Consider the following 1,153,433-nt stretch of genomic DNA (forward strand, 5'->3'; position numbering starts at 1 on the left):
CCCACCTGGGCCTACCCTCTTAAGAAATACTGTGACTTCTAGACAACCGATTCCTTTGCCTCCTCTTTTATCCTTCAGCAACAAATACCCTTTGTATTCTTCTTTTTTTCATTGAAGTCTGGTCTTAGACCAGTCCAGTTTGAGATACAGTGTTAGTGGATGTGATAATTAAAATTATTTACACTAAGGTCTGAATGAGGGCTAGATACCAGATGTTTAAGAACTAAGAACCGACTAACGGTCTGAACAAAACAATCTGCAAAGGGGTGACAACATGTAGCCAATTGAATGGACCTAACTTTTATTTCCAACAAACCATATTAAAAGCCAGTAAGCCATTTAGATTTTTAACCCAATTATTCAACGTGTCCAATCTATAAATAACAAGCAAGCCTGGTAAGGCAAGAGATGAACCCTGCTGGCTTGGCTCCATGGCTGAGCTTGGCCGATGAACCCAGAGGTCATGGTTGGATTGCCAGCAGCAGGACGTGCCGGGGTTCACGGGCTCCACCTGCGGGAGAGGGGCGTGCGGGAGGCAGCGACCCGGGATGCCCCCTCATCATTGATGTCTCTCTCTCTCTCCCCCCCTTCCTCTCTGAAATCAATAAAAATATTTTTCAACAATCTTACTCTCCCCCTCCCGCCCCCCAGAAAAGACAACGAACGAGACGCGAGGGTCCCGAGTGGCCGCGCGGTGACAGCCGCTCAGATCCGGTGTCGGGAGAAAGCCGGGAAGTGCCCAGAGGGCAGTCCTCCCTGGAGCACCATGTTCCGACTTCAAGGTCGTTGGGAATGATCCTGATGTTCCTCAGTAGCCCCTTTGACGTTTCATTTATTCCCCGGATTAGTTTAAGGCTTTTTTTTTTTTTAAGTAAATTTCAGTGCTTATGAAAGCTCGACACCGTGATTTCCAAGTGTGTTTTCAGGGTAAGATGTGGCCTCGGGTTTGGACGGACGTGAGGCCACGGACGCCCACGCCACCTTCGCTCTCCTTGGCAGGCGCCGTTCAGCGCTCAGCTGTCCCCAGCCCGGGGTTGGCGGAGGGGAGATGCTGGGTAACTACCGAGCCCACAGGCCCGCGAACGGCATGCTCCCCGACAAAGTCTTCCGGTTCTGGCCTCTCGCCCCGACCTCTCGGCAGGCAGGCGGTGCGGCGCCAGCGGAGGGTCGGGGCCGGCTCTGCGCGCGGGACGTCAGCCACCGGCGCGGCCGGCCAGGCGTCGCCGCGAGTCCCCGCGACAGCAGTGGGCGGCGCGCCGAGCCTCTCCTTTCTTTCACCCCGCTCCCCACGCAGGCGCACCCTCGCCGGAAGCTCGTACGCTACGTCACATCCGGTCGGGGCGCCCGTCGCCGGCGGGAGCGAGCCCGCCGGTGCGAGGCCACTTTGTTCCCGCCTCCTTCGCCCCGACGCCACTCACCTTGGGCTCTAGCGGAGCGTGGCCTGCGTGCGCGCTCCCGGCCGGGCGTCAGGGCCCGGGGACAGGCCGAGGGAGCGAGGCGAGGAGGAGGGGCTGGGGAGGTGCGGGCCCAGCCAGCCAGTCTCGGCGCCCTCCCTCCGCCTGACGGGGCGCGGAGAGGGAAGGGGAGGAGCGAGCGGGGCCGGCCGCACACCCCAGAACCCTCCTCGTGGGAGGGGGGAGCGGAGGACAGGGGCAGCTCCGCCACCTCTGCTCGCGCCGGCGAAGGAAGGAGAAAGTCCGGGCTCCTACCCACCGCCACGGACTCAGAAACCCCCCCCCCCGCCCCCATCTCCCCGGAAACAGCCCCCCGCCCAGTTCCGCACACTCGCTGCCCCGACCGAGAGCCGTAGCCCGGTCGCCTCCGCCTCGCCCCGCCGCCCGCCCCTGCGGGCCGCAAAGTGCGCGAGGCCCTAGGCCGGGAGTTGTCAAGACCCAGCCATTGCCGAGGCGCCCGCCGTGCGTCGCCACCACCCCTGGAAGACGACGTCGACGCGGAGGAGGAGGCGGCGGCGGCGGAGGCGTGTTGTTGTCTCGCCCACTCCCCTCCCCTGAACTCGCACCCAACGTCAGGGCGCGATGGAGTGAAGCGACGACGAAGGTGGTACTTCCGCGTTGCGCTGCCGGAGCCGAGCGCGGCCCAGGCCGCTCCGCAGCCCCGGGGGCACTTGGAGGACTCCGGACTCCCCCGCCGGTCGGCGCCCGCCCGGCGCATCGGCTGTTTCGGCTGCTCGGGACTAGGACGACCAGCGCGAACCGGAGCCCGGCCGCCCGGATCCCTGCTGCCCTCGGGCCTGGAGGCCGCTGCGTACCCCACGGTGACCTGGAACCCGGGGACCCGCGTCCCGACCCGGATTATCGTGGCCTGCGCGCCGCACCGCCCGGGTGCTCGGTGTCCCTCCGCCGCCGCGGTCCCGTTTCCGGCGGGAGCGATGGCCAGGATCTGACCCGGGAGGAGGCCGCACCCGCGCCGCGCTCGGCGGCGAGCCCTAGGCGATGCCGAGCAGCTCGGACACGGCGCTGGGGGGAGGCGGGGGCCTGAGCTGGGCGGAGAAGAAGTTGGAGGAACGCCGCAAGCGGAGGCGATTCCTGTCCCCTCAGCAGCCGCCGCTGCTGCTGCCGCTCCTCCAGCCGCAGCTCCTGCAACCGCCGCCGCCCCCGCCGCCTCTGCTCTTCCTGGCTGCTCCCGGCACGGCCGCCGCCGCCGCAGCCGCCGCCGCCGCCGCGGCCTCCTCCTCTTGCTTCAGCCCGGGCCCCCCTCTGGAGGTCAAGCGGCTGGCGAGAGGCAAGAGGCGCCCCGGAGGGCGGCAGAAGCGGCGCCGCGGGCCCCGCGCCGGGCAGGAGGCGGAGAAGCGCCGGGTCTTCTCGCTGCCCCAGCCGCAGCAGGACGGCGGTGGCGGTGCCAGCAGCGGCGGGGGTGTGACCCCGCTGGTGGAGTACGAGGATGTGAGCTCCCAGTCCGAGCAGGGGCTGCTGCTGGGGGGCGCCAGCGCGGCCGCGGCGGCGACGGCTGCCGGGGGGACGGGGGGCAGCGGCGGGAGTCCGGCCTCCTCCTCCGGCACCCAGCGGCGGGGGGAGGGGTCGGGGTCGGGGTCGGGGCGCCGGCCCCGCCGGGACCGCCGCCGCAGCAGCGGCCGCAGCAAGGAGCGCCACCGCGAGCACCGGCGGCGGGACGGGCAGCGCGGCGGCGGCGAGGCCTCCAAGTCCCGCAGCCGCCACAGCCACAGCGGCGAGGAGCGGGCCGAGGCCGCCAAGAGCGGCAGCAGCAGCAGCAGCGGCGGCCGCCGCAAGAGCGCCTCGGCCACGTCCAGCAGCAGCAGCGGCCGCAAGGACCGGGACCCGAAGGCTCACCGGAGCCGGACTAAGTCGTCCAAGGAGCCGCCGTCGGCCTACAAGGAGCCGCCCAAGGCCTACCGGGAGGACAAGAGCGAGCCGAAGGCCTACCGGCGGCGGCAGCGGTCCCTGAGCCCCCTGGGCGGCCGGGACGACAGCCCGGTGTCGCACCGGGCCTCGCAGAGCCTGCGGAGCCGCAAGTCCCCGAGCCCGGCGGGAGGGGGCAGCAGCCCCTATTCGCGGCGGCTGGCGCGCTCCCCGAGCCCCTACAGCCGCCGCCGCTCCCCCAGCTACAGCCGCCACAGCTCGTACGAACGGGGCGGCGACGTGTCCCCCAGCCCCTACAGCAGCAGCAGCTGGCGGCGCTCCCGGAGCCCCTACAGCCCCGTCATCAGGTGAGTCGGCCGGGCCGGCCGGGTTCCGGGGGGCAGGGAAAGGGGTGACGGGGCTCTGCAAAACCACCCGGGACTGAACCCCCGCTCGGGGCGCGCTTCGAGGATCCGGGGAGGCGTTTGGGCGCCCGTGACGCCGTGGAGGGGGCGGAGGCCCAGCAACAGGTCCGGCCGAGCTTGCTCCTCGGTGAGCGAGGTTTCCCGGGAGAGGGCAAAGCCTTACACTTGTTGCAGGGATCGGTCAACAGGTTCCTCCCAGCTGCCCTTGGTATTTCCAGCACCGTTAGTTCGGGTAAACCCAGAGCTTGTTTAATGTGTCATACTCTTTTTGAAAGCCCTCTAAAGGGGTTTCATTGTTGAAGATTTAGGGGCTATTTATTATAAAGGAGGATTTGAGTCACGTGCTGATGTCAGGTTTAGATAGGTTGTTAATGTGTCAACGATGGGAAAGCAGCTTTTCTGTAAGGTGTATTTCTTAACATGTGGAAAAAGCTTATAGTTCTAAATTCTTGAAGACAAGGAAGAAAGTTCATTTTGCGATATTTTGGGTGGTAATAGTTTCTTATGCGGTCTTTCAGTCATAATTTCAAAAAGTAGAAAAATGACAAAGACAAGATTGTTGGTGTGTTTTTTTAAGGTTGTTGGTTTTTGATGACACCAGTTGTTAATTACGTGCAAATGTAATCTAGTTGATGTAGTCCAGTGTAACCAAGTAAATGTTCTAGTACATTCTCACGTTAACTATTATTCTGAGTTACTATTTACACTTACTTTAAAGTAAAATACTAGTAGACCCTTAAATATTAGGATTTTTGTTTAGAAATCTTTTAAAAGGTAAATTTAACCTAGCAAAATTAGAGTAAATCTTTCATATAGCTATTCTGCCTTGCTTGTATTTCTCAAAAAAAAAAGCGTGAGCATTGATATATAACTACCTGTAGGAACGGTGAATTATAAGGAACTTTTGAGTATTTTGCATGATCTTATATTCTTTAAGATGTCTGGAAATTCTAGGCCTCGTAATTTAGGATTTTACAGAATGACATTTGCATTCATTGTGATTTTCCTATTGGTCTTAGTTTTCTTTCAGTAATGACAAATGGATGCTTAGTACCTCTATGTACGAGTTATGTTGTTAAGTATAGTATATGTACGTGTAAAATTAAAAGATTTTTTTTTAAAATATATTTTATTGATTTTTTTACAGAGAGGAAGGGAGAGAGATAGAGAGTCAGAAACATCGATGAGAGAGAAACATCGATCAGCTGCCTCCTGCACACCCCCCACTGGGGATGTGCCCGCAACCCAGGTACATGCCCCCGACCGGAATCGATCCCGGGACCCTTCAGTCTGCAGGCTGACGCTCTATCCACTGAGCCAAACCGGTTTCGGCTAGCAGATTTTTTGAAGTGCCAGCCTAGTGTTTGTAAAGATGTGATGTGAATAGAGATACAGGTATGAGTTTATCTTTAAACCAGAACAGCTGTATACATTTCATTTCTTTTTTTAAACTTTATTTTTATTGTTTAAAGTATTACAAATAGTAGTACATGTGTCTCCTTTTCTTCCCCATTGACCTTCCCCGGGCCTCCCCTACCCCCGGCACATGCCCTCACCCCCGCCCCCCCGTCTTGTGTCCATCGGTTATGCTTATATGCATGCATACAGGTCCTTCTGTTGATCTCTTACACCCCCTCCCCCAACACCTCCCCAGCCTTCCCGCTGTAATTTGACAGTCTGTTCGATGCTCATTTCTTCATTCTTACAGTGTTCAAGCACACTCAAAATGCTAGTTGATCGATGCTTTACGCAGACTATCAATACTGAAAAGTCATTTCACCAAATTTATTCTTTACATCTTGTAAGACCTTATATCAGTGATTCTCAACCTTCCTAATGCCGCGACCCCTTAATACAGTTCCTCATGTTGTGGTGACCCATAACCATAAAATTAATTTCGTTGCTACTTCATAACTGTAATTTTGCTACTGTTATGAATCGTCATGTAAATATCTGATATGCAGGATGTATTTTCATTGTTACAAATTGAACATAATTAAAGCATAGTGATTAATCACAAAAGCAATGTGTAATTATATATGTGTTTTCCGATGGCCTTAGGCGACCCCCAAGGGGGTCGCAACCCACAGGTTGAGAATCGCTGCCTTATATTTTACTTTTAGTTAAGATATTTTAGGTTTGCCAAAAGGTTTGTGTTTTTTGTTTTTTTTTTAATTGAATTTGTTTTTGAAAATCGATTAGGCAAAATTTCAGGACTTTAGTAATTTTCAGTGTGATATAATATTAAGAATGGATTTTATGTTTAGCAGGCTTTTTAGTTGCTGGATACTTTAGCAAGGTCCTTTATTATCTAATAGTGCTATGCATTTTGTTTATTTGATATAATAGTGGTATGTGTGATTAGGGTTATCCATATTTAGCAAGTATTTATTGAGTATATATTATATGCCAGATACTGTTCTAGGGACTGGGATATAGCAGAGAAGAAAGACAAGGTCCTTGCCCTTAGGAAACTTGCCTTCTAGAGAACCATTCATAACTGAAATATTTCGTGGTGTTTATATTGACCACTAGTATTTCTAAAAGATTGGATTTGGAATGAGCTTTAGAATATCTTGACTAACATTTCCTGACAGCTGGCCATTTGGTGTGTTCCTGAATACATCTAGAGGTGGGAAGATGTTGCTTTGAAGACAGCTTATTTCATTAGATCTGGGACTCAAGTTCTAGTCTTGGTTTGCCCAGGTTTTAGCTAGATCCTTGGAGACTCAGTTTCCTAAGCTGTAACAGGAAAATACCTGTTTTGTGGTGTGTGTGTGTGTGTGTGTGTGTGTGTATGTGTGTGTGTGTATTTCAGGAATTAAATGAAAATTTATGTATAGAAATAGTGTAGAGTATTACAGAAATCTAATGTGGTTTAGATGTTATTGAATTATTAGAATTCTTCATATGGAAACAGAAATCCAGCTCTGTGTCAGTTCTAACCATTGCTTCAAATTTAACCCTTTGAAATGATTACAGAGCAAACCTGTATGCTACCTCTTTAAATATAAAGAGTTACTATATCTTTTGAGTCTTCTTTTCTTGGCCCCCAAACTCATTTTTCATAAGGTATGCTATTTAGATTTTCCACATTATATCTAGTTTGTCAAATGTCCTGCTTAAAATGTGGGGCCCAGAATTTATAGCTAACATAGTTGATTGAAAAACTTAAAGATTTTTAAATATAGCAAATGTATTAATTACTATTTAGGAACAATTAATTGGACTCACTTGTCCAGTTTAATACAAAAAGTTTTATTTATTTTTAGAATATAGTAATTGTGGTAGGTGACCCATATTGTTTAAGGAATAGACTACTGAATTGGGAGCCCCATGAAGGCAACTAGCCTGTCTTGACCACCATTATAATCCTAGTGCTAATCATAGTGTCTGACAGAAGTCAACTCAATAATTGTTGAAAGGGTAAATGAAGGGATGATGGACTTTACTGAGCATATGCAATATTCATGTGGGCCTGGATTATATAAGTATTTAATATAGACCACATGTTATGCTGCAGGAAATAAAACTTGGATCTGTTTCCAGCCACATGGAGTTTACATATTAATAAATTGTCAATGTAGATATTTTTAAGGAAATGCAAACACATTCAAAATACTAATATTGAAACCACGATTGATATTTTTCTTGGTATTAGTTCCTAGAATAAATCCTCTCCATTCTATTGATACCTGCGTTACAACGGCTCTTTGCCTTTATTTGAACCTTCAGTCCTTTGCTCATGCTTTTCATTTAATCAGTCACTTTGTAGCTTTACTCTTCCCCCCTGTATAACCAGTTTACCATATTTTCTTTAATACTTGAATGTTGGAGTGTAGGAAGTCACATAATTTTGCTGATTGCTCCTGTAATAAATATGAGGGTGCACTGAAGAGAGGGGCTGTTTAGGAAAGGTACTCAGATGAGTTTTACTATGTGCCACACATCGATAAATATGATAAATATTTAACGTACATTCACCCCCAAAACACATGTTACCGGTAGTTGGAAACATTTCTGTTGATAGTTTGGGAAATGGAAACTCTAAAAAGTTAAGTGATTTGTTACAAGGTCAGCTTGGATTGGACTGATTCTAAAGTACATGCTGTTGGTATTATGCTGTATCAAACCTCACCTGGCATTCAAGGGAGCTGGGCACCTCACATAATAATTTGTTTTGCTAAAATTCAGTTACTGTTTGGATATTTATGTATTAATTTCAGTTTTCCTGGCCACCATTGCAACATTTGAGGATTTTAAAAAACATGTTCTTCTAAAGATTCTTTCAGCTCATTTTGTCTTTACTAATTCATAGCTTTTATGAATAGGAGCTTAAAAAAACATTTCTTAAAGACATTAATTACTCTTAGTTATTGATTCTTGATCCGAAGTTGATCAAGTCAGATCAGGTACAATTAATACAGTACATTGTTATATATAATCGGTTGTCTCTCTGAACCTATAGAAGTTCTATTCTACCAAGAAGTAGCAGAGTCTCCATTATGGAAAAACAATATGACCCAGTGAATCTAAAGACCTAGATGTAAATAAACGAATTTATTAGTATTCACTTGCATATGATGTGGGATACCTCTATCATGGATTACTTAGTGTTTTGTCCTAAAAACCTGTGTTCTAAAATATACAAAATGAAGACATTCTAGAATTTTAAAAAAAGAAGCTCATAATGCTACTGGTTTTAATATATATTTAATAGAAGTAAGTCATGGGTATCCTTAGATGAATGGAATTCTTAAAATGCTTTTTAAAAGCGTCAAAAGTATAGGATACTAGAATAAATGCAAAAACACTCAGAAGGGCTGTAAATTTAGGTGAACTCTCTTAAATCTCTAAACTTTTAATCACTCCTTTTATTATTAAGATGGCCTTGTATTTTGCTCCTTTTTCTGACGAAATCTTACTTGACATTCGTATCTACTCAGCCCTTACCACATTTTTGTTCTAACACAAGTTATTTATCCCATTTCCATTTTTAGCTCCTTAGTTCAGGCCCCCCCCCCTTTTTTAAATCGCACTTCCTGTTATTATTTCTTCCCTATTCATCTATTCTTTTATTTCTAACTAGAGGCCTGGTGCACGAAATTCGTGCACTTGAAGGGGGTCCCTCAGCCCACTCTGCACTAAGCCAGCAGTCGGACATCTCCCAAGGGGTCCTTAGTGTTGCCATGGAGGTGGGAGAGGCTTCCGCCACCACCACTGCACTCGCCAGCTGTGAACCTGGCTCAGGGCTTCTGACTGAGCGGTGCTCCCTCTATGGGAGTGCACTGACCACCAGGGGGCAGCTCCTGCATTGTGCGTCTGCCCCCTGGTGGTCAGTGCATGTCATAGCGACTGGTCGTTTCGCCTTTCGGTCAACTTGCATATTAGCTTTTTATTATATAGGAGGACTAGTGACCCGATGCACAGTTTCATGCACATTGAAAGGAAATTAATTAGAAGGTTGCCGGTGGGGTGGGACTGGGTGAGACAGGCCAGGCATGCCCTGGAGTGAACTTCCCACGGTCCCTCCCCAGAGTCTGGAGTGAGCAGGGTCCCTCTGGCAGGTGGGGTCCCTCGGCCTGGCCTGCGGGGGTCAGGCTGAAACCAGCTCCCTGACATCCCCCCAGGGGTCCCGGAGTGTGAGAGGGCACTCTGCAAAGTTGCTGTTGTACAGGGTGTGGAATGCAAACGCAAGTGTGCAGTAAACCAGATTCGGGGCCGACAGTGCCCCCAGCAACAACATAACCCACAGCCGAAGGTGGAATCATGCTGCCCTGCGTGGAATAGCACAGCCCAGCGAGGAATCGGGCTCCCTCCTCTCTGGTTTTGGGGTGCGTCACCCGAGAAGCGCCGCTGCCAAGTCTCTGCAGCTCAGCAGATCCTGTGTTGAGTGTCTACCCTACCCCCTAGTTGTCAGTGCGCTTCGTAGCGACCGGTCAGACGAGCAGAGGGACACTTAGCATATTATCCTTTTATATATATAGATTCATTCATTATTAGAATTTTCTTAAAATCTTGGTTAGATGTGTCACTTTCATTATATAGAATTAAATCCAAGCTTTCTAATGCATAATCAGGTAATGTCTTTTATGATCTGGCCTCATTCTAACAGAATTCTGTTTTTAGAGGCACTTTCATTAATTTTACTCTTGCTGTTCTTTTAGCTTGAAATGCCCTTTTTTCTCTTCTCTGCCTCCAGTTGCATTCAAAACCCAACTCAAATCCCACTCCATCTTGTAACCTTTCTGCATTCATCTAGAAAAAGTTTATTCCTTTTCTTATATTCCTTGCACTTTGCTTTTTCTTTGTTATGGGGCTTAAAAAACCTATTTAATATTCTAATTACTTGGCTGACTACATTTGTGTTTTCTCTACTAGATTGTAAGCTCCTAGAGGACAAATTCCAAAGTGTATTAGTGGTTGAATTAATTGAAATACCTTTTTTTTCTTAAAGTAAATATACTAAAATGTTTATTAGATTGAAATACCATTTTTCTCCACAGATTAATGCAAATGAATCTTTGCACAGATATCAGTTGTGTGTTTTTCTTAGTGATAATTTTCTGAGCAGACTGAATGTCAAGCTCCTATAAGCTAACTGAAAAATTGTAGCTATTTCTGAAAAACCAGTTTAAAATTAATGTTGCTTAACATTCACTATTTAAAATCATTTTACTTACTTGTTTTTTATTTTTTTAAATAACTTTATTGATTTCAGAAAGGAAGGGAGAGGAAGAGAGAGATAGAAATATCAGTGATGAGAGAGACCTCCTGGTTCATAGGTTGATGCTCAACCACTGAGCCACGCTGGCTGGGTTTAAGATCATTTTAGTTTTTTCTTGTGTACTTTTAAAATAAATATTACTGAAGTCTTTATTTTTTTGCTTTGTTTCATATGTAGATATCTGTAAGCTTTAAAGTGGGTGTTGGAAGCAAAATGATCAGAAGTATTACTTGTTTGCACTGATTTTTGTTCCTTAAATTTCTAAATTGTGCATATCTAAATTGTGGGAGAATCTTATGGTCTTAATATATTTGGAAAATAAAATGTAGATTAGAGGGTAAAATTTAGGTTAATACTGGAATTTTTATAAAGTGGAAAAGAAAAGGGTAGTGAGATAAACGGAAAGCTGAAAATAGTTACTGGGCTGTGTGCCTTCTTTTCTATTTCTTTAGTTTCAGTTGCATAGGGATACTTTCACTGAGAGGTTTTTTTTGACACTCCAAACTTAATTTATCCAACATTAAATTAATTATTTTACCTTTCTTAGAGTCATATTTTTCAGATATTGCTTGCCATTATTTTTCACCTGTTTACAAAGATAGTAGAGGCTTGTAGAAATTTTTGGTTAGTATAGAAAAGGGTAAGAGATTCAAGGTGTGTTGAGTCCAACCACTTGAGATGTTCACCCTTGATATTTTGATGAACAGTCTTCTAGACTTTTCTATGCATATGTACATAGGAACATAAGATTTTATATAAATGGGAACATACTACAATGCTGTTTTGTACCCTGTAGTACAGCTGTGGGCAAATTACGGCCCGCGGGCCGGATCCGGCCCGTTTGAAATGAATAAAACTAAAAAAAAAAAAGACCGTACCCTTTTATGTAATGATGTTTACTTTGAATTTATATTAGTTCACACAAACACTCCATGCATGCTTTTGTTCCGGCCCTCCGGTCCAGTTTAAGAACCCATTGTGGCCCTCGAGTCAAAAAGTTTGCCCACCCCTCCTGTAGTATATAGTATATTCTTTTTATTGACTCCTAGGATTCCATTGTATTGGTGTCCTATAACTTGTTTGGCCAAGTCCATTTTGCTACTCTTAGACTGTAAGCTCCTAGGACTTATTTTTACAATGTGTTTGTATCTATTGCAAATTTTGTGTGCATTTGGCCCATAATACCTTCTAGATTAGATTTCCCAGGGGTAGAATTCTTGGGCCAAAAATGCTATGCACATTTGTAGTTTTGATAATTCTGTCATATTGCATCTTCAGAAAGCTTTTATCAATTTGTATTTTCCAAGTATTGGAGTACCCATTTCCTCAGTCTCCACTGTCTGTGGAGTTGTCAGTTATCCCATTCCTGTTTTCAGTTGCATTTCTTTAAAATCTAATAATGCTAAATTTATTTTCATCTATTTTTTGGTTCTTATATCTTGATTTTTGTTAGTTTTCTTATTAGCTTTTAAGAGCCTTTTTTGTATTAGAGATATTAACTGGTTATTTTGTGTGTGTGTGTGTGTGTGTGTGCGCGCGCGCATGGCTTTAATTAGCAAGTATTTTTCATGAGTTGTCTTTTGTCTTTTAATCTTGTTTATGTTTTAAGAAGTTTTTGATTTGTATATGTGTGTGCAAGTGTTTTAAGAGGTAGTTGTTTCTCCCAGACAGCTATGCTTAAAGTAATATTTATCTTTTCTCCCTCCCCACTTCGAATAAATTGTTTGTTCTGTTGGTGCTTTTGCAGTGGTTTCTAGTCCACTCTGATTTAGTTTAAAACTTCTTAATTTATGGATCTTCTTATTGTTGGATCTGCATGCTTTGGGTCTTGATTCTTCAAGCTCCTACCGTTTTCTGCATTGAAATTAATCTTAAAATACCACTTTGATTCTGTCATTTTCCTATAAAACATATTTACAGATTCAAATTTTTCTTCTTTAAAATATATTTTTATTGATTTCAGAGAGGAAGGGAGAGAGAGGTAGAAACATCAGTGATGAGAGAGCATCATTGATTGACTGCCTCCTGTACACCCCTCACAGGGGATCGAGCCTGCAACCTGGGCATGTGCCCTGATAGGAATCAAACCATGATCTTCTGGTTCATAGGTCGATGTCTACCACTGAGCCATGCCAGCCAGGCCAGATTCAAATTCTTGTATTGGGTATTTAAGGTTCCCCACCCAAGACTCCCCAAATTACCCTTACTTCTTATATACTAGAGGCCTGGTGCACAGGATTCGTGCACTGCTGGGGGGCTTGGCCTGCCGGGATTGGCCTTCTGTTGGAGCACTTGCCCTCTGCTTGCTCTTGCAGTGGTAGCAGCCACTCATCCTGGTCAGCCAAGCAGCACCCCATTGTGGGAGTGCACTGACCACCAGGGGGCAGCTCCTGCATTGAGCGTCTGCACTCTGGTGGTCAGTGCACATCATAGCAACTGGTTGACCTGTCTGGTCATTCTGCCGTTTGGTTGCTGGGCTTTTTTTTTAAAAATATATTTTTATTGATTTTTTTTACAGAGAGGAAGGGAGAGGGATAGAGAGCTAGAAACATCGATGAGAGAGAAACATTGACCAGCCGCCTCCTGCACACACCCCACTGGGGATGTGTGGTTGCTGGGCTTTTATTATATTGGATGTTGATTACAGTACAAACTGGACTCCTTAATATTTTCCTTTCTTTAATTGTTTTTTTTAAGGAGGAGATAAGATGCATTTATGGAATAGAATTCATTTGTGAATAGAATTTTTCTCCCTGCCCCTTATTATATGCCACTCAGTTGTCTCATATTGGTCTAGTGTTCTTTATTTAAATAAAAGCAAATATGAATATATGTTCTTATTTCCCTTCCTACTTTTTTATACAAAAGGCAGCACATTACATAACTTTTCTGTAACTTGCTTTTTGTCCTTAACAGTATGACCTGGGACCTTTCTATGTTGGTACAGGAAGAGTGTGGGAAAAGCTCAGGAGATTTATCCCAGTGCAGTGGCAGACGCAATGGCGTGAGCACACTCCGCCTATACAAGCTTCCTCGGCACACCGGGAAGTGGCAGCGCCCACCTGAGCACACCTCCTAGAGCCCCTACATAGTACCCTGATCTTTCCTACTATTGGCTGCCCTAAGGATGGTGTAAACTTCTGATTGGTCCAAAATGTTATATATACTGCTGCACTTACACAATAAACTTAGATCTGCGTCACTGAACCTGGTCTCCGGAGTCAGGCATGCTTCGTTAGGACTTCGTCGGCTTCACCCCCGTGGGACCCCCTGCTTCAGAAGAGTTCCCTTATTCTTATATTCCAAAGGTGCATAGTATTCCATTGTGTGAATGACTGCCTCCTAGTTTATGGAACCAGTCCCTTACAAATGGACACTTTAGTTGTTTTCAGTATTTGCTGTTACAAGCAATACTTCAATGAGCAAAAGCAGCTTTTTTAAAGGATTGCACAGCACTGCATATGCTACCTTTTTTCCTTTTTATTGACTTCATTAGAATGACACTGGCTAGAATTCCGTAGGTTTCAGATGCACAATTCTATAACATCATCTGTCCACTGTATCATGTATTCACCACCTCAGTCAAGTCTCTGTCCATCACCATTTATCCCCCCATGCCCTCTCCCATCTCTCCCTATCCCCCTCACAATCACTATACTGTTGTCTGTGTCCATGAGTTTTTTTCTCCTTTTTGCTCAATCCCTTCACCACTTCATATGCTATTTAAAGTGAGATTATTATTTTTCAGTCTTAGAATGCTGGTTGGTTTTATTGGTTGATAAATTCCCAATCATTGGTATTCATGAATGAAACATTGATGGTAGGACTGACATCCCTTCGTAATTAAAGTATCATTAATTTGCCCCATGGAGGCTTATTGCTCTATCTTAAGTTTATCTATATCATAAAAGCCCAGTGACTGTTACAGCAGAACAACCAAAATGACAGGTCGCTATGACGCGCAGGCCGCAAGGGCCGCTGCTGCTGAGCCCAAGGGCCCCAGGGCCAGTTGTGCAGCTGTCGCCAAGGCACTGGTAAAGAAGAACGCGAAGGTGGCCAGCGTGAGTGCACAGCTTGAGATGAAGGCTCTGTGGGACGAATTCAATCAGCTGGGCACCGAGATGATCATCACCAAGGCTGGCAGGTCAGGGCGCCCCTCTCCCCGCTGCGACCCTCCCCACATGGCGCCAGTCTCGGGCAGCGGGCTTTGGCCCAATCCACGTGAGCGAGACTGACAAGTGGGGTGGGGGCACGGCCTGGCCACCTGCGGGTCCCTCTTAACGCGGGCCAGCTCCTTTGCTCTCTGAGTCCTGGCTCTAGTGACAGCCACCTGGCGTGCCAGGCTGGAGGGTACTGCTTGGGAGGCCAGGAAGGCGATGGAGAGAAACCCTGTGGACCTGCCGCCCAACTAGCAGCCCAGGGCCTGGCACCACCAGAAAAAGACTGGCTCAGAGCACACTGAGCTTGGGGGGAAGGCAGCCGCCTGTGAGGGGCCTTGTCACCAGCTGGCTTCTGGTGGATCCCACCTCAAAGGAAACTCGGTTTTGGTTCCTTAGTTCAATCTATCCTGGCTAAAGAGGAGCAGCTGGGCATATTTTAGGGGAGAATTAAGACTCTAAAACAGTGTGTTCTGTTCTGTGGAGATTGCTACCCAGTTGTCTTAGGCCTAAATTCTGGGTGATTGTGGGGCCTGGCTCTGCCACTGGGGCCCACGTCTTCCAATTAGCCTCTATTTGTTGTAAGGGCTCAAAGAGAAGAAGGGGAACAAGTTTTTTGTTTGTTTTTTAAAAATATATTTTATTGAAATTTTACAGAGAGGAAGGGAGAGGGATAGAGAGTTAGAAACATCGATGAGAGAGAAACATCAATCAGCTGCCTCCTGCACACCCCCATTGGGGATGTGCCCGCAACCAAGGTACATGCCCTTGACCGGAATCGAACCTGGGACCTTTCAGTCTGTAGGCCGACGCTCTATCCACTGAGCCAAACCGGTTAGGGCGGAACAAGTTTTTTGATGCAATGGATTTGACCAACAGACAAAAGCGAGTGCCGGGCTGTGTCTAATGTAAACACAGAGACCAGCTCTGAGTCCGCCTGGCCAGAGGGAGTTCAGGGTCTGTTTGTAGAGTCTTCTGGTGATTTCTGTTTCCTTGCTGAGGCCATCCTCCCTGGAAAGCCTGGGGCCGATGCTCAGCTCTAGCTCAGTGGGTCTTTTCCAGGCCCCTCCCCCAGGATGGCCCCACCCCCTATCCGCCTGGCCCGACCCCACCCATGCACAATTTGTGCACTGGGCCTCTAGTATAATAATAAAAACTTTGGAAATTTTAATAGTGAAAGCTTCTTAAAGCCCTTTGCTCAAGAAGTCTGAATCATTGATCATTGACATTTCTGTCATGGCAGCTGTAGAGCAAGTTAACATAATAAAAGCGAATAAGATAAATTCCACTTCAGGTTCTTTTGTGTTTTGTTTGTTTGTTTTACCCATCCCTCCGCCCCCTCCCTTCTGGGAGCCATCCAGCTTGTTCTCTATTTCTATGGGTCTAAACTTCTTACTATTTTAAAAAGCGTGGAATTGTAACCCTCTGTACTGTAGTTTATGCTCTTGACTCAGTTAGCCAATCCTCTTGACCATTCTTCCAACCATAGTTCAAGTGACATCTAAGAAGCCTTCATTAATCTCATCCAGAAGTGATTTCTCTTAATTTCTTTAGCACTGAGATAACTTTTATGAATACTTACTATATCCAGATTATATTAGAGTTGTCCCTCCTCCTTCTTAGAGAGATATATATAGGATGTTTCAGTAATTCATTAAAAAAACAATCACAAATCAGTTATATTGAGGTATGATTTATATACAATATAATTCATCAATATTAATTGTATAATTGAGTGGATTTTGACAAAGATACGCTTGTGTAACCACCACCACAATCATGATAAAAAGAACATTTCCAGCCCCAGCTCCAGATGTTTCATGTATCCCTTTCATTCTGTCCCCTACTTCTACCTGTGGTCCTTGGCAACAACTGATCTATTTTCCATCACATTACTTTGATCTTCCTTGAACTTTATATAAATGGAATAACATGGTATGTATGTGTGTGTGTTTTTTTAATCCTAATACTCGAAGATATGTTTTTATTGATTTTAGAGAGAAAAGAAGGGGGCGGGGTGAGAGAGAAACTGATTGTAAGCACCACAATCAGAGACCAAACCCGAAACCTTTTTGGTGTATGGGACAATGCACCAACTAACTGAGCCACCCAGCCATGGCCGTAGTATGTAGTTTTCATTGTCTACCTTCACTTAACATGGTTTTGAGGTTCATCAGTGTTGCATGTTCAGGTGTTTTGTTCCTTTTTATTGGTGAGTAATACTCCACTTATGGACATACCATTAATTTGCTTATTCATTCACCAAATTGAGCATTTTGAGTTATTTTCAGTTTTGGGCTGAACAAAGCTGCTGTGAACATAGGAATACAGGTCTTGTTTTTGTTACTTGAACATTACAGTTGCTTCACATCCTCACCAAGACTTCAGTTTATGTCAGTCTTTGATTTTAGCTATTGTAGTAGATGAGTAGTGGCATATCATTGTGGTTTTACTGGCAATTCCCTAATGACTAACAATGTTGAGCATCTTTCCATATGCCTATTGGCTTTTCATATCTTTCGTGAAGTGTCTTAAAATTTTTGTCCATATTCTTCATGAATTTTATTGTCTTACTAAATTGTAAGAATTCTGTACATATTCTGTAAACAAGCTCCTTGTCAGACATATGTTTTGCAAATGTTTTTTTTTTCTTCTCAATCTGTGGCTTGCCTTTCCTTAATTTCAAAGAGCAAAGGTTTTCAATTTTGATGAAATCCAATTTAGTAGTTTTTCTTTTATAACGTGCTTTTTGTAGCCCCCCTAAAAAAAAACACACAAAAAAACTTTGCCTATCTCATGGTCACACAGTTTTTCTCCTTGTTTTAAAGTATATCTCTTCAATTTATCAGTCTACTTTCATGCATAGTATGACATTACAAAAGTATACTTGCACTTTCTTCTTCTCTAATACTATTCTTGTCATGCTTTATTTCTACATATGTATGACTTATGCATGTTATATATACATGAAATTTAAAAATGAGAAAAGTTTCTTTGTAAACACTTTCTCATTTCTTTGTGCACGTTCAGACTTTGATGTAGTATTTTCTTCTGTCAAAAAGAATGGCTTTTAACATTTCTTACAATGTAGGTCTGCTGTTTTGTTTGTCTGAAAACCTCCATTTTGAAAGATATTTTTGCTGGGTATGGAGTTCTACATGTACTTTTTATCCCTCAGTACTTTGATTCTGGCTTGACGACTATTTTCATAATTTGTTTTTACTTTAGCCACTAGATTGTAAGTCCCATGAGGTTCTTTTTAAATCTTGTCTTTTAAGCACTGACACAGCGTATGATAGATAATAGGTACCCAGAAAATGATGTTAAAGTGATTTAGATAAGAAAACATCCAGAAACTCAGAATTTAAAAAAATATATATTTTCATTGATTTCAAAAAGGAAGGGATAGGGATGGAGAGATAGAGACAATGATGAGAGAGAATCATTGATCAGCTGTCCCCTGTACACCCCTTACTGGGGGTTGAGCCTGCAACCTGGGCATGTGCCTGATTGGGAATTGAACCGTGACCTCCTGGTTCATGGGTCGATGCTCAATCACCTAGCTACACTGGCTGGCAAACCTCAGAATTTTAAAAAAAAATCCTGTTGATATTAACAGGGTCCAGTGTTGGCCTATGAATAAATTCATAATAACTAGGCTAGACTAATCAAAAGTATGTGTCTTTGGGCAAATCAAGTATTACGCTCTTCCTCTACTCCTCGCCATCTTTTTCTTGAGCAAAACATGAAGACATGCACAGAGTTTATGCTCAGTGAATTAGAACTTGTTTAGCTGAGCCACTCTGTAAAAAGTCAGCCATGTGTCTTTCATTTTTTTTAACTTTTAGTGTTGCGTAAGGAACATAAAGGAAAGGAAGTATACTTTTAGAACAGCAAAAAACATTTTAATTTTGTTACTTTTTTCTAGTTTTAAAAATAACGCCTTTTTTTGAGATATAATTCACACACACCATGCAATTTACTCTAATTTTAAGTGATACTATCATTGGTCTTTAGTATATTTACAGAATTGTACAGCCATCATCACTAATTTTAGAACATATTAATCACCCCCTCCCCCCCAAAAACACACACACAAAACTCCACCTGTTAGTAATCACTCCCCATTTGTACCTCTTGCAGCACCTGGCAACTACTTTCAGTCTTTATGGATTTGCCTATTCTGGACATCCTATGTAATAAAAGGCTAATATGCAAATTGACTGAATGGTGGAACAACTGGTTGCTATGATGCACACTGACCACCAGGAGACAGATGCTCAATGCAGGAGCTTACCCTAGCCCGCAGGCCCCAGGCCGTCCAAGGCGGGTGCCAGCGGGAGCCCCCTGATTGCCCTGCAAGTCGCCCCACAGATTGGCCCTGATCACCAGCCAGGCCTTGGGAACCCTACCTGTGCATGAATTTCTTGCACCGGGCCTCTAGTTTCATATAAATGGAATTATACAGTTTATGCTCTTTTTTTTTTTTACTCAAGCATAAGGTTTTTAAGACTCATCTATGTTGTATTATTTATCAATACTTCATTCCTTTTTATGGCAAGTATTATTCCATTGTATGGATATATTGCATTTTATTGTTAGTTGATGGACATTTGGGTTGTTTCCACATTTTGGCTATTATGAATTATGCTTCCGTGAACATTTATGTATAGTTTATTTTTCTTGGGCATATACCTAGGAATGGAATTTTGGGTTGTATGGTAAATCTATGTTTAACATTTTAAGGAACTGCCAAACTGTTTTCAAAGGCTGCATCATTTTTATATTCTGACCAGTAATATATGAAGATTCTGATTTCTTCATATCCTTGGCATTAGTTGTCTTTTTTATTATTATCCTGGAGTTTAAAATGGTATCTCATTATGACTAATGATGTTGAGCATCTTTTCATGTGTTAATTTATATATCTTTTGGAGGGAAGTATTCATTCAGATCCTTTACTTATTTTAAAATTGGTTTTTCTTCTTATTGTTGAATCTTACGAATTCCTAATATACTCTGGGTACAAATCTCTTACATGACTTGTAACATTCCTCCTCCTAGAGAGAGGAATTCTTGTATTCAGGATAGTCAATTTTAATTTAATACAAAGAAGTGGAGTCTTCCCCAGGTGATTTGTTCATGACCATTTTGGCCATTCTAATAGTGTAACATTGAACAAGTCATTTAGCTTCTGAGTCATTGTTTCTGGACTCAAAAGAAGAAAAGAAGTTCTAGGGTGAGGTGTCAACAAAACAATCAAATGACCACTATCTGTTAAATGGGTAATTATCCAGTAGAAAAAAGCAAGGGCTTAGAAATTATACAGATATGGATTTAGGTGCTTTTGTAGCAGAGTAATAATAAGCATTTCCATTAACTTACCTTTTTTGAACTTTGGTCTTTCTTGTAAAATGGGATGAGTAATGCCTACCTAATTAAAAAACAACTTGATCACTTCTCGGCCTTTTGGCTAAGATCAAGTGTAGTATCTTCTTATCAGTTTAACATCTGATACGTCCTCTATCTGAGAACATTATATTAAATGTATTTTTGGAATAGGGAGATGGAATAGGAGCTTGCTCTGTCCACTCCACGCATTGACCCAGTATTGCAGTAGGTATTGTAGTACCTCTGGGAACAGTCAACCAAGGGGGAAAAAACAAACAAACTCGAAACAACCCAAGTACTATGAATAAAGGAGCAGTTAAAATAAATTATGGTACAGGTACTTAATTTGCAAGTATTTTCTCCCATTGTATCCCTTTGATGATGTCCATTAAAGCACAAAAGTTTTAAATTTTGTTGAAGTTCACTTTGTTTTTTTCTTTTATTTATGCCTTGGTGTCATATTAAAGAAGGCTTTGCCTAACTGAAGGTCACAAATATCTATATTTTCTTCTAAGAGTTTTACAGTTTAAGCTTTTACATCTTGGTCTTTGATCTGTTTAGAGTTAATTTTTTGTATGATGAAAGCGGTCCAACTTCATTCTTTTGCATGTGGATATTTAGTTGTCCCAGTTGTTAGAAAGACAATTTTTTCTCCATTGGCATTCTTAAAAAAAAAAAAAGTAATTTGTTGTTGACAGTAATACAGATGTCCCCCATTTCACACTCCTCCCCCTCCACTCAGCCCCTACCCCGCTGCAGACCTTCAGCACTATTTTCTGTGTCCATGAGCTATACATATACAATAAAACCTCAATGTAACAGACTAATTTGGGCTAGGGAGTATCTGTTAAGGCGAAAGTCCGTCATAAAGTGGGTTTTCTGAATGGGTATGTTAAAAATGGATAAATTAGTTTATCTGTTTTTACTTATGCCAACACATTTGTGTAATTAAAGTTAAGCATGTATGAAAAGTTAAATTTCACAGAAGAGTTTTCTATATGTATTACTGTAATTTTAAAATCTACTGAATTTAAATGCATGCATTCACCAGTAACCTCTAGTAAACAAATGCACACAGCTGGGGCATGACTTAGAGCCCAGCTGGGCAAAACTGCTGCAGAAAGTTGCACTAGAAACAACAGAACCAATTACTGAGGGATGTAGTGTGATCACCTGCTAATCATTCTCTGAACATTGCTTGAGAGCAGTGACTCTTGGATTTAAATATGTAGACTTCTAGGTACCCAGTGCAGGAATTCATGCACCTTGAAAGGAACTGTGGGCCATGAGGCTGTGGTGAGCACAGGGGCGGGTTTTGGCCCATCCTCCATGCCCCTACCTGGCCCCTCCTGCCATGGCTCCCAGTCCCCTGTCTGCCGGCAGCCCCACTCCCACCACTACTGCACCCATGCACCGAGGGTGCTGGCCCCGCTCGCACCTGCTGATGGCATGGAGCGAAAGGGGCTGGTGCCAGCAGTGGGTGCAAGTGGTGGTTGCTGCCCTGATCGCCCCTCAGGAGCAGGAGGAGGTGGAGAAGCCCGCAGGGGCGATTGGGACCAGCGCTGGGCGCTGGCAGCAGGTGCGAGTGCCGGGCGGGACTGTGGTGCATGGGAGCAAAGAATTTTCAGTAACCACCAGAGGCTCGCCCTGATGACAGTGACCAATGCCCCACCTTGGTCTGGTGCCCCCACTCACCTGCTCCACCATCCCGTCGCAGCCGACGCCCACCATGTTTCACACTGTGCCGCCTGCTGCCAATGCCCGCATGTTCTGCACGCGCCCCCAGTGGTCAGCACACATCATAATGACTGGTTGTTCAGTCTATTTGCAAATTAGAGTTTTATGTATATAGATAGTTGTAGAAATATAATATATAGTTGTAGAAATATAATATTAATTTATGTCAGTGAAGTTACTACAGTGTTTTTTCCAACATATGGCCTATTTGCTAAAATTTATTAAAAATAACAGTGAGCTAACAAAAAACTCTGATAATTTAATTATAAGCAAATCTTAACTAAAAGCATTTTAAAATGAACAGGGTTGTAATTTTCACATATGACATACGGACTGGGAATTTTGTCCATTAAATCCGAAGTCTGTTAAAATGAGACCCACAAAATTGAGGGTTTCCTGTACCACACATTCTTGATTATTCTGCCTTTATAGTGATTTTTGAAACAGGAAGGGAGTCTTTGAATTTTATTCTTTTTTAAAAATATGTTTTATGGATTTTTTACAGAGAGGAAGGGAGAGGAATAGAGAGTTAGAAACATTGATGAGAGAAAAACATCAATCAGCTGCCTCCTGCACACCCCCCACTGGGGATGTGCCCACAACCAAGGTACATGCCCTTGACTGGAATCGAACCCGGGACCTTTCAGTCCACAGGGTGATGTTCTATCCACTGAGCCAAACCAGTTAGGCTGAATTTTATTCTTTTATTTATTTATTTTTTATTTTTTAAAAATATATTTTATTGATTTTTTACAGAGAGGAAGGGAGAGAGATAGAGAGTTAGAAACATCGATGAGAGAGAAACATCGATCAGCTGCCTCCTGCACATCTCCCACTGGGAATGTGCCCGCAACCAAGGTACATGCCCTTGACCGGAATCGAACCTGGGACCTTTCAGTCCGCAGGCCGACGCTCTATCCACTGAGCCAAACCGGTTTCGGCAGAATTTTATTCTTTTAGATTGCTTGACTTTTTTTTAATTTGGTGTGGGGGCTGCATTTCCATGTGAATTTTAGGATCACCTTGCCAGTTTGTGCAAAGAAGGTAGCTGAGACTTTTGTAAGGATTGCATTGAATCTGTTGATCAACATGAGAATATTGACATTTTAATAATGTTAAATCATCTAATATATGAACATGAAATTTCTTTCCATTTAATTACGGTTTCCTTTATATTTTCCATTGTGTTTTGAAGTTTTCAGGGTACAATACTCGCACTTTTGTTAAATTTATTCCTGGGTTTCTTGTTAAGCCTATTGTAAGTAGGAGTTTTTTTGGTAATTTCATTTTGATTGTTCATTGCTAGTGTATAGAACTACAATAGATTTTTCTATATTTTTCATTTTTCCTTCCATTTTCCTGACTTGTTTCTTAGTCCTAATAGTTTGTTAGTAGATTCCTTCAGATTTTCTATATACAAGATTAAGTCATCTCCAGAGATAGTTTCACCATTTCCCCCCCCTCAGTATTGGATTCTTTTATTTTTGTTTTATCTAATTGAAATGGCTAGAATCTCAAGTACAGTATTGAATTGAAGTGGTGAGATTGGACTTCCTTGTCCTGTTCCTGATCATATAGAAAATGTATTTAGTTTTTCTCCACAAAATGATAGCTGTGAAGTTTTCAGAAATGCCTAATTTTATTTTTTTTTATGAAATTATTTCACACAGAGTCTAATTTTTGCTGTAAAAACAATTCTGGGTGTTTTGGTTGACCTTAAACATGAGCCTGGGTAATTATCCATTACTGTCCTAGAGGCTAGGAAAAAAAGAAATCTTCTATTTGTTATGAAAAATATATGCGTAATGTTGGTAGTATTTTCTTTATTTAGCTAGTATTACTAAAAGCATTCTGATTTTCTAGATTTAATTATTTGAAGTTAAGCAGTTGTAGTAGTGGAGTAAGAATAAATCTGTATACCTTTTTAATTTTAATTTATACTATATGTTTTGGTTTATAGTAATTTGCAGTGGTGTTTATCTTTAAAATTTTCTGTATTTTTTTTAGTTTTCTATTATAAAGTTTTTCTGCTTCTTTTAATCTGCCCTCTCTTTATATTTAAAACACATATGAAATTACTGAAAACAGTACAGAAGCAAACAGAGCAAGATGTAAAAGAAGCCCTTTATGTCTTTTCATTCCCATTACCTTCCAAACATATAACCATGCAAGTAGATTGAAGCACATCCTTTTTCTGTGTATATAATTACAAACATATATACATATAAATGTTAAGAGTGTTTGCCATAAATATTGTTATTTACATGCTTTTTTTTAAAAGTAGGATTTGCAGGTCCTTCTGTAAGGCTACATAAAATTCCATAATGAAATTTATCAAGTTTTATTTAACTATCAGTTGTTGGGTACTAAGCTGATTTTTCTATATTACAAACTATCCTTTAAAGGATATTGTATAACAACTTTTTGACACAAATGGAAATATTTTCTACAGAGTATTCTTGTAAGGAAAATTGCAGATCAGAAGCATTTGGTAGATATTACCAAATTGCCTTTTAAAAAGCCTTAACAATTTTATATTCCCTTAACAATTTATATTTATAAATTGATAATTTATGTGTGACCATTTCTTTGCATTCTCACGATTACTTGATATTTTCAAAATTTCTATTTTGGCCATTCTGATGGTTGGAAATTTATTACCATTATTTTGTTTTGCCTTTTCTGGTTACCAAAGAGAAGGGAGCATTTTAATTTCTTTACTGGTGATTTGTATTTCTTATGTGATTGTATTATTTTTATAATCACTAAGATCCTCTGTTATTAAAAATAAGGAAATGTTTACATTAGAAAAATTAGTTTTGCTTATTAAATTCATTATTAGAAAATGGATGTAAAATGTTTGATTGTTAATGAAAATAATAAAATCATCTCAGTGTTTATATGAAGATACCAATTAACTAAATGTAATAGTTTTCTAATTTTTCAGTTTAAGGAGAATTTTATCAATGGACCTATGACTATTGGTTAACTAGCTGGTTATCAATGACGAAAAGCATTCTGTTAGTATTTGCAGGCATTCAGAGAAGAAGATAACCTGTTTATTCGATTTTATTCATCAATTCAATAGAAATCTTTTGATCCCTTGTTGCATGACAGAAAAAGTTTTAGGCACTGGCTATGTAGTGATAAACCAGACTGGTGGAGGAGAGGGGTATAGATGTGTTAATATATCTTTCTGGTGAGGGGAAGTCTCACTGTGGAGTTGATAAATGGAAACCAGAATGATGAGAAAGAATCAGCCATGTGATGATCTAAGCATCCCAAGAGAAAACAGTATGTGTGAAGATACCAAGTCAGGAAGAAGTGTGACCTTTTGAAGAATCAGAAAAGAGTCCAGTATGACTGGAGCCTACTGAGTGAAGGAGAATATAAGGATGAGAGGCAGTTTGGGTTTTGTAGATGACAAAGATTTTGACTTTTATTCTAAATGCAGTGTGAAGCCATTGGCAAGTTTTAGACAATCCAGCTTATGTTTTTAAAAGACAAAAGACAAAATACAAGGCAGTATGTAACAAGTATTATGTGATTTCAGCAAATGTGGAGGCTATAGAGGAGATGGTACTTGAGCTTGATCCATGAAAATTATTAAGAATCAAATAAGTGAAGGGGAAGGATGTAGTATGGTGTAGTAGCAATAAATAGTGCCTGGCTTTGAATTGGAAAACTTGGTCTTGAGTTTGACTGTACCTCTTCATAGCTCCTGGACTCTAAATAGACTTCTTAACCATCTTTATTTTAGCCCCCCCATCTGCTTTCTTTTATACCTTGGTTGCTATGAAGAGCAAGTCAAATTAAAAATGCCTAGAAAAGTGTTTTGTAAACTGTGAGGTTCAATGCAGTATGTTTGTTTATTCAGTAAAAAACTGCTATTTATGTGGTATTATGCTAAGGGGTGTGGAATGATAAAAAAAAACCCGAAAAACAATAGACATCAAAGAGGTCCATTCTGCTCCTCAAAGAGGATGTAGTATAGTAGACAGTCTATATATATAAAAGCCAAGCGACCAGAACAACTGGTAGCTGTGACGTGCACTGTGGCCGGCCAACCAGCCAGATTGGGGTGGGGCCAGCCGGCCAACATCCTGTGGCCCCTACCCCTGACCAGCCTGGCACCGATCGGGGTGGGCCAGCTGGACCCCACCCGTGCACAAATTCATGCACTGGACCTCTACTGTGGTACATAAAATACAACGTTGAGTCATAAAAATCACATAAAGTGCTATTGGAAGTCAAGCAAGCAAGGAGAGCTTGCTTCTTTCTTGGTGTTGGTGGTAAAGCTTTTTGAAGAAAGGACTCTTGAAGTAGGCCTTAAAAGATGGATAGGACTTTAATAGAAGATGGGAGGAAGAGAAATTTCTCAGTAGATGAATCTGTGGGAGTAAAGGCATTGAAAGAAGCATTAGGCATATTCAGAAATTGATAAGAAAGGCAGGGTTTCAGGCTAAGGAAGGTGAATTAATTCAGTAAGAATACTATCAGCAGTATACTTAATTCTGCAAATATTTATTAAGCATCTGCTATTGCTATGTTTGTGCTAGGTAGGACTATGAAGACACAGTAATCTCAGTTTAGTTAGGGAAGATAGATGATCTAATTATTCTAATGAGATATGATCAAAAGCTGATAATCACAGGACAAGGAACATCTTCAGCTGCCTGACTTCATAAGGGAAAACTTTATATAGAGGTCTTGTATATCTGATGCTTTGAAATGAAGTATCTCTTTGCTTAGCAGATAAAAGAGGTGAAGAAAGGAATGTCAGAGAAATATTTCTCTTTATGTGTTTTGGGATGGCTTGGCAAGGCCTTTGTATGCAGTGCAAGGCTGTGAAGAGTTTTGTAGAGGGGTAACTGAAAGATGCAGATGGCAGCATGGAGAGTAAATTGGAAAAGATAGAGACTAGAGGTAGGAAACCTGGCAAAAAGGATATTTTGGAAATGATGTTTTATGGTTTTGGTCTCTATACTAATTGGGCCAAGTGAGAGATGATGTAAGCACTAATGTGAAATGGTAACTATGGGGATAAAGAGCCTGGAAAACTGGAGAGATGCTTATATGTAGAATTAGCAGGTCTTGGCTATCAGTGGATATGGAAGAAGGGAGGAAAGGAATATAGAATGACTTCTGGATTTCTATTTCAGTGAATGCCATTGCCTAAGAATAAGATACATTTAAGGAAAAAGGAGGATGGGTTTGGAGAGGAAACAATAGTTTTAACTGTATGGTGTTGAAGGTACATATAGGATAGTTGGAAGGGGGAGGATGACTTGGTGGGGTAATCAATAGTTAGGTGATAATTAAAGCTGTACATAAGCATAAATTAAATTATTGTGGGATAATGAGTATAGTGAAGAAGATAACCTTAAAGAGCACTGAGAATCCTAGAAGTAAGAAAAGAATCAGGGAAAAAAGTAGTGGAAGTAATTAGGAAGTATTTTTTAAGGGTGTGATCAACATTGTCATCACAGATATTGATATTTTTCTTCCCTCCTTTCTCCCACCGCCCAAAATAAAGGAAAGGTAGATCATTGGTCACCTCAATAATTACAGTGAGGGTAAGAGCCAGAATTTGGCTGCAATTGGAAGAGGTAAAAATATAATATCAAGGTACCATCATTTGCATGTTTTGTTTTGTTTTTCTGGTCTGTTTTTAAAAAGCTTAACGACTTGAGTTAATTTATGCCTTGAGACAAAACAGCAAATGGACTATTGCAACAGAAATGCTCAGCATAGTGCATCTGAAACTTTAATGAGGGTCTTATTAAATGTAGGCTCTGTGTCAAAGGGTCTTTGTTGAGGCCAGAGATAACATTTCTGACAAGCTTCCAGATGATGCCAGTGTTGCTGTCTTTAGACCATACTCTGAGGATCTAGACTAGAGAGTATGAGATTGATAGCATTTTAGAGGACTTAGCCTTGGACCTCTACTAAGGTGGAATGTAACTTGGATAGAGATAAAAAATACATTTGCAGGCAGGAGACATGCTTTTGATAATCTTTTTATTTTTTCTGTGAAATAGAAGTACAGTGATGTTAAGAAAAGACATTGGGAATGGTAGGTGAACTTGAAGAAAGTTGTGAAGGTTTGGAATAGGTACTGAAAAGAGAAGGAAAGTGAGTGGATTGGAGACATGCAATAATCACTGAATAGTGAGGATTACTTTGGTTATCATGTCTATGGAAATAATTGGAGCAGGGAGAGATTAGATATGTGAAAAGATCAGTTATTTTTAATAAGTTAAGGAAGGAAGCCTACAGGGGAGGTAATGAGGTCTGAAATAGAACAGTACCCTGGAGAATTGAAGATGAGGGCGTGTAGTCTGAATAATGCCACACCCCTCCCCAAAGATATTCCTGTGAACCTGTGACTGTTATCCTACATGGCAAAAGGGACTTTTAAAGATGTGATTAAAATAGGGAACTTGTGATGGAGAGATGATCCTGGATGGGTACTATGTAATCACAGGGTCTTTTTTTTCTTTCTTTTTAATTGAATTTATTGGGGTGACCGGTTCGCAAAACCATACAGGTTTCAAGTGTACAACTCAATAAAACATTATCTGCGCACTATATTGTGTGCCCATAGCACCAGGCGAAGTCTCTTTTGGTCCCCATGCCCCCCCACTTTGTCCACTTCCACCTAGCCTCCACCCCCTTTCCCTCTGGCTACCACACAGCTGTCTTATCTATGTGTTATGTATCTATGTTTTTTTAAAAATATATTTTTGTTGATTTTAGAGAGGGAAGGAGGGAGGGAGAGAGTGGGAGGGGGAGAGAGAGAAAGAAACATTAATGATGAGGGAGAACAATTGATCAGCTGCCCTCCTGCACTATGGGGACCAAGCCTGCAACCCTGGTATGTGCCCTGACTGGGAATCAGACGGTGACCTCTTGGTTCATAGGTCAACACTCAGCCATTGAGCCACACCGGCCAGGCTGTATATATGATTTTTGGCTAATCCCTTCATCTTCTTTCAGTCAGTCCCCACATGCCCCACCCCTCTGTCAGCTGTCAGTCTGTTCCAAGTATTCATGCCTCTGTTTCTATTTTGTTCATTAGATTGCACATATAAGTGAGATCATATGGTATTTATCTTTCTCTGACTGGCTTATTTCATTTAGCGTAATGCTCTCCATACTGTCACAAAGCATAAGAGTTTATTCTTTTTCATGTTTGAATAGTATTTCATTGTATAAATATACCACAGCTTTTTCATCCACTTATCTACTGATGGGCACTTGGGCTGTTTCCAGATCTTGGCTGTTGTAAATAATGCTGCAATAAACATAGGAGTGCATATATTCTTTCACATTAGTGTTTTGGGATTCTTAGACTATATTCCCAGAAGTGGGATCACCAGGTCAAAAGGCACTTCCATTTTTAATTTTTTTGAAGAAATGACATATTGTTTTCCACAGTGGCTGTACCAGTTTGCATTCCCACTAACAGTGCGTGATGGTTTCCTTTTGTCTACATTCTAGCCAGCACGTTTGTTGATTTATTGATGATAGCCATCTGGCAGGTGTGAGGTAATATCTTATTGTAGTTTTACTTTGCACCTCTTTGATGATTAGTGATATTTAGTATTTTTTCATATGTCTGTTGGCCATCAGTATATCTTCTTTGGAGAATTATCTATTCAGGTCCTTTGTTCATTTATATATGTATCTCCTATATAATAAAAGCCTAATATGCCAAGTGTCTGGTCATTCAGTCGGCTGTTCAACCAATCAAAGTGTAATATGCTAATGATATGCTAAGGCCTCTCAACTGCTCACTATGACGTGCACTGACCAACAGGGGGCAGATGCTCCGACCAGTAGGTTACCTTGCTGCTGGGGTCTGGCTGATCAGGACTGAGTGATATGTGCCAGACATACTCTGGAGCCCTACTGTGGTCCCTCTCTGGCTGGCCAACCTCCCGCATCCCTCCCCGGCCCTGATCATGCACCAGTGGGGCCCCTCAGCCTGGCCTGTGCCCTCTTGCAATCCCGAACCCCTTGGGGGATGTCAAAGAGCCGGTTTCAGCCAGACGATGTAACAACCAGTCGCTATGATGCGCGCTGACCACCAGGGGGCAGATGCTCAATGCAGGAGCTGCTCCCTGGTGGTCAGTTCGCTCCTACAGGGGGAGCACTACTCAGCCAGAAGCCAGGCTGATGGCTGGGGAGTGCAGCAGCAGTGGCGGGAGCCTCTCCTGCCTCCGCAGCACTGCTAAGGATGTCCAATTGCCATCAGTCGGAATCCCCTGAGGGCTTCCGGACTGCGAGAGGGCACAGGCTGAGCTGAGGGGACCCCCCCCCCCAAGTGCACGAATTTCGTGCACTGGGCCTCTAGAGTGTGTGTGTGTGTGTGTGTGTGTGTGTATACGTACATATATAAATATATATACCTTTATTATTGATTTCAGAGAGAGGAAGGGAGAGAGATAGAAACATCAATGATGAGAATCATTGATTGGCTGCCTCCTGCACACCCCACATTGGGGATTGAGCCCGCAACCTGGGTATGTGCCCTGACAGGAAATTGAACCTTGACCTCCTGGTTCATAGGTCGATGCTCAACCGTTGAGCCAAACCGGCCAAGCCTCCAATAATTTCTGAGACGTGAATTGCACAGTCATTAAGTAGTTCCCAAGATTTAGAGACTTTTACTTATTGCCTAATGACAGGTGTTGTCTTTTTCACTCTTGTAGACAGACCTACTTCTGAACTTAATGGGTGAAGATGCTTTTGAGATGTAGAGATCATCTCCCTGGTAAAAGATCAGTCACCCTGCTACTGCTATCCCTGGTATCCTTGTTGCCTGCTTCTGTTTTCTTGTTTTGTTTTGTTTTTAATGTTTTTATTGATTTCAGAGAGGATGGGGGAGCGAGAGAGATAGAAACATCACTGATGAGAGAGAATCATTTGATTAGTTGCCTTCTTCCTGGCCCTCCCCATTGGGGATCGAGCTCACAGCCCTGGTAATCGAACCATGACCTCCTGGTTCAGTGCTCATCCACGGAGCCGCACCTGATGGACTTCCTCCTAATTCTTAACAGTATTTCTTCTCTCAGAATCTGTTTTCATCCAACCTCACCTTTGAGCTTTTGTAGGCTAGGTCAAGATACTCAGACATTCGCTCTAGTTTCAGTAAAACTATAGCCACCAGATCACAGACAATATTCTACTTAAAAGCACTTTTTGTTTTTTAAAAATCCTCCCACAAAAACTATATTATGATTTTGAAATTAAATAAATCTTTCATTTCACAGGCTGGAGTTAGCAGTTTTTATAAATTTCAACTGAACTTTTCTGAATTACTAACTAAATCTTAATTATTTTCCACCAGACGGTCTGCCAAATCCCGAAGCAGAAGCCCATATTCATCTAGGCATTCAAGATCTCGTAGTAGGCACAGATTGTCTAGATCCAGAAGTCGGCATTCTAGCATTTCTCCTAGCACACTAACTCTGAAGAGTAGCCTGGCAGCTGAATTGAACAAGAATAAAAAAGCACGAGCTGCAGAGGCAGCCAAGGCGGCTGAGGCCGCTGCCAAAGCTGCCAAAGCCTCCAACACTTCGACACCTACCAAGGGGAACACAGAAGCTGGTGCCAGCGCATCACAGACAAACCATGTGAAGGATGTGAAGAAACTTAAGATTGAGCCTGCACCTTCTCCCTCAAGTGGTGGAACTTTGAAAAATGACAAGGCAAAAACAAAGCCACTTATTCAGGTAACAAAGGTGGACAATAATTTGATTGTAGATAAAACCACCAAGAAAGCAGTTGGGAAGGAGAGTAAATCTGCTGCTACAAAGGAGGAACCAGTATCTCTTAAAGAGAAAACCAAACCACTTACACCAAGCACAGGAGCCAAGGAGAAGGAACAACATGTGGCTCTAGTGACCTCTACATTACCACCATTACCTTTGCCTCCCATGCTGCCTGAAGATAAAGATGCTGATAGGTAAGTGCAGAAAATTGGGTCAATAACTGTTTATTATTATTTTTTTTGTTAATCCTTACTTGAGGATATTTTTCCATTGATTTTTAGAGAGAGTGGAAGAGAGAGGGAGAGACAGAGAGAGAAATGTTGATGTGAGAGACACATTGATTGGTTGTCTTCTGCATACACCCTGACCAGGGCCAGTGTATGTGCCTTTGACTGGAATCGAACCCAGGACCCTTCAGTCCATGGGCCAATGCTCTATTCACTGAGCTAAACTGGCTAGGGCAGGTCAGTAACTGTTTGAAGAAAAAAATATGTAAGTTTGAAGTGAGAAATTATTTGACTTTTTTCCCCAAAAAAACTTTACATTGTATAATGACAAAATTATAGCTTATGCTAAGAATTCCCTGGAAAAACTTGCCAATGTCTTGGAATACAATGTATATATCAGTTTGAGTTTGAGAATTAGAACTGCCGGTATATACTTTGATTTAATATTCCTTGATGATAGTATCAGAGACAGGACATTTAAAAAAAATATATATATATATTTTATTGATTTTTTTACAGAGAGGAAGGGAGAGGAATAGAGAGTTAATAACATTGATGAGAGAGAAACATCGATCAGCTGCCTCCTGCACACCCCCTACTGGGGATGTGCCCGCAACCAAGGTACATGCCCTTGACCGGAATTGAACCTGGGACCCTTCAGTCCATAGACCAACGCTCTATCCCCTGAGCCAAACCTGTTAGGGCTGAGAGACAGGACATTTTATGAGGGAGTCTGTACTGGGTAATATAAAGCATGCGTCTTGGTTTTTTAAGTTTCTTTAGTGGCCTTTTAAATTTACCAGTTTGGGTGGATTTATGAATTTATCCTTTTAGTCTTTCTTGACTTTAACTTTTTTGCAATTAGGGATTGATTATATATTACAGAAAACCCATAATGTGGTTATGCTTTCCTTTAATATATTTACAGATTTCTATTATGAATATTGGGGATGTGGCTTGCTTTTTATTTTGAAACATTTTATTTTTAGAGGATGAAGGTAAGAATATGTGTAAATTTCTTAAATGTATGCTAGGATAGATGCATTATGCTATTGTGTTATATCTGCCTATTATACCACTTAATTTTTTCAATTTTTATGAAGAAATTAGAGCTGTTTTCCTTCTTTTTATTGAGAAGCAACTTTATGGACAATTTTCCTAACTGAAAGAATTCTGCCAAAACAAGCAGATAAAAACACCACGTGGGTAGTTCTTCCAAGTGCTCACTTTGGTTAGCATTATGAAAATTTTATAACTTAAAAAAAAATTTCCTGTGTCATGCCTTCTGAGGCCCTTTTATCCTACAATAAAAAAATGTTACCACGATACCCCTTTCAATTTAATTTGGTGTTATTCCATTATACTACTGTAATTGTGGTAATTCCAGGTTTGACTGTTATCTAGGAGTATTGAAGGTTCATAATAGTGATTTGGAATTTTTGTAAGTGCTGGAATGGGCTTTTCAGCACAATTGAGTGCAGATTTGAGTCACTGGTACCTGAGAATCCAGTGATTCTGGACCAGTGAGACTTGTCTCTATTTTTCATACATGCTTTAGGGATAAATTTTTACTGGTGGTATTTTCAAGAACTCAGGACATACCCATGTGAATGCTCAAGGAGGATATTCTCTGTGCATCTGTTTGTGTGTGTGTGTGTGTTTAAGTTTATTAATCCTCTCATGAAAAATCTGCACAGACACCACAGATAAAGTCACCGAAGAATCTTTACTCCTTCTGTAGTTCAATCTCCAGCTCACTTTTTGCCAGCACCAATGTTGGCCTTTGCAGTGCCCCTGACTTTCTTCATTCTGTTCTTGCGTTCCTTTCTCTGTTTTTTTGAGGTCTTCTTCTCATATAGGCCATGTCTTGCCAAGTCTGTGTTTGGGTTCATTTTTCTTTGCGTAATCCAAGGAATCATAAATCATGCCAAAGCCAGTGGACTTGCCACCACCAAAGTGAATTCTGAATCCAAACACAAGATGACATCAGGTGTGGTCTTATACATTTTGGCTAATTTTTCCCGGATTTCTGTCTTGGGTCCTGTTGCCTTCCCAGGGTAAAGGACATCAATGACCATTTGCCTCCGCTGAAGTCGTCTGTTGCTCATGAACTTCCTGGTCCGGGTAGTTACCGTGTCATTCATGATGGAGGTTGATCTTTAAGCAGCCAGGGAGGAAAAGAGCTCTGTGCATCTATTTTTAATGAGATGGTGACACATTTCATATTTGGTCATTAAAAAATTTCTTTTGATCTACCTTCTTTTCTGTTTTTCTATTTGTTGTGTCTCTGCTTTTATTTCTTTGAATGTGTTTGTATGTTTCGTGGATATATAATTTTCTTCTTCTTTTTTTTTTTAATCGTCCCCTGAGGATATGTTTTCATTGATTTTAGGGGGAGAATGAGAGAGAAAGAAACATCAATATGAGAGAAACATCGACCAATTGCCTCCTACATGCACCCTGACCAGGGATTGAACTTTCAACCTGGGACATGGCTCCACCCAACTGAGCCTCAGCAGCCAGGGCAAAGATGTTTCTTAAGACCCCTGAGTACTACTACTACTGTGTGTGGTCAGAGGTTGATTCAAGACCAATCACAGTCACTCTTCCTTTTGATGCTCCAAGTGTCGGAAATTTGGCCTGTGGGGACTTTTTAAAGCTGACTCCTTTGTCCTTTTAACTTGATCCCGTTTTGTTGTTGCTGTTTGTTTTGTTTTAGTTCATTCTCACATGAGGATATTTTTCCATTAATTTTTAGAGGGAGTGGAAGAGAGAGGGAAAGACAAAGAGAAACTTCATTGAGATGAGAGAAATACAGCGATTGGTTGCTTCCTGCACACCCCCGACCAGGGCCCTTGACGGGGAAGGAGGAAAAGCCTGCATCCTGAGTACATAGCCCAGAATCTAACCCGGGACCCTTTGGGCCGTAGGCTGATGCTCTGTCCACTGAACCAAGCCGGCTAGCTAGGGCAGCCATTGGTGTTTGAGCGAGTCTTCCTTGTTTCCTAGTGAGTCTTTTAGGTTAGGTTCAGTATTCCTACTTACAGAAATGGATGCATCATGCTCTTATTAACTGTTCTGCTGTTGACTGATGGATACTTAGATTCATATTTGTTTGTTCTTAAACTCACCTTATATTAATATTTCATGTACATGTGAGTTATTTTTAGGGTAGCTGGAAGATCAAATTATGAACATTTAAGAATTGATAGAAACTGCCAAATTGTATTTCAATAAAACTATGTACCAATTTATGCACCCAAATGTATGAAATTACTTAAATGGCATTGCCATTTTTGAATTTTTGATAATTTTTAAAATATGTAATGATTAATTTTGCATTTTGCCGATTATTGAGACATAGCATCTTTTTGAATATTTATTGGCTATTTATTTTTTTCCAATGAATTGCTTGCTTATATCTTATGCTGGCTTCTCAAGATTGTTTTCCTTTTTCTGATTGATTTATAGATACTCCTATGTTAATGATCTTGACCTTTGCCTCAGTCTGTTGATTGCCTTTGAGATTTATTTATTTATTTATTTATTTTTTTCAGGTTTCAATGTTTTTTTTTTTTAATTAAATCTTTATTGTTCAGATTATTACATTTGTTCCTCTTTTTTCCCCCCATAACTCCCCTCCTCCCAGTTCCCGCCCCACCATCCGCCCTCACTCCCCACCCACTGTCCTCATCCATAGGTGCACGATTTTTGTCCAGTCTCTTCCCGCATCTCCCACACCCCTTTCCCCCCCAAGAATAGTCAGTCCATTCCCTTTCTATGTCCCTGATTCTATTATAATCACCAGTTCATTCTGTTCATCAGATTATTTATTCACTTGATTCTTAGATTCACTTGTTGATAGATGCATATTTGTTGTTCATAATTTGTATCTTTACCTTTTTCTTCCTCTTCCTCTTCTTAAAGGATACCTTTCAGCATTTCATATAATCCTGGTTTGGTGGTGATGAACTCCTTTAGCTTTTCCTTATCTGTGAAGCTCTTTATCTGACCTTCAATTCTGAATGATAGCTTTGCTGGATAAAGTAATCTTGGTTGTAGGTTCTTGGTATTCATCACTTTGAATATTTCTTGCCACTCCCTTCTGGCCTGCAAAGTTTCTGTTGAGAAATCAGCTGACAGTCGTATGGGTATTCCCTTGTAGGTAACTGAGTTTCTTTCTCTTGCTGTTTTTAAGATTCTCTCTTTATCTTTTGCTCTTGGCATTTTAATTATGATGTGTCTTGGTGTGGTCCTCTTTGGATTCCTTTTGTTTGGGGTTCTCCGCGCTTCTTGGACTTGTAAGTCCATTTCTTTCACCAGGTGAGGGAAGTTTTCTGTCATTATTTCTTCAAATAGATTTTCAATATCTTGCTCTCTCTCATCTTCTGGCACCCCTATAATTCTGATGTTGGTACGCCTGAAGCTGTCCCAGAGGCTCCTTACACTATCCTCGCATTTTTGGATTCTTTTTTCATTTTGCTTTTCCGGTTGGGTGTTTTTTGCTTCCTCGCATTTCAAATCATTGACTTGATTCTTGCGCTCCTCTGTTCTGCTGTCAGGAGTCTGTATAATATTCTTTATTTCAGTCAGTGTATGCTTAATTTCTAGTTGGTTCCCCAATATAACATCGAGGGTCTCATTAGTTTTCTTGTAGATCTCATTCAGTTTATCGGCGGCTTCTAAACAGTTCTTGAGAGACCTTAAAAGTGTGGTTCTGAACTCTATATCTTCCATTGACAATTTTGTCCTGTTTCTTTGTCTCTGCATTTTGTTATGCTTCCTTGGTGCACCCCCTAGTGGTCTTTGTTCGTGGTGTTATAGTTAAATCTTGATTGTTGTAGCTAATTCCAGGGAGGGTTTGACCTCCAGGCCAAGTGGCTGTGAGAATCAGCTGTGTCTGCAGTGAGAGAACTTCTGTCCTCTAGGGAGGTGCTAATCTGGCGTTTGCCTGAGGCTATCCGGCAAATGCCTGTGTGCAGGGCTTGGGCGGGGTGGGTCACACAGGATCAACAGGGTGGGCCGGAGAGAGCAGTTATGGCGGCTCTCAGTCCTGTCCCCAGGGGCTCTGCCTCTCTGAGTCCCAGCACCCGCTGCAAAGCTCGGAGAGAAAGCTGCACTCGCTCTGACCGAAGCCAGGCAGTCCCGCTTCTCCCATTTGAGTCTGGGTCCCTAAAGACTCGCCCGGATCTGGAGCTCAGAGTCTGCGACTCCCTCCCGATTGAAAACGCCAACCAACCGCGCCCTCCGCCGCCAGCCCGCTCCGCACCTCAGAATTTGACTTCAGCACTGCGCCTCCTCTGAGTGTCCGTATGCGTTTCTCTTTCCTCCTAGTTGTAGGACTTCCACTCAGCCAGCGTTCCAGTGTTTCTGGGTGATGTCCGTTCCGTCTTTTAGTTTCACTTTTGAAGTAGTTGTTCAAAGCAGCAAACTCCGGCGTTAACCTATGCCGCCATCTTGGTTCTCCTCCGAGATTTATTTGTTTTGTTCTTGGCTACATTGGTGTTTTCCATTTTAAAAATTGTAGTGAAATCTGTTCTTTTTCTTTTAAAACTTCTGAGTATATTAAAAGGTTAACTTACATCTTACAAATATTTGTCTTTAGTTTTTAAATGAAGAAGGAAGATACGTCTCCCCACTACCACCCTGTGGACTAATAAATCCAATTAGTAACATCATTTATTGAATACTCAATTTCACTGATTTGTGGTGCCATATATAAAAATTCTTATAGCTATCTGTGTTTCCGGACTCTCTTTTATTATCATATTTTATTATTTCTTTACCAGTATCTTTTCATGGCATATTGGCTCTCAAACTCAAGTTTCTATTATGTGGGTAGGGATAATGTGAACGTGAAGAGATGGAATCAATTACTGATTAATGAACAGCCCTGCTATTCATCTTTAGCTTCAGTGATGCTGTACATGAATTTAGGACCATTGTTGTTAGAGTGTTGTTTTTTTTTTTTATTATTAGTTAAGGTATTACAAATGTGTCCTCATCCCCCCCATTAACCCCCAACCTCCCCACCACACACAAACTCATGCTCCCATCCCCCCGTTGTCCATGTCCATTGGTTTGGCTTATATACGTGTATACAAGTCCTTCGATTGATCTCTTCCCCTTACCCCCGCCCACCCCTACTTTCCTTCTGGGGATTGATAGCCTGATTGCTGTTTTTCAGTCTTTGGGTCTGTCCCTTTTCATCAGTCTATGTTGTTCTCTATAATCCACAAATGAGTGAGATCATGTGGTATTTATCTTTCTCTGACTGGCTTATTTCACTTAGCATAATGCTCTCCAGTTCCATTCATGCTGTTGCAAAAGGCAAGAGTTCCATTTTTTTTTTTACCGCAGCATAGTATTCCATTGTGTATATGTACCACAGTTTTCTAATCCATTCATCTGCTGATGGGCACTTAGGCTGTTTCCAAATCTTAGCTATGGTGAATTGTGCTGCTATGAACATAGGGGTGCATATATCCTTTCTGATTGGCGTTTCTGGTTTCTTGGGATATATTTCTAGTAGTGGGATCACTGGGTCAAATGGGAGTTCCATTTTTAGTTTTTTGAGGTAGCTCCATACTGTTCTCCACAGTGCTGCACCAGTCTGCATTCCCACCAGCAGTGCAGAAGGGTTCCTTTTTCTCCACATCCTCTCCAACACTTGTTGTTTGTTGATTTGTTAATGATAGCCATTCTGACAGGTGTGAGATGATAACGCATTGTCGTTTTGATTTGCATCTCTCGTATAATTAGTGACTTTGAGCATGTTTTCATATGTCTTTCGGCCTTCTGTATGTCCTCTTTCGAAAAGTGTCTATCTAGGTCTGTTGCCCATTTTTTTTACTGGATTGTTTATCTTCCTTTTGTTAAGTTTCATGAGATCCCTGTAAATGTTGGAAATTAAACCCTTATCGGTGGTATCATGGAGTGTTTTTGTTTGTTTGTTTTTTAAGAAGCCTGGAATCTGAATGTTTATGTAAATCTTCTGATTTTAAAGTATTGATAGTTGATAGTCTTTTACAAAACATTGTATAGAAAGTAATATATATTCTTTGACTTCATCCAAGCCTTTGGCTTTTGGTTTGAGACTTTTTTGGATAGGTGACTTACAGGGCAAATTTCACTTTATTATTCTTTTTCAGAAATTTCTTGGCAGTTTTTTGCTTTTATTCTTAGACAAATTTTCTATTCAGTCAGCTTGTCAAGTTTTATTTAAAAGACTATTTCTGCCTGGCTGGTGTAGCTCAGTGGATGAGCACCAACCTATGAACCAGGAGGTCATTATTTGATTCGGGGCAAGATGCATGCCCAGGTTTCTGGCTCGATCCCCAGTAGGAGGCATACAGGAGGCAGCCGATCAATGATTCTCATCATTGATGTTTCTCTTTTTCCCTCTCCCTTCCTCTCTGAAATCAATAAAAAAATAATATTTTTAAAAAAGACTATTCCTTGGGTTTTGTTTGGGACTCTATTAAATGTAATAGGTTAAGCCCTAGCCGGTTTGGCTCAGTGGATAAAGCATCAGCCTGCGGATTGAGGGGTCCCAGGTTTGATTCCAGTCAAGGGCGTGTACCTTGTTTGCAGGCACATCCCCAGTAGGAGGTGTACAGGAGGCAGCTGATTGATGTTTCTTTCTCATCAATGTTTCTAACTCTCTATCCCTCTCCCTTCCTTTCATTAAAAAAACCAATAAAATAAATATTTTAAAAAAATATAATAGGTTAATTTGGAGACTAACAGTATTATAGTTTCCATACAAAAACATGGTTTCTTTTCAGTCAAATTTATTTTCATCAGTCAAATGTTTCAATTTTCTTCTCTTAGTCTTGTACATTTCTTAATGCTTTTTATTATTTTTAATGCTGTAGTATATGGAAACTTTTAAAAAATCACATTTTCAAATAGGTATTGCAGGTATTCAGTGAAAATACAATGTTTTTTTAATTATGTAATGTTCTTAAAAACAGTATTTCATTTCTCTTAAATCTGTGAATCTTGCTGAACTTAATAGTTCATATAATGACATATTGGAATATAGGCGGTCTTTTAAATTTTAAGTTATAAGTAAAGTTAAGACTTTGTTTAGTTTTTCCCCCCAAAAAGTTGATTTGAATCCTCAGATAAATGAGAATTTTTCACTAAAACCTAATTACAAGTGAGCAACTTAGTCTTCTTAATAAATTATTTTAATAAGAGTATTTTCAGACAGTACAAGTTGTATCTTTTCTAGAAAGAAGCTTTTATTGTCTTTCAATCCTGAATAAAATGCCCGTTAGATACCACACTGGGAATCCATTTGTGTAGTATTTATCCTGTTGCTTACCTGACTGTGTTCTAAAAAAAACTGTAAGCTCTTTTCTGAGAGGAACTGTATCTTAATTGTTATTATTTCTGTTGTTAAATCTCCAGTGCCTTATGTAATACCCAGCACATAGAGGTATACAATCTGTAATAGGAGACAGTAAAATTGAAGAGTAGGCTCTGATACCATTACTTTAAAACAAATAAGTAAATAAATAAAATCAAATAAAACTACAAACCTTCTTTTGAGCATGTTTTTTTCTGTTAAAGAACCTTCTGGTAAGTAACAGGATTATGAAGAAAAGGATCAATTTTTTATACAATAATATTAATTTTCAAAATTAGTAAGAGTTTTATTGTAAGAAATTAAATCATATATTTTGATAACTTCTTAGTAACTTCTGACTACAGCAGTGTAGTTTCACTAAACTTTCTCATTATGGGACCTATGAAAGTATATTAAGTCCAAATTTTATTATCAATTTAAGATTCTCTTTCAACATGCCATATTATTAGATAAAAGATTTTGTAATATCTGAGAGGTTTAAAATAATGAGTTACCAAGATAGATATAGTACTTTAAAAATAAGAGCTCTTTATCCATTCATAAAAAGTACTAAACTAATAACTAAGCTAAAATTTTCACCAGCAATTCTAGTAAGCTAGAGCCTTAAAAGAGTTTTAAAAGAATCAATGTTTGATTTTAGAAAAATTAACCTGAAAAGGGATGAAGCTAAATTAGTTGTTTGTGGTTATTTAAATGGGCAAGATGAATAATAGCTTGTAGTTTTATTATTTCTTACAACAAAACAACTTTTGTTTCTTCATTGGAATAAAACCAAATGCTATTACAAAATTAATTTTCTTGTAAAAGTTTACTTTTTGTTCTAATATAGCCTTATAGTAATTATATATTATTTTAAAAAATACACAGACTTTTACAGAAAAATAAGAGTCCCCCATAAACCCTGCACTCAGTTTCCTCAGTATAAACAACATTAGTATGTTACATTGGTTAAAATTAATGAGCCAATATTGATAATCCATACTTAGTTCAAATTTCCTTAGTTATGAAATTATACATAGTTTTTTACCACCTGATTTTAAATTTGCATTTGAATATAGTATAATATTTTATCTGGAAAATAAGAAACATAGTTCAGTATTTTGCCATTGTATGCTACTTAAATATAAGACTTGGCTGCATTTTTATTTTTCAGTGAAATAAAGTTTTATTGGTTTGCGTTTTTTTGTTTATTTTTGTCTGACTCCTTTGTTTTTTAGCTTACGAGGAAATATTTCAGTAAAAGCAGTTAAAAAAGAAGTAGAAAAGAAATTACGATGTCTACTTGCTGATTTACCACTGCCCCCTGAGCTACCAGGAGGAGATGATCTCTCAAAGAGTCCAGAGGAAAAGAAAACAGCAACTCAGTTACATAATAAAAGGAGGCCTAAGTATGTGCTTGCTTTCTACCTGCTCTTAAATTGACCAGAGGTGATTCTGGATCCTTATAAAACACAAAATTAAGATTTAAAATAATAAAAAGTGTATTTATTTGTTCGACTTAAATATCTGAATAAACTCTTATTAGAGTTTTGAAAAAAATTTCTTAGTTGCCTGCATACCTATTCAAAATGACTAATAAAATTAAATTTAACTTTCTCTCACAGTTTGCAATGTATTGATTTTGGGGGTTATTGTATGTGTTAAAGATAACTTTTATAATGAAGATATTTAAATAACAGAAACACTGAAATTGGGCAGGTGGTAGTCAGCATTAAGTAATCCCAAGCAAAATTAGTAATGGGCAAGCTGCTGGTCTTTCCTTGGCTGCATCAGTCAAGCAGGGAGAATGTTGATTTCTTTTTTTTAATTTTTTTTTAACTTAACCAATCGAATGTGTAAAAGTTACATCCGTTGTAAGCATTGCTGTTCAGGTAGCACCTATTGTAAGAATATAAGATGATTTTTCTAGTATGGAGCAGAAAGCTAGAAAACTTTTAAAAATAGTCTTTCTTTGAGTATTAATAGCTTTATTCCATTATATGAATTTCTGTTACTACAGAATATTAAAATACTACAAAACTACATTTTTTTAAAAGAATGTCAAATATCATATGTATAACACACACATACACGCACACACACTTAAAGTGTGGATTCCTTAGTGTTGATTTTATTAATACTTGTGTACTGTCAGACTAAAGTCTTTCTGGTGTTTCCATTTTCAAGATAATTTTACCTACCATAAGTCTAAATTTGTCAGTGAGCCTTATAGTTAGATTTTTGGTAATGCTCATTATCAAAATTCTGTGTTTTGAAAGCAGATATATAGTCAATGAATGAAAAAGAAAACTTTCTGGAGGTTGGTTAGAGAACTTAACTTTGGCTCTTCATACCAATGTTGGTTTTTTCCACTCACTGCAAATGAGGTTTTATTTCTAAAAGTCCTTCATATAAGCTGTACGTCTTTTCTTCCACAGTTTAAGTGCTATTGTACAAAAGAAGAGTCAGTGTGGAGATTGATACCTTGACTTCCATGATATTTTATAGTACCAAATCCCGGAGTTACTTGCATTCAAATGTGGAAGGGTATGGGAAAATAAAGGATGTAGGATTAGATGGTGGGAGGAGATTGAGTATTTAACAGTTTATTCAGTTTGCTTGATTGTATATAAAAACTTCAGAACTATATTTGATAGAATATGTGGGCCTCGCTATGGTGAAATCAAAGAAAAAGATATTGACTGGGGAAAACGATGCGTGGATAAGTTTGATATCATCGGAATTATTGGAGAAGGAACCTATGGACAAGTTTACAAGGCCAGGGATAAAGACACTGGTAAGAATGCCAAATGCTGTGGATCTTTAGGACTATGGAATGTATTTGTGTTTCTTTTCTAATGAATAACTAACTTCAGCAATTTTCAGGAAAACAGTTAAATTTTTTTTTTTAATATATTTTATTGATTTTTCACAGAGAGGAAGGGAGAGAGATAGAAAGTTAGAAACATCGATGAGAGAGAAACATCGATCAGCTGCCCCCTGCACATCCCCCACTGGGGATATGCCCGCAACTCAGGCACATGCCCCTGACCGGAATCGAACCTGGGACCCTTCAGTCCGCAGGCCGACGCTCTATCCACTGAGCCAAACCAGTTTCGGCAGTTAAATTTTTTTTATGTTTTTGTTTCATCTTGTTATTTTAAATATGCACTTAAGTAAGACTTGAGTACATGTAAGTGGGTGTGCATATATTTATATTCTAAAAGTGTTTAGTATTTGTAATATGTAGTATGCTGGGATTTAGGTTTCTTTTTTTATGGTGAGTAAATTCTTAACGTTGTCAGTAATCAGAGGAAAAAAAGTATATTGAAGTTAACTTAGTAATAAATCTTGTTGTAGTAAGCCTTATACAACACTTATTTTGGCCAAAATCTTTTTTTTTTTTTTTTCTGTAGAAATTACCCTTTATTTGGAGGCCAGATTTAGCAGCTGAATCTTTCAGAACATAATCAGGAACCTGAGAGAAAGTTTTAAAAGGCCTTGCAGAAGAGGAAAATGTAACTGTCAGAGGCTGTATATTTTACAAAGTAATGCTCTGAGCCAGAGTATAATCTTATAATTCCTTGTTGAAATAACCAATAGATTAAAATAGCATAGCTATTCAGGCCATTTAATACGGGGAGGACTACCTTATGCTTAGAACCTCCTGAAGGCATTTATAGTGTGGAGTAATAATATTGATAATGATGATTCTGCTTTATCAAAAATAGATTAAATTATAACCTTTAAACCTGTTTAGTAAAACAAGAAGTCCCACATTTTAGAATTCCCTATAAAAGATTCAAATACATTTTAATTACTAAAGGTAAAAACATTTTTCTTTTAAAAAATTTGTAAATACAGAATTCTTTTTTCTCCAAAGTAGAATGAACAAACCTTTATTATAGTGATGACTATTTTCTTATAATAGAATTTGTATATATGCATGTGTGTATTTTACTTATTTAGGGTTTATCTGACACAAATATGTGTAAATTATTAGGCTATTAGAGCAGTGGGAAGAGCAAATTTTGAGACAGCTAAACCAGATTTTGAATCCCACTTTCACTACTGGATAATTGGCCAACTTTAGGCAAGTTAATATGTCTTAGCATTTCTCACCTGTGCAATCTACAGAATTTTCTCTTCTGTTCAGAGGGATCTTATGCATATACTAGAGGCCCAGTGCACGAAATTCGTATACTGGTAGGGTCCCTAGTGGCTGCTGGCTAGGTACTCCCTCCCTTCCCCCAGCCGCCCGCCGCAGCTGGCCAGGGCGTCCCTCCCTTCCCCCAGCTGGCCCCGCCACCTCATTAAACTCCCGGACAAACTCCCGGTTGAGGGGACAATTTGCATACTATGCTTTTATTATATAGGATAAGCTTATTGTATATATTTATCTTCTTTACTTTTCAAAAATGGCAGTGTAGTTTATCTACTCTTTCTCATCATTCTTTTTTCATTTATCTTGGAGAGCATAAAATAACAATACATATGCGCCTACCCTATATTTTTATACAGTTGTATGGTATTCCACAGCTTGGATAAATATCTCATAAGTTATTTAGCCAGAGATCTAATTTCTTAAACTCTCAACATTATAATGTGGTATGTTGGAAACTAAATATATATTTTGGGTTGTAACTTGAAGAGTAGGAACAAATATTATGAATTAAAATAAATTTAAAATTAAGAAAAATGTCCTGTGGTTTTTTTTAGCTAGTAACTTGATTTTATTTAATTTTCTAATAGGAGAAATGGTTGCCTTAAAAAAAGTACGCCTCGATAATGAAAAGGAAGGCTTTCCGATTACAGCAATTCGAGAAATTAAAATTCTTCGGCAGCTTACTCATCAGAGTATTATCAATATGAAGGAGATAGTTACCGATAAAGAAGATGCTTTGGATTTTAAGAAGGATAAAGGTATGTGTGCATATTTAATGAACCAATCTGTGTATTCATGATTAAGCTGTCTTGAAGATTTTGTTATAGGTGTTGACCACTTAAGTAAATATAGTTGAATTGAAGAGTTAATTTATTTACTTCAGTGGTTTTTGAGTCACCCAAGTGGACATCAAAGCACATTTACCAGTATCACACATAAAATATTCACTAATAATACTTAGTTTTTGAGCATCAGTGTGATTGAGAAATAATTTATAGTAGTCTTAGAATATTTATTTATACCTTACATTTTTAATGTTATAATGTCTTAACATACAAGGAAATTTATGGTAGGCTTATATATTAATTCTAAAAGTCTGGAGTCAAAAATCTTACCTGAAATTGCATTTAATAAACTGTACCTGGTACATGGTTGGCTTTTAGCAGAAAAGTTGAAAAGAAATTAGTGTATACCATTAGGGAACATGATGGGTGAAAGAAAATCTCTACTGGCCAGTAGGTTTTAGATCTTCAGAGTAAGATTTTGGAGCCAATGCTACCTTCTTTATAATCTATGGTTTTTGAAGAGCAGAATTTTTTTTCAAACAAACTCTAGCAGCCCTCGCTGGTTTGGCTCAGTGGATAGAGCATTGGCTTGGAGACTGAAGGGTCCCAGGTTCGATTCAGGTCAAGGGCACATGCATGGGTTGGGGGCTCAATCCCCAGTAGGGGGCGCACAGGAGGCAGCTGATCAATGATTCTCTCTCACCATTGATGTTTCCATCTTTCTCTCCCCCTCTCCCTTCTTCTTGAAATCAATAAAAATATATTAAAAAAACAAAAATCCTAACTCTAGCATAAAACAGATTTAAGTGGGTATGTTCTGATTGAACATGGTCTTAACTTCCTTCTATCCTCAACCACACATATTCTCATTCTCATTCTCTCTCTCTCTCTCTCTCTTTCTCTCTCTCTCTCTCTCTCTCACTCTCACTCTCACTCTCACTCTCATTCTCTTTCTCTCACACACACAGTCTTATTCTGGGGAAAACACTGTAAAATGATTGATACACGATAATTGTTTTGTATAAAGGAATTTCTGTTTGAGAGTGTTCTTATGCACTCTGGAGATCATCAAAATTATCTTTTTAATCTATGTCACTTCCATTAGTTTTTGCCATAATAAAGCTCATATTCCTTTAGCCTTATTTTTAATCCACTTTGTATTTTTAACTTTATTTTTCATTACTTCTTATTGTGTAGTTGAAAGGATACTGGTTTGACTTAGGCTAGTATGTCTGGGATTTGTGACATTGCTTATTAGCAGTGTAGCCTTATTAGCTGTTTATCCCTTCATTCATTAAAGGGAAACATTACTTCTCTAACTGGATAGTAAAATTTAATTAAAATTTTATATCTGAGGATTGTGTGGAAATGTTTTTTATTACCCTAGTACTATAATCAAATTAATATTTTCTTTTCCTCCATCATACCCTGAACCTCCTGTTTCTTTGATCTGTGGGGACACACTGCCTGCCCATTTCTTCAATCCCATCTTTGCCATTTTTCTGATTGCTCACCAAACTTCACTTACATTGGCCTTTTGAATTATTACATATGCCATTGCACTTCTCTGCCTTAAACATGCTGCTTTCCTGGACTTAAACATCTGCACTCCCAGCACATACATACCACACACTTACACACAAATATGCATGCACCTGATTTAAAAGGCTAACTTCTTATCCAGTAGGTCTCAACATGAATGTTGCTTTGTTCATTAGTAAGGCCTTACCTGACCAGTCTTTCTATTTTCTGCTGAATATAGACACACACAATTTAAGAGCCCTAGCTAGAGACTTGGAGAGGGGGTTGTAAGTGGAGACTGACAATGAGTACGAGGCTCTTTTTGTGGTGATGACAGTGCTCTAAAATTCAGTGTGAAGATGGTTGCATAACTGCAAATACATTAAAACCAGTTGAATTGTACACTTTACAAATGGGTGAATGTACAGTATGTGAATTAGATCACAATAAAATTATTTAAGACACACACAAAAAACCCCCAACTAGCTTTCAATAATTCCATGTTCTACCCTGGCCAGTGTTGCTCAGTGGTTGAACATCTATCCATGAACCAGGAGGTCACGGTTCAAATCCCAATCAGGGCACATGCCCAGGATGTGGGCTTGATCCCTAATAGTGTATGTGCAAGAGGAAGCATATCCGTGATTCTCTCTTCTCACTGATGTTTCGTTCCCTCTCCCTTTCTCTCTTTGAAATCAATAAAAAAAGAATTCCGTGTTCTGATGAAAATACTGTGTGAATTGAGAGGGGTAACTGTTGGGGGAAGTGGTGGATCTGTAGAAAATGATGCTGTAGAAGTAGGTTAGGACCAAAATCGGTGCTTGACCTTAAATCTATGCCAAGAAACTAAAATATTAACTTTTACCTTCTTTAACAATAATAGTGCAGTGCTTATCGTGTATTTGAACTAGCATTTATAGTAATTTTATTTGATCTTTAGCAATTTGACAGATAAAAAGTTGTATTTTATCTTTTTAATATTTCTTATTACTATGAAGATCAATGGTTTTTTGCGCTGTATTTTATCTTTTTAATTATTATTTCTTATTACCATGGAGATTGATGATTTCTTGTGCCCATATAATTTCTTTTCTCATATAATACTTGTTTATGTCTTTTGCCCATTTTTATTAGTGTATTAATGTTTTTCTTAGTTGGTGTTAAAAATGGTTTTTTGTTGTTGTTAATCCTCACCCGAGGATATTTTTCCATTGATTTTTAGAGAGAGTAGAAGGGATGGGGAGAGACAGGGAGAGAAACATCAATTGATTGGTTGCCTCCCTCTGGCACATGCCCTGACCAGGACCAGGGATGGAGCCTGCTGCAACCGAGTTACCTGCTGTTGACTGGAATCGAACCCAGGATCCTTCAGTCCTTGGGCCGACGCTCTATCCACTGAGCCAAACCTGCTAGCACAGATGTTAAATTTTTTTTACATAGTAGGAATGTTTATATTTTGAGTGACTAACAGAAAAACTATATAGCCATCTGGTTTCCTTCTTTTCCATGTTTCTCTTAACGTTAGTGCTCAGTAAATTTTGAGTTGAATTGAAGAGAAAAGTATTTATAAAATAGATAGTAGTCTGTTCCAGATTAACCAAATGAACCTGTCATGATTGTGAATTTTGCATAATCAGGAAAAGATATAGGAAGGTGCTTTAGTTATATTTAGTGAATTATAGCAAATAATCCTTTGCAGGGGAAAAAATGACTTCCTTTTCTGGGTCACAAGGAAACAGAGTTAGTATCATGTGTTGAAATTCAGAGTTTATAGAACATAGAGAAATCAGAATATATAGGTGTCTACCAGGAGATAGCCTATGGCAAAGAATTTAAAGGAAAAGGAATCTGTGGCAAAGTAGGGAAGGTATAGTGGAAATAGAAAGGGGTGGAGGTGGGGCTTTCCCCTGCCAATATTTCCTAAATAGGTGAATAAGAAATAATGTTCTTTTGAGGCAGATGTAATAAGGTAATAATAATGGGAATTACATGTAGTGGTTAAGAATATAGTTTGAATCCTTGGTTTTTCCATCATTACATACTGTTTTCCTCATCTGGAAATGGTGTAATAGTACCTAACTCATAGATTTGTTATATTAAATGAAATAATGCATATGAAACACTTATCCTAGAATATTACACATAGTAAGTACACAGTAAAATTTGCTTTTATAGCTTGTTGGTACATCATGAGAGCAGAAATAGATCGATAATATAATAGTAATTGTTTATAATTAAGCAGAGAGGATGGAGGTTTGGAAGAAATTAATATTTTACTTTTAGTCCTCTAATGAAATTTATGTGGAGATCAGACATCAGGAATGGTGTTGACCCAGAAGTAAAAAAAGAATTTTTTTCTGAAAGTTTAGAAGTAGTCTCTAATTATTGATTGTAGAAGTTTCAAGAAGATTGAAAAGCTCTAGTCACATCTTGTGATTGATTGGTTAAACTAGCTGTATAAGGAAGTGTTCGCCATCACCTACCTTTACCCAGTGTCCGTGTGCCCTGTGAGGCAGGGTCCCACACAGCCACCACAAGGTGTCCCTGCAATTGCACCTAGACCAGGTGGATGAGGACGACAAGGAGGATGCCAGCTGCCACTTCCAGATTCTCGGGAAAGTATTGCATTCTGAGTGGCAGAGAGCCGTGTATGATGAGCAGGGAGAGTGGATGAGGTTTCTGCTGTGTGCTCAACCAAGGTTAGGACTGGAAGGTATATTGGATGTTACTCTTTAAAAATATATCTCTATAAGACATTCAAGCTTTCAAGAAGACAAGGGGATTCAGAAGAAGAGCTGGCTGATATTAATTAGGCCTATCTGGACTTCAAAGGGGACATGGATTAGGTCATGGAGTCTGTGCTATGTGTGCAGTATACAGAGGAACCAGGATAAGGAACATTATTCAGCAAGCTATTTATGCTAGAGAGGTCCCATCCTATAATGCCTTTGTCAGAGAATTGAAGCAAAAGATGAATGCTAGGAAAAGGAGGGCTCAGGAATTGGCTAAAGAAGCAGAATTGAGCAGGAAGGAGTTGGGACTTGAAAAAGAAGATAACTTGAGAGCAATCATTGAGAGAGAGCGAGACAAAAGGTTGGTCAAAAGAAAATGGACAATTTTCTGTCTCTGATGGAAGCAGAGTACTCAAGAATGAAAAGAAATAATGGAGTTTTCTCTTCAAAAGTCCTTAAGTGTCAACTGGTGCCATTGTAGGCAAGGTATAGTCCAGATTTAAAGACAAGTCAATTCAACCCTCGAGAACAGTTGTCTTTCCTGTCTAAATTATTCATATTGAGTATGGTAACCACATCTTAGTATATCCTAGAAATCCCCTGACATTCTGTGAGGTCCTCCTATGAAGGAATTTGATGGTGATCAGTGAGGGAAGAGGGGGAGGTTGGTGTACTTCCGACATTTTTGTGGATATTTTATACAAGGATATTTATCTAGAATGTGCGTCTGCCTATACATCCTTTACCAGTTGTCATTTTGCCACACAAGAGTGAGCTGCAGAATATTCTGAGTGATGTGTGTGTTTATTATAACAGGCACTTCAGGCATCTTTATAAGACTTATACATGATTAAATAAATTAACAAGTAAAACATGACTGTTAAGTTTTAAATGATCATTGGGAAATTACTGCTGAATGTCCTTAGGCAGGTCACTGAGTTTGTCTGAACTTGTGTTCTCACCTAGGAAAGGCTAGTGGAGTTTGGGTAAATGACTTAAGCCATCAGTGGCTTGTTATCTTGTACTCATGGTATTGATTTGTGAGAATAGTACAGACATTTTCATTTACATTTAATTTAATTGTATGTATTCATTAGAACATATGGAAGTTTTTAGGGACTGTGCAACTGAAAATCGCTTGATTTATAGACTAATAAATACATTTAATGCTGTGTGCATGAAACAAGCCTTTTGTTACTGAGCTTTTATGTGTCATAACTTATCTGAGATGAGCACGACATGTTTTCAGTTTGGATTATAACAGGTTAAAAATACTCTTTAATTGTATTAAAATATAATTTAATGCATTAGAATGCTTTGATATATTAAAAAAATTACCCCTCCTCTGAAAAATAAAATAAATATTAATCACATCTAAAATATATCTTCACAGCAATATCTACACCGAGCACTATAGCCTAGCCGTGTTGACACATATAATTAACTACCACACTGTATTGGAGTGATTTCAGCAGAGTGGCAGAAAATCCAGTTGAAATTGTTTAAACCAAATGGGACTCTCTTAGCTTACTTAAGAAGAGGTCCAGAGACTAAGCAGACTTTGGGTTAGTTGATTCAGTGGCTTAAGGACGTCATCAAAGACCCCAGTTATGTTACCCATGCATCTGTTTCATACTCATTGTAGTAGGACTTGGAGTGGCAGTGAAAGAGATCCTTGGCTTCCTTTCCATGGCTTTCTGAAGTCCAAGAAGGCTTCTCAGGGGTCTTATTGATATTAAATCTAGGACATAATGTAAAATTCCAATTGGAATTTTAGCTGGACTGGCATGCTAATAAAAGGAGTTTTTAGGGGTAAAAAAGACAGGTTTAGGAAGCTTTAGAAATTAGGGGGCCCATGGGGGAGAAATACAGGGCTGCAAAGCTGGGAGCTGCAGAAGGTATATATTCACAGAATAAGGGAGCTGCCAGAAGGCATACATTCATAGAATAAGGGGGCTGGGAGCTGCCAAAATGTATACATTTATAGAATAAAGGGAAAGGAAGCCACTCATTCAGAAAAGGAAGCGGAAGGCCAAAGGAAGCAAAAAAACAAAAAAAAGAGAGGAACCCCACGTAGGGTTTGAGCTCTGAAGCTGCTTATATAGTAACCAAGAGAGAGGGGATATCAGGACACAACTAGCCTTTATAAACCTTAGAGAAGTGGGACTTAGTGCAGTGATGGCGAACCTTTTGAGCTCGGCGTGTCAGCATTTTGAAAAACCCTAACTTAACCCTGGTGCCGTGTCATATATAGAAATTTGTTGATATTTGCAACCATAGTAAAACGAAGACTTACATTTTTGATATTTATTTTATATAGTTAAATGCCATTTAACACAGAAAAATCAACCAAAAAAATGAGTTCGCGTGTCAGAGGTGACATGCGTGTCATAGGTTTGCCATCACTGACTTAGTGGGTCTCTCTCTCCCTTTCCATGTGGGAGTCTGTGCTTGTTTCCCAATACATTTCCACCTTTTTCTATACCACCTTTTTTTCATGGCTTCATTCTTTGAATCCACCTGGACAAGAACCCAGGAAATCACCTTTGCATCCTGCCCAGAGGAAAACAACGCATTTCATTTTAATTCCGCATTTCACTACTGTTAAAAATTAAATGGTTACATTTGTCTTGTCCTCGAATGTCATTGAGGTTGCACATACCTCTCATTGTATAGCCAACTCTTACAGCATGTTACATTAAAAGGTGACAATTTAATGGAGCACTCATGATTAATTTAAAGAGAAGTTGAGTAAAATAATAGCCTTTTTAGGTGGTGATGATATTGTTATGGGTAAAGCAAGTTATAGGTAAAGTTTTTAGAAAGCCAGGTAACTTTGAAAGATAAAGTTGCTTTAAACATATTGAATTTATAAATTAAATTAATCCAAAATTCACAAAGGTTAGTTCATGTGCTAGTCTTTAGAAGTAATAATTTTGACTCTTTAACTCTATACAGTTGTCTTTGAGGTAGACCAAACATTTTATGAAAACAGTACTAAAAAAGTAGAAGCAAATATACTTTTTGAAAATTAGAGAAAATTTTAACAAATCCAAAAAATGAGTTAGTATTTTATGTCATTTGAAAAAGGAGCCAGGTTCTGTCCTAAGCTCCTTACATATTAATCTTCATTAAAAAATCTGTGAGGAGCAGAGAAAGAAATGAGGTACAGGAAAAGTTAGAGCCATTCTTTGATAGACACAATACTTGATAAATGAAAATAGTGACTAGAAATATTCTTTTTCAAGTATATAGTCATTTCAGTTTATTTTAATAGGATGTGAAAAATCTAATTTCCATGTATCACAGTATATTTGTGGGAAAAGCATTGGAAATTTAAATTTGAGGCCAATACACACCTCTTCCCTCAAACTCCCAGTTTTGGTAGCATTAATAGAGCTCTACTCTTTTTACTCCTGTCACCTTTCATGTAGTGGGAGCACATTTGTTTACTCAGCTTACTGTCACTGGAAGCCGGAATAAGTTAGGAATGGAGGCCCTGAAGTGTGAAGAGCCAGAAGCTCTCAAGTTTTTAGCGTTTGAAGCTTGGAGAGCTTGGGTTTTCTTTGAACCTCTTTTTGGTGTCAACACCTCTGAATTTGAGATAATTTGTTTCCAGGCTGGTCTAATCATCAAACCTTTCTCTTCTGCCATTTCAGGAATTGATAAATTTCTCTCTTTATTGCTACTGCCACTCTCAGCCACAATTTCTTATAATATGTAATGTGCATGCACTCCTTTTTAGGTTTTCTACCACTAATACCAATGAGACAGAGAGGTGTGCGAGTTCCTTCCTTCTCTGACAACACTCACACCCCCCAACCCCTACCTCTCATTTTTTCCTGTCTCTCTGACCTATGGGAATACAGACTTATGAATGTGACTTTGAGGTAAATAAAAATGCTGAAATAAGATCCATGAATACTTTTAGAAGAAATTAATATCTGTTGAATACCTATTAAATGCCATGCATTGTTCTAGTTGCTGGGAGCAGGCAGTAAATGAGATAGACAAGGTCTCTACCCTATGGTCTACATTAGCAGTATAGTGAGTATGACTTTCTTTGACTGTCTTGGATATTCTATCCTAAGAGCTTAGGATTGGGGCTGGTGGTGGTGGTGGTGGGGGGAGGGGGGATGTTAAAGAAACAAGGAAAAGAAAAGAACACAAGTTAAAAGAAGAGTGGAGGAGTGTCCCTATCCATCCTCAGTGGTAATATATGGGTTGGGACTACAAATCTTAGGTTAATTCACTTCCTCCTGTTAAAGCTAGAAATGTTTTCTAGCAAGTATGGATTAAAGGCAAAGATGGCCACAGGAAGAAATGTTTTGCTTTTTTTTCCTTTGCAGATTTCAGGCAGAAAGTTTTTGAATTTCATACAAATGTCTTGAAAATTTACATATTACAAATATTTAGTACTTGATTTTTTAACTTGTTTTCTCAAAGAGCAGTGTATTTTTTTTTGTATCCTTAGTTTTACAGTTAGGACTGTTAAATCATGTCTGTTAACTTCTTTCTTGATTATTTCTGATGTTGTATTTGAGAAACAGAATTCTAATATATCTTACACTTTTCTTTTGAATTTATAAAGATATTTGGAGTTGTAATTAATGATTTTCTAAGACTCTTCACAAAGAAATTCATACCTATTTATTTGTCCTTCTGTTATAAACCTGCCCTAACCTTCAATCTTGGATTGATCACTTTTTTTAATATTAAACTTACTGGGGGGGGGGGGAATCATATAGCCATGTAGATTATTTTCTCCTCAGACTTATGGCCCATAGCAGTGATGGCGAACCTTTTGAGCTCGGCGTGTCAGCATTTTGAAAAACTCTAACTTAACTTTGGTGCTGTGTTACATATAGAAATTTTTTGATATTTGTAACCATAGTAAAACAAAGACTTATATTTTTGATATTTATTTTATATATTTAAATGCCATTTAACAAAGAAAAATCAACCAAAAAAATGAGTCCGCGTGTCACCTCTGACACGCGTGTCATAGGTTCGCCATCACTGGCCTATAGAGCTGGAACTCCAGGACTGCTGGACAGTCCTTAATCAGCTTCTTCTTCCCTTCTACAAAGCAAACACTCTGTTCTCTGAAGAGAAGAAATTGCTTCATTCTCTACAAAGAAGCTTACACTTACCGATGAGAGTTTACTCTCTCAACTTCTAACTTTCCATGCCTTTCCTTCATTCTTTACTATTTCACTCCTTTATTTCAGAGTAGGTAGTATTTCTCCTTCCTGCTCAGAGCTGATGCTTTCAGGTTCTTAGGAACCAATGTGTGTCATCTCTTCCTTTCAAACTCTTCCCTCTTCACTGGCTTCTTACTTTCAGCACTAAACCTACTCAAATCTCTGTCTTAAACAGACAAATCTTGCTCTGATTTGAGTCAGCCAATGGCTCCATTACTCTTTGTTGCCAAATTTTTTGAGAGAGTAATCAGTATTTGCTGTCTGTACTTTCTCACTTTTTCATTCATTAATTGGTCTGAATTTTCCTACCACTTTATAAAAATAAGGTCACTAATGATCTCTTGCCAAACCAGTAGTAATTTCTTAGTTTTTTCTTTCTTTTCATGGGCAATATTTATTATGTTGATTTGCTTCTTGAATGTTTTGGCTTTTCTGAAAAAGCTCTAGTCAGATTTGTTTCCTCTCTGTCTGATTATTGCTTCATAGCTTAAATCTAATTGGCCCTTTCTTTGCCTTATTCTTAAATGTTGGTGTTCTTCAGGGTTATGTCGTTGGTGGTCTTATCTCTTTTTCCCAGATACTCTCATAGCTCTAAGGTTATCATCATCATCAGCTCTAGCCCTGAGCTCCAGAAAGCTACAACTATTCACTAGATCCCTCCATGTTCACATTTTACAAAGGTATCTCAAACTGAGCACGCCCCTGTCCCCATCATTCGCTTGCTCCAAGCCCTGCTATAAATCTCAGCTTAAATTTCTCTTCATGATTCCCGAGTCAGATTTCATCTTTCAGGATACCACTGCATTTTAAAGCCTATTAGTTAAAGCATTATGATATAATTATTTAGTTGTCTATCTGTAGCGCTACCTTATCTATTTGTGTTACTGTATTAGGCTACTCTTATTCTTTTTTGTACTTAATAAAAATATATTTCTGTTGACTGTTTTGTTGTATAAAGTCTCACAAAAGTAAAATCCTAAAATAATTGATAATAATATAAAGAGTTCATATAAATATATAGTCTAAAAAATAAATTAGGATTTGCAAGGGAAATTTGTAGCTTTTTGGTTCACATTCACTATTCCTATCCCTTACGTCTGCTTTCAGCCATTACTGATTTATTATTTTTGAACAAATAGTCTCTAGGTTAATATATATCATTTATAGAATGGATAATTGAAAGGAGATTGGTCTTTCACATCCTTTTCTCGAAATGTGTTTTTAATTAGGAATAATTTTACTATAAGAATTTTAAAACACATTTTTATAAATTGTGCTAGCTATGATTTCACCTTTTCCTAATTGGTCATGATTTTGGAATTAGTAATAGGTAGACAATTTAGTTTAATCTATTTAAATTGGTGTGCCAGTGAAATTGTTTACTTTCTTGGTGTAACCCACGCTCCCCTTGCCATATATTTTTAATATAATTTATTTTACCCAAAATATTGTTTTAACATGTAATAAATATTAAAATTTGGGGCTTATTTCCCTTATTTTTATACTAAGTCTTCAAAATCCACAGAACATCTCATCTCAGTGAGTCTAGCCATGTTTCAGGTGCTTCATAGGTACTTGTGGCCAATGGCTTCTGAATGGACAATATAGTCATAGATAGAATAGATTGGCCTTTTGTTGAGGATCCACCTTTTATCTAATCTAAGTCCATGTAACTCTGGAGCTGATTCCACTTTCAGTTCCCTAGGGGCATGTCACTCAGATCCTTTCCGTTCTCCTGTCCAGAGTTTGAGACTTTACTAAGATTTTACATATCGTAACTGTGAGATGTGAGCCTAAGGCAAGAAGGGTCCGTTGCTGCAGCAACCACCTGAGGCCGTATGGGTTCTGAGGATACAGCCAGCACTGAGAAATGGATAGAGGGACCCTTTTTTTTTTTTTTTTTAAATATTTTAAATTGATTTCAGAGAGGAAGGGAGAGGGATAGAGAGAGAGAAACATCAATGATGAGAGAGAATCATTGATCGCCTGCCTCCTGCACGCCCCCTACTGGGGATCAAGTCTGCAACCCAGGCATGTGCCGTTGACCGGAATCAAACCTGGGAACCTTCAGTCCCCAGGCTGATGCTCTATCCACTGAGCCAAACGGCTAGAGCTAGAGAGAGGGAATCTTGCCATAAAAATTTTGAAAGCTCTATTTTACTCCTTACCCCAAACAAAGGAAAATTTTTAGAAGATTGATAAATTTTCTTTTTTTGTTCAAGCCAGTGTGCATTGGGTTGTAGAACATCCAAGTTTGAGAGGTATGGGTTAGGGAGGTCCATCTTAAATAGCCTGTCTTAGAATGCCCCAGTAGCATCACATTATTCTGAAGTTGATGATTGGAAGTTGACCAAGTAGAAGTCAGGTCAAGTTGATTCCCAATCCTCAAATGTTTGACTTGACTTCTTTTTAAAAAAATATGCCGAGACCGGTTTGGCTCAGTGGATAGAGCGTCGGCCTGCGGACTGAGGGGTCCCGGGTTCGATTCCGGTCAAGGGCATGTACCTGGGTTGCGGGCATATCCCCAGTGGGGGATGTGCAGGAGGCAGCTGGTCGATGTTTCTCTCTCATCGATGTTTCTAACTCTCTATCTCTCTCCCTTTCTCTCTGTAAAAAATCAATAAAATATATTTTAAAAAAATATATATATATCTTACTGATTTTTTTTTAAAGAGAGGAAGGGCGAGGGATAGAGAGTTAGAAACATTGATCAGCTGCCTCCAGTAGGGGATGTGCCTGCAACCAAGGTACATGCCCTTGACTGGAATTGAACCTGGAACCCTTCAGTCCACAGGCCGACGCTCTATCCACTGAGCCAAACTGGTTAGGGCTGGCTTGACTTCTTGTCAAGGGTTGTTCAGATCTTTTGGTGGGCAGATATTGAAGGATTCAACCTAATTACAGTGAACAATAATGACTGTACCGTCTACTACTCAATGAAGGCGATCACAAATGCAAGTAGCACAATAATTTATTTCCCCTGCAGTGTTCTCATTCCATTTTATTTCTTTGCCTATGAGGATGGAGTTTAATGTGACTAGCTTTTACTGAATTAAAAATCGCTTGTATTTTAATGGCTTATAACTATTCTGTAATTTTTTCTTTTGGAAGTAGAATTCCTCTGTAAAAAGTATAAAAGTAAAATTAGCTTACCATAATCGTTGAAATAATGCTAATCTATGTGAATAAGAAAAAATTTCCCATTTTCTGTTGCAACTTTCTGCCCAACCCATTGTTATCAGCCTGTTGTATCCTTCTAGACATATGCTCAAGAATGGCAATTCTTGAGCATAGAAGGCCTGCCTGTTTGGTTCAGTGGATAGAGTGTTGGCCCTCTGACTGAAGGGTCCTGGGTTCAATTTGGGTCAAGGCACTCTTGTACCTTGGTTGCAGGCTCGGGGGATGTCAGGACACAGAAATAGAGACAAAGACAGAGGCATAGGAAGTCCCACAGATACAGAGAATCTGACTGACAGACAGACACATACACACATAATATTCTGACTTTTAAAAATACTCTCTTCCACCTATTCATTCTCACCTCTTGAAACCCTGGCAACCACTGAATTTTTTACTGTCTCCATAGTTTGCCGTTTCCAGAATGCCATATAGTTGGAAACATACAGTATGTAGCCTTTTCAGATTGATTTCTTTCACTTAGAAATATACATGTAAGTTTGCTCCATGAATTTTCATGCCTTCAAACATCATTTCTTTTTAGTGCTGATTAATGTTCCATTGTCTCAATGTACTACAGTTTATTTTTCTCTTCATTTTGGCTGCTTTCAAATTTTTATGGTTATGAATAAAGCTGTTAATAGACATTCATATGCAGGTTTCTGTGTAGACCATAAGTTTTCAGCTATTTTTGATAAATACCAAGGAGTGTGATTGCTGGATCATATGGTAAGAGTATGTTGGATTTTGTTAGAAACTTTTACACTGTCTTCAGTGGCTGTATCATTTTGTATTCCCACAAGCAATGAATGGTGGTCCAAATCCTTATCAGCACTTGGTATTATCACTGTTTCGGATTTTTGCCATTCTGATGTGGATATGATTTCACATTATTGTATTAATTTGCCATTCTCTAATGAAATATGTTGAGAATGTTTTCATATGCTTACGTGGGATGTGTCCATTTCTTTTCATATATTTTGCCCACTTTTTAATTGGGCTGTTTGTTTACTTATTGTTGATTTTTAAGACTTCTTTCCATATGTTGGATATATTTTTTTAAAAAGATATGTTTTATGCCGAGACCGGTTTGGCTCAGTGGATAGAGCGTCGGCCTGCAGACTCAGGGGTCCCGGGTTCGATTCCGGTCAGGGGCATGTACCTGGGTTGCGGGCACATCCCCAGTGGGAGATGTGCAGGAGGCAGCTGATCGATGTTTCTCTCTCATCGATGTTTCTAACTCTCTATCTCTCTCCCTTCCTCTCTGTAAAAAATCAATAAAATAGATTTAAAAAAAAAAAAAGATATGTTTTATAAAGATTTTCTCCCAGTCTGTGGTTTGTCATTTCATCCCCCTAACAATGTCTTTCTAAGAGCTGAAGTTTAACATTTTAATGAAGTCCAACTTCTTCTTACACAAAAAGACCGTTTCTTCTTTACAGGTTGTGATTTTAGTGGTATATCTACCAAGTCATCGCCAAATCTATGTTCACCTAAATTTTCTCCTATGTTCCCTTCTAGAAGTTTTATAGTTTTGTATTTTACCCTTAGGTCGATGTAAGGTCTGTATCTAGAATCTTTGGGGGTGTTTTTGGTGTGTGTGTGTGTGTGTGTGTGTAGGGGGTTGTTTGTTTTTGTTTTTATATCTGTGTTTACTTGTTCCAGCAGCATTTGTTGAAAAGACTACCTTTTTGCTAGTGAAGTGTTTTTGCTCTATTATCTAAGATCTGTTGACTCTTTGTAAGGGTCTATTTTGTGAACTTTCTGTTTTGTTTCATTGACCTACTTGTCTGTTCTTTTGCTAATACTACAATACTAGTATTGATTATTGTAGCTTTATAGTGAGTCTTAAAGTCAAATAGTAACAGCCCTCTAACTTCATTCTCCTTTAATACTGTATTCAATATTGTGTTGGCTATTCAGATCTTCATTCTTTTTTATATTAAATACTAGAGGCCTGGTGCACGAAATTCGTGTACTTGGGGGGATGTGTCCCTCAGCCCAGCCTGCAACGATGCCAGTGTCCCGCGCCCGGCCTCTGGCCAGAGACCCCTCCCTCCACACGGCCAGGGCCAGGACGCTGGGCTCACGTTCCTGGGGCGACACTGCCAGCATCCCCCTCAACCCCCTGCCACTATGTGCACTGCCATATTTGTCATGGAGTGATGGTTAATTTGCATATTCTCTTTTATTAGATAGGATTAGAGGCCCGTGCATGAAATTCTTGCACTGGCGGTGTGTGTGTGTGTGTGTGTGTGTGTGTGTGTGTGTGTGTCCCTCAGCCCAGCCTGCACCCTCTCCAATCTGGGACCCCTCGGGGGTGTCCAACTGCTGGTTTACGCTTAATTTCTGACTGGTCCTTTTCCATGTCTTTGACATTCATACTTAGACTCTTGAAAGTCTCACAAGTCCTTTGAAGCTCTCATTAAGTCCCTTGAAGCTCTCATTAAGATCCTTGAGTAACCTTATAATCATTGTTTTGAATGCTGTCCAGTGGTTTACTTGCTTTCATTTCTTTCATTTGTGACGTTTTTCTTTGCCTCTGCATTTTGGTTGCTTCCCTGTGTTTGTTTCTATGTTTTAGGTAGAGCTGCTATGTCTCCTGGAATTGGTAGAGTGGCCTTGTATATTAGGTGTCCTCTAGGGCCCAGTGGCTCAGCCTCCCCAGCCACCTGAGCTGGGCACTCTAGGTGAGTCCCTGTGTGAGCTGTGTGCACAGTCTTATTGTAGTTGAGCCCTGATTGCTGTTGGCATTATTGGGAGGAATGCAAGTGTAGACCAGTTGGCTGTGAGGACCAGCTATGACTACAGTGGAAGAGCTGCTGTGCAGGAGACACCCCTATGGAGCAGGACTTGCTGCAGTGGGACTCTATTGCTAATTGAATCTGCCCCTTAAGTGTGTCACTTGTGGATATATTGAGTTGTAACCTGGCATGGTCTGAAACTGTCCACTGAATTAAAATGGCTCTGGGGCCTCCAGGGAAGTGCAAAGTCAGCCACTGCCTAGGGCCACCCATCAGGAGCTACAGAAAGGTCTACAGATGGCTGCTTTTTGTATTGGGCTTGGAAATGCCCAGGCAAGGCCCTGCTGTGAAGCAAGGCAGGCTGGTGCTAGTGCCAGATCTTGAGCCTTTTACTGATAGGTTTGGGGCAAACTGATACCAGCTGCTGCTTGTCTGAGAGATTTTAGCAAAGCCTGAAGCCTGAAGCAGGATAGGCTATTAATAAGGAAAAGCCACTGCAAACAACTTGGGTGGGACTGCAAATTGAATGGAGAGGGGTCTCAGGGAATTTCCAGGACAGAGCAAACAGTGTGAGCCAGGCTGATGGAAACTCAGATATGGCTGCAAGTCAGCTCTGGGACAGGGGAGGTCTCAGCATAGGAACAGTGATCCTTGTGAGCACCGCTGTCTGGGAGAAAACCACCCCTGAGTTCCTGCCCTGATGGCAGACAGTCCAGTTCCTACCTGTATGTCCCTGGATTTCCCAAAGCCACTGCCCAGCACTTGAGCTCAGAGGAAGTGGGATCATGTAACTTTGTAAGTCAGCCCTTTAAGAGGAGCTGTCTGGGTCTCCAGCAGCCTCCATTGTCACTCAGCCACAATCCCTGCTGGTTTTTACAGCCTGAAGTTGAGACTTCTCTTCAAAGCTTTGGAATCCTGGGCTGGGGGGTTTGATGTGGGGCTAGGACTCTTGCTTATCATGGGAGGCCTCTGCAGTGGAGATATCACTCCCCACCCTGCGCCCCAATTAAAAAAATATGCGCATGTGAGTGTCAGACCAGCCTGTTCTGTGACTCTACCCCTCCTGCCAGTCTTGATGAACTTTGTTGTTTACTTCTTTAGTTGTAGCACTTCAATTCAGCCAGCATTCCAGTGATTCTGAATGATGGTTGTTGTATATGTTATTTGTAATTTTGATGTGGTTGTGGGAGGCAGCGAGTATTGGCATTTACCTACGCCACCATCTTGGTTCCCTTATTTCTTTTTTTGAAGTTTCATTGTTAACATATAGGAAAGCAGTGGATTTTTATACATTGCTTTTGTATCCTGCAACTTGACTGTATTTTTTCATTGTTTCTAGTAGTTTTTTTTGCTGGGATCTTTAGGGTTTTCTATATATAGAACCATGTTATCTGCAAAAAGTAACATTTTTATTTCTTCCTGAATGCCTTCTATTTCTCTTGCCTTATTGCTCTGGCTAGGACTTCCAGAACTATGTTGAATAAGAGTGGCCTCCTTGTCTTGTTTCTGTTTTTAGCGGGAAAGCTTTTAGTTTTTTGCCATTGAGTATAATATTGTCTGAGGGTTTATCATATACTAGAGGTCCAGTGGGGTCTCTTGGCCTGGCCTGTGGGAATTGGGCCAAAACCAGCAGTCCACCATCCCCTGAGGAGTCCCGGATTGCAAGAGGGTGCGGGCCAGGCCGAGGGACCCCACCGGTGCACAAATCTGCGCACCGGGCCTCTAGTATGCATATAAGATCTTTGGTTAATCTCTTCCTGCCCTCCCCCCCCCTCCCTTCCCTCTGAGATTCATCAGTCTGTTCCATGTTTCCATGCCTGTGGTTTTTGTTCCTGCGTTGAGCATCTTCCCCCTGGTGGTCAGTGTATGTCATAGCTAATGGTCGGACAGTCGCTTAGGCTTTTCTATATATAGATGGCTTTTATTACGTTGAGGTACTTTCCCTCTGTTTCTATTTTATTTATTAGTGCTTTCATCATAAATGGATATTTAGCTTATCAAAAGCTTTTTCTGCATCTGTTGGTAAGGTCATATGATTTTTATTTTATTTATTTATTTTTTGGGTTAATTTACACCTGAGGATATTTTTTAAAATATCCTAGTTCTTTAAGATGTAATGTTGATTTCAGAGAGGAAGGGAGAGGGAGAGACAGATAGAAACATCAGTGATGAGAGGAAGTCATTGATTGGCTGCCTCCTGCACGTCCCCTACTGGGGATCAAGCATGCAACTTGGGCATGTACCCTTGACCGGAATCGAACCTGGGACCCTTCAGTCCACAGGCTGATGCTCTATCCATTGAGCCAAACTGGCTAGGGCTCCATTGAGTTTTTAGAGAGAGTAGAAGGGAAGGATGTGAAGGGGGTGGAGAGGAAGAGAGAGAGAAACATCAACGTGAGAGAGACATATTGATAGTTTTCCTCTGCATGTGGCCCAACCAGGGCCGGGGAGTGAAACTGAGACCCAGATATGTGCCCTTGACTGGGAATTGATTGGGTGACCCTTTGGCACATGGTCCGGTGCTTTAACCACTGAGCCACGCCAGCCAGAGCAGGATCATACGAGTTTTCGTGTTTTTGTTGATGTTGTGTATTACATTGATTTGTATATGCTGGACCATCCTTGTGCTCCTTGAATGAACCCCATTTGATAATAATGTATTAATTTTTTGTTGTATTGTTGTATTTGATTTATTAGTATTTTGTTTAGGGTTTTTATATCTGTAGGTAGTTTTCTTTTCTTTTGTGTTATCCCTACCAGGTTTTGGTGTGAGGGTGATGTTGGCCTCATAAAATGTGTTAGGAAGTATAGCCTCCTCAATATTTTGGAAGAGTTTGAGAAGGATAGGTTTTAAATCTTCTTTGAACATTTGATAGAATTCGTTGGTGAAGCCATCTGGTCCTGGACTTTTATTTTTTGGGACTTTTTTTATAGTTGTTTCAATTTCTTCACTGCTGATTTGTCTATTTAGATTTTCCAGTTCTTCATGATTTAGTTTAGGAAGGTTATACATTTCTAGGATCTTATCAAAATTATTGAATTTGGTGGCATTTCCTTCTATTGTCTTTGGGCTGCTTTTGTTTTTCTTTTTCTAGTTCTTTAAGATGTAATGTTAGATTGTTTAATTGAGATTTCTCTTATTTCTTGAGATAGCCTTGCAGTGATATAAACTTCCCTATTACTGCTTTCGCTGCATCTCATAAGTCTTGATATGTCATATTGTCATTCTTTTTTTTTTTTTAAATATATTTTATTGATTTTTTACAGAGAGGAAGGGAGAGAGATAGAGAGTTAGAAACATCGATGAGAGAGAAACATCGATCAGCTGCCTCCTGCACATCTCCTACTGGGGATATGCCTGCAACCCAGGTACATGCCCTTGACCGGAATTGAACCTGGGACCCTTCAGTCCGCAGGCCGACGCTCTATCCACTGAGCCAAACCGGTTTCGGCATATTGTCATTCTTGTTTGTCACTGTATGTCTTTTGAACTCACTTATTTCTTCTTTGACCCAGTCATTTTTTAGTAGTATGTTGTTTAATCTCAACATATTTGTGGATTTCTTTACTTCCTTTTTGCAGTTGACTTCTAATTTCAAAGCATTTTGATCAGAGAATATGCTTGGTGTAATTTCAGTCTTAAATTTATTGAGGCTAGTTTTATAACCTAACATATGGCCTATCCTTGCGAATGTTCCATGTACAATAGAGAAGAACGTGTAATCTGATGAAAGGTTCTATAAATGTCAATTATGTCAATTCTAATGTGTCATTAAGCTTTTTTATTTGTTTAGAGAATCATTTTCCACCCTTTCACTTTGAATCTACCTTTGTCTTTGCAGCTTAGATATTTCTTTAGAAGGCAGCTTATGGTTGAGTTTTGTTTTTGATGCACTCTGCTACTCTGTGCCTCTTTATTGGTGAATTCATTTCATTTACATTTAGGGTAATTATTGATGTACTTGAGGCCCGGTGGGGTCCCTAGGCCTGCAACCTCTCGCAATCCAGGACCCCTCAGGGGATGTCGGAGAGCCGGTTTCAGTCCAATCCTGCAGGCCAGGCCGAGGGACCCCACTCATGCACTGTGTCTCTAGTATGCACTTAAGATCTTTGGTTAATCTCTTCCCGCCCTCCCCCTTCCCTTCTGAGATTCATCAGCCTGTTCCATGTTTCCATGCCTGTGGTTTCCGCTCCTGCGTTGAGTGTCTGCCTCTTGGTTTATTCCTGGTTGTTCAACTTTAGCTGCTTCAATGAATGGGTTTCTCAGGTGTGCTTCTATATTGAGCAGGGAATCATTTGTTATAGTTGAAGTTTCAGGAGGAGAAGCCGAGGGGATCATCATGCTGCCATTCCTAGAAGCAAATATTATTGATGAAAACACCTCAAAATTTACAACTAATTGACAGCACTTGCTTATATTAAAACAAAATCTAAATTGCATTGTTGCTTGTAGTAAAAGAAATACTTCTTGCCAGCTATAAATGTTTCACATTTTACAAGGATGCTATATCTTATTTATCTTCAATAACAGCTTCTATAAGCCAGCCACAAGGTTATTGCAACATCCACCTCACTACCTCTTCAAGGTCTTTATATGAACTTTTTTAGCTTGTCAATATCCATAAAATAACTTGCTGGGATTGTGTTAAAAATCTATTGATCTATTTGGGAAGAATTGACATCTTGACAATTTGAGTCTTTCTTTTCCCATGTACATGGAATATTTCTACTGATTTAGAGCGTGGTTTCTTTCATCAGAATTTTGTGGTTGTTCTTATATAGCTCTTGTATGTATTTTGTTAGATTTATACCTGGTGTGTGTTTTTCTGCTAAGGTAAATGATGTAATGTTTTTAATTTCAGATTCCAGTTGTTCATTGCCAGTAGGGGGAAAGCAATTACCTTTTGCATATTATCTTGGTACCTTGCAACCTTATTGTAATTGCTCATTAGTTCCAGGACTTATTTGTTGACTCTGAGATGTTCTACATAGACAATTGTGTGATTTGTGAACAAAGGCATTTCATTTCTTCCTTGCTAATCTATATATCTTTTACTTCTTTTCCTTGACTTATTGCATTAGCTAGGTTTTACAGTACAATGATGAATAGAAGTGGTGAGAGGGAATATCCTTGGCTTGTTGATATTATTGGAAGTTCTCTCACCATTAAAAATGATGTTAGCTGTAGGTTGCAGATATTCTTTATCAAGTTCAGGAAGTTCTCCTTCCTAGTTTTTGTGTGTGTCAGGAGGAGAATTATTATTATTTTTTTAATCATGAATGGTTGCCAAATTTTTTCAAATACTTTTTTGCATCTGTTTCTATGATCATATATGTGTTGTTTTTGTTGTTGTTTAATGTAATGGCTTACATTAATTGAATTTTGCCTTGCATACTTGGAACTAGAGTCTTGGTGCACAAAAATTTGTGCACTGTACGGGGGTGGGGGGTCCCTCAGTCCAGGTTGCCCCCTCTCACACACTGGGAGCCCTCAGGGGATGTCCTGCTCCCTGCTCCCCTTGGGGAGCGGGCCTAAGCCACAGTCTGGCCTCCCTTTGTGGGAGGCGACTGGGCTGATCAGGGGAAGGCACCAGCCCCATCACCCCGCTGCTGCAGCCACTGCCAGTCACTGCAGCCACCAAGGTGTTTTCATCAACACGGACTCCAGTCCCTTTACCATGAAAAAATGACAACTTTCTTTAGGCATTTTCAAGATGTGTCTTTCATAGGATATGACATTTCTTTCTTTCTTTTTTTATCCTCACCTGAGGATATGTTTCCATTGATTTTTAGAGAATGTGGAAGAGAAAGGGAAAGACAGAGAGAAACATCAAAGTGAGAGGAACACTTTGGTTGGTTGCCTCCTGCATGAGCCCTGACCGGGCCCAGGCCAGGGAGGAGCCTGCAACGTAGGTACATGCCCTTAGTCAGAATTGAACCCAGACCCAGCAGTGGTCATTATCCACTGAGCAAAACCAGCTAGGACAGGATATGACATTTCTTAACCCTCCAGCAGCGGACCTTCCTTTTTTTCTCCAGGAGTGTAGTAAAAACCCCTAGATCACCTATTTGGATTCTTATTACCAAAGTTACTAAGAATATTACCAGTGGCATACAGGGAGTTAAACCAATGAGCAGTCAGAAAAGGTGTTTCCTCTGCAGTTCACACCAATTGCCGGCTTGGCTCCTGCCCAGGCCTGACACCTCTGGCCGAGTCATTAGCCCTGGGCAGGGGACCTCCAGCTCCCTCAATCATCGGCTCAGCCCCTGCTCCCCATGATCGCTGGCTCTGCCCCTGCTCCCTGCCATCGCCAGCTCCCTCGGTGCTCCCTGCAGTCGCTGGCTCTGCCCCTGCACAGGCTTAATGCCTCTGGCCAAGGCCTTAGGCCTGGGCAAGGGACCCCCGGCTGCCACCATCACCGGCTCCGCCCCTGCTACCCCTCATTGCTGGAATCACCCCTTCCCAGACCTAACACCTCTGACCGGGGCATTAGGCCTGGGCAGGGGACCCCCAGCTCCCCGCAATCGTGGGCTCCGCTCCTGCTCCCCACCATTGCTGGCTCCCCCACTGCTCCCCACCATCACGGCTCTGCCCATGCCCAGGCCTAACGCTTCTGACCGAGGCGTCAGGCCTGGCAGGGGACCTCTCAGCTCTGATTGCAGGCTCCCATAGCTGCTGGGCACCTATGTATGCAAATTAACCGCCATATTTATTGGCAGTTAATTTGCATATCATGCTGATTAGCCCATGGGAGGCGTAGTGAAGGTACAGTCAATTACCCTTTTTTGTCTATTACTAGATAGGATGACTCTCATTTGTCATGGTTTGTAATTTTTATATATTGTTGGGTACAGTTTGTTTATATTTTGTTGAGGATTTTACATATATGTTCATGAGAGACTGCTTTTTAGTTTTCCATTCTTGTAATGTCTTGTTTGATTTTGGTATTAAAATAATGCTGGCCTCAAAGAATGAGTTGGGAAGTGGTCTCCTTGTATTTTCTGGAAGAGATTGTAGAGAATTGGTATAATTACATCCTTAAATTTCATCAGTAAATCCATCTGAGCCTGGTGCTTCCTGTTTTTGAGAGTTATTAAGTATTGATAAATTTTCTGCAATAGTTATAGGCCTATTGAGATTATCTGTTTCTCCTTTTAGTTTTGGTAGATTATATCTTTCAAGGTATTGATCTATTTCATCTAAAGTATTAAATTTATGTATAACTAGTTGTTCGCATATTCCTTTACCATCCTTTTAATGTTCCTGGGAGCAATAGTGATGACCTGATATAGTGATTTCATTTCTCATATTAGTAATTAGCACCTTAACCTGGCTAAAGGTTTACCAGTTTTATTGATCTTTGCAAAGAATCAGCTTTTAGTTTTGTTGATTTTTCCCCCCCTCTGTTGAGTTCCTATTTTCAATATCGTTGATTTAAGTTCTGATATTTATTACTACAAAACCTCAGTTTTTGAACTTTTTTATTCTGAAGGCTGTTTGAGAAGTGATTTGTTTGAAAAGTGAATCATTTTTTCCTATTTGAAACGTAAATTGGCCTGGAATGGGGCGGGAATAAGGTGGCAGTGGGCTCTGGCGGGGGGGGGGGTGAGGGAGGAACATCTGTAATACTCTCAACAATAAAGATTTAAAAGAAATAAATAAATTGAATTAATCTGTTCTAGACACACAAATAATTCCAATTTAACCTTTCTTATATACAGTACATGTCTAATGTACTGTTTAATATAGAAATAAACACTTCTTTTCTTAAATTTATTGAACCACCCCCTACTAACCTTAAAGGAATCACTTTCAGTACTAGTTCCAGAGGTATCTTTCAGGAAGTCTGTATGCGGCATCTGCCTGCCTCCAAAACGGCTGTCACTCTCAAACTGCTTTTCCTTTATCCAAATCACCAGCAATTTTTCTACCTCTTCAGTTTCCTGTGATCCTTTTTTTCACACCCTAGCAACATTAGCACTCTTGATGGCTTCTTTATGTTTTAAAACTAGTGGCCCGGTGCATGAAATTTGTGCGGGGGAGGGGGTTCCCTCAGCCCGGCCTGCACCCTCTCCAATCTGGGACCCCTCAGGGGATGTCCGGCTGCTGACAGTTGGACATCCCTCTCACAATCCGGGACTGCTGGCTCCTAACAGCTCGCTTGCCTGCCTGATTGCCCCTAACCCTTCTGCCTGCTGGCCTTCTTGCCCCCAACTGCCCCCCCAGCCAGCCTTCTTGCTCCCAACTGTGCTGGCCTGCTCGACCCCAACTGCCCCCCCTTCCAACCTGCTCACTCCCAACTGCCTGATCACTCCTAACTGCCCCCCACTACCAGCCTGCTTGCCCCCAACTGTGCCCCCCCGCCCCCCCCCCCCCTCCGTCGGCCTGCTTGCCCCTAACCCCCTAACCGCCTCTTGTCTTGGCCCCACCACCATGGCTTTGTCCGGAAGGTCTCCCGGTCTAAGCATATTACCGTTTTATTAGTATAAATGGTGCTGATCCTTGTTTTCGCCATCAACAAAAGCATTTTCTCGTTTGTTTCCTGAGAGATGTTTTTTTTTGGTGAGGTATCAGCATGAAAGGGTTGTCTGGTCGAAAACTGAAGTTTTGTTCTATAACCAAGACATTTTTTTCTGTGAACAACTTGGTTGAGAACCAAATTGTTTCAAGGTGGGAGATATTTGAGAACCACGTTGTAACTGTATTTCTACTTTTCTGCTTACTTGTAAATTTAATTTGCTCTTTCTCTAGAGTCCTAAAGTGGATAGTTAGGTTGTTGATTCTAGATCTTCTTTTCTTATACATTTACTTAGTGCTATAATTTCTCTCTAAGGAATAGCTTTGCTGTATCCCACATATTTTAGTTGTTTTTATTTTAATTTACTTCAAAATATTTTAAAGCTTCTTTTTAGACTTCATCTTTAACTCAGGTGTTATTTTAAAGTTTTTTATTTTTTTAAACTCTGAGTGTTTTTGGTTTTAGCTATCTTCTTGTTACTGATTTTTAGTTTTATTTCATTGGCATAGTTTGTATGATTTCTTTTAAATTTGTTTAGGTGTGTTTTATGGTCATGAGTATGCTCTGTATTGGTGAATGGTTCATGTGAATATGAGAAGAATACATATTTTGTTATTGTTGGATGAAGTACAATATAGATGTAATATTTATTTACCAGTGTAATTCTTTCAGGTTTTTTTTCCTGATGTATTTTGGCAGCCTTTTGTAAGGAGTGAACACAGTAAAGGTTATTATATGTTCTTGGAGAATTGACCCCTTTATTCCTGATAACTTTCCTTACTCTTAAATCTGGTCTGTCTGAAATTAATAAATTACTCCCACTTTCTTTTGATTAGTGATAGTATGGCATAGCTTCCTGTGTTCTTTAATTTTAATCTTTGTCTTTCTCTCTCTATTTTTTAATGCTTGCCCAAGGATATGTTTTTATTGATTTTTAGAAAGAGGATTTTTAAGGGGGGACAGGGGAGAGAGAGAAGAGAGGGAGAGCGGGAGAGAGGAAGGTGAGGTGAGGTGAGAGAGAAACATGGATTGGTTGCCACTTCTACACACTGTGACCAGGGATTGAACCCACAATCTAGGTATATGTCCTGACTGAGAATCAAACCCATAACCTTTTGGTGTATGGGAGAATGTTCTCCAGCAGTCACCAACCTTTCGGACCTCATGGACCACCAGTTGGCAACCGCTGCAGGGCTCTATTTATATTTAAAGTGTATATAGGAAATATCTAATTGGGTCTTATTTTTCTTATCCACTTTACCAGTCTCTATGTTTTAATTGGTATATTTAGATCTTTGGTATGGAAGGTGATTATTGATAATAGTTAGATTAATATCGTCCATATTTCTATTTGTTGCCCCCCCCTTTTTCTGCCTTCCCTGGCTTTCATTAAGCTTTTCATATGGTTTCATTTTTCCCTCCCTTTCTTTAGCATATCAACAATGCTTATTTTTTAAAATTATCTATAGTAGTTATGCTTATGTTCACAGAATACATTTATAATTTTTTTAAATATTTTTTATTGATTAAGATATTACATATGTGTACCCTCTACCCCCCCCCCCACTCCCCACCCCCCACTCATCCCCTCACCCCCCCGTTGTCCGTGTCCATTGGTTAGGCCTATATGCTTGCATATAAGTCCTTTGGTTGATCTTTCTCCCTTGCCCCCACCCTCCCCTACCTTCCCTCCAAGGCCCAACAGTCCAATCAAAGCCTCTCCGTCTCTGGATCAGTCCTTGTTCATCAGTTTATGGTGTTCATTATATTCCACAAATAAGTGAGATCTTGTGGTATTTATCCGCTCTCCAGTTCCATCGATGCTGTGGCAAATGGTAAGAGTTCCTTTTTCTTCTTCCTCTTCTTAAAGAATACCTTTCAGCATTTCATATAATGCTGGTTTGGTGGTGATGAACTCCTTTAGCTTTTTCTTATCCGTGAAGCTCTTTATCTGACCTTCCATTCTGAATGATAGCTTTGCTGGATAAAGTAATCTTGGTTGCAGGTTCTTGCTATTCATCTCTTTGAATATTTCTTGCCACTCTCTTCTGGCCTGCATGGTTTCTGTGGAGAAATCAGCTGACAGTCGTATGGGTATTCCCTTGTAGGTAACTGACTGTCTTTCTCTTGCTGCTTTTAAGATTCTCTCCTTATCTTTTGCTCTTGGCATTTTAATTATGATGTGTCTTGGTGTGGTCCTCTTTGGATTCCTTTTGTTTGGGGTTCTCTGCGCTTCCTGGACTTGTAAGTCCATTTCTTTCACCAGGTGGGGGAAGTTTTCTGTCATTATTTCTTCAAGTAGGTTTTCAATATCTTGCCCTCTCTCTCCTTCTGGTACCCCTATAATTCTGATGTTGGTATGCTTGAAGTTGTCCCAGAGGTTCCTTACACTATCTTCATATTTTTTGAATCTCTTTTCTTTTTTCTTTTTCGGTTGGGTATTTTTTGTTTCTTTGTATTTCAAATCTTTGACTTGATTCTTGGGATCCTCTTGTCTGCTGTTGGATCTCTGTAAATTATTCTTTATTTCAGTCAGTGTATGCTTAATTTCTAGTTGGTCCTTTTTCATGTCCTCCATGGTCTCACTATACTCCTTGAGGGATTCATTAAATTTATCGGCGGTTTCCATAAAATTCTTGACAAACCTTATAAACGTGGCCTTGAACTCTATATCCAGTCGTCTGCCCTCCTCCGTTTCTGCCAATTGTGACCTGTTTCTTTGTCTCCGCATTTTGGCTGCTTCCCTGTGTTGATAGAGTGGCCCTGCGTGCCAGGTGTCCTGTAGGGCCCAGTGGCTCAGCCTCCCCAGTTACCTGGGGTGGACACTCTTGGTGCACTCTTGGTGCCTTGGTTGTTGTAGGATCACTGGGAGGAATTGACCTCCAGGCCAATTGGCTGTGGGAAGCAGCTGTGTCTGAAGTGGGAGAATGGTCCCCCTCTGACCACTGGGTACAGTGGCTCCTGGATCTAAGGAGGTGCTAATTCAGCCCCTGCCTGAGGCCACACAGCCGGAGCCACGAAGAGGCTCAGCTGTGAAGCAATGCAAGCCGCTGCGGGGCCTTGGGCCTTCTCTTGGAAGTTCCGGGTCTGCCTGGCTGGGCTGTAGTTAGGTACATTCATATGCAAAAGCCTCTGCTGCAGCCTGGGTGAGGCGGGGTCTCAGGGAGTCAAAAGGGCGGAGAAAGAAGCTATGGCTGATTCTCCGCGCCCGGAGTCGTGCGTCTCAGTGTCCCGGTAACCGCTGCAAGCACCTCTGAGGGAAATCCGCCCTCAAGTTCGCCCGCAGCCGCCTGACAGACCAGCCTCTCCCCGTATGAGTCCTGGGTCCCCAGAGACTTCCCGGAACCGGAGTTCAGAGCAGTCGGGAGCTTGTGATTCAAAAAGACAGCCGCGTCCTCAGGTGCCACCCCCTTTCTGCGCGCGCGAGCCGCCGCCGTACCTCTGCACTCAGCCTCCGCAGCTCCTCTGGCTCTCAGCGTGCTTTTCTTTTCTTCTAGTTGTAGAAATTACACTCAGCCAGCCTTCCTGTTGTTCTGGACGATGTTTGCTCCGTCCTTTGGGATATTTTTCAATTGTTGTGTGAGGCGACTATTTCCCGGTGTTTATCTATGCCGCCATCTTAGTTTCTCTCTACATTTATAATTTTTAAAATAACATTGTACTACTTTATAGGTAGTATAGGTACCTCATAACAGAGTATTCCCAGTTCCTCGCTCCCATTTGTTGTAACATTATTATTCTTTCACAAGCTGGTTACAGAAACCATTGCTGTTATTTTGAACAAACAGATCAATTAATAAGAAAAATAAATATTTTATTTTACCTTTATTATTTTCTAATGTTGTTCCTTCCTTTATGTGGATCTGAGTTCCTTTCCTGTATCATTTTCCTTCTTTCTGAAGATTTTTTTGGCCTTTGGCAAAGCAGATCTACTGATGACAAATTTCTTCCTTTTTTTTTTTTTTTTTTGAGAATGTTCTTATTTCTCTGTCACTTCTGAAGAATAATTTTGCTGGATATGGAATAGGGAATTTTAGGTTGGTGGATTTTTCTTTCAACACTTTAAATATTTCATTCCACTCTTTTTTTATTCAACGTTTCTTAAGATAAATCAGTTATAATTTTTATCCTTGAATGCGTTTATAGGTAAGATGTTTTTTCCCTCTGGCTTCTGTCAAGGTTTTCTTTTTTTGTCTTTGATTCTCAGCAGTTTTGCTATTCCCCTTGATGTCCTCCCTAGTTTCCTGGATCTGTGGTTTTCATATATTTTATTAATTTGGGGAAATTTCAGTCATTTTTATTTTACATATTGTTTTCCGTTCTCTCTTTTTCTGTTGTTTCTTGTATTCCCATTACACATATGTTAACACTTTTTGTAATTGTCCACATTTTGGGGATATTCTGTCTTTTTCTTTGCATTTTTGTTTTGAAAATTTCTATTGACTTATCTTCAAACTCACTTATTCTTTGCTAGGCCATATCCTTCAAACTGATGAGCCTGTCAAAGGCATTCTTTACTTGTATTATGCTGTTTTTGGTTTCTAGCATATCCTTTTGATTCTGTCTTAGAATTTCTATTTTTGTTCACTGACTTAAAATGTTTTAGTAATTATTAGATATACAGGGTATTCTCAAAAAATGTATACACACTTTAACCGCTAATAGCTCAGTTTTGAAAATGAAATGTATTTTAATAAACATTGCTTTTATAATTATTCAAAGTTGTATGTATACATTTTTTTGGAACACCCTTTGTATTTGGGGTTTGTTTTCTGGTGTATGTATATTACACTGTTCTGTCTGTCCTAACAGTATGGTAATTCATATTAATTTCTGGTAGAGTAAATGTTTATCACCAGAAACATTTTGGCTGGTACTCTGGTTTTTAATTCTTATTAAAATTTATTCCTAGTCATTTGTAATATAATTTTTTTCAATTGTGGAGTCATTTAAATTTTATTTTCTAATGAATTGTTGCTGGCATATATGAAGTCCTTTGCTTTTTTGTATGATTTTCTGTAACTCTCTTTTTATTCTTTTGGATTTTTAGACAGTAAGTTTACTATGAGATCTTTGCTTTGTTTTTAATTAGAAACTGTGAACTTTCTTCAGATGCCTTTTTTTGACATATTAATATTTTTTCCTTTGACAAATAGGTGTATTGAATTTTATCAGCCTTTTCATTCTTGAATTGCTAAATTAAACTGTACTTGATTGGGATATTTTTTTGATACAGCTTTGGATTCAATTTATTCAAGTTTCACTTAGGATTTTTGAATCTCATAAGTACAGTTGTGTATGTGCTATGTTATGTTTTGGTAGGATTAAGCTGGCTTTATAATACAAAGTTGTAATTTGTATGCTTCCAAATGCTCTGGAGCTGTATAGATAGAATGAAATTATATGTAGAAGGCTTAAATGGATTCATCTAAAGTCCAACTGAGCTCAGATTTTTTTAAAATTAAAAACAACTCTTTTGCCACCTTCAAATTTTCTTTAATGAGCTGTACTGATTTTATTCCCTTTTCACTAAGAGACAATTTGTTCAATATGTAAAACAGTTAAGAATTTATTTTACACTAATTATACCCAGAAACTGTGCTATGTGAAAATCAACAGGGTTGTTTATATAATAAGAGTTTTGTTTACGAGACAAAAACTGGGTTAAATGTGTCCTTGGGATGTATTTATTGATAGTAAACTCAGAGAGAAAGATGAACATTATCAAAGTGATAAAGTAACACTTCTTTTCAAGGAAAGGATTAGTTTTCAACGTAGAATTTAAAAAAATTTTGAACCTATAGAAAAGTTGTATAAGAATAAAAATCGTTAATGTTTTAATTGTTCTTGTTCTTAGGTGCATTTTACCTGGTATTTGAATATATGGACCATGATCTGATGGGACTACTGGAATCAGGCTTGGTTCATTTTAATGAAAATCACATAAAGTCGTTTATGAGACAGCTCATGGAAGGTCTGGATTATTGTCATAAGAAGAACTTTTTGCATAGGGATATTAAATGTTCAAATATTCTTCTAAATAATAGGTATGATATAACTTTGATATGTATGTTCAAAGTGAGTGTTATATAATGTATACCTTGATTTTGTTCAAAGGATTTTTAATTTAGATTATAGTTGACTCTTGAACAACTTGGGGGACGGGGGCGCAGGGGGGGCGCTAGGGTGCTAACCTCCTCTTCATCCTCCCAACACAATTGAAAATTTGTGTATAATTTTTGATTCCAAATACTTTACTAATAACCTCCTGTTGACTGGAAGCTTTACTGAGAATATAAGTATTTGATGAATACAAATATCAGAGTTTTAAAGTGGCCTTTTTGAAGTGCATACACACTTACACTCACACACACACACACACACACACACACACACACACACACACACACAAAGCTTGTATTGAATATTTTACTGGCAGCATAACCTGAACTCCTGATAAGTCTATTGTAATTGGTATTATTTGTTAGTTTAAGTGAAGCATGTCGGGTCCTGATTTGGGTTAGTATAAAGTGTTCCAGGCACCTTGCCCCTCTAAGAACAGGAAAATCAATTTAAATTCAAAACATTGTGATTTAGATCTTGAACATTATTGACTTGAGCAAGTAATTTGTCTTATTACTAAGTAGTAGAAATTGCCTCATTTTGTGTTATTTTCTTTGAAGTATGCTTTTCTAAATAGCAACTAAATAGTGCTGAAATACTGTTATACTGGTAATACTGTAATAATAGCAATAATAATAAAAATAGTACTAGTATTATGGTATTAGCTGAACTTCTTCCAAAGAAAAATTTTTTACCTTATTTTATCCTGAGTTTATCTACTTTCCTATACCTATAGTACCTTGAGTACTGCAGTGTGATCAAAGTTAAAGTTTACATATTTTTATTAGTTCTAAGAACATGATTTTGTATGACCACTTCAAAGTAGAATAATATCTTTTATTCATTTTGTTTTACTTCCACCAGAGGGCAGATAAAACTTGCAGATTTTGGACTCGCTCGATTGTATAGCTCAGAAGAAAGGTAAGGGTACTTTAAATTAATATAGACATAATAGAGACCAGTTTTAGAAGCTATGTAAGAATATCTTATTGATAGTTTATTTTTTTTAAGAAAAAGGAAATTTACTTTTTTGTAGTTAAATAAATGGGGTAATAAGACTTTACACTATAATTGGCTTGACTATTTTAATTACAGGATTTTATACATTTATTTCAATTTTAAATAATTGTGTTTTTAACACTTAGAGGTAAATATAATTTCTTTTAAAATGTGCCATTGTAAATGTAACTTAAGTGAATTTAGGAATTTGTTTTTCAGTTTTTTATTTCAAGAAAAATGATTTTAAATATAAAAATGTTACATGCAATAAACCTTAATATTTCAAGAAAAATAATCTTAAATATAATGTTACATGCAATAAACATTAATATCACAAGAAAAACAATTTTAAATATAATGGTATATGCAATAAACACCAATTATTCAAGAAAAATGATCTTACATATAATATTATATGCAATAGACATTAATATCTCAAGAATCAAAGGATTTTAAGTGTAATAATAATTCTAAAACTGTACTAACATGGTATGATACCACAAAAGTTGTAGGGAATATTAAAAGTCTGCAAATAACAGATTACTTCTATTATATTCTAGAATATTTTTCCCCTCTCTGGCTCTATTTTTGTTCATCAGTTTATGTTGTTCATTATAATCCATAAATGAGTGAGATCATATGATATTTATCTTTCTCCGACTGGCTTATTTCACTTAGCATGATGCTCTCCAGGTCCACCCATGCTGTTGTAAATGGTAAGAGTTCCTTCTTTTTTATAGCAGCATAGTATTCCATTGTGTAGATGTACCATAGTTTTCTAATCCACTCATCTGCTGATGGGCACTTAGATTGTTTCCAAATCTTAGCTATTGTAAATTGTGCTGCTATGAACATAGGGGTGCATATATTCTTTCTGATTGGTGTTTCTGTTTTCTTGGGATATATTTCTAGAAGTGGGATAACTGGGTCAAATGGGAGTTCCATTTTTAGTTTTTTGAGGAAACTCCATACTGTTCTCCACAGTGGCTGCACCAGTCTGCATTCCCACCAGCAGTGCACGAGGGTTCCTTTTTCTCCGTGTCCTCTCCAGCACTTGTTGTTTGTTGATTTGTTGATGATAGCCATTCTGACAGGTATTATCGTTTTGATTTGCATCTCTCGGATGATTAGTTACTTTGAGCATATTTTCATATATCTCTTGACCTTCTTTATGGTCCTGTTTTAAAAGTGTCTGTTTAGGTCCTTTGCCCATTTTTTTATTGGATTGCCTGTCTTCCTTTTGTTAAGTAGTATGAGTTCCCTATAAATTTTGGAGATTAAACCCTTATTAGAGATAACGTTGGCAAATATGTTCTCCCATGCAGTGGGCTTTCTTGTTTTGTTCATGGTTTCTATTGCTGTGCAGAAGGTTTTTATTTTGATGTAGTCCCATTTGTTTATTTTCTCTTTAGTTTCCATTGCCCTAGGAGCTGTATCGGTAAAGATATTGCTACGACATATGTCTGCTGTTTTTGCTGCCTATGGATTCTAAGATTTTTATGGTTTCCCTTCTTACGTTTAAGTCCTTTATCCATTTTGAGTTTATTTTTGTATATGGTATAAGGTGGTGATCTAGTTTCATTTTTTTGCATGTATCTGACCAAATTTCCCAACACCATTTATTGAAAAGACTATCTTGACTCCATTGTATGCTCTTGCCTCCTCTGTCAAATATTAATTGAGCCTAATGGGTTAGGTCGATTTCTGAGTTCTCTGGTTCCATTGGTCTATATGTCTGTTCTTGTGCCAATACCAGGCAGTTTTGAGAACCGTGGCTTTGTAGTATAGCTTGATATCTGGTATTGTGATCCCTCCAATTTTGCTCTTATTTCTCAGGATTGCTGCAGCTATTCGGGGTCTTTTTTTATTCCAGATGAATTTTTGGAGAGTTTTTTCTAGGTCTGTGAAATAAGCCGTTGGTATTTTAATGGGGAGTGCATTGAATCTATAGATTGCTTTGGGTAGTATGGACATTTTAGTGGTGTCTATTCTACCAATCCATGAACACAGTATATTCCATTTGTTTATGTTTTCCTCTACCTCTTTTTTTCAAAGTCTTGTAGTTTTCTGAGTATAGATCTTTTACCTCCTTAGTTAAATTTATTCCTAGGTATCTTAATTTTTTGGGGGTGCAACGGTAAATGGGATTTTTTTTTTTTTAGTTTCTCTTTCAGTGATTTTGTTATTGGTATATAAAAAAGTCATAGATTTCTGGGTGTTGATTTTGTATCCTGGTACATTGCCAAATTCATTTATTAGTTCTAGTAGTTGTTTTTTGTTTTTTGTTTTTTAAGCAAATTTGTGAAGAAGTTCAGTGTATCCTAGTAACTTCTTTTTGTGGAGTTTCTCTGGTGAAAGTTGGCATGTATATCCCGCTTTGGTACTTTCATACCTAGTGGCAGTGAAATATGACTTGTTTTATTAGAACTAATATGGAATTTTAAAATATTTTTTGTGAAGTAGTGGATTTTATATAAACAAACTATGGAATTAACTGAGTTTGATAAAGCTCTAGTTTAGCCCATTACTTTCCTGTCAGTATAATTTCTTTATTTTTAAATACATATTTAATTCTAACATTCTTTATGGCAACTCTGTAATTTCTTTGGTGTAACTACAATGTAATAAAATATTAGTTAATTAGAATTCTTAAAAACAGGTATTTACTTTCACTGAGTTTTTGCCAGTTTAAGATTAGTTGAAAAAAATCCGGTTTTGTTTGAATTTTTAGAGTGAAAAAAAATCTGTTTATTTTCAAATCTTGCAGTGCCCGTGACATCATTCTGAAAGTTATTTTCATTGTTTACTGTTTAGGAGGTTGTTGAATGGTGTGTTTTGGGTCCATTTGAGTTTGTGAAACCCCCTCAGAAACTGTGGTGTGGATGGGTTATTGTGAACATGGCTACAGTCCCCTCTGTCCACTTTAGCCAGAGCCTTTTTTGCTTTTGTTTTACCCACTACACAGCTATAACCCTCATTTTGTATTTGAGAAAACTGAGATCCAGAAAGGGTTGAGTGACTTTAAATATAAAAAAATACGTTGTTGGCAGAGTTAAGAGTGTATATATAATTCAAGGTTTCCAACTCCCAATTTTTTATTCTTTCCGTCATATGTAATAGTGCCTCATGGTAGAAATTGAAGGGAAAAAAATGAATTGGTCCAAATGTGTACTTAATCCAACACTTCACTTGAAATAATGTTTTTTGAATGACTAAATTTCAGTTCCTATTCTTTAGGGGGAAATTCTACTTAATTAAGGCATCTATCTGCTTAGCTGATTGAGATTTCACTGTAATTAGATCATTCTTTCATAATACAGTATGTGTCTGTCATACTTGAATATAAACTCACTTTTTCTTGTTTATATGTTAGGTGTCAGTGTAGACGGAGAACAGCTAAATCACCATTTCCCATCTCAGATTCTTTTTATGCAGATATTTGTTCACATTGGAATAGATATGTTCCAGAAAATCTGATTTTAAAGCCAAATTTTATCAAAACGTTTAAAATGTAATGTTGGGTGTGCCATGGGTGTGGGATGTTCACTGAGTCATGGTCCTCATTGCCCTGCTAAATTCATTTGGGAATTTTGAGCTTAGAGGAGCAGGAAATTTAAAATCTTGGCATTTTTATATAATGTATACTGAATTTTTCTGCTTAATCAAATTTGTAAGATAAAAATTTGGTGTATCATTTTGTTTCATAAGTAAGTATCATATCCTTCAGGAGTTTATATATTCTTTTAAAATTTATGTTTTTCAGATTTGAATATTTTCAATTTCTTTAAAATTAGAGAAGTAGGCTTATTTTGATGGTATGACTTTAAGAAATATATATTGTTCCAGTAAAGTTTAATAACATAACTTGATTTCTAACACTGAAACCTGCCTTTAACAGATTGTGCTGTGTTGTCCCAAGTTTTCTGGATATTGAACTAAACATACAGCAAATGATTTTTCATTCATATTTTTTAAATTATAAACAGAAAGGTAGAGCTTGACCATAATACTTATCCATCCAAATGTCAAATCAAAGAAAATATTACTTTGAAATATTTTCTAAGTAATTAGCAATAGATAGAATAACTAAAGGATTCAAGAAATTATTATAAGGTTTATTTGTTTAAAAATTGAGCAGATTTGAGCTTGCCACTTTAATAGCATCAACCACATCTTTTCACTCTTGTTCTTTTGGATATCTTTTTTGAGTTTGAGGAAAACTGGATGGAGTTACAGCTAATTTGGAAGAATTGAACATTGAGAGGGTGTGAACAAAATGGATCTCCGCTGTCATGTGTACTGCAATATAAGAAAAAGCAAGAACTACTAGATTAAAATGAGAAGGAAAACAGTTCCTTTAAAATCTTGCAGAATCATTTTCTCGTTTTGAACATTAATTATTCATATTTTATCTCATTTGGCATTGGGAAATATAGATCTTGAGACCAGACCCCCAATTACTTCATTTGATTATTTTTAGTAACTATTTTAAGTCCAACTTTTTCTGTGGCTGATATGCCCTCTTTCGAGTTTTTATTTTACTAGATTGCTCCAATGCTTTACTAAATGATGGAATATCTCTTTTTATGTGATTGTCCCATATAAAAAAGTGTGTGCTTTCCTATTAAGTTGAAATTAATTTCATTTTCTATAGAAGAAACTATAATTTAGCACATTCACTTTTTTAATGCAAGTAACATAAAACATGTAGGCCCTAGTCCTGGCATTGCTGTTGAATCTGTTGTGGAATATTGGGTAAGTCACTTAATCTCTCTAGACTTCATTGTTCTCAACTTTAAGAGGTAGGATTAAAAATCTCTAAAATCCTTATTTATAAGGTATTGAAAAACATCTTTTATGGTTCTAAAAATTAACTGATCAAAATAAGTCTTGAAAACATTTTGGAAGGCAATATCGCCATCTAGTGTTTTTTCATAAAACTACCATTAAAAGCAAAATTAAATTTCTCCAAAGCTCTATGTATAGGTTAAATGGTAGAGAGGTATTGCCTCTGATATTTATCCGAGGACTGAGTGAAATTATATTAATGATAACATTGTCACCTTAACGCTGATCTTATTACTTGTGTTCTTGCCTTTTCACTCAAGCTAGAATTGTAGTTATACATTTATAGTAACTGTTTCATTAATTTTTATTTATAAAAAGATTATCCTGATCTGGAGGATGCTTCTGGTATAGATTAGTGCAGGTAGCTTTGGGAATTCTAGATAATGCAGAGGATCTTCTGGGAGACCCTGGACACTGTTGGAACCATGGTAATATAAAAGTTCACTCATAACATGAATAACAACAAATCATGTGACTAAACAAGCTTCAGAAATGGAAATCTCATTTAGATTACTGATTTAATTTTAATTTAACAAGATTAAATTGTACTTTTCTTTGTGGCCCTAATGGAGTAGGCTACATTTTGTGCTGGGGTCTAACCCCAGCAGGTCCAGGGGACCGGCTTCCGGCAATTTTGAGCATATAAAATGGGAAAGGCAGTTTAATTCTTTCAGGTAGTGTTACCATACCTCAGTTCCATTAATGATGAAAACTTACATATCTGAATTTCAAGCCTTGATCCTTTTTTTTGATCTCTGAATCTGTGTGTTTACGGGACATAATCTCCTCCTAGATTATCTAAGTACCTTAAACATAGTTACAAAACCTATCTTCACATCCCCTCAAAAAAGTCTTATTTCTTTTACCTTATTCTCCACTTTAGTTAAAGGTATTCAGTCATTTTCACATATAAATATCTCATATAGACCATTGCAAAGAAAAGTTAATTATTTTTCCTGCCTCTGTTCTTTTGCCCTAACATTCTTTTCTCCTATCTATAATAATAAAAGCATAATATGCTAATTAGACCAGACAGCCAAACAACCTTCCGGACATCCTTTTGGATGAAGCCAGGGCTGGGAGGGCTGGGACTGCAAGGTCTGGGGCTGCGAGGGCCGAGCCCCTGGCACGAATTTCGTGCAGTGGGCCTTTAGTATTCTTATAAACTACCGCCCCCCCACTCCCTAGTAATAACAATGTTGAACTATTAGCACTTTCCTAAACAGGTTGGGCTCTTGACTACATTTGTGATTCTACATAAGTTGTTTCCTTTTGTATGGAATTGGACTTCCCTGTTTCATTAGTCTGACAAATTTGTGGGTTTTTTTTTTTCTTTTTTCTCTTTAATGTGCAGTTTTGACATTATCTGAAATCTTCCCTGAATCCTACAGGCAACATCAGCACATCTTTCTCTATGTGTCCAGAGCATATTACTCATTCTTTTATGTAGTACATAGAGTATATTGTTATAATTTATATCTATATTGCCACCAGACTTTAAGGCTCTAAACAGCTACAACCATGGTTGGTTGGCTGGCTGTTAATGCAGTGCCTAGCTTAGAATTTAAGTAAATATTTGTTGTTTATAAAGAAATGAACACACTTGCTGAAACCGGTTTGGCTCAGTGGATAGAGCGTCGGCCTGCGGACTGAAAGGTCCCAGGTTCGATTCCGGTCAAGGGCATGTACCTGGGTTGCGGGCACATCCTCAGTAGGAGATGTGCAGGAGGCAGCTGATCGATGTTTCTCTCTCATCGATGTTTCTAACTCTCTTTCTCTCTCCCTTCCTTTCTGTAAAAAATCAATAAAATATATTTAAAAAAAAAGAAATGAACACACTTAACTAGCATTTGTGCATGATACTATTCTTTTTATTATATTTTTTAAAATCCTCACCTGAGGATATGCTCTACTTATTTGAGAAAGAGGGGAAGGGAGAGAGAGAGAGAAAGAAATCAATGTATGAGAGACCTGGGAATCAAACAGGCAAGCTGCATGGAGCCACGCTCCAACCAACTGAATTACACCGACCAGGGCGCATGGTACTTTATTTATACTAGTGACCCAGCGCACGGATTCATGCACATTGAAAGGAAATTAACTAGAAAGTGGCCTGCAGGGTGGGACTGGGTGAGACGGGCCAGACACGTCATGGAGCCAACCTCCTGCTCCCCCTCCCTGGTGTCTGGAGAGTGAGCAGAGTCCCTCGGCAGGTGGGATCCCTCGGCCTGGCCTGCGAGGATCAGGCCAAAACTGGCTCTCTGACATCCCCCCAGGGGTCCTGGAGTGTGCAAGGGCACTCTGCAAAGTTGCTGTCGTACAGGGTGTGGAACGCAAACGCAAGTGTGCAGTAAACCAGATTTGGGGCCGACAGTGCCCCAGCAACAACAACAACCCACGGCCAAAGGTGGAATTGTGTGGCCCCGCAAGGAATAGGGCTCTCTCCTCTCTGGTTTTGGGGTGTGTCACCTGAGAACCTCTGCTGCCAAGTCATTGCAGCTTGGCACTCCTGCATTGAGTGTCTGCCCCCTTGTGGTTAGTGCGTGTCATAGCAACCTGTTTGACACTTAGTATATTAGCCTTTTATATACTAACTAGAGGCCTGGTGCACAAAATTTGTGCATGGGTGAGGGGTCCCTCAGCCCGGCCTGCACCCTCTCCAATCCAGGAACCCTCGGGGGATGTCTGCCTGCCGGTCAGACATCCCTCTCTCAGTCCAGGACCACTGGCTCCTAATCACTTGCCTGCCTGATTGCCCCTTACCACCTCTGCCTGCCGGCCTGATTGCCCCCTAACTGCTCCCCTCTGCTGGCCTGATTGCCCCTAACCACCTCTGCCTAGGCCCCTGCCACCGTGGCTTTATCCAGAAGATGTCCGGTCTAATTAGCATATTACCCTTTTATTAGTATAAGTATATAGTAGAGGCCCAATGCACGAAATTCGTGCAAGAGTAGGCTGCCGGCACCAGCTTCCCTCTGACACTGGAACCTGGGCTTCCCTCCAGCCCAACAGGCACCTGGGACCCAGGCTTCCCTCGCAGCCCTGGCTTGTCCGGAAGGACATCTGGCCTAATTATCATATTACACTTTTATTATTATAGATAGATGGTTTCCTTTTACAATAGTTATTTTAAGGGAAAGCAGTCCTATGACATGGGTGGTGTGAATATCATTATTCTTACTCGCGTTTTAAAAATTGAAGTTTAGAAAACTGAAGTTTTCACACAGTAAGTGGCAGAGCTAAGTAAGAATTAAACTTGGATTATTTGACAGAAAAGCTACTTATTTTCATTAAATTGGAGTGCTTCCCTTGTTGGACTCTGGATGTAACCTTGATTACCTAAAAAGTATTTTACAGGTGGAGAGCTCAAGCCTGCTTTGGAGATATATGGCAGTTTTTTGGAGCTCTTTTGTAGCAAATATTGTCTGCTGAATTTCATTGTCTCTGTTATCTTATCCTTCAAATATTGTGCTTTATTTTTGCTTAAAAAATGTTACCTTGCCGAAACCGGTTTGGCTCAATGGATAGAGCGTCGGCCTGCAGACTTTAGGGTCCCGGGTTCGATTCCGGTCAAGGGCATGTACCTGGGTTGCGGGCACATCCCCAGTGGGAGATGTGCAGGAGGCAGCTGATCGATGTTTCTCTCTCCCTTCCTCTCTGTAAAATATTCTGAATCTCACTTGAAGTTTCTTAAGTATCTAATAAGAAGTGAGAAATATTTTGGTAGCATTAAATATTTAAAATTACCTGGGATTTCACATGAAAGTTTTATTAGTAAAAATCCAATGACTTTACATTTAATATATTTGTTTGCCACATTAAGGTAGATAGTTTAAAATAAAAAGAAAGTGTTTTTATTTTTAGGTGTTAATTCCCCAACTGTTCCCAAGAAATAGTTCTGCTTTTATTTTTTAAAATGTTATTGAGATTTACAGAGGAAAATATTTAGTAGAAATTGAAATTCAGAGTATATAGCATTGTCACCATTATTTCTTTTTAAAAAAATATTTCTAAATTTTTAAATTGATTTGGGGGTGAGGGAGAGAAAGAGAAACATCAATGTGAGAGAGAAACATCTATTGGTTTGTCTCCCTCACATGCTGCACGCTCCCTGACTAGGAATCCAACCCACAATCCAGGTATGTGCTCCAACCAGGAACTGAACCCACCACCTTTTGTGTACCGCAGATACTCCAGCCAATAGCTACACCAGCTAGGGCAAGACCATTATGTCTTGATCTTTACAAAATTTAGTTTTTGTCCATCTAAGAATGGAGCTCTTTGGTATTCGTATTTTTTTATTTTATTTTATTTTAATGGTGGAGATATTTTATGTATTGGGTGTGTTGCTAGGTTATGGGATATATTGCTTGGAATTTAACTATGAGGATAAATTTGGTGTTCATCTATTTTTAGGTTTTCCTTTTTTAAAGTATATTTGCTCTGTAACACCTAAGAACCTGACCATATGTTTTTCATTCCTGTTTTTCAATAGGAGTCAGTTTTTTTGTGTGTATGTGGAGAAATTGGGTAGACATCTCTCAGAAATGTAATTTTTAAAAATTCATTAGAAAAAATAAAGCATCATATATACGGTGTCACATCAGTTTGCGTTTTCTTTTTGTGATCTAGACAGGACCATCTTTAGAAGTTGACAGTAGCCGAAACCGGTTTGGCTCAGTGGATAGAGCGTCGGCCTGTGGACTGAAGGGTCCCAGGTTCGATTCCGGTCAAGGGCATGTACCTGGGTTGCAGGCATATCCCCAGTGGGAGATGTGCAGGAGGCAGCTGATCGATGTTTCTCTCTCATCGATGTTTCTAACTCTCTATCTCTCTCCCTTCCTCTCTGTAAAAAATCAATAAAATATATTAAAAAAAAAAAAAAAGAAGTTGACAGTAGGTAGCCAAACCTAGTTGACCCAAGTTTAGAATACTCACTTTTGAGGAGTCTAGATTTTTATTTATTTGTTGGACTTTGGATGATATATTTTCATATTACAACAGTACTTCAGTTTTCTGGGATTTAAATGTTCTCGTTCCTAAACACAGTTTCAGTGCCTTTTACTTTTGTCTTTACGTTTGTAAACACAGCATCATGATCATAGCATGGAATATTTTCTTCATAATGCTCTAAACCAGTGGTTCTCAACCTTCTGGCCCTTTAAATACAGTTCCTCATGTTGTGACCCAACCATAAAGTTGTTTTCGTTGCTACTTCATAACTGTAATGTTGCTACTGTTATGAATCGTAATGTAAATATCTGATATGCAGGATGGTCTTAGGCGACCCCTGTGAAAGGGTTGTTCCATTGCCAAAGGGGTCGCGACCCACAGGTTGAGAACCGCTGCTCTAAACAGTAATTGACTGTGTGATTCAGTTGACCTTGTTTTTTGTTAATGCCACTTAGCAATTTGCTTTTATGATTAAAGTCCTTTTGTCTGCATACTTACTCGATGTTTGCTTCTTTCGCATTAAACACTGAAGTGGAAAGTGATGTGTGGCACCTGTTTTGCAAAAATTTGGAATCATCAAGAAATTTTTCTTGACTTTAATAAAGCAATCTTTTTTATTGTCTATTGTCGGTGTTAACTTTTAAATGTTTATTAGCCCAGCTGGCATGACTCAATGCTTGAGTATTGACTTATGAACCAGGTCACGGTCTGATTCCTGGTCCAGGGCACTTGCCAGGGTTGCGGGCTCAATCCCCAGTGGGGGCTGTGCAGTAGGCAGCCAATCAATGATTCACTCTCATCATTAATGTTTCTATCTCTCACTCTCCCTCTCCCTTCCTCTCTGAAATCAATAAAAAATATTTTAAAAATGGTTTATTCAACTAGTTTATTAAAAAGCTTAAAGTATTTTTTGAAAAACATTTAAAACATAATTTAAACTGCTAAAATGCTGTAAGTGTTGCCTAGAACTTGAGATGTAAAATAATAATCTTATTTAAACTTCTTTCTCATTAGGATTTAGTAACCTTTATGTGTGTAATTTCTCCACATAATTCAACATTTTTTTTAAAAAAACATCTAAGCCTTTACCTGTGTGCTCAGTTGGTTGGACGTCATCCTGGGCCTGTTCAGTTCCTGGTCAGGGCACATGCCTGGGTTGTGGGCTCTATCCCGTGTAGGGGGCATGCAGGAAGCAGCGGATCAATGTTTATCTCTCACAGCGATGTTTCCCTTTCCCTCTCTCTTCCTCTCTGTCTAAAAATCAATAAAAACATTAAGAAAACCATTTTAAACATAAAAAGATTTTAAGATTAGCTATTTACAGAGAGATTTATATTAATTTAAACATTTTCTTTACTATAGATAAATCGTTGCACTTTAGTAATAAGAGCATGGGTTTCATAGGCTTATAGACGCTTGAAATGTTTTAGAAAACTAGTCTTCATAATTTTCACAAGTTTTGTTCTTTCACCCAGGTCGCTAATTCATGTATGTAACTTAAAGTTGCAGGCCCATAAATATTAAGGTGTCTGCCCTATGCCAGCATTGTTCAGGCTTTGTGTGTGGGGTTCATAATAAAGAATGGTTTCTGGGCCTTAGCTCGTTTGGTTCAGTTGGATAGAGCATCGACATGTGGACTGAAAGGTCCCAGGTTCGATTTCAGCCAAGGGCACATACCCAAGTTATGGGCTGGATTTCTAGTAGGGGGCATGAAGGAGGCAGCCAGTCAGTGATTCTCTCTCATCATTGATGTTTCTAGCTCTCTCTCCCTCTCCCTTCCTCTCTGAAATAATAAAAATATCTTTTTAAAAAATGACTACATTGAGCATGTATTATTTTTTTTTTAAAAAAAAAGAATACTCTCTGGGGTTGTTTGACTCTTTGAGAAGGTAGAAAACCTAAAATAGAGTGTTTAATACAGTGGTTGGTGTGATACAAATTTCAGAATGTGAAAATAAATCTATTGTAAACAGAAATTAGTCATTATGGAGATGGGTCTTTCACTGTTCCTTGAAAGAGTTACAGGATTTGATTGAGAAAAATAGGGAAGGAATTTCAAATTTATAATGAGATAAACATATTTTTAAAGAATCATTAAGTCCAGTTTAATTAGAGTAGTGTGGTACTAATTTAGTATCTATATTTTAAAAGACCTTATGTGAAAATAAGTGGTTCTGGTAAACAAACAAAAATCACTAAAAAAGGTATTTTAATAATGTTAGAAAAGTCAAATTCTAATTTACTATTAAACATATACTTCTTATACTATATTCTTTATTTTCACAATTTATACCAAGGTCAATCTTTTTTTCTGCTTTGGCATACTGTTACTATAGTCCTGCCTGTGATAATGCTGTGATGCCCAGATTGATGGCATATAGCACAAGTGTTTAAATTATTTGGAGAAATTTGGCTGGGTGCAAGCTGCTGAGGTCTTACGCTATCTGGAACTTCAGACCTATGGTTAGTAAGAGGGAATTGCTTTATAAATTATACTAGAGACCCAGTGCATGAATTTGTGCATCAGTGGGATCCCTCAGCCTGGCCTGTGGGATCAGGCCGAAACTGGCTCTCCAACATCCCCCGAGTGGTCCTGGATTGTGAGAGGGTGCAGGTCAGGCCCAGGGACCCCACTGGTGCATGATCAGGGCTGGGGAGGGATGCAGGAGGTTGGCCAGCCGGGGAGGGATTGTGGGAGGGCTCCATGGTGTGTCCGGCCTGTCTCGCTCAGTCCTGACCGGCCAGATCCCAGAAGCAAGCTAACCTACTGGTCAGAGCGTCTGCCCCCGGGTGGCCGGGTGGCCAGTGCACGTCATAGTGAGCAGTTGAACAACCTTAGCATATCATTAGCATATTACGCTTTGATTGGTTGAACAGCCAACCCGTTGACTGGACACTTAGCATATTAGGCTTTTATTATATAGGATACTCCTTTCCCTATTCCCAAAACTGATTCAGGGCTAAGCAACCTCAAGTGAAATACAGCCTTAATGGGGCATTTCCCATGAGATGGCCTTGGCATTCTTGTGATTCAGATGATATCCAGAAAGAGGTTTAGAGTTGATCTAAACACATAGTGATCAACCTGAAGTATATAACCTAAACACGATCAGTGCAACAACCACCTCTAACTTCTTAAGACCCTCTTTAATCATGTAAATCAGCAGGGTATGATCATTCTCTAAGGATTGAAAACATTTTGCCAGAGAATTTGTACTGTGGTGGTAAAACTTGTCCCTAATACAACTTACTAGATAATCTCTTCTATGGTAAATAAAGAGATAGCAGTATATATATGCCCTCTCTGTTAGAAGGTGACAAAGGAATCATCTGATAAAGTATTATACCTGTTGCTAGTGATTTTTTGCAGCATAGACTTCAGCTACTACAATCTACATTTCTGTACTTTCTGTTCACATACTAAAGTGGATTGAAACCAATGAAAGATTGCCAGAGATATGCCCAGTTGAAAACTTTTGTTAGGTGTTCCAGTTGAAACTATATCTTGCTACATATTGGTAATTTGCCAGGTTTGGTCAAAATCAACTCTCTTTAAGGCAGTAAATCTCTTTAAACATTATTATAGAAAGGAAAAGCAGTACTGAACAGTAGAGTTGATAAAAAGACCTTTCTTTGGCCACATTATAATTAAAACCAGCCAATTTTTATTTTTATATATTAAGGGATTTTTCAGTTAATCACATTGCTCTCATGTATTTTATAATCATATATTATCTGTCTGTATTTAGTAGGCATATGAAAGTGATTTAGTTAGGATTTTAGTTTATTTTTGGGCAGCCAAACTAATATTTCCTAAGAGAATTTCTCTTATTCTAACAGATAATAAATCTAAAGAGTTGGTGTGTTTTTGTTTGTTTGTTTTGCTTTGTTTTAGTCGGCCATATACTAACAAGGTCATCACTTTATGGTACCGTCCACCTGAACTGCTGTTGGGAGAAGAACGGTACACACCAGCTATTGATGTGTGGAGCTGTGGGTAAGATAGAGTTATTGATTGGTTTAATTTACTTGAAACCTTTGTTAAGTAAAATCCATATCATTTGCTAATGATGGGTATTTTTTCCATTAGATGTATCCTTGGTGAACTCTTCACTAAAAAACCTATATTTCAAGCAAATCAGGAACTTGCACAACTAGAATTAATAAGGTAAGCTTATGATTGTAATATTTGCCAAGTGGAGGTTGTTATACTCTGTAGGATATTTAAAATCTTTCAGAATGTTTTCAGAGGGAGAACAGCATGATTCTCTTGAAGGCTCTAATGACTGCTGAATGATAGAGAAACTAGAATGCAGGCACTTTGATCTAGTAAAATTAAGGATCTTAAGGTCTCTAAATCTGTGTGTGTGTGTGTGTGTGTGTGTGTGTGTGTGTGTGTGTGTGATTAAATCAAAGGGCTTGAAGTAGAAAAGATGAGACTGGGAAGGAAGAATAAATATGAGGGAGGAGAAAATGAATGGTAGATACATTTTCATTAAGTATGACAGGATGGAAGAATTAATGGTTTGGGATATTGCAAAGAAATACTCTTATTTTATATACATTTGCATGTATGTTTAAATGTATCTACATATGTATACACAGCAAAATATATTCATCATGAAGCATGGGTCTTCATGATTTGAGCCCATCATATGACCTAGGTTGTAAGTAATTATCATACATCAGTCACCTTTCTCTTCATCTAATATTTTAAATAATTTTTTTTTTAAAAAAAGAGCTTTCCCGCCCTGGCTGGCTTGGCTTGGTGGATAGAGAATCAGCCTGCGGACTGAGGGGTCCCGGGTTTGATTCCGGCCAAGGGCACATGCCTGGGTTGAGGGCTTGGTCCCCAGTGGGGAGAGTGTGGGAGGCAGCTGATTGGTGATTCTCTCTCATCATTGATGTTTCTCTCTCTCCCTCTCCCATCCTCTCTGAGGTCAATGAAGAAATATATTTAAAAAAAAAAAGCTTTCCCCCCATATATAATACTAGAGGCCTGGTGCACGGAAATTCGTGCATGGCGGGGGGGGGGGGTCCCTCAGCCTGGCCTGCGCCCTCTCACAGTCCAGGAGCCCTCAGGGATGTCCACTTGCTGGCTTAGGCCCGCTCCCCGGGGGATTGGGCCTAAACTGGCAGTCAGACATCCCTCTGGCAGCTCAGGAGCCCTTGGGGGATGTCTAACTAATGGCTTAGCGCTGCTGCAGAGGTGGGAGAGGCTCCTGCCACCGCCGCAGTGCTGGCCAGCTGTGAGCTGGCTTCTGGCTGAGTGGCACTCCCTCTGTGGAAGCACACTAACCACCAGGGGACAGCTCCTTCGTCTAGTGTCTGCCCCCTGCTGGTCAGTGCGCATCATACTGACCAGTTGTTCCACTGTTGGGGTCAATTTGCATATTACCCCTTTATTATATAGGCTTAATTTACAACTTGTAAGGTTTGCATAAGTATTTTAAAATATGCATGAAAACTTTTAGAAAAGTAATTGATATGAGACAGATACCAATATACTATGAATTTTTCCTTCAATAGACTTGTTAGATTAGTAGATAACTTTCCATTTCTTCTGTAAATAATACTAGCTTAGATAACATGGGAAGCTGAATTTTTGCAGCTAGTAACTCTGGTAACTATCCCACTAGTTGAAGAGTATGATGATCAAGAGGCAGTTGTTTCCAATCTTTCATGCCAACTTTTTATTACTGTATATTTGTCATTTAATTAACAGATGCAGTGCTTTGCAAGGACTTAAAGTTTGGCAAATAGATATAAATTAGAAAGAAAAGTCATAAAAATTTAGAAGACACTCTGATTGTTTTAAATCCTTGATGATATGTATCGATGTGGTTTATGCAAGAAAGCTAATGTAGAATCCCATTCAGTGAATCCACTGTGCAAAGAGAAAGCGTTGGCTATGTCAGGAGATTGGAGAATAAATGTTCATTTATAAATTTTATGTTAAAATAAAAATGTTTAAATTATGTATGTGTATCTTTTTTTTTATGATTCCCTCTGACCATTTTTTCAGTTTACTTACTGTTTGTTCTGATTGTATTGGATACTAGGGCATTTATTTTAATAATAAGTTCACACATGATGCAAGCATTGTTCTAAGAATTTCATCTGAATTGGCCACATTTGAGCTCTTTAACAACCCTTTGTCTTCTTTTTATAAAGTTAAGAAAAATAGACTTTACAGAAATAAAGAATTTGTCCAGGGTCAAATAACTAGAATGGTGACAAAATTAAAATTTAAATGTAGACATTTTTACCTTAGTATCCAGACTTTTAATCAATTCTCAGTACAATGTAAGAAATAAAACTTTTTATAAAGTTAGTGTGATACAAACTTCAAATTGACAAAGACAACATGAAAAATTTCTATAGGATATTAGTCCAAAAATTCAAAAGGAGAGATTAGCCAATAGTGTCAAGCTTTTCATTAGAAAATTAACTTGCAGAAAGTCAAGTAAAGTTCACTTCAAGAATAAAGGATGCTTCGTTTTAGGAAGTCTGTTCTTATAACTCTACATTTTAATAGAAGTACAATAATATGGTTATCTTGATAGGTATTGAATAGGTATTTTCTAGAAATATAAACTTCCTAAACTGAGGAAGTGTAGAGAGATATTTCTTTAACATAATAAAAATGTATATCACAAATTAGTAGCCTGAATAATATTTAGTGGTGAAATATTAGAAGTAAAGACAAGAATGATAAAAAGTTGTCTTCTAGTATTATTTAAGAGTGTTTGAGAAGTACTAACCAGTTACCTAAGAGAATTAGAAAAGGGATCCAATAAGAGGTATAACAGTGGAAAAATGAAGGCAGAATTGTCATAATTCATATATGACTAGAGGCCCGATGCACAAAATTCGTCCGGAAGGTCATTCAGCTGTCCAGTCTAATTAGCATATTACACTTTTATTATTATAGATAACATCACATATATGCATGCAACATAGAAAGGAATTACCTGAAACATCTTAAATAACAAGTTTGGTAAAATGGGGAAGTGTTAAAATTGTGTGTGTGTGTGTGTGTATACACAAAAATGTGCTAATATATGTTATATAATCATACATACATATTAAAAACAATAGCTTTTATAAAATATGAACCAATAATCACCAGTTAGAAACATGGTGGGAAAGATGCTTTTTTAAAAACCACCACCATATATTCTCCAGAAATATTAAAAACTATAATGTCCTGTTTAAAACTATAAAGAAGATTTAATAACTATTATATAGACATAACTTGTTTTAGACTAGGAAGACTTAATTGTTTTTAAATATGATAATTCATTCTATGTCATTGTAGTTCTAATGAGAACTTAAAAAAATATTTTGAAATGATGTTTGATTTTTGATATTCATCCTGGAGAGATAAATATGGCAATAATCAAGAAAATTCTCAAGAAGGAAAATTTGGCATGTCATATGTTAAAACAAAATTATAGTAACTAATAAGACTATTTTGTACTGGCACATGATACATAGATAAATCAATAGGATTATATGGAAAGTCCAGAAATAAACCAAGTTTATATGGACCTTACATTATAATACAGAAGACATTTCAAGTTAGGAGATTAATTGAACAGTATTTATTGACTGCTGGTTGTGTGCCAGTTCATAGGTTCTTTTAGGACACAACGGAGGGTCAAGGCTATATCCTCAGTGCCTCATAACTGGCACACAACTTCTTTTACTTTCTAGTTGAAGACAGCAACATAAACAATAAAATATATCGAGTGATTATATGTGAAAGGGGATGGAAAATGGTAGAAGGTAGTGTTGTAGGTAGAAGGGATGTCTCTCCCATAAGGTATCATTTGAGCAGAGATCTGAAAGAAATGAAGGAACAGCAAAGTAATCAAAATCCTGAGGCATGAGTGTAGTTGAGTTATTTATGAGCATGTTAGCTTAGTGTGAACCACATGGGAAAAGAAAGAAAGCTCAGTCCATCTGCTTAGCAGCGAAGTGTATAGTAATTAACAAGGAAATGGTAGGTCTGAAGGTACTAACATGGAAAAGCAGCATGATTCCATGAAAAGAGCAGTTTTCCAGAAGTCTGTGTTTAATTTGATCCCATTTAGGTAAAACAAACACATCAAGAGTCTGGAATTGTTTATCAACATGGACCTGTTTTGCTTTCCAGTTTATATATTTCAGAATGTTTTTGTTTTGTTGGTAAGAGACCATATTTAAAACAGAAAGAGATTCTTCACCTTTGATTCTATAGCATTATTTTTTAAAATATGAAGAGAAAATGGAAGTTTCTGATAAAAGAAACAAGTCTCTGATTTGAAGGAGGCAGCAGAGTGTATTGAAAGGGGTGGGCTTTGGAATCTTACAGACCTCCGTTCTAATGACCATCAGCCACTTCCTGCACTTGTGACTTACGGTAAGTTCCGTAGTGTTTGTTTCTCCACAAGTAAAACTGGACTTATGCTTAGGGTTATAAGAATTAAATAAATGTAAGTTTCCAATACATCCTCCCCCCCCTCTCCCATCTTATTTGCAGTAATGCTGGGATATGTCTGTCATCTTAAAAACAAAACAAAACACCTCAGGAATGATGAGGTCCAGAGTTTGTATTATAAAAATAATGTGTAAACTGATCAAGAGTGGGAATACTAATCAGAATCTGTCTTAAAGAGCTTTATACTACTACAGTAGGCAGGTAGTCTGTATGTTGCTTTGTCCCAAAAAGTATCTTAGGCAGATCACAAAAGTTTTGTGATAGAAGAGCATAGGTTAAAAAGTGATGGCAAGCCCTGGCCGGTTAGCTGAGTTGGTTAGAGTGTCCTCTTGATACTCAAGGTTGCAGGTTTGATCCCTGGTCAGGGCACATGTAAAAATCAACCAGTGAATGCATAAATAAGTGGAACAACAAATCGGTGTTTCCCCCTCTCCCTCTCCCTCCCTCCCTCCCCGTCTCCACCTCCCCCTCCTTCTCCCCGCTTTTCTCTCTCTAAAGTTTTTAAAAAGTGATGAAAAAAGTGAAAAGCAAAGGTGAGGACATATGTGGGATGAATGAGGGCAAAAATGTTTTTACACAAGAGCCAACCCTTTTTAAGACTTCTTGCTGCCAGCGAAAGACGGTTTATATATCACACAGTGTACATTACTTATGAAATAAAAGACACTTATAATCATGGAAGAAATTGAAAATAGATTGGAGTGAAAAGAATCCTGCTTCTCTCTATCCAGCCTTCCCCTATTCCCCCCACTACTCTTCCCTCCAAAGCCTCAGGCTTGGATGGTGACTCAGATGAAATTTTAAAAACATTAACGGCACAGGCTTTGGCTTTTTTCAGAATATAGGAAAAGAAGGAAAGTTCCCATTTTTAAAAAAATGAAGCATATGTAAATAATAACATAAAAAAATTCTGTAGACTTGTGCTTCTTAAGCAGTTTTGGTCTCAAAACTTATCTACACTTTTCAATATTATGAAAGGCCCCAGAAGCTTTTGTTTATGTTGATAGTATTTATTGATATTTACCACATCTGAAATTAAAACTGATAAATTAAAAATACTTTTAATTCATTTAAAAGCAATAGGTTAAAAATAACATCTAAAATTGTAAAAAATCATCTAAATGGAAATAAATGTTGGTGAAATGAATAGCATTTTTATATTTTTAGAAATCTTTTACTTTTTGGCTTAGTAAGTACATCTGGGATCCTTATGTCTGTGATACACTGTTCTCACTAGTCTTTTCAAATCTTTGTGCATATTCTTTTTTGAAACTGCACTAAATAAATGGTAATTTTTTTTGCAGGTTAGTTATGTGCAATCTGAAACCAAATGAAGGAATACTTTGTACTCTAATATATTGAAATCCATTGGTCTCTCTTACCATCTGAATGGATTTTTTACAACTCTGATGATTTTATAAATTGTGTATTGGTCATTTGGAAAATATTGTATCACTGAATTGGGCATCTCTTCCACATGTAACATTTCATTATATATTATTTATTATCACCAGTGTTCTCAGCAGAGGAGCCTGTAGGTATTTATTATGAAGCTGTCAATTTCATGGGGTAGATAATAAGCTTTCTAGTATTCTGATTTTTCTCCTGAAAGCTCGAATTGTGTAATTGGCAGTAAATATTGCAATTGTCTTCCTTGAGGTAAAAAGCTGACTTTGAACATATTTGAGAAAATGTCTGACAGATACCCAAGTCTGAATGATCATAGTTTGTAGTTGTTTTTGCAGGTAAAAGTGATCCGTGAATAAAGCAGCTACTTCAGCTTGCAACTCAAATAATTGTTCAGGTGCTTCTCAAGGTAGCTATCAGATTTTGTTGTGCAGAAGTGCTTTATGAGTATTTTATATTTCATTACTGAGAATGTTAAAAAGATATATCCTCAAAGTATTAGGTTTAATACATTAATATTTTTTACTGCTTCAACAAGTACGTTCTTAAGTGAAACTGGCTTCCGCCTTGCTCCTAGATTGTGTGGTAATGAAGAGTACTTACTGCTTTGTGTCATTGCCTTGAATCATGTTAAGGTTCTGGTAGTTTTACCCACTATTGGCTGTCTACTATAAGTAGTAAGTCAACATATTGAAAAGGGCACATATGTCTTAGTAATACCTTCAAAGTTCCAGGCCCTCGAAGGGCCTAGGGGACACCCAAAGGTCTTTGGACCCCAATTTTGAAAACTGCTACTATATATAAATCTCACATGAGTGTTGATGCAGGACAAATTAACAAGTAGAGTGCAGCATATTACAAAAATAATAGTACTTTTATTAGGCCTAGGTGGCATTCCTTTTCTGAATGTAAGGATAATCGAGTATTAAGGAAATTTTTTTCTACATTAGTAGCTTAGGGAAGGAAATGCAGATAATGATTATAAGGTTTCTAAAAATTAAACTGATTACACTAAAGCATCCTTTAAATATTTAAATCCATAGTAAAAAGGAATAAAAAATGCTTCCTAATAGGACATCTGGCTGAATTTTTGTGTACCAGTAACTATCTTTATTATGTATTGTTTTCAAACGAAAGTCATCATCTTTCCCAGTGGTAAGCAATGAAAGTACTCCCATTAAAATCAGAAACAAAGCAAAATTATCCAGTATTGTGTAGCACATCATTATCATTCTTACATTGATTGGAAATTACTATATAATGTAACATGCCATAATGATAAAGAGGTATACTCATTTGAAAAAATGGATGAATTTTGATTACTGGTAATACAATTATAAACATAGAAAGCCTCAAAGAAACTACTACTAAAACTGTTAGGAGTCATAGGATCTCAGATGGCTGCCTAAAATTTTTATGTCAAATTTCAAGCTTTTCCTACAGTAAAACTTTCCTACTTGCTGCTTAGGGAATACAACAAGGATAGGAATTTTTAAAAAGTAAAAACAAAACAAAACAAAACACACACCTGTAAAAGAAATATATAAGCCCTAGCCGGTTTGGCTCAGTGGATCGAGAATCAGCCTATGGACTAAAGGGTCCCAGGTTTGATTCTGGCCAAGGGCACATGCCAGTGGGGGGCGTGCAGGAGGCAGCCGATCACGGATTCTCATCATTGATGTTTCTGTCTCTCTCCCTTCATCTCTAAAATCAATAAAAAATATACATTTAAAAAAATATGTAAGATCTAATTGAAGAAATATATATTAAAATGAATGAAATATTAAAAGTTTATTTTTGTGATAGAAATATTAAGCTTTGTAAGGATAGCAATACTTTCTGAATTAATCTATAAATTCAGAGCAGTAGTTGAATTCCAATAGGCTGCTCTTACTTATGGAGTGTGGCAGTATTGATTCTACATTTTAGCTGTAAGGAAATTCTGAGAAGACTGATTAGAGGAATGGGTAGCTAGAGGGGTTTGTCCTGTCAGCCTAATAAAAAATGTAGAACTCATATTGTATTGACATCAGAATATATAAGTCAGGTAATAGATTTCAAAATTAGACCTCAAATATTTGAGGTTTAGCATACAATACATTTTAAGACATTTTCAGTAAATGATTTTCGGATAGCTGGCTGATCATCAGGCACAGATGTTGCTAATATGTAGTTTATCAATTCCTATCTGCTTCCCTAGTTTCTAGTAACTTTCCATGCCTCAGTATGTCTATTCCATCCTGAATGCTGGTACCAATTGATAATTTTAAGACTTAGATAATTTCCCACCACATATATAATGAAGTAATTAAAACTCTTTAGCTAAGAGGTATTGAAACTGATACTTATTATAAGGCTATTAATGGGCCAGGATGCTAGCTCATTTAATTTCACAGCTCTTAAGTAAAATTAATCTGTTTTATGAAAGAAGAAACAGATTCTTATGCAATGCAATTTGATCATTATCACATAGGATTCAGTTCTGAAGTTTGTCTTCATTGTACAGTTGACTGTTGAATAACACGGGAGGTTGTGGCACCGACCCCAGATGCAGTCAAATCTGAGTATAACTTCTGACTCCCCCCAAACTGAACTACTAATAGCCTGCTGCTGTCAGAGGCCTTGCCAAATAACAGAAACAGTCAGCTAATAAATATCCTGTTACATGTATACTGTACTCTTAAATAAAGTAAACTAGAGGAAAGAAATGTTATTGTAAGCAAAATACATTTACAGCATTTATTGAAAAAGATCTGTGTATAAGTGGACTTGTGCAGAACTGGATTGTTTAAGGGTCAACTTTAGTTAGGCAAACTGCCTCTTAAAACTGAATTGTGTGGCCCCTGTTTATCTTCCAGGTAAACCTCCCTGAGCTCTAAATTCCTCCTGTACTGATTTTCTTTGTCTTCCTCCTAAATGTCTAAATTTGGCCACTTCATACTTTTGCCTGAGTACTTCTCTTTGACATTAACATATTTCTTATTCCCTTTCCCACCTGTATATTGTTTAAAGGTCATGGTTTCCAAATAATAATTTAGTAAGACAAGCGTACATGTAAACAACTAAAATACAAAGCAGGATGAAATAGTATCAAAGGAAACAAGTAGCATGCACAGAACAATCATTTTGAGTAGTATTGGGGATAAAGAAGGCTTCTGTGAATGGATTACTTTTTATCTGACCCTTGAGAAGTGAAAAAGATTTAGGTAGGTAGGATCTAGGGCAGTGATGGCGAACCTTTTGAGCTCGGCGTGTCAGCATTTTGAAAAACCCTAACTTAACTCTGGTGCCATGTCACATATAGAAATTTTTTGATATTTGCAACCTTAGTAAAACAAAGACATATTTTTGATATTTATTTTATATATTTAAATGCCATTTAACAAAGAAAAATCAACCAAAAAATGAGTTCGCGTGTCACCTCTGACATGCATGTCATAGGTTCACCATCATTGATCTAGGGAGAAAGGAATATGAGCATCAGTTAGGAGGCATGGTTGGTCTGTGAGGAGAGAGGAATTGGGAGATGAGACTAGGGAAGGCAGTTTGGGACCAGATTATAAAAGGCCATGCTCCTAGTTTGGCTTTCTTCCCTAAAAAAGAAAAGATTGGGAGTGGACAACGAATAAGATTTTGGTACTTTTCTTAAAGCTTGGGCTTATAAAAATCGAAAACTATAGTAGTCCCCATTATCTGTGGTTTCAATTTCGGTTACCCTCGGTCTGAAAATATTAAATGTAACATTCTAGAAATAAAACTTAGTTTTAAGTTATGTGATGTTCCTGGTAGTGCAATGATGAAATCTTACGTCATCCCATTCCTTCCCACGGGGAACATGAATCATCCCTTTGTTCAGGATGTCCACACTGTATAAGGTTAAGTCCAGTGCAATAAGATATTTTGAGAGAGCCCTAGCTGGTGGTGTTCAGTTGGTTGGAGCATCATACCATACACAAAGAAGTGGCAGGTTCAATTCCAGGTCAGGACACATACCCAGGTTGTGGGTTCAATCCCTAATCAGGGTGTGTGTAGGAGGCAGTCAATCAATGTTTCTTTCTCACATAGATGTTTCTCTCTTGTTATTTCTGTCTCTGAAATCAATAAAATTAAAAAAATTATAAAATAAATTTTTATTAAGAAAAGGATTTTGCCCAGCCGGTGTGGCTCAGTGGTTGAGCGTCGACCTATGAACCAAGAGGTCACAATTCCATTCCCGATCAGGGCATATGCCCGGTTTTAGGCTTGATTCCCAGTAGGGGACATGCAGGAGCCAGCCAATCTATGATTCTCTCTCATCATTGATGTTTCCATCTCTCTCTCATTCTCCCTTCTTCCCTGAAGTCAATAAAAAAAAGAAAGGACATTTTGAGAGAGAGAGACCATATTCATATAACTTTTATTACAGAATATTGTTATAATTTTTCTATTTGATTATTAGAGTTGTTAATTTCTTGCTGTGCCTAATTTATAAATTAAACTTTACCATAGGTGTGTGTGCATATATAGGAAAAAAACATTGCATACATAGGGTTTGCTACTATTCCTGGTTACAGGCATCCACTGGGGTCTTGGAACATATCCCTCATAGTTAAGGGAGATTATCATATATTGAAACAAAAAGCACAGTTTGGTTGACATATAACTTTAAAAGTGTGAGAGGTTCTCTTACATAATAAACGTGCTTCTGAGATAGCATTCTGAAGCCCAACTAAAGAATGGCAATTTCACTTGTCAAATGCTTATGCGCATTGGTGCATACATTTATATTTATGTATGTATAGAATATTTTTAGTCAGCAATACATGGGCCTTTTCTTTTTACATTTAAATACCAGCTGATCATTTTACATACTATATACATTTATCCTTGAGATTTAGTATATTAAGTTAAGCATATTTAACCAATTTTTTATCTGCCTATTACCAAAATCAGTTTTTAACTATTTACCAGCTGGAGTTACCTATTACTACATTTTTAAAATAAATTATTGTAACAAAGACTTACTAATTAATAAAATAATTATGAGGGTTTTCTCCCTGGCTGGGTGGCTCAATTGATTGGAACCGTTGTCCTGTATACCAAGCATGTCAAACTCGCAGCCCACAATGAATGTTTTTGCGGCCCAGCCAATGTTATGGTATGTAAGAAACGTTTTAATAAAAATTTTGTAAGTTAATTCTTACAATATCCTGTTACACATAATTATTAGTAACGAACTACAACATTCAATAATGACGTATTATAATTATAATAATTATAATTATAATCGTGTTGCGTTCATTTCCCTTATGCGCCTTACGCGCAGGCGCACTATTTCTCTCCACTAATGCTAGCAGCGAATATTTCAACAGCCCATTGCCACGTCATTAGTCTTGTACTGACTTGTTTGGTGTGTGCAACAGGAAATAATTCTCCTTTGGAGGACAAGAAAAATAGGTTTATTTGTGATATGCTTATTAATCTGTGCAGTTATTCATTGTCTGGTAAGTTAATGTTCAAAAATACTAATTTTTATTAAAATGTTCTATATTTTATGTTAACAATTACTCATTTATTTCAGCCCTTTGTATTCGGCATGTCTCTATTGAAATAAACCTACGTTTCTATGAAAATGGAAGGTTGTTGTTTTTTTGAGACCCACATACACTTAAACCTTGTTTATTTGGCCCATGTTAGCCTTTGAGTTTGACATGCTTGCTGAACACCAAAAGGTGTGGTTTGATTCCAGTCAGGGCACATACCGCGGATGGGAGCAACCGATCTATGTTTCTATCTCACATCGACATTTCTCTCTTTATATATATAAAAAAAATCAATAAAAACATGTCCTCTTGTGAGGATTATTTTAAAAATATCTTTTTAAAAAATTAGTATTCTTTTTTTTAAAATATATTTTATTGATTTTTTACAGAGAGGAAGGGAGAGAGATAGAGAGTTAGAAACATCGATGAGAGAGAAATATCGATCAGCTGCCTCCTGCACATCTCCCACTGGGGATATGCCCGCAACCCAGGTACATGCCCTTGACCGGAATCGAACCTGGGACCTTTCAGTCCGCAGGCCGACGCTCTATCCACTGAGCCAAACCGGTTTCAGCAAAAAAAATTAGTATTCTTAAGATACAGATAAGCAGAGAGTAAAGCAGTTAAAATTTCTTAATACCTTGAAATCTGTGGCACAATTTTAAAGAACTTACATGTTTTAAGAATGTTACTTTTAGGGTCCACCGGTTGACAGAATTTAACAGTCTTTATTTACAATGTGCTTACCTTCCTGAGTGTAGTATATCTGTTTCTGATTTTATCGCAAACTTCATTATATTTATGAAAAGTAAATGACAGGTACCTATAAAACCAGAGAAAGGCATATACTAAACTCTTGTTTCTTAATTTATTGGAATAAATTTTTTATTTTGTTCAACATATGATCAGCATATTTTGAGTGTTACCTTTAAGATTTGATTTTATAAATAAGAAGGTTTTTTTTCTAGGATCTTGAATGTTTGGAGTATTAGACGTATCCAAGGAAAATAAATTGATTTCTTAAAACAAGTAATTATGTTGGGATGACTGAAATATTTAATAAAATTTCTATAATTATATCAGGACTTAAATGAGTTGATATTTTGTATAGCAGTTGTATTATTTTGTCTGTGTAGTTTATAGTGATGTACTTCTTTTTATGTTTAGCCGTATATGTGGGAGTCCATGTCCTGCAGTGTGGCCCGATGTAATCAAACTACCATATTTCAACACCATGAAACCAAAGAAGCAATATCGTCGAAAGTTAAGAGAAGAATTTGTTTTGTAAGAAGGGGATGCTTAAACATCCATATTGCATTGAATGGTTTTTGTTTGTTTGTTTGTTTAGTTAATTACTCTGAATTCTAAATGTTACTCAATTCTCTATTGACTGAAAGTAGATCTATCACAATTATTCTGTGTCATTTTATTTTGAGTTTCCCTTTGCTACATGCAAATTATCATTTCACCACCATTATGGAATCAGTGGTTTGTGTTTGTGTTAGATTTGGTACTTACATAAGAAAGAACTTTTACATTATTTTAAATTTTATTGAAACATCTTTCAAGTTACTTGAGCTCAGGTTTTTATTTTTATTGTAGGAAACTATTCTGTTCAATTCTTAATTTATGTTATAACAGCAAATTGCCCATAGAGTAATAAAATATACTATTGTTTGCCCAAACTAAAATATTAGAATGATAGTTATAAAAATATATGAAGTATTTTTCAAAAGAAAATTGATATTTACTGGAATAAAGTATTATAAACATGGTATAAAATGCTAGTACTTGAAATAAGCTTCTAAAGAAACATTAAACTTGTGTCAAAGACCATGAATGACTTTTTTAACCCTCTCATGTTAGTATTCCTGCAGCCGCACTAGACTTATTTGATTACATGCTGGCCTTGGATCCTAGTAAGCGCTGCACTGCAGAACAAGCTCTTCAATGTGAGTTCCTGCGGGATGTGGAACCCTCAAAAATGCCCCCACCAGAGTAAGTGACTTTTTATTATTAGGTCCCTTATATAAAGAAACTGGATAGTTTTAATAACATCTGTATGTAACTTTCAGAAGCTTTTTCATGGTTAAGTCAAAAGAAATAAAAAGAAGTAGAATAACAGTATAAAATATATAATTTGCATATCTAGAATGGTTAATGTTCAGCTAACCATAGGACTAACAAAAGTAGCCTTCCTCTAGCCAATTTTATTAATATATTTTAATTCAAAGAAGATATTACTGCTGCAGCTTATTGTAGTACCCATACTACTGCTTATACTATTAGTTGGTGTTGCTAAAATTTTGAGTGCTAATGTTAAGCATTTTTCATGTGTTACATTCATACTGTCAGGTGAGTATTATTATCATCATCACCATTTTACAGAAGAGGAAGCAGGCACAAGGAGGTTAAGAAACTTGCCCAAGAATACAGATATAGTAAAGGGTGGACCCCGCTCTCAAATTCAAGTTAGTCCAATAAGAGAAAGAAGTTCTAATATATTCCTTGGCAAACTATATAATAAATTTTTTATATATATAATAAAATTTCTAATTATTGGATAAAAGAATATTAGTATCAAAAGCCTGTATAAACTGAGTTTATTGTCCAGTGGGGGGCTGTGGAATGCATAGAGTTTGGGAGTCAGAATAGCTGGGTTCTTGAAACTTTACTCTCTTATGGCTCCTATACTTTCTTTAAGATCAATTTGGGGAAATGGGAGAGGACAAAGCAGATTATTTGGTTCTTGGCAAGATCTAGAAACTTTGCAGGGATTTTCTTAATAATTTAAAAAAATGCTGATGAGCGTCATAAAGCAAGCCTGTGCGTACAATAATAAAATGTTTCCATGTAATACAGTTAACATATTGTAAATGAACAAACATGGGCTTTGGAGTTCAAATCTTGACTCTTTCACTTACCACTTAGATTGGGTTTACTGTTAAATTTCTGTGAGACCCTCACACTCAGCTTCATTAAGTTTTTGCTGTATACAAATAGCCTTTGTGGAGATGATTTGAAAGGCTTAAAGGATATATCATCTGACATATTGAGGGATCTGAATTATTCATTGTTGAATTGTCTCATGGATTTTTGTTGGGTTTGCTTATTAGTAGCTATTAGCTGTCATGAAACTTTGGCTCTAGTATCCCTTTAAAGAATTTTTTTCAACTTCGGATTTGAAAATTTTTCTCATTTACATTAACATAGAAAAAATAATACAGTGAGCATTCATATGTCCTTCACCTAGATTTAACAGTTAATATTTGGGCATATTTGCTTTATCACTCTATGTAAACTTTTATCTGAACTGTTGAATAATATATTGTGGAAGTGATGCTTCATTTATAAGTGATTCTATAAGAACTAAGACTAATTCGGTATAAAGCATAAGAAATTTAACATTGTAATATTTAATAGCCCATAGTCAAATTTCTCCACAATAATTTTCTTTTATCCCCCCCTTTTTTTAGGGCAGCGCTTACATATTTCATTTAGCTGCCATGTGTTTTCAGTCTTTAATCACTCTTTGGATCAGATTTTTATGACATTGACACTTTTGGAGAGTACAAGCTAGCTGTTTTGTAAAACATTCTAAAATCTAATTGCTTTCTTAATATCAGGATTAGAGTAACTTTTTTGTTTTTGCAAGAACTAGCTAGGTAATAAAGTGTGCTTCCTGCTTTATCATTATCAAGAGGAATATAATGTCATTTTTCTTATATTGATAATGTCTAAGTTGATCTAAATTGATATCTTGGTTTAGGTATTACACATGAAAGAATTCTGCTAAAACTATGAAAGTTCAATTTTAATTGACATCTAAACTTTTTAAATCAATGGTTTAAATAGTTGCAAAAGATGTAATTTTCAGTGTATCATAAATGTTGACACTTAAATGGAACAGTTACATCACTCTTAAAAATATATTCAATGAAATAAAAATATCTTTTCTTTATATTCACAAACATTCCCTTAAAAAACATATGAAGATCCCTAGTCATTTGGCTTAGTGGATAGAGTGTCAGCCCATGGACTGAAGGGTCTCAGGTTCGATTCTGGTCAAGGGCACATACCTTGGTTATGGGCTTGATCCCAGGCCCCAGGGCCACATGCGTAAGACGACCAATCAATGTGTCTCTCTCACATCAATGTTTCTCTCTCTGTCTCTACCCCTCCCTTCCATTCTTTCAAAAACTCAGTGGAAAAATATTCTTGGGTGAGGATTAACAACAATAAAAATGTATGAAGAAACTAACAATTTGACATTACTCTTTTTTCATTTTGGACTTACATTGCTTCTGCAGATTTTTAATGCAGCATATACTTTTGCTTGAAAGCATTAATTGATTACCTTGTGATACATTTTTAAAACAAATATATGTATACATATAATGGAAATTTGATTTTTAAAATCTGACTACAAAGTTCTTTTTCTTCTTAATTTGTCATTGCAAATATTAATAGCACACATTTCAGTTAAGAAAAGGAAAAAAATATTAAATTTTGTTGGAAATGCAACCTAATGAAATAAGTAGGGCTAATTTCCCCATGCAATTTGCATATCTATCAATTAATAGTACTTATTCTAGAATGCAATAGCTCCACATTAATGTTAGTATTATTTTAATAAGTACCCTTGTAAACAAGCATTTGAGAATAGGTGGAGTTTTGTCATAGTTATATCACTGAGTTTTAAATTCCCTCCATATTATATCTCCAAAACCACATAGTAATCAGTCATCAAAAATTATTTTAATGACCTTTCAGATATAAACTTAAGATTTTTTCCTCCTTTAATGTTTTTGACAGTAAAGCCTGGAAACTACATGACTTGCCAAAAGATAAGTTATTCAGTCATTAACCACTTAATTTTTCAAATTTTGGGAAAGTAAGCCAAAGAAGCTTTACGAATACTTACTAAAATACTTATTATACTTGTTACTTTTTCTTTTTATTTATACTTGTTTAATCCAGTATACTTACAAAAGATTAGGAAGTCAACATGTCATTTCAGTGTTACTTTGCCAGTCAGTTTATTAAATTGTTTCTTATTACATTTTTAAACTATATATGTTTTTTGTCAAAACCTTGGCACTATAGATGTATTCCCTTCAATTTATGAAAAGTGTCTCCCACATAACTTAATTGAAAACACTGTTCATATTATCAAATGTAACACCTAAATTCACTGTTTTTATCAGAACATACCTGATTACATTTTTTTTCATTAAGAATAAACATTAATACACATTTTGATGAAAAATCTGTAAACCAGTAATAAATTATGGGAAATATCACTAAGGCAGTCAGGTAAAATTATAAAGATGTCAATCTAATATTTAAATAAAAAGTTATATAAACAATATAGCCACTCATTTTGTAATATGTAATAGATAATTAAAATTATAAATTATTTATGAGCTAAGGACGATGAAGAAAGGCATGGCATTCCTTAGGAAATATGTGTATATAATACACTCTTCTGATCAATTTTTTAGGAATAATCAAATGAGAGTGGGGTATTAAAAAACACAAAAAATAATTCTATTAATTGTGTTAGATGTCCTGTCAAAATTTTCTGAAGTATTTAATGAAAAGAGAAAAAAAAATATATTGTTAAAAAGGGAATTAGAATGGCACCTAACCTATAATTTTTTTCTTAATAGCAAGTATAAAGTATTAAATAATGCATTAGGTAAAATATGACCAGCTATATTTGCATAAATATTTCATGGTGTGATTTAATAAAAATAGCTTTAAGCTACCTTTTTGAATGATGATAAATTGAATCAAACATGAATATATTGCCTAACCATGCCCGAGATCTTACATACGTTAACGTATATTACCTCTACCCTATAATGTATTGTTTTCTCATTTTTAAAAACATGGAAATTGAGGCACAGAAGTCATTACTTGCCTAATGAGACACAATAAATAAGTGGCTGAACCAGCATTCGAACCTTCAGAAAAGAACATAAAAATGTGCTCATCCTAGAAAACATTCCTGGTATATCTGTGAGTCAGCATCACTTATTTAATACTGTGTTGGCTATTTGTTGGGTGATGTTTCTCTGTCCTAGAGATGAGTGTTGAAATAATCCATAAAGAATCTCTTACCTTTAAATTATGCGAGGGAACAAAGCCCTTTTAGTGGATTTCTTTGCTTTACACTCATGGGACTCATTTTCATAAGAGCCATGCATTCCCAGAATATTTGGATGGTGGAAGTAAAATCACTCGTTACTGCAGTACTGTAGTACATCTGATTTCAGAATATCTCCACAGAGGCTAAGGCTACACATCTTATAAAAACACATGAGGGGCCAAGGGGAGAAAAAGGAGAGGAAAGGCTTTGGCGGGATTATGATGCCTTATAGCTTCCCAATATCAATATTTCAAATTGTCCCTTTGTTTGTTACTCCAGGAGGTTTTTACACGCTGAGGCAATGCGCCATAGTAAGATGGCTGAGAGGTATGCCTTTGTTTTGTTTTTGGACCTCAGGTGCATAGACTTGGTTTAATCATAATCCTTGTATCACTCATCATTGGTCCATGCATGGCTCTTTTTTTTCTTTAGTTACTTAGTTATTTTCAATGGTGTTGATAAGCAGCTATGAGCCTACCAAATGAAAGCTGGAATCTTGAAAACAATCTACTTTAATCATATCATACCTTTCCCTACTCCAACCCTACACCACTACCTATATCCCCTTGCCTTCCTGTACCTGAGGTAACCATCATCCCTGTTTTCTTTTGTATATACTTTTTGTTGCCATCTACATGTACTCATAATTTGTATTTTTTAATTTTATAAAAGGGGGTCATGCTGTTTGTATTCTTTTGAGAATGACTTTTTTTTTTTGCTTAATATTATATTATTACATTGCTAAGATTCAACCATGTTGTTGCATATGCCTTTCTTTTATAACATGACATAGAGTAATTGTAAAAGAGGAGGTATGAAAGAATTTGCTGAATGTGCAAGCCATTCTCAAAGATCAATTGTAGGAAAGAGAACATGTGGATATGGAAATTATTTTAAAACAATTTTAAGTGTACCCCCTTAAAAAGTCTTCATGTATCCTTAGAGGAAAACATGTATAGACTGAAGACTGCAGACTTTTATCACCAGGTCGCGGCTTCTTAAGGAAAATTGTAGTTATTCTGGGCAAGTTTATTAACCTTTCCAAGCCTTAATTTTCTTATTTTAAAAAGACACAATATTGGATTATTAGGGTAAAAAGAAATATTTATAAATCAAATATTTAAGTCTCTTTTTAAGCAAAAGTTATTCTGCATGGTTGTCAGGTTTATGAAATTACATTCAGGTGGAGTTGTTTCATAATTGAGGGTAATTTTGATGATACTTGCTAGCTATTCAGAACTTTTGTTGATGAATAATGAGCCTGGATTACCTATTTTTGAAATGCCTCTAGCATCAGTTTAATTCTAGGGCATTTGCTTACAGCAGCAAATACAAGGGTATTAAAAAGTTGAAAGTTTTTGCAAGAAAATTTTTCACAGTTGGTATGTCTTAGTCTTTGTACTTTCAATCCTCTGTCTAGTCTAGTTTCTGCAAAGGTATATTTTTTGCCTTTTTAAATATCGTATTCAATGTATGATGTTCTATGATAAGAATTGGCTTTAAAAGGTTGTGCCAAGGATCATTGTAACCCATTTTTATACATTATTTTTTTAAAATATATTTTTATTGATTTCAGAGAAGAAGGGAGAGGGAGAGTTAGAAACATCAATGATGCAAGGGAATCATTGATCAGCTGCCTCTTGCACGCCCCCTACCGGGGATCAAACCCGCAACGTGGACATGTGCCGTTGACACCAGTATCGAACCCTGGACCCTTCAATCTGCAGGCCGACGCTCTATCCACTGAGCCAAATCAGTTAGGGCTGACCATATATTCTTCACTTATAGTTTTAATAAATGATTATTTAGTGATTATTCAGAAGCCACCATCTGTTTATAAAGGTGAAGGACTGAAGGAGGTGTGCATCAAGGGCAATTTTTCTTGGAACAGTTTGTAAAGCCTGTGTGTTAAGTCTTCAAGAACAACTTGCAGGGGCGTGGGAGTGGCAATTTGGTTGTTCAGAAATATTAGCATTTTGTTAAGAAATGCCACTGAGAAACAATTTTATTCTCTTTTTTCTAGCCTTCCTTTATGGCAAGACTGTCATGAGTTGTGGAGTAAAAAGCGAAGAAGACAGAAGCAGATGGGCATGACTGATGATGTTTCCACAGTGAAAGCCCCCAAAAAGGACTTGTCTCTGGGCTTGGATGACAGCAGAACGAACACACCCCAGGGTGTGCTGCCAACTTCACAACTGAAATCTCAGGGCAACTCGAATGTGGCACCTGGTCAGTAATGCTTCCATGGTTTTCTTCCAGTTTTGTGGCTACTGTTGATTATATTGTTCTAGTGCTAAGGCATTGGAGGTTAAACGTTGAACATTAAGGTTTATTCACTGAACTTGACATTTCTTTATTATTTGCTTGTGCCAGTACACATGTGTTGCTGGTATTGGCACCGCAATATTAAGCAATGTCAAGGTAAGATGAACTTACAAAGAGGGACTCAAATTATATATGACTAGTCATTAGTCAGATTTCTCTTCTTTTTTTGTCCTCCTAGTACAGGAATCACTAGGTCTTTTGCTAACACTGTTCTCACTGAGGCTCAGCATTTAATGTCTGAATGCTCAAGAAGTAAGAAGGATATAGGAAAAGAGCCAAAAATTATAATAGAAGCTCTTTTGTACTGTCTATAATATCCTTAGAAGTTACTCTTAATACATTTCCCATTATATTATAGAATCTCAAAGATTGGAATCTGATTTTTTGTGCCAAAAATGACTTGAAGGATATTTGGGTAAACTTAAATTTCTTCCTCTGACTCAATCTATTGTAAGAGTAAGCGTCTTCATGAGAAATCAATCTCTTCAGTGTTAACTTTTTAAAAAATGGAATCTATTCCCTCATTTGGCCTCAAGAAACCAGAAAGCATTCAGGTTTAGTTTAGTGTGTGTGTGTGAGTGTGTGTGTGTGTGTGTGTGTAGACAGAGACTAATATGAAATATATACAGGCATACTTTGTTTTATTGTGCTACACTTTATTGCACTTCATAGATATTGCAATTTTCATAAATTGAAAGTTTATGGTAACCCTGCATTGAGCAAGAATTTCAGTGCCATTTTTCCAACAGAATTTACTCATTAGTCACATTTTGGTAACTCTCAGAATATTTCAAGCGTTTTCATTATTTATTGTGGTGGTCAGTGATTGATCTTTTATTTTTTAAATATATTTTTTTATTGATTTTAAAGAGAGGGGAGAACATCAATGTAACAGAGAAATACTGATTGATTGCCTCCTATATGCAACCCAACCAGGGGTCGAACCCCATATATGCCCTGACAAGAAATTGGTGACCTTTTGGTGCATGGGACAATGCTCAACCAACTGAAGCCACACCGGCCAGGGTGGTGATCAGTTACTGTTGTTATTGTTTAGGGGCACCCCAACAGCGCCCATAGAAGACAGCTTACTTAATTGGTAAATGCTGTATGTGTTCTGACTGCCCCATTGACTTTTTGACCATCTCTCCCCATCCTCTTGGACCTCCCTATTCCCTCAGACACAACAGTAAATTGAAATTTGGCCAGTCAATAACCTCATAATGGCCTCTACATGTTTAAGGGAAAGGAAGAGCCACACTTTAAATCAAAAGCTAGAAACAGTTAAGTGTAGTAAGGAAGGCATGCCAAAAGCAGTGTCTGACCAAAAGCTAGGCTCTTGCACCAGGTAGTCAAGTTGTAAATGCAAAGGTAAAGTTCTTGAAGGAAATTAAAAGTACTACTCTAGTAAACACACAAATGGTAAGAAAGCTAAACCGCCTAATTCAAAGCAAGGCCATAACTCTCCTCAATTCTGTGATGGCTAAGAGAGGTAAGGAAATGGCAGTAGAAACATTTGGAGCTAGTAGAGATTGCTTCATGAGGTTTAAGGAAAGAAGCTGTCTTCATAACATAGAAGTGCCAGGCAAAGCAGCAAGTCCTGATGTAGAAGCTGCAGCAAGTTATCCATAAGATCTAGCCAAGATAATTAATGAAGGTGGCTACACTAAACAACAGATTTTCAATGTAGAAATACATCCTTAAACTGGAAGAAGATCTAGGACTTTGATAACTAGACAGGATAAGTCAAAGCCTGGTTTCAGAGGACAGGCTAACTCTTGTTAGAGGCTAATGCAGCTGGTGATTTTAAGTTGAAGCCAATGCTCATGTACCATTCTGAAAATTTTCGTGTCCTTAAGAATTATGGTAAATCTACTCTGCCTGTGCTTTATAAGTGGGACAACAACGCCTGGATGACAGGACAGCTGTTTACAGCATAGTTCACTGATATTGTAAGCCCACTGTTGAGGCATAATGCTCAGCAAAAGAAAAAAAAAGATTGATTTCAGAATATCACTACTCATTGACAATGCACATGGTCACTCAAGATCTCTGATGGAGATATACAGCGAGATTAATGTTGTTTTCATGCCTGTTAACATAACGCGCATTCTACAGCTATGGATCAAGGAGTAATTTCCAATTTAAAGTCTTACTATTTAGGAAATACATTTTGTAAGGGTATAGCTGCCATGGATAGTGATTCCTCTGATGGATTGGGCAAAGTAAAAACCTAGAAAGTATTCATCATTCTGTATGCCATGAAAAACATTCATGATGCATGGGAAGATTTCTAAATAACATTAACAGGCATTTGGAAGATGATTCCAAACCCAATGGATGACTTGAGTGTTCAAGACTTCAGAGGAGGAAGTAAGATGTGGCGGAAAGAGCAAGAGAACTGGAAGCAGAAGTGAAGCCTGAAGATGTGACTGAATTGCTGCAACCAATCTGATAAAACTTCTAACAGATGAGAGTTCTTTCTTATGAGAGAGAAAAGAAGGTGGTTTCCTGAGATGGAATCAACTCCTGTGACGATTGGTGAAATGATAAAGGATTTAGAATACCACATCAACTTAGATGATAAAGCAACTTCAGTGTTTGAGAGGCTTGACTCCAATTTTGAAAAAAGTTCTACTTTGGTAAAGTGTTATCAAATAGCATTGTGTGCTGCAAAGAAACTGTCCCCCTAACCTTCAGCCACCACCATACTTGGTCAGTCAGCAGCCATCAACATTGAGGCAAGACCCTCCACCAGCAAAAAGGTTATTGACCAGCTGAAGGCTCAGATGATGGTTAGCATTTTTTAGTAATAAAGTTTTTTTTTATTAAGTATGCATATAATATTTTTAGAAATAATGTATACTTAATAGACTTCAATATAGAATAAACATAGTTTTTATATGCACTGGGAAACCAAAAAATGTGTGTTGACTTGCTTTATTGCAATATTTGCTTTATTTGTGTGGCACCAAACCGACTCTATTTCCACGGTATGCCTGTATGTACTAGTATATATGTGTGTATGTGTGTATGCAGAGGTGGTAGTTTATCAAACATGAAAAAGTAGCCTAGTACATATTAAGAGATGAATAAATATTGGTTGGTTAGTTAATTGATAACAGATCTGTGAATCAGATTTGACTTTTGGTGGTTGAGTATAAATATAGATTAGACTAGCTGAGAAAGCTTGAGTAAGATTACCATTAATGCTTTCCCATGTAATCTGCAAGCTCATATTTGATCTTGGTCAGACAACATTAAAGTATTGATACATGTTACTTTAAAAACCAGCCGCAATTTTTATTTCTTGTAGAGAAGTATTCTTCAGAATTTCTTGAAAAGTGAATTTCCCTTATACATTAAAATATTTTATACATAGCTCTGGAAAACATGTCTGCTGTACACATTATGATGGCTGTCTAAATCAAGTTCAATTTATTTTCATGTTAAAAATGTGTAAAATATGGAGAAAGGCAAAGGAGAAGCAACAGGAAGTTTTCTTAATTTGCATTTAAGTTACATGTTTTCTATGCCATCTCCTACTGAAGCAGGATCTGAGAGGTCAGTAATGTGAAGTGTGGATGGTAGTCAGTTGTCCCAGGTTACAGTTGTCATCTTCCTTAACAAGACTACCAGGTCTTTCTTTCTGCTCCTATTCATGGAACTGTTGTTCTTATTCCACTAGCAAACCTAGTGGGAGGTTAGTTATTTCATTCTATTTTAGCTGGTAAAAAATGAATTGCCCTTTCTGGGCTCATTTTGTTATCTACATATTTAATAACCCTATTAATGGTGGACAGTTTAATTTTATTATTTTGTTTTCCTTTTTTTAAAATTCACTATTAAGTGAGAATTCTGATTCTTTTAAAATAGGAATGTATCCTCTTTGCTTAATTTTCTTCGTTAATCAGTAAGTGTCTTGAAATAGGGAAATGCCACTTCTGTAGAGGAGACACCATAAAGAGTACTTCTGAACTCATACAGAGACTGCCTCTGTTAATAGAGAAATGAAAGGGAAAATGAGGAAAAAATGGCCTTTGGGGTGTAGTAATCAAACTTTGTTCCTTATTAATGCTGGTCACAAGAATAACTTATAAAAGTTTGATTTAATCTAAAACTGATATCTGTAATAATAATAAAAGCATAATATGCTAATTAGACTGGATAGCTGAACGAACTTCCGGACATCCTTCCAGATGACCTTCCGGATGAAGCTTGGGCTGCGAGGGCTGAGGCAAGCGGCTGAGGCTGCAAAGCCAAGCGCCTGGCACGGATTTCGTGCATTGGACCTCTAGTTATATAATAAAAATATCTCAAAATCTATAAAGAGAGAATAGAAAAAGACAGCATTCATCATCAGTTTTTAATCTTTTTGGAGTGTTTCTTCTATGATGTGGTTATGGAAATTGCTTATCAGTGTCTGTAGTATTATGTTGTACTAGAGGCCCAGTGTATGAAATTCATGCCCTGGGTAGGGTCCCTCGGCCTGGACTGTGCCCTCTCGCAATCTGGGACTCTTCAGGGGATGTTGGACTGCCTGGATTGGGCCGAAACTGGCAGTCCGACATCCCCCAAGGGATGCAGCAGTGCGCGAAGTGGCAGGCAGCTGGGTAGGAGCCCGAGCCAGGCTCAGCGCTTGGTACTGCTAACCACTTGCTGCTCGCTCCTTAGTGCTGCTGCAGAGGTGGGAGAGGCTCCTGCCACCGCCGCTGTGCTTGCCAGCCGTGAGCCCGGCTTCTGGCTGAGTGGCGCTCCCACCGTAGGAGCGCACTGACCACCAGGGGGTAGCTCCTGCCTTCTGGTTGTCAGTGCGCATCATTGCGACCTGTCATTTTGGTCATTCCATGTAAAGGTTGCTTAGGCTTTTATACATATAGATTATATGCATTTGAGCTTTGTTGTTATATAGGGGTGGGAAAAAGTAGGTTTATAGTTGTGGGGGTATGATAGTTTATTCTTATATTATTATTTATTTGTTTTTGGATTATTTATTATTAGTAACCTACTTTTGCCCACCCCTGTATATGATCCAGATAAGCTTTCACAAGAACCTGTATAAACCATCACAAGTCTAAACTGGAAATTGGAAAATGAAAAACCACTGAATCTGTTTTACTGGTGATGAGTTATTTACCCAGAATAACTTAAAATTAAAAAAAAAAGTAATTTGAATGAAGTATACTTTATCAAAGAGCCTATGACAAAAGTTTGAATTAAGCACAAATCCAAGGTGGAAGATTTGACTTGGGTGGTAAACATACAATATAATATACAAAAGACATATTATAGAATTGTATACCTGAAACCTATATAATCAGTGTCACCCCAATAAATTCAATAAATAAAAATAAAACATAAACTTAAAAAAACAAATACAAGGTTAGGTTCTTAGATAATAAGCATTATTTTAGATAAGCAATACAGTGAGTAGTTAAAAGAGTGCAGATTCTGGAATCAGAATGCCAGGTTCAAATCTCAACTCTGTCCCAGAGTTTATGACCTTAGACAAGTTATTTAATCTCTCTGGATGTCAGTTTCTTCTTCATTTAAAAATGGGGCCAATAATAGAGTATGCCTTATATTGTTGTAAGTAATAGAGGATATAAAATGCTTAGAAAGTACCTGACACTAGCTATCGTTGTCGTCGTCATCGTCATCCATTCACATTCACAGGTGACATTTCCTAGTTACCTTTATAGTATAGGGTTCTAGTGATAGTTCTGATTTTCCTTTTGAAATATTTACTCCTAAAGATAATTTATTCAAAATGGACCACATTTCTTTTTTAAAAAATTTATATACAGTTACATCTTAAATGAATATGAAATTAAATTAAACTGAGATTCCCTTTTTACAGTGTTTCTTAAACACTGTCCTACAAATATACATTTTCATGTGGTCATACAGAGCCATTTTGTGGATGGGGCAGCCATGAATTACAGCAATTCTAATTAATACAAATTTTGTCTTTAGTAAAAACAGGCCCTAGACAGCAGTTAAACCACACTGAATTGGCAATTCTACTAAACCTACTACAATCTAAAACAAGTATTAATATGGCTGATTTTGTTCAAGTGTTGAACATTAAGGTAAACTCTGAGACTGAACAACAGCTAAATAAAATAAACCTTCCTGCTGGAATTTTGGCAACAGGTGAAAAACAGACAGATCCATCAACACCACAACAGGAGTCTTCAAAGCCACTGGGAGGAATTCAGCCTTCTTCTCAGAGCGTCCAGCCTAAAGTGGAGACTGACGCTGCCCAGGCGGCCGTGCAGAGTGCGTTTGCGGTTCTGTTGACTCAGTTAATAAAGGCTCAGCAGTCAAAGCAGAAAGATGTGCTGCTGGAGGAAAGGGAAAATGGATCGGGCCATGAAGCAGCATCGTTACAACTGAGACCGCCTCCAGAACCTAGCACTCCAGTATCGGGTGAGTGTGCAGATAGCAGACCACTACTGTAGCTGCGTTCACACTGTTTCTTGCTTTTGATGGTTATCTATAATGTGTATTGTTGAGTGGCATTGCTAGGAGATGTCTGAAAATTCTCAGGTCTTAGGTTTTTTAATCTGTTTACTTCTAAAAGTTGACGCTTTAGCAAATTATCCATGTGCGATATAACTTATTATGAACGTCATGGATTTCTATGGTTAAGAAATAATCTTTTACTCCAACTACAACAGGATGATTGACCAAGGCAGAAATTTTGCGTATACAGTAGCTTTTGTTCTTCAGGCAATAAACAGGTATATATGAGATACCTTTGAAAAGTCAAATATGGTTTAATTTTTTGGTCACGATAGACTTCACTGGCAGTAGGCAGCATTAGGGTTTATATACCGTTTCCCTTTTCTTTCTATTTTTGGGAGGGGGGAGCGGTTACGCAGAGATGGAACTTCTAATGCTCTTTAGGACCACCCATAGGAAACATTAACTATTTTGAACATTTGGTTTTCCACAGTATATTTTGACTTTTTTTCTTCTATTTTTTTTTTTTTCTTTTTTCACTTAGGGCAAAATGATCTCATTCAGCACCAAGATATGAGGATGTTAGAGCTCACACCAGAACCAGACCGGCCTCGTATTCTGCCTCCTGATCAACGACCTCCGGAACCACCTGAACCACCACCAGTCACTGAAGAAGATCTGGATTATCGGACAGAAAACCAGCATGTTCCCACCACTAGCTCTTCACTAACTGACCCTCATGCCGGAGTGAAAGCAGCCCTGTTACAGCTGCTTACTCAGCATCAACCCCAGGATGATCCCAAAAGAGAAGGTGGTATTGATTACCAGGCAGGTGATACTTATGTACCCACTTCAGACTACAAGGACAATTTTGGATCCTCCTCTTTCTCTTCTGCTCCTTATATTAGTAATGATGGTCTAGGAGGTGGCTCTGCTCTACCATTGGAACGACGTAGCTTCCTTGGCAACTCAGATATTCAGTCTTTGGATAACTACAGTACTACTTCATCTCATTCTGGTGGTCCACCTCAGCCTTCTGCCTTTTCCGAGTCGTTTCCCAGTTCAGTGGCTGGATATGGAGACATTTACCTCAATTCTGGTCCCATGTTGTTTAGTGGAGACAAGGACCATAGATTTGAATATAGCCATGGCCCCATTGCAGTCCTGGCGAACAGCAGTGACCCTTCCACAGGGCCAGAGAGTACTCATCCTTTGCCAGCAAAGATGCACAACTATAACTATGGTGGTACCTTACAGGAAAACCCGGGGGGCCCCAGCCTCATGCATGGACAGACCTGGACTTCTCCTGCCCAAGGACCTGGATATTCACAAGGATACAGGGGACACATTAGCACATCAGCTGGCAGAGGTCGAGGCAGAGGGCTACCATACTAAGTATCAGTTTTTCCTCAGGCACATCATTTTTATCTGGAAAGACTTTTCTAGCTGCAATTTAAGGCAGCAATCCAAGAGACTTGAATAATATTAATTCAACAACAGCTTTATTTTTATGTGGAAAGGGTCTTGCATACAATAGTTTAAAAAGACCAAAAAAACAAAAAAACCCACCTTTGCTTAAATTCATGCTGTTCTAAAAACTAGATCTATTGATTGTACATCTTCACAAATTCTAGTTAACAGTTTTATTTTGTATTCTTGCAGTTTTAAGTGGATGCTAATATTAGGGACATAAAAGTTCTTTATGGCCCTCTTGCAGATCTGAACTATGCACATTTGTGCTTTTTTTTTGTAAGTTTGGACCAACTTTTATGTAACAACCAACCAATCCCTCCCTTCTCCAGTTTTACAACAATCAGAAAGGGCACTGATTTATTTGGTATTTTTCTTTTTACAAAGCTACCTTTAGTCAAAGGTCACTGTCAGTCTTTGCACCTGCTTTCAGTGTTATTGTGAAAGGTGTACTTTGTGCTCATTTCAGAAAATAAAACACAACCTTTCTCTTGATGCAAGTTTTTATAAAAAAAAATGGTCAATGTTATTTTTATTTTATTTTGCAGATTATCATAACCTAGCAAAATGCATTCAAATGAAAAGTGGGTTTTATATGAAAAATATGGGTAGGGTGGGGAGGGTAAGTAAGTGCCTTAACAGGTAAGCTTAAGGTCTGAAAAGTAGTTAACCTTTACACGCATTTGTCTCCTGAAGGGAATCAGTACATTGTATTGAAGAGGAAGGGAGCTCTTGGGGGTTTAGGGCTGCCTGTTCAGTTCCTGTTAGATCCATTCTCTGCCCATCACACTTTCTCCTTTTCTGCCTGTCTTTGGGCGGTGTTATCTTCCACTACCACCTTCTCTTGAAAAGGGAGGGAGAGTAAAGAAAGGGAATAGAACTGCGATCAGTACTTGGTTACTTCCGATAAGGTCTAAAAAGTTTTGTCATTTAAATGTTGAAAGTAAAAAAATATATATTGAAAGCAATAGCTTAATGAGAATTTCAGAGCATGTTTTCTTTTAGGCTGCCATGTCCTTCCATTTCCATTTGCCATGGGTAATTGACGGGCAGTAACATAGAAGCAAGGCATAACAACAGAATTTGCATAATTCTATTACCATTGGGGGGAGGGGTAGCAAACACCTTATTTTAAGTTACACAAATGCCATTTTAAGAAAAATTAACGCTGTTCACTTGTTAATTACAAACATTGCCTAAATTTAATTTATTGCAAGTAAAGAAAAAGTGAGAGCAAACGTCTCCTCTCACCTGTGAGGTTTATTAGGACTTCTGCCAGACTTAGAGCAACTTTAGTTCAATTCAGCATTTTATTAAAAGCAACAAAGAATGGAGAAATTTTTATTTAAATTGTAATGTGTCAAATCTAACTTTTTGTGCACACTCACACAGATAATTACAATAATTTTAGAAAGGAACCAAAGGTACATAACCAGTGTTTCCACATCATTAAAAGAAAAAATAGCCTCTGGAAATGAGAGTTGTATCAATTTACCATTTTGTTTTCACTGTTCTCTCCTGGAATCTGATTTGGAGTCTTAAATTGAAACAACTGTTATAGAATGGAAATTGCTCCAGTTCTAAAGTCAGTCTTTTAACCCTGTGCCCTCTATCTGACTTGTGAACCTTCCTTTAATATAGTATATGGGAAGCATTCTAGCCTGGTGAGAATAAGAATATTTTAAAGTGGATAATTTACCATTTTACTGCTATAAAATGATGTCAGTTGACCATTTTATTTTTTGATGGAATTTTTTTGTTGGGAGAAATGAAAGAAAAACTTATTTTGCTTTTATTTGGATATTAAGTACTAACAACTTATAATGAAACTGCATTGCAGGAAGTGAATAAATATTTTGAAATTTTACAAAATAGCTACAGTATTCAAGTATCTGAAATTTTAATATGGTGAGTCTTAGAGCTTTAGACTTTCCTATAAGTGACAGTATCTAAGTTATTCTTAATAGTCATACTTGTTAATTCTGCTGACCATAGTAGCTAACATAAAATTGAAGATATTTATGTGTCATGAATAGACTGTGTTTTAAAAATTAAATATTTTGTATACAATTGAACTGTGTTTGGATAGTTTTTCTAATTAAATCTTTTAGTTATGTATTTATGTTGCGAGAGCGGCTGGATGAATAGGGAAGTTGTTACTTGAATATTGCCCTAACGCAGCATTGATTGAGAGACATACCAGTATTTTATGCAACACTTAGAAATAATGTTGCCAATTAAACCACATACAATTCTAAATAAGATGAGCGAATTTAAAAATTCTCCCCAAATTCAGAAATGGGAAAGAATTTGTCTTAAAATCTATGAAATATGGTAGTAAAAATTTTATACCATTTAATATTTTAGGAATTTGGATAATAAAAAGAGCAGGGTTAGGAAATGGCTAATTCTGTAGGCTATAATAATTGCAGTAATCACTAGGTATTCTGGAGAGAAATCTAAGGAACATAAAATATTGCTTAAGTTTTTTGGAAAACAACCACACGGTAAGTCGGATTCCAACGAAAACAGAATAGATTGACCTATCCAAAGAAGAAAATGTTTGTCGCCCATGTGAAATGCCTTTGTGTATTTCCTGACACAGCAAGTTTTTCTGCATGCAACTCATTATGTTTCCCATCTTTATTTAGTTCATTATGTGTGGGAGAGTTATAATCACCCATGTAATTTAAAAAGACTCATTTTAAGGGGTTTATTGATAAAAACAGTTTTCAAATGTGAATTAAGATAATGTGTTAGCTGTGATTCAGAACTTCATTCTATCAGTAAATATATATTTAGTGCCTACCAAGTGCCAAGTACTGTTCTAATTACTTGGAATACATCAATAAACATGGAAGGCATTAAGTCATACTTTCAGTAGGCTGACAGTGAACAGGGAGATTTTTAAAGTGTCTTGAAAAGCTATTTGCCACTTGAAAATGTGAATGTCTTTGTAAAATTTTAAAGTCATAGTTGAATACAGAAATAAGGTTCTGGAAAGAATAGAACAACTGGAAACTCAATAATGAAAACAAATTTTTAGTTGCATCTAGCTAGTTTGTAGTAAGCCAATTTGTAGGAAATACCAAGATTTCTTGAGAAAAATGGAAGGTAAATGGGTTCAATGCTTCCAAACTAATCTCACTGGTACTTAAGAGTTAAAGTATTTGTATGAGCTTAGTCAAATTTTTAATAACTTTTCATCGTAGGTCCTTTATGTACTTATTTTTTTGGAGTAAGCCTGAAATACATGTTTTGAATAAAGATCTGATTCCCTGGGATATTGGTTTTGATATTTTAAAAGTCTGAACAGGATGTCCAAGTAATTTAAAGTTATCTGGTCCATCTCTTCACTTTACAGCTAAGAAAATGAGACTTAAGAGAGATGGATTGCCAGAGCTTGTTCCTCTAGCTAGGTTTAAATTCTGCAGAAAATACTTAACTTTTCAATAGGAAAATTGACTATTAAAGTACCAATGTTTTAGTAAGAAAAATTAAATTTAGAATACTGAACAACTAAGTCAGATGACTTTAAAAAGTCAACAATCCAGAAAAAATAGGAATATATGCAATTTTAGAAAATTTAATTAGGGACTATTTCATATGTGGGTAGTCTTTAAAAAGGAGGCTCCTCTCTCTCTCTCTCTCTTTTTTTTTTTAAAGATAATAGCTTCTTAAATATCCAACAATTAGAAAGTAAGACTGAATCGTTAAAGTGTATTTTCTATTTGTAGGAGGAAGAGTGATATCAGCAAGTCTGCAAACATTGCTTTTATACTTTATCACGGTTTTATGATTTCTAAGTTGTTTTATAGGGGGAGCAATGGTTTGTGAGGTACTAGAGGCCCCTCCAGATAAGGTCTTAAACTGTTTCTAGTTTAATTAAAAATAATAGCTGTAAATTAATAAAGTATTATCAAGGGATCCAGTTGAAGAAGGGGAAAACAAAATTTTAATCATAATGGAAAAACCTTGCCCTTCAAACTATATAGACTAAAATTTTGTGAGTCTTATTCCTTTCACCATATCAAATGTCCCATTAAAAAAGAATTTTCTGGTTCTACTTGCATTCCAAATGCTGCTGTGTAGTGAATTACCCTTTAATTTTTTCCACAAGTTAATTTGTTGTAAAGTTATGCTTTCTTTTTTTTTTTTTTTTTGGCAAGAACTTTTAGTAAAGTCTTGTAACTGTTAAATCTAATGTGTTTAAGCCATTTGTTTAAAAAAAAAAATCTGTATTTGATAGTCTGTAAATAAACTGCCATTAAGAATTTCCAGGCCACTTTTAGCCTTGTTTTCTTCTTGTTTATCTGCAGAACAAATTTAGGAATCTTGTCTGATAAAGGTGACCACTTGTTATCCCCACTCTGGCATGTTTTATTGACTAAGTTTAAAAACCTGGAACCTTTTTTCCTTTTTTATATGAGTACATATGTGAAAACATAGGAACACAACCAGAGATAATCACCATTAATATTTTTCCTTTTGATGGATGTGAAAGCAAATCTATTTTTTAAAAAAACAATGGGATTACATTTTGTGATTAGTTTTTTTTTTCATTTAATATATTGTGAACATACTATGTCAATAATTCTATCCTCTTTTTAGTGGTTCTAAATTCTTTTATGGAAAAACCGTAATTTAACAACTTCTTATTGCTGAACATAAAAATATTTCTAATTGTTATAAATAACAATATGATGAAAATCCACATAAATACATATATACAAGCATACACAAATTCCTTGGAGTTGCTGGCCTAAAGAGTGTACTTCTAACCTTTTGCTTCTAAATTTCTAAGCTTAAAATTGCTCTCAGGAATGGTGCTCAAGTTTTACATTCTTCTTCTGCTTTTCATTTAGCTATGTTAGCTATTTAAAATTTTTAAGTCTTTGCCAGTTTAACAGGTAATACATCATTTTAATTTATATTTCTTAGTGAAATTTATTATTTCATGTTAGCCAGTTGTCTCTTGTTTATGAACTATTCATAAGCTTAATAGGTATTTATCTCTTGCTCTGAAGAGCTCTTTATATAAGGAAGGTAGCCCTTTTTAATCTTAAAAATTCTGGGGATATGTTTTAATTATGTATAGTGAAGTCTATCTTTCTTTATGGTTTCTTCTTAGAAAAGCTTTCTCTACTTTAAGATTACTTTGCCCTGGCTGGTTTGGCTCAGTGGTTGGAGCGTCACAGGCTGAGGGGTCCTGGGTTTGATTCCCGGTCAAGGGCACATACCTTGGTTGCAGGGAGATTTTTAAAGTGTCTTGAAAAGCTAGTGGTATTTGCCTAGTAGGGGATCCTGGGAGAGGCAACCGGTCCATGTGTGTCTGTCACTGCATTGACTCTCTCTGTCTCTCCCCCCGTCCTTCCTCCTTTCCACTCTCCCTGGAAATCAATGGAAAAAATAGCCTCAGGTGAGGATTATAACACACAAAAAGATTAAATTTTTACACAGATATGAGTTTACTTCTTTAGCATTCTACTTTTACTGTTAATTCTAAGCCATTCTAGAATTGGTTAGATGTGAGGTAATGACCCAAATTTATACTTTGTTACTAATTAGGCCAACAACATTTGTTAAACAATTCATTCTATCCCTAGGTAGAAATTCTTGATACTCATTTGGGGGTATGTTTTTACTGATTTGAGAGAGGAAGAAACATCAACTGGTTGCTTCCCATTCTTGCCCCAACCTGGGATCGAACCTGCAACCTGCGTGTGTATTCTGACTGGGAATGGAACCCACCACTTTCTGGTATAAGGGCTGACTCTCCAGCCCGCTGAGCCACACCGACCACGCTGGCTATCCCTAGTTTTAAAATACCGTCTCTGTCTTATGTGGGTCTATTTCTGGGCTTTCAGTTACGTTCCACCCCGATCTTTCTCTTCTGGTTACAAGTACTACGCTCTGTTATAAACTATGCATCTTTCCTTGTAGTCTTTTTAAAATCACTTCAATTCCAGAAACAGTTTGTGACACAGACAATATTTGTTGTAGGATGGAACTTAATTGTTCCTTTGTCAAAGTTTTCTATTGCTGCCCATTTATTTTTCGATGTGACTTTCAGAATCACATTTTGATCACTTAAATATTGTGTTAGTATTTTAACTGTAAATGTACGCTATATTACGTGTTTAAATTTATAATGGTGAGCAGGTCTTTTCATTGAAAGCATAGTGTTTTATTTTGGAATGTTCCTCATTAAAAGTTTGAAATATTCTTTATTATAGTTCTGATATGTTTTTTTTAAGTTTCAAAAAATATTTGTTGCCCTGGCCGGTTTGGCTCAGTGGATAGAGCGTCGGCCTACGGACTCAAGGGTCCCAGGTTCGATTCCGGTCAAGGGCATGCACCTTGGTTGCGGGCACATCCCCAGTTGGGGGTGTGCAGGAGGCAGCTGATCGATGCTTCTCTCTCATCGATGTTTCTAACTCTCTATCCCTTTCCCCTCTGTGAAAAATAAATAAAATATATTTTAAAAAAATATTTGTTTTGCTTTTAGAAATGGACTCTTCTATTTAAAAAAAAAAAAAAAAAGCCGAAACCAGTTTGGCTCAGTGGATAGAGCGTCGGCCTGCGGACTGAAGGGTCCCAGGTTCGATTCCGGTCAAGGGCATGTTACCTGGGTTGCGGGCACATCCCCAGTGGGGGATGTGCAGGAGGTGGCTGATCGATGTTTCTCTCTCATCGATGTTTCTGACTATCTCTCTCCCTTCCTCTCTGTAAAAAATCAATAAAAATATATTTTAAAAAAATGGACTCTTCATATTATTAAGGATTGTAATATTTTAAACTAGTCACTACTTATATAGAAAAGCTGTTGTGTGTGTGTTTTTTAAATTGGCCACAGTACTTGGCTTTTCTATTATCATTTTTAATGGCTTTCAGTTGACTGAATATGATAATGGGAATTCTTTTTCTTTTTTAAAAGATTTTTTATGGATTCTTAGAGAGGGAGAGGATGAGAGATAAACATTTATGTGAGAAGGCGACATTGATTGGCTGCCTCCTGCATGCCCCCTACTGGGGAATCAAGTCCGCAACCCAGGCATGAGACCTGACTCGGAATCAAACCAGCAACCTGCCAGTGCATGGCACAACACCCAACCAACCGAGTCACACTGGGTAGGGTGGGAATTTTTGTTTTGGGTCTTATGAATGTCTAATTTTTGCTTTTTGTTAATCCTGTCCAGAGTTTATTTTTCCAATGATTTTTTGGGGAGAATGGAAGAGAGAGGGAAAGACAGAGAAGCATCGATGTCGATTGCTTGCCTCCTGCACAAGCCCTGACCAGGGTCCCAGCAGCCAGTTTGCAGCTCCAACCAAGGTACGGGCCCTTGACTGGAATCAAATCTGCGACCTTTTGTTCTGCAGGCTGACGCTCTATCCACTGAGCATCCGGCTACGGCATGGATATCTAATTTTGAGTATTTCAAGATTATTTTTTTTTATGCGTTTCTGTATTTACCAATATATGGATTTTCTCCTTTAACCTAGTGATGATAGATACCAGTTAACATTAGTAGAATCTAATATTGAGCCATCAGTTTGCTGCATTCTGTTGACTAAACTTGTATTTAGGATTTTGTATTTATTATTCACTCATAAGAGAGAAGTCTGGTTTTGATTAACAGGTTTTGATGTCTTTCCAGAGTAAATTAGAAAACGATTTCATGTTTTATTTGCTTTAGAATAGTTTATATATTCTGAGAATTACCAGTTTTCTCAAGTGATATTATTTTATTTATATCCAAATACACCTGAATCTTTTCTTGAATGTCATTCTTTCACAAGTTTTCTGTTTCCTCATGTGTTCTTGTTTTATCTCTTGAGTAAATCTTGGTAATTTCCCTTTTTCTGGAAATTCATATATAGTCTACCTTATATTTAAAAGGTTTTTTAGCATATGGGTACACTGAATGTTTTAAATATATATGTTATCTCCTATTACAGATCCTTTTTTTGTCTTTTCTCCTTGTCTAGACAAATAGGATTTGCCCCATTCCACCTCCATATTCTTTTCTCACCACCAGAGAATAATTATCATGTATTTCTAATTTATTATAGTATATTGATTTTGATTCCTTTCCTTTACTGTCTTTATTTTTCTTCAATTCTAAAAGAAACCATTTTAATGATATGAATTCTCTTCTGATTATTTGGCTCCATCCTATAGGTTAAGGATGTATTTGTTTTCTAAATTTCTGGCAGTGCAAATTTGATTGCCTGTTTGATCCAAGAATTATTTAGGATAGTGTGTTTCAACTTCAGGTGGCTGGGATATTTAGAATTTTCAGTTTAGCTTTTTTGTTAATCACTTGTGATTTCTATTGCGTGTAGTTTTCTTTTAGAATTTATTAAAGATTTCTTTTTAGGTTTCTAAGCAAACAACTTTTGTAAATATTTCCTGGGTGCTGGGGTGGGTATGTCCTTTGTACAGTTTTCATATAACCATTAAATTGATATTCTTAATTAAACACTGGTGAGATTCTCTATAACCTTCCTTATCTCTCAAGAAGTGAGACAATTAAGTAAATTCTTATGCTGCTATTAGGTATTTTTTCCTTAGATGTCTAATCCTTTTTGCTTTATGTATTCAGCATACACTTAATCATAAATACTTAATTTTTTTCCATCCAAGTTTTTTTTTTAATATATATTTTGAATTACTTGGGCTCTATCCGTTTATTCTGTACTTTGCCTTTAAATTTTATTTTTTAAATGCTACCTTGCTGGCTTTGTTTCTAATCTTTTTTTTTAAATATATTTTATTGATTTTCCACAGAGAGGAAGGGAGAGAGACAGAGAATCAGAAACATCGATGAGAGAGAAACATCGATCAGCTGCCTCCTGCACATCTCCCACTGGGGATATGCCCTCAACCCAGGTACATGCCCCTGACCGGAATCGAACCTGGGACCTTTCAGTCCGCAGGCCAACGCTCTATCCACTGAGCCAAACCGGTTTCGGCTGTTTCTAATCTTTTGCTAAATTTTTTTCATTTTCTCTCTTTTTTAAATTTGTACTTTGGGGTTTTCTGTTGATTTTTAGTGTGTACAGGCTTTCTATTTAGCTTTAAATATTTCAAAGACTTTGAAAACTCAAACTGATTGTAGGCTATTATTGACATTAGTGGTTTAAAAAGCAGGCTTACAAGCCAGCCCAAATCCTGGCTTTATTATTTATTAATCTGTATGACCTTAGGTTATCGAAATATTGATTCTCAGTTTTTACATTAGTGAAATGGAACAATGAAACAATACCTAAAGTTTTCAGGATTGGATAACTTAAAAGTGCCTGGTATATTGTATAGTAATTGCTTTATGAATGTTTGCTGTTGGAGAAAGAGATTGGGTGGATGTAGTAAAGGAAAATTTTACTTCATCATTGATGACTATTTCTTATTCTAATTTAAAAAAATGTCTTTGTATTAAAATAAATTCTGAGTTGGAAGGCGTCGATTTCAATTAACCAATAACAATATTCACCATTGATGCTTTCCACATAATATAAAATATTTGAACTATCTTGTTTCTAGTTCCATCTTAAACATCTGAAGGAGTGATTAGTGCAGAACTCTCTAAAGTGTCATTTTCTTTAGAACACTACAGTTTATTTTCAAATTCAGAGAAATGATTTATTTCTCTGTGTCCACTGGATGAGATAAGGTAATTCTACATTTGCTAGAAGGAAATGGTATAAGTCTTCTAGCATCTGAACCATTCACTTCGGAAATCCCATGTTCAGATTGGCTCTTTCAGGCCATACCTGAACACAAAAGTTTCAGCCTTGAATGGGCATCAGATTCACATGTTTTCATTTTTAATTTCATTTTAAAAGTTATTCAAGTATAACATGTATAAATTAAGGTAATATTAAGTGCACTTAATGAGTTTTATATGTTTACTAGAGGCCTGGTGCACAAGTTTGTGCACCAGTGGGGTCTCTTGGCCTGGCCTGCGGGATTGGGCCGAAACCAGCTCTCCAACATCCCCCGAGTGGTCCTGGATTGTGAGAAGGCACAGGCCAGGCCAAGGGACCCCACCAGTGCATGATTGGGGCAGGGAGGGATGCAGGAGGTTGCAAGCCGGGGAGGGACAGCGGGAGGGCTCCAGGGCGTGTCTGGCCCATCTTGCTCAGTCTCAATCAGCCTGACCCCAGCAGCAAGCTAACCTACTGGTTAGAGTGTCTGCCCCCTGGTGGTCAGTGCATGTCATAGAAACTGGTCAACTGTCTGCCCCATGGTGGTCAGTGCATGTCATAACAAGAGGTTGAGTTGCCTTAGCATATCATTAGCATATTACGCTTTGATTGGTTGAATGAACAACTGGACACTTAGCATATTAGTGTAATATGGATACCCATGTAATCACCACCCAGAGCAAGACAGAATGTATCTATTATTCCAGGCCATCTTGCTCCTTCCCAATCATTACCCCTAAATAGAACTATTCTCATTTCTATCACCTTTAATTACTTTTGCCTGTTCTTAAGCTTCATATTAGGGGAATCAGACAGTATATACTCTTATTAACAACTTTGGTCCAATAAATTTGGTAAGTTAGATGAAATAGACAAATACAATTTAAGATTGGCAGAAGAAGAAATCTAAATGTCTTGTATGTATGAAAGGAATTGAATCTATATTTTTCCCACCAAAAAGAACCCCAACTCAAATATATCTGAAGGCTAAGAATGCTTCAGTAATGAAATCTTTGAAACACTTATGGAAAAAGTTATAATTTTACTTTTAGAGACTCTTAGAGATTAAAAAAAGAAGGAATAAGTCCCAATTCATTGTATGAGTTCAGCATAACCCTGACACCCAAATCTGACATGGACTTCATGAGATAATTATAAGCCAATATCTCATTGAACGTTCTTAACAAAATAAAAAATTCAGAGATTTTTTAAAAGGATGCTACATTATGACCAAGTGGAGTTTATTCTAGGAATGCAAAATTGAGTAACATTCATTAATCAATGTAATTTACCATGTTCATGTAATAAGGGCAAAAGGTATAACATTAAACATCCACTTATAATTCCCAGCAGACTAGAAATAGAGGGAAGTTTTTAATTTGGTAAGGATACCTATAAAAAAAACTACAGTAACAAAGCTAATGGGGAAATAAGGAACATTTTCTCCCTGAGGTCCAGACAAGGCAAGGATGTTCACTATCACTACTTGTCAATATTTTACCAGCGGTCTGAGCCATATGGCAAGGGGGAAAACATAAAGATTGGAAAGGAAAAAAAAAAAACTGTCTTTATTTGAATGACATGATTGTGTATACAGAAAATACAGAAGAATCTATAAACAGGTTATTTTAGTAAGAAAATTGAATAAGCCCTAACCGGTTTGGCTCAGTGGATAGAGCATTGGCCTGGGGACTCAAGGGTCCCAGGTTCCATTCCGGTCAAGGGCATGTACCTTGGTTGTGGGCATGTCCCCAGTGGGGAGTGTGCAGGAGGCAGCTGATCGATGTTTCTCTCTCATCGATGTTTCTAACTCTCTATTCCTCTCTGTAAAAAATCAATAAAATATATTTTAAAAAAAAGAAAAAAAGAAAACTGAATAAGGTCAGTATACAAAAGTCAATTGTATACACACACACATATGCTAGCAAAGTTGGAAAACAAAATTAATCACATTAGCATAAGAAGTCATCTGCTTAGGAATAAATCCTAAGATGTACTTCGATACTAAAAACTATAAAACATTGCTGAGAGTAAAGATCTGAAGCTATGCAGGGAGCGGGAGGGAGCATGGGAGAAGGCACTAGCTCAGGAATTGGAAGCCTTGATAGTATAAAGGTGTACTGGTTAATAATGCGGATTTTGTAATCAAAGAAAACATGAGAATTACAAGAGAAACATCAAAAGTACTTTATTCAAAGTAATGTCCGTTGCTAGCTACACATTTCCCCCATCTTTCAGGTAATTTGTGGATACCGTCCCAATAGAACTTTTCTTGTTTTGAGGCAAACCATTCAGAGACCCAATTTTCCACTTCTTCGTATGTTTTGAAGTGCTGCTCAGAAAGTGCATGTGCCTTCGATCAGAACAAGTGGGAATCTGAAGGAGCAAGGTCTGGTGAATACAACGGGTGGGTTAATGCTTCCCAGGTAAGATCTTTTCACGTGTCTTTAACTGGTTTTGAAGTGTGTGATGGTGTGTCATCACGAAGCAAAATTACTTTGCCGTGTCTTCTGGCCCATTCTGGTCATTTCACCATCAAAGTGTGGTTCAAATTGATTATTTGTTGTTGGTAGCGATCAGTATTAACGGTTTCACCTGGTTTTAGAAGCTCATAATACACCACATCTTCCTGATCCCATCAAACGCAGAGCATTGTCTTCTTTCCGAAGCGATTTGGCTTTGCATTTGATGTTGATGGCTGACCTGGATCAACCCATGATTTTGTGCGTTTGGGATTCTCAAAATAAATCCACTTTTCACCGCCAGCCACAATTCGATGCAAAAAAGACTTTCTTTTATGCTGTTGAAGCAATATTTTACTGATGACTTTTCGGTTTTCCATTTGTCTTTCGTTCAGTTGATGTGTCATCCATTTTCCTTCCTTTAAAATCTTTCCCATTGCTTGTAATGATCAGAAATAGTTTGCGGAGCAACGTTTAATCTTTCTGCAAGTTGTTTTGAGTTTGACACGCATCTTCATCCAATAATGCATGTCATTGTTGGTCTTCAAACTTTTTCAGTTTACCTGGATGTTCTTTGTCTTTCACATCGAAATCATCACTTTTAAAGCGTTTAAACCAGCGCTCACAAGGATCTTGAGATGGAGCATGTTCACCGTAAGCTTTCTGAAGTATACGATAACTTTCAGCAGCACTTTTCTTCAAAATAATGAACTAAAACTTCCAGCAAATGCTTTTTTGGCATGAAATTCGACATTTTTAAGCGTAAAAATATTTATGATAACACCTTCAGAAAATTTGACATATGAAGTTTTGAAGCTTGCTGTCAATACAACAAAATAGCATACATATCAAATCGCATATATATCAACATATGTATAATTCCATCTATTGGAAAAAAAAGCCGCATTACTAACCGGTACATCTAGTATTAAAATTCTCATGTTGGGCTATCTATAGATTCAATGCAATCCCAATTATAAACCCAGCAGGTGTGTGTGTGTTTGTAAATCGACATGTTGACATTAAAACTGATGTGCAAATGTAAAGAAACTAGTCAAGGCAACCTTGGAGAACAAGGCTGAAAACTTTTCTACCAGAGTTCAATGCTTAACATAAAGTAACAGTTTATTAAGATCATGTGGTATTGGCACAAAGACAGACATAGACCAGTGATTTTCAACCAACGTGCCACAATAATTTTTTTCTGAAATCTTTATTGTTGCACAAGAATTTTTAAAACATGCAATACCTGCCTAGTCAGGGGCACTTTGTCAAATTTAAAAAATGACAACAGCCAACACACTAGCTGCCCAGTATGAATGAATCAAAATTATACTTTTTTTTTAAGATTGGCAAAAAATATATTTTTTGTGCTACAGAATTTTAGTAATTGCTTTATGTGTGCTATGAGATGAAAAAGGTTGAAAATCTCTGACCTAGGCCAATCAGAAAGAAAACAAATTGTTAGAGGAGGGTGTGATACATGTTACACCAAGCTCCGCCCTCCCCCGCCCCATCCTTGGAATGTATGTTCTGTCCACCATTGCCACAGTAGAGGGCATTTTTGGGGACACAGTCTTGAGAAGGCAATGTGTTGTTGAGATCATCTGGGTGGTATATGTGACTGAACCATCCATATAAACTTTTAAAATTCTGGCAGAAGGGTGGAAATCTACTCCTCGAGGAGCCCAAGATAGGCCTCGTATGTAAGTTCTCTTGCTCATTAAATCTGCCACATACCAATCTGGAGTGGTCTGCCTCTGTCTTCACTCTCTCCTTGCCCTTTACTGGAGCCCATTTCAGATTTCATCTGGGAAGTTCCCAAGGTTTTGAACCAACCCAAGTCCAGAAACAGACCCTGGCGTACATCACCTTGATGGTCCCTCCCCAGCTGGCCAACTTCCAACATCCCTCCCTGGCCCCGATTGTGCACTGGTGGGGTCCCTCGGCCTGGCCTGCGCCCTCTCGCAATCTGGGACCCCTCGGGGGATGTCGGAGAGCCAGTTTCAGCCCGATTCCACAGGCCAGCCTAGGGACCCCACTGGTGTATGAATTTGTGCACTGGGCCTCTAGTTTTCTTAAACGAATCCAGAAAAGGTTGGGCTTCAGACATAGTACATGAGGAATTCACGTTTACTTCTTGGTAGTTCTCTTGGTTCTGTCTTTCTCTGTTTGGCTTTATCTTTAGCATAGTAGTGAGATTGTTGTGGCTGTTCCATGCATCATAGTGAAACAAAATTCCCTAGAGCAAGAAGGATCACCTTTTAAGAAGTACATCTCACTAGCCCAAATTGAGCTACATACACATTGCCAAGTCCATTACTGAAAAGAGGAGTGAAATTACCAGTGACTTAGACCAGGGTTGTAGGAATGTTGGAGAATCACCTACATTTATTATTAAGCATTCGTTAAAAAATAAAACAAAAAGTTGACAAAAGAAAGAATCAGAATTATTGAATTTAAAAACATGATTGCAAAAAAAAAAAAATGTGGATGGGCTGTAATATAGAATATCCACAACTGAAGATCAAATTAATGAGCCGGAGTATCAAGCTAAGACATGCTAGGGATGATCCTCCCTAGAACTCACCACTAATACTTTCAACAATAAAGATTTAAAAAAAAGAGAGGGAAAACTAACTAACTAAAATTAAGTAGAAAAAAACATAAAATGAAAATTAAGAAATAGAGAGTAGATTTAGATATTCCAACTGTTCATCTAATAGGAGTTCCTAAAGGAGAGAATGGAGAGGAAGAAATAAATACTAGAAGAAGTTTCCCCAGGGTTGAAAGAGACATGAGTCGCTTATAATTAAAGAGGTCCATGGAAAGCAAAGCAATATATATGATAAAAGACTTACTATTGAAATACATCAAAGTAATATTCCAGAATTTTAAATTTTATTGGAAATCTAGATTTATTTTTATTGAAGAACTAACAAAAACAGATTGTCTACTAGTAAAAAGAAAGAGAACCAGACTGGTGTCAGACCCCCCACCATTAACACTGAATGCTAAAACTTTCTGCAAAATTTAAGGGAAATAATTTTGACCTTAAAATGCCATAGTCAGTGTGTTATAGTGTAGTTGTGTTCCCTTGGCCTTCTTGCTTTGAAGCATGGCTCTTTCCTGAGAACACTGATTGCCCTGCATCCCTCGCAAGCAATAGCTCTTTTCTCCCCCTTGCATCAGTGGGCCTGGAGTCTAGTTAGGTGTCCTTAATCTTTCTTTTCACTTTCAGGCCATTCTTGTTGCCTCCTTAAAGCTGCATAGCTTTCAATTAGAAAGTAAAAGAAATAAAATAATAAAAAGCAAATAACAAAGCACCATACCAAACACACACACACACACACACACACACACACTCACGCACACGCACACCTGCATAGCTTTGACTCTCATGTCATCAGACTGTATCACTCATTTCCCCCTGTTGCAGTTATTTACTGATCTCTGAGTTATTCTTCCTCCTTCACTGTCCCCACCATACGCTGCCTCCTACCCATTCTTGGAAGATTTTAATTCCTGGCTTTCACTCTCTCCTATTTCTATCTTGATGTCAACATGCCTGTGGATGATCCTTCAAATCTTGGCTTCATTGTTTCTTGACCACTTCTCTAATGCTCTTATCTTCCACCTCATCTCAGCTACTTTTGCTCTTGTAAAACCCTGGACTTAAATATCAATCACATACTCACCCCCCTCCCCCAATGGCAACTGAAAGCATACTATTTATACTACTTGAAAACCCCCTCTTAAGTTTGCAGCTCACTCCCTTTAGTACTCAGACTCCAATTACCTTTTCCATAATCACTCCCTCACTCCCTTATATACATATTCAACTTCCTTGTCACTCTCTTGCTTTACTGTACTCGGCTGAAAAAACAACATTTTTTAAAAAATGAGAACAGTATATGCATTATTTTGTAGGCGTTTACGTTTATGTGAAGAATAATACATAGGCTTTGTGTGGGTCTTTCCTCAAAATTAGTTTGGAGTTTTTCGTATTGTATCATATAGTTCTAATTAATTCAATTGCTGAATTGTGCAAATATGCAACTTATTCATTCTTTCTCCTATTGGTGGTCAGATTGTTGCCAGCCTTTTGATTACTACAAAGAACATTCTTGAATATGTCTCCACACAAATTCGAGTGCATGTATTTCTCTAGGTTACCTATGTTTTCAAATACTTTGTCATAGAGTTCATCATCCTGTGTTTGTGAGAATTTCAAAGCCTTTACTGGTATTAATATAATTTCTTCATCTTAAACCTCAGTATACCAGGAAAACCAGTCATCATTTGTTATGTGTCCAATGGACCTTTTTAATTTTTAAAAATAATTCTGTATTTAGTGAAAATGTAGAGAATAAAGAAATAAACTTTAATAGAAATTCTAATAAGAATGTAAACATAGAAAACACAACTTTTAAAAAATATTTTTTCTGGTTTTGAAGACATTTAATACACAAAATGGTTATCATCCCTTAAACACAATTGGGTGTTAACTATCATGAACCTAGAATATAATCACCTTATGAACCGTGACTCAATTTCAAATGTATCTTTAATGGGCTCTCGCTTATTATCAATTTTTATTTTGCACTTGCATATTCAAAATGTAATACATTTAAGAACTCTGATGTCACTTTTTTTTAAAATCCTTACCTGAGGATATTTTTCCATTGATTTTTAGAGAGAGTGGAAGGGAGAGGGAGAGATAGAGAGACACATCAATTGGTTGCCTCCCACATGCGCCCGGATTGAGCCTGCAACTGAGGTACATGCTCTGGATCCGAATCGAATCTGGGACCCTTCAGTCCAGGCTGATGCTCTACCCATTGAGCCAAACAGGCTAGGGCTGATGTCACATTTTTATTGGAGAGGATGGCCACCTTTTTTGCTTCATAATTGCAAAAACATTTTCACTTTGATTTCTAAACACCTATCAGAATGGTAAACCCAATTGATTTTTCACTCTTATATAATCTATTTACCCCCTCCCCCCCCACCCCAGTTTGGTTGGATATCTTTATTTCAGTTATGTTTGGCTAGAATAAGTAATGAAATTTGGAGATACAATAAATTCTCAAAGAAACTGATCTGATCATCAGGCTTATTCAGCTTAAGTTGTACCTGACTTTACTTCATCTTTTTTTTTAAACATGTATTTTTTATTGTTGATAGTATACAGATATCTCCTATTTGCTCCGCCCCCCCCCCTCCCCAGCCTCTACCCACCCACTCTAGGCTTTCACTACCCTACTGCCCATGTCCATGGGCTATGAATATAAGTATATAAGTTCGTTGGTTTATCTCTTCTCGTCCCCCCAACCACACATGGAGGTATGTCAGTCTGTTCCATGCCTCCATACTTATTTTGTTGGCCATGCATTTTGTTCATTAGATTCCACAGATGAGGTCGTGTGATATTTATCTTTCTCAGACTGCCTTATTTCACTTAGCATAGTATTTTCCAGGTCCATCCATGCTGTCCAAAAGGGTAAGAGATCCACAGCTGCATAGTATTCCATGTTGTAAATGTGCCACAGCTTTTTTTATCCATTCAACTACCGATGGGCACTTGGGCTGTTTCCAAATCTTAGCTATTGTAAATAATGCTTCTATGAACATAGGGGTGCATATAGTCTTTCTGATTGGTGTTTTGGTATTTTTTGGACATATTCCCAGAAGTGGGATTGCTGGGTCAAATGGAAATTCCATTTTTAATTTTTTGAGGAAACTCCATACTGTTTTTTATAGTGGCTGCACTAATCTGCATTCCCACCAGCAGGGAACTAGTGTTCCCTTTTCTCCACATCCTTGCCAACACTTGATTTTTTTGACGATAGCCATTCTGACAGGTGTGAGGTGATACGTCATTGTGGTTTTAATTTGCATTTCTCTGATGATTAGTGACCTTGAGTATTTTTTCATATGTCTCTTGGTCATTTGTATGTCCCCTTTGGAAAAATGTCTATTCAGGTTTTCTGCTCATTTTTAAATTGTATTGTTTGTTTTCCTTTTGTTGAGTTATATGAGACTATATATTTAGAATATTAACCCCTTATCAGATGTAACATTGGCAAATATGGTCTCCCAAACAGTGAATTCCCTATTCATTTTGATGATGGTTTCTTTTGTTGTGCAAAAGCTTTTTATTTTGATGTAGTCCCATTTGTTTATTTTCTCCTTTTACAAAAAATATTTTATTGATTTTTTACAGAGAGGGAGAGGGATAGAGTTAGAAACATCGATCAGCTGCCTCCTGCACACCCCCTACTGGGGATGTGCCTGCAACCAAGATACATGCCCTTGACTGGAATCAAACCTGGGACCCTTCAGTCTGCAGGCCGACACTCTATCCACTGAGCCAAACTGGTCAGGGCTGTTTATTTTCTCCTTAGTTTCTTTGCTTCAGGAGATATATCCATAAACATATTACTATGTAAGATGTCTGATACCTTAATGCCTATATTTGCCTCTTTTTTACGGTTTCATGCCTTACACTTAAGTCTTTTATATCCATCTTGAGTTTATTCTTGGGTATGGAGTTAAGTTGGTGGTCTAGTTTCATCTTTTTGCATGTGTTTGTCCAGTTTTCCCAGCACCATTTGTTAACATTGTTTTTACTCCATTATGTTCTTGCCTCTTTGTCAAATATTAATTGACTGTAATGGTGTGGGCCAATTTCTGGGATCTCTGTTCTGATCCATTGGTCTATAAGCTTGTACTTACACCAGTACCAGGCTGTTTTGGTTATAATGGCTTTGAGGTATAGTTTGATATCCGGTATTGTGATCCCTCCTACTTTGTTCTTCTTTCTCAAGATTGCTGCAGCTATTCAGGGTCTTTTATGGTTCCATATAAATTTTTGGAGTATTTGTTGTAGCTCTGTGAAGTATGCCATTGGTATTTTAAAAGGGATTGCACTGAATCTATAGATTGCTTTGGGCAGTATAGACATTTTAATGATGCTAATGCTTCCAATCCATGAACATGGTATACACTTCCATTTGTTTATATTTTCCTCTTTCTTTTTTTCAATGTCCTATTTTCCAAGTACAGGTCTTTTACCTCCTTTGTTAAGTTTATTCCTAGCATCTTATTTTTTGTTGTTATAATGGTAAATGGGCTTGCTTTTTTCATTTCTCTTTCTGGGAGTTCATTATTGGTATATGAAAATGCCATTGATTTCTGGATGTTGATTTTGTATTCTGCTATGCTGCAAATTCATTTATTAAGTCTAGTAGTTTCTGGTCGAGTCTTTAGGGTTTTCTATATACAATATCATCTGCTTCCTCCTTTCCAATGTGGGTGCCTTTTATCTGTTCTTGTCTCATTGCCATGGCAAGGACTTCCAATACTATGTTGAATAAGAGTGGTGAAAGCAGATATCCTTGCCTTGTTCCTTTTCTTAAGGGAAATGCTTTTAGTTTTTGCTCATTGAGTATGATGATGGCTGTAGGTCTGTCATATATGCCCTTTATTATGTTGAGGTATGATCCCTCTATTCCCACTTTACTGAGTTTTTATCAAAAAAGGGTGCTAAATTTTGTCAAATGCTTTTTCTGTATCTATTGATATGATCATGTGGTTTTTATCTTTCAATTTATTTACGTGAAGTATCACATTTATTGATTTATGAGTATTGCACCAGCCTTGCATCCCTGGAATACATCCCACTTGATCATGGTGTATGACCTTTTTAATATTCATCTATTTACTTGAATCACTTTTGAATATATACCTTCCTTTAGTATTTGCCTACTTACAAACACTATCATGTAAATTATGATGAACAAACATAAAAGATGTTATCATAAAGTATTGTGTGATTAAGTCCTTTCTTTCGGATGACTGACTGGATGAGAGTATGTATTCCTTTTGTCCTTAGAAAGACAATAGATATATATTGTCTGCTCATTGAATTTTGAATTTGAGAAAATTTTCTGAGATTTTACTTTATGAGTTCTGATTTGTTTAATAATTATGAAGCATCTGTTAACATGTTTTGGCATTATGGGTGAAAAAAGAAAAACACTAAATTCCTAGTTGTGCCCAAATAAAAGCTTAAAAGACATTTACAACCTGGCTGGGTGGCTCAGTTGACTGGAGCAATATCCCCTACATCAAAAGGTTGTGGGTTGGGTCCTTGGTTGGGGCACAAGCAGGAGTCAACCAATTCATGTTTCTCCAACATCAATGTTTCTCTCTCTCTCTCCCCCCCTTTCTCCTAAAAAAAAAAAAAAATCAATAAAAATATATCGTTGGTTGAGGATTAAAAAACTATTAAAAAACATTTACATAAATTATGTCTCCAGATTTCTTTTATACCAGTGGTTCTCAACCTTGGCTGCACATTAGAATCACCGGGGAATTCTTTTTAAAATCCTGATTTCTGGGCCTCATCCTCCGGAAAGTCTTTCTTTGTTATGTGGTGGAGCCACATTAGTAACAAAGAAACAGAATTTCCGGAAGACGAGGCCCAGAAATCAGGATTTAAAAAAGATTCCCCGGTGATTCTAATGTGCAGCCAAGGTTGAGAACCACTGCCTAGACTAGAGGCACCTATTTTCCCCACACAATTTTAGAAGACCCCTGACTGGGGTGGAGCAAGGGGGTAGCATGAGTGCTACCCTCATGCTGTGCCCAGGGCTCACTGTTACTCTGCTTCCAGCCCTGCCCAGAGTGCTCACAAGTGCACACGAACAAAAGACGACTTTCGAAGCCATGCCAAAGACACCCTAGGAATCTAGGTAAGACTTCTCTTGTGGCCAGGTGGAATCTGCAGTTCATGAAATTCTCCAGGTGACTCTGAGGATGAACCAGGTGAGGGGAATCACCTTGCTCAGAAATATGATTCAAAACTGGAAATTGCACAGATATCTTGAAGATGATTATATAGTGATTTAGAAATGTTGTATTTGAAAAGTATTTATGTTTGTTACAAAATTAGAAGAGAATATAAAAATCTGACATGGAGAACTAATCTTAAGTAGTTTTCTACAGTTAAATGCACTATGTCCTTAGATTACATTTTATGGACATTTACACCTATACCTACATGCAATTATATGTTCTGCTTTTAAGTATTGTTTAAGCCAGTGGTCGGCAAACCGCGGCTCGCGAGCCACATGCTGCTCTTTGGCCCCTTGAGTGTGGCTCTTCCACAAAATACCACGTGCAGGCGCGCACATACAGTGCGAAGTTGACTTAAAACTTTAAGTAAAGTTTATTAAGTTAATTTTAGGGAACATTGTGGAGTGAAAGAAGATGTAGTGTTGAGGATTGAGAAAGGTATGTTGAGATGGTTTGGACATACAGAGAGGATGAACGAAAGGAGATAGACAAAACAAGTATACAAGATGAGTGTGGATGGGAGAGTTGGAAGGGGTGGCCACCTCAGCGAACGTACCTCAATCAGACTGAGGACGTTTTTACCAAAGGCCAGCTTAGGAGTACCCTAATTAAGTTAATAACAATGTACCTACCTATATAGTTTAAGTTTAAAAAATTTGGCTCTCAAAAGAAATGTCAATTGTTGTACTGTTGATATTTGGCTCTGTGGACTAATGAGTTTGCCGACCACTGGTTTAAGCTATTTATCAAGCTAAGATTCACATTTTAACATCTCTGAAATTAGGATGCATCTTATAATTAATGGCATATCATAGTTTATTCTTTTTGGTATAACATAGTTTAGTTGGCAATGTTTTTCTTTTTACTAAGTGATATATAATGGCGAATCATATAATAATAATGTCTTACATTAGAAAAAATTATATTTGCCTGTGGAAATTAAAAGCAAAAAGATAGTCATTAGTAAGTTCAGGGCTTATGCAAGGTATCCTGACGGCTATTATGTTTTATGACTACTACTGATGACTATTGTTTTATTTACAGTAAAACCCACACTATACTTGTTAATTTTTAAACCTAAATATATAGTAAGAATGGAAAAAGCAGATAAATAGCTCAGAGACAATAAGCAGGAGCCTTGGACCAGGTAAAATTTTAATATGAATTTACAGAATCTAATAATGAACCTGGCAAAGGTTAATAAAAATATTTCACCCAAGAATCTGAAAAATGCTCTAGAAAATATAAAATCATGAACTTACCTCTGAAATATGATCTTTCAACTTGAAGATGTAATGTTAATTTGTGAGAAATAAAAAAGTAATACACTTGTTCTAATTTTAACTTTCTCCTTGAAATCATGCAAATTATGCTACTCAGACAGGTTTTAGACGTGTTCATCAGGCTCTTTACCATTATTGATAATGGTGAAGACAGTTTGCTTGACATCAGATTCACCAAAACCCGTAACGCTTGAATATTCTAAGATAGATGAGGTCAGCAACCTTCCAATTAGTTGCCTAAAAATAAGGGTCTTTCCCTCAGGCTCTCTTTGCTTTACTTTCACACTACTCAACTACAGGAAAAATGGTTTTTTGAATAGTCAGGTGACAGAAAAAGCAAAGTCATTATACAAAACCTGTCATCACTCTGTCTTCCTACTTGACAATACATCTAAATTCTGAACATCTCCACATTGGCCAATATAACCCATTTCTAAGACCACATCTCACCCACAATGAAAATACATTACCTTCCACCATACTTCCTTGGTGGAAAGGAAGGAAAGATCTACTCAAGTTCATAGGGAAGGGACCTAAGTTCACGTCTTGATGGGGGTAGTGGCAAGGTTCTAGAAGAGTATGTGAGACCTGAAATATTATTGGGGTAATTTTTGAAAAATACACTGCCATAGGTATTTTTTTTTTTTTAAGTGGGATAGGATGATTACATAATGGCAGAAGAAAAATGGAGAACTGGCATAATCCACTGGTCATGGAGGTGGTCTTTAAAGGCAGATCAGTTTTAACAAAGAGTACAGAGGGGAATTGAGGATCTGGCTCTGGGTCCCTTAAAGCTTTCTGTGCCTGCATATCCCTTGGAAAAGTTGGATATTGTTGCCTGAAGACACAACTATAGATTATTTTTACATTCTTTAATTATATAAATATTTAAGATGCATACGTAAGTATAAATTTTTCTAATGAAATTATTTAGCAGGTAAAAGTGTGTATTCTGAAACACTAAAAAAACAACCATTTTTCATTTAAAAGAATAATCCACTTTTTTTCATTCAGCTAAACAAAAATAGGCTAATAGAAACAAACCAAAATATCAATGTCAAAAGAACTTTGATAACTGACATGACCAACTAGCGTATACAGCAATGCATCTTTTCTGATAACAAAAAGTGTTTCTCTTAAAAAAATTAGAAAAAGTCAGACCTCTGGAAGTATATGTTGGTAACTTAACAGGAAAAATAAGTTTTACATTTAGTTGTTTAACATTACACTTAGAGTAAAATAAAATGCACATTAACTATTAGAAGTTAAAATTTGAAAGTCTTCCAAATATATACTTTAGCACAAAAATACTCCTTGACTTCCTTTATCATTTTTGCCAATAACCCAGTGATCTCTAAGAGTTGCTTTAATAGTTATTTCCAAAAGCTATTTCCTAAAGATAATATTTCTTACCTATGAAGTTCAATAAAAGATTTAAAAAAGTAATACACTTGTTCTAATTTTCATTACACGTCATGACCTCGAATCATTTGGAAAGACGAGATGTTAGGGAATAAAGCCATTTCCTTTAATATACTGGGGTAAAAGTATTTACTATTTTTTAATATACAGGATATAAGGGCAGAACGATATAGTAGATATAATCAGAATGTCTGCATTTATTCACCTAATATTTATTAAGCACCTACTTTTTTTCCAGGCATCATTCTAAGAGCTGAGGATATTGGGGTGAATGAGAAATAGCCACAAACTGTGTGAGTGCTCACCATGTGCCAGGCTCTGGCCGAACAGGTTCACACATGTAAACCCATTTAGTCCTCAAAGACAGCACCTCTATGACACGGGTACTGTTAATGTCTTCATTTTACATGAGGAAACTGAGGCATAGAGAAGTTAAATAACTCATCCAACTAGTATTTGGCAGTAGTACTCCTGGGTATCATGGAGTTTTTATTAATCTAAAGTCCTTCCCTTCTCATTTTCTTCTTTGCCTATGTGAAGACCTAACAAAATTAACTGAGTATGGCTCAAATAGGTGGTGTGATCATTTCATTTTTGGACATTTATTTCTGGGAATGTATAAACAAAATTTTAACTAGCTCTATTTTCAAGTATTGTGACCTCAAAATATTTAAAAAGCCTGGATGTTATAAGACTTGATTTTTTAAAAATAAAAAAAAAATCCCTTCATATTTTTCTCTTCATTACTGTAGGTAAATATTCATAACATTTCTCTCGGTGGAAAACCACTTCTCTACTTCAGGTAGGCACAGTGGGGCTAAAAATCACAGCTCCATCTCATTGCAGGGGAGTGTTCACTGTTCAAACTAATTAGGCCTCATACCTTGGACAGTTACTGGAAAAGGACTCCACAAACATAACCTAAGCAAGCACGGCCAACCTGCCTTCCCTGGATTCCTAAGGTGGGAAAGGTCCTCTTCACAGGGGAAGTGAATGGAGACTGCCAGCAGCCATCTTTCTTAGCCTCAAGAGAAAATGACTCCACATACTGAGTAATGTAGAGACATTCAGACACAACATTCTTTGACCTCGCTATGGAAGAAATAGGTATGTTCTTGCCTTTTCCAGTTAAATAAGGGTTCAAAACTCTTTACTTAAGCTTGAGTTTCTGTGGCTTCCAGTCAAGTTCCGATGCATTTTAACAAAAGCATTACAGAAAATATGCACAGAAAACAATGGTTATAACAGACAGGAACAGAACTCTCCTTTATTCTCTTCCTTGACCCCTCTTTCCCTAGGTGAACAAATATTGAACTGTCTATAGCTCAAAGGATGGTTTATTAATTTATTTTCAAAAGTAGTAGGCAAAATATTTACTTACGAATTCTGATGACAAAGCATTAATTTAATACTTCTATTCCTTTAGCATATGACAAAAGCACAATATAGCTAGGAAGACAAAATGTTTTATTTTAAAACACTGGAAAAACATTAAAAGACAAATGCCCATTATATCACCAAGAATGTTAAATAGTTGGAAACTGCAAATCTTCTAAAATGTGGTAGGCACTTTCAGAGAAATTTTGCAAATTATCCTACCATATTTCTTTTCTCATACCCACAATATTTGACATGATGAAAAATACCAAGAAGACTCAACTAATTATTCAGTCAAAGTCACCATGTCAGGGTTCAACTCAGGCACACAAGTGAGTTTTGTCCAAGATGTTCCTGACACATGAAGCTTCCAGTTGAATTTCAGAAATGTTAACAAAAGTATCTTCCTTTTTTGCCTGTGAATGTTTGAGTATTGCTGTACTGTTGGCTTATGTCCACTACAGACACTGGTTCTAGGCCAGCCCAAGGGTCTTCAAGCATTGAAGGTTTGAAATAACTTTCCAACTCATTAGACATTCTTTTTTCTCTACCACGCCCTGATCCAAAGGGTGTAGATGTCCTTGGAGAACCCTTTAGGAGAAAAATCATCAGTTAAAAAAAACATTTCCTAGGGATGACTGGTACTTTCGAAAAGGTCGTAAGGGTCACACTGCCAGTTTCAAGTTGATGTGCCTTAGAAGCCAAATATGTCCAATTGCAAACTCCATCTGTATTTAATCTAGTGTTTTTGTTTTTAAAATGTATTTAAACCAACTTGGTATGCTCTTCTGTTATTAATTCCATGCTCACTGTCACCTCAAAATACTTTGGGTTTTCTAACTCTGCAGAACTACCAACTGGTGGTGAAATTAAGAAACAATTGTATTTCATTTTTCCCCCCCTCAAAATGCCCCTATTTTCTGGGGGGATTTAAAACTTGTAAACCCTACAGCTTAAAGATTTCTAGAACCTTCCCATCTTCATTAGCTCTGGATTTAAAGGGACGGGGTTGCCTTAGCGTAAGCAAAGATGCCAAGGCATCGAGTACACGCGAGTTGCAAGCCGCCAATCCTGCACCCACCGGAAGCCCCCGCTCCCGCACCCGCTCTCACTGCGGGGAACAGGAAGCGGCCGCCAGCACCGAGCCTCCCCTGACAACACCTGGGGCGGAAGCCAGTGCGGTTCGCAAACAAAGCCGGGGAAGGAAAGGGGGGGAGGGTGCAGGAGCTAGGACCCTGCAACCGAGCCGACCGCGGTGCTGGGAGCCGGAGCGCCGCGCCTGGAGGCCGCTCGGCATAAATGCACTGAAACGGGCTGACGAGACCTCCGACAACGGAGAGAGGCCTGGGGGCAGCCGAGGGCTCTAGAAAGAAAGGCTTTGCTCGGGGAACCTGGAGACCGTTACTTAACTTCTCTGAGCCTCAGTTTATTCGTCTGCCAAGAGGGGCTACCAAGCGATAGTCTCACCTCACAGAGGATCGAAAAATAAAAAATAATCCACGGACAGGGATTACTGGTACCGTGCCTGCCATACAGTAAGAACTCCGCCAACGCTGGCCATGTGTTACCTGGGGGTGGGCCTGCTGCCCCGGGGAGTAGCCGAATTGCTGCTGGGACCCCGCGGGGGACCTGGAGTAGGAGCCAGGGTAGCCGCCAGGGGACGGAGACCCGAACCGGCCCCCGGGGAAGCTGCCGCCGTGTCGCGGAGAGTGGCTGCTCCCATAGGGCCTACACCGGGGCCCGAACGACGGCGTGTGATGCGGGCTCCCGTACCCGTCCCGAGGGGAGGGAGGCCGCGGCCCGCCTCCGCCCGGGGTACCCCGGTAGCTGCTCCCGCTGCTCCAACCTCCTACCCCCGGGCCGGGGTAAGGAGGAGTCGGGGGTCGGAAGTTCTGTCGGTGCATGTCGGCAGAGGAAGGCCTCACTCCCGCGTCCCCGGAACTGTCTGAACTGAGCCACCGGGGAGAGCTGGTGGTCCCATACCAAAGCAGTCCCCCGGCTGCCGGAGCCGCACAGCACATTGGTTCCGGCTCCCCAAAGGTTCCGCTAGGGGCAGGGGAACAAGTGGGGCAGTATTTATTTCTATTGATTTCAGAGAGGAAGGGAGCGGAAGAGAGATAGAAACATCAATGATGAGCGAGAATCATTGATCGGCTGCCTTCCGCACGCCCCACACTAGGAATCGAGCCCACAACCGGGCACGTGCCAGGAATGGAACCGTGACCTCCTGGTTCAGAGATGGACGCTCAACCACGGAGCCACGCCGGGCGGGTTATTTAATGGGGTAAAGAACCAGCGAATTAAATAAAGGCAGGAGGAAGAAGAGGACACTAGAGAGGCCGAACGCCCGGCTCGGAAACCGCCTGTACAGTCTGGCGGCGTCTGGTCGGGGCAGCTGGTGGGACACCTGCCCAGCCAGTGACGCGAGCGGGTGAGCTCCGCCCCGCGCTCCCGCCCCTGCCCGGGCGGGGAGAGCTCCGCCCCGCGCTCCCGCCCCCGCCCAGGCCGGGTGAGCTCCGCCCCGCGCTCCCGCCCCCGCCCAGGCCGGGTGAGCTCCGCCCCTCGCTCCCCCCCACCCCCGGGCGGGGAGAGCTCCGCCCCGCGCTCCCGCCCCCGCCCAGGCGGGGTGAGCTCCGCCCCTCGCTCCCCCCCACCCCCGGGCGGGGAGAGCTCCGCCCCGCGCTCCCGCCCCCGCTCAGGCAGGGAGAGCTCCGCCCCGCGCTCCCGCTCCCGCCCAGGCCCAGGCGGGGAGAGCTCCGCCCCGCGCTCCCGCCCCCGCCCAGGCAGGGAGAGCTCCGCCCCGCGCTCCCGCCCCCGCCCAGGCCGGGTGAGCTCCGCCCCGCGCTCCCGCCCCCGCCCAGGCAGGGAGAGCTCCGCCCCGCGCTCCCGCCCCCGCCCAGGCCGGGTGAGCTCCGCCCCGCGCTCCCGCCCCTGCCCAGGCCGGGTGAGCTCCGCCCCGCGCTCCCGCCCCCGCCCAGGCCGGGTGAGCTCCGCCCCGCGCTCCCGCCCCCGCCCAGGCGGGGAGAGCTCCGCCCCGCGCTCCCGCCCCTGCCCAGGCGGTCCCGGCGGCGGGGGGCGTTCCCTGCTGCTGCAGGTCGCGCGAGCGCCGGGCTCACTCCCGCTGGGACCGCGGTGTCTCAGAGGCTCGAGATGCTGGCTGCGCTGGCGCGGGTGGCTGCTCTGCGGAGGACCGGCTGTGTGTGCGGCCCGGGCGGCAGGAGGCAGCTGTGGACCCCCCCGCAGTCAGGTACCCCCACAGCTCGGGCTGGGCGGCGAAGCGCACCTCGCCCCAGCCTCCAGCCTCCGGCGGCGCCCGGAGCCAAGTGCCCGAGCCTTCCCGAAACTCCTGCTCGCCCCGCCGCCCGCCCTCCGGGCTGTCCGCCTCCCCGCGCCCGGGCTCGGGGCCTCGGGGCTGGCGTCGTCCGCTCCACGGCCGCCCCAGCTGCCCTGCGTGCGGCCCGGGGCTGGGAGCTTCCCGCTGCTGGTCCGCCCCCCGCTCCGCCCTGGGTTACCCGCTCTCTCCTTCTCCTTTAAATAACTTTAACAGTGTGCACCCGCATTTCAGAAGGGGGTGCAGAGTGCATCTCTAACTTGGAGAGTCTCTGCAAACAACTGCCGGACTTTACCCCCCTTTTGGATTAGCAGGCGAGGGAGGTGGCTAGGAAGCAGGAGGACTGATTTTCAGAGAACAAAATTTGGCCAACGCGCTCAATTATCGTTTCACAGACTTTTCGTTATAAAGAAAAATGTGATAAATCAAGAACGACACCCAATGTATAATAAAATACGCCTTTGTATCAGACAGCTGTCCCGGAATTTGTTTGGGATTCGAAATTTAAATTGGCCACAGTTGTGTAGAACGTTCTTTACTCTTGCAGAATTTGGGGTTATAGTCGCAGAAACCTTGAAACCAGCTTGTAGGAAACAGTCTTAAAGTGTTGGCGGCGGGAATGTCACCAGGTGTTCGACTCCTGGGGTCCCTGGGCCTGGGTTCAGCAACCTGGGTCCTTGCGTTCTGGCTAAGAAAGAATTCAGAGGCCAGACTCAAGACGCAAACTATCCGGTAACCTTTATTTATAAAATCACAGAGGTGGGAGAAGTAATTCATAGAAGAAATACGCTTCAGTTATAGCGGCAAAGAAAGGGCCCTGGGAGCTTAGAAGGAAGGAAGGTAACGGTAATGAGCCTGGCAGCGGGGGGATGGTGAGGGGGAGGGAGAAGGTGGAGGCAATGGCCTGCTCCAGGGAAGGAGAGGCAGTGGGTCCCCTGTCCTGTGGGTTTTAAGGGTAGAGCTTTTAGGCGAGGTCCCAGGGGAAGATCTCAATAGACTGTTCAACATCTTTCCAGGTATCCTTTCGGGGTCAGGGTCTCCACTGATTGATGGCTGGGCGCCAGGGCAGGGAGTCATTATTCAGTGTAGTTGGTCCTGAGGTCCGTGGGGCATTGCTTGTCTGTGTGGTTTTGCTGCTTTTCTGAGCTCGGAGCTGAAATGCAACTGAGGCCTAGATGTTATCTCAAGGGAAGAAGGGTCAGGGAGTCTAAACCACGTGACCAGTGATATGCTAGGGGGCAATGGTCACCCTGGGAACGAGGTGACACCCTAGAATTGTCCTTTGCTAGGTACCCCCGGCTATTCCCCCCCCTCCCTCCCCCCGACCTCTGTACCTGCCCCATGGTCCTTGCTCTCCTCATGTGTCTAACCACCTACCACAAAAGAACTTAAACTCATTCATTCTTTGCCTCATGGATAGCCTGTGCTTTTCAGCCTATACATGTTCTTGCAGCTGCCACTCCTCACTCTGTTTTGCAACATGCCTAGCCTAGAGTGTTAACGTAAGAAACATTTAAATAATTTTTTTTTTTTTTAGTTTATTGGAGCATAGTACTGGAAGTCCTAGCTAAAACAATCAGGCCAGAAGAAGAAATAAAAGGCATCCATGTTGGAAAGGAAGCAGTAAAACTTATTATTTGCAGATGACATGATACTGTATATAGAAAACTCTAAAGATTCCATAAAAAAAACCCTACTAGAACTTACAAGTAAATTCAGTAAAGTAGCAGGATACAAAATAAATATCTAGAAATCAATTGCGTTTTTATATACCAATAATGAATTATCAGAAAGGGAAACTAATAAAACAATTTTATTCACAATTGCTTCAAAAAGAATAAAATACACAGGGATACATTTAACCAAGGATAGAAAGGACTGGTACTTGGAAAATTATAAGACACTGAGACAAGAAATTGAAGAAGATACAAATAAGTGAAAGCATATACCATGATCATAGATAGAATTAACATCATTAGAATGTCCTTACTACCCAAAGCAATCTACAGATTCAGTGCCATTCCTATCAAAATGCCAATGGTATGTTTCACAGAACTAGAACAAAAGTTATATGGAACCACAAAAGGCTCCAAATAGTAACAGCAATCTTGAGAAAGAAGAACAAAGTTGGAGGAATCACGCTACCAGATATGTAACTATACTACAAAGCCATAGTAATCAAAACAGTGTGGTACGGCAAGAGAGCCCAGAAATAAACCCAAGCCTTTATAGCCACATTAATATTTGACCAAGGAGGGAAAAACATACAATGTGGTAAATGGTATTGGGAAAATTGGACAGATGCATGTAAAACAACAAAACTAGACCACCTTCTTACACCAAACACAAGAATAAACTCAAAATGGACTAAAGACTTGAATGTTAGACTCAAAACCATAAAAACCCTGGGAGAAAACATAGGCAGTAAAGTCTTGGATATTTCTTGTAGCAATATTTTTTCTGATATATTTCCTAGGGCAAGAGAAACAAAAAGGAAAATAAACAAATGGTACTACATTAAACTAAAGTTTTCCACAGCAAAGGAAACCATCAACAAAATGAAAAGACAACCCACTGAATGGGAGAACGTATTTGTCAGTACATCTGATTAAAGGTTAATATCTGAACTTTATAAAGAACTTACAAAACTGAACACCAACAAACCCCCCAAACAATCTAATTTTTAAATGTATAAAGAACCCGAATAGACACTTCTCCAAAGAGGACATGTAGATAGCCAATAGACATATGAAAGGATGCTCAATGTCACTAACCATTGGAGAGATGCAAATTAAAACCAGAATGAGATATCATCTCACACCTGTCAGAATGATTATCATCAATAAATAAACAAAGACGTGTTGGCGAGGATGTGGAAAAGACAACCCTTGTTCACTGTTGGTGAGAATACAGACTGGTGTAGCTACTGTGGAAAGCAGTATGGAGTTACCTCAAAAAATTAAAAATGGAACTACCTTATGACCCAGCAATTCCACTTTTGGGAATTTATTTGAAGAAACCTGAAATACTAATTCAAAAGAATATATGCACCCATTGTAGCATTATTAACAATAGGCAAAATTTGGAAGCAGCCCAAGTGTCCATCAGTAGATGAGTGGATAAAAAAAGCTGTGGTATGTTTACACAATGGTATACTACTCTGCTGTAAAAAGGAAGAAAATTTCTCCTTTTGGGAGAGCGTGGATGGACCTGGAGAACATTATGCTAAGTGAAATAAGCCAGTGAGAGAAAGACAAGTACCATATGATTTCACTCATGTGGAATTTAATGGACATACTGAACTAACAAGCAAAACAAAGACAATCTCATAGATAGAGAGCAGGCAGACAGCTCTGGAGTAGGGGTGGGTGTAAAGAGGTGGTGGAGGGGTAATGGTGGGGAGGGGAGGGGGATTGAGCAAAAAAGAAAAGAGAGAAAGTACTCATGGACATAGACAACAGTGTGGTGATTACGAAGGGGAAGAGGGTATGGGGGGATAAATGATGATGGAAAAAATAAAAAAATTGTTTTTGCCTTGGGTTAATCTTGGGTTAATTGATTTCAACTAACTATTTATAGAGTACTTAGTATGTATAAAGCTTAGTGATCATCAGTGCAAAAGTACAAAATGGATAGGAGATAAATACTGTATAAATAATAAGAACCCAAAGCTGAATAAAGTGAATGTCTTAAGAACAACAACAACAACAACAACATCTATGAGTTAAAGTCACAGAAATAATACCCAGTTAGAAAATAAGAAATAAATTCATTGAGAACTGGCAATTTAATGGGGACTTGAAGCATGGGTAGGATTTTAGCAAATGATGTTGGGAAAAAGTATATAATGAGAAGGAAGGAACATAAATTAGAGCTTAGAGGAGAGATAGATACAAGGGTAAATTCTTAGGCAAACATTTCAGTACTAGAGGCCCGGTGCATGAATTCGTGCACAGGTGGGGTCCCTAGGCCTGGCTGCCGATCAGGGCCAGGCCAATTGGGGCCTGCTGGCCACGGGGAGGGATGGGGCGCAGGACTTGGCTGCCAGCTCCACAGAGGGAGCTGGCCTTTGGCCCCCCGGGAAAGGGATCCACCACCACCTAATCCCGGTTCCCTGTCCCAGCCCAGGGCTGAAGGTGACGGTCACCAGCCAGCGTGGAAGCAACAAACGCCAGCTGCCAACACTGCTGGCCGGCTGTGGGAGGTTGGCTGTGGGGGCGCACTGACCACTAGTGGGCAGCTCCTGTGTTGAGCATCTTCCCCCGATGGTCAGTGCGCATCATAGCGACTGGTCGACCGGTTGTTCTGGTCATTTAGTCCTAATGATTGCTTAGGTTTTTATATATATAGATGAACATAGCATAGGATCAACTCTGTGGTATGTTGGCAATTTCCCATTTCTTCAGACCTCTTTTGGAATGTCTGGTTCTGCTGTTTGCTTTAGTTCAAAAGCCATTCCTTGAATGTTCACGAAGTAATCAGCGCTCTAAGTCACTCACAGAGATAACTGTTCTCTTTTACTATTCTCATTAGAATCTTGGAGTGGTCTGCTCAGAAAACTGGAGCATCTTTCTGATGTTGTCTTTGTATAGTTTCCCTTTTCATTTCTCCGTTGAAGATGAATGTTTCAAAGAATCCAAATAATGCTTGTGAAAATATACTCCATCTTAAGGGAAAGTGAAAATCACGCCTGGCTCCAAAAAGCTCTGGAAATGTCAGAATTTTCTGTGTATGGCAGTAGCTGGGACGTACCCACTTCTACAGGCCTCTCTCCCAGCCCACTTAGTGCCGCAGGAACTAATGAAGTCCATTAAAAAAATGTATCGAACATCCCTGGCTGAGTGGCTCAGTTAATTGGAGCATTGTCTGGTACACCAAAATGGTGTGGGTTTGATTCCTGGTTAGGGCTTATACCTAGATTGGTGGTTTGATATCTCTCTCTAAATCAATAAAATCATATCCTCAGGTGAGGATTTAAAAAAAAAATGTATTGAACCAATTAGTTTCATCATTTTTCTTCATAAGTTCAGCCTGATCTGAACTTTGTAAGCCATTTGACTGTAATTTGATTTTGTGACTTAATGTTGATGTTAGATATGCAGTGAATTAATGAGATAATTGCCAACCTATCTTCTTTTCTTTTTTAATCCTTACCGAGGACATGTTTTTTAATTGATTTTTTGAAAAGAAAGAGGAAAAGAGAGAGAAACATTAATGAAAGAGAGAAACATCACACACACGACTGGGACCAGCTATAGGGTTTGAACCTGCAAACCAGGTGTGTGCCCTGACTGGGAATCAAACCCGCCATCTTTCAGTGCATGGGATGATGCATCAGCCAACTGAGCCACACTGTCCAGGGCTGTCTTCTTATTTTTAAAGCTAATGGGTGAAAAGAAAAAGGAAATACACAGATGATTGTAAATTGTTTAATAAACTTTAAAAAATCATTTTTTCTTCCTGTCTTAAATGTAGAACAAATATGTAGAGGTCTTTATTGTTATTTTTTTGTTAGAACTTTTTTCTTGTTTAGTTTACTTTTTATTTTATTTTTTTAAAATATATTTTTATTGATTTCAGAGAGGAAGGAAGAGGGAGAGAGAGAATCATTGATCAGCTGCATCCCCCATGCCCCCTCATCAGGGACCAAGTCTGCAACCTGGACATGTGCCCTTGACCGGAATCCAACCCGGGACCCTTCAGTCCGCAGGCTGACGCTCTATCCACTGAGCCAAACCAGCTAGGGCTGTTTGGTTTACTTTTTATTTGTTTTTTAAAGGCTGTATATTTTTAGAGCAGTTTCAGGTTCACAGGAAAATTGAGAGGGAGTTACAGAGATTTCCCATATATTCCCTATCCCCACACATGCACCGCCTCCTCCAGAGGGTACTTTTGTTACGATTGATGAACCTGCATTTTTTTTTTTTATTGCTTAAAGTATTACAAAGGGTATTACATACGTGTCCATTTTATCCCCCCGCCCTAGACAGTCCCCCAGCCTCCCCCATCCCCCAGTGTCCCATGTCCATTGGTTATGCTTATATGCATGCATACAAGTCCTTTAGTTGATCTCTTACCCCCCTACCTCCTGCCCCCCAACCCTCCCCGGCCTTCCCGCTGCAGTTTGACAATCTGTTTGAGGCAGCTCTGCCTCTGTATCTATTATTGTTCAAAAGTTTATAATGGTCTCTATTATCCATGAATGAGTGACATCATGTGGTATTTTTCCTTCATTGACTGGCTTATTTCACTTAGCCTAATGCTCTCCAGTTCCATCCATGACGTTGCAAATGGTAAGAGTTCCTTCCTTTTTAGAGCAGCATAGTATTCCATCGTGTAGATGTACCACAGTTTTCTAATCCATTCATCTACTGATGGGCACTTAGGCTGTTTCCAGATCTTAGCTATGGTGAATTTGTGCTGCTATGAACATAGGGGTGCATATATCCTTTCTGATTGGTGTTTCTGGTTTCTTGGGATATATTCCTAGAAGTGGAATCACAGGGTCAAATGGGAGTTCCATTTTCAGTTTTTTAAGGAAACTCCATATTGTCTTCCATAGTGGCTGCACCAGTCTGCATTCCCACCAGCAGTGCACAAGTGTTCCTTTTTCTCCACATCCTCTCCAGCACTTGTCGTTTGTTGATTTGTTGATGATAGCCAGTCTGACAGGTGTGAGATGGTACCTCATTGTTGTTTTGATTTGCATCTCTCGGATGATTAGTGACTTTGAGCATGTTTTCATATGTCTCTTGGCTTTCTGAATGTCCTCTTTTGAAAGGTGTCTATTTAGGTCCTTTGTCCATTTTTTGATTGGATTGTTTATCTTCCTTTTGTTAAGTTGTATGAGTTCCCTATAAATTTTGGAGATTAGGCCCTTATCAGATATGACATTGGCAAATGTGTTTTCCCACACAGTGGGCTTTCTTGTTGTTTTGTTGATGGTTTCTTTTGCTGTGCAGAAGCTTTTTATTTTGATGTAGTCCCATTTGTTCATTTTCTCTTTAGTTTCAAGTGCCCTAGGAGCTGTATCAGTGAAGAAATTGCTTCGGCATATGTCTGAGATTTTGTTGCCTTTTGATTCTTCTAAAATTTTTATGGTTTCCTGTCGTACATTTAAGTCCTTTATCCATTTTGAGTTTATTTTTGTGTATGGTGTAAGTTGGTGGTCTAGTTTCATTTTCTTGCATATATCTGTCCAATTTTCCCAACACCATTTATTGAAGAGACTATCTTGGCTCCATTGTATGTTCTTGCCTCCTTTGTCAAATATTAATTGAGCATATTGGTGATGAACCTGCATTGAAACATCATAATCACCCAAAGTCCATGCTTTATATTAGGGTTCACTCTTGGTGATGTACATTCTTCGGGTTTGGAAAAATGTATAGTTACACATCTAACATTATCGCATCATATAGAGTATTTTCAGTGCCCTAAAATTCCTCTGTGCTCAGCTTATATATCTCTCCACTTCTTACTTTTTATTTTTCAAACTATTGCAAGTGTAGCTGGTGACTTAATTAATTGTGAATAATCTGGGATTGGAGGTTTTAATTTTTACAAATTGACTTAATTGGATCAGGTCAAGATTTCCGTGTTACATATAAAGCAGAAATAGTGTAAAAGAAAAACATTTTCTTTTGGTAGTAATAGAAATTGCTCAATACACAGTATGAAGAATTCTTGATTCTTTCCCCTGAAAATTAGTAATCAATACTCTTCAAGTGTTTTCTGTGTTTTGGCAGATACTGACAATGTGAAGCCATTGGAGGGTATAAAAGTTCTGGATCTAACAAGGTTTGTATTGGCCTATCTGTTTTTTGGTGGTTGAGTTTTAACTTCTCAAAAAATATTCATCTTTTATATTACAAGAGGGTGCTTATATGCTTAGTATCTAAATTTTGGAAAGAAAAAAATTCCTGTAATTTTATCATTCTAAATGACAATTAGTATAATACTTATGCATTTCTTTCCAATCTGCATATTTAAATATATTTTTAAAAACAAATATTTGAACCATATTGAAACGATAGTTTTACTCATATTTTAAATATAATGTTATATTTTTAATGTTTTCCTGTCATTCAAAAAATCAATAAAAATATACAATATTATATAGTTGTCACAAAATTAATCATCCCTCAATATTTCACTATTATAAGGTAGGTTTCCTATTACATACATCTTTGTCTCAGTAATCTTTTAACTTCTTCCTTAGGATAGAATTCTGGAAGTAGAATTACTACATCCAAGGGAATATACTTTTTAAAACTCTTGATACATATGGCCAAATTACATTTTGGACAATTTTATCAATTTTAATTCTTGCTGTCATTATATAAGCTTATCTGTGTTGATGGACTATTAAGAAAATTAGTATAAAAATCTTCAAGGTGGTAATTTATATATCATTGTTTAACATTGTAGAGTATTGGCAGGACCTTTTGCTACGATGAATTTAGGAGATCTTGGAGCAGAAGTTATAAAAGTGGAAAGACCAGGTAAAATTATTGCTACCTTTTAAACATAAAAACAAATGAATAAGTATTTTTAATAGTTTAAAAAATGTCCTCATACCTGCATATGGGATGAAGAAAGAATTGAAACGAAATGATTTTCTCTTCTCCATTCCTTATTTTCTTCTGGACCTAGACTAATCATCTCTTTTTATTCTTTTAAAAAAATATTTTTATTGATTTCAGAGAGGAGCGGAGAGGGAGAGAGAGAGATAGAAACATCAATGATGAGAGAGAATCATTGGTTGGCTGCCTCCTGCACACCCGACACGGGGATTGAGCCCGCAACCCGGGCATGTGTCCTGACTGGGAATTGAACTGTGACCTCCTGGTTCATAGGTCGGCACTCAGCCACTGAGCCACGCTGGCCAGGCTCCACAGATTAAGGCCTAAGCCAGGTCTTTCACACACGTGTGAAAGCCTCTGGTGGAAACTGAGATGCCAACACTTACCAGAGTGCCAAGCACATATATAAGCACTTTGCCTATATTAATTTATTTAATCTTTACATTACCCTTATGGGCTGATGTTATTATTATTCCTAGATTATGAATGAGAAGACAGAGACACGGAGAGATAAAGCAATTCATCCAAAGTCACACAGCTAAGAAGGGATATCCAGGCACTCAGGTCTGGTTCTGGCTCTGCTTAGGCCCACACAAGCCTTACTGTTGAGACTGAGATTGGACTGAGCCTGGCCACACTCCCTCCTGTGGGATGAAAAAGAAATCAAAGTCTCGGAAAAAAGAAACCCAAATACCCTAACCTATTAATTTTTTTTCTATTTTTAATAAACACTTTTCCATTTTATAATTTTAAAGATTTTTAGGGAAAACACCTAAGCTTTGTTTTTGTTTCTCATCTGACATCTTTCCGGTTCTTTTTCCCCCCCTTTGTCCATCAAATAAATGCTCTTTGTGTATACAATTCTCACTTTTATTTGGTATCTTCTTAGCATTTTGGTGTTCAGTTCATGCTATTATAGACACTTAGAAAAGCGTCATGTTGTGTGCCCTTTCCTCCAACAAGAGCTCAGAGCAGAGTCTGTGTTCTCTGTGTCCTCTGCATCCTATCTAATAAAGAGGGAATATGCTAATTGACCCTCATGCTGTTGCAAAGATGGTGGCACCCACAGCCAATAAGGAGGGAATATGCTAATTGACTGCCCCACCTTTGCTGTTGCAAAGATGGCAGCACCCACAGCCACAAGATCGCCAGCAGGAGAGGGCAGTTGTGGGCGATCAGGCCAGCAAGGGAGGGCAGTTGGGGGGGACCAGGCCTGCAGGGGATGGCAGTTGGGGGGGATCAGGCCTGCAAGGAAGGGCAGTTGGGAGGGACCAGGCCTGCAGGGGAGGGCAGTTGGGGGTGACCAGGCCTGCAGGGGAGAGCAGTTAGGGGCGATCAGGCCAGCAGGGGAGGGCAGTTAGGGATGACCAGACCAGCAGGGAGCAGTTTGGGGTCGATCAGGCTGGTAGGGGAGTGGTTAGGGGGTGATCAGGCTGGCAGGCAGAAGTGGTTAGGGGCAATCAGGCAGACCGGCAGGCGAGCGGTTGGGAGCCAGCAGTCTTGTATTGTGAGAGGGATGTCCGACTGCTGATTTAGGCCCAATCCCCATGGGCAGTCTGCAGTTGGACATCCCCTGAGGGGTCCCAGATTGGAGAGGATGAAGGCTGGGCTGAGGAACACCCCCCAGTGCACGAATTTTGTGCACCGGGCCTCTAGTCATCCTATAAAAAGCTTTTCTGGGAAGGTTTCAAAAATTAGCATTATTACTTATTCTTCAAGATCTAATCCTTATAGATTTGAAACAGAATTCCCAAATCAGTGAAAATGGTCTAGTTTTGAATTGCACGCATGTATCTATAAGACAAGGGACTAATTTTATAATTATATCAGCTTATTAATTCGCCATAGTGATTAAATGGTATGAAGTAGAATGCTCGATTTGGAAGATTCAACTTTTTGCTAAATACATCTACTTAGGAGGCAAAGCAGTTAGCAGAAGATTTTTGATCAGCATGGGGACTCTCTCTCTATATATAAAAGGCTAAGTGACCATCCAACTGGCCAGTACCTATGATGCACACTCACCACCAGGGGGCAGACGCTCAATGCAGGAGCTGCTGAGCTGCGGTGATTTGGCAGCAGTGGTTCTCAGGTGACACACCCCGGACCAGAGAGGAGGGAGCCCGATTTCTTGCAGGGCCGTGCGATTTCATCTCCAGCCATGGGTTATGTTGTTGCTGGGGCACTGTGGGCCCTGAATCTGGTTTACTGCACACTTGCGTTTGCGTTCCACACCCTATTCAATAGCAACTTTGCAGAGTGCCCTCTCCCACTCTAGATCCCCCTGGGGGATGTCAGAGGACCGGTTTCGGCCCGACCCCCACAGGCCAGGCCGAGGGACCCCACCTGCCAGAGAGACCTTGCTCACTCCGAAGACACCCTCCTAGCTGTGGTGCCACCCAGGTGCAGCAGGCTGGGGAGGGACCATGGGAGGTTGGCTCCAGGGTGTGTCTGGCCCATCTGTCTCACCCAGTCCTGCCCTGCCAGCCACCACCGGGGACCGCCTGCATTAGTCCCTGCACCAGAGCCAGTGCAGTGAGCTGGACGACCCGAGCGTGAGTTTTCTTTCGTTTTTCTCCCCTCCCCCACCCACCCTCACTCTGCAGATGCCCTTTGAGCTGTGGCGCCGCCCCAGGAATTCTAATTAATTTCCTTTCAATGTGCATGAATCCACTAGTATTATATATTACTAAAGGCCTAATGCACGAAATTTGTGCAAGGGGCTTGGCACTCTCAGCCCCGGCTGCCTTGGCCCTCGCAGCCCGGCTGCCTCATGGCCCGGCAGCCCCACAGTCCCGCTCACTGGTTGTTCCGGAAGGTTGTTCCTGAAGGTTGTATCACAGTCGCCATCCGGTCTAATTAGCATATTAGCTCTTTATTACGTAGGATTACATTTATCTGACTTTGTTTATCAGGCTCCATCCAGGTGGTAGAAGAGCCTGGTAAATTCTGCTTTCCAGAGGTAATACTTTATTTATCCAGCCATTGATGTTTACTGCTTTTAGGCTTTGCTGGATACATGCTGAAAAATGTTTACTTTCTAGCTAAACCTATTTTCCAGGTTCCATAAAACTTCTAATTTCCACATTGCTATCAATTTCAATACCACAGCACTTTCTGATTTCAACCACTGGGTCTTCCATTTTAGATAGAGCATCTGATCTAATTTCTCTTGCTATTTCAGTGTATCAGTAGATGAAATATTTGTATCTACATTAATTTTAGAAATTGTAGGAATTGTTATTTTTTATTTACTTAGGCCTATTTTCCCTTTGTGCCTTTTCCTTCCCAAGGTGGGGGACACCTTCCTTTGTCTGGGCCTTTATTATGTCTCATAGCCATTCATTTTCTATCAAGCTTCATTCCCAGCAGGTGCTCATCATTGTTTTTCCGACTGATTTATCTCTTTCTTTTGCCCAACACATTTTAGTGTGCATATTATATATACTTAATTGTTTTGGGTTTTCAAAATAGTTACTCAACACAAATATGAAGGACAATGACTTGGCAGTATTTTCAAATTTCAGTAGAGAACTAGTCGCTTTTTGTGTCCAGTTCTTTCATTAAATAAAAGTTGGTTGTAGTTTGCTGACTTAGATTTTTATTTGTGTAATCAAAGAGTATATCAAGTTCAAGTATATATATTTTTTCTTTTTTGAGAGTTAGTCAGGGAGTGTAAACTATATGCCTGCAGGGCCAGGCAGGTAACCTAAATGAGTGACAATGGACTGTGTATGGCAGCAAATAATGCTGCTGATATTCCAGGACTGTCCTAAATAGGTGGCGATGTGAAGGTAGGGATGTTGGTTTTTTGTTCACTGCTGTGTGTACTTTCCAGAGAGCAGAGTCTGTGACATTGCAGGGACCAATAAGTATTTGCTCAGTGAATGAATGTGCTAAAATATCAATTAAGACCATCTGAATTTTTAAATATATTGGGACCCTCAAACTATAAAAAATTAAATAATTGAGTCTATTATTTACCTCTGTTTCTTTTTTTTCTGAATTCCAAAGGGCTGTGTCTATTTTTCTTGGTCAATTTCAGTAAAGTCTAATGGACTGTTAGATTAATGATATCATTAAAATGAGATTGGAATTTAAGCTTTAACATATATTCACAAATTCTTTTTGGGAGGTTCGTGATAAATACTTTAACTGCAATTACATAGTTGTTTAGTCACTTATATCAATATTTAATCAGAAGTTATATTATAAAAATTATAAGTGATACTGTTTTTTGCCATTTAATTGCTTATCCAGTTTCTGAGTTCTATGTATGTTGTCTGTCAGTTGCTTACTGTGCAAAGAAAACTTTTTCCTATAACTCCATAGTGTCTGAATCAAACACAAAGACATTTCAGAATCCCTTGAAGTAGATGTCCAGAATAAAATACCCTATTTTTGATGTTTTTTAAACTTTTACCTTGAGGCAAGACGTAGAATAAAATTTTATTCTAACATAGTGTTTTAAACTAGCTGAATTTGCTGTTCAGTAACTTATTTTGCTTCTTCTAATGTGTTGTTGCTACAGAATTTTTATATAGTGTATTTAGTATAGGCTCACATGCCATTGCATCATGTCATTTTATCACTTATCATTATTCTGATTTAAAAAATATTTAACAAACATCTTTTGCAGTCAACATTTTCTTTGCACATTTAATGCCAACACACAGACTGAATTGCTTGCCAAAAACTGAGTGTAATTTTTCCCCCCTCAAATTTGCCATTTATTAAATGTAAAGACTGCTGGTAGGATATTTCCTCCTGGATTTTGACTTTCAGGGATGGATTTTAGTGAAAAGATAGGAAAGATTTAGTGATTAACATTTACAGGTAAGGAGTTTAGACAGTTCTAATGGGCTCCTCTACATTGTTAATTCCACTTAACAGAACTGATTTGTTCAGTCATCTGTGAATGCATATGATGAGTGAGACTGTTGGTCTAAAATGTCTCATGATGTTTCACAGTTGGAGATTAATAAGTCATACTATTACTTTCAGGAGCTGGTGATGATACACGAACTTGGGGACCACCTTTTGTGGGGACAGAAAGTACTTATTTTCTCAGTGTAAATCGAAATAAAAAAGTAAGAATATAATTTTTTTCTGCTTTCTTTGTGTAATTCTCTTATAAAAACAAAACATTTGATATCCTGGTTTGTTTGTTTTTACCCTTTTCTGTAGATGTAATTAATATTTTAAATAAGGTGAAATTTTATTCATTCGACAGTTACAAATAGAAACAATAGAGCTTTTTACTAATCTTCCCTACTAACTTAAAACAAGAATTGATAATGGAAATAATTTTATTAAACTTATTAAGTGGTTCTTTACATTTGTTATTATTTTGGAGATTGATAACTGCCTAAAAGTGGGTATTATAATTTGAAGCATTTTTACTGTAATCCTTGCTACATTCTAACATATCTAAATTGCAAATAAAATAAGTAAAGATGATTTAAATATTTCTTCAGGAGGAAAATACATTTGCTTTAAGAGGAGAATCTATGGTATGATTTGCTCCCTTATTGAACTGTTATTATTAACAAAGAATTTTATGATACCATTTTAATATACATATTTTAATTTTTAGAGTATAGCTGTTAATATCAAGGATCCAAAAGGGGTGAAAATCATCAAAGAGGTACAGTATACTCAATGAAAGGCATCTTACCACTGGGGTTGTAATTAGGGATTTGAGCAACAGAGTAAAAGTGTTTTAAAACTTTATTTAATTGACAATCTGTAATCTTTTTGTACATGCCATTTAAGAATTTAACTTTTACTTTTATAGTAAGTATAATTTGCTTTATAATTTCTTTTATATTGTGTATAATGTTTCTTCACACTGTGAAGGTAGGTATTCCATTGTAGTACTGGCTGCTATTGACTGAGTGCCTCCTCTGTATCAGATCTTAGGCTTGAGCACTTTACTTACATTATCTTCTCAAATCCTTAGAATACATGAGGTGTTACTAGTAGAGTCTTCATTTCACAGATGTGAAATGAGTCTGATGGGGCTTAAGTGATGCTGTAAAGATCACATAGCTAGTAAAAGGAGGAGCTGAAATTTTGAACCCTGGGTCATGTTATTGGCCAACACTTTTTCTTGTTAATCCTCACCAGAAGATATTTTTTCCACTGATTTTTAGAGAGAGTGGAAGGGCCCTTCATTCTCAGGCACTTCTTTTTATCTTCTCTGTAGTTATTATTATTACTAGTGACCTGGTGTGTGAAATTGTGAGGCCCCGCCCACGGCCCCCCCTTGAAACCCTAACCTCTCTACCTAGAGCTTGAGTGCGCCTGGCCACACCCCCGCCCCCTACATTCTTCTCTGGCTGCTTCAAGCCCCACCTTTGGTCCTGGGAGTCGCTTCAGGCTGGTCCTGCCTCCTCTGGGTGCCTCCCTACTTTCGCCCTGTCTCTGGAGCAACACGGCGGCTTCCCCCCACTGCACACGCACACGCAGCCTCCTGCTGATCGGTCGTTATGGTGTGAGGGTGTCATGACTATTAGCATATTAGCTCTTTATTATATAGGATTATATATCTAAGGGATTGTTCTTTCCTTAATTCTTCTCTTTCTGCTCTGTGTTTCTTAGTTTCATCTCCTACTTCTTTGCTTTTATTTCAGGATATTCTGATATTTTATCTAGTCAAGGTTTCATGTTTGATTGAACAGATACGGCACCATTTCAATAGGGCTTCTCAATGGGGCAGTGTTGGGTGGAATTCATAACTCTTACTACTAAGACATTTGAACATTTTAGGCCAATATGTATCATTCTGACCAAAATAAATGAATTGCTGGGACTTCCTTTTCATGCTCCTTGGGTCTTGCCAGTGTCCACCACACTATAACAATTTTAAATTACATTTCATTGTGGGCTTGATTTCTCTAATTGTTAACAATAAAGTACATTTCAGCTCATAATAAACTTTGGTTGTCTGGAGACATTATTCATGCCTATGGGTTTTAGCTAGTTATATCACTTAAAAGTTATGCTTCTTACAGCCTAGAGGAAAAATTATTTTTGCCTAGTTTTTTTTTATTCTTAAGGGCATGGATTTCTTTTTTGACCTTAAGAATAGTAAAATAACATCTTTACTAGTATTCAGACCTTGGCGGCTATTATGGCTAATATAATGAGTCTACATTATAGAAATGGTTCCAAAGTATTATACCAACCCAACAGTGGATATGTGAGAGCCCCCCAAAATGTGACTCCTTTGTCAAGTAGGTTAACCAAAAACAGGTTGTGTGGAAAACAAAACTCTGCTTAAAAAAATCTATGTGGAGCCTGGTATTTCCATGGCAATATGATATGATAACTTTCTAACATGTTATCTATATTTCAGATACTTTTCCATGTTAGTTGACAGTCACACTATCCATACTGTGTCTATAGAACAATGTGATTGGTTTTGTTTTCCTCCAACATTATACTGTGAAACATAAAACATAACAAAAACATTGAAAGATGCAACAATTTTAACATTTTGCTATATTTGCTTATTTACATATGTATTCATATGTGTATGCATATGTTTATGTGTGTATTTTTGAACCATTTGAAAGTAAGTGGAAGATGTTATGAAACTTTGTCCTTAAATCCTTCAGAATACATCTCCTACAGATAAGGATATTCCTTGACATAATATTTAAAAATTATTTTATGATTTTTTAAACTCATAAATATGGTTACATTATCATTATCACTTTCTCCTCTACTCTGATGTTGCTCATCCATTCTGTTCCTAAGTTACACCTAATAAAGAGAACTCAGAATTTGGTACGCTATATTTCAAATTGATTTTAGTTCTTATTTTACTCTGTGCCTGGAAGGAAGAATTAGTTTTTCCCTTTCAGAAAGAAAGAGATGGTGGGTTCTCTAAGTCACAATTTTTTTTTTTTAAATTTTGGGCAACATTCTAGAAGAGGTTATTTGGTAATTTGTGAGCAACTTGATGAGGCAGAGGTGATCAGCAGTAAAAGTGGGAACCAGTCTTTTTTTTTTTTTCTTCTTACTTTACTTTCTAGTAGATTATTAAGTCAGGGAATCCAGTAAACAAATTTCATCTCTACTGGAGCAGTTAACTTGCATAATACTTGAAGGTAATGTGGAGATCAGTGTAACTCAGAAGTTTTCTGATGGCTCTGATTTTAACACTGTTGTGTTTAGAATTTTTATGAATGACTTTGCTAAAGCTATAGGGAACATACATGGTATTGAAATGGGTGAACATCCTCAAACAAGAGAGGGAGAGGTAATATTTTGTATGACACATTCACTAAGAATATCTATCTAGTAAGTAGCTAGTTTTTATTTATTTAAAATAAACATTTATAAAATGGAGAAAAGGATAATTTCTGCCCTATATCCTTTTCCAGGGATATTTTATCAATAAATATCAAAATGCATATATATAGAGTTCTTGGGTATCATAAAAAAAACTACTGGGTATCTTTATCAGGAGAAATCTTTAGCTCTTAAACTCAACTTTTGCATACTTTTTTATCACATTGTACTCTCAGACTGCATGTTACTTTGAGTACATTTTTAGTTAAAAATAGTTTTTCTTGTTATATAAGTTATAACTATTCATGGGCAAAAGGATTAATATTTTAGCATATCATATAAAATGTCTTTACATCCTTGAATACCAATTTTTCTCCCCCAAACATGAGATAATACCATGTACATTGTTTTTTTATCTGATTTTTTTGTTAATTAAAATATTTTGAATACTTTCCTACTAGTATAAGTTATTCATTATATTTATATTTGTGTTTTGTGGAAACAGTGAATTTGTGCTCCATCTGGATACTTTATATGGATTGAGTTGTGATTTAGAATCCCATAGAAGTCTAAAAAATGCAAATACCCTGCATTGTTAAAAAATTTGTTTTTATTGTGGTAAAATATATACAATGAGAATTTCCATTTTAATAATTTTCAAGTTCACAATCAAGTGGCAGTAATTACATTTAGTGTACAACCATCTATCTGTTTCTAAAATATTTCATCACTCCAGGCAGTAACTCTGTATACATTAAGTAATAATTCTCCACTTCCTTCTCTACCCAGTCCCTAATAATCTTTTATCTATTTTTTGTTTCTGATTTTTCCTATTCTGGATATTTCATGTAAGTGAAATTATACGATATTTGTACTTTTTTGTCTGGTTAATTCACTTAGCATAATACTTTCAAGGTTCATTCATGCTGTAGCATGTATAGAAACTTTTAATAGCTAATAATATCCCACTTTATGGATGTATCTGTCTGTTGTTGGACAGGAGGTGTTTCCACCTTTTGGCTACTGTGAATGGTGCTGCTATGAACATTTGCAAACAAGTATTGGTTTGAGTCCCTGTTGTCAATTCTTTTGGGTATGTGCCTATGAGTGGCATTGCTGGGTCATATGGTAATTCTATATTTAACTTTTTGAGGAACTGACATGAGTTTTTTAAAACAAAAAATAATTTATTAGGTGTCATTTGCGTAAGGTACTATTTTATGCACCATGCAGAAATATGACCAGTGTAAAAGCCTAGGTGTGCTTGATATAGTTTGTCTTCTTTAGTGCCTGCAGGAGTGCCTTGTAAGTAGTAAATAGAGGCTCAGAGAAATATTGTGGAATAAATTGATGTGTAAATATAGATTTGTGTTGTATTTCATACTAACCCCTGCTGTCCCTCCAAATCCCCAAGCAATACTTTGTAGAAAATTAATAATAAATAAATGTATATTTATTGGGATTCTCCCTGGAGCATGCTACATGGAGTTGCCCACAGGAGAAACAGGTCAAATGGTAATTGGCACCTAAAATTCGGAAGAGATGCCTATGCTTGAAACTTGGGGTGCATGCTTAAGCCTTCCTATCTTAACATATTTATCATTCCTCCCTAGTTGGTGGTCAGTGAGGCTCCTGGTGCATCTGTGTCAGGAGCTCAGGAGGATGACAGCTTATTTCCTTAAATGTGTCCTAAGTTCTTCCCTCCCCCTGAATTTGGTTGTCAGGCAATTCCGTATACACAGTCCCAATTTGGTGATACAGTAATTGCATTCAATTTTTAATATATTTTTATTGATTTCAGAGACGAAGGGAGAGGAAGAGAGAGACAGAAACATCAATGATGAGAAACAATCATTGATCGGCTGCCTCCTGCACGCCCCAGCCTGGGGATCGAGCACACAATCTGAGCATGTGTCCTGCCTAGGAATCGAGCCGTGACCTCCTGGTTCATGGATTAAGACTCAACCATCAGCCATACAGGGTGGGCTGTTTCAGATAGTTATTGATACACTGGGTTACAGTTTAATAGTTTAAAAAATGGTTAACTTAATGTATTTAACACACTGGAAAGAAAGCACCTGAAAAGTTTGAGAAGATGTAAGAAGCATGTTTACATGTGCTTATATGTGTATGTTGTAATGAGGAATATCACATAATAAGGATGGAGAAATAATAGAGTCATTATATTTAGTTTTTTAAGGGTTTAAAAGATGTTTTTCATGTATTTTCTTTACTTATATTCTAATTTTTCTACCTCGACATCTGAAAATATATTTGCACCATGTAGCCTAGATATTCTTTTACATTTAACATAAGCAGAATCCATTTAATACTATGGTGTTTACTGAAAACTTTAATAGTCATTGTTTTACTGGCAGTAAGATCTCAAGTATTTGACCAGAGCCATTTTGTTGATCTAATTCTACTTTGTAATTCTACTTTTCCTGTGCTTTTTGTATGGACTATTATAAAAATGAGGGTCAATTTTGTTTACTGAAATTAGAATTCTATAATGTGCGGATTTGTTAAATGTTTGACAGCCATTTAAGAAATCTGATTCATCTTCACCTCTTCCTTCAGCTTGCAGCTGTGTGTGATGTATTTGTGGAAAACTATGTCCCTGGCAAACTCTCTGCAATGGGCCTGGGATACGAAGAGATAGACAGAATCGCTCCTCACATCGTCTACTGCTCCATCACAGGTATTTCAGGACCGCATACTCGCCAGGGATAGATTTTCCAGTTTCTGTAAGAAACCTCTTACTAATGTTCGTTTTCTTCATGCGATTCTGCTCTTCTTCCCCTCCCAAGACATTTTAGGTTCCTGAAAAGTAACCTTTAAAAACATTAACTTAAATGAACATCTTTTTTCACGTATGTATCGGCAATTTAAATTTCTGTGAATTGTCTGTCTATAATTTTTTATTTTGCAGACATTTTCAAAGTACTATTAACTCATATAGAATTACACTTGAAATGTTAATAGCCTTTAAGATAATACAAGAATCCAACATATCTCTTCAATATATTCAAAAGTGCTAAGCCAAGGAAAAGAGTGCTATAAAGTCTCTCAGTTTTTTCAGCCTTTGTAGTGACCTTCCTGTGTGTGTGTGTGTGTGTGTGTGTGTGTGTGTGTGTGTGTATGAATGTGTGTGAATTTAGGTCAAAGAGGAAAACAGTCATAATATATGTTAGTTTTACATATTTAATAAGCATAATACCACATTTTTTTGGTTTCATTATTTTATGGTTGAATAATATTCCATTATTTTATGTACTACATCTTCTTTATCTAATTGTCTATTGATGGGCACTTTGATTGTTTCAATATCTTGGCTATTGTAAATCACGCTTTAATGAACATAGAATTGCATATATCTTTTTGAATTCGTGTTTTGGAATTGTTTTGATAAATACTCAGAAATGTAATTGTTAGGGCATCTGATATGAGTATTGCTACCCTAGCTTTTTTTTCATTTCCATTTGCGTGAAACATCTTTTTTCATTCCTTTACTTTTAGTCTGTGTGCCTTTTAATTGGAAGTGGGTCTTTTTTAGACAGCATATGTATGGGTCCTGTTTTTTTTATCCATTTAGCTATCCTATGTCTTTTGATTGGAGCATTTAATACATGTACTTTTAAAGTGATTATTGACAGGTACATAGTTATTGTCATTTTATTGTGATATTTATTTTCTCTCTCCCCTTCTTCTTCTTCTAAAAGAAGTCCCTTTAACATTTCTTATAATACTGGTCTGGTGATGATGAACTACTTTAGCTTTTTCTTGTCTATATATCAATATGAGATCAGGTTTAAAAAAATGTTTTTATTGATTTTAGAGCGAGAGGGAGGGAGAGGGAGAGAGAAACATTGATGTGAGAGAAATATCGACTGGCTGCCTCCTGCACAGCCTGTACTGGGGTCGAGCCTGTAACCCTGGCATGTGCCCTAACCAGGAATCCAACCAGTGACCTTTTGGCTCATAGGGTGAAGCTCAACCAAGCCACTCGGCCAGGCAGAATTTTTTTCTTTAAATATCGCAGTCCAGTGGAAATGTTGAGGTCTAAAATATTAAAATAGGTAAAATATTATCTTTTGAATTGCCCCCTTACCATAAAAATACTGCATATGTGACAAATGCAAAATCTTATATGACAATAAGAATTTATTTCTCATTTCCCATGAATGTGGGCCAACTGGGATTCAGCTGATTTAAACTGATTTGATTTGGCTCCATATTGCAGTTTGGGGCCTGGTTTGCTGTACATGTCTCTTATACTCCTTGGATCGGTGGCTGCCAAATGCACGTCCTACTCCTAGTGAAAGGCAAGAGCACAAAGAGAACAAGCCCAGTCTCACAAGCAAGTTTGCAGCCTCTCCTCACGTAACATCTGCTAGTGTTCCTTTGGTCATGGAAAATCACATGACCAAGCCCAGGATCAATGGGCCATGAAATATATTCTACTCTTGTGGCAGGAACTACAAAGTCACATGACAAGGAGGTGGCTTCTGAGGAGGTGAAGACTGGGAATGCCAAGGCATTTTATCAATCACCTAGCCAAATAAAGTGCTAATCTATGTGGGAAGCCTCACACTTGCCCAAGTTCCACATCTATAACTAATGGTGGTTAGAGTCAGAAATTCTTCTGGGCCATGGCTTATGACGGGAGAATCTCTAAATTTTCTTCCCGTTCTCAGATCCTTTATTAACATTTTAGTGAGGCAAAGGACCTCGGATATAGGTAATATAATTCAGAAGTTTTCAGCTCAGGGGAAATTGGGGGTATCATATGCTTTTAAGTAACAGGTATGGGGTAATAAGGAGGTGATGAGGAGAGGCATGTGTAGTCTGAAAAAATACCTCTCATAATTCTGTAATTCCCTACATGCACATCTAACAATCATTAGAAGAACACCCATATAGTACTGTCTCCTTTATTTCCTGATAAAGAAACAGACCCAGAGCCGCTAAGGTACCTAAGTTCACACAGCTCTTTAATGGCAGATGGGTTTAAAACTCAGGCTTCTCGACTAAATGTATTAAGTGCCTCTATGCTTTTCATACTCAGACATATATCATTGTTAAGTGATGACATGGATTTTGTGATTACAAGACACTGAACAGCTGTAGTTGAGAATAATATATTTTTGCTCTTCTCTTTCATTGGTTGTTAGTCATATTTGTGATGGAGGAAATCATGAAAAAATGTGCTCATCAGGGAGTCTAAATTTCAACAGATTCTTTTAGAAGCAAAGGTCATTTATGAGTCATGAGTTTGTGTGTGTATATAAAGCAAGGGCCATCTCTCTTTTAAAAGTTTGGTATTCTTGGTAATCAGTGTTTGTTTTTTTATTTTTAAGTAAGACTGATTAGATCAGTCTAAAGTTGCACATGTTATGATTGGGATCCTAGACTTTCCTGATGTTTCCCAGTGGTATTGCTGTCTCGTCAGTGCTGTCCAAGCCCAAATAGTCTGTTCTCACTCCCATGTTGGCCTTACTGCTTATGTGAGCAATCTTAGAATGGTTAGGAGATTTACTCTAATGCATCCTGACTGTTGTGTGGTTGAGATTGCCTCGGGCTGTGAAATCTGGTCTGCAGGACAGAAATGCTAGACTGATCACAAAGGAGGAAGGACCCGATTATTTTTTATTAGCATGATCCCTCTGTCATTTTAGAGGAAGCTGAGTATGGACATTAGGGGGCAGTGTTTAAAAAGTTATAATTCACTAGGAATTTCATTTTGAGAGAACTTTAGGATTTTCTTTATGCCACTGGGTAGAGAGAATCTCTGAAAGGACCTATTTATACTTTTTAAAAAGTCTTTTTTTTTAAAAAGCCACCATTCTGTACCTCTCTATACTTTTAGAATTCTATCGATATTTTCCTTAACAATTTAAAGTTGTACCTTCTTTCCTTCGAATACTCTGAGCTTGTTATTAGTTATAAAAATGTAGCAGTATGACTTTGGTATACCACATTTAAAAATATTTCTTTCTTGTTAACTTCATTATTCTTTCTTTCCGGAAGGATAAATATTACATTATATTTTTGACTAGACTAATTTTATGGTAGGAACAGTACATATACCCTTTAATTATACCCCTCCCCCCCCCCTTTTTTTAAGGAAAGAAGTTTGGAAAGTGCCTTTTTGTTTTTTTGTGAATTTCCCAGTGGCATTTTCTTAATCTCTGTCCTTGAATGGACAGATTGCAGGGTTCTACTTGGTCTCATGAGGACCTCTTAGGGAAATGGAAGTGAGTTAATGGGTACCAAAAAGCCATTTTATCATTGGTGTAGGTGGAGCCCTGCATTGGAGCCTTCTGTGTGCTGAAGCTCAGTTGGTTGCTCTTTGTCTTAAAGGGAGCTTTATAGGATCCTCAGAGACCTCAGACTGAAGATTTTACCCTTCGGCCTCTCTTGTGTGTGTGTGTGTGTGTGTGTGTGTGTGTGTGTGTGTGTGTGTTCGTGTTCCTTATAAAGAGTCTATCTTTTCAGGTCACCTTATCTTATAAGCAGCCCTGATGGGTAAAACTCCCTTTAAATGAACTAGCTCTGCTCTCCTGATAGTCTGCTCGGCCCACAGGGAAAGCGCCCCTTCCGCTCCTTCACCATTGGAGGAAGTACAGTTCACTCCCAGATCTGTTAGTTCTGCAGCCTTTAACTGATGTAACCATCATCTCTTGCTTTTGACATAATTTTAAGCACATGTCAGGTCTTTGGTATCTCAGAACACAGGCTAAGATTTCAGATACTTTTTATGAAGTATCTCTCATATGGCTTGAAGTAAAGGGGAGGTAGTTTGCTCCTCCCCTATGACATAGTGAAACGACATTTCTTCCTCAGGAAATCCTTACTAAAAGTCTTATTTACCTTTCTACCTTTTCTTGTGTACTCACAAATGCATGATAAACTAAGGGCAGCAAAACAGATTTCATAGCATGACCTGCATTGTGTTCTGGCACTTAGGATATCTTCTGAGTTGGAAGCCTTAGCTGAAATTTATTTTGTTGAAGAAATATGTTTTTCAGATGGCAGAGTAAACCTGAGATAACCTGTCTTCAAAGTTTTTAGTATGAAGATATAATATTTCCCAAGATAAAAGTGTTTTGATTCATTTCCTATACATTGTCAGTTATTTAAACAAATGAAAAGGTCAAGTTTCTCCAGACATATAATTCTAAATAAATATATTTTTCCAATAGCAAACACCACTTTAAAGCCAATCCTGTCTTGTTCCTGGGATAAGGAACATTATTAAAGTTTTCTTTGGAAACTCCTTATGAAACTGTAGGATTAAGAAAATCTACTGGATTGGAACATAGACAAAATGAGTCCCCAAAATGATGGAGTGAGTACCACTTCATGTCATGATTTTATTCATTTGAATGTATGTTTGAACTATTCAAGTTCCAAGATACTTTGATTTTTCTTGATTGTTCAATAAAAGAGAAATCCAAGACCTGAAAAGGAGTTTGGTTTGTTTCTTCAATGCTTTCAAATTCCAGAAGCAAGACATAGCCTGGGCTAGGAATATGGTGGGAACCTAGAGTCAGCTGGTTTTACCTTTGGTCCCTGATTTCTAGTATGTGGATATAGTGGCTCCCAAGTTAAAGAACCTTTTGGGGACCAGAAGCCAGCAAGAGGGAAAAAGATGACAATGTTAGTTAATGTAAAAACAGTACTTATTTTAGAACCTTCACAAGTTAAATGTTTCATAGCGTGTGCCAGATAAACATGCCAAGACTTAACCACCATAGAAAAACTCTATTGTCAGAACTGAATTGTTTCTTCTTTTAGTAATAGGCCTGGGAAATAAATCATAAATTAAAGAAGCAATGCTAGATAAGAAGAAATGTCATACTTAAATAGGTGAAAAAAATAAATGTTAGATAAAATTTATATAACATTTATTTCAGGAATGCTAATGATTTTTTTCTATTTAGCATTAGTGCGATATAGCCTTCAGCCCATTATTTGAACCATAGTATCTTTTAAAAAATATATATATTTTTATTGATTTCAGAGAGGAAAGGCGAGGGAGAGAGAGAGATAGAAACATCAATGATGAGAGAGAATCATTGATGGGCTGCTTCCTGCACGCCCCGTACTGCGGATCGAGTCCACAGTCCAGGCCTGTGCCCTTGACCAGAATCGAACTCAGGATTCTCCAGTCCGCGGGCCCATGCTCTATCCATTGAGCCAAACTGGCTAGGGCGACTATTATTTACTTTTGATCTTTGTGATTAAAGATACTATGGTTCAGCCATAGTATCTTGACTAGTCAAAGAGTTTCATATGCCCTCCCTTCCTTCTTTCCTCCCTTCCTCCCTCTTCCCTCCCTCCCTCCCTCCCTTCCTTCCCTTCCTCCCTTCCCTCCTTCCTTCCTTTAAAAAAATCTTTATTGTTGCCAAAACCGGTTTGGCTCAGTGGATAGAGCGTCGGCTTGCGGACTGAAGGGTCCCGGGTTCGATACCGGTCAAGGGCATGTATCTGGGTTGCGGGCACATCTCCAGTGGGAGATGTGCAGGAGGCAGCTGATCGATGTTTCTCTCTCATCGATGTTTCTGACTCTCTGTCTCTCTTCCTTCCTCTCTGTAAAATATCAATAAAATATATTTAAAAAAAAAATCTTTATTGTTGAAAGTATTACATATATGTCCCCCTTTTCCCCCCAATAACCCCCTCCAGCCTGCTTCTACCCCCTGCCCCAGGCCTTCACCACCCTATTGTCTGTGTCCATGGGTTGATTACCTCCCATCTACCCACCCTCCCTCACCTTCCCTCCTAGATTCTGCACTCTGTTCCATGCTTCCATGTCTCTGGACCCACTCCATTTATTTCTTATCAAATGCAAATAATATTTAGAGATACCTGAAGGTTTGGCACTTCTATGCTATGAATGGTTCAGGATTTTGGAGCTGATATTTCTCCATTAGTAGGTAGAGGTAGATGCCTGAAGCCCACAGTTCACACTCTTAAGGAAATACCAGGTTATAATTACCTTTTGTAGGACAGAGATTATGGGTCTAAATTAAAGTTTTCTTACAGCTTTCATCCACAGGAGAAAGCCCGTTTTACTTTCCTTACTTGTTTTGGGAAACCCGGGTGTTCTAAAAAGGATTTTAATGTTTTATTTTTCATTTTGTCTTGTTGCAGATGTATAGATAGTTTACAAGAAAGCATGAAGGATCATGCCTGGCTCGTACCCTTTTTATGTAAGAAGGAAAAAGGGATTACAGGGCAGCTAGGAGGTTAGGCCACATGCAAGGATATTCCTGGTGGAGTTTCCTTTCCATGCTGACTGTCCACTGGGATGCTGGTATTTCCTCTCTCTCAATATTAGATTGAATGGTAAATTGTGTATAGAATCTGTTTCTGAATTTAGCGGAGGTTTGTTGCACCAAGGTTTTTAGTCTCTTGCTTTAACTAACTGATACTATTATTAGGCTCCTGCCACAGACACTGTGTGGGGTCTGCCCTCCCTCCTGCCAAACCCCCCCCCCCACCATGAATTGCTTCCAGAATTATTCTTGTCTCCACCCTGCTCATAGTGCATTTTCTTAGTTATCAAAGCATCCCAGCATGCTGTGCATGCCTTCAAATCCTCATTTAATTTCTCCTCTGGTGTGAACTAGAAACTGGTAGTCTATAAATGGCTGTGGAAACAGGAAAGTGAATGGGCTGATGGAGGACCTAAATTCTGGTTCTGGAAAATTGGTGTGTGTGTGTGTGTGTTTACATGCAGTTTATGGATTCTAGAATTAATGACTGTACCAGGCTACTCCTATAAAATCTTGCATTTGTGGCCTGTCCCAAATAGCTTCTATTTTTTATATATTTAAGGCCCGTCACCTATGACAAAGTGCGGGGGGTTCCCATATAGGTGCTGCTCCTAAGTGGGACATGCACAGGTCGTCTGGACCATCCGCTTGAGGCTTGTGCCAATACCTTCTGGTCAGATACTTTCACAGAGACAGCACCGAGATCTGAGCCGAGCCTGAGAAATTACACACAGACAAACAGGTTAGATGCAAGCACACAGGGGGTTTATTTACCAGTTCCTGATGGGTCTCAGACGCTGGGAAGGATCCACCCGGCGATGCTCGCTGATACGCACAAAGGGGTAGACGGCGCCGTTGGCTGCTGGCTCTTTCGTCGACGGTTAATTGGGCAGAGTTTCGTGCTGGGAACCGAGATGTGAGCACACACAGGTCCTCACGCTCTGTCGACAGGAGAGCTGTGTGCTGCTGGGTCAATCAGACTGTCTGGTATATACCCCTCTGTAGGCGTGGTCTTTGTTGGTGTGTGTGTTATCAGCGGCTGCCATATGTGGATCCACCCGGGGTCTGCTAATCTATGGGTGTGTACAGGCTTTGGGCATTCCCATCAGATAGGTTGTTTACCAGTACTAGTGGGGTTACAAGGGTGCATTCCTGGGTCTCACACAGTATTCCTATATCTAACATTAGGTACTATAATCTACACTAATAAAAGAGAAACATGGTAATTGGCGTACGACCGCTACCCTTTTCATTGGCTAATCAGCGAGATATGCAAATTAACTGTCAGCCAAGATGGCAGCCGGCAGCCAGGCAGCTTGAAACTAACATGAGGCTTGGTTGCCTCAGTGAAGGAGGAAACCAACGTTCCCCGCCTGGGGCTGCAGGCCTCTGAGCTGGCAGTTTGAAACATTTTAACAAGTACCGCGGGACTTCAGCCAGCAGGATGGCAACATTGTAAGCAAAGGCCAGAAACCTAAGAGCTGGAGCCAAGCCTCAAGCTAAAGCTGGCCCAGAATAAAAAAAAGAAAAAAGAAAAAAAGGAGCAGTTGGGAGCTTCAGTCACCCCCAGCCTGAAAACAGCCCTCGCCCCTCACCCAGACTGGCCAGGCACCCCAGTGGGGACCCCTACTCTGAAGGGCGTGTGACCAGCTGCAAACAGCCATCATCCCCTCACCCAGGCTGGCCAGGCACCCCAGTGAGGACCCCCACCCTGATCCAGGACACCCTTCAGGGCAAACCAGCCGGCACCCACCCATGCACCAGGCCTCTACCCTATGTAGTAAAAGGGTAATATGCCTCCCAGCACCAGGATCAGCGGAGCCATGAGGCCTCCCGGCACCGGGATCAGCGTGACAGGGGGCAGCACCCAAACCCCCTGATCGCCCTGCAGCTCTGTGTGTGACAGGGGGCGGGGCCACAACCTCCCTATCCACCCTGCTCTGTTCGTGACAGGGGAAGGCACCCCAACCCCCTGATCAGCCCTGCTCTGTGCCTGATAGGGGAGAGCTCCCCCCCCCGCCCCCCCCGCCACGGGCCCTGCTCTGTGTGTGACGGGGAAGAGCCATAACCTCCCCATCGGCCCTGCCCTGAGTGTGAGAGTGGCGGTGCCCCAACCCCCTGATTGGCCCTGCTCTGTGCATGACAATGTACAGAGCCCCAACCCCCATGATGGGCCCTGCTCTGTGCATGACAGGGGGTGGTGCCGCAACCTCCCCATCGACCCTGCCTTGAGTGTGACAGGGGACGGTGCCCCAACCCCCCAATCGGCCCTACCCTGAGCGTGACTGAGGGTGGCATCACAACCTCCCAATCTCCCTGCTCTGTGCATGACAGGGGGCGGTGCCCCAACTCCCCAATCGGCCCTGCTCTGAGCCCGACCAGGGGCTGCACCTAGGGATTGGGCCTGCCCTCTGCCACCCGGGAGCAGGCCTAAGCCAGCAGGTCGTTATCTCCCAAGGGGTCCCAGACTGTGAGAGGGCACAGGCCGGGCTGAGGGACCCCCCCTCCTCCCCGAGTGCACAAATTTTTGTGCACCAGGCCTCTAGTAATTACTATAACAGTCCACACAGGGTTACATGCTTTAAGTCTTACATTCTAAGGTCCTAACATTAAGTGCCATAATGATTACTATACCATAACATTATGATTACTATAACATGGCCAGAGATGTTTAGCTATTTGCCACTAATCCTTATAGAAAAAAAATAGCTTAACAAACTGTCACTAGTGTCCCTTGAGTCTTGCATGGTTAGGGACTTATATTCCAAGAACAATTTACACAATTAAAAAAAAAACACACGTGAAAGCAAGAGTTGCTCTGTTAAATTATTTTATTTTACTCTTTGGGGTACTATGTATATAAACTACTTTATAGCAGTTATGTTTTTATTAAATAATGGAAGCCTGGCTCCTAATGCTCCAAATGAGAGGAAAAAAGGGTGTTAGAATTAGCTATCATCATGATCAGTCATCTCAATTGTAAGAGTCTGGTCACCTTGTCTCTTAGGGATGTAGTCACGGGGCTGGCTCCATGGAAATTTTCCATGAATGAACCTCTCTTCACCAGGTGTGCTGATAGTAGGGTGATGATTCCATTCTTTGTATGTTTCAAACAAACATCTAATAGGTACAATAAGACAAAAATTAAAAAAATTAAAAACTCATCAGCAAGAGCTGAAAAAAAAAAAGCAACCAGTGCAGGTAATACCTTAACATAGAAATTAAAAGGGACTTTGTTAAAAAAAATATCTTTGACCCCCCAAATCTCTGAAAATCTTTCCTTAGAATTCTAAATATTTTGCTAATTGCCATATAAAAAGTATCAATTAACTAATTAGGGCCTGGTAAAGCTATGGCAGTCTATCCTAATCTCTAGCCTGTATGATTCTGATTCAGAATAGAACACATGATTTATCATTCAAGAATGTGCTTAATCCTTTGCACCAATTGTGCTTTTGGTGGAAATTGTCCACTAAACATGGAATGTGATGTTATCTTCCCTTTAAGTGATTTTCCCCTCTCCCTCATCCTCCCCCAGTTTTTTTATGTTTATTACATGCCTCTGTAGGTATTTTGATGGGATGTTGAGAGAAAGCATACAGGGATTGCTGTCTGCTGCCATGTTAACCCAGAAATTAGAAGGACCACTTTTGCTACATTTCCTGATATTTCGTCTGGCTCTAATGATATTCCCAGAGTGTTACAGATATTTATGTACCTCTGGTGCAAAGTTAGTATTAATTAAAAACATAAAGCTGGCTTTGTAACCTGACTGTATCGGGGGAAACTTGGTATTGGTACATGATTTTGTGATAAGTCTGTTACCAAGTATTTTCAGGCCATGAGACCATCAGACCAAGTGATAGTCCCTGAGCGATGATGGAGGAGTGTATTGCTTAGTCTAAACTGTGTGGAGATGACAAAAGCTGAACATCTCTAATCACTTTGTCAAGCCCATTGAATTTAGGTCTGCAACAGAAACCACTCTCTGTGCATTGGCTTTTCATGCACTTAGGAAGTTTTCGATTTCTGGTAAAATTCGACAAATGAATAGAAATAACGTTTTCAACAAAATAATGCCAGCTTCACCTTAGTTTTTTTTTATTCTTAGAAAAACACATGGTAGCCTTGGCCGGTGTGGCTTCGTTGGCTGAGCATCGATCGTCCCATGCACCAAAAGGTCACTCCAGTTTGATTCCTAATCAGGGTACATGCCCAGGTTGCGGGTTTGGTCCCTGGTTGATGTTTCTCTCTCACATAGACGTTTCTCTCTCTCTAAAATAAATAAAAACACTTAAAAAAAGAAAAGCATGGTAAATTCTCAATTATTTATTTTTGGATTAGCTACAGAAAAATTTTGAACCTGGCCCAATTCCCCCAGATACAAAATGTGTGTTTTTTTTAAAATTCTTAGTTTATTAATCCTCTAATGAAGGATCGGTATAAGCACCACAGTAAAGTCACTGAAAAATCTTTGCTCCTTTTTTTTTTGCTAGCATCAACCTTGACCTTTGCAGTCCCCTGATTTTCTTCATTCTGATCTTACGTTCTTTTCACTGTTTTTTTCTTTAATTTTTTTTTTTATTGTTTAAAGTATTACATATAGTATTACATATGTCTCCTTTTCCCCCCATTGACCTCTCCCTGGCCACCCCCACTCCCCACATATACCCTCACACCCCTAGTGTGTGTGTCCATCGGTTATGCTTATATGCATGCATACAAGTCCTTTGGTTGATCTCCCTGCCTTACCCCCACCCTCCCCTACCTTCCCTCTGAGGTTAGAGCATCTGATCGATGCTTTTCTGTCTCTGGATCTGTTTTTGTTCATCAGTTTATGTTGTTCATTATATTCCACAAATGAGTGAGATCATGTGATATTTATCTTTCTCTGACTAACTTATTTCGCTTAGCATAATGCTCTCCAGGTCCATCCATGCTGTTGCAAATGGTAGGAGATCCTTCCTTTTTACAGCAGCATAGTATTCCATTGTGTAGATGTACCACAGGTTTTTAATCCACTCATCTGCTGATGAGCACTTAGGTTGTTTCCAAGTTTTGCTACTGTAAATTGTGCTGCTATGAACATAGGGGAGTATATGTCCTTTCTGATTGGTGTTTCTGATTTCTTGGGTTATAGTCCTAGAAGTGGGATCACTGGGTCAAATGGGGGTTCCATTTTTAATTTTTTGAGGAAACTCCATACTGTTCTCCACAGTGGCTGCACCAGTCTGCATTCCCACCAGCAGTGCATGAGGGTTCCTTTTTCTCCACATCCTCGCCAGCATTTGTCTCGTTTTTTGATTTGTTGATGGTAGCCATTCTGACAGGTGTGAGATGGCATCTCATTGTCATTTTGATTTACATCTGATTAGTGACTTTGAGCATGTTTTCATATGTCTCTTGGCCTTATTGTTTTTTTTCTGGAGGTCTTCTCAGACAGGCCATGTCTTATAAGTCTGTTTGGGTTCATTTGTTTGGTTAATCCACGGAATCATAAGTCATGCCAAAGCTAGTTGTCTTGCCACCACCAAGATGGGTTCCGAATCCAACTACAAAGATGACATCAGCTGTGGTCTTAAGACATCTTGGCTAGTTTCTCCGGAGTTTCTGTCATAGGTACTGTTGCCTTCCCAGGGTGAAGGACATCAGTGACCATTTGTTTCTGCTGAAGTCGTCTGTTGGTCATGATCTTCCTGGTCTGAATAGTTACTGTGTCATTCATGATGGTGGTCAGTTTTCAAGCAGCCAGGGGTGAAAAGAGCTTTTTTTTTTTTTTTTTTTTAAATAGTTCTTAGATGAAATGTTTTGAATTATTTTCCTTTGCCATTGTTTGGATTGTGGAAAAAAATGTAAATTTATCTTAATACTTGTTTAGCTGAAAAAATGAGGGAGATAAGTATATTAAAAGAAATCCACGTTTTTATAATGAAGATACACTGAATGGACAACTTTTGTTTTGGTTTTTGGAGTCAGTGTCTTCACCATCAGTAGAGATACCAAAGACATAAGTATGGTTAGATCTTCTCTTAGGATTTATCACATTCTTAGCAAAAAAAAAAAAAAAAAAAAAAAAGCAGTTTTTATCACTTTGTATTGGTAAATGTACTTTGTAATAATTAATTGATATCTAATTATAAAATAAACCAGATGTTTACATTAGCTATGTTTTAAAAAAATATTTTTATTGATAACTGGAATTTATTTGATATCTTTCTTACTTAGGTTCCTTTTGTTTCATTAATCTCTATTAAATAAAGTTGGTGATATTACTTAACTAAATATTTTTCTCTTGGCAATGGAATAAGGCTAAAGGTGATTCTTGTTAATGTATCAGTCAACTGAGTTATTCATTTATCTGAATTTAATTTGAGATGATATTTAGTCTCTGTAAAGAGATTAGTACTGAACATTTTTGTGTTTTTTGCCCAAAATGTCCTTTCGCAGGCTGACGTAGTGCTGCTATTTAGAGTGTGGGAATCTTACTATCAGGAATTGGTTTTATGTGAGAGTCTGGCTGGATTTTTATTTTCTTTTCTACTCATAGAGTGTGTTTAATATTTCTGTCACTTATAATTTGATTTTGTTCCTGAAAATGATAAATAGATAACAGTGGTAATTCTCTTTATTATTTAATGATTTTAAGGGGCATCCCAAAACGTGAGCTTCATTTGTATTATAGAAAATGTTGACTCTTGGGATATAGACGTAACTGCTGATATAGTTTCTTTTTAATAGATTCTATGAAAATATATTTGAATTTTTAATTTGAGGGAAAATTCTCCAATTAATTTTCATGTATCAGTATGGATGATAATATTTTTTCCCCTCCTTATTTGAATAAATTTTCTGGGATTTAGGATATTCTTTCTCTCGCTTTCTCTCTCTCTCTCTCTCTCTCTGTGTATATACATTACTGTGGGTGTAGTTAAAGTCACTTTAAGCATGATTTCAGAGCCTTTGCAATTGTAGACTCCATTTGGATGATGATAGTTTTAAAGGCTTTTCATTTTTTTCTTTAAAAGAACTGCATCTTACAGGCAAGATGGTGTCTTGATACTCAATTCCTGTCAATCTTGGGAAAACATTTATCTTTATAATTTATGTGAAGAATATCATAGGCATGCACGAAATGGTATAAATAAAAAAATATGTAGTAGTACAGGTAATAAGTGTTTAAGTTCCTACTGTCTGCTTAGTGTTATGCTAACTAGTTGGGGAAAATGAAACACATACATAAGAAACAATTGTCGCCTGGCCAGCATGGCTCAGTGGTTGAGCATTGACCTATGAACCGGGAGGTCACGGTTCGATTCCTGGTCAGGGCACATGCCCTAGTTTTGGGCTCAGTCCCCAGTGTGGGGTGTCCAGGGTGCAGCCGATAAATGACTCTCTCTCATCATTGATGTTTCTATCTCTCTCCCTCTCCCTTTCTCTCTGAAATCAATAAAAATATATTAAAAAAAGAAACAATTGTCAAACAAAACATACTTTTATATATTGGCACCATCAAGTTGGGTGTCATAACATAAAATGGTAATTGTGAGATAATGATATATCATCAGTGTAAAGATTTTTTTTTTGGCTTGGTATGCTTTTGCTGCATTGATGTATACTACTTAACTCACAAATTTATTTACCTTCTCTGACTAGGAATACATACTTAATAGTATTATATTTTGCTGCCTCTCTGGGATAGAGATTGAGGGATCTAATTTGAAAGGTTATTGAGGTAGCAAACCAAATTAATCACATTTTTGGTCTTTGGACAATGTATGAACTACTGATATTCATGGAAAATACTTTATTAACGTGGTTACATAGTAATGAGTGTCAACACGTCAATAACTACCTATAGAATTATGGTACATAGATGTGTGACCTTGGGTAGGGTACTTAGTTTCTCAAAACCTCATTTTTCTCAGTAGTAATTAAAATAGGGTAATAAAATTTACCTCCTTTAGTTCTTATGGGGCTGAAATGAGATTATACCCAGCAAGCACCAGCATAGTTCCTGAAACATAGCAAGTGCTCGGTACATGTTAACTATTATTATTACTATTATTACCCCTAAATTACCTTTGTTAGTTGGCTTTATGGAGTTCTTGGGTTAAGTGCTAGTTTTGATTGTTTAGCAGGTTTGCAGGGATGTGTCTTGTTGTATTGAAATTAACAGGAATCTCATTAGAATCCTGCTACGGTGTGTAATCTTGTAGAAAGGTGCATATCTTACAGGTTAGAAATGCTGTATTTTTACCCCGAGGGAGAAAGAAATAGAACATACCAAAATGAGGCAAGACTGTGAGAATCCTAATTGTTGTGCATATGACAGAAGTACAAACCCTAATAAATGGAAGGTCTGATTGTGGGAAAACTATAAAAGGAATAGGAAGGTTTTTTTACAATGCCAACAGGAAAGCTGAGCGACAGACCATAAGAATGTGCAACTTTGGCCCATTTGCTGAACACATCCCATGTAATTGTCACAGTGGAGGAAAGAGGCTGAAGGGAAATATCTACAAAACAAAGCAGACAAATGAAAAAATAAAACACTTATTAGAGAACTGGCTCTTTAATATGTTTCTGAATTAATCCTATAAAGTAGAAGAGATAGGAGATTCTTCAGAATAGAATAGAACTCTCCTGTTCACATGGAGAGCAAGACTTGGAAACTGAAAACTGGAGTGTGAGCCATGGTTTTGCTGTTGATGGGCTTTACGGCTTTGGACAAGTCCCTTAACCTGTCTAGGCTTTAGTTTTCTCATCTGAAAAGCAAGAATTTTTGCCCTAAACCCATTCAGTTATAATATTCCTTGTATGTCGTTCTTAAGTTTATTTATTTTTTGACATTTTATTGTGGAAAATTTTAAAATCACATTAAAGTAGATAGAATAGTTTAATGGCTCTTGGCACATATAACCCAGCTCAATAATGACCACAGCCAATCTTATTTTGTTTACAAAGCCACCTCTTTTCCATCTCTCTAGTGTTTTAAAAGCAAATTTTATATATTTTCATTTCTAAATATTTCAGAATATATCTGAAAGAACTCTTTTTAAAGCATAAATATCCAATGTTATCACACGAAAATAAAAAATAACTGTAATTTGTTAACATTATGAAATATGTAGTTGGTTTTCAGATTTTCCCACTTCTCTTGCTCATTCTTTTTACAATTTGTTAATTTGAATTGGGATCCAAATTAAATCCAATTATTTCAGTTGATTGATATGTTTCTTAAATCTTTAATTTTTAATTCCTCCTCAATCTCTTTCTTTCTTACAGTTTATTTGTTGGGAAGTTTGAGTTTTGCTGCTTACATTCCCATGTTGTTTAACTTTTTATTGTTCTTTATAAATTGACACATTTGTGGGCTTGCTCAGATTTAAACATTTTTGGGGGGTCAAGAATATTTTATAGAAGGAAGTTTGTAGTTCCAGCAGGAGGAACATAAGGTCTAGCTGTTGATGTTTTGTGATGTTAACAGCCATTGATGATGATTGCCTAGATCTATTATTCATTAGGAGCTACACAATGAAGCTATCCTACTTCTGCCATTTCTTCTTCATATATTGGTTGGAAAGTTTCTATAAAGGGAATCTTCTCCTCATCAACTATTTGATTACCCTGAAGTATAGTTCATTTAGTAAAGGCAGGGTAGATGTGAATTCATTCCACTTACCAATTGTCATGATAATGAATTTATTCCCTAGTATCCTCCAAGGGTGACTTATGATTTAAAAAAATCATTATAAACTCACACATTTTAACAAATTTGATGTGTTTCAGTCCATTGAAGCTATTGTCATTATTGATACTCAAACTATTTCATCTTTGGCCAGTAGGGGCCTTTTTAAGATGGCTTCTGCATCCTTTTGATGATCAATAGTCTTTGATTATTGGTATAACAAGATATTCTAGGTGTACTTTGTATATTTCCTGCCCCATCCTGGAATCAACTATTTCCCAAGGGAATCTTAATTCCTTTTTTTTTTTGGGGGGGGGGGTTAATTTTATTTTATTATTTTTTTATGATTCTTTATTGTTGAAAGTATTACATATGTTCCCCTTTTCCCCCATTGACCCCTCCAGTCCTTCCTACCCCCCCTAATTCCTTTTAGTGAGAAATGGTATTTAGGGACCACAATCTGGATGTTAGGGATGCTCATTGCTAGTGGGTTAGTCTTTGCTTCAAGGCCTTTTCAGTAGACAGATAAGAAAATAAATATATTTACAAAATTAAATGCATCATGAGTTTATAATTTATCATTTTAATTCAGAAACAATCTACATACCAGAAAATGAGCAGAAACAGAATCCAGACACTTGTATACATTTTGAAAGATTCTATTCTTTGTTGTCAAATATTTTATTGCCTTCTGTTCTCCTTTTATGTAAAAATATATTGTTGGAGTTTCTCTAGCTGCTGACATGTTGATATCGCCATGATATCAACTTCAGACAAACCTGTTTTGTTTTTTAATTTATTACCAAGATAGGTCCTAGTCTTCTTGAAACCTCCTTTCTTGTTCTTAGGAGCCCATTATCGACGAGGTCTTTATCTTGAGTTCTTTGTTTACAAGACAGACCAGGAGGGGGGGTGATAAGTAAAATGGAGTGTACGGAGGCCCAGAGGAATGGAAGAGCCTTGTATATGTGGAGAACAGTGAACTAAGTGTGTGATGTTTTAGAGGAGTGGCAGGAGATGACAGATGGAGTGGTGAGGGGCCAGGCACAGGTGACTCAGTGTGTCATACTAAGAAATTATCATTGTATCCTGTAGGCAACTTAATAAAAATTTAATAAGGGAAATGACTTGATCAGAATGACATATTCAGAAGGCATTTATAGCCGGGTGAAGAATAAACTGAGGTGAGGGACCAGGTTGTAAGCTATAAAAGGGCATAATGTTTTAAATCGATTTGTGAGTTATCTGGCAGATCAACTAATAATGAATTAGTGATTAATTGGTTATGGACACAAACTGAAGGAAAACTGTCCAGGATGACTCTTAGGGTTTTGGATTTTGGCAGATGTGTGGGCGATGATTCGTTCAGTAAAACAGTAAATGTGGAAAATGACTGGTCTGGGTTGGTGGCATGTGAGTGTGACTGAGGTGGCATATGAGTCTGTTTGGGGCATCTTCAACTTGAGCTACCTTGGACTTTTGGTAGAGATATCCACACTTGCACAAAAAAATATTTCTGTGTTTACAGGCCCAGACTTGGGTTAAAATCCTAGTCCTGCTACTTCCTATTAGTGTGACCTTAGACAGGGCACTTAACCTTCCAAGACTCAGCTTTTATAATGATAAAAAAGGGATAACGGTACCTAACTCATAGGGTTGTTGTGTGAATTAAATGATCTAGTGGACAAACATTTAATAGAGTGCTAATACATGATAACTCAATAAATATTGTTATCATTCTAGATATGGGTGCTTCTAATATCTTGTTTGGGCCATGGTATGGATGAGATGCACAGAGAATGAAAAGAGAGGGGACCAGATATGGCAGTGATGGCGAACCTATGACATGCATGTCAGAGGTGACACGCGAACTCATTTTTTTGGTTGATTTTTCTTTGTTAAATGGCATTTAAATATATAAAGTAAATATCAAAAATATGTCTTTGTTTTACTATGGTTGCAAATATCAAAAAATTTCTATATGTGACACGGCACCAGAGTTAAGTTAGGGTTTTTCAAAATGCTGACACGCCGAGCTCAAAAGGTTCGCTATCATTGAGATATGATCTACTAGGGTGTGTGAACAGTTGAACCTGGGAAATTTAGTTGTCTGGACCTTCTTACTCTGTCCTCTACCCTAAACAGGTTATTCCAGGTATTACTGGAGGAAGTACAGTTTAATCTTTGCCTTCTAGCCAAAGAATAAGTGTTAAGTTAGATAAGTATTAAGTAAGATAAGTGTTGTTTCTATTTCCTAAGCTCATTTATTCACATTTATTTATTCACACATTTACTGAGATACCTGTAGACATTGTAGGTGCTGAAAAGATATGGCAGAGAACTGACACTTGTCACAGCTCTCATGGTGCTTGCTTCTAAAGGAGAGGCAGTTGTTCATCAAAAAATAAAAAATATCAGGGAGTGATAATTGCTATAGAAAGAATGAAAATATGATAAAATGTCAGAGTTCCTAGGAGTTTCTTTTCTTTTTTTTTTAATTAAATCTTTATTGTTCAGATTATTACATTTGTTCCTCTTTTTTTCCCCCCATAACTCCCTTCCTCCCAGTTCCTGCCCCACCCTCCGCCCTCACTCCCCACCCACTGTCCTCATCCATAGGTGCACGATTTTTGTCCAGTCTCTTCCCGCATCTCCCACACCCCTTTCCCCCCCAAGAATAGTCAGTCCATTCCCTTTCTATGTCCCTGATTCTGTTATAATCAACAGTTCATTCTGTTCATCAGATTATTTATTCACTTGATTCTTAGATTCACTTGTTGATAGATGCATATTTGTTGTTCATAATTTGTATCTTTACCTTTTTCTTCCTCTTCCTCTTCTTAAAGGATACCTTTTAGCATTTCATATAATCCTGGTTTGGTGGTGATGAACTCCTTTAGCTTTTCCTTATCTGTGAAGCTCTTTATCTGACCCTCAGTTCTGAATGATAGCTTTGCTGGATAAAGTAATCTTGGTTGTAGGTTCTTGGTATTCATCACTTTGAATATTTCTTGCCACTCCCTTCTGGCCTGCAAAGTTTCTGTTGAGAAATCAGCTGACAGTCGTATGGGTATTCCCTTGTAGGTAACTGAGTTTCTTTCTCTTGCTGTTTTTAAGATTCTCTCTTTATCTTTTGCTCTTGGCATTTTAATGATGATGTGTCTTGGTGTGGTCCTCTTTGGATTCCTTTTGTTTGGGGTTCTCCGCGCTTCTTGGACCTGTAAGTCCATTTCTTTCACCAGGTGGGGGAAGTTTTCTGTCATTATTTCTTCAAATAGGTTTTCAATATCTTGCTCTCTCTCATCTTCTGGCACCTCTATAATTCTGATGTTGGTACGCCTGAAGCTGTCCCAGAGGCTCCTTACACTATCCTCGCATTTTTGGATTCTTTTTTCATTTTGCTTTTCTGGTTGGGTGCTTTTTGCTTCCTCGCATTTCAAATCATTGACTTGATTCTTGCGCTCCTCTGGTCTGCTGTCGGGAGTCTGTATAATATTCGTTATTTCAGTCCGTGTATGCTTAATTTCTAGTTGGTTCCCCAATATAACATCGAGGGTCTCATTAGTTTTCTTGTAGATCTCATTAAGTTTATCGGCGGCTTCTAAACAGTTCTTGAGAGACCTTAAAAGTGTGGTTCTGAACTCTATATCTTCCATTGACAATTTTGTCCTGTTTCTTTGTCTCCGCATTTTGTTATGCTTCCTTGGTGCACCCCCTAGTGGTCTTTGTGTGCAGTCTTGTAGTTAATACCAGGGAGGGTTTGACCTCCAGGCCAAGTGGCTATGAGAATCAGCTGTTTCTGCAGTGAGAGAACTTCTGTCCTCTAGGGAGGTGCTAATCTAGCCTTTGCCTGAGGCTATCCAGCAAATGCCTCTGTGCAGGGCTTGGGCGGGGTGGGTCGCACAGGATCAACAGGGTGGGCCGGAGAGAGCAGTTATGGCGGCTCTCAGTCCTGTCCCCAGGGGCTCTGCCTCTCTGAGTCCCAGCACCCGCTGCAAACCTCGGAGAGAAAGCTGCACTCACTCTGACCGAAGCCAGACAGTCCCGCTTCTCCCGTTTGAGTCTGGGTCCCTAAAGACTCGCCTGTATCTGGAGCTCAGAGTCTGCGACTCCCTCCCGATTGAAAATGCCAACCGTGCCCTTCGCCGCCAGCCCGCTCCGAGCACTCCGCACCTCAGAATTTGACTTCAGCACTGCGCCTCCTCTGAGTGTCCGTATGCGTTTCTCTTTCCTCCTAGTTGTAGGACTTCCACTCAGCCAGCGTTCCTGTGGTTCTGGGTGATGTCCCTTCCGTTTTTTGGTTTCACTTTTGAAGTAGTTGTTCAAAGCAGCAAACTCCGGCGTTAACCTATGCCGCCATCTTGGTTGTCCAGGAGTTTATTTTCAATTGGGCGGGCAGGAAGGCCTCTTTGTGGATGATATATTTAAGATCAGTAGTAGCCAGCCATGTGAAGAGTAGAAGAAAAAAAAACATTCTAGGTAGTGCAAATGCCTCAGGAAGGGATAAGCTGTTGGGATAAGTCATGAAGGACTCTAAGACAGGAATAAGTAGTTCAGATTTACTCTAGGTGACTTGGAAAAGCCCCTAGAAAGCTTTAGGCAGGAAAGTAGTGCACTCTGATTTACGTTTTAGGAAGATCACTGTGATCAGAAGAGGCAAGTATGAGGTAGAGCAGGAGGCTAATGAAATAGTCTAGATGGAACCTTACTTATTTTGTCCTCCTATTTTTGGGCCGAAGCCCCATTCTGAAGCTCCTAGTTGGATGGAAGTCTCAAAGGTGTCCTTGAATTGATCCCCCGCAGGCGAATTGTGCTGATAATCTAGGTGCTGTGGGCCTGGAGAAGATAGAAAACAAGCAGTGATTACCAACTGAGGGTCTTTAACCAGTTTTTTAGCTATGGGTTCATGAATGGGGTTATAGGAGTGTAAGCATGTTCCATTACTTTTTTTCTAGGAAGAATTTATAGCTTCTTACCAGTTTGTCAGAGGGACCTTTGACCTCTAAAAGATTAACCTATGATAGGCAGAGTGTTGAGAGCTGTGGGAGGAGGTGTCATAGGCGGTATAGAAAACAAAAACACCAATGAAGCATTTGCTTTTTAATAGCTCATAAGTTAAGGAGACAACCCAGGTAGACACAAGAAAAATGAGTGAAACCAGAAGTGGGCAGGCCACATCATCTGGTCTTCAGGCAAATGAAAAGATAAAATATCTTTGTCTGGCTGGCATGGCTCAGTGGTTGAGCATCAACCAATGAACCAGGAGGTCATCGTTTGATTCCTGGTCAGGGCACATGCCCAGGTTGTGGGCTTGATCCTCAGTGTGGGGCATATAGGAGGCAGCCAATCAATGATTCTCTCTCATCATTGATGTTTCTATCTCTCTCTCTGAAATTAATAAAGATATATTAAAAAAAGATAAAATATCTTTTCCCTTTAGCTTCCTCCCCTTGCATTTTTACTTATAAAGTCCGGAAATGCAAGTTTTGCTCTGTATTAAATGTTCATAGAAACCACAAGATGGCGAGGTTGCTCCTTAAAATGAATGTGAGCACCTGAGGGATTGGAATGGGGTTGGGGAGGAAGGAGAGAGAGAGAGAGAGAGAGAGAGAGAAAGAGAAGGGGGAGAATCGATAAGGAAGAGGCAGGAGAGAGAGAAGGAGTTAGGGAAGGAGAAGGGAGAGGGAGAAGGAAAGGGAGAGAGGAGAGGGGTATATAGCAGGGGAGAGAGGAGAGGGGAGAGGGGAGAGGGAGAGGTGTTTCTCTCTAATTTTCCATAACCTCTTTAGTTTTCCTTATCTTCTTACTTGATTATAAAATAGAACTGACATGCTTAAATTTTTACTCTTTAATTTTGATTATAGTTGTTTTTGGAATTGTAAAGTTTACAATTAAAAAAGAACTATCTGGCTCCCATGCTTACCATTTTTTCAGCTCTTTATTAAATTATTAATAAATAATTCAGTCCTCACATTGCCAACAGAGTGATCTTTGCAAACTACCATTTTGATAATGTCAGTACTCTGCTTTAAAATTTTCTATTTCTTGTCATAAATATATGTTGATAGTACTGGTAGTTAAGGTAAGTATAATGCAAAAAGATAGAATAATTTTTGATTCATAGTACAAAAATATGTAAATATATTTTATTATTATCTTCTTTTCTAAAATGAACAAGTACAAAAACTTTCCATTTTAATGGGTTATTAAACAACATAATTACAACAACACTTAAACTATTTATTCTCATCATTTCATCGTACCTCAAGGCAGTTTTTGTTTTTCTCAATATTTTGTGGAAAGGGCAAGCTACTATATTATTAGCATATTAATCAATGAAAATTTATTAGCTAAGTATATTTAGCTCTCATAGTAAAGTGTATTTTGTTTATACTGTTTTATCAAATTGAATTCTCATAATAAATCTATGAGATAAATGTGACTATTGTGGACACAGAGGCTCAGGGAGGTTAAAGGAATTGTCAAAAATACAGTCGTTGGCAGAGCTGTAATTTGAATCCAAATGTTTTTATTCCTAAAACTCATCCTCTTATTCTTCATGCCATACTCCCTGCCTCCACAAGAGTAACTGTTTATTTTTCTCTTTAATAGAAATATTTGGAAGTTAGAACTTGCATCGTAAGGCAAGCACTGCAGTGCACCTTTACTTAGCAAGCTGTGTGTTTTCTGTGTGTGTTTTCCTGCAGGCTTTGTTTGGAAGAGTCCATTTAGAGTTGTGATGGTGAGGGCTTCTGTTTGTCTCATATGATGGGTTGGGCTGATGGCCAGAAGCCTGAACACCTGATTTCCCTAGCTGGAGCAGACTGACCCTTAATTCTGTCTCTTGCCTTACTGTTGGGATAACAGGTTTTAAAGAGAACGCGCGCACGCGCGCACACACACACACACACACACACACACACACAGTGTTCCTGCCTTATGGCGGAGTTTCTCTCTGCTCCTGGAGGCCTGTTTTATGCTGGGGATACCAGGGCTTCAAGGCTGGCAGCATGGTCTAGGGTGCCCTTTCAGCTGTGAACTAGCTGTCCTGGAATATAAATTCACTCCTCACGCTTGACGCTCATTTCTGCATGGAGACTGTTGACTTGTACTTTATTCCCTTCATGCCCCCTTCATATCTCATTTTGCTTTTCTAATCGCTGCAAGCCCCTTGGAGAGAAAGCTGCACTCGCTCTGACCGAAGCCAGACAGTCCTGCTTCTCCCGTATGAGTCTGGATCCCTAGAGACTCCCCGGAACTGGAGTTCAGAGCCTGAGACTTCCTCCCAATTGAAAACGACAACCGCGCCCTCAGCCGCCAGCCCGCTCCGCATGCACCTCCGCACCTTAGTATTTTACTTCAGCACTGCGCCTCCTCTGAGTCTCGGTATTTTTTTCTCTTTCCTCCTAGTTGTAGAACTTCCACTCAGCCAGCCTTCCTGTGGTTCTGGATGATGTCCGTTCCGTCTTTTAGTTGTATTTTTGATGTGGTTGTTCGAGGCAGCAAACTCCGGTGTTTACCTTTGCCGCCATCTTGGTTTTCTTCTATGTCCTTTCTTGTCTATTTTTAAAAAAAATATATTTTATTGATTTTTTACAGAGAGGAAGGGAGAGGGATAGAGAGTTAGAAACATCGATATGAGAGAAACATCAGTCAGCTGCCTCCTGCACACTCCCCACTGGGGATGTGCCCGCAACCAAGGTATATGCCCTTGACCGGAATTGAACCTGGGACCCTTGAGTCCTCTGGCTGACGCTCTATCCACTGAGCCAAACCGGTTAGGGCTCTTGTCTATTTTTGGAAGAGTTTAAAAAGTATTGATACATCTGGTTAAATGTGTAGTTTAAGTCCACTATTTTCTTTTCTTTTTTAAAAATTAATTCTTTATTGTTGAAAGTATTACATATGTCCCCCTTTCCCCGCTTTGACCTCTCCCAGCCCAGGCCTTCACCCCCCTATTGTCTGTGTCCATTGGTTATGCTTATATGCATACAAGTTCATTGGTTCATTTCTTCCCACCTGCCCACCCTCTACTGCCTTCCATCTGAGGTTTGACAGCAATATTTTCTTATTGATATTATGTCTTGGATGATCTAGCCATTATTGAAAGTGGAATATTATAGTCCCCTACTATTATTGTATTGCTGTATTTTCCCCTGCATTTCTGTTAATATTTGTTTTATATATTTACATGCTTCTATGTTGTGTGCTTAAAAAGTTATAAATGTTATGTCTTCTTGTTAGATTGACCCCTTTATTATTATATAATGACCATCTTTATCTTAAAGTATATTTTATCTGATAAGTATAGCTACCCCTGCTTTGTTTTGGTTGCCATTTGCATGGAATATATATTTTTTATCACTTCACTTTCAATCTGTGTCCTTAAAGCTAAAGTGAGTTTCTTGTAGGAAGCATGTAGTTGGGTCTTGTTTGTTTTATCCATTCAGATATTCAGTGTCTTGATGGGAGAATTTTTTCATTTACATTTACAGTGATTATTGATAGCAATCATGGACTTACTATTATCATTTTAATTGTTTTCTGGTTGTTTTGTAATTTCTTTTCTCTATGTTTTTCTTTGTGATTTGATGATTTTCTGTAGTTGTATGTTTAGATTTCTGTCTCTTTATCTTCTGTGTATCTACTATATGTTTTTGCCTTGTTTCTTCATCTTCCTTGACTTTCTGTGTTGGTTTTCACATATTAGCTAAAACAGCTACCTCTTTCAGTCTTTACAGACAGATCTTGTGTAGGAGATGAATCTTATGGATGAGCCCAGCCTGAGCTCCTGGGTGCCTCTGAAGCCTGTGTAATTGCCCAAGACACTCTCTTTGTTGCCTCTCAGTAGTTGAGGGTGTGAGAAGACCCATTAATGTCCTAAAGGGAATGGTTGCTGTCAGCACCTAGATGCAGGCTGATTAGAAGCTGGGCCCCAGGCAACAACTGTGAAAGCTTGCAACCCTTCTGCTTTGAGCCTGGGCATATAGCTGTGGGGGGTGCTCCTTAGCCTTTAAAAAACCCTGCCTGTTTGTTTACTACAGTCCTGTGGGACCCATGAAATCTTGGCTGGCAGTCTAGCCAGGTGATCCAGGGGCCCATCCCTCAAGAAGTAGCTGCAAAAGTTGAGGCATGAGACAAGTACACTAGTAGAAGTTCCTTCCAGAGAGTCTGGTGAGTTGGTTTTATTGTTGGAGTTAGCTGGAGGGAGAAAGTGGGGGATGTGCCCACTGGTTCTTTTTGGTTTCAGGTGGGATCACAGTCAGCCTCTACAAGTGTATTAATTACTAGGACCTCAGGTAGCATCTTATAAAGTATGCAGTTACACTCTTTCCAGGGAAGGAGGGACCAGGAGGCAGACTTTTTTTTGTCTGTTCTGAGCCCTGCAGGGTTAGCTATGGTTAGGGTTCCTGTGCATCAACAACTTCTTTGTTTGCTACAAGTCTGTGGGCCTGAACTCTGCTAGCTATCAGAGCTACTTGTTTGGGGGCCCACCCCTCAGGTGGGAATTTAAAAATTGGGGCATTTACTGTGCTGTTGAAACCCTTTGCTCCTCAGGGAGAAGCTGGGAGTTCGGGGTTCCATCCTAATTGTTTATCACTGTGCCTAGAGTGGAACTTATGACAAGAGTATGTCTCAGCCTTTCCTACCAATTTTGATGTGGGTATTCTCTCCTGTCCAATATTTAGGAATCATTCAACTGGTTTGTGGATTTCTCTCAGAGTGAAGCTCCACGTGTAGCTGTACATTCAGTGTGTCCAGGAGAGAAGGAAAATGACCTTCTATGTTTCCATTTGGTCAATTACAAAACAAAACAATATAGAAAAAAACCCTGTTGTTTTCTTTATTAATTTACTTTTTATGGATTATTTGTGTTTTGGAAATAATATCTTTTATATAACCAGCAGTCATTCATTCATTCATGCAATAAGTATTATTGGATTCTATTCTAGATGCTGGGCATACAACAGTGAGTTGAATAGAAAAAATCCTATATACATTTTAGTAGGGAGGAGACAAAATAAATCAATAAAAAATATGTTATATATCTTGTGGTGATAAGGGCTATCAAGACAAATATAATCAGGTAAGGGTGATAAAGAGTGAGAAGTAAGAGTGTTCTTTCATTAACGTTCGCTAGGGAAGGTCCCTTTGGTAAGAAATTGTTTGAGTGCTGACTTGGAGGATGCGAGGGAGAGAGTTATGTGGATGTAAGGACTGAAAGAGGGAGCGTGTTCCAGGTGGCTAGAGAAGCAAGCAAGGACCTCGAGACACTTCTTTCCTGATCTTTCTGAAGTAGAGTATGCAAGGAATTTCAGCCAAGAGCTGATGGCTATGAAAGGTTCTTCATCTGGCCACTTTCTGATTGACACATGGGATTTGGAAACAGATTCATGTATCTCCGAATATAACCTTTGTTATTCCACAGTAAGCACAAGGACTGAGGAGAGCAGGATAAAATATTTTTTGTGTTTTAGCTGATGGCAAAAAAAAAAAAAGTGATACCTTTTCAGTCTCTTTGTAACCTATAAATCACTGTTAGGAGATGTTATCATTTTATTCATGCTCAGATTTTTAATCATTTATACATTTTTTGTATACTTGAGATAATATGCAAACAGAACCTAGGGAGACATTTTTTTTCCACTTTGTATATTGTTTTGCATAGAACAAGAATAGCAAATACTTGTTGGAGTCTGGAAGGTAAGTTAAATGAATGAAACAGGCTGAGGCATATTAAAGGACTGAGTGGTGGAGACTGGCAAATTGGAGAATTTATGCCCTGTGTAAAAGGGAAGAGCTATTATTTAACTCTTATTCTTGCCATGTGAGAACGTGGGCCTAGTTTTTATTTTCTGATTTTTCAAAAAATGCCTGCAGGGGTTCTTGTTCCAGCATTATTAAGAAGGGTTCAGCAATCTGGAGAAGGCTGTGCGTAGATTAAATAGGAGTCCAGAAACGAAAGATAATTTTGAAAGGCATGTGGGGGTCAGAGGAGCTTAGCTTAAAGCTGTGGTTCTCAACCTTCCTAATGCCGCGACCCTTTAATACAGTTCCTCATGTTGTGGTGACCCCCAATTTCATTGTTACAAATTGAACATAATTAAAGCATAGTGATTAATCACAAAAACAATATGTAATTATTTATGTGTTTTCCGATGGTCTGAGGTGACCCCTGTGAAAGGGGTCACGACCCACAGGTTGAGAACTGCTGGCTTAAAGGAAACTAAGATCTAAGTTCTGAATTCTAAGGTTTCCTGTCCCAGGACCCCATGCTTTTTATTAACACAACTTGTCCTGAGGAGGGGCAGAGATATACACTTCAAAGGGTCAGGGTTTGGTACAGAGTCCATTGTGAGAATGGGGGAATTAGCCTACGGCTGTTCAGGTGTTTGGCCAGTAGGAGGCAATAACATGTAGATTAAGATGCCCTTTAGCTGTCTGGCAGCCAAGAAATCAATTTAATGCATCCTATTCAGGTTTGGGGAAATGCCCTTGCCACTCCAGATGATTCAGCCCTGCTGAACATGCTGGAATTGGTTTCTGGCAATGCCAGCAATTTTTATTTTTTGTGCTAACTTCTGATTTTTAAATGTTCTAAATAAAAAGATTTGAAAACACTCTTCAGACTAGACTTGACTAAAACATTCGTGCAGGTGTATAGTCACCAGTTTGCTACCTTCTGGGGTACAACACCATGATTAGTTTTTACTGCCTTCTTCAAGGGATTGTGTTGATGGTAATAGTAACAGGATGCTGCAGGATTTCTGCATACAAATGGTTTTAAACACACCATTGTACTACTGCTCTCCTTTCGTGGTGCTGAATGTGTCCGTTCTCATTGTGTTAGGGTACGGCCAGACAGGTCCACTGTCTCAGCGAGCTGGTTATGATGCTGTGGCCTCTGCTGTCTCTGGTCTGATGCACATCACAGGGCCTGAGGTAGGTATCCTTCTTAAGATTATTCATAATTTTTCACCAGGTGTTCCAAAAGGATTTTCAGTCTTTACTAACCCATTAAACTTGAGTTAATTTTAGAAAGAATCCAAGGAAAGCGAATGACTTACTAAAATTATCTATATGCCCTAGATGTGAATATGGCCTCATAGAAAATAACACTCTTTTTAGCAAGAAGCAATAGAGTGTAAACACATGTTGCATATGTATTATGTCCTTCAGGTTCAACATAAGCACCTTCTGTTATGCCCAGATTTCAGGATCCCCAAGAGACCACACCAGGGAGCCAGCCGTGTCCGATGCAAAAGCAAAGAGTCTTTTATTCAAACACGGGCTTGGCTCCCCTACCCTCCTTACTGACGTAGCAGCAAGTGGCAGAGAGACCCCGCTCTGTGGGGAGAGGGGTTTTATAGTAAGGGGAGGAGAGAGGACTGTGGGCCCTGCCAATTGGCCAGACCCAAGTCGGTGCCTCGTTACACAGGATGTGGTCGTATCTATGGCACACACTTCCCTTGATTATCATTGGTTAGTTTAAAGAAATCCTAGGTGTGGCTAGCAGAGGCTTGGGCTTCTTCCGGAAAGGAGCTCTTTGCTGAGCACATGGCTCTGCCCCAAAATGGAGGATTCGGGGCAAGATGGAGGGCGTAGCCCTCGCCCTTTCACCTTCATGCAATTTAGGAATAGTATTTCTGTTAAGTAGAATGGCTGACTAGACTGGTGCACAGATGTCCATTTCTACAGAGTGCCTTCACTTGGCATGTGTACTTAGTGGAGGGTTTCTTTTTCCCTCTGGAATAATGTAAGTTGTTATTTATTTTAAAACTTATTAATAATGCCTGAGGTGTAGTTGTGTTGATTGTTATGTGTATTAGATTCTGACAGTGAAAAAGTTATTTGATTTCATAGTAATCCTTCTTCATTGATGACAGGTAGAGAAGTTCCTAAAAGGTATATAGGTGGCCAAAATGTGCTTGGTTAGAGCAGACTCTTAGAAAATGCACACTTGGGGAAAATAATAAGAAAGTAATTAAAGTTAACAAAAAAGGTGTGAAAGCCTAGTAAATAGAAATACTAAAAGACATTCATTTCCCAAACAAAATAGATTGATAGTCTTAAAACACTGTTTCCAGTAGGTGTTTCTTCCCTGAATTACTTGCTTCAGTTAATTCTTCAGAAAGCGTTGCTGTAGTGTTAGGATAAATAGGCAGAGTGCCTTTGTCGTCTTCTTCTTCTTTTTTTTTTTTTTACCGTCTACTTCTTTCTATTAATTTTAAAGCAGGCACTAGGATTTTAGTTACTTTAAGTATAAGGTCTTTTGTATTCTTCTGTGTTTTATTTTCACCAGTCTTAGAAAAAATGTGTATGGCCTTTCCTTAAAATATTCAAGTGCACTGATTTTCTTTCTATCCCTTGTGAGAATAGAGGATGGATATCTCGCTCTTTACTCTTATCTTATTAAAGTTCTTTTATGTATAAGGCATGATTGTGAGTGGTCTTATTTAAAAGCACTGAACTCAATTGTGAATATGTGAAAGGATCTTGGATTTTTAAATTTGTATATTCAAAAATTAAACACAAAATTTAACACAAAAACAACTGAGGTAGGTGAAGGATTACTGTGGCTCCTTTAGTACACCTTTTCTCGAGATACCATAAGGACACACCACCCCAGCACTCAGCTTATTTAAATGTTGAATTTGTTATTGGTGAAAGAGGGGTATCCCTTTCCCCACTGAGTGTTGGAGGTGGTGTTCTTACGATATCTTGAGGAAAATAATTTTCTGAGACTCCCACAGGAGGATGAGTGATTTTTATTTGTTTACATCCCAGGGTTTTCAAAGCCCCATTTCCCTTAATCCAGACTTGGAAGAAGTGCAGCTGGGGATCCAGTAGAGCTAGAAGCAAAGTCTGTCCAGCGTTTCCGTTCCATGTTGCAGCCAGGTCCAGTTCAACATTTGACTGTTTGCAGCCCATTAGTCCATTGTGGTGGGGGTGCCCCTGGGGTGGGTCCTGTGGTTGAACGCAGGAAGCTAAGCCTAAGCCAGGAGCCAAGTGTGCCGAGAAGAACCAAGAGCTCAAACTCCTTGTTTAGGGGATTAAATATCTCAAATCTTTGCACATTTGCTGTGGCCACGCCCATTCTGGCCAATGACCTATGTTCACAGGTGTTGCTGACAGCAAGCATCTTTGCTAGTCCCCCCAACTTTCTTGGGCATGGGTCTATCTCCCTCTCCCCAAAATGTCCAGTCCCTTCCCCCAGGAATCTGTGGGGAATACACTACTGGTTCCTGGGGAGTGTAAAGCTTTAGCTTCCTGGTGAAGCTGCCTAAATGACATGCCTATACTATTTGGCCTTCTCTTTGCTCCTTTCCTGTTATTAATAACTAGAGGCCTGGTGCATGGGATTCGTGCACTGGTGGGGGGTGTGGCCTGCAGTGATCGGCCAGCTGTGGGAGTGCTGCTGAACCCAGTCAGCTGAGTGGCTGTGGACCCGCCCTCTGAGCGGCTGCTCCCTGGTCTGGCATCTTCTGTAGAGCGAGAGCACTCGCCTCTCCAGGGACCTGGTTGGGGCCGGGCCCAGGGACAGTAGCACTGAGAGGTGGCAGAGTAGGCCTCAGTCCCAAGGTGGCCATGAACCCGCCTCCCAGCCTTCGGTGTCAGCTCTGTGAACTCAGCAGCGGCGCTGTACTGCCTGTGGGCGTTCGGAGGAGGCTACAGGGAATGAGGAGGAGGAGCCTGGGGTGAGGAGGGGAGGATTGCAGTTTAGGTTTCTCCCTGTCGGCCCCGGGGTTTGCAGCGAGAGCAGCCGCTCATCCCAGTCAGCTGAGCAGAGCTCCCACTGCGGTAGCGCACTGACCACCAGGGGACAGCTCCTGTGTTTAGTATCTGCCCCCTAGTGGTCAGTGCATGTGATAGCAGCTGGTCAACCGGTCGTTCTGGTCATTCCACTGTTAGGTTGTTGGGCTTTTATTATATAGGATTAGGTTAATTACAACACTATCAATAGGACAAGAAAGGACTTTTAAGTATACATGAATACCAATATCGAAAGGGAGTGTACATTGGACACATTGTTTTGAAATATCCAGATTATGCATGGATAATATTTACTTACTTCAAATTCCTCTCATTTGGAGGATGCTCATACTTGGTTATTAAACCTGCAACTTCTAGGGTAGGGACAGTGTCACAGGCTTCTTGCTCTCCAACCTCACATCTAGTCTATGGTTTTACAACCGTATGCCAACACTCACTCCACTTCTAAAATCTGCGCACAGACCCTCTCTTTTCCAGACTCAGCTTCAGTCATCCTGGGCTTGTCTCTCCCCTGATATGTTATCTGGGAACTTTAACCCTCACAGTCTTTTTGTTAAGTCCAGTTCCTGTCATTATCTTTATTATCTTCATTGATGACCTATTTCATGTCTTCATTGAACAGTCTTGGGAATCGGAAAACCAGAATTTGAACTTTCATTTTGTCATTCAGTGTAACATTAGATAAGTTGTCTGACTTCAGTTTTCACTTCTGTAAAATAGGGAAAAATACATTTTTATTTTTATTTTAAAATATTTTTATTGATTTTAGAGAGGAAGGAAGAGGGAGAGAGATAGAAACATCAATAATGAGAAAGGATCACAATCAGTTGCCTCCTGCACACCCCACACCCGGGATTGAGCCTGCAGCCTGGACATGTGCCCTGACTGCGAATTGAACCATGACCTCCTGGTTCACAGGTTGATGCTCAACCACTGAGCCACACTGGCCAGGCGGAAAAATATATATTTTTAATTGGTAGTGATAAAGTTGTGAACTGATGGTAGAGGCATCACCTGAATTATATGAAAAAACCACGCTGAAGTCTAATTCAAATGCCTATTTATAGGCAAGGAAGTGAAGCTGCTTAGGAGTGGATTCTATAGCTCTCGGTTCAGTGTTTCAACTATTAAGTGGGATTTCCTTCATGTAAGGGAAAGAATACTTTATGAAAATTAATTTTGTGACTGTGTTAAAAGCATAATTTTAACTTCAGTGAGTAATTTGAGTAGAGTGTGTGTTTAGAATAGAAGATTCATATACTGTAATAATTTCAGAGTTTGTTCTTCTGAACTGTGACGGCAGAGACTGTGGTGACTGTTCATGTGCACTAAAATCCTCATTTGATATGAACGTGCCACTTTTTGTTCTCCATGTTGTTCTTTGTACTTCTAAATAAGTTTTTCCTACTAATCAGGACTGTAAATAATACTTACAGTGGTTTTCATAATCAAAATATTACCTTGGAAACTTAATTTTCTGTTGATTGTTTTTCCAAATTAATTTCATTTTTTAAATATATTTTATTGATTTTTTACAGAGAGGAAGGGAGAGGGATAGAGAGTTAGAAACATCGATGAGAGAGAAACATCTATCAGCTGCCTCCTGCGCACTCCCCACTGGGAATGAACCCGCAACCAAGGTACATGCCCTTGACCGGAATTGAACCTGGGGCCCTTGAGTCTGCTGGCCGACACTCTATCCACTGAGACAAACCAGTCAGGGCTAATTTCATTTTTAATTCCTACTCTACTCAGCCAATAATCAAAGTCTAAGAATTCAAATTTCTAAGTATCTCTTCAATCCATCCATCCTCCTTTCTCTGTCCTTGATTGAGGTTCTCATCTTCTCTCTCCCCCTCTGAACTATTGCCAAATTATTTTATGAGTCTCCTAGCATCACACCAAGAGTCTTTTAAAAAGTCCCATTTTTGTAGCCTTTTATATTCATAAAGTGCTTTGATGCATCTTTTGTTATTTAATTCTCATATCTACCAGTGAGGTAGATTTTATCATTACCCTCATTGAATAATTGAGAAAAAACTAAGAAAGGCCAGGACTTTTCCAAAAGTATTGAAGTTAGCAAATGGTGGAAGAATTCATATTTCAGAAAATAGGTCATTAAAAAAATGAATGTGCTCCCAGGTAAAAACAATATTTTCTGTAGATTACAGTAGTATAATGAATGACTCAGTACGAAATAAATGTATGACTTATAGACACAGATACATTTAAGAATAATTATTTATTTATTTATTTATTTTTTTTATTTTTTTTATTTTTTTAAAATATATTTTATTGATTTTTTACAGAGAGGAAGGGAGAGAGATAGAGAGTTAGAAACATCGATGAGAGAGAAACATCGATCAGCTGCCTCCTGCACATCTCCTACTGGGGATGTGCCCGCAACCCAGGTACATGTCCTTGACCGGAATCGAACCCGGGACCCTTCAGTCCGCAGGCCGACGCTCTATCCACTGAGCCAAACCGGTTCCGGCAAGAATAATTATTTATTTTGAAAATGAAACTACTTAAAAAAGAAAGTTTTAACATTTTTGTTGTTTTATAAGTAATTAGGCTGAGTAATAAGTCTAAGGAGAAAAACGCTTGGTGACTTTTCAAATTCATGACTCCTAATTGAATTATCTGCCAGAATTTATTACATTTTATTGCATACATCTTTTAAAAACCAAAACAAGATTATAAATAACTAGAGGCCCGATGCACGAAATTTGTGCAAGGGGCTTGGCCCCCGCCTGCCGTGGTGGCCATCTCTGTCTTGGCCCCCTCCCGCGGCAAGGCTGTCTCTGCTGCAGCTTCGTCTGGAAGGTCGTCCGGTCTAATTAGCATATTATGCTTTTATTATTATAGATAACTTAGAAAACAGATGACTTTTCATTCTTTCTCCCTCCTTTCCTTTCTTTTCTACAACCTATTTCATTGGGCAGACAAAGTAGGGAAACAGACATGGGAAAATGAATGAAAATGTTAAATAGTCTTAAATTGTGTCTGGAAAATAATCTTTTTAAAATTCTTAATTTTATAATTTAGGATATTGTGATACAAAGGAAACAAAAACTTTACAAGTATTTTCTCTCCTGTTTTTTTCCTCTTATTTTCCAGCTTGCATTATTATCATTATTATTTTTTATCTTTACCCAAGGACATGCTTTAGAGAGAGGAAGGGAGAGAGAGAGAGAAAGAGAGTAAGATAAATAGAGAAAGATAGATATATAGAGACAAACATCTATGTGAGAGAGAAACATTGATCAGTTGCGTTCTGAATGTGCCCCAGTCGGGAGCCAAGCCTCAACCCAAGTATGTGCTCTGACCATGAATCGAACTGGCAACCTTTCGTTGCACAGGGCAACACTCAACCAACTGAGCCACTCCAGGTGGACTAGCTGCTATTATTTTTTAAAAATAAAAAACACTATAAGATTTCTGCCATCTCAAAATTGTCATATTTTATTTTTAAAGAAATAATTCAGGTTTTACTTTTCAACATTTTTATTTTTAAAAGTTTTATACTTACAGAAAAGTTACAAAAATGATACAGAAGATTCCAATACTCTTAATTCATAACCTTCATCATTACCCTATACTGTATATCCTTCACCATTTTGTAATATTAACACTATAAAACCATAGTACAATGAATGATCAGAACTAAGAAATTAACACTGGTACAAAATTATTAACTAAACTCCACACTTTATTCAGATTTCAGTATTTTTCTAAGTAATGTTCAGGCTTTACTTTTAATGAGTTTTTGAATACATGGATAGATAGGGGAATGAAGGAGTATAAGAAAATAACATTGATAATAATGACCGTGGAGAAACACATGAATGAATATGAAAAGTGAGTAATTGGGAAGACTCTTAATATTTTATTTTATAATTTTTCCTTCCACTGTAATTGTATATCGTAAGTCTTGAGTAATATTTTCCTTTTCTTATGCCTTAGTTTTACAGGAAAATCACCAAAGATTGTTCTTACAAAAGAGTTTTGTTAATGTATTAAAAGACATAAATACATTTAAAGCGGTTTCTAAGAGACTATAAAAAAATAAATAAGTCATTCTACTAACAATTTTTAGAATTAAAATTTAGTAAAATATAAACAAGGTAAAAAATATTAAAAAGAACTTAAGACATGTTTACAAATTTTATTTTATTTGGTTTGGCTTTGGTTGGTAGGGGAGAGGGCAAGAAATTCAGCAAATATACAGTAAATATAAATATATTCTGCCAAAACCGGTTTGGCTCACTGGATAGAGCGTCGTCCTGCGGACTGAGGGGTCCTGGGTTCGATTCTGGTCAAGGGCATGTACCTGGGTTGCGGGCACATCCCCGGTGGGAGATGTGCAGGAGGCAGCTGATCGATGTTTCTCTCTCATCGATGTTTCTAACTCTCTATCTCTCTCCCTTCCTCTCTGTAAAAAATCAATAAAAAAATATTTAAAAAAATATATAAATATATTCTTACCACCAACAGATATCTATAGTAGTTTGTTGTATTTCTTTAGTGTGTGTTTGCATATACAATTTTTTCTTCTATTTCACCTTAGAATACTTGAGAAATCATGATGGTTTTAATTCTCAATTGTCTCTGTTTTTCTCAACCCAACTCTTAAATCAGGACGGAGATCCAGTTCGTCCAGGAGTGGCCATGACTGATCTTGCCACTGGCCTGTATGCATATGGAGCCATTATGGCCGGATTGATACAAAGATATAAAACTGGAAAAGGACTGTTCATTGATTGTAACCTACTGTCATCTCAGGTACCAATCCAAATAACATTTTAGATAATGTAGTAAAAGCATGTATCTGGGTTATACTTTTTCATACTACATACAGTGATCACATCTGAAAAAATAGAAAACAAAACAGAAAAAAACAAAAAGCTGTTTTGTTTTGATGTATTTAATTGTTGTCATATTAAAATAACCTCAAAAACTTTGTTGTATGTATACATTGCCACTGAACTAGATTTTAGAGACGGTTTTTATTGTAATAGATCTATTACAGGAGTGTAAGTGTTTCTATTTTATTGTCACACTAGAGGCCCGGTGCATGAATTTTTGCGCGGTTGGGGGGTCCCTTGGCTTGACTGGCGACTGGGGCTGATCGGGGCCGTGGAAGGTTGGCTGCGGGGAGGGGCCCCAGGAGGTTGGCTGGCTGTGGGGAGGGACTGTGGGAGGCTGGCCAGCCGGCCCATCGGGACTTATCAGGGCTGGTTGGCTGGAGGAGGGATCGCAGGAGGTTTGCTGGCTATGGGAGGTTGACTGTGGGAGCACACTGACCACCAGGGGGCAGCTCCTGCATTGAGTGTCTGCCCCCTGGTGGTCAGTGCATGTCATAGTGATCTACCAACTGGTCGTTCGGTTGTTCAGTCGGTCAGTTGGTCGGTCGCTTAGGCTTTTATATATATAGATGAGCTCTGTAACTTATTTTGACCAAGATTTCTTCACCTTCTTTGTGCTTCGGACCCTTTGGGTATTCTGGTGAAGCCTGTAGACATTTTCTCAGAATTATGTTTTTAAATATATAAAATGATATAGGTAGGTGTACAAAGGAAGCCAATTATATTGAAATGTAGTTGTTTCAATGTAAAAACAAATTTTTGCTGTATCATTTATAATTCATACTGTATACATTAATGTGTTATACTATTTACATTAAACCACAAGATCTAATACTGAGTCCAATAACTATTGTCATTTGAGGTATTGAGCATAAACAACATTTAAAATAGATGCAATGACTATAATATGGTATGAAAATGTGTATATTATTTATTAGTGATCAAGTCATAGGTACTACTATGGTACCTGTCCTGTGTTTGTTGATTTGTTACCTATATTCATAATTGAAGAAAATGCTAAATTTTGTTTAGAGTTTGATGAAAATAAAGATATGCTTTTTTCTTTTATTAAAAATATTTTAAAATATGTTTTTATTGATTTTAGAGAGAATGTTAGGGAGTGGGATAGAGAGATAGAAAATTGATGAGAGAGAAACATCGAATGGCTGCCTCCTGCATGCTCCCTACTGGGGACTGAGCCTGCAACCTGGGCATGTGCCCTGACTGGAGAATTGAACTGGTGATCTCTTGGTCCATGGGTTGACACTCACCAATGAGCAACACCAGCCAGGAAATATATATTTTTTTCCATTCAGGTTAATTAGGTCCCAGAATTCTTTCCATGGACTCTAGATTAAGAACCCCTGGTTTAGATAGCTATCAGTTATGTTATGCTAAATACTAAACTAAAGGAATAAAAGTATTAACTCTCGCCGAAACCAGTTTGGCTCAGTGGACAGGGTGTCGGCCTGCGGACTGAAAGGTCCCAGGTTCGATTCCGGTCAAGGGCATGTACCTGGGTTGCTGGCACATCCCCAGTAGGAGATGTGCAGGAGGTGGCTGATCGATGTTTCTCTCTCATCGATGTTTCTAACTATCTCTCTCCCTTCCTCTCTGTAAAAAAATCAATAAAATATATTTTTTTAAAAAAAGTGTTAACTCTCTTTCAAATGGACATTTGCCTCTTTTTAACTAGAGCATACCAAGTTGCTGTACCATATGTGAAGCTGATTCTGACTAGGTAATTTTTTAGGGATACAAAAAAATATTTAATTTGTACAAGTAAACATTTTACTGTAAGGAAAATTACTCTATAGACAGAGACCTCAGTTGGGTATTTCATATTTAAATGGCATACATGGGAAAATAATAAACTTAGAATACTGCTTTGGAGATTTTTTTTTTCTCTTTGGCAAAATTAAAGAAGTGTGTGAAAGTGAAATACTATGTATGGGTTTTCAACACTAGCTTTGAGTCACAGTCAGAATTTTAATGATTACATAACATGGTAAAAGAACTCTCTCTAAATGATCTGTCTCCTTAACAGCGAAACACAAATGTTAGTTATGGGAAGAAGCTGAAGTTTTTTTTTCCTTCCCTTAATTTTGCATCTGTAAGGAACCTGAAATTAGTTAAGTGACTGGCTAATGGTTGCATGTCCAATAAGTATGGATGCCTGGAAGAGTTCATGGGTGTGTGACCAGTTAAGTCACAGAGGGCCCTAGGCTTAGTTTAAATGTTTTGTTGTCATTGTCTTGAAATTCTTAGTCATTTTAAACAAGAGGCCATACATTTTTTATTTTGCTCCAGTACTTAACAAATTTCGTAGGTGGGCCTGGATTTGGGACTCTACTTAAGTCTCCTGATCTCTACCTAGATTGCTTTACATATATATTAATGATTAATTAATTAGCTTTGGAAAAAGTATTGTGGAGTTTGATTCTCTTCCAGCACCTAACACAGTGATTTACAATGTCAAAGTCTGTGGTTCTGTGGTTTTTCTGGGGGTGGGGTTGGATACAGGTGGAATCACTGCTAGGGTTGTTTCAAGTGAGGGAACAGTAAGGGCAAACTTAATGCATATATACCAGCCCTTTTGGGTGTGTGTCTATATTTATTGTTCATGTTACTCCTTGAGACTGTAAGTTCCAGGATTGCAGGAATAATATTTGTTCTTGCTTTCATTGGTATCCTCACAGCCCAGCTCAGTTAGTATTTGTCAAATGCAGACTCAACCAATCTTTTGAAATCAGTGGGAGATCAGTTGTTACCAATGGATATGTCTCATGGCCCCTAGGTTTGCTAGAAAAAGGTAGAGAGCCATTGAGTTAGGGTACTTGATAAACAACTACTGTTGATATGATTTGCTTTTGGCAAATATGGTAGCAGTGATTTAGCCTATTGTGCTGTAGCAAACTAACGTAATCAGAGGTTGCTAAGATTATTAGTGCATTTAAAATTAATGAACCACCTTTTTAAAAATTGGGATATAATTGACATGTAACATTATATTAGTTTCACATCGACAACATAATGATTTGATATTTGTATATACTGTGAAATGATCACCACAATATTTAGTTAACATCTGTCACCACAGTTACAACATTTTTTTCTTGTGATGGGAACTTTTAAGATCCACTCTCTTAGCAACTTTCAAATATACAATTCAGTAACATTAACTATAATCACCATGCTGTATATTACATCCTCATGACTTATTTATAACTGGAAGTTTGTACCTTTTGACCCCCTTTACGCATTTTGCCCAACCTCATCCCCTGCCTCAGGCAACCACCTATCTGTTCTCTGTATCTATGAGCTTGGTATTTTTTTTTTTAATTAAAAAAAATATTTTAGATTACACATGTAAGTGAAACCAGCCCAAACAACCCTCAGGTTCTTTTGCCTGACACCATGAAGCCAAACACATGACCCAGGTGCTGATGAAAGGAAAGTGATTTATTTCGGTGCCAACATCCTGAGAAGATAGCAGGCTTATGCTTTAATAACCATCTTAATATCTCAGGGTAGGCAAAAGGGCTTTTATAGGGGGAATCGTGGAAAGAAGGGAACTAAGGAATTCTGGCAATGCGTAGTTTCGCATCGGGTGGTTTTGATGCTCTCTTTCATGGGTGTCAGTGTCTGGCATCTTTTCTCTCTGCGGGTTTTATTTCTGGGGACAGGATGTTGCAGGCCTGGCCAGCCATTGGCATCCGCTACACTCCTGTGGTCGAAGTTGGCGAAAAGGGGAACTGGAACTGCTGCTGCCTGCAACATGTTTAATATGAAACTATCAATATTTTAGACTATAAGTTTTGTTAGTATTTTTAATTCTTGGTTAGTTAGTTAACTGTGAGGCTTGTTTTTGATACCCTATACCCTGTTATATAAGTCAGATCATATGGTATTTGTCTTTCTCTGTCTGACTAATTTCACTTAACATAATACCGTCAAGCTTCATCCCATGATGGCCGAAAGCGGCAGACTTTCCTTTTTTTTTTTTTTTTGGCTGAAAAATGTTCCATTGTATATAGTTAGCTGTTGAACAACATGGGTTTGAACTTCATGGGTCTATTTATTCGTGTATTTTTTTCCCAATAAGTATACAGTCTGCTCTCCATATCCCTGGGTTTCATATCTCCAGATTCAACCAATTGGAGATTGTAAACAGTATTTTTCTATTTCTTTTTTAAACTTTTGCTTTAATATTTTATTCTTTAATTACAGTTGATATACAATATTAGTTTCAGGTTTATAACCCAGTGATTAGATATTTATATAACTTATGAGTGATCACCCTGATATATCTAGTACCCATCTGATACCATACATAGTTATTACAGTAGTATTGACTATCTTCCCTATGCGGGATTTTATATCTCCTGACTAGTCTGTAACTACTAATTTGTATTTCTTAATTCCTTCAACCTTTTCTACCTGTTCCCTCAACCCTCCTGCCATCTGGTAACTGTCAAAATGTTTTCTATATCTATGAGTTCATTTCTGTTCTGCTTGTTCATTTATTTTGTTTTTAAGATTCCACATGTAAGTGAAATCTACGGAGGTCTTATTTTGTTATCCATTCGGCCTTCATACGACTTTTGATTGGAACATTTAATCCATTTGCATTTAGAGTAAGGGGTGTCCCAAAATTCACGCAAGAAGTAATTTTGATAGGAGACACAGGTTTATAATTAAAAATTGTAAATTTTTTATTGATTCATAAAGTATACAGTATAGGGTTATGTATGGAATAGCATATCGGGTAAATGGCCTCCACAGTGCCATATGCCATACAGCCCGAGAAACAATTCAATTACTGCATGAGTCATTTCCTGGTCATGTAATTTCCCGTTTTGGTGATCAGAATTGGCCGCCCAGATCATGCGATTTAACGCTGTTGGACTTTTTTCTTTGGGGTTTTGAAGTCTAAGGTTTATGCCAACAAGCCCACGACCACCCATGCCTTGAAGGAGGAAATTGAGCGCTGTATCAACGAAATTCAGCCACATTTATGCAAAACAGTCATGGAAAATTTCAACAAAAGAGTGCTTATGTGCCAGCAAAGCTGTGGAGGCCATTTACCTGATATGCTATTCCATACATAACCCTATACTATATACTTTATGAATCAATAAAAAATTTACAATTTTTAATTATAAACCTGTGTTTTCTTTCAAAATTATTTCTTGCATGAATTTTGAGACACCCTTTATTTGCTGATAGGTATTTATTGCCATTTTATTATTAGTGTTTTTTATTTTTTTCCTCCTTCTTAAAGAAGATCCTTTAACATTTTTTTGTAATACTGATTTGGTAATGTTGAAGTCTTTTAGCTTTTTCTTGTTTGGGAAGCTCTTTATCCATCCTTTGTTTCTAACTGATAGCTTTGTTGGGTAGAGTAATATTGGTTATAGGTCTTTGTCTTTCAACACTTTGAATATTTCTTGCCACTCTCTTCTGGCCTGCAACATTCCTGTTGAGAAGTCAGCTGACAGCCTTATGGGAGCTCCCTTATAGGTAACTGATTGCTTTTCTTTTATTGTTTTTAAGATTTTCTCTTTTTCTTTAACCTTTGGCATTTTAAGTATGATGTGTCTTGGTGTGGACCTCTGGGTTCATGTTGTTTGGGACTCTCTGCACTTCCTGGACTTGTATGTCTATATTCTTCACCAAGTTAGGGAAGTTTTTTATCATTCTTTGTTCACATAGGTTTCAAATCCTTACTCTCTTCTCCCTCTGTCACCCCCATCTATCCCCCCCTCCCCCATTGCTAATTTTGGTGTGCTTGAAGTTGTCCCAGAGGCTCTTTATATTATCCTAAATTGTTTTCTTTTGCTGTTCTATTTGGTTGGTTTTTACTTCCTCATCTTCTAAATCTTTGATTTGATTCTCTGCTGAATCTACTCCACTTTTGATTCCATGTAATGTAGTCTTCATTTCTGACTGGTTCTTTTTATGTTTTATGTTTTTATGTTTCCTATTGCATTGTTGAAGTTCTAAGTTCATCTACTCTTCCCCTAAGTTTGTTGAGAATCCTTATAGCCAATGTTTTGAACTCTACATCTGGTTGATTGTTTGTCTCCATTTTGTTCAGTTCTTTTTCTGGAGTTTTGTTCTGTTCTTTCATTTCTTTGTCTCCATACATTTTCACAGGGCTAAATGACTATTCCTGAACCTATTAATGAGGCCTGAAAGAGTAGGCTGATTGCCTTAAGCAATTCCTGGCACTAGTGTTGGGGTTAACTTCACTCAAATCATAGGGCTATGACTATAGAGAGGTGATTTCCCGCAAAGAAAGGTGTGGTTATTTTTTTTTTTTCTGTCAGAGGAAGGGGAAATGGACATTGGGGAACCAACCGCCAGTGTTCAGTGTACTAATACTATACTGTGTTGTTTAAAGGATCTAATTCAATAAAGGATATAAAAAATTCTTTGTAAATTGAAAGTGTTCTGCTGATGACTAGTATAAATTTTATTAGATTATAAAAATATTTCACAGTGTTATAAATGTGCTGAGATTTGGTTATTGACTGATTTTATCATAATTATTATAACTTTTCATAATACAGAAATCTTGACTAACTTCACTTAGTCTTTTCATTTAAGATAACATTCACATACTCCAGATCCAAAAAACAAACCACAAAATAATTAAAAATGGCTTTATGGAAAGTGCTACTTGCAGATAGTTTACAAATAACATAATAGGAAACTTCTCCCTTAAAAACTGTGTTCATTTCTTTTTAATATAAATTTTCACCTGCATTAAGTAGATTATATTAGCACCTAATTTTACCCGGGTGAAGAATGCCTGTGATTTCATACAGTGGTAAAAAACATACTTTTCCACTCATTTTTATTACATTAGAGAATTACAAATGAATGTTTATAACATTGAATATCAGTTGCTAAAGATGAAATTTTGTATTTCCTCTCTTAAACGTGATCTAATGTACAATAGACAAATTACACTGATTTGGATAGTAGCTAATTATTAACTCAGAGATGATTGCCTCAACCACAACAAAACCATGACATTGTACAGATATGACAGTGGCCGGGATGTGGTTTTTAGTGGGCATCAATTTTTTTGGAGTTTCATGGCTATAAACTTTTAACCCTTTTCGTAAAATTCTTTGATTTTTTTTTTTTTAGTCTTAATATGATTTAAAGTTGTCAACTAAAGATTGTCTATCATCAGCATTTAAACAGTATTCTTTAGATAATATTGGTAAATAACAAGGAAGTGGTTTGGGATGTGGTTCCAATTATTCTGTTGCTTTTATTCTTCTGTTGTGGCTTACAGAAATATCTATTGGAAGTTTTAATATCCTTCCTGTACTTAATTGCAACCAGGCTCTCATAATTACTACTACAATGAGTTAGTTTTTTGTTTTTTTTTTTAGCACCAAACTTAAATAATTATTTCACATACAGAATGTTTTGGCATTTTTGTTGTCACTATTCTTTCTCCATGTTTGTAATATTGTTTATATTTAGGGTACATAAAATTTTAACTCCCATTATTATAGCACAATTTTATGGATAAACTTTTGAATTTCAAACAAGTATAGTAATCTGAAATTTACCTTTTTTGTGTCTTTAGATACAACTGTGTTTCTCCTTTTTTTTTTTTAATGCTATATCTTTTTTTACAATTTTCATGAGTTATATTTTACATACCATAAAATTCACCCGATTTGAAGTGACCATGTGGTAATTTTTAGTAAATTTAGTGAGTTATGTAACCATCACCATAAATCAGGGTTTGAAATAAATACTCATACAGTTACCTTTGGTCTGGGTTTTCCCCCTGAGGCTAGTGGGGAGGGATGTAAGGCTGAGCTCATTCAGAGGAATTCAGGGCCCATTATGACTCCTGTGGGCCCTAGAAAATGTTGCCTTTGTGGGTACGTTTCTCCATAAAAATATTAAGAATTATAATTGCATTGATATGAAGATAAACATAATTCATTATTATATGTTTAACATTATTGCATTCACTTTTTTTCTTCTGATTTCGAAAGAAATTAAAATTAAACGCTCTTTTGTACCTCTGAAGCATGGGTGGGGAACCTTTTTCTGTCAAGGGGCATTTGGATATTTATAACACCATTCACGGGCCATACAAAATTAACAATTTAAAAAATTAGCCTACTATTTTTGGTCAAGCATTTAATTCAGTCACCTCTAATGCCTCTGCAGGGCCAGACATCATTTCAAGGGCGTTTTATGTCCCACAGGCCTGACGTCTCCCCCACCTACTCTAAAGTATCATGGGCCTTAAGCACTATACTAAATTGCTAAGTCAGCTCTAGAATGTGCTAAATCTGTGAGGAAAGACAATTGTGCATCCAAGAAGGGAGTGGAAGCTGAAAGTTGAGATTATGCTGAAAGGTGAATAGAAAAAGGAAAGGTTGAGAGGCAGCGGTATATGACCAACGAAGTGGAGAGAATTGGAGTAGGGAGAGGGGAAAAAGGTTAATATGAGGAAGTTCAAGAAGTCAGGGAACTGTCAGTATGCATTTGAACCTCCTTTTTTGAGGAGCCCGATGTATTCCTGCCTTGAAGGCCCTTGTCAGCCTGTTGGCAATTTTTCATCCTAGTCCAGCTTCCATTCTTTAATGAGCACTCTCTCTGAAACCTCCCGCTGTCTATTAATTTAAGTTCAGGGCATACAAATGGATATTAACATTTACCTAATATTAAGAAGAGCAACCAGGAAGATAAAGATATAAACACACAATGAAAAAATCAGGTGACTTCCAAGGAAAGGTACAAAGTACTTTAGATAATTTTTTATTTTATTTTATTTTTTTAATACTGTTGGTTAGATTGAATATAGGTGACTGCAATATAAATCATGGTTCACCATTTTTAAAAGAAGATTCAGTGAAATGCAGGTATACTGGTAGGATTCTCTGGTTTTGTATAATTGAAGTCATTTGTTATATTCATGGGCATTGCATATTTTTATATGTAAGCCACAAACAAGAGCTTGTAAGTAATAGTAATCAATAATTATTAGTGGAGGATATCTCAAAGGAGAAGAGAATAAAATGGGAAAATAAATTTTATTGTAATCTAACTTAATTCTCTTGTTAGATAGTACTTTAAAACAAGTTGGTGCTTTTAAAATGTTTAAAACAATAGAAACATAATTAAGATTAAGATATAAAATAGGAGAAAGATCCATTGGTATTGACAAATACTCCCTGAAATTAGATTTTTTCCTTGTAGACTCTTATAGAAAAATAAATTTAATTGTTCTTAAAGGTGGGTTTAAGAGTTTTAGAATCACCTATATTCTCTGTTACTAGAGTTAGAAAAATTTGTCTTTTTTCCTGTTCATCAGTTTCACCTCCATTTGTCCTTTCTAGAGTCAGAAAATTTTATGTAGAATAAAATGTAGTGACCATATCTTTTTGTATTGACTAATTAGGTAGTAGATGTTGCATTATATAGGCTGTTTATAATTAAGGGTGACTGTTTATCTGTCATAGGTATAGACCAGCTGATTCCTAGTGGAATGTGTCTATTTGGCCTCAACTATTATGCCATCATTGTAGCTACGTAGATCACTAACTTTGGGCATGGTAGCTGAGATTTAATTTCTAGGAAAATCATTTTAGTTATTAACAGAATGTGTATTGGGTATAATGGTGAGTAATTTTAAAATATTTTGCAGCCTAGAGTCATTGTATATCAGCAATTTATAATATCGTGATTAGCTGGAGTGATTAGCAATTGGATATTCTGGTTGATTTCATTTTCTAGATGACTGAGGGCTAAAGGAAACTGGGTTGGTTTCCAACATTTTCGTAGAAAAATCTTCTAAAATGCTTTAATATACTTTTCTGTTGTGGTAAATACCATCTACTAAATATATTTTTTACCTTAAAGATTATTATTATGATCTTTATTTTTTTAACCTATTGATACTCACTTTAGGGAATAAGAAATTAAGTCAAATTTGTACTAACAGAATCCATTTATCTGTCTAACTCCATCCACACATCCATTTATACCTGTTTCTCCTTATTTGCCAGAATTTACAATAAGTGATAAATAATTCAGCAAGTGCCCTGCCCCATGGAATTTACATTGTAGTTGGAAATAATAGGCGGTAAACCAAGTAACAAGAGATAAATTCACAGAAGGAAATAAACAGTTTTGATAAAGATAACAGGGTCACCTATTTTAGCCAGGGCAAGATTATTCCAGATAGAGGGAGCAGTACATGCAAAGGCCCGAAGCAGTACAAACCGTGGCAAGTTCTAGGAACCGGCAAAATGCCACTGTGACCCACTGAAAGATGTTCCCTAGAAGTTGACATTGTCACTGGCCATTGTTAATACTCATCTGCAGAATAAACATGGGGTGTAACTCAATATTCTATGGCCAGTAGGCACATTGGAAGTTGGGAATCAGTGATAGCCTGTTCTTTTTTGGGGGAGGGAATTTCTTGGCATGGTTCAAGGTCAAATCTGTAGAGCAAGAGTTGAGTTCTGGTGCAGTTTTGGTAGAATGGTTAAAAGAAGCAACTCAAGACTGCAAACAGCTTTAATGTTTTCTGCCATCTGGGCTGACTGGAGACGCGTATTGAGAATTTTGAGACAGGTTCTGGAAAAAGAGTGCTGTGATTATTAACAGTGTCTGCCAAGGTGTAGCACTGGGAGAGTGCTATCAACTTCCCGATGTTATAGTAGATGTTGCATTATTTAGGCTGTTTATATTTGTCAAAGTTGAGTTTTTGAGAGTGACTCTAATAACAGTAAAACTTATGTCACATTTACTTTATACTAGACTCTGTTCTAAGCACATTGCATATATTCACTAATTTGTTTCCCCAAACAGTTTATTGTTCCTGTTTTACCGAGGAGGAAGCAGAATAGCAACATAACCTGGCCTAGGGCACACAGCCAGTCAGCAGCAGATCTGGGGCCTGAACTCAGACTGAAAGCAGACTGTGCTGAGCTTCTACTCTCCCTAAGAGGATAACGTCCTCCCGGCATTAATTCACTTAAATATTTATTGAGTGCCCAGTGCCTGGAACGCTGTGATTCCTGACAATGTGATGGCGAATAAGGATGTCTGGGGAATATGTTTTAGCTCTTACGAGGGATTTCCAGAGCTACATCTTGGCTTGTCCTTCGGGGAGAATGATTTTTAGTAAGCAGTGTGACCAGCACTGAGCAGCGGAACTTAGTATGATGACTGTACATTGATCTTGTGTCTTAGAACCTAGCAGGGCTAGCTTTTTTAGTTCTGAGAGTATTTTAGTGGCTATTTTAGGAGTTTTCCATATACAAGATCATGCCGTCTATGCATCGAGATAGTTTTACTTCTTCCTTTCCCACATGGATGCCTTTCTTTCCTTCTTTTTTAAAAAAATGTTTTTTCTTGATTTTAGAGACAGATAAAGGGACAGAGAAAGAGAGAGAAGCATTGATGTAAAAGAGACATTGATCAGTTGTTTCCTCTATGCATCCTGACAAGGGATTGAACCCTCAACCGGGGTATGTGCCCTGATCAAGAATTGAACTGGTGACCTTTTGGCACTTAGGATGATGCTCAACCAACTGAGCGACACCAGCCAGGGCACTTTTTGTTTCTTTTCTTGTCTAATTTCCCTGGGTAGAAAGAATCCCAACAATCCTATATAATAAAAGGCTAATATGCAAATGGACCAAAAGGCAGAACAACCGGGACAACCGAACAATCGAACAACTGGTTGTTATGACATGCGCTGACCACCAGTGGGCGTGCGCAGAACATGGCAGGCATTGGCCGCTGTGGGATGGTGGAGCAGGTGAGCGGGGGTGCCAGACCAAGGTGGGGCGCCGGTCACTGTCATCGGGGTGAGCCTCTGGTGGTTACCGAAAATTCTTTGCTCCTGCATGCTGCGGGCCTACCCGGCACTCACACCTGCTACAGGTGCCAGCCCCACTTGTACCTGCTGCCAGTGCCAGAGCTGCCGCTTGCACCCACTGCCAGCGCCCAGCGCCGGCCCCGATCGCTCAGCACCGTCAGAGGGTGTGAGTGGTGGCTGCTGGCCCCATCACCCCTCAGGGCTTCTTCACCTCCCCCTGCTCCTGAGGGGTGATTGGGGCAGGAGCTGCCCTCATCCCCCAGGCCCAGATTGCCAATGGAGCCTGTTGGCCAACCTCCTGGTCCCTCCCCTCTGCCGGTAGGCCTGGATCGTCCGATTGGGGCCAGACCCCTTGGCTGGGACAGAGAACCAAGGGTGGGTGGCAGCGGATGCGGCTCCTTTCCTAAGGGGGCCGAGGGCTGGTTCCCTCCTTGGGGCCGGTGGACAACCTCTCGGGTCCCTCCTGCACCCCTCCCCCAGCTGGCAGGCCCTGATTGGCCTGCTGCCTGCCCACTGTGGTGGCAGTTGGCCCCTCCTCCTGGCTGGCAGGCCCTGATTGCCTGGTCAGGGCCTGCCAGCCAACCTCCTGGTCTCTCCCCCGGCCGGCAGGTCCTGATTGCCCAATCAGGGCTGGGCCCTGGGCTGGGATGGGAAACCAGGGGTGGGTGGTGGCGGACACTGGCAGCGAGGGAAGGAGGAGGCGGGGAGGTGGGGAGGCGGGGAGGCGGGGAACCTGATCGGCCCTGATTGCTGGCCAGGCCTAGGGACCCCACTTGTGCATGAATTTCATGAATTGGGCCTCTAGTGTTGAAAAAAGTAGAAAGAGCAGATAATTTTTTCTGTTTCCTGATTTTAGGACAAAACATTAAGTTTTTCACTAGCGTCTAGAACAGTGATGGCGAACCTCTGACACACGTGTCAGAGGTGGCATGCGAACTCATTTTTTGGTTGATTTTTCTTTGTTAAATGTCATTTAAATATATAAAATAAATATCAAAAATATAAGTCTTTGTTTTACTATGGTTGCAAATATCAAAAAATTTCTATATGTGACACGGCACCAGAGTTAAGTTGGGGTTTTTCAAAATGCTGACACACGAGCTCAAAAGGTTCGCCATCACTGGTCTAGAAGATCTATCCAGTGATATCATTGGGGTGTTAAATTTCCCTACTATGATTGTGTTGCTTTTGATCTCTCCCTTAAAATCCTCCAGAACTTCTAAAATATATCTGGATGCTTCTGTATTGGGTGCATATATGTTTACCAGAGTTATATCCTCTTGTTTCATTGTTCCCTTTAGTATTATGCACTGTCCTTTGTTATCTCTTGTTACGGCCTTCACTTTGAAGTCTACTTTGTCAGATAAAAGTGTTGCTATCCAGCTTTTTTTTTTTTCATTTCCGTTTGCCTAGAAATCTTTTCCCCATCCCTTAACTTTCATTCTGTGTGAGTCCTTTGTTCTGTGGTAAGTCTCTTGTAGATAGCATATATATGGGTCATGTTTCCTTATCCATTCGGCTACTGTATGTTGTTTGGAGCATATAAGCCATTTACATTATTATTGATAGGTAATTATTTATTGCCATTCTTATTCTTTATGCCTGTGTTCTTCTCTTTCTATTTCTTCTTAAAACTGTCCTTTTAGCATTTCTTGTAGTGATGGCTTGGTGGTAATAAACTCTTTTAGCCTTTTTTTTTTTTTTTTTTTGTCTGCGAAGCTCTTTATTTCAACTTCAATTTTGAAAGATAGCCTTGCTGGATAGAGTAGTCTTGGGTTTTAGGCCCTTGGTTTTCATTTCTTTGTATACTTCATGCTATTCTCTTTGGCTTGAAGTGTTTCTATTGAGAAGTCAGCCTACAGTCTAATGTGAGCTCTCTTGTAGATAACTTTCTGTCTCTCTCTTTTAGCCTTTAAGATTTTTTTTTTGTCTTTAATGTTTGCCATTTTAATTAACATGTGCTTAGGTATGGGTCTTTTGGGGGTTATCTTGGCTGGGACTCTTTGTGTTTCCCGAACTTGAGTGACCAGGTTGCTTCACCAGGTTGGGGAAATTTTCTGCCATTATGTCTTCAAATAGATTCTCTGTTCCTTTCTCAGGTTCTGCTCCTTCTGATACCCCTTTAATGCAAATGATGTCATGTTTCATGTTGTCCCAAAGCTTCATTAGACTCTCCTGCTTTTAATTTTTTTGTCCATTTGCTACTCTGACTGGATATTTTTTCTACCTTGTCTTCTAATTCATTGATTTGGTTCTCAGCTTCTTATAGTCTATTCTCTAGTCCTTATAGGGTGTTCTTTATTTCAAATATGTCATTCCTCATTTCCAATTGATTTTTATTTAATGTTTCAACCTCTCTTTTCAAGTTGGTGTAGCTCCCATTAAGTCCCTTATAATTTTCACTAATTTCCTTATAATTCTCACTAAGTTGCTTGTAGTTCTCACTGAATTGTTTGAGCACCCTTATTACCATTACTCTGAATTCTTTATTTGACAAATTGCTTGCCCCCAGTTCATTTAGTTATTTTTTATGGTGATTCCTCCTTTTCTTTAATTTGGGGGTGTTTTTTGTCTCCCCATGTTTGCTGTCTCTTTGTTTTTGTTTCTATGTATTAAATCAAACTTGTTATGCTTCCCAGACTTTGTGGGCTGGTCTTATGTAGCAGGTGTTTTGTGGGACCCAGTGGGATCTCCTGTGTTAGGTGCTCTAGGATGTTGGGGTCCAGCCCCGGCAGGTCCAGGGGTTCCCAAAGGTGTGGACAGAGTCAGCGAAGAAGGAATGACAGGGAGACAGCGTTCAGTTGATCGGCATAGCGAGGAGGTTCTCTAGCCAGGTTCTCTAATCAGGTTCTCCAGCCAGGTTCTCTCTTTATTCTCCTGTTATATCTGTATTTATACCATTTTATTTTAATCCTATCCATTCTATTCCAAAGGTTAGGGCGTTTGTTATCTCTATTCCAAGGTCACTACTCTACTGTTCTGTTAAGCTACAAGGAAGTAACTGAAGGAGATTATCCTAAGTAAAGATTATGTAGCTTAAGCATGATTGTTCATAGTTAAGGTGATTAACTACCCGCCTGGCACTTAGTTAAGGGGTTTTACTGATTTATTCCCTTCCTTAGTCCTGTTAATCCCTAACTCCAGGGAAAAATCCCCACCTGGGGAAACAACCTTTCTTGGAGAGGTGACCTTGGTTAAAACACATAGAGCTAAGAAGGGGAGCAAACATATTAAGAACAGTATGCCATATATGCCAGGTCCCTTGAAACATATGCTGTGCAGATGTTTCTTCCCTGCAGCGACTGTGTCAAGCAGCAAGGATGGACTGGCTTCCGGCACTAGGAAAGCCCCTTACTTGAGTTGTTTGAGTTCTCCTGTTGTAGTTGGGTCTTGAATGTTATTGTGCCATTCGTGGATGAAGTCTCCTCTCAGACTAATTGATTATGTGGCTCACCCCTGACCACGTTATGTGAGCTATTGTGGCGGTGCTGTCTCCAGGTGTTTTCTGTTCTTGATATGTCTCCTCCTCAGCTGCACTTCAGTGGGTAATTCCTGGTGAATGTTCTTCAATTTAGTTATATTTCCAATCTGGCCCTGGGATGAGGTGCACGACAGGTCTGTCTATTCAGCTGTCATTTTCTCCCTCCCTAATAGCCTCCATGTTTTTGTTTTGTCCTTCTAATTAATTTTTAGTTACATATAATTTTGTTTGGAAACTATATTTGATATGAATTCCGTCCTCTTCAGTAAGTCAATTGAGACTTTTTTGGTTTCATAATATTCCGTTTATTTTGGAAAATGTTCCATGTGTGCTTAAAAAGAATGTATATTCTGCCCAGTCAGCGTGGTTCAGCATCGACCTATGAAACAGGAGGTCACAGTTCAATTCTCAGTTGGGGCACATGCCCGAATCATGGGCTTGATCCCTAGTATCAAGGTGTACAGGAGGCAGCCAGTTGATTTTCTCTCATCGTTGATTTTTCTACCTCTCTCTCCCTTTCCCTTCCTCTCTAAAATAAATAAAAATATATTTAAAAACAAGAATGTATATTCTATTGTTTTGTTGTGAAATGTCTTAAACATAGTCAATTAAATTCATCTATTCTGATGTGTCTTTTAAGGCTGCTGTTTTCTTGTTGATTTTCTGTCTGGATTATCTATTGTTGTTAATGGGTTGTTAACGTCCTCTACCATTACTGTATTGCCTTCATTCTCTTCCTTTATATTTGTCTATATTTACTTTACATATTTAGGTTCTTGTATGTTGGGTGCATAAATGTTTACAAGGGTCATATTCTCTTGCTGGATTGATAACTTTATTATTATGAAATATCCTTCTTTATATTTTTTATAACCTTTGTTTTAAAGTGCATTTTATCGGATATAAGTATTACTACCTCAGCTTTTTTTGTTTTTGTTTCCATTTGCATGAAATATCTTTTTGCATCCCTTTACTTTGAGTCTGTGTTTGTCTTTATATCTATTGTGGGTTCCTTATAGTCAGCATATATTTGGGTTTTGTTATGTTGTCCATTCACCTACCCTATATCTTTTGATTAGAACATTTAATCAATTTTCATTTAGGTAACTGTTGATAGATATGTACTTATTACTATTTTATTATTCACTAGAGGCCCAGTGCACAAGATTTGTGCACTGGGGGGGCTGTCTCTCAGCCTGGCCTGTGCCCTCTCACCGTCCGGGACCCCTTGCTCCTTACTGCCCGCCTGGCTTCTGGCTGAGCAGTGCTCCCCCTATGGGAGCGCACTGACCACCAGGGGGCAGCTCCTGCATTGAGTGTCTGCCCCCTAGTGGTCAGTGTGCATCATAGCAACCAGTTGTTCCCCTGTTTGGTCGATTTGCATATTAGGCTTTTATTATGTAGGATATTTTTTATCTTTTTTTCTTCTTCTTAAAGAAGACCCTTTAACTCTTCTTGTAATACTGGTTTATTGGTGACAAACTCCTTTAGCTTTTGCATGTCTGGCTTTATCTCTCCTTTGATTCTAAATGATAGCCTTGCTGGTAGAATAGTTTTTGTCGTGGGTTCTTGCTTCTTATCACTTTGAATATTCCATGCCAATCTCTTCTGATCTACAATGTTTCTGTTGAGAAGTCAGCTGACAGCCATTGTAGGGAACTAACTCCTTTTCTCTTGCTAATATTAAGATTCTCTTTTTACTTAATGTGTGGCATTTTAATTATATTGTGTCTTGGTGTGGGCCTCCTTGGGTTCAGCTCATTTCAGACTCTGTGCTTCTTGGACATGTATGTTTATTTCCCTGGCCAGGTTAGGGAAGGTTTTTTGTCATATTCCTTCTGATACATTTTCAATCTTGTGCTTTTTTTCTCTTCTATTTTTGGTACCCCTATTATGTGAATATTGTTACACTTGATACTTTCCTAGAGGTCCCTTAAACTATCCTCATCTTTTATTCTTTTCTCTTTTTGCTGTACTGATTAGTTTTTTCTGCTATTTTATTTTCCAAATTTTTGTTTTATCTAGTCTGCTGTTGGTTCAATCCAATATATTCTTAATTTCAGTTATTGTATTCTTTATTTCTTTTTTTAAAGTTATTTTTTTCCCTTTATTTTATTTTCCATCATCATTTATTCCCCCATACCCTCTTACACCTACACCTCCCTCACATGCAATCACCACACTGTTGTCTGTGTCCATGAATTATCTTTTTTTGCTTAATCTGTTGCTGGGAAACCCCCGATTGGGTTTGAGCTGCCTGTCGCTATGTCCAGTAATGAAGGCAGGGTTGAATCATATAAGGCAGCGGTTCTCAACCTGTGGGTCACGACCCCTTTGGTCAGGGGTCCTCAAACTTTTTAAACAGGGGCCAGTTCACTGTCCCTCAGACCGTTGGAGGGCTGGATTATAGTTAAAGAAAAACAACTATGAACAAATTCAGCAACAGGCAGCGGCGGCAAAAACACCCGACAGGCCGGATAAATGTTTTCGGCGGGCCGCATGTGGCCCGCGGGCTGTAGTTTGAGGACCCCTGCCTTTGGTGGTTGAACGACCCTTTCACAGGGGTCGCCTAAGACCATCCTGCATATTAGATATTTACATTACGATTCATAACAGTAGCAACATTACAGTTATGAAGTAGCAACAAAAATAATTTTATGGTTGGGTCACAACATGAGGAACTGTATTTAAAGGGCCAGAAGGTTGAGAACCACTGATATAAGGCGTTTATTGAGAAGGCCAGCTAATCAAGAAGACAGGGTGCTTACAAGCATTCAAATTCTGTCTTCACAGTAAGGTGTAGGAGACAGGATTGTAAAGGGAAGGGACTAGGGCAGGGGTGGGCAAACTTTTTGACTCGAGGGTCACAATGGGTTCTTAAACTGGACCGGAGGGCCGGAACAAAAGCATGGATGGAGTGTTTGTGTGAACTAATAAACATTCAAAGTAAACATCATTACATAAAAGGGTACGGTCTTTTATTTCAATAGTTTTATTCATTTCAAATGGGCCGGATCCGCCCGCGGGCCGTAGTTTGCCCACGGCTGGACTAGGGTGAGGCAGCCCTGGAGGTCCACAGATGTCAGCTATTATTCTTTACTCATCAGGTGATGAGATGATGTTGATAAGATGTTGTGACTCCTGGTGGGTTGGTCTGACCCTGTTTATCAGTTCTGTTTGCTGGATTCACAGCTGAGTCACCTCCTTATTCACTTTACACAGGCCTTAAAAAGGAAACTTTGGAAAAACGTAACCCCTATTCACATTAGTATATGTGTTCTAAAATTTAAAATAATATGATTATTTTTTAGATTAATTCAGCTTCTTTATCTATCAGATTATAGGTCCCCCTTATCAAATTCTTCCATCCCTTGCCCCCACTAACCTCCCCACCCCCCATCAGAGCTATCTGCCTGTTCTCTGAGCCTGTTTCTATAGTTTGTTCTTTCTCTAACTGGCATATTTCACTGGCGTAATGTTCAAATCAGGTTATTTATGGTGATACCTTAAGGAGACCCAAGCGAGACTCCACTTAAAATTCATAAGCATGAGCTTGAGTGCATTTGTCCGCTGTTCCTCCTTGTTCAGGTGGGTTCCGATGGAGTAGAATTCACTATCTCCTGGGTCTTCCATCTGGCCCTTCCCTATGTGGACGGTGTAGGGCATGCAGAGAGCCAGCTCGCTCTTCTCCGCTTCCTCCTTGAACTGCTGCATGCAGTCCAGGAAGGCCACCATTGCCTCGTCAAACTTGTTACCCAAGAGAGCACTCTACCCCCAAGTGCAGAACATGGGCAGCTCCATGGGGTTGTCTATTAATGACTTCAGATAGCAGTGGTCTCCACAGGGGAGAGCCGGTACTTCTGAAACTGCAGACTGACTGTGTTAGACAGGGCCAGGAGCAGCAAGGCCGTGCTCCCCAGGCTGTGTTGATCTCTCCGCAGCTCTCGGGGACAGTGGGGACGCAGCCCAACCTGAAGCTATTGATGATAGCCAAGGGGCCATCACAACAGATCTCAAATAGGGCCTTGAGGGCATTGGTTTTCTTCAGCCGGGTGAGCTGGGTCTGGGCGTACAGCAGCCGGTCCTCCATGCTCCACAGCTCATCCTGCAATTCCAGCTGTTGCCACTGCAGTTCACTGAGGTCCCTATAGTACTGCCTTTCCTGCTGCTCCAGCGTCTCCGTCTCTGCCCGTGCTACCTCCAGAGCCATAGCTGCCCTTTCTCGGTTCTTCTCCACCTCCTCCAGCTCCTGGACCAGCCTCACTTCCTCCAGTTCCTCGACCTTCAGCTCCTCCTGCAGTGCCTCCCTTGCATCCTCACTTCATCCATCCCTGGTCTCCAAACAGCATTTTTAGTTCTGACTGTCAGATTCTGAGATCCTGAGCTGGGGTGTCCAGCTGCTCCCGAAGACTGTCAGTACAGCCCTCCCACAGGGAGTGGTCCAGCTCTTCTTCACCAGTTGGATGCCAAAAACACCCCTCGTGGCTCTCTGGATGCTACTGAGAGTTCTCCCAGAGCCCAACTTCCTGAGCAGGGTGAAGTTGCTGGGACCGTACCCAGAAATCTCGTTATCACCAAGGATGGTCCAGCCAGAGGCACTATGCTGAAGCTCTTCAAGGTCTACTAGTATCTCCATCCTGGAGGTAGAGCCTTCCTCTGGAGTTGCTCCTGGCGCCCCCTGAGCTAAGGGGAATTTCAAAGCTGCAGGCTCTTGGCAGGTCAAGGCCCAAGGTCTCCGTGGAACAAGTCAGCTTCAGGGGCCCGCGGCAGAAATGGCAAGTGAAGCGGATGGAGGACATGGTGGAGGTTTTGACTTTCACCATTGACTCTAAGTTTTTTTCTGTATTCTTTATTTCTAACTACTTATATTTTATGATTTCAGTCTCTTTGTTTAAGTTCTCACTGAGTTTATTTATTCTTCCCATAAGTTCATGGAACATCTTTATAACCAGTGTATTGAAATCTTGTATTTGGTAGATTGCTTGCCTCCATTTTGTTTAGCTCTTCTGGAGTTTTGTTCTGATTTGCCATTTGGGACATGGTTCTTTTTCTTTTCATTTTGGCTTCCTCCCTGTGTTTGTTTCTATATATTAGTTAGCTCTGCAACATCTCTCCCACTTGGCAGAGTGGCCTTATGTAGTATGTGTCTTGTGCCCAGTGGTAAAGCTTCATTTTTCACCTGAGCTATGAGTTCCAGGTGTGCTTGTTGTGTGGATTGCGAGTGTCTGCTTATGGTTGAGTCTTGGTTTCTGTTGGTTTGTCCGTGGGTAGAATTGACCCTCTGATTGACTTGCTATGAGGATGGGCTGGGACTGTAGTGGAGGGGCCTTGTGTGGAGGCTCAACCTACAAAATAGGGTTTGCGTCAGCAGGGCTGTTATCCATGGACTCCACCCTTCGGGTGTTTCATTTGTGGGGCTAATTGAGTGGTGCTCTGGTGTAGCCTGTAGCTGGCTACCAGGTGTGTTGTTTCCAGGACCTCGGGGGCAGGGCTGAAGCACAGATTAAGATCAGTTGCTGCCTGTGCTCTGACTGGAGCCACCTGGTAGGACATACAAAATGATCTGTGTTTGCTGGCTGCCTATGCTGGGCTTGAAGATGCTGGGGAACGTTACGCTGGTAACCCAGGCCGCCTGCCACTAGTGTCAGGCTTGGTGCCACTTAGCAAGAGGCACAGGACACACTGAGGTCAGCTGCTGCTTATTTGGTGTTTGTGGACCTTGGAGAGAATTTAGGTAAGTCCTCAGTGCCGGCCAAGGCCATTTGCTTCTGAACAACAGCCACGGAGAGGGGTTTGGCCTATGTGTGAGTTGGGTGGGGCGGAGCCTCAGGTAATCTCCAGGGTGGAATGAGCAGGGCTAGCAGGTTGTTGGAGACTCACGCTAGGCAACTTCCTGCTTCTGCTGGCTGTGTAGGAGGAGGGCTCAACAAAGGAACCATGGGCCTGCCAACACTTACGCCTGCTGGCCGGGTGGGGGAAGGTGTCAACAAAGAGCTATGGTGCCCGGTAGCAGGTCTGTCCCGAGAGAGCTGCCTTTTCAGCCCTCACCCTGAAGCCAGACATTTTAGTTCCTCGAACTCTTTATGTCCTTGATGTTTTTTGAGCTTCTGTCCCTTTGCTGGAGCTTAGTGACTGTGAGGGAGGGAGGGAGTCTGTGCTCGGGCCCTCTACGGGGACACCTGGGTCTTACAGCTGCTCTCCATCTCACTAGGACGGAGTCCTGTCCGTTTTCACAGCCAGATGCTGTGAGGACTCCTCTTTCCCTCACTGGTGCTCTGGGCTGGGGAGCCAAGATTTCCCTCTAGATTCTTAACTGCCACATGTGGGTGTGGGACCTGCTGGTTCTGAGTCTCTGTGCCTCTTTCTAGTCTTGGCTTCCTCTTTATAACCTTAGTTATAGGACTTCTGTTCCACTCGTCTTCATGTGGTTCTCAAGGGTGGTGTTCTATAATTTAGTTGTCATTTTGATGTGGCCATGGGAGGAGGCAAGCCACATTGTTTACCTACTCTGCCATCTTGAGTGGAAGTTAGAGAATGGATGTAAAATTCATAAGGAGATATTTTACATTTTTCCTACAGTGTCTTTCCCATTTAACATGTACTTTGTACCTTCAGCACATCTTTAATTTGGCATATCCTCATCAGGGCTTATTAGTCACATGTGGTTAGTGGCTATTGCAATGACCAGAACAGCCTTTGAACACAGAGAAGGGGAGGTGCATTGAAATCCCAGTGTTTCCTCTCTTTCCTCCCCACTTGTGTTGAAAAGGAAAAGTAATGTTAAACCATGATGATGCCCAGTCCTATTCCTTTCTTGTTACTATCTGTGCTAAACCAAATAATGGTCCCAGATGAGTCCATGTCCTCATCCTCAGAACCTATGCATATGCTGCCTTTTATGACAAAGGGAACTAAGTTCAGGATGTTGAGATGGGAGGATTTCCCTGGATGGGGGTGACCTAATGTAAATACAAGGGTCTTTTAAAGAGAGAGGCAGGAAGATCAGAGTCACTAGTTTGAGATGTAACAACGGTTGCAAGAAGGTGGAGTGAGTGAGGAAAAGACCATGCACTGAAGGAAAGCTGACGGCCTCTGGAAGCTGTAAGGCTGCGGTTCTCAACCTCTGGGTCGCGACCCCTTTTGCGGTCGAACGACCCTTTCACAGGGGTCGCCTAAGACCATCCTGCATATTAGATATTTACATTACGATTCATAACAGTAGCAACATTACAGTTATGAAGTAGCAACAAAAATAATATTATGGTTGGGTCACAACATGAGGAACTGTATTTAAAGGGCGAGAACCACTGCTGTAAGGTGAAAGGTATAGGTAACAGGTTCTCACCTGAGAGTCTCCAGAATGAACCAGCCTTGCTGACCCCTTGACATTAGCCCAGTGAGAGGGAGTTTAGACTTCTGACCTCCAGGACTGTAAAAGAATATGTAACTAAATTTGGGGGTATTATGTAACAGCAGCAATCGGAAACTGCTTCACCACCTTAGTGGTCAGAAGTGGCTATGGAAAGTTTGGTTTTATATGTAAACTAGAGTCCTGATGCACGAAATTCGTGCATGGGGGGGAGGTGTGTCCTTCAGCCCAGCCTGCACCCTCTCCAATCTGGGACCCCTTGAGGGATCCTGGTGGGATGTGGCCTAAATGGGCAGTCAGACATCCCTCTCACCATCCAGGACTGCTGGCTCCCAACCGCTCGCCTACCTGTCTGCCTGATTGCTCCTAACTGCTTCTGCCTGACAGCCTGATCACCCCCTAACCACTCCCCTGCCAGCTTGATCAATGCCTAACTTCTCCCCTGCCAGCCTATTCGCCCCTAACTGTCCTCCCCTGCAGGCCTGGTTGCCCCCAACTGCCCTCCCCTGCTGGCCCAGTCACCCCTAACTTCCCTCCCTTGCCAGCCTGGTCACCCCTAACTGTCTTCCCCTGCTGGCCTGGTCGCCCCTAACTGCTCTCCCCTGCTGGCCTGGTCACCTCCAAATGCCCTCCCCTGCAGGCCTGGTTGCCCCCAACTGCCCTCCCCTGCTGGCCTGGTCACTCCTAACTTCCCTCCCTTGCCAGCCTGGTCGCCCCTAACTGCCCTCCCCTGCTGGCCTAGTCACCCCTAACTTCCCTCCTTTGCCAGCCTCTTCACTCCTGACTGCTCTCCCCTGCTGGCCTGGTCACCTCCAACTGCCCTCCCCTGCAGGCCTGGGTCCCCCCTGCCCCAATTGTCCTCCCCTGCTGGCCATCTTGTGGTAGCCATCTTTGACCACATGGGGGCGGCCATCTTGTGTGTTGGAGTGATGGTCAATTTGCATATTACCTCTTTATTAGATAGGATTTATGTCAGTGTAAAAGAACTCATGTTCCATGCAAGTGAAGAGCTATAATGATTCTGATTCAAGGTTTACATCACTGATTAAGGTACTTATTATTATTATTGTTATTATTGTTATTATTTTTAATCCTCACCCAAGAATATTTTTCCATTGATTTTTAGAGCGTAGAAGGAAGGGGGAGAGAGGGAGAGAGACACATCAATTGGTTGCCTTTTGCACAGGCCCCTACGGGGGCTGGCTGGGGATTGAGCCTGCAACCGAGGTACGTGCCCTTGACAGGAATTGAACCCTGGAACCTTCAGTCTGTGCGCCGATGCTCCATCCATTGAGCCAAACCCGCCAGGGCGGTACTCGTTTTTAATGTTAGCAATTTTATATTTTAAGATGGATTTACATAGAGGCAGAGGACTAAAACATTGCTGAGAAGCAATTGCCAGAAATTTCAGGGTAGCTCTAAAATTCCAGGAACACTGTGTCTTCTTGGTGGCATAGTTTCTTTTCAGTTCAATCAATTCTTCCTGAAACTGAACCACACTTATAGAATTAGATGGTAATACAGATACATTCTGAGGTTTTCTCTAAAGGAAGCTGCAGAAACTTAAAACATGATTTGAAATCATGTAAATCATTGAGTCTTATTTGAAATGATGACTTCCTTTCCACCAAATAGCTCTGTAATTCTTTTATATTTTTGATTCTATTGAACTGAAGCCAGACCACAAATGAGTAAAATGAGTACATTTTCCTTTTGTCTTCTGTTCAATCTATAGTTCCAGTTTGAGTCTGAAATTTGTACTTTGAGTAAAGTCATGCTTTTTAAATTCTGTGACTATAGTTTTGGTTCACTGTGTTCATATATGTTGTCTCCAGTTGAATAGCATACTGTTATGTAAGCCACCGAGGGAAGACCCAAAGACTTAAGAAAGAAGATTACTGAATCATTTAATTTCTTTGACATTGATACCTTACTGAAAATCTAATTTGTTTTGATACACATTCTGCTTCTGCATCTTCTAAATATCCTCAAACGGTTGCACTTAGATTTGTAACAGTTTGAAAAAAAAGTACAATATTGGTCACTTCCTCCATCAAATTATGTAATGAATCTGATTTTCAATATTTAAAGCATATGTTTTCTGCCATTGAAGGTTGTACTTAATACGTTTCCTTTTTGTTTGATTCGGATAAACTGTTACCCCGCCCCTTGGTATGTTGCCATATCAGTAACGAGAATTTTTCTATGTTTAAATTGTGATGAACAATTCTTTTCATGGCAGCTTATTAGGTCTTAATTGTTGCCACCATGACTGACTAACTGGGTATGAAAAATTTTTTGTTGTCGTTAAAAATCTCAAGTTGAGTTTGCCCTGACACCCAGAAAGGCTGTATTTTGTCTCTGAGCTGTACATTGAGTCAAACTTGGTTATACATTGAAATCACTGGGGAACTTTCAAAAAACTGCTGCCTGTGTCCCGTCCCCAGATTCTGGCCTAACTGGTATGGGGTCTGGCCTGGGCATTGGGATTTATAAGCGCTCTCCGGATGATTCGAATGCCCAGCAGTGTATGGGAACTGCTGTTCCACACAATGTTTCCCAAAATTATGATGTATGGAAATCACTAGGGGCTTTTGTTTTAACTTACTGTTTAGAGCAGTTTTAAGTTTACAACAAAATTGAGAGCAGGTACAGAGATTTCTCATATATTCCCTGCTCCTACCCCATTATCAGCACCACTCATCAGAAGGGTACATTTTTACCAAGGATGAGTCTACACTGACACCTCAGAATCATCCAAAGTCCATAGTTTAACTTAGGGTTCACTTTTGATGTTATACCGCCTGTGGGTTTGGATAAAAAGTATGTTGATTTATTTCTATTATTATAATATCATAGAGTATTTTCTCTGCCCTAAAAATCCTCTGTGTTTGCCTATTCATTCCCACTCCCCATACTGCCCCACAACCACTGATCTTTTCATTGTCTCCGTAGTTTTGCCTTTTCTAGGATGGAATCACGCAGTACGTAGCCTTTTCAGGGTGGCTTTTTTTTTCACTTAGTAATAGGCATTTATGCTTTCTTCATGTCTTTTCGTGGCTTGGTACTGCATTCCTTTTTGGCGCTGAGTAATATTCTCTTACCTGTATGTACCACATTTTTGGTAATTATGAATAACCAAAGTTTTTGCTATTATAGTTAAGCTGTTTTGGCGGTTATGAATAAAGGTATTATAAACATTCACATGCAGGTTTCTGAGTGGATGCATGTCTTCAACTCTTTGGGTAAATACCAAGGCGTGCGATTGCTGGATCATGTGGTATGATTACATTTAGTTTTGTAGGAAGTGGGCAAACTGCCTTCCATAGTGATTTGCATTCCCCCCAGCAATGAATGAGAGTTCTTGGTGCTCCACATCTTTCCCAAACTTGGTCTTATCAGTGTTTTGAATTTTGGTTACTCTAATAGGGAGATTAAAAAAAATAGCAAACAACAGATTCTCTGACTTCCCACTATTATTCATCAGGTCCAGTGGGCCTGGGACAGGACTCTGGAGCCTGCATTTTTGGAGCAGCACCAAGGTGACTTTGATATAGGAGATCTGTGGGTCATAATTTAAAAAGATGTATCTTAGAGTAAACCTGCAACATATCTCTTCCACGTATTATCTTCATACTCTCAAAATTAAATGGCATTAAAGTTCCCCCAAATAATTTTTAATCAAGACTCAAGTCATACAAGTAGCAAGTTTTTTGGCTGGCCTGCGGGTTTAGTTATGGACATCAAAGTGTACTTTAGGCCTTGGTTCTGCTGAAACTCCATGGGACTTTTAGCTGGGCAGGAAATGAAAACAAAAACATAGAGTGGTTAGAAAGAACCTTAAAGTTTTATGACTGTACTAGAGGCCCGATGCACGAAATTCATGCAAGAGTAGGCCTTCCTTCCCCCGGCTGCCGGCACCGGCTTCCCTCTGGCACCTGGGACCCAGGCTTCCCTCACAGCCCAGCTTCGTCCGGAAGGTTGTCTGGAAGGATGTCTGGTCTAATTAGCATATTATGCTTTTATTATTATAGATGGTACACCTAACTTTAGGCAATGCTGATGATATGGACTAACAGAGAATCAGCAGCTGAGTGGTCAGTGTGATTTGCAGTCTCGAGGAGTGTGGGAACTCTTCAGATGAACCCTTGTCTTGAAGGGAAACAGCTGTGGAGAGAGACATTCCAGTGGCCACAGACACGAACCTCGAGTTTGACTCCACTTCTCACATATTGGTGACCAGAGTTTGCATATTTGTCTTTTAAATCATATTTACTCCCATAGGCTTGTTCTCAATCATGGCATTTTAAAAATGAAAGAATTTAAAAGCTGGCTTAGCTACTAACTGGAAAATATATTTAAAAAATAATTGGATTTGGAATTAGTTCTGTGGTAAAAGGCATTTGTTTATTTAAGCAAAAGTTGTGTTTTATTTGTGTATGTTAAAACATCAGTTGCAAAACAATTGAAATGTGTGAGGTATGTATAGAAAACAGTGACTTTGCCCCTGTGTTTCTTCCTACCGACTTCAATGGAGTGGAGCACAGGACTTTTCTACACTTTTAACAAAAGAAATACACGTTCAGGGAGAAAGTGCCAAAAAATACAAATATATACCTTAGAAACTATTTTTTTTGTGTGTAATTCTACTCTTTAGCAATAATTACTATTAAAAGTTTGATGACTGTTTCATAAAAAAAATCTTATTTAAAGAACTCACTGATCGGTCTTTTTGAATTCCTTCCAGGGACATATATAATTATTTTGTCTTAGTGATATAATTAGCTATAATATTATGGTTTTGGATGAAAACTAAACTTTAAAATTCAGTTAAGTTACAATGTAAACATTCCTTATATGAGAATTTTTAAAAAAGTAATTGCCCATCTATTTAGGTCTATAGGTAAATTTTGCCTTGTTTGATGCTTGCCCAGCTCTCCTTCCTACACCATGTATCTCCTCCACCATATGCTTAATTGCTGCATCTGTTTCCTTTTGGAGGTTCCATAGTGCAGGTACTGTGATGGGGACACTTGCTTTGCTGTTTAGAGCAGGTGTTCCAGCCCTCCTCATTGACTGCTTCTGACTTCCACAGTCCACTGACTGAAAGGCTGTCCTGGGAAGCACTGAACTACCCTATGTGGTGACAATATTATGTCCTCACTGCGTGACTAAAATGCTATTAGTAAATAGAATGACTTATTGAGGAAAATGAAGTACTCTAGTAAATTATCAGCAACCTCTCTTATCCCTGAAGTTAATAGTTTGGATTGGTCTTATCAAACTCGTGTTTTTTTTAAAAAAAGAAATATTGGGGGAGATTTAACAGTTAGGGTAATTTGGTAAAAATCATCGTAAAATAAAAGGTAGGGTACTACTAATATTTGTTTCATTTTTTATGTGAAAATTCCAGATTAGTTATAGAAAAGATGTGGTAACTTGCAGAAGAGGATGTACACGTGATTCACCTACTTTATCACTGGATGGCACTGTGGGTCCATGAGCTGCACTTGAAATACGCTGCCTTGGGTGGCTAAAATATTGTGCTCCATCTTTCTGGGGATATATTCATTTCTAATATTTGCAATTGTACTTGGTACCCGCTTCCAAGTCCACATTGCAATTTACATTGTGTTTATTAAGTAGAACATTTTAATATGCATGCAAAATATATTTTTTTTCTTTAAAGGAAAAAGACTTCAGTTGTTTTTTTTTTTTAAACACACACCCACAAACTTAATTTTAAGGTTATTGTTGAATTAACTTCTTTCCATTTGGTAACCTTATTCAGGCTTATGGGGAAGTGATTAGGAACATGGACTCTGGTGCTAGACTACTGAGATTTAAGCCCTCCATATGCTACTAAGTAAAGGGTGTCCCAAAATTCACGCAGGAAGTAACTTTGATAGAAAACACAGGTTTATAATTAAAAATTGTAAATTTTTTTATTGATTCATAAAGTATACAGTATAGGGTTATGTATGGAATAGCATATCGGGTAAATGGCCTCCACGGCTTTGCTGGCATGTACGCACTCTTTTGTTATTGCCTGAGCAGCCGCATTTTCGAAGAAGAATGGTCCGATGATGCCTCCAGCCCCAAATCCGCACCAAACAGTGACACGTAGTGGATGCATTTGTTTCTCAACAATCACTGGTGGATTTTCTGAACCCCGAATGCGACAATTTTGTCGATGAACCAAGCCATGAAGACGAAAATGAGCCTCATCGAAATTCAGCCACATTTATGCAAAACGGTCATGGAAAATCTCAACAAAAGAGTGCGTATGTACCAGTAAAGCCATGGAGGCCATTTACCCGATATGCTATTCCAGACATAACCCTATACTGTATACTATATGAATCAATAAAAAATTTACAATTTTTAATTATAAACCTGTGTTTTCTATCAAAATTACTTCTTGCGTGACTTTTGGGACACCCTTTATTTGAGGCCCTTGGGCAAGTCTTAAAATGGCTCTCTACCTCAGTTTTCTCATTCATTAAATGGGGATAATAACAGTGTCTGTCTCTTAAATTTGCTGTGAGGATTAAAATTCGTTTATATATGTCAAGTGCTTGCAACAGTGCCCATTACATAGTAAGCAGTAAGTCAGTGTTAGCTTTTATTATTATTAATTTTATATTAATTATAATATAACAATTATACATACTAATATAGTCATTATAATATTAACTATGACTATTACCATTGTCTCCACCTTAGTTTCTCCTGTATTGTTCCCTTTGCTTTCACCCCTCTTCAGCACACTCTCACCTTATTACTACATCCCTTAATCCTGCATGTACTGACCTAGGAGTACATGGGTTGCCGCAATTATTTAGAATATAAACATTAAAAATAGTCTTACTTTGCTACTGCTTTTTAAGTCGAGAGAATGTGCATGTTCAAATGCCTCAGTCAAAATTAAGTTAAAAATACTGATGACATATTTATTGCTTATTGTAAATATGCATGTGAGGCCGGTGATATCTTTTGTTGTAAGTCCTGGAAATACTTATTTGCTAGTCAGCTGCAGTGAAGGTACTCTGGCTGACTTTGAACTCTTTCACTAAAAGAGCTGTTACTCTTGAAGTAACAGGTCCACGCCTTTAGCACTAGTTTAGTGAAAATCAACACAGTGAACAAAGTTCAACATCAGTTAGTGAAGCTGGTACATATTACTGAATACAGGTAAACTCTTGTACTTTTTGCTGTTGTTTTTCTTTGTTTTGTTTTTGTTTTGTGGAATATTGACAAACTTCTCTTGACTTTAGTGTATCTTTTTCTGAGTTCTCCCATGTACACTCTAGAACAGCGGTTCTCAACCTGTGGTTCGTGACCCCTTTGGGGGTCAAACGACCCTTTCACAGGGGTCGCCTAAGACCATCGGAAAAGACATATATAATTACATATTATTTTGTGATTAGTCACTACGCTTTAATTATGTCCAATTTGTTACAATGAAATTGGGGGTCACCACAACATGAGGAACTGTATTAAAGGGTCACGGCATTAGGAAGGTTGAGAACCACCTCTCTAGAATGTCCCATGTACATGGGACCATGCTTGATGTTCTTTTTCCCCCTCCCTTCCTTTTTCCTTTCTTCCTGTTTCTTTAATCTCCTTGTTTCCTTACTACAGTAAAATTGACCTTGTTATAGTTTTGGGGCTATGGTAGAATTTCAAATACTTGTTATTTTTGAGCATTTTGAAAAAAAGAAAAGACCAGTAACCATGCTAAAGTAGGTCTGAGACTGAAAAAAAATCTGGTGGGAGGTAGAGGAAGGAAGATGGAATTTAAAAGTGGTGCATTGAGGTAGACACTCCTGACAAATGCTCATGTGGCTCCTTCCTTGTGGCGTGGTCATGCTTACTGCCAGGACAGTATCTAGAGATACAAATCTTTGATGTGAACTGTTTTAGGAATTTCTGTGGGTCTGTGTCCTTTCCCAAATTTTGTCTTCTGTCTTTTGTCTTTGCTCTTGGGACCTTGGAAGTGGTTTGTGGAAAATGCTTTTTGTCTAGCAGGTCTATGATGCTCATGCCCCAAAGGAGGAAGTGATAAATGAAAGTGTTATTGTCTTAGCAAAAATCACATACTGTGACATGAAAGGGAGTATTGCTCACTACTGTCATATCCAGTTTCATGTTCAGACATTCTTATTGATAGAGTCATTTAATCAGAGGTTTTTCTTCTGTAGGAATTTTTCTGCCCAGGTTTTCAAGATCTCCATCAAATATCCATATATGGTCTGTAGATAAACCAAAAACCTTCATAGTTTTTTTTTTTATGTTCAATAAGCATTTATTTATTTTTTAATTTTGTTTTATTGCTTAAAGTATTACAAAGAGTATTACTTATGTCTCCTTTTTTCCCCCTTGAAGCCTTCATAGTTTTGAGAAGCAATGGCTATTTTGCACCTAGAAATAAAAATTCTCGGTTTTTCATATTTTGTTTTTTAAGAATATGCAGTTAATAGTCCTAACTTAAAAAAAATACCCATTTTTTGCTAACTGCTCAGTTTCAGACTTAAAATCTATTACAATGTTATTTTTTGCTTAAATAACACAATAGTTAGAAAGGGGAGAAAAAGGAATCTAAAGGCGGTATTTTGATTTGTCCAATAGTGTTGAATTTAAGCCTGGTCTTTGTTTTTAAGTATCAAGCAAGCACATTGACTTGGCTTTTTAAATTTATTATTATTCAAGAGTTTTTAAAAATAGAGTATCACTGTAAGCCAGTTGTAGCATTTACCAATTCTCATGGTGTAAATATTTCCATATTGCTAATTTCAAGCTTCAAATGTGATTGTCACTAAACATGTTTGGAAGAGATATTAACAATGGTGTTTTAATAAAAACAAATATATATTTTATTGATTTTTTACAGAGAGGAAGGGAGAGGGATAGAGAGTTAGAAACACCAATGAGAGAGAAACATCGATCAGCTGCCTCCTGCACACCCCCTACTGGGGATGCGCTGGCAACCAAGGTACATGCCCTTGACCGGAATCGAACCTGGGACCCTTGAGTCCGCAGGCCGACGCTCTATCCACTGAGCCAAACCAGTCAGGGCTAACAATGGCTTCTATGAGCCAGTATAAGCTAGCTCCCTACACCACTAGCCCAGTGTAGCCAGAATTTCAATTTTGAAGCAAGAAATCTGAACTTTTATAAAACTTTTCAATTTTTGAAATACTGTGTAGGCTGAACAAAATATATTAATAAACTGAATCATACTCACAAGCTGCCAGTTTACAACCTCTGGAGATAAACCGATAATACTTGTCTTAGAAATCTTATTAGAAATCAATTTTTGCTACTTTATAGTTAAACTGCAGATGTTTAAGCAGTAGTTCCACTGGTATTTTTCTAAACTAACAGTTTTTCAATGTGTGTTTAATATTTGTAAAAGGTAAAAAATGTACAGTTCAGAAATTTGTCTTTGATAATAAAAGCAATAAATATACTTGGAATTTCTAAAGCTGATTAGCTAGATTTGCCATCTGCGGCAGTTGTTTTTTATAAATGGACTAGAGGCCCGATGCATGAAATTCGTGCAAGAGTAGGCCTTCCTTCCCCCTGCTGCTGGCACCGGCTTCCCTCTGGCACCTGGGACCTGGGCTTCCCTCCAGCTGCTGGCAGGCACCCAGGACCCGGGCTTCCCTTGCAGCCCCGGCTTCATCCGGAAGGTCGTCTGGAAGGACGTCCGGTCTAATTAGTATATTATGCTTTTATTATTAAGATTATTTGTAACAGTGAAAGATAGAAAAACACCAATCTAATATATAGAAGTTGTAAATTGCTCTATAGTAAAAGCCTATGTTAGCTGTTTGGTCTGTATTGGCTTGGATAATATGTTTTTCTTTTTTTAAATGATACTTTTGATTCTTACTTTGGAGTATTTTCAAAGCACTTTTATAATGTTATTCTGTAGTCCTACTTTCAGGGCTAGGAGGAGGTTGGTGATGTTTTGCAAACTTGACTCAGGGTTCAGAACTTTATAGTGAGTGTCTAAGCTGAGGCTGGGATTCAGGCCTCTTGTCTCAGGATCCACATTTCTCTCCACCACACTGCTGAGGATGTCAAAAAGATTCAAAGATTATGCCCTCTTTAGAACTGTCTAGCCCTCCAATTGTGGTTAAGGAGTAGGTGGAGGATGTGGCTAAGAGAATGGTCATTGTCTGATGAATAGGAGAATTGACAGAACAAAGCAGAGTGGCTTCTTAAGGGTTCTATCATATTACAGTCTTCTAGCATATGAAAACATATTTGTGGATATGTTAGAATGCAGATCATATGCAAATGTGCCAAATTAAGGACATATGAGAATTTGGATATATGATACATTGTATCATCAAAGGCTGATTATGTGGGTGTACCTTTGAGGTCTCTTAGAGGTGATGTTGAAAAGCCCCACACGTCTATAATTTGCAGCTTAGATCTTAAAACCTGTCTAGGTTGTGCCATGTGGCCAGTTGCTGATGAGTTCTGAATGTGATAAAAGTTAGTGATGTTCTGAAATTAGTTTACTTGATTTTAATCTCTGGTGAGATGTATTAAACATAGGCGAGATAGACCAGGTGTTTATATATAGTGGAATATTCTCATTGTTTCTCTTTCTGTGAAGTGACTCCCAAATTAGTCAAGATGGCCTTTATATTTGCACAATGCATTTTGTGTGTGTTGGTGGGAGGAGGGGGCAGGGAAGTGTGAAAAGAACGTGTTTGTCATACAAACTTAACTTTGAGCTGAATTCCCTACCAGTGGTCGGCAAACTGCGGCTTGGCAAACCGCGGCTCGCGAGCCACATGCGGCTCTTTGAACCCTCTAGTGTGGCTCTTCCACAAAATACCAACTTCTGCACATGGGCCACGAAGTTTCAATCGCACTGTACGTGCGCCCCCAGGTGGTATTTTGTGGAAGAGCCACCCTCAAGGGGCCAAAGAGCCGCATGTGGCTCGCGAGCCGCGGTTTGCTGACCACGGCGCCTAAGCCTCTTCCAATCAGATTGCTGCCCACAGACTACTCGTGCCACTGGACAGGCTTTAGCATGTGTAACGTGTGTCTTCTCACTAGACTCTGTTCTATGAGGGCAGAGACTCCATCACTTTTTACCACTATCTTTCTTGCACCTCGCACGCTGACTGAACAAAGTAGCCAATCAATAAGTATTTGCTGAGTGACGACAATGAAATGTAAATGCAGTATTTTTAAGACTTTTAAATAGAATTAGTATATAAAAATATAGAATGTGTTTTCTCTCTCTTGGTGTTCTTAGAGTTGTTTTTTGTTTTTCATCACGGAGTTGGTTTTTGTTAATTGGCACAGCAGTTCTTGGCACTGGTGTATGTGTATTCATTGTATGAATTTTTGCTTGAAGTGTAATGACATGACACATATTTTACCTGCTGAATCATTTGGTCACTGACATCGTGATTTCTTGTCCTAATCCACACCTGGCTTTACGCCTTTCCCCAGAACTCCCACGAGGACTCACTAAAAAGCGTCACCACTAAAGAACTCAATCATGGACTGCATTCAGTGAGTCTCCCCTGGTATTCTGGGAACTGTTCCACAGAAGCTCAGCGAGCAACACAGTGTGACATGGCCAGACAAAAATCATCATCAGATTCACCTTTACATTCTTAGGTGTCAGTCATTCAGAATGATCAGCTGTAGGCAGAGTGTGCAAGTTAATTTATTTCTTTCTCATGCCAGGCCTGGTTTATAACCTGTTGTTGTATGCAGGGCTGTCTTATATAGTTCTGTGACCTAAAGGCTCTAGGAAACTGCCATGATTATAAACTTGGAAAAAGGCCTAAAATTTCACCACGAGAGATTCATTCCTTTAGCTCCAAGGCTTTTGGGTCTTTATTAATTTTCTATTAAAATCTGTATATACTGGAAAAGGAAACATCATGAGCAATCTTTACTTGACACCATTTTTGGCGATTGGGCCATGCATTCCAGCTATTGTTCTACCTCTTTCCTCCTTTCATTGCTGAATTTAAAATATTTGTATTTGAGGTTTCTGCTTCCTACCTACTTCTCTAATCCCTTGTGTTAACGATGTCTACTCCAATTCCTCTATTGATATTGTTGTTAAAGGCTAATTTCTTTGTAAAAAATATTTTTATTGATTTCAGAGAGGAAGGGAGAGGGAGAGAGAGATAGTAACATCAATGAGAAACATTGATTGGCTGCCTCCTGTACGCCCCCTACTGGGGATCTAGCCTGCAACCTGGGCATGTGTGTCTTGACTGGGAATTGAACCGTGACCTCCTGGTTCATAGGTGGACGCTCAACCACTGAGCCACAGCAAAGGCTAATTTTTTTTGTTGGTTCCAAGATTCTCACTCTCATCTTCCTTGACCTCACTTGGCTATTTGACATGCATTCAACACTATTTCTTTTAACATGCTCCTCTGTTGGCCTCCAGACACCACCCTTGTCTGTTATTCTTCTTACCTTTACAACCTATTCTTTTTTTTTGGTCTCTTACTCGTTTGACTCCAGTGCCCTGCCCTTGTCCTCTGCTTTCTCTCTAATTACCTAGTCTAGTCATCCACTTTAATGGTTTCAACCCTGTATTAGTTTTCTATTGCTGCATAATAAATTACACAAATGTAACTTAAAAATAGCAAAAAGTCATTATCTCATAGTTTCCATGGGCGAGGAGTCCAGGAAAGGCTGGATCCTGTGCTCAGGTCTTAAAAGGCTGCAATCAGAGTGTCTACTGGATTGCATCTCATGGTCCTCTCCTGAACTCATTCAGGCTGTTGGCAGAATACAGTTCCTGTGTCTGTAGCGTTCTTGGAGGCTGCATCTTCGAGGCCAGTGGAAGCATGTCTCTCTGAGCTTCACCTTCTTTTAAGGCTTTTTGGATTAGATCAGGCCCACCCAACAAATCTCCCTTCTGAGTAGAGGTCCCGAGGGCATAAAGGCAGACAGAGGTGATCAGAAATAAAGGTAAACAGTGGCAAATAGAGAATTGTAGAAGGTACCCTGAATTAGCATAATTGAACAAGTGTATGCAGTTCTTCCCAAAATGAACCACAACCGTGTGTGTGTGTGTGTGTGTGTGTGTGTGTGTGTTTGTGTGTGCGCGCGTGCGTAGAAGAAACAGCTTCTGGGCTCCATGGAACAATGAAGGAGATCTGCAGGGGTCAGTGGGTATCAGCCTTTATTCAACTTCTTAACCTTTGAACTGCCTACCTTCCCTTTTAAGACCTTTTGGATCCCGTTACAGCCTCACCCAATCCCCTGTTATGACTAAAAGGAAGAGTTGTTATTTCATCTCTCAACTCATCCATGAATTTTTAGCATCACCATATACTCACTTTTGGGCCCCTGAAGATTCCCTTATTATTACTTAAGTCACCTTTGTTGCTTTTCTCACCCTGAATATGAGGCCACAGAGCCTGACATTGTTATCTGACTCAGCCTCTATTTTTGTTTACCCAGTCAGCATATGGTAAAAGAATGGGTGGTCTTGTTCTTTGTGACTCTAGTGGCCAGAGCCAGGGTTTAGAAAGAGAGAGGCAAATATCAGCCTATTTTTATTCTATGAAGATGCCTTTTCCTATTCTGCTTTTCTGTAGGGATTGCATCCACCTTTTCTCTTTCTCACTTGAACTATTTCTTTTTCTTCATTGAGCTTCTCCTCCCAAATTAGAGAGAAACTGTATCATTCATTCATTATTTACTGGTTAATTGCTGAGTGCCTACAGTATGTCTCAGGTAGTGTTCCTGCCACTTGACAGAGAGCAGCAAACAAATCAGACACATTCTTTCCCTCCCTAATCTTCCATTCTAGTGGACAGAGAGACAGAAGAGGAAGTGACTTCATCTCAACGAGTTAGGGAAGACTTCACTGAGAGATGACATTTTTTCCCCTTAATCCTTCACTCGCACTTTCTTACTTACTCTCTTCTGTCTTGCTTAAGACTCCACACCTTCAATTAATTCTTTTTTCTAGTATATTTAAATGAACTTTAGGGTTTTTTTTTCATCCTCAAAAATAAAATTTTTATCTTCCTCCTTACCTGCTTGAACTACTGTCCAGTCTCTCTCCTTCCCCCCTTTACACAGCCTCTAAAATACAGGCCAGTGTGGCTTAGTTGGTTGGGTGTCATCCTGTGCACAGAGGGTCGCTGGTTCGATTCCCAGTTGCAGGCTCAGTCCCTAGTGGGGGGGGGGGGGGGGAGAGGGGCGACTGATCGATGTTTCACTTTCACATCAATGTTTCTCTCTCTCCTTCTCCCTCCCTCTTTCTCTAAAAAAAAATAAAATAAAAGAAATCAATAAAAGGTCTTTTTTTTAAAATTGTTTTATTGCTTAAAGTATTACAAAGGGTATTACATATGTGTTCTTTTTTTCCCCGCCCTTGACAATCCCCTGGCCTCCCCTACCCCCCAGTATCTTATGTCCATTGGTTATGCTCATATGCATGCATACAAGTCCTTTGGTTGATCTCTTACCCCCCTCCCTCCTGCCCCCCAACCCTCTCCGGCCTTCCCGCTGTAGTTTGACAATCAGTTTGAGGCATCTCTGCCTCTGTATCTATTATTGTTCAAAAGTTTATAATGGTCTCTATTATCCATGAATGAGTGAGACCATGTGGTATTTTTCCTTCATTGACTGGCTTATTTCACTTAGCATAATGCTCTCCAGAAAATATTTTTGCAGCTCCCACATGCTTTTCATTCATTCCTCAGACCCCTTTAATCTGGCTCTTGTCCCTGCTGCTTTATTGATATTGCATCTTAGTGATCATCTATGATCTTCTGGTCATTACATCTAATGCCTTGTTTCAGTTTTTATTTCCAATCATTAACTAATTTGTTCAAAAAGACCCAATGCTTTTCTATCTCTGCTGTGACTTTGTTCACAGTTTTGCTTTCAAATGGGAGGCCCTTTCCTTTTTTTTTTTTTTTTTAACATGACTAAATTCTCTTTATCAAAGGGTCAGCTCAAATGGCACTTTTTATCCCTACTTGATGGCACTGTCATTTTTCTTTTGGATTTTAACCTTCTTGAGAAACTCTGTTTTATTGATTTTGGGACCTTCCAGGACACCTGACAGAGTGTCTTGCATATAATAAGTGCATATATAAGTGCTTATTATCTGCTAAATGCAGGAAGGAAGCAATAAACAAACGTAACTTTCATCTTGTTCTTAGAACTTTTTAAACCTAGTGTTGCAGAACAAAGCACTATTTTATTCTAAAAACAGACAGATTAAAGAACTAAGTTATTTGAAATGTAAGACCATATCTGAAGAAGACTTTTGAAATTGAACAAATGGAATCACAGAGATAAATAAATAATGTCATTAAATTTTACTTTTCTACATTTCCACTTACTCATCACATTTTTTAGTTGTTCATAACTACTTTTTGAGAATAATGATTGATTGGGTCAGTGGTTCATGGTAAGAAATATGTTTGATGTATTATCTTAAACATGCTTTTGAAATTCTGTCTCTCTTTGCTGTCTGGTCATACCTCTGGCATTTGATATCCAATTTCCTTATATATCTGATTTTGACTAAGATGGATTGGAAAAATTATTCTGAGTATAACGCAACTATGTCTTCATTTAGAGTTTATTATATAAAATAAACATCAATATTATTTGACTATCATTAGTGATAATTCAGAGGAATGTGAAATGTGTGTGTTCTTTTCATTAAGTTAAAAATTGTTATGAAGAGGATACGATAATGTTTTTTCTTTGCTAAGTAAATAAATGTAGAGATTTTTAAAGTTAATATAACAGCTCTACTGGTTTTTCAGTATTTACAGGTAAAATGTGTATAGATTGAAATTTATTTCTAGTTCCATTGGAATAGAAGCCAAAACATAGTTGCAGCAAAGCAGAAAACTATGAATGAGTACTACATTAAATATCTACACTAATAAAAGAGAAAAATGGTAATTGGCGTACGGCGCTACCCTTTTCATTGGCTAATCAGGGCTATATGCAAATTAACTGCCAACTAAGATGGCAGTTAACTGCCAACTAAGATGGCGCTAATTTGCATATGTAGGCACAATGCAGGGAGGCGAAAGGGAAAGCAGGAAGAAGCCCCCTGCCACTGACAGTGATCGGAAACCCAGGGGGGAGCTAAGAGGTGGGGGGCAGGGCAAAGGCGGCCTTGGGGCCGCCTTTGCCCTGCCCCCCAACCATGATCAGAGAATCAGGTGCCTTTGCCGCCCTGGCGAGTGATAGCAGGAAGTAGGGGTGGAGCCAGCGATGGGAGCTGGGCACGGTCGAAGCTGGCAGTCCCAGGAGCTAGGGGTCCCTTACCTGGGCCTAAAGCAGAGCCCACGATCACGGGGTGCTGCAGCTGTGGGTCCCCGCTGCCTGGGCCGGACGCCTCAGCCAGAGGCGTCCTGCAGGGGCAGGGACGGAGCATGCACAATCGCGGTGCCCCCCGCTGCCACTGCGGGTCCCCACTGCCCGGGCCGGACGCCTAGGCCAGAGGTGTTAGGCCTGGGCAGGGGCAGAGCGGGAGATCGCGGGGAGCTGGGAGTCCCCTGCCCAGGCCTAATGCCTTGGCCAGAGGCATTAGGCCTGGGCAGGGGCAGAGCCGGAGATCGCGGGGAGCTGGGAGTCCCCTGCCCAGGCCTAATGCCTTGGCCAGAGGCGTTAGGCCTGGGCAGGGGCAGAGCCGGAGATCGCGGGGAGCTGGGAGTCCCCTGCCCAGGCCTAATGCCTTGGCCAGAGTTGTTAGGCCTGGGCAGGGGCAGAGCCGGAGATCGCGGGGAGCTGGGAGTCCCCTGCCCAGGCCTAATGCCTTGGCCAGAGGCATTAGGCCTGGGCAAGGGCAGAGCCGGAGATCGCGGGGAGCTGGGAGTCCCCTGCCCAGGCCTAATGCCTTGGCCAGAGGCGTTAGGCCTGGGCAGGGGCAGAGCCTGCAACCGCGGGGAGCTGGGCATCCCCTGCCCAGGCCTGACACCTCTGCCGGAGGCCTCAGGCCTGGTCAAGGGGCCAATCTGGTGATTGGTGATCGGAGGGTGATGAGGGTCAACTCCTCTGGCCGAGGCATCAGGCCTGGGTGGGGGGCGGAGCCGGGGATTGGAGGGATATGATGGTCCCCTTGCCCAGGCCTGAAGCCTGGGTCAGAGGCGTCAGGCTTGGGCGGGGGGTGGAGCAAGCAATCAGAGGGAGATGGGGGTCCCCTGCCCAGGCATGATTCCTGGGCCAGAGGCCTCAGGCCTGGGGGGGGGGGTCAGAGCCAGTGATCGGGGGAAGATGGGGGTCTCCTGTCCAAGCCTGACACCTCTGGCGGAGGCGTCACGCCTGGGCAAGAGGCTGATCAGGCGATCAGAGGGTGATAGGGGTCTACGCCTCTGGCCGAGGCATCAGGCCTGGGCAAGGGGCAGAGCCAGCAATCGGAGGGGTCTGGGGGTCCCCTGCCCAGGCATGATTCCTGGGCCAGAGGCATCAGGCCTGGGCTGGGGGCAGAACCAGTGATGGGGGGAAATGAGTGTCCCTTGCCCAGGCCTGACGCAAGGGGCCGATCCTGCGATTGGAGGGTGATGGGGGTCAACACCTGAGGGCTCCCAGCATGTGAGAGGGGGCAGGCTGGGCTGAGGGCGCCCCCCCACCCAGTGCACGAATTTCGTGCACTGGGCCCCTAGTTATATAATAATTAAAGTCAAACTTCACTGCAGAAAGTTTACCTAATTGAAAAGGATGCTTAATCACTGTTTTTTTTCTTTACCAAGTAGGACAGTCCAATAAAACTTTTCCATGATCAAAGTCATTCAGAAATCTTCAGTAATCTGATTATGTATATAATATAGTATAGATTGCAGAATATAGACTAGCTGAATTCAAATACTGGCTGGATATATAGGTATATAACCTTGGGCAGATCACTAAACTGCTCTGTGCCATTTGTACCTAAAATGAGTTAATAGAAGTCTCTTTTTCATACAGTTGTCATGATGATTAAATGAGATAGCTCATATCAAATGCTTAGAACAGTGCACAGTAGGTGATTAATAAGTTTTAGCTTTTATCATTAGTAAATACCAAAACTTAATGACAAATGTGGTATGAATAGGTAGAATTCTTATTCTTCTTTCAACTTGAGGTAGTCAGAATAACTTCCCTACTCCTGAATGTTTTTCTCCTTGGCCCTAGCGACTCTGAAGGAATTAGTTTACTTTATGGTGTGAGGGACAAAGTGTAGCAGATTAAATTGCACAGGAATCTTGACATGCAAAGTAATGAAAAAGAGAGCTATCAGGATCTCAACATGTTTTTCTGATGGGAGGATAAATTTCCCTTTTTGAAAGATGTGTTCTCATTTATCTTCTAGTATTTTTCCCTGAAAATGCTTTGTAGTTGGCAAATGAATGAGGTTGAGTAGAAGAACATGAGAAGAATTATCGATTCAGTTAATGATGTGCTTTCTAAGCAAATGCAGAGGACAGTTGAGTGATCATGGAGGGAGGGGTTCCAGTTACTCTAGTATTTGGGGGGGGGGCTTGCAGGGAATATAAAATGTGAACTGCAGGATATAACCTAGATATATATAAAGTCAAGTGCTACTAGGGTGAGAGGGACTGGGAGCAGAGAGCTTGAGCAGAAGCAGGTACTGAAATGTGTAGGGATGGCTTAGAGCAGTGATGGCGAACCTCTGACACGCGAACTCATTTTTTGGTTGATTTTTCTTTGTTAAATGGCATTTAAATATATAAAATAAATATCAAGAATATAAGTCTTTGTTTTACTATGGTTGCAAATATCAAAAAATTTATATATGTGACATGGCACCAGAGTTAAGTTAGGGTTTTTCAAAATGCTGACACGCCGAGCTCAAAAGGTTCGCCATCACTGGCTTAGAGCATAGAGTGACCTGAGTATTAGTCATAGCTTTACCATCCACCAACTGTGAGATCCAGAGGAGATACTTAATCTCCATGGGCTTAGTTTTCTCATTTGAGAAGTGGGAGTTGTAATACCTATCTCATGTGAGGTAATTTAGTTGTATTCATTGCCTCTTGAAACCTCATATAAAATCCAGGTAATCGAATTATATAAATCAATGGCTTCCCATGACCCTTAGAATAATATCCCAGATCCTTACCCAAGCCTATAGGAACCCATGTGATCTGGCCTTTGCATACCTTTCTGGCCTTACCTTGTACCAATCCCTCTTTTACTTACTATGTTGCAGCTCCAGTGGCCTTCTTTCTCTTCTTGCATATGGTAAGCTCTTTACCACAATAAAGTCTTTTAATTAGTTGATCTTGTCACCTGGAAAGATTTTCTCTAGATTTTTCACATGTCTTTTCTAGGTCTCAGGTTCAATGTTACATCTTCAAAGAGGTCTTCACTAACCTGCTAGTCTAGAAGAGCCCTTTCTGTGATTCTATTTCAGTTTCTTCATATCACTTATCATTTCTTGATATTTTCTTCTTTGTGTATATCTGAATGTACCTTACACTAGAATGTAAGCTTCATGAGAATGCAACCATATCTATCTTGTTTTCTGCTATATCACTTGTACCTAGAATAGTTCCTGGTACATAGTAGGTGTGATGTAAAGATTTTTGAATAAATGAGTGAACCAATGAGGTGCTAGTTGACATTAAAATAAATAGTAGGTCCCTTTCCTTACCCTATGACTCCTCTTCTTTTTATGCTTTCCCGTAAGAATGGAATAAGACATATAAGGATGAGCCTGGAGCATCCTGTAGTGCCACAAAGAAGAGAGTGCTAAAAGCAAAAAAAAAAAAAAAAAAGACAAGACACACAAAAAATACATGACAATGATGGGGAGGATGTCAGGGGACACAGGAACCAACTGAAAGAGCTCCCAGTGTCCAAATCTGGAATGATTTGAGCAACAAAATAAAGTAGTATTGCATTATAATCCAAAGTATAAAATAAATAAGTCTGTGCTGATATAAGTAAATGATTGAATAAACAGGGGAGAAGAGACAGATTTCCTGTGCAGAATTCTAAATAATTTATATAGACACTGACCCTCTAGAACAGCGTCCTCAAACTACGGCCCGCGGGCCACATGCAAATACAAATATTGTATTTGTTCCCGTTTTGTTTTTTCACTTCAAAATAACATATGTGCAGTGTGCATAGGAATTTGTTCATAGTTTTTTTTAAACTATAGTCCGGCCCTCCAATGGTCTGAGGGACAGTGAACTGGCCCCTGTTTAAAAAGTTTGAGGACCCCTGCTCTAGAAGGAGGATCATAGTCGCCCACCTCTTAAGTGGAGAAAAAGAGAGTAAGTTTACAGGGGAGAAACCTGATAAACATGGCCTCACCCAGGTGATCAAGTTCAACACCGAAAGTGATAAATCATGTCGATAGTCTATGCCTTTGATATGATGTGTTGAAAATGGTGCTTACTTTTGTGGTCTTCATTCCAAAACCCCATGATCCCAGTCTAATTATGGGAAAAACATTTAAAAATTCCCAGTTGAGGAACTTTCTGCAAAATACCTCATTACTACTCCTCAAAACTGTCAAGGTCATCAAAAACAAGGAATGCATGATAAACTGTTACAGCCACAGGAGGCTAAGGAGCCAATAACTACATATAATGTATTAGTTAACCTGGATGGTATTGTGGAACAGAAAAAGGACATCAAGTAAAAACTAAGGAAATCTGAACATCTGGATTATAATCATTAACAGTTTAAAAATATGTTTTTATTGAATTTAGAGAGAGGAAGGTAGGGAAGGGGAGGGGCATGGTGGGGGGGAGAGAGAGGAGAGGAGAGGAGAGGAGAGGAGAGGAGAGGAGAGGAGAGGAGAGAGAGAGAGAGAGAGAGAGAGAGAGAGAGAGAGAGAGGAGAAGAGAGGAGAAGAGAAGAGAAGAGAAGAGAAGAGAAGAGAAGAGAAGAGAAGAGAAGAGAAGAGAAGAGAGAGGAGGGAGGAGGGAGGAGGAAGGAAGGAGAAGGGAGGAGAGAGAAAACATTGATCGGCTGCCTCCCGCATGCACCCTGACTGGGGACCGAACATGCACTCTGGGCATGTGCCCTGACTGGGAATTGAACCGTTGACCCTTTGGTACAGGGGACACCCACCACTCAACCAACTGAGTGCAACCACCAGGGCTAATCATTATGTTTATCAATATTGGTTCTTTAAATATGTGTCACACTAATATGTTAGTAATAGGGGAACTGGGAGTGGGATATATGGGAACTTTCTGTACTATCTTGGTAATTTTTCTATAAATCTAAAACTTCTAATCTCTTCATCCTTTCACCACTTTCTAAAATAAAATTTTTTTTTTAAAAAAGAGAGTAGTCAACATTTTCTTAAATAAAGCTGCATTCTTCTGTTGTATTATTTTCAGTGCCTACTTTGTCTTCCACTATATATAAATATCATATCTTATTTAACCTATGCCCTGTTTGGGGTATTTAAATTGGTGCTAGTAGTTTGTACCTACATCATTGACCATACCTGTGATTAGTGGACAGGCTGTTTTGACATGGAGACTTATCTTCTTTTGTTTTATATTACTTCTGATTTCTTCTCTTAGTTTATCTCTACATTTCCTCTTAAGGCAGTGGTTCTCAACCTGTGGGTCGCGACCCCTTTGGGGGTCGAACGACCCTTTCACAGGGGTTGCCTAAGACCATCCTGCATATCAGATATTTACATTACGATTCATAACAGTAGCAAAATTACAGTTATGAAGTAGCAATGAAAATAATTTTATGTGTGTGTGTGGGGGGGAGGTTGGGGGTTAAAGGGGGGGATGAGGACACATTTGTAATACCTTAACTAATAATAAAAAAAAATATATGAAAAAAAAAAAATAATTTTATGGTTTGGGGTCACAACATGAGGAACTGTATTTAAAGGGCCAGAAGGTTGAGCACTACTGCCTTAAGGGATGACTTTATGTATGTTCTATATTTTGATGACTCCAGCCTAATTGATTGTCTTGCAGGCTTCTCCATTTCAAAATATTCAAATGTGGACTCTTATTTTCCTTTCCTTTCAACTTGTTTGTTTCTCTGACTTTCTTTTTTCTGTTAATGTCTTTTTTTAAAAAATAAGTCTTTATTGTTCAGGTTATTACAGTTGTTTCTCTTTTTTCTCCCCATAGCTCCCCTCTACCCGGTTCCCACCCCACCCCATGTCCTTGTCCATAGGTGTTCGATTTTTGTCCAATCTCTTCCTGCACTCCCCACATCCCCTTCCCCCTGAGAATTGTCAGTCCACTCCCTTTCTGTGCCCCTGATTCTATTATATTCACCAGTTTATTCTGTTCATCAGATTTTTTATTCACTTGATTTTTAGATTCACTTGTTGATAGATATGTATTTGTTGTCACTTTGTTGTTCATAATTTTTATCTTTACCTTTTTCTTCTTCTTCCTCTTCTTAAAGAATACCCTTAAGCATTTCATATAATACTGGTTTGGTGGTGATGAACTCCTTTAGCTTGTTCTTATCTGTGAAGCTATCTTTATCTGACCTTCAATTCTAAATGATAGCTTTGCTGGGTAGAGTAATGTTGGTTGTAGGTTCTTGCCATTCATCACTTTGAATATTTCTTGCTACTGCCTTCTGGCCTGAATAGTTTCTGTTGAGAAATAGCTGACAGTCCTATGGGCACGCCCTGGCAGGTAACTAACTGCTTTTCTCTTGCTACTTTTAAGAGTCTCTCTTTGTCTTTTGCTCTTGGCATTTTAATTATGATGTGTCTTGGTGTGGTCCTCTTTGGGTTCCTCTTGTTTGGGGTTCTCTGTGCTTCCTGGACTTGTAAGCCTATTTCTTTCACCAGGTAGGGGAAGTTTTCTGTCATTATTTCTTCAAATAGGTTTTCAATATCTTGCTCTCTCTCTTCTTCTGGCACCCCCATAATTCAGATGTTGGTACGCTTGAAGTTGTCCCAGAGGTTCCTTACACTGTCTTCATATTTTAAATTCTTTTTTCTTTTTTCTTTTCCAGCTGGGTGTTTTTGCTTCTTATTTCAAATCTTTGACTTTATTCTTGGGATCCTCTAGTCTGCTTTTGGATCTCTGTATATTATTCTTTATTTCAGTCAGTGTGTGCTTAATTTCTAATTGGTCCTTTTTCATATCCTTGAGGGTCTCACTAAATTTCTCGTAGCTTTCTAGAAGATTCTTGAGTAACCTTATAACTGTGGTTTTGAACTCTATATCCAGTAGTTTGCTTTCCTCCATTTCTTTCATTTGTGACATATTTCTTTGTCTCCACATTTTGGCTGCTTCCCTGTGTTGATAGAGTGGTTTTGTTTGCTAGGTTCCCGATAGGGCCCAGTGGCTCAGCCTCCCCAGTCACCTGAGGTGGACACTCTTGGTGCACCCCTTTGTGGGCTGTGTGCACAGTCTTGTTGTAGTTAAGCGTTGATTGCTGTTGGTATCACTGGGAGGAATTAACCTCCAGACCAATTGGCTGTGGGGACCAGTTGTGTCTACAATGGTAGAACTGCTGTGCTGGAAACACCCTTATATGGCAGGACTTGCTTCAGTGGGGCTTTGGTGTTCACTGAGTCTGTCCTGAGTGTTTCTCTTATGGATCTGAAGAGTTGTAATCTGGTGTGGTCTCACTCTGACCACTGGGTACACTGGCTCTTGGATCTCCAAGGAGGTGCAAAGTAAACCACTGCCTGAGGCCACCCAGCAAGAGCTACAGAGAGATATGCAGATTCCTCCTCTTTGTTTGGGGTTTGGAGGTGCCTAGATGAGGCACAGCTGTGAAGCAATGCAGGCTGCTGAGGAACTTTAGGCCTTCTTTTGGAAGCTCTGGGGTTCTTTGACCCAGCTGCAGTGTTTCATGTTTTAGTTTGCAAAAGGCCAGGCCATTCATATGCAAAAGCCTCTGTGCACAGCTTGGGTGGGGTTGTGAATTGGGTGGGGTGGGGTCTCAGGGAATCACAGGGTGGTGCAAATAGCAATGGTTGCCTGTCGGCCCTGCCCCAGATAGGTCCCTGGGTTTCTATGTCCCACGGCCCTGTGCAGGAGCAATGAATGCTGCAAGCACCTCTGAGGGAAAGCCGCCCTTGTTTTCCCGCCCAATGCCAGACAGTCCAGTTTCTCCCCATGTGAGTCCAGAGTCTTGCCCGGAACTGGATTTCAGAGCAGTCGGGAGTTTGTATCTCACTCCCGATTGAAAAAGACCACAGCGTAACCAGTTGCCAGCCCGTTTCGCGCGCCTCTGTACCTCCGCTCTTTTGCACCGCTGCACCTCCTACCAGTCTAGATGTGCTTTTCTCTTTCCCTCTAGTTGTCGGACTTCCACTCAGCCAGCCTTCCCGTGGTTCTGGATGATATTTGTTTTGTCTTTTAGTTGTAGTTTTGATGTGGTTGTGTGAGGCAGCAAGTTCAGGTGTTTACCTGTGCTGCCATCTTGGTTCCTTTCTGTTAATATCTTAATAGCTTACCCAATATTCAGCCAAAAATCTGCCAGTGGTGAACCTAAGGGGGGGTGGTGAAGGATTAAAGAAAACAGACAAGAGAATACAGTTGGGGCCAGGTGCGATACTGTTCTCCGCTGGAGAGACAGTGCCACTGCCTGTAAGCCGAGTCTTTATTTTATAGTCAGATCCCACAAGGCAAAGCAAGGGCATGGTCAAGATGTTTACAATGTTCTCGTGAGTTTTGAATCTACTTGATTACATGCACCTGAGAACTCTATTAAGCTCTGTGTTGGCAGCACTTGCTGCACCTCCCACAGCCTACCTCAGTCAGCCACCTGGGACCACAGGTTCAGACTATAATGTCAAGCTAACAACCATAGCCTTTGGCTATAATTGTGCTGGGAGCGCTTTGCCCTCCAAGCTGGGACCTGCACGTGGCTTTGCCACGAGAGGACCATGCCTTCTCATTAGTCCGAGGCCTGAACCTGTCCAAACGCTATAGCCGCTCTCCACATTTTACCATGATCTGCAAGGGCTAGCATGATTTGGCCTCTGTCAGCCTCTCCAATTTCATTCCCTATTTCGTTCTTGGAACGCTTCAGTTACATTGGTCTACTGTCAGGTTCTCCCCCCGCCTGCCCCAGCCCTCATGCTAACCACTTTCCAGCATTAGGGCTTTCACACATGTTATTCTCTTTGTTTTTAAAGTTCTCTTCCAACTCCTTTCCCCATATCAGTTTTAATAAGTCCAAGGGGGGCAGGATAATGTCTTTTGCATTTACTTATGTATACCCAGTACCTAGCATAATGCCTTACACAAAGCAGCACTTAGTATTTGTTGAATAAGTAAGACAACAGTAATTAGTCATTCATGTGTTAAAAAATTAGTGTGCAAGCTCCATGTTAGGTGCTGTGAGAAGGTACAAAGGTTTTATAATACATAATTTTTACCCTGAAATAGTTCCCAGTATAAAAGGAATGATAGGATAAGATGCTAAATAATGTTGTAACATGGAGAAAGGCACTATTCCTTTATTTAGCTATCCTATATAATAAAAGGCTAATATGCAAATTGTCCCCTAGTCCGGGAGTTCCACTGGGAGTTCGACCAGGTGGCGGGGCCAGCTGGCCAACTTCCCCCATCCTTTCCCCCAGCCAGCATGGCCTGACTGCCCCGATCAGGGTGGGCTGGCCAGACGCCACCCATGCACGAATTCATGCACTGGGCCTCTAATCTGTAATATTAAGGAATTTGACTAGACTTTCCTCAGGCTTGTTTACAGTTAATAGTCCATTGGTTAAATTATTTTCCCCAGGCTCCATCCTTGAAGAGTCTGATTCAGCAGATTTGGAGAAATCCCCATGTGATTGTACGGCACAGCTAGGTTTAGATACTATTGATCTAGGTCAGTGATGGCGAACCTATGACACGCGTGTCAGAGGTGACACGAGAACTCATTTTTTTGGTTGATTTTTCTTTGTTAAATGGCATTTAAATATATAAAATAAATATCAAAAATATAAGTCTTTGTTTTACGATGGTTGCAAATATCAAAAAATTTCTATATGTGACATGGCACCAGAGTTAAGTTAGGGTTTTTCAAAATGCTGACATGCCGGGCTCAAAAGGTTCTCCATCACTGATCTAGGTCTTTCTAGCTTTTCCATGTTATAATTCGAATTGTAGTACAAGGTTGACTGTGAAAGTGTAGCAGGAGTCAGGCAAATTAAGGTCTCATACCGTATTTGTTCAGAGGCAGGGAAAATATTTTTGTGCTTCAGTGATGGGAGAACTTAATGGATAAGATCACATTGAAATGGACTTTGAAGACTGGATAGAGATATGGGCAAATGCAGAAATGAAGCATGGCTGGGGTTTAGTCCACAGTTTAGTTACAGGCCAAAATATATGCAAGAGAGTGGGTTTTGCAGATGGTGAAATTACCCATTTTGATGCAATGGACCATAGTTCTAGTCTTGTTTTCCCCAATTTGCCTGTCATACTTGGTTGTCCTTTTGGAGATGAAAGATTCTATTATTGCAGCTTGATCCTCATTTGGTAGGAGTGAAACATGTGGTGACTGATATCTTGAAGCTGCTTTGGGAAATAATTGTGTGTCTTCTTACTCAATCCTTTAGGGACTCTGCCCTTGGAGATCCACTTTGACCACCCCACTGGTTTTCTGGTCAGAAACAAAGAATATTAGGATCCACTATGTTATCTAAAATAATAGTTTTGCTGTCAGAATGATTATTATTAAATCAAAGATGGCTTTTTTTTGTTTTGTTTAGATGAAACCACATAAAGGCAACATTCTGAGTAAATTATATAGCATCCACATGATGAAATAATGAGCCTAAGTTTAGACGATGAAAATAATGATATAATGCAATATTTAGAATGGATATACAGTATGTACTTATTAACCAAAAAGTCACATCCTATGTTCATTTGAGTTTTGCAAAATTTGTCATTAATTGCCAGGAAGCCTCTGTTTTTTTTTTTTGTTTTTTGTTTTTTTAATAAATAATCACATCATAGCTGTTGACTTTCTCCCCTTTCTCCTGCCTTAAAAAAATCCTTCTGAATAGTAGATTACTTTCAGATCCGTAATACCCCTTTTAAACATTGGGTTACTAAGTTTAGCCCAGTGCTCTCTTTTTTCAAAGTATAATTCATTTCCCTCCAACTTTGCCTCTGAGTATTTACTGATAAATCATACTTTCTTTTTGGATGACATCTGGCTTCAAATCTTATTTAATCTGTTTGCCCAGTGGGAGCACGCTAGTTCTGAAATGTTCGCTGTTTTCATGAGTCAGCACTGTGTGGAGAAAATGGATATAGTATTCCATTTAGAAACAGTCTGTGAGATGAGTTCTGACTCTTTATTCAAACTGACTCTAAATGGGGCTGCTTTTATTAAATAGTTGTCAAAGACAGCTATCAAGGTGGGGACAGAAACACAGAAGCCAAAATTGAGAAGAAAGAATGAGGTAGTGGGCAAGATAGCCAGGTACAGTCCACCCCATGCATACCCTTCGCAGTTGTCTCGGGTCAGTCTAGGATTTAAGACTAACCTGTGATCATCCAGTCAGCCCACTATCTCATGCAGGCCTTGCTGATGTGGATGTATTAATTATCAGTTGACCTTGAGATTAGAGAAGTGGGAATACTAAGCCTGTTGTGATTAATTGTTTGCAAAGAATTACTTTTATTAATGTGAACTAGAGGCCTGATGCACGAAATTTGTGCAAGAGTAGGCCTTCCTTCCCCCAGCTGCCACCATCGGCTTCCCTCTGGCACCTGGGACCGGGGCTTCCCTTGCAGCCTCGGCTTAGTCCAGAAGGTCATCCGGAAGGACATCTGGTCTAATTAGCATATTACGCTTTTGTTATTATAGATTCTTTGCCTCCAGTAGCAGCAGAGCACCTTAGAGGATGTTTGAACCTAATGTATTTGAAAGAAACAACCTCCCCCTGATCCATCCCCCTCCCCTCCCCCCGCCCCAAACAACAACAACAACAACATAGCTAGATTAACGAAGATCCTTTCTTATAGGTAAGAAAATAGAAAAACCTTAGACTGGAGAAAATTTCCTCAATTTTACAGGAAAATTACTATTGCATCCCTGCTATCTTTTACCTGCCAGACTTTTAAGAAGAAGAATAGGGTCAGAAGTGTAGAGAACTTGGAAGCAAAATTAAGACTATTTACTATTTTGCAAATTGTGTTCTGTGTTCATGTTGCGCAGGGTGGCATTGCAGGTCTGCCTCTGCGTCAGTCAGAGCACGTTGGGTATTATGTGCATATAGAGGTTGTCCCCAAAAATGTATACCCACTTTAACAGCTAATGCTCAATTTTGAAAATGAAATGTATTGTAATAAACAGTGCCTTCATAATTATTCAAAGTGTGTATTCATTTTTTTGAGACACCCTATATATTAGGATTTCCTGTATTATGTGGTTCGATATAGGAGTTCTGCTCTTTTATAAAAAGCTTAAAAAATTGAAAATTGGTTTGGGTCAAATGCCAAATATACAGAGAATGTACCTGAAAAATCAAAGTAGTTAAATTATATACCTACAGTGGTACAACTATTTAGAGGTAGACTGAAATGAGAAACCATGAACCCGGACTTCCCATCCAGTGCATTTTTACTACAAAATGTTGATTTGGTTTTCCATTTTGAAATACACAGAAGTGATCTGTGAAATGGTGATTAACATTAGGCAGCCCCAGGCAGCCCTGGAATGCTCCATGGTTCAAATGCCCAAGACCAGATGGAGGTCCAGAAGTGGATGACTCAAAGTTTATTAGTTTTGCCACCTGGGCAGTACAGCCGAACCAGCTGCCATAAGGCAGTTCCAATTTCAACAGAGCAGTAAATGAACATAAAAGTCAGTGTAAATCCCAAGAATACGCTAAAGGAGAATGGCTGCCGCTGCAAGGGGATTCATTCAGGCCGAGCCCTATTGATGGCCCTGGTAGGAGGCACCAGGCAGAGGCAGTCACAGGTTGTGGCACCGAGCCTTGAAAAGTCACCCGTTGAGTTGTCGCAGGAGTCAGCCTCAATGTGGAATATATTTGACTTGCTGGCTTGATAGATTGCTAGTCACATCTGATGATTTATAATGGGGAAAGCAAGCCCATGCTCTGTCTTGATGATGTTAGAAGTCAAGATGCCTTTTTTTCTGGAAACTGAAAAATTATTAGGTCACCTCCTTTCCATAGTTCTGGGCCCTCAAAGGCATGGCGTCTCACTGGAACATAGTTTCTTGGGACAGATCTCCAGGGAGCAAGTTATTATCTTCATGCTATCCTTATATGGAGTTGGATTATTGTGGGTTTTCAAGACCTGCGTATGAAATGTTGCACGAGTCAGTTTTAGATAACCCCTTTAATAGAACTATGCTTCTTGAACATGGAAATAAGTATAATAATGAGGCCAGAAGCAAGTTGGGAAAGTTACAGTACTTTTTGTTTAAATGAGGGTGATTCACGCTGAATAAAAAATCAATAAATAATCCTGATTCTCTGTGTTAGTAAAAATGCTTTAGGCAGCAAGGAACAGAAAACTTGACTAAACGGACTTAAAAACAAAGTAGAGGCTAGTTAGTTTGTTTATCTATATCTGTAATGACAAGTTTAGAGGGATGTGCCTCCTGACTTTGGTTCACCTGCTCAGTGATGATACAGTCTCATTTTGTGTCATCTTGATGGAAAGTAAAAGGGCCGGAGGAGCGGGGAAGGGAATGTATGATTGCTGATTTATTTTGCTCAGGCTTTGATGCTAAAAGCTTGACCAGGTTCCACCTGCTGGGGCAACTTCTGCCTTCAGGTGATCTTTTCAGGAGCTAAGTGTTTCTGTATTTATACTTCTCAAGTGACCATTACTCATGCACTAACATAACACTGCTCTTCCTTGCTTTGTATGATGAAAGGTGATGCCTGCATATTTTCTAACCTGTTGGGAGTTTCTTTTTTTCTCTCTTATCTTCTGCAATGACATTAAGTGAAATCAAATCAGAACTTTCATATTATAACCTTTTGTCAATGAGTGAGTATAGATACACTGGCTTTTTTTTTTTTCTTTTTCTTCTGATAGGTGGCATGTTTAACCCAAGTAGCTGCTAATTACCTTATTGGCCAAAAAGAAGCGAAACGTTGGGGCACAGCTCATGGCAGTATTGTTCCCTACCAGGTAAGAATACAACAAGAATATAGTGTTGGGCTACTATAACCTGCAATTTTGTATGGTATGAGTTTGTGAAATGATTTCCTTAAAAAAACATTCAGAATATTCTGTCATATATCTTTGTCTAACTATAACAAGGTTCTGTTGTTCACTGTAAAAGCAGTGTTTTCCACATTTCTTCATCAGAAGATTAGTAACAGGACACTTAAATGGATCAAAGAAACTTGCTGAAAGTGAGTAACTATTGGACTCAGGATGGTTTGCTTTATTTTTTTCTTTTTTCACCCAAAAGAGGCACTAATTGTAGCCATTTGAGAAAGTGTGGTTTGTTCACTATGTCACTTATAAACCAAATGTTACCTACCCCAGTTGACAATAATATTCTCACAGGGTTGGAGTAAAATGAAAATTTGCCTGTGACAGATCTTCATTTTTGAGCAAAGCAGATGGTTCAGGAACTGCTGTTCTTTATTAAGTGTCTAAACTTGTCCTTAGAAATTCTTGACTTTGGCTAGTGTGAATGAAGTGGGAAGGAACTGTGATCTTTCAAAAATAAAAACAAAAAACTCCAACTCTTCTTCCAAATCCCTAACCTTTGCTTAACCCAGTTGTATTATATCTCATTGTATTTGCTAATGTATTTGTCATATCTTCCGCATTATGTTGTAAGTTTAAGAGTAGCGGTGTCTTTTTCATGGTGTCCTTTTTCATACCTAGTAGAAGCACATACTAGATATTATAAAATTTCTGTTGAATAAGGGAGTGAACTTTGCTATAGTCATTTTAGTGCTAGTGTTCTTAACAGAACTCATAAAAGTCAGCATTTTCCATTTGTCGGGAAACCCATCAACACTGCTAATCATCCTTTTAGTTTTAAGAACAGTATTTCCTCGGGCAAAACTAGTTTCATTTCAGTTTTTTAATACAGATCTGAAGAAAGTGGTGACCCAATATGATTCCACAATTCTCTCTCTATTTCTGTTTATGGTCTTTATGCCTGAGACATCACTATGATTTTCCTGTAGAACCGCGATCTCTCTTTTGAACACATTTAGTTAATCTCTTGGCAGAGTTACAGTGTGGAGATGTTTTCTTTGGTTCCTTCCCTCTTTTCTCCCAACGTGGTTTTGTGACCACCATGGGTTCCATTTTGCTTCCCGTCTCCTTAGCCTTTTGCGTTTGCTCCTACCCTTTTAGCCAAACCTACCTCCTGTCACAAAAGTGGTCTTTTGGACTAGTTAGAGATGGTCAAATTCAGCCTTCTCATTTTTCAGGTAAGACATCTTGTACTTAGATTGGTTAGATGGACTCCAACTCTGACCTCCTGCCTCCTTGTGGAGTTTTCTTTCAGACCCTGCTACCTTTGATAGGAGAGTGTGTGATTCCAGTTTCCTCCTTCTACTCCACCCCACCCCTGCTCCACCAAACTGGCTCCTAGCTAAGGGGTCTCATCAGCTAATTAATTTATGCTCATCGTTAATAATGGAAATCCCTGTCAAGGGCATTTTTAACAGAGGACAATGCTAGAACCCTTGGGAATTCATCTCAAATAATGTCTGTCTCGGCTTCACTTTTTTTTCTTTTTTAAAAAAATTCTTTATTAGTTAAGGTATTACAAATATGTCCTCATCCCCCCCATTAAACTCCCATTCCCCCTCCCCCCCCCCACTCATGCTCTCATCCCCCTGTTGTCCATGTCCATTGGTTTGGCTTATATGCATCCGGCTTCACTTTTTGATGTGTATGGAGAAAGCATTTATGAGTTGGAAGGTTTTACAGTGTAATTCCTACTCACGTTACATAGCGAGGGGTTCATGTATGTGTTCAAGTATAAGGTTTACAGTTTATCTTTCACTTATTTTAAAAAATAGAATGTATTTTTTAAAAGTTTTGTAAAGACTTCAGTTATCCACTCTGGTGTTTGCACCAGAGCTCTGGCATCTTGGTTGTTTTCTAAATTACTTCATTGTGATGTGAAAAGAAATTTACAATCTTTGGCTTTTGTAATTGTAGTTAAAAGATATAAGTGTCTGTGTGTGTGTGCACGTGTGCGCATGTGCGTGCTTTTGTTTTTTGAAGACACAAATGTACGTCTTCGGCTTGAATTGTCCCAGTGATATAAAATGGATAATGTGCTTATTTGATCTAGTTGATTGCAGCTTTATTATTAGTAAGAAGAGGAGATCTGCTAGGGTCTTTCCTCAGGAGCCCAGAATTAATTTGTTTTCTCTTGGTAAAGTTCAGCACTATGACTAAGGAACAAATACAAATGTAGCTCGAATGAGGCTAGCATACCAAGGTAGGTCCTAGATATACTTGTAGAACCTGATCTGTTTACAATTTTAGAAATATATTTGGAAAATATTTCTATGGGTGAATACAAGGATAATTATAATTAATTTTATATAATAATTATTGTTTGTATCTAGTTTGAGTTTTCTGAGTTTTGATATGAAGGTCTACGATGGAAGACTCTGGTGGTCTTAGGAATTAGTTAAGAGGCCCAGTCCACTCTCCTCTATTCTTGCTGAACCATATCGGAAAGATCATAGACCTTGAATGCATGGAATGTAAATGTCTGGAAAGTATTCTATGCCTGCACTCAAGCAATAGATATGGGTAGAAGAAAACATAAATACAACCTAACTCAGAATTTATGACTGCCTCTCTCAAATTTCTCCCAGCTTTACCCAGCTATGCTACATATTTACTTCTGGGATGACTATTTCACACCTCCTCTCTCCTCAAGTCTTTCCCCTCTCTCCTCACCTTTACCTTCTTATTTCACTCAAAAGTGATGCAATCAGAAGAGAACTACTACATCTTTTCTTTATAGTACCTCCCAAACTTCTACATGTGTCTTCATAAGTAGTTCATTTCATTCCCTTCTATCACAATGGATGAATTGTCCCTTTCCTGCACGTCATCTCCTCTATCACTTACATTACCCAGTGTCCGTGGATAAACATATGATCATATCTTTCACCATAAATAATCCCAGAAACCTTCTGTGGATTCCATGGCACGTCTTTTTCCATCTCTCATCCCATTTCTCCATGTTCTCTATTACAACACTCCTCAGAAGAGTTTTGGGTGGTGTCTGCTGGAAGGAAGCACTCCACCATTTATACTACAATACAATTGGTGCCTCTCAGGCAGAGAGATTTTACAGTACTCTGAGGCCTCAGAAATTGGGCGCTTGGAAAAGTTGACTTTCTGAGCAGTTCATTAATAAGAATAATCTTTTTTTTTTTTTGAGCCAAATGTAGAAACTTCAAGTGGAATTTTCCCCAATGGCCTGATAGTTTACATGGGGAATTTCTTTTAATTTCCTCCCCCCCACCAATAGCTTCTAATTTAAGAAATTGAAGAAAACAGTTATTTAGATGATTAAGTAAAATCCAGTTTCCCTTTCTTCAGTTGGCCCCATTCAACCAACGAGCGGAGCAGGAAGCTGTGCCCTATTGTTTCTGGTGGGGACTTTATACTGTATATTTAGTTTGGCACAAGCAGAGACCCGAACAGGCGGTAAATTACAAGCTTGAAGAGATGTAGCACTTTGCTGTCAGTCCTTAGTAAACATCAAAATGCTGTTACGTCATAGCATATCGCATTTTCAAAACCTATTTAAGGATTTTTTAGTAAGTCAAAATGTAAACATTATACATCTATCGGTTTCTTTGTGAGTTTTTCCTTTATTATAGTCACACTACACATTAACTAGTTTTTCCGCACCATAACCCTAACTTTAAATCTAACCTTAAACCTAAACATAACTCAAAACCTAACCCTAACCTAAACCTAAACCTTACCTTAGCTCTTATCCTAACTCTAACATTAATCCTAAACTTAATTTAAACACAAACCCTAAACTCAATGCTAACTCTAATCCTAACCATAATTCTAACTCAAACCTTAACACCAACTTTAGTAAAAACTTAATCCTCACCCTAAAGCTAACTCTAAATGTAACTTTAATTTAGCTCTTAATCAAATGCTAACCCTAGACCTAATCTAATTTTAAAACAAACCCTAACCTTGAAGTTAACTCTGCTCTAACACTAACCCTGAACCTAATCATATACTGAACCCTAATCCTAACCCTTAAGCATCCCTAAACCTAACCCTTAACCTAAACCTAACACTAATTTAAATCCAAACAATAAACTCTAATCTAACTCTTACTCTAACCTTAACCCTAATTATAAACTCAACCCTAACCACAACTCTAACCCTAACCTTCACACAAAACCTAACTCAAAATGAAATTCTAACACTAACCCTAAAACATAAACTTAACCCTAGCCCTAGCTCTTACACTAAACCTAAACCTACCCCTAATTTAAAACCACATGCTAACCTTAGTGCTAACTCAAATCCTAATACTAACACTAATCACAAACTCAGTGTTAACCTCAACCTTAACCTGAACTCTCTCATCCTAACCCTAACCTAATTTTAACTCAAAACATAACCCTAACCTTAACCCTAACCCTGAACTAAGCTCTGATCCTTGCCTCTACCCTAATCCTACCCCAACCTTAACTCTAATAAATCCAAACTAAAGTTTGAAAGTATAGTTTAAACAAGCATATGTTGGCATTGCATATTTAATTTAATTGATGCATTGGTTAGTCACAGTAATATCTTGCAGGCTCCATTGAACATATACTATGTAATGGATTAAGTAAATAAATACACATACATTTACACACACACACACACACACACACACACACTTCTCATTTTATTTGGATGAGAGGGACACCTGGAGTGATTGAGCAACTTTCTTATGACCATACCTAGGGTCAAAAGAGCCTGAGTTGAAATGATGGTTTTAAGATTTCAAAGCTTGTTTTCTTCCTATTTCCAAACTGGTAGTTTTTTAGGTGTTTGATACATTGTGGATACCTGCCGTTTAATTTCTTTGGCAGATGGTAGAGTTCTTCTAATCTGTTTTCATCATTTCTTTGACAAATGACTTATTTGTTACGATTCTAGAAGGTACCGAACCTAACAGGTGACCTTGCTAGAGTAGTATATATGAATTCTGAGCTACAGGGCAATTATAGGGTTTCCTCTACTATGTTTTTCAACTCATGCTTTTGCAGAGCTCCTGATGAATCAAATAAACAATCATTTCTTGAGCCCCCAATGGAGTTTCATGTCCTGAAGGCTTCCAGTTGAGGAAGAACTGGGCTGTTGATTCCTAGAAACTCAGAGATAATGTAGGAGGCACAGCCGGGAGTGTGTGAGCTGTGGAGTCAGGCAGACCTAGGCTCTTGCCTCCATCACATAGTCGCTGAGAAATCTTGGACGAGTCTTTTACTCTCCCTAAGGTGAGCTGCTTCCTGTCCCAAAAGGTAATAATGATAGTTGTCTTTATGTTTAATGAAGGAATTAAATGAGATAGTGTGTGCAAGTGTTTTGTGTAGTACCTGACTCTAATAAGTGTTCAATTAAAGGTAGCTCCTATGATTATTTCTGTAAACTCATAATTATAACTTTGTATAGTAGTTATAGGAAACTATGGAATAATTTTATGAAAACCATCATGGCAGCTTAGGGGAAGAGAAAATAAAGATCTAACATGCTGTGGTACTTTTCTGTTTTAAAAATCTGTTCTCAGATCTTTTTCAGAAATTGTAGTATTGAGCCATTGCCCAATATAGCATTGCAGTTTGAGGAGCATCAGATATAGCAACACCACTCAATTTTCAAAGGGAATAGAGAAGGATTCTAGTTTACTGAAGTGTTTAGTTAATGTAGTTTTAGTGTAAATTCATTAACAAAATGAAACATGACAAAATGATTTTCAGAAGTGATTTCTGAGAAGCCTCCAAGAGAGGAACCTATCTGTATAAAAGATACATACCCACCGCTTTGATAGCCAACAGTTGTGGAGATTTCTCTCTCAGTTTTAAAAAGTGAGAAAACCACAGAACATTTTAAACATTTATTCTTATATCCTTAAGATTGCAAAGTACTTTGATAATGTTAACCCAGTAAGAAATACCTGGATATTTATCGGGAACAAAAGTGTGGGCGACAGCAAAAACATTAGAGGTTTCTGTAAACTTTTTTTTATTACTTAGCACTGATAAGTTAGAATATTCAAGGTTTTTTTTTTTGTTGTTTGTTTGTTTGTAAATTAAGGCATGAGTTTCCTGAATTTCCCCTGCGCCTTCGGTTCTAAAGGTTTTGGTGAGGTAGCTTTTACGTAGTATTTGCTTTAAAGCTTATGTGTGCCTTCATCCTTATGAATTTGGGATTCTTGTTGAAACAAAAACAAAACCGTTTATTTGAAGATCCAGATTACTTTGAAAGGAGTGTCTGGGACTCTCAAAATCCTAAGAATACGGGTAATTGGGCATGCTAGGCTCCTGGCATAATAGGCTCCCTCTGGGCTTCTCCTTAGGTTCAACTTTCTTTGATTTTAAGGAACATCCCTAAATGTAAAATAAATTAGGCAATATGATGTTTAAGGACAGCGTATTGCACAAAGAATAAACATACTTATGACTGTTCAAAGGCCATTATGATGTAAAAAAAATCAGAATTGCCTCCAATTGACAAATTGGCCTATTTTATTTTATTTTATTTTTTAAAAAATATTTTATTGATTTTTTACAGAGAGGGAGGGAGAGGAATAGAGAGTTAGAAACATCGGTGAGAGAGAAACATTGATCAGCTTCCTGCTGCACACCTCCTACTGGGGATGTGCCTGCAACCAAGGTATATGCCCTTGACCGGAATCAAACCTGGGACCCTTCAGTTCATAGGCCGATTCTCCATCCACCGAGCCAAACCGGTTAGGGCTATTTTATTTAAAAAAAAATACTTTTATTGATTTCAGAGAGGAAGGGAGAGGGAGAGAGAGAGAGACAGAAACATCAATGATGAGAATCATTGATTGGCTGCTTCCTGCATGCCCCCTACTGGGGATTGAGCCTGCAGCTCCAGGCATGTGCCCCAACTGGGAGTTGAACCGTGACCTCCTGGTTCATAGGTCGATGCTCAACCACTGAGCCACACACAAAGAAAGGAAGTTATCTTAAGGAAAAAACCTGGAATTTCTTTAGGATCTTATCAGCTTCTCTTACATTCTTAATTTTCTCATTGTATTCACGGGATTGTATGTGTTTATGTATCAAATTTGGCTAAAATGATCCCAAATGAATATTCAAATGCCATCATGAATATTCAGTTAAATAATATTATTACTAATAATATTAATAATATTACACTAATAGAGATCACATTTATTGAATGAATATTATTATGCCATTATTAAATATTTAAAATATATTAATTAAATCTTCACAGCAGTGCTGTGAAATAAGTACAGCTCCTGTCCTTACTTTCAGATGAGGAAACGGAGGCGTGGAGAGGTTAGGTAACTTGGCCAGCATCTCACGTAGTTGGTGTGGCTGGGATTCCAACCGAGGCAGGGAGACTATACGATATAACCACATGAGTAGATGATGCATGCAATGCTACTTACTTAAACTGGCATGTTCAGTTTCATTTTTTATCTTTGACCAACAATTTTTTTTGTTCAATTGATTTTTTTTTTCTTTCTTTCTTAAAATATATTTTATTGATTTTTACAGAGAGGAAGGGAGAGGAAGAGGGATAGAGAGTTAGGAACATCGATGAGAGAGAAACAGATCAGCTGCCTCCTTTACACCCCTTACTGGGGATGTGTCTGCAACCAAGGTACATGCCCTTGACCGGAATCGAACCTGGGACCCTGCAGTCCTCAGGCCGATGCTCTATCCACTGAGCCAAACCGGTTAAGGCAGATTTTTTTCTTTATTAAAACATTTCCCCCCATCACCATTTATTCCCCCTATACCCTCTTCTACCCCAACCCCCGCCTCCACCCCACAATCACCACACTGTATCTTCAACCAACTTTTTAGGAAGAGTGATGTGATATTTTCTTCTACATAATTTTTCCTTTCAGGGATTGCCAAGAGCAATTGAAGAGGTATGAGCAATTCCGTTGTTTACTCATTACAGAGATCCTTAATTACTACTTAAAAGCAAATTTCCTTCAGGAAATCAGGTTGTACATCTTTTGAATAAATCCTTTGGTTGCATATGCTAAAATTGTATTAGAATTATAATTAAGTCACATGAAATATCTCTTGCTCCCGTCTGTGTAAAGAGTAATGATGCCCAGGAGCAGTATAGAGGCTTGGTTTTAACTATTGTGAGGCTCACAGTTTCTGGTTTTCAAACTCTAGTTTGTGAAGTTGGTAGGCTGGGGCAGAAGTTGGGGTGTGAAAGAATATTTGAGGCATGAAGAGGCATGTTCAGGGGCCTGGGGTAGGGGACAGCCTTGGGAGAAATCCAGGAGGCAGATCTCTGAGTTTTCCAAACCCATTTCAACCAGAACAGCTCTGCTTTTTGTTTTATTTTTCACTTGTTTTAATTCTTCACCTGAGGCCATGTATCCCCCCTTCCCCACCAGCATTGAATTTAGAGAGAGAGGCAGAAAGAGGGAGAGAAGAAAGGAGGAGAGAAACATCAGTGTTAGAAAGTAACATTGGTTGGCTGCCTCCTGCATGTGCCCCAACCGGCAATCGAATCCACAGCCCTCTGATGCATAGGCCAACCCTCTAACCACTGAGCACACCAGCTGGGGCTACTTTTTGTTTTTTTTAAATATGCGTGCCACTGCTTGAAAATGACAATTTGTCCTAGATCAATGGACTTGTATTAAAGGATTCTACTGGACTAGGAAGTGGGCGTTGTCCATTTTTGTGTGTTTGGGGAAAGGGAGACTTGTTTTTCTCAATGTGGGGTGGCTCTGAGAACGGTGACCCAGAACCAAGGAAAGCGGCTCGTTTACCTGGGCTGGAGGCCTTGGCAGGGGGAGTTTGTGGGGGGCCTGACAGAGCTCCTCTGGGGCGGGGTGCACACATTACTCTACAGCTCAGAGTCCTGCCTGGTGGCTCTGCATGGAGGTCAAGGCTCTTCGGCTCAGATAAATCACATGGGACTGGACCTGGAAACAGTTGGATTTAAATGTATTTGCATATCCCTTTCTGTTCTTAGGGGTGCCCAGGGCAAATGTTGAAATTCTGAGTAGGTGTGCTTAGTATTTATACATTCCCATGAGGGCTCCCTTTTCAGGTACAAGTTAACTTGGGTGGTGGTGGTGATGGTGGGGGGGAGCGGCGTGTGGAACTGAGTTCTGATATGGCACAAATTATTTTTATAATGTAACCCAATATTGGGCAAATATAATAGTAAAAGGAAACCTGTAAGATGTTATGTTCTGCAGTGAATCTGTATTGGGGACTTGAGCAAATTGTGCCCACATATAAATGTGGCTGTGAAGTAGGCTCTTTACCTTCTTAGTTTTGTTTCTGGAATGTAGGATAAGGAATACGGTATAGGGCAGCTGTGGGCAAACTACGGCCCGCGGGCCGGATCTGGCCCGTTTGAAATGAATAAAACTAAAAAAAAAAAAGACCGTACCCTTTTATGTAATGATGTTTACTTTGAATTTATATTAGTTCACACAAACACTCCATCCATGCTTTTGTTCCGGCCCTCCGGTCCAGTTTAAGAACCCATTGTGGCCCTCGAGTCAAAAAGTTTGCCCACCCTTGGTATAGGGAGTCTGCTCAGACAGGAGGTGGTAAGTGTGCATGCTGAGAGGGGCTAGTGAAGTAGGGACAGTTTAAAAAAATCATTTGACTTAATTAAATTTTATTTTTATTTTTAAATTTCTATTATTGAAAGTATTACATAGGTCCTACTTCCCCCTTTCCCCCATTAACCTCTTCCAGCCTTTGACTTAATTTTTACCTGGAAATGATTCTCATGCTGCCCCCTACCCCTCCTTTTTTACCTTGAGAAGTAAAAGCAGGTGTGAAATGCCATAGGTCTTCCCCACTCTACGTGGTCTAGTGAAAAGGGGTGTTGGCACTACCTGGAAGCTTGTTAGAAATAATAGATTCTAGTTCATTCTCCTGAACCAGAATCTGCATTTTAACAAGATCTCTAGGGTTCATTGTTAGGTTAGATTTTGAGAAGCCCTGCTCTAAGGTACAGGTGAAATCCTTTTGGGCATTATATTATGAGTCCACTAGATGTCACTCTTGTAACCTGGTAATGGAATGGCAATTTTCTTTGGGGACTCGAAAGACTCTGGGAACATGATCACATTATTAGATGATTTCCTCTCCATCCTTAGAGCTACTGATATTTTATTTAAGGTAAAACTACCGTTTTCTTTGGTTCAGTGTCCTGGAGAGAGATTCCTGGGAACGATTTTCATTTTGTGGAATCAGCACTCTTGCATTTGTCTCTTTCCCTCCTTCCAGCCCCCTGCTGCTCGGGTTCTTCTGTTATTATGTAACTCCAGCACTGAGTACCCTGCAGTTGCTCTAAGTGACTGGCTTACCAGTGAACAGCATCCTGCTCAGCACAGAATAAATGTGCAGGTTTGATCTCTGTAGAATGACTGAGAGCAGAAGGGAAGCAACACTGTATCCTCAAATAAGCAGCAGCCTCCTCTGTGATTGTTGGAGGAAGTGCTGACCTTTCTGAATTCTTGGGGTGTCTCCAGGGTGGTTTTACAAAGGAGATCGAGTCCACTTTTGCTGGGAAAAAAGTGTCCCAGGTGTAATCTTGTCGGGCATTAGTTTCAGTTATGAAGATGAATATTAGGGACATTTACAGGTAAAGTAAGATCCAGAGGGAGATGATGTACTTTCTGAGATATATGAGGCCCCCAGGACAAGTCCTGTTAACAACTGGTTAGGTCTGCATATTAGGAAAGGGGGTGAAAAGGTTAAGGAGTATGCTTTAGAATTTTCAATCGTTACAGGTAAAAAAAAAAAAAAAAAGTAGTTTTTTTTCCAGCTGCCCAGCTTGAGAAAAGTTAGTTCTTGAAATAAATCAACCTCTTGCAAACTCTCCTCCCTCTCAGTCTGATATATTTTTTAAATCTGTTTAAGTTAATAAGGGTAGCAAATAAGTCCCAAAAGTAGAAGAGCTATGTGTATGCTTGGGTGTGTTTTGTGAGTGTGTGTATTTCCTTTTCTTGGTGTGAGTGGGAGCATTTAATTTATGGCATCACTAAATGAGTGAAAAAAGTTTAATTTTATTTCAGTCAAGTAAATATTCTTATTTATTTAAAAACAATATGGCTTTAGCTTGCATATAATTTTCTTTTGTTCAAAATAATTAAGATGGCCATAGTAGTTACTGTTAAGCTTTAGAGACCTTTTTGTAGCACCATTTGTTATCATGTGATTCTGATGACAAGGAGCAGAATTAATTTTAAAGCATTTTACTGAAAATCAATTTCATTTAAAAAACAGTGCCTAAGTTATGGAAAATAAGCCTAAAATTTGCATTTCTATTCCTAGACACAGTCTCAATTCCTGCTTCTGCAGTGATAGGATTTTACATCACTACCCCCTTTACTGTTGAATTTTCTTCCCTCCCTTTTTAAAAAACGATTGCTGCTTAGGCTCCAGATGCTGCCAGATATAGCAGCATACTTAGATGCATCATTTAAAAATACGGCCTTTGGAGTCATATAGACCTTGGGCAAATTGCTTCATTCCACTGAGCTGGTTTTTTCATTTGTAAAAGAGATAATACTACCTACCTCATGGGTGCTGGTGATGATTTAGCAAGACAGTTGTGAGCCCTGAGGGGGAGGGGGGGAGGCAGGTGGGGGAAAGACACCTAAGAAGGGCTCTTGGTGGCTCAAATAAAAAAAGCAGGAACCTAGCTGCCTGTCATGCAAATTGCACTTCACCCAGAAGTCTGCCTCTGTGCTGGACTGTGTGCCTCTGTCCTCAACTGCCTGCGGGCACTGTGATTCTGCCATATGAGACAGCCCTTACAAAGGAGATCCCGGAGTCCTAGTCCAACCAATAGGACTGAGACTTTCCCCATCCAATTAGAGTAGCACAGCTCTGACCTATCAGAGTGGCTCTATTTTGACCGATCAGGACAGTGGCTTTTGGGCCAATCATACCGCGAGGGTTCAGAGCCCTCGTTTGCACAAGTATGGACCAGTCAAGGACCAGGGACCAGGGCTCAGGACTTCTGTGCATATAAGCCAGCCCCTCCCTGGTTTGGAGAATGCACTTTCAATGAAGTTGTGTCTCCCTGACTAAGCTGAAGCACTGAAGATGTCTCTCCAGAACAGAGTGAAGCAGACCATTATGGAGTGGACCTGACTCTGGAGAGAGGCCTGTTCCCTCCGGGGCCCCCTTTCCTCAGAGCTGTTCTATAGCTTTGCTGGTTCAAGGTCCTGCTGTATCACAATTGAGCTGCTCCACGCCCTGCTGTTTTCATGCCTGCGCTGTTGCTCTATAGAACTGTTTGCCCTGAATAACATTTCCTTCTTCACTGCACCCCAAATTGGGGATTCCTATTGGCCTTTAAATTGGTGGCAGTGACCATCCGTTAGCATAGTGCATGTAAAATATGTGGCATAGAGTCAGGCACATACAGTGTATGTTCAGCAGATGGTAATCACCATTATCACACCCCAGACCCCAGACCTATTGCTCTTATCTCCATCTCTCAGTTGATATAACCCAGTCCACCAGCTGCTGGAGGAGCCCTTGCTTCTATACGTCTTCTCTAAGAGGACAGCTCCAAGTCAAGAGGGCATCTCCTTTCCTGCTGCCTGGAAACTGTGCATGATGAGGTGGGTTGATGGGGAGCAGATTAGTAGAACAGTAGAGTGGTAGGGAGGATGTTGGTCCCAAGACTGCGACAAGGATCGAAGTTCTTGCAACTGACACTGGAGTTCTCCATGAAAACTTCCCTCAGTGTTATAAAATGGTGATCAAGTCCAATAGAATTGTTAGCACTGTTAACGTTGTCAGTACAGACATATCACAGGCTGGCCCATGATCCTATTTGCCAATTTAAACATTGTTTCTAAAGAGAAACAAACTCAGAGACCTAAACTGCCAAATCCCACTTATTTTTGTAACTTACTTTCCGGATTGCCTGCTCTTCACATCTTTACGGCTTTGGAATGACCTTTGTGGTGTAGAGAGGACACCTAGGCTTTGAATATCTGTAATTCATACCCTGGGCCACTGGGACATTACCCGATTAGGTCCTATAACAGTGATGGCGAACCTATGACACGCGTGTCAGAGGTGACATGTGAACCCATTTTTTGGGTTGATTTTTCTTTGTTAAATGGCATTAAAATATATAAAATAAATATAAAAAATATAAGTCTTTGTTTTACTATGGTTGCAAATATCAAAAAATTTCTATATGTGACACGGCACCAGAGTTAAGTTAGGGTTTTCAAAATGCTGACACGCCGAGCTCAAAAGGTTCGCCATCACTGTCCTATAAACATCCTTGTACGTCGTTGCAGTTCCATGTCGGTAGCCCTATGGTTTCATTTGATACCATCCTGCTGATGAAGAACAAGGGAGATTTTGATGGAACAGTGTGCTGCCTCAAATAGAAGAGGATAAAAACTATTAAAGAATTATGAGCACAGTGTATCTTTAAAATCTACTCATTTTTCTTGCTAGACTTTTGGAAGCTGCATTGGATTTTGTTTTTACATAGTAAATTTTAATACGTTTTTGGTAATTGTTTAAAATATGTTCCAAAAAAACCTTAAAATGGGGCATAGATTGTTCTTTTTTTCCCCTACCACATCATTCTTGTTTCCATTGCAAGGAGTTAAGTAAGTAAGTTCAGACCTAGTTCAAAGAAGCTGGGGGTAGGGAGCAAAACTTATAATGGTGTTACTGTGCAGATTGCAAAAGAATCTGAGGTTTGTTCAGCAAATATAATGGTGCATTGAGGTGTTGTGTTGATGTGGGGGGTCAGAAAATGAGCTCTGTGTGTAGCAAATCTGTTAAGGGGCAGTTTAGGATTTAACCTAAAAATTGAGAGAAAGTTGGGACGTGCAGGGGAAGCATGAGACTTTGCGAGGTTGATGGTGGTGGAGAGTGGGAGGAGGAGTGAAAGGAGAAGTGAATTGCGTCGTGTGTTAGATGAAGAAGGGGGTGGAAAAATCATCCATCTATACAAACATAAAATAGACAGCTTTATAGAACAGCAAAGACCCAAGTATTTAAATGCATATTGGATGTATAAACTCTAGAAGTATGCAAAAGAGTGGATAGAATGATTGGTAGCAAGTAAGGGTCCCAATTCTATTTTTGTTTGGTAGAAGGAGAAACCTGGTAGAAACCAATGAAAACTGGTAACTGCAGGATTAGAAAATCTATACAGGTGTGGTAGGGATCGATGAACTGATAGGATTATATCATTTTATATATAGAAATGATGAAATCAGAATAAGCATAATGAAAACAGTAAACAAAAATGTGCAGAATAACACAGGACAAATAAATTCTCTGAGGATGAGAAATGCATGCTCAGGAATAAGAATATATTTAGGGATACTGTGGAACAGTGGCTCTTAAACTTTTCCCCCCTCTCATAATTTCTTTGAGAAACTGGTGAAAACTAGAATCCTTTCTCAGAAAAGTGCACATACCCATATATATACATGACTCTGCCTATGATTTCAGAGGCTTCTCAGACCTCCTGGCACCCATCCCTGAACCCCAGGTTAAGATACTGTTATGGGTTCACTCAGCGAGATAGACCACCGACTCAGACTTTACATTTAAGAGCCTTTATTAAGCTGGCCAGCTGACTACAGTGACAGCACCCTGCCGAAGCAGAGGCTGAACTGCAGCCCAGACTACAGGAGTTACATTTTATTATTACATTCTGTGGAGGCCCAGAGAAAAATGTGTCTTTCAATTTCTGGGCCCCCAATATGGAGGAAACTCTCTTTATTTATACTTTTTCCAGTCTTTTGTCTCCAAAATTTGGAATGAGACTTCCGGGCCTTCTGAGAAAGAAGGCCTGCGTGCTGGGAAGGGGCCATGAGACCATATCTCAAGGCCTGGCCTGATGTCAGTACCTTCCTATCTATGTGTTTTAGGAACAGACAGCACAGCATGATTCGTCTGGCCAAAGTGCCAGATATGCAGCCCAGCACAATACCCCACCAGAAACCAACTGGATGGGATAAGGATATTGACATTCTATTGATAAAGCTGGAAAATTACACCCAAAAGTAGTTATGAGGGAGATCCTATTCAGAGACTAAAAGATCTCATACATATTCTGCTTCATAGGGCAAGTTTTAGAATTAAGGAAAAAATGAACTTACACTGGACTTGGGTCTAAGATTCGACTGGGATTGGTGCAGGAAATTATCTGTGACTATGGTAGAATGCTCACAACTCAATTACATTCAACCTTTGGAAGGGGAGTAAGAGACCAAAAAAAAAAAAAAATCCTCATCACATTATTGCTGAGTTTTAAAGAATGGCACTATTATCAAATCAATGTGTGTATTAAGTTAAAATTGAAAATAATATTTTCAAAAGTTTGTAATTTGTAGGAAAGTTGGAAGTGCTTTAAACACATTAATGGAAGGGCAGGAAAATATGTCACATACCAAAGGTTAGGAGTATATATAAAAACTTTTACATCCATCTCATAAAGTAAAAAAGAAGCAAAAGTAGGGGGAAAAGTAGGAAAAAGATTGTTCAAGTGAGAATAGGGCAGGCGTCAAAGTGTGGTAGGTCAGGTGTAAATAAGAAGCCAGTCAGACAATAAAGGAATTCACGAAACAGCACAAAAGAGACTGCAATGCAGGAATAAAAGCTTTTTTTTTTTTTAATACATGAAAGATAGAAGGTCAACTGGGGAATCAGTGGGACCTCTTGATGATCAGGGTGTAAAAGATGTGCCCACGGGGAAGAAAGATCTGGAGTCTCAATGAATTCTTTGCTTTGGTCTTTTTGGAAACATAGAAGTTTCCACTGTCATCATGTCTTTGAAGCAAAGAGGTTGGAGATGTAGTGTTAGATCAAATAGTGGTAAGGGAGCAGGATGTTCTACCTGATTGACATGCTGAATATAAGGAAATTGCTGAAAGTTTATGGCATCTATACTAATAAAAGGGTAATATGCTAATTAGACTGGATAGACCGGGCGTCTTCCGGACGTCATTCCAGATGTCCTCCTGGACGTCCTTCCTGACAAACCCGGGGCCCAGGCGAAGTCACCCGGGGTCCTGGGTGCCTGCGGCTGGGCAGAAGGAGGAAAGCCTGGGCCCTGGGTGCCTGCAACCGGCCAGAGGAGGAAAGCCTGGGTCCCGGGTGAGGGGGCTGAGGCAGAGGTAGTTAGGGGTGATGAGGCAGGCAGGCAAGCAGTTAGGGGCGATCAGGCAGGCAGGCAGGTGAGCAGTTAGGAGCCAGCGTCCCGGATTGCGAGAGGGATGTCTGACTGCTGGTTTAGGCCCGATACCAGCAGTCAGACATCCCTGAGGGGTCCCAGATTGCGAGAGCATGCAGAATGGGCTGAGGGACCCCCCCAACCCCTGTGCACAAATTTTGTGCAGCAGGCCTCTAGTCCATTATAAGGCTCTGAAGAAACTCAAAGGAATAAACGGTGACCAAATATACAAAATAGGTTATTGCACTTCACTATTAGTGAATTCCAACTCTTGTTTCCATTCTAATGAGGAGACCCTACTGTTTATTGCCTGATGAATCTTATTCATATTGTTAGACTCCAAAAGTTGTAGGATCATTCACCATTTAGTATAATAAGTGGAGGAAAGTATTGTTTTCTATAACATGCTAGAATTGCTCTAAGAGGTAAATAAAGCACCAGGAAGACAACAATAATAAACGTAATTTGTTTAGACTATCAGGCAGTCAGTTACGAAGTTTCATAACAAAGCCATTCCAAATTGTGTTACCATGGTATTAGAAGGAATATTTTGTCACACATAGGTATTAATAAAGGAAACAAAAAGTAGGATGTGTGAGCCTGCTGTTGATGGAAACGTGTAAACAGTGAGGCCCCTCTAGGGATTTCTGCTGGACCACTTTATTAAACATGTTTATAGATAATCTGGAAGAATAAGTCCACAAGGAAATCTCTGAGAGTGCAGGACTAAGCTATTTTGGCTAATGAAATGATAAAACAGAAGGAATAAGCGTTTGAAAGACTGGATAGGTGGACAAGGACAATGCAGGGACCCTCCAATTCTGTGAGAAATGTCACCCGTTTAGGGAAGAGGAAAACAGACTAAACTTGGAGAATTGTGGGCTTTGAATTATTTAGAAACCTGCTTTCGTTCAGGAACCAGGAAAAGAATTTGGAGTCATTGTAGTTGCAGCCTTCTAGGCCGACAGAATGTTGGCAGGTTCTGAAAACGGGTACACTTGAAGGAAACCATGGTGGCTCCCATTCTTTGGTTTTGACGGTCATCTATCAAAAAATGGGTGTGAGGAAGACCTGGTTTTGAACCTGACTTAACCTTCAAAGGATTGTTAAGAGGACCAAATGAGGAGTAAGTGAAATTGCTTAATACAGTGGCCCAGGGCAAGCATTGAATCGGGTCTCAGAGGGGACATGGTTTAGTCGCTCAGCTGGTACAGGACAGGCCATAGTCAGTGCTGAGCCACCTTCCCTCCAAGCCAGCCACAAGGAACTCACTTCTTACAGGGGGACAATTCAAGTGTTTAGCAGCTCTAATTGTCATTGAGGACTTCAGACTTTCTCGAAAGCAACCTCGCTGTAATAGAATAACAGGCTAAATGGCTTCTCAGGCCCCACTTGCTCCCATTCCCGGAGAGGAAACGGGACCTGAGAAGCCACTCAGACGGAACCTTTTACTTTGTGGATGAGGATGAGTAACATAAGGTGAAACCAGATCTCAGCAAATAACCCAAGAGACACATTCTCAAACAAGGAATCAGTGATAAAGTTATTTACACACAAACGAACACACTTCTGTTTAGTTACTAGTTGCTAGAGGTTGTTTAACTCCGAGTGGTTGAAGTGTGCAAAGTGTGTAGGGCATTTGGCATTCCATTTTCCGGAGTCTTTAAAAAAATATCTGGGAGACGTGTCACCCACATCGACACTTTCTATTTCCAGCATCACTATTGGTCTCGCTCAGCCTTGAAAGAATCTATCCGAAATATCTGGGCTCTTTTTAGAATTGTGGCACAATAAGAAACGTTTTATGTGAAGTAATGACTGTTAATAAACATATTTGCTTGCTTATTTATTTATTTGATAAATCTTAAGGCTAAGCTCTGGGGTAAGTTCTGTAGTCATAAACCATACATACAAACAGCTACATCAACCTTTTATTCTTAGGTGTATCGCAAATTTTTATACTAATTCATGTGTTCATTCTGAAGATTATTGTTGGTATAGTTGTTAGAAATTGCCATTAGCTCATGAGCTCACAGCTGTTATAACTACTTGCATAATGTAAATAAATTTGTGTACTCGTAATTCATGATATTCATCTATAATAATTACCAGCTTGCTATCTCACAGAATGTGCTGGACGGGTTTATAGAACAAATTAGACAGACTTGGGACTTGAATCCAGATCTTTTCAAGTGAGGAATCAGCAACCCTGTTTTGTATTCCAGAACTAAGTTCTCATCTCTGCTGGCTGGTGTTTGCTGGCAAACACAATAGGTGGCTTAACTTCTCTTTAGTACTCCTCACAGTCTGGTTGCTGTTCAAAATCTTTATTTTAAATCTTAATGGGAAATGCTTATTGACATACATTTAGATTCAGGAGGCATTAGGGGACTGGGCTGTTGTATCAGGGGAATGATCTCTCTCTTTTTCCCCTGTACATTTGATTTAGCTGTTGCTCTAGTGACTAACTGTTGGCATTATAGTAGTCCTTTCCAAGTATTTGAGTCTAGCCCTTGCCATTCTATTTTCTGTTTGATGTTGTCATTGCACAAATTTTGGAGCCTCCTCTCAGAGCCTTGCTTCTTCTGAGTCGCAAAGTAGAGGCTGTGCCACTTGCTCCCCATCTATTGTATCACCATCTCATTCCTCTAGTAAGGCCTTTTATATTATTGTCGATGCTGTTTTTTTAATTGTAAGATTTATCTGTGGATCCCTTGTGATTTCACTTATTTCGGCTCATTTAGAATATGCCTAGCAGAAAATCTTCAAACTTTCTGTTCCAGTGTCCTTTATTCTAGTGCTGTTCTCTTTCTTTCTTTTAAAACAACTTCTAATATAAATAAGTAAGTAAATAAATAAAATAATAGATAAGTTTAAATTCATATCTAGGAAGAAAAAAGATAATAATTTTCATGTCAACCTTTTACTTATCAGTTACACATTGTTTAAAAAAAATCTTTGCCGCCCTAGCTGGTTTGGGTCTGAAGGGTCTCGGGTTTAATTCCAGTCAAGGGCATGCACCTCTTTGCAGGCTTGATCCCTGGCCCTGGTTGGGGCTCATGTGGGAGGCAACCAGTCAATGTCTCTTTCTCACTTCAATGTTTCTCTCTCTCTGTCTCCCCCTTCCTTCCAATCTCTCAAAATCAATGGAAAAATACCCTTGGGTGAGGACTAACAAAAAAAAAAGTTTAAAAAATCTCTGCTATGGAAGACAGTATGGAGTTTCCTCAGAAAGTTAAAAATGGAACCCCCATTTGACCCAGTGACCCCACTTCTAGGGATAATCCCAAGAAAACAGAAACACCAATCAGAAAGGATATATGCACCCCTATCTTCATAGCAGCACAATTTACCATAGCTAAGATCTGGAAACAGCCTAAGTGCCCATCAGCAGATGAAAGGACTAGAGAACTGTGGTACATCCACACAATGGAATACTATGCTGCTGTAAAAAAGAAGGAATTCTTACCATTTGCAACAGCATGGATAGAACTGGAGAGCATTATGCTAAGTGAAATAAGCCAGTCAATGAAAGAAAAATATCACATGATCTCACGCATTTATGGATAATAAAGACCATTATAAACTGATGAACAAAAATAGATACAGAGGCAGAGCAACATCGAACAGACTGTCAAACTACAGTGGGAAGTCCGAGGAGGGTTGGGGGGGGGGGAGAGATCAACCGAAGGACTTGTATGCATGCATATAAGCATAATAGTGGACATAAGACACTGGGGGGTATGGGAGGCTGGGGGAAGGTCAAGGGGAGAAAAAAAAAAGGAGACATATGTAATACTCTTTGTAATACTTTAAGCAATAAAACAAAATTTAAAAAAAGGTAAAAGAATTGATAGGTGAATCATACTCATTGTTTTATTTTTACTTGTTATATTAAGAATTTTGAATGCTTTTTTTATTAAATGTATAACAAATTATTTCTGTTCTTTGTTTATTGTGGTTGTAAGTCTTATGAGCTTCAGGTGACAATATTGTGCCTGTTAGTTGTTGTAACTGTTCTTTCCCAGTTTGTTTCTGTTTTCAATGTATAAAATGTTATGGTTAGGTATTAAATTTAATAATTTTTTTGTGATCTGTTATTGGTTTTATGCTTCAAAAGCATTTTTTCATTCTGAAATATGACAATAATCTATCTCTTTTGTCAAATTCTTATGATTTCACATTAAAAAATTTATATCTGCTTATTTTCCCCTTTGGGGAAAAATAAACAAATCATGTTCCTGTTTCCTTGAATGGATCGTTAGATTTATTTTGGTATTCAGCATAATGTACTAACAGTAATGTGATTGTGTTTTTTTTAATTATCCTTCCAAGATTCTCCAAGCCTTTACAAACATTATCTCATTAATTCACACAGCATTCTTGTGGGTTAGGTAATAACTCTGATCAGAGATTCACATGCTGTTTTTAGAAAATCTCTAGAATAAATAATGCTTCATTTTGTTAACAGAACATTTGTAAGCAGTCTTTAATGACTAGGTGACATCACATTTAGAGTTTGGGATAAAAACATACTTCTATTTAATGGCAGCTTTGCTAGCTTATCTGTTTTCTGTCTTCATTTTTTAGTCAATGGAAAATTTCTACTCTTACACCTCTTTAATACGTAATAGTAGGTGGGTTATGATTGAAGAAAAGGATATTTTAAGTTTTAGATTAGTGGTTCTCAATCTTGTCTTCACACTAAAATTATCTGAGAAGCTTTTTAAAATTTGTCTTCAGAAATTACTATTTCAGTGTTTTGTGGTGGAACTGGACATTAAGAGTTTTTAAAAAAATGTTTTTATTGATTTCAGAGAGGAAGGGAAAGGGAGAGAGAAATAAAAACATCAGTGATGAGGGAGAATCATTGATTGGCTGTCTCCTGTGCACCCTCTACTGAGGATTGAGCCCACAATCCGGGCATGTGCCCTGACCGGGAACCCTGACCTCCTGGTTCATGGCTCAGCACTCAACCACTGAGCCACACCAGCCAGGCAAGAGTTTTGTAAAAGCTCCCCAGGTGATCTAATCTACAGCCAGAGAAGAAAACCATTATTTGCCATCAGTGGTTCTCTAAATGTGGTCCCTAGACTGTGCATCCCCTAGGATCTTGTTAGAAATGTAAATTAACATGTTATGTTCCAGATCTGTTGAATCAGAAACTTGGGGGATAGAGCATAGCAGTGTGGGGTGTGTGTGTGTGTGTGTGTGTGTGTGTGTGTGTGTGTGTGTGTATGTATGTAATTTTAAATTTTTTGTGATGAAATAACTATAGACTCACATGCAATTAGAAGAACTAATAGAGATCTGACTTCACCAGTCTTACATGCACTGGGGTGTGTTTAGGTCCATGCAATTTTATCACATGTTTACTACAACCACAGTCAAGACATAACAAGGATATTTTGGGCTCTAGGTGATTCTGATGCAGCTGAGTCTTGAGAATCACCTCTAAAATGAAACTAGAACAGGAACAGACAATTTTTTCATAAGTATTTGTCAAGTATTCAAAGTGAACTAATAGACAAGCAACAGTCTCACCACTAATCTGTGTCCCATAGATTTTGGGTTGTTGTGTGTTCATTTACATTTATTTCCAGAAGACTTTATTTTTTCCTTGATCTCATTGGTAATTCATTCATTGTTTAATAACGTGTTTAAATGCATTTGAGTGTTCTTATTGTAGTTGACTTCTAGTTTATGTCATTCTGACTTGAGAAGATGCTTGATATGATTTCAATCTTCTTGAACTTGTTAAGACTTATTTTGCGTCCTAATGTGTTCTATCTTTGAGAATGTTCCATGTGCACTTGAGAATACTGTATATTCTGCTGCTTTGGGATGAGAAAACTTCATGGGACTAACAAGGGTTAAGCTTATCAGAGAAAATGAAAACCATCATTAACACTACTAGTTTAATGTCACATGATAAATTCTATCTTTTCCTCAGAGTATTTGCTGATGAATAATTGAATGAATAACCATAGGCTTTAACCACCCTGGTGGGACAGGAGTCGGGCGGAGGGGGCAAAAAGGAGGGGAAATGGGGAATACAGTACATTTTTACAAGCTCTGTAAATCTGTTGTAGTCTCTTTTGCTCCACACATAATTTTTCCCACCCAAAGTTGTAACACATAGTAGATCCCACTGAAGTTGTATTGAATTAGTGTTTTTTTTCAACTTTTTTGGGAAACATTTTTGTTCATAGTTGTTCCATGCAGTTTAGTTATAGAGGCTAATTCTTTAATCACTTCAAAATCGGCATTGACTCCTTGTATAAAGAAGAATTGAGCAGTATCTCTAACATCTGTTATCTCATCAAAGCCAAGGAAAAGCACTCAGAATAAAGAACTTAAATGCATATATGCACAGCCCATGGACACAGACAATAGTGAGGTAAAGACCTCTGGTGGGACAGGAGTCAGGTGGAGGGGGTGAAAGGGAGGGAAAATGGGGAACATCTGTAAGACTCTCAACAATAAAAATAATTAAAAAATGTGCTTCATTTTAAAATTGACTGTTTATATTGCTCCCAATGTCTTCAACTCTTAGTTGAATAGTCCTAAATGAGTTTATTCTGTTTGGACACATTGCTTCAGCTGCTGTAATCAAATACAATTTAATTAACTCACCATTGGTAAATGACTTTCATTGTTTGGCTAACAAGTGAGCCACTCACAAATTCACTTTGGTTACTGTCTCATTTTCAGGTTTTTTTTTTTCTTCTTCTTTTTTTTGACTTTCGTGAAGAAATTTTGCTGTGATGAGATATTCTGTTTCAAATTTTGTAATTTTTCTGACCATTGATTTTTTGCAACTAATACATTGCAACTAATATGTTGCAAATATCATGATACATGCTTAATTGGGCATATATTGTATACTTTTAGTAAGGATATAATGTCATTGAATAATAAACAAAATGCTTTGTCATCTAATTCAATAACAGCATAGCCCATCTTCAGTGTGTGCTACAACTGTGGCCCATGTTGTTCTTTTCTTGTTTTGATGAGATGCTTTTGTAGCATGAATAAAATAAATTGGGGTTAAAATAATACACATGAAATTTGAAATGCTGTCACATTATGTTCATGTCACTGTGATTTGCAGTGCATTGTCAATGTACGGAACATCCAAATCTGTACAGATTTTTATGAGCCAAACTGGTTACACTTGCCAGGAAGCACAATCTGAATGTATAGACATTATACAATATACGGGATCCTAAAGAGAATGAAATTAAAATGAATTGTTTCATATTACGTTAAAAATAGCTGAGCATCATGAAAAAGTGTTTAGTAGCTGGGAATCATTTAGTTTAGGTTACTAATTTACATAATAATAACTGAGAGCATATTATTTTGGGTAATTCAGGTGTGAGGGAAGTTGCAGCAGACAAATAGAACACTCTATAGGCTATTTCAATAAGGTTTCTTACTGTTACATTTTATAATTAAACTAGAGGCCTGGTACATGGATTTGTGCACCGGTGGGGTCCCTCTGCCTGGCCTGAGCCCTCTTGCAATCTGGGACCCCTTGGGGGATGTTGGAGAGCCAGTTTCGGCCCAACCCCCACAGGTCAGGGAACCCACTGGTGCATGAATCTGTGCACCAGGCCTTTGGTATGCATATAAGATCTTTGGTTAATCTCTTTCTGCCATACTCCCTCCCCCCTTCCCTCTGAGATTCATCAGTCTGTTTCATGTTTCCATGCCTGTGGTTTCCACTCCTTTGTTGAGTGTCTGCCCCCTGGTGGTCAGTGCATGTAATAGTTACTGGCCAGTTGGCCAGTTGGCTGGTCAGCCTGTCGCTTAGGCTTTTATATATATACTAGTGGCCCAGTGCACGAAATTCGCGTACTAGGGTGGTGTCCCTCAGCCCAGCCTGCACCCTCTTGCAATCCAGGACTGCTGCTTCCTAACCACTCACCTGCCTGCCTGCCTAATTGCCCCTAACCACTCTACCTGCTGGCCTGCTTGCTCCCAACTGCCCTCCCCCGCCGGCCTGCTCGCCCCCAACTGCCCGCCACTGCCAGCCTGCTCACCCCCAACTGCCCTCGCCTGCCGGCCTGCTCGCCCCCAACTGCCCTCCCCTGCCAGCCTGCTTGCCCCCAACGGCCCCCCCCCCCCACTTGCCTGCTCGCCCCCAACTGCCTTCCCCCGCTGGCCTGCTCACCCCCAACTGCCTTCCCCCGCTGGCCTGCTCGCCCCCAACTGCCCCCCATCCCACCGGTCTGCTCGCTCCCAACTGCCCCCATCCCGCCGGCCTGCTCGCCCCCAACTGCCCCCCACTGTTGGCCTGCTTGCCCCCAACTGACCCCACCTGCCGGCCTGCTCGCCCTCAACTGGCCCACCCACGCTGGCCTGCTTACCCTCAACTGCTCCCCTCCTGGCCTGATCACCCCTAACCGCCTCTGCCTCGGCCCCGCTACCATGGCTTTGCCTGGAAGGATGTCCAGAAGGTCTCCCAGAAGTTCTCCCGGTCTAATTAGCACATTACTCTTTTATTAGTATAGACTAGAGGCCTGGTGCATGAAATTCGTGCACAGGGGATGGTGGTCCCTCAGCCTGGCCTGGATCTTCTCACAATCCGGGACTTCTTGGGGGATGTCCGACTGCACAGGGATTGGGCCTAAACCAGCAGTCAGACAAACCTCTCGCAATCTGGGAACGCTGGCTCCTAACTGCTCACCTGCCTGCCTGATCGCCCCTAACCAACTCTGCCTTGGCCCCTGCTGTGGTGGCTTTGTCCAGAAGGACGTCTGGAAGGTCGTTCGGCTGTCCAGTCTAATTAGCATATTACGCTTTTATTATTATAAATAGATTCCTTGAAAAAAGTTATGCAAAGAAACTGAATTTTCAACAGGAAAAGAATTTCAAGCCAAAGAAACTAGTAGCTAATAGTGTTTTTAGGAGGGTGAATTAGTGTATTTTAACTATTTAATGTACTAGATTATTTAAATAAAGTCCCCCATCCCTAAATAAGGAGTGCCTTTAGGAATCTGATTAGTCTCTAGGACATGGGTAACTAAGGGACATAAGCCTATTAGCCAAAGGTGCATTTAACACAACATTTTCCTTTTTTAAAATTGATTTTAGAGAGAGAGGAAGAGAGGGAGGGAGGGAGGGAGGGAGGGAGAGAGAGAGAGAGATAGAGAGAGAGAGAGAGAGAGGAAGGAGAGAATGCCGATGTTCAATACATTTTCAAACTCAGTATTGCATGCATATGAAGAACTCAGCTTTTTAGCATCATGTTGGCATGAGGCTCTGTTCCATGAATATGCACTCCTTATACTAAACTCAGAGGCATTTCTCACTCCAGTAGCCTTAACCTTGTGTTCTGTCACTCCCTAGAGCAAGATTGGATGTGACATGGCCATGTAAGTACAAGTTTCATGCTTGCTTTGCTTTCCTGCTACAAGGGTGTGTTAGATAAGGGTTGGCATTCTGGCGTTTTCATATCCCAGCTTGACCTTGTGGGCCAGGTGCTTGCCCTTCTGGGGCCCTGGTTTCTTCCTCTGAAAAGCTGTAATCTGATCTACTTCAGAGCTTGATTGTGGAGATTAAATGAGACAATATGTGTCAACTGCTGAGCACAGTGCTTGGAGAACGGTAATTGTAGATATTTATATTAAAGGACAGATTTCATACTTAATATTTCTTAATTTAAGATGACTAGGTGACTGTTGCCACTGCATAATACAAGCTCATTATGGACAGAGTTAGCACTAACTACTTACAAATGTTGGATGAATGTCTTGCCCGTGAAAAATCACGTTCTTTCATGGAGCCTCAAGGAAAGCATTCCAGGGACCCACACATGGGAGATTGTGGCGTGGTAAGATTTATTTTGGGTGGAAACAGAAGGCTGGCCTCAGGTTCCCCATGTCTCATCTCTACCCTTCCCGCCGAGGAGCAAGTCCCATCTTGTCTTCATCAAGCTCAGTAGAAAGGCCGACATCCAACATTTCTGTGCCATGCCAAAGCTTAGTTCATGTCTGGCCCCATCTGGGCTAGCATAGTCTGTTCCTGGCTGGTGCTGTGCCCAGGCCTGTGCTTGGTCTGTGTGACTGCGGGGCAGCAGGTGGCTGCTAGGGCCACACAGTTGTTATGGAGGGAGAATGTCCAAAAGAATAGGCCAGAGTGTGTTACTGAGCAAGAGAGAGAGAAAGCTTCCATGTTAGGGTGACTATATTATCTCGGGCTTGGGACCAGGTACTTTTTCAAAATAAGCAATCAACTTCCCAATCTTTCCCCAGCTTCTACTGGATCCGTCCCGTAACCAATGTATTTCCTAGGTCTTTCAGGGTTCCATGTCCCTTACTCAGTCCCATCCTTTTCCTGGGCTAGACTGTCAGGCATCTTGGTCACCATCTTGGTATTTACTGCACGTGCGTCCAACAGAGGAATTTCTCCTGCTGTTTTTATTCCTCCCCCAGGGAGTGTGTGAAGCTGTTGCTTCCTAGTGAAGCAGCAGGCTCAGTGTCTGACTCAGCTCCCCAGCCGATTAGGCTCGACATGTCCCATTCCCTTTGTTCCCTCCCTTTATTAATATTTAGCTAAGTATGCTAACAAATGAACTACAGCCCTTTCATATCTACTGAATAATCCATGAGTCTGCTTTGCATGTGTGTGCAAGATATTTTATCACTTTGTGAATCCTCACCCATGGATATTTTACTATTGATTTTTTGGAGAGAGTGAAAGGAAGAAGGGATGAGGGAAGGAGGAGAGAGAGAGAGAGAGAGAGAGAGAGAGAGAGAGAGAGAGAGAGAGAGAGAGAGAGAAACATTGATTTGATAGAGACAGTGATTTGATCAATTGGTTGCCTCCCACACATGCCCCCAACTGGGGCTGAGGATCAAATCTGCAACCCAGGTACTTGCCCTTGACCCAGGCCCTGACTCAGAAGGGTCATGGGAATTGAACCCATGATCCTTCTATGTGCAGGCTGATGCTCTAACCATGAAGCCACATTGGCCAGAGCTGTGCAAGACTTTTTTACTTCCTATTTTTCTTGTTTTTAAACTTTGATTGAAAAAAATCAATGCAATTTTGGTGAATGAAATGTGAGAAGAAATACAGGGGCTATTAATCATTCATTAATTTATCCATTTATTTTAAAAATTTAAAGTGATTTTTGAGAGAGAGAGAATCATTAACTTGTTGTTCCACTTATTTATGCATCCATTGGTTGATTTCTGTATGTGCCCTGACCAGAGATCGAACCTGCAACCATGGCATATCAGGACAAAGAAGCTCTAACCAACTGAGCTAACTGGCCAGGACGGTCCATTAACTTTTAATTTCAACAAATAGTGTGAGCACACTGTGCCAAGTGAGGGGTGACAGTGAAGAACAAGATGTGGACTCTGTGCCTAATGTGCTGCTCACCTGTAGCTGGGGAGACAATCAAGTTAGTGATTGATTCAGTAACAGAGGAAGTACGTGGTGATATGGAGATGCATGAAAGGGGCGCCTAACCTGTTTTGGGGAGACCAGCGATTTCCCAGAGGAAGGGAATCTCTGCGGAAGCCAAGTGAAGGAGTTGAGAAGGGATTGGACTAGTAGCAGAGGCAGCAGTGAAAGCATCTGGAGAGGTTTTTATGGGCCTTGTAAGCCATGTTATGAAATGCAAGCACTATCCTAAGGGCAGGAAGGAACCTATGAGAGGTTTTAAGGACACAAAAACATTTGTGTTTGGAAATACAATTTTGGTGGTCGTGTGGAGCAAGTTAAGACTGTGGGCAAGGAGACCGTTTAAGAGGCCATGGCAGTCTTCCAGGTGAGAGAACATTGTGGCTGTGGAGCTAGAGAGAGAAAGCAAACAGATTTAAGATCCAGTGAAGAGTTTGAATTGATTTTACTTGGTCATAATTGTGGGTGAGAATGTAAAAGATGGAGGATTAAGTCATGATTCCGAAGTTTTTTACGTCAGCCTCTAGGTGGATGTTAGCGCCATTCACTGACATGAGAGGAAGAACAGGTTTTTTTTGTTTTTTTTTTCTGGAGAAATAATGAGCTCTGTTTTAGTCATACTGGTTTTGTAGTGCTTATGGGACTTTCAGATGGGGATCCCCTAAATGTCTGCAATTTAGGAAAGGCATTCTTAACATGTGTTTGATTTCCCAGTAGGCAGACTAATCAGATTTTTGGGATACCAACAGAATACAGGCATCTTACTCCTCAAAGAGGGAGAGCATTAGAAAAATCTAGAAAGTAGTGATTTTTAAACTTCAACATACTTTTAAATTTTGTGTCCACTTAGAATACATAATTTTATTTTGTGCTTTGGTGTTGTTTTTATTTTGAGTGACGAAGGCAGTGGGAACCAGAAATATAGATTTCGAGTCATTGGCATAAAGATGATAAAATGACTGTGGATGAGATTGTTCACGGAGGAATGAAGAGCAGTAATTTCCTTTCCTGATTGCACAATGGAATCACTTAGGGAACTTGTACCTCAGACCTATCTCCAGAGGTTCTGACGTTGTTGCTCTAGGGCAGGGGTCGGCAAACTGTGGCTCGTGAGCCACATGCGGCTCTTTGGCCCCTTGAGTGTGGCTCTTCCACAAAATGCCGACTTCTGCGCATGGGCCATGAAGTTTCAATCGCACTGTACATGCGCGCCCACACGTGGTATTCTGTGGAAGAGCCACACTCAAGGAGCCAAAGAGCCGCATGTGGCTCGAGAGCCGCAGTTTGCCGACCACTGCTAGGGTGACCTGGGTCAAGGTTTGAGAAGCACTGGCCTGGAGTGAGAAGAGATCCCAGTACAGAATAGGGAGGATCACAGCATTGAAGGACCAGGTCAGAGAGGAAAGTAAGACAGGGAAGCTGCCGCAGAGCTGAGGGAAACCACACCCTTCAGGAGCATCAGGGTCGCTGCATCACAGGTGCTTGATTCAGGTAACTGAGAAGTTCAACACCAACTAAGCAACCAGCCAATTATCATGATCCTCCCAAGTGTCCATCAATACCGACAGCAGTAGCCTGCCTGGGATGTGTAAGGATGAACATGACTACTGTGTCAGAGATCCTGTTACTAGGTCTGCATGCTAGAGAAGGGAGCTTAGGAAAGGAATTCCTGTGTGCATCTGGCCGCAGTGTGTGTGTAACCTGAACTCCTGCTGCGTCTCCCATATTCAGAAGGGATCCTGCTGCCTCTTTTTTTTTTTTTTTAAATAGGTATAAAGATTAATTACATCATATAATTTTTTTTTTACTTCAGAATGTGCTACATAAATATTTTTTTCCCTTTTCTCAAATTTATTTTTCTACAAACGTTGAAAATGCTTCACATTTCTTTCTAATTCTATCTTTTTTTTTTAATGCATGTGGCTGTTAGCATTAAGGTGATGTGTGGGCATTTCTCATTAAAGCCATAATTTATGCCACTTTATATGGCATGCTAACATCCTGTCTTGACAACCTTGTTGTGACATGTTCCAATTGTTAGGTGGGATTGATGCATATACAGATGCTTAACCAGATTTTATTGATTATAAATAAAAGAGCTTAAAAATAAAACTTTAAAAATATAATCACTGCTGCTATTGTCACAAAAAAGTCAGAATAAAAAAATATGGGGTGTTCTCTGAAGGACAGAAGATGGCTTGGTTTTCTTTGCACCAGGATACAGATGCAATCCGGAAAGCCACCTTCAGAACCATTACAATTACGCAATGTGGTGCGTCCTCAGGAGTGTGCAGAAGACAGGCCGAGAATGACCATGGTTTTAGAAAGCCCTTTACGCTATACTCTTAAAAATGAAATGCAGATAGGCTGTATCAGTCTTCTCAGTTAGCTCCCCTATGTAAGAAATGCCGCGGTACTTAATTCTTTTTAAATCAGCCAAAATCCAATCCAACTCAGCTGCCATCTCTCCACCTTGAAGGGAATTCAACCTCAGTCACAACTCACAAAGTCATGGCCTGAGAGAATGTTCTACAGAACAGAGTGACCCTTTTCCTTTTAGTCCAAATTTCTATTTTGATGCCCATCGTTCACCAGTTTCTCTTAACAGTGTACTGTCATTTCAGTTGAAACAGTTCTTGTGGTGTAGGACTGTCCTGTACATTTAAAAAAATACATATATTTTTACTGATTTCAGAGAGAGATAATGATTGAAACATCAATGATGAGAGAGAATCATTGATTGGCTGCCTCCTGCACACCCCACACTGGGGTCTGAGCCTACAACCCAGGCATATGCTCTGATGGGGAATTGAACCATGACCTCCTGGTTCATAGGTTGATGCTCAACCACTGAGCCACACCCGCCGGGGTGTCCATTGTTTTTAGTATCCATGACTCCCATTCTTTGTGACAAGCCAAAAAAGCTTTCCCCACATTTCCAAAGCCCCTTAGTTGAGCTCCCTAATTGACAGACCTACTTTTTTTCTCCCCAGCCAATCCCTTGGAATCTGATGGTGTTGGGACTATCATGTCCTCTATTGTGGGCTCAGGGGCTCTGAATGGAAACGTGTATGGCTACTTTGCTGTCATTTCATATGGAAACCCAACCTCTTTCCTGGAACTCTGCAAGGGGGAAGCTGTGGGTCTCTTCACTGGAGACTCCACAGACCTCCAGCCCTTCCTTATGTTTGGGATAATCGTTTCATTTCTCTGGCTGCTTCTGCCACACCTGTCCCTCCCTTTATCCTCCACTCTCATATCGAATGCACTGGCTCCTTTTCTATCTCCATAGCACAAGCCTTTTGGAAAACGATGGCAAGTGAGGGAGGGTCTCTTCAGGCCATTTCTGCTTTAGTCCTGCAGCCTACCCTGGGGCAAAGGGTGCAGAAGGTCTGGCCATCTTCTCAGAAGGCAGGGGTGGAGTATAAGAAGGAAAAATAAAAACACAAACTGCTAGATGTTGTTGTACTCTCTTGGGCCATTCAAAAGCAGCAAAACCAAAAAGCTAAATAATATCTCAAATTATCCCGCCATGAGTAGAATTTATATCCTATTTCCTTCAAAAATGAATGTTCCTGCTCTACCTCTATGGCCGGATTTCTTTACCCCAGGGAATCAGAGTTCTCTAACTTGGGCAAGTAGGAGGCATGGCTATCAGTAATACTCTCGGAGGCAAAGGCAGGGAATAACTTGGCAGGATTGAGGGCTGTACTTCCTCTTTTCTTCTGGGGTTCCTCAGTTTTAATACAAATCACTGGAAAAACACAATTCAGAACATGTTAACATTTAAAATTTTCAGATGTTCTTGTAGAGCTTAACATTTTATAATTTCATATCATCATGCTCAGAAGCACAACAAAACAGAAAGCTATTTCAGTTACTGTTTTTCTCAGTTCTCCATAGCTGGTACTTTCTAGTTTGATAGGAGAGAAGTCAATTCATTTCATGTAATGGATACCTTAGGTCAGTGATGGCGAACCTATGACACCTCTGACACGCGAACTCATTTTTTTGGTTGACTTTTCTTTGTTAAATGGCATTTAAATATATAAAATAAATATCAAAAATATAAGTCTTTGTTTTAGTATGGTTGCAGATATCAAAATATTTCTATATGTGACATGGCACCAGAGTTAAGTTAGGGTTTTTCAAAATGCTGACACGCCGAGCTCAAAAGGTTCGCCATCACTGCCTTAGGCAGTGGTTGGCAAACTCATTAGTCAACAGAGCCAAATATCAACAGTACAACGATTGAAATTTCTTTTGAGAGCCACATTTTTTAAACATAAACTATATAGGTAGGTACATTGTTATTAACTTAATTAGGGTACTCCTAAGGCTTAGGAAGAGCCACATTCAAGGGGCCAAAGAGCCGCATGTGGCTCGCGAGCCACAGTTTGCCGACCACGGCCTTAGGGTATTAGGGCTTAGTTCCCTTGCTGAGTTCCCTGGAGTGGTTAGTACTGATCCCTGTTTAAATGGTCTGTTGTCCTGTGAAATAATCAGAACTGCAGTTTAGAAATGGCTTCTTGTTGTTAAAGGAGGAGGATAACAGTACCTACCACAAGGGGCTGTTAAAGGATTAAAAAATTAATGCACTTCTGGGATTACCTCCTAAGGATCTCAGAACACTAATTTAAAAGAATATATTCACTCCTATGTTCATAACAGTGCTATTTACAATAGCCAGGATCTGGAAACAGCCCTCGTGTCTATCAGCAGAGGAGTGGATAAAAACGCTGTGGTACATTCACACAATGGAATACTATGCAGCTGCAAAAAAAAAAAAAAAAAAAAAAGAGAAGGATCTCTTATCCTTTGTGGAGATTATTATGCTAAGTGAAATAAGCCAGTCAGAGAAAGACAAATATCACATGATGTCACTTATATGTGGCATCTAATAAACAAAATAAACTGATGAACAAAATAGAAAGAGAGGCATGGAGTGAGGGAGGGAGTGGAGACTGGATGAAAGAAGGTGAAGGGATTAACCAAAGAACATGTATGCATAACCCAAGGACACAGGCTGTGTTGAGGGGGGAAACGAAGGGGAATGGTGACATCTTTAATAATGTTAATAATAAAAATAAATGAAAAATAAAGTGCCTAGACTACTGCACGCACTCAGTAAGTGCTGTGTAGGGGATAATGTTAATGTGTCCAGGCAAAATGCTTTACATCTTTGTCTATTTTCATTTATGCTCCCTAACCTCTCCTGAGGTATAGTATTATCCCCATTTCACAGAGGAGGAATATGAGGCTTCACAAGTATTTTACTTGCCCAAGGAAATACAACTTGTGAGTGGATGGGTTGGAGTTGGTTGCAAGTACAGAAGAGAATGTCTGGTCTTGCAAACATGGGGTGGGCGGGGAGGAAAGGGCTCAGGCTCATCTAATTCTAGAAGATTCCATCAATATTGTGTTGAGTTTGGTCTTCTACAGGCCTGCACACTGCTTTGAATCAAAAGCAGGGAAATGAAGTAGAAATCTAATCAAAATTATCACAATGTTAAGACTGAAAAATAAATCTAGTTAAGTCTATTGAGTACAGAGTCGACACCTGGAATATATTTTTTTTTTTGGTCCTTCTTACACACTGCTGAAGAATATGTTGTAATTACAAATATTTAATGAAGCATATGGTGGGCACTTTGGTAATAGATTGCAATTTATTTTCCTTAGGGCAATGAACAGGCTTATAATATAATGAGAAAATTTTGGTTTTGGAGTTGAACTCAATTTTAATTCAAATCACTGGAAAAACACAATTCAGAACATTTTAACATTTTAAAAATTAGCAGATGTTCTTGTAGAACTTAACATTTTATATTTTCATATCATCTTGCTCTGAAGTAAACTAAAAGCAGGATCTCCTGTTATTTTGTGTGTGGATAATTCATAATGATTTAGTATAAGGGATCTTTTTCCCCCGAGAGAAAAGTCATCCATGGTTCTTAGTATTCATGATTTTACTCATTCAGAATTAAAAAAAAAATGTTTGAGATATTTATTTATTTATTTATTTATTTATTTATTTATTTATTGTGGGAAAACTACTGTGGCCCTGACTTTTCATTTACCTTTTAAACAAGATTCTCAGTGATTTGGACGCAAATTCAAGTTTGAGAGTCATTAATCTGCTCTAGGCTATACTACCGCTTCCCTTTCCCTCCCCCAGCTCGGAGGATGGGGAACCTCTTCAGCCATCCAGTTTCTCAGTGCAAGAAAGCTATTGAAAGCTAGAGAACATTTAAGGGGAACTCTGAGATAAGAAGCTGTCGCCCAGGTGTTCTGTATTGCTTAATAGTTCACATAGTCTGGTTTTAGGTCTAAGAAATACAAGTAGAAAGTTGACAATCTGTTATAAAAATGAGCACAGATAGAAGATATATCTGTATACAGAATAGACATACTGTGGTTTTTGGAGGCAGAACCAAGCGTTTCATTAAGAAACACCTTGAATTTAAGTAACAGCTAACAAAGGGTTTCCCAGACTCCAGAGAACTACAGCCAGGAACATGTAAGAGGTCATCTTAGCTTAGCTTTGCAGGGGAAGAGGGGACCATGAAAATCATGAAAGAATATTATATGTCTAAAAACTAGCTTATCTTAAAGAAGAGACCCTTACCTTTTTTGCATTGCTCAGATTAAAAAAGTGAATCATTTACTAAATTTACTTGCTTCTAAGACTCTTTTCAGGTAAATTGGACACAACATTAAAGTGGGACTCAAAATACCATATCACAACTTGGGCATGGGGAAGCCCATTTACTTTTTTTTGAACCTTGCTTTTTTAAATCTGTAAATGAGGATACAGTTTCTTGACCCATTTTATTCCAGAATTATTCTAAAGATTAAATATATGGAATGTGCTCTTAAAATTATTAATTGATATTCTGATGTAGATTAACCCAGGCCATTGTGGTTTTTTGTTTGTTTGTTTGATTTTTTGTTAATCCTCACCAGAGGTTACTTTTCCTTTTCTATTTTTTATTTTTATTTTTTTAGGGAGAGTAGAAGACAGAGGGAAAGACAGAGAGAAACATTGATGTGAGAGAAACACATAGATTCATTGCCTCTGCCTGGGCCGGGGAGGAGCCTGCTACCAAGGTGTGTGCCCTTGACCTGGATGGAACCTGGGACCTTTTGGTCTGCAGGCCGATGCTCTATCCACTGAGCCAAATCAGCTAGGGAATGCCATTGTGTTTTTAAGAGCTGCACTAAGATTGTGTATTTGAGGGTTGACAAAACAATAGTTAGGACTGTCTAAAACAGTCCTCAAGCTAAACTGAATTATTTATTCTGTAAGAAAGAAACTGCCGGGGTCCAACCCCAGCGGGTCCAGGGGTCTCCAAAGGTGTGGACGGAGTCGGCGAAGAAGGAAGGACACGGAGACAGTGTTCAGTTGATCAGCAGCCTAGCCAGGATCTCCAGCCAAGTTCTGGTCTGGATCTCCAGCGAAGTTCTGGTTCGGATCTCCAGCCAGGTTCTGTGTCCATGGTCTCTTGCTAAGTTCTCCAGCCAGGTTCTCCAGGTTCTCCAGCCAGGTTCTGTAGCCATGTTCCCTTGCTAGGTTCTCCAGCCAGGTTCTGTCCAGGTTCTCCAGCCAGGTTCAGTCACCAGGTTCTAGTCAGGTTCTCTTTCCAATTTCTATAGTCAGGTTCAGTCCAGGATCTTTTGCCATGTTCTCTCCAGCAAAGTTCTTCTGTCTCTAGAGAACGTTCTGTGTAGGTTCTGTGCCAATTTCTGTCTCTCTCTCTGTCTCTTGCTGTCTTGTTACATCTGTATTTATACCAGTTGATTCAATCCTATCAATCTCTATTACAAAGGTTAGGGTGTTTCTTATCTCCATTCCAGGGAGTAAAGATTATGTAGCTTAAGCATGATTGTTCATAGTTAAAGTGATTAATTACCCGCCTGGCACTTAGTTAAGAGGTTTTATTCCCTCCCTAACTTCAGGGGAAAATCCCTACCTGGGGAAACAACCTTTCTCAGAGACCTTGGTTAAAACACATAGTGCCAAGAAGGTGAGCAAACATATTAAGAACAGTATGCCATATATGCCAGGTCCCTTGAAACAGCAAGCGTGGACCGGCTCCCGGCAAGAAACTATTTTTCCTTCAGCTTCAGTTATTACACTTTAGTCAATTTACTTCACATTCGACTCTGGTAAGAATAAGATTAATAATAAAGCTGCAGCAAAACTAAAATATTAATTCCCTCCGGATGTGGAGAAAAACCACATGTGTACAGATGTGTTTAACATTGATTTCCTACTTTATTTACTTTGGCTAATTTCCTTTCAAACTCATATATATATGTAGATTCAGGCACCTGCTGAAGAGAATATTAAGCAGTGACTTATTTTGTTCATTTATCTTTTTTTATTACCTTCTTTTATAAAATACAAATGATCACTTCTCCCTTTAAGCAGTATTTGGACAAAGAAAGACAAAAAAGATCACAGGCTTTTAAACTTTTATGCTATCCTTATATGACCACGAGGGAATGACCCCTTCTGACTTTCTGCATTTCCTTCCAACTAGTTTGATCTTATAAAAAATTTAAAATATAAATACAGCTCGGCTGGCATGGCTCAGTGGTTGAGCATCAACCTATGAACCAGGAAGTCATGGTTTGATTCCCGGTCAGGGCGTATGCCCGGTTGTGGGCTCCATCCCCATTAGGAGGCATGCAGGAGGCAGCCAATCAATAATTCTCTCTCCTTATTGATGTTTCTATCTCTCCCTCTCCCTTCCTCTCTGAAATTAAAAAAAAAAGTAATAAAATAAAGAATATAAATACAACCTGGTGTTAAAAACCACGATGCAGCTGATAGACCTTACCACCAGAGGCATTAACGTCATGCCACTTATAAGAGGTGATAGCTCCGATGATAGATGGTGACAGTACTCCTTTGTCATGTGGACGTTTTGCTTCAGCCAAGCCAGACTGTTTCTCAAAGGAGCATGCATTTTTTTTTCCTGTGGGTGGAATGTTGCTTATAATATTCTCTATATATTTACATATAGTATAGAGGATATTACTGACAGAATCCCATCTATTCTTCAAAATTCAGCTCACAAGCCTACTCATTCACATATTCTTCCTGATTCTGCCAACAGACAGTCATGCCCATTGAGCCCCCAAAGCACTTTGTATGTACCTGTCTTTTGGCGTTTAGCTCATTCTGCCTTAGATTTTAGTTATTTGTGACCTTGACTTCTTCCCTCTGCTGGGTAGCTGGAGAACAGGGACTATGTCTTCTTTACTCTTTTTTTTTTAATATATTTTTTATTGATTAAGATATTACATATGTGTCCTTATCCCCACGTTACCCCTCCCCTCCCCCCCCCCCCCCCGTTGTCCGTGTCCATTGGTTAGGCCTATATGCTTGCATATAAGTCCTTTGGTTGATCTTTCCCCCTTACCCCCACCCTCCCCTACCTTCCCTCCGAGGCCCGACAGTCCAATCAATGCCTCTCCATCTCTGGATCAGTTCTTGTTCATTGGTTTATGTTGTTCATTATATTCCACAAATGAGTGAGATCATGTGGTGTTTATCCTTCTCTGACTGGCTTATTTCACTTAGCATAATGCTCTCCAGTTCCATCCATGCTGTGGCAAATGGTAAGAGTTCCTTTTTCTTCTTCCTCTTCTTAAAGAATACCTTTCAGCATTTCATATAATGCTGGTTTGGTGGTGATGAACTCCTTTAGCTTTTTCTTATCTGTGAAGCTCTTTATCTGACCTTCAATTCTGAATGATAGCTTTGCTGGATAAAGTAATCTTGGTTGTAGGTTCTTGCTATTCATCACTTTGAATATTTCTTGCCACTCTCTTCTGGCCTGCATGGTTTCTGTTGAGAAATCAGCTGACAGTCGTATGGGTATTCCCTTGTAGGTAACTGACTGTTTTTCTCTTGCTGCTTTTAAGATTCTCTCTTTGTCTTTTGCTCTTGGCATTTTAATTATGATGTGTCTTGGTGTGGTCCTCTTTGGATTCCTTTTGTTTGGGGTTCTCTGCGCTTCCTGGACTTGTAAGCCTATTTCTTTCACCAGGTAGGGGAAGTTTTCTGTCATTATTTCTTCAAATAGGTTTTCAATATCTTGTCCTCTCTCTTCTTCTGGCACCCCTATAATTCTGATGTTGGTACGCTTGAAGCTGTCCCAGAGGCTCCTTACACTATCTTTGTAGTTTTGGATTCTTTTTTCTTTTTGCTTTTTCGGTTGGGTATTTTTTGTTTCTTCGTATTTCAAATCTTTGACTTTATTCTTGGGATCCTCTTGTCTGCTGTTGGATCTCTGTATATTATTCTTTATTTCAGTCAGTGTATGCTTAATTTCTAGTTGGTCTTTTTTCATATCCTCCAGGGTCTCACTAAATTTATTGGCGGTTTCCAGAAAGTTCTTGAAAAACCTTATAAACGTGGTTTTGAACTCTATATCCAGTAGTTTGCTTTCCTCCATTTCTGTCATTTGTGACCTGTTTCTTTGTCTCCGCATTTTTTATGCTTCCCTGTGTTGGTAGAGTGGTTTTGTGTGCTAGGTGTCCTATAGGGCCCAGTGGCTCAGCCTCCCCAGTTACCTGAGGTGGACACTCTTGGTGCACCCCCTTGTGGGCTTTGTGCACAGTCTTGTTGTATTTATGCCTTGATTGTTGTAGGTATAACTGGGGGGAATTGGCCTCCAGGCCAATTGGCAGTGAGAATCAGCTGTGTCTGCAGTGGGAGAACTTCTGTGCTGAAGACACCCTTCTGGGGCAAGACTTGCTTCACTGGGGCTTTGGTGCTCACTGCGTCTGCCCCCTGAGTGTGTCCCTTATGGATCTGAGAAGTTGTAATCTGGATGGTCCCACTCTGACCACTGGGTACACTGGCTCTTGGATCTAAGGAGGTGCTAATTTAGCCTCTGCCTGAGGTTACCCAGCAGGAGCTACGAAGAGAACTGCAGGTTCCCCTTACTTTTTTGGAGTTTGGAGGTGCCCAGATGAGGCCCAGGTGTGAAGCAATGCAAGCTGCTGTGGGGCCTTGGGCCTTCTCTTGGAAGTTCTGGGTCTGTCTGGCCCAGCTGCAATTTGTTAGGTAATTTTCAGGTTGCAAAGGGCCAGGGCATTCATATGCAAAAGCCTCTGCCGCAGCTTGGGTGGGGCGGGGTCTCAAGGAATCAACAGAGCAGAGCAAGCAGCTATGGCTGATCCTCAGCCTTACCCTAAGGGGCCCTGCGTCTCAGTGTCCTGGTAATTGCTGCAAGCACCTCTGAGGGAAAGCTGCCCTCAAGTTCCGACTTCTGCCCGCTACCAGACAGTCCAGTTTCTCCCCGTATGAGTCCTGGGTCCCCAGAGACTTCCTGGAACCGGAGTTTAGAGCAGTCGGGAGCTTGTGACTCCCTCCCGATTGAAAAAGACAGCCTTGTCCTCAGGTGCCAGCCCCTTTCCGTGCACGCTCGAGCCTCAGTACCTCTGCACTTTACTTCCGCACCTCCTCTGAGTCTCAGTGTGCTTTTCTCTTTCCCTCCAGTTGTAGAATTTCCACTCAGCCAGCCCTCCTGTAGTTCTGGATGATGTCCGTTTTGTCTTCTTGTTGTATTTTTGAAGTTGTTGTGGGAGGCAGAAATTTCCGGTGTTTACCTATGCCGCCATCTTGGTTTCTCGTCTTCTTTACTCTTGAAACTCTTGAGAATTAATGCTCCTATTTCCTCAGGAAGATCATTCCCGAGGAGACTAAAGACATACTGGTCAGAAAAGGTAGATTATATCAAGGCATACGTTTCTTTTGTCTTTTAAATAATATTGATCAAAGGGGAATGTATTATATTTAATAAGGAATTATATCAATGTTAGAAGTAGAAACAATATGTTAAATAGGTAAATGAAGAGTATAGAGATTATAGAGAAATCCATGAGATAAAGAGGAGGAGGAGACAGATGAATGTTGATATTCATGTGATCCTGAGATGAGGTAACTTGACAGCTTAGTTGAACTGTGTAAGGGATATTGTTGATATCCCACCCCATCACACTTCCAACTACTTCTGAGTCTCCCACAGTGTGGGTTCCTGTAATCACTGTCAGCTTTATTTCTGAAGCATCGGTGTCTCTCTGATTCTCTGTGTGAGGGCTTACTTCCATGTTATAGTTGCTTGCTCAACACACACATGGCAGCTCAGAAATTCCAGGGAATTCATGCCCCAAATGGGTAACTCTCAACAAGTGAGGATGCCATCAGTGATTAAATAGCCCACCTTCTCTGTTCCATGGTAAGATAATTTTGAGGTATATTTTATGTAGTTTTCCAGAAATTCCCAGTGAGATTGAGTCTCAGGTAGCCACAGCAGTAACTGTTTATTAACACATTATTTATTGGCTTTTCTCCTTTCCCCATCTCATTTTTATTTCTTTCTAACTTGTGCTTCCTAGGATCATATAACCAATAGGGTCTTCTTGTGTATTAGCCCATCATAAGACATTCTGACCAAGTAGAGCTGAGGTCTTCACAAAGAATAAATTCCTTCAAATATGAGGTCCAGTGTTCATATTAATAATATTATAATGGCAGTAGCCACAGATAAAACAAGCATATCATAATTGGAGTGGGAACACATGGTTTAGTTAGAATCATTTTGGAGAAGGATTTTTGGAGGGGCCTGAGAAGAATTTGTGCAGTGAACAAATTCTAATGTAGGGGTGATCTTGGGTTGTAGATAAAAGTAATTGTATAATAGATACAGAGGCAGAGCAGCCTCAAACAGATTGTCAAACTGCAGCAGGAAGGCAGGGGAGGGTTGGGGGGCAGGAGGTAGGGGGGTAAGAGATCAACTAAAGGACTTGTATGCATGCATATAAGCATAACCAATGGACATAAGACACTGGGGGATAGGGGAGGCTAGGGGACTGTCTAGGGCGGGGTGATAAAATGGACACATATGTAATACCCTTTGTAATACTTTAAGCAATAAAAAAAAATATATTAAAAAAAAAAGTAATTGTATTGAGCTGTCATCTGGAAAATGTAATATGTGTTGCATACCTCTCATATCTTCTGATGAATTTGGCCATAATCAGTATAAATTACAAGCATATTTTTTACCTCTATCTTGCACAAATCTGCCATGTCTGATTGCTGTTCCACTACTATTGCAATATGCAAAGTTAATCTAGAAGGAGAATAACAGATGAATCTGCATTACCACCTTTTGGCATTGATGCAGAGGTTTACAGGGGACTGACTTCGGTTTACCAGTTGAGAATTAAATTTTTGTTTTTTAACATTTACATTTATTTATCACATATTTGGCAATATAATATTTATACTAATTTCTATGTTGTTATTTTACCTAAATTCCAGTTAGATTTCCAGTCAGTCTTCAGAGAAGAAAAAAAACAATAGCAAAAGAAGTCAAAAGTGTAGGCCCTGAGGGGATTTAAGACAAGAAAGAAGATATGAGAAAATATTTGAACTTTTAGGTGATAACCCATATTGGCTTAAGCCAAAAAGAGAATTTATATAACTGAATGGCCCAAGGAGTAGAACTGTTCTTAAACAAACTTGATTCATGGCTCAGTGTCACTAGGATCATTTTTAGACCCTGCACTTAATGAGGTAGTTCTGTTCTCAGACTATACTGTGGCCTCAGAAGCTTGAGGTTGTCTCACCACAATAGAAGACAGCACAGCAGGAGAGAGAATTCATACTCAAATTCAGGAATTGGACCGTGTAGCCTGATTTGGGCCAGGTGTCCATATCCAAATAGAAGCCAAGATAATGGAAGGGAAACATTATTTTACTTTGTACTTTCCAATTTGTATGTCTTTAGTTTCTCTTTCCTGGTTTACTGCACTGGCTGGGTTCTCCAGTACATTGCTGCATAGAAAGGCAAGAGCAGGCATCCTAGCTTTTTTTTTGATATTAGGGAAAAATGGCTTAGTGTTTCATCATAAAGTATGATCTTAGTTGTAGGTTTTCATAGCTTTCATCTATTAGACTGAGGAAGTTCCATTCTATTCCCAGTTTTCTGAAGATTTTTAAAAAACCATGAATTGGTGCTGCATTTTGTTAAATGTGTTTTCTGCACCAATTGAGATGATTATGTAATTTTCTTCTTTATTCTCATAGTATAGTGAATTATGTTAATGAATTTCACCTTGATTTCTTGCATAATCCCTATAAAATTGTTATGTATTGGATACATTTTATAAGTTGCTAATTCAGTTTGTGTGTGCTTAAATTAATCTTCATATGTCCATATTATTGAGTGTTATTGGTTCGTTTTATTATTTTTTTGCAATGTCGTTATTGGTTTTGGTATCAGGGTAGTGCTGGCCTCATGAAATGAGTTAGGAAGTGTTCTGTCTTCCACTATTTTCAGAAAGAGTTTGCATAGAAAGATTAAATCATTTTAATTCACGATCTTACTCCTGTTCTCAAGGGGTAGAGTTAGTTTTGTCCAGGTGCCTGAATTGACAATGGGAGAAGGATGATCCCCTTGAAAAAAAATGAGGTGTAATTGCCACAAGAAAGAAGGGTGGAAGCTGGGTGGCATTATATGAGACAGAACAAGACTTCTCATCACCAAGACTAGAGAAGATTCCTTGGGTTGATGGGGCAGAAGAAATGGAGAGGGGTGGGATGGGGAGATAAGGCTCTTAATGAGGGGTCAAGAACTGGAGCAGAGCTTATCTCCAGAGGACCCCCAATGCACTCTCATGGGGACCCCTTTGGATCCAACTTTAGTCTCCATATGAGCAGAGTTTATTCATGTGTCGCCTGTGGCCAGGACATGGCATGGGTTTCTCTTCTGATTGGCATTTGGTGAGGACCTAACCCCCTGCCAGCCTGCCTGCCCTTGACTTTCAGCTGGTGTGATGTGATTCATTTCTGTGCCTCCACATTGTGTTTGCTTCCTACTCTACGTACTTAAGTGGCAACCTACCTCCCAGTGTCCCAATCTCCAGAGAGAAAGGTATGAACCCAGGAGGGTGCTAAGGATGTGAAGGGGGCAAAGCTCCCTGCACCTGACTTGGATGGGTTTGAACAAAGCCAGACGGAATTCTCCAACACAGGTAATCATCAAAAAAGCAACCGAATGCATCCTCTTAAAATTGCTAAAATGCTTTTGTTTTATACCCTTCTTTTATCTCAGTGTTAGTTTTTAGCTGTTATTTACTCCTTTTTTGGTCACTCTTGAGTTATGAATTATTCTTCATAATTTCTGAGATTCAGGAAAGATAACTGGCTGAATATTTTTCCTACTGGATTGATCTGTATATCACAAAGCCTCAGATATATTTTAAAAAAATTACAGTGTCTGGTCTTAAAAAGGACAAATTTTCCTTGTTATCAGCTGGAAAAAGAAAATCTCCCTAGACTTTTATTAGACTAAACTTAAGAAGTCATTGTATGGCAGTATTGGGTCCTATACAATAAAAGATGCCTTGCTCAATTCACTTATACTTTTTAAAGGGCCTGCACTATTGACAACAGGGCTAGATCTTGAGATGGTTCAGGCAAAGACTCTGCCCTCCAGGTGCTCTACTACCCTGCATCTTGGGACTGGTGGGTACTGAGGATTAGACAGGGAACCCTGGAAGTGTAACAATGTGAGAAGCTGCTAGTTTAGTAACTTATACAGCACACTGTTAAGGCCCAAGTAGAAAATAGTCAGTTACATTGAGAGAGTCCTTGGAGAGGGTCATTGGGGGCCGGGGGGGGGGAGGGGGGGAGGGACATATGTAATACTTTCAACAATAAAGAACTATTAAATAAAAAAATAAATTGAGAGAGTCCTGGATTATCTGGGGTTCGTACTTCAAATTTTGCAGTCTGAGAGCTGGCCATTCAGTTCACCTAAAGACTGAGTAAGTGCTAGGGAAAAAGTGTTCACAATGACCGAATTCTGATTTTCGCTAGATAAAAGTTTAATAACCTAAAATAGTAAACCCTTCCTCCTAGAAGGGGAGTTTACATAAGATTAGAAATATCAAGAGCTATAAATCAAGACCGGAAAGCACCTTGGTGGATATGTAGTAGTTGAATATAGTAGCATTTCCCAGGAAAAGCCTATCCCAGCTATTAGTTCAGTTAGGGCTCTTCTCTCCTTAACTGTGATCCTTTTTCTTCCTGGTACTCTTTCAAAAATTCCCCAAGTTGCTCCCTTTAATATTTGTGGTTGCATGAACTTTGGTTTAAACCAATCACTCCAACTTGTTTCATAAAGAACACATTTAGTGAACACTCATAACAACAATAATAGCTAATTATTAACCAAGCATTTGCTATGTGCCAGGAACTACTCTAAATGTATCTATGAATTCTCTTCTTTAGCTCTTATACGCACTCTATAAAATAAGTATGATTATTATTACACCCTCCCCCTTTTTTTCAAATGAAGGAACTGAGGCCTGTGGAGGTTCAGCATGCTACTGACCTAGGTCACCCCGTTAGGAAGGGCGGTTCCAGAGCCTGTGCTAGTACGCATTTGTGGTTCTGCCTTGGTCTTCCTTGGGATGCTGGAGACATTAGCAATGATTTGGTGTAATCTGCTTTCATTTGTAAGATGGGTGAATAGAGGAGGTTATGGGAGGCTGACATAGCAAATGAAGCTGCCAGCTCCTATTGTGCTTTCCGACATCCTATGGCCTGGAAATCAACTGCTTCAATTAAGAAGGGCAACGTGTGTTATAAGAAGCAAACATTTTCTTTTTATAAACTTCCATGGAGTAAAATTGATGATAAGATAGACAAATACAGCCCAATAAAAATGTGCTAATGCAAAGACAGTAAAATAGATGGTTCTGGAAATAAAATCGCCTTCTCTCCCTTCCTTCCCCCTTCCTCTTCCTCCTCCTCCCTCTCCCCTCTCTTCCTCTCTCCTGTAGGCTTTTAGAAAGTCCTCTCTTATTGCTTCTTTCTGACCAGGTAAGATCTACCCTCTTTAGGTTGAGAGGAAGTTCTGTCCCAAACAGCTTGAGTTTTGGACTCTCCAGAGCAAGCACTGCCCACTCGCTGATTTATGTGTGGTGTTAGTGACGAGGGCTACTGTCTACCATCGATTTCGGTGAGGACACCAGAGGCTTTTGGGGGAAACTTCATGTTGTGTTCACTTAATTTCCAGTAGGTTAGAGCAGCAGTTTCCAACCTTTTTCATCTCATGGTGCATGTAAACTAATTACTAAATTTCTGTGGCAAACTGAAAATGTTTTTTGCCAATGCAACAAAAAATAGGTATAATTTTGAGTCATTCACAGTGGATGGATATTATTGTGTTGTGTGTTGTCATTTTGTAATTTGACATCTAAGGGAAAAGAGATCAGTGCCCCTGACTAAATAGTCAGGTATTTCATGTTTTAAAAATTCTCACAGCACACTGATTGAAAACCACTGTGTTAGAAGCAGCCTGATAAGTGATTGTATGTGTAGAGGCATTATCTGGTCTCGATATCTGTTACTTATTACATTTTAAAACGTAACCTTATTCCTCATGTCCTGTGTTCATTCTTACATTTTTTTTCATTTTCCTTCTTTTGCCTTTAGGGAGTAGATGACTATAAATTATATGTTAAACACAATGATTTTCTTTTCGCTCTCATTTTCCATACTTTTATTAGGTTTTATACAAAAATGTAAGTGCTTTGCTGGTGACCTGTCATAAAAGTAAGGAAGTAGATATGCCAAACAATATAAAAGCCCTTTTGTAAATAAAGTGTCCCATGCAAGTTTTGTTCACTTATAAATAAAACAAGACTTGTCATGCTGAATGAAGCTGGATAGTGTTTTAACCACCACGCATTTGAATACGGTACAAATTATTTACCTCATTGTACTAAAAACAGTGGTAACACTTTCAGGAACACTTGACTTTTGCCAGAGGTACTGTAAGCCTAAAGCAACAGAGGAATAGCATTTGCAAAGAAGGAACAGTAACTATATTTTAACTATTAGGATGTTGGGCAAAAGGGGAAAGTTACACGGGCATAAAAATGGAGGAGCCATTCTAAAATTCAGGAAGAATGTTTACATAACCCAAGCAGGTCACTATGACCTGAACATAGGTCAGAGTGGCTAAAACTTTTAATCTGCCGAAGTCTGGTCTTGTCTCTGCTTTTGATGTTCTTAGATGACTCATAACTTGTTTCTACTCCATTTCTTCATAGAAGAATGGGACTAATTTGATGCAGTTTGATGGCAGCATGTTTTCATTGTCTGTATGGCAGACAGGCTGCGTTTACAGTGTGAACATGCTCTTTTAATCTCTTTGAAGGTTAATTTTGGAAGCGGGATCTGCTCCTGGGGCTTCTTTTGACTAGCTTGCTGGCTGATGAAATGTCATCAATCTAGATGGAATCATACATTCCAGTCTTTGCCACTTCTTTTACTTGGTGAGTTTCCTTTTTTTTTCAGATTCTAGCCACATAGGAAAAGGAGATAAGACAGGGAGAGAAGCTGCACTGGCTTCATTCAGGGACCAAGTGCAAAGTGCCTGGACACAGGTCACGTAGGAGCGGAAGCAGACACAGGTGCACTGCTCTGTGCAGTTGGAGGGCCCCTGCCTGCATCTTAGGAAGCTCCACTTATGATTGGCTGATCTTGGGCAAGTCTCTGTAGGTCACTGCGATTGACTTTTCTCATCAGAAAGATGAAGAATTAGAGCGGAGGCAGCTCCATACAGTTACTATTCCACGATTAGAAGTAAAAAGGAAGTTGATGTTGGTTCTACTCCTTAGGAAGCTAGGCAAGGCTCCTGGCACCTCGCACAAGAGTGTGTCCCTTGGCCGTGACCTTTGTTACCTTTTTGTCCTCCTTGGCCTAAGGAAGACACGCCTTTGGGAGAGATCTCTAGTTGCAGTTGTTGCTCTAAATTTGTACATAGAGGAGATTCTGATGTTCTGCTGCCTTGATAACATAGCTTCTTACAGAGAAACTTTTCAAGCCTACTGAGGCTCTTTAGTACGCTCCTGTGCTCTGCCAGGTCTGTCCTGACGACGGAGAAATGTGCCCTCGCAGTGCCGGGACCAAGTGGTTTCCATTTATAATTCCGGTGTCTTTATAGAATTAGCTGGGCTTTTTAGCTGAAACACCACAGTAAAAGTCGCTGGTATTCTGAGCTGGGTTATGTGGTTTAATTCCTAGACCTCTTCATCACCTAAAACCAAACTTAAACCTCATCTCCTTCCTGCAAACTGCATAGGAAATCCTAGAGACGTGGCACCTGGAGGATCTCCCAGAGCAACAGAAGGCCATGTTGCATCTTAGCGAGTTCCTCTGCACTTTACCAGTAAAACCAGTGTTTTGAACTCTGCATCTAGTATGTCTCCATTTTATTCAGTTATTTTTTAAAAAAATATTTTTATTGATTTCAGAGAGGAAGGGAGAGAAAGAGAGAGATAGAAACATCAATGATGAGAGAGAATCAGTGATTGGCTGCCTCCTGCATACCCCACACTGGGGATAGAGCCCCAAACCTGGGCATGTGACCTGACCAGGAATCGAACTGTGACCTCCTGGTTCATAGGTCAATGCTCAACCACTGAGCCATGCTGGCTGGGCCTATTCAGTTATTTTTCTTGAGTTTTGTTCTCTTTTTTCATTTGGGACCTGCTTCTTTGTTTTCTCATTGTGGCTTCCTTCCTATGTTTGTTTCTATTTATTAGGTAGAGATGATACATCTCCTGGGCTTTGTAGAGTAGCCTTACATAGTGTCATGTAGAGCGTCACAGCCTTCCCAGTAACCAAGTTGGGCACTCCAGGAATGCCCCACCGTGTGGGTTGTGTATACCCTCCTGTTGAAGTTGAGCCTTGATTGCTGTTGGCACCTCGATGGGAGGGATTTACCTCCAGGCCCATTAGTTGTGAGGACTGGCTTTGACCATCATGGAGGATCAGCTGTGCATGGGTTGATCCCACAGTACAGTCCTTACTTCAGCAGGGTTCTGGTGTGTCATCTTTGAGTGTGTCACTTGTGCAGGTGGTTGGGTGGTGCTTTGACGTGGTCTGAAGCTGTCCATCAGGTGTGCTGGCTCTGGGTCCTCTTAGGAGATGCTAAGGTCAGCCCAGGCTGCTAGTGTCAGGACCACTTAAGCGAGAGATAGTGGTACCCCATGGTCAGATGTTGCTTGTTTGAGAGACTTAGGCAAGTCTGAAGCATGAGCCAAGACAGGCCGTTTGTATGGACAAGCCACTGGTAAGGGCTTGGATGGGCCTACAATTTGGGTGGAGCAGGGGCTCAGGAAAAAACCCACAGGTGCAGGTGGGTGATCAGTGTTAGCCAGGTTGAAGGAGACTTAGATATGATACTCACCTGCTGGCTCTTTTGGGGTTGGTGGCTCAGCAAGGGAACAATGGCCTTTGCCAGCACTTCTTCTGGAGAAAACTACCCCTATAGCTCTTGCTCTGCTGCCAGACAATTCTGTTCCTCCCTGTGCATCCCTATTGTTTTACAAGCTGCTGCCCTAGCACTGTAGCTCAGAGCAAGTGAGTCCTAGTAAGTCCATATGTGGGCCCTTCAAGAGGCCCACCTACAGCCTCAGCAGCCTTCCATCTCACTCAGCCACAGTCTCCTCTGGTTTTCACAGCCAGAAGTTATGGGGACTTCTCTTCCCAATACCGGACCTTTGGGCTGGTGCTGGGACTCCTGGAAACAGAGCTATCCCTCTGGATTTTTATCTGCCCTGTGAGGGTGTGGGACCAGCCCATTCCATGTCTCATCACTTTTACCTTTCTTGATGTGGCTTCTTCTTTATATCCTTAGTTGTAGGACTTCTGTTCAGCTAGATTTCAGGTAGTTCTGAATGATGGTTGTTCTGTAGTTTAGCTGTAATTTTGTTGTGCTTATGGGAGAATTTGAGTACCTCATTTACCTAAGCTACCATCTGGACCGGAACTTCTGAATATGTAATGTTTTAAGTATTACAAAGCACATTTTTCTTTGTTTAAATAACACCAGTGTTTCTTATTATAGGAAATATTTTATAAAGTTAGCATTTTTAACAATCAGGAAATTTTTCTTTTAGTTTATGAAATCCTATTATGCCATCACAGCAGATTTTAATTGTGATGTCATTAGGAAACTAGAGAGATAATGTGATCAGGATTTGTTTTGAGTTAATTTATACAAATTTCTTTTATTGAGAAAGTTGTAACTTCATCATAAAAATATAGCTCAAGGATAAATATGCCCAAAATCTGTTCTAGTCTTTTGGGAAGTTTGCAAAGAGTAAATAATCTTGTACAATATACTAGTGTTTTAGGTGCTTATCCATATTCAATGTCAGTTTAGCGAATTGTGAATTTTTACAATGATCATTTAGCTTGGGTGAAGAAAGAATCTCTTTTATTTTCCATTTTTGCTGAGATTTAAATTATACATATGGATAGAAAACTGGGAAATATAATGATAGTCTAAGTTCTTGGCTTAAAACAAATGTTGAAATAAAGTTTATCCTACAAAAATAATACAAATACATTTTTTTAAGAAAAAAAGAAAAAGAGAGCTAAGACCTTCTCTTAACAGTCTACAACAAACAGAAAATATGAATGAAAATGAGAATTCAGATGCATAGACTTATGGAAAAATACTTGTAATTTCCCTTAATGTAATAGTATTTTGCTGTTGACATCTCTTTCTTGACTAAAGAAAATATTTTCCTGACTTATTTGGCTATCTGAATAAAAATATAACAAATGTAGGTATGCAGTGTTTCAGGATGAAGTGACTTGTAAAGTTTAAGAACTATTCCTGTTATTTAATTTTATTAAAACAATAAAAGCCAGAAAGGATTTGTCAGGATATAATCTGAAATTAAGGTAACATTTATTTAATCATATATTATATTTTTAAATATGATGAAACATAAAATTATGTACGTGCTACTACTAGTGGCAAAAAAGGAAAACCAAACAATGTCAATATTTTTCATTTGATATGTTTATATTTTAAAAGTGGTCCAATATAAGTCATTAAAAGATTGAAATAGTTAGCTTCAGTACTTAAGGAGATCATGCAAAAAATGAATGAAAAAGTTATACTGAGCTCAGTCTGTAAGTATTAAAGAATGAAAAAAATTGAGAATACTTTGCTTTCGATCCTGTCATTCAGTTTTGGCAATCTTCAGCAAAAGAATTTGGTAGGTCAGCACTTTAGAAGGCTCTTAAAGGAATATAGGTAATATAAATATCCCCTCCACCTGGCTTATTTCTCAGTGCATATAGGAGAATTGGCATCACAGACTAGAAGAGCATTTTCATTTATATTTCTTCTAAACAATTTTATCTTAGCTTAAAACAGGACATATACTCTGAAATAAGAGCCATTCTCTAGTGAGATGGGGTAGTTTCTATTATCATTAATTCTCTACCCTACCCCTGAGTTGAGATGTTTTCTTTAGTCCTGTTTCACCCTTTTTCCTTGGAAGGATATTAATTATTTGTTGATTTGATGCCAGCAAGCTTTCCAAATCATTTAAACTAAATGTTCTTTCCTGCCGTTTTTGGTGGTCATTATATAAAAAACCCAAAAGGCAAATTGAAAATGATGCCTTTCTTTTTTAGATGGCAATATTCCTAGAGCATTCCTCAAACTTGAAAGTGACTTCCTACAGTTTTCTCCTTCCTCTTAAATAACAGATGTTCCTGGCTATTAGTGTATAATGAGCATACTTATGTATTCTTATCATATATGTTGGAGCTACAATTGAGAACATATTCTTTAGTGATTTTTCTAGACATTCTCATCTACATTAGTAGTAATTCAGAAAAAACTGGTCATTTTCACTTGAACATTTTTATTCAAGAAACCATGTTAAAGAGATGCTTATGCAACCTGAGAAGGGTTGACTTTCTTCTATTGTTCCCATCCGCTGTGGATGCGTCTCCTTCCTACCTGCAGAAGGTGACCTTCTGGAACGCCTTCTGACTCTGTTCCTCACTGTAGCCTGTCCCCAAGGCCCACTTTTCCAAGATGGTTTTCACCTCTTTTCTCTTTCACAGTTTGCCTGGGTTATAGTTTGTTACCAAAACAATTTTTTTTTCTCAGTTGCCTTTCACTGTGGAAGGAATCTCACATTTATTGAATTAAAACAACATATTTTTCTTTTCTAATTACAACTTTAATTGAACCCACACCATTACAATAACATTTATGAGGTTTTTCTAATTACAAATTAAAACATCCTTAATGTTGGAAATTTGGAGAGCTCAGGAAAATACTAAAACACTATGGAAAGACAAAACAAACTGAAACAAAACAAAATAATCATTTTTAATTTTACTGCATAAGTAGAGTTTATATTTTTTCATAAATCCTTTAGATAATTATCTCATTAAATTATAACCACTTATTAATTTAATCCTTCAGTGGTAAGAAATAATTTTATAAGCACATATGCAGAGGCCCACATGATTCTGGACTTTATGTTCTCTTTTTCTTTCATATTTTGCCTCAGGTAAACTCCATTATTATTATTTTAATTTACAACAAGTTTAGTTTATAACAAGTTTAATTTATAACAAGTTTATAACACCTATTTTTAGAAATTCTTTTTTCAATATTTTTATGCCTATTATTTTCTGTATAAATTTTCAGAGAAATTTTGAGTCAAATGTCAAGTTAAAAACATCCCTTCAGTTCTGAATGGAATTGTTTCAATATAAATTTTAATTTGATTAGATTTGATCTGTTAACCATAATTGAATCTTCTTATCCAAGAACATGCTACTAATCAACTCTTATAATATGCCCATCAGCTGAGTTTTATAGATTTCTTCATATAGGTCATATGCTTTTCTCTTGTTTATTTCTAGATATTTTACAGGTTTTGGGAGCTGTAGTGGGTAATATCTTTTCCCATTATGTTTTCCAACTGGTAGCTGCTTATGATATACTAGAGGCCTGGTGTATGAAATTCATGCACGGCGGCGGGGGGTGGGGGGGAGGAGTGTCCCTAAACCTGGCCTGCACCCTCTCCAATCTGGGACCCCTCGGGGGATGTCTGACTGCCTCTCGCAATCTGGGACCACTGGCTCGTAACTGCTCTCCTGCCTGCCTGCCTGATCGTCCCTAACTGCTCCCCTGCTGGCCTGATTGCCCCTAACCGCCTCTGCCTCACCCCGCACCCGGGATCCAGGATTCCCTCCTCTGGTCAGTTGCAGGCACCCAGGACCTGGACTTCCCATTCCTCTCTCGTGAGCTCATTTGGGCCTGGCTGGTCCCCATTCATCTTTCCCCAGTGTTGAGTGTCTGAGCCATTATGGCTTGATGGCATGAAGGCATGATGGCCATTTGCATATTAGATCTTTATTATATTGGATACACATAACTGGCCACATCAACCAATATTCTTTTTATTTCTAACTAGAGGCCCGGTGCATGAAATTCGTGCATGGGGGTGGGTGTCCCTCAGCCTGGACTGTGCCCTCTTACAGTCTGGGAGCCCCATGATCAATCACCCTGCAGGGGAGGCCCTGCCCACCCACTGCAGTGCTGCCTCCACCGGGTAGCCTGGGCCTCCCTCTTTGGGGTGATCGATTGCGGGGCTCCGCGACTGATCACCAAAGGGGTAGGCCCTGCCTACCCGGCCGGGGCTCTGTGATGGATTATCCCCAGAGAGGGGGGCCCTGCCCATCCGCTTCAGTACTGCCGTGGGGTAGCCTCGGCCTCCCTCTTTGGGGTGATTGTAGAGCCCTCCGATTGATTCCCCTGCTGGCCGGTGGCCTGGGCCTCCCTCTGCAGGGCGATTATGGGGCAATGGCTGGGCCCCCAACCAATCACATTGCACCCGCCTTGGCTGGCCTGGTGCCAGTGGGTGTCATAGCGTGGTCATCTGGACTGTCGTACTACTGTTCGGCCATTCGGTCGATTTGCATATTATGCTTTTATTATTATAGATTAGTTCTAATTCAGATCTTGGGTTGTATTATAACCTCCAATTTAATCTAGCTGTTTTTTATTTTTATTCAATTTCATATTTTTTTGCCTTGGGTTCTATTATATTTGTTTGTTTGCATGACATTGTTTGGTACAACTTTGACATAAAAGAAAGGCAACAGAGAGACATGATTGATCTGTAGGGACGAAGAGTATCATCATGTTTGAGCACAGCTTAACCATAGGGGTCGGTCAGGCAATTTTGTTATTGTGATGATACCATACAGTGAGTGTACTTACACAAACCTGGATGGAATAGCCTGCTGTGCACCTAAGGTATATAGTATGGCTATTGCTCCTAGGCAACAGGCCTGTACAGCATGTTACTGTACAACAACATGAGATTAAATCAAGTAGGAGAAAATATGATGCAATCAAGACACAGTAAATGAGAGATGTATGAGGCTGTTGCCGACATAACACGGCATACTGTTTTACAGCCAACTATTTTTATAATAGGTAGAAGGACTACTCTCTAAAACAGTGATGGCGGACCTATGACACGTGTGTCAGAGGTGACACGTGAACTCATTTTTTTGGTTGACTTTTCTTTGTTAAATGGCATTTAAATATATAAAATAAATATCAAAAATATAAGTCTTTGTTTTACTATGGTTGCAAATATCAAAAAGTTTCTATATGTGACACGGCACCAGAGTTAAGTTAGGGTTTTTCAAAATGCTGACACGCCGAGCTCAAAAGGTTCGCCATCACTGCTCTAAAATAAGGATAAAAAGGATAGTGTAGTGGCATAATTATTTATTATCATTATCAACTATTATGTGCTATACATAATTGTACGTGCTGTACTTTTATATGACTGACAGTGCAGTAGGTTTGTTTACACCAGCATCACCACAGACTCATAGGTAATGTGTTGCGCCATGATGCCACTATGTGATAAGAACTCGTCAGCTTCGTTATGATCTTATGGAGCACCATCATATATGCAGTTCGTTGTTGACCTAAATGTTATGTGGCGCATGACTGTATTGTGATGAAAACCATGTGCATTTGTGCCAGGCTTCCTGGGTTTGACCATAGAGGTGTTACTTGTTACCTGATTAACCAATTTCTACCTCAGTTTTCTCATCTATAAAATGTGGATGTTTTGAAGATTTGAATGAGTAAATAGATGTAAAATGCCTTCGGTGGTGCCTAGAGCGTACTACTCACTCTATAAGTATTTGCTATTATCATTATTGTTTTAATATTTTTGGAATAATTTTGATTTCGATATGTTTTTTAAAATGTAGTACTCTCTTTAATGCTCACTTGTATATTACTGATATACTTGCTTCTACTTCTGAAGAACATGGTTTGAATTTTTAAAAATCTTTCCTATTGTTCCCTTTGTTTTGTGTCCTTTGAAACCTTGCTGTATTGGTTTTTTGTTCTATCTAGTACTTTGGAGGGCATATATTTGCTTCAATTTTTACTGAAAAGATTTTTCTGTTAAAAATGTATTTGAAAATTTATTTTTCCAATTACCCATATGGGAAAAGAAACCAAATTGTTTCCCTTGATAAATCAAAGGAATTTGGACCTTTTCCCTTTCTTTGCTCTGCAACTTTCAGATTTCTGTTTGCATACTTGGTCGTTTTTTATCTCAGTTACTACATAAATGATTACTTTTAACTCATGTATCTTTTCTTTCAATTATTATAGTAGTATATTCTATTTTATATTTCTATTTTAGCAGCTATTTGGATATGATTCTGAGATTAAGTAGTGGCAGTATTCCTTCCTATTTCTTTCATAGCACAGTTTGCATGTTCATGAGTTTTTTTTTGTTGTTGTTTTGTCTCTGTGACTGAAATGTGCCTCCAAGCATTTTATTTTTCCTTTAGTATGCATAGCTGGTATATGTTATGAGCCCTTACATATCTGATAATATATTTCTGTTGTCTTTAGAAGTGAGTGACAGTTTGTCTGAATATAGAACTCTTGAGAAGTGCTCTTTCTCCATTAAAAAAATATACAGACATATCTGTATATCCGATTCCATCTGTAATATTGTGAAGAAGTTACCTAGGCCCATCTGGTATTTTTTAAAAACACACTTTTAAAGGACTATTTCCCCTTCCTTCCTTCCTTCCTTCCTTCCTTCCTTCCTTCCTTCCTTCCTTCCTTCCTTTCTTCCTTCTCCTTCCTTCCTTCCTTCCTTCCTTCCTTCCTTCCTTCCTTCCTTCCTTCCTTCCTTCCTTCCTTCCTTTCTTCCTTCTCCTTCCTTCCTTCCTTCCTTCCTTCCTTCCTTCCTTCCTTCCTTCCTTCCTTCCTTCCTTCCTTCCTTTCTTTCTTTCTTTCTTTCTTTCTTTCTTTCTTCCTTCTGTTTTGTTAATTCTCACCTGAGGATATTTCTCCATTGATTTTTAGAGAGAGTGGAAGGAAGGTGGAGAGACACAGAGAAAGAAACTTTGATGGGAGCCCGGCCAGAGTGGCTCAGTGGTTGAGCGTTGACCTATGAACCAGGAGGTCATGGTTCAGTTCCCAGTCAAGGCACATGCCTGGATTGTGGGCTTAATCCCAGGTGTGGGGTGTGTAGGAGGCAGCCAATCAATGATTCTCATCATTGATGTTTCTGTCTCTTACTCCCTCTCCCTTCCTCTCTGAAATCAATAAAAATATATTAAAAAAAAACAACACCCATGCAAAAGAGACCCATCAATTGGTTGCCTCCAACACATCTCCCACCCCTCTACCAGGGTCAGGATCGAGCCTGCAGCCGAGGCACCTGCCCTTAACCAGAATCGAACCCGAGACCCTTTAGACCACGGGCTGACTCTCTATCCACTGAGTCAAACTGGGTAGGGCAGGACTATTTCTTTATATTTGATAAATATTTATTGGGATTTGTCTAGGTTTAATTAGTTGTGTCATGTATGAGGTGAAGATTTTTAGTCAGAAGATTTAGGTTTTTATTCAGCTCAGTAATTTTGTTATAGATAAGCTCTGGTTAAGTTAAAAGAATACAGGCTAGGCAAAATGCCTCTAACCCACTGGCTTAGAACATATTACAACCCCATCTTCTTTCCTAACCCTGTTCAAGTGCACTTTCTCTCTTTGGGCATTGTTGATGGCAAATATGATGTAAAGGACTTCTTAAAGATGGGAGTCAAAAGGTGTCAATAGGGTTTTATATATGACCATTCCTTATATCATGTTCAAAGCCACAAATTCTTGTCTGTTAGACCAACTATCTGGTAGTTGTTCAGAGTCCTCATGACTCTCACTTCAGAAGCCACGCTCTTCTCATTGGCTTGTTTCCTTCTAAGTCTGACTCACAGAGTGCTTAATTCTTTTTGGTCCATCCACATATCTTGTTAGGAAGGCAAAGTTTAACCAGGAACTAACAATTTTAGTGGTGAAACGTGCTGATCAAGACAAAATTCTTATACTGCTTAGAGTAATTGGAGTTTGTAAAACTAGTTGATGCTTATTCCAGTTTCTTCATTCTTCCAAGGTAATAGTAAACAACAACAAACAAACTTTAAGGAAAGTTTCTTATGTAATATTAGATGCTTTTGTCTCATTTGTTTAGGTTTCTTCTGTAGTAAAATAAATTATTTATATTTGTTGAATCTCCATTTTGTATCATATATTTTTTTTATCATTTTAATTTTTGTCCCTTTCTTCCTTCAGTCTTGGCTACTTTTATAAGTTTGTCTTCCATATGACTTACTAGATTTTTTTGCAGTATAGATTCTGAGCTTTATAAGTTTTAGTGCAATTTTTTAAAATTTATCTTTATACTTGAGAGTATTACATCTCCCTATTGCTCTTACCCTCTCCACCTGGTTCCTGCCCCACCCCAGGCCTTCACCACACTATTGTCTGTGTCCATGGGTTATGAGTTTTAGTGCAATTTTAAATTGTATGAAGCCATTCTCTCTTTCCTCCCTACATTATTTTAGTGAGTCTGTCAATTTTCTTAGCTCGTCTTTACTTTTTTTTCCCCTGAGAGTCCAGGATATTTTTCAAAATTTCCTTGGGAGCGTAAATAATGTGCTTTCCAAAATTTGCTTATGTTTACTTATATTTACATTAAAATTATGTTCTTTACCTCTTACATGCTGTATTGATTTTCTTTTGTAGGGCATAATACCTTTATGGGTATCCTTTCATCTTTATATTTATACGTTCTTAAATGAAAAATATTTATTCCGACAATGTATTTGCTAATAAGTAGCACGGATGGATTTTCTGGGGTCGTGTTAGTGCTCCCTTGTACGTTGGGATCCTTCCCCGAGATCTACAGTTGAATGGCTGCGTTGGGCAAATTTATATTAGTGACCCAGCAATCTGAAAGAAATTGGAGACATGGGATACCCAAGTAGGGAAATTTTTTCTGTGCTTGGTTTATTTTCTATACATGGGAAAACTGCTATTCTGTAAGCCAGTTTCCATAGCTAGGTGTTTTTTTCCTTCTGGCTCCCCCTCAAAAATACTGTTTGGCTGTGTCTGACCTGCTTCCTGGAGCTCCTGCCTGCTGTTTCAGGCAAAACCTTATTTCCATGGGAGAGTCAGATTTCTAACTCACTTCATTCACCAAAATAAACTCCAGATGGTTTAAAGATTTACATGTAAAAAATTAAAACTTTATGAGTACTCAAAGAAAAAATGGGAAAACATTTATATACTCTTTGTGTGGCAATACACATTTTAAGTCCAACACAAGGGCAAATTAAATTACTGATAGATTTAACAATTTAAAAATGTATAGCATCTCTATGTGAGAAGGCTTACTTCATATATACCATTATATGGTAAATACAAATATTTATAACATGATTTGATGATCAAGGAGTGATTCCTTATGTATAAAGAATTTTTTGTAAACCAATAAGGAAAATATGAAAATCTTAATAGAAAAATGGGCAACATTAAGAGGCAAGTCATAGAAAATAAAATGAAAATGGCCAATAAAAACATTGGTTATCAAATAAATGTAAATTATAGGAATGAGTTATAATTTTCCACATAATATTGATAAATATAAAGAAAAGGTAATAATACTTATCCAGTACATCATGATCATGGAAATATCTTTTTCCAATACATCATTCTTTTGAATAGTTGCATACTTCCTGGCTTGGATATAACATGATTTATTTCCCCATTGATAGACAGTATGTTATTTTCATTTTTTGCCACTATAAAAATTCTACAATGAACATTCTTTTAAGTATGTGTAAATTATGGTTATGATATTCACAGTATAGATTATCAAGATGGGTTTGCTGTAAGTTAAAGGACTGCAGAAGCAATTCACATTTTTATCAACAGTATATGAAAATGCTTTTCTCTTACCTCTAATTTTTCCTAATACTGGGTATTATTATTCTTTAAAAATTTACCCAACTTAATGGGTAAGAAATTGAATAGCAATGCTATTTTAATATTGTATATTTGCATTTCCTAGTCAGATTATATTTTTGCTTGTTTTAATATTTCTATTATTAAAGGAACTCCTTATAGTAATAAAATTTTCCTGTTCCATTTTTCATCTTTGGTAAATATTTTCCTTATTGGTTTACAAATTGGTTTATATTTGTTTGCCTATGTTTTTATCTTTTATCTAGCCAATTATATCTCATTTTTCTTGTAAGCATTTGAGTTTTCTACCTTTGATTAAAAAGTCCTTGATTAAAAAATTTCCCCAATATTTATTTTCCTAAATTTTATTTTATTTTTCCATTTGTGTCTTTACTTTATATGAAATGTTTCTTTTTATCATGAGAACTACTATGCAACTTAATTTACTTATAGACGGATGGTTAGTTTTGACAGTATTTTGAATAAATACATTTTTATTATTGAAATAAAATTCTGTATCTGTCATATTAAATTCTTGTATATATTGGCAACAACAACTTACTCCCTTCCTTTTAACTGAACGATTTACTTGTAGGTTTCTTTAAAAAAATACAATGTGTAGATCTTATTTGAATTCTGATTTGAACAAACTAATAAACAATTAAGCAAACTAATAAGTAAACCATCAAAACCGTGTTTTTGTTGTTGTTGTTTTTTGTTTTTGGTTAATCCTCACGTGAGGATATTTTCCCCATTGATTTTTAGAGAGAATGGAAGGAAGGGAGGAAGAGAGAGAAAGAGAGAGAGACATCAATTTGAGAGAGACACATCAATTGGTTGCCTCCCGCACATGCCCCGACTGGGGCTAGGGATCAAACCTGCAACCCAAGTGCATGCCCTTTACCAGGAATTGAACCCAAGACCCTTTGGTGTGCGGGCCAATGCTCTTACCACTGAGAAACACCAGGCAGGGCAACCATAAAAACTCTTAAATACATTGGTGAAAATTGAACCTAGACTTGGTATTTAAGGCATTTAAAAAGTTTGTTAAGTGTGATAACATTATTTTTAAATAATCCTTATCTTTTAGAGATACATGTGAAAATTCATGTGAGCTTAACTGTATGATATCTGAAATTTTCTTTAAAAAACTCCAGAAAATAGAAATAAAATTTAAATTAATGAGTGAAAACTAGATGAAAGAATGACAAAATGCTGTTAATTGTAGAGGCTAGTGACAGGTACAAGATGGCTTGTCATACTGTTCTCTCTTGTGTATATTTGAAAAGTTTCACAATAGTGAATTAAACTTTTTGCTTTTACAAGTATGCACTCATTTTAACAGGTTTTCATGAACTAATTCCTTTATTTTTAAAATTACAGATTACAGTCAATATTATTTAGTATTAATTTTAGGTAGATAGCACATGGTTTGACAATCATGTACTTTACAAAGTGTTCCCCCTAATATTGCCAGTACCCAACTGGAGGGTCTTCATTGAGATAGTGAGGTGATCTATTAGCTTCTTGTACCCACATGTCTAGTTATTTTACCAAGTTTGGGAACTTCTCAGCTATTAAGTCTTAAAAATTTTTTTTTTCTTTATTGATTAAGGTATTACATATGTGTCCTTATCAGCTATTAATTCTTTAAATAACCTCTCTGCCACCTTCTTCTTCTTTTCTTCTTCTGTTATATCCATTAATCTCATGTTGTCTTTTCTAATGGAGTCTAGTAACTTTCAGAGTGTTTCTTCACTTTTAAAAAAATCTTCATTTTTCTTTCCTCTTCTATGTGAAGCATTATTAGATTTCTATCTTCTAGATTTCTAATTCTCTCTTCCATTGGATCTGCTTTATTTCCAGTACTTCCCAATGAATCCTTTATTTCATTTAATGAATTCTTCAGCTTCAGAATTTTTATTTGGTTCTTTTGTAGGATTTCAAACTTTTTTGATAAAGTATTCCATTTGCTCATTAATTTTATTCTTGAGTTCATTGACTTGCCTTTCTGAGTTTTCTTATAAAGGTCACTGAATTTCTGCATAAAAGATATTTTGAATTCTCATCACTTAGATCCCTGTCTTTGTTGGCTTGAATTTGGTTGCTGGAGAATTGTCATTTTCTTTTTGTGATACCATATTACTGTGCTTTTTGATGGTGTTTGGTGAGATGTGCCTCCACCAGTACATTTGAAGTAACAAACACCTTCCTTAATTAGGTAAAGCTTTGTTTGCTTTGATTTTTGACAGTTCAGTGGGTTAGGAATTAGAGGCCTTTCTTTTCATTTCTAGTAGGTGGTGCTATAGGACAAGTTTATTTTATTATTCTTACTCAGCTTTTGGAAGTGTGCCCTTCTCACCCTCTGCCTCCTTTGTCAGAGTGGTGGCCAGAATCACTGAAGTTGTTGTAGTCACCAGGTTTGTGGGTGCCACTATTGGGGTCACAGTAAGCACAACCACTGCCAGGGGCTGTGTTTCAGTGGGTGCCACCACTACTGGAAATGTTGGGTTCGAGGGCACTGTTGCTGCTGCTCCCCCGGTTTTGCTGCTGCTCTTCTGGTTCAGCCACCTCCATGAAATCTAATTCGCCAGTCTTCAGATGTGTGGATCTGTGGATCTCTCAGGTGTCCTGGTGTGCTGTGTGTAGAAACCTCTGTTGGTGTGAATGTCCTCCTGGTTGTAAATTGAAGGGGAGAAACACTGGGAATAACTTGCACTGCTCTGATGATGAGGTCACTCTCTTCTTCATATTCTTCTTGTCTAACATCTATGGGAGGAAATGAAGAATTAATTCAAGAGCTTGGGCCCTGACTGGTTTGGCTCAGTGGATAGAGCGTCGGCCTGCAAACTGAAGGGTCCTGGGTTTGATTCCGGTCAGGGGCAAGTGCCTTGGTTGCGAGCACATCCCCGGTGGGGGGTGTGCAGGAGGCAGCTGATCGATGCTTCTCTCTCATCAATGTTTCTAACTCTCTATCCCTCTCCCTTCCTCTCTGTAAAAAATCAAAAACAGTTGCTTGAAAAAAAGAAGAAAAAAAAAAAGAGCTTGGATATCTCTTTGTGAATTTACAGTTCAAGTCTACCGTTGAGGAGTTCCATTGCCAAGCAGCATGTCTGGATGGAAGTGGGGGTGAGAGGGGCTGATATCTTGGTAAAAAGTCTGGTTGTAAGTAATTGATTTTGATGGTTACCTAGTGCAAATAGCCTGGTTCTCTCCATTGTTTAATCTGCAGCATTACAAGAAGAGTTAAAGAAAGAGCTGTATTATTCAGTGCTTCTGCCATGCCAGTCACTACTGTATATTAATCAGTTTCTATGTATTGTCTCATACCCTTCCTGAAGTTTTCCTGTGAGGTTGATCTTATCTGCGTTTTGCAGAGGAAGGTAAGGCCCAAGGTAGTAAATTACAGAAACAATAGCCTTTGCTCTTAATCTCTGCATTCAACTATTTTTTCCATGTGACTGGTTATAGTTTTAGGCGGGAGAACAGAAAATCAAAATTAGCACTTAGTATATGCTATGTACCATGGTAGAGATATAGAAGGTTGCTGTGGGAGTACATGGACTGTAATGAGATGAGAAAACTTTAGGAAAATCAAATACTGAGGTGAATTTTGAAACACAAGAAAGAGTTGATAAATGAAGACGATGGGGAAGGGCATTCTGGTGACAAGGAATAGTATTCTGTGAAATGATGTGGGTGGGTAACTCTATGGGGTATGTTACTGCTACTAGCTGCAGTGGAAGTTCCTTATAAGTAGTGATGGGGAATGAAGGCATAGAAGTGGGCTGGAATCGGATCAGATTATGTAAATGCGTTTTACAAAGATTATGTCTGCACATTCCATTTGAAGTTTCGGAGTGCCATGAGGGGGAGCCTCTTCCTGGCTTGTTGTGCTGCTATGATTTGCATCCTCATTTCCATGGAACAACCTACCTCAGCATCTCATTTTCCTTGGCCTGGTCTACTATACAGACTATGCCTTCTTCTCTATTTTTTAAATAATATACTCTCTCTTGAACATAGAAGCCAGAGCTTTGATCAGGTCTCTTTTCTGCTTGCAAACTTACAGAGCCTCTCTTAAGATTTACCGATTAAAACCAGCTCCCTTAATGTGGAAGCTATTGAGACTCCTATCCATTTTTCCAACGGCATTTCCATATTTCCTTTACCTAACCTATGTTATTATCAAATGGGACAAATATTTGTTCATGTACCTTCTCTTTGCTCTCTCATTATAGGCTGGTTTGGTCAGGCTCAGGTCAAACTACCTTCCCACATCTTTGGATTTGCACTATCTTGTCCAGGCAGGTACAAAGCTGCAATAGATACTTCTTAACCCATTCTTGAGACCTCTGGCACCCTTCAGAGATTTTTAGGAGCTACCCTCAACAGCTCTGGGGATTTTTCTAGCACTTACCTTCTACTTTTCACTTTCATCTAATTTTCTGAGTTTCCATCTTATCAAGTTCCTAGAGATCTGTTGCCTCCCTTTTCCACTATTTTCTCCTCAATACTTCACCTCTAGCATCAATAACATTTGCGTTGAGAGGCCCTAGGGACCCTACTCCATGTCCTTGCCAGACCAAGCTCCAGGATACTTTACCAGAATCCACACTCAGCATACCTCTTGTCCTATGGCCCCTAGAAGGATGATTGGTCCTAATTCCATGAGTCTGTTGATTTGTTTTGTAATTTATTCCTTCAACAAATATTTACTGATTACCTACTGTGTGCCAGGAACTGGGATGTACTGGTGACCCCAGCTGGCTAAGGAGGTCAGGAAATGCCTCATTGAGAAATCCCCAAAGTTGATACTTGTCACCATCCCTAAAACTATGCACTAACCCTGAGCTGTGACTCATCCACACAAAATGGCAAGGCCTTCTGAACTTGCCATTTTGTCAGAGAACTGTTCTGATCTTCCATCGAGGAGCCCTTTACTTGCCTCAGTTGTCTCCCTTACATGTATTAAAACACTGACTATGTTTTGGTGATGTGGTGTCTAAAATTTGAATGCCAATATCTTCCACTTTTGTCATTTGCTCCCAAATCAAGACCAGGTTTAGGTAACCTAAGGAACTGTTTTGATCCTTGGAAGTCTGTGGAACACAGTCAAAATGACTTTAAATGCTTCTACATTACTCTTAAATTTATAATATATATGAATACAGTGGAAGAAAATGGAGAGTAGAAATATGTTGTGTATTTCTGTGTTTATGTTGATAGTATTTCGTTAGTATTTAAAATGCGGTGTAATTAAATTTTTAATAAATAATTTATTGGCTAGAATTTTTGAGGTTTTTAGTGTATACAGGCACTGTACTAAAATTTACCATATGTATTATTTCATTTAATTCTTTGAAAGAACTATAAACATATTTTTTATTGAATTATATATAAACTAGAAACCTGGTGCATGAAATTTGTGCATTGGGGTGGGGGGGTTCCCTCAGCCCAGCCTGCACCCTCTCCAATCTGGAACCCCTTAGGGGATGTCTGACTGCCGGTTTAGGTCCTGTCCCGAGGATCAGGCCTAAACTGGAAGTCGGACACCCCTCTCATAATCCAGGACTGCTGGCTCCTAACTGCTCACCTGCCTGCTGGCCTGGTCACCCCCAACTGCCAAACCCTGCTGGCCTAGTCACCCCTAATTGTCCCCCCGCCCCCAGCCTGGTCGCCCTCAACTACCCCCATCCCCCGCATCATCTCGGTCTCTCATCATCTCTGTCTCCCATCATCTCTGTCTCCCATCATCTCTGTCTCCCATCATCTCTGTCTCTCATCATCTCTGTCTCGCATCATCTCTGTCTCCCATCATCTCTGTCTCCCATCATCTCTGTCTCTCATCATCTCTGTCTCGCATCATCTCTGTCTCGCATCATCTCTGTCTCGCATCATCTCTGTCTCCCATCATCTCTGTCTCCCATCATCTCTGTCTCGCGTCATCTCTGTCTCGCATCATCTCTGTCTCCCATCATCTCTGTCTCCCATCATCTCTGTCTCGCGTCATCTCTGTCTCCCATCATCTCTGTCTCCCATCATCTCTGTCTCCCATCATCTCTGTCTCCCATCATCTCTGTCTCCCATCATCTCTGTCTCCCATCATCTCTGTCTCTCATCATCTCTGTCTCGCATCATCTCTGTCTCCCATCATCTCTGTCTCCCATCATCTCTGTCTCCCATCATCTCTGTCTCGCATCATCTCTGTCTCCCATCATCTCTGTCTCCCATCATCTCTGTCTCCCATCATCTCTGTCTCTCATCATCTCTGTCTCGCATCATCTCTGTCTCCCATCATCTCTGTCTCCCATCATCTCTGTCTCCCATCATCTCTGTCTCGCATCATCTCTGTCTCCCATCATCTCTGTCTCCCATCATCTCTGTCTCCCATCATCTCTGTCTCGCATCATCTCTGTCTCCCATCATCTCTGTCTCCCATCATCTCTGTCTCCCATCATCTCTGTCTCCCATCATCTCTGTCTCCCATCATCTCTGTCTCCCATCATCTCTGTCTCGCATCATCTCTGTCTCCCGTCATCTCTGTCTCCCATCATCTCTGTCTCGCGTCATCTCTGTCTCGCGTCATCTCTGTCTCCCATCATCTCTGTCTCGCGTCATCTCTGTCTCGCGTCATCTCTGTCTCCCATCATCTCTGTCTCGCGTCATCTCTGTCTCGCGTCATCTCTGTCTCCCATCATCTCTGTCTCGCGTCATCTCTGTCTCGCGTCATCTCTGTCTCGCGTCATCTCTGTCTCGCATCATCTCTGTCTCTCATCATCTCTGTCTCGCATCATCTCTGTCTCCCATCATCTCTGTCTCCCATCATCTCTGTCTCTCATCATCTCTGTCTCTCATCATCTCTGTCTCCCATCATCTCTGTCTCGCATCATCTCTGTCTCCCATCATCTCTGTCTCCCATCATCTCTGTCTCCCATCATCTCTGTCTCTCATCATCTCTGTCTCCCATCATCTCTGTCTCTCATCATCTCTGTCTCTCATCATCTCTGTCTCCCATCATCTCTGTCTCGCATCATCTCTGTCTCCCATCATCTCTGTCTCCCATCATCTCTGTCTCCCATCATCTCTGTCTCTCATCATCTCTGTCTCCCATCATCTCTGTCTCGCATCATCTCTGTCTCCCATCATCTCTGTCTCCCATCATCTCTGTCTCCCATCATCTCTGTCTCTCATCATCTCTGTCTCGCATCATCTCTGTCTCTCGTCATCTCTGTCTCTCATCATCTCTGTCTCTCATCATCTCTGTCTCCCATCATCTCTGTCTCCCATCATCTCTGTCTCCCATCATCTCTGTCTCCCATCATCTCTGTCTCGCATCATCTCTGTCTCTCATCATCTCTGTCTCGCATCATCTCTGTCTCCCATCATCTCTGTCTCACATCATCTCTGTCTCCCATCATCTCTGTCTCCCATCATCTCTGTCTCCCATCATCTCTGTCTCGCATCATCTCTGTCTCCCATCATCTCTGTCTCTCATCATCTCTGTCTCGCATCATCTCTGTCTCTCATCATCTCTGTCTCGCATCATCTCTGTCTCCCATCATCTCTGTCTCACATCATCTCTGTCTCCCATCATCTCTGTCTCCCATCATCTCTGTCTCCCATCATCTCTGTCTCGCATCATCTCTGTCTCGCATCATCTCTGTCTCGCATCATCTCTGTCTCGCATCATCTCTGTCTCCCATCATCTCTGTCTCTCATCATCTCTGTCTCGCATCATCTCTGTCTCCCATCATCTCTGTCTCCCATCATCTCTGTCTCTCATCATCTCTGTCTCGCATCATCTCTGTCTCGCATCATCTCTGTCTCGCATCATCTCTGTCTCCCATCATCTCTGTCTCCCATCATCTCTGTCTCCCATCATCTCTGTCTCTCATCATCTCTGTCTCGCATCATCTCTGTCTCCCATCATCTCTGTCTCCCATCATCTCTGTCTCTCATCATCTCTGTCTCGCATCATCTCTGTCTCTCATCATCTCTGTCTCGCATCATCTCTGTCTCGCATCATCTCTGTCTCTCATCATCTCTGTCTCCCATCATCTCTGTCTCGCATCATCTCTGTCTCCCATCATCTCTGTCTCGCATCGTCTCTGTCTCGCATCATCTCTGTCTCCCATCATCTCTGTCTCGCATCATCTCTGTCTCGCATCATCTCTGTCTCGCATCATCTCTGTCTCGCATCATCTCTGTCTCGCATCATCTCTGTCTCCCATCATCTCTGTCTCGCATCATCTCTGTCTCGCATCATCTCTGTCTCCCATCATCTCTGTCTCCCATCATCTCTGTCTCGCATCATCTCTGTCTCCCATCATCTCTGTCTCGCATCATCTCTGTCTCGCATCATCTCTGTCTCCCATCATCTCTGTCTCTCATCATCTCTGTCTCGCATCATCTCTGTCTCGCATCATCTCTGTCTCTCATCATCTCTGTCTCCCATCATCTCTGTCTCGCATCATCTCTGTCTCCCATCATCTCTGTCTCGCATCATCTCTGTCTCGCATCATCTCTGTCTCGCATCATCTCTGTCTCGCATCATCTCTGTCTCCCATCATCTCTGTCTCGCATCATCTCTGTCTCCCATCATCTCTGTCTCGCATCATCTCTGTCTCGCATCATCTCTGTCTCGCATCATCTCTGTCTCCCATCATCTCTGTCTCGCATCATCTCTGTCTCCCATCATCTCTGTCTCCCATCATCTCTGTCTCCCATCATCTCTGTCTCCCATCATCTCTGTCTCGCATCATCTCTGTCTCGCATCATCTCTGTCTCGCATCATCTCTGTCTCGCATCATCTCTGTCTCGCATCATCTCTGTCTCCCATCATCTCTGTCTCGCGTCATCTCTGTCTCGCATCATCTCTGTCTCCCATCATCTCTGTCTCTCATCATCTCTGTCTCGCGTCATCTCGGTCTCGCATCATCTCTGTCTCGCATCATCTCTGTCTCGCATCATCTCTGTCTCTCATCATCTCTGTCTCCCATCATCTCTGTCTCCCATCATCTCTGTCTCACATCATCTCACCTCCATCTGCCCCCTTGCCAGTCTGGTTACCCCCAACTGCCTCCCTGATGGCCTGGTTGCCCCCAACTGCTTCCCCCACCAGCCTGGTCACTTCCAACTGTACCCCCTGCCAGCCTGGTTGCCCCACGCAGCCTGCTATTCAATTGTTTGGTTGTCCCTCACTAACCCCCCTGCTGGCCTGGTTGCCCCACACAGCCTGCTGTTTGGTCGTTATTGTTACTGTGATGGCATCCTGGACAATGTAGATATTCCTCTATTATTAGTGTAGACTACAGGCCTGGTGCATGAAAATTCATGCACTCGGTGGTGGGGGGAGGGGTGTCTCTCAGCCCAGCCTGCATGCTCTCACAATCAGGGATCCCTCAGGTAGGGTCCAGTCCCATTGCAGCATGGCTCTGGTTCCCCAGGCCTGCGGGCAGGCGGGGAGGGATCAAGAGGCCAGTCTGATCACAGATTGGCTCTGTTCCCACAGCTCCCTCCTGCTGCGCTGTGGTCGGCCAGGACCCACAGTTCCCTCCCATTGCAGGCGGCTGGGACCCAGGACTGACTCCCACCGCACCCCCGGGATCCAGGACTGACTTCCGCTGCGCCGGCCGGGACCCTAGCCTGGTGTTCGGTCGTTCATCTGGACGTTTAGGTTGTGATGGACTCTGGTTCTTTATTTATTAGGATGCTTTGGGGGCTTTTCACAATTTGGTCTATACCTTCTTGTCTGGACTCATTTTCCACTGTCTTTGGATACTTTGTGACAACCAAACATGTTCTTATTTTGTGAACCATGTTAGTATTAGCATATGTTCTTTTACTCCACCTAGAATGCAGTCTTTTCTCTTCACATCAAAATCTTGGGAGTTGGTACCTCTTCAAGACACTCTAGTCAATCTATATTGGATATGCTCTTTGACACGTTCCTTAAGTAAAGTAGATGCTCAGTGAATATTTGTTGAATTAAACATCAGATGCTTTGGGTAGCTTTGGTAATTTATGTCATTTAAATTAAGCCTATATAGCCCTAGCCAGTTTGGCTCAGTGGATAGAGCGTCAGCCTGCGGACCTATGGGTCCCAGGTTCGATTCTGGCCAAGGGCACATACCTGGGTTGCGGGCTTGATCCCCAGTAGGGGGTGTGCATGAGGCAGCTGATCAATGATTCTCTCTTATCATTGATGTTTCTATCTCTCTATCCCTTTCCCTTCCTCTCTGAAATCAATAAAGAAATATATTTTAAATTAAGCCTATATAAACTAATCAAATAATTAATATGATTTGAGATGGTTTGTAGCTCTTCATCCCTGCCATCTTAGAGAATTAACCAGCTGTAAAAACAAACAACATCTCTAAAACATACAATCACTAAGATTCACTAATACTTCATTTTGAGAAATTTTCATGATTTAAGAGTACATCAGTTGTATTAAATAAAGCAAGTTCCAGGAATTATATTTTATAGCTGTTTGCCCCAGCAGGTACTTACTGTTTTTGATTGAATGGCTCCTCTGAGATGGGTGCTGTTATTATCAGATTAAAAATAGGATGACTGTGGCATAGAGAAGGTAGATTGCCTAAGTCACAAAGTAGCAAGCAGCAGAGCTCACACCTTAACCTTATGTGTCCTTGTCTCTGGTCCATATGCTCAGCTGTGTCAACATTTATCAGAGGTATAATTTTCAATTGAGTGTCTTTTCACATTTAATTCTGTTGTTACTCTTTGGCATGCCAATCTTCCAGGACTACAAGGACTCCGAAATGTTATGACTAGTGACTAGTGACTACAGAAAGATATTAATGTTATTGCTGATGCATTTCATATCCAGTAAGAAAGTGCGTGTCAAAATTTCTGAAATCACAGATTATTTTATTAGAGAAAGGGCTAAATGTATTTGGCAACAAACTTTGAAAATATATTTACAAATCGAATTGTCAAGGTTTTTGTTTGACTTTCCTTTACAGTACCTGTTTTTCAAAATAATTGGGGAAAAAAATCTTCTTATAAATGGTCAACAGTTGCTTTTAGTTTCCTTTTACTTTCTAAAAATGTTACCAAGAACGTACATGCCACATTTTACTTAATTGCATTTTTATAGACCAGCTATTAACCTATTGAAAAAAGTAGCTTAAATGGAAACACTGACATAAACCTCATTACACTGGCTCCAATGTGTTGCTATCATAAAGCATTCATCTTCTATATGTGTATGTTTTCATACGATACTATTGAGAAGGTAATGGAAAATTAACGTTGCAATGGAGAATTTGATTCTGTGTAGATATTTTTAAACACTCCAGCACAGTGTATGTTTACAACATCAAGGGGTTTATTTGGAATTAAGGTTTATCATAAATTTTATGATATTTAAAACAGATTTTACAACTGGCCATATATTATTTCTGCTCCCCATTTTCAAGTTTTTTTCTCATTTAGTTTTGGACAAAATATTTGTTACATGTCTCTCTTTGGGCTAATAACAGTTTACTTATAATTAATTTTCAATAAGAAAAAAACAAGTCTTTGTATTTCAAAGTGATCAATTGCCGCTTCCTTTATGAATAATTTTTTGACATTTAAAGTTTAAAACATGCTCTGATGTGGTGGGCTAACGTGTTAAATGGTAGAAATAGTTGAGTCTGAAATAATTTTAAAGATACTATTATTGTTATGATCATTATCATCGTTATCATCTCAACATCATCTTTGGTCATACTGGTGTGGGCAGAGAAACTTGCCCATGTGGTTTTCATAAAGAAAAGAAGCCAGGCGTGGGGAACTAAAGCAGCTGAGATAGTGACAGGAATGTGGGGATGTGTGCAAGCTTGGGGGTGATTTATTTCCATACATACTTGATATATGTGTAGATATGGGGAAATAGTAGAGGTGGAAGAATTTCATGATTTGAGACTCGATAGTCATTCCTTATCAATCTAATCAGCCTGCACCCTGCATATCAATTTGTGAAACTTGGGAAGAAATCAGCACTTTTCCTCTAGATCTGGAGCTTGTACCACATTGCAGTTGCTTTGCAGGAAGGGGTTCGAGAGCATTGATCTTTTTAAACTGTGTAACTGTGGACAAATTACTCAACTTCTCTGTGCTTCAGTTTCCATACCTGCAAATGAAGATAAGAGTGTCTAGCTCAGTGATGGTGAACCTTTTGAGCTCGGCGTGTCAGCATTTTGAAAAACTCTAACTTAACTCTGGTGCCGTGTCACATATAGAAATTTTTTGATATTTTCAACCATAGTAAAACAAAGATTTATATTTTGATATTTATTTTATATATTTAAATGCCATTTAACAAAGAAAAATCAACCAAAAAAATGAGTTCGCGTGTCACCTCTGACATGCGTGTCATAGGTTCGCCATCACTGGTCTAGCTGATAAGGCTGCTGAGGGGCTTAAAAATGTTTTTATATATGAAGAATTCAATAAATGTTACTATTATGGTTTAAATAGTGAGCAGATTTCAGTTATTTTGAACCAGCATGGCAGAGCAGAGCTGACAGTCTCTGGTTCTCATCTTTGTTTCTTATTTAAGGGTGTTCAGCTAAGCTCCTGTAAACTCTGAGGCCCAATTTTCTTACGAGTAAAGTGGGATAATAATACAGGCTTGTTGGAAAAAGGGGATTATGTATGTAAATTGCCAAGCATGGAGTCAGACCCAATAGTGTGTGCTCGATGAATGGGAACCATTATAATTATTTACAAAAAACACAGTAATAATTAGATTGAGTGCCTAAGGACACTATGTTTTTACAAAATATCATTACTTTACCCAACAACATAAAGAACAAAGGTCAGTGTTCTTAGGAACTCATGTAGTTGAACATTACCTCTCAGCCAAAAGAAATATATTACAGAGTAAGTGGTTGTAAATGCTATGTTCTATTTATACATGATGAGGGTGCTGTGAACTCTGGAGCCACATTTTAAATATCATGTGTGTGAGGGCTTTCTTGTTTTTTACCTTATAAAATGTCCTCATTTTAAATGTCTCTAAGTGCATGTAAACATGTATAAAATAGGCCCAAACACTCACAATAAAATAAGCAAGATCTTCCAGCCAGACCATTTTCTTTCTTTTTCACTGTTTTATTACAATCCTCCTATCAGGATTTCATGTTTGATCTTAAAATCACAGAATTTTATAGCTGGAAGGAACCAGTCCAACACCCTAAATTTATAAGCGAGGAAACTCTGACATGGCAAGTTTAAGTGATTTGCCTGAGGCTCTTGAGTACGTTAGTAGGAGAATCCTGGTCTTGAGCCTCTGAGACAGAATATTTAGGGAAGAGAAATGACAACTGGATCCAGACAAAGTTGAAGCTTTTATAGCTCAGGAGAGGTGGTTTGGAATCCTCTAAGTGGCTCTCAGCATACGTGTGTACGCCATGAAGCATACAGCTGAAAGAAAGGGAGAAACTCGTGCTGGGGTTGGCTGTTGTGAAATGACTTGGCTAGAGTAATAAACTGTTTATGGAAGATATTGTGATCTAAGGAACGTTCAGGTAGCGATAATCTAAGGATGTCAGGTGGAACCAGAAAGGCAAGCATCAGGTAAGTAGAAGGGTAGTCGATTCAAAGTCAGAAAAGCAATAGCACCTTAGCTCCAGGCGAGGCTCTGCTAATTAATAGCTTGAGGAAGTTGCTTATCTTTCAATACTTCAGTTTCCTCAACGGTACATTTATAATAATACCTATGTATTATGGTTGTGCTGGTAATCAGACAAGGTAATTCATGAAATGAACTTAGCATTGTGCTTGGCACATACGGTAACCACTTACTAAATAATAGCAGTCACTATAATAACCCGTGATCCATGTCTGTGGTGGGAGATCTGTTACAGGGAGATGAATTCTACCCCAAAGAGGATGCTGAGAGAATTTATTAAGTTCTCAGAGTTTTAGCAAAGTCATCCACACTTTAGGATAACAGTCTCCTCTGGACAGATAAAAGGAGCACTTGGTAGAGAAACTGAGGTGACACCGGTTCCCTGAACTTGTCAGTAAGGTGGGTATTTAGTATTCGTAGGGAGTGCAGTCCAGGGAATTTTGTACTTTCCAGTATATACAAGTGAGATGAATATTTCGTAGACTCAAGAGGCTCTGAATCTAAGACAAATTTCAGTGATTTTATCCTGACTAGACTCAAAGATGGTCACACTGGTATACTTTCCTCCTGGGCTCCTTTAGACAGATGAATTCTAAATAACATCAGATTAATACTTATTGTAACGAATTACTTTTAGATGTGACGTTTTCTCAAGTTTTTTTTTTTTTTTTTTTTTTTTGCTGCTGCTCCAAAATTAATTTTTAATGGTTATGATGATTGAATATAGTGATATTCAAGGTTTAGGTTCTAAAGTGCTGCTCTAGGTTTTAGTAAGGTCAATAAAAATCCACCTGAAATTCAGAATACTGAGGAGCAAATTTGTTCCCATCACAAATTTCTGATATATGCTAAGAGACATGAAAATCTATGCTTCTTCTTAGTACTTCGCATGGCTTACTTTCTATCTTTTGTTAATGGAGTTTCATGGCAGTTCTGTGCAACCTGAAGCAGCTTGAATCAACAAATCATGTGGACATGATATATGTTCAGCCTGTCCATTAAAGATGAATAGAATAGACAAATCCACAAATAATAACTCACATTTATTTGTACATTTCTTACCACTTTAGGTCTTCTCAGGTTCTTCTTGGGATCTACACTAATAAAAGAGAAAAATGGTAATTGGCGTACGGCGATACTGTTTTCATTGGCTAATCAGAGCTATATGCAAATTAACTGCCAATTGAGATTGGCAGTTAACTGCCAACTAAGATTGGCAGTTAACTGCCAACAAGATGGCGGCTAATTTGCATATGTAGGCACAATGCAAGGAGGCGAAAGGGAAAGCAGGAAGAAGCCCCCTGCCACTGACAGTGATCGGAAACCCAGGGGGTAGCTAAGAGCTGGGGGGCAGGGCAAAGGCGGCCCTGGGGCCACCTTTGCCCTGCCCCCCAGCCATGATCAGAGAATCAGGCGCCTTTGCCGCCCTGGCGAGTGATAGCAGGAAGTAGGGGTGGAGCCAGCGATGGGAGCTGGGCACGGTCGAAGCTGGCAGTCCCAGGAGCTAGGGGTCCCTTGCCTGGGCCTAAAGCGAAGCCCACGATCGCGGGGCCGCTGCCACTGCAGGTCCCCGCTACCCGGGCCAGACGCCTAGGCCAGAGGTGTTAGGCCTGGGCAGGGGCGGAGCCTGCAACTGCGGGGAGGTGGGGGTCCCCTGCCCAGGCCTGACACCTCTGCCGGAGGCCTCAGGCCTGGTCAAAGGGCCGATCTGGTGATTGGTGATGGAGGGTGATGAGGGTCAACTCCTCTGGCCGAGGCATCAGGCCTGGGTGGGGGGCGGAGCCGGGGATTGGGGGGATATGATGGTCCCCTTGCCCAGGCCTGAAGCCTGGGTCAGAGGCGTCAGGCTTGGGCGGGGGGTGGAGCAAGCGATCAGAGGGAGATGGGGGTCCCCTGCCCAGGCATGATTCCTGGGCCAGAGGCCTCAGGCCTGGGCGGGGGCCAGAGCCAGTGATCGGGGGGAGATTGGGGTCCCCTGTCCAAGCCTGACACGTCTGGCGGAGGCGTCAGGCCTGGGCAAGGGGCCGATCAGGTGATCGGAGGGTGATGGGGGTCAATGCCTGAGGGCTCCCAGTATGTGAGAGGGGGCAGGCTGGGCTGAGGGACACTCCCCTCCCCCCCCACCCAGTGCACGAATTTCGTGCACCGGGCCCCTAGTATAGATATAAACATTGAAAACTAAAGCCAAAATACAACCATGGAAATAAAAATTTGAAACAAAGTGTGACAGAACAACATTCTGTTTTTATTAGCCCTCTCATTTCTCTATTTATCCACTGGTTCATACACTTTGACATTAGACCTCTTGAAAGTATATTATTCTTATTTGTATTCCCAGTGCCTGAGGTAGTACCCATAAGAATATATGGTAGGACACAACAAATATGTATTGAATGAACAAATAATGGTGGTTTGCTTTAATAACCCTGTTATAAGGAATAGCTTTTAAATCTGGATAACTTTTGGATGTTTTATGCTATGTGCTGAATACTCTCTTTTTTATCTTAGTATGAGAACCTGTGTTTGATCAAATAAAATAAATGTGAAAATTCTTTGAAAGTTGTAATATGCTCTGCCAAAAGTAGGCTTAGTCAGTACTTTGTGTTATTACTCTGAGAACCTGGAAAGTCCACACTCTCTGAGTAAGGACCAAAGTCTAGGAATATATTGCAATAACCAACTTTAACAAAGGCTAAAGCCAATTCATGATAAGTTCAAGGCAGTCTATTAGGTAATTCAACTTGCTGGCCAGAATAAAACCTAACATCAACACTGTGGAATTTTATAGGAAGTTAACGTCATCCAGAGGCTTAGCAATATAACCTTTAAAATGTTTAACATGTAATTGAAAATTTGTAGGTGTGATAAAGTTGAAAAAGTGACTGATAAGCAAGAAATAAAATAATCAATGGAGGCAGACAAAGATGAACCAGATATTAAATATAAGAGGCAAGGACTCCAATAATAGTCATTATAAATGTGTTAAAAATAGAGGAAAAGATGGTCAAAATGGTGATGGTAAAAAGATAGACTATTTCAACAGAAATATAAAATTAATTAAATGGACACTAAACAATACCAAAATATATCAGATATTAGAACTCATTAGATAAATTTAACCACAAGTTGCACACAGTAAGGCAGTACTAGTGAATTCAGGGAGAAGTCAATAAAAATATCCAAACTGAAGTTCAAGATAGAAAAAGTAATGGGATAAAGAAAAGAATGGTAGCAAAAAAAATATAAGATATATGTAGATCATGCTCAAAAGATCCAACACATGTGTTATAATTTCAGAAGGAGAGTATAGAGAGAATGGGATTAAGCAATATTTGAAAAAGTAATGACTGAGAATTTCCCTAAACTGATGAAAGATATTAACCAACAGATTCAAGAATCTCAGGCAACTGAAAATCGTCAACATCAGAGTCTAATGAATCTTCTGAAATGAGGCCAGAGGTGGAGAAAGTTGTATTATCTTTGAAGAGCAACATAAAGCATAATGACAGATTTTAAAAAAAATCTATGGAGCCCTCGTTGGGTAGCTCAGTTGGTTGGAGCATCCTCTGGATGCACCAAGGTTGCGGGTTTGATCCCTGATTGAGTGCATGGGCAAGTGGAACAACAAATCAATATCTCTCCCTTCCTCTCTCTCTAAAAATTAATCAATCAATTAATATTTAAAATAAATCTATGGAAGCCAGTAGACAATGTAATGTTATTTTTAAAATGCTGAAAGCCTATCTAATAATAGACAAACACGGTAATTGACCGTACCTTCGTTACGCCTCCCATTGGCTAATCAGCGTGATATGCAAATTAGCCGCCAACAAAGTTGACGGCTAATTTGCATACTGCAGGCAGGGTGGGACAGCACCATCCCTCTTGCCCCGCCGCCATCTGAGCCTGCTATTTGCGACCCGGGGCAATGGGGTGGGACAGCGCAATCCCGCCTGCCCTGCCGCCATCCGGGCCTGCTATCTGCAACCCGGGGCAGCGGGCGTCCGTGTGCGACCCAACCCGGGGTGGCCGGCGGTGCAGCAGCGATTGGCCAGCCCGCCTGGCATCCATCCGGGCATCCCATGTGCGACCTGAGCCAGGGCGGCCGGGCAGGGCAGCAGTGATCAGCTGGCCCACCCGGGCGTCCCGTGTGCAATCCGACCTGGGGTGGCGCCTCAACCCCCGGATAGGCCCTGCCGTGTGCACGACCCGGGGAGGTGGGGCAGGCACCGAGGGATCGGGCCTGCCATCTGCCACCCGGGGAGTGGGCCTAAGCCAACAGGTGGTTATCTTCCGAGGGGTCCCAGACTGTTAGAGGGCACAAGTGGGACTGAGGGATCCCCCTCCCCACCCTCCCCCTGTCAGTGCACAAATTTTTGTGCACTGGGCCTCTAGTAATAATAATAAAACCCTGTATGGTATAAGACCTAATATTAATATGATGTTCATTCTTGACATCTGATGCCAGGAGGCCTTCAAGTGGGCCTAATTGCAAGTTCCTGTCCTCATTCTGCTCAAGTAACTGAGGTTCCCAAGCCAAACCAAGTCTCCTTAACTAACAGACCAGGCACAGGTTCTGTTTATTCCTGAGTAGTGTTTCAGTTCCTTGCCAGCCAGTGGAATTATTCAAACAAGTCAGTCACATTCTGTGGGAGCCAGAGGATGCCCTGCCCTCTTGATATTATCAAGCCTGCTTCCCCTGGACCCTGGCTGTTCACTTTGTTACTGAGTGCAGCTCCCATGTGGCCCTGTATGTGCACAGTGTCCTCCTCCCTGGGCTGTGGGTATATGTTACTAGTAAACTGTTGTTGATCCTATCTGTCCAGTTTTGGGTGTTGTGTTTGGCCACCCCCTAACCCTAGGGCAGGGGAGTCCTCCTTCACCCATGAGGTGAAGAGGATGTAAGATTAAAAAACTCTGCCAACCTGTGAGGAAGGGAGAGGGAGAGAGAGATAGAAACATCAATGATGAGAAAGAATCATTGATCGGCTGCCTCCTGCATGCCTCCTCCTGGGGATCGAGTTAGCAACCTGGGCATGTGCCCTGACCAGGAATTGGACCATGACTTCCTGGTTCATAGGTTGTTGCTCAACCACTGAGCCACATCAGCTGGGCAAGACAAAGAGAGAATCTTAAAAGAAGTGAGAGAAAAGACAGTAAGGTAGCTATAAGGGAGCTCCCATAAAACTGATTTAACAACAGAAACATTTCAAACCAGAAGTGATTGGCATGAAATATTTAAAGTGATGAAAAGCAAGGACCTACAATCAAGACTTCTCTTTCCAGGAAAGGTAGCATTTAAAATCAAAGGATAAATAAAAAACTTCCCAGAAAGAAAAAGCTAAAGGAGTTCATCACCACCAAACCAGTATTCCATAAAAATGTTAATGGGGCTCCTTTAAGAAGAAAGAGAAAAACAAAAAGAGGAACATAGTTATAATGCATAAAATGGCAATAATATGTACTTATCAATAACAATTTTAAATGAAAATTGCTTAAATGCTCCAATTAAAAGATATAGGGTAGCTGACTGGATAAGAAAATAAGGCCCATATATATGCTGTCTATATGAGACCCACCTCAGAACAAAAGATGCGCACAGACTGAAAGTGAAGGGATGGGAAAAGATAATTCATGCCAAAAGAAATGGGAAAAAAAAATCTGGGGTAGCAATTCTTTTATCACAAAAAATGGACTTTAAAACAAAGACTATAGTAAGAGACAAAGAAGGACACTGCGTAAATGGAGCAATCCTACAAGAGGATATACCTCTTTTACACAATTTTGCACCCAACATAGGAACACCTACATATATAAAGCAAATGTTTTTAAAAAATATATTTTATTAATTTTTTAGAGTAAAGAAGGGAGAGGGATAGAGAGATAGAAACATACATGATGAGAAAGGAACATCATTGACTGGCTGCCTCCTACATACTCCCATTAGGGGATTGAGCCTGCAACCTGGAAATGTGCCCTGCCCAGGAATTGAACCGGTGGCCTCTTGGTTCCTAGCTTGATGCTCAGCTGCTGAGTTACACCAGTGGGCTATCAAGAAAATCTTGATGGACATAAGGAGAGAGGTTGACCGTAATATAGTCATTGTGGGGGATTTTGACACCCCATTAACATCAGTGGATAGATCTTCCAGACAAAAAAATCAACAAGGAAACAGCAGCATTAAAGGACACACTAGATCAGGTAGATTTAATTGATATTTTCAGAGCATTTTTCTCCCAAAGGAGCAGAATATACATTCTTTCCCAGTGCACATAGAACATTTTCTAGGATAGACCACATGTTAGGACACAAAACAAGTCTCAATAAACTTAAGAATATTGAAATCATATCAAGCATCTTCTCTGGCCATAAGGGTATCAAACTAGAAATCAGTCATAAAAAAACCTGGAAAACACATAAAAACTCATGGAAGCTAAATAAGGTTACTAAATAATTAGTGGGTTAACAATGAGATCAAGGAAGACATCAAAAGATACCTTGTGACAAATGAAAATGGAAACATAACAACCCCAAATCTTTGGGACACAGCAAAAGCAGTCCTAAGAAGGACGTGCATAGCATTACAGGCCTACCTCAAGAAACAAGAAAAATATCAAATACACAATTTAACCTTACACTGAAAGGATCAAGAAAAAGAACAATAAATAAAACTCAGTTACTAGAAAAATGGAAATAATAAAGGTCAGAGCAGAAATAAATAAAATAGGGTCTAAAAACACAATAAAAAAAAGGAATGAAACTAAGAGCTGGTTCTTTGAAAAGATAACAAGATTGTACACTTTTAACCAGACTCATCAAGAAAAAAAGAGAGCAACCCAAATAAAAGAAATGAGAAATGAAAGAGGAAAAAATAACAACTGACACCACAGAAATATAAAGGCTTATAAGAAAATATTTTGAAAAACTATATGCCAACAAATTGGACAATCTGGACGATCTTGATTAAATTCCTAAAAATATACAGTCTCCCAAACTGAATCAAGAAGAAACAGAAAATCTGAATAGACCAGTTACAATTAACAAAATTGAAGCAGTAACTAAAAAACCCCCAATAAATAAAATTCATTGAGTGGATTGTTTGGTGAATTTTACCAAACATTCAAAGAAGAACTAATACCTGTGCTTCTCAAACTATTGCAAGAAATTCAAGAGGCGGGAAGACTTGCAAGCTTATTTTATGGTGCCAGCATTATCTTAATTAAAAAAAAACAACAACAGCAAAAGACATTAAAACATTTAAGAAAATTATAGATCAATCTCCCTGATAAACATAGGTACAAAATCCTCAACTAAAGATTATCAAATTGAATTCAGCAATACATTAAAAATATCGTATACCATGAGCAAATGGGATCTATTCCTGGGATGCAAGGTTGGTACAATATCCACAGATCACATTTAATGTGATACATCACGTAAACAAAATGAAGGATAAAAATCATATGATCATATCAATAGGTGCAGAAAAGTGTTTGACAAAATCCAGCACCCATTAATGATATAAACTCTCAGCAAAGTGGTAACAGAGAGATCATACCTCAATATAATAAAGGCCAAAAATGAAAACCCCATAGCCAGCATCATACTTAGCATGGAAAAACTGAAAGCCTTTTCCTGAAGATGAACAAGACAAGGATGCCTGCTTTCACCACTCTTATTCACCATAATACTGGAAGTCCTAGACATAGAAATCAGACAAGGAGGAGAAATAAAATACATTTAAATTGGAAAGGAAGAAGTAAACTGTCATTATTTGCAGATGACATAATACTGTACATAGAGAACCCTAAGAATTCCACCAAAGAAACTATTATAACCAATAAATAAATTCATTAAAGTAGCAGAATACAAAAAATATCCTGAATAGGTTGCATTTTTATACACTAATAACGAACCAGCATAAAGAGAAATTAAGAAAAAATCCCATTTGCAATTGCATTAAAAACAAAAGCCTAGGAATAAATTTAAGCAAGGAGGTAAATTATAAGACACTTAAGAAAGAAACTGAAGAAGATATAAATAAATGGAAGCAAGTACCATGGCCATGGATATGAAGAATTAACATCATTAAAATGTCCATCCTACCCAAAGCAATCTATAGATTTATTGCAATTCCTAAAAAATACCAATGGTGTATTTCACAGCATTAGAATAAATAATCCAAAAATTTATATGGAACACAAAAGACACCAAATAGTGACAGCAATCTGAGGAAGAACAACAAAGTTAGAGGAACCGTGCTACCTTATATCAAACTATACTACAAGGCTTTTGTAATCAAAACAGCATGGTATTGGCATAAAAACAGACATATATATCAATGGCACAATGTAGAGAGCCAGGAAATAAACCCATGCCTATATGGCCATTTAATATTTGACAAAGAAGGTAAGAACATTCAGTAGGGTAAATACAGTCTATTCAATAAATGGTGTTGGGTAAATTGGATAGATACAAGTAACAATATGAAACTAGACCACCTTTTTATATCATTTATAGAATAAACTCAAAATGGATTAAAGACTTAAATGTAAGACTCAAACTTATAAATCTCCTAAAAGAAAAAATAGGCAGTAAAATCTTGGACATCCTCTTAGTAATTTCCCGCCCCCTGCTATACCTGCTCCAGCAAGGGAAACAAAAGAGATAAGAACCAGTGGGACTACATCAAACTAAAAAGTTTTTACACAGCAACAGGAAACTATCAACAAAATTAAAAGAGAACCCACTGAATGGGAGAACATATTCTCTAATGATATATCTGATAAGGGGTTACAGCCGTGGGCAAACTACAGCCCGCGGGCCGAATCCGGCCTGTTTGAAATGAATAAAACTAAAAAAAAAAAAAAAAAAGACCGTACCCTTTTATGTAATGATGTTTACTTTGAATTTATATTAGTTCACACAAACACTCCATCCATGCTTTTGTTCCGGCCCTCCGGTCCAGTTTAAGAACCCATTGTGGCCCTCGAGTCAAAAAGTTTGCCCACCCCTGGGTTAATATCTAAAATTTGTAAAGAATTCATACAACTTAACACCAAAAACCCCCAAACAATCCAATTAAAAAATGAGTGGAGTATCTTAATAGACACTTTCAAAGAGGACATACAGATGGCCAATAGACATATGCAAATATGCTCAATGTCACTAATCATCACAGAAATGGAAATTAAAATTGCAATGAGATATCACCTCACCTTTGTTAGAATGGCTATCATTAACAAATCCACAAACTACAAGTGTTGGAGAGGATGTGGAGAAAAGGGAACCCTCATACACTGTTGGTGGGAATGCAGGTTAATGTGGTCACTGTGGAAAGCATTATGTAGTTACCTCAAAAATTTAAAAATGGAACTGCCCTATGACCCAGTGATTCCACTTCTGGATATTTATCTGAAGAAATCCAAAACACTAATTCAAAAGAATATATGCATCCGTATGCTCATTAAGCATTTTTTACAGTAGCCAAGCTATGGAAGCAGCCCAAATGCCTATCAAAAAATGAGTGGATAAAGTGGTGGTACATATACACAATGGAATAACAAAGAATGAAATCTTACCATTTGTGACAGCAAAGGAAACTAGAGGGTATTATCCTAAGTGAAATAAGTCAGCCAGAGAAAGACAAGTACTATATGATTTCACTTATATGTGGAATCTAAAGAACAATATTAATGAACAAACAAAACAGAAGCAGACTCATAAATACAGAGAACAGACTGATGGTTGCTGGAGGGGAGGGGCAATGGGGGACTGGGTGCAAAAGGTGAAGGGATTGAGAAGTAAAAATTGGGACTTACAACTATATGGTGCCAGGTGGGTACTGGAAATATTAGGGGAACAGTTTATAAAGTATATGATTGTGTAACACCTGAACCTAATACAAAATAATTAGGTCTTCCTGGGCTCATTTACCACTTGTTACACAGTTCCATTTCATAGATGACACTGTTCTTCACTGGTAAGCAGTTTGTGCCTCATAGCCATCTGGCTCAGCCAGCTCTGACACCATAAGGTGAACTGAAGTGTTGGTGATAGGAAATAGTGCTCTATATTTGTCACAATGTACTCTCCCAGCCCCAAAGCCAGTGACTGCTTGACATTCCAGAGAACATTCTCATGGCAGTGAGTTAAACTTCATGGAATGTCTTTTTCCAGTGAATGATGAAGTCATTTAGCAAGGGTTACCTTTTGTGGAAGAATGTGGTGTTCAAAATTAAGTAACCCAAAGGCTTAACATTTGTGTTCTTTTTTTTTTTTTGAAGTAGACACTACCAATTATATGCACTTTATCTAGACCAGAGAAAATACTGGTAAATCAACACGGGTAGCTTACGAGGGTGATGCAGAAGGTTCCAGTTTTTCTTTTTTCCATTCGATCATCTAATAGATTAAGTTGATGCAGAACTTCCTCCTGTGGTTTTATATTTTGAAAGCTCAGTAGTTAGGGCATCATCACATGGGGTCAGCATGCCTAGAAGCTCAGAAAGCGGAGCATCTGGGAAGAACAGAAGCTTCCAAGAACAATGGGAATTCCAGACGGACCCTCCTATTTCTCTGCCTTCACATCTGCTCACTATTCCCTGCTCCTGTATTTCACGTCTTTACCCCCCAGTCATTCGTATGGTCACATTTCACGTCTGAAACTGCTCTAACTAGAGGAGCTAAACTCTGAACCCTCATGGTCTTTACATATCTTTCCATGTCTTCCAATGTGATGACTTGTGCCATTTCCTTGGGACATCTAATCCTTTACCAATAAATATTTTCTCAGCCTGAAAAACACCTCTCTTCAAAGAGAGGAGGTTTATCATGACTAGAATGCGAAGAGAATCATCTCATTTCTGCGTGATCTTCCAACCAGTGAAACTTGTCACGCTTGGATGAGCACAACCCACAGAAAGAAGCATCTTTCCTCAGGAATAATAAAATCTGGTCTCCTCTGTGGAAAAGCTTAGTTCTGGCTTTGTCTTTTTGAAACTAAAGATAAATATCACATGATCTCACTCATATGTGGGATGTAATGAACAACATAAACTGATGAACAAAAATAGATCCAGAGACAAAGAAACACCAAACAGACCGTCCAACCTCAGAGGGAAGGCAGGGGAGGGTGGGGGGTTAGAGATCAACCAAAGGACTGGTATGCATGCATATTAGCATAGCCAGTGGACATGGACACTGGGACGGTGGGGGCTTGTCCTGGAGGGTGGGGGTAGCCGGCGAGGGTTCAGTTGGGGAAAAAGGAGACGTACGTAATACTTTAAATAATTAAAAAAAGATTAAAAAATATTAAAAATACAAAACAAAACAAAACTACAGATATTTGCTCCTACTGCCCCTTTCCCACCTTTTCATGCAGAAGCAATTGCTTTTTTCCACCTGAGGCTTGACTTCCTTACACAAGGAAAAGACACCCTAATCCAGCTGTGGGCAAACTATGGTCCGCGGGCCGGATCCGGCCCATTTGAAATGAATAAAACTAAAAACAAAAGACCGTACCCTTTTATGTAATGATGTTTACTTTGAATTTATATTAGTTCACACAAACACTCCATCCATGCTTTTGTTCTGGCCCTCCGGTCCAGTTTAAGAACCCATTGTGGCCCTCGAGTCAGAAAGTTTGCCCCCCCCTGCGCCTAGTCATAAGTGTTTGCAGCTCAATTGGATGCTTTTGATCTGTGAGGGTGTGCATGGCCTGTTGTCACTTACCATGCCTGGTATAGAGAGTGAGGCAACCGAGGATGAGGAGTTATTTGCAGAGTGAATGAGGGCCCAGGCACCAGAATCTGAGGGCTGGGAATGCATGCGGGAGTTCCTTTTATGCAGAACCCAGTATATAGAAATTGCTTAATAATTATTGAGTCCCCAACTTTTATCAGCAATTATTCTATGTCCCTCCTACTGTGGCTCTCACCTCACACTGAAGTTGTTTCACTTCAATAACCACTGAATGAAGCATTTTACTGTCTGACCTTCCCACCTTGCATGTTTAGTTACTTTTATTACGAGAATTTGTTGACTTCACAGGATTTCTTATGCACTGTCCTATCCATAGAATCCTCCTGTCTTCACCACCTGTTCCATACTCAGCCCATTGTTCACTGCTCAGTAACGTTCTGGGTATTTTTCCTAAACTTGCATCTCTGTGTTATATCCATCTGATAGAACCCTAAATCTAGTGAATGTAAATATTCATTTATTCCCTGTAACTGAGTGATGATGGAAGAAAGCCACTTCATTGGACTCTCAGCACTTCAGCATGACAGTTGTGCTTGTCGGGGTACTCTGCTCTCTCCCTCTTGGTAATGATACGTCAGCAGGTCTCCACTCCTTTCAGTTTTCTAGGCTCATGTCTCCCAGCCCTGCTCTCATTTGATGGCCTCACCTCTTCCTTCATCACAAAGCAGAAGGATCCAGTGGGAACTTTCACCCCAGCTGACATGGGGGCCTGGCTCTGCATCGTGCTCCCCCTGTGCCCTCCGTCCCTTGCTCATTCTTCACTTCTTGGATGTTTGCATGTGCTGCCTCCATTTCCTTACCTGTTACTTAGTCCTTGGTCCACTTCAAACCAGATTCTGTCTACATTGTGATACCAGGGCCACATTCTCTGAGGTAAGGAAAGACGGCCTGTGGGCATCCATTCGTGCGCATCTTACTCTCTGGCTAACTTCTCTTCTGCCCTCTTTCAAATGGGGGTGGCCTTCAGACTCATCCTTGGCTCCCGTACCTCTCCCTGCTCTGCAGTATGAACTCTTTCTAAAAGACCTCACCTATGTGATGGCTTTAGTGATGGGTGACGAGCAAATGACTCCCAAGTTTTGTCTACAGTGCAGGCTTTCATGTGGTCCCCAATACCTACTCATTTGAAATTTCCTCTGGATTATCACAGAATCTCCTCAGACACCTAAATGCCATCCATGGTGCCTTCCTTTCCCTTATATTTCAACTCTTAACTGTCATGTTCAAGTCATTACCAACGGTAGTAGATTTTACATCTAAATACTTCTTAACTTTATTTCCTTCCATCGCTGTTATCAGGGCTCTAGTATTATATAGCAGCATGTTTTGGAAAAATGAAAATAAAAATGCTGACCTCTTTTTTACAACTGTAATACTTTAAACAATAAAGATAAAATTTTTTAAAAAGTTGAGATAATTGTAGATTCACATGTATTGTAATAAATAATAGAGACAGATTCTGTGTACCCTTGTGCAATTTATGCCAATGGTAACATCTTGCAAAACTATAGTATAATATCACAATCAGGATATTGACATTGATATATTCGAGATACAGAACATTATCATCACCATAAGGATGCTTCCTATTGCCCTTTTTAAAAAAATGATTTTTAGAGCAATTTTAGGTTCACAGCAAAATTGAACAAAAAGAACAGAAATTTCCCATTATACCACTTTCCCCCACACATGTAAAGTCTCCCCCGTTATCAACATCCACGTACCCCTTCCCCAGGAGTAGTATATTTGTTACAATTGATGAACCTACACTGACACATAATGATCATTCAAAGTCCATTGTTTATATTAGGGTTCACTCTTGGTATACATTCCATTGGTTTGGACAAATGTGTAATGACATGAATCCATCTTCATGGTATAACACTGAGTATTTTCATTGCCCTGAAAATCCTCTGTGCTCTACCTATTCATCCTTCCTGCCCAACCTGCTCCAGCAACCACTGATCTTTATATTGTAAAAATAGTTTTGCCTTTTCCAGAGGGTCATATAGCTGGGATCATGTAACATATAGCTTTTTTAGATTGGCTTCTTTCACTTAGTAATGTTTATTTAAGGTTCCTCTATGTCTTTTCATGACTTGATAGCTCATTTCTTTTTATGAGTAATATTCCATTGTCTGGATGTATCACAGTTTATTCATTCCCCTGCTAAAGGGTATGCTCTTATCAAATGGCCACTTGGCCACACCCTTAATGTTTTCTTCTGACCATAAGTTCTCATTTTTCACAACATACAGGGTGTCCCAAAAATGTATTACACACTTTAACAGCTGATAGCTCAATTCTGAAAGTGAAATGTATTTTAAGAAACACTGCCCTCATAATTATTCAGAGTGTGTGTATACATTTTGGGGGACACCCTGTAGATGGAGAATTTTCAAATACTTGGTTTCTGTTTTCTTTTTGCTTAATCATGTTACCTTGGAGCCATTTCTCTTTTTTCGCATTGTACTATAAGCAGTCGGGAGGAGCCAAGCTGTACCTTCAACGTGTTGCTTAACAAGAGCTTTAACTAAGCATCCAGTTTCATCTCTAGCAAGTTCTGCCTTCCATGAAATACTCGAACATGAACACAGTTCAGCCAAGTTTTTCGCCTTTGTAACAAGGATCAACCTTTCCTTCAGTTTCCAATAACATATTCCTCATTTCCACCCGAGACCTCATCAAAATGATCTTTACCGTCTATATTTCTACCAACATTCCATTCAGATGGACTCAGGTTATTTCTTAAGAAGACGAAAGCTCTCTCCACGGTGCTTTCTTTAATTTCTGAGCTCTCACCAGAATTCCCCTTAATGGTTTGTTCATGGCAATGTAGATTTTTTTATTTTGTACCTCAAAACTCTTCTAGTCTCTCTGCATTACCCAGTTCTAAAGATGCTTCCCCATCTGTCCGTACTGCTTACAGCAGCACCTCTCTCCTCAGTACCATTTCTCAGGTTGCTATAACAGAATAGCATAGGCTGGGTGGCTTAAACAGCAAACATTTATTTCTTACAGTTGTTGAGACTAGGAAGTTCAAAATCAAGGCATTGCAGATTTGGTGTCTGGTGAAGACCTACTTCCTGGTTCATAGATGGCTGTGTTCTTGCTCCTAATTTCATCTCACTGGGGTTAGGATTTCAATATGTGAATTTTTTTTGTGGGGGGGGGGCGGTGAGGGGTGGGGAACCAATAACATTTCAGTCTACAGCATAATGTAGTATTTTTTTCAGAAAGTTATTAAAATATATTTAGTAAACACTGTAACAACAAAGGAGGGACCAAATAACTATTTAAAGCACGAATAATCTTACCTTTATTTCTATAAGTCTGATTAGGTTCTCTTTAGTCTAATCATATTCTGGCGGCTTAGCTGTTATTCACTTTCCTGTGATCATTAACTAGTTATCTCTGCTTAAGTTTTTAAAAGTTATATGTCAGTAAAGATGTATTTCATGGTAGGTTTCAAGCTTAAGGAAGAAACAAGCATTTCATCATTAATTAAAAGGAAAATAACCTCTCCCCCCCAAAATGTAAACTTGTTGAAAATGTTACTAATATAAATTTTTGAAAACCTTTCCTTACATTATACCTGTCAACACACATTGATACTTCACATAAGTTCTGCACTCCCCAACTTCCTCTTCTTTTGCAAAAAGGAGAGCAAATATACTACCTGTGTGTCTTCCTAGTTATCAATGGCTTGTTGGGATACCTTCGCTCAAAAACCCTTCATCTCTCACTCACAGCTGTATTTCAGATCCCTTTTGGTAGTTTAAGAAACACTAATGCCTTATATATAATATTAACTTTGCTTTGCCCTGTGAACAAGGAAATGAATGTTTAAAATAGTGCATGTGATATCTTTTTAGTAGCATTCATTACCAAATCAAGCAAAAATGTAAATAGGATAAACCTATTTTAGTGTTTTCCTTACAATCCATTTAACCACAAGTCTACTACATGGAAGCAATCACTTGATTGATTCATTAACAATTTATAACAATTTATTAATTGACATTCTTAAGATATCATGTTAGTCTTAGTAGGAACAATAAAGAAAAAATACAATCTACCAGCTCTGCTCTACCAGTACTGTACTCCTTTCTATGGTGATGGTGGAAATGCTCTCCATTATCAAATTACCAAATACGACAGCCACTGGCCATGTGTGGCTATTGAATGATTGACATGTAGTTAGTGTGTCTTTGGAGTTGAACCATTAATTTAATTTTTCTTATTGACAGTTTCATTGGGAAATAATTCACATACTACATAAGTTCACCCATTTAAGTTATAGAATTCAATGGTTTTTAGTGTATTCACAGAGTTGAGCAGCCATTACCACAATCAATATTACTACTTTCCATCACCTCAACAAGAAACCCAATGTTAATTAGCAGTAGCTCCCCAAATTTTTACAACTTCCTTAGACCTAGGTAGCCATTAATCTGTCTCCACAGATATGACTCTTTGGATTTTTCATGTAAATGGAATCACATATATAAAATTTTGTGACTAATCTAATTTTAGTTTATTTAAATTCAATTGCCACATGTGGCTAGTGGCTACCATAAGAAGCAAGTGAACTAAAAGACCAAGTAAAGATGCTTAAGAAATGCTGAAGGCTGAGGAGAAGATACCCCTGCAAGACAAGTAAGAGAGATTGAAGATGAACCTAGATGGAGCTTAGAGACGACAGGTTTCTGGAAGATGGGATAATCTGTTAATAACAGTACTAAATAATAAAGAGGGGTCAGCGTGGTGAAGAAGGGCAGGCAGGTGGCACTTTTAGACCATTTAGAGATGGAGGGAAGATCACTTGAGAGGGATGACAGGATTGATGGAAATTTTGTTTTGTTGCTGTTAATATTTTTAGTAGGCATTAGCCTATAAGTAGGCAGTAGACAATTTTGTTTTGTTGCTGTTAATATTTTCAGTGTAGACATGAGCCTATAAGTAGGCAGTTGACAAGGATCCAGTGGAAGTAAAGAGATTCAAGGTGTTTGAGCAGGGTTCTGGAAGATGTTAGTTAAAGCAGCACCAAGGTCATTAGCATGGGAGTAAGCCCTGATAAGAAAGATAGAGGTCATGTTTTTCAGAGGCAGGAATGAGAGAAGAAAAAGTAGGCAAAGATACAGAGCAATTTTTACATAGAAAAGAAGGAAACTAAAGGAATGTATTTATTTAAGGAAAGTGGGAAGAAATCTTTCTGAGGGTAAAGTTTGGTTCCTCCAAACTCTACTGTGATCAAATGTGGAGAAGAAGGTGCTGAGTTCTCCAGAGAGGCTAGGATTATGGGACGTGGGAATGTTGATTACTTATCGGTATTGCTGTCTAAATGTCTGTCTCTCCAAAAAGGGACAGACATTTTCAGGTAGATAAGCCACAGGAAGTCCAGGATCCAGATATGTCCATTTTAACTTACTAAAGAGTAAAAACTGTGCACAAATTTGCATCTGAGGTTTTCAAAGATGAAATGTAGCTGCATCATCCACCCTCTTTCCCTTCCTTCTTTCCTTCCTTCTGCTTTCTTTTTCCCGTCTATTCATTTATTTTGTAGAAAACAATGTATCCTCTTGTTCTGTCCTACAAGAAAAAAGTGGAAACAAAACACAAAACTTTGGGAAAATTCAACATTATTCGTGTTGTAATGAATACAGAATTTCACATTATGAGCTGTAATAAAATTCCCGTATTTTCTTCATTTTCTTAAGTTATTTCCCCCTCCCATGTTATAACACCGGAAGAGCCAGAAAGTGCTTTGGAAATCCCAAATGAAAGCCACTGTGCAAATATAAGTGGAAAATATACTAATTTGTTGATACTGGCTTAATAACATTGCTTTAGAACAAGCTTTTTTTATATAGAAGTTTTAGAAATTAAAGCCAACTTTTGTGGTATTCTCAGTATATAAAATTATATACTTATGTGTATATTTTTTATTTTAGGCTTTTAAAACCAAGGATGGCTATCTTGTAGTTGGAGCAGGAAATAACCAACAGTTTGCTACCGTGTGCAAGGTAACTTGTAATCTTTGGGGTGGGTGGATGACATACGCAACAACTCATTTAGTAAAAAGCCAGGAAGGTTTAACTTTGCCTAGGACAGTGTTGCTAAGTCTATAAGCAACTCAAGAACCTCCTGTGTTAGACTTAAGTTAAAGTACGCCATTTTCATGCTTATAAATGCCAAGTACAGGGTCTGAATCAGCACTCTCACTGTTTTATTATTTTTTCCCCGAGGTATGGGGCTGTATTTTGAAATGAAGAATGATAGTACCTTAAATTATTCTAAAACCTGACCTGTCTGCCAGTCCAAACAAAAGGAAACAAACAATAACAATAACAAAATTAAAGGGAATCTTTAACACTAGTTTTTTTCCTCCCTCCCTCCTTTTTTCTTCCTTTCCCTTTTTTCTTCTACAACGTGGGCCTAACTAGGCCCAAATATAATCTTCTACCAAATTTATTTTATTTATCACCAGAAAATTTTGTAAAAATTTGAAGTATTTTAATGATTACCTTTCTGCAAAATTTAAGACTTTAGCATCCAGTTTTATAAAAAATGTTGCTCCTCATAAGGCCTTAAAAGTGACCTTGGATTCATAAAATAATTTTATGTTGAAGATACTCTTTTTTTTATTAAAAATATTTTTTTATTGATTTTAAAGAGGAAGGGAGAGGGAGAGAGAGATAGAAACATCAGTGATGAGAGAGAATTATCAATTGGCTGCCATGCCGTGACCAGGAATCAAACCATGACCTCTGGTTCATAGGTCAGTGCTCAACCACTGAGCTACACCAGGCGGCCTGAAGATACTCTTATTTTTTAGCAGTGCTTAGGAATTTAAAAAAAAATTAATGTTTTGCATTTATCTAGGCTCTCCTTGGTCCTTTTTTTTTTTTTTTTTAATTTAAGGCCTTAGATTTCAGTTTACTTTTTCCAGTTGTAATGCCATAAATATAATCTAGTTCTTTAAAACAAAATGCATGTGTTTTTTCCTTGCTTATAGGCAAAGGCCTCAATTACTGAGGAACTGAGGATGTTTTTCCTGATTCGGACTTTTTTTTTTTTTTTTTTTTTACTAACTATAGTACCATGAGCTTTCAGTTTTATTAAAGATGCCTATGAGTTCCTTATAGGAACCTTATTTATTGTGGTTAACTTATTATGTACAAAACTTATTTATTACTGTGCCTCTTTCAAATGAGAGGTTAACGAGCAGAGCTAAAAACCACAGCAAAGGGGTGGGAAGTACCACAGAGAAGGTGACAAATGGAGATCTGATTGGAGCAAGGGCTGGAACATATGAGGTGGGGAAGAGGGGGGCTTTTATAATGGTTTCTCTGAATAAGCGTAGAGAAAATTGATTCATACATTTGATCTGGGATCAAAGAATCTTTATTGTGAACGGTCAATGTTAAAAATATGAAACATACGGAAGCTGTTGCCTATGAAGTCATTTGTGTACTCTAGCTCCAGAGATGTAAAAGCCAGTTCATTGCTATAAATGAGTACAGATTGTCTTCCTGGGCCATATGTTTTGGAGTTTTCTCTCTCCAGAAAAGGTGGGGGAGGAGAGGAGAGAAATTACTGGTTGACATATTCTTTACTGTTGAAAATAACTGTACTGAATTCTTTTTATTTTTGATTCATTATTGCTGATTAATTTGAAACTTTTGAACTTCCTCATAAATATCCGTAAGAACATTTATTGGAAAAGATTTTTATTTCAAAGCAGGATATTTTCCATAAATTATAGTACTAAAATATGAGTTATTGTTGAGTGTTATGACACATTGTTTAAAAAAAAGACTACCAGAGGGCTTTGGGGAGTGGCATACTGACCTTGTTTTTTCCATATGTGAGTTAGGAATGATAATTCCTATTTTGAGCCATTAGGACAGTATCTATAAAATTCTGATATATTCAGAAAAAATTGTATATAAGATTTTAATGTTATTTACATCATTTACTAGGCATATTGAGCAAACATTGCAATCTGATTGGCTTTTTCAAACTTCCTAATTATATCCTTACATGTAAACTTGTTTTAAAAAGACCTTTTTACCTAAGAAGTATCACCTATGTCCTTATTTACTTTATTATTTAAAAAAAATCTTCACTCAAGGATTTTTTTTTCTTTCTTAGAGGGAGAGGAAGGGAGAGGGAGTGAGAGAGAAAGAAACATCGCTATGAGAGAGAAACATCAATTTGTTGCTTCCTGTATGTGCCCCAACCAGGGATCAAACCCGAAGCCTGGGTATGTGCTTTGACAGGGAATCGAACCTGTGACCCTTGGGTGCATGGGCTGATGCTCCAACCAGCTGAGCCACACTGGTCAGGACACCGGTGTCCTTACTTTGATGCAAGATTTCCACCCTTCCAACTGTAGTGGGTGAGTTTCTTCTAAGTATTTTATTATTCAGATATATCTCATACTGAGAGGCTTGCTATTCAAGCTGGCTTTATAGAAGATGAGATCCCCAGTTTTTGACAGTGAGCCCATCAAGATTGTTCTTTTGCCAAGTAAGATCCACTTTGAAATATATGGCCACTCTACTTCCCTACCTCCTGGGCAGAAATGTAGCAATATTGTCTGCCACAAATGAGTAGAATTCACTTAGGCCTAATCTCTTCCCAAAATAAAATTTGATATACTGCTTAACTAACACTTTTTGGGGAGGTTCCTGTTAGGGAGCTCTTATTGTCAGGGATTAGAGAGGGCAAGAACATTGGGTTCAAAGCTTGGAGTTGAGAATATCTTCCTACATATAAAGTGAACCTTGCTTTATAAAAAAATCCTACTTTATGGCCCTTAACATGATACAGAAGAGTGGAGAATGTGAGCATATGTAAGATATTTCAAGCTGATTAATGCCAAATCTAATGGGTATTCCTATTTGAAGTATATTGACATCCTTTTAAAAGTTATTTGTACTTAAAGTTTAAAGTTTCTTTTATTGGAGGCAATATGCATTGGCTCCCAACGTCAGCATGCATAGCAAATGTCCATTCCCAAAGATTTTGACTTAGTATGTCTGAGATGGGGCACAGGAAGGGATCACTGAAGGGCCCACACACAGACTTGTCTAACCTGGGCACAGAGAAAAAACCGGTTTAAAGGGCACCTATATATATGGGAAGTAAATTCATTTACTAGCCCTAGAGCAGCGGTTCTCAACCTGTGGGTCGCGACCCCTTTGGCGGTCGAACAACCCTTTCACAGGGGTCGCCTAAGACCATCCTGCATATCAGATATTTTCATTCCGATTCATAACAGTAGCAACATTACAGTTATGAAGTCGCAATGAAAATAATTTTATGGTTGGGTCACCACATGAGGAACTGTATTTAAAGGGCCAGAAGGTTGAGAACCACCCCCCCTAGAGCATTTGCCAAGCATGTGGGCAACTGTGGGAACTCTCTCTGATGTCAGAGACACAGAAGAGCACCATTTGTTTTGCTGCCACTCCACCTTGATTTCATGAGCACAAACACAATCCAGAAGTCCTAGGCAGCTGCCAAGGCCATCCCTGTCTGCCCCAGACCCCATGCCCACACCAGCTCTGTGGCTGGCCCCTGGACTCCCCATGGTGCATGCCTCCTTTAACTACAGCTCCAGCCGCGTGCAGTGCCGTTTGTCCGCTGGACTTACCGAAGCCTCAGCCTGCTCCAACTACAGCTCCACCTGACCTGCCAAAGTGGCCTTGGCTCTGCTTGCCTGCTGGGACTGCCGGTGACCTGTGCCGGCCCCAAGTAAAGACCCAGCCCGCCTGCCAAGGCAGCCCAGGTGAGGCTGGCCTCTGGGTCTCCCTATAGCCCTCACTTTCTCCAGCTCCAGCTTCACCTGGCCTGCCGGACACCTGGTTCACACAGTTTACAAAGGGGACGCTCCTACATAAGGCCACTTCTTCATTACCAGGAGAGGTAATGCTGTTTTGTCTAATTCAAAGAAATGCAGCCTAAATGAAGAGACAGAGAAACATGTTCCAAATGAAAGAACAGGACAAAAACCTATAAGGACTAAATCAAATGGAGATAAGAAATCTACCAAGTAAAGAGTTCAAAACATTGATTATAAAAATGCTCAACAAACTTAGGAAAAGAATAGATGAACTTAGTGAGTACTTCAACAAAGAGAAAGAAAATAAAAAGAACCAATAAGGACTGAAGAATATAATAATTGAAATGAAAAACACACTAGAGCCAAAACCGGTTTGGCTCAGTGGATAGAGCGTCGGCCTGCGGACTGAAAGGTCCCAGGTTCGATTCCGGTCAAGGGCATGTACCTGGGTTGCGGGCACATCCCCAGTAGGAGATGTGCAGGAGGCAGCTGATCGATGTTTCTCTCTCATCGATGTTTCTAACTCTCTATCTCTCTCCCTTCCTCTCTGTAAAAAATCAATAAAATATATTAAAAAACAAACAAACAAACACACTAGAGGGAATCAATAGATTAGATTCCACATATAAGTGAGACCAGATGATACTTTTCTTTCTCTTACTGGCTTATTTCGATAAGCATAATACTCTCCAGATCCCTCCATGCAGTCTCAAAGGGTGAGTGATTCTTCTTTTTTACAGCTGCATAGTATTCCATTGTGTACCATGGTTTTTTAGTCCATTCATCTACTCGATCTCACTTATATGTGGTACCTAACGAACAAAATAAACTGATGAACAAAATAGATCCAGAGACAATGATGTGTGCAACAGACCGATGTATTTCAGAGAGAGGGGAGGTGGGAAGAGATTAACCAATGAACTTATATGCATATATGCATAACCCATGAACAGACAGTAGTGTGGGGAAGGCCTAGGGAGAGGGTAAGAGAGGGGTGAAGAGGGTATTGGGGGGAGGACATCTTACAAAAAAGATAAATTGTAAAATATAGTAGACTAGATGATGCATAAGACTGAGTCAGTAACCTGGAAAACAAGGTAGTGGAAATCACAAAATCAGAAAAGCAAAAATTAAAAGAGATAGTTTATGGTACCTTAGGGATAATATCAAAGAAGCATTTAGATATTTACATCATAGGGATACCAAAAGTGGAAGACAGAAAGGGACAGAAAAATCTATCTGAAGTGATAATGTCTGAAAACTCCCCTAACCTGGAGTAGGACTAAGCATTCAAGTCCAGGAAGCACAGAGAGTCCCAAACAAGGTGAATCAAAAGAGGTCCACACCAAAACACATAATAATTAAAATTTAATGATAAAGAGAGAATCTTAAAGATAATTTTCTTTAGTGATGTGTTTGAATTCTTTTGTCTTTATTTTTGTGTATCTATTATAGGTTTTTGGTTTGTTGTTACCATGAGATTCATATATAATCTATTTTATAACAGTCTATTTTAGGTTTTAAAATTAATATTTAAAAATCAGTTTCATTTTTATACACAAAAATGAATTATAAGAAAGAGAAATTAAGAAAAAAAGTCTCATTTATAATTGCATTAAAAAGAATGAAATACCTAGAAACAAATTGAACCAGGGAGTAAAAGACCTGTATTCTGAAAACTATAAGACATTGAAGAAAGAAATAGAAAAAGACATAAATAAATGGAATATACCATGCTATTGGATTAGAAAAATTAATATTGCTAAAATGTCCATACTGCCCCAATTAATTACCAGATTGAATGCAATCTCTATCCAAATGGCAATTTCCACAAAAATAGAAACAAATAATTCTAACATGTATATGAAACCACAAAAAACCCTGAATAGCCAAAGCAATCTTGAGGTAAAGGAACTAAGTTGCAGGTATCATGTACCCTGATTTCAAACTATATTATAAAGCTATGGTAAGGAAAACAGTAGGGTTCTGAAGTAAAACCAGACACATAGATCAATGGAACATAATAAAGAGCCTGAAATAAACCAACATGAATATGGTCAGTTAATCTATGACAAAGGAGGCAGATATATACAGTGGGGAAAAGATAGTCTCTTCAAAATATGTGTTGATAAAATTGGACAGACACATTCAAAAACCATGAAACTAGGCCACTTTTTTTTTTTTTACATCATGTACAAAAATAAACTTAAAATGGGCTAAATACTTGAATGTAAGACCTAAACCATAAAATTCTTAACAGAAAATATAGGCAGTATACTCTTTGACTTAGCAATCACTTTTTTTTTTTTGGATATGGTTTCTTGGGCAAAAAATTAAAAAAAGCAAATGGGACTACATCAAACTAATGAACTTTTGAACAGTGAAGGACAGCATCAACAAGATGAAAAGGCAACCTACTGCATGGCAGAAGTTGTTTGCAAATGACATAGCTGATAAGGGGTTAATATCCCAAACATATATAGATTTCATATGACTCAACATAAAACAAACACACAAAATAGAAACAGACTCGTGGATGCAGAGGGAAGACTGACAGTGTCAGAAGGGAAGTGGTTGGGAGGTTGGGAGAGATTAAGAAGTACAAATTGGTAGTTAAAAGTCAGGGACATAATAGATTACTACATAGGAATATAGTCAATAATATTATAAACACTATATTTGGGGCCAGGTGGGTACTTGAAACTCGAGGGACCACTCTGTAAAGTATGTAATTTTCTAACCATTATGTTGAACTTCTGAGACAGAATAATATTGAATGTAAACTGTAATTGAAAAATACTAGTAAGTAAGTCAGTAAATAAATAAATAAATAAAATGGAGAGAGAAGTGAAAAAGATTCTCCAGAGTAAAGAGAGAATCTCAATGGTATAATTTCTCTTTTAAATGTTTCACTTTTTCATTTCCTTTAGTAATAATAAAGACCGCATTACTCTCCCACATTTTACAAAACTACAGCACACAGAGTGCTCTTTCTAAAAACCTCAGTCACCACACCTGATCCAAGAATTGACCTCAAGACTTGTGAAGGAATACCAATCTTACCTCCCTCCCGTAGAGTGAATAAGTTATTTCATGACTAGAGGCCCGGTGCACGAAATTCGTGCATGGGGGCATGGCTCCCCTCAGCCCACACTGCACCCTCTCTAATCCAGGAACCCTTGGGGGACATCCCTCTCACAATCCTGGACCGCTGGCTCCTAATTGCTCACCTGCCTGCCTGCCTGGTCGCCTCTAACTGCTCCCTCCGCTGGCCTGATCACCCCTAACTGCCCCCCACTGCCGGCTAGGTTGCCCCAACTGCCCCCCTCCCTGCCGGCCTGGTTGCTCCTAACTGTCCCCCCCCCCAACTGGCCTGGTCACCCCTTACTGCCCCCCCCCCCTGCTGGCCTGGTTGCCCCCAACTACCCCTCTCTGCTGGCCTGGTCACCCCTCATTACCCCCCCTGCCAACCTAATTACCCCCAACTGCCCCCCCTGCCAGCCTGGTCACCCCCAGCTGCACCACCCCCACCGGCTTGGTTGCCCCACACGCCCCACCCCCACTGTCCTGGTCGCCCCATGCAGCCTGCTGTTCAGTTGTTTGGTCGTCCCTCACTAACCCCCCTGCTGGCCTGGGTCACCCCACGCAGCCTGCTTTTTAGTCATTTGGTCATCCCTCACTAACCCCCCTGCTGGCCTGGTCATAGGCAGCCATCTTGTGAGGATGTGAGGGTTAATTTGCATATTACCTATTTATTATATAGGATGAAGGCCTGGGGCAGGGGGAGGAGGCAGGCTATAAGGGTTCAATGGGGAAAAATGGGTACATCTGTATAACTTTAAACAATAAAGATAAATTTTAAAAAAGCAAGTGCCTTCATTAAATCACAGCTTAAATTTATAAATCTGGCCTCACCCAGAATATACTTTAGCTACATATAACACTACTCTGTGACTGCACTCAATGGTAACTGATTTTACTTATTGGACCTCTTTTCTCGTGTGTCCTTATTTGACTCATTGGACCTCTTTTCTCCTTGAAAGTGTTAAACAGTGAGCAAAAGTAATGTTTCTAGAGAAACTGCTTCATGCATTATGATCATACTCATTCTAATTATTCTTTAGGTGCTTTAAAGAGTGCTGCTTCAGAAAAAAATGAAACAATGTAAACAAAAGTGCTTTATCGATTAAGCACTAAGCAAATGTCATGTACTCCTACTAGGTACTATTTTCCCTAAAAGAAACAAAAAGCATTTGCTTGTTCAAAAAAGAATGGCAAAGAGGGAGGAAGAATGCTTTCACTTAACCTTCATTTTAAAAGGATATTTCTATTGGGTATAGAATTCTGGGTTGACAGTTCTTTCCTTTCAGTCCTTTAAGCACATTGTGCCACTTCGCTCTGGGTTATGTAATTCCTAACAAAAAATCTGCAATCAGTTGAGTCAATATTCATTTTTCTTGGGGGAGTTTCAAAATTTTTATCTTTGTCATTAGTTTTCACCAGTAAGATTTTGTTGTATTTGGGCATGGATGTAGTGAGGTTTATCCTATTTGAGGTTCTATGAAATTATTAAATCAGTAGGTTTTTAATTTTTACCAAATTTGGGAAGTTTGCAGCATATACTCTTTCTCCTCTCCTGGGAGTACAATAACCTAAATATTAGACTTTTTGCTATTGTAATACTGGTCCTTGAAGATGTGTTCTTTCATTTTTGGGGGGAGGGGACTAGTTTTCTTCTTTCTGTGGTTCAGATAGAATAATTTCTAGTTATCTATTTTCAATTTTTTGATTGTTTACTCTGTCATCTCCATTGTGCTATTGAGCTCACTTAGTGAAGTGTTTCTTTTTTTATTTAGCTGTATTTTTTAGTTCTAAAATTTCCATTTGGTTCATCATATCTTCTATTTCTTTGCTGATCATTTCTACTTTTCTTTTAGTTCTTTTAATATGTATTTTTAATTATAGTTGACATGCAATATTATTAGTTTTAGGTGTACAACATAGTGATTCAATATTTATATACCTTACAAAGTGATCACCATAAGTTTAGTAATTACCTGTCACTGTTCATAGTTATTACAATATTATTGATTACATTCCCTATGCTATATATTACACCTTCATGAATTGTTTAGTTTATAACTGGACTTTTGTACTTTCCCCTACCCCCTAATCACCTTACTGGTAATAACCATCAGTTCTATCTAGGAGTTTGCCTCTATTTCATTTTGTTTATTTGTTTTGTATTTTTGATTCCTCATAAAAAAGAAATCATAGCATATTTGCTTTTTCTGTCAGACTTATTCCACCTAAAAAAATGCTCTCTGTTTAATGTTCTATATGATCCAAACTTTTTTCCATAGTGGTTGCATCAATCTGCATTTTCACCAACAGTACACTAAGGTTTCCATTTCCCTGCATCCTCCCCAACACTTGTTGTTTGTTAATTTATGGATGGTAGCCATCTGACAAGTGTGAGATGGTATCTCATTGCAGTTTTGTTTTAAAACTAATTAAATTAAAATTAAATTAATTTAATTTAAATTAAAATTAATTTATCAGTTCTAGTAGTTTTTTTGGTGGTATATTTAGTGTTCTCTCTATATATAGTATCTGCAAATAATGACAGTTTTACTTGTTTCTTTCCAATTTGGATGCCTTTTATTTTTTCTTCTTGTCTGATTGCTGTGGCTAGAAGTTCCAGTATTATGTGGAATAAGAATGTTGAAAGTGGACATTTCTGTCTTGTTCCTGATCTTGAGGGAAACGATTTTTGTTTTTCCCCATTGACTATGATGTTGGCTGTGGATTTATCATTTATGGGCTTTATATTGTGGTATGTCCCCTCTATTCGCACTTTCCTGAGAGTTAATATCATAAATGGGTTTTGGATTTTGTAAAATGCTTTTCTGCATCTATGAATGTAATCATATGATTTGAATCTTTCATTTTGTTAATGTGGTATAACATATTGATTGATTTGTTGATAGTGTATCAACTTTGCATCCCAGGATCATGGTGTATGATATTTTTAATATATTGCTGAAGTCGGGTTGCTAATATTTTGTTGAGGATTTTTGCATCAATATTCATGAGGGATATTGGCCTATAATTTTTTTTCATTGTAATGTCTTTACCTGGTTTTGGAATTAGGGTAATGCTGGTGTCGGGAGTTTGTGTGTCTTTCCTACTCTTGAATTTTTTAGTGTAGTTTGAGTTACTTCTCTCTCTTTTGTAAGATGATTAATGGATTATTTTATTTATACTGTGGGAAACAAATGAAACCATTAAATGTTTTTATTTAAAGCAAATACATTAATAGATGTAGTGAAGCTTTCTGTAGGCTACATGCCCTGACCCTAGTCTATAAATGCTCCTGACTTTCCAACCCAACTGCCAAACTCTGCCTCCACATATTGTTTTTAAAACATCCATTCCAAACCACTAGATACTTCTATTATGATCTTGTTAAGATTGCAGGATAGTGAGTGGAACTTGGCAGATAGATTTTTCGTTTATGGAGGAGGAGCCAAAGAGGAAGTATATAAAGCATTTTTATTTGTTATTCCTTCAGGGAGAGATATTAAAGAAAAATAGTGGTACTTGTATTAGAAGAATATCTTTAAATTTGACATTATTTTAATGGTGAGCATTTAGGGTAAATGTGTGTGTGTTTTGCCTTTATTTTAGCATCTTGTACAACATCATGGATAGGACTAGCAGCACAGATAATATTTATTTACATGTGGAATAAATAAGTAAATGTATCTACAAGATATATGTTGATTAGAGGATTTCTGTAAGTGCGGACAGTCACAGCATCACGCATCCTAATGGCATGGTTCTTCCCTCTAGTTTCCTTTGTTGCTCTTGTTGAGAAAAGGATAAAGACCAGCAAGGAATGGTCTTGGGGAGGGAGTGGTAGGCCTTGAACACTAGTACCCACAGGCAGGTACGAGAAAAACTTGTGAGTTATACATTAAAATTATTTTTCTCTTTTAGATCTTGAATTTGCCTGAACTGATTGATGACTGCAAGTATAAAACTAATCACCTTCGGGTACAGAATAGAAAAGAGCTTATTAAAATATTATCTGCACGGTAAGCTTTGATCTACTATTTGTACATTCAAGAATTATGTCATTAGCATTTATCTGGTGTTTTGTGGTGTTCTTTTTAGGCTTATTTAGATTAACTTGACTATTTTTTTTTCCATCTCACAAAATTGGTTAATGGGAAGGTATTTTAAAACTAAGTGTTTTCTTTATTTGAATGCATTTAAAAGCATTTTAATTGTCTTCTTAAGTACTGAGTCTTAACAGTGCTATAAACAAGATGTATTGATTGTCTGTGGCATGTTCTTTGGGGTTAGAACATCATGAATACCAACAACAACAATAATTAACATTAGTTTTTACCTTTACTTTCTTAAACACTCTACATACCTGATCTCTCTTAACCTTTACAATCATCCTGTGAGGTCAGCTTTATTATTCCCCTTCTTATAGACAAGGAAACTGAGACAAATAGAGGTTAAGTTAGGAGTTTTTTTTGGCTTTTCTGACCCTCTTCTGTGAAGTTTGTAATGATGTTTTGAAAATGCCATATTGAGCTATGGTCACAAGCATTAATGTTAATTAGAGTATATGATTTCCCAATTATTCCATTCACATCAGGTTATGCTTCTGTTAAAACCTGTACCAATTTGTCAAGTTTGCCTCAGAAGACTGTAGTAATTCTTAATTTTTAAAATCAGTTTTACTTGTTTATTTCTACATTTCTAAATATATAAAATAGACTTTATGGTTTTTGCAGAATTAGATGCCCACTTGAGCTATTCTTCATGTATGGAACATTGGCGCTCATTATGCCAATAAATTATGTACTGTTGTTGAAATACCACATCTTGTGTTTTGAAACGGCACTTGTATTTCTATGTAGTATATATCAAAGTTTTAGAAATTGAATTTCACTAATACAGTATTTTGATCTGTCTCCTTTATATCTGGGGCTTTCTACATGAGTTATCATTCATTACTTATATTTGCTCTCTCCTGGGGTTTAAGCACTTCCCCACACTGCCTGTATCTCCCCCATGTGCCAAAGGTTTTGCAGTCAGTGGGAGCTCTGTGTGTGGGACTGATATGCAGAGAATGGGGGAATGAGAATGGGGCTCCCCTTTCTTAGTCATTAGTTAAATATAACTCTGATTCTACTGCAGAGCCTAAGAGCCCTCAATCATTAACCTTTCTCCACATGAGAACTGGCCAGTTAGTTCTGTTTTTGGCTTCTTTGCCTCTCAAGCAGTTTTTAATTCATTTAATTCATTGATACGACTTTTTTTCTTTCACACCATGGTTACCAAGTTTCAATAATAGGCTCTTGTGAGAACCTTATAAAAGCTCTTTGATAGTCTAAATAAATCATATCCATTCTGTGAGAAGAGTGGACCCAAGGAAAATACAAAACCCAGGCAGATACAAGTGTCATCTTGCTATTTAGTTGCCAGAACTTTCATAACTTCAAGAACCTCGAAGTTAAGTTATTGGTTTCCTAAGTCCTAAAACTTGTATTCCTTGCTAAATTCTGTTATAGAATTCTGCTGTGAGAATACTTTTAGCAGCACCTGTAACAGATTAATTTTTATTTTTCTCTTTAGGATGTATTAAATATTATCATATTTTTCCTACTCATATACACAGAAGGGGAATTTTAGCATTTTGGAACCCATAAAGTTCGTATGTCTTTATTTGTACTTAATAAGAAGCATCGATCAGACTGTCAAACCTCAGAAGGAAGGCAGGGGAGGGTGGGTATAAGGGGGAGAGATCAACCAAAGGACTTGTATGCACGCATATCAGCCTAACCAATGGACATAGACACCAGGGGGGTGAGGGCATGTGTGGGAGGATGGCAGGGTAATGGGGTTAAGGACAAATACATAATACCTTAATCAATAAAGAAAAAAATAAAGAAGAGTCTAGGCAGGGAGTAGTCTTAAGAGAGGTCCTAGTCAGATCACACACACACACAGAGCCCTTATTGTTTGGGGGCCAAGTTTCATGTGCTCTTGTTTTGGTATGTTGACATTTTTTGGTGCTCTCTTGTGATAATGTAGTTCTTCAGTCTTTCCCAGCTCATGTCTCTTTTCCTATGTGATGAGTCAAACGGTGATGACCAGGGAGATTAGGATATGATTAATTCCCATTTATAACCTTGTCATTTGTTTTTCTGAACAAATGTCACTGGGTTCATTAGTACCGTCTGCTGCTCAGCTTTCAGAAGTCTCTGAACGTTTTAAAATTTACTATTTTATTATTCCTTGTCTTACTGATTTTCAAATGTTTAGTGACTCTCTGGCTCTCTACTAATTATAGTATGAAATCTGGTCTTTTTAGTCAGACATCATGATCTTTCATAATCTTACGTGACCTTTCCTTTCTCTCTTTTTCTCAATATATGGCGCCTGCTCCAGCCACACTCCCATTTGGCTTCTTTTGTTCTCTCTCTGAAATGCTTCCCAGATTTACCATTACTCTAGAACAGTCACGTTTCAACGTTAATTCTGCAACTTCATGAAATCATCCTCAAATGTCTCTATTTGGGTTCCCAGTCAGAAAAGAAGGTGTCCTTTTGTTCCTTGTATCCGGTTACCAAACAGAAACAGAATCCACAGGAGTTGTTTTTGGGAAAGACATTGTTAAAGGTCTGCTCAACACATTGTTCCTTTCATTTAACAGCAATCGCAGAACTTGTGAAACATAGACACATTAGCTCTCAACCACGAAAAGGAGGCAGCGTAAAAGGAAGGCGAGGAATCAGCATTTATTTGAGGCCAAGGGTCTACCAGAAAAATATTATTAGTTTTTCTTTACAGATGAAAATTCTAAAGTAGAGGGAGGTTAGTCTACAGTTAGACCCCATAGTGAATAGTTAGAAAAGATATTCAAAAGACAGAACCTTGATCACATATCATATTGTCTCCTTGAAGTGGTATATAAAATGTTATTGTGTCCTTGTTTATTCACTCAATAAACATTTTTCTCTCTTTATTGATTAAGGTATTACATATGTGTCTTTATCCCCTCATTGCCCCCGACTCCTCCACTCATGCCCTCACCCCCCTGGTGTCTGTGTCCATTGGTTAGGCTTATATGCATGCATACAAGTCCTTTGGTTAATCTCTTCCCCTCACTCCCACCCTCCCCTAACTTCCCTCTGAGGTTTGATGGTCTGATCGATGCTTCTCTGTCTCTGGATCTGTTTTTGTTCATTATATTCCACAAATGAGTGAGATCATGTGATACTTATCTTTCTCTGACTGGCTTATTTCACTTAGCATAATGCTCTCCACTTCCAATATACATTTGTTAAGCACCAAGGATAGAGAAGTAAAAGATCAAAATAAGTTGATGAAAAATAAATGCAGGGAAGGGGGGGAAATGAGGAGTGCCAAAAGCTGGGTCTGAGGCTGGCTATTCCATTTAGGCTGTCACTCTCTGATAAAGTGACATTTGTGCAGAGTCCTGAAGGAAACGAGATAGGGAGAGCAGCAGATATCCTGGAGAAGCTTTCCAGGCAGTAGTGCATGGTTGGGAGTTTAAAGAGTAGCCAAGAGGACAGTATACCCGGGGCTCAGTGATCAGGGTTAAGAATGGGAGTAGGTGGGTCCAGAGAAAGGTGGCAGACAAGTCATGTTGCAAAAGTTATGACTTTATGATAAAGTAGTTTCTTAAACTTGTGAAATTAAGGAATTGTTTTAGATCTAAAAATCAGCAACTTCTATTTTCTAATTAACCAGAATAGGCATATTTCCCCCCACTTTTATTGAAAATATAATTAATACATGTATTAATTTAAGGTATACAACATAATGGTTATATATGTATATATATTGCAAAATGATTACCACAATAAATTTAGTTAACATCCATCCCCTCAAGTAGTTATGTATATTTTTTTATTTTTATGAGAATTTTTAGGTCTACTCTCTTAGTAACTTTCAAATATACAATAGAATATGGTTAACTGTAGTCACCATGCTGTATGTTAAATCCCCAGAACTTTTCATCATATAACTAGAAGTTTACTTTTTGACACCTTCACCCAGTTCTCCCACCCCAAAGAGATGACTTGAAGGGAATACTATACCTGGTAGAGTTCAAAGTCTTCCAGCAACTGAGAGGAAGCAAAACCTCCTTTTTCGAATGAAGACACTTGAGGGACTCAAGAGTTTCAATGGTATATGCTTCCCATTCATTCATTCTCTCACTCATTTATTAACAAACATTTATTGAACCTGTTATATACCAGTGACTGTTTTGAGCACTAGAAATATTGTTTTTTAAAAAACAAAGATAAAAGCCCTACTGGATTTTCCTGAGAGTAACCCTGCAGACCTTCTAGAAGACTTAATTTTTTTTTTTTTAAGAACTCTTCCATAGAGGATCCAAGAATGCTACAGGACAGGTGAAAGCTACACACAGCTCCTCTGAGCACCAAACTGGATTTATAGCTAAATTATAGAGCAATCAACCTGAATAACTAACTGAAGGACAGCTGAACAGGAACATTATATTCAAGGGTTTATAGAAGAAGCTACGCAGAGACTGGTAAGAAGGGCAGAGACGTAGAGAGGGCTGGCCCTTGCACTCAGGTGTGGTAGCAGATAAGTAAGAAGGATATGTTGGCTGCAAAAGTCCCCTTGAGGACCATGGGGTCTCAACTCCATACTGGGACCCCTAAAACCAGAGCACTAGGGCCGAAAAGAGGAGCCTTCATTGTGCCTGGCAGCAAGAATCAGTGGGACTCTGTCCACTGGGAAGAGGAGGGAGTCTGCTAGAATCCCAAGTGCTCTCCTAAAGGGCCAGTACACAGGAGCTTGTGGTAGAGGGAAGGTGACTCATGGGTGTACAGAAGCCTGGTGGGTCGGCTACTGAGGTCCCAGTCCTGAGTTAACATCCCGCACCACCTGCAGGTGCCATCTCCCAGAGTCGGGCACTCCTATTCTTACAGCACTAGCTGGGGGACTATACTAACCCAGTCCTCCAAATGCTGGCGACAACACCCTGCCAAGCTCAAGTCCAGCAGAAAGGACTGTTGGCTTCTGCAGAAGCCATAGGCACACTGTAAGACAGTCATTGAATTCTGTGGCTTTGGAAAGGAGGCTAATCTTTCCCCCTCTTCTGTGGGTTTGGCAGGTGCCACCCCCAACAGAAGACTCCCTTGTTGGGGTCTGTGGCATGGCTGTGGAGCTAAGGGAGGTGTGCAGCTTGCTCCCCTCCACCACCCCCAGTGGAGAGCTGCCTTGATCTGCTTCCCCATATCCTGCTGGCCCTGTCCTGTTGAGCTCAATTCCACAGGGGGGAGGGGTGCAGCTTAGAGGTGGAACCACTGGCGTGACTCCTCTGGAGCCTCCTGTCAGGGTCTCTGAGCGCAGCAATTTCACTTCTTATGACCCAGCAATTTCAATATGGGAATATGCCCAAAGAAATTTGAAGCACTAATTCAAACAAATATATGCACCCCTGTGTTCATTGCAGCTGTATTTACAATAGCCAAGATCTGGAAACATCCCAAGTGCCCATCATTAGATGAGTGGATTAAAAAGTTGTAGTACATTTATTGAATGGAACACTACTTGGCTATAAAAAAGAAGAAAACCTTACCTTTTATGACAGCATGGATGGGCCTTGAAATTATGCCAAGTGAAATGAGCCAGTCAGAGAAAGACAAATACCACATGATCTCACTTATATGTGGCATCTAATCAACAAAAATAATTTAACAAACAAAATGGAAACAGAAGCATAGACACATCACGCAGACTGATAGCTGTAGGCGGGGAGGGGCCTTGTGGGGCTGGGTTAAAAAAGGTGAAGGGATTAAGGAATATATATGACACAGACATACATAGCAGTATGGTCTGAGGCAGTGGTCGGCAAACTCATTAGTCAACAGAGCCAAATATCAACAGTACAACGATTGAAATTTCTTTTGAGAGCCACATTTTTTAAATTTAAACTATATAGGTAGGTACATTGTTATTAACTTAATTAGGGTGCTCCTAAGGCTTAGGAAGAGCCACACTCAAGGGGCTAAAGAGCCGCATGTGGCTCGCAAGCCAGTTTGCCGACCACGGCCTTAGGGTATTAGGGCTTAGTTCCCTTGCTGAGTTCCCTGGAGTGGTTAGTGCTGATCCCTGTTTAAATGGTCTGTTGTCCTGTGAAATAATCAGAACTTCGGTTTAGAAATGGCTCAAGGGGCCAAAGAGCTGCATGTGGCTCACAAGCTGCAGTTTGCCGACCACGGGTATGAGGGAATGGGGGCAGGGGGAGGTGGAAGCGGACACAAGGGGGATAAATGGGGATGGAAAGAGGCTTGACTTTAGGTGGTGAATGCCCAGTGCAGTGTGCAGATGACATTTTATTGGGTTGTACACTTGAAACCTATATGGTTTCATTAACCAATGTCACCCCAATAAACTTAATAAAATGAAAAAAAGAACTCTCCCATAAAAACATTTATTGTGATATGTCTAAGTAGATAGCTTTCTACTACTTTTTATTTTTCAGGTAACATTTTTTTAAGAAAATTTACTTTACAAAAGTATTGCATTCACAGACTGTGCCTGTTAATAATTATCTTTTTGCCTTTTTTTTTTTTAGCATGTTCATATACGTGCTATAATTTTGTTTAGTGTGGTGTTCCCATCATTTCTATTATAAAAGCATTGTTTTGGTAACAATAGCTACATTACCATGTGAGTATACCATGTTTTTGCCTGTTGTCTGCTATTAAACATTACATTATAAATACTTTCCTTTAATGCTCATAGACAATTTCCTTGGCCTACATTTTTATTTTAAAAAGTTGTTAAAATATGTATAACTGTAGAGGGAGTTGTGAGAGTGAATTTGCACTGCAGACAGCTTTGAAAACACATTCTAGGAATGATGGACACAGTGTTTATTTTTCTTTTTTTAAAAAAAGAACAACTCTTACCCCTTTTTATTCAATTTGATATCCTCCAAAAGTAAAAAACAGAAGCATTTATGGATTTTTACAAGGTCTCCTCTCCTAAATGTGCCTACATATATCCTCTCCTATTTCAAAATCTTTCTTACAAAGTATTTTTTTCTGATTAAGTTTTGATTAATTTCTTGCGTAATTTTCCAAGATAACTTCTCTGTCCACGGTAAGCCATCATTTAGTTTTTTAGAATCAGATGATGCACTTTTCATTCTTCTATGAAATCCATAGAGTCTTTTAAGATGCTTATCAGACATGTCAGTCACTTACATGCCTTTTCCGTTATTCGTGCTAAATGCAGTTTGATGCTACTCTCTGGGAGTGGTTAGCCTCATTCAGAGGATGGCAGCTGCATGTTTTTGTCATCAGTGAGTTTTCCTTTCACAGCCAGCGCAGGCCTAGTTCCCCTCAAGTGCTCTCAGGTATTACTGTTATCATCAGTGTGGCGAGCAACTTTTATTTTATTTTTTAAAATGTAAAGATGGAAGACTCCCCTCCTGAGCTTGCCATTCTAGCCAGGGTGCTGCAGAACGTCTGTTGACCCAGCTGCTGATCTTGAAAAGTAGGCAAAGCTAAAGCATGTGAAAGTTCCCAGCTAAAACTCAGAAGGGATATAAAAAAGGTTAATCCAGAGCCTGTAAAATCTAACCCCTTCCTTGCAGTGCTCAGTAGCAGCACACTTCTGAACCTCAGCCACTCACACATTGGACCAGCATGATTTGCAATAGTCAGGACCTCAGGAGAGAGGTGAAAATCATGAAACTGAAGAGAAGTAAAGATGATGTATTAGTACTTGGGGAGAAATAATAGGAAGACATGAAATGAGGACAAAGGAAAAGAGAAATGATGGAGAAAATAGAAATACAATTCATTTTATTTCTCCCCCTTTCTCTCTTTACAACATTATTGGCCACTGACTATGGGCCCTGCCTGCTCCTGCAAATACAGAGATGAAATATGAGGTCTGGGATTTAGAGGAGCTCATGTTATAATCCTATATAATAAAAGCCTAATATGCTAAGTGTCTGGTCATCTGGTGATCTGTTCAACCAATCAGAGCGTCATATGCTAATGATATGCTAAGGCTGCTCAACCGCTTGTTATGATGTGCACTGACCACCAGGGGGCAGATAGTCGACCAGTTGACCAGTTGCTATGATGTGCACTGACCACCAGGGGGCAGATGCTCCGACCAGTAGGTTAGCTTGCTGTTGGAGTACAGCTGATTGGGACTAAGTGAGAGGGGTCGGACATGCCCTGGAGCCCTCCCTCATCCCTCCCTGGCTGACCAACCTCCTGCGTCCCTCCCTGGCCCTTATTGTGCACCAGTGGGGCCCCTCGGCCTGGCTTGCGCCCTCTCACAATCCGGGACCCCTCAGGGGATGTTGGGGAGCTAGTTTCGGCCCGATCCCACAGACAGGCCAGGGGACCCCACTGGGGCACGAATTCATGCACTGGGCCTCTAGTTAGGAAATAAACTAGGAAGACAATGATTTAAGTAGTGTGTGCAGCATGCTAGGATCAACCTAGGCACAGGGTGCTGGAGTCCAAAGAAGGGGTTAAACACCTCAAACTGGGGAAGTCAGGGAAGGCTTCCTGCAGCTGGTGCCACCTGGGTCTTGAAGGGCAAGTACAATTTGGTAAATGAGGAAAAAAGATAGTTCTTAAGAGGAAATAGCAAACTAAGTGTAATTTCATAGGGAAGAAAAGAATCACGGGAGGAGAAAAATGTATCTTGGAAGATGACACCTTTTAAATTGACTTTTGAAAAGTGCTACACATGTTAAGCAGGTGTATGTCAATATAGTATAGTAAAGGCATTTCTGACATGTTGGTTACACTCAGTTGCCGTAAATAAAACTTCACAGCATTAGGATAAATTTACCTTGTAAACCGCTGTGACAGTTCCCTTTAGTGAAATTATTTTTAGTTTTGAATGATCATATTTTTTCTAAATTATGTTTCTAATATGTAATTGAATACTTGCTTATTTTCAGACTTTACTATATTATAATGTTGTAAAATTAAATGCCCTAGTTCAGGGCCTTCTAAACAGAGGTGCTAAACAAATACTTTTTGAAATGATTCAAGGGTTTATTAAAAAGCTTCATTTAATCTGATCACATTTTTAAAATTTGGTGTCAAATTATTTTTACTAGACTTGTGCAGAATATTGGAAAGTAGGACCTGGAGCAATATTTGGTTGTTGATGGAGGGATTGTAACCTCAAAGATACTTCAATGTAACGTTAATTTTTAAAAGCTGCCATCTTGGTACCATCAGGTAAATTTGGCCGCTCTACTGCCGGCGCAGGTCTTCCAGGGCCTCTGCAGGGTTTGGAGGGTGAAGTTTGAATTACCTTAACACCTGGAATTGCATTTCCCAGCCTGTCACCTTACAATCACGTGCAATTCCTTATAATGTGGCCTGGTGTTTTCAGCCTCTCTGCTCACATGGCCATTCCTTTTCCCTGAAATGATGCAGCTGTTTTTTGTCTCACTGGTTGCTACTACCAGTCCTTGGACACGAGCACGCGTTTCCGGAGCTTTCCTTCTGCACTTGTCTATTTCAGCAGCCCCTCCTCTGCTGCTGCATCAAAGCACCTATAGCACTCAATTGTCCTCACTCATTTACCTCTCCCTCCTGGCAAGAGAGTAAATTTCTTGAGGTAGAGACAATTTCTTTTTTCTTATTAAGACTTTATTTTGGAGCAGTTTTAGGTTCACAGCAAAATTCAGAGGAAAGTACAGAGAGCTCCCGTATCCCCCTGTCCCTTCTCAACATGCCTTACCTGAGGGGTACATTTGTCACAACCGATGTACCTACAAGGGCATAACCTAAGAGACTATATATTTTTAAATTTTATTTCTAGTGCCTATTTGGGTTTCAGGCACTCAGTGAGGGAGGCCAGAGCTTTCCAAGTTTGGCGGAACTGGCCAAAGGGAAGAGGGAAGGTCCCTCAATGTCAGGTCAAAATAAAAGCAGGGGAGCAAGTGGTAGCCGGACACGAGGACTTGGTCTGAACTAACCTAGGAGACCGCTGTTGTGATCACCTAAAGTCAAAAGTCTGAATTGGAGACGAGAGTCTTCCTTTGACTAACTCTGGGGTCTTGAGCAAGTCCTCTGAGTGCTCTGAGCCTCAGGTTCTCCTACGTACGACACACATTCCCAGACCTACCTCATAGTGAGAAATAACAAGCAGATCAGGCATAGAAACTGCTATCATAGCACTCAGCACACCACAGTGCTCAGTCTATTTTAGGAGACTGTCAACCCTCAAGAATCATAAATTACAGCTCCTGAATTTTTTATTATCAAAGTTTATGTCATTTTTTAAAATTCATGAATCCCATATTTTGGAGAGGATTTTCTCTTCCAAATTGTAATTTTATGAATTAACTTCCACAATTTTGATTTCATAAAGTTCTATTTAACTGCCAGTCAAATCCTGATAGGATGATATAACTTGGTAGTATTGTATTGATTTGATTTAATTCTAGCAAAAGCAAAGCATGCCATTCTAGTTGGCCTGTACGGCCTTGCTCCAGCTAACTTAAAAAATAATTTTTTTTTAAAATATATTTTATTGATTTTTTACAGAGAGGAAGGGAGAGAGACAGAGAGTTAGAAACATCGATGAGAGAGAAACATCGATCAGCTGCCTCCTGCACATCTCCCACTGGGGATATGCCCGCAACCCAGGTACACGCCCCTGACCGGAATCGAACCTGGGACCTTTCAGTCCGCAGGCCGACGCTCTATCCACTGAGCCAAACCAGTTTCGGCTTAAAAAATAAATTTAAAATAGCTCACAGGACTCAGGAATACATTTAACTTTGTATGTAGCACTTTTAATAAAGGCTATTAATAGTGTTTAGTATTTTTATTTTTAAACCACAAGTGGATCTTAATAACTCGTATTCTATTCCTTTTCAGGAGACATTTGTTTCTCAGTGTTGGCAGTGACTTTGGAACTTGTGAATACTCTACTTGCTGTGTTCCGTGCAGTTGTGACTGTACTCTATAAAGAATGAAACACTTCTGTGTGTCCCTTAGTTGCTCTGCAGTGTTAACAGACGCTATGAAAAGGTTCAGTCTGGGCCTTTGAACTAAGTAAAATACATCCTGTGTCATTTTTATGGTTAAGTCTTTCAAAGCTTTAATGAGTCTTTGGCCTTCCTGAAAGCTGTTGACTTACTTTTCTATTAAATAACATCTGTAATATCCTTAATTTTTATTTTCAGTAGAAAATAACACTACCTCATATTTTATTTCTAATAGCTTTCTATCTCTTGCCCCTTCTCCTTTCCCCCGTTCTTAATCCCCATTGCAGTCCTCCTTTCTGCCTTCTTTCCCTGCCCCATCTTCCTGTCCTTATCTTGTCTTTCACATTTGAACTGTTTTAAAAACAAATAATAAGTGGACATCATGTATCAACTTCCTGGTTGGCTTTTACTTCTTCGTATGAAGGCTTCATTGAACAAGTGGTTTGCTTAGAGAACAGGGGGGATTTTATCAGTGGCCACCCTTATGCTGTCATTTAGAAGGGCTGGAAGGAGCATCCAGTCCATGGGATATAACCCTACTTTACACTTAGTTTGCTAATTTTAGAGAATCTGCAATTATAGATTTTTTTTGACTTAAAAATTTGCCCACTCTTCAGATTTAAATAAATAACACAGGGAGAGTTAAAGCAGGAATGCGTATTCCTTAGTGCAGCGGATCTCAACCTGTGGATCGCGACCCCTTTGGCAGTCGAACGACCCTTTCACAGGGGTCGCCTAAGACCATCCTGCATTTTAGATATTTACATGATGATTCATAACAGTAGCAGCATTACATTTATGAAGTAGCAACGAAAATAATTTTATGGTTGGGTCACAACATGAGGAACTGTATTTAAAGGGCCAGACGGTTGAGAACCACTGCCTTAGTGAAATAAATTTTCCCAGACCTTTTCCTCAGCCTGGATTTGAATGTGGAGAAGGTAGAGGGATCATGCAAGCAGTGTTTGCCTAAGGTGAATGAAGAGAAGAATGAAAAGCCCCAGAGATTAGGTTCCCCTAACAGATACTCCAGCCTGGCCGGGAGGCTATGGAAGTCTCTTTAAACTCTGATTAATTCCTCCCCTCTCTAAACCTGGCAACAATTGACTCTCCCATGTCTACATGTTTTTAATATACATAGAGAAACTTATTGTTTTCTTCTTCTGAAGCTTTTTTTTTCTTCCTTTGGACTAATAGTCTCTTTCCCATCTGATCACATTTAAAATCGCTTCTGCCAACCCTCTTCCCCCCACACCCTAACTTCTATTAGTATCTTACGAGGCTGCATTTCATGTGATTTATATACATCCTCAACCTACATATTTAGTTTATTGTAACCTCCCCCCAGCCCTCCATAATGCTTTGAATCATATCATGGTAGGCTTATCTGGCGTACGCCGAAGAGGGCTGATTTGGATAAATAGATGTGACATTTGGTGAGGGTCACATTTGTTCTCTGATGCATTCCATGGGAGCTCTGCCATTATCAGCTAATAGATGGTCCCTTGTAAAATGTCTATGTTTTATGTGGTCCATTTTCTGAATGTTGGTGATTTGGAGATAGATTTAAGTGGATATGTGTTGTTGCTATAAAATCAGCCTGGAGGGGAAAAGAATGAAACACAGCCCTGGAATGCATCCTTCTGGCTTTCAGAATGCACAGGGAACCACCGCAACTCCAAACAAGCTCCTCATGACCAGGCCTCTTTCCATCCTGTTAGGAGAATTCTTTGTGACTGAGAATCAAATGATGACTTTAAGTGAGTCAGGATGCACTGGAATGTCATCCCACTCATCACCCTCCCTTCTTTTTTTTCCAGGAGGGCTATAAAACATCCCACACTGCCTTTTAGTAGGAAGAATTAGGTGGTAGTGGTGGGATATTTATATGTCCTTGTGGGGTGAGGGTGGGGAGTGATGGTGGCGGGTAGGAGTCCAGTAAACTGTTTCCCTGAATAAAAAAAAAAAAAGGAATTTCCTCGTTTCTCTTTTGAAATGTAATGTATATTTTTAGATATATAGAACTTGGTGAGCTGGATAGAATTTGGATATCATTGAATTTAACCCCTTTATAAGTGTAAAAACTTAGAATTTAACAGCATCTTGGTCAGAGACCCCTGGAAATCTGGTGGAGATTCCACAAAGCCACCTCCAAAGGCCTTGGTGTGGGGAGGCAGTAGGCACAGCTCTCCAGACGTTTCTGGCTGACCTTGTTTTGCTCTTGACTTTTGAATTGAGTAGAGAATCTAGAGTTTGACTGGTTCTCCTGTGACCCTGGTTTGAACCTCAGACTCCCAGACTCGCTTCTGCCCTGCCCAAATTCCTGCCTGCCTTTGGCTCAGACTGAGTTCTGTTTGGCAACTACTTGGCCCCCACTTGGGTTCTATTCTTACCTCCATTTAGCTTTGGTTTTCCAGCCTTCCTTGGGTCTTTGAACTTACATCAACTGATGTTTCCAGTAAGACCTGACAGCTGACATCCCTGCTGTCTTGACTTCCACCGGCTGTCCAGCATCTGGACATATTCTCTAGTGACCAGCTGCTTCTGACCATCTTCACCTGCACAATCCACAGTAGCTTTGGCAAGCTACTCACTGCTTCCGGTGCCAGACTGGACCTACCGTAGTTCTACTTTAACATGTTTTTCCCCAGTATCATCACACAGTCCATTGGTGAGACTGAAATGGGAGTCTTCTGATGATCAATGCCTTTTCCACAGTACTTACAGAATAATTGCTTATTCTCCTTTTCTATAGCTATACATTTTATGTTTCAAACAATCCTTCCTAGGAAAAGAGAATAAGTGAACATTCTGTCACCCCCAAACCCCTCACTTACACACACACACACACACACACACACACACACACACACACACACACACCTTTTAGTCCTTCAATTTATACATTTTCCTTTCTTAATGATTTTCCTTTACTGTATTGTGAACTGTTTTTCTTTTCTCATTTGCTAACTTTGGAAAAAGAAAAATCCAGACTTTGGAATGTCTGAGTTTATTTAAGTCTCAGAACTCTTTTCAATTTAATGAAGGGAAATAAAAAAGGAAAATCAGAATGCTGGCCTGGATCTTCCTGGTTTGGGATTGGCCCTTTTTGGTGGCCATTGCTATATACTGTACTTGGAAAATAAGAGTCATTGATGGTTCTCAGCTATTTTAAGCACATAAAAGTATAGAAATAAATTCTGAAATAAATTTAGAACTACCAGACAGTTAGAGAGAAATTGTGAGAAACATAATTGTTTTATAAAAATTTAACATGCTATTTTCTAAAGTAGATTAAGAGAGGAGGATATATGTAGTATATTTAATGAGGTAGAAGTAGTAGATATGTGTCACACTTGCATACTCAGCTAACAGAGAGCATATATTCTTTTCTAGTTTCTCAGAGATATTTACAAACATCAATTACAGACTAGGTCACAAAGAATATCTTACTAAGCTTCAAAAAAGAAAACTAAGCTACAATGAAATAGTTCAGCAATTAATAACTAATTTAAATATACAAGCATAGGTATAACTTTAAAACACAGTGTGGTATGCAAAAAAAAAAAAAAAAGAAAAAAAATTTAAAATCTTTTTTTTTTTTTTTTATTTTTTTATTGCTTAAAGTATTACAAAGGGTATTACATATGTGTCCATTTTATCACCCCGCCCTAGACAGTCCCCTAGCCTCCCCTATCCCCCAGTGTCTTATGTCCATTGGTTATGCTTATATGCATGCATACAAGTCCTTTAGTTGATCTCTTACCCCCCTACCTCCTGCCCCCCAACCCTCCCCTGCCTTCCTGCTGCAGTTTGACAATCTGTTTGAGGCAGCTCTGCCTCTGTATCTATTATTGTTCAAAAGTTTATAATGGTCTCTATTATCCATGAATGAGTGAGATCATGTGGTATTTTTCCTTCATTGACTGGCTTATTTCACTTAGCATAATGCTCTCCAGTTCCATCCATGACGTTGCAAATGGTAAGAGTTCCTTCCTTTTTAGAGCAGCATAGTATTCCATCGTGTAGATGTACCACAGTTTTCTAATCCATTCATCTACTGATGGGCACTTAGGCTGTTTCCAGATCTTAGCTATGGTGAATTGTGCTGCTATGAACATAGGGGTGCATATATCCTTTCTGATTGGTGTTTCTGGTTTCTTGGGATATAATCCTAGAAGTGGGATCACAGGGTCAAATGGGAGTTCCATTTTCAGTTTTTTAAGGAAACTCCATACTGTCTTCCATAGTGGCTGCACCAGTCTGCATTCCCACCAGCAGTGCACAAGTGATCCTTTTTCTCCACATCCTCTCCAGCACATGTCGTTTGTTGATTTGTTGATGATAGCCAGTCTGACAGGTGTGAGATGATACCTCATTGTTGTTTTGATTTGCATCTCTCGGATGATTAGTGACTTTGAGCATGTTTTCATATGTCTCTTGGCTTTCTGAATGTCCTCTTTTGAAAGGTGTCTATTTAGGTCCTTTGCCCACTTTTTGATTGGATTGTTTATCTTCCTTTTGTTGAGTTGTATGAGTTCCCTATAGATTTTGGAGATTAGGCCCTTATCAGATATGACACTGGCAAATATGTTTTCCTACACAGTGGGTTTTCTCGTTGTTTTGTTGATGGTTTCTTTTGCTGTGCAGAAGCTTTTTATTTTGATGTAGTCCCATTTGTTCATTTTCTCTTTAGTTTCAAGTGCCCTAGGAGCTGTGTCAGTGAAGAAATTGCTTCGGCATATGTCTGAGATTTTGTTGCCTTTGGATTCTTCTAGAATTTTTATGGTTTCCTGTCGTACATTTAAGTCCTTTATCCATTTTGAGTTTATTTTTGTGTATGGTGTAAGTTGGTGGTCTAGTTTCATTTTCTTGCATATATCTGTCCAATTTTCCCAACACCATTTATTGAAGAGACTATCTTGGCTCCATTGTATGTTCTTGCCTCCTTTGTCAAATATTAATTGAGCATATTGGTTCGGGCCGATTTCTGGGCTCTCTATTCTATTCCATTGATCTATATGCCTATTCTTGTGCCAGTAACTATTGCCTCCCAGCATACTATCCTAGAACTTATTGCTTTAAAATGGGTTGGGAAGTCTTTTTCTTAAAGGACTAGAAAGTGAATATTTTAGGCTTTCTTGTTAACTCTACCTTTGTAGCAAGATAACAACCATAGACAATACTTAGTGAGTGAGTGTGACTGGGTTCCAGTGGAATTTTATTTATGGACATAGAAATTTGAATTTCACATAGTTTTCATGTTTTATGAGATATTCTTCTTTTGACTTCTGTCAACCATTTAAAAATGTAAAATCCATTTTCGGCTCAAGGGTTCTACAAAAACGGAATAAATGTGGCCCATGTGGCCCTGTCTTGAAACAATGATTTATTATTTTTTATGGTTCTAAGGTTTTTTTGGTGGTACTGCTGGATTTTAGGGGGCCCACTTATATGTTCGTTTTCAGCTTCAGGGGTGGGGAACCTTTTTTCTGCCAAGGGCCATTTATCTACACTAATAAAAGAGAAACATGGTAATTGGCGTACGACCGCTACCCTTCCCATTGGCTAATCAGGGCAATATGCAAATTAACTGTCAGCCAAGATGGCGGCCCGCAGCCAGGCAGCTTGAAACTAACATGAGGCTTGCTTGCTTCAGTGACAGAGAAAACCAACCTTCCCTGCCGGCTGCTGCAGGTCTCTGATCCTGCAGTTTCAAACATTGTAACAAATATAGATGCCCAGAAACCAGCTTTCAGCCGGCTGGGATCTCAGAGCTGGAGTTGAGAACTGAAACAAATCAGATACCTGCTTTCAGGAGCAGATGCCTAAGAGCTGGAGCCTCAAAGCTAAAGCTGGCCCAGAATAAAAAAGAAAAAAAGGAGCAGTTGGGAGCTTCAGTCACCCCCAGCCTGAAAACAGCCCTTAGCCCCTCACCCAGACTGGCCAGGCACCCCAGTGGGGACCCCCACCCTGAAGGGTGTGTGACCAGCTGCAAACAGCCATCATCCCCTCATCCAGGCTGGCCAGGCACCCCAGTGAGGACCCCCACCCTGATCCAGGACACCCTTCAGGGCAAACCAGCCGGCCCCCACCCATGCACCAGGCCTCTATCCTATGTAGTAAAAGGGTAATATGCCTCCCAACACCGGGATCAGCGGAGCAGTGAGGCCTCCCGGCACCGGGATCAGCATGACAGGGGGCAGCGCCCAAGCCCCCTGATCCACCCTGCTCTGTGTGACAGAGGGCGGTGCCCCAACTCCCCTATTGGCCCTACTCTGTGAGTGACGGGGGGAGCTCCCCAACCCCCTGATGGGCCCTGCTCTGTGCGTGACATGGGGGAGCTCCCCAACCCCCTGATCGACCCTGCTCTGTGTGTGACTGGGTACGGAGCCCCAACCCCCCTGATGGGCCCTGCTCTGTGAGTGACAGGGGGCAGCGCCCCAACCCCCTGATTGGCCCTGCTCTGTGCATGACAGGACAGGGGGTGGTGCCGCAACCTCCCCATCGACCCTGCCTTGAGTGTGACAGGGGGTGGTGCACCAACCCCCCAATCGGCCCTACCCTGAGCATGACTGAGGGTGGCATTGCAACCTCCCGATCCGCCCTGCTCTGTGCATGACAGGGGCGGCGCCCCAACTCCCCAATCAGCCCTGCTCTGAGCCCGACCAGGGGCTGCACCTAGGGATTGGGCCTGCCCTCTGCCACCCGGGAGCAGGCCTAAGTCAGCAGGTCGTTACCTCCCGAGGGGTCCCAGACTGCGAGAGGGTACAGGCCGGGCTGAGGAACCCCCCTTCCCCCCCCCGAGTGCACAAATTTTTGTGCACCGGGCCTCTAGTCCTATATAATAAAAGAGAAACATGCAAATTAACTGTCCCTCTGCTACACTCCCAGCCATACTCACAGCCACACCCACCAGCCATTGAGGAGTGAGTATGTAAATTAACCCAACAAAGATGGTGAGTAATTTACATACACAGAGCAGAGTGGGAGAGCCAACAGCTTGAGGGGACCTGGCTTCCTTGGTCGGGGAAAACCCAGAGCGTGGGGAGCACCAGGAATTCTGGGAATTGTAGTTTTGGTGGCAGCTCCAGGACCGGAAGCAGAAGCCCAGAGCATGGGGAGCACCAGGAATGCTGGGAATCATAGTTCTGGTGGGAGATGGCTCTCCTAGACACTAGAGCAAAGTGAACCTGGAGCAAGTACTGTTGCGGTTGGGGATGGAGGGAAAGCAAAGGTGAGAGACATAAGTAAAATCAGAGTGTCTAGGAAAAATTAAAGGGAAGATATCCTAAAACTTCCAGGAAATCTCCACCAATGAAGCAAAGAAAAAAAAAAAGCCTCTATTATTCTGTGAGCAACAAACCAAACTGGGTTGGGGGTCTCAGACAATTTGCTCATATGATTGCAAAGACAGACAGAAACTCCTGGATTGGAGAGGGCTCCCCTGAGGGCTCCCAGATTGGAGAGGGTGCAGGTCAGGCTGAGGGACCCCCCCTCCACCCTCCCATCCTCCCAGTGCACCAATCTTCGTGCACTGGGCCCCTAGTATTATTATAATATATTTATATTCTAGGGGCCCGGTGCATGAATTCATGCACTAGTGGGGTCCCTCGGCCTGGCCTGTGGGATGGGACCGAAACGAGCTCTCCGACATCCCTTGAGGGGTCCTGGATTGTGAGAGGATGCAGGCCAGGCCGAGGGACCCCACAAGTGCACTGTTGGGACCAGGGATGGACGTGGGAGGTTGGCCAGCTGGGGAGGGACCATGGGAAGGCTCTAGGGTGTGTCTGGCCCATCTCACTCAGTCCCGATTGGCCGGACCCCAGCAGCAAGCTAACCTACCGGTCAGAGCGTTTGCTCCCTGGTGGTCAGTGCATGTCATAGTAAGCGGTTGAGCGGCCTTAGCATATCATTAGCATATTATGCTTTGATTGGTTGAATGGCCGACCAGACACTTAGCATATTAGGCTTTTATTATATAGGATAACATATAATGATAACATAGTAGAACTTATTTCAGGTATTAACATTATAGGAAACCTAGGAGTTGAATTTACATAGGAGTTTTGAATTTTACTGATGTCATTCTTGTATTAGACTGACTTATTTTAATATAAGAACAAAAAGCCTACATATTCATTACCTAAGAAAGATGGGAAAGGTGATGAGATAGTCACAATATTTTTCTAGGGTTTGGGAAATACTAAATCCAAAGAGTGGGATGGAATTTTGGAGAGAGAATAAAGTTGATCTCTGAATGCACACTAACAAGTACAGGTTGTTCACTAAAACAATTACATTTCTTAGATTAAAGAGTCTACTTACAGTGGCACTACATATAATACTAAAGAATATGCACTGGCTTGCTGGTTCATTTGGTTGGAGCGTCGTTCCGTACACCAGAAGGTTGAGAGTTTGATTCTGGTCAGGGCACATACCGAGGTTGTGGGTTCAATCCTCAGTTGGGGTATGTGTGGGCAGGTAACCTACTAATGTTTCTCTCGAACATCGATGTTTCTCTCAAATCAGTAAACATATCTTCAAGTGAGAAAAAAACCTTTTTTAAACAATAATACATTTAAGAAAAATTTATAACTAATGGAGTTAAGCATGTACTAAATACAAAAGCAGTGTACAGAAAACAGCATTTTTCCTATACAATCCAAAAATGTAATGGAGAGATTGCATGTGTGGGAAACAGCAGTGACATCAAGTACAAAATACTTAAGGACAATGGTAATAAGATATGTATGGGACCTGCATGAAAGAACTATAAAATTTTCTTGGCTAGGTAGACTCAATATTGTAAAGTTGTCAATTTTTCTCATTAATATTTTAACAAAACTTTAAACACCATTTCAACAGGGTAATTTTTGAAACTTAACAAATTCGAAAGTTCATCTTCAAGAATAAGTAGACTAAATTTTTTAAGTGTTAAAGATGACAATCCCTCCTATATATTAGAACAACTCCAATGTTTTAACACCATAAATAAATTGAAAACAAAAAAAGGTGGGGAACATATTTCTAACAATAACCCAAGATGATGGTAGTTATTTTATAAAAGGAACAGTCAAATATATCCAATTAAACCCACGATAGCCTCAATAAATTAACTTGAAGAAATAATTTTTATTAACTGAAATTCTAATGTTAAAGTGATGTATGAAAAAGCACTTGGTCTTCCTAGTAATTAAGTATCTGTAATAAAAAAAGCATAATATGCTAATTAGACCAGACGTCCTTCCGGATGACCTTCCAGATGAAGCCAGGGCTGTGAGGCCGAGCCCCTTGCACAGATTTTGTGTATTGGGCCTCTAGAATACAAATAAAAATAGCTCAAGTATTACTTTCTCTTTTTATTATCAATGTTTTAATCACTAATTTTTAAACATAAATACTAATTAGTGTTGCCTAATGTATAGTAAGACATATAGGTTCATGATCTGCTGGAGGTAAAGCAATTGCACAATAGACATATAGAGCCTGAAAGTGCTATTCTTAACTCAATAATTCTATTTGGAAATATCCATCCTTTATTTCCTCATAAATCTCCTTAGATGAATGAAAATGAAGGCACTTGCAGAATTGTGCACAGTAATGAAGTACCACAAAGCACATCAATATCTAGCATTAGGGAAATAAATAAATACTTATTTTGAATTAATCTATAACAAAGGAGGCAAGGATATTAGTATACTTGAGGTAAAGATAGTCTCTTCAATAACTGGTATTGGCAATAACTGGGCAGATACATATAAAATAAAATTGAATCACTTACACCATATTAAAACATAAATTAAAAATGAATTAAAGACTTAAATGTTAGACCTGACATTAAAAACATATGGAAAATATAGGCAGTAAAGCTTTGACATAATCTTAGCAATATCTTTTTGGCTATATATCCTGGAGCAAGGAAAACAAAAGAAAAAATAAACAAATGGGACTACCTCAAACTAAAAAGCTTTTTCACAGTGAAGGAAATCATCCATAATATGAAAAAACCCCCAAACACTGAATGGGAGAACTTATTTGCTATTGATACATCTGGTAAAGGGTTTATATCCAAAATATATAAAGAACTCATATATTTTAACACCAAAAAAAAAAAAAACAATCCAATTAAAAAATGGGCAGAGGACCTGATAGACATTTCTCCCAAGAGGACATACAAATGGCCAACAATGTATGAAAAGATATTCATCATCATCAGGGAAATGCAAATTAAAACTAAAATGAGATGTCACTTCAAAGTTGTTAGAATGGCTATCCTCAATACGGCAACAAATAACAAGTGTCAGTGAGAAAAGGGAACCCTCACACAATGTTGGTGGGATGGTAAGTTGGTGCAGCCACTATGGATGACAGTATGGATATTTCTCAAAAAATTAAAAATAGAGCTGCCAAATGATCCAGCAGTTCCATATCTGGGTATTTATTTGAATAAAATGAAGACATTAATTTAAAAAGATATCTCCAGCTCTATTTTCATGGCAGCATTCATTGCTAGTAATAGCCAAGACGTGGAAGCAACCTAGATGTCCAATAGATGAAGATGTGATATGTAAAAAGAATATTTGCAACAACATGGATGGACCTAGAGGGCATTATATCAAGAGAAATAAGACAGACAGAGGTAGACAAATATTGTATGATCACACTTTTTGTGGAACCGAATAAAGCAAAATAAGTGAATTAAAAAAAAACCAAAGCAGAAACAGAACCATTGTTATAGAGAACATGCTGACGGTTGACCAAGGGGAGGGGGGAAGGGGGTAAGAATGAAAAATACTTATTTTTGGAATATTGTACATTCACTAAAATTAAAGTTACTGGTAGTTTTTCATAGGAAGGGAGTACTTATTATAGAATATTAATTTTAAAATGCAAAATTATGTAACAACAACAAAAAGGAATGGCAACAGTGGAGGTAGTGTAGCTAAATATTAACTTTTGTCTCTGGATAGAATCATAAGTAAGATTGGTTTTCCCATCCTTATATTTCTGTTTCTTTTCCAAATTTTCTTATATGAACAGCATAGTAATTAAGAAATTAATAAAATTGACAAATAACCTTGCAGTACACACCAATTTTTCATAGAGCTAACAATACAATTCCAAAATAATCAAAAGCAAACAATTCTGTGCTCTGTCCTAGTTGGTTAACAAACCTGAAATTTTATTATAAGCCTTTGGTCATTGAGGACTAAGAACAGGACAGAATATAAAGGTCAAAATAAAGGGAAGAATTTATTCCTCCTGTCATTAGTTCATGTTCTTAATTTCACTTTGTGTGAATATCAAAATAAAAGGTATCTTTGACTTTTTTCTAACTTTTATATGATTCTGGATAAAAAGCTAAATTTTTATAATTATACTAGTATAGTGTACTTATTTTCAGTTAAGTTTTCTCTCTAATAAATTAATTGAGAAAGTTGTATATTTTCCTTGCTTTGACTCTGGAAGGGAAAGTGTAAACTTGGTTTAGAGGGGAGAGGACCATGTCTTTTGTTTGTGTGCTATAAAACTTCTCAATTTTTAGCGGGAGAGAGAAGGTTTTGATGAAACACAGTCCACCAGTGAATTGTGTGTGCCACAAGTAGCAGACACTACTAACAATTTGTGCATGCTTTTTATGGTTGTTTACTGCATTGTTCAATAAAACTTACATACCTTTTTTTTTTTAACAATAACCATACGAAGCATGTTAAAGCAACAAGTTCATGCAAAAGCTGTATATTAGAGAAATGTCAATAATTTTATGATAGTTGGTTACCTTATTTTTCTAAATATGTCAGTTTATTCATGCAACAGTAGCAGTTGAATGTGACATCTGATTATTAAAATATTATTATTCAGTGTAGTAAATTAACTAAAATGGTAATGTTTCATTTAGGATACTTTTTAAAATAGCCTTTATTTTTCCCATTCCCAAGGTGTTCCTAATCTGAATTGTTCATCTGTAAGATAGCAGCACCTTAGCATTAGTGAATTATCAGCAGCACTTTCTTAGCATCTCCTAAGTGTATTCCTGGAATTAGAAGAGTATGACTGTGACCTATAAACACAGTAACAACTGGTGGGGTGATTTAATTAAGCACATGAAATAGTTTCCAGTTTGTTAGCTCAGTTTGATTTATATTTCTAACTACCAAGAACTCCCTTTGAGCATATCCAAAAAGCAAATTAATTAATGAACTTACTCTTTTCAGATATATTCTTGAGAATGAATCAGTTTTGTAATTTGGTGCTGGGAGTCCACGGGGTTGGGCTGATGGGGTAGGGCAAAGACCTGAATTTTACTCACCTTGTAGTGATTAAGTTTAAAATTCCTGTCTCATATTCCTCTTCCATTGTTTTGCCATTTTCCCTTCCCTTTCTTTCCCAGCTACTATTGGGCTTGGCTGGTGGCCTGGAGGAAAGTCATGCTAGCCTCTTTTATTTTCCCCCAAGTCATGCTCTAGTTCAGCTCAGAACATAAAATCATCACAGAATGTATAATTAATACCGGAACTATCTAGGGTACGCTTAAAGATAAATTATTTAAATTCTTAAACTAATTAAGTAATTACTTAAATTTAGTAGAAGATTTAAAAGTGATTCAAAAATAGCATAGAGAGGTATCTTAGTTTGGATTTTCCCAAAAGCAGACCTTGATCCAGGGGCGTGGGTATAGGTAATTTACTAGGGAAATGTTCTCAAGAAATACGAGCGAACATTGGGGAGAGAGAGGCCTAGAAGGTGCACTGACAGGCAGGTTGCCATTGTGGGCAGCTGGGGCTCCGCTGTGCTGGGGATACCGAAAACTGTGGCACATTCTTCAGAATCATCTCACCGGAGGATGGGGAAGCTGGGGGGGCGCATTTATCCGCCAGCTCCTACTTCCCCTGTTTGAGGATTGCCACTGCAGGTGCAGCCCAGCAAACTCCAGGGTGTTGGAGAAAGCTCACATACCACGAAGAGATGCAGCAGTTTGAGAAGGGAAGCTGGCAGCGGGCTGAAATTGTCTGTATATCGCTGCTGTGGAATTTATGTTGGTCAAGGGCCCATGGGATAGAACATCTACAGCCTCTGCAGTTTTTTCTGTCAGAGAACAAGAAAGGCTGAGTAGAATCATGGTTAACCTAAGTGGAAACTGGAATTAGACTGCTCAGCTTTCAATACTGCCCTGTCCTATTAGTTGTAAGATATTTGGCAAGCTGTGTGACTTCTCTGTTTCAGATTTTTTTTTTTTTACTGTAAATTTGGGATAGTAATAATAATCCTTATTTCTAGAATTGTTGGAGAATTAAAGAGTGAATGTAGCAAAGGTAAAACTCTCAGAAGAGTGCCTGGCATATGGGATGCACTTGATAAGTTTACTAATTGTAGGGATCTGGCTGGGCAGCAGTATAGGAGGGTGGTGGTTAACTTGTGTGGTGTAACAGAGTTCTGTGAATGAAATGTACGTCTCCGTCTTATTTGGCAAGCATGAGGCATGTTGACTTCCGTTAAGTACTAACAACAAAAACACCTTAAAACAAACGCTCCCTCTGTTTTAGTGAAAGATGACGACATCTAGGGGCTCCCTCCTAGGCTTTGCCTCTTGGAAAAAGCGAAGCCAGTTCCTGATGCCACCCCTGCCAGTTTCACTGTGGCCTAGTTGGCTGGGGGCTGGGGCCTGGAGGGAAACTATTTACCCTGAGTTCGGACCAGAGACTGACACCCAGAGAACAAATGAAACAAGTACAAAGGGCTCAGTTTGCTTTTTCTTTCCCTGTTTTGTTTTGTTTTAAACCTAAGTATGAAGGTTCTGAGACAACAGCATGGGCAGCATCACTCTTCCCAGAGGCCAGAGGGCCCGTGTCTGCTACAGGTGCAAGAGGAAACGAATGTTTCGCTGTGTGCATGTCGTCTCTTCTGTGGGCAGGTGGCACCCTCAGTCACCTCTGTCACCCAGTGACTCAAAAGTGACCCCCCAGGGCACATCACTCTTTAGGGCCCTTGAGCTATTGGTGCACAGCTGGTTGTAAATGAATCTGCTGCAGGGAGGTTGTTGTCTTTGTGCCTGTGTCCATTGGGGCGGCCAGCCTTTCTGCCTGCAGGGTTCAGTGGAGAAGGCCACCTCTGAGCCCTCAGACAGAAGGAAGTGGGGCAGCCAGGGCTACTTCTGAGCTCCCCTCCTCTGAACACTGCAGATGTTAACGCTGTCAGCCACCCCTCAACGTTTATCTGTGGCAAATTGCAGGGGAGGTTTCTCTGAGAGGGACATGGCCAGGGGCAGTCCAATCTGGCCCGGGGTTTCTGGAGAAGATGCAGTGGAAGGCAAGGGAGGGCTTGGGCCCTGTGGGCACTGCTGGACCCTTTCCCTAGAAGGGTCTCCCATTTTTTTTCCTTGTGGACACCAAAGAGAAGACAAGTAGGTGGCTCTTTTAACCAGCTTTCCAGGTTTCTGTCACTTCAGAGTTTCCCCCCAAAGTCTCACCTTATTTAGAAGAGAATAAAAAGATAACTAAATGTAAAAAAAAAGAAAAACCGATCCATGGGAGGACGTTTGCAGAGGCGGATTCTGGGATCAACGTGAATCGCTGTCTTCTAACATTTATGGCATTGGTTTCAGCTGGGAGGGATCTTAGACTCTCCATCAAAGGGAGGAGGCTAGTGAGGGTGGGGCCAGGGAGGATGGAGAAAGAGCAGGAATCCTGGGGAGCGGAGTCCTTATTCAGCTATTTCCAATTGTGAGGCGAGTGGCTGCTGAGAGGACTGTCCACCCTGGGAGAGCACTTCCTGCGCCGTGTCCGCGCGAAGGCAGGCTGGGTGACCGTTCTTCTGGGTTTCCAGCGCTGGAGGAAATTGCCAGTAAAATTCATTTCGCCTTCGGGATCCTTTGAAATCAAATATAGCATTTTATAGCCTATAACTCTTTTTTCTTTATGCCGTTTTCATTTTAGTGTATTGTGTACAAGAGGAACATAATGTTTTCTTTTCTGAGGCTGTTCATTCATGGAAGACACCAGATGAGGAAACGGGTAAATCCGGGAAGCCGGGGATTTTCCTACCGCATTTGAAAATTTCCTTTCTTGAATGGATTTAGATTTAGAAGAGATATATTACAAATGGAGTTTTGAAACAGGAAAATGAAGGAAAGCAAAACTGGTCTTTTGCTCCCTTTTAACATATGTCGGCATTTAGGTTATGTTTAGTGTGGTGCTGATGGTCTAAATGTGTATTTTAACTGACTTTGGGGACTATAAGAGATGGACCTCATAAATCACCTAGGGCCGTGGTCAGCAAACCGCGGCTCAAGAGCCACATGCGGCTCTTTGGCCCCTTGAGTGTGGCTCTTCCACAAAATACCACGTGCGGGCACGCACGTACAGTGCGATTGAAACTTCATGGCCCATGCGCAGAAGTCAGTATTTGGTGGAAGAGCCACACTCAAGGGGCCAAAGAGCTGCATGTGGCTCGCGAGCCGCGGTTTGCCGACCACTGACCTAGGTGATATGTTTTAATATAGTGCACAACTGGGTTAAAAGTAATGAAAAGATGCCTGTTGGTCAAAGGAAAAGAGATTGAATTTGACCAGGAAAAGAGAATAAAAATTGGATCACAAATGAGTATCTGTGAGCTCCAAATGGCAACTGACTAGCAGTCTATAAGGAAGCTTCTTCAAATACCTTAAAAATAGTACCAGTAAACTTCAGGTAAGATGGTGGTGTCAGAGGCAGCGTAGTTTATGGATCTTCCCAAATGTTCATATAAAAACAGATAGAGCTACTAGAGAGCAAGATTGGAAAAATCATGGAAAACATTTACAGCAAAATGATAAGGAACTCACTTGCACCCCAAAGAGTGGGAACAAACCATCAAAAACCATAAGAAAGCACGATATGAGCATTTGTAAGGGAAAACATAGAGCAAAGCATTGGGGTCTCGAATGGACCAAAGAACAAGTCCAAACTAGCCTACAGGTGATCTTTGGAAGGCACAGGGCAAATTTGACTTTAGCAACTAAAACTAGGAAGGGAGTGCAAGGGGTTCCTGGTAATATCTGAGAGACTGGGGCAGTATAGCTTCTTGAAAACCACCCTCCACTGGAGAAACTAGTGAAATAAAAATTAAGCAGGAAATGGACAGGAGACATAAGGACAGAAAAGGTACAAATAAACCTAATAGAGGGGAAGAGCCTCAAGAAGTTTTGAAAAGCAAGTTACCATATATATATATATATATATATATATCACCACACAAGAAAACTGAAGACGGATTTCTGTGATGGTAGGAAGGCTATTTGAACCAAGCCTCCTTCTAAAAGTTCAGGAAAAGCTAACTTGATATAAAAAATAAAAAGTAACATTCTAGCTGGTTTGGCTCAGTGGATAGAGCGTCGGCCTGTGGACTGAAGGGTCCCAGGTTTGATTCCGGTCAATGGCACATGCCCAGGTTGTGGACTCTATTCCCGGTGGGGGCCGTGCTGGAGGCAGCCGATCAATGATTCTCTCTCATCATTGATGTTTCTATCTCTTTCTCCCTCTCCCTTCCTCTCTGAAATAAAAAAAATAGGAAAAAAAAGTAACAGAAAAGTGCAGAGATCAAATCTTATTCAGTATTATTATGAGATACAAAAGGGATAAGCAGAATAATATCCTTATAGACTTCCCATATAATGTTTGCAGTGATGCTGCTCAGACTGTGCAGATAGTCATAGCAAAGCTGGTCAGGCCAAAAACCATTATAATCTATCACCTACACTTCATTTTGAATTTATACAGAACAGAATGTGTTTCTGAGCTGTGAATGATGATTTGTATGGATGGAAATTATTAATGTGGTAATAATGAGTGTGGATCTTAAGAGATGGTGGTTACTTTGCCTAGTAAGTGTCTCACTGTGTTTAAGAGCCAGTTGTATGTAAAGTCCTGAGCGACTCCGAGCTAGAAGGCGGTGATTGGGTTTCCTGGATATACTCTTCTTACTACATACTTTGTATAGCCTATGAATTGACACACAAACAAAGGAGAGAGCTAGTGAATGCTAGGAGGAAAAAAAGATAACTTCAACCATAATTTATCAGTAATGTGTAGAGATAAATACCTAAGAGGAAATAAGGTCTGCGGAAATTACAGGAAATATTAAATCTATGATTCTGTTTACGGTAGAAACGCCGACCAACAAATTCCAGCTGTTTCTCTGTGGGTTATGGAAGTGTCACAGGTCTGTTTATAGTTAACTGCATTGTAGACTCCAGCCTGAGTCTTATGGAATCCCTGGTTGGGTTTGGCTTTACTTAGATTTGTCTAAAGAGACGTTTTCCTATTGGCAATACATTTATGGACTGTAGCCCTGTACCAAATTTTTATTTCCATAACTTCTATTTTAATTTCTTGTCCCTCCTTGCCAAAAGTGTTAGCATAAGTTTTATTTATTTAGCATTTATGTAGCACTTACTAGTACAATGCACCTTTAAATATTAATACTTTAATTTTTCATGACAAGCTTATGAGCTAGATACTATTTTTGTATTGCTTAAAGTATTACAAAGAGTATTACATATGTCTCCTTTTTTTTTTTTCCTCCGTTGACCTTCTCCCAGCCTCCCCTACCCCTCAGTTTCTTGTGTTCATCGGTTATGCTTATAAGCATGCATGCAAGTCCTTCTGTTGATCTCTTACCACCCCCCACCCCAACCCTACCCGGCCTTCCCTCTGTAGTTTGATAGTCTGTTCGATACTGCTCTGCCTCTGTATCTATTTTTGTTCATCAGTTTATAATGGTCTTTATTATCCATAAATGAGATCATGTGGTATTTTTTTTTCATTGGCTTATTTCACTTAGCATAATAGATACTATTTTTTAAACCAACTTGAAAAGCAATCTTAAAGGACAAAGAATAATGAAGTAAATAAAGCTAAAGACAATAAAAAAGCTAGGAGAAGAAATTTGGAATGCATATAACTAGTAAAGGATTTGTATATAGGGTACATCGACTCTGAGAATGAAGGTACCTGTTGAGAAGGGCTCCAAAGAGGACACTAGGCATATGAAAAGATGCTCAATGTCACTATCATCAGAGAAATGCAAATAAATATGACAAGGAGCCGAAACCGGTTTGGCTCAGTGGATAGAGTGTTGGCCTGCGGACTGAAAGGTCCCAGGTTCTATTCGGTCAAGGGCATGTACCTGGGTTGCGGGCACATCCCCAGTAGGAGATGTGCAGGAGGCAGCTGATCGATGTTTCTCTCTCATCGATGTTTCTAACTCTCTATCTCTCTCCCCTCCTCTCTGTAAAAAATCAATAAAATATATTTAAAAATGACAAGGAGATATAAGCTCACATTTGTCAGAATGGCTATTACCAATAAATCTACCGACAGTAAGTGCTGGCCAAGATGTGCACTGTTGGTAGTAATGCAGACTGGTGCAGCCACTGTGGAAAGCAGTGTGGAGTTCCCTCCACAAATTGGAAATGGAACTACCTCATGACCTAGTTATTCCACTTCTGGGAATTCATCTTAAAAACTGAAACACTACGCTGTAATCGGTTTGGCTCAGTGGATAGAGCGTCAGCCTGTGGACTGAAGGGTCCCAGGTTCGATTCTGGTCAAGGGCATGTACCTTGGTTCCAGGCACATCCCCAGTAGGGGGTGTGCAGGAGGCAGCTGATCGATGTTTCTCTCTCATCTATGTTTCTACATCTCTATCCCTCTTCCTTCCTCTCTGTAAAAAAATCAATAAAATATACTTAAAAAAACTGAAACACTAATTATAAAAAAATATATGCATCCCTATGTTTATTGTAGTGTTATTTACAATAGCCAAGGTTTAGAAGCAGCCCAAGTGTGCATCAGTAGATGAGTGGATTAAAAGCTGTGGTATTTTTACACAATGGAATACTACTTGGCCATAAAAAAGACTGAAATCTTACCCTTTGCGACACATGTCTGGATCTGGAGACCATTATGCTAAGTGAAATAACCCTGGCAGAGAAAGATAAGTACCATATGATTTCCACTCATAGGTGGAATCTAATGAATAAAACAAACCAGCAAATGAAATAGAAACAGATTCATAGAGAGAGAACAGATTGACATCTGTCAGAGGGGAGGAGGTTTGGGGCTGGGTGAAAAAGGTGAAGGGATTAACCAAAAACCCCCAACAAACAAACTCATAGGCACAGATAACTGTATGGTGATTACCAGAGGAAAATGAGGGTGGGGGGAAGCAGAAGAGGTTATAGGGAGGATCATGGAGAATGGAAGGAATCTTTGTTTGTGTGGTGAATACACAATACAATATGTAGATTATGTTTTATAGAATTGTGCACCTGAAACCTATATAATTTGATTAGCCAGTGTCCCCTCTATAAATTCAATAAAAGGTGGGAAAAAAGAAAAGAGTTCAGTTGGAAAATGGACAAAAGATATGAAGAGAAACGAAAGAATAGAAATAAAAATATCTGAAAGCTTGTAAACTTATGAAAATATGTTCAATTTCTCCATTTGTGAGAAATGCAACTTAGAGTTACCACTTTTATCAGTTTGGCAAAACTTCAGTCTGACAATAACAACTTGGTAAGCACCAAAGGACATGGAGCTTGGTGGAAGCACAAATTGGCATCAACCACTTTGTAGAGGAATTTGGCAAAATATGAGATAGCTAATGACATGCCTGCTTTATGACTCTGGAATTCTACCTCTGTGTATAGCTTAGGGAATCAACCCTATAGAACAGAGAAACTGGATATAATGTGCCATTGCTAGGAGAAAAAATAAATTTAGAATTATTTCACAGAAACATGCCAAGTGGATAATAAAATGAATGAACCAAATCTACATTTGTGAATATGGATAGATCCTGAAATTAAAATGTTTAATAAGAAAAGTGAGTTGCAATATAAAATTTAAAAATACACATCCAAACAGATACACACCCTAAATATATACAATAACATGAATAGAGAAATGCACATGAACTTTTATTGGATGGTGGTTACTTCTGAGAAGAAAAATGGGGGAAGAGGTTAAGGAGAGTACAAAAGGGACTTTGCCTGTGTCTGTACCATTTTGTTTCTTAAAAGATATGAAGCAAATATGCTAAGACGTTAACATTTTAACAATGTGGGTGGGTGAAGAGATAAACGTATTTATATTATTTTCTATAGTTTTCTAGTCATATACTTCTTTTGGGCTTGTTCGAAAGGTTTCACAATAATAAAATAAAAAATAAATTTAATAATTTAAAAACTGACTCTCATGGGTAAAGTCCTAGATTTTCTTTTAAAAATCTTTGGGAAACATTGTTGTTATATTGAGATAAACTTCCAAAAACCTTTACGTTATGTGAACAGCATCTTTTCTCAAAGTTTTATATTCAGTTATTACTGGTTTATAGTGTAATGTGTTTTGCCATTCTTCATTGTTTTTGTTAAGTCTATGTAAGATGTTTGCTTAGCTTTTTCACAAAATTATTTAGAATTTAAAGGCACAGCTTTCTGGGTCTAGTCATCTGTACATCCAGAAAGTTGGCATGTTAAGAGGATGAAACTAATGTGTGCAAATCTTAAAATATTATGGGTTTTTGTTATACAAATATCAAAAGTTATTTTCAGAAAACTGTGGTTGGCAAGTCTACAACCCTACCATAGGGACAGTATAACAAAAAGAAGAGGGCTTTTAAAAAGTTAAATGTTGATGTTAAGAAATTTAAACTCAAGAAATTTAACCTCAATGTAGCTGTGTTTTATCTACCTAAATGATGCTGTCTGATTAACAGTACCCAATCCAGCATCAAGTAAATTCAAAAAAATCTACAACTAAATATAGGAGTTAATTTAGTAAATTCACAATTAAGTATGTATTGGTCTTTTTTATATATAGATATACGTATTTTTATTGATTTTAGAGAGGGAGAGGAAGAGACAGAGATAGAAACATCAATGATGAGAGAGAATCATCGATAAGCTGCCTCTTGTACACCCTTCCCTGGGGATCAAGCCTGAAACCAGGCATGTGCCCTGACCTGGAATCGAACCGTGACATCCTGCTTCAGAGGCCAAAGTTCAACCACTGAGCAACACGGCCCAAGTTCAAATTGTTTTTTTGATTTTCCTAGAGGAGGCTCTCGCTTTGAGGATCACTAAACTGGATCTAAGGACACCCTACTTGTTTTATCTTCCAGATTGTGTTTCTCTGTGATTTAGATCAGCTTTTTATAAAATTTTAGGAGAATTTTTGTGGCTAATAAAACATGTGCTTAATAAGTTTTTTTTTTCCTCTTAGATAAAGGAAAGGAATCTACATCAGATTAGATCAAGAGATAGATTTTCAGAAGAAAATGACTGATATATCCTCTGGGAGCAGTGGAATGCAGACATGCTCTGTCTCTGAGTTTAAGGCATCTATGAACAATTCCACACCCACACCCACACAAAGACGCAAACAGTGGCCACAACTGCATCTCCAGAAGCTGCCTCGCTCCTGTCTCATTTCCAAAGTGCATCCACTGTTTTCCATAACATAAAATAAATCCCTCTCTTTTGCCCAGTGGTGAAAAGCTTATATAAATACTAAAATTTCAACTATCCCCTCGAGCTTTCTCTTGGCAAGCCTGCAGCTATGGGTTTGTTTGGTTATTGACATATGTTTTCTGTGTAGATCTTCCAGGCCACTTGGGTGAGCCCAGTGGTGATAAATGCACTTGTCTGGAAAATTTAGCAGACTAATCATTATAACACTCTGTTTATGAAAACTTAAATAATTAACACTCTGAACGAAAAGGCTCTATATTTGAAGTATCTCTTTTATTCTTTCAACATACATCATTTTGGTGATACATATCTCTATAAATCCTCGAAAGTCTTAGCCAGGAGATGACTTTAACAGTCATTGAAAAGAAAATATGGATATAAAGGATTGATTAGTGCAAGATATTTAATCTTGCATTGTGGTGTTCCCATGAAGGAATATTTTTCAATATTTGGGAGTGAGATATTTTATTGTGTACTGAATAGGGATAATTAACATTACTAATCTGTAATTAAAATTTATAATGAAAAATCTTTATTTCTCATAATGGAGAGAAATGGGGAGGCATTATATTTAAAGACAATAATCAAGACATTCTCTAGCTGTTTGTAGAATAAGTGGATGCATGAATAGGATTAATTACATTCCTAAAATGTAATATTACCTACATAAAAATTATCAGATTCTTATTTATATGGAAATTTTAATGTAAAATAATAATGTAAATTATTTTATATAAATATGTAAACATTATAGTTCATGTAGTAGTCTATCTTTTAGAGAATACATTAATTCAAACTTTGTTTTTTTTCTTTCTTTGTATCTACTAGAAGGCAATCAGAGAAATGTCCTCAAAGTATTGATAGTGTTTTTACACTTTTTTCTATATGGAAGAAGTCCATTTCTCTAATATAATTTTCCATGGAATCTGTAGATCTGAGATGAATTCTAGCTATGTGTAAGAGCGCTGAATAGAAGTCCTTGAATACTAAACATTTCTCCTCTATTTGCACTAGTGAAGTAATTTACGTGCTGCCAGTAATCTACCTTAGCTAATGCTTTTAAAAAACCTTTCCACCTCGATTGTTACTTTAAAAATAATTTGCTATTTTAACAATTAGCAGTTCTAAAGTTCTTCATATATACAAACTATGACTGTCTTTGAGGATCCAAGTCTGTTCTGTCCTTTTTTAAAAGAGAAGAAATATAAAACAGTAAATTTCATTAATGAATTAGGTTCCCTTTCCTTCCTTAAAGAGAAAATGAAGAAAATCAAATAAGCATTTATGCCCATGAACTCGTTTTAAGTTATACTAAAAACAAAACAAAGGTAAAAGACTTTAATGAATTTGAGTGTTGTTGGATAACCTGAGATATCTGTCTTTATAAGTAATGTCTAATTTTTTTCTGATTAGTAAGTCACAGTATGGATAAATAAGTAACTGAGATTATTTTTAGTAATGCTTGTGGCTATTAATTCTGATGCACTGTGAATGAAATGGTGATAAAACATGTACCTTTCTTTTAAAACAACCACATTAGTTTATTTTTTTGTTTTGAGGAGTAATATAGTATATCAGTCTCTATGCCTGAGACCTAAAAAATACTTTGCCCAGTAATATGATATCCTCAAAATTGCAATGATATTATTTTTATAAGGAACTCAATGACACATTGAAACAATACAATTTTTCACATAATCTCTCTTCTCCAAGGGAATCTCTGTTAAAAAGTACATATGGACAGAAATAGGAGGAATCATGGATTTTCAAGAATTCTACCTGGTTGGCTACAATGCAATGTAAGCCATTTCATATAGGCAACATTCTCTCAAAACTAAGAGCAAAGATACTAGAAAATACTGCCATTACTGGTTGCTGTAAAAGAGGCTCACATGAGAAATAAAGTTGTTACCTTTTCTAAAAAATATATATTTTTATTCATTTCAGAGAGGAATAGAGATGGAGAGAGAAATAGAAATATCAATGATGAGAAAATCATCCACAGGCCACCTCCCGCATTCCCCCAACCAGGGATTGAGCCCGAAACTCGGGCATGTGCCCTAACTGGGAATCGAACCATGAACTCCTGGTTTTTAGGTTGATGCTCAACAACTATCACACTGGCCGGACACCTTCTTTAGAGTATAAAAATGCATCTTTTTTTCGGTCTCTTTCTAGGTTTGAAGAAGAAATGACCAGCAAGTGGTTACACCTCTTTGAAGGCAGTAAAGTCCCCTATGGCCCAATAAACAATATGAAGAATGTATTTGCAGAACCTCAGGTTTGCTTTTTGAAGTTTTTATTACACCATGATTAAAACAAAAATTTGCTTTTGTTTTCTATCCAGATTGATTCATATAAATATAAATTAGTCATTAGTAATACACTTTAATCATATAACTGGATATTTTACTGTTATGTTAAACTATGGGTATGAAATAGAAATAATTAGAATTTAAAATGGGCTGTCTACAATCATAATTTTATGTTTACCAGATCTAACATATTTCTTCAGCCGCCACTAAATAAAATTTCCAAGGTCAGGACATTTTTTCCCCTCTGAAAAATAGAAATATAGACCACTGAGAGGTTGGGGTCAGACATTCAGAAAACATCCTCTGTAAAAAGAAATATGAGAACTTTCACAGTTACAGCGTATTTCTCGTAATATGGCTCTCTTAAAGTGTACAAAGCAAGGCATAGTTAATTCCGCAAATGAGAGGCTTTTATATGCTTTGATTAATGTGTGTTATTCATGAAGAATAAATTGTCCTTGAATAGAGATTTGTGCTCTACCTTGATACAGGCTCCTTAGTGGGGCCCAGGGAAAAGGGTCAACTGAAAAAAAAAACCACAGTTCTTCTATAATATTGTTTACCTGGTTATTTTTAGATAGTGTCAAAATAATGTTTTTATTTTAATCAATATCATGGCAAGCGATTTATCATTTCTGAGATTCATATATTAATCCCAAAAGCTAGAAGAACTTCATTTCTCTGGGAAGGTTTCACTGTGATTATTTCTATATCTTGTCAGTTTTCAAAGTTTTGAATTTCTAGAGTTTTAAAAATCCTTTTGATTTATATAGTGACAGATCTTGAAATGAATTGTTGAAAATGGAATAGACATTTTAAGCTAATAGAACTTTGTTGAAAACTGACCTAACCCTTTACTTTGGTACCTTTATCTTACATGAATATATATATATATATATATATATATATATATGTATATATATATATATATATATATATATATATATATATATATATATGAAAATGTAATGATTTAATTCAATGTTTACAATATTTACTGAAGAAAAAAAGTGAATGAAATCAGGAATTCTGCTCGTGCTATTTTTCAGCCAAGATTGTGAGTACGGCAAGGCTTGGTCAATAAGTATTTGAAGTGAGGGAGCCCACTTGATACTCACTGCGTTTATGTGAAAGGGTCCCTACCACATCAGCAAATTAATTCCTTGTGATTCCTTGTGGTGAGGTAGCATATACACACTCTGGGAGTAGTAGACCAGACACCCCATCTTCTTACTTCATAACTTTGACTAAAAGGCTAATCTTTGGCTTTATGCTGTACTGGGACGGGGAAGGGGGGGGTAGTTGGGAGTAGGGAAGGGGGATGGTTGTTTTTTATTGTTACTTTTCTGCTTAAAACTGATACAAAGCTGTGTAGGGCTTTACATTTAACTCATTTGGAGGGCACATTTCTCTAGAGATAATTCCTGAGAGCTTTTCAGCAGTTTTGTTGCTCCACTTGTATTTAATCAGGGGTAAAGTCATTAAAGTAAAGAATGTCACCATAAAAAATCATTAGATATATTCTAACATTACCTATTTTTTAGGCTTTGATGAAAAAGGATACCCCCGTCACCTTCAAATTGTTCACTTTATGGGCTGGTTCAAATTGAATAGAGGATAATTAGAATTTTCATTCCCAAGTTTAATTATTTCAACTCTTTTGGACCTTCAAGAAATTTCTATTGTTGGTCTATGGTATATTTCCAGTACTTAGCTCAGTTCCTAAATAGAGAAGGTTGAAATTATCTAAGCTAGGATACCAACTTTTGCTTCTACCCCCAAAGGCTCTGAAAACTGCCTTCTTACACACCAAAAAATAGATTCTAATTGCTACAGTCCTAACCTCAAAAATTCTTAAGCATACAGTGATAGTTGTTGATAATTTTACTCTAGTTGCAAAAGTAGAGTTGGTCTCATATATAATTTTATTCTGTGGAATTTAAATGCTAAAATGTATGTATAAAATTTATCTGGATTTTTAGTAAGACTAGAGAGCAATGTAGTATTATTACATTTAAAAAGTAATCAAAGGCAACTATGGCAATTGTAAGTAGGACTTTTTTGCACAAGAGGCAAGGGCACTGTCTTTCCCCTGTGCTTGGATATTTGGCTCATTTAGAAAGAAGTGCATATAATTTTGAATTGTGAAGGAATGTAGACTGTGAAAAAAATCAGAGAGTTTTTTTTTAATTTTGTGTAAAATAACTGATTTTACACAAATTTAAATAGGGCATCTACAAGTAACTATTTTGATAGTTTATTCAAGAAACCTTTATTGTTGTTAATGTACTAGGCTCAAGATATTCAGTATGAGTTTGGTAATTTTCTTCCTTTCTGAAAAATAAATTCAAAATGGACTTCACTAGCAAATACTCAATAAATATTTGTTGATGCATGAGTCAGCGAATGAATGAGTTGATTCTCTGCAAAGTATCGATTTTTCCAAATGATCCAGTGACTGACAAGCTCTGTCTATGGGCCTGGCTGAAAAGCCTTTGGTTGAAAAGCTCAGGGACTAAGCATAACGTAATGGTGAAGACCATGGAGTTAAAATTGATGGGCAGTTTTATAAACTCTCTAGGTTTCAGCCTCCTCGACTGGAAAGTGGTGAAATGGGATCCCTCCTTTATATTGTTGTAAATGGTAAATGAGATCGTGTTGAGTAAGGACACATAGTAGGGACTGCCAGAGGTAAATGCTTAAGGAACGGGAGGAGCTCTGGGTTTGATGGTGCCCTTTGTGGTTAGTTTTTTGTGAAAAAACACTTTCTTTTACTTACACTTTTGTTTGATGGGTAGAGGCACACCCAGTGTACCTGAGGAGTTGGAGATCATTAGCTTCAAATTAAGCTCCAACTAACATCCTTAAAAAAAAAAAAAAACATCAGCAAACTCTATGCCAAGAAGTTCTCAACCCCTCACCGTTTCTGATGACTGAAAATCCTTTTATTTTTCACTTCCCGTGAAAGTATAATTTCCGTTTAAGGTGTCCTCCCTTGTTTTCCCCCTGAGGAGCTGTGGAGTTTCTTGGCCCTGGGTGCGTGCAGCCGGCCACTTCTGTTCAGGTGTGGGGCGGCGCTGCTGGCGCCTGGGGCCCAGCGCTCAGTGTGTGCTGTGCCAGTGCAGCTGCTGGTTCCACTGAAAACCGACTTGGGTGAAGTACAAGGCCTGGAACATGGTGCAGAACGTGGGACTTTGATGAGGTGAAAGGGGGTATGTTTAACCGCCCCCCCCCCAAAGAAAAACCCCACAAAAAGGTTTTGAAGCATCACCAAATAGGAGAGCATTTTCTGTGGCTGTACTTATCAAGTAGACCATTTACATTTCATCTGTGGTTTACAATTTCATCATGTTGGCAACAAAAATTTACAGGATGGCAGAAACTATTTCTAACCTAAATAATTTCATTATTGTCTAGTGTTTGGAGAAATCTTTTTTTTTTTTTTTACTTTACCTAAGCAGCAGATGACTTTTTTTTCTTTGATAGATGCAAGGTTCTCTACCCTCTATCTCTGATTATAGGCCTCAGAACTTTGCACAGTTAAATTGATGCTATAGGTATCCACTGATGAGTTAATCGGGAATACTATGGGAGGGGGTCAGGGAGTTGGCCTATATTTACTGATAATTTTTGATCCAAAACCTTTTTACTAGTGGTAGTTTTGTTGTTTTCTTGTCCCTCAGTGATAAATTGTGGAAAACCATTTGCATTATAGAAGTACTAGAGGCCTGGTGCACTAAATTTTTGCATGGAGGCGGGGAAAGTCCCTCAGCTCAGCTTGCACCCTCTTGCAATCTGGGACCCCTCAGGGGATGTCCTTCTGCAGGGATTGGGTCTAAACCAGCAGTCAGACCTCCCTCTCACAATCTGGGACCACTGGCTCCTAACCACTTGCCTGCCTGCCTGCCTGATCACCCCTAACCACTCTGCCTGCCTGATCATCCCTAACCACTCTGCCTGCCTGCTCGATTGCCCCTAACCACTTGCCTGCCTGCCTGATCGCCCATAACTGCTCTCCTGCCTGCCTGATTGCCCCTAACCTCCCCGCCACCATGTCTTCATCTAGAACAGCCGTGGGCAAACTACGGCCCGCGGGCCGGATCCAGCCCGTTTGGAATGAATAAAACTAAAAAAAAAAAAGACCGTACCCTTTTATGTAATGATGTTTACTTTGAATTTATATTAGTTCACACAAACACTCCATCCATGCTTTTGTTCCGGCCCTCTGGTCCAGTTTAAGAACCCATTGTGGCCCTCGAGTCAAAAGGTTTGCCCACCCCTGATCTAGAAGGACGTCTGGAATGATGTCTGGAAGGTCATTTGGCTCTCTGGTCTAATTAGCATATTATGCTTTTATTATTATAAGTAATATAGATTATCTGCATATAGATTTTAATAGTTGTTTTTCCAAGTGCTTTCTTAAAATATTTTTTTTAATCAGGCCAAGATTGTGCAGTACATTAAAGGAATTCTTAAAAAGCTTAAAAAACTTATTAGATGACCTCAGTATGGTCCCATTTAATGTACCCTTGGGAACATGTGCATGAAATACATTGTGGTTTGAGGTTTTCCAACCCAAATAAACTTAAAAAGAAAATGCAGCTTTTAATAGAAAATATTCAAATTCCTGCAAAAATAGGTATGGATTTCACCACTGAGAGGGTTTAAAAGCATCAGTATCAACCATGACAATCTAAAGAGAATGTGTTATCTTGCTTTCTGTATTTTGCTTAAGACTGTATGTTTGGCGATTCTAGTGTATTACTATCTTTGAATGAACTGCTCAATTAATATATATATATATATATATATATATATATATATATATATATATAACTGAACCTCTGATTCATATTATCTTTCCTTGATACGGTGACCTCTGGTCGGGCAAAGGGTGTCACAAAGCTGGTGTTACTTAGCAGAGCCTTCCCGCTTGTACCACACACGTTGAACACATCAGGTGTAAGACATCACCCTGCAGCATCACTTCGGAGAACTATTGGGAGGGAACTCTCAGAACTGAAACATCACAGCTGGCCCTGACTTTAACGAGTGCCAAACACCTGCAGGCTCTAAAAGGAACCAAAACAAAACCCCACCCCGTGGCAGCGCGCCATCCCCCAACAACCCGCATCACCATCAGAATGAATTTAACATTTTCTACAGAAACCTTATTCTTTCTGTCCCAGAAGGCCATGACAACTCCTTTAGCAAATCTTTTGTATGGGATAAATATGTCATAGAAACAAACAGAGGGAAGTATTGAAATATTTGATAGTTTAAAATTATCTGTTCTTTTTACATAATAATTTGTGGAAGCTTGTGAAGTTGGAGGTTTTATTAATCTCTAGGCTAGCTCATATCCCCTAAGTGATTTTGTTTTAGCACATTTTGGCAAAATATCTGAGCATCTGGAAAAAAATCCTTCAATATATGTGCCTTAAGCACCCCAAAACATAGACCTATTTGTCAAGCTTTTTCTAACACACACACACACACACACACACACACACAACTGGTGTTTTTTAAAGATTACCATTTCATAGACATTAGTTGATATTTACTAAAATGCAGTTGCATAGCCCTGGGAGGGTTATAAACAAAATTGTATCCTTGTCTCCGTGCTGCTGGGAAGTGCATACATGCAGTGCTCTCTCTGCAACTGGAAAGCAGTTGATGAAGACCTAGGGTAAAACAGTATTTGCAAGTAGACAAAGGAGATACAAAATACATTTTATGTTTATCTCTGAATACACATGATACATTTTAAATGATGAATAAGTTCAGAATCATTACATATGTCTGTTTTATGATACCTGGGTATAATATTTTCAATTTTGAAGAAACAATCTATGTTAGACTTCAGTGATTAAATGAAATAAAAATTGAAATTTTATGCTTCAATTTTATGTTAAAACTAGAGGCCTGTTGCACGAAAAGATTCGTGCAAAAGGCCTTCCCTTCCCCTGGCTGCCGGCACCAGTTTTTCTCCTGCACTCGGGACCCAGGCCTTCGCTCCGGCCGGAGGTGCCTTCAAGCCTCTCGTGGCTCCGGCGGCCGGAGCCACCTTCAGTCTTCGCGCCGCTGCTTTACATATGCAAATTAACCGCCATCTTTGTTGGCAGTTAATTTGCATATCTTGCTGATTAGCCAATGGGAGGCGTAGCGAAGGCATGGTCAATTTCAATCTTTGTCTATTATTAGATAGGATATAAGGTATTAGGCAATAATATTTAATTTTACTTGGCTGAGTTGAGAAGAATCTAAATGCAAAACAGCATGTGGCCCTAGTCAGTGCCACTAAGTGATTAGAGCATCAGCCCACACTGAAGGGTCATGGGTTCGATTCTTGGTCAAGGGCATGTATATGGGTTGTAGGCTCGATCCCTGGCCTTGGTTGAGGCATGAGTGGGAGGCAACCAATTGATGTGTCTCTCTCACATTGATGTCTCCCCCTCACTATCTTTCTTTCTACTCCTCCCTCCCTTCCACTCTCTCTAAAAATCAATGGGAAAAATATTCTCAGATGGGGATTAACAAGAAAAACAAAACAAAAACATCTTATGTGTTACTATGTAAGAGGAAACTCATTGAAATGTCACATAAAATTGTTGTTATTCTATGTTCATTTTTTCATATATCTAAGAAATTTGGATATACTAATTTCTTTGAACTATGATCTATATACACATACCTATATGTATATGTATTTAGATATTTATATATCCAACTGGAATGCCTTGAGCATTTCTTGAATGACATTGATGGAAATAAGTTTTTAGAATTTATGTTAAATTAAAGAAAAGCCTCCTTCCCTTTTCATCTTTTCATAAAAACATAAAGGGCATGGTTCAGGACAAAGGAAACCATAATCACTTATTCATTTTTTCATTCATTCATTCTTCTATTCATTCAGCAAATAGTAACTGAAGACCTATCATATAGTTTACATAAAGACTCCATCAAAAGCACAAAGACGAAGCTATTAAATATTCAAGGAGGATGCCTAGTCCAGTTCAAGGTAGAAAGGGAGAAATAGTAGGCATAAAACAGCATGAAATGAATTAACAAAAGCTTAAAATCTGACAAAAAGACTTTTAACTTACCAAAGAACTCTTTATCCTTTTAAATACTTATTGTAATTACTTTAATGTACTAGTAATAAGTTCCTTCTCAATGATTAAGAGGAATTTAATGGAGGGTTTCAACTTTTACTATTCAGTGATTTTTAAAATTATTTTTGACCTGGGAACATCTGAAAATTTTGTTTGTATTTTTTGTTTGTTTGTTTTTATAAAGTGTTTCTCTGTATCTGTCTATTTCTTTCTTTAAAACACAGCTTAATCCTCAAACACAACATAGACATCTCATATTTTCCTAACATTTTCAAAATATTTCAGAGTGGAGATACAAAGTATGATCATTGACTTTTCCTAAGTCGTGAACTTTCAAACCAAAGACCTAATGTATTTTTTTATAGGTAAAAAGTGAAAACCAGGAAAGTGTAACCTCAGGGAAGTAAAAATCGGAACCTCATGCCATTTTCCATAGTTCTGTATCAGGTTCATCCCCACCAGCAGCACAGGGTTTCCTTTCTCCGCATCCTCGCCAGCACTTGTCTGATCTTTTTGGTAATAGACATCCCGGCAGGTGTGAGGTGATATCTCATTGTGGTTTTGATTTGCATTTCCCTGGTGATTAGTGATGTCAAGCACTTTTCTATGTATTTGTTGACCTGGGAACATCTGAAGGTTTTTTTTTGTTTTTTTTTTAAGTAAATGTCTATTTAAGTTATTTGCCTATTTTTAAACTGAAATGTAGATTAAGTAATTTGAAAGTTCTTAATACAGTGGAACAATATATTGCCTTTATCATCTTTTTGAGGAATGACATCAAAGTGTTGATTCATAAAAATGGAACAAAGCATCACACAAAATTATATTTAATATAATTTCAGTTTTGTAAAAATAAGTATAGTTTTTTTAAAAAAACAATCATATACCACCTTTTTAATTAGGAAAAATGGTCAAAATAGTCTCATAGCTTGCCCTAGCTGCTTTGGCTCAGTTTATAGAGTGCTGGCTTGCAGACTGAAGGGTCCCAGGTTCAATTTCCGGTCAGGGCACACGCCCCGGTTGCAGGCTCAATCCCCAGCAGGGGGCGTGCAGGGGGGTAACCAGTCAATGATTCTCTCTCATAATTGATGTTTCTATCTCTCTCTCCTTCTCTTTTCCTCTCTGAAACCAATAAACATATATTTAAAAATATTCTCATAACTTAAATGGTTTCTTAAGTGGAAATTTAAAATGAGTTATTCTAATGAAAACACTTTTTATTATTTTTGTAGTTACTTATATACATAAAACATTTTAGTAGTACTGAACATGAATAAGATTGTCAGGGACTGAGCACATTTTATATTTTAAGAACTTTTCTAAAATGATTAACAATGAAGGAGGAATAGATACAAAATGGCATAGTCATAGTCTAAAGGGACCTTGGAATGGAATTCTGTTCTTTGAGAACTCAGCAGGTAAAAGTGGACCCGGAATTTGCAATTCATCTTTTTTATATTTGTCTCTTGTACTTTAGATTCATACAAAGAAACCACTGACAAATTTAAGAATATGAATATTTTCACTTATAATTTATTTGATAAGTTTTATAATTTGACTTACATTCAGGTGTGTGATCCATTTTGAGTTCATTTGTGCATCTTTGGGCATGGTGTGAGGTGGAGAGTCCCACCTATTATTTTGCATGTGGATATATCCAGTTGTCCCAGCATCATTTATTGAGAAGACTATTCTTTTCCCATTGAATTTTCTTGGTACTTTATGATAAAAATCATTTGACCATTAATGTAAGGGTTAATTTCAGAACTTTGATTATATAGGAGTGTCTTACTTCCACACTTGTATATATTTATTAAATTTTTAAATGTTGATTTTATTTGTAAAATAAAAAAAATACTTTGCATAATTTAAGCTTCTTCATATTTATTTATACTTGTGTTATGGCCTAACACAAGATCTATTCTGCTGAATGTTCCAGGTATTCTTCAGAAGAATGTACATTTTTTGGCATATTTCATAGATGCCTGTTAGATCTTATTTGTGTATTCCATTGTTAACTCTTGAATTTCCTTGTTGATCTACTAACTGATCATAATACCCATTTCTGAAAGTTGGGTATTGAGGCCTGCAACTTATGTTGAATTCTCTATCTCTCCTTTCAATCAGTTTTGCTTCATGTAGTTTGAGCTCTGTTGTTATGTGCATATATGCTTATCGTTATATATTCCTGATAGATTGTCCCTATTATCATCATGAAATGTCCCTTTTTACTTCTAGTAACTTTTTTGTTTTAATATATATTTTAAAATATATCAATATGTATTTTTTGATATTAGTATAGCTGCCCCCTTCTCTGTCATGGTTGCTGTTTGCATTATACATCTTTTTCTATCCTTTTATTTTTAACCTACTTGCATGTTTGAATCTAAAGTATCTCTCTCTCTTTTTTTAGTTATTTACTTACTAGTTTCTCTTAGGCTTGTAATATACAACTTAATTTATCAGAATTGACTTCAGTTGCATACTGACTGAAATATGAAAACTTTGTTACAGTGAAATATGAAAACTTTGCTCCTATATAGTTCCTTTTTTGTGTATATAGATATGAAACATCTATGTATATTGTGAACTCAGCAATTCACTATTATAATTATTACTCTATATGATGTTATATAATATTAAATATTCCAGGAAGCTGATAGAAGAAATGAGAGCCAGCCTATATTTATGAATTTTTTTATATTAATTTTATTTATGCTGTCTTTTCTTAATTTCTTCCTATGGCTTTGGGTTATAGAACTGAGTTGGATCTGATGTCCTTTCCTTATTCCAGTTGAGCTTTTTGCTTTATCTACATCCCTGTGCTATTATTGACAAAAATAGGCTATTTCTATATGTGATAGGCCCAAGAGTACACTTATATATATATATATACTTTATTGCTATAACTTTTTAAATCAGTCAAGAAAGGAGAAGTATGCAATTATACTTTAAAAAAATAATCGCCTACATAATTATATTATTGATATTCTTTCTGTATTCTGTGTGTGGATTTGCAGTGCTTTATGGTATCATTTTCAGCCTAAAGAATTTTCTTTCGTATTCATTCAAATGTAAGTCTGCTACTTAACAAATGATCTGCTTTGGTTTATCTTTAGTTTAGCACTTTAGCTTCATTTGTGAAAGATAGTTTTGCTGGATATAATATTTGGTAGTTTGGTAGTTTTTTACTTTCAGCATTTTGAATATGTTGCTCCACTGCCTTCTGACTTTCATGGTGTGTGATGAAATGTTAAATATTAATCTTACTGATTAATTTTTATTTTGTTCCTTTCAGTATTTCCTCTTTGTCTTTAAACATTGAGTATGGTGTGTCTGGGTATGTGTGCATCTCTTTACATTTATCCTACTTAGAGTTCGTTGAGTTTCTTAGATGTGTAGATGAATGCTTTCATGAAATTTGCAAAGCTTTCAGCCATTTAAAAAATATTTTCATCCCTTCCTCATATCTCTTTCTGGTACTCCTATTATTTGTATGTTGGTATGCTTAATAGTGTCTCACATTTCTCTGAGACTGTTCATTTTTCTTCATTTTTTTCTCTGTTCTAGGCTTGCATAATCTCTATTATCTATCTTTGAATTTCTGGTTCTTTCAGTTCAAATATATGGCTGTGCCTCTCTAGTCAATTTTTCATTTCAGTTACTGTACTTTTAGTACAGTAACAGAATTTTCATTTGGTTCCTCTTAATAATTTGAATATTTCTATCTCTTTGTTGATATTATCTCTTTGATGAGACATTGTCCTCATATCTTCTTTTAATTCTTTAAGCATGGTTTCCTTTTGTTCTTTGAATGTATTTATGATAGCTGCTTTGAAGTCTTTTCTTCTAAGTTCACCATCTGGGCCTCTTCAAAGGCAGTTTCTATTGCCAGCTTTTTCTTTCTATTTATTGGACACACTTGACTATTTCTTTGCATGTCTCATAATTTTTTGTTGATGTCTAGAAATTTTAGATCCAGGAGTTGTTTAGACCCAGGAGTTGTTTTACTTTCTGCTTACTAAGTCAAACATCAGGGACTTGGCTGCACCAATCCTGTGAAGTCTATTTTCCCTGTAATGTATAGCCTCTGCTGTCCCAGCTCAGAATATTTCCACTTATTTTTATCTTTAACTTAGGGGTCACTCTTGGGTTGGCATCAGCCACTTATTGTTCAAAGGTTGCTCTTAGCCAGCTAGATTTTTGTTCTTCATAGTAGGGTGAGTGTGACTGGGAGGCTGCTATCACAGTACAGGGAGTTTATTTCCCCCTACTTTCAGCCAGAGACTATTAGCATGGGGATTCCCCCTGTGATTGCTTCTGAAGGAACACAATGTTGTATCTGCACACTATTGTCCTGACTTTCAGGGATAACTGTGGTTTTATTTTTCAGTATAGCTTCTGAAGCATTTCGCTTGGGTCTGAGTAGCTTACTATTAAGTCAGTGTTTGTCAGAGATTATTGGGCATTGGTGATCCATTCAACTTCTGACCCCTCTCCCCTTTCCAGGAAATCAGGGTGGGGGATATGTCCACACTCTCTTTGAGTGTTATGCATTCTCTTTCTCATTCCTTGCTTCTGGCGCTTTCTCTGCCTGCATCTGTCTTAGTTCGTTCGGGCTGCTATAACAAAAATACTATAGACTGGGTGGCTAATAAACAACAGAAATGTATTGGTCAAATTTCTGGAGGCTGGGAAAATCCAAGATCAAGGTACTGGCAGATTCAGTGTGTGATGAAGAAGGCCCATTTTCTGGTTCATTGGTGGCCATTTATTTTGCTCTGTCCTCTCATGGTAGAAGGGGTAAGGGACTTCTAAGAGGTCTCTTTTATAAGGGTGTAAATACCATTCATGAAGGCTTTGCCCTCAGGTTCTGGTCACTTCTCTCAGACTGCACCTCCAAATGCCATCATGCTGGAGGACCCAGTTTCAACAAATGGGAACTTGGGGGTGGAGGGGCAAAAACACACTTCTTGGTTTTCTATGTAAGTTCAGACTAGGGATATAGCATTTTTTTTTTAAAAAAAGGTAAATTTAACACTTATATGGTGGCATTTGAATTCTGTTCTTCACTAATCCACTTGTTGCTATTTAGTTTTGAATTCTTGAGTAGCTGCTCCAGGTATTCTGTCTAGGTTCTATAGCCTCATTCAGTGGGAGATGTATAGGGTACACTTGTTGCTCTGTAGTATCTGAACTCAAATGTATCTATTTTAAAGAAAAGTTTCTTACTATTTTTTAAAAATTAGATCATTTTTCTTGAAGAGAAGTCTGAAATAGTTGTTAGTTGAAGTGCTCAAAAAGTTTATATACTTTATAGGTACTTATTTATGCAAATAAGTAATTGGAAACAAAATATAAAAATAAATTGACTTAAGAAGTTAATAAATAACTAACTACAAATTTAAAACCCTAATTTTTATATTGCTTGTGGGGTAAGCGAATGTTGTAATTTTGAACATTTACGTTAATATATTTACACTAATACACTTTTAAATGCTTTATATATATTGGGGGTTTATTTACTTTTTTAATTAAAATAAAGCGTTTCCCGATAAAAAGAAAAAAGTGTAAAGTGGCAATGGGGCAGTCCTCTATAGAACACGCAAAATAAAATGTTAAATTTCAGGGTTCCATAATTTAAAACAATGCTTACAAAAAAAAAATCAGAGGATTCTTATATGCCATTGCTTTTGTTTTCTCACAATTCAAATTCATTGATTATAATTCTCCCTTTGCTGTTTTAGGGACATGAAACCCTGAGTAGTGTGAAGCCTGAGCTATTATTGATATTTCTGCATGCCAGCTGAGGTTTTATTTCTGATGCCGGAGGAACAATAAGACAGCCTCACACTCAATCAAGTGTTCCGATCTTCTCCTCACAATTGTAGTTGATCCCTTGTCAAGAATTTAAATGAAAGATAATTTAAATTCATTTTTTTCTTTACCAAACAGATTTTTGCTAATTTATAAAATGTAATTAAAATGTTACCAGAATGCAGTTACTCTTGGAAATACTTCTCTACAGATTCTCATTTTTGCAAAATAGATATGTCTCATTTAACTTTTATGAAAAATGGTTAAATTTTCAAAATTGGTTTCAGATGCTCTCCAATTTCTTAGTGTTACACAGTAGTGTCAATAGTTGCTGTAAGCTCTTCTATATCATCAGGAAATTTTCTCAAACAGGATGTGCACTAAAGTCACCTAGGGAACTTTTCCAAATCATGGATCCCAGAGTTCCAGTATCAGGGATTTTGATAGCATAGGCCTAGGATAGATTTAGGGATATTTAGGCGATTCCCCAAGGAATGAAGTGTTATGGCTATTAATATGGTCTTTATAGTTGAACAGACCTGACTGTTATTTGGGCTCTGCCATTTTAACAATGTTCTAATTATTGACTTGACCCTCTGTAAGTTCCTTAATATCATAAAAAGATACCCTGGCAAATGGATATAACATATTCTAGACTTTTTGGCAAGAAATAATTTGCTCTCCTTGCTAAGAAATAATTTGGTATCTGTGATTATTAATTAATCTCAAATTTGCTTCGAGCCAACCAAGTACTGTGATTCTTTCTCTCCTGTCCCTAAGACACCATTCTGAACACAGCTGGCACTTGTGAAATAGATTATGAGTGAATTCTGAATCTTCAGGTCTCAGACAACAAACTGAGCTGTGGTGGCTCCATTTTGGTACTGTGAAGCCTAGTCTAAAGGTAATGTCAACCTACTTAGAGTATCAACTTTTTCCCCCCAGAAAGATTTTCTTTTTTGGTGCAATTTTAGGTTCACAGCAAAATCAACAAGGTACAAAGAGTTCCCATATGCCCATAACCCCTACACATGCATAGCCTCACCTATTATCAACATATACCACCAATAATATTTTAAAGCTTTTTATGTTGAAATTATTAGATTAATAATTAGTTACAAAGATGGTACAGAGAGGACCTATGAATTCCTCACTCAGTTTTCTTCAGTGATTGCATCTTACATAAAATTGTATAATAGCAAAACCAGGAATCTGATATTGGTACAATGTGTATATATAGTTCTATCCCATTGTGTTACACTAATGTATAGATTCATGTTACCACAACCACAATCAAGATGCAGAACTGTTCCATAACCACAAAAATCTATCCTCCTTATGCCACTCCTTGTAGTCACATCTACCACTAACCCATTCCTAATCCGTAGCAACCATTAATTTGATCCCATCTCTTGATTCATGAGGAGGTTATGTCTTTCCACTTATTTACTCTTCTTTATTTCAAAAGTATTTTGTAGTTTTTGGTGTACAAATATTGTATTTCTTTTGGTTAATTTTATATTTGGAAGGATTTAGTGAAGTATCACCCTCTCTGCAGCCCCTACCAATACATTCACGGGTTGAAGCATCTAATGTATCCATACAGAGGGTGTAGCTTCAGACATGTGTAGTCATTTTAGGACTACCTTGGTTTTAGCAGACTCTTAATTTTCTTTATCTCTCTGTGAAATTGTCTGCCTCTGTTGATATAACATCCTGTTGTTAGTTTCCATTAGTTGACAGGTTATTTTTATTAATTAATTTGTTTGTTTGTTTATTTATTTTTATTTATTTTTAGCATAAATAGCTCCACAGTTTGAATGACGACATTGGTCCCGCTTTGCAGGGATAGATTTTAAGGCCAGTCTTTGTGGTTTATTCTGAAACCAGGATGGGGAAGGGGCCTACTTAACTGTCTTTCCCCTGAGCCTCCAGTTTACTTTTTTTTTTTTTTTTGCTTTTTTATTAATTGCCACCAGAAAGTTTCCAAATCTCCATTGCTTTTGAGAGCATCCTTAGTCATGATCTTCTTCATACTCTTTCCAAATATAGTCAGTTCCTTTGAGGGTAACTCTTGAAATTTCTGTTATTATTTTCTCTTTCTCTCTCTGGGCTACATCTCTGAGGGACTGCTCTGGAGCTGTAGGCAGGGACAGTAGTGACTTCTCTCAGAGTGACACCCCTGCTTTCTGAGCAAGGCACTGGGGGGAGGGGTAGCTTCTGGCCTTTGTGTTTTTAATACGTGTTTTTTTTTTCTTTAAATCTTTATTGATTTCAGAGAGAGGAAGGAAGAGAGGGATAGAAACATCAATGATGAGAGAGAATCATTGATCAGCTGCCTCCTGCACACCCTACACTGGGGATTGAGCCCACAACCCGGGCGTGTGTCCCAACTGGGAATCCAACCATGGCCTCCTGGTTCACAGGTTGATGCTCAACCACTGAGCTACCCCAGCCAGGCAGACCTTTGTGTTTTGCCTTTTCTAGTATAGGACCTCTGTTCTATGAGCAAGCTGGGACAAAGGAACTGGGATCTCAATATTTTTGGCCTATCCTACCTGGGTAGTGCGTCTGTTCTGTGAGTTGGAGTTGTGTGGAAGGAGACAGACCTCTAATAGTTCTTTCCTGAAATAGAGACTCTACAATAGTGAGCTGAGACTGGGGCAGAAATGAGGTTTGCCGTGGACCTGCACCTTCTGGAGATATACTTTAGTGCTTGGCTGGGAGCTGGGTGGATTGGGAGCTCTGTGTACTTGGATGTACCCACTTGGAATAGGGCTTCTATCCTGCTGATCTCAGAGGCGCTGAAAGGAGGGGGTTTGTGGAGGGAGTGGGTTGTGGCTCAAGGGCCACAGACTTTTGATGTTCTTTTTGAGATTTATTAAATATTTATTCCTTTGCCGTGTGCCTTGAGGATAACTTAAAGAAACTTTAAATAGTTGTTTTTAATAATAATTTTCACCAGCAATGGTTGTTTCACCAAGGACTGGATTTGTGGAGCTCCTCATGTTATCATTCTGGAAGTCTCCAAATACCTCTTGGAACACCCTTCCGACCAGCCCCTCCCCTCCATACACACTAGGTAAATTTTAACTGCATTTTACTATGTGAAATAAATCAGGGAAAAAAAGGCTGCATATTACATAATTTAATTACATAAATATATAATTGTATAATATTCCAGTAGATGCAGAAATATAGTTAGAGACAGATGAGTAGTTGATAGTGTTTAAGAGTGTGGGTAGAGATTGAATATAAAGGGGCAGCACAAGAGAATTTTGGGGGTGATTAATCTGTTCTGTATGATACTGTGGCAGTGAATAGAGAACTTAATGCATTTGTCAAAACCCATACAACTGTAAAGAATATGTAAATTAAGAAAAAATCATCCAAGATGTCAAGAAACCCCAAGGTACTATCTGTGACAAATGAATGGCATACTATACTGAAAAGAATAGGTAAGAAAGGAACTGACCTAACTAACTTTTGGAAATGTTTATTTTTATTGGCTACTGTAAGCTAAAGACACAAATTAGTACACAGAAATAATGTATTCTAGTTGGTAAACTTGTTTTTCAAATGAATTTGGGTTAGGAATTCTCAAACTACATTACATGGAAGATGGCGCTATATTACAAATATCCTGTTTTCATTAGACATTCACCCACCTGTTTAAGTCTTCACTAGTGGATTTTGTCTACAGCAATTACTACTGTGATAGTCTATGGTAATTTTCTACTTATTTCATTCCTTCTACATTTTTTAATACTTCTGTAAAAAAGACTTATCCCTTAACCCCGATTATTTGTTTAATCATTTGTTATATCAGTATGAACAAATGGATATTTATGTTCATTGAGTTGTAATTCAAATGATATTTTTGTTATTTGGATCATTATATATAATCACAATTCTTCTTGTTCTTCAGTAATCCTGAATTAGATCCAGGTATAGAAAAAGGATATTAGTGGAAAAGTTGGTGAAATCCAAGTAAAGTCTGTGGTTTAGTTAATAGCATTGCACTAATATTACATTCTTAGTTTTGACAATTGTACCATGGTTACATAACAGGTTAGGATTAGGGGAAATAGGTAAAGAGTGCATAAAAACTCTTTGTAACTATTTTTCAACTCTTCTCTGTCTTAAATTATTTAAAAAATAAATAATTTAAAATGCAATGAAACAATACTGTAAAAGAGATGTTGCTAGATGCTATAATAGATGCAAAAAATTCTTTGAGCTAAGAATAGGAATAGGGGAGAGCATTATGCTAAGCGAAATAAGCCAGTTGGAGAAAGATAAATATCACATGATCTCACTCATTTATGGAATATAATGAGCAACATAAACTGATGAACAAAAACAGATCCAGAGACAGAGAAGCATCGATCAGACCTCAGAGGGAAGGTAGGGGAAGGTGTGGGTAAGGGGGCGAGATCAACCAAAGAACTTGTATGCATGCATATAAGCCTAACCAATGGACACAGACAACAGGGGTTGAGGGCTTGATTGGGGAGGGGGGTGCTGGTGGTAGGCAATGGGGTGATAAGGACACATATGTAATACCTTAAGCAATAAAGAAAACAAATAAAATAAGAAAAAAAGAATAGGAGTAGGTTTAGAAAATCCTGACAGCATATGTCTGAATTAAATCTATAAAATAAATGGACAGAAGAGTAAGTAGATTTTAAAAAGTATTGTAATGGGGTCAATTCATAAAAGATAAGACAGGCTATTGATACGTTTTATTAGCTTATAGCAAACAAACAAAGCTTATATTTGCTTAATAATTCAAGAGGATTTTCCTTCTAGAAGGGGAACCAACATTGCCATGACATTCTGTGAATTAGGATAATTTATAAAAGTGCCCAATAAACTTCAACTTTGTTGAAAAACTCATTCAACCACTTATTTATTCTCGGTATTGAGTAAATGACAAGTCACCAATAGCATGTGACTCTGTTATTCTATATGATGCTTTGGAATTTGGACTAGTCTTAAATAGAGGAAGCTGAATAGCTTCTAATTTTAAAGTGGAATACTATGAGATAAACAAAGGGAAAGTGGCTTAATTATTACAGACAGAAGGAAAAATAAAAAAGAGATAATATGGAATTTTTCTGTTGAACTAGAAGAAAAAATAAAAGTCAAAGTAAGGGTTGACACCCAATTCATATTTAGCAAGTTTCCTAGACATGTGGAATAGAAACAAAATACTAAAATATACAATATTTACAATATCTTTATAATATTAAAATATCCATAACGTTCAACATATAGCATTGAGTATAATTAGAAAGGTTAAAAGTGAGACAGATTGAAAAAATTCTTGTGGCTATTAAGCTTTCTAGGGACTTTTATAGTTCAGAGGAAATGTGGGTGAGAACATCTGTGTTTCAATCCTGTAATTTTTAGTACATCTACCCCTGTGTACCTCAGCTTCGTGAGTTGTGAAATGCTGATACTGATTTCTAAAGTTATCATGAGGTTAAAGGAAATAATGGGTACAAAAGGAATTTGGTAAAATATTGCCCATTATATTTTAAAGAAAATGTTACAAAACTTAAACAACTAGGACTCTTTTAGGTTATTTGCTGAGTAGGAGGAAGAGCAGAATGAACTATTTGCCTGGACAAACCAAATTTGAGATGAGGAATTTGCCACTCCATCTCAGCTCTCGCTGCTGTAATGCTTCTGGTGTGTGGGCACAGTATCCCAGATAATTTAACTCAACTCATTTTTCTCTTATAATTTAGTAGGACACGCACCTGCCATTGCAGAGTCCCCGAAGAAGATGTTTACTGCTGCAATTTAGATGCAGGAGAAAGGACATGGAAGTTAAAAAGGGACACATTTTCATACAGATTGGCAGGTATAATGTCTAAAATTTTGCTTCTAAAACAAGATGCCACTCCAAAGGAAATAATTTTGTTGCAAGAGTCACTAAAGGATTTAAAGTACCTCGAATTGTCATGCACTGAAGAATATAGGTGAAAGATTATAGAAAATATGATAAAAGTAAAACTGGAGGTGGTCAGGATAGAAACAAAACGCTTTCACTTGTTCCACGTTTACATGGGGTATATGTGAATTTATTGTTGCTGAGTCTTTAAGATCGGGAAGCACTGATTAAATTACTAATTTAAGCATCTCATCTCAAGGACTTTCTCTCTCTTATTCTCTCCCTGGCACTGGAACTACCCACTGGGTGGCGTGCTGTGGGTCTGGGATCCTTGGCTCCTCAGGGGTGATCTCCACAGCCCAGAAATATCATTCCTGATTTTTATCTGCCAACCATGGGCCTGGGACCAGCCCTTTCTGTGTCTCCACCCCTCCCATCAGTTTGGATGTGGTTTCCCTTTTATATCCTTAGTAGTAGGACTGCTGTTCAGCTGTATTTTAGGCAGTTATGAACGATGGTTGTTTTGTAGTGTAGTTGACGTTTTGATGTAGTTGTGGGAGGATGTACCACATTTACTTGCGCTGCCATCTTTACTGAAAGCCAAGACTCAGAATATCTATTTAATATCTATTTTATTGACATTTATTATTCATTTCAAGAATTGTATGTATCTATTTTCTCATTTTAAGCACTATGAACTTAAAGGCAAGAGGATATCTTAGTATTTTTATAACCTAATATGGTATCTGATTATATTAGTTGTCTATAATTGCTAAAACATTTTTCTACAGAATAGTTTAAAATAATGCAAATTTATTATCCTATGATTCTGTAGATCTGAAATCTAAAATTGGTTTCCCTGGGCTAAATTAAATATGTTTCCTATTAGAGGCTCTAGGGGAAAATACATTTCTTTGCCTTTTCCAGCTTCTAGAACAGTGATGGCGAACCTTTTGAGCTTGGCGTGTCAGCATTTTGAAAAACCCCAACTTAACTCTGGTGCCGTGCCACATATTGAAATTTTTTGATATTTGCAACCATAGTAAAACAAAGACTTATGTTTCTGATATATTTTTAATATATTTAAATGCCATTTAACAAAGAAAAATCAACCAAAAAAATGAGTTCGCGTGTCACCTCTGACACGCATGTCATAGGTTTGCCATCACTGTTCTAGAAACTGATAGTCCTTGCCTTATGGCCAGCTTCTCTCTTTAAAGCCAGTGCTGGTTAGTTGAGTCTTTCTTTCAGTATGTCACTTTGGAAATGATTATGTTGCCTTTCTTTTTCTCTCATATGGACCCTTATGATTCCATTGGGCCCACTCACATGGTTCAGGAAAATCTTCCCCTCTCAAACTTCTCGGCTTAATCACACTTGGAAAGCCCCTTTTGCAATGTAAAGTAACACATTCACAGGTTCTGTGGTTGGGATGTGGATATCTTTGAGGGGTTATTAGTCTGCCTATTGCACTGACATATGGCGGAGAACAAATCTTTTTGACTCGATGGACACAATAAAGTTATACCCAAAAAATTTCCATGAAAGTATTTATTATGCAATGGTTAAGCGTGTTGTGCAATGGTAGGCAATGCCATGGTTAGCATTATTTTTAAAGAATCACTTTAGCTATTTTAAGATCATTAATTACTTATTATTTATATATTATGTTATACTAGAGGCCTGGTGCACAAAAATTCATGCACTGGGTGGGGGTGTCTCTCAGCCCAGCCTGCCCCCTCTCACAGTCCAGGAGCCCTCAGGGGATGTCCTACTGACAGCTTAGGCCCTTAGAGCCGCAGTCTGGCCTCCTTCCGTGGGAGGCGACTGGCTGATCAGGGGAAGGCGACGACCCATCACCCCGCTGCTGCTGCCACTGCCGGCCACCACGGCTTCCTGAGCCTCGGTCCAGCCCTCGCAGTAGCAGCAGCCACCATCCGCCACTTGCTTGAGCTTCGGCCTAGCCCTCGCAGAAGTAGCAGCTGCCATCCACCACTTGCCTGAGTCCCTGCGAGCCTGCAGCATGTCAGCCAGGCCAGGCGGGGCCTGGGGAGGCCTTTCCCTCCTGGAGCCGTTCTTCCCAGGGTGGCAGTGTCAGCTGCTTTTTTTTTCTTTCTCCAATTTATTTATTTTTATTGGAAAGCAAGCTCTGGGTTTGTGGTTCCTGGGATCCCTGAGTCAAAGCATGCTCCTCCTGGCCTCACTGCGCCCCTCCAACCCCTCCTAGGTCAGTGATGGCGAACCTATGGCATGCATGTCAGAAGTGACACGCGAACTCATTTTTTTGGTTGGTTTTTCTTTGTAAATGGCATTTAAATATATAAAAAAATATCAAAAATATAAGTCTTTGTTTTACTATGGTTGCAAATATCAAAAAATTTCAATATGTGACATGGCACCAGAGTTAAGTTAGGGTTTTTCAAAATGCTGACATGCTGAGCTCAAAAGTTTCGCCATCACTGTCCTAGGTTGAGCTGCTGGCCCCTGGTGGTCATTATGGTCATTTCACCCTTAGGGCTTTTATTATATAGGATTATTTTTAAATTTTAATTAACTAAATATGTATTTTTAAATAATTGTTAAATGAATTCAGCAAAGTAGCAGAAATTGATGGCATTTTTATATACAAATAATGAACTCTCAGAAACAGAAACTAAAGATTCCATTCCATTTGCCATTGCAACAACAAAAAAATAAGATATCTTGGAATAGTTACCCAAGGAGGTAAAAACACCTGTACTCAGAAAGCTACAGGACATTGTCCTCACCAGTGTGGTAAAGTTGGTTGAGCATTGTCCCATGCACCAAAAGGTTGCTGGTTCTGATTGATGTTTTGCTCTCACATCGATGTTTCTCTCTCTCTCTCTTTCTCTCCCCTCCCTTCTTTCTTTTAAAAAAAAAATCAATGAAAAATTTTACAAAACATCAACAAAAAATGGCAAGACATTGAAAAAAGAAATATAGGAAGATACAAACAAATGGAAGAATATATCATGTTTATGGATTGGAAAAATTAAACATCATTAAGATGTCCATATTACCTAAAGCAATCTGTAGATTCAATACAATTCTTATTAAAACATCAATGGCATATTTCACAGATCTAGAACAAATATTCCAAAAATTTGTATGGAATCAAAAAAGACCTTGAATAGCTATATTAATCTTAAGAAAGAAGAACAAAGTTGTAGGTATCAAAATACCAGATATCAAACTATACTACAAAGCAATTGTAATCAAGACAGCCTAGTACTGGCATAAGAATGGGCATTTAGATCAATGGACCGGAACAGAATCGACCTACACCATCATGGCCAATTAATATTTGACAAAGTAGGCAAGATCATACACTGGAGTAAAGACAGTCTCTTGAGTAAATGGCGTTGGGAAAATTGGACAGGTACATGCAAAAAAAAATGATACTAGATCACCGTTTACAACACCCACAAGGATAAGCTCAAGTTGAATAAAATACTTAAATGTAAGTCGGGAAATCATAACAATCCTAGAAGAAAACATAGGCAGCAAAATCTCAGACATCTTTTATATTAGAATTTTCACTAATACATCTCCTTGGGCAAGAGAAACAAAGGAAAAAATAAACAAATGAGACTGCATCAAACTAAAAAGCTTTTGCACAGCAAAAGAAATCATCATCAAAATGAAAAGGGATCCCACTGTATGGGAGAACATATTTGCCAATGACATATCTGATAAGGGGCTAATTTATAAAATATATTAAGTACTAATACAGCTCAACAAAAGGAAGACAAATAACCCAATTTAAAAATGGCACAGGACCTGAATAGGCACTTCTCCATAGAAGACATACAGTTGGCCAAGAAACATATGAAAAAAATGCTCAATCAGTAATCATCAGAGAGCTATCACCTCACATCTGTCAGAATGGCTACCATCAATAAATCAACAAACAACAAGTGCTGGTGACGATGTGGAGAAAAAGAAACCCTAGTACACTGCTGATGGGAATGTAGATTAGTGTAGTTACTATGGAAAACAATATGAAATTTACTAAAAAAAAAATAAAATATAGAACTATTCTTTGACCCAGTGATCCCACTTCTAGGAATATATCCTAAGAACTTCAAAACACCAATCAGAAAGAATATGTGCACCCCTATGTTCATAGCAGCATTATTTACAATAGCTAAGAAATGGAAACAGCCCAAGTGCCCATCAGTAGATGAGGAATAAAAAAGCAGTGGAATATTTACTAGTACACAATGGAATACAATGCAGTTGTAAAAAGGAAGGATTTCTTATCCTTTGTGACAACATGGATGGACCTGGAGGGTATTATGTTGAGTGAAATAAGGCAGTCAGAGAAAGACAAATATCACATAATCTCACTTATATGTGGACTCTAACTTATAAATATAAAATTGCCTAAGCAACCGAAGGACTGAACGACCAGTTGCTATGATGCACACTGACTCCCAGGGGGCAGATGCTCAATGCAGGAGCTTCCCCCTGATGGTCAGTGCACTCCCACAGCCAACCTCCCATGGCCATGCAACCTCCTGTGGTCCCTCCCCCCAGCCAACCAGCCCTGATTGACCCTGATCGACCCTGATCGCTGGCCAGGCTGAGGGACCCACCTGTGCACGAATTCATGCACCAGAGCTCTAGTAAACTTAATAAACTGATAAACAAAATAGGTCCAAAGGTACAGAGGCATGGAACAGGCTGACATATCTCAGAAGGGAGGGGGGGGAGATGGGAAGAGATTAACCAAAGAACTCAGATACATATATGCATAACCAATGGACACAGATAATAGTGTGGTAAAGACCTGGCATGGGACAGGGCTGGAAGGAGGAGGGTAAACTGGGAGAAAATTTGGAGACATCTATAATACTGTCAACAATAAAATAAAATTTAAAATAATAATATAAATAATTTTACATTTACAGAAAAATTAAGATAGCACAGAGTTCCCATGAACCTGGCACCAGTTTCACCATTATTGACATCTTACATTGCTATGGTGTATTTATTACATTTAATAAGCCAATATTAATATATTATTACTTTTAAAATAGAATGCATATTATGTGGAAGTAACAAATTTCTTTAGATGTTACAGTTGTGACTTGAAATGTTTAACTGATATGCATAGGAAGACGATGAACATCTTCATTTTTATCTTGACTTGTGCAAGTATTTCTAGAATAAATTCCTTAAAGTATTACTTGTGGTTGGCTGGGTCAGCATCACTTAATATTTTGTAAAAACTACCAAATGCTTCTCAAAGGAGGTGTTAATTTATACTCTAGTCAAAACTGAATGGAGGATGCTTGTTTTCCCACATTATCACTAATACTAGATATTATCAGTCTTTTCAGCCTTCAGTAATCTAATTGCCTAAAAGTGATGGCATTTGCATTTCATAAGCACTAGAATGAGCACTTTCATGTCCTAGATTAAAAAGAAAACAGAAAACAAATAATGAGACTTTCTGATGTCTATTTGTCTTAACTGTTAAAATCCTTTGCCTATTTTATTATTATCTTTTAAGACATTTTTACTTTTGTATATTATGAATTATAACCCCTTTTGTAGTAATAAACAGTAAACTTATTTTCTACAATGCTGCTTATTTTTTAACTTTATTTATACTTTTTGTTGCTTTATTTATTTTTGCAAAAAGACCATTTTAGTTTCTAATGTAGTCAAATAAATCTTTTTTTTTTCATTTGTGATGCCTGGGCTTTGTGTCTTGCATAACACGAGCTACTCTTTTAAAGTTATTAAACTGGTCATATTTGTTTTTTCCTTGACATTTTTATAGCTTTGTTTTTAGCTCTTAATTATTTCAATAGTTTTTGTCTATAAGACAATACCTTAATTTGTTTTTTAACCAAATGGCTTTATCCTAAAGCCATTTATTTTTGTAGTCTTCCTTTTCCTGCTGCTTTGTAACAGAACCATAATCAGAATATATTTCATGTATCTTTTTGTGGATTCTCTATTCTGCTTACTGTCCAGTACACATATACCTGGGTTAGTTTTTTGCTGGCTTTTAATTACTGCAGTTGCATAGTACATTATGCCAAACTTTCTTCTTTTTTAAAAAAATGTTGTTGCTCATTTCATGAATCTATTTTACATAGATTTTAGAGTGATATGACTGATTTCTGTAATTTATAGATTAATTTGAGGGAAAATTTACACTTTTATGATATTGAATCTTCCCTTTCAGAAGCATGATGTTTCTTAAGTAAGGATCTAAGCCTTATTTTATGTCCATGGCAAGACTGACAGATTGACAGTTTTTCTAAAAATATGTTTGGCACATTTACTTCATCTTTATTCTAAGTTATCATATGAGTATTATTTGAGTTCTGAATGAAATCCTTATGGGGTGCATCCTCTAATTTGTTATTGTTAGCATGTAATATAACTGCTGATTTTATATGTTGATATTTTATTCATCTGGCTTAGTAAACTCATATTTATTTTAATAATTTTCTAAATGTTTCGCTGGATGTCAGACTGTTGATAACGAATGCTAATTTTGTTTCTTACACTACATGCTTGATTCTGTATGTTTTTTTCCTTTTTTAGTATATTTGCTAAGATCTGTTTTTTTCCCCCCCCCCTTTTACTATACACTGGGAGATTTTTTATGATCTTCTAAGTCACTAATTGAATTTTTATCCATATCCATCTTAATATTTACTTACTATTGGTTTATTTTAGCCACAGTGTTTTTAATTTCCAAAATACACAATTATTTCTCTCCTTCCTTCTCTTCCTCTTTCTCATCTTTCTTCTGAGCAGTGTTTTTTAAAAGAATGCAATATTTTTTTTGGACTTGTCAATTGTTATGATTACTAGAGGCCTGATGCACAAAATTTGTGTAAGGGTCTTGGCCCTTGCAGCCCCTGCTACCTCGGCCCTTGCAGAGCCCTGTGGCTTCGTCTGGAAGGTCATCCGGATGGTCGTTCTAATTAGCATATTAGCTCTTTATTATATAGGATAGTCCTTTTAAAAGTTTTATTTCTTTCAGAAATTCTTATTTCTTAGGGATTACTTCTGTTTGGAACATTTTAATCATTCTGTTGGTTTCCCCTAAATGATCATTCTTGTTCATTTTTTAATAGCGGTATTTGAAGAATTCAGTTGAGTGGTTTTGGTAGGTGGGGGGGGGGTGTCATTTCCTAAGGACAAATTAGGAATCCCTCTTACTTCAGCAATGAATTTGGTCAAATCCAGGAACCCTGGATTCAGGGGCAGTTTCATGGAAAGAGGAAAAGAGGTGTCAGTTTTACATCTGGAGCAGAAGCCCTCTTCCTTTATAAATATGTTTACTCCTGACATCTGGAGTAGCACTAGCTTAATATTTAATCCAAATGCTGCTATATAGGTTAACCAAAGACTGATGTTAAACTTTTAGACACTTAGTATTGTTTCCTAACAGTTGTAAATTCAACATGGCAAAATAATGAATTTGGAAGCACTGATCTATAATTAAATCCTGGATAGTAAGCAGGGTTTAATTTATTTTCCGCCTTAATGCCTATCCTCACTTGCATTTTTGATCTATTGTCTTTTTTCTCAAGCTGTGGAGAGGGATGTAGAAGAGCTGCTGGAACATTCAGGACACGGTTTGGAGGGTGACTATAAAACTGAACTTTAGGATTCACATAAAGAAAGAGTGGAAGACAAAGCTGGAGTCAGGCAATGAAGATGTTTATGTTTACAGAGTTTGGACTTTCCCCTGTCAATAAGGAAGGGTTGTGAGCAAGGAAGCATCATAATAAAATCAGTTTTATTTGACAACAGTTTTTATGATAAATACTAGAGGCCTGGTGCATGAAATTCGTGCACTTGGGGATAGGGGTCCCTCAGCCCAGCCTGCACCCTCTTGCAGTCTGGGAGCCCTCGGGGGATATCCGACTGATGACTTAGGCTTGCTCCCCACTGGGAGTGGGCCTAAGTGGGCAGGCAAACATCCTTAGCACTGCTGTGGCGGTGAGAGAGGCTCCCGTCACCGCTGCTGTGCTTGCCAGCCATGAGCTTGGCTTCTGGCTGAGAGGTGCTTCCCCTGTGGGAGCACACTGACCATCAGGGGACAGCTCCTGTGTTGAGCATCTGCCCCCTGGAGGTCAGTGTGCGTCATAGCGACCGGTCATTCCACAGTTTGGTTGATTTGCATATTAGCCTTTTATTATATAGCATAAGGGAGAAGGAGATTAAGAGACCATTGCAGTAACCTAGGATGAGGAGAGAAGGTAAGGGCATGAGATAAAGTAGGGGAAGTTGTGGAAAGTGACATGTAGAAAGTTCTGAGCAAAATAATATTCGTCTTTGGTGATTTCTTGGATGGGATGGTGAAGAAAGAGGAATGCTCAAGAAGATATCAAGGTTTCAGGCTTGAATTGGGAAAGAGGTAATAGATCTACATAGGGAAATAAACAGAGGCTGCTGTCTATTTTTCTGGTTTTAGCTGTCATTTATGCACTTAGACACAAGCCTGATTTATATCTTTTTTTAAAAAAATATATTTTTATTATTGATTTTTTACAGAGAGAAAGGGACAGGGATAGAGAGCTAGAAACATCGATGAGAGAGAAACATTGATCAGCTGCCTCCTGCACACCGCCGGCTGGGTATGTGCCTGCAACCAAGGTACATGCCCTTGACCTTAATCGAACCTGGGATCCTTGAGTCTGCAGGCCAACACTCCATCCACTGAGCCAAACCAGTTAGGGCCTGATTTATATCTTGAATTCTTTTATATTCTTTGTTCATTAGCACTATGAATATCCATTGATAGCATAAGGCTGTGGTGATGGGAGCAGGGATAAAAATGATGGTGTTTGGTGCTGGTCAGACTTGACAATTTGGTTTCAATATCTACCATCTTACTTACTTGTCACCAATACTATCCAGTGCATCTTGCTAGCTGGACTCAGTTCAGCTTCCATTGTGGACCATAATGAAGGATATTAGACTGGAAATGATTCAAGGAGTTATTCATGAAAACACACACACACACACACACACACACACACACACACACACACACACAAAACTAGACCTTGACCTGTTCATCTTTCAAGAGAAATTTCAAAATTTTATGAAGATTTTTACCAGTAAAAGTTGCTTTAAGGGTACTTGGAAATCCTCTTTTCAGGCCTCCTAGTGTTCATGTCTCTGTTACTATTGGAAGGTAGACATTCAAGAAACTCATACTTCTCTATTACTCGGCCATAAAAAAGAATGAAAACTTACCATTTGCAACAGCATGGATACACCTAGAGGGTATTATGCTCAGTGAAATAAGTCAGACAGAGAAAGACAAATACCATATGATTTCACTTATATGTTCAGTATAAAGAGCAAATTAAACAAACAAAATAGAAACAGACTCATAGATACTGATGGTCGACAGATGCGAGGGGACTAGGGAGTTGAAAAAGGTGAAGGGATTAAGAAGTATAAATTGGTAGTCACAAAATAGTCATAGAGATATAAAGTACAACACGGGGAATATAGTCTATAATATTCTAATACCTATGTATGGTGCCCGGTGGGTACTTGAAATATCAGGGGGACCACTTTTAAAATATATGATTGTCTAGACACTGTGTTGTGCACCTGAAACAAAACAATGCAAACTATAATTAAAAAATGAAAATGTAAAGGTGCCACTCTAAAATGGTGCATCATTACAGGGAATCAGAATAAGACAAAAAGTCATAATTTTTTTAAAAAAGAAACACTTCTCATAATAGCACTGTCTATTTTTAGTTACTTAGTTTCACTGTGCCCTGCCTAGCTAACAAATTACACCGGTGTAGGAGTTATAGAGTTGCCATAGAATGATTAAATGAGCAAGTATAGGTAATATGTCATGAAGAGTGCTTTGCTCATAGTAAGCCCTCAATAGTTCTTGACTGTTATTCTTATTAGGTTTCACAGACTACTCTTCCCTGATAATGTTGTGATGTTTCAGGCAGTGGATACCAGACTTTCATGTGCTTTGAGATAACCTTTCAGGTGTATAAAAACAGATTCCTGGACCTCATCTCCAGAGTTTCTTATTCGGTTGGTCTTAGGAGGGGCCTGGGAATTTGTATCTCTGACAAGTTCCCAGATGATGCTGATGCGGCTGGTGGGGGACAAACTTCTTGAGAGTCAGCTGTTTGCAGGTGGGAAGGGGGACTGAGATTTATATTCATAAAGGAGTCAGTTACTTTGCAGTTGGGCATTCTGTTCTTTTCTGGCTGTACATTCTGAACCGTCGTCTGCTGTGCTCTTTGTTTTCTGAAGCGGCTGTACCAGTCAGCAGGTGACAAATTTCATTACTCGACTTTCTTTGAATTTTCCCAGGGAGTACTAATTATACCAGTGTTGTTAGTGCTGGCACTTTTCTGTTATTTTAAGGATTTGTTGGCTTTTCTAAGGTGGTTTTTCCTTGATGCCAGAGGATGTGCATAGGATCATTATGATTTGGCTTGGGTCTACCTTAGTATTTGATATACTATACAGTTTATATTTTCATTTAATTTTAATTTTAATACATGCTTTTCTTTCTCACATCCTTTTAAATTCTCACTTAATTAGTCTGAGTTACAAATGGCATCACTTATAAACATACTTGCAAGCACAGCAGTGTGGCTTTCGGCATCTCTATAATGAAAGTTTAAACTACTTGGAACTCTAGCTTACATTCCTTTAAGTCTTTCTGATCTAAATATTCTTTTCCATGATGCCAAAGGTTCTTTGTGATCATCTAAAGTTTGAAATTCTTTTTCAAATCAAAGGCACTGCCAAACTCAGAAGCAAGTGTGTGAAGGAAATGTGTGGAAACACCAGTCATTACAGGTTGGTTTATAAAAAGAGTTGCAGATTGATAGGTCTTTGAAAAATGTTTGGTGACACAAAACTCTTTCAATCAGTTCCAAATCTGGCAACTCTCTTGTTGCATTAGATTTTCTTTCCTTCACTTTTCTTCTCTCTCTAACAGAGACAGACACATCCCCTTTCCTGCATCCCATTTTAGATGACTGATGGAAAAGTAAACACCAAATATGAGCATGTGGGGATGGTTTATTTCTTTTTACATTGACTAGAAGGCAGTGTTGAAAGGGAGACACTGCTGTCATTTCACAATGTAGGAAATTTAGAAAAGGTGTTAGAGCTGTTTTAAATAATTCCTATTTTTGGATTATGCCATTCATGAGGGTATGTAGTCTTTCCTTTATAGAAGGAATTTGTTTAAAGTATATCTGAGATCTCTTGGTGACAAATAAACAATGTGTTCAAAAGAAAGCCCTGTAATTTTTTCATTAGATGATTCATGCTTAAAAATGTCAAATGATCAGAAATGAAAGACCCAATGATCGGGTCATTTGAAACATATGGTTCTGGGAGTTATCACGCATGCCAGCTCTAAATATGGAATCTCAGTCCCTCCTTTTGTCCTTCTAAAGATAGCAGAGTCTTCGCGCCTCGTTCTTCTCTTTTTTTTTGCATTTTAAATTTAGTGCCCTCACATTTCCTTTACCTGTCAGGCAGCATAGGATCATGGTTAGATGCACAGACTAGGAAGTGGGTTTGCCTGGGTTCAGTTTCTGATTCATTGAGTGGTGGTGAGAAAGCTACTTAGCCTTTCTGTGCCTACATTTTTTAATTTGTGAAATCCAAAATAATGAGTATACTTAACTTGAAAGATTGCAGTGAAGATGAATTAAAGTAATACATGTGATACCTTTAGAACAGTTCCTGCTACATAATAGGCACACTCAATCAACGTTAGCTTTTATTGTTTACTTTGATTGGACTATACAGTTTGATCAGTTATTTCCCCTAAAAGAGGGAAGATTATTTCAACCTCAGGATAAATTTCTATTTTTGATATTATTTGGGGGTAGTTCAGACTTAAAATAGCTAAAATATTGTGAATTCAGAATCATCTTTATGAACATTAAATATGTGACATTTTGATCATGGGTTATATTTCTACAGAGAATCCATATTGCATTACAGTAATTTCTCCATGCATTAACAATGGGAAAAAATTTTAGGCCAATAGATTTTGGATTCTTTTGTTTAGTGAGAAAGGATCTATGATCTTTACTTTTATTCTGTTTTCTCTGATGGATGAAAAGTTTATACAAAAAAAGAGTAATTTGTTAACTATATTGAAACTGGTAAGAATGGCTCAAGTGATATAAATGTCTAACTACTATGCTAGATACCTAAAACTAATATAAAATAATACTGAATGTAAAAGGTAATTGAAAAATTTATAAAAAGGAAAACAAACAGTGGCTCAAGTTAAATCTTAATGTAAATAAATAAATTCATAGAAATGAATACTTTTGAGCTGTATATTTGGATGTGAGATATTTTGGGGGGGCATTAAAATAATATATCTAGATTCCTTATAATCCCAGGTGTCTACTTTTTCCTTAATTCTTCCAAATTAGTGATCAATAGCACCCATTACTTCTTGGAAAAAACCGTTCCCGCTGAGAACAATAGAGTCATCATTTGGCATTCAACCTTCAAATAGAATTTGCCACATCTATAGCAAGATGATGGGCTCGAAGTAAGCACCAACATTCACTTTTGAGAAAAAAAGAGAGATGTTTGTTATGATTTCCTTGCAAATCAGAACTTGGAGAGGGATCATGGTCAGAGCAGAGCAGAGAAGGCCACAGGTCAGAACGTATGGGAAGTTCCCACAATGTGGGGAGGAGCAAATCTCCCAGTGCTAGAGTGCGTCACTGAGAGAGAAGAAAGTCAAGAAAGCTGGCAGAAAACCTTCCCTTCCCCATCCTGTCACCTCCAGGTGGCATCTCGAAGTTGGGAAAGGAGAAGTAAAATATTCATATTTGTCTTCGTTCAAGAACATTGGAAATTGATACCCCCATTTACTTGGGAAAAAGCCTGGGGCAGTTGCAGACTTTGTGTCATGGCAAAATGCCCAGCATGACAGCAGAGGACCAGTGGCTAGTGGGGGAGGCTAAGGGTGCTTGGGCAGAGTCCTGCATGCTGTGCTGTGCAGCAGAGAAGGCAGCTGAAGGCCTTCTTCCCTGTTTCTGCTCCCCTGCCCCCATTCTGGGAGGACCGGTGGACCAGAGGGCTGGGGACTGGAGGATGACAAATGCTGAGATCTCAGCACCAAGCACAAAGCCACGCTCCATGGTCAGCAGCCGTGGGAGCCAAGCTGACACCATGAAAACCAGATCAGCATGATTCGTGTCGCTGACCGACTGTGATTCCCAGTAAAGTGAGAAGATTGTGGGGCATCTCAGCAGAAACCCAAGAAAACCCAGAGGATAAAGGAACACTTGACAATTCCATCTTGCAAAGAAGGAAGAGGAAAAAGGAAGTTTTCCTATTCAGGTTAAAAGATTTTTTTTTTGTTTGTCTGTTTTGACATCAGTAGGAATGAAGCCTGTAAGGAAAACCATGCCAGTGATAGAAAGTAAAACAAGAGAGATGCAGAATATAATTTTCGTCCTCACTACAGAAATTACTAGTTAAGATAATGTTCTATGTTCAAATGCACACGAAAGGTTGAGTTCTCCAAGGTCAGCAGCGGCATCACACAGCTCATTCCGCCCTGATGTGGACCACACGCCCCCAGAGTCCCGTGTCTGGAGATTTTTTTTAACCTAATTGCTCACCTGACTCTAATTTCTCTTCTGTAAATTCTTTCCTCCTGGTTTCTCCGACTGATCATCTTCCTGCAGTCTGCATCTTTTGTCAAGTAGTTCCCTAACTCAAGAACCTCGGTATTTGTTTATGCCTAGAAGTGCTGTGATGCACTCTTAAGGTTTATTTGTTTTTTGCTTTATTGCTATATTTTTGTTCCTTTGAGTGGCTCTAATGATAACCTACGGCAAGTCCGGAGTAGTGTTCTGTAATTTTTAGCTACAGAAAATGAGTCAGTTTTCTTTCTATGTCCCTAATGGTATTGGAAACATAAAATATACTTTTTGGCATGAAGATATAATTGTTTTAGTAAAGAATCAAGCTGATCAATAGCAGGAAGTGTATTTAACTCTTCAAATACTGTTGCTAAGAAGTTGATTAAAATGAGCAAGAAACTTGAGAAAAGCAGGCTTACAGTTTAACTTTGTCACATATTGAAGTCTTGTATGTCAGTGTGCCTATTTCATGGGATTTGTAAGCTGAAAGGCCTTGAGGCTAACTTAATACAAACAAGATAACATATTCTTAACAGAATGTGCTGACCATATGTGGGATTCATTTGATGATGCTTTTTCTTTTCTTTTTTTTTTTTAAATAAGTTTTTATTGATTTTAGAGAGAGAGAGAGGAAGGAAGAGGGAGAGGGAGAGAGAAACATCAATTGGCTGCCTTCTGCATGCCCCCTATGGGAGATTGAACCCCAAACCTGGGCATATGCCCTGACCAGGAATTGAATTGACAACCTCTCAGTTCATGGGATGATGCCCAACCAACTGAACCACACAGTCCAGGGCTTTATTTTCTTTATAAAACACATCTCAGGACCACTAGCAGTTACTGTTCAGAAGTTTAAATCACAAAAATGAAGTGCTATGATGGTAACCAAAGGATCCATTGCCTCTAAGGGTTAAATTTTAGATTCACCTAATTTAAGCTGAATCCCTACTACATCACAAATGACCAAGCCCATTTTTTGGTATAAGTCATGAAAAAATATTTATTGAATCATTCATTCAGGGTTTTTGTTGTTGTTTTGTTGTTGGTTTTTTTTTCTATGGGTTAGGCATGTACTAAGTATACATGATGAGATGGAAGGCATAGTTTAGGAACTCAAGGAATATAGAGTATGGTCAGGGAGTTGGATCAAGAAGCAAGTAAATATTAAAATAAATATTTGTACAGGCTGATCTTGGAACCTAGAGGATGAGCTGATTCAACTTGGAGGTGGTCAGGGAAGGTTTCATTGAGTGTTTATTACTTAATACTTATTATCCACATGACAGAGGAAGATGGCATTCAAACAGAGGGGAAGAAGGGAGGTGACACCTTCACAGAACCTCAAGGAGGTGCAACCAGAACATAAGACGCCTGTTGAGAAAGTGGTTCAGTGATGTAGGGTGGAAGCCAGCTCATGAACAATTTATTTTAAACATCACAGGAACTCTGTGGGATGTGGTGTTATGCCTTTTTACAGATGAGGAGATGGACTTCGGAGCTTAAAAAACTGCTTATGGCTACAAGGTACCTAGCAGGGCTGGGTCTGCTGACCTCAAAGCCAGTGCTCATCTCACTACCACAGCAGAGGGATTTTAGTCTCTTCATGGCCACTTTTTGTTTTGAACAATATGATCAGCCATAAAAATATGAGAAAGTATTGAATTAGAATTGCTTTCTGGTTGTCAACAATGCTATTCAGATAAACTACTCCAAAGTATATTAATAATAAGAATAGTTCTTACTCTTATTATAGCAGGCAAGATCTATCTATCTCCAAACTGTATGGTTTCAGTTTGTATTGAGCATGAGAAAATTTTAAACTATGTTTCTACCACATGCATAGGACAGTCTCTAGTTCACTTTTTCTGAATATCTACCTGTCCAGATGCCTGGGAGATAAGATCAAATAGCTGATGAAACAGACCTAAGAGAGGAGACAGGCAGGAAGAGAGGCCGCCTGTGGGCTTGGCCAGTATCACTGAGTGAAATTTTCAAGAATAAGGATCTACCGCTGGTAAATATTTTGATGTCTTAGAGTGACTTTACAACAGCAGGGACATTAAAGTAATTATAGAACCATGACAAAACAAAACAAAATAAGGCAAAACAAAATTTAGCCATGTCTTATGCTCCTTTGGGGACCACAGAGGGAAAAATCATCTATATTTTTAAGGGAAAATTGATGAACCTGGGGCCCATTATTCCTGGGATAGGTCCAATATTAGGCTCTAGCCAGGTGTGTTTGTGTGTATATAAATTATCTGGAATGGACGGAGGGAACCATAGGATTCCTTATATTCTTAAACGGATGCAATAACTCATGAAATATTAAGCTTTTCAAATGTTACATCACTAAGTGAGCATGTATATGTGTGTTTTATGTTTGTGGGTGGTCTAAGATTACTTTTTTTGGTGATTATTCCTCACATGAGGATATTTTTCCATTGATTTTTTTTTTGAGAGAGAGTAGAAGGGAAGGGGAGAGACACAGAGAGAGAAACTTCGATGTGAGAGAGACACATCGACTGGTTGCCTCTTGCACATGTCCCAATCAGGGTTGGGGATCAAGCCTCGAACCAAGGTATGTACCCTTGACCAGAATCGAACTGGGACCCTTCAGTACGCGAACCAATGCTCTATCCACTGAGCCAAATTGGTAAGATTACTTTTAACCTGTAGTGTTGAATTTTCCGAAGTTGGTCCTAAGTAAGCATGCAAGAGGTTTTAGAAGACGTTTCATGTTAACTTTTGACAAAAAAACTTTTGTATATTAAAAGAGGAATTTCATAAAGTAACATCCCGCTTCCATTATGTCTTCCCAACAATATTACGTTCCACAACAATAAAGCTTTGGGCCTATAAATTAATGTTTAATATGTGAATTATAAAAAAGGTTTTAATTATGGAATTTAAATCAATACCACATTACCAGTCTAGCCTCTCAGCTCATGTGAATGAATAGAACTGTCGTCTTTAAGTTCAGTTGAGTTGGTTAACACTTTCTGCTTTTTAAAATTTGTGAGAGGCTACTAAATAAAAATGGAGAGGTCCCTTCCATACCCCCAAAAATGTTTTCAGATAATTCAGAATACAACATGAGTTGCTATAATAACTGTACAGCTAAAGTAATATACCATGTAATAGCCATGAAATTAAGAAGCATTATTATGAAGTTTGTATTAAATAAACAAAGAACTAGGGTGATTTAACCATAAAAAATTTTATTTTATGTTGACCACTAAAATTAAATAAGGGAATTATGTTTGCATCATCTATAAATGCTCAACATCACTAGTCATCAGAGAGATACAAATTAAACCCACAATGAGGTACCACCTCACACCTATAATAGCACTGTTCTCTCTTTTTTTAAAAATATATTTTATTGATTTTTTATAGAGAGGACGGGAGAGAGATAGAAATCTAGAAACATCGATGAGAGAAAAACATCGATCAGCTGCCTCCTGCACACTCCCCACTGGAGATGTGCCCGTAACCAAGGTACATGCCCCTGACCAGAATCAAACTCGGGACCTTTCAGTCCGCAGGCCGACACTCTATCCACTCAGCCAAACTGGTTACGGCATGCTCTCTTTTTACAAATGCATACAAGATGCATAAAAGTTTTAAAAATTCTTTATTGTTTAAAGTATTACACATAGTATTACATATGTCTCCTTTCTCCCCCATTGACCTTTCCCCAGCTACCCCCAACCCCTCCCCCACACATGCCCTCACCCTCCTAGTGTCTGTGTCCATTGGTTATGCTTATTTATATGCATACATACAAGTCCTTTGGTTGATTTCTAACCCCCACCCCCCGCCTTCCCTCTGAAGTTTGACTGCCTGTTTGATACTTCTCTATCTATGGATCTATTTTTGTTTATCAGTTTATGTTGTTTATTGTATTCCACAAATAAGTGAGATCATGTGATATTTATCTGTCTCTGACTGGCTTATTTCACTTAGCATAATGCTCTCCAGCTCCATCCATGCTGTTGCAAATGGTAAGAGCTCTTTGTTTTTTTTTGTTTTTTTTATAGCAGCGTAGTATTCCATTGTGTAGATGTACCACAGTTTTCTAATCCACTCATCTGCTGATGGGCACTTAGACTGTTTCCAAATCTTAGCTATTGTAAATACTGCTGCTATAAAAAATATTTTTACAAATGCATACAAAGAATTGATAGTATTACTTTGTTCTCTAAAACAGCACTGTTCTCTATAAATCCACTGATGCCAGATCTACATTAATACTATTCAGTGCAGTTAGCACTATGGCGTGGCTTTCATATTTTTTTATGAAACATTATAACACTGACTTTTATTTCAACATATTTCTAAGTAACCAATAACTGCCCCCCAATTGACAAAATATTGAATTATTAGAGGAAATATGTTGTACAAATGCTGACAAATGTTTGTGCAGAGAAATTTCTGTGGCATAAGAGAGGTAGAGCCCTGGTAGAATAGGTTTAAGTGTTCATAGGAGTGAGGAAATCAGTTGGATTGATCTTTTCAGAAGCTTGACTGTGAAGGGAAGGTCAAAGGGATAATTGAAGAGTGGTGTTGGATCAAGGATGGGGGAGACTTGCACACTTCAGAGAAGGTATGAGCAATGGGGGGAGGGCGGATTTCATATTCTAGAGAAAGAAGGAGCATAATGAAAGGAAAAATATCATGAATATGAAGGAACTGGGAAGGAATGAATTCAGAACCTGGGAGAAAGGGGACTTTATGCTCTGTGACTGGCAGGAAGAAGGCAGGGTGGGGAAAAGTAGATCGAAGTTCAAGGGACAGGAAGTGAAAGTAGTTCATGCTTTGTTCATTTTCTCTATTAAGCAGGAGGCAAAATTATTTATAAGTGGCAAGAGGGCAAGGCATTGTGAGGGGTGTGAGAATGGAAAGTGTTGGAATGACAGTTCTCAGAATTGGAGGTGAACTAGCTAATGGGCCAGGACAGTACTTAGATGTATGATGCTGAGACAGTATTTTACAAGCATTCCTGAAGGATGCTCCATGTGAAGTACCTGGTTAGATCCTGGGGATACAGATAGGAAAGATCTGGTCCTGGTCCCAAGGAATTTACAGACATGTAAACACTGGGTACCCTGTGGGTGCTGTGATGGGAGCTGAGAGGAGAGATGTCTTTTCAGCCCGAGGAGAAGAGAGAAGCGGATACATTTTTATTAAAAAAGAGCCTTTAGACCCTTTCATGTGTCTGGTTAGCTTTCTTTTGTGCATGTGTTTCAAATACGATTATCTAGTTTTTAAGCAAATCAGTAGCAGAAAATTCTAAAGGTCGAAGGTATGTACTAAATGACTTCTGACAGAACAATAGGAAATAAACCACAAAACCTAAAAAATAAAATAAAATAAAAAACGAGCACCTATGTGTTAAATCAGACTTTTTCAGTTGTTGGTGACCAAAATCCAATTCATAGTGGATTAAAGAGAAAAAGTGGAAGTACAGATTCACACCATGGCAAAAGTCTGGACTCAGGAGTGGCTGCCTTTAGCGCTTCAAATAATATCATCAGGTCTTCCTACATTTTTTGAGGAAAGCGCCTCTTCTTTTCTCCAGTGTTTCACACTGTAGCACCCACAAGCCTGTGTATTTCCCTTTGAGGGTAAAATTTTCCCTTTTTCCGGAGCAATGTGGCAGACCCTTGAGCCTCTGGTGCAGGAAAGCTTCCTTCTCTATCAAATCTGGCCACAGAATCAGATGGGTAATATTTGCCTTCGCATTATAGTAAGAACAAAGAAATGAAGTTACTCATATATTTGTTAAAACTTGGGTTAAAGCTACAAAATCTACTTAAAGCTTATTATGAGTTTTTCCTATGTATTAGGTAAGCATTTTTTAAGTTTTATTCATTAATTCTGAAAGCTTCATCTTCCTTAACAATATAGCCACTAATTACTGCAATATAATTCTAAATGTATGCCATGTGTAACTCTGGTGTTTAGAGTAATTTAAACAGTAGAAAATAGGAATATACATTAGAATTATACATGTTGATGTAGACTAAATCACATGTGCTGTTGAGAAATAATTTTTTGTGGTTATGTAGCTCTGAATAGACAAAACATAAATCCTTCATTGTAGGGTTCCCATAACATTAAAATATACTGACCTTTTAACAGAGATCTTGAAGATTTTTTGTATTTAATAGAATCCAAAAGACTAATAAACACTTTTCCTAATAATGTTTAATATACAGATAGGAAATTATCATAGTGAAAAATTAATACTCCTAAAGATAAAAAAACAAAACAAAAACCAGACAAAATGCAGTAGCATAAGGCTAATTTTAAATTACATTATAAGCAAGAAAATTACTATTTGGGGAAGTTTAGAAAATAATGCATATGTGTTTTATATCATTATAAGTCACCTTAGTGTTTATTGCATATATCTGAATTTCTATATTCCTTTCTTTTTGTTGTTAGAGTAATGACCAAGGTTATCTACAGAACATATTCTTTTCTTTACCTGATTTACTTTAACCTCTTTACAACCTCAGTGGCATTCATCAGTGGGCAATTAATTTAACTTTATTATTGATGTTACTCGTACAGTAAGTCAAGTAAGAAAACACATCTATGGTGAAGCATGCTGTATTGTGTTTTGATAGTTCAATTTTATTCTATGATTAACGACAATAATAACTATTATTATTTTTCCGTCATTTAGCATTGATGTTTTTAACTTAAGAAACCATCAGCACTAATCTGTTTAGCATTAATAATTTTTAATGCTGGGAATTTGGAACTCTGAGAGCAGTTGGAAGAATGCAAACATTAGGGTTATTACTGATTACCAAATAAATGTCCTGGTATGAAAGCTATGAAACAATATAAAAACTTTAAAGTTTGTGCACACACTATTAGAAAATGAAGGCTTATGTCTTGATCTTTGCAGTAAAAATATCTTCTCCCCTTTTGCCTATAATACACTTAACCAGATAAGGTTACAGTTATGGTCACCACGTGTTTTATTGGAGCAGGGCATTCTGTCTTCTAAGTTTCTGGTCGGAGGTTGAGGCTGTGCACAACAAAACAAGCACCATCCTCACACAAGCACTGCATGTGGCAAGTGTCTTTAGCTTTAATGGTAGTTCACAGTATTAAAGGTTAGAGTATGAAAGCTAATAATCTTGGTTATTTTTTCAAGAAATGCTTCTTAATTAAAAAAAAACACACTCAGAAAAACAAAACGACAAAGATTAAGGCTCAGTGCTGACAATACAAAGGAATGATAACAAATAAACATTAAAATTTCACGAGACATTTTCTTGGGTAAAGACTGAACATGTGAGACCACTGACCCTGTAAAGTAGGGGTGCAGGTAGAGAAAGGCTGAATATCTCTCCTTTAAAAGGCTCTAGCCCAGCCGACATGGCTCAGTGGTTGAGCATCGACATATGAACCTAGAGGTCATGGTTCAATTCCCGGTTAGGGCACATGCCTGGGCTGTGGGCTTGATCCCCTGGGGGGGAGTGTGTGTGCAGGAGGCAGCTGATCAATGATTCTTTCTCATCATTGATGTTTCTCTCTCTCTCTCTCTCTCTCTCTCTCTCTCTCTCTCTCTCTCTCTCTCTCCCCCCCCTCTTCCTTCCACTCTAAAAACAATAAAAATATGTATATTTTTGAAAGGCTCTAAAATGAAGCTCATACTCACTCCTCCTTAGTAATTGAAATTGTTCTGTTTCTTTATCTAAATTTTATTCAAGAAGATGAAAGCAAAAGTAGGGAAAAATACATGAACAATAAATTCAAGAGATGATAAATCTAAAAACAAAAAATGAAAAGGTAGGCAAACCTAGGCAAAGAAAAGTATGTGTAAGCGATACCTCTGGGAAGAGGCGAGAACAAAAAATATAAAATGTAGCCCAGCACATTCAGAAGTGACCTCAGCATTGGTTCTGAAATTTCTAGCAGCCAGCAAAAAGAGTGAAACCAGGTCACCTACAAGCACCATGATTTTCATACGATTAAAATAAACAATTTTCTGTAGAAGCAAAATTCTTCTCTGGCACTAAGGGCCATTTATTTCATTAGTCCTTACAGAAATGCTTGCTCCTATTCTTTTGTCTCAAATGTTATGTAGAGTCTTCTGATTTCCAAAGTACTAAATAAAAGTTGGACATTTCTCAATAAGGTAAAAGGTTAAAAATTCTGCCAGCATTATTTTTACCCCTAGAAAAATGCTTCTGACATTTTGAATCATGGAATAGATTATTGTTTTTAGCACTAACTATATGCCAGTAATAAGGTGCTGTCAAGCTTTGGAAATCAATGATATTTAACATGTTTTATGCTCTTTTGCAGGTTGCAAATGCTTTCATATTTATCATCACATCAGATATGTACAGTGTCTCTGTGGAGGAGATAGTATTATTCCTGCATACAGGTTTGAGGTCAAGAGATTGATTTGCTTGAACTCATACTGTGAGGAAGTGTTAGAGCTGGGATTCAAACTAGAACCAAATCTTTCTTTCTTAAAATAGTATATTTTCCCACTATAGCAAATACAGTTTAATTCTGCAAGGGAAAACCTCCCACCTAATCATTTATTATAGTTATAGCCATTTCTTTCCAATACTTTATACTTTCATCTATTGCTTTAATCTTGATAATATGGAATAGTTTGGTGAAATAATCTACATATATAAAACCCTAATATGCAAATAGACCAAACGGTGGGACAACTGAACAACCAAGGGGCACACGCAAAACATGGTGGGCGTTGGCCGTGGCGGGAGGGTGGAGCAGATGAGCCGGGCACCAGACCAAGGTGGGGCACAAGTTACTGTCACTGGGGCAAGCCTCTGGTGGTTACTGAAAATTCCTTGCTCCTTTGCAGTCCCGACTGGTGCTCGCACCCACTGCCAGTGTTGGGGCCGGCGGCCCCAATCACTCAGCGCCGTCAGTGGGGGGTGAGGGGCAGCTGCTGGTCCTGATCACCCCTGAGGGCTTCTCTACCTCCCCCTGCTCCTGTGGGACGATTGGGCCAGCAGCTGCTGCTCATACCCACTGATGGCGCCACCCGCTGACGGTGCCACCCACTTACAGCGCAGGCCCGCTCGCACCACTGCTGGTGCTGGCCCCAATGCTCTGTGCTGTCAGCAGGTGCGAGTAGGGCTGGTGACCTTAGCTTGTGGGATCGGCAGCGGTGAGAGCAGGACTGCTGGCAGACAGGAGACTGGGGACTGTGGCAGGAGGGTCAGGGCAGGGGTGCGGAGGATGGGCCAAGACCCACTTCTGTGCCCACCGCAGCCTCACCGCCCACAGTTCCTTTCAAGGTCCATGAATTCATGCACTGGGCCCCTAGTAGTCATAATAAAATAGCTACTATTCATCAAGTACTATACCACTATTTCATTTGGCTATTACAGTAGCCCTATAAAGCTGGTATCATTGTCCACATTTTGCAGATGAGGAAACTGATGTCATCAGAAGAAATGAAAAGTAACATATCTGGTATGTAGCAGAGTCAAAATTCTAGCCAGGTCTGTTTGACTTCAAATACCTCGTTTTTGATGACCATGCTGTGTGACTTGTCAGCTTTCATGATATACATTACGCAAGTGTTCGTGATGGTAGGGTGAATTAAGTTTAAGACCATTGTTGTCCTGCCTTTATCAGAACGTTAAAGAAAGTATAACTACCTGCACTGGCTACTGGGTAAATGCCTATTTACTCCGTAGGGTGTATTCATGTTGGCAGTCAAGGCAATTTTCGGAACCAGTCTTTGCACCTGTATGTAGGAGCAGGGCTTTGGAGGTTACCAAGATGAAGCTGCAGCCTAATTTTCATTAGGTCCTTAAAGTGAGTGGTGAAGAGAATGTACTTGCTCTCCTGACGCAGGGACTGATGTCTGTGTCACAGTAGAATCTCCACTAATGGCAGCATGTTAGCACCTTCCTTCTATCCTTCACGGTGGTATTTGAGGTAGTAAATGGGTGCTGCCATTTTCAGTTCAACTGGTCAATGGAACTCATGGTTTTAGCAAGAAGAGAATTAACTATATCCAACTTATTTTAGAATGTAAAGCACTCATTTTTCTCTGTAGTTGTTTTTATCCTCTCATACTTCCATGCTTTCCATTTATTTTTGAGTACATGTTTTAGGTTGTTCCTCAGGTGCTATTGCAGGTGCTGTAGTGAGTGCAAAAATGAGCAAAAACAAACAAACAAACAAACAAATATACCCCTACCTTAAAGTGCTCTATGATTTTGCAAAGAGTGAAGTGTAAAGACAAGTATTTTTATTAAAAAATCTCCAGTCTATGTATGCTAAATGCCCAAGAAAAATAGAACTATGAAAATTAAATGTATTAGCAGAGGGATGCAAATGGAAACCATTATGAGATGTCAGTTTACACTGAATAAAGTAGCAAGAATTAGAAGGTTGGATAGAGCCAAGTGTTGGCCAAGATGTAAGGATATAGAGGCCAACATGCACCTTTGTTGAGACTGCACACTGTTGCAAACTTCCTGGTTTGGCATTACTTAGTCAATAAACTCAACCTATTCCTGTGATCCTTCAATTCAGCTCTTTGATAAAAAAACAACAACCCAATAATGTTTCCAAACAGGTCCTTAAGGGGTCATATGTAAATATATTCATTTCTGGTGGTTGGGAGTTCATCAAATGTGTAGGTAGAATGTGGGCAGTGCACATCATGGAGTATTATAGCAGCTAGAAATATCCATAGCAAAATGGAAGGATCACAGAACAGCATTGGGCAGTAGAAGAAGCAGAATGAAATCTACCTCAGTATCCATTTAAATACATTTACATGCATGCATAAATACATGCATAAATACATTTACATGCATACATATTTTCCAAGAATCCTTATTAATAAAAAATACAGATTCATTACAGCGGTGGGCAAAAGTAGGTTTCAGTTGTTCATATGGGAAAATAATGCAATAAATTGTAAATAGTAACAGGAGAATAAACTCTGTTTTGTGTACTCACAACTGTAAACCTACTTTTGCCCACTCCTGTATATTAGAATGACTTTCTGTGGTAAGAGGAGAGTGGGATGGGGCTTGGGAATGAAAGGGAAAATAAATACAACACAGGGACTATCCATAAACCAATAATTATAATGTGACATTAAATGGTTGCATATGTTTAATTCAACCCTCTATAGCAGAAAGATAAAAACCACGGAGATCCAAGACAGTGAGAAGTCACAACTTGAAGAGTTCAAGAAATACTGCCTTGCCGAAACCGGTTTGGCTCAGTGAATAGAGCGTCGGCCTGCGGACTGAAAGGTCCCAGGTTCGATTCCAACCAAGGGCATGTACCTGGGTTGCAGGCACATCCCCGGTCGGGGGTGTGCAGGAGGCAGCTGATCAATGCTTCTCTCTCATCGACATTTCTAACTCTCTATCTCTCTCCCTTCCTCTCTGTAAAAAAATCAATAAAATATATATATAAAAAAAGGAAAGAAATACTGCCTTGAGAAGGTAGTATCTGAGTTGTGGCTTGAAGGATGGATATGATTTGGATAGAAATTGGAGAGGATGGGAAGCCGGCAATAGATATTAGGATATATGAAAAGAGCCTTCCACTGAAGAGTCAGGACCAACAAAGGATTATCACTGCAGTGGCAGGAGGTTAGGGTTCAGTGAGGAGTGAGGGATTCACTTTGGTGGGAGCGGAGGGTGCAGTGGGGCAAAGCAATAATACCTAACATTTAGCACCAAGGGCCAGGCTCTATGCTGATTCCTTTATGAACCTTATCTAATTAATCCTCACCATCACCCACTTTACAAATGGGGAAACCATGTCTCAAGGAGGGAGGTAACTTTCCAGGCACACATCCTGTGCTGGAGTCATGAGGAAAAGCCAGGTATACCTGACTCCAAAGTCTGTGCTCTTTTTTATTCCTTTTAAATATATTTTTTATTGATTTCAGAGAGGAAGGGAGAGGGAGAGAGAGAGAGACAGAAACATCAGTGATGAGAGAGAATCATTGATCGGCAGCCTCCTGCACGCCCACAACCAGGCATGAGCCCTTGACCGGAATCGAACCTGGGACCCTTCAGTCCGCAGGCTGACGCTCTATCCACTGAGCAAAACTGGCTAGCTAGGGCCAAAGTCTGTGCTCTTAACCTCCATGCCAGACACCCTTCAAGGCCATGCTCTCTAGTCCCCTGTCAGTGTAGATGCAGAGGGGTAGTGAAGTGGTTAAAGTAGCCAAAACTCAGCTCTGTGCTATGTATGGCTTTAATTATCCCTTACTCCTGATTAGTTTGATAGCAAAAGGATATTCGAGAAGGAAGCTGCTCGTATTATAAAGGCCTGCCTATTTTATAAAGCCTTTCTGCTCATGTGTGTCTCATTGAAATGATGGAGGGGCTCTGCCAACATTAAGCTAAATAAGGAGAAAACATTTATAAGCACCCTTTTAACCCTGCTAGAGCTATGCATTCTGAAATTCCTGCAAGTAACAAATGGCTAAGAACAAAAGGGGCAAAACTGGCCTTTCAACTGCAGACTGTGGTTTAAGCTTTAGAGGTTTATCATGCTGTCTTGGTGCAGTTAAACTCTAAGCTTCTATGCAGTTAAAGATGGGAGCAATGACCTCTCTAAGGTAGGGTTCTGAATCTCGGCATATTGAAAGGGAATGTAGAACGTATTGTTTTGGTCAGTATAGGAATAGAATATATTAATTTGTTGGAAATGAATAGCCAGGTGAACATTTAGTCCAATGTCTATGGGCTGTCGCCATGTTTTGGACATTTGCAACATGAGAAATGGTTAAGTTGGAAGCCCACCAATGGAAAACAAAAGTCAAGATGTTTAGAAAGGGCTTTTTGTTATAGATTCATGCGAACCGAAGTTCTAACTGGTCTGTTTTTTATTTATGCCTTTCTCTTTCTTGCATCTCTACCCATTTCTCAAATTCTTCCTTGGCTATTTACACATCAGAACATCTGGAATTAGGCTTTCAGCACCTGCTATAGGAAGCAGAGATTTTCCTGATGAAAACATGTTTTTAAATGGCAAATTTTAAATTAATATTCCTTACTTAGTTCAAGAAGAATATGTTTTAAAATCTGGTTCTAAACAAATATGCAGCTTAAGAAAAAATAACAACAAAATAATTTGAACAAAAGAAATACCCAGACCTGAAGATCTTGATAAAAGAATAAAACAAATGGAGGATTCAACACACAGACTGAAAACAGACTCTTCATAGTTTAGACCTGGAAGACTTTACAGTACATCTGTTTAACATCTTGCAGTTTGAAGAACTGTGCCTTGAAAAACCTTCTGTACCAAAGACACACTGAATAAAAGGTTATGTTATGACTTTCAGATGGAAACCTGCAAAAGTTTATCTGCTGGACTGGACCATTAACTCTTCTTACTTCTGATTCCAACTGTTAAAAAGATTTTTCATGTGTGAATTATAATTAACTTTTCCAGTTTACATCAGAAGCCCACGAAAGAATTTTTGCTTGGAGAGAGTGAACATGCTGTGGAATGAATAGAATGCTTTAGTTGTGATGTCCAAATGGAACTAAAATCTCCCCAGTAGGGATTTATAGAGTGCATTTTAATAATAAGCATATATGTCTGTATATTGGATGGGGAACATAAGTACCATATTTGAAATATGAGTGTGTTACAAAACCTCTGCAACTGGCAACATTCATTGAAAGTTTTGCTGAGATGACAGGAGTCTATTTGCTTCAAGCCTGTGCAGAAAAATGCCCTTTTATTGATGTGGCAAAAATCTTACTTGATAAAGAGGCACTACAGTCTGGAATAAAGTTGTAGAAACATTAGAAATCCCTTTTGAGATTAGTTTGCTACCAGAATTGCATTGTCTTTGTTTACAATTTACATGGCTTTTGGGTGTGTGTGTGTGTGTGTGTGTGTGTGTGTGTAAAAACACAAAAGAGCAGTTTCTGTACACACCAGGTTCTCCTGTGTTTAGCTGTCAGGTGGATGTGCATTTTCTTGATTTGTGGGAAGGAGGTACTTCCTTCTTCCCCAGCCACACATGAGGCTCGCTGCCAGCCTCTTGCCTCTGTGCCCCCAGCATCCAGCAGACACATCTCGGAAATGCTACTTGAAGCTCACCGAGCAGAAAGTGGGTGTGTGAGAAGAGGAGGGATATCATTTCCTTCAGAGACATGCACACCCTCTGACCCAGACGGAGGAAGAATCTGCTGTGCAAAGGGCTTGCTGCTGGGGATTTTCCATGTGCATTTTATTATGCCGAAGCTGACCGTGGTGACAAGTTACACATTAAATAGCTATCTGTCTTTTCTGAAATTTCACATTCTCTTCTTTTTGTAGGGAAAATGATGTAATACTCTATTGCTTGTCTAAACAATATCATTTAATTAGAGGGTGTCCGTTTTCCCTTGCACAGTGTGCACGCGGAATTCTCCTTGCTTGGATGCCATCATGGACTGGTTACATGGGCTGATTACATAACTGTGCTCTTGTGCTCTTGGGGACCGTGAGGTGTATATTCCTGCCTTGTTAGTAGCCAGAAGCTTTCGCTAGGGAAATAAGTTTAGCATAGTGCTATTCATTTGGTTTAGAAAATAGCTGCAGACTTCTCAGACAAATAAGACGTAGCAGAACACATGGTCTTTGTTATTCAATAACTCTCCCCCTGTAAAGGAAGCATGGTCTATTTCCCCTTTGAGAAGGAGCTTACAACAAACTAGTAAATATGGAAAGAGGGCTACACATGTACTATAATTTTATTGAATAGTTCTCCTCATGCACTTACACAGATAGCCCTCCCTCAACCCAGCACACTCCATAACATGTCCACATAGATGTATTCCCAGCTGGTATTAGCATAATCATTACCACATTATAAACAGGCTTGTGGAAAAATAGCCTGAGAGATTTAGATGACTTGTTTTATAAATGAAGGCAGGTGGAGAGGGAGAACCAGATAGTTTGGAACAAATTCTCTCCCCCTCTTTAGAAATAATAGGCTAGATCTCGTAAACCTTAATTGATAGTATGGACTGAGGAGGTGGAGTTGAAAGGAGTCATGACATAGTCAGTATTCCTGGATAACAGTCAGGGAAAGGTTTGCCATGGAGCCCCTCTGCTGGAAGAAGTCCTCACTTAATGGTGGAAACATTGAGCCTCTCCTTTTTTTCTTTCCCATTGGAGAGCAAGTGGAATACTTTTCCTCTGGCTTAATGTAGGTTCTGTTGGTCAAGGTCGGTGGCTCTTTCTTCCTTTCTCTATTGTACTTTTTCCTGGAGCTGACTAGATGAGAAATATGGACTAGCTAATTCCAAGTTTACTGCCAAGAGCAGAAATAAAATATGATGTAAAATATGGCCTTACCTGAAAGCTTCAGGATGTTAAATGCTGTCAGATCAAGGTTTCATTATAAAAAGAACCCAAGACGAAGGAAAATAATTTTATAAAATTAAGAGCTGGTACATATGTGCAGGTTCTAAGAGATGTCAACAGGGATGTCCTTTTTTCTTTATTTCTCTCGCTTCCTTTTTCTTTTTCTCTCTCTTTTTTTCCACCCCCTCCCCGTGTTTGTGTTTCTTTTCTATTGATTTAATTTTTTTTAATTGATTTCAGAGAGGAAGGGAAAAGGAGAGAGAGATAGGAACATCAACGATGAGAATCATTGATTGGCTGCCTCCTGCACTACCCTCACTGAGGATCGAGCCTGCAACCTGGGCATGTACCATGACCAGGAATTGAGCCATGACCTTCTGGTTCATAGGTCGATGCTCAACCACTGAAGCAACACCGGCCAGGCTTCTATTGATTTTTATAAACATACAGAGAATAAGCATGCTAGCCACCGAAGAATTATGGATATGTTCTTCTAAACTTCTGACTTCAGAAATACCCAGAGAACTGTATGGTTAGGCTGATAATGGCATTGGTGAATGTGGCTAAGTCAGTACACTCTTTTATTACATTTTCTGTGGCCCAGTGATTTGTTTGTAAAATTGCCTTAATTTGATCAGATGAGTTTACCATGTGTGTCTATAAAGCCAGAATAAATATATAATGCCGATCACATGAATTTGAACATCCAGGCAGTTAATCTTCAAGTACAGTACTTAAGTATCTCTAAAGTTTCACATAAGATTTCTGTTTGGAATAAGATTAATAAGGCTCCTTTCTCCTAGGCCAACTTAGACTCATGTAGGTACCCATGACACACAGCGGATCTATGGGAAGGGGATGCAAACATATCAAATGGGCATTGCTGTCTGGTCTACTGGTAACCTCACTCAATCCTTGTGCAGTATCCTCAAATTGCATTAAGTGCTGAAGTTATTTAATGTTTCTTTATAAGAAATAATCTGGTATAAAATGTGTTATTCTCATAAATTGGCTTTTTCCATGATTAAGAATTAGATTAACACAGGCCTATTTCAAAGTAATGTTCCTATTTTTCCATTATTGTTTGCAAAGTTAATAATTGATAGTACAAAGACTTTGCTAAAAGGCAGGGCATTTTCAGGCCTTACAATTAAACCATGATGTCCAAAAGAACTTGCTAAATGCTTTATTTATTGAGTACTGATGGAATATTCAGTGTAGTAATGAACAAAGTTAAGCCAAGTATTCATAGTTCAAATAAAATCAGCTAAGTATTGTTTCCTATTGATAATCTGATTTTAGATTTATAGAACAGAAAAGGACCCTGGAGGATTTCTGGTCTAAATAACTCATTTAATAGATGAAGAATCAGAGGCTTTGGAATAAGATTTTTCTTACTCCAGGGCATAATAGCTCAGCTGGAATTAAAACTCAGCCCTGTTGATTCTCTTTTAACCATAATCTGCCTGTTCCCACTGGCTCTACTGGAGGCCATCCCCTCATCCTTTTTGCCCAATTTCTGCAACATCTTTCAGGCTGGATACTTAGCCTCTGGCCTTCCTGACTCCAGTCCATCCTACGTACTACTATAAGATTAACCTTCTGTAAGCATATTTCTTATGGAGAATTCCTTCAGAGAAACAGAACCAGTTGGACACACACACACACACACACGCACACGAGCCAGTAGTGCAGTCTGAGTCTAAAGGCCTGAGAACCAGGAGAGCCCTGGTGTAAGTTCCAGTCTGTGGGTTGGAGAAGACCAATGTGCCAGCTCAACCAGGCAGGTGATATTCCCACTTACTCAGTCTTTTTGTTCTGTTCGAGTCTTCATTTGATTGATGACAGCCATCCCATTGGGAAGGGTGATGTGCTTTATTCAGTGTATGGACTCATGTTAAATGTTAAAAACATCCTCACAGACAGACATATTAATGTTTGAACAAATATCTTGTACCTTGTACTCCAGTATAATTGACACATAAATTTAATCAACATACCTTCCTTAAGAAGTTATAATGGCTATGTCTTATTATATATTTTTTTCTTTTTAGTACAGCGTTTTACTTATTTCAAAACTCTTTTATGGATTTAATCATTTTAGCTCTTCCCTTGCTCACAGGGAGAAGAGGCGAAAATGTTGACTTTGAGTTCCAGATTGTTCCTAGGCACTAAGAAAATCTTTTAGTGTTTATTTTCCTTATTATAAAAGAATTGCATGTTTGTCATAAAATGCCAATAATAGGCATAAGCAAAAGAAGAAAATAAATGTTTTCCTTAATTTGAAAATCATAGGCAACCTCTCTTTATAGGTTTTTAGACTTTAATACGTGTAGTTCATTTTATAATATATATATAATACTCATTCTGATATGTTATCATCCTTTTTCATTCATACCTATAAACCTGCCAATGGAAGGGTCTTAGGTTTGATTCCCAGTCAAGGGCACATACCTCTGTTGCAGGTTTGACTCCCCCTCCTTGGTCCGGGCAAGTGCAGGAGGCAACCAATTGATGTGTCTCTCTCACACTGACGTTTCTCGCCTTCTCTGCCCTCCTTTCCCCTTCCCTTCCACTTTCTCTAAAAAAAAAAAAAAAAAAAAAAAAAAAAAAATTAGTGGAAAAATATCTTCAGATGAGGATTAACTCAAAAAAACAACTAAATAAAACCCCCCACAAAATAGAGCTATTTTTGTAATAGCTAAGAATAAATACTAATTAATAGGCCTTAAAATGATCACTAAATTTAAATGGGGTATGAAATTAGAACAAGCATTAAAGTAATGCAAGCATCTGGCTGAACCTTGTTTAGGAGGAAACCGTGAAGATGATAAGACAGTGTACCCCTGCCTAAGGAGCTGTCTATCCAGTTGGAAATTTGTACACACAACTCTCTAGTATGCCAATTTCCAACACTGATGCCATTCAACATTAACTTAATGTGATTTCGCTATGGAGCGAAATAACAAATAGTGTGACTCAGAGGACCAAGGGAAGACTCACTGATGAAAAACATTTGAGCAGGGCCTTAAAGATAAGTGTGAATAGTGAAAAGAAAATTATAGGTGTGGGGATAGCATGAAGAGGCAGTATAAATATCCAAGTATGCATATTTGTTCCTGGAATGTTGAACAGTCTGGTTCAGTAGAAGAAAAGGATAAGGGAGGAGGAAAGTGGTAGAAGATAAAAGTGGAAAAGCAGATGGAGGTCTGATTCTGAGGCATATTCAATACATCCTAAACAGTTCAGAATTCATTGTTTAGGTCTTGGAAGGCAACTAGGAGAGGATTATAAGTAGAGGATGGCACAATTGGGTTTAACTCTTAGGGTAATTACTCTAACTTTGCCACAGAAACAGATGACAAGGGCTAGATACTGTAAGTGAGAGAACAGTTGGGAGTCCTTGTTCAGGATGACTATCCTCAATCATGAATGGTCATTTATAATAGTGACACTTCCACATGATAAAGAGATACTTTAATTGAATTTAAACCCTTTTGGGTTTTATCTTTGACTTTAGGTCTTCCAGTACTTTTATGGGGTATTAATGCCATATCTTTTCTTTTGCTATTGGTTGTATCTCTTTCGGTAAGGAGGGCGTATTTGTGTTGTCATAGGGGTTTCCATTGGTCCTAAGTATTCTCGATATTTAATAGTTCATGATTCATCTTCTCTTAAATACTAAGACTTTTATGAGGTTTCATTTGCTATCTGGGACAGAGTCTGCTTCATTCCACCTCTTCTGTTTTCAGACAGGAAGTCAGTGACAGAGGCAGATCCAATAAATAACTTATTCATTCCTGCTTGCTTGGAGGATAGCTATTAGTGCTCTCACTTTGAGGCATTTGTTATAGTAACAATTTCCTTACAGGGGTCCTATCCTAAAACCTAAAACCTACGTGATTTTATTAACCAATATCACCCAATAAATTCAATAAAAATAAAATATATATGATTGTTACATGTCTGTATTATGGCACTCATCCTACCACACTATAATCATTTGAATTCATGTTTGTCTCCCCAAATATACTGTTACTTCTGAACAGAAGTATGTCTTCTAATGTCTTACATCCACAGAACCCAGCACATGGGGTGCTCCATTGTGTATGTTCTGTAATTGCATGAATATACTTCAGTATGAATTGTTAATATTTATTATGATCTAGCACAACATAGATTTACTTCTCTTTCTGCCTTACATTGTATACTTTCTAGTAGTTTAACTGAACCACTTCTCTGTTTACAAACCTTGCGAGAGATAGCTTAAATGTGTTTTAAAGTTACATGCAGGTATAGATTAAAAATGTCTGTAGATGTGGTAGTACTCCTGGTAGCATTCAGCCTGAAAGCCAGTTCTTTCCCTCCACATAGATAAGATATTCCAAGGAAAAATAAAGAGAACTTTGCATTCAGAAAAATTGAGTTGTCTTATATATAGGAGTTTGCAGCTTTTCAATGCCAAGGCCAAAACATTTGCTAAGGATTTAACCAAAGCTGGGGGCTGGAGGTGGAAGGGCTGTGCAGAGTGGGGAATGGGAGAGCCCTCCACTGTGCTCCCACCTACCCCAGGCCTTCACTTCACTATTGACTGTGTCCATGGGCCAAGCATATGTGCGTGTACATTCTTTGGTTAATCTCTTCCTGCCCTGTTCCCCACCCGCTTCCCTCTGAGATCTGTGGTCTGTTCCATGCGTCCATATCTCCGGACCCATTTTGTTTTTCAGTTTATTTTGTTCATTAGATTCCACATCAAAGTGAGATAATGTGATATTTGTCTTTCTCTGACTGGCTTATTTTGCTTAGCATAATAATCTCCAAACATTAATTGGGTTTATATCTGGGCTGTCTGTTCCATTCTGTTGATCTATACGTCCGTTTTTATGCTAGTACCATTCTGTTGTGATTACTTATGGCCTTGTAGTATAGTTTGATATCAGGTAGAGTGATTTCTCCCACTTCGTTCTTTCTCAAGATTGCTGTGGCTGTTTAGGATCTTTCCTGGTTCTCTTGTGTGGGTTATGTGGGCCCTCCTGTTGTAATTGAGTGTTGATTGCTATTGGCTCATTTGTGTGTTGGGTTGACCCTCAGATGGCTGACTGTGAGGGTCAACCCTAACCACATTGTATGAGAGGCTGTGCAAGTGCTATCCATATGATGCGGAATTTGCCTCAGCAGGGTCTGGTGCCTGCTGGGATCTCCCTTTGGATATGCAGCTTGCGAAGCTAATTGGATTCTGCTCTGATGTTGTCTGAAGCTGGCCACTTGGTGTGTTGGTTCTGGTGCAGGCCAATGTCAGATGCTGTCTGTCCTGGCCCTTGGCAATCTCTTTGGAGCTGCAAAGTGAGCTACGGTTTTGTGGCTGCTTCTGCTGGGCCTGGTTGTGCACTGCAAGGTTCTGCACCAAGGCGGCTTTTACCAGCACTGGGCCCAGGGGCTGGTCAGCAAATGTTCTGAGGCATCTCTAGATTTGACTCTGCCTCCCTCTGCCTGCCTGCCTGCTGCCTGTTAGGCTCCATCACTGAAAGAGCCTCTGGAGGTACTTGACTTGCATGAGGTAGGTTCTTAGTGAGTCGCCAGGTTGGGCGAGTGGTATTCACCAGATTGATGCAGGCTCAAACTCTGTGACCGTGCTCAGCCTGAGGCCACTCAGCAGATGTCCCAGGTTAAACCAAATCGAGCTGCCACGGGCTGGGTGCGCCCATGCCTTTGTGGTTGGGCGGCGTCTCAGGGAGTTGTTAGGGTGCGGCTGGCAGAGTTATGCCCAAACAGACCAAGAGTTGGTGCTGCACCTGTCGGGGATGCGAGGGAAATCTGGCCCCAACCTATTGCCACACAACTCAGTCTCAGATTCTGTCAGGAGCCCCACCTTAGCAGGGTGGGGCCACCACTGGGAGTCAGGATAATGGGGTGGTGGATCTCCCATGAGGGGGAGGTACCAGTCAGACTTGGGGTAAGGTGGGGGAAGTGGCCCTGGGCCCAGAGCTACACAACTCAGTCTGTACCAGATTAGAGCCACCAGGAGTTGGAAGTTGTGGCCAATGGAGGCCTAGTGAGTGGGGCTAGCAGATCACTAATCAGGTTCACGGGAAAGTAAGACCAATGGCCCCAGCCACAAAGCCAACAACTTAGTCACTGATACCTCCTGAGTGCCCAGAACTCTACACCCTCCCCAGACAGTTGACTCCTTAGCAGGTGCAAGTCCAGAAGGTAGAGCTATTGCTTCCCTCTGGGCTTATGCCCTATGGAAGGGAGTGCTGGGCCCAGGAAAGGTGGTGTCTCTGGTTGGGAGGTGGACTCAGCACAGGGATCCTGGCAACTGTTTCTTTAGCTCTTTCCCCAGAACCACAAACCCCAATCTCTCCTCACAACTATTGTCCACTTAGCCCTCCCTCCACTGGAGCTCAGGGTGAGTGGCTGCAAATGAGATTTTGTGTGTTGGCTCTTAAGGCGGGCACCTGTGTCTCTAGCAGACTCCCATCTCTCCTTGGTATACGGAATCCTTGCTGATTTTCACAGCCGATGTTACGTGGGTGCCTTTTCCCAGCTCTGGTGCTCTGGGCTGGGAAGCTCAGCTTGCAGTTGAGACCCCATGCTTCTCAGTTGGAACTTTTACAGCTGAAATATCCCTCCAGAATCTTAGCCACCACTCATGGGAGCTGGGCCAGCCCTTTTCACACCTGCACTCTTCCTACCAATCTTGATGTGGGTTCTTCTGTAAATCCTTGATTATAAGACTTTCCTTCAGCTGTCTTCAGTGGGTTGATTGCTCTATATTTTAGTTGAAATTCCAGTTTGGTTCTGAGAGGATGTGAGTGTAGCTTCCACCTACTCTGCTTCCTTCTTGGACCTCCTTTGTAGCAATCATTTTGAGGATGCAGATAAGAGAGTGAATAATTTTCACCCACCCAGGAAGCTGCTTCACAGTGGTGATGCTCAGTTAGTCTGAGAACAACAGAAAGGCTGGAATAAATGAGCCTTCACAGGCCAGGATTACACTTGGTTTGTAAGCAATGGGAAGCCGCTTTCTGGTAATTACATATCGATATATCAGGTTCAGGCAAGGGAGAGTCCATTAAAGCAGAAAGACTTTTCTATATAATAAAAGCCCAGTGGCTGAATGGCAGAACGACAGGATTACCTGAACAACTGTGGCCCCTCGCCTGGGCCGGCCCCACCCCTGATTGGCCCCCATCAGGGCGAGCCAACTGGACCCCACCAGTGCTCGAATTCGTGCACTGGGCCTCTATTTATATAACAAAGTAGGTTTTCCGAATGCACATGTTAAAAAATTGACTAATGAGTTAGTTGCCTATTTTTCCTTATTGTGGACACATTAGTGTAATTAAAATTAATTAAGTATGTAAGAAAAGTTTAATTTCACAGAAAAGTTTTCTATATGTATTACTGTAATTTTAAATTTATACTGAATAGGTCTAATAAATGTGTGCACTCACCAGTCACCATGAGTAAACAAATGCACAGAGATGGGGTGTGGCTTAGAGCACATAGGAACATTGGCCTGCACACATTAAAACTGCTGCAGAAAGCCACCCCATGTGACAACAGAACCAATTATTGCAAGATGCAGTGCGATCACATGCTAATCATTAGCCAAACATTGTTTACGAGTGGTAAATCTTGGATTTAAATATATAGAGTATAGTTGTAGGTATATAATATTTATTTATGTTGGCAAAATTACTACAGTGTTTTTCCAACATATGGCATATTTGCTAAAATTTATTAAAAATAACAGTGAATTAATAACAAATTAATAAGGTATTAATTTCCACATATGACATATGGACCTGAAATTTTGTTCATTAAATCCAAAGCCCATTAAATTGAGGTCCACTGATCAAAAGCATATGCCCTGGTTGCAGGCTTGATCCTGAGCAGGGGGTGGGCAGGAGGCAGCCAATCTATGATTCTCTCTCATCATTGATGTTTCTCTCTCTCCCTCTCCCTTCCTCTCTCTGAAAGAAATAAAAATATATTTAAATCGAGGTCCACAAAACGAGGGTTTGCTGTATAGAATTAATCAGAATCATTAAACTTGAGCTTCACCATCTTGGAGAGCTTTATCAAACTTTAAGGATCCAGATTATCTAGAGCAGTGGTTCTCAACCTTGGCTGCACATTAGGATCACCTGGGAATCTTTTTAAAATCCTGATTTCTGGGCCTCATCCTCCGGAAATTCTGTTTCTTTGTTATGGGATGGAGCCACAACATTAGTAACAAAGAAACAGATGGAGGATGAGGCCCAGAAATCAGGATTTTAAAAAGATTCCCAGGTTATTCTAATGTGCAGCCAAGGTTGAGAACCACTAGTCTAGAGCAAACATGTCAAACTCGTGGCCTGTGGGCTGCACGCCTCATTTATTTGGCCCTTGTTAGCCTTTGAGTTTGACATGCTTGGTAGAGAGAACAAAAAAACGTCTATGAGGTTATAGGTTGCTGATGCCCTTGTCACACTGACACTTTCTCTTACGAGCATCATGACAGTAAAGCAGTGACAGCTGTTGCTGTGTGACTGTGCTGTGAATGCACTGAAGGGGACAGGCAGTGGTTTAGTGCAGCCTGTGACTTGTAAGGAATTTCATATGGAGAGAATTCTACTCTGTGGTTCTGAAATTAGGGAAAAGAGGAAGTCGCTTTTATTACTGTGGCAAAAGAAAGAGGCCCCTCTGCCCCAGGTCTCTTTCTTTTTCTAATTTGTAATCATTTCCTGACTGACATTCATGTTGCATGCTTTTTCATAAGTTCCCCATGCTTAAATCAGTTAGTTAATGGCTGGGTCTGCACTCGACAAGCCTGCAGCCGAGCCCCACACCTGGGCTCACACTGCTAATAGATCACACAGAGCCTGGTGCCGGCCGGCGAGGCCAGATGGAACTGTTCAGCCCTGGGTTCATCCGTCACGATTACCATGTGCTTGGGTTTTGCTAGGCTTGCTCCTCTCATTTTCTTTGTCAGCGTGACTAAGATCAAAGTGCAAGAAGAATACATAAATGATAACCTAGAACTTTGCCCAAACACAGAGGCTACTATCTGGGCAACGTCTTCCATCATACTTTCCCCAGAGGCACAGAAAGGAAAGGGCAAATTATGTTTAAGTATAGCCTCTCACACAGCCACTTACAACACACCCCCTCACTGTGCTTCCTGAACCCATCATGGGTGTATTAATCATTTGGTGTAGGGACTCGAGATTTCTTGACTCAATCACGGGATTTTGGAAATACATATTAATTTCTGTGTATTTGAAGCTGTGGCTGTGATTGCAGACTTTGTACCTGGCTGAGCTCACATCTATCATTCCATATTTAGGATTTGAGGTGGTTCTGGCCACTTTCCTGAAAAGTGGGGATGAATGATCTCTGCTTGTGTTGTGAGCAGAAGTTAATGTACTTGCAGAATGCATTTTGTTTAAAATACTATTGACAAACAATATTCATAAGGGTGACAATAGTTATGGAAGTAATGGTACAGATAATAATTACCTCTGGGCTTGTGTTCCAGATTAAAAAAAATTATTGCAATGTTTCTGAGTTTACTTTTTTCATGCTATACTTCTCTTCAAAATGAATATTGGTGCCTTAAAGAAAGGGAGAGCCCTGGCTGGTTTGGCTCAGGAGATGAACTGTTGGCCTGTGGACTGAAGTGTCCCGGGTTTGATTCCATTCAAGGACACAAACCTTGGTTGCAGGTTCCCTGCCCCAGTCAGGGCACCTGCTGGAGGCAACCAATCAGTATGTGTCTTGCAGATCAATGTTTCTCTCTCTGTGTCTCTCCCCCTCCCTTTCACTCTCTCTAAAAAATCAATGCAAAGAATAATATCCTGGGGTGGCAATTAACAAAAAAGGAGAGAGATGAATTGGGGGTATGGCCACAAGTTAGGAAATAACTAGCAATTGACTAAGAGGAATAATTCTTTCAGAAAAATACAGCTTAGATAACCTAATAGGTGTTTCATTTAGGTAGAAAACTTTATATGACTGTTCTCTTGATTAGTGTTATCTCTGAGATAGTGCATTGTATAGAATAGCCCTGGAAGTTGAGGGTGAATGATCAGCTGTTGTAAATGCTCAGTGTTTTCTTTATCAGGACGATTATGTTTTATGATAACAGATGATAATTCCTCCATACATTTCCAGAAATTACAGCTAGTCCAGGTGCCACTCTCATTCCTTTCTGAAGACACATATCTATAGATTTATTTATAACTGCCTAGATATCTATCTATACACACACACACACACACACACACTCACACACAGAAACTGATATATCATTAACTGAGACTAGAAAGCTAAAGTGTAGATGCTTCCCACACCACGATTGCCTTTCCTAAGCTGCCACATTAGTGATTGTGCCCATGTGCATACATCTGCAGTGCTGTCATCTATACTGTATTTCAAGTGTTTTGCTTTCTTTCGCAGAAAATATTGGCATGTTTTGAACATACTGAGAATGCCCCCATCAGGGTTACCCTTCCACTAGGTGGTGGAGCAGCACTGCCCGGGGGCTCAGACAGCTTAGGTTAGTTCTTCCTGATGACTTTTGTTGAACTTGACACTTACCTTCTCTGAGTCTCATGTTCCTCCCCTGTAAAATGGTGATAATAAAGGAGACAATATGTGAAGAGACACTGCTTAGTGCTTTCTGCTTCTTGAGTCTGCAGATGTGAATTTGAATCCTACTTAAAAGCTATCTATCCTTAGGCAATTCATTTAACTTTCTGAGTCTCAGAAAAAATATAAGGCATGTAAAGGGCATAGTGCCTGGCACAAAGTAAGCATTCAATATGTATTTGCTGTTATTATTAAATTATAAAAACTATGCTGATGTAAACTTTTTATGATGAGCTGATAATAAGACAATGACTCTGATAGTTAATGGTTTCTCTAAACCTATTCTAAAAACAGATATGGAGAATTTAGTGGCATGTCAGTTAGCATTTTCTAAATGTATAGCCTGCCAACTGTGTGAGTGAATGAATGTATCTGTAGGTTTAAGCTAAAAGTTCAGTCGCATGCATTTGTATTAAAGACACCTGGAATCATTTAGGTTGTCCATGTTTCACAACTCTTCTATGGTAAATATGAAAGTTAAACAGCATTTTTATGATTGCAGCTTCTCTGTACTATGTTTTGCTTTGCAACTCATTTTAATGACTGTTGTCTTGAGGGTAATGGTGAGTTTTCTGTTTCAGCTAAAACAATCAGACGTTTGTAGAAGAGGAGTATAACATTTATTGATATCTGCAGTCCACAGGAAAATGTACCTTGTGTTTCCTTAGCTAAATATTTGTCAATTTTATGCCCAGAACTTCTTATATATTTTTTTTACCTTTCCACAGTTCTACTTCCAAGGCTTTTAAGAGATTTCTTTTCTCCCAGGATACCTTCTCCCTAATTCATTTTGCACACCTTACCAGGGACACCTTACCTACAGCTTAGGCTCTGTTCATTTCACTCACAGGCCTAGTGGTTCCTCATCCTGACCTAGGATGCCTGTCCCCCAAATCATATTTCCATAACTCCTTTCTGCATATTCTGTCCTCCTAAGCTATGCTAGTCTTTCATAAAGCATACTTTTATATGTCATATATTCATGGTCACTTCTAAGTCTGGTCTTCTTTTTTAAAATATATTTTATTGATTTTTTACAGAGAGGAAGGGAGAGAGATAGAGAGCTAGAAACATCGATGAGAGAGAAACATCGATCAGCTGCCTCCTGCACACCCCCTAATGGGGATGTGCCCGCAACCAAGGTACATGCCCTTGACCGGAATCGAACCTGGGACCTTTCAGTCCGCAGGCCGACGCTCTATCCACTGAGCCACACCGGTTACGGCCTGGTCTTCTTGATATATGAGTTCAAGTTATGGTGGTGCTGCTTGTCCTCACTCTCTGTTGGCATAAACCATTGGCCTGTCATTTTCTGAGGCAGCATGGGTATTTGTGAGCCTCTGGAGCTGACCTAGTCCTTAAGAAAGGAGGAAGAGCAAGAACTCCTAAGAGATGGATGGGGAGAGTGGCTCCCATGGTGATCTAGGCCCTGCCCTTGGACTAATAAAATTGTTCTTCTCATTTTTTTCTCACTGACTTGGCCTCCTGGAACTCTGCATCACCCTAGCCTCAAGCTTATTGGTCACAAAGGCCGCCCTCCAGTTTGGCTGTCCCTTCTCCTAGCATCATAGTCAGAAGCATGGACTCTGGAGCCAGAAGGCCTGGGTTTAAATCCCAGTTCTACTACCTACCAGCTGAGTGACCTTAGGCAAGTTACTTAATTCTTTGTGCTTTAGTTTCTTTACCCACAAAAAGGAGTTAAAGTAGTACTTCATCATATGGTTATGAGGATTAGATAAATTAATACTTATCAAGCGCTTAAAAATTATTTCTGGCATAGTGTAAATGCCAATTAACTGTTTGTAAAAACAAATTAAAATAAATCCTTTGAAAGAAATTAAGAAAACACAAATAATTGAAAATACATTCTGTGTGTTCATTGATAAAAAGACAATAATACGAAGGTGACAGTACTACCCAAAGTGACCTATAGATTCAGTGTGATCCCAAACCAAAAATCCCAATGGCCTTTTTTTTCTCTTTTTTTTTTTCAGAAATAAAAACCCATCTTAAAGGGGCTTTGAATAGTTAACATTATCATGAAAAAGACTAAAAAGTCGAGTGACACACTTCCTAATCTCAAATTACTACAGAGCTACAGTAATAAAAAAAGTGTGGTACCAGCATAAGAACAGACATGTAGACCAATGGGATCGAATAGAGAGCTAGGAACTAAATTCTCATCTATGTGATTAATTGATTTTCCACAAAGGTGCCAAGACCATTCTATGGGGAGAAGAAAGCTTTTTCAACAAAAGTGATGGCTACATGCAAAAGCATGAAGTTGGATTTTTATCTTATACCCTATACAAAAATTAACAAAAAATTGATCATGATCCTAAATGTGAGACCTAAAAGTATAAAACTCTTAGACAAAAATTGGGAAATTTTCATGACTTTGGGTTTGGAAATTATTTCTTAGATATGATTCCAAAAGCACAAACAACAAAAATAAAAACAGATAAAATGGAGTTTATTGAAATAAAAAAATCACTTCTGTACATCAAAAAACATTATAAAAAAGTGCAAAGACGATCCATATAATGGGAGAACATATTTGAAAATCATATATCTGATTAGGGATTAATATGGACTATACAAAGAACTTCTATAGCTAAATAACAAACAAAAATACCACTTCAAAAAATGGGCAAGGGACTTGAATAATCATTTCTTTGAAGAAGATATACAAATGCTAAATGCTTAATAAGCAGAGAAAAGACCCTCAGCATCATTAGTCATTAGGGAAATGCAAATCAAAACCACAATGAGATACCACTTCACACCCATTAGGATGGCTATCACAAACAAGCAAACAAAACAGAAAATAACAAGTTTGGGCAAAGTGAAGAAATTGGAATCCTCATGCAATGTGGGAATGTAAATGGTGCAGCTGCTGTGAAAAATAGTGTAGCAGTTTTTCAAAAAGTTAAACACAGAATTATCACATGAGCCAGTAATCTCCCCTCCCCCCCGCGCGCCACCTGCCTCCAGGTATATATCCTAAAGAATCGAAGGCAAACACTCAAGCATATCTTGTATACCAATGATCATAACAGCATTATTCATAATAGCCAAAAGGTGGAAATAACCCAAATGTCCATTACAGATGAATGTCTAGGCAACATGTATACAATGTAATGTTATGCAGCCATGAAAAGGAATGCAATTCTGATACATGCTACAACATGAATGAACTTTGAAAGCACGCAAAATGAAATAAACCTGACACAAAATTACAAATAGTGTATGATTACACTTATTTGAGGGACCTAGAATAGGCAAATTCATAGAGAAAAAGTGGAAGAGAAGTTACCAGGGAGGAAAGGAGAATGGGCATTTATAGTTTAATGGGTACAGAGTTTCTGTCAAGGATGATAAAGTTTTAAAAATAGTGGTGATAGTTATATAGTATTGTGAATACAGTTAATGCAATTGTATACTTAAAGATGATTACAAGGGAACATTTTATGTACATTTACCAGAGTAAAAAAAGTCCATTAATTATAGTCTTCATTTTGCTATTCCTATTGTGTCTTTGAAACTTTGATATGTCTCATTAATGTTTCCTTTCTCTCTCATGAAAGAAGTACATGTGAGTCATCTATGGGCATTAAAACAAAGTGCCTGAATAGCTGTGAAATTTTAAACATCCAGTTAAAAGCACGAATAAATAAGACAGTAATTAGATTATTTGAGAATTCTTTCGGTTTAGTCACAATTTGCAATAACCCAATGAGTGCAGTGAGTTCTGTTTAATTATTGATCCCATCAAGCAATCTGAGTCTAGCTTTACCGCTTAGGATTTTATAAAAGCTATCCATATGGGTCCACTTGTTTGGGCTTATAGGCAAATTGGTCTCGAGCCAGATGCTCCATCTTCTTATGTATCACACCTCTCCATCGAGCTGAAATGTTCCCCTGAAGAGAAACTTTTAAAAATCCCACAAACTCTCATTTAGATTTGGCAGTCACCGTGCTGTGTTTGAGTGTTTTGAACTTAGCAATAAATAATGTTTTAAAACTTCCAATGTCTTGTGTCTTAGTTGCTGTGCTCTCTGTTTGTATTTGTCAGCAAAATCCCTAGACGAAAAAGTAACTTATTGGTTAAGATTGTCCTTCCCTCCCCATAGCCTCAGATTCTCCTCATTTTTTACCATAAATAGTGAAGTGAAATGAAAGAAGGAGGAAGGAGAGGAGGTGTGTTTGTTTATGAGATAGTGTTCCTCAAGGAATCAGTTGACAAGTTTGACTAATCTTCATAACATGTGGTCTGACATATTTTTGCTGTTGCTTCTCAGACTTTTACATCTTCATCTTAAGACTTTTTGGTCTTCATCTAGGCAGTCCAGAGTTGGGGATCTCTGAGACAAGGGACTGAACCATTTACATGTTATTTTACATCTAATTTTATTCAAAGGAAGGCAATAGGAACGCAGGCAAACTTCCATTTTACAACTTTCTAAATTTCACCCAATCTCACACTCATTTTACACAAAACTACTTTAAGTCCTTTCTGGAACAAGAGAAGGCATAAGCAGACAAAACCATAATATGTCAACCTTTTTAATAAAAAAATTTTGATCTTTGGATAGGTAATAGAATATTTTTTAATCTTTGCAATTCGGATTCAAATGAGCTTGTTTTCTGCTGTTGGCCTAGGGGCAGTGATTCTCAACCTTTTTCATCTCATGGCACACACAAACTACTAAAGTTATGCGGCACACAAAAGAAGAGGTATACTTTAAAGTCATTCACACCAGAGGGTCATTGTTGTGTTGGCTGTTGTCATTTTTCAATTGGAAAAATCTAAGTGAAAAGAGGTCAGTGCACCAGACTAAATAGTCAGGTACTGCATGTTTTAAAAATTCTTGTGACGCACCAGTTAAAAATTGCTGGTCTAGAGTTCTCAGGTGAAATGGTAATCTGTTATAAATTATTCTGTTTAAAGCATCGTGATGTTACTGGTGGATCTGTTCTTAGAGAGTGTAGAGATAATACAGCTCTCCATCCTTTGTGGATAGGGTTTATAACAAGAGATGAGTGACCCTGAGATATAACTAGGTTGACTACGTGAGTACTTAGTCAACACCCGCTTGGTGGAAATCTGAGCATTAGGAAAGTGACATATATATATATATATATATTCATTCCCTCCACTTTGGGGGTGGAGTGAGCTTAGAGACAATGACATGAACATTGCACAGAGAGACAGAAAAAGGAATGGCCTCTGAGCAGAGGGCAGCATTGAGGTGTAACTTGTAAACCGAGTTTGTAAGGGGCACGGGCCCTCTCTGCACAAGGCAGAGAACCATTCTCACACAGAGCTAACAGTATCAGAACACACGTCCTATGCCAAGCACAGAATTCCTAGAAGGTCTCTTAGCAGTGATATATCAGCTTAAGTGAAAATCCTGTGCCACAACCATCTTAGGTTCCTGGATAGAGAGTACACTGATAGAGATAAATTGGTTATTTTCACTCAACCCTCCAAACCTCACTGTGTGCCTTTGTACAGAAAATAAAAAGTAAACCTTTATTTATTTATCTTTACTGCAAAACTTGAATGGTGAAAGTTTGTTGATGTGCAGTGAATCCCTAGTGGGAAATCACTGGAACTAACAAGAGTAGGAATATTTGTTTTTAAATGGATTTTTAAATTGACCTTGATAGTTTTCAATGTTTCTTAATTAGTGTTTGCAAATCTGCTGATTTTACGAAAAATCTGTTTCTTGCTGTATTAGAGTATAGCATCACAACAAAATTAGCATTCCATATGTTGTTTTGTTAAACATACTTGGTGAGTTTCTTTAAAATCTCTTGGGAAGTGTGGTGAAATTTGTTGAAACAAACATGCAACGCTTGAAATTAAATGGTGATTATCACCACATTGTCCCTTCTTTGAGGCATCCTGGGTATGTTTGGACTCAGTTAGGAATGCTATCACTAAGCACATACCCTTCAGAAATTACTCATGAATAGGTTGGACCTAGACACAAGCATTTTTCTCAAGGTCAGTAAACGTAGCTTGCTACAGAATTCCAGCAATGCCATGGTGCCATGATGAAGCACCTCTTCACCAAAGGCTGCAGTGGCAAAAGTGATTGTGAAGCTTTTATTAAGGTTTTCTCTTCTCTAAATGGATGAGAATTCATCTCCTTTTCCCTACAATCTCCCTCAGAACCCTTAAAAAGAAGCAGAAGAACATGTTTCATCTGAAATTAGAGAACTGACTTGCATACCATTGGTAGTACTAATCATTTTAACATTCAGTCATGTATTGAAACTGGGATGTAGAAAAAGTTATCTTGTCTGTGTCTTCATTTCAGAATAAAAATATAGTTAGCAAACATACTGAACATATACTCTGTGCTAGGAACTGAAGTTAGTGGCGCCAATAACTCTACTTTGAGGGCCTGAGAGTTTAGCATGGGCACTAACAGGCACTATTAGGGCAAGCAGGGAGGTGCTCAGGGAAGATTTCACAGAGTAGATACTTAAGTTGAATGTTAAAAGATGAATGCAAGCTTACCAGGTAGAAAAGGCAGGAAAGAACATTCCAGGGTGAGTGGCTGATCCACATAAGGCACCTAGGCGTGACAGATTGCAGGATGTTGGTGTGATAGCAATTCCTTTAGTTTTTTGGGGTTCAGGATGAGCCCTGGGGGAAAATGCATTTGGAAATGTTGTTGGGTGTGTATTCTGCCATGCTGAGGAGTGGATTTTGTCTTGTAGAATATGGAGACTTTGAAGAATTTTAAGAAGGGACAGACATTGATCAATGTTGTATGAGGGGGAGGTGAAGAGATAAATATACTAGTATTAATTAGGAAACTATTTTAATATTATCTCCCCACTTTTATTAGCATCCTTCTAATTCTTTATTTTTACTAATTCACTCTCAAAAATAGAATACAGCTCTTGCCCCCTAGATCTCTTTGTATCTAAACACGTATATTTATAGTCACACTGGGCAGAAACTGTTAAGTCAGTTAACTTCTAAAACACATTGATGACGTCAAGTGACTAAAAATGGCGATACTTTTCAGGTGTATTGTTCAATGTAAAAATGGTTTTGATTAAAGGTATAATTGTGAATCAGCTTTTATTGAGGCATAGGCTATCACCTTAATATCATACTTATTTATCCTTTCTTTTCTTCAGCAAATCTTTATTGAACATTTAGTACATGCTAGGCACTGTTTCCAAGTATTGTGCTCAAGATCTCATAATTCTGCTCTAGGTAAAAGCTGATGTGATTTGCTCTAGTCATTGCCCAGCATGATCATCATGCCCCGTCTCTGTTCAGACCCCCTGGTTGCTTTCCATCACAATGAGAGGATTTCTAAGGCTGTATATGATCTGGCCCGTTACCTCTGTCACCTTATCTCCTACCCCTATTCAACTTAGTCACTCTGCTCCAGCCCCACTGACCCCCTTGATGTTCCTCAAGCAAATGAAGGAAGCTCGCACTTTAGAATTCTTGTATTTGCTGTTCTGTTTGCATGAGAACTCTTGCTGCAGGTATCCATGGGCTATTTCCTCATTTTGTTCAGGCCTTTGCTCTAATATCATGGCAATAGAGAGACTTTATCTGACATGGTCCTTCTTTATTTTCTGTTCTCCTTTCTTGCTTCATTTTTCCCCCTGTAGCACTCATATATATTATGTAATGGCATAAAATAAAACAATTGTGTGTGTGTGTGTGTGTGTGTGTGTGTGTGTGTGTGGCCTTTATCTCCACTAAAACATAAATGCCATAAAGTCAGGCACTTTATTTTGTCATATTCCTAGCACCTAGAACAGAGCCTGGCCATAATGTGTGTGTGTGTGTGTGTGTGTGTGTGTGTGTGTGTGTATTATTGATTTTTTACAGAGAGGAAGGGAGAGGGATAGAGAGCTAGAAACATTGATGAGAGAGAAACATCTATCAGCTGCCTCCTGCACACCTCCTACTGGGGATGTGCCTGCAACCAAGGTACATGCCCTTGACCAGAACTGAACCTGGGACCCTTCAGTCCACAGGCCAATGCTCTATCCACTGAGCCAAACCAGTTAGGGTCATAATGTATATTTGATGAGTATTTACAGATTGTCTAATGACTTCACTTCACTTGGAGCATCTGCAATTCAATCTTCTTAATCTTGGGTTTATGTCTCTTGCCCAGGACATAATCAACTAAACAAAGAAGGAACAGAATTACCACACCGAAAATATGTATTAAGGGAATTCAATCATAGGAAGTCCCAGTTATTTACCAAAAAATACAACTAATAGTATATCCACCAGGTCTTTTCCTAGAGCCCTGTGTTCAGGACATGTGGCCGTTGTAACTTTGGCTTGGCTTTGCTGTTATTTTTACATGGTGTTAATTTGTTCCTGACATATTTCAGAGACCACGCTTGTCATTTACTTTGAGGGGTCCCATTAATTTCTCTCTTACACTTTTGAAATGAAATTTCAGAATTGAATCAAATTTATTGTTTCAATCAAAATGGATTTGATTTACAGATGTCTGATCCCTTAAATACAAATCTAAAAAAAGAACGCTTCCATCAACTTCAATTTTTGTTTTCGTGTCTCCTCTAAACAAGAAGGACTTTCTGTAAGACATTTTCTGTAAGACTATATTGTGTTGAAAACATCAGTACACATTCAACTAAGTATATAATATTTGCTTATATTTTAAGGTTTGTTTCATCAGGGAAGTAGTATAATCCACTAGCAAGTTGTGTGTGCCTTTTCAGAATGTGATTATTGCTCATAAAAGTGGTTTTAATTGAAACTTTTATGTCATGGATAGCCTATAGCAATCTTAGATCCACATACCTATATTTATGTGTCTATAACTTATATTTTAGGATTCCCTATACAACAGTATTTTGAAATTACTAAAGGGCTTTTCTTTTTTTGTTATTCATATGGGAAACTTTAAAAATATTGCTGTTATGTTCAACTGTTGGCACTGTTGCAGGCAACTAAAAGCTTAAGAAAATTATTTCCCCGCCTGTCCACCTCCCCCACAGTCCCCTGCAAATTCACATCTAAAAAGGTCGCAAAAGGAAACACACAATTCAAGTAATCGCCATGGTATATCTGAGATTAACTTGGGCACAGATGTTTTAACTTACAGTTTGATCTGGCGTAATATATACATTTAAACAAAATCCTGTTTTGTATTGCTTCTATAAACACTGACGTCTGATAAAAGTGTATTGATTTTTCTGCTATTTAAGAGCTTTTGAACCAGTGCTTAAAGTGGGTTTTCTCCAAGGCTTAAATTAACTCTTTCAGCTTTTGACTTTGGTTTTTGTGTAGGGGTATGTGTGTGCATGCAAGTATGTATTTGTTTATGCTGGAAATGGATTAGAATGGCAAACCATTTTGTGGTCTGCAATATTTTACTTGCTTGGGATAATCATTAGACTTTGTTCTTGATTTTTTTTCTTAGAAGTTGAAGTGATTCAACACTGTTCATTACTGCTCATTTCCTAACCACGCTGTAATCATTATAGGCCTAGATATTATCTGAACAGTTACTGAAAGTATTAATACAACATGAATAGGGTTTCCCTTCGCACTCTGGGCATTTAAATATGAACATATTTCCTTTTTCTGGCTTTCAGGCCTTCTAGCCAACTGATCTGAATGTGAGGGCCCTCCAGGAAGTGACTCAGGAAACATCAATCCAGTTAAAGTCCATCTTCTTTTTAAAATCATGCTCACACTCTCTTCTCTATTGGCCAACATTCTAACACACCACCAGGTCAGCATCTCACCTTGTGCAGGGCACAGCAGCCATCACCACTGGGAGTAGCTTCTCCAAATTATTTGTGTCTTGTGACCCAAATTGTGACCTTGGTAACTCCTGGGGGGAAAGGGGGAAGATAGCCCAATTTAAAACACAAAAGGAAATGTCACTTTCGCAACACCACAACCTTTCTGCAGCTACAGAGACTTTCGCTAAGTGGATTCTCTTATGATGGCATAAAAGTATAGGTTCTGAAATAGACAAGACGCTAATATGAGGGCTTATTGGACTTTGTAATTTACAAAAGATCTTCACATGAATTATTTCATTTGTGTTTCAATGTAACTTTCTGAAGAATGTGTTTTAGGTATCTCCACTTTACAAATGACCACACAGTCTCTGAGATAGGAAAATTGGTAGAGGCAAGAGTCTAAATTCTGCATTTCTTTTATTTTACCCTGTACAAAGACCATGGGTCTTTGAATAAAATGGACAAACAAGCATTTAATTCAGTGGAAAGTTAGTCAGATGGCTATTTTGTGATATTGAACTACATTTCTTAATTTTTAAATTCATCATCCAGGTATACAGTACGCATAATGTATAACAGTGATAAGAATATAAGAATATTTATCTACTTATCAGTCTCTCTCTCTCTTACATGCATGGGCACGCGCGCACACACACACAGACACACACACACACACACACACACACACTCCTCAAGGGACAAAGAGGAATGCAGAACCAAAAACTAGAACCCTATAAACTGTTTTCTTGAACAAAACTTATAGAATATAAAAATCTATTTAGAGTTTGCATAAAAATCACTTTAAAGAGAATTTGCTTCTCAACTCCTGGAGGTTGGCTGCTTCAGTGGGACAGAACTTCCACATTCACTCGTGCCAGAGAGCATCAGTCGCTGGCCAAGCTTCTTTGCAGAGCATAACCGGGAGGTGTGGCTTGTCCACACACCTGGCTGGCAAATGACACTGTAGTTGTGAGGCTCTTGGGAAACTCAGGACATATTCTCAGGTAAAGTTATTATTTATTGATGTCAAGATAATAGAAGTGTTTTATACTGAATGGGGCAAAAGTAGGTTTACGGTTGTTTGCATGCAAAATAATACAATAATTAATAAATAATAATACAAGAATAAACTTGGTATTTACTCACAACTGTAAACCTGCTTTTGCCCCACCCTGTATACGTTTTTGAAGATTTTCTTTAATTCACATTTTCATTATTATTTATTTACTAGAGGACTGGTGCACAAATATTTGTGCTCTAGGGGGGTCCCTCAGCCTGGCCTGTGCCCTCTTGCAGTCTGGGACCCCTCGGAGGATGTCCACCTGCTGGCTTGGGATCGGGCCCAAGCTGGCAGTCAGACATCCCTCTGGCAGCCCTCAGAGGATGTCCACTTGCCAGCGGGGAGCAGGCCTAAGCTGCAGTCGGACATCTTTAGCACTGCTGAGGAGGCGGGAGAGGCTCCCACCACCACCGCTGTACTGGCAGCCATCAGCTTGGCTTGTGGCTGAGCAGAGCTCCGCCTGTGGGAGTGCACTGACCACCAGGGAGCAGCTCTTGCATTGAGCATCTGCCCCCTGGTGGTCAGTGTGTGTCATAGTGACCAGTCATTCCCAGTCGTTCTGCTGGTAGGGTTAGTTTGCATATTACCCCTTTATTATATAGGATAGAGGCCTGGTGCATGGGTGGGGGCCGGCTGGTTTGCCCTGAATGGTGTCCCAGATCAGGATGGGGGTCCCACTTGGGTGCCTGGCCAGCCTGGGTGAGGGACTGAGAGCTGTTTGCAGGCTGGCCAAGCCCCTCACCCCCCATTGGGGACCCTCACCCCATGGAGGTTTGGCCAGCCTGGGTGAGGGGCTGATGGTTGTTTTCAGGCTGACCACCTCCCCTTTAGGGTGGGAGGTTTCCACTGGGGTGCCTGGCCAGTCTGGGTGAGGGGCTGAGGGCCATTTTCAGGCTGGCCAAGCCCCCCGGTGACGGAAACTCCCAGCCTCCCTTTTTTTCTTTTTTCTTTTTATTTTGGGATTTATTTACCTTCTATAATTGAAACTTTGTAGCCTTGAGAGGAGCTCAGAGCCGGCCAGAGAGGGCGGAAGGGAAGCCTCCTGCTCACTCCAGCTCCGTGGCCATGGCTGGCTGAAAGCAGGTATCTTGGGTTTATTTACCTTCTATAATTGAAACTGTGTTGCTTTGAGTGGAGCTCAGAGCCTGACACGGCAAGCAGGAAGCTTGGCGTCCTCCATGATTGGGGCAACCAAGCCTCCTGCTTGCTCCAGCTTCGTGGCTGTCAGCTGCCATCTTGGTTGGGTTAATTTGCATATAGTTGCTCTGATTGGCTGGGGGCGTGGCTTAGGGCATAGCAAAGGTACAGTCAGTTTGCATGTTTGTATTTTATTAGTGTAGATTGTACATTTTAATTTACATTCTCTTAGCAGATAATACTTAATAACATCCTCACTGAGAATGCAGTTTCTTTCAGCAGCAGTAGAAGGCAGGAGAATCCAATAATTCTGAGAAATGTGGCCTTAAATCCTAGCTCTGCTTCTTCACTAGCTGTGTGATCTTGGATAAGTTGATTTTCTCTTTGAGCCTCGTTTTTTTTTTCTCATCTGAAAAACATAAATATTAACATTTACCTTGAAGCGTTGTTTAAAAGATTGTAGAGAATATATGGAATTGGCCCAAGATAATTTTTGAAAAATTGGGTATTTAATTTATTTGAGGAATGGCACTTGGATCATGAAAAGTCTCAATGCAGGATGTAGGAACTGCCAAGGACCTCAACTTCATTACCTGAAATACCAAATAGGGGAGGTGATATTGGGGGGCAGGAAGTTTAGATTGTAAGGAGCAGGGGAATCCTAAGGAGGCACATAAGCTCCTCCTTTCCTGAAAGACTGCTGACCCTTCAGCAAAGGCACCGCTCACCCTATCAGAATTGTGAAACACCATCCTATTGGTCAATATCTCTTTCCATATGTCTTTTATGGGTATCTGCTCATTTTATCCACCAAACTTGCTTTCCTGATCTTCAGCTTCGTCGAGCCAGCACATCTTTGCAGGAACAAGCTAGATCTGACTCTGCTTCTCACATCCTGGAAAGAACAGTCAGCTTCATTTCTATCGCACAATTTTGATCGCTCTCAAGGGTGCCAGAACTCAGCGTTTCCCCTTCCAGGTTGAATTGGCACAGCTGGGGCAGAGAGACATCTTCTTGAGGCTTGTGAACGGAGCAACTTAGATTGACGAATCATTGAGAAGATTCACATGGGAACTTGAGTTTGTACTGTAAAATCTCAATTATCTGAATGTTGAAGGATCATAAAAAATGAACTTGGAATTAATTCATTATTAAAAACAGATATACCATCTGATCCCTTTGACCCGTGGTCCATTCTGAACATAAAATTTCATTAAAAAGCTTTTATTAAGTCTGAAGTCCTAGCCTAAATAATAAGGTTGGTATTGTTTTTTACTTAATCCATTGCAAAAATTAATAGGCAGTATTTACGCTGTTATTCTCTCACCAAAATCTGAAGTATGGTGTTGATTTGATGGCATGTACTTGCTTTCATAAAGAGGAAGGCTGCATAGCTGCATTGCTATGAAACCTTGCTGTCATACTAAGGAAAATGTGAGTTTCAAGAGAATTTATTACATTGGGGTATCAGTTCTGTGGTGATGGTGTTACAGTTAAAAAAATAAGGATTTTGTTAATTACCTGAAGTTGTTACAGCTTTTATCTTTAAGACTGTCTCATTTTAATCATTTTTTGGTGGATATGTTTTATTTCACTCTGCATTTTATACTAAAGATAGCTCTTCCTGAAGGTCACAGGGCTAACATTATATATATCTTTCATTTACTTACTCAACAAATATTTTCTTAAGTGCCCATCTAGTGACACTTATTGTATAAAATGAGGTTTGAAGAAAGAGACTGTAACCATGTGAAGAATGGGGGGCAAATAGTTCTAGGCAGAGAGAAGAGAGTGAGCAAAGCCCTAAGGTGGGAAAGGACTTGACAGGTTTGCACAACTGGAGTTTAGTGAGGGAGGAGAATGGAAGCGGGAACGGAGGAAGATAGACTGGAATGCAGCTGTACCTTGAGGGGCTATTAATGTGCATAGAGTGATTGCCCTTTCATTTAAATGCCACCAGGATTCTGTAGATTTTGTGATGTGTGTTATGTCTTTATTTTGTGATCTGATGTTGTTTCCTCCAGTTTCTTCCTTTATTATTAATTCCTTGACTGTGCAGCAATTATTGCATCTGATTCTAGTAACGTTATCTTCTTTTCTTTCTAATTTTCTTTCCATTGGGAAGATGAATCAGATAACCAAACGAATTAGAATTATGTCTAAATAGTAGAAAAACCATGAATTGGAGACAAACAGTCTCCTCTGGACGAAATACATACGCTTTTATAAATGAACCACTTTCTTTCTACATTTTAGTTTTCTCATCTATAAAAGCAGGCTAATGATCAAAATAACACATAAATGCTCTTTCAATCTGTAATCCAATCTACAATGATTTTATAAAAGTTTTAAAAAATAATTGCATAAACTTGCTACATTTTAATTATCTGGAAGTGTTAACAACTTCTTTAAATAAAAGTACCCAAATGCATTAATAATTCTGCATTTTGGCCCTGGCTCGGTGACTCAATTGGTTGAAGCATTGGCCCATGCACCAAAGGGTCATGGGTTCAATTCCCAGTCAGGGTACATACATACCCAGGGTTCTATCTCTAGTCAGGGCCTGTACAGAAGGCAACCAGTTGATGTTTCTGTTTCACATTGATGCCTCTCTCTCTCTCTCTCTCTCTCTCTCTCTCTCTCTCTCTCTCTCCCCCTCTTTCTCTAAAAATCAATAAAACATATAAACACACCCTCAGGCAAGGATTAAAAAAGAATAATTCTACATTTTGAAGATGCATGTATTTTTCTTATTCCAAAATTCTAGACTCTAAACTTTCCATACACAGGAGTGTATAGTTGTGCATGGACACACAACCATTAATTCTTTTTTTTGGGGGGGGGGGCGGGCAGGGGGAGGAGCTGTCTCTTCTATTTATATATCAACTGCGGCGTTTGCCATAGTATTTTGAGAAAAATAGATGCTCCAGCAAACGTTGATTGAGTGAATCCACAAATGAATAGGATAAGTTGGCTTGAATCTGACTTACAGTTTTGCTAAATGCATCAGGAGTCATCACTCAGCTGCTTTTCTGTCTTCAGAAATCTTTTTTCAGGCACCAGCTCCTTAAAAAGAAAGTGTGAATACAGGGCATTCTAGAATTCTCTGGGATTATGTAGGAATGTGTAAGATGGTCTTCACTGTCTCAGGAGAAAAGGGTTGGTCAGCAACACTTACATAGAAATAAGGTCGTTCCAGACAGTGGTCAACCTCAGCCGCAGCATTTGCAAAATAACAGTCAAGTGACTTTTCTCCTCTGCTTCTGGGGTCAGAAACTGTCCTCTTGCCTCCAAACCTCACTCCTGGCTGATTGCAGGGGAGGGATGCATGGCAGGCAGGGTGCTGGACGAGTGCTGACAGCTGTCCTGGATGCGGCCTCTTATTTCCTGGAGGCCCTGGTCTGTGCAGCACTACCCGGTGCTGAGCTTCGGTCAGGATGTGGGCAGTGCTTGTTGGAAGGTGTACGAAAATCGGCTTTCCAGGAGGACAGCTCCTGAACGTGTACCCAGTGCATGCAAATTTCAGTGTAGAAAATTGCCTATAAAATTTGGGGGGAGGGAAACAAATGTGTTGGTTTGGCAGCAGAGAATATATATATTTGCCTCCCTGAAGAAAAAATCCACAGGGCTTCTAGTCTATATTTGAAAAGAGAGAAATTCATTCCTAGAAATATTTTGGAATCGCTGGCTCTTAGATGGCTTGGGGTCCATTCATTAATGGCTGGATGCTTCTGGAGAGCTTTGTGGGGGTCAAGGAAAAGAAAAATGAAAAGTTGAGGTGGAGGGCGTTTTAAAGATGGTGGGTACACTTGTAATACAACAATCCTGGAAGAGCATGAGGAAATCGTGAAAACTATTTGTTGAATTAATTGGTGCTTAACTAAATGGGGATTGTCTTTAGTTTAAAGAGCAGTGGTGGAAGAAGGCGTCTGGAGAAAAACCTGAACACTTCTGGAAGAAATTTATGATTTTAATCTCTTTATATTACTGTGGTGTTTAGAGGATTAACTCTTCCTTAAGAGTAAGCAGCTAAATTGATGATGTGTGAGGTCCCTGCTGGCTTTAGATTTCGGTGATGCTGGGATTAATGAAGAATGAAGGCGTGTCTGGGAAAGACCTGTCATGTCTCCTTATTTCTAAATCACCTGGTGTCATTGGCAGCATACGTTGTGACATCAAACTTCTGTGGAACAAGGAGACAGGATAGAAGCCACATGGGTACGTACTTCATGCAGATGAAGAGATCTGTCCTCTGACTTGTTTGGAGAGTGGGGTGAGAAACCCCGGGACTCAGGAAGGATGTTAGACACAAAAATGTGTCCCATTAAAATGGGTGAGCACAAATGTTCACCTTTTGCTTCAGTTTGAGCCAGTGACCTCTCAAAAGTGCTTATTCAGCCTTTCTTAATACCAGAGCAACTTAAGAGCAAATCCCATCTTTTACCGAAGCTGCATAGAGCAGCTCCTTTGGGCCCCTGGCTTTGACAAGATTCATTCTGAAATGGTCCAGTGTCATGCGGCCTGCGCAGCAAACTTGTTACTTTTCTAAAAGAACAAGCAGACGAGGTTTTCCAGAGTCCAGCTGTGAATCTTTAGGTTGTCGTCATGTTACTCAGAACAGAACAACTGTTTGAATCAAAGCCAACGATGTCCTTGAATCATTTGGTATCGGGGCACTAATGAGCTCTGCAGACATTTCAAATTCCTTTTCCTTCCCTCTTCTCCCTCCCCTCCCACCTTAACCAGGTGTGACTTAATCCAGTCTACTTTTCCCATAAGTAATAAGCTGTAACACACACACACACACACAACACACACACACACACACACACTTACATACATATGTATATGCACATACATAAAATTTAGGTGTATAAATTTTCTTTTGTATTGTGCTGTCAGCTTTCAAGACAATGTTGCTACTTTTGAAAAAATAAGAGTGAGGTATTTCCCTCATCTGTTGTATCAATAGGTCTATAAAAGCAGAGTTTTAATTTTCATTGCATCCTAGGCTTTTTGGGAGGACAGATACCTTGGTGATCTGCTCAGCCAACTCTTGGCCATTAGAGAGGAGAGCCCTGGGGCGCAGTGTTTGAGGAGCTTTACTCAAGAAAACAGATAAAGACTGAGAGAGCCAGACGTGCACCAGGCTATTGGACTCCTGCTGCTCTTTCCTTTTGAACACGTGATTTGAGAGCTTGGTTCCTATTTTTTACTTCCCCCATTTTCCTCCACTTAAAATTGTCGGTTATAAATGAGCTAGTTTTCTTCACCTATGATGTTTCTCTTTTGGTGAATGAATGAAACCATATTATTCTGAAATTATATGTTAGGTGAACACGTGTCATTTCTGTCTATCTGATATGCTCAGTGCTCCTCCCTGTCCTGTGAACATACCTGTCTGATGAATTTCCACTTATAGCCAAGGCTTCACGGCCTCTGTGAATCTCTATGCAAAGTAGAACTTCCCTGGACAATCACCTCTGCTCAGCCGGAGTTAGAGGTCTCTCAGGTTCCCCCGATGGAAGCACCTGGACCTGAGAAGTTGTGTCACATGGAATCTTGTCTTGTGTGGTGAACACTAGACAGCATTGCTGAGCTGTGACAGATCAGGCTTTTAAAAAAACCTCTTGCTGTTGAGAGCATTACAGATGTCCTCCTTTTCCCCATTCATTGCCCTTTCCACAGACAAGAAAAAGCTAAAGGAGTTCATCACCACTAAAGCAGTATTACATGAAATGGTGAAGGGTATTCTTTAAGAAGAGGAAGAAAAAAATAAAAAATATGAACAATAAAATGGCAATAAATACTTATCTATCAACAATTGGAATCTAAAAATCAAGCTTTTATAATTCACTGTTTCTCATGTTTGTCATTTATCAATTAGAACTGAATGGTAAAAGATGGCCTTTTTATTTATATAAAGATGTAAAATAAGGCTCATCAAGCTTACTTAGCTTTTTGAACAACTCAGCTCTAGTGGCAGAGCAGAGATGTGTTCAAAAGAAATAAAATAAGAAAAGTGTTTATCTGTTTGTAGAGCAGTAGCATGAATTTGGAATGTGAGCTGTAGCTTTGCAGCTTTTGGTTATGAACTGTGTTTTGTCTGTGTCTCAGGTAAAAGGGAGAGAAGGGAGCGATAGGGGTCTGCACTCTCCAGAGGAAAATGCTTCTTAGATATGGTTTGCTTAGAAGCTATTTCATCCCACCAAAAAAATGAAATTATCTTTCTAGTCTGTTGAGAACAAAGAACATGTGCGTCAGGGAAATCAGAAGGCTCTTGGAGACTTGAGTGTTTTTGCAGACCTAGTATGTGAAAGTTAGAATGAGGTGATAGGGGAAGGTTGTTCAAAATCACTGATGGGCAATGTAGTCCAGGGGTCCGCCAGACCAGAGGGAAGGAGTTGCCAGTATTCTTCATTTTATAGACAAAGGCTTGGCTGAGTTTTTTGTTAGAGCCTTTGTTTTCAAATAATTTTTATATTAATATTTGTACTTCTACCATTTTTATTTGCATATGCCTATCTTTTTGTTAATATTAAATTTTTATTACTTTTGTTAACTAAAAAGAACCTATTCTTTAAATCTCTTTTTAAATGGGAGAATCATGGCCATTCACATTTATTTGATCACTGATATATTAAGTAGTTTTCTTTACATTTAATATTTATTTCCTTCTTTTCCCTTTGTGGAAAATTTATAATTTTCTTAAGTTGTAATTTATTTACTTTATTCCCCTTGCCAAATTAATTTTTTATTCCATTAATGATTATTTTCACTTTCCAGTGCTCATAATCTTACACATGTTTCTATATTATCACATGGAGTCAAGACTCAAAAGTTTCTTTACCAACATACTGTATTCTTCCAGGAAAATAAATAAAACCTATAAAAGAATCTTCATTATCTATTTATCTCTCCCCATATCCTTACCCAAATTCCTCAGTTGTAGTGAGATAGTATAATATTAGTGCAATATTTAATTCTGCGGCCTATTCAAATTTCTCTCTTTTACCTCAGGAGTCCTTATTTAGCATGTATTTTATACATTTCTAAACAGCCTGTCAGTGTATTATTATCCGTACATTTAATTATATGTGTGGAATATACATGTGTATGTGTTTCTGTTTGTTTCTCATTGTTTCCTTCTTTATTAACCTTCTCTTCAGACTTCTCTGCATACCTGTTGTTTCGATAGATTTGTTTTTGAGTATTTTCTTTAGTTGAATAGATGAGTCATTTGTTACTTGAATATTTGCATACCTAAAGACATGGGTGTGTTTTTTCAAGTCTAATGACGAGTGGACATTCTTTTAGTTGTAGTTGTTTACCTTAGATAATCTATAGGTATTATTTTACTCTCTTCTAACTTCCAAGTTTGCAAATGAGAAGTCTGATCCGTATGTGTCTCTTTTTTCTTTTTGCAAAGAAATTATTTCAGTCTAGAAGATTATAAAATTTTGTTTTGGAATTTTTGGATTTAAATAACTTTTTAAATCATATATATGTATGTATATTTTATTATCAATTCTGATTAAAACTCTGTGAAATCTTCAAGTCTTTCTCTTGGGGGACTTTAAAAAAATTATTTGTTTAATATTTTTCCTATATTAGTTCCTCCTCCTCAACCCCCGGAGTTTCCCATTCTTTGGATGTTAAGGACTTCTGGGTTTATCTTAAATTGACTTCTCTTTCTTTCATGATTTATATCTCTTTCATTTTCTCTTTTATTTTCTCCTGTACTAATTTGACCCTTAATAGAGACCATCCTCTCCTTCAGTTTATGTAACAATATTTTTAAAGTTTAGAGTGATTTTTGTTTTTGTTTTTAAGTCTTTGGGTAGGGTGCCACAAGTGGTTGTGGTTATGGGAATGGTAGAAGGCCGGTTGGCTCTGACCCCAATGCAGCAACAAGCAGATGGTGAGTTTTATGTCCAGACACCAGAAAGCTTCTCTGTTCCGTGGTTTCTACACACTGTTCTTCCTGTTTTGTGGTTCTCATTCCTGGCTGTCCCTTAGAATTGGCTCAAAACATTTAAATGATACCAGTTCCCACGCTCCAGCACCTAAGCCCAGTGAAATCAGAGTTTCGGATTCCTTAACACCCCACGGGATTCTCATGGGCAGCCACCATTGAGAATTACTGTGTTCTCACACAAGATCCAGTCATTGGTAAAAAACACCCATACTCTCCATCCTGACAAATTTGTAATATGCTTACCACTTCCTGTTCTTTTCTTCTTTCTCACATCTCTATTTATTTATTTTCTGCTTCCTCTCCTCAAAGAGAATACTAGTACAAGCCCTGTGAAGCAAGAGCTTTGTCTTGTTTATCAGTTGTGTATCCCCACATCTCAGAACGGTATCTAGAACAGGTCACCACTCAATAACTCTTAGTTCATGCCTGCAATATGCTAAACACCGTGTTAGGCCCCAAGATCAGTACAATAATGCATAACAATAGTAGCAGGAACAGACAAGAGTACAGGCACACCTCATTTTATAGCACTTTGCTTTTATTGCACTTCATAGATGTTGTGTGTATTACAAACTGAAGGTAAGACCCTCCACGGTCAAAATGATGACAACTCGCTTTATTGCAGTGGTCTGGCACTGAAACGGCAAAATCTCTGAGGTTTGCCTTCATAGAGCTCACAATCTAGTAGATGATTAAAAAAAGACCTTTTGTATTATTCTGTTAGAACCTCCCAGAAAAGTAAATGGTTATACAAATAAAGGGGAAACATTTTACCATGCAAAGACTGCCACTAGCCTCTTATCTTTTTATTATAGTTATCAGCCACACATACTTACACAATTAGATGAACTTAGTGGTTTGCAGAAACTGAAGTGACATTTCAACCGTGCCATATAAAAACCTGAGCCCTTGATTTCGGTCTCTGTGACTTCTGTCTTCCCTTAAAGCTTAGCGCTATCAGGAGCCGAGATAGTCCAGCTTCCTCCCCCACAGCCAGTCCTTGGTGCAAGCCTCCTAATGGTCTAAGAGCAGGGCTGAGCCCTGTGGTTGGGCTGCAGGAAGCACTCTGTAGTCCCTCATTTCAGCCAGACAGACACATGGAAGGGTCCAAGAACACACACAGAGAAAACATGAAAGTGTACAGTCATGCATTTTTTATGGAAGCAGACATAAATGTGGGGGAGGTGCTTTAGCACATGAGCATCTAGATTCTAGAGGGTGTAGTCAGGAGAAGTGACAATCTTGACTGCAGAAATTTCAATGAAGGGGGAACTCTTTTGGGGAGATCAGGACTAGGGCATTGCAGGCCAAGTGAATACATGTGAAAAGTCTAGGGGACTTTAGCTAATACACCACATGTGAGACCAAAGCAAATAGCCCCTTTACTGATCTTAGGGAGGCCTGCCTGGACTGGAGCAGTTTAGCCTTATGGATTAGGTAGAGCCAGCAGTTCTTCATGCTACCTTGACTTCTGAAATCATTCACATATCTGATCAGATTTATTAAAGGATTAAAGGGATCATTTTAAAGCAACTTATTCAGCCATTTGAAACAATCTGCAAAGGCAGTATAGACATTTCAAGGAACTAAACCAACTTTGACTAGCTTATCTAGGTTTATTATCTTTAATTATTAAGCTATTAGAAAAGCTTAATCTAGAGCTCTGTTTTTACAATGCAAACTTATGTAGAGACATTCATTAGTTAATTGAAACATAAATTTGAACAGGAAATATTTTTCCATATATAGTATATATGGTATATACTAGTATATATAATCCTATATAATAAAGAGCTAATATGCAAATGGACATCACGCCCTCACACTGTCACACCATGATGCCCTCATGCTGTCACAACCATCACCATGGGGCTGCATGTGCAGCGAGCGTGCGCATGGGGGCGGGGACTTGATGCTGCATGCACAGCACGCAGGCAGGTCCCGGCAGCTCCGCATAGCGATGCCGGGGTCTCAGCAACTCTGTGTGGTGAGGTCTGGGGGTCCTGAGGCTCCGTTCGGCATGGATGTGGGACCCAGGGCTCTGACCTACCTCTTTGGGGCAATCCATCAAGGAGCCCCGGATGGGTGGGCGGGGTCTACCTCTTTGGGGTGATTGATGCAGAGCTTCTGCACTGTGAGAGGACACAGGCCAGGCTGGGGCCATCTCCCCCAAGTGTGTGATTTTCATGCACCGGGCCTCTAGTATATGTGTGTGTGTGTGTGTGTGTGTATATATATATATATATATATATATATATATATATATATATATATTATGTGTATATGAGTAGTTATCTGTCTGTCTAAATGAAATGGCAAATTCTTTGTTTGCCAAAAGATAGTGACTTGTTCTACTTAGAAAATATGTCCTATAAACATTTAAATATTTATGTTTTTATTTTTAATTTAATTTTAAAATATTTTTATTGATTTCAGAGATGAAAGGAGACAGAGAGAGATAGAAACATCAATAATGAGATAGAATCATTGATTGGCTGCCTCCTGCGTGCCCCACACTGGGGATCGAGCCCTCAAACCGGGCATGTACCCTGACTGAGGATCACACTATGATCTCCTGGTTCAGAAGTCAATGCTCAACCACTGAGCCACACTAGTCAGGCTAAAATATTTATGTTTTTAGTGAAGAAAGTTTAACAAATGTGCTGGAAGTCTTGTAGCTTGTGCAGGCATTGTCTTTTAAATTACCATGTGGGCCCAATACCTAAGTTACTCTGTCAAATGCAAACCAGAACCCCAGAATGTCCTGGGCAGTATATCTAACCCTGCACTGGACCTTGTTTAGAGCTTAAGTAGGAAATCGGCCCCTAATAACTGCATAAAGCAAATATGGCGAGTCAGAGGAAAGGACACGACATTTCTTGATTAATTTGTAATTGTAGATTTGTATAAAAATTTACTTGCACTAGCAAAAGATAATGCAATTATTGTCTGATACAGCTTCATAAAGAAGCCTGCTCTCTATTTTACTATTTATTTAATCATTAATTAAATACATATTTATTTAGAGTTATGGTCACTGGATATATAATGATTAAGACATTTTAAAAGTTTACCATTAGGTGAAGGAGGCAGGGCAACAATAATAAAAATAAATTTAAAAACCCTCTATAGTTACAGATGTGGTCTTAATTGAATAAAAGTGGTACTATGCGAGACTGATTTGGGGGATATAATTTAAATGGGGGGTGGGGTGGGGCAGCTAAGAGACATTTAAGCCTAGAAGGGAGTTAGCAGCCAAAATGGACCTTACATTTTAGGGTTTCCAAAAAATCTGCTAAGTTGACATCCTTTATATTTTACTTTCAAAATTAAAGGGAGAAGAGGGACAGTAACTTGTTTTAGTTTTATTGCATTCTTGAAAAAAAATATGGAAATTCATTTTCCCCCTAAAATAGGTTAATTATGGAGGAAGTCTAAAATTGGACTTTATTTTTGTTTCAAAATTTCGATTTTTATCCCATACATTTAATACTCTACATCCCATAACATGTGTGAATGTGTGTGTATATAATCTTTTTCCTGATACATGTTGGGTAAAAGACTATGCTTGCACAGGAAATAAGAAATAAGAATACCCACAGGCTAGAATATTTGAATAATTTCTGCAAGATGTAGTACAAATAGGACCTAATTTAGGGAGGTTCTGCTCAGCCTGCCATTTACAGCAAGGGAAGGAAAAGTCCATCTAGAAAGTGAGCAGAGAGGGTCTCAGCATCCCAAATCACCTCCGTGTGTGTAAAGACTAGCCTATGAAACTAAAGACAAGAAACCACTGGCACGGAAGTAAATGTCCTTCCTCCTACATGAGTAATTTGGGAAAACAAAACTTCACAGGACATAATCCTTCTTCTTTCCACTTTGGTACTGAAAGAATTGAAGAGGGACATACAAAATCCCTCACAGAGTCTATTGTAATTTCCAGTCCTGGACCAACACACACCACTTGTATAAAGATGAAAAGGGAAAAATCGCAAGAGAGATTGCTTCCAGAAATAGCAAGGAAACATAAAAACATCCTCATTTTCCTTTCATGGAGAATGGGGTCATCACAGACTATAAATCCATGACAATTGCGTCTGAAAAAGGAGTCATTCCCTTGGCAATAACTTCACTGGCAAGATTCTGAGGTGTACAATTTATGATATAACTTATGTTATTTCTTAATTGAGGACATAGTAACAAATTATGTCATGGTTTTAGTGTCTCTCCACAATAATGTATTTGAATCCCATTCTTACATTTCACAACCAGACTAAAGTTTAGTCACTACTGCCACTAAATCCTTACGACCAAGGCATAGTATCTTGAGTTAAACCGTTTTTCATCTATAAAAGTGTTGTAAATATAATTCATAATTAGGGTATTTGATAGTCTTCTTTTTGTGGACACTAAATCTTTATACTGTTTTGAAAATATACCATGGCCCAAACTTTGAGAGAATTTCTTTATAATGCTATATAACAAATGCTTTTTTTACTGAAGGCTTGCTCCTTCTCTGCCAGTTCCTGCTGCAAACAAAACATCCAGCGAGTGCTCTGGAGTCAGATGACTCCAGTTTTCTCTAGCCACTTGGCCTCAATGTCCTCATCTCTACATTGGGAATCTAGGGGTAGCTCTTGCATTGGATGAGCCCTCAGCTCCATGCTTGTCACAGAGCATGCCATGCTTAGTATATATGAGTTCTCTATCCGAAAAGGTTGGGGAAACAATGGTTTAATAATGTCAGTAAATGGCATTTTCTATAGTAATAATGCTGATAATACTAATATTTTCTAGATATTGTTATTTTTTTTATTCACGAAGAACCTTAGGTTAGCTCTATTGTATGTATAGGTATATCTTCCTCCAAAACTAAGCCAACACAATGGCAAAAAAACTGATACACCATGAAAAAAGACACACAAAATGTGGCACCTCAATTACTTGCTTAACAACATAATACCCTTAACAATTAACCGGTTATCTGAAACTTTTGAAAAAAAGAAGTTTATTGGATGGGAGGAACATCAGTAAAGGAAGATATACTTTTAAGAACTTAAAACTAAGTGAACGGGAAAGGTAAAAAACAGCCTTTGAATTCCTGTCATAAGACAATATAATAGTCTGAACCTAATGGTTCATTTAATGTGAAATAAATTGTTTTCTTGAATACAGAAGGAGATAGATTTTTTTGGTACTCTATAAATCTTTCTGTCTTATATAGATAGAGCTTTCCTTGGTTCTTTTAATAATAACATTTTAGCATTATATATTCATCTTAAGATGATAATTAAACATCAAATATCCTTGCTGTTGATAATTCAAACTATATTTTCTAAAATATGTTGTTCCTGGACTTGTTTGATGATCTTTACTTACATTGAGTCAATGATTTTACCTTCCCATTCAGACAATAAGCTTAAAACCAATTCTTAAACATAAAAAATTGAAAAGAATGTTTCCAAATTAAACCAATAGCTCTTTTTTTGGGTATCTGCAGCATGCTTTCATTTCTACCAGCTACACATAAATTGGCAAAGTATGTTATTGGCTACAATAATCCTGATGACTTCAAAACAGTGTTTTGCCATCCTTGAACAAGTCCTGAGCCCATCTACCCTGGATTTTGGGATAAAGACAAAGCTCTATCCTGCCATGCACCTGGTCAGTTGTGCAACACTGACCAATAAACAGCTGCTAACAATAAGGTTATTGTGCTTATGTAACACAGTTCAGGATCTGATGGTTAGTCTCTTGATAAATGGTGAAACACTAGGGATTTTTTTCTTGCCAGGATGCCTGCTTCATGGAAAATACTATGTCTATATTTGACTGTACACTTAAATCTTCTCTCTATGTGAGTCGGTGGATTCTAGAAGGTCACATTAGCCTTCCCAGTTGGTTGTGAGCGGGTTAAGCTTCTCTTAGCCAAGAAATGGCCATATAGTGTGGCAGGGGATGTAATTTTAGGAACTATTTTTTGTAGACTTGTTTTACCATGTTAACAAAAGTTTGTATTATGTTTCTTCCCATTGATGTGGGTGTGTCCTTGTGTGTGTATTCAAGAGAGGCTTCCGTTTGTTGAGTGATCTTCATGCAAACATCTTGGAGTGCTTTACAAAAGAATTTAAAAAATTAAAGCAAACAGGATATGAAACTGTGCTGCCAAACAAGTAAGTCTTTAGGCATGATTTAAATTTAGTTAATGACATAAAGAGCTAAATCTGTGAAAGGAAGCAAGTTCCTTGGATCAGAGAAAAAGAAGCAGAAAACAGATACGAATATTTTGTGTAAGTCTTCCTTTGAGTAGCTCCAAAAATGTTCTTTTAGAAGTGCAATTGGAAAACCCCAGGCTAAGTGAGTTCCAAGAAACAGTGTTTTAGGGAAAAAGACCAGATAATAGCTTCCATGTGCATAGTGATTACAAAGTGTTTTCCCATCCATTATATCATTTGATTGTCACAACATCCCATCAAAGTAGTTAAGGAATGTGTTATCCCATTTTACAGATGAATAAACTGATGACAGGAGAAATTAAGGTATTAAAGTCACTCAGCTAGAAACTGATAGAGTTGGATTCAAATATGGATCTTTATCTAAATCTAGTGTGCTATTTACAGGACTGAGTCTATGGCAAATCATTTACACTGGATATGCTTCCCCTGCCCTTATAGTTCTCTGTCTCTGAGGTAAAAATAGCTTTCCAGGATAACCTAGCATTCTGCTCCCTCTCTTGAGGAACTCCTGACATTCTTGTATACGTGGGAAATTAGAATACCAGTCTTCTAATGCAAGTGCATTGCAGATGATAATGTCAGGACTTGATCCTTTCACAACATTTAAACTGAATTCCATGGTTTGCTTTTCAAGTCACCCTCCAGGTGTTCCTGTAATCCTCCTTGAGGATATGTGATTGCATGACATCAGCTTCTGTGGTTGTAGGTAGCTTCTCATGATTAAGACACTGTAGTGAGGAAAATGGGGAATTCTTAATGAACATCCTGTCTATTTCTGATCAGACCAAGGGTGGTTATTCTAGAACCTCTGAAGATTCTATCAGCATTGTGGTTTCTGACAGTGGGCCATGTCCTTGTGCCTGGGGTGGGTGATATACTAGTACTATCTGAATTGGCTCTTGAGACATATAGAAACTTTTTAAAGTAGATCATTCAGAAGTGACTATGCTAGTGCTGTCAATTTTGTTTTGCCTTTTCCTCTAAAAGCACACTTGATTTCTTATCCAAGGTTTGGACCTTAAACAGCTTACGTTTTCTTTGATACTCCTACAGCCGAAGCTGGGGAGACCACTGATTCGTGACTCTATAGATCTTTTGGCAAATCACATGTGATAGACCCAACAATAAGCAACTGAAGCCATGTCTCTGTAACCAGCTTCTTGAGCAAGCCACTCAAGCCAAATATTAGCTCAAATAAGGAATGGGAAAATGAAGGGACACCATTTGAGCAGGTAGGGCTTTGCAGAAAGCCAATAAATGTAAGGATTACTTTCTAAATGTAGATTTCAATGTACTAGTTTTTGTGGAGTTTACCTCTATGTTTAAAAATATTAATATAAAGACCTCAGCTATCTTGCTTTGTACCAATAAACAAAGCCTACCCAAAAGATTTGGATCACTTCCATATGCCATCTGAACATACGAGACAGGAAGACACACCATCCCATGAGGAACTATCAGGGATAAAAGATAGCTGGAACGGCATTTCCAACTGGCTACATTCCCCAGTCTGGCCTCCTGTATGGGCACCCATTCTCTCATCCTTCAGTTCTCTGATGTGAGTGATTTCTGGCTGCATGTGCTGATCTTTGAATACTGCCTTCCTCCTAGAGCCTGTGTTTATCTCCACATCACTTTGATTGCCTGGTCTCTATCTATAGATACACTGTTTTCATCTTGACTTTGCTTGTTACTGCCTACCCCTGGATTTGCTCTGTACTTACCTTTGCCAAACTGTCCTTAGTTTGATCGTCATTGAACATGTGTTTTTGGACCCTCATCACATGACTGTCACATGTCACCCTCTGTCACATGACTGCATTTATCCCTTTTCCTGATCATTTGATTCCTCTATGTCTGATGTGTTAGTTATGGCCCTCTATATCTAACACTGTGCTTGATTTGCTGGAAGGAATATATAAAAAAGTATAAGATAAGGTTCTGCCCACTTTTGTAACTAAGCAAGCGCTTTTCATGTATGTCCTAAACTTTTAATGACCTACTTCTTTACTAGTCTGGTCTTGATAGTCATTTCTTATTTTATATGCCTTTATTTAGCATCTATTGTCCAAATGGCTCAAGATCACATAAACAATATTGCATCATTTCCTAATGTTTGTTTTATGATAAGTTCTTAGAAGGCAAATGTTCAGATCTTCAGTCCCTGTCAGAGTATCTTGCACATAATAAGTGCTTAGTCAATATCTTCTAGTGATTAGTTTTGTATGCGATATAAGATTATGTGCATAGAAAAACTAAGAATACGTCTATATTATATAACCCAGTTCTAAATAGAACTATATCGTTTTAAAAATTAAATAGTGTTGTCCAATAGAAATTCTGTGAGGATTGAAATAGTCTATATCTTCATTAACCAATATGGCAGCCATTAGCCACTTTTTGCGTTGAACTCTGTGACTGAAGTGTTAGATTTCAGTTTTATTTAACTGTAATTATTTTAACATTAAAAAGCCACATGTAGCCATAACCGGTTTGGCTCAGTGGATGGAGCGTCGGCCTGCGGACTGAGGGGTCCCAGGTTTGATTCCGGTCAAGGGCACGTACCTTGGTTGTGGGCACATCCCCAGTAGGGGGTGTGCAGGAGGCAGCTGATCGATGTTTCTCTCTCATTGATGTTTCTGGCTCTCTATCCCTCTCCTTTCTTCTCTGTAAAAAATCAATAACATATATGTTTTAAAAAAAGCCACATGTAGGTAGTGGCTACCAAATTGGATACTGAGTGCCACAGGAATGTGAAGAATGAAAAGATAAATGTGGACTATAAATTGGGAACATTTTCATGGAGAAAGATAAACAGGGGTCTTGAAGATGGGAAGCAGAAAGAAGTGATAGTATATTTTAAGTTAAGGGATGTTGGAAAAGCTCTGAGATGACTGAAGATGCTGTTTGGGATCAGTTTGAAGACTCAAAGTAAGGAGAATTTGAGAACTAGAGATAATAGTAATAACGGCAGCCATTTATTCATACTACAAGTCACTTAATAATTTAATCTTCACAACAAGACTATCACTCATAAAAATATAAGTAATTTACCCCCAAAATACAAATGAATATATGGCAGACTTGGGATTTGAAATAAAGTCTGTGTAGCTCAAAAACCAGAGTTCTCAATAACCACACTATACTGTCTCATGCTCTGACATATTAATAAAGACAAGTAGAAATAGCCCAGCCCGAATCCTTCATCTTATAAATGGGTAAACAAGTAATTAATATATTCAACCAATGAAGAGTACTTAACAATATAAAAGTAACAGAATTACGCATAAAGTAATAACATGGATGAATCTCAAATGCATCATGCTAAGTGAAAGAAGCCAGATGTAAAAGGTTATACCTTATATCATTTCATTTATATGACATTATGGAAAAGGTTAAATTAGAAAACAGAGCAGTGGCTGCCATGAACTGGGAGTGAAGGGAGGGACTGACTATAGAGAAATGAGAATTTTGGGGGGGATGATGAAAATATTCTATATTTTGATTGTAGTGGTAGTTACATGATTATGCATTTGTCAAAAATCACAGAACTGTAAACGAAAAAGAGTGAATTTTACTATATGTAAATTGTACAATAAATTTGACTGAAAAAGAAAAACTTACAAGTAGATTCAAGTTTATTTTCACAAAGGGAGGTGGGAATATGGTTGGTTATTTTAACTCAGGATCTTTTGAAAAATAAATAATTCTAAATTTCTTTTGTCTAAACATATCTTCATATTTATTACATATACACATATAATAGAAAAATGATGTAGGAATTGACTTAAAAGAGATGTGTGTTTGTGTGTGTGTGTGTGTGTGTGTGTGTGTGTCTGAAGCGGTTATATTTGTATTTAGCATGAGTTGACACAGTAAATGTTTATTCAACTTGATGTTTTTTTGCCATTGGCATGGGAAAGAGGGTGGAGGTGGAGCAGGAAGAGATATTTTAATTAAACCTGAATGGTAAGATGCCGTATGACTTATCCCATTTTCAATTTATTTTGTTTAAGTGAAAAATAACTACCATATGAGGTCATCAGCCCTTTTGAAAGCTTGCTCTAAAATTTCCCAATACATAATGAAATTCTTGTTTTTACAATAAACCACTTATTTGAGACAATAGTACAATGGATATCTTTCTGCATATACTGATTTTTTCCTTTTATATTTCCAAGGAAAGTGTCATGCAGAATTAATTATCTAAAAGGATTACATGATTTTGATTTCATTCATTTTGTTGTGTGTTCATATAACTATAGTTACATCCAATTCTTAGGCAGAGGGGATTTCAAATTATACTGCCCAGTCCATGTCTATGAGCAGGTAAGGGGTTACCTCTATTTTATAACTGAAAAGATGACATGCAGAGTAATTAAATAATGTTCCCATGGTCACATTTCTAATGCCTAGAGATTTATTCTTAAAGAGTGATTCATTTTAATGAAGAACTGTAAACAAGATTATTTAACAATTCTGATTTAATAATTTTTCTTGGTTTTTCTGCTTTAAGCATTTCGTCATTTTCAAGATTTATTAACATAATATATAATAATACTTTAATAAAATTCATTAATTTTAAAATAGTCTTATTAGGTAAAGTATAAATTACAGAATATGTTATTCTTTGAATAGATTGCATTTATCAATGTGGTATTTGAGGTAAAGAATATGAAAATACTTTGCTGGCTATAAAACATTAGACAAATGTTATTTTTTTCTTTGATTTTTATCCTTCAGTCATTTATTTACAGTTCTTCTATATTCCTGAGTATTAGAATGCTTACATTTGTAGAGAAAAGTGATAGCTGATTTTTTTCCTAGCTAGGAAATAATTCTGTTGCAGTACAAGTAAATATATAATTAAATATCTACATCTACATATAACTAAATTTCAAAGAGTGACCTAATTAAAATAATATAAATAAAATTGCTTTTGAACCGATACAAAACCTGTAATTGATATCATAGTGACTTATCACTCTGTTCAGTAATCTTGTAGCATTATTTAAATATATATAATATGTGTGTATTTGAGTATAAGTATATTCTTAAGCAACATTTCCATATTTACCCCTTTTATTTGTCTTCTTGTAATTTCACTTTAAAGATATAGAGGGAGAGAGAGATTAGATATGATAGGGTCAGAACTTACCAGCTCTTAATTGGGTTAAGGCAATATCTCCATTAAATATATTTCTTTTGACACTTAATAAAGAAAAAAATTTAACTTTGTTGATTTTATGACTTTTCTTAGGACTTCATACACACACACACACACACACATACATATATATATGAAATATATATATATTTAAAGCATTTTGGGTATATTCTTTTACCATTTTCCCCATTTCTAATATTTTCTCTTCACAAAATATAGAAAAACTTTGCAAAAGTACAGAATATTTTAGCCATGTGGTAGGAGGTATCAAACTTATATCGGAAGAAAAATCTTTGATAATATAAAGAATGGGTTTAAACACTTGTTAATAAGTTGGGTTTGATTTTTATTCAGGTCATTTTCACTTTTGGGAATTGCTAGTCACCATAATCATGGGCTAGACAACTTTAGCTATTGGGAACTGACAGCCCATAAGATAGGGATCTGGTCCCAATGTCTCCCTCCTCTCCTTGTCACAGAGATTCACATAAAATAGTGATGCTGCTGATCCTGGATTTGCAGGCTATAAGATGAGAAGGCCTACAATCACTGGTTGTCAAGAAGAGAAGGTACACCATCGCACATTGAGCCTGTAAGCCCTGGTCTGAGAGCTTGCATCGGAATAGGAAGGAAAGAAGGGGGGTGGAGGTCTGTGTACAGTATAAAATGCGAGGTTGCTAATGGAGGGAGATATATAAGGAATGGGAGACAGTGTGATATTTAGAAAAAGTGTAGTAAACATAGAAGGTAAGTCATGCCTGGGGCTTTCCAATTTGATTTTAGATTCTATATTTGGGTTCTGCCAAGGTTCTTACCTCGAGTTAGGCAACAATTTGAATATGGTTGTGACTGATATATTTTGATGTGTACCAAAAGCACACAAACAAGGTAGTCATAACTTAGTATATATTTTCCACATTACTAAGGAGGCAAGGATGGTCTACAACTCATTCCTGTTCCTCATCTCTAGATCTTGGGGATGGCGACTGAAGTTCAGAGATGCTTGCTGCACACATGTCCCAGTTATAAACAGCGATTTTTTTTTCATTTTGACACATTTGCATCAAAAAACTCTCCAAAGAGCTAAATGAAATATCCTGCTTTGAATTAAGGTCAGAAATAAGAGCCAGGTGATTAAATCAGAGCCTATGAGGAAAGCATAAGGCTAGGCCAGACTCTGAGTGGGTAACAAAGAGGAAGAGGACCAAAATGTGAAGGACGTGGCAGGTAAGAAGGCAGAGTCTTGTTGGGACTGTTAGGAATACAAGTCTAGAGGGGTTAGAGTGGCCTTGGAATACAGACCAGGGAAGGTGCTGCATAGCCCAGCCTTGCTCTGCCTTAGTCCTAGATTTCCTGGTATCCAAGCAGGAGCCTCTCTCCTTTTATTTCTTCTTGGTTTAACTGTTTCTCTCCCTGTCTCTGGTGAGGATTAAATGAATAAATAATTGTAAAGCACTTGGGCTTGGCACATATAATCTATATAAGTGGTAGCTAAATTATATTTTTTGTTTCTGCCTCATGCAAGCCCAAGATTAAGCGCCTCTTTTCTTCCTGTCTCCTGCTTATCTAGCTCAGACTCTTCAAGTCACCCGATGGTTGCCTTGGGAGAGCATGATTGGTTAGGTGTCTTTTTCCGATGATAATGACTGCCACACGTTGGTTTCCAAAGAATGACATCATACTGATTTTCTCCAAATTTGGACACAGGTCCTTCCTAAATAACCACAGTCTATAAGAGTCCATCCTAGCCCTTTGTATGAGAGTTAGGGATTCATGAGAGAACACAACACGGGGTATGACTCTCAATAGTAGAACAAGTTCGGATCCAGTCCAGACTCTTCTTAGGACAACTGCTGACTCTCTCAGCCTCCCCCACCATAGCAGGGGCAGCTCATCCTCCACTACCCACACCGTTCAGACCTCAGGCTAGGAATCTGGGCCAAATGTTGAAACTTACCCATGGTTATGCATAGTAAGAACAGCTATCCCTTTTGGCTAATCTCCTTTTCTCTTCATAGGATTAGAGTTAGTTCCTGTGTGGCACCGACAAGAAAATCATAAGCAGGCCTTCGCTGGTACATTTCCCAAGCCCTATGTTTATACACAGTCAATATAAAACAGAACAAAGTACAGGTGCTTTGGTTGAAGTAGGGTGAGAAACCCAAGCCTCATCTGCTTGAACTTTGCACTCACCTCATCAACCTCTCAGGTTACTCCAGTAGATTTAAAATGACAATCAGATCTTCAAAGCACTTTATCTCCTAGGAATAGTTTATTGACTTTTTCTGTGTTACTACTGAATCATTTTCTCTTAAAAGTTGCTGCTGGCATTGGGAAAAAAAAAGGAATTTTTTGTTAGACATCAGGAAACACTATGTTCCCCATATACTTAATATTCTAAAGAAGAGACCAAAAATTTTAAAGTTACAAAGTTCCAGGTGCTTTTAGATACATTGTCTTATATATTGTCTGCCATAGCTCTGTGATAAAACTATTATGCTTCATGTTACTGTTGATGAAAATGGGCACCTAAAAAAGGTGAAGCTATTTGGCCTGGGTCATAATGCTATGAAGTGATGGATCTGTATGACACTAAAGGCTGCATTCCTTCCATTCCCCCTTTCCATCTGTGGAGGCTTCAGGTAGTGTATTGTGCTTTAATTTCTGCTATTATGTATTATTATAATCCATTAATGCCTTGAGCAGAGAAGCAAGTGGAGTGGAGCCTGTGAACTGTGGAAAGCATTTCATAGAAAGTGGGAGTAGTTAACTGGCAAGTTGAAGTTGATGGGACTTACAGCATTTTGGAGGCAGAGGAGAAGTCCTCACATTATTTCTTGGATAGAAGTATGGAGAGAGAAAATCTTTAGGGACCTTCAGCAGCTCCCTTTGTGTTGTATATCTCAATGGGCTATTAGCTCCACCCCCTTTCTTTTTCTTCATTTGCCATAGCAGGATGAACACAGTACATTTTCAAAATGTTAGGAACTAGCTACAGCTATATCATCATTCTCTTTTTCAAAATCACTCAGCTATCACAACTCATTAAAGGTGAAATGGGGTAAGCAGAATAAAGAGATGGTCTTTACTAACAAAGGTTAGCATAAACTCTTTATACTTCTGAACTGGGTAGGATTTAGAATCTGTACCAATGGTTGATAGCCTATGATCTTAATCTTAGTAAATTAAACAATTTAATTCATCAAAAGCAGGAAATTTTCCCCACCTAAAATTGATGGGAAAAAAATGTCCTAAATAGGACAAATAATTGGAAAGAAAAGTGTCTTAAAATAACACTTAATCTTGAATATGTTGAAAATAGTGACATTCCCATGTAGTGTGAAATTTCATTTTATTCAGAACATGGTTGACATGTTTATAAGTTAAGTTTATTTTCAGTCCAGAAAATCCCACAGATGTCTCATCTGGGAGGACTTATGAGCTGTGTGACTTACTTTATTGTTATTGTTAATAATAAAACAAACTGTTCAATAATGAAATCTTTTCTTATCCTTTGCATTGTTCTTTGAACATTTCCTTTGTAGCTTTAAAAAGATTCTTTGGATTTTAATATTTCACTCCTTCCAATAAAATTAAACTACAGTAGTCATTGGGCGTACACCATGTTCTTGGAAGCCGCATTGGTATACCAACACTAAAAGGACTACCGAGGCACAGACAAAATTCTACAACTGCTTTTGCGAATGTATAGCGAGCATTTTGCTATGCTACATGTTGCTGCTGCAATGTACATTTTCATGTTTTTAGAAAACTGAATTCTGGGAATATGCACAAATTATTCTAAATTAAATACTTAGGAGGCCAAAGAGAACCACCCTCTTAAGGCCCTATGACTTAGCAAGAACATGAGACTTCACCTCCCAGAATGGGCCACACACTGACAGGTTTGACTTTACATAACTTTTAACACTTGGAACGGTTTTCATTGTATGCTGGAATCCCAGTAGTTGGGGGATGGGTGAAGATCTTTCAGATATTATATTTGGTTATTAAAGTGTTCATTTACCTCTCATATTCTTTGACTCACCAATCATTTATCTTCCCTAGTACCTCCTTTAGGGGCTTGTATATCATTGCATTTAACAGATTAGTGAAAGTTTAGTAATTTTCATATTATGTTTATCCATACCTGTATTACCACATCCTATTATTTAGAATCAAGTGATTTTGACCACTAGTGGGAAATAGATTATAAGATTCATGAGCTCGATCATGCATTTCCCACCCCTGTGTTACCAGTGCAGCCAAGTACCTATATCCAGTAGATGTTAAATGAATATTTCATAATTGGACGAAATAATATTATTAATTTCTGTGTAGAAAACTGAAGCATATGAGCATATGAGACTTTAAATAAGCTAGTCACCAGGTAGACAGAAGTTGAGAAACTAGGTCTCATATCTTTTTGGCAGTCTAATAAATCATTGTTTTCCATCAGATTCTGCTTCCTTTAAAAAGGAAATTTTTAATGGTTGATTATAAACCCAGGCACCAAGAGGTCCCTGGTTGGATTCTGGTCAGGGCACATGCCCAGGTTGTGGGCTCAATCCCTAGTTGGGGGCATGCAGGAGGTAGCCAATCAATGTTATCAATGTGTCTATCTCTCCCTCTCCCTTCCTCTCTCTCTAAAAAAATCAATTAAAATATATTAAAAAAACACACACAAATATTTGATTGCTAATAGTTGAATTAATTTTTCCTACCATATTTATAATACAATGAATTTTTCTGTTCTGGCTTCCTTAGCAAAAACTTTTAGAGATGTAATTGTGCAGTTGTGCTACTTCAGGTTCAAAATAGGTTTTTCCAGAAACTTTCAAACTGGATACAGAGGCTCTCACATCTAGGAACAATGTGCATTTTATCAATTTATACTAAATCATCAGAAAAACCTGTTTCAGTATAATACAACTCAATTTATTGTAACAAGTGTGATCTACTTTACAAGCCTGGGGTACAAATAAGGTCATGTGGTAGTCATCAGTGCTGTTTACCAAGTATTTCCAGCTTTCTGCCTTCTTTCAATATGGTAGGATTGACTTCCTAGCTTTTTTATAGTGTGCTGGGAACATGTGACTAGATCTGGCCAAAGTGTTGAGAACAGAGGGCGTATGCCATTTCCAGGCCAGAGCATTTAATATCTGGTTTAAGACCCAACAGAGCTGTCATTCTCTTTGGCATGGTAGACTCTTAAATGTCCGAGACTTCTTTCTCATCCTGGTGCCCTGAGTTACTAAAAGGAGCAGAGCCTATTGCAAACTTGAAGTTGTCATATAGCATGGGAGAGAATGAATCTGTGTTAAGTCACTGTGGTGGGGTTGTTACTGTAGCATAATCTAGCCTATTCTGACTACTATAAATAATAGTTTTTTTTATTTCTCCAGCTAATCTTTGGAATACACAAAAATTATCATATGCCTTCTGCATCAATTTGTCCCACAAAACCTACTGTTTCATGTTATTCAAAAAGGTCAGAAAAAGACCAGAAAGTCTTAGCAGTTCACTACTGCCTTTTCTCCCTCTCTGCCACATAGTATATCCGTTGCTTCTCGCAAACAAGTGTTTTTTTGTCCACTGAAGTGATAATACTTTTACTGGTTTACATTCTGCATAGGTCTAAGTAGTGCCATATCAGTTATTTAAATTTACACTTACATCCATAGCCATTGCTGCAAGTGTAGCAGAGTGAAAGGGTAACCGGACCACACAACTCCATATACTGGAACCACAACTCTTTCAAGTACTGGGCTTTGTGGGGGTCCCTCTCTGGGTACTTGATGCCATAGTCTGTCAATAGAGCATAATTAGATTCATGACCCATTTGAGATACTCTAATAATCTTGCCCACCAAGAGGGAAGAAACCAGTGCTTGGTCCTTGCTCAGGGAGATAGACAGATTCATACACAATGCATTCTGATTTACCAACATACCATGACAATATTATAGAGGCAGAAGCTCTTGTGAAAGGTGATTGTAGGAGGCTTTAGAGAGTGATAATTGATTTAAACATCAAGGTATATGGCTTTTTATCTGGTAGGAAACCGGAGAAAGGTACTATAAGAAGAGGAACTGTTTATGTAGACCTGAAAGTATTAAGGAAGTGGTTGGAACAAGTCAGGATCTGATGAGACATATATTAGGAAAGGAGTTCTTTGGAAGGCATGGGGAATGAGAAATAACTGTAGGATATTATTCAGAAAAACCAGATGGTAAAGAAGGCGACATAAGATCGTAACTGACCTGTGAATGACAATCACCATCCCAACACGGCAGCTTTATATACAGGGTGCCACTTTCCAAACCCCTCACATGTGCTGCTTGACTTCCAGAATTGAGAGTATTTCTCTTGAAACTGAACTGGAGAGAGGGATCCTATCAGACTTTGAAAATACTGGCAAAGGAATAGTGATTCCTAAAGAGATCATCTCTATGATCTCCAAGACCATGTTCTTTTCCATCCACAATTCTAAACGCGATGAATGTAGAGCCGGAAAGGGAAGGGAAACCTACGTGTGGCTCACCTGGCTCCTCACTTCCTTCTGGATTAAATGCTGTCTTTTGTTTCTGCTGCTGATTTCAGATGCCACAGGAAGGGGCTCTGCTTTGTGGTCAGATTCAAGAAAGGGAGGTTGAAACCAACACTTTCAGGGCAGCCTTGGAAGCTGGTGCTTGAGACTTGCTTGCCGCCCGTGCGGTGCCTGCCACAGGATACCACAGTGTTGGGGGAGTTTTCTGAGAAGTTTGTGGGTAGCTTGTTCATTCTCATTAATTAGGAAATTAGGTTGTTGAGTATAAATTGGAGAGTTAGAAATGTCTTCATTTAAAGTTGAGGAAATGAAGCGTGGGAGGTTAGATGATAGATATGCCTTTTACACCACATTGCAGTGGTTTACTTGATTGTGCTTTGGGGGGTCATATTAACTTCAGCACCAAAGCTCGTCCCTCAGAAGGCTGTTCAGTCTTCCTATTGATGGATAGGTTCGTTTTACAAGAGTTCCTGTATGAGCATGATTCTGAGTAATATAAGTAACCTTATTGATTACAAGTCTTTTTTCTCATCCCCCAAACTGCCCACTTGATTTTTTTTCCCTTTAAGGCGCTTGTAATTCTTCTAGAAACAAATTTAAAGTCCAGTTGCTTTGATATATAAACCAAGGTTCCCTAAGGTTATCAGCTTGTGGATAATACACAATACAATTTAATCTCATCTCCATTCACTTGTATATTCCGGTCCCTAGTCCCACTCTTAAGCAGTCTTTTTTTAAAAAAAATATATATTTTATTGATTTTTTACAGAAAGGAAGGGAGAGGGATAGAGAGTTAGAAACATTGATGAGAGAGAAACATTGATCAGCTGCCTCCTGCATACCTTCTTCTGGGGATGTGCCCGCAACCAAGGTACATGCCCTTGACCGGAATCGAACCTGGGACCCTTCAGTCCGTAGGCCGACACTCTGTCCACTGAGCCAAACCGGTTAGGGCAGTTCTTTTTCTTTTTATTGTTTGTTTTGATACTCTGAGGTTATATTCTTTAAATTTTTTTTCAATTACAGTTGATGTACAATATTGTATTAGTTTCAGTGATTAGACAGTTATATAACTTACAAGGTGATCACTCTGATAAATCTAGTACCCATCTGATACCATACATCGTTATTACAATATTATTGACTATATTCCCTCTGCTGTAGTTACATCGCCATGACTATTCTGTAACTGTCAATTTGTACTTCGTTTTTTTTTCCTTTTTTTGTTCAATCCCTCAATCCCTCTACCCATCTCCCCACCCTCCAACAGCTGTTAGCCTGCTCTCTATCTATGAGTCTGTCTCTATTTTGCTTGTTAGTTCATTTTGGTCATTAGATGCACCATATCAATGAAACCATATGGAACTTGTCTATCTCTGACTGGCTTATTTCACTTAGCATAATGCTCGCCAGGCCCATCCATACAGTTCTTTATACATGTTGGATATAAATGTCTCATTTTAGAATACATTCTCCCATTCAGTGGGTTGTCTTTTCATTTTGTTGATGGTTTCCTTTGCTGTGCAAAAACTCTTTAGTGTGCTGTAGTCCCATTAATTAATTAAGTTTTTGTTGTTTCCCTTTTCCAAGGGGATATATCAGAAAAATATTTCTAGAGTGATCTTCCCAACATGCAAATCTGATCATGTTACTACTGCCTGTTAAAAATTCTCCAAAGGCTTCTGATGGCATCAGGATAAAATCATACTACTTGGCATGATGTATGAGTTACACCAAGCTTTATCTTTCACTACTCCCCAACTCCCCGCTCTGCTCTTTAGGCAGCTGGGAGCACCCGCAGCCTTCCAGTAATTCCCCATTCTGCTTCTAGGCCCTGGCACAGGAGGGGAGGAGAGTTCCTCAGTTTGGGGGTAAAATTCCTTGCAGATCTTTTATCTCTGTGTGAGGTGTCCTTTGAAGGAAAAGAACAACATTTTGGGCATTCTCTGAGGGTTAACAAGAGACTCTCGCTCTCTGCTGCTCCCTCTCAACAGGTTTTGGGGTTAACAGAGCGGACAACCTCCCTACAAGGCCTATGATGTTATTTTACTCCTCTCCAGCATAGCATAGAGAGGGATTATGGAACATTACTTGAGGAATCTGTTTGGTTTATTTTTAATTTTCCTCTTCTAAATTAGTGGTCCTTACTCTTAAGTGGACAACAGATGCCTCTGTCTTTAGAATGTGAATGGATGTCATATTTTCCCCTCTTCTACTTAGTTTAAATATGGATTTAAGGGAAGGAGTTTCCCCCATTCAGCCTTTTAATAGCCTGATGATCTTAATGTTACACTTCTGATGCCTAAAATATATAAAATAAATCATGAAGAGTGGGAAATCATTTTCCTTTAAGTTTTGGAGGAGGCACATTTTGAGAGTCTCCACTTCCATGTCCCTTATTCATTCTTAGGAGGAAGGTATAAGAGTGGGTACTATAACTATTGCTGTTGGAAATGGTGTCCTTTCATGAGTCACAAGGAAAGCATTCCAGGGACCCACATCTGGGAGGATAAGGTATAGTGATAAGATTTATTGTAGAAGCAAAGTCAAAGGATTGTCCGGGGTTCAGCTCCGCCCCACTGTGCAAGAAGTCTAGCCTGGTCTTCATCAAGTCCAGAGTAAAGGCCAGTGTCCAGAAGTTTGATGCCATTTGTTCAGTCCGCATCCAAGCGTAGTCCAGTTCAGCCGTAGTCCCCATGTGACTAGGCTGGTCTCCGTTCCAGGCTGCGCTCTGGCAGGCACTGCATTGTTGTACCCAGGTGTGCATTTGGAACCTGCACTTGGAGCCCTGTAGCTGCTGGTTTCACGGCAATTATAGAGAGAGGGTACATGAGTGAATGGGGCAAGCACCTGGAGAGAGAGAGAGAGAGAGAGAGAGAGAGAGAGAGAGAGAGAGAGAGAGAGAGAGAACGCAAACTCCTTGTCAGGCTGATTATGTTACCTTGGGCTTAGGAAGGGCCAGGCGCTTTTTCAAACTAACCAATTAATTTCCCAATCCTTCATGGGCTTCTGCTGGCTCTTCCCCCTAACCAGTCCATCTGGGGTTCTGTGTCCCTTATCCAATCTGGTCCTTTTCCCAAGGGGGCCCCTCATTATTGCCATCCTAGTTCCTACTGAGAGTGCCTCAAAGTAGAAGAACCTCCCCCTGTGCCATCTTGGCTTCTACTGGGCATGCATCCAGAAGAGAAACAGTTATTGTTTATTCTTCCCCCCATGGGTGAGTGAGCCAGTTATACCCTGGGAGGATGGCAAGCTGGTTCTTTCTCCCTTCCCAGGGGAGGAAGGCATGTTAATCCCCTTGGCAGGGAAATGCAGCAATCTCCTGGGGTGCCTAATGCTGCAGATTCCTAGTGAAGCAATTTAGCTCCCTCGTTTATTATGCTTAATAATGTCTGATTCCCTTTGCTCCATTCTTTAATGAATATCTAGCTACCTATGCTAACATAACCAGTTTAGGTTATAGCTGTAGCTGTAATAGAAGTAAGAGTTAAGGTTTCCTTTTGTAAGAAATTATACTCTTAAGTGAACAGCTCCTTCGCCCTCTCCCCATTGCTCCCAAACTAGTGTGCCTGAGATCTGGAAGTCTGGTAGCACTTCATTGTGAGTGGCAAGAAAAGACCTGAGCACCAGGGAGCAGCAGGGACAGGATAGCGCCCTGACACAGATTAAGAGGCTTTGGTTTGTTGAGCAACTGTGCCCTAGCTCCACCAGTTTTGTTGTCCCCTCTTGCACCATACTGGGGGCTGTGTGCCCTCTCTGGACAGAGCAACACATGAGGGCTCCCCACAACATCTGGCCTACTGAGTTACAAGCTGTTGCTGACACCTGGGCATATTTTCTTTTCAGGAGTGGTGTTCTGACAGGGAAAGATGATGGCCATGAAAACAGAACCCTGAGTTGTTTAGGGTAATTTAAAGTCTAATCTGAACAAACAAGCAAGAGTCATTTTATGTTCTACCCCAGTCAACTTAATACCCATACATTTCCTCTCTGTGCAGAATGTGGCTTTAGTCTTGGTCTAATGCCCTTCAGTTCAGTGGCACAGTACCCCAAAGTGCACAGCTTTGTGGTCAGAGTAAATGGAATCACAAGAAGAATCACCTACTAACTTATACTTTCTATTTAACGTATCTCACATTTTATAGGGGAGTGTACGATATTGACATATTTGAATGCTTTTTCTTATGTTTAATATAGTTCTTTCTAACATTAATATTTCAATTGCAGGGCTCAACATTTTATTTGAATTTTATGCATTTGTTTATTATTTTAGTTGTTCAATAAGCATTAATGGGCACCGACTATATACCAGGCATTGAGTAGAGTTGTGGAGAGCACTATGAGATAGAGGAGAATAGAGATACCTGGAATCTTGAATAGCTCAGTCTAGAGGGGGACTTTCAGATTTGCAACTTCAAAAGGCATTAATTAAGAAAGGGCCACGCGGTTTGGGGAACACAGAAGTCAGAATAACAACACTGCAAAGGGGAAGAAGTTAGGATATACTGTAGGCGGGAGACGTAAGTATGGAGAGATGTTTGTGTGTCTTCCAGTTAGACTAAATGGGACATGGCAGATAGTAGATGGTGGGGGGAATGGCATGCTGTGTATGTGGCTCAAGAAAGGCATGGCCTTTTGAGAGGTAGAGTTTAAAGTGGAGAATGCCAAGAACTGAGGCTAATGTGGTGGCTTACAGCCAGCTTCTGAAGGGCCTTATAGTGCACTAGGAAGAGTAGATTGTGTCTAACTGGAGATGGGAAGTCACCTAAGGACTGTGGCCAGGGGAGAGTAAATAGCTCAGGAAGGTAGAGATGGATAGAGGGTAGGGGACTGTCAGAATAGCAACAGGGGGCTATATGAGAAACGGTTGGAGTAGAAAAGAAAAAAAAAGAATGAGAGTGGGGATCCTGGAAAAAGGATTAACTGGAAAACTGCTTGAGAGGTGAAAACTGATTGGATGTGGAGGATGAGGGAGAGGGAAGACTTGACAGGCGGATTATGGTGATGCCAGAGTGAGCAGGAAAAGGTTTAGTGGTGCAGTGATGACTTGCACTTTAAGCATGTTGCATTGGAGCTGATTACATGTAAGGATATCCCCTAAATAGATGGAAATAGGGGTCTTGAGCTCAGGGAGAGGAAATGGCTAAAGCAGGAGATTGGGGATTCACCAGCGGAGCCTGAGGAGTCAGCGAGAGTGTCCAAGAGTCTGTGTGTGGAGAGAGGGAGACGCAAATGGAGCACCTCACGCTTCCCTTTTACTCCCTAGAGTAAGGAGACAATTTCATTACCTGCTATTTAAATATTAAATGTTGTCAAGGACGTGGATTTGGGAAACATTTTATCTTAATGAGAAACCTATTCAAAAGTAAGTTTTAAAAAAATATTTATATTTCTACATGATCAACTTTTCATTATGGAATTTGTTAGCTTTAGCATCTTGGGTTTAATGTCAATGTATATTTTTAAAAACTCATATTAAATCAGAAATGACTTAAACTCTCAGTGAAGTTGATCTATTTAAATTAAAACAAGGATTAAGTTATATACATGATAAAATGTCAAAGATTGAGTTCCTTTGGGGTGTGCTTTGGAGTGGGAAAATATCTAATCTGTCCTGATCTCAAGGGGGGAATCAGCATTCATTTTTATCTGTATTCATATGTATAATTAGTTCTGGGAAATGCCTGAAATTCTAGCCTTTTAATGAGGAAGGAGAAATTTAGAGAACATGTAAAATCCTATGTTTTATCAATGAGGAAACTGAAAAATGGATTTGAGAAACACTGTAGCCCTGGCTGGTATTACTCAGTGGTTAGAGTGTCAACTCATGCACCAAAGGGTTATGGGTTCGATTCCTGGTCAAGATTTTATCCCTGACCCCAGTGCTAGAGGCAACCAATTGATGTGTCTCTCACATCAATGTTTCTCTCTCTCTCTCTCTCTCTCTCTCTCTCTCTCTCTCTCTCTCTCTCTTCTCTCTCTCTTTTACCTCTCTCCCTTCCACTCTCCTTAAAAATCAATGGAAAAAATATCCTTTGGGAGGATTAACAAAAAATTTTTAAAAAGAAAAGAAACACTGTAGACTGTCTCTTATGCCTCCTTAAGAGAGTCATAATTCACACTGTCACATTAAAGGTTCCGAGAAGTATTGAAGGACATAGAATAATGATTTTGTTTAACCTAGGTTTCCCGGTCTGGTTTGAAGACCAACTCAGTATTTCTGATTTTGGATAATGGTACTTTCAAGATTTATTTTATAATTTAGTGGAGCAAAAATGTAAGATTTCAAACTATTAGCAAAAAGCTCAGTTCAGTTAGCAAACATTTAATGATCATTAAATACTTATCAGAACTGTGTTAGGTACTAAGGGCACAAAGATCATTAATAAAATAACCATAATAGTAGTAGCTAAAACTTGCTGAGTGCTCACCAGGTGCTAGGAACTTTGCTACGTATTGGACCTATACCATCTCATGTAATCCTCTCAACCCTGTGAGGGATGTAAGTACTAGTTCTATTTTAGAGATGGGGAAGCTTAGGCTCAGAGAGGTGCCATGATTTTCCTAAGGCCATAGACCTAGTGAATTACAGAACTGGGGTTCACATGTAGTTCCTGTCTGAAGCCACTGTTCACTTTCTTCACTACCACAGCACTGTCCACGGAGGATGCACAGCCTACATCATGTCCATAAATTCTCAAGATGGGCTTCAGGCATTTTGACTTGAGAATCTCCAACCTATGATGTCTAATGTTCACCCTTGAGATTAACCTGACAAGTTGTCCTCATCTAGCAACCAGGGTAACCTTTTTTTCTCTGAATCTGAAGCTTTGGGTATGAAAACAGCCCTTTGTTGGGGTGTAGTATCTCATTTCTTCCATGTTACATAATGCAACATATATGAAGTAGATCAGGATATAGCTAATTTACAACTTTCCTGTATGGTTCCTGAATGTTCCTCTCTCATTTCTTTAAGTGGAAAAAGTGTGCACTATATTTTAAATCTTCTTTATGCACCCTAGGCAATACTTAAACATTTAACTCTTAGCAATTTGTGTTTTTAATGGAATAGAGCTTTCCTTTTGGGTCATTTTCATAGAGTAACTTTGGTTGTCCAAACACACTCTGAAATACATTGGGGATTATGGTTTCTACACATGTAAGCCTAAGGCCAAAGTATGAGTAACACATGATATTTTGTTACATTTCGTGAACAAACCACTGTTTTGTGGTATAATACAAAACACAGTTAAGTAGTTTAGATCGCTATCAGACATTACAAGGTTAGATTTTCAATTTATGTGATTACTCAAAGCTCATTAGAAAGTATATTCTCTAGCTCTAGGGAATGCAGCCTAGAAAACTATGTTTTTTCCTTGTGAAATAATGCTATATTTTTAGTCCATTTATTATGTTTTTAGTTTATCTCAATTATATTCCTTTGTACTTTTAGTATAATAGTTGAATTCACAAATAAACTTACAAAGCCTATCTAACAACAAGCCAAAAAGGGTAAAAAAAAGAGAGAAATAAAATACATTATTTTTATTTATTAACTTGGGTTCTGTCTTCAGAATGTCACAGCCCTTCCATCAATGAAACCACTATTACAAATTATTCTTTTTATATCATACCAACTGTGATGTGGTAGAAAAGCTCTAAGTTCTAGTTGTGGCTCCAGTGGACACTGGAAAGCCAGTTTGACTTTCCAATATTTTGGTTTCTTCACTTAGCAAATGGGTCTAGTACCCTGCACTCTGCAATGTGCAAGTTCTTTTGAGATATGTTAGGAATAACATGAGCTTTGAAATGACCTCTGTATAGGGTTAATATTCTCTTGCTGGCTCTGTGATCTTGAATGAATTATCTAATCTCTGAGCCTCGATTTTCTGTGTCTACTTGATAGCATGCTAGGATCATTGTGGAGATTAAGTTAGATAAGGTATGCAAGTGCCAGAGAACAGAATGGACTGCAGGGTACTTTCTCATAGCACGTTGTATTCTTTCCCCTTTTCCTTACACATTTTCTCTATCTATCTATCTATCTATCTATCTATCTATCTATCTATCTATCTATCATCTAATCTATCTATCTATCTATCTATCTATCTATCTATCTATCTATCTATCATCTAATCTATCTATCTATCTATCTATCTATCTATCTATCTATCATCTATCTATCTATTTCTACATACGTGTGTGTGTGTGTGTGTGTGTGTGTGTACAGGGGTGGCAAAAGTAGGTTTACAGTTTTGAATACACAAAACAAAGTTTATAATTGTACTATTGTTTATTAATTATTATTTTATTTATTTGTATTGTATAAACCTACTTTTGTCTATCCCTATAGTATATATACATACATATCTTTTATATACTTTCTTAATTGTATTTTATTTATATGTGAGTACTTCTAAAATTGTACTTAAAACCCTTAAACACCATGAAAACAAGAACTGTGAATTGTGATAATATATCTGATATCTGACAAATTAGGCCTAATTTGATCTAGCACATTTACTGAGCTTTTGCTATGCATAATTCATTGGATTAACTAATGAAAACTGACCTCTTTATGAATTTTTGATAAGTTCACATTAACAGGGCATTTTTTTATTTTATTTTATGTTGGTTGGTTTGTGTTTTAATAATAGTAAAATTTTTATTAAAAACTAGAGACCTGGTGCATGGATTCATGCACTGGTAGGGTCCCTTGGCCTGGCCTGTGGGGATCAGGCCAAAACTGGCTCTCTGACATCCCCTGAGGGATCCCAGATTGCGAGAAGGTGGTTTCTTGGGTGATGCACCCGGAATTGGGCTCCCTCCTCTCTGGTTTTGGGTGCATCACCTGAGAACCACAGCTGCCAAGTGACTGCAGCTCTGCAGCTCCTCTATTGAGCATCTGCCCCCTGGTGGTCAGTGCATGTCATAGCTACTGGCTGGTCGGCCGGTTGGCCAGTCAACTGGTTGCTTAGGCTTTTATATACATAGATAGTAAAACATGATTGCATTGTTGGTAATATAAAGACCATTTCTTTGGTTTAAAATAGAAGCATTGACCACATTGTAAAAACTGAAATATTGTCGGTAGAGGCCGTCCTTCTGCAGAGCATAGAGGCCTTAGCAGAAAGAGTAGCAGGATTTTGCTCTGAAAAAGACATGCACAAAAGAAATATTTATGTAGTGTTGATCTGTGAGCCTGAAATAGATACACATTCATTGAAATACTCTGACCTGTAATTGTGGGATAATCATTTAAATCTGCCTGTTATTTGCAATCCCTTTAAGTTAATTCTTGGAGACCTTTTCTCTTCTTGCTTTGACCATCAGGAAGCTTAAGACTGAATGTGTGATCCATTTATTTTTCATGGCCTGTAAATTTATAATTTATAATGTATCTTTTATTAGCGATCTCATAAAATTTGTTGATTAAGTAGAAGTATTAATAAGACAAACAAACAAATAAATAGAAAAACCTCGTAAGCCTTTTGTTAGAAGAGAGCTTGTTCCCAAATGAGGCAGACAGTTGACTTGTAATGGGGTAAGAAAAACATGGGTCAACTTACACCTCATCTGCTCTCTTATGGAAAATGCATTTGTTTTGGCAAACTCCAAGTTGAGTGATTGGAAATGGGTTATTCTTAGAAGAGACCAGCAAATCCCCATATTTCTGGACTGCCCTTGGGATCAGAGTGCTGGTTTGAACAATAATCCTGATTTTTTTAACAGTTTATTATGTGTTGCTCCACTTTGGGCCAAGGGGATTTATTCGTGCTTAAAACTTCAAATTCCATCATGAACTTCGTAGTGGCCCATGTCAGTTTAAGATTAATTATGGCAATTCTCGAAGCACCTGAGTGTGAGTCAGAGTTTCTGTCTAGATCCACACTCCTCCTCTGATCCGGAACCCAGGGCTTGGGTGGCTGGGGGAGGACATGCCTTTTAGACATTTACCGAGCATGCTTGGTTCCAATGGTCCAATGTCTTGACCTCCCATTGCCAATAGCATCAGTGGGCACCTCCATGTACTTTCACTGCATATTTCCTGGCTCTCTAAAGCATTTTCATAGCCAGGGTACATCAAATTTAGTTTAAAAAACAACAACTCCAGAATGACCATGTGCCTGGAGGTATAACTCCTTTTGTAACATCAAAAATGAAAAGGTTGTGAATCTGCAAGTAATTAGTTATTCCCTTGTTTAAATAAAACAAGTTAGCATAGCTTAGCCATAAATTCAATTTCTTTAGAGTGCCATTTATATCTCCATGCTGTATCATGATGATTTACTAAATAATGATTACTAAACACCATACCTTAGGAAATTTTCCACTTTATTTATTTTTTAAAAATCTTTATTGTTAAAAGTATTGCATAGGTCCTCCTTTATCCCCCATTAACCTCTTCCAGTGAAATTTTCCCTTTTAGGTCGCCAGTGGTGACATGTGATTGAAAGAGGACCAAAAATACTGGATGTCCTCTTGCAAACTTTAAGAAATCGAATTATTGGATCTGAATGAGTATTGGTTTTATTTTATATCCAATGTTTTTCCTATATCACAGGTACCCCATTGTTTCTTTTGGGGCAATAATTCTATGAGGAAAAATGTCACAAGATATATGGAGTTATATAGGAGAATTGCACAGTGGTAGTAGTAATAGTGATAGTAATAGTACTACTAGTAGTAGCAAAACTACATTTTTTGAGTATCTGCCAAGATTTTTTTCTAAGTACATTATATATATTATCTCCTGTAAGCTTCATACTCCAAGAAACAAAAATTATTATCTCCATTTTATAACCCTCTAAATACAGACATTTTTATTTTCTTCACTTTACAAGTAAGGAAACTGAGGCACAGACAGGGGAAGGCACTTGTCCAAGATCACACAGCTATTCAGTACTGAAGCTGGGCAGCTGATATGCAGAACTGCTGCTTTAACCAGTATCACAGAATCGCCTCTTTAGTCATTTTTTATTGTTAATGTTTTATAAATTTATATTACATTGCTAGAAGCTTAGATTGGCCCCCTTTTTATAATATGGCAATGGCTTGTAGCAGCATTGCATTCATGCTGTTATAATGATTATTGTGGTCATAATGTGCTATGAACTTTAACTGTACTAGCATGTGCTTGATGTGTCTGATAGCGAACATTTATTAATATGCTATGTCAGACATTGTTCAAAGTTCTTTACATGCATTAAAACATGTAATTCTATTATTTAAGTATCGATAAGGATCATATTAGTATCTACTTCATAGAATTAAAGATAAAAATATATACAAAGGGTTTGGATGCGTGGCATATAGTAAATGCATGATAAATGCTAGTTAGGATGATCCTTATGTTACAGACAGGCAGCTGAGACTTTAGAGGTTAAATACTTGCTCACAGCGCACAGCTGTTTAGAGGGAGAATGGGGCTTTGAACTGAGTCAGTCATGCTCCAGAGCCCACACCCAACCACCACACAAGCAAGAAACATCAGGACATGTGTGTATTATACTTCTGTTTGTACTTGCTTGGATTGCCCGACAGAACTGAAGCTTTTGTTTTACTTAGGAGAAGCAGCATGGTGTCCGGCTTCAGAGGACGGGATCTGGAGGCAGCCTGCCTAGATTGCAATTTCATCTCTACCCCTTGGTGGCTGTGAAAACTTGGGAAAGTTACCTGAACTCTCTGTGCTTTGGGTTCCTGATCCTTAAAATGAGAATAATGATATTCCTTTATATTGCTGTGAAGATTAAATGAGAAAAGAATTATCGAAAGCTTTTAGTATACTTCTTGGCAAATGGCCCGTGGCATTCAAACAAGATTAGCTCACATGTTTAGGTTATTCAAATAAAACTACATTTGCATTTCACAAGTATACTTTGAATTTTAAAGTCACAGATTAAATCCGGGGAGCCAAATTCAAGGAATACTCCTGTAAACCACACCAGACTCCCTCTGAAAGTCTGTGTGTGAACCTTCTTACGCTGAAAGTCAGGGCTTTAGAGGGAACACACTGTATGGCTGGAGTAGCTAGTGGGGGCTCTGGCTGAAAATGCCAGAATGATCCACATTGCTACATTTATTTGAGGCACTTAGCCATCGTTGAGGCAGTTTATTCTCTAGTTGTATGGGGAGTCAGAATTCACTTAGCTCCAACACCTGGGAAGAAAGACAAAGAGCGTACACAATGACTTCTTAGCACTGTATCTCCCTCACCTTAGAATCTTTTATTCTTGGAGCATAAGCCAACTGCTGTAGTCTTTCTGAAAGAGCCAGCAGGCACATTTGCTGTTCCCTCTCAGTCTTACCACACACCCAGTATTTCTAAATAACACAGAAGTGAAGGGTATGAGTTAGAGTTTTGATTTTATTAATTTTAAGTTGTTTTTGTTTGGTTTTGAATGTCTTACTTATGCTAATTAATAAGCCTAAGATTTTTATGGTCCCTCTCTCTGAAATCCTACATTTTTCCTCAGGAAATAAGTCTAGGGAGAAAGGGGTGAAAAGATAAATAAAAAATATACACAAGCCTAAGGCTGTGTTTGTTTCAAAACCCATTCCATCATCCAGTTGACATTGATGGCGCTTGCTTGATTTTTTTTTTTTTTGCTTTCTTTTAATTTTGTTGAGTTCTGCATTCAAGAAGATGACATCTTCCTATGTGGCTACTACCTGCTTCCCTAGTCTATTCTGTACTTGGGGGTTCAGAGGACATTATAGATGCTCTGCTAAAGAAGTGTGCTGTTTTACATTAGTTTGGGAAGCACTGGCTTATACAGCATAACCAGGCTTCTTTTCTCCTAGACTGCACAGAGCCTTTGTGAACCCCAAGTACATGTCAGTCTCCAAGAGATGACCAGAAAATATGCTTATTTAACTATTGCATCTTTATTTCTTGCAACATCTTGCAGTTGGTGTTTGAGGGCCATGCTTTGGGAAATGCTAATTTATATGGTCAGTCATTTTTATAATGGAAGTTGGGAAAAGTGCCACAGCTTAATGGTAATTATGGTTTTAATTTTAAAATGTTAAATAGATGCCATACCACAGCTTATTAAAAAAACAAAACAAAACAAAAATCTCGAATTTGGAACTTACTAGAGTGTTTTCCCCTTCTATCCAACTTAGGAAAAGAAGAAAATTACAAAAAAGGAATTTATTTAAAAACAGACTAATTCTATAATGAATCATGAATCTATCACACATTTAGTATAATAGTATAATATTATATCTATAGATAGACTCCTGGGGTACTACAAGCTCCTCAATCCTCAAAGATGTTATTTTTTTGTATGTTTTACAATTCAAGACAATACAATATCCTATATAATAAAGAGGTAATATGCAAATTAACCCTTACACCCTATACAAGATGGCTGCCTACAACCAGGCCAGTAGGGGTGTTAGTGAGGGACGACCAAACAACTGAATAGCAGGCTGTATGGGGCAATTAGGCTGGTGGGGGTGGGCAGTGAGGAGCGACTAGGCCGGCAGGGGGTTCAGTGAGGGGCGACCAGGCCAGCAGAGGGGGGCAGTTGGGGGGCAACCAGGCTGGCAAGGGAGGGCAGTTAAGGGCAACCAGGCAGGCAGGCAGGTGAGCAATTAGGAGCCAGTGATCCAGGATTGTGAGAGGGATATCCAACTGCCAGTTTAGGCCCCATCCCCAAGATCATGCCTAAAACGGCAGGTGGACATCCCCTAAGGGGCCCCGGATTGGAGAGGGTGCAGTCTGGGCTGAGGGGACCCTCCCCCCATGTACGAATTTCATGCACCAGGCCTCGAGTAGAGTAATAAAATCCTGATAATTTGTATAATAGAGATTATACAAATCTGTTTCTTTGTTATGGGGTGAGGGCACAACATTAGTAACAAAGAAACAGAATTTCTGAAGGATGAGGCCCAGAAATTAGGATTTTAAAAAGATTCCCAGGTGATTCTAATGTGCAGCCAAGGCTGAGAACCACTGCTCTAGAAGAATACTGGATAGCAAATCAGAAGGTCTTGGTGATCTTTGTTAATTTCAGACTCCAGTGGGCATGGTGCCTGATACAGAGCAGGTGCCCGACAAGAGTTTGTGGGACGAACCTCAGGTGCCTATGCTTTAATTCTCATCTGCTCATAGAGGAGGTTGGGAGAGAATACATGACCTCTGAGGTTCCTTAGAACATGGGAATGTAGGTTCTATGGAACCCTATGGTTCTTAATTGTTTAGGGAACATGCAGGGTCATTTGCGAGCAAATAGAAACATTTTTAGCTTGCTGAGTATAATAATGAGACCAATATAAGCTTTATTTTAAAAAGTGAGTCCTCCCACTTCAGCTTCATCCTATTGATTGTACATGACATGCTTCCAAATGTGAAGTGTGATCTCCCTTCTCTGCACAGAAATAAAACAAATTATTATTGTACTGTTGCTGATATAGAAGAGCTCTCAATCTTGAAAATCATGCATACTATTTAATATTTTTAATATCATTAGGGCTTAGTTAATGCACTTATTTAAGTCTTGGAAAAATAAAGTTTGTTACTTTATTCTCTCTCAAAGTTCTCTGTATACTTTTAATTCCAGGATCACTATGTCAAAAAATATAGTTATAGGACTGGAGAATGGAGTTAATATTTATTGAGTGCCTATTATACATCAGATACTATACAATATGTTGAGCTATTTATATATGCTATCTCCTTTATTTTTTAAAGAAACCTAAGTATGATAAATTAGTTTGAGAAAATCAAGGCTAAAGTTCAAGTGATTTGCACAAGATTCAGGAGCTAGTGAATGATGGACTAGGAATACAAGCTTAGTTACCCTCAGAGAAAAAGAAAATATTTCAGGACTAAGTAGTACATTTCAAGTAGATGGTAGTCTGTGTAAGGAACTGTGAGATTAGTAGGAAGAGAAAAGACCCTGAAGGTGGCAGTGGGCTCAGGGCCCTTATGGTCCCTGAGCAAGGGTCTTTAGTAGAAGTGGGGCATGACCCCTTCCCACTTTGCACTCTGAGGGGAGCTGTAAGTTTCAAGTGGCATTTCATTCTGAGTGGTGTGCACTTGGTGACTACACATTTCACCAGATATTTTTATTTCATTAATGTTGGTTGTCATGGCAAAGTCTCATTTTTCCATTTACATATAAATGAACCCAGATATTAAATAAATGTTTCCACTTCAAATATGCAAAGGATATCTTTAGTGGATTAAAGGTCAGAAATAATTATGGCCTTTTCATACCATGCTGTAAGGCAAATGAATATTATGGGGTTTTTTTGTAACATACTTTATTTTTCAATCTTTTTTCCCCTTCCTGCTTAGTGTTTAGAAAAAAAAAAATCCAAGATATTTGCCTCTACTTTCACTATTTTGAAGAAATCATTTCTAAAGACTGGAATTATATCTTTAAAAGATGGGTGAACACCATTTTGATCTCTGGCAAATACCTTTGTCATAGGGGGGTTAATGAATGCCCTTAGATGATCAAGGTTAGATGAAAGCATTGGGAAGTCAAGTGTCATGGGCTTTGAATAAGATCTTCCCTAAGGCTTCTATCAAGCGGAAGCTTTATTCTTAGATGCTATCTGAAGTTTGCCCGTGAAATGTGTGCTTTTGACATATTATTAAAAGAAGTTTTGATTGTCACAGTAAAAGAGCTCAGATGTTCAGTAAAATTCTGATATAAATTCAACTGGTTAGATTTCTGTTTTTTAAATTATTATTATTAACAGACCTGTTTTTCAAGGAAAAAAAACCCAACTTAACTACTTTTTAAAAAGTCACTTGTAGATCCTTACTTAGTGAGATTAGAGCATTACGTTTTAAATCTTGGAAGACTCAAGTCAAACATCTCAGAAATCCCATATGCTTTACACTGAGCTTATAAATTGACCCTAAGTATTGAAAACCAATAACTATATACATATTTTTCAGTGAAGAACTATAACTGCATCTTTTTTCCCATGGTTTCAGTGTCCTGCCCCCTGTGCTACTAAAAAAATGGCAAGTAAGTTCTTATTTCTTACATTGCACCAATTGTTCAAAATTATATCTTACTTCAGGTTTTTCATATTCTCTCTATCAAACTTTCTCAGTTTAGATTTTTCTTTCTGTTTTTAGTTGTTGTTCTTTTATATATTTGAGAGGAAAAATACATTTTTACTTTGCTCCTTAATCCCCTTGAATCTCTCATAATCTCTTTCTTTTTCCAAAAGGCATTCATTGTTCCTGGAGATTTCCACTGATTTTGAATGATTGTTCTCTAGGCTTATTACAAAGCTAACATCTTGAGAACTATTTTCAAAGTACTCTTGAGCTTATTCAACATTAGGTACCACTGATGTCTTTCTTTTTTGGTCTTGTTGTTCCTATTTTGTTGCAGTACTACTTGACATCTCTACTTGGATGCCTAATAAACATCTCAAATGTAGATCTTCCCACTGGACCTGCTATATCCATGGTCTTCCTTGTCTTTGTGAATGGCCACTCCTTCCTTCCCATGGAGTCAAATATCTAGACACCACACTTGATTCTTTCTCTCTCGGTCCACATCTCATTCAACAGGAAATAGTGTAGCTTTACTGCCAAAATATATCGGAATCTAACCAGATCTCTACAGTAACCATGTGCATCATTGAAGTGGTAGCTATACTGTCTCAGACCAAGTGACTTGGTTGTAATTACCAACCTGGAACCCTTGAGAGGCTGCAGCCAGGCTAATAGAATGTCTTGTTACATTTTTTAACATGAAATTTTTACCCCCTCAAAGACCCTTGATGGCATTTGGTAACTTCTTTCAAATAACTTAGGGACTGTCAAATAGATGGAAATAGTAAGAAGTAAGGTCTGGAATTTACAGTTTATAATACACTTTATAGAATTATCTCATTTGGTCTTCATAAACTTTCTAGGTGGTGAAGAAACTGAGGCTCAGAATGTAAATGATTTGACCTAATCTTGTTAAAGGTGATGACATCAGAATGTAAATCTGATTTTTCTGTTTCTAGTTTTATACTCTTTTTTGTCTGTTCTCTGTCTTCTAGGAGGCGTAATTAGGACCAGTACTAGGAATTTAGAGCCAGCTATTGTTATTGAACAAAAATGGACACTCTCATAATTAGTGGTATCCAAATTAGAATGTGCCCAAGAGATGGCAGGTTTTCTATCAGTGGTAGTGTTCAGAGGCTGATATTCCATCTCTTGGCTCCCTTCCCGCGCTCCCCCCAACCCCGGCCAGGGATATTCTGGGACATGGGATTTCTGCATTGCTAGCTGGCACTTTAGGATGCCTTCTACATATCATTTCAGGGATGAAATCTGTTATTTATAAAGGCCTATGGGCATGTCTGCTTCTATAAGAACTCATATATCAGCGATACTGCTGAGCTTCTTTCATTCTCATTTTAATAATTTTTATTAAAATATTGAGACAGTAAACTATTAGTCATGGCTACCTCTGCCTTGTCCATTACTATTTTTCATATTTGTATTATTTTCTTTCATCCTATAGTAGGCTAATATATTTTATAACCTTTTTAAAAATTGAATTTTGAGAGAAAAGAGAGAGAGATTTGTTGTTCCACTTATTGATGCATTCATTGGTTGCTTCCTGAATGTGCCTTGACAGGAGATGGAACCCACAGCCTTGGCATATGGGATGGGTTGGCTAACCAATTGAACCACCTGGCCAGCGCCTAGGCCAGTATATTTTAAATGAAAGCTAAAAATATTTCCTGACAAATATGGAAAATATGTTCTGCATTTAACATTGCCAAATGACATCTATAAATTTACTTTTCAATCAGAGCCCTTAAACTTTATATTAAATCATTTCTGACAATTTTATTTATTGTTTTTGTTTTTGCTAATCTTTATACTGCCGGGGTCCAACCCCAGTGGGTCCAGGGGTCCCCAAAGGTGTGGACGGAGTCGGCGAAGAAGGAATGACACGGAGACAGCGTTCAGTTGATCAGCAGCCTAGCCAGGATCTCCAGCCAAGTTCTGGTCTGGATCTCCAGCGAAGTTCTGTTTAGGATCTCCAGCCAGGTTCTGTGTCCATGGTCTCTTGCTAGGTTCTCCAGCCAGGTTCTCCAGGTTCTCCAGCCAGGTTCAGTCACCAGGTTCTAGTCAGGTTCTCTTGCCAATTTCTGTAGTCAGGTTCAGTCCAGGATCTTTTGCCATGTTCTCTCGCTAGGTTCTGTCTCTAGGTTCTGAGGCCAGTTTCTGTCCAGGATCTTTTGCCATGTTCTCTCCAGCGAAGTTCTTCTGTCTCTAGAGAACGTTCTGTGTAGGTTCTGTGCCAATTTCTGTCTCTCTCCATTCTGTCTTCTTACATCTGTATTTATACCAGTTGATTCAATCCTATCAATCTCTATTTCAAAGGTTAGGGCGTTTCTTATCTCCATTCCAGGGAGTAAAGATTATGTAGCTTAAGCATGATTGTTCGTAGTTAAAGTGATTAATTACCCACCTGGCACTTAGTTAAGAGGTTTTATTCCCTCCCTAACTTCAGGGGAAAATCCCTACCTGGGGAAACAACCTTTCTCAGAGACCTTGGTTAAAACACATAGTGCCTAGAAGGTGAGCAAACATATTAAGAACAGTATGCCATATATGCCAGGTCCCTTGAAACAGCAAGCATGGACCAGCTCCCGGCATTATACATTAGTTATAAGTGGACTTTCCATCATGTTTATGTTTTTTATTATGAAATTTTTAACATATGAGAACATATTTCTATGACATAGTTTTTAACATCTGATATAGAGGGAAGATTTATTTTAATTTTATGATCATACATAATGTAATTCCTACCTTTTACGTCACAGATTTTGTCAGTCAACCAAAGCTTTTTTAAAATTCCTTTCCCTCAAATTCATCTGTGATATATCATCACCAGGCTGATGATTGGTGGTTTTAAAGTAAATGTTGGGGATTTGCTTTTTCATCTACCTCTCTCTCTTCTTTTTGGGCATAGACACTATGCATGACGTAGGCTCATTTTTCAAAATATAGATATTCTTTTCTCCTTTGCCTTTCAGTAGTAGTCATGGCTTATACAGGTATTGTAAACACCTCCTAGATTTATACCTTGTCCTAGAAGGTGAATATTAGGGTATTTTGGAAAGTAACCATTCAAAGACATTTGAATGATTTTAGCACAATGTGGTATACAGATGAAAGACAGAAAGATAAAACACTGGGTATTACAGTGAGGACTGCGTAATATGGTTTTTCTTTATTGGATGATAACATTTGGTTTAAAAAAAACTCAAGCAGAAAGAAACTCGGCCTCATGTCAAGAGTGCTCATATTTCCCATTATTAGACATATCATACTTTATATGATGTTTCCTTGCTATATTATTTCCAATTCAGCTTTCAGAGTTGTTCACAAAGGGTTTTCATTTTTGATTCGACTTACCCAGAATCAATAGGATGATTTGGTGGCTTTCCTCTATAATTTACCTTTTCAATGAATGAAAAAAGCAAATTTCTACAAATTGTTCCACACTGTCAAGATAGAGACATGGGCATTGCTCACTTCCCATATTCATACAATCACAGGAATGCTGCAGTAAATGAATATTTTGCTTTTGGAACAAGGCTGGCCTAACGTTAAGCCATTGTATGCTGGCGCCAGTGCCTGGCTGACATGATGTGACATTGCTTATCTTTCCCCAACTCTGTGTTTAGTGACATCACCTTGGCAGCTTGAAATCCACTGGTGGGACTATTGACACCATGGAAATCAGCAAAAACTATAAATCAGAACTTTTCCCTGAACCCAAAGAGCTGATTGGTACACATTTACCAGCATAACAGTGATTTGAACACACTTTGTGTCACTTTGCTCAAGATGTTTAACCTCTCAGCCTCGTTCTCCATATCTGTAAAATGTGGGAAGCTAGCACTTTTGAAAAAAATAAGTGAGATAACATAGATGACAACTCTTACTATAGCATTTAATGAATGGTTGTACCAGTAATGATGATGATAAAAATAATTATATCAAACACAAATAAATTGTTAATTTACACACTGTTAGGTAAGTAGCAAGGGGAAATAAATTGCAAAACACTAGGAGAAACTTCATCTCTTTTTAGTCTTGGTGAGCTCTTTCCCTTGTCAGTCTTTTTAATTTTTTTATTTAATTGAGTATCTATCTTCAGTATGTATCATATGACAAATCACTATGATAAGTATAGCGGAGACTATATTTTATATTTTGTTGCCTGTTTCCTTTTGCTACTTCTGAAATAACGAGTAAACCAGTTCTAGCAGTAAGTACCAACAATTTACCATGTGCTTTTTATTCTATCTTCTGAGAAATTTTTATTATATTTATTTATACACATAATATTTATTATATATATTTATTATTATTATATTATATTATTGTAGCAGGTTGAGGAATAAATGGGAAGAAAGAATTTGAAAATACAAAAGGAAGTCAGCCATTATAGCCCAGCAAATGCATCAGGAGGAACACTGTGAGTGAGAGAGCTTTTCCATGTGTTTTTATTTTCTTCCATATATATATATATATATATATATTATTGACTTCAGAGACAAAGGAAGAGGGAGATAGAAACATCAATGATGAGAATCATTGATTGGCTGTCTTCTGCACGTCCCCCACTGGGGATCGAGCCTGCAACCTGGGCATGTGCCCTGACTGGGAATCTAATCATGACCTCCTGTTTCATGGGTCAATGCTCAACCACTGAGCCACACTGGCCAGGAAGTTTTCTTCCTGTCTTTTTTCTTGGAACAACCAGTGATAAAAATGGGCCAGTGTGAATGCTCTTAGAGTCAGTTGGAGTTGCTGAGCTGCATATTGCTCCCTGGCTTGCAGCTTGAGAGGAGGAGTTTCAAGGGTAGGGTGGGTGGAAGTAGCTACCTAAAGGAGAAAGAATGAGATGAAATCTCTGGGGCATTTGCCTCTAAAGCAGTGGTTCTCAACCTGTGGGTTGTGACCCCCTTTCACAGGGGTCACCTAAGACCATCGGAAAACACATATATAATTACATATTGTTTTTGTGATTAATCACTATGCTTTAATTATGTTCAATTTGTAACAATGAAATTGGGGGTCACCACAACATGAGGAACTGTATTAAAGGGTCGCGGCATTAGGAAGGTTGAGAACCACTGTTCTAAAGCAAAGGAGCACAGGGGAGGTAGGGTTGATCAGAAGAGGCGACAGTGAGGTTTCCTGACATGGGGAGCAGTTGTAGAAATCTGGTGATAAAAGGAGAAGGGTGTTTCAATAGCTTGAGGGGAAGGTAATAGGCAAGAGAAAATTAGAGATGCAGGATATGCAATCAAATGATGGGACTTCCTTAATGTAGACCATCAGGTCATCTTATTTTTAAAGCAGTGATTTCTCAGACATTTTTCATCTTATATCATGATGACCATATGTCCCAGATTTCCTAGGATAGGCCAGATTTAGGATATTTTTGTCATTGTTAGATCATTGGTACCAAGTTAGGATTGGAAAATCCTATCTAATAATAGAAAAACATGGTAATTAACCGTACCTTCGCTACACCTCCCATCGGCTAATCAGCATGACATGCAAATTAACCCAACCAAGATGGTGGCCGGCAGCCACGCAGCTGAAGTGAGCAGGAAGCTTGCTTGCTCCAGTGATGGAGGAAGCCAAGGTTTCCTGTCTGCCGCGTCCCGGCTCTGAGCTCTGAAAGCAAAAAAGTTTCAATTTTAGAAGCTAAACAAATCCCAGATACCTGCTTTCAGCAGGCTGTGGCCACAGAGCTGGAGCCGGCTCTTAGCTCCAGTGACGGCAACACAGTTTCAATTATAGAAGCTAAACAAACCCCAGATACCTGCTTTCAGCTGGCCGTGGCCTCAGAGCTAGAGCAAGTAGGAGCCAGCTCTCAGCTCCAGTAATAGCAACAAAGTTTCAATTATAGAAGATAAATAAATCCCAGAATAAAATAAAAAAGAAAAAGAAAAAAAGGAGAGGCTGGGAGCTTCAGTTGCTGGCCAGCCTGAAAACGGCCCTCAGCCCCTCACCCAGACTGGCCAGGCACCCAAGCGGGACTCCCACCCTGATCCGGGACACCCTTCAGGGCAAACCAGCCGGCCCCCACCCGTGCACCAGGCCTCTATCCTATATAGTAAAAGGCTAATATGCAAACTGACCCTAACCGCAGAAAGACTGGGAATGACTGGTCACTATGACACATACTGACGACCAGGGGGCAGACACTTAATGCAGGAGCTGCCCCCTGGTGGTCAGTGTGCTCCTACATGTGGGAGCTCTGCTCAGCCACAAGCCAGGCTGATGGCTGCCAGTACAGCGGTGGTGGTGGGAGCCTCTCTTGCCTCCTCAGCAGCGCTAAGGTTATCCGACTGCAGCTTAGGTCTGCTCCTCGCTGGCAAGTGAAAATCCCCTGAGGGCTGCCGGGCTGCCAGAGGGATGTCTGATTGCCAGCTTAGGGCCAATCCCCCGGGGAGCAGGCCTGAGCCAGCAGGTGGTCATCCCCCGAGGGGTCCCAGACTGCGAGAGGGCACAGGCCGTGCTGAGGGACGTTCCCCCCCCCCCGCCCCCCCGCCGAGTGCACAAATTTTTGTGCACCAGGCCTCTAGTATTTCAATAATTATTCTTATACCTCCATCTACCAACTTCTATTACCTTTATCCCATTCCATTTCCAAGTAGAAAACAGCATCATGAAGCAGCTATTCGAAGCAGAGATTCCCAGACATGACTGTGTATCAGAATCATCTGGGACATTTGTTAAAATACTGGTTCCTGTGGTACATTCTCCATCTCTGTAGCCCACAAAATTCAGATTCTTTAGGATTTGGAAGATAATCAAATATCCATATTTTTTAAACAAGTGTCCCATGCAATCATGAGGAGCTGGCTCATGGACAGGGTATTGGGAACCAATAGACCAATCAATTGTATTCACATCTACTTCTAAGCTTTACAGAGTTTCTTATAATAGGGCTTCTTATATGGGGGTCCTCTGACATCTGGAAATCTTTGAGTTCCTGATATTTTATCATTAATTTGGTGAATATGGGTCCAGAAGCAGTTCCCTAGGAGAGGGCTATAGCTTTAATCAAGTTCTCAGTGGAGTTAATGGCCAAGAGAAGTTACATATTCATGGCTTAAAGGCCAAGAATCAGACCATGCAGAAGGTGGAAGGTACTTTTTTCAATGATCTCAGACATAACTGCCCTCATGGTTGTTTTGTTTTGGGGAATGTTGTTGTTGTTTTTCTATCTCAGAACAAATTACTGATCTACCAGGAGTTTCTTTTCTGGGTTAAAGAAGAACACGCACTACCTATAAACACCCATGATGACTTCTCTCAAACACGTACAGTGGGGCCTTGACTTACGAGTGTCACGACTAACGAGTTTTTTGAGATACCAGCTGTCACTCGGCCGATTTTTTGCATTGAGTTGATAGAGTAATTTGAGTTAATGAGATCCTTAACGAGCTCCTTAATGAGCTCGGTCTCGGAACGAATTAAACTCGTAAGTCAAGGCCCCACTGTATTTTCAATTTTGTCAGCCAATAGCATTTAATAGTGTGTGTGTGTGTGTGTGTGTATGTGTGTGTTTGAAGGATGATGATTTGCTGGGGTGGGTGATCTGATCACTTAATTAAGCTTCCTTATATCCTGCCCCCTTGCCCTCTACCTTACCCTGAATATTCACCAAAACAGATTCTGGATCTATGATCCAGGGAAATGCTGTCTGTTTTAAACCTTGGGGTTAATATTCTCCAGCTGTGTTGCCTCAGCGTTAAGGAGACTTTTCCTTGACACGCATTTGTGGTTTAGGGAGCCAGGCAATAGATTGGAAACTTCGGGGCTGTGAGTTCTAACTCTGGGTCTGCCCTGACACAGCATATGACCTTGGCCAATTCATTTGATCTCATTCCAAACTCTCTGATGCTTGATAACAGGATTTTCTAGAAATCTTCCTGCCAATGAAGGCATATGGAACCACTCCTTGGTTCCACAAGTGAAGGCTACACTTCATTATCTTTCAGGCTTTCAACTCTCTTTCTCTATTTGCCCACCTCTTCATGCTAGAGACACTAGAGCAGGGGTCCTCAAACTTTTTAAACAGGGGCCAGTTCACTGTCCCTCAGACCGTTGGAGGGCCGGACTATAGTTGAAAAAAAAAACTATGAACAAATTCCTATGCACACTGCACATATCTTATTTTGAAGTAAAAAAACAAAACGGGAACAAATACAATATTTGTATTTGCATGTGGCCCGCAGGCCATAGTTTGAGGACCCCTGCTGACTAGAGTCTTACCATGGCTGTTTCCCAAGTCTTTTTCCAGCGCTCCCCAGGATTACAAACTTTGTCTCCAAATACATACCCCACAAAATTAAATTGTCCAGGCTGCTTTGGAAGAGTGTGAGTATGCAGAACTGGACTCTGCCCTGGATTTCACCTGGCTGCTGTAAATAGAAGAAAGTTCTTTTTTTTTTCTCATTTTTCAGCTTTCTACAATGTACAATTTATTGTTTTATGAGCCTCCACAAATCATGTTTATACTTCCTCTACTTTTAACATCTCCTTTTAGAGAAAATGATTAAGTTGATAAATTATATTAAAAATAATACAATTCCAAGGATTTTTCTGTAGAGAACATGCACTATTTCAGCTTTTGGACTTCATTAGAAGATCATTTACTCAGATAATACCTATCTTTTAAGTTTTGGGAACACACACACATATTCCAGTATGTAATCAAGGATTTTGTGTGATGGCATAGGAGAAAATTATGTTTTATAAGGAACTTTTAGATTCCTGATAATTGCCAGTTCCTCATTTAAGAATAGGTTGGAGAGTACAGTTGTGACTCTTACTAATATTTTCTTCTGCCTTCTGCCTTAAGATACTATGCCCTTTTGTACATTACAGTCACTTTATTTTTGCTAATGATAATTAAGGGTTCTTGGGCCAAAATACTAACAAGAGTCAGCATATGGTTCAATCAAATGGAGTTCGGAGTTAAACAGTTTAGTGGAGAACCTTTGGTTGTGTTATGAGTCAGCTGCCCCCTGACTTGGAGTGATGCTGGTAGTTAGTCTTCTGGGATGGGGGACCTTCCTTCTGCTGGGCGCCCCTTCACTCTTCTCTTAGTCTTAGGCTTCCTCATGGCCCCAGAGACTTGTTGCGTTTCCCCAGTAGACCATCTCCTTTCTCACAAGACCTCCATTACACAAGACCTCTTTTGTGTAATTGCCAACCTGGAAATTATTTGATAATCTAACATCTGCATATTATTCCTGTGAAAAGGAAGCATTTTAAAGTAACAGTAATAGTTAACATTTATTATTTGCTCTGTGCTAATATCTTTTATAATACTTTACATGGAAGTTTGCATTTAATCTTCGTAATAATCCTGTGAGGTCTTTTACTTTTATATACCCACCATGTAGATGAAACACAGAAAAAAGGTTAAGGTGATTCACCTAGACTCACACAATGAATAAAGGCAATCTGATTTGAGACCTTGTGCCCTCAAATAAACTGCTCCATCTATGAAAAATAGCCAGATACACCTTTTTACGTGGTTTAAAAACTGTGATGGTTAGAACCAATCACAGGTAGACCTGCTCTATGGTTGAGAGGAAATTGGTGTGTGGAGGAAGCAAGTAGAAAGGGCACTGACTCCCCCTCCTTCTCTCTCTCTCTCTCTCTCTCTCTCTCTCTCTCTCTCTCTCATACACACACACCCCACACACATGTGTGCACACAGACCAAGCTGAGCAGATATTCTTTTATCTGTTTTTACACTGGACTTCCAAGTAATGTTTCATTTGAAGAGAGATTTTCTCTGTAAAATACAAACAAGCTTTGAAAATTACTGCTCTCTACAATCCCACTTATCATAATGCATTCTTATCTCCCCCCTACCCCCATCTGGAAGTGCTAATGTAACTCAGATGTTAGCTGAGGTCACCCTTGTCTCTGAGGTCACCCTGTCCTTTGAGACTTAAATAAAATTGTCTCAATCCCCCATTTCATATCCCCTGGAAGGTTCCAATGCCATACCCCAGGTTTCTGCACATTCTCGAACTGATTCCCACGGGCAGGTTTCCTGGTAAACTCTTGACCTCCACTGTGTCCTGCCTCCCACAGCTGCCTTCTTCTCTGTGTTCCATGCTGACCTTGAGGGGAACTAAATCTTTGTTTCCTAACTTGCACCCCTTCCCCACCCCCCAATTCACTCCCACAGGAACTGTTTCATAATGAAGATTGGGCAGGCACCAGGGGAGGGTTTATATCCCAGCAAAATATTTAAATAGGAATATTAAGCTTCCTTCGTAAGCCACTTTGCCACCGGGAAGTTCTTACTGACTATATCCCTCTGTCATACCAGGTCCAGGCCCCCTCACTCTCTCAGTACCTTTTCTTCCTCCCCATCTTCTTTTCCCCTCCTCTGCCTCCTTCTCTTTTCCCCTCTCTTTCCCTTTCCCCTTCCCCTCTTTTTCTTCCAGCTCCTCCCTCTCCTCCTCCTCCTCCTCCTCCTCCTCCTCCTCCTCCTTGCCATCTCTCAATTTAAAAACCCTCTGTATTTCTTCAGCTATCCTTTATTTGCTGCCGCCTTCTTAACTATGTCTCCCAGAACCTCACCTTTTCTACTGTGAGCAACTTAACAGGCTATTTTTTCTAAATGAAGATAGGTTTCTGTCCCAGAGAAACTGTAGTGCAAGCTATTGAGATGAGTATTTCCCAAGCTACATGAGCCCAGTCTAGCCCTATTGAATCACTATGACCAGGCTTATTAGCAAGTCCACACTGGAGACTAACTTCACCCCTTGCTGGAGAGCAGTCAGGAGCCTGTATGAAGGGTAGGTAAACAATTTTTTTTCCTTGAATAGTTAATATTAAGATTGATATAAATGCCGAAACCGGTTTGGCTCAGTGGATAGAGCGTCGGCTTGCGGACTGAAAGGTCCCAGGTTCGATTCCGGTCAAGGGCATGTACCTGGGTTGCGGGCACATCCCCAGTGGGAGATGTGCAGGAGGCAGCTGATCGATGTTTCTCTATCATCGATGTTTCTAACTCTCTATCTCTCTCCCTTCCTCTCTGTGAAAAATCAATAAAATATATTTTTTAAAAAAAGATTGATATAAACCTTTTATTAAGCAGATACTCAGCACTAGATACTATGCTCAACACTTCACATTTTTTATTTAATTGAAATTTCACAATCTGAAGTACATATTTGTATTTTCTTTTAACTAATGAGAGACATTAAACAATTTTTCCAAAAGTCATAGAGTTATTAGATAGTGGTACAGCCCTGCTTTAAGCCCTGCACTGACACTCCATGTTCTTATGCTATTCAACCATCTAGTGGTCAAATGAACACTCTTTCCTAAATGTTCCAGTCCACCTTCTGGCAGCCCTTACTTCCCTCCGGAAGCTCCACAGACTCTATGTCATTGTCCTGTCTCCTGAGAGACTGTCAGAGAATTTGAGGAATGCAACTATTTTCAGCTCCCTTTGGGGAATATGTGCTTTTTCTAGTATATAGCAAAGAACTGGGCTTTATATGAAAGTCATGTTAACTCTAGGTTTAGATATCTGTGTTTCTAAATGAAATGTGCTAAGTAAACTTTTTTAAAAAACAATAGTAAGAGATAAGAGAGCTTGTGAGAAAAAGGTCCAGATAGTCATGGGCCTAAATTCTGGTTCCATATGCTCTTGTGTATCCTATGGCAATACCCTTATCTTCCCTGAGCCTTCATTTTTGTTTAACATCCTATATAATAAAAGCCTAACATGCTAAGTACCCGATTGTCTGGTCAGCCATTCAACCAATCAAAGCATAATATGCTAATGATATGCTAAGGCCGCTCAACTGCTCACTATCATGTGCACTCACCACCAGGGGGAAGACGCTCCGACAGACAGGTAGGTGAGCTTGCTGCTGGGGTCTGGCCAATTGGGACGGAGTGAAACGGATCAGACATGCCCTGGAGCCCTCCTGTGGTCCCTCCCAAGCTGGCCAACCTCCTGTGTCCCTCCATGGCCCTAGTTGTGCACCAGTGGGGTCCCTTGGCCTGGCCTGTCCCTTCTCACAATCCGGGATCTTTCAGGGGATATCTGAGAGGTGGTTTCAGCCTGATTGGTTTCTGGCACCAATCCAATGACTTGACAAATATCTTTTCTTAATAACCATACATATGAAATAACTACATTGTACTTTTCTAGAAACACTGATCAGGCAGATAGCACTTAATCATCAAACCATGTTATTTAATTTCTCCTTAAATTGTTGGTTTCTGTCAGGTGGGGCATCTATATCAGGCCCTCTGGCTAGGGCTGAGGCACACACAAGGAAGGATTCTTGTCATCTTGAATGGAGTAATTTCACTTGACAGCAAATTCTGCTCCTTTAAAAAAATATATGTATATTTTTATTAATTTCAGAGAGGAAGGGAGAGTGAAAGAGAGATAGAAACATCAATGATGAGAAAGTATCATTGATTGGCTGCCTCCTGCATGCCCCCAATTGGGGATGGATCTCACAATCTGGGCATGTGCCCTGACTGGGAATCAAACCATGACCTCCTGGTTCATAGGTTGATGCTCCACCACTGAGAACATTGGCTGGGCAAATTCTTCTCCTTCTTAATCAATACTGCAAGCTCAGAGGAAACATGTATCCAAGAAAGGCAATCTTTCTCCTTTCAGGCTCTAAATTTTTTCTGAAAGTGAATAGTAGTACAAACTTTGAAGTTTGCTCTCTGTTTAAGCATACTTATTGTACAGCATCAGCTCTCAAACCTCACTGTACAGCATGATTTGCACAGCTCCTAAGTTCTGATTGCATTAACTTGGGATCAATTCAAGAATCTTGATTTTTCAGTTGATCTCTTACCCCCCTCCCTCCTGCCCCTCAAGTCTCCCTGTCCTTCCCGCTGCAGTTTGACAATCAGTTTGAGGCAGCTCTGTCTCTGTATCTGTTATTCAACCGAAGGACTTGTATGCATGCATATAAGCATAACCAATGGACATAAGACACTGGGGGGTAGGGGAGGCCAGGGGATTGTCAAGGGCAGGGAAAAAAAAAAAGGACGCATATGTAATACCCTTTGTAATACTTTAAGCAATAAAACAATAAAAAAAAAATCTTGATTTTTCAAAAGTTTCTTCAGTATTTCTGTACATATTGTGTCTATCTTTCAAATGACTATAATATAGACACCTGATATACACAAATGGCTATTTCTATTCCTTCTCAACCCCTGACTTCTCTGTTTTTCCATCTTTTCCTATCCTCCACCCTAACCCCTTGTTGTTCTTCATAGAAAATGGTTTTAGAAATATCTTTGGGTTTCTATGGACTCGGAAGTGAAAGGAGTTCAAGCAATGGTAATTAGCATAGATAATTCTTATGCAAGCCATATATGTTCTTATATTTAATTCTTATAATTCTGTGAGTTAGGTATCATTATTTTCATTCCATTTTACCAAAAGGGAAACCAAAACTGAGAGATTAAGTAACTTTCCAAGATCTAGAGCAGGTAAATGGCACAGCTAGGACTTGAATCTAGGACTCAAATCATCCAACAAAATTAGTATTAATGGAACTTTAATGTAGGTATATATTTTAATCTAATACCAGATGGTTTAATTTTCTCTGTCTCTTTTCTGGTTCAGGTGTATGTGTGTGAATTCAGTTTTGAGCATGTTTAATTTGTGGTCCTATGGAGCATTCTTTTATCTTCCCATCCTTGTTTAGAGTAAAATTTTAAGATAAAAAGTTTATTCATCTACAGTTCCAAAAGAAATACTAACCCACATTCGTCTAAATGGTAAGCAGGAAGGAGATTGTATAGGTTCACAGCTCATCAAAAAGTAGAACACTCTTGTGATACTTCACCATCTGGTGGTCAGAAACTCAAGTGAGCCATCTGGGCACTAACTAAGCAAAGACCATGCTACTGAGGTACCTTCTTACTTAGCTGAGAATTCTGTTATAACTTGGCCATTTGCCAGTCCCAAGGCCTGCTAGCTAGCTGTCATATAAAAGTGGAATTCTCAATTTATGCCCCAATCCATGCAAATCTTAGCATACATAATAAATGTGCGCCTTTCTGTGCCCGCACCGTGAGAGGTGCTGATTCTGTACTGCACTAAAACCCATTTTCACTAAGGCTACCTATGACCCTTCTAGTTGTCATATGCAATAGCAATTTGCACTCTTGACTACTTCCCCTTTCTAAATTCTATCATCCTCTGATTACTAGAAACATACACTCCTAGATTTTTCTTTTCTGTTCCTTTAGTCCTTCTCAGGCACCTCCTTAAAAGTTCCTCTTGCTTTGTCAGTCCCTAAAATTTAGATGTTTATCTGGGTCCCCTGTTTGGCCTTTTGGGTTCAATGGGGAGATCTTGGCAACTCTTAGTAACTTCTGACTCCCAACTTTATCCCCAAGGAAGAGGGATGATTAAGTGGGATTATGGGCAATGACATTTATTAGATCCAGGTGCAGGGGATTTTCTGTCTCCCCCTCTCTTGAATATTACCCTTATACAATCTCTCTCTTCCTCCCATGAAACTGGGAGTAATATGGATTTGGGGCCCTTACTACTAGGGAAATACCTTATCCTGAGAATACCTCGGTGCCTGGATTAGGCAGTCTTTACCCTGAATCATCCCTCTTGTATACCTTAATTTGTCTTCTTTGGCACATTTTCCTTGACACTGTAGTGGTCAGATACAGGAGACTGAGCCACGTGTTTCAATTTAAGCCTTCCAGCTTACTTTTAAGTGTTGTAGACCCTTTATATCTGCCTCTGTTCTTAGAGCATGAATGGTCCAGTCTCACTCATAAAGGGAATTTTCTATAGTGGTGAAGTGTTATAATAGTAAACCATATACTTTGACCTGGTCTTATTAGTTCTTGACCTATAAGCATTTTTTTTCCTTGGAGAGTTTTTGATGAGAGTTTAAAGATCAAGGGTAGAGCTTGGGTATTCTGTGGCAATAAGGTTAGGATTCTGGTTTACGGATATCTCTTAATAGATTTCCATCATAGAAGACCCACTTCTTGTTGTATATATCCTTCCTCTGCTTCTAAATACAACCCAGCTACCACATATATTCCAACTTTCCCAATATTCTTGTCTTCAATCCACTTGTCTCTACTATAGCACAGGCACATATAGTCATTTCCCATCTGGAAGTTTTTCCTTGGGTGCCCAATAGGATCTCAAATATGTCCCAAACTAAGCTCATAATATTTCCTTCTTTTACCCCCTGAATCTGCCCTTCCTCCTCTATTTCAATAATAACAGGTGCTTAAGTCAGAAAGAAAGAGATCACCCTTGACCTGGATCTCTCTTAGTGTGCCCCCCACCCCCATTCAACCTGTCATTAAGTTATACACAGATAACTTTTAAAAGTAGCTTTATTGAACTTTCCTCTCTCCTTCACTCTCACTGCTACTGCCTTATTTAGGCCTTCATATTTCTGATATGTTTATAAATTAAACTTATTGGGGTGACATTGGTTAATAAGATTGACATTTTTTTAAACAACAGCATCCTAAGAGGTTTCTCCACTTGCAATCACTCCCTTTGTAACCAGGAAGATAATACTGCACATTTCTTTGACCAGACCCTTCCTATAAATGTCCATCACTTCTCAGACATAAGACCAAATCCGCCCCAAAAGCCTGGGTGGAGTATGGCAAACATAGTAGACTACTGAGTTGAGATTCCTCTGACCTGGACAGGCCTCTTGGTCTTCTCCAGGAAATAGAGGTCTACGTTATTGCCACATGGATTTGAACTTTCTTTTAAACCTGGATCCTCCTCTGCACCCACCTTTGGCTTTTAACTCAGCTTGGATTTTGAGGTTACTGAATTTTTTTTCTTTAGTCTCTGACCTTACTCCCTGCAGATGCTCCCAGGCCCAGAACCCTGTATATTTTTGCAGGAATGCTAGTTTCATGGAAGTGGGACCTCATTTTCTGCAGTGTCTCTGTGGCCTAGAATAGTGCCTTGCAACTATTGTGCCCACTGTAAGTATGTGTGGGATGAATTTGGTGCCATTAGACATTCAGGTTGATCCATCCTTTCCTGAGGTTGCTTTCATCCCAGGGTGGAAGACCTGCTCCATCTTGGCCCTATGTCAGCATTTATAGTGAAGTCTTTTTTTTTTTTTTTAAGCTCCCCTAGCCCAGTTTCACTGAGATATAATTGATACATCCCACTGTATAAACAATGATTTGATACATGTATATGTTTTGAAATGAGTAACACAATATGTTTAGTTAACATCCATACTTCACATAATTATAAATTTTTATTCCTTGTGATGAGAAATTTTAGGATTTACTCTTTCAGCAACTTTCAGATATACAATACAATATTATTAACTACTAGAGGCCTGGTGCACAAAAATTTGTGCACTCAGGAAGGGGAGGAGTCCCTCAGCCTGGTCTATGCCCTCTTGCAGTCTGGAACCCCTTGGAGGATGTCCACCTGCTGGCTTAGGCCCGCTCCCTGGGGGATTGGGCCCAAGCTGGCAGTCAGACATCCCTCTGGCAGCCCGGCAGCCCTCGGGGGATGTCCACTTGCCAGCAGGGAGCAGACCTAAGCTGCAGTCGGACGTCCTTAGTGCTGCTGAGGAGGCGGGAGAGGCTCCCACCACCACCGCTGTACTGGCAGCCATCAGCCTGGCTTGTGGCTGAGCAGAGCTCCCCCTGTGGGAGCGCACTGACCACTAAGGGACAACTCCTGCATTGAGCATCTGCCCCCTGGTGGTTAGTGTGTGTCATAGTGACCAGTCATTCCCAGTCGTTCTGCTGTTAGGGTCAATTTGTATATTACCCTTTTATTATATAGGATAGAGGCCTGGTGCATGAGTGGGGGCTGGCTGGTTTGCCCTGAAGGGTGTCCTGGATCAGGGTGGGGGTCCTGCTGGGGTGCCTGGCCAGCCTGGGTGAGGTGCTGATGGCTGTTTGCAGGCTGGTCAAGCCCCCGCCAGTGGGGACCCTCACCCCATGGAGGTTTGGCCAGCCTGGGTGAGGGGCTGATGGCTGTTTTCAGGTTGGCCACACCCCCTTTAGGGTGGGGGGTCCCCACTGGGGTGCCTGGCCAGTCTAGGTGAGGGGCTGAGGGCTGTTTTCAGGCTGGCCAAGCCCCCTGGCAATGGAAGCTCCCAGCCTCTCCTTTTATTCTTTTTATTTTTTTATTCTGGGATTTATTTACCTTCTATAATTGAAACTTTGTAGCCTTGAGTGGAGCTCAGAGCCGGCCAGGGCAAGCTTGGCTTCCTCCATTCCCAAGGGCAACCCACGTCTCCTCCTCGCTCCAGTTCTGTGGCCACGGACGGCTGAAAGCAGGTATCTGGGGTTTATTTATCTTCTATAATTGAAACTTTGTTGCCTTGAGTGGAGCTCAGAGCCAGCCACAGCACTCGGGAAGCTTGGCTTCCTCCATCACTGCGCAACCAAGCCTCCTGCTCTTTCCAGTTCCGTGGCTGCCGGCCGCCATCTTGGTTGGGTTAATTTGCATATAGTTTCTCTGATTGACTGGTGGGCATGGCTTAAGGCATAGTGAAGGTATAGTCAATTTGCATGTTTGTCTTTTACTAGTGTAGATAGTCCCCATGCTGTGCATTATATCCCCAAGACTTATTCATCTTATAACTGGAAGTTTGTACCTTTTGACTATCTTCACCCATTTCATCTGCCCTCCACCCCCTTCCACAAAAACAAGTGTAATCTCTGTTTTTTGGATTTGTTATCTTTAGATTCCACATATAAGTAAAATTGTACAGTATCTATTTTCTGTCTGACTTATTTCACCTAGCATAATGCCCTCAAGATCCATCTAGGTTGTTGCAAATGGCAGGGTTTTCTTTTTTTGTGATTGAATAGTGTTTCATTATATATGACTTCTTCTTTACCCATTTTTCAGTTGATGGACACTTAGGTTGTTTTCATGTCTTTTTTTTTTCTGTAGTTTCAAGGGAAGTTTTTTATTTGTTTTCATATGAGAAAGACTTGAGTGCAATTTTAAAGGAAGAAGTATATAATCCCTTTTACATGTCCCTATTGTATTGCTCATTTTTAAATTCATTATTCATTCAACAGTTTTCTTATTGAGCACCAACTATATGTGAAGAACTGGTGCAGATGCTAGGAAGACTTAGGTAAATAAAACAAATAAATCTCCTTCCTTCAAGGAAACTGTGTTACCCTCTCTTGATTATAAAATTCCTTAAATTTCTTGAAGAAAGGCTCCCTGAGCTCTTTGCCATCCAGCCAGGGCTCCTCTGTGCTCTGCCTGTGACCAGGCCATGCTGCCTCACCTGAGATCACTGGGCCTGTCACATCCTATATGCTAGATCTTCCACCAGGATAAGGACCTCATCTCTCTCTCTCTCTCTCTCTCTCTCTCTCTCTCTCTTTGTGGAAAAACTTGATTTTTATTTTTTTTAATTTTAATTTTTTAAAATACGTCTTTATTGTTCAGATTATTACAGTTCTTCCTCTTTTTTCTCTCCATAGCTTCCCTCTATCCGGTTCCCACCCAACCCCATGCCCTGACACCCCCCCCCCCCGCATTGTCCTTGTCCATAGGTGTTTGATTTTTGTCCACTCTCTTCCCACACCCCCCACACCCCCTTCCCCCTGAGAATTGTCAGTCCACTCCCTTTCTTTGCCCCTGATTCTATTATATTCACCAGTTTATTCTATTCATCAGATGTTTTATTCACTTGATTTTTAGATTCACTTGTTGATAGATATGTATTTGTTGTCACTTTGTTGTTCATAATTTTTATCTTTACCTTTTTCTTCTTCTTCCTCTTCTTAAAGAATACCCTTCAGCACTTCATATAATACTGGTTTGGCAGTGATGAACTCCTTTAGCTTGTTCTTATCTGTGAAGCTCTTTATCTGACCTTCAATTCTGAATGATAGCTTTGCTGGGTCAAGTAATATTGGTTGTAGGTTCTTGCTATTCATCACTTTGAATATTTCTTGCCACTCCCTTCTGGCCTGCATAGTTTCTGTTGAGAAATCAGCTGATAGTCATATGGGTACTCCCTTGTAGGTAACTGTTTTTCTCTTGCTGCTTTTAAGATTCTCTCTTTGTCTTTTGCCCTTGGCATTTTAATTATGATGTGTCTTGGTGTGGTCTTCTTTGGATTCCTTTTGTTTGGGGTTCTCTGCACTTCCTGGACTTGTAAGTCTATTTCTTTCACCAGGTAGGGGAAGTTTTCTGACATTATTTCTTCAAATAGGTTTTCAGTACCTTGCTCTCTCTCTTCTTCTGGCACTCCCATAATTCAGATGTTGGTATGCTTGAAGTTGTCCCAGAGGCTCCTTATACTATTTTCATATTTTTGGATTCTTTTTTATTTTTGCTTTTCTGGTTGGGTGTTTTTTACTTCTTCATATTTCAAATCTTTGACTTGATTCTTGGGATCCTCTAGTCTGCTGTTGGATCTCTGTATATTATTCTTTATTTCAGTCAGTGTATGCTTAATTTCTAATTGATCCTTTTTCATATCCTTGAGAGTCTCACTAAATTTCTTGGAGGTTTCTAGAAGATTCTTGAGTAACCTTATAACTGTGGTTTTGAACTCTATATCCAGTAGTTTACTTTCCTCCATTTCTTTCATTTGTGACCTCTTTCTTTGTCTTCACATTTTGGCTGCTTCCCTGTGTTGATAGAGTGGCTTTGTGTGCTAGGTGTCCTATAGGGCCCAGTGGCTCAGCCTCCCCAGTCACCTGAGGTGGACGCTCTTGGTGCACCCCTTTGTGGGCTGTGTGCACAGTCTTGTTGTAGTTAAGCCTTGATTGCTGTTGGTATCACTGGGAGGAATTGACCTCCAGACCGATTGGCTGTGAGGACCAATTGTGTCTACAATGGGTGAACTGCTGTGCTGGAGACACTCTTATGGGGCAGGAATTGCTTCAGTGGGGCTTTGGGGTTCACTGAGTCTGCCCCCTGAGTGTGTCTCTTATGGATCTGAAGAGTTGTAATCTGGTGTGGTCTCACTCTGACCACTGGGTACACTGGGTCTTGGATCTTCAAGGAGGTGTAAAGTCAGCCACTGCCTGAGGCCATCCAGCAGGAGCTACAGAGAGATCTGCAGATTCCTCCTCTTTGTTTGGGGTTTGGAGGTGCCCAGATGAGGTGCAGCTGTGAAGCAATACAGGCTGCTGACGAGCCTTAGGCCTTACTCAGTTATCAGCCTGTTTCGTGTGCCTCTGTACCTCTGCTCTTCTGCACCTCTGCACCTCCTACCAGTCTAGATGCACTTTTCTCTTTCCCTCTAGTCGTCAGACTTCCACTAAGCCAGCCTTCCTGTGGTTCTGGATGATATCCATTTTGTCTTTTAGTTGTAGTTTAGATGTGGTTGTGCAAGGCAGCAAGTTCAGATGTTTACCTATGCCGCCATCTTCGTTCATGTTTTCATGTCTTGACTAATGTAAGTAAGGCTACAGTGAAAATGGGGGTTTGATATTTCTTTGGGACAGTGATTTTGTTACCTTCAGATATATGCCCAGAAGTGAAATTGGTTGATCATATGATAGTTTTATTTTTAATATTTTGAGGATCCTCATATTGTTTTTCTCAGTTGCTGCATCAATTTATATTCCCATCAACAGTGCAGGAGGGTTCCATTTTCTCCACATCCTTGCCAACACTTGTTTGTTTGTTGATTTGTGAATGATAGGTATTCTGACAGGTATGAGGTGCTATCTCATTGTGGTTTGAATTTGCATTTCCCCGATGATTAATGATATTGAGCATCTTTTCATTTACCTATTGGCCATTTGAATATCTTCTTTGGAATAATGTCTATTAGTGAAACCTTGATGTACTCTGTTTCTTGCCTTTGGCTGGAAGATAAGAATCATGTCCTTTTATATTGGACCTGGCATAAAGCTTATGGCTAGTATATGCCAAACATTCTCTTCTGAATCTTCTACCTCTGAATCTCAGCTTAACTGATCTGTTCAGTCATCTGTCCTAGACTTCCTTTTCCATTTCCTAGACAACCTCACTCACCATGAAGGTCAACTAGACATCCATGAAAAAGGACTGTGGAGCCACCCTAACAATTCTTTTCTTCTGACTTTTGCCCTTTTGTGCCTGAGCAAGAAGAAAAGAATAAGGCATGTAGCTGTTTCCATACATATTATGTAAAAAACATATCATTCATTAAAAAATATGTAATGAGTATTAACTATATTTGGTCACACAAATTTGTGAAAATGTGATTTATTTTTATCTGTATCTTCAAACAGGAGAAGATTTAGAATCTCTCATTTAGAAATATTAAATAATAATGACTAGTTTACAAGTTTTCTTGACATTTAAGAACAATTATATTCATAAATGCCACTGTTACATTTAATAACCTGCATATTTCATCAATCTGAGTGCAAACTGCAGTATAAAGTAAGTTTTCTTCAGCTAATTAAAAAAATGGTAAGAGAATATCTTCAAAAACTATGAGAGGGAGAGGGGAAGAGAAAGAGAAACAGAGACTGTTTTAGAAGGGTTTCACCACATATTATACAGCAACTACTATCTTATAGAATAAAAGGCTAATATGCAAATCGACTGAATGGTGGAATGACCAGTTGCTATGACACACACCTAACAACCAGGAGGCAGATGCTCAATGCAGGAGCCGAGCTCTCACAGCTGGCGAGCACAGTGATGGTGGCCAGGCTGAGGACCACACGCCCGCCTACCCCCCCCCCCCCCCCCCCCAGTGCACAAATGTTGTACCGGGCCTCTAGTATTATAAATATTATACAATTGGCTAGAGGAATAATTGTGTGTGTTTTAGAGATTTTTGTATCCCTTGATGAAGGTGCTCAGTAACTTCCTCTGAGTTCCTGTACTGACAATTTAAAGTAAAATAAGAATATCTGTATTTTAAAAAACCTAATATTTAATATTAAGAATTGAAAGAACATCTTTCCTTTTTAAAATAAAATAAACTTTCTACAAATGATATAACTCATATACAGAAACTGACCTCTTTGCAGAAAGACAGGCCTACACTGAAATGGGCTAACTCTGCACAGAGTTTTTTGAGCATATTAAAGCTTGCTCAAAATGAACTGACATGTAGACCAATGTTTGGGTGAAGTCTATTGTCAGTGCCTATGTCAAGTCAGCTGCCCCTTCAGCCAGGAAAATGATACCTTTTAGCAGGTGCTTGGTGCAACATTAAGCAATCAGAACTTGTCTTTGACAATTAGAAGAGCTAAAGAACCGGTTCTCACTTGGCTAGAAGCTTGTTTATGTTATGAATCTTAAGCAAAAATCTAGTAATTCAAAAGATCTGAAGGGTTTCAAACCATTGTGGAGATCTGCAAATGTTTCATTTCCCGTATGAGGAATGTAACTTGTAATTCTCTGCATATCTTCTGCTTTTGCGTAGATATACACTATATTTAAAAGCTGTATTCTTTTTAAAAATATATTTTTATTGATTTCAGAGAAGAAGGGAGAGGGAGTGAGACATAGAAACATCAATGATGAGAGAGAATCATTAATTGGCTGCCTCCTGTACTCCCCATACTGCGGATCGAGCCTGCAACCTGGGCATGTGCCCTGACTGGCTTGGAATCAGACCATGACCTTCTGGTTCATATGCTGACGCTCAACCACTGAACCTTGCTGGCTGGACTAAGAGTTGTATTTTTTTGGTAGTCCTAGCACTGACTCAAATATTGTCAGAGTCCTGTGTTACATAGAACACTTGCTTCATAGTATTATTTTCATTCCTTTATTATAGCAAATATATCATCTTATGCACTGGTGGAATTACTTTACACTCTCTTCAACATGACAAAGATGAAAATTTTAACTATAAAAAGAATATGGATTTTCATGAAAAATAGAGAAAAAAGTAATTACTTTTATTCTAATTTTTGCCTCTGTAGCCAAGATGGCAGAGTGGGAACTCATGCAGTGCAAAATAGAGAGTGTCTCTCCATCCATTTAGGACACAGAAAATTGGGGGGGGGGGGGACTTTAAAAAATGTAGAGTTTCCCTAATAAAGCAGAATTTATAATAACAATCTCTGATGAACAAACACAAAATGGAAATTCTTCTGGAGAGCAGGAGCTGAAGCACCAGGTCTCGGAGACTGGAAAGAGGGGCCAGGCCCAATAGTCCAAGGCTCATGCAACACTGAGTGTGTCCACCGTGGTGGGTGACACAGCCCGTGGCCTTTGTGATGTTAGGGGCTTGTTAGAAATGACCTGGCGGGAGCAGAAGCAGAGCTCCTTGATCATTCCAGTGGATTTTCCAATAAAATTTTCATTTGCGAACATGGGGGCTGGACTATAGTTTCCCCATTGTGCAAGGCTCCTATTTTCTAATGTAGTACCTAGTTCTGAGCTGGGGGCTCTCAGGTCAGGCTGAGGTAATAATGAAACTTCCCACTATATGGAGGTGAGGTTAGGAAGAGCTACAGACAAAGAAATAAAACAAACAAAATTTCCTTGGCAAGAAAAACTCACAAGCCCAGATTTAAAAACACATGTGGAAATTCAAGACAATAAAAGATAGCCAGTATACCCCTCAAGTTGGAGGCATTATACTTGAAGAATTAGAAATAATCATTTGTCAAATGGTTTCAATAAAATTAATTTATAAGTCTTTGAAAGGATAAAAAATGGGACTGGTATTCTGTAAATAAAAATAAAAAAATTTTGAAACAAGTATGGATGACTATGGCTAATAATCCATTAGAAATCTTGCAAATGAATTTTACATGTAGATTAAAAATTGAAAGAAAATGACTCTAATAAAGAGGATAAATAATAGATTGGACACAATTGAAGTGTTAGTTACTTAAAATGAAAAATAGAACTAAATTACACCAACTGTGTTACAGGAAAGAAAGAAGGGAGAAAGAAAGAGAAATAAAGGAAGGAAGGAAGGAAGAAAGGAAGGAAGGGAGGAAGGAAGGAAGGAAGGAAGGAAGGAAGGAAGGAAGGAAGGAAGGGGAAGGAAGGAAAGGGAAGTGATAAAAAACATAAAAGAAAAGAGTTGGAGGATGAATTGAAACATTGAAATATGTTTCTAACAGGATTTATAGAAGGAGAAATGAAGAAAGTATAGAACAGATAACAGCTAAGATTTTTCTAGAACTGAAGAAAACTGTATGCTCTCAGCCAGAAAAAGCACAAAGTGCTAATCAGATTAAATTGACACAAAACAAAAAAAATCTGGTTGTAAACACATTTTATTGGAGTTTTAAAGTAATATTTGAAACATTATCTTTTTTTCTTGCAGTCCTATTGTTGCCAAAACACAGCCTGTCTGCATTATTGTTTATTTTTTCTACTAAGATCTCCTATTAACTTATTTTTATCTCCATTATTTATTAAGTGAAGGAGCAAGTAAAGTAGCCAAGATTTGTATTTTTTTTTTTTTTTAGCAAGGAGAAACACACTAATTTTGCCAGTGGATTAAACACATTTTCTCAGAATTGACTTTACATGTTCCCATCAATACCCAATGCCCAATTCACTATTTTCTAATTTTCTCCCAAGGTATGAATATTACTTGCTATTGTGTAGAAACTCAAGTATAACTAGTTGATTCAAGAAGGTTGATTCCTTGCCAGGCCTGTGTTGCTCAGTGGTTGAGCATTGACCTATGAACCAGGAGGTCACGGTTTGATTCCCCGTCAGGGCACATGCCTGGGTTGCAGGCTTGATCCTCAGTAGGTGGCATGCAGGAGGCAGCCAATCAATAATTCTTGCTCATCGTTGATGCTTCTATCTCTCTCTCCCTCTCCTTTCCTCTCTGAAATCAATAATTATACATATATATGTATATACACACACACACACATATATAAAGACTGTTGATTTCTTCCTGCATTAACTTTGTTCAAAGTTATTAAGACATTGTTTACTTGAATATTCCAAAGCCATCTTGTCTCCAGGATGCCCTGGAGTGGGGTTCTGATTTTTTTGCTTATCATTTTTATGGAATAGTGAGAGGGCTGATATTCAACTGATAAAAACCTGAGTGATATACTGGCTTGCATTCATCTTGATTAGTTGATATTTCAATGATCTATTGGTACATAATTAAGTATCTCAAAATTTAGTGATATAAAATGATGACAGCAACTCTCTTCTTCATGAATCTGAAATTTGGGGAGGGCTTCATGAAGTCTACTTGCCTCTGCTTCACTGAGCATCAGCTGGTGTGGCTCTAGTGCTGAGGGCTGGGATTATCTAAAGCACTCAGATGCCTGGTGCTTGATGCTGGCTATCGGCCGGGTCTTCTGCTGGGGCTGCAGCCAGGTTATCTACACTTGACCTTTTCATGTGGCTGCTTGGCTTCCTCACAGTACAGTGGCCGTGTTCCCAGGGCGAGATGAGAGATGAGGCCAGGTGGAAGCTGTATGGTCTTTGTCACCTAGCCTTGAAGTCACCCAGTGCCACTTCTGCCTCATTCTATTCATTAGAAGTGAGTCACTAAGATATCAAGTAGAAATGTGGCTAAGATACAGGAATCAGCATCTCTGAACAGTAGAATTATTTAATAGTGAGCAGGGTGCACTCAGCCTGGGATCAATCATTTTGTGTGGCACAGACCCTGGCCAGTTCAAAGAGCAGGAATGTGTTTCTGGCATATATGTTGCTAATTCTTTTACATCAGACCTTAGTCTGCCAACTACCACAGCACATGGCTCACTAGCCTTAGAAACTTGGCACTATTCATTTCAGTGCCGGTCCTTCATGAGGATTGTCAGAGCTTTAACTCATGTTTTGCCGCTAATTGAGAATCCAGACAAGTGTTCTCATATTAGTATATTTACCTCTGTGGTTTCTTAGTTTTATAACAGCAACAACATTTTCGTGCTGACAAATGATTATTATGCTAAGAGCATAAAATACACTACTTTGAGGATGTGATAGGATGTTTGGAAGATTCTTTAAAAGAATAGGGTTAGTAGGTGTAAATTTAACACAATCAACCATAGTGAAAGGAAAGCATTTGGCTTGGTATTGCAGTGTTTCTCTTTCTGACTTTCATTGGGTATTTGGAAGTATTTGATATCATTACTAGTGATGTGTGGTAATAATGTTTGAACTTTTCAGAAAATGCCTTGAGGTATATACTATACTTGCACATACATATGTGGGGAATTTTATCAGACCTACTCATGACCGCAGATACTGTGCCATAAAAAAGCTTCCCTCTGTTGAAAAGGAATTTGCTTTACAAGTAAAAGTCAGTTGCGTTTAGAAGGCTATGAGCCATTGTCTCCAAACATCATGCAGAGATTTTCGATAGCACATTTGTAACCACAGTGCCTCGGTGTGTTGTACTGTAAAGCCTAGATAATTACTTACCTACTAGTTAAGTGAAATTTTTGAGTGCTTTATTTTGAAAAAAAAAAAAGAGAGAAATTAGGATAGATTTAAGGTTTCCTCTTTACCAATATTGACTTGCATTATGACTGCTTTCTTGTTGGAAGAGAGTAGTTGAAGGTATGCTGGGTCACTCCTGTGAGAGGGTATCCAGCAAGCATAGATCATCCATCACGTGCATAGCGAAAAATTCTGGTTAATTTAGTACTTTATGCTAATCATGGAGGTTTGCTTTGTCCACTTTTGAAAAAATCTCAAGATCAAAATGATTGAATACATCCCAACGTGGTGAAAACTGCATTAGATGGCTTCTGGAAAAGGCCTCCCTTTGCCGTACTAGGAGAGGACCTACTCCCCAAGAATGATAGGAATTTGTCCTTTCTGCTTTTGGGATTGTTTGATCCTAGTGTGTGAAAGTGCTGTAGAGGCCAGTAGGGGAGGAGGAGAGAAGATGAGCACATTAGGGAAAGGATGTAGTAGTAGGGATGCAGTGCCTGGGGTATGAAAGAACTTTGGGGAAGCGAGATGCAGATAGAAGGGTCATGGCTGGGTGAAGGGAGAGGGAATAATGGATTGCTTCAAAGATATGGGTGGGGCATGTCTATGGAGGAAGGCATTGTAAAACCTTGAAATACAAGGAAAGTAAGGCCAATTATTCTTTTCTTTGCATTTAAGATCTCTTCTAGTACCTTTCGCTTTATTCTATCTGGCACTGCTAAAATCACAGTCAACCGAAGAGAACTGATTGGATGGTATGGTATTGAAACAGAAATATCAAGATATATAAAGGTATCAAGATTGAATTGAGTGAATAGTCAGATGATTTAAAGTTCAGGGAATGAACATGATTACTCAGCAGGCGTATTTTTTCTAATTTCTTGTGAGGTCTGCAGAATTTATACCATTTGGGCGCATTCCACTTGTGTTCCCCAGCATGCTCTCCTGCCAGTGAATATGTCTGTCTTCCTATCTAGATTGCACACTGTGAAGGCATGACCACATCTACCCTACTAACTTCTACATTCCTAGTATAGTCCGAGGCAAAAAGTCAGTGCTACCTGAAAGTTGGCAAAAGAGGAAGCATAAATATAGAAAAAAGACCACAGCATCTCAAACCAGTTGGACCTGAGTTTGAATTCTACCAACTTATCAGATAGTTCACTTGAGCCAGTCATATTAATGACTCTGATTTTCAGTTTATTTGCTCATAAAATGAGGGTAATAATATATGTTTTATAATGATGTTATAAAAATTAAAGACAATATTTGTAAATGATTTTATTCAATTTCTGGTTTTTAATAGCCTTTTAATTAATCATTTTTATTACCTATAATGATATTATTAAAGTCAGTTTTGTCTGGTTGCTGCTGGATTGGTTAGAGGGATGACTTCAGTGAAAAAGCCATGGAGGCTCAGCATCACTGTGGTTGAGTATGTAGGTGAGGTGTGCAGACTATCCTTAAGATCTTGATTTCAGAAGAATATGAAACAATGCTTGTACCTTCTTAATGAACCCCTTTTTTAAACTTCTATTGGCTCTCTTGTCTTTTTCCATTAAACCCAGTAAATCAGAAAATCAAACAATGAAACCAAAAAAGGTAAAACTTACCATGGGAAGCGAAATAAATATTTACACATGGCTTCCATAAGCATGATATATGTTTATACCTTTAGTATGTTTTGATTTGTGTATCCTACCACCTCGAGATGTAAGCTTCTAGCAGCTGGGATCCTTATCCTGGACATATTTTGTTTGCTCTTTATGGGATCTAATGACGCTCAGAGTCCATCAATAAATATCTTAGACTCAATGGAGATACATGCATGGATAATTTAGCAAGCATTCTTATCTACAATTCTGTCTTGTTGCTTGGCTGCTGTATCAGTAGACCAGAAGACTCAGCTACAGCTGTCCTCAGAGGCTATCTATAAAAGTGCAGGTGTTCAGCATTAGCAAATAGTTCTTATTATATGAATCGACTTTTGGCAGCTAGTAACCATGTTTTCTGAGATTGAAAAATGATTTTGTACCTTAAACAGTGGTTTCACATTACTGGAATGCCAAATTACACACACACACACACACACACACACACACCAAAATTCTTTTCATCAAGTAGATGAAACTGTTTTTGTTAGTTGTATACATTTCATGATTTGTATATTTTATAGTAGAATTTAAGCCTTTCTTTTTAACTGTTGTGGTTAGGTTTAGTTCCTTTGCCAAATGAAGTAGACTATGAAGAATTAGGAAGGGTAATGTAGCCCGGGATTCTGTTCTTGGTAAAGGGGACCAGGGCCTGGTCAGATGCCAAGGAAGGACCTGGGGGGCTGGAGATGTTTTCAAGGCTTTAAAAATATTAGGGCATCTTTTTGTTCTACTATTGGAGACTTATTTTTACATCATCAGATATTAGCATATCGCCTTTTATCCCTATTTACAAGGAGTGCAAATGTCCTTTGTGATGTAACTCTTACCCCTCCTCCATCTTAACCTGAGGGTCATGACTGGGCAGAATTTGAGGACCTTGTTTAAAATGATGAATGGGTAGTTGGGAAATCCTCTCTCTGTACTCCCTCCATTTCCTATATACATACCTATTGATTAAACCAGAGGATGAACTGTAAGGCTTGGTATCTTGTTAACTTTTAGATCAAAAATACAAGATTAAAAAGGTAAATTACAGGGAAAATCATTTGTAAAGGGATAGCAAAGCTACACCCAGTATTTCGGCTCTTCACTGGTTGCTTGGGAGTTTGCTGAGGCCACAGAGAAACCAGTTTAGCTAAAATGAATGACAAGACATTGCTATTGGTGGGGTGGTATTGGGGGGACTATACTTGAATTGATCTTAAGGCTGGTTCTGTAAAATACTTTCCCTTACTTTGGCAACACATCACTGACTTTATACGGTCTTTATGAGGCAGGTAAGCCTTGATATTGAGGAAAACCAAACAAACCGATGTCAATTATCTGCACTAAGCTCTGCCTTAGCAGATGGCCCATGGCAGGATAATTCAGAAAGGTTCCATGTGTTAAGGTTTCCCCTTCATCATCTTACCTTTTCTCTCCTTCAGGTCTTTGCAGCAGAGTACATTTCAGGTTTTTGTTCAGCATATGAAAGGCTCAGTTTCAAAGGCTTGGGTTTTCACATCCATGTCAGTATCACAGATTGAAATGTGACACGGGTACCTGGCCGCATACTTTCTTTAAACCTGAGCCAGTAATACTGCAAAATGTTAGGGCAGGCACTCTTTCATCTCACACTTTAAAGTGAAAGGTTTGTTGATGTAACCTCATTTCCAGTCTGCAGAGGTCACCCTGTCATGTAGCACCATGATGATAAGCCCATCAGTGCCGTTTGATGTTTGAATTTCCCTCCCTCTGTTTTTTTATTTTTTTTACCCCCACTTTGTTTTGTAAAGTAAATTTGGTAATAGTGAGATCCGGGCTTGCTAACATGTGACAATATGATTTCCCCTGACACACAGAGTGGCTTTTTTAAGCCATGCATGTGCTTTGCAGGGATCATACCTGGATATGATTATAAGAGGGATACTAGAAATAAGTATGTTCTTACATCCATTTGATAATGTTCTTGGGAAGGGTCAGTGATCAGAGGCAGAGATACTAAACTCTGGTCCCTCACACTCCTGTGACCTCTGACAGTGGTGACAGTTGCTCTGTATTATAAGCAGTGAGCATCAGTATTAAATCAGTTGGTGATCTCAGTGTAGTCTCTGAAGGATGTGGGTGTGTGGGCATGAACTGAGGGTGGGGGAGAAGGAAGGGAAATGGATAGCAACAAGAGTTATGGAGAGGGGGGGCCATGAGATAATTTCTCTGACCTACTCATTTGCCCTTAGTGGACCCATATAACCTAAAATGGAAGGCCACACCATCATTTCTGGTCCCAGTCCTAATTTAAGAAGCAAAATCAGGGGTCAGTGTGGACTAAAGTGTGGGCGAAAAGGGACCATGTGCTAACCTGACAAGGTCAGGGAAGGCCTTTCAAACTCAAAGACCTAAAGTAATCACAAAGGATGGTCTGAAATTAAAACTTTCACTGAAAGCAGTTTATAGTGGGTAGTCTTGTCCTAGGCCAGTATCTTCCCTGGCAAAGATCAACTTTGATGGTAACTGAGCCTATTGTCTTTTTGCAACTAAAATAACATACCTTTGCAATATCAAGGTAAGTTGTAACTTCCCTTTTGCAGATCTTTCAGGGCACAACCAATGCACCAGGGCTAGACCACAAATTTCCTCATTGTTATTGTGTTCATTGTTGACTGTTAACTATCCTGTACCCCACCTATGTAAAAGAAGCATGTGTGTATCATTTTATTTTTTATCCAATCCCAGAGGTTTTCCCCCCTTTGCTTTCTCCCGCCTCCCTAATCTATAGCCAACGGATTTCATGTAATCCACTAACATCTCCTCCTTTGATTGTAATTTATGAAACAAGGTGAAGAACTACCATTCTCCTGAGTATTGTCTCAAACCATTGAGATTCCACTTCTTGGCAATTGTCCACAGTTTGGCTCAAGTAAACTCACAAAAAATTCTTACAGGTTTGAATGTTTCTTATGTTAACATAAGCATGTTACCTAGAATATTGGAAGGTCCAAGTTGATTGGGAATTAATCAGACCAGTGAAATACAGGTTGAAACATAAAAGAGCCAATGTTTGGCCTTTTATGATATACAAAAGCATATGACCCAATGTTTTTGTTTCATTTTGAAACAGGAATTTTTTGGGGTAAAAAAGACAGATTTTAGGAAATTTTAGAAATCAAGGGGACCATGGGAGAAGCACAGGGTTGCAGAGCAGCGGAAGACATATTTCCATAGAATAGGAAAGCTAAAAAGCTGGAACAGGTACATTTTCAGAGAATAGGGAACTGGGACAGCAAAAGGTCTATATTTACAAAATAAAGGGAAGGAAGCCCTTCATCCAGAAGGAAAAGAAGAAAGCCCAAAAGGAATAGGAAAACAATAAGGAAGGAGGGAGGGACCTTTGAGCCTAGGAGTTACTATAGTAACCAGTCTAAGGGAATAGTGACCAATCAGAGTGGATATCAAGGCACAAGGATCTGTAACCTTTATAAGCCATAGGGAAAGGGAAGTCAGTGGGACCCTTTCCCCCTCCCCATGTGGAGTCCGTTCTGTGGGACGCTCCCTCTCCCCATGTGGGAGTCTGTACTTGTTCTTCAATAAATCTCCACCATTGCTATTTAACTCTCAGTCTGTGGATTCATTCTTCGACTCCAGTGGACAGAGAATCCAGGTTTCAGTCCAAAAATTCCATATCAATTTGATTTCAGATTGGTTCAACCTAATTCTATCTTCAGTAGCCAAATTATTTTTCCCTTCTGGCTTAACACCTTCACCATCCCTTTCATGTGAAAGGCTAGGGCAGGGTAGTGCATTCTGTCTAGCAGCTGCCTATTGTGACAAACATGTGCTATCTTTGTTGTTTGGTCCTTCTGGAAAAGAGAGACAAAAAGACCTTATTCATATTGTAGTGCTGGAGTCACCATGGGAGCACTGCACGTTTGCCCCCTTTTCTTCAGTTAAATCATCCTGATGATAATCATTTACTCTTTTGTAAAGTTCCTTATCAGCTGGAGTGGCAGTTTTGGGATTCATGGTTCTTCCTGGTGATGCTTTTGGTGTAAACTCCCAGCTAGGTGCAGCCTCCTTGAAGACTATGGGCATTACCAGATGGTGTGTATGGTAGTAGGAAAAGAAATGAGACCAGCATTAAAATAGGTCCCTTCCAAGTGAGTTGAAATGCTCTATGTTGCTTTTAAGCCCTTGTCACCATGATGGATTGTAGCATCCCTGTCTGTACCACTGACTTAGCTGCATAGTTTGTGCAGTCATATGTCTAATCTGGTTAGCATGATTCCAGCACAGTGGGCTGCAGTGTGAAGGAGGTTGGGAAACTACGGTATAAAGTCCTAGGGTTCTTCTGAGTTGCCTTTGAGTGGTGGCTGCTGGGGAGGGAGGGGCATCGTCATGGGTCAAGACTGGGCTTTCCATACCCTCCTACCATTTATTCCTTTCAGCCAGGACAGCTTTGTCCTTTTTGTTTTATATTTGAAGAAAGAGTTCAAAAACTAACAGGGGAAAAAAATTTGAATACCATTGGACTTAATGATCTTTGGGCATTCTTTTAGCTCATTGAGAAATTAGAATTCTTTCTCTGAATGTCAACATGTACAATCGGACAGCGTATGCCTGTACAAAGGAGAATCATTTTCTTCTCCATGCATCTCTACTGAGGCCCATAAAATGGAAACATCTGTCCTTGAAATATTGGGAAGGGAGGAAACTTTCAGCCTTCCTTCCAGCCCCCTCCCAAAGGAGAGGGAGACTTACTTGATTGCCTAATTGAAGGAAAGTAACCTACATTGCTGGCTCAGCCTCCTCTGGGTTTTCTGTCAGCCCCGTTTGTCTGCAGGCAGGGCATGTTCTTTCCTCCTTGTGGTTCTAGCAGAGGACAGGCTGTGCCTCTTGCCTCAGGGAAAACCTGCATTTTGGTCCTGTGTGGGGAAGATGGGAGCCTGACTGTGACCTCACATGCTAGGCACATGCTCTGACCCAGCTTTACTAGTAAGTAAGCTGATAGATTGATCCCTGTGTGACGCCTGCATCCATTTCTCAGTAAGTTCTGAAACTGTAGGAGTGAGGAGAGATGGAGGCAGTTTCTTTGGAGAAACTCCAACAAACTAAATCTTTATTCTGTGGCTGTTTATTCCTGATTTCCCCAGGATAGAGAAGACCCCCTCTGTAGACCCCTTGACCTGTATAACAGTACCTTTCATGTCTAGACCAAGACCCTGGCCTCTTACATGTCTCTCTTCCCCTTACTGCCCCTCTTGCCCTGGGCTGTGCCCATGGCTGATGCACAAGGATTGTTCACTGGATTAATGAGCCACTGTCACTACTGATTACACTCTCCTGTCCTGGCACTGAGCTTTTCCTCACATTGCCTCTGTAGTTTAATTAATTCATAGTCCTGTGAACAGGTAAATCTGTTTTTCACAAGAAAGCCTTCATCAAGAAACCATGCAAGGAGTTCATTTCCGGTTGACAAGAGCAGGCAGCTCAACCACAGCTCTCTGTGCTTGGATATGCCCAACCCTTTACTCTCAGGATCCTCCCCTCTGCTCTATCACGAACAGAGGTGCTGCCAGTTGCCTGCTGTCAGGGAACCTTGCAGTCTGGCATGAAGTTTGTGACTCCAAGAAGACACCCCTGTCGTTCCTGTGCCTCGTCATGTCCCTATTGGGCAGACTTCATGCGGTGCTTGCCTTCCTCAGGCTGGTTCAGGGTGTCTACCCGAGTCCCTTTGTGGGCCATCTGCCCCTCTGCACTTGGGTCAGGAGAAGGCAGATCTTATGCTTCTTCCTCAGTTACGTGGTAGCTGTGTTTCTGTCTCAACTTTTCTCCAGAGCCTAAAGCGTGATACATTTCATAATGCTTCTCTGCCCTTTCCATCCTCCTGCCACCTACTAGTGTTCCATTCCCGTTGGCTTGTGAAATGGACTACAGCTGACTGAGTCAGTGGAGGCAGGCCTTTGGATACATCGGAGCAGATGTGAGTCAGTGTTGATCTGAAAAGCTGGTGCTGCTCTTCTGCATTGTCCCTTTCCATCTACTTAGTCAGCACCTACCTTAGGATAGAGGGCACTGAAATGCTGGTGGCTGCAGGCCACACAGCCTGCAGCTCAACCCTCTGCCTTCCCTCCTATTGGCTGCTCTTTCAAAAATGCCCTCCCACCACTCAGGGATTTGGAAAAGACTAGGGAGCCATTGCTTTGGAGGGCAAGTGAGAGGACACTCCAAGATTTTTCCTACCTCCCTGAAACACTGATCTGTCTTCTGTGGGGAGACACTGCCTTTCCACTAAGACTCATTTAAAATACAAGTGCACAGTGCCCTGGCAGGTGTGGCTCTGTGGTAGAACGTCGGTCCGCACACTGAAGGGCTGCGGGTTCCCTTCCCCGTCAATGGCCCATACCTGGGTTACAGGTGCGTTCCCTATCGGGGCATGTGTGGAAGGCAACCAATTGATGTGTCTCTCTCACATTGATGTTTCTCTCTCTCTTCCCCCTCCCTCTCTTCCACTCTCTCTAAAAATCAGTGGAAAAAAATATTCTCAGGTGAGCATTAACAACAATCGATACGAGTGCATGGTTTAGTACAGGCTGGATTCCAATCACAGGAGGCAGATCTGGGGTCTAAAAGCCTGGCAGGGAATCTTTAGGTCATTTCATGAGAGATGAGTCCCAGTAGGATCCAAGGGTAGAACTCACTCTACTGCAGGGCCTCCATCCCCGTGAGGAGGAGTGGATGGGAAATCAGTCTCTCAGCCAGTCACGTTGGGGTTCAGGCCAAGGCTGAGTCTAAGTGGGAACTGCCTCCCCAGGTCTGGCCATTTCTGATGCTGACCAACTTTGATATAGGTATCTCGAGCACAGACCCCACATCTCAGTTCATCTTTATTCTGATATTAGATGCCCAAATATTTCAAAATATTGCATTTGGAAAACAAAGCTCTCACCCCCATTTTCAATTCTTCCACCACCAGCCCCTCAGCAAAATTTTCTCTCTGTTTATCTTTACCTCGATTAATGGCTCTATCGTACAACCAAGACTCCTGGCAACGACCCTTGGTCCCTTCCTCTTTCCCATAAACAGTGCAGTCGCTAGCTCAATCATGTCTCACCCAACAGAGTACTCAAATGCATCCGATTCTCTGCCTCCACACTAGTTCAAGGACCCACTACACTTCACCTGGAACCCTTCATCACCTCCTTATTGTCTCCCCATTTCTATTCCTTTCTATTATTGATCTGTTTTTCCAGAATGCAGCCAATCTTATAAAAACATAATTTGAACAACTGTTGTTCTTTTGCTTAAAACCTGTCAATCAATGCCTTCTCAGTGCAATTGGAAAGGATCAACATTTATTTCTTATTGTGGCCTCTGTGTAGCTAACCCATTTCTTTCCTCCCTCCCCTGCGCCACTTTACTGGCTTCATTTCCCTTATTTGAATTTGTCTAGTGCTTTCCAGTTCAGGAGCTTATGCAGTATTTCCTCACCTGGGCCACTCCCTGCCCATACTCCGCCTCCTTGCCTAGCCTGTCCCTCTAATCCAGGGGTGGGGAACCCTTTTTCTGTCTTGGGCCATTTGGATGTTTATAACATCATTCATGCATCATACAAAATTATTAACTTAAAAATTAGCCTGAACAATATAAACTGATGAACAAAAATCGATCCAGAGACAGAGAAGCATTGAACAGACCATCACACCTCAGCAGGAAGGCAGGGGAGGGTGTGGGGGTATTAAGAGATCAACCAAAGGACTTGTATGCAGCATATAAGCATAACCAATGGACACAGACACTGGGGCAGTGGGGGCTTGTCTTGGGGGGTAGGGGTTGCTGGGGAGGGGGTCAATGGGGGGAAAAAGGAGACATATGTATTATTTTAAACAAACAAAAAAATTAGCCTGCTATATTTGGTCAAACATTTAATTAACTCACCCCTAATGCCTTGGCAGGGCCAGACCAAATGACTACACCAGCCTTATATGGCTCTCTGGCGGGCCAGCCATCCCCCATCCCTGCTAATCTTAATCCTTCAGGTTTTTAATTAATTGTCACCTTCTCCAAGGGGCCTTCTCTGACTACCCAATCTAACTAGGCCATCTCTTCCTCTTTTTCTCCATCTCTGTGCCCTATTGGTTCCTTCATGTTGCTTATCACAATGTACAATTCTGCATTTGTTTAGTCCTTTAATTCACTAAGCTTCAGGAGGGCAGGTGCTATTTTGTTCAGCATCTAGTACAGGGCCTTGTAATCAATGAATATATGTTATTGAACTGAATCTCTTAACCCAGTGTGGGTCAAGGTGAGCAGGATGGTGATACTGACTCAGAAATCAGACCCACTTGCCAGCAGAATTGTACAGTGGGAAAATCCCAGACTCTCTTGATCTTGGGGAGGTTACTTGGAACACACTGCCCAGGGTCCCGCTGTCTGGGCTGGTTGCACTTGAGGGCCACAGGCCTCCACACCTGTAGCTTGACAGGGCAAGGCAGGAACAGGTAGGAACTAATAACATCAGGGCCTCAGCACCCCCTGTGGCCTCTTTCACGGGGGGCTGGACACGTTACTGAAAGACTAACTTTAAATCATTATAATTCAGGGCACTCAAAGGATAGCAAATAATGCTGGAAGTATATCAGACTTACTGTTTGGTAGAGGAGGAGCTGGAGCAACTATCTAATTCCCATTTGGTCACTTTATGATCTCTGTGCCCTGTGTATCATAAAGTTATCATACTGTATTTCAGGGGACACAATCAGAATCCTATATAATGAAAGCCTAATATGCTAAGTGTCCAGTTGTCCATTCAACCAATCAAAGCATAATATGCTAATGATATGCTAAGGCCATTCAACCACTTGCTATGAAGTGCACTGACCACCGTGGGGGAAGACAGTCGACTGGTCAACCAGTTGCTGTGATGTGCACTGATCACCAGGGGCCACACACTCTGATCAGTAGGTTAGCTTGCTGCTGGGATCCGGCAGATCGGGACCCAAGCAAGATGGGCTGGACACGCCCTGGAGCCCTCCTGCAGTCCCTCCCCAGCTGGCCAACCTCCTGCATCCCTCCACAACTCTGATTATGCACTGGTGGGATTCCTTCACCTGGCCTGTGCCCTCTTGCAATCCTGGACCCCTTGGGGGATGTTGGAGGGCCGGTTTTGGCCTGATCCTGCTCAATGCAGGAGTTGCCCCCTTGTGGTCAGTGCCCCCTGGCACCCACAGGGGGAGCGCTGCTCAGCCAGAAGTCGGGCTCACAATCGGGGAGCACAGTGGTGGTGGCAGGAGCTTCTCCCGTTTCCGCAGCAGTGCTAAGGATGTCCTATTGATGGCTTAGGCCTGCTCCCCATCAGTCAGACATCCTCCGAAGGCTCCTAGACTGCAAGAGGGTGCAGACCGGGCTGAGAGACCCCCCCACCCCCTACCTGAGTGCACAAATTTCGTGCACCGGGCCTCTAGTATAGTATATGTGGAATGTTTAGAAGGCACCACTTCTATTCCTACAGCTGCTATCAGGCACCCCGCATGAAATTGCTGGCCAAATTGTAGGTCAAAAGCAGTTGAAATATATGATTTTTGTTGATTATATGAGCAAAAAGTTTGCTGAAACAATGTTCTGATGTGGATCCTATTAAATACTTCCAGCTTACAGATTAGGATGCTGAAACATATAGTGCAGTGGTTCTCAACCTGTGGGTCACGACCCCTTTGGCGGTTGAACGACCCTTTCACAGGGGTCGCCTAAGACCATCCTGCATATCAGATATTTACATTACGATTCATAACAGTTGCAATATTACATGAAGTAGCAAAAAAATAATTTTATGGTTGGGTCACAACATGAGGAACTGTATTTAAGAAGGTTGAGAACCACTGATACAGAGGTTAGGTCATTTGCCCAAGTTTATGCAGCCAGAAAGTAACAGATCCTGACTGTAAACCCAGGTTACTGGTGTGTGATCTCAACATTACATGTAAATGTACAACTGTCTCACATCCCATACGTTCCTCAAGCTTTTTTAAGTTCCTTTAAGAAATACACAAGCATGTGCACAGCTCTTCAAAGGTAAGTGTGAAAAATTACTTTTATTGTTATAAATCAAACAGGCTGGGAAAGCCTAAAAAAATCATTTTAACTGTAAGAAACTATTGAAAGTGCAGCAGATTATGATGCGAATAGAAATCACCTCTGATTCTACCAACCAATGTTAACCACAATTACTATTTTAGTGTACTTTCTCTAAGTTTTTTTCTATGCATATGTTTGTATATATTATTTGGGGTCATTATATTGTTTTATGTATTTAAGTATCTATATTTCAATATTTTTACTTTATATCATATTGCTAAGGGAAATCGAATTTCTCTGTCACTAGTGAGAGTGGGGTTCTCGGGGTGCCACTGGAATAAGCATTTCCGGAGCCCCCCACAGGAGGATGAGATGTGGTAAAAAGCTTTATTTTCATGGAGGTACATTCCTTGGGTTCCCATTTCCCTTAATCCAGTCCTGAAAAAGATGCAGCTGGGGCGTTAGCAGAGCTAAAAGCAAAGCCTAGTGTGCAGAGTTTGCATGCCCTGGGGAGCTGGCTTCAGTGTAGCATCAGGCTAGTTAAAGTCCATGAGTTCATTATGTGGAGTCCACATGGCGGTGGGACACGTGGGAGAGTGTGGGAGAGCTCAGCAAATCAGGGTACAAGCATGAGGAGAGAGAGAGAGAGAGAAAGAGAGAGAGAGAGAGAGAGAGAGAGAGAGAGAGAGAGAGAGAGAGAGAGAGAATACTTTCTTTGTTCAGGAGTTGAGTATTGTAGATTTCATGCCCTTGCAGAAGCCACGCCTATTCTGGCCACTGACTCACTCCCAGGTATGACTGACAGGTAAGCATATTCCCACATCACCCAGACCTTGTGTCTGTTGTCCAGTGGGCATATGTCTATTGTCCAGTGTCTTCGCCTAGCAATCTGCAAGGAGTAAACGTGGATAATGTTACCTGCAGCTTCCGGGCAAAGCTGTATAAATGGCATGCCTATATTATCTAGTCTTCCCCTTTCTCCTTTCCTGTTAATAGTAAACCAGGTTATTAATGGTATCAGTATCACTAATATTTTTTCACATATTAATTATTCATTCACAATCTGATTTTTAGTAAGTTTTGGATATTTGATGATATAGATGTTTGCTAATTTAACTCTTACTTTCTTGTCACATATTTAGGTTGTTCCCGATTATTTTTAGGTGTGCCCTTTGTAAATAGTATTTTGCTCTTATGGAATTGTGTCTGTCCCCTAAATGATGTGTTCATGTCCTAACCCCTCATACCTGTGGATGTGGCAAATATAATCAGGTTAAGATGAAGTCATTTAGGTTTAGAGTTGGCCTTAGCTCCACTGGCTGGTGTCCTTATGAGGAGAGAGAGATTTAGAAACAGAGTCACTGACACAGAGGAAAGATGGCCTGTGAAGATGGGGGCAAGGTTGAATGGACGTTCCCTGAGTGTATTTAAAAAGCTAAATTCAATTGCCCTCTCCTTTTTTGTCCCTTTCAGCTCCCACTCCACTCTCTTCTAGGATTAATGGTTTAAACAACCTGAGTAACCTGGGAGTGGCCTGTTCAGGGGCATGGGCTCCTCATGCTGGCCCAGGTGGGCTACAAATCTCGGAGGAAACCATTTACCCCTTTGGGTGTCTCACCTTTAACCTCTGAGAAACAGGTTGACCTGGTTCATTGGATTGTTTCACATAAAGTAGTGCTGCTTTTTCTTCCCGAACTCTAAAATCAGCTTCTGTGGAAGTGATTTAGTTGTTCTAACAGCATTACTGAGTCCTGTGTGACACAGTAGCAAGTACACATCAGCTGTTAACAAAGACCTTGCTTTTCTACTGGAGACATATGGTTACAGCCCCAACAACAATTATAAAAAGTACCAAAAGGAGAGTTTGCACACACAGAAAAAAATTTAAGAGAATAAGTTTAAATAATGTATTACTGACCTTTCCTTGAAGGATCAATATCTCATAAACACTGAATAGCACTGAGCTGATTAAAAAAATGTGTTAAATTAAGAGACTAGTTACTTTAGCAGCGGGGAGATGGGTAGAGTATATTAGAGAGCGAGGAATTGTAGTCTCTTGCTGTTGTCATTTCTGAGAATGAAAAATAAAAGAAGAGCTCAGGCAGAAATAATATTTCTAATTGCAGTACAACTCACAAGCTTGCACATCCTATAAGGAGAAAGTTCCTTGTTAGCTGCCAAAATCTGCCATCCCATCTGTCTTCTAGTTATTACATTTTGATGTGCCCTTGACAAGCCGTAGCACACAAAAACTCAACACCTCCCCCTGAACCCCTCTGGTACCAGAAAGATCATGGAGGGCTGACAGAGGCCTGTGCTGGGTGCTTTATTATTCACATAGCTGGGATGTTTATAAACAGAACAGTGTCAGGAGAGCAAACGCTTAACCACATCAGGTGGCTCGCTGCCTTGCCTGCCATTTCGATATCAACTCTCTCTTGCCCTGCACTTGTGCTCCACACCAAGGCCCGAACTCGGTGCCTGAAAACTGCCCTGAGGGTTTCAAAAAGGATGGAAAACAACTCTCTTTTCTTTTGATAATTCTGATGATGCCTTGTCCCACCCCTTCGTGCCTGTAGCAGTTGGTGTTTTTGCAAGCATCTTTCGATGTCACCGTGATCTCCTGGGTCCCAGCAGCAGCCACTCTTGGCCCCCTAACTTATCCTCATAGATTTATTCCTGCACCTAGACTCAAGTGGGGACAATAGAAAGGATTCAGTATTGCTATTCATTTCATGAAATGTGTTATAAACCTCAGAAAAATTGAAGGGAAGACAATAAAAACAATGCCACAGTGTCTTTGTGACTATAATTATAACCCCTCTCACACTTTTTTCCGTTCACTGTTGTTAATGTGATGTAAATGTTCTGGCTGAGTTTCATTTGAAAGGCCATCACCTGCTCCCCCAGAATAAATTGTTGCTCTCAGCATCATTCTTAGCTCTATTAAACTTTTTCAGTGCAAAGTAGAATTCTCTTGTATATTTTAGGCCGAGTATTAGCTTGCAAACTTGTTCATTGCTAACCTTGAATGTTAGACAGAGATTGGTTCCAAAGGCCATGACACACTGGGGTCCAGGGTGTACTCTAACCCCAGGGCCTGTGATTGTTCTGATTTTGTTGGATCAAGATGATTATAATATGCTACTATTGACTATGTTGGTGGGGCCAGTGGAGGGATGGGTAGTAATGAAAATATAAAGTACAATTTGCTACTATCATAAAAATATATTTCATGAAATGCCTTTAAGTGTAATGATAAACTTTTCTGAGATATACAAAGGAGAGCCCTTTCAAATCTATGGATATGTTTAATTTCTTGTACTATACCAGTGTTCGGCAAACTGCAGCTCGCGAGCCACATGCGGCTCTTTGGCTCCTTGAGTGTGGCTCTTCCACAAAACACCGACTTCTGCACATGGGCCACGAAGTTTCAATCGCACTGTATGTGCGCACCCGCACGTGGTATTTTGTGGAAGAGCCACAGTCAAGGGGCCAAAGAGCCGCATGTGGCTCGCCAGCTGCAGTTTGCCGACCACTGTACTATACTGTTATCAGAGAAAATGGGGGGGGGGTGTCCTCTTCCCCACTGGGTGCTGGGGGTGGAGTTGTTAGGATATCCTGAGAAAAAGAATTTTCTGAGACTGGTAAGGGAGAATGAGTGATTCTTATTTGCGTGGAATTACATCCCTGGGTTTCTAAAGTTCAATTTTCCTTAGTCCAGTCATAGAAGTGTAGCTGGGATTTCAGAAAAGCTAGAAGCAGAGGCAGAGTCCAGAGTTTCTATTCCATGTTACAGCCGGGTGCAGTACAGCATCAGGCTGGTTGCAGCCCATTAGTCCATGTGTGTGTGTGGGGGGAGGGTTTGCATGTCAATGGGCCACAGAGGAGAATGCAGTAGAGCATGCCCCAAACAATAAGAGTCCCAAGGGTCCTGAAAGCACAAGAAGGAAAATTCCTTTGTTGAGGGGATTAAATATTCCAGATCTTCCCTAGCTTGTGGTGGCCACACCCATTCTGGCCAATGAACTCTGTTCCCAGGTGTGACTGATAGACAAGCACCTTTGCTATCCCCCCAACTTTACTACCTTCCCTTTGTTCAGTCCCCTTCCCCCTGTGTTTGCAGGGGACAGGCCTATAATGCCTGGCCTTCCCTTTGCTCCTTTACTGTTATTAATAACTAGGTAAATTACAATGATATCAATACTACTGACATTTTAAGTTGTAGGGTACATACAACTTCCTGTCTCATTATATTGGCCAAAAATATATTGCTTTTAGAAAAAATAAATTAACAAAGAATAGACTGAAAAAGGGAGAATCAAAACTGCTTTTACCAATATTTGTGGAATGCTTTTTTTTTACCAACACAGTCTCCTAATTGTTAGGTGTTTTACATATGTTATAAATTTAATATAATAATCAGAATACAGATATCTTAAAGGTAAGAATTATTCCCATTTTCCAGATTTGGAAAGATAAAGTATTATTACCCTCAAAGTCAGACAACTAGTAAATTAAAATCTAGGTCAGTTTGATGCCAAAACCATGCTTTTCATAGCATCTTTTCTTTTTCTTCTTTTCCTTTTTTGTTTTTTAAAGAAATAATATGTCTAAAGACATAGATTTGACCCTAACACACAAAATCTTCCAGGCAAAATGTACACCTCAGAGGGACAATAGAAAATTTGCCTCAATTAATCAACAACTAATGGAAACTGTGGAGATAGTACAAATGATTCTGGTTGAAATGAGAAACAAATATATTCACTAGCCTGTTTGCATGTGAGAATAGCTAGAATTCCTAGGTTACTCTTTCTTATTTTAAAAAGGTAATTAAACCAACTGTCCTAAGAAAACTGTTCCTTCTGTTCCACATATAACGAATTCCAGATGTCCCTACAATAATTGGTTAGTGTTTTACTTTGACTGGTTTGACCTTTTTTGAGACCTACTCCTCATCAAACTCATTTAGATGCTAGTTTTCAGACTGAAAATCAAATTTGGATCCTCAAGTGTGGAATGTCTGCAACTGAAAATTCCAATTTAATTTCCACACTCTGAAAACATTAGAGGTGGAAAGAAAGGAAGGAATGATGATCTCCCTAGGACCAAAGTTCCGACCCCACTCTGGTGTCTTCCTGTAGCTTAGTCCCTCTTCCAGACAAGACCCTCAACTGGGGCTTTCTTGGCTTGGAGTCATTTTACCGCAGTTAACATTTAGTTCACACATCATTAGGTAAAACCCAGGTTACAAAGATACACTGCTCTTGTCATAGCAGAAGTATGCTGCATGCACCTGCAGTTTGAAGTTTTAGTTGAGGGAATAGACTAAAATGAATGAAAAGATTGAAACCATTTACGTTTTTGTGACTCCACCTGCTGTGGTATATTTGTTTTGGACAGGATAACTAGAGGTGTGTTTATGGCTTTAGGGAAAGGATACATTAGGGGTTACATAGCTTTAAGGCTATTTTTTCTTTCAAGCTATAAATCAAATTTTCATGAAAACAGTTATATGGACATAACTGTTATAGATTTTGTGTGTGTATATCTGTATGCATTATACATTGGTGGGTCAGGAAGGGATAATTCCCTTTGTTGTTGTTAGCCTAGGAATAATTTGCTTGTGGTAGTAGGACCATATCTGTGCTATATTTGACATTAACAACAGGTCAAAATAAAAATTAGCCTATCGTCCTTATAAACTTAGAGTTATCAGATTTTTCTTTCAGGAGAGCATACTCTAAATCAAGTGTTCAGTGAGGCCCTGATATATTTAATTAGTAATCTCATAATCCCCATTTCCCAGATGAAGAACCTAAGGTCAAAGATAAGTGACTTCTGAAGCTCTGGTAGCTCGTAAGTGATGATGCCAGGTTAACTAAGTCGATTGGATTCAGTGATCTAGGACGACGCAATATCACTGCGATTAAAAACTCAAAAGCCCTGCCCAGCCGGCGTGGCTCAGGGGTTGAGTGTTGACCTATGAGCCAGGAGGTCATGGTTTGATTCCTGGTCAATAGGCTCAGGTTGAAGGCTCCATCTCTCATTGTTGATGGGCTCTCTCTCTCTCTCTCTCTCTCTCTCTCTCTCTCTCTCTCTCTTTCTTTTCCTCTCTGAAATCAATTTAAAAAATATATTTAAAAGACAAACAAAACCCTCAAAAACCCCAAATGACAGTCAAACACATTGTTCCTTTATGAATATGTATCAAGTCTTCAGTTAATACATCTTTTCCTATTTATGACTTCTAGGTATTCCTTCTATATGGCATTTCTGTTATTAACCTTTGAATATTTACAAGTCAGAATGACTATAGGAAGTATATCCTCTATACAGTATTGAGAAATCTCAATTTATTAAAATAGAAGCATGAAATTAATGTTTATGATTCTATTATGTTGAACCTCCCCACACCCTCATCTCTTAATATCATATTGGGATGACTCCATAAATGTCCAGTTATTTTGATATTAGAACGAATATTAATTTATTCCTGTACTCATTTTAAAGCCCTCTCTTTTTCCTACTAAAGGCTAGGCTTCTCCCTAGGTGTGTGGCCTAGCTCTGACTTACTTTCCATTCTCTTCAAGACTTAGCTACTTATCTATTGGGATTAGGGAGGAGGAATTACAGAGGCAGATATTTTCTTTTTTTCACCTTTATTGAGGTATAATTGACAAATAAAATTGTAATATATTTAAAGTGTACAATGTGATGTTTTAATATATGTATACATTGTGAAAGGATTCTCACCATTGAGTTAACACATCCATCACACCTCATACATTTACCTTTTTTCTCACTTGGCTTTGGGTGTGGGATACCAGCATTCTTTCCTTCTCCTTGGATATATTGTACTAGTCATGAAGCCAAAAATTCACCTCTTTTTTGTCCTTTCCTTACATGAGCTGGGGTGTATGGGGGATGTGGGGTAATGGTTGGTGAGTAGTAGGGACACTACAGTTGTAATTTTTTGAAGAGGTTTCTGGCTATAATTATGAGACATATGACAGATGATATAGGATAAAGTAGTAATTTTAACTGCTTTAATAAATAACCCTGAAATTTTAGTGGCTTATTCAACATAAGTTTACATTGTTCTCACATAGTCTCCTAACCAGGAGTGTTGCTCTGTATAGTCATTCAGACTCAGAGAGGCTCTGCCATCCTCCTATATAATAAAAGGTTAATATGCAAATCAGTGGAATGATCGGTCGCTATGACACGCACTGACCACCAGGGGCAGACGCTCAATGCAGTGGGAGTGCCACTCAGCTAGACACCCTGAGCTGGCAAGCTCAGTGGCAGTGGGGTGGTGGCAGGAGCCTCTCCTGCCTCCGTGGCAATACTTAGGATGTCTGACTGCCAGCTTAGGCCCACTCAAGCCCTCAGTCAGACATGCTCTAAGGGTTCCTGGACTGCAAGAGGGTGCAGGCCGGGCTGAAGGACTCCCCCCCTCCCCCCATGCATAAATTTTGTGTACCGGGCCTATAATATTCAATATGAGGCCTGCAGTGTGACCTTGACCTTTGACTTCTAGCCAGTGAAAAGGGTAAGCTAGAAAGTATAGGAAGTGTTTGTGGGCTGGACCTGACTTGGCATTCATCACTTTCTGTTCACATGTCATTGACTAGAACTTAACACATGCCTCCCCCTAATTTCACAAGGAGGGTGATAGAGAAGGTAGCTGGGAAATATAGTCCTTGGTTGGGAAGCCTCTCCTCATTCTGCACTAAGAAAGGAGAATATGAACTTTTGGTAGGTAGCTGGCCATTGCTGTCACTGCATGGCGTTTACAAATGTTACATGGCATTGTGTGAAACCTGCACACATGAGGAGAGCATAGAGGCAAGTGCTCTGGACTGAGCCCTTCCCACAGGGATTGGACCACATTCCCTGGGCCACAAAGCCTAAGTGGCCACAGGCCTCTCTGAGCTTGCCAGTCACTGAGTGCGCAGACATAAGACCAGTCCCATGAATCTTCACGTCCTCAGTTGCCGTCTGAGCTCCCCATTTCTACTGCTTAGTAACCACCTCAGTCATAGCTCATTGGCTACCCTCCACTCCCTCACTCTCCAAACCTCCCCATTATGAGCTCTTATCATCAACTTCCTTACAGTCTCAATCTTTTCTTGGAAAGTTCCCTTCACTCTCTTTCTCTGACTTCAACCCAACCTGGCTCTCAGCTGAAGCACTGTCTCTCCTCCAGGCCTCTCCAATGATGGCTGGTCCACCTATCTCAGGGCTGAAAGGCCAGGTAGTTATCACTTTCCCCTATTTTCTGCTTCTGAATTGTCTTTCCTTCTTCTGTCTTTGATGTGCATGCTAATAGACTTTACTACCCATAGCCCTTCTTATTATCATCTGTTACACTCTCGACTGCTTTACCTTTCATTCTAGCAATTTCCACATGAAAGCAGACAACGCAAACAATAGCCAGGCTCCTGGTTCTCTGAGCTTTTTGGCTTGGATGATCTTCTCCACATGTTGGCAACTCACTCAGGTGTAATATCTTAGGTGTTAGAATCAGTGCTGTGCCACCTCAGAAAACTCAGTTTGGAAATGACAACCCAGAATGACCATCACCTAATATATTTCTAACTCACTTATGCTGGCTTCTAACTTCCCAAGAACTCTCCCACTAATTCTTAGCTGTGTCTCTTTTCAGCTATTCATCATTCTCCTTGTACCTTCACTTCCCTGCCTACTGACCTACATTTCATTGTCCAGTACTATAATTTTGCTTATAATCTCATGTTTCTTGCTTCTCCTTTTATGGTGCTTGACTGGTAAAATCTAAGTCTGGTAAAAACCAACTATCTACTTATGTCAGACCTGTATTTGTGCAGCTGAACATTGCTAATGAAAACACATACAGCCCAGGCTGGGTGGCTCAGTTAGTTAGAGTGTTGTCCAGTTATGCCAAGGTGAAGGTTCAATCCCCAATCAGGGCACATACAAGAATCAACCAATGAATACATAAATGAGTGGAGCAACAAATCGATGTTTCTCTCTCTCTCTCTCAAATCAATAAATAAAAATAAAAGTACAGCTTTACTGACTGTAGTCACTTCAAATTTATGACTGAAAATCTCAAATGGGAAGTAGTCTTGGTTTCCATATATAGAAAACAGAAATATTTTAGTACTTAAACTGACATTAATAAAGATTTCAGCATAATGTCCAAGTAATGAAAAAATTATTAGTGTACTACTTTATCTTCATACTGCAGTAATTATTATTATCTTCATGCTACAGATAATTAACTGATCAATGTTATTTATTTTGTTTTAATTTGTAATTAGGAAAATTCTTTCAAAAATAAGATTATTTTCCTTTTCCTGTTTATTAATGTAATACATACATATTGCAAAAAATTTGGAAAATTTATGGGAAAATTGTTATGCAAAAATATTGCTTTTATTTTATTTATTTTTTAAAATGTATATTTATTATTGAAAGTATTACAGATGCCCCTCTTTTTTCCATAACCTCCCCCTCACCCCATACCTGCCCTTTCCAAGCCTTCATCACACTACTATCTATGTCCATGGTCTATGCATATAAGTTCCCAGTTAATATCTCCCCCCCCACACACACACACACACTCACCTCCCCTCTCCCCTCTGAAATTTGTCAGTCTATTCCATGGTTCTGTGTCTCTGGATCTATTTTGTTCATCAGTTTATTTTGTTCATTAGATTCCACATCTGATACTTATCCTTCTCTAACTGGCTTATTTCATTTAGCATAATACTCTCCAGGTCCATCCATGCTGTAGCAAATGGTAAGAGTTCCTTATTTTTTATAGTTGCATAGTATTCCATTGTGTAAATGTACCACATCTTTTTATCCACTGAACTACTGATGGGCATTTGGGCTGTTTCCAAATCTTAGCTATTGTAAATTGTGCTTCTCTGAACAGAGGGGTGCATGTATCCTATCTGATCGGTGTTTTGGGATTCTTAGGATATATTTCTAGAAGTGGGATCACTGGGTCAAATGGGAGTTCCATTTTTAATTTTTTGATGAAACTCTATGCTGTTTTCCACAGTGGCTGCACCAGATTGCATTCCCACCAGCAATGTACTAGGGTCCCTTTTCTCCATATTCTTGCCAACACTTGTCATTTGTCAATTTGTTGACGATAGGCATTCTGACAAGTGTGAGGTGATACCTCATTTTTGTTTTAATTTGCATCTCTCAAATGATTCGTGACTTTGACCACAGAAGCCTTTTTGAAAGAATGAATGCATCAAACCTATACTGAATACTGGAAGCACAATGATGAAAAATATTTATATAGTCAAGCTAAGTGAGATTAAGACAAAACAGTGGGGACTGAAATTTATAGGTGCTCAAAGTGTTTCTAAAGTGATGTCTAAGATGAAGGAAGGGTGAGAGTGAGCTAGGTTAAAAGAGTCAGACAAAATGGTCTAGCCAGTGGTGCTCAACCTGTGGGTCGCGACCCCTTTGGGGGGGTCAAATGATCCTTTCACAGGGGTCTCCTAAGACCATTGGAAAACACATATATAATTACATATTGTTTTTGTGATTAATCACTATGCTTTAATAATGTTCAATTTGTAACAATGGAATCAGGGGTCACCACAACATGAGGAGCTGTATGAAAGGGTCGCGGCGTTAGGAAGGCTGAGAACCACTGGGCTAGGCAGAGCAGGCTCTGGTTGCAAAAGTCTGGGATTGAAAAAGCATAAGGAAGTGGGAGCAATTTGGTATGGATAGGACATCAAATGAACAGTGAGAGTTAGGAGATAGAAGGAGGTGTCAAAACAGGGAGGCATGCTGAGAGATGGGGCTAGGGAGCAAGTGGTGGGTGAATGACACAAAGTTTTGACTTAGTGTCCTATCACGGAGTTTTGACTTAGTTCTTTAAACAACAATGTATAAACATGAGCAAGTTTAGACTTGAAAAAGATATCAGTGGCTGCCGTTGGATTTGAGGACAGTCAGGGTGACTAGTGAGGAGGCAGAGGCCAGTCACATCAGGGAAGAGACAACATTGAGGAAAATTCAAAATATATAATTAACAATAATAGACATCAGGAGGCATTACAAAAGCTTTGGAGCTACATGGACAGGCCTGCTGGGATCTCATTGTTATCATCTTTAGTTTTCTCATTTGGCAAAGGGACTGTTGAAGCTTAATAGAGTTGTTGTGAAGATTAAAAAAAATACTGCATGTAATGTACTTTAAAACTTAGTACAGGATTGATATGTGCTTACTATTACCTTTCTAATGATTGTTATTTTATCATAGGACAAAAAGTGAAATACACTTCATGAGATCTTATGCTTGCCAGTTTTTATTTCCCATTCATGGGCTAAATGGGAAAAGAACATATCAAAATGTACAAAAATGTTTACCTGTGCCTTGGCCAGTGTGACTCAGTTGGTTGGGAATTGTCCCATGCACCTTAAGGTTGCCAGTTCCATTCTACATGCCTGGTTTGCCAGCTTGATCTCCGTTATGCAGGAGGCAGCTGTGTTTCACTTTCACATTGATGTTTCTCTCTCTCTCTCTCTCTCTCTCTCTCTCTCTCTCTCTCTCTCTCTCTCTCTTCTTTCTTTCTCTCTCTCTAAAAATCAGTAAGACATCTTTAAAAAGAAGTTTACTTATTATTTATCAAAGCAGACAAAAGGAGAAACCCCTCATGTTTTGAAGTTGCTTATTTTGTTACATAAAAGTTGTTATAGGAAAGCAAACATACAAACCCAAAGCTTTCAGAATGATGATGAGTTAATGTGTGCGCACGCTGTACTGTGTAAAAAAGGTCCTAAAGTGCCCACAAAAGTCACTTACTTCCCCATGTGAGTGTTATAAATGTTCTGAAACCAACACAGAGTGTATGGAAAAATCAGCTATCATACCAGCTTTTCTACATTTCCCCTAACACTGCCTCTTTTCTTCAGCATGTATCCCAACAGGCGACAATGAAAGCAAATACTGCATCACCACATAACCAGGTTGATCCTCTTTCCAACAGGAATAGTTGGAATTTCACAGGCTGATATTCTGTCCCTTTTCTTCAGCCAATTTTACATGTTAGTATCTGTTATTTAAAACACCTCCTCTTGGTTCCAAAATCTGCATCAATTTGGAATGCTATCAGCTGCAAGTAATAGAAACTCCAGCCAATAGTGGTATAAAAATAGGGTTTGTTTTAATCACTTACAGGTGATAGGATGCAGCCAGCACAAGTTCACTTAGCCAACAGTGTTATCAGGAACCTAAGCTCTCTCCTGTTTACTCCATAACCCCTTGCCCTTAGTTTTTCATCCTCATGCTCGCTGTATCCAAGCTGTAAGATAGCTGCCTCAGATCATGACATAAAAATGTTCAAAGCAAAAACATGAGGGAGGGAGCTGTATCAGTAAATTCTCCTTGCGCATGTGTTCTTTCTGTAAAAAAGCTCCCTTAGTAGACTCCCCTTACCTCTCATTGGTCAGAATGGCGTCCATGGCCACTTCTAATTCAAGGGAGGCTAATGAAAAACATCAGTATCTTTTTAAAATCTCTAGAGTAGGAGACAGTCATAAAAGAGAATGGAGTTGAAAACACTGTTGGGTAAGCAGCTGTATTAATTATCTGTTGCTACATAAAATACCCCAAAATATAGTGACTTTCAACAAAATAAATGGTTTATCATCTTTCACAGTTGGTGTGTACATCAGAATTCAGGAGCAACTTAGATGGGAGTTTTGAAGTCTATCATGAGCTTGTAGGGACTTGTTGGTCTCAGATGCAGTCATCTGAAGGCTTGACTGGGGTGCAAGGTCTGCTTCTAAGGTGGCCCACAGATAGGGTTGGCCATTTGGTGCTGGCTGTTGGTGGTGGGCTTCAGTTCCTCTGCTGAAAGCCTGTCCACAGAGCATGGTGACTCATTTCCCACAGAGCAAAGAATTCAAGAGATCAAAAAAGGAGCTTCAGATATCTTTTGTGGAGAGCAGCTACAGTGTTTGGACAGGTTCAGGCCTTGGACTAATGAGAGGGCACAGTCCTCTCATGGCCACGTGCAAGTCCCAGCTTGGAGGGCAGGGCCCTCCCAGCACAATTATAGCCAACAGCTATAGTTGTAAGCTTGAACCTATGGTCCAAACACATGGTCCCACGTGCCTGAGTGATATGGGCTTGATAGGGTTCAGGTGCATGTAGTTGAGTAGGATAGAAACCCATGAGAATGTTGTAAACATCTTGACCACGCCCTTACTTTGCCTCGTGGAATCTGGCTATAAAATAAAGACACGGCTTGTAGTCCGTGGCGCTGTCGCTAGCTCTCCATCGGAGGGGACAGCGTCCCACCGAGACCCAGCTTTCATTCTCTTGTCTGTCTTTTCTCAATCCTTCACCGCCCCCACTCGGGCTCACCGAACCTGGAACCTGGCTGAGCTGGCGCAACTTATAAGGTGCCCAATGTGGGGTGAATATGCCTTGGCCATGCCAGCCCGTCACAATCTTTTATGACCTATTCTAAGAGTTCATACACCATTACTTCTGTAGAGTTCTAGTGATCATGCTGGGCGTCCCTATACAATATGGGAGGAAACCACACAGCTCCTGAGTATTAGAAGGTAAGGACCATCAGTTGCCATCTTGGAGGCTGGCTACCACAGCAAAAAATATCGACAGTACTGTTTCTATTTTACCTTCTGCCTCACATGGTGTTTCCTTGGCAGCCATGGTGACATGTTTACAGCTTTCTATGCTTCCTGTTCAGAGTAGGAGTGAAAGAATGTATGCTGAAGTAGAGAAGATGTTTAATCTAGATTTGTATTTAGCTGTCAAGAAATAATTATCCATACCTCCTCACTTCACCAGAAAAATTTCTCTGAATTACCAGTCACCAAAAGAAAGAAAATTGGCATGAATAAGGTACTCATGGCATATCCTGCATTCTGTCCTAAGTATATTCACTGAAAAAAAAAAAAGCCAGACATGTCTGGGTGATTTTTAACAAAATCATAAGAAAAATTCCATGACAACAGAGTGAATGGCATGAATTACTTTCCCAGAGATGGCGTGCTTATATGGTATACATACTATAGGGACTATGTCATTTTGAATACACTTTTGGACTTTAATATAGATACTTTTTTTTACATGAAGAAAATAAAGACAATTTGATCCAATTAACCCTCACTGTAACCAATTTGGTTATTAGGAAGACTCCCTAACTGTTAGTGCAAAAGAACCTTAGCTAATTCAATGATTCATAATTTTTAGGTTTTTTTCTGGTTGACTTTGGTAGCTGTGTATAGTTTAAGATAGTGGTGACTAACAATTTTTCAAATCAGGGACTGGACACAAGACTTCTTAAGAAAGCCCAGGTTCCCATTTTGAAGGGTTTGGGCTACTAGGCTCATCAGATTTTTAAAATTTATTTATTTGAATGTAGAAATGCCTCTACAATATTTTTATTACATATATGGCCACTGATTTCACTGATTAAAGAATATTTCCACTATTCATTATGCTAGTGAGCAAAGCTCCTGGTATATATTAGAGCTGAAGACTATCTTGTGATAACTGTATCAGGAGCTGACCTTTTGATTGCGATTTTTCTCATGTGAGCTCACCATTGCTGGAGGTACACTCATGATTGGCACAGATGACCAGTCCAGGGGTATTGATGAAAAGTAAAACACATGTGGATACATCTCCTATCTATGCTTGAGTATTTTAAAGAAAGTTACAATCTCATAAAAACCACTCATTGGAGCCCTAACCGGTTTGGCTCGGTGGATAGAGCATTGGCCTGCAGACTGAAGAGTCTCAGGTTCTATTCTGGTCAAGGGCATGTACCTTGGTTGCAGGCACATCCCCAGTAGGGGGTGTGCGCAGGAGGCAGCTGATTAATGTTTCTTTCTCATCGATGTTTCTAACTCTCTCTCTTTCCCCCGTCCTCTCTGTAAAAAATCAATAAAATATATTTTAAAAAACAAACCACTCATTGGAAAGCTGAACAAGGTTGGATCCACTACACACAACTGCCCTTATCATGCAAGTCTCTTCAATAGAGTCCAGGTCCTTTATTAAAAAGGAGTAGTACTCTAGGAAACTTTTCCCACTTTGCTCCTGTTTTGATGGTTTAGCCCCTATTTTGGTGGCTGAAAACAGAGAACACTTTGTCTGGCATGGACAACAGAAGGTACCTAGTTGATAAAATAGCAGTTACATTGGAAATCCTATATAATAAAAGCCTAATATGCTAAGTGTTCAGTCATCCGGTTGTCCACTCAACCAATCAAAGCTTAATATGCTAATGATATGCTAAGGTTGCTCAACTGCTCACTATGATGTGCACTGACCACCAGGGGCAGATGCTCCAACTGGTAGGTTAGCTTACTGCTGGGGTCCAGCCGATCGGGACTGAGAGAGATGGGCCGGACACACCCTGGAGCCCTCTTGTGGTCCCTCCCCAGCTGGCCAACCTCCCATGTTCTTTCCTGGCCCCGATTGTGCACTGGTGGGGTCCCTCAGCCAGCCCTGTGCCTTCTCACAATCCAGGACCCCTTGGGATGTCAGAGAGCCGGTTTCAGCCCAATCCCACAGGCCAGGTTGAAGGACCCCACTGGTGCAGGAATTTGTGCACTGGGCCTCTAGTTTTATAATAAAAAAATCCCAGATGTTAGAGTCTCGAGTTCACAGCGAAGCCCCTCATGAATTAAAATTTGGTTGTATTTGCTAAATTTACCCTCCCTTTTTCAGTCTCATTTGCTGTTCTGTAATTGGTCTCTTCTCACTCACTCAAATATTCTCTCATGATAGGAATTTCATATCTAGTCTAGACAGTGCCTTAACTTAAAGCCATTTCCCATACCATAGCATTTTGTGCCATTAATAGAAAGATATACTATTTTATTTTAAAACCAATATTGTTAATATATGTTTCTCCATATTATATTAGAGGGTTAGAATAAAAGAGAAGGTAATGTCACATTTTTGACCCTTCAACTTTTTAAGGAGCAAGTCTACATGTGGACATACAGAAAGTTTATTTTTACAGAGATGCAACCCTTTTTCTAATGACAGAATAAAGACTTATTGTCAAAATAACCTAAATAAATAGAGCTATATATTTTTTTTGGTTTGGTAATAGAAGGATTTGGTTCTTTAAAAAATTAAAGTCAGCTGTTTAACACCTGCAAAAAATTTAGGATATATTATGTTCAAACAGTGTTAACTTTTTAAAAGGAGATAAAAATCAGCAAACAAAAAAATAAATTGTTTTTGTACAGTAAATGTTAGCATCTGAAGCACTCTCTTTAACTTATTCATGAGTGTTACTTAGAAGTCGGTCTGAGGCTCATTAGGCCGTTTAAAATCACAGGTCTATCCATATGTAGACCAAATGTTTAAAAAAGGATTGCACATCTACAAAAGAAATAAAATAAAAATAAAAGGCCTAACAGTTTTGCCTTGAAAGGCCCAGAGTACATTCTATTGTCAAAGGTAATTACATTGCCTACTCCCTTCCTCCCCCCCAGGTATTAACTACTCATTGTTGCATGAGGTTTTATGGGGCTAGGGGAGTCCCATGTTTCACATTGGTAAAATCTTAATCTCAAGGGAATTTGGACATCATTTATAATGGGGAATCATATTATCTCCCATTCTGCATTTCCTATGTTCTCTTTGGTTATTATGACCATAGTTCCCAGATCCAAATTTGGGATGCTTGGTCAGTGTAGCTATGGTCATTCTACCTGGGGGTACAGTAATAGTATAGTACAGTGATGGCGAACCTATGACACGCATGTCAGAGGTGACATGCGAACTCATTTTTTTGGTTGATTTTTCCTTGTTAAATGGCATTTAAATATAAAAAATAAATATCAAAAATATAAGTCTTCGTTTTACTATGATTGTAAGTATCAAAACATTTCTATATGTGACACGGCACCAGAGTTAAGTTAGGGTTTTTCAAAATGCTGACACGCCGAGCTCAAAAGGTTCGCCATCACTGGTATAGTAAGTGAGACTCTAGGGACAGTAATGAATAATGAAATGAAGCGCCATGTCCAATTTATTACCATGACCCATTCAACATCAGGTAGCATACACACTTACATTAGGAAAGTCCATGCATTTTCTTTAAACTTAAGCACAGCATTAAGTGTGTGCAATTTTCCATTAGCAAAGGGACATTTACCTCCGAACATTCTGATCTCCCTCTGTCAGTACACCTCAGGTACGGGGAACCTTTGAGGAGGTTTCATAGAAAACTGAGACTAACGGTCCCCTTACTCTCCCAGGGAAGAGGGGGGAGGGGGGTTAGTATTTTGTTTGTTTTTACTTAGCTTGAATATAGTTTTTATTCTTTATTTTGCAAAAGTAGGCATAAGTTATATTCATTTTATTCTCTTTTAATTTTCTAATGTCTTCAAAAAGAAAAGACTTGATAGCAACTTCCCTTGAGGCATGTGGAATTTGAAAGGGTCAATTCCGTCTCTATTATTCTTATTCTTTCAAAAGGTTTTGGACCTGTAGCACGTCAGCAGTAGAAATAGGATTTCTTTGTGTTTTGTAGTTTGTCAATTTATTTTTCTTGCTTTGTATTAGTAATTTCTTCTTTTAAAATTTAGTTTAGATTACTTTTCTGCTTAAAAAATCAACATAGACTTTTTCTGTAAAAATAAAGTGTAATAAAAGCACTTTTCCAGTTATTCTGTGTAAATTTTAGTAGTTTAATATTCTAGTTAAGAAAAGGATCATGAAAAGATGCTCAACATTGCTAATCATCAGGGAAACACAAATCAAAACCACGATGAGATATCACCTCATACCTGTCAGATGGCTATCGTCAAGAAGAAAAGAGTATTGGCAAAGACGTGGGGAAAAGGAAACCTCATGCACTGGAGGGAAAGCAAATTGCTGCAACCACCATGGAAAACAGTATGGAGTTCCTGAAAAAATTAAAAATATAGCCCTGGCCAGCTTTGTTCAGTGGTTAGAGCATTAGCCTGCACACCCAAGGGTCTTGGGTTCAATTTCCGCTCAAGTGCACCTCTCTGGATTACAGGTTTGATCCCAGCCCTGGATGGGGCCAGTGCTAGAGGCAACCAATGGATGTATCTCTCTCACATTGATGTTTCTCTCTGTTTCTCACATCTCTTCCTCTCTCTCTCTCTCCCACTACCCTTCCCTTCCACTCTCTTTGAAAATCAATGGAAAAAATATCCTCTGGTAAGGATTAACAAAAACAATGAAAAAAATATAACTGCCATCCTAGCTGTTTTGGCTCAGTGGATAGAGCATTGGCCTGTGGACTGAAGGGTCCGGGGTTCGATTCCGGTCAAGGGCACATGCCAAGTTATGGGCTTGATCCCCAGTAGTGGGTGTGCACGAGGCAGCCAATCAGTGATTCTCTCTCATCATTGATGTTTCTATCTCTCTTTCCCTCTTCCTTCCTCTCTGAAATCAATAAAAATGTATTAAAAAATAAAATCAATAAAAATATTATATATATATATCTGCCATGTGATCCAGCCATCTTTCTTCTGGATATATATCCAAAAGAAATGGAAAGTGGATATCAAAAGGACATCCTCATCCCATATTTATTGCACATTATTTACAATGTCACATATCTTGGCCATTGTAAATATATATATTGAATATATTGCATATATATTACTTATATATGAATATTATTTAACCACGAGAAAGAAGGAGATTCTTTCACTTGTGGCAATCTTGAGGGCATTATTTTAAGTGAGATAATCCAGACATAGACAGACAAAAGCTTTATTATCTCACTAATATGTAGAATCTAAAAAAGTTGAACTTGTAGAAACAGTAGAATGGTGGTTACAAGGCTCTGGGTGTGAGGGAACTGGGGAAACTATAATATGGTGGTAATCATATTACAATATATAAACATATCAAAGCAACATATTCTACTCCTTAAATTTATAGTGTTATATGTCCATTATATCTCAATTTAAAAAATTTCCACATTAAAAAAGAAAAGAAAAGAAAAAGATCAGAGCTATTTATCTCATTTGCTGCCTGTCAGGTAATAGTAAAGGACAGTTTATAGCTTTAATTTTATTTAGCCCTGAAACTTCTGCTCATGTTGCTGCAGAGATGGCTATTTGAGGAGGTCAGTTTTTTTCATTCTCTGGCCTGTACTCAGGACTACTTCCTTTTTGCTGGGCTTACTCATGAAGTCAGAGATTGTGCTTTTATCTTTGGTGTTTATAAGTATTTATATTCCATCATAAACACATCCCACTGACTTGGGATAGATTTGATAGGGATGGCTCTAATAGAAAAATATGGTAGAAATGTGGATGTTTGAAGTTCTCGTTCCACTGTTGGGAATCTTCACACCTCTTGTTTATGCGCAATCATTCTGTGGTTGGTAGGTAGGTCCTCCATTGCTTGACTTGCAGTTGATCCTTGTCAATTGAATTGACAAGATAAGACAGTCTCTCTTGTGAATTTTAAATTTATGTATTTATCAAGCCTGTGGAGTGTCCACATTCACGCTCAGACTTTCTCACTTAAGGTTCTCTCTCATGGACAGTAACTGAGTTAATTGGTTTAGGAGTTGGCCATCTGTATTTGTTCATTAATGTTACCATAACAAATTACCACAAAGATAGCAGATTAAAACAACATAAATGTATTATCTAATAATTTGGTAGGTCAGAAATCTGACATGGATTTCACCAGGCAAAAACCAAGATGTCAGCAGGCTGCATTCCTTTTGGACACATCTTGGGACAGTCCGTTTACTTGCTCATCTGGGTTTTGGCAGAATTTTCAGTTCCTTGTGGTTGTAAGATTGAGGTCCCTGCTTTCTTGCTGGGTGTCAGCTGAGGGCTGTTTTCAACTTCTAAAGGCTGCTGCACTCTTTGGCTCATGGCCCTTTTTTTATCTTCAAATCCCAACAAGGATAGGTTGAGGCCTTCTCATGTTGCATGTCTTGCTGCAGCCAGGAAAGGTACTCCACTGCTAAGTCCTCATGTGATTAAACTGGACTACCAGATAATTCAGGATAACTCCTCTCATCAAGGTAATAATTGTACCTTTGCTTTTCCCATACAGGGTAACACCACAGATTCCAGAGATTAGGGCATGGCACCTTTCTGCTTACCACACACTCTCTGTTGCTCTGATTTGGCTTAATTCTCTATAGTCCTGCTATTCAAATGATTTACCGAAGCTTCCCCTTATTGCCAATTTGGGACTATTTTCTAGAACCAATTCTTTATATTAGAAAAAGACACATAGGATATAATATTATTTATTTAGACTTTGCATGTTGGAAAAACTCTATTTTATTTTCACCTTTGATTAATATTTGGTCAAGTGTCTCTCACTGTCTTCTGTCTTTCAGAGTTGCTGTTGAGATGCCTAATGTCATTTTAATTTTTTAATCTTCTGATTTTATTTTCTTTCCTCTCCAGAAACTTTCAAAATAGTCTTTTTATAACTGATGGCTGAATACTTATCAGTGATGTGTCCTTGTGTGAATTTTTTGTCATTCATTTTGTTAGCTGGATATTCATAGGCTCCTTCAATCTGGAAGTTTTCTTGTATTATTTCTTTGATAATTTCATGGTCACGGCTTAATCTGTTCTTATTTTCTGGATGAACCTCATTAGTTTTCTCTCTTTGTTTCTTAGTTCCACATTCTATTTTTCAACTCACCTATTTAATCTTCTGCTCCGATAATCTCTTGTTCTTTGAATGAGAAGGCATCCTTTTTTTTTTTTTATATGGGTGTAATGAATAAATAAGTATATTGATTACATTTTGGTCCCTTGCTACTTGTTTCTATTTTACCCCTTTTTGTTTTTTTCTTAACTTTGTCTCTACTTTTCTTTTGAGAGGCTGCTGATATAGTAGTTATAATTTCTTGTGGAGACTTTCCACTTTACTCCATATCTCTCTCAGAGTGTCAGAGAGGAAGATTAATCTCCCTTGGCTGTACGCAGTAGTGGATGATGGACCAACATCCCCCCTTCCTTCCTTCCTTCCTTCCTTCCTTCCTTCCTTCCTTCCTTCCTTCCTCCCTCCCTCCCTCCCTCCCTCCCTCCCTCCCTCCCTCCCTCCCTCCCTTCCTTCCTTCCTTCCTTCCTTCCTTCCTTCCTTCTTTTTTTGTATTTTTTTTCTTTTTTTACCTGAAGTGCCTTCTAGGTTTTTCTGGTGGTCTCTTGGCTCAGGAACAGCTAGTTCCTCTTCCACATCTCAGAGTTTCATGGGGGAAGTGGATTGGGGTGCCCACACTTTTCTCTTCACACAAACACTATATGATACTGCAACCACTTCATGCTCTGTTGACTGGGGTGCTATAATAGACCTCCGTCCTTCAGTAATTTCTAGATGATATGCAAACACTAGCCTCTTATTTTTACCCTATATACCTCATAAGACTTATGTAAAATCCCTTAGGAACTCTCTCCTGAGGATCAAGATCCTCTAAGAGCATTCCCATAGGATCTTCCAGGTTCTTCAAATCAGCAAGTCTCAAGCAGAGGATAGGTGGCTATACTTGGAAATGGTGAAGATAAGTTGTTCTTGTCCACTTCTGTGACTTGGAATTATAGGCCCAGAAATGTTCTTTTATCCATCAACTTATCTATCAAAGAAGTAATTTGTTAATATGGAGCTACTCATCCTTCAATAAAATTTGTTGAACATTCAAGATGTTAAGACAACCTGGAAGGTGTCATAGAAATGGAAAATCTTATTAGTAGTCTTAATGTTGTGGTAAGTAAATATTAGTGCTATGTAGGTTAAGACTCCCAGGGCATGATAAACCTTGGTCCAATAGACTGAAACTTTTTGTTCATATTCATTTTGCAGTGGTTGCCATTAGAGATACAGTCTCCCTTGCGGATATGCAGGGCCCAAAGAAGGTCTTTTTGCCAGAGATCTAAAGTGAGATGCTTCAAGATCTACTAGCCATGTGCTTCTGAGTTCCAATTTGCCCAAAGAAATAAAAACCCAGATGTTCTTCCCAGTCACTGGAATAGTTGCTATGGCACTTTTATTTGTCTGAAATTATGTTTGTTCCCAAGATAGCATTAAAAATAAAAAACTAAAGACAATTACCAAACCCCAAAGTAGTTATGTCTAAATAATAGATTACCATCAAACAAACTGTATATAATATTAAAGAAGAGATAGCAAGATACAAAATTTCAAGCATACTTTCATCATAATTATAAGAAAAGCAATATGCAAAATAAAAAAAATTTGGAGGGACATATCCTCAAATATTAATACTAATTGTGTTTGGGAGTAAGAGTATATAGCCCTTTAAAATTTTTTTCCCTGCATTTTTCAAATTTTCTATAATGAATTGTTTTTAAATTACTGTTTTGTGTATAAATGATGTTTAAAAAATATATATTCACTATATAAATATTTATATGATAAAAAACTTTAAATTAAAATTGGCATATTTGTGTATGAGATTAAGTATTTAAATTCTATATTCAAATTCTAATTTGAATATAGTAAACATTCTAATGTCCCACTATGGAATTTTGCAATGAAATGGATTTACTTAAAGGCTAACTTAAAGAACGGTGGGGCTGGAGTGAGTTTTAAACATTGATTCCTCGTCATATAGTTTGTCAATGGAGGAAAGAAAGGAAGGCAATTATTTAATCACATTAGGAAAAGACCCAAATATACATTTTTTTGAAAACTTGTAAGCAAGACTTGCTCAGAAAGCCACAACCTGACCTTATGTATTCCATTTTCCACCGCCCTGCATTCTCCCCTCTGTGTTTGCTCATTTTAAACTTATCAAGTAATTGGAACAGCAGACATTTCATTGTTTGAGAGAAGACTTAAGTTTCCAGTGGCTGGCAAGTGATGAACCCCCAACTTCTTGGGAAAACAAATATAATGGGATGGCAGTATATTTTATTTTTTTTACATCTAAATTTTTAAAAAAACAAATCATAGTTTTCCAAGCAAAAAGAGAGCAGCATTGTTTAGAATGTTGCTCTCAAAGGATAAGAAAGATTATTATGAGTATTTTCCCAATGAGAGAAGTAAAGAACCTTAATGGGATTGCTGTCTTCTTAGATTTCAGATGGAGCCTTTCTGCTAATGGCCTGCAGGCCTTCCATAAATACTGTCCTTGGTCCATAGTTCCTTCCTTCCTTCTCACTGTGTGAAGAGCACCATATAGCAAAGGCAGGAAATCTTCATGGAATCCTGGAATGAATGAGATGAAACCACAGTAGAAGGCTCATTTCTTATAAATAGACCAAGTCTGTTTACTGCAATTCAAATTCTTGTAGCAAACACTGCTGGATATTCCTCATTTAATTGAGTAGCTCGGTGGTGGAGTGGATGGATTGGAAGGTGAGGAAGTGAGGAAGTGGGGTGGGGGTAATTTGGGTGGGGGAGAATGATACAGAGTTAATGATGAGGATTAGCTGTGTATATTATTTTACCCAAGGTACTCTCTTCATTAATTTCCAGTCTCTAGCCCTGTGGATTTTCCACATTTAAGGAATAAGTAGACACTGTAAATTACCACTTAACAGGATTCGTTTTTCATGTCAGAAACCTAAAGTGTTCCAACAGAAAGGGAAATTAATATATATATTTTTTTACTTTCTGAGGGTTGGTTCATATGGTCACCATACTCCAAAGAGTTTCAAATTCATATTTAGATAAATGGATTTGTTCTCTCATGCATTTGGAATAGCAACAAAAAGGAATCTTCGTATTTGAGCCCTTATTGTTGAATCAAAAAACCGATGCCAAAAACATGTGGAGCGTGGGACATGGGCCAAGATGGTAAACATAATGGTTACAATTTGGTTGTCTGTGACTATTGCCTTAAAGCTCTTTTTAAAACTTGTGTTTACAGTATCATTATATGTATGAACAAGAATAGTTTTGTGATGTGAGTTGACTTCTGTTCAAAAGAAATTTAAAACAAGAAAATATTTTAGACTTTAGACTTCCTATCCAGACACCTTCACATGTGCTGTGTAACTCCAATATTATTTTTCTTAAGAGCTGACTTTTTCCCCATGGCTAATTAAGTTCTATATTAATTAATGAAAAGCTACATTTTTATGTCTTACTGTAAGTCACATTAATGGAATAGTACCAGAGATTCATCTATATAAACATTTAAACTGGAATCGTTAGGAGGACTTAGAGATTGTGACTGAGCATGTTACTGACAAGGTCTGTTTCTCTCCAGTGGTAAAAGCGAGAATCCATCAAGACCACAGACACTTATGCCTTTTGCCTTGGCTTTCTGACTTTCCTCTTGGAGACTGGGAAGAGGATCAAGTTAAAACTGAGGTTAGGGTCCTTACTGTTGGAAAACTAGGATGCCAAAGAATGCCCTTGGAATCTATAGGAACCGTGGGGGGGGGGGGGGGGAAGCTGAATGAAGCCTGGAGTGTTCTGGACCTCTCATTGAAAATGCAGGACATTATTTTTGTGCATGTTTTTAAGCTCTGTCATATTGTCTCATGCTACGATAAAATATATATGAATGTGGTAGACTCCAGGAAGCTGATGAATGTATGTGAGAAGAGTCTTTTTGTTGTTGTTTTTTTTTGTCTCTAGATCTGAAATAAGACCAGAGGTTTTCTCCTCACAGCCAGATCATAATCAAAAGCCATGCCATTTTTTTGATCATGAAATATCACAGTCATAGGGGTCTGGAAAGAATCAAATTCAGCATGATCCATAATTCTCCCCAGATAGCAGGCCCAGCTTTCTGGTGAGTGTGGAATCAGAATAACCATGTTAGAAGTATTAAAAATGTAATGGAGCTAAGCCAAAATAGCCTGCAAATATCTATTCCATAATGGTGATAACTCTGTCAGTGGGGCAAGAAATTATTAAAGACTATTGGCTTAGCAATCCTACATTCATCTCCATACTAAGACCACCCTTGATATCAGGATTGTGTTCCATCAAATAGATGTCTCCCTCCCTTAGATTCTCCTAAAACCTGTCATTATAATTTTCCTTTATCCAAACTTTCGAGAGCTACATTCTCTGCTCTAAAAAGAAGAAATGGGGTGGGGGTGGGAGAGTGGAAGAGGAGCATAAAGAGAAGAAAATATGCACAAAATTTAAGACAGACACAAAAATTTGTTAAATGTGCACGATGTAGCAAAAATGTTTATATCCCTTTCTCATTTATTTCTTATAGCAATACTGTCTATTTCACAGATGAAGAAACAGGTTCATAGAGGTCTTGCCCATGATCACATAACTAGGAGGTAGTAAATCAAAATCTGTTAACCTTTAATGGTTTTTCTCAGTAAATCCCATTGAGTGTCTGTTATATCTCAAGGCTATACTAGGTGCTGAATAGAGAAAGATTATGAAACAATATGCTAAGTGTTATAGGGTTATAAGAAATTGAAGAATACAAAAGAGGCAACTCTTTGCCTTGCAGGGAACACAGATGATCCTGAGGTCTAGGAAAACTACAGTGAAGATGTACCATTTGTCTGTCCTTAGAGTGGTGGTAAGAGTTTGCCAGGTTAAGATGGCAAAGGGGTAAGGGAGGGGAAAAGAAGAAGGTTTTTCAAGTCAAGAAGTAAGAGCAACAAAAGCAAAAATTTGAAGGCTCAACAGTCCTGATTTTATGGACTTCCATGGTACAATCCCTGAAAACGCAGAAGGTCTCTTTTAATCTGTACTAAAAGAGTGGGAGCCTTCATTAGGGGGAAACTGGATGAGAAAAATAAAGCTGTAAAATTTGATGATGTGAATATGCTACCACAATGGACCCTTTCACTAACCCAAGAACATTTCATAGATCCTTGATTCCTAGGGTGGAGTGGGGGAAGAGGTTGTGGTGGGGGCAGGGATAGTGGCAGAGGAAAGACGGTTCCAGAAGAAAGACAGATAGAATCCAGGCACCAACCTTCATTTTAAAATTCGGCAAGAGCCTGCTAGGCTGCTGCCTTCACCCAGAAGTCAGCTGAAATTGACTCATACTCAGCAAAATTCTACTAATGACAGACTCCATCATGATGAGAGGGGCACATTCTTGAGAAGTTTGTTGAGGAAGGGGAAGGAGATGGCTTTCAGATAATCACGCTTTGTGCTAAGTGTTAAGAAAGGGACCCCATTAAATGGAGGGAAGAAGAGTTTTAATAGGGTTCATCTTTGTAATTGTACCCCTTCATTATAAGTGATTTGGGGAGAGGAAAGGAGTTGTAGATGCCCCTTAGAAAGTTATGGAAACTACTTCCTGGACTGAGAACATTCCTAATCTCTGCCCTAGTAGCTATTATGTCCTTTAGTAGGAAAGACCAACCCTTCCTTTTTATAGTCATCTTCCCAAATACATTACATGTGGAGTGCTTGTGAACTTGAGCTTTGGCCTGAGAGAGAGGTTGTTTCTAGTACTGGCTCCACCACTTAAGAGCTGTCTGATCTTGGGCAAGTTAGTCTACCTACCAAATCCTCACTTTCCTCATCTGTTAGACGAGAATGATGGGGAGACAGTACTTACTTCACATCTTCTGTGTGAAGATGAAATTAGATAAGGGGAGCTACAATTGATGGAACATTTAATAAATCAGGTGCTGTTCTTCCAAAGTTCTTACAGGCTTAATTTTTAAAAACAGTGGCCTTATTATCCCCACTTAACAGATGAGAAAGCTGAGGGTTGGAGAAGTTTAATAAGTTTCCCAAAGTCACACAAGTATCAGAGCTGGTATTTGAACCCAGACTTTGGACTTCTGAGGTCACACTGTTTGACTACCATTCTCTACTCTCAAGGAGTGTAAAGCCTTTGAGCACATTAGCTGGAAGATATAATCATGGAATAAAGATAGGCCAACTAAAGAAAACCTGGCTTTTTACATGAGCCTGATGCTCAGCATATTCATCAATATTAGAATTTTGAAATTCTCATCTTACCTTGATGACACTTTAACTGATATTCACTTCTTCACAAATCCCAGCTACATGCACACAGTTAAAATATTTGCTCTTTCCATGACCTGGAAAGTTTTAACAAGTGGTACTCCTTTCAGTCAATGTTTGAAAACATTTTATTCCAACCTGTGGAAAATAGAAGTCAGCATATCGAGCTCTCAAAAAACATTACCTTGTCATGTTCTCACCATACTTTTTGAAAGCATTTCCACAGCTCAAACAAATTAAAGATGTCCATACCCACAATATAACCAGTATGTATCTAGACTTTTTTGGAGGTTCATATTCAAATAAGTTCAAGTCTATTCTGATTTTATCAGCCATTGGATTCAATGGAATCTCCAGGTGTTGTAAAAATTAAAATCTTGATTTTGACTGGCTGCCATTTTTGTTTTCCATTTTGAAAGCTTCTGTCAAAGGCCCCAAATGTGAATGGAGAAGATTACCTTTAGTCCACATCGTACCAACTTGTTTCCATGCTGCGAAAGCTGACATGGAGAAAGCTCAGCAAGGATGTCAGATCTGCCCTAACATATCTATCATGGTTTGCAAAGTGTGTGATCAGTGTCTTGGCAAAACCATGAGGAGGGGAACTTCTCCAGCTGTAGTTCCAGCCTGCCACCCCTCTCTTGAACTTGGCACTTAATGAATTGGTCTTTGGTGTGTTTGCATCATAGTCAGGCTGGAATAATTTTCATTCTGAATGTAGGGCTTTTCAGTTTTGTCTCTAGTATTTCCTTTGCAATAGAAATTTTATTAACATTCATAAATAAAGTTTTCCACATACTGTCATCTATCTCTCTTCCACCTAACTTATCCCAGATTTTCTGGGGCTTGTCTGAAAATGATTCACATTGCTAGTGAACAATTGCCACATTGTTCTTGCTGGTCTGTAAATAGAACCTTGCCCTGGCTTCAGCCAGTGCGAAATATATGAATTTGTCCTCTTTTGGTCTTATTACACAAACAAATCAAAGAAGACATAAACCAATTCTGGCCATCAGTGTCCAAATCACTCCTTTTTGAAGATATTGCTGTGTAGGAAATGGTGCTGCAGTTTCCGAAATGAAATTAACACTTTGCCTCAAGAAGAAGCAGATGAATATGGACCACATGCCTAGAAACATTTTGGGGGATTAGATAGCCCAATGCCACTGGGTTACATGTCAGTTCTAGTGGCTTCAGCTTGAAAATCAGATACATTTGTGCTGACCACACCTTTGTTTTATGAGTTTTTGTTTAAGGAAGAGTAAGGTTAACATCGGGCATAAGATAAGTATTTATGAAGTATTACTGAGGGGACTGAGATTGCCAACTGCACTAAAATAGCCCACACAACATTGCCTCCGGTTAAGAACTGCTGCATGAAGAAACCAAGGCCTGCAGAGGTTGAGCAGCTTTCCCAGTCACGCAGTGGAAGAGCTAGGACTACAAAGCTTTTCTGAGTACAAAATATCTATTCATGACCCTATACATATCCATCCAGCCATCCTCTTTCATGTCCAATATCATGTCTCATGGACATTTGCTTAATATGTGCATACCTGCATGCACCCATGTCTAGCAACTATCCTATATAATAAAAGCCCAGTGACGAAAATGGTGGAACGACCAGAGACCAGGACACCACGGCCCCTTGCCCCAGCTGGCCCCACCCCCCAGGGAGTGGTTAGGGGCGATCAGGCAGGCAGGCAGAGGTGGTTAGGAGCCAGTGGTCCCGGATTATGAGAAGGATGTCTTACTGCCGATTTAGGCCCCATTTGCTGCGGGATTGGGCCTAAACTGGCAGTCAGACAGCCCCTAAAAGGTCCCGGATTGTGAGAAGGTGTAGGCCAGGCTGAGGGACTTCCCACTCCTGTGCACAAATTTCATGCACCGGGCTTCTAGTCTGTTAATATTTGAAAGCACTTCTAAACTAACTTTGCATTAATACTTAGGCACCATCAGAGAGGAATGGTGGAAAAGGAAACATACTTGTATCATTGCAGTAGCTGTCTTTGAGCCAGGAGACTGTTTGAGTGGAGGTCTGAGGTCAGAGGTTTAGGTGTGAGTTCAAACTAGGTGTCCCCAGTGCAGAGAACCTCGCATTTCCTAGGGGCAGTTACTTTGCCCAGGCTGTATCTTATGTGCAGGGTAAGTAGACTATCCCAGTCTCCAAGTGATAAATTAAAAACATGAAAAGAATTCTTACCTATGGGTTGTTAATAAGAGAGAATTGACATCCATAGCCATAACTAGCCAATGTATCTTTTGTTTTTCTTCACACCCTATAGTCATTATCAAAACCTCTAAACTCCAAGTTTTGACTACCTTGTCTGAAGTAACTGAGCCTCTAGGAAGGTGTGAGAATGCTAATAGATTTAATGTGATTCATTTGCTTCTCACTGTTTATATCAGCTCTTCATGCTCGGCAATATTTTCTTCATTACTTCATAAATGCATGAATATTTATTACTTTGGGGGAAAACACACTACTGTTCACAATGACTGCAGCTGAAAAAAATGATAATAAACATGAGAGATTAACAGGACTCCGGAGAGGAAGCAGTTCGGGATGGTAAACCAGGATCTGTGGAATGTTAAAACAACTGTCAGCCGAAGGACAGCTAACATGTTAGAGACATGCAAAAGGTCATTGTGGGAGAAAGTAACCAAGGGGATTATAGTGTGTAATTAGTCTGTAGTTAACATTTGCATAAATATTCACAGCAGAGGACTTTTTGGATAGTAGTAGCAGATAACCAAAACACACACACACACACACACACACACACACACAGCTAAAAGGCTGGAAAAATGTGTATAATTATGTACTCATCATTTAAGATCTGCCTCAAAACTCATCTCCAGAGCTAAATCTTTCCTATCTCCTCTACGAAGACTTGTTGCATTTCACTCAGCCACCTCTGGCTCTTCTCTGTTTATAAATCTATTAACTCTCCAGACTCTAGACATTTCTAGACCCTCGGCTTACCTGATTGTTGCGTCCTGATTGTTGTTACCTGATTGTTCACACAGTGCCTAATGAAATGTGTGTATATAGGTGATCAGTAAATGATTGCTGAATACATAAAGCTTGGTCAAGGCAAGAATTATGTGGCTCAATTTTATTTAACTAACTGATAAGGTGCACCAGGCACTGTGTTAGGCACCGAGGAACAGAAACATCTCAAATAACTCTGGCTTTTACCTCCCAGTGGCCTGAGGTGATGGATCCGACTGCACCTTATTGTTGTCAATTCATTCAACTAGTCAGTCAGTCAACAAGCTTTCTCCTTGGGGCTCACCATGAGTCAGCTCTTTGTGGGACCTTTGCGGACACAAGGTAGCGATAACAGGATTTACTGTTTCGAGTCATAAATGCTGTGCTTACTCTAGGTCCAGGATTTTTGGAAAGCACAGAGGAAGAGATTTTAACAGTCTGGTGGAGTCCGTAAAACTTCCCAGGTTGTAGGAGCTGAGTCTGAAGGATGAGTGGGCAAGGACAAGGTACTTGGGTGGGCATCTGAGACAAGGTACAGCATGAGTAAGCCCTGAAGACGGAGAGAGTGCTATGAGGAGAAGCCTGCCCGTGGTCGGCATGGCTGGGGCAGGGGTGTCAGCGTCTTAGAGGCCACTAGGAGGGAAAGGCAGTGTCCATCATGAGTATCACATGTTCAGGTGGCCTGAACCAAGGCTGTTAGAGGTAGCAGGGAGGAGTAGGCAAGAGGAGAGTGGCTCAAAGAGTAAACAAAAGAAGCTGAAGCTTGGAGTGGGTTTGCCCTTGATCTGAGTCTCAGCAATCTGAGAGCATGTGTTCATTTGTAACTGGAGCGCCAGCGCAGGCTGAGGGCTAGCTCGGGATGCATACCGTCTCCTTCATGGTTAGGCCCTGTATGTGGGCCACATCAAAGAGGAAAAAGTGATTACATTCTGCTAGTTGTGTGGAAAGTTCACAGATGCTTTGCGTTATACATGTCAGGACAGCAACATAATCTTCTTAAATAGCTTACTCTTTTTCTCCTGACTTTTACTTTGATATACTTTCTTTTGCTTTTACTTTGCCTAATTGGTTGCTAAGATTGGCCGCAGTATTCAGTTAGGGTTGAAACATTACATTTTACTATCCAAATAATTGGAGTTAAAAATACCTCCAACAGTATATGACTCATACTTTTCAACCCATAGATGAGAAAAAACAAAGTGGGTGACTGGATGCCTGTGATTGTGGTACAGGCTTAAGTACCACTGAGTTCTAAATGTCATTTCGGGCCCGCTGGGAAGGCTCTGACACTCCCAAGGCATCCCAGACTTTCTGGCTATGCCCGACATTAGTTAGAGCCACATCCATTTAGATTCAAGTTTATTACCTACAGTGATATAGAACTTTTTAAGTTCCCATCAATCATACAGCTTTTATGTGTTTGAAAGACCTGAGAGTTTGATAGATGGGAATTGAGGTTGAGAACTAGAAATTATAGAATGGGGATGAACAAAATTTACCTGTTCTGCAATTGTATCAGATTGATTCAGTTTGGTTCAACCTACCAAATGTTTACAGAGCACGTGCTGCATGAAAGATGCAGGGCCACTTCCTAAGAGAGGCGTACAAATAATTGAGATGACAGCTTGTTGTGTAATGAGACTAGCTGCGAAGGGACATGGAGGGTGGGTGGACGTGAGTAGGCATGTGTATGCCTGTGGCAGGGGTGACAACTTGGAACTCAGGCTGCATGGTGGTGGACGCTGAGCAAGGAGGCTGAATGTGACAACAGCTCTACCAATATAGAAATGTAACCTTTGTCAGGTTATGCAGAGCTCAGAGTTGGCTTGCTCATCTGTAAATTAGGGATGACAAAATCTTCCCCTCTCGCTCAGAAGTTTGTTATGAAGGCCGGATGAGTTACCTAAGTGTTAAGAATGTGAAGTATACAAAGGGTGCTTAAATGCTTTTCATTATTTGATTGTTAGCAGAGTGAGAATTGGAATCCAGACTATCTGATTTAATCCATGAACCACTAAATTCTGTGAGCCCTTTGAAACTTTTTTTTTCTTGTTGCTGGAATTTGCTTTATGGGGGAAATCTTTGTGGTTACCGTAGGCAGCTGAATGTGTCTCTTGATCTATAGAGGAGGTTGGAACAAGGACAAGGAAGAAGATGACATTGAAAAGCATGGGTGGAGAATTCTATTCTACATGTTATGAGTCACATACAGTTCCTGGGACTCCGAAGATGCTTGGAACTTCTTGAAAGCCTGCCTTACACACTGTGTTTTAAGTTGCAGTGTATGTACACAAGCTAAATGGCCTTTGGTCTCATATCTCTAGCCCTGTCTTAGGATTGAAGATGCTTAAAGCATTCAGGAGGACCTAAAGGGTGGGTCTTCTGGCCTTGCTGGAGTGAGATCTTACACTGTAGGATTGAAGTGATTGTGAAATGAGAAACCTACGCATTGAATCTATTCAGGGAATCCCGAGTAGGAAATATCCTGGATATAATGTTTGAGCAACTTGGAAAGCTGAAGGAGCTAAGCCCGTCATGCTGTCCTGTTTTGAACAATTTTCACTTGTTCTGCTTTAAATCACTTATTGATATTTTTATGATGGTGAAAATGGACAGATGTCAAAGGGAATGTTCCCTGACTCCCCTGGTCCTGGAAATCAATGAAAGAAACATATGTATTAACTGTATTGTTGTTTTTTTCAATATCTGAATTATGGCTTCTGATTGAATCACTTCCTGAGTTTAGACAGCAAGGATTCAGATAGCAAGGGATACTTTCTGACCATGGAGTACTACATTTTATCAGAGACTGCTAGGAGGTGCGTGATGTCACTCACTGAGGAGAAAGAACCACCACAGAAACAAAACCACACCTCGTGTCCCTTCTGCAGACCTTCCTGTAGCAAACCCAGTCTGAAAATTACAAGCAAGTGTTGGGGTTGAGTGGGAATCTTCCCCCTCCCTCTTTGGTTTGGTTGATAGTGGCCCTGCTAAAACCCTGGCTCCTTTTATCATTTGTTCCTGTTCTAGTTCATTTTCAAGAAAGCCCCAGGCTTCTGAGGCTGGCTTCCACCCCCATCAGAGATTTGAATTATGAGGACAGGAAATTAGTTCGGCTTTGTCATTTTATGACACTGTTGCCCACTCCCTCACCCACGTACCCTCCTGAAAAGTCCTGCCAACATTAAGCAGCCGTCTTTTCATGTGGCTTTGGCTGAACTTGTCCTCTAGGAAGTACACCCCTATCTCAGCCACTCCAGCCACTTCCGAAAGCTGAGTTCATCTATCACTCCAGTGTTCAGGGGCCCCGGGGTGGGGGTGGTCTGTGAACAGGGCTGGGTGGCCTGAGGGCTCAATGCTGCTTCAGCAGGGCAGGCTGGCTGCTCTCGCAGCTAACACTGCTGTTCAGGGATAGCTGCTACCTGCTTTATGCAAGACAGGAATCTTGAAAAACATGATTGTATGCAGGCTTATATCCATAGTATTTTCCTGATGGTCATCTGGAAAATGACAGAAGTGATTTACAGAAATAGAGAAAAACATAGCAATTAAAGGAATTGTGGAAAGTCCACAAGCCATTCGGGCACCAAGAGACGATGCATTTTCAGATCTCTTTTCTACCACATTTTATCTCGCGAGAGACACTTGGTAGCTGTGCATTTTTACTGTTGAGGATTTCCAGAGCGATTCTAGAAATGTAACATGCTCTGCCACCTCGTTGTGTTAAAACTCCACTGAGTAGCTCTGTGAAGGAGGTAAGTGGGGGCTTCCCCTCACTTTCAACGGAAGAAATTGAGTTGTAGAAGGAGTTTGTGTGTGGCCTGGAGCCAGACAGTGAGTTAATGGAAGATATGTTCTAAAAACCCAGCCTGGAGTTAGGAGTCCCTGGTGTACCCAGGCCACAAGTTATATGACCCTTCTCTGACGCAGGCTTGCCAAGGTGAAGCAGTAGAAATGCTTAAGAAATTCAAAGGTTACTGTGAGACCCACCCTGGTTACATCATCGCAGGATGCAATTCTCGCTTTGTCATCAGCCCATCCTTAAACCCACCCAAGGCCTAGCTTCCCAAAATAACGCTCGCCGCCACCAAAAGCCTGACGGTCCTGCCACGCTCAGAGCGATTTGAAGGCAGCCAGTTCTCTCTCAGATGATCTAGGTGGAGACAAAGAGATAATTATCAATGACCGAATTTCTTTTGTAGTGGATGGGCAGGCGGGCTGCTGGACAAGTTTAGAAGAAATGTAAAGTCCAGCTCCTAATCTTTCATACTGTTGAGGTCTTTTTCTAATGTGAAAGAAACTTGGCATGTTTCCGATGAGGAGGATAGTAGGGTGGAAAAAAAGATATTTTCATGTGACTTTTTCCGCAGAAACATCGAAAGTCAAGGAAGCCAAGTTCAATCGTTCTTCTTAGAACCACAAATTGCCTTTTCGGCTTCTTGGACTGTGGACTTCTGTCTGCCTTTTCCTCCCCGTGTGCTCAGCAGTGATATCTGGAGCAGATGGAGGTATTGATACTTTAGATGTATGTGTGTTAAAAAGGCTCTGAGTCCACCTTGCTTTAACCCTCTCTACTTTAGGAGCCAACCTGTTATAAAGCTACTTCCAGTTTCATCATGACCCATCAACATGAGCCAGCTCCATGTTTTCAGGGCTGAGAGACTGTGGAATAAGGTGTTCCTGTGAATGCCCTGCAAGCACCAGTGTGGGATTTCAGGCTCAACAGAAGATCACTGAAAAGCATTTTTTTTTTCTGGGGTAGTTTCTTATCCTGTGGAGCCCTCACCTATAAACCAGAGCTAAACACAGATTGCTCGTATAGGAAAAAAAAAACTACTGCTCTCAAATCAGCGCACAAGGTGTGCAAGATTTTGATTAGAGGCGGTTCAGTTCTGTATGCACAACAAAGTCATTCTTCCGTCTCCACCCCGCCTTTGTTATTCCAAGGGAAACATCTAAGTGATATCCACATAGAGCAGGGGTGGGGAAACTTAACCGGCTATATTTGGTCAAACATTTAATTAACTCACCCTTAATGCCTTGGCAGGGCCAGACCAAATAATTCCGTGGGCCTTTTGGGCTGGGCGTTCTCCCTGCCTGACACAGAGTATCATAATAGGAGAAATATTCATTGTGTGTGTGTGTGTGTGTGTGTATGAGAGAGAGAGAGAGAGAGAGAATGTGTATGCATACCGGTGTCTCTGTCTTCTCTATGAGTGTTGGTTGTTGCTGGACCCAGTTGACTTAGCTCACCAGGGGGGCTCAGTCAGCAGAGGTGAGGCTCTGCATTGGCCCATGGCTTTCCCTGGGAGTGTGTTTTGTGTGCCCTCCTGTCCTCCCACCTTCCTCTAGTTATAGATACTCAAATTTCTTTGGAGATTGAAAGGATTAGAGTGTGTCTTGCAGTGTGTATTTCCTGAAAAGTGATAAGTTCCTTTCACAGTGTGGGAAAAGAGACCCAGTAAAGTTTAGCCACTTGCCCAAGGTCACACTAAATAGTGATTTTTATGAAAATTCCATTCTTGGCTCCAAGAGCAAGCAATATAAAGCAAAGACACTCAGCAAGCAAGTGATAGAGCTATGGTTTTAACCCAAGCAATTTGGCTCCAGAGTCCACACTTTTAGCCGCTATATAAGTGATATTAAATTAATTAAACCCTCATTTGTCAGATACACAGAAAACATCTGAATATTTGCCTACCGATTTTGTATTTTTGGACATTCAGAAAAAACACATTTTATGTGATTAAATTTATTAATTAAAAAAATAGATTCTCCCTTGCTCATGCTAAGTTCAGCTATTGTTTTACTTTATTCTAATTCTTCTGTGATTACATTTTATTTTGACTATTTTGATTTAATTATAGGTTCACAGGGAGTTGTAAAAATAGTACAGAAAAATCCTGTGTATCCTTCACCCAGTTTCCTCCAGTGGTTACATCTTACATAATTATAGTACACTATCAAAACCAGGAAACTGACATTGGTACAATATGCGTGCATAATTCTATGCTATTTTATCACATGTGAATATTCATGTAATGATAACTGCAATTAAGATACAGAACTATTCTATCACCATGAAGATACTTTTATTTAAAATTTATTGGTTCATCTGGAATTTATTTTGGGTGTTCTTGAGAAGTAGGGAATCTATCTTCTAATTTCCATTTTTTCTCAGTACCACTTATTTTACAAATCATCATTTTGACATTAATTAGAAACTCCACCTTTCTGCTCCAGTACATGATTAGAAACCCCAGATCTTTCAGACCTCAAAGCCATTGTTTCTTCTTATTCACAATAGTAGCACCTACAATTTGGGTCATAGCAGGAGCAGGTTTTGATTTGTATGCAATTAGAAATAATGGAGCTTACAACAGGGGTCTTGGAAACTAAACTATTACTGTCTTTTTTTTTTTTTTTTTTTTTGCTTAAATTTGATCCTTGGTGTCATTGAGACAGTGGGGAGGACAGTGGCTATCCATCTGCCTCCTTTCTAGTGCAGTGCTTCTAGTTCTCCCCTGGTGGCTTTCTTCGAAGATGGCACATCTCAGAAACTCAGAGGGACTGGGCATGAGTTCACAAAACTCCAGATTCATCATTCTTATTAATTTCATTAGTTGTTTTTCAGCCTTGGTTTTCCCATCTGTAAAGTTGGGAAAATTACATCTACCTCAAAGGACCATGATTTTTATGAAGATTAAGTGAGTTACTATATTTAAATGTATAGCCTAGGAATGGCTCCACATAGTATAGTACTTTTATGCTCATTCCCATTTCTAATAATATACTATTTCTTTTATTTAATGGTGAATATATTTTTATAATTTATATCAGCATGTGCTGTCAGTCATAATGGTATTATTTCCTCCTGAGAAGTCAGTGTGATCGTGTCTTAGAATTGAGGAAAGGTGTTAATTATAAGATACAAGTATGAAGTTGATGGTCAGTGTCTTAATCTTAGTCTGGTTCAGGCCATTATAACAAAATGCCATGAACTCGGTGGCTGATCAACCACAAAAATTTATTTCTCACAGTTCTGGTAGCTGGGAAGTCGAAGAACCAGGTGCTAGCAGGTTCAATGTCCACTTCTTAGTTCATAGGTGGCCATCTCTTTGCTGTGTCCTCACAGGGAAGAAGGGGACAGGGACATCTTGTATAAGGGTGCTAATCCCATTAGTGAAGGCCTCACCCTTATGATCTCATCACTTTCCAATGGCCCCACCTTCAAATACTATCACTTTGGGAATTAGGTTTCAGCAGGTGATTTTGGGGGGAAACATGAATGTTCATTCTACAGCAATCCATAAGTGAAAAAGTCCTCTTTCTTCCCTGGGCAGTGTTTTTCATGGCAGTGGCTTCTTCTGTTTGGCGGGCATGTCCATCCATCAGCTTTCTAGAGGCTGCTCTGGCACAGGGACACCTTGCCTTGCTTCTAGGACCACATCCAGTGGGCAGTTGTCTCTAGAGACCTGGCTAAATCTTAATCTAGAGGCAGCGACAGCATCACCCAGGGTTTATAAGATAACTTTGTGTGACAGTTTTGTGTGTAGGAAGGTAATCTTCATAACCCAACTGCACCTTTTTCTTTCTTTTGTGGACACAGCCCCACAAGCCCTCACTTAGGTCAGAGGAGCAGTCTTATGCATAAAGGAAGTCATAACAAATGTTATGGTTCTGACACAGTTCTGACAACTCGAGCACTACTCAGCCTCATTATCCAGCTTCACCGTGGAACACAAGAAGCACCTGTTCCAATAGCAGCCTTGGGTATCCTATGATTGCCCAAGATAGAACTGCTCTGAGCTATAACAGTGTCTCAGATTGCATGAACCTGTATCTAACACTAAAAAGAAGGGGAGGGGGTACAGATTTGAAATCCCAGTGTAAGCTATGGAAATACTGCAATAGTTACTATTGCAAGCAAGAGGAGAGAGTTTGGGACACGCAGAACATTTCTTTCCTCTCTTTCCTCTGCTTCCTTCTCCTTTGGTTTTGGGAAGTGTCTTGTATATGTGTATATGAGTGTTTTGCTTCTCAGTTATCACTAGAAAACACAAGAATTATGCTGTGATCATCATTTCCGAAAAAGTCTCTCTTACAGGAAATTGGGCTGCAAGAGGGGGAAAGTGTATGTTTTCCTGAAGGAAGTGTGTGTAGAAAGCTAAGTCTGGGAAACAAATTATGGAGAAAGTATAAATAAACTCCTGGCGCTTTACATTTGAATGGTGAGATAGTACCTCTGGTCCCAAGGAAAGCAATTTCTTTTTGGACATGATCCTTAAGGCATGCGAACGATTCAGGTTTAATTTTAAAACCAGTACCTTCATTCTTTCCATTTTCCCTAAACCACCTGACCACAGGCACATATTCCACAACCACCAACATTGGGAAATGTACGAATGGGAACGTTGAATTCCACTTAGAAAAGGAGTATTAGAAATCTCCACAGATTTAAGCCTTAAATGTTATTTCTAAGTAAGCTCTGGTGGGTTATTGTTCTTTTTAAAAGAGTTTACCTCTTATGTTAAAACTTGCTTGGATTATAAATTGTAATTTAAATCACTTTTCCATGCATTTAAAAACTTACAATACAATATTAGCAAAGGATATATTTTTATTAGGAGCAAAATATGAAGTAGAAAATTTTAGTTGTTAGCATAGATGGTATCAAATGTCTTCTCTTATGGTACTGTTTAATAACATATTTATACACTTGAGTAAAATGAAATGGAAATAAATTATTCCTTACATCGTGGCTTTCGAGAATAGAACTTGATGAAACTTCCCAGATCTCCACAGTACCATATAAAAGGACAGGAAGCAGGGAGCTGTTTCATGAAATACAATAATTCTAGTGTCAACAACGGGCACCAGGATTGAAACACTTCTTGGGTACTCTGTGCTATGCTGATGCCCTATACCTAACTCAGACTGGGTATCTGAGACTTAATGCCTTTGTAAGTCCTGCCTTCCCATTCCAGGTTGCGATACAGCAAAGAGGGAAGGAGAGTTGCAGCGTCTGCACATCTTGTAGGGCTATTCAGGATTCTCATTGAATTAAAGAGTAGATAAGTAAACTTTTCTGCAAGCCGTTAGTCTTCATCTCATTCTTGCCTCATCTACTGCAGTATCCTCTTATCTGTGGTCTCTGATTCTCTTGCTCCACCTAAAGTCTATTCTCTGTAAGTCTATAAGTATAGACGTTGAGAACCTATGTCCAACCATGCCACCACCTGCTCAGAACCTCCGAGAGCTTCCCATCGCATTATGTTTATACTATGACCTACAAGCCCCTCCTCGCCTGCCGTTGTCTGTCTCACTAAGTAAGCACCTCCCTGGGGCCTTTACACTTGCTGTTTCTTCTGTATAGACCACGTTAGATAGTCTCATGACTTTACTTACGGCATTTAATATCACCTCCTCAATGAGTTCTCAGCCCTCACCCCAAGTTATCACTCTTTATCCACTTTTCTTGTTTTACTTTTCTTCATAATATATATTTTTTTCATTCCTTGATGTCAGAGTGCATGTATTCTGGGAGCTCCCTGAGGATAGAGACTTTGCCTGTAGAGTTTAGTATGGAAGCCCCAGTGCCTGGCACAAAGGGGCTCAATAAACATTTGTTGAATGAGTTGTTTTATGTTAGTGAACTTGTGTACTCGCCCCTCTTGGTACTTGCCCTTTCTTTTCTTATAAGGTAGGGCAAAGGTAGGTTTATAGTTGTTCATATGGAAAATATAATAATTAATAAATAATAATACAAGAATAAACTGTTTCATGTACTCACAACTATAAACGTACTTTTATAAGTTTACTTAGTTGAACACAATTAAAATTGTACATTAAGAATCTCTTATTCACTATCATGACACATACAATTTAGAACTTGAATGGTCAATAGGGATCATCTGGTCCACCAGTTTTCAACCTTTGTTTTTACTGTGCTGAAACATAGAGTATAATCTGATATACTTTTTGAGGAGACTCTTTTGGGAATTCCCATATTTAGGAACCTCATTCCTCACCAAAATAAATAAATAAATAACAAAATAACCATTCCCACCCATCATTGCTCATAGAAAGGCTTTGCAATAACATAATCATTACAACTATTAATAATGTCTTAGCTTCTCTAGAGGTGGAAGGCAAGAAAGGAATATGGGTGTGCAGGTTTCGGAAAGATTGGTAAGAGACTGAGGAGAGCAGGGTAGAGGAGGATAAGGAGTCCCCAAGGATGTGTTCTTAGGAAAAATCTAGCCTTGGCCTGAGGCATGGGGCACACAGGGCAGAGCTGTTCTGCCCTTTAAGGGGTCTGGGCTTAAGTACCTTCTGTAAGTCATCACTGGCTGCCCTGCGCCCCACCCCCACCCCCCTGGGTTGGGGATGGTAGCTGGGTGGCTTCCCAAGCGTCTCCTCTTGTTCTGTCAGCCAAGAATAAGTCACTGAAGAAGTTCACAGGAGTAAGTCCTTGTCATTGTCACTCAAAGCAGCCAGAGGATGGGTATACCGGCTGGTCAGGAGGATCTGAATGTCTGGGCACCTGTAACCTCTTCTACACACGGTTCTCAGTAATGGCCGCTTACTATGAGGTTATAATAGCCGCTCTCAAATCTCAGCGTACATCAGATTCACTTGGAGAGCTACTCAAAATACATTTTGCTGGACCCTACTTTCAGAATTTCTGACACAATGTGGGTGGGGCTCAAGAGTTATTCTAACAAGTTCCCAGGTGGTACAGATGCTAGTCGGGGTTGGGGGAACAACTTTGAGAACCACTCCACTGGGTTGCATCATACTGAAGATTTCCTTAAAGTCAGAAACACAAATCTTACTCCAAAAAGCTTTCGAAGCATAATGTTCTTCAGGTCCATCCATGCTGTTGCCAGTAAGAGAAAGGCCAGTACCATGTGGTTTCATTCATATGTGGAATTTTATGGACAAACTGAACTACGAAGCAAAACATTTTAGACTTTATGACACTTTCCATGGTGATATTGTTTAGCTAATATTAATTATTGAAAACAAAATCAAAACAAGAAACAAAAGAAATATAAATACTTATTCTTCAAAAGATATCCTGAGATGTGTCATTTACTGAGTGGATTGTCTCTAAAAACTGAGCGCTGCCTGTGGTTCGGCTGCAGGTTTTTTTTTGTCGTTTCTGTTGAATCTCCCAGTGTTGCCCAAAGCCATGAAGTTGGCCTCAGAGCCAGCCTCTCTCCAGCCCTTACAAAGGGAAAAATGTGTTTGTGTGGGTTATTTTTCTCTTGAAAGTTCTTTTTCATTATTTAATGAAACTATTTAGTAATGTGTAGGTCTTAAATAATAGGGTTCACATTGGCTGGTATCAGGTTAGTCACATTAACACAAACACTTGTTCTCAGAAGCAAATTTAACTCTAGACATGTTTAAAGCCAATCGCAACACCCTAGAGCAGTGGTCGGCAAACTGCGGCTTGTGAGCCACATTTGGCTCTTTGGCCCCTTGAGTGTGGCTCTTCCTAAGCCTTAGGAGTACCCTAATTAAGTTAATAACAATGTACCTACATATATAGTTTAAGTTTAAAAAATGTGGTTCTCAAAAGAAATTTCAATCGTTGTACTGTTGATATTTGGCTCTGTTGACTCATGAGTTTGCCGACCACTGCCCTAGAGGAAGTAGAAACTGTGAATTTTTGTAAGTAAAAATACACAGAACAATACATAAAAATAATATGTAATGAAATATTTAATTCTTGCTCCATCCATCCTTTCTGCCTTTCATAAAGACAATTTACCACTATCCACAAGGAACCATGGATAGTATTACTTCCCATCCTGGTTTAATGGTAGAAAAATCTAACTCACCCTGGAGTTATAGCACACTCCAGAAATAGGGACACAAATCACAGGTCTGTACACCAAGTGAGTTGTGAAGATGGCTCCTTCTTCTACCTGCCAGGAGTTAAGATTGTCTGTAAAAGAATTGCAAGGATATGACTTTGATTATGGAAATCACATTTAAAAAATGTTTTTATTGATTTTAGAGAGAGAGTAAGGGAGAGGGAAACAGAGATAGAAACATTGATGCGAGAGAAACATGGATCGGCTGCCTCCCGCATGCCCTGCATTGGGGATTGAGCATGCAAGCCTAGTATGTGCCCTGACTGGGAATCGACCTGCAACATCTTGGTGTATGGGTTGATGCTTAACCACTGAGCCATACTAGCTGTGCGGAAATCACATTTTTAGTTCTACTGAAACAGTATTTTAAAAAATAAAATCTCTTTTGTTTTTAAAACATACCAACTTAGTACAGATAGGTCATTCTTAAGTATTTATTCATTCCATTTGTGTAGCAAAGAATGAGAAGTTTATAGCCAGTGCAGCAAGCAGAACAGATGTTAATGTGGGGGGTGGGATAAGGAAATGTTGCCATTGTGACCTAATCTACACAACTGTAAAGCACATTGGCCTGCTTTTGCTGCCTTCTAAAACCCCTTCTCTTATTTCCTGGCCTCCCCTCTCCTGCCCTTTAGGAACCCATTGTCTTTGACTGTAAGGTGAAAGGAATGTCACCTTATATATAGCATGTTCCATCTATGAACTTTCTTATTTCCCGCAAAACAAGCAGACAAGTGAAAAAGCTCACCTCATTCCCCAGTGAGAGTGCTCTCACTAGGAAAGCAAATGACCTAAAGTAATTTACAGTTGGTTGTGATTGACTCACCCCTGAGCTCCAGATTTGAATGTATCCAACTCTGAGCTGTGCATTTCCCCTGGGCTGTGTCCACCTACAGCAGCTCACACTCCACAAGTCTAAAACTGAGTTGACCTTTGTCCATCCTGCTGTGTTTTCTCTCTCAATGGATGGGCACAAGCATATTACCAAACATAAAAGCTACTAACTGGATAATTTGCCCAGACTTTTCTTTGAACTTCCTTATTCTCCATATTCAATTAGTTGTCAGGTCCTAATTCCTTTCCTCACTGTCTGATTCTTTTCTATCTGATTCTTTTTCAGTTTCCCCAGACTTGTCATTTGACATTCTCACGGTCATTTCAATGCCAGAGCCCATGGGTACATTCCTCATTTGCTTGTTAAACTGTTCCCACCTTCATTGTTTCCACTTGGCATCTGCAGATACCTCTCCAAGTGTTTTTTCTATCTTCCTTCCTTCCTCTTGGACCACTGTTTACGTCTTTACTCTTCTATTGCTCTCCCAGTGGCACTGGTACACTAAAGTTTGAATTTTGTAGCATTTTTTTATTGACTTCTTTTTCGCCCACTGGCTAGTTCTCTGCCTGCCATTAGTGCTAGGCACAGACTAGCTCAGGGGTGGGCAAACTTTTTGACTTGAGGTTCACAATGGGTTCTTAAACTGGACCGGAGGGCCGGAACAAAAGCATGGATGGAGTGTTTGTGTGAACTAATATAAATTCAAAGTAAACATCATTACATAAAAGGGTACGGTCTTTTTTTTTTTTAGTTTTATCCATTTCAAACGGGCCGGATCCGGCCCGCGGGCCGTAGTTTGCCCACGGCTGGACTAGCTGCTCATCAAGTGTCAGCTGAATGCACTGACTGGCTAAGGGTATTATAAAAGACTAGAGGCCTGGTGCATGAAATTTGTGCATTAGGGGGGTTCCCTCAGTCTGACCTGTGCCCTCTTGCAGTCTGGGACATCCCCCTTGCAGTCCGGGACCCCTTGCTCCTTACCGCCCACCTGCTTGCTGCTCCTTACCACTTGGTTCGCTGTTCCTTAGCCTGGCTTCTGGCTCCTGCGTTGAGCATCTGCCCCCTGGTGTTCAGTGCGCATCATAGCGACTGGTTGTTCTGGTCATTCCACCAAAATGGTTGCTGAGGCTTTTACTATATAGATAAGCTTTTGAACTGATTCGTATGTGTGTGTGTGTGTGTGTGGGGGGGGGGTACCTTACTTTAACATATTGCCCTGGTGGCCTCAGTAAATTCCTGTGGAGTTGTGTTGAGTACTGAAAGGAGAGACTTCCCAGCCCTGCTCAGTAGTCCCTCCTCCCTGATGTCAGTGGGCCAGAAGAGGGTTGCCAGCACTGAGGAACAGTAGTTTTCAGTTTTCTGGATTCTATTATTTATTATGTGACTAAAGCGGAGATAAGTCCAGGAGCCAAAATTGCTGATTGGCATTTCCCACCTAAAACTAGAATCCCTTCAGATGTTTTAAACCATGTCTAAAAAACCTTAACTTAGACCAAAGTCTAAAAATTGTTTCTATAAATTTAATTAGTCAATTGAAAATTTATTAAGTGCTTATTGTGTTTAAAACGCTGAAATAATAGGGATTACTAATGTTTAAATAGAATAAACTTTAGATATGATATCTTTAAATACAAATATGAGCAAAAAAGAATTATTCAATAAATATTATTAAGAGAATTGGGTAAACCATTTGGGAAAAACTAATTCTCAAGTTTATTAAATAAAAAATATAATAGAAAAAACACAGGTGAATATTTATTGCATAAAACTAGAGAAATCATGAGCATGCCAGCTAAAGAAGAGACAATTAGACTACCTAAAAGCTAAAATTGCCTGTGTATCTGTTAAACACAGCCACACATATAAAGCCAGACCATATTTTATGGCATTCCAGACATTGGTTATATGGTGTAACAATATATTATAAGTATCACTAAGAAAGGGAAAAAATAACAAACCACCAGTTAAATTATGATATTCCATTAATTGTTAAATGGACTCCATTGTAAGCATTTTAAAATGTATGGGGATCCCATGTGCCTCCTGGGATCAAGGAAGTATGGTAGCAACTAGAAAAAACAACATGACAGAAAATGTCATCTACTCAGCTGTAGTGGGACTATCAGTACAGTCTTTCTGGATGCAATTTAGCAGTATGTACAACATTTATAAAACATGCGTCCTTTGACTCACAGATTTTACTTTTTGGAATTTATGCTGTTGAAATGATCAAGAATGTGTAGAAAGATCGAGCTACATATTTGTTCATTGCCATCATATTTATAAAACCAAAACATTGGAATAATTTAAATGTTCACAAATCAGTGACTACAAATCAGCTAAACAAATTATAGCATATCCATATCAGGGCACTGTCTCTAGTCATTAAAAATGATGCTGTAAGTGAAGATTAATTGCCATGGAAAGAACTTCACTGCTTGTTTTGATTCTGTTTCAAGAAGTAATTATAGATATAGTTGTAGATATATAGATATAAATATACAAAGAAAAAAAGCTGGAACTAAATTTATATTAGAGGTGGTTACTGAGGGTGGTGCCATAATGAGAATTTTATTTTCCTCTTTTTTATTCGTCTGTTTTAGTTTGTAAAATATATACAATCTATAATAGCACAATAATTAGTTATTTTCTATTTAAAATAAAAATCATGCTTTTAATAGATTTAAAAGATTATTTGAAATGTTAAGGGGAATAATACAAATGAAAATTATTGAAATAAAAATATAAACTATGCCCTTGATTTCTGTAAAATCATTGTTCCTGCAAAGTAATGAGCATTCTATAAAAAATTTTCTCTGTTTTATTGCTACTTTGATTAATAACAAGTCAAATTCCTATTTGTGTCTCATGTGTATTAAAACTCTAATCTCTACTAACAAGTTCAACAAAATCTTATGAAATATTTTATAAATAATTCTTGAGAAGTAACTAGGCACTTAAAAATTAACAAGTGTTGGGTGTAAGCTGACCTTCAGTGTCACATTTTAACATCTGTTTTTCATGTTGTGATACTTATTTGAGATCTGGTATTATTAAGTAATGAGGAAAATATCTGACTGTTACCATAGGTTACAGGACAGTAACTTGAAGCCAATGGATTAGCATTCTTCAAATAAAATTCAAATAAAATCATGACATTATGGCTCTAGCCTTCATCCACAAGCATCTATACATTTTTTTTCATCTGATAAATGAACTGCTAGGCTTTCTGACTGGTTAATAATAGTCCAATAAAAGAAAGAGAAACAGCTTTTGGCCTTCCATTTAAAATTGCTCTCAGCAGTGTGCAGATTTAGGTATATACATAAATATTTTAAGTGATTCTGCAGTGGCATTTTTTGTTCAGTGAAAGACATTGAGTATTTTAAATAATACTTATTGAAATGGATTCCACATACTTGTGTCTGAGCCAGTGTTCATACTATTGCCACAAACTCTGAGAACAAGTTCTTTTAATATTAGAGACTACAAAAATACTTACTTATAGTCTTTCTTCCCAAAGACTATCCTATATAATAAAACCCTAATATGCAAATTGACCAAATGGCGGAATGATCGGTGGAATGACCAGTCGCTATAATGTGCACTGACCACCAGGGGGCAGACTTTCAATGCAGGAGCTGCCCCCTTGTGGTCAGTGGGCTCCCACAGGGGGAGCGCTGCTCAGCCAGAAGCTGGGCTCATGGCTGGTGAGCTCAGAGGCGGTGGCGGGAGCCTCTTCCACCTCTGCTATAAGTGGGCAGTAAGGAGCGAGAAGTCTCAGACTGTGAGGGCCCTGGACTGCAATAGGGATGTCTGACTGCCGGCTTAGGCCCAATTCCCCTTGGGGGGATCCAGCCTAAGCCAGCAGGTGGACATCCCCCAAGGGGTCCTGGACTGCAAGCAGGCGCAGACCAGGCTGAGAACGCCTGCTCCCACTGCATGAATTTTGTGCACTGGGCCTCTAGTTCTATATAATAAAAGCCTAATATGCTAAGTGTCTGGTTGTCTTGTCGGCTGTTCAACCAATCAAAGCATAATATGCTAATGATATGCTAAGGCCATTCAACTTCTCACTATGATGTGTGCTAACCACCAGGGGGCAGACGCTCCAACCGGTAGGTTAGCTTGCTGCTGGGGTCCAGCTGATCGGGACTGAACCCTCCTATGGTCCCTCTCCAGCTGACCAACCTCGCGCGTCCCTCCCCAGCCCCAATTGTGCACTGGTGGGGTCCCTCAGCCTGGCCTGCGCCCTCTCACAATCTGGGACACGTCGGGGATGTCAGAGAGCTGGTTTTGGCCCGATCCCTCAGGCCAAGCTGAGCGACCCCACTGGTGCACGAATTCATGCACCAGGCCTCTAGTCTATTATAAAAATTAAAAAAAAAATCTGCAGATATTAAAGGAGGCCACTTTGAAAAGGTGATTGAATATAGTTGTTTTAGCTATGAAGGTTGACTGGAGATTTCCTATGCAGCATTCCTAACATGCAAATTTCATCATGTTATTACATGTTTGAACTTTTTAGTTTCTCTTCATTGTCCTTAAGAGCAAGTCCAAGCCCCTAACATAGCTTACAAAGCCGTCCGTGACCTGGTACTTACCAGCTTTCCTAAGCTCTTTTCCCTGTGGATCCCTTCCCATTCCATCTTGCACCAGGCAGCACTTCCTTCAGGCATTGATCAACTGGTCCCCTGCTCTCTGGTGTATGGGCCTTTGCTCATGCTATTCTTCCTGAAGCTGTCTGGACATGTTTTCATTCCCTGATCTTCAGTCCTATTTATCACAATCTATTTCTCATTGTGAACCAGGCTCTTTTACCTCATCCCTTATCGACTATTCTCCTCCTTCTCCTTCTCCTTCTCCTTCTCCTTCTCCTTCTCCTTCTCCTTCTCCTTCTCCTTCTCCTTCTCCTCCTTCTCCTTCTCCTTCTCCTTCTCCTTCTCCTTCTCCTTCTCCTTCTCCTTCTCCTTCTCCTTCTCCTTCTCCTTCTCCTCCTCCTCCTCCTCCTCCTCCTCCTCCTCCTCCTCCTCCTCCTTCTCCTCCTCCTCCTCCTCCTCCTCCTCCTCCTCCTCCTCCTCCTTCTTGTCCTCCGTCTCCTTCTTCTTTCTTCTTCTCCTCCTCCTTCTCCTGCTCTTCCTCCTTCTCCTTCTCCTCCTCCTCCTCCTCTTCCTCCTCCTCCTCCTCCTTCTTGTCCTCCGTCTCCTTCTCCTTCTCCTTCTCCTTCTCCTTCTCCTTCTCCTTCTCCTTCTCCTTCTCCTTCTCCTTCTCCTCCTCCTCCTCCTCCTCCTCCTCCTCCTCCTCCTCCTCCTCCTTCTTCTCCTCCCTCTCCTCCTCCTCCTCCTCCTCCTCCTCCTCCTCCTTCTTCTCCTCCCTCTCCTCCCTCTCCTCCTCCTCCTCCTCCTCCTCCTTCTTCTCCTCCCTCTCCTCCTCCTCCTCCTCCTCCTTCTCCTCCTCCTCCTCCTCCTTCTCCTCCTCCTCCTCCTCCTCCTCCTCCTCCTCCTCCTCCTCCTCCTCCTCCTCCTCCTCCTCATCCTCCATCTCCTTCTCCTTCTCCATCTCCCCTGCTACTTTAGCTGTGAGGTTTTTGCTTTAGGTCAGTTTCTCTATTCCTGACTCTGATCTTACTCAAGAGCTTTTGGTTCCACTTGTTTTTACCACTTTGATACCTTGGTAACATACTGAGCTGTGGCCAGCCCTGAAGAGCCACATGTCAGGGAACTTCAAAATGTACAGAACCTCTACAAGCCATGAACTCAAAAACCAACAAAACTGAAAACTGGGTTAGGAAAAGAGTTAACCAAAGTCCACAACAGGAAACTCAGACAGAATGAAGTTGAGAATTGGGTGAACACAGGGAGAACTGGGATCAGTAATTCGCAGGTGTTCACAAAGCTAGAGGATAAAAGCATCACATGTTCTTGGAACATTACTTTTATATAATGGAGCAACATTAAATGCCATTTAAAAAATCCATAGCAAAGTGGATATGGAGTCAAATGCAAAATCTGAATACAGTTTTAGGGTAAAGCATGTGATTACAAAGACATTTTATCCATGCCAGGCCTCTAAGTCTTCCCCCAAATCACTGAGGAATCCCTGCTCACTCCTCTCTTCTATTTCAAGCCTTTCAGTGGACCCGGGTGAGAAGCAGGTACTATAGTATTTCTCAGGCTCCTTCCAGCTAAAACAAGAAATTTTATTTAAAAAATAAAAAGATTAGTGCAACATGTTAAATATAAACATTGTTAACAGCAGTATTCTGCCTCTTTGAAATAAGTAAAATAATAACCTCAATGTTACCAAATACTGCTATCTCTATATCATGGATTAGCCTCTTGAATGAATATATCTTGTATTAAAACACATCTTATATGTATCATCTTTGAAATAGGACAAGAAGCTACATGGAGTTTTGAAAATAAGAAGGAAGCTCTATCACATGTTACATAAAAGATTTGAAAATGGACCTGTTTTTCTTTCTGTCTTTCTAAGTTCTACCTCGATTTATAATGGTAGGATTTCTTTTCCTGGTCTTTATGAGCCTGAGCTTTGGTTAATTTCCCCAGATACTCAAAACAATGAATCTAGTGACAGTAATTTGGGCTTTTGATGTGACCATTCCAGTGACTTACTGATGCAAGAGCCCCAAATTGGTAGGTTCTGGAGCCAGGCTATAGCAGCTCCCTTTACTCTGAGGATTTGTTGATGGACTAAGGCAGAACCAAACAGTCGCTACCTATCAGTTGCTGTGTAAACAAGGACCCCTTGATTTAAAAAAAAAAGTGAAGGGTAAATCTTGGTGCTGGGATGTAACAAATCAGATCAGCACAAAACAGAGCTCCCATTTTGTCCTATGCCTCATTCAGGCCACACTCATTCAGGTGGCTTTTTTTTTTTTTTCATTTCCTGAGAGGTATTATGGATTTTCTTTACTTAGTGTTATATTTAAGCCCTTTGAATAGTTTTCTGTCTGCAGCAGGGGTGCCAGATACAGAGTGCTATCAGTGCATCTCACTGTGAGACATAATGGTGAAAGGCTGCAATGCATGGAATTTTATTTGGGACTGCTGTTTAATAAATGATGGACTATCTCTAGGTCACATCTAGTCCAGATCAGTCACTACCATCTGTCACCAAGCTACAGCCAACTGGCAGCTGGTTGGTGGCTATTATGAAATCCATTAGTAATTTCAGTTCATTTCTTAATTAATGGACATACTTATGCACAGAACATTCCATAATTGACCATTTTCTTAAGCAGCTTTATTTTGTTCCTATAACCTGGATGTTCTTTGCCTCTGAGGAGTATCTTCTGGTTTGAAATTGCTACAGTGGGGATAATGTTTCTTCTATCCCTATGTACGCATATGTGCGCAATCTGTGAAGGAATGGTAGGTTTGGGCATTTTCTTTTCCATAGCTTGGGGTAGAAAATATCAGTCCCAGTCAGACTTCTGAAGTTAGAAGCAAAGCATTGCAAGACTGCCCTTTCCTGAGGGATTTGAGTACTGCATAGGTATTCTGGACCCAGGTCAAAACAGGTCATGCAGAAGCCTGTGACCAAGAAAACCTAACCATTCAAATGCGAGGAAAACAGGCCTGCGTTGGGGCCGTTTGCCAACCCGTTTGTATTTTATCTGAATAATTTAATCCGCCACAAATTGACAGGCTGAGGGACTTCCTGCTTTTTGATTGCCAACAAGCACATTTTGCTACCAGTAAATTCTCCTAAATAATAGGCACCACAAATGACACTAATAAAGAAAAAAATTAAATGTAAAAAAAGGCTGACAGCTGTGAAAACAAAACAAGCATGCCTTTCTTAAATTTAAAGAAATCCTAGATCACTCATACTATCATGTAGGAAAGAAAGTCGCTGGGCAGAGTCATAGTGCTCCTCTATTTTTGTATAATAAATACACATGCCATCAAATGAAAATAGGTCTCGATGCAGTGCTCAGCCATTCCCATGCCGTGACGATATAGCTTACTTAAATGCTCCTTAGGAATGTTAGCTCGTTCAATGAGAAAACAGTCAGTTTTAGACCAAATATAGTCAATTCCAAAAAAGAAGTCAAACCAGTTGCATGGAAATGAATTTTTTCACTGCCCCACTGGTTGTTTTGGAATCACATTGACCCGCAGATAAGATGGAATGAGCATTTTAAAACCACATTGTTATCCACTCTAGATATAGTGGCTCTCAAGGATCACTGATGAATCTTCATTTTCTAAAGAAGCTCGTGGTTGTCTAAACAGGACCTTTCAGAGGTGGGGGCAGAGGGGGTGCCCTCTGGATCTGATCAGTTGGAGTACAGATGATGTGACGATCCCAGGCTTGTGTGGTGGCCAAGGGCCAGACAGTGTTCTGTTCCCCACCACCCACCCTGCGCACAGAATTTCCCCTCCTTGTGCAGTTGATGAGTCTGGAACGCGGGCTATGTGCAAATCTCCTGCCAAAGCAAGGGTTTCTCCTTACAAGGAATTAACTTCATGAGGAAATTAAGTCCGATTCAGGGGCTAAGCCTTTACTTTGTACATAGACTTTGCTGATGGCCCCGTTTTAGCAAACAGCATTAGAGGAGATGACTGTGCATAGGATGCCATTCTCAGTAACTAACCGCCTAGAGCTGCTTCTTCCGAGACTGATTTATTCATTGACTCCCTCCTCCAATGGATGAGATGAATAGAAATTTAAGGAAAAATTACATACAAGTTTTCCTCTTGCTTTCAATCTACCAGAACTCATGGGCATGGATGTGAGAACAGAGCACCAGAATACACATCTGAATTGAATTTGTAAGATTCATGGCAGTTGAGTGCAGACACAGTAAGCTAGTTTCTGTGTCTGAGGGGTTTTGGTATTCGCCTTGCTTAAACCAATAGCGATTATGTTGGCACTCAAAACACAAGGTAAAAAAAACTAAAAAACCTCTTAGTGATGTTAAAACCTCCTCAAGCCAACCTAACACAAATCACAAATCCCTGAAAGGTACTACTTTACAGCTACTATGCAGGAAAGTGATCAAGACAGATCATTTAGTCCTCTTTCCTAGAAAGTCAACATATTGAGTCTATTGGCTCAGAGAGGAAAGATATGAAAATCATAATATGCATTCCAATAGTCTTTATACACTTTACAAAACTGTTGCTCATCCATCTATCATGCCAGCGAAGTTAGAGAAAGGTAGGTGTTCCCAGAAGATGCTTGACTTCTAGTTCCCAAAAGCTCACATGTGAAGTCTACATTTATTTGACTACATCCATACAGACAAATAATGTAGTAAGTAGTTTTTCTTGTGTTGGAAGAGGATGTGTTTTAGCATAAGTTTAGTCTTCTGAGTCCCCTGTATTTTAATATAGCCTGAAATTTAAAAAGTCATAGAAAGTAGAGAATTCCCACTAAATTACGTAAAAATGTAAATCATGTCCAAATGTTGTTTTTGAATAAGTGTAGTCAAATATTATTGTTTACAAGTTCTACTCTTAAGGATTTGAATTTCTTAGCGGGAGATGGGGTATAAATAAATAAATCAGTCAGTTTAGAAACACATTACTAGGAAATATGGGTCGGTAACATTATTTTAGGGACATGTCCAAAAGGGATGACTGACTGATACATTATTAAGCATCATGTTTGTGTAAAAGATATTTTTCTCTTAATTTAAATATAGAAATAATCAGTAAAAGACTCGTGAGTGCATGAACAAGTACCATATATTTCTATATAATGTTACAATGTTCATTACATATATATATATATATATATATATATATATATGTATATATCTTCCCTAAGCTGAATTACCATGTTCCTACTTAGCTTTTTCTATCACATCTTTTTACTGTGCCCCTTTAAGGAAAAGTATTCCCACCCCCTTGTTTGGTCAATAAAATATCCATGTGACACATTGAGGTGATGTCCTTCAATCTGATAAAGTTATTTATAAACTGTATACACCATTAACAACATTGACCATCTGAAATGAATCCACCAATAGTGCTGTTGGAAGTGATCTGCTTCTGAGATCAGCTAGCTTGGGATTTAAACACAGAAAGCAAACTGGCAGAGTTTATAGGAGTATTCGAACTTCTGGCTAAACTAAAATGATAAAATGCTTCTGAAGCACTGTGTGAAAATTGGGGAGCCATACCACTTCATCAGGGATATTTCCATGAGGTTGGGCCTTAAGCTCACCTGGCACAGGATACAAGAAGATCAACTTTAGTGGGAGGTGGATGGGCTGGAATCTTGGCTCTACCACTTTGTGACATTTGAAAATCACTTCATTTCTCTGAGTTTTAGTTTCCTTCGCAGTTGATGCGCAGTAAGCAGGTCTTACCATGAAAGGAGATGATGACCTGTGAGTCACTGGCGCAGTGCCAGGAAATAGTGGTGTTGCCAATGGTATTCTCTTTATCTCTGTCTCTCCCCTACTCAGCAGGCATAGGGGCTGCTGCTTTTTCTTTTCCTTTGCTCCCATTGCAGAAAGATACAAAAAGCACAGATACCTCAACTGATCACTGGGGAGGTGAGCCTTTCCTCTCTGGGGTGTCCAGTCTCCTTGAAGTCACAGTTCTCTGAAAGAGAATGAGGCTTGCTTTGATTTAACAAGAACAATTTCTGATACTTATTCTTGGAAATGGACTCCTACTTCTGACTTTGACTTTCAATTAAATCACAAAACCACAGTAAATCACTGACTAATTTGGTGTTTAAGACTAACATTTTGTTGATAAAACAAAACTTTGATTTGCTAGCAAATATTAGAGTCATTAATCTTACGTACTATATCCTTTTAAGGCACATAGTAAGGGTGTTGAGCCCTTAAGCTCTACAGAGTGAAATTATCTACTTGCTGTTTGCATCTCCATGACAGGGGTTGTTACTCCTCTCCACCCCTACTACCTCCCTTATAACAGACACTTGCCAACTGTTGCTGGATCAAAAAATGGATCAATATTTATGTCAATTTCCTGTCTATTTCCTACAAGGATTTAGGCAGTTTGCAACAAAACACATGGGAAAAAGAGCAGTCAAATTATGATAAGAAAAAGTCCAGACCCTGTGTATCCCTGCTATAGCTCTTCCACCTCCCACCAAACCCCTCCCCCCACAATCACCACACTGTTGCCCCTGTCTCTGTTAACTATTGGGACTCACCAGAATGCTCTCTCCTCACACTTGACTCATATGCTCCCTTCTAGGGATAATCTCTTGGTAATCCGATAATTAATCATGTATACCTACCTTGATCTTGTTTTTCAGCAGATTTAATCCAAGTCTCTAGTTCCCAGAATTGCTCTGCTCTTGATGAAAGTTCTGGACTCTTTCCAGAAAGAAATTGGATTTTTCCTTATTTTTATTGCCTTAAACCCTCTGGCAGCCTTGATTTACGAGGATACAATTTTTAGGTAAGGAACCCACCAGAGGGAGTAAGAACAGTATAGTTTATTACAGAGAGAGTCAGCGAGCAACTCCTGGTGAAAAATAATAGATATCTGGATAACCATGGAGACAGTTATTAGACAGTATTAAACAGGGGTGGGTAGCTTTGGCCCTGGCACCAGGAAGCCCCAATTCAGATCCCAGCTCTGCTATTTAAACTGGCTGGGTGACCTTAAAAATTACATACCTTGTGGACCTCAATTTCTTGGTAAAACAGGGCTAATAGGCAATGAAAGGAAATAATCTATACAAAATGCTTGGCTCATAGTAAGCATTCACGAAGTATTGGCAATTATTACCTAATAAATACTAATCTGTATGCCCCAGGCACTGAACTCTTTCTTAGGTGTGTAAAGGCAGCATCTTATAGTCTGGCACAATCGCTCATGGAGAGAGGTTATATGTGGAGTGGGGTGAAAGAAAAGCTGCGGGTCCACAGCAGTGCAGTAACCTGCCAAACGAGTTGCCAGGGTTTTGTTTTGGAGGACATCGGCATGGGGTTGACTCCCCACCACCATAAGTGTATGCGCACCGAAACTCACTACGCAGGTGCTGCTTGAAAAGAGGCAGCGTTATGCCAGAAATGAACTTCATCAGCAGGGAAGGAGTTAGTGCTTATCGATAGCAACACTGTTAGCTAAAGGGCTTTGCACCAAGAAAACGAAGAATGATATATAAAGAAGGCTCACCACTTGCCTGGCAGGTGAGAGATGAATGGGGAACTGAAGCAAGGCTCCTGAGGCAGAGCACTGTGTGTGTGACGGAAAGGCTGCACAGCCTATGTGTATGGTGTTTGGAGAAACAGGTGAGGCCCTGTGGGCTGTCAAATACTGAATAATATATTAGTAGGAATGGCATTGTGTTATTGTCAGTGACTCCTTTGCTCACGGTGAGCTAACGTAGTAACTTTTTCTCTATACAAGGATTTCATGCCATTTGAGATTTCATTTTTGCTCAGTACAAGTATATTTTTCCATGCTGTATACAAAGATGTCATGATTTCTTTGGTAGAAGATCAATTATTGTTGTCCCCTGGAAGTTGTTTTTAGCTTATCCAAGAGATATGAATTTATTTTTGTGTTTCCCAGTCAGTCACCGTTGTTGATTCCCTCTTCTCAGTAGATATAAAGCTGCAACTATTGGCCAGCCACCCTTCCTCATTTTCACCAATAGACTCTATCCCACTGGACCATTCTCCTCTTTTGTAAGCACCTTTCCTTTATGTGAGTTCCAAGGGCCTTTTCTCAACATACACCCATTTTTATTGACGTTCCACTGAAAACGTTCAGTTATGCTCTTCATGTCTGATAGCTGGGCCATGTAAAGCTCAGCAAAAAACATCGTAGGTGTGGTTTCCTTCAAATGACCCATCCTGTTTAGATTAGATTCTCAAACATTGATTCTTGACATGTTGCTATCAATTTAATATAAATGTTTTTTGTGTAATTTTGAATGCATGTGTCATAGAGATGAAATGTTTAGTTACTACGGGCAGAATGAAAATTTTGCCTAGACTAGGAATTCTGTGGTTCTAGATGCTAAGATTAAAAATGTGTAGATTTCACATATAAACCTGAACTTACGAATTTTCATGAAAGACAACATGGTTTTGAAAGCCTGGATCTAACCTATGTGAGCAGAGGCAGCTATTGTCTTCAACTTGGCATATGCTTTCCTGTTTTCCCTAATGTTGGTGACCCCAGTCTGCTTCACTGATTGGCCTTATCTGTGACCTCTGGTCTATAGGATAAAGCCCAAACTTTAGCACAGACAAAACAACACAAAACCAACAACAAAGCAATAACAAAAAACAACAAAAAAATCAAAACAAAAACTTCACACTCTTGCCCTAGACTACTTTTCTAGTCTCATCTCACCCAAATGCAGCATCAAACACTTATAGAGTCCTGTACATCACACTCTTTCAAACTCCTTGACTTTTAATATGCTTCCACCACCAGCACACATCCCCAATGTTATCTTCTTCGCACATGAATCCTATTACTAGACCCTACTACCAGTAAAGCCTTATTTGGTCATCTCAGAACAACTTTGGTGGTGCTTCCTCTTCGAATCCTACACTATTAAAGCATTTATCACATTGGTTTAAAATCATCTGTGACGTGTAGTCTCTGAGAAAAGGGACCGTACCTACTTAACTTTATATCCCTGTCCTCTTCCACAGTACCTGACAAAGGTATTTGTTGGTTAAAAGAATCAATACGTTCAAGTGCTTATCTACCATTTGGCACATAGCAAGTATTCAGTAAATTTGATTTGAATTGAAGTAAATAGTATGAGGTGTCACAGACTAGAGTTTTATATGAATGAATTTCACTTTGGATTCTATCAAAAGATGAAGTTGTAGTGTAGTGGCTAAAGGTGCAAGCTTTTGAATCAGGCTTTCTAGGTTATATTCTAGCTCTCAGCCTTGCTAGCTGCTCAAGGTTCAACTAGTGTCTTTCTTAAGTTAGTTTAATCATCTGTCAATAAGAATTCTAATAGTACCTGGTTCGAAGGTTATTGACCACATGGTTCAGCTCATTGTGAGCAGAAGCAAAATATCCAAATTAGAGACGGAGTGTCAAGTGCCAGGTCCAAAAGATAACAGAACATACTGCTAGAATTTCGAAGACAGTGTCTCCCATGATTCTCATGTTAGGAAAACCAGAGGCAAGAGGCACTTTTCTGGCTACTCCATCGAGATGTGACAGTGCCATGAATATCCTGGCTGAAAAATATGTCTGTAAGGCAGGTTGATAGCATGGAACTGAAATTATGAGCCACTGGATGCAAAAAGTTAGCTGAGAAAATTGACTGTGTCAAAAGAGGATCAGGCCCACCTCTGGACTAAGTTGATGTCTCTCTGTTTTATTTTCTGCGTATTACCATCCCTACTCCTCCACGCCACACTCCAACTAATTCAAGCCAAAATTACATATGTATGACTCAGCCTTTTGGGGTGATAAAATCTCTTGGCATATCCAAAGGATTACTTGCCCACAGAGTTATCAGTGACCCTGCTCACACATCAATTTTATCTCCCCCAACCTTAGTCATACAGACTCCTTCCTAAAATAGTTCTCCTTACCTCTTGCTTTAGAGCAAACAAACATCTGCCTGCAACAAGCAAAATATTTCCCCACCAACACAAATTCCCATGACCACCAAACCAAAATGTAAAATTAAAACACAGAATTTATTGCTTTTTACAACCACCACCTTAGTGTTTTTCACTTGGAAACATGCTAGTTGTCATCATTGTTTTGAATTTTATTTGTTTATTTTGAACCTGAGCAAATTTTGCAAGTGATGATTTGGGTGCAAGGAGGATGTGGTGAGCTGTGTTGATGATCTTTCTGTAGTCACAGGACAGTTGCTTAATTGCCCCTTGGGTGGTTATGGTTCTCTAGAATGGCTGACATAAAGTAGACAAATAACAGTGCTTCCTTGTGATACAGGACTGAGTAACTGTCACATGTATCAGTTGATATTTTGCTTTGTGACTGTTCAGATATCACTTGTGCCATGACATTATATCCTCTGGTTTCCTGATCCTAAAAATTTTCCTGGTTAAACTTACATCATACTGTCTCAAGAGTGATAAGGAGTCAGACATATTTGGCATACATAACTTTATTAAAGGAGGAATTGTTAAGGAAGCAGATGCTGATGCTTTGTTACATCCAGCAGTCCTTCATATTCCTGTGGACTTACTAAGAGACAGCACTGCTATACCAAATTAAGTGATGTTTTATTGTAATTAGATCCCAGTAGATATTTAATTTCAATAAAGTTCACAACACACTACCATCAAGGAGACAGAAAGCAAGCCCTCAATAAAATATTACTTGCATCTTACTATACCCAAGGTTCTAGACACCACTTCAGCCAACAGAAGGAAAGTGGCATACTCATGTCTCTCTGATGGCCTCGCCTAGAGCCCTTCCACCACACTACGCTGTCTCTCAGGAGTTCAGTACCACTCCCCACGATAACAAGACTCTAGTGTTCCCGACCTGGGTGCACACAGATATAAGGAGAAAGATCATTGTGGACACCAAACATTCCAAATGAAACCCCACCACCCATTTATGATTAATCTAAGCAAGTTGGGACTAGATGGAAGATATCTCAACATGATCAGCATATATATGACAAGCCAACAGCTAACGTCATACTCAATGGGGAAAAACGAAAAAGCATTTCCCATAAGATCAGGGACAAGACAGAGATGTCCATCATCATCACTTTTATGCCGCATAATGCTGGACGTCCTAGCCACAGCAATCAGACACGAAGAAATAAAAGGCAAAATGGCATGCAAATTGGAAAGAAATAAGTAAAACTGTCATTATTTGCAGATGACCTGACACTGTATACAGAGAACCCTAAATATTCCCCCCAAAAAACATAATGGAATTGATGAATACTAGTAAATTCAGTAAAGTTGCAGGATAGAAAATAAATGTTCAAAACGCAGTGTCATTTTATATACCATCTAGAGGCCCAGTGTGCAAAATCATGCAAGACCCAGAGTCCTGCCCACTACCCCCTCTGGACCCATCAGTGCATCTCCTGGTGACCGGTCGTTTGGTCATTCCAGTGTTCTGGTGTTCCAGCCACTGGCTTTTTATAATATAGATAATGAACTATCAGAAAGGGAAACTAAGAAAACAATCTCATTCATAATTTTATTTAAAAAAATACCTTAGAATAAATTTGACCCAGAGGGTAAAACAACTGTTCTTGGATAATTATAAAATACCGAAGGAAGAAATTAAAAAACAACAACAACAAAGAAATGGAAGCATATACTGTGTTCATGGATAGGAAGGATTAACATAATTAAGTGTCCATACTTCCCAAAGCAATCTATAGATTCAACACAATTCCTATCAAAATACCAATAACGTTTTTCACAGAACTAAAAAACTATTCCAAAAATTTATATAGACCCACAAAGCCCCCAAATAATCATAGCAATCTTGAGAAAGAACAACAAAGTTTGAGGAATCATGCTACCTGATATCAAAGTATTATTCAAGGCTATACTAATCAAAACAGTATGACACTGGCATCACAACATACATATAGATCAATGAAACAGAATAGAGACCCCCACAAATAAATCCAAGCCTATATGGTCAATTAATATTTGACAAAGGAGGTAAGAACATACAATGGAATAAAGAGTCAATTCAATAAATAGTGTTGGGAAGATTGGACAGATACATGCAAAAAATGTAACCTTCTTATACCATATGAATGAATAAACTAATAATGGATTAAAGACTTAAATATAACACTCAAAACCATAAAACTTCTAGACAAAAACATAGGCTGTAAAAATTTTGACATTTATCTTAGCAATATTTTTTTTCCTCAGGCAACGGAAAGAAAAGGAAAAATAAACAAATGGGACTATATCAACTAAAAAAATGTTTTTCATAGCAAAGGAAACCATGAACAAAAAAAAAGACATCCTACTGAATGGGAGAACATTTTCACCAATTATTCATCTGATAACAAGTTAATATCAAGAATTTATGAAGAACTAATAAAACTCAACATAAAAAAATCAATCTTTCCAGTTAAAAAGATGGCCAAAGGATTGAATAGACACTTCTTCAAAGATAACATGCAGATGGCCAATAGACATGAAAAGATGGTCAGCATCTCTATTCGTCAGAGCAATGCAAATTAAAACCACAATGAGATATCACCTCACACCTGTCAGAATGATCATCATCAATAAGTCAACAAATAAGTGTTGGTGAGGAAGTGGAGAAAAGGGAACCCTTGTGCTCCGTTGGTGGGAATGCAGATTAGTGCAGCCACTATGGAAAACTGGATTGTCCTTAAAAAATAAATAAAAAGGAACTGCCTTACATCCCAATGATTCCACTTCTGGGTTTATATCTAAAGGAACCCCAAACGCTAATTCAAAAGAATATATGCACTCCTATGTTTACTGCAGCATTATTTACAATAGTCAAGATATGGAAGTAGCCCAAGTGCCCACCAAGAGATGACTGGATAAAAATTGGTCATACATATATACAATGGAATATCACTCAGCCATAAAAAAGAATGAAATCTTACCATTTGTGACAGCACAGATGGACATAGACGGTATATGCTAATTGAAATAAGTCAGTCAGAGAGGGGCAAATATGATTTTACTTATATGTGGAATCTAGAGAAAAACTAAATGAACAAACAAAATTTAAACAGACTTTCAGATACAGAGAACAAAGTAATAGTTGCCAGAGGTGATGAGGTTTGGGAAACTGGATGAAAAATATGAAGGGATTAAACGTACAAATGGATAGTTTCAAAAGTAATAAGTACAATTTGGGAATGTAAAGTGCCACACAGGAAAAATGGTCATCAATCTATACTTATAAAACCCTAATATGCAAATAGACCAAAAGGCGGAACAACTGAACAAGCGATTGCTATGAAGTGCACTGACCACCAGGGGGCACGTGCAAAACAATGTGGGTATCAGCAGCAGGTGGCAGAGGGCAGAACATGGGGGGCATTGGCTGCAGTGGGATGGTGGAGCAGGTGAACAGTGGCACCAGACCATGGCGGGGTGCCGGTAGCTGTCATTGGGGCGAGCCTCTGGTGGTTATTGAAAATTCTTTGCTCCCACGTGCCACGGTCCTGGTGCTTTGACCTGCTTCTGGTGCTGGCCCTGCTTGCGCCCATTGCTGGTGTTGGAGCCGCAGCTTGCACCCACTGCTGGCGCCTGGCGCTGGTCCTGATTGTTTGAAGCTGTCAGCGGGTGCAAGGCGGCTGCTGGCCCCAATCACCCCTGAGGGCTCCTCCACCTCCTCTTGCTCCTGAGGGGCGATCAGAGCAGTAGCTGCTACTTGCACCAGCTGACAGCACCGGCCCTGCTCACAGCCACTCTTGGTACCAGCCCCAATCACTCCACGCCATCAATGGGCAGTCAGTGGGTGGGAGTGGCAGCGGCAGTAGTGGGGCTGCTGGCAGACAGGGGACTGGAGGCCACGGTGGGAGGGGCTGGGCGGGGGCATGGATGATGGGCCAAGACCTGCCCCTGTGCCCACCTCAGTCTCACGGGCCAGAGTTCCTTTCAAGGTGCACAAATTTGTTCCCTGGGCTTCTAGTATTGTAATAACTATGTACAGTGCTTGGTGGATACTGGAAATATAGGGGGATCACTTTGTAAAGTATCTGATTGTGTAACCGCTATGCTCTACACCTGAAACTGATACAAGATAATATTGCATATAAACTTTAATTGAAAATAAAGTATAAAGTTCTTTTTAAAAAATGAATGCTATTAAGAGAAAATATACACTGTGTAACCTTATGGAATTGGCTTTTCCCCCCACTCAGCATAAATCCCTCAAGATTCATCCAAGTTGTTGCATGAATCAATAGTTTGTGTCTTGTTATTACCTAGGAATACTCCATCATATGGATGTACCACAGTTGGAAAATGATTCACCAGGTGAAGGATATCTGTGTTGTTTTCCATTTGGGGCTATTACACACAAATAAACTGCTATGAACATTCAGTGCAGGTTTTTGTATGAACATGAATTTTGATTTATGGAATAAAGGCTCAGGAGTGCAACCCCTGGGATGTATGCAGCTGTATGTTTAGTTGATTTTGTTTGTTTGCTTGTTTTGGTTTTTAAGAAACTGCCAAACTTTTCCAAATATCTGCATCATTTTCCATTCTAACTAGAAATGAATGAGTGATTCAGTTTCTCTTTGCCAGTATTTGATATCACTTAAAAAAAAATTAGCCATCTGACACTAATATTTTGTTATGCTTTTAATTTGCATCTCCCTAGTGGTTATTGATATTGACCACTTTTTCATGTGCTTATTTGCAATCTCTATATCCTCTTTGGTGAGATGTCTGTTTATGCCTTTTGCCTATTTTTTACTTACGTTGTTTGTGTTTTTACTGTCTAATTGTAAGACTTCTTACATATATGCTGGATACTAGTCCCTTGTCAGATATATTGCCTACAAATATTTCTTCCAGTTTGTAGCTTTCTCATCTTCTTAACATGAGCTTTTGCAGAGCAATCTCCAAGATTTTTCCTAGGGTTTTGTCATTTTAAATTTATACATTAAAGTCCATGGTCCATTTTACATTAATTTTTGTATAGGATATGAGATTTAGGTGGAGGATTTTTTGCTCTTTTTTTTCACAATTGTTCCAGTACCATTTGTTGAACAGGCTATCCTTCCTCGACTGCAGTTACACCTTTGTCAGCAATTATTTGGTCATATTTGTGTGGACATATTTCTGAGTTCTCTATTCTGTTCCATTGATTTATGTGGCCAGCCCTCTGCCAATACCTCTCTTAGCAACTATGTAGTATACTTTAATATCAGACAGATTCTCTCTTTTTAAAAAAATATATTTTATTGATTTTTTTGTGGAGAGGAAGGAAGAGGGATAGAGAGTTAGAAACATTGATCAGCTGCCTCCTGCACACCCCCTACTGGGGATGTGCCCGCAACCAAGGTACATGCCCTTGACCAGAATCGAACCTGGACCCCTCAGTCCTCAGGCCGACGCTCCATCCACGGAGCCAAACCGGTTAGGGCTAGACAGATTCTCTTTCACTTTATTCTTATTTTCAAGATTATTTAAGCTATTCTGACACCCATGTCTTTCCATGTACATTGTAGAATAAGCATTCTCTATGTCTACAAAAAACATTTCTAGGATTTTGGTGATAATTACATGAAAGCTATGGATAAATGAAGATGTTGACTCTTCAAAACTAAGGACATGGTATGCTTCTTCATTTATTTAGGTCCCTTTGATTGCTTTCTTCAGCATTTGTAATTTCCAATATACAGAGTCTGTACACATTTTGTTAAGTGTATATCTAAGTATTTCTTTTTTTTTTTGGAGTGATTGTTAATGATATTGTGTTTTGATTTTGGGTCCCTTATTTATGTTCATTGTTGGTAAACAAATGTGACTGATGTTTGTGTGTTGATCTTGCACCTTTGACTTTGAAAATTCATTAGTTCTAGGAGTATTTTTTATGCAGTCAGTCATATTGATCTGTATGACTTCTTCCTTTAAAATTTTCTTCCTTTTATTCATTACATTTATTTATTTATTATTTTATTTCATTCTTCCTATCTGTATGTCTTTATCTCTCAATATTGCAATGGCTAAAAACTTCTAGTAATATGTTAAATAAGAGTAGTGAAAGCAGTTGAGTGTTGACCCAGGAACCAAGAGGCCATGAGTTCAATTCCCAGTCAGGGCATAGCCCTGGGTTGTGGGTTTGATCCCCAGTGTGGGGCAGGCAGGAAGGAGCCAATCAATGATTCTCTCTCATCGTTGATGTTTCAATATCTCTCTCCCTCTCTGAAATCAACAAAAGTATATTAAAAAAAAAAGTAGTGAAAGCAGACATGCTTGCCTTGTTCTCAATCTTAAAGCAAAAGCATTCAGTCTTTCACCATTAAGTATGATGTTATCTTTAGAGTAATTCCTCTAGTCCTAAACTTGCTGTGAGCTTCTATTATAAACTAGTGGCCCAGTGCACGAATCCGTACACATTGAAAGGAAATTAATTAGAAGAAATATTTTAATATTGCTATTTTCCCTTTCTCTATAATAGAAGTGTCAACCAAATTCACGTTTGACAGTGACAGGTCAAAACACATGCATGTGATTGGTGCCAGCAAGAGCTTTATATATACCATGCATGCGCTAGTCAACTTAGCCTTTTATACATATAGAATAAACTTGCTTAATTAGACCTGCTTTCTGATGTAGCTAAACTTTTTCCAGCCCAGTGAAGCACCCCAGCTTCTCTTTCAGGTAACTCTCAGCAACACAGCAGTAAATATCAACATGCAGCAGATTATTATTGTAGACCACTCAGGGAGAACAAAGGGTAAAATATTTAACCGAAGCAGCGTTTGACTATATTTTGTGCAGTGAGAAAACCTGAAGTCATTTTCAAGGTCCATCATTTCTTACTACTTTTCAGTTGTGTCAAGTTTCTAAGTTTTCTAAATCTGCATTTTCCAGCTAATGAAAATAGGATTCCACTGAGTCTCCTATCTACCTACTCCAGGACTTCTGTGAGGATCAAATGAGATGAGGCACAGGAAAATGCTTCACAGACATTTGATTACAGTGTAAAGTGTTTCCACCTGGCTATAAAGCAAGTCATGTTTCTGGGCTGAAGAAACTGCAAGGAGGCAAGTCACTAGGGAGAGGAAGCCAGGCATTGCTACATGACATCATTTCCTGGATGGCCGGACACTTATCATAGTAGCTCTTTATATTTATAGATTGGCCAATGTCAAAACCATTGTAGGATAATTTAGGAAGATATCTTTATCACCTAGAGTAGGGAAGACATTTTAAAATATGTCATAAAACATGTAGCCATAAAGGCCCAGCCAGTGTGTTACCGTGGTTGAGTGTCGACCTATGAACCAGGAGATCATGGTTTGATTTCTGGTCAGGGCACAGGCCTGGGTTGTGGCCTCAATCCCAAGTAGGGGGCATACAGGAGGCAGCTGATCAATTATTCTCTGTCATCATTGATATTTCTACCTCTCTCTCTCTTCCTCTCTCTGAAATCAGTAAAAACATACTTTTTTTTTTTTTAAAAAAGTGCAGGCATAAAGGAAAATTTCAATAAATTTGAGAATGCCAAAATTAAAAACTTCTGTTCATCAAAGCACCATAAAGCAAGAAATACAGAATAATATTGAATGTAAATTATAATTGAAAAATAAATAAAAAGGTAAAATAGAGAAAACTCTCCAATCACCCCCCCTCCACTAAGTAGAAAGGAGCCACTTTCTACTTAGTGAATTCAATTTTATAGATAAATAAATACATTTAATTCAATAGGTTCAATAAAATATTATTTATCATCTACCAGATAGTTCCAAATAATGTTCAAGGCACAGAACTAAACACCTGTTATGTAACAGTAACAGACCTATGGATAGCAATTAATTCGAAAGTCTCCCTTACAGGATTGTAAGCTTCTTAAAGGCAAGGACCTTGCTTGTTCTGTGACCCAGTTTTTCCTGAGTAGTTAACAGTGCGTGGCACTAATAACAATTGATATTATTGACTAGAGGCTTGGTACATGAAATTTGTGCACTTGGTGGGGGGTGTCCCCCAGCCTGGCCTGTGCCCTCTCACAGTGCGGGAGCCCCATAATTGATCACCCCAAAGAGGTAGGCCCTGCCCACCCATCCGGGGCTCCTCGGTGGATTGCCCCAAAGAGGTAGGCCAGAGCTGGGGGTCCTGCCTTTGTGCCATGCACACAGTGTCAAGTCCCTGCCCACCCATGCACGCCTCGCCACGCACGCAGCCCCACCCACCCGCGTGCACCCACTGTGCACGCAGCCTCCTGGTGATGGATTGTGATGGCATGAGGGCATCATGGTGTGAAGGCATGAGGGCGTGATGATCATTTGCATATTCGCTCTTTATTATATAGGATTATTAATCATTACTGTTGATACATTTACATGTTTGTTGCATGAATGAATGTGACCCAAAGCCACACTGGAACTTGGTAGAGCCAGAGTTTGAACCTAGTTTGTGGAGAGTGGTGAACCAATTGCCATTCACTGTGCTCAGTGCTTTGTCCTCATCATCTCACTTAACCCTTGGACATTCCTGAGAAAGATATTCTTACTCCCTTTTTACTGATGAGGGTTCTGAGCCTCATATACTTAACCACCTTGCCCAAGGTCACCCACTGGATCTGTCCCCTCTGAATCTAAGCCTGGCAGGGCCCAAATCCTTTATCTTTCACAGACTTTGTGTCTGTAGTAGCCAGCATTTCCTTGGCTACCTATGAGGGAGCAGTTCAGTTTATTAATGAATTGGGTCTCATAATGACAAGCAATACAAGCCATTCGTTTGGCTGATTCTCTTTCCTCCATGAACTGACTAATTTGTTTTACAAAATTGACCACATCAACTAGTTGGGTTAGTGGTAAATCAAATTATGCTTGTTTATCTTTTCTTTTCACTGTCAGGAACCTGGCAGCCACTCATTAATTATGAAATCCTGGGCAAGTACTTGGCCTCTTTAGGCTTCCACCACTTGATCAGTAGAAATGCAGATGATAGTAATTCCTACCTAGTTTAGCTAATGAAGGGGTTAAATCGAGACAACTCCCCGGGGTGGGAACTTCCTGCCTCAGGCCTTATATAGCCCTCAAAAGCATTTGGTCTGGCCCTGCCAAGGCATTAGGGGTGCGTGAATGAAGTGTTTGACCAAATATAGCAGGCTAATTTTTAAGTTGATAATTTTGTATGACCTATGGATATTTTGTAAATATCCACATGGCCCTTGGTAGAAAAAAAGTTCCCCACCCCGGCTGAGCTCCTAACTCAATGCTTGACCCTCAGGAGTTTGGGTAAGCAATAGCTGCTGTTATCTTGTCTATCATTGTAATTGTTAACCTTAAGGTTATATTTCAACATCGTTTTGTTCTAAGACTTCTGCTTGCCTCCTTCACCTACATCCTTCAGCTTCCTTTGGAGGGAAGGCAGAGTTACTTGTTTCTTATTGGACATTGTGGAGTTTAAATGGTGTCTTACAAATTGGCTTAGGTCTCTTATCCCCTACCCTTTTTTCTAATCATAGGCACTTTGAATGAAGTTTATTTGTCTTTTTATCACCAGCCCTTTCACATTGTCGGCAAACTGCGGCTCATGAGCCACATGCGGCTCTTTGGCCCCCTGAGTGTGGCTCTTCCTAAGCCTTAGGAGTACCCTAATTAATAATAATGTACCTACCTATATAGTTTAAGTTTAAAAAATTTGGCTCTCAAAAGAAATTTCGATCATTGTATTGTTGATATTTGGCTCTGTTGACTAATGAGTTTGCCAACCACTGGTAGCATGTAGGTACTCTATGATGTTTGTTACATTCAATGAATAGATTATGTCTCTATTCATAGTGAATGGATAGATCAGTTCTCTTGTGTGTTGTTAAAATCATTGACGGTATTCCGTTGATTTTTTAAATTGAATTTATCCTGGTGACACTGGTTCACAAAATCGTACAGGTTTCAAGTGTACAAGTCAATGAAACATCATTTGCACAGTGCATTGTGCGCGCATTGCCCAAAGCAAAGGCCCTTTCCGTCCTCATTTATCCTCCCTTTGTCCTCTTCCACCTTCCCCCACCCCCTTCCCCTCTGGCTATCACCACACTGTTGTCCATGTCTATGTGTTATGTATATAATGCTTTGATGTGCTCTTTACATGTATCATTTGTACGTTATTTTGTAACCAAACAACCAAGGGGTCTGGGCTGCCTGTCACTACTTCAGCCAATTAAGCAGAGACAGGGTTGAGTCATATATGAACTTTATTCCAATAATGCCGGCGGTATGGGAGAGCAGCAGGTCAGCCACAAAAATCTGCTTTGCACCCCAGCATAAGCCAGCTGCTTACTTATATTGGGTAGAAGGACAAGATTACGTGGGGAAGTAGGAATTACAGGTATGAGAAAGTGGGCGTGGGATAATCATTACAGGTTACAAGTCATGGTGGGGTGGGGTGGGGTGGGGTCACAGATAGTGGGTGCCCTGGGCCCACCGGGACCAGATTACAGGTAATAGAGGCCGGGGGTTGTAAAGAACAGGTGCCTCCAGGACTAGGTGCCATGCAATTATAAATCTTTCCATAAGGGTAGGCAGTTCTCAGGAAAGGAGGATGGACTGCATTCTGATGTTAGCTCCCAGGTTCCAGGGCATACAACTCTCAGGGAGGTTAGAATGTGCTTTCTCTAATCAGAACAGAACAATCACAGTTAACAGAGCATGGTTACCTAATAGTTATTACAATAATCATTAATTTCTAATATTCCATTTGTGCCCCTAACAATTTAATGCCAGCGCCCTAGCAGTCTCTCTTCATGTCAATATGCTTTCCTACTTCTGTTCTTGACCCAGATCTCTTGCTTTCTGTGTAGATTTTCACATAAAGTGGGTATTTTTATTTGATTTGTTTTACATTTTTTTCTTGCTAGTGTTATATTATAGATTTTTTCCCTCTGCCATTCCTGCCATAGGACTTTATAAAAGGACTGTCTTACTTTCACTTAAACTTTTATTTCCCACGTAACTTTAAGGTATACATTTTACTCTTCCCCACCCCCCCCCATCATTAATACATTACCATTTGACTCTCTCATTAGGCTGTCAATCTGTAAAACTCTAGAAGAAGAAAGAGAGGCCTTCTTTTAAATAGGCCTGATACTTTGCTAAAGATGTTGGTGCACTGTCTACAATTCTATTCTTGTCAAGAAAATGCTTTTGAAATTTCAAGGAGAAATGAAATTAAGAAAAGCTACCAAGCCAGGAAAGATTTAGAGAGGATAACATAAAGAAAAGAGGGACGGAATCCACTACAAAAACCTAGGGAAGGTCCGTGCCTTATTTAAAATAACTAAATAAGTGATGAAGAGTATCCTGAATGGCCAGACTGAGGTTCTAGACATGACACCCTCCCTATGGGAAAATGGTAGCTGAAGGCCCCTAAGCCAAGCTTCCTGTGCCCTTGTTAGTGGTCAGCCAATGAAACACTATTCAGTGTGGATTTCTAGGTTAAGGAAATAGAGACTGGGGCGTTGAGCCTGGGTACGGAAAGGAAGGGGAACATTTAGTAACGATTCCCACAGAAATGTTATACAAACGTTGGTAGGGGGCAGTTTCTCCAGATTCAGTGAAGCTGAGATGAGACAATACGCCTGAAGTGCAGCAGGGGCGATTTATGTTAAAATTCAGGCAGACGGTCTGGTCTCTGAGATCCTCGAATATGTTACTAAGCAGAGCAGGACTTGCCCCACAAACAGGGCTGGAGAGTTTTCCAAGATTCCAAGTCATTAGGCAGGGTTTCCCGGGACGGCACTGCCACAGCCTCAACTGTTCTCTGTGAGCATCTGACCTGATTCACGAAGAAAGCCTATGGAATTCTGTCTTCTTCAGACTTGACATAAAAAGGTGGGTGGCAACCAGGGCAGGTCTTTCTGAAGATGGGGGCTTGCATGTCCCCCTTTGCCTCGTCAGGGCACCGTGGCTACCGCAAATGAGAAACTGCAGTTAGCTTTCTTTGCCAGACAGCAGGAAAATTTATATTTCTGCTTAAAACAGAATGCTTTTCACGGCAGAGGAATTAATAAGGTTAGAAACAAAGTTTCTTCTTGGGAATGGTGTATGGAGACAGCAATGGGGGTAGGGCTGGAGGAAATACACTCCTTAAGCTGCTTCTGTGAAAAACTTCCATCAACTGCTAGCTTTTGCCTCTACAAAACTTTGACATCTGTCCCTTGACCTTTACCAACTACCCTTTCACGTTTGACACTTAGCGTTTGCTGCATAATTACAATTCAGTGTTAATTAATTTCAACACTATCAGTTAAGTTATATTTAGCTGGGAACACTCACTTTTGTCTTTTGTGAGTAGCAGTGCAGTGTTATTACTGAGAGGTAGTCAGGAGGGCAACAGAGATACGAGAAGAATGATTCAGTGTGCGGATAATTGTTTCGAGTGAAATTTAGCTCGGTATTTTTGTTCCTGTCCTCAGTAGAACTGAGATTTAGCACCTCGAGTTGGCATTTAGCCCCCACCCCCACACAGGGGGAGGTTGTGCTGGGCGGGTGCTGAGAACGAGCCACACCAGAATGAAATTATAGCACAGTTCTAACACTGGCAAGCTTTCTCTCTGGCCAGCTCCTGGGTGCAAAGCTGGTGACTCCAAAAGAGAGGCAAGGCATCCCTAGAAAGGATCGCCATCTGGTGTGGCGTCACCCTCAATGAGGGGGCCTGACTTGGTTGTTGTTTAAAGAGCATGTTGCCATGTTGCTCAAAAAGTGGTGACCACACCCCCCTCCCCCCCAAAAACGAAAAAAAAAAAAAAGTGGTGGGAGCCTGCATAGTCATAGCAGAGTTATAGTTCTAATCTTAAAAAGTCACCCATGAGGTTATCATTTTTTTGGGGGGATGAGGGGGGATTATTCCACAATGGGACCAAAAAACCTTAATAGAAATGGATTAAAAAAAAAAGATATTTGACCCCTTTTCCTGAGTTTTCCAAGCAGGAAAACATTTTTACTAGTTTGTGCATGGCATGCTCTTTTGCTTTGTAAGAGGGTTATATAGGAATAGGAATATGCTTCAAAACACTACGAAACCATTACAACTTGCCATTCTCTATATGCCAAGGATTTGAGTAGCTCTAGTTCAGTTAGCATGAAGTTGTGGCCCACTAGTTTACTGTGCCACTGAAATGAGTCTGTTCTTACATCCACGTACAGAGCAGGAAGAGAGAGCTCTCCACTTGGTAGATAGTGCAGGTGAAACACAGTGTGAGCCCCTCACACATGGTTCCCTGAAGATGCAGTCATAACAGTAAACTGAAGTTTTGGGTGTTCTTTGAGACAGTCTAACCAGGTAGCCTCCAGTTGTTAAAAAATATACAAAAAAGGAAACAATTTTAAAGCATTTTTATTTGTGGGATTATAGAACATTTTTGCCTCTAGTAATTCAACTTTTACCTTTAGAATCACATTCTATGCCCCCATCTCATCCTCTTCCTACAGTGGGAGGGCACTTGTGCCCTGGCAGATTTTGTTTTCCCGCTCACCCCATTGGAAAGAACGGCAGCCTCTATATGCCAAGGATCTTACTATCTCCGGCTCAGTAGTCAAGCAATTCAGCATCAAGTCAGATTTCTGCTGGTTGGGCACTGCTAGATGGTCCCTGTTAGACAGTAACTGACCTTGAATCTTAACCCTGAGACAAGTCACCTTGTGTTCCTGATGGGATACTAATAAATATCCCTCTTGGTCCCAGTGCATGAGAATCTAACTGGCCCTCTAAGATGAGGTCTTTGGTGTTTTTTTGTGTTTTTTTTTCAGTTGTCTCCTCCCTCCCCAACCTGCCCCAAACTGACTGCAGGATGGTGGAATCCTAGTTATGAAGCCCAGTCTTATGATGAAGGTCTCACTATCACTGAAAACATCTCTGCTTTCAATCTCTTGCTCAGGCCTCTGACCTGGGCCTACTCTGCGCTCCCCTGACAGCTGGCTCTGTTCATTGCTTGTCACAGCAGCCCTGAACCTGTCCACTTCCGGAAGTCACTGGGCCTCTGGATGCTCTGATTCACCTTTCAAACTGCACTGACTCCCCATACCTTCCACCAAATAAATTGCCAGGAGCATATGTGCCACCCCAGGGGGCTCCTCTGCTCTAGGTCTGCTTCTTCCTGTCCTGTCCTGGAGTTGACCTTGGCCAAACCCTGCTATGAAGCAGTGCAGGAAGAGGCGAAGCTTTATTATTTAGAGCAGTGGTTCTCAACCTTCCTAATGCTGCGACCCTTTAATACAGTTCCTCACGTGGTGGTGACCCCCAACCATAAAATTATTTTCATTGCTACTTCATAACTGTAATTTTGCTATTGTTATGAATTGTATTGTAAATATCTGATACGCAGGATGTATTTTCATTGTTACAAATTGAGCATAATTAAAGCATAGTGATTAATTACAAAAACAATATGTAATTATATATGTATTTTCTGATGGTCTTAGGCAACCCCTGTGAAAGGGTCGTTCGACCCCCAAAGGGGTCGCGACCCACAGGTTGAGAAACTGATTTAGAAGATCATACCTAGATGAAGGGGGAAGATCATACCCTAATTTAGGAGCAAATAATATTTTTAAGAGTGGGAAGAATCTTATTTTTTTTTTTAGCTTCATTTGGTAAAATACAAACGTTATTTTTGTATCAAATATTTACTTTGAAACAAAAATTTCAAGCATCTCTCTTTTCTAATATCTTTCATCAATGGACTGAATTGGTGGTTTTCTATATACCTTGAGGTTGAAGATAATTTTAGTTGTAATGTATTTTCTCTCTCTTTTTACATTTTAAGGTATTACACAATGGCCTCATTATGGAAATGAAACATCCAACTGTGGGGAAGATATCAGTCCCAGGTTTGAAAAATTTTATTTTTCTTAATACCTTCCTTAATAAACAGTTCCCTATGTTTATACCCCAAACAGCTTGTCAAGACATTGTCCAAAATTTTTGTTTTTGATGAAAGTTAGAGTCACACCAACAAGACTGCATGCTGAGGCTACAGAATTGTGTCTTTGCTCTTACAAATGTCTGATTGTCTCACCGTCAGCAAAATGCTTGTATCACCTAACTCCATTTTCTTTAATCTTGTACTCACAAGGGTACGTTGTGAAATTGCCAGCAGATAAGTAATGATAGAAATGCAAATATTATGAAATTACATGCAGTTATTATGCAAATAAGAACGGAAGCCAGGCTCCAGAGAGGTGGTGTCCAGTGAAGGATACTGACTGCGCAGGCCAGGGCATTTTTCTCTCTGAACTATGGTTTCGGGTCTCGATCTTAGCTTTGTAGATCAAGAAACTAATGTTTTCGGTAAACTCAGAATATATTGAAGTTTTGTAATTTGACTCAAACCAAACAAACTCAACCAAAGAATTTTGGCCAAAATGCCAACCTTATACTTTCGGGGGGAATTCTTTTCCTTGTAGACAGGAACCTCCTTCCTCCTCTCAAAGCATCCAGACTGTAGCAAGAGCTTATGATTAACCTGTTACCATACACAGGCTTCACTTCTCTAGTGATCGTCATGTGACCGTTCCTCAGGTCTGTTGTCTCTCCTCTGGGGATTGCTGGTAAAACACTCCACATTCTTCACTGTGTCCCTATTTTCCAGACTATGTGCAAACCATGCACTTTTATTTTCCTTTTCTTCTAAGATTTGGGATCAACTTACAGTATTGTCCCAGAACAGATCAGATAATGGCCACTGGCATATAAAAAATAATAATAAGCCCTGACCGGTTTGGCTCAGTGGATAGAGCATCATCCTGCAGACTCAAGGGTCCCGGGTTCGATTCCTGTAAAGTGCATGTACCTTGGTTGCGGGCACATCCCCAGTCGGGGGGGGGGGGGGTGTGAAGGAGGCAGCTGATCGATGTTTCTAACTCTCTATCCCTCTCCCTTCCTCTCTGTAAAAAATCAATAAAATATATTTAAAAAAATAATAATAAGAGGGAATTATGATAAACAAATAAAATTGAAATAGAAAATTCTAATGCTCAGGAGTATAAGGAACATTATACCCAAATTAAGGAAGGTAACTAAGAGAGAGAGAGAACAGGTATAAGCACATCAGAGACTGAGATCATATGTTCATATGGAAATGATATGTCATGGAGAAAGGTCGTAGGGGAAAAGCATGTTAATAAAAGCTAAAAAAGTCTTTTATTTGCTCATATTATTGAGCGTATACTATGAGGCAGGCAATGCTTTGGGTCCTCAGAATTAAAAAATAAACCAGGTTCCTTGGCTCCTGGCCACATGGAGCTCATTCTCAATGGAAATGCTGGCAATAAAAGCAATCAACAAATGTTCCTATAACTATAATTCATGGTATGTGCAAAGATGGGGAGTGAGCAGTGTGCTGTCACAGAGAATAATGGGGAAAGAGGGAACTGTGTTAATTTGGTTGATCCGAGGATGACTTATAAACTGAGAACTGAAGGATGTAAAGAAGTCGACATTTGGAGAGTAGGGGGAAGAGCATTCCAAGCAAAGGGACCAGCATGCGAGACGGCCCTGAGGTGGGAAGGAGCTGGGTGCGTTTTAAGCCAGGATGGTAGATGGGGAAAAGGAGGCAGGGCATGAGACTAGAGAGCAGGGCAAAGCCTTGAAGGCCCCACTAAATCCGATTTTACTCTGGTTTTAAGCAGGGGAGTAAAATGACACGATGTATAACTTAAAGCGGGTTAAGAAGTTATTACAGGAGTTCAGGTAATGATGTCTTAAGTTAAGGTCATCGTAATAGCAATAAAGGGAAGGGGGTGGTCAAAATGTAATCACAGGGTTTTCAGTAGGAAAAGACTTTAAAAGGCATTTTGTCCAGTAGTTTTAACTTTATTTTTTAAACAGTAAACTGATAATCTAAAACAGATCAAAACAGAGTTCTGCTGATCGATAGATGAACACTCCAGCTGTTTGACTTTCTTCTACTTTCATCATGCCTTCCAAATCCATCCTTAAACCCATCGGCCCTAACGAACAACCCAGGAACCACTGGCCCAATTTAATCCCCCAAGTTTAAAGATGAGGTCCAACAGTCATTTATATCCCCAACACATGAGAGGAAAGGTTAAACACTAGAAAGTTAATACAAATATTAGTATGATAGTAAGGAAACAAGTAAGTCAGTGGCCAACCTAGAATGAACTCACTGGATGTAATCCTCTCTCAATCAATCAGACATGAATTTGCTGACTTCCAGATAACTCAGGAAGATGGAAATATTTTTTCAGATTCCTTAAAGGGAGACGTATACCCATTTCATTCACTTTAATTTATAAGTGTATTTGTTAGCTATAGTCACAAGAAAGCTGTATAACAAATAACCACAAAAATCTCAGTGGCACTCCAGCATAAGCATTTATTTATTCCATGGATGTGGATCTAAGTGGGGGATGGCTGAGCTGGGTTGGACTTGCCCGGGTAGCTTTTATTATAGGTGCAAGCCTGGAATCTATCGAGGTTTGCCTCCTCACTGTGTTAGCCTCAGCTCTGCTCCGTGTGTCTCTCCTGTTCTTCTCATGACAATGGCAGGAGAGCAAGAAACTAAGCAGAAACCACAAGGCCACTTGAGACCTTCTGCAGAGCTATCAGATCCTTCTGCCCACACTCTGTTGGCCAAAGCAACTTTTAGGCTGTATCGCAAGAGGCGGGGAAATAGATATCTTTTTAAGTGAAACTGCAATGTTACATGGTAAAGGCTTAGGAGGGGTAAATAAGGCTTGGGTCAAAAATTCAAGTTACCATAACAGAATTCTCAGATCTGTCCTAATCTTTTTTATCCTTCATTTTTATCTGTATTCTCTTTGGGGAATTCTTTCTCTTCTTTTCTTTTCTTTTCTTTTCTTTTTTCTTTTCTTTTCTTTTCTTTTCTTTTCTTTTCTTTTCCTTTCCTTTCCTTTCCTTTCCTTTCCTTTCCTTTCCTTTCCTTTCCTTTCCTTTCCTTTCCTTTCCTTTCCTTTCCTTTCCTTTCCTTTCCTTTCCTTTCCTTTCCTTTCCTTTCCTTTCCTTTCCTTTCCTTTCCTTTCTTTCTTTCTTTCTTTCTTTCTTTCTTTCTTTCTTTCTTTCTTTCTTTCTTTCTTTCTCTTCCTTCCTTCCTTCCTTCCTTCCTTCCTTCCTTCCTTCCTTCCTTCTTTCTTTCTTTCTTTCTTTCTTTCTTTCTTTCTTTCTTTCTTTCTTTTTCTTCTTTTTCTCTTCTCTTTCTTTCTTTCTTTCTTTCTTTCTTTCTTTCTTTCTTTCTTTCTTTCTTTCTTTCCTCTTTCTTTTTCCCTTCCTCCCTCCCTTCCTCCCTTCCTTCCTCACCTGAGGACATATTTCCATTGACCCCAGAGAGAGAGAGAGGAAGAGAGAGACATCCATTGGTTGCTTCCTTTATGCCCCCCACCCCGCCCTGACTGAGGATTGAACCAGCCACCTTTTGGGGTACAGGACAATGCTTTAATCAACTGAGCCACCCAGCCAGGGCTATTTTTGTTTCTTTAATTTCTATAGAGCTTAAGCATATTTTTATATATCTATCTTATTGACTTACCTTATATCCTTTCTATAGAATTATCAATATTGGAAGTCTTAGATTTGGGATGAAATGGATGCATTTAGGTCATTTTCAAAATTAGTATCTGAGTGTTTCTCCGAGGCAATACACCTGGACTCCCCATGAAAAGGGAGAGAAAATCAGATAAAAAGTTGCAATTGCTGCTTCTAATTCAGTGTATCCTAGTAAGGGACCTCTCAAACAGGATAAGATATATTAATATAAATACTTTCACAGTAAATAATTAAGTTTTTCCTGTGGCTTGCCCCTTTCATTGATTTTATTGATCTATGATAGTTCTGTCTTTCTTTGTAAATGTTCCCTTTGGAGACCTCATGAATGTTGTAAAAATAACCCACAATGCCTCATTAAAGTGAATCAGCCAAAACAGAAAAAGTGGGTAGAGTGAAAGGTGATTTTATGCTACACTCTTTGCTAGTTAGCCAGTGGAGACACATTTTGAATTCATTAAATATATTTCTCTAGATTTGCATATACATGGGTGTGCAAAAATAGGTTTACAGTTGTTTCTATGGAAAAATATATAACCCAAGAATAGTATATAATAAAAGCCTAATATGCTAAGTGTCCAGTCGTCCAATTGGCTGTTCAACCAATCAAAGCTTAATATGCTAATGATATGCAAAGCCGCTGAACTGCTCACTATGACATGCACTGACCACCAGGGGGAAGACGCTCTGACCAGTAGGTTAGCTTGCTGCTGGGGTCTGGCTGATCTGGACTGAGCGAGGCAGGCCAGACACACCCTGGAGCCCTCCTGCGGTCCCTCCCTGGCTGGCCAACCTCCCACATCCCTCCCCAGCCCTGATTGTGCACCAGTGGGGTCCCTTGGCCTGGCCTGTGCCCTCTTGCAATCTGGGAACTCTTGGGGGATGTCAGAGAGCCAATTTCGGCCCCATTGGCAGAATAACCAGTCACTATGACACACACTGACCACCAGGGGGAAGATGCTCAATGCAGGAGCTGCCCCCTGGTGGTCAGTGCTCTCCCCTTGTTGGAAGCCGGGTGGGTGAGTGCAGCGGCAGTGGCGGGAGCCTCTCCAACCTCCGCAGCAGCGCTAAAGATATCTGACTGATGGCTTAAACCTGCTCCCCACAGGGCTCCCGGACTGCACAGACTGGGCTGAGGGGATCCCCCCCCCCCCCAGTGCATGAATTTCATGCACCGGACCTCTAGTAAATAATAATACAAGAATAAACTGTTTCACGTACTTACAACTGTAAATCTACTTTTGCCACCCCATGTATATCTGCATCTTCACATTTACAGTAAAAAAAAATCCTGTTGACATTACTTCAAACTACTTATTTATATTTCCTTTATTATTAGTGAACATGTACTGAAATTTTGATATATTCTATTAATTTACCTGAAGCATTTATGTCTTAGTAGTTACTAGAAACCTGTCTCTTAAAGAAAGCAATAATTCTTATGTAATTTTGATTGTACCTTTTTAGAGATGTATAAGTCCACAGCATTCCCTCAGATTCTCAAATTAGAGCTCCTGTGTACTCCTAATTGATTAATACTTAAAGATATTGGTCAACCAATGTTTCCCAACTACTGGGAAATTATTTGCCTCTTCAAAATTCCTGTTGCCTACTTAAATAATTATTGTAAGCATTTAATACATTGTTACAATACTTGCATTCATTACCAATATTAAAATATACCATGTAATATGATCTAAACTATCTCCTTTATTAATTAACATATATTCCAATATACTTTTTATATCATTTCCCATCATCTCCAACACAATTAATAATTAGGAAAGACATTTATTTTGTATATATACATGTCATAGTTAAAGTATGCAATCTAGTTAATGCTCATGAATTATCACTAAATATGAATTGTAGTTATGTTAATGCTAATGCTGTTGTTCTTTATTTCACATACTGTTCATGACACTACTCTCTCATTTGAGCTTTAAAGCCTATTTTACGGTTAAAAATGGAAAGAAACTAATACAATGTATTATTCATGGGGGTATAAATGAGAAAAAGTATCATATTTTTCTTTGCCAGACTTAAATATTCTGGCGTTCTAATCATACCCCATGAGGGTCATAGTGCGTAGTTTTCGCTCACCATTAGCTTAGTGGGCAGAAGTGTGAGCACACTGGGCACAATGTACTGATTTGCTCCTAATTAACTAATTTAATCTGTCGCCGTGACAAATCTTCAAGCACACACACATGCTCACACCACACACAACTGAACTCCCTAAACCTGTTGTCTTCCATGTGCTCTATGAAGATCTGGTGAGAGAGCTGCCCCCAGAACAGACCAAGCCACTCGTGGAGATTACAGTTTGGCAGGGAAGGCAGCAATCAGTACATACAGAGAAGCAGGATGCACGTTTCCATAGAAAACCAGAGGCTACAGCAGGGTGCTCTGGAAGACTGACCAGGGAGACCTAAGCTAGTGTGTGGGATCAGGAAAGTTTTCTTGAGAAGTGAACTGTAAACAGACATGGGAACAATGATCAGTTGTCAGCGGAGCCAACCTGGTGTGGCTGAAGGAGCAACAAAGAGGCCCAGTGCTAGTATCTGGAGGAGATGAGATAGGGCTCAAATGGAGAAATGGGGGTGGGACAGGCCGATGGTTACCCTGGGGAGGTAGACAGAGGCCAGAAGAATGAGACCTACAATAGAACTAATGACCAAATTCAAAACAAATCAAAATGTCCAGGAGAGCTATGTGGGTCTCTAAGATCCCTACTATCTACGGGGAAAGGTGGGACTTGCAAGAGGAGCTTGGGTAGGAACCTCAAACCTAGCTGGGCAGATGTTCTGATTGATTGAGTTTAGGGGTAATTTCTAAGTTGGTTAAAGAATTTTATAAAGCTCATAATATCATGCATTTTAAAGTGAAATAGATAAAAATTCATTAATTACTGAAAGGCAAAGGTACATTAGAGTTCCCACCATGATATTTCTTCAGCAAGACATTGGCCATTATATAAACATCACCTTATTTGTGAGTTTACTGAAAAGATCTTACATCAGTTATTATATCAAAAGGACTGCCAGTTTCCACTGAGCCATTCACCCACCATTTGTACCTTCTTTTTGAAATACTGCTACCTATTGGACTTTTAGCCAGAGTGGAATGCGCTGTCTTTCCACGTAGCATTTAGGGACCAAAACAGTCTTGGTGCTGAGTTCCAAACTTCAAAGAATATCACTGAAATAGAGTTTGCTGTGAGCTCAGTTCCTCCCCACAGTCTTTGTCAGATGTTTCCCTGTGCGTGTGGGTTGTGGTGACGTGACTCCAGCGGCACTGCTGGGAAGTATTGTACTGATGAGCGTGTCCGCGCGCGATGGCAAGGATGCCGTCTTCTGTGCATAGAAAATGAGTTTCAAAGGAATTAGCCTTGCCTGCTATCCCACCCCCACCCCCACCCCCACCCTCCCGCCCTGTGTTTTTCAGAAAGTAGCTCCAAGTGATTTTAAATGAAACTTTTCATAAGTCTCTTCCCATAGGATTTTAATACTCATATTTGGAACGTGCAACCATTGTTAGCTAGTAGATGTCGGATGTGGGAAGAGCAATCACCACTATGAATTAATGTAGCTCAAACCAGATTATTAGAATTCTGATGTTTGGATTTTATAGTGAATTTTGAAAAAGTTGAATGTTTGTTATTTGATTATGTGACATATTTTATTTCTGAGTGTTTGGCAGCTTATATAAAAGATGGTCCATAACACCTTTCTTTTGTAAGCTTTTGGGAGAAAAGATGCTGTCATTTAACATCTAATGAACACCCTCTATAACAACTAAGTTCTTAATAGATATTTTCTGGATGATGATTAGAGTAAAAACCTTTAGATGAAAAATAATTTAAAAAGATAATTCATGACTATTTTTAGCAATATGCCTTTTTTTTTATGAACAGACTGGCTACCTGGAGAAGCTATCTGAAAGAGATTCATTTCACTTCTTCAGTTTGTTTCCAGTTTGAAGTACATAAATGAAGTTACCACCTAGGCTCTTGCTTACAAATCTTCCTCTTCTAGCTACATGAGACTTTACCTTGCCTTTACTTTTAGCTTTTTTTTCCTTCCCTTCAGGTACAAAATTAGTTAGTGTTTTTGAAATCGCATACCCTCAAAGTGCAGTTAAATTTCTATAATGGATAACAGCTATGGGGAAAACTGTCACAAGTCTCACTGGGAGAAAAGAAAAATTATGAGGAACCAAAGTTTCAGCTTACACCCCTCCTTAAAGCTTAAATATGTGAGTTCTAAGAAGGAATTCTAAGTAAAACCAACCTGAGAGTAAAAGGTGGGATAACTTATTTCTTCCAGGTAGAGAAATCTCTCAGGTGACAACAGGAAGCGTGTAAAGTTTTCATGTTGTGCGTAGTGCGTAATCTGTCTCCTAGAAAGAGCATACCCCTTCAGGGAGCAGGTTAAGCTGTAAAAAAGAGGAAAGAGATGAAAGGAAGGTTCTACAGTCTGTCAACAGAATGAGAGAAAGCTGGCAGGGAAGTGAATTTTCAAATAGACTAGCCATGGTACTTCCCAAAGTCCTCAATTATTTTTAACTTTATTAAACCCTTAACCCAAGGCAATGTACTGATGGCTAAATAAATCAGTGTTATTCTCAGACGATTTGACATTGAGTGCCGGCAGCCTTCTCTGGAAGTCCCATGTAGTGAGGCGGGATCGTAGACGTTGTTGCCTTTCAGTGAGAAATGAATAGCACAGTGACTTTCCTGCCTAGGAGAGCCTGGAGGAAGCAGGAGTGAATCACAGCCCCAGGAATGTCTTTCCATCAGGAACCTGAGAAGCCCTAAGAGCCAAGTTACTGTCACTGATAGGACTTAGGAACCTTCATCAACTATGCTTCTCTGTGCCGTGAGGAAGACATATTTTGTTAGACCAGGGCTTTCCTTCTCAGGGAATTCACATCCCTATTAGTTGGGACGGGGAATGTGGCCAAGAACTCAGTTGTTCCTCTTCAGCATATGCTCATCAATCTAGACACTCAGATAAGTGAGTCTAATAGACGAGAAACTCCTCTTGCAAACTCGTCATAAGTTATCAATGAAATGAGAGTAAGTTTTCAGTATTAGGAAGTGACATTTAAGCTAAAGGATTTTTCTTGGTGTATATTTAATTAGACTTATAAATTATTTGGAATATTTTCTCAAATATCAAGATGTGGAATGATCCTTGAGGTGAGAGTTGTGTTTGAAATCATCTGAATGAACCACTGAATGCTGAGCCAAATCTAGAAATCAAAATAAGATAAAAACAAAAATCAAAAGCCACAGGAAGAGTGGAAGCCTCAATGATAGTAAAGCATTTTTTTTTGGTGGTTATTTTGTCTTAGAAAGTGTATCAGTTATTTTCTGGGATCAATTCTTTAGTTCTTCAATTTGCTGCAGTCAACTTTCATTGGGTACTCAGGGAAGTCTTTTATTGGATCAAACTTTAGTGCTGACCTTATGATAGATCTTAGAGAATAAAGTGATTAAATGTAATTAGGCAAGTAGACTGGCTGGATAAATAAATTCAAATGCCATGTAATAGCTAAATATAAAAAAATTAAATTATTTTCTAGTTTGGACTTCCATGTTACGGAGTTAACGTGGATAAGCAAGAGGTGACATCAACTTTGCCACCAAGTGGGTTTCAGCCTAGAGTATGTTGCTTGACTTCCTTGCTGGATTTATCTATGCCTGAATTCTTCTTATGCTCTGAGATAAGAATGGCTTTGTTTTCCTCTAGCATCACCAGGTAGGGACTTTTTAGTCCATGAAGATATGACAATTGGGCTGAATCCCATAGGAAATTTAAAAAATATATATGAATTCTTAAGATATCAAGATATATTCCTGTTCAAAAGGCTTAGCTAAAAAAAAAAAATCAATGGAGTGAGCAATATTTTTATTTAAAGATACTATGGCTTAATTTTTACTAAGCACAGTGTTATGTTAATATAATAAGTATTGGAGGAGGTGAAGAAATGGTAGTTAAAGGATTTATTTGACACTGAGCTGGTCTATGGGGCTCATTGCTTGTCTTCTCAGTAGGAGCAAATGGTATTTTGTGTATGTCAGTTCTGTATCAGTCTTCATGGAACCATATCCCCATGTTGTTATTATCTATCTGGTATGGCATTAGTAGTCAGTGTGTCTCTGAGCTCATCTTTTGAATAATATTGAGATACCACCTGAGGGGAAGGGATGAGGGACCTTGAAATGTTCACCCAACATGTCCTTCACCTGAGCACATCTAAGTCACAGCACCCATGTGACTTTCAGAGGGGTGATCCATTAGTCTAACCTACTCAAAACCCTGTGTCTGTTGAAAGTGTTCCTATGAACCCTCTACTTCAGGTTATTACAAGAAGCCACATGCTTTTCAAACAAGTAAGCAAAACCTAATTTTCATTAAATGAAAAAAGTTATTAGAAGACATTTTGGGAATTTCAGGACAGGGTGTGGTGAAATAAGATTCTGCAGCCACAAAAAGATAGGGAAGTACTACCCATATAGATTTAAATATAGTTTACCCCTGTAAACTCCTCAAAGACAACTTGCTTTCTCTTTGCTGGACCTTCAAATTGGTGTGTAACTTTAAGTAATTCACCTCACGTTTTAGTGCAGTGGTTCTCAACCTTCCTAATGCTGCGACCCTTTAATACAGTTCCTCATGTTGTGGTGACCCCCAACCATAAAATTATTTTTTGTTGCTATTTCATAACTGTAATTTTGCTACTGTTATGAGTTGTAATGTAAATATCTGATATGCAGGATGTATTTTCATTGTTACAAATTGAACATAATTAAAGCATAGTGATTAATCACAAAAACAATATGTAATTATATATGTGTTTTCCAATGGTCTTAGGCGACCCCTGTGAAAGGGTCATTCGACCCCCAAAGGGGTCGCGACCCACAGGTTGAGAAGCGCTGTTTTAGTGCCTTATAATCTTGTGCTAATGGGATAAATCTTTTTGTTCTTTTAATTTAAAGGAAAATGCAATTCACTGTACTACATATAAATATATTATGTGAATGGATTTTAATGACATCATTACCATGGAACATTTAAGTTTGAAAAAAAGAATATGAGCAAACATCTCTTGAGTACTTCTCTGTATAGGGTGTGTATGTAAGCCCTTTATATATATAATTTATTTAATCTCTAAGAGAATTCAGTAAACCATATATTATTATGTCCAATTTACAGATGAGAAAATTGAGACTTGGTGAATGTTGCAGCACCAAATCCAAGTTTGAGTATCCCTGAAATCTGTCTTCTTTTCCCTATTTACTACTATCCCCTGAAGTTGAGCCAAAAAGGAAAATTAAGCCCACTCTTATGTTTTTGACCTAACAACTTTGACCTCTAACTTAAAGGCTGCTTAATATATTTTTAAATCTTTCATTTAAAGATCAGCTTGGTAATTTATTTAAAGAATGTTTACATTCAAGAATTTGAACTTAGATTGAGTCTACCTCTTTTGGGAATTCAGTATTTTTTATTTATTATTATTATTTTTTTACAAAATCTATAATTATGCTTCTATGAAAAAAAAGCCGTTGGAAAATGCATTGGTAGGCCATTTTCATATTCTCAAGAGCATATAAGTGTAAATGCACCATAACATGTGGATTATATTTCCTTCAAGTTGTACTGTTTTCACACATTAACAGAAAAGCAGTTTGGAAAGAGGAAAAAAAGAGAAATGTTTGGGATATACATGCAAAGACCCAGGATATAAGCTGCCACCCTGACGTTCCTGGATTTCACATCCTGTCAGTGATCACCCGTGGTCTGGGTGCTGTGTGGGCAAATTTCCTCTTGCTCACTGGGGGTTGGCTTTGTTATAAAGTTAGAGCCAGATTTTCTTTTAGCAACATTAATCGGTGTGTTGTTATAAGAAAGTTAAGATGAGTGGTTGATACTATGGCCAAAACAAGAATTTAAAAATTCGTGAAATTCTGTATGACTCTACTGACAAGAGGTGCCTAAGTAGTCAAATTTATAAAGACAGAACATAGAAAGGTGGTTGCCAGGGGTTGCAGGGAGGGAAGAAAGGGGAGTTAGTGTTTCATGGGTATACCATTTCAGTTGGGGAAGATGAAAAAGTTCTGGAGAGATTGGTGGTGATGGGCATGCAACAATATGAATGCACGTAATGTTGCAGAACTGTCCACTTAAAAAAGGTTAAAGTGATAAATTTTATAATATTTTACCACAATAAAAATATGATTACCACACATACATTAGCTAGCTAAGTTCTGTGTTGTTTCCCCAGTGCACACATGGTAGGTATGTGTGGTGTGCATACAAGACATGGCAGAGTGAAAAGCGGATAGGCTCCATCACTGAGGCCCGAGTGCAAAACCGGGCTCTGCAGTTTATAGTTGGAGATTATAGTAGCCTTTCTAAGCCACCTCACTGGCATCTATCTTATCTGTAATGGAAAGGTAAACACTTACCTCACTGTGACTTACAATAATTCAATAATAATATATTCCAAGTGCTCAGCACATAGAAGGAATAAGTGAAAGCACATTGTAGATAATATACTCTCAAAATATCTACAGTAGCAACAGTAGCAACAACTCCTGCAGAAAATAAAACTAGCCACTTTGTCGGGTATTTTTCAAACATTAAATAATTTTGCACAATTCTCTAAGACATACAGCTACATAAATCATTCTTTTGTTTAATAAGTGTTTATCTGGTATCTGCTCTGTGCCAAGTGTTGGCTGACAAGGAGCTTAGATTAATGGGCATTTGATAGTGACCAATAATATGAAATGCAGTGGGGACAGGGGAACCCTGGGACTGGTGCTGCCAGGTGTGTGTTAGGCAAAACCAGTCCCTATAACCGCCTTCCCGCTAGGAGCTCTTGGACAAATACATTGTGCATAAAGTCACTGGAGACCATGCAGTATGGAAGCATCCTTCAAAAGCAGCATTGTTCTCTGACAGGTCATGCAGGTGAAAATAATAATTCAGACATCACACATGAGACTATAATAACTTGTTTCATAGAAATTAGAGAAGAGCCTTGTTACAGCGCAATGTTTCCAAAATATACTCTGCAGAACCTACAGTTTCTTGTAGCCCTGATATTTGTCTCACCAAGAAATGGACATGTTGTCAAACAGCTTTGGGAAACCTACATTAAACAAAAGTCAATGAATTTTCTTTAGCATGACTTTTCTCAATATTGTTGACATTCTTAAATATCATTGTCTCTAAGAAGGAGATACCGAATACCTTGTTTTCTTGTTACCTGACAGTGGGGCCCTTTTCCCGCAGAGCTCTTATTAAGATCTCATGGAAAAGCATTTTGTGGGTCACTCTACTGGGTACACGTGTCCCTTGGAGCCATATGAGACAAGCTGTAATGCCACTTCCTGGATAAATGGGTAGTTTTCACTAACCAAGGGAGGGGAAGCCAAATAAGACAGCTATCCTCTGAGGGTTGAATTGCCTTTTCTTTTTTTCTTAGTTCAAGGGACCAAGGGTCCTAAGGAGTATTAGAAGGCTTTTTTCTCTTCTTCTCTGGATGTTAAACACACATGAACACTGGGCAGGAAAGGGTCAGCTGGGAGCAGGGCCAAGGGGGTGTCTGTGTGGCTGAAAGGTCATAGTGGTGCTGGGGGCACTTTCAGTCCAAGCTGGCTCAGCCCGTACCAGTGAGAGCCTCATTAGACCACGGAAGGCATCTAGAACGGAAATGGATTGAAGGCAACACCAAAGTGCAGATCAGGAATAGCTCACACGGTGATGCTCTTGCACTAGAAGCAAAATCTATCCTTGGATCTAAAGAAATCACTTGAGGAGAAAACACTTTCTCTTCATTGAGCCTCCATCAAGCTGCATTAGAAGAATTCTGCACAGTTGTTCATACTCTAGCTCAGAAAATGGAGTTGATTAAGTGGAAGGAAATTTTAAAAATGTGACAAAGATGATGAGGTGATTAAGAGGTAGGATTTAAGTAGTGAGGTATAGAGAATTTAAGATGTATGACTGAGTAGCAATGACAGTGAGGTGTGTGACAGCTGCCTATAAATCCCCAATTAATTGCCTAATGTGGCAAATGAGAATAAACAGGCTTTAAGCACCGAAAGGGAAACTTGAATTTAAATCCATTAGGGAAACATTATTTACAGAGCAAAGGAAATCAGCTGAGTTATTTGAAGAAAGATTCAGGATGATACTTTTCTTTCTTAAATGATCTTAAACTAAGTTTTTATTTTATTTTAAGAGGATACATAATTTTGTATGTTTCTTAGGAGTAGAAATTGAAGAATAAAGAATACATTTTTAATTTGCTGCAGGGTATTGTGAACTGGTGACAACACGTAAGGCTGCTTCAAGCCTCTAGACATGTTTTCCTTCTAAGGTGAATTATAGTGATATGCATGGTGGTAAGAATCATAGAAAACCTACACCTTGGGTTACACTGTGGCGATACACCTTGTAGTGTACAGCATAATAAGGGCAGTTACTATAGAGAGCGCTGGATAAAACTACCCAACCTTTGGCGAGTCTGCTTATGCATTGGGCGCATCACATAGATAGTATCTAATCATCATTTGACACTCTGAGGGAGACACTAGTAGCCCCATTTTACAGATGAGCAAACTGAGCCTCAGTGACATAAATGAGCCGACCGAAGGCACACAACCAGTAAGTTGCAGAGCCAGAATTTGCATTCAATTCGGAGTCACTTACAAGTCCATGCCTTTTAGTGCAATGCTATGCCACCCCCTGATCACCATTTGTATAAACCCGGCACCAATGGCTAGTATATAGGAAGCACTCCTGAGAGTGAAATGGTTTGCTTGTGTTTGAGAGTGGGTGGTCGCTAAGCGTGCTCCCCACACTTACTCTGCTTAAGCAAACAGCTGGCCCAGGGTTGTCCATGGCAAGAATTAGGCGAGGCTGGAAGGAAGGGCAGTGGGCTCTAGCCGCTGTATGGAGGAGCTCTGTCAGATCTCAAAAGCAGCATCTAGATTTGATTATAACTTCTCTTTGTGGTCTTTGAAGCTTTTTGGTATTTCTTTCCTTGCCTCATGGAGTTCAGATCTGTTTTCACATAAACAGAAATGATTCCTCCTTTCTGAGCACTTCATTGTTGGTGGCATTGTGGAATGTTCCAGGAAGGGGGAAATGAGGCCAATTATAAAGGAGAAATTCCTCTTCGGCTTGCATGTTTATATGAAAATGCCAAAGCTACCAGCTGTTACTATAGCAAGCCTGGCTAAAGCCCCTTTTCCCAACTGTCCTACAGCCTACATACAGCAGGGGGAGATGCTTCCAGTAGGCTTGGTTAGAAGATGAAAAGAGTTCCCACAAGTGTCATCCTGCATTGGTGAGTTTTACAGGAAATTTAGGAAACATGCACGTTAGTACACTTTTTATTTTAGTAAGAGTTTCCCAAACTGTAAGCATGACAGTGACAACTCAAATAAATGCTAACCATTCTCTATTAAATACCTTCCCTCAACTTACCACTGCGGAGTGTTTTCCTTGAATAGAGAGAATGTAGATTGAAAGAAATTAATTTCACATTCCAATTTATAGGACATTTGAGACGAACAGCCCATCAGTGTTACCGTTACCTCATTCGCCTTTTTTAGCCATCAGGACTGACTGCTTATGTCTTTTACACTCATGGAATGCATTTCAAATGTAAGGAATTCAGTTCCATAGCAGGGACTGAGCAGAGACGGTATATATCATCTTGTTGGCTATCTTGATCATGCTTTCTTCTTTTCTTAAAAAAGGAATATAAATGGCATATTAGGACTGATGGAAAAAACAGATCTGAAAGGAAGGTTGAAAAAAATTAAGTTCATTTAAACAATTCTCCTGGAATCATTCAAGAGTGTAGAGTGGAGTAGATTCAAAAATCAGAGCAATATAATCCTGAGATTATATTTTCCAAATGGAGCTTAATTGGAGCAGTTTTACCGTATTGAACTGGTTAAGGCATCTTTCCTGTCAAGACTCCCAACAGAGGTAACCCTAGTCCCATTTCCTCCCTCTGCCACCGGGTGTCCAAGGTGAGCCTTCAGTTTCCTGGACATAGCAGTTACAGCTGGGACTCATACCAGCTCTCTCAGGCAGCCACAGTCTGGAGCAGTATGCTCTTTCTGGGGGGGAGAACTTCACCCTGGAGGTGCTGGAGGCCCACCTTCCTCTCCTATTCCAGTGTTAAAGATTTTCTTGTGGGTTTACTGCAGCTCAAGTTATGGTCAGAATGACACCATGGTGTTCCTGGTTCTCTTTGGCCTGGGTGTAATAATGGGGAACCTTAAGTCCTCAAAAAGTATAAGTGACAGCTTATTCCATATTTGGCATTTTAATTCCAACAATAGTTTCATTAGTTGCCTTCCCTTCATTTGTGGTGAATTACAGACAATTTTCTTTCTGGTCTATTTTTCTACCAATTGTGAAATTTTTTCCCAGTAAGACCAAAATGAAAAGAAAAAAGAAGAGCTGTCATTTAAACACATTTGACTTAAATCAAATTGAAACTATACGAACTCCAAACCAAAGGCTGCCATTCTGGTTGAAATACCAAGATGTTGTCTGTGGAATGAATTCTTTTCATTAAAAACAAAACAAAACAAAACAAAAATAAACTTTACTTGAAGATGCTTCTTGGATTCTCTGCATTCAGTCATCTCCTCCAACTCCCTGCCTGCGATCCAGAGTCTGATACAAATGATTTTGGAGGCCTGCCTTTTTAAAAGAAAATAAAAACCGTGTGCTTTCCCTGAAATAAAAAATAACCAACATTTAGGCCTTCACGTCATCTATTGAGTATTTGAGCCAAAAGAAAAATTAACTGTTTAGAATCAGAGGTTTCCTAACTAACATAGTCCTTTTTATCATTTGTTTCCTTTGTATTTATTCCAAAGGGTATACGAGGTAATATCGAAGAAGACTTAAGGAAAGCAAATAAATGGGGAAAAATAGAATTTATGAGTGAAGAAAATAGAGGGATTACTCACATTTGAACAGTCTCTGAAATGGTTAAACTTTCACTGCACTCAACCAGTGCACCTTCTCTCATACACGGGGAAATCCTTTGACAACACGCCCCTTCCTGTGCTTTTCTTGAATATCAAACATCACCCTCTAAGTTTTCAGCCGTGTATTTTCTTTGGACTGCTCCACTTTACCCTTATTAAATATTTCACATATCCGAAAGGAAATGTCAACACTTAACCTTTTGTGTGAGGTGGGAAAAGGAAAAAGTTGATTTCACTATTCTTCCATTTAAACACAATGGAACTCTGCTATAATATAATTTTTATTCTTGCATTCCAATATAATATGGGTGAAACCGTGACTCCCCCAAAAGTGCAGAAAAAGCAATCTGTAACATCCATCCACAAAGCCCGGTGTCAGTCCTCGTGTTAAAACAAAATTTAACCTCATATTTTTATATGTGGCTACTATGGCTGTTGTTGTTTTTTTTTTCTCCCCTCAATTTAAATTTCTCCAAATCCCAATCTATTATTTCTTAATAAAACTGTAAGTCTTAATGTTAGTGAGAATTAAGCTTTTGATATGACACCACTTATATGTGAAATCTAAAGAACAAAATAAATTGACAAACAAAATAGAAACAGATTTATAGGTCGAGAACAGACTGATGGATGCCAGAGGGGAGGGGTGTTGGGGATCTGGGTGAAAAAGGTGGAGGGATTCAGACCCACAAATTGGTATACAGGAAATATGGCGGGGAGCACTTTGTAAAGTGTGTGATTGTTTAACCCCTACGCTGTACACCTGAAACTAATACAAGAAAACCACAGTTCCATATCTAGACAAAACAGAAGAAATCCAGCTACCACTCAGTGAGGAGTTAGTGAATTTTCATTCCAAATTTATTAGTATTTATAGGCAAACATTTAAGTGCTTCACTTAAAGGAAGTTGAGATGACTAATTACTACTGGATTAGCCACAGCACAGTAATTTTCATTGGTATTATTTAAAAAATTCAACAAGTGTATAAATAGAAAAAAAAGTACTAACTGATAGTTATAGAATAACCATAGGGGTGTATAATAAAAAATAGAGAATATATTCAACGATATTGTAATAACTGTGTATGGTGCCAGGCGGGTACTAGATTTATTGGGGTGATCACTTCATACATTATACAAATATCTCATTACTGGGCTGTACACCTGAAACTAATACAAGATAGTGTTGAATGCAAATTGCAATAAAAAATAAATAAACACATTTTAAAAAGCCTTTGAAATAAATTATTTTTTCTCTGCAGTGTACTATCAGGGTAAATATAGAGAATTTGAAAAAGGCAGTCAGTTTTAGACTTTATGAGATACACATATTTTCAATGTAAGCAGCCAACTTTTATTCTTCTGGTTTATACATGCAATTTGAGGTGTATGTGTGTTTGTGTGATATATTTGAAAATGTCATGTCAAATATTTTAAGTGTTAAATAAATGTCAGCTTTTGCTAATATTATAGAGGTGACATCTACTTTGTGCCATGAGAAATTCAGTGATGTTGGATGGAGGTGATAGATTGTGGGTAGTAGTGTAGGCTGAAAACTGGAGTTCCTTAAGGAGAACTTATTTTAATAATGATTATATAACAGCAATACGTACACATCTCACATAAACCATGTTTGAAAATGTTGTCTGGCTTATTTACTTACTAGGTGCTTTTGAAAGTGTTCCAGTGACAGGAGACCTTTAAGTCTGCATTTTGCAAAGAAAGAGAAAACTTTACATAAACCACAAGACTAAAAACAAATAGAGTAGTAAGAATTAACCTCCTAATTTTTGCCTTTCTAATATCATAGGTCTCTTCATAGAATTTTTCTAATATTAATTTCTATACTTAAAATATGCTATCTGTATATACTTCCATACACCAAAGGTATGCTATAGAATGTAAACTATGCAATATAAAAGTAAATTTCATGGTATTTCTAAGCCTTGGCACTCCAAAAACTATCTTAAAGGGTAATTTTAAAAAATGCCATTAGTCCAAAGGTCCCTGGGTCTTATATCAAACCAGAGGAGAGAGGCAGTGTTTGTCACACTAGTAAGATGGAGCCCGGGAGGAACTGGACAGACACACTGATGTGGGTAGAAGGGTGGCGGAAGACAACCTACCTATGGACAATGGAGAGACTGCCAACTCATCGGCGGGCACAATAACTGGTATCCATAGGGTCATATTTACCAAGAGATGGCCAAGTGCATTGGCAGGCAATGGATAAAGATCATAGGTTCAAGGGGCACCGGAGTCCTAGCAAGCAGTATGCAGTGGACCCCAGGTAAAGTCTTCAGCTTAGCAAGTCCTCAACTTCAAGACTGGTATCTAGGAGCTCTTATGTCCTGGCATAAGAAAGAGAGAGGTAAGAGCAAGTTGGAATCACTTTTCCTATATCCTAGAAGGACAACATTCCCAGAATGGTTTGAAAGACAGCAATTAACCCAAGGGAAGAAGGCAGAACCTACTTTTCAAAACTTGAGCAAAAGGCAAGACTTGGTTTCAGGGCAAATTCAAGCACATCACTGGGTCTGAGGCACACAGTGAGGACCAGCAGGCCCTGTGTCTTCTGCGCACAATCACCCAGGCTCCCAGGCTCCACAAAAGTAGAGGAAACGTATCAAGAGGCAGAAAGCCAAGCAGATATCAACCAGAGAGTGTTTCCAGCTCAGGTCTTGGGGTTATCCCTCTCTGTTCAGCAGGTGAGTCCAGAGGCAGTGGACTCAAGGTACTTAACTTGTTTCTCAGAAATGTCCACCAAGTCAGGGGAAGAGGCGGTAACTTCCCCTGGAATGACCTCAGCTGTGTGACAACAGGAATCTAAGCCAGTTCTGTGTTTCCTGGGGTCCTTGATGGCCCAAGGACTCTAGATCTTTAAGAAAAACACCAAAATGATGCTTAAACTTCTGTAGGCCACTTTGTGGAAGGCTCTTTGCGACCAGGGGGCAAAGCCACGCAGGAATCTGTTCAGTTTATTGGGACAGCTGGATGCCAACAACCAATATGTTTCAAAAGTCCACAGACCATCATTCTCTCACCATTTCTAGGAAGCAGGTATATTCATCAACATGACCAAGACCAAATAGTACTTTTTAAAAGAATGTTTGAGAATATCTTACTGGTGTCAAATGCCTTTATTTCCTTGGCTGTCTCTTACACTGGACCATGAGCAATTTGAGGCAAGAGCTCTGTTTTTATCAATGTACTAGAGGCCTGGTGCACAAATTCATGCACAGATGGGGTCTGGCCAGTCTGCCCCAATTGGGGTCAATTGGGCTGGCAGGCCAGAGGAAGGGATCACAGGCAGTTGGCCAGCTGGCCCCACCCCCTAGTCGAAGGGGACAATTTGCACATTAGCCTTTTATTATGTAGGATTGCCTAGCACAGTGGCTTTAAAAATTTACTTATATTGAATATGTTAATGAGTTAATCTTGAAAAGTTTCCTGATGTCAGTGTCCAAAGAATTTTGCATTTTTAGCAGATATTTTAGTTTAAGGTGTACTGTTTTTTGTGCTCTTAATTTATTTTGGTGGAAGTTTATAGAAATAATAAGCCATATACCTAAATACTAGTATGTAGCAAATATAGCTGTGTATGAGTATCTTATAGTTTGAAAAGTGAGAATTTGCCCAAAGTAAGACATACTTGGATTTTTTTCTACACTCCCACCTCACCTTTCCCTGAAAAGATTGTTTAACAAAATATAATCAAGAGGATTTCATTTTCATTCAAGCCACTAAAATGAAGCAGATTGCATGTAGACCACAATCTGTATCAATGCAACCAAATGATATAGATAACTGTAACTCTGTAAAGTTAAGAGGTAAATGCTCTGGCCCATGTTCCTCAGTAGTTAGAGTGTTGGCCTGCTGACTGAAGGGTCAAGGATTTGATTCCCAGTCAAAGGCACGTACCTGGGTTGCAGGAACATTAAGAGGTAAACTAATAAATTTATTGAAACACGTAATTTTATTTTTAGCAATTTTTTTCTGATATGCTTTTTTAAACAGTGCCATGAGATTATTAATACTAGAAAGGTATGTACTAAGGTCTGGAGAAATCTTGACTCCTATAGTACTTTCTAAGTTCAAGCAACTAATTTTAGCCCAGTAAGAATAATTTAAGAATAGATAGGAGAATAAAATTATAGTTATTATTTTCAATATGTAGGTTTTCATTTTTTTTTAACAGATACTTATCATCTAATGAGTAAATCAATTACATGAGACTTGAAAGAAAACATAATGAAAAAAGACATGGTAACAGCTTTTTACAAACTATAACCTATAAGGAATAGAGTTTATATTAAAAATTGTAATGTGTTACAGTGGGTGAGGTTAACTGAGAGGATGAATTCGACTATGAGAGTGAGGAGACTATTTCTTCAGAGTATTATAAGGAATTCTTTGTGAATTACCTGTTCATGCTTTTCTGCCATCTTCTACCTCAAGAATGATTAGAGGATGGTATTAGCATAGTATTTTTTGCCTTGCTCTTTACAACTAGGATGACCATATTTTCAGTTTGCCTGGGACCGTCACCATCTATGCCTGTTGTGCCAGCATAATTATTAATAGTGCCCTCTCACTGCCGCTTCTCCACCCTCAGCAGTATGAACCGTCCTTTACTCTTCCTCCTTTGCTGCTCTCCATAGCAAAAGCATGGAAGAGTCGGAAAGAAGGTAACTCACTCTCCTCGAAAGCTCAGCTTCTGGCCTACATTCCATATTCCTGCTACACCTGCTGGAGATCAGCTCATACTCACGTCTTGCAGATTGTTTCAAGTTCTATGGTTTACAAATAAAAGCGTATGTTCTTTGGAAGAGAACATGCTTCTGATTTAAAGGGGGAAAAAAAGACAGATTTCCATGTTTGAGCTCATAAGTATTTCTTTAAATAACTATAGATCACCCAGCACGGCGTATATATGCTTTCTCAAATTGAGTAATTTGATCTACTGAAAATGTATAACCTATAGGGAATATTCCCTAATTAATTTAGCTTTTGGCATTAAAAATATTTTCTTCTGAGGGAATGGTTGCTCCATAGAGTGAATGCACTGTTTAGTGCATTGAATCGATCAGCGAATAGATAGATGGTAGTCACCAGAGCTCATCTTTCTAAGTGCTAATCCTTTTGGAATGTTTTCCTTATTTGATGGAATTTTATATAATGACTTAAATACTTAGCTAGCTTTCTTAATGTGGCCTAAAAAATAAATTATCTACTTTTATAATCATTAGGAATGTTTGTTATTTTTTATGTGATAAGCAATGTTCTCATTGACTCCTAAGGTGTATGGGTTGTTTGTCCTTTACCTATACTTTTTGAATGTGTCTTTTTTATGTCATATTGTTCTCAGAGGAACCTATTAGTTCCTCTTCCTCACTTATGATTTGTTTCATCTCATCTGTTGTAGGCTCAAAACAATATCAGTATAAAGGTTGCCATTGTTAATAAAATCAAGGTAAATATGCTCTAAATGATTAGCAGCTATCAGAGAGTGAAAATCTGAGTTTTTATGACATCACTTTTGGCTGCACAGATACTTTTTTTGCTTGCTTTTGGTTTGCGTTCCAAGTAGTTGACCTCTAGATAAATAAAGTGTTTTTGTAATTCTATTTGAAAATTAGTGTGGAAAATTAAGGTGTGCACCCCTATGGAGAAAGTTGAGGTCAAGCAATTCATTCCTAAAGCTGTGCAGTCATAAAGATTCACACACTGGGCTCAGAAATAGTATTAGCCAATCAAATTGCTCCCAGAGGGGTGCTCACTTCTTAGTTCAACTCTTAAAACACTCCACATAGCCATTTCAGTCTTCCAAATACTTGCTTGGTGAATGGACAGAAAAACAGGAAATCAGAGTGAAAATGGATGCTATAAATCTGTTTCATACAGAAATATAGTGAACAACTTTTAGTGAGGGCAAATGCACTACATCAGACTTCAGGATTCCACAGTACAACCTAATTCATCTGGGAAATGAAGCCTTTCTTTTGTTTCATTTCTTTTTTTAAGTCTCATAGTTTAAGATTCACCAAAATTATTTAAAGCTTGGGATTATTCCTGACTTTCAGAAGTCAAAGTTTTCCTCCTCTTTTATCAAGGGGTTGAAAACAATCCCTCTAAAAGTCACAGAGAAGGTAAGCAGTTCTACAAAGTAGACTTAACTTGCCTACTTAAAAGTTATCATTGCCAAAAGAATGCCTCCAAAAGCAGCAGGCAAAACTAAAACTAAAAGCTGTGCTCTAATTTTCATAAAAGGGAGAGATCTCAGTAAGGACAAGGATACATACATACCTGTTACATTCCTTTAAGAAATGGATGTAAAAAATTAACCCTGAAAAGTTCCCAGATACCAGTGTCCTAAAACAATCAATCTGTAATTTTCACAGCATTCCTTCTGGAAATGGGGTGACAGTGGGAAAGGGTGTAGATTTTGCTACATTATTTTTTTCAGGTGCTCATGTGCAACATGTAGGCCAAAAGTACTCTTGTATTTTCAATTTTATTTTGTATTAGTTTTAGGTATACAGCTTATTAGTCAGACAGTTATATACTTTACATAGTGTTCCCCCCCATATTTTCAGTACCCCAACTGGCATCATATATAGTTATTGCAATATTATTGACTATATTTTCTATGCTTTACTTACAACCCTGTGACTATTTTGTAACTGCCAATTTATACTTCTTAATCCCTTCACCTCTTTCACCCAGTCCCACACACCTCCTCCCCACTGGCAGCCACCAGTTTGCTCTCTGTGTCTATGAGTCTGTGTCAGTTTTGTTTGTTCATTTATTTTGTTCTTGAGATTCTATATGTAAGTGAAATCATATGGTTATTTGTCTTTCTCTTACTAATTTCACTAAGTGTAATACCCTTTCCATCCATGCTGTCACAAATGGTAAGATTTCATTCTTTTCTATTTCATTGTATATATGTACCACCACTTTTTTAATCTACAGAGGTGCTTATATCCTTTTGAATTAGTGTTTTGGCTTTCGGCAGATAAATCCCCAGAAGTAGAATCATTGGTCATAAGGCAGTTCCAGTTTTAATTTTTTGAGGACCGCCCGCACTGTTTTCCAGGGTGACTACACCAGTCTGCATTCCCAGCAACAGTGCACGAAGGTTCCCTTTTCTCCACATCCGCGCAAGCACTTGTTTTTTTGGGTGGATTCGTTGATGATAGTCATTCTGACATGAGTGAAATGATCTCTCATTGTTGTATCAATTTGCATTTCTCTGATGATTAGTGATGTTGGACATCTCTTCATATGCCTATTGTCTTCTTTTGAGAAATGTATATTCAGGTCCTCTGTACATTTTTTGTTGTTGGTTTTCTTGGTGCTGAGTAGTATGAGTTCTTTATAAATTTTGGTTATTAACTCCTTATCCAAAGTATTATTAGGCGATATGTTCTATTTAGGAGGTTGTCTTTTCGTTTTGTTGATGTTGCCTTTGGTATGCAAAAACTTTTTAGTTTGATGTAGTACTATTTGCTTATTATTCTTTTATTTCCCTTGCAAAAGCACCATGTCTTGCCTGAAATGCAATTATATTTCCAAACAGTTAATTTCTGGTACTGATAATATTTGTAGGCAGATTATTATAAAGCCTTGAAAGAATTCCTGGGTTTTGATTTTTTTAAAAAAATATATTTTATTGCTTTTTTACAGAGAGGAAAGGAGAGGGAAAGAGAGTTAGAAACATCGATGAGAGAGACACATCGCTCAGCTGCCTCCTGCACACTCCCCACTGGGGATGTGCCCGCAACCAAGGTACATGCCCTTGACAGGAATCGAACCTGGGACCCTTGAGTCTGCAGGCTGACGTTCTATCCACTGAGCCAAACTGGTTAGGACTCTGGGTTTTGATTTTCTGTTGGCTTTTCCCACAAGTTACATATTTCAATCTACCCCAAGTAGTGCAACTGTGAAATATAATGAGTACATGATTTTATCACAAAACACAGATTTGTCCTGAACATCAAGACATAGTGCATCTTAAGTTTTCATGGCCATTATTGCTCTTCCATTAGTAACATTTAGGAAAAAAATGGAAAAAAATGTTTTAAAATGATTTACATCTTTTAAACTGTGAAACAACAACAACAACAAAACCTTTAAATGGGCCAAATGCTTGCCAATGAAAAATGTATATTATACAGTAGTATTTAACACGTATTTTTTTGTAACAGCTTGTTATATTATGCAATTTCAATAGTGGTATTTTTGTGGGTTGTTTCAGCACAGAAGAGATACCAAAAACAAAAGACAAACTAACAAACAAAATAAACATATTTGAGAGCCATAATAGTTGCCTGAATATCTCTGAAACTTGTAAAAGATCAATCGCCTTTTCCATCTGTAATCATTAAAGTAGCTTGTCCTAGAAGGAGGTGGTCTTAAGGGCCACACACACTAATGAGCTCTGCTCCTAATGAGTGGGATGTCCTTGGTAATTACATACCCTCATTTACAAGTGGATGTATTTTATTTCGGGACTCAGCCACTGACTTATACCTGAGGTCTCTGGCAGGACACAGAGTCCCAGTTTCTCTTCTGGGCAGCTGAACTTCTATAAGCATTTTCGGTTAATGATACCAAGAGGGTGGTATATCTATGTATAAGCTAGTAGTTACTTGATCACTCTCTGTCAGACACTGGATCCCATGCCCAACGTATACTATTCTAAAAATATTCTTTCATTCTGTAAAGTAGACACTGTTTTCTCTGCTTTAAAGATTAGAAAACCAAAGTTTAGATGGATGAAGGACATGTTTGAGGTCACCCAGCTGGTGAGAAGCAGGACCAGTGTTCCAACTGGAGTGAGTCTGATTCTGAAATCATTGCACTGTACCTGTCTTTGCCTCACGTCTCCAGCGCAGAGAGTCTAGTCTGATTTTAGACGGATGCACTTCATGCCTTTTAGAGGGCGAGCCAAAAATATTAAAATGTCTCTGGCTTAAGTGTAAAGTGAGTGGATTATTTCTGTGCTTTATCTCCTCTCGTGGAAATATAAATAAGTCAATACAGGTGCAGTCTTCAAAATTCCTTTAATTAAGCAGCAATATAAAATCAATTCCCCATATAATGTCAGAGGGAGGCACTTAATACATATTTTGAAAATAGATGAGGCTTTCAGAACTGGTTAGATTTCTGGATTTATCAGGGCATTGCTTTCCCTGTTTCCAAAGTTTCTAAAGAATCTATTCAGTTGAGATGCATTGTTTTTCAATGTCAGCTAATCTTGTGAGCACTAATCTGAGCCCTGCCCATCATGAAACGTTGCCAGTCTCCTGCTGGCCATATTGCAGTTTGCAGGGATACCCAGTGGTTGTCTTTATTCTGCTGCTGAAAACGTCAGCCAGGGAATCCAGGTGTCTGAGGACTAAAACGAGTCAGCTCTAAATTAACTAATTTTCTATGCCCAGAATCTGCTACTGATTCACCCTGGTGTTTTTGAACCCAACTAATGCAATTCATATTCTTGTGCCTGAACCCAGACATTAGTCTCTAAGGGTAGTTCCTACTAACCTTTCCACTCTGCCTCAGTTTCTTAAATATCAAAGAGAAAAAGCACATGTGTTCTGAAGGGAGAATCCAGTCTTATTTAGACAGAAAAGCTTTTGAGGTTCTTTTTAGGATTCATGTCCCAGTTTATTATATCATTACTTTTATTTTTCAATTTGATGGTTATTTCTGTTTGACTGGCATATTGTTCTTACACATCATGAGATAAACTCTAATTCCTGGATTTGAGTTCTCATACTTTTCTGTATGTTTCAGTTAGTAATTTCTTGCTGCTATTTTTCCAGAACCTAGAGGCAACAAGCTTCATATCAGTGTTATTTTCTATATATTATTATGGTTCTAAATGCCAAGACCTCGATCTGAAATGGATATTTAAAGCTAAATAGTTTTGTGCTGGCTCAAATATGCAGAGTGCTAAATCCAATACTTGTTTATACATTAAAGGTGTCAACTAAGGTTGGCCAGTATCCAGCATTCAGGCTCTTTTCCCTCCCACACCTGTGGCATACAGTGTGAATCAATCCTGCACTTCCCCCCACCAAGCATAGAAGCTACTTGGTTTTAAAGAGCCCTTTTTGGCACAGGGCTCAAACAATCATTTGGAATTGGTGTGCAAGATAAAATCAATTTGCCCCCCATGGAACAATGAATGGCCCATGTGATCAATACCAAGACAAACAGATACTTTCTACTTTAAAACCTTAACAAAAAAATACTTTGTAGTAAACCATGGAGAAAACCCTAAAATTATTATAAGGTCTATAATGAAATAATGGAGATCTCTTCTATTTTACAAATATTGCAAACTATTTTTTGAAGAAATGACGTTTTGAGTTAAAAAATCTAGAGTCAGGGAGGAGAGAGAATTTGCTTCTTTTATATAGATTGCTTTTCATTAGGTTTCATCTGGAAAGGTTGCTCAGGTTCATGTCCTACAAACACTGATGGAATTCATATTCTTGTGTCTGAACCTAGACATTAGTCCCTAGGGATAGCTCCTACTTACCTTTTCTCCTGAGCTTGAACACAAAGGAAAATTGTGGAAGTATAAATCAGATGAGGCATTCTTATCTTCACCATGAACATCAAGATAAATTCCTTGCCGTAAGTAGAAGAGTGACACATTCCTGTTGATGAAGTGCTAGAGCAAAAAGACATTGGATTCAAATAGTCATACTCCTAGTTACGTTTCCTGCATGGGATTTTTAAAAAATCAGTTCACTTTATTTTTATCATCTTTTAATCTAAATATAAACAGTATAAATTTCAGCGATACTTTGTATTAACTTTGGAAGAGGAATGACCAAGCTTCTTGAAGAACTCTAATCAACCAGGAGCTGTGCTGGGAGCTCCCTCTTCCAGGAGACCTGGCATTGCCCTGGCCTTGGGGAGAGCTCTGCGTGCCTGGGGCTGGGCAGCTAGAAGGTAGGATGACCACAGAAGGTCTTTAATCATTTCCTCAGAGGCCTTAGTTCTTCTCAAGGTGACAAGAAACAGACATGCACCTTATATTGCCTTACATAAAGGAGGGTTGATCAAAAGTTTGTGTATGGGAGAAGCTGGATTACAAGCATAGAAGGACAGATGCTAAGTTGTAGCACCCTCCCATCTATGTTTCTCTGAATTGTAATGCCCCTGCCACACTTTCCTCTCAGTTTCTCACCTGGGTTCCTCTGAGCATTCCTGGTCACTCCCCTCATAAATCCAGCATATGCTTGACCCATAGTGGCCACACTACCACTACTTGTTAGCTGTAGTCCCCTCAGATAACTAAGCTCAGTGACTTAGCTTCCCAGTTCTTAGTTCCACTAAGAGGACGTGGGAGAGACATTTTTCCAAGCCAACCATTGATCATAATGTCACATTGACTGAAATCCAGGCATTAGCTGCCCTAGGTTTCCTACTGGTTTAATCGGTGATGGCCAGAGGTTGCAGAATCACACTGTACATGTCACAGCTTCCTTCAATAGCCTGTGTAGTATTCTTGTGCTTCCAGCCCCCTTGGAGGTATGAGAATATAATGAACCAGTCTAGAAATGGAATCATAAGAATCAACTATACTTACCTAGAGAATAGTATAAAAGTACAGTAGTCATTTCCAAAGCTGACTTCAGAGAGTTGATAATAGGTTTAAAGTTATGGTTAGAAATTTAGCTAGGACATTTATTCCATGTGAAATTTGCATCCATCTTCACTTCTTTTTCTGGCTGAAGTAGAATAATTTCAGAAGCACTCATTTTTTTCCTGTAAGTATTGTCATTGGCTTATTTCATAATTTAATGATGTAGGAATGCTCTCTGTAACACAAAGGTGAGGCAAGGCTACAAAAAAAAGGACTTTTTACATTCTGTTCCGCACTCTTGCAATGATCAGAAAATCACCAGAATGGATTACAGGCTTGGAGGCTAGGGAAGCTGCGCTAATTTGTAGACCCACTTGGTATAAAGCTTGTGCTTTTCTTACCCTCCCCTTTCTCATTAATGAAATATGATTTTGTTAATAATTTGGGATTAGACCTGAGAATTTTGAAGTAGTTCTTTGTAGAAACATATTTCCGTGGTAGGGAAAATGAGGCCGCATGTCTTGGATAAGAGATTTTCCACAAGATTGCTATTTTCTGGATGGCTTTTAAAAAAAAAACAACAAAAAACAACAACAACAACAACCAAAAAACCAAACCAAAACAAAACAAAAAAAACCCACACAAATCAAGCCATGATTAGAGACCATTTATCCAGCTCTTTCAGCTTCCTTCCAGCCATCTAAGAAATGTTAGCATGTACCTTGACCAGCATTCCCACCCAAGTGGGTGGCATTCTGAGCAGTGATCTTGGAGAAAAAGATCAGGCAGGATGGTCAGGGGTCTGAGATTCTGTTGGGTTCTTCCTGCTTATTTTGTCTCTGTTGATGTCCTTGCCCTTGAAAAATTCACCCAACCTCTTTCCAGGTCTCAGTTTCCTCATATGAAAAATGGGATTCAGTTTCCATCAATGATCTCTAAGGAGTATTGGGAAGTTTGCCTGTTAATGATGCGAAGAATGCTTGGCACTTATAAATATTTCTTAGGGAAATCTGGTATCTTTCTTTTTGCTATAAGATTGCAGGAAGTATGCAGCATCTCTTCTGTTCATCTATAATTTAGTCAGGTTGTGTACAGACTGCATTGCATTAAACGCTGAACTCTGATCCTAGTGTTTAAACATATTAAATACAAAATATGGGTAGTATAAATTGTGTGAAACACTTTGGTCTCCTACTTGGAAGCCTAACAAGATTTTGATGCAGGGTCACCACAAACATTATACAGACACTGCTAAGAGTAAGTGGAAGTCTTTTAGAGGGTGGAAAATAGTCTTACAGCAAAAGTAGTAGAAACCCATCACTAGGGGATTTATAAGTGGGCCAAGAAAAATTGAGGGGAACCAGTCTGCAATGCTCGTGGGTGGGCAAGGATTAGAGGTATTTGTTTATTTTATTTGCACATTAACTTTTATAATGCTATTCCTCTATAGAACACAAAAGAGCTTTACAGATAACAGACTCCAAGTTTTAAACTCTCCATTCCCTCAACAGCTTTGTAGGGGTTTGCTGCCATAATTAACCCCAAAGAACATTCACCCCATTTCTCCTTTTAGAAATATAAAACGTTAAGACGAGGTAGTTTTCCATTGGTGATTGGGGCTGGAGAACACCAGCACATACCTTTTATTTTTGAGTTTGGGGTTCTGAGTTTTCATTAATAAAAACACAACAGATTTGTAAGTAGGAGCCTACTGACATAAGGAAACTAGGCAGAGGCCAATGCGGATGATTCTCATCTTCATTGTTGACCTGCCACTCTAATGATTTTTGTTATCCACAGATTCTTTAAATTATGGATTTTTCCAGAAGAAGAGGTCATCTGGTGCCTTCCTTGGCTTTTATGTTTGAGTAGCAGCCTCCACATCACTACAACTGCCTTTCTTCAGGCACAGAGTGAATGTTTATGTCTTAAAAGAAATTGGAGCTCTTTGACCTTTTTCTTCTTACATCAAGCTGTTTTCTGTTTTGTCCTAGCCTAGACTATGATATCTTGAGGTCTTTAGTATTTTCCCCAGAGCCAAGCCCAAGAAGAAAAAGAACTCTGGGAAGAGTAGTAGAAACTGTTGACAAGGAAAGTTTGAAAATGGCCAGGTTTTATTGCAGTTTTCAAAAACTGTAAGCTGACATGGAGAAACCTCAACAGTTACACATATTGGTTGATGACTCTTTCCTCTGAGAAAAAGGGAGAGATTTATGAAATCCTCAGAGGCTAGGGCCACATAACCCAGTTTGAGCTTAGAAGGCACTAGCTCCTTAATGCCAAGTAAATTTTGGAAATGATTCTCCTTTGCTGACAGTACCCTCATTACTGATTGTGTAGAGTAATTTATCAGGCATTTCTTAAAATAAACCATTCATTTATACTAATAGGACTTGGCAGGAAGGAGAAATTGGCAGGACTTGGAGTTCCTAGTGGGGTTTTTTTTCTTCTTCTTTTAAATTTTGTCTTAAAAAATTTAAAAACACCAACATTGATAAGTTTTAAACATTTTGAGGAAACAGTTTTTAGGGGCCAGCTTGAAGTTCATTAAAACATAAGTTGCATTATAAATCTTCAAAATGGAAGAAAAGAAATGTTTCTAATAACGAAGTTCACCAAACGGAAGAAAGTACAATGTCACCGATTTTATCTTTCTGCATTCTTCAGGCATTGGTTTCCTCATGTTGATGCCTTTGTTACTTACTTTTGCTATCATGCAGGCTTTTGAAGAGGGCACATTTTACGTTTTCTTCCCCATGCAAAGTTATAGTCTCCTTCTCCTTGAAGCCGGTATCAGCTAGCTGTTTCTCTTTAGTTCTGCCCATAACATATCAGTGTTGTTTACATAGACCCAAAATAGTTATTTTCAAGGTTTTCTGATTATCTACATGGTCTTAGCCTTGGGCCTCTGACAATACATTTCCATCTTACATTCCCTTGGAATTAAAAGGACATCACCAGGATTGATAACATTTTCTCCTAATAGTAAAACAATAGCCATGTAAATCATAATAAAATATAGGTAACAATGAAATCTTCCAGCTCAGGAAAAATGCCTCAGTCCTCTCCCAGTACTGGGGATAAGCAAGGCCTAAGAGCTAAACTCTGACAGTGCTAAGCTCTAGTACAGGAGATGTATACATATACATATACATATACATTACATATACATATACATATACATATACATACTCATACAAATACACACTCACATGCATATACACATCCACATATATATTATAAAAACAAAACACATTAAATATGCAGATAACAATGTAGTTATACATATACACACACCTATATGCAAATGCATATACTTTCCAGTAATGGAGTATATAAGTTATAGTATGTGTTGAGACGTAGGCATGCCAGTAGGTTGTGTGGTTTCAGACTAAAACAGAAAGAATAAAAGTTATTTTCTGAGAATGAATAAGATTCTTCAAAAGTTCAGAGATCTAATGATGATTGAATTAAACTGGAGAGTAATGTGGGCCCAACGGAACTTACTAGTATAGTAATGAGTTCAGAATTGTTTTCTACCACTGAATCAGAAACTCTATTAGCGTCTCGGGCAAGGCAACTTCCTTAGCTGACTTTTTAACATCAAATGGTGGTTATCTCTTCGTTGTCATCTTCTTTTCTATCAAGACAGTAGAGCTTGTTATTTGTCTAAGACTCAACTTTTAGATTGTTTTGTGATATTCAAGCTTTTGCATAATGGATATAATGAGGTTTATGCCTCCCCCCAAAAATGTCTGTAAGGAAATATATCAAAATAATGTTATGTTGTGATAAATAATTTTTCTGTGAGGTAAGATTATGTGTAATTCTTATCTTCGTTACTTTTTAATATTTTTAGAAATTTTACAATGTTATTTTAATGTTTAGAAAAATATTTCTAGAGAAATAAGGGGAAAAGGCATATGCCTTATTTTTTTAGAGGTACAGTATAAACAAATAGAATATTGTTTTTCCTAGAAAGTTTAAATTATGTTTCTTGTTATTTTTTTCTCAGTGTGCATTATCAGGCCTTTTCGTAATCATATTATATCCTATATATATCTTCATATTTTTAAATCCATATTTTAAAAATGTGCCTGATCCACTGGTGACTTCTAATTCTCTAGTTTTCTCATAATAAGTATTTTTACCAAATAAGTATTTTTGCTGTTTTTTAATTCTTTTCACTTTTAGACTAGTAAGACAAGCGTAGGCAAAATTTTGAGATATCATCACCATTTTATTTGGACTATTATCTGTGGTCTATGATATAAAGAAGTTAGGTAATAAAAACTTGATCTCTGTGTGTTTCCTTCTTTTCCTATCCAAAGATTTTCAACAAAATCTTTAGCAGAACTGTCTCTGCATTCATCAACTTTAGATCATTGCCTTTAATTCCAAGTGGAAGGACTGTCTAGAAAAGTTTCAGGGCAACATGTATTTGGATTGGCACGCAGATTCAGTGAGTCTGAAAATATTAAGAGAATCCAGAAAAGTTCATTGCTGTTAGGGTTGAAAGTAGTTCCATGGGCCTCATTCCTTAGCACTTTTAGGATTAAAGCTATGGCATAAAATTGCCCATGCTCTTGTTTAGCAAGAGCAATAGGAGAATGGAAGAACAAAGTTGTTTCATCATGAAGATTCTTTTTATAATAGTAGTTCAGGATGTCCAACAAACTCAGGAGATTTCATCCTCTTCTTTTATTTAACCTTTCTAACCACAGGTTGCCTTTTCCTTCCATACTATGCCTTTGTCAGGAGGGAAATCTGAGTGAATAGGAATGAGTGGAGGGGTAACTCCCCACGTGCAATGTTGCCTATATCAGTGCTGTGTGGTTATGATGTTGGGGTAAGATATTGAGGTTCAGTTAATTCTGCGCCGAGTAAAGTTCATCTTGAGCGTTGGTTTCATTCTGATATCAATGATTAGTCAGACCTCCAGCCAGAATTGGAATGGAACTTGGATCTTTTGTTAAAACTCTGGGTGGGGACTACATTCTGAAGCTTACCATGTGGAGGATTGCTGCTGCTAGGCAGAGGACATCCAGCCACCTTGCTAGCGGGTTATTTCAGTCCCTGGGATCTAGAGGGAAGTGACCCTATTCAGGGAACACCATATAGAGTGAGATAGGACTTTCAAGCCCCACAGGCCAACTAGCTTTGACAGCTCAGAAAGCTTTTCTTAATGAGCTTGCCTGTGAACATATAGTCTCCTTATTTTCTTTTTGTTCTTTAATATTTAGTAGAGAATTGTTTCTGAAAGTTTCAACCGATTTCAGCTGAAACTAATGAACTATTGGTTAATGTCTGTTTCAGGGCATCAGAGGGAGAAGTCCTAAGGCAGTGGTTCTCAACCTTCTGGCCCTTTAAATATAGTTCCTCATGTTGTGACCCAACCATAAAATTATTTTTGTAATGTAAATATCTGATATGCAGGATGGTCTTAGGCGACCCCTGTGAAAGGGTCATTCGACCGCCAAAGGGGTCGCGACCCACAGGTTGAGAACCACTGTCCTAAGGGGTTCCCTAAGGGGAGAGTAAGAATCAGAGGGGAGAACTTGAACTGGTTCACTATGATTTACTCAAGAGGTTTTAGGCCTCAATAACATTGACTTTTTGCCCTTTAAATTTATGTAAAACAAATTTGCATCAAAAAACCCATTCGTTTCTGAGTTTGTAAAGGCCTATAGTATCTTCATCATTTTGGAGTCTCAGTGCTGTGCATGGGTGTGTGACTCAATTAATGCTTGTTGAATGAATATGTATTAATGTGTGTGGGGGGGAAGCCTTTAACAGTGTCTAGATATTTCTATCTTTGCCTACAGTACCTTCCTCTTAGTTTAAAAACAGTATGGCAAGTTGGTATCTGCACAATGGTTTGAGCCTAGTTTTAGAGCAAACAGAAGCAGGTAGTTTAGAGCAGTTGTGTAGGGAGGGTAATCTCAGAACTTTGTGAAAGATTATTTCTGCTTCACTCATCAGTATATCTTTGTTGTTATCGGACACTTAAGCTCCTCTGAGGGTGTCTCCCTTGGACAGGGCTAGCAGCATTCTTTTCATTCTCAGTGTCAGTGTTTCAAGTGGACCACTCAGAACTGCTTAAGTCATCCTCTTCTCATAGCTATTTCTAACACTTTTATATCATTAAAATCCTACCTTACTGGGGATTACATTTGGGGGACTAGATTCATTTGCTTTTGGGAGGAATTCTCATAGACTAATCCCTTATTAACACCATGTGAATTCCAGATCTCCTGGACCAGGGAATGCCCCTTCTTTGACCTCTGTCTAGTTCATCTTTTGTGTAAGAAGGACTGGGCAAGGCAATAAATTTAAAACAATTATGAGCATAATGCCAACATGACTTAAAAATTCCTGAATTGTCTGAATATCATTATTTGACATGAGTGGAGTATATGCAAGTATTACTTGGACTCCAATCAAGTGGACTGGATATTGAACTAAGAGTTAGAATTGGCTTTCCTACTTATCTATTTTGTTGCATTGAGAAAGTGACATAATCATGTTAAGTCTCCATCTCTTCACTTTAAAATAAATAAAATTACTATCAGAAATAAATAATAATAACATATATTTATAGGATCCCATAAATACAAGGTAATGTGGCATATCATATCTCAATAGCAAAATAAGAGGAATGTCCTCATTTGCAATCACGGCCAATAATTAGATGGCTTTAGTTTATCAATTCATGCTACGACCATTTATAAATCCCTAGATGCCTTGACATTTATAAATTTTTCATTTTCTACATAAATTTTAACAACTGAAAACTGCCTCCTAAAGTGAATCAGAGTGTATTCAAAATTGGTATTATCTATTTCTTCTTTAAGGAAGCATACACTGCTGTATTGTCCATTATTAGAGAAAAGAGCTGTTCTCAGATTGAGTTGGTTTGACTACTTGTTTTTCACTAATTTTTTAGAGGATAGGAACTATGACTAAATTAGTTCAATAAAATGATTTCTGACCGTCTGAGTCTTCTATCTAGTAACCCATTCCTTATAGTAGCTTCAGATATGTCAGTCTCACAAATCCCTTTAAAAGAAGCGTAGCTCTAGTGAGGCAGTGTAAATTTGATATTGAAATTTATTTGGGTACAATGAGTAACTCAGAACTTGATATAGACCCAAGAAAAGCCTCCATGGCTTGGTCATAATAGTTGGGAATGAGTAACACGTCTATACACATTTTTCCTTTTACTTGCAGCACACAGCACCATTTACAACACAGTATATAAAGAAAAAATAAAAGCTAAGGCATAAGAAAATGCGTGCAGTATGCTCCACATTGGTCTGTTTTGGAGCGAAAAAAATATGAGGGAGCAGATATTTTTGCCTTTGTATTACAATTTAGCAAAATCATTAGTTATATTTATACCTGTAATATAATTTAAAGAAAAATAATCTTAGCTTAATGCCTTAAGTCTCCCTATAAAAAGTTAATGAGTAAAATATTGAATATGGCTGGTGGTAAACAGAAAATATAAAATTCTCATGTGTTTTTTGTGAAATCTAAGCACATACCTCAGACAAGCATAATGGCAATAATATACTCAGACCATAGAAATAAGTGATTGCAGTGAATGATGAAAAAATAAAGATGTCCACTATTAATGAATTTGCAATGATTATTTTCTTGAAGACATGTTATAGAGTGTTCTTAGTTTCATTCATTCAGCATAACACTTTTGATTAGCAAGAAAAAATTGCTATCTCAACTATGAGGTTGGGCTTATCAGAAATGATTTGGCTTAACCTGGCAATTATCTCTGCTTTTAATTATGTTAATGAAAGGTAAAGATATTTATAGATGAAATTAACATAGGGTTCATTAGCAGAAATAATTCTGAGTGGTTTTGTTGATTATATTGTTACATATCACCCAAACAAATACAAGAGCTATGCCAAACAATTCTCTCTGAGAATAACCAAGAAGAAATTATAATTAAATCCTATAATAAGAGAAAAAACAAAATAGGGTATACGGGGCTCAGGTGTACACAGAAGTGATAATTCAGAACACTTAACAGCTAAGTCAGGGCCCTTACCAAAAATGGTGGGATACTAGCCATGGTATCAGAACAGTGCTGCTAAAGGTTCACCCTTTGAATCATTAGAAATTTCAATGGGGTCCCAAGGAAGACATGGGGCATAGAAGATAGATGTTATTTGCTAATTTTGAATATATTGATATTTTGGTAACCAGTATGGTAATACCAGTTCACACAAGCTGAATATCAGTCATGGGAGATACATAAATAATCCATTAGTAAACATTTGATTTATTTCCTATTAAACTTTACAAACAGAATCTGTCCTGACTCTGTGGCCTTCACAGTCAGAATTAATTTATAAGCCCAGGGCAGATATGAAAGGAGAGGATGCCAAGTAGAATGATGTATAAAAACCTTTAGGAGATATCTGAGTATTCTACTTCTGGTAACGGGAAAACTAGCTTGTAACATACCAATCCTCCCAGCAAGGACAGTAAGGAAACCTTGATAATTTTTTTAAAAAAAACCTGTTTGAAAGCACCAAGGAACTATCGAGAAAGCTAGGATTTCAGGGGTCAAATCACAAAGAAAAGGGAAACAAATTAAGGTGAGAACTATACTACTTCACTTTTGCTCCACTTTAAAATAGTTCAGTTTTTTGACACCCAGTACAGAGACCTACCAGAAAGTGGTGTCTTAGTGCATACATCAGTTTTACTGGGTTTGAGATTAGGGGTACTTATGACAGCAAGGACTTACGGGCCCAAGATCTAAGATAAAAGTGGATAGTAGAGACAAAAATAAGAGACTGAAATATGGAGAGAAGTAGCCAACCAGCTAAGGATCTTGGGACCCAGAGATTGATATGACAGTGAGTTTCCAGTCTCCTTCCACCCCCAAACTGGGTATTAAACAAGCTGGCAACCCCAAAATTCCAAGACCAAAACAAACAAACAAACAAACAAACAAACAAACAAACAAACAATCCCCAAGAATTTCCTGCTGTCTCTTGCCAAAGGACTGGACCAGGGAAAGTGGGAAGGTACAAGCTAGAATTACAGATGACTTTTAGACAATGACCTCCCTACTTGGGTCAAACACCACAGGAAAAACTGCAGCCCCACTCCAGCTGTCAGCAAATGAGAGGCACACTCCCCCAACACCCACCCACACTAGGGTGGTGTCACCCACTCTTCAGCTCTGTCAGTGAAAGCCATGTGGGTAGGAGGACCCAGGCACTCCTCTCACTATGAGCCATGTTGGTATCTGCAGAGGCTCGGGGGGAACCTGAACTCCCATCTTCTCCAGCAGTATAGAGGAGCCTCCTGCCCCACTTTCACCACAGGGTATTGGTGGAGATAAATTGGGGAGCCTGAGCTTCCACCACCACCTTATAGTAAAAAGGCAATACCCCCTTTGTCAGACGACTCCTTCTAAAACAGATTTAAATAAGATATAGTCTCATAATATGTAAGATGTCTGGGATGCAATTGAAAATTATTTTTTTTAAATATCAAGAACCAGGGAAATCTCAACTTTAATGAGAATAGACAATTAACTGAAGTCAATATTAGAATGCAGAGATGTTGTAATTATATGACAGAGGTTTTAGAGCATCATGTTAAAAATAATTCAACAAGCAATTACAAACACACTTGAAACAGGAAAATGTAGAAATTCTTAACAATGAAATAGAATGTCTGCAAAGAAAGAGGATGTATACAGAAGGACCAAATGGAAATGATAGAATGTGTTGTGACTATAATGTTTTCATTATCCTTAGATGGACTGCTGGGTGGGCTGGGGAATACATTTAAAGTTCAAAATTTCTCAAGTCTGTCACAGCTTTTTTACTTTCCACTTAGCTCTCTTATGTCTTCTCCTCCTCACAATAGCTCATGTAGAGTTGCTACCAACTCCCATGGTCACCTGCTTGCGATGAGCTAAGAGATGGGAAAGAAGACATGGTGAGAGTTGGGGTTCTTGCTGGTGACATAGTTGGATCACCTGTATCTACCTGGACTTTGTTGAGTTAGATTTGGAATTAGTTCACTTACTTCTTCAAGGGCCCCAAGAAATGAGAATCCCAAAGAGAAAAAGCTGATTTTATAATTCTATGGATTAAAATATAGAAAGATTTTTGCCCATTGAGTATGATGTTGGCTGTAGGTTTGTCATATAAGGCTTTTATTATGTTGAGGTATAATCCCTCTCTTCCCATTTTGCTGAGGGTTTCTATCAAGAAAGGCTGTTGGATTTTGTCAAATGCTTTTTCTGCATCAATTGATATGACCATGTGGTTTTTATCTTTCAATTTGTTTATGTGGTGTATCACATTTATTGATTTGCGGATATTGTACCATCCTTGCATCCCCGGGATAAATCCTACTTGGTCATGGTGTATGATCTTTCTGATGTACTGCTGAATCCGATTTGCTAGAGTTTTGTTGAGGATTTTGGCATCTATGTTCATGAGGGATATTGGCCTGTAATTCTCTTTCATTGTGTTGTCTTTATCTGGTTTTGGTATTAGGGTGATGCTGACTTCATAGAATGAGCTGAGAAGTGTTCCTTCCTCTTGAATTTTTTGCAATAGTCTGAGGAAGATAGGTTTTAGTTCTTCCTTGAATGTTTGGTAAAACTCCCCTGTGAAGCTGTCTGGCTCCGGGCTTTTGTTTGCTGGAAGCTTTTTGATGACTACTTCAATTTCTTCCATAGTTATTGGCCTGTTGAGATTTTTAGAATCTTCCTGATTGATTTTTGGAAGGTTGCATTTTTCTAGGAATATGTACATTTCCTCCACGTTGTCTAGTTTGTTAGAATAGAGTTGTTCATATTATTTTTTAACAATCCTTTGTATTTCTGTGCGGTCTGTTGTTATTTCGCCTCTTTTATTTCTGATTTTGTTTATTTGGGTCCTCTCTCTTTGCCTCTTGGTGAGCCTGGCTAGAGGTTCATCAATCTTGTTTATCCTTTCATAGAACCATCTCTTGGTTTCATTAATCTTTTGTATTGTTTTTTTTTTTTTTTGTCTCTATGTCATTTATTTCTACTCTGATCTTTATTATCTCCTTCCTTCTGCTCACTCTGGGCTTTTCTTGTTGCTCTCTTTCTACTTCTTTAAGTTGTAGAGTTAGATAATTTATTACCATTTTTCTTGTTGTTTTTTTTTGAGGTAGGCCTGTAGAGCTATGAACTTACCTCACAGGACTGCTTTCACTGTGTGCCATAGGTTTTGGATTGTTGTGTTTTCATTGTCATTTGTTTCCGGGATATTTTCAATTTCTTCTTTGATCTCTTTGGTAACCCAATCATTGTTTAATAACATGATATTTAGCCTCCAAGTGTTTGAATTTTTGGGATTGTTTTTATTTTAGATTATTTCTAATATTATGCCATTGTGTTCTGAGAAGATGCTTGATATGATTTCAATCTTCTTGAATTTGGGGAGACTTTGCCTGTGATCCAATATGTGGTCTATCTTTGAAAATGTCCCATATGCACTTGAGAAGAACATATATTCTGTGGCTTTGGGGTGAAATGTTCTTAAGATGTCAATTAAGTCCATCTGATCTAGTGAGTCATTTAGGATTGCTGTTTCTTTGCTGATTTTCTGTCTAAAGGATTTATCCAGTGATGTCAGTGGAGTATTAAAGTCCCCTACTATGATTGTATTGTTGTCCATCTCTCCCTTGATATCTTCTAAGAGTTTTTTTATGTATTTGGGTGTTCCTGCATTGGGTGCATATATGTTTACCAGGGTTATATCCTCTTGTATCAATTCCTTTATTATTATGAAGTGGCCTTCCTTATCTCTTGTTATGGCCTTCACTTTGAAGTCTATGTTGTCAGATATAAGTATTGCTACTCCAGCTTTTTTTTTTTCCATTTCCATTTGCCTGTAATATAGTTTTCCAGTCCTTCACTTTCAATCTGTGTGAGTCCCTTGTTCTGAGGTGGGTCTTTTGTAGACGGCATATATATGGGTCATGATTTTTTATCCATTCAGCCACTCAGTGTCTTTTGATTGTAGCATTTAGTCTGTTTACGTTTAAAGTTATTATTGAAAGGTACTTGTTTGTAGCCATTTTTATTTTTTGTGCTTGTGTTTCTTCTTCCCTTTTTATTTCTTCTTTTTACACCAGTCCCTTTAGCATTTCTTGCATTGCTAGCTTGGTAGTGATAAACTCCCTTAGCCTTTTTTGTGCCTGTGAAGCTCCTTATTTCCCCTCCAATTTTGAATGATAGGATTGCTAGATAGAGTATGCTTGGATTCAGTCCCTTGCTTTGCATCACTTTGTAAATTTCCTTACATTCCTTTCTGGCCTGATGTGTTTCTGTAGAAAGAAGCTGATTTTTATAGCATAGTTATTTTGTTTCCAAAGCACTGTGCTTGGTTTTATACTCATCAACTTTTCTACTGCTAATAAAACCCAATGTGGTGACTGTCATTCCCACATTTAAAAAATGAATAAAGGAGGAGGCCTGGAAAGATTAGGAAAGGTGTTCAGGTTCCCCTGACTAGTCAATGCCAGAGGCAAAATTCAAAGTCTGACATGTCTGATCCCAAAGAGTGCCTTCAAATTAAGATTTACTTGTACATGTATAGGAAAGAGAAAATGTATTACAAATAATAATTTCTCCATCAATGAATTTTCACCCCTTTAATACAACTTTTAGATATGTACTTATAGGGGAAAAAACAACAACCAAACAAATAGTGAGCCAACACACAAATATGGGAGTTTTATTGAAATATCTTTTCTTGAAGGCCTAATTCAGATTTAAAGAAGATTCCATTAGGTAATAGAATAACAGGATGGGTTATAGAAATAATTTGCAGGCAAATAAAATTAATTTCAATGCAATAGTGAAATAATTCAAGAATATTATGTCACCACATGCTTACTTATGTGCACATAATCATTTAAACTCTTATCTCTTTACCTTGGTCAAATAAAAATTTGAGGTATTACTGGTGATTTTTTTAACAACAACTCTTTAACTTGAGCAATGAATAAATACTTCAATATGATCTGTTTTGAATATAGTATTGTATTCTGTACTTAGACAATGACTGATGTTTATTATTTCCATCTGTAAGCAATGAGTTAAATTGCCTTTTTGATGCAGTTTTTTTTATTTGCTAGTCAAAGAATATTATGAATGATTGAAAGGATTTATAAAATGAGGTGGCTGAGATTTGTTCTTATTTGCTTCCAGCTGAAAGCATAATACACTTAATGCTTCCAGGATATGGAGGAGCTAACAGATGTCAAATGAGCAGGGAAAGCTATTTAGCTAAGATCTTTCAAAAGCCAAACAAAAATCTTTTCTTTTACAAAATCCATAAACTTTATTTTTCAGACATTAATTATATTTGACAGAAAATGCACTGCTGTTTACATAAAATGTATCTTTTTCTTTTTCAAATAAGAAAATAAAAGTTGTTATGATAAAGGTAAAACCACTGGATTAAAATTAGTGTAACATAAGTTTGTTTTAATCAAATAACCATTACTGTAAAAGTTATCTTCATAACTCTTTATTGTCTATATAATGCAGACCAATAATTTTGTTTAAAGATAGAAACAAAATAATTAAAAATCAGCGACTGTTTTTACTCACTATGTTGTTTAACCAGTTTTCTAACTGATCAGAGTTTCTAGGAACTGCTATTTGGTGCTGGATATTTTATCTGTGGATTTACTTTAGTGATCAGAGATCTGTAAGGCTTGCTAACTAGGTCAATTTGGTATGCTTGAAAGAATAGCCATAATATTGTGCATTGGAATTTTAATAGCAAGATGGTAGTTTGAAGGAATAATTTGCTTAATGCTGTTTCCATAGGTTCCATGTAAGCAAACAGTAGAATGTTGGCAAGTTTTAACAATCAAGCCAGAGTTTAATAAAGGCAGGAAGGAATAAAAAATAGAAATATTATTCCTGGATTTACATTTTGTCTTACCTCCATCCAAATTCTTACTGTTCAAACAATCCAAAAATATATTTAAGATCTCACCTGGGCTGCCACCCTGCTCTTATAAACATGTAACTTTAATGAATTGGTTTGTTCCTGACAGACACTCCCTGTGGAATTAATCAAGAATACTAGGAATACAGCAACTATTTGGCCTTATACACTTCTGTCTTATTTCTCTCTTTTGTTGGCCTAATCTTTCCCCCTTTTCTTCCTCTGGGGAAACTCTTCCCACACACATGGAGATCATCATAAGCAACCATTTTGATCCATCCCTCTGGCTACACTTGATTGGCCAAGGGTTAACCTAAGATGGGTAAATATTAGGCATCACTACAGAGTTTTACAATTATAATGGAAGGAAGAGTTCCTATCCAGTGGCAGGAGCTGCATTGATTCAATGATTTTATAAGTCACATTAAATCTATACATCTCTGTCTTAAGATACATTTTGACATTAGAAATATGAACATGTGCTGTGTCTTAGAATAGAAAGAGTATATTTAAAAAGTTTTAATCTGAAGCAGGGATAGGGTAATTAGTTAAGGAGTTTTACAGAGGAAATGTCATCTGTACACATCCCATCCCATGCAAGTACTGTCAGTCCCATCAACAGCAGACTTTTGAAGCAGACATACATGCCTGCCTTGCTGGTTGTTGTCAACAGACTTGTATATTCCAGTCTCGTGTTGAAAACCATCACTTCAATGTGGAGGATATTTGAATGGCTCTTCAATTTATCTACTGCCTCTTGTTCTGATTCTACATTCACCAACAACCTATTAATTCTCAAGAAGAAAATATGCTGATGGAATATTCTAGTCTCAGTGTAGCTGTCTGGTCCATGAGACAAAGGTTGCTGATGCAAATTGTTAGTATCTTCTTGTAATTATGTTTCCATGTAGCTGTCTATAGGTGGAGAGTGGGCCTATAATGGAAACATTAATATTTGTGCTTCCCAGGACAGCTATATACTTTAGGGAGTGGTATTCTGGTATCTACTTCAGTGTTAAAGGCAGTTTGATTTTGAGTGTGTCAGCTTTCATGAGACTGAGAGCTGATAAGAACCAGGTTGTGGGTCTATAAAGCACAGGCTTGATCTCGCTGGAGTTCCTTCAGACCAGTAGTTCCGAAAGCTGTCAGTGTATCAAAGTCACCTAGAGTGCTTTTTCCAAGTAAAGATTCCTGTGCTTGAGATGCTGGTTCAGTAAATCAGGTATAGTCTAACTATTCACATTTTAAAAGACACTCCCCAGCTGGTTCCAATGTATAGCCATGTTTCGGAACCACTGTTTCAGACTCTATTTCCATATGATAGTCAGATGTGCCTTCTCTTAACTGGATTTTTAAAGACATAATTAGATTTAGTGAGTTGCTAGATTTGCCTGTATTATACTCATAAATTCCTAGATGAAATTTCTGGCTGAGTAACCGTAGTACTCATTTCTGAGTTTGTCGAAGGGGGTTGGGATAGGGGCTGGCCAGGAAGTGGCCATGGAATTTCTGATGTAGTAAATAGGCAGCCAAGCTCACTATGCTCTTCCCTAGAGACTTCAGAAGTGATTAGTGGTGATTCTACTCTTAACATTAATGATATCCTTTCCCCAGTTAGTCAGATAATTGATCAGCTTCTGATCCTTTTTACTTTGTTTTCATAATTATAGAATATCAATGAGGCCATTTGTACTAATTAGTAGTCACTATACCTTTGCCTTCATTTTTGCTGTCAAAATGTCAGCTTTCTATCTCATTGTGTTTCTTTGTAAGTAATCTTTTCTCTTTATCTATTGCTCAGTTGAAACTTTTCTCTTAGATTTCTTTTATTTTTTCAATTTTACTATGATTTTTCTGAGCATAAGTTTATTGATATTTTTATTATCTCACTTGTTGGGCTTCCAGAATCTAAGAAATCATGACTTTCATCAATTGTGAAAAATTCTTCAAGTTTTGACTCTATTTTCTCCTTCTGGAACTCCACTTAGATGTGTGTTAAACCTAACCACCTTATTCTTCATGTCTGTTCACTTCTTTTTTATGTTTTTCAAATCTTTGTATGCTGAGCAGTAACTTCAGTTCTGTTTTGCAGACTAAATGCCTCTTCAGCTGTGTCTAATCTGATGTTCAATCTTCCCATCAAGTTCTTAATTAAATTATTTTTTTCACATCTAGAAGCTATGTTTTCAAATGTTTCTGATTATTCTGATATACTTTTTTTTTCATGTAACTTTGATTTCTTCCCTTATTTTCTTAAACTGGATCTGGTAACCTAATATCTGAAATATTTGAATATCTGATTGTTTTGCTCTGTCTAGTACAGCGGTTCTCAAATTGTGGGTCGCGACCCCTTTGGGGGTCGAATAACCCTTTCACAAGGGTCACCTAAGACCATCGGAAAACACATATATAATTACATATTGTCTTTGTGATTAATCACTATGCTTTAATTATGTTCAATTTGTAACAATGAAAATACATCCTGCATATCAGATATTTGCATTAGGATTCATAACAGTATCAAAATTACAGTTATGAAGTAGCAATGAAAATAATTTTATGGCTGGAGGTCACCACAACATGAGGAACTATATTAAAGGGTCATGGCATTAGGAAGGTTGAGAACCACTGGTCTAGTACTTGGAGACTTATTTACAGGTATACTGTGTTATGTGTGTTATGTTCATTAGAATTTAAAATGACAGAATTCTTTGAAGCCTAGATTGAGAACACATTCCTTTAGGTTGGCCTCTGTAGACATCTATGACACTATAAACTACATTCCACCTTATAGTTTTTGTGATCACCAAAGTGGTATTAAGCAAGCTCCAAACTTGTATGAGGACTGACTTGTGGTAAGTTATAAGAATTTACCACAAAGAAAATTTTTTATTAATCCTTATCTGAATCAGAGTGAGACATATTTTTTCTTGCCATTGTGCCATGTAAGATGGATTTTATTTCTAATTTACCATTTTACTGAGGTTATACCATTTTGAGGGGTCTCGGCTTTGGGGAAGTCTCAAACATGACTTCTCACCTTGTACAACCCTTAATCTATGTCTTCTGTTCTCCATGTGGTCCTTTATGCCACAGCTGGAAGTCATTAAGCATTGGTAGATGCTCTTGGGGTAGGTTTTGGCTTCAGAACTTAACTATTTATAATTTTTTCTGTTTGTTGGGTCCTTCACAACTCCCCTCATCCCTCGCCACTGCCCAAGAATTTCTTTTACTTTCTTGTTAACTCATACATTTAAATTATTTACAAATATAGCCTAACATTTTAATTTATTTTTAAGATATTTTATTATTGATTTCAGAGAGGAAAGGAGAGGGAGAGAGAGAGAGAAATATCAATGATGAGAGAGAACCATTGATCGGCTGCCTCCTGCATGCCCCACACTGGGGATCAAGCCTGCAACCTGGGCATATCCCCTGACTGGGAATTGAATTGTGACCTCCCCTGGTTCATAGGTCAACACTCAACCACACCAGCCGGGCTAGCTTAACATTTTTAAATGTCTTGGATCAAAAGGGGTTTTTTAATGATGTTTCCATAAACAGAAGTTCCATTAAAATGTAATTAAGACCTTTTTATTTATAATTTTCCAATTCTCATTTTATGCTACTTACATTCATTTTGAGCAAACAATACAAAAAGTTTACAGGAATTTTAATATACATTTTTCCACTACCTTCTGGGTGTTTGTGTGTGTGTGTGTGTGTGTGTGTGCGCGCGCGCGCATATGTTTGTTTGTTTATTTTTTTGGTCTGATGAGTAAATGTATACTTAGAGTAGCACTTGCCAAAGTGAGTTCCATAAAACACTAATTTGTAGTTATGTAGGCAAATAGGTTTGGGAAAACCTGGGTTAAACAAAGTTACAGATGTTCTGACTGAAGACATTGTGTGGTGTGTAATATGTGCAACTTTGAGAGTGGGATGACTTATAGGACTGATACACTTCCCAGAGGTACACTTGAGGAAAGTTGGCCCAGAAAAATGTCTTCCCTAAGACTACAGAGGAAGTTAGTAGCAGAGCAAAGGCTAGACCCCAGTTCTTCTAGCTCTCTGTTCCTCTTCTCATTACAATGAAACATTTCATTAATGGCTGGTTATGAAACTACTAGAGGCCCGATGCACAAATTTATGCAAGAATAGGACTTTCTTCTCCTGGCTGCCAGCATTGCCTTCATCCCGGCCCGGAGCTGCCTTTCTGCCTTCGCTCTGGCTGTGAGCTGCCTTCTGCCTTCAGGCACTGCCCAGGGGCCCGGAGCAGCCAGGGCAGGGGCAGAACACCTGTGTTGTCACCATGGCGATGATGCAAGCATCCCAGCTCGGCTTCCGCCATCTTTGTTGTGTCAATTTGCATATTCCCTCCTTATTGGCTGTGGGCGCCACCATCTTTGTTGCAAAGTGATGGTCAATTTGCATATTCTGTCTTTATTAGATAGGATTGTCAGTAGTGCCCCATCCTCAAATTGAAATGCATTTGGAGCCTGTCTTCTTTCATTAAATGAAAGAGAAGTTGGCTTCTCTCTCCAAAATAGCTAAATATGAATGCTCCAGAAGTTCTTTAATGAAAATAAAGATCTGAAATTCCAGATCTTTACTTGAAGTAGAAAAGTGATGTTTTCACAGGGCTTTAATCCAAATCAGTGCAGAGATACAGTGATCTTGTCTGATTTTTAAAAGGTCTTGCATTCTCCTGAAAAGAAGCGTTTTTAGTTGGCAGGGAATAAACTCCCAAGGACAAGTTGTTACAGATAACTTTTTAAAAAACTACTTTTGGATTTTAACCAGCAGAATGTGCACAGTTTCTGACAGCTTATTCTTCCCCATATCACCCAGAAAATGGACTGTGCAAACTTGGGAAGATGAAGTGCAATATTATTTACATTTTTGTGCCAAAAAATTATAAAATAAAATAGTCAAACATGCTGAGTGAGTGCAGCATATGAAAATTAATAGGAACATTTTGAATATGTGATATTGTACTTGAAACAATATAAATGAAAATGGTCTGTTGAAGTACTTTTTTGACCTTTTAAATGTTTCTTTCCCTCTCTCTTTTTTTTAACACTCTCAATTGTTTATAATAACTCTTTGAATCTTAGACCTTAAAGTTTGCTCCTTATAGAATTTCCTTTCCTCTGTGTGTCTGTTTACAACAAATACTTTTCAGGGGGAAAAATCCACAATGCCTTGAGTTCACTAAATAGTCAGTTAATGATGTCTAATAGCATTGACGTAGGATGTGAGGATGTGTATTGGGTTTGGAATTCAAGTGTTGGTGTACCATTTAGTAATTAATCTATGAAAATAAGTGGATATATAATATGATATTTAAAGGGAATGAGTACATTATAGCTATTTTAAGGAGAGAACTTATAATTGAAGGTTAAGGAGTGACCTCAGAATTTCTGAAATGGTGTTTTATAAGATGGAAACTTCCTAGAATTTTTTCTAACAAGAAGCATATTATGGAGAATTCATAATGAAGAAAAAACAGAAGAGAAAGAGAAAGCATATTGAACTTTTACTCTCTGTCCAGTATCATGTTCGGTGCTGGACATATATTATGGGATTGTTATGTTTGTACCTCAAAAGCTAAAGAAAGTTTCTGTTATTATCCCTGACTTACATATGAGGCTTAGAGAGCTAACAAGCTAAAAAGGTAATTTGTACAAGATCTTACATCATAAAATGGCAAATCAGGAATTTGAACCCAGTTGTTTTCTGACACCTGCCTTAATTGTTAAATTACATTGACTCCTGCATCAGGCTATGGGCTATATCTTTTTTTTTTTATATCCTTGCCAATTTGGAGAAAGGGCTTGACTTTAGGCAATGAATCTGAACCAGTGAAGGTCTGTAGCCAACTGTTAACCCCAGCAGTTTGGGCATGAGGCTAGGACTGAAAAGAGAGGATGAGTGAAAATCGGCAATAGATGAGCCTATGGCTGGGGACAAGCCAGGGGTAACCTGGAAGCTGACTGTCCAAACAACAAGGCAGAGTAGAGCCACAGTTGACTGGGATATGAACAAAGTAGCTAAGTGGATCAGACATTTCTGAAAAAGCGTTTTCTAGTGGTCATAATCAAGTTTCAGTTTCCAACCTATAGAGCATACTGAGGGGGCTCATTGAAGTCTTGTGATAACTTTCATAGGCCTCACAAAATAAAGAGGAGAGTGGGTAATGCACTCCATTTAATTTCATGCATTTTCAGTTAGTGTTTATCAAATAGCACATGAACTTTTTTTTAACCATAAAATTGATCCTTGATATCAGCATTTAACTTAAAATACACAGCACTTCATAGTCATAAAATAACCCAGGTTGAAACACCTGCCTAATTTTCTCACACAAAAAAATTCATAGTGGGCAGGTCCTTATATATATATATTTTTTTCATATATATATATATATATATATATATATATATATATATATTCATTTGGAAAATATGACGACTCTTCACAATACACAGCTCAGTTATTTTAATTTCTTAACTCAAGATGTCTTATACTACACTCACTGGTTATCGATCCTTTGAAATCTGTTCCTCCTCTTGTATTCACTCTCTATGATATTCACCCCATCGGTTACTATAGCTGGAAGCTTTGCCATCATCCCTAAAAGGCTTCTTCTCCCTCACCCCCATGTGCAGTTAGTTGGTCAAGAGAAATCTCAGTTCCAAATCATATGTCTCGCTCAAAGTTTTCCTTTCCCCTGCATCCCTAAATTCCTCACCCTACCTACATTATACGCCAGTGGGCTTCCTAATGTTTAATATTTAGGTAAGACACTGATTGTCAGCTCTGTTTATTGTCGTTAAGTTACAGGATCACATCATCGAAAGCATGGGACCTGAAAGGAAGGGCCAGGGGCCGCTTTGCTTAGAAGGTGTAACGCCTCTCCCTGGAGGGAGTCTGCGGCCAGTCCCTCCTCTTCGCGCACCATGTGGCCCTTGAGATCCCCTAGAACTGGCCTTCTTATTTATCCAAACACTGAAACCAAAAATTTAAAGGACTAACATCAAAGTTATTGCAAAATTATGATAGCTTTGGCTAGAAATAGCATGCTATTTTTGGAACTTTCTGAAGAAAATGTATTGAAAATTTCCTGTGCAATTGGTTTGAAAAATTGACCTAAGTATGTTATTTTAAAGAAAATTACCCAAACAACCAGAAGAAAGGACAGAGGGGAGGGATTGAAAAGGGTTGGTTGGTTGATGGCTGACATGTGAAACTCTTTACCATTCATAAAATATTTAGGTTATTTGAGCTAAGGAGGAAATTGCTAAGGATTAGGTTTATAGCACTTGACCATGTCTCAGAAGTGCTACTCCGTAAAACTTGTCAAAGGCAAAAAAAAGGAAAGCAATCCCATTAGAAAACCTGGGCTTTACTTCCTGTTGTTTATTAAATTTGTCAGTTGAAGCAGTAAGGATTATGGCAGGAGATTTATTAATTTTTCAGAAACCCTGGCATGAAGCAGCCTTACCCTTGGCACTAGCCTGGAAAATGTGGTGCAGGAAGTTTGTGAAACAAGCAGAATGCTGAATACCTGTTGTGAAAAAGTCATTACCACAGCAAACCTGTCACAGAAGAAGCCAGCTAACAAATTTAGGAAGGGCTTTCTTCCTAACACTCAGCAAGATTTTATTCACGATCTTTCTGTATGAAGGAAAATTCTTTTTGTATAAAGGAACATTCTTGTATCAAGGAAAATTCTTTCATAGCACAAGTGCTATGGTGGTTCCTGTCATGACCCTGGGCCTAGAAAATGACATTGTGCTTCAGGCAAACATTTGTTTGCAATTCTGACATTCAAGAGTCATTATCATGGATGTCTAGATTAAGTCTCGCCTACCCTTACCCTGGCTGGTGTGGCTCTGTTGGTTGATTTGCTGGACCTTCTGGGAGGCACAGCAAATGGCCTTGTACTACTCTGAGGAAGTAAATTTAGAAATGAAAGCTTGTGGGACATTTCAATTTGGGTTGAACTTTGAACTCACTTATGCACCTTGAACATAGGGGTGAGTAGATAAACAGCAACACTACAGATGTTATGAATTATTTGGTTCAATAGATAGGCTTCAGACCCTTGTTGGCTGGGATGGGTACAGCTTAAAATACCCTTGCACTTGCACTTGAGGAGGATGTGACTTCACAGACAGGAATCTGCATATAGTCTGGCATCCCTTCTAGCAAATATGAGGCATGGCTACAGAGAAACTCAATTATTAAAGTGAAAAGAAACTGTTTCCTGTGGTATGAATTTAAAGAGTAGACTTACTTTTTCACTCCTTTTAAATAGAAACAGTGAGTGGAAGTGGAATAAAATTAAGGTAAATAAGAGGAAACAGTGAAATTTTGTAGACTGTGGAATAGTCTCACTGGGAACATTTTGGAAGCCCCATCACTTAGTCATTTCAAACTAGACCAGACAAATGACTTGAAGATAAGCTGTAAGAGGCAAGGTTGTAGAGAAATGAATGAATGATTTTTTTCTCTGTTGCCTATGGAAATTTCCTCATTGGTGTCAACACACACACACACACACACACACACACACACACGCACACACACATATCACTTACTTTAAAATTATCTCCTAACTTTTCAGTTTGATCATCACAAATATGGCATTTTAAAATGTCAAATGCCTCTTTCTATTGCTGGATCTACATTTACTGTCAATTCTGATGCCCTCTTTTCTTCATTATGGACAAGGTTTTCTCTCTGGACTATAAAATCCTTACAAGTTTCCCCTTTGTCGTATTTAAAGCCTTGTAAAAACCGTCCCCAGTGTGTCCTAGAGATTGCAAGTAGTGAACAGTAGAGCTTCCTCTCTGAGACTTGATAGGGTCAAGGTATAACTGAAGTCCCATCAAATGGGGCTCTGCAGAAGCTGTGCATTTCATCAGGCTCATTCAAAATACCCAACCAGAAGGCCACGGAGCATTCCCTCCATCCCCGGAGTAATACACTGTTAATGGATAGCTGGTAGAAGTCACAACAGTGAAGAGACAACTTACTGCAAATTGGGAGCTGGAAGTGGGGATATTAAACATAAACATCTCTCCTCTTCCCTATTCTTCAGAGTGTAGCAAGTTTTGCACCAAGAAATATATAAATGACGGGATTAGATGAACTCTTTTGTTCTATTCACTAGAGTAGGAAATTTGAATGAGATTTTAAAAATTATTTGTGGTTTTCCACTTAAACATATTAATTTATATTCCTTAGTTATGGGAAATTAGAAATTGGTTACATGTTTCCTTAAAAAAAGATATTTAACTATTCTAGGTAGTTGATCAATCATGACATAATATCAATTTTTATTTTCAATTGTAAAATTTTGGAAGACAAAACTTTTCTGTTATACTTCATTCTTTTTCTTCTCCTGGCCTTGTAAGAGAAAAATAAGGGAATAACAATGATAGTAATAATAAAACAACAGCAACCACTTATGGAATACTCACAAATATGCCAAACCTTGTATTAAGCTCTTCATAGGTACTGTTTCATTTTATCCTCACAGCTCTGCAAATAAAAATGTTCTTATTTTACTGATGGGAAGATTGATCTTAGAGAGGTTCAACTATGCCTAAAATCATACAACTAGTGTATAGCAAGATGCAAGCCAATTTTTCTGACTCCACGGCTCATGGCTCATGCCTTTAATTACCTGCCAATAAGGCTCAGAAAGACACATGCTTATTTAGATCTTAAGAGTCGCTGTATTTCCTGTGATCTTCCCTTCCCTCACTTTGTAGCTTCTTATAACATTCACAAGAAGAAATAAGAGTCCATCTTCCAAAATAATATTTTTGAACCACTAGAAATACTAGACACTACATTATTAACTTTGCCAGCAATTAAAATAGTCACACAAATAACATGATCATGCAACTAGGCTGGACTACTTGCATTACCTAAAGGAAGCAAGTAGTGGTTCTAAAAAAAAGAACTCATACAGTAAATTAAAATTTATTTGAAAATGGCACATTTTTTTCTGTTGCTTTTGGGATTTTCCCAATTGCTAGTTTTATTCAAGAATATAAAGCACATGGTTATAATTCTTATGGGAAGGGGTAGTGCATTTATTCCATTTTCTTTTGCAACAGAAGGGAAAGGGATCACATTATTTTTCTATCTAGAAATCTAGAAAAATCAACTTTACAACATGAAGTTTACTCACTTTCCACCCCAAATGCCCTATCATAGTAGGGTGACTAACTGGAACATGTGATGTCAAGAGAATAGTATTTTACTCATTGTTTCAAAGATGCTGATCATAATGATCTAGGAATTGATGATGTGCCAGAAAGAAAAAAATGTGTAGACATCATCCTGCCTCCCCAAAGCTTACCAATTTGTGCAGCATTATATAACTTGTGCATAAATATGACATTGGACATACAACTACTGGAGTCGCTTACCAAAAATGCAAGCAAATGCTCAATTGAACAATAAAGTATTGATACCTTTTTTTTTCCCCACTCCAGATAGAATGCAGGCTGTATGAGGACAGAATCTTGGTATCTCTCAGTTAATGGCTCTCTGTCTAGCACCTAGAAGAGTACCTGGCACATAATAGATACTTAGTAAGTTATGTCTTACATAATGTGAACTTTATGAGAAGTAATCAAGGGGACACTGCAACTCTCCCTGCGTATATTTCTAGATCTATGAGGGGGAATAGCGGGATTGTCCACTCTCCTTTCCTTAATATCACTGTCCAGGCCATTGCCCTTCTCAGACAAAATTATTCTTTCAGGGCAATAACATTGTGGGTGATTCAAGGACTGAATATCTTAAATGAAAGCATCTTTTAGAAAACATGATAAGGTACTCAAGGACAACGTTCTTGTCATTTATATGTTCTGAATGATGTCCAGCTGCTCATGGGTCATCTCCAAGTTCTAAATTGCCGTAATAAAAAGATTAGTGCTATTGTCCTAGAAGTGCTGTGTTTCTCCCAGCTTGAGTGCAGAAAACAAATGTTGGCACCATGGGACTGATTCTGCACCCATGTGGAATAATTTAATTTTATTAATAATGCGAAAAATGTTAAGAAAATAGTTGTAGGGAAAAAAGGCAGAACATGGGGCATGCAAAACCAGTCTTTTTCATCTGTAGTCCAGGATCCATTTGTTTTCCATTGTTTGCTGGACTTATTCTGTATCTGTTTCCACTTTTATTTGTGGTCAGCTTCGATATGTCTATATGAAAGCACATGTCAGAAGTAAAATGACTATCTGTTTATAGTTGGCTACAGACAATTGGACAGTTTTAGAGTTTACTGGCTCCTGGATCAGTTTCCCATGCCTGCTTGAAGCAAGCTAGTTAATATACGGCAAAGGAAAAAGGCATTGTCATTAAAGGTACATAAATCCAAGCCATTGAGCTAGATTCTGGGCCCAAACTCTGTCCTTAGATTCTCATGCCTAGCTCCCCAGCTGAAATCTGCCTCTTTGAAATTCTCAGGCAATTTTCATTGACTACAGTGGCACCAGGTGTGTCCAAGGGTAGAATCTGGCTAGCTGCATGTAATATACTGTATGGGTTGGGGGCACAAAACCAAAACAACCTTGTTTACTATTTATATGGGCTTCGCCAACTTCTGAATGTCAAAAGAGATGAACTCACTGCTTCTGAATAACTCATTCATCAAAACAGATGAGAACATTTTTATTTCTTGGGTTTAGTTAGAAGGAAAATATTTGGGGTTCTTCACTTCAGCCCAACCTGACAACACCTTACAAGAAGATGGCTGGCTTTAGGCAGAGAGCCATATGTGCAAGCAGTTGTGTCCATGAGAGTATGGCAAAGACACTGAGGATGGCTTGAATCTTCTTGTAGCTTTCCTACAAAGTACAAGTTTTCGTAAACCATTTGCAGAGCAACCACTTTGATTGGTATCATTCAAATGTAGGAAACTGTTAATGCCTCCCCTGTCAGCAATCAATAGTTTTTCTGTGTACTTAATGGCAGTTGCCATTTATTATATTATGTTCTTGTGAAAAGATTACATATTCCTTTGAGGTACTTTTCAGTATAAAAATGCTTGTGTTTTGCCTTTGAACATATTAAATGTGTATTCCAAGCTATTGTAGTAGTGAAAACAGGGTGTCACTCTGACTTGGTCTAAAATCATTGCATGTCTGTGAAATGTCATTTGAGGAACCTCAAGACAAATACCAGAAATGTAGAGCAGAGAGAAGAAAAGGCTCCTTGTAGTCGTGCCTGCATCATGGAAAGCATTGGGAGAACCTCCTGAGAAGCAGTGGAATAGTTACACTTCCAAACCCTCAAATATCAAGCATCCAAGTGAAGACCATTAAGTTTAATAAGCTCTTTCGTCTGTAAAAGAAAACTGAATCCTTAAAGAAATGTCAAGTTTGCAGGTACCTAGGCCTAGATATTTTGGACTAAATTCAAGCCCTTTAAGAAAGGGTATGTCTAAAGCTTACAATATTGACGGGGTTTTGTTCTCAAAGGGTTCCAGGTGGTCCTGTATAGCCAGTTTCAGGGTTTCATCAAACTCATGATCAAGACTTGCAGATGTCCAATCCAAAGCCCCCTGCTTTAAATCTATGTTACCCTGTCTGTACTGCTAAGAATGTTGAGAATCTTTCCTCCTAAGGCAGTCTTTGCACATTGATATTCTATTCAAGACAGGCTTAGCTTTATCTTCTCTACTGGCACCATTGTAACCACTTTCATCAACCTGATTTTCCTCTCTTTGCTTCTATCTGTTATTCTGTTCTCTCAGTTTTATAAAATTAGGGAAACTATAGTGGTTCTAATTAGTTGTGCTCTCTTATACCCATCCTTGGGGGATTTTATGTTGGTTTTGTAACTCCCTCCTATTGTATCTGTTTTGTTAAGAAAAGCAACATTATGAATGTTTATCTTGAGATGAGGTTCTGACTTCACATATTTGAATTCAGAGTAGCTAAACCACTTAACCAAGTTGCTTAAACTAGTGCTTTACAACATTTTTAATGCCATGGAATGAAAATTAAATTGATAATATTTGTACAAGGGCTGGGATGAGAACCCTGGTGGTAAACAAATGAGGCTTCTGGAAGCAGAGGCCAGAGTCTGGCTCAGCTGCTCTAAGAGGCGAGCTGATATATATCCCAGGAGACTCATAACCTATTCTCTATGCAGTACCATGGCATAGCAGGTGGCAATATCTGGCTTCAGCTCTTTATAGATCAGTTTTCTGATCTATGAAATGGAAATAAGAGGCATATCCACTGCTCACTTCTTAAAGTTGTAAAAATTAAGTTAGTTCATACATATAAAGAAAGCACTTAGCATAATTCCCATTATCAAAAAGGTGCTAATTAGTAGTGGCAGTAGTTGAAGTAGTGGCAGTTTAACACCAGTTATAGTAACTTTGTTTCTTTATAATATCATAAGTCGGAGAGAATCATTAATACGCCATATAGGCCAATTCTATTTACATTTTCAAAGAACAGTTGCATTATTTGATGCCTAATGGACGATAGGAAATATTTATGTGAGGCAAGGTCCGTGAGGAGGAGAAATATGTGGAGAGCAGGATGCCAAGGCAGGTAGAGTCTGGAGAAAATGGCTCAGTTTCTCATTAGAAGAAAGCAAACTGTCCAAAGAACAGGTTACATAACTAAAATTTAGTCAATAAGCTGAGATTTAGGAAAGGACTATGGACCTTGAGGAAGCAGGGAGCTGAACTGCCAGACAGAAGCTCAGTATCATGATAAGACTAACCTGGGGGTTGCTTGAATGATGACAAAAGGACCATCTGGCTACTCTGGACATGTCCCCAGGCCACTCAACTTTACCCTGTTTGCAAGCACAGGAAGCACGGAAGTAAGTGAGGAAAACCTGGGAGCTTAGCAGTGGATTTCAGGCTGGAGAAAGCTGTTCTGAAGGACTCCTCTCTTGAGACTGGCCCCTGGCCTCACATGCAGATAGAGGAAATCAGATATCCAGCAACAGAAGTCTGGGCAGCTGAACAAGTGGAAATGGCCATCTGGAAAACTAAGAAGCCTTAGATTTGTAGGAACTATATTCAGCCAAGTCTGGATTATCTGCACAGAGGCCTCCGTATGCTTGGGCACTATCTCTTACCTCACTGCTCAAATGGTCTACTTCCAGCCATGCTCCCTGGGGACATTGCCCAAGCCTTACTCTCTGTCAGTTTAGCAAAGCCTAGTTGGTTAAATTTCTCTGTCTTCCATTGTTTATGCCTAATAAGGGAGCCAGCCTACTATGAGTTGGGATAAGGAGCTGGTGGTAGGAAGAACATTCTTCCAAGGCCTTTTGATCTTTGAGGCTATAAGTGGCCCAATTCCCTGCTTTTATGTAAAAAAATATCTCTTCTATGTGTCATTCAAACAGACTTCTTCCCATGAATGTAATTGTTCTCGTGGAGATTTTATATGAAACAGGCTGTAGGCCATCCCAAAGTCAGGCAGAAGAGGAAGGCATATGACTTTGGACAATCTGTTTCATACCTTTGGGTCTGTTTTCTTTTCTGGAAACTTAACAAGTTGAACTTGATAAGGTAAATTTGATAGTGTGTTATTGCTGTTAAAAACATGATTTTGAAGATGAATATACCTGACTTTAAATCCTGGTTCTGTTCCTTGGCAAAAGTGATGCAACTACACTAGAGGCTCACTTTTCTAGTCTACCAACAAGGTTGTTATAAGGATTATAAAAATAATGCTTGTAAAGTGCTTAATAGTACCTGGATATTTTAAGTGCTAAGTAAATTTTAGCCCATATTACTTTTCTGTCTATAATTTTTCTTCCAGGATTGAATTTTACATACATACTAGAGGCCCGGTACATGAAATTCGTGCATGGGTGTGGGGGTCCCTCAGCCCGGCCTGTATGCTCTCCAATCTTGGACATCCCTCTCGCAATCTGGGACCGCTGGCTCCTAACCGCTTGCCTGCCTGCCTGCTTGATCACCCCTAACCACCTCTGCCTGCCAGCCTGATCGCCCCCTAACTGCCTCTGCTTGCTGGCCTGATTGCCCCCTAACTGGTTGCCCTGCTGGCCTGGTTGTCCCCTAACTGCCCCCTTGCTGGCCTGGTTTCCCCCTAACTGCTCCCCTGCCAGCCTGATCACCCCCTAACTGTTTGCTCCCCTGCCAGCCTGATTGCCTCCTAACCGCCTCTGCCTTGGTGCCTACCACCATGGCTTTGTCTGGAAGGACGTCCGGATGGATGTGTGGTCTAATTAGCATATTGCCATTTTATTATATAGGATATTACTCTCTACCACATATGCCAGTACTCCATTAGTGGGGACAAATAAAAATGGCTAATGAAGGCACTATGTTTGATTCTATATATATAAGTACATTTGTATGTATACATGTATTTCTTCATTCTTTTCTTCTTTCCCTCCCTCTTCCTCCTCCTCCTCTTTTTTTCTTTCTCTCTCTCTTTCTCACACACAAACTACAACAACAAAAAGGTAACTGGATTTCCTATTATCAATGGAATCTATAATTTACTAGATGTATCATACCAGCAACCCTACTGTACGCAGAAGTAAAGGTCCTCTCTAATATAGAAGGAACAAAATATTGATGAGTGAGGTATTCACCACTGTGCAGTATTAGCTATGGTCATTAACCTTAGAAACAGGTCTGTTTTGGTAGGAGCACACATGTAATAAGCCAAATAGAGCTGCATGAAGGTCTTGTAAAGAAGTCTGAGAAAGGGATGGGAGTGGAGGGAGAAATGTTTGTATCTAGTGTCTTTTGGGAAAAGCTTTTCAGAATATGAACCAACACCTCTGTTGTTCAATATTACTTTTCTCATTCTAGTTGAGTAGTTTTTGATGTAATTCAGAGTCTGGAGTATCTTTGGTTTTGTGTATAGTGTAGGTAAGTCTGATGTTTTATTTATTTATTCATTATCCATTATTTTTCTAAAAACATGAATACATAATTGTAGTTTTCCAGCATTGTGCTAGATGGTAGAAGTACAAGTGTGACTAAGACTGGTTCGCTACCTCCTAGGAGCTTACAGTCTTGGAGGAGACGGAAGAAGAAGTCAGTACTCTCGTTATGGTGGATGGATACTATGAAAGCGGTTACAGAAGGTCCTATGGGAACACAGAGCATTACCACTGAAATCAAGGGGGAGTCAGGGAATGAGTACTTGAATAAGGCAGCAATAGAGGAATGCAGTGAAGAAGATATATTGGGGAGAAATTAAAGCATGGAGTAACTGATAGCAGTGAAACTGTACTTAGATTGCTGACTGGTGCTACTAGGATAATAATGGTATCACCCATTGATGTAAGGAACACAAGATAAAGAGCTGATTTGTGCAAAATAATGAAGACTCTGATTTTAACCATGTGGAATTTGAGGATCTTGTGGGACATCCAAAGGAAGATAAGGTACCCAGCAAACAATTGTCATTAGGATTTAAATGGAGGTTGAAGCCATGAGTATGTATGTACTTCTTCAAAGAGAGAGTATATAGATTTAAGAAAAGTAGTTCATGCCCAGCTGGTGTGCTCAGTGGTTGAGCATCAACCCCTGAACCAGGAGATCCAGGGTTGATTCCCAGTAAAGGCACATGCCTGGGTTGCAGGCTCGATCCCCAGTAGGAGGCATGCAGGAGGCAGCCAATCAATGATTCTCTCTCATCATTGATGTTTCTATATCTCTCTCCCTCTCCCCTCCTCTCTCTGAAATCAATAAAAACATATTTTTTAAAAGGAATAGTAGGTCATAATATGCCTGATTAATTTATATGGATTGAGATGAGGAAATACAGAAGATAGAGAAAATTAAAAAGGAAATAACTTTGTAAATAGGAGAATACCAAGAAGAATTGTATCAGATAAACCAAGAGAGTGTGACCTTCTGGAAGGAGATTGTGATCCGCAGAGTCCAATATCCCAGAAACAAGATAAATTTGGGGTTCTTTTGAGTAAAGAGTATGTTAATTCAAGTTTTCTTAAGTAATAGTGGCTTTTTTGTAAGTGCACACTCAAAAAATGAAGTAGGCACTGACCTTATTTATGTAACCAAGTTTTGGCAGAATAGGAATGATAGAAAAGTCAGGCCTTGCTGAGATTTGAATACTGTTCAGAAACCATAAGTTTGTTCAGGATACATCATAACTTTTGCAGTCAGGATGTATTGTTGCTTCCTGAAGGTTCTATGGAATACAAAAAGGACAGTCTGAGGTCCCTCCATGTAGGAGGTCCCTCCATGATCCCGCTTCGGGTGACCTATCATTCTAATTCTTTGTTTCTCTGTGGAGGTCTGCATGCTTTGGCTCTACTGCCATATTGCCGTCTTTAACCAGCCTTTCCAGGAGAGAATCCCCAGTTTCTAATGAGAGAGGGGCCACATAGGCCATAAATTGATAATCCTTGGGTCACTTGTATACACCCACCCCCTGGGATCCAGTCAGCTGTGGCCAGAGAGACAAGGTAACATGTTACCTAGAGCATGACTACCTCTGCATAAAGAACTGCTTAGGACTGCTTTCCTCAAGAGACAGTGGCCCTGGAAGATTATTTCTATTTTAAAGCTTCTTCTTTAGTACCATACATATTGGTAATGTGGAAGTATTCACATTCTGAGGGAGTGATTTTAACAGTGGAGACAGAGACCAGAGTTTGAATTTCAGTAGACAGAGGAGTAAATGGGAAGTGAGCCAGTAGAGAACAGGAAATATAAATGAGTCTTTGTGGGAAGAAAGGTAGGAGGTACCAGAGTTAATAGGACATATGTTTCTAAGACAAGATAGAAGTTACTTCAGCCTATTTATATAGTAATAGAGAAGGTAGAGTTGAGAGAAACAAAGGGTGCTTATACAGGGGAGAAGATGATGGATAGACCGACATCCCTAGAGAAGGGAGAGGAATCCTGGTAGAGCACCATCATTCACTTCATATGTATTTACACTTGTCAATGTAGTCCCCTAGCTGAGGCAGACAGATATTTTGGGGTGTGGAGAAATGATGAGAGAAATATGGATAAGAACTAAAATAAAAGTAAGAGTGTTAAAGGAATGGAGAAATACTCTGTGAGTATGCAGCTAGAAACACCAATGGGAATAGGAAAGAAAGAAGAGTGGGAAGGTCAGAGAATGTGAAGAATCAGTAGGCAGGAATCCCACCAAATATTCCCAAAGGACAGGTTATGGATCCTCTTGGGTATCCTGATCACTCTAAGGGTTGTGTTTATTTCTCTGGAAACAAGGAGAAACATAGAAGCAGACCTTGATTGTGCTATCTCTTATAAGTCAATACCATAGCAGGAAAGTCCCCAGAGATTTTAGAGCTGCTTATTTGTATCAATAAATGTTTACTGCTAATCATCCACTTGGTGATATTTTTCCATGCATCTGTCTGAATTTCGTGGAACTATCTTTTAAAAAAAATTAATTCTAGAAATAACCCAGTGGATAAGCCAATTAGGTCTTAAAAATAGCAGCTTTGTTACACACACACACACACACACACACACACACACACACTACAGTTTCTCTTCTGGTATTGAGCTCTGTCATTGATTAATTGCCTTTAACCTCCTCACTTAGGTTAAGACTCTGTTATACATACATATTCTAGAATCAGTAAGATTGTTTTTTCATTTAAAAATAGATCCAAAGGCAAACATATTTCAAGTGGATTTCCTACTAGAGGGATTTCCAAAACTAACACTGGAGAATGAAGGTGGAAACTGTAGTTTTACATTTGTATTTAACAAATGCAATTTCTGCTCTTATAGTTTTCCATTTCCTCCACCTGACTGCTATTCTGCTTATTATAAATATGAATATTAAGTGGCAGATTTTGTAAGCATTTGAGACCTCTGTTTTCTGTTTTGAGAGGAAAATGGGCCTCTTCCAAGTTTTCTTCTTCTTTCTTTTCCTCCTTATCCTCCTCCTCTTCCCTTTTCTATTGAGAGAAGAAAAAAGAAAAAGAAGTTATTTCAAGATGAATTAAAAAGTGGTATCTATACTTAAAATTTCATTTCCTTTAAGTGTCAGATCTGGGATTCAAATAAGTATGGACTAAGAGATGAGCCAGGCAGCTGTCCTAGAAATTGCCCTAATTCCTCTTACAGAGTCAATTGATTTGCTTCCTGGTTTATTACCTTACCCTATAACATAAAATGCTAATATGCAAATTGACCGAATGGCAGAACGACCAGTCACTATTACACACACTGACCACCAGGGGGCAGACACTCAATGCACAGCTGGCAAGTGCAGGGGCGGTGGCGCACCTGGCCTCTAGTTGCTAAATAATAGCCAACATGCTGAGGAGAAGCAGGGAATAAACACTGGGGTCCCTTTTTTGAATGCTCACACTCTAGTACATCTCTGGATAGTTGCTACATTAATGCAACAGTGTTGGAGAAGTGGAAGTTAGAAAGGGAGAAAATGACAATGAGCAAGGGATAGATAATGTTCCTCATTTATTCAGTCTCATCACAAGTAGCTAGCCATACTATTAGCCTCACTTTGTGACTAGAGAGAGCAAATTACATTTCTTGCTCAAAAAAAGTTCCCTAAAGAAAGGACTATGCCTGTAGAATGAATCTGATTGATGTCCTTGAAGCTCACGGAGTGACAGGCCTGGTTGCTATTTCAAAACTGAAAAAAGAGTTTGTAAAGGTAAAGGGGTGTGTATGTTGGGGAGGCAGGCACAAAGGAAGGAGCAAGGGAAAAACATCACATAGGAGGATGGAATAAGTGCTTATGCAGATGAAGTCATTTTCCTAATTTTTATCTTAAAACTAGAGGCCCAGTGCACGAAATTCATGCATTTTTAGGGTCCCTAGTGGCTGCTGGCCACCGGCCGGGGCCTCCCTCCCTTCCCCCGGCTGGCCCCACCCCCTGGTTGAACTCCTGGACAACTCCCAGTTGAGGGGACAATTTGCATACTACGCTTTCATTATATAGGATGATGACTATGGGTAGGCAGGAAATAAGCAACACTGAGGATATCTGTGGTAGATGATGGTATGTATGTTGGTGTTAGTCATGCTAGCCACTGAAACAAGAAACACTTAATTCTCAAATAATTATTTTTGTCCACCTCTGACACAGTCCAATATAGTCCTGGGGACAGAGGACATCATATAATGCAGTCTTTTGGGGACAGGCTCTTCCTGTCTTTTAAGGACACCATCTTCAATATGTGGCCCCAAGGTTTATGTAAAAGGAACAGCGAGATGTGAAAGATTGTGCAGGAGAAGGGAGGATTGTGGCCAGGCCTGGAAGTGGCACACAAAATTCTCATTTGCATTCTACTGGATAGAATTCAAATTCATAACACAAAACTCATTGCAGAAGAAACTAGGAAATATAGTCTTCCTGTATGTCCAGAAGGAAAAATAAATGGATGTAATAAATAAATAAATGTCATAAATAAATATGGCATTGTCTTGGACATGTGGTAGTCCGTCCATCAGGCTGAAATTGACAGTGATAAGAGTCCTAAAAAAACATACAAGTAAGGTCTTGCCCTTATTGGAACACTGGCTACCTTATTTTCAGCATTACTTAGAAGAGTTTGAATCTATATGCTTATTATTTATATCTCTAGGACTTTAGTGAATAACATTTATAAGGTTTCAAACTTTTTGAGGAAACTAATTACAAGTTCATGGTCTAGGCTGTCTTCCTCCCTTCCTTCCTTCCTTCCTTCCTTCCTTCCTTCCTTCCTTCCCTCCTTCCTATTAGATATAATTGCTGTGTCAATTCCATGGAAAAAAGGGAAAAAAAAGAAAAAGAAAAACATGACTTTTAAAAAGTACTAACACTGCACTTGAGTAAGGAAAAATGAAGGCTGGAATTGGATGTGTGTCCACTTTGTAAGAGATACTTCCTTCCAGCTCTGATTGTCAGAGTTGACTCAGTTCATTAAACGTAGGCTAGGCAGATACCCCATCCTGCCCAGCTGTCTGATGATCAAAACAGACAACTCTCCCAGTTAAAGGAGCCATCTTCTTGGATGAAGATTACATAGGTCCTTGCATTCCCAGCTAGAATGTTCAACAAGTCCTCATAGCATAAGAACTTGCCTTTCAATTTTACCATTATTGTAGAGATAACTAAATAACTATAGTAGCAAAAATAAAGAAAAATAAATAACTCAAAACCCCAACATTATGTTTCTCTCTCTCTCTCTCTCTCTCTCTCTCTCTCTCTCTCTCTCTCTATATATCTTATTTTTATTACATATCGCAGACAGTATAATCAAGTAGACTTAAGCACAAAATATAAAATAATAATAAACAATCTAGATGTTGTCTTTTTAAAATACTCATATTGCACAGCTAGTTGTCTCTAAGTTTTAAATGGTAGTTGCTAAAATATATCAACAAGGATTACTTTTAGCAAAAATAACAGCTGGCTTTGAAATTAATTTTAAAATGAACATAATCTATAACAGGTACATATCCATGAGATGAAGTAATTCTTGGCATCTTTCAATTGATACACTATCTTACAGTTTAGGGGAAAGCATTTAGTATTCAGGAAAATTACACATAAGATTGTGTTTTATGAAATTTTCCCTGGAAGGGTATGAACAAGCATGACAAACATGCTATACACCTGTAAGGCCTACTATTATAGTAGGTGACTAGGGAATATCCACCACACCAAGAAAAATCTGCACAATGAATCAGGCGGAGAGCAGCTGTTGAAGAAATCAGGTGGAGGATCAGCGTGATCTGTGGAAGGTATTTGAATTCACCATAAACATTTTGCAAGCATTCAGTGAAGAAGCTAGACCTTTGGGCCTCATAACCAAAATCTAGCTTGCTGCAGCCTAGAGAAGTGGTTTTCAGGAAGTACACAGCTCAAGACAAAGAATTACCGTTTAAACAATACGTGGGGAATGTTGTTGATTCTGACTTGGGTTATTTTTGAATCATCCACAAGGCGTCAGTCTTTAGAAGAATTGGCCTTGGGACGCTAGAGATTGTGGCCTCTTGGATGCCCTGTCTTTCCACTGCTAGCAACAAGTGCATCACTAGAGAAAAAAGGGTGTTTCCTTTAAGGACTATATTAAGTCCATGCTGAGCAGGAAAGAGCCTTTGCCTGTCCCTTAAGGCACAAAATAGGAGCACTGTGGTGAGTAACTGAGAACTTGGCCAAGAAAGAGCTATGTTTGAGGTTTGGGAAAGTGGGATGCAAGTTTGTTTTTCTTCACCTCAAATCTGCTAGATTTTCCTCTCTCATTTTTCTCTTGGCACTTCTTCCTTTAAATCTTTGTGTGTAAGGCCTCATTTTTTTAAAAAAAATATGAACTGAAAGGAGTCCCCCCAACATACAAACAAAGGAAGATGCTCAGTGAGCTTAGGCCGCAGGGAAAAGGAGGGTTGGGCAGGGAAAGAGAGGCATAGGAAAGAAAAACACAAAAACACAGATTCTGGAGTGAACTCAAGAGCACAAGGTCAAATGTAAACCCGAAGTGCAAATGGCCAAAGGTCAAAGGTGACAGGGTGTGGGGGTGAAAGGTGCTGCCTCTGAGACATTCCCCAGTTGAGAAATTCCACTGGACTCAAGCACCTGCTCCTTTAAGATCGGGGCCTCAGGAAGGGGAGAGAAGAAGCCTTAAGTTGTGCAGGGAGGAGAGAGGGAACAAAGCTGCCCACATTTAGAGGCCAATGTGTTGCTTCTTGCTCACCAGCTTCAAGCTGATTCCGATTTGGGGCCCCAGGTTGTTCTGTAGTCAACTGACATATGAAGAGCTCTTAATTCCAGTGGAAGTTTACACAGAAGAAGCTTGCATCTGGTACTAACCTCGAGGCTCATTTCTCCTCTGGGGTGTGTCCAGTTGGGCCTGGTCCTCCCTTCCTAGCAGTGGCCAGGGGACTTGATCTGCAAGGCTTTCGCCACCCTTCGGGGAGTTTTTACCACCCAGCTCTCCTTCGGTCTAAGCAAGGCTGGCAAAGGGGGCAAAACCACAAGAACTTAAACTTCACAAGAGCAGCAGCAACAAAACTTCCCTACATGGAAACTATCCAGTCACTGGGAGGCCCGCCTGTCCGCTGGTGGTGTTGCTTGGATGCCGCCAGCACCGAGGTTGCCGTTCTGTCACATGCTGACAGCAGGGTCTTGAAAATTAGTCCTGTCCTCCAGTGTCAACTCCATAGCATCGGTCAAATTTCTAATTCAAAACTCATGCCTGGATTCTTATGTGGAATGTGCCCTCTGTCTGCTTCATCCCTTTGGAGCTTAAATCCAAGTGTTGCCTGCTCTTTTAGGACTCTGAAATAAAACTAAAACAGATCATTGGAATATGAGAGGGTAGAAAAATAAAAAGAACCAGCAAGTATAGGGTCATGTTCAGTTTTACTTTGCTAATAGAAGTGTTTGTCAATTTTTAAAGTGTTTTTATGGATTTTAGAGAGAGAGAGAAAGGAAGGATATATAGAGAGAAACATTGATGAGAGAGAAACATCAATAGCTGTCTCCTGCAACGCCCCCTACTGGGGATAGAACCTGCAACCCTGGCATATGCCCTGACCAGGAATCTAACTGGTGACCTCTTGGTTCGTGGGTGGCTCAACCACTGAACCACACCAACTGGGTGCATTTCTCAATTCTTGAATAAAATGAGGCTGTCCCAGGGATAGAAACCGGGGGAAAGGCTCTCTCACCCACTTTATGACTCTTTGTTAGGAATCAAGCAGTGGAAGAAGTTGGGGGCTATAGGACCAGGTAGTCTTTAGGCTTCCTTCTTCGCCTGGTGTCCATGAAGCTGGAATTTCATATTTCTATACCATTGAACAATAGCTGCAGATCAGGAGGAATAAAAAGGATGGATGAATGGAGAAAGGTTGCTGAAGGTTGCTGAGGGAGAGCTGGTATGTATGTCAGGACTCACTCAACCCTCTTTGCTAAAGACTTTGTTCCCTCCTCCTATTGATCTTATTTTCTAAAGTGTATCTGACTCATTACAGAAAACAACATCTCAAGAGCACAATGTTAAGTGAAAAAAATCCAGATACAAAAGAGTATAGTACAAAAATTAATTATGTTAATGAAAAACTATAGAAAATTATTATAAAGATATCTTTATGTAGCCCTGGCTGGTGTCCATCATCCCGTGTACCAAAGGGTCATGGGTTTGATTCCTGGTCAGGACATATACCCGGGTTGTGGATTCAATTCCCAGTTGGGGTGCATGCAGGAGGCAATTGATCAATGTATCTCTCTCACATTAATGTTTCTCTCTCCCTTTCCCTTTCTCTCTCTCTCTAAAATCAATGAAAACATATCCTCGGGTGACAATTAAAGATATACATAAATGTAATAAAAGCTAGAAAACATGAAGATACACATTAGCAAAATAATAGCAATAACTACCATGTTCACCTCCACCAGCACCATAGTACCTGACCATTATAGAGACCTTTTCACATGCCAGGCACTGTTCTTTAAATTAGTTCACTAAAGCCTCTGGAAAAGAAAGAAGGGGTTGGGGTGTATTTGAAACGAATATAGGAAAGTGCCCAAATGTTCACAAATGACAGATTTTGGCAGTGTGTCAGTTACTTTATTTTTGGTGTTCGGTGTGTTTGAAACATTTCAAAGTTCTTTAATTAAAAAGAAAATAAAACAAAAGCAATAAACAAAAGAAATATGAATCCTTTCAGGTGGAGGGGGGCCCCTTCTGCCAAGGGTCCTGCCTTCTCACTGATGGAATATGTCCCCCCAAGACCTCTCACTGCTTCCCTGGCCGTGGTTTAGTCCTCTTCTCTTTTCTCTGTTCCTACTTCCCAGACAACTGACTGCCTCTAGTCCCCTGCCTTTCAGACCACCGTCCTGCCAAGGGTTCCACAGTGTCTGTTCCAGGCCTGTGCTCCTTCCCACACTCCAGCGGGCGCTCTTCATCACCACATGGACACCCAATGGGTATAGCAAACTCAGCCTGCTCAAGAGAACACTGGTCACCACACACTGAGTTCTCCATCCCAGTAAACAGCATTACCTTTACAGTAAAAACAACAATCTGAGTCTTTCTCAGCCACCTTCTTTCTGTCACTTTCTAGAACTGACCCAACCGCAAGTCTTACTGGTTCTGATTTCAGAACACACATTGAATCAGAACATATCTTGGTCAACTGCTGCTGCCCCACTGGCCCCGGGGCCATCGTCTCTGGCCTGCACCGCCGACTGCAGTGGCCTCCCAGCGTTTGCTGGCTCCCACCCCTATAATCTGTTCCCCATATGGCTTTCCTAAAACCTCCCCAGTGCTCCACTGTACTCAGAACTAAGTAGAAAGTCCTTTTGGTGGTCTGCAGAGTGCACATCCATGGGCCACCAGTCCCCTTTAATGCCCATCCTTTCTTTGCTCCCTCCACTGCCAGCCTACATCCTCTGAGACCTCACTGTTCATCAGTTCGGCCCACAAATGGCTGGCCTTTAGCCTTGCTCTCCCCTCTCTCTACCTGGACACCTCTTCACCTAGATATTTTGATGGTTCTCTTTCTTCCTCTCTTCCTTCAGTCTCTGCTGAAATCTCATCTCTTCAGAGAAACTTCCCTGACCACCCCACCTCATATAACAGCCTTGTCATTTTCTTTCTCCTTGCCTGGATTTATTTTTTTCTAGAATCGTGCCTGGCCCATATTAGGCGCACACCACACATTTGCTGAAATATTGAATTAATAATACTTCTCAAGCACGAGCCGGTCGCAGGCATTAACTTACATGGTGTCATTCTCGAAGAGCACAGAAGGACTGACACTCAGAGAGTGTGCCCAGGTTCTCATGGGTGCCCATTCTGAGAGTGGAATTTGAAACGGTTCCCTTCTATTCTGTTTTTCCCCCCATATCACACTGCATCTCTCAAAGGGGAAAGCAAGAAAAAACCACAACATCCAACTGTGTGCTGTTTGCTGCCAGGGGTTGTGCCGGTCACATTTACAAAGTTATTTGGATCTTCACCAGTATCCCAAGAAGTAAACATTATCTCCATTGTAGAGATGAGAAAACTGAACCGCCTGAGAGGTTAAATATTTAGCATAACATCACCATTTCTGCTCAGGGGAAGAATGTACCCCAGGCCTGCCTCATCCACAGACTGTGCTGTCTTAATGACATCCATCCTGCTTGCCTAAAAGTTCCATTTTAATTCCTATCAAAGGCCTTCCTCCCTGTAGCACGGGCTTAGCAATCCTTGCTGTTTTGTGAATGATTCCAGCCCAGTTCTTCTTCCCTCTCCTCACTCCCTCCCTCGGCTGCCGGGACCTTTCCCCAGAACTTTCACCTTCCACTCATTGCTTACGCCTGCTCCAGTCTCAGAGGAGCAATAGCTCTCATGGGCCACCCAGAAGTTGGACATGAGAAAACAGGTTAGGCCGACGAGAGTGCGTAGGGGAACAGCCAGTGCTGGGAGACAGACGGTGCCCAACTTGCAAATGGGTTTGTTTGCTACAGTTTTCGGAGGGCTGTCATGTGGAACTTGAGACACATTTTATCAATGATGGATGGGGTCTTGGGATCATTCATGAAGCCTTGTATAATGTAAATGTCAAACCAAGATGCCACTAGATACTTCTAGAATGTTGGTTCTTCACTAGCAGATCAGCATCAGTCGCATGGATTCTGTGAGAAAATAAGATTTTTGAGTTTCAGTTGGAGACTGAGTATTCCCTAAAGACGAAGCGCAGACACCCCAATTGTTCCAGGCCTTCTCCTACTTATGGTCCTCCCTGCCTGTTGGCCACCCCTGGGTCAGACCATGCAACGGGTGATCTGCATAGCTGCATGCTCCCCCCTTAGCGGAATCTACCTTGCCAGCAGTGCCCCCTTGCTTATTGTTGTTGAACTGTTGGAGAAAATCTAATAAATAATTTGTAAACCTCCTAATAATTATCAAATAGATCACATTTTTGTTGCAGATTTCTGGAGGAAAAACAAATCTTTATCCAAACTCCAAAGGTAGGAAGGTTGAGCTGAGATGGTTCATATTCTACAACCCTGCATATAACAAGAAAACTTAACAAACCAAGGAGAGTCCTTATTTGGAAAACACTTCTACCTGCCCCCCCCCCCCCGCTGAATCACTTCTCCCCAGTTTGTGACGTAAAGTTCCTGTGTGGGGAGCAAATATGAACCTGACTGACTCCTTTTTAAATGACTATTTTTTTTTATAAGTCCACCTATTTAGTGCTTTGCTATTTCAACATGTGTTCATAAAAGTATTGCTTAATTTTCAACAGTCTCCGTGTTAAGTCCCAGACTGCCTTGTGTCTTTTGAAAATTGAAGTCATGGACACAAACCATTTTAAAGTTGAATTGATATTAAAAATAATGGTGTCCTTTCAGGAGCATGGCACATAACTGCATCATTACTGTATAACCACCTGCTTTGAGATCAGATGCTGCAAATGCTCCTCTATGTGTCTCTAGACTGAATGAGTCACTAAGAGATTTGGTTCTATAACATCCCAACTGGGCAATGGTTAAACCAGCATTGACAATGCTGATTTCCCTCTCCCACTGCCAGTTCAAGTAGTTATAGAAAAGGTGCACTTGGTGGAGGACTGTGGAAAATGCCAAACTCGTTCGAATTCCGTTGAACAGGACCTCACCTTTATTATTTTTTGAAAATCAGTAATGTCATTAAAAAATGTTTCTCTGCATTGTTTTACTATGAAATGTGGGTGCCAGGATTGGAGGTGCAGTCTCAGTGTTCTAGGTTTGACGTGTACTTTCTTGTGCTATAAAAGTTTTTCTGGTGATTGTAAACTAATAAATTTCAGCATCTGCTTTTAGAGTTCTAGGTAAAGGTGAAGTATGCTGTAGGAAATTCAGTATAAGTAGATTACCAGCTATGTTTTTGTGGGTAAAACAGAGAAGTAGGGACTAGACCCTACTAGAGTCCAACTGACTTGGAAATGGTTGGATTCAAGTGGTGATGGTTTGGGGGATGGGATGGATGATGGTGAGAGTTTTCCAAAGACATATTGGGGATGTAATTTAACGTGAAAAGGTGCAGGAGACCATGCCCTTGCATCTGAGACAGAACCAATGTTGTTAATGAATTTGCCACCTGAAGTATTCAGAAGTATGCTGGTGGCCCACTTCACGGAGACATTAGTAGAAGTAAGATAAAAAAAAACAACAAACAAAACATTTCAATTAGCTGGAGCAATGGCCACATTTAAAAAATTGCAGTAGTTTATTTTACTGAAAACTCACTGCAAAATAAATAAATAAATAAATAAAGCTGACTAATTAGGTTACTAAAAGACACCTTGTGATATTAGTCTATAAGAATAGAAGTGTACTATCCAGAATAAAGGAACAGAAAAATATTTTAAGCTCTGAGCACCTGAATCGTGCACTTCATTTTGATTATTTGATTAGAGATATAGGTGAAATGGAATCTAGAGGGGAATCCAGCAGTAAACGGCCAGAACGATGAAAGACGTATAACCATAAAATACTTACAAAGAACAGAAATGTTTCTCTTACCTTGGAAAAAAATGAGGGAAATTATAATATTTGCCTATAGAAGAAAATGTTTAAACATAGGCTGTGCAGCCACAAAGTATCAAGCATATGACAAGTGTTTTGGCATGATAGTATTAAGGTCCTTTGCAAACCTGCTCTTCTAGAAGGTCATGGGCATACTTCTCTGAAGGGTCCATTTTGTAAAATGGTGCCCTTTAAAAAATATTTTAGATCTTTGTAACATTTTCCTTAACTATCTAGACTAGAGCATCGGTTTTCAACCTGTGGGTCGCGACCCCTTTGGGGGTTGAACGACCCTTTCACAGGGGTCGCCTAAGTCCATCAGAAAAAAACCATATATAATTACATATTGTTTTTTTGTGATTAATCACTATGCTTTAATTATGTTCAATTTGTAACAATGAAATTGAGGGTCACCACAACATGAGGAACTGTATTAAAGGGTCGCGGCATTAGGAAGGTTGAGAACCACTGATCTAGAGTGTAGCTTTCCAATATTTTATTGAGATGATTAAAAATATTTTCTGTTCTGTCCAGTAGGATAGCCACTAGCCACCTGTGGCTATTCAACACTAGAAATTGGCTAATTTAACTAAGGAACTAGTTTTTCATTTTACTTGATTGTAATTTTAATGCCCACATGGGGCTGATAGTCATGGGCAGGGCAGCTCAAGATATTGTCCTGCTCTTCCATTTCACCATGCTAACACTTTAAGAATTTAGTCTTTTGTTTCTTCCAGATTCGCCTAAAAGCAAATGTGTAACAGAATTAAAATCTAATTTACAGATTACTAAATGTGGACTATTATTTTTCAGATTCCTTCTAGATATTTTCTGAGTCCCAAATCCCAGTTCTTCAAATTTCTTCTTATCAAATGACATCTGCTTGAGAGCACCTTTCATTATTTCTGGCTTGTTGAAATGTTGATTGCAGAAATTAAGTTCTGGTAGTGCCCTCCTTCTGTCAGCACCCACATCTTATTGCCAGGCCTCCAGAAATAGGGCTATCTAGGAAGGACCTGCATTTGCTACTCTCAATCCAGGATAAATATGACATGGTAGGTAATGCCCAAGGCTTGCTAACAACTTGGAAAAATAACGTATTTGATAGCTGTGTTTCCTAGTATATACTCATTTGTTTTCAAGCTTTTAAAAAGATAAGCAACTTTTTGGATTCAAAGAAAAATATTTTCATGGTTTGAAGTAATCTTCATTAACCCTTTATTAAGCCCTCTCTTCTAGGAAAATCAATTTTTCAGCCCCAATTTCAAGATCAATGCAGTTATAGAACAGGGAAATATCCAGTATCTTCTTTTTGGAGGAAATCATTAGTATCTTCCATTCTCTTGAGATGAAGTGTTAGATTTGAACTGCTTTGTTGTAAAAGATAAAAAGCACTAATCAAATGCAATCAAATTGCTTTTGTTTTTCTTATCTTTTTATAACTCTTTAAAAACTTTTGATTTTTGATATATATATATATATATATATATATATATATATATATATATATGCATGCAGTTGTAAGAAATAATATCTTCACCCAGTTTCCCCCATTGGTAACACCTTACATAAATATAATACAATAGTACAGACAGGAAATTAACATTGATGCAATCCACTGATCTTTTTTAGATTCTACCAGTTTATGTGACTCATTTGCCTGTGTTTAATTCTATCCTTAAAATACATATTATGTATGTGATGTTCTCGACTTTATAACATTGTTGATAGTGTGATAACCTCCAAGTCCTTTATAGTGTACAAAAATAGTCATTTTTCCTCACATAGACTATTATATACCTCTTCATGTAATTTTAAGGTACAAAAACTTCCAGAGAAAGTATAATCCACACAGGACTCTTAAATTATAACTCATTTTTTGTTATAGTAATTAGACTTTTTCTTTCAAGATATTCAAAATGCCATGTGAAAGACTTATAATTAGAGTATTTATTATTTACTTTTAAACAACATAGTGTATCACTGCTCATCAAAGGCTTTTTTACTCATGTTAATCTACAAATAATTATCTGGGATCAGGTCTTCTGCTTTTATGGCCTTTGTGAACCTAGAAACCTAAGAACAGCAACATTTTGAATTTGGTTCTCATTAATTTGGAATGCGTGATCACTTAGATATTTAGATGATAATTTTGAAGTTTGTTTTTATGCTATCTTGATAAACACACACAGACACACACACAAAATCTGAACAAATTATTGGCTTAATTATGATTAGACAGGAAATGTTTTTGCTGCTCCTAAAAATAAGTACACTCAAACAAGAATAAGTTCCCTTTGTGGGCAAAAGATTAATTTAGTAATTATAATCCACTTGTGCATATTATTAAGTAAGCTTTCTTATAATTTACAAGGCATCTCTGGCCTAGCTTAATTTATTTTTAAGAAATGATATATTTTATATTTCTCATTTACTTAAGTTGGATTGTTACTCAGGCAAAATTAAGGGAGTTCCAATGTGGAAATGTCTTCCCACTTAACATGGACGGAGGATAACCTAACACATTTCATGCCAAGTCTACTCTTAGCAGATGAAAAGAACAAGTTTATGTTATTGGAAACTGCAAAGAACTCCATGCCAGGAGGGAACATTACTCATTCATTTTAATTAATGTATAAAGAAGTAAATTACCATCTTCAAATTTACAATGAAACTGTGAAAATGAAAACAACAGTTTAGCTATTCAATAGTTATTGGCCCTTTTTACCTTGTTAAATACTTTTAAGTAATACAAAAGATACTAGGAAAGAATAACCACAGAATTAATGTACAAGAGAGTCAGCAGGGCATTTTGTAAACACCAATCAAAATAGCTAATAAGGAGAATGTGGAAAAGGGAAGAAATAATAAATAAGAAAATGTTTGTGTACCACAACAGACATGTATTATGCAAAATTCATAATACCCACGAGCAAAGAGAAACATAGGAGACAATATTAAATTAACATGCAATTGTCAAAATTATAGTTCATATAAATAAAATCAAGACATTTTCCAAGTAGAAAAAAAAATAGACATTAAAATTTAGAAGAAATTATGTCCTTCTAAGAAGGAATAATAAACATTTTTTAAAGCCTGACAGTGTTTTCTGAAGCTATTTTACATTGTTCAGAGCCCTAAGTATTATTGTCATATTAAAAAATTAATTTCTAAACAAATTAATTTAAGGTAAAATTTGGTATCACTGTACTAACATCCAGGTGGTAAACTTTTCTTGGTGTGAATATTAACATTATTTTTACTGTCTTTTTTATTTCTGAAAATATAAGGGTCCTTTCTCTTCATTCATATATTCAACAAATATGTATTGACCATCACAATTTACTGGCTTCTGGACATAAAGTGGACTCAAAACAGATATAGTTCCTGTCCTCACAGAATCATAAAAATTCCACCCAACTATTGGAATGTTTCACCTCTGGAATGTTGTAGTTATCCGTCCTCATGGGTAATGTAAGTGCAAGATTCACAACTAGATAAAGCAGAGCACGAAGACAAACACATTGCATTGGATACTTTTTGTTTACATGTGATTCTTTTGGTTCATAGTAATCACAGTGCTTCACCTTGCTTTTGGGTATGTTTGACAAGATTCATTTTGCTAGAATCTTGAAGTCTTAGAGTATGAATACTTTGAGTTTTATTGTGGCAGAAACCTGAGAACTAAATTCAAAATCTAGTTGTGTTCATTCATTTGTTCATTCATTCATACATATTTAGCAAATATTTGTTGAGGAAACAGACACAGCTCCCTGCCACTGGAAATCTAATGCTCTAGCAGGGGGAGACAAAGAACAGTAGACATACAGGAACAATGTGGAAGAAAGAGAAGGTAGAGCAGAGTAAGGGGGATTGGAAATGGCAGCGTCAGAATGGCAGGTTGCAATGTTAAATATGGCCGATAATGAGCAGAGACCTCGTTGAGCAAAGGCTTGAAGTGTTTATGGGAACGATATGTGTAGACATCAGATGGAAGAAAGTTCCAAGTAAAGAGAAGAGCTGGAGCAAAACCTGAGGATGAGTGTACCTGGTGAAGAGCAAGAATGCCAGCAGGGTTGGAACAAAGTGAGTAAGAGAGGAAAAGGCAGGAGGAGAGCTCAGTTAGAGGGAAGGTTGGTGGATTATGTAGAATTTTGGAATCCACTGTCAGAATTGTGAGCAGGAGAGTGCCATGATATGAATTATGTTTTTAGAAGATAACTTTTTCTACTTTTTAAATAATATATTGGAAGGAAGCATGTAAGAAGGGACACATGATAGGAGGCTCTCACCAGCAAGAGATGATGGTAGCTAAGACCAGGCTTGTTGTAAAATGTGGTTGGATTCCCAAATATTTTGAAGGTAGAGTCAACAAGATTTGCTGATGGGTTGGATATGGGGTGGGAAAGAGGAAAGTAAAGATGACTTCTTTTAGAAACTTGATGCAAAATACATTAATTTCCAAGATTTAACTTCTCCATACATATTTCTAATTCTGGACATCTAGTTAGTTTTTTGTTTCCTTTATGTCTAATTCATTTTGTTTAATAATTATTTATTAAACACTCACCATGTGATAGGTACTGTTGGAGATGCAAAATGAGCAAAACATCAGTTCTGGTCTCAAAAAAAAAAAATCACAAGAGGCAAAATAATTAGAAATTGAGATAATACCATAAAGGAAATGCCAGTCAAATGTTATAGGACAGAGAAGGGAGACGCTCCTTTCAACTGTGAGAAAAAGGGAAGGCTCAACATCAAGTGAGCTTGAACAGAAATTTAATGTGAGCTTGGGGATTGCTAAAATGAGGTGTATTCTAGGTGGGTCCAAGGAGCCACATAGCATCAGGTCCAGAGGAGAATAATACAGTTTGGCTGGAGGGAAAAAATGAGGGGAAAAAATTAAGTAAGCTTTCCTCCTATTTCAGGGTGCTTTGGCCAAAGAGGTAGCAGAAAAGATCAGAAGTGTGTGGATGTGTAAGAGACATTTCAGAGATAGGACTCCTGGTGTAGCAAGGTATCAAAGGCAGTGCTGAGGATTAGGACATGCTAACACAGAAGTAGGGACATGGAGGGAAAGGACTTTCTCCTAAAATCTTTCCATCTGGAGCACAGAGGCAAGCAAAGTGAAAGGGAAAAACTACAATAAATTCTCGTAACAAATAGCACATTCCCATTTTCTCAGCAGCAGGTCTGGGGACCTAATTTTCTTTTCTTTTTTTTTAAAATATATTTTATTGATTTTTTACAGAGAGGAAGGGAGAGGGATAGAGTTAGAAACATCGATGAGCGAGAAGCATTGATCAGCCGCCTCCTGCACACCCCCCACTGGGGATGTGCCCGCAGCCAAGGTGCATGCCCTTGACCGGAATCGAACCTGGGACCCTTCAGTCTGCAGGCCGATGCTTTATCCACTGAGCCAAACTGGTTAAGGTGGGACCTAATTTTCTTGATCCTCTATTTGATTGGGTCGTGATTGTGATTTCTGTGACCTCAGAGACTCTTGGGAAAGGAAAGAAGGTGGTAGATAAGGCTGATTCCTTTAAGAGAGAGATTAAGAAGTGCAGAAAAATTTATTAAATTACAAAAGACCTTTAAAGGTTTACAGAACAACTTTTCAAAGCTATTTGAGGTAAGAGCCACAAATAACCACCTGCTTCAACCCTGTTCAGTTCCTCCTCTCCAAACTGAATCGAAATGCAATCTGGCTTCTTTGAATGGAAACTTCTTCCGGTATTTTCCTTAATGGAGCATAGAGGCAGAGGAGGTGAAGAGAAGGTCACTACTTTGAAGGTCTATGAAGCTTAAAATGTTCTGGCCACAGACTCCAGCTGAACCAATTTTGTTTCCCGTGGTGAAGTCTACCAAACAAAACCTTGGGAATGTGCCCAAGGAACTTGTATTGAATATTTGAATTTTAGAAGGCAAAGAAGCAGGATAATTGATTATTTTGGCAAAGAACACATTGTCAGCAAGGTGTTTCTTCACCCTTCCTCGCGTTTTCAGAAGTGTTAAAAATAATTAGAAGCAAATACAAATGTTGGGAAGAAGCATTCAGGGGAGATTTTCTTCCAAGCGGGCATTTTTCAGAGACCTCAGCTGAAAGTTTGGGTAGCACACTTTGAGGGGAGATGGAGTATTTGCTAATGAATATGAATAGCATTTCCTTATGGGCCATATATTTTTCCAGCAGGAAATGGATAATCTACTATGACATTTCAGTGGGTTGGAACAAGATAGATAAATCAAGTACAAGTTGCCGTGTTTCTTTTTCAAATGAAAGATAAATGCCTCAATGGAGTAGCAATCATAAAATATATAAGTATTTATAATACAGTACTGTTTTATACCATCTGCCAAAGAATGGTATTTATTCAGCCACTGATATGAGAACAGATTTTCTTCCACATTATGCAGGGAGGAAATACATCCTAGTGTTAATGAGCATGCACTTTGTAGTTAGCCAGCCTAAGTTCTAACGAAATTTTTAGTTGACTGGCTGTGTAATTTTGATAATGTTACTTAACCCCACTTTCCCTGTCGATCCAATGGTACAATAATAAGTCTATGTTTTAAAGTCATTTAGTCTATCAAACAAGGTAATATATGAAAAGCATTCTACCAAATGCCTAACACATGCAAGTACTCAATAAATAATAGCTGTTCTCATCATTCCACTGGTAAAAATTGGCTACATACAAAATGAGAGTTTCAAAGTATTTGGAACATTTGAACTGAATGCTTTTTAAAGGAATGCGGAGGGACTAGATTAATGAGTCCCTCTTCTGGTTCAGGCAAATATGTCTCTGTATTAAAATTGAGGCATATAATCAATTTCCCTGTAATTCCCAAATAACATTGGCTCTAAACAATACAAATATATTACATGCTCATACTACTACATGTCCATCATGGGTTGAAAGGCCCCAGGCTGGTGGAGCAGTCACCATCTCACACACTGCCAAGTTGTCATGAAAAAGAGAGAATCTTCAATCAGCAAGTGAGTATTCTGGCCTGGAGGTAGCATACGTATCCCCTCCATTTACAATTTGTTGGCCACTCACGTGACCTCATCCAACATCAAAGGGGTCAGAACATAATATCCTGCTCTCAGAAGGTGGAAAGTGGAAATTTGATGGACAACACTGATGACTACCATACGATCATAGACATAGTTGAAAATGCACTGTTCCCTTACAGGTAGTGGCACTTGAGGTACGCTTTATTGAGTCACAAAATAGCGAATTAAAGTTCATTACATCAGGAGTGATAAATGGTGCCTCTGAACTCTGGGTGAGACGGGAGGGTGACCCATCTAGGTTGGTGGTACCCACCCAGGACATGTTGCCTTGAGTTTCTGGAATGCTTGACAACCTAAGCAGTCACATAGATTGAGCTCTTCTGTGAAAGTTGTCCAAAGCCATTTTTAACTCTAAAGCCTTTTCCCACCATTTCATTCTAGTTCAAATGGCTTTATCTCATATTTAATGGGTTTAATGTGTTCTATCTGTATGACTCCATTTGGCGCCTTGGATGCTATGGCTGAGAGGCATCATATAAATAATATTGTTATTGTTATGATGATGAGTTCAAGCACTGGAGGGAAAATTGTGAAATAACTTGGTACTGAAGCCATCATTATTTTCAGCAAAATGAAGTTTGGCTTCTTATTACACTAGTAAGCCTTGAAGATCAAATGGTATCTACAGCCTGTATCTGAGTAATGGTCTAAAGAAGTCAAAATAAAAATGTTTGATATAGCATTTTACATATTATAAAACAGATGTTTGCTTTTAACTATTCTTGATATTTTAAAAAGTTGACACTCGTGTCTGCTATTAAAAGAAACAACAAATGAAAAGACTCACACAATTACCTTTAATATTATTTATTTTTGCTTCCCTTATGATAGGACAGGCCAACTATGTTAATTATTTTAACCCTTAGTGTTGATCATTTGCCAGTGTGTTGTGAGGTTGAGCAATAGACTGTTTCATTGCTTTCAAAATGCATCATCAAGACAGGAGGTGCAGAGAGTTCTGGAAAAAAGGACTGTTTAGGTTCCATCCCTCGTGATGATGTGATATTATATTCCCATTACTTGAATATTCATTATGGTTACCCACATGCTTTTGGCTACCTCTGTTTCCTGCAACTGTTTACATTATTAAGTTGGTCTGGGTTATAAAATGTAGCTTGAACTCTGTATATAGTTAGTGCAGCGTGGGATGTTTGCATATATTGGGTAGATTCCCTTTTCAGCCTAAAAGAATCATGGAAGGTTTCTAAAAGGAGATGAGACAAAATAGGGTCTTGTTACTGCAGGGCCTCAAACCACAGATGGAAAACACTACAGGGATAGTCTGAGGAATTCTCTGGCACATCAGGATCTGGGTCCTCCCTGTGGCTTACACCAGATAACTTTCTGCAAGAAAATACAGCAAAGGCCTCATTTCTTTTCGGGTGGGGAAGGTGGAGGGCTTTGGAGAGCATTGCCTAACTCAGAAACATGAGAAAATGAAATGTATTGATGGTGCTGCGATTTTATGACTTTCTACAAGGAAATAGCTGGCATATGACAAATTAATTTGAAAAGGTGAGATAGTAATGTGTAAATATTGCATAAGATATTTAATAGAACTGTAATCTGGAAAGATAGAGAGAACAGACTGGTCAGAACATGAAACCTGAAGCTGTTCTTGGCCTGTTCTACTCTAAGACCCCTCAATTCAGTTTCAAACTTAGATAATTCCCTCTTGCTCCCCCTGCCCTTTCACCAAGAAGCAGTGTGGAAAGAACCCAGCCACAGGCCTAATATACAGTAAACACTCACCAAGTAGTGGTTTCCAATGTTATTCTCTATGACTTGGAGATTGAGACAGGATACTTCCTCCCCTACCTTTGTATTTTGTCAGCCTCAAGCTGTTGAACTCTAGATTCCATGAAATGTATCAGTTCAGTCTTCCTTGATAGGCATGTGCAGATGTCAAATAAAAAAAGCTTAGCATTGTTTTAGAATCATACAGACCATCCCTGAGGGAACCATAGGCAGTTCACACACAGTCCTCAGAGGTAGATGTAGCCTTCAAAACATGTCACCCAATTCCCTTAAAATTTTTTTTTAAATGTAGTTACAGATTACATTAAATATTATTTCGTGTTAGTTTCAGGTGTATACAAGTAGTGGTTAGATAATCATATACTTTACAAAGTGCTGCCCCTACTATTTTCAGAACTCACCTGGCACCATCCACACTTACTATAATATTGTTGACTGTGTTTCCTATGATGTGCTTTACATCCCTTTGGTTATTTTGTAACTTCCAACTTGTATTTCTTAATCCCTTCACCTTTTAAACCCAACCCCCCAAATCCCTTCCCCTTTGGCAGCCATCAATCTGTCCTTTGTATCTATGAGTCTGATTCTGTTTAGCTTGTTCATTTATGTTGTTCTTTAGATTACACATATAAGTGAAATCATATGGTATTTGTCATTCTCTGACTGACTTATTTCACTTAGCATAATACCCACTAGGTCCATTCTTGCTGTTGCAAATGGTAAGATTTCATTCTTTTTTATGGTTGAGTAATAATTCATTGTATATGTGTACCAGCACTTTCTTATCCACTCATCTATTGATGGGTACTTGGGTTACTTCCATATCTAGGCTATTATAAATAACACTGCAATAATCATGGGGATGCATATATTCTTCTGAATGTGTTTTGGGTTTCTTCAGATACATACCCATAAGTGGAATTGCTGTGTCATAGGAGCTTCATTTTTAATCTTTTGAGGAGACTCCATACTGTTTTCCATGGAGGCTGCACCAATCTGCATTCCCACCAACAGTGAATGAGAGTTCCCTTTTTTAAAATTCTTTTTTTTGTTTAAAGTATTACGTAAGTCTCCTTTTTTTCCCCATTGACCTCTCCCCAGCCACCCCCATCCCCCAGCAACTGCCCTCACACCCCTACTGTCTGTGTCCATTGGTTATGCTCATATGCATGCATACAAGTCCTTTGGTTGATCTCTTACCCCCTTACCCCCCACCTTCCCTCATAGGTTAGACAGGCTGTTTCCAAATCTTAGCTATTGAAAATAGTGCTGCTATGAACATAGGGGTGCATAGATCCTTTCTGATTGGTGTTTCTGTTTTCTTGGGATATATTCCTAGAAGTGGGATCACTGGGTCCAATGCAGGTTCCATTTTTAATTTTTTGAGGAAACGCCATACTGTTTTCCACAGTGGCTGCACCAGTCTGCATTCCCAGAGAATTCCCTTTTGTCTACATCCTAACATTTGCTTGTTGATTAATTGATGATAGCCATTCTGATAGGAGGGAGGTGATATCTCATTATGGTTTAACTTTGCATTTCTCGGATGATTTAAACTTGAGCATCTTTTCATACGTCATCTTTATGTCCTCTTTAGAGACATGTCTATTCAGGTCCTTTCCTCAATTTTTCATTGGATTGTTTGTTGTTGTTGTTTTTTGTTCTGAGTAGTTTGAATTCTTTCTGCATTTTAGATATTAACCCCTTGTCAGTTGTATCACAGGTGAATATATTCTCCCATTCAGTGGGTTGTCTTTTCACTTTGTTGATTGTTTCTCTTGCTGTGCAAAATCTTTTCAGTTTAATGTAGCTCATTTGCTAGCTTTTCTTTTGTTTCCCTTGCCAAAGGATTAATATTAGAAAAAAATAACACTAAGAGAAATGTCTGATACAGTACTACATTTTCTTCTAGGGGTTTTATTGTTTTTAGTCTTTCATTTAAGTCTTTAACTCATGTTTATTTTATTCTTGTATAATGTGTAAGGAGGTGTAAGGCTCATCAGGGGGAGGCCAGAAATGTTTATCAGGCCCAAACTGACCAGGATTTGGACATATGAAGGGAGGACTCTTCACCCATTAGGTATGTGAGGGGAAAATGGCACCATTCTAGAACCACACAACTCAGTCTATTCCATATTCTTTCCATACCTCCTGGAGAGTTCAGCCTCAGCAGGGTAGGGTGACAGGGAGTCCGTAGGATGGGGCTATGTATTCCCCAAGGCTGATATAGTATAGAGGGTAGTGCTTGACCCAAGAAAGATTGCATTTGTTGGTGGCATGGCAGAGGGACTCAGCGCAAGGACTCTGACAGCTATCCATCCCTTCAACTCTCTCCCCAGAGCCACAAACCCCATCTCTCCTCACAAGACTGTAGTTCTCTGTGAGCTGACCCACCCTCCTTCTGCCAGAACCCAGGGTAAGTGGCTGAAAACAAGATTTTGTGTGGTGGCCCTTTAAAAGGGTGCCTGGGTTTCTAGCAGACTTCCTTCTCTCACTAGAAAGACATAATCCCCATTGATTTTTAAAGCCTTGTGTTATATAGGCCCCTCTTTCCAGCTCTGGTGTTCTGGACTGGGGAGCCTGATGTAGGGTTAAGACCTCACACTCCTCAGGGAGTTCCTGAGCCACATGTGGGTACAGGGCCAGCCCTTCCTGCATCACTACCCTTTTTACTAGTCTATATGGCATCTTCTATAAATTCTTGGTTATAAGACTTCTGGTCAGCTAGCCTTCAGTTGGTTATTCTGGTTAACATTTCTATGTTTTGGTTGTAATTCTGGTTTTGTTCTGGAAGGAAATGAGTGTAACTTCTACCTACTCTATTGCCATCTTGGATCCCATAATTTCCCTTTGTTTTTGTGAGGGGTGTAAGGAGACCCAGGGCTTTAACCACCAATCATTAGATTAGCTAGGCCCCTCAGAAGCACTTGTGGTTTCAGTTGATGTACTGGAAATTTCTATGCTGTGCCTTTATTTCAGTGTTTTTCAGTTTGATTGCTTTTTTAAAATATGTCTTTATTGATTTTTTGACAGAGAGGGAAAGAGATAGATAGATTGAAACATTGATGAGAGAGACACATCAATTGGCTACCTCCTGCATGCCCCCCAATGGGGAACAAGCCCACCACTCAGGCATGTACCCTGACCTGGAATGGAACCAAAGACCTCTTGGTTCCTGGGTTGATACTCAACCACTGAGCAACACTGGCCTGGCTGATCACTTTTGTTAAGGCAGAGGAAAATCACCTCACCTTTGTGTACCCCTAAGTGGCTATGAGTCAGTCAAAGAGAACCCGAGTTTCTTTCTCTGCCTCTTCTGTGGGACATATAGGCCACGGTTCTTTTCAATGTAAAACTATCCTAAGTCTACCCTTAAGTCAATAGCAGTTTTCTTGTTTAAGGCCAAGAATATGGAATGGAATTTATTTTAAAGAAATGCATTTATCTCCAAACTTATGAGTTATAGGGATTAATTTTTCATTCATTTAATTTTCTTCCTGTGGACACTAAACATTTTTGATGCAATAGATTTAGTATAGATATTAGATAGTAGAGAAAAGGCTGCCTAAACTACTTAAGACCTCAGCATTAGGGACGTCTCATTTCAGGTAATTCATTTGGAAGTCTCATCTCAGTGGGAAGTCTCATTTCAGTTGGAAGTCTCATTTTAGGTAATTCATTTAAGAGAAAGACACATCACATTGACTTCAGACATGTACTACCTCAGTGGGGTTCTTCTTTTGAAAGACAAGTTTTAGATTAAAACTGTTGATAATTAATGTCAAAATAGAACTGAATCTGAGAGAAAAAAATGAGTAAGGATCAAATCCTTAAACCATCAGATTATCAGTTTCATCAGGAGAGTAGAACACCGTGCCTGCCAATGCGTGCTCCTTTAATGAAATGGAACCAACCGATGAAAAACAGTCATGTACAGGGGCATTTAAAAGGAGATATGAGAAGAATAAAATGGATTTCACTGAGCTTCAGAGAAAGAAAACTTTGGGTATTAATTGAAAGTTGCCATTTATCTGTAGTGGATGGTATGTGTTACACAGAGGCGTGGCTTAATGGTCTCTGTCCTTTAACTCTATTGCAATGGTTTCTACAGCAATGCTTTTTATTAATGGAATTCTACAAAGAGCTCAAAGTATGTTTGCTGCTTTCCTGACTGACATTCTGTTACCTAAACATGCATTGGATTTACTTTTTGAAAGTGAGATTCCAAATCAAAAGGAGGCTGAAAAAATTTTTATTACTGTTTTGCAGACTTCTTGTGACTAGTTTGTTTTCCTGAAGGCTAATAAAATGATATAAAGGAAAGCCAACATCTATACCACTTCACTTAATGAGGCAGGAAAGATAAAATCTGTTCCCCAATGTCAGTTCATCTTTTCAAAGAAAGAGTGGAGAGTAAAAAGAGACTGCTAAGGCTAAGACTGCTAGGGTGTTCAATGGGAGACAATTCAAATGCACATGGATTTGCATCCTGGAACCATTGATAATATTAGCCATGTGGCCTTAAGTAAACCCTTAGCTTTTGGGGCTTTGGTGGCCATAAATGAAGAATGGGATAATCTATTCCCAACAGTGGGGTGGAAGTATTGCTTGAGCTACCCTGTTTACAGTGGCTTAGAGTTCAGCGAATAGCTGGTGATATGTCTTCTCCCCTTGCACTGCAAGCTTCAAGATTGACGCTGTGACAGCTTTTGCCATCAGAGTAGCCAATGGATTTTGTGCATTACTGTGGCCTACGGAATATTTGCTTAGTGCTTTCTGTTGTCAAGTTTATGTGGTTAACACCATCCCCAATTTAGAGCTGTGGAACATGAGGCTCCGAGAAGTTAATTTATTCAAGATGGCTCTGCTAGAATGGCTATCATCAACAAATCAATGAACGACCAGTGCTGGAGAGACTGCGGAGAAAAAGGAACCCTCCCTCTTAAACTGCTGGTGGGAATGCAGACTGGTGCAGCCACTGTGGAAAACAGTATGGCGTTTCCTCAAAAAATTAAAAATGGATCTCCCATTTGACCCAGTGATCCCACTTCTAGGAATATTTCCCAAGAAAACAAAAACACCAATCAGAAAGGATCTATGCACCCCTATGTTCATAGCAGCACAATTTACATTAGCTAAGATTTGGAAACAGCCTAAGTTTCCAAATGAAACTTAGCAGATGAGTAGATTAGAAAACTGTGGTACATCTACACAATGGAATACTACGCTGCTGTAAAAAAGAAGGAATTCTTACCATTTGCAACAGCATGGATGGAACTGGAGAGCATTATACTAAGTGAAATAAGCCAGTCAGAGAAAGATAAATATCACATAATCTCACTCATTAGTGGAATATAATGAACAACATAAACTGATGAGCAAAAATAGAACCAGAGTCATTGAAGCATCGCAAGACTGTCCCACCTATGAGGGAAGGTGGTGGGTGAGAGGGTGAGAGATCAACCAAAGGACTTGTATGCATGCATATGAGCATAACCAATAGACACAGACTGGGAGAGGGGTGTGGGGAGAGGGCATGTGCGGGGGGAGGGGGGCAGCTGGGGAGAAGTCAATGGGGGAAAAAGGAGACATGTAATACTTTTAACAATAAAGAATTTTTAAAAAGAAAAATATATGGAAAAACAAACAAAAAAAGATGGCTCTGCTAGAAATCACATGAAAAAATGCTCAGTGTCACTAGTTATCAGAGAGATGCAAATTAAAACAACAATGAGGTACCACCTCACACCTGCCAGAATGGCTACCATTAATAAGTCAATAAACAGCAAGTGCTGGCAAGGATGTGGAGGAAAAAAAAAACCCTAGTACACCGCTGGTGGGAATGCAGACTGGTACAACCACAATGGAAAACAGTGTGGAGTTTCTTCAAAAAATTAAAAGTGGAACTGCCATTTGACTCAGTGATCCCACTTCTAGGAACATATCCTAAGAATCCTGAAACACCAATCAGAAAGAATATATGCACCCCTATGTTCATAGCAGCATTATTTACAATAGCTAAGATCTGGAAACAGCTCAAGTGCCCATCAATAGATGAGTGGATAAAAAAAAAGCTGTGCTACATTTACACAATGGAATACTATGCAGCTGTAAAAAAGAAGGATCTAGGAAGGATCTCATACCCTTTGAGACAGCATGGAAGAACCTGGAGATTATTATGCTGAGCAAAATAAGCCAGTCAGAAAATGACAAGTGTCACATGGTTTCACTTTTATATGGACTATAATGAACAAAATAAACTGACAAACAAAAAATATCCAGAGACATTGAAGCATGCAATGGTCTGGCACATTTCAGAGGGAAGGGGATTGGAGGGTGGAAAGACATTAACCAACAAATTTATATGCATATATGCATAGCCCTTGGACAGATAATAGTGCAGGAAAGACCAGTGGATGGGGTGGAAACGGGATGGTGGGTCAGTGCAGGGGTGTGGTGGGGAGACATCTGTAATACCTTCAACAATAAAGACAAATTTTTAAAAAAAGGTAACATTCAAACTGAAGTCTCCCTAACAGTGGAGCTTGCATATATAATTCTACCATCAAAAGGGTTCAACCAGGGTCTGGCTGCTGTATAGTTGATTTGCTGTTTGTTGAACTAAATCTTGGAACTATACAGTTGGCAGTGAGTAGTAAAAATTTGGGCTATCCTCACCTGGGATCAGATTTTCAGTTTCAGAAGGACACTATATCTCTTGGTCATTGTTCTCTTGGACCCTGAGTGTCCAGTCAGTTGAGCACCCTACCTCTGAGATTTCCTGTGACAGGACTGACAGCTTCTGAACAGGCTTAGCACATACCAGGCATGGACATGCAGTCCCCTGCACAGTGGTAGGCAGATCCGATGACGACTGTGCAATTGGATGAAATCGAGTCAAGAAAAGCCACATGTAAAAATACATTTCCTTCCAAAATGATGGTGCATCTGCAAGGGTGTAACGAGCAGTGATATTCTTGGCATTCGTTGGAAACACCCCGGGCTGCTTGGGTAATACATTTCCTAGGGTTAGTCATTAACAGGCTTCCTGCTTTCCACCTCTTTTGACAGGCCCAGCTGTGAGATACAGTAAGTTCAAGATGTCAGAGGCCAGGCCACCTCCCCTGCTTGGGCAGCACACGACGCACATCCTGAAAGAGGCCCTCAGATACGATGACAGGACCATCGCCGAGCTGCTCAGGACTGGAGTAGTGAACCAGCATGAAGCCGAATGACAGAAGAAAAATGCTCTTTCTTAAAAACAGCGTCTGACTGCACTTTACTAGCAAAGGCAATACTCTTTCTGAACCCTACTTCCCAATTCTGGTGCTTGGCACTAAAAAGAAGAATAAATTCCAGATTTCCTGCCTAGCATTTGGCTCTGGTATCAATGAATCTAGTGCTTCTTAAATGTATCCCACCTTTCATTCATTACCATTTTTTCCCCTCCAGATAATAGATTAATTGTGAATTTGTGGGATTTTTTGGTAAAAGATTTTTTTTTTTTGGAAAAATACATTCCTCCTTATAATTAGCTGAATAGCCTAAACGTTTTGCCTCCCCAGCTCATGCAGGTCTGAAAAAGAGCAGGTCTCTTGACATTCTCTACTTGCACATAAAGTCCTCATTTAAACCTTTGTTAGGAAGTCAAAGCAATAAGCAGAATGACAGTCTCAGTGATTGATTTCAAACAGAATAACTTAATTTTGAGCTCATGAGCTCTTTGTTAATCTGTAATTTAAACCATGGATTTTGCTGATGGCCATTATAAAACCGAACTTCATTCTCCATAGGGGAGTAAATGTTTGACTTATGCTGTATTTCTCTAATTAATTTCATGATACATAGCAGAAAATCGATTTCCACCAATGCATTTTGAGGTGTAGGTATCTATCTGCAATAAGAGTAGAAAAGTGGTTCTTTAATTGATACCTTATTTTGAGCCAAGTGTAAATGCAACATGTTTTTGAATGAATAGCAGATGACTATCTAGGTATTAAATAATGTATAAACAATGACAAATAGAAGAATAAAACATTTTTCTTATAATTTGAGTATCCACTGTAGAAAAATGTATCCTGTCTTGATATTAAATATTTGTACTTAAACATTTAAATAGTTGTCAGTGAATTCAACGTATAGAAAATATCTTCTGTCCAGAACGTAGTAACTGAATTGTATGTGCATTCCAAATTAAACTGTCACTCAGACTGTCAATCACCCACACCCAGGTATAGACCAAGGAATCAGATAACACCTACTATCAATATCCAGGTATAATCTCAATTCATGGTTGTTAGACACACATATTTGAAAGTCATGTCATTACATATCAAGTGGTAAGTTAGATTATAGATAGATATTCATCCTTCAAACTATGATTTTGAGCTAGTTTTCTTTTTGTGTCCTTTTTTATTGGAATAATTGGAGCCATTTATCCATGTTGTAAGCCCAATATGTGTCTAGAATCAAGGTTCTGAATAGAAAAAATGTCTTCTCACAAGGCCTCTTAGGGCTTTTGAGAAGAATACTTGCTAGTTCTTAAAACAGTTATTGTCCTCCCTGCTCTTGTTCTCTGTGCACATCTTATTCGGAAGAACTCCTGCTGTTATTCCACCAGATAGAATTTCATTGTACGAGGGTAATTAATGCCTTCTGTAGTACTTTCCCCCCCCGATGGCTAATTCACAGATACATCTTTGGATACATTCACTTCAGGCCAAACATCTAAATAAAATCCCTCCATAAATATACAATTAGCAATGAAAATGGTAAAAGGCTGGATGAAGAGAACTGGCAAAACCACATATCTTAAAAGACAAATCCACCATTTCTTCTACTGATCCAAGTAGATATCTTGAGAAGCAAATTAATTGGATCCTGAGCAATGACCCTAAATATCTGGGCAGCCATATGTGGGAGCATACTGATCATTCAAAGAGCGTCACAGAATTCCTCAAAACCTTGAACTCAATCAAAACTGCAATCTTCATCATAGCAGAGTCACCCTTAGAGACAGTCTCCAGTGTAATCATGTCTTGTAGTAACTAACCAGTTTTCTAGCTACGCAACTCAAAATGATCCAGGAGAACTTTGAACCAGTTCATCATCCAATAAAAAGCATTCACTTTACCTATTTAGTGAGAGAAATAATTCATAATATATTTTAAATTCAGATAGATAATTAGCCCTGAAAGAAACATGTGCTTGCTAAATTTTTTAGCAGTGTGCCCCAGATCAGGTTATGCCTATAAACAAATGTGCTGTTTTAATTATCAGGCCCTATTACCTTCCACTCTCCCTAAGCTGAACACACTGCTAAGTACCATATGCTCAAGTTCAGTCTGTGTCAAGGCCTGCCTTCTGACAGGTTTGTGTCTGAGGCTCGCCTAGAAAATGCTTTGAAACTTAGTGGGTTAATCAATATGAAAGTGAGAGTGTGTTCACAAGCATTGAGGCTTCCTTTACTTGATTTTTTTTCCTGGAAACTTTTGCTGCAATAATTTTCTGGTTAAGCAGGCATGGTATTTCCCGACATGCAGTCTGATACGCTGAATGTTATCCTAGCAGAGTCGCCCTTGGAGACGGTCTCCAGAAGAGAAATGAGCGCTAACCAACATTGTGTGACTATCCCAGAAAGCTGGTGTCCTTCTCTCTTTGCTCCATTTCCTAAGAGTTAGAAGCGCAGACGTGATTTTAAAAAATCCAAGAGGCCTCATGGAGGCTATTTCATTCTATGCCGTTCGGCTACTAAACCCTGACAACCTCACAGTGGGGACTTTTACAGGAAGACTTCATGATCTCTGCTTTCCACATGCAGGGGTATTCACACCCACTCCCATCTCACCTGGATTTGACATTTCACCACTGACTCTTATCCTGTGACATTGGCATGTTGCCTACTTTAAAAGCTTTATAGATGCCAGTCTTGCTTGTCACTTTCCCATATGGCTCAATGCTGCCTTCATCCATAGAACTGGTCCTCCAGATAATGGGCCTATAGATACTGAGGAAGAATTCCAGCTCAGGGGTGAATGGACCATCCAGATCTTCTGCCTTTCCCCTGACTACTCACCATTGATTCTCAATTGGCAAAGGAGACAAGTGGGAAAAAAGGCACATTCCTTACCCTTCCTACCCTGAACCTGGGCTATTCATTTTCAAACTCATCCTTCAATATTATGTTGTTATTCTTGCATTTGCTTCTATTTATAGGGGATTATCCACTGTAGTGAGCCCTTATAATTGATGAGATTCCGGAGACACAATGGGCCTGAAAAGATAGTTGTTAATCTTGATTATAGTACCAGTGATCCTTAAGAGGCCAGAATATCAAGCTCTTTTCTTTTCCCTCTAGCTTTCGTGGTACTAGTACTGGTACAGTATTATTTGAAAAGGAGGAAAATAAGATTCAGGGAAAAGTATATATTTCCATTCCAAACAACAATTGGAAACACAAAACATCACAGTCTCTTATCACCATCCATATTGAGGTGTAGGAAGGCATAAGGATAAAATTGTATTTTTATAGCAATACCAGGGTTAAATGTCTTATAAATTACTACTCTCAGAAGACGATGAAATAATTTCTTAATGTAGACATACCAAGCTATCTTGTGAGTCCAAATGGCCCTGAACTTTTAAACCAGTCTGGCTTTATGCAGGCCAGGTTTATGTGGTACAATTAGTAGATATAAGCAACTCCAATAGATATGTTTCTCCAATACCCATTCAAAAACCTGTCTTCTGCTGTCACTCCAGAAGGTTAAAGTATTAGAGTCAAATGAATGCAAATTCTTTGCACTCATACATTTAATTCCATACAAGCTATGGGAGTTAGAACAGATACATTTAATTAGCAGGAAAGGAAAAGAGCACGCCCAGGCCAGGCAGGCCCAAGGGTGTCTTTGTGCAGGATACTCTGGAGCCCATAGCTGCATGAGCCCAGCCAGATGCGGGGGTGCCAAGAAGGGGAGGCAGACACTGGCAGAAGCTCAAACACTACCTAGGGACCGGATTTTACCCACCTCAAAAATTTTCCTAAGAAATAGCTCTGTTTTATTTTCCATTTCTTAAGACTTTCGTGTTAAAAGCACTGCCTCAGATCCTGCCACTTTACAACAGTCTTAATAAAAGAGTGTGGTAGGCAGAATCATTGCCCACCAAAGACGTCCACACCCTCATTTCCAGAACCTGTGACTATGTTACCTTGCATGGCAAGAGGGAATTAAGGTTGCTAATTATGTGACCTTAAAATAGATTATTCTGGATGATGCAGTTGGGCACAATATAAACACAGAGGTTGTTTAGATGTAGAAGAGTAAATGCCAGTTATGTGATGTGAGAAAGACTTTACTGACCAACCATTGCTGGCTTTGGAAATGGACGTGAACCAAGAAACATAGGCATCTAGATGATGGAAGGCAAGAAAGTGGACTCTCCACAGAGCCTCCTGAAAGAACGCAGCCCTCCTTGATGTTTGGCTGGTAAAATTTATTTTGGGCTCATTTTGAACTTCTGACCTCCATAGGTTTAAGATAATAAATTAGCATTGTGTGAAGTCACTAAATTAGTGACACTTTGTTACAGCACCAATAGAAAACTAATACCGAGGCTGCTCTGCCTTTGCAAGTCTAAAGTGACAAGAAAATCACTACTTTGCAAAGTGACCAGATGACCCTGTGTTTGTTTCTCTATTTTTCTGTCTACTGACTTCCCTACCTTTCTTTTCCCCCCATTCTTCGAAACCCCTTATTCTCCTCTCTTTCTCAGGGGTAATCTTTTTTCTCCCTCTCCTTTTACCTTCCTTGCCCCTTCCTCCTCTTCTATCTCATCTTCCTCTCCCTTTCTCTACATGGACACACAGAGGCAGAGTTATATATTCATGTTACACGAGCATGGATGCCAAAACCTTTGACCGACTTTCAGAAAAATAGGGCTTGCTCAGTAATTTGGAAGATAACTAGTGGTCATTCTGGCCATGACCTCACCTCCACAAGCAATCTTGAATTAATCTCTGGGTGGGGCGGTTCTCAAATAACTGGCTGCCACTTCTTCTCCCTTGAAACTCAGGCAGAAACATGAAGGGCTGCTCCAAGTGCCAATCTGGGCTGAGGCAGAGCCCTCGGGCTTACTACATCTCGGTCACATGCCCCAGTTCTAAGAAAAAAGCTAAACTAAATAAAATATAACACAGAACAGAATCTAGACTCTGTGACAGCCAGGGCCCTGCTGCTTTGGTTATTGGACTTTCATCTGAGCAAGCGGGGGCGGGGAGACACGATGGTTCATGCACTAGGCCTTGGCCTCTGTTTCTGGTTCTTTTTTAGAGAAGGCAGCTTACTTGGCCCTCAGGTGGTGATGACTAGTTTGTCCCTGGCCATTGTACTGGTACTCAAATGGCCTCCAGAAGGAAGGTGCTTTCCTCCCTCTGTTGGTTTTGCCATCTGCTAAAAACGGTGACTGGATCCTCACAGCTCTCTGTCATTTCTTCTTTCAACAGGATGGAAAACACTTTAGCACATCCCTGCTCCCCTTTTCATTTTCTTGCAAAGTAACCACATGGCAATCTGTCCAACTCAACTTGGTTTCTTTGGCTCCTCACCACAAAGATTGGAGGAAACATGCTTTCCTGCCCCTCCTCCTATCACCCGCACCCTTTCCTCTCACCCAGAACTTTTGCACAAGTGCTCACCATGAAGCAAGGCACTCAGCTTCAGAACGCACAACTGAGATTGAAATTAATGTAACATGGCCACGGGAAAATATCTTTCTTTCCGCCCCTTTACCTCTTTGTGAACCCTAAAGAAAAATTTGGACTTCCACAGCATCTCTTGGTTTGAGAAGTGGCAACATGTGTAACACACATTTGCCCTGACAGTCATGAATTTATGATTTTAGATTTCACAAAGAACTTTCTGGCTGTTCTTGACAGAAGTTTTGAAATGTACTACTATTAGACATTGCTGTGTTCTTTCTTTGGAGAGGGTCAAGAAAATTGTGGCATCTATATTGGGGGAGGGGCTTAAAAATCTCTATTTCTGGGGATAGATAAATGTACTATATTTCCCTCTCTAGGATTGCCCTTACATAGAGTCAAACATGCTAACAATGGCATTGACACAGACAAGAGGGAAGGACAAAAATGTGATGACCCACAGGTCACATCTGGAAATGGTACCCAGTGACTTGGACCCTGAATATTTTCTCAGCCTGATTTTCGAACTGTGCGATGGGAAAGGTCTGAGGCAATAGCAACTAAATTTTACCATTTTAAAAAAACACACCAAAAAAAGCTGGAAATGTCCAATCACTAAGGTTCCACCTTTGAGACCATGTTTTCCATCTTCTGAATTCCAAATCTTTTTTCTGGTTCTCCACATTTGCATTCTGGGAAAACTTAAGTGACAGGATGTGGACTCAGTACTCAGGCAGAGGTGGTGCTCAGGACACACTGACAGACAAGTTTGAACAATACTGTTGCAAAGAGAAATACACTTTAAATGAGGAATTAGGAGCAGTCCTTTTGAGTATCTGGTGATCTAGAACTATAGCGAAGTAGAGTATTTACAAAATTCACAAATATGAAGTGGCATAATACACACATTCCTTGGCAAGTCTTTCTATCTCTTTGATGTGTGCTCTCTGCAGATGTTTGCTCTAGGGAAGAGTTGAGGTATGATTGAGACTAAGTGCTCCCATGGAAGATCTCGGGTTTCAGCCTCAGCAGAACCTAGGGGTCCCTTGATCAGTGCATGCCCAAAAATATCCCTCATATCTCTGAAAACCTGAAGATCTGGATGTCAGATTCTTCCCTAGGATGGAGCTTTTGAGGGGGACCTGAGGACATGCAAAAGGGAATAAATCTGTGCATTTCTATCCAATTGTTCTGACAAGGCTAAAGTGAGGACCAAAATACTCACCAACAAGCCTCCCATTGGAAAAAGTTACCTTGCCAAAGGAAATGATATTTCAAAGAATTAAATGGAAGAAGAACATTTAAAGGTCATAAGATAGAATTTAAGCCTAGACAATGACTTTTTCTTGGCTATAGTTCTCAACTCCATAGACCTAAGCGAGTTACACCTAGAAGATATGCAAAGGGAAGGGCATCTGGCAACCAGACTTCTGTACCAGTGTGTTGATTTTTACTCAACTATCAGAACATGGCCAGGCTCTGGGATCCACCCATTCCTTCCCATGTCCACCATCACCATTTTAACCCACACCCTTCTTGCTTCCTTTCCTTCTTGCCCTCTGCCATTCCTGTTATTTCTCCCAAACCCAGTTTAAAATGTCACCTCTCTAGTAAGACCTTTTAAAATTCATACTAGTTCATTCTGATTATAACTGATTACTCCTTAAGTCTATTCAATACTAAGTCTGACTTTATTTTTCCATCAAACAAGATTGTTGGAGATCTTGTGTTTGTTAAGCATTGGGCAGGTAGAGAAGATTGGTACAAGGTGCTCAACATTAAAAAAATAAACTGGAAATTGGACTGGTAAGGCAAGATAATTACATAAACTTGATGCAAAGTAACTCCTGGTGGTACATAAAAGATGCCAGTGCTATTGGAGTTCAGAGGGGAGAATAATCAGTGTAATCTGATGTGTTTAGGAAAGTAATTATGTAGGAAGTAGAAACCTTTATCTTCAAAGAAAAGTGAAATTTAAATGAATGGAGACAGGCAGGGTATGTATGGCATACCGAGGTGAGCAAGCCATGAAGGCAGATCTTGAGTGAACAAATTTAGTTAAAGAGAACATTTGAGTAGTGAGAGAGGGCAGCTGTGTTGTCAATAGAGTGAAAGATGGGAAAGGGACAGATTTTAGAGGGTAGTTGGAGGTCTTAAAAGTCAAGAGAGTAATTTTTCTGTAGGCATTGGGATGCCATTGTGGATTTTCCAACAAGAAAGTGCCTTGCTCAATGCTGTCCTTTGGAAAGATGACCCTGGTAGTTGCCATTAAGTGCAGGAGGACTGGAGTCAAAGAGACCAGCTGCCATAATCTGCCTGTGAGTCCATAAGGGCCTGCACCAGAGATGGCCGTCTTATATGTTGATCTATACATTTTGTTCCATATATTTATGTTGTATTAGTTTAACTAGATTATAAATTCCTTATAAACCAAGAATATTTTCCCCCAGTTTTATAGCATTCTCTTCTGGTCTATATAGTGCTCAAGATAAGGTATCTGTTGGTAAGTAAATGCTATTGTTATTATTATTTAATACATTTTTATAGGCTCAGATGTTCCAAATTTGTTTCAAACACACGACACTGGTAGGGCAGTTATGTAAATTGTGATGTACAATATATTCTCTATGTAACATATTCTCTTGGGCCAAGGATGCCGTGCCATCTAGATCAGATCAATCATGTTTGAACACTGAATCCAGGATCAGTTTGGAAGATGGAGCCCTGAGAAGCCATTGACATACTTTTAGAGCTCTAGAAATTTACCCCCACATCAGTCTTCAAAATGCACTCTTCTCTGGAAGAAGATGTATTTATACAAGGTCATGATAGTGGTTACAGTAAACACATGGGAGAAATTGATGCGAAGCCTGAAAAATTCTGAGGCCATCTGTCTGCCTGCTCCATGGAAAGTATCAGTCCCCAGTACAGATTTAGGCTGAGCCCATATTCCAATTTGCAAAACGGTGCTGCAGTTAATTATGGGATTCTCCCTGGTCAGTTTAGTCATGGCCAATTAAAATTGCTGTAGCGATTTCCTTGAGCCCTCAATTCTAGATGGTCTGGTTCTACTATTTAACACGTTACTGTCCACATGCATGGTTTCATTTCCAAGATAGATTGGACGTGTCTTAAGGATAGAGTTTGTGTCTTACACTTCTTTTGTATCCTGCTAAGCACCTGCCACAAAACAGGAAAATGAGTTAGTGTTCAGTAAATAGTTGTTGAATTGGTCTGTTGGGAAAGCTCACTCAGAAATCTGGAAGACCAGCTTTTCTGTTAAAATCATTTTTCAGTGGTGATGATGAACTCCTGGCTTTAGTCTGAAAGACTTGAGGAGGTTGAGGTAGTTCTATGAGGCCTGAATTTAAAAACAGTGGTGGAAAGAAAGAGTACAAATGGAACCGTGATGTTGTTCAGTTCCACTCATGGCATTGGTGAAGCTATATCTTGTGCCCTTGGCCAATTCCTAGAACTTATCATTTTACCTTCCCCTCCCCAGCAGAGGTCAAACTCCCAAATTCCTAGGCACCATTTTAGGCAGCCACTTGCAATAAATCTTACTTGACACTAAAAAAAAAAAAAAATCAATTTGCCATTTAAAGACTTTTGAAACAATTGCCAGTTGCATCTTTGGAAAAACTCCATAAGACCAAGGGCAACATAATGTGGAAAATAATGGAGATAAGTGGTAGTCTTCAGTGGGCATTTAAATAACCTTCTTCTATATCCATTTCTCCTCCAAAGTTGAGTTTGTACCAGTCACAGTGACTCTATTTTTCTTGAAGTGGAAATTTTAAAATAGGCTTGTGACCATCAGAGATATGCAAATTAAAACCACAGTGAGATATCACTCGCACTTGTCAGAATGGCTATGATTAATAACTCAACAAACAACAAGTGCTGTTGAGAATGTGGAGAAAAGGGAATCCCCTGCATTGCTGGTGGGATTGCAGACTGATGCAGCCACTATGGAAAACAGTATGGAATATAATGTATAGATGCATTGTGTGTTATAGAATTGTATGTCTGAAGCCTATGTAATTTTATTCACTAATGTCACCCTATAAATTCAATAAAAAATAAAGTTAGAGTGTTTATAAAAAATGGAACTGCCTTTTGACTCAGTGATCCCACTTCTGGGAATATATCCTAAGAAACCCAAAACACCAATCAGAAAGAATATATACAATCCTATGTTCATAGCAGCATTATTTACAATAACCAAGATCTGGAGACACCCCAAGTGCCCATCAGTAGATTAAAAAAAAACTGGTACATTTACACAATGGAATACTATGTGGTGGTAAAAAGAAAAAACTCTTACCTTTTTGTAACAGCATGAATAGATCTGAAGATTATTATGCTAAGTGAAATAAGCCAGACAGAGAAAGACAAATATTATGTGGTCTCACTTATATGTGGAATCTAATAAATAAAATAAACTGGCAGAACCAAGGCATGGATACATGAAACAGACTCCCAGAGATCAGAGGCGAAAGAGATGGGGGGTACTGGATGAAAGATGGTGAAGAAATTAGCCAAAGGATATATATGTCTGACCTATAGACACAGACAATAGTGTGGTGAGGGCCAGAAGGAAGGGGCAGGGAGTGGGTGGAGGTGGGTAAAGGGGGAGGAGAATAGGGAACACCTGTAATAGTGTCAACAAAAATGAATGAATGAATGAATGAATGAATAAAATAGGCTTGTGATTTAATTCTGCCCAATAGGGTGGAGGAAATGTACTGGAAAGCTTCTGGAAAGTTTGCCGTGCCCTTTCTTATTGAACATGAACAAGAAACAGTGTAGTCCTAGTTGGCATGGAAAACAACATGTGACCAGGCAAGGAAGCAGCTTTATGATAAATCAGTGCCAAGAATAGCATATGAGAGTGGGAAAGAACCTGGGCTTCTGACAGTCCATCAAATTGTCAATCATTTTATGCTGGAAGCCTGCTCTTCTGGATCCCAGCCTGTATGAAACACACACTTACTTCTCCTTTTAGCCATGCGAGTTACTGTTTCTGTTGTGTGCAGCCATAGTACCTCTGCTCAAGGGAATATCCTAACTTCACAGAGATAATCTCAATTAATCCTCATGGGAACTCTGTAAGGTTGACACTATCTTAATCCCCATTATTTCTCCGTGCAGGAACCTGAGAATTAGATTGCTTACCTAATTTTCCTAGTCACAGAGCACATATGCTTTGGAGCTGTCATTTGAACTCAGGAACCCAGACTCTTAAATATTATGCTAGAGTCAAGCTGCCTATGAATGTATTCCATGGGAAAAAAAAAAAAAAAACACAAACATATGGATAATATACTAGGGAATGTACAGGCCGGGCATGTTGACATTTCTAGAAAGTCTTTTTAACACATTAAAGGCAAAGAGATTATTTGTCTGTACCAAGTTTAAGGAGCTAATACCACTCATAACTTAGAAATCTATGTACAAAAAGTGTTTAATTTGGCTCCTTTCCTTCTATCAAGGCCGCAGCTATATTTTAGAGGAAAGGAAAGCTTCAATCCCCCATAAATCAGACGTTCCTCTCCAAACTCCACATAGGTTGTCTCTGTCCCATGAAGGCGGATTTGGCTCTTTGGGATGGTCATGTGTTGGGGGGTGGGTTATTGAATCATTATGCAGAATGAATTTGTGTGTGTGCATCCCTCCCAGGGCTGCCACACTTAACAAATGCTGCTCAGAGTCACAGTTCCCACTGGGAACAGACACTGTCTGCAACCATTGCTCCTGGCAGGGGGCAGGGGGGTGGGGGCTGGCTGTGCAGCCTGGAGCCATTCCAGTTTTCCACACAGTCAACGTTCTAGCCCCGTGACCCCTTTTTGTAGTACCCTTCCCCAGAATTCATAAAAGCTTTTCTGTTCTTCAATATATATGTGGATTTCCCCCTTTTTCCATTTAGAACTTAAATGAAGTTAAAAAAAATTTAAAGTTGAGGTCTAGTTATAATTTTTTTAATATTTTCCTTTTGTCTATTGCTCCCTTTAACCCATTTGAAGTCTCCTTAAGCCAAAGATGTTCACAGATAAACAATGTTACTCTTGAATTCTGGCTTGAAATCAAAACTGTAAATGTTCTTTACATTCTGGCTGGCGTTGCTCAGTGGTTGAGGGTCAACTTATTAACCAGGAGGTAATGGTTCAATTCCCGGTCAGGGCACATACCTGGGTTGCAGGCTCGATCCCCAGTGGTGGGTGTGCAGGAGGCAGCCAATTAATGATTCTCTCTCATCATTGATGAGTCTCTCTCTCCCTCTCCCTTCCTCTCTGAAAATAATAAAAATATATTAAAACTAAAATAAAATAAAGTAAATGCTCTTTAGATAAAATATAATAAAAACATTTAGCAAGAAGTTCCCAAAAATATCTTTCACATATACCCAAATATGTGTCTTTACTGGAAATCATATAATTTCAAGGTTCATTATTGGATATTTCCCCAAAATCATCACCAAAGGGATTCTAAGCACTTTGATAAGAATTTTTAGACAGAACCTGTGTGAAAGTAATTTTGACATATTTTGTAGATTTTTTCAATAATGTACTGCAGGCACTAATGTGTCCTCAGTGAGTGGGGTGTGTGAGTAAAATTCTTCCCAATATGTAAACCTTTCAATTTTACAAAAATTTCAAGCAACTCATCTGAAAACCAGAAGCTTTTAAAACTAAAATGGCGGGAGCTTCTCTAGGAAATTGACTTCGCTGGGAGAAATCTTAGATTTTTTGGAAATCATCTTTCTAAACTATGTGCTGGCAATTAATATAGAGACTAGACTGAGAATTTTAGGTCTAGAAATGAATGCCTGGCTGAGTTATTAGATACTTGAGGATGTACTTATGATGCTGAGTTCTTTGGCTTTACATTTCTAAAATGTGCTCATCTCATTGAATTGTTTCTGTATATGCGTGTCATATAATCTGAAAATGCCTGGTGACAAAACCAGACAAGATGAAAGCACTGAAGATCTTAACAAAGCTAGTGTGTGCCTTTCCCTCAGATAAATGGTGACTCCACCCTACCCCTGTTCACTCAGTTTAATTCCTCTCCTGTGTGTCTCCAATACTTCCTTCATTTTCACAGGGATGGACAGTATCCTATTCCTCTTTCTTTCTTTCTTTTTTTCTTTCTTTCTTTCTTTCTTTCTTTCTTTCTTTCTTTCTTTCTTTCTTTCTTTCGATCGTGAGGACTATATTATCTTTCTTTATCTTTCTTCTTTGTTTTGATGGGAAGAGTGAGAGTTGGGTTGAATTTTAAATTATATAGCACTTTATTTCTCATTTTTCCTTTGTTATAGAATTCTATCCTGTTTTTTTGCTTGAATGTTATCTTATGTAAAATGTCTCTGAGAATGTTAATCAAAAATTGTTCCTGCAAAAAGATATCCTCTGCTTTCCATTTCTGCTTTCTCTGGTGTCATTTTCCCTCAGTGTTTACCTCTGTGATGAGGCTGGTTTTTCTCATTGTAAGGTGGTCCTTAGTGGTCTGTTCATATTTTCAAATGGACCAATGATGCCCTGGTTGGTATTCCTCTGTTGACAGGGCTGATCACCTGACGGGCTTCATTTTAGGATGAACATATGGGGAGCAGACCATTATATTAAAATGCTTGATTTTGGAGTGTTTTACTTTGGGGCAACAGTGCCCATTAGCTATCCCAGTTTACCTCAGAGAGAATTTGTTTCTTTTTGTTTAAAAAGAAAGTAAGCCTACTATTTTTCACCTGGAAGGTAAAAATTGGTTACCATTCCATGTTTAGTTGTGTATTTATACATACTTTCCATTATACACCCGTTGTCAGCTCTGTTGGGCAGATCAACAACCTTTTCAAACCTACTCTTCTTCTCCCTCCAACCCCACATACACAAGATAATGAAGTTTTCTCATCCTTATTTTCAAAATTACTACTCATCCAAACAATTTACATCTTTCAGAAATTCTGGAATATTTTTTTGGCTGGTGACTCCCTTCCAGTCCTATTTGTCATTTTTGTTAATGCCTTCTATTTTATTTACTATGATTTAAACAGTATTTCTAGAGATAAAATTAAAACATACATAAAAATTAGAGATACTAGCATAATTATCCTCTGTGTGCTGGCATCCGGCTTCAACAATTATTAATATTTTGTGAACACTTTGTTCATCTCCTTAGATTTTTCTTAGACTATTAAAAAACAAATCCAGACATCATGTCATTTAACCCATAAATACCTCAGTATACATCTCTGCATGTGTATAGGATCATTCTCATATCAAATAAGTTTAATAATTTCTTAATATTACATAATGTACTAGTACAAACCTTTTTCAAATTGTTTCCAATATCCTTAAAGTGACATTTTATACTTCAATTGCTGAACCGAGATCTAATCTTGGTCCACAACATGTCCTTAATGATTTCGTTTCTTAAGTTTTTTATTTATTCCATAACAGTTCCTCTTTTTATGCATTAAAAAAAATTAACCAGCTTTGTTGTGGTAATAAATGACCTCCAAATATCATTTTTTATAACAGTAAAAAGTTTAAAATTTTTATTTCTGGTTCACTCTGCACTTTGCCTGCAGTTAGGCAGTGGCTCAGCCTGTCTCCATGTGACTTCTTATTCTGGGACCTACGCTATTTGTATTAGGATATTCTTGTGACAGAAGTAAAAGGGCCTCAAAGCAGTGATTACATGATGAGCAAAGCTTTACTTAGATGTGGCATAGTCTCTTTTACTCACTTGCCATTCGTCAAAGCAAGTCATGAGGCCCAGCCTACATCAAAGGGGTAGGGGTATGTCCAGTTTCTCTGAATGACCAGCCAAAAGGCAGGAGGCACAAATGTATGATCTGCTTACAAGTGTATAATTCTTACTCTCTTATAGAAAATAGGGATGAATAATTGTACAATAATAAAATCTACTGCATATGCCTTTGCTCAACTAGAGAAGCTAGGTCATTTATTCTGTAGACTGACTCACATTGTAAGTTTGGCTGATCACTTCCTCATGGTATGGTTTGACTTATTTATGTTCTGCAAACAGGTATTTGAATATAGAGGATTGACTGCATTTGGGTTTGATATTTCTTTAGAAGAGTACTTTCTAGACACTCTTTACTTGTACTTCCTATTGCATCACCTCTGAAGCCACAATATAGTTGATTGCTACTTTTGATCAATGGACTCAGCTAATATCAGCCTGATCCTTTCATTAAAAAGTTTCTTATCAACATGTCATCTTATGGTTTCAGCATCCATTTATAATTATTGTCTAGATCCATTGTGTCATTGATGACTGTAAACTAATGATTTTTTTCTTAATTCAATCTATATTAAGTGAAACTAATTAAAAGTAATAATCAAATTGCCATATTGGATCATAGCTACTGTAATTATTTCATATTTTAATATGTGAGCAAAATTTCCAACTGAAAATTTTTTATTAAAAATAGTTTATGAATTGTTGTGCCAGAGGATCTCTTGGATACCTGCCAGCTTTAATGGTTGATGCTTCACGGCAGGACAAAGAAGTACAGCTAATAGGTTGGTGTGCAATTCTCCCTCTGGCCTAGAGAACTATGATAAAGTCATGGAGGGCTCTCCTGAGCAATAGCCTCTTGGAGGGTGAAGAGAGAATGATGCTCCAGCCTCAGTCTTGAAAGCCATGCAGAATGATTGTAGAGTGCAAGTACATGTACCCACACCAATGTAGGATATAAAACTGGGATTACAAAGCATAATGAAAAAAAACACAAACCCTCTATTTCTCTTCCCCCATCCTCCACTATGGGTCCTTTAGCTTCCTCTAAAGTACCCTGTGCCTATCCCCATGGTCTCATCACATAACATGTTTTCCCCTGTTCTCAGAAATATAAAGTCATCCATCATTAACCTGTTCTGTGACCATCACCCACAACCTTGAAATTATAGCCTGCCACTATTGAAGAACACAGCTCTGCTATGTCCTCTGCATTCCCTGATGTGCTACTCTGAACTCCTTTTACGTGGGAATAATTCCTCTCCTATATATTTGTGTTCCATTTCATTATGTGAATAGAAAAGCAATTCTCTTGGTCACCCATAATTTACAGTGATTTTATTGAAACAACTGTCTCAAGTGGAACCTACTGCCTCCTCTCTTGTGACTCAGGCACATGTTTATGGGGCTTAGGATAACAGATCACCTCAATGACAGCCGCTTTACTGCATATCATATGTCTCTTATCTTGCTTTGGCTGGGACATTCAGATGACCCCATGTCCTGATATAAAAAGAGAGATTGTTGAGCTCACTCTTAACATGAGAGTTCCAATGTCTCTAGTCATGCCAAGAAAAGCAGTAGCTTAGTAGATAACCTCAGATCTCTTCATCAGATCTTAAGTGTAGTGACACCCTTCCCCCTGTTGAAGTTGAAATGGCTTCTACCACATAAGATGGGACTGGAGAGGGTAAGATGGAACCTTGTTGGTAGATTATATTTATGCTGAGGTACGCACTCCCACCTCAGAGAATGCAGACTGCAGGAGTAACAGGAAAATTGAAGGGAAGCCTTGGAAAGCAGCAGCATCTAAGGCAATATTAACAGCTAATGTAGAAAAAAATACACATGTAAAAGCCAGCAAAGAAAGAGGGTTACTTGGTTTTCTGAGTAAATCATCACTGGCTCTGGTGTCCAAACCCACGAGAAAGGTTCTTGTTCTCACACCTTTGTTTGCTTCCAAGTTTCCTCTCTAAGACAAAATTTTAGAAGCTATAAAATGTCTTGGTAGAGATGAAAACTCACTATATCTGCCACAAACAGGAAGGTCTCCCATTACCTTCTGAGAATCAGGGAATGATCCACAAGGCTAAAAATTATGGAGGGAAAATTCATAAACTTATGAAGGTTAGGAAATATCAAACACTAAATTTTAAGTTCTTGAAGTTTTGCCATTAGAAAGAATTTCACAATAAGCTCTATTTAGTCCTATTCAGAAGCAGACAAAATGAACCAGTCTCTTTGTGGTACATGGGGCCAAGTTGTCTATCATCAACTGATTGGATTTATTTATGTTTGTTATAAAGAGGACCATCTTAACCACTGCAGCCACTTCCTCTGATACAAATTTATTCTCTTTTCCCTTATGGAAGACAACACCCAATGATCATTGTTGAATTTATGTGTGTGTGTGTGTGTGTGTGTGTGTGTGTGTGTGTGTCTGAGTGAGCTCTTAAGATTCCCAGTGTCACTAACAGAAGAAGAAGGTAGATGTGCTCACTATTAGAACAATTAATAAGGCTTTCAGAATGATACTCAAACTAAGTGCATGTGACCATGCACTTAGTTAAAAATAATGAAGATGCTGCAAATAAACTTTGGCCTTTTTGAAATTATATAAATGTAGAAACTTAAACAGAACAATAAAGTAAGGTATTGATTTTTTAAAGTAAAGAGGAGAAAAGAGGGTGATCAGAATTGGTGTTTTTCAGTTAAAACCAGATTTATCTTATCTCATTTAATCTAGAATCAATCATTTGTTCGTGACTATTTCTTAGAATAATTCCTTGTGATTTGAGGACTTAAGAAATTGGACCCACATCTGCCTGTTCCTTTTCCATACTCCTATATATGTGAATCAACTTACTCTTCTTCATAGAGTTCTTTCACTATCCTAGACCTTGGTTCAGTAGACAGAGTGCTTAGTGTTTGATAGAGAATTATCTTCACAGTTCACTTTCCAATACTTTTCCTTAATGCTCAGTCATCCTGCATAACTGAAAGCAAGAGATTACACTGAGGGAATCAGACCTTGGCATTCCTGACTTCAGTTTTTGTAGTCAGTTCACCAAGCCTCACTATGCTTTTTTCCCCCCCAGCACTACAGGCTTATTAATCCTATATAATAAAAGCCTAATATGCTAAGCGTCCAGTTGTCCAGTCCGCCGTTCAACCAATCAAAGCATAATATGCTAATGATATGCTAAGGCCGCTCAACTGCTCGCGATGACATGCACTGACCACCAGGGCGCAGACGCTCCAGCTGGTAGGTTAGCTTGCTGTTGGGGCCTGGCCAGTTAGGGCTGAGCGAGACTGGCCAGACACATCCTGGAGCCCTCCTGCAGTCTCTCCCCCGCTGGTCAGCCTCCCACGTCCCTCGCTGGCCCCAATTTTGCTCCGGTGGGGTCTCTCGGCCTGGCTTGCACTCTCTCGCAATCCAGGACCCCTTGGGGGATGTCGGAGAGCTGATTTTGGCCCAATCCCGCAGGCCAGGCCAAGGGACCCCACTGGTGCATGAATTCGTGCACCAGGCCTCTAGTTATAAATAAGTCCAGCTCATGAGCTGCAAGAGGTGAAGGTGTTCCCATTGGTGTTTGGAACCAAAAGCAGCATGCTGCTGGTAGCTGGGGACATTGGACTCAGTTACTCAACTGTTACTTATCTCTATAGCCAACTCCAGGTGTGACTGTGATGACCCTGGGAGGTGGAGGATGTGGGACTTGGTTTCTTTTATTTGATCCACAGGTAGCATTATATGGAAGTTAATAGCATGGGCTTTGGAATCCAACAGCCTTAAGGGCACATCTTTGTTCTGACATATATTATGTATGAACTTGTAAAAGTCTCTGAATCTATCCGTGTTCATTTCATCTATAAAATATACACTATATGTCCATCTCATTGGACTGACATGAGGGCTAAGTGTGATAGTGGGTGTAACATGTTTAGATCAGAGTAAGTCCTTCTAAGTTAGGTACTAAAATTGTTACAAATAGTATAAGATTCAGGAAGTTCAGGCTGAAGCTTTTCAGGATTGTTTCAATATACAAATGCCTTACATGGGGTTTTTAGCATGAAGTTCGGTTTAACTTCCCATACCTTTTACTATAAGCAGTTGATGCAGCTCTGCCGCAGTCCTGAAGGAACAGACAGGCCTTGCCCGCCTACTCCCAGGAGTGTCCCACTGACCTGCCACCAACTGTGGGAGCGGGATGCACAACCACAGATAAGGGCTCTAGTCAATTCAGTCTCCAGGAGCTTAAACAATAGATGTTGATGGCAGATCAATAATCTGTTCTCTGAATCACTGACAGAAGAAAAATATAGATGTGCTCACTATTAGAACAAACAATAAGACTCTTAGAATGAAACTCAACCTAAGTGCACGTGAGGTCTGCTTCCCATGAATTCATTTTAAAGTTCTGCAATGGCAAGTTTGTTCCAGAGAAAGAGATGCTATGATCATGGCTCAAATCAAACTGTGCTTTCGTTTCATATTCTCCCTCTCATAACTTCAGTGAAAAAAATCTGTCAAGGAACTCCAACCCTAGGCAAGATTTATGTTCAGCTTTTTGACATTTGGTTCTTTTACTTGGATCAGGCTCATTCCAAGATGTTTATGCTTGAAGAGCCCACTGGAAACTTTTCCAAGCCAGCAACAGGAGACCGCTACCTAGCGCATCCTCCCCTCAGTTGCTGGCATAGGCAGAGAAAAGACTCAGGGAACAGACTATTGACCTGCCTGTCAGCATCTACATCAACATTAACTCTTTGTAGTCCATGATGGCAAATGATATTCTAGGCTTCCTGGGACATCTGTGTTTCCCCTCCCTATCACCTCTGGTGGGGGATCAAATGCTTTGGGATTCCTGGAGAGATGGTTCTTCCCTATGGCTGTGTGCCCTGAACTTAGTGGATGGCCGAGCCTGGAAGATGCCCCTTAACTTAATTCAATTCTCACATGTTAAGATTTGGCTCCCTTCTGCAGTTGTGTTAGATGTTGGGGAGCTTTTGTGAAAAGAATTATTATTCCTGAAATTTTCAAGAAGTCACAGTGACCTGCTGAGAATTCAAGAATGGCCTTAGGAATTTAGAATAGAAGAAACATGGCAACTGCCTCTCGCTTGGTGGAAATGAGTGAATGAGTGATGGCCCCAATGGAGAAGAAAGGGAATCAGTTATTCTGAGGAGTATGGCATCACTGAAAGTATGAGTGAGCAGAAGGAGAGGGGCAGTTGGGGATGGAAGAGACATGCAGTAAGACTAGCCTTTGCTTTATGGTTTGTTTGTTATTTTGTTAATCTTAACTCTCTTTTCTGTTCCAAAGGGGATCTTCCATCTGGTACAGTGATCGAGACACACTTGAGTGAGAATTTCAGCTCTGCCACTCACAAGATATATATCTTGGTCAGGTTGCATGATCTTTCTAAACCTTGGCTTCCTCATTATTAAGGATAATAACTCCTGTTATAGAAATTAAATGACTAGTAAACATAAAACACCTAAAATGGCGCCTGACAAATAATTCAAAGGCATTAAAGATTAGCTGGTGATAGAGATGGAGATGATGCTAGAGGTGGTAATCATGGTGTTGAGGCGGTAGTGCTGGTGTTAGTACAAGTGGAAAAAGAGACTCTAGCTTTTTCACCATATGACTCAATGGTCCTCCAAGTGTGCCATAGCAAATATACTGACTTGGACAGGAAGCACATTTTTTTGGCCTCACTCCTCTACTGCTTTCTCCAAAGTACATTTTCCCACCACTTCTGCCTGATTTAACTGAGCCAGCCTTGCAAATGGAAAAAATAAGAAGGGTCAGTATTCCTGACACCTGCTTCACCTGAGCTCCTCAGAGACCTGGCAGTGAAGATTTCCTCAGAGTCCTGGCTAGAGACTGGCCTTTGAGTCTTCCTCTCTGGGCACTCCTGTTCCCTTTCCTTAATCCCCGGCCAGACAGGCCAGGTGGTTTTCCATGCTATCAGACTGAGGTCAGATTTGACCTCAGTCCTCTGAGAAAAGGTACCATTTCCTTTGACCAATCCCCTGGAGCCAACCTTTATCCTGTGATTGGCCTTCTCCCAGAGTGACTCATCAACACAGAGTCTGCCCTTGTACTGACCCCTGACGTCTTCCTGAGACAGGGTGAGATCTGCTGTGAGGAAAGGCAATCATTATATCATCCCTAAGCTGAGGCCACATAAACACTTCCCTTCTCTAATGAATGGGCTCCAAAGGGCAGGCTGACTTGTCTTGGTGTGGCCTTCCCAGGACAAGGGTGTGGATGGGAATTTAAATTAATGTTGGTGTAGGGAACATGTAGATATCAATTTTCCAACTTTTCCCCCATTATACAGAATGTTAATGCTGTTGTAGAAGGACCTTCACCCTTTTTATCCCTTTAAAAGACTTTACAGAAGTAGATTAAGAAACCACCCTACTAACAGTGCATTGTCCAAAAAGTGTCAGGGTGTCATATAGCATGAAGGCCTAGGATATATAAAGATGAGTCTCAAGGGACATGGAGAGACAGGCATGCTTAGGAATGAGGCAAAATAATGCAATAGTGAAGACAGTGCATGATAGAGTCAGACAGAGGTGGGATTGAATTGTGACTGTAAATATGCTACTGTTTTTTAAGTCTCATTTTCCTTATAGATAAAATGTTCAGTATGTTAGATAAAGCTTATAAACGGATTAATACTGCACCAGTGCAGAAATGATGCTTAATCCATGGTAGGATGTGGTAGGGGCGATTAGAACCCCCAGGAGTGAATACTAAACTCGGGTTGAAATGAATACCTCAACCAGATTTAAAATATTTGAGAGCTAGGATCTGGTCTGGGCCTTGGAGTAAAATGTGATTTCCACAGTGCCTGAGGAAGTAGCATGGATAGAGAATGGACACTATGCTCTGAAAGGTAAATTCATCAGACAATGGGGAGTTTAGTGGGACAGAATGCAGGGTATGTGGGGAGAGTAGTAAATGGAAAATAAGCTGTGTTCAATCTTGGTGGGCTTGATTAATATACTAAGAAATTCTTCCAGAATAAGAGGCTTCCATCATGATGCATTCTCTCAGCCCTGCTACCTAGCTAAGTCCCAGAACTATGTACCCCAAGAGATAAGAAAATTCAGAGATAAAAAACTTGGTATACAGCGGCCATCCCAACATATTATAGACTTGTTTCCAATACTGGAATTCCAAACTACTGACAGGTCTAAACTATTGGAAGGGAAGGCCCAGAAAAGTCTATTTATCTGAGAAATTGGGACGCTACCAGAGAAAATAACCATTCCAAGAAGTTGCCTCTTGGTCAAAGCCTTCAGCCTGAGAGAGCAGGAGTGATTCTGAACCCGTGGCATCTCTTACTTCAGTCTCCCATGGACCTACACTAGAGTTCTTCATCGGATAAAGGTCCTGTAAAAAAGAAATGGAGAACATTCTAGGACAATAGAATAGCACCGGTAAGGACCTTGAAGTGTGAAAGGGGGCCAGCATGACTGGAACACAACCAGTAAGTAGAAGACTGGAATGAAATTAACTTGAAGACCTAGGCAAAGGCCAGATGATAAAGAACATCCCAAGTCCTGAAGAATAGTTTGAGTTTAATTCTATGTATAAAGTGAAATTATCAGGGCAGATTAAACAGCCCAGTGACATGATCTGACTTTCAAGTTAGAGAGACCACACTTGTTTGGAAATTGTGTTGGGTGGGAGCAGGACCGAAAGCTGGAAGACAGGTAAGAAGCTACTGCAGTAGTTGGAGCAAGAGTTGGTGATCAACTAGATTGCTGCACAGGTAGTGGGGGAGTCATGAGGACAAGGTTAGATTCAAATTTATTTTAGATATAGAACCATGGAGTTCAACAATGGATCAAAAATCTGTTGTTTCTGGCTTTAGCCACCAGGACAATAGTGAAACTATTCACTGAAATAGAACATACAGGGCTAAGAAATTGGCAGGGAGGATTAAGTGTTCTGTTTTTGGCCAGTGGATAGCCTGTTTGGCCAGAAGATAGAGCATTGGCCTGTGGACCTAAGGGTCGCCGGTTTGATTCCAGTCAAGGGCACGTACCTAGGTTTCAGGCTTCTCCCTGGCGCGGGGCACATACAGGAGGCAACCAATTGATGTGTTTCTCTCACATTGATATTTCTCTCTGTCTTTCCCTCTCTCTTCCAGTCTCTCTAAAAATCAATGGAAAAAATATCCTCCAGTGAGAATTAAAAAAAAAAAAAAAGGGTTCTGTTTTTGAGAAATTCAAATGGAGTCTCAAGGAGACATTTGTTTATCTAAGACGTTTTTGTGTCCCAGGAACACTTTGGCTGAGGGCTGAGCTTCCTGAGGGAGAGGAAAGGGACAGGGCTCTAGGACTAATGCCCAGCACCTCCAAAATGTAGTGTTTGGGAGGAGAGAGAGTCCACTGAAGGCAGTGAAAAGAGGTGACCAATGGGTTTGATAAAAAGTAAGGGATGTGGCACGTAGAAGTGGGCAGTGGGGGATGCTTCCTATCAAGGCAGGCCTTGTTCAGCAAGGTCAGGTGCCACTAAAGGCCTTAGTATAGCAGACATGGCACTAAGCATTCCACACGTAGCATTTAATCCCTGCAGTGGCAGAGCTGGGCTTGAAAAAGCTGATTTCAGAGCTGATGCCTTTACTTCTCTACTACACTCCTTAGATACTCTCATTTTGCAGATGAGAGAACTGAGCACGAAGTGGTGAAGCAGCTACACAGACCAGCAGAGACTCACCTGGACCTGTAACACAGAGCTTCTTGCTCCTAATTCATGTCCTTTAACCCACAGCAGGCTTCTCCTACTCCGTTCCCAACACCGTTGAAACTCAGAATATATGGAAATGGCTCTCCATAAAGACCTTACCACCAAAGTAGAGATACACCCACCATCAGGGTTCCAAAGGTCTTTTTGAAGAATTCAAATAAGCTTGATTTGCATAAGGAACAAGAATGAATGACACTCTTAGCCTTGTGCTTTCAAACTGGGACATAGGTTTTTTGATACTCATGTCACAGAATAACTAAAGCCCTCGGGGACGGGTGGGGGGGGGGGGGCGGGGGCACGTGGCAGCCAGGAACACCTAAACAGGGACCCTCAGATGGGTGTGGTATACCTGCATGTCCTGAGACTGTTAACCTGTTAACGTAAGAAACATTCAAATCTGTAAAGAATTTTTGTGAGTTTATTTGAGCCAAACTGTGGACAATTGCCAGGAAGTGGAATCTCAAGGGATTTAGCTAATGCTCCGGAGAATGACAGTTTTCACCTTGTTTTATAAATTACGAAGGAGGAGATGTAAGTGGGTTACATGAAATCCATTGGTGGTTGATTAGGGAGGTGGGAGAGAGTAAAGGCTCGGGGAGACCTCTGGGATTGGATAAAAAGTAAAGTGATAGACGCATGCTTCTTTTATATAGGTGGGGACATAGGTGTTAACAGTCCACAACATGATAACAATAACAATGAGGGAATTTGTGGTCATCCTGGTACATGGTTTTTGCCCTGCAGGGTCCTCCAGAAAAAGGGAATTTACCCTGACATTCCAAAGGTATGTTCTCATAGATGTAAAATGATAATAGGCTCGGCTCAGATCAAAGTTGATCTTTATCTGGGAAGACAGGGCCTAGGACATGACGACCCACCATAAACTGCTTTTAGTTAAAATTTTAATTTCAGACCATCCTTTGTGATTACTTCAGATCTTTGAGTTTGCAGGGTCTCCATGCAGGCTTTCCCTGAGCTTGTCAGATTAGCATGCGGCCCCTTTTTGTCCACAAGACCTTGGTAGGGAGCATGTATAGCTGATCAGAAACAGACACTGTTCCCTGCCTCAGCTTGGGGCGGGGTTGTCCACGTGGGAAGGGGTTACCTGGCAGATCCCAGGTGACACGCCCTTGAGTGTGGATAGGAGGGGGGCTCAGATGCAGCTGGGTGTGGCAGCTTCTACTTCTGTTCCTGGAACTCCAGGCTAGCTGCTGCTCAGCAGCTGTTCTGCAGATCTCCTCTCTGAGCTGTCAGAGTCACTTAGGCTGTGACAAACAGCCTGTGGCCTGATGCCGCATGATTGTGTTTTATTTGACTAATTTTATTTTGGCACAAAGGCAGCAGGAACATGCAGATGTGCTGGAGCTTGGCTGCGAGGGATGGAGCAGGGGGATCCAGGAGTTAAGCCGTGGCCTTAGGCAGGTTGGTGGGCCAGGCTGGTGTCCTCTATCAGGAACATGGACCCTGCGGGGTTAGTGGGTTGGCTGGTCTCTGGGGCTCCAGGGGAACATCTAGAAAGTAGGAGTCATCAGTTTATGGCTTCCAGTTGGGCTGAGCAGTTTGGAAGCACATGGCCTGCAGAGCTGCCTGGGAAGACAGCTCCTTTCAAACCCTGAGGGCTGGGTGCTCTATGGAGCCACCTCCTTAATAGGAGGAAAGGTGCCCTGGAGCACTGCTAACTTGGGAGTGGGCCTGGAGACAGGGCCCTGGGAAGCTCATGTCTGATCTATGAGCAGCGGAATCCCAACAAGACTGGCTCCCAGGGGGCTTCACGTCCTCAGACCATGTGCCTTTGCCATCTTCAGTATCAGAAACGGAGCACATGGTCCGGCTCTAACACTCCAGTCCACTGCCTGGGGGCTTGGGGTGGATTTTTTGTCCTCACAGACCAAGATCCCCTGCTGTGGAACATAAAGTAAATACCTTCATCACCAGTGTCTTCTCCAACCAAAAACTAAGCGAACTAACCTCCTTTGACTGTATTATTACTACTAGCCACAGCCCTGTTTCAGTGGGCCTTGCTCAGCAAAACTGCAGGAAAATGCAGTCTCTACTTCCCTCCTCCGCACTTCCCCCCTCACTTCCCATTCCCTCCTGAACCCAAACTCCTCTCATCGGAAATAGCCCATGGGCAGGAGTGAGAATGAGGGTGTGCTGTGGAGGGTCTTGAATCTCTCTCTGGGGGCATGCCTGGGGTCATAAGTGGGCAGTCCCCTCTCCCAACCCCCTCTATTGCCATTCTCCACACAGCCACTAGGGAGGTCTATCACAAATGGGAATTGGGTCATGCTCTCCAGTTGCTCCAACCCTCCCACACTTTTCCATTACAACCAATAGAAGCCCTAACCCTTCCGCCCTGGCTCTGACCTGCCAGCTTCCCTCACTCTGCCCTGCCTGCAATGCTGCTTCCTCAGACCCTGTTCCAGCTGCTCACCTTGCAGGTCTCTGCTCAAGGCTGCCTGCCAAACAGTCCTGCTCTTACACATTGTTCAAAGTAGCCCCACAACTCGCCTTGCTTACTGCAAAATAACTGCGACCAACTGACCAACACTAAGATTTGTGTTTAGGCTCCTTTTCTCTTCGAATGCAAGCTCCATGAGGGCGGTCATTTTGCATCTTTTATTGAGTACTGGCAGCATGCCTGACACATACTAGTAATAGTTGCTGGAAAATACTTATTCAATCATTGAGTGAATAAAGGGTCCATGTGATTGTCCCATGGGTATAATGAGGCAACAGGAAAGCAGCTGGAGAGTAAGTCAGGCTCAGAATATGCAACCCCCTTGAGTGCTATGTTAATACATGTGGGTTTTATCTTCTAGGAGGTGAGCAAACCTCAGAAGAGCTTTAACCAGGTCAGGGACAGGATCAAAGCTGTGTTGTGGAGTGATCGCTCTGGTGGCTGGCAAGTGTGGGTTCCGCCTCCCGGAAGCAGAGAGATCTCTGGGGGCCATTGCAGAGGGCTGCCAAGAGCCTTCAGTGAGCCACAGGGCCTCCAGCCGAGCCTGCAGAATTTCCAAGGGCAGGAAGGAGGGAAGGGTATGGAAGTGAAGGATAAAGAACAAGCTAAGTGAGGTCTAAAAGAGACCATGAGGTGATTTACTTGATAGGAGTGGAGAAATCCTATAGATCAGGGGCAGTCAAACCTTTTAGCTAAGAGGAGCTTTTCTTCCAACAAAATCCTATTCAGAACTTCCACAGTAAATTAGGTGAACATGGCTCTCATTAGGGCTGGGAAACAGGCCCGAAGCCAAGCCCTGCCCCACTCACTCTGACTTCTGCTCTGCCTCAACAGAGCCCCCCAAGCCCCTCTTGCAGAACCCCAAAGCTCTGAGGGGCAAGTGATAAGTTCTGATGTGGGAGGAGTGAGAGGTACAGCACCCTGGTGTGTCTCTCCTCTCCTCCTTGCCTTAGCTGGCATGTGCAGTGTGTCGCTGTTGACCTTCGCTCTGCGAACAGACGAGCATCCCTCCTCCCCAGCAACATGACTGGACAGAGATCTCTGCAGGGCCCAGGCAGGGCTCCCAACCTGGAGGCAGGGCTTGTCATTCACCCCCCTTGGCACCTCTGCTGCTATAAATATACCTTGCGATGGTAATTGCAAGATGGAGCAGAAGTGGCTCCAAAGCCTGCTGGCTCCAGGCTACTGCGTCAGCAGTATACCTCTGAGAAGCATATAAAAAGACTAGCGACTCAGGAGGTAACGCAGACGCTCAAAAGTAAGAAAGAACCGAAGGGAAAAATACAACAAACAAAACTCATAAGACAACATTATGAGTTTTCCCAGGAGAGTGAAAAGGCTCCACAAAGGTAACACCCGTCCCCTGAGCACACAATATGGTTTTTATACACTTCCCCGACTCCCTTCTATGTTTTTTTTGTTTTTACCATTTTACCCTCACAATACACTTTTTTTCTTAAGGAAACTAAACACAAAACACTTACTGTATATTTAATTTAAAGAGGGGAAAGAACAGAAACCCTCTCAATGTTGAAATGTCATTAAGGAGGTGACGCAAAGCTGAGAGGCCAGGAAATGGAGTCTTTAACCTGCCACTCTGCCCCTGACACACCACAGTGTGCACCATTGCACATCGCTGGGCTTCCAGCTAGGAATTCAGCTTGATTCTAGGAACAGAAGGGACAAGCCCAGTGAGGGAGAACTTTCCACATCTCCAGGGCTGGGGCGGAGGCTGCCTCCCAGGTTCAGAGGTCAGGGTAGCACAGGGACCACAGCGTCTGTTACTGTGGGAGCTGCTGCCAGGCCTCTGAGATGAAGTTGTAGCCCTACTGTGGAAAGAGCCCACACAGGACAGACTGTGCTTTCCAGCTCTGGAAAGAGGTCTCCTGCTCTTCCTTAAATACCCCCTCATTTTGGCTTGTCTCAAATGTTGCTGTCCTTCAGAGCCCAGGACAAGTACCATAGTCTCTGTGCAGTACCATAGTCTCCAATCCCTGGCTTTTTCTTCCTCTGGCCGCTCTCTGCCCGCATGTGGATTTGCAGTTCAGATTTTGAATTTTGAGTTCATGGAGATGTTCCACTATGTTGAACAGATTACTGAGCGTCTTGGTGTTTCCTTGTCTGTAAGACGAGCTAGTTGTGTGGAGTAAGTGAGATCATGCCCATTGAAACACTTTGCATGGGGCCTGGCCCACGCTGGTTCACACTGCATTGTCTATCACCATAACCGGTTCGATATGCTTAAGTTCCTACTGTGTTCAGGCGTTCTATCAGGACATAGTCAGTGGCTGGAGCCTCCTGGCTCAGTCTCTTAGGGAAGCTTATCACTCATTTGTGTTTCTTCTATGGCACCCGTCACCTCTCTTCTTCATATTGTAATTGTATTCATCACTCCTTCCAAACAAGGTGAATTTGCCACTCCCATTTCGCAGGTAAGGTAAGTAAGGCCGCTGACAAGGTAAGCAGCTTGCAAAGGTTCTTGTTGTGAGGATCACCCCAGCTCCATCTATCTCCAAAGCCTCAGCCACTCTCTTGTGCTACCTATGCTCCCTTTCAGTGATTTTCAGCTTAGAGTCTGGATCCGTGCAAACATCAGGTGGTGCAGGACTATTGACAAGTGTGCATTTAGTTAGCATCATATTTGAAACTAGAGGCCCGGTGCATGGTGCATGACATTATGCAGAGGGAGGGGGGCTGGGAGGGGAGAGTGGGGAGCCCTCAGCCTGGCCTGCACTCTCTCCTAATCTGGGACTCCTCCAGGGATGTCCGACTGCCTGTTTAGGCCCGATCCTGCAGCAGGATCAGGCCTAAACCGGCAATCAGACATCCCTCTCACAATCTGGAACCGCTGGCTCCTAACCACTTGCCTGCCTGCCTGCCTGCCTGATCACCCCTAACCACTCGCCTGCCTGCCTGATTGCCCCTAACCACCTCTAACTCAGCCCCTGGCGCCACGGCTTCATCCAGAAGGATGTCTGGAATGACATCTGGAAGGTTGTTCAGCTGTCCAGTCTAATTTGCATATTATGCTTTTATTATTATAATAGATTAGAATTAATATTGCTACTTTGTGTTTTCATCGTTGCTGGGTTTCAGTAATGTGTTTTTACAGTGAAGAGGTATTTTGGTTTTCATGGATAAAATATTTACTAAATATTTCTACGTCTGGCTTTAGGTGTGCCATATTGTAGGTTAATGTGACAGCTGTGTTGCTCATCTTAGAATTGTGAAGGGGAAGTGACTGATCCAAGCTCACACTGGGCTTTTGCAGTGGAGTTGGTGCCAGCTCCCTGACTCCTTCCCAGCTTTGAGGGTCTCAGCCTGGGAGTACAGGGGTCTTCTTCCCAGAAGAACCAGTCCTTCAAGGCTGCTCTTTATCCTTCATTGTTGCTTGGAAACCTGGCTCAGAATCAGCTGATCGGCTTCTTAAAGCTGTGGACTCCTGGACCCAGTGCAGGTTTTCTACGTCAGGCCCTGGGGCAGCTTGGAATGCCCACACTTAACAAGCCACTGGTGGTCTGGGCACCAGGAAGGACGCTGGCTTTCTCTGGGGATTGTGGCTTTTGTGAATCATGCCTCCCAGCCTTGTGCAGGGGTATCACTTGCCACCACTTTTTCTAGGATGTTCAATCTGTCATTCAACAGTTGTTACTTAAACTACGCTGGTGGGCATAGTGGATGCAAAATAAAACCTGTTTTTGCTCCTGTTTATCTGCAGAGATAGTTCCACAGATTTGGCTAAAACAATAGCATTTGTTTAGTTATCAAAGGTAAGTTCCTGGCTCAGGCCTGGGTCGGTTGGGTGCCAATGGACACGGAGAAAGATGCTGAAAAAATATGAGGTTTCTTGTCCAAGAAAAGCACTGGATACTCCTAGGAAACCATCCGTGCTCAAGAAACCATGAGTTAGCATAAGAGCCATGATTCCACAGGGGACTAAAGGGTGAAGTGCTGGGCTGGGGTGATGAGGTCCCTCAAAAGAAAAATGGCACTTCATTTATTTTTTTATGAAGTGATTGATCTGTATATTATTGTTTCTTGAAAGATTTTAGGCATTTTCAGAATCGCATGCAATTTGAAATATAAGATAAACAAGGGCAAATATATATATATAAAGTTAATAAGTCCAGGAGTTATATTTGGTCCACTGAGTGTAAAGAAATAAATCAGTTTAATCAGTTTGGCTGTATGGGCATGTGTATTGCAGGGATAGGAGTGTGAGATGTGTCCCCACTCTGAACTTTCTGTTTTGGTTTTCCTCTTGTGATTCATACTCTATTTGGCTTCAATAAGCTTTAAGTCCAGTACAGAGTAGAGGTGCCAGATAACTTCCAGCTATTACATAGATTTCAAGAGAACTTTGTTACAAAGAATTAGGAGAGCCCTAACCAGTTTTGCTCAGTGGATAGAGCGTCAGCCTGCAGACTCAAGGGTCCCAGGTTTGATTCCGGTCAAGGGCATGTACCTTGGTTGAGGGCACATCCCCAGTAGGAGGTTGTGCAAGAGGCAGCTGATCAGTGTTTCTCTCTCATCGATGTTTCTAACTCTCGATCCCTCTACCTTCCTCTCTGTAAAAAATCAATAAAATATATTAAAAAAAAAAAGAATTAGGAGAATCACCCAGGGGCCTTAGTGACCAATGGCTGGGAAGATGGCTAGAGAAGAAGGGACTCAGGAAATGGCTGGTGAGGAGGAAGAGGATAAATCTCATGGCTAGTCCTAAGTCTCTTGCTTCCTCATCAATATCCTTCGGTTGCCTCTTTGGCCAGGCAATGCTGTCCTTACTATTTGTTTCAACTTACTGCAAATTGTTCAGGAGCCTGGTCCCTGTATCTCCATCTCATGAGGATAACCATTCAATTCTATGAATCTTTTCAACACACACTGTTAAGCATCCATCATCTTAGTGTACTGGACAGTGCATTTGATGTCCATTCATTTAGAAGGCCACCTCCGAGGTCCTCTGAAAGCAAGGCCCTGCCAAAAGGGCTTTCCAATCTACCTTGATTTATGCCCATCTTCAGAGAAAGACTCACAGAGCACTCTGCATGTCCACGTTAACTATGTGAGTTTCTTGGCACATATATATCAGAGCAAAGGAAGTGAGGCAATAAATTAGGAAGCAGAACTAAGAAATAAACACAAAGAGGAGCAACAAAAATGAAGAATATATCTGATGAAAATGAGTGGGGCTACAGTCTTTAAAATCCCTTAAAATAGTTCAGAAATGCCAAATATGAAAGGAGGTGCCTCTCTTTTTAATTAAGACTTTATAATTTAGAGCAATTTAGGTTCATAGCAAAATTGAGAGGAAGGTACAGAGATTTCCCATATTCCTCTTTCCCCCACACATGCATTCCCTCCCCCACTATCAACATCACTCCCCAGAATAAAATCCATTTATTAAAACTGATGAACCTACATTGGCATATCACAATCACCCAAAGTTCATAGTTTACATTAGGGTTCACTCTTGGTATTGTACATTCTATGGGTTTGTTTAAAATGTATAGTGACATGTTATGTATTCATCATTATGAGACCATACATTATATTTTCACTGCCCTCAAATCTCTGTGCCCTATCATATCTTACCCTCTCTCTCCAGCCCTTGGCAACTGCTGATCTTTTTGTCATAGCTTTGCTGTTTCCAGAATGTCATATAGTTGGTGTCATATAATATGTAGGCTTTTCATAGTGGTTTCTTTCCCTTAATAATATGCATTTAAGTTCCCTCCATATCTTTTCTTTTCATGGCTTGATAGCTAATATCTTTTTAGCACTGAAAGGTATTTCATTAACTGCATGTACCTCACTTTATCTACCTGTTCACCTCCTGAAGGAAGAAATCCTGATTGCTTCCAAGTTTTGGCAATTAATGACAAAAAGGTCTAGATATCTTTAAAATTATAGAATCTCAGACCCAATGTCATGATGCAGTAGGGATTCACTGGTTATTTTGTATAGTAGTGCCAGAAATAAGGAGTATGGTAATTCACATCAAGCCAGACCCGGGCCGAAGGTAATGGAGAAATGAAGAGGGCTTTGGCCAAGTGAAATATTATCCTGCCCCACCAGGATTTATTGCAGTCCCCACATGGGACCAGGGCTCTGTAGTACATACAAAAGGCATGAACTCCTCTTCAACTCGAAGAGCCAGTGTTTACTGTCTAGGAGTTGTTCTATAAAAAAAGAAGAATCTGTGTTTTCCTTTCAAGTAATAGAAACCATGAGATAAGTGTTCAGAAAAGGTTTTCCTGCAAATCCAGACATTATAGATAAACTTGTGGCTAGAATGATATGTTTATGTTTAATATACTTTTCCTTTTTCAAAAAAAGATGAAACCATAGAGAATTTATAAGTGTGCTGTTTATCCATAAAGTTATCTTCCTTGCATTTCTTTTAGAGTAATTAAATTCTGACAAAATCTCAATGTAAATGATATTTTTTTTCAAATTGGCTTCCAGGCTCTGTATGTCTCTTTTTGTCTCTGTAAAGTCTATACAAGGAACATGACTGGAAGAAAGGTGCACCTGTATCCAGTCCTTCTCTGGCCTCATCTTTCTGAATGGGTAGAGAACCAGTAGCTTCAAGAGATATCCTTTAGGTCAAAAATCAAAATTGTTAGAGCTAAACAAACAAAACAAAAACAAAACAACAACCAAAAAACAAACAAACAAAAACTCAGAAAATATGTTTAATTTTCTCATGTTACAAAGGAGAATCCTAGAAAGATAAATGTTTTCCCCCACATTCAGATCTCCTAACTCCAAGTCAAGATGCTTCCTGTCATCCTGGGGCCTGGCCTGCTGGCAAAGGCAAGGTTGGCCAGCCATTCTGTTTAGTCAAGCTCTTCCTCCGAAAGGCTTGCAGCTGTATCTAGATGAGAAGTACATATGAATGGGCTTCAGCCAGCACAAGTGTCCCATGAGGGACAGTTCTCAGTACACAGTAGACCCCACACCATACCCTAGTTAGAGAATTATGGAAAGTAACCAGGGACAGAGTTGAGAACGGGAGAAAAGAGGGCTTGGGGAGAGGAAGAGAAGGGCAGTGGGCTCTGGCTCTCCAGTCCGTTGAGCCAGAGGGTCCATACAAGAACTTCCTTGTATACTTTTGGAAGCCACTGCAGCAGCACACAGAACTTATACTAGATCACTTCTGACCCTGAGGTCACTTCTGATACACCTTTTCGTTATATTCCGACTGCCTCAGAATGAGTAAGAGTAGCCTTCTCCTACTTGGTTAACCTTCCTCTAGCAGTCCCTGGAGAAAGGAGAAATGTTCTTTTGTCATATACAAAGCAAGGGATAGCACACTAGACTTTCAGTGGGAACTGTTTTTAGCATAAAATGGCCTATGTCTCTAGTCTTCATTTCTACATCCTTCTGCCATAAGGAAAGATCAGTGACATTCAAGGGACTAGAGCAGGGATCCTCAAACTTTTTAAACAGGGGGCCAATTCACTGTCCCTCAGACCGTTGGAGGGCTGGACTATAGTTTTTAAAAAAAAAAAAAACTATGAACAAATTCCTATGCACACTGCACATATCTTATTTTGAAGTAAAAAAAAACAAAACGGGAAAAAATACAATATTTGTATTTGCATGTGGCCCGCGGGCTGTAGTTTGAGGACCCCTGGACTAAAGGGTCTTAAAGGGTGCGTCCATATTTATAGTAAGGCTGAGATTGATGTGGAGCCATTTGCTTAACAACCAGGAGCCCATGAGCACTTCATATATTTGGACATTGAAGATCACAGGAAAGATGAGCCTCTATAGGCAATGCTAATGGCCATAGCCCAAGCTTTGCCCAGCTTACATTAGGCATACCACCCTTCATGGCCAGCCAACTATCCTTGACCTCCTGATGGTGTTTGCGCCAGCAATCGTTATGACTTTATTATTGCTCCTTTCAGCAAGTCATGAATTTTTACAACCAAATTACAAGTCTGTTTACACTTAAGTGGCAGCAAGTACTTTTAAAGGAAGTACTGTAGATATTTTTACAACTGAGTTTGCACCATCAGAAACACACAAAATATATTGGCAGGACCCAGAAAGCCAGTGAGACTGTTTAGGGTTCAACTAAATAGGGTAAAGAAAGGAGCTTTGTATTTGCCTGACGGAGGCAGGACCCCATCAGGCCAGGGCTTGGATTCCACTGTGAAACCAGGAGGTTGTTGTGTATACTCCAATGATGGGTTGTTTCTATAATTTAAGGGACATAATTTGCTTCATTAACTGTATTAAAATTAGAATAGTTACAATGAAGTTTTAAAAATATTTGTTATTGTATGATAACACTTATACAAGGTACATAGAAGACTCAAATTTATAGAGACAGAAAGTAAGATGGTGGTTTCCAGGGTGGAGGGGGGGCAGGGTGAATAGGGAATTATTGTTTAAGAGGTACAGGGTTTCAGTTTGGGAAGATGAGAAAATTCTGGAGATGAATGGTGATGATGGCTGCACATAATGCTAATGACACTGAACTATACCCTTAAGAATGATTAAAATGATACATTATTTTACCAAAGTAAAATTTATTTGGAAGCTGAAGACATATTATTGTCTTCAGATAGTGTATAGGGGTTTGGGATTGGATAATTGTGCATGTGTGTGTGTATGTTTAAAACAGGGGTTGTCTATTCTATACTATTCTATACTTTGATAACACTGACATCCCAGTTTAATATAAGATGATTAAAATATTTTAGTATTATCGTTTCAGCCATGTTTGCTTGTTTTCCTGAGTAATAGTGGAGGGTGGTATTTTTTATTTATTTTTGAATTTTTATTAATTTTTATTATTAAATGAAAATAACAACAAAAAGTAAACCTGAACTTAGATTACAAATTTATAATTAAACAAATGTAATTAAAGTATATTGAGCAATGTTAAATTACATATATGAAGATAGACATAGATATAGTTGCTGAGTAAAAAAAGAATAAAGATAGGATCATTGAAGTTAAGCATTCATAATTTCATGTAATACATATTTTCTAAGCAAGCCTAATAAAAAATATACATGTTTCAAAGGACTAAATATTTTAACTATGAATGTAAACAATTTTAAATGTAAAAAAAAAATGCACTATTTACTATCTTGGAAACTAATTTGAAAAATAGCAACATTAAAATTGTAGGCATATTTTCACACTTTCTTCCCAAATTGTTAAATAATAAACAGAAAAAAAAATATAGGAAAATTGAAGACATTCAAAGATGAGCATATTTTCATACTAACTCTTGCACTAATAATTACAGTTTAACTCTACAATAAACTTAAGACTCAAAGGTATTTCCCCTCTTGACACCTCCACTGTGGTGATTCATTAGCATTCTGAATATTACATCCTCAAAACTGAGCTCTTGATTTCTACCCTGTAGATCTGTTCCTCTGCCAGTAGACCCAATAACAGCCCCCCAATCATGTCTACGTGCTATCCCTGAAGCTCTGATAGGACGTGGTAAAGGGGACTGTGCAGATATAATTTGGGCACGTAGGGAAAAACAATTTTGAAGAGGATACAACTACATAAAGAAGAGAGGGAGATATGAAGGGGAAAAGAAAGGGAGAGGAATAAGATACAGAGAGAAAAATAGAAACACAAAGAGAAGAAAATGGTTGAGCAGCTTGATTGTAGTTCTTAGATAAGCCAATGCATTCTCCTTTTTTGCTTATGAAAGTTTGAAATAGCCCAGCCTGTTGCTCAGTGGTTGAGCATGGACCCATGTACCAGGAGATCATGACACATGCCCGGTTTGCAGGCTTGATCTCCAGTAGGGGGTGTGCAAGAGGTAGCAGATCAATGATTCTCTGTCATCGTTGATATTTCTCTCTCTCCCTCTCCCTTCCTGTCTCTGAAATCAATAAACACACACACACACACACACACACATATATATATATATATATATTTATATATATATATATATAGACATAGACATAGACATAGACATAGACATAGACATAGATAGATATAGATGGATATGAGAGAGAGAAAGAGAGAGAGAGAGAGAGAGAGAGAGAGAGAGAGAGAGAGAGAGAGAATTTAAAGTGGATTTCTCTCACAGAACTCTAAAAATAGCCAGGTACAAAATTGGTGCATGGATGAGGGGAGTTTAACATCATAGACTAATTGGAAATATGAAAATATGATTAATGCAAGTGACAGAGCATACTCTGGTATGAATTGTTATTTATACATAGTAATCTAGAACCAGATAAATGCTCATATATTTCATCTTAGGACTTAGATCAGATATTTAAATTGTGATTTATTGGCTATTTTGGGCTTTCAGCAAGAAAGAAATAAGTTTCAGTCCATGTTTCCTTGTCTGAAAGCAAAAAATGAGACTAAGTTTTTTTAAAGGAATTTTTTCTACCCATGCATTGCTACCTATGCATGGCTATCTAATTTCAAACTAAAATAGCAAACATTGCAACCAGGTGCTAAAAATAAAGCTTGACATGACAAAGGGATAAAAAAGTAGAAATAAATTACATACCTCGATGTGGGGTTAGGGGGATGAGAAGAGATAAACCAAAGAATTTATATACCTATATGCGTAGCTCATGGACACTGGCAATAGGATAGTGAAGACCTGGGGGGTGGGTAAGGGCTGGGAGGAGAGGGGTAAAAGGGGGGGGGGGAAATGGGAGATATCTGTAATACTATCAACAATAAAAATATATTTAAAAAATAAAAATTGAGATGTAATTTAGAGTTGACAAACCAAATACAATTTTCCTGGAGAGGGAGCTATTCCTTCAGTTCTTAGTAGTCTCACAAAGACTCAAGATGATTCTCTCTTTCCATCCTGAAGATGTTGTTGCTGGAACCATGGGCTTACCTTGATGCTGGCTGTTTCTTTGTTTTCTTAATAGGATGTGGCTTGCGTTCAGGGTGCGAAGACATAAGTAAGATTCTAGTACTCAGGAGAAATATGAGACTTGTTTTCTGAGCTTTCCTGGTTTCTGCACTCCTTCCTGAGCACAATAATGATTAGTCACTTTCTCAGCTCAGAAATGCAGTATCTACATCCAGACTTAGCCTCCCTGCCATTATGTTACATGTCCCATTCCCAGACGGTAATCAACCTCATTCTGACAAAGTTCTGTAAGGGGTGGTGCTTAATCTAGTATTTTTTCCTTCCTGAGCTCTGAATTCTTTATTCTAATTGTTAGAGCCCATGAAGAGCGGGCGTAATATGAGTGTAATATAACCAACACTTATTAAGTTATTATTCAATGTCAGGCGCTATGCTTGTAAAGCAGTGCCTACATGTAGTTAACATTTAACTCATTGCTTTTATATGCGATGCCTCATCTGATGCTCACAAAAAGACCCAATGAAGTAGGCGTTATTAGCCTTCCCATTTCACAGCTGAATAAACTGAAACCGAGATTAAATTATATTATTACGCAATGCCACCATACCTAGTGAGCTGCAGAAAGAACTTGAGTCCAGATTTGTTTAACATCACGGCCTGTTCACTTAACCACAATGTTGTTTCTGGATGGGATCTTTGACTCAAAATTGTGTAAAGATGAGGAGAGTGTGTTGACAATGCCTGAGACACACTGAATTTTACAACTATAATCTCAGATAAACATCTGACATCACCCTCACCAGAATTGAAATAGTAAGACAAGAAAAGTTTGTTAATTTATCCCCTGAGGCTGAGTTGATCTTTACTTCTTAATTTTTAACACTAGGAAATAGAAGTCTAGTCTCATTACTTTATAGTTTCAAAATGTTCAAAAGTAACCATTTTTTGTAAGATATGTTTACAAATCAGCAAGAAAAAGACTCATGCTCAACCTCAACATAAGAGAAAAATGGGAAAGGCATTATCAGGAAAGTCACTTAAAAATATGGATCATAAGTTGGTTAAGTAAATTTTTGGAAGATCTCTACACTTAAATATCAAGTGGCTGTTAAAATAGAGTGAACTGATTGTAGCTGTAGAAAGCTACCATAAATTATTAAAGAAAGTAGAATTTATAACACAATAGGGATTCTATGGGTTGTACACTTACAGGCGCACCTTTCTGTAGTATATATTGAATACAGATGCATACATCACCTACAGAAGGAAATCTTTGGAATGGGAGACCTTAAAATATGCACAAAGCCATCTCTGGGTGGTAATTTATGTTTTTTCCCTTTATTCTCAAGTGCTTTTTCTAAAATTAACACAAACTGCAAGCATAGTAATAAACTTTTATGAAGCCTGGCCTGAAGTGTTGCTCAGTGGTTGGGCACTGACCCAGGCACCAAGAGGTCGCCAGTTTGATTCTGGTTAGGGCACATGCTGGGGTTGTGGGCTCAATCCCTGCTCGATCCCAGGAGGCAGCTGATCAATGTTTCTCTCTCATCGATGTTTCTATCTCTCCCTCTACCTTCCTCTCTCTCTAAAATCAATAAAAACATATGTAAATGTTAAAAATAAATACATAAATAAATACAATTTTATTAAGTAAAAGAGATTGGAGACTCAATCATCTGTTAGGGCAGAAATATAGGCCCAACCACTTCCAAAGTCAACAGTTCCTCCTTGGATCACCTGGGCTGGAGTTCCTCCCACGGTGGGCCTAGATCTGGAACTTGGGAGCAACAGTGCTGGACACTCACTCTTTGGTTTCCCAATGTGACTAGTACAACCGGTGTATGCCTCCATCTGCCTCTCTGAATTACTGCCTTGTTGTGTGGCTGCATGTCAGCGGGTTCACTCAGCTCCCGCTCTCTGGCAGTGGACCAGGACTCACTCACTGAGTGGCCTATTATTTTATGACAGTCAGAGCTGGTAACTAGATGCCATGAAACATGAAGACACCTATGGTGTGTGCTGCTGATCTCATGACAACTTAGGGAGGGCAGTGCTAGAGGGACATCTATCCTTTAACATCCTGGTCCTCTTTCACTAATGGCTGCCTTTGCATGGTTTTTCTTTCTGGGTAACTTCATCTTTAATTCAGTTTTACTTGATCCCAGATATTTCTTGAGAGATTTTAACTAGGCCATTTGTCTGGTTATTCTGGCACCTTCCAGACAGGCTGGCTCCAAGGTTATGAGGTAGTTTGGACTCATCTAGTGACTTTATCAGGAGGCTTTTCAGAGTGAAGTCATCTGCATGAAATTCCTACCAAGTGACAGCTTTTACAGCCTATGTGTCTGAATCTAAAAACAGCAACTTGGTTAGATAGGAGTCCACCTCAGGGTATCTTCCAGGGATGTGTTCACAGAACCAGCTGACTCCTTGAGTAGAGTTCAGCAGGTTAAGTCACTTCTCACCTTCTTTGTTGGAAGCTGGTGCCAAGAGGGAGAAGGTTCAGAATTGGAAGACTTTTATCCAATCCAGCTTCTCCTACATTAACCCGAATATAGGTTTAAAATGTATTTTATTTTATCTATTCTATTTTATTTTATTTTGGTGTTCAACATGGAAAGTGCTTTTCCAGGCCTATCAGCCTACAGGGGATGGTTCTGTAAAAGGCCCATTGAATAGATAAAACCTTTGAGGTCGGAAGCAATCAAAAGCTTAACTAAAATGTGTATCAAACTGTAGATGAAAATGAAGTACAAGATGGATGGATGTGAGGCCAAAATATGAGAAAGATGGCAAAATGCCCAGTTTGAGATTAACTTTTGAAAAATATTTATTGTTGAGAGTATTACAGATGTCCCGCCATTTCTTCCCCCATTGCCCCACCCCAGGCGTTCACCACCTGATTGTCTGTGTCCATGGACAATGCATATATGCACATAAATTCGTTGAGTAATCTCTTCCTGCCCCCAGCTCTCCCTTCCCTCTGAGATTTACCTCTCTATGTGCAATACTCAGTATAACCCATGTCACACAATAGATTGCTAATACAATCACTACTTTGGCATTTATTTAATGATTGACTTTTACATGTAGAGACTATGGTAGGCCCTTAGAAAAGTCAAAATGCCTTTAACAGAGAAATTTGTAGAGTTGTGTTTTTTTTCGTTGTTGTTGGTGGTTGGTTTTTGGTTTTGTGCGTATTATTTATTTATTTACTTACTTATTTATTGTAATAAAGGCTATGCTGACATTGGATTGTGACTTAGGGAAAGAAGAAGATTCTTATAATAGATGTTAAAAATTAATCTGGACTTTATTTACATATAGCATTGTGCCCTTCCCTTTGCAGAGCTCTTCCTGGGACCATAATTAGCAGGCCTGACTTTCCATTCTTCCTGAACACTTTTCTCAAAGTATCCAGGGTGACTCTTTGGCCTCAGGATATTATTTAGAGGTGGGAAAAGACTAGATAATCAAAGAGAATAAGTTACAGACAAAGAAACACAATGCAAAAGCAAGCAAACTCACCACAAATCTCAGTGTAATTTAGATGTGATTACTTTTTTGAAAATAATCTTTGAGTTCCCTTGAAAGTCAATAACATTATTTTAAAATCTTCTATTGGTGAGCTGCTACAGGAACAATTGTAAAATGATTGTTAATAACACTTAAGTTCTTTAATTACCTCTAATACAATAAGTTAAATACAAGAAGCAATTAATTATAGTAATTAGAAAATAATAAATGTTAGCTAAACCTGTGCCTACTGATTTTCTGAAAGTAAATGAAAAGAAAGCAAGTTCACCAAAATCAAACACACTTGGGCTCTAGCACTATCCACTTATTTTTTCCTCTCCCCCCTTTCTTTCTTAGTCTTTCTTCATCTTTCCATCTATGTGATCATTTATTTAACAAATATTCATTAACCACCTTAATGCTCCACGCACCAGACTATGATCACAGTAATCAAATAAGTTCCTTGCTTTCTTTGCAGATTGTAATTGGGCTACCTATGAGTTGTACTTCCTGTTGAGAAATAAAATTAATTTCAAGAATTATTCAAGGCAGCTGAATGGCTGAATCCACATTTTTTTTCTAAAATACAAATCTTTGTGTAAAGTGGGGTCTCTTAACTTTTGTTGCAGGGTGCTGTCTTATGCACGCTAGGAGCAACATCCCTGACTTCTACTAATTAGATGCCAATAACACCATCTAGTTGAAACAACCTAAAATATCTTCATCAGACATTACTAAATTTGAAGAAAAATCATGCTTAGTTACAAACCACTGGTATAAAGGAACCATGAAAAGAAGTTTTCCTAGTGTTGTTTTTCAAATACCTATTTTCAGGGATAGACATTACAGTGATTATGCTATAAACTCAGGCAGGATGGAGGGTGTGGGTGTATGTGTGTGTACGTGCACGTGTAAGCTAATTATATATGGTGATAGAAATGTTGACAATTTTAATTTAATATCTGTTGGTGATTTTTCATAAACATTCTTTCCCAAAGTTTTGCATTTAAAGAAACTCTATCGGCTTTTATTTGACATATTTACAGCAGTGAAATACATTGAGGAATAAGGAATGCATCACTTAAACTTACTGTGTCAGCTTGCTTTTTGTTTTTGTTTTTTTAAGATGTGAGCCATACACACTGTCCTACAAAAGTCTTAATTCACAGTTTACAATAGCCATCTTTCTATTAATTTTATGTTGACCAAATTTATAATACATTAGGCTTGTGTTTTATGTGTTATTTGTAAATTCTTACCCATTTTAAGAAACTGGGATCATAATTTACTAATTGAAATTATTTTTGGAAGTTTGTGGTGGTTGTATCTTGTTTATGTGCCATATTGTTGGTCATATCTATGATTTATTTGCTACTGAGTCCTTGGTCAGGAACACAACTCCTAATTATCCAACCAATTATAAAATTGTTCTGTGGGAAAACTTCAGCAACTGAAGTTGTTGACTAACTATAATAAAAAAAAGAGCACCATAATATCAGATAAACTACAGCTAAAATTTTGTTTTGGTCGCCAATCACCAGCGTTCACAAGACAAGTTCTAGTAACTCTATCTATTGGGGATTTATACTGTGCAGTTTCCCATGCAGGATGGGGCCATTCTTGTAGCTTTTGCTGTCAAGAAGGCCAATTGGTAAGACTTGTTCTGAATAATTTCCAATTTAAAAATAATTGGTTAGTTACTACATGATACAGTAATCTGGGTCCTGAAAAACTACACATTTAGGCAATTAAGTATATCCAAAAAGAGCTGACTTTACGTACTGCCATGTAGCGCTCACTATTTCGCTTTCAAAAGAGAATGCTACTTTGCTTGCATTTAGAATGTACTCCATCAATATTTAATGATGCTGTTTAGACACTGGATGAACTGGTCAAAGGGCACACCCCTGGTCTGCTCTAGTCCTGCTAACCCCTACTGTACTTTGTGACTTCTGAATTGCTGGACTACAGCACACACTTAGTCTACCTGTAAAGGACACACCGCCACAGGAGGTGGTATAGAGGAAATGGAGAAACACTGCCATCTGCCACTAGCAAATATTTATTTATTTCTATTTCCTGGGTGTGTGAGGTTTGTTTCCTGACTCATTGATGCACATTGACTTTGAATATGCACATTGACTTTGTAATTCATCCTGGTATAGGAATGTTAGGGTGGAAAACAATGTACATCTTAGAACTGACAAAATCATGTCTCCCAAATCTCTAATAGCCCACCCAAAGGAAATATACAATCTAAATAAAAACAGTGTCCATGCTCTGCAAATCCAACTGCTACATAATTTTCTTTGTCCCATTTTCCAATCAGATTTTTGCTTTTAGAAAGATATTCTGGAGCATATACCACAAGAAGGTCTTAATGAGCTATTGTCAAAATAATGCTGGATAGCGATCTCAAAATTTGGTAGCTTACAACACGAGTACTTATTTTCTCACTCACGGTTCTGCAGGCTGAGTGCAGCTGATCTAGAATGGGTTCATCCAGGTGGCTTTCTTCACGCTGTGGGTTGGATTCAGGTCCACTGTAGGTGAGTTCATTTTGGGACACAAACCGAAGGGGCAGCTTTATCCGCAGCATTTTATTCTGATGATATTACAGATGCACAAGAGCCAAGCCAAAATGCACATGCTCATTTAAGACCTCTTCCTGTCATGTCCTCTAACATTCCGTTGGCTATAGAATATCATACAGCAAAGCTGAGCATCAATGAGTCAGGAAACAAACCTCACACACCCAGCAAATAGAAATAAATAAATATTTGCTGAACAATAATCCAAAAAATTACAACATTTGAAAAAGAGACTTAAAGAGATATACAATAGAGGTTTTTAAAAGCTCATTCTTGAGTTAGCATTGCTTCTTTTATATATCCAACTTTTATGTAGATGTTCTCCCCTCCCTCCATTTTATTTATTTATTTTTCCCCTCCCTCTATTTTAGTTCCAAATGTCTGGGTAGGGTTCCATCCTCATATCAAGAGTGTAGCATGTGGCCCAAAGAGCAAATTTCATTCCTTTTGTCACAGTGACTAGCGTGTCTTAGGACAAGGTTGATAATGCTGGGACAAGCACTTTCACTGTTTCTTAAGTCATATCTAGGTTTGAACTCAAGTTTTGTGAATCAATTAATGTCTATGCTTAATACCTCATATTTAGGAACTTAATCAGAGATAGGATCCTGACCGACACATACATCATTAATAAGAGTGGGGTGTTGTATGTAAGAGACCCAAAGTATGATAATGCTAAGCTGAGGAGGTTGAGTGGAAGGTATTGAGAACTAATTATTCACAGCATAGAAGTTGGTGAGCCAAGTTATATCTCAGAGCTTAGACCATATACCTACAGAAGCATCCGGGAATGTGGTAGGAGAACATGTGAACCACTTTTTGCAGCCTTTAAAAGGAGACAATATAGGCCCCAGAATTAGATACGCATATGTTAAGCTGACACATCTGAAATCAGAGAAGAACGAGAGTACACGTTTTCTGAAAGATGACTTTCTGGATGAAATCCGTAGAATAAGAAAGTTAAGATGGGTATTTTGGATCTTTGCAGGATCAGAAAAGTTTATTCTCTACCCAACCCAAAAGTTAGTGCAGACTAAGTTAGAAACATAGAAACCGTATCAGAAGATATCGTTAGAATATGGGGCAAACCTGTTTCATACCATTGCCAAGCACCTCCTGTTATATGTTTCCTACATAACAAAGAAGGTGATTACTCACACTTTTAAGGCATGTGTCGTTGCTACCTGAGTGTCAGATTGGTGTTCTTCTCTCAATCATTGTTTCAAATTGCTCCGGGGCAGTGCAGAGACGAAGATCAGCAAAGGAAGGACATCAGGGATGGACAGTGAATCTATCTAATTACTTGGAAAGAGAAATTATCAGGCTGGATTCCAATTTAAAGGGTCATAACGAAACAAGACCTCTGGCTTTGGAGTTCCGTTTGAAGCTAGATAAAAACTAACACATGTTTAAAAGAGAAGTCAGAACAGTTGTCTATGAATATTTAGTCTCTGAGAAAGCCCGCAGACCTGAGAAATGTTAACAACAAAAAAATGGTCTAATATTCGGAACATTTTCTACAATGTCAAGATATGACCACAGAAGATAATAGTTTATGAAGATTTCTACCAAAGAGCAGAAAAGTTGGGTTACAGACAAACGCCAGATGCGATTCTCAGAGAGAAGAATATGAGTAGGTAGGCCAGCTGAGCATAGAACAGTAAATCTTTGCTGTTTCTGTCTAGCTGTGTATTCATTCATTCATTCATTCATTCATGCATGCATGCATTCACTGAACAAATGCTAGGTATCAACCATGTCCCAGTCAATGTTATAGAAATGTATTAGTGAACAATAAAAGTTTACATATGCAAACTACACTACAAATGTTTCCCATTTCCTACCCTGGGTGTTTTGTTCTCTTTCTGCCATTGTGTATTGAGTGTGTTGGGTATCTGTTTGTAAGGACTTCCTATCACCCAGTAATCCTAAACCTGAAGTAGAGTGCAGCATCAAATGAGATTTTACTTTCACTTTCTGGGGATTGAGTGACTATGTTATATCTAGAGGTAGACATTGAAGAAAAAAAGAAAAATATACACGCAATAAGCACTAGTAGTAGTAGTTGTACTAAGATTGTGTATGAACATTGGACAGCCAAGAGGTGCATTGTTGTGGATGGCTGTTGTTTGTTTCTCTATCATCTGTTTCCTCTTCTTTCAGGAACAGACATAATATTCTGTTTGAAGTTTACTCCTTCCTCTAAGTTCACATAGTCTGGACATGGATCCATTTACAGCCCTAGGAATGGAGGTCTAAGTCAATCACTGCGTCACATACATTACAAGAACGGCTATGACCAGAGCAAGTCCAATTAAAGTGAATCCCAGACTTTGAGAATGCCAGGAAAGACTCACCAGTTGCCGCTGGATTTGAACCTAAAATTTTATAGTTCCATGAGCTTCAGATATCTTGTCATGATGAGAGAAGAGTCTTTTTGAGAAGGGAGCCAATACAGATGAAGAGAAATAAATGAAATCTTGGTAGCATCATGTGATTCACAGCATGCTATCATAATTTACACTAGGTCTGCCCTTAAATAGTTTTATTATTGAGCCAGTGAGGTGCCATTTTATTACATTCCCCAATTTATATTTAGCCACAAATATTGCAATAACTGATTGACAGAACTTCTTGTCCCAGAAAAGATGAAGACATGGTTGTGGCTCCAAGCAGCCATGCAGATTCCTGTCATCTTGTGACTACACCATTTCTTGCTATCATCGGCATGGTGGGGTGTGAATTGTAGCCATTCCTAGGATCTAGCTCGCAAAAAGGTGGAATAAGCCTGTCCACAGAAATAATAATACAGAAATAATTTATTTGCTTTAGAGACATTTTTCTGTCAGAACTTTCACTCGTTCTCCAGGTTGAAATGCATAGCATCCACTGAATTAAACCAGAATCCTGGAAGGTGATGATTGGAATAAAAGGATGGGGCAAGAATGGAAACAATAGAGAATGTCCTTCTTGGTGCCAATCTTGGCTTCAAAAAAATCTTTGTTTATGCCTAAAATTCCAATCTTAGTGGTTCATTTCTTGGTATTGAAACACTCAACCAGCCAGAATTCCTTAGATTCTAATTTTCACAAGGAAGGGTAATGCTTTTAATCTCTTATACCATTGTTTGCTATAAATATGATTATTTGTCACTGTCAAAAGTATCTGGTGCCTGGGGGATTCTGGACAGATAAAAAAGTCCCATCAAAAGCTATGAGGGAAGGAAAATTACCCTTACATCTCTGATTTTCTTCATAGGAATGAAGAGCCATTCATGGAACTGTTCGAGTTTTCCTTCCCCTCTCCTCATTCCTGGATGATCTCATTGAATCACATGCCTTTACCCACCTTTTAAATACAGATGACTCACACATTTATTTTTATAACCATGACCTCTCTTTAAGCTCTATGCTCATATTCTCAATGCGTACCAGTCATTTCCAACTAGATGTTCCACAGTCACTTCAAACTCAACCTGCCTTATACTATTATTTCCTTCAAAATAAGCTTCCTCTGGTATTGTCCACATTATTTGTTACTTTTAATCCTCTATCTCCTCTGCTTTCTATGTACTCACTCAGAAAGCTCTATTAATTTATCTTAATAACCCCATTTCTAGGTGTTCTTAATTCAGTTTTCATAATCTCTTAGCCATAAATATTGCAATAACTGGTTGACAGAACTTCTTGTCTCAGTTCTCTCTCCCACTCATCTTACCCTCAACCCTCATTTCATTTTTCAGATTGTTGCTGGAATGATCTAACTGACCATCTCACTCCCTCACGCAAAAACTTTCAGTGTCTGCCTGTTACTTAACTAACGAAGTTCTCCAGAATGCAGTCAGGCCCTCCACAATTTGGCTTCCCCTGAATCTCTGAGCTCATCGCCCTCTGCTTCTATATTAGCCCTCTGCACCTTTTGTTTTGGTGTAAACTGTAATTCCCTAAACACATATTGATTGACCAATTGCTCATGCTTCTCTCTTCTCCCGTAGTTTTTTTTTTTTTTTTTTTTTTTTTTCCCTCACAGTGTTCCCTACCTGTCCTTTATAATTCAACCTCAGAACATTTTATGTGGTGCTTAACTCTCTTGTCCATGAATACCTTCTTCCTCCTCTCTGGGGTAAGGCCCTTCTATGTGCGTCCACAGTCTCCTCTACATTACAGAATTCATCCATTAAAATCATTTATATATCTAGAATACCTCCTACACTCTTCTTTTCTCAGGAAGGAACCATGCCTTGCTCATTCTTGTTTCCTAAGTGCCCAGATTTGGCATATGCCATATTATCTTTTCCACTCACCTATATGTTTATCTTTCCTAGTGTTCTTTATATCTTCACATAGATTTGACTTACTTTCTAATGTACTTTTGTTTAATTCTAAAGGGGTCTAAGTAATATTTTTTTGTAGGGTTGATTTTCCAGTTGCACACTCTCTAAGTTCTGTTTATCTTGGAATGTCTTCATTTCTTCTTTAATCTTATTTTGAAGAACAGATTTGTTAGATACAGAATTCTTGCTTGATGATCATCTATTTTCTGTACTTTGCATATGTTAGTCCAATATCTTCTGTTTCCATGTTTGTTAGTGAGAAGTCTGCTAATCATATGATTGATGATCCCTTATGTGAGAAATTGCTTCTCTCTTGCTGCTTTCACTTCAAGTTTGCTAATTCTTCCTTCTGTCCATTCAAATATGATGCTGCTCCTTTCTAGTAAATTTTTCCTTTCAGTTATTGTACTTTTCAACTTTAGAATTACTATTTGGTTCTTTTATACTGTCTAGCTCCATGAATATTATATAATTAATGAGACATAATTCTCATATTTATTTCTTTTGACAAGGTTTATTTATTTCTTTAGACAGTATTTCTTTTAGTTTTGTGGACATATTTAAACTACCTGGTTTAAAGTATTTTTCTAGTAAGTCTGCCTGGGCTTCTTCAGGCACAAATTCTATTGACTGCTTTTGTTCCTGTGTATGGGCCATATTTTCTTATTTCTTTCCATTTCTCACATTTTTTTTTCTTAAAAAGTGGACTTTTAAATAATAGAATGTAGCAACTCTGAAAATCACATTATACCCCCGCATAAAATTAGTTATTGTTGTTTTTGTTATTGTTCCTGATGTTATTTGTTTAATTACTTTCCTAAACTAATTACATAAAGTCTATTCCTTGTCATATGTGGCCACTAAATTCTTTGCTCAATTAACTTAGAAGTCCACTAATTATTGGAGAGGGATTTACTAAAATGCCTGTTGTCCAGTTTTTGCCAAAGGACTCTTTGTATGTATTGAGGGATGTCATCAATGCTCCAGGAGGAAATTTACAATTTTGCGTTAGCCTTCACTTATTGCTTGTTCACAAGTTTCATCAGCAGTTTCATGGTGATATCATAAAGAATAACAGAAGAAATGCCTGCGCTTTTTCCTACCCAGGATGCAGCAGGACAGATTCTTCACCTTTAGCCAGTGAAGGCTCCATTGCCATTTTGAAGGTTGCAAAGAAATAACCAATGTTTCTTATTCTGTGTGTAGGCTGGTTTCCTTCTTCAAAGAAACCACATGGATGTCTTGAAAGTTCTACTCATGTGACATTGCACAAGTAGCTGAAGACCAAACAGAAAATAGTGCTTTGTTTTTTAGTTTTTTGGGTGTTTTTTTTTCAGTATATTTATCCATTTGTTATAGCCATGACATTTCTTCTATTCGTGAAAGCACCAACATGGCTATCTCCTTAAAACTATTACCATCCATGAGTGTGTTCCAAGGTAATTGCAAGATAGGCCACTAAAGCAATTTAATGGATGACTTCCTTCATCATTTTATAATTCACATTACTTGCACTGGCATGTAACCCACAAACAGATTTAGTGTCAAATCTGGCAGTAACCCTGCTCCCCCAGCAACCTTTGATGCCATATTGCCAAATTGCCAGTGATAACCATTAGATTCTGAGCCTTTGTGTGATGGAAAACAAACAAACAAAAACAGCTACCCACAGAAAAGCATAGCACATCATTTTCACTCCATTCTTCAAATGTAGTTTCTCATGAGCATTTTTTTTGGAAGCTAAGACTTAAACTATATAGATCTTGTGTTCCTGTCACTGTTCTGTTCCCACACAAGTTTATTCTTGCGGCAGCCATTTTGCATAAATAACATCAGCATTTGCAAGGAGAGTCCCATTAGTGCCATTCACAGGATGATCCATTTTGATTCCAGGTTCAAGCAATAATGTTTGAAATCAGAAAAGGTCTTACACGGTGCATAGCATTCCAATACTGTACACACTTTCAAAGACCCCCTGAATCTAAAAGATTTGGAAATTCAGAGGCCTGTACTTTAGTGACAGTAAAACTATATTTTTAAAGAGAAACATTACACATATATGGTACATCAGTTTGGAGAAATTTGGAGTGTCTGTTTCCATTTGTTCTTCCAATCTTTCTTACGATTCTAGATATTTTCTCTTTTTTATTAAATTTATTTGGGTGACATTGGTTAATATAATCATATAGGTTTTAGGTGTGGATTTCCATGGTAGAAGATCTGTATATTGCACTGTGAGCCCACCACACAAAGACATTTTCTCTTTTTAAAAATAAAATTATCAATATTATATGTCATTTAGGGTTCTTTTAATATCATAGCATATCAGTACTTTGCTTCTCTTCCAGAACTTGGATGCATCAGTCCACAAACATTTATATGTGTTTCAGTACATATTCAACAGTATCACACACTTATATGATTTGTGATATGACAACTCATTTGAGCAGGTAGGTCTAAAAAGTAGGAACTTCCCATAAGGATTTTTGAAGTTGAATGTTTATTCTTGGAAGTTTGGGATACTCCCTTAAGAAGAGAAACAAATATTGTATATACACAGATGGTATTTTAAAACAACAACATTAGGATTTACTGTAATTAGATGCAAATCCCCACCCACCCCCAATCAGGTCACTTTAAATTACATAATAGATTCAAAATATTTAGAAATACTTAAAGAATCTTGAATGGTTTCAAAACTAGAGTAGAGTTTATGAAGTCCAAGTTGACTGTACTTTTTGTCCACACATGGGTGCTCTCTGGTGAAGACGTTGAAGACAGAGGGATTCACATGTAGTTCCCCACCCTGACCTCCAAGATGGTGAGGGCATGTGACCAAAGACTCCCTCACTGAGGACCCCATGATGCCTCCAGGACTCTGTAACCCGTTTCTTGCTCTCTTCTCTTGCTATCAGTCACCCCATTTCCTCGCTTGGTTTTAGCTAAGAATTTCATCTCCCACCTCTTATTGCTAAAGAGAGAGGGGAGGACTCAGGTAACCCCAGCTCTTCTGTATTTGCTTCACAGGCAATCAAAGCATAAGATAGGGTGTTGCCGTACTCTTTCCTCAATTGGGCAGTTGGTGTGTCCAGATATTTCATATTGAGTAAATGTCCAGTTCAACAGACTTTTCTCCCCAAGAATCACCAGCTCTTGCTATGTGGATCCCTTCAAAGACAAATGAGAGAGAAAGAGAGAGAGAGAGAGAGAGAGAGAGAGAGAGAGAGAGAGAGAGAAAGAGGACAACAAACTGAAGAAAATGGTGAGTTTTGTCTGGACAGATAGCACACTTATATTACTATTGAGAAATTCTAAATTCAAAGTCCATGATGAATGTCATGAAAATAGTATGCACTTCAATGGGAAATAGGCTGTTGATTTGGCTCTTCCTGAGCAGGTCACACCATGGTTCAGGCTGACTTTTGATAAGGAACACAGCAGAGTTCAATGTGCTCCTTAGATAGAAGTGTCATGAATCAACTCCTGGAAACTTTTCTACCCTAATCTTCTCCAGACTCTTTATTTTCAAATCTAAGTATCACTCTTTAGGCAGATTTTCAGGTGGATCATCAGGAGAAGAATGTATTTCCCACTCCCTCCCCTTATAATAATGGCCAATAAGAAGCTGACTAAACCAGATGGATTGCATTTTAAACATCAACTACACCTTTGTTGGTAATTTCACATAAAGAAATATTATGATGCTACCCCAGACTGTGCTTTTACAAGTTCTTTTTTTTCTGAGTTATACTATTTCGAAATTTACCCAATTAATTATATTTGAATTATCCCCACATGTATATATTATGCTTATTTTATTTTCAAGTATTTTAACTTTGTACCCAGACGAAAGAGTCCATTTTGGCAGATGTAAAAGCACTGTTGGTTCCCTAAGTGAAGACTGTCACCAACTCCTCTGCACACTGAAGAAGAGTTCTATCCCCAATCAACTTTCTAATGAGTTAGAGATGTTCTTCATTGCTATTTTTACTGTTTCCATCGCAGCTAGTGCATTACCTCCTTGGATATTAGACTCTAGTAGATAGCTTTTTGACATCATTTTTTTCTTTTCTTTTAAGAATGAAAAGAATTGTCTTTGGAGCGCTGAACAGTAGGATATATTTTCATGGCTTACCTCGAGTCAATTTGTACTGGGTAGGATGGGTTTGTGTTGCTCTCCTTCAGGAAAGCCCTGTGTTAAATTAAATGGAATACTCCTTTCCAAATTAATTTGCACACAGAATTTAATAATGTTAAATGGAACTCTATGGGATAATTATGGGGCGCTGTTACTTCCATATATCCATATTCTAGTATAGCTCACTCTGGTTATATAAAATTAGCAGTATGTACCTCATGATTTTCATTCTTTCTGGCAAGGCATATGCATCTAGGTGATCTAGAAGCAATTCCAAATCATTAAGATTAAAGTTAAAAATAAGAGAGACCAAGTGCAGCAATGTTTCATGGTCTTCAATATTTCGATCCTTTGAAAGATGTCAAATGCAGATTCACACTGTGCTATTGTATAAGCTGACATAGCTCATGTACCCTGATTAGGGCCACCATTAGGAGGACTTGTCAAGAGGACCTGTTTTTCCTTCAGTTTAATCCTTGAAGTGATGTCTCCCAGATCACTGAATGCTAAATTGAACAAGTGGTATTAGGAGTTTTTAGAAACATTTCTATATTTTGTGTAGTATTTTTTGTTCTCTTGGAGGTATTAAAATGCTTTATTAACCTTATTTCAAGAAGAGTTCTCTATTCATTTCCTACCCATGAATCATTCAGAAATTGAAAAAGATTTATCTATGTTTGAATAAACATGGGTCTTGCCTATCTATTTCTTGGTTGGGAAGGTGTTTTGCTATATAAAAAAAGCCTCATTTAGGTCAAAACGACAGCATATAAGGGGAAACAGAAAGGAACTTGCTAAAATTTAAACATTTTAAACATCTTATTGCATCCTAAAAACAGAAACATCCAATCCTTGTGGGGATGTCAGACATGACTGTGCTGATCAGTGCAAGGGTAGGCTATGAGATCCAGATTCTGGAGAGGGCTTCAGGAAAGCCCAGTCCAACCAAGTCCCTCTAGTGTCATTGGCACTTGGCTGTCTCTGGCTGGGACCTAGTCCCCATGACACAAAGTTCACATCACGAAAAATAGTCAATGGTGTGCAGCTAAGTGAGGGTGCTTTTCCTGCCAGAGCTATTCTAATCTCAGTCTGTGGGATTGATCCAAGTTGGGTAGGCCCAAAGTATATACTCTTTTTTTTTTTGCAGAAGGTTCATTCTCAATTCTTTATATGCTGGAAATAATTTTCTACAGGAAGTGTGTCTATATTTACTGCCAGGGCTTAACGCTGTAGGAAAGTGGGACAGCCACTGATAAGGAGAGCAATAGCTGCTCACCTATACCTTGATTGTGATAGGCTGGCATGTTGTGATTAAATTTCTTTTGTCCAGATAATGAATCTGCTTTCAAAGACTTCATCAAACAACTGGCTTTCCATCCCCCACTGAAAAAGTACTAGTAAACCATCTGCTATCTAACCTCAACAAAATGGTTCTCTAAAGGTTAAGCACTCCATGCCCCCACTCAAGCTGGACTGACAGAAACTTTCATAATTTAAAATATTCTTATGTTAGGTTGTGTTTTAATGTTGTACTCTTGACTTTTAAGGAGGGCTCTGTAATGCCGTTGCCTGTAGAACTCCAGTTGTGTACACTGTCTGACAACACTCCGTGTTTCCCATTTGAGGCACCATCAGGCTTGTTTCCCTGAGGAACTAGTATGCTTTTTCTTACCTGACAGTAAGAACTGTGTAACAGAGCATATCTCCCTTTTTCGGCTTTGGTTGCCAGGGCCTTAGAGCAAATGTAACTGTGTTTGCAAGTACGTAAGGCCTATTCTCTGTGTTCTTACATTCTTTTATCACCTTCCTTTTTCTTTTTTCCTCTTTCTTTATCAATTCCTTTGTTTTAATCTTACCCTCATCACTTATTCTGAGCATAGAAGCAGAATATAAATTAATAGTAAAAAAAAATCATGTTAATAGGTGTTGCATATAATATTTCTTTTAAGCTATTACATTTTCACACTAAAATAAATTTAAAAATACTTTGGTATTTTGGTTGCTTTAAGTTTCAAGAATTTGTTAATTCTTCTTCTGAAAGACAAACTAGACTTAAAAAAACTGACACAAAAAAGAGAGTGACAGTAGATAAAGTGTTTTCCCCCATTATTGTCACTCTATCCCCCACTCCTCCCCATTCCTCTGTTAGTAAGCAGGGAAGACAGAGCAGGGCCCTATTTGCACAGAACATCAAGGTTATGCAATAAGAAGTGGACAATGTTATCAAGTCAAAGGTTTATCAAGTGTATTTTAATTACAAAGAACCAAAAGCTACTTCTAAGGACAAATAGAATTATATAGATTTGAAAGAGTTCAATGGTGATGGAACAACATGGGACATTTGGTTGGGAGGTAGGGTTCTGGGATGAGGGAGCAAAATACAAAGACTATGAAGGGAGACCAGGAGAGAGAGGACTTCTGAGAAGGAGGGTGCATTGATGGACAAATGGAAACAAAATAATCAATACGCAAACCTGTTTTGAATCATCCCTTGGATACACATAAGGGATATTATGATAGCAGTATTATTTTTTCTGGTAGTAGGATGTACTGTTTTACCCCTTCAGAAGTTAAGGACTTTATTAAGGGGTGATAAAAATCTTGACTTAATCATAAAGCAATAGACTGTCATATTGAAAAAGATTTATGGCTTGCTCAAAAGAGCTCTTTAAAAGAAACACTGGAGAGGAAATGTGAAATCGTTTCAGAGTCCAGAGATATTTAACTTAGCTCCTTGTCCACTGTTCCGAAAGATGTATTTGTGGACATATCGGGCCTCATATTTCTTCTCTTCTTCTAAGTTTTGGAAAATTTGATGCTTACCATCACATGACCCTGAATGTAACCAAGCACATTGTTCTCTGGGCTTGTCTATGAAACACAAGCTATGAGTTACTCAGACAGTCTGTTTTGTTGCTGAGATGGGATGAGCATGACAGGCCCTGCACTCTCTCTCCCATTCCTACAGAGTCCTGTGCTTCTTCTTCGTGGCCCAGGGTGCAATATCACCATTTTGGAGAAAAGTGCAGCCTGACTCCCAGAGGCAGGGATGTTATCATTGTCACAGTTGGAAAAGAGCAAGTTGAGCTTGGATCATGCATTGTTATTGTAAGTCACCAAGTTCATGTGTAAGTAATGAGAGAATCACAGAATCTCCATTTAATGACTAAGGCAAGCACAGAACCCCTTAGTATCATGTGCATTTCATATGAAACTGATAACCAGATTCTTTCACATCCAAGCAATTAAAATAAAACAACCTCCTCCCCATTTTCCAAATGTACACACTCTCACCTTCAATCAAAATGAAGATGATATACTTACATACAAATTATGGTTATGCAGCTTTGAATGTTTTTTCCCCCCAAATAATGGAAATTTCTGGAAATAAACCACCTTGATTTCTCATATAGAAATGCATGTATTAATCACACACAAAAAAAACACTCTTCCACTATTTCTTCCCTAATATAAAGCTTAAGACTAAAATCAAATTATTAAAAACAACATGATGCATATTTCTAAACCATGGAGCATAATTTTAGTGCATAATAGATAAAATTTAATAGGTTTGTACTTAACCCACCCATTTTGCTTTGCTTCTTTCATGGACTTAAGGAAATTGCCAAATGAAAAACACACTCATTCTGTGAATAATGGACCTGATAAGAGTTGGAACAAATTCCTCTTTTTGTCTACATCTTTAAGGCTTATTTATATACTTTTGTAAAACTTGAATGAACAAAATAAGATGAGACAGTCTAAATATATCTGAAATATTTATGAAATAAACCCTTTTATAACAAATCATTTACAACACACGTGGATTAGATCACAAACCGGACCATCTTCTTAATATGCCCATAACTTTACATTGATCAATGAAACTACATTTGATGACTTAGCTATGAGAACTGCTTCAAGCTCCAACTCATTCTAATGCTAGGGCTAAACTGAAGCCTGGGGTGGGCATGGTAAATCACAATCAGTTGATTATGCTACCTCTGCGTATGTAATTTGGTAGGTGGTTCTAGTTTTGGGGAGCTGAGAAACCCATGCAGTGTGATGTCCATACATTAGTTTTCAACTTCAATGAGTTCACCTCAGAGGCTGGGAGAGGCATCATATAACAGAACAAAGTTCTTCTGGCACTATGGGAAATGAAGTTGTGCTGATCACAAGACAAAAAGGGTTGCCTAAGGTATTAAGAGGATGCGGGACTCAACGTTTAACAAGCCAAGATGGAGTAATCAAAAGCAAGGAGAGCCCTGGCCAGTTTTGTTCAATGGTTAGAGCATTGTCCCATTCACCAAAGGGTCACAGGTTCAATTCCCCATCAGGGCACATTTTCAGGTTTCAGTTGGGATGCGTGTGTGAGGCAACTGATCAATGTTTCTTACATTGATACTTCTCTCTCTCCCTCCCTCTCTTTTCCTCTTTCTTTAGAACCAATAAAAAGCATATCCTTGGGTAAGTATTTAAAAAAGAAAAAGGTGAGCAAAAGAGTTCTCTGGAGCAGAGCCTCAAGCAAAAGAAAGCTATTGTTCTATTTGTGGAGGGCTGTGGTAGACCCCCTGTGGGGCATGATCTGATTTTTAGTCCTTACCTGTTGGACCTAAGAGAGTTTCAAACCCTCCTACAGGAGCCCTGTGGCATGAGTGTCCAGCAGGTATGCTCTTAGCCATGTGGATCCTCAGCAAACCCGGGAGACCCAGTTCCTCCCAGCAGCCCCTTGGTTATGCTTTTGTCTCTAACCAGCTGCCTGAGGCCAGCTCAGGATGCTGTGGGTGTCAATAGGAAGAATTTTTTTTTTTAATATATTTTATTGATTTTTTAGGAGAGAGATAGAGAGCCAGAAACATCGATGAGAGAGAAACATTGATCAGCTGCCTCCTGCACACTCCCCACTGGGTATGTGCCTGCAACCAAGGCACATACCCTTGACCGGAATCAAACCCAGGACCCTTGAGTCCGCAGGCCGACGCCCTATCCACTGTGCCAAACTGGCCAGGGCAATAGGAAGAACTTTTAATGATATGTTTGATTTGTCCTGATCCTGAATTAAGCTCTGTAAACTCCTCTGTTGCTGATTGTTCCAGAGTCTTTCTTGTCAAAAATCTTCATGTTAGAAATGGCTTATCAAGTGCTATCATGTCACAAGACCTGTCTTTGACACTTCAAAACATTTCTGCTTAAGATAGGAAACCATAATGAAGAAACAAAGAACATTTAAAACTTATATGTAGCCCATCTTTTTGAGTCCTACCCCAAGTGATACATTATAAATAGAATATGGAAACTTGATGTTCAGTTTCAGGCTCCAATTCTATTGGATTAGTCGTTTTTCTAAAAGCTTGTTTTGTTTTCTACTTCAGCTTTGATTTGCTCAAGTTAACATTTGTTTCTGTCCTTGGATGTTTTCATTAATAAATTATGGAAAAGGCTTAAGATATTTTATTATGCTCAGTTCTATAAGATAATATCAAAAAGCATATCATGTTGTGACAGCGTTAGATTTTCCTCTTGGCTTTTCTCCCAGGAATGTTTGACATTCCCAAGGTGTTCATGCTCCGATGGCAGTAGAAGGGGGACTGCCATGTGTCACACAGAAACGAATATTTCCAAAGTAACATTTTTTTTGCAGGTAGGAATCACTCAATTTATTCCTTTCTGGGCAGGAAATATTGATGGCAACACATTCAGAGTCCATCAGGAGTTCTTAATTTGGAACTTTTAGAATTAATATTTATTGAACATGTTTGAACTCAGACTCTGAAGTTTTAACTATATTTTTGATGTATAGCATAAATAGTCTCCTTTTTGCCAAGTATAGCACTAGATGTTGATAATATAAGTATAAATAAGATGTGGTTTCTGTCCTCAAAGGGCTTATAAACCAATAGGAGAGGAAGATATTAAACAAAACAAAGCAAAGCAAAGCATGGAAGGTGTTTTGAGAAATTTTCATATGATCTGGTTGGGACTCTAAGAAGGGAATTCAACTTGGACCAGTAGTTATGACACACTTCCTAGAGGAGCTGAATCTTGGGAGAAGCATTTACTTGACAGGGTTGGGGCAGGGCATTCATGAGGAAGAGGCAAGAAATCAAAAGAACTGAGTCTGGGAAGCAGAGCCAGGAGGACGAGCCACCAGGAGCACATAACGGTGGAGGGCCTTACCTGCAAGGCCATTTTGTCAGCATTTGGAAGGCACTGAAGCATATGAAGCAAAAAAGGGACAGGCTCCAACCTGTGGTTTTTGTTTTGTTTGTTTGTTTTGGTTTTTTTTTTAAGTCATTTGGCAGCAGTTAAGCTGGGCTAGAGATATATGAAATGGAGACAGAGAGAGTAATTCAAAGACAATTGCAATACCTAGGAAAACAATGAGGAGCACCTTAGATCAGGCCAGAACAGTAAGATGAGCTGGAAGGGATGGTCCGAACAGGTTTAAAAGGCGTGCATGTATAGATGAGTCAATGAGATTGAGGGCCCACTCTCAGACTTTATGGATGAATTATGGCAATAACGCATGGAGGTGACAAGTATTCTTTATTTTTTTCAGTTTTATTGAGGTATATTTGACACATAAAAATCATAAGTTAAAGTATACACCATGGTGATTTGATATACATATACATTGTGAAAGAGTTCTTCTGTTAGTAATGAACACATCCATCACCTCATATTCATTTTTTTTTTTAGTGAGAACATTTAACTTCTACTCTCTTAGCAAAGGTCAATTATACATTACCGTGGTATCAATATAGTCACCATATTTTTTTAAAATATATTTCTTTATTGATTTCACAGAAGAAGAGAGAAGGAGCGAGAGATAGAAACATCAACCATGAGAGAGAATCATTGATAGGCTGCCTCCTGCACGCCCCCTACTGGGGATCGAGCCCGCAACCCAGGCATGTGCTCTTGGTTGGAATCGAACCCGGGACCCTTCAATCCCCAGGCTGACGCTCTATCCACTGAGCCAAGCCGGCTAGGCTAGTTACCATATTTTAAATTAGATCCGCAGATCTTTTTCATCTTATAGCCGAAAGTTTGTACTCTTTTACCAACTTCTTTCTGCTTCCCCTACTACCTAGCCATTGGTTTGATATTTTAAGTTTGATATTTTTAAAGATCCTACATATAAGTGATACTATATATTGTTTATTTTTCTCTGTCTGGATTATTTCCTTTTTTAAAAAAAAATATTTTATTGGTTTTTTACAGAGAGGAAGGGTGAGGGATAGAGAGTTAGAAACATCAATGAGAGAGAAACATCCATCAGCTGCCTCCTGCACACCCCCTACTGGGGATGTGCCTGCAACCAAGGTACATGCCCTTGACCGGAATTGAACCTAGGACCCTTCAGTCCCCAGGCGATGCTCTATCCACTGAGCCAAACTGGTCAGGGCTGGATTATTTCATAATGCCCTCAAGCTCCACCCATGTTGTTGCAAATGACAGGGTTTTCTTCTTTTTTGTGTCTAAGTAATATTCCATCACATTTATATACCACATCTTTTTTGTTTATTTATCAATTGATGGAAAATTAGGTTGTTCCCATATTTTAATACTGAAGTAAACACTGACGCTTCTGCATAGCAAGTTAAACATGAACAAAATGAAAAGAAAAGCTACAGCATGAGAGAAAATATTTTCAAATCATATATCTGGTAAGGTGTTAATATCAAAAATATATAAAGAACTCACACAACTCAATATCAAAAAACAAACAATCTGATTTAAGAATTGGCACTGGAACTGAATAGCTTTTTCTCCAAAGAAGACAAATGGCCAACAAGTACATGAAAAGGTGCTCACCATCACTAACCATGAGGAAAATGCAAGTCAAAACCACAAAGAGATATCACCTCACACCTATTAAAATGACTACCATGAGGAAGACAATAGATAAGTGTACATGAGGATATTGAGAAAAGGGAAAATTTATGCCCTATTGGTTGGAGCAGTCCTTATGGAAAACAATGAAGGTTCTTCAAAAAATTAAAAATATAGCTACTACATGACCCAGCCATTCCACCTCTGGGTATATACCCAAAGGAAATAAAAACAGGAAATGAAAAAGATACTTGCATTTCCACATTCATTGCAACATTAGAGTGAGTCTTCAATGTCATCAATAGGTTCTTGGAAACTGCGACTTTAAGTGAAAGGGTATATAATAAAACATTTTACCATGGGCTAATTGATATAAACAGGAATAAGTTCCTATGCCATATTTCCGGGCACAAAATCACCAAACTTCTAAATAAAGACCCCAAACTCTTCCAATACTAAACATTGAAATAAATGTAAGCTACACATACATTTTAGAAAGATTAATAAAAACAAGTGAGATAATTCTTTTCCAACCTGCTTATTCCAGTTCAGGGTTGCTGGTGGCCGAGCCTTTCTCAGCAGCTCAGGGTGCAAGGTGGGAAACCCACCCTCTATAGAACACCCTTCCATTGTTAAGCAAACTCATACCCACACCCACACTCACTCAGACCAGGACCATTAGACACTCTAGTTCATTTCACATGCACGTCTTTGGGATGTGGGAGGAAACCTGAATTCCTGGGAAAAACCTATACAGATATGAGGAGAACTTGAAAACTCCACACTGGGAATCATTTTTTTTTCATCGATGTGATAACAAAACATTGAATGAAGAAATGACGTTATTTGAGGACCTGCTGTATTTACAATAGCTAATGCATATTGTAATTATCCATTAACATACTAGCATATTTAGCATCTAAGATTCTAAAGAGTAGGTTCTGATACTCATCTTCAAATGTTCTAAGAAGATTGTGTCTAATAAAGAACTTTTCCATTATTTCTCCTCATTGAGGATCTGTGAGTCACCATCCATACTGCATGAAAAGCTGTGTTCTGTCAGGAACATTACTTCTTTTTGCAATTTTCCCTTGTATGTACAAGTATTTTTTCATATTTTTTCTGGCAGTTCTTTTCAAGTATAATTATTAGTTGTTGTGCATATTCACAATAGAAAGAGAAGACCAGGAGAAAGTAGAAACTCTTAAAAACAAAAGAGCAAATTATCTCATTCCAAAGGTTTGTACCTGCTCTTCTCCACCAGCTATTGGCAGGCCATTCTCTTCACCCAACTTGCAGACCTGAAAGTTCAAATTAAAGGCTCTCTAAGATCTTTTACTGCTTCGGAATGAATTATTCCAATGAACAGGAGCACTTACATGTATTACATGTTGGAAACACAAAAAAATGAGTAAGATTCAGCAATCATTAATGGACTATAGTATTAAAAGTTTACATAAAAAAGAGGAGACCATACAAATAAGAAGAGATATGAATAAAACTCTTTCCTAAGTCCATCAACTAGAGATTGCTCAGCTGACATTTTTTTTATAGGACCATCTAGAAATATTGTGCATATACGCCTGTGAAATATCTATGTGTTTCTATAAAGGTAGATCTATTCATATTTCTTTATTACCTGCTTTTTCCACTGAAAACGATAGTTATGTTATTTCCACATCAGTAAATATGTATTCCAAAGTCCTTTGAAATGTCTGCACCACATTTTGTATGTGTCTGGACCATAATTAATTTAATCATATTTTTCCTTGGATAACATTTAGTTTCGTTTTTTTAAACAATGCTGTCTTAAGTGTCAGGTTTGAAATTTGATTGTATCCAACTTGCCAGATTAGAATTAAGCCTGTTACTGTGTTATGGATGTTGGCAGAAGACATAAGACTTCTAGGTCAGAGATATCTGTTTCCTTGCCCCCAAATTTCACAGTAGTGATTCCTTAGGCCCAGATGGATTCTGTGCACATGGTGGGTTTGCATTGCAACCGAGGAATACTGAGTTTATGAAATCTACTTTTTCTATGTAAGTCGTAAGAAAGCCTGCTCTTCGCCCCAAAAGAAGACAGTTTATCCTTCAAGGTCACTTGCTTGAAGCACAAGCCTGAACAATGGCCTGGGTAAAGAGTGGTAAGGCCGTTGCCTTCTTGGGACACCCTGCCAGATGTGTAGAAGCACAAGAGACTGATGGCCATCTCCCAATAATAAACATTCTTACTTATACATTTTAAAATACCCTGATGGTAAATTCAAAGAAATGAAATTACCCCACCAAAGAGTGTGCACTGCTGTACACTTTCTGTGCATGTTATAAATTACCTTCTAGAAACTTGCCCTTGCAAGTTTGCTTTCTCAGTTGTGCTCTGTAACATGGCTATCGCTTCTCCCTTGCCAGCACAAAAATGACTTTGCTCATCTGATACTCAGGCTCATGCTGGTGTTCTCTGCTTTTCCAAGGCTATGTCTCATTTGCATTAACAGGAAGGGTATTGTAGCAGAGCCATTTCCTGATTGGTGTCAAGCTGAAAATAGATCACTTGCCCCAGGTTGGGTGGGAACAGAAATGCTAAGCAACAACATGGGCCCTCTCTGGTTGCAGTAGGTCAAGTCTCTTCCTATTCATGAGGCCCAGGCCCCTATATTCTCCTTTGATCTAACACTATGGACAGGTGGTATGTTGTGTTTATGTGCTTCTAGGTGAATTTTAATGACATTTCAAGACATTTTGAATAAAACAAAGTCATTCTTTGGATTGCTTTTGTCAAATAAAATTATTTGACATAAATTTTATTGAAAACAGATGTGGAAATATGCAATTCTTATTCTTTACTACCCTTCCCTGGGGCTCTTGGCTTATGCCAATCTGAATTTTGAGGCTGAAAGCTTCAGTGTCTCTTCTTTGCAGGTATGTTGTCTTTAATATATAGGAAAATCCCAGAAGAGGACCCTAGAGCACTCGCTAACACAATTAAAAGCGAGACTGAACCATCATAGAAATAAAAGATTAGGAAAGGTTTGTCCTTAGTCCAGGCCTCCGGGGGTAGGACTCTGGTGCATGAATCCCGGTCATGGCTAATGCCTATGGTTTGGGGCTTGGGAAACTCAGGCTCTTCCTATGACTTTGGTATACTCACTTCTTTTCAGTTTCCTCTTCTGTTAAAGAGAATACAAATTTTTGGGTCTGGACTCAATTAGAGAATCACCTGTAAAGTCCTTGCTTTTTATTTATATGTGTGAGACCCGACTACAGGTTGACAGGCAGCATTTTGTATTCCACCTGGAGCCCCGTCTCCTTTATCCCCTAGCATTGGCTCTCTCTGGTGTGCCTGTGTGTTTCCTGGCATTGGAAGCAGATCCATGGAAATGACCTGTTATCTAGATATGTCTCTCCTGGAAATGAATGATCTGAGTTCTGCAGAAGGAGACCCTGACTACTGATCTCTGGTTGGCTAATTTTTGTCTCCATACCGAGGAAGCTTATCCTTTTATAGTGGAATGCTTAAAAAAAAACTCCAGAGTGCCTGAAGAGCTATGTAAAAATAGTGGTCCTATTTTTCTTCCTCATTTTGTGGAGAACCCTTTGAGCACCATTGCTCTACTACTACCCTGGTGGACATTCCTTTCACAGACCTTCTTTAAGTAAACCAGGCAGACAGAATTAGTCATTGTTATAGACTAAATATTTCTGTGTCCATCCAAGTCCCTACTGTAAATTCATATATTAAAGCTCTAATGCCCAAAGTTACTGTATTTGGAGATAGGGCCTGAGAGGAGGTGACAAAGGTTAAATGAGATCATATGGGTAAGGCCTAATTTGGTAGGGTTGGTGCCTTTATAAGAAAAGAGATCCAGCAAGATAGTGGCTGTTTGCAAACCAGAAAGAGAGGTACTATCAGAAACAAACCTGATCAGATCTTGATCTGAGATCTCTAGCCCTCAGAATTATGAGAAAATAAATTTCTGTTATTCTATTTTATTATGGCAGCCTGAGCAGACTAACACAGTTATGTAAATATTCCAAAGATAGCCACTATGGTGGACAGGAAGGAATCCCATCACCTTTGAGATGGCTTGTTCCAAACTAACACTCTCAAATCTCTTGCGAAAACACAAATTCTACAACAATAATAATGATAATAAAGCAGATATGCACGTTCTATTTTTTAACTATGCTGAGCTACTTTTCCATTTCTCTTTGAAACTTATACATATTCCAATTATCCAAATCCTCATCGAACTTTATAAAAATAGTTGCTGAATTTCTGCCTTGATATATACATTAGTTTTCTGAAAACAGGTAAATAATACCATGTTACCCATGCACCTGACATTGCTATAGGTAGACAATAAATATTTGTTGAATGAATGAATGAATGAATGAGTAATAAGTGGAATCTAAACTGTTTATAGGCATCTCGTCAATTTTTAAAATCATTCAATAACTTTTCTATCTTTGAAATAATCTTCTTTACCCAAGAGTTTTGATACATATCCCTTCAGATAACCTAAAGAAACCTGACCAGGATACCTTTATTCAATTCTACTCTGTAAAGGATGGAACATTTGGAAATGGTCATCTCAAGGGCTGTCTCCTCATGTGTACAGTGTGTCCTTCTGGATTTGTATATGTGTATGACTTCTTTGGAATCCATGTCATAGTTGAGATGATCAAATCATTTAAGTCAGATAAGGATGCTTAAAAGGAGATCAAGATTGCATTACTTATAAGAAACTCATAGGGGCTTACACTAATGTTTGTATTTTCTTTCTATATATGTCACAGAATCGAGAGGTAGGCTGTCCAGAGCTGATAGTCTCCTGATTCAATGATCTCTCAATTCTGTAGCCTTTCTTATGTTTTCCATATGGCTTCTGCACCTCTAGACATAACATCTGCTTCCCAGTTAGCAGGAAATGGGAAGAGAACCTCTTTTTTTTTTTTTTTTTACTTTGGAACCCATAACTCTGGCTCAGAGAGCTGTGGCTGTATCTCTTTGGTCAGAACTCCATTGTGCAGCCACCCTGAGATGCAGAGGGAAAGGGAGGCAAGGAAGAACCTGGCTGAAAATGAACCTATCTTCCATATCTTCTGGATTTTGGAAAATTCCAGACAAGACTTAAAATGGATGGAAATAAAAGTAGCTTCTGAGCAAAAAGAGATTCAGCAAAAATAGGTTATGGATATTTCTCTCACAGACCTGCCTTACATAAACTCCAAGTTGGTGTTACCTTGCTCCAATCTGAATGACCAATCCAGGATCAAGTGTCTTTCCTATTCTATGTAAATCAGTCATGACTAGGGGTTCTGCTGGCTGAGGGTCATCAGTGGGGGCTTACGCAATGTACTGATGGTCATTCTCAGAGAAAGAGAGTAATTTTTGTCCAGGGAATCTGTGGTGGGTCCACCTGACTTTGAGAGAGTGAATGGAAATGGCAAGCAGGTTCTTTCAAAATTGTCTCCTGCTGCCCCCAGTAGCCTCTGGATGTGGTTTTAGAGACCATGAAAAACATGTCTTAGCACCCAAAGATGGCCTTGAGTCCCAGCTCTGGGCTATGACTTCAGGCAAATCATTCCTTAGATCTCCATTACCTCATCTGTGAAGTAAGAATAAAAATATCCATAGATTAAGTGAGAAAATGTAACAAGCACACTCTGACAGGCATGCGTGTACATAGAAGGTGTTGTTATAATTTTTAGAACAGTGCCAAGCTGTGATTACCTTTCCTGTTCATTAGTAAGGTTCATGTCATTGAATTGATCTAGTAAACATAGGTCATTAATATTTACAGGGAGAATCTTCTTTCCTATGAGCCATACTTCGATTTTTTTCAGATCTTTTGTTACTTCTCACCACCCATGTTCTCTTTTATAAGTGGTTGGGGAAAGATATGTATGTGCATGGAACATGTGTCTGCTCAAACCAAGAACTGTCTCATGATCTCATTTGCAATGGATGTGAACAGAACCTAAAGGGTTAAAGCAACATGCAAATGAGCTGCATACTACAGTCTCTAATGGGTCATCCAATAATATAGTCACTTGACCACACCACATTCAATGAGGTAATGGTCCCACATGCATCCTCTTCTTGGTAGAATGCACATAAAATATAAATAAATGATCAGATTACAAAATGAACTCTGAGTGACCAATTTTGGTTCAAATAAAGGCCTTCTCCTATCCCACAGTTCCCTGATGATAAATCTTTCAGCAACAGGTTGATCCTTCTCAGAAACAGACTGTCTAGCAATGTTTTCACCTTCTGCACTTGTCAGGATGGAGTGAGTGTGAGTTGGAGGCCTGAATACACATGTAACTACAGACTGAGAGCCTTGAGTGGATTTTCTTTTTTCAAAGACCTTTAAGTTGATACTTTGGCTGCTGCTGGGAGATAGAGAAAAGGGAACAGGTTATGATATCAATAATAATAGCAAATGCAATAGGCCATCTGCAAAAAGGAGCTGCTGATCTGACTTCCAGAGTATGCTAGCTACAAACTTAAAGGAACAGGACAGATATCTTACCACTAAAAGGAGTGACAATGTCAGTTTTCGTTTATGCATGCTCGTAGTTTTCAGGTAGGTTATTTAAAGTCTGTCATGTGTCTTTGCAAATTCATAAAGCAAATTATATGTGCTACCTCATTTACCCAGTTCTATACGTATCCACAGAAAAAGAATATGATGGTATTAGAGCTTTAACATTTCTGACTTAAGGTATTCTTTGGTGACAAGTTGCATGAGGTTTATGCAGCAGGAGGGATTTATAAAGCTGAATTTATAAAGCTGCTGCTCTGACCCAAAACAAAAATCAGTCCCTGTCACTGGGATATTGTTCCTGATAAAGAAATAGAACAAAGTTATTCTTATGGGTCTTGTTTCTCCGATTCCCATTTTTCTCCCAAGTCAAGTAGAACCAAAAGGCTTCAGTGACCAGTGTATTCCTATGTAGAATGAGGCAGCTGAGTCTCTTCTGGCGTGGTCCTTTGCCTTTGCCTCCATAATACACTAAACCCCACGTCTGCAAGGGAACATTATTTACTTGCTTTTTCCCTTAGCATTTCCTATTTTCAAGCTCTAAGACACCCACAAGCAGACATCCTTGGGACTCTTTTTCCCTCTTATATGAAAGAAGTGCGATTCCTACACTATCACCAATTACTAACTCTTTACTGGGATTCAAACCTGGCCCCAAAACTATCTGTGAACCTGACATATTGTACATGTTAATCTAAAGACCATCCAGTGTTCATGCAGTCCCCTCGGAGACCAGGTTGCATCTGGTGAAACTTAATTTTGACACAAGTGTTGGTAACATGATCAAGTTGTCTAGACATGAGAGATTCTGTTGCCCCTTTCCTTGATGGCCTCTCTATACAGTTTCATGGGAGTGGGGGATTTCTGCCTCACACTCAGAGATGTTTTAAGAAGAAAGAATAATTCCAGGCACTCAGAACCTTCAATCAAGTCACACTTTCCTCTATCCATTGGTATAAAGGGAACGTGAGAGAGTGAAACACTTTAAGAATCCATGTAAAACTTGCTCTAGGATTGTTTTGGGAGAAAAGGACCACTGAAAGTATAGAGTAGTTGGTCAAGGGAAAGATTTCAAATTAGACTTTTGGTTTCAAATCCCAGCCCTACCATTTCCTATATGTGTCTTAGTCTGCTTCATTGCCTTATCAAAACATTGTAGATTAGGTGACAATTTATGGTAAATAATAAAAATTTATTTCTCACAATTCAGGAGTCTGAAAACCTGAGATCAGGGTGAACTCATGGTCAATTCTGGTGAGAGCTTTCTTCCTGGTTTGTAGATGGCCACCTTCTCATTGTGTTTGAGAGAGAGAGAGAGAGAGAGAGAGAGAGAGAGAGAGAGAGAGAGAATAGTGTGGTATCTCTTCTTATAAGGGCACTAATCCTATCAATAGGGCCCCACTCTCAGGACCTCATCAAACCCTAATTACCTCCTAAATGCCCCTTCTTGGAAATACCATTAAAATGGGATTAAGGCTTTAACACAGAAATTTTTGGGAGACACAAACATTTAGTTCATAGCATTCTGCCCCTGCCCCCTCAAAATAATGTTCTCATAACATGCAAAATATATTTATTCTCCCTCAACAAACCCCAAAGTCTTAATCCATTATAGCATTAACTCTGAAGTCTAATGTATGCCTTATATAAATACCACCTAAATCAGATATGGCTGATATTTAAGGTATGATTCATTTTGAGGAAAAATTCTTCTCCAGTGTGACTTTGTAACCATAGACAAGCCATATGCTTCCAAAACACAATAGTTAAGCAGAAGGTAGAGTCACATTCCAAAAGAAAGAAATTAGAAGGAAAAAAGGGGTGATAGATCCAAAGCACGTTCGAAACCTAGCAAGGCACGTTCCATTAGTTGTTAAAGTTCAAGATTAATTCTCTTGATGGTCTACCCTACAGACCCCCTGGGGTGGCAGCATCAACTCCATGGCTCACCAGAGTGGCTCCAACCATGTGGTTCATTCCAAGGATCACACCGTGTGGTAGTGCTGACATTTAACATCAGGTAATGGCAGGCTTATTGCCCAGGCCTGTGCACTCTGGGTCTGTGGTGGGAGTGGCAACTGTGATAATCTCTACATTGCCTTTTGAATATGTTTTCCTTTTCTTGAAAAATAATGCAAGTCTGCAGCCAAATAGTGCTATGGTTCTATCCTGTGAAATTCAAGAAGTCTAATAGCCTTCCTTCAGCCTGTCCCACCTTCTCCGTCCCCTTTAGTTCAAACTGGCAGTGCCACTGACAGTATAGTCTCATCTTCATTCTTGGCTTCTGTTGAGATGACTGATAAAGTTCATGAGTCAAACTTACAATCTCTTATTAAACGGTCATTCAGCCATCTCTTTACTGTTCTCTTCAGAACAAGTTTTCTCATTTTTTCATTGGGGCCAAGAACTTTCTAAACCTTCGAATTCTGGCTCTTTATTGCTTAATGATTGTTTCTTCAACTTATGTCTCTCTTCATTTTACTTTAAGCAATGAGAAAGAATGAAAGAATTCCAGTCAAGATGACTTAATAGATAAACATTGTGTTCTCTTCTTCCCATGGCCACATCAAAATTACAACTAAATTATAGAACAATCAACCTGAAGAACCATCCGAAGACTAGCCAATCAGAAGTCCTGTAACTACGTATATAAAGAAGAAGCCATGTCAAGACTGGTAGGAGGGACAGGCACTCAAAACAGGCTGTCCCCACGCCCACATGTGGCAGTTGAGAGTCAGGAGGGATGTCTCAGCTGCAGAAGTCCCCCCTGAAGATCAAGGGGTCCAAGTCCCACACCAGGGTCTCCAACCCAGAGCACTAGTTCCAGGAAGAGCCCCCTCCACAATATCTGGCTGTGAAATATTCATGGGGATTGTATGCATCCACGTGAGAGAGAAGGCTGCTGAAAACCTAGGAATCCTCTTAAAGGGCCCACACACAGACTCACTTGCTCATAGGTATTCCCCTTAGGATCCTGTGGAGAAACAGAGGCTCAGGAAGTGCCAGAGGCGCAAATATAGAAATTGAGTTGTGTGGCTTCAACATGAAGGTTGGAGAGACAGCTGCCATTGTCCTTGTATTGAGTCCTCCTCCCACAAAACTGGCAGGCAGGCACCATCTTTCCTGTGTTGAGTCCCCCAGAGGCCTGTGAACCACTACAGTCAAAGTTGTAGGTTCCAGCCCAAAGCCAGGAGCAGATCAATGTCCCAGCTGAGAAATCAGGCAGACTAAGTTTTCTCTTACTGGCCTTTTTGTCCTGAATGTTTTTTTTAATTGATTGGATGAGGCCCATCCACATTAGGCAGGGTAATATGCTTTTCTCAGTTTACCAATTTGAAGGTTCATTCACATCATCCAGAAATACCCACACAGACATACCTAGAATAATGTTTGCCCAAATGTTTAGGTGCCTCACAGTTGACGCAAAATAAACCATCAGTGTCCATGACACCCAAGATTCTCATCCTCTGTTTATCAGTCGCTTCCTCTGTTAAATGGGAATAATAACAAAACAAACTCATAGAATTGCTTTGAAGAGCAAACTTTTTAACAGCATGTAAAGCACTTAACAGTGCCTGGCCGACAGTGAAAGCTCAGGTATGGTCATTATTACCAGGGGGTTGTACATAGCACCAGATAACAAGTCTATCTTGAAAATCAGAATTTTCATAAATGACTTTAATTCACTCCGATTGTTCACAGTGCTGTGATGTCAGGCGTGTTAGTCTTAAGCGTATCATCCTAGGACAATATGACCTGGTATTTCACCTATTGAAACTAAGGAACCTTGTTAAACTCTTCTGGAATACAATGAGAAATGCTTCTTGCATTAGAAGCATCATCAAACTTGTTCAAAAAATAGAACTCAGGTGCCACACAAATATCATTAGGACAGCACCTATTGGGCAAGAGACCCAAGGATGTATGTACACTTTTAACCAGAGCCTCTGGTAATTCTGATGAGCACTAGGTATTGAGACCCACTGTCATACTGGAACTCGGCACAGGCTGCTGGCTCATTATTTTCTCCCATTCGTTTCATTATATTTATGTGTAGTGCCGCAATGTTATTGCCCGATTGGAGTTTCTGTTTACTTTTATCCCTTTGTTTTCCTCTAGCTGAATAGCATCTTCCTTTAGGGTGGGACTCTGTACTTTGGTTACTACTTATGATCCAAGGCCTGCTCACTCCCAGCTTGTTTACTGCTACTGAACACATCATGCCCTTGGTACCCTCCACCATAACAGACAGTCCTGCCCACTCCCTACTGATTTATTCTGTAGTGTATTATCTTCTCCCCCACCTCCTTCCTGGTGATTTAAGGAGCTGTTTTTATTGTTTCTAGAGCCAACACATCTGTCATATATTTCCCTCCAACTAAAAACATTGGAAAATCACTGGTTACTGAGCACAAAGTTATGCATGCACTGCAGGACCACTTCTTTTGTCACTAGCTCTCAATTAGTAGGACTGGATGTTTTAGGCGTCTGCCCTCTTGCTCTTCCTTGCTGCCCGTTAGAATAGGCCCTTAAACTCAGCGTAGACAGAAGTGCCTCCTATCCTAGGTTTGTGTAGACAGTTGCTTAATCTTGTGACTTAAAGTAAACTTGTGGTTCATCCATAGTTTCCCATTTTTTGTAGACTCCTCTTTCTCTAACACAGAAATTTAAGCCATAGTTATAACGGAAGAGGTGTTATAGCACAGTGTATTAGCAAAGGCATGTAAATTGGTTGGAAAGCATTGGCCTGTCTCTATTATAATTATATTTATAACGAGCATCTTACTAGTCAGAAATAGCAGAAATTAATATATTTAATTTCTCAGCAAAAAATGAATTTGCCGGAGGATATCCAAGAGCACCCAGAAACATCAGGCACAGAGCACATGTAGGGACTAAGGAAGCCTGGGCAGTGGGAGCCTCTTGCTGAATGCAGGAGCCTGATAAAGGCACTGGGTGGTGCTCCTGTGGCCTGTCCAGTCTAGATTCAGAGCCCTAGGCAAGGGTTCTGATTGGATGAGTTCAACCTGGCTCATTATTTTCTCCCATTCATTTCATTATATTTGTGTGTAGTGCCGCAATGTTATTGCCCCATTGGAGTTTCTGTTTACTTTTATCCCTTTGTTTATCCTGGTGAGTTCAACCTCTCTGTAGACAGGGACTTGCCCTTTAGAATTTCCAGAGTGGAAGGCGATCCTTCTTCCTTCGTCGCAGAGCTCTTCCCAAATCCAAAGATTTGAATGTTGTGTAGTTTCAAATGACACGAAGTCAATTCCAAACATGGTTTATATCTCCCTATTTCAATATCCATCAGTTATTGAGGACTCCTATTTTTGTAGGCATGCTCCATATGTAGAATCTCTCATCCTTATCACACCATCTAAACAAGTAGTAGTGTAAGTAGTAGTATGTGTTTTTTAATAGTGAAAAAACTGAGCCTCAACGAAAGTAAATAACTTGTCTATAGCCATAAAGATGGTAAGTGATGGACCCAGGCTTATCTGACTCCAGAATTGATGGCCTGAACACGCTATCACACTGCTGCCTCTGTGTATTACCTTCACTTGAAGTTTGCACTGTATCCCAAACAGGTTAGGCAAGTAGGACTCGTTTCTTAGCAATTATGTCCACATCTAAATAATAAAGGGTATTGACAAAATCATCTCTAAAGCTCCTCCCATTAATCTAATTTTCTTTCTTTAACTGTATTCCAATGGCTACCATTTAAAATGGAATTGAGTATATAACCGTAGGGTGTCTTTGGTGATGTTGGGGGAACCATTTTCACTACCAAATGTGATTGTTTTCTTTCCTCTTATGCAGATTTCCCTGTAAGATTGTACTTCTCCCACCAAATCAGATTCCTGAAGTTTGTTTAGAAACTAAACCCAGGCCTGTTTCCTTGTGGAACTGGCTGCCAAACATACAGTTCCTGCTGTCTTGTTGGTGACATGCTAATTACCCTTTGTTCTTCTAAATGAATACACCTCAGCAGAAACTCAAAGGAACATTTTCAAAGAAAGTATATGTGTTCACCATATTTATGGAGACAAAATGAGGAGTGGTTGTTCAAATAACTCCTGATATTATCTTGGGCATATGTGGTTTTACCTGGAAACTAAAAGCCATTTGAACACTATTGCTGAAGCATATCCCCGACACCAGCCTGGAACTCCTGTCCAAAACTGCAACTAGCATCAGAGCATTAAAAGGCAGAAACTGTGGGTGTATTCTTTCTCCAGGAGGAGCAGAGTGTGATTTGATTATTCAATTGTTCTGTAAGTGGACATTTATATCACATCTCCTTGGGGCCAGGGATTGTATCAGTCTTGAGTTTTTCTTGCAAAAAAAAGAACAAAATCCTCTTGGGCGGGGTGAGGGAGAGTAGACATTAAAACATGAAAATGCAGGGTGATGGAAATGGCATTATAAATGCCTAGAGACTGTACTAGAGGAGCACAGAGAAGAGGATAACTGTATGTTTTGGATAAATCTGAAAAAAAAAATCTCAGAAGTTATATCTGAGTGGAGTCATCATGAAAACAATTTTACCCAGAAGATAATGAGAAGGGTATGTGAAGGTTGAAAAGTAAAAGCCTAGCCGAAACCGGTTTGGCTCAGTGGATAGAGCGTTGGCCTGCGGACTGAAAGGTCCCAGGTTCGATTCCGGTCAAGGGCATGTACCTGGGTTGCGGGCACATCCCCAGTAGGAGATGTGCAGGAGGCAGCTGATTGATGTTTCTCTCTCATCGATGTTTCTAACTCTCTATCTCTCTCCCTTCCTCTCTGTAAAAAATCAATAAAATATATTTAAAAAAAAAAAAAAGAAAAGTAAAAGCCTGCAAGTTTCAAGACAGGAAGTTCAGGGTGATTGTGAGTTACATAGGAGGGAAGTGAAAAAAGGGTGAAAGGAGAATTTAAAACAGAGTTAACATAGGCCATGATATGAGATATATGAGCCATTTATCTCATGCAAAAGCATTGGGATTGTGTTTGTAGGGAATTACTGAAGGGTTTCAAATGAGAGTGACGTGATCAGATTATATTTTAGAAAATCACTCTGTTGACAGAAGGGTGGATTATAGCAAAAAGGGGATAGGAACTTTTTAGATAGTCAAATCACAGATACAATTTTACAATTTCTGTAAGAATTTATGGAAGATTTATTATTTTTAAGTCTCTTTTAAAATATGAAAGCCATGAGAATCTGATATTAAAATGTGTGGTATTTTCATAAGGACATAATTACAATGGTTATTTTCATTTACTAGCCTGGAATCTCAAAAATAAATAAATAAATAAATAAATAACCCAATAGAGTATACTTTGACTTTTTATAATGTCAGTTTGATATAGTATGAGTTAAATTTTGTACTCTAATCCATAAAATTATTACCAAGAAAATCCTCAATTATGGTGAATTGGTAAGTTATTAAAAATACTCTTTTGTATTTGAAAGCTTTCACACTAGTTGTGTAGCCACTGAAAATGCTTACTTAACACTCAGTGCTATACTTAAGAACCATTTTCAAACATCTAGCATGTATCATTAAACTAGATCAGAAGATGTGAATGTGGACTGCTTTAAGACATGTCAAAATGAATAAGTGCTTTATTAAGCTGTTCTATTTAGAATACAAGCCAGTGAAAATACAATGAGCAAGTCTTCAGTGTTGTGATGGGAAAATATGAAAACCATTCCAGCTTATTCCACTCATGGCCATGGTTTCATCGTCTATTACACAGTAAAACAAACATAGCCACTGACTATAACCCTTAATGAGCATATGTAACTCTGATAATATTTATCAGGTTTATTTGTTTGAGGCCAAATGAAATGAAAAGAAAACAGTGTGGGATGGGGTCATTAGTCTCTTCTGACGTGTGCTGTAATTATAAGGAAAACATTAGGGGCCTATTTTTAGCACATACCTTCATCCACTTGCATCCAGTGGGATGCAAGTAAAAACTTAAGGCTGAAGTGATCCTGAAATGGAAAACAGAAATTCCCAAAATTAAACTTTCTTGCTATTCTGTTCTATGGTCATAAGAAATCTATCAGTACCATCACTTCTCATTAACATCAAGAAATGCTTTATTTCAGATGATTAAGCAATTTTTCCCAATAGGTTGCCTTTCACCTTCATCACCACTTAATAAGTGTTCTTCCAGCCAAAAGAAATTAAAAAAAGTTACCTCCTCTAGGAAGCCCCTCTTTGCAGACAAATGTTATCACTTGTACTTTATATTTCATTTACATAATCTGTTTATTCTAGTTAATGTTCTTCTATTTATTAAAATGTTATTAAAAAACTCATTCAGAAATGATAAGAGCAAGACATTGCTCTAAACTCCACAGTGATGGTGTATGGGGGAGACAGAAGAGAGGTGAAAAGGTACAGTTTCTCCTCTACAGAGGTATAAAACTCAGTAGATGCGATAAGACAGATCTGATCAAAAAGTGGTCCTCAAAAAAAAAAAAAGTGGTCTTCAATATCATTTTACCTAAGCAGTTGAGAGAGATGAAGTCCCCTGGTGCAATCCCCAAAATTCATCAATTGTCAAGAGTGTACAGACGTGATGTGGTGGCCAGAATGTAGGCTGGCAGGATGGGGGGAGAGAAGAGTAATTTGAAAAATGTCAGGAGGCATTGGTGATCAAAGCAAGGAATTTGGACTAAAACAGGTATGGGTTAGAATGTGTGATTTTGATGAGTTACATAATCATTTTGAAACTGATACTAATAGTGTTAACACTAAATGAGATACTGTAAAAAGATATTGTATTGACCAGCTTATAAGTTCTCAGTAAAGAGCATTTATTGTTTTTATTGCTATTCTTTTATTCTTCTCAGAGGGTGTGTCCTCCACGCTTAATTATGAATTGACTCCCAACAGCAGCAGAGCACATGCTGGGTGTTCAGAAGAAAAGCAATGCTAAGCTTTGGAGGAGGGAATCATACAAGGCTTTATGGAAGATGTGCCATTACAGCTGGTTCACAAGAGTCAATTTTATTGAAGGAAGTCGTGTTGAAGGAGACAGACCATCCATCCATGAGCTAAATGATAAACAGACAGCAGCTACACATTTCTTTCTTGGTGTTCCAACATGAAATCCAGGCATTTGTTGGCTATTCCTATCAGAAATGGTAAGTTTCTTTGAGCAGGAACAATGATTTTATGTTTTATCTTTTAAATCTCTACAGAGAAGCCAATAAAGATAAAATGTATGCTGGCCATGTCATCATGTCCATATACTCTTAGCAATTGATGAATTTTTGTTGACTATCTGGGCCTATGTGGAAGGTTGATTGATACACTGTTAACAGACACTCACTTCTTCAGAGAAAAGGAGGCTTGGAGAACATTGAGGTGAATCTGGAGAATAGGATTCAGTCCTCTAATTTCTAGATCTGTGCGGGCTCCCATCTCTACTCCCCAACGAGCACTACCTACGCAATAGAATCATGGTGCTTTGGGTTTCTTCATCTGCCACAATTCCTCTTTCATTGGTAAATTCTTTTATTTTATTTGAAAAGTTTCCAATATATTTTCAGATATGCAAAGAGGCAACTAGGTGACGGTGTTCAGTTGGAATGTGTGCAGAAGTGTCAAAGGCCAAGAGCTCCTGTTGAACTGGTGGGTGGACAGAAGACCTATGGTGTGGCAACCCCCAACTCCCAAGGAAATGAAGGTGAGCTAGATATACCTGAGAAGGGGTAATGCAGAGAGAAAGGTGTACGAGCTGCCTAGGAAGCCTGTCAGGCACCATGATATTTCATATGGGGTGGTTACCCCTGCCCTCAAGTTTGGGATACTGGTCAGGTTATGGCTAGCCAAAGTCAAACTCTAAATGGTAAACCCATGGCCTCCCTGGAGGTGTGAAGTATGAACTTAGCTTGAAGGTAAGACAGATCTCCTTGCTTTAATAAAGAACATTTGAGTAAGTGGATTGAATCCCGTTTCTTCCATGTTGTTGATAGTAGAATGAGAATACCTCAAAAATTCAATGTCAAGAGGTGGGGGGTGGGGGGGAGAAAAAGTATCCACTCTCCTACTCTCCCAAAGAATTATACCCTATCAGGCAAGTCTGCTAGCTTCCTAATATTTTTCTTTTCTAATTCCTTGATCTAAATCAGGGGTGGGGCATGTCCGGCCCATTGGCCATATAAGGCCTGCAAAATCATATAGTCTGGCTCTGCCAAAGCATTAGGGGTGAGTTAATTAAATATTTGACCAAATATAGCAGACTAATTTTTAAGTTGATAATCTTGTATGGACCACTAATGTTTTAAATATCCAATGGCCCTTGGCAAAAAAAAAAAAAAAAAAAAAAAAAAAAAGGTTCCCCACTCCTGATCTAAATGAACAAATCCCATGCCATTGTTCTGAAAATATTGGAGCACACGCTCTGGATAGGTTTCTTGATATTTTGGGAAAAATCAGGAATAACTCAGAACCACCTGGCAAACAGAGTAAGTGGTCTGGGACTTGGTCAGAGGAGGACACTGAAGGTAGGTACTAGCCTTTCTGTGTCTTAGTCCCGCTGGTCCCAAAACTAAATGTTCCCTTACACTTCATCAGCAGCATGATGCTTATGGGTAATGAAACTGAAGATACTGAAATGAAGGGTACACCAGCTCATCTATTGGGCTGGGGACAGAAATAATGAGAAAGTCAAAGAATCAGCTTTGTTTGCTCAAAGAATGACTCTTCCATTTAGCGATTGGGTTCTGCCTAAATGTTATCTTCTAGGTGTATCTTCCAGGTGTTAAACAAATTAATACCTACCCCAAGACAAGTACACACATCCCCCTTACCACCTCCTCTAACTCAGCATTTGCCATTTTATTTATTTATTCAGTGTTCCTCTCTTCCATCACTATAATGAAAGTTCCATGAAAGATGATTTATTGCTTAGTATTATATCCCTACTACTGACCATGGCCTAAAAATAGTAAGGGCTTGATAAATATCTCTGAATAAATAATACTCTGATATCTATGTTCCCGAACCCTTTCCTGACCTTAGAGTTCTAAGGTTATTCTTGTGGGGGTTTTTTCTTTCCTTTTACCTCCTTTAATATTTTCCTTAGCCTATTTCCCTGTCATCATTGTCACCAAGTTTTCACATAAAATAATTTGCATTCTTGTTCATGGAGAATTTGAAAACCTATGACTCTTCATGGCAACAGCCTCCTGACATCATAACCATTGGGCACAAGGGAAATCAACAACTGTACTTCAAGTAAACAGTTCCCGACCCCCTTCATGCAGATTGCTTCCTTTGTGAAACCCACTTCTCAAGCTATGTTTCTCTCCAGGGCACTTATGAAAATGAACTAGGTCAGTTAGAGAAAAGGAAAGTCACAAAATCACTTTTCTGGTGAGATGTATCAGGGCAAATGCTTATGCCTAATGTTCTCACACCCTGAATTGCATAATGAGTTCTAAGTGGCAAGAAACATGTTTATCTAGTGTGAGAAATTTTGTCCCAGGCAGGAAAATATTTTTGGGAAATGTCTGATATATAGTAAGCACTCGACGTTATTGGAAAGAATGTGTGGATGAAATTCCCCTGCATGCTTTCTCTCTCCCTCCTATGCTGGTGGCTGGAGCTGGGGATTTGTGGTAGAGCTAACCACATGTCCATACTTCGTTTCTCCGAAGCCCAGCTGTCCCTGTGCAGCCTCTGTCTTCCTGTACATAAAATATCCCCTTTGCATCTGGAGACTCAAAGAAAGGGCCTGCCAGCCTGCACATGAAATTTGCAGCACTCAACTTCTGCACCTGTGGGCTCAGTGATCTGGAATACATTTGCGTTTCCCGGTCACACTTGGAGCAGTGAGATTTAACCTTTAGAAAGCAGTGGTTTGTTAAGAGCCTGTTCTTAGTTTTTTTTTAAATCATGTACACAGTGCAAGAGCCGGACACCTCGGCCTACCAAAGGCTAGAGGAATGCACCTTGAAGCCAAGTCTTGACAGAATTCCAAGGCTGGGGGTCAGCAGGACAGGGTGATCACCACAGGGTCCATGCCAACTTTCTGTTCTGCATTTTACCAATTTTGTATTTTGGGATTTTAGCCAATGTGGGAGATCTTTTGTGCCAAGAATGACTATAACAAGTGGGTTGAGGTTTCCACTGGAGATTAATTTAAATGTTTCACCTTCCTTCAGCTTCTTATTTAGAGAGTATGTGACGTTTCCTGAGGCAGACCCAAGGTTTTCCAGGACTCTGTTTACTGAGGGAAGGAGCAAAGGGAGGCCAAGCTATTCTCTGTCATTTCTCAGTGTATAGCCACCTGTAATCAATCATCAGATGAATGGAGATTTACAAAATAGAAGCAAAACAATTGAATTAGCAAAGTAGTAATCCCAACTGTCAATGTGATGAGCAAAATAGAGAATGAAAGTGAACAACACAGGCAAGACCTTTCTGCCTGCCTCACTTTCTACAGACGCCCAATCCAGCTTAACAACTCAAGGCTGGGCCATCCCTGAGCTACATAGCTGGCATCCCATTAAAAGCTGGCACCCCAAACCTTCATGTGGTTCATGGCCTTTATCATAAACTACCTGTCTCCACCATTTCAAACTCCATATCCTGAGGGCAACATTTTCCTGGCAACTGAATCTTCTAGCGGTCTGCTCAAATGTGTCACCTTGGGCCAAGTATTTTTTTTCTCATTCTGCTCATAACTTTCCATGTTATTTTGGAATTATTTGATGGCATCTCCTTCCTAAACTCTCAGCTCCTGGAAAGTAGGATTGTACCTAAAATTCCGGACCTAATACCTAGAACACAAAAGGTACTCAATAAATCTTTGTCAAAGAAAAATGATTAGCTTCATTTTCTCCTCAAGATAGTTTGCTTGGCATTGATCTCTTGACTTGCTTTACTTCCTGTCTGGACAATGGTGTAGACTATTCCTCCATTGATGCTGTCCCTGGTGTCTTGCTAAACAACCCCTCCAATGCTGACTCCTTACTCCCTGAAATCCAGCCCTGGGATCTCTCAGTGGCCTCTCTGAAGTTGTCAATGAGGATTCATTTCTGAATGAGTTTGAAACTAGATCTGGTGAGTTGAGTATATAATCATTACTAAATTAAATTTTTTTTCCCCACAACAAAGACAGAGTAGAATGTAGGGTTAAGTGAGAGAGGTCACAGCTGTATAGGATTCTGTAGGTACAAAGGGTTGATCATCTTATTTAGAAATGTTAATAACCCTAATGCCCAGTTGGTACTAAATTAGTATTTTCTTCTGAACTCAGATTGCATATCGACATCACCTAGGGAGCTTTTCAGAAAAATTAATCTCTAGGTACAATCCCAGCGATTCTGTTTTAATGGGTCTGGACAGAGTCTGAGTATTGGTATATTTAAGGAAGCGTCCCAGTGCTAATGATTTTTTGAGCATCTAGACTCGAGACGAATTGGTCTACAAAGAGCTTGCCCAATTAGGTTCTTCCTAGCCAGAGCAAATCTTATCCAAGGATTCCTAAGGACAGTGGACTTCACAAACCTTTAGGTAATATCTCTTTAGCTTAGCTTAAACGGATCCTTCAAGTTAGAATTTCACTATCAATGGAATTTGTTGCAAGAAAAAAATAACACTACAACAGTATCACAGTATGTTTTTGTAGCAGTTAGTTTAAGCACTTATAGGCAATGGAAAAATATCCTCAGGTGAGAATTTTTTTAAAAGTACAGATTGGTAATTAGAATATGCCATGGGGATATAAAGTAAGGCATAGGAAATATAGCCAGTCACTATGTATGGTGCAGGTGGTTTCTGGAAATATAGGAGGAACACTTTGTAAAATGTATGATTATCTAAACACATGCTGTACACCTGAACCTAATACAAAATAATATGAATGTAAACTATAACTAAAAAGATTAATTCCAAAAAATAAATAAAATATTAACAGAAGATTATTATACAAAATTTTTTAAAAAGAACCAAAAGAAGAAGAACTACATGCAATGTGCACATCTTAGTTGAAACCCAAATTAGGAAAACAAAAAGCCAATCTACAATACATTTTTGTAACAATTTGAGGAAATTCAAATATTAACTGTACATTAAATGGGGTTATACAATTCATATTAATTTAAATTTTTTTTTATTGATTTCAGAGACAGGAAGTGAGAGGGAGAAGGAGATAAAAACATCAATGATGAGAGAGAATCATAGATTGGTTGCCTCCTGCATGCCCCCCACTGGGAACCTAGCCCACAACCTGGGCATGTGCCCTGATCAGGAATCAATCCATGACCTCCTGGTTCATGGGTCAACGCTCAACTTCTGAACAACACTGGCCAGGGTAATGTTAATTTTCTTAAGTGTGATCATTATGTTGTCATTGGTTATATATATATATATATATATATATATATATATATATATATATCCCTTATTTTTTAAAAGCAATTATAGTTGGAGATGCCTATTATTTATCCATATGCAAATGTCAAGTCAAGAGTTTCAGGGAAAGGCCAGGGATAGGATATCTCTTTTCAAGTTTTATGTAGATGAATCTCAAGTGGTGGGTCTTGATGAGTTTTCTAATTTAGAGATACAGGATGGAGCTCTGGGGCAAGCACTAACATTTGAAGGTCAGTCAGAGTAGGCAAGTGAGGGGAGTGGGATCAGGAGATCATGGTGTCTCAGAAACTCACAGAAGATACATTACTAGTAAGTCCTGCAAAGAAGTAGAGCAAGAAAAAAGAGGCTGCCAGCGAATTTGGTGGCATGGTGGTCATGAGTGACCTGACAAAGGCAGACTCCAGAGTACAGTGAAAATAGAGATCTTATTGAAATGAATCCCCACCCCCCGACCCCCGCCTTATTCTACCTATAACAAAGGGAAGCAGAGAATGAATATCATTGGGGGGGCGGGGGGCGGGTAGCCTCAGGTAGCATATTTTAAGGATGCATGTTTATATGCTGATGGCAGTGACCCAGTAGAAATGGAGAATTTGGTGATTTAGCAAAGACAAGAGCCAAGTCTTTGAAAAGACAAGGCATGAGATCCAGGTGTGTAATTGGAACAGTTACCATTTGATGGGAATGGAAACTTTATCCCTTATCAAAAGACAGAGGGCAGAGAACAGGTATGTCAGCAACTATGGTGACAGAGATGAAAAAGCTCCAGCTAATTGCTTATTTTCTCAGTAATGAGGCAAGGTCATAAGCTGAGGGTGTGAGTGGTTGTGGCATAGAAGATGTGAGAACAGCGGGGTAGGAAACACTTGCTTGGGGACTCTAAAAATAACATGAAATGCACCTAGACCTGGTTGGTACAATTAAGTTCTAGCTGAGATTTATAAATGTAAAATTTCAGAGATCAGTCAGCATAGTGAGTCTTTCTGTCCAGCAATGTTCTGCTGTACTGGGGCAGGAGGTGTAGCTGCTATTATTAATAGTAATAATAGCTGGCATATATTGAACGCTTACTATGTGCCAGACACTTTTTAAAAAATATATATTTTATTGATTTTTTACAGAGAGGAAGGGAGAGAGATAGAGAGTTAGAAACATCGATGAGAGAGAAACATCGATCAGCTGCCTCCTGCACATCCCCCACTGGGGAAGTGCCTGCAACCCAGGTACATGCCCTTGACCGGAATCGAACCCGGGACCCTTCAGTCCGCAGGCCGGCGCTCTATCTGCTGAGCCAAACCGGCTTTGGCATGCCAAACACTTTTTAAAAACAATTTACAAGCGCTCATGCTATGATGTATATGCTATTATACATGAGAAAACAGTCCTAGAGAAGTTAAGTAATTTGTTCAAGAACACACAGCAGATACGCCTGGAGCCCATTAGAGATCCGAACAGTTAAACTCAAAAGACCACATAATTCACACTTCATAGTGTTATTACTGGGAAAATAAACCAATGGTATATAAAACACCTAGCACAGGGCTCTGCATTTTAGCTAATATGAATAGCAGTAAAAAGAGAATATCTACCCCATAGAGTTTTTGTAAAGTTTAAAAGAGCTGACATGTGTGAATTCTGAGCCTAGCACCTGGACCTGATCAATGTCGCTTTACTCTGTCTTTATCCTCCGGAAATGAACCTGTGTACTAAGTATTCTGACATCTAAGGCCTTGATTGCTGACAACTGTGTTGCCATGTGAGGCCACTAGGTGGCGCCACGAAAGAGCAAGCCTGTTTCATTCACCTTCAGATCTCTAACTCAGATACAGGTGGGCAAGAAGAAGCTGGACATTGACAACCAAAAGAAGAGTTGTCACAATAAAATAAACAGAAGATAGATGATAGATAGATAGATAGATAGATAGATAGTTGGATAGATGATAGATAGATAGATAGATAGATAGATAGAACAGAGTTGCATTTAAAACATATATTTGAGCAAGCAAATAAAACAAAGAATATGTGTATAGCAAGAAGACTTATTTGATAGGTAGGCAAGAAGGGCCAATGCAAATTTCTTGTGCTTTAAAACCAACTAAGACAGAAATTTTGCTTATTTTCTCAAAACCAAGGTATATTCCTAAACTGTTAAATACATGGGTCAAAACAAAATTCCAAACAGTGGCATGGACATATACATATTTGGTTCTCTTGGCTCCAGGACAGGTAATGGAGACTCAGAGCTGTAACTCAGTAAGGTCTGTGTCCCTGCCCCCACCTTCAGCCTAGCCCAGCCTATAATTTGATAGCCATCTTTCTAGCTGCCAACTCCATCCAAGGTCAACAAATGAAAACACCTAGTGTTCCACGGGATGTTGCTTCATAAGGAGACTATTCCAGGTATCTTCCTTTGTGCGACACCTACATTCCAGTCATTTCTCTCTGAATGGCAACAGTCAGCCACAGAAATAGCATCGCATGCTTTCCTTATCTGCATTTACCTCTGAGCAGTGATGTAATGCTATTGAAATCTCTGCCCACTTATTGTGTCACCAATAGCTCTCTATATAACTAAATAGTATTCCAAAAAAGGAAAAGACACAATTAAAACAGAAGTAGAATAAAAACCCACCAACCATCTTATCATGGCCTTTAGGTATATTTTCCAAGTTCCTCTCTCCCCATCCCTGGCCATCTTCATGTCTTTCTATTGTTTGCTGGATCGCGCCACACAGGCCATGTGCTTCTGCTTGTAGCCGGTACCGCTGAGTTCCCCAAACACAGATTCCCATGAAAACTGAACAAAAGAGAAGGGAGAGGCAGAGCATGTTAAATGTCTCATTAGGCCTTCTGTCTGATTCTCATTAGATTCACTGACTGCTTCTCATTAGGCCCATTGCCTCAACTTCTTTCAGGCCCTGGATATGTAGGCCAGGGCTTATTGTCATAGTTGATCAAGAAGATCCATTTCATTTATTCATAAATTGAATGTGGCTTCTGAAAAGTCCCAGGCAAAGTTAATACAGGCTTATTGTTGTTATTTGCTATTTTTTGAGCAATTCTAAGTAGCATGGGCATAAAGTAATTTAAAAGACCCAGCATAAGAACATCAAACCCTGCTGTGGAATTGGGGCACTGGGAGATAAGTGTTCTCGCCAAGAGGCCAGCCTGGTGTGCAGACATCAGCAACAAGTGACATTGTGGGCCAAGTCACAAATACAACTGGCTTATAAGTTACTATTGTGGATAGAATCAGATGCCCAGCAGGCAGGGTACAGAAGAGGGCAGCTGTCAGGGCACATCAAGGTACTGCAACTCCTGTCCCCGCTGAATTCTGGGAACATTTTCCCAGGATGTTAAATTAAGAACTAGATAATAATATGGAAAAGTCACCATACAGTTGAACATTCTACAAATTATGTGTGTAGTACATTATCCTGGTGAAAAGAAATTACTTATGTTCAACATTCTTCTGACTAAAACAAGTGCCTGGTCCCTTCCACTGGGAGGAAAGCTCCCAAGATGTGGCAGGCAAGTCAGGCGGTGATGACATCAGTGGGCATAGGTCTGAAATATAACATGAAGTACATATCTCCAATTGGAGAAGCAGAACTTGATGAACATTTGCTCAAAAAGTGGCAAGCAAATGCTTACTTTCTATGTTCCCTCTTCGCTCTTATTTTCCATTTTGATGTTTGAAATTCTCATTTGGGGAATGTTATGTGGACTCAAAGAAGTATTGTTGCCCTAGCTGGGTGGCTCAGGTGATCGAAGCATTGTCCATGCACCAAAAGGTTGTGGGTTTAATTCCCAGTCAGGGCACACACATAGGTCATAGGCTTGATCCCAGGTTGGGGCACTTCCAGGAAGCAACCAATTGAGAGTTCTCTCTCTTTCTCCTTTCCTCTCTCTCTGAAAATCAATTTAAAAGAATCCTCGGGTAAAGATTAAAAATAAATAAAAATATGGTTTTGAGAATCATCTGGTGCTAAAATGAAAAAAATAAGACTCATAAGGAATTACTCCCCCCCGCCTCCCCCCCCCCCCCCCCCCGGACATTAAGGTTAGTAGGAAGAGATTTAGTAACCTTTAGAAAGCAGATGTTTTCCCCTGAACTGAATGTGTGGCTGATATAGACCTATAGAGGAAACTCAAGCTGCCAAAGAGGAATATTTATAAAATTAGATGTCAATATAAGATTTGATGTCTTCTCCCTGCCCTAAGCCCCAGGCAGAGGGGTGAAAAAAAAGTACCTCCATTTAAAGCCATCTCCTCCCTCAGGAGGGAGGTGGGTATTCCCCAAGGAAGGAGGAGAGCTGACTCACGGAGGGGGCAGAGGGTGTGGTGTCTTTCAGACAAGCTCCAGCTGCTCCATAAGCCGGAAAGACATGGTCACTTTTTCTTTGTATTCTTTTTTCATGAGTTTGCAATGGCCCATTTTTTACATGACCATATCAATGAAGTTACATATTTTTAAGATTATTACCTTCTTACCCAGCTATGTGGTCAACCTTAAAAAGACCTACATGAAGATGAGAGACTAGAACTTGCTGGTAGGAAAGGGCACAGTCATTTCAAAGATGTTTCTGTAAAAGGTTTTATTGTGTTGTTTTTTTCTCCATCTAATACAGGCTTCTCACCAAGTTTCAGCATCATCGGTGAGCTGCCCTCATCCTTTTGTTAATCTTTCACTTCGGAAGACTCAACCTCTGAGCATTCTGAGAAATCTGGATCCCAGACTGATTCATTCACAACATTCTCAAACAATGGTTTTTCTCCCAATTGGCTCACAGAGTACAGTTTTATGAAGCCCTCCAAAGATAGCAGGTCTCTATGCATTAATATCAAAGAGACATTCTTATTGGTGCCTATGGGCCATGACCATGGGGATGACATAATAATTTTGGCTCCAAAGCTCTTTAGCAAAAAGCCCAGTTCAGAGATAGACTAAAACAATGGGCTGAAAATGATCTTGGCCTTTCAAGGACTTTATTCTATCCAAAGTTTCAGGATGCGAACCCGATCTCCCAGAAAGCCTTACTTTTATTGCCAGCCATAGAGAAACCCTGACAAAACTAATTAAAGAATTTGAACCTCATTCTGTCTTTCATAAGTTGACCTTCACCCAGGGGCTGGACTCAAAACAAAGACACTCTGAGCCAACAAGATATAGAATGTGAGGCTTTCGCCAGGGTAAAGGGGGCTGCACATTCTCCTTCTCCTCTTTGAAAGAGCAACTTGAGTGCAAAATACCTTGCCGTTTTTTTTTATTTTTTTAAATGGAAAAAGTGTTAGGTTCACATCAGAGATAATAAAGTTTGAAGTTCCTGAAAGTTATTCATTTATTGGACTCGACTTTCCACCCTTTCCTCAAATTCCAGGAGCCAGGTCATGACAGGGAGTTCCCATGGAAAATTAAGCACTGTTGCAAAGGTACTTAAAGAAAAACACTTATTTCAGGTTTTCAGACTCTCAAAGGGATAATGGTCATTGGTTTCCAGGCTTATAACAACAGTGAAGACTTCCAGATATAAATGGACTTATGTGGAATCTGGCCAGTCTACCTGAAAGACCTCTTGCCATAAAATATTTGGTTCCATCCTGCTTGCCCCCCCCCCGCCCCCCCCACACACACACATTGTAAGATTGCATAGTTTGGCAGTCATAGTAATGATCGCATGGAATGATATTTATTGATTGACTATCTTGGCCGATTGAAGAGTAACTATTTTAAGATTGTTAAATGATTTCTGGAAGTTACATCATTATTCACTGAAGTGAAGGGAACTAATATAACCTACATCTTTATTAGTTTGTTGTATGGCTGACATAAATTTGAAGAAAAGGGATCTCAGGAAGGTTCCTGGCAAAAAAAAAAAAATATTTTATTGATATAAAAATATTAGACTTAGAAATTCATAATGTATTTTTAAAACTAAAGAGCAGAAACACAAATCTTATTTTCTTTTAAAATATATATCCTTTCCATTTTAACTTTGATAAAAATAAAACAAAGATTTGGTGAGAGAATTAATATATGAAAATAAAGGATGAGTCTCCTTTTTAAGTTGTGTACCACTAAACCGATTTATTCTTAGTCTATTGATTAGTCTGCCTAATCCTGTTTGTTCAGTTGAGGTTGCTCTCATTAAACATGCTTTTCCAAGAGCATTTTACATTGAGGCAAGACCTTAATTCAGAGTAAAATACAGCATTTATAGGAGTGGCTAAATGTAAACAAGGGTAGATGTTAGTATGTGCTCAGGCTGGGAGTTGGTGCACTCCTCTATGAATCTGGCTGGAGCATTGTTCCTGCTGTGCACTCCTCAGAATACCACCGAGGGAACCGGATGCAATGCCTTGGCATGTCATCAAATCCTTTCACTCTGGAGACTTAGTCTTCAATACCAGATAGATTTTCTTGCAAATGACCAAATACTTGACTTTGAACTTTTGATGAAATATTTAATGTGATCAATGAGTGAAACTACATGATGCAATCACAGAAATATGCAAAAAGTAAGAAAAATAAAAGGGACTTTTACATTCTCAGATTATTTGACCATGAGAGTATGGAAATTGCTTTAAGTATAGGCTTCTATGACAATGGAATCTTGAAGGAAATGTAACTGAGATCCAAAGAAAAGTGAAATAGTCGTATGTATTTTTAAACATCTCTACACTCAATAGTGCTATGTAGAATCTACTATTTTCTCTTCCCTAAACAAACTCTTGGGTGTATTCCATAACTTCCTGGTCACATTTGGTAATTAAAACTTAGTGTGGCTTAATTTAAACCCTTAATTGCATATCCAATTTACAGCTAGAGCTGTGACTCTGGCTGCTTTGAAAGAGGGTGGGGGGGGGGGGGTAAGATCTGGCTCTGGATCAATGCTATTCTCCCCTTCCTCTAGACCCAGATTCTTGGGAGCCTGAAGAAGGACTAGTGGACTCAGAAAAAATCTTTCTTAAATGGCCTCTTGCCCTTGGGATGGAAGTACCTCTGGGCATTATTGATTTCTTCTTGGTTCCATCTGCTCCTAGTGGTTTCCACATTGGTGGTGTATGTGTGTTTTTAAGCTTTCTCCACTCTCCCCAATGTAGCCTTGTATGCCATTATAGCCTGAAGGAATTCCATGGCTCCAGCTCCTCCACTAATGTTTGGGCTCTTTGATAGGAAACCAATAAAAGGTCTGAGTCTTTTTTTTTTTCATCATCCAAGCATGGAAGAAAACTAGGTGGATTGAGGGTTCGCCTTGTCCTTGCCAAGTATTTCTGCCATGGTCCCTCCAAGTTCTGATACTCATGCCTTTAGAAATTTCTAGGCTGAAAGGGGGACACATAGCACATATTCCTATATGTCTTGCCATACCTCAGGGCTGCACATCAAGCTCTCACAAGAACTCTGGCACTTTTCTGTGAAGACATCTTGAGGAAGGGTCTTACAGCTTTGGAAGCCCAGAAGGCTTCCAATTGAAGAATGAAATGGGAGAATTCCCTTTTTCCAAATACCCTAGTCATGAATGACTGGAGCCCCCTCATTTTTGTTTGAAAAGGGAAACACTTTTCTCTGCCTCTTGTTAGGTGTAAGAACAAACTGCAACTAATATACTGTAATGGCCACATGATTCTTGCTAACCACCTCTCCTGCCATCTTCCCTAGACTGGGGAGGGCCTTGTAGGATGATGCTTGGCAACAGGGAAACCTCCCTAAGGCCTTTTAGTCACCATGAGGCTTAGTGCCTGGTCCTGATGCATCATGGTTTTTTCCTCCCTCCTCCTCCTCCTCCTCCTCCTCCTCTTCCTCCTCCTCCTCCTCCTCCTTCTTCTTCTTCTTCCTCAATTAAAAAAAAATATTTTCCCATAATGTTGGTTTCTTAATATGTTGTTAGAATATCAATGTATCTTTGTTTCCAATGTTGTTAGATATCCTCATACCAGAGAAATTGAATGAGACTTAAAAGTAACTTATCTGGAGAAAATGTGGTTCTAAAAAATGTAATTTATATGTTAAGTAATGGGCAATTAAATGAAAGATTACATTTTATACATCCTATTTTAATTATTTATTCTCAAAATGATTTTTATACTTAGGGCTCAAAAAATATGCTTTTTCTTCATGAAAATTAGAGGAAGGAGATTGAACTGAGTTTATCTTCCCAAATAATAGGCAGGGTGGCACAGGACAGATGAAATGGAAATCATGGAACATATTTATAACATATGTCTATTTGATTCAGCTACTAAATGGTAGCCTAAAATTACTTGGTTCTGTCCACGTATCCATCTCCCCATCCATCCATCCATCCATCCATCCATCAATCTATCTATCTCAGTGTCTTGATTGTTATCAAAGTGTTATAGCACAGTGTTTTATGATGTGTTCCAAAGGCCAACCACATCAGAATCATTTGGAGTATGCATTTTTAACCAATACCCCATATGAGTTTGATTAAAATTTGAGAAACTAATGAGAAATTCAAGTTCGTGAAACTCTGACCTGTATTAAAGATTACAGAAGAGCATTTTCTCACCAATAAAATCAATGGTCAGTCACCTCAGTGATATTTTCTTAGGCATGACTGGCCTATTGTAGAACCTTCTCTTGAAACATGCCTAATAGGTTTTATTCACATGCAGACTTTAATGTGCACATCTAAATAAAGTGAGTCTAAAGTGTTTGCTCAGCACATAAAAGGTTTTGTAAAGTGCATTCAGGGAGAGAATTTAAATCAAAAATAAGCTGATTCCTTTACCTCTAGCCTCAGACCAAGCAATAGTAAGTACTTCTTTACCATCTGAAATTATTTTTTATTTATTTGTTTAATGCTTATTATCCATCTTCCCAAACATGAATGTAAACTCTGATATTAAGAACTTTGACAGCTTGCCCTTGCTGATGTGGCTCAGTTGGTTGGGAATCATCCTGTGTACTAGTATGGAAAGGTAGCTGATTTCATTCTTGGTCAGGGCACAAGCCCAGGTTGCAAGCTGGGTCTCCTGTAGGGGGCAGGCAGGAGGCAGCCAATTGATGTTTTGCTCTTTCATATAGATGATGTTTATCTCTCTCTCTCTACCTCTCTCTTCCTCTCTCTCGAAAAAAAAAATCTTAAAAAAAGAACCTTGACAACTTGTTCACTGCAATCCCCACACTTTGATTAGTATCCAACATACAGTTATTATCTATAAATGACTCAATAAGCCACATAAATATGCATGAGGAAAACACAAAATTTCCCCAAATAATTGGAAAACATTTACATGAACTAGATATCACAGTACTTAAAAATAGATGGGGTTAACTTTGGCAATATTCCTTGAGGTATACATCTTAAGCTGAAATCCAAAAGCCTTCTGAATGGTGTACAGAATGAAGGGTAGGTGCCTGTTTCTCCTCTGTAGACTAGTTCAGGCAGAGCCTGTGAGGCAGAAATTGAGAAAAGGGTTCTGAAAAATAAGAAGATCAGTTTAGCTAGAGCAGAGGGACCCTGGAGAGAAGTCACAAGTGAGAGGGGCACGAGGGTGGGGTAAGTGGAGGAGAGTTGAAATCAATGGTCAGAAGTTTATATTTGGTCCAGATGGTAAAAGGAAGCCACTGGAGGGCCATGTTTACACATTTTCAAAATCCAATTAGGATACCACATGTTTTTATGGTCTAATCACCCATTTTGGACCCATTAAATAAGTTAGTTGAAAGAAAAAAACAAAGGGAAAAAAATAAAATGATGTGTCATTTGATAGCATTAGCAAATCATGGAATAAATGTGTGAAGTTGAAATGCTTGACCTGGAACCAAATTAATCCAAATATGGTCTTGATGACTGAGCCTTGAACGGAACCAGACCCATGCTGATATTTGAAAATAAGAATGCTGAAGGGGGAAGAAAAGATAAATTATGGTGGTTTGGGTGAGGAAAAGAGGCATCTTCCTCCTTTTGAATGGTTTAAACATTCAATTTCTGAGGGCGGAAGGCTAGGCCAGCTGATTTCTCATGCTCAATTCCAAGGTCTAGAATCTAAGAGTTCTATAAGAACCCGGGTGATGCTCATGAGGAGGAAGCAGCTGCATCAGTGGAATTCCCTCTGGGGAATAAAGTGCAGATGGGATCAGGCAGAGACAGGAGGAGAGCAGAGAAAGCAAGCACTGGGAAGAGAGGGAGGCCCACAGGCCTGGGATTTAGTGTGATACCTACTGTCTGTCTTTTCTTCAGCTGCAGCCACAAATTAGAATATATAGAAAATGGGGTGTAGTGACAAAACAGAAGTGGGAAAACAGAAAAATGCTGTTTTCTTGGGAGAAAGTCATGGTCTTCATTCTCTTATGCTAGGATGATTTTATTGTTTTAGAACCCCATGACTCACACTGGGGCATCTACAACCCTTGGTAGCTTGTTAGAAATGTCAAAATGTAGACCTTTCCCCAGATTTCCTAAAGGAGAATCTGCACTTTAACACTATTTCCCAAGTGATTCATAAGCACATTAAAGATTGAGAAGTTCTGTGTTAGAGGATTTGGAGAAAACTCAATAAGATAACATGAGAATTGTAAAAAGTGAGAGAATTATAGTTTCTGTGGGAAAGAAAGCAGTGTAAGTAGTACCGCCACCCTCCAATTTGAACCTGGGTAGGTTACAAACATTGCTTCAGACCCCATCACGAAGGCTCAGATTCACAGACGTGCATTTGTGTAGACAAGTAAAGGTCACTGGGAATGCGTCGGTGGGAGAATCGCCTCTGTTCCAAACCCAGCTCAGCTTGTCTTTTTCTTTATGAGGTGTCTTTGGAGCTACTATCTCTTCCTGGAATTACACCCAATACCGTTCATCAATTATATTTTGCAACTTTCTTGTTTCACTTTATATTCCAATCTTGTATCATTCCTGAGTACAGGCCAACCAATAAGCAAAGAGGCCCAAAGAGAGGCAGTTATATCTGTAATCATTTGTCATTCATCCAAAAAAATTATTTCTAAGCTTCTCAAGTGTGGATATTCCTGGAACCAGCCTCTATCCAAGCCATGGGGACCCTCCCTCACTAGTCTGGCAAACTTTCCCTTACTCTTAAATATTTACTTATACTCTTCATGGGGTTCCAGGCTTGAAAGTGCACACTCCACTGTGCTTCTTCCAGTCACTTCTCCAGCTCCGGATTGCCTTTCTTTGTAGGTTTTTAGTCTCTCTAAAGCACAGTGCACTAGAAAGGTGAGGGGCAGCAATTCATATCTGACAGATCTGGGTTCACCCAGTTCTACCACTTCATGATGTTGGTAAAACATTCAATCTTTAGGATAGAGACTGAATTTCTTTACCTGTAAAATAGAAATAATACCAGCTGTATAGATATTTGTCATTATCAAAGAACCAATTTTACCTGAAGTCATCAGCATGGCACCTGCACACAGCAAGCATTCAAAAAATAGTAAATAGCAGCTATCTGTGGCCTTCAATGGTAAATGGATTAAGTAATCTTGAGTTATAAGAAATATTGGCATATCCAAATGCCACATTTATGTTATGATTATTTTAATTCTCTCCAGTTAGGGATGCCCTAGGATTCACGTAGGTTTAGGTAGGGAGACTGCCACTTATGCATTCAATTATACTAATCTTATATATAGAGAAACTAAAAGAAAAATAAAATAGAGCAGAAGAATGCAAAATCAGGAAATATATTGTGATAAAGCCCTGGGTATACTTTTTGACTCTCAGAACCTATAATAAAAATTCTAAATGAAAGCCCCAAGAGATTGACCTTGCTTAAATATTTTGATATTCAGAAATCTTACAAATTTCTGTGTAAGTGAATTACATGGTTGCCAGCACACTAATACCATCTGATGATCCAAATAAGGAACTTAGGATAAAATCTCATATTGTTATTTTATTTTTAACTAAGTCACTTATGCGGTTTCAAAAAGTTTTGTCCCACGCAATCAACTAGTCAATGACAAATACAAATGGCATTTCATTTCAAACTACGGAAATAATGCATAATTTCTGTTCCTTGGCTGACCAGTCATTTATCACAGGTCATTTACATAGAGCTGGATGGCTTGGTAAACTAATCACTAAGCTCTTTCATGTGGTTCTGTGTTCTTCTTAGTACATCATGTGAAATTAGTTTGATGATTTCAGTTCCTTCTCTTGGGATCCATAACCAAGTTCATAGACAAACCAAAAACAATTTGGCTGACCCCATCAGCCTAGGTCCACATTGGGGAACAGTTGTGTCTTGATGTTGTATTCAATGATGGCCTGTGAGTCAGTCTGACTTTTGAGAAGGAAGCTTTGGCTGAGAATGTAGATAGGTGTATACATGTGTGTATGTTGTGTATGCATGCATATAACTGTGTGCGTGCATGTGTGTGTAGGTGTATGTGGCTATAATAATGAGCTGATTTAAGAAGACAAATATTCTGGCATAATTTTAAGTGCTATTTAATAAAATTTGATCCTGACATTTTTTAGTTGCTGTTCTTTTTTTAAAAAACAAACAAACAGTAACTTTAGATTTCTCCCCTAATTCATTTACCTTCCTAATCTCTCAAAATATTCCTGGTCCCACACACTTTTACAAAACTTTGCTACTCTTATGTCAAAAGATGAGATCTAAATCCCCTCTCCTCAAAACTTGTGTAGGCCTTTGTGACTGCCCCAGTGAATAAAATATTGGGAATGTGAGGCTGCGTGACTTCCAAGATGAGGCATAAAGAGTTTACAGCCTCTCTCTCTCTCTCTCTCTCTCTCTCTCTCTCTCTCTCTCTCTCTCTCTCCATGTGCCTTGGAAACCCTGAGCTGACATGCAAGAAGTACACTGTCTTTAAAGTTGCCATGTCAGAAGTGTCTTGGGAGAGACCACATCTCAGACAGAGACCTTCTTAAGAAGCCCAGGTCAGCTAGCCCCACCTTGTGACTTGATATCCATGCAGTGAAAGTCAGTGAGTCAATGTTGTCTTCTGAGAAGGTACTGAGAGGATGTGGGGATGCTATTGCCAGGCTGAGCTGATTGCCACCAAAAGGGAAAGCTATCAAGCTTGATGTTAGTCCTAATCAGTTTGAACTGATTACTAACAAGATGGTCTTTTAAACAAGGGAAAATGAAATTTGGGAGAATTGCACGGCAGTATCCCTAAGAAAATTTTTACTAGACTTTCTGAATTCCCAAAATATCTTCCCAGCTTCCTAGCTTGAATGCCATCAGTTCAATATACAGATGTCCCTGATTGGACATCGTGTGTATGTGTGTATGGAAGGGCATGGAGGTGTGCTGGAAGGGGCGCACTCAGTAAAGACCTCTTATCAGCAGGATTTCTGTATTCATTTAGAACAGATTCACAAATGGTTTTGAAGGTCTGGTGCCTCAGGGAGGCCCTCCAGCCTGGAAGGATTTAGGTGCTCATAAAATTGGTTCTTTTTTTAGAAACACTATGACTGTCCAGATTGACAAAGGGAAATGGACTCTTGCTAAAAAATGGATTCTACTAAGCCTGACTGGTCTGGCTCAGTGGTTGAGTGTTGATCTATGAACCAGGAGGACATGGTTCCATTCCCAGTCAGGACACATGCCCAGGTTGTGGGCTCGATCCCCCCCAATTGGGGGCAGTGCAGGAGGCAGCCGATCGATGAGTGTCTTCATTGATGTTTCTATTCCTCTCTCCCTCTCCCTTCCTCTCTAAAATCAACAAAAACATATTTTAAAAAAATGGATTCTACTCAATCTTGTGACCAGCATAGAATTTCACCCTGATCATCTCTGTATTAATTTCATTTCCTTATAATCCCCAAAGGGCGGTAGCTAACATAACAAAGGCTAATTTCTCACTCACATCACAGTGCACTTGTAGGCCACTTGGGGCTCAACCCCACAGAGTTATTCAGGGACCCAGGATCCTTCCTTGTAGCTTTTCTGTCTTTTCCTAGGTCTCAAATTCATATATTGAAGTCTTTGATATATCAGGCAATATCTCCTTTGTATTAGACTAGCAGGTGAGGAATGAGAAAATAACATGGACAATCTAAGGGTGGTTTACAATGGATAGAGCTTAAGAATTCTGTTAGCCAGAACCCGATTTCATGGCCTCATTTAGTGCAAGGGAGGCTAAGAAATGTAGTCTAGCTTTGTGCTTAGGTAAAATTAAAAACAGATTTTGGTCTTTGCCATGCCACCATCTTTTTGGCAGCTTTAAAGATATGATATGATGATAATGGTACTTTATCTGTGGTTTCTTCCTCCAAAACCATAACCTCCATTGAATTATGAGAAAAAATCACAAAAATCCCAATTAAAGGAAATTGTACAAAATGCTTGACCAGTACTTGGCAAAACTGTCAATGTTATAAAAAACAAAAAGTCATAATTGTCATAGCCAAGAGGAGTCCAAAGAGCTGTGACAGTAAATGTAATGTGGTATCCTGGATGGGATCCTGGAATAGAAAAGAGGACATTAAGTACAGACGAAAGACATTTGAATAGAGTATGGAGTCTGATTAATAATATTGTATCCGTTTTTGTTCATTGTGATAAAGGTACTATACGAGTGCAAGATGCCAATAACAGTAGACAGGGACTGGGGCACATGGGAACTCTCTGTATTACCTTCATAACTTTTCTATAAATAAAAAAAAATGTTTTAAAATAAAAAGTTTGTTTAAAATTAACAAAAGACATAGAAATGAGTACAAGAAACCCTATAAATTTCGTCTCCCCACCATAGCCATGAAAAAACACTTTTTCTACTGAGAAATTATCTGCCCCTTATGCTCATTTTCACCCTTATCTCTGTTCCCGTTCCCGCTCCTCATCTCAAGTGATTATTTCTCAAGCACAATCCTTGTACCACCTTTTAAATAGCATATTTCATGCTCCCCTAATAACACGAAACAAGACCAGATGATAAATAATGTAAAAATTAAAAGCCATTGTGCCCCTGTGTTAAAACCTACACATGTGTCCATAGATACGTGCACATGTGTGTGCACACCGCCCCCCCACACACACACACACAATCCAATAAGCTTATCACCCAGTTTTCACTGGGATCACTACTTTTAGACTTCACATCATAAACTTTATTATCATCATTAACTTTCACAAAAACATTATTTTTAAAAATATATTTTATTGATTTTTTACAGAGAGGAAGGGAGAGGGATAGAGAGTTAGAAACATCGATGAGAGAGAAACATCGATCAGCTCCCTCCTGCACACCCCCTACTGGGGATGCACCTGCAACCAAGGTACATGCCCTTGACCGGAATCGAACCTGGGACCCTTCAGTCCACAGGCCAATGCTCTATCCACTGAGCCAGACTGGTTAGGGCACAAAAACTTATTTTTATTACATTTTGCTCCTTTTCCATGTCATCCGAAAATATTTTGCACAGAGTCTCTGAAATACATTTGAAAGTTTCACTGAACGGTAATATAGTAGAACTTTAGTGGAATAATAATCCAGAAAGACTACTCATTAAAAAAAAATTCACATTTGAAACTCTCTCAGATTACTATGGAAAATACAGCACTTCATAATTCTGGAATCATACATAGGCATGGAGACGAGTCTCCCACAGAAAACATATTGATCTCATTTTGTTTAATCCAACACTATCTAAGCTTTCCTAGCCTGGAGCTTTTGTTTTGTTCTGTTTTCACTTTTGATGTTTACCTTTTTGCCTTTTGTCCATTAATTGATGTGGAACTAGTGATTCTTCAAATACATTTTAGATAACGTTACACTCAAAAGTGCCAAGTTAAGTGCTTTTTCTGTTTCTTTCACACATTCATAGAGAAGAGAAAAGAAGAAAGAACCGTTCTTTTCTGCTCTTATTTTCAAAAGCAGGCATTCACCTTGAAATTAAAAAAAGAAAAGTTTGGTTTCTCTTTTGTACCAGTGTTCGGGTAAGTTATTCTCTCTGAGTCTTGGTTTACACATTTTATAAAAATAGGTTAATAAGAATGCCTGTTTGGGGAGTTTGTTAGGTGGATTTAATGACAAACTTAGTCTGTGTGATTATCTCTGCTCCTGGCTTTTGGAGAGCAGTGCAAAATATCTGGGTGACCCAGGAGCTCCAGTATTGATTAAATAAACTAAACCCGACGACTGCCATCAGATCAAGAACTCCAATCTTGGACAAGAAGCAGTGAGATTGGTTCCTGGTGGTCAATAAATGAGGGCCCAGGAAGGAAAGCAAATTAGGACATGGGACAAGGAGGATGGGTGCAGACAGGAATTTATGACAGCACAGCCACATGCCTTAATACCCGTCCTTAGTGCTGGCATTTATTGATCCTTTACTACATGCTGAGCCCTGTGGTGAGCACTTAACATGCATTAGCTTATCTCATGTTAACAATAACCCATGAGACAGGCTCTTCGACAATCCCCATCTTGTAAATGAGAGTGGTCAAGAAACTTGGTTTTGGTTAGTAAGTGGCCATGCCATGATTCCAGTTCAGGCTTCCAGAGCCCAACCTTTTACCACCATATCATTTAGATGTTATCTCTGTCAATCCAAGTGTTTTACTAGACTGACATGGTGACTGCTCTCCATTGTCTTCTTCCCATCCCCCCTCTTTTTATTCCCATTTGCTAGGCCGACATTTTTGTTTGTTTGCTTTTTAATCTCACTTTCCTGACCTAACTGAAATCTCTTTCCAGGAGGAATTAGGGCACTGGCACATCCCCTCTTGAGCCTATGCTTCGGATCAAAGCAGCTTAAGGGCTTTTCATACATCAGGCAATATCTCCTTACCTCTCCAAGTGTGGTTATCTAGAAATCACTCTCACTGATAAGCAGCATCTGCTTTGCAAATAACTTGGACCATTTGCACCTACAGCTTCTGCTACTAGCTGCTACCTATCATTGGAAGACCCGCCCCTTATGCAGACACCCTCCACTGCTGTCGCCATATCATTTAAAAAACATTAGACCCTGTGACATGGGGGAAGGTTCTGTGAAAATCAGAGGGCAGTTATCAGGCTAGAACAGGAGGACAAGCTCCACCACTCTGTCTAGTGTTGTTTCTAGTGGACAAAATGATCTCACGTTCCTAACATCCACAAAGATGTATCTTGGGAAAGGTGGTTTGGTACCCAAAGGTCTCAGAAGGGAACATTTTCCTTATTGAAATCACTAGAGTTTAAGTTTTGCTCTGTCTTAGATATGCAAGGAAATACAATTTTGAAATTTATTATTTATTTTGTTTGGTAAGTACAAGTAGGGTGTACATATGCTAACTAATCTGATGTGCATATTTTTTAAAAAATAGAAAAATGTTGTTTTATTTAAAAATGTAACAGCCAACTGGACAGCACATTTTATCTTGGATGGACTTGCCAAGGCAAAACCCATGAATTCCTATCTTCCTGACTCATCTAATTCTTATTCATATTTTTCTTTTGTTTTTCCTTTAAACTCAAATTTTCTTTTTCCAATTATGAAAACATAAAAGAAAATGAAGAAGTAAGTAATGCTATCCTATAATTCCACCATCTAGAAATAACCATGGTTAACATCTTCCAGACATTTTAATATGTACAAATACATAAATAAGCCAGGTGTCAACTGAGTCGCTCTGCTCCTTATTATCTGTATAAGATGGCTTCGTCCTTCATTTCATTGTTCTCCTCAAGATTTTGGCAACTTCCCAGAATCTCACATTCTAATGATCACCTGTGATTTCAACTTCCTGCTTCTTCTGAATTCCATTCTCCACTCTTCCACTCACAGCTGTTCCTTTATTTCGCTTTGGCCAGAGACCCAAGTGTGGAAATAAAATGCTTTCCTTGATTTGATAGCAACAACAAATCATCCATACAAGGATTTTCAATGCATAGCACAATTCACTTCAGGATGTGAAGACCATTACACTTGGATGTTAGATATCCTTTTTCTGAGAATTCTTTGGTCTTTAAGCCATGTTACTCAACCATGCATTTTCTCCCCTCTTCCTGTTCTGTTTTTGCTTTCAACTTCTCACAAGCAGAAATCATATTCTTTACTTTTTTTCTAATGAAGTAATTTAGTTGTCAAATGACTGTGTGATCAGTGAAAGTTCAATATCCCTTTTCCCACTGAGTCCTGGGTGTGGGGTCCTTAGGATATCTCTAAATAAAGAATTTTCTGAGGCTCACATAGGAGGATGAGTGATTTATATGTGCATGGAATTATAACTCTGGGTTTCCAAAGTCCCTTTTTCCTTAATCTGGTCCTGGAAGAAGTTCAGTTGGGGATTCAGTAGAGCTAAAAGCAGAATCAGAGTGTAGAGTTTCCTTTCCATCTTGCAATTGGGCCCGGTACAGAATCAGGCTAGTCCAGTGGTCGGCAAACTCATTAGTCAACAGAGCCAAATATCAACAGTACAACGATTGAAATTTCTTTTGAGAGCCAAATTTTTTAAACTTAAACTATATAGGTAGGTACATTGTTATTAACTTAATTAGGGTACTCCTAAGCTGGCCTTTGCTAAAAACGTCCTCAATCTGATTGAGGTATGTTCGCTGAGGTCGACCCCTTCCAACTCTCCCATCCACACTCGTCTTGTATGCTTGTTTCGTCTATCTCCTTTTGTTCATCCTCTCTGTATGTCCAAACCATCTCAACATACCTTTCTCAATCCTCGACACTACATCTTCTTTCACTCCACAACCTTCCCTAAAATTAACTTAATAAAGTTTCAATCGCACTGTACGTGCGCACCTGCACGTGGTATTTTGTGGAAGAGCCACACTCAAGGGGCCAAAGAGCCGCATGTGGCTCGCGATTTGTGGTTTTCTGACCACTGGGCTAGTCTATGGTGTGTGGGGTCCACATGGCCATGAGCCATGTGGGCAAATGCAGGAGGTGAGAGCCCCTCAAGCCAGGAGTTAGCGAATAGGGAACCAGGAATCAAGAGAGTTTAGCTCCTTTGTTTAGGGGATGAAATATTTCAAATCTGCCCACACTTGCAGTGGCCATGCTTACTCTGGCCAATGACCTGTTCCCAGGTGTGACTGACAAGAAGAAAGTACGTGCCCTGGGCATGTGTCTGTTCTTCCCATCCCCAGTCCCTTCCCCCAGCAATCTGCAGGGAATAGAGTGGTGGTCCCCTGAGGAGTGTTGAACTTCAGCTTCCTGGCAAGGTTGCACAAATGGCATGCCTCTTATATATTTGGCCTTCCCTTTGCTTCTTTCCTGTTATTATTAACCAGGTTAATTACCATGATATCAATCTTGCCCACAAATTTAACTTCAAGGATTTTTTCTTTCTATACACAAAGTTTCCCCCAAAGTTTTGAAATTGTCATTATCAAAGGGGCTGGAATTGTTGGATAAGGTTTGGTCACATCCCCATATATGGTATAAAGTTTCTACTGAGATCTCCATATGCAATACATAGTAAAGACAAAAGGATTTGAAAACAAGACATTTCACATGATAGGAATCTCAAAGGAGATGTTTAAAAAATCAGTTTTGTACTTCTTAGGCCCCTCCCTCACATCGAGGATATAAAAAGGACAAGAATGGAGATAAGGAAAAGTTTTAGAGCGATGTCATTGAATAGAGCGGTTCCTGGGCTATAAGAATACCCATTCCAACCAGAAAGAGATGGGGAGTAAGATGCTTTTCCATTTCACACCAAGTTCTTGCTAAAAGAGCAAAGGTTCAAGGACTGCTCAGAATTGATTTGATAAGTGTTCTCCTCAATGGGGGAGACACAGTAGATCGATGTCTTATTTCTGCTTAGAAAATTTAAAAGCCGAGATGGGCCAGATGCACCAGACTGGGCCTATCAGCCTTTAGGGACAAGGGAGGTTATGTCTCTTATGGAATAGATGTGGCACCACTGTCAGGGAAAACTGGTCAGACCATCTTTAATGCAGCCCATGAGGATTCCCTGGGTGGCCTGGGAACTCACCGAGCCTCTGTCTGATGCGCTACTGTGAACAGAGTGAATAATTGGAAGAAACACATGACAAAGTCATGGGAAATGCAATCCGATGTGTCCAGTGGGTGTCCAGAAAGGCAAGCAAAAGACATACTAGGAAGAGTCTTGACTTCTAGGCAGGCCCCAAGAACATGGCACCTCTATTCTAGAACCTGGTATAAAGTGTTCTGCTCCCCTACCTCTCCCCTGCCCCGCTGGAAACTGGAAAGGGTCAGAAACCACAGTTCAAAAAGTGGGAAAGTGGGGGAAGGCGAGGAAACAGAGTAGGGAATGAAGAATGAAGAACCACCCACTCTTTCAGACCTTGAGACTGCAGAGGGCCCAAGTGAGATAAAGAGAGAAGTTTTATCTTAAAGCCAGGTTTTAAATTTTGAGAATTACATGATAAGAATGGCTGTACTAGTAAAAATGGAACAAAACAAAACATAAGGCTCCCTAAGCTTCTAACTAGAGGAAGTCCCACTATCTAATAAAGTCTGAAGAAGCAGTGAAAGATAAAAATAAAGATCCTCACTGACGAATTCCTGTGTTGTTTTGACTATTCTGTAACATTATTTTTCAATTATTAACAATTAAAAATAAGTGTTAACACTTATTAACAATTCTTTAACCAATATCATTGAACTTTTTTTCTCTCTATAAAAACACATATTATTATTTCATATATATTTAAGTATTTCTTTAGGATAACTGTGAAGTTGCTGGATCAAGATTTAGATTCATAATTAAAACTTTAGCAATGGCCCTACCTTGTTGGGCTCAGTGGATAGAACATTGACCTGTGGACCGAAGGGTCCCGGGTTTGATTCCGGTCAAAGTCATGTACCTGGGTTGCAGGCTCCTCTGTGACCTGGGCCCTGTTAAAGGTGCGTGCAGGAGGCAACCAATCAACATGTTTCTCTCACATCGATGTTTCTCTTCATCTTTCCCTCTCTCTTCCACTCTCTCTAAAAATTAATGGGGAAAAAATATCTGTGGGAAACCGCCTATTGTCTTCACTAGCAGAGAGGTGTGGACAAGGAACCAGGAAGGCTAGTGATCTTTGAAGCCCTTGCAAAGGTCAGGGCTGTGCACCCATTGTTAGTCCAGACAATGGTAGCTGAAGCAACTTCCCCATTTATTATTATGTAAATCCTTGCTGATGGGCTAGTCTGCCTGTTACTGGAAATTGCCTGCCTAAGGGCTATGGGTGTATCCCAAACCAATAAAAGGTTGGCTCAACCTGAGCACCAGTGGAAGTCCTTCCTCTTGAGTTGGACTCACCAGCCTGGCCACCCAATATTTTCAAATTATCTCTTGTCTTTTCTCTTTCATTTGTGTGCGGCTCCTCTTCCAGATCCTGAACCCTGAACCACGTGGGATGTGGAGGGAAACATTTACAACAAATATCTTCTGGTGAGGATTAAAAAATAGAACAAAACAAAACTTCAGTGATGAATTGCCAAATTTACACCAATATACATGCCATCTATTCATGAGATTGCCATTAGAGGTACATTAGAACCTTCAAGTTCTGCCACCTTCAAGTGACTTCACTCTTCTGACCCTTCTTCCTGGTGACTGATTTATAATGTAACTCTCAAGGGACACAGTTACTTCCCAGTGCTTGAGGTAGTGCTTCCCCTCACCCTTGTTCCTATACTTATGAATGCCTTTTGGAAATCAAACCTGTTCATAATCAGCAGCTGCCTTAACATAGTTTGTACAGTTTTTATGACTACAAAATAAAACCAAAAAATGCATCATTATTTGTATTTCTTGGTAGATTGCCTATGCTTGGGTTGGGAAAACAAATTCGACAGATCCATTTTTTATCAGCAGATCAAATTAAGCCTCAGGTTTTCCTTTTGAGAGAGCTGTGACTGCTTCTCCTGACCACACAACCTTAGCTAAAGCTGTAATTAGAAATAACTCAGTAAATACAGCTTCTACTTGAGGGGGTGTTCATGGTGGCAGCTTGGACCTGAAGGGAGTTGAACTGGTATGGGTTTTCCGGGGCTTTGGCTATAGGGGAACCAAACACATTTTTAAAAATATCTTAAGAAATATTTCAAAACAGCATTTCAATGAGCAGTGATTTCCTCTGTCTATATTTGGCTCTGCAGTATCTTCCTATGAAATATAATTCCTAACTAGCTATCACTTGTCATGTTCCCTGTGTTCAATATCACCAACATAAAGGTCCTGTTTTGCCAACTCCCTGCACTTAATTTTCATTTTACTATTTCTTTTAGAGTGAAAAATAACACTCAATTGTCAAGGGGATTGAATGAATTGTAAATAACAAATGTTATTTTACTCCCTGCAACTTATCTCAGGCTATGTTATGGATTTACCAGGTCCCACAAAATATCAAATACATGATCCTAAAAAGGGAAATCTCCATACTAGTATATAAAAAATTTCTAAATTCCAGAAGGGTGAATGAACAGATGGATACTTTTGGGACATGTGTGTGTATGTCATTTTTGTTTTACATTTCTTTGGCTCCACAAGAGAACACATTTTCTATGAAGTATGGTAGCTGAAGTGAAAGATAATATTAAACTAAACCTGGAAACAAGAAATGAGAAGTAAATAGTTTAGCAAAAATGCAGTTCCATATGACAATTTTAAAAAGTTTAATTATCAAAACACAGATTTAAAACAACGTGGGCACGGACTAAGACACAAAAGGTAAATAATGACTGATATAATGAAGAATATTTTTCTTACTTGGAATGTAGATGCCATTCTAACACATTCACATATGTATTTCCAGGTTTTCTTCATTAAGGAGATTCAATATTTTAATAAACTTTCATAAATGCAATTACAGATTGGTGATTTTTCTCCTTAATAAAGATATTTTATATAGAAAGTAAAACATTAAGTAGCTCTAGCACCTTGGAGTACTGAACCTCTTAACACAATATAAAAATAATGGATGCTCACCACCAAACCAGGATTATATGAAATGCTGAAAGGTATCCTTTAAGAAGAGGAAGAAGAAGAAAAAGGTAAAGATACAAATTATGAACAACAAATACACATCTATCAACAAGTGAATCTAAAAATCAAGTGAATAAATAATCTGATGAACAGAATGAACTGGTGATTATAATAGAATCAGGGACATAGAAAGGGAATGGAATGACTATTCTTGGGGGCGAAAGGGGTGTGGGGGATGCGGGAAGAGACTGGACAAAAATCGTGCACCTATGGATGAGGACAGTGGGTGGGGAGTAAAGGCGGAGGGTGGGATGGGAACTGGGAGGAGGGAAATTATGGGGGGGGGGGGAAGAGGAAGAAATGTAATAATCTGGATAATAAAGATTTAATTTAAAAAAATAAAAAAAATAATGGATGCTGTTACAGTGACAGTTTATGAAACATATCTGAGGGGAAAAATAAATATAGGGAATCCCCAATTGCCAGAAATAAAGAGTGAACTCCTTGCTAGCTCAGAGCTAACTTAGCAGCAGTTTGACATGGTCATGTGTTAATTTAGACTTAGTTAGGTGTCCTACAATTGATGGGCTGCAGTATTAGTGCTCACACATTGATAGGAAATGTGGACTTTGGCCCCATGAGGCATGGGTGCTTAAACTGAACTGACATTGAACCCCAGAAGGGTTACCCACTCTGTGAAAAGACCCCATAGAAAGAGTCTTGGGACTTGGAAAAGAGTAGAAAGAGAAACAACAAGTTTCTAGTCAGACAGACACACAGAGTGACAGAGTTGCACCACAAGCTAGTATAGAATCTCAACTTAGAAATTCACATGAACCCAGTGTTGGACAGGAAATCCTTGGGTACCTTCAAAAACAAAAACATAAAAAGGGACTCACACAGAAAAGAGAGATTCCCTTTATTTTTTTCTCCTCAGATAGGTTTTTTAAGTGGTTCAGTTGTTATAATTTATCTAACTATTCTAAATGATAGCTTTGCTGGGTAATCTTGGTTGTAGGTCCTTGCTTTTTATCACTGAATATTTCATTCCAATTTCTTGTCACCTGTTAAGAAATCAGCTGACAGTTTTATAGGAGCTCCCTTGTACGTAACTAACTTTTTTTTTCTGGCTGCTTTTAAGATTTTCTCTTTAGCTATGATGCATCTTGGTGTGGGCCTCATTGGGTTCATCTTCTTTGGGATTCTCTGTACTTCTGTGCTTGTATGTCTATTTCCTTTGCCAGGTTAGGGAAGTTTTCTGTCATTATTTCTTTACATAGGTTTTCAATTCTTGCTCTCTCTCTTCTCCTTCTGGTACCCCTATTATGCAAATGTTAACATGCTTGATGTTGTCTCAGAGGCCCCTTAAACCATCCTCATTATTAAAGAAACTTTTTTGCAGTTCTGATTGGATTTTTTCCACAACTTTGTCTTCTAAACTGTTGATTCAATCCTTGCTCTATCTAATCTATTGATTTCCTCTGTATTCTTCATTTCAATTATTATATTCTTTATTTCTGACTGGTTCTTTTTGTTTGTTTTCTTTGTATCTCTGTTTTTGTTTTCTATCCCTTTATTAAAGTTGTCACTGTGTTCATCTACTCTTCCCTTAAGTTTATTGAGCATTTTTATATCCAGTGTTTTGAACTGTATCTGGTAGATTGTTCACCTCCATTTTGTTTAGTTCTCTTTCTGAAATGTTTTCCTGTTCTTTCATTTGGTACATGTTTCATTGTATCCTCATTTTGTTTTACTCTCTGCATTTTGTTTCTATATATTAGGTAGATCTGCTATGTCTCCCAGTCCTGGTAGAGTGACCCTATATAGTAGGTATTCTATGAGGCCCAGGGGTGCAGTCTCCCTGGTCACCTGAGCCAGTTGCTTCAGGTGTGTCTCTACTGTGGGTTGTATGTGCCCTTCTGTTAGAATTCAGCCTTGATTGGTTTTGGCATGTCAATGGCAGGGATTATCTCTCTGGCTGATTGGCTGTGAGGAATGGCTGTGACTATAGAGGAAGAGTTGTTATGCAGGTGCTGATCCTATAAAGCAGAAGTTGCTTTAGCAGGGCTCTTGTTCCTGCTGAGTCTGCCCTTTGGGTATGTTGTTTGTGGCGGTGGTTGGGTGGTGCTCTGGTGTGGTCTGAACCTGGCCACCAGATGTGTTTTTCTGGGACCTCTTTTGAAGGGCTCTGAAGCTGGCCAAGGTTGTGCTCTGGAGCTGGCCAAGTTCAACCTGCCTGTCTGGCCCAAAGTGATCTGCAGATTGTAGGCACTTATGCTGGGCTTGGAGACACTTAGGTGAGGCTAAGCTGTGTATCAAGGCCAGGTGTCCTAGAGCTGGGCTTGGGGCCTCTTAGCAGGAGTTATAGGGCACAAGGAAGCCAAACACTGCTTGTTTGGGATTTGTGAACCTTTTGAGAGATTTTACAAATATCCACAGAGCAAGCTGAAACAGGCCCTGGAAATGGCTTTAGTGGGCCTGCAAGCTGCATCAGTCATGATCTCAGGGAATTGACCAGGATGGGGTGAAGGGTGTTTTTCAGGTTGATGGAGACTCAGACTTCCCCCTGTGCCTGCAGCCTGGGTTAGGGGAGGCCTCAACAAAGGAACAATGGCACTTAATCAGTAGTTCAGGGCAAGAGGTGGAGATAATGCTTTTCCTCCACCTCTTGCCCTAAAACCGTACAATTCAGTTCCTCCCCATGTGTCCCTGGTGCTTTTTGAATGGCAAGGCTCAGAAATAGTGAGTCAATCCGTGAGTAAGTCTGTGTGCGGACCCTTAAAGAGGAACGCCTGAGTCTCCATCAGCCTTCTGACTCACTCCTCCACAAACCCAGCTGGTTTTTACAAACAGAAGTTATGGGGACTTCTCTTCTTAGCATTGGAACCCTGGGCAGCGGAGATACTTCTTTTTCCATTTCTTTACTGCCACACGTAGGTGTGAGGCCTGTCTATTCTGCATCTCTACCCCTCCTACCAGTCTCCACTTGGCTTCTTCTGTATATCCTTAGTTACAGGATTTCTGTGCAGCTAGTCTTTGGGTAGTTCTCAATGACAGTTGTTCTGTAGTTTAGTTGTAACTTTTCTGTGGTCATGGGAGGAGACAGGCACAGTATTTACCTACTCTGTTATCTTCACCGGAGGTCTTTCATATACTCTTTATCTGTATTAAAGACACCTGCCTCATGTAAGCTTTTATAGATGCTGATTATATAATTCTTAGATTTTTTTTCATGCTTAAAAGTGTTTTTAAAAAATTAATATTATTTCTAGAACCCAAACAGAGATTGTTCATGCATACATGTACTTTTAGAAGCTGAAGCAATTCTGGCACAAGAGGTCCAGGCCTTCTGCCTAGGCCTTAAGAGCTGCTCCTACCTCCCAGGGCTCTGCGGTGTCCATGATTAGAAAAAAGATAAGCTCGCCATGTTGCAAATAAGCTTGAAGCATATATTCTATTGGGGTGAGGGGAAAGTCCCCTTTTGAAAGCTTCATTAACTCCCAGATATACATAACCTTTTGTGGTGGAAGAAGCATGTCTGGAATGGAAGGAACAAATATACAGGAAGTTTGTATGTCTATGTTGTACATTCTACGATCTGTGGTTGTGAGATATCAAAGGTATTCAGAACAATGACATTCTCGTTCGTGGCATTCCACTCGGCTCCTGGGGAATATAAACCAGTCGTTTCCAGTGGAAAAGTCTCAGGCTCCTATTGGGAAAACATGAGGAGAAAATAGACATAACAGAAACATACTTGGTTTTTAAATGTCATCTAAAAACCACAACGAGTCTGTGATATGAAAGACACAAATTCCTCTTTGGTCTACTTAAGCTGAGCAGTCACCACATTATCACAACATGCTGAGGCTTGAAGAGTCCGAAGCAGTGCAGCTGGCATCTCAGTGCCGCCTTGCCTTCTGCCTCGATGCAAGTCAATTACACTCTCTAAGTCCCACTTTCCTCATCTGTGAAATGAGGGTGATATTGGGATCTTCTTCATAAGAATGGGATTTGGTAAAAAATGCTTAATGCAGTACCTGGCATGCAGGAAGCCCTCAGTGGGTGATAAGGATGATTATTAACATGGGCTTCTAGGTAGTCAGGTGGGGCTTTTGGTTTCTGGACCCAACCTCCTGTCCCTAAATTCAGTGCAGGGGGAACCTGTGTTTTGACAATAGATCTAAAAGCCAAGAGAAAGAAGGGATGTTTCCATTCTGAGACTGCGACCCTGGATATATTGGGAAAACTAGCATAGAATGAAGAGGGCAGAGTAGGTCTAACTGATGCCTCAAGAAATAAAAGCATTGGGACTGACTGTTTCTGTTAACCACTAAGTACTGCCAGGAGGACTAAGGAACCACTGCATGTCCTGAGTTACTAATGTGGGAAGCAATGTACCTCAATGATTCGGCTCTGCAGCTTTGGAGAGGGGCACACCCAGCTGCTCTTCACCTCTGGGTTTGCCCCTTCACCGCTGGAAGCTCAGGTCTCTCACCTGTAAGACTGGGCTCTCAGTCATACCTCCCTTGTGGGCTTGTTGAAGTATTAAATGTTCAGCCTTCAGTCGTGTTAGCTAGAATAATTTTTAATGTCTCCACAGAAGAGCTATGTTTAGAGATTAAAGTGGTACCACAAATCACATTTTTGGCATGCCTTTTAGACAACAGATCAAAGGTTTAGCATTCCTGACTGTTTGCAGCCAAGCTCAGTCAGCCTTTCCTCTTGCCTTCCTCCTCTCGAGTCCGCAGTACTGGGGGGAGCCCTCAAGAAGACATGTCAGCCAACCAGCCTGAACGCTTAGTCATCTGAAGACTCTCTGACGTGAGCGTGGTCACCTCACTGTAAATGTTACCATTTATGAGGCCAGTGCTACTTGTTTGCACAGACTATGGGGCTGCAGCTATACAGAATCCTGTCTCCTTGAAAATTCCCAGTCATGGATTAGTCAGCTCACCCCCAGAGCAGAGAGGAGAACTTTTCTCCAGATTTTGCATGTGACTTATGGAACATCTTGAGTAAGCAGTGATAGGCCACACTCTTCGACCTGTGTGTTCAGGGCCAAGTTCACGAATGAATAAATGGATTTCCATGAAAAAGTCCTCTCCACCCTATGAAGCTCCTGCCTCTACCAGGTCCACTGTGAGCATCTGAAACTCCTTGGTCTTCCTTTGAAGAAAAAGTCATGCCAGGAACTTTTGACAAATAAACTTTATTTTTTCATAGTAGTTTGAGGTTTTCAGAAAAACTGTGCCAAAATGACACTCTCTTCCATTCCCAGTTTCTCCTATTATTAACATGTTGCACTAGTGTGGTATGCTTGTTATGATTGATGAATCAATATTGATAGAATATTACTTTTTATGTTTTTTAGAGAGAGAGAAACATTGATGTGAGAGAGAGACATCAATGGATTGCCTCCCGTACTCATCCCAACCAGGGATCAAATACACAACCTAAGTATGTGCCCTGATGGGGAATCTAATCTGCAATCCTTTGGTGCATGGGACAGCCCTCCAACCACCTGAGCCACCTGGCAAGGTCATTGATAGACTACCTATATAATAAAAGGCTAATATGCAAATCTACAGAACGGAAGAATGACCGGTCGCTATGATGCACACTGACTACCAGGGGCAGATGCTCAACACAGGATCTGCCCCCTGGTGGTCAGTGTGCTCCCACAGGGGGAGCATGGCTCAGCCAGAATCCAGGCTTACAGCTGGCAAGCACAGCAGCGATGGCCAGAGCCTTTCCTGCCTCTGCAGCAGGGTTAAGGAAGTCAGACTGATGGCTTAGGCCCGGAACGGGCCTAAACCAGCAATCAGACATCACCGGAGGGCTCCTGAACTGTGAGAGGGTGCAGGCTGGACTGAGGGACTCCCCCCGTTTCCCCTGAGTGCAGGAATTTCATGCACCGGGCCTCTAGTTATTAACTAAAATCCATAGATTACATCAGGGTTCACTCTTGATGTGCATTCTATGGGTCTTGACAAATTCATAATGTCATATGTCCATCATTACTCTATCAGATAGAATAGTTTCAGTGCCCTAAAAATACCTTGTGCTCCACCTATTCAACCACCTTCCCAACCCTTAGCCACCATGGATCTTCTTACTGTTTCTATAGTTCTGCCTTTTCCAGAGTGTCACATGTTTAGAATCAAATACAAAGTAACCTTTCAGATGGCCTTCTTTCACTTAGTGGTAGGTATATAAGTTTATTCCATGCCCAATAAGAAACATCTCTGTTGCTACCAATTTGGAGCAATTATGAATATAGCTGCTATAAACATTTGTGTGGACAAATGCTATGTGTGAACTGTCTTTCTATTATTAAGATATTCATGTTGATTCCAGGTCTTCTGCTTCTACTTGGTTTTCTTTCCTAGTGAGTACACAACACAAGGTTTTTAAAGGCTTCTCATTGGGAAGGTGGACTGGCAAACTGGGAGTGTGTGCCTTTGTCCTTTAGGAGTTCATTTAATCTCTCTGAACTCTGACTTACTCATCTCCCGAAGGAGTGGTAACATAAAGGCTGATAAATATGTGTGACGATAATAATTACATAACAGGAAGTGACCAATAAATGTCTTTTAAAAAAAATTTCCCTGCACGCTTACTCCCTCTTCTCTCCATTTATCTTTCTTGCTGAGAAATTTAAAAAAATTGATTTCTAGATGATCTTCTGCTTTAATTTTCATACATTTTTATTCAGTATCTGAGGATTTTCAATACAATCTTGATTTACATTCTTGATCAATCACATTATAAATTTGGAATGTATGCTAACATTTCTGTTTGGGTTCTGAAATGTACTTTAAAACTTTATTTAAGTTCCCTACTCCTAGTAATTGTGATTCAGTTGATAGAGCCCAAGAATTTGACTTGTTAGCATTCACCCACATGTGTCAGTGGCAGGTGGTGTCTGGATCAGACTTGAAGAAATACTGAGATAGGATGGGCCTGCAGTGGCTCTGTGTGAATCAACTGGTTCCCACCTGAGAATAAGGTTTTGAGGAAGATGAACCTGGAATAGGGCCTGGGGAGCAGGATGAGTGGATAAGGAATATGGGGGAAAAAACTTGAGATGAAATACTTTAAACAAGAAAAAAACAAAAACCTTGAGACGAGGGAGGGGAACTAATACTAAAATAGAAGGATGAAACTGTCAAAAGACAGTTTCATCCCCATGGAACATTGGACCTGTCAATGCTGTCCTTGTGCCTTACAGTGACAGAATGTTAGCATCAAGTTGTCTGCCTAGCTTAACAATTACATACTTGTTATAATGGGCTCCTAAACCAATAGAACACAAGATACATCAGCAAGTTAATTACAACACTCATCATGTTTAAAGCATTTTAATTGGGCTATATGGGCATATAGAATTAGATCGTTTGAACCTAGAAGATCGTGTATGTAGTTAGTATGTGCAAGAGAAATGGGGTGTGGTGTGTCATAATTCATGAAATATCTGTGTGGTCATGAGAATTCTTATTTTACAGGAAATTAAGATATTTAAAAAGAAGAGTTCATTACCTCTGGGCCACGGTCTCTATTTTCTTAGATCAAAGCAGCAAGTGTTTAATGCCAAGCCTGAGCCTGGAGAAAACAAGGCTCACAGTGGGGTGTTTGGACCAGGAACACCACCCGAATTGGAGCTAGAGCAGCCAAAGCTGCTCACATGTGGCCCCACCGAAGCCACGCTAATGAGGATTAATTGGTTCTTCCTGTGTACCCGGCTGAGAGTAATTGGGTCCCTGGACATGCTGACCTTTTCATTTGCTTACCATTTAACATGAGCTCTTGGCTACTGTGTTTGGAGATTAAACTGTGGTACATTGAAAGCAGTAGCCACATTCTTCCACATGTCTATCCTTTGCTTCTTGTCTTTCCTCCTTCCTTTCATCGGCCCTTCTTCTGGCTTTCTTATGAAGACTGAGCGACCTCAAATAGAATGGTTCTGCCAATGGAAGACAAACATTACTTGTCTGGCCCTCTGTCTAGAGGTGCTGAGAGGCATCATGTAATGAGGCCCAACCTCAGCAAGAGATGAGAATTCAAACAGCATGGCTCTGCTCTTGGTTGGTGGCTCCGGCTGCTCCCTCCAAACCCTCTCAGCACTGGCTGGCTGGACCCCTCCCCTCCCGCCCCCCCCCCCCCCCCCCCCCCGTCCCATAGACCAGCTGACGGGCTGTGATGCAGGCACTTGTCACGGGGCAGTGATCTTACCTCTACACATCAGTGGCTTTCCTTTTCACTACTAGCTGCCTACTAGCTAACTCAATCTATTCCTTTAGCTAGTAGAGGCCTGAAGCACTCAATTCACACAGGCCATGGCTAGTGTACATTTTGTCTGGACCTCTTCCTATTGCTAAGATGACAAGAGTTCCTGAAATGATATCTCTGTCTCTGTAGTATAACCAGGTGACCTTCTGAGATTCAAATAAGATGAATAGCAGTTGAGTTCATGTTTGTTCTGTTAAACTTTAAAACACTATCTACAGTGCAACCCATCTATTTTCATAGCAGGGCGACTGGACCTCTCATCCAGGAACCTCTGTGGCCAATATGCATGTGCTCCCAAATCTTTCTCCAAACTGTCATCTGATCCCAGAGCCTTAATTCTAGCTAGCCTACTCCCATATGCACATCAAGTGCAAGGTGACCCTGACCAATGCCCGTCTGCCTCAATCTAGAGCACACCTTGAGTCTAATTCACAGACTGAGTTAAATGCCTGACCAAACCATGCTTTAGTGTTTTGTGACTTCGCACAAATAACATTGTGTCTCCTTGTCTCAGTTCCAATACTTGTAAAGTTGAAAGACTAATTATGTAAGACTGTGTGGGTATACATGCACTAGGGTGAAGTATGTAAATATTTGGAACACAAAGGAAGTCCCTTCAGTCTGCATTGCCTTTTCACGTTGCCGACCAAGGGCATTTATCTTCATCATTCTTCTCTGGTCTGTCCTGACCCTCCGAAGCAGAATCATTTCCCCCCACACAGACACTCCATTCCTTGGAGCACAGAGTATGAACTTCCATGGACTTTGTTTGCATGCTATCTTCCCCTGGATACTGTGAGCTTCTGACTTCATGCTGACTCTCTGAATTCTCACACCAGGCTTTCACAAACCAGGCATACTTAGTCATTCAACAGGCATTGGGTGAATTGTATTAAGTTGAATGAAACTTTTAAAAAATGGTATAACACATCCTACTCAATAAGATTCTAGAAACAAAATAGTCAAGTCCACATCCTCAACATTTTTTGCTTCAAAATACTGAGTTCCAAAAATTGAGTTTACTGATAAGGGTACAAATTTCTTAACTAACCTTGGAAAGGTCACTAAATAAAAGGGCTATTTCAATTGCAATTCCTGGGAGCTTTCTGGAGTCAACTTCAGTGTTCTTGGCAAACCTCTAGGCAAGCCCTTCACCCAACGCGTACACAGTGGAAAGGCTTTAGTTACCAGTTCACTGCCCTGTCTCTCTCTCTCTCTCTCTCTCTCTCTCTCTCTCTCTCTCTCTCTCTCTCTCTCTCTGAAAGGTAGGTTGGAGTCTTTGTCCAACTTTTCTTGAGAAAAGCTGAAAAAATGGAAACTTCTTAAGTAATTGATTTAGCTTCCCTGAAGCTCCTGGTTCTTGGCAGGTCAGATATTGGAAAGTGCAATAAGATTCCTTTTTTTGTTGTGTTTTCAACATTTGGTTCTTAATCCATATAAAAGTGCAGCTGCTGCTAGGGAATGTTGTTGGGTCACTCAGAATACAGGAAAGGAAAATAATTATAACGCATACACAACCTGCAAAGGGGACAGGTTGTTCTTATCCTTCTTATGTTTTTTTTCCTTGAGAAATTCTTGAATTGGGGGTGGAGGGGGTTACAAGAAAACCTTGAAAGCTATACAGCCCAGGTCACCAGGATTCGTGTCTGTTGCTGGGACAGGTAGAAGGGAGGTGACTCTCTTCCCTTCCTCACCCCCTTCTGTTGGCCCTGGGTACAAGCAAGGGGTTGCTGGGAGGTTTGTGTGGGAACTCTTTCAAGAATTCCTACTAATGTCTTCTCTGTGTTACCTTTTCCTTTATTCTTTCCTCATTCCCACCATAGACAGGAAACTGGGGCCCTGAGAAGTTAAACTTCAAAAATGGCACCTTGGCTGAAAGCCCATGTGAGGTGTCTCATCTCTGACTGTTCAGGGTACGTTCCACAGACCTGTTTGTATATTGGTTGTGATTCTGCTCTGAACAGACCAAGTGTCAGATTTTACTCACATCATGTACCCATCTCTTCTGTGACCAACACAGGTTTCAGAGAGGAGTGGGAGACGAGTCACCTCCCCAACAGTGCAGAGGTGCTCTGCTCTGTGACTATGCCTTACAAATCCAGACAGAACTGCCCCAAAGCTGGATAAACCCACAGAAGGAGAACAGATTAATCAAAGGAATCCAGATCTCTGCTTCCCAGACCCCACCTCAGAGTTTCCATAAAAGAGAGCATATGAGACCTCATGTCTCTTCTCTTCAGGTTCATCATCACCAAACAGAAGATGACAACATTTACATCACAGTGTGGTAATCAGAATTAATCAAGGAAGTACATGTGACACATGCAGAGTAGTGGTGGGTGAATAGAAAATACTCTTTAAATCATAATTATTGCTTTATTTCTTTCACATATGTTGTATTATTTTACATTATCTCTATCATTTCACTAACTTTTCTGTTGGCAACTCTTTCTCCATCAAAGAGCCCTTTTCTAAGTCAAAGTCCCCTATGATTCTCTGTTCTATTGAAGTTATCATGAAGCCACCTCTCTAACAAGTACTTGTCATTGAAAGTACTTGTACTATCACAGCATCCCTTGGATGAGGGACACCATGCACTGAAAATCTGCTCTTGTGACAGCAGACTCAAGGCAAGAAGAGGAGAGACCCGTGTGTGTGTGTGTGTGTGTGTGTGTGTGTGTGTGTGTGTGTGTGTTGTGTATCTATGTATGTCTAGAGTTTAAGGTTGAAGTGGGCAAAATTAAGGATTTGGATAGAGAAGATTAATTTAGAACCCAAAGATTTCTTGTTGGGAGCAACCACAGGGGTAATGTTGAGGGAATACATGGGAAGGAGAGTACTCCAGAGGGTGGAGAGAGTTATGAAGAGGAGTCATGGGAAAGAGGGCTCCCTTCCTTGCTCCCCACCATTTGTCTCAGTCTACCTTGGGGAGCCTGTTTGGGGCCACAAGGCAATCCGTAGGTTTTGTGATATGGCCCTGACAAAATGTTTGTGGTTACCACCTGCTTTATTTATTTATTTTCATTCCAATCACTCATATTTTTGTCTTTTTTTGCTCATGTTTTCTTGGCTCTGGTACTATGACTTGTGCCAGGGTTCCCATGGCTCTCTTTCCGCTCCTTCCAATGTGCTAACAATATTGTTTTTCTCATATTTTTGCTGATTACAGTTTATTTTCAAGGAATTATCCAGTCAAAGTGCATTGGATCAAAAGAGATATTTTCTACAGAATTTGGTGTTGTTGCTCTGTCAGGCTCTAACCCTTTGGCCCTGAATGGAAAACCAGAGAGGAAACTCCTTATTCTGAATGATCCCAAACATTGATGGGGCTTCCATGACTCTCATACTGTTGACTACTAGTCTTCTCTGCCCTGCTGTTTTTGGACTCCCAACTTTGAAGCAGAGAATATAGCACAACATCCCATCCACAGCAGCTCGTCCTGGCCAGCACCATGAGTGGCTAGGAGAGTAGGGAGATGACAGGAAACAATGCAGGGTTAATTTAAAGTTGGTTGACTTAGAAGGACGAGACAACATTTTCAAATTCTTTTAAAATAGATTTTGTTAAACTGGAAGACTGCTGTGGCATCTATATTCATTGTTCCTAGGTAAGCCAAATTGTTTGTATGTTTAAGAGCTTCATTCCATTTCTGAACTTTAAGAATTGTCTTTTTCATTATTCTCTTTTAAATAGGTCTTTTTAAAATTGTCACCCAAGGATACGTTTTTATTAATTTTAGAGAGACAGGAAGAGAGAGAGAGAGAGAGAGAGAGAGAGAGAGAGAGAGAGATACATTGATTGACTGCCTTGCACATGTGCCCTGACCAGCAGAACCTGCAACGTGCCCTTTACCAGGAATCACACCCAAGCCCCTCAGTCAGAGCCACACTGGCCAGGAATAAATAGGTATTTTGACAGCCAAAGCAATCTTGACAAGAACAAAACTGAAGGCCTCACTTTCTGACTTTAAAACTTATTGCAAAGCTATAGTGATCAAAATAGAGTAGTATCAGCATAAACAGATGTATAGACCACTGAAACAGAATAGAGAGCCCAGAAATAAATCTTTACATATATGGTCAAACAATTTTCTACAAGGGTGCCAAGTCCATCCAGTAGGTAAAGCATTGTCTTTCTACAAATGGTGCTGGGAAAACGGAATAGGCACATGAAAAAGAATAAAGTTTGATCCTCACCTTACGCATATACAAAAATTAACTAAAAATGGATCAAATATCTAAACATAAGAAATAAAACTATAAAACTCTTAGAAGAAAACATAGACAAAATATTCATGATTGGGTTTGACAATGATTTCTTTGATATGACACTAAAGTACAAGTCACAAAAGAAAATATAGGCAAATTAGATTTTATCAACATTAGATAAACATTTTATCAACATTCTGTGTATCAAATGACTCAATTTATAATGTGAAAAGGCAACCTACAGAATGAGAGAAAATATTTATAAAACACATATTGATAAGGGGTTAATATTCAGAGTATATATAGAACTCCTACAACTAAATAGCAACAACAAAAGAAAAATGGGCAATGGATTTGAATAGACATTTCTCCAAAGAAGCTACATATGAAATGATGCTCACCATCACTAATCATGAGAGAAATGAAAATCAAAACCATAATACCACCTCACGCCCATTAGGATGGCTACAATAACAAAAAGAGAAAATAGAAGTCTTAGCAAAGATGGGAGAAATTCAAATCTTTGTGCATTCTTGGTGAGAATGTGCAATGGTGCAGCCTCTATGTAAAACAGTATTGTGGTTACTTAAAAAATTAAAAATAGAAATATCACATGGTCTAACAATTTAACTTTTGAATATACATTCAGGAAAATCTAGAGCAGGGTGTGAAAGAATTATTTGCACACCCATGTTCATAGCAGCATTATTCACCCATATTCAGCATTAGCCAAAAGAATGGAAGCAGCCCAAGTGTTCATCAACAGGTGAATGGATAACTAAAATGTGATATATACACATACAATGAAATATTAAGCCTTACAAAGAGGGAAATCCTGACACATGCTGAACCTTGAGGACATTATGCTAAGTGAAATAAGCCAGTCACCAAAAGACAATTACTGGATGATTTCACTTACATGAGGTATCTAGAGAAGCCAAAATCATAAAGACAGAGATTGGAATGGTGGTTGCCAGAGGCTAGGGCGGGGGGGGGGGGGTGGAAAGGGAGAATAGAGAGTTATTATATAGTGGGTATTAAGTTTCAGTTTTGCAAGATGAAAACGTTCTGGAGTTTGGTTGTCCGACAATGTGAACATATTTAACACTACTGAACGGTACACTTAAAAATGGTTAAGATGGTAGATTCCATGCTATGTGTATTTTACAGCAATTTAAAACATCATCAAGAAATAAACAAACAGGTCTTTTGGTGAAAGCTATGGTTTCTGTTCTGCCTCAAGGATTGAATCCGTCCCTAGCTAGTTTGGCTCAGTGGATAGAGTGTGGCCCTCAGACTGAAGGGTCCCGGGTTGGATTCTGGTCAAGGGCACATTCCTTGGTTGCAGGTTCCCTAGCCCTGGTTGGGGTGCATGCAGGAGGCAACTAATCAATGTGTCTCTCTCACATTAATGTTTCTCTCTGTCTCTCCCTCTACCTTCCACTTTCTCTCTAAAAAGCAATGGAAAAATATCCTTGGGTGAGGATTAACAAAAAACCAAACCAACCAAACCAAACCAAAACAAAACAAAAGATTGAATCCTAGTACATCACTAATATTAACAGGTAGCTCCACTTTGGTTAAGCCTGTTTTCTCATCTATTAATGTAAGGCATACATTTCCTCATAGGGTAAGGATTAAAGGAGATGTCATTATTTCTAAAGTTCTTAGCACAAAGTCTAATATATAGAAGGTGCTCAATAACTCTTGACTGCCTTTACCTAATATTTTGTCTACTCCCCAAAAAGTTGACTAGGTATTTTATCAGATAAAAGAAAATTACTGGGGGAAAAGGAAGGGTTGCAATCCAGTATGTGCAGCCATGGTAAGCTATGTGAAAATCAAGATTTAAAAAAAGGAGGAAGTTCTTTGTAGAGGGAAAGATAAAGTTCAGGGGAGGGGCTGTTCAAACCACAGAGTTCTTACTGTAGGGCTTTTGCTACTGACATCAGTGTGAGCACTCTACTAAAGGCCCTCCCAATTCCTGCCCTGGTTATGGTCTCTGTCATAAATTTTGACAAATTAGTGAGCACCCATCAGGGAGGGCCATTTGGATTGCAAAGGTAATGAGGTCTATGTGGAAGGTCTCTTGTCAAGAAGCAGCAACGTGTGCCTTTTAAACAATCCCTGCCTGTTGCTCTGCAGGAGAAAAGGGGATAGTGCATTGTTCACTCGAGATCTTAAGCTAGTGATGCTTTGAAGCTGTGTTTCAGGTTCTTCCACAGGGCTCTCCTAACTGACTATGCTCGTGACCTGTGCTGACAGGGAGGAAGAAATTCTCCCACACAGATTTGCTTATATGCTATTGGGATGAGGGCTGGGCGAAGGGGTGGTGGGGGGTGGGGGGAGGCAGGAAATTGCTTACATGTATGGAACATACTGCCATTTCTTTCCATGGCTGTACTTCCCAATTCCTCTCAGAAGTTCTAACTATTCTATGGCTTTTGTTGGAGTACTGTTAGTTTCCCAGAAAATTTTAGCTTCTTTTCTAAACCTCCACTTGGAAATCTCAGGATACTGAGTGATAGACTTAGGTTAAGGTTTTCTGTCCTCAAACCTTAACATTTAGATATTCAAGAGGAAACATCAAAGTTTGAGGAATGTATTTGAACTATCCTCAGTGCCAACTTGTCTATGCTTGGTTGGATGTCAAATTAAGTGATGCTTTGTCTATTGTAGAAAGGTTGTTAAAGCTATCCTGGAGTGTAGCACTCTCCCAGGAAATGAGGTAAGAAAGGTTGGAGGTAGGGGAGAGGAGGAAGAACAGATGAAATACGAACTTGAATCCTATGGTTTTCGTAGGAGTGTTGACTACATGTATTAGCCAAGAAATTCTCATTATTTCCAGAGTCAGCTCACCAATAAGAGAGGTATGATTTTTAAAAAAATGATGAACCTTTCCTCCTCTAAATCTCCCCTCCTCATAATTAAAACAGTCTGAAATAATTTCTATTAGATTTTTCCCTCATTTATGTTAAGTAATAGGAATATATTAATAAGTTGCCTAACTTTTTTCCTAGGAAGAATTTATCATCTTCTCTCTAAGTGCAGAATTACTCAGGGGCCTCTGGCAGGAGGCAGTAAAGGCTCAGAGTGGGTATGTCAAGTAAAATAGTAGAGAAAGACAGTGTGGCTCTCTAAAGGGAGTCCTCAGAGAGTCAGCCTTGGACCAGTAGAATTACCTGAGGATGCTAATGCTCAGGCCCTCTCTAACTGTACAGAATCAGAAACTCTGCGGGGGGGGGGGGGGGGGGGGGGGAGGAGGGGGGTGGCCAGCAATCTGTTTTAAGAAGCATCCAGGTGATCCTGATACCATGGTTGGAAACACTCCTTTACTATCCAAAATCCTTAATTCCTGTTTGCTATCTTCACACTGTACTCCTGGCTTTGTGCTAGATTCGTATCCATTGTATCTACTAGCTAGAGGCCCAGTGCTTGAAAATTTATGCACTGGAGGGGGGATCCCTCAGTCTGGCCTGCCCCCTCTCACAGTCCTGGAGCCCTCAGGGGCAGGAGGCGACCCAGCCATAAGGGGAAGGCGATGCACCCATCACACCTCTGCTGCTGCCATTGCAAGCGCAAGCCTTGGCTGGCCCTGGTTACCTGAGCTTCAGGCGGCCTTGGGCGGCTAGGCAGCTGACATCTGAGGCTTTCCTGTGCCTTGGGCAGGCCCTGGGTATCTGGGGGGCTGAGGGGACTGGGGGACTCCAGAGGCAGGCGTGCAGTAAGGCTGCGGGGTGGGCCTGGCCTTGCTGCATGACTGCCACCCTGGGGGGGCTGATGGGACTGGGCGCACAGGACAAGGCAGTCAATTAGCATATTCCCTCTTTATTGGCTGTGGGTGCTGCCATCTTTGAGGGTGGGGCAGTCAATTAGCATATTCCCTCTTTATTAGATAGGATTATAGCAATCCTTTGAGGTTGAGAAGTCTGGTTGTATATCCTTCCTCACCCAAGATGGGAGAACAGTCTCATGCTGAGTCACTGGTTTGGACTATTCTCCTAGGACCAAATAGATGAAAAGAAGGAGCTCTTATCAGACATGACTCTCACAACCTGTTTCCTAAAAATGTCACAAATTTTTCTTAAGCCACAAAGTAGAAAAATTAGAACACTGGCTGCTTGACTCTTATACTGACTGACACCTCATGTGATTAAGATAGGATTCAGCTACTTAATGCCCAGATGCACTTAGCATAGTGCATATTTTAGGCACAGTAAAGTTTTCCCTATAATCCCCCTCACCCCCCCCCCCAATCTTTATTCCTATGACTTTTTATTTCAGGTACATTTTTCTTCATAAAATATAATTTCCATTTAAACTATTTCATTTTTAAATATAATTTATGTTTTGAAGTCCAGCTCATTTCTATGTCTTCTAGAGTTTTCTTATATGCTCACTTTGAAGGTACTCATCCTTCCCTCTGCATTCACGTAGTCCTTAATCTTCACAATTCCATAAACCTCAAAATTACCCTCAGAGAGCCCAGCCCATCTCAGATAACAAAGACTGTGAAATGTAGAAATAAACACCACACTGAAAAAAAAGGGGGGGGGCAGAATTCTATGACCATTCAGTTTTTCCTAACAATGTCACCACGTAAGATGTGACCAATATGCAATCTGCAGACATTATATCTCATATTTTTTCTCCAGGTACATTCAAAGACCCTTTATGGAGAAAATATTCTCCTTTATAATACTTTGTAGGTATTTATGTATTTTACTCTTCGTTGTCAAATGCCTCATAAGAATAGTCTGCAAATGCAAATGGGACATAGCTTTCATTTGGTGTGCTGGTCAAGCACTCGGGTTGTGGAGAGCTGTAAGCCCTTTGCCATCTAAACTCAACCGGAAAGATTTCTGTGGTCCTTCCTGGTGTCCTCAGTGAACAAGTAATCCACAGGCAGTCATCAGCAGGCCACGTATTCACGGGTGCTTAGCTACAGTTGCCTCCACTTTCTTTGACTTACTGCTTCTTCATCTCCTTCTTTCTCTTAACTACTCATCATCTTTAATTTAGTCAAAAATCCTTCAGTGGGCATACAGTAGGTGCCTACTTATGCCAGAAGTTTCATCAATGCTGTGTTATGGGATTCCAGGCAGAAAAAGCCCTATGAGTAACCGCAGAGGCATGGAACAACTCAAAGGGATCCCATCACTTCCACTTGTATGCTCAGAAATACCTACCCATCCAGTCTCAGAAGCCTTCCTGATGCCTGCAGGTGGCACTGATCACCTGCACTATGCCACGGCACCATGCTTCGTAAGACCCATCACTGTGTACATTTACTTGCCAGTCTCTCTCCTACCACCTGACCCACCCATCAGTGATATCAACTGTGTCTTATGCATGTCTGTCCCCTGGGTCCCATTGTGTCTGGCAGATTGGGCCCTGAAGTCTTTTTTACTTAAGAATGGATGGATTGTCGGGTGGATAACTGAATGAATAAAATTACGTTTTGGCCCATGTTATACAATCTCAACTTAATCTACTTCAGTTAACTTGAAAACAGCAGAGTTGAAGAATTGTAAATTGGGGAAACTGTGTGATACTTATCTACTAAAATTTTACTACATCTCTCTTATTTCAACAATGGACATTCCAAGGGTTATTATAAAAAAAGTGAAAGGAGGCAAAGCTGTTTCTGTCAACTGTTTATACAATCCATGAACGGCCTGGCACACAGACACATGTCCGTACAGCGTCGTCTTCCTCTGGAAGGTAGTGCTGCTGGAGGCAGGACTGGATTTCAAGTAGCAGCTGAACCTCTGCGATGGCCCCTGGCTCTCTGTGCTGGGAGAGAGTTTAAAGAATTATAAGAGCAATGGGCCCAGAGAGTGAGTCATTTCCTCCTTCTGGCTCTCGGCAGTGTTGGCCTGCGAGACTCTGATGTGAAATGGATTTAGAGTGACCCCCTAACATGTTCTTACCCCCCACAAAGTAGCCTTAAAAAATATCTTTGTGCCTAACCGGACATGAGTTAAACTGAAAAATGACTCTGTGTGAGCCAGTAATGTAGGTCACCAAGCGAAGGGGTGAGGTGCAGCTGGTGACGGATGTTTGTGTTGTCTCACCAAAAGTGCCCCTTGGGGAGGGGAAAATGTCAGGGAGGACAGCCTAGGGAGAGGGGCAAGCTGAGCCCTCGGCCAGAGCTTCTTAGAGCAGGCTGCGTCCCTCTCATTTCTGCAGGAGGGGGCCCCGTGCAAACGTGCAATCTTGAGGGTGAGTGGGACACACTCACATGCACAGACATCCCAGGGTTGGGGGCATTTTGTACAGGGATTCCTTCCCTGTCAGCACCTGACAAGTGCTGAACCTGAAGATTAGCAGGGTCAGCGTGCCTGGGGGTTTGTGTGTGGGTGGGGGAGGATGACAGACACCTACCCCTGAACACATTTTCTTGGTGACAACAGGCCAGGGTGACAATGCACAGACTTCCTAATCAGCTGCGTGGATCTGTGGGATAGGCACTGAACGTACACTGGAGAGGGAAAGCCAGAGGAAGAGAGGGAGCCAGCTCCAGTTTGCTAAAAGAGAGATTAAATTTCAACCTCTGGAGGAAAACAAAACAGTGGAAATCAAAAATGCACAACGCTGAAGGCCCGGGTTTATTTTTTGCGCTTATTTTGTTTTTAGATACACTTAACCTGTCTTTTGCGCATTTGCGGGCTGACAGATACCTGTGTTCCGACCACGCTGCCCAGATGCGGTCTGGCGTGCGGGGGCATCACTCTGACCTTTCCTTCTGGACAGAGCGGTGAAGGGAAGAGCGAAGCCTGCCCCTCCACATCTGTCTGATCCAGCACAGCTGCATTTTCTCATTCCTGAGAACCAGACGAGTTTCCTGAGCCGATATTCCGTACCATCTTTGGTGCAGCTGTAATTTTAACAGGGGAACAGACTTGAACCTCCCTAATCCTTACCCCAGACACCTTGAACTCCTGAGACTGGGGTGTATGCATGGCATTTTTAAGGGTTTTTCAGCTGTGTTTCTGAGAAAGTGTCTCTGTCCAAAATGTAAAAAGAAAAGAAAAGATGTGTGTGTGTTGGGGGGGTGGGGAGTGTAAAAAGTGGAGATGGGGGTCAGTAACACAACTGTCTGATTCTGACCACAAAATATTTCTGTAGCTTTAACATTTACAACAGTCAAGCTAATGTTATTATGCTGTGCTCACCTACTTGTGTCTGTCAATCCCCGTTTCCTTTCCTGAGGTCGAATGATGGATCCCATGCCCCCTTTTCAGCTTTGAACCTTGGAAGAATTACACAAGAATTAGAGTTATGAGAGGCAGGGCTGGGGGTGGTGTGTGGAGCTTGGAAATCCATTGCAACTAGACTCAGAATTGCGCAACCAACTTTAGATTTTTTTTTTTTTTCTCTCAAGACATATTTTGGGAAGGAGCTGTTTTATGAATGGATAAAGCCTGACACACGAAACGCGTGGGATTTGTCTGAGCGCCTCATCTGGGTCAGCTGTGACATCTGGCTCTTATGAATCTGGCATATTGTGACTCATGGATACACAAAGAATAACCCTTGATAGGGACCACTTGTGGTGGCCGGCAAACAATGTCAATGCCAGAGCACCGCTGGGGACACCTCGGCCGAGCTGCTCAGGCCGCTGCTGTCCCTGCTGCTGTCGGGGAGGCGTCACCAGGCCCCAGGACTTCTTGCCCCATTGGGACCCCGGGCAGCTGGCCCCGCACAAGGGCAGATGGCCTGGATTTGTACCTCAGCTCAGCCACACCTCAGCTGAGAACGTGGCAAGTTATTTCACTTCTCTGAGTCTCAGTTTCTTTACCTGTTTTTTTTTTAAAAAAAGTAAAACAAAGTCATTACAATATATAACATTCATAGAAACTTCCTATGGGGTTTCATGATATAGGAATTACGTCAGTTAAAAGTTTAAAAACACTCTGTGGTGGGTACATTTGCCAGTGAGGACACTGGCACACTGCCACATCGTCGGTAGGAAGTGTTTGAGCTAGAAGTCCCTGTGCTCTTTCTGAGACTCTAGAGAAGTGATCTCCCACCAGGGGGATGTTGTTCCCAGGGCACATTTGGAAATGTCTGGGGACATACTTGATTGTCACAACTGGGTCCAGGGGTGAATACTACCCATATTTACAGGGTTGAGGACACGGATGCTGCCTAACATCCTGCAGGGTCCAGGATGGCCCCCACAAGCAAGAATTTTCTAGCGCAAGTGTCAATAGTGCTGAGGTTGAGAACTCTGCCCTAGAGCCTGTCCTCTTAGCCACCAGGCTAACTTACTAGATAGTACCTATTAGGAAAGGCTTAGAAGGATAGAATGGGGGATGCATGCTAAGCACTGAGCACAATGCCGGGCACATAGTAAGTGCTCAATAAATTCAAGCTGCCATTTGCTGCTGCTACGAAGTTTTTCTTCCCCAACCTCTTTTTTCTCTTATTAGCAATGTCTTGAAGGCTACCTGGACCTTGGCATCTTTTCCAGAAGTACTTGTGAAGTATAGTAAGAAAAGACAGATTTCCTTTTTCTTCCTAATGCTTACTAATGTTATTGTGTTGTTTTCCCCCCATCAGAATACCTTCTGTGCTCAGACCTCCACAGAGACGTATACGTGACTTTCCCTGGGACCTGCAGCCCAGTAGCTTTGTTGGAGAGGTGGCTCTCAGCCAAGCTTCTTGTGAAGATCACCTGGGTGGGCTGTGCTTGATTCTCCAGCAGGTTCATCCAAGAATGGGTAATGTCAAGTGTCCAGTTGTCGAAGTTGTCAAACTCGTTTCACAATGAAGAAAGTTTTATAAATAAAGACTCATAAATGAAGGAAGCTTATGGCTACCTGTTACATGTTTAGCCTCTGTTTAATTCTACAATATCTCCAGAATTCTTCCCTGAAAATTGAGTGGCTCAGGAGATAGTAAAGAAAAGTAAAGAACGGAAGAATCTGCAAATACTGTACAATAAAAGTAATTTGGGGTGACAAGTGACTTGACTTTTATTTGTACCTTTTTCAGTTTGGGGCAGCAACTTCTAGCCGAGGGCTGGGCAAACTTTTTGACTCGAGGGCCACAATGGGTTCTTAAACTGGACCAGAGGGCCAGAACAAAAGCATGGATGGAGTGTTTGTGTGAACTAATATAAATTCAAAGTAAACATCATTACATAAAAGGGTACGGTCTTTTTTTTTTTTTAGTTTTATTCATTTCAAACGGGCCGGATCCCGCGGGCCGTAGTTTGCCCACAGCTGGCCTAGAGCCAGGTGAATATCCATCATTGCTGAGAGCTGCCTGAGAACCTGTGGCTAAAGTGCATTGTTCTGTAGGCAGCCATCGGCCAGGCCAGCTGATGGCTGGTTCCAAGCTCCTTAGGGTCACTTCACTGGTCACTCCATTGTGTCAGAGCATGTGAAGCTGTAGGCCATGATGCTTAGGCAAGTCGGTAATAACCACAACTCTAAAACTATAGTGCAGTTAGTGAATGTTTGCCAGGTGCTTGGCACTATTTTAGCCACACATGTATAATACATCACATGTATTAACCAATCTCCATAATAACCATACAAGAGAGATTCTATTTTTGTCCCCATTTTAAATATGGGGAAACTAAGGCATAGAGAGGCTAAGAAATTTATTTGCCCTGAGCACACAGGTAGTTGCCTGCATTCTTTATGAGCTTTTTATATTTCCCACATAGGGCAGCAATTGGTGAGAGGGTACACATAGTCATGGATAAAGGAACCTTACTCAGGTGTGGTTTCAGATGTGAGAAGAACCAACCAGAATCTGTCATCTTGATCAGGGTATGGGGAGGAAATTTGGGGTCTGAAATGTTGCTTTATAACTGTAAACTGCATCTAACCATAATGAGGTATTCACAAATGCACACCTTCCATGAACCATTCAACATATTTTTTCTAAATGCCTGCTGTGTGCCACAAGAAACCAGTCAGCACACACGGGTATATCAACACAGAGGCACCACAACTGTTAAAGGAAGAACTTTAATATAAAAGTCAGCTTTTTCATGGAGTTTTTTTAAATACATAATTGCTCTATAATTCTGTCATATGTTAGAACAGTTGAACTTACATTTTAAAGGATTGAAGGATTGGACACACTTTAGGGACTGAATTTGGTAGAGGAACTGAGTTGAATGAATATCCCTAAGAAATCCCTTACACAGAGGTTCTGGCCACCTCTGAATATCACTTCTAATTAAACTTCTAATGCTACTAAACTATAATTAAAAACACCTGACTACTTAATTGCATCATCTGTCAACTGAAAATGCTGGTACTGGTCATGTACCAACCTGTTACCCAGTCGTCAGGAAAGGTTATTAAGGGATCTTTGTAAATGCATTGATGCTCTTAGGATCATCATGATTACACATACATCAGTGTGTATAGATTCTTAAAATTCTTATATGTTAAGAGAATCTGAGTCCTTTCAAACTGTTGGGAACACATCTCAGGGCTAGGTGCACTGTATCTTAGAGGAGAATGAGACTAGAGAGTAGAATGGCACTCTGTACTCTGTGCATCTCCTAGGAATGCACATGGATTTGCCTTTTCACAACCTCACATGCTTTCCTAATCCATTTTGCCATTAAAGGCCATGCATTTGAAGACCACAAACTGGGATTAATATAATGATCTGTGTGGCTTCATTGACATTTCTGCCTAACAGCCTTCCACCAACTCCCAAACCCCCACTGCTCTTTTCTTCCCCAGCATGTCTGCCTGGGAAGAATCACTGCTTTGACAAATGTAGTGGACAAGTTCCAAATTTTATCTTACTGGACATCCAGGATTTCACATAGTCACCTGCTCATGACTTAATCCTCTCACTGTCTTTGATTTACATAATTTACCCACTTCTCTGACAGGTCATTATTTTGTCTTACCTTATGATTTCTAGCAATGACTTCCCGTCGTAGCATCAGACTCCTCTACATATACAAGGCTGGCTAGATATACACATTTGGATTTCCCAAAGTAATCTCAAACTTTATTTGTCCCAAACATAATTCATTCCATTTCCACCCCACATCTTCTCCTATCCATGAAGGCCATCTTTCTAATAACCTGATCAAATATCAGACACTAAACTGAGACTTCAAACTTGCCTTATTTCCCCCAATACAGGAAACTAGCAGGTTATACAAATGTATCTTTGAGTATATCTTGACACCATTGTCTTCCCACAATCAGCTTCTGTTTTTAGCTCATTGTCATTTCAGTCTCGCTCACCGCCAACAGTGTCCTTTGCTACTCTTCTTAACCCCAGCATCTCTCCCTTTTGAAACCATGCTCACCATGGGGTTACTATCCAAAATTGAGAGAAGAGATCAACCAAAGGACTTGTATGCATGCATATAAGCATAACCAATGGACATAAGACACTGGGGGGTAGGGGAGGCCAGGGGATTGTCAAGGGCGGGGGAAAAAAAGGAGACATATGTAATACTCTTTGTAATACCTTAAGCAATAAAAAAAAAAAATTGTCAGTAACATCTGGGTTACACATAGCCTTTAGGTCAAAGGACCTTTTAATCTAGATTTTTTTTTTTAAAAAAAGTCATATTGTTTCAAATAAAGCATGGTTACAATATATAATATTATTGGCGTAAAAACATATAGTTCAATAGAACAGAATAGAGTCCAGAAATAAACCCATGCTTTTATGGTCAATTAATTTACGACAATGAGGCAAGAATATATAATGGGGAAAGGACAGTCCTTTTAAAAAATGGTGTTGGGGAAACCTGGACAATCACATACAAAAAATAAAATGCAACCATTATCTTACACCATCCATAAAATTTCAAATAGATTGAAGACTTAAACTTCAGACCTAAAACCATAAATGTCCTAGAAAAAAAATAATAAGGGTAAGCTACTTGACATAGGTCTTGGTGATGATTTTTGAATCTAACACCAAAAGCAAAAACAACAAAAGAAAAAAATAAGTGGGGATACATCATATTAAAAAGCTTCTGTACTGCAAAAGAAATCATCAACACAATGAAAAGATAAATTATTTAATGAAAGAAAATATTTGCAAATCATATATCCATTAAGGGGTTAATATCCAAAATGCAGATGTCCCCCAAAAATGTATACACACTTTAACAGCTGATAGTTGAATTTTTAAAATGTATTTTAATAAACAGTGCCTTTATAATTATTCAAAGTGTGTCTATACATTTTGGGGGACACCCTATAGATAAAGAAAGTCATATAACTGAACAGCAAAAACAAACTTTCAGATTAAAAACTGTTGGCAGACGACTTACATAGATATTTTTCCAAAGAAGACATACAAATGGCCAACAGGTACATGAAAACATGCTCAACATTAGTAATCATCAGGGAGAGGCCAATCAAAACCACAATGAGATATCACCTTATACCCGTTAAAATGGCTATCATAAAAAAGATGAGAAATCACAAGTGTTGGCGAGGACATGGGAAAAAGGAAAACCTTGTTCACTGTTGGTGGGGATGTAAATTGGTACAGCAGGTATGGAAAACAATTTGGAGGTCCCAGAAATCTCACTTTTGGGTACTTATCCAAAGAAAATGAAAATACTATCTAAAAAAGATATATGAACCCCTATGTTTGTTGTAGCGTTATTTACAATAGGCAATATATCAAAATAACTTAAATGTCCATCAGTGGATGAATGAATAAAAAATTGTGACATAAATGTATTCATATATTCATATATATTGTTATTACTCAGCCATAGAAAATGAAATCTTGTCATTTGTGACAGCATGGATGAAACTTGAGTGCATTATGTTAAATGCATTAAATAAGTCAGAGAAGACCAATACTATATGCTTGCTCTTATATGTGAAATCTAAAAAACAAAAAAAACCCCACCACACTGTTACAGAGAACAGATTGGTTGCTAGAGGTGGGGGACGGGGATAGGAGAAGTGAGTAAAGGGGGCATAAAAAAGAAACAATCTATAAAATGCCATTCAATCAGTTAACTGCAAACTATCATTCCAAGCACAGTCCTGCTCAGCATTTTCTAGTTAATTTTAAATTTTATTTGTTATTGAATTTTTTTGGTGCCACTGCTTAATAAAATTATATAGGTTTCAAGTGTACAATTATAGAAAGCATGGTCACAAGACAGAATTTGAGGTAGTTATCTTGTATGTCCATACATCTTTGTGTGTGTGCACATGTGTGTGCATGTGTGTGCTCATAACACATGCATTCCCCATCTCCACTACAGAGGATGAAAAGTGTCTGCAAGTTTCTAAAAGCATTTTTTTTTTGGAGGGGGTACTCTACAGTAAAGTTTGAGAAAATTAGACAGGCAGTTACATGGAAATTAAATTAAAATTAAATTACATTAAATTAAAATGTAAGCTCATTTAAGACAGCTGCTCACGATCCCTTGTTACGCCTCACAACACTTAGCAAAGTACCTTGCTGAACGTGATTGGGTTCAGACCCAGGAAAGAGGGAACGTGCATTAATCAAAAGCAGATGGGGGCAGCGAGGCCTCCACAGGTTAACACATGCCAGTCTTTGAGGAGAAAAACGGGGTGGATTTCAGAAGCAAAATATTTGTGTGTGATGATTTGGATTTGGGGAGTTTTTATTTTTTGAATGGAAAAAAAAGGAAGCCCAAAGGAGCCAGGAAGACGCTAATGGATGAAATGCTTTGCACATATGGAATGGAAAATTGTGCTCGGTTAAGTCAAAACGCAGCTTCTGAAGAACTTATTGTGGCTGCGGCTTCACAGGTGCCTGACCTGCTGGCCCCGCCGCATCACTACGCCATGTGTTTGGCCCTGGTCCTCCCCTCCAGCCGCCATGAGGGAAGATCATATTCAGTGAGGCAGAAACTTCTAGAACTGCCTGGAGCGGCTGCTTGTGCCAGAGAAGATCCCCTCCTTCTCACCCTTTTATCCACACACAGGAGCATTAAAGAGCTAAACAGCTCTCATCTCAACTTCCTCCCAACCTCACTCTTTTGGCTCATCTTTCTCAGAGGAGCAGCTGTTTTTCAGCTGATGTTTAAGCTCACACACTCCAAGTTAAATTACTGCATCTCTTCATAAAGGAAAGAGCTCCTTTTCTCTGGTTTGTTTTAATTTCTTCTAAATATCATTCCTACAGGAGTACCTCACTTTACACATTTTTAACTTTCCTCAGGAACATATGGTTTATGCACTGCAGCATAAACCCAATATTTGCAAATTGAATCAGGGTTGAAATTCACCAAGAAGGAATGTCAATTAAAGAGACCATGTGGGGAAGCTTTTTTTCCTTTTCTTTCTCTTTTTGTGTATTTTTTTTTCTCCTGAAGCAAAGAATCCTTTGATAATGCAAATGATTGATTTTCTTCAGTCTTTTCCCAGAAAACTACATTCCATTTTTACAAGCTTGGTAGATTTTGATGGATGTGGGTTGGGCTATCTCAACCTGGGACACCCACTTCTCTCTAGGCAAGCAGTTACTCTTAGATCTTGGCCTAGATCATGTGTCGCTCTTCGTTTTCCCAGCTTGTTACTACTCTTTACAAATGTGGTGGCTGTGTAAGAATGTAATACTTAATAAAAATGTTTCAATTCATACATTAAAAAATGCCATCCCCACTGACTCATTGTGTTGGGATAACCTACAACATTCTGGCACTAAACTTTGAGAACTGCCTTTAGGTCCAGTTTGGACAGTCTACCACACCTATAGTCTCAGCACTCCAGTTCCGGGGGCAGCTGTGGTCTTGCAGTGTGCTCAGGCCCTGGTCATCAGAAGAGTTGGTCTTCGGGACCAATGGTACCCTCTCTCTCACCAGTTCCTTGTCTCTACCTTACCTGTACTTTAGAATTATCAGCAGCTAACCTTAAACAGTACCTCCTGTGCACTAGGCACCATTCTCACCAATTTACATATACCAATTCATTTCATCTACACAGTACCTGGGTACAGGAGGAAGATGGTCAGCATCTTCATTTTGAACAAAGGGAAGTTCAGGCAGAGAAGTGTAGGCCACACCATAGCAGAGCTCATATTCTAAGATTTAACCAGCTCACATTACAGCCTGGGGCAGGAAAGAGCACTTTGACTGTAAGCAGTGTCAGTATCCCCCAGTGTTCTTCCACAACAATAACCATTTATGTTTCCTTTGCACACCCTAGATATGAGGCTTTGCTGTCTTATCTTGTTTAGTCCTTAAAATCCTTGCTATTATCATTTACAAGTGAGGAAGCCAGGTTAGTAACTCATACAAGGTCACAGAGCTATCTAGTTGGGTGCGGGGGGGGGGGGGGGGGGGCGTTGGGCGGGGTTCATCCACAAAATTTATCTACTGGTGTGCATAGTTCAGCTGAACAGAAAGAAATGATCAGCTTCTACTAAAGGAAATTCAGAGTAGTGATGGACAAGAGGTTTTTGAGGATAGAGTTAGGAGGGAGGCCCTGAAATTGTATCATGCAAATTTGACTCTTCTTTTGAAATTTCCTGTCTTTTGCACTTTCCCAACTTTCTCTCTCTCTCTGTCCTTGTATCTGTCTCTGTCTCTCTAACACACACACACACACACACACACACAGCGACTTCACAAATTAAGATTTTCCATTATAAAATGCAGATCTTTTACAATAAGTTAGAATAAGTTGGATAAAATTCATGCCCAAGAAAACCTTGCTAGGATCCCCCCTCTGTGAGGCAGTGGTAGACTGGCGTGGCTGTGAGACAGTTGAACTCTCTGGGCTCATACCTGTTGCTGGAAGAAAAGTAACTTGTTCAAGTACAAAGGAAGGAAATGCTGCCTGGATGATGTGGCTTCTGCTCCCTGCCTCTGAGGCCTGCCAGCACTCAAGGTACACCCTAAAGGGACCAAGATCAAAGTCAACTCCCAAGGAAATCCTGCCACTCCTCCACACCCTCCGATGTTCTCTTCGCCAGCAAAGGGGAGCTCCCTCCTCCCATGTACCTGGAAGTTGAGACTAATTTGTCATCTTTGATTTGAACTTTTTGTTTACCCACACAGCCACTGGCCGCTCCATCTGTCCATCCATCTGCACTCTGCTTCCTGGGTCAGACCCTCACCTTGACTTACACAGCAGAAGGCTTCTCATGCAAAAGCCACTTCAATACCTCAAACTGCCTACTCCTAGAACTTTCAAAATATGGATGTGTTTAGGTTATTGTCTTACTTAGAAACTTACCCAGGCTTCCTTTTCCTTGTTAGAATGCATCCTAATTCCTTGGTTTACCACTCAAAGTCTTTCCTATCCTTCCAAGTTTACCTCTCCTGCTAACCTTGTTGCCCTTTCCTGCTACCATGCAGCCCGCACTCTTGTCCTCTGAAGGACCTAATTAACTTTGACACGCCAGACACTTTTATTCCTCCATCACTTTGCCTTTGCTATTCCTTTGGCCTCTAGTTTCTCTCCAGTTATTGAATTTATTTATCCAAGGCATGACTTAGATAGAATTCCGCTCGGAAGCTTTTCTTGGTACTCCACCCCAGATGTGAAGCCCTTTAAAATAGAGGAGTAATACAACAGCAACACTTGCATTTCACTCGGTGTGTGCCAGAGCCTGTTCTAAACACTGTGCACCTATTACCGCTTTTAATCCTCAACAATCTTATTCGCATTTATAAATGAGAAAACGGAGGCACAGGCAGGTCCTGAATTTTGCTGAAGATCACATGTATGATAGGTGGCAGAGCCGAGAACTGAAGCCAGGCGACGATTATGCCTCATCCAGAGCTCACCCCAGCATCAGGCAACATGGCGTCGGAGGAAGGCAGAAAATGTTCCGCACTGAGTCTGGTAGCCCTTCATACAAGGTGCTTCAGTGCATGCTTATGACAAAGGAAGAAGTACTGATGCTTAGTACAAGTTTATAAAATAATTGAAGGAAGCTTTCTTCATGAGTGAGATCATTCCAGTTTTTGCCACCTTGGGATGGAGGAGAAAAAACAGAGAGGGAAACATGTTTTTGATGATGACCGCTTTTGTCTGAGATTTACTTTGAATAAAAGCATGCTGATGGAAGAAATTATTTTAGCTCTTGCTGTCTCTATCAAAATAGATCTAAGAAACCACCTCATCTCCATGGGGCATCTTCAAGTCTCATTCCTGAATTCAATATAGAGTTCCCCTTCAAAGCCCTGCAGGACCCAGGCGAGTCCTCACTTTTCTTGCACACACCAGGTTCCCCTTGCATTTCCAGGTAGCCTGAGGGGTTGCAGCAGAACCCCTGAGGTTCACCTGAGCCTTCCTGGGGGGTGGAGGGTGGTTATAACCTGTGCATTGTGTGGGGCTGAGGTGATGGTGGACCCAGAGGGAAATTCATCAGTTTTCACATCACTGCATCGAAATAATCAGGCCAGAATATTAATACTGTGGCAATTGCTTTCCCCCTTCATGTTTACAGAGAGAGAGAAACAGCTGGGGTGGTTGACATCTGAAACAGGAGCGGTTGATCGTTACTGTGCAGCAGATGGGCTTGGGTTATGAATAAGCAGCAAATGTGAAAAGGAGTCAGAGGCTTGAGCCAGGCTTGCTTTGTGTGCAACCATTAACCCTTGCTGCTTGCCACTGGTCCAAGGTTTCAGATGCTGGGCTGCTCCTTTTTATGGTCAGAGATCTGATACCACTGGATGTGACAAAACACTGAAGCAAACTTGTGCTGGGAAAGTGCTCGAGGAGAGCCGACGCCTGTTTGGTGAATAAGTGGGAGGTCAAAACACAACACAGACCCTACCATAAATGACTGGAACGAAGCCCCTCTGTCTGTATTCAAACCCCCAGCAAGTGCATCAATCAACACCTCAGAGGAGGGGCTGCCTCTTGAGGACAGGAAGTTCATCCAATGGGCATCCTGGAGATGACGGGATTTGAAAGGTGTCAGAACCTCCCCATATTCCAAGAACAGCTCCCCTACTAACTTCTCACGAAATCCTGAAATTTTATATTCAGAAAGTATCCCTTTCTGTTATATAATCGAATGAGACTCATTAAAATGCAATGTCCTTGAGAGGGGTGACATTGAAACTTGGCATTTATTATTCCTATATGTAAATTAGCTTGTCATACTCCATCATTCCTAGCTCTCAGAGCTGGAAAAATCATGGGGAAGAGGTTAAACTGAGGTGGGGCCCCGAGCATTGTGAATGCTTTGAGCATCTGGTTTTCTCTGTTCTGCCACTTACTAGCCATGTGCTCTTGGGCCAAGTCTTGACCTTGGGACACATAATCTTAGGATCTTCATTTGAAAAAAGTCAGAGTAATAACAAGTACTGTGAATAAGGTGTAGGAAGTTGTGCAGATCAAACAGGGCAAAGGTTGTAAAAACACCTTAAGAACTGTGGACTAACCTGGTCGTGTCACTCAGTTGGTTGAACATCATCCTGAGCACCAAGAGGTCACCGGTTTGATCCCCAGTCAGGGCACATGCCCAGGGTGTGGGTTCAATACCTGGAGAGGGGCATGTGAGAGGCAGCCAATCGATGTCTCTTCCTCATCAATGTTTCTATATCTCGCTTTCTCTCTCTAAAAATCAATAAAACATATTTTGAAATGGTGAATATACAAGTATAGTAAGTTAGTAGTGATGATGATTAGTGTGGTGTGGGTAACAATAGTTCTTAAAATGGGAAGCGTGGCTCTTTCCAATAACTACATATAACATTAGGGGAGGGTGGAGGAGCTTCATGCCTCTCTATGGCTCAAGTAAGCGAAGCCTTTACTAAAAGAGGCAGAAAATTGCTAAATAGAACAACTCTTTCGTGCAGTTATGGAGGGAATTTCCGCCAGCATTCCACAGACAGGAGCACTGAGCTTATATTTCTGTTTCATATCAGAGGATGCTCTGACCTATCCCAGGGAGCAGAATTTAACTCTTTCCAACACCATGAGAGTCAGAGAATGCAAAACAGGTATCTCAGGGGTAATTTGGAACCACACGAATAGGAGGAGTTGGAGGGGAAATGGGAGAGAATGCCAATCTGCAGAGTAGGTAGTCAATATCTCCAGATGGGCTTGCTTGGAAATAAAAATAATTACAAATTCCTGATCAAGACCGTCCTTAAAATTAATTATGAGCAACTTTATCAGCATCAACTATGAGGATAAGCCCGCATCGATAACACGAGGTCATAGAAGAAAATTGTATTAGGAAGAGCACTGTACAGGTGGAGGAGAATTAGCAGAACTTGATGCAAGACGGCACAGCACTAGACTATGAGGGCCAGGGATGAGCATTAGGGTCAAAGGCAGTCAACTAGATGGAGGTCAGGCAATGGGCAGCCTGAGGGAAAGCTCCAGTCCATAGGGCACTCTATACTAGATAAGGACTAGGCAGACCGTACCTTGGGGAGTTTGAAGCTCCCTAGTAACTTGGTGACTTGACTGCGGAGATAGGAAGGCGACCCAGCACCACAAGAGCAGACCCCTGGACTAGAGAAAAGCACAAACAGCCCAGGCAGCAAGGTCTGTGCTCTGTCCTATATGGCATTTCCTTCCTGGTAAAGAAGGGCCGCTTCCCTTTGCATCCTCATAAGAAGCAGCTCCCCACTGAAGTACCTGGAGTCCATCTGCTCTGATCTTCGAGATTTTAGAGATCTGACTCCCATTTCATTATCAATGAAAGCCAGCGCTCCTCCCCCACCTCCTGCTTGGGGAGCGTAGGATTAATCTGCCCTCCCTTGGCTGCTCCTGGAAAAGAGAGCTCCTTGCTTCCTAACCCCTTTGATACTAGAAATTAGAGCCCACAGAGAAAAATAAGGCCCTTAAACACACCTAATGCAAAGCTGGTCCCAGCCAAGGTGCTGTCCTTACCCTCGCTACGTGGACAAATTCCTCACCAAAGCCAGTGAACCAGGAATTGGGCCCAAGCTGAGTCAGCCACAGCCCTTGGCATATTCCCAAGTGAAGGGAATGGCGGGTTGAGGTTACTTAAGATAGAAACCCTTTAAACGGTCTCCCATTGGGGATGCTTTGATAAACCAGCCAAAGTGCCCCTCCTCATCCCAACAAATGACAAAGTGCAGGCTGCAGCCTCCAGGTAAGCACCCGTTTTGGGGAAACAAGGAAAGCAAACAAAATACTCTATGTGGTTGCAGGGTTCCCAGGCTCCATTTCAAAGGCAGTCCCTTATGGCTTTGTTTGCTCCTGTTTTTCCCAGCATAGGTGTTTGATATCACACAGACCTTTTCTGAGATTTCCAAGGAGAGAGGTATTTCGTTTACAATGAGTAGCCAAGAGTATCCTGGTTTGAAAAAGGGAATAAGTTACCTGTCCACCAGGTATGTGTAAAAGCCCCTAATTGTGCTGGTGCTGATGGACATGAGAAAGTTCAAATCAGGTATCTACAAAAAGCACCTATTGCAATGGCCTTTCCTGAGACAACTTTGCCGCACAATCTATCCTTGGTTGGAGGGCAGCCTCCTCACTGGGACCTCACTCCCCTTTCCAGCTTCAGGTGTGGCAGGAGCAGGTCATGCTGTGAGGTGATTGCCCACACAGGTAAATTTGGAAAAAACTGGATACATTTCAGAGAAAAAAGAAAATGTGACCTTCCTGTGATACTCCACAAGTCACTAGGACTTGCCAACACTTAGAACTCTTTTTAAAAAAATATATTTTATTGATTTTTTACAGAGAGAAAGGGAGAAGGATGAGAGTTAGAAACATCGATGAGAGAGAAACATCGATCAGCTGCCTCCTGCACACCTCCTACTGGGGATGTGCCCGCAACCAAGGTACATGTCCTTGACCGGAATCGAACCTGAGACCCTTGAGTCCACAGGCTGACGTTCTATCCACTGAGCCAAGCCAGTTAGGACAACACTTAGAACTCTTAAAACCCTTCTGCACTTTGTCCCTGACACAAACACGATTACAGCATCAAGGGAACTTTTATTTTGCTTCCTTAACTCTAACCTAGGTAGGTACCAAATTGTGAAAGTGAAGGGGAACTAGCCAAGAGATGCAAAATGGCTCTAGCAGTAAAGGTGTCTGGGAAATGTTGGACTCTCTGTTTAACCCTCTGTGACTGATTAACTCTCTGTAGCCTCTGGTGTGATGACTACTCAGAAAATTGAAATGTCCTCCAAAGATAAACGTCTTGTCCCCAGGTTAATGAATACTGTATTTTTCCATGTATAAGACACTATTTTTTTCTAAAATCGTTAGACTAAAAATTGAGGGGCGTCTTATACACGGAAGTCAGCCAAGGAGGGAGCCCCACGGGTGCAGAGCTGCCCATACCTTGTCAAACAGGGTTCCTCCAATCAGGAGCCTTATTGTTACTGACGTCAGCTGAAGCTGTAATTGGAGGTGGAGGTGGAGAGTGCAGATGCAATGGGGACCAGAGCATTCTGACCCCATAAAGATGTCAAAAAATAAAAAGATAAATACCAGTAAGGAATTGTGTTAATCTACAAAATTCAAACTGAATCTAATCAGCTATGCAAAAGAGCATGGAAATAGAGCTGCAGAGAGACAATTTGGACCTCCTCCCACTGAGTGTATGATCAGACAGTGGAGAAAACAGGAAGAACAACTCCTTAAGATGCCAAGAAAAGGAAGAAGGCCTTAAGAGGAAAACCAGCAAGATGTTTAAAATATTGATTTCTTTATTTTGGGTTGGAAAAGTGGGGGGCATCTTATAGATGGGGGCATCTTTTACATGGAAACATATGGTATATAGCGTGTGAATAACTGCTTGATGTCATCTGTTAACTTAGAAATGCATTGTTCTTTCTGGTCATCTATGTGAGTACCCACCATATGCTTTTATCATTAAGCCTCTATACAAAAGAGACCCTGTCCTGGGAAGGGTGTGGACCCTGGCCACCCCTGGGAGCACCACGTATGGAAGTTTCTTCTATTAAAGCTGTTATGAATTTGAATAGGGCTACCTGTCAATCTTGAATTTGCTTTTGGGGCTTTCCCCCAACAGTAAACAGCAGCTGTTATAAAGAAAACAAGAAAGCCAGTCTTTACCCATGAGGAAGAACATTCAAGGGAGTTTTGAATACAAACAAAAGCGCCTAGGGCTTGTTATGGTTCACAGAGGGACATCAACGAAAGGGGCAGAGCCTCCAGGGGGGAGGTCCAGCCACAGGGAACTGCAACCTTGCGCTCTATGTTGCAAGAAGAAGCCGGGGACAACCACGGGGAATGAAAGCAAGGTCTCCATCCCCTCCTCACCCCACTCCTCAGTGGCGGCTTCCTCTTCACCATTTTCTCCTGCTCAACGACCAGATCCTCTCATGCCCTTAAGCCTGCTCACATAAGTCAACCCAGGGAAGAAGGTAGGGATAGTGGAGAGGGTATAGTATGTCTTTTGACCACCCCTTGGGTATTGGCATTTTAACAGAGGAAGTGGTTTAATCTCTAACTTATTGAGAACAGTACCTCAGTTTGTAGTTTCAAAAGTGGTTAAAAAAAATAAACGCAGCATATGCAATGGCACTTGCCTAAAGATTCATTTCATATAGGCATTTCCATCCTGGAATAGAAAGTAGCATTGTTAGTAAAAACTTTCTTTAAAAAATCTAGTCAATTAGAAAACAATGAAGTCCTTCCTTCTGTCCACCAGCTCTCTCCCCATCCACATGCAGGAAAGGGCGCCTGGCAGTATACCTGCAGGCTTGGGTAGGCATCATGCTAGCCCCTGGATATAGCACATTCTAAACGTAGATTTATGAGCTTCATGAGCGTGACTAGCAATGACAAGCAGACTGTGAATTGCCTCCACATACACTGGCCTTGTGTTTGAGTGACAGACAATACCTGCACATCCAGCGTGGGAATTCCTTATCCTGCTATTGCTATCAGTAAATGATTCACAAGGCCTACAAAGGAATACATTTTTAACCATGTGGCCAACCATTAGAACCACTTGGACAGGTGCCCTCTGCCTGGGCGTGTCCAGGCCATGTTCTTCTGAAGTGAAACATAGCCCAGGCAGAGGGAGGAGATAATCTGGGATGTGGGCCCAGCCGGAGTTGGCACCCTGCCCCTCTGCTTCTGTGCTTTCGGTGGGGCCCTGCCATGGGCCGGGAATGCCAATGAGAGTCAAGAGAGCACAAATGTCTAATGCTGAGGAGGCACAGACACTCTGTTAGGGGATTTCTGTCCATGGAGTTACATGGTCCTGATCTTGCAAATGATGAAACTGAGGCTTAGAAAGCTTAAAGTATTTGCGTAGCCATACACCGACACATATGGTCTGAATGAATGCCCCAAAGGGTGCCATCTATTATGAGAGAGTAAAAAGGAAAAAGACTGGCACCTGATTTCAAAGTCACAAATCTTAAAAATTTCCCCCTAGATGTTGTCTAAGCATGAGTAACAAGAGCTATATGGAAGAGTGATCCTTCCCACCCTTCATTATAATTACAAGAGTAACCCGCAAAAACAATTCATACACAACTAAACTTGGTGGTCCTATTTTAAAATAAGTCTCTAAAAAAGACTATTTAAATTTGAGATTGACTTTAAATAAAATATATAAAGGTACAAGTATCTGTATGTTTAATAAACTCCATTTATTAAAAATATAAATGCACACAATTTAAAAAAATCCACATATTCATGTATATTCAATGTATAATGTGATTAAGGAAATAAAAATTTCTGACACTTTTAGGTTGTTATATTAATGGGTGACCATCTAAAATGACTAACTATAATTTTGTCTTTCATATTCTTTTCTAGCCTTTCTTTAATAAAGAAACAAACTAAAAACACTTTTATAAGTAATTAAAATAACCCATAACTACATAATCTACATTTAATAAATAATATTCTTTAAATATTCAAAATTTTATAATTTTCAAATTTTGTTAGAAAATATCCTTGTGATTTAAAAATATTGAATGGGTGTATTAAAATTTATTTTTTCACTGGGTCAATTTTTGTTGTTTTACATAAAGCTGCTCTGGATACTCCTATTCTCACTGTTGTGATTATACCTCTGACTGTAACCGTAGAATGCATTCTACAGCAGAGTCACTTGGAGAAAAAGTCTGAACTATGAATAGTGACAGTTTTACTTCATCCTTTCCAATTTGTTTTTTATTTTTTCTTCTTGTCTGATCACTATGGCTAGGACTTCCAGTTCTATGTTGAATAAAAGTGGTGTAAGTGGACAACCCTGTCTTGTTCTTGTTCTTAGGGGAAATGATTTCACTTTTGTTGTATGGCTCAGTGGCTAAGTATCGACTTATAAACCAGGAGGTCACGGTTGGATTCACATGTCCATTTCGGCTTTGTTCCCTGGTAGAGGGTGTGCAGAGCGTGCAGGAGGCAGCTGATCAATGGTTCTCTGTCATCATTGATGTTCCTATCTCTCTCTCTTCCTTCCTCTCTTAAATCAATAAAAATATATTTTTTAAAAAAAGAAAGAAATAGTCTGAACTCTTTAAGGTTCTTGACACTTATGATTTGCTTTCCAGAAAGGTTTAAATAGCTTCTGTTTGCGTTAGCAGATTGCAGGAGTGCCTGTTTCCTGTGTTGACCATTTGCAATTTACTTCTTGCCTTGATCATACTATCTCCCTTAGTTAGGATTTTGTTAGTAAATAAGTATTTTCCTTATTGACTTGGAAAAATGGCATACAGATGAAGATTATTAAGCTTCAGGTTTTTGTTATAATTCTTTTCCCCAGTTTGATGTTTCTATTTTCCTAAGACGTGTTATTAGTATAGCCCAGGTAATTTACAATCATTTCCTGTATATCTTCCTCTACTTTCTCTTCTGTTTTTCTTTTTCTATTGCTTTTAATCTTAAAAAGTTTGTACCCATTCAAAGATCAGCTAAATATTAAATATTTAATAATTAAAAATTAAATTTATATCCTTCTAAATCATCATTTTCATAAAACACATTTATTAAACAATTCCATTGATCCACTGGTCAATTTTTATAACAGTAATATACCATTTATATTATTGTTGTACTAAAATATATTTTAATATCTTTTAGAGTAATTCTTAACTCTTCTCATCTGCTTTTTCTTCCATGAATTTTAGAACCATTTGATCAAGTTCTAAGAACAAAAGAAGAAAAATAATTGTTTCAGGAATTTGTGTATCAAATCCATAAATTGCTGGTCTATCAATGTACCTGTATACCTACCTATTTTTGAAACTAATTTTAGTTAGAATGTCTTTACTGTTTAATTAGTATGATTTTTAAAATAGATGTTCCTGATTAAGATAAGGAAGTAGATACGCATTTCTCCTTAAGTCTTTAGTTTTTTTAAAAAAAGTCACATATGGTGTTGGAGTTTGTCCAATACATTTCAACATCTATTGGGATGATCATCTGGTTTTCTCATTACTCTCCTATATGGCCCCTCACTGTAGTTAATTAATCTATTTGCTCATTTTTTAATTTTATGCTTTTATTTAAGTGCCACCCCCCCTCCCTGTATTTTTTAAAATACATTTTTATTGATTCCAGAGAGGAAAGAAGAGGGAGCGATAGAAACATTAATGATGACAGAAAATCATTGATCAACTGACTCCTGCCCCCCCACTGGTGATTGAGCCCCTAACCCAGGCATGTGCCCTGACCGGGAATTAAACCATGAGTGTGGTTCATAGGTCCACACTCAACCGCTAGCTCTGCTGGCAGCCCTCTCTCCCATCCTGTATTCTTCTACTGGAGGCTGTTCTGTTTTAGTCAGGATTTCTACATTGGAGTGATGGAAGGCCAAGCTGCAACCGGCTGAAACGAACATGAAATACATCTGATTACTTAACTGAAAAGTATAGGAGCAGAGTTGACTCAGGGACCCACAAGATGTCATGAGAAATCAGTTTTGCCTTGCCCTAGTCCCTGACACTTCAGACTTTCATCCTCACACATGCAAGTCCAGGGAGAACAGTTTTCTTTGCCAATAGCTGTGACACAGTCCTAAGCAATTCTCTCTTTGATCCCCAATTGCTCACATGCTCAAGTCTATACCAATCACTATAGCGAAGGATACTTTTCTACACTGAGGCTGAAAGTAGGAAAGAGTTTCCATAGGAAAATATTACCAAAAGAACAAGGATGGATTCCAGATGGACATACACATTAAGTGTCGCTTGCAGACCCTTAATAGCTTGAAACCTCCCAGGATTGAAGAGCTAAACTACTTGTTTTTTTTTTTCTGAACATGTTGTTTCTCCATGCTCCCCAATCATGGGCTTTCATCTCCTTTTAGTGCAGTGGCAACTCTCCACCAATCACATTATGAAACTGAGATTCCTAACACTCCACAGCTCAGTCTGCTTTTAGCCTGAGTTGTTTCTCTGGCTCAGGGCTTGCATGGCATTCCTCTTAGAAGGCGTCCACTGCTGCTCACCACAGAGGCTGTGGAGTGGGGCACAGCCTCCTGGCTTCCCCACGTGCTGCTGCTCCCACAGACAAATGCTGGTGTTGCAATCAGGATTCACATGCTGATCCCGATACAGGCAGAGGGACATAAAACCAGAAGGAGGTTACCCTAGTTCTCAACTTTTATGAAAACTTTCTCATAGTCCTTCTTGATTGAAGGTGTTGATTTTCTTGTTGACATAGTAGGTTGCAGCTTCCCTCTTTTTTTTAAAAAAAAAATATTTCTTTATTGACCTCAGGAAGGGAGAAGGAGAGAGAGATGGAAACATCAATGATGAGAGAGAATCATTGATCAGCTGCCTTCTGCATGCCCCCCACTGGGGAACGAGCCCGCAACCTAGGCATGTACCCTTGGCTGCAATTGAACCTGGGACCCTTCAGTCCGCAGGCTGACGCTCTATCCACTGAGCCAAGCCGTCCAGGGCCCCTCTTTTTTTTTGGAGCTAAGAGCTCCCCAGACCTTTTGGCTCTGCCACTATTTTCCCCACATCCACCATTTTCCATAAGTCCCCTCTCATCTCACTTGGTAATCTTCAAAGGGGTACTAGAAGGGAAAATAAATGTAGTGTCTCTCAGCTTAGATGGATACTTTGCATTAATAAGAACCTTTCTTCAGGTGTTACTGGACTGGACAGGAGTTTTCAGAAAGAGAATAAGGGTTTAGTTGTAGAAAGTGGTCCATGCTCAAAAATACAGGTGAAGTAACATAATGCTCAAAGACGTGGCTTCCCGATGCCTTCCAGGGGACGGGTTATAAAAGGGAAGAATCATTCATCATGGTGACTAAGAGAGTCAGGGCCCTGGCCAGGGTCGTGGCCTTTACTAATTGGTCAGTGCTAGGGTAGGGGGTCATTAGTCATTGCATGTGGTCCTGATGTCAGACCTGGCATCCCTTCATCTGGTTTTAAGGCTTTTCTGGTCCTGGAGCTGAAACACAACCGAGGCGTAGATGTCATCTCTAGCCTGACGAAACTCTCTGTGGTCAACAGACCTGAGGCTTTGTTCCTGGTATTATTTGATGCCTCCCAGAACCACACTGTCCTGAGAGCTTTATGATGAAGGAAGTGGACATGCAAGGGAGGAGGCAGGTGAGTCAGGGCACTGGATGAGGACAGTTTGAGTCAAAAGAAAAGAGAAAAAGTCATATTAAAGAAATGAAGTTTTTACTCGGTTACACAGGAACATCTACCTCCAGGGGCTCTCCAGTCAATCATTTAAGGCATTTCTTTGGATATAAAAGGAAGCCCACACAAAGCTGAATGGAAACCACTTCCGGGCACCTTTGAGATGTGAAAAACTCAATTAGAGGTAAATACTTTGGATCTTCTTTCCTCACAGAAATATTGCAAACATTAGAAATTAACATTTAGAAGCCAAATAGGCTTTCTTGGCAAATCAATCAATCATTAATCAATCTGGCAGACAGAGGAGTATATTAAAGTTAAAGCTGACTTTGAAAAGAAATAGGGGTAATTGACAGAGATTATGACACTGACACCATGAAGGGTTGGCCAGTGAGATGGCAATGGGAGAAAGCTGCTTTGTGTGGCTTGAGGTAGGGCTGAAGTCAGCTGCTCTCAAGCAGTTTGATGCCTGGAGGCCGTGGGTGGGAAAGGGAGTAAAGAGGGCTGGTGGAGCAACCAAAATAAGTTTGCCAAGGTTCTGAGCAGGGTTTGGCTGCTCAGGCTAAGACTGTCTGGTCTGGTGCTAAGAACTACAATTCCTTCCTTGTGAATCTGCTTGTCTTGAAACCAGGAGAGGGATTTTGTGGTTCTCACCAGTCAGAAACCAGTAAATATTCTTTACTTACTTGGTTTCTCTTTTCCCTTTCATCTTTTGTCTCTGCTGTCCTTTTCCTGAAGTTTTGTTAAACCACGACGAATCACCACACCCATCAGGATGAATTTAGGGTTACAGGCAAAGTGAGGTTACCATGTTGGCCCCAAAATGGTTCCCTGCTGGTGTTTCCAATGGTAAAAGTGCACAGTGGAGGAAAATGAACATCACCTGATGCCACTTCCCACCTGCGGAAAAAGAAAAAAGAACAGTCTGAGTTGATTCTATGCCTTTTTGAACTTACTTGTCTTGCTCTATCTTGCAAATAGAAGATGTACAACCCTTTGGTGGGGAGGGGAACTATAATGTTGTTCTTTTGTACAAGTCAGAAATCTCTGTACATTTAGTCAAGATGCTATGTATTTTAAAGGATAGACATATAATATTTTATATTATTTTCCAGTTGCCCAATTTGATTTTTATTCTTTTCCATCACACTTTTAAGTCAACATACATCATGATTGTTGTTATACTCTTTCAGATGAGAAATGCTAAGGCAGTGGTTCTCAACCTTGGCTGCACATTAGAATCACCTGGGAATCTTTTTAAAATCCCAATTTCTGGGCCTCATCCTCCGAAAATTCTGTTTTTTTGTTACTAATGTTGTGGCCCCATCCCATGACAAAGAAACAGAATTTCCAGAGGATGAGGCCCAGAAATCAGGATTTTAAAAAGATTCCCAGGTGATTCTAATGTGCAGCCAAGGTTGAGAACCACTGTGCTAAGGGAATATGGCCTAAGGATAACAATAGCCCAAGCCATCCTTACTCTGCGATACTGGGCTTTGTCCATCATGGCACTACTGTCTATACTCAGTGAAACTGAGAATTCAGTTGTGTGTGAATTCCAAAATCTCATCAGATATATCACCCTGCACTACTCTCTACCTCTCACCTTTTAGAATATGAGAATGTGAAGATAACCACCATTCCAAAGGCTTCTCTGACACTGGAAATTTCTTTGGTAATTAGATGCCCTCAGATCCTTTTAAGAATTAGGTGCCATTGACACAAGAAATTTGAACTGATTTGAAAATGGACCATGAATTCCCTGTTCTTTACTCTGAAAACTTCTAAACACAGATGCTATGACATAAAAAAATATTTAAAAATCACATATTGCCCTGAAAGACAGCATTCATTTAAAAGTATACAGAAGCTGGACATTTTGAATCTATAACATTTCAGCAAAAATAAATGAATAATGGAGAGGAACTATACTACTATTCTCATTGAGCCACTCTCCTTTGCATTATTCCAAGCAGTGAGCACACTGGGGATTCTTAACCTATAGGAAGGGCACAGCTCCCTACGAAGGTATAAAATAATCTCAGGGGAAGTGAGATTTAGTTTGGAAAAAAATATATTCAATAATGTAATAGCATTTTATGTTGGGAAAAATGTTGTTTTACAATATTACCTTCATAAAGTAAAGTTGGTCAAAATTATCTGGCCAACTAGAGATACACAAAAGGTCAAGAGATTCTCAGAGTCCCAGGAGTGGATAGAAACAGAAAGCAAGAGACAGAGAGTGAGAGACAGAGAGAGAGAGACAGAGAGAGAAGGATCTGGATTCATTTTAAAAGCTGATGAAATAGGTAGGAACCTCTATTTACTTCTTAGAGTCATTAGCATTTTGGAACCGATGATGAAAAAGACTATGTACTGCGATACTTCTCCAGGAATTGTGATATAGCTATCGCAAGTATACTTACAGCACTGTGGGGTAAATTACTGCTCTATGATTATTTATATACAGCGGTTTGAACCTGGGGGTTTCTTTTCCTTGTTTGGGTGATAGACCCTTGGATATCAAATTTCCTCTGTCTGCACTGTTGTCCCATGAAACTACTTGCTTCTAGTGAATGCAGAGCTTGGCAGTCCTTGATGAAGAATATTTATGAGTTAAGTCCAAATGAATCCAAAACATATGGATTAAATTTCCCTTGAAATATCTAAACTAAAGGTGGAAACCACTTCGAAGAATGCATTGGGGATCCACTGTTCCTCAGGCCAATTTTATTGTTTGAGCTCCTTTTCCCAAACAAAAGAGCTCCAAGTTTGCTCATGTGGTACAGTACTTGAAGGTCTCCACTTTGGCTCTTCCATGGCTACTGCTATCCCGGGGCAGACAGGCCTTGACATTCCAACAGTGACCCCACCAAGATCCAGAGGACCCTGCATCAGGCTGCAAAGGGAATGCTTTGAGTGACATAGTTTATTTTCTCTTCCGGGTTTCTTGCTTCATCCACAATCGTGAACACAATTAACGCCAAATGTATAGGAATAAAAAGAAGGTTAGGAAGGCATCAATAGAGTGCCTCCTGCACACTCCCTACAAGGGATAGAGCCCGAAACCGGGTATATGCCCTGATTAGGAATTGAAATGCAGCCCTCCAGTTCACAGGATGATGCTCAACCAACTGATCCACACTGGCGAGGGCTAGTTCAGTATTTTTTAAAAAGAAACATAATAGTCGTCATGTTTTTTGTTTTTGTTTTTCATTTAAAGGTAAGGCATTCTCTCTTAACTTTTAGAACAATTATATGATAGCTGAATTTTATCCCGTGATGTTGAATTTATGTTTTTTACATTTGATATCTTAAAATATAATAGTAATTACTTAAAATAAAGATGCTTCAAATAGCTCTTGAAGTTTTGTCCTTCTTACACACCTTTTTGGTAATTGTTACCCTCACCTGAGGATATTTTCCCATTGGTTTTTAGAGAGTGAAAGGGAGAGGGAGAGACACAGAAAGAGAAACATCCATTTGAGAGAGACACATTGATTGGTTGCCTCCCATATGTGCCCTGACCAGGACTCAGGATCAAGCCTGCAACCAAGGTATGTGCCCTTGACCAAAACTGAATCCGAGACCATTCAGCTTGTGAGCTGATGCTCTATCCACTGAGCCAAACTGACTAGGGTCCCTGCACCTATTTTTTTTTTTATACATACCAAGGATCATTCAAGAATCTCAAGCGATGATAAATCTAAATGAAGTTATTTTAAAAATCATCATATCTTTTCTACATATCTGTTAGTGTTAGAGTTAAAGAAAATTCTTGTGTATTTCTTACCACTAACATATTAGTCAGTTTGTTTTTAGGAAATAGAAATAATTTTCTTTTGGTCTTTGACCTCAACAGAATGTTCCAAGAAAGTCCAGGCCTATCTACAAGCAAGTTAAAATGGGGAAATAGATATCTGGTAATTTGTTCTATCAATGAGCAAGCAAAGAGATTGATTATGTTTTCACTGAAGAGACCCTGATTTTTCTCAGGTTAATGCCTCCTTTACTGAGGCCAGTGTGGATTATCAGAATTCTATGTTCTCAAAATGTGATCATGTGCACCTTTATCAGAATCTTAAAGTTCTAGTAGTGGTCTTTAGAGTCAAACAGAATCAAGCATTTTGGGCACCAAAAATGCTCTTTGTGGTCAGTGTTTGGCTCGTAAGATTGCAACTGGCTCAAAGCAACTGACTATAATTTCAACACATCTACAGAAAACTAGTTTTAGACCCATTATAAGCGGGTTTGCTTTTTAGTCTTTTATCATTAGCACTCATCACAAATGAATATCTTCATCAAATAAACCTGTGCCAAATAAGTTTCAGTTATCAGGCATGATAAAGTTGTCATTGTTTTTCAAAATTTTACATCTAATCTGAACACGCAATTCTTTGTAGATTTACCTAGATAAATTTGGAAAAATGGATTTTTAATGAGCTGACATTGTAGGGAAAAAGTTAGAAAAGTTTTACTAGGAGGCATGTTTTGTGACCAGAAATAATTTGATACAATTGTTTGTGTCCATCAAATGAGCAAGGTAATAGTTACCTGCTCCCTTCTCTGAGAAGTCATTACCTTTCCGTCTAGATTTTATTCTGGTCAACCTTAAAAAGAGGGGAAATTGTGAAAACATTGGGACAAATGGCATCTTGTAATGTATCCTCAACAACCCTCAAATAATGGTTCTAGAACAAAGCAATACCTCTCCTTAGTCTATGAGCATCCCCAGAGATGTTAAATGTGCGAGGACTGTTTTAGGGTGTATCTGTTTGGTGCAGATATTTCCTCTATCCTGTCATCATCCTCCAGGCTCTCTGGACCAGACCTCCCTGTGCCTTGACCCCCTAGCTCTCTCCTGCAGGCTTTAAGTAATCTAGCTCAATCTTGCACTCTGACTGGAGGGAACAGTGGGATTCTCCATTACGCATTCAAAATTCCTCGACATCTGACTTTTCCTCCATGTTTCTCTAATCAAATTATTGGAAGCCAACTTTTGCCGTCAACCCACTGAGAGAGAGTATTCAGAGACACAGTTCTCTGTTTCTCCTTTCACACGCTGAGCATTATCTGTTTTAGAAAGGAGGTAAGATAAGGAATTAATTCTCTTAAAACAAAAGGACTACTTCCCTGTATTTTTATAGGTAAAGGTGAGCCTTCTACATATAAAGAGGAAAACCTTCATTGTCACGCCATGCTATTCGTTCCAAGTACATGGGGTGCCTGCAATTACAAGTTAAGGGCACAGCTTATTTTCCTTTTAGCACCAATAGATCAAAATTACCTTCATTTTTTCAATATTTGAATAATTCATTTTATTTAAAGGAGTAAATTTCATGAATAAAACTGGCTTATTCAAAACGGAAAAAGTAGTGTATAGGTGAAAGAGTAGTATATAGGAATTTTTAAAATTTTGTTTCTTTCCTTTTTAAATCTACTTCCTAAGACTGGTACTATGAACCAAATAGTTGCATGTGATTCTAGTGTCAACTTTCATGACATTGTACACATGGCCAAGCAAATATGCATGCTTGAGAGATTGACAAAAGGTACAAAGTATCTGTCTTGGTTGGTTTGGTGAAGATTCAATGAGTTTATAAAAACAGGATGATAAAAACAATATTTTTTGTCCTTTGTCATTAAAATTAATCATTGTTGACTGATTTTTAGCCTCCTTACAGCCCCCAGACAGCACCTAATGAACAAGTTTCTTCAATTACAGTGGCCTTAAGTTTGACTCACTGGGGCCACTGTGTATTTCATTCTTGAGAGTAATTGTAGTTTCCATGGATGCACGGTTGTTGACTCTTCGTGGAAACATTAGAGAATGACCCAAGGCTTCAGAGAAACTTAGGCTAAAAAGCTGCCTCCACTCTTATTAGCCTATGATCTGCAGTAAGTTCGATCACTTCTCTGAACCGCCATTTCCGTACTTGTCAAATGCAGATGATAATACCTGCATCTCAAAGCCGTCATGATGATTAAATAGACAAGATGTGTAAAGCGCTTGACCTAAAGTAGGTCCCAACACATACTGATCACATTTCTCAGAATTGGTGGACTAATTTCAAATCTCTCTGTTTAACATTTTATTCTCTTCCAGTGCAAGGCAGAGAGCTCAAGGAACGGTACACAATTTCTGTTGTTGTAAAATTTGTTTGATCTGCCCAATTTCACCAGGTTCCAAAGATTATTTAGAGCGATGTTTATAGGTCTCACCTGCTTTGATGGCAATAGGAACTAGCATTTTTATGTTTTCCTGTTCCTCACAGAATATGAGAACTTGCTCAAAATAATTGGAATGAGCAGAATTGCCATAAACATTTAGTTATGTCTTGTAAATACATAATTGTATTTTGACAGATAAAAATCACTTGATTTAAATATGTGCACATCAAGGTAGACAACTGATTGGAATCTTTCCATGTTGTCTAACATAACTAAATGCAACTCCTAATATCATATCATACTCAGTCAATAAACTATTAATTTCCACATAAAACAATTCCAATCCAAACTTGAAAGTTTCATAGTCACTTGAAAGGCTTTAGTGAATTAAAATCACTCAGAATGTGACTAACCTGAAGTCACATTTCTTCTTCCACTTGAACCAGCCTTATTTGAGTAAATAGCAAACGGCAAGAAAAACACTCATCTAATTCTATATTATACACTTAGTTACATTATTAATATGTTTCTTTGACCAAGTGTTATCAAAACATGGGGCCAGAAGGAAGAGATGTCAGGAAAACAGTAAAGAGAAAAATGTCATATGATATCTATTTGCTGAAATATAACAAAATGAATTCAAAGTGAGTATAAAGCATCAAACACACACGTACACACACACACACAACCCTGCAGGGAGAGAGGGGAAAGCACAACGTTAAATCATAAATCATTAAACTCAACATCGAATGAGGAAAGAGAAAGACAGATAGTCAATTTTGGAAATTGGTGTGGCTTTTACCCATGACTCTCAGAATCAATTTTGGGAGGAAAAAGTAAAAAAATCCAGAATAAAACTTCATTAATATCCCACAAATGGGGGAGATAGAGACAAAGGGAGTATGGAGGTACTTGGACAGAATATGGGGAGGAACAAGAAAAACTCTAAGAATTAGAAGCCCGTCTTTAATACCCAAAATTCTCACCTGAGGTCTAAAACCAAAAAGTTGGGCAAGACTTCTATACAGATAATTAGAATTACTTGAGTTTTAATCACAAAATGTAAATAGGCACTTAGCTGAATGAAGACAAAACAGAAAATAAACAAAAAATTCAGAAAATAAATTGTAAGGAATAGATAAGTTAAATGGAGCAGGTGGGTTAAGGAACTGCTACTTCTTCTGTCCTGGCTGGTGTGGCTCTGTTGGTTGAGCATCTCCCATGCACTGAGAAGTCACAGTTGGATTCTGGGTCAGGACACATGCCAGGGTTGAGGGCTTGATCCCCAGTAGGAGGCAGTCGATCAATGGTTCTCTCTCATCAATGTTACTCTCTTCCTCTCCTTTCCCCTCCCTTTCTAAAGTCAATCAAAATACATTTTTTAAAAAAGTACTGCTTTTTATACTTCTAAACTAGAAGTTGTGGCCCACAGCCACAGATCTTACTTCATATTGCCTCCGATTTGCTGGGAGGGAAAGGGGACAGTTGTTTGAGAGCGGTGGGTGAAGCAGGGGAAGGAACCATTGGGAGCAGATTTGGCAATGCTCTGAAGATACTTCCTGAGTAGACACAGGAGGAGAAATTTCTATCCCTGAAGGTAGCCCGAAAAGGATATAGAGATGCCCTAGGCCAGGAGAAGTGAACTGTAGCACACACACTTTAATCAAATTTTTGTAGGCAGAGCAAAGTTCATACTCTCCAAGCAAATTGGTTTATTGAAGTAGAGAAGTGCTCCCTCCCCTTACTCCCTTCAAGCTCTTGGGGAAAGGAAGAAAAGTTCTCTAAAACACACACTATCCTGACTCCAAATTGAAACTCTAGGGGGAAGTCAAGTAAAGATGACAGAATGTCCAGGACAATTCAGCTGCACGTTAGAACAAAGATCTAATAGTTTTGCCATAACATAAACATGAGGAAAAACTATTATAGTAATTGGTTACATGTTATCAATATCTATGTTATGGTAACTCAGGTTGTACTGGTAAATGTATAACAACAAGCTTTCTAGAGGGAAAAAGAGCAATTTATAGCATTTGCTAATTACCATGGTGTAAATAGTCCCCCCATAGCCAATTCTATCTACCAAAATGACATCATTGAAAGTGGGGAAGAGATGTACATGTTTGACTCTCACGAGTCAGCTTCAGCACACCAAAATAGTAAGTGTTGAGGTGAGGAAGAGCATAAAACAGATAATGCTTATATTCTCTAAGATGATAGAAGCCAGGAGATGGAAAAAAATTACTGCAGTGAGTGTTTTTCTTTCTTGAACTTAAACAGAGCAAAAATTCTTAAAAAGAAAGACATCAAGAATAAAACAGTGACACATAGAACACACTTTCAAAGCTAAGAAAACAAGTTCAAGATTAAAATAAAAAAATTATAGAATAACTAAAGAACCAAATTGACATCACAGAAAATTAGTAACCAAAGAAAAAGGCTTTATATCAATGAATACTGAGGGAAAAAATGAGATTAAAACAATTTTAAAAAACAATAACTATTTATTATAAATATACCCATGGTGGGAATGGCTGGGGGCGGGGGTCAATTGGGGGAAAAGGAGACATATGTAAAACTTTAGACAATAAAAAAATAAAAAATTTAAAAAATAATACATTTGAAATAGAAAAACCCAAAATGATACAAGAAATATACTCTGCATCAACTTTATTTATAAATATGAATTCAAGAGTCTTAAAACATTAGCAAATTAAATTCAGCAGCAACTTGAAAGAAAAATAGAGCACAAGCTAATAAGTTTTCTCAGCAATACAAAGGTGGTCCATTACTAATAAATCATGTAATTCATTATATACATAGATTAAAAGGTAAAAGCATATTTATTTCAAGCATACATAACAACATAATTTAATACAATTCAGAATCCATTGCTACTTTTTATTTTATTTATTTTTATTAATCCTCACCAAAGGATATTTTTTACAATGATTTTTAGAGAAAGTGCAAGGGAGAAAGGGAAGGGTAGGGGAGAGAGAGACAAACATCCATGTGAGAGAGACACATTATTGGTTGCCACCCGCACATGTCCTGACTGGAGCCAGAGATAAAACCTGCAACTCAGGCACATGCCCTTGACTGGGAATCAAACTCTCGACCTTTTGGTGTAAGGGCCAACACCCTAACCACTTAGACATACTGGCCAGGGCCATTGCTAATTTTTAAAAGAAGCACTGACATACAACTCAGTTGATACTCCTGAAACATTTTATGTATATTTAATGTATGTAGCTGTGTAGATATTTATATATGTATAAATATATACAGTGAATAGCTACCACCATCTATATACCAGTATATAAAACCCTAAGCGACCGGTTGACCAAATGACCGAATTACCAAATGACTGAACCACCATTTTACCAGTCACTATGAGGTGCACTGACCACCAGGGGGCAGGTGCTCAATGTAGGAGCTGCCCCCTGATTGTCAGTGCACTCCCATAGCGGGAGCGCCACTCGCTGAGACGGATAGGCACCAGAAGCTGGGATCAAGTCTGGTGCACAGCTGCAGTGGCACGAGCCTCTCCCACCTCTGTGGCAGCACTACCCATGGCAGCTGCAGGCACAGCAGGGCCAGGATGAGCAGGAACAACATGGCGCCTGGCTGGGGCTCGGGCTCCTCCCCGGCCACCTGCCATTCGTGCACTACTACATCCCTTGGGGAACATTGGACTGCCAGTTTTGACCTGCCAAAACTTTGCAGTCCGACACTGCCCAAGGGGTCCCAGATTGCGAGAGGGCACAGGCCAGGCTGAGGGACCCTACCGGTGCATGAATCTGTGCACTGGGTCTCCAGTGTTAATAATAAAACACTAGAAGCATGCTTATTAAGTATCAAGATGTAGATGCCCTCTATAATTGCTATATTTAACACATTTCGTACTGCTCAGGAGTTTTCTCCTGTTTCGCGTGCCATCTGTTAAGGACCACTCACGAGTGTTCTCGTTTTTCACGCCCGTGGAAAAAAGAGTGAATCTAGATACTTATGTAAATTTTGTTTGGTCCCTCTTCATAGAGGAAAATGTTTTACGCAGTACCATATGTTAAAAAAGTACTAGGAACTTTAATTGTTTAATTGTTTTTGTAAATAAAAATGTTATAATTATTGAAAAGCAACACCTAAAATGCGTTACGATGATTTAAATAACGTGCAGTTTGCCCCAAAATGTGCGGTCCCTGGCGTATGTCTTAGAGATTTCTATGCGGTACGCAATGTGTTAGCATCGCTCTGTAAATACTAGACAATGCAATTAAGAAATACACATAAGATCCAAGATGGCAGTGGAGTAGGGAGAAGTTACATTCACATCCTCTCAGGACCAAACAGGAATTACAACTCAATTATAGAACAAGCAACCCAGATAACCAAATGAAGACTGGCTGAACAGAGGTCACATCGAGACTGGTAGGAAGGGCAGAGATGCAATAAGACCTGGCCCTGCACCCACATGCAGCGTTAAGAATTCAATGGCTAAAATCATGTTACTAAACAGTGAGTGGGTTAACAATTAGCTCAAGGAAGAAATCAAAAGGCACCTTCAGACAAATGAAAATGAAAACACAACAACCCAAATTCTATGGAATAAAATAAAAGTAGCCCTAAGAAGGAAATTCCTAGCAATACAGGCCTACATCAAGAAATAAGGAAATCTCAAATAAATAAGCAATCTTACCTTATACCTTAAGGAACTAGAAAAATAACAACAAACAGAACCTAAAGTGAGTAGAAGCAAGAAAATAATAAACATTTGAGAAGAAATAATAGACTAGAGTAGAAAAATAATACAAAAAAATCAAAGAAACCAAGTACTGGTTCTTTGGAAAGATCAGCAAGATTGATAAACCTTTAATGTGGGAAACAGTTTATTGTCTTCACTATCTGATAAGCATAGACAGAGAACCCCCTGAAGGCTGGGTGCCTTTGAAGCCCTAGCAAAGGTTGGAGCTAGGTGCCACCTCTGTCTGTCCAGACAGTGGTAGCTGAAACAACTCCCCCATTTATTATTATGTAAATCCTTGCTGATGGGCTAGTCTGCCTGTTGCCAGGGGTCACCTGCCTAAGGGCTATGCTATGGGTGCATCCCAGAATCAATAAAAGCTTGGTGAGGCCTGAGCATGGGTGGAAGTCCTTCCCCTTGAGTTGGACTTGCCCGCCTGGTCCCCCAATATTTCCAAATTATCTCGAGTCTTTTCATTTTCATTTGTGTGTGGCTCTGCTTCCAGTTCCTGAACCCTGACCCACGTAGGAAGGAAACACTCAACACTTTAAGACTGAATAAGAAAAAAAGACAAAAGATACAAAAAATGAAAGAAGAAATTAAAGAAGAGAAGTAAAAACTGACACCACAGAAATACAAAGGATTTATAAGAAAATATTATGAACTACTATATGCCAACAAATTGGACAATCTGGAAGAAATGGATCAATTCCTAGAAACATACGATCTTTCAGCACTAAATCAAAAAAGAAACATAAACTGTAAAGGCTAATTACAACCAAGAAAATTGAAGCAACAAATCTCCAGCAAACAAAATCTTGGACCCAGTGACTTCACAGGTCACTTAAACTAAATATTTAAAGAACTAACACTTCTCAAACTAGTTCAAAAAATTCAGTGAGAGGGGAGACATTCAAGGTCATTTTACAAGGCCAGCATCATCCGAGTTACAAATCCAGATGAAGACACTAGAAAGAAAGAAAATTATAGGCCAATATTCTGATGAGCATAGATACAAAAAAATCCTCAACAAAACATTAGCACACCGATTTCAACAATAAATATCATACATTATAATCAAGTGGAATTTATGCCTTGGATGCAAGGTTGGTACAATATCTGTATCAATTAATGGAATGTGCCATGTAAACTAAATGAAGGGTAAAATCATATGATAATGTTAGGAGGGGTATTGGGGAACTAGGTTAAAAAGGTGAAAGGATTAAGAAGTACAAATTGATAGTTACAATACATGTATATAGGGAGTATAATTAATAATATTGTAATGACTATGTATCAGGCCTGGTCAGTACTGAAAATGGGAGTGAGGAGCACTTTATAAAGTATATGGTTGTCTAAACTCTAAGCTGTACACCTGAAACTAATATAGAATAAAATTAAATGTAAGCAGTAATTGGATAATAAAATTTAAAAAATACACATAAAGCAGATATAGTAATTGGAATGCAGATGCAAAGTAATCATGATTTGCATAATATGTTATTAAAACCTAGAAAACTCAAGAAATCAATTGAAAAATTATTAGAATGATATCATTTTTATAAGGAGATAGTTACAAAATTATATAAAAATCAGTAGCCTTTCTATGTGCAAACAACATCAATTAAAAAAATAGGTTGGAAGAAAAATTTTCTTTTACAATGTAAAAATAGTTATATATTTGCCCTGACCAGTTTGGCTCAGTGGATAGAGCATCGGCCTGGGGACTGAAGGGTCCCAGGTTCAATTCCAGTCAAGGGCATGTACCTTGGTTGCAGGCACATCCCCAGTAGGGGGTGTGCAGGAGGCAGCCAATCGATGTTTCCCTCTCATTGATGTTTCTAACTATCCCTTTCTCTTCCTCTCTGTAAGAAATCAATAAAATATATTTAAAAAAATAGTTATATATTTAAATGTAAATTACTTATTTTTAGGTATTTAAAGGGAAACTCCAGTGTTAAATCATATCATGTGTTGTATAGAGATAGTGAATTTTAAAAGGATTTATTCATGTATTCATTCATTCACTGAAAAAACATTTATTGAGGGCCTATTATATATCAAGCACTGCTCTAGGCTTTGGGAAGACAGTAGTGAACAAACTAGACCAAAGTACCTGACCTCATGGAGGGGAATCTAATGAGGGGAGACAGACAACATAATATACATGATGATTATGGGCACTACAAAGAAATGTAGATAGAAGGTGCTGAAAATTGGATAAAAGTGGGTTCTTTCAAACAGTATGGCTGTAGGGTGGTCAAAGAGGACTTCAGTGATAGGTGACACTTAAATCTGAGACCAGAAAAGTGAGGATTCAAGCCATACACAAAGGCTTAATGTGGGAAAATATTCAGGTAAAATAGCAACCAGGCCCCTGTGGTTGGTGTGGAGTAAGGGAGAAAGTAACAGGAGATGGGTTGAGAGCGAAAGCCAGAATTGAACTCATTGGGTCTATTGGCCATTGTATGGCCGTGGCTTACACTGTGAGTGAGATGGGTTTTGAGCAGAGAAGAGGCATTCTCTGACTATATATTACAGGGAGTACATTTTAATAATCTTAATACCCACCCTATCCAATTTGATTTATTTAAATTACTCACAGTTTGATGTGTGCTTTTTCCTGCTAGGGAAATTTAGAAAATGTTTTAAATTTCATATGGAAAAATCTAATATCCAAGAGTAGTCACCAAAATTATGGAGATAAAAAAAGTGATAATATCAGTCAAATCAGACATTAACCATATCATGAAGGTCTCATAATTAGTGCATTTTGCTACTGAAGTATCAAACATGTGGATTTCAGTATTTAATAATACTGGAATTCTAAATCAATGTTGAAAAGATAAAATGTCAGCAGCAAAATATTATAAAAGGGCTAGACATTTAAAACATAAAGAAAATATATATGAAGAAAACCTGTGATATCTTATATCAAAATAAAATTTAGTACTTTAAAAATATGTACACATAAAAATAAATTCACAAAAGATCTAGAAGACAATATGGGGGAAATTTATGTATCTATATGTGTGTTTATTACAGTACAAACCATCTTTATAAGCAGTAATTCAAATCACCACACTATCAAGAAAATAATGAATATTTTCCTAATATAAATTATATTTTTTATTAATGTATAGTAAAATATAAAAAATTACAATATTAAAAACTTAAAAATATTAAAACACATTATTGACTACAGGTTAATTTACTTGCAATAGAAAGAAAATATTAATCAATATAAAAATACTAACAATCTGATAGAAACCAAGGCATAAGTGGCAAATGTATATGTAAAAATTTGTTCAACTCTATTTCTGAATTAAAATATTCAAATTTAAAAATATGGTAAAGTCCAGATAGTAGTTTGACAAAATATCATTTAAAATGATTTATCCAGAGCTGGGAGGATCCAGGGAAATGGGAGTTATACAGTGATCAGGCATTTCCATAAGACACATTGGCATAATCTATATAAATTTTAACTGATTTACCATTTGATGAAAGTGGTGTATAAGAATAACAAAACAGCTTATTGAGATAGAATAAAGATTAAATACAGATCCAGAATTTGATATATAACAAGTAGGCTTTCAACTCAGTGAGGAAATAATACTTTATTTAATAAATAATATTTGCATAATTGATCATCAATCTGGAAGAAAACTAGACTGGGTCCCTACCTTAGAGCTTATCAAAAATAAATTCCAAATAGATTTAAATTTCAAATGCTAAAAATGAAAAAGAGGTTTAAAAATTTTTATTTGTTGACTATATGGTCATACTGCTAGAAATTTACTACTGAAATACATTAACCAATATGTTCTAAACATTGTTTGTAATAGAAAAAAAACTGGAAATGACCAAAAATTAATTAATACAAGCATAGTGAAGTTTTAAAAATGTATGTCCATGTAATAAAATGCTATATAGCTATTAAAAAAGAATGAGACAAATCTATGAAAGATCTTTTACCTATTTCATTTGGTGAAATAAGTAAAGCAAAATTAAAAACATCATGTCAGTATGTTTGTGTAAATTTTAAAAGGAATCATACATAAATTAGAATTATATTAATAATTAAAAAATAATAATACCCAGCACTTATTTAATTATGATTATGTGCCAGGTACTATTGTAGGCCAGATGCTATTTTATGCCTAAAATACCTCTAAAAGATAGGCATTATTATTAGGTCCTCGGTGAGTCAGAAAGCCAACGCAAATTGCCTATGGTCTTAGTAAGTAATGGAGTCAGGATTCAAAACCAGGCAGTGCAATTCCAAATTTTTCGCTGTTAACTCTTAGTCACTGTGCTGTGTACACACACACACACACACACACACACACACACACACAACAAACAAACACACAAACACACACACATTCTAGACACAACATATTTATTGTAATTATCAGGATGGAAAAACTGAAATTGGGGACAAGCAAATGGGATACTTACCACCATTTTCTAACTGTCTGCACCTGTTTTATTTTTTAAAACCATATGCGAATTTTAATTTTTCTTGATTAAAGAAACAGGAAAACGTAAAAGAAAGAAGAAATAAAGGAAGGGCTCCAAAGCGTCCTCAGGAACTCTAGGGAAAAACAATCCCAGCTGGCACAAATCTCTCTCTATGGCGCAGAGCAATGAAACTTGAAGTCAGTGACCCTGAGAGCGGCAGGTTCTTTGCGTGTGCACCCCCTTTCCTGAGCTGGTGTGTGGGACTGACTTGCTGGAGCAGAACGTGGGCGCCACTGTGGTGCATTTCCTATCAGCAAAGAGATCAGAGAAGGATGCTGCCCTCTCTATCATGTCTCTCCTATCAATTGATCGAATTCTCTCCTTTTCTGTGTGCTTGACACCATGATACCCAGGAGCTCAGAGAGCAATGCTGGTCTCTGAACAAACGACAATGCCGGGGGGTGCTCACTTATCATCCCCTGGGAAGAAAGGCCTGAGAGCCAGCACTGGTCGGCTAAGTCCCTGGCACGGGGGCTTGGTTTCTTTGGCAGGAAGAAGTCACCATATGTCTCCAGGCACCAGCTAGTTGGCCACCTCCAAAGGAGGAGTCACAGTATCCATCACTAGAGGACTCAGGTATCAGGCATGCTGGCAAGCTCCTGGCTGCTATCTGAAACCTCCAGAACACTGCATTGTTCTTTTCCAGGTTCTGAGATAGAGGTTAAAAGAGGCGACCAGGCCATTATTGTTGGCTGCAGAGAAATAAAATCAGCCCTTCTGCAAATCCACAGTTGGTGTGAACTGATAAAATGTCCGGTGTGTGCAAATGGCAAAAATAAAAGGACTTAGTGGGGTTCCAAATGTGTCTTCCTCCATGCACTGTTCAATATTGGGGTCTCAGAATCTTGTCTTATTTTCTCCAGTGATATAAGAAATGGGTACAAATTAAGTCCTAACCCTTGACTCGTAGAGTGGACTGACCAGAAAATTACAAGTGGAAAATAGAAAATTATGTGTATACTAGTGTGTGTGTGTGTGTGTGTGTGTGTGTCTGTAAGTGCATATACAAAGTAATTACCAAGCTTTTTCCCCCCAACAGTGAGGAATCAGACAGTAAAGATATGTATTTACAAGGAAGGAGTTTAGGAATGAAAGTGCAAAGGCAGTTTACATGGACCAAGAAGAAGTACTGAGGAGGGGGAAGGAGGACAGGAATTGTTTATCCAGATATCATTGTTCTTTTAAAAAACAAAGTTAATCAGACATATCTTATTTGGGGCTTCTTCCTTTACAGGAAATTATTTATGTTGGACTATTAAACTCGATCTTACGACCACTTTGTACTCTTAAAAATTAGTGAGCATTCCAAAGAACTTTTATTTATATAAATTATATCTTATCTATATTGACATATTAGAAATTACAAATGAAAAGGGTTTTGAATATTTAATATTTTATTAAAATAAACTAATAACATTAACATAAGTAACATTTTGTCAAAAATAACTATATTTTCTAGAACAAAAATAAAATTATTGAGGAGTGGCATTGTATCACATTTTCCAAACCTCTTTAATATCTGCCTTACTAAAAGACAGCTGGATTCTCATATTTGCTTGTGCATTCAATCTGTTGTACTATGGTGCGATTACTGCCTCCAGGAAACTCCACTGCACATTCTTGTAAGAATGAGAATTTTAAAAAAGACAGATAATGCTTCTGACTATGAAAATATCTTTTATTAAAAGACCTTCTAAAGAGATTCAGGGGGACTGGACTGCACATGGAGAACCACCATTCTGATTAATAAGCAATCAAGTAAGTACAGCAGTCCCACTCTTATCAGTGGGGGATATGTGCCAAGATCCCCAGTGGATGCCTGAAATCATGGATACTATCAAACCCTATATATAAAATACTAGAGGCCCAGTGCATGAATTTGTGCATGGGTGGGGTCCCTCTGGGTAGCCTGCAGGAATTGGGCTGAAACCCGCAGTCCAACAGTGCCTGCAGCTCCTACCTACCACGGGCTCACGCCCAATCAGCCCCAATAGGGAGAGGCTGGCACTGCCATAGCAGTGCTCACCAGCCATGAGCCCTGCATCTGGCACCCTCCCAAGGGGAGTGGCCTGCAGGATCAGGCTGAAACCGGCTCTCCGACATCCCCTGAGGGGTCCCGAATTGAGAGAGGGCACAGATCAGGTTGAGGGACCCCACCTGTGCACAATCGGGCCAGGGAGGGACCACAGGAGGGCTCCAGGGTGTGTCCCGGCCCATCTTACTCAGTTCCGATTGGCTGGACCCCAGCAGCAAGCTAACCTACTGGTCAGAGCATCTGTCCCCTGGTGGTCAGTGCAAGTCATAGCGAGAGGTTGAGCAGCCTTAGCATATCATTAGCATATTATGCTTTGATTGGTTGTTCTGCCGTTCAGTCTATTTGCATATTACCTTTTTATTATATAGGATACTGTGTTTTATTAAGTAAAATAAGTTACTTGCCTTAGCCAGTTTGGCTCAGCGGTTAGAGCATTGGCCCAAGGATTGAAGGGTCTTGGGTTTGAGTCTGGTCAAGGGCACTTACCTCACTTTCAGGCTCCTACCCCTGGCCCTGGTTAGGGCGCATGTGGAAGGCAACCAATTGATGTGTCTCTCTCACATCAATGTTTCTCTCTTACTCTCTGTCTCTCTCCCTCCCTTCCACTTGCTCTAAAAATCAATGGGGAAAAAATATCCTCAGGTGAGGATTAACAATAACAACAAAAAAGTTACTTGAATGCAAGCACTGTGATATCCTGACAGTCCATCTAATAATTGTGAAGGCTCAGAGACCAACAGGTGGGGAGCTTATAGGTCCTTGATACTACCGTCAAGCTACTTTCTGAATTTCTGAAAGATTCATCTCTTTCTTTCACACATTTTCTACTTAAACTGAACCTCACCTGAGACATAGTAGATACAGCTGATTAGTTAGTCTTCTAAATAAAAATATTAAAACCATCACTTTATCTAAAAATGTATAGCTGCATAATAAAATACTGGTTTTATTCTCAGTTTCCTTTCCTCTGCAGAGTAAAGAAGCCAATTTTATAAATAATTTCCAGCAATGCCCAACTAAAATCTTCTGGAGTGTTGGAAGCTAAAACCACTGATGAGTCATCATATTGATAAATGTCCTCACAAATTCAGACCACACAAGACTTCAGACCGAACCTGGAGTAAGTCAAAGAATTGTCAAGCATTTCAATTTCTTTGTAAAAAAAATGATTGTTGAATTAATATTTTAAACATATTATCTGGAAGAACTGACATGACTTAAATGTCTCTTCATCCTTCCTTTTCTGCTCTGTGACTCAATTCATAGTTGAATTCAGTTACGTGAATTAACTGATATCAGTTACTTCAGAGTTGAACCCGAGACTCTTCGTTGCACAGGCCTATGTTCCATCCACTGAGCCACCAAACCATCCAGGGCTCTCAATTCATTTTTTAAGGTCTTATGCAACTGTTTCTCTGTAGTCTCTTAAAATAAAATTAATCACTTTATTTTGTAGGCATTTAACATATCCTTTTAAGACTTAAAAAACACCCGATAACCTTGATTTGTTTATGTGTACATCTACATTCCTCAACATGGAAATTTTGAGACTGAGACTCTTATTTACTTTTATGTCCTAAATATTAAGACAGAGCCAGATAGTAAGTGCTTAATTACTTATCATTAATGATTATGGATGAACTAAGGTGGTATTAAATAAAAGACAGCAGCAAAGACTTTGAAGACATAGTTGTAGTACCTGGAAGTCTTCTGCCTGGAGAAAACCACCTCAAGTAATTAAGTTTCTAAAGTATTGGTCTCATTCTTTTACGTTCATTATTACCAATCGGTATGTGTACACTTAACTTTTTAACACACTACCACTTTTTTTCAAAGTTATGGGTACCTTTTTATACTCGACCTGCAGCATATGAGGGTTCTAATTGTTCCACCTCCTCAAAAGAATTGGTAAGATTAGTTTACGTAGCCATTCCAGTAGGTATATAGAATTTACATTTCTATGACTAATATTGTGGGACATTTTTTTCAGTCCAGTCTGATAATCTTTTTTACTGGCATGTATAGACCAGTTACTTATAATGTGATTAATGAGGTGAGGTGGTTGGGTTTAAATAGACAATCTTGCAATTGCTTTTATATACTTGTGCCATTTCCTGTCTTTGTGCTTTCTCTAGGATTAATTGAGGAATTTTCTGATTCCATTTTGTCTTCTTTGTAGGCCTACCAACTATAACTTTATTATTAGTGGTTACATTAAGGATTAAGGCAAACATCTTCAAATTAATACAGTATTCAAGTAATATTATGGCACTTTAATAATAGTGTAAAAAAGTTACTTAACATATACTTCCATTTCCTCATTCCTGGCCCTTGTGCTATTTTTAAAAATTATTTTCCTTTTGCACATATTATAAACATCACAATTCATTGTTACTACTTTTACTTTAAATGGTCATTTATCTTTTAAGTAGATTTTTATAATAAGAAAAACAGCTTTCATATTGCATCGAAAAGGTGAGGTTTAGACATAAATTTGACAAACATCAGCATATAGATGGTATTTAAAGTTAGGCGATAAAATGAAAACATCAAGGGAAAAGGTGTGCATAGAAAATAGGGTACAGACTTAAGCTCCAATTACTCCATCATTTAAATCAGGTAGATAAGAAGGAACCAGCAAGAGATTAAGAGTGTTGTGGAGTTAGGAGGATGAGTAGGTGAATATGATGTTAAAGAATATGAAAGGTTTTTCACTGATGAGGGTTTCAACAGCATGAAAGGAGTCATTTGAGGTTTTGGATGTGCTGAATCTATATTTTTTCAGACACTATAAAAGCACAAGGTCAGTCTATTTTAGGTACTTCTCAAGATGTAGTCATTATTATGAGACGTGTTTAAAAAGCTATTTTCTAAAGTTTTCTCTTGAATATCTATTTCAGGGGTTTGTGTCATTGTGGCTAACCAGTCTTAGTATGACTGATGATTACTGTTATTCTGTATGCATGTGTCTTCAATATGACTGGAGAGGAGGCCGCAGACTACCTAATGCATGCGTCTGAAAAGTCATTCCTCCAAATACAAGAAAGAACTTGTTCAAAATGACAAAGAAATGGCTCCCTAACACACACATCTACTCTTCATCTTAAAGCTCACTTAAAGAGTGCATATATATTACTATGAGCTATATGATGACCATTTATTGCACCTCCCAGGTGGCAATTACCAGAGTTGCTGCTATCTCCACTATCCCATTCAGTCCTCAAAATAATCCCAACTTACTTATCCTCAGTCAACAAGTGACAAAACTGAGGCTCAGAGAGGTCAAGGTCCTCAGAATAATGCTGTGTTAGGTGAAGATCCGGCATTCAAAGGCAGGTGTTCTGATTCTAGACCACACATCCTTTTTACGAAACAACATTAATTTTGCTTGTAGTGCGGAGTTAATAAACACTCACTGAATTGAATTCAACAATCCAAATGTAATCAATATGTGAAAAGTCATCACTCAAATGCAAGCAAAATGTTAACCAAATGCAACTTTGCTCCGTCTCCCTTTGTCCCTTTAAAATTCATGTGGGGAAGAGGGTTTTCACATCACCAAGGCTTTGCCAGTTAGTCTGAGGTCACAGGCAGACCTAAAACCACTTGAAATTACAAACAAGTCGATTAAGGAATTAGTGTATCCAGGTTAGAATAATAATTATCATCTCAATTTTCATTTTCAGATCACACATCTCCATCTCTTCCTCTTATTAATGTGTGTATCAGGTAGCCACTCACCTTCTGAGAAGTACGCTTGGCTTTTTCTCTTTCTCTCAAAATTTTTACTCAGTCAGTGACTGGTATTGCAGTAAGCTGGCCCCTCCTTACGCATGTGCTTGTCTTCCTGTGGTCCTTTCCATGTCTATTCTTAAATCTTTATTGCTGAAAGGATTACATATGTCCCCTTTTTTTTCTCCCATTGACCCCTTATAGCCAGCCCCATCCAGGCCTCCACCACCCTATTGTCTGTGTCCATCTAACGACTTAAAAGGACAAAATACTTGCCCGGCCAGTGAGGCTCAGTGGTTGAGCATCAATCCTTGAACCAGGAGTCAATTCCTGGTCAGGGTACATGCCTGGGTTTCGGACTCAATCCCCAGTGGGGGACATGAAGGAGGCAGCTGATCAGTAATTCTCCCTCATCATTAATATTTCTATCTCTCTTTCCCTCTTCCTTCCTCTCTTTGAAATCAATGCAAACATATCTTTAAAAAAGAAAAGGACAAAATGCTTGGCTTCTTAATAGTGCTAGGGGCTATATTAAAAGTACCACTCAGTAACTAACAAAGTCAGGAATTAAGAAAATAAAGAGACAAAGAAGAGAAACTTTGTAATGTTAAAATTGGCAAAAGTTAGCAATTGATCGCCTTGAGAAGGGCAAGGGGCAGAACAAGTGAAAATGAATGGTAACTTGAATGTTGGTAAAGTGATTAATTTGAATGGGGGATTGCAGGATCCTGACTACCTGGGGAGAGAAATGTAGTTTGGGATATGATAAATGACAGGAAATATATAGAGAGAAATTAAGTCCTGGAAATCAGAAGAAAGAATAAATTGGAGAGTCTCAGTATAAAGGTGGACCTGAAGCCGTTGCTTTGAGTCAATGATAGAGTACAGATGAAGAGACCACAGGAAAGGATCTTGGAATTGGGGAGCGGACACAGAGGGGATGTTGCTCTTAGAGAGCTAAAGCCTAATCCAGCAATACAGGAAGTCAATAAATAATTTCTAAACATGAACAAGTGTAAATACCAGAAGTAACGGGTAAAAAGTCAAAAGTGGTTGCGTTGGGGCAGAAGGACTGGAGCAAGTAAAAGGCCTGGGGCAGGCTAAAGGGTGTCAATGGGTGGGGGGGCAGAGAGGACATATGTAATACTTTCAACAATAAAGATTTTTAAAAATAAAATATAAAAATAAACAAAATATTTTTTAAAGGACTAGGGCAAGAAACCTGTATTTTTTTTCAATAAGGCTCCTAGTAAGATTTAACTTCCCACCTTATGCATTTATTTTTAGATTAATTAATAATTGAGTTAAAATATTATACTGAATTCACACTTCCTCCAGCAAAGAAATCATTTATTGCTAATAACAGTCATCGTGAAGGTCTAGATTGGTAGGATCATCTGGTCCAGGAATTTTTACCAAATTGATTGCTTTCTCTCCAAGTGTTGCAGTTGCGCCTGCACCATGGCGATAACAGAAACTTTTTGGAGCTTGGATTCCAGCTACCCAGACCTCTCAGTATTTTGGCTAAGAAAGTCTTTCACTTACAAAGAACTATGACCAGAATTGGATTGCAATAATCTGACCTTTCATTTCATGTAATTTCTAATGTTAGATTGGTACTAAAACCTATTTATGGGCTTTTTCCTTTTCCACTTTCTTCTAGGAACATTATCTGGCTTTCTAGACTTGGGGAAAGCCTATATAAGGAACCTTCAAATCTTGGCAGAAAATGTAAGTTGTTAGAGGTCTCATGTGTAAGACCAAGCTGTAGAATGTTTCAGGATTGACCTTCAAGATCATCTTGGCCAGGTCCTCATTTTACATGTTATAAAAAACTATAGCCAAAAAAGGCTGTGATTTATATAAGGCCATACAGCTATTAATAGCACAGAAAAGAGAACTCGTGTTTCCTGGATTCCAGTTCAGTGGTTCTTTCACTACATAATTTGGCACTATATTAACCAAATTACGCTATACCACACAAGAAAACACCGCTCTATACCACACTGTGTTACCTTACACTACATTACACTACATTACACTACATTACATCACATTACTCTGTACTATGCTACACTATTCTACACTACAACAAACTACACCACACAGCACAACACTACATCGTACTACACCACACTACACACTACTATAATACTTTGTACTCACTATTTATAATATATTACACTACACTACAAACACTGTATTATTAAATAACCTGCCATGAGCTTTAACCTCCAATCTTCTAGATGTGTTACACAGCAACCCATTAATATTTTCAGCCTTCAGGTTCAGTCCAGCTTGAATTCTTGAGCTGATACTGACCCTATCATTGTCCTACATTTCCTGTGCCTTCTGCAGTGGACTTTGGGATTCATTACTTTCCATTTAGCAGACAACCCTACTCTTTCTTAATTTCATGAATTGCATTGGATAATAACCCAGTGTCATTGCCCCAGTAATGTACTCTGGGCTCTCCTATTGTTATCTGCCCACCTGCATGCTACCCTATTTTGAAGACTGAATCCTATAGATGACTCCCTGTGCTCAAGTCCCTTTGGGTGCTGCGGGCTATAGAGCTGACCTTTACGTTGGGTGTCCTTTCTAACACACTGAGCAGGCCCCAAGCTCCATATTTGGACTAAGAAGAAGATGACAGCCTTGTTATTATTTTGCCTTCTCTCCTACCCCAGTGATTGGAGCTGTACATTAGGAACTTGGGCCCCACAACATCATTCCCATCTTTATTGGCAGCAGCAGTGGTGGCATTATCCTGCCATCAAGTAAGAGGGGTTATTGAGAGATAATTTGCATTTGGCTAAAATCTTGATCCTGCGGTCAGGATTGAATTTATTATTTAAACCTGAGTAGTAGTTTCCTCAAAGATGAAATGTAAATAATAATGACATCGATTCTACAGAATCGTCTTGAGGACTAAATATAATTATGTATTGCAAGCTCTTTGCACAGTACGTAACATATATTTAGTGTGGAATAAATGTGAGATGTTATTTCACTTCGTCCTTAAAAAAATAAAAGCCTTAGTAAAATTATCTGAAACTGAGGTTCAGAAAGATTAAGTAACTTGTCCATAATCATACTGTTAGAAGCGGGTAAATGAGACCAGGAGCCCATGTTCTAACCCCTTTCATATCCTGCCCTTTTGGTAATCAAGTCCCTGGCTAGTCTGAACTTCTGAGCAATGCTCTGCCCACCTGTTGGGCAGCTCCAGCTTGGATCCTCCCTGGAGCCAGGCGTCTGCCTGAATCATGACTGGAACATGCTGATCCCTATTGGACCCCTGCCTAGCCCACCCAGCAGTAACTTCTCCACCAGCCTCTACAGCAAAGGACAGCTCTCTCAGTTCCTGTTCCAACCTACAGAGCAGGGCTGGTGCCAACTCTGCTCCGTGCCCCAGGCCTGTCTGGCTGCAGGTAGGCTGCTCTGACTCACTAGAGAGTCCTGAGTTCTGACTGATCCTTTGTCTAGTCTTTTGTAGGGTCAACATGATAGCCACCAATGGAAGGGGAGCAGGGAAGAAAGCAAAGAGAAAAATAAGAAAGTTTGTGTTTCTTATCTGCCCAATGAAGTCAACAGGAAATGGTTCAGTGTACATCAACCAGTTCACTGTCCTGAGTAAAAGGAAGGCCGGTCTCTTCCTGAGTGATGGAGGAGTTAATCACCACCCCACCCGGGGAAGCATTTGTCACCCAGAGTTTTACGTTTGAATTTTGGAAAATTCCCCTTTTTTCTTTTTTTTTAATCTCAGCACAGTCACTTCAGTGCCTGTGTCTATTTTAATAGCCTGGAATGCTATTCCCTTTGCCCATTATTCTCTTTCACTATGGGTTTTTCTGACCCTCAGGGTAGATTTATGCTTCTCGCTGAATGATTACTCAGTGAATCCTTGCCAGGGGATATTCCGTTCCAAGAATGACACATCTCTTTGGGGATGACTCTCTACCTAAAGAGGTGGGTGGGAGGTCAGGGGAAGCCCCTTCCCAGCAGAAAATAGCTCCTTTCTGTGCTTGAAGAAAAAACCCTCAGATGATGAACAGCCTGATTTGGGGGCTGTGAGTGGGTGAGCCACTCCAGTGAAGTCGTCCTCAATGCTCCCTCATAAGGAGAGATTATGAATTTAATGAGCAGAAAAATTCTGACAAGCTTTAAAGCCAAAGGCAATTAGCAAAGGCTGAATTCCTTGAATTCCTTGTAGTTATGAAATCATTCCATCCTAATGAAATTATACACGTCTCTATCTATCTATCTATCTATCTATCTATCTATCTATCTATCATCTATCTATTTATCTATATATTTTATCTGTATATCTATATCACATATAGGACTACATTATATTCTTTTATTTGCATATACAAGCAATTCCTAATGTGTATTATGTGGAATAGCCCAGGAGAAGTTAGAACTATAGTCAGATCTGATTGGAAATGCCACTTGCTAGAGCCTTCTCATTGCTCTGTATAAAGAACATTAGAACATTACATATTCTGAGAAATCCTGCAGTAATGATTTTGTTTAATTTTATTGACTCCGGCACCCAAAATATTTTTGAATATGAAATCCTTTTCTCCACCCTAACACCTACTAATATCCCAAGGAATCAATGCTCCACACAACATGCACTCTGAGAAATGCTGCTATAATGTGATGTGACAGTTAAGTCATGGAGGAGGCCAAAGTGCTCATCCTTTTGTTGATGCCAATGCTGAAAACATTTTTGACACTCTTATTTTACTTTGCTCATGTTGCTTTAAGATACTATGTGATGTTCGTTAGAACATTCTAAGCTATGGTAAAACTTTGTTCTTTGAAATGGTTTTTATTAAAGTCTTCCCTCAAAGCTATGTCCATGGAATGAGATGACTGATTAAGCCATGCCATTACAAGTCAACAGCAAAGCGCCTTTAATTACTGGGGGTGGGGGGTCGGGAAGATGAAGGCAGGGGAAGGAGGAAGAGTGTTTGAGGTCTTCCTCATTCTATAATTGGATTATACCAACGTGTGGCCTGGATCCTGCAACTCTACTCTTTCCCTGCTTTAGTCCACCTTGCCATCAGACCAACCTTTCTAAATTTAATGAATAAACAGCCACCCTCCTTGATCAAAGCCTTGGGCAGCCCCTAGTTCAAGACTTTTTTGCAATGCCTGGTTTTAAAGCTCTTCCAGAATCCCCATGCATCCAACCTTACTTTTCTCTACGTCCCTCATTTCTAAAATTGCCAGCTAGTGTTCTTACCATCTCACAAGTTCGCAGGTTCTTGTCCTGTTCTGGTTGTCTGACATATTCAACTTTTCCCCTTGAATCAATCTATAATTCTTAAAGATTCAATTTTTTTTCTTACCTTTCCTGAAACCTTTACTGAATATACACATCTTCATCAATGTAATTGTCCTCTAGATACCTTCAAGATTTCAAAGCTTTATGAATGGTGATTATATTTTCTAATCTACAAATACAAATGTTCTATTTAATATAAAGTGACCTAAAAAAGAGTGACATAAATATTAGAAATTATTGTAGTTCTGAAATACATGAGATATTCTGTAATAACTGAAACAATCTCAGATATGTATGACATATTCTCATGTGACACAATTCAGGAAAAAATCATTTGCTCACATATACTAGCAAGCTTATGTCGCTGACTCTCAGCGGCACTGTAAGTCATTAGATGCTGAAGAGTTATATTTTTAGCTTTTCTGACTTCCTTGTGCACATGTGTAAGTTTCTCACATGTTTTCTACTGTAAGAATACAAAATAAATTAAATTTTAAACCCTTTCTAAAAATGTATTGATCATTTTATATTTTAGAGTTGCAGTGGGAACAATTGAGTTAGGCAGTTTCTGCTTAAGTTGATGTTTTTGTTGGTTTCTTTATTTCTACATTTTATCTTACAATCAAACCCTCCCTTATTTACAGATGTCTTCTGTTAGGGAGAGACACAGGATGTCTTGTGCAATTCAGGAATCCACTTAGATGGTACTTCTCCCCAAAATGATAAATCAGGGTGATGTAAAGAAATAAAAATCCATAGCCCAATTCCTGTCTGTTTCCACACCTGGCTATATCCTTCTATACATTCACCTTATTGCTCTGAGGGTGTGAGCCATGACTCCTCTCTGGAAAATTCAGAATTATGTAATGTGTGATTGAGCCCCTGGCAAAGACTGTAGACTAAAGGTTAGACTAACACTTTATGTAAGGAAGATGATGTATCAGTGGCTTATCATTAATCCCAACACTGTGGATCATGAAATGGCATTTCTGAGCCCACATTCTGTCCATGTTTCCATTATTTTCTTTGTAGTAAATTGACAATAATTATTACAAAATTTCATGTAACTGGCATATCATAATGACAGATTCTAAGTTCTGTCCAATTGCCTTCCACATTTAGAAACATTTAAAAATTGGAACTTGTCTGATTGTTTTTCCTCATAAATACTACATTTTCTATTGAAGGTCAGAAAGTTAGAGAATTTGAATCACATCTCCAGAACAAAGAAAACTCTGGAGCTCATAGCAGGCCAAAACATGTATGTGTTAAGATTAGAAATGAGTAAACATTATTCATGAAAGAAGCAATGCTGCCTATCGCTTATTACTGAAGACTATTTTATGGCTGTTATTGTTGTGATTGCTATCATCATCATTATTATCATTATCAGGATGTCTACAGGATCCTAGTATGCTGCTGGGGCACTATAAAACCTGTATTCTGGAAAATATTTTCTTCAACTGATCTCTCATGTTTCAGAAGTTCACACACGAAGCTGGGAGTGAGAGAAGAAGACAGTCATTGTGCTTGTCACAGCAGCCATCCGTAATATATCAAGGAGCAGAAATGTACAGGGCGGAGCTGGGTCGATCTCTTACCCTTGTGAAATGTAAAAGATCGCATAGTTAGCCAGTTTTCCAAACGTGTAGAATCTTGGAGAACCCTATATGATTTAAAGTGTCATCTATTTTGATCCACTCATCACTACATCACTAATATAGAAAATGTAACAAGAAAAAATAAAGTATTGTGTAGATTTTTCCCTGAGCAGAGGATCTTTATGAATTTCAAAAGGTAAAGGAACTATTGTCAATACTTAGGCTGAAACAGACAAAAATTGGGACATTATCCTGAACTGGGATTTAGAATGTGTTCTGAAAGGTTAAAATTCAGATGGTACTTAAAAGAACGCATGGAATATAATGAGATGCAAGACAAAATAACAAATCAATTACCTCAAAGTGCATATTGGTCTCAGATATTAAAAATTTCCCCCTTGCTTTGCACTCAGCACAGTGAAATTTCCAAAAACACTTCTTGTTAAGAAGCAATCTTATTTTTTTTTTCCAGTCTTGAGAAGGGCAGCCCCATGTCAAATGCTGAGTGTGCCCAGATAATGAGCTCACAAACGGGAAAGAGGTCTTGGACTCTGCCAGGACCTCCTTTTCCTCCTCACTGGCGATTAGTCATGCCATGGTGTTTAAAACTGAAACGTTCATTTTAAATACTATAAAAATGTGGCACAGAGCGCAGGCAAGGCATCTGTTCCAGCAAAATGTTATGTTTTGATCATTTTCAAAAAAGATTTTTCTGTTTTTAAAGAAAGTGTGTGGACATGGAGATGAGTCAGTCAATCTGAGGGGTACTGTATGCTGAGTTATTTTGAAAGCTGTAAAATTTAAAAATACATGGAAAAAAATAATTTTCCTTAAATATTATTTCAATTTTATTCTTTGACTTAGTATTCTTTTTCTTTTTAAATCTTTTTATAGCATCAAATTCATTGCCAGAGGGAAAAAAATGCCATCTCGAAGGCAGCTATAGAATCATCATCATATGGAAACCTAGATGCAGGCCTACAAGAATGGTTACACTTGTATTTGTAGATCTAGGTTATCTTTATTTGACAAGAATGGCACACATGATGCAAAGGTGATTTACTTAGATATATAATTGCACTGTTTAAAACAGTTCCTGAATACATAAATATTTCCAAAAATCAATCTATTCCCTGACAAGGGCTCCTACCACTTTAATATTAGACCCATAATTCAAGAGCAATTGGACATAAACTGTATCTAACCTCAAAATTTTCTATGCTGGTCCACATACCCCTTAATTTTACAAATAAGATGCATTTAATGGGTTAACACTGATTAATAGCCTGATAGTAGTTTGTGCTCCAGAGTGAGAACACTTGGAAACTTTAATGTAACACAAACAGAATTTCAAGAAGATTTCTCTTTCTGTCTTTTCTTTTTCAGGATCGCAGCATTGCTATTTCACAGAACCTCAGAAGTAAGTTGTAGTTGTTGTGTGTGAATACTCATGTATAGTTTGATCTCATTTTGAGAGTTTGAGGTCCCACCAAAAGTGTAACCCACAAGTACTAACAGAGAATTAACGCTGACTTGCTGTGTTTTTCTCAAAGCAAATCCTGTTACTTTCAGTGCCATGTCTTTATCTGGAGAACTAGAGAGGAATGACAATTATCTACCTCCTGATAGATGACTGAATTCTGAGTGTGAGAAATTATTTGCATTTGCAAAGAACTACTCAGTGTACCACTATACCATTGAAACAAATCAGAGCAGCTACCTAACCAGTTATTTTCATCTTGATCCGTTCATTTTGGCCATCTAAAGCAGCACAATCAATTGGACCAACCATTCTGAGACACAAATTGGCTGTTGAGGAAGCCAAAACACCAGATTGGCTGCTTTTTTTAAATAGGTGTTTTTCATGATATGAAAATATTGGGTGAAAATAGAAAAACGGAGTCAAAGATCCAGATGTTTGATCCTCCCTTTGCCAAATAGCTACACGTTTTGCAGCATTCAGGTTTGCAACTAAGCTTCTCAGCTTTCACTAGAAAGCCTGTCATCATATAGATATAGCCCTAGAGGAGCTGTAAATCCAAAACTAATATGGTCCCAAGAAAAGCATCTTTTTCACCCAAGATAACAGTTGCCTGTACATCTGCTGTTTTCTCCTCACTAGGCAGCTTCCTGAACAGAAAGGGCACAGGATCCATTGTTCAAAATCCTAGAGTGTTCTCCTCTTTATTTAGGCCTAAGACAGCTTAGAAAGGAGAATACTTGTATAAGCCAAGTAAGAGCCACGGCAAGAAGAGCTTCATTACTGAACCGGTCCACTCTGTAATTCAGATATAGATGCAAGAGCTTATCATTGCAACATTGAGAGAGGCATGACCCAGACCTTTGTTTACTGGATTGGTTTGTCTTTTTATACACTGACTAGGACTTCTAGTAGACATAAAAATGTGTGCCTCAAGCTATTGTACATATTCTAAATCCAGTCCACTATGCTAACAACACTTGAAAAGTTCAAATGAGCTTAGCAAAAGTAAATGTGTGTGTGTGTTGAGGGGGATGGGCTGGAGAAGGTTACAAGTTTAATGTATCGCCACTTTGCATATTTTCTTTAGTAATTGTTTGTTTGTTTGTTTATCTTTATTATTGAAAGTATTACAGATGACCTCCTTTCTCCCCCCCATTGACTCCCTCCTTCCCACTCCCATCCCCTCCCCAGGCCTTCACCACACTATTCTCTGTGTCCATGGGTTATGCATATATGCATATAAGGTCTTTGGTTAATGTCTTCCTGCCCCTCCTTCCTATTTTTGATGGCTGACATTTGTTTGCATTGCTTCTTCTGCACCTGGACACATATTAATTCAAAGCCACAATTATAGTGTGTGTTATCTGTAATTTTTCTGTTTTCTTCCTTGGATTCACTTCTCTTGAAATATCACATTTTAATTATGTGCATAGAAATGACTTCATTGCTTCTTAACTCAGCAGCCAACTCATTTTCTCCTGATGGTATGATGACCTGTCCTTGTGGGAGAAACCCATCTGTTTATATTCTTTAAGCTGTACCTACACAAGGAACAGGTTTTGTGTGTTTTGAAATCATCTTTCCTCATTTCACTACTCATTCCTTGCCTACAAAGGAGAAATTAAAATACTAAGAGGAAATCATTGCATTCAATAAGCATTTCCAGCAAAACTAATACACAGTGAGCACACTTGGCATAAAGAACATGGCCTGAAAATTATCAAGAGCCATGGATTTTAACCCATTTAAGCATTTTATCTCAGTGTCAAATATTAGCATAAATCATTTAGCATGGGGCTTGGTATATGTTATTATAAATAGTAGTTATATTTTAAATTGGGATTATATATGATGGGCTCCCAGAGATAAAATATTTGACTCTTAGTAATGGGTGAATGTTAATGAAAACTTTTTTGCAGTCTGGTTGTCTACCTGATGTTAATAATAGGTTTATAAAGGAAGGCGATTCTACCTGTCTGGCATAAATTCTTGGCTTGACAGTAAACATTGGTTAAGATGCACTTAATACAGTATCTTTAAAAGAATTTTTTTACTATCAACTTACTTTTACAAGTAATTGGAGAAGATTGTTATCACCTGTCATAAAAATCTTTCAAAGAGTAGGGTTTATTCCAGGGACAGAGTTGGTAAAAGATTAAAAAAAAAAAAATTCTCCTTCTCACTCCATAGGAAAGCACACCTTCATAGGAAAGAATGAATATAATTCCACTATGCATAGTAGCTTATCAAAGAACTAGGTTAAGGCCCTTGAGGATACAAAGCATTGTCTAATCTGAGCACTGTCAAATTTAGCCCAAACTCAGAAACCCATAATGATACTCAAGCCAAACCTTAAACATACCCAGTCCTGACTTAAATCCCATTTAGATTGGCAGGAGGGTCTTAAGCCCTTCCTCATGAACAGTTAGGGACTGGAGATAGGTTTTTAGTGTCCTGCTTCCCACAGATCCAAGAGCTTAGAGATGAAAAAGGTACAGTGAGAACATACTCCTTCAGCTTCACTTTCTAGTCCCACCATTGGATACAGACTGCATGACTAGCCCTTCTGCTAAGGCCACAAGTTTCCCCACCAATTCACTCACATTTCCTTATAATTCCTTTCCATTTCTTTGCTATTCCAGAGAGATGTGAGCCTGGCTATGGACCCCAACCACATTATAAGGCTTATCACCATTATTTAGAAAAGGGAGGAAAAGCAGCAAATGACCAGAAACTAAGAATACAGAAAAATCACTTTCCCAGGCCAAAAAGAATATGTGTTGGGTTTTGAAGGTGGACAACAGATGAAAATGACATTCTATGAAGATAAATGATGAAAGAAAAGGAAAACTAAAAAGTTGAATTTCTGGGAATAGCCTGGAAGGTAATAATGACAGTTGAGCTCGGGAAATTGACTTGGTGCCATCAAATAGGGCATCACATTGACCCCAGGGACATGAATAAAAAGGGTTTCCTGAGAAAGCAGCAAGACCTAAGCATCTCTACCGGCGCCTCAGGCAGCCTCCTAGATAGAATTTTCACTGGAAGCAGGGGAGCAATTTTTATTGAACAACTACTTCTTTTCAGGTAAGGTTCTCAGACTTCTGTCAACTATACCAGTCTTCCCCAAATCTTGCAGAAGCACATTTCATGATCCTTATGGGTTGTGTCAATTACTAAGCTTTTGTCTTTCAGTTTCAAATCCACCCTCTGCTAGCAGCAACTTCGTGTTCTGGGCCTTGGACTCTAAACCATAGTCATGCCTGTTGGCAGCTCTGTGTTAGGCTTTGCTGATAGAGAGTGCTAGAAGGACACTGCAAGCTGGAGGAGAGGGACTTCCTGTTCCCAGTCTGCATTGCCCAAGCAACGCTTCTCCACCCCACAGTTACAGTTCCTTCCTGTCGCAGCAGCTTTTCCTACCATGACAGAGTCAGGCTTATGAAACCCGCTTAGAGGTATCAGCACTCACTGAGTGAAGCCTCCCAGGAGTGCAGGGGCTCAGCTCACCAGGCTGCTCCTCCCAGCCTGGAGGTATTAATGATTCCAACCTCTTTCCTTAGTTCCCCCAGTCCTGTGGGTGGTGGCTGTTTCTTGCAGTTGCTTCCTCCACAATACCTTGAATTTTCCTTTTACTCTTTCAGTTCTTCCATAAAATAGTTAACAAATCTTTATATTGAATCCTCTGTTAAAATTAACTGGAGTGGTTTCTGTCTCCTGACTTAAGCTAAAACTGAAATTAAATAGGTTAATTAATCAACTAAGTGTTTTGTTTCTACAACTAACTTGTAACTTACACTCTATAGTTTATCTGACTAAATCCTTTATTCTATTAGTCTTCACCACAACCATCTCCAATTAGATACTTACAGAAACAGAGCATTTTTTTTTTTAACAAATTATAACTCACTTGACTTAGTCAAGGTTTTTATGGTTTTAGGTGATAGAAATTGTCAAGAGCACATAAAAAATTAGCCCCTGGTCAAAGCGAGGCATGTTATGGGTGCTTCATTAAGCCTGTCTTATAGCTAAGGCAAGCAAACTTTTCACTTTCCTTTAAGCATTATAAGACAAATCATTTTGATCATACAAAATGAAGAGGATATCTGAGACCCCAGTAGTTATTTTTTATAGTTTTTAAGAAGGATTCAAAACTTACAATAAGTTCGTTCTGTCTTTCTTCTCAGTTAATGTAGGTGGTCTTTTATTTAGTCATGTGTCCTTGATAACTGACTCAGATTTTCATCAGATGATGTTATTCCCACTCATAACTGGACTACTGGACTGGATATTATGACATATGTTTTTATCTTTTACTGGGATCACAATATCTGCAGTCCAAGTATATGAGAAAAACAGCATGTATAAAGGATGTCCTAAGGATAGATTGTCCATTCCCTTATAGATTCTTAAACTGTGATTCCCATGTGTTTTAAAAAACTTATGGACACCAAGAAAAGGAAAATGTATGTAAAAATGTGTGTTGAATTCAGAAAAGTTAGGAAATTGAAGAGTTTCTTACATGCCTTTGTACAAACATATTACCCTTCTAGACCAAGTCAGAGGAAATGAGAATTATATTATCCGGACCAGTCTCCCCTATGGAATTGTTTTAAGTGATTACTCTTTGCTGATCTGACATCAATTCTTAAGGCATACTCTATGATGCAAATAGTTTTTCTCTTGTGGAGATGTTTATTGAGAGTATTCTGTTGCATTATACAGTTTCCTCTTTATGGGTGAACATTTTGGAAAAATTCTCTTCTGGTGTGGGTATGAAGAATAGTTATGCATCCACTAAGCACTTGTTTGGTGTTTATTCTATGGGAGGAAAATTGTGTAATTGACCACTTTTGTCTCTTCATCTTGGCTGCTGGGAAGCTTAAGGCGAAATTTGTGGCCCACCCATTAGTAATTGTATAGGGCTTTGTAATAGGCATATTGATGTCACTTTCATTCCTGGCTCCATTTTCAGTCCCCAGGACTGTTTTATTTTCTTTTTCACAAAATTATAATATTTATATTATTATGTTGTATGTTACAACTGTTTATATACTCTTGTAATAGTAATAAACAACAAAACAAAAAGAACAGAGGAAAAATGATTAATGCTGTTTCATGGTTGAAAAAGAAACTGATTGTATAAAGGACTTTGAAATGGGAATAGGAGTTCATTCAATAGAAAAGGGAAAAGGGGAAGCATTGCAGCAGTGGGAATTGCAGTAGCAATGGTATTACGTGAGCTTAATGAGCAAAAGAAGAGAGCCTAACCCTATGTGCATGGGTAGATAATGAAGAAAGCAAGAGGGGCATGAGGTTTGAAAGCTAAGCCAGACTCACAGTGTGAAATAGAAAATTAAGTGAATCAAGTCACAAAATGGCATGATCACAGTGTGCCTTGGGAAGATAATTCTGGTGTCCCTGAAGAGTTGGGAATAGAACTATGCTGGGGTCCAACCCCAGCAGGTCCAGGGGTCCCCAAAGGTGTGGACGGAGTCGGCGAAGAAGGAATGACACGGAGACAGCGTTCAGTTGATCAGCAGCCTAGCCAGGATCTCCAGCCAAGTTCTGGTCTGGATCTCCAGAGAAGTTCTGTTTAGGATCTCCAGCCAGGTTCTGTGTCCATGGTCTCTTGCTAGGTTCTCCAGCCAGGTTCTCCAGGTTCTCCAGGCAGGTTCTGTAGCCATGTTCCCTCGCTAGGTTCTCCAGCCAGGTTCTGTCCAGGTTCTCCAGCCAGGTTCAGTCACCAGGTTCTAGTCAGGTTCTCTTGCCAATTTCTGTAGTCAGGTTCAGTCCAGGATCTTTTGCCATGTTCTCTCGCTAGGTTCTGTCTCTAGGTTCTGAGGCCAGTTCTGTCCAGGATCTTTTGCTCTGTCCAGGATCATGTTCTCTCCAGCGAAGTTCTTCTGTCTCTAGAGAACGTTCTGTGTAGGTTCTGTGCCAATTTCTGTCTCTCTCTCTGTCTCTTGCTGTCTTGTTACATCTGTATTTATACCAGTTGATTCAATCCTATCAATCTCTATTACAAAGGTTAGGGCGTTTCTTATCTCCATTCCAGGGAGTAAAGATTATGTAGCTTAAGCATGATTGATCGTAGTTAAAGTGATTAATTTCCCACCTGGCACTTAGTTAAGAGGTTTTATTCCCTCCCTAACTTCAGGGGAAAATCCCTACCTGGGGAAACAACCTTTCTCAGAGACCTTGGTTAAAACACATAGTGCCAAGAAGGTGAGCAAACATATTAAGAACAGTATGCCATATATGCCAGGTCCCTTGAAACAGCAAGCATGGACTGGCTCCCGGCAGAACTAAAGGAGAGAATGAAGGTGTGAAGATCTGTGTCGGCCCCAACTTGCTCTAGCCTCAGCTTAGCAGCCATGGTTAGGTATTATACTAGCTCAGAGCCTGGTTTAATAAAAACTAAACCAGGTGATACAATGAGCATCTCCTTGTTTCTAGAGAATGAGATCTGAAAATATCCTGCTGACCTGCTCCTGGAGTCCTGAATTTATATTCTCCCTGCATCTCATATGGCCCACCAGTCCCTGAAGTCTGTGCTCAGGTTCTAGGTGCCAATGTATTCTGTTCTTTCTATTCATTAGTACCCATTTCATTGTTCCAGCCCATTGGCCAAGAACTATAGCTCTCCATTTATTTCTGTCAGTTTCTTTTTCTCTAGGGATAGACTATGCAGGCCATATTCTTACATCTTTACTTGAATGCTCTCCCTCCCATGGCTTGCAAAATCCCCTCATAAGAATAGCTGCCATCTGGAAATCTGGATACCACACCAATCTTTCCAACCCTCATTAGACCAGGGCAATTATGGTAGATGTAGTAAGAAGTATTTGTATTCTGGAAATACCCGTGGGTAAAGACTTGTATTTTTTGAGAGATTGGGGGTAAGAGAGAGAGAAGTTGAGGATGACTCTAAGGTTTTTGACCTAAACAAAACCAGGATAGAGTTACATTAACTGAATTGGGAAATATGACAATACAGCTTTGGGAAGGATGATCAGAGTTTTGGTTGCAGTGATGATATTTTTATGTAATAATGAATACTTGAGTTTGGAGAGTTTCAAACTAAAGAGATACATTTGAGATAAGCTGGTATATGGATGGATTTGAAAGCAATGACATTGGATGAGATCACCAAAGAATTGAATTTCAATAGAGAAGAAAAGGGCCCTAGGACACTCCAAAGTGAAGTAGTCTGGTTGATGAGAGGAACATCATGAAGACTGAGAACCATTGAAAGAGAATCAGGAAGAAAACAAAATGTGGTGCACTGAAAGCCAAGTAATATAAATGCATCAAGGAGAGGGAGTGAAAATCTGTGTCAACTGCTGATGGATAAGATACTACATGTCAGGGTCCTCAAACTTTTTAAACAGGGGGACAGTTCACTCTACCTCAGACCATTGGAGGGCTGGACTATAGTTTAAAAAAAACTATGAACAAATTCCTATGCACACTGCACATATCTTATTTTGAAGTAAAAAAACAAAATGGGAACAAATACAATATTTGTATTTGCATGTGGCCCGCAGGCCGTAGTTTGAGGACCCCTGCATATGTCTTACTTTGAACAGGACAGTCTTCAATTACACCTGTTGTTTCAGCATAATTTTTAAAAATATGTTTTTATTGATTTTTTCTTTTTTCTTTTCTTTTTCTTTTTTTTTTTTTAGAGAGTGAGGAAAGGGGAGAGATGGAGAGAGAGAAACATTCCTGAGAGAAAAACATCATTGATCGGTGCCTACTGGGGATCGAGCCTACAACCCAGACATGTGGCCTAATCAGGAATCAAACCATGACCTCTTGGTTCCTGGGTCGATGCTCAACCATTGAGCCACACTGGCCAGGCCCAGCATCATTTTTGTTTCAATTTTAGATACTAATTGTATTGAGATATAGTTGGTGTATGAATTATATAAATTAAGATAGTTTCAGGTGTACAACATAATAATTTGGTATTTGTACCACAAAATAATTACCACAGTAAGTCTAGTTACCATCTATCACCACACATAGTTACATTTTTTTTTTTGATCAGCATAGTTATTAATAGCACCTCCTTTCACTCTCATAAGAGATAAACCAACTAATAGGTCAAATAAGGTCAACTGAGAATCAATTGTTATATCTAAAATGTGAACATCATAAATAACTTGGATATAATAAACTGTGGTGGAAGTCATGGGGGAACAGCCTCAGCAGAGAGGACTCAGAATAGAGTTCGTAAAGAAATTGGAAACAATGAGTAAAAACAACCGAATCAAGACCTGCTTTAAAGGAGAACAGAAAAGTAGGTGGTAGCTGGAGGGCAAATGTCTGTCAGTCAATGGTGATAGGTTTTGTTGGTTTGTTATGGTAAGATGGGCTTCCACATCTCCTTTTCAATCCCTCTTCCTTTGCCCTTTAAAGGTTGGGCTTCTTCAGAGGTAAATCTTTGTCCTCTTTTTAGCCTAAATTATCTTCCTTGTTAACTACCTTGACTCTTATGGTTGTAAGTACAATCTAAATGTTGACAACTTCCAAAACAAAAGCTCTGACTTCTCTTTTGAGGTCAAGATCTGTAAATGCAACTTTCTGATTCAGGTGCTTTCTTAAATGGACATCTAATGGACAATTTAGACTTAAGATGTCCCAAATTGAATTTTTGATACTTTTCCCCACCAACTCTACTTCTGGTTCACATCTTCTCTATTCTTTATAAGGTATCAGTTGCTTAAGCCAAGAACCTAGTAATCATTCTTGACATTTCTTCCCTGCTCATCTCTCCACATCCTACTCATCAAGTCATTTAAATTCTACCTTAAAATACAGTTATCATATTAATCCTGCACTCAGATTCATAATTCACCTTTTATCTTCTATATTCTGTAATACAGGGGATATGGCCCTGAAAGTTAAGTTTCCATGCTGGCATACTACTTGGCTTCTGGCTGTATTCCATGAATAGAAACCATTGTTAGGATAATAAAGAACAGGGAGGAAGGAGAGAAAAGGTGTTTCTTCCTCCACTCCATTTTCAGATGATATCTTTGCAGTGACTCCAGCTTCCAACCAGGTGACTCTAGCCCTGGAGCTCTAGTCATTCCATTTTCTCTCCTGATTCCTCAGTCCCAGAAGGATGAAAATGTTTTGTTGCTTAAGCTCAAAGTCATCTCCCCCTCCCCCATTAGCTTAGTTCTTTCACTACTTGACTAGCAACTCCACAGATTAAATCTCCTGTACTTTAAGTTGAGTGCTTTCTAGTTGTTGTTTTTTTTTAATTGGATTCTTAGAAATACTCATATTCATCTGTTGTTCAACTCTTTATGAACAACTATTTTCTAAGCTGCCATTATCTCTTTCCTGGACCACAGCCTTCTAGTTGGTGTTTATCACCTCTAATCTTTCCTTCCTTTGATGAATTCACACAACTGCCAGAATTATATTTTTAAAAACTTAAAGCATTCCCTTTAATATTTTTCAATTCTATGTTGAATTATAGACTAACTCCTTAAGCTGCCTATGGAGATCATGAGTATTTGGCTTCTCACTATTTCTCCAACATCATCTTACTCATTCTATCCCATAACTTTCTCTCCCCACCTCCTACAACCTACCTTTTTCATAAAAATCCTACTCACATACCATATAAAATTGTTTCTCTCCCTCTACTCTGTTATTTTTCTTTTGGTTTTCTGATCTATTCCTTCATTTTATGTATCATGATTTATAATTACATATTTGCTTATGTGTTTACTGTTTTTTCTTTTCAACAAAAAGCTTCAACAGTTCAGATAACTTAATTGTAATGTTCTTCATCATTGAACCAGTGCCAGACACAGTAGTGGACTTGTAGAATGTGTACCTAGAGGTAGTGTTTGAATAACTGGATAGTGATTAATTCACATTAGCATTTTCTTTATTGTTAGGTTACAATAGTCCGTCTCAGAGGAATAACTATTAAACAAATCAACTGCAAGTTATGTTCAGAGTCGCCAAACAGATCCAGCCCGACTCCACTAGATAGTTATTGGCTTTATGCTTGAAAGAAAACTAAGGAAGCTCCGTTTGGAAAAGCCAGAACTTAAAGTCACTGAGCCCTTATAAACCCACCTTCTCCTACCTCTATTAAATATATACTTTTTCTCTCCAGCTCGTTCAAATGTGCTCTATTTTCCAAAGGAAAATCCAGAGTTCTTAGCATGACATATAAAGCAGGTGCCGGCCTCTTTCCATGTTCTTGAATGACCACTTTCTGACCCCAACACCTCTTCTCAGGCAGTATCCATTTCCATTACACACACAAGTGAATTCTACCCCTCCCCCCTTTATCGTTACCATTGTTTTCTTGCTCCCATCACTGGAAATGCTCTCTTCCCCTTGCTATCTGAGAAACCTTGATCAATTCCATGATCTAACAAAAGTACCTCCTCTTCTGTTCAGCTTTCCTAAACTTTCCCCACTGAGTCAGTTCTCTCTGTGTCCTGCTACCATCCGGCATTTCCCTTTAGGCAATTTATCACATCATACTTTAATTTTCTTTTAAAGTTCTCACTCTTGTACTTGATTATGAGCAGGGACCATAAATTGTTCCTATTTGCATTCTAACACAGAGCGTGGTCTTTAAGGTACTTCATAAGCTTCTGCTTAATGGATGCTGGGGTGAATTATAATTTGGCTTTTTGCTCTCTTTCACCATCTCAAAAAATTTGCCACAGAAACTTCTATTTGTTTTCTCTTTCCTTTTAGTTCCCAAATTGCACTTCTTAGTGTGTTGTTCTCCTTTCCTAAAACCTTTCACTTTTTTAGCTTTGAGATAAGCCACCACCAAGTGTTCCCTCTGCCACCTGGCCTATCGACTGCTTTCCTCCCTGCTCAGTGGCAAATATGGCCCCATTGCCACTACTTTCTGAAGTAACAGAAGAAGAAGCTGTGTCAGGGCTGTGATCCTGTATCTGGGGGTAGGAAGGCACACAGTGGTCCTGCCACTCACTGACCCCCTTTGTTTTCCTCAGCGCTAAGCACAGTCCTGGGGCTTGATGAGCTAATCCATTTCCCCTCAACCAGGAGAGTACAGTGGGAGGAGACATTCTGCAAATCAAAGAAATAATCAGAGACTCATTTGCATGCACTGTTGATTTTGGTTCCAGGAAATGTTAATAACAGCAGAGCAGCGAGCGAGACCCTCTTGCATCTTTATGCTGAAAAGCAACCCTTCTCCCCTTTCCGTTGCATCAGTATTGCTAGACACTGACTCTGGCACTTAGTTAGTAAGAATATGCAAGGTCAAATTCCTCCTTTTGGAGTAGTGGTGAACTCTAACCTTTCCCAATAAGACAGCTTCTTGGCTTCTTCAAAATCATTTCTTTTAAGGAGGTGAGCGTAAAGCAACAGTACTTTTTGCATGTGTCGTGCTCTGTTTCCATGACAGGTCCTAGGAATTATCTGGTCTTCTTTTCCCAGTGTTCTTCCTCGGAGGAGAGGGCTAGGAGGAAGCCCTGCAACCCCACGAGTCCGCCTGTTTGTTGAAAGCAGTTCAAGATCATCCAGGTCTGCAAAACTCAGCTGAAGCAGCTTGTTGCATAATTTACCAGAGAAAAGAGGGCCATCTGGAGAGCCAATCTGGAGAACTAAGCAAAGGCAGAGTCTTTTTTTTCCCCCCTCTTAAGTTCTTCTGATTGACTCCCTGCCTATATTAGGCCTCAGCAATCCTTGGCCTGTAGCCTGAGAGATGGTGGTCCAGGTCAAAGGTCTTGGCCTTCTGGCAGTGAACCCTAGGAAAGTATTACCTGGCCCACAACTGCTGGTAGCCCCACCCGCCGCCCCCATTCAAGGTTCTCAGTCAACTCCCACCAGTCGTACCCCATGACACTGTGGGGGCCTGTGTCATTCCAAAGGACAGCTGGTTTACACATACACAGAGGAGGAGGCAGCCCACAAAGGGATGTGGGAAAGCTCTACCAAATTAAAAATAAATAAATAAAAAGAGAGAAAGAAAGCTGCCTTAACCTCTTGTTAAGGAGCAAGTTATTTTTTTTCCCCACAGAGATTGAATCCCTTGTGTTAAAACAACCTTTCTCTTTTGAATCCAGAGCCTGTAAACGATTCTATGGAACAGTTAGCAATAAACTGTTACCAGAGGATAGTATCTTCTCAATTATTTAGGTGATCTACCAAAGGCTGTGAGGGCTTCCGGTAGTGTCACCCTTTTTACAGAGCCTAAGAAAGAGACCCAGAGGCCAGTGCTCTCCATCAATCAGCCCCTAGTGCAGCCGTGGGCAAACTACGGCCTGCGGGCCGCATCCGGCCAGTTTGAAATGAATAAAACTAAAAAAAAAAAAAAAGACCCTTTTATGTAATGATGTTTACTTTGAATTTATATTAGTTCACACAAACACTCCATCCATGCTTTTGTTCCGGCCCTCCGGTCCAGTTTAAGAACCCATTGTGGCCCTCGAGTCAAAAAGTTTGCCCACCCCTGCCCTAGTGCATGCCTGCCTCTGGAGTTTCACTCTGCCCACTGCTCCCAGCTGCCCTTGCACTAGGTGTCCCCTGTGTGTTCCCTTCAGTTGATCTGTAGTGATTTCCCTGCCTGTTTGATTAGCCAGATTTCTGGGTTGGAAAGGAAAAAAAACACAGTCCTCAGTTTATGAAGTCTGCCACAGGTATGGGTTGAAAGGATATCCCAGGCATTTCCTCGTCACTTCCTAATCTGCATGTCCTAATATGATCATATACAGATGCAGTCAGTGTCCATCTGAGCATTCATCCAGTTAAAATAAAATACATTACAGTCTGACATTGGAAAAGTAGTGTAACATTCTAGGCTTAATTTCTCATCTGTATAGTAGAAATGATAATACTTATTTCTTTAGATCTTTAGAAATCCAATATATGCCTGTCACATGACTATATGTTCAATTAAAAGGTGTTTCTTTTCCTTTTCTTTCTTATGTGGTTTAAAATGTATCGGTTTAACAAGCCAATGTTACTGGCCCAACAGTGTAGAATTTCGTCCATGTGTCCCTCAAGGGTACTGTACCAGGGCTCTGTTTCTTGAATGGCAATGCACCTTCGGCTTCCTTTCCTGCCAAAACCTCGAATTTGGGAGTGTGGGGCAGGGGGAGGATTTGCGCAGTCTTGCATGAACTTCTACAGTGCCTCGGCAGAACAATGTTTTAATTATGGCCTTTCAGTCTTAACTGCACCTGCCCATTTCCCTATCAGAAAGAAAAATCTCTTTTCTTTCTTGCTTCACCGTTATTCTTTAGAACCATGATCGTTTTGCCGTAATAGATATTTACTGGAGAAGGACAAACCTCAAAGGGTGTGGATTAAGTTCTCTTTCTGATAAACAGTATGAAGTTTGAATGTTCCATGGAATCTTATTTAAACTTTCCTAACTTTTGTAGTCCATGAAAATTGAAAGAAAAATGTCTTTCTTGCCACTTTCTTTGGTTTGCTATTATCAGAGGAGAGCAAACTGCAAGCACATGTCACTTCCAGGCGTTAGCTGCTATTGTTTTATAATGTGTTTTGAGATCCTAGAAAGACCATGTTTGTGTACATGCAAAATACCGTGGTTTTTGGTATACTAGGGTTCTTATACATTTATTTTACCCCTGTGAACTGTCAAAATGACAGTCTGATGAGGTCTGTGTTTTCTAAGTAATGTTTTTAAGTGCATAAGTTAAAACAAATAGGATTTAAAGCACAGCAATCATATTGAAATGTGTGGGGTTTTTTTCTGTGAGCAAATTAGTTTCTTTGGGGATGCAGAAAGATCTTTAAAAGCAATATTGCTGCCTTTTTATGATAAAATACATGCTCATTATTCAGTAAAGGCATAAAATTTGGGTAGTATAAAGAAAACATTTAAAATCACTTACAGCACTATTTCAAAAGAATCTTTGAACATTGAGTGACCTCTGATAGGAGGTCCGATTACAAAAGAGGATTGTTTTCTCGTTTTAAATGCTCCAAACTTAATAAAACAGATGAATAGTGAGCACAATCATTGAAAACCTTTGAATTGACACCTAGACCTGGTGTGTTCGAGTTGAGTGGCATACAGGAGCTCATCTGATCCTTCAGTCCCAAACCTGGCATGAGTATCAGATTCATTTGGGATAATTTAGATTTTCAGGTTCTATCCTAGGCCTCCTGATCAGAAATCCCTAGGCACAGGGCCAAGGAATCTGTACCTTTAAAGGTTGCTCAGGGACCTCTGGTTATCAGCAAGTCTTGGGAACCTCTGATAATACAACCCCTTACTCGGTCTCTAACAAGCACATTTGGGCTTAGAGATTCCACTCACATGGCTGGTCACAGACTGTCCTAAACTGGTAGCCTTATGGCCTGTGACAGTAACAGAAAAACCAGTAACACTTCAGGATCTAAAATTGTAATTTCTGCTGTGTCCTCATCAGCTCTTTTCTATTTCCCATCCCCTAGAACATATAGGAGAGGGGTGAGCTGGCTGGTCCCAGGAAGGGCTGAATGGAGTGAGATATCTCTTTAAGAGGGGACCGGGGTGGGGGCCTGAGGCTTGGAGTGACTCTCTGGGTCTGGATTGCAGGCTTTTTTATCCTCGTGCTGCGCTTTATTCATTAGCACCTACAAGGGACTAATTGCCATCAGGCATGTAGGTGGAATTCCTGGCAGGGAGCAAGAAATGGAATAGGTTTGATGACAACCAATGATCTGCCAAAGCCCTGTCAGAAGGAGAACAGAGTCTTGCTGTCACTCATCCACCCCTTTAAATTCAAATAAAGATGCTTCTGGATGGGGAGGGGAAGGGGGTCGGCACCCATCCAGCTTTGCGTTGAAGATACTGTACATTTTTACTGTATATGCAAAAGCCCCTGCTCCTGGTGGTGCTGCTTTTTTTAAAAAATGAGAGGCAGAAAGAAAAAAACAAAGAAAATGAGAATGTGAGGCCTTGAGTCCAGCCAGCTACACTTACTACTTTCTGTTATGTCAGTGGGCGAAGGTGACTCAGGCATTAACTGATGGCATCGAGGGTTCTGCACACCTCCTTAACTGTCAGCAGAGTTGCCTGTGTATTATGTATATATGTTCATTAACATTCAAGGAGGCTAAGCTCCAAAAAAAGAGGAAGAACTCTTGTCATAGAGTCTCAGGGCTATCATGGGACACTCAGAGGTCACAGTCACATGGACTTAACCAAGATCCCCTAGCAGGAAGAATTTCAAGCTACCAGTAAATTCCCACTGATCCAAATTGCAGTGTTGCATGTGTCAGTAATTTCATGACATTCATTATACACAAGAAGCATGAGCTGCCTGGGTGTGGAACGACACCCCCCAATGACAGTGGGTAGTAGTAACAGTGGGTGGCAGTGCTCATATATTTAAATCAAATCAAGTTATCCCTGATAAATGCCAAGCACGGTCTTCACTCTCTCCAAATAATAAACTTCAGCAACTCGAGCACAACACAGCCTTTCTGCAGAGGACAGCCATACCTCTTCCTTTCCTTCCTGCAGTCCATTCCCTTCCTCCCTGATATTTTTTCCAGCAAGAAGGGAGTAGACCAGTTTCAACCTCTGCAGTGCAGATCCCCTGCTATTCAATAAAGTCACGGAATGACTCAGCTACCTCACACTGTGTTACTGAAGGAAGCTGCAGGATCTCTGGTCGCAAATATGGTTAGCAGAATAAAAGAAAATGATCTATCTTGGACACTTCTATGTTTGATAAGAAGGAGTTGAATTAGATGACCCCACAAAGTCTTTGAAGTTAGTAAGTCAGGGATTATTTAAAATTGCACCACGTTATTACTCAATTCTATGTAACATGATGGGATTTTCCAGCAAATGTGTTTTGAAGATAGGTATCTTACTGAATTACATTGCTACTTAATTCTGAAGTACTTTATTTTGTTTTTCCCCCTCTTCGGAATGCCTACATTTTCTGAAGATGACCACAAATGTGATGCCAGTTACATTGGTAGGTGAAAGCAAAACAGCATTATTTAGTTTTATTGAAGAGTGCTCTGACTTAGCCTGTGTGACCATAACAAAGACATGCTATATTTTTCTTAATTCTTTTTTTTCTTAATTCTTATGTGTAGGTACCTAGTCCTCCGCAAAGCAACACGTTACCTTAAAGCACCTCTACCTCAAACCAAAGCAATGCATCAGTTAAAGAGATTCCATGTGGCAACATTTTACTGGGAGCATTGGTGGTTAGTGAATATGTTTGTCCTCATTCCGTTGAATAATGCTCTTATCTAGTTTTAAATGGTGTCTATGAGCTTTAGATTAGTTATTTTATGTTAATCAATAGAAGTGCATGCATTTTCAAGAAGGGACATTTAAATAGATGCTAGTGAACCTTCTATTAAAACCACCAGGGTTAGTGAAGATGGGAAAACAATACACAGGAATTCTGAGTGTAGAGTGAGGAAAATGGGTAGTTTTTTCTCTACATTCCATTTCCTGACTTGCTAGTTGGAAAAGAACACAGCTTCAGCCTGCTGCACTGTTTGTGTGTCAGGGTTGTGAAGCAAGAGGGAGATGGAAGGAGAGAAAAGATAGAATGAAAAGAGCAGAGAGGAGAATTGCAGACATAGGATTACACCAAACTGGCTACAATGTGGGCTTATTTCCAAAGTATAAGAAAAAGAACAGGGACATGTAGGAAGGGTCCTTCAAAAACTCTCTTGGAATTTCCTTTTAATCTATTTCCACTGAGTCGATGAACTATTCTTATTTTCCACCAAATGAATGGTGGATTGGGGTCCAAGCAGAGCCTCCCAATCTCACAGGGGCTGCGTAAACGGAAGAGCCTTGGCAAATGTGTTTTTCCAGTATCTGCCTTCTGTTGTCTAATACCACAGTCTTCTCTTTTTTTAAATACATATATTTTATTGATTTTTCACAGAGAGGAAGGGAGAGGGACAGAGAGTTAGAAACATTGATGAGAGAGAAACATAGACCAGCTGCCTCCTGCACACCCCCTACTGGAGATGTGCCCGCAACCAAGGTACATGCCCTTGACCGGAATCGAACCTGGGACCCTTCAGTCCGCAGGCCAATGCTCCATCCACTGAGCCAAACCGGTTAGGGCCACAGTCTTCTCTTTTTAATTTTTCCAGGAACTCATTGTAGCTTAGGGCTCACTTTTCCCACCCTGAGAAATGTCTCATTTTTAATTACTACCCAACTTCTCTCTCAAATTCACCTGTTTTCTTTCTCATTTCAGCAGCACCCGCTTTCTGCTTGATTGAGAGTAGATATTGCTATCATATTTTAAATTTTATATGATCTTTGATCAAACACTCTGTTGCTCTGAAAGCACACTTTACTAATTCTGGTAAACCAATAAACAAATGTCATTTTCCATCAATCACCCGAAGAGGATATGATGGGCAAAGATTGAAAGCTTTGGAGATGTATTTTTAAAATATATTTTTATTGATTTCAGAGAGGAATGGGGAGGGTAAGAGAAATAGAAACAACAATGATGAGAGAGAATCATCAGTCAGCTGCCTCCTGCGCACCCCCTATTAGGGATCAAACCCACAACCCGGGCATATGCAACCTGGGCATATGCAACCCGGGCATTTGCCCTGACTGGGAATAGAACTGGTGACCTCTTGGTTCCTGGGGCAGTGCTCAACCACCGAGCCACATATGGCTGGGTTGGGGATGTATTTTTGGATGCATCTCTAAATATCTCAAGAGCTTTAACAGACCTGTCCCTTCTCCTGGGGTCAGTGAAAGCTGCTCCAAGAAAAGTTAACCTCCTACCACAGGAACCTATGAATAATCTGGTATAGCTAAGGAAGGACTTCTCAGATACCTATTCCTAAATAGCCCTTGGAGTAGAGTGAAAGTTTTTATGAAAGACTGAGGTGAGAGTGGAACTAATCTTACTAAAGTAGAATTTCTTTCAAGCTTTTTGCTTTCTCTTAAAAATTAATATCTGAAATTTTGTTCCAAACTATACCTGCATTTATACTATATAATAAAGAGCTAATATGCAAATAGTCATCACACCCTCACACCATCACGCCCTCATGCTGTAATGGCTTAGACACTCAACACTGGGGAGAGGGAATGGGGACCAGCCGGGCTCTGGCCCGGGAGAGGGACAAACTGCCCGCCCTGTAGTCTCAGGTGCCAGCAGCTGGGGCTGCAGCCTGGGAGAGGGACAAGCCGCCTGCCCCGTGGTCCTGGGTGCCTGTGGGGGCAAAGCAGCCCGCCCACGGTCCCTTGCAGCTGCGACTGCGGCTGCGGCTGACCCGGTTGAAGCTGACCCAGGTCCTGGGTTCCTGCGACTGGCCAGAGGAGAGAATCCTGGGTCCCTGGTGCAGGGTGCAGCAGAGGCAGTTAGGGGCAATCAGGACAGTAGGGAGCAGTTAGGAGCAATCAGGCAGGCAGGCAGAGGTGGTTAGGGGTGATCAGGCAGGCAGGCAGGTGAGCAGTTAGGAGCCAGCAGTCCTGGATTGCGAGAATCAGTTGGACATTCCCCAACGGGTCCCAGATTGGAGAGGGTGCAGGCCAGGATGAGGGATCCCACCCCCCTCCTGTGCATGAATTTCATGCACCAGGCCTCTAGTTTATAAATAATGTTTTAAAATTGTTTCAATTTAATTAATGTATTTTTGAGGAATACTTGAAACCCCAGGAAGATGTACCAAGTGCATTCTGTGGCTTTGTGTGTGTCCTTATTCCCTCATAAACTTCGTGTGTGCCCTTGCTACCTAGTGAACTACTACTCCAGACTTTATGTCATTCTAGTCCATTTGAGAAGCATGGACTCAAATACATATGTATAGGTAAACCATGTCTAGAGATAATGCTGAAAAGGAAAGCCGAACTTATTTTATGAGGAATTCAGATCAATGAGGTAATAGGATCAGATTTATATTTTTATAAATTTATCAAAATGATCCCTTCATGTAATGTGTTTTGAAATATAATCTAATCATGCAAAACAGTTAGTAATGTCGAGAACAAATAGATTATTTGACCAACATATTCCTGATGCAGATGCTTTTTCCTTTCCAGCCACTAATTTTTTCCTCACTAATCTTTCTATTGCTTTCACACATATCTGACTCTGGGATCTAAAAGCACTCCTTACTTCACTTATGTCCTTAGGCCTTATGATGGGCAGGTGGAAAGGATTAACTTCACTTTGAAAGTACAGGAATGCTTGATGGTTTTGCAAAAGAGTTTGTCTGGATCTAATTAACGTCTGTAACAGGAAAGCCATACATCAGAATTTGACTCTCTGCTTGCCAATTTTAGTGCAATAAATTCTATGAAAAAAAGTGAATAGTAGGCCCCAACCGGTTTGGCTTAGTGGATAGAGCGTCAGCCTGCGGACTGAAGGGTCCCAGGTTTGATTCCGGTCAAGGGCATGTACCATGGTTGTGGGCACATCCCCAGTAGGAGGTGTGCAGGTGACAGCTGATCGATGTTTCTCTCTCATTGATGTTTCAAACTCTCTATCCCTCTCCCTTCCTCTCTGTAAAAAAACAATAAAATATATTTTAAAAATAATAATAATAATTTGTTTTAAAAAGTCAATACTAGCCCTGACTGATGTGGCTCAGTCCTTAGTGTCAGCCTACACAACAAAGGGTCTCAGGTTTGATTCCCAGTAAAGGGCAGGTACCTGAGTTGCAGGTTCGATCTCTGGCCCCTGTCAGGGTGCGTGCATGAGGCAACTACTCATTGTTTCTCTCTCTCTCTCTCTCTCTCTCTCTCTCTCTCTCTCTCTCCCTCTGTGTGTGTGTGTGTGTGTGTGTATGTCTCTGTCTCTCTCTCTCCCTATTTCCCTCCCTTCCACTCTTTTAAAGCAATGGAAAAAAATATTGTCAGGTGAGGATTAACAAGAAAAAATCAATTCTACCCAACTTATTCACATTTGATATTTGTTTCAGATTTCTTTTCTTCTTCTTCTTCTTTTTTTTTTCTGTTTTCCCTCTTGGAGTATTTGAGCTCCTGTCATCAAGACTGACCTTACACCTAGGTCATTGGAAAGGCCCTCTCCCCCATCTCCCACCTTCAGTGATGCCTGAAATACTTTAAGTAGGAGACCAATCAATCAATTTTGCCTCCACAATATGAGTAACACCTAGACCTAAATTCATACAGAGAAATGAAAACTGAAATCAGACATTTCCTAAGGCAGCAAATATGGATCGATAGAAGGAAAGAAAGCACACAGGGGTCCTTGAGGCCAGAAGGAATACCAGCTGTACCAAGTTCCAGAAAAAGAAAAAAAAAAAGGATGAGGTTATGAATAGCAAAGCCAAATGTCACCTATGCCAGTTTTACCCAAGGCTTGTGCTAATGAAACTCTACACAATGACCCTGTGATGCAAAATGACCCGCATGCTTCTTATGCTGGTCTCTTGTGCTGTTAAAGGTGAAAGAAAAGAAAATTGTAATCAAATATAAACTTTATAAGAATTATAATAAATTTTTATTTAGTCACCCTGCAATCAAATTTAAACCATCTCCAACAAATCAGTTGTAAGTGCCTAAAAACAGCCTCAAGTTTAGTCCCAAACAAAGAAAAATCCCACAAACAAGAAACATTAACAAAATAATAAGAATTCGACTCAATTATTTTTCAGAATGCAAAATATGCCATAATCCCACAATTCAAATCATTTTTTTGTGTTTTCTCCAAGTACATTAAAACTGAAAATGGAGAAAGGATATGTGATTATCATGCTTGTAAAAGTAAAGGGTTAGATTGACAATTCTTATAAAGGAACAAGTAATTTGGATGTAGGATGATATTAATAACTATGAATAAAACTAGTGAGGAATCAAGTGTGTTGTACAAGATATTTCCATATCTTGAAAGAACAACAATTTAAGTTTTACAAAACAAAATTAGTTTACTCTATTAATGTTCATTTGTGTGCTAAAGGCCATAGACTGTGGAATCTCAGAGGGAAGGTGGGGGAGGGTGGGTGGGTGGGAAGAGATCAATCAAAGAATTTTTATGTGTATATGCTTAACCCATGGACACAGACAATAGGGTGGTGAAAGCCTGGATGGGGGGCAGGGGTAGGCTAGAAGAGGTCAATGGGAAGGAAAAGGTGACATATGTAATACTTTCAACAATAAAGATTAAAATAAATAAATAAATAAATAAATAAATAAATAAATAAATATCCTAACTGGCCCTAGGAAAGAATATACTACCTAGATGTCATAAGGAAGCCAGAGCAATGATAAGGCCAATGGCTTATCTGAATGTATCACTAATTTATATTGTCTTGCCCTTGAACTTTTTGGAGGGATATTTGCTACAATGTACCCTAGTAGAGGCAAAATACAACACTTGTATTAGTTTGTGATAGAATGGCAACTGAATTTCTGGAGTTTTCCTTAACCACACAAAATTGGGCATCCCAGCATCTATTCATATGTAATCTTTGAAATCTGGTTTTAACTGGCAAATGTCCTACATTTCTCACAATTGTATTCACATCTTTCCTTCTGATACATTCTAGCAAGGACAATTAACTTCCTTTTCAATTCCCATGTTTCTAGCTGTCTCTGCACTTAAGCTGTGCCTTTTCAAGTGTTTCTGTTCTGTCAACTGAGGGTGGACTTAGAGGAAGAATAAAGCCCTACACATAGCCTCTCAAATATGGCTTAGTTGCAAAATGACGGTGGTAAAGGAGAAGGGGAATCATTTTCCATTTTCTTGCTCTCTTTTGTGACACTAAAAATAGTTATATTTTTATGTTCCTAAATAAAATAATTCTGCTTTTCCTATTAAAATAATCTATATGGTATAGCTATTTTTCCTAAATGTTCTGACTTAAAAAAAGGGATAAACTATTAGGAAACATTGGATGAATATATTTTATAGTGCTTTTAGGTTAGAACCACAAATACCATAAATCACTAAACTATAAATCACTCCCTTCCCAAATATTTTAAGGAAAAATTTCTATAATGTGTTAAATTATTATAAATACGATTTAACCTATTTTAAATGACTTAGAAAAAATTGTTTAATATTCTGTAGAATATTCTTTATTGTTTTTGAAGTAAAAGTGGTTACTTGCCCTTAACTCAATGACCTCATGCTTTTTGTGAAACGCTATATCTGTGTTTTTTGTTTTTTTGTTTGTGTGTTTGCTTTTTAATCCATAAAGCCTAATCAGATGAGGATCTGACTACACACTCTTTTGACACTACCCTCCTAAAATACACAAACTCTGATCTGTCTGGATTGAAAAACCAGACTTTTAAATTTGGAATTGGATTAAAAATAAGACTAGATAGAGGCTAAGTGGGGACCTGAAAAGTGTATGAACTTTGTGATTGTCATTGGCTACCTTTCTGTTTAATTGCAGATTTGTGGTCATATTCCAAAGACATGAACTGTTAAATAAGTGACTCATGGATAATGAGATACTTGAAGAAGTTTTTGCTATAATTTAGATAAAGCACTCCTGTTTTGCCAAAAGAACATGTCACTTCATTTATATTTCAGGTATAGAAGATAGCTTATTTTATTTTATAACGATGATCTGCTGAGAATGATTACCAACAACAGAAATCTCATAAACTTAAAAGTCTCTGGTTTTCCTACAGAGGCCGATCTTGTCTAGGAATGTAATACTTCCCTCGTCTTCCAGATGCCTGAAGCAATTAAAGGAAACACTGTTTGAATTTGCTAATGCTGTTTATTTCTTTGGGGTTGCCATTTCATCATCGTTACTGGGAGGGGTAACAATGCATTTGTTTTAACTGAAAAGTAGCTTTTAGTTTTAGTGAAAAGAGATGACCAAATGTCTGATAGGATCTCTGAAGTTAATGAGATGGGATGCTGACTAGTTTTAGGCCACAAAACAGAACAGAGGAATTCATGTGTTATGCCATTTCTAATGCGGTAAAACTCTGGCAAACAGTCCACTTCTCTATTTTGGTGTTGATTATAAACTGGGATCACATCTTGCCAGACTTACATATATCTGACTGCGAGGACACATGAGCCAAAAGACAAAGCCTTGTGTAACACTATCAAAACATCTGCAGTTGCATTTGTATAATTCTTTTAAAAGCCATTATTGGGAAAATAGTTTGTATTGTCAAAGGATGCTCAATTATGGATTTTTAAATAAAACATCAGAGCAATTATGTAGTATACCTTTCAAAATATCCACAAATGCACATGCAAACAAAATTGAAATGAAATTATATTTTAGGAGAACAGTGTATTATTTATTAGGTAACAGAAGTATTAGATATTTTAATTTCTACAAAATAAGTGTAGTTCCTAGGGAGAAGACAGTTCAACCACTAACATACTTGATCAAGGTTGCTATGCCACTGGCTTATGAGATTTCATTTTATTTAACAAATACTTACATAGCACTTACTATGTATATAAGAGATTATTCTAAGCATTTTATAAATATTAACTCATTTAATCCTCATAACAACCCAGATAAATATATGTTAGTATCTTCATAGTATATGTAGGTTAACTGAACCATGGACAAGTAACTTGCCCCAAATGGGTTTTGAAGTAAGCAATCTGGCTGCAGACTCTATGCACTTAACCACTAATATACGTTGCCTCATACATTTACAATCCCATGGTACCTGGGGCTAAGCCACTGTTGCCAAACATACCCACTATGCTAGCCTCACAGGGTCACAAGAGAAGTCAGGACTCACATGCTACATTCAGACCAACTTCTTCAAACAACAGACAAGGCAGGCTCTGGCTTTGAGTCCAGTCGTCAGTACACATTCTTCTCTTTTCATCGTTAAATACACTTTTGTCATTCTTTTAAGTTGAGATGGGGTGAGGCACATGGGAAAGCATTCATTTCTTGTCAATAAATTTCATTTGCATATGAGGAAATAATTCCGAAAATCTATATATATTAAAGCCTAAGTGACTGAATGACTAAATGACCAAATCATCATTGCTATGATGCATACTGACCACCAGGTCAGATGTTCAATGCACAGGATTGGGCTCCCTTCTGTCTGGATTGGGCCTGTGGGGATCTGGCAGATACCAGCTCTCCAACATCCCCCGAGGGGCCTCAGATTGTGAGAGGATGGAGGCCAGGCTGAGGGACCCCACCGTGCACAGATCATGCACTGGGCCTCTAGTATCTAATAATATAAAAGCTTAAAATATAATGAGTTGTGGTCTCAACCCATTTGTTCCCTACAAGTCTTTTGGTGCCTATGCAAACTCATGTCCTCCTCTTCCCAGAAACCAGCTCTGCATAAATGAAATATTGAGAAGTATCCTTTTGCCAAGCTACAGCATCTGTGTGTTAAAGCCAGGCATAATGACTTGCTTGTCAGCCTCTTAGTTTAGCAAGGACCACTCAAGTGATACTCCCAACTTAGCCCTAGCATTCACTGGCAAATTATATGTCAGTTTCATTTACTCACTCACTCATTGAATCAATCATCTATAATAATAAAAGTGTAATATGCTAATTAGACTGGACGTCTTTCCAGACGACCTTCTGGATGAAGCCAGGACTGTGAGGGAATCCTGGGTCCTGAGTGCCGGCAGCTGGGGGAAGGAAGGCCTACACTTGCACAAATTTTGTGCATCGGGCCTCTAGTCTATACATATAAAACCATAATATGCAAATAGACCAAATGGCAGAACAACTGAACAACTGAACAACCGGTCACTATGATGTGTGCTGACGACCAGGGGGGCGCGCAGAACATGGAGGGCATCAGCAGCAGGTGGCAGAATGCGAAACATGGTAGGCAACAGTCACAGGGCAATGGTGGAGCAGGTGAGCAGGGGTGCCAGACCAAGGTGGGGCGCTGGTCACTGTCATCGGGGCCAGCCTCTGCTGGTTACTGAAAATTCTTTGCTCCCGCAAGCCACAGTCCCACCAGGTGCTTTCACATGCTGCCAGCACCAGCCCCACTTGCACCCACAGCCAGAGCCACCGCTTGCACCTGCTCAGCACTGGCCACAATTGCCCCTCAGGGCTTCTCCACCTCCCCTTGCTCCCGAGCGGTTATCAGGGCAGCAGCCACCGGTCACACCGGCTGACAGCGCAGGCCCCAATTGCTCTGCGCAGTCAGAAGGTGCAAGAGGGACCAGTGTGGGCATCATGTGGGAGCAGTGGCAGGGGGGCAGGGCTGCCAGAAGACAGGAGACCAGGGGCTGTGGTGAGAAGGGTTGGGCAGGGGAGTGGAGGATGGGCCAAGACCCATCCCTATGCCCACCACAGCCTTGCAGCCCCCAGTTCCTTTCAAGGTGCATGAATTCGTGCACAGGGCCCCTAGTTCCATGGTCGGCAAACTGCGGCTCGCGAGCCACATGCGGCTCCTTGGCCCCTTGAGTGTGGCTCTTCCTAAGCCTTAGGAGTACCCTAATTAAGTTAATAACAATGTACCTACCTATATAGTTTAAGTTTAAAAAATTTGGCTCTCAAAAGAAATTTCAATCGTTGTACTGTTGATATTTGGCTCTGTTGACTAATGAGTTTGTGACCGCTGCCCTAGTTCAATCAATAATAAAAATTTAAAGTATGCTTAACCAGATTACATTTCCCACCCTAAAAGATGCAAGATCCTACAAAACACACTGGCCAGTGTTGCCAAGTGATTAGATCATAGGCCTGTGGACTAAAGGGTCATAGGCTTGATTCCTGGTTAAGGGCACCTACCTGGGTTGCAGGTTTGATCCCTAGCCCTGGTCAGGTTGAGTGTGGGAAGCAATCAATTGATGTGTCTCTTCCACATGGATGTCTCTCTCTCTCTCTCTCTCTCTCTCTCTCTCTCTCTCTTATCTCTCTCCCCATCTCTCACTTCCACTCTCTCTAAAAATCAATGGAAAATATCCTTGGGTGAGGATTAGCAACAACAACAAAAAATCCAACAAAAAATATTCTAGTCAATAACATCAGAATTATCTTCAATTCTCACAACCATTCATTCCTGGACCATTAGAAAGCAAACTCTCTGTTTATGTGCTCACTAGTAAGTTATCTGTGCCTATTTTTACAACAGGGCTATCATTTACTAACCTTTATAGGATTGTTTTACAAAGATAAAATAAAAAAAAATAATTGACTTAATCTGGAGCATTTTGATTTTGAAGTATGTACAAGAGACATCCATGAAAAAGTAGCTCTAAGGCATTTGGAAATGTTAGTGTTGAACTCACAAAACAAAGTAGCTTAGGAACATACTCAAAGAGTTGTGAATTATTTTCATATATTTAAATTGAAAAGTTCATTGGAAAAAGTTAAATTGTAGCTAGATTGTGAAGGGTCACAGATTTAATAACAAGAAACTCATAACTATTTTACATGCAAGAGCCATGAAAGACATCTTGAGGGATTAAATGTATCTGAAAGGGCGGGGGGGGGGGGGCATAGGAATGTCTGAAATGAGATGATGAGGTCCAGAACCAGAATCATGGCAATGGTCACTAATGTACAGGAGAGGTAAGATCACAGAGAGGCATGAAATACCATTTAAAAGAAAACGGAAACAATCTTTTGTTTTTTATAAGACAAAATTTTGCTGTCTTGCTTAGCTTACTCTAAATAGGCAGGAGAGAAACAATGTGGGCAACATGTCTGAATGCTCGACTGAATTTGAAGAAACAGGGATTTTGATGAGCATGGGGATATCTAATTTTTGCCTTAAGTGATTTGTATTACTTTGGTATTAATGTGGTGGATTTTAGGTTTATGGTTGTTTATACTGTTTGCTTTTCTGTGGAAATAAAGGACATAGGCTAAGTTTGACACAGGAAGAGTTAACACGGTATAACAACAAAAATCCATCAATCAAAATTAATCAGCAAATCCAAACTCTCTCTGCCTGTGGTTAAGGGTTTGAGTCAGTGTCATCCCACATCTGAAAGGACAGGTGTGCTCTACTGAGGCAGAAAAAAACAATCTAGGTCTAACAGTTAAGTCTTGAATCCACTGTGCGTTTATTCTTCTGTATGGTGTAAGAAGGTTGTCTAGCTTTATTTTTTTGCGCATTTCTGTCTAATTTTCCCAGCACCATTTATTGAATAGACTATCTTTACCTCATTATGTGGTTTTGCCTCTTTTGTCAAATATTAATTGGCTATAAAGGTGTGGGTTTATTTCTGGGCTCTCTATTGATCTACATGTCTGTTTTTATGCCAGTGCCATGCTTGTTTTGATTACTATGGCCTTATAATATTGTTTGGTGTAAGGTAGCATGATTACTCCAAGGTTGTTCTTCTTTCTCAAGATTGCTGTTCATGGTCTTTTTGGTTTCATATAAATTTTTGGAATATTTGTTCTAGTGCTGTGAAATGCACCATTGGTATCTTGATAGGAATTGTGTTCAATCTATTGCTTTGGATAGGATGGACATTTCAGTGATATTAATTTTTCTATCCATGAGTGAAATAAGCTAGCCGGAGAAAGGCAGGTACCATATGATTTCCCTTATATGTGGCATCTAAAGAACAAAATAAACTAACAAACAAAGTGGAGACAGACTTATGGATGCAGAAAACAGACTAACAACTTTCAGAGGGGAAGGGTTTGGGGACCCGGGGAGAAGGGTGAAGGGATTAAGCAAAGATTAAAAAAAAAAAAAAGAAAGGCCCATGGACACAGACAACCCTATGGTGATTGCCAGAGGGAAGTGGGTAGGAAGAAGAAGAAGCTAAAGTGGGTATAAATGGTGATGGAAGGAGACTTGACTTGGAGTGGTAAACACACAATACAATATACAGATGATGTAATGTAGAACTGGAAACCTGAAACCTGTATACTTTGGTTAACCAATGTCACCCTGACAAATTCAATAAAAAAAGAGATAAAGTTTTTAACTCCTAAAATTTTAGACATTACACCTCTATGCAGGATGTCTTTCTAGAAGATTTACATATGTTAATGCCAGCATTGTCCTAGAGCAGCGGTTCTCAACCTGTGGGTTGCGACCCCTTTGGGGGTCGAACGACTCTTTCACAGGGGTCGCCTAAGACCATCAGAAAACACATATTTAAGTACATATTGTTTTTGTGATTAATCACTATGCTTTATGTTCAATTTGTAACAATGAAATTGGGGGTCACCACAACATGAGGAACTGTATGTATTAAAAGGTCGCGGCATTAGGAAGGTTGAGAACCACTGTCCTAGAGAGAAAAGAGACTGCAACATTCTCTAGCTGTATGAAATTCTTCTAAAAACTCTATAAGGCTGGTATTGTCACCTAATAAATGAAACGGGAGTACAGACGTCTATACAACCAGTCGGAATTCAAACCCTTATCTACCTGATTCGAAAGTTCTCACTTTTTCCATTACGTCAAATGCAATTCCTCAAGGTGGCATTATTATGCATGTCCTTACAGTATAAGACAGTATGTGGATTATAATAGTCACCACATATACCTATGATATATATACTAGAGGCCTGATGCACGAAATTTGTGCAAGTGTAGGCCTTCCTTCCCCTGGCTGCTGGCACCAGCTTCCCTCTGGCATCCTGGACCCAGGCTTCCTTTGCAGAGGGAGGCCCTGCCCACCTGCCACAGACCACTGGTCCGTGGCCTGGGCCTCCCTCTTTGGGGCAATCATAGAGCCCCCGATTGACTGCCCCGTTGGCTGGTGGCCAGGGCCTCCCTTTGCAGGGTGATCATAGGGCAATTGTCGGACCTCCAACCAATCGTATCGCACCCACCTTGGCTGGCCTGGTGCCAGTGGGTGTCATAGCATGGTCCTGGATGGCCAACTGGATGGTCGTCCGGACGGTCATTCCGCTGTTCAGCCATTCGGTCGATTAGCATCTTATGCTTTTATTATATAGGATGTGTGTGTGATTGTGTGTGCGTGTATCACCATTACACATAAGCACACATACACACATATAAAGCATTCAGAAATTTCTAATTTAAACCTAATGAAATATCACTACACTCAGAGAATGGCAAAGAAAAACCCAACAAGAAACAAAACCTGACAATATCAAGCACTGGTGAATATTTGGAGTTTTGGAGCATTTGGAATGCTCATACCTTGTTGGTGGGAATGCAACAGTGGTTCAGCCACACTGGAAAAACCTGGCAGTCTATTATAATGTTAAGTATAAAATTATATAATCCACCAACCCCACTTTTGGTATTTTATATTAGGTTAATCAAATCTTCTGTCCACACAAAAAACCTCTATGTGAATGTTTATAGTAGCTTTCTTTGTAATAACCAAAGCTAGAAATAACTCAAAAGTCTGCCTATTAATGAGTAAACAAATTTTGAATACATCTATACAATAGTATACATATGTGTGTATCCATACCATGGAAAGATACTCAAAGGTAATATGGAGCAAACCACTAATACATGTAAAAACATGAAGGAATCTCAAAAGCATTATGCTAAATGAAAGAAGCCAGGCACAAAATGCCACATACATGTACGATTCACCTATAGAACTTTGTGGAAATGGCAAAACTACGGGGGCAAAAATCAGATCACTGGTTGCTAGGGACTAAGGTGTGTAAAAACTGTTCATGTGGGTAAAAACTTGTACTTGCTCTATTCACTAAAAAGGATGGAATTTGATTTATGTAAGGTATACCTTATTTAAAACTGCAAATAACTCTAAAGGGTCAACTTCTCCATATGCAAGTTAACTTCAATAATCCTCATGTTAACACACACCCCTACACACGCACAAAGGTCTGTTTAGAAAAATGTACTTTAATAGAAAACTGAATGTTTATGTTTTAATCTCTTTGAGCTCTTATTATTTTGCCCCCTTTTCCAACTCCACTCCACGAGGTAGCATTTTTATGGAAGATTTTGTAATGAGTGAAGATACCAGAATATAGTAAGATGGTAATTTGTTCCATCTACTATCACCCAGCAACAGATGCAGACAATGCATCTGAGTGTGAAAGGATTTGAGCTGCTACCAAGATTAATGGAAACCCAGATAGGGGAGTCCTGAGGAACTAAAAGCTTCCTCTGAAAGCCAGTGGAAAACAACTGTCTTAGAGTCACGTGAATACCATACAAGCTAAAACTTGTAACTAAGTCCTATTGCCCTCCAGCTCCACTTGAAAGCCTAGTGGGGCCTGAGAGAGGATGGCTGAAAACAGAGATTATGCCATAAATTAAGCTCCTAAAACCCCAGTGGAATATTTTTGTTAGCCTCTTGTCCATATGTAACTGCACTGCTAACTGTCACAAGAGACCATTCTACAAATGAGTTTGAATGGGCTCGAGGACAGGGAGTATTTAATGGGGGGGGGGGGGACTTTGTAAAAATAGAATTTAAGAGCTATTTTGCAATTCCTTAAAACTTGCCTCATGTTCTAATGTCTAAACATGCTTGGGGCCATCGTTTAAGTTATTTTCCTTGACCAGTGGAGTGCACATTGTAAATGAGTGAAGATGTCCAAGGATAGTCATGTTTTTCATCTGTGAAAAACGCAGGAATTTCTACTCGCCCTGCCTCTTACTCATTTTCTGAATCAGTTAAGACCTTGGAGGTTCGGGGCACAAATGACATAAACAATGACACTGAGGAAACGTAAAATGAAGAACAGGACAAAACCAGAAACTTTGTCCCAAATGTGTCTTAACAGAGCCACCTATGCCATTAAATATCATTGAACATTTCATGCATTTTTCTACATGATTTGATAGCTTATTTGATATTAGTCATTGTCGACGCAACAAAAACTCCAAATAAATGATTATTAATATTTTAATATTTTTGCAAATTAAAATATGACAATTTTCTCAGCACTTAGTTTTCCATTCAGTTTATTGGGGTGACATTGGTTGACCAAACCATACAGGTTTCAAGTGTACAACCCAATAAAATATCTGCACACTTCATTGTGCTCCCATCACCCAAAGAAAAGTCTCCTTCCACCCCATATATCCTTGCTTTGCCCTCTTCCACCTCCACTACCCCCTTTCACTCTAGCTATCACCACACTGTTGTCTGTATCTATGTGTTATATACATATATATTTTTAATTAATTTATTATTATTATTTTTTTGTTTAGTCCCTTCACCTTTGTTTCACTCAGCCCCCAAGCCCCATCCGCTCAGACAACAATCAGTCTGTTCCATGTACTTAAGCTTCTGTTACTCTTTTGTTTGTTAAATTATTTTGTTCATTGCTCACAGTGTGCACCAAGGTCAAATAAGCTAGCAAGAGGAAAGACTTATTTAGAGACTATTTGAACAGGAAGAATCATGAATAGTGAATAAATAAATGGAGGGAGGTATATCACAAACTTCTTTGCATTTTGGGTTTGTATCTATATGAATTGGGCCCCAGCCAGTTTGGCTCAGTGGATAGAGTGTCAACCTGCGGACTGAAGCGTCCTGGGTTCGATTTCAGTCAAGGACACATGCCCGGGTTCTGGGCTCGATCCCCAGTGTGGGGCATGCAGGAGGCAGCCAATCAATGATTCTCTCTCATCAGTGATGGTTCTATCTTTTTCTTCCTCTCCCTTCCTCTCTGAAATCAATAAAAATATAGTTCAAAAAAAATATGAACTGGTCCTTCTCTCTATTCCCAGGGGCCGGATTTCAAAATACTAGGCTTTCTGGAATATTTACCTAGTTTCTTATCATTTCACTAAAGCTAAATCCTCACCACAAGAAATAATTGTTCCATTTTAAAATGTGATTCTAGCAGCTGAATCATTCAGAATTATGCACAAACATTTATGCCCCTCTTTGGCTACACATACACAGAACCAAAACAAAAAACAAACAAACAAAAAAACGCTAAGGAAAACAGAGAAAGAAGAATTGGTATAACAAAAAATTCATTGACGTTAGTATAAGATGACTAACCAGGGAACCCTAACTGGACAAGTGGAATTACGGGCAGGGTCATTAGCAAATGAGTAAGCAGAGAACTCAATGAATGCAAAAAGATAAGTCAAGAAATCATGATAAAGGGTTGTGATAGATTCTATATAATCAGCTCATGCTCAGAGAAGACATGAAGGTTTGAGATCTTAAAGGAGAACAAATTAATAAATTATTAGTCTTGCAATGAAAAGAACTGAAAAGGTGAGGTGACAGATAATTCCCAGAGAGAAGGAACCTACTGGGAAAGGCTAATCAGAGAAGGCCTCTTTGAGTTACTAACTCAACTGTTGGTGGCAACTAACCAGAGAACTGATCGAAGAAGGAGCAATTAGTCAAAGTGTTCCAGGGATATGTAAAGTCCCAAGGGAGGGAAAGAACTAGTGAATTTAAAAAAATCCTAGGAGGTACGCCTGGCTTCAGCCCATAGGAAGAGGGAGATAGTTGGAACCAGGCTACACAAAGCCTTGTTGACACATGATTCCTAATTAGGTCATTGGGTGAAAACTGAAGTGTTAGGGGTTTAGTATATATGTTCTTTGCCTGGTGAGAAATGACCACATAACTACAAGTAAATAAGTACTTTTCCCCTACTAATCTTAGGTTATTAACGTAAGCAAAATCTGGATTTTTGGGGGTCTTGTTTTGTGTTGTGTTTCTCCCCCTACACTTAAAGCATAAAGCCCTAAGTGACTTACTCTCATAAAAACTTAAGTAGGGTGGGGTATATAATGCTGTTCCGGTTAGATTTACTGTGGTTTAACACAGATGGGGAAAGTATTTTAAGAAGCTTAGCTATTTTGTTAAATGTTTACGACTCGTAAATTCCCAGCCTTTTAGGATTATCCAAATTGTTGACATTGATGGTGAATTGAAGGGAAATTAACCAAATATGTTTGTCTAATTAACCAGTGGGGTCTAGTAATAGCTGTCAGGGTTGGCCTGTAAAGCAGGGCTACTTATTTATTGCATGGAGATATGTTCATGCTATTTCCCTTTGAAGTTTAGATTTTTCAATTCTTTCCCACCACTTTCTGGAGAGTCATTGAATGAGCTGTTAGAACATAAATCCCAACTTCTCTTCTTTCTAAAAAGGAAAAAAAAAAAAAGTAGCCTTCTAGTTTCATTTCTGCATAAGTCTGAAGTCTGACTCTTCCAAACTTCTATTTCTGTACCTCTCATAAAATACAGAAGGAAAATCACTCACTTCACTTTTGGTTCACTGGTCATAAGAGATAAGGCATTTGAGTTTCTCATAATGGTTTTTAATCTCTTGGGCTAATGTTTTTACAATTCAGTGAATATATATCATCCTTGCTTAAGTAACTGTAGTAGTTAGTTACGCAAAGTTGTAATAATTCTGTCAGACCAAAGTGGTAACATTCAGCAAATTATTATAGGAACTCCTGCAGAGAGTAACAGACAAGGAGGAAGAGTATTGTCATTAAGGAATATAACTTCAGATATCCCTCGAGGTATTTTACATACAATCACACTCATCTTCACCAGCAGTACTCTACCATTTTTTATTATAAATTTGTTTGACACATGAGAAAATGGGTCCATGAGCCCTTAGACTGCACTGGGAAGCATTCATTTAGACCTGGATACTTTAAATTCTGAAGTCGGAGCTCTTTTCTAGTTTTGCTCAATGTTGACTCACCACAGCTATTACCACAGTGAAAATATTCTCATATTCATGGTTACTTCTGTATTAGGCATACTCATTGGCATATTTTGTGTTTTGATTTTTTTGCTTGTTTGTTTTTAATTGAAGATGATGATGATAATGATGAGTGGTTGTCATTTGTTCATATTTCTCAACCCACTGAATGGGTCAAATAGTCGAATAATTTCATTTGAGTGTGACCATTTATATTTTGGGCTTTAAGGTGAAATATTAACATTTTGGTTATCTCAGCCTACAAGTAATATGAATTGCAGATGCACCATAAATATGATCTATTTGATATAAAAATTATTATTGATCCAATAGAACCACCTCTTATCAAATTCCTTAACATACTCACTGAACACTACAGGCAGGTTAAGGAACTACCAAGTAAGTGTTTCTGTATTGATTCTACTACTAATGAATACCAATTGCCAAACCATGGAATAAAGTATTTTTAGAGAAATCTCTTCTAGATATATATTTTTTTATATTAGGCTCATAAATATCTTGTAGGTTAAACAGGATAATGTAAGACATTAAGCATTTTTATTTAAAATACTAGAGGCCCGGTGCACGGAATTCATGCACTGGGGCAGGGAAGGGGGGGGCTGTCCCTCAGCCCAGCCTGCACCCACTCCAATCTGGGAACCCTCAAGAAATGTCCGACTGCCCATTTAGGCCCGATCCCTAAACAGGCAGTCGGACATCCCTCTCACAATTCAGGACTGCTGGCTCCCAACTGCTTGCCTGCCTGCCTGCCTGATTGCCCCTAACTACTTCTGCCTGCCAACCTGATCACCCCCTAACCTCTTCCCTGATAGCCTGATTGACGCCTAACTGCTCCCCTGCCGGCCCGATCGCCACCAAACTGCCCTCCCCTGTAGGCCTGGTTCCCTCCAACTGCCCTCCCCTGAAGGCCCAGTCCCCCGCAACGACTCTCTCCTGCAGGCCTGGTCACCCTTAACTGCCCTCCCCTGCAGGCCTGGTCCCCCCAACTTCCTTCCCCTGCCAGCCATCTTGTAGTGGCCATCTTGTGTGTTGGAGTGATGGTCAATTTGCATACTGGCCATGACTAATTAGCATATTTGGGCTAATTAGCATATCCCTCTCTTATTATATAGGATAATGTTGGTTTCTTTCTCTTATCCACACTAATAAAAGATAAAGATGCTAATTGACCATACCTTTGCTATACCCTAAGCCATGCCCACCAGCCAATCAAAGTGACTATATGCAAATTAACCCAACCAAGATGGCGGCTGGCAGCCACAGAGCTGGAGTAAGCAGGAGGTTTGGTTGCCCATGCGATGGAGGAATCCAGCTTCCCACCCGCCCTGAGCTGGCTGTGGCCTCTGCTCATGGCAACAAAGTTTCAATTATAGAAGAGAAATAAATCCCAGATACCTGCTTCCAGCTAGCCTCCACTGGGAGCTTGGGTGGCTGGGGGTTGTGGCCAGCCTGCAAATAGCTATCAGCCACTCACCCAGGCTGGCCACACCCTCATGGGGTGAGGCTCCCCGCTGGGGGGAGCTTAGCCAGTCTGCAAACGGCCCTCAGCCCCTCACCCAGGATGGCCAGGCACCCCAGTGGGGACCCTCACACTGAAGGGGCTGTAGCCAGCCTGCAAACAGCCATCAGCCCCTCACCCAGGCTGGCCAGGCACTCGTATATAATAAAAGGGTAATATGCAAATTGACCCTAACAGCAGAACGACTGGGAATGACTGGTCACTATGACACATACTGACCACCAGGGGGCAGGCGTTCAATGCAGGAGCTGCCCCCTGATGATCAGTGCACTCCCACCAGGGGAGCTCTGCTCAGCCACAAGCCAGGCTGATGGCTGCCAGTACAGCAGTGGTGGTGGGAGCCTCTCCTGCCTCCTCAGCAGTGCTAAGGATGTCCAACTGCAGCTTAGGCCTGCTCTCCGCTGGCAAATGGACATCCCCTGAGGGCTCCTGGACTATCAGAGGGATGTGTGACTGCCAGCTTAGGCCCAATCCCCCAGGGAATGCGCCTAAGCCAGCAGGTCGTCATCCCCCGAGGGGTCCCAGACTGCGAGAGGGCACAGGCCAGGCTGAGGGAACCCCCTAAGTGCACAAACTTGTGTGCATAGGGCCTCTAGTTTTATATAATGCTTAAGTATTTTAGTGTTTGGAATTTATGGGGAAGGAGAGAGTGCTGCTTCTGCATTTTTAGTCCTTTAGAAAATTTTACTTAAGAAAATGCTGAATCATAAGTATACATAAAATGTTTTCTTCTTTTTTGGAAAAGAAATAGCTTTGGTATAGTTACTTTAAAATCTGTAGGTAAATTTGCTTTGTATTTTTGGTTTTATTTTTTTAGTTATGTTGACAATGCTATATCAACTTGGCCCCAGGTTAGTAATTAACAACCCAGTCAGAGGTTGCTGGTAATTTTATTTTGGAAAGAAGATTTTATAAAGTAAATTGGAATCATGAGTATTAGGAAGAGAAGATTTTTGAAATTGTGTTCAACATAGTAGTATATATAAAAAGGAAATGAGCAAAATAAAATCAAGTTTAGAAGTTAAAAGTAAGAATTTTAAAAAGAAGACAATCTTTATAGAAAAGACTATTGTTGACCTCCTAAAATGTTTTTGAATATGTTTCATGTCTTTAAAAAACAAAACAAATCAAAACCAATAAAAAAAATTTAAATCCACAATAAGAATGAAAAGGACTGGAATGTTTTTTTTAAAAAAAATTTGAATGCATAAGAATCATATATTGATATTCCACTGTCTTTTCTTTTTTATTTTTATTTGTACTTTTAAATCCTTACCCGAGGACATTTTTTCCATTGATTTTTAGAAAAAATGGAACAGAGAGGGAAAGGCAGAGAGAAATATCGATGTGAGAGAAACACATTGTTTGGTTGCTTTCTGCACACGTTCTGACCAGGTTTCAGGCTGGGAAGGAGCCTGTAACCAAGGTACTAGCCCTTGACCAGAATCAAAACCAGGACCCTTCAGTTCTCAGGCCAATGTTCTATCCACTGATCCAAACAGGCTAGGCTTAACTGTCTTCTCTTATCTTGACTTTGTAATACATTAAATTTGAAAAAAGTATGAAATGGTGGAGGCTGCAATCATAATAAGTCAATAACCAGAGCATACAGTAGGTGTTTTTAAAATGTAAGTGTATGTTGTCCCCATCCTCAGAGACTCAGTCACAATAATATGCTCTGACTTAGAAACATGAGTGACATGGAAGAGCAAAGTGGAGAGTGGGGTTACTGGGTGATAGCAGCTAATGATTGGGGGTAACACCACAATGATCTCTCAGCAAGGCTATAAGATGCTTTTGCTTTTGTTTCTCATTCATCCACTTTAATATGCATTGAAGTTAAATGTTAAATAAAATTAGTAGTAGAGTTGTAGAAATAAAGTGTTTTAATTTGGAGCATAATTGCAATTTAGATGTAAATAGAATCTTTTTTTTTTTAATAACATGACTAAAACTTTTCAAATAAAAACTTTGTTGATATGTTTTGTTGAAATAAAAATCTGATCTGAGTTTTGACATAAAATTCAGTAAAAACTTACTTAAAAATCTCTTCATATTGCAGAGATTTCACCTTAGGAAGTTATCTCTATCATGCCTTTGTTTTATATATATATTAGAGGCCTGATGCATGAAAATTCATGCAAGAGTAGGCCTTCCTTCCCCTGGCTGCTGGCACTGGCTTCCCCCTGGCACCCAGGGCCCAGGCTGGCTTCCCCTGGGCCCCCCGCAGGCACTCGGAACCTGGCCTGGCTTCATCAGGAAGGACGTCCAGAAGGTGTCTGGTACAATTAGCATATTACCCTTTTATTATTACATATTGAATAGTGCAGATACTGACATTATAAGGAGATAAAAAGAACCAAAGCATATTTTACTAATCTACTCCTAGAAATGTATAGCAAAAAGTCTTTCACTCATAAACTATCAGACATAGAAGAGACCTTAGCTGTCTTCTAGATGATGGTTGGCAAACTACCACCTGGGACTAAATCCAGCCCGATGCCTACTTATGTCCAAGAGCTAAGAATAGTTTTTATATTTTTAAATGGTTGAAATGATAAAAATGAGGATAATATTTCATTTTGTGGGAAAATTACATAAAATTTAAATTTCACAGTCCATAGAATTTTATTAGAAAACTAAAAGCCCAGTGCACAAAAATTTGTGCACTCGGGTGGGTCCCTCAGCTTGGCCTGTGCCCTCTTGCAGTCTGGGGCCCCTCAGGGGCCCCTTCCCCTGGCTGTTGGCACCAGTTTTCCTCTGGCGCCTGGAACCCAGGCCTTCACTCTTCGCCGAGAGGGGCCGGCGCGGCGGGCTTCGCTCTTGGCTTTTCGCTGGCCGCTCCAGGCCCGGGGGCGAGGCTGGCGTGGAGGGCGAGGGGCTTAGCTCTTTGCTCTCCGTGTGGGCCCTGGGGGTGTGGCCAAGGCCGCGCCCCAGTGGCAGGGCCAACGTGGCTGGCTTCCCTCTTTGCTCTTCGCTCGCCATGCTGGCCTTCACTTGCTGCTCCTGCCTGGGGCCAGCCGGCTTTGCTCTGTCGCTTGGTGCCTACGTATGCAAATTAGCTTCCATCTTTGTTGGCGGTAAATTTGCATATCTCCCTGATTAGCCAATGGGAAGTGTAGCGAAAGTACAGTTAATTACCCTTTTTGTCTTTTATTAGATAGGATAGCCATATCCATTATGTATATATTGTCTATGACAGCTTTCATATTCCAATGGCAGAGTGAGTAGTTGTGACAGTGAGCATATAGGCCACCACAACTAAAATATTTACTATCTGGCCTTTACAGAAAATATTTGTAGACCCCTGATCTAGATGGCAAATATGTTTCCTCTCCAGAATTGATCCTCAGGGCTTACTAAGACTCTTTTTGAAAAGGATTCTGCTTATGGGTTGGGTCGAAAAGTCCACAGTGATTGACAGGCCGTGTCTCTCTGAGACAAGGCAGGGGGATAGTAGCACTGGTTCAGCATTTTCTAGTCAAACATATTCTAATGTATATAGTCCATTGTCTGAGTTTGTATTAAGTGTTAGTAGAGCACAAGATCATTATCTTGCCAAGTCTTATTTTCATTATATCTGGTATCAAAGTAACCGTCTAAGACCAGCTTAGTGTACACTAAGAATCATGGAGAGCAATTTTTAAAAATACAGCCCCCATGCCAAAACAAACAAGATATGATTTTGTTAGTTTAGTGTGAGGATGAGGGACTTCATTTTCAAAGATGTTGAAACTTAAACAATGTTTATGAGAGACGATGCTGTCCAAAGCACTAACTGCTCAGGTGAATGTAGCTAATTAAATTTAAATTTAATTTGAAATTTCGTCCCTCAGTTAAACAAGTTGCATTGCAGAGAGTTCTATCAGACAGAGCTAATCTGGAAGATTCATAGTTTTATATCAAAAAGTCATTAATCAGCTTTATAAAACAGTATTAGTTTGTTTTTATATTGTCAGAAATGTGCAAAAAAAGTTCAGAGATGTGTTAACTCAAAATTAAGAAGCCAATCCTCATTCACTAGGTAATTCATCCATTTACCATTAAGATGACTAAAAATATATATAAATTCAGTAAAACTTACAGTGCACTAAAAATGGGGGAAGGATAATATTTTTATGTCAGATACTTGGAAGAATTTTCATAAAACATAGTATAGAAAAGACAGGATTGAGGTAGGACTGATCAACAAGTGCAATAGGAAAATTTGCCTGAAGAATAAGAATTTGCTTATTTAGTGTAAGACAGTAACAGTGTATTTTATAGTTACCATATTACTCTCTTCATACTACTCAAAAAAAAAAAAACCCAACAATATAGAAATATGTAAACTTGTCAACTGTAAAGATGAACAAACAGAGAAATATGAGCAGATACATGAAACAGACAGTAATTCACAAACAGAAAACCTGTGGAAGAAAAGATGCTTCTGCAAATGCATGGGGCAGATTTACTGCAAAAAATTAAAGAAAAGTATTTTAAAATTTCTCTGATTCAGGGAACTGTTTTGTCTCCAAATAAGCTGCACCTATCAGAAAAGATAGCTTTCACGTGAAAAGGATGATTAACAAATGGTGGTAATGACATGAAGGCAGAAAATATATGTTGTATATCCAGAAAAATGAATCAGTTAATTATTATACCAGATTGGTAAATTGTCCCAGAATTTATAGTAAAAGAATTAAGGAAATAAATATACTAATAAAAAATATAAAGGGAATCCATGACAACCGTAAGAAGTCAACGATACATACAGGATTAAGGGGAGTAGTTATATATATATAGGCAAAGCAATTCCCAAAGAAGTAGTGGAAGAATTTTTTGGGTGGTGGGGACTTAAAACTCAGGAAATATTGCTTACCTAAAATATGATAATCAAATTTGTAAATTTACAAAAAAAACCATCAAGATGACAGGAGAATAATTTTATTTATAAAAGGAAAAATATTTCAAGTTGAATTTACACTCTCCACAATTTGAAACATATGGGAGAGAAACAAACACAATACTCTTGAGAGAAATATATTGAAACTCAAGAATGTTATAGCCAGACAAGCTATTTTTCATATTTGAGAGCAGTAGAGAGAAATTAATAGACATAAAATGACTCAATGTTTTTACCCACAATCCTTTTCTGGAAAAAAATTAGAAACTATTTAAAAAAACATTCTAGCTGACTGAAGAATGAATCAAACTACAACACTAAATAATGAGGATTACATGTTATAAAAGAAAATATATTGAGTAATTAAAATCAATAGGGATTAGATTGAATTGTAAAAAGAAGGGTAGTGAGTAATTAAAACCAAGCAAAGAATCAATATTTAAATCACCATTCTTAATTTAGTGAGAAGTTAAATATAGACAAAATTTTAAGGAATTCTTACCCCCAAAATTAAAATGTTTTAAAAATGATAATGTTCAGGATATGAAATCCCAAATTATACCAACAAAATATTAGAGTAGGCATGTGAATAATTGTTTGCAAAATGTTTCATTTTATGTGTGGGTGTATGGGGGTTCTCAATGACATATATTTTATTTTTGAAGTGATAAAGATATACATAATTAAAAAAATAAAGATATTTTACATGTGAATAACCATTAGTTGGAAAAATTATTTCCAAATTATAAAAAGTAAAAGATACAAAGAAAACTAGGATACATAAAAAACAACCCTGAAAATATACAAGTAAAATAACATGGAAGAAAAAACAAAAACAAAATCATTAATATAAAACTGAAAATCTTAAGTAGATAAATATGACAAGTTGATGATTTTTTTCTCCTGATCCCAACTCACTCCATTTACCAAAAGTTAAACACAATGATTTCCTTCCCTTATTACCTTAGCAATTATTTGTCTTTTTCAAACGTGACAGCTTTATATTTCATTTGGAAAGCTTCTTGAAGTAAACAGAAATACATTTGCATTCCGTAGTTCTCCGTAATTCTAGTTCCATCACCTTCAATAGTAACAGCAGCAGTCAAAACGTCATAGGTGTTTCAGGAAGGATTTTTTTGACTTTCATTTCTTTTTACTTTTGAAGTTCATGATATTCATTTAGTCAGTGTCCTGATCTCATTTTATAAATTTCTACTTGTCTTACTTGTTTCTAAAAGCTACCAATAAGAAATGATAAATATGTACTTGCTTGTACAGTATGTATCTATCAGTCAACCATTTGGCAAATACTAAAGGTTTACCTGTTGCCTAGAATTGGGGATAAATCCCAGCCCTCATGAAATAGATTCCTAGATCACTAAGAACCCATACCCAATTAAAGTTTAAGGAACATTATACTTGCTGATCTCTAACGTCACTTTTAGATATAGTATTGTGCTTTTCCATACATTTATACAATATATAGTTTATCTTTCCTCATTTTGCTTTCCTTTTCCTGGGAAATTTGGTCCAGAGAAAAAGAAAGCCATCGAAGATATACAGCATAAAGGAACTTGTGATTGAATGGACATACGGATAATTGAATTGAAGTAGTCACCAACTTTATGACATGAAATTTAGACACTATCTAAAGCAGCGGTTCTCCACCTGTGGGCTGCGACCCCTTTGGGGGTCGAACGACCCTTTCACAGGGGTCGCCTAAGACTATGGGAAAACACATATATAATGACATATTGTTTTTGTGATTAATCACCATGCTTTAATTATGTTCAATTTGTAACAATGACATTGGGGGTCACCACAACATGAGGAACTATATTAAAAGGCTGCGACATTAGGAAGGTTGAGAACCACTGATAAAGAAATGCGCCAAGTTATCATTTAAGCCCCTGTAAACAGCTGGATGCCCACACAATTCAATGTGTACCTGGTTCCTGTGTAGGTATTCATAGGAAACCTTTTCTCCAGTTATCTTAAGCTCTTCTTCCCACGTTTTTATTTTATTTTATTGTGCATTCTATTTGCTTTACTTGGTATATTTCTTTACTTTCATCATGTCGGTCACTATTTTCTTAACTCCTCAAACCACTATTCTTGCGCATTTGCTTACAAAGTCACCATCATAAATGATATCGAGCTCTCTGAATTTTAGTTTCATTTCATTTAGGTCTGAAGTACCTAGAATGAGCCTTTGATTGGGTGAGCCTAGGTCACTTGCTCTCCAGTCACCTGCCAAGGGACTGTCTGTCAGCTTTAACCTTCTAGTTGGCTTCTGCCCAGAGTTTGGATGCTGAAAAACAGCACCTGTTCTCTACAATGCATATGCAGATGTCTTCGTGTAGATGTTTTAAATTTATGTATATTGGGTATATATGTGTATGGATATATAATATTATGAACTCATTTATTGATATTTAAACTCTCTTGAGTCCCTGTTTTCTTGTTATTAAAATACAGTTTTATAGTAATCTGAGCATTTCATAGAGTGTTCCACAGATTCCAAGATTTTCCATAGAAAGTGCCTAGAAAATGACTCAAAAGACCCCAGGGACTGTGAGAGGACAGCTAGGTCTCTGGGTCCCCCCCACACACCACTTCAGTTCACAGGTGTGTTTTCAGTGGTCCTGTTAGGTTTTATAAAAAGAAAGTATTCTGCAACTTAAAATCTTTGAATACCATGATAATAGATCCTCGCTTCTCAAGGATCTACAGTGTCAGCACATCTGGGAACATGTTAGAACTGTAGTCTTGCTCCATCTGGACCTTCCAAATCAGGATATGTACTTTAAAAGATCACTAAGAACCCATACCCAATTAAAGTTTAAGGAACATTATACTTGCTGATCTCTAACGTCACTTTTAGATATAGTATTGTGCTTTTCCATACATTTATACAATATATAGTTTATCTTTCCTCATTTTGCTTTCCTTTTCCTGGGAAATTTGGTCCAGAGAAAAAGAAAGCCATCGAAGATATACAGCATAAAGGAACTTGTGATTGAATGGACATACGGATAATTGAATTGAAGTAGTCACCAACTTTATGACCTTTCTAGTGATAGTAACTATGGCAGATGAAAGTTATCCGGGTTTATTTGATTTAAATCTCAATTGTTCCTGTGAGAAATATATATGAGTCCAAAATATCGTATAATTAATGAAAAAATAAGATCAATCTTCCAAAGATAGTTCAAAAGAGAATGGGAGGATAAAAGAGTATTCAATATTGATAATGATAAAAATTGAGATAAAGTAATGAGCTCTTGTATTGGTAGAATGCTTTAGAGTTCACCAGGCATTTAAATATTCAAAAACTCACTGAAGTCATTAACAATTAGGGAGGAAGACAAATTAGGTATTCTCAACCAACATTTACAAATTTAAGAAAGCCTGAACGAGTAGTCTATCTTAACCAAGACTGATGGGTATCATTTCTGTCCTAAAGTTGTCTCTCCCTTTCCTCTAATTTCCTGTTAAAATAACATTAGTCCAAGCACAGATGAACCACAGAAAAGAATGTCTTCAGTATATTCACAATATCTGAGATTAACATTTTTCCAGTTGCAGAAGTGTCTCTTTTTGGTGTCCATTTTTCTTATGCTTCTTTGTAATTTTTTAAACCTTTTTTATTTTCTCTTTTCACTTTTCCTCACCAGCTTCTTCATCCCTCCCTAACTTCAGGGGCACCTGAGGAGAGTCTCTGCTAAATTCCCAATAACTGATTCTACTTCTTCCATTCACTTCATCCTTTCAGTGGCTTCTCCATTTCCTATGGCCACCTTTCTTCTGATCATCCTGTCCTTAATGGAACTGGGGACTTGGTGTGGCTTAACTCTCTGTTCTACCTCCTCCACTCCACCTGGCCCAACCACTGCACCACCAGAACTCCCTCCTCTGCCTAATGTTGTTATGGCAACCGACAATCAGTGGGTTGGGGAGACACCAAGCTGAGCCAAAATTGGCAGGAAGAGACACTGAGCAGCATCTGTGGGGGCTGATAAGGCCAAGTGTTAGGTCAGACCCCTCTTATAAAGAAAATGAGAGGGAAGCATTGAGATAGAGCTACCAGAAATGATTCCTGACTTTGTGGAAAACCTGGAAATCTGCTTACAGGCCCTTATTGAGTTACAAGTGACTCTTTGCTTTGTATGTCTCAAACCAGCATTTTGAATCAAAATCTCCATTTCCAGTGCTAATCACACAACCACTAGAAAAAAAGAGAAAATGAAAATGAATCTAGGTCCTGGATGGAAAGTGCAGAATAAATTACTGGTTGCTTTATTTAGTACAACATATTGTTATATCCATCTTTATCCAAATATTAGCCCTGACTATTGTGGAGAGTGTTAAATGATAATTTTATATTTTAAAATGCATATGGTAGGATTAGAAGAGCAATCTTCCTTGCAGAAACAAAAATAACTAATAAAGCCTTTAATGGTGGTTGCCTCATGTTTTCAAAATATCTCCAAGTACCAAAAATGATAAAAGAAATAATGTCTTTGGCAGTCACTCAGGGTCACGTAGAAGAATGGAATTAGAAATATTTGTTAGAACTCAAACTCTAGGTCTGCTGTTATTGTACCTGAAACACGTGTCATTGTAATATTCAGTAATTTAGAATATTGAAATTAGAAAGACAGGCCAGGTTTTCTCTGTCTACAAATGAGAAGAATGAGGCCCAGAAAATGGAAGGGGCTGGTGGTGGCCCACACAGCTTCTGAGCTGTAGACCTGGGTCAACACTTCAATCAGAACATTTCATCATCTTTCCATAAAAACTGCATTAAGCTTTTTAAACTGAAATAAATTTCTTTTTTTAAAAAATATATATATTTTATTGATTTTTTACAGAGAGGAAGGGAGAGAGATAGAGAGTTAGAAACATCGATGAGAGAGAAACATCGATCAGCTGCCTCCTGCACATCTCCCACTGGGGATGTGCCTGCAACCCAGGTACATGCCCTTGACCGGAATCGAACCTGGGACCTTTCAGTCCACAAGCCGACGCTCTATCCACTGAGCCAAACTGGTTTCGGCTTAAACTGAAATAAATTTCAAGAAGAGTCCCTTGGACCTCAATATTGGGGAAACTATATGCATGCACTGCATTATCGTCTCAAGGGGTGCATAGCACAGGATGGCTCTACAACAAATGATCCATCCACAGTCATATTCCCACTGATGCAATCAACCTGCCTGTGGGATCTTAGCAAACCTTTATACTGGTCAGGGAAGAAAGACTTAATCATGATAAAAAAAAAAACAGAATAGAAAAGTTATAATATTTAACAACATAAAAAATAAAAGTAAGACAAATAAATAGGAAGGGGAAGAAAGCAAGAAGTAGTTTAATATGCTGAATTCTTGATTTTAATGAATGAAAATTAACAAATACTATCTCAAGTAATGCATGTTTAAGTTTATTACTTGAAAGTTATAATATTAACCATCAGACACCATAAAAAAACAGATACTATTTAAAATTGAATACCTTTTGGAGACCTATGATGGCAGAGTAGGTGGAAGTTGCACTCAACTCCTCCCATGATTGAAATTAAAACTAAAATATAGAACCGTCAACTGGAATAACCACATGAAGACTAGCTGAACAGAAGTCTCATAACTAAGAACCTACAGAAGAAGCCACATTGAGACTGTAAACGGGCTGGTCCTGCACTCACATGTGGTAATTAAGAATCTAGAGTGACATCTCAGCTGCACAGGTCCCTTCTAAGGAGCTAAGAGATCTCAAACCCACACCAGTGCCAGGAAGAGGGGTCCACATAACATGTAGCTGTGTAAACCAGTGGAGATTCCATCCAACCGAGTGAGATGGGAGGCATCTGGAAACTGAGGCATCTTCTAAAAGGAACAATATACTAGTACAGTATCTTGCTCCCTGATACTCACCCTGGGCTCCAGCTGAGGGAAAATAGCAGAAAGGATGCCGGTTTACAGGGAGAGACTGAGTTGTTTGGCTTCAGAGAGAGAGAGAGCTGGAGGGATAGTAGCTAATGTACCTGTGTTGAGTTCCTCTCTCACACCACCTATGGTGGCCATCTTTCCTGGGTCAACCACTCTCTCCATATGGCATTAGCCTGGAGAGCTACACTAGCCCCAACCTAGCAACCTCACTCACAATGTTAGGCTCTGTCGGTGGTGGCCAGCCTGGGCTGGAATTTCAGTCTGTTTTGAAAAATGTTTGAGGAATTCTGGGTAAGCTAGGGGGTGCCAGAGACACACACACAGAGACTGAGTTTTGTTGCTTTGGGGTGAAGGTTGTTTTTGCCACGCGGCAAACTGGCACCATGGGTCCTGTGTTGGGCCTACTTCAGACTTGTCATTAGCCTAGTAAGCTGTATTAGTGCCACCCTAACAACTCTCTGAGGTCTGGCCCTACCCAACTCATACATGGTTGTAGGCTCAGGGGCTACTGGAGATACACAGGGAGAAGATGAATAGTGTAGCTGTAGTGACAGGACTGACTTCCATGTACCTGATGGTACCACAATTCATGTATGAGCTTGCAATCCATAAGGCCAAAGCATAACCTAAACTAGCATGATGAATTATTACCATTTGTGACAACATGGGTGTATTTAGGGGATATTATGCTAAATAAAGTAAGTCATACAAAGATAAGTACCATATGATTTCACTTATATGTAGAATCTAAAAAACAAAACAAACAAAACAGAAATAGACTCACAGATGCAGAGAGCAAACAAAAGATCACCAAATGGGAAGGGCTGGATGAAAAGGTAAGGGATTAAGAACTACAAATTGTCAAATACAAAATAGTCATGGGGAAGTAAAGTACAGTATAAGGAATGTAGTCAATAATATGGTAATAACTATGTATGGTGTCAGATGGATACTAAACTTATTATAGGATTACTTTATCTATATAATAAAAGCCTAAGTGACCGTATGGTGGAACAACCAGAATGACTGGTTGTTATGATTGCACTGACCACCAGGGGGCATGTGCTCAATGCAGGAACTGCCCTGTGGTGGAAGCACTACTCAGCCAGTAGCCGGACTCATGGCTGGTGAGCACAGTGGTGGTGGTGGGAGCCTCTCCCGCCTCTGCAGCAGTGCTAAAGAGCAGTGAGCAAGTGGGTGGAAAGGAGCAAGGGGTCCTGGATTGTGAGAAGCATGTTCGATTGCTGGCAGGTGGACATCCCCTGAGGGGTCTTGGACTGAGAGAGGGTGCAAGCTGGGCTGAGGAACACTGCCCTCTCCAGTGCACGACTTTTGTGTACCAGGCCTGTAATGTTATATAAATGTCTAACCACTATGCTGTACATATGAAATTTAGATACTATTGAATGTCCACTGTGATTAAAACATAAAAACAGATTTAAAAAATTAAATATATTGAAAATTCCTCATTGGGATTTTGAAATGTATTAAATTTGAATTTTTGCTTTAGATAGGTATAATTTCTTTAACCACTAAAGGAGATAATTATGAGATTTTCATTCTTCTACTTCCCCACTAATCCATTTTACTAGTTGGAAAAGTTTACTAAATAAATACAAAGTCATAATGAACACTGTTATGATGTTTTTACACACAGTAGGATTTCATTCTTCTTCATATCTAAGTAATAATTCATTGTATTTATGTAACACTTATTTATTCATTCAGATATTGAGTCACATTTAGATTGCTTCCATATTTTGGCTTTTGTAAATAACGTTGCAATGAACATTGTGCTGAATATATCTTTTCAAACCAGTGTTACAGATTTCTATTGATAAATACCCAAGGGTGAAATTGCTGGTTCACATGGTAGTTCTATTTTTAATTTTTTAGGAATTTCCATACTGTTTTCCATTGTGGCTGCACTAATTTACAATCTTACATACAGTGCATGAGTGTTCCTTTTCCTCTACATTCTCACCAACAATTATTCATTAATTTATTGTTGATAGCCATTCTGACAGGTGTAGGTGATATCTCATTGGGATTGAATTTGCTGTTCCCTGGTGATTGATGATATTCAGCTCTTTTCATAAGTCTGTTGGCCATCTATATATTCTCTTTGGGAAAATGTCTATTCAGGTCCTCTGTCCATTTTTAGTTTGACTATTTTCTCGGTGTTAAGTTGTATGAATTCCTTATATATTTGACTATTAACCCTTTATCTGATGTATCTTTGGTGAATATCTTTTTTTGTGCAGTTGGTTGTCTTTTTGTTTTGTTGATGGTTTTCTTCACTGTGCAAAAACCTTTTAGGTTGATGGACTTCAAGTTGTTTACTGCCTATGTTTTTTTTCTGGAAATTTTATGGTTTCTGAGTCTTATATTTAAGTTTTTAATCCATTTTGAGCTCATTTTAGTATATGGTGTGATAAAGTGGTCTAGATTCATTTCTTTTGAATGTATTTGTTTAGTTTTCCCAACACAATTTATTGAAGAGACTTTTTCCCCTTGTGTATTTTTTCCTTCTTTGTCCTACATTAATTGACCATTTAAATGTAGTTTTAATTCTGGGCTCTCTATTTTGTTCCATTAATGTATGTGTCTGTTTTTGTTCCTGTATCATGCTGTTTTGATTGCTATATTATTTTAGTATAGTTTGATATTATGTAATGTTATACCTCCAACTTTGTACTTTCTCAATATTGCTTTAGCTATCAGTGTCTTTTGTGATGCCATATAAATTTTAGGATTATTTGTTTTAGTTCTGGGGAAGGTGTATTTAAAAGGAATTGCATTGAGTCTATAGATTTCTCTGTGGAATATGGACATTTTAATGATATTAATTCTTCCTATATATTAAAAGGGCATATCCTTTCATTTACTTGTGTCTTCTTTAATTTTTTTCAATGTCATATAGTTGTCTGAATACAAGCATTTTATCTCTTTTTAAATTTATTTCTAGGTATTTTATTCTTTTTGATTTAATTATAAAATATTGTATTATTAATTTCTCTTTCTGATAGTTTGTGATTGGTATATAAAATGCAACTGGCTTCTGAATATTTATTTTGGATCCTGCTATTTTACTGAATTCGTTTATCAGTTCTGGAAGTGAGTTGTTTGTGTTTTTTTGTTTGTTTTGTATGGAATCTTTAGAATTCTCTATTTACTGTGTCATGTCCAGTGTAAATAATGACAATTTTACTTCTTTTCCAATTCAGATACCTTTTATTTATTTTTCTTTTCTGATTATGCTGGTTAGGAATTCCAACACTATAGAATTAAACTGGTGAGAGTGGTCATCCTCCTACTTTTACTGATTCTTGATTTGATTCAATCTTCTTAAACTTATTGAGATTTGTGTTGTTTCATAACACGTGGTCTATCCTGGAAAATGTAACATGTGCCCTTGAAAAAAATGTTTATTCTGTTGCTTTTGGGTGAAATGTCCTAAGAATATCTATTAACTCAAATTGGTATAAAATGTCATTTATGACAGCTGTTTCCTTGTTGATTTCTGTTTGAGTGATCTACCCATTGATGCCAATGGGGTTTTAAAATCTCCTACTTCTCCCTTTATGTCTGACAGTATTTGCTTTATATATTTAGGGGCACATATATTGGCTACACAGACATTTACACAAGTTATGTCCTCTTTTGGATTCATCTTTCTATCATTACAAAATGCCCTTCTTTGGTTCTTGTTACAGCCTTTGTTCTAAAGTCTGTTTGGTCTGTGATAAGTATTGCTATGCCAATGTTTTTGTTTTCGTTTGCATGAAATATCTTTTTCCATCCCTTTACTTTCAGTCTGTGTATGTGTGTTTTTTTCTTTTTATCTCTCTGGTAGGCAGCACATGTTTGGTTTGTTTGTTTTTAATTCATTCAGTCACCCTATGTCTTTTGATTGGAGCATTTATTCCATTTACAATTAAAGTAATTATTGATAGGTACATAGTTATTGCCATTTTTTACTGTTTCCCATTTATTTTTAAGCCCTTGTTTCTTGGTCTCTTGCTCCTTTTTCTCCTGGATCTTGATGACTTTCTATAGTGTTATGTTTGCATTCCTTTCTTTTTATTTCTTGTATCTGTATACATTTTGGTTTGTGGTTACAATGTGCTTCATATATACCAAGCTATGTTTATAGCAGTCTATTTTAAGTTGATGGTCGCTTAAACTCAAATACATTCTAAAATCACTGCAATTTTTACTCGCCCCCTTCACGTTTATGTTTCTGACATTATTTTTTCCTTCTTTTGTATATGTGTGTTTGTGTATCCCTTAGTTCATTGTGGTAATTACACATGATCTTCTTACCTTTGTCTTTAAACTTTGTACTAGTTTTATAATTAGTTGATTCATTGCTTATACTACCTTTGTAAGTAAGTGAGAATTTTTTCTTTTCTATATTTTCTTATTTAACTATGTTATCTTTCTTTTCTACTTCAAGATGACCCTTTAGCCCTGGCAGGTTTTACATACTGGTTAGAGCATTAGCCCATGGACCAAAGGGTCGTGGGTTCGATTCCTGGTCAAGGGCATGTACCTCGGTCCCTGTCAGGAAGCCAGGGGAAGGCAGGCAAACAATGTGTCCCTCTCTCATGTCAATGTTTCTCTCTCTTTCTCTTTCCCTCACCTCCCTCCCTTCCATTCTCTCTAAAAAAATCAATGGAAAAAAATATACTTGGGCAAGGATTTAAAAAGATTTAAAAATATAAAAAATAATTTTTTTAAAAGATGACCCTTTAACATTTTTTGCAATGTTGGTTTATTGGTGATTAACTGATTAACTTCTTTAGCTTTTTCTTATCTGGAAATATTATCTCTCTTTTGATTCTAAATAATAACCTTACTGGGTAAACTAATTTTGGTTATAGGTTTTTGTCTTTTATCACTTTGAATATTTCATGCCATTCACTTCTGTTGTGCATAGTTTGAAAAATCAGCTGATAGCCACTTGGAGCTCCCTTGTATATAACTAACTGCTTTTCTCTTGCTACTTTTAAAAATTCTCTTCTGTATTTTACCTTTGGCATTTTAATTATGCTGTGTTTTGTGTCTTGTTGTGAGCCTCTTTGGGTTTATTTTGCTTGGGACTCTGCACTTCCTGAACTAGTAAGTCTATTTCTTTTATTTATTATTTTTTAAAATTTATCATTATTGTTGAAAGTATTACAGATGCTCATTTATTTATTTATTTACTAGAGGCCCGGTGCATGGATTCGTGCACATTGAAAGGACTAGGTGAGAAGGGCTGGACACACCTTGGAGCCAACCTCCTGCGGTCCCTCCCTGGCCAGCCACACCTGGGGTGGCCCTGTGGCTCGAAGGGCATCTGTGGAGTGAGCTGGACCCCTCTGGCAGGTGGGGTTTCTCAGTCTGGCCTGCGGGGATTGGCCCAAAACCAACAGTCTGACATCCCTCAAGGGGTCCCGGAGTTCGAGATGGCACTCAGCAAAGTTGCTGTCACTTGGCAGCTCCTGCTTTGAGTGTCTGTCCCCGGGTGGTCATTGGTGTCATAGCTACTGGTCGGATAGTCAGATGGTCAGACGGTTGGTCACTTAGGCTTTTATATATAGAGATGTTATTGTTAATCCTCACCCAAGAATATTTTTCCATTGATTTTTTTTTTTTTTTTTTTTTTTTAGAGAGAGTGGAAGAGAGAGGGAAAGACAGAAAGAAACATCGATGTGAGAGGAAACATATCAATTGATTGTCTCCTGTACACACCCCAACCAGGTCCCTGGCTAGGGAGGAACCTTAAACCAAGGTACGTGCCCTTGATCAAAATTGAACCCAGGACCCTTTGGTCCACAGTCTGATGCTCTATCCACTGAGCCAAATGGGCTAGGGCCTCTTTATTTATGTATGTATGTATGTATGTATGTATGTATGTATTTATTTATTTATTTGCTTGTTTCTTCCCACTGACCTCCTCCTCCCCCCTGCACCCTCCTCTCCCAAGCCTTCACCACACTATTGTCTGTATCCATGGGCTATTCATATATGTATATAAGTTCCCTGGTTAATCTCTCCACCCCCCACCCCCAAACCTTCTCTCTGAAATTCATCAGTCTGTTCCATAGTTCTATGTTTCTGGATCTATTTTGCTCATCGGTTTATTTTGTTCATTACACCAAATTAGAGAAGTTTTCAGTCAACTACAATTGATATTCAATATTATTTTATATTAGTTTCAGATGTACAAAAGACAAATACCGTATGACTTAACTTATATGTGCAATCTAAAGAACAAAATAAACAAAACAGAAATAGATTCATAAATGCAGAGAACAAATTGATGTTTTCCAGAGGATAGGAGGGTGGAGGGGATGGGTGAAAAATTTAAAGAAATAAAATTGGTATAAAATATTAATGAGGATGTAAAGTTTGACATAGGGAATATAGTCAATAATATTATAAAAACTATGTATGTTTCCAGGTGGGTACTTATATTATTTGGGGAAACACTTTATAAATTATATAATCATCAGTCATATATAATCATTATTTATTCAAATGAGTTTTCAATCTCTTTCTATCTCTCTTCTTGTCCTGGAAATCCTTGATGCAAATGTATGATGTTGTCTCAGAAGTTCCTTCAACTATCCTAATTTTTAAAAATTCTCTTTTCTTTATGCTGTACAGATTGTGTGTTTTCTGTTATCTTGTCTTCCAAATCATGGATGTGATCCTGTGCTTCATCTAATCTGCTGGTGACTCCATTAATATATTCCTTCATTTCAGTTAATTATATAATTTTGACACATTTATTTTCAAGATTTCTATATTCTTAAAATTTTTTTATCTCTATGTTTATCTCTTTGTTGAAATCTCACTGAGTTTCTATATTCTTTCCTTATGTTCATTGAGCATCTTTATAACCAGTTTTTGAACTCTATATTTGATAACTTGCTTATCTCCATTTCACTTGTTCTTTCCCTGGAGTTTAGTCCAATTCTTTTATTTGGGACAATTATTTTATTTGGTTGATTCCTCTACTTGTTTCTTTGTGCCAGTTAGAATTGCTAAGTCTCCTGATCTTGACAGAATGACCTTATGTAGAAAGTGTCCTGTAGTTTCCACAGCATCAGTCTCTCTGGTCCCCTGAGCTAGGTTATTCAGGAGTATCCCCTGTGTGTACTGTTTGTGCCTTTGTGTTGTAGTCAAGACTCAATTTCTCCTGGCGTGTCAGTGGGTGGGGTTGACCCTCAGACTGACTCGCTGTGAGGACTGGCCATGACCACAGCAGGTGAGCTGCTGTGCAGGGACTGACCCCACAAATTGGGAATCACTTCAGCAGGGCCCCGAGGCCAAGTGAGTCCTTCCTTCATGTGTGTCATTTATGGAAATGATTAGGAGCAGCTCCCGTGGAGTCTAAAGGTGATCACTGGGTGTATTAGTTCTGGAGATTTCTGGGGGGGGGGGGGGGTACTCCAGGGCCGGCCCAGTCAGCTGCTGCTTATGCTGAGCTTGGGGCCACTTGGTAAGAGCTACAAACTGATCTATAATTGGTTGCCACTTTTGTCAAACTTGGAGGCTACTCTGTGAACCAAGCCTGGATGCCACGTGTACCCATCTGGAACCCTTTGATGGGCACGATGATGTAAGCTGAGGCCAGCCACCACTTACGCCAGTCTCGGGATACCTGCAGAAACTGAATACTGCAAGCTGAGACCAGTCACTGGTTTTGCTTTGCTTGGACCCACTTGGCAGGAACTACAATGTACACTAAGGCCGGCCCCTGCTTTTTTGGTATTTGTGGATCTGTGAATGCGTTTGCAGTGTGAGCCAAAGTCGTCTGCTTATATGCAGAAGGTGTGGAAAAGGCTCTGGTGGGATGCGTGAGCTGGGTGGAAGTGGGTGGTTTATCAGAGGATCCCCAGGGAGGGGCGAACCATGGTAGCCAGGTTAATGGAGAGCACAGCTTTGTCTCCAGCTAGGCAGGAGGGGAACTCTATAAAAGAACAATGGTGTCTCCTAGCACATTCATATCAGGAGAGAGTTCTCCAAAACTTGCCTCTCAATTTAGTTCCTCCCATGTCTCCCTGGTGCAGTTTGGGCTGCGATCCCTGCGCTGGAGCTTAGAATGAGTAAGGCTGTGAGCAAGTGAACCTGTGCATAGGCCACTTAAAAGCAGCACTTCAATCTCTGGCAGCCTTTTGTCTTTCGCAGAGGCAACCCCCACTGTTCTTCACAGTTGGATATTACGGGGACTTCTCTTCCAGGCACTAGTGCCGTAGGCTGGGGAACACACACTATATGGGACTGGGACACCTCACTCCTCAGGTGGTACCTCCATAGCCAAGCTATCCCTCCCAATTCTTAATCACCACATTTGGCTGTGGGACCTGACTGTTCTGCCTCTCAGCCTTTCCTACCAATTTGATGTGGCTTGTTCTTTATATTCTTATTTATCCGAATTCTGTTTATCTAGTTTTCAGGTGGTGCTCAGTGATGTCTATAATTTAATTGTTATTTTGATGTGATCATGAGAAGAGTTAAGCACAGACATTAGCTACTCCACCATTTTGATTGGAAGTGTACCAGTATTTTCTTAAAACATTTTCTTTCCAAAATAAATTACTCAGAATGAAATAAAGATTTTATTATTATCATTATTATTATTATTATTATTATTATTATCATTATCATTATTATTATTATTTTTCTTAGAGAGCTATGGAAAGATAAAGACTTGGGTCCAATATTTATTTCATCCTTTCCTACTGTGTATAGACATAGTGAAGTTATTGATTGTGCCTGACATCTCCTAATATACTTAGCTGATTGCATTTTATCTTTGTCTTCTCAGTGTCATGTTTTAGTCTTTCCTAATAGGTAAATGAGCTGGGGCTGGGGGCGTGGGGGCAGCTGGAGGGGGCGCCTGTTCATTTCAGATAGAGGCTCTGTGTAGTTTCATACAAACTATCAAGTCACCAGAGGTTTCTGTAAATGTGCGAAATAATGTATGATTTGGATTGTCTGGTGACTCCATCAGAAGATGTTTGCACTTCCTTCTTTTGGCAAAGGCAATAATATTTCCTAATTTCGGCAATTTCTGACCTTATTCCGTCACTAACCCGAACACACACCACCATACTTATTCAGGGGATCTACACATACACATGTTGTTAACAATGAACTCCCTGGACAGTGGGACCCCAAAGCAAACCTGTCTGCCTGTCTGAGAGAATTAGAAGATGATCCCGCTATTCGTCTACCTCTGTGCATCAGACTGTCTTTCCAAAGACTGTAAACAAAGAGAAAAAAATTTTTTAAGTGAAAGAGGAAGGCAGAGGGGCTCTTCCTCTGCCATCCTCTTAAGTGTATTCACGTACTTATGCATCGCATCCCAGAGTCCTACCAGGACCCTTGTTTTATTGATGCTTCTTTAGCTAGGCCTATGTTATTTTCTCTTTTCTCACAGGATTTCATTTCATTTGAGCCAACTCTAGTTTAGGATAAAAATATTTTTGAGAAACTTTTTTGCCACTGTGCATTTGTATAAAATATGTTACCTTGAAATATTTGAGGTTAAAATATTTATTTTCTGAAGACAACTGTAACTTTTACCCAAAGTATATGAAGCACGGGGTTTATTAGGAGTATTAGGAGCATAGTGGTTTTCTTGTTTCTCCTCTGTCTTACTCAGGCATTGTTATCTAACATAAAGTTAAGACATCATTCATTATCTCACCTAGAAATGAGAATTTCTATTGGCTTTCCCCCATATTTTAGTCATCTCTTATTTATACATAATTTTTAGTTGAAATCATACTATGTAGATAAGTTACCAATGTGCTGTTATCTACTTGATGTCTCATGTCATTAAAAACTTGAAGGTATTCAGTCATTAAAAAAAATACAAATTGTCCAAAAATGCATTTTCTAGAAATTTAGACATACTAGTATTTATAAAGACAAATAAACTATTATGCATAGTCACCTTCCTTAGGCAATAACTATTAGCATTTTAGTATATTCTCTTTCACTCTTTTATAATATATTTTCCTTTCCACAGTTGATATATTAATCTTCCCTGTGTCACCTTTATTTTTTATTTGTGAATAATTAGAATTTTATTTATATAATCAGAATTTTATGTTGAAAATCTTTTCATAAAGATTTTTAATGGCTGCATCATAGTATACCATAATTTTAGTCAACTACTTGGAACTTAAATGCTTAATGGTGTTGTTTGCTTACAAGTAAACTTCTAGAGGATTTATTTGATTGGTAATGGAGGGCCAGGTAGCCATGTGTGAAGGAGGACAGCTGGAGCAATGTCGGGGAGCATGTGAGTCCATCCAACACGGTGAACTGCTGCAGGACACCAACCTGTCTTCCAAGGGTGCTCCTGCCAACAAGCCACGGAGCTGAGGAAGAGTATCAGGGATTGCTTGATCCATTTTTTAAATATTAAAATGATATTTCATTATTACTTTTATTATAATCTGACACAATTACAGATGTCCCCCATTTTCTACCCATCTGCCCGCCTCCACCAGGTCCCCACTCCTACTCTTCCTCTGGCCACTCATCACCACACTGCTATCTGTGTCCATGGCTTATGCACACACGTTCTTTCCTAATCTCTTCATCTTCTTTCATCCAATTGCCCTCATCCCCTCCCCTCTCACCTCTGTCAGTCTGTTCTGGAGGTCCATCCATTATTAAGTGGAGTTTTGCGATCAAAAAAATTATATTAGAAAGCTGGAGGAATTGACTTGGTCTGCAACACCTTAACAAGTTGTCATGCTGTGGAAAGAGAAACTTTGAAATTAAAGCTATTCCTTTTTGTTTGTTTGTTTGTTTCTCAGTTTTTTTCCACAAAGACCAAAGACATCAGCATGAGGTTACTCAAAGGTCAGTGCTGACTTTGATTTGTTATAAAACAATGGGGTGAATTCAGTGGATTGAAGGACTTAGTGAAATTAGGCATACATCTGTTCATTTCTTTTTATTGTAACTTTCCTTCAAAATATTTTACTATTACAAGGTATACAACACTGCAGTTATTGGCTAGCAAACTATTGTCATGTAGAAAGATTTAATCATAGTAAATTTGCCAGCCACTGTGGTGCTTTTGCAGTTTTGTTTTCTGGGTACTTTTTCCATTCCTCCTTCCCTTGCTTTCTTCCCTTTTTCTTTATTTTGTTTAGGTTCCCAGTATAAAATAATTCTTCTATTTAAAGCTAATAAGACTAACATTAAAATGAAAATGTAGAATTCTGGTTAAGATAATCATTTGGTGTCACCACAAGCTTTCTCTTCTCTAATGTCTCCAGTGAAATGACAAAAAAGAAAAGAAAAGAAAAAATTCCTTAAACACTCAAAAGGAAAAAAGAAAGAAAGAAGAGAAAGGAAGGAAGGAAGGAAGGAAGAAAGGGAGGGAGAGAAGAAAAACAGAAAGGGCATCCACTGTTCACAAAAGAGAAATGTGGTTGGTGGGGTTTCAGGAATGTGGGATCCAGGTGAGCCTTAACCGAAGTGAAAATCAATCAGCCTGACTTTTATCTTGTACAAAGGAGAAGCCTATGTGGGACTTAAAAGGACAGAAACTCACAGACGCTGCTAGGATAAGAGAGGAGAGCGGTGGAAATGGCAGTAGGTAAGGGAAGGCCAGAGGGGAACTTCTAACTTTACAATTGCCACACTCAAAACTGCAGACTGCAGCTCTCAGCCTGCCTCCACTTTGCCTGGATGGTGTCCTAACTGGCATTAAGACAGTGAAGTCTATTGAAGAGCAGTTGTTTACAACTAGAGAGAGGGGGGAAGTACTCCAACTATCTCTGGGCTACTGCAAGAAATACGACTATATATATATATATAGTAGCTTGCTCTTAGTCGGCACTTTAGGAGGGAGCAGCTCTGTCTTTCATTTGGTCAGGGAGTCCTGTTGAGTAAAGTGGGGCTAACTACTGGGTCTGCTTACTAGGAAGGCCAGCCAGGTAGGGGAGTGAGTGGTGCCCAGTGATCTGTGTATCCCCACCATGAATAAGTCTCTGCAAGGGAACCTTCTGCTATAGTTTCCTCACTACTGGATATCCCCAGGAAATAAAGAATGAACCTGCCAAAAGATTAAGAAGAAAGTGTTTGTTTTTAACAATCACATATTTAATTGTTTTCTTAATTGATGCTATATCAATCTTATAAAATAAAAATTGCTCCCAAATTTTTAAAATTTCCCCAATTAAAATTCAATAGAGGCAGTAAAGAATAGATTCAACACATTAGAAAAATAATTAGTAAAATAGAAGGGAAGCTCTCAAAATTCTTTTGTAACTTAAAGGAAAAGTATAAGATAATTCTGGAAGAATAAGAGTTAAGAAGGAAATAAACATGTCTACAGTAGAAATTTACATTATTCACAAGGTACATGAAAATGGAGAAAAAATTATTAAATCAGCCCCACTGGTGTGGCTCAGTGATTGAGTGTTGACCTCTGAACCAGGGTCACAGTTCAATTCCAAGTCAGGGCACATGCCAGAGTTGAGGGTTCGATCCCCAGTGTGGGGCATGCAGGAGGCGGCCCATCAATGATTCTCTCTCATCATTGATGTTTCTATCTCTCTCTCACTCTTCCTTCCTCTCTGAAATCAATAAAAGTACATGTTAAAAATACATATTAAATCAATGAAAAAAAACTCCCTAATTTGAAAATTTGATTTTGGTTAAATACCAGAGGGGAAAAAGTATTGATTAGAATTGGACATAAAAATACTTGGGTGAAACATTTTAATTTTGGATAATGCACATATCCTATAAGCATCCAACAGAGAAGGTCAAGTACGGTACTAAACAAAAGGATAAAACAGGTTAGCATCAGACATCTTAGTAACATAAGTGCTGTTAGACAGTTCAAGTCATACCTGCAATTTTCAATGAAAAGAAAATATTCTGAACATAGACTTCTATACCCATTGACATTGTCATTCATGTACAAAAGCAACAGAAACACAATCTTAGTCATGAAGCGTTTACAAGGTAATGCATTTCTTCTAAGTAATTGCAAGCCAACAAAATAAGTAATTAGCTTTCTCATATAGCATCAATAACCAGTTTAAAATTATAATAAAAAAATTTATATTATGCAACAAAAGTATAAAGTAAAATATCTAGGAATACATTTAATGAGCGGTGTGCACAATCTATCTACATAAAACCCTAATATGCAAATAGACCAAATGGAGGAAGACCTGCAGAACGACCAGTTGGCAGTGGGTGGGGCCCGTGAGTGGCTGCACCAGGTCACCAGCCAAGGCAGGTGCCAGTGGGGGCCCTTTGACCACCCCGCTGGTAACCCCACAGATCAGACCTAATCGCCGGCCAGGCCTAGGGACCCTATCCTACCCTATATATTGGGAACAGTCTCTTAGATTTAAAAATTGAAACCTGGCAAGCCTACTCTAACACTGAAAAAAAACAGGATGATGCAGTGATGGCATGCCAGGACTCTGGCCTGCACATTTTGTGGTCAGCCCTGATTCTGATAATTATAACTGTGTGACACACCAATTACTTAACTTCTCTCTGCTTCAGTTTTTCCACCCATAAGATGGGGAAGATGGTACTACTGCCTCAGAAGGATCATGTTATGTACTACTTTTTATAATCAGGGCACAAAAATGTAGCTGCCCATACAACAGCAAGTTGCCTTTCACCTGTATGAAAAGTATGGTCACTGGTGCATGCAGCTTCCCAGATTGCGAGAGGGATGTCCGACTGCTGGTTTAGGCTTGTAAACAGGCAGTCAGACATCCCCCAAGGGGTCTGGATTGTGAGAGGGCACAAGCTGGGCTGAAGGCCCTCCTTCCCCCCACCCATACTCGAATTTCATGCACCAGGCCTCTAGTATGGTACTATCGTTCATTCAGAACACCATTCTCCCCAGTGTATGTGGGTGTCATCCAGTTGGGGGAGGGCCTGAACAGAACAAGAAGGCTAAGAAAGGGTGGCTGTGCTCCTGTTTTGTCAGGATATCCATCTCCTCCTGCCCTCAGACATAGGCCCTGCTGGTTCTCAGGCCTTTGACTTAGGCCTGGGTCTTACACCATCAGCTCCCCTGCTTCTCAGGCCCTCAGACCCAGACTGAGTGACACCAACTGGCTTTCCTGGTTCTCCAGGTTTTAGATGGCAGATCATGGAACTCCGCCTGTGTAATTGTCTGAGCCAATTCCAATATTTAATATATATATTTCCTATTTCTCTGGAGAACCCTGATTAATGTAGTCATAGGCCTCCATACAGAGGTGAGTTAGGTTGCTTTCATTGCACATAACAGCAAAACACACACACACACACACATTCAGATTCAATTCATAAGCTTCCTTTGTTGCCAATTCTTTCACCCAGAAGGGAGGGAGTTTCCTCGAGCCAGAAGGCATGTCCCAGGAAAGAGGCACTGCACTCTCTTTTCCTGAAGCTGACTGACTCGCTAACTGGGGGTGGCTCTCATTCCTATTGGTCCCCACAATGCAGTCCTAGCTGGCTTACCTCTCTAATTCAACCTCCTCCATTATGTATGCACATTCAAATTTCAAACACACACACTATCTTGACAAGCACTGAACGTTTTTAGTCCTACAAATTTCTAATTTAGCCAGTCCTTCGCTAATCATCTAAAAGGCTCATGTTAATAAAAATGGAGGAAGCCATGTCCAGAGGGAATTTCTCAGGATTCCTACTGTTTCAGCATTCTCCACCCTCGCACTCCAGGCCTGGTTATGTCTTACTTGGCCCTGGTTTCTTAGTTTTAATATCTCTTCCTCTTGGAAGATTTCCCTGACGCCCCACCCTTGGTGTTGTTAGGTTCATCTGTAAAGTGTTGCCAAATACCTTTACCTTCCCTCTGACATTCTCTTTGTGAATATTTATTGCTTGTGCTCTGAGATTCCTGAAGGCAGAGTGTGTATTTGTCGGGGCCCTTGCCATATCCACAGACCCTGGCGTATGGTGGCTATACAATGAGTATAGATGAATAAATAAATACAACAAATTGTGTCACGCATAGAGCTGGCATTAAAAGTTTATCTTCACTTTTCTCTTTTTATCCCCAGGAGACCCAATCCTCCAGAATTCAAAGAAGAGAATTGAACTCTTCTCACATTAAGCCTATCTTAAAAGCTGCTTTTAGAAATTCCAGAGCACACTCACACACCATTATATGTTATTTCAGGCTGGTGTAATAATAAAACTGTCAATCCTATGAATAAGAACTTTCTTTACTTGGATCCTTGCTCACATTCATGTATATTTATGTATTATTAGAAAAGCAGCATTCTTAAGATTTCTTAGATTGTTTGGATAAGATATGACTACTTTTCCCAGCCTTTCTTATAATAAGAATCTTTAACAAACTCTTTAAACAGTTCATACATGCTACCTGACATTTATATGTAATATAAAGTATAGTGGAATCCTCTTTAAAAAAGGATTTTCTTAATATAATATTTAAATAATGAAAGTATTTCTGCTGTGTAATGCTATTGTGCAAGTAGACTACATATAAGTGTTGTGCAGGGAAACATGCCAATTCTTTAGTTTCTGTGGAAGAATAATTACGAAAGATTATTATTTATAGGGCACAGGTAATTTTTGTAATCATGTATCTTTAATTTAGAATCTTTCTTAAAGGGTGTTAATTACAAGAGCTGTTTTGCATTTTTTAAAAATTACAGTTTACCTTCAATATTATTTGGTATTAGTTCAGGTGTACAGCATAGTAGTTAGATAATCATATACTTTACAAAATGTTCACCTCTATAGAAACATCAATGAGTTGACTGCCTCTTGCACTACTGGGGATGGAGCCTGCAACCCTGGCATGTGCCCTGATCAGGAAGTGAACTATGACCTCCTGGTTCTGAGGTCAACTCTCAACCACTGAGCCACACCAGTCATGCCACCTCAATATTGGCAATGCCCACCTGGGACCATACATCATTATTACAATATTATTGGCTATATTCCCTATGCTGTAATTTACATCCCTGTGATTATTTTGAAACTACAATTTGGACTTCTTAATCTCATCATCTTTGTCACCCAGTTTCCCAACACCCTTCTTCCTCCCTGGCAACCATCAGTCTGTTCTCCGTATCTCTGAGTTATTTCTATTTTGTTTGTTTATTTTGTTGTTTAGGTTTCACATAAAATTGAAATCATGTGGTATTTGTTTTTCTCTGACTGACTTAGTTCACTTAGCATAATACTCTCTATGTTTATCCATAGTGTCTCAAAAGGTGAAATTTCATTATTTTTTATGGTAGAGTAATATTTCATTGCATATATGTACCACCACTTTTTCATCCACTTGTCTATTGATAGGCTCTTGGGCTGCTTCAAAATCTTGGCTATTGGGAGCATGCTGCAATATACGTAGGAGTGCATATATTCTTTCAAAATAGTGTTTTGGATTTCTTACTATATATATTCTTACTATATAATTGGAAGTGGAATCACTGGGCAGTTGCATTTTTTATCTTTTTGGGGACCTCCATACTGTTTTCCATAGTGGCTGTGCCAATCTGTATTCCAACCAACAGTGCATGAGGGTTCCCTTTTCTCTATATCCTCAACAACACTTGCTGTTTGTTGATCTATTGATGATAGCTATTCTGACAGATGTGTGGTGATATCTCATTGTGGTTTTCATTTACATTTCTCTGATGGTTAGTGATGCTGAACAAATTTTCATATATCTATAGCCAATCTTCATGGCCTCCTTGGAAATTCAGGAAGTCTGCACTTTTTAATTGGGTTATTTGGTTTTCTGGTATTTAGTTGTATAAATTCTTTATAAATATAGGATATTAGCCCCTTATCTTATGTATCATTGGTGAATATGTTCTCCCACTTAGTAGGTTGTCTTTTCATTCTGTTGATGTTTTCCTTTGCTGTGCAAAAACATTTTAGTTTGATGTAGTCCTATTTGATTATTTTTTCTTTTGTTGCCCAAGCATATATATCAGAAAACAATATTGCCAACTCCATTTATTGAGTAGATTATCTGTACAGGTTTGTTTGATCTTGCTTCCATTGTCTATAATTGACCACATAGCCATGCATTTATCTCTGGGCTCTCTGTTTGGTTCCATTGAATTACATGCTTCTTTTTATACCAGCTCCATGATGTTTTTATTATTATACTAATAGTTTAATATCAGGTAGTGTAATACCTCTCACTTTGTTCTTTCTTTGCATGATTGCTATTACTATTGAAGGACTTTTGTGTTTCCATACACATTTTTGGATTATTTGTCCTAATTCTGTGAAAAACGTCATTGATATTTTCATAGAAATTGCATTGAATCTATAGATTGCATGGGTAGTATGGGCATTTTAATGATATTAATTCTTACTATTAATGAGCACAGTGTGTACTTCCACTTGTTAGTATCTTCTTCAATTTCTTTCTTCAATGTCTTATAATTTTCTGAGTACAGATCTTTATACCTCCATGGCTCAATATATTCTTAGGTACTTTATTTTATTTAATGAAATCTAATTGGGATTGTTTTCTTTATTTCCCTTTATTATAGTTTATTATTGATGTATAAAAATGCAATATTTTATATATATATATATATATATACATATATATATATATATTTTGTATTCTGCTACTTTAGTGAATTTATTTTATCAATTTCAGTAGTTTCTGGTAGAATTTTTGGGATTCTCTATATACAGTATCATGTCATCTGCAAATAATACCAGTTTTATTTCTTTCTTTCCAATTTTGTTGCCTTTTACTTCTTGTCCAATTACTGTTCTAGGACTTCCAGTACTGTGTTGAGTAGGAGTAGTGAGAGTGGACATCTCTGTCTTGCTCCTGATCTTACAAAAAAATGCTTTCAGTTTTTTTAACTTAAAAAACTTAGTATGATGCTGGCTGTGGGTTTGTCATATATGGCTTTTAGTGTGTGGATGTGTTTCCTCGATTCCCACTTTGCTAAGAGTTTTTATAAAATATGGGTGCTGAATTTTTCAAGTGATTTTCTCTATCTATTGATATTATCATAGTATGTTTATCCTTAAATTTGTTTATGTGCTGTATCACATTAACTAATTTATGGATGTTTAAATAAACTTGCATCCCGGAAATGTATCCCACTTGATCATGGTGTATAATCTTTTTGATGTATTGTTGAATTCGGTTTGTTACTATTTCATTGACTACTTTTGCATATATGTTCATCAGGGATATTGGCCTATAATTTTTTTTTCTTTGTAGTTTCTTTTTCTTGTTTTGGAATATAGATAACGCTAGCCTTGTAAAATAAACTTGGAAGACTTCCCTTCATTCTTGGAATAGTTTGAGAAGGATAAGTATTTGTTACACTTTGAATATTACATCCAACAGAATAGAAGAGATAATAATAATAATAATAATAATAATAATAATGATAAACTTCCAACATGCCCTTGCTGGGCGGCTCATTTGGTTGGAGTATCATCCCATACACCAAAAGGCTGTGGGTTTGATTCCCAGTCAGGGCACGTATCTGCTGGCTCCCTGCCTGGCTCTGTCTCTGAAACAGCCTCTGGCAGTTCACAAGTTGTGTGAGATAGATTCTTAGTGTGTCACCAGGTAGGGGCAAGAAGTGTTCGTCAGGTTGATACAGATTAAATTTTGGTTCCCATGTTGTTTTTGGAGCTGCTCAGCAAATGTCTCAGGATACACCAGCACTGCCCAACATCTGCCTGAGATTTGTGGACCTTTGCGGTGGGACAGGGTCTCGGGGAGTTGTGTGGATGAGGCCAGCAGAGTTCACCTGGCTAAAACAGACCAATGTTTGACTGTGTGGAGGGAAGGCTCTGCACAGGAATGTAGGCACCTGCTCAGCTGCATGGGAAAAATGGCCATACCCACCAGGCCCACAACTCAGTTTCTTCCCCTGTGACCCACCACTGCTCAAGCCTGCCCAAACCTCCCCGAGAGAATCTTAATAAGTATTGCACCTTGGGCTGGGCTGGAGTCTGCCCAGGAGTCATTCCTGCAGAGCAGTGACTGCCATTGCTACTCCCTAAGCTAATATTTTATGGAACGGGGTGGTTGGCCCGGAAAAGATGGCATCTGTGGGTGGTGTGGGAGAGGGACCCAGCAGAGGAACACTTCCGCCTCTCCCCACAGCCACACCACTCAATTTCTTCCTTTATGACTCCAGGCCCCTCTGAGCTTCCATCGCTCTGCTAGAGTCCAGGGTGAGTGCTGCAACTGAAATTCTTGCACTGGCCCTTCGAGAGAGCCATCCCCCTTCTCCCTAGGGCAGGCAGGATCCCCAAAATGTCTTCTGAAATTTACAACCAGATATTGTATAGGCTCGTTGTGTAGGCTTTTCTTTCCAGCTCCAGTGCTGCAGGCTAGTGAGCCTGGCTTGGGGTGAGGTCCCTCACTCCATCTGGGCAAACCTCCTGCACAGAGAGATCTCTTTGGATTCTTTCCCACCACAGGTGGTTGCAGGCCAACCCCGTTAGCATTTCTGTCCTTTCTACTGGTCTTGATAAAGGCTTGTCTGTAATTTCTTTGTTATAAAACTTCTATTCATTTAGTCTTCAGATAGTTATTCAAGTTTATTGTTTCTCTCTCTTTTTTTTATTGATTTCAGAGAGGAAGGGAGAGGGAGAGAGAGATAGAAACATCAATGATGAGAAAGAATCATTGATTGGCTGCTTCCTGCACGCCCCACACTAGGTATGGAGCCCGCAACCAGGGCACATGTCCTGACCGGGAATTGAACTGTGACCTCTTGATTCATGGGTTGATGCTCAACCACTAAGCCACACCAGCAGGCTGATTGTATCTTATAAGTACCGCGCACTAACCGATTGCGCCACGAGCTCCAGCTGATTGTATCTTACTTTAGCTGCTACTCTGATATGGAGTAGGCAAGTGTAACTTTTACAGATTCTGACACCATCTTGAACCCCTCAGGAGCCTTTTTGAAGTCAGGGGGAAAAAAAGTTCTGATGTTTGCTAATCTAACAATTTATTTAGTGCTTCAAGTCATGTGACCTGTTTGGTAGAAACAGCAACACAGTTAAACTCATTAAGTGAAGGTGTGTGGCTCTACCAAGGGCAAAAGGTTGTGTATAAGACCACAGGGTGACTTTTCTCAGCCTCATGACCACCAGTGCCTTATTGATCTTAGCTAGGAAAATGGCTCTGATTTTAGCCATTGTAGGCTGCTTTTAAATAGGGAGGAAATAGAAAGAAAGCTCTCTAAATCTATAAAAATATTAAAAATGATAAGGGGAAAATTGAGCGAAATAAGAAAGAATGTGTGGAATTTCAGACAATTGACTTAGATTGGTCCTCTCTTCCTGACCCACCTCATTTCACCACCTTTTTCATCGCTCTTCCCTCCTGTCATTGTTGACTGTGAATTTCTGTTGTGTAATTAAGTTCAGTGGGGCAATGGCGTGGGAGCTTTGATGAGGCTCATGGTGAGGACAAGATATGTGCGTTATGTGGAGGCGTTGATAGCTCTAAGAGGCCATGCTTTCTATTTAAACCAGAAAAAAGTAATAGTGTTCTAAGACACAAACAGTCAAGGAATCCTCTCATTCTTTCTTACCCCTGGTACTTTCCTAGAGTAGCCAGTCACTTACACCGAAAATGATAACACAGAAGGAAAGGGGAAAATAGGGCAACCTATAGATCTTTTTATTTTCTTCACTTCCTTATTCATCAATAAGTCAAAGGTAGAGAATGTTGGTAAAATTTGCACATAAACAATAAATAAATAAAGATAGTTGAATGCAGCAGTTCCTTCCTTTTTCTTTCATTAAGTATATATTGAAAGCTTATGATATATCAAGTATTGAAATGCTATGGGCTGAAGTATGTCCTCTCAAAGTTCATATGCTGAAACCCTAATCCTCTATGTGATATCTGTAGATGAAGATGAAGCCTTTGGGAGCTTTAGGTTTAGATGAGGTTATGAGGGTGGGATCCTCCTGAAAGAATTAATGCCCCTAGATAAAGAGATTAGAGATACCTTCTCTCTCTCTCTCTCTCTCTCTCTCTCTCTCTCTCTCTCTCTCTCTTCATCATGTGAAGATACAGCATACAGCAAGAAGGCAGATATCTGCAAGACAGTAAGAGGATCCTCACCAGTAAGAAGGTACCCTCATCTCATATCTTCCAGCCTTCAGAACTGGGAAAGATAAATGTTTCTTGTTTGAGCCACCTAGTCAATGGTATTTTGTTGTAAGCGCCCGAGGTGACTAAGACATGAACAAATGTGGCTCCTGCCTTTGGGAGAAATAAATTTTAACAAAATACACACCAAATTAAATACAAAATAAAACTGTAGAAAGTGCTGTAAAGAAAAAGAACAGGGTGCCAATAAAAAATAAGACGGTAGCCTGATTTAGATTGAGGTTCCATTGAAAGATGATGATTTTTTAGGAAACTGCACTCCAGACAGAGGGAATAGCATGTATGAAATTGGAAATAATTTTTTATGGACATAGCTGACAGAAGCCCTTTGTGCCTGTAAGTATAAATACTAGGGAAAGACTGTGTTTTTATTGTTGTGATTTTTGCTTAAAGTCTGTTTTATTTTTATACTTTTTTTAAAAATATATTTTATTGATTTTTTACAGAGAGAAGGGAGAGAGATAGAGAGTTAGAAACATCGATGAGAGAGAAACATCGATCAGCTGCCTCCTGCACATCCCCCACTGGGGAAGTGCCCGCAACCCAGGTACATGCCCTTGACCGGAATCGAACCCGGGACCCCTCAGTCCGCAGGCCGACGCTCTATCCACTGAGCCAAACCGGTTTCGGCTATTTTTATACTTTTTATATAGCTATAACTGTTTGATAAAGTACGTCTTAGTACAGTGATGGCGAACCTATGACACGCGTGTCAGAGGTGACACGCAAACTCATTTTTTTGGTTGATTTTTCTTTGTTAAATGGCATTTAAATATATAAAATAAATATCAAAAATATAAGTCTTTGTTTTACTATGGTTGCAAATATCAAAAAATTTCTATATGTGACACGGCACCAGAGTTAAGTTAGGGTTTTTCAAAATGCTGACACGCCGAGCTCAAAAGGTTCGCCATCACTGTCTCAGTAAGTGAAGTACAGGATAACCACACTTTCTAGACTAGAAACCAAACCACAAAATCCATGCGGTACAAATGTCCACAAGGACTTTGATACTTTGTGTGTGATTTGGGGAACGTCTCTGCTCTTTGTACATCAGTTAATCATTTTAATATGTATATAACGACAGCCCTTTTTAAAACCAGAGACAGTACAAATGAAGCCCTTAACACGGGCCTCACAAAGGATAATGCTCAATAGGTGATAGCAAATCTTAATATTGAGGTCAGGACAGAAAGTTTAAAATTCTCAATTGTCTCCTAACAGCCTAGGATCCATATTATGTGCTTTTGAGCTATAACATCTAACTTGGTTGATATAATATATCTGTTATTATTAGTGATTACCAATTACTCCCTGATCACCCCTAATAATTTTTAATATTTCCCCCCATACTTTTTAATATTTTTATAGATTTAGAGAGCTTTCTTTCTATTTCCTCCCTATTTAAAAGAATTTGGAAAGCATGGATGTTGTAATCTTAAGTTCAAATACAAACACTAAGTAACTGAATCAGCCCCACTACTCTAGAACTTGAATTCACATTGTACTCAAAATGACTATTCTGGGGTGTACTAAAGATCTAATTCCAATCATCTACGTTAATTTCATAAGTTTAAACTCTTAGGTTATTGAAAGGGCAAAATGACACCCTCCACACCCCTAACTTGTGTTTGTTAGTGATCATCTGCCTAACTGTAGTCACATGATTATGGAGGTGAAACAGTCCCCTGAGTTCAGAGATGCCTACCAGACACTATGAGAACTGTCCAGTGTATTTCTCAGGGGCTTTATGTGTCCAATGTAAGCCCTCCAGTCTTCTTAACTGAACCTTCAATGATCCAGTCACCTAGTAATTAAGCAAATACTGATTAAATACCTATCATGTGCTAGGTACTGCTCAGTAGCCTATACCCAGCCTTTCAGCATGAAAAAGTAGAAAAAAAAGAGATCAGATAGAGGTTTGCAAAAAATAATTCTAAATTTATAAAAGTTAAGTTAGATCAACTGAAATAAAAAAAACACACACACAAAAAAATACTTGAAAAAGATGTGTATTTTATAAACGTAGCTTAAAAATGCCTAACAGTAAAAGTTTAGATTTAAGCAGTCTATTGAATCATTTAAGCAATGGTTGAAAATGAAAGCCTTTGATCAAATTCAGCTTGCAAGAATTTAATTTTTCACATTAAATAAAAAAACAATTGCATTTGAATCTTCTTAAGTAGGGCCTCCTTTCCCTTTCTTAGTCATCAATTCTACTATTCTCTATTGCCCTTAAACTTTGCCATTTATGTTGGTGTATGATCCCTAAAAGAATTTTATTTGGGTCCGGTGCCTTATAAGTTCTTCCCTGTCTTAGAGCAAAAAGCTGTCCCATGTCACAGAGAACTTAACATTAGCCTGAAACTGTTAGTATGAAACCATAGCTTAGCCCTGGTCTGGTGTCTCAGTTGAGTGGAGCACCTTCCCATGCACCAAAAGGTTGCAGGTTGGATTTCCAGTCCGGGCACATATCCAGGTTGCAGGTTAGATCCCTGGTCAGGGTGCATATGGGAGGCAACTGATCGATGTTTCTTTCTCACATTGATGTCTCTCTCTCTCTCTCTCTCTCTCTCTCTCTCTCTCTCTCTCTCAAAATCAATAAAAGTATTACCTTGGGTGAGGATTAAAAACAAACAAATAATAAAATAAAACGCTATAGCTTAGCAGAATGTGGGAAGTTTCTGGTTTGGTTTAGATCAGGATTTTGAAAGACAAAATATATACACAATGTCCTTCCTTATAACCCTATATAATAAAGAGCTAACATGCAAATGGTCATCACACTCTCACACCTTAATGGCTCAGACACTCAACACTGGGGAGAGAGGAACGGGGACCAGCCAGGCTGCAGCCCGGGGGAGGGACAAGCCTCCCACCCTGAAGTCCCGGGCACCTGCAGCTGTGCGTGAGCCTGCAGCCTGTGAGAAGGACAAGCTGCATGCCCCACCGTCCCGGGAGACAGTGGCTGGGGCTGCGGTCCAGGAGAAGGACAAGCTGCCTGCCTCGTGGTCCGGGGTGCCTGTGGCTGTGGCCCAGACAAAGCTGCCCACCCACAGTCCCCTGTAGCTGTGGCCGACCTGGGAGAAGCTGGCCCAGGTCCTGGGTGCTTGTAGCCAGCCAGAGGGAGGGAAGCCTGAGTCCCAGGTGCCTGCAACCGGCCAGAGGAGGGAATCCTGGGTCCCGGGTGTGTGGCGGGGCAGAGGCGATTAGGGGCAATGAGGCCAGCAGGGGAGCAGTTAGGGGCGTCAGGCCAGTAGGGGAGCAGTTATAGACAATTAGGCAGGCAGGCAGAGGGGTTAGGGGTGATCAGGCAGGCAGGCAGGTGAGTGGTTAGGAGCCAGCAGTCGGACGTCCCCCAAGGGGTCCCAGATTGGAGAGGGTGCCAGCCAAGGTAAGGGACCTACCCTCCATGCACAAATTTTGTGCACTGGGCCTCTAGTAAAACATAAAAGAGGAAACAATTGGATGGTAAAAGCTATCATTCCTTGACCTCTTAAAATGTTACTAAAACCATAAGGCTTTAAAATTAGTATTTTATCTATTACACTCACTATTGCTAAAATGAAGTCATTTCTTCAATAACAACCCTGTGATAGGGTTTTGCTTTGCTAGTTAAAGAGATAATACAAACTAGGGGAAGGGAGAGGCCCCACTCACCAGGAGTGAGCCAAGGAGCTCTTTCTGGGTAGGACTTCATGAGTAGCCCCTAAATGAAGACCAGCAGAGGCACACCTGCAGGTCAGTGAATGGATGTTCAAAAAGGAGCCCCCCATGGGAGCCCACTGTCCAAACCACAAGGTGCTGATATTGCACCTGTGCTGTAAGCTTGTTTCTTTGTTTCCACTCTCTCAGAATTGAGCCTAATTGACTTGAATTGAATATATAGGACTTATTCACCAATTAGGATCAACTAGTAGGTCTTCTAAGGTCTGAGATAGTACAAAGAGCAATTTTTTTTTTTTTAGGGGACAGATGGGGACAATAGTAAAATAATAAGTGGTCATGGCCACCATGTAATTTTATTTCCTTCAGCATGATTCTGGGTATTATGCTAAAGGCCTAAAATGAATTGAGAAACTCGATGCAGGAGAGTCTAAATTCAACATCATGCTAGAAAAGTTGGGCATAATAGTAATAGTAGCCACTTTTCTTTTTCTTTTTTAAATTGAGCGCCCATAAAGGGTTAGGAACTATATATTATATTTCTTACAGTTCAAAGAAGTGCTATTAAATAGAGGTTGTGACCATTTATTTTATGGAAGAGGAAACTTCCACTCAATAGCTGACCAGAGAGTCAAGAGTCCATATGTGTTCAGCTTCACCAGGCTGCCTCAATTATATTTACAAGTTTAAACCTGACTCTGGGAATCATAGAAGGAAACCATCCATCTTACTGTGATCCAAACACTAGAAAGGCAAGATAAAAATAAAGAGAAAGCAGGAAGGTAGAATAGAGGGCAAGGTGGGCATTTGGGAAAACTTTCATAAAAATAGAAGAGCAATTAAATTGATGTATTCCAAAATGGTCTGGACTCACACACCTATAGCCCTGGCTGCTGTGTTTTATCTCATTAAATGCCTGGTTATGGATGGGCAGGTTTGCCATCTGTTTGAATAATAGTTTTCTGTTCTCCATGAACTGAGATGCAGTGTCGAGGACAATTAAAGCGTCATTTCCACCACCATCTCTCTCGGTGGGAACTTTGATATTACAGGACCATTGTGCCACAACCACACTGACATACTCTGCCAGCTACAATTTCACTGCTTTCCCACCGAAGGAGGTAAGTCTTTCTGGCCAAAATGCAGGCTGTACAGGCACGAAATTCCCACTCAGAAAAGAACAGAAAACAGATTAGGAATAGTTCCAGCACCCCTCCTTCTTGGCAATCCAAGAGTGATGGATATGACTTCCTGTGAAATCTTCATAAGCTATTTTCAAAAATTCAGTGTAAAATTAGCGGGCAATGATTAGTTTTGTTCCCAAAGTGACATGCTTGGAATTAGAACTAGAAGAGAAACCAAGTGGCTCTACATATGACAATGGAAAGAGATCCAGGAAATAAATCCTTTGGGGACACTCTTAAGAGGGCCTGCCACTGGTGGCTGCATGAGGAGAGGATGAGTAAAGGCACATCTCCAAGACATGGCTTTGGAACAGAAGATAGGCTTTGGTGCTACCTGTTTTAAATCATAAACATCATACTGTGATAATAAAAATAGAATTATTGAGCCATAGCTGTGAACCAAACAGAGTGATAAGTACTTTATAAATTAATCAAAGCCTTACAACAACCCCAGGATATAATTATTGTTACTACGAGTCTTTCTATTTTACAGACAAGGAAACAGATTTTGAGTTTAATTGACCTAGTTGATGCATGGATGAGGTGAACTCTTAACTCTAGCAATTTGTCTTCAGATTCTGTAAGTACTGGTTAACATAACTTATTGACCAGACCAGGACACTTTGAGAAGTAAAACTGTGCTATTGGTAAGTATACCAGGACAACAAGCATAAACTTGGACTGCCCTAAGCAAACTGTCCTAGGGAATAGAGTCACCATTTTCACACTGCTTCTCTAGTAAGTTGAATCAGCATATGTGGCAACATCTCATAACAGTTCATACTTAGTGTTTCCTGGTGCATTGCAGTAGTTCAATTATTCTTTTTTTAAAAAAAATATTTTATTGATTTTTCTTACAGAGAGGAAGGTGAGAGGGATAGAGAGTTAGAAACATCTATGAGAGAGAAACATCGATCAGCTGCATCCTGCACATGCCCCCCCACTGGGGATGTGCCTGCAACCAAGGTACATGCCCTTGACCGGAATTGAAGCCGGGACCCTTCAGTCTGCAGGCCGATGCTCTATCCACTGAGCAAAACCGGTTCGGGCTCAATTATTCTTCAGTAAATAATTTTTCTCAAGGATCTGAACCCCTAATGCTCTTGCTTCACCCCAGGATGTTCTCAAAAAAATATATCAAGCTCCATTCATCTCTAGAAATAGGTAAACAAATTTTGACAACACTGGGTAAGAAAAAAATGGGCCATTGCCCCGTTTACATGTTTTTTAAGAATTGGCACTCACCACCACACAGATATGTGTGTGTATGTATATAAAGTGTATATGTATATAATTATAATACATCCTATATAATAAAAACCTAATATGCTAAGTGTCCAGTTGTCCAGTCGGCCATTCAACCAATCAAAGCGTAATATGCTAATGATATGCTAAGGCCGCTCAACCTCTTGCTATGATGTGCACTGACCACCAGGGGGAGATGCTCTGACCAGTAGGTTAGCTTGCTGCTGGGGTCTGGCCGATCAGGACTGAGTGAGATGGGCTGGACACGCCCTGGAGCCCTCCTGCGGTCCCTCCCCAGCCTGATCATGCACTGGTGGGGTCACTCAGCCTGGCCTGCACCCTCTTGCAATCCAGGACCCCTTGGGGGATGTCGGAGAGCTGGTTTCAGCCCGATCCATCATGCCACTCCCCTTGGGAGGGCTCCAGATGCAGGGCTCATGGCTGGCAAGAGGTGCTGTAGCAGCATGAACCTCTCCTGATCAGTACTGATTGGGCATGAGCCCACAGCAGGCACAGTGGGGTCGAGATGAGTGGGAGTGGCATTAGGAGCTGCAGGCATCATTGGTCTGAGGGTTTTTAGAATTTGTGCACCGGGCCTCTAGTAAAAAAAAAATGAATAAATAAACCACACTTAAGATAAGAAGTGAGTACTTAAAAGTAAAGTTTTAGTGATATTTTTTCTGTGGCAATAAGTACAAATTATTGCATTAACAGATTGTTTCTGTGTAATTGGGTAGAGATGCCAGACAACACATGGACTAAGGACTAAAGATGGTTGTGGAACCCTAATTCCTTGCCTTCTCATGGCCTTTCGGAGTATTCTCACGTAGAGCCTCTGATGTGAACAGTGAAATCCCCACAAGTTGAGAGGAGTTCATTGAGAGAACTTCAAGCTGGAAGGATTATTTATAAGATTCTTGTGAAGATTATAGCTGTTATGGGTTAGAATTGTGTACCTCCAAAACATATGATGCAACCCTAACAATAACTCAGAGTGTGGCTTTATTTACAAATAGGATCATTGCAGATACTATTAGTTAAAATGATGTCATTAAGGGGTGCTAAACCAATGTCACTGGTGTCTTTATAAAAAAAGAAAATTTGGGTTCAGAGACAGACATGCACAGAGGGAAGATAACGGAGAGGCACATAGGACGAAGATGGCCAAGTGATAACTAAGTCAAATGTTGGAATGATGCTGCCACAGCCAAGGAATGCCTGGAAGAGTCAAGTAAGTGTCTCCCCTAGAGCCTTCAAAGAGAAAATGGTCCTGCCAACACCTTGATTTCGAACTTCTGGACTCCAGAACTGTGAGAGAATGAATTTCTCTTGTTTCAAGCCACACAGTCTGTGGTACTTTGTCATGGTAGCCCTAGAAAGTGAATAAAATACCCAGTAATATTTCAGTTCATACATTTTGATTGTAAAATATGTATGTTTGTTTTTTATGATGGTCACATTCAATTTTATGGCAAAGTCTCCTTCCTGGTTACTCCATCACTTATTACCATCCTGTCTCAAGGAACCTTATCTCAGGTAATCTAAATACAAATAACTGGTCATTAATTGTATTATTTGATGCCATTTTGATCCATATTAGCAACTCCAAAACATTCTAGGAGATGATAAAAGGTGACAGTCATGACAGTTCTGGATGAAGAGGGAAGATTTCAAGCAAAATATTTGTTTTGCTTTCCTGATAAATTATGTCAAAAAGAAAATAAATGTCTTCCTATTTTTCTGCAGCCATTAGGATATAATTTTTAATAGAAATCAAAAAAATGTGGGCTTTCATGAGCTATCTCATTATGCTATTTAATAGGGTCAGTTTACTCTAAACTCTGAATACAGTAATACTAAAGAAAAAACATTATTTGTTCCAGCATTTTTTTGCTTCTCTTCCATTTCACCACAATTTTTCTTATCTAATACTAGAGGCCCAGTGCACGAAATTAGTGCAGGGGGGTAGTGTCCCTCAGTCCAGCCTGCAGTCTCTCTGATCTGGGACCCCTTGAGGGATGTAGGCCTAAACAGGCAGTCGAATATCCCTCTCACAATCCAGGACTGCTGGCTCCCAACCGGTCACCTGCCTGCCAGCCTGATCATCCCCTAACCAATCCCCTGCCAGCCTGATCAATGCCTAACTGCTCCCCTGCCAGCCCAATTGCCCCTAACTGCCCTCCCCTGCCAGCCTGATCACCCCTAACTTCCCTTCCCTCCTGGCCATCTTGTGTCCACATGGGGGCGGCCATCTTGTGTGTTGGAGTGATGGTCAATTTGCATATCACCTCTTTATTAGATAGGGTGCTTTATTGTATTGGAAAAAAAGTTGCATAGATAGATAGATGATAGATAGATAGATAGATAGATAGATAGATAGATAGATAGATAGATAGATAGATAGATATAGGGAGTGGCTATTGGGTCAAACCTCAGACTGACCTGTGGCAAAGCCACATACAAGTCCCAGCTTGGAGGGCAGAGCCCTCCTAGCACAATTAAGCTTGACCTTATAGTCCTCCCTTGTTCCTAGGTAGCTAATGGGCTGTGGGAGGTGCAGCAAGTGCTGCCAAAACAAGGCTTGAGTAACAAAATAGATTTGAAACTCTTAAGAACATTGTAATCATATTGATCACTCCCCTTGCTTTGCTTGTGTGATCTGACTATAAGGTAAAGCTTTGGCTTATAGACTGGGTCACTGTTTCCTCATCCAGGCAGTGATCCACCTGGTCCCAACTATATTCGCTTGTCTGTCTTCTTTAACCCTTTACTGCCCCTCTTCAGGTTCACCCCTGGCTGTGCTGGATGTGGTTCAGATAGATATAGATTATTGTCTTGCACAGTGATTGCAAGTTCAATTATGAAACTACGTGATCCTACACAATAGATTCCAAGTCATGCCAGGTTAGTCATCAAACCCCAGTTGTATATTTCACAAAGAAGAGCTAGGGACAATAGATAGCAAATGACAGGCAGCCTGGATATCTAGCTATCTAATCTAATACCTGTGAATGATTCAAAGCATAAGATTCTACCTGTGATCAACAGGGACCACTTTAATCTTTGGCTCTTTCACCCATAAAAACCCATCTAAAAAATTACCATTTATAGTTTAAAGTGAAAAATCTGCAAAGATAACTTAGGAGTGATTCAAAGACAGTGTGTAGATGGGTGCCCACTGCCAGGAAAACCAAATTTGACATAAGCATATTTCTGTTACCTCTGTACTTTGGTATCACTTGATACAGGACACAGCAATATATTAAGTGGTGTCTTAGTTCGGCTTCCCCTCAAAAGAGACTAGACAAGGGTTTGTGTGCAGGTAGTTTGTTTTGGGGAAAGTGATCCCAGGGATCAAGAATGAGGCACAGGGAAGAGTAAAATAAAGAAGAAAGTAAGACCAATACAAGGGACTGTTCTCAGATTGGGTACCGGGGCTTGACCTTGTCAGGACTTTCTGAGGGGGCTATTGAAAGATGGCTCAGAACTGTGTGTTCCAGAAAGGGAAGGGTGGAGCGTTTATCCACTGCTTGTTCTGACCAAGGATCAAGGATTGCTCCATGTGGCTTTAACTCCTTTACAATTTTAGACTGGTTATGTATGCTTGCCAAACCGATAGCACGGGGTCCCACCTCACAGCATCACAGCAGCTCCAAGCATAAAGCTAGAAGTACGAGGTGCAGCTGAGGCGAGCTGTTCTCAGGTTATGTCTGTGCAAAGCTGGTAGCTGTAGCAATGTCAGCACTGCTATCAACCTTGAAGACAGGAGGCCCTGGGACCTAAGAGGTCACTGCTTGCCATGCTTTGCACTGTTTGGAGCCACTTGTGCTCTCCATTAAGCTCAACCTATCATCAAGTCTTCATGTTGGCAGCCAGGCACATTCGGTAAAACGCCTAAAAACAGAAAAGCTCATGCAGCAAGGTCCACCTAATGTGCTGCAACTAATCCTAACATTTTAATTGATAATTACTGTCTTTATGGTACTAATGGTCACTTCATCCTCTGATATGGCCATTTCTTTCTTGGTCTGCTGTTCTGTTGGCATGATGAGCCTAATATGAACAGGCAACAATCACAGACTTAGGTGAGTGGGCTTCTTACTACTAGTATATGCCCAGGTAGAAATATTCCTCCCTGATTCCACAGAGCCTAAAAAAGTACAGATGGAGCACATATTGTCCAGGTGGGTACAGGAGTCATGGTGAGAGGGACCCATCCTCCCTACCTCTTGAGCCCCAAATTGTTTATTGTTGGGGCACAGTCCCTTTACGAAAGATTGACACTATGTTTATTATATATACTTGTGTTGTAATGGCAGTGTCTTTTCTCAAGGGAACCTCACTTTCCCTTAAGGCAAGGCTCTGGGAACTGGGCAAGATATGCATTTCCATTGCAGTGGATGACATCAGCTCTCTGCCCACTAACTCTCTCTCTCTCTCTTTTTTTTTCTTTCTAGTAACACTAGTCAGGTCATCGGTCTTGCTTCTCAGAACATCATGGTCCAAGAACCACCACTATTTTGTAGGTGATTGTCTTGGTGAACACTGTGATGATTATGCCCATCTTGCCTATTTTGGTATGCATCACCAGCTGGCCTCTGCCTTTCCAGAATCCTGACATCCTCACTGATACTAGGGCCGCAGCATCACCTACTATCAATACCAGACCTACAAACTGCCACCACTGAGCTTCTGAAAGAACCCAAGAGTGGCTTCTCTGTCTCACATAATAACTGCATGTCCTTGTTAGGATATTAAACTCCAAGTGACAGGATAATTAGTGTCCTAATTATTCCCTATATAATATTATAGTTGACCCTTCCCTATGCCAATTCCCTAAATAGCCACTTCTGTATGTGTTTCCCTGGCTTCACTTGTTAAATATTAATCAGGTCTTGCAATTCTTTGGGTGTACAAGTTCCTACCAGAGAAGGAACTGTATTTCTCTGCCAGGGCTGTGCTAAAACCTACAAGAACCAAAGAGGGGAATCAAGAGATTGTAAGCAGGACAAGCAACTGTCCCAAATGAGTCTTTGCAGGGTCCTTTGGGAAGGAGAAGGCTGCTGTTCTCTGGGGAGAAGAAAGCTGCTTCTGCTGCCTTACTTCAAGGGTACAGGAATGTCTTGAAGTTCAACTTATCCAGGTTCATCCACCTAAGAGTTTTATCCTGGGTCTTAGGGTTCCACGTTTTTGGTCTCAAGGTTCATAAGTCCCGATTTTCCACAGGCGACCTACTGATAAACTCTATTCAGTCCCCTTTTGGTTCTGCTACCCTTATAGTTAAATCTTCAGCCTGGTTTTCAGCAGTCTGCCTTGCTGCTACAAAAGTTAAGATCTCTGAATATGCTACCACAGAGGCCTTATGATTTGACAGTGTGTTTTGAGTTGATCGTTGACTATCTTGAGTCATTTTATTTATATTTTTTTAAGGTTTTAATAACACTTACTGGAAGCCAGCCAATTTCACAATCCTATTTCAAGTGCCATAGGCCAAGGCTTTAACTGTTATTGTACCTTCTCACCCTCTCAACACCAGAGAGTCTTAGGAATTGTGTCACTGCTTAGGAATTGAGTAACCTCTGGAGGCCTACATCAATAATACAGCCCTTATCACCACCTAACCGGGAAGAGATCCCAATCTAAACCCAATCCTGAGGGTCTGTTTTCTAAGGCCACTTACTTAAATGAAGTATCTCAGTCTAGGTTCCCTCAGAAAGCAGAGTGGGAGCCAGGGATTGTGACAGGTTAAAGGTAATTCTAGGGAAAAGGAATGAGGGCTGGGGCGAGTGAACCAGGAAAGGAATTCAAGCCAGGGTGACAGAGTATTTTTTTGTTGAGCGCCCTGAGGACCACGAGGGCTCCCTTCTGTCAGGACCCTCAGAGAAGCCTTGCAGAATCTGCCTCAGAATGGCCCACCTGAATGATAGAGGAGAACAGCATTTAGCCACACCTTTTACCTGCTCGTCAAGAACATTGACTCCCTTGCATACCCAGGCTACTGATATGTGGGTCCTGGGTAGGTTCCCACAGGCATCTGTGCTCTGATCAAAAGTCCCAGGCCAAAAAGTGAGAGATCTGGGATGCAGTGGAGGGCAGGTGCTGTCTGTCAGGTTACACCTGTTTGCAGCTGGTTTCCTTGTTGAGGCTTAGAGAAAAGTGAGCTGAATGGATGTGAGGCTGGGAACAACAGGTCCAATACAGGTGGGAAGACACTTTTAAAGTTATGTAAGGATCTCTGGGCCAGGAACAAAAGAAGAAAAAACATGAGAAAATTTCCACATATATTTTATAGAATGGGTTTTGATTTTTTACATAAATCTATTAGCCATTACTAAAACTAAGTTTTTTGGTCTTTTGCTAAAACGAAGCACACATTATTTCTCAGTAAATGCTTTGAATAGAAACAATTGAATAAGTATTTAAAAGTATTGAAATATCACTAATCTTCTGCAACCTGACTTATTTAAACAAGTTAAAAGACAACTATACTTCTTGAGAGCACCCAATTAGAAAATGATCAGAAAAGTCTTAGATTTGCTTCGTTTACAATGTTTGAGTCAAGGAAACAATATTGCCTTTTTATTTTATGAAATAATACTGATTTTTCTCCCTAGTCAGGGTCCATTTTCTCCTCTCTAGGCCTGAGGGTGGCCATCTGCTTCTTCTGTGCTTCTGTCTAGCATTTAACACAATCTATCATAAATTCTCTGGATTCCAGACCGTGAAGGTGATAACTTTGCACAATGCCAAAAGGAATTCCATATTTGTCAATGCAGAAAAAATTTTATTCTGCGAACTTTCGGGCTAATTATTACATCATCTTGTTAAATTAATGAATATATTGAAATCATTTACAGCAGTGCCGAGCACATAGTAAGAGCTCAATAAATGGTAGCTTTATCATGATTGTGATCATCAGCATTATCATTATATGGAAGCAGCCGAATCTAACAGAATAAGCACTAAGTTCATGGTCAGAAGACATAGTTTGTCTGACTTTACCACTTATCAGTCTTGTGGCTTTGGTGAAGCCATTTAACCTCTTTGAGACTCAATATTCTTATCTCCAGAAGAAAGATAAATTTCACTTCACAGCATTGCTATGAGGATGAAATAAGATAAGTGACTTGTTGGTTTCAAAGTGCTAAACCAGTAGAGGCATTTCCAACAAATTGTTAATCTAAGCATCTCTCTGGTCACTATTGTTGCTGGTGACCAAGAGGAAGTCCTGCATTCTTCAAAACCCCAGATAACTCTATTGTATGTAAAGATGTTTATTCCCCTCACCCCTCCAACTTTGATTTCATGTGTAATAGAGGCTTCTTTTATTTACAATGGAACCTCGATTCTCTAATTTAATTCGTTCTGGAAGGTTGTTTGAAAACTGAATCATTTTTCCTAATTAGAAACAATGTAAATTGAATAACTCCATTCCAGACTCCAAATGATTCTATGTTTGTTTGCTTGCTAATCCTCACCAGAGAATATATATTTTTTTCCATTGATTTAAGCAGGACATGAGGGGAGAGAGAGAAAGAGAAACATTGATGTGAGAAAGACACATGGATTGGTTGCCTCAACTGGGGGTTTGAACCTGCAACCCAGGTACATGCCCATGACTGGGGATCAAACCCATGACAATTCAGTGTGTGGACCAACACTCTAACCACTGAGCCACATGATGAGTCCCTGTTTTAACCTTTCTTATACACAGTACATGTCTAAGATACAGTTTAATCTATAAATACATACTTTAAAAACAAAAAAACACATGAATTGTAAATAAAAATTTAACAAAAAGGAAATGAAATGTATAATAAAAATAAAAAATTAATAATAATAAATAGCAACAAAAGCAACAAAAATGAAAATATTCACAGCATAATTTCCTGAGATGTTAAGGTGAGGTTTAGTGGTAAACTGACTCATACTTGTGCATTTTCTCCTTTGTAGCTTGAGAGATGTGTGACTGACCATAGAGGTATCGGCATGAAAGGGTTCTCAAGTTGAGAAGCGAATTGTTTGAGAAGGGAGATGTTCAAGAATCAAGGTTTGACTGTACTTATTTGGTTCCTTCCTCTGCTTCTTTAATTCCAGCATCCTTCCTTTCCCATTGAAGCAATCTGAATTTGATTTTAAATAATCCGATAAACTGAACCCTGGCTGGTGTGGCTTAGTTGGTTTAGAGTCCTTCCATGCACTGAAAGGTTGCTGGTTAGATTTAAGATCAGGGCACATGCCCAGGTTGTGGGTTTGGTCCCTGGTCCAAATGCATATGGGAGGCAACAGATTGATGTTTCTCTCTCTCTCTCCCTCTTCCTTCCTCTTCCTCTAAAATCAATAAAAACAGCCCTAACCAGTTTGGCTCAGTGGATAGAGCGTTAGCCTGTGGACTGAAGGGGCCCAGGTTCAATTCCAGTCAAAGGCATGTACCTTGGTTGCAAGCACATCCCCAGTAGGGTGTGTGCAGGAGGCTGATCGATGTTTCTCTCTCATCGATGTTTCTAACTCTCTATCCCTCTCCTTTCCTCTCTGTAAAAAATCAATAAAATATATATAAAAATAAATAAATAATAAAATCAATAAAAACATATATAAAGTAAACAAATACATAAATAATCCAACAAATTAAAAGAATTATAACCTGTTTCTTTTCCTACATTTTTATTATTATTTGCACTTTCATATTTTTCAGAATGAGAATGTAATTATTTATACATAGAAAATATATTTAATTAAAATGAAATTCAAAGGCCAACTCGTATTTCATTCACAAATATGAATTTCTAATCAGAAATTTAAGAGCAACTTACAAATCTCTGCAAATGAGACAGAGTATTATTTTTAAATGGCACAAGTCTATAGATTGCTTATAGAAAGATTTTTATTTCTGTAAGGTAAAGAAATGATTTTTAAAGTGAAGTACAAGAGAGATTTGGTTTGTTTTCTCTATGCATTATGTAACTAAATCAGACAGCTTACTACCCCATGTTTTGATTAGGGTTTGAGTTAATTATTAAACAATGGCTATTTTTATAAATTTCTGAGATTAATAAACTATAAATACATATTTGTAAAATCTAACCCTTTTGGGTTTTAACTGTCAACACAGGGAATATAATAAGGTTGTTAATATTGAAGATGAGAAGGCAGCTGTAGTCCCTACTCTATGAAAAATCATCCTTAACATTGCCTTTTATGTAATTTTCCCAAAAGACAGCAATCATATTGAAATCATATTGAGAAGTGACCCAGGCTTAAAAGAAGGGCCAGTGAAGACAGGATGAGATCCCAAACTGACAAGGCCAATGATCCAATTTAGACCACAGCAATTATTAATAAACTAGTCAGTACAATGGCTGGAAGGGCTGTTTCCATTTAAATCCTGTGGGATGAGCATTGAGACAAACGTTCTAGAGTGATATTCTTCTCCATCTATTCTTTGTTCCTTGGACATACAATTGATTTTGTTACTCTTTTGCCTCTATAATTTTTGGAAAGTGTGAATGGTTTGCTTTTCACTGTTTTCATTAAAGCCCAGGTTTGTTTTTTTGTTTTTGTTTTTGTTTTTGTTTTCCCACCAACTCATCTTATCTCCTTCCAAACAGAAAGCACTTAGGAAGGTTGTTTTATTGATCTAAGTGATCATGGGCTCTGGGGACAAACCTAGATAAGTGGATTATTATTTTAAACTAGAGGCCGTTGCACTAAGAGATTCATGCAATAGGCTTTTCCTTCCCCTGGCTGCCATCACCGGTTTTCCTCTGGCACCTGGGACCCAGGCCTTCGCTGATCTGGCCGGGCCTTCAGTCTTTGCATGCAAATCAACTGCCATCTTTGTTGGGTTAATTTGCATACTCTCCTGATTGGCTGGTGAGTGTAGCAGAGGGACAGTCAATTTACATGTTTGTCTATTATTACGTAAAAAAAATCCTTGTTTCCTTCTCTACAAAGTAGGGATACCAAAATTACATACCTTACAGCATTTCAGTGACTATTAAATAAAATAAGGCAGGTGATTATATGCTTACTTATTGCTATCGCTATTTACTTAGTTAGTACCATGTATTCATTGACTACCATTTCCAGACACCATGAGAGAGGCCAGGAATAGAAAGTTAAATAAGGCATAGTCCCTGTCTTTAAAGGGCTTGCTGCCTAATATGTCAACACTTAGAGCTATTCTGTGGACATACGAGTATTTGCTGTAGTTCTGAGTTATTGCCATATATGCCCTTATGCATGTATGTGCATTTTTTAAATATTCTATGTCAAAGTTTAGGAACTGGATCCTCCTAGCGAAATTAGTTCCTCCCAAGTCTCATTTGCGATCCACTAATGGAGAATTAGGCCTTTCTAGTGGAGAAGCATTTCCATATTTCAGAAGTTCTTAGCTGCTGGGTCAGAGCGTGTAAACTCCCACCCAGTTTTTTTTCACCAACTCATCTTGTTTCCTTCCAAATAGAATGCACTTGGAGAAATTAAATAAAGCCTTGACACAGTAAGAGATTATTTATCTTAAATGAGATGGAAATGTTCTTGACCTTAAGCAACCTGAAAATTTGTTGGAAGAAAACAAGCACATTTTACTAAGGATCTGTGAAATAGCAATTACTGTGAATACTAATCAAGGTGCTAGTATGCTGATTCTAGTAGATAGTGTCAAATGAGTAAGATACAGGTAGTATGCAAGGGTGTAAGTGGGTGGGGGGCGGGGGTGAAGCACTAACTGGGAATTTAGCAAATGGCAGTTTAAGAAGGAGAGAGAGAGATACAATGCTCAAGATAATCCTGTAGCTTTCAGGTATCTCTGGTGTGTTTTTTTTTCCTGAGGATAATTTGAAAAGAGAACCAAATCAAGAACCTCTTCAAAGGCTCAAATACCACTCTGAGTTAATGCCTGTAAGAAGAATTGCTACAGGATAGATGAAATGCAAGTAGAAAGAAAAATACCTGTATCTATTTTAAGAGACTCTGTAAATTCACTTATTTCAGTAACCATTGTTCACATCTAACCTTGCAAGAAAAATGAACATGGACTCTCAGTGGGAAGCAGAACTCAGTTGGAATGGTGTCTCCTGTGATTGTAATTTTAAAAAATCAGATGCACACTTGTCTCATCGCTGAATACAATGGATGATTACGGCGTTGAAATTAAAGGGCTAAAAATCTAGCCACACAGGCAAATAAAGCCACTATGAGAATTTTTCCATGTAAATGCAGCTCATTTCAATGCCATGTTCTATTCTTAGCGTTAAAGCTGTTACGGAGTTATAAATTAAGGGAAGAGGTGTTCAGAAAAAGTTTCACGTATCTCTTTAAAAAATGTCAATCAATGTAACAGATGATTATTAAATTGTAATGAGGAATTTATAAGGGTCAAATCACAGAACGGAAGGTTTTTAGCGATTTCTTTGAATATCTCCCTCCTTTTACAGAAAAGAAGATTCTGAGGTGGAAAGATTACCAGTGAATGACTGGATAACAGTCACACAGACTGAGAAAAGCTTCACCTGAATCCTCTGGCTATTTCTGCAGCCCTAAATGTTAGCTGCTCTCATCAGAGCATGCCTGGTTGTCATGCTCACTGGCTCCTAAAATCAAGTAGCGTTTACCCCCACCCTTCCTGGGGCTCCCTGTATTGGTGGCCCCAAAGCCACAGGGAGTGTTCAGTCTGAAATATGTCAGGATGAGCAATCATTTTATTTTTATTAGTGAATTTTACTTTATTCATTCTCAAACTACCCTTTTCAAAGGAAAAAAATATATATATAAGTATGTTCATTTGGGGGAAATAGTATGTTAGTTCCAAAGCTTTATTAGTATTAATTAGCCAGCATCCTTGAATATACTGTGGCAAGAAGCAAGGTGTGAATACTTAAGTTATATAACATTTAATTCACTATATTTGAGAATCTACTTCCAGGTGATGCGTGCACTTCAACCGCAGGCCAGCCATACTCTGCTTTGGCCAAATGTTCAAGAAGAATCATGGACCACTTCCCCAAAGTGTGTAATACCTTAAAGCTATTAGAGAAGCCCAGAGGAGAGGAAGGATTCCTGGGATAGTGATTCCTCCATCAAGGTAGAAAGCCAGAGGTAGTGTCTTTGGTTCATCTCACAAGCCACATCTGATGAGTGGTGACTGCCCAGTGCTGTGCTGAGAAGGACTCTGAGAGCAGGGAAGAATTCTTGGTCAGTTACAGACTGGGGAGTGACTATGTATAAGCTAAGTGTGGCCTTGGAGCAGGGAAAGACAGGGAACTATAGCCAGACAGGAAAAATGCCCCGGAGGCAGAGCTCTGTTACTCAAAGAACAATGCTGGCTTCTTTCTGGAAGTGATTTGGAAACCAGAGAGCTCAGATTAAAAAAAAAAAAAAAAAAAGCTAGAGAGATCTTAAAATAAACAAGTGAAAAATGTTTCCTAAATAATTCCATACACACTTCTTTCCTTTTCTTCTTCCCTCCCTCGAATCCTTACTACCTTTTTTTCCTTCCTCTGTCCTTCCTTGTCTTCATTTATGATAGGCATGTATTTCTTTCTTTCTCGATTTCAGAGATGAAGGAAGAAAGAGATAGAAACATCAATGTTGAGAATCACTGAATGGCTGCCTCCTGCATGCCCCCTACTGGGGATTGAGCCTGCAACCTGGGCATATGCCCTGACTAGAATAGAATTGTGACCTCCTGATCTCCTGGCCAGGCTTTTCTAACTTCTGAAAGGGAAACCTTAGGTCATTGATTTATTTTATTTTATTTTTTTAAATCCATTTTATTGATCTTTTACAGACAGGAGGGGAGAGGGATACAGAGTTAGAAACATCGATGAGAGAGAAACATTGATCAGCTGCCTCTTGCACGCCCCCTACTGGGGATGTGCCCGCAACCAACGTACATGCCCTTGACTGAAATTGAACCCGGGACCCTTGAGTCCGCAGGTCGACGCTCTATCCACTGAGCCAAACCGGCCAGGGCAGGTCAATGATTTTAAACTTTTTCTTTTTCAATATCAACATTTAAACCTATTAAAACCAATAAAAAAGCAAACACAAATAATTCTTAGTTTTTATATGCATTCCAGAAACTTTGATATACTATATTTTCATTACCATTCACTTAAAAATATTTCTAATTTCTCTTGTTATTTATTATTTTTCCATGGGTTATTTAGAATTGTTATTTAATTTTCAACATTTAATGTTTTCTTAGATATTTTATAGTTACTGATTTCTGACTGTGGAAAAGAATATACTCTGTGTGATATCAATTCTTTTAAATTAACTGAGGCTTGTTTTATGATCCAATGTGTGGTCTAGTTTGGAAAATGTAGCATTTGAATTTTTCTTTAAGTTACTCCTTACTCCAAGGGTTTCCTAACCAAAAGCCTTAGAAAAATACCAGCGTGCCTACTCTTTGATGGATCCTGGATTCCAATTTTTTAAAAAAATATATTTTTACTGATTTCACTGAGTGGAAGAGGGAGAAATGGAAACATCCATGATGAGAGATGTGGATGAAAGGGGCCACATGCTAACCTGACTAACTCAGGGAAGGCCTGTGTGGCAGCCTTGCAAACTCGTAGTCCTTAAGTAACCACAAAGGATGGTCTGCAATTAAAAACTTTTTACTTAAAAAGCAGCGTATGGTGGGTAGTCATATCCCAGGCCAGTATATTCCCTGACAAAGATCAATTTTTGATCTTTACTGAGCCTATTGTCTTTTTGCATCTAAGATAACATACCTGTGGAATATCAGGGTACCTTGTAATTTCCCTTTTCCGGACCCCTCAGGACACAACAGATGGCACCAGGGCTCAGGCTACAAATTCCCTCATTGTTATTGTTATTATGTTAATTGTTGAGTATTTACTCTCCTGTACCCACCTATGTAAAAGAAGCATATGTCTAGCATTTTACTTTTTATCCAATCCCAAAGGTTCACAACCCCCCCCCCCCCCCCCCGCTGCTTTTACTTTCTTCTCCCATTCTCCCACCTTCCTGATCTATCACCAATGGATTTCTTGTAACCCATTTATGTCTCCTTTGATTGCAATGTATAAAAATAGGTGAGAAACCACCATTCTCTGGAGTATTATCTTAATTCGTTGAGTTTCTGCTTCCCAGCAATTATCCACAGTTTGGCCCAAATAAACCCACAAAAATTTTATACAGGTTTGAATGTTTCTTATGTTGACAAAGAGAACCATTGATGGGCCAGCCGGCTTCTGCACACCCCCACCAGGAACTGAGCATGTGCCTTGACTGGAATCAAACCATGACCTCCTGGTTCATAGGTTGATGCTCAGCCACGGAGCACACCGGCCGGGCTGAATTCCAATTTTGACTGTCCACAGTGACTAGCCTACTTCTGTGGTAGTTTTCTATCTCTTAGCGCCCATGGTTGGCAAACTGCAGCTCGCGAGCCACATGCAGCTCTTTGGCCCCTTGAGTGTGGCTCTTCCTAAGCCTTAGGAGTACCCTAATTAAGTTAATAACAATGTACCTACCTATATAGTTTAAGTTTAAAAAATTTGGCTCTCAAAAGAAATTTCAATCATTGTACTATTGATAGTTGGCTGTGTTGACTAATGAGCTTGCCGACCACTGTTTAGCCTATCAGTTGAGATTCAGCAAATGCCTTAAGGGGGAAAGCAGCACTGACTGTTGTGCTCACCTCCCCAAGTGTCCTTCCCTAGGGTGTTGCTACCCCAAGTCTTCTCATTTTAAAAGCTAATGATGCTTCAAACATCTGTTTTCAAACTATTTCATCCAGTTTTTCTAGTTGTTCTCAGCAGTAGGACTGGTGTCTGATACAAACTAATTCCACAGACAGGAGTGGAATTCTGAACTCCTCATTTTAAAAGGCCAAAAATATCAGACTCCAGATATTTAAGTTTTAAGGCTTTGAATAAAGTTAGGCAAGAAACAGTCTTATTAATTCACATTTTGGGATTATTATTAGTAATTTGTAATGAAACACTCCATCATTTGAAGCAAATTCATATACAGTATTAAGGACTTCAGTAATATGCCCACAATATGGTTTTCATCTTCAAAGTTAACACTTTTTAGGAATTTACTTTCCAAACATTCTCTATTGTTTCTGCTACATTTCAGATTTCCAGCCTTATTCCTGGTTCTCTCAATTAAAAGGAAAACAAAATCATTGAATTCTTAATTGTTCCCATTATTATCAACCTAAAGGTTCTAGTAAACGCAAGGTCAAAGAACAAAATTTGGCTTTCTGTCATGCTCTGTTAACCTATTTTTGAATAACTTTTCTTTTGCAGTGGTGGAGGATGAAATCTACAAATTAACACTTTGCATAAATAATTTGCATAAACTGAGGACCTGTGCTCCTTAAAATATTAATCCTTTCAGTGTGGCCTTTATGAGAAAAGGAATCATATGAGATTCAACAGTGTTCTTTCTAAGGCTATAGGTAATTCATAAACTTCAAAGTCCCTTTGAGCTCTATGACTCTGACTCTAATGCCTGTTTCTAATGTAAACCATTTTAATTAAAGCCTGAATATGAATCTACACAATGAACTGCAGAAATTAGAGAGTTATATTTTTTAGGTGAGTTATGTCATCTATTTTTTATGACAATATTTATTATTATTAGTTTAGTTTATTGATTTGAGAGTGATAGATTTATTTGTTATTTCACTTATATATGCATTCATTGGTTGATTTTTATATGTGCTCTGACTGGAGATCCAATCAGTAACCTTGATGTATCTAGAAGATCCTCTAACCAACTGAGCTACCCCTCCAGGGAAAAACCAAGCTTAACATCAAATATTTATTTCTTTATATGTTTTCTGAAGCTATAAATGCATTTGCCAAATAGCTCTGAATTGTGGATAACACTGACTTTAGGGTAACATTGGATACAAGCACAGTTAAGCAATTAGATGCATTTATTTATTTGCCAAAGTCTTTTAAATGAAATGAAACAAAACAAGCTTATGAAACTAATTTTTAAATCTATGTTTGCTTAAATCTTAACTATATATTTCTATGTAAAATGAAAGAGCAATTGAAGTAGTGTTTATATAATCATCATCTTATTTGTTTGCATCTTAATCTCTCTTCTTTCACTACCTCCTTCATACCTTTTTTCTCTTTTGACCTCTCAATGACATGAAGTCATCTACAGTGTCTGCTTAGCCTGGCTCATTCCCTAATGGAAAGAGTGTGTTATTTACATAGTGTCTTAGAAAGTCAAGTCATTTTTATAGTGCCCTCCTCAATTCTCTCTTCATGTCTATTATTTTGTCTAGATCAGAAAGTTCAACTATACAAAGATTGATTGAATCTGAATCCCTGAGAAGAATTTATTAGGTATCTTATTCCCTTCCATGTAGAATACAGGACTACATTCGTAGGACAGCAACAGATCTTCATGAAAGAAATTCTTTGGTACACAGACATTGGGAGGTTGCCTGCAGGTAAAGTGCCTTTCACTTAACTAACTCTTTTCGTAGTATAGGAAGATTTTTGCCTTTGTAATGAGTGAGAATTTTACTTGGAAAAGTGCACCTCATTGGTTCCTTTCCCTATTATTTAATCTGATAGGAAGAGAAGATTTGGCAATTTTGTAAAGCATTCAAATCTTTGATAAACTCAGGTGACTCAAACTTGTGAACTTGTGGAGATTTCCCCTTTTGTGAATACAGGAAAGGGTATGAAATTCATTGTTGTGGAAAATCCACAAAGCTTTTCATGCAAAGAATCTGCATGGAAGTGAAGTTGAGATTTTAACCTCTGGATTTCCTAGCTGATTCTTTTCAAATTGACTCTGGAGGTTAGTTTTCCAAGGAGAACACACACATTCTTGGAACAATATCCTCAGATATTATAAAAATGTGATTCATAGCCTTTCTCTAACTCCAGAATTAACATAGGGAATTGTTTTCCACCTCCCACCCTACCCCCATCTCTTGTAGCTTTGCTCTATCTTGTCTACAACCAAGCGTCCTTTGAAACAGAAGCCAAGTTAGAATTTCCCTTACAATATTTTCTTTTGTTATATAAATCCCCAGTTCAACTATATGATAGACACTTTTGTTCATCTATGGACAAACCTATTCACAATAGAATATTAAATAAAAATATTCTTCTGATTTACCTATTTTACTCTTTCTTCTTTATTTTTTGCTATCACCATTTATCCCCCCTCTACTCGCTTTCACCTCTACCCACCCCCCACGCCCTGCAATCACCACACTGTTGTTGGTATCCATGAGTTCTCTTTTTTTTCTTTTTTACTCAATCCCTCCACATCCCCCCAATACTCTCCACCCACCAGAGCTGAGTGCCTGCTCTTTATCTATGAGGCTGTCTCTATTTTGCTTGTTAGTTCAGTTCATTCATTAAATTCCACATATGAATGAAATCATATGGTACTTGTCTTTTCTCTGACTGGCTTATTTCACTTAGCATAATATTTCTCTGATTTACACACCATCTTCTTTATCCTTCAAATATTCCCTCTTCACATTTTTGTTCTTAAGCAAATATGTTTTACTAGACCCATAGTTCAATAGACTTTATGTTATACATATTTCAAGTTAAAGCTTCCTTAGCTTCCTTTCCCAAAAAAGAACTTTAATGGCCAAAACTGACATTCATCAACCAAGAAACGTTTTATAGGAATACAATCTGTCAGTAGTATGAAAGTTTTCTCTGTGGTTAACTGACTATTAATATTGTAGAAGAATCAACAACAACGAATTATTTGTGATTGGGCTGATTTAACTCAACAGTGTCAGAAAACCATGACTAATGAATCATTTGTTCTCACAATTTGCAGATTACAAAAGAGACAGGATTTTAGTTTCTTGAAACTTGGCAAAGTTCATTGCTTGAGGTGAAATTACCCAATCATTAGAAGTGACCGGTGGATCACAGGAACTTCACATGAAAATGACCCCAAAAATAGTTTATATAAAAGAATCTTGATATATTAAAATTTTTCAGGGAGGGGGTAATTTTACACTAAGGGTAGGAGAGGTGGCAGGGTACAATGACTAAAGTGCTCCCAACATATCACTCCTTTCTTCTGTCATAGGTTCTAGATGTAAAGATTAAGTGTTTTACTAAAAAAAAGGCAGAGAAGAGAAGGACATAGTCAATAATAATGGGTCCTCAAGATCTTATGATAGAATGTTGTTTTCACCAAAAGAAAATTAAGCATTAAGTCCTAAAAGTTATGCATGTATGTAATAAATTAACTTCTTTCCTATGATGGAGAACAGTATTAATATGTGCCATCTTTGATAAAATTGATAAGATTGTCACTAAACTCAGATGAGGAACCTTGGTTGTGAAGGATGATAAACCATGAAGCATTTGTCAAGTTTTTCAAAGTTCAAAATGTATTAACAGGAAATTGAAAAATTCAAGATGATTGCTTTGTTTCATTAAATACTAAATAGCAAGCTCTCTAGTAACTGTTTTTTCATGCCTCAAATAATTTTTAAAAAGACATGTTAGATTTTCAAAGACTTCTTAATTTTTTATTCCACTATAATCCATTATATTGGTGTCTAACTGCTTTTAATTATTTGAAATAAATTGTTATGATGTATCAGAAAAGTCTAGACCCGTGTATTCTGAAAAAAAGAAAAACAAAACAAAACTGTTCTTTCAGAGCTGATGAAAAAAAGTGAATTCTTAAGAATTTTGGAAAAAGTTGAAAGAGTCTTAGATCTGATTTTAAGTCCCTCTTTTGGAAAGAGAAGCTGTTTTATATTTAGTAATCTTTATTTTCAGTTAAAGCCTAGCCATTTTCCTCAGAAAGTAAAATGCAATCTTGACTTTTTTTTTTCTCTGAAGGCTCTTTAATTTTACCAGAAACTTAAGGTATCTGATAAAATTCAACTCTACTGGATTGAGAAATCTGAGTTGACACTTCTCTCCCAATCCCACTGAGAGCAGCAAACTGGTGGTGGTGATGGTTCTTTTGAAAAACACTGGCACCTTCTAGCCCCATTTCACTCAGAAAGGATGTCTGGGAGCATCCTGCAGAAGTATTCGCTACTGCTCTGGCTCACATTCAATTGTGTTCATACTTAATTTGCTTGGAAAGGTTAAAATGAACATAAAATATATAAAAAAGATATTCAATTCTCTTGATGGTTCTTCTAAAATCTCTGAAAACAATGGAGCTTCAAGTTTATTTCTTTTGGATCCCAAGCCAAATTGTGAAACACTTGGATTGGTGACATATAATCTCCCATTAGCTATCTTCAATAGCCTATTGCGCAAATTTAGTGCAAACCACGGAAGGCCACCTGGGTGGTCTTACCTTGGGCTGGTGAGTGGACAATTCTAATTCAGATTAGCAACCCACCAAAATCCCACAGAAATTGACTCTAATGGTAACTATAGCAACCCTCCTCCCAAAGAAAACTGTTCAGTTTACGAAGCAGTCCCACAAAAGCACACATATATACAAAACTTGGAATTCTTGGGAAAATAAGCAACCCAATTTCACTCAGTTGGACAGTAAGCAAGTTAGTGATTTTGCGGTTTGATCCTCATATGGTACATCAATCATGGCAAGTTTCTTTCTCTCTCCATTCCAAGTGAAACCACTACTTCCCATGCAACATGTCATTACCATCACAATGGGATCTGCTTAGTAATAGAGTTTGGATTGGATCCTTAACTTTAAGGCCCTGTTTGAAATTGCAGCTTCCTTCCTGTTTCAACTTAGCTTTAAAACAGACTTGGCGTGATCTTGGAAAATCGCTCTCTCTTTTCATTTTTGGTTCCATTAGCTCCCAAACCAGTTTGGATTTTCTGTTTCTCCATAAGAAACCAGGTTTCCCTAAGCATACCATCATTTTTCCATTTCTTTTTTTCTTAAGGAAGAATGGCAGTCAAGTGTCCATGGTGCCATGAGACGGGACCTGAAGTTCTCTACTGAGTGGAAGCATAATTTGTACATGCCCAGCGTGGTGACAACCCTGCCCCTGGTTATAGCACTAAGTCAGGTAAATAAGTGTTAAACTATCAGGAACACTTTGTAATAATAGATACTCTCAACCTGACAATATAAATTTTTTAATACCTAAAGTGGAATAAATTGTTTTCTATCTTATTTGATTTCTTAGACAGCTGATTTTAAATGGGAAGTCATATGAACTTGAACAGTAACAATAACACAGCACGGTTACTCTGAAGGGTGCCAAGTACTTCCACAAACATTTACAAACTGTTCCTCATGATGTTGGCAGGTAAGCTAGGAGCAGGTACAGTCAGTCCAATTTTATGCATGGAGAAATTTAGTAACCGCAGTGGTATAGTTCCTGGCAGGTTCTTAATAGCTAAAAATACATTCTCACTTTTTTTTAACTTTACTTCATTTTATTTCCTAAAGTTTTAAGCAAATCCATGCCTTTAGAGGAGGCTTTTAAGAAATTTACACATTTAGGTAATTTAGCTCATTCAACTTTTTAAAAATATATAATGAGATAACACTAACAACATTATGAAGTTTTGCATCCTGCCATTTCCAGTTCACAATGCACTTTTACATCTTTTTCCCCATTAAGTTTTCAGCCTAATTCTGTGATGTTAAAATTAGTCACAACATTGTTTTTGATGTCTAAACAGAATCGGAGAGCTTGATTTGGGACCAAGATGCTAAATTTAGTATGAATTACATCCAAGAGCTGAACCCAGATATGATTTCAAATCCCAGGTGCTCTCAGCATTATAACAGTGTCCCAGCGGGGAGCTTTCTCTTGTTGCTCAGACAATGACAGAGAGAAGTGATGCCTAAACCTGCTGGACCAGGTGAAAAGGGCAGACGTGAGTGGGGGTCACAGAGTCTTGAGGCTGTCTGAGGCTGTTCTCATGGGTTCTGGAGAGTGGTTCTGGAAGCTGAGATGGCTCTAAGTTTTCCTATTTCAAAAAAATTGCACGGAGAAAAGCAAAAGGACTTTTCCTTTTTGCTCTTCCTCTTTCTCCGCCTCATCTCCCCCACGTCTCTTGCTCCTAGGAACCTCACTTCGGTCATATAGTAAAGTAGATCAGCTGTTATTAAAGGAGCTTTTTGTTGAGAAACCTGAACATCTAACCACCATTATAACTTTAAAAGAAATTCCCATTGGGGAAAATGTCTTAAATTCTAAGTAATTGGCTTATATTAAAATTTATTTCTTTTCCAGCACAAAATAAAAGTTTCTATATATTAGTTGTTTCCACTTTTTTACTTTTAAGTGCCTCAGCAAGGATTGGAGAAAGCCAACATTTCGAAGTAAGTTGTCGCTAAAATATTTGTTCTTGTCCTTTTTTTATTCTGCTTGCTGGCTGACCTAGGCTGTTTCTGTGGCACCTGCTCCCATCTGCTCCAGGCTGAACTCTTTCAAATGCAGGTATAAATAACTTTTTCAACACATTTCTGCTACTCATCCTATTAAGTGCCCCAACCAAATATAAGTTTCTATTGGCCTAAAAATAGATCTCCTGCCATCTGGAGTCCCAACTTTCTGCATTTTCTCTTTTACCTCAGAGCAGCTCCAGCAGTCATAAAAGAACTTCACGTGATGTAATTGTATCTGCTTCCAACTGCTCTGAATGCATTCTGGAGCTTTCGTTCTGAGTGAATAATTCTCCCGTGTTATTATCAGGCTTCCTGAAGGGATCAGATGGTCATTCATTTGGACATTTTCAAATCATCAATTAAAACTAAACGAATCCTAGGGTTTGATTATAGCTTCTTCTTAACTTTTTTATACTATGCATATGTAGACTGGCTGCAAAAACTCTCAGATTAATCAAAACCACCATGTTCCCCAGAATTCCTGAAAAATGAAGTAGGTAAAAGAGAGCAAGTAACTTTTTAGTTTTATTTTCCACTGAAATAGATGAAAATAAAAATACATACTTAAGTCTATACCTGAGTTTGCCTGTGTGTTTTTTAATTTTCCCATTTTATGTTATAATAGTGATTTAATGTGAATTCTTTCAATTGAGATTTAGAAGACAGAGGGAACATTTCATGTTAATTCTCAGTTCTGTCCCTATGCCCACCTGAAATGACCAGACCTCCTCCATCTGACACTTCAAATAAGAAACTCAGAAGCTATTTCTAACATCTCACTTTCTAAACATCTCAAATGCATTCAAATGCTAGATAGTCAAGTACACACATCTCTAGCACCTCTTCAGTTCATTCCATCTCTACTTTCACTAATGCAGGCTAGGCCAGACATATCTCCCTGCAACTAACTGGACATCCCAGGCCCATTCTCCTCTTCTTGAGCAAAAGTGATCTTGTCAAACAAATGTTTCAAGATATCATCCTCAGCTTAAAACCATTTAAAGCTTTATGCCTTGGAATAACTTAGAAAAACTCTCATGAACCCTTGCCATGTGGCTCAGCTGGTTGGAGTGCCGTCCTGTATACTAAAAGTTGTGGGTTCTATCCCTAGTCAGGGGCCATACCTAGTTTTCAGGTTCAATCCCTGGTCACGGCACATCTGGGAGGCAACTGAGCAATGTTTCTCTTGTATATCAATGTTTCTCTCCGCCCCCCACCCCCTTCCTCTCTCTCTCAAATAAACATATTTTTGGGTGAGGATTAAAAAAAAAACAACTCTCATGAATGGCCTCCTAACCTCTCTAACCTCAGCTAAAATATTTTACTTGTGTACCTTAGCTCTAGAATGCATTATAGCCAAGTCCACAAACACTCAGAATAACATATTTGCATTCAATAGGAGAACCGGCAAGAAGTATATTGATGCCAGATTTCAGGAAAATTTCCCACATTTTATGAATAGCAAACACAGGGAAGTTTGTTTTATTTCTAAATGTTGTGTTGATATATTTTATCAACATTTTAAAAGTTCCAGATTGTGAAACTTTTATTTTTGTAGTTCTCCCCTCTTCCTGCTCACAGTATTTTTCTGAGAAATTTCACCTTATTTCCTGACTTCCCTTATTCCCGATATGAGTCTCCATCAATCCTCTCCTTCCAACTCTTCCTAATAATTTCCTGACCTTGGGTGTGCAGCAGCAGCATATTAAAATCAATCCTAGCACATTCTCAGTCCCCTTCCCCTTCTGTATACTATAGTCCAGATGTGTGCCCGCTCCTGAGTTGCCTAATTTAGTGAATGGCCACACCCCCAGGCAAACTCCCAAAGGCCAGGCTCACAAAAACGACTCTCTTTCTATTTTCTAAAATCAAGAAGTCATCAGGAATTCCATGTCAGCTGTGTATACCTGATGGCTCTCCCATCTAATCCCTTTTATTATCTAGGAAGGATTCATTTCAATAGCTTCCAGGTTTCTAGGATATTAATTGGATATTACCAATCAATTAATATCCTAGAAAAACATAAATTGAAAGTTTATTATTGAATAATTCTATGATCTAATTTTGCACTACTTGGCTGCTTGACCTCAAAATTGAGACATTTGAAAATCTTTTGTAAAATAAACACTCAACCCTGCCTTTCCACATTAGCTGAAACAAGCTAAAAATGCCTGAGCCTGGATATCCACTATCTTTCTAATTTGGCTCAAATATGTACATATTTTTAAATCTGGTCTTCTAAAATTCACTAGGCAATGCCAATTTTTATCAAGTGCAGTGAATATCTAACCAGAACAGTCACATCCTCATCATTTGGGAAGCTGTTAGAAAGGAAAATTTTGAGGCCCTACCCCACACCTACTTAATCAGCTATCTGGGGTTTAACAAGCCAGCCATATGATCCTCATGCACTCTAAAGTTTGAGAACTGCTGTTCGGTTTGTCATTATTACAAACATCACATGCGTTTAAACCCTCATCCCTTAGTTCTAGAAATATCCTATATCTGAAATGCTCTTCTGCCTGTTTCCAACTCTCATATTCTTCCTTCAGAGATCATTTAAAAAATGGCTGCTTCTTAAAATTTCTCCAATTCCCCCAGGAAGTACTAAATAATACTTCTTTCTCTCCAAATAACTTTATTTATTGTAGCTTTTCTATAATATAATTTGACTTACACTTAGTTAAAAATAGATTTGTTTTTCTTGATAAATTGTGAACTCCATGAGGTCGCCAAAGTTGATTTTTCTAAGTAAATGCTAGCAAGAACGGAGCCATATCTCGCTCAATAATATTAACTGCTCAATTAAAAAATTAAATTATGAGAATACATTTACATTTTGCTATTTTTATAACAAATAATACAGCATTTACTAATCCAATTTTTTAATATATGATTTTAGTTTTAAATATTCTCCTTTTCATAGAATATTTTAGTGGAAAAAATGAAAATATAACATGCAAAGATTGTAACATGTGCAAACAACTGATTCCTAGAAAGGCCAAAAGAATAAGTTGTAAAGTTTATGAACCAAGATTCATGGTCCATTAAATTTAAACTGCAAATAATTAAAAAGTATCTCAAGATAACCACACCATAAAATACATATAATTTGGTAAACGTAAATTTTATTCCTTCCAGAGTTTCAATTCTAATAGATTTAGATTTTCTTTAAACAAAATTGATTTTCTCTAATAAAACCTAATATCACTTTTATAATCACTTATAAAGAAAAGTAACCAATAATTATTCACATGTAGGATTGTTTCTACTATGATTTGTAGGGCACAGCATTTCAGATTACCAATCAATTAATATCCTAGAAAAGCATAAATTGAAAGCTTATTATTGAATAATTTTATGATCTAATTTTGCACTACTTGGCCGCATGGCCTCAAAATTGAGACATTTGAAAATGATGGTGTCATTACAAACCATGATGACATGAGAAAATCTCATCTTCTGTGAAGGCAAACATAGCTTTGCCATATTTTACTCTATATCTATGCACAATAATATTTTGAGTATCAGAAAGTATTATTTTCCCTGTTTTATACATACTTGAAAATTGGGCTGAGTTCAAAGGCCTGGGCAAAAGTCTCATAACTAGTAAGTTTGTTTATCAACTTATTATTTTTTATAAAATATATATATATATGTATGATGTCACCTGTGAATGAGACATTGTTCTAGTTACTGGACATATGCTAGTCCCCTACAAGCTTAGCACCTGGTGAGGGACACAGTGATGAGTGCTCTCACAGTGTTCTAAGAATGGTAGTAGAAGAGGTAGGTGACCCATAGGTATGAGATTGAAGAAATCTTCTTAGAAATAAGAGTTATGTAGATAAAGGGAGGGAAACAGAAAGAGGAGAATAAGAGATTCTAGTTGAAGAAAGCAGCATGTGCAGATGTTGGGCCCCCTGTTACAGTAATTTGGTACCATTGGAGCAAATTGCAACACAGGGGATGTGGGATGGAGAGATGGAGGCCTTAAATATAAATATGGAAATCATCAGCATAAAAACGGTAATTTATTATGGGAGATTAAATAACCCAGCCAAAGTGTGTTGAGTGGGAAGAAAAACTGTTCAGTAAAGGAATCCTGGAAAGCACTGCCACTGGAAGTGCTGGGAGAGAATAGCTAGATGGTACGAGAAGCAGCAGGAGTGGCAGTAAGAACACCTGGAAAACAAAGAAAGAGATCATGGCTGCCGAATGCTTTTGACCAAAGTGTTGCCATGACAAAGAAGAATGGCTCTCCTTCCTCAGGCTAGAGCACAGATAGGAAGAGAAAGAAACTGATAGAGTTCCAAACTGAGAACTTCTACTTTTCAGCAAGACTATCTGTGGACAGTGACGGGCCCCAAGGGAAGACTGAAAGGGCTAAAAACCACAGGATCTGACTCCCAGGAAAATTCTAGCATTATATGCAAGCATGCAAGAAGACAGATTTGTAATACTTAGGGTTGTTTGATAAATAATCTCAATGTCCTAAGAATGCAGTAAAACTTTATAATACCTTCAGGAAATCTTGGTTCTCACTTCTTGTTTTCCCATCACATAGTTTATTCAATTAACTCCATTGACATCATCATACCTTTGTTTATTTAGACTTCTGGTGAGTTTATCTTTCTGGGTTCCCAGGAATCTTGAGACACAGTGAGATGGGTTTATAGTGCACATCATCAGTGTTTATTTGCAACCTGTTAGCCGGGATGCCTCTTGTTATGCTGTGGGGTATAAAATATGGCCTACCCATGGTGACCCAAATAAATATCAGAAAGCTCCTGCTGATCAGATTGGCAGCAACTCAAGCTCATTTGTTCTCATTTTCTCTTCTTATTGTTTCCCCACTCCAATTATTAAGAAACAATACCCTTGGTATTTTCAAATACCAAGAAACTTCTTACCACTTAGGTGAATCTGCACGTCATTCACACTTGCTTCCGTATGAAGCAAAAGTCCTCAATTGCTGTTTGTTACACCCATTGTCCATGGGCATTTCTGAGTCTCCATGTCAGGAGCCGAGCTTCTGGTACCTATTGCTGTCAGACAGAGTTGCTCCCTCTCAAGACCACAGTGGCTCTTGCAGGTGTGAGGGTAGGTGAGCCTCCATTCAGCCCAGGGAGTCTCATAGCAAATTAGCCTGGGCCCCTCTGATATCGTACTTCAGATTCTGGCCTGCAGGTCTTCCTCGGGCCAAGCCAGGCCCCAAGGAACATGGTATCATGATCAGTTTCCAAATCCACTCTCTGAAAACACGGAATGACTCTGCTATTTTGGCCATAAGACCCAGGCAGAGGTCACGTTGTGTCTAGGACTCTATCCCTTTTGTGATTTTATTTAGGATTTTGATTTTTCTTCCTCGCATTTTCCAATTACTTAGAATCAGAGGGCAGAGGTTAGGAATCATGTTTTCTACCAAATTGGAAAGTCTAAGGGCTTCTGTGATTCTCTCAATTCTCAGCTGTCTTTAATTTCTTTATATCAATATAAATGCTTACAGTACCCCCTCCTCTACCAAGAAAAAAATTAAAATAAAATCCAATCCAATCAGACTGCATACATTGAATATATCATATGATCGAAGTATAGCAAAATAAAATATTTTTAGCAATATCAAACAACACAAGTATAAATATTCCTGCAATCTATACAGTTTACTAGGACAAGAAAATAAATAAAGTAGAAAATTCTCTGCTTAAGACTCTGTGCTAAGCACGGGACAATCTACACTAATAAAAGAGAAAAATGGTAATTGGCGTACGGCGATACCGTTTTCATTGGCTAATCAGGGCTATATGCAAATTAACTGCCAACTAAGATTGGCAGTTAACTGCCAACAAGATGGCCGCTAATTTGCATATGTAGGCACAATGCAGGGAGGCGAAAGGGAAAGCAGGAAGAAGCCCCCTGCCACTGACAGTGATCTGAAACCCAGGGGGGAGCTAAGAGCTCTCCCCAGCCATGGTCGGAGAATCAGGCGCCTTTGCCGTCCTGGCCAGTGATAGCAGGAAGTAGGGGTGGAGCCAGCGATGGGAGCTGGGCACGGTCGAAGCTGGCAGTCCCAGGAGCTAGGGGTCCCTTGCCTGGGCCTAAAGCGAAGCCCACGATCGAGGCGCCCCCCGCTGCCACTGCAGGTCCCCGCTGCCTGGGCCGGATGCCTAGGCCAGAGGCGTTAGGCCTGGGCAGGGGCGGAGCCTGCAACCGCGGGGAGCTGGGGGTCCCCTGCCCAGGCCTGACACCTCTGCTGGAGGCCTCAGGCCTGGTCAAGGGGCCGATCCGGTGATTGGTGATCGGAGGGTGATGAGGGTCAACTCCTCTGGCTGAGGCATCAGGCCTGGGTGGGGGGCGGAGATTGGGATTGGGGGGATATGATGGTCCCCTTGCCCAGGCCTGAAGCCTGGGTCAGAGGCGTCAGGCTTGGGCGGGGGGTGGAGCAAGCGATCAGAGGGAGATGGGGGTCCCCTGCCCAGGCATGATTCCTGGGCCAGAGGCCTCAGGCCTGGGCGGGGGCCAGAGCCAGTGATCGGGGGGAGATGGGGGTCCCCTGTCCAAGCCTGACACCTCTGGCGGAGGCGTCAGGCCTGGGCAAGGGGCCGATCAGGCGATCGGAGGGTGATGGGGGTCAACACCTGAGGGCTCCCAGTATGTGAGAGGGGGCAGGCTGGGCTGAGGGACTCTCCCCCCCCCCCCACACCCAGTGCACGGATTTCGTGCACTGGGCCCCTAGTATACTATAAATGTAGTTCAACAATTCTTAGGTGAGTTGAGTATTTTTCATAATTTCGAGTTTCTCAGAAAATCATTCAATGATCACTCTAGCTTGCCAGTAAAAAGTGGTTCATTCCGAAGAGTCTAAGCCAGCCGTGCGCAAACTACGGCCTGCGTTTGAAATGAATAAAACTATTGAAATAAAGGACCGTACCCTTTTATGTAATGATGTTTACTTTGAATTTATATTAGTTCACACAAACACTCTATCCATGCTTTTGTTCCGGCCCTCCGGTCCAGTTTAAGAACCCATTGTGGCCCTTGAGTCAAAAAGTTTGCCCACCCCTGGAGTACATCCCCCTTAGGCTAGATCTAGGAGCTTAGGAAGAGAGTCACCCATATTGGTAAAGGGACATGGTATATAGGGAAGGGCTGCTGGAAATGACCTCTAATTTTACTCTGTGGTTATACTTTTTTTAAAATATATTTTTATTGATTTCAGAAAGGAAGGGAGAGGGAGAGAGAGATAGAAACATCAATGATGTGAGAGAATCATCAATTGACTGCCTCCTACATACTCCCCACTGGGGATTGAGCCCACAACCCAGGCATGTGCCCTTGACCAGAATCGAACCTGAGACCCTTCAGTCCTCAGGCTGACGCGCTATCCACTGAGCCAAATGGGCTAGGACTCTGTGGATACATCTTCTGTGTCAGTGTCTTGCCACTGAATCACACTGAGACAAGATCTGTGGGTATACATCTTGCCTCAGTGCAATACAGTGGCAAGACACTGACCCAGAAAGGGTAAAGGGCATCAGAGACAGTGTCATGGCTCTGAGTCCTTTCCTTGCAATGATGCTAGAGCTGGCAGACTCCATCCTCACAGTCCGTGCACTAGCACCAGGGACATTGGTCCTGTCTCCACTTCTTTCACGAGACCCCTGTGGGCTGCATGAAAGTTGAAGTCAATTTTCAGTCTGAACCCTAACTCCACCTCTCATTTGTTGTGTGATCCTGAGTAATTTAATTATCGCCTTATCAGCAAAACAGTGATGATGACATTCAGATTGTTATAAAGATAAACATGGCGCAAAGCATGGAGTAAATACTCAAAAAAATGTTTATTCCTTCCTGTTTCTTCTCATACTTTACCTATTTCTCCCTCCCTGGACAGTCAGTTAGCACCTTATGATCCATTCTCCAGATTAGAAAGCAGAAAATGATGGTAGATAAGGAAGTCAGTTTGAAAGACCCACTTCTAGCACACTATTTATCCAAACAGAAATTAGACCAAGCCAAGAGTAGCCTCAGGTATGGTCCTGGTCAAAGAATAGACAGGAAATCAATATAGCAGCATAGGAAATCCAGACAGTCCAAATTATATATCCTAAATTAAAAATATGAGAGTGGTAGTAGTGTTTCAAAACAGCAGGGAAAATCTCACAGTAAATGGCGGCAGAACAATTGGTTAGTAATTTGGAAAATTATATTAGCAATACAAATGAGTTAAAGAGCTAAATATAAAAAATAAAACTATATAAGTAACTAGAAATAAACTTAAGTACTTATATTATCTTGGAAGCAACAAGCAAAATATTGTTTTGGCAAAAGAAATTTAGAAAACTATAAAAAATGATGCATTTAGCTAAATAAATACATTTTGCATAACAAAACACTTCATCAAAAGTAAAAGGAAAATTAGAAATATATTTTCAATGTAATAGAGCTCTTCTAATCAATAAGAAGAGGAGATCAAGACAATAGAAAAAATGTGTAAGGATACAACAAGGTACTTGACAAAGAAAGGAACCCCAAAACTAATATATATATATATTCTCATTAGTAATCAAGTAAATATAAATTAAATTAAAATAGTATGTGAAAGGGTTAAATGTTTTGGGCAGAGGTGTGGGGAGATTAGCATCTTTTTATCCACTGTGATAAATATGTGTTGAAACCAATTTGGAGGTTTATTGTACAATATTACCCTTTCTATTGGCTTTAGGACACCGATAGCCATCTGATATTACCTTGTTGTTGATGTGTGTCTTTGCTAATTAGCTATGTCACATTACTAAGGAGGAAGCAGAACAGGACCCAGGCTGTCTTCTCACCTGCTCTTTCAATGCTGTTCTATGGCTCTATCTGTCTATTGCTCAGGCTGAAACATTAATGGTATCATCAAATGAGACTTACTGAATAGTGTGCACTTAGGAAGCAAATCTCACAATGGATCTCTATGGAATTCTGACAAGAAATTCAACACCTGAAAATTGGTTTTAATGAAATGATCAGATGTTTGGCAAGATTCTCAACATAGTATAATATATAATGGCAAAATTTGAAAAGAACAACCAAACCTCTAAATATTTAGCCATGAGAAATTAGATAAATATATGTCTACAAGAAGAACATCATAAAATCATTCAAATAATATTGATAAATATTTAATTATGGGAAAATGATCATACTATATCATTAAGAATTAAGCAGTTGCAAAATTCTATATACAGTGTGTTTCTAATTCTGTAAAAACAACAAAACTATGTTCTATAATGCTTGCTTGTGTATTTGCTATGTTAAAAGAAAAATGATCAGCAGCAGATAATTTTTTGAAAAGAGGTAATTCTCATAAGAGCCTCATCTCCTCTTGTTTTACTTATTTTGACAATATTTCACACATCTGTGTCACTGCCTACTGTGGTCTGATGTTGAAAAAAGTCTGACCATTCTACCTTCCCATTTTCCATTCCCACACCCAGCACCTCCTCTTGACTTTTCCAACTGGCCCTTGTGTGCCCTGTCCTTTTCATTCATGATGACTGTCCCAGCCAAGCTTCCAAATAGAGTCCATGTGATGATTAGGTAACAGCAGCCAAAAGAGCAACTCTCTTAGAAAAAGCAGCATAAAGGAGTCAGGCTGAGCAGGCAGCAGCTAAAAGTATTTCTGCATAGTTTGCTGTCTCAAGAGTGTTCTGTCAGATACTTACAACAGACATTTCGAAATATATTTTATCAAATGAACTTTATTCTTAAAATGTCATTACCTTTGTAGTCTCTCTAAGTGATTCCATTGTTATTGAAGGTTATTATTTTCAACATCCCATAGAAAATCTTCTCCAAATAATTCAGGATGTCTCAACTTAGATGGGTAACTTTTTCCTATTGATAATATGGGGGCTAGGTATTCGGATTAAAATAATTTCCATGATCCCTGTCATTCATTTAATATTTATATATTTTCAACAAGTATATAAATGAAGCACTATCTAGGGAAGTGTTTGATTGCATATTACTTTATCCTCTAAGAGCAGCAGTTTCATGTGCAGCTATTATAGGATAAAGAGTGACATTCAAAGATGAAAAGCTTAATTGGGGAGGTGGGAATATATTTACTAAAATGTTGGTATCACACATGTCGCTCAATACAGTACTTGTTACTCTAGGCTGCAACCACCTTCACTGTCTCTTTGCCAGGTCAACATGAAGTAAAGTTAAAGGTCTCATGGGCAATGGAATTCAAGCTATTCCTCTTCCCATATTCTTCAGTGAATGAAGGGCTTCCTTCTGATACAAAGACAACTTCATCCTAGCAGAGTCGCGTAACTTCTATGCTAATTGCATTCCCTAAAGTGATGTCCAGAGGATAGATGAGAAAGGCTGCTCAGGCTAGTGGGGCCTTAAGAGTGGGGCCTATGCATGATATTTATCTTTCTCTTACTGGCTTATTTCACTTAGCATAATGCTCTCCAGTTCCATCTGAGCAACATAAACTGATAAACAAAAACAGATCCAGAGACAGAGAAGCATGGATCAGACCATCAAACCTCAGAGGGAAGGCAGGGGAAGGTGGGGGTGAGGGGGAGAGATCAACCAAAGGACTTATATGCAAGCATATAGGCCTAACCAATGGGCACAGATAACTGGGGGGGGGGGGGGGGGAGGGGGAGGGCATGAGAGGGGGGGATGGGGATAATGTGGGGATAAGGACACATATGTAATAACTTAATCAATCAATAAATATATAATAATAAAAAAAGAGTAGATGCACTCCAGTAAGAGTCTGTGGAAACATTGTTTTAATACGTCTGACTTAATTCCCATCCTCTACCAGTTTTTGGTCATTATATAGAATTAAGAGATTATTAGCTTGACCAGCTCTGCCCTTTCATCATCTTTCAAAAGTTTCTATTTATCTGATGTTCTATATGGAAATAATGAAAGAAAAGAGCAAAATTGAGCCACTATGTACCCTGAATCCTACATTTCTATTATAATCCCCAACTCTTTTGAACAGGTGTTTCCAGAAGGCACTGAACAGATGATAAAGAAAAAAGAAAATATTTTGCATGGATTTCTTCCCTAAGATTTTCAATTATCTTCTTCAACTCATTTGTACAATAAGGTAGAGTACAAACATATAAAAGTGCATGACAAGTAATCTCAGAAGTAATCTGGGCAGAGTATTAGCAGATGCATGTGATATAACTGCAAACCTACAGGGATCTGACTAGCAATAGATCTAGCGCAAATGATATACTTTGTCTTATATTCAGTTTCTCCATCTGTAAAGATAACAATGACCCAACTTCAAAGGTTATGTAAGAATTAAAAGAATGATTATTAAAAGCATCTTTTTTTTTTTTATTTAGACAAAATTAGAAGATGTAGTCACAAAGGAACTGTCTCCACCTTTCACACTTTATTTTAATGATACAATCATAGCGGGCTGTGAGTCTCTCTTCTACAAGTGGCATTTATGGCTTGAAAAAAAGTTGCTTTTAAAAAGACTGGATTTGCCCATTGTTTCCTTTTTCTACATAACTATTGACAATGCAAACTGTCCATTTGCATTATAATTGACCCACAATTTTGAGATAAATTATTTATAAAATGTACGTTTAAAAAAAACTTAAGAGTGTAAACGCCATTTGTAGCTAGAAACTGCAGTAATGAGATTTCACATGCTCCCTTGAAATAGCTGAATGTGGCCTCAGCCCCCTCACTGGGGAAAACTTGATTCTGGGAGCCATAGCGGCAGGTGGATCTTACCCCACACTGTTGATGCACCCTGGGGGCATAAGCTCTTGGATGTTTTATCATAGAGTGTGGCCCTGTTTTGGTAGCTTTAGGTGTTCTGACAGAAGTGTAACAACAACCAAATAACCCCTCTCACTCCCCAATTCCTTGGTTTTTACAAACAGGAACTTGAGTTCTTCTCCACAGACAGAGTGTTTTGTGTTCGCTTGAGTCTCTCACACCCAGTGAGGTTAATAAGTGTGTGTTTTGTTTTGCTTAAGGATATGACTTACTCATTCTAGACACAGTGCATTTTTAGCGTATGTTTTTCTACAACATACTCTCAGACAATGAAAACTTTGTGTACACCCCAACACACACATATCTATGCATCTTTGTTACTTTATCCTTATAAATATGACTCATGGTAGCTTGCTGCAGTAGAGAAGAGAAGTATAAAGCGGATAAATCCTGATAATCCCATAACACTGCAGGAAGATAAATTGTTTGCTCAAGGAACTAACTGCTAAAACTTTTGCTTTCAAATTTGCAAATAGTAGAATGGAAGCTTCCTGAACTTTACCCTGCTGTAATTTACACTCCATTTCTATTTGTGTTCACAAAAGAAAAGCCTAATGGTGATATCCCATGGCCAGGTGGGTCTCGGACAATTATTCTGAGGACTGATTAGTGAATCTGTTTTGTAGGGAATACTGAAATTACTTTAAAAACATCTTACGTTCTAATGTTAGCAGTTAGTGACTTGCTACCTAGAAAAGTCTAGAGCACTGGCAAGAGATATAGCTATGTCAGAAGGTAAGAAGGCATCCTGGGAAGGGGGTATGCTCAAGGAATAAGGTCAGCTGTGGCAGACGGACAAATCTCTGCAGTGGCCTGCTTGTGGTCATTTTCATTTTCAGTCCAGAAAAGGACTTGAACCAGGGAAGCACAAACCCTGAGCATGTCAGTGGCCTGAGCAAAATAAGCTGTCTTAATTCCTGTTTAACATTTGCGTTAAAAAGTTTTAAGAACGAAAGTACATGTCTCTACATGCCAACATTAACATTAATGTACGACGTTTAGAATCAGGAAATTTGTTACTGAGGAACCTACCTATTCACTATTATGATGATTCTTAAGCAGTTTGAGTAAGTGCCCTCAGGGAAAGGAAGTAGCTGGCATTGCCTGATCATGTTCAAACCACACCTTTTATCTTTGTCTGGATGACTATTGTGGTCTGACTATTTAGGTCCCCAGTTATTCCAATGTTGACATCTTAATGCCCAATGTGACGGTATTTGAAGGTGAGACCTTGGGGAGGTGCTTAGGTCTTGAGGGTGGAGTCTTTGTGAATTGGATTAGTGATTCCACAGAGGCACCCTTGCCCATTCCACCATGTGAGGACAAAGCAAGAAGGTACCTCCTTACCAGGAAGAGGGCCTTCACTGAAGCACAGTCATGCTGGCACCTTGATCTTAGACTCATTAGCTCCCAGAGCTATAGGAAATAAATTTCTGTTTTTTACACTCTTCCCAGTCTGTAGTATTTTGTTATAGCTGCCTGAGTGGACAAATAACAGCAGGGACAATTATTTTGCCAGAACTGAGTTTCTGGATCCTTTTGTCTTCGGGAATTCTTAGAGTTGCTTCCTATTCATTTCAAGCAGTTTTGACAGGGCAATGGGTGTGTATGAGAAGAAATGGTGAGGAAAAGAATTTCTTTAAGATCGAAGAGGAAGATCATTAGAATTATTTCCTATGAATGATTGTTAACAGAACATATGTTGTAAAACATCTTCAGGGCCATTTCCAAAAATCTATTCTGTATTTTTAAAGGGGAAACTATTTTTTCCTATCTAGCTCTACTTCAATTCTTGAAATATTCATGTAATTTATAAATATTTTAGAATGTATTAAATGCAAAGCAAGTTTGAGAAAAGGAAAAGGGTGTGACAATTAGCTTCTGGTAGAAATAAAGTATTGGAGAGAGAGGCAAATAACGAAAGATCAATTAATGTTTCTTCAGGCATGTAACTGAAGAGTTGTGACTTTGTACATATCTATGAATTGTCCCTCAGATAGTCAGGGACTAAAATATAAAAGGAGGTGTCATATTTCAGGTAAAGACAGTACCTTACATCTTACCCTTTCAATAAAGTCAAATGCATAGTCTGATAATGCCTAATAAGATAACATTATATAGCAATAGTTGTAATCTATTGTCCTACCTACACTGTTATTTTTAATGATGTTTTGAATCATTCACATGTCATTGCACTTTATACAGAGGGGGACAAAAGTAGGTTTACAGTTGTGAGTACACAAAACAGTTTATTCTTCTATTATTATTTATTCATATTATTTATTTTCCATATGAACAACTGTAGACCTACCTTTGTCCTACCCTGCATTTTACAAAACATTGTTGAGGCCTATACTTCTACGCCTCTAAAGTATATGTGTTTTTTGCCCCACATTTCTACTTTTCTAAAATTAGGGGACACCATACAAAGGCTGACAAAAGAAACTGCCTGGCCCTCATGCAAAGGAAGTAGTCGGCATTGTCTGATCATGTTCAAATTTGTTTGAGAAGAGACAGCTCTGGTCACCTGGCTGCAACCATGGTGGGGTTAGTTGTATTACTAGAACAACATGTTGGCTTCTAATTTATACTTTTATTACTCATTGTCATTAAAAATATTTTCTAAGAGATTGCGTTGGGATAAGAGGCAGTGTAACACACAGGTTGTCACCCTGCTTCTGCAGATAGATTTCCTGAATCAGAGCACAGGCCCAACCCTCACTGGGCCTGTGACATGGCCATGCTTGCTCTCTCTAAAATGGAGAAATGGAACACCTACCTCATTGAGATTGTTCTAGTCCAATCTAAACTAAAAAAAACTTTTTAAAAAGAATAGTTGCACACTGGTGCATTTATATTTGATATTTGAAGAGACTTAAGCAGATGTGTTGATGAGAGTTGTATTAATGTGAGCACACATGTTCACACCTATTTTGACAAAAATTGATTGTGGGAAATACATGAGAACTTGGGAGTGAAGAGGAATGGGAGTGATTAGATATTGCTCATTGATCTTTGTGCTCAGCGTGCTTCTATTGTCTGTCATGACCCTCTCCATCAATGGAAGAATTCATCCAGACGCCTTTCTCTTATGCCCTGGAGCTTTGGCCCGCACCTTCAGGTGGGTGATTCCAAACTTGGGAACTTTACTCTTACTCACTCTGTAGTTACACAGCTACATCTTGCCTGAAAGCAAAGCTAAAAAAGACTAACAGAGGAAACAGGATACCTAAGAAGTGTGACACAACTACCAAAGGTGTAACAACATATGTGTAATATGAGTACAAGTCGGAGAAAAAAAGAGAGTGTCAGAAGAAATGTTTGAAGCAATAATGACTAAGAATTGCCTCAAATTAATGTTAGACATCAAACCACAGATCTAGGAAGCTCAAAGGGCACCAAAAAAACCTAAACGTAGGCATATCATATTCAAAGTTCAGAAAATCAAAAATAAAGAAAAAAAACCTTGAAAGAAGCCAGTGAAGAAAACAATTTACTTATTGAAGAGCAATATAAGAATTACATCTGACTCCTCCTCCAAAAACCATGTAAGCAAGAACAGAGTGGAGTGAAATAAAGTGTTGAGACAGAGGAGGCAGAAAAGGGGGAATAAACAACCTATTTTTCTTTTTTTTTTTTTACACTGAGAAACTATCATTCGAAAGTAAAGGAGAAAGAAAGACTTTCTCAGACCAACAAAAATTGAGGGAGTTTATTGCCAGTATACCTGTGTTGTAAGAAATGTGAAAAGAATTTCTTCACAGAGATGGGGAATGACATCAGAAACTTGGATCTGCATAAAAAGAAAAGAAAAGCATCAGAGAAGGTATAACTGAAAGAAAAATAAAAGTCCTCCTTACTTTCTTATTCTCATTTTGAGTTTAAGTGTTTGTTATATATTTTGGACAATAGTCCTTTATAATATATATATATATATATATATATATATATATATATATATATATATATGTATATATATATATATTATAAATATATATAATATATATATATATATATACATACATATACATATATATAGTTTTTATTGATTTCAGAGAGGAATGGAGAGGAGAGAGAGAGATAGAAACATCAATGCTGTAAGAGAATCACCAATTGGCTTCTTCCTGCACGCCCCAGCTGGGGATGGAGCCTACAACCAAAGCATGTGCCCCCTACCGGAGTTGAACCCAGGACCCCTCAGTCTGCAGGCTGACACTCTAGCCACTGTGCCAAACTGGCCAGGGCTATAATATATGTGTTTTGAAAATATTTTCTCCCAGTCTATGGCTTGTCTTTTCATTCTCTTGATGTTGTATTTAGCAGAGTAGAAGTTGTTACTTTTAATGATGTCTCACTTACAAATTGGTTCTGTCATGGATTGTGTCTTTTGTGTCCTTTATAAAAGTAATCACCATACCCAAAGGTTACCTCCTGTTATCTTCTTGGACCTTTATAGTTTTCCTTTTCATCTCTACTCCCACTGTTGTTCGAACTTCTCATACATGTCCACCCTGAGTCTCCAGCCATTTCTCAATTATAAGCAGGTCCTCCTACCCCAGTAGTGGTTCATGTGGAGGTCTTAAAAGATCTATTGATTTTTCCATTTGTGATATTTTTAAATTGCAATTTTTAAAAACAATTTTATTTAAAAATGTTAAACTCATCTGCCATAATGATGACCAGTGAGAAGACCACCTCAGTTAAGATCCAAAAAACTGGACTTTGCTCTCTATCATCTTCTGCCTGAGGCTGTGAGTCAGTGGGCCCAGCCACCTCACCCTTCAGGTCTGCTAAAGGGACATTGAGCAGATTAAGGGTTCTTTAATTTTTTAGATGTAAGACATCGTTGAACATTTGATTCAGGTTATGGATACAGATCCCTCAGCTAAAGATGACAATCTGTGGCAGACCTGCTGGCCCTAGGTATTTTTGCACAGGTCATCTAGAAGACCATCTCTAAGCCTTTTTGACTAATTTCAAGTTTCTAGCGGCTGTATGTGAACTCCAAACTCACAGTTATTTCAGGGTGAGTAAAATACCACAAAATGAGTAACAGTAACTAATATTTATGAAGCACTTATAATGTGCCACATGCCTAGTCCTTTGTATGAAATATCTTTTTTGTCCTCATCATAGTTTTAGTCTGAACAGCTCCTATTTTGCAGGATATGTTCAGTGCTAATTCTGTGCCGGGTATTGTGCTGAGTAAATCCTCCTAACAACCCGACCACAGTTTGCATTAGGGTTAGTTAATAATTTGTCAGGAAAATGGGGACACTTTTGAGAATGGAAAGACTCATTAATAATTAGGCCCGACAACAAGCATAAATAGAGATTCTCAAGGGCACACTGGGATATATGGTCTCTAGTTACCATCCTTCTTTTACGAAGGAGAACACGGACACATGAGAAGCAAAGTAGCTTTCCTGCGGCTACAGTATGTAGACTACATTTGACTCTAGGAATGTTGGACTCCAAAGTCTAGCATTTAATCACAACATGCCGGGATAGATCAGTGATGGAACCTATGATGAATTTCCCAAGGGTCTATCTTCAAATATCCTTCTAGTTTGTGTCACCAACCTTTCCTTTAAAGGTGAATTCCCCTGCATTTGGCCATGTACTAATATCAGTGACTTTAGAGATAAGCTAATGCAACCTTAAAGATCTATGAACACCAGGATGATCCCTCACTAGAAATGCTCACAATAGCAGATTTTTTTTTCCTAATTACCTTTTGAAATTCCAAAAATGTCAAACTGATTACGGTGTATGCTTTTTTTAAAACATCACATGCACCAAAGTTATTTTCGGATAATGAGCAATTTTAACCTGCCTTAATAAAAGCTATTCACAGGGCACTTTAGGAGGGGATCTACATATAAGTAGTTTTACTAAACCACCACCCCCCTTCAGTGGCATTTATTCAAGAGTATGCAAATTCTTCTAAAACTGGCAGCTAAATTTAGAAGTCAGAAGAGCAGAGTTATGGACTTGAGTAAATTTTCTGTTTTTTAATAATCTATCAGATAAAAAAGAAAGTAAAATTGAATTTTGAATTACATATCTATGTGTTAATAGCATGCAAAGTTGTGCTGAGTTTTAGGTTTGAATTCAGGTTTGCAAATTAAATTAAATTTTAAGAAGATTTATTTAAGTCATTTCAGTCAATAGGAGGAAATATCACAAGATGTTTTAAAAAATGTTTAAGGAATTCTTTGTTAAGAATATTTTGCTTAAGCTTTTAAGCAAAAGGTAATAGGAAATTCTTACGGCAATACTGTAATCATAAAAGCAACTTGAAAATAAGCATCTGATATAATAAGAGATTTCTCTCGCTGGCCAACTAATAAGAGCCTGTAGTACAACATAGGTAAGATCATTCAAGAGACTGAGGCATTCATGACTTGGTCTTTGAGATGGAGAAATGGGCTCAGTCCTAAGTTCCCATAGTTCTGATAAGTCTTCTAGAAATATTCTCTGCCCCCTTTCTGCTGTAGATCTGCACTTCCTGAAATCCTGCCAATATAGTGCTCAGACTCTCAAACAGAGGCAGACTTGTGGAGGCTCAGTGCTATCTGGTCTGATGGAGGCAGCGTAGTGCAATATTTTCTCTCCGGACTTTGTCTTCTGTTCTGCCACAGGTTTCTGCTTCTTCCAAACAGTACAGAGATACACGTCTAAACAATCAATCAAGGAAAAGGAAGGGACTTACCTGTGACTTCCGCCCATAGTCTTTCTGCTCTTAGGGGACTTATCTTGGTTACCTTGTCTGTCTTTTTAAGATGTTATGATTTTCCTCCTTGCTACTCCTAATGTCTTTTTCTCCATTTCTGTAACTGCCTTGACTGAATTACATAAAAATAGTTTTTAAGGAGTCATGTTTACATTGAATGCCCAATGTGCCCTCTCGACCACCTTCATTCACTAAGCTAGTACTTATGGGTGTCTGCTATGTACAGGCTCTCTGACCCTGGGAAGCCATGATGGACAAAAAGTAAAATAAAATAAATCCTGCCCTCAGGAAGCTTATACTTCCACCTCTTCCTCTATAAAAGCACTTATCTTGCTGCCTTCCCTTCTATATGCACAGATGCACAGGGCTACTCCACTGTTATAAAATCCTTTCTGATCATGATTGCTCACTCTGGTCAACATAATACCTTGCTTTATTTATTCTTTCTTAAGGGCTACCTCTATTTAAGGACCTGGAACACCTGACTATCCATTCTATTGCATTAGGTCTCTCTCTGATCAAAGTTTTCCTTCCTTGCCAAAAAGCACAGACTATTTGCTTGGAGTTAGTGGATCTGCTGATCCCTAGAGATCATGGATCTTCAAAATGTTCTACAAGAGAAAAGTGAGTGTAGAACTTCTCTCATACAACTAATTAGTGTTAGACACATCATTGGTGTTAGAAAGTTCTCACAACCAGCACACAAGCTCTCCCTACTATGCTCTAGATATTTTTTTATTGATCCTTTTATAACACTACTGAACAACAAGTTCCAGAAAGGCAAGCATGACAAAACTGTGAAACTAAAATTGAATTTACAGACGACTGACTCTGCTCTGCAGATGAGAAAACTTGGACTTGGATCAGCACAGCGATTAGCTCAGAGTCCTCCAGTGATACAGTGGGTAGACCCGACTGGTCTCCAGGTCTTCTGATTCTAGCACTTTCCCCCTCTTTCACTTGCATTCAGTCCTCTCTCTTGGTTCTTCCTGGGACAGGTTTCCTGTGACCCACTGAAAACATGTTACATTTCTTCTCAGTTCACAGTTATTGAGTACAAGACAAATAAAAATACGAACAGGCCCTTCACGGAGATGGTGCTCCCCAAGAAACACACTGTTCTTGGTCTCAGACCTCCCGGCAGTGTGACTACCCTCAGAGAACTCACACACTCCCTGTTTTCAATATTTATACACACTCAGACTAAACCTCTGATTACTACTGAGTCCTACATGTTAGACCACTGGCAGGATGACGAGGATGCTTGCTGAATGCTCAAGATGTAGAGAAGAGGAGAGGTACCCTGGCCACCTCCTATGACAGCTGTCACTCATGGTGACTCCAGAGAGATGCTTCTGTTCTCTTCTTTGAGTTTCACTTTTCACCCAGCCCCACACCCTCTCCCCGATAATAAGATCCTCAGGTGATTCATATGCATATTAACGTTTGAGAATCACAAGTGTGTATGTCCACAGGGAATTAAACCCAAGCTCAGGAGCCACAGAAATACTCATCTGTTGGAAATGACCTGGACTGCCCAAGGTCTCACTTTGCTCTGGATCAGGTGCTCCTCTGTGCAAATCCCATTGAGGTGAGCACTCCCTCGACACATTCTGCTGGGATTGTTTTTCTTGTTTGAATTTTATTTGTCTTGTACTCAATCATTTTTGAATGGTGTTGCTAAATAAGAATAAACATAAACTAACTACTCCTTTTGCAGAGAATGAACTCCTTTATATCTTTATTTCCAAAGGCTACTGGAAGTACAGTGAAAATTAGGGAGTGTGCAAATCTCGTTATAGCACAAATATTTGTTTTTCCTGCTAAAACAGTACTGCTTTTAGACTCCCCTCCCTTTTGGTAAGAGAACAATTAAATTTTAGGCTTAATTATTAGCAAAATTGACTTTTGTTAATATTCTATTACATATTTTAATGTCTTATTTGACAGGTGTAGTTGAGTTACTGGCAAGCATCTAATTTACGTCAAACCTAACATTATTTTCCTAGAATGGAAGTTTTCTCTGTCTTGTCTTAATCTTAAGGTAATTTTCCCCCTCTTTTTCAGAGGAAAATGAATTGTGAAAGCAAAGTTGAATAACATTTAAAAGTTGTTGTGAGAAGCAAAGATATCACACTTACTTAAAAACACTTGAAAATATACATATGTATCCCAGAGATAACTTTAAAATTGCTGAACATCAACATTAAACATTAAATGTTAAAGAAAAATCCCAACTGTTATATTTTAACCAAAGGGAAATGTGTGAGTAATTTGAGAGGAGAGAAAGATGGGATGAAAGCTTTTGAAGCAGAATAGTTTTGCTCAGGCCCAGTTCAAAGTTGTCACCTCATTTGACTCTTACTATTTCCATAACCCTGAAGCCTCAGAAATACATGCAATTTTTTATTTTGGATACATCAGATGAGGTGGTAGACAGCAGCATCTTTAAAATGGAAGAAGCATTTCAAGAAACCAAGGAAGGCAACAGGTATTAAATGAGCATCTACTAATTGCCAGCAAATTGTAGCCACATCACAGGCATTGCCATATCAGAACCCTCAATACTGTGTATTATTGTCTCCACTTTCATAGATCAAATCATTGGTGATTGGAGAAATTGTCATAAACTTACACATTGTAAGGAGTAGAATCTAGAAATATAAAAAAATACATTTGTTTGATCTCGAAGTTCCTGCTTCTCTGCCACAGTGCTGCAAAATACTATTTCTTTCTGTTTTTCCAAATATTTTATTGACTTTTTACAGAGAGGAAGGGAGAGGGATAGAGAGTTAGAAACATCAATGAGAGAGAAACATCAATCAGCTGCCTCCTGCACACCCCCTACTGGGGATATGCCCACAACCAAGGTACATACCCTTGACCGGAATTGAACCTGGGACCTTTCAATCTGCAGGCCGATGCTCTATCCACTGAGCCAAACCAATTAGGGCACAAAATACTATTTCTAACATCAAATGTCTCTAGCATTTCTGTTGGTAACTTGGGAATAAAAAAATGGTGTATTTGTTGTATTTAAATAGAAATAAATATCATAGCAGGGGATTCATCCTAGGGCTTTTCTCTTTTGAAAAATCATCAGCCAATCCACCTTAGTTTAGCTCATGATTTATTTTTATTACCTTTATTTATTTATTTATTTATTTTTTATTAAATTTATTAGGGCAACATTGGTTCAAAGTAGTATGATTTATGATTTTATGTTTTATTGTGCTAATTTTGCCTTTCTCAAGGCTTTGCCTATCCATAGGAATCTTCCAGTGATTTTAGCTTCTATCTGCTCTCTGAAATAGACAAGTAGTCAATAACTCTGTTCAAGGTGCCAAAACCCTCCCCTAGAGGATGGCTCTCTTAGCATGTGGTTTAGGGTCTGGGAGACTAGAGGGTACTGGAGTTCTTAAGGAGCTGCTACACAAGTTTGGAGGAGCCACTGTTCCATCTGTCAGTGCTCAGGAATTTGGTCCTCAGTAAGTAGCCCTTGACAAAAGCTTGGTGGTATTAAGGCATGCTTGTTTTATAACTTTACAGATTTGGATTACATTAGGGAATCTTCCCATTGACAAGATAACCCTCTCCAAGGACTGTTTTCAGCTAGGAAATATTTGTTTTCAAGGCTTTAGAACCCACTTGAATCTGACGTAAAAAACATGTACTTGGTCAACTATGGATTGGTTTTGCTACCCTTTTAAAGTCATCAAAACACCATTTCCAAAGTGCGGTTATCTAACAAGTCCTTCAAATAAGGTCAATGCTTTGCTCTTTTGTTTAATTTAAACTGAGGTTATGCTCAGATGAAATTTACTTGACCTTAGACCAGGTTTTTGCATAAATGCCTTCCAAATACCATAGAGGACATTCTCCTCACTTCTGAACTATCTCAAGTAAGCAACTATTCCAGAGAAGGAGGTCAGCCTATACCCAAGTTACAAATGGACAAATCCAAATTGAGGTTAGATTCAATAACTGGAGTTCAGGGCTCTGCCTCAAAAATTCAGAGATCAGTGAAGAATCAGTCTCAATGCCATAAATACTTTTCCTAGTCCCTTTCAGATTTTATTTATATTCCCATGAATGTTTTTAATGTAATGAATGGTTAAGCTTGGCCAAATCACTTACCTTCTTTCCCTCAGCCTTGGTTTCATAATTTGCAAAAGAGGGATAGCATGTGTAGTACCTCATAAATTTATCATTGTGACTAAAAAAGCCCATCTACTGAAAAGCGCTTAGCTCAGTACCTGGAACAAAGTAAGCAGCTGAGAGATGTCCCTGCCTTCCTCTTTCATACCGCTGGTCATGTTAAGTTGGAAAAAGCACTCTTTTTGTTGTTTTTTCATTTCAGTGAAGTTAACATTATTTTTAGCTTGTCCTCAAGACTGTGATTCGGTTCATCAATGAGGCTGAGCGTCAGAATCACCCAGGGTGCTCTTCAGCACACACCTCCTTGCCTTAACCTTCTTGACTGAGTCCTTCTGAAGTTCTGCATGAGGGCCTGAGAATCCGGGTTTTATAGTTCCGTGGGTGATCCTACGGATTACCAGAGGGAGAATGACTCCTGTACAAGAAAGAAAGTGCTTACTTATCACTGTTCTCTCAGTAAAGCCAGAAATTCAGGTAGAAACCAGGGCAAGTGAGTTTAAGCATCATCTTTACCTCCCTCTACTGAAAATTGGTGGTTATTTTACCCAGAAGTTCTCAAGGGGGTGTAACCTCTCTTATGCAGTAGCCAGGCTATAAATAGCCCATACACAGCAAACACACCAGGTCTACAGATTTTGAAGGTGAGCAGGTCTGCCTCACAGTGGTTTCTGGGGCTTTGAATGAATGTCCAGTTACCTGCAAATGCCAGAGAGGGAAAATTCAGAAACTTGCCCTTGTCATTACTGATGGTCTTCTCTGGTAAGAGCAAAACTTACTTTGCATCTGGAGAATGGGGGCAAACAAGATTCCTCACTCATGGAGCTAATGTGAAGTTTAGATGGGCCAAGCCCTCAGTGCTCAGGCTTTTGACCACTCAACAACCTTAGGTCCTTTTATAATAACATATGTTCCTTAAAATGGTTGTGGCATGCATTTTAGTTAATCGGTTGATATAATATGACACACTGTTTTATCTAAATACTTATTTAAATCCTGAATTCCTGGTGAGCCCCAGAGCAAAGTATTCCAATTTCTGGATATATCCTGTTCTTTCCAAGGGCCTGCTTCTCTCTCTCTTCCCCAACCCCCTCTCTACAGCCCCTTTAGCTTGTCTTTTCAATCTTTCTTAAAACCTGGAACAGTCTCCTACTGCATGACTCCACCGAGCCCTCCCTTGTTCCCTCTCACTGTGGTCAAATGACAGTTTGACAGGTCTTCAAGTCCCCAAAGAACTGCCTCTGTTCTCCTGACTTGAGAAAGTAGAGGGAGGGCTATAAGGCTCTGCACCCCAAAGGGGCTCTTTTTACAAAGTCAGCTGAGCATTGAGGAATTAAGGGAATGATGCTTTTTCCAGGTGTTAAACTTTGACTTTTTCTCATAATTGTTGATATTCTTTTTTTTTTTTTCTTTTGCCGTTGCCTTCAAAATACTGTCTTCTTTCTCTGGCCTTGGAGAGGTCTTAGTTATTAATTCGAAAATTATAAATTTCTTGATCACCTGTTGTGACAAGAACATAACTTATTTTGCATCTGTCTCCTTTTCTCCTTGGGGACACCATATGTCCATTTCTGGCATCTTCCCTCATTTATAAACACAATAGTGGGAAGATTTGGCTTTATTCAGCGAGTGTTCTTTATGTCAGTAAATTATGTATGTCTCCTTTTGTAATCTCATTCCTTTCTCCTTAACTTATATGTCTTCCATTCTTGAAATGTCTCATTTATTCTAACCATTTACTCAACAGTGCTTTCAATTAGCACCTTGTACTCTTAAATGTATATATAGTTTACATCTTGGCCTCATTAGTGTGTGCAACTACAAACAAAAATATTGTTTCTCTTTTATTGGTATATCATTGGAAGAAAGTTTACGGCATCCTGTTTATTCTCTACACAGATAAAGACATGACATTGCATATGTTTAAAGTTTAGCAAGCAAGGTCATTTGGACCTAAATTTCCTTAGATTCTATAAGGTCAGCTTGTGTTTTTTTTCAAAATTTTAAATGACCCTCAGCACACAAAATGGATGTAAGATTGATTCCAAGATGGTTGCAAAGTAGCTGGAAGCTCCGTCCACTTGTTTCCAACACCAGACTGGACTTGTGGTTTTTACCACTTCTACTCAACATAATACTGGAAGTCCTAGCCACAGCGATCAGACAAGAAAAAATAAAAGGCAGTTAAATTGGAAAGGAGGAAGTAAAACTGTCATTACTCACTGGTGACATGATATTGTACATATAAAACTCTAAAGACACCACCAAAAACTAATAGACTTAATAAATAAATTAAGCAAAGTAGCAAGACAAAAAGTAACACTGAAAAAATCAATGGCATTTTTATACATCAATAATGAACTATTAGAAATCAAAACTAAAAAACAACAACAATCATTTATCCTTGCAACAACAAAAAATAAGGCACCTTGGAATAAGCTTAATCAAGGAGGTAAAACTCCTTTGCTAGGAAAACTATAGGACATTGGAAAAAGAAATAGAGGAAGATACAAACAAGTGGAAGCATATACCATGTTCATGGATTGGAAAAATTAACGTCATCAAAATGTCCATACTAACCAAAGCAATTTATATTCAACACAATCCTTATTAAAATACCAACAGTATTTCACAAATCTAGAACAAATATTCCAAAAATTTATATGGAACCAAAAAAAGATCCCCAAATAGCCTCAGCACTCTTGAGAAAGAAAAAAACAAAAATTGAAGGGATCACAGTACTGGATGTCAAACTATAGCACAAAGCCATTGTAATCAAAAGACCCTGGTACCGGCACAAGAGTAAGCATATAGACCAATGGAACAGAATAGAGAGCCTAGAAATAAATCCATGCCTATATGGTCAATTAATATTTTAAAAAAGAGGCAAGAGCATACAATGGAGTAAAAACAGTCTCTTCAATAAATTCTGTTGGGAAAAATGGACAGGTACATGCAAAAAAAAAATGGAACTAGACCACCAACTTACACCATACATAAGAATAAACTCAAAATAGATAAAAGACTTAAATTTAAGTCATAAAAACATAAAAAACCTAGAAGGAAACATAGGCATTAAATCTCAGACATCCCTCATGGCAATATTTTTTGCTAATACATATCCTAAGGCAAGGAAAATAAAGGAAAAAAATAAACAAATAGGACTATATCAACCTAAAAAGCTTCTGCACACCAAAAGAAACCATCAACAAAAAGAAATGGGACCCCATTCTATGGGAGAACATATTCACCAATGATATATTGATATATTTGATAAAGGATTAATTTCCAAGATATATAAATAACTCATACAACTCAACATCAGGAAGACAAATAATCCAATTAAAAAATGGACAAAGGGCCTGAATAGAAACTCCTCCAAAGAGGACATACAGCTGGCCAATAGACATGTACAAAATGCTCATCACCACTAATCATCAGAGTGATGCAAATTAAAACCACAATTAGGTATCACCTCACATATGCCAGAATGGCTAACATCAATAAATCAACAAACAACAACTGCTGGCAAGAATGTGGAGAAAAGAGAATCTTAGTACACTGCTGACAGACTAATGCAGCCACTGTGGGGAACAGTATGGAGTTTTCTCAAAAAATTAAAAATGGAACAGCCATTTGACCAAGCGATCCCAATTCTGGAAATAGATCCTAAGAATGCAGAAACACCAATCAGAAAGAATATGTGTACTTTGTGTTTTTAGCAACGTTATTTATAATAGTTAAGATTGGAAAACAGCCCAAGTGCTCATCAGATAAGTGGATAAAAAAATGTGGAACATTTACATAATAGAATACTATGTGGCTGTAATAAAAAAAAACAACACCTCTCTTACCCTTTGCAAGATCATAGAATCTATGACATAGATGGACCTGGAGATTACTATTTTAAGCAAAATAAGCCAGTCAGAGAAACATAAATATTACATAATCTCACTTACATGTGGAATCTAATGAACAAAATAAGCTGATGAACAAAATACGTCCAGAGGCATGGATAATGGAACAGACTGACTGATGACAGAGGGAAGGGGAATCCAGGGATAGGAAGAGATTAACCAATGAACATACACGCATATGTGCATAGCCCATGGACATAGACAATGGTGTGGCGAATGCCTAGGATTGGTTCAGGGATAGGTGAAGTAGGTCAATGGAGGGAAAAATTTGGGACATCTGTAATACTGTCATCATTAAAAAAGTAAATTAATAAAGATTAAAAATAAGTTAAAAAACATGCAGAGATTTTAAAAATATTAAACAAAGTAAAGAACCTTATAGACACAGACAATAGTATGGTGATTGTCATAGAGAAGGGGTATTGGGAGTGGTAAAAAAGGTATAAATGGTGATGGAAGGAGACTTGACTTGGGTTGGTGAACACACAATACAATATACAAATTATGTATTATAGAATTGTATATCTGAAACTTATATAATTTTATTAACCAATGTCACCCCAATAAACGTAATAAAGACTTTTGAAACATAAAATAAACTTACATATATTTTCAGGCAGAAAAAGACAAGTGCTACACGTTATCACTTATATGTGCAATCTAAAAAAATCAAACTCACAGAGACAGGAAAAAAATGTGGTTGCCAAGGGATGAGGTGAGGCGTGGGGGGAATGGGGAGAGGTGGGTAAAGTGTGCAAACTTTCAGTTATAGGATGATAAGGTCTCAAGTTCTTAGAGAAAAAAAGGGTTACTATAATTAATAACACGATGATACACTTAAAATGATATAATAAAAGAGCAGAAGTGAAATGTTTTTACAAAAATAACAATAATGAGCTAAATAGGTGAGGTGATGGATGTGGGAATCTTTCCACAATGTATACCTATATCAAATCATCACAATGTAGACTTTTAATATCTTACAATTTTAGTTTTCAATTATACCTCAATAAAACTGAAAGAAATGCATATGCATGTCTCATTTGTGCTCACATGTTACTTCTTGTGACCTTTACTGCTGGAGACACCTACCACTTGGAGGAGGGAACGCAGGAGGGGAAGCAGTCTGTGCTGTAGAAGGGAAGTAAGGACAAGGTGTCACAGAAACGAAGGTGAGTCCGGTCCCTTCTCCAAGGCACCCATGGACACCAGCTTGAGCACACCGGGGTCCCACTTCTGTAAACCCGTGGTGCCCCATAGCGTGCTACCTGTTTGAAGGGGAGGGCCTTTCCTTCTCAACAGGGTGTGCACAAAGGCCAATCATAAAATGAAACTTATTGGGTAGAGGCCTTGAGGATTTTGCTGGGCAAGTTCAGGTGGGAAGAGGACTTGAGGAGAACGTGTTTTCTGATGCGATGCCCCTTATGAAAAAGCAATTTCTATATTTTTGCAAAGGCTCTGGCTCTCATTTAATAGTTTAGGATCTCCTCTATAAATTTCTTGCCTTTTGAGAACAAAAATGGTTAATAGCATCTATGGCACAGATTTTTAAAAAATCACTGCAATCAATACAGCAATTGTGTTTTTTTTTAACTTTCTAGTATTAATCAAAATAGATATAATCTATTTTCAGTGAAAATAGAAAGATGCTAAAGTTTGAAAGAACTTATTTTTGCAGAAAAGAAAACTGAGCTCCTGAAATGAAAAAGGGGGAGAAAATTAAAACATCTGTGAGGCAAGCCCTATACAAGGAATTTCACAATCAATTTAATCCCTCCCTATGGTGTACGTATAGCATCATCTCAGAGGCAAAAACAAACAAACAAACAAACAAAAACCACAAAAAACCTGGGGCTCAGGTTTGCACAATGATGTCATCTAGACAAACACCTGGGTGGTTGGCATAGCCAAGGCCAGGACACAGGGGTAAGCTCAGCTTTATGCTAAGTTGCTCACAAGTTAATGTTTTCAGAGTCTACAATGAATGCATAGGTGGGTATTGCCTTAATTTTGAATCCAATGAGAAATGTCTAATTTATTTGGGGGTGGGGGAGTGAGAGGGAAGGATTACCAGGATATCTCAGAGTTTAAGAGACATCAGTAACTTCCACTTTGTTGAAACTCTGGGTATATTAAAACATGAAGGTACACTAAAAGAGTGTCGTAATCCATTGTATTTGCTTACATTTAACAAATTAGCAATGACAAAAATAAAATGAAGTATATTATGCTATTCTCAGGTTGGCCCAGGACTTACAAAAATATTGACTTTTCAACTACTGGAGGAGGTATGTATAGTCTGTTAATCAGATGAGTTTTAAAGAACATCTTTTAATTCTGTATCTCAATGACTAAATAAATAAGTTCATTTGGAGACAAAATCAGAAGTCTAAATTTTGAAGCCTAGACTAAATGATCGTCCTTGTCCCTTGGTGATAATCCCCTTATCAGCATTCTTCAAGGCCCTGCCCTGCAGAGGAAACCACCCCCAAGCCCAACTGTGGCAAGGGGTTGTCCTCCAGAGCCCTGTGGTGGTTTGACCTTTGCCCCAGCTGCTGCCTTCAGGTTAAGTTCACTCCAGCTGTTATCTGCTCCACTTTCAGCCTCTACCCCAGGTCCTGCTATCGCACCTCTGCCTCTGCGTAATTGCCAGTGACCCTAATGTCCGTGCTTTGCTATCAGGGCACCGATTGCCCTCCCTCTGATATCTGCTACTGCAAAGCAGTGCTGCCAGTAAAAAGAAAGAAACAGCTTAGCGGAGCTCAGGGATGCCTTTTGGGCCAGTGGCGTGCAGGTAGTGGGCATCCTCGGGCTCACAGGCTCTTACCAAAGGCCCAGCTCTGGCCTGCAGAAGCCCCCCACCTCCTACCTGTGCACAGGCAGCCATGCAGCTGGTTCCCAACACCAAAGCCAGCTTTGGGGATTCAGGTGCTTCTGGACCCATGGAGACAGGAAACCTGGAATATCAGCCCACGTGGGTCAGGACCCCACCCCTCAATAGATTGCTCTGTAGGAATTCCACAATGACTTCCCCACACACCCCTTGGGAATGCCACCATGCCCAGCACACTCCTCTCACCTCCTGACCTGAGTTCAGTGGAGTGAAGCTGAAGGAGGTAAAGCCTGTAGATCAGTGGTTCTCAACCTTCCTAATGCCGCGATCCTTTAATACAGTTCCTCATGTTGTGGTGACCCCCAATTTCATTGTTACAAATGGAACATAATTAAAGCACAGTGATGAATCACAAAAACAATATGTAATTATATATGTGTTTTCCGATGGTCTTAGGCGACCCCTGTGAAAGGGTCATTCAACCCCCAAAGGGGTCGTGACCCACAGGTTGAGAACCGCTGCTGTAGATCCTTTCAGCAGTGGCGTGCCATCTGCCCTCTTTTTGTGACCAGAAAGCCCAGGCAAGTGGACTACAGAGTGCTAATCGTATGTTAATAAATAGTTATTGAAGATGAAAGCGTTCCCTCTGCCTCTAATAACTCCCAGACCCAGGTTTTGGGGAAATAATCCTCATGGGGAAGCCACCCTCCCTGGCCACCAGCACATGAGCCTCAGTGATATTCTGTATGACATTTCCAAGTGAGCAAACATAAGGTTGCTTGTAATATCCATTTTATTATGGCAACCTGATGCGCTCAGTATCTCTACTTAAACACTTGCAGATTTAGTTGAACTCGCCTTTTCCAGACTCATGGGAATAACTGCAACAGCTCTGTTTGCCCCATTCCCAGGGCATACTTGTCTGCAGAGCTTCTGTGTCTAAGGCCAGGTTCCTGATCTTCTCAGACTCTTCTCCGTTAGAGGCAGGCTGGCTGCAGGTCCCCTGCTATTGCATACCTCACTGCAGAGGGACAGAAGGCATGTGAGGCCATGCCAGGCCAGACCAGGCTGCCCAGCCCAGGCCCCAGCAGGCACAGCAGCACAGCAGCCTGTAGGCAAACCCTCCAGACTGTTTTCGTTTTCAGCACGATTTTTGCACACTCATTTTTACATGATGCACTAATAGGGTTGGAATGGGTGTTTGGCAGAAAGCAGTGGCATCTGTCATCTCTGCTTCACCAAGACTCCAGCTTGGAACCAGGCCCCTGGTCACGCATTTCCTCCCATTGGCTGGTCCAGTTAGTGATGGCTTGGCTCTGCAGCACAGGGAGGCTCAGCTTGGTGGTCCTCAAGCTCTGCTTTTGAGTCAATCTCCACAAGTCAAACTAAGCTCCTCAGTATCCCCAAACAGATCTTAACATGTGCAGGAGAAAAAGAAAACCACACTAACAGCCAACCACCAAAACCACACAATGCAAAAGGCAAAGGTAGATCGTTATTGTAGCAGCAAGTCATGTAGATGTCTTGGCGGTTACAGATTCCTCTTCCCACACTATCCATGAACCAGTAAGACCCTAAGAGAAGAGCCATACATCTAGAAAACTTCACCTGTGTTGATGTTGAACCCTAATTCACACAACTCAAGTAGGCAAAATGTCTTGTTCTGAGTACTTCACATCACAATCCTACATCACCATCTCTCTACTGAGGGCTGGTCTCCTCAATTTTAATTCATCCTGAATACTGTGGGGAGATGGTTTTTCTAAAATAGAGTTCTAATCATGCCATGCAAATCTAATTGTATCACCTCCCCTATTGCCCCTACCACACACACATAAACACACACACACACACACACACACACACTACATGCACACTCTTCCAGAACATCTCATCATCCATAGGATGTGGTTCAAATACCTTAATATGAGTTATGAAGTTAACCTTGACCTGGCCATTGCCAGCTTTTTCTGCTTCGGCTTTCTTTTTAATGCAGCTGGGTTTGTTTGTTTGTTTGTTTGTTTGTTTTTGTTTTGTTTTGGGGGGTATGTTTTTTCTTTACTTAGGTTTATTTAACTCTGTTCTTGCTGACACTTCTGGGTTTCGATTTGCTCTTCTGCATTTCTGGAAAGCTTCTTTCTTCTTGTAATCGAATTAGCTACTGTCTGTTCTCTGGATTGTAGATGCCACATCCAATTTAAATCCCTCTGTTCTGTGCTTTCATAGTACCCAGGAGTCCTTATTACATCTCACTCTGTGTGATTGCTCACTTAACAGCACCTTACCTGCTCCAAGAACTGTGTATCCACCTTGTTGCCACTGAATTCCCAGTGCCTAGTACTGTGCCTGGCTCACGTGAATAACTATAACAGCTCTTACACATGCTGTGCCTAGCAAATAGTGAGTGCATGGTAAAATTTGGTTGGATGGTGGGCTTAGTAAGAGAATGAAGAATTGATGGGTCTTTGTTTCCCATTACAGGGAACCACTTGGTGGAAAGTGTTTTTCCACAAAATCCTATAAATGTTTTTACTTTACTTATTTTCTGCTTAAAGTTCCTATAACCATGACATCACAAACAGCTGCTCAAGTGGTTATCCATCCATGGAGCAGAATTATGCTCGGACTTGTTCTTGTTGATGGAATGGCTACCCGCCAACCTCATCATTATCTGGGTTGAGGATTGGAGCAGATGGTGTACTGTCCGTTCAGATGTGACCGACTGCAGAGATATGAAATAAGTTTGCAATAATTATGGAATTAGAGGCCATGGAATTTTGTTTGTACTCTCACCTAAAAAGTGGTGGCAATGGAGGTAAATTTTTAATTTTATACAATTCTGTATTTATTTCTTGGGCTGATGGAAAGTCTATTTCAATGTTTATGTGATATATATCACCTATCGGTTCATAGACCAATTGAACTACCACTGCATAGTGGAAACATAGATCTTCATTTTTTGGAAGCAGCAGCATCACTTCAAAATATGGAAGAAAAGCATGATTGTCATCTATTGACCCGTTCAATTCAGGTCTATGACAGCATCAGTTTCCAGGAAACTAATGCTCTTTGAGATAAATTAACTCAATTTCTACTTCCCTTCTAGACCAAACTAGAACAGGACCCACCTTGACCCTCTTCCTGCCTCTAGTCACCATTCCTCCTTCACAAAGCTAACCCCTCCACTTACACACCAGATCCCACCTCATCATTGCATCCAGTTCCTCACTTCACCCTCTCTGTGGGGTTTTTCAACCTCGCCCTGCCCATTCTATTCTTTCTTCAGCCTATAAGAAAGATAAAATCTCCACGATCTTAAAAAAAAAATTCTTAAAATACACTAGATAACCTGCACTAGCTCCACCCTGGGGCTTCGTGAGGCCCTGCTGTACCCAGCTTGTTCATGGCTGTGGGCTTCACCAGCAGCAGACAGCCTGGGCCTGTATTGCAGTCTTTCTGGAAAACTCTCGAGGAATTCCAGGCAAGCTTAGGGAGTGCAGGAAACACACAGGGAGAGGCTGAGCTATGTGGCTTTAGGGCAAGGCGATGTCCGTGTGCCCAACCATTGTCGCCATTCCTGTGTTGGGCCCTCTCCCCACATGACATTAGCTTGGAGAGTCTCAGTAGCTCCACCTGGCAACCCCCTGAAGCCTCATTCTACCCAGCTTGTGCAGTACTGTGAGCCTTGCCAAAGGCAGGCAGCTGGGGCTTGCTTTACAGTCTTCTATGAAAAACTTTTGAGGAATTCAGGGCTTTGTTGGGGTGGGGGGTGCCAGAGAAACACAGTTAGAGACTGAGCTATGTGGCTTTAGGGCAAAAACCATATTAAATGTGCTACCCAGGAGCCACCATCTCTGTGCTCAGCCCTCCTGCACACAACCAAATCCGAATCTGCTTTAGCCTGAGGAACTCTACTGGTTCCACCCTGATGACTCCCTGAAACTCTGCCTGACTGCAAAGTTCCACCGGCCCCAGGCAGGTGGTGGCTGGCCTGGGTGCGCCCTGAGACTTTTTCTGAGTGGCCTGAGAGCCAGCACTGGTGCCAAGCTTAAATCTTTATTAACCTGGTGAATATCACTTGCCATTGCGTGGTAACTCCCTGAGAACCTGCCTCATACAACTGTATACTGCCCAAGGTACTTCCAGGGGCTGAGCCTAACAGGAAGACGGCAGGCTGAGGCAGGTCTTGGGGTGCTTTGGCCCTTTTTCTGATCTGCCCTAGGCCTTGCTATGCAGTTTGGTTCCTCTCACATGCACCCAAATGTAGTGTAAGGTTCAATCAAATGTGGATCATACTGTATCCCCTAACAGGTAGCCAAGGACCAGGAACAGGCAACATCTGATACTGGCCTGCATGGAAGGCTCTCTCATGAGACCACAGAACAAACAAAGTGGGCTGGTTAACATCAGACCACAACAGAGCATGACTCAGCTCCAAAAACAACCCACCCAAAGGGAAGTCTCAGCAGGCAACAGACTGCTGGGGTAAATTCCACCTGTGGGGTCAGCCTCCAAACAGCAGCTCATACATTGTGGTTGTGGCCCATTTTCACAGCCAGCCAGCCTAAGGGTCAACTCTACCCAGGGTCATGCCAACAGCAACCAAGACTCAAAACAACAGAAGGGAACACGTAATACAAACAAGGGACACTGTCAAAGCACCGGGCTGCAGAGATCAGGTAAACTGAACCACTGGGCCCCACAGGATTCCTACTACATACGGCCATCTTACAAACACCGGGAGACATAACAGATCTACATAATACACAGAAACTAACACATAAAGGCAGGAAAAAGGAGAGAAAAGAACATCCCCCAAAGAAAAGTGTAGGAGAAACCTCCAGTAAAAGAACTAAATAAAGAAGGAGGCAGGCAATCCACCAGATACTGAATTCAAAGCAATGGTCATAAGAAAGCTCAAGGAACTTAGTGAATAATTCAACAGCATAAGAAAGACATAGAACCCATAAAAAATAACCAGTTAGAAATGAAGACTACAATTACTGAAATAAAGAATAAACTAAAATAATTCAACAACATATTAGATGAAGCAGAGTGTAAAAATCAGTAATCTGGAACACAAGATAGCAGAAAATACCCAATCAGAACAGAAAAATAAAAATAATTAAAAAATGATAATAGTTTAAGGGACCCATGGGACAACATCAAGCATAATAACATCTGTGTCATAGGGGTACCAAAGGGAGAAAAGAGAGAGCAAGGGATTAATGACTGTTTGAATAAATAATGACCAAAACTTCCCTAACCTGTTGAAGGAAAAAGATACACAAACTCAGGAAATGCAGAGTCCAAAACAAGATGACCCTAAATAGACTTTTACCAAGACACATCATAATCAAATTGACAAATGTTAAAGATGAAGATAGAATCTTAAAAGCAGCAAGAGAAAAGCAGTTAGTTACCTACAAGGGAGCTCCCATAAAACTACTAGCTGATCTCTTAACAGAAATTTTGTAAGCCTGAACGAATTAGAACAATATATTCAAAGTGATAATAAGCAAGTATCTACAACTGAAAGTACACTATCCCTCAAATCTATCATTTAGAATCAAAGAGCATATAAAAAGCTTCCCTAACAAAACAACAACAACAACAAACCTAAAGTAGTTTATCACAAGCAAACCAGTATGAAAAAAAATGGTAGAGACTTCTTTAAAAATAAGAAAACAAAACATAATTATAGAGAATAAAATGGCAATAACTACATACCTATTGCTAACCACTTTAAATGTAAAAGGATTAAATGCTCCAATGAAAAGACATAGAGTAGCTGAATGAATAAAAAATAAGTAAGACCCATATGCAGGGTATCTCTCAAAAATGTATACACACTTTAACAACTGATAGCTCAATTTTGAAAATGAAATGTATTTGAATAAACACTGCCTTTATAATTATTCAAAGTGTTTGTATGCATTTTTTGGACATCCTATATATTCTTTCTACAAGAGACCCATTTCAGATCCAAAGATACACAAAGGCTGAAAGTAAAAAGATATATTATGCAAATGGAAATGAAAGGAAAAGCTGGGGTAGCAATATTTATATCAGACAAAAATATTTTAAAACAAAGTCTGTTATAAGAGGAAAAGAAGAACATTACATAATGATAAAATGAATCAATGCAAAAAGAGTATACAACACTTGTAAACATTTATGCACCCAACAGAGAGGAACCTAAATATATTTATTTAAAAATGAAAGACATACAGTGTATAGAGAAAGATCAATAGTAACACAGTCATATTAGGGGATGTTAACACTCTATTGACATCAATGGATAGACCTTCCAGATAGAAAATCAATAAGAAAACAGTGGCCTTAAATGACACACTAGACAGATGAATCTTAATTTATATTAATAGAGCATTCATACCAAGCAGTAGAGCATACATTCTTTTCAAATATACATAAAACATCTTTCATTATAGACCACGTTAGTCCACCAAATAAGCTCAATAATTTTAAGAACATTGAAATAATATCAAGCATCATCTCCAAACACAACGGTATAAATCTAGAAATCAATCACAAGAAAAGAAAAATTGAAAAACACATACACACATAGTGGTTAAATAACATGCTACTAAACAATAACAGGTTAACAATGAGACTAAGAAAATCAAAAGATATCTTGAGACAATGAAAACTACATCAAATTAAAAGACTCCAGCCGAAACCGGTTTGGCTCAGTGGAGAGAGCATCGGCCTGCGGACTGAAGGGTCCCAGGTTCGATTCCAGTCAAGGGCATGTACCTGGGTTGCGGGCACATCCCCAGTGGGAGGTGTGCAGGAGGCAGCTGATCGATGTTTCTCTCTCATCGATGTTTCTAACTCTCTATCTCTCTCCCTTCCTCTCTGTAAAAAAATCAATAAAATATATTTAAAAAAATAATAATAATAAAAAAAATAAAAATAAAAGACTCCACAACAAAGACTCCATCAACAAAATGAAAAGGCAACCTACTGATTAGAAGAAGATATTCACTAATAATACATTTGGTAAATGGTTAATATCCAAATTTTAAGAAGAACATATACAACTCAACACCAAAAGAAAAACATCCAATTAAAAAATGAGCAGATGACCCAAATAGGACATAGAGATGGCCAGTAAACATAGGAAAACACTAATTTGAAAAAATATATGCATCTGTATGTTCATTGCAGCATTATTCTCAATAGCCAAGATATAAATGTAACCCAAGTGCCCATCTATATACATGTGGATAAAATAGTTGTTGCACAGCCCTGGTTGGGTGGCTCAGTTGTTTGGAGCATCATCCCATATACCAAAAAAAAAAAGGTTGGGTTTGATCCCTGGTTGGGGCACATACAGGAGATTAACAATTGATGTTTCTATGTTTCTCTCTAACGTCAATGTCTCTCTCTCTCTCTCTCTCTCTCTCTCTCTCTCTGTCTCTCTCCCTCTCCCTTCCTCCCTCTCCCTCACTGTTCCTTTCTCTCTCTCTCTAAAAATTAATGAAAACAAATCCTCAAGTGAGGATTTTAAAAGATAGCCATTGTCCATACATACAATGGAGTATTACTATAAAAAAGTATAAAGTCTTAGCATTTGCAACAGCATGGATGGACCTAGAGGGTAATATCTGGAGGCTGAGAAATCCAATATCAAGGCACCAGAAGATTTCATGCCTGGTAAGAGCTTGCCTCTCGGTTCATAGATAGCTACTTTCTTGCTTTCGCCTCCCATGGAAGCAGTAGTGATGGAGTACTCTGGGGCCTTTTACAAAGACACTAATCCCATTCATAAGGGTCCCACCCTCATGACCTAATCACCTTCCAAAGGCTTCACCACCAAATACCATCATATTGGGGAATAGTTTCAATATATAAATTTGGGGGGAACACATTCAGCCTATAGCACTCTGCTTCTAGGGTACCTCACCTAAGACAAATACTTGCTTGAGTAGTTATCCACATAGCTTCTTCAATTTAGCCTACACCACCTACTATTGGATAATGGATGTCTCAGAGCTGAAAAGCCTATTAAGGTTAGCTTTAGTAATTGTACTTTTATTCTCTGCTCTGAAGAGCCACAGTCTGCCAAATATCACTTGCCTTACTCTGAGTATTTCTTAGATTGAGTATCATTTTTGTTAAACAACTGTAGGGAATGTTATTTGTCAATGCCTGTGGAATTGAATGTTGACTGTCATGCAATATCCAGATTTTTTTCATTAAATATTTATACCTATATGTTTAGATTTGTATGTTTCATGTATATATTGATATCTGTACCTAGATGTACATATAGATAGATTCATACACACATTCTTGCATATAGAATGGAAGCCCTTACTTCAGCCTGGCCAGTGAGGTTTTAGTCCTGTCTCTCAGTATCCTCAACACTTTGTCTTTAAATGGGGTGGACACTGATATATGAAAAATTGAGTGCATCATTTGGAGCATGTCATATGGTGACATACACAAGGTTATTTACATGTTCATTAGTTCTTATTCTTAAACGTAACTGTAAACAGAAGCTTGTAAATTATTTGAATCAAAGCAAATGATAGTATTAGAAGCTAATACTTGCAATAATCTGGTTATTTTTCCTATATTGCTGCCTCATTGCCAGGGTGTGAGTTTGGATCCCTTGTGGCAATTCCTCTTCTGGGTGTCTCCATAGCTGTGGTGTCATTTCAGATCATCATTGCCTTCTTCCACATCTGTGATTGCCATTCTGGGTTCAAACTTTTTTTATTCTGGCCATATAATGCTTTCTGCTGCAGGAGAGGACATATAGCCATCATGAGAGGGTAAGTCAGTTAAACCTTTTGAGACTAAAATGTGGCAACATCAACATTTTGCCTGTGTTGCCCATTGATTTAGTAATCCCATTTCAAGAAATCTTCCAAATGAGGTACTCAAACAAGTATGCAAAGATGCACATAGATGGAGATGTCATTACAGTAGTATTTATATTAAAAGGTGGATAAAATCTAGTTGCTTATCAATAGGCAACTGGGTTAAATGTATGTGATAAATCCTACACAATGGATTACTACATGATTCTTAAACAAGATTGTGTGTGTGTATCTGTCAGTACACTATCTTTAAAAATCTCTTTGGCATATTGTTGGAAAAAAACAGCTTGTAAAACAGCATGTATATTTTGATTCCATTTATGTGCAAATTATATACATATATGGTCGGTCATACATATATATCCATATATTATAGAGCAAGCCTCGGAAGGGTGTCCATCAAATTTTGACAGTAGCTGACTTTAAGTGGTTAGAGTCTTGGTTTTTTTTTCTCTTTATGTATTTTTAAATTTTCTAAAAACTGCCATTTTATCTTTGTAAGTAGTAAAACTGTTTCAAAAATTGCCTTAAAGTCAACATATAATTACTTATAATTCTAAGTCAGTTTGAGAACTTAAAAGCAAGTGATTTACTCATAGTTTTAAACATATATATATATATATATATATATATATATATATATATATATTAAGGGAGTATTTTTGGAAGTTTCTTAATGAATCCTCACAAAAATTTCTGTGAGTTCAGTCTTATTATCTCAAAAGAGAACAGTGATTGTGCTCTTGGTATGAAGGACCTCACATGTTATCTTTTTCACTTTCTTCATGTGAAGGAGTTCTGCCCTGGAAAAAAACAATGTTCCCAGAATCCTGCTTCTTTGGCTGAATGACAGATGTCCGACCTACATTTTGACAGGCCTTTGCAACTGGCATCATTTTCCTGGCTTCTATCTAAAGAACCCTCCTTAGTGCAGCTTTTAGAGATTATTCATTGTTTTGATTTAGGATTGACCACATTTGGAACAAACTGGCCATTTTACTGCCTTTGGGTTTGGCCTATTGGCCGCTCTGGATATTCTGGCAAGGGTGAACCCGCCACACAGGCTGCCTAACTTATCTGATCACTACCCTCAGTATGCCCCCAACACATGAGCTCATGCACACATCTACCAATGCCTGGCATTTCCCACCTCACTAATCACCCAACTTCATGCTCTCCTTTCTCTCTACCACTGTTCTGCCTCTTCTCCCCTCCTGTGTGTGCAGGACCAGGAAGATGGAGGGGACTAGCCTTTGTACACAGCTCCTATACATTTGTCACATAGAGCAAAAATCCAGCCAAGCGTTCACTGGCTTGTGACTTTGCTTACACACAATTTACCTGATTTCTGAAATATTCAAGTCTCCTGGAGCATAGAGAAACCTAATCAATTCTGTCTCAGTGCATAGAGCTCTGGTGGTGTCTGGACCATTGTCCCTGTTTAGGGTATTAAAGTACTCAGAGGGCTCCCAGGACTATATGGGGAAAATAGAGCTCACGTTCCTTACTGCTGCTAAGGGTTACTATACCATTTCTAGAAGTGTTTCTAACATTGTTGAAAAGTGAAACAAAGGATCCGCTTAGGACACTTTAAAGAATAGAGGACAGGCCACTCCAATATTGCAATGTATTTTGTGTTCCCCTTTACCTGCTTAAGGACCAGAGTCTGGCTTATTTGACCACACGTAGCACTTAGCACTCATAAATGATGAGCCAATGGCAAGAATACCAGTGTCACGCTGAGCAGTGTGCCAGATCTCTGGTTCCATTGGACAGGATCATTATTATTATTATTCTCATATTTTTCAAAATCTCTTCCTGTTTACATTCTATAAGTTTAAAAATTTTGAAGTGGTGCACTAATTATCAGTACTTCTCTTCGGAACCTGTGGAAAACCCTTATGGTCATTGTTTCTAATAAGTTTCCTGGAATTGAAAAGTACATACAGTGGAGGTATTTTCCAAGTAACACTTTGCAATGACTCCATCACCTTTAAATTGCAACTCAGATTGTTTCAAGGCCATGAGAAATTACATTATCAAAATGTAACCAGAAGATATGACATACTTTATATCACATATAATTTCAGACCAGAGCCTAATCATAACTGTGTGTTTTTTGTTGTTGTTTGTTTGTTGGTTTGTTTTAATCCTCAGGCAAGCATATTTTTCCATTGAATTTTAGAGAGACTGGAAGAGAGAGGGAAAGACAGAATTATCGATGTGAGAGAAACACATCGATTGGTTGCCTCCAACCATGGCCCGGGTGGGGAGGATCCTGCAACCAAGGTAGTGCCCTTGACCAGAATCAAAACCGGGACCCTTCAGTTCGCAGGCCGAGGCTCTATCCACTGAGCAAACTGGCTAGGGCCATAACTGAGTTTTAAAACAGCATGTGACTGGCAGTCCCCGATACAACTCTTGCTGACATCCAACTGCAATGGCACTGAAGACATTGAAATATCACCAGACCAAAAACTAATGCCAGAGTCTGGACCTAACTGCCCATCAATAAGGTCAAAAGAACTGGGTTGAGAAAGAAATTAGTGGATTGCCTATGTTCTTGTGTAATGAAATAGAACAGTTCTACCTTCCAGAAAGATGCAAGCAGAAAGTTTTACCCATTACACTAACTCAGAACTCAGGTTCATTAAGAGCCGGAAATGAAAACAACTCATTGGAACTCCTTACAGCAGTGGCTCTCAACCTTCCTAACGCTGCGACCCTTTCATACAGTTCCTCATGTTGTGGTGACCCCCAACCATAAAATTATTTTCGTTGCTACTTCATAACTGTAATGTTGCTACTGTTATGAATCGTAATGTAAATATCTGATATGCAGGATGTATTTTCATTGTTACAAGTTGAACATAATTAAGGCATAAAAATCACAAAAAAATATGTAATTATATATGTGTTTTCTGATGGTCGTAGGCGACCCCTGTGAAAGGGTCGTTCGACCCCCAAAGGGGTCACAACTCACAGGCTGAGAACCGCTGCCTTACAGAGATAGTGTGCTACTTCTATTTATAATTTCTCAAGTATTATTTATTCATATGTAAAATAATTTGATAGGCATGGACTTTTCAAAAAATGGAAACAAATCATATGTGATAATGTTAATTTTAAGAAAAATTGTTTTAGTCAGTAAATATGGGATGAAAACTATTGTTCTATTTTGCTGAGTATAATTTAAAACTACAATGCATAGCGATAAGGATGTGTCCATTAAAATGTACCAGCAAATATTTAAAAGAACACATCGGTCAGACTCATAATTGTTAATTATGTTCTAACACAGATTTTTCAGCCTTTGAAAAATTAACTAAGAAGTCTGACCATTTATTATAACTAATACATTTGAATGAACATCTCAGGAACTTTTTCCTCTTTTCAGTCCCCAGTGAAATACTTACAAAGGTTCATCATATATTAAAGTCACAAAGGAACAACTCAGTTTCCAACACTAGAATATTTGTTACTTACAGACAGATTTCTCTGAGTATAATGCAATAAGACTAACACTAACACAAGTTCAAACAGTCAAAAATCTAACCACTTTGAAAGGAAGAAAAGAAAATTTAAACCCATTGTTCTAAGAAAAAATCAAAAGTTTAATTCTAGGTGAGGTGTTTGTTTGTTTTTTTTTAAAGAATAGAATGCTTGGCTTATATGGTAGCTGCTAAACAAATAATCATTCAATGAATGATGATTATATAGAAAGATGATGGAAATAATAAAGCTCTGTTTAGGTTCACAATGGCTTTAGTTGTGCTTAGTTAAACATAAAATAATGAAAATAAATGAACTAAGCAGTCAACCCTAGAAGTCAGAGAAATGATAAGAAATTAAACTAATTGGGAGGAAAATTATAATAAAAGCAAAAATCAATACATCTGTGAGACAAAGAGGAAAAAAGAACAAGCTTTAAGTAAGTTTAAGTTTTTAAAATAGAGCTAAAATATTTTTTAAAAAAACATAACTGATATAGGTCATAAGCAAAAGACAGATAATATTCTTAAAAATGTAAATAATAATATGTTATAATCTAAGTATGCTTACAAATTTGAGAATTTTAGCAGAAATGATGATTTATTAAAAGAAAGCATAAGGGGCAGGGGAGAGTGTCTCATGAATAATTAGAAAACCAGAGTATATGGAAGAAATGAAAGTTTCTAAATAATTATTTCTATAAAAGATTCTAGGCTTGTTGATCAAGTTCTCAAGAGACAGGCTTAATAAATTGTTCCAGAACATAGAAAGAATTGGAAAGCTATCCATCATTTTATAAACTAAAATGAAAACAAATCCTGACAGAAACAGCAGAAAAGTCTTACAGACAATGTAGTGTCAGTGAGCGGCTCAGTTGAAGCATTGTCCTGTACCCCAAAAGGTTGTGGCTCAGATTCCTGTTCAGGGCACATACCTAGGTTGTGGGTCTGATTCCTGGTTGGGGCCCATATGGGAGGCAACCAGTTGATGTTTCTCTCTTCCTCCCTCCCCCCCCGCCCCTTCTTCTCTCTAAAAGTCAATAAAAACATATCTTCAGGTGAGGATAAATAAATTAAATATTAGTGAATGGAAATCAACTATACCTGGTAAAACATCTGCCTCCACCAACATTTAGTGGAAGCTAAGTATTTGAACATCTCTTCATATAATATAGCTCAGCAAAGGCCCACTTTTGTTACCTATAAAATAAGAAGATTTTACAAGATTCTGAGTATTTTCTTTAGTTAAATAAAATTTCAAATCAGCACTATTTTCTGAAGGTATATGTATATATCTCTTTACATACACACATGCATACAGGTCAAATATGTACACATAAGTACATAAATATGTGCAAATACACACACATAAATATATAATTGTACTAATTTTAATATAATCAATATTGACAATGCCAATAAAATGAAATCCAACTTTTAAGAGCTCACACATAGCAGTATACCAGGCAGGAAATTGCTTCTGGCTGAGCAGGATGACAATGGTGTTCAGGCAAATTCTAGGATACAATGTCCATAAAATGAATTAATGACAACACATTATTTAAATTTAGTAATTTTGAACAAACTGCCAAATATCAATTTGATTACTAAACAAAATAGTCCAAATGTTTTTTTCCTAGACTGATTTTTTTGGTGCTCACAATTGACATTTATGAAGGCTCAAATTTACAGAAATACAAAAGCTAGAATAATCTAGAACTCCATTGTATTTGGGTGAATTAACTTTAAAAGAACCAGTGGGGAAGTGCTTTTATGTGTTTTGTTGTTTTTTGTTTTTGTTTTTTTGTTTTGTTTTGTAACCCTAATACTCATTTAGTTTTCTGATTAAAAGAAATCTGGGGCTAAGGTGAGGAGAAATAGAAAAGAAGGCAGAAGATAAAATGATTGCGGTTTCTTTATTCAATTACCTTACTCCTTATAGATTTCAAAATAAGTTTTAAATTAAACACACACACACACACACACACACACATTTCTTTCTTTATGAAATTGAATGTATGTGTCTGTGTGTGAGTATTTCTATACAAATTTGAATCCAAATCACAGTATCTTGCCTTTCTTGGCCATGCTAGTTGTGTCTGTATATTGCTTAGGAAAATCTGTCCCCAGCCTGTGTTAATTCACTACACATACAGCACCTAGCCAGTTGTTAGTGGCAGTAATTATACATCATGAACAAAAGCATTCCATATTGAGTCACAGACATTTAAAAACACTGTATATCTGCTGCAATGTTATGCTACTTATAATTCTAAATTGTCAACTGTACTTGCTTCCTAAGTTCATTCTTGCTGCTGGGCTTCATGCTGCACATTTTATATTTTGTGTTCCAAACTCCTCATCCTGATTTGGAGTTCCAAGTCATGAATCCTGGATGTGCTGCATGCACAATAAATATTGTACATTTTGTTTTCTTGTTTTTGTTTTTTTTTTAAAAAAAGTGAGCTTCAGCTAAGAGAGCAGGCTAGCTTAAATGAAAACAGATCGCTTAACACAGTACAATTAAGTATAGCTATTACATAAAAATCCAGCTTTTTTCTCCTCTCTTCTTTTTGTTCATGGTCCCTGAGATAAATTTTCTATTGGAGCTCAACTAAATTACTTTTTTTCTCTCTCTCTCTCCATGTTGGGACTCTAAATTAATTTCAAAGTTTGAAAATGCCTTTCTCTTATCTCTTCTCAGTTGAAGAGGAAAATGAAGAATAGTCTTCAAGCACAGCCAGTGTGGTTCAGTGGTTGAGCATCGACCTATGAACCAGGAGGTTAAGATTTGATTCCTGGTCAGGGCACATGCCCAGGTTGTGGGCTCCATCCCCAGTGGAGGTCATCCAGGATACAGGCAATCAATGATTCTCTTTCATCAGTGATGTTTCTATCTCTCTCCCTCCCCTTTCCTCTCTGAAATCAATAAAATTATATATTTTTAAAATAGCCTCCAATTTTCACTTTGAACTGCAATCAGATTAAACCTCACCTATTAAGGTCACCTATGCACAGAATGTAAAAGTTTCTACTGGAACAAACCCCTCCCCTCCCCTTATACCTCACCCAAAAACAATGAAATAATGCCTATAACTAAAAGTGCCTTGCTGGTGATGCCAATAATTCATCATAAAAATATAAAGGGTTTAGGTAGTCAGGCCAGGTCTTACAAATGGAAGAAAATCTTATTTGACCTGGCTCCTCCCTTGTTAAGTGTGGGTTAGATGTCTGGCATGGGAAAAAGCATAACATACCTCCCCCTTTTTCTTTTATCCCTTCTTCCTTTCTCCCTATCCCTCTTCCTCACCTTTTTCTGCTTAGGCCTTCCCCATGGGGAAAGGAAATAGTTCTACTAGGGTTCTTGATCATCTAAATGGCAACCTACTCATAGATGAAGGAAATTTTAAAGATTAAAACATCTAAGTCATTGCCCAGCCCACATGGCTCAGTGGTTGAGTGTTAACCTATGAACCAGGAGGTCCCAGTTCGATTCTTGGTCCAGGCACATGCCTGGGTTGTGTGGAGTACGCAGCTAATCAATGATTCTCTCTCATCATTGATGTTTCTGCCTTTCTCTACCTCTCCCTTCCCTCTGAAATCAATAAAAATTTATTAACAAACAAACAAATATCTATTTCATTGACTCCCTTCTCTCATGCCATAAGTAATGCAACCAGCGCTAATGAATCGTCATCTAAATCGCTGCTACTCAAAACTAGTTTCCATTCCATCTCACCCAAGGCTTATTAAAATCTCCTTTGGTTTATCTTACGAGGCCTGAAGCTGTGCTTATCCCTCTGCAGAGCAGAGTAGCTCCTGGGTTTAATCTCTTTTGCCTGATACAGATTTCGTGACTGAAAGCATGGCACTCTAGAATGGGGTGCATGCTCACAGGTAGCTGGACTCCTTTAGAGGGCACACTTACAGGCAAAAAAGAGGTGAGGATGCCACAGTGAAGGAAATACCCAATCATTTAAGGCCTTGAGAGAACATTCACTGAATAATTGCACACAGATATACCCATTTCCCTTTTATAGACTCAGCTTATCTTTAAAGACTTATAATTGATGAGACCCTTCTTATAACCTCTTTGAGAGTTAATCAGGCCCTATCATAATGGCATAATCCTTTGATCAATGGTTCTAAAGGAAATCCATTATCTTCCAACTACAGTATAAAGTATAGTGAGCTCTGCAGACAGGCGAGGCAAACTGTTTTCTTAGCACCAAGTTAAAGTAAAAATGTAATTATTGTGACTTCCAGATCTTTGTATTCCTACTGCAATCTGCTTTTCTAACTGGCTTCCTTTTTTTATTTTTATTTTTTTTTTGGTGCTGCTGGTGTTTTTGTTGACTCTTCTTGGCTACATAAGGTCTTTATAGAAGAAATGAACTTAGTCAATTAAAGATTGGGTGATAGTGAATCAGAGGGATATAACTTTAATTTACTAGTTATTTATATTATCACAACTACATGTGTCATTTGAGGTAATTACTTTGTAAAATTTTATTCATGCTATAGCTTTTAAAATAATGTAAACAAAAGTAAAATACTTCAAAATATTGAGAAACATTATTTTATAGTAAACTGATACTGATATTAAAAATACAGTGGTCTCCCTATAAGAATAAGTGAATAACCAATGGACACAGACACTAGGGCGTAAGAGCATGTGCTGGGGGCTGGGGTGGCCGGGGAGAGGTCAGTGGGGGGAAAAGGAGACATATGCAATACTATATGTAATACTTTAAACAATAAAGAATTTTTAAAAAGAATAATGTGAATAAGATTCTAGTTACTCAATATCCAAGCATGATATGCTTTATCTACTTACCTGGCTTTAATATTTGATACCTCTTGACTCTAGGACGAGAGTAGGTCAATCAAAGATTTAAAATTATAATTACACAAAATATTTGACTTTCACTAAATTACTGAAGTCCAAATGTTTTATCCCCTGTCCCAAAATAATGTCCTCACATTATTGGCAGAAAAGTGTTAACACTAAATTTCTGTAAAGAGTTAGAGATGAGTCTAGAGGTGACTAATGGCGAGGGTCAGGAGAATGTAAGCATAGTACCAGGAGAAGGTTTGCTAAACTGATGCTCTTACATAGACAGGGGATGGAGGCCCTGTCTACAGGACTGGTGTTCTAGTCAGTGATGTGGTGGTAAAATGTGTAACAACCTGCTTTGGGGGTGGTGTAGGGACATAAAGGTGAGCATCCTTGATTTGTAGCATTTGCTCACCCATTTCCACATGTAAATGTTTCCATGGAGGCCAAACTCTAGCCCCCAATGTGGCATAGGTGAATGTGGAGTTGGGAAAAGATGACTCTAGCACATCACTTACTAGTTAGCTTCACCTCTCACTAGTTAGCTGAGAGAGCTTGAGTAATATCTTATTTCATATTGGGGTTTTACACCTCTAAGATGAATTTAATTATATATGTGTGCCCACTTTTATGAAGGTAAGAGGAAGAAATAGATATAAAATCACTTCATAGTTTTCAGGAAAGAGTTGTAGTATTAATTCTGCCACATAACTGTAAAAGTTCTCATTTACAAAGGGCCATTCAGAAGATTACCCACGCTGGTCAGATATGCACCCAACACATTCCTAAAACAGAATGTGCCTCAACCGGAAAGGAAGTACAATATAAAGGAATATACCCATGTGAGGACTGGCAAGTTGACGTTACAAAGATGCCTAAAACCATAGGAAACTAAATTTTTATTATGTTTTGTAGACACTTTTTCTGGGTTGGTAGAGGCATACCCCACTAGAACTGAAAAGGCAACTGAGGTAGCAAAACTTCTAATCAAATAAATAACCCCTAGGTATGGCTTCCTTACAGCATTCAAAGCAACAATGGACCATCGTTCACTTCAGAAATCTCCCAGAAAATAGGACTGGCACTACAGGATTTAATGGAAACCACAGAAGTCTTGGAGACCCCCAATCTCTAGAAAAGACTGAAAAAATGAACCACACATTAAGAAAACCCTGTGGAAAACATACCAGGAAACACATTTGAATGGGACCAGGCACTCCCTATTGCCTTGCTCCGGATTCATGTAGCACCCCAAAGTGGGCTTCAATGAAGTCATTTGTAAATTATTGGGAGATCCTTTAGATTTAGAATATGAATAAACAAAAATCAAACAATATGTACAACATCTAGGGCAAACACTAAAATTTTTGCACAGGTTTTCTCATTGCAGGTCCATCTACCTGTCTGCTGGGTCTTACTAAAGACTCGGAAGATTCAAGGTCCTGGATGGCACTTAGTCTTGCACGACATCCTGCTGACAACACACTCTTCCCTGAAGTTCACAGGAATCAAGCCTTGGACCCACCACACGGGATAAAGTGGGTGCCACCCAAGGAGGACTCGGACCTTGCTGCTGATGTTGATACTTACAAGGAAAACTGGATATACACTCCTGAGAGGTGAGATTTAAAATTCCTCTTTTGGAAAGGGACAGCTCTTCTCAGAACTAAGTGATAATGTTAGCTCTGGGATAATATTAGAGGAACAGCAATAATGTTAGAGGGACATCTTTCTTTCAAGCTATTGGTCTCGCTGAGCTTGTCTCCTGGCTGTCACTGGGCTCAGGTCTGCTTCATGTGTGCCCATTCCGGGGCTCAGGCTGAAAGGATGCAAATATCAGGGGAATCTTTTCTGGTGGCAACAGCAGATGTGCGAGAGGGGAAGCCCAACCACCAAGCACATTTCAGTTTTCTGCTGCTAACATGTCTGCTAAACTCCCATAAGCTAACCAAGTCACGTGGGTAGACCTAAAAGTCAAGGTTCAGCAAAGTACAATGCACCCACAGGGAGGACAAACCATATCAGGTGGCTAATAGCCAATGGAAGAAGAAAATACACTACTATTGTGGAGGTAGAGTCAACTGTTCAGAAATAATAATTTAATTTACCACAGTGGCTTCCATAGACCACACGCCATTGGAACAGTTGCAGGAGCAATTGTAAATTTTCACCTTGTGTCATTTGTCTAACAAGAGACAACATCTGGGAAGGTTAAGGTTTTATAGAACAAAGCAAAAACAACAAAACAAAATGAAAACACATACACACACAGCCTATTGATATTGAACTATTAGAATTTGAACACTCGATTCAAACCGAACTATGTATGTGATATTTTACAAATTATTTAATGTATGTGAATCATGATTTATAGATTAATTGCTTTCCATGTGTGCTTGACATAGTGTTGGTGCCTAATAAATATTATTTTTTTCACCTTGTACCATCTACAATCCTAAGATAAGGTCTTGTTCACAGCAGCTTTTTATTAACTATTGACTCATTAGCTAAACCATCTCGTTTATGGAAAGTTACTTCCTAGCATCTGGATCAGTTTCAGGACCATGGGGCTTATGGGCTTTTAACTACACAAACCAAGTCCTTTTTCTAATTTTAAACATCATATCATTGTTCCATCCATTTTGAATTACACCGAGCAATTGTTCTCAGCTCTACTGTCTGCAGACAACGTTGGTCTTGCAAAATATTGTGTGGATCACTTACTCTGTCTGCTTCTATTCACTTTGGCAAGAAAAATCCAACCAGAATTAATGGCAGCCAGGCCCCTTTCTCATTGGGGACATCTGTTTCTTATTAAATATCATAAGTAATTTATTAATTCTCGCCAGAAACAAAAGTAAAGACATTGTCATACTAAAAGCATTACCAGCACAAAAGACCAGCCAGCAGAGCACCTGGAGGACTCTCGCCAGCAGCCGCCAGGGGTGTCATTAATCTGGGGACCCAAGATGTCAGGTTTCCGCTGTTTTCGTACTGAGGAGGACAAAGCCAGAGTGTGCCTCAACTACAGAGCCCACTCTTTTTGGGTTATGTATGTGGTTGGACTATAATGATGACAGATGGGTTAGTAGGTAGTAGCACGACCACACAAACCTCATGGCACATCAAGGCACATCTCATAAAATGTGAATGCTGGAAAGGGCAAAGAGAGGACTACGGTAAATGGAACCATTCACCAGCAAACACTGAGCTCCAGAAAGGGAGGTGACTACTTCAAAGCCACTCAGATTCCTGGTGACAAAGCCAGACCGAGAATCCAAATAACTTGACAGACTTTTGTGTACAATGTCAGAAGAGTGGACCCTTCCCTTTGATTGCCAGCCTGGGTGACTTAATAATCAGTGATTTGTATGTGCTCTTGTAGAGGTCTGAAGCTGGGCAAAGTATATTTTGGAAGGATATCAATATGTCTCTTCTATAATGATGATAATCTATATATATGAAAGCCTAAGCAACCGAACAACCGGTCTCTATGACGCGCACTGACCACCAGAGGGTTAAACACTCAATGCAAGAGCTGCCCCCTGGTGGTCAGTGTGCTCCCACAGCCAACCTCCCATGGCCCCTCCCCCCGGCTGGCCAACCTCCTATGACCCCTTCCCCCAGCCAACCTCCTGGCCCTGATCGACCCTGATTACAGGCCAGGCCCAGGGACCCCACCCGTGCATGAATTCGTGCACTGGGCCTCTAGTAAAATAATAATGGCCAATATATTTTTAGCTATTGCCCTGTGCCAGGAGCTATTTTAGGTTAAATGGTTTGCATGCCCAATGACCAAATTAAGTAGGTGCTTTTTAAATGCCATTTCACAGATGATGAAACTGATTAAATAATTTGCCCAGCTTGCACAGCAAGCAAATGCTGCAGCCAGGATAAAAGTCAGGTACGCTGAACTTCGTGTCTGTGATTTTTTCTCTGAATTGTTTGTCTTTAGCCACATTGCATGTTGAATGTTTGTGGCTTTTATGTTAGCTAATTTGCGTGTCACTTTTTGCCAGCATATTTTGCCTTTTGTAGTGTAGATTAAATATTTTCATGAAATAAATCAATTTTATGTCTTTGTTTCCTAAGTCACTTTTTGCCAGCATATTTTGCCTTTTGTAGTGTAGATTAAATATTTTCATGAAATAAATCAATTTTATGTCTTTGTTTCCTAAGTCATATGCCAAGCTATTGCATTTGCTTCTTTTGTTTCACATTTCTTTTTTTATCTTCAGGCTTGGGCATGAGTAAAATCTGGGAAAGCTCATACAGATATTTTGAATGGATGGATGGCTTAATGAGGATCTCTGGGACAATACTCTCTGATGGCCTACCTTTCTCTCATGCCTCTTTCCAAGCACATTGCTTTGGAAATAGACCATTATATTTACAGCCATAAAAATAATTAATACACATTGGCTTTATATATAAAGATGACAGCTATAATTTATTTATAATGCACCTGCCTGAAATCAGGCACGCATACCTTAACTGAAATACAAAATGTGTAAACTTTATTTAGGTAGATTACTCTTTTTTTTTTAATGAGTAGTTTCAAAATTCCTACTCACCTTTAATAAGCATCAGTCCTGATTCAACTGGGTTCAAAGGAGAGAAGATGCAATAACTCATTAAATTCCTCGGTTGAGTGTCCATTGAGATCAAAGTAAAACCACATTTCCTTCAGAACAATTTGGCTGTCAAATGACTCCATTCACTTTTGTCTGTCATCAGTCCAACACTTGGTCTTTTAAATTTTATACCGTCTGAGGTATATAGTGGCATCCCATTTAGTTCTAATTTGAATTTTCCTAATGGCTAATGATGCTCAACTTCTTTTCATGTACTTATTGCTGCCAACCATGGTGAAATGTCCTTTAAAATTGTTTACCCGTTTTCTAATTGGGTGTTTTCTTACTGCTAAGCTTTAGGTTTTTAATTTATACTGAATAAAAGTTATTTTGCCAAATATTTTATCTCCAGATGTTTTTCCCCAGCATATCACTTGTTTTTTCTCCCCTTAGCAGTGTCTTTCAGAGAACAAAAGCATCTCATTTGTATAAAGTTCAATTTGTCACTTTTATTTTCTTTTACAGAACATGCTTTTGGTGTCATATCGAAGAACTCCAGGTCCTAATGATTTTTCTCCCTGTTTTCTTCTAAAAGCTTTATAGCTTTATGTTTTAGATTTAGATCTATAATCCATTTTGAGTTAGTTTTTATATAGGGTATGAGATGTACATCTAAATTCATTATTTGCATATGGATATAAAATATAAAGTATAGATCTATTCATGTATATATTTGATGTTGGCTAGTTTTGGTAGTTTTTAGTTTTCAAGGAATTGATCCATTTGTTCTAAGATAGAATTTATGTGTATAGAGTTGTTTGAAGTAACCCTTTATTACTTTTGTAATATCTGTGGGGTCTGTAGTGATAATTTTCTTTCATTCCTGATATTGGCTTTGTGATTCTCACTTTTTTCCTTTCTCATTTTTGCTAATGGTTTGTGGATTCTTTTCTAAGAACCAGGGTTGTTTTTTTCAATTTTCTTCCGTTTTCTATTTCATTGATATCTGTTCTTACCGTTTCTATTTTCTTCATTTTACTTTTTTTAGGTATTTATTCCTTTTTTTCCTATATTCTTAAGGTGTGGGATTAGATACTTGGTTTAAGATTTTTTTGAAATATAAAAATTTAGTGCTATCGATTTTTTTTCTAGGAAATGCTTTAACTGCATCTCATACATTTTAATGTCTTGTATTTTTATTTTTGTTCACTTCAAAATATGTTCTAATTTTTCTTTAGTCTTCTATCTATTAAGAGTACTGAAATCTCTAATAGTAATCATGAATTGACTATTTGGTCATTTTTTGCTGAATTTATTTTGAAGCATTGTTGTTAAGTACTTAGACTTTATATTGTTATGTGTACTTGGCGAAGTGAGCTTTGTTGTCATTATGTGATTTTCCTCTTTTATTTGGTGATTTCTGTGCTCTGAAGTATACTCCGTCTGATTTGCTAGCCACACCAATTTTATTTAACTAGTGTTTGGTAGTGTGCAGAGTCTAACTTTTTTCAGCCCTTTACTTTAACTTACCTATATCACTATATTTGAAATTATTCTCTTGTAAAGAGCTTGGTATTTTCTTAATTCTATTTTTTCAATCTTTGTCTTCTAATCGATGCATTTAGGCCTTTTGCATTTAATGTAATTATTAACATACTTGCATGCAATTTTATCATTTTATTTGTTTTCTGTTTACTGGCTCTGTCTTTATGTTTTCTATTTCCTTCCTCTTCCTGTAATTTATGACTTTGTCAAATGTAGAGCATTTCAGCCATTAGTTTTTCAAATGTTATTCATAACTTCATTCTTTCTCCTTTCCTTCTGAATGACAAATATTAAATCTTGAGTTATTGACCCACATGTCCCTGAGATTCTATACACTTTTTTTTGTTCCAATCTTTTGCTCTGTGTTGTTAAGATTGGATAATTTTTTAATCTATCTTCAGGTTTACCAATTTTTTCCTCTTACACCTCCTCTCTGAGGTACAGCCCATCCTAATAAGTTTCAGTTACTTTGGTTTCTACATTTTTTTCAGCTTTTCCTTTGTATCTTTCCTTTGCTGAGATTTTTACTGGTTTTAAGGAAGTTTTCAATTTTTTTCTGTATAATTTTTGTATAATAGCTACTTTAAAGTCTTTGGTAGACAATTCCAATATTTATGCCACTGTGACAATTTATGTTTTTTTTCCCCCATATAAAGCTGATATTTTTCTTTGCTGAGAAATTTTGTATTGTATCTTAGACATTTTTAATATTTATAAACTCTGCTTCTTGTTTATATCTTATAAAAAATAAGTAGGCTCGGGCTTCAAGTTTCAACATACAAACTCTGGGCTGTGAACCCCATGTCAGTTCCGCTTCCAGAGTCCTTACGATATCAGATCTGTCTCATGTGTATGCCAGCCAGCAGCCAGTTTCGGAAGTAAACTGTAGCTTTTTCTGTGACTCAGTTCTCCAAATCTTTGATATACTGAGTCAGATCAGTTCCATGCATTTACAGCTCAGACAGTAACCCCAGGCGTTCATAACACCTTTATGGCTTCCTCTCTGCAATATTCCTACTAATTTTGGTTCCTTGGAATTCCTCTTTCTTATCCTCCAGCCAGAAAGTGGGATTTTATTATCCTGCTCTACTATGCATTTCTCCTATGCCCATATCTAAAGCCAAGTGCAGGAGGACAGAGCAATGGAGGTGAGTTCCACACACTTAGAACCATAGCTTCACTGAATGGAGAAGAAGGTGCTCTTCCCTCAGAGCCCTGGCTCCTACAGACAGACACTGCTCTGGCTGTTGGTGCAACCACTGGATTACTTGTATTGGGTATAGGAAGACAGTTAAAAGTCAGAGAGAAAATCAAAGAAATCCATTTTGCATGTTAGAGTTTTATAATTTCTCTTTTCCTATGATTGAGCCAGATCTAGAAGAGCTCTCTCTGTCTGCACCCTGGTACTTCCAGGGCACTGAATTCAAGCTAGGGGTTCTGGGGAAGTTTAAATGTAAACTCATCATTGGTTTGGTGGTATTTTGAATGGTGGTCTTCTCCTTCATCTGCTTGTGCCTATTTACTTGTGGTTCATGCATTGTGCCCAGGCAGTGGACAGGGTGGAATATGATTATTCCGTCTTACCTGATGAGAAATTTCCCAATTCTATTTTAATTCATTTTTTAGTCATGCAAGTATATTAAACTGCTCTACCATTGTCTGCATTTTAAGGAATGGTTTCTTAATGTTTAACGTGGACTCTAAAAGATGGACCATATGTCAAGCCATTTATATCCCAGACCCAAGGGATATAAAGATGAAGAACAGTATCTGCCCTAAAAAAGCTCACAGAATTCAGTCTTTGCCCCATTTCTTTCTGGGGAACCACCTTCTCCCATTAGGGACATTTTGACTGGGATGGAAGATTAGATGCTCTGCCCTCCTCTACCAGAGGAGTATGCACATGAAATAAACTGAATGAATTGGACTGCCCTTTTCTCTGAATCTTGATACAAGACAAAAGCCACTCAGTTCCCATGGCAGTGCCTGGATGTCCATGGGTTCCCAGCTTCTAGTCCTAGCTCTCTGTCCTTCCATCCATTCTGGTGCTATCTAATGTACCCTCAATCAGTTCCCTATTTTATATTCATTTGTAAGAGTTGGTTTCTATTGTTTGCTACCAAAAAATCCTAACACATATCCAGTCCAAGAGAATAAAAAAAACAACAATACACAAATCACTGCAAACAAATGTTTAATCAGTGTTGCAACAATGGCTGATACCAAAAGTTCTAAGAATATGAAGGTCATACTGATTTACTGGAAGAATGTTGTGAAAGATCTTACAGAAAAAGATGTCCTGTAATTGAAAATAACACCATGGTGTTGAGAAAGGCTATCCTATTCCCGGTGTGTTTCTTGAATGGCTGGTTATAGTTCTCTGTGAAGCCATGCACTCATGTAGCAGGAAGAGAAAATGTTTAGGAAAGTTAAAAGACATTTGAATTTGGTGGGCCTTTTAGAAAACTGAGACTAAGTCTTTGGTGGTTGAAGGTCTGCTCACTTCTGGCAAAAAGCAACTTCATGATTTGAAAAAACAAAAATAAAATGACATAAAATGCTCATATGGCATCTTAGACATCAAATAACTCTTACAAAACAGCATTTTGATGAGTTAAGTGTAAATGAATCAGAAACATAAGGATTAAATTTCCCTTGAAATACACAGGGGCTTAAAAATTAAGGGAAAAAGTGCCTGGTAAAATGTGTTTTGAATTTTGTCAAGTCCTAAAGGTTTAAGAAGCAGCTCAAGATGTTTTGCCAGGCCACTCAAAACATCACTGGGTTCTCCCATCCCTTCAAGAGCAGATATAGCTATTTTATTCCTTCTGGCTGGCTGGCTGGTTGCTAGTCCGTAGGGGATGGAGTGAGGGTACGAGCTGGAGCCCTGCAGGAAGCCTTTCTTTTCTACTGCTTACATCTTAACATGGGCCAGGATATGTGTCCCTTCCACCATCTTACCTTGTCCACACAGTCCTTTTAGAATTCAGGGATAATATTGGTTTCTTAAAGTTATTTAGCACAACTCCTTGGAAAAGTATCCATTTCATGTTCACTATCATTGTTAGTCTATGAAAGAAAAGAAAGAGAGAGAGAGAGAGAGAGAGAGAGAGAGAGAGAGAGAGAGAGAGAGAAAGAAAGAAAGAAAGAAAGAAAGAAAGAAAGAAAGAAAGAAAGAAAGAAAGAGAGAGAAAGAAAGAAAGTAGAAAGAAAGCAAGCCTGCTGGTGCTAATTAAGTAACTTAAGTTATATTTCACTCAGAAATGTAATTATGAAATCCGGGGCTGGGGGAGAATTAGAAATATTCTGCATAAATTAGATATTTAAAAAATTAAAATCAAATTAGGGTGCACTCACAGGTATACTTTACTATTGTATTTTTTATTTATTTAACTTTATAATATGCAAATTTTTAAACATATACAAAATGGAGAGAATGATATAATGAGCTCCATCATCTAGTTCAACAATTAAGCCATAAAGAAATAATTTTAAAACTTGGGATTTGCATTTGACTCATTTTTTAATTGAGTCAGTGAACAATAAACAAAAAAAGACTGTCATCTGTTGTATATAAGAAATTAATCAAATGCTGGGACTTAAAGAAATATAAAATAATGCTCATATATTGTGGGTAAGGCAGATATAAAAAATGATAGCGTTGGAAAAGGAATAAATCTCTTAAATGTGTGGCATACATCATAGGTATAGATATAAGCATAAGCGATGGATGTGGACCACAAGGGGTGAGGATGAGGGCAGGATTGGGGGGATGAGGGGACATTGGGGCATAAGGACACATTTGTAATAGCTTAATCAATAAAGGGGAAAAAATAGAGTAAATTCAATTGTTGATCCCACATTTACTAAGTTCCAGGTAGTGAGCTGAGAATATATAACAATAAACAAAACCCCATCCTTCAGAAACTTAATGGGGAAGTAACTTGTTTCAGTAGTATTCGTGCCTGAACACAGACATTCTAACAGAGACATTTCAAAGGCTGATTTTGAGGTACCACAGACTCTCCTACCAGGACTGAGTTAAGTACGTTGATTAACTATTTCTACTCTCCATGAATTTAGTTGCTCTTTTAACACCATGAAATATTCTCTAAAGGCCTGAAGGAATTATTGGGAGCTCTTAGATTTGGTAAGATTTACTTCTATCACGGAAGCAGGTAGCTAGGTGGCCACCCTTAAAACAGGAAAGGCCAAGTACACCTTGACTATCTTGATAACTTGTCTTTCTTTCCATAGGCACAAATTAAATGAGCCTCAACTGCTCTCTGGAAGAGACTGTTTTAGAAGTGGTGTGCCTGAAAGCACAAAACCCCCTAGTTTGGTCTATATGATCCCAAATAGACAAGCCTGACTACTGGGTTTTATACTTCCTATTTAATTGGGGTCTTCAAGCCAAAGTAATTCGTAAGCTGAGTATGTGCAGAATATGTAGACATTTTTATTAAAAACCCTTCCCTGTTCAAAATGGCTTCTGTACAATATTGTTATGGGCTGAATTGTGTCCCCCTCAAAATTCATGTGTTGAAATCCTAACTCCTAGGATCTCAGATTGTGACTGTGTTTGGAGATAACATTTTTAAAAAGGTAATTAAATTAAAATGAGATTATTAGGGTGGGCCTGACCCACTGACTAGTATCTTTACAAGAAGAAATGTGGACCCATACATGTACAGAGGGTAAGACCAAAGGGAGATTGTGGCCATCTGCAAGGCAAGGAAAGAGGACTCAGAATACACCAACCCCACCCATACATTAATTTTGGACTTTAGCTTCCTGAACTGTAAGAAAATAAATTCCTGTTCTTTAAACTACCCAGTCTATTGTAATTTGTTCAAGCGGCCCTAGCAAACTAATACATACATGATCTTTAATATTTCTATTGAAAGTCTGAAGATAACATTTTGAGTAAGAGTATTAAGGAAAAGTGTCACTGAACCAAATAAGAAAAGGTCTGTGTGTTCCAGCTTATTATATACAGACTAAAAGGAACGATCAGAAATGACAAGTTGTGGTCCCAGATTAATAGTTTTATCTGGTTTCATCTACTCTGATAACATTCTGGTCACATAAATAGATACAGTCAAATCCAATTAAGTATATTCAATATTTGGATTTAAATATTTGGATTAAAAACTTAATGTATAAAAACCTGTCAGCCTATGAAACAATGTTAACATAAAAAATACCTTTTTTGACAAACATGCCTGGCCTGCCAAAGCACTGTAGTATATTTTAAAACATGAGTTTAAAGCCGTCTTATACACAGTGAATTAGTCCTGAAAGTTTTCATTACAAATCTTTGCTGGAAAACAAATTTTCATTTTTATATCTTATCTAATGTGTGTCTTTATTAACTCCATCTCTTTTACCAAAAGAGAGGAAAATTTTTATTCTTAGAAAACCAGTTATAGAAAGCATAATTATTGCAGTGAGTATGTGAGTGTGTGTGTGTGTGTGTGTGTGTGTGTGTAAGTAGCTGCCATGTATGAAAAGTATTAGTAATTGTTTACTGTAGGTTAAAAATAAAATAATTGATATCATTTGGATAATTTCAGCCTTAGAGTGGAGTGTGTGGATGGCAAAAATCACTTAAGATGGAGTTGCAATTTGTTTTTAAAAAAGTTTTATGTACATTTCCCCAAACTACTTCTTGTTATGTGAATACATAGTTCAAATAATGGTCTTTAACTTTATGTCTATGAAAATGTATAATGATATTCAAAAGGACACATAATATATAGTTTCATTATATGTTTTAAGCCTAGATCTGATTCAATGCAGAGTTTTTCCAAATGCATAAAAGAAATATGAAATGAAAATGTGCATATTCCTAGAAGTAGGATCACTGGGTCAAATGGGAGTTCCATTTTTAGTTTTTGAGGAAACTCCATACTGTCTTCCATAGTGGCCGCACCAGTCTGCATTCCCACCAGCAGTGCATGAGGGTTCCTTTATCTCTGCATCCTTGCCAGCACTTGTCATTTGTTGATAGCCATTCTGACAGGTGTAAGATGGTACTGCATTGTCATTTTGATTTGCATCTCTTGGATAATTAGTGACTTTGAGCATGTTTTCATATGTCTCTTGGCTTCCTTATGTCCTCTTTTGAAAAGTATCTATTTAGGTCCGTTGCCCATTTTCTGATTGGGTTGTTTATCTTCCTTTTGTTAAGTTGACTAGAAACACCAATCAGAAAAGATATATGCACCCCTATGTTCATAGCAGCACAATTTACTATAGCTAAGATTTGGAAACAGCCTAAGTGCCCATCAGCAGATGATTGGATTAAAAAACGGTGGTACATCTACACAATGGAATACTATGCTGCTATAAAAAAGAAGGAATTCTTACCATTTGCAACAGCATGGATAGAACTGGAGAGCATTATGCTAAGTGAAATAAGCCAGTCAATGAAAGAAAAATACCACATGATCTCACTCATTTGTGGAATATAATGAACAGCATAAACTGATGAACAAAAACAGATCCAGAGACAGAGAAGCATTGATCAGACCGTCAAACCTCAGAGGGAAGGTAGGGGAGGGTGGGGGTAAGGAAATCAACCAAAGGACTTGTATGCATGCATATAAGCCTAATTAATGGTCACAGATACCAGAGGGGTGAGGGCATGAATGGAGTTTGGGGGGGCAGTGGGGGGCTAAGGACACATATGTAATACCTTAATCAATAAAGAAAGAAAAGAAAATGTGCTTTGTAAAAATGTTAAGTGCAATAGAAATGTTTAATTATTGTTCTTTTAAATATTTTGAAAAATGTGCTATGGGGTGTCATAGAGGTAATTCCAAGACTCTGGGTCCTTGAATGGAGGGGGAATTTGCAAATTGCCATTAGTATTTAACAAGAGAATAATTTGATCACTTTCCTGAGGCCTCAAAATCGAGATTTACTTTACTGTCCAAATCAAAAACTACTCTCTCTAAAAATTATCCGGAACCTTGGAGACAGTAAAAATCCCAATTGAGAGAAAGCATAGTCCTCTACTTCCTGTTGTCAATTTTGTGTCAGTAAAAGTGTATCTTGACATTAAAATCAGGACTCATCCAGGATTACCTAGTCTTATCCCAGCTGCAGGAGGAGTTGTGGGTAGGCCCAGCTGGGGGTAAGCAGCGAGCCTCTGATGCGAGGACTCTGTGAGGTTCAAGTGTCATTCCACTCATCACGGTTCTGTGTAGCTCTGTGGATAGACTGTGGCATCCAGAACAAAGGTAATCTGCCAACACCATTAAACCTATTGCATGGATAAAGATATTTGCCTTCACTCTCCCGTCTGAAAATGAACAGGTATAAACTTGCTGATTTCTCTAAAATCCTAGTGATATCCTTTTCCTCCCCTACAAAAGGTCAGACCAAAGAAGCCTATTCTGGCCTTGCTGAATAAGGTCAGCCTCTCTTTGCCTCCTCTGCTCTCTGGTTTGGCATGAGCAGCAGGGAAGGAGGAAAGCGAGCCCAGAAGCAAAGTCAACAGTAACATCTTTAGGATGAGCAGAATCATAGGAAAATAAACTATTCTCCATTGCATAGCTCTAGTACTGCGATTCGACTAAAATTATTAAAGAGATAATTGATCCATTGGTGAAGAAATGTGAACTTTGAAGATGGATTTAAAAAAAGAAGAAGTGGAAAAGAGCCAAGAATAATTTGACAGCTTTAACCCTGCTGGTAATCAGCTCCCTAGAGTCATTAAGAAAGACAGGAGTAGGAGGCGAAACATCTGGAGAAATATGAGCAGATAACGAATTGGGTGGGTTTTATAAAAGCTAAATGATATCTGTAGGAAGTGAAGTTATAAAAAATTTTGAGGCAATAACCCTGAGGTCATATGGGGGTGAAAAGAGGAAGCTGATTCCTGGGCAATTATTCCAAGGAGAGTGGTTATTGGAGGCACGGATTCTCACAACCATGTCTCTCAGTGGTCAACCATGGATAGTCAAAAGCAAAGGACCTTTTACAAACAGAACCTTGTCATGTACTGGGTCAGCTTACACACTGGCCCCCACCTGTTCCTGCCATGACACTCCCAATAGTGGCTAACAGCGACTGGGAGTGGATGACGGTATCGTGAAATGAACATGGACACTCAAGTCTTAGGGGCTTTGATTCAAAAGACGCCACTGTCACTTACTAATTATAGGACCAGTATGTCTGTTTTTAGAGCCTCATTTTCCTCATCTGATGAGTTTAGATAATTATGCCCACTTTGCATATCTTTTGTGAAGATTAAATAACATAACACATCTGACACAGTATCTTGCACACAGCAGATGATGGCTACATGTTGGTTCTCAAATTCCCTCTTCACTCATTCCCTCTGCAATTGCTGATTTAACACTATGTACCCTGTGCTGGGCACTGAGGTACAAAGAGGAAAATTATGCAATCACTGTCCTAAGTGGGTTTATAATTTTGTGAAAGATAGACATAAACTGGTAACTATAATGTAATACAATAAATAGAAGTGAAAGAAATTAGCACAGTGTACTGAGGGGCAGAGATGAAGAGTATGTAACTCAGCCATGGAGAGGGGAGATTAGGAAGCCTCACTGGAAGAGGTGGAACCTGTGGTAGGTCCTATGCAATTAGTAAGAATTAAAAAAGAAGCAAACTTAGCCTTCTAAGGAGACAGCATGAGCAAGAGTCAGGGGTCAAGGACTACGTGGCTCACATGGGGACCTGTCACATTGTGATTTGGATAGAACCCAAGATATAAAGCAAGGACTGGTAAGAGAAAAGGGTGTGTGAAGGTAGGAAGGAAGCCAGTGTATGACATACTTGGCATGGCGTGAAGCATGAAGGTCACCCCCCACCTTTGGCACCTTGGCTCCTGTTCCATTCATTAGTCCTGCAGGGTGTATGCTGACTTAAAGAAATCAATTGCCATGAATTATAGGATATGAGAGAATCAAAAGGTCAAGTCGGGTGGATGGGCAAAAGACCTGGATTGTATCTGGTGGTGTTACCTTGAGCAGCTTTGCAGTTATTCCTAGAATGTACTTCTTGTTTGCAATGCCATGCAACTAAGTGAAGGTACAAATAGTTTTTCACAGAAAGGCCAGGATTCAGGACAGAACAAACACAGCCAGTCAGACCTTATTTATAGGCCAGTATTTCAATGCAGAGCCTGTAACAGTCTTGGCGAGCCCAACCTGCAGTGATGACATGGCACACTGTGCCAGATCAAACAAGGCTTTATAGCATCTTCCCACCCTGTGAGTTACTAGAGGAGCCCTGAGGAGGATCAGTGTCACCCCTTGGCCTCCACCACTGTTTCTCCAAGGAGAGAACATTTCAAACAGCCCTGCCACCCCTCTGACCACGTCTCCCTGGGACAAGCTAGATCATCGAATCTGTTTCACAAGTCATCAACCTCCAGGCCCATAGGACAGCCAACCCACAAGGTTCAACATTGTGGCGTTTGCAGAGCTTGCTCTGGATTCTGAGCCATGGCCTTGAGAGACGGCCTGTCAGTCTGGCTGCAATTCATGAGACCAGTTCTTCATGCAGCTATTTCTCTTCCTTTTCATCTTTAAAATTCCATGGGTGAATAAGGGAATAAGTGGAATCATTTTTGTAAATACATTTCCTTATCTTATTTTCTTATTTTCGGAATCCAAGTAAAAGCATCTGCTAACTCAAATACCAATGGGGGCAGGTAGGAAATTTAAATGTGAGCATGAGGCGGATACAAGACAATAAGGAACAGTGAGACTTCGGTTGATACAAAAATGTAGGGTTTCCCAAAGAAATATATACACACTTTAACAGCTGATAGTTCAATTTTGAAAATGAAATGTATTTTAATCAACACTGCCTTTGTAACTATTCAAAGTGTGTGTATACAGTTGTGGCACCCCCTATTTATATGCTCCACCAGATATATTCTACCTTTTCAACTAAAGCATCCATAATATGATCTAAAATAATACTATGCTGGCCCAAAAGTGTTGCAGTATGGATTTGTTCCCAGCTTCCCCCCAGTTTGTGACCCTGCTGGTAGCACATTTATTATATAGAACTTATCAACCTTCTCCATGTATTTTCTCTGCTATCACTTTTGAACACCCTCTGTGTTTTGTGACCTCTCAACGACCAGCTATATTCATCACTGTGTCCCATGTTTTCAAGACTGGTCTTTCATGTAAATGATATTGATGTTTGACAGTTCCTCCACCTTACTTCTTCCTTCCCATCTATGCAGATGTTGCTCCAGGAAGGTCCAGAAGAGGTTTTCAGGGGAGTATTATGAGTTCTGACTCACAAAACTTCAGAAACTCACTCCAAAGGGGTCAACCGGTCATGTGCCCATCTGAACAGTCTCTGTGGCCAGAGTAATCCCAGTTATGAGTTCTACTTTTCAACCCAGCCTATAGACTTCCCCAGGTGGGAAGGGCTGAGTAAGGAGGAGGAATCCCCACACCAAAGCCAGGAGTCAGCTAAAGGGCCAATACTGGGGAGAAAACAACAATGTTCACCACACTACTGAAACTGGCGCCCCGACGGAAGTCATAGCTGTTCAGTTTTACTTTTTGCATGGTCACCATTACTATAAATATGCTATAAATGCACTATTGGCATTTTGTTCACTATTTTCCAAAATCCTCAACAAAATATTAGCTAAAATCTTCAACAAAATATTAGCAATCAAATCTAGCAGTACATTAAAAAGATCATACACCACATTGGCCATTGTGACTCAGTTGGTTCAGCATAGTTCCATGGACCAAAGGGTCACTGGTTCAATTCCTGGTCAGAGCACATACCCAGGTTGAGGGTTCAAATCTCCAGTGGGGGCACATACAGGAGGCAACTGATCAATGTTTCTCTCTCAAATCAGTGTTTCTCTCTCTTCATTCCATCCACCCCCTCTTTCAAATCAATTTTAAAATTATTTCAAAAAGATCATACACATTAATCAATAGGGATTTATTCTGGAGATTCAAGGTTGGTACAATATCCCCAAATCAATGAGCATGATACACCACATAAAGAAAATGAAGGTTAAAAACCACATGATCATGTCAATAGATGCAGAAAAAGCACTTGATAAAATTCAGCACCTATTTGTTATAAAAACTCTCAGCAAAGTGGGATTGGAGGGGACATACTGCAACGTAATAAAGGCCATATGTGACAAACCTACAGCCAATATCATACTCAATGGGCAAAAACCAAATGAGTTTCCCATAAGATTGGGAAAAAGACAGAAATGTCCATTTTCACAACTCTTATTCAACATAGTACTGGAAGTCCTAGCCACAGCAATCAGACAAAAAGAAATGAAAGGCATCTAAATTGGAAAGGAAGAAGTAAAACTGTCATTATTTGTAGATGACATGATCCTGTATATAGAGAATCTTAAATATTCCACCAGGAAATTAAATGAGCTGATAAATAAATTCAGAAAGTAGAAGGATGCAAAATAAGTATTTATAAATCAGTTGCATTTTTATACACCAATGATGAACTATCAGAAAAAGAAAACTGAAAAAAAAAATCCAAATACCTAGGAATACATTTAATCAATTATGTAAAAGACCTGTACTCAGAAAATTATAAGACACTGAAGAAAAGAATTGTAGAAGATACAATAAGTCGAAGCATATACCATTTCATGGATAGGAAGAATTAATATCATTAAAATGTCCATATTACCCAAAGCAATCTACAGAGACAATGCAAATCCTATTAAGATTCTAATGCAGTATTTTACAGACTAGAAAAATATTCCAAAAATTTATATGGAATCACAAAAGAGCCTAAATAGCAATAGTGATCTTGAGAAGGAAGAATGCAGTTAGAGGAATCATGCTACCTAATATAAAACTATATTACAAGGCCATGGTAATCAAAGCAATATGGTACTGATATAAAAACAGACATATAGATCAATGAAACAGATTAGACGAGAAATAACCCCATGCCTTTATAATCAATTAATATTTGACAAAAGAGGCAAAAAACATACCATGAGCTAAAATAGTCTATTCATATCCTTGGCTGGGTATCACAGTTGGTTAGAGTATTGTCCCGATACACCAAGGTTGTGAGTTCAATCCCTGATCAGAACACATATAAGAATCAAACAATGAATTTCTCTCTCTCTCTCTCTCTCTCCTATCTCTAAAATCAATAAATACATTTTTAAAAAAGATAGTCTATTCAATAAATGGTATTGAAAAAATTGGAAAGATATGTGCAAAAACTAAAACTAGATCACTTTCTTATGCCACATACAAAAATAAACTCAAAATGGATTAAAGACTTAATTGTTAGACTTGAACCCATAAAAAATCCTACAAGAAAACATAGGTTGTAAAATTTGGGACATTTATCATAGCAATATTTTTTCTGATATATTTCCTTGGACAAGGGCAACAGAAGAAAAAATAAACAAATGGTATTACATCAAACTAAAATGTTTTTGCATAGTAAAGGAAACCATCAACAGAGTGAAAAGACAACCCACTGAATGGTAGAACATGTTCACTGATAAATCCATAATATATAAAGAAATTATAAAACTCAACATCAAAAACAACCAATCCAATTAAGAAATGGGCAAAGGACCTGAATAAACACTTCTCCAAAGAGGGCATACAGACGGCCAATAGACATATGAAAAGATGCTCAGCATCACTAATCATCAGAAAAATGCAAATTAAAACCACAGTAAGATATCGCCTCATACCTACCAGAATGGCTACCATCAATAAAACAACAAACAAGTGTTGGCAAGGATGCGGAGAAAGGGGGACCCTTGTTCGCTGTTAGTGGGAATACAGATTTGTGCGGCCACTGTAGAAAGCAGTATGGTGTTACCTCAATATATTAAAAATGGAACTGCCTTGTGTTCCAATGATTCTACCTCTGGAAATATACTCTAAGAAACCTGAAACACTAATTCTTATGAATATATATACCCTATGTTCATCGAAGCATTATTTATAATAGCCAAGATTTGGAAGCAGCCCAAGGATCCATCAGTAGATGAGTGGATAAAACAGTTATGGTACATTTACACAATAGAATACTACTTGGTCATTAAAAGGAAGAATAGTTTGCCCCTGCAACAGCATAGATAGCCCAGGAGGACATTATGCTAAGTGAAATAAGCCAGTTAGAGAAAGTTAAGTACCAAATAATTTCACTAATATGTGGAATCTAATGAACAAACTGAGCTGATAAGCAAAATAGAAACAGGCTCATAGGAGTCATAGATAGAGATCAGGCTGACATTTCTGGGGATGGGGAGACCTGAGGAGAGGGGTGGAAGGATTGATCAAAAAAAAAAAAAGAGAACTCATGAACGTGAACAACAATGGGGGGGCAGGAGTGTGGGTGAGGTGGAAGAGGTTATAGGGGGATAAATGGTGATGAAAAAAATAAATTTAAATTAAAAGTTAAAAAATAATAAATAAATAAATAAATAAATCTCATAGGAGTCTATCCCTGTATGTAAAAGACCCATTGTCATACTAGGAGTAGAATTACAGTTTTTTAAAAAAGTAACAACAGACCATTGAAAGGATAGAAAACCAGAAAATAAGCCTCCTTAAGTATAGAAATTTGCTTTATGAAAAAATGTGACATTACAAATCACTGTGGAAAATAATAAAAGATTCAGTAAATTAAACTGAATTTTTTCCATATTAAAAAAAGTAAATTATATCATATAGAAGAATGAATGCCAGTGGTTTAAAGCAGGGGTGGGGAACATCCAGCCACGGGCCATATAAGGCCCATGAAATCATTTGGTCTGGCCCTGCCAAGGCAACCACAGGCGGGACTCAAAATTCAATAAATCTAGGAACTTTTTTCAAAGCCACATACATTTATATTAAGTGAATTATATTAAGAGAGTGATGTTATAAATATCCAAATGGCCCTTGGCAGAAAGAAGTTTCCCCACCCCTGGTTTAAAAACTTAATTAATAGCAAAACTTCAAAATTTTAGAAAAAAATTTCAGGAGAATAAATTTATTACTTCTGTTTGGCAAATATTTCTTAAGCAAGAAACAAAACACAAACTATAGCAGAAATAGTGAATAATTTGACTAAAAAAATAGAAAACAATTCTATTAGAGAAGACATTATTAGCAAAGTTAAAGTAAATGCCATAAACAGACATAAAATATGTTGAGGCTCTAGATTATTTAAAGAATAAAACAAATTGACAAAGTATATGAGCAGGCATTTTATAAAAAAGAAAACTCAAAACATATAAGATGCTGCTTAACATCACTAACACTCAGATACCTGCAAAGTTGAATGATAAAGATATATCAATTCTCACCCTTCTCCCTGGAAAACATCTAAAAGTCTGATATTACACAGTGTGGAAGGGGATGTGGGGCAAAGCCGTTTACATGCATTACTAGGGGGAATCTGAGTTATTTAACCTTCTCAGAAGGTCATTTGGCATTATCTGGTAAAGTTCCATATATCTAAATCATACCACTAACCACTGGTTATCAAACTTCTGGCCCTTTAAATACAGTTCCTCATGTGGTGACCCAACCATAAAATTATTTTCGTTGCTACTTCATAACTGTCATGTTGCTACTGTTATGAATCGTCATGTAAATATCTGATATGCAGGATGGTCTTAGGCGACCCCTGTGAAAGGGTTGTTCGACCGTCAAAGGGGTTGCGACCCACAGGTTGAGAACCGCTGCAAGCAATTCCACATCCTGGAAAGTTCTGGCACACATGCAGAAAGAACATATCCAAAGACAATCTTAACAACATATATAAAGGGAAAACCAGAAACAACTAAATATTCACCCACAGAGGCATGAGAAAAGTAGATTGTAATGTACGTATTTAAAAAGCTGAATAACATTTAAAATGAAAAATAAAATCTACATATTTCAACTTGAATAAATCTTGAAAATAGGTTACATAAAAAAAGTTGTGATATGCTACTCACAATGTGCCGTTTATGTAAAGTTGTTTAAAAATACATTGTGTTCCATATTATATATGAATACAGACTGGAATGAAATTGTAAGACTATAGAGAAGAAGAGTACATGCCAACTTCAGAATGGTAGCTTTCTCTGAGATGGAAAGGAGAATGGTTAGACGGAGATGAAGGTACTTCAGAGAATTTTATTGCTTTGTAATAAAAGTTTTGAAACAAAAAAAAAGAAAAAAGAAAAAGAAAACAAGCCGGCCAATGTAGCTCAGTGGATGAGTGTCGCCCAATGAGCCAGGAGGCCAGGGTTCCATTCCCGGTCTCCCAAGCACATGCCTGGGTTGCGGACTTGATCCCCAGTAGGATCCTGAGGAAGCCAGCTGATCAACGATTCTCTCTCATCATTGATGTTTCTCTCTCTCCTCCCTTCCTCTCTGAAATCAGAAAAATACTATACTTAAAGAAAAGAAAGAAAATGCATTTAGGAGAGTGGTCAGAGAATACATCTTAAAACATATTCACAGACAGGAAAGTTAATTTTCTGGCCTAATTGCGCCTTAGGGTGAAGTCAAGGTGTTAAAAACCATCTCTCTCTTTAGTGTCTAAGTACATTCATAGTTTTTTTTTTGTCCATTTCTTACTTATATCTCCATTATTCCTGCTTTTACTCTGCCTATTTTCTCCCTTACATTTCTTGAAGAGTACTTTTTGTCATCTGGCTGTGGGAGAGGAGTCTTCTGCCCTGAAATGTGAGTTTCAGGGCACCTCTACTTGCCAGCCTGGATGTCAAGTATCCAGCATAGAGCTAGTTAAATTGAGGTATGCAGCAAGCCTATAAGGCAGATATTGTTTAGCTCCATTTTACACAGGAGAGGACTGAAAGTCAGAGAGGATAAGCAATGAATTCAAGGTCAAATGGCTAATCAGAGTCTGGACTCGTCAAGATTTGAACCCAGGTCTGTCTGTTACTTGCATTCTGCTATCTTGCTGTAGACTAGCCAGGGGGTACTTAGGATTTAAAGTATGTACATGGCACTTCATGTTAGCAATGTGTTTTACAATTGTTTTTATTATTCCTATTTTATAGCTGGTCCCAGTTTCTAGCATGCTTTTTGCAACAGCAGTTGTAAAGAAAAACAAACAGGAAACCCATCTCTGCTTTGCTGGCTGGAGGCACTTGGGATATTCCTGTGAGCCATATTGGAAGATGGTTGTCAGGTGCAGGTCTGTTCTTTGCAAAACCACGGGTGTCTGGCACAGTTCTGTCCACAGTAGATTAGTCCTTAATTAACACTCTTTTGAAATGGAGAGAGAAACCACAATACCATCCTCAGCGTAAGCAAAGTTCATTCACATTCTACCAAGTGTTACAACAGATAAATGACTTAGATCACTTTCAATCCCTTTAATAACAACTTGCTCTCATTATAGAATCATATAACAATAACTTGGTCTTGTCTGGCATGATGGGAGGCAGAGAAGTGGGGTGGGACGCACAATATCATAACTCAAAAGCCCGAGGTTCTCTTGTTTCTTTCTTTAAGAGATTTCTAGACCTAGGTCTTTTTCCAGAGGTAAAGACGGGGCAGGACAAGGAATCACCCTGAGAATATTGTCTTTAACTGGGAGCCATCACAAACAATAGAATGCTGCCTGTCCTTCTCTGAGGGCACTGACATGCCCAGGCAGATGCCAGAACTTTGCCCACAGTCACACATGGGTTATTTTTGGGAAAAGGCTCAAATGTTTTGTTTTTTCCTCAAGGTAGATAGATAAGGGATAAGAGTAAAGGGTTGCTCAATGTCCTCCAATGTTGTTACCAACCTTCTCACCTCCTGCATTATTGCTTTCAATCATATCATAACATTATTCATCATGTCTATAGCTTGAGCAATTAATTTGCCATGTCTTGAGATACACCTAAAGTAGTATTCTCATTTTATGGATAAGGTAAAAAAACTGATTTTCCAAGTTTATCACACACACACACACACACACACACACGTACACACAACATATGCATGTATACACACAATATGTTAGTTACTGCAATTTAGGCATATTTTCCCTCCTGAAGATGCTGATTTTACCTAAAATATGTTAACAAAGGTTTTCAAATATCATCTTAAAGACAAGCAAACACAAAAAGATGTCACTTTCCTGTTTTCCAGCTTCTAGAAGCTGCCGAATTCCTTGGCGCCTGGCACCAGCCAGCAAAGGCATCACTGGCCCTGCTTCAGTCATCGCCCCTCCTTCTCTGAAAGTCCCTACTGCCTCTTTTGCCCTTATAAGACCCCTTACTTTCTAAAATTACATTGTGCCCACCTGGATAACCCAAGATAATCTCATCAAAATCCTTAATCACATCTTCAAAGCCTCTTTTGTCAGATAAGGTAATAATCACAGGGTCCAATTCTATTAGGGGAAAGGAGTATTTTTCTGCCTACCACATCTGGTTTTCACATGTCAGTAAAACTGTGATCCAGTTGTCCATGGAGACAACTCAATGGATTTTAAAAAACAAAAAGAGGTGGTACATTAATTATTACAGAAACTTCAAGTAAATCGTGGTATTTTAGTGCTTTGCAGTCCAGCCCTGGTGTAGAGATGAGCTGAAGTGCAGCAGAGGAAGCTACCGTCCTGGATGACAAGGTCAGGGGGTAGGAAGGTGGCAAAGGACCCCCTGCTTACAGCTCTGGCCAGATCCATCCAGCACAAGGAAGATCTGCATGCGTTCCTAGAGTTCAATGAAAAAAACAGCTTATCTGTATCCTGGAAAAGACCGAGAGATCTGCCAAGAAGTCTTTGTAGCACTTTCTCTTCCCGGAGCACACCCAGGCCTTTCCCTTTCATTTCCTCCCCCCACCCCAGGCACCTTACCATTACCTCCCTCACTCCCAAGCTCCAGGCCCTTCCTTTACTTCTAGAACTTTTTTCCTAAGCCCATTCTTCTAAGAATTGCTTCTTCTACCTCTGTGATTTACTGAATAAATGTTCTCTTACCATTTTGGTCTTGGCTCTGAATTCTTTCCTAAACAAAAAATAGAAAATAATAATGATAAATTAAAAAAATATTTGTAAAGAACTGGGGCTTTTTTTCTTCTTCTTCTTTTTATTCTGAGATGGGAAAAAACTACAAAGTTTCTGCCAGGAAATAATTTAATCACTTCTATTATCAGAAAATATGTTAAAGAACTCATATATTAATCATACATTGTAGTTTTAAATTTGATGGGAAGTAATCACTGTTTAGATCCCCTATCGTCCCCTGGGGTTTATTTAGGCCGCTGCTGTTTGAAGATATAGCCAGGTCTGCTCTGCTAGGAGGAGAGGTATGGGTCCTGTTTGCCCACATTCAGTGCAGTTAATACAAGCTAATGGCCACTCTGGAAGCCACTGGCTTATGGTTTTCCCCTCCTTAGTATTTTCTTATCTTTACTGTGAGAATAACTTTAGACATAAATGCAATCTTAGAGGCCATTATTTTTTGTTATACTTTGCAATGGTCATATATATTGATGATAATCTCAATCCAATTATGTAATCTTATAACATGACAGACACTGGAACGTTTCTGAAAGAAAAGCCCTTAACTGAAAATAATGTAAGACTTGAAAATGTGACCTAATGGTAAATGTGCAGGTTTCTTTGAAGAGTAAATCCAAGGCCAACAGGAATTGAGAGAGAAGCTGAGGCCATGTGTGTGTATGCCTCATTAGAAACACTTTACTATGCTAAAGGGGAAGAGCCCTTGTGGGGAACTGACAAGACAATAAGGACACTACACTCTGAGCTTTCCTTTTCTTACCCTAAAATAATCATTTTTATGACACTGAAAAAGCAGTCATTACAAATGACCCAGGGACCAAGGTGATACACTGAAAGATGTTTCTCTCCCTCCCAAGCAATCCCAATGGAAAAGCCCACCTCTTCAGTAGGAATGAATGTCACACCCTCCTGCTTTCCGGGGACCCTCTGTACCTCTGTGAGAGCAATTCTCCTGCACTGTGGCTTGATTAGTGCTACCTAGACTTCACTGGGTAACCCTTTTATAGATCCAGTGATAAATTCGTTGGGATTGATACAGATAATATCAATATGGCCTGGTGACTTTTACTATTTGAAATATTTTCCTTTCTTCTATTTCTGTTATTGAAATTAGTTAAAATGATCCTTGAGAACACGCTAGTGTTATTTACTTTGGGTTACTCCTTGTGGGAATTCACTAAATGATCTTCACTCACTTCATTCTCTCCCATTGATATGTATGTATTGGGCATAGCACTGGGAAACTTTACTCCTGGTTCTTATTCTACCACTAAGGAGCTGTGTTATTTTGGGCAATCACTTCCCCTTTCCAGGCCAAGGTTTCCATTTTTAAAAAAAACAGAGTACTATATAGATTAGTCTGTAAGAAGATTGAGGAATGGTTCTTAAGTTTTGGAAATAACTAACTCCTTTGAGGATCATTAATGGACCCCCTTCTCTCTCTCTCTCTCTCTCTCTCTCTCTCTCTCTCTCTCTCTCTCTGTATATATATATATATATATATATATATATATATATATATACCCTTTGGAGTAGGTGCTCTTGAAACTTTATGTTCTAACAGAAATTATTATATTATACTAGAAACCCGGTGCATGACATTTGTGCACTGGAGAGGCGCTGTTCTCTCAGTCTGGGATCCTCCAAGGGGTCCTTAGTGCTGCCTCTGAGGCAGGAGAGGCTCCCGCCACCAACCCTGCACTCGCCAGCTGTGAGCCCAGCTTCTGGCTTCTGGCTGAGCAGCACTCCCCCTGTAGGAGAACACTGACCACCACAGGGCAGCTCCTGCGCTGAGCATCTGTCTGCCTCCTGGTGGTCAGTGCACGTCATAGAAACCAGTCATTCAGCCATTTGGTCAATTTGCATAGTAGCCTTTTATTATATAGATTATTATATAGAATGCTAGAACTGGGTGAATTACTTTTCACTGTTTGTCTTATACACTTTTCATAATCAACCTAGGAATTAAATATCATTATTTTTTATTACCTCTATTGTTGGCGAAAATAAAACTGAAGTTCAGGGGCAGCCAGCTAGCTAGGGGTAGAACTGGACCTAGAAGTCTGCATGCATGAGGTGCATCTGTGTGCCAGGCAAAGTGCTAGCCTGTTGGTGGCTAGGAGAATAAGCTTAAAATCCAGAAAATTGTACCAAACTACATATTAAGTTACACACACACAAGCACATAACCTCATAAGCCAGTGTTAATATTCCTTTATCTAATCTCTTTTAGTAACTTCAATAAAATCAGACTGGTGGATGACATTAGAACTTGTTTTGTTTTTGTTGTTGTTGTTGTTGTTGATACATCTTCAATCATTGCCAACATCTGAGGCGCCAGATTACCCAAGACTTGCTGGATACTTCAAATAGCATTTTGAGGAATGTTTTCCCAAAATGATAACACAGATTGATGGATAAAATAGTCATCTTTTCCCACATTTTTTCCCCACTGATTCACTCTGGATTGCATTTATAGAATCACATATTTTAGAGCAATTTAAAATCAAAATAGCAATATATTTCAAATGAGAGATGAACAAGGTCACAGAAGAAGGTTCTTACCCTTCCTGTGAACCAAAATCATTGTTTCTCTTTGAAAAGTTACTAAAACTTGTGATAACTAAGACATCTCCAGATGTCTGAATTCTTTTCTATTTGCATGTTTTCCTACCAGGGACAGAAGGATCAGAGGCAGTGGACAAAGGGAGAGGTGATAATGGGGGATTGCTTTTGGTGCACAGACAGGGGGCAATTCTATTCTATTCTTACAGCCCACAGTTATCCCCAAGGAACAATTTTATTGTTGTTTTCATTTGTTTCTGTGTGTGTGTGTGTGTGTGTGTGTGTGTGTGTGTGTGTGTGTTTGTTTTTTAGATTTTTAACTAAAAGGTTTCAGTCTGGTTTATCCTAAAGGGTGGTGGTGACCTAAGAATTATGACAGCTGGGTGTATTCCCAGGAGACCTGAGATTTGAAGCTAGGTCTTACCAAAGCAGAGGCTTGACCCCCTCAACTACCCTTATGACCTTTCCTATCTCCCTTTGCTCATTTGCTTCCAGACACCTCATTCTGTAAATTCCCGATTAATGACAAGCAGAATCCTGGTCCATCATCAAATTTCAACTTAGGATACACAAAGCTAGAATATAATGAGAAACAGATGGGCGAAGAACTGAAATTAGAAACATTGGTTAAAATCTGAAAAATGGGTTTTTAACTAATGGGTTTCTATAACCCTGACTTCTTAATTTGAATTTGCTGGTGGGGAAATAGTTCTATTTGGGTTAAGACCAAAAATTCTCAATCTTTTCCATCTAATGGCACATAGAAACTAATTATAAAAATCCTGCCATACACCAAAATATATTTACTTTAGTTTTTGCCAATCTGACAAAAAAATTAGGCATAATTTTGATTCATTCACATTGGAGGGCTATTGTTGTGTTGTCAGTTGTCATTTTTTAATTTGACAATCTAAGAAAAAAGAGTTTAGTGTCCCTCACTAAATAGTCAGATATTGCATGTTTTCAAAACTTGAAAATCACTGCTTAAGACACAGAAGCGGCTAAATTGAGGCGAGCCATTGACGCAGAGAATATAGAAGTATGACTTTTCATGTTATTCCGTAGAACTAGAAGGGAGGCCATTTCTCTCACAAGATGCCTTTTACCCATCCATCATAAACATGCTTGAATTCTGTCTCTGCAGCCACAACACCTTGTCATCTAGTTACGGAGTGTGGATGGAGGGTGAGAACGAAGAGAGAATGACTGATTCATTTTCCCTGAGTGGCTCTGACAGTCAGACAGGCTGAGTTCTCTCACGATGGGTGGGAATGTTCTTCAGTTATTTTTTCCAGCCTCTTCTAGATAAGCTTCAAGTTTCTCTTCAGGATAAAATTTATTTTGTACCTTTGCACTAGCCAGTCAATGCCAACCCACAGCGGGACCCTGGAGAGTAAAGAGGTCCTCTCTGTGCCTGCGTAAGGAAGCCCGGTGCTCTGTAAGCCAGGCCCAGCCACGGTTCCTGGAGCCATACTGTCTGTTAGTGGGAGCTCCTCGGTGCATCAACCTCTCTCCCTCCTCCTTTCCCTCCAACTTATTTTCGGTAAACCTCCGTTTAAATCTCCTTTGCCTCATTCCTGCATTTCTATCTTGAGGGTGTTGGGGAAGAACCTCTTTGCCAGTGACAACAGAACCCTTCAAACAGAAAAAAAGGAAAAACAAAACAAGCAGAGCTAGATTATAATGCCAACCTCAGAGCTGCCCGCCTAGCAGGTAAACCCCATAGCTGGCATAAGCCTTCAAAGTGTTTGCCTTCTCCACCACTTCCGCATCATTTTAGTCGGATCACTGTGACATACTAGTTGTTGGTATTTTTATGTACCAAAAAACACTAAAAAATGAGTCTATCTTGCTGAAGGTAGAAAAATGAATTAGAGATCATTGCTGCCCTTAAAGATCACAGTCCAATCGAGCAGGTAGATTAAACAATGTTTAATCCATGTTCTGCAGGGTGCGGTCATTGATACAATGCAGCTTTTGTCAAGGGTTAAATATGAACACAGATACCGAGCCTCATCTAGTCTAGCAGGAGGGAAGGCAGAGATATCAGCATAGCTGACTACAATATATAACAAAAAAACTATGTATTTAAAACGAGATCGATATCTATAAAACACACAGGATTCACTCAAGCCCTTCGTGGAGAAATTTTCATAAATTTCATACATTTATTGGCAGATCTAAAAGAAAACCCAGATGCATAGTTATGAATAGATAGTCTTCACATTGGAAAGTTTTTGATGGAAAATCCCCAAATAAATTCAGCGACATTCCAAGCAGAATTCTATCGGGACATTGGGGAGAAAGAGAGAGGGTTTGACAAACTCATTTTAAATTTTCTGTGAAAGAACAAGTCCTATGTTACTTCCCACCAGATAGTAAGATACACTATAATGTCGAGCAATAAATAAAAGATGTAGTATTGGCCATGGTGGATGCCTAGGACCGCTGGACCTGTAATTAGGTTTCCAAATAGGCTGAACTTGGTGGAGCGCCATCAGGAAACAGCCGTATACCTCTCCCACCTCTGCCTTCAGACACACTCTGTTGTTGCCTCCCATCCTGGTGCTTTGATGACACTGCAAAGCCAATGCCACTTTCTGGTCATTTTCAGGCCTCATTCAGAAATTAAGTTGTATCTCTTACGGTGCATCTTAATTAGAATGTCCACTTCATATATAATTTTCTAGCTCAGGTTTAACAAACTCAGGCCAGAGAACTCTATGACTCAGAAAAGTTTACAGAGGCCCAAAGCCTATGTGTGCGAGTGGGAGGTCCTTTCTCAAAGTCTGGACACCCAGACCAGGGAACAGGCAGGTGAAGCAGCAGGAAAGAACCACAGCGCCATGGGACATACTTAGAAACAGTCATCAGTGCAACAGTAGAAAATAGATTTTATTTAGATTTCTACATAATACTATTTACGTACATTAATAAAACACTCTTAAGCAAGAAAACTGTATATTTTTCAAGAAGACATACATATGCTTAAGGCCATAGTCCAGCCGAGAGGATGCCTGGGCAGTGGCTGTGAGAGGATGTCATTGGCTGAGGAATAACTAGGAAAAGTAATAAAATAACGCAAAGAGGGCTTTACACAGACTGGTGGTGGTGGTGAGCCATGAAGTAAGAAACATGATAAACTCCACTCTGTGAGGGCAGAGGTGGATCCTGACCTGAGACACAGAAACAAAAGGAAAAAGTTTGTATGTGAGGAGGGGAGGGCCCAGGAAATGGCGTGTGTTTCACAGAAGCTCTCCACAAAGGCCAGATGCAATGTGGTGACGCACAGAACGAAATCCACAGGGAGTGGGGCGGGGGGTAGGGCGGGGGGCAGGTTCCAGAGTGTGCAGTGCTGCTCAGGCCTCGCTTCCGGTTGCCAGGGAGCGGCTCTCATGCCCAGCAGTGTGACTGCATCATGACTGCAAATTGGCCCCGGCCTGTCCTCCAGGCATGCCCACTTCTGGCTGCTGTCGAGTAGATCGGTGGACCGGAAACCTGTGAATCCAGGAAACATCTGGAGGACTCATTTGAAAATTCCAAAGCTTGGGACATAACCCCAGAGGTTCCAATTCTGTCCTTGTCAGCAGAACCTGGCACAGGTACCTCCTGCAGCTGCAACAGTGCTCCAGCAGTGCTTTGCTCACTTATGACAAAAATATACATCTAGCCAGGCCGCTTGGCTCAGTGGTTGACCGTCAACCTATGAACTAGGAGGTCACAGTTTAATTCCAGGTCAGGGCACATACCCAGGTTGTGGGCTCAATCCCCAGTGTGGTGTGTGCAGAAGGCAGCCGATCAAGGATTCTCTCTCATCATTCATGTTTCTATCTCTCTCTCCCTCTTCCTTCCTCTCTCAAATCAATAAAAGTATATTTTAAAAATATACATTTATGCATCTATTTACTGTTTAAGAATGCAAGTGGTATTTACAAATATCTAGTTATTATGTCAATTATTTAGCCCTTCAAAACTCTCTTTATGTATTCTCAAAGACTTAAAATGAATATTCACAGTACTAGAATATTCCATGGACTAGAGAAGCATTCCAGAAGGCCCTGATTTTCTTGAGGATAGCTATAGTGTTTATGGGTAAATATAAATTGAGATCCAAACTTATTAGATCTTCAGTGCCTCTCCACTCTTATTTTTCAGAATGATCATGGGATTACTGTGCTGTACAACACACCTGGGGAAATACTGGGTTTCCTGAGGCTTCGCAAGCACTTCTTAAAAAGCCATTTTCTTTTCTCACCTTATCTCTTTGCCCAATATTCTGCCACTCCAGAACATGTACAGGCCTTTGACTGTACCCTGTTTTCTCTGTCCTGCCTCTGCTTTTGTCTAATGCCTCCCACTCTTCATCGTGCAGGTTACCTTGCCACTGCTGCATTCTCTCCCCTCAACCCTGTGCCCCCCGCTATCTCCTGCCAGATCGATTTTCAGTACTTCTTTGAGCATTGCACAGCATCCTGTACCTTATCCTTCAGTACTTAGGAGACCATTGTTCCCAGAAGTAGTTCATGAGCTGACACAATTATAGAACAAGATGCCATTAATTTCAAAACCATTTTCAAAAATTGTGGGGAAGCCTACATATGCAAATTTGTTAAAATATAAAATAAAGAGACAATTAACAAAGGATAGGGCTAATCTGAAAGATGTAATAACGAGGAAGTTTGACTGCACTCTTAAAGGAACTGCTACAGTGGTTATATAGCAAGCAGCCTGGAATATTAAGAGAATCGCTGGCCCAGGATCCAGTGATCTGGGTTGTAATTCACGTCAATTCACTTCCTCTAACCAGCTGAGTGAACGTGGATAATTCATTGATTTCTGTGAACCATAATTACACTCGAATACCACTTCCTCTTCTCCAGCTCAACGATGCTCCAGCATTCTAAGTCCACACACAGCTCCTTTGTGGTTTCATGGACTGATTTTAAAAATTGGGGGAACTGATACAAGAATGACTACCTTATCTTTTGTAAAGCAAGGAACATTTTAAAAAATTATAATATATTATAATCAACTGTACATACTTAATTTATTATAACACATTAATATTTTGTTGAATAAACATATTTTAACATACTCCCCAAAATTAAGTAGGAAAACTTATTTTCTAGTAAAAGGACATATGTAGATAGGTAAATATAAACAAAGCTCCTAATGTAGCAATTCTATTTTTTTCTAAGTTTACTGCAGTGTAGGGGAAAATCATCCTACCTGAGGATGAAGAGGTGATTAGATAGTGTTGATGGTGATGAGGGTGGGAGGCCAATCCCAGAGCACAAAGATAAGGGCCAGGAAGGGGTCAGGGTCCTTATTTACTGAGCCCAGTGGGAGGGAGATTGAAGTCACTTTATCCTTGAGGTGGTCATCAGGTGAGTTGGAAGAGCTTTCTGAACATCATGATGAAACCAGGAAATACTTTTCTTCTGATTAAGCTTCTCCGATAAGTTTAATACAATTATTTACAAAACCTTTAGGTAAAGCTTTATAGTAATTTCTTTCTAAAGTACAGTAGTCTATGGTGATTTCAGGAAGCAGTGATGATTTATATTAATTTAATTGTCTCCTTTGAGACTTGATATCCATGGCAAGCATCTTGTTCTAGTTTGTTCTTGGTTGCTAATGATACTGTATACATTCCATATGGGAGTTAAAGGATCATGGGTGGATGAATGAAGAAAAAAGCATTCAGACTAATCTCATGGGACAGAAATATCGAAGGAATGATTCACGAGATTTGAAAGGATTCCCTGGGTTTGGAGAAGAACCAAATGTGGCAGGGGTGGGGGCCTCTTCAAATTCTTTGATTCCCACAAAATTTTAAAGTTCTTGACTTTCCCTGGAGAATTTCAATACAGTCAGTAAAGATTAGAAAGTTGATTTTTTCATGTATACAAAACACAGTCTTGATTTGGGGAGTTGAGTGGCTCACTTGATTTTGAATTTGTTTACTTCTGGAAAATAATGGCTTCCTGTTTTTGACAAGGGAACAACAACAAAAAAAAGTTTATAAACAAAATTAAAAGGTTTCTTGGACAGCAAATACAACATCAGTACTCTGGAAATTGGTCCTAAGTGAATCTTAAAACAGAATAGCGGTCCCCTAAAAGACACATGGAACTGGTAACTAATGTGAAAATAAATGGCAACTTGGTCTAAATGCAGACTTTTGATGAAGGATAGGAATGTCCTCTAATAGCCAGCTCTGTTCATTCTGTTTTCAGCTTTAAGGGTTATACAGAGCATGAGGACAGACTGTTTCCCCATCACCTCAGTCCTAAAAAAAATATGTAGGCCTCTCTAAGGAAGGTCTAGTTTAGAGAAGATAACTGCTAATGTTGGCTTGATTTTCAGGTGCTCGATGCATCTTCGCATATACGAAATGATGGATTTAAGTTCTGCTATCAGTAAGCTTCTGAGGCTACAAAGGTGAACAAGACAGAGTCTATCACCTCATGAAGTTCAGGATATAGAGCAGGAGTCAGCAAAGTTTTTTTGTCATGGATCAGACAGTAAATCGTTCAAATTTGCAAAACCTAAGCAATTTTCTATTATTGGTCAATTCTGCATTGTACAAAGAAAACAACCTTAGGGCCTGTTCTCCACAGCATGTCTGTTCTTCTTTGTCTGCTGTGTTGTGTTTTTCTTGTAAGCAGAGGTAGAGCTAACAACTGTGGAATAATCAGTATTAACAAGCCACCCACTGTGGCAGACATTAAAATATGGGATTTCCTTTTTGTAGAAGCGGTTATTGGCACTCACAGAGGATAAGCAGATTATGGAAGATGCGATAGTCACTAAAAGTTGTCATTGGAACCACGTCTGGGTAACTTGGAAGCCTCTTCTTTCGATCAGTACAGCAGAGTGTGAAGCCAACTGAGGAAAAGCTGAACCTCTCAGCGGACAAACTCACACTGCGATGTTCTGAAGCTGCAAGTTTGCCTTTTGCCCAAGGATCACACACAAAGGAATCTTTATTCACTAATGATGTAGATAGGCAGTGAACATTCGTACGCATTTTTCAGAATGAATTTTTACCACGTGCCTGTAAAGTGTGAAGAGCACCAGCCTCCAGCCTTGTTAATTGAACAAGTAGCCTATCCCTAAACTGTCCTCAACTCTCTACCTCCAACAGAAGTAGGCCAATATGGGATACAATAAAGGTGTGACACTCATCCAGCTCCAGAAGAAGAAGAAGAAGAAGAAGAAGAAGAAGAAGAAGAAGAAGAAGAAGAAGAAGAAGAAGAAGAAGAAGGAGAAGAAGAAGAAGAAGAAAGAGGAGGAGGAGGAGGAGGAGGAGGAGGAGGAGGAGGAGGAGGAGGAGGAGGAGTTTGCATTCACTTGGGAAGATCTGGGTTGGTTATGAATTATATCAGTTAGGATAGATGAGGCTACAATGCTATCCAAATGCTCAGTGGCTTTACATCCAGGGTTTAATTCCTACTCACACTGTATATTCCTTGAGAGTCAATGGGGCCTCTGCTCCTCATCCTTGTTATTCTCACTCCAAGCTGCTCCAAATTGATGGAGCAACCTACCATATGGAATACTGCTCTCCACCATGGCAGAGGGAAAGAAAGCTCCAGAAGTTCTCCCCTGGCCATAAACTGTCACTAGAGAAGGGACACATGTCATTTATACTCATAACTCATTCGTCAAAAGTAGTCATTTGACCCCATCCACCACAAGGGAGCCAGAGGGTACAATGCTATCAGAAGCCTAGAGGCAACAAGATGGGAATATTCTGTGCACGAATGACTGACTGTGTATCCATCCAGATCTTCTGCCTTCCAAGTTAGAGATTTAGACAATGGCTATCCCAACCCATTACTTTATAAATCAAGAGACGAAAGAACAGGTAAATAAAAAGAGATAATTCTCAGGTCTTTGTTGTTGTTGTTGTTGTTACCATTAATAAATAAAGAATTCAAAATGTCCAGAGAGTCTGGAAATTAATCTCGATTTTTATAGCAATCGTGTCTTTATTCTGAACTCAAATTGTATGAAGTTTCAGAAGGCAAACAAATGTGACCAGAAACAATGAGGAGAAAATGCCGGGGATGACTTGGGAGTCTAAGACTTCTCTTAAAAGCAAGCGCAGCCTGTTCACAAAGAGCGAAGTGTAAAATGTTCCCGTCCCAACCAGAGAAGAACTCCAGACACCGGTAGCGCTCACATGGAAAATGGATATGTTGTTGGCATTAATCAGCACTAACACCAAGACGGTTCTGTGACGCTCCAGCTTTTGAAACGAACTTTTTAAATCGTACTGGTTAATAGCTACAGAGTGAGCCGGAGAGCAATCACATATCCCCTTAACAAATACCCCTTATTTATGAGTATTTTAATGAATTGTTTTAGTGTACAGAAATTTAAAAGAGAGCCAAGTTAGTGGTTGAAAATAGAATAGTTTCAGTCCTTACTAACAACTCAATCCTAATAACTGGCCTGAGAATTAAAATGAAAGGTGCGGGGGGGGGGGGGGGCAGGGGCTGTCTCACACACTAGAATTTTTGGAAGCCATTCTTTTGGACACCTTGAATTTCTAGACATCTGCCTGTTGCTAGAATACCTACACACTTTGTGGACGTTTTATTTGAAAATGCTGTGTACCTTGTCTAAAGGGCCAGCTGGGATGCCAGAAATAGTATCAGCTCTATTTATGTCTTTGGAGTAATTACAGTGGAATTTAAAAGCTTAGTTTATAGATCCAAGAAGAAGATCTTCTGTGTACACTAAAAGGATGAATCCTTTCCAGACATCTTCTCATTTGGCTGAAGAAGAGCTTGAGGAAGCATTTCATAACGTCAGCCAAAGTCGTTTTTAGCAAGACCTGGGTGGGATTCTTGCTGTTGATATCCAAATTTTAAAAAGAAAAGCCTTGATTTTAATCTATCCAAGGTTACTTTGTTGTAGTTATAAAGCCATGAATCAATTTTAAAGCTTTCCGTGATGAAAGTAGATATCTAGACAAGTGCCTGCTATCTTTTGTTGAATGGGTGAAAAATATGTTAACCCATTTCCTGATGGCTTTGCCTGGTGGACTTGACTTTTGTTTAGCTAATTTCTTTTTGGAATGTATCTCAGTTTCTTCCTCTTCATGCCCTGCCTCTTACCAAAGGCCAGTGTATGAGCGTTTGAGAAGAAAGATGCAGTGTGTGTGTGGTCAGCTTTCTTGTCCTCTACTTACTGGATGTAAGCTAGATTCTTCTCAGACAGGATGCTAACTGCTGACAGAGATGGAGATGTACTCTGAGGGAGATCACATGACTGTATGCTTTTTGTACAAAGAATGAAAGATTGCTTATATATGTGTTATGCTTCTATCTACTTGTCTTTTTAACTATGAGAATAAGAATTGATTTATTCTAAATGGGTCCTACGAAACAACTAAATTCATTTTAATCTACCTCCAAAAAGATCAGGAAAATGTTCATTGACAATGCAATCCACCCATTCCTTAAACTTTAATGTATATTCAAGAGATCCCCTTACTGTTCAAAGCAATAATAATAGTGATTTAAACATAATCTTTGCTTACTTGTTGTCAAATGCTTTGCTTGAACCTAGAGGCTGCAATGATGAATAAGCAAAAGATGTCTTTGTTCCCATGGACCACATTTGGTACTGTCCCAACACTGTATCTAATTCTTAAGACAAAAGTTTCATATTGGCATTATCAGCCCCACTTTACAGGCAGAGAAACTGAGTCAAAGAGATTGAGTGTCTTGCCTCAGGCCACAGAAAAGCAAGTAATTAAGATTCCAATCCAAAGCTACCTAACTGCCTAGCCTACCCTTCCTTTTTTTCCAACAGACTTTCTCTTCAATACAGAATCAAATGGGTTTGGAAATGTTCCGGATAAAATGCTTATGATCTATTGGTGGAAAACAAAGTCTCCACATTCATTGTACTAATTGGTTCTATTGTCTATCTGGTTGAGCTGCTCCCCTAAATCCCCTTCCATCTATTGTTTTAGGTAATAGCTGGCCACAAGAGAAGCTTATTTGAAATTGGAAGGCAGAGATGAAGCTGGAGCCATTATACTCTGGAGGGTTTATTATGGTGAGATATGGTAAAGAGCTATGCAGAGATATACAGGGGTCAGGGTGGACTTTGCTCTCCTCACCTCTACGGACAGGTCTTAGTCAAGACTTCAGACTGGCCAACAGAATCTGAGGCCCTTTTTGATGCTTGCCTAGGGACTCATAGAGGTGAGGTTATGCACAGATCATAGCTCCCTAGACCTTTCTGCAAGTAATTCCTTGGCAAAGGGATATGCTTGGCTTCTCAGATTTCCTGATCAGATCCAAATTATCTCCCCTGCCAGTGCTTCTGGTGCGCTGGCAAGCATTTCTCTCTGACATCCTAACAGCCTCCTCTATATCTTCTTTTCCCAGCTCCTCCCACAGTCATTTAGGTCCACTTTCTATAAAAATCCTTCATTGCACGACACAGTCTCTTATGGAAGCCTATTGGTATTCATTTGGGGAGGCAAACGCAGTGTTAGCTGAAAGAAAACCTTGACCTGACTTACAGATACTCTCTCTTCTGAGTTTCATTTGAAAATGGCTAAATCCTGGTTCAGGTAAGTCCTGGTGCCTCTTCAATTTTCACAAAAGGATGTTGCGTCTGTTGACAGCTCAAGTGATCATGTCGTTAATGAGGAACAAAGAAAGGTCTGACATTTTCACCAATCTGCCTCTCATTGGTTTGCTGTCCAACTTTTATTAAAAGCTCTATTAAGAAAATTTATAGAGGTTCCCCTTCTTATGAAGAATTTTAAAATAAGGGTTTCAGTTCCTAGAGAATTGCATTGGCCCGAAGCAGGCATTAAATATATTTGAAATAGTTACCAGTGTTTAAAAATTGGGAGATTTCATTTAAAAGTCCAGATTTATAATTTGTTTTTTAACAGAAAGATCCCTTGTCACTGGGCCCACATTCCTAAATTGCAACATACATTTCTTTTTTGTTACTTGTATGATCCCTTCAGCATTTAAGCTGGTGACTCCCTGGATAGTCCAGATTTTACCACTGGAAGAAGAGACACTAACAAATAAGTGAAGGTGTGCTATAAAGAAAAACTATGAAAAATCCTCGCTGATTTTTGCCAAGAAGACGTTGAGGATGTTGTTGCTTTATAGCTCATTTCTAGGGGTCAAATTTGAAACAGAACAGTGCATAATTTGAGTTTAATATCAAACACATGTCCAGTCTCCTCCAAGTTTTGTTAGCCTGTGACAGGGCAGCTCACAGGCTAGTGAGTATTCTAACTCCCTTTCTAAAGGCCTACACTGCAGGTCCCTGGACTCAGGTCCAAGTTCTGCCGGTAACTCAGTGAGCAGGACCATTGCACAGCGCACTGCCCCGTTGACGTTAGCATGGCTTGTCTTGCCGGTTTAAGTTTCAGGCTTGGCTGCAAGGCTGGAGTGTTTCCTCCCATAAATGTATGATTTGCAACACTGTTGACTTTTGTTTAGCTTTCCTGTTTGTCATATCTTGCAATGCTTCCTTTCAGTGAAGAGTATTTGGCAACTTCGTTAAAACAGGCTGGCTGCCTTAAATCAAGAATTTAAAAGTTTAATTTAGATGGACTATTCTCTAAAGAAAAAAAAAAGGGGAGATGGTTTGCGGTATAAATTTTCACTTTCTCATTGTAGAAGATCTTTCTCTCAGCTGATTGGGTGAATAGACATCTCTGAAGAACAGCAGATTTTCAAATATTTGTAGAAATGGTTATATGTAAAGAATACATATAAACAGTGTCTGGCACAAAGTTAGAAAACAATAAATACTAGTTATGGCTATTATATGTAAACTATAAATTATGTAAGCGGTTATGCTTTCTGTTTGACGTTGGCTTCCAGGAATCTCCAAAGCAAATTTCTGCCTGAATTATTATTACCTTGTAGTAATTATACTTGTGCCTAATGATTGTATTTTTTTAAAATATATATTTTATTGATTTTTTACAGAGAGGAAAGGACAGGGATAGAGAGTTAGAAACATTGATCAGCTGCCTCCTGCACAACCCCTACTGGGGATGTGCCCGCAACCAAGGTACATGCCCTTGACCGGAATCGAACTTGGGACCCTTCAGACCGCAGGCTAATGCTCTATCCACTGAGCCAAACCGGTTAGGGCTGATTGTAGTTTTTATTATGCATGTGATTGTTCTATCCCTACTCCCTGATTTTGATTATTCATTTCCCTTTTTATCATTTTCTGTCTGTTATAATCCCTTGTAGAATAATAGAGGTAAGTGGAGTAATTCAAATTTTTATTTCCCAAAACCAGGATTAGGGCTCTAGCTTCCTAATAGGTTTATTTATTCAAATCTGTGGAAAAAAAATCAAATTCAGTTTATAATCTGGAATCACGACAATTTTTCCTAACATACAGATTTAAATAGATTTCAACATTTAAAAAATGATCTCCTAAAAGGTAAAATCTGAACACCGTAGCCCAGCTTTGAAAGCTTCCTCAAAGTGGTTTTGACAATTTTCTTCAGTGCTCTGACTCGCTTGGGAAACGTCCACTCTGGATAGACTGGCCAGGGAAGACTGCGCTCCTTCCCATCATGAAGCGAAGTGCAGGGTGTACAGTTGGCAAGAGGAGGAAGAGGCCAAACTTTTTGGGAGACGCATCGTGACTCACCGCCCTCCTGCGTGTTCATGCCACTGGAGGATGAAGGGATTTGATACATCTTGTTTTAGACCCCATTTGAGGGCAAGCATGTTCAACGGGACATTTTTCCAAGCGAAAAAGAGAAAGTTTGAAAACAAAACAAAAAGATTGGATTCATTTTTGCCCGGCATCTTATAAACAACGCAAAGCCTACTTAAGCTCTTTGCTTACCCAGGAGCACAATGTGTGGAAGTGTTTAGTTTTCCTTTTTTATAGTAAGCTTAATGTTCAAGCCTAGTGACTTGGTGACCCTCTTTCCGTCTCCTTCCTTTTTGTCTCTGGACAATCTTAGCCTCCAGCTAATTTATCCTCTCTTCAATCATTCATTCATTTTATTAATTTAATAGCTATTTATTGAGCCTTTTTATGTTCAGGCATAATGACAAGTATTGAGAATAGGGTGAAAAAAATAGATAAGTACTGACCTTCATAGGAGTAAAAACCAAAACCAATCACTTACAAAAATAAAAATTATAAGTTTAAATATTTTTTGCAGAGAGAACTATAGATATATATGCAGGGTGTCCACCCAAAAAATGTATACAGTACTAAAAATTGATAGCTCAATTGATGTTTCTTTCTTTTCAGATTTAACCCATTGGAATTAATATTTATTCAAAAGTATGTATACATTTTTGGGACACAATATATGTTTTTCCAGCTTCACATCAGGCTTCCCAGACCATCAGTGCCAGAGAGGGCACAGGCCAGGCCGAGGGACCCCACCAGCATGGATCCGTGCACTGGGCCTCTAGTATGCATATAAGGTCTTTGGTTAATCTTTTCCCACCCTCCCCCCTCCCCGCTTCCCTCTGAGATTCATCAGTCTGTTCCATGTTTCCATGTCTGTGTTGAGCATCTGCCCCCTGGTGGTCAGTGCTCATCATAGCTACCAGTCGAATGGTTGAACGGTTGCTTAGGCTTTTATATAGATAGACTAGAGGCCTGGTGCACGAAATTTGTGCAGAGGGGTGTCCTTCAGCCTGACATGTACCCTCTCCAATCCGGGACCCCTCAGGGAATGTCCTACTGACAGCTTAGGCTTGCTCCCCATGGTGCTCTGCTCTCTGCGGGGCCTGCCTGCTCCACACCATGGCGATGGGCAAGCAGGCCCTGCGAGGTACTGCCTGCAGGCCATGCTTGCCTGCTCCGTGTCACTGGGTGCTGTCTGCGGCCATGCTTGCCTGCTGGGCTCAGGTTGCCAGGGCACCGCTGCCAGTGTCCTGCCCCAGCCACAATGGGTGCAGCCATCTTTGTCATGGAGTGATGGTTAATTTGCATATTACTCTTTTATTAGATAGGATAGATTCTGGAAAGGCAAAACTATGGAGATAATAAAGAGATCGGTGGTTGTCAGAGATTTGTGTGGGGAAAGAGATGACTAGGCAGGGCACAGAAGACTTTTAGGACAGTAAAAATACTCTGATATTATGATGCGGGGTTTAGTATGTAATTATACATTCATCCAAACCCATAGAAAGCACAACACCAATTGTGGACCTTAAGGTAAACTATGGACTTTAGGTGATTATGAGGTATCCGTGTAGTTTTATTCTTGGTTAAAAAAAAAAAATGTTCCATTCAGGAGAGTAATGATGATGGCAAAGGTTATATGTGGGGACAACAGCTATATGGGAAATCTCTGTACCTTTCTCTCAATTTTATTGTCAATCTAAAATTGCTCTAAAAAAAGTAAAATCTTTTAAAAAGCAAGTTCAGACCTTAGTATAATTCAAATATGAAGTTTATACTCATAAGTTTTAAATTTTAATTGTACAAATAATGGCATGGAATATTTATTTTTAATCTTCACCCAATGGTATTTTTTCCATTGATTTTTTTTTCTTTTTTTTTTTTTTAAACAGAGAGTGGAAAGGAAGGAAGGAGGAAGGGGAGAGAAAGAGAGAGAGAGAGCAATAAACATCGATGTGAGAGAGATACATCTATTGGTTGCCTCCCACGTGTACCCCGACTGGGACCAGAGATCGAACCTGCCACCCAGGTACATATACCTTGACTGGGAATCAAACACACAACCCTTGGGTGTGCAGGCTGAAGCTCCAACCACTGAGCAAAACAGGTCAGGGCTGGAGGATTATTTTTTGTTATTTTTATAATAACCATAACCTAAAATATATACCACACTCATCCTAGGATTCTTTATTAATCCTGATGCACTTAGAAGTTAGAAGAGTACGCATGTGATTCACAGTTCAAGTATAGCAATCATGCAATATATTCTAACTTTTTTTCTCTTTGATTTATTACATTTCAGTGAAAAAAGGGGATATAAAATATCCAAAAGGGTTGGTAACTATATTATTATTTGTATTTAATGTTAATATAAGTCTTGTCATGAAATGAAGAATATTCTAAAACAATTATGAAAATTATCTTCCCTTAGGTATCATGAAATAATCTAAATATACAAACAAAATGAGACATTTTAAATTACTTAATGCCTTAGTCAATTTCAGTAGTGAGACTGGTTTTTCAGTTAATCTTTCCTTCCAGTTGGCTAAAGTCCATTACAATGAACATTATAATGGAGTATGGGATCTTCAAATGGATTTATAACAATTGAATTTTACCATAATAATTACATTGACAGAAATCACATATCAAATTTACTGGATGTGGAAATGAAATGGAGCCGAAACCCTTGCTTGTATAATTATTTAAGACATTAACAGAGATACTCTAAAAACTGTGAGAGTAGAAGGATTTTCCTCTTCTTCTTTATGTTTTGTAGACATGAAACATGCTACCTGTCGGGGGGAATACCAGGGACTGTATTGAGCATTTTGTATGCATCGTCTCTTTCAAAATGGCAAGAAGGCCAGCACAGGGGCTAAGAACATGGATGTTGGAGTCAGATAGCACTAAGTGAAAGCTGTTTCCGCTAATTACTGTCCGTACCCCGCTGGACAGAGTACCTCACTTCTGTGGATCTGTTTTCTCATCTGGAATATGGAGCAATAATAGTGCCTACCTCATAGGTTTCTTATGAGGATTAAATGAAATGTGTGGCTTAAGAAAGTTAGTTGTGGTTAACCCTCTGGAAGTGAATAGACTTTTTGAAGTTCGTGGTGGCAAGAAAAAATAGAGGGGAGATGGTAACTATATGGAAGGACAAAACAATAAGGCAAATAATACGGAACAATGTGATTGCTCTATGTAGAAGCGCTTTTATGAATGGGGACCAGAGAAATGATTGATTCATTAAGTTGTAAAATTTTATAATTAGAATAAAATTCAGGGAGAAAATCACTAGGACCAAAAATACAAGTCTGATATGGAGAGCTCTACTTAATATAGCATTTGCTACTTGGAATTTTACCTGGTTACTAATTATACTAAGAGTCTTATGGAGGTTCTAGTGCTTATTCATATTTTCAAAGATTAGATTCTCTGTTATTATAAGGTTATTAACTCTAAGGTGGTCCCAGTAGATGCCACCCTCTGATGACAAGGCTTCATGTTGTTTTCTTGGATCATAGAAAGATAACATTTTTAACAAACAGTTCATCTTCGGCAGAGGTTAGGCAAGGTGAAAGGTTAGCATTTTGGTACAGTGATTTGGATAAGCTTATACAATCAGGAGGTGTCTGTTCACTGAACTCTCTTAGAAAAATGCATGCATGTCTTAGATTAAGGATTAATGTTGGAAATCTTGATTTTGACATCATTAAAGACACTGTACATCTGTTTTAAATATAAAAGTATATTGCCAAAATATATTGCAGGTATATTGTAGGAAAATTTAAAAATATATGCAATAAAATTTAAAATTATCCTTAGTGCCTTAATCTTAGTTCATGTTATTTAGCCTTAATGCAGGCTCAACATAGAATTATGTGGTAATTCTCTTATAAAATTCACATTTTACACTCAATATACTATAAATTTCCTATATTGTTATGTATTCTCCTAGAACTGTATTATAAATAGTTGCATTTTATTGCTTTGTATTAAGCACTTTGCTTCATTGTTTCAATCACAACTAGAAACAAAATCTTGCAGCTAAATCTTTGTAATAATTTATCAGTATTTACTTCACATAAATTTCTCCAAGTTAAATGGGTAAGTTAAAAAATATGTAGATTCCTTTGGCTTCTGGTACATGGTGTCATATATGCAATTATTTAATATAAATAGTTCATAATTTGAGAACTCATTTTTCCATTAGTACTACCATTAATGTTTTGCTTAGAAGTTTCAGTTGGCATAAAATATTCATAAAGAAAAAAATTATTCATTAACTTTTTAGCATGCTAGGCTAGTGTGCTAAAGGGCAAAAGGTCTCAAGATAAGTTGCTCCACATTACCATTTGAAGATACAAGAAAAAAAACAGTGTGAACGCCTCAGGTAGCACTGGTTTACAAAATTGAGTCCCGGGGCACTTATGCACAAAGCAAGGGGAAATAGGGGACATTTGTAATAATGTCAGCAAAAAAAATTAAATTAAAAAAAGAAGGGTTGGAACAATTAACACTCTCCACATAATGAATTTTCCCCAAAGCATACTTTTCTCAGTAGTTAAGAAAATAATTCAGAGACCACTCTCCCAATAATCTCCATGATATTCTTTTCTCCACTTCCAGTGCCCCTCAGGCACAATTCTCCTGTCTATCAGGTGAGTGAGGCTGAGTTTAGAACCCATAGTGAGGAATTGACTATCTAAGAAAAATACTTGGAAGCCTGAGCATGACAGCGCGCCACTGGGGTGCCTGGGGAGTAGGCAACATGATGTACGACGTGGGCATGGTGAACCGTGTGGGATGAAGGGGCTGTAAATAAACTCTGAAGATTATCGTTTATTTTGGCAGAAAGATTCCTAACAAAAAGGGTCATGATTTCATGAACTTATATGACTACGGAAAGGCATCTCGCTTAACTACCTGATGTCTGAGTTTTTGAAAATGACTGTGCATGCATCTGAGTTTAGAAGTAAATTGGTATGTGTGGGCTGAAGTTTTAAAAGATGACACCCCTTGGGGTTAAAAATCATCTGCTCTCAGCTAAATTCAACTTTTTTTTTTTTTTTGAAAGTGAGGGACAGAGCAGTAGGAAAATGGAAGGGAGACCAGCTTTAAATGACTTATAAAAAGGACCCAGAAAAATACTTTCTGGACATCAAAAAGCTCTTACAAAACAGGCTTTTAATGATTTAAGTGTAAATGAATAAAAAACATATGGATAACATTTTCTGTTAAAATACCCTTGGGTTTAAAAATTTAAGGGGAAAAAATGGAAGAGAATGTTTTAGATTTGGTGGAGTAGAAAGACATTTTAGAAAATAGCTTGAGGAGTTTGAAAGGCCCCAGTATTGTGCTCACTGGAGGAAGGGCATTATAATGGCTCTAGTTCTCACATCTTGGAGCCCTGCTCATGAGCAACCCACTCACATGAGGCATGACAAGTAGAACCACCATCCACCATATGTGTTTTGACATTGAATCTTCAGTTAATTGAAGTTCAACACCCAACAGCAAACTACCACAGAGGTGGACGTAAATGCAATGTAATCCACCTGGGGAATGGAATGAGGCATACATGAGGTCTTATTCATGTATCAACTGCCATTCCTTTCGATTTCCAAGTTCCTACATCTTGGATGTAAAGTAATAAGACTTTATAGAAAAATGTAAGGCATTTTATTTCTGCTCTAGGTAATTCCTTTCTGTTCCCCAGCTTTATTGAGGCATATTATTGTAATATATTTAACAATTGCCAAATGAAATTGTAATATATTTAAAGTGCACAACATGATGATTTGATATACATATGTATTGTGAGAGCGATTCCCACAATCAAATCAATTAACACATCCACACTTCACATAGTAACTTTTTTGGTCGAGAATGCTTAAAATTAGCTGTCTTAGCAAATTTCAAGTATACAATACAGTGTTATTAACTATAGTCATCATGCTGTACATTAGATCCTTAAACTTAGTTAACTTATAACTATAAATTTGTATCCTTTTATCAAACTCTCCTATTTTGTAACCCCCACCAACACCCTCCCGGCCTTAGCAACCACCAGTCTACTCTCTGTTTCTATGAGGTTAGCCTTTTTAGATTTCACATATAAATGAGACCACACAGATTTTGTCTTTCTCTGTCTGGCTAATTTACTTATGTCACACATAGCAAGATGTCCTTTTTAAAGACTGAATAGTATTCCATTGTTTCTATGTACCACATGTTTATACACTTATTTATCAGTAGACACTGAGGTTATTGTTCATATTTTGGCTATTGTGAATTATGCTGCAATGAACATGGGAGTACGGATACCTTTTTGAGATAGAGATTTTATTTCCTTTGAATATAAAACTGAAAGTGGAATTGCTGGATCATATGGTACTTCTATGTATAATATTTTGAATAACCTCTGTACTGTTTTCCATTATAGTAACACCAATTTATAATTCTATCAACAACGGTGTATGAAGATTTCCTTTTCTCAACATCTTTGACAATATTTTTTATCTTTTTTTTTTTTTTATCTAGCAGACATCTTAACACAGCGAGGTGATGCATTATTGTGGTGTTAATTTGCAGTTCCCTGATGATTAGTGATGTGGAGCACCTTCTGATGTCCCTATTGGCTATTTATATGTCTTCTTTGGAAAAAATATCTATTCATGACCCGTCCATTTTTTAATTGGGTTATTTGGATTTCTTTGCTATTGAGTTGTAAAAGTTAACCCCTTACCTGATAACTGGTTTGCAAATATTTTCTCCCATTCCAAAGATTGCCTTTCATTTTTTTAAATGTTTCCTTAGTTGTACAGGAAGTATTTAGTTCAAAGCAGTTCCATTTGTTTATTTTCACTTTTGTTGCATTTCCTTTTGGTGTCAAATTAAAAACATCCTATCTAATATCAATGTCAAGGATCTTTTACCTTCATTTTCTTCCAGAAGTTTTATAGTTTCAGGTCCTACATTTAAGTCTTTAATCCATTTTGAGTTTATTTTTGAGTATGAGGTATGACAGGGGTTCATGATGTTTTTGTATGAGAATATCCAGTTTTCTTAATACCATTTATTGAAGAAACTATTTTCTCCAGTCTGTATTCTTAGCATCTTTGTCAAAATTAGATGGTAATATATGTGTGGGTTTATTTCTGAACTTTGCATTCTCTCCCATCGATCAATGCATTTCTTTACAAACAACACTGTTTTAATTACAAAAGCTTTATAATATTGCTTGATATCAGGAAGCATTGATATGTCCAGCATTGCTCTTCTTGCTAAAATCTCTTTATCCATCTGGGTTCTTTTGTGGTTCCATACAAATTTTAGGATTATTTGTTCTATTTCTGTGAAAAATGCCATCAAATTTTGATAGACATTGCATTGTAATCTTTAGATTACTTTGGATAGTATGGACATTTAAACAATATTAATTATTCCAACCCAGAAAGATATGATATTTTTCAGTTTATTTATGTCTTCTTCAATATTTGTTTTTATCAATGCTTTAAATTTATTCCTAAACATTTTATTCTTTTTAATACTATTGTAAATAAAATAACTTGTTTAATTTCTTTTTCAGATAATTAGTTGTTAATGTACAGAAATTCAGCTGACTTTTGTGTATTGGTTTTGTATACTATAACTTTATTGAATTTATTTACCAGTCTTGGGAGGTTTTTTAATGGAATCTTTAGAGTTTTCTATATATACTAGAGGCCTGGTGCACAAAATTCATGCACAGGGGTGGAGGGTGTCCCTTAGCCCATCCTGCACCCTCTTGTAATCCAGGACCCCTCAGAAGATGTCCGACTGCTGGTTTAGGCCCATTCCTACAGGGATCCCACAGCGGGATCAGGCCTAAAACAGCAGTCGGACAATCTGGGACCCTTGGCTCCTAACTGCTCACCTGTCTGCCTGTCTGATCGCCCCTAACCACTCTGCCTGACTACCTGATTGCCCCTAGCTGCCTCTGCCTTGGCCCCCGCCGCTGCGGCTTCATCTGGAAGGACGTCTGGAATAACGTCCGGAAAGTCATTTGGCTGTCTGGCCTAATTAACATATTACACTTTTATTATCATAGATTATCATCAGCTACAAACAGAGACAATTTTATTTCTTCCTTTTTGATTTGGATGCCTTTTATTTCATTTTCTTACCTAATTGCTTTGACCAGGACTTCATGTACTGCATTGCATATAAGTGGTGAAAGATACCTTTGTCTTATAATTGATCTTAGAAGAAAAGCTTTCAGCTTTTCACCACTAAGTATGATATAAACTGTGTGCTTATTATTTACTAGAGGCCAGGTGCATGGATTCGTACACCAGTGGGGTCCCTCGGCCTGGCCTGCGGGAATCAGTCTAAAACCAACCCAGTGCACGGATTCATCCAGGGCATGTCCAGCCTATGTCACCCAGTCCCAATTGACCGGACCCCAGCAACAAACTAACCTACCGGTCAGAGCATCTGCCCACTGGTGGTCAGTGTGCATCATAGTGATCAGTCAAATGAACAGTTGGACACTTAGCATATTAGGCTTTTATTATATAGGATGACCTTTATTATGTTGAGGTACAGTCCATCTATACCAGAGGTGGGCAAACTTTTTGACTCGAGGGCCACAATGGGTTCTTAAACTGGACCGGAGGGCCGGAACAAAAGCATGGATGGAGTGTTTGTGTGAACTAATATAATTTCAAACTAAACATCATTACATAAAAGGGTACGGTCTTTTTTTTCAATAGTTTTATTCATTTCAAATGGGCAGGATCCAGCCTGTGGGCCGTAGTTTGCCCACGGCTGATCTATACCTTATTTGTTGAAGGTGTTTTGTTTTTTTTTAATCACAATAGAATGTTTATTTTTGTCAAATGTTTTTTCTGCATTTAATTAGATTATTATGTGATTTTTTTAAACTTCATTTTCTTAATGTGGTGTATCAGGTTTAATTATTTGCAGATATTGAACCATCCTTGCATCCCTAGAGAAAATCCCACTTGATCAGATTCATCTAATTTTACTGCTGTTGAATTAGGTTTGATAATATTTTGTTGAAAATTTTTGCATATATATTAATCAGGAATATTGGCCTGTAATTTTCTTCTCTTTTGGTGTTATTACCTGGTTTTGGTAGCAGTTTGATATCTGCTTATAAAGTAGTTTGGAAATGTTTCCTACTCTTTATATTTTTGAAAAGTTGGAAAGAATTGGTGTTAATCATCTATAAATGTTTGGTAGGATTTACCATTGTAGCCATCTGGTCCTGGACTATTCTTCATTGGGAGATTTTTAATTACTAATTCATTCTCCTTACTCATTATTGGTTTGTTCAGATTCTCTGTTTGTTTGTTTGTTTGTTTTATGATTCAGTTTTAGTAGGTTGTATGATCCTAGTAATTTATTCACTTTTTAGGTTATTCAATTTGTTAATATATAATTGTTCATAGTAGTCTCATAATATTTTGTGTCTCTGTAATATCAGTTGTAATGTCTCCTTTTTTATTTCTCATTTTATTTGGATCTTCGTTCTTTTCTTTAGATACTCTAGCAATGGTTTGTCATTTGTATTTTTTATAAAATCATTTCAGTTTTATTGATCCTTTCTATTATTTTTCTAGTCTCCATTTTATTTATTTCTGCTCTGATATTTATTATTGCCTTCCTTCTACTAAATTTGAGCTTAGTTTATTATTTTTCTAGTTTCTTGAGATGAAAAATTAAATAGTTTATTTGAGATTTTTTTCTTAATGTAGGTGTTTATCACCATCAACTTTGGTCTTATAACTGCTTTTGCTTCATTCCATAACTTTTGGTATGTTGGGTTCAAGATATTTTTTTATTTTTATTTTTGACCCATTGGTTGTTCAGAAGCATACTTAATCTTATGCATTTGTAAGTTTTCCAGATTTCTTACTGATATTTATTTTTTTGTTTTCTAACACTGTGGTCAGAAAACATGCTTGACATTATGTCAATCACCTGAAAAATTTGTTAAGATTTGTTTTATGTCCTAATATGTGATCTCCTGGAGAATGTTCCATGCATACTTGAGTAAAATGTGTGTTCTGCTACAGTTGGATGGAATGTTTGTATATATGTGTCTGTCGGTCTATTGGTCTGAAGTATAATTCAAGTCTAGTATATCCTTGATTTTCTATCTGGGTGAGCTATCCATTGTTGAAAGTGGGGTAAGGAAGTCCCCTACTATAATTGTATTCTTGTCTATTTCTCCATTTAGATCTACTATCACTAATGTGCTCCAATTTGGGGTGCATATATGCTTATAATTGTTATGTCTTCTTGATGAATGGCCCCTTTGTCATTGGATAATGCCCTGCTTTGTCTCTTGTTACAGTGTTGACTTAATGTCTATTTTGTAAAGTACAAGAATAGCTATTCTGCTTCTCTTATGATTTCCATTTGCCTGGAGTATTATTTTCCATCCCTTCACTTTTAGCCTATGTGTGTCTTTAAAATGGAAACGAGTCTCTTGAAGGCAGCATAGTTGCTCTTGTTTTTATCCATTCAGCCATGCTATGCCTTTTTATTAGAAAATTTAATCTGTTCACATATAAAGTAATTATTAACAGGTACAAACTTTCTAATGTCATTTTGTTCATTGTTATCTGGATGTTTTACTAGTATAGTTTTTTGTTTCTTTCTTTTTCTCTTCCTGTCTTTCTTTGTGAATTGGTGATTTTCTGAAATGGTCTTAATTCCCTTCTCACTACCTATTGTTGGTTTTTGTTTTGTGATTTCCATGAGGCTTATATAAAATATCTTCCAGTTTTAATATTCTATTTTAAGCAGTTGACAATTTAATATCAATTGCATACAAAACTTTACTCTTTAATTCCTCATCACACATTTCAGATTTTTGATGTCACAATTTACATAATGTTATATTGTGTATCCACTAATAAATTATTGTAACCATAGTGATTTTTAATACTTTTGTCATTTAACATTTGTACTGGAGTCAAGTGATTTACACAGCACCATATTACAATTTTAGATAGTATCCTGAATTTGACTGTATACTTATTTTACAAGTATATTTTATATTTTCATATTACTAATTGCTGCCCTCATATTTCAGCATGTAAAATGCTTTTCAACAGTTCTTGTGAGGCAGGTGTAGTAGTAATAAACTCCCTCAGCTTTTGTTTGTGTGAGAAATGTTTATCTCTCCATTTATGAATAAAAATGACAAATTTGCTAGGTAAATTCTTTTTCATTGACAGATTTTTCCATTCAGCATTTTGAATATATTATCTAGCCTTCAAGTTTCTACTAGAAATCCACTGATAGCTTTATGGGGATTTCCTGGAATATGAAGATTGTTTTTTCTCTTGCTGCTTTAAAAATTCTCTCTTTGTCTTTGACTTTAGATCATTTTATTATAATGTGTCTTGGAGATCTCCGGGTTGAATCTTTGTGAAGATTTATGAACTTCATGTAATTTGGATACCTAACTATCTCCCAAGACTTGGGAAGTTCTCATCCTTTTTTTAGTTTTATTATTTATTTATTAATAACTGTTCTACCTCTTTCCTCCTCTTTTCTCCTCTGCGACTCCAATAATGCATAAACTGTTTTTCTTGATAGTATTCCATAATTAATTTCTTTTACTCTTTTTTTTTCTTTACTCTTTTTTTTTCTTTTCCTCTGACTGGATGATATCAAATGACCTGTCTTAGAGATCACAGATTATTTCTTCTGCTTGATTGAGCTTTCTGTGAATAATTCTATTTGCAATTTTCATTTTATTCATTGTATCATTCAGTAATAACATTTGTTACTTTTTATTATTTATATTTCTGTTAAACTTATCATTTGTTCATGCAGTGTTTTCCTGAATTTATCTAATCATTTTTATGCGTTCTTTTGTAGCTCACAGCTGCCTTAAAACAAATATTTTTAATTCTTTCCAGGAAAATTACATTTCTCCTTTTCTCTGGATTGGTTATGAGAAAATAATTGTGTTCCTTTGGTGGTGTCATGTATCCTTGACTTCTTAGGATCTTTGAAGAAGTCTATGTTGTCACCTTTGAATTTGAAGAAAGAGCCATCTTCTCCATTCTTTACTGATTTGCTTTGGGAGAATAATAGCTACTATCATTCCTATTAGGAATTCTGAGGTTTTCTTGGGGGATTTTCTATGGATAGATTTGTTCCATTTGTCTTATTTATTACTGGGGGAGGCAGTTTTTAATATTTCATGTCTTCTATTTAACCTTTGAGGCCAGGATGAGTGCTGACACCTTCCTATTTGCCTTCCATAAGCTGGTACTGAATGCTTGGGTTTGTGTGCTTTCTCCCAAGCCTGCAACATTAGGATGAGTTTCGGTGCATGCTCACTAACTGCTTGTAAAAGCTTCACTCACTGTTGTTGGGGTAAGGCACAGGGAGCTGACCACAAAGTAGCCAGAACATTTGGGGCATATTAAGGCCCATTGGGGTGATTATTCCCAGAAGCTCATGGCAGGCTCCGAGTCCATAAAGTGGTTAGCAATATCCATAATTTTGATAATATTCTGAGCCCTGGTTGCTATTCTCCCTGCCCCTCCCTACCCTCAGTCATGCAGGTCACCGCAGTATTCTGGACTGGGCAAGAAAGAAGTGATATGTTTGGCCGGTTCCTGGAGAATCTGGGAAGTCAGCACTCAGTCACAGTCCTGCATGGGAGAAACCGGAGGCCAAGAGAGTCTCTTGACATTGAACTGTGTCACCATGGGGGGGGGGGGTGATGTCAGTAAAAGATAAACTGTTCCTCTTGCCATCTTTTTAGTGGCAAGATTTATTTTGCCCCTACAGTATACTGAAACTTCCCTGCTTATTCCCTGAAACCTCATCCAACCCAAATTGTGGGCCTAATCAAGCCACTTCCAGTGGTTTTTCTGTACAAAATGCCTGTCTTGGCTCAGGCTGTAATTTCTTAAAATTTCTCAAAGGTCCACAAATCACAGACAAACAGCAACTGCCTCAGTGTCCCCATGCTTCATGCTAAGTGGCCCCAGAACTGACATCAGTGACTAATGGCAGTTGGCCTTGGTTCATAGCTTGGCCTCTCACTGACACATTCAAACCTAGCACAAGTAGCAGCCATTGGCAGATCACTTTGTAGCTCACTTGGGGTGGAGGGATGTGGGAAGAGGAGCCCAGAAAAGACACATGTGGAAGATTATTTTGGCCTTCAACTCCTCATAGGCCCCAGGGCCAGCATAGTCAAGTGGACAGATTTAAGCTTCACCAAACCACCTCCACAAGTGACACACGTAAGATGTGAAATCAGCAGGTCTCTAGTGAGTCCTGGTCAGTGAGATCAGTCCCTGCACAGCAGATCCCCAGCTGTGGTCATGCCAGTCCTCACAGCCAAATGGCCTGGGTGTAAATCCAACCCATTGACATGACAACAACAATCAAGGCTCAAGGGTGCACACTGCCAACACAGCATGCACACCTGGGACACCCAGCTAGGGTGAACAGGGAGGCTGTACCACTGGGCTCTACAGAACACTTATTATATAAAGCCATTCTGCCAAGACTGGAGGATATATCTGCTCTACTATTATATAGAAACAAACAAAGGGAAACAGCCAAAGTGAGGAGACAGAGAAACATGTCCCTAAGGAAAGAACAGAACAAAACTCCAGAAAAAGAACCTAAATAAAATAGAGACAAGCAATCTACCAGATGTATAGTTCAAGACACATCCTATAAGGTTATAAGGATGCTCAATGAACTTATAAGAAGAGTCGATAAACTTAGTGAGAACTTCAACAAAGAGATAAATAACATAAAAATGGAGACAGAAAAACATTTTTTCAAAATCAGAAATTAAGAATAGAAAACTGCCGAAACCGGTTTGGCTCAGTGGATAGAGCGTCGGCCTGCAGACTGAGAGGTCCCAGGTTCGATTCCGGTCAAGGGCATGTACCTGGGTTGCGGGCATATCCCCAGTGGGAGATGTGCAGGAGGCAGCTGATCGATGATTCTCTCTCATCGATGTTTCTAACTCTCTATCTCTCTCCCTTCCTCTCTGTAAAAAATCAATAAAATATATTTAAAAAAAAAAAGAATAGAAAACTAAAATGAAGAATACATTACAATCCTAGCCCAGTGGCTCAGTTGGTTGGAGCTTCATCCTGTACAACGAAAGGTCCTGGGTTTGCTTTTTGGTCAAAGCATATACCTAAGTTGCAGGTTCAATTCCTGGTCAGGGCATGTATGAGAGACAACTGATCAATGTTTCTCTCTCACATCAATACTTTGTCTCTCTCCCTCTCGACACGTTCCTTTCACTCTAAAATCAATAAAAAAAGGAATCTTTGGATGAGAATTAAAACAAAAACATTATAGGGAAAAAACAGTGACGAAGATGAAGCAGAGGATCAAGTCAGCAATTTGGAAGAAAAAGAAGGAGAAAACACTCAATCAAAACAGCAATAGCAAAAAAGAATCCAAAGTAGAGATAGGATAAAGCCTCTGGGACAATTAAAGCATACCAACATCTGTATTATGGGGAATGATGGGAGGAAGAAGAGAGAGAGAGAGCAAGGAATTGAAAACATTTGAAAAAATAATGACAGGAAACTTTCTTAACCTGGTGAAGGAAATAGACATACAAGTCCAAGAAGTGCAGAGAATCCCCAAAAACATGAACCAAATGATGCCCACATGAAGATACATCATAATTAAAATGATAAATATTAAAGAGAAATCACCATCAAAATGAAAATGGAACCTACTGTATGGGAGAACATATTTGCCAATGATACATCTGATAAGGGGTTAATCTCCAAAATATATAAAGTACTCACACAACTCAATAAAAGGAAGATAAACAATCCAGTTAAAAAACGGATGGTGGACCTGAGTAGACACTGCTCCAAAGAGGACATACAAATGGCCAAGAGACATATCAAAAAATGCTCAATGTCACTAATCATCAGAGAAATGCAAATTAAAGACAAAGAGAGAATCTTAAAACAGATTCTCTGTTTTAAGCAACAGAAAAACAGTGAATTAACTACAAAGGAGCTCCCATAAGGCTGTCAGATTTCTCAGGCCAGAATTGTCTGGCATGAAATATTCAAAGAAATGAAAGCAAGGACCTGTGACCAAACACTGGTTTACCCAATAAAATATCATTTAGAATAGAATGACAGATAAAGAACTTTCCAGACAAGAAAAAGCTAAAGAAGTTCATTAACATGCATCAGTTTTATAATAAATGTTAAAAGGTCTACTTTAAAAAAAAAAAAAAAAAAGAAGAAGCCCTAGCTGGTTTGGCTCAGTGGATAGAGCTGCGGCCTGTGGACTGAAGGGTCCTGGGTTCGATTCCAGTAAAGGGCACATGCCTGGGTTGCAGGCCTCATCCCCAGTAGGGGGCGTGCAGGAGGCAGCTGATCAATGAGTCTCTCTCATCATTGATGTTTCTGTCTCTCATCTCTCTCCCTCTCTCCTCTCAGAAATCAATAAAAATATATATACATTTTTTAAAAAGACAATAAGATTAAAAAATGAGCAATAAAATGGAAAAAAGTACATATCAACCAACAAGTACTTTAAAAGCAAATAGATTAAATGTTCCAATCAAAATGCATTCGGTGATGGAATGAATAACAAAATAAGACACATACATATGCTGTTTACAAGAGACTCACCTCTGATAAAAAAACACACAACCTAAAAATAAAGAGATGTAAAAAATATATTTTATGAAAATCAAAACAAACAAACAAAAAGCTGGGGTAGCAATACTTTTACCAGACAAAATCGGCCTTAAAGCAAAGGTATATAGAGACAAAGAAGGACCTAGAAATCCATTATGGATATTTATCTGATAAAACCCAAAACACTAAATCAAAAAGACATGTACATCCACATGTTCATTGCAGCATTACATACAATATTTAAGATGTGAAAGCAAACTAAGCATCCAACAAAAGGTGAATGGATAAAGAGGTGGTGCATAAATACAATGGAATATAACTCAGCCATAAACACGGGAATAAAAATTTGCAATTTCCAACAACATGGATGGACCTAGAAGGTACTGTGCTGTAAAATTAGCCAGACAGAGAAAGAAAAATGCCTTATGATTTTATTCATATGTGTAACATAATAAACAAAAAATCAAACAAACAGAACAGAAACATACTCATAGATACAGAGAACATTTTGACTGTTGCCAGAAGGGATGGGCTTTGGGGGAATGAATGAAAAAGGTGAAAGGATTAAGAGTATAAATTGGTAGTTAAGAATATTAATGGGGATGTAATATACATACAGAAAATATAATCAATAACGTAATAACTATGCATGGTATCATATGGGTACTAGATTTTGGGGGGATGATCATTTTGTAAGTTATATTAATGTCTAATCACTGGTTTGTATACCTGAAATTAATATAAAATTGTACATCAGCTCTAATTGAAAAATAAAATTTATTGAAGAAAAGATTCTCTCTTTGTCTTCATTTTTTGATATTATAGTTATGATATAGCTTGGTGTGAGCCTCCTTAGGTTCATTTTGTTTGGAACTCTCTGTATTGCCAGAAGTGTGTATTTTTCTCACAAGGATTAGAAAAGTTTTTAATCATTATTTCTTCAAACCGGTTTTCAGTCCCTAGCTCTCTCTGTTCTCCTTCTGTTACCCCTATATGTGAATATCGTTATACTTAATGTTTCCCCAGAGGTCCCTTAAATTATCCTTATATTTAACTTTTTTATTTTGCTGTTCTGATTGGGTGTTTTGTGCTATCATGTTTTCCAAATCATTCTTTTGATACCTTCTTACAGGCTATTTATTTGTTAATCATCACTGGAGGATATTTTCTCCATTGATTTTTAGAGAGAGTGGAAGGGAGGGAGGGAGAAATGGAGAGAGAGAGAGAGAGAGAGAGAGAGAGAGAGAGAGAGAGAGAGAGAGAGACATCAATGTGAGAAGAGACACATTGATTGGTAGCTTTGCCTGAACCAGACCAGAAATTGAACCCCAGATTCCTCCATGTGTGGACCGAAGGTCTAACCACTGCGCCAACAGACAGGCCACCTTCATGCAACTCCAGTCAGACATTCACTGTCTAAAGTTGGGATGTTTAGAAGCAATGGTACATAGTTAGCCTCCTCTGAAGGGTTAAAAAAGTCAATTCACTTGAAAAAGGCACAAAGGAATCCTATTTGGTCTGTTCAAGATTAACAGCCACCACACAGAAGCCCCAAAGCATCCTTCAACCTTCTAAAAAAAGGTCCTAAAATTTTTACCATGGCAACCACCAATTAAATAAACCAGTAAAAGAGGACAACGACCTACACCTCAACCAAACTACACAAACAAACAATAAAAAATTCTCCATAAATTAAGCTTTAAATGTAGTTTGAAAAGTTGAGGCTGGGGGAAGGTGTAGGAGAAAAAGGAAACTAAAATCCTTAGCCCATGACAATTAAAACAATGGTAAAGCAGCACAAGTAAAATCAACAATAGGGCCCAAGACTGAAAATAATGTCCATATTGTTAATACAAATGCACTTTTTATTTGGTGATGTTAAAAGGCTATTTATGATTTTATCCTAATATTGTGGGTTTGCATTAGCAAAATTTGGAGGAGGAGTTGAGAAACTGTTTGCAGGTCCTGCTGATTAACGATTTCTGTGAGAAATAAGTCAAATGGGCTTATGGACATACCACAGAGCTCTCTTTATGCTTTAAGATACTCTCTCATAGACTGAGAGATTTCATGGGATGTTTGGGACAATTCCAGCTCTCCCTCACCTCAGGGACCAGAGGCTGAGAGCCTGACTTTCACCAAACCTAAAACCAGTTATTCATAGTCCAAGAAAGTAAATCAACTTGACCCTAAGTTTTTTGGGTGCTATAAGCATGTTAAGCCATAGGATCCTGGGCCAAGGAGAGGTTCATTTTGAGCGGACTAGGAGGGGAAATTGGTGAGATCTTTGATTGCTTATATGCTTAACTGATCTAAGGAAAATCCTTACAGAAAAGTTTAACTTGCCTTTTCCATATTATTTTCAATTGCTCTCTCTGCCTTTGAAGTTATACACAGAATTGATTAAATGAACGCATGCATATTACTTCCAGATTAAACTTGAGAACAGAGATGCTAACAGAGAAAAGTAAGTTCCAAGCTTCTCTGGAGAGCCACAGCTATGGTGGGACCTTGGGAACTATTTCTTTACTAACAGCCACCTCTTATCATTCTTAAAGATAAAACGGAGCTCTGAAGCATCAAAGACACTAGAGAACAGTTGGATATGGCAAAAGAGGAACTCATTCTCCTTTGTTTTAGAGAACTTGCTATAATTGGCCTACATGAGAGGAAGCCCATTTATGATTGTTTTAATTTGGGTGAACACATAGGAATCATAAGTAATATTCTCAGTGTTGGTGGTTTCTGATTATACAACATAATTTCATTGCACCATTGTAGCATCATCTGAATTCTCAATGAAGAATGTGATTTAGTCATTCCCTATATTTTCTTTTTTTAATCCATCCCTTCCTTCCTTCCTTCTTCCTTCCTTCTTTCCTTCCTTCCTTCTTTCCTTCCTTCCTTCTTTCCTTCCTTCCTTCCTTCCTTCCTTCCTTCCTTCCTTCCTTCCTTCCTTCCTTCCTTCCTTCCTTCCTTCCTTCTTTCCTTTCTTCCTCCCTCCCCATCCAACCCATTCTCCACAAGGTCCCTCCCTTTTCTCTCTTCTCCCCTCCTTTCCTCTCCCCTCCTCTCCTCTCCTCTTCTTCTTCTTCTTCTTCTTCTTTCTCTCTCTCTCTCTCTCTCTCTCTCTCTCTCTCTCTCTCTCTCTCTCTCTCTCTCTCTCCCCGCCCTCTCTCTCTTCCTCCCTCCTCTTTCTACCTTCCACCTACCCCACTCTCTCTCTAGTATCCACTTTTACTTGGACATAATGCAAAATCATGGTGCATAAAAATTGGAAATGTCTTTTGTGGTTTTAGTCCATTAGAAGATTTTGGAGTACAGAAAATGTTCCACTTGCCTATTGTGCTTGGAATGGAATGTTATATATTTAGCAATATCGTTATTTGCCATTTCTGTGTTCCAATAATCTCTAGAGCAATGGAGATTTTCTCAGCAGACTACACTGAGCCACAGCTGAGGAAGACAGACCTGATGCAACATAGTACTGTTTCTGTGGAGATACCAAACTAGCACAGTCTTAAGGGTTCATTTGTTAGCAACCAGTGGTTCCTACACAGATGTTGTTCTAAGGTCTTTAAACTCACAGTGTTTGTGGTAAGAGGCAAAACCATTCTCTTAAAGGGTGGAGTCCGCCTTGTTCTCTTTGTTTACCCATTGTGGGATTGGAAACATTACTGGGGTACTGTTCAATTAAAAATAATGGAAAACCTCACTTAGTTAGAAGGGCAGTAAGCATGCTTTAAGGAAGGATGGAAGGAAGAACTTGTTGGACCAATTTTAGTTGCAGTTCAAATTTCAGAATAAAGTCTGAATTCTTTCGTGTTTTAACTTCCTTGCAACTAACAAAATGTTTCTGAGAAAAAAAAAAGAAGACTTTAACTTTAAAATGTTAAACTTAAATGAGGTCAAGTGGGTTATTAGATGATTACATTTTGGTGCTGCAAGTAAAAATGAATCAGAAACAGAAGTTGTGAATTTTTAAATTAAGGTAGACTTTGTTAAAGAAATACACATTTTATTTATTGATGCAATATGTAAAATAATAATGTTTAACATTCAAAATTCTAAACTTGGTGTAAGTCAACCTATGTAACATTTAGTAATTCATGAAATGGTTCAGAATGTGAAGTCTTTGCCAAAGTGATGGGCATTGGTGTGAATTTATACCAACAGGAACCCCCAGTTTGGGGTGTGGTGACAAGAAGACGATTCAGTGCAAACAGCTCAGTTATGATGCAGCACAGCTATGGAACAGCTCAATAGTGTTACAGCTCAACTATGAAACAGCATGGTGGGCCAAGATGACCCTCAGGTGAGGCAGCCCTGGGCTTGGGTCAGCCCTGCCCACCCAAGTGATGAAGCCTTGCCCCAGTCCAGCTAGACAGCTCACTCCACTATGCACTGCACTGCTGGGGTTCACTCTGCTCGGGTCTAATCTGCTCAGCATCTGTGCTTCATCTACTGTCGAGAAAAGTCTTCCATAGAAAGGGAAAGTGTTCCCCAGCCAGAGGAGAGCTGACTTACATAGAGAACCTTTGTCCCTCACGTCTGATTAGAGCATTATCATGCAAATGAGGACTCTAAATCCCCACAGTTTGATTGGCTCAAAAAGCACTCTTTTGATTGGCTGGAATGGAGCCACTCTGATTATTCCATTATAATGCTAATGATGATATAACTCCAAAGCTCTGTTTGGATGCCAATAGTCTGAGCCCTTATTTGAAATTAGAAGCCTGGTGCACTGATTCATGCACCAATGGAGTCCCTGGGCCTGGCCTGTGCCCTCTCGCAATCTGGGACCCCGTGAGGGATGTCAGACTGCTGGTTTCAGCCCAATCCCTGCAGGCCAGTCAGTGGGATCCCACAAGGGCATGAATCCATGCACCAGAGCGGTTTCAGCCTGATCCCCACAGGCCAGGCCAAGGGACCCACTGTTGCATGAATCTGTGCACTGGGCCTCTAGTATGCATATAAGATCTTTCGTTAATCTTTTCCTGCCCTCCCCCTACCCCTTCTCTCTGAGATTCATCAGTCTGTTCCATGTTTCCATTCCTCTGCATTGAGTGTTTGCTCTCTGGTGGCAAATAGTCGAATGGTTGCGTAGGCTTTTATATATATAGATATAGATATGATTGCAAGAACTCCTCTTTCTTCCTCCCTCCTCCTTTTTTTTTTTTTCTTTTTAATTTGAGCTCAATGGCCACCATAAACACTTTTTAGGAGGAGTTTTCTTTCTTGAGACCAATAAAGGTATAAAGCCCAGGGATTCAGATGCATCTAAAATAGTAAATAGTGACCAAAAAATAGTAAATAGTGTTAATGCATTACTTTTCCTTACAAGAAAATGGGACACAGTAAAGGTGATCATCATCTTTGATCTGATGACACACCTTCAAAGACCTAGAGGGTGGCTGGGTGAATTGCTTCCAGTTCCAGCTTCATTCGTAGGAAAGCTCTACTGTGCTGCAATGTCCCACACAAATGGGATCCAACTACACATATGTACACTAACTTATAAATAAAAAGTTCACATTATCCTCCAATACAACAACACATGATGTTAAATGACAATTATATCGACTCTGCTTTAATCATAGCACTGCTTTTCAACCACAAGAGTCAAACAACAGAAAAATGCCTGTCTCCACAGGTCCTTACCATTAACATTATAAATTGCATCTTAGATACTGGTGTATGATTCATCCTTTCTTTATTTTCCTTTTTCCTTATTCCTGGAACTTACATTAGGAAATATAGATTTGTGAAAAATAATGTTAGGACTGTGAAACGCAAAGTAATAGGAGTAGAGTATTTGGTCTTTGCTGTAACAGCCACAGTGGCCAAGACAATGCCACAGAAAGTGCATGCTGGATGAACTGGGCTTGAGCAAAACACTGGTGATAGCCTTGAGTATAGATTTGAGAGCTGTGCCTTATAATTTACTAAACTCTATCAGTTAATTCCATATCAACAGAGTCTATCTTTAGTTATAGTGGTTTAGTTGTTATTTTGTGTAGGATATGCCAAGTGACAACAAAGATCAATTTTTTTTCCTTCTCTTCATATTATTCCATTGTCCTTGGTTACACCTATTGGGAGATATACTTATTTGTTGGCATATAACAAGCACCAAGCTGTTATGTCTTATCTGTTCTTATTTTTTAACATCCCCATTACTTAATATAAATGGAGAATAAGAGTGTCTACCATTCATTATAGAACTGGAGACAGAAAATAAGAAGACAGAGAGAATAAATTAGGGTACATCAGTAGGCATACTTTCTTTCCATTGAAAAGTATACTTCTATAAGTACTGATATGTAACTGTCTCCAAAAATAGTAAATGAAAAAAATAAAGTGCAGAACAGTGCATCTTATACATATTAAAATATAAAATATATACATTTTAAAGGAACATATCCACAGTGTTTGTATACAATGCCCCAACACACACACATACACACACACACACACACACACACACACACACACACACATACTAGTACATATGCATAAACTGTCTCTGCATGGGGATTAAGCAAGAAACCTTTAACACTAATAGCCTGTGAATGGCAGGGGGGAAAGTGGAAGGCTGTAAGTAGCGGTAGGAGCACTATATCCCCCCCTTTAAACAATTTCATTTTAAAAAGTTCATATTTTACTTTTTGAAATAACAAACTTTTTGAAATGGTAAACTAATGTGCTCCTGTATTTCTAAACATTTGTACATATGCTGAAATAGTTTATTAGGGGCATAAAATTTACAAATGTGTCTGAAGATAAAGTAGATGACCTAAATAGACCAATCTAGAAGAATGTAAAATGCAATCAAAATGCACCAGGAGACCCAGATAGTAATATACAAAGAAACTATCGGTTCTTTGTATATTAGTATTGGTAAGCCACACCAACATGAGGAACTCATAATTCTCATTTCACATTTTTTTTTTAAATTTCAGAGCATTGACGATGCCAGGAAGACACTTTACTTGACTTTACACAGCTAGCATGACTCTAATAAGTAGACAAAAATGTCCTAAGAAAGTAAATCCATAGGTTAGTCTTATGAGTATAGATAAAAACTTCTAAACAAAAAATTAGCCACACCTATAAATTGGCATACTTTAAAAAACAATAAATAACACATAATCTTCAACTAGAGTTTACTAAATAATGCAAAGAAGTTCCAATATTAGAACTCTATTATTGTAATTCACAGGTCAGAAAGAACACATGCACCCCTATGTTCATAGCCGTGTTATTTACAACAGCTAAGATCTGGAAACAGTCCAAGTGCCCATAGTAGATGAGTGGATGAAGAAAGCTGTGATATACTTTCACAGTGCAGTATTCTGCAACTGTTAAAAGGAGCCCTGACCCTTTGAGACAACACGGATCGACCTGAAGATTATTATGCTAAGCAAGATAAACCAGTAAGAGAAAGACAAACATCATCGCATCATCTCACTTATACGTGGAATCTAATGAACAAAATACACTGATGAACAAAATAGGTCCAGAGGCCTGGAGGCCTGGAACAGAATGACAGATGTCAGAGGTGAGGGGTGTGTAGGGGAGGATGGGAAGAGGTTAACCAAAGAACATATAAGCATATATGCATAGCCCATGGACACAAACAATAGAGTGGGAAGGCCTGGGGTGGCGGGTGAGGGGAGGGCAGGGACTGGCTGAAGGTAGGAAGAGGGGGTATAGTGGGGGACATCTGGAAAAGGAATTTATCATCTAGAATCAATTAGCTTCAACCACAATAACAAAATTTATTTAAATTTGGTCTAGGAGTTCCTTCCACTTAAAAATAAAGTAGAAGCCAAGTGAATAGAGATGACATTCATTTTCTTCTTATTGTATAACTAGAGGCCCGGTGCATAAAATTCGTACATGGGTCGGATCCCTAGGCCTGGTTGGCTATCATGGCCAATTGGGGCCTTCCAGATGCTGGCCAGGGCCCTCCTTCCTTGGCTGCCTGCTGCCAGCTAGGGCCTTCCTTCGTTCCGCAACGCCCCCTGGTGGTCAGTGCACATCATAGCAAGTGATCGAACTCTAGGTCTCCCAGTCAAACTCCCAAGGAGACACTTTGCATATTAGCCTTTTATATATATGGATAGATACTGTAGAGAATTAAGTATTTAAGATACCTTGGAAAGTATGGAGACATAAATACTTTTTTAAATTCACGATTATTCCCTATTATAACTTAACTAGAGGTCCAGTGCATGAAATTCTAGCATGGGTAGGGTCCCTAGGAGCTGCCGGCTGCCAGCCAGGACCTTCCTTCATTCTGCACCGCCTTCTGGTGGTCAGCACACATCATAACGAGTGGTCAAAATCCTGGTCAGTAGAACTCCCGAGGAGACACTTTGTATATTAGACACTTTGTAAAGAGGATCCATATCCTCTTTATTTTTTTAAATATATTCTATTGATTTTTTACAGAGAGGAAGGGAGAGGGATAGAGAGTTAGAAACATCAATGAGAGAGAAACATTGATCAGCTGCCTCCTGGGGATGTGCCCACAACTAAGGTACATGCCCTTGACTGGAATCGAACCTGGGACCCTTGAGTCAGCAGGCCGACGCTCTATCCACTGAGCCAAACCAGTTAGGGCTCCATACCCTCTTTAATTGCATTTAATTTGTTATTTAAACTGTCTATTAAGTTTGTCACTTTAGTCACTAGAATTTTTATTTTACCTTATTTTTTAACATCTAGAAATTCTATTATGTATTTTTTTTCTAAAACTATCGGTTCTTTTTTCAGTGCAATATGTTTTTCTTCATGTTTCTCACATAATTTCAAAACCTACCTCTTTTGTCATCTCTTATCTTAAATTTACATGCTATGTCTGCTCTCTCCTCCTCAAGGAAGATTATTTCCTTGTGTAGTTGTGTAACACACGTTCACCTTAGTTTGTTTCTAAGTGAACATGTGTATGTGTTTGTTGTGTGTATGTGTGTGTGTGTATGTTAGGTGCAGGTTGAAAGTGGTATTAGAAAATGCTGTGTTTGTTGCATAAAGGCACTCCAAAAATAGCACTTATCTGGAATGAGGTTTTTGCATTCGTTTCTTCTAAGTTACACAGACAATGAAAATTTTAACTTCCTATTCTATCAGTTTCTGAGGCTGACCATAACAAATAATCTCACAAACTGGGTAACTGAGAACAACATAAATTTATTCTGTCACAGTTCTAAAGGCCAGAAAGTCTGAAATCAAGGTCTACCAGGGCTGGGCAAACTTTTTGACTCGAGGGCCACAATGGGTTCTTAAACTGGACCGGAGGGACGGAACAAAAGCATGGATGGAGTGTTTGTGTGAACTAATATAAATTCAAAGTAAACATCATTACATAAAAGGGTACGGTCTTTTTTTTTTTAGTTTTATTCATTTCAAAAGAGCCAGATCCGGCCAGCGGGCCGTAGTTTGCCCACGGCTGGTAGGCAGAGTCATGCTCCCTCTGCAAGTGCTGAAGAGGTGATGCTGCAGAGTGGAAAGAATCAAAACTGGGTAAATACATCTGTGCATCCTGGAAATTTTGATAGCCATGGAGGAAGAGTTTGGACATACTGGGGCATGTACTTTTAAAGCCTTATTAAAAAGGAGAGTAACTGTAAAAGAAAGATAGATTCTCTAGCATGTGGCAGAAAATGATGGTAACTCCTTTGTCAGGGCTGACATTTATTGGACACTACTTTTATGCCAGGCATTATACTAAATCCCCTACAAGGATTACCTTATTTCATAGTCACAACAATCCTGTGATGTAGCTACTATTGCTTTATGGACTAGACCCGTGGTCGGCAAACTGTGGCTCGCGAGCCACATGCGGCTCTTTGGCCCCTTGAGTGTGGCTCTTCCTAAGCCTTAGGAGTACCCTAATTAAGTTAATCACATTGTACCTACCTATATAGTTTAAGTTTGAAAAAAATTTGGCTCTCAAAAGAAATTTCAGTCGTTGTACTGTTGATATTTGGCTCTGTTGACTCATGAGTTTGCCGACCACTGGACTAGACTAAGGCAGAGATTTAGACTAAGCCACCAGCACAAGATCTCCCAGGTGATAAGGGGCAGGGTTGGAATGTAAGCCTAAGCAGTCTTAGCACAGTCTGTGCTCCTAACCTCTTCAGTAGGTTGCCTTCCAGCCTGGTTAGGGGGACTTCAAAACGTAATTCTGTCTAATTACAAAATGATCTCAAAGAAGAAGCAATGTGAGCACTGTTGTGGTGTAGCAAGAATTTCCACTCTGATATCAGATTGTAACAAATTATTTAACAACCTGGTTTTTTGGTTTTGTGATTTGAATGCTGAGAAAGATATTAATTATCTAACAGGTTAAAATATCTAAATTCAAAAATGTTGTGCACTATTACTTAAATAACATCATCATAAAATATGGATGTTATATGAAAAATTTTAGTTTTCACCCCATGGAATTCCCTTAGTATTTTAAAAAGAAAAAATGTGTTACATATATGCTCTACTTTTTCTGCAAGTTGGTACTAATAAAATGGAATCAGCAGCAAATTAATTTTCACAGAAATGTTTGTAAATAGTTGAACAGGCTTGATAGAATAGCTTTTTAAATGAACACTTGCATACATGACCTGATATTTTATTCGATTCACAAAAATTTTTGTGTGTTCTATTGACAAATATTTTTGCTCATTTGTTTGGAGCATGATCCCATACACCAAAAAGGTTGCATGCTCCATTCCAGATAAGGGCACATACCTAGGTTGCTGGTTCGACCCCCAGTTGGGGCACTTACAGGAGGCAACCCATCTATGTATCTCTCTCACATCAATATTCCTCTCTCTCTCTCTCTCTCTCTCTCTCTCTCTCTCTCTCTCTCTCTCTCTCCCTCTCTCTCCCTTCATCTCTCTTTCAAAGCAACAAACATATCCCCATGTGATTCCACAATTTTCTTATCTAGGACAGACTCCATGTATTAGCACACATATGTGTCCTCTCCCTACCCCCAGCAAAATGATACAGGTAAAACAGTGAAGTCATAATCCATATTTTAAAAAAAAGAAAGTCTTCTAGCTATATAATTACTTCTTTTACATGTACACTTCTCACACTTTGTTCATGTAAGATTTCCCTTTTTATTATATGAGCAAAGGCCCCTTTGAAAATATCTTTTTTAAAACCCAGACTTTCAACTACATTTGTGAAATGAATACTCCACTAAGCTGTTCTTCAGTTACAGACAGCCTGTGGCCTCCCTCAGTAAACGGATCCCAGGGAAACCCATGCACATCTCCACACGAATCACTACACGGGTGGGTTGTGAATAAGTTTGCTCGTATCTATATGTGTTACACATCACCTACTTTTATACCACCGATGCAATTGTATGTAGGGTGCTCTCTGCTTTTGCAGAATCTGTGAAGAATGACTGACATTCTGTGTGTGTGTGTGTGTGTGTGTGTGTGTGTGTTTTCACAAAAGAAGTCTGGTGTCAAACAAAAAGGCCCCTCAATTCTCGAGGAGTCTCTTGGAGAGTGTCCAGGACTGACACTTGACCCTCACTCCTCAGAGGTGAGAGGCAGCAAGCACAGTGTCACCTGGCCCCTGACACCCCTTCCCTTTGCACTTAATCAGCCCCAGTCCTGATGGGTGATTGTGCCTAGGGGAGAGCAAAGGGCTGTCCTTGCTGTGGCTGCCCCCACATCCTCCCAGACTAAATAGCTAGGCCAGCGGGGAGAGCCAGGCTGCAGCCACCAGACCCATTTTGACCCAGTCGGAGGCCCTGCTCTTTGCCATGACCTCTGCTGATGATAGAGACATGCCCCCGGGTCCCCTGATCTTGGTGAGGGAAGATCTCAAGCGCACGGCCTGCGTCACCAGGACATAGACTCAACAGAGCCCTCAGTGATAACCTTGGGCAACCTGGTTGCAAAAGCCACTGTCTATCTAAAGAGCAGGAGATACCAGCAGACACTGAATGGCAAACAGCTGCGGTTGCACAGAAATTATGGATCAGCAGGTTTTACACACACACACACACACACAGACACACACACACAAGCACAAAAACAGACAAACAAACAAAAACTAAAATAAAAGGATTTGATTTTTAGCCTCAAATACAGAGCCATTGAATTGCCTGGTCTTAAACCTATTCAGCTGCTAAAAAAACAGATAATGTTCATTATGCATTAGCAAGTTGAAGGGAATTGGTTTCTTTCCTATACTGATGTGGGGAATTCAATTTGGAAAACCTTATTTAGAGATCAGTTTGACAATACATTCCAGAATATGAAATGCATTGTATTTTGTTCCAATAATTCCAGTTTCATAAATCTAATCTGTTGTACATGGACCCAAATATATGTGTCTAAGTATGTCTTTTGCAACTTTGCATAAAGTGGCCAAATATGAGAAACAACTAGATATCCACATCACGCTATGGACCGCTTTCACTTAAAAATAGAAGTATCTGCCCCTAGCTAATATATTTTGTTAGTAGTGAGTCAAGACATATAAAGAAATAGGCACAAAGTAAAGAGATGATTACACCACTAATACCCACATCTGCTTGGAAAGGCAGGAGTGTGATGTGCTTAATGGATCCTCCATGCTATAAGCGCATTTCTATACATTATTCATTTATCTTCTCATTCTCTCTCTCTCTTTATAAATACAGGGCATGGCAAAAGTGGGTTTACAGTGCTACAGTGAATTCTTTTGAGTTAATAAAGTTATTGTAATAATCATAACCTGCATGTCTTAATTCATAGGAACAACTGTACAGTAATCTGATTTGCCCACCCCTGTTCATTGTAAATGCTTAGAGCAGCGGTTCTCAACCTTCCTAATGCCACGACCCTTTAATACAGTTCCTCATGTTGTGGTGACCCCAATTTCATTGTTACAAATTGAACATAATTAAAGCATAGTGATGAATCACAAAAACAGTATATAATTATATATGTGTTTTCCAATGGTCTTAGGCGACCCCTGTGAAAGGGTCGTTCGACCCCCAAAGGGGTCGCGACCCACAGGTTGAGAACCGCTGGCTTAGAGGATGAAATAACTGACTTCTCCTTAATTCCCAAAGTACTGATGGTCAAGCAAGAATTTCAAGTGGATGTTGAAGAATGAGGAGTTTGTTTATTGAGGAGGAATCTGTATTCCAGGTAGAGGGCCTGGGCAGCCCGATAGGTGCCATGTTGATGAGCTCAAAGACACCACTGAGGCCAAAAGGGAAGTGCAGTACAGAGTCCCAGCACTAGGGGGCAGAGTTGGAATCTGCCTGTGAGTTCAGCCTAGAGTAGGGGCTCCTTACCATGAAACATTTTCAGACACCAGTGGCATCTTGAATGGTTAGAATACAAAGGTTTCTGAAGTCAGTGAATAAAGGGAGATGATGAAAATTTGGTGAGGGAGAGAATGGGAGAGGCTTTCCTGTAATTCCAAAGGTAAGAAGTGGGTGCTTTTCTGTCACATAGGAAAAAGCATTGACAATTTTAGCTTGCAAGCAAAAAAGAGAAAATCTGAGTTGTATTAAAGTCTTCCAATCTGTTTTATTACTCATAAGACACCCTATAGCTAGACCCTAGGCAGAGGCTGCAGGGATCAACCGAGCTTCTGAGCCAAAGACAGCTCCAGCGTCTTCCTTGTGTTCTTAGATATAATTTTAAATCTTTTACATTGAGCAATATTCTTATATAATGCACAATTTCCATCACATTGTGCTCAGTGATTTTCTTACACTTTGAATCTATTTTACTATTCTTCAAAGTTATTTAAATTCAGTCTTTTTAGATCCCAATTTTCTGCTTATCACTAATTTTGTCAAACTTGCCTTGCCCCCTAGAATCCTTTAAATCTCCTCTTGTTCTTTGGTGCATGGAATTGTTACTAAGCACAGCCATTTCAGCACAACACATCAGAATACTTGGTATACAGTTTTTATATTTATACATACGTTACTATTTTGTACGCAAATGTCTCAGCAAGACCCATGGTATGCTAGAAAATGTTTAACAATTGATTCTCCAGGAGTAATGGGAGAGAAAAGAAAGAAAAGCCTTGCTGAGTAGCATTTGCCAATTTCTGTAGTGATAATACTCCCACCATGGCCACTTTTAATTTACCAACTTGATGTCAATGAATGCAGAGTTGGAACGAAATGCACAAAAGCAGCTCTCTGAAGCTGCTACAAGCCAATTCCAAGCACCACTGGAAGACCTTCCTCACATTTGACTAAACTAACAGTTTATGCAGCAAAGCTCCAATCACTTCACTTCATTTGAGTATTAATTCCTGGGACATTGATTGAATGCTGCACTGTTGTTCCAAGCACTCTGATGTACCAAGCACTATTCTAGAACGTAAGAAATTTTCATTAAAACGCAAAGTTGTTTACTCATGAAACTTATAGTTGCGGGGAGGCAGACAATTTAATTCATTAATTACTAGCTCATATGTCATTTGTTAATAAATGCCATGGAGAAATATGAAGTCTAGTAAGAGGAACAGAGAATCCAGTGGGAGAAAGACAAGGAGGAAGCTTCTGTTTCTTTATAGGTCAGTTAGGTAATATCCTCATGAAGAAGACACTGGAAAATATGAATGTCAGACAGAAATCTTGGGCAAGAGCTTTCTGGGCCACAGATACAGTATGTGCAAAGGTCCTGAGGCAACACTATGCTTGGCATTTTGGAGGAACAGCAACAAAGCCCATAAAGCTCAAGCAAAGTGATTTCCACACCTCTCAATTTGGAAACCCATTGATTCTTCCTCTACGAATTTGTCCTTCATTTCCTTTTTCCTTTCCAACATCAGAAGTGTTTCTACTTAACAGAATGGTTACTGTTATTGCTTTTCATTTCCCTCAGAAAGGAAGTAAAGTATATAGAGATTAAATCAAAGTCCTAATTACAGATCCAAAATTATGATTGGTCTCTGTTTTATATACACAGTAACAAAACCCATGCCAGGGAAGTTCCTGTCTGACCTCTCACTGGGTCCAATAACCACATGTTAGCTGCTTCATGTATCTGCCTCAACATCTGGAGATCTCCAGAAAAGAAAATGTTCTCCTGCATCTATGAGTAGACTGTCTTTAAATAGCATGATGTGGTTTTCATTAAAAAGTCATTTTTCCTGTGATGAAATTATAATATCATTTATTTATTCTTTAATTCATCCAACAAATATTTATTGCACAAAAAAACATGTTCTAAAACATGTGCAAGGAACTAAAGGTACGTCATTGGACAATATACATTTTTCCTCTTTCCCTAAAGGTGATTAAACTTTAGTGGAACAAGCAAACATTTCAACAAATACTAGAAATCTTATTGGAATGTTAAGCATTATAATAACCAATATTAGAACAGAAATTGCACAGATATAAGAGACATTAAAAAAATTTAAAAAATTTCAGTTAACGGGTGACTTTAAATTAAAATAAAAATGCCTTGGGAAACAAAATATAATGAACTGAGTTAGGACCAGGGGTAGATAGCCTGCTGGAGCTGAACTGGATAGTTCTGTGCTTCTATCATGAAAATTGCCATGACTGTCACAGGGATGGTGGGAACAGGACTTCAACTGGGAGATTAACTACTTCAGAATTTGAATACAAGAGACATTTAAGGCTGCTGTCTGGTTAAAAGAAGGGATGGCTAAGAAGTGCATTTGCAGAGCACCTCCAACGAGCTGGAGAACAGTGGCAAGTGTTCCTATCAAAGAATATTGGAGCTCCGGGAGACATAACTTTTGGGCCTGGTTCCTCCTCTCTGTTGAATAACCAGGGTGAGTTTCTTTCCTGGGTGTGTGGGCTGGGGGGAGCATGTCAAGTGTCTGGTGGTGGTCTCCCTTCTAATCACGACCTGGGGGCTGGAGGTGGAAGGATTGGGTTTCTTGAGATGAAAGAGTATTACTTCTCAGGAGAGGAACTGGAAGGGAAGGCCTCACCTCCCACTCACGCCGGGGCCTCTCTGAAAGGGCCTGGCCCTGGGATGTGATTGTCGATGAGAAATGGAAGGCCCTGTCCTGCCTTAGGGCTCAGCCCGAGGAGAGTGTGGTCAGTGTCATGTTCTGAATCACAGGACCTCATGCTGACTGCCAGTCACTTGGCCTTACTCCAGCCTCTGCACCTTCTGAGTCTGCAGCTGTTGGATGCACCTTGCCAGGGTGGCTGGGCTACCTTTTGCTCAAACAACGGGGCCCTGGCGTCCAGCAGTGTCTGAACTGAGGGTGTGAAGAGTTTACACCCAGTGGACTGGATCCCTTTTACTGAGTGCACGGTGAAAGGAAGTTCCCCCCACCCCCAACTGTGGCAGCTGAGAGCTGGGTAAGGAGTGAACCCCAGACCTCCTGCTGGTAAGGAAAGGGGAGGGATGAGGTAAAGGGTGCTCAGGAGTTGGAAAACACGGACTGATAGAGTGGTTAGTTGATCTCCAGCTGTGTAGGGTATATTGTGTGACATAAATTTGATCCCCAGATTGAAAATATCAAACCCAATAAGTCTATCTCTTAAATTTTTCAGGAGATCTGAATAGCTTTTTAAATAGCTAATTTTGGAGTTAACCAATGCATCTATTTACTTCTTTTGATAACAATAATGATTTCCCATGAAACTTAAAAAAATAGAAAGGAAAGAAAAAAAAAAGGAGCAGGAAGACTACAAGTATCCAGTCTAAGCCTCATGTAATCGGAAGTGTGGGATGTAAGAAGGCTTCCTTGCCAAAAAAGAAACACTGCTGAAATGATACAGAGTGAATAAACCACAGGCCCCCAATTAACAGCAGTGTGGGACACTGTCAGGCCACACACACAGAAGGCTGACTCTCTGGGCAAAGTTAAAGGAAGTGGAGAATTGGAAATTCTCAGAAAATAGATAGGGACTGGAATGGGGGTGGGGGAGTTGAAAAAGGACATTTCAAATAATCTTAACTTGTTGGAACCAGATGGAATAGTCTTACTTCTCTAACACAGCAACTTGAGACAAAGCACATGTCTGTACCACAAGAAACATTTTAGTGGGGAATAAACCGGGGAAGCAAAGTTAATGTCATCTGTGATCTTGTATTCAGTATGTAAGCTGCTCTCCTATCAGCTATCCCCCACACTGGTGGACCAATTCAGTGATGCTGTCCGAATTGTTTTGAGTATTTTCAAACAAGGGTGACCAGCCATTCCATCCTGGGGAGCTCTTGTGAAAAGAGATTTTCAGTGCTAAAAAGTAGGAAAATCCTGCTCAAACTGGGTGATTTTACCCTCCCTCACGTGGGGCAGTCCTTGGCAATTCCCACACTTGTACAGCCAAGGTCTCAGCCTAGCAGATGGCATCTGTTCCCCAGGCTGACAACGTGGACTTGACTTAAGTCCATGGACAGATGTTGCAGACAGAGGCTGAGGGAAGTTTTTAAAACAAGCATTGCATGTGACCAAGAGCCAAAGTGACACAGGGAGGCTCAAAGAGAAACACAATTTTTTTCTTTCTATTTGGCCTCCACTAGTCTGTAGCTTCGTGAGCCCTGGGAGCCAACACCAAGGACCACATTCTCATCTACAAACTCAGGGGCAGCGGGCACAGGATGAGGACTGCCCTCAAGTGGCTTTGTGGGCACTGGGCATTGCCTATGGGACCAAGCATAAAACATCAGAGGTGCATTTGTGAGATGCCCCCCCCCCAAACCCTGAGAGGCAACTGGGAGTCCAGGAATAGTAGAGGAGAAAAGGTGGGGAGGGGTGCGCAGGAGGGCAAGGACATGAGATGAGGTGGAGGCATGACTCAGTGATATTTCATTATTATGGTTAATGTGACCCCATCCGTAATTGTAAACTGCAGTGGTCTAAAAAAATGTGGATTGCATCTGGGTCTGGTAGAGCTGAATGATACGGTTATCAAGAAGAGCATAGTAATAATTTTTGTAGATTAGTATGTGTCAGATATTGTGCTAAGAGTATATGAACATTTTATTTGAACTTCAAAGCAAATTTATGAAAGAAGTACTGTTGCCATCCCTCCTTCTTTCAGAGTAAGGACAGGGGCTTGAGGACTTGCCCAAGGTCACACCGGACTCCTGGCCTCTCCTTTAGTAGTGAAGCCATGGGCCTGGAGCCAGACTTCTTGAAAAGGAACCCTGGATTTGCTCCTCTACAAGTTATCTGTTGAGATAATTTATTGCAATAAATCTAGCACAGGGTCTGGCACATAGGAAGTGACAAGTAAGTGTTGGCTATTCACATTACCAAACGCCTCCCAAGCAGACGCTGGGCTTTGAAACAATCGGGCTCCATCATCTTAACGGTGCTCTGGGTTAAGCCCTAAATTTGATAGTCAGTGTCCAGGCTGCCTCAACCACCAACTTCTCCAGCACAGGGCTTTCCGCGGGACCCGTTATTTTATCAACAGTAGCCCATTTCCTTTTTCTGTAGGAATTCTCTAGCCCCTGTCTCCACTGGTTACAGGGTGACTGCAGGAATATATGTGGCTGGATGGTTTTGCTGTTGTTGTTGTTGTTGTTCTATATTTTAGGGTGACTCTTTGGTCTCTAACTTCCGGTTACATAAATACAGAATTGCTTGGAATAGAAGTATTTCACAGCTTATTCCCTCGAGTTTCATTACATTAGAAGAGGCCTTGGAAATAACCCTCACTGAACTTCACACAGAAGTCATATTCTTATCTATTCAGTTTTCCCCCATTTCCTAACATTGGACATGTAATCTACTTAAATATAAAGAGGCTGCTTTTTTGGCATTCTGATTTATCTGTAAGAATGGAATCTTCAGTTCTTTAGCATTTGACACAACACCATATGCCTTTCCCAGAATTTCCTAGCATTCAACTGCTGTTCAGTTGCTGTCTTTCCCACGAACTAAGTGTTGCGTTTGAAATAATAGATTTGCTAACAATTCTGCTTCTTTTATCTCTTAGAGAAAAAGTATCATTTGGCAATACTTTTCCTGTGATTGTGGGGATGGGAGACGGAAAACCTAGGATGTGAATTTTATTTTCTGGCAAAGCCGATGCCTGGGGTCTCAGCAGCTGGTTCACCAGCTCCTGCCCCCTCTCAAAAAAACAAGCAGGTCCCAAGAGTGACTAAAGAGAAACTGACTTGGGCCATAAGAAATTCAAAGACCCCTTAAAAATGGGTAGTATTTGTAGTAAGTTTACATTTTTTCAAAGCTTTATTCATCAACTTATTGGTGACCACTTACTTTTAAAAATATTTTTCTTTAACTGATGCATAATGTATTTTAGAGCCATGTGATTAACCAAATTCATCTTCCATGTTCTTCTTTTGCACACTTCTACAGTTATGCAAAGCTTAGACATGGCCAAGGCTGAAAACATATAAATTCTATTAAAGCAGTTTTATTTTTTCTTGCATGCAATGTTTTCATTTCAGTGTTTTCCTTCTAAGTTCTAATGATGCTGCCAAAAGGAATGGCCCTAATACCTGACATATTATGCAAAATGATAGGTTTTATTGTGGTAAGCTTACACAATTTGCAATTTCAGTGATATTTCAAGTTGAATTCATTCAACTGAGGACCTAACCCCTTAGGAAAAATAACAATTAAAATGGGATCATTATTGAGTGTCAGTTTGTAAGAAACACTTCCAAGTGGAAATAGATCCTATCTATCCCAGCACCTTTTATGGGGATGAAATTGATAAGATTTCACTAATGTTCCTGTTAAGGTATGAGAATAATATTATGAATTCTTATTAGATCCATGTACCTCTTGCCTATTCCCGAGCAAGGGATCAGTAGCTTGGAATTCAGCTGGAAGTAATTGAAACACTATAGAATGAAATAAATAAAATGAGGACCAGAAAAATCCTGACTACTGGCCATGAGAAACAACATGAACCCTTATCTTTGCGAACCATGATATTGCCTGCAGGATTGTTACTGTAGGCTGAATTGTGTCCTCCCAAAAGATATGTTGAAGTCACCACATATCTGTGAATGTGACCTTATTTGAAAATAGTGTTTTTGCAGGTATAATCAGGCTAGGATGAGAACATGCTGAACTATTTGGATGATGCATTCAATGGTTGGTGTCCTTATGTGAAGAGGAGAGGACACACCAGTGACAGCAGAGGCAGAGGTTGCAGGAACATCCTATAAGCCAAAGAAAACAGGGTGGCTGGCCCTACCGGGAGCTATGAAGAGGCAAGGGTAGCTTCTTCTCCAGCGCATGCAGGGGGAGCATGACCTTGCCTAGACCTAGATTTTAGACATCCTGGTCTTCAGAACTAGGGCAGCATGCATTACTATTGTTCTAGGTTGCCCAGTTTGTGGGATTATTTGTTATGGCCGCCCTAGAAAACAAATAGCATATGGAGTTAAAATTTTCATTTTCTATGTAACTTAGAAGAAATGGATGCAAAACTTCATTCCAGATAAGTGCTATTTTTGGAGTTGCCTTTATACAACAAACACAGCATTCTCTAATACCACTGCACCCGACGTACATGTGTGCGCACGCGTGCACGGCCCCCCAACACACATACACACATACACACATTCACCAGGAAATAAATTAACACAATATCACAACTACACAAGGAAACACTCTTCCATGAGGAGAAGAGAGCAAACCTAGGATGTGAACTTAAGAGATTACAAAAGAAGTAGGTTTTGAAGTTATTTAGGAAACATGAAGAAAATATATTGCACTGAGAAAACTGATAGTTTTAGAAAAATAATATAATATAATTTCTAGACATTGAAAAATAAAGTGAAATAAAAATTCCAGTGGCTGAAATGACAAACTTAATACACAGGTTAAATAAAATAAATGCAGTTAAAGTTGGATATGGACCTCATTAAGTTATAATAAGGAATACTCGTGAAATTTAAAAAGTATTTATGTCTCCATATCTTTCCAAGGCATCTTAAATACGTAATTATCTACAGTATCCTATCTAATAAAGATGGAATGTGCAAATTGACCATCACACCGTCACAAAGACGGTGGCACCCATAGCCACAAGATGGCGGTGCCCAGTCCCCTCAGCCCCACCGGAGTCCCCCAGTCCTTTCAGCCCCACCAGGGGTGGCAGGCCTGCGGTGTGGCCGGAGTCCCACAGTCCTTTCAGCCCAGCCGAGGGGGTAGGCGGGTGCAGCAGGCACACTGTGCGGTCGGACCTGCCCTCAGCCCCCCAGCCGCCCAGGGTGGGCCCAAGGCACAGGCAAGCCTTGGATGGTGGCTACCCAGCCGCCCAGGGCCGTCTGAGGCTCAGGTAACCAGGGCCCGCCGAGGCTTGCACTGCCAGCAGTGGCCGCAGCAGAGGTATGATGGGGGTGTCGCCTTGCCCTGATGGCCGGGTTGCCTCCCGCCCCTGAGGGCTCCCAGATTGTGAGCAGGCCAGGCTGAGGGAACCCCACCCTCCAGTGCATGAATTTTCATGCACTGGGCCTCTAGTTATACAATAAGAAGGAAATGAATGTCATTTCTATTCACTTGGCTTCTACTTTATTTTTAAGTGGAGGGAACTCCTAGACCAAATTCCAATAAATTTTGCTATTGTGGTTGAAGCTAATTGATTCTGGATGATAAGTTCCCTTTCCAGTTTTAGTATATGTGCTGCCAAAGTGGGCGTGATAAGCTCCTTTTAGAGACACCGTCTTGCTCTCTTCCTTCCACAGCTATGTAGGCAACATGGGTTAAGGGCAACATAAAAGACCCATAGCCAAAGCTATTCTTTCTCTGAGCATGAACATGAAGCTAAGGTCTAAACGCAATAAGTCTCGAAATTCAATCACATCTGATTCAATAAATTATTGAATATCTCTAACACAGTGCAAAATGTGTTATAGTAATAGCTCATGGCTTTAGATATCTAATATGAAAGGCAACAGGAGTCAGAGATGGCCGCATTATGAGTTTACCCTGGCTCAGCAATAGCTAGTTATGAGTGATAAGTAATTCTTACAGGTGCTAGGAATTTTAAGTAAAGGGAAGAAACTCAGTTTGTCACCAGTGTGGAAGGGCAGCCATGGGAGACCTGGGATACCCCTGTACACATATTTTTTCTCTCCCTCTCTGCTCTTTTTCTTCTGCTCTATGCTTATTCATTGACATGGATTATTAAAATATTGACTAAGTAAGAGATTGAGCATAGATATAGTAACAATAAATAAGGTAATTTAATGACTGAAGTTTGAAAAACACTGGTTTAATGCTATACATAAAATATTATTGTAGTCCTAGTAAAATATTGGACATGGTTTGTAAGTATACACATTCTGTTTGTAAGTATCTGTGTAAAGGCAAACATGATTTTTGTTGCTAGTTTTTAAAGAATTAAGTGGCGAGGTTTCCCTAGGAAGTATTATCATTGATTAAAATAGCATTTATGGATAAATAAAAATTACTATATTAATAAAAATCACAGGAAGGATTATCAATCAACTAGAAATAGATGAATAATTTAATAATCATGTTGGTAAAATTGATAATTTTAGGAAGAAACAGAAATAAGATTGTTATTTTACACATTAAGCAGTAATATATTCCATATAGATTAAAGGCTTAGTCTAACAACAACAAAAACCCTTAGAAGAACATGTAGATTAATATGTAAATGCAATTTTTGATCATCAACAAAGCACTTGGATACAGTTTCTGGGGGAGCAGGGATTGAGAAGATGAGCGGTATTGGAATCAAGAAAAGAGTGCTAATCTATGTGACAATGTAAATATAAAAAAGTTTAGTAATAGGCTAAATATGCAACACCTCAAATTTGGTATTTAGTTATGTCTCATTTGATTCCAAAATAAGACTAAGATGGCTTACGAAGTTGTATATAAGAAAGAAAAATAAATTGATTTAAAAGTCAATAAAAGAGTAAAGGAAAAATAATACTAACTATATTTATAAATTAGTAAAGTATCACGTTAACTTATAATTAAAATTTATGTTGTGAATTTTGATACCCTTTCTAAAAGAATCACTGTGGATAAAGTTTCCTAGAAGTAAGTAGGAAGCCTGAATGTGGTCATCCATGGAATTTCTGCAATGATATATCATTACACTTCAAATCTAGAATCTTCATATAGATTAAAATGACTAATTTTGAGGATATAATGGCCATACGTTTAATGGTAGTCATTATTGTAATAGTAACAAAAATTTTCAAACTAGCACTGGTTTTTTTAATAAAGCATAATGTTCTTCAAAGAATGCAATGGATACTCTAATAAATAAATGGATATTACATTATAAATTGTTACATATATTCTGGAATATATTTTAGGAGAACATAAGAACTTTAAATAAGTTCATATTCGACCTCAGAACACCACTTCTAGCAAACTGTCATCAGAGGTAACTGTAGATGCAAACAAAGGTAAGATTTATGTTCAAGGTATATTACAATATTATATATGCTAGTAAGAAATTGGGAACAAATTACATGCTCAACAAAAAAAGAATTTTTATGTTACATCCATTTAATAGATTACTTTTCAGTCATTTAAATAATGTTATAGTTTTTAAAAAGATATGTCCTGATTAAAAGCCATTAAATGCAGATGATCTCAACAAGAAATATGACAGAGAAAATAAAAGGTGCTTGGGTGTGATTTAGTGATTATGTTTTCTGGGTTTTTTTCCACTTTGATTTTTGCAGGTGTGGTGTGTTTTTTTAAGTAGTGAATATTTCAATCTTTCTTGAAAAACTTTTATGTAAATGGGAGAAGAGACTTAGAGCAAAGGAGATAGATTTTTAGTTTATTTTTGTTAGTCTCTGTGTTGGTTTTTGGTGTGTGTGTGTGTGTGTGTGTGTGTGTGTGTGTGTGTGTGTGTGTGTTTATACAGTATTAGATAGGAAAGGTTGAGGTCCTTCCTCATAGATCATAACTTTCTGAAATTTGACAAAGAATGTTATTTTTTAAAATTATAATTTGGGGGGATGACATTGGTTAATAAGATTATATAGGTTTCCAATGTACATTTCTATTACACATGATCTGTATGTTGCATTGTGTGCACACCACCCAAAGTCAAATCATCTTCCTTCACCATATGTTTGGCCCCCTTTACTCTTTATTACCCACCCACCCACCCTTCCTTCTGGTAACCACCATACTAGTGTCTGTGTCTATGAGTTCATTTACCACCATACTAGTGTCTGTGTCTATGAGTTCATTTGCTACTTTCAGTTATATATCCAACATGGGAGTGAAATCATGTGGTTCTTAACTTTTTCTGACTGACTTATTTCGCTTAGCATGATACTGTTTTTTAAAAAATATATTTTATTGATTTTTTTACAGAGAGGAAGGGAGAGGGATAGAAAGCTAGAAACATTGATGAAAGAGAAACATCGATCAGCTGCCTCCTGCACACCCCCTCCTGGGGATGTGCCTGCAACCAAGGTACATGCCCTTGACTGGAATCGAACCTGGGACCCTTGAGTCCGCAGGCCGACGCTTTATCCACTGAGCCAAACCGGTTAAGGCAGCATGATACTTTTAAGCTCTATCCATGTTGTCACAAATGGCAGTATTTCATTTGTTTTTATGTCTGAGTAGTATTCCAATATATATATATTAGAGGCCCGGTGCACAAAAATTTGTGCACTCGGGGGGGGAGGGGTGTACCTCAGCCCGGCCTGTGCCCTCTAGCAGTCTCGGACCCCTCGGGAGATAACGACCTGCTGGCTTAGGCCTGCTCCCGGGTGGCAGAGGGCAGGCCCAATCCCTAGGTGCAGCCCCTGGTCAGGCTCAGAGCAGGGCCGATTGGGGAGTTGGGGTGCCGCCCCCTGTCATGCACAGGGCAGGGTGGATTGGGAGGTTGCCATGCCACCCTCAGTCACACTCAAGGCAGGGTGGATGAGGAGGTTGTGTCGCCACCCCCTGTCATGCACAGAGCAGGGCCAATCAGGGGGTTGGGGAACTGCCCCCTGTCACACACAGAGCAGGGCTGATCAGGGGGTTGGGGAGCTCCCCACTGTCACACACAGAGCAGGGTCAATCAGGGGGTTGGGGAACTCACCCCTGTCATGCACAGAGCAGGGCCCATCAGGGGGTTGGGGAGCTCCCCCGTGTCACGCACAGAGCAGGGCCCATCAGGGGGTTGGGGAGCTCCCCGCTGTCACTCACAGAGTAGGGCCGATAGGGGAGTTGGCGCACCACCCCCTGTCACACAAAGAGCAGGGCGGATCAGGAGGTTGGGGCACCGCCACTCTCACACTCAGGGCAGGGCCGATGGGGAGGTTATGGCTCTACCCCGTCACACACAGAGTAGGGCCCGTGGGGTGGGGGGGTTGGGGCGCCGCACCCTGTCACACACAGAGCCACAGGGTGATCAGGGGGTTGGTGAGCTCCCCCCTATCAGGCACAGAGCAGGGCTGATCAGGGGGTTGGGGCGCCTTCCCCTGTCACGAACAGAGCAGGGCAGATAGGGAGGTTGCGGCCCCGCCCCCTGTCACAGACAGAGCCGCAGGGCAACCAGGGGGTTTGGGTGCTGCTCCCTGTCATGCTGATCCCAGTGCCGGGAGGCCTCGTGGCTCCACTGATCCTGGTGCTGGGAGGCATATTACCCTTTTGCTATATAGAATAGAGGCCTGGTGCATGGGTGGGGGCTGGCTGTTTTGCCCTGAAGGGTGTCCTGGATCAGGGTGGGGGTCCCCACTGGGGTGCCTGGCCAGCCTGGATGAGGGGATGATGGCTGTTTGCAGCTGGTCACACACCCTTCAGGGTGGGGGTCCCCACTGGGGTGCCTGGCCAGTCTGGGTAAGGGGCTGAGGGCTGTTTTAAGGCTGGGACTGAAGCTCCCAACTGCTCCTTTTTTTCTTTTTTCTTTTTTATTCTGAGCCAGCTTTAGCTCTGAGGCTCCAGCTCTGAGGCCTCAGCCGCTGAAAACAGGTATCTGGTTTGTTTCGGTTCTATAATTGAAACTCTGTATCAACTCCAGCTCTGAGATCCCAGCTCTCTGAAAGCTGGTTTCTGGGGTTTTGTTTAGCTTCTATATTTGTTACAATGTTTTTTAAACTGCAAGCTCAGAGGCCGGCAAGGCAGGCGGGGAATGTTGCAGTCCTCCGTCACTGAAGCAAGCAAGCCTCATATTCAGTTTAAGCTGCCTGGCTGCCAGCCGCCATCTTGGCTAGCAGTTAATTTGCATATCACCCTGATTAGCCAATGGGAAGGGTAGTGGTCGTACGCCAATTACCATATTTCTCTTTTATTAGATAGGATATTTATATCTATATCTATCTATCTATCTATCTATCTATCTATCTATCTATACACACATATATATCACATCTTCTTTAGCCTATCATTTATCAAAGAATACTTTGGTTGTTTTCATATCTTGGATACCTTGAATAATGCTGCAATGAACATAGAGATGCATATATCTTTATGAATAAATCTCTTACAATTTACTAGTGGCTTGGTGCATGATATTTGTGCATGGGGGGTGGGGGTGTCCCTCAGCTTGGCCTGCACCCTCTCACAATCTGGGACTGCTGGCTCCTAACAACTCACCTGCATGCCTGCCTGATTGCCCCTAACCGCTCTGCCTGCTGGCCTGCTTACCCCCACCTGCCCTCCCCACCGGCCTGCCTGCTCCCAACTGTCCCCCTGCAGGCCTGCTCACCGCCAACTGCCCCCCCGCCCCCCCCGCAGACCTGATCACCCCTAATGGCACCTTCCACTGGCCTGATCACCCACAACTGCCCTCCCCTCTTGGCCCCTAACCACCTCTACCTCAGCCCCACCACCATGGCTTTGTCCAGAAGAACATCAGGAAGATCTCCTGGAAGGTCTCCCAGTCTAATTACATATTACCTTTTTATTATTATAGATAGAAGCCTGGTGCATGGGTGGGGGCTGGCTGGTTTGGCCTGAAGGGTGTCCCGGATCAGGGTGGGGGTTTCTTGGGGGACAGGGCGGCCTGGGCGAGGGGCCTGTTGTGGTTTGCAGGCCGGCCACGTCCCCATTGGGGTGGGAGGACCCTGCTGGGAGGGCGTGGCCAGCTTGGGTGAAGGACTGAGGGCTGTTTTCAGGCTGACCACACCCCCTTCAGGGTGGGGGTCCCAGCTGGGGTGCCTGGCCAGCCTGAGTGAGGGGCTGATGGCTGTTTGCAGGCTTGCCACACCCCCTTCAGGGAGGGGGTCCCCACTGGGGTGCCTTGCCAGCCTGGGTAAGGGGCGGAGGGCCTTTTTCAGGCTGGCCACACACCCCAACGGGGACCCTCACCCCAATGGTAGTGTGGAAAGTCTGGATAAGGGGCTGAGGGCCATTTGTAGGCCCCTCCCTTGGAGGCCGGTCTGGGTGACCCAAGCCTCCCGCTTTCTCTGGCCTGCACCATGGCTGCGGCCCATAGGCGCCTCCTTCGGCGGTCAGCCCAGCTGGTGGGAAGCTTGGCTTCCTCTGTCGCCGGGGGAAACCCAAGCCTCCTGCCCACTCTGGCTGGCTCCTTGGCTGCAGCCGTCTTTGTCCCGCTAATTTGCATATTCCCTCCTGAACGGCTGTTGGGCATTGCAGAGGTATGGTCAATTTACTTATTTGTCTATTATTAGTGCAGATTCTGGTAGGTAAGCAAAAGAGTGATTGCTGGGTAATTCTATTCTTAATTTTTTTTGTAACTCTTCTTAATTTTTTGAGGAACCTCAATACTGGATTTCATAGTGACTGTACCAGTTTACATTCCTGCCAGCACTGAATGACAGTTCCCTTCTCTTCACAACCCTTTCAACACGTATTACTTGTCTTGTTGATAATAGCCATTCTAAAAGACGTTTCCCCAAAGGCAGGGGAAGTAAAGGCAAAAATAAATGAATGGGACTATATCAAACTAAAAAGCTTCTGCACAGCAAAAGAAACCATGAACATAACATAACAAAAAGGCAGCCACCCAAACAGGAGAAGATATTTGCAAACAACAGCTCTGACAAGGGGTTAATATCCAAAACATATAAATAACTCATACAAGTAAATACCAAACAAATGAACAATTCAATTAAAAAATGGGATGCAGAGGACCTAAATAGACACTTCCCTCATGAAGGAATATAAATGTCCCAAAGACATATGGAAAGATCCTCAACTTCACAGGCTATTATGGAAATGCAAATCAAAATTACAATAAGATACCACCTCACACCTGTAAGAATGGGATTTAATCAAAAGATATGTCCTGGAATCATAGCAGATGAATGGGGATTCTGCTCAATGCCAGAGGGATGAACTTTGGAGAAAACCAGTGGAGGAGCACAGAACACAGACACATGTAATAAAGAAACACACACACACACACACACACACACACACACACGCATAAACTGTCTCTGCATGGGATCAAACAAGGAACATGTAAAAACGATAGCTGATGAATGGCATGGGGAAAAGGCTGAGAGCCTGACTTTCACCAAACCTAAAATCAGTTATTCATAGTCCAAGAAAGTAAATCAACCTGACCCTAAGTTTTTTGGCTGCCAAAAGCATTCCCTGAGGGCTCCCGGACTGCGAGAGAGTGTGCAGGCCAGGCTGAGGCCTCGCCCGTCCCCCCCATTCCCCCCCCACACACACACCCAAACAGGAAAAGATATTTGCAAACCCTAGTGAGTGCATGAATTTTGTGCACTGGGCCTCTAGTTTTTTAATAAAGGGAAAATAAAGAGGAGTTCTTGCAGTCATATTTCAAACAAGGGCTCAGACTATTGCCCTCCAAACAGAGCTTTGAAGTTATATCATCATTAGGATTATCACAGAACAATCAGAGTGGCTCCATTCCAGCCAATCAAAAGAGTGCTTTTTGAGCCAATCAAACTGTGGGGATTTAGAGTCCTCATTTGCATGATAATGCTCTAATCAGACATGAGGGACAAAGATTCTCTATATAAGTCAGCTCTCCTCTGGCTGGGAGAACTTTCCCTTTCTATGGAAGAGTTTTCTCGACTGTAGATGAAGCACAGATGCTGAGTGGATTAGACCTGAGCAGAGTGAACCCCAGCAGTGCAGTGCATAGTGGAGTGAGCTGTCTAGCTGGACTGGGGCAAGGCTTCATCACTTGGGTGGGCAGGGCTGACTCAAGCCCAGGGCTGCCTCAGCTGAGGGTCATCTTGGCCCACCATGCTGTCTCATAGTTGAGCTGTAACACTATAGAGCTGTTCCATAGCTGTGCTGCATCATAACTGAGCTGTTTGCACTGAATCGTCTTCTTGTCACCACACCCCAAACTGGGGGTTCCTGTTGTTATAAATTCACACCAATGACCATCGCTTTGGCAAAGACTTCACATTCTGAACCATTTCATGAATTCCTGAATGTTACATAGGTTGACTTACACCAAGTTTAGAGTTTTGAATGTTAAACATTATTATTTTACATATTGCATCAATAAATAAAATGTGTATTTCTTTAACAAAGTCTTCCTTAATTTAAAAATTAACAACTTCTGTTTCTGATTCATTTTTACTTGCAGCACCAAAATGTAATCATCTAATAACCCACTTGACCTCATTTAACTTTAATATTTTCAAGTTAAAGTCTTCTTTTTTTTCAGAAACATTTTGTTAGTTGCAAGGAAGTTAAAACACGAAAGAATTCAGACTTTATTCTGAAATTTGAACTGCAACTAAAATTGGTCCAACAAGTTCTTCCTTCCATCCTTCCTTAAAGCATGCTTACTGCCCTTCTAACTAAGTGAGGTTTTCCATTATTTTTAATTGAACAGTACCCCAGTAATGTTTCCAATCCCACAATGGGTAAACAAAGAGAACAAGGCGGACTCCACCCTTTAAGAGAATGGTTTTGCCTCTTACCACAAACACTGTGAGTTAAAGACCTTCGCAGAACATCTGTGTAGGAACCACTGGTTGCTAACAAATGAACCCTTAAGACTGTACTAGTTTGGTATCTCCACAGAAACAGTACTATGTTGCATCAGGTCTGTCTTCCTCAGCTGTGGCTCAGTGTAGTCTGCTGAGAAAATCTCCATTGCTCTAAAGATTATTGGAACACAGAAATGGCAAATAACGATATTGCTTAAATATATAACATTCCATTCCAAGCACAATAGGCAAGTGGAATATTTTCTGTACTCCAAAATCTTCTAATAGACCAAAAACACAAAAGACATTTCCAGTTTGTATGCACCATGATTTTGCATTATGTCCAAGTAAAAGTGAAGATGAGAGAGAGAGAAGAAAGAAAGAGGAGAGAGAGACAGAGAGAGAGAGAAGTCAGAGGAGAGGGGACAAGAGGAGGGGAGAAGAATAGGGGGCAGGGAGAGACCTTGTGGGGAAAGGGATGGTCAGGGAAGGGAAGAAGGAAATAAAGAAGGAAGGGATGGATTTAAAAAGTTATCAGTATGGCGTTTCCTCAAAAAATTAAAAATGGACTGCTATTTGATCCAGTAATACCACTTCTAGGAATATATCCCCCCAAAACAGAAACACCAGTCAGAAAGGATATATGCACCACTATGTTCATAGCAGCACAATTTGCCATAGCTAAGATTCGGAAACAGTCTAAGTGTCCATCAGCAGATGAGTGGATTAGAAAATTGTGGTACATCTACACAGTGGAATACTACGCTGCTGTAAAAAAGAAAGAATTCTTACCATTTGCAACAGCATGGATGGAACTGGAGAGCATTATGCTAAGTAAAATAAGCCAGTCAGTGAAAGAAAAATACCCCAGGATCTCACTCATTTGTGGAATATAAAGAACATTATAAACTAAGGAACAAAAATAAATATACAAGCAAAGCAGCATCCAACAGACTGTGAAATTACAATTGGAAGGCAGGGGAGGATTGGGGGTGTAAAAGATCAACCAAAGGACTTGTATGCATGCACACAAGCATAACCAATGGACACACGACACTGGGGGGTGGTAGGTGTGGGCAAGTGCTGGTGGGTAGGTCAATGGGGGGGGGGGAATGAAGACATATGTACTACTATTTGTAATACTTTAAACAATAAAAATAAAATTTAAAATAAAGTTATGGAATGACTAAATCACATTTCTCATTAGGAATTCAGATGATGTTACAATGGTACAATGAAATTATGTTGTATATTCAGAAACCACCAACACAGAATCTTTACTTATGATTCCTGGAAGTCAGTACTATGTGTTCGCCCAAATTAAAACAAACATAAATGGGCTTCCTCTCATGTAGGCCAATTATAGCAAATTCTCTAAAACAAAGGAGAATTAATTCCTCTTTTGCCTCATCCAGCTGTTCTCTAGTGTCTTTGATGCTTCAGAGCTCCATTTTATCTTTAAGAATGATAAGAGGTGGCTGTTAGTAAAGAAATAGTTCCCAAGGTCCCACAATAGCTGTGGCTCTCCAGAGAAGCTTGGAACTTACTGTTCTCTGTTAGCATCTCTTTTCTCAAGTTTAATCTGGAAGTAATATGCATGCATGCATTTAATTAATCTGTGAATAACTTTAAAGACAGAGAGAGCAATTTCAAAGAACACCGAAAGGGCAAGACGAATTTTTCTATCAGGATTTCCTTAGATCAGTTAAGCATACAAGCAATCAATGATCCCACCAATTTCCCCTCCGAGGCCACTCAAAATGATCCTCTCCTTGGCTCATGATTCCATGATTTAAGATGTTCCTGGCAGCCAAAAAACTTAGAGTCAAGTTGATTTACTTTCTTGGACTATGAATAACTGATTTTAGGTTTGGTGAAAGTTAGGCTCTCAGCTTCTAGCTTCTGATCCCTGAGGTGAGGGAGAGCTGGAATTGTCCCAGACGCCAACAAAATCTCTCAGTCTATGAGAGAGTATCTTAAAGCATAAAGAGAGCTCTGTGGTATGTCCATAAGCTCATTTGACTTATTTTCCACAGAAATCGTTAATCAGCAGGACCTGCAAACAGTTTCTCAACTCCTCCTCCAAATTTTGCTAATGCAAACCCACAATATTAGGATAAAATCATAAATAGCCTTTTAACATCACCAAATAAAAAGTGCATTTGTATTAACAATATGGACATTATTTTCAGTCTTGGGCCCTATTGTTGATTTTACTTGTGCTGTTTTACCATTGTTTTAATTATCACCGGCTAAGGATTTTAGTTTCATTTTTCTCCTACATCTTCCATCAGCCTCAACTTTTTAAAGTACATTTAAACCTTAATTGATTTATGGAGCATTTTTTGTTGTTGTTTGTTTGTCTAATTTAGACGAGGTGTAGATAGTTGTCCTCTTTTACTGGTTTATTTAATTGGTGGTTGCCATGGTAACATTTTTAGTACATTTTTTTTAGAAGGTTGAAGGATGCTTTGGGGCTTTTGTGTGGTGGTCTGTTAATCTTCAACAAACCCTAATAGGATTCCTTTGTGCCTTTTTCTCCCCTATTTTCAAGTGAATTGACTTTTTTAACCCTTCAGGGAGACTAACCAAGTACCATTGTGTCTAAACATCCCATCTTTCTACTGTGATTGATTAGATTTGCAAGGAAGTGGCCAGTCTGTAACCACAGACTTATGATCATTAGAGGTTTAAAACAAGAGCCTGCATTGGATGGTGTTGCTCAGTAGTTACAGTGTGGCTCCCTCACTGAAGGGTCACAGGTGTCCTTCCTGGTCAAGAGCAGGTACCTGCCTTGTAGGCCCAGTCCCTGGCATTGGTCAGGGCACATGCAGTATGCAACCATTCAATGTCTCTCTCACATCAATATCTTGGTGTGGGCCTCTTTGGCTTCATGTTGTGTGGAAAGCTTTGTGGTTCTTGGATTTATATGGCTGTTGCCTTCACCACATTAGGAAACTTTTTCATCAAATCTTTCCTCCAAGAAGCCCCATAAAGTAAAGTAGGGCATGCTTTAAGTTGCGCCAGAGGATCCTTATTCTACCCCCACTTTTCTGAATTACTTTTTCGTTTTTTCTGTTGTGATCGGTGTATTCTCCTGAGAGGTTATACTCTTTCATCTCAAGGAATCCAATCTTTCCACCCCCAGACCCCAGTATGTAATTGGAAGAGAGGTCTTCATCTGGTATTTAACTTTCCACAACCCCATCTCCCCAGTAAAGCAAGCTCTCCCTGGTTGTTCCAAGGAAAGGAGGAGCCAGGGGGCCAAAGGTTATGTCTCCCAGAAGCTCCAATGTTCTTTGATATGATCACTTGACACCATCTCATGGGAGATGCTCTGCAAATAAAGTATTAGTGATCCTCTTCTAACAGGACCACAGCTTTATATATATTGCTCATCAGAGGTCATGTTTTAATTGATATTTATAGAGAGGAAGCAAGAGAGAAACAGAGAAATCAATGTGAGAGAGAAACATTAATTGGTTGCCTACTGTATGTGTGCCCCTAATAGGGTTCAAATCCACAACCTAGGTGTGTGCCCTTACAGAGATTACAGCTGGCAACCTTTTGGTGTACGGGACAACACCTCAACCAACTGAGCAACCCTGCCAGGGACTAGGTTGCAGCTTTAAGTTTCTCTTTTGTTCAGATTGTGAGGTTGTCCCTCTCCCAATTTGAATTCATGTTCCCACCATACCTGTAACATTCATGGCAACTCTTCTCATGACAGAAGCACTGAACTATCCAGTTCAGATCAGTCAGGCTACCTAACCCTGGTCCCAATTCAGTTCATTATATTTTGTCTCCCAAGGTATTTTTATTTTAATTTAAAGTCATCTGTTGTCTGAGATTTTCAAATTTCTCTTTTATTCATGACATTTCTGTCCTAATATGTATTATTATAATGCTTATCATTCCTATAAAATTTCTAGAATTTCTGGTCTGAATATTTATTGAAATGTTTGCTTGTTCCACTAAAATTTAATCACCATTAGGGAAGGAGGAAAAAATGTGTTTTGTCCAGTGACATACCTTTAGTTTTTTGCACATGTTTTAGAGCATAGTTTTTGTTCAATAAATATTTGTTGGATGAATTAAAGAATAAATGATATTATAATTTCATCACAGAAAAAATGACTTTTTAATGAAAACCACATCACGCTATTTAAAGACAGTCTACTGATGGATGCAGGAGAACATTTTCTTTTCTGGAGAGAGAGCTCCAGATGTTGAGGCAGATACATGAAGCAGCTAACATGTGGTTATTGGACCCAGTGAGAGGTCAGACAGGAACGTCCCTGGCATGGGTTTTGTTACTGTGTATATAAAACAGAGACCAATCATAATTTTGGATCTGTAATTAGGACTTTGATTTAATCTCTATATACTTTACCTCCTTTCTGAGGGAAATGAAAAGCAATAACAGTTACCATTCTGTTAAGTAGAAACATTTCTGATGTTGGAAAGGAAAAAGGAAATGAAGGACAAATTTGTAGAGGAAGAGTCAATGGGTTTCCAAATTGAGAGGTGTGGAAATCACTTTGCTTAAACTCCATGGGCTTTGTTGCTGTTCCTCTAAAATGCCAAGCATAGTGTTGCCTCAGGACCTTTGCACATACTGTATCTGTGGCCCAGAAAGCTCTTGCCCAAGATTTCTGTCTGACTTGCATATTTTCCAGTTTCTTCTTCATGAGGATCTTACCTAACTGACCTATAAAAAACAGAAGCTTCCCCCTTGTCCTTCTCCCACTGGATTCTCTGTTCCTCTTACTAGATTTCATATTTCTCTATGGCATTTATTAACAAATGGCATATGAGCTAGTAATTAGTGATTTAAATTGTCTGCCTCCCCCAACTATAAGTTTCATGGAGTAAACAACTTTGTTTTTTATTGAAAATTTCTTACTTTCTAGAATACTGCTTGGTACATCAGAGTGCTTGGAACAACAGTGCAGCATTCAATCAATGTCCCAGGAATTAATACTCAAATGAAGTGAAGTGATTGGAGCTTTCTTGCATAAAATGTTAGTTTAGTCAAATGTGAGGAAGGTCTTCCAGTGGTGCATGGAATTGGCTTGTAGCAGCTTCGGAGAGCTGCTTTTGTGCAGTTCGTTCCAACTCTGCATTCATTGACATCAAGTTGGTAAATTAAAATTGGCCATGGTGGGAGTATTATCACTACAGAAATTGGCAAATGCTACGCAGCAAGGCTTTTCTTTTTCTTTTTCCCCCCTTTTTCCTGATGAATTGATTATTGAACATTTTCTAGCATACCATGGGTCTTGCTCACAAAGTTGCCAACAAAATGGCAATGTATGTATAATGAACAAAATGTATACCAAATATTCTGATGTGTTGTGCTGAAATGGTTGTGCTTATTAACCATTCCATGCACTGAAGTACAATAGGAGCTTTAGAAGATTCTTGGGTAAAAGGCAATCTTGGCAAAATTAGTGATAAGCAGAAAATTGGGATCTAAAAAGAATTAATTTAAATAACTTTGAAGAATAGTAAAAGAAATTCAAAGTTTAAGAAAATCATTGACCACAATGTTTGAGAAATCATGTTTTATGTAAGCATATTACTTTAATATAAAAGATCTGAAATTATATCTAAGGACACAAGGAAGACACTGGAGCTGTCTTAGGCTCAGCAGCTCCGTTTATCCCTGCAGCCTCTGCCTAGGGTCTAGCTATAGGGTGTTTTGTGAATAATAAAACAGTTTGGAAGACAAATACAAATTAGATTTTCTTACGCTAAAACTGTCAGTGCTTCTCCGTCTGTGACAGAAAAGCATCCACTTGTTGCAGATGAATTACTGGAAAGCTCTTACAACCTCTCCCTCACCAACTTTCATCATCTCCCTTTATTCACTGACTTCAGAAACCTTTGTATTCTAAGCATTCCAGATGCCACTGGTGTCTGAAAATGTTTCATGGTAAGGAGCCCCTACTCTGAGCTGAACTCACAGGCAGATTCCAGCTCTGCCCCCAGTACAGAGTGCTGGGACTCTGTACTGCACCTCCTTTTTGGCCTAACTGGTGTTGTGGGGTCTATCCACATGTTGCCTAATCTGCTGCCCAGGCCCTCTGCCTGGAGTACAAATTCCTCCTCAATGAACAAACTTCTCATTCTTCAACATCCACCTGAAATTCTTGCTTGACTCTCAGTATTTTGTGAATCAAGGAGAAGTAAGTTTTCTCATCCTCTAAGCCAGGGGTCCTCAAACTACGGCCCACGGGTCACATGCAAATACAAATATTGTATTTGTTCCCGTTTTGTTTTTTTACTTCAAAATAAGATATGTGCAGTGTGCATAGGAATTTGTTCATAGTTTTTTTTTTAACTATAGTCCGGCCCTCCAACGGTCTGAGGGACAGTGAACTGGCCCCCTGTTTAAAAAGTTTGAGGACCCCTGCTCTAAGCATTTACAATGTACAGGGGTGGACATGTCAGATTACAGTTGTTCATATGAATTAAGACATGCAGGTTATGATTATTACAATAGCTTTATTAACTCAAAAGAATGTCACAGTGGCACTGTAAACCTGCTTTTGACCATACCTGGATTTATAAATACAAAAAAATGAAAGAAAAGTGAAATGCATGATGTAAAGAAATGTGTTTGTAGCATGTGAGAACCATAAAACACATCAAACTCCTGCCTTTCCATACAGATGTCAGTATTAGTGGTGTAATAATCTCTTTGTTTTGTGCCTGTTTCTTTATATATTTTGACCCACTAATCACAAAATACATGAGCTAGGGGCAGATACTTCTATTATTTAAGTGAAAGCAGCCCATAGGTAGTTATAAAAATTCAAATAATACCAAAGTATATTGAATGAAAGTTGAAAGACTCCTTTCACATCTTCTAATCTCATGGCATTACCCATATGAAATCTCTTAAAAGAGTCTAAATGCTTCTCGCTAGTCAGTGCACGTGTGGGGTTTTATGTGTATGTGTGAGGTCATGAGCACATCATTTTTTGTTTGTTGTTTGTTGTATCATAATATCATCTATATATATAAAGAGCCAGGGGCCATCACAACAAGACAGATGACCAAACAGGCAGGCTGCATGGGGAGACCAGGCTGGCAGGGGGGCGGTGAGGGATGAACAAAATGACCAAACAACCGGTCACCATGAGGTGCATGGAGCACCTCTTGGGCCCTCCCCCACGGCCCACAGGCTATGATTGCAGTAAGGCTGGCGGCTGGAGGGCAGGCGGCAGTGGATGTGAGGCTGCGAAGGGCCAAGGCGCAGGCTGCTGCGGGCAGCTGTGAAGGTCCCAGGCTCAGGTAGCCTCTGGCAGCTGCAAAGGGCTGAGGTGTGGTTGTGAAGGGCCCAGGCTCAGGTAGGCAGTGGAAGCAGCAGCAGCAGCGGGTAATGGGGGTGGTGCCTTCCCCTGATCTTCCAGGTCGCTTCCCACAGAGGGAGGCCAGACTGTGGCTTAAGCCCAGGGGCTGAGGCAGAGGTGGTTAGGGGCAATCAGGCCAGCAGGGGAGCAAGTTAGGGTCTGATCAGGCCGGCAGTGGGGGCAAAGTAGGGGAGATCAAGCAGGCAGGCAGGTGAGCAGTTAGGAGCCAGGGGTCCCAGATTGTGAGGGGGATGTCGGACTGCCAGTTTAATTGCCAGTCAGATCTCCCCTGAGGGGGTCCCAGATTGGAGAGGGTGCAGGACAGGTTGAGGGACTCCCCCTTTGTGCATGAATTTCATGAACCGGGCCTCTAGTATTATATAAATGTATTGTTCTATGAGCTATTATTTTACTTTATAGTGTATGTTGGCAACTTTTTGTTCATACCTAGTGCAGAGTATTAAATAATACTTTATACTTTATTTTAAAAGCTCTTTGTTAATGCATATCTACTTGTTTGTAATGTTTGTCCATTTCATAAAAAGTTGCACAAGACATATTTTGACACATATCTTTTGATCCATGTATAAGGATACAACAGATTAGATATCTGAAAATGGAGGTATTGGGATAAAATATAACACATTTCAGACTCTGGAAAGTATTGTCAAATGCTCTCTAAATAGGTTCTCCAAATTGAATTCCCAACATCAGTATATGAAAGAAACCAATTCCCTTCAACTTGCTAATAAACAATGAATATTATTAGTTTTTTAGCATCAGAATAGTCTTAAGACCAAACAACTCAATTGTTCTGTTCTTGAGGCTATAGTCACATCCTTTAGTTTCAGTTTTGGGTGTGTATGTGTGTGCGTGCGCTGGCGCACTTGTGTGTGTGTGTGTGTGTGTGTGTGTGTGTGTAAAACCTGCTGATCCATAATTTCTGTGCAACCGCAGCTGTTTGCCATTCAGTGTCTCCTGGTATCTCCTGCTCTTTAGATAGACAGTGGCTTTTGCAACCAGGTTGCCCAAGGTTATCACTGAGGGCTCTGTTGAGTCTATGTCCTGGTGACGCAGGCCGTGCTCTTGAGATCTTCCCTCACCAAGATCAGGGGACCAGGGGGCATGTCTCTATCATCAGCAGAGGTCATGGCAAAGAGCAGGGCCTCCGACTGGGTCAAAATGGGTCTGGTGGCTGTAGCCTGGCTCTCCCCGCTGGCCTAGCTATTTAGTCTGGGAGGATGTGGGGGCAGCCACAGCAAGGACAGCCCTTTGCTCTCCCCTAGGCACAATCACCCATCAGGACTGGGGCTGATTAAGCGTAAAGGGAAGGGGTGTCAGGGGCCAGGTGACACTGTGCTTGCTGCCTCTCACCTCTGAGGAGTGAGGGTCAAGTGTCAGTCTTGGACACTCTTCAAGAGACTCCTCGAGAATTGAGGGGCCTTTTTTTGACACCAGAGATCTTTTGGGAACACACACACACACACACACACACACACACACACACACACAGAATGTCAGTCATTCCTCACAGAGTCTGCAAAAGCAGAGAGCACCCTACATACAATTGCATCGGTGGTATAAAAGTAGGTGATGTGTAACACATATAGATAACGGGCAAACTTATTCACACCCCACCCGTGTAGTGATTCGTGTGGAGATGTGCATGGGTTTCCCTGGGATCCGTTTACTGAGGGAGGCCACAGGCTGTCTGTAACTGAAGAACAGCTTAGTGAAGTATTCATTTCACAAATGTAGTTGAAAATCTGGGTTTTTTTATAAAAAACATTTTCAAAGGGGCTTTTGCTCATATAATAAAAATGGAAATCTTACATGAACAAAGTGTGAGAAATGTACATGTAAAAGATGTGATTATAAAGCAAAGAGGATTTTTTTTCTCATACGGTTTATGATTTCAAAATTTTATCATATTTGCAGGGGGAAAACACACACATATGTGTGTTAGTACATGGGGTTTGCCCTTCAGAAAAAGTTGTGGCATCGTTAAGCATTTGTTTAAGAACCCATGTCTCTTTATATCACACTAGTTTGCACTAAAACCATTATTACTTTTCAGAAAAGCAAATTGAGCTTCAAAACTATAGGAAATGGGACCCCACTCTCAATAGCTGTCATGCTGTCAACCAGAGGTATTGCTGCTTCCATTACGAACTCACACAACATTCTTAAAGGAGCTGAAACTGGGCAAGCATCTCCTGAAAAATAACATGAGTTGTACATTTTTATATACATACTAGAGGCCCGGTGCACAAAAATTTGTGCACTGGGGGGGGGGGTCCCCTCAGCCCGGCCTGTGCCCTCTCACAGTCTGGGACCCCTCGGGAGATAACGACCTGCTGGCTTAGGCCTGCTCCCGGGTGGCAGAGGGCAGGCCCAATCCCTAGGTGCAGCCCCTGGTTGGACTCAGAGCAGGGCCGATTGGGGAGTTGGGGCGCCGTCCCATCATGCACAGAGCAGGGCAGATTGGGAGGTTGTGATGCCACCCTCAGTCATGCTCAGGGTAGGGCCGATTGGGGGGTTGGGGCACCGCCCCCTGTCACACTCAAGGCAGGGTCGATGGGGAGGTTGTGGCACCACCCCCATCACACACAGAGCAGGGCCCATCAGGGGGTTGGGGCGCCACCCTCTATCACCCACAGAGCAGGGCCGATCAGGGGGTTGGGGCGCCGCCACTCTCACACTCAGAGCAGGGCCGATGGGGAGGTTATGGCTCTACCCCATCACACACAGAGCAGGGCCCGTCGGGGTGGGGGGGGGAGCTCCCCCCTATCAGGCACAGAGCAGGGCTGCTCAGGGGGTTGGGGCCCCGCCCCCTGTCACACACAGAGCCGCAGGACTATCAGGGGGTTTGGGCGCTGCCCCCTGTCACACTGATCCCGGTGCCGGGAGGCATATTACTCTTTTACTATATAGCATAGAGGCCTGGTGCATGGGTGGGGCTGGCTGGTTTGCCCTGAAGGGTGTCCTGGATCAAGGTGGGGGTCCCCACTGGGGTGCCTGGCCAGTCTGGGTGAGGGGCTGAGGGCTGTTTTCAGGCTGGGGGTGACTGAAGTTCCCAACTGCTCCTTTTTTTCTTTTTCTTTTTTATTCTGTGCCAGCTTTACCTTGAGGCTTGGCTCCAGCTCTTAGGCCTCCCCAGCTGAAAGTAGGTTTCTGGCCTTTGCTTACAATGTTGGAAATCTGCTGGCTGAAGTCCAGTGGTATTTGTTACAATGTTTCTTAAACTGCCTGCTCAGAGGCCTGCAGCCACAGGCGGGGAACGTTGGTTTCCTCTGTCACTGAGGCAACCAAGCCTCATGTTAGTTTCAAGCTGCCTGGCTGCCAGCTGCCATCTTGGCTGACAGTTAATTTGCATATCTCGCTGATTAGCCAATGAAAAGGGTAGCCATCGTACGCCAATTACCATGTTTCTCTTTTATTAGTGTAGATATTCTTTTTTATTGAGGTACAATTTATACATAAATGTATTTATATTGCAATGTATAATTTGATAAGTATATGCATGTATATTTAACATAGGATAATACTTCATAAACTTTCCTGAAACTTGCTTTTTAAAAAAATTAATGGACTTTATTTTTAGAGCAATTTTAGGTTCACAGTGAAATTAAGAGGAAGGTACAGAGATTTGCCATATCCCCCTCCCTCACGCATACATAGCCTCCCCTCTTTTTGAGCATCATGTGCCTGAGGGTATCTTTGTTACAATTAATGAACCTAAATTGATACATCATTATCACCCCAAATTCATGGCAAATTTTATCAAAGTGTACACAAATTGCATGTCTTTTATCCAGGCTGTATTGCCACACTGAACATTAATTGAATAGGTGTATGCCTGTTTAATATCTTCTCCATAAACTATGTAGACGCTAGAAAGAGAAGTAGCATTGACAGCCCTAAGGAGTGGGGCATTGAATGTATTGTTTAGAGCAGTGGTTCTCAACCTTCCTAATGCCGCGACCCTTTAATACAGTTCCTCATGTTGTGGTGATCCCCAACCATAAAATTATTTTCGTTGCTACTTCATAACTGTAATTTTGCTACCCTTATGCATCGTCATGTAAATATCTGATATGCAGGATGTATTTTCATTGTTACAAATTGAACATAATTAAAGCATAGTGATTAATCACAAAAACAATATGTGATTATATATGTGTTTTCCGATGGTCTTAGGCGACCCCGGTGAAAGGGTCGTTCGACCCCCAAAGGGGTCGCGACCCACAGGTTGAGAACCGCAGGTTTAGAATCTCAAATCATGCAGCCTTTCTTTGCCTGTTTCTTTTTTACTGAATATAAATGCTTTTCTGGACTTTTAGGGGGACCCATTAGGTTTTCACTGAGAACCTAAACACCCTGCTAAGGGGAGCTTCACACCTTTCAAAGTGGAGTCCCAGGAAGGAGAATTGATCATTTAGAAGCAAGGAAGTTGACAAGGGCTCAGATCTCATGATGTCCTCTGCTGCTGCCCCCCCCCCCCAATCACATTGTCATCATTTCTCTCTTGTCCCACTATTTCCCATGCATTCTCTGCCCTGTCACTAGTGTTATCTTTCCAAAAACAAATTCACCATGCAATTCCTCTGCTTGCTAATAGGATGAAATCCAATTGACGCTATTGCCTATAAGATGAAATTCAAATTCCCTGACAAACCGGCTTTCCTCTCTTGTTAGTCCCCTTGATGCCCCTTAAATGCTGCCTCCCTGAACTGCACCCTTGCTCCTGGATGCCAGATAGGCCTCTTCATGCAGAGACGTCTTTGTGCATTTTCTTTCTCTGCAGCACCCGCTCCTCTGGAGACCTCCCAACTCTTCCTCCTCCCCACTGAGGCCTGGCACAGGTCCCTGAGAGTTTGCTGTGTCCAACATCAGCATCACTTGACTTTTCCCTCTGACGGAAACAGACCACACTTTTCCTTCCTTTCGTGCATCTGTCAGTCTCTTTACCAGACTGCAAGTTTACAATGGAAGGCATCACTTTTTCCTTGCATTTGTAACCCCATTATCTAGATTTTGGTACATGCAGGAGTTCAACAAATGGGTTAGGAAAAGGAATAAATGGTTACCCTGCAGAATTGCCGGCTGCTCCTGAACCATATACTAACTAAGCATGTGCTTACTAAGTATGCACTCTAGGCCAAGCTCCATTGTGGTGTTAGAAATTGCCCGAATCATTGGGAATTGGGTTTGTTCAACCAAGAGTAGGCGGGTCAATCCTCTCACATCAATGCTTTCCATGTGCATGGATTCAGAGCTATGTTCATGTAGCTGATTAATCCACATTCCCTTTTCATAACATCAATATCTAATGTTCTCCCCTTTTATTTAATCCTCACTTTAGGATGTGTTTATTAATTATAAAGTGAAATGAAGAGAAAGAGGGAAAACGTTGATGTGAGAGAGAAACATTGATGGGTTGCCTCCCATAAGCACCCCAACTAGGGATTGAACCTTCAACATAGGTATGTGCCCTGACCAGCCATCAAGCACTCAACCTTTTTGATGTACGGGAGGACACTCCAACCAACTGAGTCACCTAGCCAGGCCTCTGCTGTTCCCCTTTTATGTTATATAAAATTGCTGCATGTAGTAAATCCCATCATTGGCAATGATCATGTTGAATATTATTTCTGAAACTCCACATTCCTAGCATATCCTCAAAAGAAATCCCCACCCCCAAATTCAGAATCTGATGCATCCCCATGGGGAGCAATACCCACCACAGTTGAGAATCTCTGGTCTGATGCTAGATTCCAGCTGTGTCTCACCTGCCCCATCCTATAGGAAGTGATTACCCATGTCCTGCCAAGGCTGAGACATGGCAAATGTGCATTACACTGGCTTGTCAATACATGGAGACCCTTTTTCAAAAGGGCATTCATAGTCTCAAGATATTAACAACCACTTCGAAGCAGTAACACTCCACACCCACCTTCCACCATTGCAAAGTGAAATCATATATAGCAGAGAGACTACTGACACTGTTCTTTCCCAGATCCCAGAGAGCAAAGTACAACATTTTGTCCAATCAGGGGCTGCAGCTCCAGTCAGGACAGCCCCTGACAATGGAGCCAGTCTCTTGGATCCTGATGGGTGGGCCTGGTGTCAGCTGTCCTTTTAACGTGTGTCTTTTTAAACACCCACCATGCATCCACAGGCTGAGATGCATGGTCTCCTCTTCACTATTGCTTAATAACACCTATCATTTCATCTTACAGAGGCTTTATCTATACAGAACTAATGGGTCATAGCTCTGATCCCATCTCTTCTTCATTCATCTATTTAGTTTTCATATGTTTAAATGGAATACTTTCAGGAATTAAAGGAATACTTCAAGCATCTGATGATTTTCCAGGGGAAAAGAAAAGAAAAAGTCCTTATTAAGTCTATACATAGAGGCCAGTTCTTACAGGGATTGTGAGTGCTGCTCTGATATGGTCAGACTGCCCTGAGCTGGCAGAGGTCCCCTTGGCCAAGTTGAAATGCATAATGGACCAGAAATGAGGCTACTAGTAATTGCATTACAGGGTGTGAAGTGGAGCTGATAAAATGGCCTTGCTTTTGCTTGAAGGAGGCATTTGCTGTGATTTGAAGTCCAAGGATGGAATTGAATATTGCGTGAGAATTATATCATGCAAAGACTGCTGAAAGAAGCAATCCAATAGTATATTTGATCACAGTAGTATATTCGATTTGTGAGTCGTCATTTAATTGACAAAGAAATTCCTGAAGAATGCAGTCCTTCACATAGACAAAGTCTGATAAAGGATTAGGTGCAGCTATCTTAGGAGCTTGGATCAGGGTTCGTTTGGCAGGGATGAAGTTGGGGCTGTCCTGGTCAGCCAGGGTGTAGCCCTCAGGCTCTGTGTGCCAGGGAGTTGGTAAAAAAAAAATGTGGGAGAAATTTAAACAGCAGAAACCAGGCTTTGTCAGTTCAGAAATTATAGCTTCGGTATGGTCTGGTTGATTCATGCAGACAGCCATTAGAAAACTTTTGAGTAATCAGTACTTCAAAAACAAAATCAGCTGCTCTATAAAATAAACTTTTCAGAGTTGGAAGTGTTTCTGTAGGCACTGGAGAGCTCACTCTGAAATGTGTGAGAAGAAGGGGAGACTGACATTGAACAAATGGCTTCTAGTTTTTCCACAGCTGCTTTTCTATGAAACCTAGAGGTGTTCATCTTTGGTACCAATTGAGACATTATATTTAATCTCTTAAATTTCATGTTGCATTTTCACTCTCTATAATTTATCAAGATCATTCTCAGACCTACAATTTTTTGTGTTTGGATGTATTTTGTGACCCTCTCCCCATTTGATTTCTTCTGCAAATTTCACATCCATTTTCTTTGAACAATTAGTTGATAATATATAATTAAGAAATTGGTAATAGTGCTATCAATATATTGTTGACAACATGATACAAATGTGTAATATGTGTGATAAATTGATAACACTGTCAAAATGATAACCTTGAAGACAGAGCCACTTTTCACTATTGCCCCCATATAGATAATAATCAATTATTTGAGCTTTATCTTAATAAAAATCTCATTAGAATAAAATGATTGTTTGTTTTCAGTGGTATGTTTATATATATATATATATATATATATATTTGGAATCCCAACTTTATTTTCCACTTGGATTTTCTTAATATAACTGTCAGAAATTTCAGAAAATTCTTATTTTTTATCTTAAACCCTTCTTTATAACAAAACTTTCCAATATCTGAATTCACAGAAGTGTCCATTCATATTCAACAACATTGGTCTCTTAGGGTAATAATAACAGCAAACATATTCAGAGAATTTTATTACATATAAACATCTTCTATACATCAATTCTTCTTCACATACTTAGGGAGAAAGGAATTTGAAAACTTGTATGACTCTTTACAGGGCACCATGAGTAGGTGATTCCAAAATACGAAGCAAAAATATTTGTCAATAGAACACACAAAATTTTATGTGCATCAAATAAAATATCAGGTCATGTGTACAAATACTCATTTATAAAGCTGTTCTATCAAACATGATCAACTATTTACAAACATTTCTGTGAAAATTAATTTGCTTCTGATTCCATTTTATTAGCACTAATTTGCAGGGAAATTAGAGTGTATATGTTACACATTTTTCTTTTAAATATTTAAGGGAATTCCATGGGAAGAAAACCAATATTTTCACATGACATCCATATCTTATGAAGATGTTCTTTGATAGTGATCAACGTTGTTGAGTTTAGATATTCAAACCTGTTAGATAATTAATATCTTTCTCAGTATTCAAATCGCAAGACCAATAGACCAGATTATTAAATAATTTATTGCAATCTGAGTGGAAATTCTTGCTACACCACAGGAGTTCTCACATTGCTTCTTCACTGAGATCATTTCACAGGTATCACCTATAATATCAGCTTCACAATAATACACATTTAAAAAATTTGGTACATCTTTCCAGCATGGAATTTTGGTTGACGTTCGTCTACCTTGATCTGGCCAATAAAGAATGTTGCAAGTAAATTTCAAAGTAAGTGCGCGTCAACCCTGACTTTTTGGAATCTCACTCATGGGTCTCATTTCAAAATCTTGCCTTTTGTTGAGACACACTTCAAGAGACATTTTCTTTCTTACCTACATGAATAATTCTCATCGGGCATTACCACATCCATCCCCCTTTTCAAATTAGTTTGAAATATTTCTCTACCTCAAATTGAACCATTGGCCCCAGGAGAGAATGAATTTTTATCCTTAAGGTTGAAATACATTAGAAGCATCTTCAGATACATAAGATGGAATATTTTTAAAGAGATCAATTAATTTCCTCTCTCACTTGTTTATTCATTCATCCATCAATCAAATAATATGCTCCCAGATTTAAGAGAGGACCCAATTTGGGGGAAAACTAATCGGAACATTGAGTTCAAAGTTCCTGGTAAGATATGGGGCTTGAGGACAAAATGGAAGCCATGAGTTGGAGAGAACATGTAACTTCTTTAGCTTCTTGCTCCCCTCTCCATTTCTCTTGCATCTTTGATGGGGTTAAATTGCCCATTAAACAAAAAAATCTGATTTTTCTTTTTGTTTATTGAAGAAAACAGCCCAAAATGGATCATGAAAATTAATAGTCATAAAAATTATAGATTCTAAAAATGGAAAGTGTGTTGAGTGTGGGATGGTTGGTTTTTGAGCATAATGAAATTTTTTTCTAATATTCTTTTTGGGAATTATTTACAATGGGAGGTTGGAATTTAGTGGGTATTTGCATGTTTCATCTTTAAAACTAATTTATACTATTTTCTCTGAGTTTTTTCTCTCTCTGTTTGTATGTAAAGATATTTGAGTGAGGGGAAGGACACTGGGTCTGAGAGAAATGCTTCCTGTTGAACCATATCAGCCTCCCTCTTTTGAAAGGATCAAGGGAGACCTTGCCTCTTAAAGCGCAACATGATTTTTGATGATCTGTCAGATGCAGTGGCAGCTTTCATGGGGGCATATTTTGGGGAATATCTGGTACATGGTAGGCCCACAAATGGTATGCCTGAAAGTTTGCAGAGGGACTAGCCACTAGTGAGTGCCAACTGGGGGAGGAGAGAAATGCCTAAGAAGAGTCAATCATCAGTCAACTGAAAAAAAAAAACACCATACCAAATCTTCAGTTAAATTAAAACCAGTTGTGCCTTGTAAGAAGAACCAATTACCTGGTTCTTTACAAGGGAAGGCAGAAGAGCCTTAGGCTATATTCTGATGTTCTTGTCTGAAGGGGGGACACTATGGGAATCATAAATCAACAACTTCCTGGTTAAAATATTTGATTTCATGCCTACTTGCATTTATACAAATGTCATATTGTGCTGGGATACCCAGAGGTTCTTAAAATTCTTCTTTGTGCTGTTCACTTCTACATGATTTCTCAGGCTGCTTGAGTCACAATCATGGGAAAATGCTGCTTAAGAAAAGCTCTAGTCATTTTTAAATTTATATTACATATGTGACTATTTTAAAATCAACTTTGATACTATTCACTTTGTGACACTAAGACAGGGGCCAAATGGGCTGCTTCTCAGTCTTTTAAGAAGACATTCTGAGCTTTGCCAGATGCTGGGATGCAATAATAATTATCTGGTTAATGTGGCTCAGCTTCCTCCAGCAAAATTCCTGTGGCCCAGGGAATCTGAGATCCCTTCCTTGTTAGCCAAATGGCTCCACGGAATTTCTTATACACCTTGATAAAAGTCCAGGATATTCAGGTATATTTCTTTCACCTTTTGGTATCCACTATTTTTTCATGACCTTCTAGGTACTGTTTGTCTCTCAATGAATTCCACTGCTCCCATCCCTTTGAATTTTGATATATCAGAATTCTCTGGTGATTAACTAATTCCAATTCGTCTGTGTTGTTGGTAGGCACTATTTTGTTCTTCTATAAATATCACAACCACACACAGGGGACTAACTTTACCTGCTATCACATACTCTAGTGCAACACAACACAACAAAGTAGAACCTTTGCTCCCATCCCACCTCCATTTCTTATAGAGACTTGCTTTTTTTTTTTTGCTTTTTTTTTCTCCAGGGCAAGACTGGAGGTCAAAGTTTTACATGTCCTGCAGCATCGAATTGTCTCTTCTTCTCAATGCTTTAGTCATTGAACCTCTCTCTCTTTGGGGTGAGAGTCTTCTCCTTTAGGAATCAACAAGCTTCATGCTTAAAATATCTGATTTCATGCCTACTTGCGTTTATACAAATGTCATATTGTGCTGGGATACTCAGAGGTGCTCCTTAAAAATCGCCTTTGTGCTGTTGGCTTCTACATGATTTCTCAGGCTTCTTGAGTCACAACCATGGGAAAATTCTGCTTAAGAAAAGTTCTAGCCATTTTTAAATTTATATTACATCCGTGACTCACTATATTACATATGTGATGTATATTTTATCACATATGTAATAAAAATGTTATATTTTCCTCCTAGCTTCTTAGAATAGGTTCTAGGGAGGAGCACATACGTCTTTCCCAGAAGGCTGGCTTATAGATCAATATTGCAGATTAGCTCAAGCTATAACTCAGTCCCCCAGATATACATATCTGGATAGAACTAAATACAGAGGGTCAGAGCTTGGAGAACTCTAACTGGGTCCCTGGTTGAGTTGTGTCAGCCCAACAAATTTTGTGGGGCAAGGATGATGACTTTAAATTTTTAAAGTTTTATTTAGCTGTCTTTCAATTATATTTTAATTAGTTGGAGTGTGTCTTACATTTTGCCATAGGTCCCACTATCCCCTATTGTTTACATTTATATACTTTTATTTCTTTATTGTTTAAAGTATTATATATATCTCCTTTCCCCCATTGATCTCTCTCCAGCCACTCACAACCCCCAGCACATGCCCTCACTCCCCTAGTGTCTGTGTCCATTGGTTATGCTTATATGCATGCATATAAGTCCTTTAGATGATCTCTTACCCCTCCTCCACCCTCCCCTGCCTTCCTCTGAGGTTTGATGGTCTGTTCTATGCTTCTCTGTCTCAGGATCTATTTTTGTCCATCAGTTTATGTTGTTCATCATATTCCACAAATGAGTGAGATCATGTGATATTTATCTTTCTCTGACTGTCTTATTTCACTTAGCATAATGATCTCCATGTTTATCCATGCTATTGCAAATGGTAAGAGTTCTTTCTTTTATACAGCAGCATAGCATTCCATTGTGTAGATGTACCACAGTTTTTTAATCCATTCATCTGCTGATGGTCACTTAGGCTGTTTCCAAATCTTATCTACTGTAAACTGTGCTGCTCTGTACATAGGGGTGCATATATCCTTTCTGATTGGTGTTTCTGATTTCTTAGGATATATTCCTAGAAGTGGGATTACTGGGTCAAATGGGAGTTCAATTTTTTTTATTTTTGAGGAAACTCCATACTGTTTTCCACAGTGGCTGCACCAGTCTGCATTACATTTATTCTTTGTCTGGCATGACTCACTGAGATTCTTCTGGCCCTTCAAGGCATTCCATTTCCACCTCTACCTTATCCCTGCTCTGAGACCCTGCTAAGTACCATAATGAATGTAGGCTAAAATAGAGCACAGGTTCTGGCACCTATGAAGTATTTAATGCATGGAAATTGATTGAATACATGCACACAGATCATCAGAAAATAATTGTATAGTGTGTTCATTTTCTATTGCTAGCAAAGCCAAAAGAAAAATACTATAATCAAAATCTGTTGATACTTGGAGATCCAGCAGAAAGAAGATAATCACCTAAGTGTGAAAAGAATCCTGAGTTAAAAATAAAAACAAAAAGCATAGATTTCTTAAAAGCAGATATTGAATGACCTTTTTATAGATCACGAATGTAAGAGTAATACACAGGAGCTGAGATGCTGGGCAAGCTGTGCTAATGGGAGCAGCTAGGAACTGTCCTTCCCCGGTTGGGCCTGCGCTATTTGGGTGCTGTTCACTTAGCAGTGTCCTCCTGAGACCTGGGGCTCTATGCTGAGTAGAAGCCACTTCACTGGGTTGAATGATGAATCTCCCCTGAGCTTAACGCATCAGTGGTGGTGATCACAGTGACAGCATAGGACCACTGTCTGTAGCTCTGAGTGTCCTACCTGTTTGTTTGACATTCCAGTTTAGGAAAGGGTGGTGGGAGGGTGTGAATGGCTAAGAAAAAGAAGATCACAAGACAGACAGGAACTGTCTTATCTACACTAATAAAAGAGAAACCTGCAAATTGGTGTCACTCCGCTACGCCCACCAGCCAATCAGAGTGACTATGCAAATTAACCCAACGAAGATAGTGGCTAATTTGCATACGCAGGTGCTGAGTGAAGACTGAAGACTGAAGAGGCTTGGCTTCTCCGCTGGGGCCGGTCCAAAGCCTGGGTCCCGGGTGCCGGAGGAAAACTGGTGCCAGCAGCCAAGGGAAGGAAGAAGGAAGGCCTATTGTGTGAATATTTGTGCAACGGGTTTCTAGTAAAGTTATAAACTGATAGGAAAATTCAAGGAAGATGAACATAATACTATAAAATCAGTTTAATTATTCTGTGAACTTATTGAGTACTTAATTTGTGCCAGGCACTGTTCTAAGCTTTTAAAAATATTAACCTTAATTGTTACAACAACCTTGTGAGGTAGGTGTTATTATTCTTATTTTCCATATGAAGAGATTGAAGAATATAAAGGTAACATATCTTACCCAGGGTCACGCAGCTCTAACTGATGGAGCCAGGAAAGGATTCAGCACAGTCTGTGTGTTTAAACAACACCATGGCTTTTTCCTCCTGAAGCGCCAGGTCTGGTTAACAGGAGGTGGGTTAGTTACACTCAGGAGGAGCAGTCCTTTCAGACTAGGACTTGTTGACTTCTCCCCATGCTGCTCCATTGTTGTAGCATCCTATAGCAATGAGAGAAGAAAGTAAAACAAGAACGGAGCTGTTCTCATCTTCTCCCAATCTTCTTTTGCCTGACTCTTTACCCCACCTCCTCAATGGTTCCTTCTCTCTCCTTGGCTGGGGGTGTAGGCATTAGGGTACCAAGGTGTAAACACCTATATAAGAAATATTTCAGGAGTTCTTGAGGAAGAAAACTGGATAAAGAATTATGAAAATTGAATTTTATCATTTACTGTGCCTCTAACCAGCTGTGTGACCTTCGGAAAGTCATTACCTCTCTGGACTTGTAAAAAGAAGAGACTAGCCTAGAGTAAAGCTCAGCTTTCATAGGGTTCAGATTCTCCATTACTCTATGATATAAACAAACCAAATATTTTAGCAAATGTTCCAAAATGTTGATAAAATGACTTAAATTGACTGTGTTAATGTCAGCTCCATGCATTTCAAAACAGCATCTTTCCATGCTTTTATTTTCATTCTTGTTTTTTGTTTATATAAATGTTCTTACTTGTTGCCACAGGAGCTAAAGAAAATTTCATACTGCCTGATCATATTTTTCTTTATTTTATTACTAAAGGCCCAGTGCATGAAATTCATGCACAGGAGGGGGGCCCTCAGCCTGCCCTGCAATCCTCTCACAATCCAGGGCCTCTGGCTCCTAACTGCGCACCTGCCTGCCTACCTGCCTGATCACCCCTAACCACTCTGCCTGCCCGCCTGATCGCCCCTAACTGCCTCTGCCTGCCTGATCTCTCCCTTAACTGCTTGCTCCCCCTTGCTGGCCTGATCTCACCACTAACTGCTTGCTCCCCTGCCGGTCTGATTGCCCCTGACTTCTTGCTTCCCTGCTGGCCTGATAGCCTCTAACTGCCTCTGCCTTGGCCCCTGCCACCATGGCTTTGTCTGGAAGGAAGTTGGATGTCTGGAAGATGTCCAGTCAATCTGGTCTAATTAGCATATTACCCTTTTATTATATAGATGTTATATTATTATATCATTTGATCACAGTTTGAATGCCATAATACAAATCAGAATAGTCCAAAAGAGTGGAGAGCCTGTCAAAAATTTCTTGAGGAAATTCACAGGAACTTCCTGTATATTCACAACCATTTAGCATATGCCAGATAGAGAAAATAATGCATTGCTTCCCCAAAAATTGAGAAGGTGGGCTTTCACACATAAAAATACTATCTTTTATCTCTGAAAAACCAATGGACCTATGAAGAAAAAAAAAGTGGCCAAGGATCTGCACAGCTTTTCTGGTAGTAGGAAGTTCCTGTATAAGTGTGAGAAGAATTTAATTAGTCTTTTATGTGTATGTAGGTGTGGTGGGGATTTGAAGAAGAAACAGGCTGCCTGAATACCTTAAAAAAATTGGGCTTCTAGAAGGCAAAAAGAAGACTACAGGTTAAGCTTTGTGGTGAAAAGGAAGTTGAATGTGTCCAGGCCAAATAAGTAGCTTTGAGGGCTCCTTCAAGACCTGTTCCTGAAGCCACTGGTTCCCTTTTAAATCCAGGGTACCAGGCTGCTTGGCTCAGAGAATTCCTGTGAGGTCTAGCCACCACCTGCTTTAATTTCTGACCCTCTTGTCAGAATTCCACTGCCTGGGATGGGATTCTCCCTTCCTGTGCAACCCTCTGCATCTGAAGGTTGCCAGGCCTCCATGTGAGGCCCTGAGGTTCCCTATTTAGGTGGCTGATCCTCATCCCAATGCCAAATGGTACCTCCAGGTCATCATTAACTCCTCTTCTTCTCACAACTCATCTCCAAGCTTCAGAAAATCTGCCTTCAGATACAGGGAATCTGACAACGTCTTCCCATCTCCATGCTTCTACTATGACCAAAGCCACCATCATCCCCTGAGCCTGTTTCCCTGCTTGTGTCTTTGCTGTCTGTTCTAGAGATCTGTTGCTATATAACAAGCCTTCCCCAAATTTAGTGGGTGAAAACAACACCCATTTTATCATTGCTGCTGATTCTGTGGGGTTGACTGGGGCTCAGCCACATAGTCTTCCTACTGGTCTCCCTCAGGTCTCCCCTGTGGCTGATTCAGGTGGATGCCACATGGAGCGTTGGAGACGGCTTTCCACATGTCTGGCTCCTTAGCTGGCTCAGCTTGTCTGAGTACAGCTGAGACATCTCCACCTCTGTGTTACCTCATGTCATCTCAGGCCTCTCCCTCTCCACATGGTCTTTCCACATGGGCTCTCCAGCCCGGTAGCTGAGCTTTAACATGGAGTCTTAGGGCACCTCAAGTAGCCGAAGACAAAGCCCACCGGGCCTTCGTAAGCACAGTTTTACTGCTACAAATTTTTTTTGGTGAGGGCTGTCCCAGATTCAGTGTGGGAGGGGACTATGAAAGAGTGTGAATGCTGGGGGTTGCGGTTCACTGGGGGCCACCTGTGGATGCTAGAGACCATACCGCCTACAATCTGTTCTATGCACAACAGCAAGAAAGATCATGTTAAATACGTCAGACCACATGCCTCTGCTCAAAACTCTCCCATGGCCTCTGGTGGCACTCACAGTGGAAGCCAAAATCTTGTCAATGACATTGATGGTGCACACCATCTGCCCCCTTACCTCTGGCCTTGTGCCTTTCCCTCCTTCTCCTCTCTCATTCTTCTCCAGCCTCACTGCATTCTCTGTGCTCTCTAGAATTCACCAGGCTCTGCCAGATATCTCTGACTTCCTCCCTCCCCTCCTTTAAGTCTTCACTCAAACATCACCTTCCCAGTGCATTCCCTGGCTCCCCTATCTAAAATTGTAATTCCACCCTCTCTACTCTCTGTGCCCTTTCCTAGATTTATTTTTTTTTCTTGTTTACCATCACCATTAAACATAGTATATATTTTGCCTTTTAATCTCATTACTTTGCTGTTCTTTCCATAATAAGATACTAGGTAAAGAAAGTAATTCTGTAACAGCCAGGTTCTTCCAGTTCAATTCATTGCTTTATCCTCAGATCTAGAACAATGTCTGGAATACAGTAAGATTCACGAATAGGTATTGAATGAATAAATGAATGCTGGCTCCCATGGACACTTTAGACTACTACTTGGTGACCCTCTGGACACCCTGGCCCCTATTTTTCTAGGAGTACATACATTACTGCTCCTGGGAAACCTCTTGAAGTGGGCCTTGAAAGACATGGGGTGGGTTTCAAACACTGAGAGGTTGGTGAGTGACACAATGGATGTGCTTTCAGTCTATACAGGGCATGAACAAAGGGCAGAGAACTATCTGGCAGTGGTGAGCCTCAGCCGACAGAAACTCTGGATCCTTTGGGGAAAGATGTAGAAAATCATGCTGCCTAGGTCAGGGGTTTCCAGATTACAGAGGGCTGTGAAAACCAGTCTCTCAAGCAGGAAAACCACATTCTAAAACTGGAAGCTTAGAGGGTGGAGTATCTGCAGTCCTGAGAATCAATTATTGGATGCCTATAGACCAGGCATTATGTCTATGTGATCTATAGATCATCACAAACCCTCACCACAGTGCTCCAGGAAGATGTTACTGCTCCCACTTTCCAGATGGAGAAAATTCAAGTCACGAAGCCAAGTCAGGATCCAAAATAAAATGGGATTTAACTCATATCTGTCAGTGTTCTTTGTTTTATAGAATCTTCACCTCACTGCCTAACTACCTTCTTATACTCTTCAAAAGAAATACTTGATCCTAAATATTTGAGACTGAGGAGGAAACATAGAAATGGTTTATGAATGTAATAATGAAAGAATCTATTACATTTTTATTTTATATCTATTAAGCTTCATAAAGTTATTATTTGAAGGTGAATTAATAGATTTAAGTTATCAGGAAAGTATGATTTTCTTTCTAAATAATAGGTCATGCTTTGCAGCTTTTCTGACTACTAAAGTTTTTAGAGCTTTTTGATCCCAACTTCCAGTTTGTAAAGTTGCATTTGACAAATATGGAAATGAGTTCTTTTATACAATTGTGAGGCACCAATATCTTATAACCTTTTATTTACCTGCATTCTTGATCTTCAACAGGATAGGTCTATGGGTTTCCTGATAAGCGGTGGGCTCCCTATAACCAGAAATATTCACCAGAGAGTTGGGGATGTACAGATCATTATATTCCATGGAGGTGAGGTGAATTGACCATTGTCACTTCCAGCTGGAAAATTCCAAACTTCTCTAAGATTTCTCAAGTATGCAGGGCTTATAAAGGAAATGATAAATAATTTAGTTTATTTAAAGCACAAAATATATGAAGTGAAGTAGTAAAAGAAAAGCTGAAAAAGCAAACAGAATGGAGAGTAAAATGGTTTATATTATACACTTAAGAAAGGAAAGAACTATTGAATACAAATAGTAATTTTAAACAATAACAGGCTATTGAAGAACAGGGAAGATATTGTCAACCAATGGTCATTGGCACCGATTCATTGCCCAAAGGAATCCCTACTTTGGTTAAGAAATAAATTTTATGTAGTGCAAATAACTCGATTGTGACACAGCATGGCTGTGAAAACAGCACTCTGTGGAAGACTTCGATAGTGTTCCTGCTTAATTATGAAGAGCAGGATTATGAAACAGCACAGCTGTGAAGAGGCCCTAAAGCAAGGTGGCTCTCCGGGGAGGCATCCTTATTGTGAGGCCCCTCTCCAGCTTGCAGCTCTGGTTTGGTCTGGTCTGCTCGACTTGTTGTGGTCTATTCCACTCTGCACCAGTCTACCTCACTGTGCACCAGTCTAACTTACTCTGCTACTGGTCTGCTCTGGTCTGGTCTGCTCCAGAAAAAATTATATAGCTTCAGCAAGTGAAATGCAGTCTTCTGTCCTCCTGTACTCTCAGAGCCAGAAGGGAACTGACTTACCTGACAGAAGTCCTCAACCTTGTCCTTGATTGGTCATGCTCAATGCAAATGAGGACTCCAAATCCTTGCCCCTAGTTTGGTCCAAAAGGAGTTGTCCTGATTAATCAGAATGTGATTGGTTGGAGATGTAGCCCTGCAGCTCCAATTGGAGAGGGAAAGTCTCAGTCCTATTGGTTGAAAAAGGCTTCCAGGAACTCCTTTGTAAGGGGTGGCTCAGATGGCAGAAACACAGTGCAGGAAGCCAGTTCAGTGCAGGAGGCAGGCAGCCTGTAGTGCAGGCTTCTCCCTGAAGTAGAGTTTGAAGGAGAGGCCCCTGTATAGAAATGGCTGTTAGGATCTGTTTGTTGTCATTATTGTTTGTCCGTTTTTATTTAAATTTGAACCTGGTGAGCCACCAGGCTCACTGTCAGGACTCACAATATAATAAAATCAGGATTTCGAAGGACACTGGAAATCCTTGCTATAAAAGAAGTGTGAGTTGTAACCTGTTAACATGGGATTTGGTTTTATCAGATTTCTAAGTCTACAACCGGAATAGGAATATTTAAGACTTTTAAGGCTTTATGATCCCATTTCAAATGTGAGAAGATATAATGTCTTAGCAAAACTTTTAAAGTATCTGTTGAGGTGCAGTAAAATAAAGTCTCATATGGCCTGAAGAGGAAGATATGATAATTTTTATTTATTTTCTATCCTCACTTATAGAGTGTGAATGATTAGGAAAAATGCTCTGTTAGAAAACAGAATTCAAATACAAAGTGATGGAGTAAAACCCCTATCTTGTACCCCTATCTTGAGTTAAAAATTAACTCAAAATAGATTAAATACTTAAATGTAAGACCTGAAACCCTAGGAGAAAGGAGAAAAAGCTACTTGATTATTGTCTTGACAATGATTTTTTGTCTGTGACACAAAAAGCATAAGTAACCAAAAAAAAAAAAAATTTAACAGGAGGGACTACTTCAAATTTAAAAGCATCTGAACAGCAAAGGAAATAAACGCAATAAAGAGACAACCTACAAAATGGGAAAAAATATTGGCAAACCATTTTTCAGATAAGAAGTTAATATCCAAAATATGTAGGGAACTCTTACAATTCAACAGCGAGGGAGCAAGAGAGAAAACACACACACACAAACACACATCAACCAAAAAAATATAACCTGCTTAAAAAATGAGCAGAGGACCTGAATAAACATTTTTCCAAATAAGACATACATGAAAAGGTACATGAAAAGGTGTCCAACATCACTAATCACTAAGGAAACAGAAATTAAAGCAACGATGAGATCTCACCACACACTTGTTAGAATTGCTATTATAAGAAAGACATGAGATGATAAGTGTTGGTGAGTGTAGAACAGGGAACCCTTGTGCACTGATGTTGGGAATTTAAATTGGTGTGGACAGCAATGGGAAGTTCCTTAAAAATGAAAAGCACAACTACCCTATGATCCAGCAATTCTACATCTGAGTATATATGCAAAGAAAATGAAGTCAGTGTCTTGAAGATATACTGTATCCCTATGTTTATTTCTATATTATTTACAATAGTCAACACATGAAAACAGCCTAAGTGTCCATTGACAGGTAAATGGATAAAGAAAATGTGATCTGCACACACAAACATACACACACACACACACACACACACACACACTGGAATATTAGTCAGCCATAAAAAGAAGAAAATCCTACCATTTGGACATCAATGGACTTCCTTGAGGACATTATGCTAATTCAAATAAGTCAGACAGCAACAGATAAATACTATATGATTTCACTTATATGTGGAATCTAAAACGTTATCTCATAGAAATAAAATGTAAAATGATAGCTGCCAGGAGCTAAGAGATGAGAAAAAATATTGAGAGATGTTGGTCATGGGGTACAAACTTTCAGTTGTAAGATGAATAAGTTCTTGTGATCTAATATTTAGCATGGTGACTATAGTTAACAATACTGTATATATATACTTAAAAGTTGCTGAGAGTAGAACTTAAATGTTCTCACCACACACAAAAAAATTGCAATTATATGAGGTGTGTAGATATGACTTTGATGGCCTTTTTAAACATTGTTATTAGGTTTTATTCTTTTGACCTATTGATGTGATATAGTTTATTAATTGATTGAATAATGTTCACACATTCTTGTTTTCTGGCATAAACCCCACTTGCTCATAAGGAGCTATTTATTTAATCCATTATTAATTTTACTTCTAATTATTTTATTAATTACTATGTGTCTATATCCATGTTGATGTTGTCCTGTTTTTTTGTTTTTTTGTTTTTTTTTTTAGAAATATATGTTCTCAGCTTTCAATATAAGTTATACTTATCAAGAATTGGAAAGCTTTCACACATTTTTTTTCATGGGAACAGTTAAAAACTGTGGGAATCACTTCTCCCTGAAAGTCTGAAAGAATACCCCAGTCAAACTGTCTGGACTTGGAGTTGTTTTTGGAGATAACTTCTTGGCAAACTCTTTTTTTTTCTTTTTCCGTTGTTGTTGGCCCCATCGATGTTCTGGTTTTGCATATTCTATTTGGTGACCTATGTTTTCCCAGAAAATTATCCTTTCAGTAAAGTTTTCAAATGTAATAAACTTCATGTTCTATTATTTTATTTAAAAATATTATCCATATATACAGAATATACACTTTTTTATTCTTTATTATGGGTGCTTCAGTGTCTTTCTACCCATGTGTCTTCTTTTGTTTTGTTTTTAATGAAGAACTAGGTCCTAAATATATCATTTGGCTATTTTTCTATTACCTATTTCACTAATTTCTGTTTTTTATTTATTATTTCCTAGGTCCAATTAGCTTAGTCTTATTTTGTTATTTATTTTTAAATATCTTGAATTTAATGCTCAGTTAATTTATGTTTTCATTTCTAATAATGACACTTTTTTTTTCTTCATTTTACCTCTTATAAGAACTTTGGCCCTTTCCCAATGTTTCTTGTGCAGTGTCTTTATTTCATTGTAACTATTTTCTAAATAGTGAGTAATTCTATTCAAGAATTTGAATATTTTATTAATTTTATTAAATATGTCAATTTTATTTCAATTAACAAAATAAATAGCTTTGTCCTCTCTTCCTCCTCCCAATTCTACAGACCTTTTCCCCTCAACCTCTTGACAGTTGACTCTGTGGGCAGTCCAAGGCAAACCTGATGTTTAATACTTATTTAGAAGCCTGTTTTCTCTCCAGCCATACTCCAACTTAAAAGTTGTGAAGTAATGATGCATGGGCTTCTGCTGAAATAACAATAGTCCTCTCCTGCTATAGCTAGACCTTGTCACTGTGATTGAACGATTTATGCCTTCATAACGGAGGACAGTGAATGAGTCTTTGCTCTAAAAGCTACCTTTCTATATATATAAAACCCTAATATGCAAATAGACTGAATGGCAGAACAACCAAACAACTGAACAACCAGTCACTATGATGTGCACTGACCACAAGGGAGCACACTTGGAACATGGCGCGCATCAGCAGCAGGCAGCAGAGCACAGAACATGACGGGCGTCCTGAAGGGTGATCGGGGCACCAGCCGCTGCTCACACCCGCTGACAGTGCCAGTCCCACTCGCACCTACTGATGGCGCACAGTGATTGGGGCCGGTGCCACCAGCGCGTGGGAGCAGTGGTGGGAGTGGCCAGGTGGGGGCGCAGAGGATGGGCTGAGACCCGCCCTTGTGCCCACCGCAGTCTCCCAGCCCACAGTTCCTTTCAAGGTGCATGAATTTGTGCACTGGGCCCCTAATCTATATATATAAAAGCCTAAGTGACTAGTCGCTATGATGTGCACTGACAACCAGGGGGCAGACGCTCAACTCAGGAGCTTCCCCCTGGTGGTCAGTGTGCTCCCACAGTGGGAGCGCCGCTCAGCTGATTGACGGGCTGGTGCCAGATTCTGTACTCACCGCTGGCAAGCACAGCTGTCACCAGTGCACAAATCCGTGCACCGGTCCTCTAGTTATTACATAAAAGGCTTAAAGAAAGCATAAAACTTCAATTTCTCTAGTGTGCTTCTCTGTGGCTTGTCCTGTGTCCACCTATACCTCAGTGATCTCACTCCATGAAGCACTGTGCTCTTCTTCATTCTGGCCTTCCTCACTCTGCCATTTGGCATCCAGGGGTCTTCTTCAATTGGGTAATGAAAGAAGCATACTGGTGAACATGAACTGGGGCCAGAGAGTTGTCACTGGTTGCCTCAGAAAATAGTTCTCCCATTAGAGTGGCTCTGAGAATTCCTTCGTCCAGGAAGGAACATACTTCTGGTATGTTAACCAACCACTATGTCTGTGAGATGCAGCAATGAGGGTGTGAGCGCCTTTCTGTCTGGTTCACATTGTGTTGAATTATGTTTTCTCTTTCCAAAGGAACATGTGGCAGCTTCAGAGTTTCTCAATCCCACCTGTCACTCATGTAAGTCTTCATATTGCCTTCAGATGAGTAAAAATTATAAATGAACTCTTCTGGGGGCTCTTTTTTGGCAAATGTCTACCTCTCTATAGGTTTCATGAATGTTTATATGGAAAAGTGAGAATTAGAACAATTAGCTAGTTGACACCACAACCCGCAAGTCATAAAGACTCTAGAAATGCCCTTCTTTAACTTGATAAACCATTGAACTAACTTTACAGTTTTTAATGCCCTAACTGGTTACTCCCATCACATGTTCAGAGGATATAAATGCCTGAACTAATAATGGTTCTGCCAAAATCTCCTCCTTGGTAACTCTGGGCTTCGGAGAGTCTATCCCCATTAACTGCTGCTAAAAGAGTTGGTTAATTTATTGAAGAGAATTGCTTGGCCTAATAAAACTAAGTAGCCTGTGAAACAAAAACTTTTAAAAATACATCATTTATAAAGGAAACAATTACTGACATGTCAAATCTTCATTTAATTTGTAGTAATATCTCCCACCACACGCTAGAATAAAAATCACTTTCTTTTTATTTTAAATATTAACCTACACAAATATCATTCCCAAACTTGTACCTTAAGGTAGAATGTTGTCATCAGAACTTTTATGAAACTGAGATAAATATGGCGACTCTGTGCCCCAACTGTCTCTATCCAACCACAGAATAAAACCAGACTAAAACCAATTCATTCTGCCTCACATTTTAATCCTCAGAGTTCTAAGCAATTTAACTCTTGGTTTGATTAGTACAATAACAGTTGACTGGTCGTAATGGTCACTTAGGCTATATATATATATAGATTCTTATTGATTTCAGAGAGGAAGGGAAAGGGAGAAAGAGATAGAAACATCAATGATCAGAATCATTGATTTCCTGCCTCCTGCACACACCCTTTTGGGGATCGAGCCTGCAACCTGGGCATGTTCCCTGACAGGGAATCAAACCATAAAGCAGATGAGTATTAACCTATGAACCAGGAGGTTATGGCTGGGCTGTTTCATTGTGTATTGGTCTCCTTGTCACCGCCTCCGCCTTTGCCATGCAGGCCTCTGTCACCCTTTGCTTACAGTAGACAGATACCTGTGCTACAGCCTTTGCACTTGTTTTGCCTTTCCACTGAATTGCTCTTTTCTCAGGGCTTAACTAATTTTGCTTCTTTGTCAATTTTGGGTCTTCATTCTATATTACCTTTTACTAAGGTCTTTCCTGAACATCCTAATTAAAATTGAAACTCTTCCCTCAACAGCATCCCCCTACTTTTTGTCTATAGCACTTACTCTGATTATACATTGTCTATAAATCTGCACTTGTTTGTTGTAAAGCTCCCTCCCTAGAATGTAAACTGCAGGAGGCAAGACATTTTGTTTGTTTCTTTTCTACCCCCAGTCCCTAGAAAGCAAGTGCTCAGTATATATTTGTGGAATATTGAGAGAATAAACCCACAAAACTATTAAATAATAGATAACTACATTGAAAAAAATCCATAATTTTATTTGTTTTCCTTTCTTATTTTGAACTGCATGGTTTACCACTAGATTGATAGATATATAAATTTGTCACTGTGCTAAACTCTATCTCATTTTAAAAGTAGAGATATGGATGGATGATTTCACCGAGGTTTTGAAAGGCAAAAGCCAGGTTGTACCGTCTTTAGAGACATCAGAAGTTGCCTCAGAAGGACAATGTGGCTCTCTCTTTTACAAGACTTTCAACCAGCACCTCTTTCTTGAACATATCAAGATACTTAAGCTATCAAACTAAGCCTCAGCCTTCAAAGACTTTTGAAATGCTGTGTCTGTCATTTATGAATTCATATGAAATCAATACAAATTAGTGTATTGTTATGACTAAAATATGTGATACTAGCATTTCCCACGCAAATCAGATTGGTAAAATGTCTAACTTCCTGACCATGAAATCCTAGTGTGAAGTAAAGAGAAAATAGTTTTGAAGAGACAAACCCTAATAACTGTCTTCACCTAAGGGAAGGGATAGAGCTATCAATTAATTGAGTCAGTAAAAATTTGACCTTCTGGTATGTTAACCAACCACTAGAGTACTATAGGAATTTAGGAAGAGGGGAGATGCTAATAAGACAGTGTTGTTTAAATGCCTTCCAGGAAAGTCAGACTTTGCTTGGACATTACAGAATAAGCATAATTTGCAGAGAGAAGGAAAAAAATGCATAGGGTGCATGACATTGGAAAAAAACTCCAAAATTGATGCATAGGCATGGCCTAATTAGGCAACGGTGAGGATATTAGTTTGGCTAAAGTTAAAAGTTGTTATTAGGAAGCATGTTGAAATAATTTTAGAAAGTAGTTTGGGATTGTTTCAGGTCCAATTGTAGGGCCTTTAAAATGGGTAGACTCATTGAGACTTAAATTTATGAATAAGAGAGAATTCTGTAGAAACTCAAGAAAGAGTGTTATGATTTATATTCCAGAGAACTGGAAGAAAATTCTTTGTCATCATGGTAACAAATAGACTGAGAAAGGAGGATAAAATGGAGAATCAAGTTGAAGATAATGTTTAACATGACCTAGAGATGAGGTCATCAGATCTTAATTAAATATTTAAAAATTCCTAAAAATTTTGAAATTTTAAAAAAGTATAACATTAAAAAGTCAGACAATTTGAAGAAAATTAGGAGTTTTTTAGATTTGAACTCAAACCTTTATTACAGTAAAACAAAGTGCATTTGACATGATTTAGTTGATAAATGATCATGTGTTACACATAAAATTGATTTTTTAAATTGCAGAAGCTGTTTTAAAATGTACTCACTGTACTTGCTCTTATATGTTTTTAATTGTTTTACAAATGGGCATGCATGCTACTAAATCCATTTCTCCTAAACGAAGTTATGGGAAATAGACATATATTAAAAAGAATAAATCATCTGCATTGTTAGTAATACAAGGAAAGTTATTTTGTTTTCTGGTTATAGTGTTCACCATGTCAGCAGTAGATTTCAGGAAGAATCTTTGGGATAGTAGGGTGGGGGAGGTTGCAAAACAAAAAATTAGCCTGGATAAAGCACAGGACATATGGAATTTTGTCTAATGAGTCTTATTTGCTTAGTAGTAATTATTATCAGTGCCCAGTTCTTCTGATGTTTCATTTGTAGGTGAACTTCTGGAAAGTCAGAGTTCATTAGATATTAATTATCTCTTATATATTAGCTTATTTTTTAATTTGGTGTGAATATTTGCAGATTATGACCAAGTTCTTTAATATATTGTAAGTAAAAACCTTATGCTGGTAAGAAGCAAGAATGTCCTGTGATGAGCATTGCAGGCCGGTCAAAAGTGGGAGCTCTGAATCCTGGCAGCCTGGGTGAGAATTGGATCTCCAATTGCCTCTTGGAGGTAAATTTCCTCAACTGTTGAATAAAAAGAATATGCGACACATATCTCATAGGTTGTGAGAATTAATTGATATAATCCTCATAAATCCCTAATCCAGTGGTTCTCAAACTTCTGGCCCTTTAAATACAGTTCCTCATGTTGTGACCCAACCATAAAATTATTTTCGTTGCTACTTCATAACTGTAATGTTGCTACTGTTATGAATAGTAATGTAAATATCTGATATGCAGGATGGTCTTAGGCGACCCCTGTGAAAGGGTCATTCGACCGCCAAAGGGGTCACGACCTACAGGTTGAGAACCGCTGCCCTAATCCAACAACTGACATGATTTTTTCTGTATCTAATAAAACTTTTTATTAGACTGAAATGTGAATTTCATATAATGCGGCTGCAGTTATAACCTCAGGAGAACCCAGACCAAGTTACATTCCTCTTGCAAAGATGGTCCCCATCTTGTAACATAGAAACGACATTTTGTGTGCAGTCTTCAAGCTTACTTCTTACTCCGCAATCAGCTTTTCTTTCAAAGTCATCTATCATTGCATTTCTGCTTTTGAATCTACATAGCAGCATGAGATAGCTCACAGCAAATTTCTTGCCAGTTATTAATATAATATTTTGTTTCAGTGTCTTCTTCACTCATCTATATATATATAAAACCCTAATATGCAAATAGACTGAATGGCAGAACAACCAACAACCAAACAACCGATCGCTGTGACATGTGCTGACCACCAGGGGGCACACACAGAACATGGTTGGAGTCAGCAGCAGGCGGCAGAATGCCAAAGATGGCAGGCATTGGCCATAGCAGGATGGTGGAGCAGTGAGCGGGGGCGCCAGACCAAGGCAGGGCACCAGTCACTGTCATTAGGGCGAGCCTCCGGTGGTTACTGAAAAGTCTTTGTTCCCATGCGCTGCGATCCTGCCAGGTGCTCGCACCCGCTGCCAGTGCCCAGTGCCGGCCCCGATTGCTCAGCGCTGTCAGTGGGTGCGAGCAATGGCTGCTGGCCCCGATCACCCCTCAGGGCTTCTCCACCTCCCCCTGCTCCTGAGGGGCAATTGGGGCCAGCAGCCACCACTTGCACCCACTGCTGGCAATAGCCCCACTCGCACCCACTGCCAGCACCAGCCCTACTCACAGTTGGCGCCAGAGCCGCCATTCACATCCGCTGCCGGTGCCTGGCGCTGGTCCCAATCGCTTGGTGCCATCAGCGGGTGCGAGCGGCAGTTGCTGGCCCCAATCACCCCTGAGAGATTCTCCACCTCCCTCTGCTCCTGAGGGGCGATCGGGGCAGCAGTGGCTGCTCCCACCTGCTGCTGGCACCTGCCCCAATCGCTTTGTGCCATCAGCGGGTGCGAGCAGGGCCTGCGCTGTAGCATACGGGAGTGGCAGTGGTGGGAGCGAGGCTGCCGAGACAGACAGGAGATGAGGGGCTGTGGCAAGAGGGGCCGGGCAGGGGCCCGGAGGATGGGCCGAGACCTGCCCCTGTGCCCACCGCAACCTTGGGGCCCACAGTTCTTTTCAAGGTGTACAAATTCGTACAATGGGCCTCTAGTAAATTAAAATATTGTTTGTCTGAAATAACCAAACACACAGACAGAATGGTCAGTTTGTTTTATTAACACTACCTAAAACTCAGTGCTGGGAGTAAAAGAAATCATGAAATACTAAAAAAGGAAAAGAAAAGAAAAAAAAAAGTCTCCTAGGGACTCTCTGATTTCAGATGATAGAAACAGTTTTATTAGCTTTTTACTTTGTGCTATATTCTTTGTGTTATATTCTCCCTGCTTCAAAAAGGAAACAGTTGTTACAGAGCAAATTTCATCTATTTTTTACAATTTTTTCCTCTTGCATAGATCTGTTGGGAACAAGCCCTCTTAATCTCCTGGAGAATATTCTATCGCCTTACAATATAAGGTGTGGCTCCCTGCCCACTGGGAAATGACTTGAATTCTATTCCACTATCCATAAACAAACATATTTTTTTGCTCTTTATCTTCTATTGGTAGACTGATATACCCTGTAATGAATTTTCCCTACCTCATTTTGTTCATCTATTTTAAAATGATTTAAAAATGAGTTAAGGATCCAAACTTATAAAAACATGCAATCCTGTTCCTCTGTGACCTTGTCTGTCTAACCGTAAATCTGACATTGACAGCAGTGCTATTTCTCTCCGTCCTTTTGCCCAGGTCACCATGCATTTGTGTTTAAATGCTCAGAGAAACCTGCTCCAAATTCTCCATGGGGAACACTGCTTCCTTACCTCCGTATTGAACTTTCCCTGTCAGCCTTGACAAAGACAAGCACAGGGAAATGGAAGCCCTTGCAAAAAAAAAAAAAAGATGTTTATTTGTCTTGATCTTCAGGTATCATCTTGTCTACAAATGTAGCTATTGCCGTCCTTTTTCTGGTGTACAGCTGCTTGCAACATGTGGTTATTTGAGGATAATTGAGCAACCCTTTCTGATGAGACTAATCGTACAGAGGCAGCAACTGCAGAAGGTCTTCCTGTCTGTCTGGGGCAATAACTGGGGGACAAGCTTACAAGCTTCTTGTACTTTTTCATGCTTCTCATTTGCAGCCATGGGAGATTTTGTAAAAAGCACAAAACAAAACAAACATCTGCAGGACACTTCTGACACACAGGGATGTGTTTGAACGTAGTAGCAGCATTTGGAAATGCCTGTTTCATTTGACAGAATTTGCAAATCACATTTTCCCCCCTCAGAATAGCTTGTAGTGTGGAAATGCTTCCATATGCTACAAGTTGTCCTCATCATTTTGCTGAAGGGGAAGCGAAAAGAAGAGAGCAGTGAGTGGCTGAGGCTGTAACTTGCATGTAGCACCAAGCTACAGCAGGCGCACGCTTTGCAGTGGCTCCCGTCGGCTCTAACACCAAAAACATGGGATTCTTGTAAGTGACACTCCTGGATAGGTTTGGTAGGTGGCTTCTCTCTGTTAAAATTCACCTTAGTATAAATTCTTTGATAATTCTGCGAGCTATTATTATATGTAAATGGTTCCCAGTTCATTTATCAGTGGAAAAAAATGTTTTAGCTCTTCTTTGTATCACATAGTCGCAGTTCTAATGGTGTTGTTTTTCTAACACCTGGCATAGAAAATCTCTTTGTTCATATTCTTATCCCAGGGTCCATTTCACTAACCATCCTAATAGAATATAGTGGCATCTAGGTCCAGAGTCAACGAGAATCACAGTTAAATGGAAGTTCTCTGTCCCATTCTTTTCACTTCAGAAAATGACATGATCTCTTGAGGCAAGATGAAGAAAGAGTTGTAACATGTGTGCAAACATTTATTAAAAATCATGAGCATGTCAAAGCAGAGATGTAGGGTTAAAAGCATGATAGAGGGTTGATTCTTCCCTTCATCTTCAGGATTCCAAAATATAGATGTTCATCCATTCATTTACCATTTTAGCACAGATTTCTTGAACACCCACCGTGTTCTAGGACAGAAATTAAGTCATGGTCCCCTAAATTGAAGAGCTTATATTCCAAAGGAGAAAATCAGGAAAGCAAATATGATGATTCAAATTAACAACAGAAAGTGCTCTACAAGGTAAAGGACAGAGTGGCTAATTCTGCTGAAGGAATCAAGAAAGGTGCCTGGAGGGAGTTACATTTGGGCTGAGTTTGAAGGAGCAAAGGCATTTTCCAGGTGCAACACTGAGGATGAATATTTTGGTCGGAGGGAACAGCACACATAAAGGTGCACGAGGCATGCTGTTTTCACGGAGCAGGGAAAGAATCCAAATCAGAGCAAAGAGCCACAGGAGAGCAGTGGGGAGGCCTGCCTGTGAACGCTGGTGCTCCTACCTGGAGAAGGAGCTGCAGAGATCACTATAAAAGCAACATTACGGGGATTTTTATTGTGGAAAAGTGACTATTGATGAACTGTGAAGGCTTAAACAGGAGGCAGAAACAGTACTAGGTAGCTAGGAAGTTAGGAGCTGATATAAAACAGAATTAAATCTCCTATGGCTCAGGATATCCCGAGAATGTATAGTATTTGTTTTGTTTTTTGGTTTGTTTTTGTTTTTAAACAACATAGTAACATGGCCAGGTGATCTAAATTCTTTATTATGAACCATCAATTTGAAAAATAGAAATGCCCAAATATTCTTCTATTATAGGTAAGAATCAATTTTTAATATTTAATTGTTTTCCACTGCAATAAAACGCAAATCAACAAAATGTAATTTTAAATAATTTCTTATAGGTCTTGAGGAGTAAGGACTTTTGCTTCTAACATTTAGTAAATCTACTTATTTGGAATGTTCTGTTTTATTTTATTTTATTTTTATTTCTTAATACTGTGAACCAGCATTTGGGAATTAAAAAGTCCTCCTTCTGCCCTCAAAAGTTGGAGCTGTGGTTCTTAAACCTGACGCTTCACTCTGGATACTCACTTCACCAGGTGAGTCATTAGATGCCATTGTATCCCTCGGACAGTATAAAAGGGGTTTTTTTGTGTGTGTTTTTTTAGGTTTTAGCCTATTGTTTATACCTTTTCAGAACCTTGTGTCTTTCCTACATGTGTTGTCCTTTTTGACTTTGTGAGAATTCAAGAAAAATTTAAAGGGAGAAAGAGCGTCCAGACTTTGTATTTCTTTACCAAAGTTCATGAATAACACCTGCAATGATGAGTTTTAAAACAAATAATAATAAAAAAAAAGAGGTCCCTATCAGGGAGCATTTTTGCATTTGAATAATGAGTTGTCTATTTCCCTAACTCAGGCTAAAAACCAAAGCACGCCAAAGATAAGCCTTGGCTATAACTTCTAAAACTGAGGTGAACTTGGTGGGGAAAAGAAAAGCACTTCAGATCCTGAGAAGGCGCTTTCTACTTGTTTTGGAGCCAGGCCCCAGCATTTGTGAAGCGATTAAATTCTCTGAAACTTGGTGCGCTATTGAGGAGGGCCCTTCGCCATTGTTGCTGGACTGGGTGTGCCCATGTGAGAAGTGCAACATGAGGCATCAGAACGATGAGAGATATGCACTTCAAGGGAAGAAGGACGAGCTAAATAGCGCTCTTTGTTTTCAAAGCACATGGTAACAAGACAAGCCACTTCATAAGCACCGTTCTCCGGGCCCTCGGAGAGCCTGGCAGAGGCGCATGAGGGGGTGGGGGGTACCCAGTGCCCCGTCCCGTCCCCGGGCTGCGGATGAAGACTCCCAGGTGGTCAGGCAGAGTGGCTCATCCTGTGCCTGCAGCCACACCCTGGGACTCTTCTTCAAGCCGCCTTAGGAGGATCTCTTTGACAGGGACTCATGGCAAATCTAATTCACAAGCTGAAAGGATAGCAATTTAATTCTGTAATACCACACAGCCCCATGGAAATGGCTCTTCCCAAGAAAGACAGCATCATTCAAGTGGCAGTGTATCTGAGAAAGCTGACATCCACCATTATCTTATATTCCTCTTCTTCCCTTTGCCCTTCCCCCTTGCGGCCCAGAAATAAGCAAGATAGAAGGAAAGCTGCATGTTGCAATGATGGGACAAATAGAAAACGGACAACCATATGACACCTGGAAAGGAGCATGCCAACTCTATCCACTGTTTGCGGACTCCCAAAGTTAGCACAATGAAAACACTTCAGGCTACATTCTCAGCAGATGTCACAGGACTCAGCCACATGATTCTCATTAATGGTCCTGGGAATCCTACAATGGAAACCTCAGCCCTGTGCTGAGAATTCTCTCCATTGTCTTATATCCCCCAAAGTCATGAACAGTTGTTATGTAAATGTTGTATTGCTTAAGTCCCAGTGTACCTTTATTCTCCCTAATCCTCAGTTAGACATATACACAAGTACACATCTAAATCACGCAGATCTTGCTCACAAGTAAAGCATACAACCAGGGCTGAGGGAGCTATGAAGATAAATATCTATTCATGTTCCTGATGCTTAGGGAGGTTAGGAAGGCTGGTTGGGCCATTAGCACTTATACGTGCTGCTGAGTCAGGGTGGCCTGCCACACAGTTTCCTGCTGCAGAATGGTGTTGCTCAGAATTGCCTTTTAAATAAAATTATCACTGAAATGGGCAGAGAGACAGAAATTAAAACAAGTTCATAAAAGTCTTTCAATACAATGCTCCAAAGACATGAATATGGCATCGCTAAACCAAGTTGTCAGACAGGCAGAAAGAATGAACCGTGCCTGTTGTCAGCGATCTTATTCTTAAATTCAGATTGGCCAGCAAAGATCCAAGCACTGACCACTATTTCCAGATGGCAGCACAGTCGAGTGTTTCTGCATTCAACTCACTCTTTCCTGACTCCTCCATGTGTGCGAAAGGGTGTTACTGCAAAGACACAAATCCTGGAAGTGTCAGCTGAGAAACCTGGAAAACCAAACACCTGTTGATGAGAATAAGCGAACCCTCCAGGCAGAGTTTTCCACTTTCTTTAGAGCGTTTAAGTTAGATTTGAGGTTATTGGAGGTGATGGGGTTAGGAAACAACTTGAAAAATCTGCCCTACCTCCTGTAAAAATAGAAAACAATAAATCATGAATGCTTAACTTAACAAAAGCTTGTCCCTTGTTACAGAATGTCCACGCTAGGAGATCATATAGGCCAACACTCATGTTACAGATGGGCAATAGAATCCCAGAGATAATGAGTGACCTACACACAATTGCACAGCATTAGGGGCAGGGAAGAAATGCAACTGTGGTCTCTTGGTTCATACTCTGGTGTTCTTTACAATGACCTGGACACAAGAGGTATTTGAATGCCTTTTATTAACCTACTAGAGGCCCGGTGCATGAAATTCGTGCACTGGGGATGGCTGGGGGGGGGGGGTCCCTTAGCCCGGCCTGTGCCCTCTCACAGTCCGGGACCCCTCCCTCCTTACCTCCCACCTGCTTGCTGCTCCTTAGTGCTGCCACGAAGGCTCCCGCCACCGCTGCTGCACTCGCCAGCTGCCCTGGCTCCTGCTGTGGGTCGGAGCTCCTCTGCTACAGCAAAAGTTTGGGTTCCATTCTGCCAGGGCACCTACTTAGGTTTGGGGTTTGATCCCTGGTCGGACTGACTGCTGCTCAGGAAGTGACTGAGGAGCGTGTGCTCTAGTCATTTGGTTGGGAGCTGGCGTTCCATTGCCAACCTGGCCGACTCTGATCCCTGCTATCCCTGCTCCTACATCAAGGACGATCTCAACTATGGCCGCTGCGTGGCTTCTGCCCCCGTACACATCTGCATGGGTAGGTCACCCTCTCCGTGGCTCGCCAGGCCTGGCTGCTGCGCAGTTGCCCCAGAGGCGGATTTCTGGGTTCCCAGGGAGACCGCCCTCCATGCTGGACTCCCAGGGAGAGCAGGGTCAGAGGGAAAGCACTTCGCCTGGAGAGGAGCACCATCTTGTGCAGGGCTCGCAGGGTTTGTGTCTCTGATCCTGCCCTCAGCAGCCCCCAGCAGCCCCAGCACCGCCTAAGTAACTTAAGGGAAACTTTATTTAGTCTTCTTTTAAAAGCAATCTAGTTTAAAACTGAGTGGCAGTTAAGAGAGAACAAAGAACATGGTCCCTAAGAGTGAGATAGACAGACAGAGGAGAGGCTGGGCACTGGTCAGGGGCTTACATGCCAACTGTTCTCCACCTGGGAAATGATGTAAAATCGGTTTCTTTAGTTTTCTGCTCAATGGTCTTCTCCAGAGAGTGGAGAGGCATCTGCTCACTTCTCCCTGGGGCCTGGCTTGGTGGCCGCCTTGGGGTCTGGCTGCGCTCCAGCGGGCTCCGCACGGGCCTGCCTGCTCCGCCTGGCCCTGTCCACACGTTGCTTCCTCGGAGTCTTCCTTGGGCGCAGCCCCGGTCCATCACCTCCTCCTGTGTCTGCACGGCTTCCACAGGCCGAGAAAGAGGCCCACACGGAGCTCAGGTCTGCAAGGAGCTGGTCCTCTGCTTTCAGAACCTTCGGGATCTCGGCTTGCAATTGTTCCCTTCCATGACCTTCCATCCCTACCTCTGGCATCTTCCCGGAGCACCGCACGCCTGCCCTCCAGCAGCAGGTTGTCTTTGTGTGGCTTTCAGGGCAGCCTTCAGGGCCTGGTGGCCACACTGCAGCCCTTCTGCTTGGGCACCACGCCTGAGGCCCGCCCGGGAAGGCAGGCGACTCCCCAGCAAGTCCTGCTGCACCAGGCTCACGTGTGCTCGCTCCCACCCACGCCCTTCAGGCATGCGCGGCTCCACGCTGTGCTCAGGGCTTGGGTAGTGCTCCAGGAGAGGGGTGTGGAGGTGTCAGGACTCCTCCCCAGGGCGACCCTTCACCTGGGAGTCCCCGCCGCTCCATTCACCCCCTTGGCCCTCGGTGGGTCCGCTTCTCTGGGCGCTGGGGAGGAGGAGGCCATGTAGGGTGAGGGCCTGAAGCAGGAGGAGGCCAAGGAAGGCAGGCGAGGAGCCCAGGACTCATGGTGCCCCTGCCACCACCCCATGTCCCGCTGGGGCCTGCACCCAGGAGTGCCATGGCTGCAGCAGGGCCACTGGCTGGGCTTGGAGGTGAGTCCTCCACACACAGGCCCAGCTGCCTGCCTGGTGTGGGTGGGGGTTTCGGGTCACCTTGAGGGAAGCTCCGGCCTTTCTCTGCTCCTCTCCTGGTGGAGCAGTGGGACTTGGGCGCTGTGGTCAGAGGAGTCGCCTCCCAGCCCCCAGGCCACTTCTTGGAGTCAGAAGTTGCGCCACCTGCCACGCCCTACACACAGCAGGCCCGGATCCCATGATGGTTCGGGCGGCGGCTCAAGATCCTGCTGCTGCCAGCCCCAGGAGGGGTGGCACAGTGGGATCTGCCTGGATTATGCAAATTAGCTGCCATCTTTGTTCGTGGTTAATTTGTATATCACAGTGATTAGCCAATGGGAAGTGTAGCGAAGGTATGGTCAATTACCCTGTTTGTCTATTATTAGATAGGATAGTTGATCAATCTAATTCTCAAGTTGTAAAATTCCTTTGGTACTACTATAATTTTATTTTTGGGTCATAAAATTGGTAGATTTTAGAAAGAATTTTTTGGATTTCTTTTTCTTTTGAGTTTTTTACTTCTTTGAAAAATTGCAATGGTCACAAAATGAAATAATGTAAGTAAACTTTCATATGATGAATATGTTCCCATTTGTCAAAAAGTAGTTTGATTAATTTTTAAAAGAAACTTAATTCCTTTAATCTGAAATAATTTGAACTTCCTGCACTGTGAGCTTTTGCAATTTGGCTGGGAGGCAGTACTTATTTATGCACTTGAAAGCCAAGGCTTCAGAGTCAGGTGAACTTGGGTTCAAGTCTCTGCTGTCATTGTAAATATGTGATTTTGATTATCCTGATTGAATTGCTTCACATTCTTGGGGTTTTATGAATTTTTCTGTAAAATGAGAATGTTAATATTACCTGACTCTCAGGCTGTTAAGAATAGTTCAGATGACAAATAAAAGGCACAGGAAAATACTGGACTATTTTTTAAAAGTATATTTTATTGATTTTTTTACAGAGAGAAACGGAGAGAGATAGAGAGTTAGAAACATCGATGAGAGAGAAACATCGATCAGCTGCCTCCTGCATACCCCCTACTGGGGATGTGCACGCAACCAAGGTACATGCCCTTGACCAGAATGGAACCTGGGACCCTTCAGTCCGCAGGCCGATGCTCTATCCCCTGAGCCAAATCAGTTAGGACTGGACTATTTAGATGCTCAATAAATGTTGGTGACTTCTAAATTCTGGTAGAAATAAACGATATAGTCATAATTGCAAAAAAAAAAAATGCAAGATACATCCCAAGAGGATTTCTAGCTTTCATCAATTTATCATACCGTATATTAGCCAGTCTCATTTGCTTCTGTAGTCAGATACCCCCCTTACACACACACACACACACAGTCAACTTGAGAATGAACATAATTTTCTCCAAGGCCTATAAGTAGGTACTAAAACAGCCTGGGTAGCAGGAACACAGGGAAGATAAGAAAGAGGGAATTAAGAGGGGATTCAGCCTGAGGCCTTTTTCCTCTGCTCTTCTGTATGTTCCCATGTGCAACCCAAGAAATGAATAATGGTCTTTCTTTCTAAAACTAAAAAAAAAAAGGAGAGAAACTTTATTACTCTGTCACAGGAGTGACATAGCAGTTTTGGGGGGAACTTTTGGGGATCTTCAGGCAGAAGAGCAAATACCACATATCATAATGCTTGAGAGTCATTAATATAAATGAATTCATACTTGCTTTGCTGGCTGGTTAGCTGTGTTTTCAGGCATATCAGGTTCTAAGAGCTATGGGAAGGGTAGTTCCCAAATGATAGGCGAGGGAGGCATTGTTCTGCCTGGCAAGGTACCTCTGATTGGTTCCCAACAGTCTCCTATGTTCTTTCAAGCCTTACACTTTGCAAGGGCTGGATGCATGTCTCATTGATGATGACTCAGCAGCCAAAACTGCAAGTGCAATCAGTAAGGGATGACTTATCCCAGGTTTTGGATACTCTTACTGTCTGACATAGGACACAATATTTTCCTTTTTTTAGTGGGGGGAGGTGTCAGTGTAGGTGGGTAGTGGTGTGTAACCTATCCCAGTGGTCGGCAAACTGTGGCTCGAGAGCCACATGCGACTCTTTGGCCCCTTGAGTGTGGCTCTTTTTATTATTGACATTGCTTGTTCTTGACTTACTTTACAAATCATACCCAATTAGTTAAAGCACCTATATGTCCCCAAATCACTTCAAAAGCATACACATTAAGTAGATTCAGCTAAAGAAAGAAATACTATATGTAATTTTATCATTCTGAGCATCATGTAGGTTACTCTTTCTTCTGCTCTCAACCTTCTCACAATAAAAATCCTCAATTTTTATTAAATATCTCTGTATGCATCTGGCTAAACACTCAACCTGCTCATATCCATATAAAAAGACAAACAAAAAAAGTCACTTCATTTATGTTTTATTTGTTGAATTCTCACCTGAAGATATGTTTTTTGATTTTTAGAGAGAGAGGAAGAGAGAGATAAACTTCGATGTGGGAGAGAAACATTGATAAGCTCGGGTAAGCTCCTCGACTGGGAATTGAACCCATAATCTAGGTATGTGCCCTTATTGGGAATCAAACTCACAACCTTTTGGTGTAGGAGATGATGTTCCAACCAACCAAGCCACCTGGCCAGGGCCATATTTCTAACTATAGTGGAGATTTCATAGCTGTATACAGATGTTAAAACTTACCAAATTAATACTTTAAATGTGATTGATTTATTGCATTTCAAATATACCATAAAAAAGCTATCAAACATAAAAATAAGGCCAAAAATATTCTATCAGCACAGGAGACAAATCTGATTAAAAAAAAAATCTGTGATTAAATATTGCCCCAAAGCAGCTGCCTACACTTACCACTTTGGTCATGCATGACTCTTACACAGATAAGTGAAAATTAGAGAACAGAGGAGACTTGTTTTAGATGGCCAGACCCTGACTGGGATCCTCTATCTCCAAGTTTTATGATCACTCTAAAAACTTGTCACTCTACATGGGTGGGGAATGTCCGGCCCTCAGGCCACCTAAGGCCTGCGAAATCATTTGGTCGCCAGACTTAGGGTTAATTAAATGTTTGACCAAATTAACAGGCTAATTTTTAAGTTGATAATTTTGTATGGCCCATGAATGATGTTATAAATATCCAAATGGCCCTTGGCAGAAAAAAGATTCCCCGCCTCTGTCTAGAAAATTATTTAGAAGTGGTGGATAAAGTTTAAAATCCTAAAGTAGGCTCTTTTTCTCCTACTGTTCTTTGTGTCCCACTCTTTGGCTTAAGCTGATCATCTTTTCTGGGGGTTGCACTAACACTTTTACTGCGCTGGAGTTTCTTTCATCACTTTTCAAGCTGTGACTTGGCTATCAGTAGATCAGACTATATCAGGTTAACGAGCAAAAACCTGCCCCATTGGCTCTCCAGGGCTTGCTGGCTATCCTTATCTTTAAAAGCTTTTTAAACTTCATGTAGACACACAATCCCAAGGCAGGAGGGAAACGTTTTGGATTCAACAATCCAGTACAGTTTGTAAACACTTGCCTTATATAGTTCCTGGTATTATGCATGGGGTACAGGTTACCCCTTTGTCCTATGAAAGAGACACACAATACTCCCGAGATTAGAATAGCTTTAAAAGTTCATCAGTTTCTCAGTTCTTTTCTTTCCTTTTCTTTTGCTTTAGTAGAGCAAATGTTTCTTTAGGATAAATTTGATTTTTACCTTCTGTTGACTATGAAAAGTACGTTTTCCTATTTCTATGTAATTTTCTCTCTCCTTTTCATTTTCCCTGGTGAGATTTCTTTTACAATGAAAACCTTTTTCTATGACCATGAAAGGAAAAAGGATACCCTGAATGGTACCTGAGTATTAAGATTTTTATCAGAAGGTGTGAAAACATTTTTTCCTGCTGGGAACAAAGAAATCAACAATCTTTGCTGTTGCTTCTATGGTGGACTAGTATGTGCTATTAGATTCCAGTGTGACCGAGGAACTTGGGGATTAAAGGGGTGATCATGCGGCTGCTGGCACATAACAGCAATGCCACTGCCTAAACATAACCTGGAACTGCTTTCCCAGTAGTAGGAAGCACTTAGCTCCTCGGTACCTATGACCTCATACTGGGGAGTGACCCCATTCAGGGTATAACAGGTCCACAATGAATCAGACCTCCCTCCCACCTTATCCTCATTCACCATCAAGAGGCTTTGGCCCCTTGAGCTGACCATCCTGGCTGACTGATGAGATTGGCTACAGTTCAGGATTAAAACGACTCCTGGGGACTGTGTCTTTGACAGTAGCACTTATGGGAGACTTCTGACATCAACAGTTTCTTTCACTGGTGCTTGGAGCAATCAGAAAAGCAGTATTTTTACACAGTCAGCTTATCCAAACTGGTAGTGATGAAAAAATACAATTAAGATAGACATTTTTTTTTCTGTTTTCTTTTTTTAAAGTATTGGGAGGAGTCTGGAGAGAATTTGATTAGCCTGCTTCTGGCATTTAGCAGCAGTTCTGTGGGTCTAGACTGGTCTCAGATTTTCCTGTGTTCAGCTTTCCAAAGAGCAGTGGCTTTACACTGAGTCTTTCTTTTGAAACAGTAGGATTTGGGCTCTGTTCCAGGTATATGCAAGTATTTATTATTAGTTCTCGTAATCATAATCACTATAAACATCAATGCATTTTAACAATCTGGCAGCCAGTATCTTAAATCCCCAGGAATCTTAGTTAAATCCCAAAGAAAACTCCGTAACAGTTGTTTGGGGGCATTAGGGGTAACATTTACAAGCAGGGAAAGACCGGTTTTTCAATGTTCAGAAAGGCATGATTGATGGTTCAGATTGAACCAGCATTTTGGTTCCCTCAGTCTTTGGACTATTGCATCATATGAGCACACAAAGAAGATGTAATTGGGGCATGCACCATCCAAATGCCTCCCAGCAGGATTTTTGATGAAAGGCCATAACCTGGAAAAGAGGCGTGTGATTGTACCAGAGTCAACATGTTTGAGTGTGCTGCAGTTTGCCAAGCTCACAGGCCATTTGAATTTCATGGATTCATAATATTGGGACTTCAATGACTTTTTTTTTCCTATCAGAGGTCATTCTCTCTTAGTTCAATCAACTTCCTATTCACACACACACACACACACACACACACACACACACACACACATACACACACACAAACACACAAGAAAGAAAGAAAGAAAAAAAAAGGAAAAAGAAAAAAGAAAAGAAAAACCCCACAGGCTTCTTGGACTTTAACAATTCTTACAAAACAAAGTATGATGATTTAAGTATGAATGATTCAGAAACATATGGATTAAATTTCCTTTCACATACATATGAGTTTAAATATTAAAGAGGAAAATGCCTTAGAAACCTGTGTTTGGGGTTTTAGGTTTTATCCATTCTCATGTACTTGAATTGTAGTTTTAAGTATGCTGGGCAGGAAAAGTATGTTTGAAACCACCAGGCAGGCATAAGCAGTCTCTCCTCAGCTGCCCTTACCCATGGAGATGTTTCATTATGGCAATTAACTGTCCTTTAGTGTTGACTGTTCTTCTATGAGATACAGACATTTCAAGGGCAAGGATTTATTTTCTCTTTGCATCCCTTGAACACAATAAATACAATGCTAGCTGCATATTAGGAGAGTAAAATGTCATTGGTATGGATGGACGGACACATGGATTAATTAATTAATCCACTTGAACCCATTTAGCCTAACCCTTTTCTGTCTGAGGTTTTGTTGCAGGTTGGTTCAATCTCAATAAGCTGTAGGTGGTCAGACACACTAGCTCATCAGGTTGTACCACAGGATTTCAAAACTTTCAACAAACCACACACATTTAGGATTGAATTCCTGGTGGACAACTCTATGTTTTTTGTTGTCATTTGTCTGAAACGATTTTCCCCTCCAAAGTTTGAATTTGGTAAAACTCAGAACATGTTTTCCCAAGAACAACCCATCACAATTTAAACCCATGTATATTTTAAGGGAAATTTAATCCATGTGCCCCTCAGTTCATTTGCACAAATCATCAACATGCTTTTTAGTAAGAGCTATTATGAGATTTTTGTGTAAATATGTTTTTGTCATAGACAGTTGCATTTTCCCAGTGATATCTGGGACAGGCTAAGCAATTGCTTGCCCAATAGGCTCCATTTATCTTTCCTAATTGATCTTCAATTCTTTTCTGATATTGGGTAGGCATATGTTCAGGGACTTCCTTTCTAGGCTGGGCAGAAGTGAGGGTAGGGTGGGGTGAGTGGTTGTTTTTTTGTTTTGTTTTGCTTTTTGTTTGTTTGTTACTTTTAGTACTATTTTTTATTGTGGCAAAATATCATAATATAAAAATTATCAATTTAATCATTCTGAAGTATGTGACTCACAGGCATTAAGGGCATTAACATTGTCATGCAACCATTCTTACATTATTTTTAATCACCATCATATTAAAGAACAGCTGAGTTAAATGGGGGCCAAAACTCTACTGATAATTTCAAATGGATTGATGGGCCAGCATCATTTCAAATACTCCTATCAATCAGTTATGGGGAATTCTGATATGCCTTTAAGACTTGGTACAGCCAATAATTATTATTATATCTAATAATTCTCAGTCATTTGGCTGTTTCTCCAAATAAACATGTTGATTTCTTCATGCTCTACTATAAGTATCTCTTGATAATGCTTGCTCATTAAAATCAGCTTATTTACTTAAATTTGGTCCCTAGCAAAATGTTATAATTTGACTTAATAAAATATACTTTCTACTTTTTAAATCTTATTTTAATTAGTTTGCATTCAATTCCATTCTTTATTAGTTTTAGATGTAAAGCAAAGTGGTTAGAAAATCATGTACTTCACAGAATCGGTATTTATTAGACTAAGCAATGATATAAACTTCTTCCCTCTTGCTAATGATTGCTTTGAACATAGGCCTGTGATCGTCCCCTGACTAGTGTATTCTACTGGTCAGACTTCTATCAACATTTTCTTTACTCTTAAACTGGGGCCCAGTACAGACACTGGACTCTTCCTGCATATGGACTTAGCCAGTGAGGACATGGTCCCTGGAACTGCGGTAGCCATTATGAAACCAAAAGAAAGACAAGGGAAATGCAGAGAATCCAAACTGAAATCCTGACATTTTTGAGGTTCTGAATTTGCCAACTCTAGAACCAAACCACCTCTACATGCCTTGCCATGTGAAATAACAAACCCCATATCTTGTAAGTCATGATTAATTATTAATTGAACTAGGGGCCCAGTGCATGAATTTGTGCACCTTGAAAGGAACTGTGGGCCACACAAGAGGCTGTGATAGGCACAGGGGCAGGTCATGGTCCATCCTCCACGCCCCTGCCCAGCCCCTCCCACCGCAGCCCAGTCCCCTGTCTGCCAGCAGCCCCACTCCTGCTGCCGCCGCTCCCACAAGCTGATGGAGTGACCGGAGCCAGTGCCAGCAGCAAGTACAAGTGGGGCCAGTGCTGTCAGTGGGTGCGAGGGGCAACTGCTGCCCCGATCGCCCCTCAGGAGCAGGAGGAGATGGAGAAGCCCTCAGGGGTGATCAGGGCCTGTAGCCACTGCTCCCAGCTGCTGATGGCACCGAGTGATCCAGACTGGCTCCAGGCACTGGCAGCAGGTGCGAGCACCAGGTGGGACCGTAGCGCACAGGAGCAAAGAATTTTCAGTAACCATCAGAGGCTTGCCCCGATTACAGCAACCAGTGCCCCGCCTTGGTCTGGTGCCCCCCTCACCTGCTCCACCTTTCCGCACAAGCCCCCTGGTGGTTAGCGCACATTATAGCAACCGGTTGTTCTGTTGTTCCACTGTTCGGTCTATTTGCATATTATCCTTTTATTATATAGGATATTGCTCATTGCAAAAGGCATTCCAACTAAATATAACATCTAAACTATGATTTTAGAATGTCTGGATTGGTATAATAAAACATTAGCACCCATTTGAAGTGAAATTGTTCAGTCAGTTGCAAAAAACTTTTAGATTGAAATTTATTGAGAATAAAAATTAATCTTAAATAAATATAAACTACAAAGTTGTGTGTTAACCTTTTCATCATGTGCAGGTGTTCAATTGCTGTTTGTACTTTTTTAAAATAAAGGAAAATTATAAAATAATGTAACTAAAGCAATCAAAAGTACAAAATCCTTTTACCCCCACCCTTACTCTTTCCTGAACTTGAAACTTCCTGCTATATAATTCATAAACAAGCAATTGGTGAAATAAGCTGAGCTGTTTTAAGTATATTAAATTACTTAAAATAATGAAAAACAACTAAAAAAATTTAATCCCTCCTTCTTTTACATCTTGCCTTTAAACCACATTTCCAAGTGCTCAGAATTTTCATGATCTCCTTTGACTTGCTGTTGAGCCTCAATTAAGATGAATTCATTTAAAATAGTGGTATGGATTTTGGGAGAACAAAATTCAAATTTATTGAGCTACGTTTTTCTTGATTGAATATTGCCTGCACAAGAAACATCTGATTTGACAGTTTTCTACCACACACTAGGCATGGGACATGATAGTACCGTGATTAATACAACACAGAAATGTAGTTGTAGGGTGGCTGGTTTTCAAATGTAAAATTCTAGACTATAAGACATAAAGAGACCGATGGAGATCAACTCATTCAATGATTTTCAAAATGTGCTTCTCTGTGCTTTAGGTCCTGAGCTCTTCTTGGTGAACTGGCAATGCTACTTGCTCTGCAAAATTTGCACAAAGGAGGATGCTAATAAATAACATAAAGTAATTCCATGATGTGTGGTTTAGGCAACACATGTCAGAAGAAATACTGTGGTAGGATTCCTTTAAAGTCATGAAATAAGCAGTCCTTGATGAGCAGGATTTGAGTAATTGACAGAGAGGAGTCAGGGGCATCAAACAGGGTAAAATAGCATGCAAAAAGCCATATCACCAAAGGTAGTCTTAAGCATGAGCAAGGGTTGCTCCAGTGATGGGACAAATTGACCTTGGAAATACTAAAGGTTGGAAGATCAACATGGCTAAAATCGGAAGTAGGTTAACCTTGAGGAGATCTACTAAATGTCCGAGTTTGCGGAACGCTGAAGTTCCTGAGTAATCATGTTCATTTAAATCACCTGGAGAACTTGATAGAGTGCAGATTCTGATCCAGTGGTTCTGATGGGACCTGCAGCCCATATTTCTAAGAAGCCCCCAGATAAGGTCTATTGCTGCTGGGCTGTGAACACACTGAGTGGCTAAAATTAAGCCATTGTTGCAGAATCTAGTCAGGAGTAAGGGATTCTCTTAGATTAGTAGTGACAATGGAAAGGGAAAATAATATGAGAGGAGCAGAGAATGAAAATATTAGAATGACTAAAAGAAAAGTAATAACACTTTGTGTTCCAAAGTTAGCAGTTTGCTACTTGTTTCTGGGGTGAATTTGCATTGTTTGCTGTGTGGTTGAATCATATAGTCCAGGGGTGGATTTCTATTTCTGCTATATCTAATCCAGTGCTTTTCTTTTCTTTCTTTTTTTAATTTTCTAAAATATATTTTTATTGATTTCTGAGAGGAAGGGAAAGGGAAAGAGAGACAGAAACACCAGTGATGAGAAAGAATCATTGATTGGCTGTCTCCTGCACACCACCCAGGATCGAGCCCCCAACCCAGGCATGTGCCCTGACTAGGAATTGAACTGTGACCTCCTGGTTCATAGGCCAACATTCAACCACTTAACCACACTGGCTGGGCCAGTGCTTCTAACCTACTGATTTGACTCATAATTTATCATGTGTGGCTGTTGAGGTGATATCAACTTATGTGTTATCAGGCACCCCCTACATAGCACTGTCACTGTTGTTATTTCCAAGTATCTCCAAAGAGAGTGGGTAATTGCGTTCCTCAAGATGCCTTTATTCCCAAAGAAAGCAGATTAGCATCTGCTGATTGTCTTGGGAAAAACATTAGGTGAGGATATCAAACAAAATTTTTTTGTAATTGGTAGAATCTAATTACTTCCATGTGTAGGTCTGATGAGGTTAAAAAAAAAAAAAAGAAAAGAAAAAAATTATGAATCTGAACCAATTGCAAATGGTCAGGAGTGCAGTACTTGATTTCCACCAGAAAACAGCTGGCATAAAACTTCCAGGTAATGAAGCCTGGAGTCAGTGTATGAGGTCCTATTTCTCACAAGGGATTTAAAAAAAGTGCCTTAATAGTCATTTTAATGAATTATTTAATTCCATTTCTTCTTTCTTTAAAAACTACATTCTTCTTCATGCCCCTTGGTAATCGCATGCCCACCTCTCTTAAGCAACACGCACTCCCTGTAAGTCACGAAGACACACACTCAAAGTCACAGAGCCAAGAAATGGAATTGCAGAGTTGGAAGAAACTTCAGAAATAGTTATTGCAATAACTTCATTTTATAAGTGAAAAAACAAAGACATTTACATTTAAAGTGCTTACCCAACTCATACAGGAGATTACATATTTCCTCATGTTTTCAAGGAAAGAAATCTAAGGAATCCTATTAAAAAAAAAGAAAGAAAATAATGTAGGCAGTATGGGACAGTGGTTAGGGTGCGAATTCAGGCTGAGGCTACTTGTTTCACAGCCAGCGCTACCTCTTGGTGGCCATATAACCCAAGATAAGTTAGTAAATCATTGGGCCTGTTTCCTGATCTTTAAAATGGGGTTAACAAGAATTACCATATTGTACAGGGTGTTGCTGGAATTAAGTTCATTGGTAGGTTTACTAGTAGAGTGCTTGAAGTAATACCTGGCTCAGCATGGCCTTCTTTTCTGAATCTGAGCATGTCTTCAGTTTAAGCAATCTCAATACACTTTTTTATTGAGTTCTGGGTATCATTCCAGTGATTCTTGTTCATTTGACTCCATTATGTGATTGAAATAACAAAGACCATCAGATGATAAATGTCCTTGGAGCATTCTTCAAATGATCAGAAAATAAAAATGCAACCGTAAAGTAAATAAACAATGGGCAAACTTTTTATTGGGAAACATTTGGCAAAAGGCAAATATTATGTTTCAGGAACTGGTTTGAAGTGAAAATGTTTTTAGATACTAGCAGCAAAATCAATTTGTATAATCCAACTTGCCTGCTTCATTATATTTCTATTGTTAGTCCGACATCAAAAGCTAGATCTGATCTAGATTTTTTTAAGTGTTTCCCAAATCTGCTTTTCATTATCCCCAGCAAAATCTGATTCAACATTCAAAACTCATGAAAACAGTGAAAAGGAAGATGTCAGCATAATTCACTCTAGCTGAAAGCGCTTGAAGAGTTTGTGGCAAATCCTTGCTGAGAAAATTGCATAGGCACCACACTCCTCTATTTCACATTGTTAACCACCCGAAAAGCATCCTGCACTTTATTTTGGAGCCCATCCTGGACTGGGCAAATTCCCATGGAGCAGGGAAACTTCCAAAGCTGGGTTCATTTGCAGCTGCCCCTCCCATTCAGGGTTTCAGCCATGTTGTGGTAGGTGAGGAAGAAAGTAAAAAGTGGAGCTGATAACTATGAAAGCTGGCAATTAAAAGGCTGCATCATTATTCACACAAATCCTTTCTTCGTCATAAGTCTTTACCATCTGGCATTCAGTACAGTAGAATGAAAACAGTTTTTAGAGCAAACGTTGAATAATTACAAAAGAAAAGCTCCGTCCTCCTCACCAAGATCAGTGGGAGATCCTCCCAAAGTCTCATTTTCACACAAAGAGTGCTCTGCTTGGCTTTGATTTCAGATATTTCTGGTACAAACTCTTAAATCAGTTTCTTAGATGTTGTTCAAGTCCGAAGAGTTTGTAAAAGTACAAGGAAAGACTCTCGTAGTTATTTGGTCTCTTATCCCCAAAAGGACAGCCACCTAGGACTATGGATCTGTCTTGCAAGGTCATTTCCCTTTTCATTCAAGTAGGAACCAGCCCCTGGGAATCTAGCAATTTCAGGCAACACATGAAGGTAGAAAATTCTTCCATACCCCTCAGAAGCCAAGGACCTAACATTTCTCAAGGAGGAAGACAATTTTAGACTTTATGTAATAACTGATTTTTTTCTTCTGTAAGAGTAAATTTTCCAAGCCCTACTCTCTATGGCTGCTGGAAAAGGAACACTACATTCATTCATTCATTACTCATTGGCTCTGAGGGAAACAAACACTTCCCCCTCGCAATGTTTCAAATCTAATAGGAAAAAAAAGTTAGTAACCACAAAGTACATAAAATATTATTTACTTGTAAGTGTGATAAAGTTATAATAAAAGCAGTGCAATGTAATTTGTGAGGTATGGCAATTAGGGTCATTGAAGGAAGTGTTTACTGCTGCCCTCCTGTCCTACCATGTTACTTACAAAACTCTGTAATGAATCCCCTTGCTTTTCAGGAATGCTGTAGACATACTCCTTATAGATATGTATCATTGATATCTATAATAATAAAAGCATAATATATTAATTAGACCGACGTCCTTCTGGATGAAGCTGGGCTGCTAGGGAATCCAGGGTCCTGGGTGCCTGCCAGAGGCTGGAGGGAAGCCTGGGTCCCAGGTGCCAGAGGGAAGCTGGTGCCGGCAGCAGGGGAAGGAAGAACTACTCTTGCATGAATTTCGTGCATTGTGCCTCTAGTCTATAATGATAAAAGTGTAATATGCTAATTAGACTGGGCAGCCAAACGACCTTCCGGACGTCATTCCAGACATTCTTCTGGATGAAGCTGTGGTGGTGGGGTCTGAGGCAGAGGCAGTTTGGGGTGATCAGGCAAGCAGGCAGGCAGAGTGGTTAGGGGCAATCAGTCAGGCAGGTGAGTGGTTGGGGCAATGAGGCAGGCAGGCAAGCAGCTAGGGGTGACCAGGTAAGCAGGTGAGTGGTTAGGGGTGATCAGGCAGGCTGGCAGGTGAGAGGTTAGGAGCCAGCAGTCCCGATTGCGAGAGGGATGTCTGACTGCCAGTAAACCAGCAGTTGGACATCCCCGAGGGGTCCCAGACTGCAGGAGGGTGCAGGCCAGGCTGAGGGCCACCCTTACCCCATGCCCAAATTTCGTGCACCAGGCCTCTAGTATAGATTATAAAACAGGAAGCTTATTCATCAAACATCCATTTACTTATTATCTTTTATTTGTCAGGAATTAATCTAGGTGCTACAGATCAAACTATCAACCAAATAGACAAAACTCCTTATCCTTTGGAGCTTATATTCAGGGAGGGGAGACAGAAAATGAACAAGATAAAGAAATAAAATGTAAAGTATGTCAGAAGGTGAAATATTCCGAGGAGTGGAGTAAAGCAGAAAAGGAGAATAGGAAATGAGTGTGGTGGCAGTGTGTGTGGGAGTGTGTGTGGTGTGTTCAACTGTAGGTGAGATGTCCAGTGAATGTCTCATAGAGTAGGTGACATTTAAATAAAAGCCTATGAGTTGGGAAGGAGATCCCTGATTGGATGCAGGTTTGGGACACAATGTGAGAGAATTGGCAGAGGCCAGATGGGAGGCCTGCTGGGTCCTATTCAGGTGCTTCGATCCACTGAGAAAAACATAAACTTCTACTATAGAAACAAACAAACAAAAAGCTGCTCTGGTTATTGTGCAGAGAGTGGGTAGCAAAGTGACAGAAGGAACTTGAGAGATATCAATAGAGAGAACTCTAGAAATATTATAGACAAGATAAGGTAGTGAGTTGGGCTGGATTATTGCAGTGAAAATGAACAGACAAGAATGAGTTTGAGGTTTTAGAGGAAGAATCCACAGCTCATGGTATAGGGCAGTGGTTGGCAAACTGCAGCTCGTGAGCCATATGCGGCTCTTTGGCCCCTTGAGTGTGGCCACGAAGTTTCAATCGCACTGTACGTGTGCGCCCGCACATGGTATTTTATGGAAGAGCCACACTCAAGGGGCCGCAGTTTGCCGACCGCTGGTATAGGGGATGATGGGCGGAGCACACCTGCTTCTTGTGTTTGATCCTGCCTAGTGCTAGGATGGCTCTACTTTGGTCTTAATCTTTTTCCTCCTGGTGTGGTGCTTACAGCTGGCCAGTGTATATATTATAATACTTTAGCTAAAAGTTATTGCAAATGGTCTTCAGCCAGGTATATACGTACTTCACAGGGAGATGTCAGCAAGTTTGGCCTGGCTGTCATGGAAAGGCTTGCAAGCATGCATTCAGAAATGTTAAATGCAAT

At 39.3% G+C, this 1,153,433-nt stretch overlaps 3 protein-coding genes and 3 pseudogenes across 9 annotated transcripts; 3 read left to right on the forward strand and 3 right to left on the reverse strand.

Annotated features, from left to right (window-relative positions):
• Window positions 1-2,453: 2,453 nt before the first annotated feature.
• Window positions 2,454-119,787, forward strand: CDK13 (cyclin dependent kinase 13; the record flags this gene model as incomplete). 2 transcript variants are annotated; one of them, XM_081102362.1, is made up of 14 exons in its annotated part: window positions 2,454-3,685; window positions 31,110-31,727; window positions 41,355-41,525; window positions 42,774-42,913; window positions 44,869-45,039; window positions 74,821-75,010; window positions 75,951-76,007; window positions 89,782-89,883; window positions 89,977-90,054; window positions 102,468-102,584; window positions 103,167-103,298; window positions 109,478-109,683; window positions 115,756-116,211; window positions 116,792-119,787. In XM_081102362.1, the coding sequence occupies 14 exons, from the start codon at window positions 2,454-2,456 to the stop codon at window positions 117,640-117,642; spliced, it is 4,521 nt and encodes a 1,506-aa protein (XP_080958488.1). In that variant the 3' UTR covers window positions 117,643-119,787. The 2 variants fall into 2 exon arrangements, with proteins under 2 accessions (XP_080958488.1, XP_080958489.1); XM_081102363.1 differs by having other exon boundaries at window positions 115,936-116,211.
• On the reverse strand, window positions 33,449-33,904 carry LOC308527041 (small ribosomal subunit protein eS24-like; annotated as a pseudogene). The gene has a single exon. The product of its transcript is annotated as a small ribosomal subunit protein eS24-like (transcript).
• LOC308527280 (dnaJ homolog subfamily C member 9-like) lies at window positions 48,408-49,800 on the forward strand (annotated as a pseudogene). The gene is made up of 2 exons: window positions 48,408-48,445; window positions 49,104-49,800. The product of its transcript is annotated as a dnaJ homolog subfamily C member 9-like (transcript).
• A 23,120-nt stretch (window positions 119,788-142,907) lies between the features above and the next one.
• Window positions 142,908-144,789, reverse strand: MPLKIP (M-phase specific PLK1 interacting protein). Its single transcript, XM_081102133.1, has 2 exons — window positions 144,400-144,789; window positions 142,908-143,422 (listed from the first exon to the last, which is right to left on the reverse strand). The coding sequence occupies exons 1-2, from the start codon at window positions 144,733-144,735 to the stop codon at window positions 143,222-143,224; spliced, it is 537 nt and encodes a 178-aa protein (XP_080958259.1). The 5' UTR covers window positions 144,736-144,789; the 3' UTR covers window positions 142,908-143,221.
• Window positions 144,790-145,899: 1,110 nt separating this feature from the next.
• Window positions 145,900-700,057, forward strand: SUGCT (succinyl-CoA:glutarate-CoA transferase). 3 transcript variants are annotated; one of them, XM_081101831.1, is made up of 15 exons: window positions 145,925-146,078; window positions 153,911-153,962; window positions 154,593-154,666; window positions 159,752-159,837; window positions 160,344-160,394; window positions 165,629-165,749; window positions 189,188-189,406; window positions 193,872-193,963; window positions 201,437-201,580; window positions 254,394-254,489; window positions 343,793-343,864; window positions 354,694-354,791; window positions 389,457-389,559; window positions 612,197-612,260; window positions 699,015-700,057. In XM_081101831.1, exons 1-15 carry the CDS (start codon window positions 145,982-145,984, stop codon window positions 699,176-699,178), a joined length of 1,533 nt encoding a protein of 510 aa, XP_080957957.1. In that variant the 5' UTR covers window positions 145,925-145,981; the 3' UTR covers window positions 699,179-700,057. The 3 variants fall into 3 exon arrangements, with proteins under 3 accessions (XP_080957958.1, XP_080957959.1, XP_080957957.1); XM_081101832.1 differs by lacking the exon at window positions 189,188-189,406 and having other exon boundaries at window positions 145,900-146,078; XM_081101833.1 differs by lacking the exons at window positions 189,188-189,406; window positions 612,197-612,260; window positions 699,015-700,057 and adding an exon at window positions 402,456-402,720 and having other exon boundaries at window positions 145,900-146,078.
• LOC308526737 (beclin-2-like) lies at window positions 220,512-221,821 on the reverse strand (annotated as a pseudogene). The gene has a single exon. The product of its transcript is annotated as a beclin-2-like (transcript).
• Window positions 700,058-1,153,433: the final 453,376 nt, after the last annotated feature.

This window comes from Myotis nattereri (genome assembly GCF_964212035.1).
Source record: "Myotis nattereri genome assembly, chromosome: 11".
Lineage (NCBI taxonomy): Eukaryota > Metazoa > Chordata > Mammalia > Chiroptera > Vespertilionidae > Myotis > Myotis nattereri.

Excerpts from the sequence above, each read along its gene's own strand:
- MPLKIP (XM_081102133.1), bottom strand. The coding sequence starts at position 144,735 with ATGCACCGACAGAACTTCCGACCCCCGACTCCTCCTTACCCCGGCCCG. Across the intron at positions 143,423-144,399 it reads GGCAGCAGGCCCACCCCCAG|GGTTCTCCAAGGACATCTAC; the intron begins GTAACACATGGC and ends TTTCTCCTAAAG.
- SUGCT (XM_081101831.1), top strand. The coding sequence starts at position 145,982 with ATGCTGGCTGCGCTGGCGCGGGTGGCTGCTCTGCGGAGGACCGGCTGT. Across the intron at positions 354,792-389,456 it reads ATTAAAATATTATCTGCACG|GTTTGAAGAAGAAATGACCA; the intron begins GTAAGCTTTGAT and ends GTCTCTTTCTAG. Across the intron at positions 389,560-612,196 it reads ATGTATTTGCAGAACCTCAG|GTATTACACAATGGCCTCAT; the intron begins GTTTGCTTTTTG and ends TTACATTTTAAG.